This window comes from Pelodiscus sinensis, chromosome 6, assembly GCF_052426305.1.
Source record: "Pelodiscus sinensis isolate ZL-2025 chromosome 6, ASM5242630v1, whole genome shotgun sequence".
NCBI lineage: Eukaryota > Metazoa > Chordata > Testudines > Trionychidae > Pelodiscus > Pelodiscus sinensis.
Window position 1 is genome coordinate 57,312,045 of NC_143057.1, and position 1,153,433 is coordinate 58,465,477.

A 1,153,433-nucleotide genomic window follows, 5' to 3' on the forward strand; every position below is an offset into this window, starting at 1 on the left:
CTCTCTCTCATCAAAAGTGACCTGAGAGCTAAGGAGATGAAAAATTTTCCCATCAAAACCAATATATCTTTACTAAATGTTTTGGCTTCAGTGAGATCTCTGGATACTTCTAGAAGTTACCTGAGCATGACAGGCATATATAGTCTAAGAAACCATAAGGTTGTTTAAATAATTTAAGTACAAGGTCATGCCTAAAAATCATTTGTTTGGCCAGCTCTAGAAAATACCTAGAAACATTGTCTCTCTGCAGTTGTTTTCCCAAAAAACAGTGTTGTAATATTTTCCATTTACCTACAGTATTGGATCTGAAAAATCCCACTTTGCATGATTTTTTTATTTTTAAAAATGTTGACATTATAAAATAGAGTTCTAACAAAACTCAGAATGCCACCCCAATAGGTTGTATTACCAGTTTAACAGCAGCAATCCTTGAAAAAGCAGGTAACAAACAGAGGGATCCATCCAGTTCCTGGAGGAAGAAGTTTTGTGCATGAAGGATATTGCACAGACTGAAACACAGGTGCATACGTAGATTAGGAGCCATGAAGGATGACAATATTGTACTGCAGAAGAAACAGAGCAACAACTTTGTGACAATAGTGTCAACAGAAGTAAACATTTACAGAACTAGAACTGTGAATTTGCATAAACAGATTCAATTTTCTGTCCAATATATTTAAAAATATCACATCTATCCTCCCCCTGAAATGATTCCAACTATCCTCCCCATGAAACCAGAGTACCTTCACAAGTACTTGTGGGGGAACTGCTAAGGTCCAGTCACAAGTCAAGTGTTTTGCTTCCAGGGAAGCTTCAACATCCATCTGACAAACCTACATTTGACCAGCCTGCAGCAGACAGTTCAGTGGATGCAGTACCGTTGCTAGGTTTGGTACAAATCAGCTACCTAAGTCAATAAATCTTAGAAATGATTAAATTTGTGAAACATCCTTTGGCAGTGGAGCTGCCAGGATTGCTTTAATCTTCCCATAAGATTTATGAAGGCCTTGTGCATCGATAACATGCCCACAAGAAGCTATCAAGTCCTTGAAAATTTGCATTTTGTGCAGTTGGCTCATAACCCATATTCTTCTAGACATTTTAATATTCTTTTCAGGGTTTCCAGATGTTCTCCATCACTTCCACCAGTCACAATAGCATAGTCCAGATAACACTGTGTTCTCAGAACACATTGCAAAACTTGGTCAATTGCCTGTTTCCATACAGCAGGAATAGAAGGAATCTCAAAAAACTAGCCAGTTGTACTAGTACAAACACTTTTGTGTGTTGGTTGTGAGGTATGCCTTAGACTCTTCTTTAGTTTCCATGTATAGGTAGGCCTCTGACAAAGCAATTTTGTTTAATCATTATCCCCTGCCAGTTTAACAAAATATATATTTAATTTGAAGCAGAGGGTGTTTTTCACCTTTCAGTACACGGTTTATGGTGCCCTAAAAATCTCCACGCACCCTTTCCTGCACCACATTTTTTTAACTGGCAGGATTTCCTCATTCACGCCATGTCATTTTTGAAAGTATGTTTTTCTACCTGTTCCAATTCAGAATCTACCTTCAAGTGAATACTATAAGGGACGGGTAGAGCTTTGTGAAATTTGGGCTGAGCCTTTTCTACTCGGCATATTTCAGTCTTCATGTGGTTTAGAACTCCTATCCCCTCCTTGCCATTCTAGCTGCAGCTCAACTGTTATAATAAGGTCTGCTAAAAGTGACAGCAGCATCTTTACATATCTCCAATCCAGAGGAACCTTATGAAACCATTCATGGTCACATAGGGCTAGGGCTCACTTCTCAACAATATAGAAGTATAATAGATATTTCTTATTGTTATACTCCACAGTCACTTGCATTGCTGAAAATGGCACTCCCTTCCCCTTCCCCGTATGTTTTAAGCAATATTGATCTCTCTCGGTTTAATATTTCCAAAAGTTCTTCATAGTCCTAAGGTGAAATAATGGACAGTACAGAGCCTAGATACAGTTACATTTTGAATATTTTCCCCATCACCCAGAGTATCAACCAGATTGCTGACTTTTCTATTTTTTCCTCTCACCATATAAATCCAGGCTGGCTATTCTGTCACAATCTGTGTTACTACTGCCTCTTTCTACAGTGCATACATTGATATTCCTTTTTTCTACATCCTGACTTGGTCTCCTCTTCATTTCTCTTGGTAGGACAGACTGCTTGGATATGCCCTTTTTTATTACGGCTTCTGCAATACTCCTCTTTAATCTGGCAATCAGGAGGAGCATGGAACTCTTTTCCAGACTGATAACATGTGCCAGTCTGCTCAGTGGACCAGCTTTTATCTTGGTTTTCCGATGGGTTTATCCAGTCTTACTCCTGATTCAGCTACAATAGGCAATTGCATGGCATCCCTTGCCACAGTTTGCATTGTTACTCCAATTACTATATGTATAAAGGTGAGACTTTCCTCAGTTAAGGGCCTCTTCTGTATGTTTTCATTAAGCAGTCCATACACAAATCAGTCTCCTGGTGCCTTGTAGAGTCCATCCTTAAAACAACGGTGTTCTGACAATCTTTTTAACTGTTGCAAAAGAGGAAATAGATTCTCCTTCAAGTTGATTTGGCTTGGGAAATCTCAATCTTTTTTTCTATAATCAGGCCAAGTGTTCTCAAACAATTCACACTCTCTCTTTAAAGGTTTTCCTAGTTGGCTTCTCTGGAGTCAAAGTAAGCAACTGTTTAAAGAACTATAACTGCAAAATTACATCAACAGAATCAACACTCTTCAAATACATTTAAATCTATCACAGGGAGTTGCTTTAGAAATATTCTAAAGTAAAGTAGGAGACAGGAGAAGCTAGTGTGAACATGGAGGAAAAGGCGTTGGACAGAAGTTTACCTTAGGAAATATACAGAATTGTCTGTGCTTTCAGGGGATTGTGTTTATAGGCCAATTTTTCCTACTACAAAAGATCCAGCTTGTGTTTTCTGGGTACTGTGAATAATGCAGTCTGATCAAATTACTGCATGAATTTAGAGCGGCACTTTATCACCTACTTAGTTCTATGCCAGCTAAGCCCATATATATTGCTCTGGACAGGCAAAGGAACCCTCTCCCCTGCAATTATTTGCTTTCTTTGCTAAAATCCATACTAGCCTAAACCTTTTATAGCTGGTGAGCTGTGTCAGAATGAAACTAATATTATGAATTGTTTAAAGAACTCCGACATTCTGAAGTACAGACACACTGCAATGAATGTGCACAAAGCAACTTATGCATTATTTATGGCTTTAGTTTAATAATATTTCAAATACTGCATCATAGGTTTTTCTCTCTAAGCATGAAACCCTCCTTGTGCAATCAGCATGGAAAATAAATTTGCTTTTATTTGTGTCACATATTTTCAGCATAATTGGCATCTCCGGTTTTTTTCCAGTGTGTTTTAAAAAGCAGTCAGAGCTGAGTTCATTTTGTTTTATTGTCACAGACAAATAGCGGCCAATAAATTAGAAAGTTGAACTTCGTATGAAATAATGGTCCTGATTTTATTTTCTGTAATTTTATGTCCCTGATTACAATAATATGTGAGCACCTCAGAATCTTTAATGCATTTAATATCTTCACAGTGCCTCGGTGAGGCAGGGAAGTGCTATTATGGAGATAGGAAGCACAAAGAGACTAGGTCACATGGGAAGTCTCTGGCAGAGTATGGAATGGTATGGTCTCCTAAGCCAGAGCCTACCCATAGGGACGCACGTTCTCACACTTCCTACTTTGCTGTTTTCACTGACGCTGAGTTGGACTCTCCAGACTCTTAAAGCAACTTTGTGCTGTTTATACTCACTCTGGCCAAAGTGAAAAGTAGCAGCTGCCAACAGGAGCCTGATTCAGGGCCATCTACCTCTAGTATATGTGAGAGCAGGAGGGGTGCTGATTTAAAGAACACTGCAGGTATCGCTGATAAAGTCCCTGATGTCAACAGGGAATTGATCGTAACTCTGACATTCACCCCATCCTACCTCCAAAATGCCCCCTCATCCTTCTTACCCAAGGACTGAGTGAGGGTATTGCCGTAGTGGGTGACTATGCTATCTTTACCAGCTGTATCCTGCAGACATTTCACAAACGCAAGACATATCCTCCACTGGGAATCTCCAGCTTATTAAAAGCCAATTTGTGGTTCATAAACAGTGAAAAGTGGCTACAGAAGGTCAGAGAGCCAAGCAAGGTTCAGTAAATCCAGCAAAGCAGGAGTAGAATTTCCCTTTAAAGTTAACATCTGCTGATACATTTATATTTTCTGCTCTCACCCAGGAATCCTGCCACATGCTGTGCAGAATACAAATGATGGACCCAAAGGTCAGTGTTTTCACTAAGTAGTCACTTGTTTATGGTTTATAAAGAAACATGGGTGTGCATTGTGCAGGAAAACAAGTAGGTAAATAAAAAGAAAAGCTCCCCTAAGAGGTTACGCACAACTAAGTTCTTGTGCAAGATACAATATGTGCCAGGAAGAATACCGGAGATATAAGAATATGAAATGCAACATAGCATCATACTTATGGACAAACATAACAACCATAGGGATTGAACTCCAGACTCTAAATCTATAAGACATGAAAGATTAAGATGCACATACTGGTTTACAGACCTCATGTAGCAAACTACATATGGGAATGTAGAGTCTGACTGTAAAGCAATTTGTGGGTTTATGAATGTTAGTAAACAAGATTTCAAGAGTCCTTCAGTTGCCATGTGATATGAATACAACACATGGTTCAAACAGGATGGTTATTCAGCAGTGCCTTTGCTGGGCTGATTCTCCCATCTATCTGTCTACAGAATGCAACACATTCCACCATTTATGCTTCATTTACTGAACCCTAGAGCAGCAAACTCGGCTAAAATACACCCTGCAATCTTACTGTTTTCTTTATATTATTTGACAATCCATTTCATCATACTCTGATGTTAATGAGATAACTCATTAATTTGCTTCTGGGTTGCTGTATTCAACACAAAGCGGGGGGGGGGGGGGGAGGAAATGAGCATGCTTCCAATGTGCTTCCTCACTATTTTACTGACTATCTCCCTGTGAGTAAATGCCACAAATAGTATGTGGTGCACAGTTGATGCATAGAAGGCTTTGAGTTTTTTAGCTGGGTGGTATCTAATTACTCTGATAAGGTAGATCTAGTTGCCTCTATGAGCAGTGTGCGCCTCTATGAGCAGCCATTTGCAAAACAACAAGTAGTCCTGTGGCACCTTAGAGACGCACTTCATCAGATGGGTTGGAGTGAAAATAACAGAATCGAAGGTATAGATAAAAGCAAAAGAAGTTCCTGTCAATTGTTGGAGCTTTGTTAATGAAGCTAATTAAATGGGCTGGACATGTTCCATTCATAGCTTTTGATATGAAAATGTAGATGGCAAGGAAGTTAGCTTTGTAATGCACCAGCCAGTTAATGTCTTTATTCAAGCCTCAGCCTTTGATATCTGCATTTTCACATCAAAAGCTATAAAAAAACTGAAAAAATTTGCTGAGAGCTTATGCTACCCAGGATTTTGAAATTTACACAGAAGCCCATTATATCAAGTGTAACAGTAAACTATTTTAAAGCGGTTTTTAATCAGCAATAAAAAATAAACTATCGCTTTTCTTTTCAGTGCTTTTGCTTTTCTCTGTTGATTTTTCTTCCATCTTCCTGTCTCCCAATATTAATTCTGAAAACTGTAAAGGTTTTTTTTTTTTGCACTGATGATTTCCATTTTAAAATTTTTTGCAACACAAACTGATAAGTTCCTGAGACCTTTTAAGCAAAATAAAAACTGGAAACAAAGAGCATTGCATATATGCTAGTCCCTAGAAACAGGAGTGAGCTGACCCTAGGCCTTACTGTCCTTAATGGGCAGCCTAACCCTACCACAGTGAAGTACACGGCTACATACATCATGTGGATGAGCCTTTGTTTCTGACAAATGTATAGTAGGCTGTAGGCACACACACAACAAAGGTATTGGGAATTCTATATCCAAGTCACACAAAATGTGTCCCTTTTTATTCCTATAACTGTAGGCGTTTCCCTGAATTAACCAATTCACATGGTATATGTGTTTGTGTTTGCCTAGATCTCCCCTATGTCACTTCTGAAAATAAGTTAGATCATCCTTTGTTGCTGCAAGTGGTTCCTGGACCACTAGCAGAGCACTGACCTTGCCAATGATTCAGATGCCTTTTTAATCTCTGTGATGACTGGGGTAACTGATTTGCATTAATTTAGGACAAAATATATTTCTTAATTCAGAATATATTTTTAAACTGGTTTAGTTTCCATGTTACTAAAATAAGATGAGATGTTTCAAGGCCACATATATATTTATTTTAATGTTTTGCATTGCTTAAATCTAGTTACAAATCCTCCAGTGTTATTATTACCTCTTAGATGTGTGTTGCAAAAAAAAAAAAAAAAAAAAAAAAAGTGATCCTGCTCCAATGTCTGTATTTTTCATATCAGCAATCACATTCTACTGCAGTATTTCAGCTCTGCACACGTTTTTGCTTATTTAGTAAAGTAAGGAAGCTGTTTAAAAGTCACATTTGGATAAGAAGATAGTGTGTGTATCAGAGTAGGGTGCTGAAAGCTGCATGCCTCTGCCACTGATTCACTGTCATTTAAACACAGTATGCCTCCATTCTCCATGTTTAAAATCGGGATAATTGTTCAGATCCTCACAAATAATACTACAAAAGTCCATGTTATGTATCACTATACTAAGCAAAAGTTTAGAATAGGCAAATATAGTGACCACCAAGATACTCATTCAGTTTAGTTCCTGCATAGCTAATTCTAAAATTTACAGCCTGCTGATTCATTGGCCTTATCTGCTAAATGCCATCTTAAAATTAAACTCTCATGTACCAATGGCAAAATTTTAATCACACCACACTAGTAACACACAGATTTGCACAGCTGACAGTGTAATCTAAAAGTAATATACAAGTTTGCTGCTACTTTGATGATATCCAACCTTCATGAACCTTTCTTGTATTAAAGTTAGAAGCTTTCTTAGAGCTGGTGATGCAGAATATCTTCGGCAGCACTTTGTGGATTCTAAGCTCTTTTTTGTGATGATTTTGCCACAGATTGAGTTAAAAGGAAAAATACTAAATCAGAGTCTCCTTAATTATATTACCTCATGAGAAATCTCTCTGATTTACTTAAATAATGCTTTCATTTTTCCAGGTTTACAGAACAGTTCTATATGATTAGCACAATTTTCTGGCTGAAAAAACTGAAATACACACTCATATAAACCAAGCATCCCAAGTACCTACTATTGAGACAGTAGTATTTTGTCACATGCCTTTACTTTTGTTAATACATGACAAATGATCTTATGATAAACTCACTACATTTGTTCAAATTTACAGTTGGGAACTAATTAAGATTATAGTCAGAGTCACAGCTGAAAACATAATCTTGTCTATACTTACAAAATGTGGGGGATTAAATTATGTTACAACTCAAGAGAGAGGACTTGAAGTCATCATGGATCATTCTTTGGAAACATCCACTCTGTGTGCAGTATCAGTCAAGAAAGCTAACCAAATGTGTGGACTCATTAGGAAAGGGATAGAAAATAAGACAGAAAATATCATAATGCCCCTACATAAATACATGGCATGCCCACACCTTGAATACTGCATGCTGTACTGGTTGCCCATTCTCATAAAAGGTACCTTAGAATTGGAAAAAGTACATAGAAGAGCAATAAAATTATTAGGGGGAAAATTAAAAAGACGGGGGCTGCTCATTTTAGAAGAGAGACAAACAAGGGGGGATGTCATAGAGGACTATAAAATCTTGAATAGTGTGGAGAAGGAAGTGTTGCTTACACCGTCTCATAATGAGAGAACCAGGATCACCCAATGAAATTAACAGGCAACAGGCTTAAATCAAGTATAAGGAAGTATTTCTTCAAAGACAATGTACAGTCATCCAATGCTGCACGATGTTGTGAAGGCCAAAAATATAACTGGGTTCAAAAAAATAATTGGATATGTTCACAGATGATAGATCCACAATGGCTGTTAGCCAATATGGTTAAGGATGTAACCCTGGCTGTCCTTAAACCTAAACAGGTGGCACTATGTGACAGGGGATCATAGAATCATAAGGTTGGAAGAGATCTCAGGAGGTGATTCAGTCCAGCCCCCTCCCCAAAGCATGACCAACCTAAACTAAATCATCCCAGCCAGGGCTTTGTCAAGACGAGACTTAAAAACTTCTAGAGATGTAAGTTCCACCACATCCCTAGGTAACCCATTCCAGAGCTTTACCATCCTCCTAGTGAAACAGTTTTTCCTAATATCCAACTTAGACTGCCCCCACTGAACTTGAGACCATTGCTCCTCATTCTTTCATCTGTCACTACTGAGAACAGCCTCTCTCCAATCTCTTTAGAACCCCCCTTCAGGAAGTTGAAGGCTGCTATCAAATCCCCCCTCACTCTTCTCTTCTGCAAACTAAACAACCCTGAATCTCTCAGCCTCTCCTTGTAGGTCATGTTGTTCTAGCCCCCTCATCATTTTGGTTGCTGTCCGCTGGACCCTCTCCAATGCATTCACATCCTTCCTGTAATGGGGGGCCAGAATCAGATGCAATACTTCAGACGTGGTCTCACTAGTGCAGAATAAAGTGCCACTAGTGGCAAATCTCCTCCTATGAAACCTAATATGAGATTAGTTTTCTCATCATAGAAGACAATCAGGTTGGTGAGGCATGGCTTGCCCTTGGTGAATCCATGTTAACTAATCCTGATCATTTTTCTCTCTTCCAAATGCTTCAAAATCGATTCCTTAAGGATCCCCTACACGTTTATTATGGGGACTGAAGTAAGGCCGACTGGTCTGTAGTTCCCTGGACTATCCTTCTTTCCTTTTTTAAAGATGGGCATTACATTTGCCTTTTCCCAATAGTCCGGGATTTGATGATCACCACAAGTTTTGAAAGATAATGGCCAATGGCTCTGCAATCATATCAGCCACCTCCCTTAGCACCCTCTGATGCATTAGATCCAGCCCATGGATTTGTGTATGTCCAACTTTTCTAAATACTTCTTAACTTGTTCCTTCTCTATCAAGGGCTGCCCGCCTCCTTCCCTTACTGAGTTGCCCAGAGCAGTAGTCTGGGAGCTGTCCTGATCTGTGAAGACAGGCCCAAAAAAAAAAAAAAAAAAAAAGCAGTGAGTACTTCAGCTTTTCCCACATCATCTGTCCCTAGGCTACCTCTCCCAACCAATAAGGGTCCCACACTACCCCTGACCATCTTGTTATTGCTAACATGCCTGTAGAAACCAGTCTTGTAACCCTTCGCATCCCTTGCCATCTGCAATTCCAATTGCGCTTTGGCCTTCCTGATTACACCCCTGCATGCTGGAGCAATATACTTATGCTCTTCCCTAGTCACCTGTCCAAGTTTCCACTTCTTGTAAGCTTCCTTTTGGGGTTTAAGCTCAGCAAGGATTTCACTAAGGCAAGCCGGTCACCTACTATATTTGCTTTTCCTACTGTGCATCGGAATGGTTCTTGTGCCTTCAATAAGGCTTCTTTGAAATACAGCCAGCTCTCCTGGGTTCCTTTTCCCTCCATATAGCATCCCATGGGATCCTACCCATTAGTTCCCTGAGGTAGTCAAAGTCCGCTTTTCTGAAGTCCAGGGTCTGCTCTCCTTTCTTTCTTTGGTGAGGATCCTGAACTTGACCATCTCTGAAGCATTTGATACTAGCCACTGTCAGAAGACAATTGGTGTGACCCAGTCTGCCCACTCTTATGTTCTCAAGTTGCTTATTCTGAAAGCTTTAAGGCAGTGGTCACCAACCAGTAGATTGGGATCTACCGGTAGATCTTGGAGCCTCTGACAGGTGATCCTGACTGGTTTGGCCAGGAAGCTATCAAGCGCTGGCCCTTCAGTTGATCCTCCACCCATGCTGCTCCTGCCCTCTGACTTAGTGCTGCCCTCCCCTGCCCCAACCTATCTCCACACACAGAGAAGGGGATGGAAGAAGCTTCGCAATGCAAATCTCTGTCACTCACACATCCATGTGTCTCATTCTTATAAACACACACACTGTCCTTCTCATCTCACAACCCAACAAAAAGGTTGGAGTGGGGGTTGTTGTTACTTCTTTTACTGCTTGCAAAGTGAGTTACTTTTGGTTTTTGACTGGTCTGTGCATTTCATAATTTTCATTTCTCTCTTACATTTAAATTTAATTATTTGAATAGTGAGTTCTAAAATGCCTAACCTAATGTGGCTGGAGTAATTATTCCAATGGTAACTGCTGCTTCTGGACATGGCTGGCATGTCCCTGCAGCCTCTGAGAAAGACTGAACAGGGGGCCTCCACATTCTGTCCTTGCCCGTAGACACCACTCCTGTAGTTCCCATTGGTCAATAAAGGCGAACCATGGCCAATAGAAGCTGTGGGCTCAGTGCCTCTAGATGAGGAGCAGCGCACGGTGCCATGGAACCATCTCTGTACATGCCAGCTGCTTTCAGGAGTGTGCCAGGGCAGGAGTAAGCCTGACTTAACTCCACTGCTCCACCACCCAGAAGCAGTCTCAATTAAGTGGTGCCCAGCCAGATCCTGTTTCCTCAACCCCGTCCCAGCCCTGAACCCTGTCCTGAACTCAACCTTCTTCCCCAGATGTGAGTTCCCCTGCACGCAAAATCCTTCCTAGAGCTTGCACCTTGAACCCCCTCCTGGACTCCAATTCCCCACCCCGGGCTAAGCGCAGAGCCCCTCCCACACTCTGAACTGCTGGCTCAAGACCAGTGCCTGCACCCCAGCCCTCTATCCCAGCCTGGTGAAAGTTCAGGGAGGAAGGGAGACAGAGTGAGCAGGGTGAGGCCTCGGAGAAGGGTGGAGCAGGGGAAGGGCCTCAGAGAAGGGGCAGTAGGTCTTACGTTGCACTTAAACTGAAAAGTGATCTTGTGGTTAAAAAGATTGGAGACCACCGGTTTAAGGTCATTCAAATATGAGTTATTACTATGAATTGCATATAAAAATATTTCAAAAAATATCTTTTTAAAATATTTGCAGCTTTAAAATTGTTTGCCTGTGGAAAGGAGGTATTTGTCCCTTTTCGTAACCCTGCTCCAGATGGATCTTTTCTCCTGAACGTCATTAGCAGTTTGGACAAACCTGTTATGCCTTACATTAGAGATCATCCGCAGAGTGGACTGAAAAATTATAAGTGTTGCTATATTTGTTTGGGGTTTTTTTAATTTTGTTTTTTAACATTTGATGTCCTCTTTCTCATGATTAAATTCCAGTTGTTTATTCTCCCAGTTTAATTTCTATCACTGTATTTCTAATCACAACAGCAATTCTGTACTAAAGGTTAACATTTCTGTGACATTCTGCTCAGGACGCCCAGAACTGTGATCTATTCTATTACCCCATGACTCAGCAAGAATGAACTTTGCTGGTGATTAGACTGTCAGCTCTCTGACACCAGTCTGCCCGCTACACCAGCAAACTCCTCAAACCTCTACCAGTAACAAGTGAATCCCATCCTCAAATTCACTGAGATGTTTTTGTGTAGTGACCAGTTCCTCTCATTGGACACATAGGATGCAGATACACTGCACCGTAACTTGAAATAAGATACGGAATTTGAGCTACGCAAACTGCGTGTCTTATTTCTATACTATTTCAAAATAGCAGCAAATGATGAAATAAGCTGTCAACACAGCACCAGATTTCAGAATAAAATGCTATTCTGAAACATCCCTTACTCATTGTAGAATGAGGTTTAAAAGGATGTTGGAATAGGGAGTCTGAAATAACGGGCTGTGTTGTGAAGACGAGGGATAGCTATTTCAGGATACAGGCAATCCCCGAGTTACGCGGATCTGACTTACGTCGGATCCCCAGTTACGAACGGGGCCGTTCCTCTCCCTGGTCTCCAGCAGACCAGGGAGAGGAAGCAAAGCGGCGGAACACGTGGGCAGCGGACAGGGCTGTCCGCTGCCCACGTGCTCCGTGGCTTGGCTCTGCTTTGCCCCCCCGTCACCCCCCTGTCCCCCTGGTCTGCAGACCAGGGGGACGGGGGATGACGGGGGGCAAAGCAGAGCCAAGCCGCGGAGCGCCTGGCCAACTGACAGCCCAGATGCGTCTGGGCTGTCAGCTGGCAGCGCGCTCCGCGGCTTGGCTCTGCTTTGCCCCCCCCCCCCCGTCCCCCTGGTCTGTAGACCAGGGGGACGGGGGGGGGGGGGCAAAGCAGAGCAAAGCAGAGCCAAGCCGCGGAACGCGCGATCAGCTGACAGCCCACACGCGTCTGGGCTGTCAGCTGGCCGGGCGCTCCACGGCTTGGCTCTGCTTTTCCCCCCTGTGTCCCCCCCCGTCCCCCTCGTCTGCAGACCAGGGGGACGGGGGGGGCAAAGCAGAGCAAAGCCGCGGAGCACCGCGGGCAGCGGACAGCCCAGTCGCGTCTGGGCTGTCCGCTGCCCGTGTGTTCCGCCGCTTTGCTCCCCGTCCCCCTGGTCTGTAGACCAGGGGGACGGGGAGCAAAGCAGAGCAAAGCCATGGAGCCCGAGGGCAGCAGGACAGTCACGGCGCGTCTGGGCTGTCCTGCTGCCCCCGTGCTCCGTGGCTTTGCTCCGGACACCTGTGGTACAGCAGCTGGGGCGCTGCCAGTTGGTCCCATAGCGCCGCTCTGGGCGCTACTGGACCAACCGGGCAGCACCCCAGCTGTTCTGCCCCAGGCGTCCTGATTCAGCCACTGCTGGTCAGATTCAGCAGCGGCTGAATCAGGACGCCTGGGGCAGAGCAGCTTGGGTGCTCTGGGTTGGTCCAGTAGCGCCGAGGAGCGGCGGCGCTACTGGACCAACCCAGCAGCACCCCAGCTGCTCTGCCCCAGACGTCCCCAAGTCAGCCGCTGCTGAAACTGACCAGTTGCTGGCTACAGGAAGCCCCTGCCCCGGGCTTCCTGGAATCAGCCGCTGATCAGTTTCAGCAGCAGCTGACTTGGGGATGCCTGGGGTTCTTAAGTTGAATCTGTATGTAAGTCAGAACTGGCGTCCAGATTCAGCCGCTGTTGAAACTGATCAGTTTCAGCAGCGGCTGAATCTGGACTCCAGTTCCGACTTACATACAGATTCAACTTAAGAACAAACCTACAGTCCCTATCTTGTACGTAACCCCGGGGACTGCCTGTACTCCAGTGTCTCAAAATAGTGTTACAGTGTAGATGTGCCTCCAGAGAGACTGAGCAAACCAATCCATTAGTTCAGATGAAGGCTCGTACTTTAATTCAATGCAATAGTACTAAGATCATTTATAGTAAAAGTAAGAATAAATGTATTAATGAACTAAATTTTAACATTATAACAAGCAACAGAAGAGAGGTATGGTTACAAACAAAACATCCTTTCTAGGGCCTAAAGCTTAATTCTAGCAGGTTACAATATTTGCCTAAGCAGCTTTCTTACTTACACCAAGTTACCAGCATCTCTAGTCCTCCACCCTAGGAGATTCAACTTTCACAGGTTCAGAGGGCGCTGTACCCTATGTCTCCTATGTGCTGAATAACACAGGGCTGGGTTGGTTTGTTTATATTTTGCTCCTTTCATAGTACCCAAAATCCATTGTCTAAAGAGACTAAAGGGCTCCTGGGATGCAGACACAGTTCTCCAACATATGTACTAAGTTGTCTCCTCCACCATTTGTAAGTTTGATGACTTTGTTTACCTTACACATGAATGTACTTTCATCACCCTGTGCCTGTAAACAAGCCAGTCAGAGGTAAATCTATACTTCTTGTCAGACTGGGTGTATGCCCTGCCTCCCAAACATATTTTAAATAACTTACTTCCAAAAGTGTATTAGAGGTAGTACATGTGTCAGATCTGATAGGAACTATTCTGGATCCTCTGTCATTTGGCATTGAGGGGCTTTTAGAGTCATACGTGTTAAGCTTATTGAAGGAAGAACCCTATGAACTGCTCAAAAGCAACCTTTTATTGTAAAACAGGAAGGTTTTGTTCCATTTATGGAGGCAGTGTTGCTGAAGCATTTTAGTGGAATGACAGTGAACAAAGGAAGACCTTTGTATGCAGTGTGAGAGCAGTGACACAGAGAAATAGTTCAGTGTTTGGTGTACAGTGCTGGCATGTGGCAAAATAGCTTTCCAATTTGTTAACAGAAAGGGCAGCATAAAGCAGTGATATCCCAACAGAGGAGCAAATCTTCTGTGTGCTTCTATTAATCAAGTATTCTTACTGTCTAAGAAAAAAGACAACATAATTGCTAACATTTGGCATGTTTTGTTTTGTTTTTAATCCAACTTTCTTCTACATTAAACTCTGTCCCTCAACATGATTACTAGGCCATAACATGACAATAGTTCACCAGCAATGATGAAAATGTAATTGCTTTGTAGATAAGAAGTAAAGAACAGTTTAGCCTACTTGATAAAAAGCAAAATGTACCTGCAGTATGTCACCACTACCCCATTTACTCACCATTAGTATGTTTACCCTACTTAAGTTTCCTGAGCAATTTCAATTGCACATATTATTTTCAATTTATTAAATTAATACATAGCTTAAGGAATATATGTTTTTCCTTTTTTTCAGTGAAGAGCTATGAGTAGGCAATATTTCACAGTACAATGACTGCATATGTGGAAGTGATAGTCAACTTGCTGTTTTCATTGGATTCACATTAGGGAAAATGGGAGATGCCCCTCTTATTATGATTAGAAAATGATTGCTCTTTGGCTGGTCCTGTACTTTGAATACATTATTTTTGGATGTGCTGAAACTACTAAATCTTCCATCTCTTATGGCTGAATGTAAAACATGATGTGAGCATATACATACCAAAATGAGAGAGACTAGAAAAAATAGTTGTGCAGGAAGTTTAAAATAATGTGGGAGTCATTTCTTTACCATAAATGATACTTTTTATAACTCTTATTTCATGAGTTGGCAATTACAATATATAAAGGATCTAAAATAACACAAGTGAAATAGTAATAGATATATTTGTGAAGGAAATATGTTGAAGTCTGGGTGGTTATAAGAAATATTTTTATTTCTTAGAACTACTTGACGACTGATTTTCTTTTCTGCAGTTCTCTCTACAGGCCTCTACTTCTTTCTTGACTTCTATTACTTACCTCCCTTCCCTTCTCTTGACAATTCTCAGTTCCTTCCCCAAAGATGATCTCACCATACAAATCCTTTGCAGGTTTTAGTACTTCTATGAGAATGTGGCTGTCCACTGCCCAGTCCTCCAATTCTTTCATTTTTTTCCTCTCTCCTGTTAAAGATGTGTCCTGTGGTCTACATTTGTTTCTCATGTACTTTTTGGTTTGAGCTTTTCCATATGCGAGAATTGTGTGTAGAGATGCCAGAGTCTTGGAAAGAGACCATTGAGCCTCACAGTACATGTTTAAATTATACATTACCGGGAATCTGAACATAAGGGGATCAGTGGACTACTTGGGCTTTGCTGAGAATTCTTTAGGGTTGGTAATTAATATTACAATAATCTGAATCTTTAGAAATTTGTTTATGGAATTTGCTAGTCACAGTTTGAGAGGCATATTTCAGTCTGTCAAAATACTTATATATACTCAGGCTACGTCTAGGCCTCACTTGTAAATCGGAAGATACGCAATTGCATAACTTTTTCTGATTTACTTTTAAAAGAGGCTATTCCAAAATATAGCACTTCTACACGGCACCAAATTTTGGAAAAAAATGGTTTTTCAAGACATCCCTTATTCCTCACAGAATGAGGTTTACAGGGATGTGTGAGGGGACTCACTCACCACCACAGCACCACCAGCCGTCTGTCCTAGGAATTAGCTCCTTCTGGCCGGCTGGGTGCCTTCCCTCGGGTGATGTCTCCCCTCTTCCCTCCAGGCCACGGCATTCCTCTTCAGGACACTGCCCTCCAGCAGTGCCCACGTCAGTCTCTGAGGCACTTCTGGGGGTTGTTGTTTCTTCAGTGGGCCATGCTTCAGGCCCTGCTCCAGGCTGGGGTTTGCCCTTAAAGGGCCAGTGCAGGGCAAGCGACCTGTCACAGGATGGTGAAAGAGCGCATCCTCTTATTTGAAAATTTTTCTGAAAAAGCGAACACGTTCTTTGGACGCTGCGTTGCTTTTCCGGGATACCACTGGTATCCTGAAAAAGCAATGCAGTCTGGATGTAGCCTCAGTCGGCACATACATTCCATTTTTAAAGGAAACGATGAAAACACCCAAAGTGCATGATGAAGAACTACTGTTTTATTGAATTGTGAACATATTAGTTCATAAATGGCAAAAGCAAAAATGCTTCTTTCAGTTTTATTTACTATGTATGTAATTCAGATGATGTGAATTTAAACCTCAGCAGCAAATTCATAATTGCACTGTGATGGGGGGAAATGAAAGAGAGGCAAGTCTACAGAAAAAAAGAGTGCTTCCCTTGCAATAAAAAAGTATATATTCTTCAATGATTCAAGTCAGGATAAAAAAAAAAAGAAAAGTTATAATTAAGCACATGCGTATGTTTGGAGGACGGGGGAATTGTGCAGGCACATGTATTTTTAATAATTAAAAACTATATTAAAATATTAAGATTACAAAGATAAGCCTTCAGGAGTTCAGAAATCAGGAGTTCAGAAAAAGATAGCACTAAGGTTGCCAACGTCACCTTCACTTAGCTCCATTTCACATATGCATTATGATTATCTCGCCCAATATCACATCTTGTCCCTTCTGCTGGTGGATATCAGCTTGTTTGAGGAGGGGTTGTTCTTGTTGTTTGTTATTGTTTTGCTCCTTCAAAATGAAATTATGGTTTTTATTCAAATGAATATTTTTGCAGCATCTACCCAAACGTAATTGTAGTACAAGTACATTATGCAGTAAGCAAGATCAATATTCAAGGGTAGGAAGATGCTTAATTGCAGGTTTTGGGTGCACAGACTGTCAAAAATGCCAAGAATGTTGCAAATTTTACTGCTTCTCCAATATATAAACGGACTATAGCAAATTTCCAATGTGCACATAGCATAATGTTAAGTTGTTGAATGACACAGGTCAGGAGGAAAAAATATAGTTGCCTTTCATTGAAGTGGAAAGGTAATCAATTTTCACTATGTCATTTTCATATCCTTGGACCTTACTGTTTAAAGGGAGACATATACAATTCTGAAATGCTCTTGGTGAAGAAGTACATGCTGCTAAGTATTTGCTAGTTTTGTTGTTCCATCTTCCATATTCCAGAAAGGGGGTATCAGAGGATAACCTTGTTGTGGCGGCTCTGCTGCAGTAAGCATGTTTTTTAGTTCCCCTACTAATGTTAATTTGCCTAGGGTGGCACAGGCCTGACTAGCCAGCATACCCAAATTGCCTGTTTCTGGGAGTGTAGGGTATCAGTGCAGGCTTTTGTGCTATGAGCTGCACATGAAACATGACTTAAAAACTGGATCCTAGAACAGACACCCCACCCCCATTGAATGATGGGCTCACAATTTTTGGAACTTTGTATATAAAGTAGATTTGCTGTTTGAAACAAAAACTCACCATCAAAACCATTGATGTCCTATCTCTTGTCACATGAATTGAACCAACACAATATTTCCATGGTAGGATTCTGTGAAGCCTGTTGGAGCAGCACAAGCAAGATGGTTATTAATTGCTATCATTATCTGTGGTAAGGCCTGTGCTGAGGATGGCAGCTGTGTCAGCGAGGAATATTTGTAAACCCGTGATAAAATGATCTCCCATCTCTGAACATACTGGGCTCATCTACATTGGCCCCTTTTCCGGAAGGGGCATGGTAATTTTTGAAATCGCAATAGGGAAATGCGCGGGGGATTTAAATATCCCCCGCGGCATTTAAATAAAAATGTCCGCCGCTTTTTTCCGGCTTTTAGAAAAGCCGGAAAAGAGCGTCTACACTGGCCCCGATCCTCCGGAAAAAAAGCCCTTTTCCGGAGGATCTTATTCCTACTTTGAAAAAATTACCATGCCCCTTCCGGAAAAGGGGCCAATGTAGACGTAGCCATCGTGATCACAAGATTTCATCATAGGCATCCTTCTTTACGCATCCACTAATCTCACCAATAAAAATGACAAGGAACAATATGCATGAGCCATGTGTGACATCAGCAGAGTGTCTGCTCACCACATTATCTTTGTGCTATGCAATGCCAATGGCATGCTAGGACCTGATGCTAGAACAGTTTAATCAGAAATCATTGGGCATTTCCTTGTGGATGCAACTATGAACAATAATGGAGAACAACTGTTCAAGCTTTGTTCTATAATTGGGTTCCATGTGTGTAATACTGATTTCCAATGAAAGAACTTACATGTATGGACTTAGTATTTTCATATCCAATAGGTGGAGAAGCTGCATACGCTACAATGGGGTGTTGAAAATGGTGATACTGGCCACAGGTTCCTTGTTGCCGTGATGAACTGAAATTGAAGACAACTCAAATGAAACATTCTATTTGTCATTTAGATTTACAGAAACCGATTGATGCTGACATCAAACTAGAACACCAGGCTGAAATCTGCAGATGATTTGATGTGCCAACCCTTACAGATGAAAAACCTGAAAGAAAATCAATAATTTGTGAGATTGTTTCCAGGCATCTGTTAGGGATGCTGCCAGCAAAGTGCCGGGGAAAAGATGCCAAAGTCCCAAACTCAATGGACCAAGCAACAGAACTTGGACATCATAAAAAATGATGTGTGGCTTCTTTAAACAGGAACCACCAAGAATTCTGATGGCCCAATGGATTGCATAATAAAGCCTTAAAGAAGGATTATGAGATGTTTTGGACATATAAAACTTAATCATCCAGAAACTCCTATAAAGAAGTAAACATATTAAAAGCCAGTTTATGGAAAAAATCTTTGGTTTGCCAAAGAGGGATGTGGCAACATAGGGTGCATCTATACAGCAGAACTTAACTTGAAATAAGCTATGCAAATTGAGCTAAATCAATTGTGTAGCTTATTTCAAAATAGCTTGTTTTGAATTTGGGAGCATCTACACTGCACTTATTTCGAAATAGAGAACTCTTCCTCTGACTTCCCTTACAGCATGTACAATGAGGGTTACAAGAGTTGGAGTAAGAAGTCCTCCAGCTTGACGGTATTTCAACATTATGTCGAAATAATAACTGCCTACTGTGTAGACACGGACCATGGTATTTTGAAATAACACGAGTTATTTCAGAATAATGGTGCTGTGTAGACATAGCCATACTGAATAGGGAAACAAAATGTTCTTGCCATATACTCAGATGCTTTCAGGAGCTTCTTAACTGACTTTTCAGAGCCGCAGCTCCAGATACAACGATTCTACTGACCACACCACATAACAGAGGATGTCACTGTTGGAGGTTTGAAGCGCAACCCATAAAGTCAAGAATGGCCATGCAGCTAGTATTTGTGGTATGGATGCTAAGCTATACTCATCCAATCTTGAAATAGATGACTCATTATCAACCAAGTATGGCTTCATGGGAAATCATCCAATGATTGGTGAGATAGGATTAGTCTCCCATTTTGGAAAGGGAAAGGAAATGTTCTGGTTTGCCTCTTTTCCTTCCACTGCAAGGAAGGACTGGCTCTTGGGTATCTACTCAAACTAAGATGTATTATCTATGAAGCAGCAGTCACATCTGGCTCTTGTATGGCTTGGAAATTTGGGCCACAACAGAAATGCAAAGGCACCAGCTTTATGCTTTTGACATAACGTGTTGAAGGCATAAGATGGTTTCATCATGTTACAAATGAGGTCTGGCTTTGGACTAATCATCTTCCAGTATCTTCCCAAATAATCAGTGCTGGTTCAGGTGGGTTGGCCATCTGTTCCCTATGCTATACTCCATACCAGCCTGCTAGCCAGTTTTGTGCATTCAATATAATATCAGGTGGTGGGAGAAGGCTGTTGGGATATGTAAAATGAATACAGGTCTGGGATGGTGGTGAGGATTTCAGACACAGCTGGCATTATGCTTGGACATGCTCTTCCCCTTCATTTTTGTAGCCTAGGAAACCAGATAAGTATGGAGTTGCTCTATTTTGTTATGTCTCTTGCTTACCCCCATTGGTTCTGAATAACCTATCTTCAGGGTCAAATTCTTTGAAATCTCTGTAACCTGTTAGTTTGTAGTATAGGAATGTGTTGATTTAATTAGAAATTCTGTAAATAGTAATTAGGGGCGGGTACAATTGTATTCATTATTTGCTTATTAATATTTATTTTATGGCAGTTAATATTACTAAATAAGACATTAGGAAAAGTAGTGATAAACATGTGAATTAACATACTAAAATATATAAAAGGGTTTAATCAGCACCAGGTTGTTGCCACTTGGACTTTGTGTTGAATATCCAAGATAAACATGTGTAGGCAATAAAGCAGTTCCTTTTACCCCATCTGCTCCTGGGTTGCCTGTTTCTTCTCTAACAAAGACCTCACCGACACTAGAAGGATGTCATGACTTCTAACCTCTCTCATCTCAGCCTTCATACAACGCAAGCCAGAACATTCCAGAGAGCCTGGTCTCCTGTCATGCAGGTCGTTCAACATGTGCACTCTACCCTCCATTAGTAGGAAAATTACTGAATGAATTAATAGCCCAGAAAACCAAGAATGATCATGTTATGCTGTTGCCTTTTAAAATGACATCACTGCACATTAAGCAGTGGTGTACATTGTCAGACTTGCCAGAAAAAAGTGAGACACCTTTTTAAGGACTAGAGAGTAGCTTCAGACCAAGTATAAAAAGCCTTCTTATCTAGACTAAATAGAGCAGCAGGAACTACAGCACAGCAAACTTTGCTCTCTCATGGTAACAGACTGGTGAGAACATAGAGGATTGAGGGAGGAGGCCTTCCCTTCTAGCCTATAGTGGCAGAAGGAAATGTTTATAGCAAAAAGGGGAGGAAAGGGAGTTTTAAACTCAGTACCATGCGGGCATAGCAGACCAGTGATCTCTTCTAGCTCAGAGTGGATAGGGTGGGGCTCAAAGAGTAATGGAAGATTGGAATAGTGAGATCCTTGCTATACGGGCCAGGGGCTGGCAGATTCCAGTGTGCTCTGTCTTCCAAAAAGACTCTGCTCTATGGGGAAGTAACAAGAATGCTGGGAAAGCGAATAATCTCAGTGCTGAGTTAGCTGCATTTGGGGGTATAGGAGAATTAATTCAGGTAGTTTTGGCAGTCACTTCTGCTGTTGTTCCCACAACACTATAAGGCTTACTAAGTGTGATGGGTCAGATAGAGCCAGAACATTTGAACAAATGGGGTATGTCTACACTACATGGCAGCTGTGTTGATCTCTGATGAGGAACATGTTTACAAAATATTTCGTTGCCATTTTAAACTGCCTTTTCTCTCTGTAGAGTGCAAGTCAAGAAGGTAGCACAGAGCCTCCTTGACCTATTCATAACTGAACCCTTCCTTGTTACCTTTCTCTTATGCACTCCTGGAGTCTGTTGCACACAGAACAGCTGTTTCTCCCCATTTGTTACATCATTATTTCAAGTATCTGTCTTTGAACAGATGTTCTTGTACATAAAAAACTAGAGGAAGTAAAATACACAAACAGACTGCTGGTTCTCGAATATAGGCGGAAACAAATGCTACACAATTACGGTTAATCTCTTGGGGGGGGGGAGGGAGAAGAGAATTATTTAGAATCAGGAGGCCAGATTTACCAGTATACTTGAGCCAATTAGCATCAGTGTAGGGGTGTGAAGCAGCCCTAAATTTGTCTCATCCCAGCCTCACTTCCAACAGTCAGATTTAGGGACACTTAGAGCAAGAATCCGTGTCCCTCCCCATCTTGGCTAATAGCCATTGAAGGACCTATGAGCCATGAACTATTGTTTTAATCCATTTATACTTTTGGCCTTCGCAGCATTCCCTGGCAATTAGTTTCTTAGGCAGACTATGTATTGCGTGAGGAAATACTTCCTTTTGCTTGTTTTAAACATGCCACCTATTAATTTCATTGCCCCTGGTTCTTGTAATATGGAGAGAAGGTAAATAACACCTCCTTATTCACTTTCTCCACACTGTTCATGATGTCATAGCTCTCTCCTTCCACCACCATAATCTCTTTTTTAAGTAAAAAGTCCTACTTTCTTTAATCTCTACTCATTAGGAAACTGTTCCATACCCTTAATCACTTCTGTTGCCCTTTTCCCTATTTTTTCAATTCTGATCTCCGGGGCAACCAGAAAAAGCACTCACTTGATAGAGACAGAGACAGAGACAGAGACAGAGAGAGAACATGATGATATTTTTTCTTATTATCTATCCTTTTCCTAATTCTTCTTAACATTGTTGGGTTTTTTTGACTGCTGCTGCATACTGAGCAGATGTTTTCAGAGAATTGTCTACAATGACTCCATGATCTTTTTCTTGAGTGATAAAAGCTAATTTAGATCCCATCATTTTTGCATGCATAATTGGGTTTATGTTTTCCAATTCACATTATTTTGTATTAATCAACATTGAATTTTATCTGTCACTTTCTTAGCCAGTTTTGTGAGATCCCTGGGTAACTCTAAGTAAGCATTGGTCTTATCTAATAGGGATGTTAAAATGCAATTACTTCCCTAATCGAATAGTCAATAGATTTTCTATCAACAATTCAATTAGTTGACAATGGTAAGCAATTGTAGCACTCAGTTTGGCTCACTCGATTCACAGCAAAACCTTCCCAGATGTGGCTCTGTATTGTAAAGCCCAGGGAAGCCAGCATATGAAATTGCTCACATAGCCCCTGCTCTGGGGGGTCTCTTTTCATTCATCAGACACCACACACACACAGCTGCAGCTCTGCATTGTGAACCAGGAAAGCCAGCACGCAAAGTCAACCCCTGCTCCCAGGGCCAGTCCTAACCAACTGGTGTCCCCGGGCGACCACCCAGCTCACCCATAGGGTTGCCAAATGGTTTCCAAAAAAATACCTGTCAAGCAAAAAAAAAAAAATAACAAAAAAACCAACCAACCAACCAACCCTCCGAGGAAAATTTGTCTAGCAAAATTCGGTCACAGCTTGCCCCCAACACCAGCTCTGTCGGCAGCCCCGGGAGACCACCTGGCTCGCCCATTCTTAAGACTAGTTCTGCTTCTCCACATGTCTCTTTTCATTCATCAGACCTCACATACAAGGCCCATGGTAGTAACTTCATGCATCAGCTTCCCTAGTTTACAATGCAGAGCCACAGCTGGGGGGAAGCGACTAGTCAATAGCGCTAATTGATAAGCTCTTGCTTATCGGTTAGTGGCCTAGACACTAACATCCCTATTATCTATCTGAACTAATTTTGTATTATCTGCAAATTTTGCCATCTCACTGTTTACTCCTTTTTTCAAGATCATTTCTGAGTATGCTGAACAGCACTGGTTGCAATAGAGGGAATTGAGGGTGATCGAATAGTCACTCACAATTATGGTTACACTGGGATGGCTGACCCAAAAGGAGCTCACCTGCTCAGTTTTACTAAAAGTAAAATTTGAGAGGCAACTATATAATCTGTTTTTTTTTTATAGGGAGGTATTTTGCCTTGGAGGATCCTGTTACTTAACCTCTCTCTTGTAAGCAAACTAATCATTTATTCTTACCCTTTGTTTCTTGTCTTTTAACCAGTTACTGATGCACAAGAGGACTTTCACTCTTATCCCATGATAGCCTTTTGACAAGGTTTCTCACCAAAGGCTTTTAAGCAAAAGAGGCATTCTGAAAGTCCAAGTAAATTATCTCCACTGGATCCCCTTGATCTCACTGAAAAAATTCCTATTGGAAAAAGTTATATTGACTACTCCCTAATATATCGTATTCAGCTAAGTTCCTGATAATTCTGTTCTTTATAACAGTTTCAACCAGATTGCTGATAGTGTACAGGCTTACAGGCCTGTAATTGCTAGGACAACATCTGGAACCTTTAAAAAATTGGTGTCACATTAGCTATCCTTCAATAATTTAGAACAGAGGATTACATACCACAACTTCATTTTTTAATTTTGAGAATTCTTGGATGAATACATAGTCCTAATGACTTATTGCTTTTTAATTAATCAAACTTCTTCTATTGATGCCTTAGTTTGGGACAGTGCCTCAGATTTGTCACTTAAAATCAAAGGTATGTCTGTGGGAATTTCCCTCGCATTTTCTATAGTGAAAAATCAAATCAAATACAGGCAGTCCCCGGGTTACGTACAAGATAGGGACTGTAGGTTTGTTCTTAAGTTGAATCTGTATGTAAGTCGGAACTGGCGTCCAGATTCAGCCGCTGCTGAAACTGACCGCCAGTTCTGACTTACATACAGAATCAACTTAAGAACCCCAAGCGTCCCCAAGTCAGCTGCTGCTGAAACTGATCAGCAGCTGATTCCAGGAAGCCCAGGGCAGAGCAACTCTGCCTCGGGCTTCCTGTAGTCAGCGCTGGTCAGTTTCAGCAGCGGCTAAATCAGGACGCCTGGGGCAGAGCAGCTGGGGTGCTGCTGGGTTGCTCCAGTAGCGCCGCTCCTCGGCACTACTGGACCAACCCATCAACACCCCATCTGCTCTGCCCCAGGCGTCCTGATTCAGCCGCTGCTGAAACTGACCAGCAGCGGCTGAATCAGGACCAGAGTAGCTGGGGTGCTGCTGGGTTGGACCAGTAGCACCCAGAGCGGCACTGCGGGACCAACCGGCAGCACCCCAGCTGCTCTGCCACAGGCGTCCGGAGAAAAGCCTAGTCTGCTGGGGGGGGGGAGCGTACTAGCTGCGCCCCCCCACCCCCAGCAGACCAGGAAGACACGGGCGGCGGACCGAGACGCACCGCAGTCCTGCCGCCTGGGTCCTCCGCGGCTTTGCTCCCAGTCTCCCTGGTCTGCTGGAGACCAGCAGGCCAGGGAGACAGGGAGCAAAGCCTCTGAGGACGCCGGCAGCGGGACAGCCGCCGGGCGTCTGGGCTGTCCCGCTGCCGGCTTCCCCCACGGCTTTGCAAAGCCTCGGGGAAGCCGGGAGCGGAGCAGCCCATGCGCGCCTGGGGTGCCCCGCTGTCCGAGCCCCCCCACGGCTTTGCAAAGCCTCAGGGAAGCCGGCAGCGGGACAGCCCAGGCGCGCCTGGGTGCCCCGCTGCCCGAGTCCCCCCCCCCCCGGCTTTGCAAAGCCTCGGGGAAGCCAGCAGCGGAGCAGTCCAGGCGTGCCTGGGCTGCCTCGCTGCCCGAGACCCCCCCCGTGGCTTGCCCGCAGTCCGTGTACTCTGGGGCAGCCCCGTTCATAACTGCCTGTATTCATTTAGCTTCTCCACAACAGCCTAAACTTCCTTCAGCTTTCTTCTAGTTCCTAGTGTTTGTCTGGTAGCCTCACTGATAGTTTGTCAGGCTTCCTGCTTTTGATGCAAATAAAGTTGGTTTTGCTATTAATTTGTGTCTTTTGCTAATTGCTCTTCAAATTCTTTTTAGGGGGCCTAATTATACAGCAATCTTCTGGTTTTGCTTAGGTGGAGTCTATTATTCCAATATAGTCTCCTCTTGTCAAATCCTTGTATCCTTCTTTCAGCTGAGAAAACAGGACCTGTTTTGGGAGGCAATGGTCTGGTATCTGAACAATGTGACCGGTCCAACGAAGTTGCTAATGGATGATCATTGTTTCAATGCTGGTGGCCTTTGCCTCTTCCAGAACACTGATTTTAGTGCACCTGTCTTCCCATTTGATCTTCAAGATCTTGCAGAGGCAATGTTGGTGATACCTCTCAAGGACTTTCAAGTGATGTCTGTAGGTTGTTCAAGTGTCAGACCATAGAATACTGTTGGGAGAATATAGCTTGATAGATAAGAATTTTTGTGTCTGTTCAAATGTCATGATCTTCAAAAACCGTTTGCCATTAATGAGCAAAGACTGCACTAGCACAGCTCAGACGGAGCAAAGGCTGCACTGGCACAGCTCAGACGGAGCAAAGGCTGCACTGGCACAGCTCAGATGATGCTGGGTTTCTACATCAATATCTGTCTTGAACGAAAGATAACTTCCAAGGCAGAGAAACTGATCAACATTCTCCAGTGCCTCTCCATTGATTTTAATAGATAGGGCATATGGTACCTCATTTGGAGAGGGCTGATGGAGCACTTTCATCTTCTTGATGTTGAGGGTGAGACCAATACTGGCATAAGCATCAGCAAATACATTCTGGATAGTTTGAAGATCTCTCAGAGTGGGCAAAAACTGCATTGTCATCAGCATACTGAAGATCCACAATAGATATGGTAGAAATCTTACTCTTAGCTTTCAGCCTGCTAAGCCGAAACAGCTTTCCATCCATTCTGTAGATTATTTCAACACCAGCTGGGAGCTTCCCATCACTTAGGTAGAAAATGACAGCAATAAAGACTGCGAACATCATTGGGGTGATGATACAGCCCTGTTAGACTCCTTTGGCGAACTGTCTGAGAAGTTTGTCCAATATACATAGCAGACGAACTTCTCAGACACTTCACCAAAGAATCAATGCACACAAAATAGACATTAGACAGTTTCACAAAGAAAAACAGTTTCTTGCCATTTCAACCAGAATAGGCATTGTCTCAATGACCTGCTTACCTGCCTCCTGCTTCAAAGAGATTTTAACACAAGACTTCAAATAGAAGACTCTGAACTGTCATTCATGCTTAAATTTGACACTTTTCGAATGGGCCTTAACAAAGATGCTAATTATCTTACCCATTACAAAGATAGCTTCCCCAATTATCACCTCTAATATCATTAGCTCATAGACATTAACCTTTCTCCCCCACCCCGTTCTAAAATCTGATTTGTCTATTTTATATGTGTTCACTTTTTTGATTGTATCCCTGTGGTATATATGGTCCTGCCAATTTTCTTCCACAATTTGATCAGAGGAAGTGGGTCTGGCCCATGAAAGCTCATCACCTAATAAACCATCCTGTTAGTCTTTAAAGTACTGCATAGTCCTGTGAAGCGTCCTGGTTTCCTTTGAATCTAAAAATCGAACCACACAACGTATTTATCTATAATGAAAGCCATACTGGTAGATCTGTGTCTGATCAAAAGCAAAGATGCGGTTGCTGCTCATTGTATCTTTCAGGAATCAAATGCATTCTGGATCTGATCAACAGGAGAACATCCCATGATGTATTTTGCCATTTCTAATTCTGTCCTAGACCATGAAGCCCAGAGGCACGCTCATAAGAAAAAAGTGAAAATGGTTAAATGAATTCTTGAGATTCAGGAAAGCTTCAACTGTAGATTGGTTTTCTTTTTATCTGACCCATTTCATCTATCCCTAATCCACAGCAAAGATCACATAAGTGTAGCAGGATTTAATGTTGACAGTTCCTTGGTAGATACAGCTTACTGATTTAATCAAGAAAGTCATTCAGAGTTTCAGATGGTCGAGACATTGAATCAGTAATTTGACAACATATTAAGTACAAATAAATCCTCCAATTGCCAGCTGTATGGCATAGGGTGGATTACACGCAACTAATGACAGAGCCTTTCTGCAGAAGAAAACACTTAGGAGGTATTTTTATTCTGGATAGAATAAACATCCTCATTCAAATCTCTAAGGAAAGGGGTAGGGTACATGTGTAAAATGATATAGATGTGGATTCAGGAAGATACACTCTGTGACAAAGACTGGTGAAGGTGACTTGTTGGAGAGATCTTTAGGTGTACAGGAGCACCACAAGGCAAATACATAAATTAATCAACAGAACAATTTGCAATAAACCACAGATTAAATTTGAGCCTGCTGTTAAAATCATTGAACTTGTTAGTCATCGGCTAGAAATATTTTAGTTTCAAGTTTCCACTCTAAAGCAGATGTTATCACATTCTACTGTGTATTTGTTCCATACTTGAAGAGTGTTCACCCTTTTTCAAGGTTGTTTAGTCCCACATATTGTATAAACAACTATGTGCAGCAGTTTCCTAAATATTTTTTCCCTATTAACTGTCTGAAGTTTCATACAGACAAAAGATCCTCATGATAGTAGGCCTCTTTCTCTGTAAGTCACAGTGGCCTACAATATTTTGAGAAGTTTTCTTTAATCCAATTTGATTTTTTTGCACAATCAGGGGCCCAGTGCCCACAGGGAACTTGATTCATTTATTAGAACAATGCAGTTTAAGTTGTACTGACAAGTTCAAACAACAGCTTTTCTATTGCCAACCATGAGAGTAGAACCTTTTGACCTAGATTTATTTTTTGCTTGTCATTTCCTGCCTATTACAAAAAGGATATTCAGTCACACATTATTTTAAGCCAAGCCATCCAATTGAATAGCTTTTAAAAACTACCCTTTCAGTGAGGCAATTCATGTATTAAAGGGGTATAGGAGACCAATACTAGTCTTATTGTAGTACATTATGCCACACAATACTAGTCTTACTGTAGTACATTATGCCACAGTGTACCTCTGCACGTCATGTTTGGATGTACCAAAGTGGCTTCATCTTTCTGAGACGAAGATGAAAACGTTTTGATTTGTTTAATAGATTAACAAATGCTGAAAAAAGCATGTTGCTCCTTTTAAAATTAGACAAAAGGGGAAAAAAACAGTGGAAGGATGCTAAGAGAGTAGTAACATGGTCAAAGTGAGAGGCAAAGAGAATGATCTTTGCAACAGCATTGTGAATGCAAAGGCCAGAGAAAAGATGATAAAAGCCTCGATGAGAGTTTAGCTGTGTGGATGGGAAGGGTAGGATGACTTTTGCAGATATAAATTAGAAATAATTTATAAGATTTAGACATAACCTGGATGAGAAGGCCTATAGAGAGATATGAATTGAAGGCAACCCCTAAATTACAGGGCTGAATGGAAAGCAGGATGACAAAAACCTCAGATTCACCACAGAAAGTTTCAAGGTATGCTCCTTGCCCCCCAAATACTGAGTTCCTTTGATCTGGGAAGCATTTACTGCTACAGGCAGAGCTGTCCTGTCACAGTCCCTGTTGGTGGCATGGTGAACGTGCTATCTTTGTGAAATTCTGAAAAAGGTTTGATACTTCAATTCCCTTAAGAAAACCTTTATAAATATATTAGATTTACCCAGTGTTACTTGGGTAATTCAGAGTAAAGGGCTGAGAGTGTGTGGGGTGCAGGAGTCAGGGAAGGAGACAGCAGTGTAGGTGGCAGGAGGTGAGGGCAACCAGTGGCTGCTCCTTGGGGCCAGACAGGGTGGTGGGGCGATGTTACCTGGCTGCCAGCTACTCCCCAGGGCAGGCCAGAGTGTCAGGGGCCATGCTGCCTGGTCAGCGGCTGCTCCACAGCCCCGTGGCTGGCAGGAGAGTGGGGGCACGCTTGATTGCTGATCTCCTGTGGTCATTCTGGAGTATTACTGTTCCTGCTACCATAGCCCTCCCTTTCCAATTGATAAGAAACAATCACATTCTATACACATTCCATTGTCCTGGCATAACCAACCTCTGACCTTGCTTTAAGTTATGATAAAAGAAAGCTGCATACCAAATTTGGTGGTCCTAGCTCTTGTCGTTTAGGAGGAGTTTTTGAACAAACAGACTCACAGATAGACAGATAGATGCACACGCACTCTCAAATATATAGTATATACCGTAGATACCAGCAGGGGATGGAATGGAACAGATTTGCAACAAATGTTTAATGTGCTCCAGACTGTTGACATGTTGGATCAGAGGAGACCACGCTTTCCCCCATTTCTGCCAGAGTTTGCTGACCCAGTTTGGTCACATGATACAGCCAAGCCTCCATCCTGCATGGCATCTGCCAGAGAGGCAAGAGCCATAGCTCAGAGTTTCAGGAAGGGACTACTGCTTTCCAGAAGAGGAGACTGATGGGGGGGGGGGGGAGGAGTCAGAACTCAAGAAGTGCTGGGGGCAGCCAAAGTTTTAAAACTGTGCCCCCTGCATTATCAGTAGGTCTGGGTTGTCTGATTTGGATGCCAAATGAGAAGCTGTTAGCATTAATGCATGAATATAATGGAAGGGAACTGATGCACATTTAGGAGATTTATAAGAAAGGGGATCCCAATAAAGATACACAGTCAGGCAGCTAGCACTAATGTTGGCTTGGTTCTGTACTCTGGGTGGGTGAACATATTTTACCTAATTTAGTACTCTCTTGAGCCTCCTGGGTTTTAAATTGGGCTGCACATGTAAACTCTTTCAGCTATGCTTAACAAAATGCTGGCTTCCTTCCTAGTTAAAAACTCCAGTTTTTCAAGATTAGAAGCACTTCCTCCTCCTCCTTCATGGTTTGGAAATAAGGATGGAAATAATGCTTAATAGGTTGGAAATAACTGCTGCCTCAAGAGTTTTCAACTATGTTGGCTGTCAAGTGGTTGGGGCCACTGTGTTGAAAAAGGCTACAGGAAGAAATGGAGAAAAATAGAAGACAAAATACAGAAAGGGCCTTTACAATTCACATACAACCTCTATAAAAGCAGCCAACAGAAAAGAAACAGCTTCTATTCAACTCAAAGGCCCCATAAAAGATGAAATTTAAACTAGGAGCTGTGTCAAATGAGCAGAGGTGAGAAGTACTTTGTATTAGAAAACACTTTCTGAAAAAGATCAGAGAAAGGAGAAAAATACATATATTAAATCCAAAACTCAGAGTAAAAGGAAATAACTGAAAAAAGTTATAAGGGCTATGAAAACACTTTTCCTCACACACATGAACACACCTACCTGCCTGGTACAAAAATTTTCAATAAAAAGATTATGGAGGATATGTAAAATAGTTCTAGAAAAATTAAAAAAGCCTTTTGAAAATACAGAGAGAATCTCATAAGATATCATTTCCATCACCCTTAGTTATAGCGGAAGATAATGCTTCTGCTTACAATGGCCTGCCAATCAGTGCTTCGATAGACAGAGTCTGTTAAGTGATAGATTGCATTAGTAGTGGCCCCACAATGCCAAAGAAGCAAAAGGCAGTAGCTGTGCTGTCTTGCAGCTCTCCATGCAACTGTTACCTCATAGCACAATAGAAAAGTGCTACCATGAGATATTAAGAGTTTTAGGCATCCACCTAGATCTGCGAATCAATGTCTTTGAAATGGGGCATTCAGCTTCATTTGGTGGGAAATGACATACTGTGCCAGCTGATGTACCTCTCCCCTAAATTGCTGCTCAGCTATGGCATAAAGCTACTGCTAACAAGTTATGCCATGGATCTAACACTAGATCCATGTGGTTGTGGTTACATATGAGTGAATTGGACTATCTATTCTACTCTTCCTGCCACATGGCTATGCAAAGTTAGAGGCTTACTCAAATAGTAACAGCCCCCCTTTTTGCCATCAGAGTATCTTCTCTTCAGTAAGTTGCCACATGTGACAGATGCTCAGAAACTCACTACTTTGTACACTCAGACATCAGGGGGAAAAAATCAGTCATTGGTTAGAAAAGTGGTTGGCTGAGGTGGCGAGAGGAAAGGTAACATGTTCTAGTAGAAGTAATTATGCTACATCTCATGAAAAACAACATTAGTGTTCTGAAAAAAAAAACAATTTTGTTCACAAGGAAACAACAAATAGGTCCATAAGCCCTAAATATCAGCTTGCACATAATTTGTTCATGGTTGGCACTTTTTAAGAACACAATCCAATACCGCGCCCCTCTCCCTTTTTTGCCTATGAAGTTAATTGAGGTAGTGTAGTGCGGCACTGTAGTAAACGTCCAAGGGACCTGGATACAAGCAGTAGCAGAATACTACATATTTTTTCTTAGTTATCTTCAATATTTGCATATCAGAGCCATCCCTTTAGGCAGGAAAATATATTTTTGATTGGACTGCCATACAAACAAATATATATTACCGGGAAGAGACTTCTTAAAATTCACTCATTAAATCTAGAATACAAACAAAAGCAATGGGAAGGATTCTCTCTTCCAATCTGGCCCCCTCTTGCACTGCTCTGGCAGCAGTTGGCTAAATCTCTTCCACCCAAAATTTCCCCCAGAATGGGACAATCCTGACATGTGACATGGGCTGATGCTACAGGCTGGGTAATACTCCAAAGCCAGTGGGTAGTAGCTTTGGAGGGCTATTACCCACTGGTGCAATTCAAAGAAATTGTGAGGCTACTCTAAACTAGGCTGAAACCAAATCATTGCAGTCCTGGCCCGAATGTAATGGGGTTGCAACTCATTCCTTTCTGCACCTCATGTTACCTATTAGGGAATGATTACAGCACAGAATCTGTTCCAAAATCTCCATTAGAGAGAACACAGTAACAATTCTGCATATGAAATTAAACACAAAATGCTATCTTCCTCACAACTGATCCTTCTGTAGCCAGGGACACTTCTCTATATTCAAAAGTACAGTTAGAATATTGCATCTCCTTACAGCTGCATAGCAACAACACATTTCAAGTGACAGGAATATTGTAGTACACAGTTTAATTTCTCCCTTTTGGAATATAGGAATGGCAGTGATAGGAACAGATGTACACATTTAGCTAGATGCATTAATATGAAATGTGTACCACACATTACATTGGTATCTGGAAAACAAAGATTAGAAAAGAAATCAAGATGGTATTTATAATATCTAATTATCAAATTATTCCCTCCACCTATCAAACAGAATTCAAATACAGTAAAACTCCATTAGTCCGGCATCCAATGCTCCGGGACTCCTGATGGTCCGGCACCATCAGGAACCCGGAAGTGCTGGGGCAGCCGGACAGGCTTCCCCCATTCAGCTGCTGCTGAAACTGACCAGCAGCTGAATCGGGGAAGCTGGGAGCAGAGCAGCTGGGGTGCTGCTGGGTTGGTCTCGTAGCGCTGCCCCTCGGGGCTGCAGGACCAACCCAGCAGCACCCCAGCTGCTCTTGGGGACGCCTGGGGCAGAGCAGCTGGGTTGCTGCTGGGTTGGTCCCGCAGCGCCGAAGGGCGGTGCTACGGGACCAACCCGGCAACACCCCAGCTGCTTTGCCCCAGGCCACGTTATTCAGCCGCTGCGGAAACTGACCAGCAGTGTCAGTTTCACCAGCAGGCTGAATCCGGACGCCTGGGACAGAGCAGCTGGGGTGCTGCGGGGTTGGTCTCGTAGCACCGCCCTTCGGCGCTGCGGGACCAACCAGGCAGGACCCCAGCTGCTCTGCCCCAGGGGTCCCCAAGTCAGCCGCTGCTGAAACAGATCAGGGGCTGATTCCAGGAAGCACTGGGCAGAGCAGCTCTGCCCCAGGCTTCCTGGAATCAGCCCCTGATCTGTTTCAGCAGCAGCTGAATCAGGGGCCCCTGGAGCAGAGAAGCTGGGGTCCTGCCGGGTTGGTTGGTCCTGCAGCGCTGTCCTTTGGCGCTGCCGGACCAACCCGGCAGCACTCCAGCTGCTCTGTCCCAGGCATCCCCAAGAGCAGCTGGAGTGCTGCTGGGTTAGTGCCGTAGCGCCGCCCCTCGGCACTGCGGGACCAACCCGGCAGCACCCCAGCTGCTCTATTGCAGGCATCCCCGATTCAGCTGCTGCTGAAACTGACCAGCAGCGGCTGAATCAGGGACGCCTGGGGCAGAGCGGGACTATCGTAAGGGGGGGGCTATGAGAGGTCTGGGGTGGCATCCCCTCCCACCCCACTCCAGACCCCTCATAGCCCTCCCTTCTGATAGTCTGGCATATCTGATAATCCAGCACCCCCTGGGTCCTAAAGGTGCCGGATTATCGGAAGTTTACTGTAATAGCGATGTACCAAATAAGGAAATTGCTTTTCTTTTTTTACATTAAGGTGGCCAGAACCAGAAACATACATGCATTCATTTCATACAGTATTCAGATTGGAATTATTTTTATGCGTAAACCAGGTTCTCTTTTGCAAATCTTAAAGTACTTCACTTGGGCTTCAGATTCCTAAATATTCCGAATATCTTTTGCCTTATGCAGCTAGAACATATGACCTTTCCTTGGTAGACATATTTATAAATAAAGTTATTTTTCATTACTATAATTTTGATTAAATTGCTCTGGAATGATTTTGATCACACAAAGCAAGCGAGGTGTATATTTAGGGAATTATTATTTGTTAGACTTTTGAAACCTGACCTACTGGTATTTCTTTCAACTCGAGTGTGGGTTTTGGGGATTTTTTAAGAACTGAGAATAAAAGAACACCCACCTATTTCACTGTAAAAATACAGAACTTGTTTTCTTCTTTTCACAGAGGACTAAATATGGCTTTCTAGTCTGTCATTGTATTGAACGTGTGGCATTGGTTACTGCTATCTGCTCCCTCAATTTCATTCTCTTCTCTATTGCCTCTCTAATCACAGCAGGGAGTCACTTTTTCTGCTTCAACTGACTGTCTCTCTCTCATGCTTCTGAACACCTCCTTCCAGTCCTGTTAATCATTTCATCTCTTTAAATCACACCTAAATCGTCCCTTCATAGTAGTATATCTTTAAGCATTTTTGGATTTTACACAGTTAAGGATACTACTGTATATTTGCTAATCATGTTCAGTCATATAGAAGATACAGAAGGAAGTCCCTGTTTCAAAGATGTTTCAGCCTGAGTCTGCCCCACGAAAGCTTGTCACCTAATAAGCTATCTTGATAGTCTTTAAAGTGCTACATGACTGCTTTTTTTGTTTTAAATTGCTTCTGCTTGCCTATTGGCAGATACAAACATATATTTAGCTGATTAATGGACTAATACTCTCCCACTAGTAACTGAATACAATGCATATATATCATTCAATTACTCCAGCCACAATTTCAGCTACAAACCTCTTGATAGGGTCATGGTACAGCACCAGGTGATGACACTGGAAATTCTTCTTGTAGACTTAGAGTACGTCTAGTTTGGTTGGTTTTTCTGGTATCCCAAAAAACTCTGCCGTGTCCAGGGAACACATTTGCTCTTCCACTTTTTTTGCAGAAGAGCAAATACAGGCAGTCCCCGGGTTACATGGATCCGACTTACATCGGATCCCTACTTACAAACGGGGTGAGGCAACCCCACACTAGCTGCTTCCCCCCAGCAGACCAGGGAGACGCGAAGCTAGCCCCCCTCCCCCCCCGGCCCCAGGAGACCAGGGAGACGCGGAGCGGCTTTTCTCAGCAGACACCTCAGCTTGAGAATAAAGGACTGAGGGAAGTGAGGTGTGGGAGAATAAAACTGAGCTCTGGAGAAATGTTTGGCTAGAGTTTCCCCTACAATATGTACCAGTTCCAACTTACATACAAATTCAACTTAAGAACAAACCTACAGTACCTATCTTGTACGTAACCCGGGGACTGCCTGTATGCTCTTTCGGGGAACTCTGTATAGCTCATTCTATGAGGAATAAGGGCTCCTCCAAAAGAAGGGACTTTTCTGCCATTTGGCCCAGTCTAGACGGGACCAAATGGTGGAAAAGCCTCTTATGGAAAAGCAATCGGAAAAAGCTACACAAATTGCGAAGTGCAATTTACATCGCTTTTTCTGAAAAACAGTGATAGTGTAGACCTAGCCTTATTCAGAGCACACCAATGTCATTAGGAATCTTTCCATGTGTTTTGACTCAGACGAGCTAGTAGTTGTAGTGCTAAATTTTTTTGACTGCCACCCACCAGTTGCACGTACCACATTTAGTCTGTATCATTCTCCATCAACAGATTATCCAATTATCCTGGGGGGCTCTTAAAAGGATTTTTGCTTTAGACCCTAAATCATGAAACATTTGAGAGACTGAAATGTAGTTAATATATAGATACTCAAACTGTAGAGAGAGATTGTGTCATACGTTCTCAAATAACTGTGGATCAGCAACTTGTACAGCAAACAGGAGAAGATCAAGAATGAACTTTCAAAACTGAATACCCTCATTATAAAACAACCATCCGCACTAACTTCCATGTGGGCTGGACTTCCCAAAAACAAGACAAGCCATTTACAATGCACGCTTTACTTCCCTACATATAAAAAAGGACAATTAATCTAAACTCCTGCATGCCATGGGTGGTGATAAGAGTGGTACAATCAGCTCACTCAGCAACACTGTTAATCTATCCAACCACACACTTAGCCCACCAGAAGAAGCTGTCCTATCTCGGGGACTCCTTCTTCCCTGCCACCCCCATGCATGATACAGTTTTGCAGTGATTTCAAAGTTTACGTTCCCTATCTCAGATTCAAGGAACACTACTGAACATTGCACTGATCCACAGGATTCCTTCTACCAACATTACAAGAAGAAGAATTCTGTGTGGAATCCTCCTCATAGTCAAAACGACAGTCTGGACTTCTATACAGAGTGCTTCTGTGGATGTGCCCAGACTGAAATTGTGAACAAACAACATCATGTACCCATTAACTTCAGCCATACAGAAAATAATGTTATCCTCAGCTTCAAAATCAACTCTAACATCATAATCAACGAAGCTGACAAAGGAGGTGCTGTAGTCATCATGAACAGGTCAGATTACAAATAAAAGGCTGCTAGGCAACTGTCCTCTGATCCCACTGAAGAACACCAAAAGAAAGTACAGCACCTGCTCAAGAAACTCCCTGCAATAGTACGGGGCCAAATCTATACAGACACACTCCTAGTGCCATGACCAGGGGTATTCTATTAGCCACAATCCATTACCTGGAAATCCTGACTACCCCATTATGTCAGGCATTGGCACACTTACAATAGGATCGTCTGGCTATGTGGACTCTTTCCTCAGACCCTACACTATTAGCACTCCTAACTATCGTTGAGACACCACTGACTTCCTGACGAAACAATGGTGCATCAATTAACTTCCTGAAATTACCATCCTAGCAACCATGGATGTAGACGCTCTCTACACCAATATTTCACACAAGAATGGACTGCTAGCCATCAGGAACAGTATCCCTGAACATCTGGTGCCTGAGCTTTGTGACTGTCCTTACAACCATTTCCGATTTGGGAACAATTTATACCTTCAAGTGAGCAACAGTGCTATGGGTACTCACAATATGCCAATGTTTGTATGACTGACCTACAAAAATGCTTCCTCAGCCCCTAGCACTTCTTCTCTACTTGTGCCACACTGTTGAAATTCCAGTAGAATTCTTCAGGGGCCTCTTTCCTGTGGGTCTATATGATCAATTTCCACCCCACCGTCAACTTTAGCCTGGACCAGTCCACATAAGAGAGCCAGTAGAAATAAATGATGGTCACATAAACATCACACTATATCGGAAACTTACCACTGTTCTTACCTACATGCCTGTAGCTTCTATCCAAGACACATCACATGATGTATTGTCTACATCAAGCCCTAAGATACAACCACATCTGCTCCAATCCTTCAGACAGAGACTGATACCTACAAGACCTTTATTGAGCATTCTTAAAACTAAAATACCCACGTGGGGAAGTGGAAAAAACAGACTGACAGAGTCAAATGAGTAACCAGAAGTCACTTACTACAGGACAAGTCCAACACTGGTTATCACCTAAAGCCCACAGCTAAAACACCTCCAGCACATCATAGACAATCTACACCCTGTCTTGGAAAATAATCCCTAACTCTCACAGATCTTGGGAGAAAGGACAGTCCTTGCATATGGGTAGTCCCCAACCTGAAGCAAATACTAGCAGCTACACAGAAACACTAACCCAGGAACCTAGTCTTTAACAAACGTTGTTGCCAACTCTGGCTGCATATCTATACAAGCGATGCCATTGCAGGACCTAACCATATAAACTATACCACCAGGGACTCATCCACCTGCACCCATCAACCAATGTGATATATACCATTATGTGCCAGCAATGCCTCTCTGCCATGTATTTTAAACACTGGAATAAACTGCCTAGGAAGGTTGTGGAATCTCCATCCCTAGAGATATTTAAGAGCAGTTTGGACAGACATCTATCAGGGATGATCTAGACGGTGCTTCATCCTGCCATGAGGGGAAGGGACTGAAATTGATGATCTGTCAAGGTCCCTTCCAGTGCTAATATTCTATGATTGGTCAAACCAGACAGTCTCTGCACTAAAGGATAAATGGACACAAATCAGACTTCAAGAAAGGTAACAGACAAAAACCAGTAGGGGAACACACTAACCTCCCTGGACATTCAGTAATTGATTTAAAAGTAGACATCCTTCTTAAAAAAAAAAAAAACTTCAAAATCAGACTACAAAGAGAAACAGCAAAGCTGCGATTTATTTGTGAATGTAACATGATCAATTAGGACTTAATAGGTATTTAGAATGGTTCTCTCACTACAAAGGCAATTTTTCCTCCCTATCAACTCATGGGAATGAGCCATATCTATCCTGACTGAATTGGCCTAGTTAACATTGGTTTACACTTGATAAGTAACTCCCTTCTTTTGATATATTAGTGTATATATTATATATCCCTGCCTCTGTAATTTCTACTCCAACACATCTGATGAAGTGGTTTTTACCCATGAAATCTAATGCCAAAGTAAATCTGTTAGACTTTATGGTGTCAGAGGACTCCTCATTGTTTTAATACAGAGGCTAGATACCCTCTGAGAAGTAGTGTGTGTCTACACTACATTCCTCTTTCGAGAAAGGAATGCAAATACAGGCAAGCAAAATTGCAAATGAAGTGCAGATTTGAATTTTCCATGCTTCATTTGCATAATGGCGTCCAGGTGCTTTTTCAAAATACCCTATTTCGAAAGAACAAATGCAGTCTAGACAGGATTATTTAAGAAAAAAAAAACCTTCTTTCAAAATATCCCTTACTCCTTGGTTTAAGGGTTATTTCGAAAGAAGGGTTTTTTTTCCCTAAAATAATTCTATCTAGACTGCGTTTGTTCTTTCAAAATAGGGTATTTTGAAAAAGTGCACGGATGCCATTGTGCAAATGAAGCACAGGAAATTCATATCTACACTTTATTTACAATTTTGCCTGCCTGTTTTGCATTCATCACTCAAAAGAGGATTGCAGTATAGATATACCCTGAGAGCACACTGACAAGTTTTCAGACTAATTGATTGACATTTTTAAAAAGAATAATTTATATAAGTCTTAATTCATATCTGAAGATTTTAAAATATAAAGTTATAAAAATCAGAGATGAAGCAGCAAGACTTAGGAACTATCTTGGAATCAGTCCCCACACTAAGCATATGCATTTGCTTTGCATTATGAAAGTACATTACACAGGCAGTCCCCGGGTTACGTATAAGATAGGGACTGTAGGTTTGTTCTTAAGTTGAATCTGTATGTAAGTCGGAACTGGCGTCCAGATTCAGCCACTGCTGAAACCGATCAGTTTCAACAGTGGCTGAATCTGGACGCCAGTTCTGACTTACATACAGATTCAACTTAAGAACCCCAGGCATCCCCAAGTCAGCTGCTGCTGAAACTGATCAGCGGCTGATTCCAGGAAGCCCAGGGCAGGGGCTTCCTGTAGTCAGCCACTGGTCAGTTTCAGCGGCGGCTGACTTGGGGACGCCTGGGGCAGAGCAGCTGGGGTGCTGCTGGGTTGGTCCAGTAGCGCCACTGCTCCTCGGTGCTACTGGACCAACCCAGCAGCACCCAAGCTGCTCTGCCCCACGCGTCCTGATTCTGCCGCTGCTGAAACTGACCAGCAGTGGCTGAATCAGGACGCCTGGGGCAGAGCAGATGGGGTGCTGCCGGGTTGGTCCAGTAGCACCCAGAGCGGCGCTACGGGACCAACCAGCAGCGCCCCAGCTGCTGTACCACAGGCGTCCGGAGCAAAGCTGCGGAGCACGGGGGCAGCGGGACAGCCCAGACGCACTGTAGCTGTCCTGCTGCCCTCGGGCTCCGCGGCTTTGCTCTGCTTTGCTCCCCGTCCCCCTGGTCTGCAGACCAGGGGGACGGGGAGCAAAGCGGCGGAGCATGCGGGCAGCCCAGACGCGTCTGGGCTGTCCGCTGCCCGCGTGTTCCGCCGCTTTGCTTCTTCTCCCTGGTCTGCTGGAGACCAGGGAGAGGACCCCGTTTGTAACTGCGGATCCGACATCAGTCGGATCCGCGTAACTCGGGGACTGTCTGTATTACCAATACGTCTCCCCTATAGAAAAGTTTCAGAAATATGAGATCCAATATTGCCAACACCAGTTTAGCTCCACTGGAAATCTGAGATTGACAATCTGCCAGCCAGTCTTTTAAGCGTGTATAACCAATAGAATACTTGCAATAGTATCATATATTAGCTTCCAGCTTTGCTAACTGAATCCGCATTAGCAACAGTGATACATTTTTGCAAATAGCTGGTGAATATACATACATCATAAGTTGGTCCATTCACTTTTCAACCTTAAATAAAGTGTCTTAAATAACTATTTAATTTGCATTTTAAAAAGCAGCTTTATTGTGAGTTAATTAAATATTGATTGCTTAAAGAGCACTTACTGAAATTTACTATTAGTACAAGAGATATGCAAAGTTGCTAACTCATTTACACAAATGAGTTAGCATTTATTACTCTGCAATACACATATAATTATGTTCTTACTGTTTGAATGAACTTCCACTGTTACTTGAAAATTGTGTTTAGATACTTAATAGGTATATAATAGGGCCAAAGAAAATTTGTTAGTTCTTAATTACTGAAGACACTTCAGATCTTGGATCCCTGCTTTAATTCAAGTCATGAGTCTCAACAACAACTAAAATTGCATTTTAACTGTATATTTGAAAGTGTGTTACCATAACTCTTGTTCAGGTTTCCTAGGGCCAGGTCCAAAACCCACTGAAATAAATGGGAGTCTTTCTATTGATTTCTGTGTGCTTTGGATGAGAGTTTTATGCTTCTCCTTAAAAAAAAAAAAAAAAAGTACAGGAAACAAGTTATTGTATTTATAAAATACATTTTTTTCCTATAGCCATTAAACTCTTTTTATAATGATATGTTTTCACTGACTCAGTTTTACTAACATTCACTTCATATGTGAACTTTGGGGAGGAGCAATTTGACTTTGGCAATGGGACTGAAAACAGAGGTTTGGATCCAAAGCTACTGTTTATTAGCAATATTTAACAGCTCCAGGTCTCAAATGCATGGCAAAGTTCATGAAACTAAACCAGAATCCAGGATACAAATCCATGAGAAGTCTGGGAATGTTCAAATTTGGAGTTTCCTATGAACTTCACATCAACACCATCTTTCACTTATCGGGGGTGGGGGGAGATCACAGTTGCAATTGAGTTTCAGCTTTTGCAAAGAGAATTGTGTGACTGGCCTATTGCACCCAGTCATACAGAGTCTTTACAGAGTCTCACAAAAGTCAATGGGGTACTACACAGCCAGAGGGGTTCGCCCACAGTTTCCTATACAGAGACAGGACCAAATGTATATAGTAGAAGTCCCACATGTTTTCCCTTTCATTTCCTGACTGTCAAATGGTTCATACAATGAAAGATTTTAAGGACCACTTTAGAAACACACTTGCACAATAGTCAAAAATTCTAAACAAAATGCAAACCAACAAATTAAAGGAAAATTAAATATTTCTATATCTATCTATATGATGCAAAGCAAGCAGTTTTAAGCCAAGCCTTGCTTTTACACTATGTCTTTGTGTTAGTGTGTATTTTCAGGGCATTACTTCCATTTCTTTAGGAGAACCAAAAACCTAAGTGCCATCCAATTATTTAATTTCAGCTGGGTCCCAGTCGATATTCTGTATTATGTTGATCAGATTTTTTAAAAATATTAAGCACACTAGAGCTGATGCAAAACAAAATACCTACTTCACTTGTCTGCAAGCTAAAGAATATGGTGATGAGGCTGGCTGTCTACATTTCAGAAGATGCCTCATCTGGGATTTGATGGAAGAAAGAGTCTTATCTGTACTGGAAGTTCTAACACTTGGGCTACGTCTACACTGCACTGTAGTTTGAAATAAGATACCCAGTTTGAGCTACGAAAATTGCGTATCTTATTTTGAAATAGCTCATTTCATAATTTGGCGCTATCTACACAGCACCAAATTTTGAAATAACCCACTATTCCAAAATGTCCCTTACTCCTTGTGGAATGAGGGTTACAGGGATGATGGAATAGCAAGCTTAGCGAAACAGCAAAATAATGGGCCTGATGTTAAGATGCAGGATAGTTATTTCGGTATACTCCAGTATCCCAAAGTACCGTTGCAGTGTAGACGTAGCCTTGGAGAACAGGCTAACTATTTTCTCAGCAAAAAAGCCTCCTAATGGTAGTGTGGTCTCCCAACCAACAGCACAATGTGGGGAAAGAGGGGATTTAATGTTGAAATGTGTCAATAAGTATCCCAAGGGTAGCAGTGTTAGTCTGTAACTAAAAAAAAAAAAAAAAAAAAAAAAACCCTTAAAAACAAAAAATGATCATGTAGCACCTTAGTGACTAAACAAAAAATATAGATAGTATCACGAGCTTTTGTGGACACAACCCACTTCTTAGGATGAAACCTTCTTCTTTGATCTGAAGAAGAAGGTTGTGACCATGAAAACTCATGGTACTATCTATATTTTTTGGTTAGTTTTTAAGGTGCTACAGGAACGTTCATTGTTTAAGTTTTTTTATCAATAGAAGGTGGGAGTGAATATTTATTATGCTTATATAAACCAGAATCTGCACCTTTGGATGTTCTCCAATCTCCAAATTAAGTTTAGGGAAGCAGTGGTTCTCAACCAGGGGTACATGTACCTATGGGGATATTCAAATGTCTTGCATGTGGCACTTCAACTCTTCTAGGTATTTGCCTAATTTTACAATACGCCAACTAAAATGCACTACTGAAGTGAATAGCAATGAAAATTTCACAATTATTCATAATGCTCTATATATAATATACTGAAATGTAAGTACAATATTTATATTCCAATTGATTTATTTTATAATTACACAGTACAAATGTGAAAGTAAAACATTTTTTAGTCACTAAGTGCTGTGACGTGTGTATTTTTATGTCTGCTTTTGTAAGCAAATAGCTTTTGAGTGAGGTAAAATTTGGGATTATGCAAGAGAAAGCAGATTCCTGAAAAGGGTACTACAGTCTGGAAAGGTTGAGAGCCACTATCCTAAAGGATGTATCCTTGACCCAATCTTATTTACTATTTACCCCCACAAGTAAGATGTTAAATGAATATTTAAATAGCTTCCTGTCCCCCCAAAAAAGAACTCATGGCAATAATTGATAGGAGATTAATCTGTGGTGTTTGCCATGCAAAATGGCCAGAAAATAAAAACAAGCATACAAGTCAGTTAATGCAATTTCCAGTGGCATACTTAGAGGCGACTCCATGGACCAAAGAAGCGATTGTTCTCTTCTTCACATCACTAGTAAGATAGTAAATGTCTGAGGACTTCTATATTGAGGGACAACAGCAAAAGAGAAATTAAAACAGTTCCTCCAGTTCTTCTTTATAAGGAAAGCTTAAAACATATAGCTTAACTACATTATAGCTATGCAAAACATGATCAGCTAAGTAATTGAAAATCAAATCAAGGCTAGAGAAATTATTTGAAGAGGGGGGTTGAACTAGATAATCCCTTGAAGTCTCTTCCAACCCTAACCTTCCATTATTCTCTGACTGCGGAGAATCAGAAGTGTATAATAAGGAAATAATTAGCTAAAACTGAAAGAAAACGGGCAATAAAAATCAGGAACCAATTACTAACAGCAAAATCTATTACTGTACAGAATATTTTTGCCTTGGGAAGTCCCACAACCTGGGAGGGGTCTAGACAGCAGTGCTATTTCGCAATACTTCTGGTATCACAAAATAGCTATTCCACATCTTTTAAACAAGGGACATTTCGGAACAGTGGTTTATTCAAAATATACTTGAAATAAGCTACATGGATGCAGTGTAGATACGCCCCTGAAAATTCAATCTGGAGTAAGACATACAAATGTTATGATGATAATAATAGTACAAAAACAAGACAAAATACTTGAGAACACACCATGCTCTTTCACTGACAGGAAAGATCGTATGAATCTGTAAGGATCTGGGGGGTTTTTTACATTTGTTTTCTGATTCTATTAAATGTTAACAGATTATATATACACATTTCCATATCCCGTAAGGTTATGGATATGTGGGAGTGTGGATATTTTAATATGTCTGAAAAGTCTTTATTGAGGTTGAGACTTTTGAAAGGATTCAATAGTGATTCTCATGAATCCATTTTTTTTTTTCATTTTTGAGCCTTTCCTTGTTATGCTACATATATTCAAATATATTTCCATTATAACTCATTTATTGGGAGCATGAAAGTGGCTAGGGGAAAAAAGTCTCTGGTGGCTGTATTATCTCTTCTGAATATATTATTAAGGTGGGAAAATTGTCATGTATTTGATTATATGACAGTGCACTAGACAAAGTCTACTTTGCATTGATTTGAACACTGAGTTATTATAAAGCCAGAGGACTGCACATGAAAAGGAAGCATAAGTCCCCTTCTGAATCTTGGAAATACTGTACCTTGATTCCAAGATTATAACAAGAAAAGAGTTACATTTTCTATGACTGTTTCATTTAGGTAAAAGGTGACCGGATACACTGAACCTCAACAAATACCAATGTCAGAATTGATGTTTAACTAACTGCCTGATTAAACCTAATTAGCATCTTATCTGAGACATTTGCTGCTCACTGTTACCATTTTGAGACATTGTTAATGTGATTACTTAACAGATCATCTGGTAGGTGTTATTTTTTAGTTTTACTTTGACTACATTCTTACTGAGAATACTGGCCCTGAAAATCAGGACTGGCCAAGTTCCATACAGTGTAGGATATAAGAGTATGGGACAAAAAGGTACTATGCTTCTGTGCTTTTAAAACCCCAAGGTTATCATGCACCAGTTCAGCCTCCAATGTAACATAAAACAGGGGATCAATAGAGCATGGCAATGCTGGGCCCACTTCCCCTCTCCTTTGCCCTTCCCTTATGTTGAGGCACAGAGAGTTGGTGGAGTAAATTCTGTTCCTCGTGCTTCCTCACTGCCGGGGATTCCACTTTGTTGGAGGGACCTAATCCATGGACTAACATACATCTCTTTTGATCTTGAAAAAGCCATTTACCCACTCTCTGGGTGTGTTTACACAGCAAAGTTATTTCAGAATAACGGCCGTTGTTCCAAAATAACTATGTGAGCATCTACACAGAATTTCTGTTATTTCAAAATAATTTTGAAGTAACAGTCAGTTTATTCCAACCTCTGTAAACCTCATTCTACAAAGAGCAACACTTATTTTAAAATAAGGTGTGTGTAGATGCTCCACGTCTGCTATTTTGAAATAGCCCCTCATCAGGGCCATTCTAAGTTATTCCTCCTGGGGCTCTAAATCAAGATAGCACATCTACATTGGAGAAGCTTGCCTTGGACTAATTTTGCGGCTTCTCTGCAGTGTGGACATGCTATTTCAGAATAACTATTCCAAAATAAATGTGCAGTGTAGATGTAGCCTCTGTGTCCTCCTAGACCTACTAGACCTATAACATTCATGTACTTCACAGGGATATTGTGAGACTTAATGAGTTAGTGTTTATAGGACACTTAAGTAGTAAGCTCCTGATATCACCTGCTAAGGAAAGAAGGTGGTACAAAGAGCCTTATTCTCCTTTCCCATCTCCTGCGATTCTAGAAATAAAATTCAATGCAGAAAGCATCAAGTAGTGTTTAAATTCTCCCATATCAACAATGGAGGAGCCTGTTTCCTGAATTAGTGATTCTGCTAACTTGTTTGCAGTGCTGTGATAGCTTTATTGGACCCTGGATATTAGAGACACAGAGTAGGTGAGGTAATATCTTTTATAGGACTTGTGTCAAACCCAAACAGCAGCTTTGTGTAAATTCAAATGCTTGTCTCTTTCACCAGCAAAGTTGCTCCAGAAAAATATATTGCCTCACCCACTTTGATTCTGCTGCTAATAGTCATTGCATGAATTCAATAAGTAGGTTATCATCATTGAAAAGACTTTGTATCCACCAGGATTTTGATAAATCCGTGTGTTAGTTATTGTGAGTTCTCACTTCTCTTGTGAAGGATCGCAAAGAATGGAGTTACAAAAGCTGAATGCATGATGAAACAGATGATATGTTGTATTTTAGACATTGGGTGTAGTACACAGACTAGTTGTCTGACACATGGAAAATAGCAAGGATTATTCTTGTTTTTCTGTAAGAGCGAAAGTTACAATACAATACAATGTATATAATATATATTTCTGTATCTTAGAAATAGCTCAGAATTCATTGCAATATTTAGTAGTTTATCTCAGACCATGAATTAGATAGTAAAACCTTCCAGCAGTAATACAAAATAGAATCTGTTGGGGATTCTTCAGTAAATGCATACTAGGGATGTAAAGCCCCAGAACGCATAGCTATTCTCAGCTACAGTGCTATGGATTATATGGCACTATCTGTCCATGCCTTAATCTATGGAATTAGAAGTATCCTCTCTCCCTGGAATCTAAGTATAGAGAGGCTGCTGCATTCCATTACCCTCCAGTGATATGGCTGTGTCACTCCCCACTTAGTATCCTTCTTGAAGCTGAAGAAGAGAGGTGTATTGTCACTTGTTATCATTGCAGATATCAAGAAAGCTATCTATCAAATCAGGATCTAGGACAGATCCCAGGAGCTGCTAGCTCCACAAATGTGTCAAGGGACTCAGGAGAGGAAGTTTCTTGGATGTTAGAATATGGTACCCATCTTCCAGGTAAAACCGCTATAAGATTGTTACAAGCCAATTTCGATAAACACATTTGAGAAGATTTGTTCAATATAGACCATAGAAACCAAAACCCACTGGGTTTATTCTCCCTATTTTCACACTGTGACACATTTGGAAGTCAGCCACCTCTCCCAAAACAAATCAGTTTCTGAAACCTATACTCAGGAATCACTTGATCAGTATCCTATACAAGAAACAGAAGAGTATCAAGAATGACCTCTCTAACCTTGAAACTCTCATCTCTAGACAAATAACCACACCGGTTAACATCTTACAGGACTTTTATTCTACCAGACAAGAAATCTGCAATACAAACTTCTACTCCCTAGAAAAAAGAAGAGACAATAAACTTTCTAAACCACTCTATGCCACAGGATACTGCAACAGCGACTACCTCAGCCCACCAGATAATATTGCTAACCTTTCTAGCTACAAACTCAACCCAGTAGAAGAGTCAGTCTTATCCCAGGGTCTTTCTTTCTGCCCCACCTCCCCCACAAACTGGGTTTAATTTCGTGGTGACCTTCAACCTTTCTTTCATCACCTCATCTACAAGAATACTTCCAAGTTACCAATGAACATCAATCTGACCAACCCCCCTATCAACATCAAAAGAAAAAAAAATGCTATGTGGACTCCCCCTGACAGTCGTAACTACAATCTGGATTTCTATATTCAATACTTCCGCAACAATGCACAGACTGACATTATGTGCAAACAAGTGACCCACAATCTCAGCCGCGCTGAACACTATGCTATCCAGAGTCTCAAAAACAACTCTGACATTATAATCAAACTAACTGACAAAGGGGGTGCTGTGATCATTATGAATAAGTCAGACTATGAACAGGAGCTCTCTTCTGATCCCACTTCAGAATACCAAAAGAAACTACACTGTCTTCTTAAGGAACTCCCTGCTTCTACTCAGGACCAAATTCACACAGAAACACCTTTTGAATCCCAACCAGGATTATTCTATTTGCTTCCCAAAATCCACAGACCTGGACACCCCAAATGTCCCATCAATTCAGGCACACTCACTACCGGATTATCCAGTTATATAGACTCCCTCCTCAAACCCTATGTTACCAACACTCCCAGCTATCTCCGAGATACCACTGACTTCCTGAGTCAGCAACTTCCTGAGAAAATTACAAAACATCGATAACCTTCCTGATAACACCATCCTTGCCACCATGAATGTAGAAGCTCTCTACACCAATATTCCACATGAAGATGGATTACAAGTGATTAGAAACACTATCCCAGAGGTTACCACAGCTAATCTGTGTAACTATCTATGTAACTTTGTTCTCACCCACAATTGTTTCCAATTTGGGGACAACTTATACCTCCAGATCAGCGGCACAACCATGGGTACCCGTGTGACCCCTCAGTAAGCTAATATCTTTATGGCTGACTTAGAACAACGTATCCTCGAATTCCATCCCCATTACTCCTCCTTTACTTACGCAACATCAATGACATCTTTATGATCTGGACCCATGGGCAAAAAACACTGGCTGCATTCCACAGAGATTTTAAACAACCTATACCCCACCATCAATCTCAGCGTGGACCATTTGACACGAGAGATCCATTTCCTGGATACCACAGTACAAACCACTGATGGCAAAATCAATACCACTCTCTACAAAAAACCCACTGACTGCTACACTTACCTACATGCCTCCAGCTTCCATCCAGGACACACCATATGATTCATCATATATAGTCAAGCCATTAGATACAACCACATCTGCTCCAATCCCACTGACAGACCAAAAACGTCAAGATCTCTACCAAGCATTTGTAAAATTCAATTAGCCACCAGGGGAAATAAAAAACAAATTGAAAGGGCTAGACCAGTGGTCTCCAACCTTTTTACACCCAAGATCACTTTTTAAATCTCAGAACAGGCAAAGATCTATCGCCCCACCCCTTCATTGAAGCCCCACCCTCTCCATTCTCCTCTTGTCCATCACTTGTTATCCCCAGCCCTTACTTACACACTCTGATAAACAGTTTATTTTTAAATTATGCAATATATAAAATTAAAATCACGTGTTTATAGTTATGAAATAAATGGTCTGTTTTTTATTCATGCTATTTAAATCTAAAATGAAGCATTTGTAATTATACATTTTCTGGGGACAGAGTTCGGGGAGTGGTGATGGGAATAGGGAAAGAGTTCTGTAGCTGGGGACAGGGGAGTGGGGAAAGAGTTCTGTAGCTGGGGACAGAGGAGTGGGGACAGGAGTGGGGACAGAGTTCTGTGGCCGGTAAGTGGGAGTTGGGGAGCGGGGTGCCAGTGGAGCAGAGAATCCCATGCATCTGCCTCTTCCCAGGATCCCCCCCCTCCAGAGGGAAGCCAGCATGTGCCTCCTCCAGGCCCGACTCCTCCCCGCCCCCCCCCCCCGGTGCAGGGAAACCCCGCACCCGCCTGCCCTGGGACTGACTCACCCCTCCTGTGCGGTGCAGGGAACCGATACTCCCTCCCGCAGTACACCTGGCAGAGCAGCTAGCGCACTTCCAGAATCGCTGGAAGTGGCGCTAAGCTGCAGGACTTCTGTCCATCCTGGGAAGCCGACGCTACCTCCATTTTCACTTGAGGTAGGTAGTGCGGCTTCTCGGGGGTGGGAAGGAAATGGGGGCGGGGCGGACAGGACGCCTCGTGATCGACTGGTCGATCACAATCGACCTGTTGGTGACCACGGGGCTAGACGAATACCCAGAAACCATTTACTTCAAGATAGGCCCAAGAAAACCAACAACAGAACGCCACTTATCAGCTATAGCACCCCAACTTAAACCCCTCCAATACATTATCAATAACCTACAACCTATACTGGAACAGGATACTACATTCCGAGAGGCCCTGGTCACAAATAAAGAGCTCTCAAACTAGCTGTTCCTCACCTTTCCCTGCAATACTGTATCAAAGAGATTACTTAAGATTAGGGTGTGCCACATAGCGGGTGTATTTAGATAATCACTTTCTTTTCATTACTATTACATGACTATGGATGCAAATGTGTGTTAGGCATGACAGCTGGATTAAGGAAATGATTAATGGTTATATATGTCTTCTCATCACTGAGAATTTACTAATCCAAAAAGTACATTCTGCTTCCCTGGACATACTGAAGAGAGGCAGCATATCTCAAGCATATGGCACATTAGCATAAAAGGCATGAGCTCAAATCAATCCCAGAACACAGGTCACTTAAATCCCACCAGTTTAAAATGTAATCTGCTATCACTAGTTTGTAATTTTGTTTCTAAATTTCCTTGTGCTTTATTTGTGGGATTGATAGTAAACATCCACAAGGAATGCTACATCAAATTTAATAACTGGAAAACAAATAACGGTAAATATTACATTAAAAATTACTCTAAGACTTTTGTCTTGTAATACACAAAGTTTTGTACAACTATAAACAGATACATCAGGAACAGATACAGACTCATATGACAAATACATGGTTTCAACAGCTTTAGTCTGATTCTATGTAAAGACCACCTTTTTTAAATTATGCAAATTAGACTATGTCCTACTTTCAGGGAAGTAAGAGTTTCTTTATTTCTCACTATAGTCTCAATCCATTCTTTTCTAAATCCTGTGGCTTCACAAAGCTGGATTGTTTTTTTAAAAACATCTGTATGCAAAACTTTGGAGAGACAGCTAGAAAATCTGGTCATTTGCAAAGAAGTCTTGTTTTACATCCTTATTCCGTGTTTCATTATCAAATTGCACTGAGAATGCTCTATAGTCTGGTTTTGCTTAAATTATGAAAATAAAAGAAAAAAACTGAGGCTTAAATCATTTAAAGGAAACCATAGCCTATTACCACAATCATAGTTGTCCATTTCAGAGCTTTAAACTGGCAGTTTGCAATACTCTGTTAGGAAAAAGAGTCCAGCAAGTAACCAAGTCACCCTAGCTAGTTATTCCCTGCTGGAATGCAGCTGATGTCTAATTCCTATAGTCCTCTTCCACATCAAACCCCAGTGCTGAATGGGAAGTGGGGGGTATTGAGATGGGGGCAAGAGGCATATGGGATGAGGTAATTCATCCTGATGGAAAGCAATCCTGTTCTGCTGCCACCATCTTTCCTCGGTGATTCCATTAGATGATCCTGTCATCTGAAGAAGTGGGTTGTGCCCATGAAAGCTCATGATACCATTTACAAGTTATGTTAGTCTTTAAGGTGCTACTAGTCTATTAGTTATATTTTGATTTTTCATTGTTTCAGTCCTGATTGTGTGCGTCTTGCAGTTCTAGAGAGATGGATTAAAAAGATGCTTATGAATTAGAGTAAAAAACTGGAAACAAAGTTAAATTTTCATAGAAAACTTCCCTCCTTTTTAATCCACATGTAAAACCTCTATGAATAGATTTATCAACATTTTTCACTTGATAAAATTTTATCTAGCTTTAGTGAGAAGCTATTGTTTTCCATTCCTCCTCTCCCCCAACTAAACCAAGCCAATGATGACATCTTGCACACCAGCTTACAGTTCATCATTTGACACTTTGGAACAGAAGGAGTTGTTTTTGCCCTTGCTCTCACTTACCAATAATATATTCATGTTTATTTTGGGGATTGTGATACATCTCTATTCAATCTCTGCTTTGGAGCCCTCTAAACTTATTGTAGATTGTTCATTTTGTCTTATAAATAAACTAATGTTAGGGTAGCTTTTTTTAAAATATAAATATGGACAGATAATAATACTGTGCAGATTTTTATATTGTTATCAGGTGATTCTTTAAATGAACTGAGTATTAACAAAAGACCTGCATGATGTTCACATCTGGATGGTGGGGAATTATATTAAATTAATTTAAATCTTGTCATGCTGAAATAGTTTCATCTGAAGTACTTATTAGATTAAGTCATTTTTTGCAGAGATTCATTTTGATAAAAATCACAAATACCATATCCAGACATGAGTCCTTGGGCTGTTCATCCTCTGATAAACGTATTGCTTCTGGGTTTTTGTTTTTTTCCATACTACAAGAGCCAGATAATACCTTAGTAAAACTGAAATGCAGATACAAATGTCTTTGTTACTTCTATCACTGATTATTTTAGAGTCTTCTGGCGTGGGTTCCCATAGATTGCAATCAGTAGACAGCTGAATTCTAGCTAGATCCAGTTGGCTTGAGTATATTAATCCCATTGTAAAAATATCTACTAGGTGCCAATAATTTTAATTTTATTTTCATGGTACTATATAATTGAATAAGAACATTCTTAATATCAAGCTTGACTTTCTAAGATATTTGTTCAGTGCCAAGATCTAAAGATAAGGAGCATTATATAAAACCTAAGAGCAGATGTGTGTTGTTGATTATTTATTATAACTAGAGCTTTCCAGAGGACAATTTCATGTCATCAAAACTTTCAGGGTTTCAAAATTTGCATTCATACCACATTGTAACAAAATCAAAAACTGAAGAAGAAGAAGGGGGAATAACCTGAAAGCTTTTATTAAGAGGTCCATTTCCCCAGCCTTTGGAAAATGAAATCGGTGTCCATAAAGTTGAGTCTATGAAGTTCAGAAAGCCCACTGATTAATTTTGTTAAAAGAAATACTGATTATGTTAATTACTATTTAATAGATTAAGTTGTCCTTTTGCCAAGAATCGGCTGGAAGAGATAAGGTAAGATGCAAGAAGACTTTTGCCTAGTTGCACATCCCTAGAAAGGAAAATAAATAATCACATTCCCTGCATCTGGGAGAGAACAGAGAATATTGCTTCCATATGTAATCTTCTGGCTGCTGTAATATCTTTACCTAATTTTGATTGTTGATCTTAATAGGTGGGTTCTGGGAGCTTTCAGTGCCCTCGCGATATACAGAATGTCAGATGGAGCCAGTGGTCTCTTCTAGCCATAAAACCTCATGATTTACTCTGGGGACACAAGTTGGCTCTATAAAGGATAGGGAAGAGGGAAGACTGTAGGCCTCCCTAACCCGCATTAGCCTGTGAGTTGTGCCAAAGGAAGCATGCTGCCCCATTCTAAAGGAAAGGGCAATGAGAGCTTCAGACTTAGATCTGTGGCCAAAATCTAGCCTGTGTTTCATATTAACATTTTCTCTACATAAGTGTCAGGCAGTAATTGGAGTTAATTATCACCACTACTTTTTGCCACACATTGTCATAATTTTAAACTTTGCTACTCCAAATGCAGCTGCCACAACAGTAAAAATAAAATCAAAGTATTTTCTTGAACTTTTTTTTTTTCAAATTGAGCTGTGTAATGGTGACAGGTTCCTGAAAATTGCCAGCTCAACACTTTTAGAACATATTTGAATACTTGGTGTTTGTTCACTATTAAATGTTGTAATTATAATTAAAAACAGCCCAAGGAGGAATAAGTATGCTGGAGCTTCTGAGGCACTGTGAATGGCAAACAAGTACACATGCTAAATTTAGTAATGGGAAAGCTAGTGTGGTTATCATAGATGTTCTCTATAACCTCTTTCTTTCAGTTACCGTGGAGATGAATATGTAGACACCTGAACATTTTCCCTGGGAGCTACAAGCTGCTCATAAAATAAAGTAAGAGCATGCACTAGTCTCCCTTGAGAAGAGCTGAATATTCCTGACTGAACTTCTGTTTCCACAGTAAAGGGGCAAATCCAAATATTTGTACTGATATGCACCATTGCAGACTCATGGAAACAGACAGGTATTTAACAGCTGTGAATGTCAAGCCACCTGTTGATGTCAAAAGTGATATGTAGATATATAGCCGGACTACAATCCTCACTCACGCTCAGCACCATATAGACTCTGATTCATATCAGTAGGACTACGCGTGGAGTAAGATACTAAAAGTTCATGACTAAAAGTGGAAGAATCAGGATGATAAAAATAAGCACTCAGATGCTTATACTTGTATTGGTATTAATTATTTGTATTACAGCAACAGACATCAAAGCTTACATGTAGCTGTGAGAGCTAGCCATACCTTAGCATCGTCCTGAAAATGAAAGTATTACTGACAGTGGGATGCTTCCAGGAGATAAAGGTGGATATTGGACAAACAATCATTGAAGTAACATCACAAGAGCCAGCCACAGGCAGACAAAAGCATTGTGAAAGTACTCAGCTGCTTATGCAGGGAGATAAATGCAGAAAACAAGCTGATCTTTCAACTGCAAATTTCAAATGCCTTAGGTTCCACTTTGGAAATGCTATGTAAGGTGCGTGCCTGCTGGAAACCAGTACAAAGTCCCAGGATACCTTCAACATACACTTTTTTAAATGTTTAAAAAGTTTTAAAACCTTTAAAAAATTAAGATTTTTCAAAGAATTTTACATAAACATCAGAAGTAGGAATTTATTCTTACTAAATAAAAACAACATAGCTAGAGTGAAATTCGCAAAAGTGCTCAACATAACACTGCTTTAATAAAGTTGGTGGTAAAACTTCCGTCGACTTCAATAAGATCAGATTTCAGCCAATGCTGACTACTTTTGCACCTCGCTGGACTAAGGTAAGATAGAATTTACTAATGACGGACTCAGAGACTTTAAATGTATCTGTATACTTATTAAAAAAAAGTGAAATAGCATAGAGTAAAGGAAAAGAAAAATCAAATGAAGACAGAAATGCCAAGGTCATTGAAATCTTGTAACAGAAATCTTAGTATTAAGATGCAGAGTCCAAATGCTAGTCAAGACCCAAATGGTTAAGGGTTCCAAAGTACTCACTGTAAAATCCAGCCCATATCAAATATGGAAGTTGACTCATATGAAGTTGCAAACATTTGAGAACTCAACACAAAACCAGTTTCATTTGTACATAGCTTGTGACATCAACCAAAGCAAGCAAGGAAAATGACTATAATAAACTAAAACAATGAAAACCAAATGGCTAGAGCTGGTCAATAATACTCTATTAAAATGTTTGTTATAAAAAAAAATGTAGCTTCCACAAAAATTGAATTTAAGAAAAATTCAATTTTCAGCCAACTTTTTCAAATTTCTCTTAGGACAACTGTAAAATATTTTGCTTTGTGCTGAATCAAATTAAATTGAAAGACACTGGTTTGTTGAACTGATACATATTAATATTGACCTGAGCCAAAATGTATCTGCCGTGGGGCCTCATGCTTCCATTATCCTCTATGGGCCAAACTCCTGTCAGGACATCTCTCCTTGATACACATAAGTCTCCCCTCTGTTCAAATTGCCATGATTCATCATTGTGTCAGGAGAGATTGTGTCAGCCCAGCAAAATGCCTAGGTTACAGGAAAGGGGCTGGAATATCAATCATCATGTTTATTGCCAAAAGCAGCTATAAGGCCTTTCTAGCAGCTTTCACATAACTAGGCAATCCAGGTGGCAGGTGGCTGAATGACTATGACCTTGCTGCCATCCTTTTCAGTTTGTTTTTAAAATTCCTGAAGTACGGAGCTTTGGAAAACAGGAAGTTTCACATATTTGATTTAGAAATGCAGCTATACAATTAACAGCTTAAAATCATTTAAATTTCTTCCCCTTTGATTTTAACACTTTTAAACGACATATTACTTTGAGCATAAAAGGGGGGAGGGATATGGCTGGTGGACTCTTCAAGTGAATTCTTCAGTAAACTTACCTGAAAATCCCAGCAGCAGATGAAAGAACACTAAAAACCTGTTGTTGATCCACTCAAAGACCACTTTATATGTTGGAGTAACTATAGATTTGGGAAGCTCTAATCTGTTTTGTGTGTGTGTGTGTGTGCGCGCGCGCACATGCGTGTATGCGCGCGCGCGCTCTGGAGAATAAATAAATTAAAAGCTTTAAGTGATAGCACTTCAGTTATATTGTTTATACCAATCATTTATCAGGTAGACATGCTGGGTCTCCATTGATTTATTTCCTGACACTACTCTGCGAAGAGTACATCAAGAGCTTTCAGTTCAGAACACCCTGGTAACAATGGGAGTTACCAGATAATAACCACCGTACATTATGGAAGACATAATCCAGCCAGAGAGCCCACCTTATAGAGGAGAATGAGGCATGAGGTTTGCAAACTACAGTTCCCCTGAGGGACTGATAACTCCAGTGCACAGATTGGATCAGTTTGCTATCAAGATATCGACTTTTTAAATTGAAATATTTAAAAGCTTCCCATTAAAAAAACAATTATGGTTCACCCAATTTGAGTTCAAAAATTTCAAAACAATGACATTTAGCACTGTATGATCATTGATTTTTGATCAACTTGACAAAGGAGATTTTAGAATAATTTATTGAACTGAGAGAATAAAGATATCTAAACTGTAACTGTCAAGTGAATTCACTTGGTAATATTACAGCAGAATGCTCAGACCCTCTATAAGAAGCACTACTCACTTCAGATGTAGCTAAAACCCCAGAAATGCAACTAAAATAAAAGCTGAAACACAAGTAAAAAAGGGAATAATACTTCCAATTTGGTATATGTGAAAGGAAGAATGGTTTGTATTCATGCAGTTTGGGGTTTGGTTGAATGCAGCTGTTGCTTGGTACGGGTTCAATTTAAAAAAAGAAAGAAAGGGATTCCTTGATCATTCCATCCGTTCGCTATTGTAGAATCACTGAATTCAGTAAAACTAGACTGTTCCTCTATCCTGTGCATAAATACTGAATCCCCAATTTGACAAGGTAAGCAAAACACCAATGTGTGGTAGGGTGTCTGAGGATAACTGTTAGCTGCTTGCTTACTGGCTAGTAGGATCGTATCATCTTCAAAAGACTTTTAAAGTAAAAGGCAATATAGTACATCACAAAATATTACTTGGTGCTGTTGATGTTCAATTTTCAGAGAGACTCAGCAGAAACATTGATATTAAAACTTTAATACTGCTTCTGAAATTGTGAAGCATTTTCCTTCTAAATTCCCAATCCACAGTTCAAATGGCAAGAAGTTTAAAGCCACAGAAAATGTTATTTTCTGGGGTTTATTTCTCCCAATGGGATAAATTTGAAGCCTATATACATATAATCTATATCTGTAGAGAGAGATATCTAGAGAGAAACTAGAAGATTTACTCAGGGTTGCTTGGATCCTTAATTCAATTTTTGTTTTTATTCATTTAAATCATTCCTCTGAGGAGGGGCTGGGGATGAATAGTTTAGAATTCAGGCTTTCCCAGGGAGGGAGGGAAGGAGGGAGAGAGACCTACTCCAACCCTTTCTCACTGCTAAAACTTGGGGCCAAGTGAGAAGCACTTCTCCATGACTGCTGCACCTCAAGGAAGCATATCCAGATGAAGGTGCATGTCTCCTTGCTGGAGCAGGTCCATGTTTGTCCTCCCCATGCATCCCCAGCCAGAATGAGAAACACAATAAACTGTGCCTTTTCCCCTGGCTACCTGATGAAAAGGAACCATCAGTAATTTTCCCATGCGAATTGGGGGGGGGGGCCTCCCTTCCCTAAAGGGCACTTGGGGGTGGGAGGCTCAGGGCTAGGGCAGTCCTGGTGGGGGGAGGGAGGGAGAAAGCGTACCTCCAGCCAGCCCCTTTCACCTGCCTGGTGATTGTCTCTTCTCTGTATGGTTTCATCAGAAGCAATCCCATTCCAGGCATATCCCATTTTCCTGAAATAATCAAATCCTTACCTTGCTTTAAGCTATGTTAAGCGGAAGCTGTATACCAATATTGGTGATCCTAGCTCTTTCCATTTAGTAGGAAATCTTGAACAGAGATGGATTGACAGACAAACTATCAAATAGATCGATATATCTTTTGTTGGATTGTTTTTAACAACTCAGACTGTTGTTATGCACACACACAGAGACACCAAAGAAACATGAAAGGCATTCTGCTAGTCACATAGTTGTTTATACCATAGCTGTTTTAAGGTTACTTGTTGGTTTCTTTATTTTTAATAATTCAGAAAATAAAAGGCCTGTACAAGATATGGGTTATACTGCCCTGCTTCCTAAGTGCTGGAAAAATTCTCACCTTATCACTAATAAGGAAAAAGGATTATTATGCAGCTCTAGGGCATATGATCAGAGTAACACTGACTTTGTACGCATGAGGTACTATCAGTTTTAATAAGTGAGTCACCATGAGAAAAGTAGGGAAATAAGGGTACGTCTAAACTACATGGCTCCGTCGACAGAGCCACGTAGATTTGGTTTTTTTTGGCAAAGGCAAATGAAGCCGCGATTTAAATGATCGCGGCTTCATTTAAATTTACATGGCTGCCGCGCTGAGACGACAAACAGCTGATCAGCTGTTTGTCCACTCAGCGCACTAGTCTGGACGCTCCCCTGCCGACATCAAAGCCCTTTGTCGGCAGCCCCGGTAAACCTCATCCCACGGGGAATAACGGGGCTGCCGACAAAGGGCTTTGATGTCGGCAGGGGAGCTTCCAGACTAGCACGCTGAGCCGACAAACAGCTGATCAGCTGTTTGTCGCCTCAGCGCGGCAGCCATGTAAATTTAAATGAAGCCGCGATCATTTAAATCGCAGCTTCATTTGCCTTTTCCTATCTGTCTAATCTACATGGCTCCATCAATGGAGCCATGTAGTCTAGACACAGCCTAAGGGAGTCATTTTTTGTTGGATTGTTTATAACAACTCAGATTGTTGTTAATTTCTCAGGACAGGAACCTGACATGTGTTCATTTATAAATCTCTATTATGCCCATACATGGTACTGTATAAAAATAAATACACTTCTTGTAAAATCCATAGATCTTGCTGCCATTTATGGTCTGCTCACAGAATATCTGACATCCAGGGTTATGTCTACACTACATTGATCTATCGGAAAAAGGTATGCAAATTGTGGAGTGCAATTTTCATACATTTTTCCAATAGTTTTTTTGGAAGACGCTTTTCTGAAATTTGGCCTGTCTACACTGGGCCAAATTTTGGAAAAGCCTCCTTTTTCAGAAGATCCCTTCTTCCTCGTGGGAGGAGGAAGATGGCTTTCGAAAGAGCACGTCTGCTCTTCCGCAAAAAAAAAAAATGTGGAAGAGCAGACACATTCCCTGGATGCGGCGGAGTTTTTCTGTGATACCCCCGTAGTCTAGACATAGCCTAGGTACTGTACTCACATTAAATTTCTTGCATAGTGGACGCTTGACTAAACATAGCATGGATTGTGTCTGCCTCTATGGCTTGAAAAATAGTTGTGTTTATTATGTTCTACATGGTTTTACACAACATGGACCTTATTGAATAAAGATTAAGTATTTTCATTTATTTTACAAAATTCATCCAACAACTAGATATCTAGGGAAAGTTATTTTCCATCAACACTTTTGTCCTTTCTTGATGTTAGCTGTAATGATTTGAGTATGTTTTTTTGCACTGCACTTTGCATACCTATGTGCAAACTCACCACCCAAGGAAGGAGACTCCAAACCCTGAGTTACAGGTTAGAATGAAATTTAACCAGAGTTACATTACATTTTTTAATTGAGCCAATGAAGCATCTCATTTTTGGTTGGTAGCTAGCTGGATTATCAGAAGCACAAGCTGTAATATGAGTCACCAAAACAGATTTCCAACTTCTGTGAGCAGCTAATGTTTTTTGCTGCACAAGCACTGTAATGTTTGTGAGAAAGATTACACATACCCACATGCTTTGCCCAGTAAATAGGAAAACAAAACAAAAATCAGAGTTGTTAGTGACTGATGCATGTTATGCAATAGAACAGAATGGAATGTTATTGAATAAATATATGAAGATACAGTATTAATTTTTAAAAATATTGTAAAATATAAAACAAATAATATCAACAGTCTCAGAGGAGTAGCCATGTTAGTTTGTAACAACTTAAAAAACACGTTGTCTTGTGGCACCTTAGAGACTAACAAAAGTATTTATAGTGTCATGAACTTTTTGTGGGCAAAACCCACTTCTTCAGATGAGCTTGATGCTATATATATTTTTGTTAGTCTCTGAGGTGCCACAGGAGTATTCATTTTTAAATGATATCAAATACTTGTCTTATTTTAACGACACATCGCATCATGAGTAACTGGAAAGACTTGGGGGTCTGACCATGAGGTCCCAGCATGAGACTGTAGCCAGAAAAGCTAATGTAATCCTGAGATGCTATCACGAGCTAGACTCACCAGCAAGGCGCCATCAGCTGGGGAATTAGCTTGCTTCATTGGGCTCCTTCCTCCAGCTGGTATCTCCCCATGCTCTTCTTTAACCACGGTGTCCTCTTCAGGATACTGCCCTCCGGCAGTACCCACTCCTTCTCCCACAGCCCTAGTAACTTCAGGCCTTGCAGCCTGGGGGCTTATTTGGCCAGATCCTCCCCAGCCCTGCCTTCCTTCCCCAGAACTGCTCTTCCTCCAGGAAGCCTCCCGCTTCCCTGGCAGTCAGGTCTCTACTGCTCTCCAGCCAGAGCAGCAATCTGTTCTCCCTCCCTCCAGGAGTCCTTCTTTATATAGGCCCCAGCTGGGCCCTCATAAGCAGAGCTGCCTCAGCTGGGGCTTCACTCTCAGCACTCACTCAGGGCTGGGGTTTTGCCCTTGAAGGGCCAGTGCAGGGCAAATGCCCTGTCACAGATGCATAAACAGGAGAATCTTATGTAGGACTAGAGAGGTCACTTTACCTCTATTTGGCACTGGTCTGATTCCTGCTGGAATACAGTAAAACTCCAATAGTCCGGCATCCAATAGTCCGGCACTCCTGATAGTCCAGCATCAAAATGGCAAGAGCCTACTGAGTGAACTTCGGCAAAAAATGAGTCACAAGGTAACAGCGGCAGCAGCTGAACTGAGCAAAAAGGGTAAAAAAGGCTTAAAAAAACTAAAACATTACAGTATACTGTATACAGTATGTACAATAAAAAGGGTTTAGAACACTTTATATACAGTATATAATGTATACAGTATATATATAACCATCTTATAGTACCTCCTGATAGTCTGGCATATCTGATAATCCGGCACCACCTAGGTCCCATAGGTTCCGGATTATCGGAAGTCTACTGTACTGTGTCCAGTTCTAGTGTCCACAATTCAGAAGCATATTGATAAAGTAGATAGAATTCACAGAATAGCCATGAGTATACTTAAAGGATTAGAATACATGCCTTACAGAGACTGAGCTCTTTGAGTCTATTTAGCTTAATGTAGAGACAGTTAAAGGATGACTTGATTACAGTCTGTAAGTATTGACATGGGGAACAGATATTCCATAATGGGCTGTTCAGTCTAGAAGATAAAGGTTAACAATCCAAGGGCTGGAAGTTTAAGCAAGACAGATTCAGAATGGAAATAAGGTGTAATTTTTCACAGGGAGGATAATGAACCACTGGAACAATTTACCAAGCACTGTGGTAGATTATCCATCACTGACATTTCTGAAAATCAAGATTGGGTATGTTTTTAAAATGTCTGTTTTAGGAATTATGGGGAAGTTCTATGGCCTATTTTATACACGAGTTCAAGTTAAGTGTTACAATGGTCCCTTTAGGCATTGGGAACTATGAATGTATGAAGTGATGCCATTTTCTATTACTATTTTTCAAATGTTAGATACAGTACTCTAAAACATAAGTCCTACAGCAGATATGGAAGCTGAATATATCTACCTCTGATACGGATAAGAATGCACTTTTCTGCATCTACTTAAAAAGATAAATTATATGAATCATTAAAACTTGCTCATGCATTATAAAACATTAACATACCTTTATATCTCATATGAATGATGGAGGATCAAAATAACAAGTTATTTATCAAAATATTTGTAATTACCTACAAAAAGACAACATAATGAAGAACTGTTTAAATTGTAATTATATATAGGTCAACAATTTGCATAAATATTTAAACTTAAATATAAGCAAAACATGTAGGCTCAGGCATTAGTGATGAAGAAGTGTTTTTATGACAATTGGATCATCAGTGCCTAAGTTTATTAAGAGTAGTGTCAGGATTTTCATTTCAAGACTCTTGTCACTTATTTATCCAGGTAGTACACAAAAAATGGTCAGGCTTATATTTGACATAAACAGCAAAATTTTCACACTTACTACATTCGGGATTTTCATAATCCCAAATAGACACTCACTGATTATGAAGATATAAAATGTGCATACATAATTTAGTTATACATGTGTGTCTGATAGTACAGATGTAAGTTTTTCTACACAACCTTTACATGCAAAAACAAACCAGCTTTGTGTGCGTAAGCACTTCAAAACACATGAAGAACATTTATCCTGATTAATGTTATGATTTTGGCAGGAGTATTTTTTTAATTAAAAATCACAGACCACATGCAGGCAATAAAAAATAAATCATGGATTTGTTGAAGCCTGAATGCCCCCACCCCCTTGCATCCGGGCTGAATTATTGGAATTTTCAAATAATCCTGGAGGCCTCATAAAAATCACAGAATCTGTGACTTCAGTGACAGATTTGTACCTTTAATCATACTTGCTGGCATCATCTGTAGAGAGGAGGTAACCAAATTGCTCCAGAATATGTTTGGTCCAGAATATGTCTATAGAAGTTTCAGAGGTGTAGCCATGTTAGTCTGTAAGGCTATGTCTACACTATGGGGCTTTATTGGAAAAAGGTACACAAATAGTTTTTTTCTGATAGTCTTTCAATAGAGGGATGCAAATGAAGACATTTGAAATCGCAAATGAAGCTGGGATTTAAATATCCTGCACTTCATTTGCATAATCGCATTATGGCGCTATTCCGAAATACAAAATGCAGTGCGGATGCAGTTATTTTGGGAGAACACCCTTCTTCCAAAATAACCGTTAAACCTCATTTTATGAGGAATAAGGGTGATTTCGGAAGAAGGGTGTTCTCCCAAAATAACTGCATCTACACTGTGTTTTGTATTTCGAAATAGCGCCTTAACGCAAATGAAGCATGGAATATTTAAATCCCGGCTTCATTTGCAATTTCGAATATCTTCATTTGCATCCCTCTATCAAAAGAGGGTGCAAGTGTAGACATACCCTATGGTGCTACAGGACTATTCGCTGTTTGTTTTTTTAAGTTTTGTCTATAGAAGTGGTATTATTCTCTTCCCTTCCAGTGCAAATCACAAATATCTGTTTTCTTGCTCATGAGTAGAACTTTCTTTATCCTATACAAAATAAGATTAGTTTTTCTTCTTTGTCAATTGTCCATAAGCAGATCACAATTTTCTCAATGAGCTGAATTTACTCACATTTTCAGTATTAAAAAAATAATTCCATGGACTGATCGTAAAAAGTTTGCTACAAGTATTCAATACTCAATGTTCAAAAACTGGCCCGTTTTGCTTAGCTCTTTGATCAAAAGAGACACATTGTATTTTTGGTTCCCTAATTTGATGGGACTGCAAGTATCATTTGAGTGTAAAAATATACAGGTTCACATGTATAAATTAAAACTTCAGTTACCTTAGCTATTAGTATATACAACTATGCAATTCAGTTTTTGCAAACATGTATCCACTTCCACAATGTGGAAAAAACAAACATTAAAAAGCACCCAGCACATAACCAACCCAAATCAATCTGAATATCTGTATCACACTATCTAGAGTGGCTCGTTACCATGACAGCCTACATCAGGGCAGACTGTCAAAAGCAGGACAGACAACCTAAAAGGGAGCATGTTCTATAATTAGAATTTGCCAACCAAGTACCAAATGAGAACTCCAAAATACTGCAATGATGTCACAATCACCCAAGCAAGATGGACTAAGTAATAAACGGACACACACACAAAAGATCAAATTTTCCAGGTTACACTCAGAAGGCCAGTCACTCACCCAGATCAATTTGCATCTTAGCTCACCCAAAGATAATACTGATACCCAATTCTATAGTAAACTAACTTGAAGGTTTATAAGCTAAGAAAAGAAAATGAGGAGGTAGCCGAGTTAGTCTGTACAGGTAAACTGAAAAAACAACAAATAGTCTGGTAGCACTTTATAGACTAACAAAACATTTAGATGGCATCATGAGCCTATGATACCATCTACATGTTTTGTTAGTCTATAAAGTGCTACCAGATGATTCATTGTTTTTTCAAGAGAATGAGTTATTGAAAGGTTAAAGCAGGTAAAAACATGTACAGATGATGCTCAGTCTATAATTTCAAAATGTAGCAGAGATGCAGTAATTTGCCAGTTTTCCAAAAGTATTTTAAGAGTAACTCTGTGGATTTCAGTCTTTTCATTCAGTTATTCTGCCCTGCTATAATCGAAGCAATCTAATGATAAAGAATTTTCCCATGTTCATGTAACCCCCTTTTTCCTCCCCGGGTTACTCAGGTGCAGGTCACACTCCCAGGTGTGCCTGGGTGCCTGATGGTTTTAACCCAAAAGGAAATCCTGAGCACCCCAGTGGTGATGGTGTTTAGTTGGGGGAAAGCCCTAATGAATGTATAATGGCAGTGCCTCCACCTGGCTGGCCTTGTACACACTTACTGGTGTGCCTTGAATATACTCATTCTAGCTATAATCTGGATCTAATTCCAGAACAACACTACAAATCATATACATCTAATAGATTACATTAAAATAAACAATCTTTACTTAATTTAAATAAACAGGGTTTAACAGATTAACAATGAATAACATTAACAAAGTGCATAATTGGAATTTATATATCTAGCCGTTACACTGTCAATATTGATCCTACCCCAGAGTGAGCACACCCCTGGACTGAGTCCCAGACTCTTGCTTGTGTGAGCGCGCTTGAAGAACTGCAGCTGTAGTGGAGGTTCTTTGCAGGCAGTGTGTATGAGGGTCCAAGCTAGGCAGTAGCTCTGTCCAGGCAGCACTTTCCCAAAGAGGGCCAATTACTTACAGCCTCATGCTGTGCCTATCAGAAGCAGCCTGCTAGATCCCAGTTCCATAGGCATCTAATCCCAGTCTGTAACTGCACTCTAACAGCCCCTGGACTGGATCAAACTCCTCCACAGCAGACTGGCTCCCCTTCTCTTCCAAACTCCAAGGGCTGAGTCCCTGACTGTTAGGCCTCTCTTCTCATGCACATGGAGAGACTCTCGATCTCCCACATAAGGGTCACTTCCTTTCTGTTTTTCCCCCAAGGGCTCATGGGAATTGTAGTCTATGAGGCTGGATTGCAGCACACAGGGTCTTTCCTGAAAATAAGCAGAGGCACCTTGGCTACATCTAGACTGGCATGATTTTCCGCAAATGCTTTTAACGGAAAAGTTTTCCGTTAAAAGCATTTTTGGAACAGAGTGTCTAGATTGGCACGGATGCTTTTCCGCAAAAGAACTTTTTGCGGAAAAGCATCCATGGCCAATCTAGAAGCACTTTTCCGCAAAAAAGCCCCGATCACCATTTTCGCGATCGGGGCTTTTTTGCGGAAAACAAATCTCAGCTGTCTACACTGGCCCTTTTGTGCAAAAGTTTTGTGCAAAAGGGACTTTTGCCTGAACGGGAGCAGCATAGTATTTCCTCAAAAAGCACTGATTTCTTACAGTAGGAAGTCAGTGCTTTTGCGGAAATTCAAGTGGCCAGTGTAGACAGCTGGCAAGTTTTTCCTGAAAAGCGGCTGATTTTCCTGAAAAACTGGCCAGTCTAGACTCAGCCCTTTAGTAAGGGGACTACATTCATATTTACAGGTTTTTACAGAAACCAGGCTGACAGCAACAGTTCCCACACAGGTCCTTTCTTAATGGGGAAGGGTGGAGGAGGAAGTCTTTGATCCTTGATCTCACACATGACTCATTTGTATTTAATGAATAGGATTTAACATATCTTGCAAGAGATCATTTACATTGCAAAGCTTCATTCTCATTTGATGGGTTACTTAGTTACAGGGTCATGCTGGTAAGTGTCTGTGGTTAACTATTCTTCATGTTCTAGTGTGAGTGAAAACAATACATGAAGCATCATACAGGCATTTTATAATGTATTAAACATGTTCTTAGTGATTTCAGATCTAATATTTGTTTTGATGATGCTAACATGCAGGCACACAAGACTGGTTTCCAGCTATGTATTTGTAAGCATTCTTGGCACGAGATAGCACCTGGTCTACTAGCATCACAATATGAATGAATAGTAACGGGAAATATATGGAAAATATACTGCACTATTCACTCAGATCTACCTACAATGAAAAAACAATTTTGTCACGGGAAAACTGTCTTTTCCTATGAAATCCAATAAGTATGGACAAGTTTGTAGCGCTCCCAGTCACATAAACACCACCAGAAACTCACTGAGCACTGTTCTTTCCTACATACCTCTAGCTTCCATCCAGGCCACAAACAACGATCCATTGTCTACAGCCAGGCACTAAGACACAACCAGATTTGCTCCAATCCCACAAAGAGATAAAAATACTTACAAGGCATTCTTAAAACTTAAATATCCACTGAGGGAAAAGAGGAAACAGACTGGCAGACACAGACATTTACCCACAAGTCAACTACTGCAAGACACGCCAAATAAGGAAATTAACAGAACACCACTGTTCAGCACCTTCAGCCCCCAGTTTAAACCCACTAGCGAATCGTTGACAATCCACATTCTATCCTGGAAAATGATCCTTCACTCTGACAGGACTTGGGAGACAGGGCAATCCTCATCTACAGACAAAGCCCCAATCTGAAGCAAATCCTTTCCAGCAACCATACATCACACCTCAGATATCCTCATCCAGGAACTTACCCCTCCAATAAACCCAATTGCAACTCTGCCCACACACACCTATACAAGTGACACCATCACAGGACATAAACACATAAACCACAACATCAGTAGTTCATACAACTGCACATTCTCTAATGTGATATATACCATCAAGTGCCAGAAATGCCTTTCTGCCGTATATATTGTCCAAACAAGACAGTCTCTATGACAAAGGATAAATGGACACAAATCAGACATCAGAAATGGTAACACACACAAACTTTTAGGGGAACTCAATCATGAATTTAAAAGTAGCCATTCTTCTGCAAAAGAATTTCACTAACCAATTACAGAGGGAGTCTGCAGAACTAGCATTCATCTACAGATTTGATATGCTTGAAAAAAGACAATAGCACATTACAAAGCCAATTTTTCCTGCCTTTAACAACTGTTAGATATGGGACTCATCCAATCCACTTAATTAGCCTTATTAACACGGGTCCTACAATTGGCAGGTGGTACTTCTGCTGTTACATGTATCACTTGGATTCTGTTATTTCTACTCTAATTAATCTAATGAAGTGGGCTTTGCTCATGATTCTATATATTTAAGTCCATTTCTAAGGTGCCACATGACTACTCATTTTTAAGTTACAAACCAACATGGCTACCCCTCTGAGATTTTTTTTTTTTTAGGAAATAGTATTCTAGTACAAGATGTTTCCAACTGTTTTAACCAATTTTTATCATTCATCATTGACCCACTATCAAGTCTGAGGTCTGCAAGAGTATGTCGGTATACCATGGGGCTCAAGAGGCAAGCCGGGAAACAGTCACCTATTTAGTATCATTTATACTGGAAGTGAGCAAGGTATGGTGGAGTGAATACCATCAAGGATATCCCAATTTATTCTTTAACTATGTCACAATAGCCTCGGAAGCAGAACTGAGCATATAGAAAACATATGAATAGTGTGCAATTCATCTTGGAGTGGTAATAAATATGTGACCAGCAGCTTGAGCAGGGACGGGTAACCCCCAGCTTTCCTGTATCCAGCCCCTGAGCTCAGAGCCCCTCTCAGCCCCCCTGCTGCCCCACTGCAAGTCTGTTGACGATAAAATCTACTAGATTGGGCCCCCCTAGGTTCTGGTAGGCAAGGGGAATGTGGGCAGTGTCTCCTCAGTTGGGGGCCCATCTGTGAGTGGTTTGGGGGGTTTTTTTGCTTCTCACTTGTGTGCTGCCCATCTGATTTTTCTGTGGGTCACTGGCCCCAAAATGGTTCCCCATTGCGGGAGATCTTCCATCTGGGGTGGGGGGGGGGAAGCAAAGAGGGAGGGAGGCCTGCCAACTGGGAAGGAGGGAGAGAGCAAAAGGGATAACTGCCCTGGGTTACAGTGATTCAAAGAGGCCTGGGGCTCCACCCTCCACTGCAGCAGCAATCGTGCCTAGGCCCCCCAAGCCCTTAAATAGTCATTGGAGCACCATGTGACATGCTCTTTGAGGCTCTTAGGATTGCCAGGGAAGGCAGAGGCATTGCACAGTGTGCTGCAGGCAGCACGGAGTTGGTGGGGGTGGGGCAGTCCAGGTAGTGCTGAGGGCTGTCTGCCTTTGGCTCCTTCTGCCTGAGTTCCCACCAGTTCAGAGAGCTTTCTACCCCTCACCTCCCATACACGTTGCCCAGGTTGTCAGCTCCCGTGTCTGTGCTTATTGTTGTAAAAAGCAGAAAACTTGAGTGTCCTCCAGGAACCAGAAAGCATTAATCAAGGTTGGGGAAAAAGGATCAGCCAATGAAGCAGCTGTATCTGGGGCAGGAACAGGCAAATTGTGCATGGGTGAATGGAGATGATGGAAGAGCGCCATGTGCTAAACAGAATCAAGGAGAAGTATCTGTCTTTGGCTATGAAAGAGAGCAATGAAAGACATATTTCATAATTCAGCTTAACAGGGATATGTACTCATTCATACACACCTTCATTAAATCAGACTAATAGCTGAAACAGTGACAAATGAAGGATTCTGGTGGAAGAGCTTTATAATTTTACATAAATATGTGAGTAGGTGGACCACACTACAAATGCTACACTTAGAGCAGACTGCAAGAAATAGGGAAGACAATCCCCAAAACTGATGATTTGTTCTATAATTAGATTCACCAAGCCAGTAACACAATAGCTTCTATAATACAACAAGAAATCAAATACAATCCCCTTTATGCATTCCAGAAGGTAACTCCCGCCCAAACAGAGTATAATTTAATGAAGGGTTACTGGAAACCTGATTCACCATATGTGAGGTTCAGTGATCCCAAATGATCAGATGCTAATCCCCAGTCAATATGAGTCTCAGATCTTATCCAATAATCATGCTGATACCAATCCTTTAGTAATTAAACCTAAAGGTTTTACAATAAGGCTGCGTCTAGATTGGCATGATTTTCCAGAAACGCTTTTAACAGAAAAGTTTTCCGTGACAAGCATTTTTGGTACAGAGCGTCTAGATTGGCACGGAAAAAAAGCACTTTTTGTGGAAAAGCATCCGTGCCAATCTAGATGCGCTTTTCTGCAAAAAAAAAACCCCGATCGCCATTTTCGCGATCGGGGCTTTTTTGCGGAAAACAAATCTCAGCTGTCTACACTGGCCCTTTTGCGCAAAAGCTTTGCGCAAAAGGGACTTTTGCCTGAACGCGAGCAGAATAGTATTTCCGCAAGAAGCACTGATTTCTTACAGTAGGAAGTCAGTGCTTTTGCGAAAATTCAAGCGGCCAGTGTAGACAGCTGACAAGTTTTTCCGGAAAAACGGCTGATTTTCCGGAAAAACTGGCCAGTCTAGACACAGCCTAAAAGTAAAAAAGAAAGAAGAGAAATGAAAAGAGTTAAAAGATTGATATACATACAAGTGACTTTCATGCTGCGTCGAGACTGGCAAGTTTTTCTGCAAAAGCAAATGCTTTTGTGGAAAAATTTGCCTGCTGTCTACACTGACCACTTGAATTTCCGCAAGAACACTGACGATCTCATGTAAGATTGTCAGTGTTCTTGCGGAAATGCGATGCTGCTCTCGTTCAGGCAAAAGCCCTCTTGTGCAAATGCTTTTCCATAAGAGGGCCAGTGTTGATAACGCGGTATTGTTTTGCGCAAAAAAGCTTTCTTACTCAAAGCCGTGTCTAGATTGGCACGGACGCTTTTCTGCAAAAAGTGCTTTTGTGGAAAAGCATCCATGCCAATCTAGACGCTCTTTTCCGCAAATGCTTTTAACGGAAAAACTTTTCCGTTAAAAGCATTTGCGGAAAATCATGACAGTCTAGATGTAGCCACATTGTTCCTGGTCTGGGATCACAGCAGCAATGAAATAATCTGCTGGTTTGTAAAAGTTTTTATTGACTCATCCCACCAGATCAGAATCCAAAGGCATCTTAGATGTTAAGCCTATTAAAGTCTTTTCAAGCATTTTCCTGGTTATTCCAAATTATATTTCCAAGATCTTCATTTTATGACTTATACTAGTGTAAGTCCCAGACTAGAGATGCATCAGGCCTTGGTCTTTCCTTTATAGACCTCTAGCAAACTGACAAGTCTCTTGTCATAACAGGACCTTCCCCTGAGGAAGAATAGGCAGTGCAGATTATCTGTGGACCACTGCTTTGAAGCAAATCTATTTCCTATGTATACACAGAGAAATAGTTGTATTCATTCACATAAGGCAATTAGCTGTACTTCATTATAGCATAGGTAATTATGCTGAACATAGTGTAAATAATATTAGTTTCCTGCAGTATCTTACATCTTTGGTATTAGCATCTACAGACTAATCTGATGGCATTGCCAAACATCTAACAATCTACAGAAAAACACTTGGGCTATGTATACACTGCAGTGTTATTTCAGAATAACTAACGTTATTCCAAAATAACATAATCAGCATGTAACCAGGTGTGCCTCACTGCCACAGGCGTCTTCTTCCAAACACACTGGGTATTAGCTTTTTGGTCCTGGAGCACTCCAGTCTGGCCGGTATCTCACTCACAGACCTATTTTTTCCACATCTGGGTGCTGCCCTACCACAGTGCCCCCTCACTCTGGGAACACCCTACTCCCTATGCTCACCTTGCCTCAGTGACCCACTGCCAATCATAATCTAGCCCCTTACCACAGGGGCAAACTGCAGTCTGAAATGGCCACTCATCCTTGGCAAGGGGGTGTGGACCTGCTGCCTTTGCCTTCCCTGGCTGCCTCCCTGCAGCCTTAGTACACACTGTAGCCTTGTTTCAGGCCCTGCAGCCTTGGAGCTTCCCCACCTCTGCCTGCCTTTCTCCAGGCCTGCTCTAACTACAGCACTAGTACTCTCAGGCCCTGCAGCCTGGGAATGAAGTCAGGCCAGAGCTCCCCAGTTCTGCTTGCTTCTTGCCAGCACTACTCTGTATCAAGAAACCTCCAGCTTCACTGGTAGCCAGATCCCTCCTGCTCCCAGACCAGAGCAAGAGTCAGTCTCTCTCTCCTTCCCTCCTGGAATCTTTATTTATACACCCTTCAGCTGGGCCCTGTTTAGCTAGTAGCTGCCTCAGTTGTGGGGCTTTGCCCTCAGCCCTCTCCCAAAACTGGGTTTTACCCTTAAAGGGCCAGTGTGGGGCAGATGCCCTGTCACACCACAGTTACACTTCAAGCAGTTATTTTGACATAATGTCAATATAATGGAGATCTGGAGGACTTCTTACTATGACTCCTGTAACCCTCATTTTATGAGGAATAAGGAAAGTTGGAGAAAGAGTGCTGTTTTTCTGATTTCCTGCTGTGCAGACAGCGCCACAAGCTGAAATAAACTATTTCAGCTTAAGCTACGCAACTGACATAGCTCAAGTTGCGTAGCTTATTTCGGCTTTAGCCCTGTTGTGTAGATGTGCTCAGAGTTGGAAATCAAGGGTAGATGTTATAACTAGCTAGCTATTGCTAGTTAATATAGCTCCTTGAAATTCACATTTGAGTGGATTATTCTGATTACATTTTAATGCCTCTTGCTAAGGTATGAGTCATATCCAGGTTGACTGGAGAAAAAGGGTAAAGTCCTTAATGGTTTTAAATAAAAATATTTATATTATACTGTGGCTAAATATATAGAAGACTCTCTCTCTCTCTCTCTCTCTCTCTCTCTCTCTCTCTCTCTCTCTCTCTCTCTATATATATATATATATATATATATATATACACACACACACACACACACACACACACACACACACGCGCGCGCACATGCACAAAACGTGCAGTCAGAGTAGACAACCAGCTGCCCACGAACTCCTGGTACAGCGCTGCAGCCAAAGGAACTAATGTGATCCTCAGCTGTATAAACAAGAGAAGGGAGGTTAGATTACTGCCATGTTTGGCATGGTGCAATCACTACTAAAATACTGTGTCCAGTTCCAGTGTCCACAATTTAAACAGGATGTTGTCAATTGGAAAGGGTCAGAGCAGAGCCACAAGAACAAGTAAAATATTAGAAAACCTGAATTACAGTGACAGATACCAGGAGCTCAATCTATTTATCTTGACAAATCACTCATCAATCCTCTATTTATCACAGTGTACACTACAAGTACTAGAATGTGGTACAAATATTTAATAATGGGCTCTTCAACTAGTGAAAAGTCAAACAAGATCCAGTGGCTGGAAATTGAAGCTTGACAAACAAACTGAAAATAAGTTATAACAAGTTTATAAATTACTAGAAGATTTACCTGGCATTGCTCGGGTCCTTTACTCGGTTGTTTTTTGTCATTTAAATCACTGATCTGAGTGGGATTGGGAGTGAAGGGTTTGGTATGAAGGCTGCCATGGGGAGAGAGGACAACCCAAGCTCTCTCTCACCTCAGCTCCCAGCAACTTGGGGCTAGGTGAGAAGTGCCTCTCTACGGTCACTGCTGCTCCAGCAGGTACATCCGGGGAGGGGTGTATGTCCCCCTTCTATAGCATGTCTAGGTGTGTCTGCCCCGTGCATTCCCCAGCTAGAGTGAGGAGTGCAGCACACTGTGCATTTTCCCCTGAAGGAACAGTCAGCAATGTTTTTGTTCAAAATGGGGGGGAGGGCTTCAGTCCTCCCCACCCTCCCTAATGGATGCCTAGGAAGTGGGAGGTTTGTGGGTTATTGTAGCCCCAGATGGAGCAGGACACACTTTCAGCCAGCCCCTTTCACCTGTCTGATTATTGTCTCATTTCTGTATAGTTTTATGATAAGAAATGCTATGACAGGTACATCCCATTTTCCTGGCACAACCAAACCTTTGACTTGCTTTAAGTTGTGATAAAAGAAAACTACATATTGAATTTGATGGTCCTAGTTCTTACCATTTAGGAGTTCTTGAACAGACAGACAGACAGACACTCCAAGAGACAGACAAATGCACACACAGACAAATTCCCTCAAATATATAGCAGATTAATTAGGCATTGGAACATCTTGCCAAATGCTGTGGTGGATTCTTCATCACTGAAGTTTTAAACAAGACTGGATATTTTTTGCTTAAAAAGACAGTCAGTGATGAAGCAACTTAACATTTCTTTTAGGTGCTGTCCTATTACAATCCAGGTCCCTGCCAGCTCTTTAAATAGCTCCCTGCTGGCTTTTGCCACAGGTCGACCAGCTCTTGCTGGAGTTGTGCACCTGGATACACCTGCTTACTTTCACCTCTGGCTCTAGTTCAAACATGAACTAATTCAGGAAGGTTCCATTAGAGGAGTTTTGGAAGAGGTCAGACTAGATGATCACAATGGTTCCTTCTAGTTTATGATCTAGGGAAGACGGACTAAACATGGCTAACTGGTTGATGTGGCAAACTGTGGGATGCAATGGCAGTACTTGCCACAGCAGACATACATAAGGATGCTTTGTTTTTAAGGGAGGAAAGGAGTTTATTTTATTCAAATTCGGGTGTTTCCTACAATCCAGTTCATTCTGAATAGAGGTAAAATGACATTAGTAAGTTAAATTTTAATTTACTTCATTTATTCTGTGGTACAAAGGGCAAATGTTGATTGGATTAACACATGGCTCAATATACACGTTTTTGCTTTTAGAGAAAGTAAGTATCCGCCATTCACTATAAGGTGCATCTACACTGCACCGCTAGCTTGAAATAAGCTACACAATTTGAGCTATGCAAATTGTATAGCTTATTTCAGTGTGTTTCAAAATAGCTTATTTTGAAATTTGGCGCTGTATCCCAAAATAGTGACACCATGTAGACACACTAGGGCTACGTCTACACTGGCCCCTTTTCCGAAAGGGGCATGCTAATTTTAAACTTCGTAATAGGGAAATCCGCGGGGGATTTAAATATCCCCCGCGGGATTTAAATAAAGATATCCGCCGCTTTTTTCTGGCTTGTAGAAAAGCCGGAAAAGAGCGTCTAGACTGGCCCGATCCTCCAGAATAAAGCCCTATTCCGGAGGATCTCTTATTCCTACTTCAAAGTAGGAATTCCTACTTCCTACTTCAAAGTAGGAATAAGAGATCCTCCGGAATAGGGCTTTATTCCGGAGGATCAGGCCAGTCTAGATGCTCTTTTCCGGCTTTTCTACAAGCTGGAAAAAAGCGGTGGACATCTTTATTTAAATCCCGCGGGGGATATTTAAATCCCCCGCGGATTTCCCTATTACGAAGTTTAAAATTAGCATGCCCCTTTCGGAAAAGGGGCCAGTGTAGACGTAGCCTAAGAGTTTAAAAAGGGCTGAAAACTTTTTTGAACATGATATTCAATTTCTCTTTTACAAAATATGGGCCTAATCTTTTTTCATTTCAAAACTTTTAACAGTCTTGTATGATATTTTCTAAGCCTGGTGTATATAACTGTAGCAACAGTTTCCATGATCAAAGTTGTAGACTCTGGGTTCTTGTATCTAAAAAGAGGGAAAATAGAGACACCAAAAGACAAAGACTCATCTCTCAACTTGGAGCTCATATTTAGTTTAAGTCAAACAATAAGCATTATATTTAAGGAGAACGTTACTGCTTATAATTCTCCCTTTTCTTGAGTACTGTCAGACTGGTAGCACAGTGTATATTTGTAAAAGCATGTAGATAGTGTTGCCATTTTTCATATAACATATATTCACATCCAAACTGAAATTACTAATAACTTAAAATAACAGCAGATCTAGCCTCAAGACTAAGAAAGATGTACGTTCATCACACATCAACCCTCCCTTTTGTCAAGATTCAGTATAGTATAAAACTAAGGGTTTTAAAGTGCTTTTGGCACACCAAAGATATTTGAAAGTAGCTAAAAGGCAAGGCTAAATAATAATGGTTACTTTGAAAGCATTAACAGACCTGACATTCTGACCTTTACGTGTCAGAATTCAGAATTCTGTGTAACATTTGAAAGTCCTCAAGGCATACATTTTGAGGCGGTAGGTAGGACTCAGTAGAATAAGGTTAGTAGAATCCTTGGCACAACAAGGCCCCCAAGCAAAGCAAAGCCATTCAAGTCATGAAGGTCCAGAACTTTGAAACGTTATTCCAAAAAGAGGTCTTATCAATATACCATTTTAAAAGAAGTTGTGTAACCTTTCAAGCAAAGCAGGAGAAAGATGCTATGAATGTTTATTTTGAGTCCTGTATTTTGAGTAATAAATGCTTGTACAATATTGAAAATGAACATATGGGTTTCAAGTGATCCAATGTGAGAATCCCAGAGAAATACAGGTTGGACAGCTCTTGTCCAGCACCCTCGAGATTTAACCCATCCCGATTCAGGGAATTTGCCAGACGAGAGAAAGTTCCCTGACATAGCCCTCAGCCACTGACTCTGCCAGCTAGAGGGAGTGGCGGACTACCTCCAGCCCCAGCCGCGCTGCCTGCCGGGTTGCTGGTACCACTGCTGCTGCCCTGGACAGACTGCCTGTTGACCTCCAGCAGCACTCTCTGCTGCAGGCTGGCTCTTGCCCTGGTTAGGCTGCTGCGGCTGCCCAATGCTCAGGCTCTAATCCCAGACCCACAGCAGCCTGCAAGGTCTGGCCCCATTTCCATGGGCTGTCCAGGGCTCCAGCCCCACCCTGCTGTGTATTGCTGAGGCTGCCAACAGCCCTAGCCCATCCCACTGATGTGGGCTGCCAAGAAAGCAGGCTTCTGCCTACAGCAGCGCACAATCGCTAGCCCCGCTTCTGCAGACTTCCTGGGACCCTAGCCCCAGCCCTGCGCTACTATAGGCTGTCATTGCCCTGATCCTGCCCTGCTAGGGCTACCCCAACCCAGTCCCAGTGCTTCAGGCTGTTGGGAGCTGCTGGGGCCTGCCACCGGCTCCAACCCCTGCTGCACCCCACTACTTCAGCCCAGTCCCTCCTGGATTGCCCTCCTGCCTCTAGGCTACCAGGGTTCTCTGGTCCAGCAACATCTTTGCTTTGAACAGCCTGTATTTTGAAGTCATTGTGCAAGAGCAGAAATCACAGCCAAATATAACTCCTTTAGGATGGTAGAGGCTAGGATTTCATTTCAGATGATAATGTCTAGATAGGAAGTAAGCTGGTATATCTGAAATGTTTGCCTATGATTTGTGCACACTGCAATAAGAACACACTGTTAATACTTTAGTCCTTGACTTTGGTCTTCCTGCCCAACTTGTTTCAAGAACATGTTGTGTCTTGTCATTAATCCTCTAGACAGGAGTGCAAGGCAGGAAGGTGATGGAGGTAAAGCAAGTTGCCTTCACAGGCCTCCACTTCCTTCCTAGGTAAGTGTGGGGGGAGGGAGTGGAAAGAAGTGGGGAGAAGCTCTGACTCCTCCACAATGTGTTAGCTGGAGCTGCACAGTCAGTGTGAAGAGGGAAAAGTGAACTGCACCAGATGTAAAGCAGATGCAGATTAACTCTTCCTCTGTCCTGCACCACATTGTTACTCAGAGCATGTCTTCACTGCAGACAGGATCAACATGTCAGAGATGGATACAGAAGGAGTCAATTTATTACGTCTAATATAGATGGGATAGGTCAACTACCAATCACAGTTCCTGTTGACTCTGGGATTCCACCTCAATGAGAAGCACAAGAAGAATCGAAGGGAGAACATCTTCAATTGACACACTGCAATGAGGACTCTGTGATAAGTAGATCTAAGTATGGTGACTTCAGCTGTTATTCATGAGGCTGAAGGTGAGTAATTTAGATTTCTCTACCATGATAATGTAGACCAGCCCTCAGACAATCTGGTTCTGGGATAGTGTAAACTATGGGCCACCTCGTACTCAAGGCTCATGGCAGAGTAACTTTTTTGGAGGAAAGCAACTGACTGTTAATATATGTCTGTACAGCACCTAGCAGAATGGGGCCTCAATCTCAGCTGGGTTCTTTAGGAATTACCATAATACAAATAATCAAAATCAGTACATAAGAACGGCCAGACTGGATCAGACCAAAGGTCCATCTAGCCCAGTATCCTCTCTGCAGACAGTGGCCAATATCAGATGTCCCAGAGGGAGGGATCTCAACAGATAATCCTCACATGATCCCTCCCCTGTCACCTACCTCAAGAGAAACAGAGGCTAGGGACACCATTTCTACCCGGCCTAGCCATTGATGTACCTAATCTCCATGAATCTATCTAGCTCTTTTTTGAACCCTGTTAAAGTTCTAGCCTTTACCACATCCTCTGGAAAGGAGTTCATTTTTTCCACATTGGTCATGATTTTATAGACCTCTATCATGCCCCCCCCCCCTTAGTCTATTCTTTTCTAAGCTGAAAAGTCCAAGCCTTTTTAATCTCTCTTCATATAGGGCCCATTCCAAACCTCTAATCATTTTAAATCACTTTTCGGGACCTTTTTCAATGCCTAAATATCTTTTTTGAGATGAGGCAACCACATCTGTATGCAGTATTCAAGATGTGGGCATACCATGGTTTTATACAGAGGCAATAAGATATTTTCTGTCTTATTCTCTCTCCCTTTTTTAATGAATCATATCATTCTATTTGCTTTTTTTCACTGCTGCTGCACACTGAGTGAATGTTTTCAGAGAATTATCCACAGTGACTCCAAGATCTCTCTCTCTCTTTTGTGTAGTTGTAGCCAAATTTATCCCCATCATATTGTATATATAGTTGGGATTATGTTTTCCAATGTGCAATACTTTACATTTATCAACATTAAATTTCATTTGCCATTTTGTTGCCCAATCACTTAGTCTGGTGACATCTTTTTGAAGCTCTTCACAATCTGCCTTAGTCTTAACTAATTTGAGCAGTTTGGTATCATCTGCAAATTTTGCCACCTCACTGTTTATCCCTTTCTCTAGATCATTTATAAATAAATTGAATAGGATGGGTCCCAGGACAGACCCTTGGGGGACACCACTAGTTACCTCTATCCTCTCGGAAAACTTACCATTTATACCTACCCTTTGTTTCCTGACTTTTAACTAGTTATCAAGCCACGAAGTGATCTTCCCTCTTATCCCATGACAACTTACTTTGCTTAGGAGCCTTTGATGAGGGAACTTGTCAAAGGCTTTCTGGAAATCTAAGTATACTACATCCACTGGATCCCCCTTGTCCACATATTTGTTGACCCCCTCAAAGAACTCTAGCAGATTAGCAAGGCATAATTTCCCTTTACAGAAACCATGCTGACTTTCCCCCAACAAATTATGTCCATCTATATGTCTGAGAATTTTATTCTTTACTATAGTTTAAACCTGCCCAGTGCTGATGTTAGACTTACTGGTCTGTAATCACCAGAATCACCTCTAGAACCCTTTTTAAATATTGGCGTCACTTTAGCTATCTTCCAATCATTAGGTATGGAAGCTGATTTAAAGGATAGGCTACAAACCACAGTTAATAGTTCTGCAATTTCCCATTTGAGGTCTTTCTAAACACTTGGGTGAATGCCATCTGGTCCCGGGGACTTGTTACTGTTAAGTTTATCCATTTTTTTCCAAAACCTCCTCTAATGACAGTCTGGGACAATTCTCAGATTTGTTACCTAAAAAGAACAGCGCAGGTTTGGGAATCTTCCCAATATCCTCAGCTGAGAAGACTGAAGCAAAGAATTCATTTAACTTCTCCGCTATAACTTTATCATCTTTGAGGGCTCCTTTAGCATCTCGATCGTCCAAGGGCCCCACTGGCTGTTTAGCCAGCTTCCTTTTTCTGATGTACTTAAACATTTTACTATTACTTTTTGAGTTTTTGGTTAGCTGTTCTTCAAATTCCTTTTTGGCTTTTCTTATTAAATTATTACACTTATGAAATAATAAAAAATGTAGGGTTGGAAAAACCTCAGGTGGTCATCAAATCAACCCCTCTGCCTTGTGGCAATTCCAAGTAAACTTAGACCACTCCTGACAAGTATAAGCTTCTGATAGTGATTCCACAGCCTTCTATGGAAGCCTGCTCAGAACTTAGGCTTATATCAATTCTAGAGTAATATTACGCAAATATAATAAAATGTACCTTTAGTGCCAAAGAAATCCAATTGCCTCATGTGAAGTGGTTCTGAATTCCCAAATATGTGTTAGACCATAAATGGTCCAAAATATTAAATATATTAGTTGTGAGGCAAATGGACTGGGGTCCAACAAGGCTATGTGACAGGCAGCTACAGAGGAAAGTGGTTGTGTTATACATATAAAAAAAAAAAAGTATCTATGGCCAAAAATTCATTCGGCAGATATCTAGCCTTTGCTCATCTTCATTCAGATGTCACAGAACTGATATCACAGCTGAAAGATTTATCATAAAGGATAAACATAAACCTCACTATATTGTCAAGGATTAGAAGAGGTAAAGGAAGCCTACGGCTATTGTGATGTATAAGCACCAGGGCAGAGTCGTAAGTACTCTGTATTTCATAGGAACAAAGATCAGAAAAGCATTTCACTAGTGCTACACTGATAAACTGGCACTATTGAGGCAAAGAGAAATAAAACCATGACAATAGAGCCCAAAGTGTCTACATAAGGCTTCAAGTACTTTAGAGCACACATCAATCAAAGACCACTAAAAAATCAAGGAGAGTATACTTCACTTCAATCACTGCTGGATAGGAAAAGTCACCACAAACCTACTTGTTAAAAATAAATCTCATTTTGGCCTGATGCCCAATTCTTATTATCTAATTTTACATAGTTTGGAAGCAAGACTGCAAGTTTCATTGTTACTATGTTACCAAAAAAGGGACATCTGGAATAAAACAATAATGCCCAAAGATTAACTAATGCCCATTAAAGTAGCTGGAAATTTTAAACTTTTTTTAAAAGGATAATATGCTCTAACAGCTGCCAGAACTCTCTCATATACAGGCATTTCTCTCATTATGACCTTTCACAAAGCTCTGTAAGATGCACTACTCTAACATCAAATACTTTGGACCTGAAGTTTTCAAGGAGGGCAGAGAAAAATAATTAGTGAAGCTGTGAACTGTCACTAGTTCTAGAAATATATTTATCATTAAATGAAAAACCTATGAGTGGTGCATTAAATTTCATCATAGCCACACAATTCAGTGATCAGAATCAATTCAAATTCACCGTTCACCCCAGATATCAAATTCAACGTTCATCCCAGTTGTAGGCTGACTAGGGTGACATACTTTTTGGCAAGCATCTGTTTGTCAGGCTATGTCTAGACTACAGAGTTTTTTCAGGATACCAGAGGTATCGTGTTTCAGGGCACATCCTTTTGGTATCTCTGTATTCCTCTTGGTGAGAGGAATAAGGGATGTTCTGAAAGAGGAGGTTTTTCTAAAATTTGGCCCCGTGTAGAGAAGCCAAATTTCGGAAAAGCCACTTCCGAAAAAAAAAGCGAAAAAAGATACACAAATTGCTTATCTTTTTCTGAAAAAAACCCTGCAGTCTCTCAGATTGAGATTACCTGGATTGTGACCCAGCAAAAATCCTAAACATATGAGTAACCCCATTGACTTCAAGTTGTGCACATGCTCACATGATTTGATAGAATGAGGTCTATGTAAGGATATGAAATTATTTTATGCTCCAGGAGAATGATTATAACTTACTAATTGGGCTGGAGGATACAAGTTTAGCACCATATAATGGACGGTACAATATAGATTCAGAACAGAGTTCTTTTACAGGGTCTATCAAGATAGAAGTAAGTGAACGAATGCTTTAAGGCTTTTGCTAATGACAGCTCTGTTGAATTACTGTTAAAAAAATTAATAACGTAATTAATATTGAAGTCAACATATGCTTCTAGCTCCTCAGTTAAGGAATTAAAAAGCTATTTATATCCCATAGAAAGGGTTTTCAAATTGTGGGCCACAATACAGTGCTTGGTGGTCTGCATTCTGTCTTAGTAAATCTGTAATGACCCATGATTTGTATAATCTAAGTAAAAGCTATATAAATGTCATGCTTTGAGCCTTATGTGTTGGACAGCGATTAATATAAATGCACATTTTTTTCTAAAAACAAGCTGCAATATGTCAAATTTAATTCTTATGAGTACAGTGGTGTGTTGCACTGCAACCTAACTTAGCAACATACACACAGCCTGCCATTTATAATTGTAAAAAACAGCAAACAGTATTTCAATCTGACATGGGTCTATTTAATTAAAAAAAAAACACAAGCATGATACAGTAGTGGAAAAGATAATGAAAGTCTCAAACCATCCACAGCTACACAAAATGAGCCAGACAAAAATAAAGTGTCAAGAAAATATGACACATACCTGAAGTTTGGATTCTCTTATCTGTTGCCTAGTGTGTTATATAATATTTTAATTTAGAATGGTTTCTTCTTTTTTTTTTTTTTTAACTAGAAGGGAGGAGGGATAGTTGGTTGCATAGAAGATTTTACACTAAAAAAATTAGTATTTAGTATTCAAAGTTGGACAACTATTTCATTTTAAAACCAACGAACAATCAAGTTGTTCAAAACATTGTGTTGACATTGTTGTGTTGCTTCTCATTCAGATTTAAACATTGTACATTCATTTCAAGTTTTGCAAACACTGTTTGCAAAAATCGGGCAGCATTTGTTTGAGGGATTTCTATCAGTATAATTGTATAACATTAAAATATACAAAAGTTATATTATATTATTGGTGATTTATAGAAACATGCTCTGAGTCCAATAATGTAAATGTAGTACTGTCAAAGAAACTCCTGGAGCAGCTTATCTTGAAACCTGATGGACACTGAGTTACTGTTGTAGCATCTATTTTCTATAGGTATTAAGGACTATAATAAAGGAATGAAATTACCTAGATATGCACACATTATTTCTGCCATTCATGTTGGACTATACTTGCCAATCAAATTAAATCAGACATAGCCATTGCTATCATGTGGAAAGGGTAAAGCAAATTCAGGTGGAAATTCTCTATATACTTTTCTAAAAAGAATGCTACAAAAGGAATGAAAGGAGAAAATAAGTTAGTGGATGCAATTTTATTCAGAGGGTGAATTCTATCGCAAATTTTAGCTCCAACAAGTTGCATAAATCTGGAGGCTTTCAATGTCAATTGTTATATTGCCTATGTTTTTAAAGCACTGTGTATTAGTAAGTTGTTTGTTAAATGAATTCTTCTTCTACTGGTAAGAATCTGTCCATTTGGATTAGAACTTTTCAGTATACACTGAAGTATAATAAATATTCAATACAAGATCAACTAATTTGCTTAAACAGGATGTTTTCAGTATTGAATCTCATATGCCCTACATACAGGATACTGCTACTTGATAAACATAAGTCCACCTGTGGTTATTCAGAATCATGATACAAACAGAGTAATAATAAGGGAAAAAAGGAAGCAAAATATTACTTATATTTAATACTGAGTTTATAAGTAAAAATTCAAAATTACATTTTTAGCAGAATCACATTGTTCATCTTAAATTATTTCTCTAGGGAGAAAATGACAATAAGATGAGCACTACCATCTATAGTTTTGATAAATCTGGTTGTCTATTTTGGCAATCATATTTAATCACCAGAATTCAAAGTATTTTTTTATTTACACAGTTATTCTAAAGGAAGCTCATAACCGCCTGTTTTACATTTATGCCTGAAGGTAAAAAAAATAAGAAACATAACAGAGGAATTGTTTTACCTTAGTAAACAAAAGAATCAGTTTGAATATGTCAAAGGGAGAGCAGAAAAGCAGCAACATTGCTGCTGTTAAATATTTAGTATTTAAATGCTAGTTACCCTCAGCCATTAATAAAGATTTTCAAACCAATCTGCCAGCTTTCCCTGATAGGATATTGAGCCTTGTGGATAAGGAAGAAGCAGTTGATGTGGTATACCTAGATTTAGTGAGGCATTTGACATGGACTCGCATCACTTTCATATCAATAAACTAGGGAAATATAACCTAGATAGGGCTACTATAAGTGGTTGCATAACTGGCTAGATAACTGTTCTCAGAGGGTAGTTATTAATAGTTCATAATCATGCTGGAAGGGCATAAAGAGTGGGGTTCCACAGGGGTCTGCTTTGGGACCGGTTCTGTTCAGTATCTTCGTCAATTATTTGGATGACAGCTTAGAGAGTACACTTATTAAGTCTGCAGATGATACCAAGCTGGGAAGGGTTGCAAGTGCTATGGAGGATAGGGTCATAATTCAAAATGATCTGGACAAACTAAAGAAATGGTCTGAGGTAAACAGGATGAAGTTTAATAAGGACAAATGCAAAGTACTCCACTTAGGAAGGAACAATCAGTTTCACACATACAGAATGGGAAGTGACTGTCTAAGGAGGAGAACTGCAGAAAGAGATTTAAGGGAAAACGTGGACGACAAGTTAAAACATGAGTCAACAGTGTGACACTGTTGCAAAAAACAGCAAACATGATTCTGGGATGCATTAACAGGAGTGTTGTGAGCAAGACACGAGAAGTCATTCTGCTCTACTCTGCACTGATTAGGCCCCAGCTGGAGTATTGTCTCCAGTTCTGGGCACCACATTTCAGAAAGATGTGGAGAAATTGGAGAAGGTCCAGAGAAGACCTACAAGAAATATTAAAAGTCTAGGAAACATGACCTATGAGGGAAGACTGAAAATACTGGCCTCATTTAGTTAGAAAAGAAAAGACTGAAGGGGGTCATGATAGCAGTTTCCAAGTGTGTGAAAAGGTGTTACAAGGAGGAGAGAGAATAATTGTTCTCCTTAACCTCTGATGGTAGGACAAAAAGCAATGGCCTTAAATTGCAGCAAGGGAGGTTTAGGTTGGACATTAGAAAAAACTTCCTAACTGTTAGGGTGTGGTAGTGGAGCTACAGTAGTGGGGCAGGAGCAGCCTAGCAACCCAGCTGGGATGAGGGGTAGTGCGTGTGGGCTGGCTCAGCAGCAGCAAGCATACAGGTGGCGGTAGTGGAGCTGTAGTGTCTGCAAATTTTGCCACTTCACTATTCTTCCCCTTTTCTATATCATTACTGGGACTCCTTGGGGGACTGTGAACACCAACCATTTATTCCTTCTCTTTTTACCATTTACCTTTTATCCCATGATTCAAGAGCCTTTACTGAGGTACCCTGTCAAAGGCTCTTTACAAATCCAAGTACATTATAAATTGAGTGGATCTCCTTATCCACATGCTAAATCCAGAAGGAATAGCTCTGATGTGGTCCCCTTCCTCCATATACTCTGCAGTGAAGTCTTATGCAAACAATTCACTTCACTTTCCTTCTGTGACCTTGTCTTCTCCTTCAAACACCTTTGTCATTGATTGGCAGGCTTTTTTATTCTGATGTACTTAAAAAATGCTATTAATATGTCTGGTCTTTTGTTAAATGCTCTTGAAGTTGTTGTTTTTTACCTAGTGATAGAAATGTAGCCGTGTTAGTCTGGGGTAGCTGAAGCAAAATGCAGGACAATGTAGCACTTTAAAGACTAACAAGATGGTTTATTAGATGATGAGCTTTCGTGGGCCAGACCCACTTCCTCAGATCAAATGTTTTTTACCTGGCCAATTATATTTTTTACACTTGACATGCCATAGTAGTTTATACTCCTTTCTAATTTCCTCAGAAGGATTTGACTTCAAATTTTAAAGTATGCCTTTGTGCCTCTAAAAGCATCCATTGCTCTGCAGATTAGCCATGGTGGCAGTCTTTTTTTTTATTTGGAGTGTACATTTAGTCTGAGCCTCTATTATGGTCTTTGTAAGTAGCCTCCATGTTGTTTGCAGACTTTTTTTTTGTGACTGTTCTTTATAAGTTTCCATTTCATTAGCATCCTATTTGTTGTATAGTTCCTCTTTTTAAAAGTTAAATATTTAAATCCCCTTCCCCCTTTTTTTTCTTCTGTAGGGAAGTGAAGTGAGCATTGTCAGCACACTTACAGCAGGATTTTCTCGTTATATTGCCCAGACCCTACGCTTCCAGTACTCCTACCTATCTTCGACACATACTAACTTCCCGAGGAAACTTCAGAACATCAGTAATCTTCCTGAAAACACCATCCTGGACACCATGGATATAGAAGCTCTTTATATCAACATTCAACATGATGATGGCTTACTGGCCATCAGGAACACTATCCCTGATGATGCACATGTGGGGTACGTCTAGACTACATGCCTCTGACGACAGAGGCATGTAGATTAGACTACCCGGCATAGGAAAATGAAGCGGCGATTTAAATAATAGCCGCTTCATTTAAATGTACATGGCTGCCACGCTGAGCTGATCAGCTGGGATGAGGCATACCTGGGAGGTCGACAAATACCTTTGATGTCGACCACGGAATGTCCAGACTACCGCGCTGAGCTGACAAACAGCTGATCAGCTCAGAGCGGCAGCCATGTACGTTTAAATGAAGCGGTGATTATTTAATCACCGCTTCATTTTCCTATGCCGGGTAGTCTAATCTACATGCTTCTGTCGTCAGAGGCATGTAGTCTAGACGTACCCGTGGTTACTTAGCTCTGTTACTTTGTCTCACTCACACCTATTTCCAATTTGGGGATGACTTCTATCTTCAAGTCAGCAGCATAGCCTTGGGCATCCTCCTGGCCCCACAATATTCCAACATCTTTATGGTTGACCTCAAATAACATTTTTTCAGCTCTCACCTCCTAGCACCCTTACTCTACTTATGTTACATTTATGACATGTTCATCATATAGGCTCCCGGAGAGGAAGCCCTTGAAGAATTTCACAGGAAGTTCAACAACTTCCACCAACAGTAGCCTGGACCAATCCATACAAGAGATCCACTTCCTTGACACTACAATACATTTAAATGACCATATTGCCATCACCTTATACTGGAAACCTATCAGCCATTACACTTCCTCTATCTTCCATCCAAGACATATTTTCCAATCAATTATTTACAACTAGATACAACAAGATTTACTCCAACCCCTCAGAGAGAGGCAAAATCCTACAGGATCTTTATCAGGCATTCTTAAAACTTAAATACTTACCCAGGAAAGTGAAAAAACAGATTGACAGAGCCAGACAAGTACCCAGGCATCAACTTCTTTAAGATAGGACCAATTAAAAAAATAACAGAACACCACTTATCACTTACAGACCCCAACTTAAAACCCTCCAGCACATTACTAGCAAACTACAACTATCTTGGAAAACAATCCCTAATTTTCACAGACCTTGGGGAACAGGCCAAACCTCACCTACAGACAACTCCCTAACCTGAAACAAATTCTTTCCAGCAACCATGCAGCACACCTCCATCATACTCATCCAGGAACCCTCCCCTGCAATCATCTCCGATGCCAACTCTGTCCACACATCTATTCAAGAACATCATCACAAGACCTAACCATATAAGCCACCACATCAAAGACTCATACAACTGCATAGCCACGAATGTGATCTATGCTATCAAGTGCCATCAATGTCCCTTTGCCATGTATATTGGCCAAACTGGACAGGCTATACAACATAACACATGGAAACCTATTGGGGAACATTTTAATTTGAGCAGACACTTGCTAATAGATCTTAAAGTGACTATACTATTACAAAGCAATTTCATAAACCAGCTGGAAAGAGAAGCTTGGTTTAATTTACACCTGTAATTAAGGTTTAAACAAAAACTTGATCTGGATGGGTTGCTATATTCCACACCCTAATGACATAAAAAGCTAAGCACTGGGTACTTACAGCCCACTCTATTAGCCTAATTTAGCATGGACAGTGTGATTGACAATATATTTTCCTATTATTTTCCTTCTCATCCCCTTTCTTTCTCAGCTATTTATTTGTACCCTGGACCCCTTACTCCATTCTTCTGAAGAAGTGGGTGGTGCCCACAAAAGCTCATGCTACCATCTATATTTTTTGTTAGTCTCTAAAGTGCTGCAGAATTATTTGTTGTTTTTAAAGTTTTTTCTGTTACAGACTAACATGGCTATCCCTCTGAGACTTTTCACCCTATTTGACTTTCTTCCATATACACAACCTAGTCTATCATGCCTACATGTTTGTACTCAGCTGTGACCGTACCCTGTTGATTATGTTCATTTCACCCAGTTTCCATGATGCCCCTCGCCCATCTTAGTATTTAGATTTCTGATATTTCTACATAAGGTCTTAAACGTTATCAATAGTTAGTCAATCTATACAATGAAACAGTACTAACTTCTCATCTCTTTATTACAAGAGATTTGCCTTCCAGTTTAGAGTCTTTTGTTTTGCCTTGTCATCACCAAGACAGACATTATCTGTTTGAACAGGTGTCATTATAATTAGAATATATTGTTAGAAAAGACAATATCACAGCTATAAAAAATAATACAGGAAGTTTAATTAACTGTTCCCATCCTGTGTGTGTCTGTTATCTATAGCAGTTAGCATTGGTTCTAATGGCAACTTATAAAAGAATGTTTCAGGAAATAAGCCTTTGTACAAAATACTTGATGTTGTATAATTGCTTCAGGCCCTATTAGACCTCAAAGTGACACTCTGACAGATTAAAAACAATAAAATTGAGTTTTTAATAACCAAGAGGCACTTCTAGATTATCCAAAAATGCTTGTCAGTGACCAGACCCTACACCAATTCAAGCTTGGCAAAAAAAAAAAAAAAAAAAAATCTTCCCAGTGTTACCAGTGTTAGAATTAAGTTTTCAATACTAAGGCTTTGAACATCTATGGTGGTTACTGAGCAATGAATCTTGTTCCCAGGCTGGAAGGATGCTGCACAACACTTTACTGTGTAGCTGTAATGAATTATATAATTCCTTCCTTCCTTATCTCAAATCCCATTTTTGCTGTTACAGGTATAAGAAATTAGCAAATTAATGATCGCTTGGTCCTGCTGCAGTATTTCATTTCTTCAGTGTTATGACAAATATTTGGCACTATCAAGCTATGTAACAGTTGATTGGTGGATCCTTGTGACTTTACTGCTGTTACTTTCATCCTTCCTCCCACAGCCCTCTTCTTTCATTGTTACGCTCACATGTGTCTTGTCTTAAACTAGGCCCTGATCATGCAAAGACTTACATGTGTGCTTAACTTTACTGAGCAGTTCCATTGACTTCAATGGGACTACTCAGTGCATAAATTTAATTATATAGGACTGGGGTGTCAGACTGTAAATTTACAGAGAGGCTCTCTCTTATTAGACCATTTTTACAGCAACCAGCACCACAGACCTCTAATATTTGTTGTAGCCTTTCAGCACAGCTGTTACATAATTAATAATAATTGGACCCTGCTAATTGGTGACAAATCACAATCTCAGCAGGACTGGAGGACATCATGAGATCATCACTGAGAGGTTTTTTTATTTTAAAAACTTCCTCCAGGAGCAGGTTTGTGAGGTTCATATTGTCCAGCCTTTTTTTCTGCTGGACAAGATAGAGATGTGGAATGGAAACATCACACAAATTTTTTTTTGCCAAAATCTGTTTACATTTCCAAAGATACGCATAGAAAACTGTTTAATTTCAGCCTACTCTCCTTCAGATTGGAAGCATAAATTTATACTGATGATGCTGGTATGCGCACTGAAAAAAGTCCATTGACAGAACACACTGGGCTAAGATATGCTCCAAAAATACAACATTTTTTTCATAACATATTATGCTGCCTTACTGTGGCAGTGCAACATGGCCCCCATTGGATATGTTTCCATAGTTGGAATAACCTCCTTGGAGAACTCACATTGAAAAGCATATTTGCCAGAAGATGTCACTGTACAGAAACTGTTACTTTTGCATAGTTAAAAAAGTTACAGTGTGGGTTGAAAAGCATATTTGCCAGAAGTTGTCACTGTACAGAAACTGTTACTTTTGCATAGTTAAAAAGTTACAGTGTGGGGGTTATCAGACAGGGCATTGCAGAAAGGGACAGACTATTAGATGTTCACAGTGAATAGAAAATGTTAACACAGAATATCATAGAATTAGAACAAAGACTGAGAAAAATAACCTCACTGCCGACTGAGTTTTCAAGGAATACATATTTCTGGCCACATGCATTCTGCCAGAGAACATTAGATTGCTGCAAATCACACACTGGCAGTCTACTGCTCAGCCAATGGTGCTGGATAATGAATTTCTCCTAAAAGAAAGAAATTTTGACTTACATGGTAAGAAAAGGGAAACTTATTTTAAACCCTCCAAAATAAAATAATATTTCTGCTCTCAATATGCCAGCAGAAGTGGAGTCCTCACAGATAATACCCTGCCAGCAATTCCCTCAGCACAGGCTTGACAATGTTGGAAGCACATCCTGACTTGGTATAAAACTGTCACAGCTCCCTTGAAATCAGTGGGTGTAACAGACCTAAATACTTTTGAGGATCTGGGCCCATGCCTCTAAGGGTATTTCTATAGTTCACTTTGTCCCATGACTTAATACCCCATGAAAAAGATGAAATTGGTTCTACATCTTGCTACCCATTTGCTGAAATCACCAGGCTAGAAACCACCTCCTGAAGTAACTTATAAGACACGTATAATTATTTTGTTTGAATAGGACCCCAAAACTGAAGAGATTAGTTGATACACTTCAGTTGTCACTTCTAGATTTACAGGACAAGAGGATTCCTTCTGCTCGCATTAAAACAAAACCTGAATTGACTTCATTAGGAGTAGAATCAGACCTAGCTTTTAAACCCACCTGTGTGACATTATTGGATTTTTAATATGAACATTCAGATCATTGTTGCATCCTGTGTTGTGTGTAAGCAGTCCTGGTTCTAAGACGTTCGCCCTGATCTCACCCTCTCAGCGATGCCCCCAGCCTACTGTAATATTACACCTAGGCTGACAGATAATTTTATTGGTGGATTTTTTTTAGATTATTATATCATGTGGTTATATTCATATTTTGATTCCTTAAAAGATTTATGACTCCTACATCCATGATATAAATTCAGTCAATTGGCTATTATTTTTCATGTGTATCTGAATAAAATAATACAGTTAGGGACTCTCTCTCCACAAAATATGTTTAAAACAACAGTACTATTCTAAATAGGGATAAAATGGCATTTTTGTATGTGGCAAGAAAATGCAAAGAAAACTGTATATGAAGGTGAAATTAACAGTTTGCAAAATACGAAACGGTCAATTTCTTTTATAACATTGTGTAAAGAACTGTACAAGATAAACAGCTGCCTTTGTATGACGTGCTTTAATTTATAATAATTTTGTTATGAAAACCTCTAAAAGAAAAGTCATCAGTGGAACAAATGAACAGTATGCATAACAATAATAATAAACCTACAGAGCATTAAATATACTGCTTTTCACGTTCCACTGTCTTCTGAATAGCTAGAAGTTATATTTCTCTATATTCAACTGTACAAGGCATGGCCAGGATTTATAGTTGAAGAAAGTTAAGGCTGAAAAACAAACCAATTTAATAGTAACACAAAGAAGTCACTATCCTATATTACTTATTTGTGGATTGAAGCACCATAAGGATGCTGACTGGGAGGAGGGATACGGAGCATACCGAATTATAGATATTCTCATAGCTAGTGGGGTGTTACAATATGGTATTTATAGTATAACTAATAGCCTCTTCAGCTATCCATTTACAGTCCAATCCATTTATCCAATAGTCTATGTAGAAATAAATTCTTCAAAGCCTGACTGAAGTCTGTGAAGTAAAGTTATATCATTTTTATCAATACATATGGATTAATATAATGAAAACTTACATTGAATTTTCTGCTTTCTGGGATAACAGAGCATCTATTGGGGGAAAAAGTCACTGAAGCAACATTTTTCCAAAGTATCCATTAATTTTAAGTGACTGGGGTTTTGGTTGCCTAACTTGAGTCATTTAAGACCCTATTTTAAGAGATGCTGAGCACCCACAGCCCTAATTGGCTTCAATGGAAATCAAAGACTGAAGAATTCAGAATGAATAGATGCACTGGAAAAATTTAGGTTTAGCTCACATCTCAAAGGGCAAACAGTACTGTAGAAAATGACTCAAGAAAGGATTAGCAAGTACACCAAACTCCCATCTGGTTCTCTAAGATAAGCCAATGTTATATGAATAGTCATTTCATAAAATGTCATAAAAAGAGAGAGAAGTAAAAAATGGTGGTACAGAAAAGGCTGCAATTGAATTACAACTACACAAAAGAGGCAATCTGTCTGATTGTAGAGATACTTGCATTTTACAACCTCGGTACCAAGAGCAATTTTTTCCCCTTTAATGCTATCTGTTCTGAGATTTCAGCCAAGCTCATGACCAAACTTCTTTGCTGTTGTTCAAATTTATTTGGCCCATCTGCAGCAGTAAAAATGAAGTAAAACCTGAAAGAATGGACTAAGTGTGCACATCAAACTGTTCATGCTACGTAGATAAATCTCCCCTCTATATAAGGTTGTCCATGCTGCTTTGCAGCTGTATAAGCTATCATCTGATAAATCTAGTATTGCTGCTTCTTGGATCCCAGGCAGCTCTGAAAGAGCATGACTCATCAATGTGAAGAATAAGGCAGTCCCCTCAGGATGAGTAACCAGGCACCGCATTGTTCATGAGGAGACGTGTAGATCCATTTTCAAATAAAGAATGTCACATTCTTCTCTTAGAATGTGAAAAAAGGGAAGGCAAACATTACTGTAAAATGTACATAAAACAAAAATACACAAATCAATACAAAAGTGTTTGAGAACACAGTGTTGGAAGTGCACATGTAATAATAGAGGGAAAGACAATGTGTCCTAATATTTTCCTTTCTATTCCAAGTTTCTATAATCCTATAAAATATATAACAGTAAGAATAAGGGAGGTTATTTGCTTGTTCTCCAAAAACCTATTAATGCAGTTATAGGGGAAGAAAAGTATTCATCATCTGTCCATGTGATTTCAGCCAACATCAGGTGTAAGTCTTTCATAATGAATGGCATTGCTTTAGTAACAATGAGCAGCCCTTATATGATCTCAATGTTGTACACTGTCAATGAGTGTGCCATAAAGCAGGTCACTGCATATTTCAATAGCAATACTCAGTTTTGTTATCAGGATTTTAAAGTAATCCTCAGGGAAATGCGAAGAAATTTACTGTGATGCATTTTTTACTTTTTAGATGGTTTGTAGGTTTGAAATCCCATCTCATTTTCCCTTCTTCTCAGCAACATTAAAAATCAAAGATAGGAGTCCCTTTCTGGCCACTAGACACATTGCTATAGGGAAAAGTTAAGAACAGCTACATGAATTTGCCCCAGGCACGGCACTCATTCAGTTGTCCAAAGTCATTTTTTTTTCATTTAATATTCACACATGTAAATACAACAATACAACATTTATCCAATTCCATAAATTTCTTTAGCTATAGGATATACTCTTTCTGGAAACAATTAACACACACAAAGTAAGATCAAGGCTCTATGCCCAACTATACCTAATACAACATTTTATGGTACAAGGAAGTATATAGCGTCTATTTCTTTGTAGTAGATTAGGTAGATCTAGAATGATTGTGCTTCAGGTCTACAGGCAGCATTGTTTCTTATGGGTGAAAATATGGATTAAGAATCCCTTGTTGTTGGTCTTCTTTTTCCCTGTTCTGGTACTGAAAGAATAGCCTGCAGCACGTAGCACAATGTGATAGTAAGTATTCATGGTTTCATTTAAATTCCTAAATAATACATAGAACAGCCGTACTGGGTCAGACCAAAGGTCCATCTAGCCCAGAATCCTGTCTACCGAGAGTGGCCAATACCAGATGCCCCAGAGGGAGAGATCACAACAGGTAATCCTCACATGATCCCGTCTCTGTCACTCACTTCCTGAGAAACAGAGGCTAGGGTGACAATACAATTATGTCTCCTCCATTCTGTTTAAGGAAATCTTCACCCACCTATCCTATCTTGTTCAGACTCTAAGGGTATGTCTAGGCTACATCCCTCTGTCGCCAGAGGGATGTAATTAGAAATACCAAAATTGCTAATGAAGCAGAGATTTAAATATTGCACGCTTCATTAGAATAAAAATGGCCAACGCTTTTTGCCGACGTGGCAATTTGCCAGCCAAAAGTGGCACTCTAGACCGTGATCAGTTGACAAGGAAAGCCTTTTCCAACCGATCCTGTAAATCTCGTTGCACGAGGCATAAGGAAGTGGTTGGAAAAGACTTTCGTTGTTGACCGATCCCCGTCTACACTGTCGCTTTTTGCCAGCAAATTGCCGCGTCGCCAAAAAGCGTCGGCCATTTTTATTCTAATGAAGCGTGTGATATTTAAATCCCCGCTTCATTAGCAATTTAGGTATTTCTAATTTACATCCCTCTGGCGACAGAGGGATATAGTCTAGATATACCCGTAGTTCTTATTTTACATTTGTTCAGCACCAAATACAAGGAGACCTCAATCCTGATTGAGTGTTCAAGTACTACTATAATAGATGCAGTAAAAAAGTATTTATATCAATTGCTTCTATCCAACAAAAAAAATTCCTTTTATTGCTGATCTCTAATTTAATTTGCTCTGTTCAAATAATAACACTGTGCATATATTCTTAACCTTTTTAAAGCTCCATTTCCCTTTGTATGATTTTCATTTTTATATGAAAATGGTGAGTTCCCTTATGTTGTGTTTAAACAAAATAATACTTTCATACAAAATCATTAATTTAAATGTCCTCCCTTAAGCATGTTTTATAACTTCAACATGCCTAGGCATTACAAAAAAATAAATATAAACAGCATATATAACACTCGTATTGCCAGATTTTAATGGTTTTCCTAACTAATTAATACAACTCCATAGCTTATGCAAAACATAATACTTGCTCATTAGAAACTGTCCAGTTTAACAGTTTTTATTTTGGGGGGTTTGAATCTCTGGACTTAACTTTTAGCATAATGGGAAGTTAATTTCTTTTCTACCCACAGAGTCTTGGAATGGCCTCCATTCAGGTTATGTTAATACCATAAACGACAAGAATATGATTTCGCTTTTCATGTACACCTACGCATAGCAGCTTGTATTAAGCTAGGACAAGCATAAATAGCCAAAAATCCATGGTAGAATGTGTGTCAGCCACAGAGGCAGAGTTGAGCCATGCTGAGCATGTACTCACAGGCTTTAAGGGGGAGTTGTACTCAGTGCAACTCAGCCATGCCTCTGCTGCGACTATCTGTTCTACCATGCTATTTATACTCATGCTAGGCTAGAGCAATGAGAGCTGGCATGAACTTGTGCGTGTCACACACTCCTCTTATGTAGTGTCACATTAACGTGTGACTTAGCTTCAAGAAAGTAAGCATAGCCTTAACATTCAGTGGATGTTTAAGTGGTTTTCTGAATGCAGGCGATGTTGAGAGAGAAGCAAAATACTTGGAACTCAAAGATAACCAAACAGTGTTAAACTGGATTCAGTGTTAAACAGGTTGGGCAAACAGACTATCAGAGGTGGTCTAGGTTTACTTGACCCCACCACTCTTCAGTGGGATTGACTTGATGACCTTGCGCTTCTCTCCAGCTGTACATTTCTATGAATGACTGCAAAGAACTGATAAAAAAGTTGTTTTAAAAATGATGTTTGTTGTAATCAGTAAGATCCCTCTCCTTCATGAATGTGGTATTCAGTTAAAGTCAGCTGGGTCCTTGATGCCTTCTTTCTCCCATTTTACTCTATCAGTTTCATGTGTGGTGTAGTAGTTCAAGTCAGCAGGAGGCCACGCGGATTCACAGTAAGCCCCGAGTCTGGAGGCCCAAGGCCTGACGGCGGCCAATTAGCCATTCTAGTGACCCGCTTTGGTTTAGGGCCGGGCAGCCAGTTAACAGTGAAACAGTAGTCTGGATGGCTTCCCCACAGTTTGGGGGCCCAGGCCCTGGGTTAGGGCCAGTCGGCAAATTAACAGTTGAACGGGAGTCTAGAGGGGCACACGACAGTTTGTGAGCCCAGGCCCTGGGTCAGGGCAAGGCAGCAAATGAATAGTCAAACAATATGAAAAGTCTAATGGTGCAAGCCTGTTTGCAGGCTGAGCCAGGAGTTGGGCCTCCTTGCTAGCAGAGAGCCAACAAGCGCAGGGAATTTGTGCCACAGGGGGAATCTGCCACCCCGAAAAGGAGTTGAGAGGGGGATGAGGACCCTCCCTACTCCACCGTATCCCAGACCAGGGCCCTGGTAGTGGCGGCGCCGCAGCCATTGGATCAGCGGGGCTCCAGGCCGTAATGCACAGTCCAGAGGTCAGTGGGTCAGCGGGGCTCCAAGCTGCAGGGTGCTGCCCAACTGACCTCCATGTCCTTAGCTGCCCCAGGGTTGGCTGTCCCTGGGCCACTGTCAGCCGACAGTCAGGGCGGTGTGTGTGTGTGTGTGTGTGTGTGTGTGTGTGTGTGTGTGTGTGTTTCCGAGAAAAGGTTTAACGTCCGTGTCTTTACTGCTAGGACCGGGGCCAACAGACGCCCCTTTATATAGGAAGCGCTTATTACACTTTAGATTTTAGCTGCTAGAACACAGGGTTCCTTCACAGCGGGCAGCTTGGAAAAGGCTGAAAGGTGCCCCAACGGATCTGTCACCTGGGAGTGACACAGATCTAAATGCCCAAGCTCTTCCTATGCCTGTTCCTTTATGACCAGCTGAAATTCTTTTAAATTGTGCTTGGTTTTATTACAGCAACTGAAGGAGTCAGGTTAAAGCTTAAACAGTTCCAGGTTTATTAAAAGACTTATAAAAGCATATGGTTACAATGGCTATTGCTCTTTTTCTTAACTGTTAGCAAATACAGATTTTAAAAATGGTTACAAAGAAAATAAAGATAGAAAATAGAAATAATGGTACCAAGTGACAGCTTAATTTTTAAAGAGCTCTAAGTCTATGTGTACACTTAAGACAAAGGACCACATCCAGGTACAATTTTTACCCCTTTCTGTGCCTCTCGACTCCAGCGTGTCAGGCCAGGGCCGGTCTCTCAATTCCTAGGAAAGACGAATACGAGGTGGGCGTCCCCTTGGAACCTCAGGAGATCAAACACCTAACCCGACCAGCAGATAGATGGTAGATTGACACAGAGTAAATGTGCTGCTGGACCCATCTTTATACCCCTGGGGGCCCGTATTCTCTTTCTTATCTAAGAGGCCAAATTGTACTGGTCCGTTTTGTAGCGCCAGTTCTTACAAGCAAGTTTCAACTTAATTTACACTTGCAAGAGAGATAACTAAATTGTGAATACTAGACATTTTTTTAAAGGGCGAGAAATTCCTCCCCCCGCGGACGGCTGTGTATTCGTATCAATATGGGTTAAGTCAAGGGCACTCCTTGGCAGCCTCTTGGTCAGCAATTGGCATATCTCTGTTTACAGCCATTCACGGTCACACAGCCTGGGCCTTCTGCTCTATGTGCCCTGTATGCTCCAGGCAAGCAAAAATGGATGTTACAGGGGGGTTCCTGTCTGGCTACAGCCACTTCCCTGCTCCCCCAGGGGGCCTACCTGGCTCGGAGGTCGCTCCTTGGAGTCGGCCAGGGAAGGCGGCAATGGAAGCAAGTCCTTAGGTTCAGGATCCGGGTTTGTTAAAGGTCCAGGCGGCCCAGCCCACTCGGCTGGGCCAAGCAGGCGCTTGGGGGGGTCCAGGTCAAACGGTGGGTACAGGCAGCAGCTCCCGCCGGCGTGTCTCAGGATTCCACTCCAGCCACGATCGGGGCAATCTAGGCCTCAGTTCAGGACTTGGGAGTGGCCCGGGCAGCCCAACCCAGTAACCCATCGGAGAGCAGCGCAGCAAGGCCCTCCGACGCTGGGGCTGGGGGAGAGCCTCTGCCCTGCTCAGCAGCTGAGCCCTGACTGATCTGGGAGCATCCCTTCTTATACCCCCATCCCTAACTTCCTCTTTCCTGTTGGCGGGGCTGGGTGACTCTGGCGCCACCCACTAAGAGGGTTTGAGGGGAGTTTCCTCCTCTGTGTCAGCAGGAGGTCACGCTGATTCACTACATGTGAAGAAAAGGAAAGCAATGAACATTCCAATGCAGATCTTGTTCTATAATTAATGTAGAAAGTACTTTTTATTCATAAACAAATCCAGTTCAAACCTAAACTAACCACCTATCTCAGAAATCATACACTGCACAAACCCATGACACTCTATTTGAACATTGCCAACTGGGAATACTGCACTTAAGAAGTACACTTGCTACTCATGTCATATGCATTTGCATGGCTGTCTATGTCCATTTTCATCTTGCTTCCACTGATGAGACCTGTATTTTGACGTAGGTGCTACACAAATGTAATACTGCATATACTCTCTCTTTTACAGTCAGAACTTCCTCAGTGTCAGCACGGCTATAGTAGTGGTGCTCACAAGGCCTCTTTTCACTTTATTACACACCTCTTCATACTTTAGTGAATTAATAAATAACCCTGTGGCTTTCTCCTGACCATCTCTTATTATTTCGAATAATTGCTGAACATCCTATAGAGCAGTGGTTCTCAATCAGCAGCCTATGACTCAGCTCACATCTCTGGCCCAACTCAGCTGTGTGCCAAATACTGGGCCACGTGGCAGGGTCTACTGGCTCCTGGCTGCCCACTACGGAGGGGTCAGAGCTGCCCCACTGCCCAGGGTGGGGGTGTCAGGACTGCTGGCCACCCTGCTGATGGAATGCAGAGTTAGGGTCCAGACAGCCACTGTTCTGCTACCCAGCCCCTCTGAAACAGATCTTACAGCCAAACAAGGTTTACCAGAGAAAGTGCCAGCTCATGAAGAAGTCCTCCTTCTTCATTAGTTAGGCTTCTGGTATATCAGAATGAAAGCTGTGCAAGAGTCAAGTTTAATACCAACTTTTTTTTAAAGCTTGACTCTTAATCTTTGAGATCTGTAATCGACATGGTTACTCAGATTGTCTTGAAATTTAGGGTGCTTCATAAGAGCACAGGGTACTGAGAGTAATCCACACTTGGCAATATTTTGTCATAGGGGTTCCAGAATCACAAAAAAACCCAACCTTTTCTTATATTTCAGAGATTGGTGCAACCTTCTTTTTTGCTTCTAGATATCAACTCAGGACCCGGATTATCTCACCAGAGTCTGAAACATGCAAAATTGACTCCCCAACAGATGGCTAACTCCCACCAGCCATTGGCTTGTTAAACATTAAAATATTATTAGAGAAAGAGTTTGCTTCTGCAATTAACCTCTCAGCACATGCACAGAGAAGCCATTTGAGAGTTTGATTGAGCATGTAAAGGCTAATTGTGACACTAACTATCTGGAAAACTACCTCTTCATCACAGAGCCGTGGTTATTAGGACATGTGACTGAATTTGAGCAGCACCCAGGTTCCATTACAGAAATCTCAAGTAAAAAGGGCAGACATACTGCTCGAATCTGCCCATCCGAAACACAGATTATAATCTTGGGAAAATGTAATCTGATCACAGTGGAATATTCAAAAGGGGGGAAGGATAGGTGGAAACAGAAGGATCAACTGATGAAGAGAGGATAGGAACTAGGAGGAGTATGTGTGAGGTGAGGGCTGGGGAACAGGGCAGAGGAACCCAGTTCCTGGGAGATAAAAGGGGCTGGGGTGCTTAAAAACACCACATAACCCATCATAGGCATCATAGCCCAACTACAGGGGCATGATGCTCCTTTCCCTGCTCCTCCTCATGTGAGTCCTATCTGGGCTCAGTGAGCCAGAAACATGCTGGTAGTGAAGGGGAACTCTACCTGCTCAGCTCCTGTCCCTAGAAGCCATGCCCAGGCAGAAAGAATGTGGAGGGCCACTGCCCCAGCAAGGATCTCTCAGGAAGCCATTGTACTGCATGGAGTTAGTGACCCGGAGCACCCAGTTTCAGCCAGAGCAATAAGTGGCTCCCTCCTGCTCCCCATTAGGCCCAGCAAGCAGCCAGACTTGCCAGTGGGGAGGCACAGAGAGGACAGAACCCCTTCTCCTGCAAGCAAGTTTGGTGGGATGGGGAAGCACAGAGCCCCAGGTGAGGAAGTTGCTGGGCAGAGGGAATAAGTGGGGTAGTGATGTGTCCTCCCCTTGAAAGTGTGCACCCCTGCACCGAGTATCAGGAGGCAAAAGTTGTCTATGCTTGGGGGCTTGTGCCAGCTCTCTCAAAGGAACTACACAGAAAGTACTTGGACATTTCTTCTGGGGCTACAGCTCAAGCTCTGAAGCCTACAAAAGAAGATGGGCTATAGAATTTAAGCTCAAGCCCAAGCCATGACTTCAAAGTGTTGTCTCTACAGCTCCCACGACCTCCAGAATGCAACACAGACATGCTATTACTGGCAATTGCCCCCATGGAATCCCCTTCTATTGCAAGCTGGGGAACTACTATAGTTGCTTATTTTTATTTTGCAGAAATTGTGAATTTTAAATATTGGGGAATTACAGGGAATTCTAGTTTCAAATTCACAATTCCATGTACTCACTCTGAAAACTTCTTCCAAAAGTTACACTCAAATAATGTGGGAACTGAAAATATTAAGGAGCTAATGGTCTAATTTAAAAGTTCATAGTGTGAATACAAAATAAGAGTGTACTGCTTGCAAAGTTACTGTCCTTTGTAAAATTTTTTTTTTGAGACAAGATGACTAAGATCAATTCACAGACACCATTCAATGAATAATTTCAAAACAACAAATATTGAAGAATATCAAACTAGGCGCACTCAATTTACAAATGGAAAAAAAGTCAAAGTTCCCTAAATACATTAAAGTTACACAACATTTGCTCAGGACCCTATACTTTCTGTGCGGGAAAATTCTAGCTCCCTATCCATAGGCCAAATTGGGAACTGTTTACTCATACTGACAGTTTCTCAAATGACTAGTTCCAAAAATTACCATGAACATATTAGGTATATGCATATACAAATACCAATACAAAGCTGTCACAAATGGACCTGCAAACTGAGCAAATACTTGTACATACATATTTGCATGTAGCCAAAGATTTGCCTTTTTATATTAATTTTCTTTGTACCTGTTCAGAGTCAGAGTGACTCTATTACACTGACATTTCCTGGTTTCTTTCAGATGCTGTAAATGCAATTTGGTAATTTTTCCAGATAAAGTCTCATCCTTCTCCACCTCATTGTAGTATTATATTTTAAATGATGTTCTATTGAATTGCCTGCTGTTTTTAACAACATTCTTAATATAGTTTAATATTAAATATGCTTACTTTTTTGTTCAGAATTCTCAGATTGGTAAGTATTCTTGTCATCTTAACGAATGAATTCAGTATTTCATGCAAAATGGCTGATCATCTTTTTGTTGGATGTATTAAAAAAAAACATGATATCCAGACGTTTTACATATTCCAGCTGCTATTGTTGGCTACATCTACCCAGCAGAGCTGTTTCGGGATACCTCTGTATCCCAAAATAGCTATTCTGTGTTTTAAGAGCAAGCCCGTTATATCAAAATTCTGATGTCCCTGTAAACCTCATTGCACAAGGGATAAGGGATATTGCCGAATGGTGCCTTATTTAAAAATTCGGCACTAAATTTCTAGATAAACTATTTCAAAATAACATTGAAATAAGCTACGCAATTATTTTGAGGTAAGGGTTCTGTGTAGATGCATCCGATCGATTTAGTCCTGAGTGGAGCGCAGGATCAGGTCCAGGAGGAAACTATTACAGGACTACTTGGGAATAGTGACCATAATATAATAACATTAACATTCCTGTGGTGGAAAGAACACCTCAGCAGTCCAGCACTCTGGCATTTAATTTCAAAAAGGGAAATTACACAAAAATGAGGTTAGTTAAACAGAAATTAAAAGGCACAGTGATAAGAGCCAAATCCCTGCAAGCTGCATGGAAACTTTTTAAAGACACCATAATAGAGGCCCAAATTAAATGTATGCCCCAAATTAAAATACATAGTAAGAGACCTAAAAAAGAGTCACCGTGGCTTAACCATCATGTAAAAGAAGCAGTGAGAGACAAAAAGGCATCTTTCAAGAAATGGAAGTCCAATCCCAGTGAGATAAATAGAAAGGAACATAAACACTGTCAAATTAAGTGTAAAACTGTAATTAGAAAAGCAAAAAAAGATTTTGAGGAACAGCTAGCCAAAAACTCAGAAAACAATAGCAAATTGTTTTTAAGTACATTAGAAGCAGGAAACCTGCTAAAAAAAACTGTTGGTCCCCTAGACAATCGAGATACAAAAGGAGCAATCAAGGACAATAAAGCTATTGTGGAGAAGCTAAATGATTTCTTTGCATCAGTCTTCATGGCTGAGGATGTTGGGGAGACTCCCAAACCTGGCACCATCCTTTGTGGGAGATGAATCTGAGGAACTGTCCCGGACTGAAGTGTCATTAGAGGAGGTTTTGGATCAAACAGAAAAACTTAACGTGAACAAATCACCGGGACTGGATGGCATTCACCCAAGGGTTCTAAAAGAACTGAAACGGGAAATTGTAGAATTGTTAACTGTGGTTTGTAATCTGTCCCTTAAATCAGCTTCCGTACCTACTGACTGGAAGATAGCTAACATGACACCAATATTTAAAAAGAGCTCTAGAGATGATCTTGGCAATTACAGACCGGTAAGTCTAACGTCGGTACCTGGCAAATTATTCGAAACAATAGTTAAGAATAAAGTTTTTAGGCACGTAGAAGAACATAATTTGTTGGGTAAAAGTCAACATGGTTTTTGTAAAGGGAAATCATGTTTTACTAATCTATTAGAGTTCTTTGAAGGGGTTAACAAACATGTGAACAAGGGGGATCCAGTAGATATAGTATACTTAGATTTTCAGAAAGCTTTAGACAAAGTCCCTCAACAAAGGCTCTTGTGTAAATTACATTGTCATGGGATAAGAGGGAAGGTCCTTTCATGGATTGAGAACAGGTTAAAAGACAGGAAACAAAGGGTAGGAATAAATGGTAAATTTTCAGAATGAAGAAGAGTAACTAGTGGTGTCCCCCAAGGGTCAGTCCTAGGACCAATCCTATTCACCTTATTCATAAATGATCTAGAGAAAGGGGCAAGCACTGAAGTAGTTAAGTCTGCGGATGATACTAAACTGTTTAAGATAGTCAAGATAGAAGCAGACTGTGAAAAACTTCAAAAAGATCTCACCAAACTGAGTGATTGGGCAACAAAATGGCAAATGAAGTTTAATATGGATAAGTGTAAAGTAATGCACGTTGGAAAAAATAACCCCAACTATACATATAATATGATGGGGCTAATTTGGCTACGACAAATCAGGAAAGAGATCTTGGAGTTATCGTGGATAGTTCTCTGAAAATGTCCACACAGTGTGCAGCAGTAGTCAAAAAGGCAAATAGAATGTTAGGAATTATTAAGAAAGGGATAGAAAAGACCCAGAATATCTTACTGCCCCTGTATAAAACTATGGTACACCCACATCTTGAGTACAGTGTATAGATGTGGTCTCCTCACCTCAAAAAAGATATTTTGGCCTTGGAAAGGGTTCAGAAGAGGGCAACTAAAATGATCAGGGGTTTGAAACAGGTCCCATATGAGGAGAGGCTAAAGCGACTGGGACTTTTCAGTTTGGAAAAAAGGAGACTGAGGGGGGATATGATAGAGGTATATAAAATCATGAGTGGTATGGAGAGGGTGAATAAAGAAAAGTTCTTCATTAGTTCCCATAATATAAGGACTAGAGGACACCAAATGAAATTAATGGGTAGCAGGTTTAAAACTAATAAAAGAAAGTTCTTCTTCACACAACGCATATTCAACCTGTGGAACTCCTTCCCAGAGGAGGCTGTGAAGGCTAGAACTATAACAGAGTTTAAAGAGAAAGTAGATAAATTCATGGAGATTAGGTCCATAAAAGGCTATTAGCCAGGGGGAAGGAATGGTGCCCTTGCCCTCTGTTTGTCAGAGGCTGGAGACGGATGGCACAGGACAAATCACTTGATCATTGTCTTCGGTCCACCCCCTCCAGGGCACTTGGTGCTGGCCACTGTCGGCAGACAGGCTACTGGGCTAGATGGACCTTTGGTCTGACCCAGTACGGCCATTTTTATGTTCTTATATTTATAGTTTTATCTTTGACTTTACATCTCAATAATTCAATTAAATGAAATTCAGCTGTGAAGTTTGTGTATTACTAAGAACTTTGGTAAGTATTTGAATGAAAAAGGACAGTCAAGATCTTTATTTATAAGAATGATGGGGAGGGAGGGAGAGGAGATCAGAGATTAGATTGCAAGCCTAGCAGCCTCACTTCTCTGAGCTGGGACAACCCTTACATCCAATTTTGGCAACCATTTAGAATGGCACTGATTGGCTAACTATCTGATAGGCTGTGTCTCTGGTTATGTGAATAGAAAAGTATATTCTGATAAGAGATCTAAAAAGTGGATCAAATAAAATAAGAATTGACTTAGATAAATTGCCCATATTTTTCTAAGTTCTGAAAGGGTTGAAAAAAAAAGTTTGGGTTTATTGGATGTTCAATGATAAATTCTGTGAAGATGACTTCTGTCCTGTCGCAAAAGAGATCACAAAAAGTTTGTTCTTATGAAATTTTTGTCTATTAGGGTCACAAACTCCAAATCCATATGACCCCTCACAATTTCTGGTGAGATACAGATACCTACTTCTTGTTTACACAAACCTTGCACAAAATCAGAACCTTTAAAGCTGTATCATCCGCTTTCTAATCATTATGCAGACTAAGTTACATATTCCATTGTGTAATGACATGAGCTCAAAGATATCCAATAATTCTGCAAGTTTATAGACAGAGATTGAGTTTATTTGGTCTACCTAAGATTCCCCATTATTTTCATCTTGCCATGAATGACGGATGGTACAGCAGGCAAATGGAGACACGGTCAACATTTTTAAGGCAGATCAACTGTAATACTTAAACAAGGGATTCTGAGTACTTTTTATACTGCTGGAGTTATGCACAATCAGTCTTAAGAAGCCTTTTTCGGTAATATTTTTGAGTATACTACTAAGTAGTCAGTGAATATACAAAGAAGAATAAATAATAATAGCTTCCAAAGAAAAATATAAAGGCATTGACAAAAAAATAATATAAGGAAGCCTGTGTTATTTTTAGCAGACTCTCTGATGCCGTAAGCTAGTACAACTGCTCCTTAGCTTCTATAGGCAAAACGCTTGTATGGAAAACTGGACATCTTGATTTTACAAATCTCCATAGATGCTTTTCTACACAATTGAAGTACGGATCATGCATGCAGCAAAACTTGTGCTTTGTGGCATAATTATACTGTAGTTATTGAGGGCAAAATAGTGGGTGAACCAACAGACTATTTTTAGTAAAGGAAAATCATAGAATCATAGAATAATAGGACTAGAAGGGACCTCAAGAGGTCATCGAGTCCAGCCCCCGGCCCTCAAGGCAGGACCAAGCTCTGTCTACACCATCCCTGACAGATGGCTATCTAACCTGTTCTTAAATATTTCCAGAGAGGGAGATTCCACCACCTCCCTTAGCAATTTATTCCAATATTTGACCACCCAGACAGTTAGGAATTTTTTCCTAATGTCCAATCTAAACCTCCCCTGCTGCACTTTAAGCCCATTACTCCTTGTCCTGTCCTCAGTAACCAAGAGGAACAAATTTTCTCCTTCCTCCTTGTGACACCCTTTTAGATATTTGAAAACCGCTATCATGTCCCCCCTTAATCTTCTTTTTTCCAAACTAAACAAGCCCAGTTCATGAAGCCTGGCTTCATAGGTCATGTTCTCTAAACCTTTAATCATTCTTGTCGCTCTTCTCTGTACCCTTTCCAATTTCTCCACATCTTTCTTGAAATGTGGCACCCAGAACTGGACACAGTACTCCAGCTGAGGGCTAACTAGTGCAGAGTAGAGCGGCAGAATGACTTCACGAGTTTTGCTTACCAACAAAAAATGCCACCAACAAAACAAAAAATATGTGTGTGCGCACCTCACCACATATATGTACATCTTTCTTAGAATGAGGAAGACCCCCTTATATGCACCAGAAGTACCAACCTCCACAATATTATATTTCTGTTAATAATTTCACATTATCAACTATCACAACTGCCTGAAGTGGTGCTTTCATTCTGAAAATTGCCATTTTCTATGGCAGCACTTTTTTGTGCTATTCAAGATGCTGGTATTGCCTGGTTAATGAAAAGCTCAATAGCCAAAATGAGCTGTAAATTTTATTTTATAGGTGTCTCCAACCTCCTAAAGCAGTTTGGTAAAATACCAGTTTCTAGGTACAATTATCTGGTAGTAGAACTCTAAACATGCAGCAGAAAAATTTGCTGTCTCTTACCTACTAGTTTCTTCTTCCTGAAAAGGCAGGAAGAAAGCCTAGATAGATCTAATTTTTCCAGCTGCCTATTTCAACATTTAAGGGTAACTTCATCCATATTCCCTCTCCATGGCACACACATAAGGTTTCCAGCTCCCACCTGTCACCTTTCTTGGGCAGAACCTGCATATCTCTCCCTCGTGCTCAGAGTTGTAAGACTGCACAGCACCATGCTTTACACTGTAATATCAAGTAGCAAGTCAGTCTTCTGGGCTCTGCTTTTCCCCCTAAGGTCTATGTATTGCCAGCAGTTACAAGTTACCACTTAACTCTTTCTAAGCCAGCACGTTTATTCTTAATCAAAAGACATTATAGAGAAAACATATAAAAACTGTAAGAATTCCTACATGCATGCCAGAAGTCACCTGTCAGTCTTATGAGGCCTTAGTAGACCATGTCTTCCAACCATTCTGCAAGTATTAGGATCATTCTTGTACATAAGACGCTGTGTACTTGCTTCATCAAAGAAAAAGGCCTCGAGTCAGATTAAATACAGTCTTTTTCAATCTTTGTTGGTTTCTGGAACAAAGAGTGTGAACCAGTAATACATGTTTCCTAGAAGCTTATCCCTCTCTTGAGGTGTTTATAACATAAATGATTCACCTCTCACCTCCCACAGTTTTTAATTCCTGGTAGAGCTGTGGCAGCCCTCCCACTCTGGAGTTACTTAAAACCCCTAACCCATAGTGTTACATAAACCATAACAGGATCCCCAAAGATATTGCTTTAAGTTGCAGTATCTGTCACAGACAGAATAATTCAGCAATAATTATCCCAAAACTTAACAGAATGTTATCACCCAAAATTAGGCTAACTTAACAAGAGTCCTGAATACCTATATAGGGATTAAAAGTTTGCCACTCTCTTCATACTATCTTCATTTGAGTTATTTTTTGGGGGAAAGAGCATTTATGGAAACTGAAAAATTTCAAACATTACTTTTCATTGTCCCTCATCATGGTTGCTTATGGGTTCAAAGCAATTAAAACACAGAGGCACAGTGAAGAGGCTTCCCTAAAAAGAATACACAAATGTTCCCACAAAACCTTTAGTGTCACTTCACTGGAAAATCACAGCCTCAGATTTGATGAGAAGCTTTTAAAGAGCTAAATTAAAATTTTAACAACTATTCTTCCTCAGAAATTGAAAAAGGCTATTTGCAATAAAAATACAACCTTAATAGCAGACACAAATGCTATTAGTAGAAACAGAGATACTTTAAAATAATCCTTTCTTGTGGTCACTCCATATACTTCTTCCAGTCTACGTTTTAAAATTTTGGCTTTTATCCCAGAGGTCAGGATAATAGGAAGTAGACACCAAGCAGAAGGAAAAATTATACAACCTCTCTGACTACAGTACCCTTAAACCTGACTCCAGTATCATCCCACTGACATAATTGCTTAGATACACTAAGATGTTTGGATGCACAAACTTTTGGGAAGTAAAAGAATCCCTACTACTCCCATACCATGCTCTTTTAGGCTATGTCTTCACTGCGGAGCTACTTGGGGATACCGGAAGTATCCTGAAATAACTATTCCACATCTTTAAAGCAGCCCGTTATTTTGAAATATATTTCAAAATAATAGGCGTGCTATTCTGGTGTCCCTGTAACCCTCATTCCTCAAGGGTTAAGGGACATTTTGGAATACAGGCAGTCCCCGAGTTACGCGGATCCGACTTCTGTCGGATCCGCAGTTACGAACGGGGATTTTCTCGCCCCGGAGGACTGGAGCGGCGGGACGCCTGGTCCCGCCGCCCGCCTCCTCCGGGGCGAGAAAAGCTGCTCCCCATCTCCCTGGTCTGCTGCGGGAGCCAGCAGACGAGGGAGACGCTGAGCAAAGCGGCACAGGACCCGGGGCCGGACCTGCGGCCGTTTCCAGATCAGCTGGAAGCGCCGCGGGTCTGACCCCGGGTCCTGCGCAGCTTTGCTCAGCGTCTCCCTGGTCTGCAGCTGATCTGGAAGCGCCACGGGTCCGGCCCTGGGTCCTCCGCCGCTTTGCTCCGCATCTCCCTGGTCTGCTGGGGGGGACGCAGCTAGTGCCCCCCCCCCCCAGCAGACCAGGGAGATGTGGAGCAAAGCCCGGGGCCTGTGGTAGAGCAGGTGGGGCGCTGCCAGTTGGTCCCGCAGCCTTGGCGCTACTGGACCAACCCAGCAGCACCCCAGCTACTCTGCCCCAAGAGTCCTGATTCAGCTGCTGCTGATCAGTTTCAGCAGTGGCTGAATCAGGACGCCTGGGGCAGAGCAGATGGGGTGCTGCTGGGTTGGTCCAGTAGCGCCGAGGAGCGGCCGCGCTACTGGACCAACCCAGCAGCACCCGAGCTGCTCTGCCCCAGGCGTCCCCTAGTTAGCTGCTGCTGACACTGACCAGCGGCTGACTACAGGAAGCCCGAGGCAGAGTTGCTCTGCCCCGGGCTTCCTGGAATCAGCTGCTGATCAGTTTCAGCAGCAGCTGACTTGGGGACGCCTGGGGTTCTTAAGTTGAATCTGTATGTAAGTCAGAACTGGTGTCCAGATTCAGCGGCTGAATCTGGATGCCAGTTCCGACTTACATACAGATTCAACTTAAGAACAAACCTACAGTCCCTATCTTGTACGTAACCCAGGGACTGCCTGTAGTGCTATATTTTGAAAATTGGCGCTGAGTAGACAGCGCCAAATTTCATAATAAGCTATTTTGAGCTAAGGGTGCAGTGTAGACGTCCCCTTAGAGATCAGTAACCTATTGGGGGAAATGATTACCTAGAATCTGCACACCATTTGCTTCGTAACATATGCACACAGCAACATCTTTTTATCATTCACTTTTATAGGGAAAGCACTGCCATTTGGATTATCTTTCATAATTACTGGCATCCTCAAATAATGTTATGTATGTTCAGTGCTTCTGTATTATCACAGAAAAGAATTATAATGGAGTAATTACATTTTTAATTAAAAAAATCAGGGATAAAATAAAAGCCCATGAAACCACCTACAAAATCAAGTGAAAGTGCAGTCCTTTGTAAATTACAAAATTTATTAAGAAGAATAGATTTCCCTGCCACTACATTTATATAACATTTAATCTTATGCAGTCTTTTTTCTATTTATTACCAGCTTTCACTTCTGGGAAACTTTAGGTCATGATTCTGCTGATTCATAGTATAAATTTAATTGTAATCATAAACAAAATCTGAATTTTTCCAAATCACCTATAAAATTGCAAAGGCTATTTACTCTCCTTCTACCTCCTCTTTTATCCTCCTGCATAAAATTGATCTGGGAGGAAAATCTGACTTTGTGAGTGCAGCCTCAGAGAGAAACTATGTGCTTAGCTAATTTTATATCTAAACAAATTAAAATCATTGACAGAAGCAGAGTATTTCTTGCTTATCTCTTTAATAGACTCTGTTTGGTTAGATATGAAGAAGACCATTAGGTAAGTTATGAATAACGTCTCCACTTTTAAATGTATTTTAAACCAGTTAAATAAACCCCTGTATAAAATATGCAAATGTTATTCAGAATTTAAACTTGCACCACAAAATGTACATAACTTCTGTTTAATTACAGTGGCAGGCTGTTAACTTCCAGGGGTATCAATGAACATTACACCAAAAGTAGGGAGCCTATGGTGAATTGGTTGATGAAATGATGGGGAAATATAGTACATTTCACCAGTGTAGTCTCCAAAGCTCAATTACGTGACATAAATATGAGTCAACGGACGTCAGTAAAAGCCGATATTCATGTTGCAAATAGAGAACATTCATAAAATTGACAGGGAAGCTCATTAAATTACAATTAAATTTTTAATAAAGGCAAGCAAATCTGATATGATGACATCAACAGTGTTTAACCCTAGGGTAACAGTGTCAAACTTGTAGATGAACTCCAGTTCTGCAGTCTCTTTCTGTAACTGGGTACTGAAATTCCTTCATAGAAGATTGGCTACTTTTAAATCCATGACTGAGTGACCAAGCAGGTTAAAATGTTCCTCTACAGGTTTATGGGGTGTTACCATTTATGATGTCTGATTTGTGTCCATTAATCCTTTGTCATAGAGACTGTCCTGTTTGGCCAAAATACATGGAAGAGGGGCATTTCTGGCACTTGATGGCATGTATCACATTAGAGGATGTGCGGTTGTATGAGCTCTTGATGTGGCTTTTGTGGTTAGGTACTGTGATGGTGTCACTTGTATAGATGTGTGGACAGAGTTGCAATGGGGTTTGTTGTAGGGGTGGATTCCTGGGTGAGTGTATCTGAGGGGCATCACCTTTAGTTAAACCTGTGCAATTTCTGGGCATAAAGAAGCCTTAAGTTTAGAGCCATTTAGTGAAGGCTTGATTGAGCAGGTAAGCTTTGGGTAAACACTGAAAGTACATAAAATTACCTCAGAGGGACAGCTGCAGAAATAAGTTTCACAGTGATTCATACCCCAAAACCATCCTTCAGACATTCCTCAAGGATGCAATTCTTGAGCAAAGGCACACAACGACTTCAGCTAAACTCAACAGTTTCACTGCAGAATAAGGGTCTCCAAAATATTTCTGTGACCCATATAATGATGTTACAGTTAACTTGAAACTTTGATGCAACTTACAGCCAGAGTAAAGGAGGTGGGTCATCTAAAACATTTCTAATTATCTTCAAAATAAAAAATTGAGTGTCAGAATAGAGTGTGAGCCAATGAGTCACAATATTTGGGGAGCTGAAATGGGGAAAAGGCACATATACAATAGGGAGGGTGGTTTCCATTAAGATGTCAATGCTTTACCATGCAATGGTGTCTGAGATGAATTCAGATTTCAATATATTTAAATTATAAAATAACCATGGTTTCTCTGACACCAATATGTGGAAAGAAACTGAAGATGCAAGTTGGCCTTTATAATGGTGACCACAATACCATACTTTCAATATTTACATCGTTCTGCATCAAATGCTACTCTACAGTCAGCACATTTAAGAAAAATTCTACAGGTGACCTTTAATCCCTCAAATAGACAGAACACGGAAAAAAAAATTAGGTCATTCCTTTCTTCCCACTAAAACTATATTAGCACAAAACATTGCACATTTAATGCATTGATTTAGAATGGTTCTCAATACAGTCCCTTTTCAGCGATTTAGGAAGGGTTGGTGCTGCCTTTAAGGAACTATCATATTGATCAAGACAGAGCTCATATTTTCTGTTAGTAAGGACCATGTTTGAGGAAGTATTGAGTGTTTCAGAACTGAGATGCTCCAACACAGCAACTTTCACTACAAAAATATGACTTAAAATTAAGATAGTAATCTTTTTTTTTTAAACGAAGGCAGGTCGATTTTTATGCAGGGCTTATTTTTCTGTGAAAATTAAATAGACTGATTGCTTGAACTGCATTTGGAAACTGGATGAAAGCTTGCGTTTTCAACAAATAAGGCCAAAAAATGCCTGCTGACTTATAAGCACTAACCCACAATGATGATAATTACCATGCTGGAATTGAAAGTGATGTGCTATTGTGTGCAAATAACAGACTGTGCTTGTTGCAAATATACTGTTCTCTGCAGGATCAAAACACAGCTACAGAAAATTGGTCTTTTCAAAATTACAGTAGCAAAAGTAAATCAAAAGAGAAAACCTTTCTGGAAATTGAGGATTAAAACATTCCATTTTCAGACTAAGATCTAATAAGAATATTCATAATTCAGAGGTTCCAAGCAAAGAACAAAATCCTGTAAGCACAGTAGCCCCAATGAGGTCTCACCTACTTTTTTTGTCTTAAAAAGTAAAAGCAGCAAGTTTTATGCTCTTGCCTTCTAGGCCTCACCTATAAACAGTTATCCATGTGCTTAACTTTACATATGTCCAACGGAAATCAATGGGAATGTTCAGACATGTAACAGTTAAGCTCATGCATAACTGACCACAGAACTGAGTTTACACTCTGGATTTTCCAATTACATCTCATTTCAGAGGTGTAATGATTTAATCCTCCACTTCTAACAAGTTCTCTCTCTCTCTTTCTCTCTTGTTTTGCTGCTGGAATTTGAAAAGGACACTTCTCTGTCTCTGTTTTCTCTTCTTCTCTATCAACACCCAGGAGCACCGCTTAAGATGTGGAAGGATACACATATTCCTTTTCCAGTTATCATGAGAAGCCAATTTTACATAACTGCTTTCAATCACAACTCAAGTTTCTGGGGTTTTTTTTAAACATTTATGTAACTATGAGGTGAACACAATTACAGCTTCAAAACAGAAACATATAAAGTAGTGAAAGGTTTTTTTTTACAAAGTTTATCTCAAAATGGCTGAAAGAATTACTAATGCGTGGATGTGCCAAATGACCCTGTCTCAAGTAGAAGGAATGTGAGTAATCACTATATGATGGATTTAAACTTGACCTGCAATATGGACTTTTTTTTATAAAGTGCTATGAAGCTGTAGTTCTGATTTAATGCCAGATTATCCTTTCATACAGCTTGTTTTGTTTAAAATTGTGCGCGAATATCTTTCTCTCTCTGTCTTCCCTTCCCCTCCTGCTGGGGAAAGCTTGTATCCTAACTGCATTTGATGTTGCATTTTATTTTCATTTTCAAGATATTTTTGGAGATATTGTACAGATTTTAATTTACTACTCTACTATTATATCTCAGGTGGCTGCAGTGACTCAGAGCATAGCATATTTAAATGGCCTATTGGTGATGGAAGGAATACAAAACAAGTAGAAATTTATCTGTTTAAGCCAAAATAAAGTATAATCTCACTTTCTATATATGGTCTGTGAACTTATTTTCCATATTCTAGTTTATATGGTCTTCTATTTCCTCCCAGCTGATAGTTTGGAAACTTTTTTAATTTGCCCAAGCTTAGTAATACCTTAAGCAAGGAGAAATAAAAATAGATTAAGAAAAATAATTCCAATTCAGCAATTTCTGTTTAATTTTGTTGTTGAAATTCCTATTAACAATGGATTTTAATCACATCACTGCTGCTGAACTTTGGTAACTCCAAGATCAATACACAGACTTCTCTTCAATACAGCACATAAATAAAATTGTCAGTATTCTTTTCATACTCCATTAGTTTGATTTAAGGTAGGAACTACTGTACATTTTGTTTTTGTTTCTGGTGAGCAGATAATTGCAATTTATCTTGTGCAAGAATCATACATCATCCACAATCATACACTGTTCTTTTTTCAATTCAAAGAAGTGGAGTATTTACATATGCCAATCCATGACCCCGTCTTTGCCTTCTTTGAACACATATTAAATAGGTTTATGTTAATAAACACAAAATAAATATTGACTTTCTTTTGCACGGAATTGGGTAAACGAGTCTTCAAAGTAGATACATCTATCAACTGATATGATAAAATTCTAGTGCTAAGAAAGTAACAAAGTTGCTATAGCAAGAGAGAATTGTTTAACTAACAACTACATTATTCATAGTTTTCCCCTTGTTGAACTTGCATACCTATTCATCTGAACACCTTGCTGATGTATCATTTGGATATTAAAAGCATTCAGAACCTTCTTGAATAAATTAAGCAAGACAGGTTTAGTTTTATAGGGACAGTCCCAATATTTGGAGCTTTTTCTTAGGGGCAACCATTACCCCCACCTGTACCCTTATTTTTCACATTTGCTATCTAGTCACCGTAGACAGGTTATTCACCTTTTGAAATAACTGGAAATCTTCTTGATGTATTCCCTCCCCATCATGGGTGCTCCTTTAGAAGTGCATATGTGCCTTTTATAGAACATTTTCAGCAGTAGAGCTTATCTGGTCTTTGCATGTATCCTACTTATAATTAGGCCACATAGCAAGAATACACAGTGTTGTGAGGGATGAACCACTCTTTGGCTACATCTAGACTTCAGGCTTCTTTCAGAAGAAGCTTTTCCAGAAAAGATCTTCTGAAAATCTTTTTCCAAAAGAGAGCATCCACACTGCCAAAGTGCACTGAAAAAGCTTTTTTGAAAGATAGCATCCACACTGAATGGACGGTATCTCGCATTTAAGCTGTGATTACTATGGACGGAGTGGTCCCCAGGGCACCTGTGCTTTTTCCTCTTTCCTCTTTCTTTTGAAATAATTTCCTTCTTCCCTGTCCACACACATCTTTTTCCAAAAGAGCTCTTTTGGAAAAAGGCTTCTTCCTCCTAGAAAGAAGAATACCAATGTCGGGAAAACCCCTTTGTTCTTTTGATTTTTTTCAAAAGAACACGATTGCAGTGTAGACATAAGTGAAGTTTTTTTAGAAAAACATCTGTTTTAAAAAAAAACACACACACACCAACTCTGTAGTATAGACATAGCCTTAGTTCTTCCCCTACTGTGCAGTGCCATGGAAATGAGACTCTGAAGCAAAGGTAAAGAACAGGGGTAGCACAGCACACATGATGTCACATGTTGTGAAGAACTCTAGTTAGAGCACAAGGTGAATAAACCCTCTTTAGAATCCATATGGGTCTCTACTTGAGATGACTCTCAAGCAGTGTCCCCCGAAGGAAGTGTGAGCTTCAGAACCAGTCTCTAACTGTCTTTAGACCTGCAGAATTGAAGGTAGCATCTGGTGTAGAGGCATGCTCTAAGGCATAATGTCTTAAGGAGGCATAATATCTCAAGGCACATGTAGCAGCTTTGCAGATTTCTGCAAAAGGAACATTTTTTACTACAGCAACAGATATGGACTAAGAATTAATAGAGTGGGCTATGTCACTTAGTAGGTCAAGACACATTAGCAGCTACAAAGCAGGAAAGGATGCATCCAGAAGCCCACTTACAAAAATCTCTGGGTGGACACTGGCATCCTTTTAACTACATCTGTAATACACACCAACTGCCTTGGAAGAACTTGAAAAGGTTTCCTCCTGTCCAAACAACATCTTAGTCCTCCCCTAATATCTGAAATGTGAAAGGCAGCTTCCTTCTGAGCCTTATGAGAAGTAGGGTGGAAGACCAACAGTAGGGTGAAAAGTCTGATATGAAAGTCTGAGGTGACTTTGGTTAAGAACAACGGATGTGGTTAGAAAAATGCCTTATCCTTGAAGATGACAGTTAAAGTGGGTTCAGCTATCACAGCTCCTAATTAATTCAATACTTCTTCAAGCAGGGGTATGTGCTACTAAAAAAGAGGTTTTCCTTGGAAGTTTAAAAAAATACAAATTGCTAAGGGCTCAACAGAAAGCTTTATCAGATAATTAAGGCGATCAAGTGGCAAGTTGGGGCGGGCTTTCCGACATTTGAGAAGAGACTGGATAATCCTCTGGAGGTTGTATGCTGAGCAAATACCAAGAAATCTTCCACAGGAGAATTCTACTCTGTGACAGTAGTTTAGATGAACATTACTGGGACCCAAATAGAGACCTCTTTGTTTCAGAATGACAAAGCCTTCTAGAAAGGTGATAGTGAGATTTACCTAGTGGTAAAATCTTTTCCATTTTCCCTTGTGGATTCCTTTCTGCTCTTCAGCAGGACTTCTTGAACCTGCTGAACAACAGATTTCTCACCCTGAAAGTCATCCAGGAACCAAGTCCTGCACTGTAGAATGTTCAGGATGGGGTGACAAATATTCCCCAAATCCTGAAGGAGATGACCAGGCATCAACAGGAGACTGAGCGCTGACCAGAAGGAGAGATGAAGTAGATAAGGAAATCATATCTGTCTCGGCCAGTTGGTACGATCATGATAATTATGGCTTGATCCTGTCTAATTCTGTTTAGAACCCTGAGGCTTAGTGGCATTGGAAGGAAAGCATGTAGGAGATTTCTTGTCCAAATCACTGAAAAACTATCTTTGAGAGATCCATTTAAACTGTACATATATACAGATAAATATAGCTTTGTTAAGCAAGACAGGAAGCTTCTGTTTTCACAGAAAGATGTTCACATGATTGTTCCAAGCATTAGTTTTTGAGTGCCATATTGCTATATGGTAGGTAACTGGGCTTGTTTGGTCAAGTCTTGTCAGGCGAGCACTTTACTGTAGGAGGGAGGGAAATGAATCCTAAGATGATACACATTCAACAGATCCTAACATGCCTGTTTAAAAGTAAAACAGGAAATGGGAGTCTGTCAGTCAAAAAGGACAACAACAATTGAAGAAGCTGAAACAAATCATCCCCAGGAAAAAACGCTGACACTTACACCTTTGTCATGTGGTGAGCCACAGCAACCACAAAAAGAAGCAAATGACATTGTTGAATTGCCAGGTGAGACAAAAGAGACTCAACCACCCTACTCTGCTGTGTGTAGTCAACAATCCAATTTGAGGAGTTTAAAAAAAACCCTACTGGATTTTTGCTTCCCATGGTAAATTTGGATGCACATTATGACCTGATGTTTCCAACTTGAAGCTATTCTCCAAGAAGGGTTAATATCTCTCAAAACTGAACCTCTTTTGAAATGTCTTTGTATAGAAATAATAAAAAGACAGAGCTGTCCTTCCATTCCAAAAAATAATTGAACATAAGAAATCAGCAGCTCACATGGAGTCTGCAAAATTTCAAGCCATGGCTAAATACGAAACTCTTCTTAATCTGATTGCTAAAAGTGAAGAAGCATCATTTGAAACTACTGTTCATGTACTCCAAAGAGCCTACCATATTGCCAAAACAAATTGACCACTCCATGACCACGAGAGCCTCACTGACCCACAGCAAATCAACAGAATTGAAATGAGGCATTTATTGCATAGTAGAACAGTCTGTGTAGACATAATCAATCATATAGCTGTTGAAATTAAAAAGAGAATTGTCAGCAAAATCAAGTCAAAAATTGCAGTACTTGTCAATGAATTAACTACTCTCCCTGGAAACTCAACATCATTTTTTTTAAAGTTAGAATGGATAGAATTATGAGACACATTTCCTATGGACTTGATTGAGCTGCATAGCACAACAGCAGCAGCCATCAAAGAGGAATTTTAAAACACTGTGTTGTGAGTTCACTAAAGAACTATTATTATAAGTGTTGATCAGAATTTGTAGTCACAGTACAAATGTGATGTTTGGAGTCAAAGCTGGCATTGGAAAACTACTTAAAATGGACTTTCTTAATATGATATTATGGTATTGCCTCAACCATGGACCATAACTTGCTCTTGATGAAACATTAGAAGTTGCCAGAGGTACAAATGACAATCACCAAAACTCTCTCATGTACTCAGAACTCATGCAAACGAATTACACAATGCACATCAAAAAATTGGCAAACTGTTCAATGTAAAGGTGAGTGGCATCAACGTGAAGACAGTCAGTGCATTCTGCTTTACAAAACACTTTACGGTGGCCTCACACGACCGATTCAGAGTTGTAAGTGAACATTTTAAATTCCAAGGACTACACTCAAAGCTGTTTTTTATGTTTTACAGGTTTATTATCAGAAACCTTTCTTTAAGGCTGGATGTGCTGGAAAACTTGTCTGGGATGTTGCAAGAATGAGAAAAAACCATTCCAAAAGCAGACAAACTAATGAGAATATACATCAAGAGAAGTGAAAGTCTAAAAACAGACCCAGGAGTTCAGGGTGAAGAAGCTCAGAAGGCTGAACAATCCATAATGTTAAAAAACAGCAAACTAAACAGCACTAAAAAAAGCCCCAGAATCAACTCGTGTCAATTCATTCCATCAGTCATTGACATGGGGAAAAAACTATTCACAAGTGCCTCAAACAAAGCCGGTCAAAGCATGTGCAAAGAAAGGGCTTCTTGTTATAACAACTTAATTATTTGTCAGTTTTGAATCCTGAAGAGAAAGAATCCCCACTTTGGAAAGAAGGAAATAAGAGCATTGGCTGATCAACTGAGAATCAATCAACAGGAAACACATGAGATTTCTGAAATTCAAGGCTTCTGAAGGAAATAACATCCCTGGAAAACTTAAAAATCTTGTTCTTGCCACCAAAACCCTCTCAGCAAGCAATGCTGACTGCAAAAAGGGATTCAGTGAGATGAACAACTTCATTACAGTGAAACAGACCACACTTACCACTCATCCGGTAGCAGACTTGCTATTCATTTCATTTGTGGGACTTCCTCATGCTCAGTGGAATCTCTTTCATATATGACACTGTTGCTTGGAAAGGGCCAACATGCAGCACATCCATCTCAAGGTATCTCACAACAACAAGGAAGAACAGTGAGATCAGCTGTATGGGCCAATGTGAGAGTTTTATAAGGTTGCTTCAGTCCCTCCTCTGGCTCCCACTTGCTCCGCTGATACCTTCCACATGCCAGGACTGAGCCCTGGAGGGGGCCGGGAGAGGCTTTGCTTTGGGTTTCCCTTAGAGATGCAGCCTCAACCTTGCCATCCCCCCTGGTTGCATCTGTTGCTATTGCATGCTACCCCCGGACCTCTGTCTCCTTCCCTTCCTTCCTTCCTAGGAGGCTCCTGTGCATGACACCTTCCTCAGCCTGGCAGAGCAGCAGCTGCTGAGGCTAGAAGTTTTCCTGGAAACAACATTAAGCAGCAACCCAAAAGCTGGATACCCCAGATACGCTGAGAACACTCAGGTAGACCGTGCCTCTTGTAGAAATTCCATAGGTATTTGCTGTGGAAGCACTCTCCCCATCCCTCAAAAGAGCTCTGGTACGCTCCCCATTCCAGAGTCGGAGGCTGCATGCCTGGAGAATGCACTCAAATGCTGGAATGGGTGGCTGCATTGCTTGTTTGCAAAAGGACAGTAGATATGTGTATGTCACTGTAATCATATGCACCTGCTGCCAACCAGCAGTGATTTCAGCAACCAGCCCCTCGCTGCTGCATGTAGAGAGCCAGTAGCTGCTGCTATGCCCAGCACTGGGCTAGGTCCACCCAAGAGTAAGTAAATGAGGCAAAAACCACAGCCAGGCAGGGTGTGGGGGGAAGAGGGCACTGGCAGGCATGGCACAGTGTAGCCTGCCTAGACCATGCCTATTTCCTAAATTAACAGATCTCAAAGGACTATATAATCTTCCAGGTACATAAAAGGGAGTAGGGAAGCATACCAATGGGTGGCTAGGAGTAGAGTGAAGGAGAAGTGAATGTAGGACAACTAGAATAGCCTTCATAAAATATACAAGACAGGTAGAGAACATTTGGTCAATTTTAGCCTCTGCAGGACACTGAAACAAAAACAGAAAGAGATCTGAGATAGTGAGATCTTGCCCGTACATCCTAATCACATATTAAGTGTTTAATTCAATGTATAAATTGGGTGGAATCAAAAAACTATTTTTTCTTTCAAAGGTGGCACAATAATTTCTCAAAATATCCAGTTTTACCCTCCGATCTATTTGTGATTTTGTCTATCACAAAAGCTAATTCCTTTCTCTATGATTCTTTCAGTGCTTTAGCAAAAACCTTTTGCCAAAAATAAGCCACAATCATGACACATCTTCCCACCATGTTTTCCATTTTTTTAAAAAAAAAGTAACATTTGAAGTTCAACAAGGGTCTGCAAACAGCTTGAACATCACATCCATTCTCTGATTGGGAGGGTTGGAATTGAACTTGGAAATGGTCCCTGATTCTAATGTTATTGGAGCCGAGGCAAAAACAAAACAAAACTGCCTTTTGTTCACACCAACAGCTGTGAAATAAACAAGCATGCCAGAAATGTCACTAATCCACAGACAGAACATTAGATGTGTTTAAGCTGTTATGTGGGAACCCTGGGATTTTCCTTCAGTCAACCCCACAACTCTCCCCAGTAAGCTGGAGAGGAGCCACAGCTGCTGCTGAGTGTGAGGTGGGGGTGAAGCACTGAGCCAAGGCGGCTTTTTCAGGAGGAGGAGAGAAGAGAAATGTGACAGTGAATTTTCACTTTTCAGGCTTTTATTCCAACACAATATTGTTAGTAGTAGCTTTAATTTCTATATCAAAGTCATACAAAGGGATCGATGAAGTCACCACCACACATGCTATTCTTTAAAGCAAAACAAACAACAAGCTGCTTTACTCCAGGTAGTGCCCATCTCTTAGCAGACACAGGAACTAAGTTTAGGGTGCTTAGAAGTATCTATCTCAAAGAGGATGGAGTTTAACACACAACCCTCTCATTGTCATCTTCCTTTAGCTAGCTGAGGCAGCTGTCCAGCTAGCATGCTGACTTTATGGATAGCACTTATCAGGTGCTTATCTCTCTCCATGCCTTATACAAAGAGCCTAGGTTCTTAACTTGGTTTTGTGAATTGCAGATTTCTTCTTGTGATTTTCTAGGCATCCTAAAGCTTAGCTGCTGTGATACTCAGAATTGCAACACATAATTCCCTTTGTGGATCCACCCCATGTTGTAAATGAAACTTGCTGGGGACCTTCTGTCTCCCAGGGATTGTATGCTGGAGTTGGAATTCTCCTGTTCATGCACAGGATGAGGAGTATGCTTTCTGCCATCCCTGCTGACTTTCATTATCTGATACAGAAGGGTGGCAGGGCCATGACCCTACAATCCCCCATTTCTCTGTACTTTGAGACAGCTGAGAAAAAACTTCATTTTCTGAGAATCTGGCATGTTCCTCTGCAAAGCAAATGAGGTTTCTAAGCCCATGGCTACACATCTGAGAGATCAATGGTGCTATGATGCTATGGGAGTCAATTTAGCAGGTCTGACGAAGACCTGCTAAATTGATGAAAAGCGCACTCTGGTAGATTCCAGTACTCCACCGTAAGAAGCATAAAGTAAGTCAATGGGAGAGTGTCTTCTGTCAACACAGGACAGTGTAGACACTGCAGTAAATGGACCTAAACTATGTCCATTCCAGTTACATTATTCTCCTAAAGCGGCGAGGAGTTTTGTGGCATCTTATAGACTAACTGAAGTGTAGGAGCTCCTAGCTGCAGTAAAGTAATGTAGGTTGACTTTCTGCCTAAGCTAGCTAAAGGAAGATGACAAGACCTTATGATGGTCTCTGCAAATTTGCACAGAGATGTCCAGAATCCAACATTATATTCCAATTGCAGAACCAGATCCTACTAAGAACCAGAAACCTACTAAGCAGTTGCACAAGTATAACTGTGCTCCAAATTTGACCTACAAAATCTGTAATTGTTAAGGACATACCAACCAGGGGAGGGGGGAAAGTCTTTGACTTTTAGCCAAAGTTGTATTTGCAGGTCAGAATTAGACTAGACTATTTTTACAGGGAAATGTAGAAGCCATCAAGAAACAAACAATGCGGAATTTGTAAAGGAAAGTTTTATGGTTAGTATTCATAATGACATAAATGCTTCATGGTGCTTTGTCATGAAACCAGCAGAACTTTTATTTCTCAGATCAGTAAGTCCCACCAATATCAGCTGAGATCTGAGACTTGGGCAAAGTGATAATACGAATGGTTTTAAACATATGAACTTTTCTTTGCTTTGGCAAGAAGCTGAAAGTTGTCATGCAATAAGTGGCTGGAGAGAGCATTAGGAAAATACATTATCTGAAAAAATATTGGATAGCTTCTCTCCTTCCTGGGGAGCTCTCCTTTCCTTCAGGAGTTCTGCATTTTGGGAGCAGCATATAAATTAGAAAAGGAATTAAAATCTGACAGAGACCAATGGTTCAATAAACCGCATCCCAACATCTGCAATGCAAAGCAGATGCAAGTTTATTCAAAGTCCATGATAGCACAGTAGAATGGCAATTTCATGTAATCTAATTCTTAGTTTTATTGAAAGGACTTTGTGAGGAAATAACCATGGAACTATGGGAATTTTGGTGGAGTTCAGCTAACAGGGCTTGGTCTAAAATGAGTATCAAGGTATATTACTGTGTCTACAGATGTACCAAGTACTTAAATAGTAGGAATAGACATGATACACTAACCACGCAAGGAATGAAGATGGATAGGTCCTGAAAAGTCCATAATGAAAACAGGCAGAAAATTTGTCCTTTCCTAATTTGCACAGACAACAATTAAGTTCTCTTTTATCTACAAAGATCAAAATAGACAGCATTCCCTTTGGCTTTGTATGGCAGCAGAAAAGACATATGATATAACAGGCAGAGGGGATCAAGAATTTTTGGCCTGAATTTAGCATTATCCCTTCCTGAAAAAATGAAGGGCCTGAACACTAGATTCTTGTTTCTCTCTCACACACTTTGCTCTTTGTACATCAGCATATTTTGTTCTAAAAACAGTGCCTGGAATGTACATTGGGGGGAGGAGGGTTAGTCCATTTTTTTACTATGCTGCAAGCTGAGTACCTGTCAGTATTTTATTTTGCATTCTTAATACTAACATTAGTATTAGAACATTCTTCATCTAAAATCATTTCAAAGCATTAGTTCTTAAAGTGTCTATGTACATTCTCCATAAAAACCTATTTCCAATAGATAATTAAGTTTTGTAAGAAAATTGGATATTTAAGAAATACAAAATTTCTCAAAAAAGAAAAAAAATGGACAAAAAAATCAACTTCTACCAGAAAAACATACTTTGCAGGATAGTGTTCATCTTTTTAACCTTTCGGGTGTACTATACATCTATAACTTCTTTACAAGTTTCCCACTTCCCCTTATATAAATAATGGTGATAATCCAGCTAGTGTCATAAAGCATACTCTCCTTTTAACTGAAAGTCTCACAAATGGAGAAGATCCAATATTCAGAATTCTGATCTGTCAGTAGTATACACACAAGCCATTACAGGGTATTATTTTGTAACTGGACATGCATAGTGCTACTCCCAATTTGCATTCTCACCACACTTATGCATGCAAATTAGGCAGTTACACAAACAAATGTACAATTATGAGACTAACTTTCCATTTCCACAAACCATTAAAATAAATTTGTATGTACAAGTACATTCACTGAAGTCCCATTCAGAAAAAAAATCAGACTCAAACTTTCCCATTAGACACAACTAGTTTGTCAGTAACATCTAACACTTATGAGTATTGGACATTCTAGCTCACAATAGTAATGAAAAAAGTCAGACTAGCATGGAAGTTAAGTCTTCTGAATATTTCTGAGTCTTCTGAGTAAGGTAAAATGGAGGATATGAATGGGTTTCATGTGAAATGTACTGTATGTTCATTAAATACAAATTGCAATCCGTTGAACAGGCATTTCTCACACTAAATGGATGATTATGAGCATTAACATTTATGAACTAATACCCCATTGACAAATAATAATTTAAGGCCATGCATAACCTGGATCATAATCATTTAATATTATTGTTAATGATTTAGCATTGTGAAAGGAAATCAGTTTTTATTAAATTTTGGAGACAAAGAAGGCATAATTCATTATAGAAAGAGTAATTTTGTTTAACATGAGAGAAAATAGATTTGGATAATTGTATTCCATTTATATGACTCTCATAACTTTATATTTATACTGTAAGAAGGGCTATCAAAATAGTTAAAATTTTATGTCAGTTTTGATACAAGTAAAGAAAACCAGTATATAAATAAAAAACATAGTTCTAGTAAACCCAGTAGAATAAAATTCAGTGAGTATAGTATAAGGCATTAAACAGAAAACGTCAAATACTTTGTTAAAGATGTACATATTACGGAGGTGCAAAAATTCACCAGATAAATCCAGAATAGAGTCCTGAGCTATGATCGAGTCAAACCACAAGACTCGTAAGTAGTAACATTAAGAAATACAAGTTGATTCTGTAATACTCCTTCCCCAAAATGGCAATACAGTACAGCATAATCAATCACAATTAGAACAAGCAGAGTATAAACTGTGTAAAGTCACATTGGGAAGCTTATGTCTGATAGGCTTCTAAATATTTAAAAAACTGATTTAAGCATTTAAAATTCTGGCCGCTCCCTCATCTCTCCATATTTTTACCCATATTCTAAAAGGACAATATAAAATCACTCTTCTGGCTTTGGACCAACAAAAGATTCCTTTGAAGTGGAGGAAACCAAAGAAAACTTAATGGGAATCAGGATTTAGTCCGAGAGATAGAGAGAGAGATAGAGATGCACACATTGCACCTCCCAGCATCATGACTAACCCATTCCATCCCAGCCAAATGTATTTATAAGCAACATAGTAGACAATAAAACTTTACAATTTGAACAAAAACTGTACATAGATTCCACATTCTTTCTAAATTTTGCATTCCTTAATACATTTAAAATGACAAAACAATCATTATGATGCATATAAAAATACAAGTTAGACCTCTTTTATCTGGTACCCGCGGGACCTGACTGATTTCATATAAGGGAATCTGCAAGAGAATAGGAAGTCCCCTGACACCAGCGCATCAGCCCAGTGGCCCTCCCTACTATTGGCTCCTTCAACCCGGCTGGGCTGTCTGAGGGCCTGCCCCAGCCCTGGCTCCACTGCCGGCCAACCAGGCAGCTCCATCCCCATTGCTGAATGGCACCTTGTCTCATCGGGCTGCAGCAGCCCCAACCCCACTGCCAGGCAGGAAGTGGCCACAGCTGCAGTGAGTCACACTGCTGCCACTGCTCAAGCTACTGTGGCCCCGCTGCCCCTCAGGAGGATGTGGCCTGGCCAGACTTCCCCTTTTGAACTGCTGTGGTCCTGGCCCCGCTGCCAGGTGGCACAGTCCTGATCATGCTCTGCCCAGGCTTTTGTGGCTCCGCTGATAGCAGACTTGCAGGGCTGCACTGGGCTCCAGGTTGCTAGCCCTCCTGCCCCAGGTCCCTCATTCAGGAACGTCCATAGTCATGCCGGACCACAGATGTTGCAGGCCAAGAGAATCCCAGATTTGGGAGGAGCAACCTCTACTGTATTTGAGTTCTGGGATCTATTTCCTTATTACTCTACTTGTATAACCTTGTTACTACCCTGCTATTGAAAAATAATTCATTGATAACATGCTGTTCATTCTCCCCCCAAATATTGTCTTCGTAGAGCTAATGAGCAAAGACGTTGATTACCTATATGCTTAAGACTAGTTTTAAAAGCACAGATACAGTTTACTGTGAAATTTGCTACTACTGACAAGATTTTTAACCATAGATGATACTTTGGCTGTCTAGACTGCATTCCTCTCTCAAAAGAGAAATGCAAACGAAGTAAATCGAAAAAGCAAATGAAGCACAGATTTACAAATCTCGCGCTTCATTTGCTTAATTGCATCCAAGCGCTTTTTCAGAAAAGGTTTTTTTGGGAAAAAATGCAGACTAGATGGGTTTCTTTTGGAAAAAAAAAACACCTCTCTCAAAAGAACACTTAATCCTGAAAAAATGAGGTTTACAGGTTCTTTCGAAAAAGGGTTTTGGTTTTTTTTCCGAAGAATCCCAACTAGACCATGGGGTTTTTATTTTATTTTATTTTTAGAAAAACCCTTTTTCAAAAAAGCGCTTGGACGCAATTATACAACTGAAGTGTGAGAGTTGTATAACCGCACTTCATTTGTATTTTTGATTTCCTTAATTTGCATTCCTTTTTCGAGAGAGGAATGCTGTACTGGGACCTGTGCTATTTAACATAATCATAAATGCTCTGAAAAATTGTGTGAACAGTTTGCAAAGGACACAAAATGATTCAAGATAGTTAATTCCAAAACAAACTTTAAAGTGTTACCAAAAGATCTCACTGCAGTGAGTGACTGGGAAACAAAATGGCACATGAAATTCAATGTTGGGAAGTGAAAAGTAATGCACACTGGCAAAAATAATCCCAACTATACATATACAGCGATGTGGTCTAATTTAGATGTTATCTCTTTAGAAAGAGTTCTTGGGGTTACTGTGGATATTTCATCAAACAAAATTGACTCAGTTAAAAGTGGCAATCAAACATAAAATTACAAAAATATTAGAAATAACTAGTTAAGGGATTGATTATAAGAGAATATATATTACTACAGGAGGCTCCCGACATGCGACCCCCTGAGTTCCGACCCCCTGCACTTACAACCATTTTTGTAAGTGCGGAAGGGGCCAGAAACCTCTGACTTACGTTCTCGGCCCGCATTTACGATGGCGAACAGCACCTATCATAAATAAGGCTTCAAGTTACATTGTCCCCAACTTGAGATGCTTCCCCTGGAACCAATTGCATCGCAAGTTGGGGGGCCTCCTGCACTACTGCTAATACCTAAACCCCTGGTATCCTCATATCTTCAATACTGAATCTAATTCCAGTTTCCCCATCTCAAAACAGACATTAGAATTGGAAAGGGTGTAGATAATGGCAATGAAAATGATGAGGGTATAGAATAGTTTCCATATAAAGAGAGAGAGAGAGAGAAAGCTGAGAGTGTTCAGTTTACAAGAGAGACAACTAATGGGGAGATTTGATAGAGGACTATAAAAGCATGAAGTACGTTTCAGGTAGGAATTTTGTATATGGATTCATTTTTCTCTAACCTCCAGGAATGTTCCGGACGTCTGCAGAATCACGTGGAGCCTTCCAGCCTGAGAATTCCATTTTCCTTGACTCTCCTAGAACAGAACATAGCCATACCCTTACGGGTATATAAAAAGTTCACGATATCACAGCTGGGCTCTCATTTCACTTTTCTCAGTTCTTATATCTCACTGCTTGACTGGTGATTTCCGGCCTGGACTTTTTATATACCTATAAATTTCAAAACAAACAGAAAACTTACTCTAACAAGTGATGGACAACCTCTAAAAGTTTCAAGCTTATATTTATATTTCAATAAGCATCATAAATCTGAATACTTATCCAAAGTTTGTTGAAACTTTTCTGTACCTCTCTAACAATATAACTAGTGTAATGAAATTCAAATTATTCTTCCGTGTAATACACTCAACCCTATTTATTATTTATTATTATTATTATTATTATTAATGGTTTTATAAAATGGGGATAAGGATATTAACATCCCATTGTAAAGTGTTCTGAGATATATGGATGAAAAGCTCTACATACAAGCTAGATATTAGGTTGGTGTCTGAAGTAGAGCCAACATTTCTGCATAGTAAATAAAATTAAAAAATTATTCGCTTTAGGATCATTGCCAGAAAAGTTTTAGATCATTTGGAGATGACAGTGTATTTAAAGTTCAAAGGAAATGACAGCTTCCTTTGTTCAACTGCATTGTGTTCCTCAAACCCACTAAGCTCTAAGTGACAGCCTGTCATTCCAAACTCTAACAATAGAGTATTGAGGGCACATGGCTTCAACAGACACACCACTGAGTTTTAAAAAAGCACAAGTGAAGACCTAGAATATCATCAAAAAGTGACATGTCAAAATACTCTTTGAGTGAGACTTAAGGAAACTTTTATAATGAATACGATTCCCTCTGCCCCTGGAGGTATTCTCTCTTTACTCCTACAATTACCAAACACTAGAGTCGTGTGAAATAAGCACTGAAAAACTCAAAATTTGTCCTATGCCAGTAAATTGAGCTTTCCCAAGAATGCAAGACTGTTTGCAAATTTTTATATCTGCAAAAATTTTTGTGGAATTGATCCGTATGGATGCCAGCAAAACTTTTGACCTGGACTGGATTCCATAGTTTCATGTAATCTGTTATATATTTGAGAGAGTGTGTCCATCTGTCTGTTTGTGAATCCATTTGTTCAAGAACAACTTCTAAACAGTAAGTGCTCGGGCCACCACATTTGGTATGCAGCTTCCTCTTATTGTAACTTAAAGAAAGGTTAAGGTTTGGTTGTGCCAGGATTGTGAGACATACATGGAATAGTAATAGAAATGTAGCTGTGTTAGTTTGGTGTAGCTGAAGCAAAATGCAGGACTATGTAGCACGTTAAAGACTAACAAGATGGTTTATTAGATGATGAGCTTTCGTGGGCCAGACCCACTTCCTCAGATCAAATAGTGGAAGAAAATAGTCACAAACATATATACCAAAGGATACAATTTAAAAAAATGAACACATATGAAAAGGACAAATCACATTTCAGAACAGAGGGGGGATGTAGGGGGGGAGGGAAGGAAGGTAAGTGTCTGTGAGTTACTGATATTAGATGTGGGGAAAGGAAAATGTCTGTGAGCTAATGGTATTAGAGGTGATAATTGGGGAAGCTATCTTTGTAATGGGTAAGGTAGTTGGGGTCTTTGTTCAATCCCCCCGGAGAGTGTCAAATTTTAGCAAGAATGACAGTTCAGAGGATTCCCTTTCAAGTGAAGATGTAAAAGGTCTTTGTAGTAGAATGCAGGTAGTTAAGTCGCTGAGACAGTGTCCTTTCTGGTTGACACTCTCTGGGGGGGATTGAACAAAGACCGCAACTACCTTACCCATTACAAAGATAGCTTCCCCAGTTATCACCTCTAATACCATTAGCTCACAGACATCTACCTTTCCCTACCTCTACTATCATTAACTCACAGACACTTACCTTCCTTCCCCACCCCCTGCATCCCCCCATTGTTCTGAAATGTGATTTGTCCTTTTTATATGTGTTAATTTTTTTTAATTGTATCCTTTGGTATATATGGTTGTGACTATTTTCTTCCACTATTTGATCTGAGGAAGTAGGTCTGGCCCACTAAAGCTCATCATCTAATAATACATAGAATGTGATTACTTCTCATTAAACAGAAAGGGAAGGCTATGATAATTGGGACAGTTATAATGTAGAATGATTCCAGCGGGGCAACAAACATCCCAGACCTGAGGAACAGCGGTTGTCTTACAGTATGGCCCCGATCTGCCTCAGGGTGCCGCTGCCAGCCAGGCTGTGTGGCCGGCATCACCCACGAGGAACAGTTGCCAGCCGCCTCCATCTCCTGCTCTGAGCCCCCATACTTCCCCTATGCCTCCCACACCTCCCAGCCCCCTGCCCTGACTCCTGTACCACCACCCCTTTCCCTGAGCCCCTCCTCACCCTCCAAACCTGACTCCTTCATCCCTCATGTCCTCGGCATCCTGCCCGGAGCCCCCACAATCCTAAACCCCTGCCCTGATTCCCGCCCCTCCCCATACACACCAGGCCCCCATTCTGAAGGATAATATTCAATGCTGGGTAAGTCTTCTAGAGAAGTTACATTAGACAGAAAAGTTAGGTGAAGCAATATTTTTATTGGACCAAATTCTATTGAAAAAAATGAAAATCTCATGAGTTTAAAATTATTATTGGAAAGAGATTTATTGAATGGTCTACAGAGGAAGGTAGACTTAGGTTGGACTGGACCATTGTAGAATAAGTTACAATCTTCCATTTGGCCTTGATCTTGAAAAGATTTATTCATGTGAGTTGAATCAGAAGGCCTATTGAAATGCATAAACTTAAGAATGTCCTTAACTATAAATAATATGTCTTTGTAAGATCAAGGTCTTGATTTGCAAAATTTGAAGGCATATCTGAACTGAATTTGAAATCTATTAATATCCTGTAAAATCATTAAGCAATAGTGTCAGAAATCAACTTAATCTTAGACTAAAAATGGAATTGAATAAGCTTGTTAAATCCATTAGCTGAGAGGGGGATTTGGCAGAGAACTACAGGTGATGACTACAGGGCTTCCAAATTCTCCTGGAAACAGGTGACGTTGAATTTTTTCCTTTCCCATTTCTTTCTACATCAGGTAACCAAAAAAAATAGATTTGACTTTGCAAAGAATAGTGATATTTGAAGATATAGTGACACTGATTCTTTCCAAATGAAGGCAACATATAAAAGACCCAAAATACATACAGTCATCATCATTATCAAGTGATCCATTCCCTATCACCCATTCCCAGTTTTTGGAAAACAGATGTAAGGAACACCATCCCTGTCCACACCAGCAAACAGTCACTGATGGATCTATCTTCCATGAATTCATCAACAGATTGCTACCCTTCAGACCTGACTGGTCCCGAATCATAGAGCTAGAAGAGACCTCAGGAGGTCATCAAGTCCAGCCCCCTGCCCAAGGCAGGACCAATCCCAGCTAAATCAACCCAGCCAGGGCTGTGTCAAGCCAAGACTTAAACACCTCTAGGGACGGAGATTCCACCACCTCCCTAGGTAACCCATTCCAGTGCTTCACCTCCCTCCTAGTAAAATAGTTTTTCCTAATATCCAACCTTGACCTCCCCCACTGTAACTTGAGACCATTGCTCCTTGCTCTGCCATCTGTCACTACTATGAACAGCCTCTCTCCATCCTCTTTGGAACCTCCTTTCAGGAAGTTGAAAGCTGCTATCAAATTCCCCCTCACTCTTCTCTTCTGCAGACTAAACAAACCCAAATCCCTCAGTCTCTCCTCATAGGTCATGTGCTCCAGCCCCCTAATCATTTCAAACTCTAACGAGGGGATTTGCCAGACCAGGGAAGATCCCTCCCTTCATGACCCGTGTTGCCACCAGGTTAGGGATCCAGCCTGTCCCCGCTGCTGCTTCAGCCCTCCCCCGAGGCTCTTTAGATGTTGCTGACCCCACAACTGCTAGGCATGGAGCACAACGGCCAGAGCTGCACAACTGGAGAGATGGGGCTGGAGATCCATGGCTCAGGTCAGAGCTCCCCAGTTGCCGCTGGGGCTGGGGCTGCCACTGGGGCTGGAAATCCCCAGCTGCTGGAGCCAGAACGGAGCCAGAGCACCGCAGCTGGAGCTGGAGCTCCCTGGCTGCTGATGGGTCCAGGGAGCTCCACTGGGGCCGGAACTCCCCATCATGCCACTTGTCCTGCTGTCCTCCCCTCCTCCCCCCCACACTGCATTCTCAGCTGAGTTGCTGGTGCTTCCCCTATGGCACTCCTGCCCCGCCGCCAGACCTCCCTGTTCCTAGGTTCTGTTGTCCAAGAACATCTGTGGTCCTTGCCAGACCATAGATGTTGCCAGACCAGGGAGTCCCAGTTAAGGGAGGTACAACTTGTAGTTCTGTTTTTTAAAAAAACCTGTTATAGTCTTGGCCTTCACAACATTCTCTGGCAAAGAATTCCACAATTTCATGTGCATTGTACAGGTTTTAAATTGGCGTTAAAAGACAAAAGGAGAGGTTGCCACAGTGGGCGAAAGGAGAGTGTGATGAGGTAAGGGCAAAACTTGCCTAGGCCAAGCTAATCACAGTGTTGTTATACCAACATTAGACAGAACCAGTCTTCTTAAAAACAATGAAGTTGGAGCATATGCATAGAAAACTTTGTCCATGTAAAGATGAAAGATTCCTAGAGACTAGGGTTCAAGTACTACACTGGACCCTAACCGCTAGGCAACTGTGGCGAAAAGGTCAATATTTCACTGGGGATTCAAGAATCTAATTCACATTCATAGTCTAGGAATTAATGTCTGCTCAGATCATCCAGCATGGTGGCTTATCTCCTCCCTTCTTTGTATAAACATGTGTATGACTTATTTTACGCAATTATATTGGTGAGGTACAACACTATGTAAATGTGATGGTTTTGACAGCCCTAGAAATTGATATCTTCCATGAAGTCATAAAACTGACACAACACAAGCTATGTTTCCATGGTCTGTACAGTATATAGCACAATGGGGATTCTGCTATGTTGTTCTATCTTCAAATCAGCCAGTGTGGTGTCACAAGCAATCAAAACGTGAGACAAATAACCAAAATGTGGAACAGCTGAGTTTTGTTGCATGCCAAGCTACACAAAAAATTATAGCCGGTCATTTAACTATAAAAGTTGCCTTCACTGTGTTAATTAAGCAGTTTTCTTTAAAGAAATAGGAACGCACATTTCATCATGTGCCAATGTAAACATACACATCCCAAAGGTTTGAATATGAGAGCCAGTTTGCTCCTACCAAATGAACTGAGAAAGCCAGGCCTGGATCTACAAAGGGACTTGCATATTGCAATGATCAGCATTGAGTCACCTAAATTTAGATACCTACAGAATCAGTGGAACAACTATGGGATCCAGAAAACCTGAGTTAGGTGCCTAGACAGAGGGAAAGGGGGCAACTGCCCTGAGCCCAGTGACTCAAAGGGGCCTGACATTTCAGCTGATGCTGGACTACTGGCCTGATTCTCATCTTATTTACATGGTAGCAAAATTAGAGTACCTCCCTTGTAGTTAATGGGAATTTTTCAGCGGGAAACTATTGTAAAAGACAAAACTTTAAAAAAAAATGGATGGTCCCGCAGCACCTTAGAAATGAACAAAAAATGTAGATGGTATCATGAGCTTTTATGGGCACAACCTACTTCTTCAGACAAATGGAGCGAGGGATCCAGAGGTACCAATAAAAAGCAGAAAAATCGGGGAAAAGAGGAAGGAAGGGGGGTGCCATCCAGTTCATGTCTTTGTTCAAACCTTGGTGAAATGTGTCAAATTTGCATATGATGGCAGTTTCTCTCTGCAGCCAGTTTTTGAAATTGCTTTGTAAGAGTATAGTCACTTTTAAATCCATTAACGAGTGCCCAAGTTAAAATGTTTTCCAACAGGTTTCTGCGTGTTACCATTTTGAATATCTGATTTATGTCCATTAATCCTTGGTTGTAGAGACTATCCAGTTTGGCCAATCTACATGACAGAGGGGCATTGCTGGCACAGGTCACTTTGGTGGCTGTGCAATTGTATGAGCTTCTGTTGTGGTGGCTTATGTGGTTAGGTCCTTTGATGTCATTTGTATAGAAGTGTGGACAGAGTTGGCACCAGAGTTGATTTCAGGGGCAGGTTTCTGGATGAGTATGATGGAGGTGTGCTGCATGGTTACTGGAAAGAATTTGTTTCTGATTAGGGAGTTGTCTGTGGGCGAGAACAGGCCTGTCCCCCAACGTCTTGTTCATGATGCACTGAAAGAGTTTAAGTTGGGGCTGTTGGTGGTGGTGCTCTGGTTTTTGTTTGTTTTTTGGGGGGGGAAAGGGGTTGGGGCCTATTTTGAAGAAGCTGATGCCTGGGTACACATTTGGCTCTGTCAATCTGTTTTTTCACTTCTCTGGGTGGGTATTTAAGTTTTAAGAATGCCAGATAAAGGTCCTGTAGATTTTTGTCTCTCTCTGTGGAACTGGAGCAAATCCAGTTGTATCTTAGGGCCTGGCTGTAAACAATTGATTGGCAAATGTGTCTTGGATGGAAACTAGAGGCGTGTAGGTAAGTGTAATGGTCAGTAAGTTTCCAGTATGAAGTGGTGGAAATGTGGTTATTTAAATGTATTGTAGTGTCAAGGAAATGGATCTCTTGGGTAGATTGGTCCAGACTAAGGTTGATCGTGGGGTGGAATTGTTGAAACTCCCATGGAATTCTTCAAGGGTCTCCTTCCCATGTGGCCATATGATGAAGATGTCATCAATGTAACTTAAATAGAGTAAGGATGCTAGCGGGCGAGAGCTGAGGAAATGTTGTTCAACGACAGCCATAAAGATGTTGACATAGTGTGGGGCCATGTGGGTATCCACGGCTGTGTAAAAGGCAGTTAGCAAGATCCTTTTTCTCAAAGGGGGTCAAATTACTCAACTGTTTGACATTTCAATTTATCAAGGCCTCGTGAATTAAAAGAATTTCCATTTCCCATTTAAAAATTTGTTCTCATGTTCAGTGGATCTACCTGTTTCTCTGTCCACATATTTTGCTCCATTAAATTTTTCTGCTGTGCTTTGTTTCACTTCTGGTAGTTTTTACCATTCATTTTAGATGGGTGTTGGTGAATAGATTGCTTCAGATTCCCAGAGGTACTTTTTCGTATGAAGCATTACACTGTATATATTAATAATTCTAATCATATGTAAATATCCCTAGATATTTTGTACTAATTAAAAGGAGTTTTTGAAAGTTCTTAGGTACAAAGTCAGTTCAGTTATATTATACTAAGAATTAATGATCACTTCCTTTATCACTACTGAAATTTTTAAAAAATAATTACTGGCATGAAAGACATAAAGATTACAGCAACTGAAAAGGTAACCTATTTGTCATCTTTAATTACTAGTGTCCATTATATCAGACTCATTTGTCATGTTTATGACAAGAACCTGACCTCTCAAACTGTCTTTGCAGCATACAACATCACTGGTTCTAATTTTTTTATTTTTTTTAAATAAGATTTGTTTCTAAACTCAGGAAGGCCATGGGCCTGATTTTCTCTCTCACAGATTGGTTTTACACCACTGTACACCCATTGATAACTCCTGGTTTACACTAATTATGTGAGTTAGAGACTAGTCCATAAGTGTTTCTGTTTACATTATAATACAGTTGGAGCAAGAAAAAAATAACAGTAGAGCCAAAATGTTTTTAAAGAGGAGAAAAATCACCTTGGTTAATTTAACTGTGAATATAGTTAATCCTCTAAGTGGTTCTAAATGGTCTCCATCAGTTAAAAGTAGCAAGATCAGGACCTGCTTTTCATTGCAGTAAATTAGCCATAACACTTCAAACCCAGGAGGTAGTTGTTGGTCAGCTCGCTTCAGTAATGACTGACAAAACTGGTTCGGTTGATGCCCATTCAGTGTGGGTTTCTACTGTTAAAGCCAGCTCAACTGTCACTATATTTTGATGAACAATTATCCTGAGCCCCTTGAGGCCTCAACTTCATGTGAACTCATTTCATGCTCAACTCCAGACAAACTATCTGCCTTTCACAGCTTTCAGGCAACAGCTGTTGATACTCACCATTTTTCTATAACTAAGTGTACTAGGCACTGCAGATCCATTTTTCAGCAAGGAAAAAAAAAGCACACTAAAGTAGAAGTCTAAAAAAATCAACGTTAACTATAATTGTATCAAAGGTACAGGCCTTTCAGCATGGTGTTCTTGGAAAGTGACTAGCTTATAAATTTGTAAGAGTCAATATTTTCCTATGTCCTACTTTCAAACACAAAACAAAAAAGCACAATACCTGATTATCTTATTGAAATGAACTAGAGCTTAAAATCACTTGAGAAACTGGTATAAAAATAATCATTCATTTTGCCAGAAACAGGCTAACTGCCATCCCAGCTAATGATTATGATGCCACAGAATTCTTGACAAAATGACATCCTGCATGTTTGTGTCTGTCCGCCAAGAAAGAACTCCAATTTAAAAGTGTATTTTAATTTTTTTTTTGAGCCAATATCTGCCCACTGCTTTAAATTCTAAGATATTCTAGAAGAGTTTCCTCTAGATTCCAGCTTGTGTAATGGAGGAAGAATTTGGCCCCAAACTTTTAGTAAGAATTAAAATCCAGATTACATTCATCTATAGTGTAATTGCAATATGCTTAATTGAGCTATACGCAGGATGTTTTGGACTTCAGGGCTACATGAAGAGGAATGTCACACCATTCAAGTTTAATAGTATGGCTAAGCACAAGAGTGGAGCGTGGAAATTGCAACTTAGAAACCCAACTAACTAGATACGTATTAAAATAATCCAGAAAGTCAAGAATATCCAGCCTTCACATGGGAAAGAGCCAACTTACTGTGATAAAGTCAGTTCTTACTCAAAATAAAAAAGGAGTCATATAAAAAATGGAAACTAGGACAAATAACAAAGGATGAATATAGGCAAGCAACACGGGAATGCAGGGGCAAGATTAGAAAGGCAAAGGCACAAAATGAGATCAAACTAGCTACAGGCATAAAGGGAAACAAGAAGACCTTTTATAAATACATTAAAAGCAAGAGGAAGACCAAGGACAGATTAGGCCCACTGCTTAGTGAGGAGGGAGAAGCAGTAACAGGAAACTTGGAAATGGCAGAGATGATCAATGACTTCTTTGTTTCGGTCTTCACCGAGAAGTCTGGAGGTGTGCCTAACGTAGTGAATACAAGCAGAGAGAGGGTAAGTTTAGAAGATAGGATACACAAAGAACAAGTTAAAAATCACTTAGGAAAGTTAGATGTCAGCAAGTCACCAGGTCCTGATGAAATGCATCCCAGGATACTCAAGGAGCTGATAGAGGAGGTATCTGAGCCTTTAGCTATGATCTTTGAAAAATCATGGCAGACAGGGGAGATTCCAGAAGACTGGAAAAGGGCAAATATTGTGCCCATCTATAAAAAGGGGAATAAGAACAACCCAGGAAACTACAGACCGGTCAGTTTAACGTCTGTCCCAGGGAAGATAATGGAGCAGGTAATTAAGGAAATCATATGCAAACACTTGGAAGGTAATAAAGTGATAGGGAATAGCCAGCATGGGTTTGTGAAGAACAAGTCATGCCAAACTAATCTGATAGCTTTCTTTGATAGGATAACGAGCCTTGTGGATAAGGGAGAAGCGGTAGATGTCATATACCTAGACTTTAGTAAGGCATTTGATACGGTCTCGCATGATATTCTTATTGATAAACTAGGCAAATATAACTTAGATAGGGCCACGATAAGGTGGGTGCATACTTGGCTGGATAACCGTAGTCAGAGAGTTGTTGTTAACGGTTCTAAATCCTGCTGGAAAGGGATAACAAGTGGAGTTCCTCAAGGGTCTGTTTTGGGACCCGTACTGTTCAATATCTTCATCAATGATGTAGATATTGGGATAGAGAGTACGCTTATTAAGTTTGCAGATGATACCAAACTGGATAGGGTTGCAACTTCTTTGGAGGATAGGGACATAATTCAAAATGACCTTAGCAAGTTAGAGAAATGGTCAGAGGTAAACAGGATGTGGTTTACTAAAGAGAAATGCAAAGTGCTCCACTTAGGAAGGAACAATCAGTTCCATACATACAAGATGGGAAGCGACTGTCTAAGAAGGAGCATGGCGGAAAGGGATCTAGGGGTCATAGTGGACCACAAGTTGAATATGAGTCAACAGTGTGATGCTGTTGCAAAAAAAGCAAATATGATTCTAGGTTGTATCAACAGGTGTGTTGTAAGCAAAACTCGTGAAGTCATTCTGCCGCTCTACTCTGCACTAGTTAGGCCTCACCTGGAGTACTGTGTCCAGTTCTGGGCGCCACATTTCAAGAAAGATGTGGAGAAATTGGAAAGGGTACAGAGAAGAGTGACAAGAATGATTAAAGGTCTAGAGAACATGACCTATGAAGCCAGGCTTCATGAACTGGGCTTGTTTAGTTTGGAAAAAAGAAGATTAAGGGGGGACATGATAGCGGTTTTCAAATATCTAAAAGGGTGTCACAAGGAGGAAGGAGAAAATTTGTTCCTCTTGGTTTCTGAGGACAGGACAAGGAGTAATGGGCTTAAAGTGCAGCAGGGGAGGTTTAGATTGGACATTAGGAAAAAATTCCTAACTGTCAGGGTGGTCAAATATTGGAATAAATTACCAAGGGAGGTGGTGGAATCTCCCTCTCTGGAGATATTTAAGAACAGGTTAGATAGACATCTGTCAGGGATGGTGTAGACGGAGCTTGGTCCTGCCTTGAGGGTGGGGGGCTGGACTCGATGACCTCTTGAGGTCCCTTCCAGTCCTATTATTCTATGATTCTATAAAAGAGTGGTGGAAGATAGAGATATATCCGCCCTAGAATGGTGAAGGCTCTTTTCCGAATGCGCTGAAAAACATATCTCAGGCTAACGACACACATGATGGCAGTTAAAAGCTGCTAGCGACCTTAAAAACCCCTATTCTGGTGAGAGAGGGAAGGCAAGAGATGAAAAAGAGAGGTTGCTTTGGGGCAGCCACAGGAAAAAAAAGGCTTCCTATGGGTGTAAGGCTCTCCCTATAGGGGAAAAAGCTAAGATAACAGCTATTTGGAGAAATTCTAGCAACTGAGGCTACATCTACACAGCTTCCCACTTCTGCAAAAGCCTATGGAAATGAAGTGCAGATTAGCATATTGCTGTGCTTCATTTGCTTAATTAATTAGGAGCCATTTTTGCATAAGAGGTTTTTGCACAAAAACCGTTCTTCCTGAAAAAATGAGGAAGAATGGCTCTTGTGCAAGAGGGATTTTTGAGCATAAAGCACCTTTTTGCACAAAAACCTCTTGCGCAAAAATGGCTAATTATGCAAATGAGTGCAGCAATATGCTAATCTGCACTCATTTGCATAGGCTTTTGTGGAAGAGGCAAGCTGTGTAGACATAGTCTAAGAGTCCGTATAGTAAGGTAATATACCAGAGGAAGCGGCTGGGGAAAGTATTTCTCTGTGAGTTTGGAGGTTTCTTTTCTTTTGCTAATGAGGACTTCTTGGGCCCACTCTGAGGTCCATCATGTAAATATGGACAACAACACACAAATGAACAGAAAAACCCACTGGAGTCAGACTGATTTACTCCAGAAGGGAGAAATACTGAGGTCCACCAGGCAAATAAGGTCCCCTCCCTCATTTGTTTCTGAGAGAATCTAAGGATTTGTATAATCACAATGTTGCATAGTAACATCTGTGATGAACCTGTATCAAATAGAAGTTACTTCTATCTACTGCATTAAGAAACTTAACCTTCAAATATCTCTGGTAAATTTCCCCTCTGTGAAGATGATGAATTGCCCTACTCCTCATCCACAACTTGACCTTTATAGTATTTCCCAGTTCAACAGTGCATTGTTATCAGTAACAGGAAATCAGTTCATGGCCTAGTGAATCATCCACCGACGCAGATACTATCCCAAAGACAGACATAAATCTATACTGTATAATTTATGGGACAGGTATTACCACTGAACTTGCATACCTGGGGAAATGTGTGCTAAAAATGAAAGCTCAAATTTACAATTAAGTTCTCTTCTGTCTGGCATTATGGACTATATCTGACCACATGGGAAACTTCCCTTTAAAGAAGCAAGTTTTCCCTCCCAGCCTTCCAATACTCAAAAAGTAAAAGGAGTAAAGACCAAAAAAAAAAGGCAAGGCAAGGCAAGGAGAACAGTGTCTTAGTTTCCATTCACTAGAGGTTGATTGAATCTTTTCAAATTTGTCAAGTCCCTTTTCTCCAAAATGCTACCTGCTTTAGCTGCCAGTTTAGCCATGCTGCTGGGCCAAGTGTCTACCTTGGAAAGGAGACTGCCCTTATGTAAGCAACATAAGTATTTGGCTGCAAGTACCCCTCTAGAGAACCAAGTTTTCTGTGAGGTGAAGAATTTCTAAGATGTTGAGTATATCCATAAACATAGTCTGGCAAGTGCTTTTTCTAAAAAGCTCTCCATTATCACATTAATCCTCATGCCTACTTCTGGCAAAAGGATTGTATCCTGGGACAGTAGCAAAACATGCAAGCCAGTGTGGTTCTAGGAGAGAGGTATTTCCAGTAGCATTCTGTTCTGATAAGGCCAAAGCTGCAAGTTTCTGATTTTGTTTTAATTCTGCGGCAGTTTGTCATACCATTTCATTTTCTCTTACTTGGGTTCCAAATTTACAACTTCAGCTTGTCATTTCTTTTAGCGGATCAATTTTGAGTTTTTTACATCTGATCTGGGACTGAATACCTAAGCAACCCAAATGAGAAAAACTAACTCATTTCAGTTAGTTTAGTTCATTTCTATGGACTGATTAACTGACATATCCTCCTTCAGCTGCATTTTATGTATTTTCCTTTACAGTCTCTTGACGATGGTTGTTACTTAATCTTGATATTAAATTGTAATGTACTTTGAAATTGGTTATGACTGAGTAGGGAAAAACAAATATGTTTACGCACAATTTCTTATTAAATTATTTGTTGTTTGAATGATCTTGTTGAAGGTTTCCCAGCATTTGAACTGCAAAGAACTTCAGAATTTAAGTGTTTTTTGAAGACTGTTACTAAAGCATACTCTGATGCATTTTTAGATAGCAATTTAATTTGTCAATTAAATACTCAACTATCCAGGTCAAATTATTATCACATTGTTATAGCAACACAAGGCAACTTAGAGCAGCCTTAACTACATTGACTTTTGTATGTATAATACCAAAATTGGTTGGGTCCTCGAGCATTATATAGTAAACATCATATATCCTATAGCTATCTTGGCCACTGTGACATTTTGCTTAGTCCTCTCTTATACACACATCTCTCTCTCAGATAGTGACAAAGGAGAGCTAATGTGATAGAGACCTAATGCAGCAACAGGACCAGATTTAGTTAGCTCTCAAACTTTAAATATTATTTTAGTATAATATGACATTTTGCTTTAAAATTCAATTTTCATTGATCTCTGGAAACAAGTGTATATCTGAAAAGCAGATAACTATACATGAAATAAAAGGGCACTTCCCTGCAATGTCAACTCTTGCTTGTTGACATGCAGAAGTACTGTAACAAGAAACCATGCAGCAGGCAAAGTGGACCATTCATATAAAAATAAAACGTATACTGTCCTTCTTTAGTTGGGTTTTATTTGATTCATCTTCTGTGTCAAAGATTAATCAAATTAAGAAAGAATGGAGAGTACAAGGAGAGAGGGTCTCGGTGATAAATTGTATTATCAAACAGTTGAGGTAGTGCCAGGGTGTAGAAAGCAATAAAATATTAATAGGGCTAGCATGAGAGGATGAAATATGTTGGTACCTTTTATTGGCTCATCTCATTGTATAAGAAATGAGCCCATATTTCAGAAATGCTACAGCACATCTATGCCAAGTGGCTCCTATGCCAGTTCCTCCAAAAAAAGGTCTCCTCATATGTATTATAAGGTATTGTCATGAATTTGGAGGTACAATTATTTTAATGGGAGATGTAGAAAGGACTATAGAAAGCAGAAAAAGAATGAAAATATCCAGTAGGGCTCAACAATTCTAGAAGGTGGATTTGATGGGGCTAGGAGGTCACTATCTCCCTTGTTTATTCATAATAAAGACACCATTCCCATGATATCAGTCTGTGTTCAGTGCATGAGTACTCTCTGTCACTCTCTCTCTCTGTTTTTCCTTCTCTCAACATTTCTTCAGCTGGAAACCGGGCGCAAGAGGACAAGCAAGAAGGGGGTGGGGGAGCATGTGCACCATCCAGGCCATGGATCTGAACCTCTCTCTGCTTAGATTGCCTTTATTAGCAGAGAGCTGAAGAAGAATCCACTGTCACCCACACAAAACTGGAAATACTGGCAATTTTAAGGTTAGCTGGATCACATCATTATGTACTTTAAACTCTGAGCCTAAACTACTTCAGACTACAGAAGTGCGAACTGTCGTGCATGCTAGCATGCAGTGCTGTAATTCCCCCATATGGATGCTGCTGGCACAAAGTAAACAGCACTTAGATCACGTTGACGTAGGTCTGTCTGAAAGAGGACTACATTAATATGAATTTGGTATCTTTTAGTTCATGTGAACAGCATCCACACAGGTAAGTTGAATGTTCAGTAACATGCTACACTGTTACATCCCAGTACTCTAACCTATGGGGCCCTGTTGACATAACCTTAATATCACATTTTTAAATTAAAATGTATAGTTCCAAACATTATCTAGACATTTGTATGGAAGACAAGATCTTGAACCATAGCAGCTTTCAGATCCCCATAAAACCCTCTTTGATTGATTAAAAGTGGATTAAAACTAATCACCTTTTGATAAGCATATTCAGTATGTCACCAGTTCTTGTGCTTTACTACAGGTGACTGTACTCAAAATTGCAGAAAAAGTTAGAAGGAAAAATCCAAAATATATTTTTAAGATATGGAACACAACAATAATATATCCACTGAGCAGCCCCAGCAAAGAAAGCTTAAATGAAAAAAAGAAAAAGGTCCACTACTCTTTTCATCCCACAGAAACATTTTTTATAACAAAATATGTTTGATCTGTATAACTCGTGATCAAAGAATGCCTACAACCCACAATCATGATGGTCATGTCGACAATTTATGTCTCATACCCAGTGGGGAAAATTACTATAAAGCTAAAATCCCAAAAATTTCAAGAATTGTTATTAATTGATTTAAACTTCATACAAAGCAAAGACAGATATTTGCTACTTGTCTACAGACACCAAAGAAAAATCAAAAGGTTCTAAGAACATATAAACAAAGCAGACAAATAAAGCATGCAAATACAAAATAAATTACTATATGAAGAAGCCATATCACATAAATTCAAGTTGTTAGGATATTGAAACTTTCCCATAACAATGATCAGCTGGAAGATGAGATGGGAGAAAATACAAGGCAAGAAAGAAAGAAAATTTAAAATATACACATCAAGAACAAAGGAGATATGAAAATAGCACCATTAGGGCACACACAGCGCTATTCTTAATCTGCTGCCCAATAATACTGAATATTCAATATAGAGTTTTTCCCCTGTAGATCTCAAAGTGCTTTGCAAAGTTCTATGCATCATTATTCCCATTTTATAAATGGATAAACTGATGTGCACACAATCAAATCATTTGGATACCAGCCTCACTGCATGGCCTAAGGCAGAGCCCAGTCCATTTCTATGTACACCAAACCACAATGTTTATCAAATTATTTGAGTACCATAACAAAGCACTACTCAAGTAAAATATGTTAATATTCATCAGTACCAATGAGAAAATAATTTAGTATCTATGAAACCTAGAACAACCTGCCAATGCCTAGTGGGCATTCTGTTCAAAAAGGCTCATTTAAGTTGGTAACTGGTAAAACAATAGAGCTATTCAAAGATCATTAAATCACATGTTTTAAAAAGTAAGATCATGGAGTGAGAGGCATACCAAATCACTCAGGGTGCACCTACACAGCATCTTTAGCTCGAAATAAGCTACTCAATTTATGCAGAGGAAACCGCACAGCTTATTTCAAGTGTATTTCGAAATAGCTTATTTTGTAATTTAGCGATCTCTACACAGCACCAAATTTTGAAATAACTTGCTATTCGAAAATGCCCTTGCTATTCTAGGATGCTGGAATAAGCTGCCCATTATTTCAAAATATATTTTGAAATAAAAGACTGGTTCAGTAGACACAGAATAGCTATTTCAGGATACTTCCATTGTGCCAAAATAGCTCCAAAGTGTAGACATACCCAAAAACAGGAATGAAATAATCCTGTTTGTATTTCTATAAACTTTCAGAAACTCAAATTATGTGAATCATGTGCAAGTGTTGATTTATTATATATAAATAAAGTGAAAATTTGGACACTTTTCCACTTAAATATTTTTCTCATCTATAAATGCGGATTTGTTGAAATATGGAATTCTGCAGGAACATGTCAATTTCTGTGAAATATCATTTTAAAATAAATCAAAGTGAAATGTTTCCATTTTTTGTTTTGAAAAGACTTCATTTAGAAATGTATTTTATATTCCATTTTCATCTTCTATTTTACAGTTTATCCTATATTGCTTTATCTATTACCATTTTAAAGTATAAACCATAATGTTTAATATCATTGTCTTATAACAATACATTTATATTATTTTGCAAATGTCTAACTTTGTCTTGTAGCCTACAACTTCATTCTTAAATCTGCAAGTATTCACTCAAACTTTATGACAAGCTTATTTCTGCAATGTTCCAGCCATTTTTCTGTTCATTTTCAGCTAGTTTTTGAATTTTGACAACACAAATGCAGTATACCAACATTTGCACTAATACTACTGAAGAGGGTTATCAAAAACACTAAGCCAAGATACCAATAAATAAATGAGCTAAACTACTGTCTCTGTACACTTGTTAAGATCCATTCACAGATATAATTACTTTATATGCATATGATAACTGGAACCTACCCAATAATTTGTCTAATTTTTATTTGAATTACGTTTATGTGGCCCAGACTGAAAAATACTTACAATATTATCAAATATCCTAAGAGTGTTATCTTCTTCCTCTCACTGAGATTCCAAATTTTTGAAGTCCAAAATGAGCAGGTGCTCAAAAGAACTGAATTCTATTCCTGACTCCACTGCTGACCTTGAACAAATAATATCATCTGTTTGCCTCAAATTCCCCATCTATAAAATAGGAATAATTATACTTCTATGTTCTGAAAAGTGTTTTGAGATCTACAAGTATTAGTATTCTTTCAACTCTATAAAGATTATGTTCATAAAACCAGGGACTAAAAAAAACATCATGTGACTTATCTGACTAGTCACACCTATCCAGACAGCTCACATTTCAAAGATTCAGCAGCTAGTAACTACAACAAATTCTTTGCATTCAATCCATTGAGTAAGTTAAACTCACGGAATAGAAATGTATATGAAATAAACTAACAAATTTGAAGATATTGTGATCTGGTACAATAAGTAAATTAAAAAGCTAAATTCGTATAAATTGTTCAATGAGAACTATACATTGAACCTCTCTAGTCTGGCACCTTCAGGATCTGACCAGTGCTGAACCAGAGAATGTGTCAGTGACGGGAGGTCAATATTGCTTGGCAGCATTAACACTTCCACTGCTTATTGGGCTCTCAAAAGACATTTAGAGGTAAATTAGAGCTAAATAACAGCACAGAACACTGAGAGCCAGGACTGGTGGCTGTTAACATACTTTATGGAAGCTCAGGAAACTTGGCCACACTCATAATAAGTGGACATCTGGCTATCTAAAATCATGCCAGACCATGCATGTTGCCTGACCAGATTGTGCTGGACTAGACAGATTCAATGTGTAGTCAGTCTCAAATGACTGTCAGAACTTCAGAAATCACATACCAAACTTCTATTGTTAACAGAAGATTAACATTCTAATTGCTTATAAAGAACCACAAATGAAGTTTAAAAAAAAAAGAGGATACAATCATATCTGATCATATTATATACTAGTGTAATAGAAGATCAACATGTTCTCACATATCATGCCGTTTAATAATTAACGGTTATTATGTTAATGTTTAATTCAAAATTACTTAGGAGTGCCTAGAATAAACACATGATAAAACTAATAGAAAAAAAGCCAGAAGAATCAAAGGAGGAGCACAGCACAATAAAATTGTGAAGTGGTACAAAAACATCTTAGCACATATCTGTTTACAACTCAGTGCAAATGTACTTCCTTAAAACAAACAGCATTCAGAATCCAGTGTGTGAGAGTTTCTTATTAGGGAATCTGATTAATATCCAGCTAAAGCATGTGAGATGCAGTAGCCTTGTAGCTTTACTTCCAAAACACAGCAATAGTTTGTACACAACCTGCTGCAGGCAAAGGTATCTTACATACTTTAATCAGCAGTGTATCAAAGATGAGTCAAGGTATAATAGTCCCAATTCTTCTACCAAAACTTACCCTGTCTTTTGCCTCCCTGTAATTGTTCCAGCTAAACAAACACTGTCCATGATGCATTCACATATTGTAGTGATGGGTGACTATAAAAAGAAAAAAGAGGGAGGAGAGATTTGTTGATTAAAAAGGGATAGGCAGTTCATTACAATACTGTGAACAATGATGTCAAAAGCCACAGGAGAACACTGATTAATGAGGTCTTGCAACATTGTACCAAAGCAGTAAAGCTGGGGTGGGGAACCTCAAACCCGGGAGCCAGATGCGGACCCCGGCTTGCCTGGCTCTGGCCCCTGAGACTGAGGCTCCCCCCACACACACAGTATTGGGAGCCGGCAATGGTGCTCCAGCCACTAAATCTACTAGTCTGGGCCCCCAAGGCTCTGGTGTGCCAGGGGAATGTCTTTCTCCTCAGTCAGGGCGCCTGACGGGGATTTTTTTGGGGAGGGGGGTTTGCTTCTCACTTGTGTGTGGCCCCTGACTGATTTTTCTGTCAGTCAGTGGCCCCGACCCAAGTAAGAGTCCCCGCCCTTGGAGTAAAGGAATGATTATAAAAAGAAAATTGTGCTATGCAAAGGTCAGAAGACAACTAGAAATCTCAAATGTGGCCTCTTGTTCCTATAGATTATTACTACCCTTAAGTAAAGGAACAACTGGAAATTTTTCCAAGCAATTGAGTATTTTCAATGATATATGAATGAAACACATGTGAACAACAGAAGGCTAAGAACAAAAAATGTTCTATCAACATTTCTTGGCAGTTATTTAGATTTTTTTTCATTTTGCTCACTATAAAGGAATCTAATGAATATTATTTTTCTGATACACAAGAAAATGAGAAAAGCAGATGCATAAACAGAGTTACAGTAAAAGAAAGTCTGAAATATTTTTGCTCTTGCTACCTCACATTTTTCTGGCTCTAATTTGAAATATTATTTAATGCACAACTTTGTAGAAGAGTCAAAAAGGAAGCTTTAAAATATTATTAATAAATACTGCATCAGTAATAAATCTGGAAGCAATGTGTTGAATTAAAAACAGTTCTGAACATGCAAAAGCAGTGAGATAACGTAGAACAATACTGTCAAGATTCATCAGAACAAAAGTTAATATCCTGTGTGCATTTCTTTATATGCATTTAATTATTTACATGTGTTTATTTATTTTAATTTTTCCTAAATCATTCTGTCCTCTCTCTCTCTAAATTAGGAAATAGCTGACTAAATAATCCAAACTTTTGTGTATGTACAGTTTAGCTGGACAGTAAACTCTCTGACTGGATTTCCAATACATAATGTTTCCAGTCAAGCCAGGAGTACAAAGAGAATGGCCTATCTTGCAGTACTTATATACCAGCCAAAACACTGGGGCTGTGTCCAGACTCAGGTTTTTTTTGAAAAAAGTAGCCTTTTTTCGAAAAAACTTCACCTGTGTCCAGACTCAAGCCGCGTTCTTTCGAAATTAAATCGAAAGAACGCGGCTTTTCTTTCGACGGCGGTAAACCTCAATTCACGAGGAAGAATGCCTTCTTTCGAAAGTTCCTCTTTCGAAAGAAGGTGTTCTTCAATGTAAATAGGGCTTCTTCGAAAGAGAGCATCCAGACTCACTGGATGCTTTCTTTCGAAAAAGCAAGCCGCTTTTTCGAAAGTTCAACGTGCAGTCTAGACGCTCTCTTTCGAAAGAGGCTCTTTCGAAAGAGGCTTGCAGTCTAGACATAGCCTGGGAGATGTAGAGATATATGAAAATGAAATACATTTTAGAAGTTAAACAATTTTTAAATGACTTCAGAAAAGCAAAGTCTCAACTGAAAATTCAGGTTACTTAGTATTTTCACTGAATCACTTGTGCTTGCCCAGTTGAGATTATCTAGGTTTTTTGTTGTTAATTTTGCCAAAAATCTAAAAATACACTTCAATAAATATGAGTGCTACATAGGCCGCCCACAAACCTGCTCCCACTGTTCCTGCTATGCAGTACAAAAATCTGCACAAGGTCTAGGATTCTTATGTCATATGGACCCCACAAGTCCTAGGACATGAAAAAGGTGAATTAATTACTTTTGAGGAATTTTGGAACTGTCTATTTGGACCTCATTGTGCACTGCTATGAGTCATTACTTTCTTCAGAATTAGTCCTGCAAAACATCTTACTCTCATGAGTGTGATAAGTCTGGTGAGCAAACTGAGATGCAATGAAGGGACAGAATCCCTATAATGGGAAAGCCCTCCCCTTTCAATAGAAATGAGAGTGACGGATTGTCCCTCATACTAAAAACATCACTCAGAACAGAGGCAATGAGTATGTAATGAAGTGGAGAACATGGCTTATGTGCACTTACTTAGATTTGGTTTTTAGTTTTGCCATGTAAAAGAAAAGATTATTACAGTAAGACCAACAATGAAATAGCCTGCACATTCTGTCTGTACAAACAGAGTAGCAACACAAGCTCTATTTGCATATGCAAATAATGTTTTTTTCCCCAAAGCAAAACTGGGGAAGTAGATTTGGAGGCCAACTCAATGCACTTTTGAAAAATTTATTTTTGTTATACAGATTCCTTTGTCTTTGTGTACAAGGCTCTGCCAAATGAAAATGGCAATGCATTAGAATGAGGTGCACACATACAGCACAGAAATATGTTATCTTTTGAGCCATACAAATAGCCTTTGCTCCTGCTGTCAAGCTTACCATCATGTCACTGATGGTCCCTATAAGACTGTAAACACTGATGTCCTGAAAGCTGATATGTGTTAATTGAGCCCAGAGGGCATAGTTTTGTTAACCATTTTGAGCAGTTTCCCTCACACACAAAGTTTCCAATAGAGCCTTGAATTCATGCTGACAGAAAATTGCCATGTATTAGAAATAAGTTTCCCTCTGGTCAAACTGAAAAATTGCACCAGCTTTTCAACGCAACTTCATTGCATCCCTGCTTCTTAAAAACGAGGGATTATTGTCTTGACCAGTATTTCTGAAAATGCTCTACAAAACCACTTTGAGAAACACATTAACTGGCTGCCCCGATTTGTTTATTTACTGACGCCGCAGCTACAGAGTCCTGTGGCTCCCATTGACTCCGTTTCACTCTTTGCAGCCAAGCAAAGCAGCGGGAAGTGGCGGCTCAGCCAAGGGGAGCCACTTCCAGCGGCTCCCCTTGGCTGCAAAGGATGAAACGGAGACAATAGGAGCTACGAGGATCTGTTGCTGTGGCACCAGTAAATAAACAAAACCAGGGCGGCCAGTTAATGTGTTTCTCAAAGTGGTTTCACAGAGCACTTTCAGAAACACTGGTCCAGACCCATGTGTGGGGGGGCAGAGAGGCCATGCCCCATGAAGCAGTGCTCCCCCTTTCCCTCTCATGAGACCAGCTTCCTTGTCAACTGGAAGGAAGAAATGGAAGATAAGAGTTCTGTGGACATCTATTGGCCCTTTCTGTATAAGTCAGATGCCATTAACCATGACCTGGTCGGAGATGTTGAAGCAGAGGATCTGTCAAGGGTCGTGCAAGGCCTTCAAGAGTAGACAAGGCCACTAGAGGAGTAAATCGGCCTCAGGCTCAATTGTGTGAGTGAGGAAAGAGAGTTATTATAATTATTATCACCCATAATATCCAATACCACATTATTCACCATTATTCACCTTGTTCCCGGATAAACCAATGTTGGAAGTGGACTTAAGGAGTGCTTTCTCCTAAACAAGGTGCAGAATATATTTGGAGATCACACTGTCTATCACAAGGAAGGGAGATCCCCTTTAACCCGCACAAGAGAAGAAAGTAATGGAGTCCTAGCAACATTGTTGGACCAGGTAGAGCAAAGGGAGGGTATGTCTACACTACAGCGTTATTTCAAAATATCTAATTTCAAAATAGTTATTTTGAAATAAGATATTTCAAAATAACATGTCTACACACAAAATGCATTTCAAAATAGCCTCAGGCAGCAGCCACACAAGGTAACTCCTGACCTGATGCCCTGCCGGACCTGGTTTCGGCCGGACTTAAATGTGATTCAGGATCCACTCAGCGTGGACACGCTATTTCAAAATAGCCAAATGGTATCTGAGGCCTGTTTTTAAAGGGACCCCCCCGGACAGCCAGTTTTCAGGTTTCCCTGCTTGCTTGCCTACCTCAATGAGGGACAGCAAAGCATTTTATCTCTGCATGCTCTGGTTGCCATCACTTGGGACACCACAGCACCCTGCAACACAGAGCCAGAGCTAGCTGCTCCTGAGCACTCTGGTGTTTCTCATGGACGCATTGCTGCAAGCCTGGCTGCACTTTCTGCAGGCTGCCATCTGGGAGGTCTGTCGGGGTGCTGTCAGTATCCAGGAGTCCGAGGGAGAGCTTCCACCCAAAGAAGCACTAAGAGCCTCCCTCGTCTGCCCCACTGGGGGCTTGTGCCTCATTCCTCCCTCACATCCTTCCACTTACCTCTCCCTAGCCCCCCTTCCTGATGTAAAATAAAGTACATGAATTTTCATGAACACAGATTCTCTTTATTTAACAAAACTGGGCAGTGGGAATGAAACTCAGGTGAGACTGGGGAAAGGAGGCAGGAGAGGGGATTTTCATGCAAACCTGCTCCTGGGTTCTTGTGTCCTTTGGTGGCCAGGCTGACAGCTATCCTGCCATAAATGGCCGTGTTCCCCAACTAGTGCAGAGATCATGGACGTTTGGGGCATCTCCCCAAACCTGAATAAGGTCCATGATCTCTGCCCTGGATCAGGAAGGTACCCACCTTCTCCGGGTCCTGGAAGGCTCCTGGGAGCTGGCAGACTGGTCCTGGGGAGCGGTGGAGGGCTGGCTGCCAGTGGCTTGCTGGCTCATATTTTGGGGCCACTGGGTCAAGGGCAGTGACTGCTGGATCTGGGCTGGCAGGCTTGGAGCTATCACTGGCACTGTGACCAGAGTCTACCCCTTTAAGGGCTCTGGGGAGGAGAGGGAGGGAGAGGAGTGTTCTTGGTTAAGGCCAGAGTGTCCACCAGGGTACCCTGGAAAGGGCTGGAGGCCTCCTATTTCAAAATAAGTGTCTCCATAGCACTTATTTTGAAATAGCAATTTTGAAATTGGTGTTATTCCTCATGGAATGAGGTTTACCAATTTCGAAATAAGCCCTCCGCTATTTAGATTTAATTTCAAAATAGTGGTTGGCTTGTGTAGACACTAGGAAAGTTATTTCAAAACAACAGCTGTTATTTTGAAATAATTTTGATGTGTAGATGTGTAGATACCCTAAGTGATGAATAAATCTCTACATGGTTGAAAAGATTATGGAAGGAAGGATGGCAGGCACTATACAAGTTATTGTCAAATAACTGCTAGATAAGTTAAGTTAATACGCTGTGATGTAGTTAACCCACATCAAATGTCTAGTCTTTTTTTCTGCATGTCTGAGAAAACATTGGAAATTTTGCCTATTGAAAATGGAGATGTTACTGCAGATTAACTCTTTCAGCCCTTGAGGTATCCTCCAAACACCACAAATTCCTTTAGAGGTACCCTCCAAATCCACTGGAACATCACACCTCTAAATGCCTTCTTTCTCTGAGTAGTTGATTTATTTCTTCTTGCATTGTGTCTTATCAGTTCATAAGGAATGAAGAATTGGGATCTAAAGCCTTGTGTACAGAAAAACCATTCTTCACTGGAGTAACTATCTTGATTTATTTACTGTTGTTCAAACCCATAACTTAGACTGCTCAAGGTCAAAAGGGATTTATTCAGTTGTAAAGTTATCAAATTATATTACTCTGACAGACGCTCCACTGTGTATTAGTGCAGCACCTCTTCTTTAGGACTGGTGTTAAATCAATATACTTATACAATTGTTAATTTCCTTAATGTAGAAAAGGTCTGAGACAGAGTGAGATTATTGAGAGCAGAACAGACTGATACAACCAAGGAAAAAGGAGACTGGAAATGTTTCACTTGGAAGGAAGAAGTAGGAAGGCAGGTAACAGAGAAAAGATTCATGTCTGCAGGGAAGAACAGATAGGAAAAGAGAACATTTTGCTTTGTTATTAATAGCACTGAGGGTACGTCTACACTTGCTCCCTAATTCGAACTAAGGATGCAAATGTAGCCAACAGAAATTTCTAATGAAGCGGGGATTTAAATATCCCATGCTTCATTAGCATGATCTCGCTGGCATGTTACTCCGTTCAACAGCTATTTCAAAAGTGAAAGTGCGCACCAGGACGCGTTAGTTCGAACCAAACCCCTTGGTTCGAACTAACGTTACTCCTCAAAAAATGAGGAGTTTGGTTCTAACTAATGCATCCTGGCATGACTTTCACTTTTGAAACAGCTGTTGAGTGGAGCAACGCGCCAGCAAGATCATGCTAACGCAGCGCGGGATATTATTAGCAATTTCGGTCACCTATATTTGCATCCTTCGTTCGAACTAGGGAGCAAGTGTAGACGTACCCTGAGAGACTTAGCCATTGGGTGATTTCCTAATAGCAAGTGAGAAACCATTGTTTTACTTTTATTTCTTAAAAAGACATTGTTTTAAAATGTTCATAGTATGTATAGTATCATTTTTAATTAAAAAAGCATGCAACTCCTACAGGATATAAGGACTACATAGCTTTAAAATATAAGGTCGATATTTTGTAATAAGGTCTACATTGCCTTTGGTTAACACCCAAGGGAATTTATCAGTTTTACTTTGGCCACCAAGTCAATAAAGCACTTCACTTGCATGCCACAGACATGAGACATAAGAAAAATAATTAAAATAAAATTAAGTCAACTACAGAATTCAAATGCTACACATCATGTAGTTCATCCCAAGTTCTACACAAAGTTTCATGCTTTAATACACTATGTTTTATGCAAGTGTTCCTATGGTTAGTAAAGTAGCAATAAAAAAGTAACTTCTTGCATAATACATTGATACCCTGCAAGTATTTAGCCATATCTGTTTAATTTGATTGCAGAAATATTTTTTACTGATTTATTCCTGTTATTTTATCTTTAAAGAGATGAACAAGAGGCATTGTTGTGAATACACTAGGAGCCTCTGACCCAAATACAATTTAATAAATAAATTAAAGTAGTGACCCTACTGAGTAACCAACAGCCCAAAAACATTCTATATTTCTCTTTAAATGTTACCTCTATGATACTTCCTAATTCAGCAGCTCTCCTAAGGGCATTTGCCTTGCACCCTACCTTGAAGATCAGAAGATTTTGGCTCTTGTGACGTAGGGGAAGGTAGCAATATTTCAAGAGAAAGGGATCCTCACAGATCAACTTGCCAGTATTCCTCCTTTTTTTTTTTTTAATATAATCAGGAGGGGCTGGGGATGGAGGTTTCACAGATCTCAACTATGGCAGTGTATCCATTCAGCACTTTATAGGTCAATACTAACTCCTTAAATTTCATCCACAAATCCAGTGCAGCTCCTGGAACACTGATTTAATATGCCTGCTAGGAAACACTCCATAAACCAAGCATATAGTTGTATTAGCTTTAGGTCACTAATGGATTTAAGGTGTTCTCACAAGTAGAACACGTTACTGCAACTTAGTCTTGGGTTCAGTCCACAAAGATACTCAAGTCCCAGTTTTAAATGCCACTGAAATCCTGCCTCTATTACTTAAGAAGGTGTGCTAACCACTAAACTAACCGATATTCTCATGAGGGGCTCCCTTAGTCTTCGTTGTTGAATCACAGAATCATAGAACTAGAAGGGACATGGAGAGGTCTTCTAGTCCTGGCCGTTGCACTCATGGCAACGCTGAGTATTGTTGAAACTGTTCTCCATTTTGGATAAGTAATTAAAGAGAGTCATTGAAGCAGAGGGACTGGACTGTGGGTCTCCTAACTCCTAGATGTTGCCCTAACCAGTGTACTACAGAGTCACTTATTTCTCTCCCCCAACAATAACCATTTATACATAAAACAAAAAAGCAGTCATGTGACTGCTTTTTTGTTTTACCAAGATCAGACTAACACGGCTTTCTCTCTGTGCCTATTCATTTATACATACACAGTTAAACAACTTTAACCAGAAATACTAATGGTATGTTTACATTACAGTTAGACACCCATGTTTGGGCCGTACCAACTGACTTGGGCGCTAAGGAACTGTTTAACTGCCATGTAGATGTTCAGGCTACAGCCTAAGCTTTTGGATCCTCCCACCTCTCAAAGTTAAAGTACCCAGGCTCTAGCCTGAGCCTGAATGTTAATACCACAGTTAAACAGCCCCATAACCCAAGGCCCTCACATCTGAGCCAACTGGCAGAGGCCAGCTACAAGTTTTTATTTGCGGTGTAGACATACCCTGAGGGAGCTCCACATCATACAAATACTATAACACAGTGGTTAGAATGCGCTTCGGAGAGAAGTATTTGAGACCACCGTTCAAAGCCTCTCTGCCTCAGGTAAAGAAGAGGGATTTGAACCTGAGGTACCTATGACCCTGATGAATGTACTAACCACTCAGCTAAAAGCCATAAGGTCATCCAGCTAATCTTCCCTTCTTCACCCCATTGTATATTGTAACTTGTTCTCACAAGAAATGAGCATCACCTAAGCCACCCAGAGAAGGGTTCCCCATAGTAGATCACAAATAGAGATCCATGCCTAAATCCAGGCTACAAAGACACACCTATGTTCAGAAGAAGAGCAGGGGGTTAGGACACAGCTTCCCACCAGCATCTCCCATTGACTACCTTAGTTAGCGCCTTGTTTAATATGCTTGCTTTTGTGGATTGTACTGTAAGATGCCTATCACTCTGCATGTGTGATATAGGGAGTTCAGGTGCATAACTCAGACTTCATGGATCTCATTCCTATTCCTGTGGTTTTAACCTGAGAATCACAATGCCTAAGTGTCTTTGTGGAGCTGGACCAAGATGCTAAGGTTACCATGGTGAAAAGAAAAGGTTGCAACCTCTAAGCCAGATATAAGCAATAAGCTGTCTTTGTACTGCTAGAAGATGGTCACCCACCAATAAATGCACATACAGCAGGTCTGAGACAGATCGCTGAATTTTACTCTACAGTGAGCCTCAGCAGAACTCTTAAGTTCCAGGTCCTGGGTCAAACTGGCCTCCTCCTGTTCAGAGAAAATGGGTTTGTTTAGGTGCAACAGATTTTACTCTTTTTTAGAAAGTATTAAATATACCAAAGTTATACCCATTTTCCCTTTGCACCATTGTTTCTTCATTCAATGCAAGGATGACTTTGAAGGATATGCTTCTATGAGAAGCTTTTCAGGAAAATAACGTGCCTCTTGGCAGACAAAAAGAAAGTTAGATTATCTCTGAGAACTATTAAAATAAATATATTTCATGGTCTAGGTTTCTTCTACCCTATATTTTATTAAATAGATTTTATTTTAACTGAAGTGATTTCTGATATATTCCACCTAAAACAATACAGTGGCTAATTACAAGAATTGTATCACCACTTATTTTCAGAATAGATAATCCATACAGAATCCTGCCCATGGAAGCATACCAAAGTAGTTCATAACCTTCTTCTTGTCTGCAGCAGCTATAGTGCATCATACATCCTGTATAACTGCAATTTCAGTACAAACTAAAGCCAAAATGGGCAAGTTTGAGTACCTAAAACTAGGTACCTCCCTGAAAAACAATACACACCTAGACAGTGTAAGTGACCAAATTTCAAAGCTGCTAAACTCCTGCAACTATTGTTTTTATTGATGAGGGCAGGGTTACTCTAATAAAAGCGAATATATTATGATTCATAGAAATGTAGGGAAAAAACTTTTCAAAAATTGATTGCTAAATGTAGTGTCCTAAATCCATACTATGATACCTATTTGTGCTGCCTGATATTCAAAATAGGAATATCTTGATGCTCAATATTTAGAAAAAAAATCAATTCATTTATTGTTGGTGTTTAGACAAGAATTTACTAGCCTAATTTTAGGCACCTATTGAAAATCTTGCTTTAAATTCATAAATAAGTTTCCCCCATATATAATACTGAGTAACAGAATATAGACAATACAATGTTGTATAGGATTTGCACATCCATATGATGTGTTACAGTTAGGTTAAAAAGAGGGGAGGGGTGAATTAAGTCAAGTTACCTTTCCCAGGGCATCTGTTTTGCACCCAGAACAGATGCAATGTTGATTCAGATTTGGATGACAGTGGCAATACATCTTTGTTTAGAGTTAAGTTCAGATACTTCAAGAGGGAACAAGATTTTAACAAGGATTGAATGTGCTCTGTCAGATGTTAATGTAAGAAGTTTCGAAGAAACATACCAAAGTAACATATTTATTCAGTTTCTTTATTGCAAGTGTGGGATAGAATGCCATTATTATATGGATGGAAGAAAAATGCATGGCATTTCATTTAAAGTTCATTTTAGGAAGGAGACTTTTAGCTCTAATTCAGTGAGATTTAATTAAACTAAATTGGTTTGTCAGCCTTGAGAGACTTAAGATGATGTGTTTAAATGGTGTCTATCATCAGAATTTCAGCACAAACCTTTGAAAAGCTTTAATCCCTGGGAAACTGCCATGCTGTTCACTAGTATTCATAGGAAGAATCCCATGCGTCCTAGAAACAGACTGTCTCCGGTGATAGCTTTGCTTACCAGTCCATGGAAACAGTTTGTATGTCATTATGTACTGATGCAAATAACTTTCCTGAGTATATGTGGTTCTGACATAAAAGCAAAAGTACTCAGCCTCATTTCAACTAGTCAATAAATGGAGTCTCTAAGTTTCCGTGCTAAAGTTCTTAAGCTTCTAAAATCTACCTGCTTCCCTCATGACATCATAAAAACTAAGCTTCTGTTTCTGAAAGTGTACATCAGTTTTGAGGCCTGTTTCTTCCATTTCCTCAAATCATTTTATTTATGCTGCAAACTATGTTCTTGCAAAGCCAAAGAAAATAACGTCTTAAAATAATGAATATGGAACAGCTCAACGCAATTCTTACACATAGGGCAAGTGGGTTGGAGTACAAAGTAGAACAGATTTGTAAAACACGTTAAGAAAAAAGTAGGTAAAATTTGCACCCAAACTCGGGGGGAAATAGCATTCAGTATGCACAATAATCATCTCAGTCTAGTGAAAGGACCAACTTTTAAAATGTTTCCATTCTTTTTTTGTTAAGGTCGAGTGGAAAATCGTCATTTTAAAACAGTTTTAATGTGTGTGTGCGCAAGAGAAATTAACAAAGTAAAGGATAGAAATGGTGTAAGATTGCAAAATGTGTGGAGTGAAGGGATCCTCTTAAGCATCAAATCTATAACCCAAAAACACATTCAGGGAAACAAGAAGGAAGGCAGAAAATAAAATACAGGACTGTTATTCTCCAAATTAAATCTAAAAATAGGGTAGCCAGCTCTCAGAAAAGCCCCACAGGAGCCAGGACGGTGTAAATATTTGGTATGCCCACAATAAAAAGCTGAGAACAGGATTCGGAAGATCAAGTGCAACTACAATATCCTGTCTCTTCTACCTCCAGTAAAATTATTTTGGTGCAACAGAATGTTTATCTGATACAGAGCATCATCGCAAACAAAGATTTCAGTGCAAATGGCATCATTTAATTTGGATTTGGAATTGGTAAAGCTGATCTAAATACAGCATGGTCAGCAGACACTCACTATGTTTGGAGTCTAAATGTTGCTTCAGGAAAAGGTAGTTCCAGGTTCACAAGTTAAGGGCTGAATCACTGAAGTAGAATTCAAGAAGACATGTCCTAACCTGCAGAAACAGACACCATTTGCCTTATTCTGGAATACTAAGAAGGGACTGCTGAATATAACCACTTGAATACAGAGATCTAAGAATACAAAGCACAATTCGAACACATTCCCTTTGCTGTGGGCTAGCAAATTACAGACCAGTCAGCATAATTTCTGTACCAGAAAAGATAACAGAGCAAATAATTAAGGAAACAGCTAGAAGATAATAAGGTCAAAAGTAACAGCATGGATTTGTAAAGAACAAATCATGTCAAACTGACCTGATAGCTTTCTTTTACAAGATAACAAGCCTTGTGGATAAGGGGAAAGCAGTAGATGTGGTACAGCAGTCTTACATGACCTTCTCATTAACTAACTAATGAAATACAACCTAAAAGGGGCTACTGTGAGGAGGGCGTATAACTGGTTGGATAACCATTCCCAGACAATACTTATCAATAGCTCACAGTCATACTGGGAGGGCACAATGAAAGGGGTTCTGCAAGGATGAATTCTGGGTCTCGTTCTATTCAAAATCTTCATCAGTGATTTAGATAATGGTATAGAGAGTACACTTACAAAGTCTGTGGATGATACCACCCTAGGAGGGGGCTATAAGTGTTTTTGGGGATAGGATTATAACTCAGAATTTTCTGGATAAACTCAATTCGGACAGATGCAAAGCACTCCACTTAGGAAGGAATAATTAGTTGAACACACACAAAATGGGAAATGAATGCATAAGGAGAACTGCAGAAAGGGATATAAGAGTCATGGTAGGCCACAAGTTAAATATGTATCACCGTTGCAAAAAAAAAGGAAACATTGTTCTGGGATGTATTAACAGGAATGTTTTATGCAAAACATGAGAAGTTCCCATTTGTAGATATATGTACTTAAATAGCTATTCAAACAGAGTCTTGATCTTAGGTTTTCCAGGATTACTACCAGTAAGATATACAATCAATCACTCTTTTTGATAAAATATGCAAATAATCATTTAGTCAAAGTAGAATGGCTCCAACAGAAGAGATTAAGAAAGGACCAATCCAGGATATTGATAAACCAGTAGTTATAGCACTTGCCTGGGAAACAGAAAACTTTGTTCAAATGCTTGCTGTTAATCACAGCATGGGGATTTGAACCTTGGTTTCCCATAATATCCTGGGCTATTGAGTATAGGATGAGGGTTTGTGTGTGTGTGTTTATCAAGTCCAATCAGGTAGATGGTCTTTGAGCATTAGGTAGGAAAATAGACGAGGAATGCCTAGTTTGAGGGTCCTACAAAAAAGGGCAAACTTTGCAGCCAAATTATAAAAAAAATAGCGTATTTTCCACTTTAAGTATTTTCATCTTATCCACATCCAACTTGATTGAATTAGTTCTGATGTAACACTCCCATCTCTGTATCCTTACATCTGTTTTTTTTCTTTCACTTCATGCATCTGATGAAGTGAGTTGCAACTCACAAAAGCTTATGCCATAATAAAATTATTAGTCTTTAAGGTACCACTGGTCTCCTTGATGTTCATCTTACTCTCGTGAAAGGAACTTTTAAAAGGCTTCCATTCTTTTTCTTAAGGTGCAGTGATGAGTTGGCATTTGCAGTTTTAAATGTTTGTGTGAACAAAAGAAAATAAAGTAAAGGATGGAAATGGCTTAAGATAGCACGACGTAGGGACTGAGAGGATGGTGCATAAGCACCAAGTAGTCACCTATTTGTTTGGCAGCTTCAGAACTTAGTTCTGCAATGCCCACTGGTAGATATATAAGTGCTAGGGAACTTTTAGTGCCTTAGGGTTAGGCAGGAGTTTTGATTTCCTAAATTTTGGACCACGGTGCCCAAATTCTTTTGTGTAGCTAGCTCTTATTCTTCATATGTCATCTTAAAATTCATAGTCTCTCTCGTTGGGCATATGAAATACAAACTAATCCAGCAAAATCTGCCTTACCCTTGCTGCACTGCTAACTGGACTTTTAACAGCCCAGTCAGTGGTCCCCACTGGAGCCACCAGGGAAACAAAATGTTAGGTAACAGCTGATTTAGGAGTTAGAGTATTTACACCAATATACTTTATCCATAAATGTCATCCACTGCATAAGTACACCGCATGACCTTTCTTTTGTCAATCACATAAAAAGGGCTCTAGGGAAAGAGGTTCTGCATTATCATTATTCTTTGCATGGCAGTGTAAACAGGACTGATGGCAGAAGATGCAGAAGAGAGACTAATGTAACCGATGAAGTCTAAAGAACAAATGCAATCAACACACAAAGCTATTTTGTAATCATTATAATTAGCTTTTTTTAGTGACATACAATGTTATTTGATCTTATCTAGTCTTCCAGAAAAACGAATTTAATGCACTAAATTAGTTTAGCAAACTAACCACATAGCATACTAGTTGAAAGTTGGTGTTACAAATGTATTGACAGAAGGTAGCAGCAAGAAAAATAAAAACTAATGTAATTGAAGGTGAAATAATAGTTGCCAGCCTGTTGCAGAGACTGCTCAAAAACTGCAGGAAAAAACCTTTAGTGGCGAGTTGGACTTTGCCTTTGCAGAGTAAAAATGTAGTGGATCAGAGTATGGAGGATTTATAAGTCTCTTCAAAGAAATACCATATAATTTAACACTAAATGATGTTCCATAGTAGCATCTGCACATTTCCTACCTGCAATAGTAATAAATCATCAAGAAGAAATGCCTGAGCTTAGCTGCTACCTGGCTTTTTTGTCTCTTTAAAGGCTCACACGCTGACCTATCTCCACTATAGCAGATATTTGTGAAAGAAATAGGTTAGTGCTTTAAAAAAAAAAGACAGCTCTGAGTGGTCAAATAGGAAGAAAAACTTATCCCCTGCGGAACTAGGGAAAACATAGGGCTGCCAACCTTTCTGATTGCAGAAATCCAACTCCCTTGCTCTGACCCTTCTCCAAGGCTCCAACCCTGCTCACTCCATCCCCCCTCCCTCCATCACTTGCTCTAACCCATCCTCATTCATTTTCACCAGACTGAGGCAAGGGGTTGGGTTGTGGAAAGGGGTGAAGGCTCGAGCTGAGGGAGTGGTCTCTGGAGTGGCACCAGGCATAAGGAATGTGGGATGCAGGAGAGGGCTCCAGGCTGGGACATGGGGTTTGGAGTGCAAGAGGGGATGAGGGCTCTGGCTGGAAGTGTCTGATCTAGAGTCAGAGTGAAGGGTTTTGAGTGCAAGAGGCGGCTCTGGGCTGGGGCCAATGTTTCCTGTGAGCTGTGCACATGTGCAGCCACTTAGGAGAGATTCAAATGTCATCCAGCTGATTAACAGAGTGCCCGCAGCTAGGTTTTTTTGTTTCTACTGGTGGTGTACATTTGCACATGCCTGAGTGCAGATACAAACTTATTCCTCACATGGATGGAAAAAATCCACATTTGGATGGAGAAGATAAGAGGGCCCAGGAGTTCAAAGTGCAGGAGAGGGTGCAAACTCTGAAGAGAGCTCAGGGCTGGGGCAGGGACTGGCATGGCACAAGGTTTTGGGATACGAGCTCCAGGCAGCATTTACCTTAAAAGCAGTCAGCATGTCCCTCTAATTCCAAGATGGGGGCACTGGGGCCTCTGTGCGCTGCTGACAGAAAAATACCTGCTGCTTCTAGCAGCCTCACAGAGTCAGTGCAGGCAGGGAATCTGCCTTATCCTTGCTGCACTGTCAACTGGACTTTTAACAGCCCAGTCAGTGGTGCTGACTAGAGCATCCAGGGTCCATTTTTTACCAGGTGTTCCAGTCTAAAACTGGACTGTTAAAGGTCACAGACAGTGTTGTCACACTTATTTAGAAGGACAAAACTGACCAGCAGACTATGAGTTTCCAAATGACACTTTGCAAGGGGTACTTTATATGAAGATTATCATAACAGTGAGTAGGGTGTGAATACAGACTAAAACAATTAGGCTATGTTTTGCCGGAGAAAAGCGCCAGTCTAGATGGGATCTTGCGGAAAATAAGCCCTTTTCCAGAAGATCCCTTATTCCTACTTGAAAGTAGGTAGCAAAACCCCGAGCCAGAAAAAAGCGGCAGCCATGTTCATGCAAATGCCGCGGGGGATATTTAAATCCCCCGTGGAATTTGCAATTCCGAAGTGTCTCATTAGCATCCCTTTTACGGAAAAGGGTGCCAGTGTAGACACAGCCCCAGGGTTGTTCAGCTTAGAATAGAGATAGCTAAAGGGGGATATGATAGAGGTCTGGACAATCATGAATGACATGGGGGGGAAAGAGTATATTTTACCTTTTCCCGTAGAACAAATACCAGGGGCACCTTGATGAAATTAACAGGAAGTAGTTTAAGCCAAACAAGAGGAAATACTTTTTCACACACTGTACAGTTTTAACCTGTAGAACTCTTTGGAATAGGATGTAATGAAGGACAAAATATAACTTGGTTTAAAATAACTAGGGCTATGTCTACATTGCATCCCTCTTGCACAAAAGCAAAAGCCTCCTGCGCAAAAATAGCCCCTCGTTAATTATGCAACTGAAGCATGGCAATATGCTAATCCAGGCTTCATTTGCATAGGCTTTTACGCAAGAGGGGTGCAATGTAGATGTAGCCTAGATGAGTTCATGGAAGATATGTCTATCAATAGCTATTAGACTAGGTGGTTAGGTAGGCAATCCCATGCTTGGGAGAATAAACCTTTGACTTCCAGAAGCCACAAGTGGAAGACAGGGGTGGCGCCATACAATTTCCCTGAAGACCTGGTATGAGCTCTATCAGAGAGACAGGACATTATGCTGGATGGACCATTGGTATGACCAAGGTTCCTTGCAAGCTGTGCACCTGCTCCCTTTTCTGAGCCCCAGGCAGAGGTTCAGAGCTCCCCTCACAGGCAGGGAGCTCAGCTGATTGGCTGGGAAAAGGGGGCAGAATACTCATGCTCTCATGGTGGAGGAGAAGAAGCAGCTGCTGCTGCCGCCTGCTATACTGGCTCCAGCTTCTACTCCAGTCCTCCCCTCTGCCTTCCACATCCACCTGGAGGTCTGGACTCACTGGGGGTGAGCGAGTTCTCCAATCAGGGAGATAGGAAGTACTTGGGGACCACGTGACCCAGTTCATGGTGAAGCTGCAGGCTGAAGGGGAGGAGGGATGGGTGCTTTGTTGCCTGCCACCAGACACGTGGGAAAAGCTGGATAAGTTACAAGTGCTGCCAGATCGGGTCAACTTCTCTACTTTGCTCCCAAATCCCCCCTGCCCTGTTAACTGCTAATAGGCAGCAACCTCCTCCATTTCCTGCTTATCCCCTAGCTCTCCCATTGGGGAACTAGCTGGGCAGGAACCCCATTTCCCCGTGTCCACTCCACTGATGCCCATTCAGAGCAGGAGAGTTGATTTTTTACTTCTCTGCCTCCTATTTTCCTCCTGCTCTTGCCAATTTGCACACACGTACACTCTCCATGGTAACAAGACAGCACCTCTTTTTTCCTCTCCTATGTGCTTTCATACTTTCACCCTGTTTATAATCAGGTCAGTATCTCCTCCAGTGAGAGCAAGACCAAACTTCTTCCTGCTCTGTCACTGAAAATGGGAAACACCCCCCAGTTTCAGCCATCTATTTGATCATGTTAGTCCTCCCCACCTCTTTTTAACTCTCTGAGTTCCAGACTTGTATAGCTTCCCTCCCTGGCTGGAAGAACAGGACAGTCACAGTCTACACATGCAGGGGCTGCAAATGGGTGGGGGAAAATATATTTCTGGTTGAATCAAGACATTTGGTATGGACTTTTGGGGGAAGGGAAAGACCCCCATGTTGTGAGGAGACACTGTGAGATGTGAAACACAAGACTCTGGATTAAAGAGTAAGATGATTGTGAAGCTATATGTTTCCTTGGGAACGGTGCAAGCTGGAGCCTCTGGTAAATTTGTTCTGTAGATGTTATCTCAGGCAGTTAAGGGAGGGGGAATTTCTTTTAGTTCCATAAGAGTTTCCATGGAAAGGGCCTGAATCAGGCTGCATGGGGGGCAGTGCCGGGACATTTGCATGATTACATTTCAAACGAAGTTTACCGTAAGAAATAAAAGGATTCTTTTAACAGAATTTTTTTTCGGTGTTGCAGATAGCTAAAACTCTGATCTTAATGATTTTTTAAAAATCCTGTGTTACTAATTAATACACAGTAAACTGTATTGAATTAAGGCCAGATCTTTGCTATCTGGTAGAGTTCTTGCTCTTATGAGTCAGAAGTAGCAAGTACTAGGTGTGATGTTAGCTGTTTTGTAGGATAAAACCTTGTAGGATTTGCAAGATCTCAAACATGCATCTGTCTGTTAGAATGGATGATGACAAATGTACTCCAAGGTCTCAGAGGAGTACCATGTTAGTCTACAACTATAAAAACTTTAAAAAACATCAGTGGTCCTATAGAACCTTAGAGACTACCAAAAATATATAAATTGCATCATGAGCTTCTGTGGGCACAACCCATTTCTTCAGCCCTGGGTAGTGTTATTTTTCTTTGTATTTGATTTCAAATTAAATAATCATGAGCATTGCTCCTTGTTAATCATCCCTTGTTTTAATATATTTTCTTCCATACCTATGGATTATTTAAAATATATAGTTATATCTACTGTTTTTGTTTGTACTGGTGGGTGCACATGCACACACTACCTCATTGTTGATGTTGCACGTAAGAAATTTCAGCCCACCCGAAAGAAAATACAACCCGCCCAAGAATGGACAATCTTAGAGGGAACACTGGGTCTCACCTAGTGTCACCATTCTTATGTCCCTCAATTACTGCAACAGCTTTTTCTTTGGTTTTGAAGAACACAGTACTTGCCTTTCATATCCAGTCAGAATGCTACTGCAAACATTTTCCTAGACTGTAGCTTTGACCACATTATTCCCTTCTTTTAATCCCTCTACTGGCTCCCCCTTTTGCCTTGTCTTCACTTTCAAGTCCTTTCGTGTCCTGTCCTCTATCTATTGTCTTTCAAGCTGTTGACTCCCACCTCTGATCAGCCAATGAAGCCATTTCTCTCACCCACTTTGTGCCTTTTTCCCATGCAGCCCCACATGATTGAGAGGAGCTTCCCTAAATATCCACAATGCTATGTGATTATGCTATCTCAAATCTCTGCTCTTTGCTCCAATATCTGTGGAAAACCTAATAGTTATATGTCTGCCCAGCAGGCTGACCAATGTTGTCTCCTTTTTTCTCTTGTTGTCCCCTGTCTATTCATATCCATCTATTGTCTCACGTCTTATACTTTGTAAGCTGTTTGAGAGTAGAGACCATCTTTCTGCCACTTGTACATACGTGTACATCACCTACTGCAACAGGATCCTGGTCTATGAGTAAGGATCCTAGGCACTATGGCAATAAAAATAATAAATAAAATAATAAACTAACAGCATTGCTGGAGCCTTTAATTTCCTGCTACTTTAGCTGTACTTCCTCTACAGTCTCTTGATACTATGCATTGCTTTAGCAAGGATAAACATTTATTTATCTGGATTTGACACACATGATGCTTCTCCTAGGCCACAGGGACCCTCACCACAAATTAAATACAGTCACAAAAAGAAACTGAACCAGCTGCTGTTTCCCTCCCTTTCTCCTTTCCAGGCTCCAACATCTGAAATCAACTGACTATGAAATCAAAACTACCCCCTTACCACAAACACCCACTCTTCTACATCCCCTACTTCCCAGATGCCTGAGCAATCAGATGGGTTGTACAACAGACCCTGATGTTTCAAGCAATTCAGAGTGGGGAGACTAGATTGCAAAGTTGAGATCCCAAAAGCTCAACTGGGGGGCCTGTCAAGAATATTTGTTCATCACAATTGAGACGGTATAATATTGTAAAAGAGGTAGAGTGGACAGCCCAATCACAATACAAATATCAGAGTGCATGTTTTATGTGCTCCAGGCTTGTGCACAGTGCACCAGTTGAACTTTCCAGGTTGATTTAAAGGAGCATCTCCAAGTAGAGTACACTGAAGTAATCCATGCATTTGTGAGAGTACACTGAAGTAATCCATGCATTTGTGAGATTATTACCATGAGCTATGTATTGGACTAATCTGGTAAATCACTTATTATATTGCTGGGAGCATATGCAATGGATGCTCTGGGATCCAATTTTGAGGTGAAGGTGGCACAGGTTACAGTAGCAATATACACAGAGAAAGGACGACAGTATCAAGGCCAGACATACATTAAATAAGGGTTTCCTATAAACTATATGTTGGTGATCCAATAAAAAACCCAGAGAGTAAACTCTAGCAATGAATGACAGGTACATAGCTTAAGAACAGGGCCAGATGTGATTCTCAATATGCTTATGGTCACTTCTCCCCAATTACCATCATCAGCCCAGTCCAATGTGGACTGAGGTTCATCCAGCTCTATTCCCCAGTCTCAACCACACACTAGTTAAGTAATTAGTCAGTGATGATTAGTTCAGATCAGACAGAGAAGCACCTGAATATCAATAGCTTATGCCAGCTTCTTAATTTTCTCAGGGGCCATGCATATTCAGTGGGAGACATGGGAGACAATCTGAAACTGAAAAGGGCTATACATGAAAAGCACTCTAAGAAATGGCGAGGAGCTGCCTAACACCAATCCTCTATGAACATTCAGTAGCAAAGAACTATCTGAGAGCAACCTCATCCTCTCTTGCTGTAGTGCACAAGCAAGTCAACAGTGTCTCATGATCACACACAGCTGCTAGAACATACAACGTTAACACAGGTACTTGATTTCTGTACATCAACAAGACGTGATTATCAACCTATGCTACCTGTACAACCTCAGTGCTTTCCAAGGACTGTACCCTTATGACAAGGTTCAAAGTATTCTAAGGCATATACATATTAGCTACCATGTTATCCAAAAAAGGAAGATTAGATACTGGATGATAGTTAAACAGATCATCTATTTCAACTGATGTTTTCTTGAAAAAAGGCTGTGCAACAACATCCTTAAGAGGCCTGCGCCCTGCCCTCATTAAAGTAGTAGTCTTCATCAGCAATATATCCAGTTCTTCCCTCATAACATTCACAAACTAGGAAGACCATAGATCCAAAGAACATTTTATGTACCAAAATACTCCCAAAATGTCTTGTACCTCAGTAAATGTCACCAGCCTAAATTTAGAGAAGACTTAATGGTTATTTCCCCTGAATCCTGTTTGCATTCTCAGAAACAGACAGCCTGACCTGCACTTAGTTTTACCTGAGAACTAATGAGACTTTTCCTCATAATAAGAGGAATTCAAATCAGCCACCAAGACAAAGCTGCTCAGATTAACCATGCTGTCAATCATTCAAAACAAATTCATTGTCTGAGACTTCACAGAATATATGGAAGAGGGGAAAAAATAACCTCTTCTTTGCTTTCAATACAACCACAGTAAAAGAATTTTTTTAAAATCTTTCAAATAAAATCAGTCAGGTACAGAATAGGATATCTACCCTGGGTGCTCTTTTCCATCTTCTCATTTCATCCATCAAAGATCATCTTAAAGCATGGATTAGTCTTTCACTTTCATGATAACTGAAAACATACCATTCAATGGATTTTAAACATGTGCATGACATCATTATCATGCACATCTAATTCAAATAATAAAAAGACCTAATTAAGGACTCACCCAACTTTTTCAAAACACACCTTCCCCAGGACAAAATACTTAAAGTATCTTTTAAATAAAAATATATTTAACAAGTCCTGAAATCAGGAGGGAAAATTTCACAGGATTTTTCTTGTGATTAAGTGGATATTATGTTTTGGAAAAAATGTGGGGGTCCTATATGACAAAACCTTCCCAGCACATGAGGAAAAATAACTTCTGTTGCACCATTATGCATTCTTCAGTAAGGATATGTCTACACAGCAGGGCTAAAGTTGAATTAAGCTGCACAACTTCAGCTACGTCAATTGCATAGCTTAAGTCAAAATAGTTTAATTCAGCTTTTGGTGATGTCTACATAGCAGGAAGTCTTAAGGAAGAGCACTCTTCCTTCAACTTCCCTTACTCCTCGTGAAATGAGGGTTACCATGAGTCGGAGTAAGAAGTTCTCCAGCTCAACATTATTTTGTTATAAAGGCTTGCAGTATACATGTGCATTTTGTTATTTTGGAATAAACATTAGTTATTCCAAAATAATGCTGCTGTGTAGACGTACCCTAAGTGCCAACATTTATTTCTTCAAATGAGCTTGAGGTTTTGCCCATAAAAGCTCATGATACTATATGTATATTTGTTAGTTTCTATGATGCTGCAGAACTACTCGTTTTTCAAGTTACCGACTAACATGGTTATCCCGCTGAGACTTTTATAAATTCCCAGCTTATTCCTGTATCTTAATTTTTCTTCCAAACGAATGTCTTTTGCAGTCGATTACTTTCAGTCTACTTCAACTACAGTCTTTCACTAACAAAAGATGTGAGGCTCCAAGTAAATGCTCATTTATTTTCAACTGCTTTTCAGGGAAAACTTCTACTGATTGGAGTAAGCAACTGTCAGTATTAGTTATCAGATGGATGAATGCTTTTTAAGATGAGGTTATAATTCATTGACCAGCTTTCTGTTAACGGTTCCAAGCTGGGTCTGCTCCATCTTGGCTCAACACCCCTCTTTCTTCCTAATTGATTTGTCATTTGGTTAGCCTAAAAGACATGCAGATTTATGCAGTCTAATGCTTTCTGAAGGCTCTTTCCTGTAAAATGTTTGATAGATTGTGAAGTTTCATCAAGTAGGAAAAGATCATTGAAAATAATTTACTCCTCAGAATGACTTTGATGTGCTATAGCCAGAATTCATTTCTTTCAGAGATGCCCTCTTTAGGGGCTCAAAATGGATACCTGTATTGGTCATAGGTTTGCTCAGAGCAAAAAATCCTTCAAGACTATTTAATGACCTTAACATTTTAGTTTTAATCCAAGACTACCAGGAAAAAGAAGATCAGTGAATACCATTTAGAAAACAAATATCCATAAATCCCTCTGTCACCCTTTGTATATCTGAGTTCATCCTCTTGCATTTCACAGTCTTTAGAAAGCTAGTTTCTCTGAAAACATATGGCACAAAATTTCTCAACTAATTTTGACCTGGTGTGTTCTTGAGAATATTCCTCACTCTCTCAGCTGTGCCGTAAATAGCATTGCTTGACAATGTGCAATATGAATTCTTTATTTGCACTTCTAAACAATAAATATTTTGAATATATACAGCAGAACCTCAGTTACAAACAATGCCTCTGGAATGCTCATAACTGGAATGCCCATAACAAAATGTTTGATTGTTTTTTCAAAAGTTTACAATTGAATAGTGGCCTAATATAGCTCTGAAATTTTACTATATAGAAGAAAAATGCTGCTTTTAACCATCTTAATTTACAGGAAGTCCCCAGGTTACGTACAAAATTGCGACTGTAGGTTTGTTCTTAAGTTGAATTTGTATGTAAGTCGGAACTGATATGCTAAGTTGAATTTGGATGTAAGTCGGCCTCGGCGCGGGGAGTTTTTTAACACGGCCCCGGCGGCACTTCGCATCCCCTTCCATGCCCCCCCTCCCCCCGCAGCCGGTCTCTGGGGCTGGGGCCAAGTGAGGTGTGTGGTTGATCAATCAGTTTGTAACTCTGAGGTTCTGCTGTAGAGGCAGCAGATACAAGGTATAGACATTTGCAGAAGCAACACTTTTGACACATGGCAGGTTTCTTCATACTGTAGTAAATAGTTAAGATGCATTGTGGTTATTTATTAAGTTCTGGCTATTCATAACCTCAAAAAGTTTAAAAATGCCAAATGGAAACATAGGAGCTGTAACTGTAATAGAGAACACTTGGTACAAATTAAACTCTGTTCTCAGTGTCTTCAAGTCTTTCTGAATATTTTAGTTCTATAACTGAAATGTATCTTGACTGTTGACTGTCTTAAGGTGATTAATTTTGGAAGCTTTGATCCTTGTTTCAGCTATTTTTGAAGGCAAAGACACTTGTCTTGTACCTATAAAATCCTAGCTTTCTATATAAAGAGCTTTAAGGCCTGTTTCTTGTGTGCAGGCTTTTAAAGGTGCAATTTCATATGAAAAGAGTCTTCCTTAAAAGCAAAATCTTTAGCTTTTGAGGACTGCATGTTGAGTATTTTTTTTCGTAAGTTTTATTCTGTAATTTTTTTCGTAAGTTCACAAAGTACCCAACTAATAACAGATTCACTGTACATACATAACGTAGCTCCTCAGGTGCACATGCCTGGTTTTGAACGTTTTACATTGGAAAACTGTTAAGGGAGAGTTTGGACATATTTTGTAAGTGATGCACCAGGCAAGCATTTTCCTAAACAGCAGGAATCTTAAGCATTGCAAAAGAGATTCTTTCATGAAGGGCGTCCTCATGTGCAGAGGGGAGAGCCCAGTTTGGGAGCTATGCAACTGAAGAAAGAGGCTCATTATCTTTCATCCATCCATTTTCCCACACCTGAAGGGATTGTGTATGCGTCTCCCACTTCCTCTTCCTCCCCTTCCTGGTTTTAGTAAGAACTAGAAATTAAAGTGCTAGAATGCCATAAACTAATCTTTTCCTGTCAAGATTTTCAGTGCAATAATATAGGCAGAACATATCTAGAGTCTTAATAACAGTCCAAATTTTGAGATACTAATATAAGCCAAACTTTAACCCTTATATGTTTCACCCACAAGTTTGAACGCAGTTTTGTGATAGATTTATATGCATATTCAAATATGAAGTACATCTTAAATTATTTATCTTGTGACCTGCATTACTGCATGAAAGAAGTTTAACCCAATACGCAAACACGTAACATGCTCTTTCGGACAACCAAGAAGACACCTGAATAACGTCATTAATTTAGAATATATTGATAATTTACTGTAAGAAAATGTAGCATTTGGGGAAGATGGGAAGGGGAACTTAAACTATTAGTTTGACAGGAAAAATTATTCACAATACAATATATCCAAGATATGTTATAAATTGAATTAACAACTTCTGTTTCGAAATTCACCAGAGTTCTTAATTAGTCTCATATATTTTACTTTCCAGATGCTGGAAAGCTTAGGGAGTCAGATAAGCATCCAGAAGTGCAGATGCCAGGTTTCTCAAATTTATCAAAGCCTCCATGGGGCTCCCTGTCAACTACCTCAAACAAACTGCCTCTTACAACAGCTGCTTGCTATCTCCAATTAGCTTCTTGCAGGGAGGGCAAACCCAACTGGCTTTTTTATTTCTTCTTTCTACTATTAGGGGAGGATGGCAGAGCCATTCCACTCATTTAGGCTCTTAAAGGGGTATGTCTGCTCCTCTTTCTCTCCATTTAATGGTATAGTTCCTTCCTGATTTCCCCATGTTTGCCCCTTGCTATGGTAGACAGAAATGTGGGGCACTTTTCTTCCTCATCTCTCTGTTCCTTTTGTCCCCTTTTAACATCTTGCCAGACAGGGACTAGCAGAATGTGGAAGTACTGGGAATAGGGTGTAGAAGAAACAGGGATAGTGTGTGTGTGTGTGTGTGGGGGGGGGGGTCATTTACTAATGGACCATTAGAAATTAGAGGAATGGGGGAATTCAAGACAGCTTAAGGGAATACAGAGAAATATGAGAGAAGCACACAGAGAGCCACTCTTTGAGTGTATTCAAGTTTAGATTCTAAATAGGAGAAGATTGCCTTCAGATTGGAATTGGGCAACTTTCAAATATCAGAGAAGAATATCACAAGGCAAGCAAAAGTAACTTTTTTAAGAAGACACAAGATTTTAAAGAATCTCTTGAGGGTCTGGCTCAGGATTTTTGAACATTTAGGGATGATAATACTGGAGTGCTCTCTCCTAGAGATCTCAATCCAAGTACCGAACTGCAAATCCATGCTCTCTATCACCACGCTCACACACTATGTGACATGTCTCTGTGTGGTTCCCTCAAGTCATATATGTTGCTAGAGGTTGGTGACAGCTAAACACCAATCTCAGGTCTCAGCCTGAAGACATTAAAGTGACACTCCTTATGCTATTTCTGTTGTATTCATAACACCTTTATCTGCTCACATAGACTCCAGGGGGTAGTGAAGAAATTAAACACGCAGGGAGAAAGGGCACAGGCATCCAAAGGCCTTCTACATAATTCCTACAGTATAATAAATATTTCATATAATTATCAATGGTGTTGATATCTCATTCAGTTAAGGCTACATATTAGACTTCTAACCATTTCTTTATTATGCAGGGAGGAAAATATAAAATAACTTGGAAATCTAATGAAATATTCTACAGTCATTTTACAAGTAAGATGAAATATTCAATATGATTCTACTGAAAGAGGAAAGTGTGTTGCTGTGTCACATTTTGCAATTTCTTATCAGTTCATCAAATTGAGTAGAGACAAACTATAGCAGAACACCTATTAAAATACAATATTTATTAAATCAGTGGAAAAAGTAATGCATTATAATAAGCATTGAATTGAATGCTTAGTTAATACACATTGACAGAATGTGAATGACAAATATAGTACAATAGGATGGTGCCTGGAGACTGATATTCATGTTTGCAACCCAAAATTTGAAACAAAGCATACAAAATGAATATGAATAAAAGGAGTTTGGGAAGCTGATAAATTTCACTCCCTAAGTTTTACCAGCATTTTGAAAGAACACCCCCATGCACCCTCCACATAAATTGTTCAAGTCATAGCCAAAATTACAATTTTGGGGGGGAGAAGGCTTTGGACAGAGCTTACATCCAAGGGGCAAAGGAACACATCAAAATAGGGGAAAAATGGGATACAGAACATTTAGCAAAGTTAGATGTATTCAAGGTGGCACGACCTGATGAAATTCACCCTAGGCTACCTAAGGAAATCACTGAAACAATCTTTAAGAATTAAAGGCGGATATTTGAGGTTCCGGAGGACTGAGAAGGGCAAACATAGTACCTATCTTAAATAAGAGGAAGCAGTGAATTATAGACCAGTCAGCCTAACTTCAATACCTGGACAGATACAGGAACAAATTATTAAATAGTCAATTGGTAAGCACCCAGAGGACACAAGAGTAATAAGGAATATCCAGAATGGATTTGTTGAGAATAAACCATGCCATACCAACCTAATATTGTTCTGTGACAGGGGATGTTGCCTTAGTGGATCGGGAGAAACCAGTTGAGGATGGGGAGAATACTGAAGGGTCTACATCATAGTAGACCCTAAAAAAATAATTTTTAGCCATACGACAAAAAACATTAACAGAGCATTATGTTTTCATAATTTTGCTAAGCAAATACTGTACTAGCATTAAGGTTGCAGGTACAGCAATCACAGTGTGTTCTTTGTATTTGTTCAAACCATTTAATTATATAATCATATACATTGTCCCTAAATATGATAAGTTTATGGCTCCCTGCAGCATATTTTTATTTTTTACACTAATTTTCACTGTCATGCCTTTCTAGATCTTTACTGAAATAAATTATCTTGTCTAAGAAATCAAAACAGAAAATTTCAGCCATGAAATGAAAGTTTTGCGAAATTAAAATAGTTAGTCAAAATGGAAACCATTATGCAATCTTAATCTTTCACATGATACAGAGTTGAAGACAAAAAGATACCATAAACATGGAGAGATGACTTACATTTTGTAGCTGATTGAGTGGATCAGAAATAGTTCTGAAAACTCTAGGGGGAATTGGGTTTCTTAGTTACAGAAGAGCAGCCATTCCAAAGTGACAAACTGAGTAGCTTCAAAATTACATTTTCCATAACTTTTTAGGTGCATGATGGCATGGTACATTATATTGTCATATAAAATGTTTCAATCCTTAGTTCAATGACTATTTCATAGTGTCTTTAGTGCAACTATTACAGCATGAGTTATAGTACTAAAAGAAAATAGCATATCACATAAAAATAAAACACTTAATTAAAAGTACCAAGAGAAAATAGTAAAGGTCCAAATGTTACAGTCCTTGTCCAAAACTCTCATAGCATCAGTGTGAGTTTCATTTGACCAAAGACTAAGAAAGGACCACAGGAGTCAGCTCAATTGTAACAAATAACACATTCATAGCATTTGCATCTAAAATATACTTTGCAAATGCACTTTATGATTTAATTAGATTATAAACTCTTAGAGACAGAAATGGTATGCATTACGTTTCAATACATCACCTAACACAATCCATCACAGGGGCCTCAGAGATGCTGATATAATACAAATACGGGTCTACATTCTATGCACTCCTGTGAGGTAGGTATGGTCCCTTATAATAAGCCATCCTAAAATGTGTGTTAAGACCTCTGTAGTGCAGAGCTTCACTAAATTATACAACATTATGCAGCAATGTTGGTTATAAAATTTTATGAGACGCTGCATACAGCCTGTGTTAGCAGGGCAGGCAATCTCAAGAGGAAGCAAAACACAGTCTTGGATAGAGCAGGGGGTAGCTTCTGTAGGCAGTGGAGACTGGATCCAGAAAGGCACTGAGGCTCCTAACTGCCATTTTAAGTGCCTACATCCAACATTTATGCATCCATATCCTCAAAACCTCCTCTCAGGGGCTGCCTGCCCCTGAAGATACCTAAATTCTGCAAGCGGTCATACACAAAGCCACCTAAGTCTTGATGCCAGTAAGCTGCCCATAACCATTGATTAAGCCCCAGTTGGTGTCTAACACCTGTCTTACCAGTGGGGTCCAATCCAGTAGGAATTCACAAAGCATGCCTAACCCGGGCTCAAGACAGCTAAGAATAACCTTATCCGAAATTTTGTGGTGGGTAGGTAGGCAGGTTTGCATGAGATGTGTATGGGTGTGTGTCCCAGGACACCCAGTCTCTTGGCCATTAGGACAATCACCTGAATTAGGGGAGACCTTGGTTCAAATCCTTGCTCTACATCAAGGAATTTGAAAAGAGTACTCCTCCCACAGATAAGTCCCCCGTCCACTCAGGTATTGGCTCCAATTGGGGTGGAGAGAGGAACTCTTTTGTGATAAATGGCTGACCTGGATTAGGCACTAATTTCAGGAGAGAGTTCACAGTAGCAGCAGCAGGCTCTTACCACAAACCCATCTTTTATGGGAAAACTACAGCAATTCAGAGCATAGGCAGTCCTACAGAATCAAACCCAACCTGCATGAAAGAAATCTGTACTCTGCTCACCTTCAGCACCATCAAGGACATAGTACGAAAGAATAAGGTGGAACTTTTAAAACCTAAGATTCCTGAATAACACCTTAAGAAGCACTAAGAAAAAACCCTGATTTTGCAAGGAAATGCACTAAATGACCTAGCAGGTTTTTTCCCATCACTATTATCTATGCTTCTGTCCAGTTAGTAGCTGCTAAATGAAAGCTACACAATACAAGCATTCTTTAATGGCTGTAGTGACTGAAATCTCCAAGAGAATACATTTAAACAGAAAAATGTCAATGGATTCTGCCCAAACTAATTTAATCTCAGATCTGATAGTTTAATGAAAACTAATCAATGAATACCTGACACACAGATGCAAAAGGTTTTTTATATTATGTTAGTCAGAATAAGTCATGTCAATGAGAGCTGCCCTTTTCATGTCTATCTGGGATATTGTAACAGATTGCAGGATGAAAATCAAGTGGCATTTTATTCCCATCATCTGAAAAGAATTAATAACCTTCAGGGTTATTGCATAAGCAGGGCTCATCAATCCGAATCAACTTCAGCTCTGAAACGCCTGAGGCTTGAACTAAGGAGAGCAAGGTAAGTTTAGCAGAAAGATCCTCTGGGAGCAACCTTGAATGTCCATATTTGAACAGCAAGCCAATGATAGATTACTATTCAGTGGACTGTCATGCCAGTAGTGAGAAATAATAAAAGGCCAGATTTTGCCTAGCCCTTAAACTGGTGCACATTAGGGATGGGGTAGGGGGAAAGATGGAAGCTTCCTCCACTTTCACATTGCCTATGTTAGGATCAGCAGAATTTCAGTTCTATCCATGAGCCTTCCAAGAAAGCAGTCTATAGTTTGCTAACAACAGGAGGGAGTTAGCTGCATCCCACAAAGGGGGGTAGCATTAAGCAATCTCTTCACACTTGGTAGACATTTGCACATCTCAGGTTTTGCCATGAAACAAAGTGCCTCTTTGCATCATTCCTCGTTCCTTGGATTTCACCACAGATTCATCACAGAATTTGGTCTGCTGGTTGGATCATCAGCTTCCCTAACCCATGTCAGTTATGATGGAGGGGGGAAGACATGAATGCTGATCCGTGTGTACCTAATCTACTATCTTAACACAATTTTTTAAAACTTCCTGTTCTACAAATATTTCCAAGTCACATCATTTCAGTTACAGTTTTTCTTTAAGGCAATGAAATGGCAGCATCATATGTTCTCAAAATTCTTCATACTGAAAAGGGTTTTGTCCTCTCAAGATGTCCTCATAAATAGTTTTCAGCTTCCCACTTAGGCCTTGTCTATACTAACCCTCGTTGTCAATATAATCCATGTCACTTCAGATGTGCAAATAGTGTAGCTGATGTTGACATACTTACCACAGTGTCTTGTGTGTAGAAAGATCAGCGGGAGCTTCTTTCCCATTGATGCCAGTTATTCTGCTCATCCCAGTAGCGTACCAGCATCAATGGGACAGCACTCAGGGATCAATTTAATGCCTCTAAGTGGATGTGATAAATTGCGGGCTGGTGGATTAATCACTGTAGTGTCAATCCCTGGCATAGTGGAGACAAGCCCTTAGACTGAAAACAAAATATGTTGGGGAAGAAACAGCAACTACATTTCAAAAAAGTTGAAGTTAATTTAACAGAGAAGTGTTTAAAACAATCATTTAGAATAAACAGCCTAAAACAACTTCTTAAAGATTAAATCTTGGGTTTATTTTCTAGATTATCCATATATTATACTATGCATACAGAAAAGGGAATAGAAAACAACACCAGCTTTCACAAACAGCTTGCCACTGGAAGTGGACCTAAAACAATGCCTATATCCAATAGTACATTCCAGTGATGGGCAGCTTAGGCTAGGAGTGGCCTCCATCTCTGTGGATTGCAAGATTGTTATAACCATCATGGTCTCCTGGGATAGGATAGTTTTGCTAACTGTCCTGGTGTACTTAAGATTTGCTGGGAGTGCTGACTGAACCACAGCAGCACTTTGACTTCATGCAGTGGGAGCACGTGGCTCTCCTTATCAATATTGTGTGGAGTAAGCACATGCCTCACTTCAGCAATACTAAAAGGAAAAACCTATGTGGATGGAAATCAGCAGACTAAGACAACCTGCGCATGGGCAACGGTAAACAAAATGTCTCACAGGCCACACATAGAACCTTGATGGACCACATGCAGCCTGTCGATCACAGGTTGCCCACCACTGTTCCAGACCCAGTTTATTTATTACCCTTAGAGGTAACATAGCATTCCCTTTTTTCAGCTATGAAGGTCTTAAGCTTGGTTCTCCACTCCATTACACCAATTTCATACTAGTGTAACTCCAGTGATCTCAGTAGAGTCACACCAATCAAACCTGTATTACATAGTTGAAAATCAGGCTCCTTGTCCTTGAGTGAAGGCATATATTACTTTGTTTGAAAGAGCCACACTCATTTTATTCAGTAGCATCATTCTGAAAGGTCACAAGGTGATAAGTAACTCTTGCCATTTATGAACTGTGAAATATGCTTGAAAATTAGTTTTTAGTTAAGATTGGTCTTTTGGAGCCCACTGCTGCTATCATTCATCTTGCTGAAAAATTAAATTATAATGAATAAATGTTTCCAGTGAGGCTACCCTACTTTGCTCACTTTATGCACACAGATATTTTTCTCAAATTCTTCATAATTATCTTACCAAGGATGTCATTTATTTGATCTTCTGCACATTTTTGACCAGGAATAGTTATAGTTGTCTGCAAGTTCTTTTAATTAAACAGATTGCTGGGGAATTCTGCACCACTGCATGGGTACAGAAATGATGTCATCCACAGATTTCTCTGATACCCCACAGAAAAGTGACTTCTGTGAGGAAGCAAAAAGGAGTTACAAGAGCAGTCACTCACTCCTCCCCAGCAGCCCAGAACAGCTGGCAGAAACATACATTTGTGAGGGAGGGTAGGCTTGGGCATGCATGTATGGGGAGACAACAATCACTGCCAGGAAGATGGAGCTCAGTATGCCTATAAGCCAAAGAACTCGGTCCTTCTGACTCGCTATTGCAGCAGACCTATTTTGGAGGGGAAGGGCTTTGAGGTGTTTGGAGGTAGCCAGAGAAAGGTTCTGTCCCCTCAGGCAGAACATAAATATAGTAGCCTACCTGCTTAGTTGTTCTCGTTGTTAATAAATTGTTCACATTCTTAATGAAGTCCCCCAGGAGTATAAAAGATGTAAAAGTTTTAAGGCTCATTTACATTGCCAGAGTAGAGTAAGGGAACCTTATTGCAAATGACAGTACGCTCATGGTGATTATAACTGGTGTAAAATTTTTGACTGAAAAATTTTCCTACCAAAATGTGCTCAATGCACTGTTTACAACAGACCTTTCTAGAGATGGACAGTGACCAATATGAACTGTGAGTTTGGTTCCCCAGCAATCACTTATTCTTTAGTTGACTATGATGTAATAATGATCATATTGTTGCATATATTTGATGACTAGTAACTAGAAATAAACAGTCAAACCTAGCTTCATTAATACTAAACAAAGAGGATTTGAGGATATCCTCTAATATTTCCCCTCCCATTCTCCATCCAATCTATTGTAGTTTACATAAATTACCAAAATAAATGAAACTGGAATGATTAAATTGGGTTATTTTGACAAATAAAATATACAGAATTTTAAAATATTGTGGGAGAATTGTTAATTTTTGGCACAATTCCCTCAGGGAACATGAAGGCCAAAATAGGTTGTGATTTCTTGTAACTGATCAGAGATATCACCATAGCGCTTTCTATTCCCTGACTACATGTATGTGCAAGCATTCATGGCACAAATATTTGTGTGAATTAAATGTTTTTAACATTCATGTGATGAAACTTAATTCTGCATAATATGGCAAAAAGCAAACAGGTTTAAGATCTGAGTCACTCTGAGGTGAATTCATCTCAAACTTCCTTGAGGCAAGTGCTGAGTTTGATTTTCTTCCTGCTGTGTTTTACCTTCTCTTTGTTGCTGTAATATATGCAGTATTTAAAATATACTGTCATAAAAAGATATTAAAAAATACTGGGAAATGTCATCTGGAAACCACACTAATCACTGGATTAGGCATCACTGGTTCAGGAAGAAAATGTTTTTCACCTAAAAGCAACATTCACAACTGGCCACAGGTACTTTATGGGAGAGGGACATGTTCCTTCTTCTGAAGTAACAGAGGCTAGTTAATCTGATGGATAAATAATTTAATCTAGATTACAGAAAAGCGTATCTTGCAGATTTTTTATTTGGTCTGACATCTAGGGCTAGATTATGGTTTTAAACCACAGCCCATGATGGGAAGAGGGAGAACAGAAGCCTTCAACCTGAGCAGCACCCTCTAGAGATTCTATACATGAAGTACTCACCATGATCCAAAAGCAAAGTGCCACACATTTTCAAATGTCTTTCCTCTAAACCAGCATTTGTCAAAGTGGTCCACTCCGGTACGTGGCTCCCCTTGGCTGCAAACAGCAAACCGGAGCCAATAGGGGCCGTGAGGCTTCATGGCTGCAGATCCAGTAAATAAACACACTGGAGCAACCAGTTAGCAGGTTTCTCAGACTGGTTTCATGGACCATTTTGAGAAACACTGCTCTAAACCACCCTCTGCTTAGCATGGCATCTCTCATTTCTGGCATTTTTTGCATGGCAAAGGCCAAGTTTATGCTTGATCTTAATGAAAGGTTGAAATTTGAGAGGAAAAAAAATCTTCAATTCTTCTACCCTCAGCCTTTGTACCAGTACAGCGCTAAGTGGAGTATTCTGTTTAGAAATACTGTATATTTAAACAAGTGGACTACATTACATGGCACAATTATTGTGTTTCATTTTTGTTTTTTCAGGATTTTACTTTTGTTTAATTAGCTGTTCTATTTTCAATTAATTGTGCTAAAGGAAATCAAGAAACTAAAGCTATTTCTTCTCCATTACTGAGATCTGATGATGATCATCACCATTACTCCAGGCAATGTGTTTCTGTAATATACTGTACCAAAATCATGAAAAGGTGAGAAGCAAGAACAAGCTGATGTTTGACCCTATGTAAGAATCTCATTGCGCTGAATATGATAGAACTGGTCAAAAGCACAAGGGAAATAGATTATTTAAGAATGGAAGATGCTTTAAACAGAAATGTTGTATACAGAATTTTGGATAGCAAAAAGGGGAAAAAATGGCATTCCAAATGTAATTTCCCCCTCCCTCCCAAAGACCATATATTTTAAAACATTTTTTATCTGAATGTTCTATAGTAGGGGAGTCATCTTGTGACGGATATTCACATTTCATTGATTTTATCAGTTTGGGTCAGTAATGGACAACCTCCATATTTAGAGGCAAGTGAATTTCTACTGCATTGTTAATTTTGTGTCAGACAGGACCTCCTTTGATTCTTACAAGAGACCGTCTGGTGTCTGATCCACTATGTTGTCAACCCGCTCATGAAAAAGACAAACATATCTGCAGTTTGATGTTCCATTTAACCTTTGCACTCATTGCTTTGCAAACAAAACAATCAGCCTTTATTTCTCAGTCACTTTCTATAGCTGATTGTCCAGGCTCATTCATAGCACCAAAAGAATAGTAATGTCAGTAAATCTGTTTGTTGCATTCAGTACACAACCAATTCTGATTCACTAAAAATAATTGGAGTACAAAATTCTCCCATTTCAATGTCCAAATAAACCTTTACTTACAGTATCATTCTTTAATAGCTTGAGTACCCAGAAATAAACTGCACAGTCTAAAAATCTTGCTTTTGAATAAATATAAACAGTACTCTTTCAATAGCCTGACTGTCAAAACAATGATTATTATTCAAATTTGTTTTGAAAGCTCCTCATTTTTTCGAGAGAGAAATACTCTAGAGAATATATATTCAGAAACATCTTTTGGAATATTGTACGATACAAAGAATGAAAATTGCACTACTCAATAATTACTACTGATTTGGCAATTAGCAACTTGAGTCACTAATTGCATTGCAACACAGTTCTGGAATAGAAATATTAGATGCAATACTGAATAGGCTGAAAGATCCAAATCCTGATCATCTAACACAACATTTATTCAGTCCATACAAAGCAAACACCCGTTGGCATTAGCCTGACCCATAACTGAGTAAAAACAAAAAAAGAGTGGGGTAATAAAGCAGAAACTACCCACCAGCATTAATGAGTATGAGAACTTGATGAGCTGGTAGCAAAGGAACAGCCCCAATAGCAGGGAGACACTCAGTAAAGGACATCAGGTAGCTCTCCCACGCCTCTTGGAATCTCTGGCATCTAATAGTCAGTTGGGGAAGAAGGTATTGATTGGCCAGCATTCTTCAGTGCCAGGGATTTAGCCTGGAGCAAGGGCCACATGAAGCCTCTTTCATCTCTGTACCAGCAACCCAACCTAAACTAGAGTGGGAATCCAGCATGACAGATGCTGTGGGGCTACTCAGATTGCTCATTTGGGAATGTAGTAGGACTATTTTTCACCCAGAGGGGAAATTGGTAGAGGGCCTTGAAGATTTTTCCATTTTCCTCTCAGTACCTTCAAGTCAAACTTGAATCTAGGGAACGTGCTCAATGCTTCTAGGTATTTCTACAACTACCAGAAATCAGTGCTATGGCAAATCAAGCCACTGGGGGTCGATTTAACAGGTCCAGTGAAGACTTGATAAGTCAGTTGCAGATCGCACTCCCATTGACTCCAGTACTCCACCAGAAAAGAAGCATAAGCTATATTGACAGGACAGTTTCTCCCATCAAGCCAGCATGGTGTCTATGGGTAGACACCGAAATAAGTTGACCTAAGCTATGTTGGCTCCAACTACATTATTCACATAGCTGGAGTTGCATAAATTAGGTTTATTTAGACCCATAGCGTAGAGCAGGCCTAACACTTGGTTGAGTTGTTAGTTTTATCACAACTTGCAGTTGGTTTTCAGTGCAATTAAAAGCTAATAAAATGAACACTTTACAGAGATAAGAGACAAGATTTTGCTGATGGGCCTCATCCTTCTGCACCCTGTTCCCCTAGTGGATGACCAATGGTCAGAGTGAGTATGACTACATAGCAAAGTTATTTTGAAAGAAGACATTATTTCGAAATAGCTTTACCAGCATCTACGTAGCCAAACCGTTATTTCGAAATTAAATCAAAATAGTGGAGGGCTTATTTTGAAATTGGTAAACCTCATTCCATGAGGACTAGTGCCAATTTCGAAATTGCTATTTCGAAATAAGCGCTGTGTAGCTGCTTATTGTGAAATAGGGGGCCTCCAGCCCTTCCCAGGGTGTTCTGGTGGCCACTCTGGGCACAACCAAGAAAACTCCTCTCCCTCCTCCTGTCCCCAGAGCCTTTAAAGTGGTACACTCTGGCTACAGTGCCTGTGCCAGCTTCAAGCCTGCCAGCCCAGAGCCAGCAGTCACTGCACATGACCCTGTGGCTCCAGCATGAGCCAGGCAGCCAGTGCCAGCCAGCCCTCCACCGCTCCCCAGGACCAGTCTGCTATCTCCCAGGAGCCTGCCAGGGGCCGGAAAAGGCGGACACCATCCTGGTACAGTGCGGAGATCAGGGACCTAATTCAGGTTTGGGGGGATGCCTCCAACATCCATGATCTCCACACTAAACGGAGGAACACAAACATCTACAGGCGGATGGCTGTCAGCCTGGCCACCAAAGGCCACATGTGAACCCAGGAGCAGGTTCGCATGAAAATAAAGGAGCTGCAGCAGGTGTATGCCAGGGCCACAGGGGGCAGCTCCCAACCAGGGGCAGACCCAGACCTCTGTCCCTATTTAAATGCCATGGACCGCATCCTGGGGGGCAGGACGGTCCCTGCCCCCCAGGTGGTCATCTCCAGACTGTCTGCACTGCTCCTTCTTGAGCAAAAAAACCCTCTTGTGCAGGAGCCATTCTGCCAGTTATTTTCAGGAAGAACAGCGCCTGTGTAAGAGGGGGGTTTTGCACAAGAAGGAGCAGCGTAGACAGTTCCTTCTTGTGCAAGCCCCTTCTGCAAAAATGGCGGCTCATTAGGTATGCAAATGAGGTGCGGTGATATTAATCACAATGCCTCATTTGCATATCTTCTTGTGCAACAATGCGCAGTGTAGACGTAGCCTTTGGATATAAGGAGGATGGGGTAGGGAGACCCAGGCCCTCCCTCTCCACCAGTCCCAGCCCAATGCCCTATCAGTGGTATATGCATCCCACCATCAGCTCAGTGGGGAATCTGTCTGCAACATGCTGAGCTCTTGGGATTCTAGCTCCCCACCCTGGGCTACTTCCTATCCTGTTCACAATTGTCAGTATCTTCCCCACTTGCATCCTCTGAGCCAGGTGCTTCCCTGGCTGGCCTCGACTGGTTGGCCTTCGCTGCTGCATCTGTCTGCTGAGTCTCCTCCTCCCAAGATCTGGCAGCAGCTCCTTCTTCTCTAGCAGTCAGCCCTGACTGATTCCCCACTAGCCTTTATATTGTTCCTCCACTTGGTGCATGCCCAGCACAAGTGCATGGAGTGGCTCTCTCAGACCAGTAGACCTGGTTAACCCTTATCAAATCAGTGTGGGGTTGATATACGCCATCACGGGCACAAACATAATAAAAATAATGAAGAAACATGGAACCAAAACTCTGTTTTTGTATCTCCATGAGAATGATTGTTGAACTGAAATCAAAACTCTGCATGACTATTCCATCTTAATGGCAATATTGTGATTCATCTTTTCTCTTTTGGACCATCTCAAATGACCTATATTCGCCAGCAGTTCATCCATAAATATATCATAATATATCACGTCCCTGTAGTGAATCACTATTCAGGATATGGGCTTTAAAATGGCTCACATTTAGTTTAATAAGTTATATAAAACTTATATTTTTATACTTATAAAACTTGTAGTTATATTATAAGATGTGAAAATGACAAATTATAGATTTGAAGGATGAAATACTTTGAACTCCTCAGCTGGTACACAGAACAATATGTATTAAACCTGACGTTAGAGAATTGCCCTAACTTTATCACACATGGCAATAGCCCAATTCATTTCTAAAATAATTATATGAATAATATGAATGTTGTCCATGCAGATATTTCAAGCTTATCTGGCTATTTGTAGGAATAAAACACAGTTGCTTTTTTAGGCAGAACTCCAAGAACAGAAGCATGTATTAATGTTAAGAAAATATAGTTATGAATCAAACTACATCTCAATCTTTAGACAGTTAAGAATTATTGGTCATGATATAATAGAGTAAACTTCACAGGCTAGACATTCACACACATTTATACCAGAACAGATTCCCAGAGCAGGGAGAACCACCATAAAGAGAAAGATATCAACTCTGGTGTCTTAAAATTGGAGAGCAAATGAACTGTTACCCTCAGACTACAGAACTCTGTATTTTGGGTTCCCAAGAGAGAGAGACAAGAATCCCCATTCCTGCTATGTTGAGAGGCATTCAATAGACTACCTGAAACCTCACCATTTTGATGCACTGGGCCAATGCCTTCAACTTTTGCTGTTGTAGTTAAATTTATTGCAGATGGATTATATTACAAAATACAACTATAACAGATTGACTAAACAGCGCTCTATAAAAAAGCACTGGTATAATCAGGACCTCAACTATAGTAGATATCTGGGCACAACCCAAGTATATTTGAATACTGCACATAAACAGCTGGATACACATTTAATATAAAGCAGACACAAAAATCAGGCCCATTTAAGAGATCTCAAATTGCTCACCAAAAAATGTAGGCATCCAAAAATCACTATGCTTTAATTTATATCCTTAGCTACAGTTTTACCAAGCTAACTTACCCCTGGTCTATACTAAGACCTTATTCCAAAATAACCCCTTCTCCTCCCCACCGCAAGTTCAAATTTATAAGCAGTGTGTCTATACTACCAAGCCCGTTATTTTGAAATAATGAACCATGGAATTCAAACTCAGTACTTGTGCTTTTCACAAGGAGTAATGCTAATTCTGAAATAATGTTACCGTGGATGCTCCAATGCCACTAATTCAAACTTACTGACCTCTGGTAGGCCTCCCACAGCTCCCCAGAGTTTTTCCTGGGCCTTTAAGTCTGAGGTAGCGCATCGACATTAATGGAGGCTGTCTCAGTCTAATTTTGATGCTCCCCCATAGTGGGGAGATACTAGTTCAAATCTGTTCAATCGTGAGTTCTTAAGTTGAATTCAGTAATTTCAAAATAGTTTCCTAGTATAGACATGACCTAACTGATATACATACCTTTATTTTTCTCTCTCTAAGCATACCACTGGCACAAGAGACAAACTACCTAGATCTTCATTAATTTGTGGTAAGACTGGGCAATCAATTATAAAATACTGGATTTTCTTAATTAGAGAAAACTTAAGAAAACGAGGACATCATATAACTTAGCTATACTTGAAAAAAGTAAATTTTAATTTATATTTTTATGGTAACACTACATTATATTAGCAAATGATCTGCAGGATATTTCTAGTGACATATAATGACCTCAAACTACAGCTTTCTTCTTTTACACTTTTACTGAGATATCAAGAGAGGCCATTGGCTTCTATGTGCAAATTATGGAGCATGTGGTTTAGCAAAGAGCAAGTTAGCAAGACTTTAATACATTTAATAGCTTTGAGATCAAGAGGTTAAGAATCTATCTTTGCTTTTCATTATGTGATTACCACTGAAAATTATAAATCCTCATGTTAAGGCACTGACACTATGATGTTAATATATGTTAATGTCTTGTACTTCGCCTGTGCATTCAGCCTCCTTGCTTTAATGAAATGCAGATAGAAGCACCATGCTTCTATGGTGATGTATAATTAAAAATAATAAAAATGGATAATAGAGTGCTGACATGTGCTTGATGAAGAATACAGCAAAAGCAAATACTCTGTACAATTCATTTAGGCTTTTAAAAATATCTGGAAAGACTTGTAAGTGGGCTATATACAGTAGTCGTATATCCATGTGTCTGCACAGCAAACCAGAATATTAGCAGGTAGTTAGTATTCAAATCTAAAACAGTAAATAATTTTGAACATGTGATAGACCATGATACTCATCTCTGAATATGCATAATTTATTGTCAGCCCAGAAGGTAATGTTCTATAACATCAGGATGTTTCAATATCAGACAGGCGTACAATCATCTTGAGATTGTTAGAGACCATATATGAACACAGTAAGTCATTCATTATAGAGTTATGTATCCTGCCTTTCTTTTCAAGAAGACAGAATGAAAAACGGAAAATTAAAACACACCTTTGGTATTATTGCTACAACATACATTCCTAATGTATTTATGTCCATAATCATAATGTTATTTGGACACATGTGATATAGAAAAACATTACTTATTCCTTATTGTTAGAATGTAGAATTTCACCTTCTTACACTGGCAGTGTAATAACACTATAAAGTTGGAGCCCCATTTTAAATGGGAATTTTAGGCAACTTTATTACACACAAGTTGTATATATCTACAGATATATTGACAGGGACAGAAGGACACAAGTATTCAGGAACCCAAATACTGCAATTATGGGTGTAGGACATGAAGCTACCTTTCTTAATTATTTATATGGCCTCCATATCTATAGTATCTTAACGCTCCACAATCTTTAATTCATGTATCCACACAATACCCCCTTAAGTAGGAAAGTACATTTTAGGGAGTACACATAGGGAATCTCCATTTTACAGATGAGGAACAGACAGAGGATTAAGCCTGAAGGGTATTTAGGCACCTCACTCTCACTGAAGTGAGAATTAAGCATCTAAATACCTTTGTCCTTATTTTGAAATAACAAGTGAAGCATCTACACTACCAAGACCATTATTTCAAAATAATGGGCTGGTTATTTTGAAATCTGTACTCCTGCTTGTCATGAGGAATAATGCTTATTTCAAAACTGTTATTTTGGGAGTTATTATTTCAAAATAAGTTATTTCTAAATAATTTCCTAGTGCAGACATGCCCTTTGAGGAACTGGGTCTTATGCAATTTGATGAATATCACCCAAACAATCTGTAATGAAGCATGGGATACTTGAATTCAGCCCAAAGTCATGGACTAGCACTCTAAGCACTGGACCATCTGCCCTCAACCTGAATAGAACAGAAGAGAATTATTGTTAGTGATGATTAACAATGTAGATATAGATAATAATTGATATTGAGATAAGAACTATAGGTACCCTGACTACATAATACCCTCCACAACATTAAAAAAACCAAACTTCCTAACAAGAACAAATAACTCAACATGGTCAATCAACCACCAAAAATGCTCCTTTCTGTATCACTTTGTTCCTCCATGGCAGAAATTCGGAGAACTGGAAAGTTCATAGGCAGGATGACAAAGTCCTTTTCTACTTTCTGTATTTGTTGCAAGAAGGTTTTCTTCTCCTCTATGGAAACAGAAGCTCAGCAGCAAACCTTAGAACAACAATGGTAGGGCAGAAGATAGGTCAATACCTCCCTGTTTGAATATTGTATCTTTGGAATGTGTCTGGAAGAAACACCCCCGACTACCATCTCTGCTTTAGAAACCTCAGACCACATCACATATGCATGTTCACATGAGCATTGTGCTCAACAGAAAGTAAATATGGAGGCAATGGCAAAAGCAGCAACGGTGAGGCTCACAGCGCAACACTAAAATGTTGGTTTGGGTCCTAGATATCCAACACTCGGGTCATCTGAAGAAGTGGGCTGTGCCCACGAAAGCTCATAATACCATCTACATGTTTTGTTAGTCTATAAAGTGCTACCAGACCATTTGTTGTTTTTTCAGTTTACTAAAATGTGAGCAAGACTAAACCAAACTTTCCCAAACAAGATTTTGGATTCAATTCAACTATTATTGTACACGAATATCAAGCCTCTTCCTTTAATAATGCAGTACTTATAGATACAGTGGTTCACATTTCTATCAGGTAATGTGGCATTGGTACACTAGGTAGGAATAAATATAATATTCAATAACCTATTTTTTCCCCTACAGGTTTGAGTGTATTTCTGTGAGTCTGCAATTAAAAAGCAATGGCAGACTCTTTTCTTAGGCCATATCAGATTTTATGTCAACACAAGTTATGAAGTCATTAATCCACTGCAGTTAGTACATAACTTAGAGATACCCTTGTATATATATAATTTAGAGTAAGTCAAAAAGTATCTGCAAAGTGTTCATATTTTTTTTTGCAATTGGCCCAACTACTGAATTTGCACGCAACTGTAAGCACGGAACCTCCCTATATTGCAGTGATATATCTGGCCTTGACCGTTCAGATGTCTTTCACCCCTAGTGGGGTCAACATGGCCGCTCTGCTTATCACATGCACCAAAGAAAAGCAGCATGCAAGGATTCAATTTTTGTGAGCTGAAGGTGTAAGAGGTGAGTAAATACATCAAAGACTATCAGCACAGTACGGTGACAGTGTTTTGCCATAGCTAAGCGTGTACAAATGGATTGACATGTTCAAAAATGTCCGAACAAGTGTCACTGATGAAGAACGATCAAGGCACCCATCCACATCAACTACTGAAAGGAACACTGAACAAGCCCGTGTGTTGATTCTTGAAAACAGGAAGAAGACTGTCGAAGTGGCAACCCAACTGCAGATTACTAACTGCAGATGATTTCAGCCTATGAAATCATCCACCACAAACTTCGCTTCAGCAAAGTTTGTGCAAGGTGGGTTCCCAAACAACTCACAGAACAGCACAAATGTAACCGTTCGGACATCTGTAACCACCTTTTGAACTGGTATCATGAGGAAGGTGATGCTTTGTTGAGTTGCACTGTCACTGGTGATGAAACATGGAACCACCACTATGAGCCGGAGAGCAAACGTCAGAGACCCCTCAAAGATGTTTTAAGAGGCCGTCGTTTTGCCAGCGACCATGATTTGAAGGAGGCAGAACATACATGGCTTACTGCCCGGCAGAAAACATTTTTTTCTGAAGGCATACAAAAGCTTGAGACACACTGGACCAAGTGTATTGAAAAGCAGGGGAACTATGTTGAAAAATGATACACTTATGAGTTCTGTATTGCTGTTGTGTTAATTTTAATAAATAAATTGCGGATACTTTTTGACTTACCCTCATATATAAATCTTATGGAAGCATAAAATGTGATATAAAATAAAACATGAATTCCATTATTAATAAGGGATTATCAATAACCCACTTCCTGTGGGAATTATGGATTTTTAATTTTCTTCTGGCTGTAGCATGATTCTAGAAGCCATGTCTTGGCTAGATAATTGGGGGTGTTTAAGTCCACTTCCAGCCAGATAGGCTAGCGGCTATCCTGTAGTTAAAATCCAGGCTCCACATTGACTCCGAAACCCACCCATTTTGCATGAAATACACTGGCAAAAACAATGATGTGCTGAAGACAGTTGACACTGGATTGAAAAAGAATCCGAGAGCGTGAAGAATCATGGAATGTGCCTCAGGGGACACACAGCTAAGTGCACACAGTGAGGACAATGGGATACAGGTAGGATTTTACAATATAGCCATTCACACCTCTTGCTTAGGTTAATCAAGATGCTCAAATAAAATGGTGATCATCTAGGTTAACTATGCAGTGAAGATAAAACTTTAGTTGATTTTGAGCTAAACTGGAGAACAAGCTGCCCAGAAATAGAGCTGACTGAATCCTTGCCTTTCTGTTTAAACTGTTCCCTGGACAAGGAAACAATGGGAATATAAGCATGTCTGATGGTCTCCTCCCATGCTTCATGGAAATTAGCTTGTGGATATAAATATTCATACCTTGAAGATGCTTTAAACAAAACACCTCACATAACCTATCAATTTAAATGTTCTAATTTGCTGAATCTGTATACACTATTTTTGTGCGTATTACATTCTTGTATGTGAAGTTAGAAATATGAAGTGTGAATCTGTTTATAGTTTTAAATGTGCTAATAAGAGGCATTACTGGTGTCCAAAAAACCTAATGGCTTGGTGATCAACTCAATGACTTTTAAACAGTCTTGTTTGTGCTGTAGGGCCAGAAGGTGGTTGGTCATGGGAAAACATGTGACCATAATACCTGGTATTAAAACCAATTTTGAACCTGATGTTTTTCCATGGAAGGGGAGGGACTACCACTCTGGGGAAATGTCTATTGAAGCAATGGGAAGCAATCCCCTTTGTCTTCACCTGGCATTTTAGGCTGCCTGGCACACACAGAGGAAATTTTGAAGGGCTGGGGATGCAAGTCAGAGCAAAAGACTTAGACTCTGATTTGAAACTAAGTCCTGAATTAAGAACACCTATTTAGGGTAAGAATTTGTATGTGACAATGTGCATTAGAACTAGCTATGGGTTTTCCATTCATTTTAATTTAGTAAATTACTTTAAGCTGTCTGTTTTTACTGGCAACCACTTAAACCCTACTTTTCATATTTAATAAAATACACTTCTCTTTATTATCAGGACCAGTGTAAATGATTGGTACCTAGGAGGAGCCCCTCTCTCTCTCTTTCATGGATAAAGGGAGATTAGCTGATGAGATTTCACTGTATAAAACTTTTACAGTGAGAAAGAACAGAACCACCAATGGGAAATCTATGGGGGCAATTGCCCAGGAGAGTTAAAGGAGCCAGGACTCTTTTGAATTGCCAGCAGAACGCTGCTTCACATGGCTCTGAGAGCTGGGGGAAGGATGAGGGCATGCTACAGTCTGGGCAGTGCTAATAGCTGAATACCATTCTGCCCAATGCCCCACCCCTTATGGGGCACAGAGGCAGGCCCCTTATGGGGCACAGAGGCAGGCCCCACACACACTTTGCACTGGGGCCCCGGTGGCTGTCATCCCTGATGAGAAAGATGGATTTATTTGGGCATTTGATTCCTTTTTGGAGTTTGTTTCCTGGGTGCTGTGCCCTAACACTGCATTCACCAAGAGCTAAAGTAGTTGAAGGCCTGCATTGTTCTGCAGGGGGATGGTAACCCCAACCCTGTGCCTTGTCTGGGCAGACCAGAGGTTATGGCCCAGCAGGACAGGATGGTGGGGAGCCCCAAACAACAAGATGGCAAGTGGCATGATCAACGTACTGGGGAACAATCACAGTGTCTTGTGACCAGACCCCACCACAAGTACTTCCTATTTCACTAGCTATCTATCTAGTAAACCACTCACACTCATGCTATTGTGTCCAAATATAGGGAATAAGAGAATCAGAGCTTCAGACAAAATGTTTCCTATAAACGTTTCCTGTCTTCCCTATCCTAGGCAGATGAAATGACAATAATGCTGTGGTACCAGGAATCACCAAGTAAAAAATATGATTCTCTCTCAAAGAATTTGACCCTACGGTTGAACCAACCCAAGCTGGTTTAAAATATAGTGTTATGTCAAAAACGATGAGACAGATCATTTTACATTTTCAAATTAAAGGAAATGGACCCCTTCTGAAAATACATATGTAATTTATACTTCCAATTGTTATATTTTTAACTTTTTGTTACATCTTCGTAACTGGAGATTATTGTAAGCATTAAGCCACTGTGATTATTTTTATATTGAAACAGAGTTTCTAACAAAACAGTGAACCAAACATAACACGTGCTATAGAATATGAATGTATAAAAAACTAATGATTTGAGCACAGTTGCTTCTTATGGGAATTTTTTGCCGAATACTTCTACAGACAGTTATTTAAGTCTGTCAAACTGAGGAAGAAGGTGGTGAAAAATAGAAATGATTATGTAAACAAATCAACCTAAAAAAAAGTCACACTTTTTTTCAAATTTACTATGGATATGTCTACACTACAGGGGAAGATTGAGTCTACTGCTGTCAATCTTCCAGGGTTTGAACTAGCAGGTCTAGTTCAGACAACTAATCTGAACTGAGAGGGGTACTCTGGTTGATGCCGGCAATCCTGTTTTCACGAGGAGTAAGGGAAGCTGAAGGGAGAATGTTATCTCTTCAACTTCTTGCAGTGGAGACAACACCAAAAACCAAGTTAAGGTACTTCGACTTCATTTCAGCTACGCAATTAACATAGCTGAAGTTCCGTATCTTAATTCAACTTTGTCCCATAGTGTAGATGTACCCACATATATTACCAAGAGTGATTTAAAACATTAATTTATGGACCTGACTACCTTTTTAAAAAGCGTACTGAATGCAAACTGTGCATTGAATTATAAATCTTTGTTTTGCATTCAAGTACCTCAGTGACATGACTATTAATTTTAGGGGGGAAATTACCATTTCTCATGGGGTCCTGGAAGAACAGCAAAGAGAATATTAAATCATGGATCCAAAAATGAAGGTAAATAGATCAGCTAGTTACATGGTTTACAATAATGAGATATGCATATAAGGTAGAAAGAAACATCTAGAGTGTGTCCCTTGATGAAATACTTGGTTTATCTCTGGATGTCAGCCATCATTATGGGATTTGCTTCTCCAGTTCTTATTACAGATTTTTTTCTTCTGATGGAAAACACCTAATAATTAATCACCCTAAAGATGTTTCCTGGAATTGTCTCATAATCATGATCTTGGTCCAATCCAGATGAGCTAAAATATTGCAGTGAAAATCATCTCTCCCATCAGCTATTTGAACCCCTCACTGGTGGTACCCAGGCTAACACCTTCCATGCACTGCCTAATATCATTCCTGTTGTATCTCTGATCCCATTTCCCTTTTCTTCTTCACGAAAGCCTTCCTCTTAAGCCTTCCTTTTGTTTCCTTTCCCCCGATTCCATCTTTGTGCATTCCATCCCTCCTCCCTCCTCTGCCATTGCACTTAGTCTTGGGAACTTGTTACTATTGGTGTACACCAAGATCCTGATCCAAAGTCTTTGTAATCAAGTAGAAGACTCCCATTGACATCATCAGGCTTAGGACCTGTTTGAAGCCAGCTGCATTCCCTTCACCAAAATCTATTAAATACACACTTATTCCCTTCATGAGAGGCTTCCTAGAAGATCACAGAAACAAAAGGATACATGAAAGTGCATCTTATAAACTGTCAGGGATAGATAAATAAATAAAAGTGATCATTCAGTAATGTTTCCTAGGGCCACATCTTGCACATTAACTATAAATGATTTCTTGCAAGAACAAAAATATTGAAATTTTAGGTTTGGTTTTTTTCCTCGCAGACTTTTGGCTTCAATTGCTAGTATATACCTTGCAATGGACAAGGATTTAAGGATTTAAAGAAAAAAAACACTAGGAATTGCATGACATCACTTGGTAAATTTTGATATTTTGATGGCATCCTCAGTTTATTGTATAGTATTTGGTAATGCAGCCATAAACTTAAAATGTGACATTAAGCCAGAAGCCTATGCTTGGAGTAGTGCAAAGCCACTCTACTCTACTGGGACATACCTCCTGGAACTCCTAAGCCAGCATACCAGCCTTGCAGAGAATGCAGCAACAAATTCTATGCAGCTGGCCAGGCAGAGAAATTGAGACCATTATTACTTTTATCATGTATAGTACGGTAGCACTCAAAAGCCCCAATCAGAATTGAAATCATATTGTGCTGTGCACTGTAAAAAAAAAAAAATGCTGCTGAAGTGATGATACTGGCCCTACCACTTCCTGCTCCTTTCAGGATAAACAACAGCCTATCCACAAGCAATCCTTGTGCTCACGGGAATGCAACAGCTGCTTTGTCTTGTTTGTGTTCTGAGATTTCAATTCATAATAAAAATAAAGATGTAATTGTTTAAATCGTAAATTTAAATCCTTTGCTTCTATTCTTGATGACCAGTAGAAGTTTATTACTTTGTGTTTATGGCTTATGGGAAAATGAGCCACATCTTATTCCTTAAAATACAGTTAGCTGAAGTGCAGCATACTAATTGTAGTACTTAAACAATCTCAGCCAATTTGAGGCATATCATTTTACCACTGCATTGCTGGCTCTTCTAAATTGAAGAGTATCAATTTCCAAAACTGCTGATGTTTTCCAGATGAGTCTGTTAAATATTTAAGACTGAGTAGTCCCATACAAATAATAATGGAGGCAAATATATAAATTACTGTAATGAAAGCTGAATTCCCTGTTCAAAGTATAACACCTAAATAGGGCTAAGTAATTATTGTTTTAAAAGATTCATGAGATGTCATTTAAGCAAAGCCTGAATTTCATTGCTTGTGAAAGGTGATGGATCAGCAGCCCTGGAACCTGAGGTCTGTTATCCATGTGACAACCATGGCACAGCCAATGGTTATGCAAAGCCCTACACGCCCATCAGAGTATGTGCGTCCTTTTATCAGAGGATCAAATCTCAAGGTTGGGATGGGGAGCAGTTCACTATCCATATCCATTCTATTTTTGGCTTCTCTCGAGTTTGCTGACCAAAATACCAGTTAGCACAAATTGTATGATGATTAAGACCTGGGTTCTTGCCCACAAAAAACTACTAGAGTGACACCAAGAGCTCATGCACATAAGCCATTCCATAGCTGTCAGATGGTGATGACTTCTGGACATGGGAAACCTCCAATTTATTTCAAGTAGTGACCTAAAGATGGAAAGTTCTGTCTGTGTCAGTCCACTTAAAAATCCAGTTCTCCAAACTGATTTTTTTAATGTATGAAATATTATGTAATTATTCTTGCCCGCTTTTCAAACAGTGAAAGTTCAAGGCCCTAGGGCATGGTTGCAGTTGAAAGTAGACATCGATGGAATCGAGTACAGGTTGAACTTCTGTTAACTGTGACTCCCTGGTCCAACAACATCCATGGTCTGGCAGGACCACGAATGTTCCAGGACCAGAGTGTCCCAGTGGAGGACCGATAGCTGGGCTCCTTTCAGCTGGATTGCTAGGTTGTGTGGCCAGGAGCCTAACATGCCACAGCAGGGCTGCCAGGGGGTTGGAGGGCAGGGAAAGAGGTGGGGGAACTGGCAGGGCAATGAGGTTGATGGCATGGGGGGAATCAGCCAGGAGACCAACACCCCATCCAGTGCTGTGGGGGGCACTAGTAGCAGGGGGCCAGCTATAACCACCCCGGTCCAGTAAAATCCCTCATGTTGGATCAGTCAGGTCCTGAGAGTGCCAGACTAGAGAGGTCCAAACTATATTTTCTTTGCAGAGTTCTTGTTTATTCACAAGGAATGTGCAGCGTCTTCCTTCACTGAATACAGGAGGAATCAAGAACATTTTCTTAGCTTGCAAGAAGCTTCTTTAGCCAACTTACTCAAAAGCACTCTCTCTGGATTTCCTATGGTCACAGTGTCCCCACTGGTTGGCTTTCTTGCTTCTTTTTTCCTCTGCTTTTCTTTTGGTTCTTGTCTTTTGTCAGTCTTTCTGCCTTCCCACACTCATACACACCTACGCAAAATAGTGTTCAGCCAAAGCTCTTGGCTGAGTTTGTATCTCCTTTGTTTTAAGTTGCATTTTATATTTACAGTTATGTTACATTAAGGGTGACTTCACCATCTCAATGGGGTTTTAATCCATAATAGGGTTTCACCCAGTTCTAATATATAATTTAAAATCCTTTTGAATAGAAGGCTCAGGTTTTCAGTCACCGTGTATAAGAAATGTATGTTGTTAAGAAATGTATGTTTCTGTTGGTTGGCATGCGCAAAGCCTCCTAAGTTCTGACCCCCAGAGCCTAACTCATGCCTAAGCCTTGGCAGAAACTTCAGATTAGGCAGTGGGCTAGACAAAATGAGAATGACAATATAAACCAGTGCTTAGGGCACTTACGTGGGAGACCCAAGTTTCAACCCAATGACAAAGTATTTTACATGAAGTTAAACAGATATAATACGAGAGAGACAGAGGCAGGATGGTCAGCTGGGAGATGAAGTCACACTCCTTAAACCCCTACTGCACAGCAGGCTAAGTGGGGACCTGAATCTTGGCCTCACACATCCGGGGGAGTAAAATCACTGGACAAAATCCTGGGCACTACCACTGCCAGGGTTTTTGCAAGAAAGGACAGATTGACCTGGCTTGGGCTCCCACCTCCTGGCTTGGGCTCCCACCTCCAGCCAAGAGTTCACCCCTTTGCATCTCCAACAGAGAGAAGCACCTAACTCACGCTCTTTTGAGTGGCAGAGCTTCCATCACACCCTCCTCTTAGGTATTTCCTGTTGGTTTACATAGGCAACTCCCCACTCAGCTTGCTAGCTTTTGTGAATTCCATTCTTAGAGCAGGTCTGACTACCAAATTTAGTTGACATACAGCCACCAGAATAACAGAACTGGTTTTACATGTCCACACTATGCTTCTTTGTCGGCCGTTTGCGTCTTTACTGGGAGCACTTGAACAGATTTAACTGCCAGTGTGGGGCCCTGTGGGATAGTTTCTGCAAGGCAGCAACAGTTGTAAGCAACATAGTGTCTACATTGACACATCATTGACCTAACTACCTTAATTTAAGTGCTATGCCTCTGTGCAGGTAGAGTTCAAGTCAGAGTAGTGGGCAAATTACATCTTTGGGAGTTACGTTTTAGTGAAGACATTTATGAAGTTAGGTCAACCTAACTCTGTAAACCAGGACTGAGGTACCTAACTTTCATTTTTACAGAGTCTGAATATTTAAAGTGTTATAAGCCCCCTTTGTGGATCCACTCCCAGAAGATTTCTCAACTGGGCCCTGAAACAAAGAAAATAATGAAGCAACATGATAAAGAATTTCTTCTAGAATGCAAGACCCCTCTTCAACTTTATACAAATGGTGAAGTAGGAAGAGCAGCAATACATGAAGTCTATTATGACCTGTGACAGACACAGAAGAATCCTGCTTTCTAGGAAAATGCAGGTCGGTTCATTTCTATTCCTGTAATTTAAGAAAAATAACCTGTATAACTGAGTTTGTAATGAAGCATAAAATTAGAAGAGACTAAATATGTACATTGGCAATGTGTTGCTTTAAAAACCTTTTTTCTCACTTATACATAAATATAGCTGTCTTCTATCTAAAAACAACTTGGCTTGAAGAAGGCTGTTGGTCAATCACACCAGATGCAGATTTCTTCTTTGAAATGGGGCATGCAGTGTTTAACATGTGGATGTACACAGTAGTAAGTAGTTGATACAGAAGGAGTAGTAGCGCGTCTGGGTCTTGGTCTAAGGATGAACTGAAATTCTACCCAAATGGAAAGACAGTCTAAAAGGCCCAAGATCTCAGATGGATGAATTTAGAGATCAGAAAAGGGATGGAGGTGCAGCTAGCCTTATAATCACAGACCTGAAGGAGCATATAAAAAGCTAATGGTCAAGATCGATTTATTGAATTGAGAGGAGCTGTTTAAATGAGATATCAGAAGATCCAGTATTAGATTTCCTTTTAATTCATATCTTCATTAACATATTCAAAATGACCTTAGCAAGTTAGAGAAATGGTCAGAGGTAAACAGGATGAAGTTTAATAAAGAGAAATGCAAAGTGCTCCACTTAGGAAGGAACAATCAGTCCCATACATACAAGATGGGAAGCGACTGTCTAGGAAGGAGCATGGCGGAAAGGGATCTAGGGGTCATAGTGGACCACAAGTTGAATATGAGTCAACAGTGTGATGCCGTTGCAAAAAAAGCAAATATGATTCTAGGTTGTATCAACGGGTGTGTTGTAAGCAAAACTCGTGAAGTCATTCTGCCGCTCTACTCTGCACTACTTAGGCCTCACCTGGAGTACTGTGTCCAGTTCTGGGCGCCACATTTCAAGAAAGATGTGGAGAAATTGGAAAGGGTCCAGAGAAGAGTGACAAGAATGATTAAAGGTCTAGAGAACATGACCTATGAAGCCAGGCTTCATGAACTGGGCTTGTTTAGTTTGGAAAAAAGAAGATTAAGGGGGGACATGATAGCAGTTTTCAAATATCTAAAAGGGTGTCACAAGGAGGAAGGAGAAAATTTGTTCGTCTTGGTTTCTGAGGACAGGACAAGGAGTAATGGGCTTAAAGTGCAGCACGGGAGGTTTAGATTGGACATTAGGAAAAAATTCCTAACTGTCAGGGTGGTCAAATATTGGAATAAATTGCCAAGGGAGGTGGTGGACTCTCCCTCTCTGGAGATATTTAAGAACAGGTTAGATAGACATCTGTCAGGGATAGTGTAGACGGAGCTTGGTCCTGCCTTGAGGGCGGGGGGCTGGACTCGATGACCTCTCGAGGTCCCTTCCAGTCCTATGATTCTATGATATTGGCAAGAAAGTGAACAGCTTATGAATGAAACATGCCGATTTCACTGAAGCTGGAGGAATTGCAAATAGAAATGAATACAGGAAATACTACAAAATATCTAAAAAGCTTATGGGCAAAGTAGCGTTGTCAACAATATTTTCAAAATATATACATGCACATTCATAGTTAGAGGTAGCTAGGAGATCGTTCAATTGTTTGAAAGCTTTGTTTAATAATTTTCTTAAATGAGAGATGTGTGCAGTACTGGCAGCAGTCCATCCAGCCCCTATATGGTGACATTGTACATCACAGGCTGTGTTCACGATCATGTGAGGATAAGAAAGCCCAGAAGCTGAAATGGCTCTCTGTGGCCAGTGTTCTAGCTAAAGAACAAAGATTTTATTGTAATTGAATCCTGCTTCTTTTCTGTCGTGAGTAAAGCATTAGTCAAACATTTTCCGATGGAACAGTATTTTACGGAAATTGCTGTGCCTAAGAAATTGAAACATAACATGAATGTATCAACTTTGTGGACATTTTTGCAACCAACAACAAACATTTAACATTTCAACCTTTAAATTATGATTACAAAGTAACACTATGTTACATTATACATTATAATAGCATTATAAAAAAAATGTCAAAATGAAACATCAAATGTTTTGGTGAGGTCTAAACAAAACATTCCTCAAAACAAATTGAGATTTTGACATTTCACCCCCAATTTGTAAGAAATCCTAATTTTGAAATCTTGGCATTTTCTGTGAGATAGAAATTCCATTTTTCAAAAACACTAAAGGAAGGAAATAGTGAAACAAGCTTCTTCCTGTAAAACATGACCAGTGTAATTCAAACTGCATCCACATAGGTATCTTGTCACGGAGCAGGGATGTAACAACCACTTTTCCATACAGTCATGGTCTTTTGCCTATCAGGACCCAGACATCCCTCCCGGACCTTCAAATGAAAAGGGCTGGCTTTCTACTCATTACATACAGGAAATCAGAAGGTTTCACAACAAATTAGTACTGCCTGAGGTCGTACTGATTTTGTGTGGAGCTCAAACAATGTGAAAAATCCTCCTCTGTCTCCTTTTATTTGGCAGCAGCTGAATGCAAGGGAAGTTGTGTTTTCCCTGGACTGACAGAAAATCACAGTGGTCTGGCATCAGTGTAGAAGCACAGAGCCTCTGCCCAAGTGTTCTGGTCTCTGTTGGCTTCTGTGAAATCTGAGGCTTTTGGGGACAGAATGCCCTGCCCATTCCTCACAGAAGAAACCCTGTCTTGCATAACGATATATTGGCAACTCAAAGAAAAATCAGCCTGCATTTCTGGCCCTGGCACAGGTTTTTACAAAGAGGAACTATTGGGCAGGGAACAGTAAGAGGAAATTTTAAGTTGTTGCAGCAAGGGGTGAGTAATCAAGTCATCATGAACTCCGGTCAACATGTTCTTTATTACACACTACTTCATATTAGTTTGTATATCATTTAAATCAGTGGTCTCCAACCTTTTTAGCCATAAGATTGCTTTTTCTATTTAACCCTTGCCCTGCTTCCTCCCTGCCCCTGCTCCACCCCTTCTCCAAGAATTCATCCTGCTCACTCCATCCAGCTTCCTCACTCACACACACCAGTCTGGGGCAGGGAATTGGGGTGCAGGCTCTGGTCTTGAGCCAAAGAGTTTAGTGAAGGAGAGACCCCAGACTTAGCCCAGGGTGGGAGATTGGGGTCCAGGAGGGGTTTCAGGGTACAAGCTGTGGGAAGGAGTTTGGGTGCAGGAGGACGGGTGTAGGAGGAGGTTCAGAGCTGGGACAGGGATTCAGCTGGCCCTGCATCACTCCTGAAAGCATCTGGCATGTACAACAGCATGTACAACAATGGTGCCATGTGCTGCCCCTCATCTACAGGCCCTGAGCCCACAGCTTCTACTGGCCACGGTTCCCTGTTATTGATCAGCGGGAGCTGCAGGAGTAGTGTCTGCAGTGAAGGACGGCATGTGGATCTTGCTCCAGTCATGACAGGTTAGGCATTTTAGAACTCAAAGAATTACATTTAAGTGCAAGAGAGAAATGAAAATCATTAAGTGCACAGACCAGTCAAAAACCCAAAATAGCCCACTTTACTTTAGTAGAAGTAGTAACAACAACCGCCCACTATATGTTGGGTTGGGAGAGGAGTGTGAAGGACAGGAAATGTTTGTGAGAATGACACACACACACACACACACACACACGCACGCACACACACACACAAAGAAGGACAGATTTGCATTGCCAAGCTCCCTCCATCCCCTTCTCTCTGTGTGGAGTTAGGGTACAGAAGTGGGGGGAGGAGGTACACCCTGACACAGTGGGTGGAGGGGCAACTGAAGAGCCAGCACTTGATAGCTTCCTGGCCAAACCAGTCAGGATCACCTGTCAGAGGCTCCGAGATCTACCAGTAGATCCCAATCTACTGGCTGGTGACCACTGATTTAAATAAAAACCTTGAGTGTTGGACACAAAGTGTCAATAGAGCTAATATGTGAAGGAACCATGATGAAATCATCGCTATCGGTTTATGTGAGAAATAAAATCCCAATATCAACAGGGCTGTAAACTTGCTAAGCCAATAATGTTTTATTCATATGTATAAAATACATAGCCATAAAATGTAAAAACCTTCTAAATTTGTACTGTAGTGTGGTATTAAAATTCATAAGTAAGTTTTTCAAGCAAATATAAATTGCATACCTAGCTCTTTTTTGCAAATTATGTCAAAGATGTGAATTCAGTCTGTTTTTCAAGTCTATCTATCCTAAAGCCACTTCTGTAATATCAAAATTTGTTTACAAAAGAGCTATCTGTAAATGAAACAAAAAAAAAGAAAATGTGTAAGTGGAACCAAAAAAAAGAAAACCAGAGCCAAATTCTCCAGAATCAATTCTCCAGAATCACACAACATCTTCACTACAACCCCATCCTTTCTTTCCAACTTCTGCAGGAAATAAGGCATAGCCTCATTCACTACACAACCCTGGTTCATTCACTGAGCACCATCAACTTCACACACCAAATAAAAGGTTCCTGAATAGACAGAGTATTCAGAAGACTTTATGAATTCCACTCCAGAGCATCCTATGTAGGTCTAATCCACCTGTGTAGATAAATACTTACCTTAAGGGTGATAACACTGTAGAAAAAAAAATCATAAAGGTGGATAGATATTAAGGACAATCACTGAAAAATGGTGAAAAACAGAAATCAAAACTACTTTAGATCTCTGTGCTGTGTTCATTCCTTCATACAATGGGGAAGCCTTTCACACAACATAGAAGCTTTTTCAAAATTCACAAGTGACATTTTCTTAGTAAAAAGAAGCATTTTGATTTTTTCCCCACAAGCTTCCAGGGAGTGGAAAATTTCAAAAATCTAAATATTTATTCCGCCCCTCCCCCCCTCAAAAAAATTGCTCTGGTTTCATGGAAGCTTCTAAACATCAAATTTTGGCAAACAGCTGCTCCATAAATCATCATACCTAGTTCCAGCTGAAAATGCTGTGATTCATTTGAGACACTTCATTATCAGGAAGATTCAAACAACTAGAGAGAGATCAGAGGAGAATAATAAAAATTAAGACAGTGGAAGGTTTGATTTATACAGAAATATGTAAAGAATTAAATTGGACCAGCTTGATAAAACAACAAGACAAACAATGATTATGATGCAAACAGCTCTGTGTAGACTCTTATGTCAGGAAGGATACTATCTATTGACCTTGATTCTTATCTGCTTCCTTTTAACTACCCAATATTCAGATACTTACTGATTCCCTCTAGCTCCCTGTGTCACCCCCCGCTTTTTTTTCCCCCTCCCCTCTCCTATTTATTTTGGGTCTGCCCAACTCCGGTCATCTGAAGAAGTGGGCTGTGCCCACAAAAGCTCATGATACCAGCTACATGTTTTATTAGTCTATGCAATGCTACCAGACCATTTATTTTTTTCTTTAACAGACTAACTCTGCTACCCCCTGAAGCTATCTATAGGCAGCAAGTTATATGGGCCCATGATACCCAGATCCATCAATGTGAGGGCCTTGGGAGCCCCATTCCACCAAAGCCAGGGTTGGGTCTCTCCCCTGCAGGTCCCGCTTGCCAGTCCCCATGCACTTCTGAGTATCACCCTGATGTGAGTGAACAGCATGCAACTCCGCTTGGAGTGCTTTCTCTTGCTGGCTGCTACACTGCAGCTTGGCTATAGGGAGCAGCCCTGGCATCAGGCTGACTGCTGCATCTAACAAGGGAGAAACGGAAGAGGCACATGGCATTCTCCCTACTCCCAGACAACACTGAGTGCAGTCCTTCCTGTGTGGTGCTGGGAGCGTGGGGAGCAGAAGAGAGGGGGAAGTGGAAATCCCCCTCCCATACCTCAAACCACTCACCCGCATGCTAGAGCTTGCACCCCAACCCTTTGTCCCAGCTCTGAGCCCATCCCGCATCCCAACATCCTAATCTACACCCTAGAGTTTGTACCCCTGCATCTCAACACTCTGCCCCAGCCCTGAGTGCCTCAAACCCCTCATCCCCAGGCCCAACTCAGAGCCAAAGTCCTCATCCCCCCAAAAACTTACAAATCAGGCAGGGGAGAGCGGCAGGACTTGGACCCACTCTGGACACCACCAAATATTATATAAACCTGCTGCTTCTGTAAATATCTACACGTTTGAAGACTATAAATACTGAGTGTGACGGATCTAGTTCTGGGCGCAAGCGCACACCCCCCGATACGGGGTTACGGCCCAGAGAGTCCTCCGTCTGAATTGCTATCAAGACACCGGTTAAATGGGCACGAGCTCCTATGCCACCCCCAGAAGGACAACGGGGGCCCAGCGAGCCCCGCGTCCCCCTCTTGGGGCACCTTGTAAGGTCACCAAGGTTCTCATGGTGGCGGTCCCGACCACTTTGCACCCGTTTGCTCCTTTCCCACGTTGTGAGCTACATGGAGGGATAAAGGGGTGGCTAGGGGGACCTGGGCCCTCCCTCTCCACCGGGTCCCAGCCCGGGGCCGTAAGGGTTAGGGTATCGACCCTTACCCAGCTGATGGGTCCCATCCCGTAACGCGTCAGCCCACGGGCACCAGTATGTCCCTGCCATGGGCTGCTTCCTAGCCTCCCGAGTCAGCGGTTCGTGGTCCTGGCCCAACAGCCCTTACCTCACCGTTGGCAGTACGCGTGTGTTCATCTCGTCGCTCCTCCGGAGTCCCATCTTCCATCTCAGCCAGGGTGGGAGAAATTGCCTCCTTGGCATCCTCCCCTGTGCTCCGGCGCGGCTTTTGAATGCCCCGCCAGAGGTCATGCCTCCCTATGCAGGGCCGTAGGAAGTGGGCCTGCATCCCGGTGTCCCCTGCCTGGGGCGCGCACATCCCAGCCAACCTGGTGGCCGGTGCAGTCTGCCGTGGCTGCGGGACTCTGTTCTGCGCCGGGCTTGAGGGATGCGGTGCCCCGGCGGGGCCGCGCCTCTGAGACTTCCTGTTGGGCAGGAACCGCTATCCCCTCGCCCTCCCACCCGCTGGCCTGTCACACTGAGATTAAAAGCAACTATTTCAACAAGGTCAGGGAATACAATAGGAGCAACAGGATGAGATTAAAAATAAATTAAGATTAAACATCAGGAAATATTTCCTCCACTTAGCTCTTTTAGTGAAATGATCTCCCAACAGAAGAGATGCAGGCCTAACCACTTGCAACTTTTAAAGCTAAGATGGACAAAGCAGTCTGGAGAATATCTGGTAAAGAACATACCTACAATGGCAATGAATGGATTTAATAATCTCATTCTTTTTCAAGTATAACTTTTATTTAATCTAATTTTTGACACACTAAAATTCCAAAAAAATTAGATGTTAATAAGTGAGATGATGCCCACCCTTGGTCTGGTGAACTGGTTTATGTAGTACTTCATCAGGTGACACTATAGAGAGTCTGAGGTTTGAAGTCCCAGTTGGAGAGAGAATACTATGTAAATCATGAAAGATTTTGAATTTGCTCCTGTTTTCAAGAGCAAGCAGTCAGGCCCAGAATATACTCTCTCAGATACGTTTTGACAGTTCCCAGCAGGTTCCACCATCCCACCCCACCCCCAAGAATTGTTTAAAATAATGAGATTCTGGACTGAAAACTCATAAGACATTAGTAACCCTAACAAGCTGGCTATATGAAATGGCCAGGGCTGCAATTTGTCAGTAAATCAATAGCCTCTCATCATCTGTTCTCTCACTTCAAAACCCTTATATACCAGATTACAGAGCTGTTCTTTGTTAAATCTCCCTATAAATCAATCAAGTCACTCAGTTATCATGCATTAGGTAGTATGCACTTTTATGACATTCAAATTTTGCTTGAACTATCTAAATTTGTGGTCTTTTATGAGGGCTTTTGCACATTCCCATTTGCAGAAAATGGCACAGTGAAGCTGCAGAATTGCCTTCAAAAGCGGTGTCTGCTGGGCTCGTGGTATGCGTGCATAAACATCATGAATGGATCTTTCTTTTTTGAATCCTGTTATAGTCTTAGCTTTCACAACATCCTGTGGCAAAGAGTTCCAAAGGCTGACACTGTTATAAAGAAATGCTTCCTTTTGTTTAAACCTGTTGCCTATTAATTTCATTTGGTGAGCTCTAGTTCTTGTGTTATGAGAAAAAATAAATAGCACTAACTGCGACAGGGTGGACCAGGCCCCGAAGCCCCCTAGTGGAGGTTTGTAGTCTTCCCACACCCCACCCTAGAACAAAAAGACAATAGAGAAGTCCTCCAAAGAGGCTAGAGTGATTGCAGAGAAAGCATCCAATCAGGGGCCAGGAAGGCCTATAAAATGCACTGAGGAACAGATCTGCAGTCCGTGAGTCTGGAGCTTTGAAGGAGTAAAGACCCAGTGACTGACTGCCTGAAGGAGCAGCGACACAGAGAGCTCCATGGGGGGGGGGGGGGAAACTAGTGTGGACTGATGTTGAGACTTGCCCTACAATAAGGACAATTAAGCTGTCTCCAGGAGGGGAAGCTCTCAAGGCTCCACTTTCCCAGAATGGAAAACAGACTAAGAGTGGACAGATGAACTCTGTAAAGCCTTGTGGTAAGGGCAAGGAATGCTGCCTCCAGGAGGGAAAGCCCTGAAAGCACCACTCTCCTTAAATGGGGAACGGACTAAGAGGAATACTAAAGAGAGGCACTGAGATGGGTCCCGTTAAGTGTGTATCCCAGAAGGGATTGTGATTCACATATGATGTAATTCAGCCAGAAAGGTGAGTAGTCAAAAAGGCTAATAAACTCAAGAAATGTAAGCAGCTTGTAAGAGGTGAGTGCCATCCCATTACTTTTCCTTATTTACTTTGATTTCTATAAAATTATGACTGATGTGGATAATTACATCTCTCTTTTCCAAACTGAAACGTCCCAGTCTTACTAATTTTCCTCAGACAAAAGCTACTCCATACCCCAAATCCGTTTTGTTACCCTTTCTTGAACTTTTTTCGGTTCCAGTATATCTTCTTTGAAATGGGGCAAGCACATCTGCATGAAATGTTCAAGGTGTACCATGGATTAGAGAGGCAATATTATTTTTCTTAATGATTCACAACAGTGTTAGCTTTTTTTTGACTGACAGTGAATATTGAGAAGATGTTTCCAGAGAACTATCCAGGATGACTTCAAGATTTCTTTCATGAGTGCTAATAGCCAGTTTAGACCCCATCATTTTATATGCATAGTTAGGATTATATTTGTCAATGGTGCATTATTTTGCATTTATCAACATGAAATTTCATCTGCCATTTTGTTGCCAAGTCACCGAGTTCTGAGAGATCCTTTGGTTGCTCTTTGCAGTGTGCCTGGAGCTTAACTATCTTGAGTAGTTTTGACCAGCTGCAGATTTTGCCACCTTAGTGTTTACCCCCTTTTCCAGTTCATTTATAAATATGCTGACTAGGACTTATCCCAGAACTCAAAATGTCCCCTGGCATTTTAGTTTTTAGTAGTTTATGAGTTTGCTCTTTGCTTTTACATTCAGTTAAAAGATCACGACTCAAACCTTCCTAGCTCTTAAACTATCCCTATACTTTTTAATCCAGTCAGCTATTTTCATAGGTTAATATCACCTAATCTTACTACTTCGATTAGGGAATGCTACAATTTATTTCCTCTCCCAACTTTGCTTTTCTGCTGATATTGTCATCTGATTCTGCTTCTACTCTTTTCTTTTTTCCTACTTCATATCCATTTCTCTCATATACACTCTTTCTGCAATTGTCAGAGTGATTTCATTTCAGGTCAGAGAATTTCCATCTCCCACCAACTCAGCTCTCCAGCACTAGCCCCCTTCTGTTCTCAGTTTTCTGGCTTTATAGAAGCACAGCCAATCACTTCTCAGCTGAGCTTTATCATCTTTCAGCCTTTGTATTGCAGGCTCTCCCTCAGGTACAGCCTATCAGGCTAACTGGCCTAATTTAGCCTCCTCTACCATGTGTAAGGAGGACACCTCACCACAGAGGAGTAACACTATCAAAGTAATGTGCTAGGACCACAATCCTTGTAGCATTATTCTGAACAAGTATGAGTGGAGTAAGATTGTATTTGTCAAGACCAGAGAAAAAGGATGTTGAAGTAATAGAAACACAAGAAGATGAGGGACTGAATGAAAGTTTTGGTTGTACAGATGAATAGGAAAGGCAATATTTTAGAGAGAATCTGCAAAATTGAGAGACAGCCTGGATCTGAGAGGTCTAGCGCCCAGTTTACAGACTTGAATGCCAGGTGAGGAACTAAAGTGTGAATCTGCCTGTCAGAGAAGGAATCCCTCCCAGCAAGGTAAGAGGGCTTTTTACAGCTCTGTGGCACCACACCAGCCCTGTTACATGATCAGAAGGGCCATGAGTAAACAGTGCAGATCTTGTGCTTAAAATTTTCCCTCTGAAAGAAGAGGAAAACTAACATATGAAAAAATAAAAATGGAAGAAAATAAAACTGCATATTCAAAGACAGTGCTACAAATATATATTACCTATCATGGATCCTTATTGGGTGACTAGGACTACAAGCCTTCCATTATCAGGGCTCCTCTATTGTCAGACAAAATGATTGAAGTTATGCTCTCCCTCCCATCATCTCTTCTAAACATTTATTGCTTCCTACAATGATGAAATTCTTCCTCCACAAAAAATAAACTGACAGCATCTTAACAGAATACAAAAAGTCACTTCTATGCTATTAAAAATCCGCTATGTCACTGCAGTGTTTAGGTTCATTACTATAGAACACCATAGGGAGTTTTCCTTGCTATAAGTATTGTAACTGCTCAGTAGTTTATAAGTAATCTCATTAAGAGATTTTGCATACCAAGATGTGAGAACTGGAATACCCTCTTGTAAAATGAACATTAGCTAGTAGAGTTTTTGGCTGCTGGAATTCTGACATTGTCAGAGTAAAGAGATCTGTACTAATTGTAGAGTGAAAGCAAGGACGAGTATCCTAGGAATCTCCCAATTATTACTACAAATACCGCAGGTCTTTCTCTTCAAATATCTCGTAAGGCCTCATTCAATGATGCCATATATGAGCAGCTATAGATGCAGCTGTACTCCTGAAACTTATTTAACTGAAAATGAAGATGGCCAGCCAATGAAATAAAGATCGTATCTCTATTTTACACTTTTAAACCTTGATTTGAACTTTTTAGGAAATCTGGATGTGGAAGAAGATGTAATTATGAAGTCTCAGATATTGATAGAAATTGTAGTTTACATAACTTTTTTAGCTATTTCCTCATGCCTTGACGACATAAAGGTCCAAATATAACAGAATGTTACTTAACATGCAAAGACTATAATGATATTTTCACTTTTTTATTTGCTTTTCAGTATGTGTTGAGATGGATATTAAAAGGAAAAATATTCAATTTCCTCTTCTTATACATATTATGTCCACAATTAAGATCTCAACCTTTTCTACCCTATTTTAGGCTTTGCAAGCAGCAAATTAATTTAAAATGTACATAAAAGTCGTTATACTCCAGTTAATAAAAAAAATGGCCTTCTTATGTGTTTGAAAGTGACAAAGCCCTGTTCTTCTTGAAGTTATAGCACACAGTGCTAATAGCTTCCTGAAAAGTTAATTTAATATTGGCTGCTTCTGTTTCAGATATTTTTAAGGTCCTTACTAAACATTTTGAATTAATCTTCAATTTAATACTGGGACTGAATTGCTAGTATACTTATACCACATGACAATACACATCACACCTGGGATGTAACTAGAGGGAGGAAACCAAGAATTAAAGAAAATTGATTGTGTCTTTTTAATAAAATTATTTTAACTCATGTTTGTTCCTTCCATATTGGAAATAAGGATGGGAAACCTCTTGTTTTTGACTGCCTCATTCACCAAATAATATTTAAGAAATACATTGAAAGGCACTCTTTGATAGGCATCTAAGCTTTCTGTAATAAAACCAATATAAAGAACCAGTAAGCCTAAATACACAAACTTTCATCAGAGAACCTGAACACAAGGCCACCCCACCAAATGAAAGTGATTTTTTGCATGAGCTGGTGACATTCATCGTCATAGTGGCAAATGAATGAATTGAATTTGATTGTTCAGTGACTTTACCATCCATGCGCATGATGAGTTCTCAGAGTCATGTCAAGGTTTTATGGTGACTATAGAACTATGGAACTATCCCAAGAAGTTACTGGCTTAACTAACGATGGTCAAATGCTTAAGCTAGTTTTTGAAGTGTGATAGGTTTTTGACAGTTGGAAAATAAATACAGTGGACCAAGCTACTAGTTCTGTCCTGTGTTTTAAGTCTGAACCAAATCTGTTTGATTCATACTTTTCTCTAGGTCCTCACATTCAGGCTATGGATAAATCCTGCCAATTTTTTCTTCATAATCTAGGATACAGCAATCCTTATCCATCCACACAACCAAGTTCTCTTCATCTCACATCTGAACTACTACAAATATCCTCCACACTGCCTAGGTGGCAGCAGAGGATTGTAGCCAGACACAAACCCCATCTTGTTTTTCCACAAACCCCATCTTGTTTCCCCCTCCCTCCCCCCCAGAGAGCAAGAGAAAGGCAGTCAGCCTTTGATGCCCTGGGAACACAGGTGTGCTGCCTGTCCCTGACTCTACCATAAACAGAAACCAGACAGTAAATGGGCTGGCTGACGACCCGGGGCCTCCTGCCGCCCTGATGGCTAGTACCAGTAATTGACACACCTGCACTGTCCCAGAGAGGAATCTTTGCCCATCACATACCAGAGGTGCCCATTGTCTGCATTTTCCCAGGTGTAAATTCTGCTTTGCACCCTTCGTGGGAAACTTGGTGTTCAAAGCCATTTTTCCTAATTGGCCACTTGAAACCAGGAAGAAGCCTACATGACCCAAGGGGTATAAAAGAGGTTCAGCAGCCCACCCCATTTGAGCTCCAATCATCTATACCTGCTGGCAGGTATTGATTGTCTCCCGAGGTCTGTGGGACGCCCAACCTCGCCCTACTTCTTCCCGAGGGATTGAGAGAAAGACGCTGGCCACGCCAAGTCTGGAACGCAGGGGTGAGAATATATACCTGCTATGTGTCTATTTTGCATGCATTTAATAAGAGCTCAGAGAACCAAAAGGGTTTCATGGTACCTGTAAGTGACTTATTAGTGTAATTTCTGTCCTGTCCTTTGTAGTGGCTGTGTTATCTGTAACACAGCAGTTGCATTTAACAACTAAGTTTACCCTGTAACAATAAAATAGTAACTGTTTAAGCTTTAACCTGACTCCTTCAGTTGCTGTAACAGAACCAAGCACAATTTAAAAAAACTTCAGCCAGTCATAAGGGACTCACTGCCCTGACCGTCGGCTGACAAGGATGCAGCTGGAGAGTGAGGGCAAGTCTTTGACTGCACTGAAGAGAAAGGTTCCCTGTTCTTAGTTCTGGTGCCCTGTGCCACCATGACCTAAAATACCATGGAAGTTAAAAATGTGGCACAGCAATGTAGCCCTAGGCGAGAGTACGCTCATTCAGTCCTCAGGGATGATTCATGTCAGGAATGGTCTAGATCACTGGTGGGCATTCTACATGTGGCCCATCAGGGTAATCCAATTGTGGACTAGGAGACATTTTGCTGATATTGACCCTTCGCAGGCACCACCCCCTGTAGCTGTCATTGGCCACAGTTATCTGTTGCTGGCCAATGCCAGCTGTTGGAAGCAGCAGCCAAACACATCCCTGCATTCACTTTGCCTGCTGGCACTATCCCCCCCACCCCCACCACACACACACACACACACTCACTCACTCTCCTTGGCTAGGAACAGAAAACTATTGCCATTGGTCTAGATAATACTTCCCGCCAGTGGTTCAGATAATACTTAGTTCTGCCATGATTTCAGGGGACTGGAATAGATGGCCTCTCCAGGTCCCTTCCATTCATACAATTCTATGTGCAATCAAGTCACAAATACAAGCTGTGAATGGCTGGAGCACAAACTCAGTTACTCTGGCAAGATTGTGCATGTGCAGTCTTGTTACATTAGCATGAATTTTGACTTCAGTACTTGATTGTAATATTCACAGTTGACATTAACTATTACAAAAGTCAACCAATCAGGGAAGAGGAAATATTTATGTTACGATGACACTATCAAAAGCTTTTTCTATTTCTAAGTCTAGCATGTCTTACGGTTTAGGTTCATCGTATTTCACTGCTATATTATCAATAAACTGCAGCTTATCAGTGTCACGACAGCATCTGAGAAACTGTTTGATCAAGGCTTGTGACGGAAACCCACGCTTTCTCCAGTTTCATCGCCAGAACTTTTGCCAATATAGCAACAGCATTTTGCTGACAATCTACATACAATATGATCAACATATAATCTAGCATGAGATGAGAATTCATAATATGACAGCTGAATGTTTTTTCATCAGTGATGTATGTATTTTAAAATGTTATAAAATGTGAAATAATGCATATATGGAAGTTGTAGTTTAAGACTAATTAAAGTAAAAAAATATTAAAAAAACCTGATTCACATTGTGAGCAAACAACCAACCACGTGTATTCAGGAAGTGGGGAAAACATTTAAAAATGAGTAAAACTTAAATTTTCTCATTCATATTCTAACCTGAAAGTTTTTACTTGGCTGGAACCAGATAAGAACTAACAGATACTACAGGTGCAACAAATGCAACAACAGCTCATATACAGATGGCAGCCTAAACTGAGTAGGAGAAATGACTGCAATCTTATAACTCCAGTGCTCTGTGCCGTCCACTGCCTGTCCACTTGCTTTATTAATGAATAACACTAACGCATGGGCAGATATTTCCCATTTCACCAATGGGAGCCGGAACAGTGCTTAAGGGCCCAAAGTAAATGGTAAACTTCCCCTTGGCTCTAGTGAGATACTTATCAGGGAAAGAAAATGCACTCATATTACAAAACTTGAGGGGTGGTTGTGGCTATTGCTGTGCCGCATGGGTACCATGTTGGAAACATGATGCCAAAATCATCATCAGTAAGTCATCATTCTTCTATGAATTATTATGATTTAAGCCTGTATTTCCCTCTACCAAGATGGAAATTCTTAAATTTAATTTTAGGAATTAATTTCATGACAATGGATTATGACAATTATAAATATAAATATAACTTTTGGTGTAGAGTATTTTGGATTATGTATTCTATAAAATGACATGTTTCTCCCTAGTCACTTGAGTCTCAATTTTTGAACAGTTTAAAAAGTTTCCAATTTACAGTCTGCATGCTGTAAAACTGCTTACCTTTTAAAGTTTGTTTTCCAAAATGAGCAGTAACTCAACAAGAAATTCTCAAATCAAGCTTTGTCTAACGTATTTAAGATTTATTTCTATATATATTTTATCATATTTTACAGAAAAGACAAGAATTTCATGAAGTTAAATTGCTAGGAATACCAAGTAAGCTGGTGGGAAAAAAATGTGCTTTGAATAGGACCTTCTCATTTTCCAAATATAATACTCTGACCATTTTAAAGTAGTTATTTTAGAAATTAAAGTTGCTGAAATTAGTTATAATCAACATATAGTATATCAATTTTCACCATATACACAAGTACAGCTACGGAAATAAGCTGTGATGAAAATGATGTTTTGTGTATGAGGACCTTCATATTGTTTGCCAGCATCCACAAACTTATTTTTTCCATTTTCCCACTATTTGCCATTGTATGATGAAAGCTTGTGTGAATAATTTCACCCTCTGGCTGACACTTGAACAGTTCAGGTTCACTGTGACTATTCCTTCACATCAATATCCAAGCTGTGTAACTAATCCCTCAGGTCAAATGGTATTGTTTCTGTTCCAATCGTAAGACCAAACATACTACTTCCACCTGAAACTAATTTTGCTAAACTACAAAATTATTTTTCTATCAGTGTTATCACCAAGACTGGAATGCTGTAATTCCCCTCACCTCTAGCTGAAGATTAAAGCCAATGAAAATAACAGCTCATATACAGATGGCAGCCTAAACTGAGTAGGAGAAATGACTGCAATCTTATAACTCCAGTGCTCTGTGCCGTCCACTGCCTGTCCACTTGCTTTAATAATGAATAACACTAATATCTAGTTCTTTACAGTGCTTTTCATCAGCAGCACTCAAAGAATTTTAGGATCAAAATTAATGTACTTTTCCTAAGAGTAAGGCAACGGATAATTATTTGTAAAAAAATGGGTCTCATTTCTAATTTGAATTGCTCTCACTTCTGCTTTCAGTCATTGGTTCTTGTTGTTCCTTTCCTCAAATCAATTAAAGAGAGTCTTAAGCATTCAATATTTTCTGCTAGTGAAAGCACTTATAAACTGACATCAAGTCACCTTCGCTTTTTTAAATAAACTAAAGAGATTGAGCTCTTTAAGTCCCTCACTATAAGGCATTTTCTCCAGTCCTCAAATCACTTTTTGTGCCTCTTTTTCCTCTCCAATTTTTCAACATTCCTTTTAAATGTTGACACCTGAACTATACTAGGTATTCCAGTGTCCAACTTACCTATACTGTAACTAGAGGTCAAATCATTTCCCTATTCCTACTCACTACTCCCTGATAATACATCCAAAGGTCACGCAGGGGGAAAGCCTAGTTTGAGAAGCTCACCAGGACACAGGCATTAATGAAGGCCCCAACCAACTCAACAACAGTAGGGTGGCATCAATTTTTTTCTTCCAGGTCTCTCGGCGGCTTTTCTGCTATATGACACAGACAAACACCATGATCGTTCATGAAACAAAAATACCAGCCCACTGAAGTGACAAATATAGATGACTTTACTGACTTGTATTTGTCATCTTCCAACATTTGGAGAGAATGCAGACAAATTCCACTTCTAGTGACAAGGTACCCATTTTGTTGACATTCTTTCTCCAACCCCAAAAATGAAGCATGCCTCAAGCTCTCTCTTATTCCTTAGCATGTGTTTTAGTGTTTTATTTGTTCGCTATTCTCTTACCCACTTCTCATTGATAGAGTTCATGAGCAGCAGTACAATTATTGTTTGCTTTTGCATATAGGCGACCCCCGCACTTACAACCTAATTGGTTCCTGGAGAATCATCATAAGTCAAGCAGTTGTAAGTCAAACCCTTATTTCCCATAAGCACAATGTTATAAATGGCAGTTCCATTCCTGGAACCCCATTTCATACCTTAAAAATACCAAAATTGTCTATGGAAATGAAGGAAAACTAAAAACACTAATATATGCCTTTACAAACATTTATTAACTTAAAACATTCAATATGAAAAATAAAGCACAAACGCCATTTGAAAATTAAGTATACAATACAGTGTCGCAAGAGTTCCATTTACAAAATTCCTTCATCTTCTTCACCTGGGGAGGGAGATGGTTATTGGAGAAAAGCAAAAGGGGAGGGGACTGGGACTGCATCTGGGTCATCTAGATTGTCAAAATCTAATCTTCGTGCATGAGGAAGAGAGGTAGATTGCGGGAGCTTGGTTGAGATTAAGTTAGTTTGAGGGGGCTTTTCTCAATGGACTGAGGCTTCTTAACATAGGAGTCCAGTGAGGTTTGGACTGAAGACACCTTTTTTCATAGAAAATTTCCCTGTAGAAAGTTTAGGCACTCTTAATTGTTGAAATGACCTTTGAACTGTGTTCAAAATTAGGATAATCTGTCTCAAATTTTCACCGCTGACTCGAGAACCTTGAACGCCTCCAGAAGTCTTTGAATGGTAAATGCTGGGGGAGGGGAAAGTCTTGACGGTAACCTCTTCTTCAATGACAGTTTGTTCTTCGATTTCCTAAAGATTTTCATTGGTGAGTTCCTGAGCATGAGAATTCAACATCTCAGTCGTGTCCTCAGAAGAAACTTCAAGATCCAATCAATTTGCCATCTTGACCACAGATCCAGTGACTTCTGCTACAGGATCTTGAAAGACCTCAAAATCTTGAGCAAATTGAGAGCAGAGTTTCTTCCAAACTCCCCTAAGGTTGGATTTGGTGACTGCATTCCAGGCTTCTTTCAATCTTTTGGACACTGAAAATGATTAAAGACTTCCAGAATTCTTTGAGTGTTGATCCACCTTTTGTCAACTGCTCCTACCAGCCTGTTTAAAGTCCTTCCAAGATAATAAGCCTTGAACAAACTGATGACCCCCTGGTCCATTGGTTGTAGCAATGCCATTGTATTAGGGGGCAAAAGAAACAATCTTGATGTTCAGATTTGCATGTTGAAGAATTCTGGGATGACCTGGAGCACTGTCCAAGATGAACAGTGCTTTAAATGGAAGGTCATTTTCAGCACAATATTTTTGGACCTCAGGATCAAAATTATAAGTGAACCAATCTTCAGAAAGAGATGCAGTCACCCAAGATTTGGAGTTTGATGTCCAAATGACTAGAAGGGTTTCCTTCAAACACTTAAGCACCTTTGGGTTCTCAGCACGGTAGACAAGCATTGGTTTAAATTTGCAGTCCCCTGCAGCATTAGCCCCCCCCCTCCCCCTTCCCCACCCCAGCAACATGGTCAGTCGATCTTTAGCTGCTTTGAATCTGGACATTGACTTTTCTTCAGTTGCAATGTAAGTCCTCTATGGCATTTTCTTCCAATAAATTCTGGTTTCATCAATGTTGAACAGCTGCCAAGAAGAATAGCCTTCCTCTTCGTTAATTTGGCTAACTTCTATGGAAAATCCTTAGCTATTTCCATGTTGCCACTGGCTGCTTCTCCCTGGACTCGAATGTTATGCCAACCAATTCTCTTCCTCAAGTGGTCAAACCAACCCTTGCTAGCATTGAAAGAATCGTCCTTGGATGTTTCACCATGTTTATTCTTAAGCGCCTCCAGGAGACTTTTAGGTTTAGCCAAAATCATCGCTTGATTGAGAAGCATATGGATGCACTGTAAAATTGACAAAATTAAAAGTTTTTCCATCTCGGGAATGAGCCCGTCACATTTTCTAATCACTGTTCGCATTGGCCTTACACTGTTCACTTCCTTTAAATATTTCACCTTGTCCTTCAAAATCACACTCACAGTTGAATGAGACAACTCAAATTTATTAGCTAGTTCGTACACTTCCATGCCCGAATCATGAAGCTTCAAAATTTCATGTTTAATTTCCAAAGTAAGGGATTTCCTGGGCTTCTTGGTTGATTTTTCACTCTGTGCATCACTTTCTCTCTCAGACACGGTGAACAGCAAAAATCGTTCACATAATACACAAAAATAACTAAAAAGTGAAGCCCAATGTGGGGGAGATGTGTGCACTTCAAGCAGCAGCTACAGACTGGTGAGTCTGACCTTGTGCATTTCCTGCGGGGGTACATTGAAAAAAGTTCATAAATGCATGGGTTCATAAGTCAGGCGGTCGTAAGTCAGAGGCTGTCTGCTCAACAACTGTAAAGTAGAACACTGCATTATAAGCAGTTCTCTTTTGATTTCGTTATTTTAAATGCTAAATTTTATAAAAATCTTAGAACATTAATTTAGCTACAGATTTTGTAGAACTTTATAGAGGAATACCACCAACTTTCAGTGTCAAATTATAAACATTCCTTGTTTATGTCAAAGCAGCCCTGTAGATTTGCATGTCTGTGGCAATAACAGGCTATTTAAATTTGATTACAGGTTTCATCAACTCTGTGCATTATATTTTCAGTTTGGCTAGAGATTTAGGAGGTGACTATGCATGAAGAGATCAAATTACACAGTAGCAGAGTCACACCAGTGCCTTATTGTGTTTATGACTAAGATATAGCATTTTGTGAAATGGCTGAGTCAAATGTTATGCAGATACAATTTCAATAAAAATAAAATTTTAGCACTTTTTTTTTTTTAAAAGAAACAAGTCCTGAACTGACATTCCACTATCAGTGATCTACAACAGGGGTCAGCAAATTTAAGCTCCCACATGTCAGGGTAAGGATGTTTGTTTACCTGGAGTATCTCCAGACATGGATCCCCTCAGCTCTCAGTGGCTATGACTAGCAATTCCCAGCCTATGGGAGCAGCAGGAAGCAGGACTAAAGGACATGTTGTCCAGGAACAGTGAATTGCAGACACTGGGAGCTGCAGGAATCCATGCCTGTAGGTGCTCCAGGTAAACAAACTGTCCAGATGCAACAGTGGCCTACCTGATGAGGCAGAAACTGAAGTTCACCAACCACAGTGTTTTCCCATTTTTTACCTTTTCATCTTGGAGTGGCGGGGGGGGGGGGGGAGGAGGGATCAGCTTATAAAATGAACAGTCTTATGAATTAGTATATCCAGTATCACTATTAAAAGTCCTTTCCCATTTTAGAGATATTACTGATTTCCTGTATTTAAAATGGAAAGAGACACTCTCTCTCAAACCAGAATGGATTTTTTTAAGTGCACTGACTGCCCATATGGCAAAAAATAACCTAATATGTTCTATAACATTGTACATTTCTTTCCTGCATGAAGCAATATCACAAAAATCTAGCAACCCTTCTATTCCAGTGGTTACTTGAAGCATATGACTTCACTGTTCTTTAATAAAGAAGCTCCTTTTTTTTCCTTCCAAAAATGCTAGAGGATATAAATTAGGGTTTGTATTATTTGTATGCTGACTACTCTGTCATGTTAATCTGCTCAGTTCTCATTCTTATATAATAACTGCATCTTGAAATAATATAAATATAACATCAGTAAACATTGTGTAGCTGCTGTTAAAGTAATCATGTATGTGTCTTTCATTTTTTGGTTGGAAGTAGGCCGGGGTGAGGGCTGAGTTCCAAAGTCTTATATAGCTCTGCTAACATGAAATGGCAATCTTTCATAATCCTATTTAAATGTAAATTATTGAGTCTATTAAAGACTGAAAGCTTCATCTGTATAAAAAAATACAAAATACATCACACTTTAATTGGCAGAACAGCTATAATGTGAAGGAGATATGGCTTAATTGACGCTCTCTCTCTAGGTAGACTGAGCTTGCCAATGAAGTTTCAATTATTTCTGTCTATTAATCCCACAGTCACCTATTACTTTAACTGTATGTTACATCAGAAAGTACTCCCTGCTGTAAATCATTTTGATTTTTAAAAAGCAAATGCCACCACCGCCTCACTGTCCTCTCCCATCCTTTTCCCCTCCTCTTCCTCCAAAAAGCTGCTAATAGGTTCATTCCAACAATTATTTCTCTGCATGACCATACATTCAGTAATAAATCGTGTTGTGAAGCTGTGAAATATGAGGAATTTTTCCATTCATTCACCTATAACAGTAGCAGGCCAGATTCCCACTGGGTGTAAATGTACATAGTTTCACCAATTGCAATAAAGCTATATATATTTAAACCAGATGAGGTTCTGACCGGTTACCTTTTCCATTGGAACTCCCCTGATCAGAGTGTAGACATAACACGACAGACATGATTAAAAAAGAAAAATCAATACAAGAAACACGGAAATAATAAGACCAATGATAAAAACAGAGTAATTCAACTGTCAAGTTTCTGATAGATGGATATAGTCCCATTGTTAGATTGTCTAGCTACTGTACTTTTTAATCTGTAAAACCTACACATACTTTAACTTGAAGCATTGATTACTTCCATTGAATGCACATAAGTTTAGAGTAGTCAGACTTAAGGTTAATAATACCTTAGCAACTCTGAGAGGATTCATCTTCTTCCATAAATAGCGGGGACCAGAAGCAAGCCAGGCAAACCATTATAGGTTACTATCAATGTATTCATAGCAATGTATGTTTGTTTTAACTAACTCAAAAAAATATGTACAACTTTTTAAATTTGCACTATTTTAGTTATCTATTTGAATATTTATGATAGTTATCATATGGTACAATATAAAGCACATTAGTAAGACATTCAAAATAATAGTGACTACCAGGATTTTTCTATGGCTGTTATCACAACATAACGAGTAAAGATAGGCTAAGAGAAAATAAACATTATTATTTGTATTACCAAGTAATATGGAGCTGTGTGTTTCGAGGTATGAAGTTTGCCATTTGTTAAAACAAATGTGGAATCATGGAAGAGTAGGGCTGGAGGGAATCTCATTTCCACATTTTTAGTTGTGCATTTGATTTTTCCTTTCTAAGTGAAGTACTTTGTACTTCAATTCATCAAAATTAATTTTGTTGATTTCATAACAATTCTCCAACTTGTCAATGTCATTTTCAATTCTAATCATGTCTTCCAAAGGGCTTGTAACCTCTTTCAGTATGGTGCCATCCACAAATTTTGTAAGAATATTCTCCAGTCCATTATCCAAGTCACTAATAAAATATTGACTACTCCCTGATCTCTTGTAGGATACCCACTAGAGATGTCCTCACAGAATGACAACTGATAACTACAATTAAATATGATCTTTTAACTAACTATATTCCCACATCACACTAATTTCATTTAGCCTCCGTTTCCCTGCTTTCTTATGAGCATGTCATATGAGCACTGTGTCAAAAGCCATCCTAAAAAAAATCAAGATACATCACATCTATTACTTCCCCATTGTTCACTAGGCCAGCAACCCTGTCATAGGAAGTCATTAGGTTTGTCTGTCATGATTTGTTCTTGACAAGTTGATGCAGGCTATGCCTTATAGCTCTATTATCTGTTAGGTGCTTTCATACTGATTGTTTAATAGTTTGTTCCAGTATCTTTCCAGGTACTAAAGTTAGGTTGACTGGTCTACAATTCCCTGGGCCATTTTGTTCACTTTTTCATAGATATGTACATTTACCCCCTATTAGTCCTCTAGGACTTCACATGTTCCATAAATTCTTGAAGTTAATTGCTGATGGTGCCTAGAGAGCAACAGTACTTAAGGGACAAGCTGTAGCAGAGTTTGACTCATTTTGCGCCTTAACAGTCTGAATGCTTGTGCTATTGTTTTGTACTTTTCCTAAGCAATTTGACTATGATTTCACTTTTTAATAGGATTCCGGTTTGATTTTATGAAGAAGTCACAGTATTTCTTAAAATATTTACAATAAAATGCAAAAATACCAGTAACCTGTGTACTGGAATCTGTATACATGGAAATGCAACATTGTAAAATGCAAGTTCATACAATGAGAAGTTCACTGCTGGAATTTTTCAACATCTGGAAGCCTCCTTTAATTTCAAGGCATCTTTCATGATGCATTTTAGTGTATGACGTGGGTGAAGATTGAGAGAGAACTTTCCTGATAGATGTGCCAAGCCCACATGGCCAAGACAATCAGCCTCTAAATAAATTTGAAAAACATTTACATCCAGGCAATGGAAGATTCTTAAGGATTTAGCAAGCGGTCCCACAAAAAAATCACTAACAACCACATAACCTGGTCTGTGAGGTGCAGTGTCTAAACTGAGTCTGTAGAGAAATACTAGCTATTTGGAAAACAGGTGTGATGACACTTATACACCCCTGTTTTTGGTTAAAAGAGATTCCTTGCCAAAAACAAAAGATCCACTTCATTGTTTTCCTCTGTAAGCTGAGAAGGGCTCTCTCTACATTAATGTATAAGAAGTGTAACTCTACACGTGCTAAGTAAAACTTTTGTTTGATTAGAATTCAATTTTCTGTTTTTAATTTTAAAAATTTAGTTAAGACTACTAACATATGGGTAATGTCAAGAAAACATTCTCAAAAAGAAGAGAATCCCATAACCTCTACGCAGAAGTGCTGACGGATAAAGGGTTTCTAGTCCTAAAATACCTCCTCAGCTTCAGACAAGGGAAAAGCAGAAAGTTGTTCTCTCTCACTGAGCTGTGTTGCCATTACACTGCTGTCAGAAAACCCAAGAGGCCAACCCAAAAGAACAAGGAGGAGATAAGAACTGCTGCAGTGGTGGTGGTTTGGCATCTGTTGACATGCCACATTATATATGTGTTGCTTGAAAGAAAAAGAAAAAAAAAATCAGAGACAAAAATATTTTGGAGAAAACATACCAGAATGACTGACCACTTCCCTTCCCCCTCTTTAGTTTGTCATCAGTCCATCAAAATGTGCAGTCAATGGCAATTTTCAGCCACCGTGACAGATTTATACACAATCTCAACATAGGAGTGAGGGAGCTCTGCAGCTCAACAAAAACATCAAGAGTGTGTTTCCATTCTATGGGGAAAAATTGCTTTTCTGACTTTCCTTTCATTCCAAATCAGAATGAAAAGAGTCAGAAATCTGAAGGTTTTTTTGCAAAACATAAATTTTCCAAGGAATTCCAATTTGGGAAAATCAAGGAGGATTTTTTTTTCAAAATTATGGGCAAGGAGCCCATCAAGTGACTGGGCTGCTCAAAGAGCCCACTCATTCACTAGATAGGCTGCTTGGGAGCTGAGAATCCCAAGAAGCCAGCCAGACATGTTGGCAGGCCATCTAGCCTTCCAGATTTCCATCAAATCAGCATTTTCCAATGGAAAGCTAGAACATTTTCAGACCACTCTAATGTTTATCATTGCCTATAAGGAGAATGTTTCAGCCACTTCTAGCTGCTAACAGCATCGTCACAAGTACAGCCAAAGAAGAATCATTTTCCCTCCCCCAGATAAAGCAAGTCGTAAAGTGTATCCTTTGCTGCACATGCTGGAGTGGCTGTTTAAGCACAAAGAGCAAAGGAACCTCCACATACAAACCTATGACTAGTCAATGATGCCACAAAACGAGTTAAAAAGTGATTATGTTTTTATTGGCAAAGTGATAACACTCACTGAATAGACATCTCTCTGATCCATCCGGATGAGCTGGAGGTTGATAATAGAATACTTTCACTGATATGTAGCAGGGCTTGCCAAGTAATGAACAAATCAAGGCATGCTGTGATTTCCCTATATTTTTACCTTCCAAATGCCCTAAAGCAATTTGCCCACTTTCTTGCCTACAAGACAGAAAAGTCCATAATTAGTGCAAACATAGCTTGATTACATAGTGCTTGGCTCACGTTCTTTAATACATTTTATGGAGACGTGAATATAGCATCAAAGATAATTAATTACCAATTAGGATAGTCATGACAGCAGTATCTGAGTGCCTATGTTAGATACCAATGCAATCAAGTTGCTTGTCCCAGTGTTACATATCTACTTATCCAAATTTATTTTCTTCTTTTGCCATATAATTAACAACAAAATATCAATAGAAGCTCCATTTTGCTTTCAAAAATCCCAAAATTACCTTCTGCTTGGAAGTTGTATATTTTTTGCTACATTAAAAACAGGTTTTTTTAAGATTACAATCATTTTAAAGATGCAGAAGTTTAGCTGTATCAGACATCTATAAACATCCCATATGTCAAAACAAGTTCATTCGAAGAAGATCAATATTTTAAAAGGGATAAAGTCAAACAGAAAAGTTTGTGTTATGTTGATTATAGATACTGAAAAATAAAATAATGGACAAATGAAAGTATTCCTTTCACAAGTGTGAGCTATTATTGCCACAACAAACAAATACACACAATTCATCTTGTTGATGTAAAGAGGGGACAGTCCTGTAATCCTTGCTCAGCCAAAACCTCTGTTTTAGTACACTGGCATTTTTGAATAAGCAGGCCCTGAACGAAGACTGAAGGACTATCCAGATCAACAGAAATTTTGTTCAAACATTTTTAATATTTGCACTGTAGACATTTTATATTGATTTTAAGCATTTAAAAAAAGATTACCTGAGTAAACATGGTTGACATTAGGCCCAAGACACTGAAAGGTAAGTAGTTTAAATCCAGACAATGTGCTAGAAGAAAAGTAAACAAGAAAGGAGATATTCCAACTTTTTCTGATTCTGGCTAACTAATGGATAATGGAATTCTTGCCTTGAAATGAGTCAGACCTTTAAAATGCCTAAAATGATTGAGGCAATTGTGCATGCTGGATTTTTTTTCTTTTTTGCAATTGAATATTCTGATGTGGATGACTAGATTGTAGGGATTTCCCCTACATCTATCAGTTCCATTTTTATTCCTAACAGGTTTTGTTGTTACAAATAATAAAGTTTGGACCTCCTTGGTCCAGAATCCTCAAGATCTGACCCACCCAAGATGAGGGATTTTGCCAGACCAGGGAGGATCATTTTTGGGCCCAGCCCTGTCACTGGCACCCCCCAGCCATGGCCTCACTGCCAACCTCCCAGCCAGCTTCGCTCAGCCACCAGCCCCTTCACAGACAGAGCCACTGGCCCCATCATGATAGCCCCACCACCACCACACATAGCCCCACTACCAGGCTCCATTCCCACAGGGCAGCCCACCTGCTGGGGTCCAGTCACGCTACCAGGTGACAAGCCCCGCTTGGCTTCAGTCTCCCCGGGCAGGCCTGCTGCCTCCTGACCTCACCAGCAGCAGCAGGGCTAGGCAGCAGAAGGGCTGCTGGGCTTTTTGCTGCACTGCTGGGCAGTCCCACTCCCAGGTTCTTGGCCCTGCCATTAGGCAGCCCCACTGTCAAGAGCCGAGCCCTATGGGGCAGTCACACCACCTCCTAGTCCTCCCAGGCAGCTGAGACGCTTAGTGGTAGCAGGGATGCTGGGCTCCTGGTTGTGCTGCTGAGTGGTCCCACTGACTTCTGGTCTCACTGGGCAGTTTCACTGCTGGGCTCCAGCCCTGTTGCTGCTGCTCCCCCTCCTCTCCCCCCCCCCCCCACACACACTCCTCTCACAGGGTTGGCACCAAACGGCAGCCTTACTGCTGGGCTCCTGGTTTCACTGCCCCAGGGCAGCCCCGCTACTGGAATAGTGAATTAGCTTGGAGAGCCCAAGATGGTGGGTTCAAGTCCTGCCCATTCAGGTCACATCTGGGCAGCCATCACCTGCTGCCCCAGGGATGGACCTGGCTCCCCCATGAGGAAGGCAGGATAAGGGACACCATGAAGTTAGGGAGGTGGAGTGGGTTTTGTACCCACTGCAGGGCTCCCCGCCACCAGCCTTCCACGGGACATCCCTGGTCTGGCCCTGGGACATCCTGTTGCCGGAGCGGAGAGGTTCAACCTGTAGTATTAAATGGTGGCCACAGGAGCAGCAGATTGGGCACATCTCTACAGCAAGGCAAAAGTTGAATTAAGCTACGCAACTTGAACTCCATCAATTGTATTGCTAAAGTCAAAATAGCTTAATTTGTCTTTTGGCATTGTCTACACAGCAGGAAGTAGAAGAAAGAACTCTTCCTTCGATTTCCCTTATTCATAAAATGAGGGTTACAGGAGTCAGAGTAAGAAGTCATCCAACTCACCATTGTTTCGAAATAATGGCTTGCAGTGTATACACGCTCTTTGTTATTTTGGAATAATGTCAGTTACCCTGAAATAACGCTGCTGTTTTCCTTACAGTTTAGCCTTACAGTTTTCCTTTCCGCAAAGTATTAAATAGAGCTAAAATGAGCATGACTAAGCAAGGATAATGAAGAGATGGTTATTTAATACTTGATTTTTACCTCTCATCTCGTTCATTGCTTCCCATAGCAAATCATTCTGCAACATAATAGGATGCGAAAAATACCTCCAGAATCCAGTAGGTATTTGGATAAGTTAGGTATCATTTGGTTAGAATTTTAGGTGGATGTGGATGGTGGTAAGAAACAAAAGGAAAGGTGAAGGTACTTGAATGTCTTTCAGGAAACAGGTTTTTTTAGCCGATTTGATTTACTGTCTACATGGTAAATAAAGAGACCCTGGGTTAATTTGTTTGCTTTGCAATTTTAACATTTAAAGATAGATTGGATATAGACTTAAAAAATGCTAGGTTGAAAAAAAAACATTACTGTAGGTAAGCGGAATGCTTCCATGAGATCGTAAATTACATTTTTATACATGATTGAGAACATAGTGCATATCTAGTGGCATGTGTATTTCAGTAGGCATATTGATTATTTATGTAGTGGATAATAATCCCCATGCTTCACCTTAAAAGGGTATTTTACCAATTATTGCAGCTTCAAAGCAGTGGTAATCAAGGTATGGCTGTCAATTTTTTTTTTAAGATATCTCTATTGGGGGAAAAGATGGCATGACAGTCACACCTTGAAAAGCAGGAAAAGATCTATTGTTTGAGTACAATGTAATCTCAAACAATAACTGCCTGTTCACATTTTATCCAGTGTTTTCATAAAACTTCCTTTAAACAGCATTTCAGCCTTAATTTCTCTTGGGTCAGATATTTCAAAGATTCAGTCAACTGAAACTGCCGAAAAGCCACCAAGAAAGGTGCACAGGTTCTTTTGAAAATCTAACTTTTGCTGATTTAAATGGAACCTATATGCCTAGACACTTTTGAGACGCCCCTTTGGAATGCTACGACAGCATTTTAAAGGGGCAGCACCGCCCTATTGATTAATCTAATAGTCGATGCAAAAATGCATCAACTATTCAATTAGTCAATTACATGCTACTTAATATCCTTACTCCATAGTAAGAGTCTGCAGTTCTTATTTGGAGATGACAATGAAAGCAGCAGTACATGGGAAAGAGACTAGACCTGAAATGAAGCAGAACAGGAACCTCAATGTGGTCAGTGTCTGACAAAGATCAAAATGTCTTTGTTGGAGCAATTTCTGATGGTGAGAGAAGAGTTCTTGAACTACACAGAATTTAAACTATCTGTTCAGACAGTTTAAGCTCTGCTTTACTCCAAAGCTTGTGTCTCACCAAAAAAAAGTTGATCCAATGAAAGGTATTACCTCACCCACCTTGGCGCTCTAATAGCCTGGTGCCCACATGCCAACCACAATACTGCTATCAAAAAATGATAGCATACAGCTATCAAAAATGTCCTCTTTGAAACTTGCTCTTATGAAGCTTCACGTTTCTGCTACTGTGTATATTATTTGAGACACAGCAGCTGCCATTCCTTACTGATTTCACATAGTAGTCACTGAGATACAGTAGGGGGTTTTATTCCAAGTAATGATCAAACTACAATATCTCAGATGCTGTTTCTTTGACAACCATTATGCCTGTGTATGAATTTGCCTGGATTTCCCCCCCACCCCAATGCAGCATGTGGCAGCTTTGTATCAAACAACTAGTGAAACCCTTGGAGGCATACTCTACTACAAGAATGATCTTGGGGCAGAGAAGAACCAACACAGTGGTTCCTGTGGACCCTGCTAGCAGTGCAGGGGGCATAGTTAGAACCCCTACACTGAACTGATCTTGGTCTGTGCGTTTCAACATACTGGGCCTGTTGGCTGCCTATGTAACTTGCATTGTCTTCATGTTGGTTGAACTGAGAGTATGAAATTTACACAGCTTTTACAATCATGTCCCCACCTCACCCCCACTTCACTTGTGTGTGTTCTGCTTGTAGGTGAAGCTCATTGTCCTCTCAGCCCTCCACCATCTACATATAAGATGACTGGGGATAACAGTGGATGAGAAGCTGGATGAGTCAACACTGTGTGCTTGTAGCCAAGAAGGCTAATGGCATATTAGGGTGCATTAGAAAGAGCATTGCCAGCAGATCTACAGAAGTGATTATTCCCCTTTATTTGGCATTGGTAAGGCCACATCTGGAGTACTGCATCCAGTTATGGCCCCCCCCCCCAAATACGGAAAGGATGTGGACACATTGGAGAGGCTCCAGAGGAGAGTAACCAAAATGATTAGGGGGCTGGAACAACATGACCTACGAGGAGAGGCTGAAGGATTTGGGCTCGTTTAGTTTGCAGAAGAGAAGAGTGAGGGGGATTTGATAGCAGCCTTCAACTTCTGGAAGGGAGATTCCAAAGAGGATGGAGAGAGGCTGTTCTCAGTAGTGACTGATGGCAGAACAAGGAGCAATGTTCTCAAAATTACAGTGGGAAAAGTCTAAGTTGGATATTAGGAAAAACTATTTCACCAGGAGAGTGGTGAAGCACTGGAATGGGTTACCTAGGGAGGTTGTAGAATCTCTATCCCTAGGGGTATGTCTACACTTGCCCCCTAGTTCAAACTAGGGAGGCAAATGAAGGCAACCAAAGTTGCTAATGAAGCGCAGGATTTAAATATCCCGCGCTTGATTAGCATAGTCACAGCCGGTCACCATTTTGGAAATTGACTAGACCGATTTTACTTGCTGCGTATAGACGCGGCACTCTGAGAAAAACCCCTTAACCCGAATGGTACTCATACCAGTTAATTCGGGTTAAGGGGTTTTTCTCGGAGTGCCGCGTCTATACGCAGCAAGTAAAATCGGTCTAGTCAATTTCCAAAATGGCGACCGGCTGCGACTATGCTAATCAAGCGCGGGATATTTAAATCCTGCGCTTCATTAGCAACTTCGGTCGCCTTCATTTGCCTCCCTAGTTCGAACTAGGGGGCAAGTGTAGACGTACCCTAGAGATTTTTAAGTCTCAGCTTGACAAAGCCCTGGCTGGGATGATTTAGTTGGGATTGGTCCTGCTTTGGGCAGGGGGCTGGACTCGATGACCTCCTGAGGTCTCTTCCAGCCCTAGGAGTCTATGATTCTAACTGTTGGGAAGAGACTGGATTGTGTGCGGTGCATAGGGGTTACTGAGTGTAGGGAGGCTAACAGAGGACAACTGGGGATGCAAGAAAAAGGTACTGGGGGATAATTTAGTGTGGCAGGTATAAACTAAAAGTTATTCAGTTGAAAAAAATCAATAGCATTTTACCATTATGAAGTCAGGGGCAGATCAGAATTAGTCACTTATTTTTCAATATCTTTTAAATCCAACAAGTAGAACTGCAAGTAAAGTTGAACAACCAGATTTGGCAGAGTGGTTTTTTCCCTATTTATGTTAAACAGTTTCACTTTTAGAACCTGAATTTTTAGACTAGCTTCATTCAACAGCTAATTTGGTACCCACTACATTGTTGGCATACAGAAGCAATTTCATACCTGAAATTGTATTTTTATTCTAATTAATGTCACTGAAATATCCATTCTCCAGATATGCAGGAACCATCAGGTAGACAAACATGTTGATGACAAAAATTTGCCCTTCAGGCCATGCTGCAGAAAACCTCAATTTAATAGGGTCTCTGGGGAACACTGAAGGTATGGGGCTCACGGAACTGAGGGGGTTTTCTGCTCTGTTTAATAGCTGGATGACCACTTTTTTAAAATGTTAATGGTACTACTGGGTGAATTTTTAAATTATAATCATAAGTCAAAATACTACACAAAGTTAGGGGTACAGATAATCCTCAATGAAGTCCCATTGCTCCAAAATACAATGCTTCACAGAGTCCTGGCCACCGTATTTACAGATATTATAATCCTTGGCAACAGTGATTCAACCACTGTAACACTACAAGCTCACAAGTGACCAAGGACACATTGTGACTGGAATTGCACACATAATGGGGGCAGCTGGCTGGCAGCTGCTACTGATATTTTAGCACATACTGTGTCTGCCATCCAGGGCCCAAAAGCAATTAGGTCCCACAACCACCCAATCTAGTGATGAATTAACGTGCAATTGTCCATACCAAAAATTGAGTATTGTAGAATCTCTAAGACAGACCTGTAGGATACAGATTGCAATCACTGACTATTGAATATCATGCTAGTTCACCATGAAAGAGATGGCAAGTACTATATAAACCAGAGCAATTACTGCTACTCATGTAGCCCTGTGCCTAATTCAGTGACTGCTGCATACTAAATGCTGACTGACATGCAACTCTGAGTGCAAACTAACATTAAGGAGGCAAGCATGAAAGACCAAATCTCTGTGGAGTAGCACAGAAACCTGCACTGACAATGGGACTCTGTTCAATGTACTAACTTGATATTTTAAAAAATGGAAATACATAGTGAAATATCAGTGCAGCAATACTCTGTGAAAGAAATCAAGTGCTGACAACACAATGTATTCCAACAACCGTCAGCAGTGGTAACTGTAATGATAATAGTTCCATTATCATTAAGCATATTCCACGCAGCAACCTTCGACCCAGTATTCAACACAGCATCCATCTTCTGTTCACTTGAAATTCCAATCCCAGAGGCTGAGTCTGAACTGTTAGGTGCCCTTTTAAATATGGATTTCAGTATCATTGTGTGGATCCATGAGTCTAGTTAATATGCATAGATGTTCTGAGTAGTCGCAATGTTCACTCTGTTATATTGTAAAATAGTTGAACTTTAGGCTAGCCCATTTATAACAACAAAACTGCTCTCATAAATATAGCTGGCAAAACCAAAGTTGATAGGTTCCAGGGATCACTGACTGCCCAACCAGTCCCTGTTTCAGTGTTTTCTAAAAGTATTGATTATGGCATTTTTAAACAAGGCTCTGAAGCACCATATCATTACATGGGCAACTGTGGAGTGTGATAAAGTATAGCCCTGAGCATTTTCTATTTCCCAAGATTCTATTACAGCCAAGGAATCCGACAGCAATCCACATGTAAGTTATATTTGCAGAAATTACTGCAATACTAACATTCAAGTATGACCTGAATGGATTCATGCAGTTCACATTTGCAGTGCTGGATCACAAAGTAAGATACTGGGAGTCTGACAAGTACTTGCAGTTTGTGGGGGATGCTTTTAGATTTCAACACTTGTCTATTAACCATGATTTCATGCAGCTTTGATAAGGGTATCTGACAGCACCTACGTCATATTACAAGATTGAAGACTGCTTATGTCAAGCAGTACTAATTTATTTGCCTGTGTAGGAACACAAGACTAATTTTTCAATGATTGTTCCTGCTGTTTGTCCACAGTATAGAATATTGATCCCCATTACCGTGTTATTTAAATTTAAGGTCTTTTCCAGGTAAGCCTCACTGCCTCAGCTTTCAAATTCTGACATGGGTATTGTAATATTTGTGGGAATCAGCAGATGGCAATACTACCCACAGGGTTATAATGGTTCTATATATTTGAAGTATTAAGAAGGTAATGGGTGAAGAAATGCCATTAAGATTTTTTTACTTCACTGCTCAGTCTGTTACAGAAAGGATAATATTCCAGTTGGGTCAAAAACAGCAACAAAAAAGCTTGCGCAAAAGCCAAGAAATTGTGAAATCAAACCTTTTGGTTCATTATAATAGCCTGAAAGAATTAGTACCTGGTGAGACATCATAAGATAATGAGATGGGAGCAGTACTATATCTGTACAAATACCAGATGGGTTTGAGCAAGTCACTAGCTCCACCAGAAGTAAATTCTCAAATAGAAAGAGGAAAGAGCTGGGCTTTTTCTCTCTCTCTCTCTCTCTCTCTCTTTTCTTTTCAATAAAGTAGTTCCACTCTTAGAAAATATTCAGTGGTAAAAGTAACTTAAAATTTCTTACAGGTTCTGTCCTATTGCAACCCAGGTCTCTGACTGTATGAACACGTACCTGAATAAAAAGATTTCCTTTATCAGTTCTACTGTTTTGGGTCTCCATTCACTACACTCACTATTTAGTGCCAGAAAATAGATTTTTTTTTTTTCCTTCTGAAAAGATCAGAATGTTCTTTTCTTGAGGTTTTCCCACATGCACCAAAACTTTCATTGGTTTCAATGGAAAGGCACGAGTTCACACCAATGGAACAACATCAGTTTACGCCAGCTGACAAATCTCACCTTCTATATTGCAGGCAATCAGTGCTGGCAGCATAGGGTCCTTTGATATTGTGACAGAGCAGATAGTCATGGAGAACCATCATTATAGTCATTCTGCAGAGTTCTTGAAGAAAGATTCCAGAACCATCGATGCATGTTGCTTTGTGTGCACGCGCACACACACAATGCACCATATAAGTAAAGGCTTTCTGTGTTTGTGGTAAGTAGCATCTTAGTAGTACATTATTATTAATTCCATCACTAAGTAAACATTATTTTAGCCTCACGCTGTTTCACTTTGTATTTAAGGTCCCTGAAGCATGGCGTTTGCAATGCACAATAGTACACCACAGATGCCTAGTCTACATGTTTACCTTCAGAGTAGTAGGCTAGCATATTAATTCCATTAGCAAAATTGTGGGACCACACACAGGCTAAAGGCAATGAAGAGATTAATTTATCTACCTTATGTAAGGAGAATCAGACACAGGGACTCTGGATGCAAATTTTTTCCAACTTCAGACCCTGCAAATCCACGAAAATGGGTTCTTTTAAATTAAAAAAATAAGACCATGGAAACACCTTTTAAAATCCACTTCCAACCAAAATAAAAAGGTTTTGCACAGCTCTACCTTTGGGCACCCAAGAAAGTTCCAAGCATTACTATATCATCACATTTCTGGTTGTGCCATAAAGAGAACAATTAAGTGATAAATAATTTCATGTCACAGATGTGATCTGAATACACTTTAAACTATGCTAAACTATCTGAAAGAAAACATGCCCCTCTGCAAAAACAACTTAACCATAACAGGCAAGCCAGAAGGTAAGCACACTTAACAAAATGTCAGTGACAAAGCATATCATTTGTGTGTTAAAAGTAGTACACATTTTCTCATTTGCTTTCAAGGCTGCATTCCTGGGTGTTAGAGAAAAGAAACTGCCCCCTCACCCCCAGTAAAAAAGTTTGGCCAGGCCGCTCTTGTTCTGCAGTACTCCTTGAGAGAAACCGGCCGCACCCTTTCTGCATACCATTGCCTTTAGAAAAAGGAAAGGTGAGAAAAGGGGAAAATAGCCTCAGACTCTCCCACCCGTCACCTTGGCGTGAGAACTGCGGGGCTTACCTGGTCGCATGAAACCTGCACAGTTTTGGCCCAACCCCTGGGACACAGACCCCCCACTTGGTGACCATTGGGCCATATATGGTAATATGCAAGCGCGGGAAAGCGATGTGCAGATTTGGGGATAAATACCCATGGCACAGTTTGCTCTAGGAGGTCTTCACAACACACGTACCACCGTGCGTGTGCCTTCTCGTATACTTCAAAGCACTGCCAGCCTGATCAACCGACCAGCCACCTCCCCCGACCCTCGGGCGTAACCAAGGCCTTCGCAACCGAACCGATATCTGTGAAATGTTCCGTGCGCTGTGTAAGTTGGTATGTATGATTAGATTTTTTCCTGTTGTATAAGCTTAGTGTTGTAGTTGTTTTTGGGTAGTACATAAGAGTTTGTAGTTATCACTGTTATTTTATTACTGTAGCTGGATAGTTTAAGATTAGAGACTATTCCCCTTGCCATTCCCATCTTTATACCTCTGACACGTTTTACTAGAAGCCATAGAATAAATATAATAAATACTGTAAATTCATTATTAACACGGTCTATTAAAAATCTTAGAATAAATACTATAAATTCACCACTGTCATAAATAAATATTTTTTATTTGATAAAACTGTCCACCTGGTTCTGTCCTTCCCCCTTTGGGTATTCGTTATCGGACCTGTGATTCTCGCGACACTGGGCAAAAATGGTTATGTATCTTCTACCCTCGCTTCTGGTACTCTGCCCAGTATTTTTATTTATTTAGTATGCACCTAAGTGATAGTTTAAGTTCTGCTCTGCTCAAGCTTCAGATTTAAAAGAAACATTGCCAAAAATAGTGAAACATCCGTTCACAGATTAAATACTACTTTGAAATAAATGGAAATGTAACTATTTTATTTGTCAGCTGGAATTAATTGAGGTTTATAGCTCTGATAAAGAGCACGTGCGCGCCTTTCTTCCAGCACAGCTGCACTTAAGCCACTGATCTTAAGTTTTTTTCATATTATGCTATTGTCTTATCTCAGTTTATTCCAAATGACACTCTGAAGCCACATCTACACTGCAACTGTGGGGTGATTTGCAGCTAATGTAGCTGTACCCACACTAGCTTTAATTTAAACAGCTTGCTAAAAAGTGAGGGCACAGCAGCATGGACTATACAAGTATGTACCTGGGGGAAGGTAACTTATGCAGCCCAAAATACTGCATCCTCACTGTTATATTCAGCAACCTTACTACATTAATGCTAGTATAGGTACGTCTACATGAACCACAAGTTACACCTCTGCCTAAGGTGCAGCTGCACCCTACGATCTGGCATGGGAGCTGCCAGCTTTGTAAATCAAGCATCTTTGGTGTTGCCTGAGCACTAATGTTTTTAATTTTATTTTTTGTACTAATCAACAAAGTTGTGATTTTACTGAAGAATTCTGCTAACATAATGAAATGCAAGGCAACCATTTATTCTTGAAAATGTCCGTGCAATTCCACTCAACTGTCAAACTTTGTTTACTCTCAATCCAACACCAAATTCATAGCAAAAGAGTCTAATATCAGATTCATGGTGCAACAAAAATTTCCAATTGACACTAACAAAGGACACATTCTGGTGCCCACAGATTGTCTCTCTGAAGAGGACACTGAAAGTTTATTTGTGCCAGGTTTAAAATTGTGTGCCAAAAATGCAGTTATTTATGGACTTTGGACGAGATTCTCCCCCCCCCCCCCCCCCCCACCACCACCACCACCCTCTGTCTTTTACTGAACTGCTGCTTAATGTACAGTCTGGGTGTGAAGAGAAAGGGGACTCTACGCCTTTGTATTTACCACAACTGTGGTGAAATCAGTCTTCAGTGTACCTTAGAACAGTCTTGCTCTAAATTACAACATCTAGTGCAGCCTCCCTGGGAAATGCTCTGGTTAATGATACTCTGGTTCTGTGCTCAGCTCTTCCATATGTTTGGGATTAAAAGGGAAATAGGCGTTATGGTGTTTTATGTCACTTAGCAAAGATATAAACTGAAAAGTACTTAATTTTACATAGGAGGCTGCACTAGATGTTGTAACTTAGCTCTTCCACAAGGCGGCAGTGTAGATGGGCAACATGATTTTTCTTGCACAAGAAACCCCTATGGCTAAAATGGCCATCAGAGCTTTCTTGCACAAGAGAGCGTCCACACTGCCACAGATGCTTTTACGCAAAAGTGTGGACGCGCTTTTGTGGAAGACCTTTTGCACAAGAACTTGGGCGCAAAACAGTTCTTGCACAAGAAGCCTGAAGTGTAGACATAGCCTTGGTGTTTTGAGGGGGAAACATAAATAACAAAAAAATGCTTTTAAAATGCATAAACATCTGGAGCCTTGCTAACTGCAATCAGAATGTTACATAAAATTGGAAATCAGAGTCTCTCTGGTTTATATATCATAAGTAGAGAGAAATCATTTTGCCTGACACAAGTACATTGATGTAATTGATAAACTGGCCAGTTGGTATATTTTACCTTGTGTGTTATTTTCGATTTAATTTCATTTAATCTGTAACAAAAACAATAAAAACTACAGTCTCTCAAGTATTATTGTAAGTGGCTAAGGGGATCTGGGGCACTGTCCAATAATGCAGAGCTCCCTTGTTGACTCTCCAAGCTCAAGTGCAAGAAGCCCTATATAATGATGTACTTTAGTCTAAGTCACACAGGCAGATCTTATCAACTCCAACCAAGAGGGTATCAGAGGTTAAGGATGTTAAAATTAGGTTATTTTAGTAAGCGAGTATTCGATAGAATTTTTATCAACTACTCAATTACTTGATAGGGCAAAGCAGCCAGCTCAATCCCAGCTCATGCCAGGACCAAACTTGGCAGTAGGAGCCAGGCAGACTGCCCCCTAGCTTCTACTGCATTTTAAATTGCAGTCGTAGAAGGGTTTAGTCCCCAATCCAGTGGAAGCAGGGACTCAGCTGGGCTACCTGCCCTCCCAGCTCCTAAATTTAATAGGAGCCAGGCAGGCAGCCCCTCTCAGTCCTGGCTCATGCTGGAACCAAACCCTGCAGTAGGCGCCTGGGGGAGCAGGAGCAGGCTGCCTAGCTCCTACTGCCATGTTTGGTCCCGGTGCGAGCCTAGATGGAGCTGGGCTGTCTGCCCAGCTGATAGCAGTCCTTGTTCATGGCTCCACCCAGCACCAGCTCATGCCTTCTAATATAGCGGCAGCAAGGGGTGGGGAGAAATGGAAGTCATTGACTAACTGACTACTCCTTTACTTCCTGATCAGTGCTTTCGAAGTACAAGTACTGGATTCTGACTGCCTCTTCTTAGCCTTGGATCTTCCCCGATGCCATTTCTCATAAGTTAGAGTCCTTTCTCCAGCTGCTGGGTATTAACCACTCCCAACTTTCAGCACTTGTCACCATTTTATTCCACTCACTTCCCATCAGATTTCTCAGTGTTGTAATACTGTCTACTAGACTAGTAAAATAAACAATATGAAAAGTTTCTCAGTGGATCATCAATGGATCATAATGGAAATATACCCCATACAAACAAGTTCTGTACTAAATATCAACAAAATAAGCCCTCTAATGACAACTGACTAAATCAGGGACAAAAAAAGAGACAACCTAATACTCCTAAACTGATCAGAAACTTCAACTTGTGCAGAGTGCTAACCTATGTAACTGTGAAATCTTCTGTCCCCCTCTTCTCTCACCTCCTACTGTTTGTCACACTTACTTTTCATGTTTTGTCTTAAATTAGACTGTAAGCAACTCACAATAGGGACTACATATCTAAGTATTGAGTACCAAGTACAATAGTACTTCCAGGATACAAGGAACAATACATTCCACAATCAGAACTCTTATCCAGGACCTTCCCCTCTCTCAGCTTTAAATCCTACGACCTTGTCCTTTTCAGGAACAATTAAAAGGCTAATGCACAACATTAGTTCCTTCCACTGGCTCCCCCTCACTATTCATCATAATGAACACTAGTGTTTGCCTCTGAGCTTCAAGGTCCATCCAATCTATCCAATTATCTCATGTCATTGACTACTGCTTTTGCTCAAGTTTTTCCAGCCTGACACTATTCTTTCAGATCCCTCTTGAACACTCACTTCTATCACAAAATGCAGGACAATGTAGCACTTTAAAGACTAACAAGATGGTTTATTAGATGATGAGCTTTCGTGGGCCAGACCCACTTCCTCAGATCAAATAATGGAAGAAAGTAGTCACAACCATATATACCAAAGGATACAATTAAAAAAAAGTGAACAAATATGAAAAGGACCACCAGACTAACACCAGACTAACACGGCTACATCTCTATCACACTTCTATCACAATGCTTATGAAATACTGCCTGATCATAATTGGTGAGTAGGTATTGAGCTAAGAAACAGTTACCATCAAGGCTATACAAAACATTGTTAAAAACAGCAACAAAAACCATCTCTGTTACATGCAACAATATGTGCACATAACTACTGTATACAAAACCATGTTTACATTAGTACCTCATTCTCCCACTCCTTACCCCAGTTGTTACATCCCCCTATAGCATCTTGTATTAAATTAAGTTTGTAAGAGGTCTTCAGCCAGAGATTGATTTTAGGAAGAACCACGTGACAGAAACTCATCATGTTATTTAATGAACCCCTGGAAGGTACTTCTATACCAGAGAGAGGGATGCATTACAGTACCCTGAATAGAGACAACTACAGTCAAACATCCCTTAAGGACCATTTAAATACACCCTATCTTAAGTAGTCACTTTAAAGTATCCATTGTACAATTTTATTTGACTTTTAATTAAAGACCACATGTATTAAGCAATGTTTCTTTGTTGATCCTTTGGGTGTTCCTGAGAGACAAATGTCTCTATACCATTCAAAAATATATTCCATTTTTATATTCTCCAAAGGCCATGTTAACAGCAATGTAGTCATGGAAACACATTGTAATCCTTATCTGAAGAGACGAACATACCATAGTTCTTAATCGAGAGACTAAATATCTGTTGGGGGGGGGAGGGAAGGGGAAAGATTTATATAACCTCCCAAGGGCAACTGCAAATAATTCACACCTACCAAAACATGTCAACAAGACAGCCAACTAGAGAGGAGTCTTGATCAGATTTGCATTTTGTGACATTCTTCAATGACAACACACCAGCTGTCAAAAATGTTATGTATTTTGCAACTATCATACTTTCACATACAAATAACTCTGAAGCACTCCTCAGCTCAGCAGCTGAAACAATGCTGCAGATACGTCAAATAGGTAAAACTCCTAGATGTTTATCACAAACTAGTAAATAAGGCTAAACTGCAGTGGCATCTGAATTACTAAACTGAAATGAACCCTATTCTCCATTACACAGTTGGACTATGTGCTTCCATTTTGCATCCAAGTAAGCTAGAAGAGAGGGAGACTATACACATAAGAATATTGTATATTTATCAGACCTGCATTCTAAACACTATCACATAATGGACTACAAGCAGCCACATTAAATAAAAGGCCAGAAGCAATAGATGAGATTTTTTTCCAAAGATGGACAATATAAAGTGGAATGATTCTCAAATCAAATGAAAAATAAAAAAGGAGAACAGGCTGTGAAATCAGGGTACAGAACTGCATACAAGAAAATAATATGATGGTGGGGATGCTACAGAAGGTAAACAGAGTATAGGCTGCAAATAAATAATGTAAACACCACCAAAGTCAGGCTGACCACAGATTAGGTTGTTGTGAGTCACTGTACAAATAGAGACATGACCAGGCTGATCTTACTGAAAGAGAAAGCTACAGACAGGAATGAATGGTAATTCTGTCCTCGATTCCTGTGTCTGCAAAGATGCTTTGGGATGAAAGATTCGTTTGGGGCCACGTACTGCAAGCATTCCATCAATGGAAACCTCACTGTGGGTTCATGATCACAGAGATTGTAGAATCCAGTTTTTTGTTATTATAATACAGTACTTAAATCTGACTAATTTAATTATCTTTATCTGCAAACAAAAGGTTCACAAGGAATATTTTTTTCCAAATGAGGGCAATTAATCACTTGGAACAATTTACCAAGGGTCATGTAGATTCCTTATCAGCAATTTTTAAAACAAGATACTCTAGGAGGTCAGAATGGAAGCTCACAAAGGCCCCTTCTGGCCTTGGAATCTATGAATTAACCCCTGCAAAACTATGGATACATTGCACCAAACAGTCACAGCCTGTAATGACATGCAGCAGCATTACCTGAGAGCACATATCAGGCAATAGTTAACCTCCAGGAATTATCCAGAAACTCTATTTACATTATATGGGTTACAAACCATTGCACCCCTTTAAGGTATTCAGCAACACACCCTCTCTCCTTTGCTTACTGTTGGCTAGCTCCATTTACTACTATGTAGGGGAACCAGGACTCTGCTTACTCCCTCCCAGCAGTTCTAGGAGAGAGAAAAAATATTTGGCTGAGATTTTGTATCCCAAGCTGACTTTTTTTGGGGGGGAGGGGAAGAAGGAGGGGGGAAGAGGGAGAAATAAATGTACAGGCAGTCCCCGAGTTACGCGGATCCGACTTACGTCGGATCCGCAGTTAGGAACGGGGCACTTCCTCTCCCTGGTCTCGACCAGACCAGGGAGAGGAAGCAAAGCGGACGCATCTGGGCTGTCAGCTGGCCGTGCGTTCCGCCGCTCTGCTGTGCTCCGCTCTGCTCCCCCTCCCCCTGGTCTGCAGGGGGGGGGAGCAGAGCGGAGCACGCGGCCAGCTGACAGCCCAGATGCGTCTGGGCTGTCAGCTGGCCGCACGTTCTGCCGCTCTGCTCTGCTCCGCTCTGCTCCCCCTCCCCCTGGTCTGCAAACCATGGGGGGGGGGAAGCAGAGCGGAGCATGCGGCCAGCTGACAGCCCAGACGCGTCTGGGCTGCCGCTCTGCTCTACTCTGCTCCCCCTCCCCCTGGTCTGCAGACCTGGGGGACGGGGAGCAGAGCAGAGCAAAGCCGCGGAGCCCGAGGGCAGCAGGATAGCCACGGCGCGTCTGGGCTGTCCCGCTGCCCGCGTGTTCCGCCGCTTTGCTCCCCGTCCCCCTGGTCTGCAGACCAGGGGGACGGGGAGCAAAGCAGAGCAAAGCCACGGAGCCCAAGGGCAGCAGGATAGCCACGGCGCGTCTGGGCTGTCCCGCTGCCCCCGTGCTCCGCGGCTTTGCTCCGGACGCCTGTGGTACAGCAGCTGGGGCGCTGCCGGTTGGTCCCGTAGCGCCGCTCTGGGTGCCACTGGACCAACCCAGCAGCACCCCAGCTGCTCTGCCCCAGGTGTCCCCTAGTCAGCAGCTGCTGAAAATGACCAGTGGCTGACTACAGGAAGCCCCTGCCCCGGGCTTCCTGGAATCAGCCGCTGATCAGTTTCAGCAGCAGCTGACTTGGGGATGCCTGGGGTTCTTAAGTTGAATCTGTATGTAAGTCAGAACTAGCGTCCAGATTCAGCCACTGTTGAAACTGATCAGTTTCAGCAGCGGCTGAATCTGGACGCCAGTTCCGACTTACATACAGATTCAACTTAAGAACAAACCTACAGTCCTTATCTTGTACGTAACCCGGGGACTGCCTGTAATCATTTTCACCATTTAATAGCCTTGTTTGAAAGGGTTCGAAAACCCTGTTTCTGTATCAACTTCTCTATTTCCCTACTCTCTATGGCCTTCTCTTAAGAAAACAAACATCTCTCACAATTCATATCTTCCTGATTGTTTGGAAGTTATGATACTACTTATAATTCATGTTGTGTTTTATCAGAAGTAAATAGTGATTTACTCTATTTTCTATTCCTTTTATTTCTTTGAGTCTCTTGTTTAATTGAGCACTGCTGGTGTGTTACTTTCTATATTGAAAAATTATGTATAGGCAGATCATTAAGTCCCATGAATCTGCTGTGCTTTGTATTCTACCACCAGCCAGAGAATCAGAAGACAGAAAGTTCAAAATATAGCCTCTGGGTTCTTGAATTCTGCAGTGATTCCACGCATAGACATAATTTACATCTAAATTCTATAACTGCATTCAGACTGCAAAAAGTATATCCATTTTTACAGTAACTAGTCTTATCTATTTTCAATTATCCTTTTTCCATAGCATAGTTAAGATCTCAAAGATACTTAGGACTTTTTTCCTCCCATAAAGCCCTGTTATTTAGAATGTTGCCTGATCCTAATATATTTAAATGTTAATTACCCTGATTGACAATAAGGCTTCCTTGGTGCACACTGGTTTTCAAGTAATCTACATGTCTGCATTAGCAATGTCATTGAGAAAGAAGTGTCTGAAGATTGCGAATGATTTTGCATTTGAATGACACGTGACCCTGCAATAAGAGGCGCATATGACTTTTTTTTTTAAGTGGAATTGAAACACTATTCTCCAATCATATTTTTAGCAATTAATTCTCTATACTAATGCTGTCTGATTTTAAAATATATATAGTTAAAAACAGATTCTGATCAACTGATTTTAATTAACCACAGAAACTTTTTGGTGCTTGTGTTTATTACAGACTTAAGTCTTCTATAAACGTATATTTTATTAATAAAATCAAAAGATGAACAAAATTATATAAACTAAAAGAAAATTCTCTGTTTACGAACTGCAAATGAATGAAAAGGTAATAAATCCAACTCTTGTCAACAGATGGTAAATTAATTTTAATATTTTAATTCTATACTATTTGAGACATTTTTCTGTACCAATATAGATTCTTAGTAAAGATCCTTATCAATTTGCCCATCCAGATGCCTATGAATTCTCATACAATTCAAAGAAAAAACATTCTAAAGTTAGAAATTTAAACAATTAGCATATCTAATTGTGTGGAGTTGGTGATTATGCATTTGGTTGTTGCATTAGTTTGTTTCTCTTATAGGAAGTGATTTTTTGAAGCCAACTTATTTCTATTGCTCAGTTTTGATGGGTATTGCATAAGAACACAAGAACGTAACATAAGAACGGCCATACTAGGTCAGACCAAAGGTCCATCTAGCCCAGTATCCTGTCTGCTGACAGTGGCCAGCACCAGGTGCCCCAGAGAGGGTGGACCGAAGACAATGATCAAGCCATTTGTCTCCTGCCATCCCTCTCCAGCCTCTGACAAACAGAGGCCAAGGACACCATTTTATCCCCTGGCTAATAGCCTTTTATGGACCTAACTTCCATGAAATTATCTAGCTTCTCTTTAAACTCTATTATAGACCTAGCCTTCACAGCCTCCTCTGGGAAGGAGTTCCACAGGTTGACTACACGCTGTGTGAAGAACTTTCTTTTATTAGTTTTAAACCTGCTACCCATTAATTTCATTTGGTGTCCTCTAGTTCTTCTATTTAGGGAACTAATAAATAACTTTTCTTCCTCTCTTCACTACTCATGATTTTATAGACCTCTATTATATCCCCCCTCGGTCTCTTCTTTTCTAAACTGAAAAGTCCCAGTTGCTTTAACCTCTCCTCATATGGGACCCGTTCCAAACCCCCAATCATTTTAGTTGCCCTTTTCTGAACCCTTTCCAAGGCCAAAATATCTTTTTTGAGGTGAGGAGACCACATCTGTACACAGTATTCAAGATGTGGGCATACCATAGTTTTATACAGAGGCAGTAAGATATTCTGGGTCTTGTACATATAATTGGGGTTATTTTTCCCAATGTGCATTACTTTACACTTATCCACATTAAATACAGCAACAGGTTCCCATTTTGAAAAGTTCGTGTGGATCAGTCAGAACATTAGAGACATTTAATGGAATGAGCTTGCTGTTTGATTGCCTAGTGAGGAAATCAAGCATCTTTTTGGTGATTTTATATTAATTGAGATTACCACTGCCACTGGGCTTTAATTCCAAAATGTAGTGTTCCTGAATTTCCACATGCCAACATGTTCTGCCACAACAGTTCTACATTTTGCATTTCAGCCTTTCAAGATACCTCCCCTGGTTTCTTCCTGGGACCTTCTGTTTTGGTATCTACAGCTCTGCAATCTTTGCAAATCTTGAGAGGGTCTCCTTTGTTCAGCATCTTGTAACTTCATTGGCTGGCATGACATCCTGTTTGTACAGTACCTCTTCCCTGTGAAGCATATTTTGAAGTTCTCTGACTTTACATAAAGCTTTTCCAAATTTTCTAATGGTTTATAGCTTATTTAGTCCATAGTATACCAATATAAAGACACTTGAGACATCTGTTTTCAAACACGCTACATTTGGTTCAACATCAAAGTGATGAAGCAGCTTTATCCCAGGTCTATACTGGCAGAGAAAATCCATGCAAGATATGAAACTCCAGCTGTTTGAATTGCATATCTTACATCAATTTTCTGGGGCACCACAGGAGGTTGACAGGAGAAATTCTCTCATTGACTTCCCTTATACCTCACAACAGCAAGTAGCTCCTGGGTTGACAAGGGCACCCTCAGCATTTGATTTAGCGGGTCCTTACTAGTCCTGCTAAAATGAATACCGAAAGATCATCCTCCAGAGCACTGATCTTAGAAGCGTAGATGTGCCCTTAATTAATATCCACTTAAATGCTTATCAATACTTCCTGATCCTTAAATTTGGGTTATACACCTGCATACCTCAGAACTGTGTCAAGCAGCTGACAAGCCTCTGGAGCCATACAATTTCTCATGAAGTTTACCCATAGGCAGAAAACATCTTCAGCACACAAATGTTACCCTATATATAACAGACACTGTATTTGTTTAACCACTGTTCATCACCTGGATATTAATCAATCAACATTAACTTTAAAACATTCAGACAATACCATAACAATTTGTGGTTACGCTTACTGAGAAACAGAATTTCCTCTTACGATCCTCTTGACTGACAAAGGGCATCTATTCAAAGCTTTAATTCGGTGTTTCTTAAACTGTGTTCCATGGCACACCGGTGTGCTCCAAGGCTGTTGGAGGTGTGCCACAGAGAACAGAATTCAATATGTCCACCCTTAAAGGGGCAGATGACCTTTTTTGTGCTCATCAAAAAATCCTTGGTGTTCCTCATAAAAAAAAATTGTTTGGTGTTCCGTAGTCTTAAAAAGTTTAAGAAACACTGCTTTAACTAGTCTTCCCACCAAGTTATGCTCAATCTTTTAATCCTCTCTTTGTTGTAATTAGGTTGACTACCTGTCAGAAGGTTTAATTATTTGCTGAGTCTTTCAGCCAACAACTGAAAAGAAATATAGGAACCTTACATTTACCCAACCATAGACTGAAGTTGTTTACTGGCATACTTGTGATTTGGCCAGCTGTTTTGCAATCTGAAGATGCACTTCATCTGAGGATGGTAACAGCTTCTGTTTTTTGTCTCAGGGATTCAGCCTGTATAATCACTATTGGTATGTGTAACCATTAGTGCATTTTGAGGGTCTCTCAGAGCCACAAAACTAAAGCTACAATGAAAAACAAGAATATACTTTCCTAATCTATACTGAAATTGATGGGTAGGGTAAACATCATTGCAGCTGATAGATGTAACCATTGCCTTTCATTTAAGATAAATGAGTTCCAAAAAAAGAATTAAAGAAATTAATGAAGGATAGGTTCATCAATGGCTGTTAGTCGAGATGGTCAGGGGCATAACCTCATGATGTAGGAGTCTATAAACCTCTGACTGCTAAAAGCTGCAACTGAGCAACAGCAGTGGAATCACTTGATAAGTTGCCCTGTTTGGTTCATGCCGCCATAAGCATCTGGCACAGGCCAATGGGCCTGATTGCCAACATACCTATTAACTCAAAAACTATTCAAGCAAGATGATTTTCAAAACAATAACCATGTTTTAGGACTTTTTTCCTATTCAGCACTATGCCTACTAATACTGTCATTTATTCCAGGCTCTATGCCTATAACACATTAAAACTTGGTATTTAACAAACAGAACAATTAATAAGGTATACAGTGTTCCCACAGGATGATGTAGAAGAATTATTGGAAGAGTTTAATTGCAGGTACTGAAAGGTTGTTTTAGTTTAACACTATTTATATAATGACATGAACTTCTCAGGCTATTAGTTAAGATTTCCATAATACTGTGAAAATATAAAGCATCATTTAAACACTTACTAGTTCCTAAGTCCTGTTCTACTATTATTGATAGTAATAGTATTGCTGAGCTTCCTCCATCTATGAGCTGATTCATCTCCTGAAGTACCATTTGAAAAGAATAGAAAATGTAACCAGCTGGGGCCCTCATATTCGTGAATATTTTTTACACTATAGTACATCTATTGCATGGATTTAGGTAATCTATTATACTATTGACAGTTGAATGCATATCATATTATTTGTATAACGAGTAAAACCCTAACAAATTCACAGCCCATTTGGCATGTTGCATAGTCATAAGATTTTTAAAATATCTTAATTTTCCACAGTTTTGACTATTTAAATCTGAAATTCCATGGTGTTGCAACCATGGCGGTTCTGACCCAAAAAGGGGCTTTGGGAGCAGTCACAAAGCTACTGTAGAAGATACATAGTATTGCCACCCTTACTTTTTGTTTTAGTCTAGCCAGCAACCACCCAGGACTAATGGGAGCACCACTGGCAGCAGCAACGGAGAAGAGTGGAAATACCATACCAGGTCATCCTGTTTTGTGCTGATGTAGACACCCACACTGCCTTCAGAGCTGAGCTCCTAGCGAGCAGCCAAGGAAGGTTCCTGGAGTGGGTCTGAATGCACCCCAGGAGCAGCCCTTTCAGAAGAACTACCATCCCTTTCCAGTCCAGCCAGACTAGCAATTGCAGCTTGTCACAAGGTACAAATCCTTGGCCAAGATGCCCCCAGCCCTGCCTCTCATCAGTTCTGTGCCCAGCACCTGAGAGTTTAAAGGGTTCTTGGGCTGGTTGTGTCTGTTTGGGCAGGGTGACCACAGTGCCCTGGGTGGCGCCACATGATGCCCACCCTAAGAAACTCCCCTTCCTCTCTCCCCCCACCCCCCAAACACACAATAAGTGACAATTTCTCCATATATTGCCAGCCTCACTTCTGTGCTGCTGCTGGCTGCTGTGACTAAGCTTCCAGCACTCACGGCAGAGCAGAAGTGAGGGTGGCAGTCCCAGGACTCCCTAGCACAATAGCCAGATTTCACAGAGGAATCCAAATTTGATCGTCTGGTGTGTTTTTCCCAGCCGTGAATTTGGGAAAGGCCCTAAAAATGGCATCTCCACTGGAGATGGAGTATATACAATGAGTTTCAGAAGTAAGCATCCTACTGTCATGGGACTGGCCATTCTGGGCCATCTTGCCCAGTGTCCTGTCTTCTGACATTGGCCAATACTAAGTGCCAATACCAGGAGGCTATTAGTCAGAATGGGCAAGGATGGTGACCCTAGCCTGTTTGCAGAAGCTGGGAAGATGGGTTGATTTCCTGTTCTGGTCATTCCCTCTGGGGCAACTGGCCACTGTCAGAAGACAGGATTCTGGGCTAGATGGACCTTTGTTCTGGCCCAGTGGCTGTTCTTATGACAATAGGATGGTTACATTTTATGATGTGTCAATTGGGTTAAAGAAGAAATTACTTTTCTAGACATAAATATTAATCTTATTATATTAAGCCTAAATATTAAGCCTAACAGTTGATACGGACAAGCAAATTTAACAGAGGAAAACTAAAAATGCTTACATGAGAGAGATTTTTCACTAGTCTCTTTGGAAAGCATCTTGTTAAAGGAAGTTATAACTAGCAACATGAATGTGTTACAGGCTTTGAATGTGGGCAACTTATGTGAATGTTGGGATGGCAGAGTTGTTCAGTAAGTTTTAAAAATTGACTGGCTACTGATGAATAGCCTAATAAATATCAGTAACGCTGGCCATGTGGCAATGACAATCAGTATTCACCAGATGAACTATTACCTGGCTTGATACTGTAAAACTGACATATTTATTAACTTGAAATACTATTTTTAGGTATCTTATTCATCAAAAAATTCCCTGAGATTGAATAGCATGCAAGTTATTTATTTCCTAAATAAGCTACCTTGTTTGAAGTTTGTTTACATAAACATCTCTGAATCCTACTGACTTATGGATGAGACATCTTAAACACTAAAATTACTTCAAATTAAGATTATTTTTACTGCATTGAACTTATTTTTCATGTACACTTCAGTCACTGAAAGCAGAGGCATTTTGATTCAGTATCAAGGAAATGTTTTACAGAGTTTCCACAGCTATATTATTGTTTTCTAATAAATTTCAGACGACCAATAATCTATTCTAACTAAAAATGTGTTAAATATATATTTTCAGCTTCTTTATTTAGAAAAGGAAAGGGGAAATCTATTTGTGACTGTATAAGCAAGGCCTGAAAAGGTCTCCCCCTCCCCCCCCCCCCCCGCCCCAAAGATATCAGCAATATCAGCCACTGGGGAAGGGTTAATGCATAAATGAATATTCTGCATAGGTTCCTCAATAGTCTAAGTCCATCTTATTTTAGAAAATTTGACATTAGAGACTTTAACACCACCCACAACTATCACTTTAAGAATTCCAGGCCCTTATACCCAAGGGCAGATTTCAGCCCCAGACCTACAAAATTAGTACAGTATTACGCTTTTATCACAGCAAAGATCGCATTAGTTCCAGCATGCTACATATAGGTAGAAAATGAGTGCCTACCAAGGTATCTAATTCCACCTGCAGGTCTGCTTGGTTCCTTGTTTGCCCAGTGGAGACAAATAAGATTCCTACAGTGGTAACACACAAGAGGTCTCAATGGCATCCTACCCACCAAGTCAAATGTATGTATTTAGGGTAGCCCAGATTTGTAAATTGAATAAGAGCATCATACGGCTTTCCCCGTTAATCAAGATGAAGGTTTCTCTCTTTTCGAACGTAAAAACTACCAATATGACTTGTCCTCTCTTACAAATGACAGACTTGCTAACATATCTGGTCTAGATGCCCTAGAAATGCCAGAAGTGAGAGAGCTACTGGAAACCTTGGAAATGATTCATACATTTTGCAGACCCACAACCTGCTCTGTATGCTTTACTTATGAAGAACTCTATTGGTCTGGATCTCTTTGTGAAAGCATGGCAAGGGGCTTTATCAGAGCCCTAAAAAATCCCAATGACAGAGCATATTACAGAATGTTTCTGTGGGTCTCAGGCGACATTTATGCAGCAAAATATTCTGTTCAAAATGTATTGGACGCCACAAAGGCTATACAAGATGACATCATTTTCCTATGATGTGTGTTGGCACTGTAAAAAAACAAAATCCTGAAGCCTATGCTCTGGAGCATACCTGTTACCTTGAGTTTAATTCCACCACAAAGATATGGTTTTTGAAGGCCTCAACGATTACCAATCATGTGATTTTACAAAAATGGAGCAGGCTTATGCTCAGAAAACAGCAATGGTACTCAGACCTTTCTGAGTTAGCAGCAAAGAGCAATTATATGAATTTGAAGAAATTAGGATGCCATTTCTTCCTACATTTGACTGAAGAATGCCATAATGCTAGACTACCATTGCACCTGACTGCTCTGCTTTTCTGCCACCCACTGTCTGCACCCTGCCCACTCCCACACACCTCATCTCTAATTTTTTTTGGCCTATTTGTGGTTTTTTTATGTAACTGCGTGGTTTTATTGGATATCCTCTGAAATGTGTGGTATTTGGTAACATATGCAAGCTATAAAATATTTATCTTTTGTATCAGTTGTTATTCCTTATCATTTGTTTATTTTGATCAATTTCACAGGCTGTGAAACTCAAAATGAGTTGCTATGCATTGCTGACCACAAAGAAGTTCATACCTGAGGAAGTACACAGCTTTGCATTTTACTGATTATCAATGGACTGTCTTTTTAACCAACAATTTTACTTATCTTAGTTATACTGAAAGTTTAAGTGTAAATGAGTGATTAGATGTAATTGCTCTGCTCTGGTTCTAACATATCAATGAAATTCAGAAATGTATTATGGAAAGATTAGAACAACTTGGAATTGCTGATGTACAAATAGTTGTTCAAGCTTATTATTGTGTCACATCCTGCAAAAGGGAATAAGGAAGAGTAGAAGCAGCCTAACAGCCATTTACATCATTTTATGCCAGATACACTTGTCTGGTCTTTTGGATACTTCCAAAAAACAATGGTCACAAGATTTTTCAGAATCAGTAGCGCTCTCTCTCTAATTCCCATTGGATATCATTTCTCCTCACCATGTTTGTACTGAAGACCTGAGCCTGCCATTTGAACCCTGCTCAATAGATTTTCTTTAACCAGGTCCCACTCACTAGTCCTTTTGTTTTTTTCCTTGCATAAGTTAATGTGTGTGGCACCTAGCAGGTTATTCTTAATGTCAAATTTCAAAAGTGCCGAAGTGACTTAAGAGCCTAACCCCCAGAAACAAAGTCATATTCAAAGACAGCAGGAGTTAGCAGTCTAAGTCACTTTACCACATTTGGAAAATTTATACCCTGTAATATTTAAGCCAAGTTTTTACAGACCTGGATGCCTATATTTAGACTCCATTAAACAGCTAAATGAGTAGCCTGATTTCAAAGATGTTGATCACCAAAGCATCTAACTTTGGGCACCCCTTCTTTGAAAGTCTTAGTCTTATTGTTGTATAAACTCAGGTTTTACATCATAAACTGGCCTGCAGCTTCCAACAGAACATTAACAAGCAAACAAAAGTTTGAAATCTAATGACTTAAATAATAGCGAGACAGACATTTTTTATCCTGCCGAACTTCCATCTGCCAAAATGAAATTTTTACCAGCTGCCCACATTTACAAAGTACACAAGCCCTTCACCAAAGCAGACGTGAGTTGCTGGCCGACAACTCCATGATTCCAAGCTGCGGGCATTACCCACAATTTAACCCATCTGTCATCTCAAAATAATAGTCCAGTCAAAACAGAATTGAATACCAAAAAAATAACAGCCTACTCCAGCCTGCATGTTTGCCAAGTGATTAGTTTCACAAGGAGACCATAGCAACAGAGGCAAGCTGCATAGCAGGGGAGGCAAACTTTCTTTGTTGAAGACTGATTACAGAAATCCAAACAACAAGCAGAGCTTTTGTTGCTGCAGTATCATACTTGCCTTCTATGCTCACATAAGTGCTGGAACTGGAGGTGTTGGAGCAGGTTGCAGCACTCTCTGGCTTGAAACGGTTTCCATAGCAAGGGGTGGCCGACCATGTAACTCTGTTACCATTGAAACGTAGCTCACAAAGCTCCCCTTTGCCTACTCCCATTCACCACTTATCAGACTTGGGCGGGGAGCTCAGGATCTCTGACTTGCAGTGGAGTTGTGGGGGAGGCTTCTGCCCTGTGGGGAAGGGATGCCTTGGAGCTTCGGCCGTGTGGGTCACATCTGCTAGGGCATGGAGCTTCAGCAGGAGGAGGACTGAAGTCCTGAGCTCCAACCGCTACCTCCTGGGGAGCTGAAGCCCCAAGCTCTGATAGGCATGCCCTGGCACTTGAACGTCTGAAGATCACTGTAAGTGATTTGAAGAGCCAGTAAGTTTGGCCACTCTGCTATATAGGGTTTATAGTTCAGTTTAATGGCTTTCAGCACCCCTACTATACACATGGTTCCAGCACCCTTGCATGACTGAACCAGAATTTGAGCAAGATACTCCTCCATTAGGCCATGAATGCAGATAAATATCTGCAGCTCACCACATATAGTATCCCGGCTGCCTCGCCTATCTACAACAGGCAAAATTCAATGGAATGGGAGTATCTTTTATACAATGTGCAACAGCTATTATCATCTTCTATCAAACCTCTTCGAGTTCTCCATCTACCCATACTTGTCATTAGTCCCACTAAATCTAACTGCTTTTGGCATTAGCCAAATTAGCTATAAGGAGGCAGCAGGTGAAGAAGGGTTCTAAGTATTAAGTTGAGTTCTGACTCAGAGCAGGACCTGAACCTAAGTTTCCCACATCCTAGGTGATTGCTACTAGCCATTCCAGACAATCTGAGAAATCTCATGCCATCGTACACCTGAGAAATCTTCCTGATAAAAAAAAAAAACATCAAAAAATTCCCAACAACAATAATCATAATATCTAGAGCTCACGATACATTTAACTTAAGTACTCTGAGGTTACAGGCAGTCCCCGGGATAGGTACAAGATAGGGACTATAGGTTTGTTCTTAAGTTGAATTTGTATGCAAGTCGGAACTGGCTCCAGATTCAGCCGCTGCTGCTGAAACTGACCAGGGGCTGACTACAGGAAGCTGGAGGCAGAATTGCTCTGCCCCCAGCTTCCTGGAATCAGCCACTGATCAGTTTCAACAGCGGCTGAATCTCGAGCCTGGGACAGAACAGCTGGGCTTCCAGGTAGGTCCCTGCAGGACCAACCCGACAGCACCCCAGCTGCTCTACCCCAGGGTCCACAACAAAAGCCTGGTCTGCTGGGGGAGGGCGGGGCGCACGAGCTGCGCCCCCTCCCCCCAGCAGACCAGGGACACGGGAAGCAAAGCCGGAGCGGCGGCGGGGTGCTGCACCTCTGAGGCTTTGCTCTGGCAAAGCCTCAGAGGCGCGGGACCCGCCGCCGCTGCGGCTTTGCTCCTGGTGCCTCTGGTCTGCTGGGGACCGTCTCCAGCAGACCAGGGACACCCGGAGCAAAGCGGCAGCGGGGTGCCACGCCTCTGAGGCTTTGCACAGCAAAGCCTCAGAGGCACGGGACCCCTCCGTCTCCCCGGCTTTGCTCCGGGTGTCCCTGGTCTGCTGGAAATGATCCCCAGCAGACCAGGGGCACCCGGAGCAGCTTTTCTCGCCCCGGAGGTCGAGGTGGCGGGACCGCTGCGCTCTGGGCGGTCCCACTGCCTGCGAGCTCCGGGGCGAGAAAGCCCCGTTCGTAAGTGCGGATCCGACATGAGTCGGATCCGCATAACTCGGGGACTGCCTGTACTGGATGAGGGTTTGGCATAAAGATAAATGAAAAGTGTACTGTGAAAACTGAATGCAATACATCTGGCCATTACAAATATATGGCAGTTAGAACTAATGCAAGTTAGTTCTTTGGTCTGTACTTTATAAGTGTTTAACTGATGTACTTAATTTATTGTTAGTATTGACTCCCTAGGATTTTTTTTCTTTTTTACAAAACGCAAGCTCTACATTCTTATGTTACTAGCTGGAAAAAAATAAAACAAATAGAAAGAGGCAAATGCATGTAAAACTTAGAAAATGTTGAAAGACAGTTTCATAAATTCCAGTTCCAAATAGACTACCCTGATCATCTACTTTGGTCTCCTGTATCAAAAGAGAGTGGAGATGCAGAGTGTACTGCGGTGGCTGTTAAAATAGTAAAAAGCACTGTGTAAGCATGTGGCACCGAGTTTTAGTGTACTACCATAAATAAATGTAGAAAGATTAATAAATACAACTTTCAGAAGAATTCCTACTCTACTTCTTACTCCACTTACAATTAACTGTACTTCCAAACTGTAAGAAAAGGAACTGAATCAAAAAGGCATACATTCATACTGATGGACTATGTCCCCAAAATATCATAGAGAAGACAGTTACCATTCAGACACACAGTTTCCATTTACAGCACTGAATAAAGCAGACTGATTCTGACAGCTGTCTGTCTCTGAAAGACTCACCTATAGAAGGCCTGCAGCATATTTTAATCAGCAATAGGTGTACTATTTTGTGCTTCTCAACTAAGAATGTTACCTGATCAGCAAATAGCTAATTATGATACACAGCTATCAAACACATTTGTCATACAAGTGGTTGAATAAAGAAGGGATTTGATCTTCAGCAGCCACTAGTATATTTAATAGTATATAGCTGGTATATGACATTGACGTAAGACTCCAGGAATAGGGGAGAATAGAGCCTATAATTATTCAGACATTATTTGCCCTGAGAGAATAAAAATGTAAACAAGTTGATTTCTTTTTACTTTTCCACATATGCCAAGTTGACTCTCCCAAATCAACTATGTTGAATTTGGTGATTACCATTGCTAAAATGATCAGAATTGTTGTGGGATGTGAGTTGGTTCCACACACACCCTTTCAGTAATGAAAGAAACTGTAATTAGGCACTGGTTTACCAACATAGTTGCTCTATGAAAGTATTTTCAGGAAAAAACATGAACGAAAAATTTTACAATTACTCCCATTTAAAAGAACTTCCTTTTTACCCTGTAGAATTAAATATCTTCCTTCATATATCTGCTGCCAACATTTTAAACAAGCTTCCAAAACTGTATTCAAAAATTTTACTTATATGCTACTGGGTACAATTTTATTTACACACAAATTGTGTACTGCCCAGTTTTTATAAATGCATGTAAGTTTTGTACATGAAGCTGAATCTTCAAGATATGGGTATAAATCTAAGCCATATTTTTAAGTTTATCCTCTATCAGGTTACATTTCACTGTGGAGTTAGCCCAGGTAAGCAGCACTTAGGTCTGAGTACCCAAGGTAGCTGAGGGCAGGTGTGAACGCAGTCAGTCACACTGCAAAGCCTCATCTAAGATACTGTGTCCTTGCTAGTGCAGCGCTCACCAGTGTGTGTTGCTAGAACCAGGAGATTACGCTCCCAGGAGTCTTTTGTGCTGCAGTCAGCTGAGCTGTTCTATGATGCTTAGGAACTGTGGGAGAACTTGTTTGCACTTCTGGGAACACAACAGGATGGGAAGGATCATGAGAGATTACTGGAAGACCATCAACAATTGTGGGATTTAGTCCTCACTGAAAAGTGCATGAGTGACCAGCCTGAGGGAAGGTGGAGCCAGGGCTCTAATGCATGTCCTCGAGCCAAGTCAGCTATCCCAGGTAAAAACCAACCCTAAATTTGCAGGAGAAGTTTGTGTGTCTGTGGATGAGGGAGGGTGGGAAAGGGCCAACACCCAGGTAAGAATAGCCAAATCTGCAGTCCCTAATAGAACAAAAGTTTCTTTTGAAGTCTGAAAACTCAGTTAAGTACCACTGACTCTGCCCTATTATGTATGTATACAGCTTCAGCTCTGGGCTGTATAGCACAATTTTAGAAAGTATTTTTCCTTTCTTTCCATGATAATTTATAGCTAGTGCCCTGAATGTATCAACATCAATTCCCTACACACACTTTTGGAGACAGTACTCGACACACACACACACACACACCTAAACTGACATTTTAGAAATGCAATCCTAGAGCCAAAATAATATTGAGAGATTATATGTTGAATGAGAATTATATCTAGTTTATAATTCAGAAGATAGTCACTAGATAACAGTTTTAAGAAAAATCAGTTCACATTTGTAAAAAATATTTTAAACCATAAACTATATAACTGTAATGAGGTCAACTCACCAGCAAGGCACCCTCAGCTGAATGACTTGGGGAATTAGCTGGCTGTTTCGGTAAGCACTTCCTCCAGGTTGGTGTCTCCTCACGTTCTCCCATCCACACAGCGTCCTCTTCAGGACACTGCCCTCTGGCAGTGCCCACTCCAGTCTCTGCACACCCCCTTCTGGGGAGCGGAGGGTGTTATTACTCTTCTGCATACTCCACTTCAAGGTCCTCCCTATTCCCCAGGACCCCCAGTTCTTTCTCCCAGGGAACACCCAGTTCCCTGCACCCTCCCTTGCCTCTGTGACCCCCTGCTAGTCTTCCTCTAGCCTCTGCCCCTGGGAAAGACTGAAATCTGTACTGGCCACTCATCACTGGCAAAGGATGTGTGGACCTACTGCCTCTGCCTACTGGTAGCTGCCTCTAGCAGGCCCCGAGGCTTCAGGCCTTACAGCCTAGGGCTTACTTGGCCAAAGCCTCCCCCAGCCCTGCTCTATTTCCAGGAAGCCTCTCACTTTCCTGGTAGTCAGGTCCCTACTACTCTCCAGCCAGAGCAGCAATCAAATCTCTCCCACCTCCTTCCAGGAATCCCTCTTTATATTCCCCCAGCTGGGGGAATTTCCCTCCTTAGCCAAGCTGCCTCATCTGGGCTTCACTCTATTCTCTAGTCTCAGCCCCTTAAAGGGCCAGTGCAGGGCAAACACCCTGTCACATCAACCAAATAAAAATGTATTTTCTCTGGCTCACCAAAGCACACATCTGTGACAGACACCAAATTTCCAGTTGTGATGTGCTAGAACTGTTTTTAAATAGAGAAAAAAAAATTCTTAAATGCCAAAAACTATTTTTTCCAGTCCCCAAAACAGAAAATTGCCAAATAGGTTTTGCTCAAATGTCAGGTTTTCAAAACCTTTTATCATTTTAGTTGCTCTGTTCTGAACTCCCAATTTATGCACATCTACCTTAAAGCTTGGCACCAACAACTGGATGCAGTACTCCAACTGAGATTTCACAAATGCCAAACAGAAGAGGACAATTACCACCTGTCTCTCATACACCATGGTAATACACATAGGAATGATATTAGCAGTTTTCACAACTATTTCAGACTTTTGACTAATATTCAGTTTGTGGTGCATTATAACCTTCAATCCTCTTCAGCAGCTAGCACCACTTTATTCCCCACTTTGTAGTTGTGCCTTTGATTTTTCCTTCCTAAATTAAAAGTTTTATACTTGTCTTTATTGAATTTCATCTGGTTGAGTTTCAGATGTATGCTCCAATTTGTCAAGGTGGTTTTGGACTCTAATCATGCTGCTATCACTTTGGAGAACATCTCCCAATATGGTATCATTTGCAAAGTTTGTAAGCATGCTATCTGCTCCATTATCCAAATCATTAATGAAAATATTAAATCATACCAGACCCAGAAGAACCAGAAGATTTTTCAACCACCTGTGTGTATACCTTAATGTAACTTTATTTAGCCCTCATATCCCTAGTTTGTCTATGAGACTGTCATATGGGACTTTGTCAAAAATAATTTAAACTAAAAATCAAGATGTGACATCTATAGCTTCATCCATTAGCATTACATCAGTAACACAGTCAAATAAGGAAATTAGGTTAGTTTGGCATGATTCATTCTTGACAAATCCATGTTAGTTATTACTTACACCCTTCTGACCTATAGAAGTTTACAAAATGATTTTTTAACAATTTCCCAGTATGTTTCTAAGTATGGAAGTTAGGCTGACATCTATAATTGGCCTGGGCCCTCTTTGTTCTCCTTTTTCAAGATGGGCAAATATAGCAGTTTTCTCCAGTTTCTGGGGAGCACACCCATCCTCCATGAGCTCTTGGAAATCACTACTAATCATTCCAATATAGCTTCAGCTAATTCCTTAAGTGCCTAGAATTAATTTCATCCTTATTCCTTAACCAATTCTTTCACTATTCTTGCTTGTGCTCCTTCCCTTTGTTGTTAATATTGTGTTAAATATCTGACCACAATTTATCCTTTTAGTAAAGACTGAAGCAAGATAGGCCTTAAACACCTTGGTCTTCTTGATCTCATGAGTTATTAGTTCTCCTTGGCTGTGTCTAGACTGGCAAGTTTTTCTGCAAAAGCAGCTGCTTTTGTGGAAAAACTTGCCAGCTGTCTACACTGGCCGCTTGAATTTCCGCAAGAACACTGACGATCTCATGTAAGAAATCAGTGCTTCTTGCGGAAATACTATGCTGCTCCCGTTCGGGCAAAAGTCCTTTTGTGCAAAAGGGCCAGTGTAGACAGCTCAGATTTGTTTTGCGCAAAAAAGCCCCAATCGCGAAAATGGCAATCGGGGCTTTTTTGCGGAAAAGTGCTTCTAGATTGGCACGGATGCTTTTCTGCAAAAAGTGCTTTTACGGAAAAGCGTCTGTGACAATCTAGACACTCTTTTCCACAAACGCTTTTAACGGAAAACTTTTCCGTTAAAAGCATTTGCGGAAAATCATGCCAGTCCAGACGTTGCCCTTCTGTGCTAAACAGTGGACCTACATTGACCTTTATCTGTCTCTTGCTTCTAAGACATGAATAGAACTTATTGCCTTGTGTGTTTTTTTATAGCTGTAAATCATTTTGTGCTTACCCTTTCTGATGCTGTCCCTTCATGACTGATGCTGTTCTTTTGTATTTGTCCTTAGCAATTTATGTAATTTTCCACATTTTGTAGGCTGCCTTTTTGATTTTCAGGTCATTAGAAAGATCCTGAAGAAACATAATGGCCTCAATTATTCTTCCTATCTTTCCTTCTCATCAACTGAGTTTGCTGTTATGTCTTACATATTGTCTCTGAGAAACTGCCATCTCTCTTAAAGTCCTTTTTCTCTTAGATTTTCTTCCCATGGGACCTTACATACCAATTCTGTGGGTTTGTTAAGCTCTGCTTTTTTGAAGTTCATTATCTTTATTCTGATGCTCTCATTCCTTCTTTTCCTTAGCATCATGAAATCCATTAGTACATGATCACTTCCACCCAAATTGCCTGCAACCTTCAGATTCCTCCCTCTTCATCAGAATCAAATCTAAAATGGCTGTCCCTCTGATTACTTCCTCCTCCTTCTAAAATGAGAAGTTGTCCCCAATGCAGTCTAATAATTGGTTGGTGATTTTATGATTTGCTATATAACTTTCTCAGTAGGTGTCTGAGTACTTAAAGTTCCCCGTTACAGACAGGTCTTGTGCTTTGCATATTTTTGTTATTTATCCTAGAAATGCTTCTTACACCTACTCCTCCTGAGTTGGTGGTGTATAGTAGGTCCCTGTCATGACATCAACACTGTTTTTTTCTCATTTGTCCTCAAAGACTTTCAACTGGTTTATCTTTCATCTTAGGCTGTTCACAGGAATAGTGCTTGATGGAACCAGCATACAGATTTTCTATACTTATGCTTAAAAGTCAATGTTCATTTTTCATATTCATTAGCCCCAAAACAGACATTCAGAGAATTTTCAACATGTGATGACTAACAAGCATGATGAACTTTGGGTGCATATACAACCCATCATTAAATATTTTTGAATGTAACACAAAGGGAAAGACTGAACAAGTCATCAGGTCTTTGTCACATAAGTGAGACTTGGATTTCCCTAGGATAATCATCTTAATTTCAGTTAAATCTATTCAATAAATTGCCAAATATTGCAGTTGTAAAAAGCAAAAGACCAAAGCTTTAAGTCTGAAGTGGCTACAAAGGTAAATAATATATCATACATAAAGAGGGAATATTTTTTCCACTAAGCCAGGGAAAATAATCTAATTTCACCCATCATAAACAGCAGCACCATAACACTACTCTGAAATGCTGTAGCGTGTTCTTCTATTCTGAAAGGTGATGCTAATTATTCAGTGTGGGATTCCATACTGGCAGTCATGCTCGTTTTGATTCCCATAGCAAATATGCTCAAGTTCACAAGTAAAAAGATTTTTTCTAACTCCTATCTCTAAAGATTCAAATTGGGCAGCCACAGTGAAGCGGATTTCAATCCACCTAAAATATAACCACCAGTAATGCAGCCTAAACTAGGCCATAAGCATTGCTAGGACCTAGGTAACCCTAGCACATGTGAGCTATGCCTTCACTGATAAATCTATATCCTTACTGCCTTCCGTGGGTCTGCACATCCAATGTTTTGTATCCATATTGGTTCTAGGGTATTAGAGACAAGTTTGATGAGGTAACAACTTTTACTGGAGGGAGAGAGAGAGATTTTGAAGTTATCAGGCCACATCTAGGCTACAGTGATCTATTGGAAAAAGGAACGCAAATTGCGCTCCACAACTTGTGTACCTTTTTTCAATAGTTTTTTTTGTAAGAGGTTTTTCCAAAATTTGGTCCATCTACACTGGGCCAAATTTTGGAAAAGCCTCCTCTTTCCTTCTTCCTCATGGGAGGAGGAAGACAGGGCTTCCAAAAGAGAGCGTCTGCTCTTCTGGAAAAAAAAAGCGGAAGAGCAGATGTATTCCCTGGACGTGGCAGAGTTTTTCCAGGGTACCTCCGGTATCCCAGAAAAACTCCATAGTCTAGACATAGCCACAGAGTTCTTCTTCAGTTCTGGGTATCCTACCTCACTAACTCTGTCCTTTAAATGGACTCACATAGGCATAACTGATTGGAACCAATAAACACTAATTTGTTGATGATACCTCAGATGGACTACAACCTAGCTCATTGTCTCTCAACTGTGTTGGCTCCTCTTTGCTAACCAGAGCGGGGGGAAAGCAGTAAATCTTGTTTTTAACTACTGTCAGTCATGTTTCTGAATTCACAAAAGGAATAACTCTGTTGCATACAGTGTCTTTTTTATGTAGTCACTTTTCTGAGTAGAATAATATTTAAGATTAAGGTTCAACATTCGGGGTGCCTATTAAAAGAAGTACAATGAAGCTGAATAACTGTTTATCAATTCAAAGTGGATAACAATAGTTATCCAAACCAATCTTTTTAGTGTTTGTAATAGTAAAAGGCCTCCTTTTGTCTTTTCTCGTTACACAATAAGTATAGAAAGAAACTATACAGATATAGTTGGATTCAAATGACTTCATTTACTATCTATATAAAACATGCAAGCTGTAGCAGCACTACATAATTAGTCTGGCCTCAGGCTAGCTACTGCCTCAGTTTCTCTTCCCTCAGTTTGGTTCACCTGATCTCCTAACCTAATTCAATTGCTAGTGTGGCTTACTGCACTGATTTGTCCCTCCAGCTAAGTCACAAAGGAAAAATCCATCTATTTTGCAGTGTTCAGTCCAAAACACACAAAGGGTCTTCAACCCACTTTCAAACTGAGCCCAGCCTCTTATTCCTGACAGTCTGTCTTCACTCCTTAGGTTCTCCTGGGCTGGGCTGGGCTGGGCTCCCTTGAGTCTCTTCCTGCTCTCTATTGAGCAGCAGTTCCCAGAGCTTCTTTCCTGGAGTTCACTTTCACAAGCGTCTGTCTTATCTCCATCAATTTAACCCCATAATCTGCCTTTGGACATTTCCTTTACTTGAGGAGGCAGAAAGTGTGTTGCAGGTGGGGTTAGACATCTCCACCCTTACAAGGCCAGTGACCCTGTCAGAGGCCTAGATATCAGGCCTGTATGCAGGGAGGGTGGAAAGGGTGTGAATGCACACCTCTCTGTGGTACTCTAAGTTGCCCCAGCTTCCCTCCCCCATGCTCCAGCTAGCCGAGGGAAGGCTGGGGCTGATTTTCCTCCACTTCCCCAGAAGCGAGGCTGGGCCACTGTGGCAGGAGTGGGGCAGCGACACCAGCCCCTCCCATGGCTCAGGCCAGGCTGCCACACCCCCACCCTCCCAGTGCTGATTCAGGAGCCACTGATCTGCTTTGTGATCCACTAGCTGACTGCTTGCGATCAACCAGTAGACCACAATTGACATCTTGGGCACCCCAGATATAGGATATAATTGGGCTGTAATTGGGCCTTGCTGGGTGTCTCACAGGCACCGGCAATTAGCTCTGCTTAGTAGCAGACTGTTGCTCTTTTCATTGCAAAAATGGCTACCAGTTAGAACACCAATATAAAGCCACAGTAGACGAACGTATGCATTAGCTTTCCACTGCTGTCAGTTTACAGTATTTGGAAACAGCTGTATACAGACAATTTCACTGCTACTGGGCTGATTTCCTTGTATTAATATAAATTTGTATTTTTTAAAAAAATTAGTTTTTAGGCACAACTGGAAAACAAGGGACCATTTTTAATTTAAATGAAAATTATTTGAAAATAAAACCCAGCCCACATTTACCAAAGAAGTGTGCATACATGCATCCCCTGACACACAGAGAGAGAGAAATTCCTGCAGTCGGGCCTGGGTATTTAAAGACATGGCTGATCTGGCTCACTTTTAAAACTCAGAAAGTGGTGATCACCGTTAGAGAGCTAACAAACTATTTAAAGGCAAAAAATTACTGGGAATAATCATTAGCATTATTGAGCTTTGTCTGTCTTTTTGGTAGACTTCAAACTTCAGTCCAGTGTAACTATGCAAAGCAGAGAATCTGAGTTTACATAGCCAGCTGAGGAGTCCCACTGTGTGTGGGGAAGAGGATACTGTACATAGATGTAGAAAGGATCCTAGAGCAAATCAGCATCAGTAATTCCATCTCCCTTGATGTGGGACAAGATTAGGCAAAGGGGGAGAAGGAGTTTTTCAGTGATTCCCATCTTCTGGAATCATCCTTAATGACTATTACTCCAGGGACCAGACTAATGGAGAGCGGACACCAAGAGTTAGAAATGTGGCCAGCTTAATCCCAGTTTGGTATTCCTTATCCTCAGCTGCACTGAACTTTGCTCATGCACAGCTGAGGATCTACCTGGTATTCTTGGTTTAGCAGATTAGCAAAAATAAATGAATACATAGCTTGGGAAAAGTTCATTATCATCTTTCACTGACATGACAGAGAAGGAAGACAAGCAGCTGTTATCACATAACCTCGTCATTATCTTTTCTTCTACACATGAAAAAAAAATCAAATGAGCATTTAGAACTGTCAAAACAACTGTGGCTGGGAGAGTGACAGCTATCTGATTCGCTGACAACGTCCATCCATTACTGTAAATTCAGTCAAAGGAGGTTTTATAATTAACTGTGGAGTCCTTGTAAAGTGCTTTCATATCTGACAGGTCCCATTGCTAAATGATAGGAACACGCTGATACTAGTGGATGGTGATAAGATGAAAAATATCTTTAAAAATTACTTATTATTAAACTCTAGCAGTGTTGCTGTCATTAATGGTCCGTTAAGTGCTTTTCATTACCAGCCTCCCTTTGGAGGGCTTCATAAAGCCAGGAATGATTTTCACAGAGGCCCACCACAAGCGAGTCCAACTCTGAAATAGCAGCACAAAGTAGGCACACTTCCTTCTGCTATCATGTGCACGCATGGCTGGAAGTGGGTGTTGCTGACCAGGAACACAGAACAACAACTAGAAGATATACTGTGTTAGTGCATACAGCCAGAGACTCCCAACAGAATTTAAAGATACCCTGACAAATGGAATCATTTATTGCTGTTCTTTGGGGGGGAGGGGATGAATCCCCTCAGGGAAAAAGAGTTTGATTGCCATTTGAAAGTGATATTTTAATTTCCATTAAACAGTGTTAGTATTAGGGCCAAACAAACTAGTTTCCAGTGGGTTCTAATTTTGGCCAAACCACTAGTTCGCTGAATAATACCTAAGGTTTTTTTAACCAATACCAAGAGGAAAAGGAATTTAGTTACAAAAAATACTTCTTGTGGATGACACCTGTTGGGCACTTGATAAAATTCCAGTATTGGTGCTTTGAAAATTATTATATTCTAAATAAACAAATAATCTCCGCAAATCTCTAAGGAACAAGAGCTCTTCCAAAAACCATGAAGCGCAAGTATGTCACTAATCTCATGCTTTGATGGTATCTCTCAGTTATAAAATAATTATAGTGTTTAGGTAAATAAATTCCTTCTGTTCATATGGGCTCAATTCATTTTACAGTTCAGACTCTTTATTAGATAAATAAATTGCTTTCTTAATCTATGCAATTTTATAAACCCTGCTAAAATCAACACCGTGTCTCATCATATATCATATTTATGTGTACACTAAGTAGTCTGTCTATTCCTAATTAGATCTATAACGTGAAAGTGAGGGGAAAACTGAGTTGTTCACAATTTATGGTGTATAAACTAGAGTAATTATACTGTCAGGCCCTTGTGTGGGGAGGGCTATTCTGTTAAAAATGAAATAGTTTCCATTCTTGTTCTTGTCTGTGAATGCACCCAAAGACTTTAAATAACCACAGATACTGCAATTCATTGTCTATGCATGAAGGAAAGTAACTCAAACCATTTGAACTCATTCCATCTAGAACCTTAAATTTTTTCAACAGATTAGAGTAGACTTCATAATGCAAAAAAAAAAAAAAAAAAAAAAAAAAAAAAAAAATTGCAAACTAAGTTTTGCCGTTAAAACCTAATAAGAATATATTTCCTTTATATTTGTAAATTCTGTAAGTTCCACTTCACAAATAGAAACTGGTGTATTTGCTTGGAACTGATTTAGCCTAGCCTCCCCAAGCATTTTCATAAGCCAAAATGTTCCTTTCTTTATTTCAGTAAATGCCTGTATACACTTCAAATTTACTCAATTATTTGGATGTTTTACCTTCACCTATTAGAATTCCTGCCAAATTCCAAATTAATTCAATTCACCTTTTTTAGGCTCCTCAGTTGAACAACAGCAATGCTAATGTGCAAATGCTAATCAGATGTTCATTCAGACACTTCAGACAGCTTCCATCTCCCCTAGAGTTTGACATTTTAATACATTCTTTAAAACAGGAATGTTTCCCTGTGAACATTTTTGACACGTTTTAACATTTGCCTAAGAAGATAAATTAAGAAAAGTTTTCTGCCTCTAGCTCTTTTTTAAAAAAAAAATGAGCAAGGTAAACAGCATTCTTACTGGAGGGAATAAATATTTTCATAGTGTGGGGAAAATATTGCAAAGGCCAAGAATCAGAAAAAATCCCATGACAATATAGGAATAGTCTAAAGACTCTGGTACCATTTATTAAGCAGATATTTATTTCCCTGTTACTTGAGCAATGGCTAAGAACATCAAGGCAAAATGCCCAGTACTATTTGTTTCAGTATATTGCAGTGAAACAACACACACTGCAAATTTAAATCGCATTTGTTTAGAATTTGACCTTCACATACAAACTCTGTTTAATCAAAATAAATGTGTCTTTCCCCCACTATTATCAAAATAGTGACATCACTTTGGAAGTTCAGCCATAACAAATGAGAAAGTATTTCCATCCTATGGTTCTATACAAACATAAATGTCAATGCCCATCTTAAAAAAATAATTCATATGAAAGAAAACAAGAGTCATTGCAAAATGTCAATGCAAACCTTCTGGTTAAACATGTTGGAGAAAACCATTTTAGACAAACAAAATAGAGGGTAAGGCAAATAGGAATGGCCTTGGCACTAAACTTTCAAAATATTAATTATGACTAACATAAATGGATTAATAGTGAGCACTATTAAGGAGGATAGACCTCAGAGTTCCAATGGGAAATATCCCACACCAGAAATTACACATCATGATGCAGAATTCTTAATTAAAAGAACTGTTAGAAATACTTAGTATTTTTCCTGTGAAGGACACAGATTATCAGTTTTTCATGATAGTTCTGTGTTATACCAAGAAGGAAAAGGACAAACAATTAAAGGAAGCACAACTGGCAGAAGGTATAAATACAGAAGAGTATTTCCCTTCAAGATAATTTTCTCTCAGAGGACAAACCTTTACCATTAAAATTCTTCAAGAAAGGCAGAAAATTCAGTTGAATCTGAATATGGATTCTGAAAATACAGAGATATAGTACGGCTATCACAAACCACAAAATACAATCCTCTTAAGAACAACATCAAAATGATTTATAAAGCCCCACCCCCGCAGAAACAGTGGGCAACTGAGACAAGCATTGTGGCAGTCTGAAAAATCAAGGTCTTGAAGTTTGAGGCCCTAATCCGGAAATGGCCTCCAAATGGAAGTACCACTTGCACCTCTGGTCAGCTACACTGGAAGTCAGTAGGACCCACAAAGAACAAAAGACTTTAGCTCACACAGAGGTTCCGGAGCAGGATTTATATCAGTATTCAGTGACTCAGTACTGTTAATATATTATCCTTTGTCTATTGATTTGTGTTCAATATCTCGATATAGACATAGTATAAAGACCTCTAAAGATGCATGTTTATTGTTAATAGCATAGAGTTATATTATATGTATACATATACACACACTCTTTATAAAAGCAATCATATAAAAAAGGCTTTGTTTTAAGGCTTTATTGTACATGCCTTTACAATACAGGCAGTCCCCGGGTTACGTACAAGATAGGGATTGTAGGTTTGTTCTTAAGTCGAATTTGTATGTAAGTCGGAACTGGTACATATTGTAGGGGAAACTCTAGCCAAACATTTCTCCAGAGCTCAGTTTTATTCTCCCACACCTCACTTCCCTCAGTCCTTTATTCTCAAGCTGAGGTATCTGCTGAGAAAAGCCGCTCCGCGTCTCCCTGGTCTGCTGGGGGGAAGCAGCTAGTGCGGGGTTGCCTCACCCCATTTGTAAGTAGGGATCCGATGTAAGTCGGATCCATGTAACCCGGGGACTGCCTGTACTTCTTTCAGTAGGAAAGAAATAGAAAACTGCTTGTCAAATTACTGTAACTGATAACATAGAAGGAAAAAGTTCTTGAAACTTGTGTGCATGTAAGTTGAGAAAGAGAGAGAGTTAAGAGTGGTTAAAATGCAAATTGTAACTGTTGGACTCTTCCATGCTCACTTGAGCATATTCATCCCTCTCTTCCTCTGTATTCATGTTGTACAAAGGTTTCTTCCCAGCACTGTTGGAGAAGCAGGTCCTTAAAAGGGAACACATGTAAAGAAAATAGAGTTGCTGAACAGGATAGATCCAGTGGGTCCACGTTGTTTTCTGAAGGGTTCTCAATTTCTTCTCTTTTAGTCAGGTCTTAAGTGACAAAGTTTAAGATTTTCACCTATGATAGCTTGGATCCAAAGCTTGCTACTGCGGCTTATCAGGGCTTAGGATCACCATTGCAGGCTTCTGACCTACTTTGATGGTGGCTATCTTGTTTTGTACTCTTGAGCTCAAGCACCAAGGAGTACACTACAGTTTTCACATGTTACAAAAGCAAGTCATGTAAAAAAGTCTGGAGGGATTGCAAAACTCTGAATATTTCTCCTGTCTTTTTCTAAGACTGTACTATTTCTTATCCTCTAATGAGATTTACTAAATTTTATTGTAAATGTATCCCTCTTTGGTTGGGTTTTTTAGGGGGAGGATGGGGTTGGGGTCTTTTGTTCATTTTCTGGCACGTTCAAGACTTCAGTTTTAATCATATCTGCAGCCGCATGTAGTACTTGTCATCTATAGATTTGAGGACTATTGCTATTTATCCAAATTTCATATTTATTCTGGGGTCTGACAGCTCCCATACCAGCATCTACCGCAGAGTAGTGAAACTATTTATTTCCACATATGCTTCAGACCATTTTTATTAAGTTTGGATAAGAACAAATAGGATTGGGTGGAGCTATCTAGTATTCAACTCATTTTCCTAATTTTATATCACATGTGGGCTTAAATTTGGCTTCATCACATTTTTATCTGCATCTGTGTAAAAAAAGGGTATTCTTGGGAACACTGCAGGGAGTGTCCATTCAAGGCAAATTGTTTAGACCAGTGTTTCTCAAAGTGGGCCACAGGCCCACTTTGGGAAAGCCACTAACAGGCTGCCCTGCTTTGTTTATAAGACTCCACAACCACAGAGCCTCATAGCTCCCACTTGCTCCAGTTCACCATTTCTCACTCGATAGCACTGATACAAGATTTCTGGAAAATGTGGAACAGTGGTTGCAACAATGACCTATAAAGTTATATTATGACCCAATAATGTCACAAGCTGTAAGGAATTTTTTTGTTTTGTTTCCATTTCAGCAGAGAATACAGTATGCCAAAGATGGGAAATGATTCATTATCAAGCTAAGTACATTCACAGAATCAGATCACACAAAACGTGTGTATCAGCAATTGCATCTAATAAGAAACAAAATACGATTCTAACATATGAGCTCTTTAGATCGTAGTGTGTATTTTTGTTAGGATCTACTTTCTTGATACAAAGTTTTTTTTCCCCTAGGGGTTATCAACAGTAGGCTATATAAACATTTCTCTTCAAAGCCTAAGGCTCTCTAAAAGAAAAATAAGTGGTCAGCTTCTTTCCTAGTAGTAGAGGGGCAAATTGCAATGATACAGCAAAAGAGCTAGTTCTGCAAAAACACAACAAAGTCAAGAGCCATGTATCTCTCCTTGAATCACGTAGCTCAAAAGGGTGAATTTTCCTCAGCTCTAGGCCTGAAAGAAAGAGAATGAACTAATTATTTTCTCAGGTTATACAAATCAATATGAAGATATATTGCTATTTTCAGACATGATAAAGAGGAGCTGAACTGCCCAGAACTTGCATGCTCAAGCTGCCTTTTAAAGTCCAGTTACTTTCCTGCCAAAAGAATCTAATTTGAATGAAGAAACACTATATAATAAACAGGTGAGAAATTTCAGTCCATATCCCAGAGAATATATATCAAGTTTTGATACCAGTTTAGAGATGGTAAACAACTTGTATATATTATATAGCACATCAAGTAAATATGCAGAAATAAAGCTTTTAATTGCATGGTAGTCATATTTGCACTTTGAAGACAGCACTGGAGGTTATTTCAGATTAAAGCAAATAGGTCAAGTTGTTGGGTATACATAATACATTCATTTTTCAGATTTTGCCCCATCCAGCAGGGAAAGAAGCAGAACTCCCTGACCCCTCTCCTCCACAGAGCTGCTGTGTTTAAACAGGGCTGGGAATTCTGCTTCTTTCCCTGCTGGGAGGAGCACAACTTCCAGCCCCCGCCTTGACCTTCTACAGAGGTGTCGCTTCTCTGAGAACAGAGCCTGGAGTTGAGGCTGGCAGTCCTTTTTGTCTAGGTTTCTCTGTCTAGAAACTTCGTTGTCCCTTTTTATTTGTTTTTGCCATCTCTCTTCCTCCTTCTCTCTGACTAGATGACTTCTCTGTCTTCATCATTTTGCTTCAGACTCTAGCTGTTATGCTTTCCTTTTCAGCACTGTAAATATCACAAGCGGGTATTTCCCACATAATGTTTCATCCAGAATGTCAACATAAAAATGTTTTGTTATTTTTCACTAGAAGGAGACCACCACCACCAAATACTGGTATACTGCACCCAGTCTGTTTTCAACAAACTGCAGTGTTAGGGTATGTCTACACTGCATTCCTCTTTCAAGAGAGGAATGCAAATGCAACTGAGTGAAATTGCAAATGAAGTGTGGATTTGAAGTTCCCTCGCTTCATTTGAACAATTGCATCTGGGCACTATTTTGAAATACCCTATTTCGAAAAAAGAAACGCTGTCTAGATGCGGTTGTTTTGAAAGAAAACCCTTCTTTCGAAATTACCCTTACTCCTTATAAAATGAGGTTTAAGGGTAATTTTGAAAAAAAGGGTTTTCTTTTGAAATAACCGTGTCTAGACTGCATTTCTTTTTTCAAAATAGGGTATTTCGAAATAATGCCCAGACTCGATTATGCAAATGAAGCGTGAGAAATTCAAATCCGTGCTTCGTTTGCAATTTCGCTCAGCTGCATTTGCATTCCTCTCTCGAAAGAGGAATACAGAGTAAACATACCCTTAATGAGTGGGAGGCAGCTATGATTTTAATCAACATAGTTCACTCACCGTATTCTTGGCTGTACTGACAATGAACAAAGTATTACAACAGACTCAACAACAGACTTGCTGCTCAATATATTAATCTCTTTGCATCAGGAACCATTCTTGTGTTTCAATGTTTCTGAGATGTCCTCAGATCACACTTTCATGTATGTAGTTTGAGACAGCTGAATTAGTCAATATTTTATCCAGCTAATGTTGCCTTCTGCTCATTCTCAAAAGTCCCATAAACAGCTCATAGCTGTGTTACTTTCAGCATTATTCACAATTTTTCAACCACATTTTTCAATTTGTGTGAACAAATTTAGTCTATGGTTTGTTTGTCACACTACAAGTATTCTTCATGGTGTGAATAGCTAGCAATACACAGTTACTGAAGTCAAATCATTATTTTTTCCTACTTTGTAGGATGACATAAGTAGATAAACAGGCAGAATCCCCTTTTCTGTTCACATATGATCCAAGAATATTTGTAATTGTTCAGCAAATCTATTGTGCAAATAATAAAATGGAGGTTTCCAACATGGGCATAAAAGTACTTCCTGAGTAAACAGGAGCAAGAACATTTATTTACAAAATGTATGTTTACAAGAATATTTTTTCAACTGAAAAGCTTACATACTTGAACAAGAGTGCAAAAAGTCTTCTAAATCAATTAAAATCATCTACTCTTAATCACATGAATATTTTTCCTTTATTCACCATCTTCCACAAAAACACATCAGAAAAAAGTCTGTGCTAATTGGTAATACCACATTCCCTTTTCTGTGAATACCCACAGACTTCTAGCAATAGGTAGCATCTTATCCAGATAACTTTTCACAAAGAAAAAAAATAAAGATGTGACTGCAAGCATAATTATAAATGAACTCAACTTTTATATCCAAATTGGCACTCCTAATAGAATGAAAAGTTTGGTACCTATGATTCCTAGTTTATTTTATATGCAAATCTACTACTGTACACAACAATCATCTGTTCTAACTTGTTTACGCTTTTCCTCTCACTAGGGCTTAATAAAATAACCTACCTTTGGAATTCCCTCCCCAAATTGCTTCTATTTGCTCTTACTTCAGACCTCTGAAGAACCACTTTTTTCTGAACACCCACAGATAGGATAGCTTGAAGAGCAGCCAGATAATGGAGGTTGCTTTATTCATTATTTACAGGCAATGTATTTAAAATGTGAAGGGACAAATCTTCAGCTGATGTATATCACCACAGATCCACTGAGTGTGCCAATTGATGTCACCTAAATATCTGATCCTTCTGTTAAATGTTATTTTATTATTTACTTTATAATTCTACCCCATTTTCAAAAGGAAATGTTTGATCTTTAAATTAAAAATAGAATGAACTATACTATGCAACTTTGTGTAAAATGTATATTCGTTTTTCACCTGCTAAATGGTTTTATTAATTGATATAGTGTAGTAGTGAATTCCAAAAGGCTAAATTATGCAATATGTTAGATATATTTCCATTTATCAGTTTTGCCTTTCAGTTTCATTGAAAGTATTTCATGCCAATATACGAAAAAATACATCAGAACATGGAATGTATTTATGGACATATAGGAGAGCTTTGCTTGAAACTGTAACCCTTTAGCAGCCCTATTGATATGCAATATACTGAAAAAATCCTCAGTCATTTAGGCCTTCAGAGTTATCACTACAATGCATATCATGGCTATTTAGAATCTCATGGTAATATGGAGGCTTGAACTCAGGGCCTCCTACCATGAAATAGACTCCTGTCACTTGCAGGACTGGCTTGAGACCTTCCTACCTGAGAAACTGCCTCTTTACGTCATCATAAAATCATCATCATAGTATCCTCTATTTAACACCTGAGGGCCTAGTGGCAGAGCACCTTTTGCAGGAGGGCTCTAGAACAAGCTTTGCCATTGGTCAAATAGGCCAATTGCCCTTCTGGGAATACTTCAAGACCTAGGATATGTCTACATTGCATTCCTCCTTCAAGAGAGGAATGAAAATGCAGATAAATGAAACTGCAAATGAAGCACAGTTTTGAATTTCCCGTGCTTCATTTGCATAATGGCAGCTGGCCTCTTTTCCAAAATAGTGTATTTCGAGAAAAAAACAAGGTTATTTGAAAAGAAACCCTTCCTTCGAAATAACTCTTAAACATTAAGGAGTAAGGGTTATTTTGAAGGAAGGGTTTCTTTTCGAAATACAGCGTATTTCAAAGACAAAACGGGTTTATTTTGAAAAGAAACCCTTCCTTCAAATAACCCTTACTCCTTAATGTTTAAGGGTTATTTCAAAGGAAGGGTTTCTTTTCAAAATAACTCCTTTTTGTCTTCGAAATACTCTGTTTTGGAAAAGTGGTTGGATGCCATTATGCAAATGAAGCGCAGGAAATTCAAATCTGCGCTTCATTTGCATTTTCATTTGTCTGAATTTTCATTCCTCTCTCGAAGGAGGAATGCAATGTAGACATATCCATATCCGTTTGCATGGGCTTCTGTGAAGGGTTGGCAGAATTTCACTGGAAGGAGGTGGGGGAAAGAGACTAGGAAAGAAAAGGTTTTTGTGATTTGTTGAGGTAGGAGTCCATGTAAATCCCTTTATTCTATGTAATTAGCAGTATAATGATAATTTAAGTTACTCCAACAAGAAAATAACATCACTTTTAAACATGCATCTTTTGGGGAGTCATGATTTAAAACTATAAGTAATAAAGAATCACATAACAGATTAAAAACACCAAGTTATGTTGATTAATTTCTGTTCTTAGAGAAAATGAGAACAAAGGATAGCATGACATTTAGATATTTTTGTCAGTAATTTTGTTTGGGCTTAAAGGACAGCAAGATGGCTGTTTCAGTAGCATCCTTGGTAGGTTCAGAGACATTCAGTAGCATTTTTGGTAAGTTCAGAGAAAAGAGGTGACCAGATAAAAATATGTATTTTGCAGTTATTTTTTCCAAGATTTGCAAGTTTCTCCTTGACAAGAATGCTTAATGTTTTGTTAATTCATCAGCCAAAATGACAGGTATACATTGAGTTTGCCATCATGGAGCTATAATAAAATAACATTGTAAAGCAATGAACAGTGTGAATAAAACCCACTAAACCCACTGTACCTTAAAAACGTTAGCAATTTTAACTCATAGCACCACGAAGGTTACCATAGCATGATTTTTGTAAATTAGAATACAAATGATTTGGCTAATGTCTACTATATGTTAACCCTGCAGAACAGTTTATAATAGGTTGCAATTTGTACAGACATCATAAAATAACCCACAATTAGTCAATTTTTCAGAAAGCAATTACAGGTCACATTTATAGAATATGGCCAGTTAAATAAATTTCTGTCAGGAGAAAAAGCAGTTTAGTATTATACTTTCAAGAAAGTCTCCCTGAGTAAGTTGAAAAATGTGGTTAATGTGTATTTTTATTATAACTCTTCAATTGCTCAACACTTATTTAAAAATAGCTACAATATTCTGTCTCCTCCTGAGAGCCCTGATTTCCCATAAACAACACGTGCTACAGTTAATTCTGCACAAATCCAGTAGTATATGACAAAAGTAATAGTTCAGCAAAATTTGGAGAATTTCAGCCTGTTTGACCAAAGCTGTTCATCTAGGCTATGTCTACACTGCAGGCTTCTTATGCAAGAATGGCTGTTCTTGTGCAAAAACTTGCGAAGCGTCTACCCTGCACGCACATTCTTGCGCAAGTAAATTTACAGTAAAGCATCGGAACAGAGGACTTCTTGTGCAAGAGTTATTCCTCCCCCCACAAGGAATAAGCCAGTGGTCCCCAACCTTTTCAGGCTGTCGGGCGCCAGGGGGCGTGGCCGTTCGCCCGCCGGGCGCCAGGAGGCGGGGACACTTGCCCCCCCGGGGGCGGCCTCCCCCAGCCGCATGCCCGGGGGCGGGGCCCCCCCCATAGCCACGCGCCTGGGGCCGGGGCCCCCCCATAGCCATGCGCCCGGGGCCGGCGCCCCCCGTAAGCGCCGCGTGCCCCCGGGGGCGGGGCCAAGGTCGGCGCCGGAGCCGGCAAGGGCACGCGCAGCACCCCCGGGGGCGGGGCCAAGGCCGGCGCCGGAGCTGGCAAGGGTGGGTGGGGCCAGGGCCGGGGCACCCGGGGGCGGGGGTCAGGGTCGGCACCGGCACGTGCGGCGCACCTGGTGCCAGGACCGGCCATGCGCCCGGGGCTGGCACCTGCCGCACGCCCAGGGGCAGGGCCAACCCAGATTGCTCCGCGGGCGCATGTAAAGAGCCCGGCGGGCGCCATGGCGCCCGCGGGCACCGGGTTGGGGACCACGGGAATAAGCCCTCTTACGCAAGAGCTCTTGCGCAAGAAGGCAGTTTGGATGGGCAACAGGCGTTTCTTGTGCAAGAAACCCCCATGGCTAAAATGGCCATCAGAGCTTTCTTGCGCAAGAGAGCGTTTGCACTGCCATGGATGGTCTTGCGCAAAAGCACATGGCAGTATGGACATGCTCTTGCGCAAGAACTCTTGTGTAAAACAGTTCTTGAGCAAGAAGCCTGAAGTGTAGAAGTAGACCTAGTAGGTACATTACTGTGGCTGCTCCTTTCTTGTAACCATATTTTTGAACTTAGATTACTCCTTCTATGCTCCCTTTGCCTCTTTCCCTACCTGCCTCTCCACCATCCTAATCCATCATATTTCACTGTTGGGCTAGCACCTAATCTTCTGGCCTTCCTGATTAATGGGAATCTTTAGCTGCTGGCTGTCTTCTGGGATTTGGGGGAAAGAAAAGAGAGTGCCATGGAGCCACTCTCCCCAAACAATTTTAGCCATTTGGTGTTTTACATTTCCCTCCTCCATTGTTTTCATAATTTCTGAATAAATACCACCGCCCTCTATTCTTTGTAGTCCTGAAATTTACTGACTGTGGTGAATAATCACCTTCAAGAAAGAGTATCTATAGCATCACATAAAATTTTCTTCTCACCATCACTTGTTAAGGCTGTTCTCTGGAAGAGAGTGAAGGCCAAGTAACATAAATCATCATCAGCTGAGCACTTACCCCACTTCTATGGTGCCCAGGGGGCAGAAGTAATGGTGTGAAGAATAACAGGAGTGCCAAAGCAGAAAGGGAGAGCCTCCTGAGAATAGAATTTAAGGCTGCACATACTAGTCTAAGTTAACAAAGCAGCTATCATGGGATGCAAGCTTTCACAAATTTACACACATCAATCCAAAGTATGAAATTATCCCATTGAATAAACAATACTAGGCAACCAGAGCTAAGTGCAGTTCAAACAAATATAATACTTTGTATGTCAGAATAAATGACAAATAGTACATGCTGGTACATAATAGACTGTGATCCTTGGGGTTATATTTTAATATAGCTCAAAACCAGTAGGCCTCCCAATTTCTTAATTAAAAATCTAAATGCAACCATAAAAAGATTTTTCGAATATTTTATTTGACAAATGTTTTCTTTATATCAAATATAATGAAATCGCACAAATTGATTTTTTTAAAGTCTGAATTTCAGTTGAGGAGATCTAACCCACCCATTTAGAAATGTAGGACAAGCCAAGTATTCACAATTAATCCAAGACATGTGTCAAGTTTTCCTTAACTGGACACTATTCAGTGCAATGCAGGCTAGTATGTCCGCAGCCTCTGCACTGTCCCGTGTATTCAAGCTGCACTTTCTTTAGCATCAACTGCATGACTGTTTGCACCAATCTCCTCCAGCCCTCCTCTGTTAGCCTGACTCCCTTAGCACTCTCTCCAGGGCCTGCCCGAGCCATTCTTGAGCCCCGGGCAGCGGGCGCACAGTGCATGCGCAGCCCCGCCCCGGGCACGCAGCACCTGATTGACGTGTATGGGGTGTCGCGGCCCTGCCCCTGGGCGGCAATCTATGGGGGACACCTGATGTGGCGCCCCTTACCACTTCAATCAGGTTCCTCCCCAGAGGTTGGCATCCCGGGCAGCTGCCCAGCTAGCGCCCCCCTTAATCCGGCCCTGACTTTGTCTTCCCTGCATCCTCTCTTTAATCCCTTTCAGTTTCGTCTTTCACTACTTCTTTTCTTCAAGAAACCCTCCTGACAAATTTCCTCATCCACCTCATCCCCCATAAAGAACAATTTTTTAAAATGGAACTAACAGGGTACATTCAGGTCTTTGTCCTGACCACTGTCTCTCCCTATGTCTGTCCAGCATCGAACATTTTAAGGGTTATTATGTTAATAATAATAGTTCCTGATAAAGAAACCAGAGAACTAAAAACAAACATGCAAAATGGATTTTCAATAATGACTAAACTTCACTGCACTTTTATCTGCCGCTTAATATCAGCTGGAAAGTGCTAGTTTGAAGTGAAATTACAAATAAAAGAGCTTGTTGTAAAAAGATATCAAATCCAGAAGCAAGAGGGTCTTGGGGGACATAGGTTACAATCACTAGATGAAGAAAATGAGGAGGTCTGAAAGCTGAAACTAGATTCAAGAATCCATTAGTAAATGTAGGCTCGAAATTAGGCAAAGGTTTTAACCACCATAGGAGTGAAGTTCTGTCACGGTCCAAGAAGAGCAGTGGGGGCCAAAAAGCCTAACTAGCTTCAAGACTTAGCTTGATAAGTTTATGGAAGGGATGGCAGGATGAGACTGCCTACAGTGGCATATGGTCCACTGGCTACTGTCAGTAGCAAAAAGCTCCAATGGGTAGAGACAGGACACTAGATGGGAGGGCTCTGAATTATGGCAATCAATACTTTCCCAGGTAACTGCCAGGTATCTTGGCCACATGCTCAAGGTCAGAATGGAATTCTCTCACAGGTCAGATTGACAGAGACTCCTAGGGTTTTATTCACCTTCCTCTGCAGTGTAGGGCCCGGGTCACTTACAGATTTAAAATAGTGTAACCAATGAATTCTCTGTAACATGAAGTATTTAAACCATGATTTGAGGTCTTCAGTAGTTCAGCCAGAGGTGAGGAGTCTATTTCAGTCATGCAGGAGATGGGACTAAGTGGTCACAATGATCCTTTCTGACCTTAATGTCTATGATTCTGAAAATCAGAGAAAAAACACCCGATCCGGCCCACAGCTGCTTCATTGAGCACAGCACACCTGATGCTGCTTTAAATGTGGCTGCTCTATGCTGGGAGTGAGGAAGGAGGCTTTGTGTTCTGTCCCACCCACCAGAAAAATCTCTCAGCTCCCATTGGCCAGTTTCTGCAGGACTGCTGGCTGGGAGCCACATAGGTAAGTAGGGTTGCCAGGTGTCCAGAATTGACCTGGACAGTCCAGTATTCTCACCTCCTGTCTGGTAAAAAAATTAGAAAATACTGGACACCTAAAATGTCCGATATTTTCTGGGTTTTTTCCCCTGCCAGGAGGCAAAAATACCAGACATCTGGCAACCCTACGACACACTCAGCAACCAGGCCCAGCCCCTGGATCCCCTGCCAGGCCCTCCGAACACCCCTCCTCACACCCCGCTGCTTACCTGGTTCCACAGGGGCTTGTGTTATCGCTGGAACAGAAAAACAAAATGGCCACCAGCAAAAAAAGCTTCTTCTTAAAGGGGCCATGCTGATTTTTTATTTTATTTTATTTTTTGATCAACAACTTTAGTCTCCCCCCTTTTTTTCCCCTCAACATAATTTTGTTCCCTGTGCTTTTTTGGGGGGGATGGGTATTTTTGGTTAAACCATCTGGCAACCATATAGGTAAGTGCCTCCCAGCCAGATCCTGTCTCTGGCACCCACCCCCAATTACTTGCCCCAGGTCATCACCCAAACCCTCTGTACTCCTTTCCCCTGGTCACAATTCTGTCCCAGAACCAGCACTCCCTCTGCCCCACCCCTCTTCTAGGCAAATCCCATTATCCTGGCATAACCAAACCCTTATCTTGCTTTAAGTTATAAGAGGAAGCTACATACCAAATTTGGTAATCCTAGCTCTTGTCATTTAGGAGGAGTTCTTGAACAGACAGACTCACAGATGGTCAGACTGATAACACTAATTATCTCAAGTATATAGTAGCTTAGAAAGTAGAAATTAGAAAGTAAATTATTTTTCAGTAATAATATGCTGAGACACTTTTGTATTTTAATATTGGATTTTTTAAGCAAGTACTTTTAAAGTGAGGTGAAATAGGACATATGCAAGACAAATCACTCTGGAGAGGCTAAGAAACATTGCTCTATGGTATTCCCATACTCAAAAGTTTGTGCCTCAGAGAGAGGCCATTCAGAATTCTGCTGGGAAACAGTCCTTACTCTCTCCTTGAGTCCCTGCAAATACTGGATGTCTGAAATGGTGAATATGGACAGTATGAGGGTAGGATACATGTTTTTCAGTCAAAAAAATGCCAGGTCATTGAAACAAATATTTTGCAGAAATATATCCAATCCAACATATTTTTTTAGAAGCATTTCTCAGGTTCAGAATAGAACTGTCATAATAGAAAGGCAGACTTACTTGCTGGCACATGGAGATAACAAAGCACATGGAGGTGGGGGGTTGGGTGGTAGAGAGGTTATTGGACCCCTATATTCGATCAGATCTGGCTAAGTCATCCAGAATTCTTCCTGGTACACTAGAAGTCCTACCAATCCTCAACCATCCATGCTTCTAAAAGGCAGATTAGGTAGTCTCTAGTCCTGTGTAAATAGAAAAAATACAGAGAGGGTATATCAGTGCACTCTGAACTCATATAAAATTGCAACTCACATATCAATGTTCTCTCTATGGAAATATTCAACAGTAATCAGCCTCAAACCAGGTACAGTATCTTCATTACACTTGCTATAGAATCTTTGAGTATTTTGCTTTCTTTTTAGCATGGTTGCATTTTTACTGGAAGTATGGGGTATACTATTGACTTTTTTATTGTGAGGGGGAGGAATCGATTATAAAAAGCTAAAGGGATCACTCCTGCAAACATTTACTCATGCAAATAAATCAATAGGTATTGTTCTTCAAGGGAGTTATTTGCATGAGTAAGATTACTTACTTATGTATAATGTTTTCAAGATTAGGCAGCAAAATCAGCAGTTAACTAGAAAAAAAATTTAAATCTGCCAAAAAAATCCCGATTTTTAAAGCAAGCCAAAAGATGGCAAAGATTACACACAGATAAACATGATACCAGTTTAACAAACTGTCACGGCTGACAGATATTTCAACCTCTCTGTAACAATCTTAGCAAGGAATTCTGCTTGCAATAAATCTTATTGTTCCTATTGTGAGCCAATAAATGTAAATACAAATATTTGGATACAGACCAAGTTTTATTTATAATGGATTCAGGCCAAGACAAAACACAGAAAGATGCTATAAACTGCTTTGAGGATCAAAGAGCCAATTGTTCCTGAAGGCATACCAGTCTGCCGTTGATCAAAACCTAAAAACAGACTCTCTAATAAGTCTGAGTAGTAAAGAAAAATTTGGCTAGTGTTAGATAATTTCCTCCACTTTCATCTATTTAAAAAAAACAGATGAAAAAAATCAAAATCCCCTGAGATGAGACCTGGATTAAATTTCTAGTGTATACACAGAATGTGGTATTTGTCAAGATTTTACAGTTATGAATCTTAACATCTGAAAAGGTAGGTTTTCATGGAATGCCTGATAACAGAGTGAGAGAGCCACATTCTGAAATCCTTTAAAATATCATAGGTACCAAACTCTGCAAAGGAAAATTGAATCCTGTTAGGTTCAACTGCAGAACTGTGTCCATTTTGTTCACCATAGCTGTCTGAAAGTTCAGAAGCTCTTCTCACCATGTGACAATAGACTGTGAAATGTGGATATTGGAAAGAAGCCAGTACACGGGCAAACTGGTGAGTAGTAAAACACTGCAGGGATCCTCTTCAACTTTTAGTCCTTTTGTTATTCTTTAATATTGCTTTCGATAGCTTGCTTGTTGGGGGGAAAGTAGCAGAAAGGTCAGGCTTTTTTCTGCAACACTGGCATTCCAACAAGCATACACACTTTAGTTGGACACTTTACTCATTTTCTCTTATGGCTCTAGCGCTATTTCATGTAGTATCATGCACTTAAGCATTTTCAAACTGTTTAAAGAAAGCTTTAAATTGAGCTAAATGAGAGTAAATGCATTATCTGTTATTGTGAGTGTATAACAACCTGTGTTAAACAGTCAGGAAGGCAAACTTAAGTTACCTTCCATCACATAGGAAGATATGAACTACTGTACTTTTGCTTTGTTTCAATTACAATGTACTCCATTGCATGAACTACTAAAGGGAACATATTACAATGTGATTATTGTAACTGGCAGTGATGGAACACTGAATGAAATGTCAGATATGAGAGAGAGAGAAACTATATACACTGTAGCTAAAAATGTTAAGGCCATATGCTAGGAGAGAGGTTACGGGTATAATGGCTAGCTAAATGCTATCACATTCTCCCGTCCTGTTCCCCCACAATCTCCTGTCCTATTCTGTCAGCCGACGGTCAGGGCAATGAGTCCCTTATGACCGGCTGAAGTTCTTTTAAATTGTGCTTGGTTCTGTTACAGCAACTGAAGGAGTCAGGTTAAAGCTTAAACAGTTACTATTTTATTGTTACAGGGTAAACTTAGCTGTTAAATGCTACTACTGTGTTACAGATAACACAGACACTACAAAGGACAGGACAGAAATTACACTAATAAGTCACTTACAGGTACCATGAAACCCTTTGGTTCTCTGAGCTCTTATTAAATGCATGCAAAATAGACACATAGCAGGTATATATTCTCACCCCTGCGTTCCAGACTTGGCGTGGCCAGCGTCTTTCTCTCAATCCCTCGGGAAGAAGTAGGGCGAGGTTGGGCGTCCCACAGACCTCGGGAGACAATCAATACCTGCCAGCAGGTATAGATGATTGGAGCTCAAATGGGGTGGGCTGCTGAACCTCTTTTATACCCCTTGGGTCATGTAGGCTTCTTCCTGGGCTCAAGTGGCCAATTAGGAAAAATGGCTTTGAATGCCAAGTTTTCCCATGAAGGGTGCAAAGCATAATTCACACCTGGGAAAATGCAGACAATGGGCACCTCTGGTATGTGATGGGCGAAGATTCCTCTCTGGGACAGTGCAGGCATGTCAATTACTGGTACTAGCCATCAGGGCGACGGGAGGCCCCGGGTCGTCAGCTAGCCCATTTACTGTCTGGTTTCTGTTTATGGTAGAGTCAGGAACAGGCAGCACACCTGTGTTCCCAGGGCATCAAAGGCTGACTGCCTTTCTCTTGCTCTCTGGGGGCGGGGAACAAGATGGGGTTCGTGGAAAAACAAGATGGGGTTTGTGTCTGGCTACATATACCTATTCATGATTTCCCTCCTTTGCCATTCAGTGTTTCTTACCATTTCTTTTGTCTTTTTTAGCCCTACTTCACTCCTTCTGTTCTTTCTGTCTCCCTTTTCTTACAGATGCTGGCACACCTCTCAATCTTCCTTCCTATTTATTCTGACCATTGTAGTCTGTTGTTATTTAAGCACTGGATTTCATAGCACAATAGCAAGTGTGCTATACATTTTGTAAGCGATAGTTGTAATGTGCACCTGTTGCAGCTTTCTGCAGTTAAATCTTCAGTGGGAGTGGGGAGAGATTGAAATTGTCAAGGCTCCTTGGTGACTTTATAATCGTGAATTCATTACAAAACAGCTAGTGACTATTTATAGTTCAAAACTGATCACCAAAAGATTTTTTAAAAATCTTACAACATTCACACAAGTTCTAACTGCTCAGTCATTTTGCTTTTCAAATGATCAAGTCACAATTGTATAAAACACAACAGTGTTACCTATTGGAAATGCTAGAACAGAGCTGTCTTTTTGTTGCACTTGACATACGCCATGTTGGGGCAGCTTCAGACCTATCTGATTCCAGTTTTATAGTGTTAGTTATAACATTGATTTACACCAGCCCAAATGAAAAGAATAATGATGCCCCAATACTTTAGCAGGAACAGAGCCTCTCTCAAATACTTTATAAGAAGAGATTATGAAAGAGAAGCTCAGGGTGTTTCAGATGTCACCAGATATTTTTATATTCTTTCGGTTTCTGTACTTGTTTCATGCAAGAAAAATCTTCTAAAAAATATCTAACACAAAGTGGAGGGACATTGCACACAATGATATTCTTATCCTGTCAGTTGTTTTCACTGTAGCCTATAAGATTAAGTTGCTTGCTTGTGATACCAGATAATGTGCTTTTCTTGGGCAATTCCTACTAATTATTATTAGATCCAGTACATAAACATACTATGTATTTGTTATAAGGTATTCATTGTAAGTATTCGTGGTTATCCATAGTATTAAGCTGTCATGCAAGAAGCCTACAGGCCTGTTACCCATATGAACAGCTAAAGCATATTATTACAATAAGTTAGCATAAGCAACCTTTGTCCTAGATAAAATGCTTATTCAGATGCCAACTCACTTTTGGGGAATCAAATCTAAATCTGTCCTGGTTCATCTGTTGCCAGAACCAGCTGATAAGTACAAAAGGACAGCAAGGTCAAAAAACTGCTAGAAAGGCCGGAGGTAAATAGTTTTGGGAATGAGATAATCCTCACTAATATGTAGTGATAAGCATCAAAATCTAATAATCTATAGAGTAAATGTTCTAATACAATTCTTAGGAAATTAAATATGGGCATGGTAGTCTCAGTCAGAATCAAGCAATGTCAAGGCCCTATAAAATATCCATGCTGCAAAGCTAGGGTTGGTTCTTCTTCTTAGTTCATCACCAGTTCTTCTCCTCTGTTAATTCACTTATCTATCATCTATGTACTATTAGCTTAGATTTATAGTATAACTTACCACCTCCACAGTCTACCTGTCTGGCCCTTCAACTTCACAGAGCATGCCAGCTGGTGAGGCTGGTCCTACATCTCCTAACACCAGGTCTTCAGGAAGGAGTGTGAGTATGGTAGGTTAAGCAATTCTTTATCTTAGTAATGTTACCAGAGGGAATCCTCAAATTGTATTATGTTCTGATAACTTGATGCTTTTTGATGTTTGTTATTCTCATTTATTTTAATTAAGATATTAATGAATTGGCATTGTCCTTAATTTAAGTGCCCTTGTCACTTTCCCCAAAACTCCTCTTCCCAGATAGAGTTCTCTGGGTTCTCTCTCTGTAACCTGAATAGAGACAAGAACTTAAGTATCTTCTGGTCAGATGCAGCCAGTGCTGAGACGTAAACCCTAGTCCATTAAATTCAAGTCTACATTACTTGATTAAAATGAATGTCCTGCTATTTAAGTTCATTGTTCATGGAGAAGAAAATACCACGAGATATCTAAAATTAAATCTAAAACTTCTGTTTCTATTTCAATTAAACCAAAATCTAATTCTTCTAAATATATTTTAAGGGCAGTTTCCCCTGCATAGTGTTCAGTTTTAGCACCATCCTACAATCATGTGCATGAATGAGCTTTCTTCTGATCCCAAAACACCTAAAAAAATGCTCCTTCCAGCCTCCTCTTCCCAAGAGGTTCAACAGAAGTTTAACATGTAAAATTCGATAATTCACATATTAAATTAAACAAACTGGATATAGTAGTAGACAAAACTGTGGCAAGATTGTCCATAAGTTACTGTCACTTCTAGCTTATTCAAGCAGCCATGGGGTTTTGGAATGAACATATTTAGTTCAAGAACATGTCTATTTTAATCAAAAGTGAATACTTATCTTAAATTTGCAAGACTGTTGTAGAGAGCTTTCACAACAGAATTAGAAAACAGAATTCTGTGACGTGTATTATATTTATTTACCTTTCCTTGCTAATTTCTTACATAGTAATAAGCAATATGACCATATTTATAAGACATTCCATCTGAAGATTTAAAAATGTTTGAAAAAAACCAGGTCAAATTGTATGGAATTAATTGTATAATTGCTCTCCAAAGTGAAAGACCTCAACTTTTTACTAATCATCACAGTTTCACGGGACTACTGTGAGGTTTATTGTTCTTACTTTAAGGCAGGGGAACAGAGACATAGGGAGGTAATGAGCTGTGTCTAAGGTCAGAGGCATGACTTCCATCCATTTGACCTTGACTCCCTGTGTTGACAGATGTTGACATTGCTTTCCACAAGTCAAATTCTTTTACTATGTTTACTTGTGGGGGATCAAGAGTAAAATCAGATCCATACTGATTATTATAATAATGTATCCAATAATAGAAAGGATGATCTACAAAACATACTGTGCTTTATAAAATGTGAGGAAGATGTGTGAAACCAAGTATGAAAACACTAACAATCCCTGGCAAGAGTGACCTGACCGTAGCAAACTGTGTTAGCTGATGTCATTTAAACATATGTTATTGGATAGTGGTAATACAGGACTGCATTGTATCCTGAAAGTTTACCAAGATTGCAGCAAAGGTGGTGGAGAAGAATTACTATTTGCTGACCTGGAGAATAACATGCCCATTTTGCTAGCCTTCTAGGCAGTTGAAGATCTATGAAAAAGGCCAAGCAGAAATTTGCAAATATGCTACATCTGCAGCCATTCCTCCCATCTTCACTGCCAGGATTTTTAAGATTATTTCCATTCGTATGAAGTTCACAAATTCTGTACTTTATGTAAAATAAAGACAACAACTACCACATACCCCAGGGCAAGGTGTGGGAAGGGGAATGGTTCCCCAGCCCTGGAGGGGAGAGGGAGAGGGCCTTGGGCATAAGGAGAGGGGCTGGGAGCAGCCAGCCCTCTGCACTACCCCAGCCGTGGCACTCTGGCAGCAATTCAAAGGGGGTTGGGGATCTGCTGCCACAGTAGCAGTGTCGGTGCCAGGCACTGTGGGCCCCTTAGAATTGATGGGCCCTGGAGCAACTGTCTTCTTTCACACACACACACACACACACACACACACACACACACACCCTAACGTAGCTTTCCACAGCAAGGGAAGACAGTGGAGCAGGGAAGATATATGGACACCTAAGCTAATCCTTTTTGACTTCCATGATGTTTCACAATAGCTCTATCTATTTTGAAAAAGGGCACAAAAGATTAGATTAGCTTTAACCAGGACATACACTGGTTTTTTGCATCAGTGATGCAGTTTAATAGCTGTTGACTACACAACAAGAAATAGAGTTAGCATACATACATTGATATTTTTTAAAAGATCAGTCTTACAGAGTAGCCTTTAATAGAGCTTTAAGGAAGATAGTAATGATCTTGTCACTACTTCTTCAAGCCCAAAAATATGATAAAGTGGAATAAAAATGATAAACTGTGAGCACTAGAATCTAAGGGTGTGTCTAGACTACAGGGTTTTCTCGACAAAAGTGGACTTTTGTCGACAAAACTATACCTGCGTCCACACTACCGCTAGTTCTGTCGACAGAACTCAGCAGTTTTGTCGATGCTGGTAAACCTCATTTCACAAGGCATAACGCCTTCTGTCGACAGAGTTCTGTCGACAGAAAGCGTTATTGCATGTAAACTGTCCTTACGTCTACATTGCCATGTCGACAAAGCAGCTTGCTTTGTCGACAGAACTGAATGTAGTGTAGACGCTCTTTGTCGACAGAAGCTTTGTTGACAGTATCGGTCGACAAAGCTTCTGTCGACACAACCCTGTAGTCTAGATGTACCCACAGACACATTTGGTAAGGAAATAGAAAACAGACTGAAATATCGTACTTGGAACATGAACAGTTTGTGGAGTTATTTTCCTCCTTCCCTGTGACAATTATTTTCAGACAAAACAAAGGCTCCACATTAATCAGAAAGCAAAGAGAACACCAGCCAGGAAAACTAATTCTGGAATGGGATGGTTGCAGAATGGCTTAATCTACAAATTAGAGGAGTCAAAAGGACCTGAAGAGCACTCAACTTGGACTACTCATACATAATATGGGACAGTTGTGAAGGCTAGCAGGGTCCAAAGATTATGCCAGGGACTGCTGATTTTCCAGTGCAAACATGAAAGAAAATAAAGAGTTATTACTGGTTCAGTCCAATTAAAAGCACCATTTGAACTATATGGAGTGAGTCTAATGGCCATGCTGTTAGAGCAGAGACTATGCATGTCTACATGCAAACTGCAGAAGCTTAAACCCAAAAATAACACTATATTTGGGAATTGACTTACAGTAACTGGTAACTCAGAAGCAAAATGCAGGACAATGTAGCACTTTAAAGACTAACAAGATGGTTTATTAGATGATGAGCTTTTGTGGGCCAGACCCACTTCCTCAGATCAAATAGTGGAAGAAAATAGTCACAACCATATATACCAAAGGATACAATTTAAAAAAATGAACAAATATGAAAAGGACAAATCACATTGCAGAACAGGAGGAGGCTGCAGGGGGGGGGGGGGGGAGGAAGGAAGGTAAGTGTCTGTGAATTGATGATATTAGAGGTAGGGAGAGTGGGATGTTTGTGAGTTAATGGTATTAGAGGTGATAATTGGGGAAACTATCTTGGTAATGGGTGAGATAGTTCAAATGTTTGTTGAGTCCTTTCTGGAAAGTGTCGAATTTTAACATGAATGACAGTTCAGAGGATTCCCTTTCAAGTGCAGATGTAAAAGGTCTTTGTAGCAGAATGCAGGTGGTTAAGTCATTGAGAGAGTGTCCTTTCTGGTTAAAATGGCAAGAAACTGTTTTCTCTTTGTGATCTTGTCTGATATCTGTTTTGTGGGCATTAATCCTTTGGCGAAGTGTCTGAGATGTTTGTCCAATGTACATAGCAGACGGACACTTTCGGCACATGATAGCATAGATTATATTTCTGGATGCGCAGGAATATGTGTTCTTGATCTTATAACTCACTTGGTTAGGTCCAATAATGGTATCAGCAGAATGAATATGTGGACAAAGCTGGCAACGGGGTTTGTTGCAAGGGAAGGTACCAGGGTTGGTATTAGTGTGGTATGTCCTGTGGTGGTTGGTAAGAATCATCTTGAGGTTAGGTGGTTGTCTATAGGAGACTATGGGTCTGTCTCCCAGAGCCTCTTTGAGTATGGTATCCTGTTCCAATATAGGCTGTAGTTTATTGATAATGTGTTGGACAGGTTTAAGTTGGGGGTTGTAGGTGATGACAAGTGGTGTTCTATTGTTGGTTTTCTTGGGTCTGTCTTGAAGTAGATGGTTTCTAGGTATTCGTCTGGCTCTTTCAATTTGCTTTTTTATTTCTCTGGGTGGGTAGTTGAGGTTTATAAATGCTTGGTAGAGATCCTGAAGCTTCTGGTCTCTGTCAGTGGGATTAGAGCAGATGCGGTTGTATCGAAGGGCTTGGCTATAGACGATGGATCGTGTGGTGTGTTCTGGATGGGAGCTGGAAGCATGTAGGTAACTGTATGAGTCGGTGGGTTTTCTGTAGAGAGTGGTGTCTAATTTTCCATTGTTGATTTGTACGGTGGTGTCCAGGAAGTGGATCTCTCGTGTAGAATGGTCCAGGCTGAGGTTGATGGTGGGGTGTAGGTTGTTGAAATCTCTGTGGAATATCTCCAGTGTTTCTTGGCCATGCGTCCAGATCATAAAGATGTCATCGATGTAGCGTAGGTAGAGGAGGGGTGAAAGGGGACGGGAGTTGAGGAAACGTTGTTCTAGGTCAGCCATAAAGATGTTAGCATACTGTGGGGCCATGCGTGTACCCATGGCTGTGCCGCTGATCTGGAGGTATAAGTAACTCAGACACATTAAGACAATATAAATCAATGGGATAGGCTGGTCTCTGGTTGAACAAAACATTGTAAGACCATATTCAAATTTCAGAAAGAAGGGTGGCATTGTCCAAAAAAGAAATCGTGTTCTCAAATGCATTTTCCTTGGGGAAGATAATCTAGGAGTGGAAACTATTTGGTTACAATTTCAAATTAACAAAATTATTTCTAGGCATGTAGATGCATCATTCAGGGCCCTAATGCTAACTAGTAAAATAGTATTGTGCAGGGAAATTGTTCACAAGTATCATGTAGAATGCTTCCATAATAGCTGACCATTACCACGTAGAGTATCTATTCTGCTACACAGGCCAAAACAATATTCACAGTAATGTTCTAATTATCACAGATCATTTAACTCTTTCGGGGGCAGAGAGGTCCACATTCACAGTGCTGGAGGCCTACAAGGATTGTACCACAGACAGAAAAATCCTTTTTTTCCCCTCTCACACCTTCTTGAGAACAACTAAAAGACCCGCAAGAACAGCAAGGCAGGGATATCTATGAACCCTCATCACAGCCCTGTATGAAACCCCCTGGTCTGATGTATACTAAAGAACAACTGCTCTCTCATTTAATGATGATTAAAATACACTTAGCATTGGGAACATTTCCTGATTTGTAGGAGCATACACCATTCTTCCCCCTGCCTTCCTTAACTGTAACACATAAAACATTTGAACAGGCTGTTTGCTGAATACTTTTAAAAGGATATGCTTGCAAAAAACAGCCAGAGAAGCTGCATAATGTACAGTGGAAAAAACATGGTCAATCACTCCCCTCACCAGTAATTACACTTGAACAGAAAGGCAAGCCCATGTAACATTCAACTAAAGAAAATGGGGATGCTGGATCTCTCATGATAAGGGCTAGGAAAGATTAGGAGAGAAAAACATAACTAAAAGGCAGATAGCAAAAGAGGGAGAAAAAAGCAGCATGAAGTTTAATGATTGACTCTAAACCCCGGGAGGAGGGAGTGAAAGGGGAGGAAGGGCAGTGAAGAATTGGTCCTAATGAAAAATACTTCCACTCAGTTGTTTACATTGCTCACAGCAATGGTTTAGTTTGATTTAATCAACCTTAGAAGTTTGTTTGTTTGTGAATTTCATCAGTTTCAATACAAGGAAAATACGTTACATATTTGTTCTTTAAATAATTAAAAATATGTATATACACACACATTTGTTGTTTCCAAAGTACCTGTATAAATTATTGCTCTTGTTATCTTTTTGAAGCTCCATCCATATTTCTCCACTCTGCCATGTTGACCAATATAATGAAAGTATACTGAGTTGGGACTTGTAGCTACAGTTCCCCATTTTTTCAGAGAGCCATATACCCAATTTGTAAAATGCAAACAAAAATATACATGAAGAAAAACAGGAATGTTACGTCTTGCTTTATGTAAATTTTTTTGAAAAAAGGAACAATTACTCCTTGAAAAGAACCAATATAACTTACCCCAGTTTAAACTTACAGAAGCTCATCCAAACTTACAGAAGTCTGTATTCATTACACCTTACATTATCTTGGGACTCTTCTCTGTAATAACGTTAGGGTGGTCTGGGATATATCACTTATCAAAGGCAAAACTGTTGCCATGCAAACCCTAGCAGTAGGGACTCTCCCCATGTATGCACATAAGCTATAGAGCAGAAGTAATGAATGGCTGATTATTCCTGATGTGGCAACGTTACTGCTAAAGCAACATCAGGGAACAACAAATATGTGTAGGGAGGAGTGGGGGAAGATCAGGATCCTGGTTTTTATACTGTCCTGGTTTTCCAAAGTTTCCTAAATAATTGATAACATACAAACACATAATACACATTGGAGAACATTCCACACACATTAATTAGTGCCTAACATTTGATTCACATTCCCTACAGCATGTTTACCAAGAAAACATGGGGGGAAATGTGATTCTTTGATACAGACCTGGTAAACAGAACATTCTAATGCAATGTTAACTATGGGCTCACAATATCAGCTTTATTACTCACCTTTCCTATTTGGCGATTCTAACTACAGTCCACACAGATACAGAAATATTTTATTAGTGAAGTGTTTGAGACTGGAATAAGGCCAGGCCTTCTTGAACCTTTTCTTCTGTCCCTGGGCACCCAAACCTGCCACACTTTCTCATGTGAGTGGTCTCATTGAAATCAATAGGAAGTTGTAGATGAATAGTGACTTTTCCTGAATGAGATTGCAGTACTGTGCATGTTTGGCCAACCTTTAGATTCCTGAAGTACATAGTTAAGTTACTACTTTTTATTATTATTTTAAACAAAAGGTCTTAGGTGTTCTGTTGGATTAAATTTACTTGGTCACAATTCAGTACAAATACATAAATAATTTTCTTGGTGTTAATTATGGCCTCATTTTCTGTGTGAGTATGGTAAATTCCACTTACTAGAAACTCCCCTGTTGCCAGCAAAAAGTTGCCATTACCCAGCAGTTATTAGTAAGCAGAAAGCAAGTTTGCAGGGCTTCACCCAAATGCTGGGGCTTTCTCCAGGGAGCTGAAGCACAGGGGGAGGACCAACCCAGCTGTACAGCACTCTCCATGAGAGATGGAAGGGTCCCAGAGCTCAGGCTGCAGCCTAAGTCCAAATATCTACACTGCAATTAAATAGCTTGCCTGAGTCAACTGGCACAGGCCTGCCTTTAGTATCTAATTGCAGTGTAGACATACAATAATAAGCTCAGCTGCACTGCCTGATTAATTACTGCACCTGACTGGCTGTGGGACCAGCAGCCTGATTTATAAGTCTAGCAGCAACAGCAGAGCAGGGCTGGACTTTGGATGGCTAAATGGGCTGGATGATAAACAATATTTTGATCCTAAATGAAGACATTCTGGAAAGTAAAGAGACCATTAGAGAGAGACAGAATGGGTACAAATGCATGGGGAGAGATCAGACCATGATGATAATCAGCAAAAAAAAAAAAAAGCAAGACTGAAAAACAAAATAAACCAAAAGCTTGTAAGTGTAAGGTCTCTATTCAAGAAATAAGACTAGATGACATTGACCCTGTCAAAGTTGTTGACTGATTAATAAATATATTAGGAATACTGTAAAAGTTAGGAGGCTGTGAGGGGTGGTTTTTTTCACGTTCAACAAAAAGGCCCAAGAGCAAGCTGAAAAACAGCTAAAATTAAAAATGCTAGTGAAAGCTAAATAATTGGCCTCTTCCAAAGTATTTGATAGTAAAATAAAGGGGGTAATATGTGGTGTGCCATTAGAGCTGACCAATGATGGAACAATCAAAAAGTAAAAAAAGAAAATGGATGTAGAAAAGAAATATGAGTATTCTTGAGAGGCAAATTGTAGCACGTGATATTAGACATTCATGTGCTGTTGATGTTAAAATGTAGGTGCGAGACTTGAAAGACAAGGAAAAGTTGAATGAAGTCAAAACTTTTAGTTACGGAAAATTAGTTACAGATGGAAAGCTGCACATAGATTTATTTTATAATCTTAAGGTTAAAAGAGACAGTGGGTATCAAAAATGAAGCGTACCAACATATAGAAGAAAAATTGAGTTGATTCTATTAAATACATCCAAATTGGTCCAAATAAGGAAAAAAACTGGAAGAGTAGGGACAGCCTGCTATACACCAAATGTAGGAATTAGTACATCTAAAATAATATGTGATTATGTAGCTGTCATGACAGCCGAACTAGTAGCAATAACACTAGCATTAAATTGGATCTGGGATGTGTGCCCAGCAGCAGTAGTCATTTTTTCCAGATTCAATCTCAGGTCTTATGGTGATAAGAAAGGATCTCTCAGAATGCAGAAGTAATTTAATCAGTGAAATTATATTTCTAAGAACAGCGAACACAGATGTGGATACATGTAGCATTAGCTTGGATCCCAGTGCATATTGGGACAACAAGGAATGGAATGGTGGACAAAGCAGCTATTTTTAGAAAAAAGACATAAGGGTTGCTAAAGAAATACCCTGCAAGAGACAGGAATTCAAAAGTCTAGTACAGAAAAATGTAAAAGTGCAATGGCAAAAAAAGGGATTAATGGAAAAAGGGGAGGAAGATTCTTTTTCTTTAATTTTGCCATAGAGTTGAGGATAATGCCATACCGCAAGGCCTGAAGAGGACTAATGTTGTGCTTTTCTTTAGAATACTAACTGGCCATTGTGGCTTAAACAATTTTTTTTCGACTAAATAGACACAAAGAAGTGCTCTCTGTAAGGAGGAAGAAAACCTTTTATGTGTGTATGAAGGCTTTGAAGAAAGGAGACAGCTTTCTGAGAAAATCAAACATCTTAAGGTTAAAAAAAGTGATGTTATGTTATTCAGTAAAAATCCTGAGGAAATGGAATATTTATTAAAAAGGCATTGTTACATTACCTGAAGAACACAGGGCAGGGCTAAATACTGAGGAATTATAGAGTGTGGTGGCTGAGTTTATTCAGTCAAATCTGTTTGCCAAAAAGAGAGAAAAATAAGAAAAATAAACAAAAGCATGGGCTGCTCACTGCACGTGCCTGTGGAATCTGTCTTCTGGTGCTCTCCCCACTCCTATCTCTACTGTAGCCTAGACTGAGGTGGGCAAAAGGGGATCTGGCCCTCCCAAGCAGGTTGATCCAGACCACAGATGCCCTGCAGCTCTCCTGCCCTCAGGCCAATCAGGGCCTGGGGACAGGGGAGTGTGCCAAGTCTCCTCCCCCACCAGGGACATGCAGTGCTTAAAGCAAACAACCAGCTATTCAGCTGGTGATTTGCGCTAAGTGCCATGTACCCCTTGCAGGGCAAGAGCAGCATACAAGAGACTTTGCACACTCCCACTGCCCCCAACCCCTGATGGGCCTGGGGGAAGGGGGGGCAAGTGAAGTCTCCTCCCACTGCCAAGGGTACAGGTGCCTAGAGAGAACTGCCAGCTGTTCCAAATGGCTGGCAGTTCCCACCCCCAGGCCAATCAGCGTATGTGGGCGGGTAAGCACATAAGTGTCCTGGCCCCGCCCCTCTGCCCAAGGCCCCACCCCTTCCAGGGCAGCCTGGAGCCACTTCAAAAATTGGTGAAGTGGCCCCCCCCTCTAAAATTACTGCCCACCCTGGCCTAGACTGCCTTGCACCCAGTCTTATTCCAGTCCTGACCTAATCTCACTCCAGCCTGGAACCAGTCTTACGTCTGCCTTGCTTGACACAAGGTAATCCAGTTCTGAGCCTTGACTCTGATCTTTGATTTTGGTTCAGCCCTTGCCTCTGGCATTTAGACTTGTGCTCTAACCACTAGGCAAGTCTCCTGCTCTGACTGGTCAGCCTGCCTACAACCCAGTCTCCTGATAATTTCAGTCTGCTAAGTGGAAGTTGTCAATATCCAGACTGCTATTAAGCAGAATCTACTGTAATTCAGTTTTGACTTCAGTCTTAGCTCCTGGTAAGACTGAGTGACATTTCAGGTAAGCCCAAGGATGAATAAACAATATGTTAACCACCTGATCCCTTTTTGCACTAAGTTCCTGGTCTCCTTTTAAAATACTGTAGTTTCAGAACTATTCTGTGTATCAGTGTCGCGGGGTGCCCCACACCGCACTGTTCGGCCCTGAGGCCTAGTCCACTGCAAACGCAGGCCCTGAGGCCTAGCCCAGGCTCTGGGAGGATGAGGTAGGGGGGCCCGGGATAATGCCACTCAACAACTATAGAACTATTTCCAACTATAGAACGTTCGGAATGAGTCTAGTGAGATGCCAGCATACATGAAAATGTAATGATTTCCACCAGCGGCAGCTGTGACAGCTTTAAATATAGCAGCTGATCCAGTCAGTGTCCACTTGCAGATTAAAGCTGATTAAAGCCATAGGGTGCTCATAGAAAAGTGTTTAGTTTTATGTAATAAATGAGTGTTAACGGTAGAAATGTATTGGGAATGTTTGTTCTGTTGTAAATGATAGAGAAGTAAAGTGACCAGTCATAATCATGTCTGATATTCTGATTTTAACATTTCTAAGTGTTTTTGACAGAGTTGTGCAAGTGGCTAGTCACATTCTGTGCAAGGTCTTCATCCTTCAATGTGTACTTTGTAATAATAAGAATGTATTTCATTATATTTTTATTTAACTTTTATGTTGAGGTAGAGCCTAATTTGTTCCAGCTACCCTGAATTCTCCTTAGTTAGGCATGTAATGGTGGATCACCAAGAATGTTTCACTGAAATTAACATTAGTTGGTCAGAGGGACGTGATGGTTGCCTCTTAGGAATATTGGACTAGTCTGAAAGAGACACAAAGGAACAGTTTTCCTAGACTAGCATTTCCACACGGATGGTCTTCAAATGCTAATAAAGATTCCCCTTCCACCGCCCACCCAGACAATGGCAGGGCAGCCAACACCACTTACCCCAGGAATGGAGCTAGCTCCTACACATGGAAAGCAGGATAAGAGATGTCCTTAAGGCAGGGAGGTGGCATGGGTTCTGCAGTGGCTTAGGGAATAGGGCATTCACCTGGGGAGCACAGGGTGGTGGGTCTACTGGGAGTGACAGTTTTCTGAAATGACAGCTTTCTTCAACTGCAAGCTGGAGATGCTGAACAAGATGTGGTATGGAACCAAACTATTTTAATGACCACTATGCTTTGAATAAAGTGATCCCACTGGCTCTCCAGGATTTATTGGGGATTTTCCTCTGCTAATAGCTTCCCTATCTGTGATATTTTATGCCATGAGAAGCTGAATGTTTAAGAAACATAATGGAGTATCCAAAAAGTAAAGAGGTGTGGCTTTCTTAAGGGTGCATCTACACAGCAGAGCTAAAGTCCAATTAAGCTATGCAACTTCAGCTACGTCAATTGTGTAGCTTAACTGAAAATGGCTTAATTCAGCTCTTGGCTCTGTCTACACAGCAGGAAGTCAAAGGAAGAATACTTCCTTTGACTTCCCTTTCTCCTTGTGAAATGAGGATTACCATGAGTTGGTGTAAGAAGTCCTCCAGCTCAACATTATTTCGAAATAATGGCTTGCTGTGTAGATGCAGAATATGTTATTTCGGAATAACATCAGTTATTCCAAAATAATGCTGCTATGTAGACATACCCTAAATTACCTAACCTAATTTTGAGCAGCTCATTTAATGCTGCATGGTTGTAGTTTGGATGCATCTTAAAATACCACACTAAATTCCACTGCAGATGTTTTTAAAAGTTTTCCATTTCTAATAACATCTATCCTTCTGTTTTTTAAACAGTTGACATTGCCTGTACTCTGCTTCCCGAGATTTTAACATTTCTAAGTGTTTTTAACAGAGTTGTGTAAGTGGCCAGTCACATTCTGTGCAAGGTCTTCATACTTCAGTGTGTATTTTGTAATAATAAGAATGTATTTCATTATATTTTTATTTAACTTTTATGTTGAGGTAGAGCCTAAATTGTTCCAGCAACCCTGACTTCTCCTTAATTAGGCATGTAATCGTGGATCACCAAGAATGTTTCACTGAAATTTACATTAGTTGCTCAGAGCAACGTGATGGTTACCTCTTAGGGATATTGGACTACTCTGAAAGAGACACCAAGGAACATTTTTCCTAATATGGCATTTCCACACTGATGGCCTTCAAATGCTAATAAAGATTCTGGGAGACTGAGCCTTCATGAAACTGTACAATAATCACCACCAACACGGTAAGATATGACTACAGTATGAGAAAGTGCAGGATGACTGAGTGTGCATCTAAGAGATTGAAAGGACACAGGCAATGCTTTTAGACTAAGCTGGATCTCAACAAGGTAAATATTCCTGTTGCTAGTGCTACATTTTGAGTTTTCATAATATTTCTGAAGCAAAGAAGAAAATATTCTTGGCAAAGTTAAGGGGTGCAGTGATCAGATTATCTGCTACTGTCAAACAGCCAGACACAAAGGCAATTACAGGAGCCCATCAAGGAGATACAAAAGGCTTAAAGGGACTACTTGAGCATTATGGCATAGTAGTGCAGTGTCTTGCATTTGTGCATTTTTTGGGGAACTTGACCTGAATATGGATTTTAGCCCCTTTTGTGAATTTGGTGAAAGGTGTGATGATTTGGACAGCCACATTTGTGTTGTTAGACCCCATAAATATATCTTGGTTTTTTAAACAATTTTACAGAGCAGTAATGAAAAAATGAACAACAAAGTAAGACTTAACAGCATTTATTAAACCTTACCTATTTAAAGAGCAAACTGCAACATACTTGCTGACTGATCCTGCATAAATCATAGATTAAGGCTTACTCATTGCAGTTCTCCTTGTTTTTCACTGGCATAGGGTGGTAAGGATGAGACCAAAGACTATACTTACATCTTGATGGGGAAAGGGGATGCTGTATATTCCTGCGTAAAGGCTGGCAGGAGGAGGTTTGGGGTGCTTTACTCCATAATACTGTGCAACATCTGTTTGTATTACTTGAGGAGCTACATAATGTCCAACATCCTAGACCTTCTGCTTTTCCTCCAACATGCAGTCCTTCCAATCCTGGTCACTCGACCTTGTTTCCAGCATATGTTCTTTCTCCAGGTCAGTAGTCTCTGAGGAGTGGAGAAGCTCATGTCTATATTCTCCTCATGAAGGTCTATCTTTCAGCAGGTATTGGTGGGGGGGGGGTGCTCTCCAGGATCTCCCAGTTAAGGGCACTGTTAGAGAGAGAGATGGGAAGAAAAATGAACACATAAGTCTCAAAACTTTCTAATTTCTTCCCATTAAGATCTTTCTAAAAGTATGTATAGAGTTAACCATCTGATCTTTTTTACAAAGTCACTGGTCTCCTTTAAAATACTGTCATTTCACAACTATTCTCTGCAGATCACGCCACTGCTCCAGACCCAGCGAATAGCATGGAGGTCCTGAAGCTGTTGCTTGGAGAGGCAAGCTCCCCAGCCTATGGCCCTTTCCATGTTCTACCAGCTCCTTCCCCTACCCCACCATCTCCCTCTTCTCTCTGCTCACCCCTACCAGCCAAATCCCTGATGTAGTAAATAACATTTAAAAAGAAACATTCTAAAATCTCTTTCTACAGAAAACGGAGCACGTTATCCACTTCATGCCAGATAGTGGAGACTAGATATGCAGAAGGTACCTGATTAAAAGCACTACATTTGGGAATAAAAAATGTCAGTCACAGATTGTTGGGGTTTTTTTTGTTTTTTGTTTTTAATAATCCCTGAAGTTTGTCAGAGAGTTATTTGCAAAAACTTTGTAGTAATGGTAAGTCCACTGTCCTGCTGAATACAACATTAAATATTATGGAATACATGATGCAGCTCTCCTCCGTTTTATATTGTCTTTCTCGGTATTTTTAAGCTGATTTTATATTTTAAATATACTCTTAAACCTTCATAAAGTAATCATTCCAGATTTAAACTCACTGAAACAAAGACATTATTTTAAATTAATCCTAGTGGTTTAGTGTGTTCATAACAAAGTTTGTTGCTTTTAGAAAAAAGGAACGCTCACTTATTTTGTGTTATTTTCATAAGACATGTTTATGAAATTTCACTATATGTTTATTTTGAAGATATGTTTCCAAAGAGTTTAGTCATCACAAAGGATTTTATATCTTGTAACATACTGATTTTGGTAGAGGGTTCTCCTAAAACTAGTTCATCAAATAGTCAGAAGTAAAAAGGAAAATAATTTGTCCAGCAGGGGTTGAAAGGAAAATAGAGATATATAGAAAAGACAGGAAAACTTTGGAAGCAAGTTTTTGTACTACAGTAATTAAAATTAAATGTGTATTTTAGGAAGGGTGGTCTTTTGAAGAATTTATTTAAAATCTATTTTTCTGAAGATCCAAGCATTTAAGGATAAAGCTGAATATTCAGATTGTGGATCTAAATAGCTATGCAAGAATTTTTTAGAGATGTGATTTCATAATCTTCAGCAACAAACTAATGAAATATTTAAAGTAAATTTTAAACTAAGGCCCTGTAGACACAGTGATGCACAACTGTTTTTGTCAGTAAATTCAGGGTTGGCACACACCTGTTAAATCATTCCATTATTACTTAGTGGCTCTTTCACAGGTTCAATGTTATACCAATAGGCCTGGCAAGCTGGAAGGTTTTTCACTTTTAAGTTAACAGACACACTTCAGGGGAAGAATTACCAAACACCAATAGCCTAGTTCCTATCCTTATTCTGGAACTATCAGAATAAGAAAAGGAAGAGGTTGAGCACTATGACCTTGGGAAAGCATTGCCTCCCCTTGCCTCTTATATCTGCTGAGCATGGGGTGCTGCTGAATTTCTAGAGCCGTCGGGGGCTAGTGGGTGTGTAGGTGAGTAGCAACAGTGCAGTAAATATCGTTAGAATTATTACAGGCAGTGGTGATGATCATGGCTGATAACGGCTCGAGTGTGAAAAAGGCTCAGCTAGAACAGCTCCAAGCAGGCCGAGGATGGAGTCTCTCTGATCCAAATGCTGCAGGACTGTTCACAGTAATAGCGCCAGTGGAGCTCATGGCAGAGTGGGAATATCTTGTATAGTGGAGAGAAAAAACTCACTACACTTTCTAGAAATGTCTGGGGAGGGAACAAAAAGAGTCTTCTAAAAGATATTTATCAAGAGGGACTACAATTGAAAAAAAAATCACAAATAAAGGTTTGTCATTGCTACCTAGCACAAGTCCAGAAAAATGAACCTGCTGAGCAAATGTTAGTTACCTCTATCTTAACTATACATGCACAGCAATGAATAGGATTGTTTTGGACAACTGGACATGACAGTTACAGCACTGTGTCTTGTAATGTTTACATTATATGTTTACTTTAAAACTTTATTCTGAAAACTCAAATATTTTAACTAGCCAGTCCCTGGGTTGCTTGCAAGAAATATCTTAAATTTCTTGAAACAAAAAACAGGACTAAGTAGCACTTAAAAGACTAACAAGATGGTTTATTAGGTGATGAGCTTTCGTGGGCCAGACCCACTTCCTCAGATGAAATAGTGGAAAAAAATTGGCACAACCATATATACCAAAGGATATAATCAAAAAAATGAACACATGGAAAGGACAAATCAAATTTCAGAACAGAAGGGGGATGAGAGGGGGAGGTAAATGTCGGTGATCTAATGCTATTAGAGGTGATAATTGGGAAAGCTATCTTTGTAATGGGTAAGATAATTAATGTCTTTATTTAGACCTAGGCATAAAGTGTCGAATTTAAGCATGAATGACAGTTCAGAGGATTCTCTTTCAAGTCTGGTGTTAAAAAGTGCTTCAAACAGGGTGCATCCCCCTTCTGTTCTGAAATTCAATTTGTCCTTTTCGTATGTGTTCATTTTTTTGATTGTATCCTTTGCTACCCCGGCGTATAGGGCGACTGGGCGTATAAGACGACCCCCTATCTTTTTAATTAAAAGATAGGGTTTCATCTTATACCCCAGCGCCCCTCCGCCTCCTTTGCTCCCGGTGTCCCTGGTCTGCTGGAGATGGAGATGGAGGCTTTCAAAGCTGCGGAGGGGCTCCGGCGGGGGGGCAGCCCAGGCGCGCCTGGGATGCCCCGCTGCTGGCTTCCCCTGAGGCTTTCAAAGCCGCGGAGGGGCTCCGGCGGCGGGGCATCCCAGGCGCGCCTGGGATGTATACCCGGCGTACAAGACGACCCCCGATTTTTGGGGGATGTTTTTTAACATCAGAGGTCGTCTTGTACGCCGGTATATATGGTTGTGCCAATTTCCTTCCACTATTTGATCTGAGGAAGTGGGTCTGGCCCACGAAAGCTCATCACCTAATAAACCATCTTGTTAGTCTTTAAAGTGCTACATAGTCCTGTATTTTGTTTCAGTTACACCAGACTAACACGGCTACATTTCGAGCACTTAAATTTCTTGTGCACTTTTATTTTTATACTCAGGTATTACTGTCAATACAGTAATTCCTCCTTTAACACTATAGATATGTTTCAGAAAATGATCGTGTTAAGTGAAAACGTGTTATGCAGGGTCAGTTTTCCCCAATGAAAATATTGGGAAAGGTGGGGGTTGCGTTTCAAGTGGTGGTGTCTGTCGGGACCAGGACATAAGGTTGGGGGAGAAAGGGGACTGGGTTACAGCAGGGAGGGAAGGTGTTTGACTCTGGGGAAGGGAAAGGAACGGGAGGAGAGGGAAGGGAGATTGGTTTGGGAGTATGCCCGTGTGACGGGTCTGCCGGGACATGCACTGCGTCCAGCTAGGGAGGGTTGCTGGGGACCAGCACGGAGAGCGATGTACCCTCAGCCACTTTGCAGGGAGGCGGGAGAAGCCCTACACAGCCGCCAGTGATGGGCTGGCTGGGGAATCCCAGCAGCCGGCCTGCAAGCGGGGGCGGAGGAGAGGGGGAAAGGCGTCCGGTGAGAGGGAGTCAGCAGGGAATGGCGCGGCGAGCGGTGAACCCTCCTCCGCTTTGCAGGGAGATGGGGGAAGCCCCATGCAGCCACTGGCAACAGGCTGGCTGGGGAAATCGTGTTATTCCGGGGACGGTCGTGTAATTCAAAAAACGTTCCCAAAAAAATCGTGCTATCACAAAAACATGTTAAGCAAGCACATGTTATGTGAGGAATTACTGTATCTTTGTTTCTTTGAAATGGATTGACTTACTAATGCGTTACTGTTGTGTGATAGCAGGAAGTCTTTCTGGATGCCAAAGTATCATGGCTGCTACATGAACTCAGTCTGTTTATTGGCAGTTCTTACTTTTAAAATAAACTAGCTATTTTGAAAGTCAATTTATTTGTTCTCTGATCACACATGAATCCCCTTTGAAAAGGGGTGGGGAGACAGTTTTAAGCACTATAGAGATAAACACATCGGCTACGTCTACACTGGCCAGGAAAAAAGCGGCGGCCATGTTTATTTAAATCCCACGGGGGATATTTAAATCTCCCGCAGATTTCCCTATTCTAACTTACCTGCTTTGCATCCCTTTTCCGGAATTTGGGGCCAGTGTAGACGTAGCCAAAAATAAGACAGTAATATGACTACCTGAGCGTCTTTCCCCTTCCTCAGGAGTCTTGTCTCTGGGTCTTGATTGGCTCAATCCAGTATTGAAAAGCTCCTGACTGTCCATGGCTTATATCCCTCTCCTTAACAAGCTCATTGTTGCTGTGCAATGCCAGTTTCTTTGCTTCCATCCTCTGGGTCTTGCAGTGAGCCCACTGTCACATCAGTGGGTGTCCCCATCAAGTATGTTATGGAACTCACCATAGAATCAGCAGGTCTGTGGAGTAGCCAGATTTGCTATCAGCCTCCATCTTCTGTAATGAGTCCCGGAGTGCCTCCATCTTTGCCCAGCATTGCTTCTAGACCCTATCATATCACAACTCTTACACCCTTCCTCTGTAATGTTTATACAGACAGCTTTGTTCCTGTGATTGTCTCATGGGGGCTTGCACTGCCCTTTTCCCCTATAGGCCAAGAAAATCCAGAACTTCTTGTCTTGGTCAAGGCAAGCACACAAGGTCTAAATGCAGCTTTAACTTTGCACTGAGCCATACCTCTCTGCTCAGAGATAAGAAGTTAATAGGCAGGTTCACAATCAGGCTCCCACACACACAAACGAGGCATTTTCAAAACACTGTGGATTTTATGGAGGACAAGCTTCCAGTCACAGTTATCCTTGATGTGGATAAAACTGTGTCCTGAGTGGATGCTGTCATCAGCACAGGGTATTGTGGGATTGTTGCTGGAGGAGTGTTTTTACTCCAACAGGTAGTGCAGCATTTTGCTAACAAAGTTGTTGGTAAAGGACTTCTATCATTCAGGGAGGTAGATGAGAGCAAAAACCTTTGTAACTGCAGAGCTGCTCCATGAGAGTGTGATAACATTAGGAGTGAGATATTAAGAAGTAGACATGGGGAAGAAAATATGTATCTTCTTCAGATTAGATGTAAAACCTTTGTTGATGTCATGGAGAGATAGTGGAAGGCTCTTCAGTCAGGTGCTACAGAGAACAGTAGGTTGATTACAAAAATGTTAAGGAGAAGGGAGAGAGAAGAGTACAATGCAGACCTCTCTCTGATGGAGGATCAGAGACAGGTGAATTCCATGAGGTAGATGGGGCCAGGTTCATGAAGTGTTTTAAAACAAGGGGCAGATTTGCATTGGACCCTGAAATGTTTGACATCAGTGGAAGCACAAAGCAAATATTGGGTACTTGATGTTCTAACAGGCCTATGACCTCACCAAATGCCATTAGAAGTCACCCTTCATTGCAATGCAGTCGTCATCAGATGAGGCCATCATGGTTCAGGGCTTTCTCTCAGTTTCTCATTGCATTTGTAGAAGAGAATTACATTTGAAAAAGCGAAGTGACCGTGTGTGTAAAATACTGCATTTTTTTCTTATTTGAATTAATTACACTATCCATAGACCCAAAGAATTTAATACAACTGAAGGAGGAAGGAAAGCTTGCTGAGCAGAGAGGCTTACATTGCCTTGTTTGGCATGATGGTGGCTAGCAACTTTATTTTGCCTCACTTCTGATTTCCACTGGGATTAAAAACACTAATCTGGTTATAAAATATTATCCTGTCACTGAAAAGAATGCATTTTTTCTGATTTTGGTTTTCTCCTTTATTAATGTATTTACATTCCTTTATATAAAGTGCTTACGGACAAGCTGACAATCCAAACCTATATGCAAATCAGATTCATAACCAAGATTAACATGACAAAGGAATATGCCGATCCTAGTGGCTTCTAAAATATTCAACTGAAATGAGGCAGGGACATGGAAAATAATTGCACTGCATTCTGAAATTATTCAGCTTCCTTCAGGATTTGAATGAAGTCGTTTATTAGAAAAAAAATCCCTCGGTTGAGTTTGAAAAGGCTGCCACACAAAAGTTTCAAAGCTATAGACTGAAATAAAAAGGTCTCAAACTTAAAAAAAAAATCCGTGTCTGATACATTTATTGTTACTATTGTTCATGAAATGCTTTGTACCTACCTTAAAAAGACAGATGGCAGAACGTAACTTTGTTTTTTCCCCTGATTCTGATATGGTTATATATGGAAATGGTAGTTGTCTGAATAAAAGTGATTATAGCAAATACAATAGTAACTGTATAATATTTTAAACTACTTTTGACTGTTTCTATTTGCTTAGTTTCCTCAGTTAATTAAATGTATGCAACAGTAGCTGCAGGAACCAGTGGCTATTAACATCATGACAGGTCAGAATTATAAAACACAACCTTCTCTGTGATATGATTGTGCCAGAAAATAAAGATCATTCTTGCCACCATTCATGTGCATCATAACCTTATTAAAGTATGTTTTAAGAATATGATCCCAATGCTTTTTCATTTAAATGTAAATTTTGGCTGCCAAAATCAGATGTAAACACATGTGAAATTAAGATGCTTGTTCCAGATCTTTGGAAGGAATGCACTTTCAATGACTTTAAAAGCAGTTATGTATTTCTTAGACTTTTCTCCTTATCATGATTAGAGGAAAAGAGTGTCAAAATGCATCAAGGAAATAGGTCATTATTTAAAAGGTTGCATCCAGCTTCACAGCTGATCCAAGATAGACTAACGCAGACTTTAAGCTGAAAAATGCTCCAGCAGATCAAAGTGCTGCATCATTAGCTCCTGCTAGCCAAAGAAAGAAATGTTTTTAAAGGGCAATGTTAAATGGTCACATCACTCCTTCAGAGGTACCGGCCTAGTGCCTTTGAAACAAGTGAAGAATGAGAATGCGACATTTGCAGCGGTTAGCTTAGGAGTGGTTTAAGAAGTATTTTTGCTATCCACCCTTTTTTCATGGCTTCTGCTTTAAAAAATGGGGTGGGGAGCAGATAAAACTCAAACATACTCTGGTGCTTAGAAGTTGATGGTAGTCTGACGTACCTATAGTTAGATATTTCGTATATCTCAATATGAAGGAGTTTTGTTCAAAATGAAGACAGAGGATCAAATATTAGGTAGAACTCCCAGCACAAGTATATTTCATTCGGATGAGGAAGATGGCTATTCATACCTTACAGTAGTTTTATTGTCACTTACACTTATAGCGCAACAACTTACTTCTATCATAGTGCAAATAACGGGGTAGTTATTTTACAAAAGATTTTCCCTAATGGAAGAGGGGGAAAAGGATGCTGAATGTTATTAACTAGGTAAGAAAGGATGTCTTGAATGGAAGGGATGAAAATGCTGCAGCCTTTAGGGTAAGTTTTACCTGCATTTCTTAAACTTAAAATGTTTTTTAGAAGGGTGATACATTCACATTGATGTATCCAAGCTATCAAAAAGAAGAAACAATAGCTCGTCAATATAATTTTTTTCAATCTTATACTTACATCTTACTTGTCAAAAGGGCTCATCTACAGATGAATTGATTTCAATTGGGAGTTGCGGGTGCCCTGCATTTCACTGTGTATGATGTGTAAGAGTTCATATGGGTCTTTACTCCTATGTGAGATGAATGAATTCTGAGAATTGCCTAGTGTAGTTAATTTAAGATAACCTTCAATGTGCCTCCATTCCCTTCTATAAAATGGAGATAATCCTTCTGTATCTCATAGAAATGCTGTGAGGATAAATACATTAAAGTTTGTAAAGTGTTCATATATTATGGTAATGGGAACCACATACAATTATCTCTCTTCTACATTAAAACTTATTAAAAGAACTGAAGCAGCTGTAAAGTAGCAGCATTTTCAATTTATAAAGAAGAGATACCAACAATTGGTGAGTTCTATTGTTAGAAACTATCACCACCTATTGGTGAAAACATAGAACTAAAAATAACTTTATAATCTAAATAGTATCAAATGATGGAATTGATTAAATAATGTTCCATTTTTCACCATTCCGATTTAAGATGTATGTACTCATGAATTTTTAGTTAAATTTTCTTATTTTTTATGAGTTTAATAAAAAGCATAGTGTAAAATGCTGAAAAAGATAAGTGTTTTCACATAAGGACCAGGTGATGTTTCAGCAAACAGTGATTCTGCTATGGCATTAACTTTCTGAAGTAATCATGGTCAATCACTCTATGGCTCTGCCTGATTATGTCACTATTTGATTCTGTCTGAATTTTTAATTCAATACAAACTTTGAAGAAGCTCATTAACAGATCTGTTTCTAGCTTCTAAGAAATGACTGATCAGGATTACACCAGTCATTTTGTCACAGTGCTGGAGATCGGGGAAAGTAATTGCATTCATAACAAAATACCCAGACAGAGAAAAAACAGGATTTGATGAACAGAGGTCACCCCTTAATATTTCTTTTAATTTCCCTTGTTGCTAAATAATATAATTGAAGTATTCTAGCTTAGCTATTTGTACTGCTACCAGTGCTTATAGTATCTGAGAATCTTCCATGTTAATTAGACTGGAAGTCTAGTGAAGTCTCTAGGAAACCTGTGATGGTGGTCTTCTCTCATTTTGGATTATAAAATGCTATTTGCAATAAAGTTGTTTGGGGGGGAATAAGAGGAATAATTAGTGTGAATGTAAGTCTGAATATAGTGGAAATTCTTTGTCAAACAGTGGGATAAACTGGGGCAGGGCCAGATTAAGGTGGGGGCTAGCCAGGCAGCTGCTCGGGAGGCCAACCTATGGGGGGCATCTGATTGAAGTGGTAAGGGGCACCGCATCAGGCGCCCCCCGTAGGTTGCCACCCGGGGGCAGGACCGCACATGCACTGCGCTACTGGGGGCATGGTGCCTCGTACACGTCAATCCGGTGCCACACACCTGGGGTGGGGCCGCATATGCGCCACGTGCCCACTGCCCAGGGCACAAGAATGGCTCGGGCCGGCCCTGAACTGGGGCTCTGTCTGTCTGCCTTATGAACTGTGGTAGACATTATGAAGTTGTAGTATAAAAAATTGCTATATCATGAGTGCCTATGTCAGTGTTAGGCCACACGTGGCCCTTGGCCACAGGTTGCACATCAGGGTTCTATGTGTAGCCCATGAAATATTTTGTTTACTGTTGCCCACATGCAGGGTTGCCAGATTCTGCTGGTTTCTGTCCATGTAGTTTGTTTTTCTACAAATATTACTCAAGTGACGCCCACTTAAAGCAAGGGCACATGAAGTGAGGTGTGTGCTTTTTGCACACAACATTGACTATGAGAACTGTGCGTTCCCTCTGCATCCAATCAAAACACTGCTACGGCTCAATCAGTACATGCCACGAATTCTAGGTATGCAAGCGCAGTTAGCAAAACTACCCTGTCCCAGGACACCATCTTGGTTATTACAATCTTGTGGCCCAATGAGATGGAGAGCCACTCATGACACCTGCTCACTAGCCTATATTGGCCACTGCTAGCCAGGAGTGGCCCGAGGCCAGCTGTGGCAGCTGGCGCCGTAGGCAAGAGGTGCAATCGGCGCCCCTGCCTGCTCGGCCATCAATGGCTGTGACGTAATCACGGGGTGCCCCGGCGCCCTGTGACATCATCATCAGGCACCCGGGCTGGCAGTGCCCTAGGCAACTGCCTAGTCTGCGTAGGCTCATGGGCCGCCACTCCTGCTAGCCTAAGAATACGTGGCTTCACCATTGCTGACAAGTGGTGTAGCAAGGACACATTAGAGAGTGAGACTGAAGACTATATAAGGTTAACAATAATATTTTAACCATACTAAAGCTATGCTAAAAACTATTTGCACCCGCTTCTGAAGAAAGGGGGCAAAAGTAGAAGCAGTGGACATTCACCCAAGGAGAGAACAAAGGAAGCCATGGAGGTATAAATAGTGAGCCACAAAATACAGAGGGAGCATGAAACAGAAAGAGGAAGCATGGGGCAGAGAGCAAGGCCACACAAGCTGGGAGAGGACCTCCATGAAAGAGAAACCATTCAGCATGTAACAACCTATAAAAGGCAAGTGATACTGTGCCTGCCTGCCATCCATGACACAGGTGAACTCTATGGACTGTCAGAGAAAGGGGAGCTTTAGGACAAGGTCTATTTAACTGAGAGTTTGGGGGGTTAGTGGTATTTGTGAGAAAGGGGAGAAGCCAGATTCTGTGCCCAGAAAATGTACCAGAGATGCATAGGGAAGAAAACAGTGCTATAGCTTGGAAAGGCTCCGGAAACTTCTCCTCACAACAGTGCAGTAAGTGGCTAGAAAGAGATAGCCTGGCCAAATCGGACAGACAGCTAGTTGGCATTCCCTATGCATTACTTATATTAAGTAGTAGATTATTTATCTGGCATTGCTCAGGTCCTTCACTGAAATAAGCTTTGTTTTTCTTCATTTAAATAATTGTTCTGGGCTGGGGCTGGGGATGAGGAGTTCAATCTGCAGGTTACCCTCTCTCACTGCAGCAGCTTGGGACCAGGTGAGAGGCACCTGTCCACGGCTGCTACAGCTCCAGCAGGCACAGCCAGGGGATGGATGCATGTTCCTGGACTTTGAGATAGACAGACACATAGAGAAAGAAACTATGAAATATATAGTAGATAGCGGTCACTCCCCGCCCCACCTCTTATCCCTCACTGGCCCAATGGGATTATAGCGGTCTGGGTCCCCATCTCTGGATCCTTGCTACCCCGTGTGGTCATTTTGCAGTATAACTCCTTTCTGCCACACTCCTCCGTTTCCATTTTATGATACACAATAAATAATGAGAAACAATCGAATTCCCTGCACAACCAACCCCGACCTTAGTTTTAGAGGAAGTTGTATACCAAATTTGTTGGTCCTAGCTCTTACCATTTAGGAAGAGTTCTTGAACAAATGAACTCAGACGGATGCCCATTTCTAAAATATATATAGTAAGACAAGGTAGCTTTTTAATACTGTAGCTTCCTCAAAGATAACAACTGTGGCTCTCTACAAACAAATATTTACTGTCAGACCATTAGTTTCAAGAGTTCAGTCCCTTGTACTTAGATGATATTGCTACTTTATTCAACTGCATGCAATTTTAATTAAATAGTCTGATCTAATCTCAGCTTTCTAAAGTATAATTTGAATATATAGCGGTTTGAGTTTTTTGTTTTTGTTTTTTTGTTCCAGAAGATAGGGGGAGGCATCTGCCACAGTCTATGATTTTGGTGAGAAGAGTTTGAACTGCATCGCTGTACAATATTTTGTTGAATCTCAGAATAGGACCAGATGTAAGTGGTTTTCCATAATTAAATCATTTCTGAGTTTCATTTTCACAGTAATCATTGCTGAAAACTGTCCTCTTCGAGATAAGTGAAAGTGCCTTTTCACAGCTTTGTTAATGAGTGTTTCAGAGTCTTCTTTGACAAAAATTCAAAATTCTTAGTTTGTTAAAAAGGAAAACTTGGTTTTTAGCCAGCAATCACTTGACAATTTCAAATTATTTTTGGGGGGTGAGATACTTAAGGTTGGAATGAAGTCAGCTGTTATTAAGAATAGGTTTTGAATCCAACTGATTGGATTTATTAATATTCAACTCCAGGAAAATACGGATCAAAATAGAAATACAATCCAGACAAATGAGTTAATATTGCTCTTTACTAGTACTTTAAGTTGCTTTAACTCTACTCTTGTAAAAATCTGGTGAAAATGAAAACATCTCAGTAACTCCCTTTTCAATGTAGTATTGAAAGAAAGTTTCTCTATGAATCCTCCCTCCCCCCCATTTTTTTTTTTTTTTTTTTTTTTATAACTAGTGCATTTATATTCCATCCTTAAAATGTTGTCTAGCACAGCAGTTCTCAAACTTTTTGGGCTCTGGAGCCCTTTACATGTGTAAAAATGTATGCGGAGCCCCAGTGGTCCACTGATTGTATGTGTTGTACCTATCGATGTTTCCAGTTTGTCAACCTCGCAGAGCCCCTGGAGGTGTCTCTCGGAGCCCTGGGGCTCTGTGGAGCACAGTTTGAGAAACACTGGTCTAGCAAATAGCTAATGTAGCCAAGAGTTAAATTTCAGAAAGTGATTATATACAGTACTGTATTAAGATACATTTTCATATTAAATATTATAAAGATTACACCTAAGGAATCTGATTGTTTTAACCAATAAGCGCTTGGAAAACAATTCTGGGTACAAAAAACCAAACCCTAGTATTTTTCCAATAAACATCAGAAGTGGTTAATTGTATCTATAGTTATGTTTACACAGGGATTTTTTAAGTCCACAGTTAGCCCAGGTTAGTTGACTCATGCTTCAGGACTGAAAAATTGCTTTATAGACATTTGGGCATGGTTGGGATCCTGACATCCCAGGATTCTCCAGAGAGTACAGCCTGGAGTTTAAGCCAGAGCATTTACTAACCAATTTTTAGCCCCAAAAGCCCAAGTCAGCTACACAAGCCATCTGAAACTATGCTGCAGGGCTCTTATCCCCATGTAAATCTAACTCTGAGCTCATCTACAAGGATGGGATTTCTAAAGCTCACTAAACATGTTGCAAAGTAACTGATCCATGTAGACCCTGAGGGTGCACACTAAAGATTCCCAAGTGCGCTCTAAAACAGTGCTAGTTAAAAAAGTACTGCATTAAAGCACGCTACGGAACACTACTAAGAGATTGCTCATTAAATCTTGGCTTATGGCATCTGCATAGAACTAAACAATTGCTAAGAATAACTCCCCAAAATGAAATTAATAATCCTGAAAAATAGACGCCCTAGTTATACTTCAGAGCTTCCTGGATACCACTTTTCATTTGTAGATCCTAAAACTTTACATTTTTCTTCTTAAATATATAATATACCCTCCCATTCCTCACACAGGAATCTGATGAATCAAAAAGTAAAATAAATTGTCCAGAGTCACATAAGTAGGTGACTAAGCCAGGAATAGATCCCATGGGTCTAGGCACTCATGACAGTGCCCAATCCATTGGTCTACCTACCTTTCCTATCTCCCCAAACAATCTACTGAAAATCAGCTCCCATACCAATAAACGGAAGTAGTGGAGTTTTTAAATTTGACTGTCTCTCAGATTATCACGTCTCTTTGCATAAGAGTCTGTGTCATTTCTTCTGCATTAGTCATTGAAGGCGGGATCTACAGTCTCAAGGCATACAGTATGCTCAAAGTTATTTAGTGTTTAATTAATTCCTCTTTACATAACAATGCTTGCTAATCTAGTTAGAATTTCAAGCTGTATATATTTGCATATTTATTTATGATCAAAAAGAAACAAAATAATAGGGGGTTTTAGGCGCATTGTTTCTTGGACTCAATTAAAAAGTGAGGGTACAACTGTTGTGATGCTGAACATACTGAACATTATTTATCACACTGACTATATTAATTACAGATAATGTTCATGGCCCATGTTTATGTGAGCAGAATTTAACTACAGACTAGTTCCCCTGAAACAAACTCAACTTCACACTTAGTATTTTAGCAGTTCTCAAACTGCAGTCTGTAAAACACTGATGGATTCATATAGCTGGCTGCTCTCCAGTTGGTAAATCCTCTTAAAAGAAGCTAAAAGCATTAACTTTACTAATTTTATTTTTCCACATAAGCAAATATTATTGTTGCCCCAGGGAATCATTAATCTTCTCAGAGATTCCATGTGCAATAGAAATCAGAAAATTCTGGAGGTGAATCCAGAACTCTGTGGCTGCTGTAAAGCTGAAGATTTTCATTTTGTAGAACATTAAGGCATATTTCAGTAGGAGAAGGGGGGCTGTACAAATGGGATGACCTCATAAGTGAGGGACTAATCTTGGAGATGTAGCCAGACATAAACCCCCATTTTAACATCCATCTTTGTCTGCTTGAAACCATGCAGGGCACATAAGAGCAGGAAAACAGCATATTCTTTGAAAACCTTGGAGCAGGAGGTTTAGATATGCTGGCTCAGTGACCGTGACCAACTGAAAGCAGAGATAAGAGGGTGGTCAAACTAAGAGGCTGTACATCGTGCCCTTGACTTAACCCATATTGATACGAACACATACCCGTCCACGGGGGAAGGAATCTCCCGCCCAACAAGAACATCCGGCAGTCCTAATTTAGTTATCTTCCTCTCTTACAAGTGTAAATTAACTTGTAACCTGCTTGTAAGAAATGGCACCACAAAACGGACCAGTAAAATTTGGCCTCTTAAGATAAGAAAGAGATACGGGCCCCCAGGGATATAAAGATGAGTCCAGCAGCACACTTGCTTTGTGTGTCAATCTACCACCTATCTGCTGGTCGGGTTTGGTGTTTGACCTCCCGAGGTTCCAGAGGGGACGCCCACCTCGTATTCGTCTTTCCGAGGAATTGAGAGACCGGCCCTGGCCTGACACGCTGGAGTCGAGAGGCACAGAAGGAGGTAAAAATTGTACCTAGATGTGGTCCTTTGTTTAAGTATATATACACGTAATGTTAGAGCTCTTTAAAGTTAAGCTGTCATTTGGTACCATTATTTCTATTTTCTATCTTTACCTTTTTCCTGTAACCACTTTTTAAGATCTATCTATATTTTACTAGTATTTAAGAAATAGAGCAATAGCCATTGTAACCATATGATTTATAAGTTCCTTTAATAAACCTGTAACTGTTTAAGTTTTAACCTGACTCTTTCAGTTGCTGTAATAGAACCAAGCACAATTTAAAAGAACTTCAGCCAGTCATAAAGGGACAGACATAGGGAGAGCTTGGGTGTTTGGATCTGTGTCACTCCCAGGTGACAAGATCCGTTGGGGCACCTTTCCAGCCGTTCCCAGGCTGCCCACTGCAAAGGAACTTTGTGTTCTAGCAGTTAAAATCTAAGGAGTAATAAGCTCTTCCTACACACTGGGGCGTCTGTTAACCTGTTTGGCTACCCTCTGCGACGGGACCTCGGTCCTAGCAGTAAAGTCACGGACCTTATACACTCGGGGCTCCTTTCAGCCTTCTGGGCTACCCGCTGCGACAAGACTTCGTGTCTTAGCAGTTGAAAACTTAGGAGACATACCCACACACACTGCCCTGACCGTCGGCTGACAGGAGACCATCATAAAACATAGGGGCTAGAAGGGACTGCAAGGGTCATCTAGCTTAACCCCAGCCAAGGTGCAGGATTTGTGGTGTCGAAACGTCACTAGATTGATGGCTATCAACCCTGCTTTTGTAAACTTCCTAAGAAGCAGCTTTTACAGCCTCCCAGAGTAGTCAGTTTCCATTGTCCTACCATTCTTACAGTTAGAAAATGTTTCCTGAGAGTGAATCTAAATCTGCCATGCCATAGTTTGAACCCATTGCCTCTTGTCCTGCCATCTGTGGCAAAAGAGAACAACTCTTCTCCGTCTCTTTAAGGCAACCTTTCAAATATCTGAAGACCACCACCATAGCTCCTCAATCTCTTTAAACTAATCAAACCCAGTTCCTTCAGCATTTCATCAGATGGCTAGCATTCTATTCCTTAGATCATCTTTGTCACTTGCCCCTCAAGCCTGTATAGTTTTTCTACATACTTTCTATACATTGGTGACCAGAAATGGACAGGGTATTCCAGTCGAGGCCTGACCAGCACTGAATGGAGTGGTATTATCATCTCCCATGACTTGCATGCTGTGTCTAAAGTCAGCCTAAAACTACATTTGATTTTTTTACCAAAGCATCGCATTGCTGACTCATATTGAAGCTGTGATCCACCACAACTCCTGGATCCTTCTCAGCAGTGCTACTGCCATGCTAGTCCCCCTCCCCGCCTCGCCCACCCCCACTTTGTATTTTTGGGTTTATTTTTTCTTCCCTAAGTGTAGCACATTCCATTCATGTTTGTTGAATTGTTAATAAAGATGTTAAACAACAGTAGACTCAGAACAGATCTCTGTGGAGCCCCTTGAGACCTTCCTCCTATCATTCCATAAAGTTACTCTTTATTTATGGCTGTTTAACCAATTATGTATCATTTAATGGTAGTTCTGTTGAGCCTGCATTTCTCTAGCTTACTTATGAGAATGTCATGTGCGATTGGGTCAAAAGCCTTGCTGGAAGCCAGGTATATTATGTCCACTGTCATTCTCCCTACCGACCAAATTAGTTACCTTCTCAAAGAAAAAAAATCAAACTAGTTTGGCATGATTTGTTCTTGGCAAATCCATGCTGGCTGCTAATGAATATCCCTTCATCCTTCAGGTAGCTGCAAACTGAATGTTTTATTCATTTCTCTAGGATGGTGGTCACCAACCAGTAGCTCAGGATCTATTGGGATATCTTGGAGCCCGACAGGTGATCCTTACTGGTTTGGCCAAGAAGTTATCAAGAACCAACACTGCAGCTGGCCCTCCCACCACTGCTGTGCACCTCCTGCCCTTTTCCCTATCCCTCCTCCCCCCCCCCCCCCCGCCAGGAGCCTCCTACATGCTGTGAAGAGCAGGGAAAGGAGAGGAGGGGGCACTAATGTCATGGTGTATTCTGTATTGGGATGGAGGGAGTTTGCTGGCTGTTTTAGGGAGTGGTGCAGGGCCAGGGCAGAGGTGAGCCTGTCCTAGCCACACTGTACCACCTCCACCTGGGAGCCACCTGGAGTAAGCAGGGCCCAGCTGGAGCCATCTCTGAACCTCCACCTCAGTCATGAACCCCAACCCCTGCCCCCAGGCTCCACTTAGAGTCCCTTTCACATTCCAAATCTCTTAGCCCAAGACCAGAGCCTGTGCCCCAATCCTCTGCCCCTGGCTGGTAAAAGGGAGGAAGGATGGGGGAAGGGAGGGAGGGAGATAGAGGGAGCAGGGGTGGGGCCTCAGAAAAGGTGCACAAAGGAGGCGGGGCAACAGTATTTGGTTTGAAGTAGATCCTGAATTGCACTTAAATTCAAAAAGCGATCTTGTGCTTAAAAAGGTTGGAGAGTACTGCTCTAGGAGCTTCCCAGGTTTCAAAGTGAGGTTAACCAATCTATAGTTTCCCAGCTCCTCTATCCCCTCTTTTTAGAGATGGACACTATGTTAGCCCTCCTCTGGTCTTCTGGGATCTCTCCTGCCATCTAGGAGTTTGTAAATATTATTGCTAGGGCGCTTTAAGATTTCTTCAGCTCTAGAATGAATGGCATCAAGCCCCAATGATAAGAATTAATTCAAATTGGTCAGGAGATCTTTAACATTTTCTTACCTATCAGTATCCTTTCCCCTGTATAGTCTACATGGCAACTTTGCTAGTCAACCAGTAACATTATTTATTGTGAGAAAACTGAAGCAAAGTAGGTACTGAGCAGTTCTGCCTTCCTATCGTCTTCCACGACCAGCTCACCTTCTACATTAGTCGCAGACTTCCACCCTCGCTGATCTTTCTTTTTTGTCTTACCTATTTGTGGGAACCCCTTCTTGTCTAATATTTCTTGCCAGCTGTAACTCACTCTGGAGAAGCAAGAGAGTATTAAAGTAATAATACAAGGAGATGGTGCTAAGGATCATAGCAAAAGGAGATCAGTAAGGAGGAGCTAAAGGCTTTCTTGAGATTGGAATATCAACTACAGTGTTAAATATAGCCTGACCACATCATGCGTCACTTAGAAATGGAAGGCCATGATGTAGACAAGTCTTTTGGCTATTTATTTGTCAATCACTTGGCATTAGTATGACATAAAAGTAGGACAGTACATGCAGACTCAAAACAGAGTTCAGTTGGATGCACTGGCAGGTAAAAAGGATAGTACCCAGAGAATAGTAAGATGTGTAAGGCCACATTCTGCCCCCATGATGGCTCATGTAACAGATTCAAATTTGCTTCAGCACACCCAGGAACTTTCTAACAAACCAAGCACCCCACTGTCATTTTCATTTTTCTTTGATAATTATATTGCTTCCAAAGAGCATGACTAACACATGTCCTGGAATTACCTGGTAATGCCAACCCAGGTACTCCAGTTTACCTGAGCGTCTTCCATTTGTTTTTTATAAACCCAAAGGTTGGGTGACAAAATAAATAGATTTTTTTAAATAGCTTTAAGAGCTGCCGGGGAACGGGAACAAGAGTTGTGATGTATGTGGACTGAGTGGCCAGTAGGGCACCTGTATCATTTCCTAGAGGCCCTCTTTTTTCGACAAAATATCCTATTCTGCATCCACATACACCCTTTTCCAAAAAATCTTTTTTGGAAAAAGTATTATTCCTCATAGAATGATGTTCATCACCATCAGAAAAAGTCATCTGTTATTTCAACTTTGTCAAAATAATGGAATGTCAGTGTGAACGCTAATATCGTTTTTCCAGATAATGGCCATTATTCTGGAAAAACGGAGCATTGTAGATGCACCTTGAGTGCCACTACATAGGACAGTACATGCAGACTCAAAACAGGGTTCAGTTGGATGTACTGGCAGGTAGCAGCTTCTTCTTAGAAAGTGCCATGGGACAGACTATCAGGTTTTCTCAAAGTGAATGACCAATAAATGGCCAAACCAGCGACAGTTGGAGAGAGTGCTCAGAAGCTTGAAATAGGTTAGTTTGACTTGGGTCTGTATAGTGCCAACACTTGAGTGGGTGTGTGATACTGTGGGTTAATATTCAATGCGGAGGCTCAAGCATGGGCTTCCAAACGTTAAACATAGAGGGCTCAAATCCCACAGACCCAGGCTTATGCTACAGTTTAGATATAGCCACAAAGACCAATACTTTTATTTTGGAAATAACTCCAGTGGCCACAGGGGCTTGATTTTCCATCTCAGCTTTCCTCAATAGTGTTCCCTATGGTCAATTTGGGGTTCAGTCCAATGCTAACTGAAAGGAAAGACTACCACCTTCTAAATTACTAACATTTCTGACTGCATCTAGGTACTATTTGAATGTCTTCCTTCCAAGTACTAATGCAGGCTGGCCATTCCTTAGTTTGAGTCCTCAGATGGTACACTTAACAAGGAAAGGCTATGCCAGGCACATATTTTTGTTTGGAGACAAACAGGAAACAATTCACACATTGGGCACATTCTTAGGGGTCCCCCCCTTTCTAGTTTTTCTCCTTTGTCCTGGGTACATGAAAAATGACACTTGGAGCTGAAGTTGTAATAAATTCATTTTGATTCTGATTTGAGTTGGGAGGTTTATATTCTCTGACACAGCACCCAGGTGGCCTAATTTCATTTTCAAAAAAATTCACATTGCATTCAACTCTTCTTAAACTATGCTACCTTTTATCATCCACTCCTAACAGTATCACTGCAGCTTTCAGCAGTGCAGCCTTTGCTGACTGATTAGGTTACAGTAGAATAGACATTCACAACTGCACTGCTCACTGTTCATGCAAATCAAATTGTACTACTTGCAACAGGAAGTAAACTATGTATAACACAAAGCAGTTTAAACCAAAAAACAGAATAAAGGGACATTGTGGGGAATACAAAGATTACAGTACTTTAATACTTAAGCCCCACATACTTCAGCTAGTGAAGACAGAATGATGGAGGGAGAGAGAATCATAATATCCAGAACAACAAACAGAATGTGTGCAGTTTTGATATTGAATGCACTCAGAAACACTGACAGACAGAAGCAACGATTAATAACTTCACATAATTCCAAGTTGAAATCAGCATGGTATGTCCCACTACACCCTACAGAAACATTTTGGAAATGCAAATGAAATTGTAGACCCAGGTGTAAAATTCAACTCTGCTGACACTTCAAAGCTTGGGTGAGCTTGTTTAAATAAAATAAGAACTCAAACAAGTTCAGCTATTTACTGACACTTTTTTTATGCTACTCTAGGAGTCCTTATTGGGACTGACAGTAGAAACAGTACCTTGGGAAGAACGTCACTGCATTTCTGACTCAGACCACACTGGGAAGTCCTGGGAATTGCAGAAGCAATATTTCTCTCATCACTCACAGTTCAGTGAAGTCTGAATGAAGTTTAGAGGAAATGTTTGAATGTATCTTCCAACCAAACTACCAGGTCTTTCTAAATTCCCCTGCTAGTTTAACCTATGAATTTAGCTTCATCTGAGGAGAACCAACATCAGTGTTTGCTCTAAGCTGGAGGACAGCACAGCTGCACAGGTGACGAATCAGCCCCGCCCAGTTCCTTGCAGGGAGCCCTGAGCTGCTGACTGAGTGGGGCTAATTAATCACCTATGAAGCTCTGCTGCCCTGCAGCTTAGAGCCAACTTTGTCTGACATGGACTCAGATTAATCCAAAACAACTTTATAAATGTTTGAAAAATTTGGCTTAATACACCTAAGTATTATGCAGAATTTTTTCATTCAATTTCCTTAGAAATCACACAGGACACTTATGATTAGTTAGGGCTTTGTAGCAATGTGATTGCTGATCAATATTGCCCATCAACTTTCTGCCATCATGATGCCTGTAGTTCAGAAAAATGTACAAGTAGGAATACTGTAGCATGGTTCGTGCTTAATGTCAGAGACGTTAGATAACTTTTGTACCCATTGCCCCACCTTATGTGGTTATGCTTTTGAGAGAGGTGAGGCCTTAAAGCATGTGTTTAAGAATTGAACCATGCTGAAAAATATCCACCAACTGCGGAGTATGACCTGCAGAATAGTTACTTCCCCGCAAACATCCCAAACTGCTTCACTGCACCAATGTTTATGTAAAAAACCTGGGAGTATGCTCAGCATACATACTGGGAGGCAGACTTGCATAACCATATTTATCCCAGCACATGCATTTTCCTCATTTAGTTCAGCTCAACTCAGCACCAGTTCAGCCAGTAAGTGTCCACTTAGTAAAAGAACTTAGTAACAGAGCTTTCAGAGTTGATAGAGCATACTCACGGGGTTGCCAGGCATCCGCTTTTTCAATCAGAAAGTTTGGTCGAAAGAGGAACCTGGCAGTGTCTAGTCCAAACCACTGACAAGGCACCAAAAGTCTGATTAGGTGACACACTGTGGAAGGGAGGCAGACAGACTCAATTCCCCCTCCTCCCAAGCAGCTGGCCCAGGTAAGGAGTCGAAGTGGCAGGACCAGAGCCTCTTTTGCTCACTAGGACACTGCCCACAGAAGTTCAGCAGCTGCCTGGGAGGAACAACAGTGGTGAGCTGCTCTCCTCACTCAGGTTTGGCTTTCCAAGGACAATGACTGAGGGAGCTCAAGCCCTCCCTCCACCCCAACATGCTTGGGTCCTCTCTCCAGAAGCATAAGTGCCAACTTCTTGTATAACTCTGCTCTAGTCTAGACCACATTCTCACCCCATCTATCCCCCTAGCCTCAACCTGCTCCTTCCTACCCAACTCTGCTCCAGTCCTGCCCCCATTCCATCCCTTCCCTTCCCTAAAGCCTATGCCCCACCTCTTGCCCCAAGTGCGCCCCATCACACCTCCACCTCCTCTGTCCTGGAGTTTCCTGAATGCTGCAGATGTTGGCAGTGATCCAACTTATAAATACTGTTTCTAGGCTTGTCTACACAGGACACTAAAAATTAAACCAGATTAAATAAAGTTGTGACTTTCAACCTCTGTGTGCCCCTTCTCATTCACAATTAAAGTTGCCTTAATTGGGTTTTGTTTAAGAATCTTGACTGACAGATGGCATTTTCATGGCCTCTGCAGGAAGCCAAGTATGATTGCGTGGCAGATAAAGAAATCAGAGAAAAGGAGAGCAAGGTGTGTATGTGTTTGGTAGATTTTTACAAGGGGGTGTCAGGACAAAAGGTTTTTAAATTCCTATTCTGAGGGTGCAATTTTTTCAAATTGGTGGGCTGCACCTGTCTCATTCTTTCTTACATCACTCATTTTAAAGCAATTTTGACTATGAAATGCACTTGTCAACATCTGAAGTGCAGTTATCACTAACTCCTGGAGATAGCTGGTAGGTGTAGTGAAATACTCTGGAATAACCTAATTAAGAAGGATTCCAGTGACTTGAAGGCATAACAATCAGCACCGAGCAACCCAAAATCTTACATGGTATTTTTATCATTTCACATCCATTCTCCCTATTTCATTTCAGGGTCATTTAAAAAGATAGCAAAAGGATGCAAATCTGCAGGATTTCTATTTGCTTTCTGGAAAGTGAGATGAATTGCAAACCAGAAATAAAACCATGATGCAAAAAGCAGAAAAGGGCAAAATAAAATAGACACAGCTCAGGCTGTAGAGTATGACGATTTTAATTGACCCAAATACTCCTTAAAGACAAACAACCGGATTGCCATCTACACACTATGTTAGCTCACAATTTTTATGGTGATTACTTACTTCTGTGTTCCTGCCTTCTCCCCTTCCCAATAACGGATCAAAAAAACCCAAGTACATTAGCAGCTGTACTTACAGTGAATAGTCAGCAGTGATTTAGGCTTTGGCTTATACATCACATTCCAGCATTCCAATAGTGCAAAACAGGAAATTTCACACGCACTGGTGATTGCCAGTCCACCATGAAAAAGTTTCCAACAGGCATGCTCTTTAACCCTGTTTCACTCACATAATGGAAATTCCAGCACTACTAGTCAAAAGAAAATTTAAATGTTTCGTTTTTGCTAGTGGACAAGAGGGTTGTGCACTTCAAGGTAATGCTACATAGGACAAGCATAGATCAAAAATGTCAGCAGAGATATTGCCTTGGAGGGAAAACGTGCTGAAGACGACTAGCTGTAATATAACCCATCCTTCCCTAGATGGACGCTGCAAGACAGTGGTAGATGTTAGTGCTGAAATGCCCAGAAAGGATGTAAAGCAGCCTTAGGATGTGTCTTCACAGCATCCGAAACTCGAAATAAGAGACACAATTTCCATTACGCAAATTGCGTATCTTATTTAAAATCTATTTCAAAATAGCTTATTTTGAAATTTGGCGTGCCTATACAGTGCCAAATTTCAAAGTAACGCACTATTTCGAGCCATCTCTTAACCTTCATGCAACGACAGTTACCGGAATGTCAAAATAGCACACCCATTATTTCAAAATATATTTCAAAATAATGGGCGGCGTGTATAGACGTGGGGTAGCTGTTTTGGGGTACCACAGGTATCCCAAAATAGCTGTACAGTCTAGACATACCCTAAATGAAAGAGTGAACAGAAAGATCTGAAACACAACAATCCCACCACAGTAATATTTCTTTTTCTGAATGGAAAAATAAGAGGGTTTTTTTTCCCACCAGCACTGGAGCCTATACAAACAAAAACAAAATAATCTTACATGCAAGGGTTAGCCTGATTGGTCTTGTCTTTAAAATGTTTGGTGTATTTAACAAAGTCATACAAAGGATAATTTTAACAACTAACAAAAACCTCTCAGGGATTACCATCACCATAAAGAAGATCAAATAAAGGCATCAATATTTGATGTGTCAAAATACTACTTTCAGAAATAGTAGGGCATATAATACACATAAAAAAATGAGAATGAGGAAAAACTGATGGCGATACAAACAAAAACATATTTAAAATAGGCTAACCTTCCTGACTTCAAAAAGATACAAATGTTAAATAGCCAAATTCTGCCTACAGAAAATGCAGTTATGTACAGCTCCCATTGATATCATAACAGTTTTCCATTAACACTATGTCAGACTCTAGAAACCTCTAGAAGTATACAGCACTTTTCTGTGGGGCATTGGTTCTGAGGTGCTTCTACATAGCATGAAAGTACAGTAGATTTACTGCTAAGTCATATTTTAACAGGTGGGTTCAGTTAGCCTCAACCAGGATATAAAAGAAGGAACAGTGGGAACTAGTGAACGGGACAGAAAGTTTTGCCTAGGAACAAAGCCATCCTAGAGGAGAAAGCTAAAAATGAGGCTTATGTCAGGGTTTTATTTCAGATGTCAAGAAAGCTAAAGCCAGGACAGAAAGTTTGACTATATACAGTGTGTGTTTATTAAGACAAGTATGGGCAATCAAAATTCAAGCAGCATAAGTAGTTGGAAGTTAATTTGAGGAGAATTTAGCCCAAAATAACTAACTCAGGGTATGTCTACACTACAGAGCTAATTCGAACTAATTTAGTTCGAATTAGTTAATTCGAACTAAGCTAATTCTAACTAGCATATCCACATTAAGTGGACCTTGAACCGGGGTTAAGGATGGCCGGAAGCAGTGCCGGCAGGGCATCAGATGAGGACTTAGAGCGTGGAACTGCTGCCTCAGGCTAGCCGAGGGCTGTGCTTAAAGGGACCTGACCCCCACCCTAGACAGACAGTTCTCAGGGGTGCCCCGCTTGCAAAGCAGTCCTGGCTTGGATTGCCAGGAGTACCCACACTGGGCACATCACAGCACTCGGCCATCAGACCGGCTGCACTTGCCGCAGGCTGCCATCTGGGGAGAGGAGGCAATTGGGGGGCTTTAGGAGAGCTTCCACCCCCAGAAGCCTGCAGAGCCACCCCAGTCCTCCCCATCGGGGGCGCATACCCCATTCCTCCCTCACCTCCTTCCACTTTCCCTTCCCTAGCCCCCCTTCCTGATGTACAAAAGAAAGAAAACGTGTGGTCAAAAATAGAATCTCTCTTTATTGAACAAAACTCAGGGAGACTGGGAAAAGGAGGTGGGAGAGGGGAAGAGAGAGAGTGGGAGAGGGGAGGGCAACTAAAATGATCAGGGGTTTGGAACAGAGGCTAAAGAGACTGGGACTTTTCAGTTTAGAAAAGAGGAGATGGAGGGGGGATAGGATAGAGGTCTATAAAAGCATGAGTGGGGTGGGGAGGGTGCATCAAGAAAAGTTCTTCATTAGTTCCCATAATAGAAGGACTAGAGGACACTAAAGGAAAGGAATGGGTAGCAGGCTTCAAACTAATAACAGAAAGTTGTTCTTCACAGAGCAAAGAGTCAACCTGTGGAACTCCTTGCAGCAGGAGGCTGTGAAGGCTACAACTAGAACAGAGTTTAAAGAGAAGTGAGATCAAATCATGGAGGTTGGGTCCATGGAGTGGCATTAGCCAGGAGGTAGGAGTGGTGTCCCTGCCCAAAGTTTGTGGAAGGCTGGAGATGGATGGCACGAGACAAATGGCTTGGTCAATGTCTTCAGTCCATCCCCTCCAGGGTCCCTAGTGTTGGCCGCTGTCGGCAGACAGGCTACTGGGCTAGATGGACCTTTGGTCTGACCCAGTACGGCCATTGTAAGCTCAGGGCTCAGGGTCGGGGGTCTCAGTGGACCACCTTGATTTTCATGCACACCTGTTCCTGGGTGGCCAGGCTAGCAGCTCTCCTGCCCTAGACGGCCACTTTCCTGTGCCTAGTGCGGAGGTCGTGGACGAGGTCCATGATGTCCGCACTAGACTAGGCGGGTGCCCGCTTCTTGCGGTCCCGGGCAAGCTCCCGGGAGCCGCCAGCCTGGTCCTGGGAAGAGGCGGAGGGCTGGGGGGCATCGGGTGGCTGGCTCGAGCCATGCCAGGTGCAAGCTGGGTGCTGGCAGACTTGCACCTGGCATGGGCACAGTAGCCAGCCCGTGCCCCTTTAAGGGGTCTGGGGCCGGGAGGGGGGCAATAGAGTTTCCCTGGTGTTAGCCAGAGTGGCCACCAGGGAAAGCTGGGGAGGGCTAGCCTCCCACTAGTTCGAATTAAGGGGCTACACACCCCTTAATTCCAACTAGTAAGTTCAAACTAGGCTTAGTCCTCGTAGAATGAGGTTTACCTAGTTCGAACTAAGCGCTCCGCTAGTTCGAATTAAGTTCGAACTAGCGGAGCACTAGTGTAGCGCCTATCAAAGTTAATTCGAACTAACGTCCGTTAGTTCGAATTAACTTTGTAGTGTAGACATACCCTAACTGATCTATAATGCCAGCCACCATTGCCCACTTGTTAAATTTTCATATAAGCACTTGCATATTTTCTTCCATGCCGCCCCTCATACTTGGGAGAAGTTCCCTGTAAACATCCACAAAACCAACTCAGCCTCCAAATCCTTCCTTAAAACTCTTCCCCACAGTATTACCTTAAAAAAAAAACCTTGACAATGGTTAGGAGACTGCTGTACAGGGGTGTCTGCTAATCATGCTTGCCAATATTGTCTCACCATTCCCTTGTACTATCCCATTTGTCTGAATCGTCTCTGTTCTTGTCTTATATGTAGATTGAGTCAGGGACTGTTTTTGTTCTGTGTTTGTGCAGGGCATAACACAACGGAGTTGCTGTCCATGACTGGGGCTCCTAGGTGCTATGATAATACAAATAATAAACATTTTGCGATTTATACAACAATGTAAATAGTAAGTTCTACATAAAATACATACCCTACTCAAAGCCCATATACCAGTGTGTAGCAATCTAGGCTCAAGAGTGGGCCTCATGAATGGGCCTCTTATCTCCGTGGGCTGCAAGATTGTCTTAACCAAGACAGTCTCCTGGGATTGGATAGTTTTGCTAACTGTGCTTGTGTACCTAGAATTTGCTGGGTGTGCTGACTGAACCATAGCAGCACTTTGATTGCATGCAAAGGGAGTGCACAGCTCACACTGTTGCATGCAATCAACATGCACCTCACTTCACGTGCCCTTGCTTTAAGTTTAAAAAATGACAGTCAAAAACCAGCAGAATCTGGCAGGCTTATTTCTGGGCAACAGTGAATAAAATATCTCATGAGCCACACACCGGACTCCATACCTACCTCTACCATAGACTTTGACTATACCAGCTATTCTTTACCTACTATGCCTGCCTACCTTCTTGAGTGTCTTAAAAATGTGTATTTTAATGGATTTTTGAGAAGTTAATTTTTACTATAGATAATATATTTGGCCATTGACAAACTCCCCCTTTTGAATGTACCTGGGTATGACTACGTGCAGGTATACAAGCACTGCTTAATGGGCCTTGTTATGCACAGGAGAAATCTTGTCGTCTTCCTAACACTGCCAGAAAAAGAGAGTTTGTTGATTTGTGACCCTGCTGTATTTGCCATGGGGACCATTTGTAAAAAGAATCTGTGCGGTATTTTTAGAGCTTCAGCCCTAATTATTATCTGGCAATTATTTAGCTGTGGAAAAAAGAAATCACATGGAAGGCTTTAAAGGGCACTCTTTTCACTCATCAGCATGAGATGGCCTCTGTAGTACGTCTGACAGTATACTTGTCCTGCTATTTTCCATCTATTCTCTGCATAATGCCTAAAAAGGACACACTGGTTGGCATATTGCAGCTCTCTCAATGGCTAGTTGAAATCAGCACTTGGATAGAGCTCCACCAAGTTAAGACTGTATTGCTGCACGATATCCCCATTTCTACCTGTGGCTGGCCAGAACTTTGCATGCATGCATGCATGCACGCACATACACACACATTATAGTGATTCAAATCTAAGAATCAAAGCTTCTACCCTGAAAAAGCTAAACAGGTACAAAACACAGCAGCCCATCTGCTTAGCTATGTAGGTCACTGTGAAAAGATTACCACAGAGCTTCCCTTCCTGCATTGCTCTGCCCAAAGACACTGAAAAGAGACCTCTGTTTGAGATTCAAGGAATTCTTTCAGGGAAGTTCTATGGCCTCTGTTTTGCAGGTGGTCAGACTAGATAAACACCCTTCTGGTGTAAAAACTATAAAAATCTATATTCAGAGAAAAATCAGTGTGTTGTGTAAGCCAATCCAACTGTGGGCGCCTGCAAAAATTATTGCCCACCTCTAGTTTAAATACACACTAACCGAGTATTCTACACAAAAGGTTTATCATATAGCAGAAAATTAAGCATCCTTTGCAATCAATGTCAATATTTAGGTACATTATAAAACATTTTCTTGTAAATCACTGTGTGACATGTTTGTCTCACTACTTGTATAATAAATTATAAGTACTCAATACTTTGATATGTTCTTTGGTTCTTGTAAAGTTGTTTGAGCCCTTTTTTAAAAAGATGCTCAAGTATAATGATTGCTCTAAATGTCTCACTGAACATAAATTGTATTATGCAATGAAAAGAAACCCTGACAGTAAGCCACTTATACACAAAATGTCATGTACAGAAAACAAATGTAAGCAGCTAATAGATTTTACCTCATTCGGGACAAATTTCATTGCATTGATATATGGACTTAGATTATATTATTTCCTAGTTTTAAACTTTTCAGGTGTGGGATGCCCTTTCTCAAGTCATGAAGTGTTCTGTCCTCTTCACAGAAGAAAGCTAGCTGAAATTTCTGTATTATAAGCTTTCACTGGCATTGGGATACATAAAATATCAAGTATTAATACCCTTTGAAATGCACTCAAGCAGGGTGTTTTTAAATTATGTATATGTTTGTGCATTTTATATATATATATATATATATATATATATATATATATATATCTATCTCAGATGCCAAAGATAAAGCACAAACACACATTGCAAAGAGTTTAATGTAGTTTGTAAGCCCAGTTTGTTTTATGCTACTAGAAATAAGCGTTCAAAATGAGGGCATCATTTTAAAACTCAAAAGGAAATGCATTTGACAATCAAAGTTGCAGTGGGAAGCCAGCATTAGCATAAACTGGGAAGAGCTGTTCAGACTTCCACATCCCAATGCACTGTTAATGACTTGCATGCACCAACCCTGCTCTTAATTCCTGAGCTGCTGTGGAGCAGAGGTTGCTCTCATTATGTCTAGCTCAAGCCAATGTCATTTTTAAAAATCCAAATTTAAACTGTCTCATGAACACTACATAGCTGTCCTTAGGACAGGCACTAAAGAATATTAGCATGTATAATTAACCGCTATACATAAAGCATTTTACACCTGCAGCTATTCCCTAATATGAGGGGTTTTAGTTTGACACTGAAAAAATCATAATTAATTCATCTCAAGTAGTTTAACTACTGTAATGCTAAACAGAAGACAACCTTGTAAAACCAAATGTCAATCAATCAGTCTCAGACATCTTCAGCATTTGACCATAGTCCGTCCATGTGCCAGTTTTCTTCTGCCTTTATCCTCTTCTGCAATAGTAACTGTGGATTAGGGAAGGGGTGAAAACACTTCTCACACAGTGACTTTCGAAAGTCTGACTATATACATGGTCACCAAAAAAAAAACCCCACTCCTTAGGAATCAATTTTAACCTATTTATTTAAATGAAAAAGGTCCAGAAATGTAACATTTGAGTCTAATCAGAAAAGAATCCTTTCCCTTTTCATCCAACGCCACAGTAATGCAAAAGAAGAGGCTACAAATGAAGCAGGTAGATTGGCCAACTCTCCCAATTGTATTGAATATTTAGTGTTCCCAAACTAGACCACTGGTGTCACTGAATTGAATGGGACACGTTAGCAACTGCTTCTAGTTCTGCCATTATGCTGGACCTCAAAAGAATGATTTCACAAGGGGAGTTTGGTTTATAAAGTGACTCAAAGCAAGTGATATATAAATACATTTGAAATCAATGTGTAATGCAGAACTTTCATTTCCTCCACTTAATAGCAGACTCTTGTAGCAGCACATGTTATTGGTATTGGTAACACTACAGAAGGGTGTATACAGACAACTTAAATATGAAACATATGCTTCTGTGGTACAAGTAACACTCTTAAATCTCTGGTTTCTAGCTCTTATTTTAAGAGCTGCTGCTGAGAAAAAGGCATTATCCTCCTTAACTCTATTATGATTATCCCACAGTTCAAGTCTTGCCTTGACTTGTTTTGCAAGTAAATAAAAGGGACAATCTTTCAAGTATACAAAAGAAACTATTAAACAGTAGATCAGTTCTCTTTCTTTCAATGCCCTCCTGGTTCAGGCTTGAACTAACCCTTTTTCCAACACTGTATATTTAAACATTCAATTATCTTTATAACAGCTATAAAAACTTTCAAAAGTGCAGTGTGGACACCACCTAAAGTACAAGAAACATCCTGTACTGAAAGCCTTTGAGAACATGCATTTAATTGGCACAACGGTCATTAATAGTATTTCATATTTTTTTCTATATGGCTGGCAACCTGTATGTAGTGATGTACTAAGAATATTAAATTTAATTAATGAACTAATCAACTAGTCGGTGTAATTTGCATCGACTATTTGATTATCAATAAGAGCGCCTCCACTGCTGAAATGTAGCAAGACCCCTGACTACTCTTGCTACATTTCAAAGGCAGAAGCACTGTGGGGAGCACAGCCAATGGGGGACTCAAGCAGGGGCTCTTACTACATTTCAAAAGCAAAAGCACTGTGGGGACCCTGGGTTTAGCTGGGGACTCAAACCGTCCCCTGCTGTCATAACCAGAAAGGCTGACTAGCAGCCTGGTGGCTGAGCAGTTAATTATGCCTCCTGTCCTTAGCCAGATATCTGGTCAGCCAATAGTAATGCAGGTCGGGATTTCAAAAGTGGGACAAAGGAATTTTTATCTTTTCCCTCCTTTGTCTTAGTCAGAACAGTTTCTCCAGGTACTAAGGGAGTCAGAAAGATACTTCTCTCCCCAAAAACGGACTTCTTATATGTGTAAGTAGGGCAAAGTTTAGATAGCCCATCAGGTTTTATAGTTTTCTGGTTTGGGAACGTGGAATTGATGTATGAGCTGTTAAAATTGTTTTTTTTTTCTCTTTGTGGCGAGGTGGTTCGCTGTCACCCCTCGCCTCTCGCACTCCCCCCCCCCCGTCCTTGTCCCCTCCTGCCAGTCGGCGAGCCGCCGGCTTGCCGTCCTCCCGGGAATTTGTTCCCCTCTCGCACTCACGAAACGCCAGGGCCGTAATGTCCTCACACGGGCTCTGCCCCCTCCTGGCTTCGGGTGTGGTGTTCGCGGAGTTCCACTCCGGTACGGGCCGCCGAGCCACTGGCCCTGCGTCCCCCATCCCTGGTCGGGTCTGTGGTGCACGGCTGCTCCGACCCGAGCTCTCCGGCTGCTGCTCCGCTGGGGCCGTCTGCGGGGAAGGAGAGATCGCCGCCAGTCCCCGTCCCCTCCTGGGTCTCCCCTCCCTCTCTCCCCCGTCTGCCACCTTTTTGACCCGGCGCGCCAGGTGCGTCCTCGCCTGCCGCCACCCGCGTCCCTCAGGGTCCTACTGCCTGCCGTGGGCGGTGCGTCCACAGCCGCGGTTCCCCCCTTGGCTGGGCGCCTGCTTTGTGCTCCGCCCGCTGGGTAATCTGCTTCCCCGGGGCGCGCCGCTGCATCCTCGCCGCTCGCCTCTACCAGGCGGCCGCTGAAGGTGCGGGGAATGTCTTCCCCGTCACACCCCTCCCCTCGTTGTTCTGCCGTACCCTCCTCCCCTGCTCTTGTGCTCACGCAGCATGACAAAAAGTCCACGTTTGTGTGCGTTTGCCCTGCCTTACGTACAATCGTGTATTTGTACTGCTGCAAGAACATGTGCCACCTCATTATGCGTGGGTTGGTCTCGCGCATGTTATGCATCCACTGCAGGGGCGTGAGGTCTGTCATTAGTTGGAACAGGCTTCCCAGCAAGTAATATCAGAGGGCCTCCACTGCCCACCGCACTGCCAAGGCTTCCCTCTCTATGGTTGAATATGCCTGCTCGCATGGCAGCAGCTTGCGGCTTAAGTACAAGATCGGTTTTTCTGCACCATCTCGATGCTGGGCCAGCACCGCCCCCAGGCCCACGCCTGAGGCACCAGTTTGCACCAGAAATGGCTTCGCAAAGTCTGGTTGCGCGAGCACCAGGGCTCGTGTTAGGGCCTGCTTCAGCCGCTGGAACACCCTCTCACATTGCGGGGACCAGCACACTTTCTGGGGGAGTCCACCCTTTGTCAGGTCCGTCAGGGGGGTGGCTATTGTGGCGAAGTGTGGTATAAACCACCTGTAGTATCCTGCCAGGCCCAAGAATTGGCGGACTTGCTTCTTTGTTGCTGGGGCTTGGTGGTCTCACACCGCCCTTACCTTGTCCACTCGGGGTTTTAGTCGCCCGTTCCCCACGATGTAGCCTAAATAGGCCACTTCACACTGTCCAAAAGTACACTTGCTGGGGTTCGCGGTCAACCGCACTTCCTCCAGGGTCTTCAGAATTGCCCATACGTGGCCCAGGTGGTCTTCCCATGATGTACTGTAAATCACCACATCGTCGATGTACGCGGCGGCGTAGCTCCGGTGCTCTTCCAGGAGGTGGTCCATTAGCCGCTGGAACGTCGCCGCAGCCCCGTTTAACCCGATCAGCATGGTGAGGAAGTGGTAAAGTCCAAAGGATATCGCAAACATGGTCTTTTCCTGGGACGCGGGCGTGAGGGGGATCTGCCAATAGCCCCTTGTTAGATCTAGGGTTGTTACATAGCTGGCTTTTCCTAGCCTTTCCAGCAGCTCCTCCGTTCGAGGCATTGAATATGCGTCGAATTTGGAAAGGGCGTTGACTTTTCGAAAGTCTATGCAAAACCGTAGAGTCCCATCCCGCTTGGGCACCAGGACTATCGGGCTATGCCACTCACTCCTTGACTTCTGGATTACTCTCATTTGTAACATCTTCTGTAGCTACTCTTGCACCGTGCTCTATAGCTTCCTGGGGAGGGGCCGGAGGGGCTCCCGCACCTTCTGTCCTGGTGTCGTTTGTATGTGGTTGTAGGCCACCCCTGTGCGTCCTGGTTGTGCCGACAATACCCCCACAAACGTTCGGAGGAGAGCCCGCATTTCTTACTTCTGAGCATTTGTCAACGTGGGCCCGAGGGACGTCTCCTCTTTAGGGTGGCTCAGGTCTCCTCCCCATGGCCCCAACTCGGGTTCCGTCGGCCGGGTGGTTACCAGCATGCTTTCCCGTGCATTCCTCTTCTTTAAAAGATTTACATGGTAAATTTGAGTGTCTTTGCGCCTCCCCATCAACTGTACCTTATAGTCTACGGGTCCGACCTGCTGCAGCACCTCGTAGGGGCCCTCCCACTTTGCCATCAGTTTGGAGTCCACTGCCAGCAGAAGGAGAAGCACTCTGTCCCCGGGTACAAAGACCCAGTTCCGGGTTCCCTGGTTGTACCACTGGGCCTGCCTCTCTTGTGCCTTCAGTAGGTTGTCGCATGCGAGCTCGCCGGCCACCTTCAGTTGTTTGCGCAGCTCAAGGATATGGTGGACCGTTCCTTTTGTGCGGGAGTTCTGCTCTTCCCACCCCTCCCTTCAGGAGGTCTAGGATGCCTCTCGGCTCTCTGCCGTATAAAAGTTCAAATGGTGAGAAACCGGTTGAAGCCTGTGGCACCTCCCGCACAGTGAATAGCAGGGCAGGCAAGAAATGATCCCACTCCCGGGGGTCCACTCCCACAAACTTTTTCAGTATCAACTTTAACGTCTTATTAAACCGCTCCATGAGCTCCACGTCTGGGGGTGGTAGACGGAGGTCCGCAGTTTTTTTACCTGGAGCAACTTGCACAACTCTGCCATGACTTGCCCGGATACATTTGTCCCTTGGTCCGACAGGATCTCGCGGGGTATGCCCATGTGGGCAAAAATCTTTACCAACTCCGCCACCAGCCCCGGGGCCTTGGTGTTCCGCAGCGGTACCGCCTCTGGGTAGCGGGTCACGTAATCTATGAGGACTAGTAAATACTGGTTGCCCCTCTTGGATCGCTCCAGTGGCCCCACCAGGTCCAAGGCCACTTGTTTGAATGGGGTATCCACCACTGGGAGGAGTACCAGGGGGGCTCTGGGCACCTCCCTATCCCCAGCCTGCTGGCACTCTGGGCAGGAGGTACAGAACTCTTTGATCTCCTTATGTATCCCGGGCCAGTAAAATCGTTGAAGCACCCTTTGTGATGTCTTTTCTATTCCTAGGTGGCCGGCCCACGGATTAGCGTGAGCCAGGTCTAGCACTTGCCACCTGAACAGCACCGGGACTAACAGCTGCCAGGTCTCGCCCCTCTCTCCCGGCCGGGCCGTCACCCGCTCTTACCTCGAACCGGGGGTTACATAAGAACATAAGAATGGCCGTACTGGGTCAGACCAAAGGTCCTTCTAGCCCAGTATCCTGTCTACCGACAGTGGCCAGCACCAGGTGCCCCAGAGAGGGTGGACCGAAGACAATGATCAAGCGATTTGTCTCCTGCCATCTCTCTCCAGCCTCTGAAAAACAGAGGCCAAGGACACCATTTTATCCCCTGGCTAATAGCCTTTTATGGACCTAATCTCCATGAAATTATCTAGCTTCTCTTTAAACTCTATTATAGTCCTAGCCTTCACAGCCTCCTCTGGCAAGGAGTTCCACAGGTTGACTACACGCTGTGTGAACAAGAACTTTCTTTTATTCGTTTTAAACCTGCTACCCATTAATTTCATTTGGTGTCCTCTAGTTCTTCTATTTGGGGAACTAATAAATAACTTTTCTTTATCCGCCCTCTCCACACCACTCATGATTTTATATACCTCTATCATATCCCCCCTCGGTCTCCTTTTCTAAACTGAAAAGTCCCAGTCTCTTTAACCTCTCCTCATATGGGAACCGGTTCCAAACCCCTAATCATTTTAGTTGCCCTTTTCTGAACCGTTTCCAAGGCCAAAATATCTTTTTTGAGGTGAGGAGACCACATCTGTACACAGTATTCAAGATGTGGGTGTACCATAGTTTTATACAGGGGCAGTAAGATATTCTGGGTCTTATTTTCTATCCCTTTCCTAATAATTCCTAGCATCCTATTTGCCTTTTTGACCGCCGTTGCACACTGCGTGGAAGTTTTCAGAGAACTGTCCACGATAACTCCAAGATCCCTTTCCTGATTTGTCGTAGCCAAATTAGCCCCCATCATACTGTACGTATAGTTGGGGTTATTTTTCCCAATATGCATTACATTACACTTATCCACGTTAAATTTCATTTGCCATTTTGCTGCCCAATCACTGAGTTTGGTGAGATCTTCTTGGAGTCCCTCACAGTCTGCTTCTGTCTTGACTATCCTAAACAGTTTGGTATCATCCACAAACTTTACTACCTCACTGCTTACCCCTTTCTCCAGATCATTTATGAATAAGTTGAAAAGGATTGGTCCCAGGACTGACCCTTGGGGGACACCACTAGTTACCCCTCTCCAATCTGAAAATTTACCATTTATTCCTACCCTTTGTTTCCTGTCTTTTAACCAGTTCTCAATCCAAGAAAGTACCTTCCCTCTTATCCCATGGCCATGTAATTTACACAAGAACCTTTGGTGAGGGACTGTGTCAAAGGCTTTCTGAAAATCCAAGTATACTATATCTACTGGATCCCCTTTATCCGCATGCTTGTTAACCCCTTCAAAGAACTCTAATAGATTAGTAAGACAGGATTTCCCTTTACAGAAACCATGTTGACTTTTATCCAACAAATTATGTTCTACATGCTTCACAATTTTATTCTTTACTATTGTTTCGACTAATTTGCCCGGTACTGAAGTTAGACTTACCGGTCTGTAATTGCCAGGATCGCCTCTAGAGCCCTTTTTAAATATTGGTATCATGTTGGCTACCTTCCAGTCATTAGGTACGGAAGCCGATTTAAAGGATAGGTTACAAACCACAGATAATAGCTCAGCAATTTCCCATTTGAGTTCTTTTAGAACCCTTGGATGAATGCCATCCGGTCCCGGAGATTTGTTAACATTAAGTTTTTCTATTTCTTCCAAAACCTCCTCTAATGACACTTCAATCTGGGACAGTTCCTCAGATTCATCACCCACAAAGGACGGTGCAGATTCGAGAATCTCCCCAACGTCCTCAGCCGTGAAGACTGAAGCAAAGAAATAATTTAGTTTCTCTGCAATGGCTTTATCGTCCTTGATTGCTCCTTTTATAGCTCGATCATCTAGGGTACCACAGGTTTTTTAGCAAGCTTCCTGCTTCTAATGTACTTAAAAAACATTTTGTTATTTCTTTTTGAGTTTTTGGCTAGCTGTTCCTCAAAATCTTTTTTTGCTTTTTATTATTACATTTTTACACTTGATTTGACAGTGTTTATGTTCCTTTCTATTTATCTCACTAGAATTGGGCTTCCAATTCTTAAAAGATACCTTTTTGTCCCTCACTGCTTCTTTTACATGGTGGTTAAGCCACGGTGACACTGTTTTAGGTCTCTTGCTATGTTTTTTAATTTGGGGTATACATTTAAGTTGGGCCTCTATTATGGTGTCTTTAAAAAGTTTCCATGCAGCTTTCAGGGATTTGGCTCTAGTCACTGTGCCTTTTAATTTCTGTTTTCTAACTTCCTCATTTTTGTGTAATTCCCCTTTTTGAAATTAAATGCCAGGGTGCTGGACTGCTGAGGTGTTCTTCCCACCATTCTCTCCCGGCCGGGTGGTCACCCGATACAGCCGGTCCGCTCTTACTTCGAACCGGGGGTTCTCCCCCAGCTTGGGTCCGTCGGGCGCCTCCGACCGGGCTTGTTCCCATGCGTGGGTGAGGGAGTTGTCCTCTCGCTGCTCCCGCAGGGAGTCCTCTCCTTCTTCCATCTCACCAGCCAGGTCCCCTCGCAGCGCGGCCTCACCCACCTGAGCCTCTGCCGGCCTGCTCTGGCTCCCAGAGTTCTGGAGCACGGTGGGCGTTGCCCCCCTCTGGGCCTGGCCCCACTGCTGGATGGCACGCCGGAAACCCGGCCAATCTCGTCCCAGGATCACGGGGTAAGCCAGTCTCGGGGCCACCGCCACCCGGCAGCGGGTTTGGTACTCCCCCTCCTTGATATGCACCCACCGGGTAGGGTACCGGCGCACCTCCCCGTGAATGTCACGGGAGGACTCCCGTCCCCGCCCCTCAGGGCTACCTCTTCACGCACTAGGGTTCAATTACAGCCAGAGTCCACCAGTGCCCAGGTCGTCCGTCTGTTTAGGCTCACCTGGATGGTAATCCAGGGCGGCTTCGGGCAAGGAGGTTTCTTCCCAGCAGCTGCTGCCCGCCCGAACCAACAGTCCATGAAGGGGCACTTCCGGCGGAAATGCTCTTCTTGGCCACACTCGAGGCATGCGCCCTGCTTTGCTGTTTCCGCTGGCCGGGGTAGTGGTTCTCCAGCCCCTTCGGGCGCCTTCGCCTCTGGACTCCCCAGAACTCCTGGCCCAGTTCCGCCCTCCCAGTGTGCCCAAGGGATGGGGGGCCCCGCCCCTACTCTGCAGCCTCTGGTGGGGCGCGCCCGCCCGGTGGGCACGGGTCCCCAGCCTGGGGTCTTGGCGCTTTGACCGCTGTCTCCATCTCCATCTGCGGCCAGGTAGTTTTCCATGATCGTCATGGCTTCGCCTAGCGTCGTGGGTTGGTGACGCTGCACCCATGTACGTCCCTCTGGGGGTAGGATCTGCAAGAACTGATCTAGTACAATCATGTCCACCACCTGGGTGGCTGTCCGCCGTTCAGGATCCAACCAGCGGGTGGTGGCCTCCTTTAGCTGCTGGACTACAGCCTGAGGCCACTCCCCGAGTCGGTACTTCTCAGCCTGAAATTTTTGCCTATGGGTCTCAGGTGTCACCCCCGCTTGGTCAAGAATAGCCTCCTTCACCTTATGGTAATGTAGGGCGTCTCGTGCGTCCAATCCCCTATATGCCCTCTAGGCGGGGCCCGTGAGGTAGGGTACCAATAGAGTTGCCCACTGTTCCTCTGGCCAATGGGCGGCCGTGGCCACCCTCTCAAATGTGACCAGGAAGGCCTCCAGATCATCCTCAGCCGTCATTTTTACGAGCCGTAACAGCAGCGCCAAGGCTGCTCCGATGGCCCCCCCTGGGGCTGTCGGCCCTCCTGTCTCCTGCTCCTTTTGCTGGTTCTCTAGGACCGCCCACACCAGCTGTTGCTGATCCGTAAGCTGCTGCAGCAGCCGAGTCTGCTGCTGCTGTTGCTGGTTTTCGACCAGCCATTTTAGCAGCTCCCCTACCTCCATTATCCCTACTACCGTGCTCCAAGTGCTCTTGTATATTTCAAAAGCAAAGTATTATTGGGAGCCCCCAGCTAGCTCTAGGCTCCCAACAGTGCTTCTGCTCTTGCTACATTTCAAAGGTGGAAGCACCACCTGTTCCCCACTGTGCCGATGCCCCTCTCCCCACAGAGACAGTGCTGTGGGGGGAACTAGCTTTTAAACCAGCTCCCCCCATTGCTGCCTCTCTCTGATAAAGGCAGCAAGGGGGGGAAGTGACTAGTTGAGTCACTAAATGACTATCCAATAAGCATTTATATGAAATAAATTAAATTCAGGCTAACAACTTCTTTGAAAATGTCTACAGGATGCCATAATAAACCCCCCATATACCAAATGCAAAACACAAATCATTCATATACTTAGGCATTTGATATATCAGACTTAAGCAGTATGAAAGGATTAAAGAGAATAGAAAACAGTGATGCAGGAAGGAGGTATCAAAGCATTTTAATGATTTAATATTCTTATATGTGATATAGAAATATTATTTTGTAAGAACTGCACAAATTTTATTTAAATGAAGTTACAATTTGAGAAAATCATTCAAACTTTTATTGAGGAACAGAGAACGAGATAGTGTTAAACCGATTTATATCTGGTTTTTGTACTTGCAACAATTAAGGAAACATATTAGCAGTAAAATTAATCAGAACATAGACCATACGGAATTTGCATAAATTTCAAGCTTTGTTTCTGAAATGACAGCCATTCCTGTTCTTCTTAGGGGATTATTGAAGTAGGCCATCTAGTGGTTCAGAGTTTGGCATAGTCTTTAAGAATCATCTCCAGCTTCTGGCTCAGCATGATATTACCTTTCACTTTTAGTTTACCAGAAAAAAATGCCTACAGGAAGCAGAAAGAGGGAAATCATTTTCTTCAATTATTTGCCCACTTTTCAAAGATGCCCACTTTAAAAAAAAAAAAACTACAGTAGTAGAATGAGTTTTGTTTTAGACATGTCTTGCAGGAAGAAGCTCTGTTACCTATGAATGTAAAACATTTTAAGCCTCAACGTTCTGGAATCCAATTTAGTGGGTCTAATACAGACCCATAAATCGAAAGCTGAGGGCTGCTCCGGCCAGCATCTGTACTCCTTGCAGTCACAAGGAATAAGGTACGCTAACGGGTGCATTTGTTCCCTTTGGCCTCCCACAGTGGTCATGGTGTCAAATTTGGCTTATGTTAAGTCGACTCCAGCTATGTATTCTATTTAGCCACAGCTGCATACCTTAAGCCGAATTTACATGTCTAGTGTAGACCTGACCTAAGAATCACAAACACCCGGCTTCTTGAGGAGTACAGAGAATGCAGAAGTGTAGTAGTGAATGGAGAAGAGGAAGTAGTTCATTCAGGCATTTCCCCAGGGTTACTCCATGACTCAGCAGCATGGGGAATGTACTAACAAAAAGATGAGTTCTGATGCCAGAAGTTAGCAACTACAACAAGTCAAGGCCTCAATCCAATCTTACCCTACCCATTTTTAACTCAGTGAGTGTTCTCATCACCCTAATGCTACAGGTGAGGATAATAGGAAAAGGTTGACTGAACCCTACTTAAATTCACACAGGGACACCCAGGGTCTCCATTTTTGAATGAGTAAAAGAAAAAAACAATCCATCAGTTGACCTTTTTTCTTAACACATTTACAATTTGCAGTATACAAGGGAGCACCCATTTGAACAACCAGAATAATCAGTGAGCGCATTTTCATTGAAATTCCAATATTATATATTGACACAATTCATATCAATTTAAATGTGGATGACAGTTTTTAATGACTTTAAAAAAAACACGTATTTAATCAACATTGCTCCAGCATAGTTCTGTAATCTGATGGCTGTATGAAAGCAAATAAAACTCTGGAATAGCACACTTCTCCATATTCTCATTAACAAAGATAAATTCAAAGAAGAAATTAATGGAGCTACTATTCCAAAATGTAAATTGAATTGTGAGCATCTTCAGGTGGAAAGCCCCTCCACTCCCAAGAAATGCATAGGTGATAACTGTTGTTTAACAGCAAATGCTGTGCATCAAATGCAATCTCTTTATCCCTTAGAATACAGAAATGCAGATTATCATCTTGTCTGTTTAGACTGCCATGGGGTCCAATCAGTTCTGAAGCAAACTATCTTGCTGATACTAGCAAACTAGCCACATTATTCAAGCCAACTAGCCACACTCAACCAGCCAAATAGCCTATACTCAACCAGGTAAATAGCCCCATGTGGCTAGTAGCTAGCATGTTGGACACCATGGCTGTGTCTACATTGGCATGATTTTGTGCAAAAGCACTTGCTTTTGCTCAAAAAAATGCTGCTTATCTACACTGGCGGAGAGTTCTTGCGCAAGAACACTGACATTCTAATGTGTGAAATCAGTGCTTCTTGCCCAAGAACTCTGATGCTCCCATTCAGGAATAAGCCCTTTTGTGCAACTGTTCTTGCGCAAGAGGCCAGTGTAGACAGGCAACATGAATTTCTTGCGCAAGAAAGCCCTATGGTTAAAATGGCCATCGGAGCTTTCTTGCGCAAGAGAGCATCTACACTGACACAGATGCTTTTGTGCAAAAGCACATCTCTTGCACAAAAGCACATGCCAGTTTAGACACTCTCCTTGTGCAAATACTTTAACGCAAAAGCTCTTGCGTTAAAAGTATTTGCACAAGATCATGCCAATGTAGACGTAGCCCATGGGTTTAGGGCTTGTGCCTGCTATCTATAAAGGTCACAAAATATTTTTACTATATATTCCTACTACTTATGCAGCAAGAATTGTACAAAACAATTATACAATTGTTAGCTCCAAATTTTAAATTCAAAGCCCTTGTTAATTTCAGTCCTCCTGACTAGGATCAAAGAACAACTGACAATATATTATGATAAGCTAATAAAAAATGTTTATTAAACTGAATTATGTTAAATTTGAGATAAAATTAATGTTATGTAAATTGTAATAATAAATAAATAGCCTTAAGTACTTGAGAAACATTTGCAGACATTCAAATGCAAACTTTATATAGTGTCTGGTGATGAAAGTAAAATCAATTTCATACTAGTTCGAGGTGTGGATGAGAGAAAACACCAGTTTGGGGGGGGGGGTGACCCTCCACATGAGGCCCACCCGAGCCCAGCGCCCCCACACTCTCTCCCTCCTTATCTTATAATACCTGAGAGAAGAGGGCAGTATAACAACTGGAGGAGCTGCTCACATTCTGCTCCTTTCCCCTCCCAGCAAACAAAGGAACAGAATCCCTTTCCCCACACTTCCACAAAAATGCATTTCCTTCAGCTCCATTCAGCAGCAGCCCTGCCAAGGGACAAGACTGGGGAGTTTGCTCTTTCTCTGATGGGAGAGGCGGCAGCACACAGGGAAAGGAACAGAATGTCGGCAGGTCATCCAGATGCTGTACCACTTCCAGCTACTTCTCCACTACCAGCCCTGCTTTCCTAAGAGGCAGTTCAGTGGGAGACTAGAGGCAGTTAGGTGTCTTTCTGGTATGCCACACTGGCTATAAATAACTTGCTGATACGGCATACGTACCATACTTGACCACTTTCTTACCAATACGCTGTACTGGCCTGTATCCGCTTACTTTCACCTCAGATTGTGTCCCTTTCTTTTAATTTCCACCTCTATGTGATTTGCCTTATTAAGACAGTCTAATTGAATTTATTTACGTCTCATAACAAAACAGAAATCCACAGGCTCATGACGACAGTAATGGTCCCTTCTTCATTACATTTTTAATACACAAAAAGTGGGTATTAATCTTGTGAAGCAGAGTATTGTTACATGCAGAAAGTGGACATGAGCTGTTCAACTAAAATTTTCACAGTTGTATGTATGTGAGATCTCTCTCTTCACTTACAATAGGAAAATAAACTGGTTGAACCCCTCTAATCCAGCACACTCTGGTCTTGGTAATATCTGTGGTCCAGCACGATTTTAATTAAAAGGTCCACTTATAATGCAGGCCAAATATCCTGCAGTCCCATAAAGTTTGTTCACAGCCACCAGTCCTGGCTCTCAATATTCTGTGCAGTTATTTAGCTTTAATTTACCCCTAAACGTTTTCTAAGAGCTCAATAAGCAGTGGAAGCATTGGTAATGGTGCTAGATAATACTGACCTCCCGTGGTCTGACAAATTCACTGGTTCAGCATCAGTCAGATCCTGAGGATGCCAGACTAGAGAGGTTCAACTCGTATCTTATACACCGGTGGGTGGCATTTTAGGGATGAGCACTGAACTCTCTACAGTAGCACTTTCATAGAGATTGAGTATTTCAGTCAGATTGATGGCTTGTAAGACTGTATTTTCTGCTAAATAAGCTGCACACTAGAAACTGTGCAATTGTAAGTGTGTCTCAGAATTAAACAAGCAATATTTCACCATACAAGTGAACAGCTCATCTTCACAGTGTCTTTACCTTTTGTGGATTAATCTTGCCTAGGACCACCTCCATGAAGTCTTGGTCTGAAAGGGTGAAAGTGGTGTCAGCAGAACCTTGTGCTGGCCCTTGATACACCTCACCAGAACCATTCTTTAAGTCGATAGCTAAGGAAAGGAAGTAAAGTTAATTTTGTTTTAAAAAGAAGAAACACATTACAGCATATGGCTCTTTCTACTGAAATTGATTCAGGTTGCAAAACAACAACAAAAACAAAACAAAAAAGAAATCACTGTAATCATTTAGTCTGACCTCCTTTATAACACAGGCCATACAACTTACCCAAATAATTCTTTCTGAACTAGAATATATCTTCAGAAAAATGGAGACTTCATTCACAATGTTCCAGTGGTTTATTACTTTCACTGTTAGAAATAAGGTGTACTTTTTTATCTCAATTTGTCTAGATTAATCTTCCAGGTCATTGGCTCATGTTATAAACTTTCTCTACTAGACTGAAGATTTCATCATCAAATATTTGTTCCCCATGTACATACTTCCAGATTGTAATCAAATTATCCCTTGATGTTATCTTTGTTAAACTAAATAGATTGAGCTCGGAGTCTACAGCTATTAGACATGTTTACTAATCTTTTAAGCATTCTTCTAGCTCCTCTCTGAACCTTCTCCAGTTTATCAACAACACCTTCTTGAATTATGGTCATCAGAACTGGACACAATTTTCCAGCTTACCCGATGATCCAGATTGCTCTGAATCAGTGACCCATTCTCTTCATTGTTTACCAATTACTCAATCTTTTTATCATCTGCAAATTTTATTAGTGATCATTTTATGTTTACCTTTCAAATGATTGATACAAAGGTTAAACAGCACAGGGCCAACACACACACGGTTTAGCAGCACAGGGCCATGGGAAACACACACAGAGTGAATGATAATTACCTGTTTCCGTTTTGAGACTCATCAGTAAGCCAGGTTTTACTCCATTTTAATTTTTAATAAAAATGAATTACTATTACATGCCTACGTCTGTGTCTAATTTTTATGTTACCACATTTTTAAGAAATGGCTTTAAAAAAAACAGAACAAACTCAAATGACATGCTCTTCTCATAAAATTAAAAACTGTGCTAAACTTGGTATTATGAACACTAAGGAGTAAGACTGTAGCCATGAAACGATGATGCGTTTTTGTTAAAAATTATTAATTTTTGCAATTTTTTGGGAAGTGGGGCAAGGAAGAGCTAGAGACTTGATACACTTCCTGATAAATTGATATCTCAGCTAGAAAGCTGAGTCATGTTATTATGATGAATTAATACAAATCTAAACATAAAACCTCCAAAATGATGCTATACTTCTCTAAGCACTACTTTTACCTACCATGATAAACAAAAATCTACCAAGCATGAGTTGGTAGATTTGATGCAAATAAGCTATTCTGCCTGATTTTCCTACCTCAAGCATTGAGATATTTTGATCTTCTGGTAACAGTCTAATTTCATAGTTTGGCAAGCTCTTCTGATTTCTTTGGAATGCTGTGATCTTCATTTGGTTAAATGTCTGAGCTAGCAGATTATATGCTCAATATTCAAATGGTGAATCACATACAGTTCTCATAAAATCTACAATGTAGATGAGTTTACCAGGGCAAAAATGGGCAACTGTAGTGCCAAAAGATTAAATATGATGCATATGTACAATAAAATTAACCACCAAATATTTGATTAACATGATCCAATGGCCTGGAAGATGAAGCTAGACAAAATGAGTCTAGAAAGAATATGTACACTTTTAACAGTGAGAATAATAAATCACGGCGGGTATGTCTACACTAGCTCGTTAGTTCAAGCTAGGTAGGCAAATGAGGGCAACCGGAGTTGCAAATGAAGCCCGGGATTTAAATATCTATGAGGAGTAACAGTTAATTCGAACTAAGGAGTTAGTTCAAATTAACGTTTAACTGCAGCTTCTAGCCGCAGGCAGTTAGTTCGGACTAAGGGAGATTTAAAAATGGCGGTGCCTGGGAACATGCAAAGAAGCCTGGGATATTTAAATCCCGGGCTTCATTTGCAACTCCGATTGCCCTCATTTGCCTACCTAGCTTGAACTAATGAACTAGTGTAAACATACCCTAAGACAATTTACTGAGGATTGGGAAGCATCCCCCACTTCCCTCCGCACATAACGTGCATGAGTCCATGATCTCACTGACAAGAACAATTATTGTATAGTTAGTACAGAAATCATTAGTACAATTTTGAAAGGGATGTAAACTTTGGCAAGGGAAGAGATTAAACTGCTCCGTGCCAAGAAAGTGGGACACATCTACTTATGGGGTGTGTCTGGACTAGATGGCTCCATCGACGGAGCCATGTAAAGTAGTTTACCCGACATAGTCAATGAAGCAGGGATTTAAATAATCCCCGCTTCATTAAAATAAAAATGGCCACTGCACTGTGCCAACAATCAGCTGATCCGGCACAGCGTGGCAGTCTAGACGCGGATTGGTCGACAAGGGACGCCTTTGTTGACTGCTCCCTTATGCCTTGTGAAACAAGGTTTACAGGAGCAGTCGACAAAGGTTTCCCTTGTCGACCGATCTGCGTGTAGACTGTGCGCTGTGTTGGGTCAGCTGATTGTCGTCACAGCGCAGTGGCCATTTTTATTTTAATGAAGCAGGGATTATTTAAAACCCCGCTTCATTGACTACATCAGATAAACTACTTTACATGGCTCGGTCGACAGAGCCATGTAGTCTAGACACACCCATGAAGGAGCAGGCAGGAAGACTTTTCTCAACACTGAGCTATCTCTTGTTGGAAAAAGGAAACCACAGCTTTGAAGTTATAATTTTTAAAACTCTTAAAAATCCATCAAAATGCCTGAAAATCTGCATTACATATTTAAAAGGCCTCAGTCCAGAAATGTACAGTGGATTTAAAACAGTTTTTTTTAATGATCTTGCCATTTTAATGAAAAAAACTTTCACTGATTATAGAAACCTATAATGGGACAGACATCCATTCTCAAGGCATGCAATAATGAATGCTGTATTGCCTTTATTACCTGTGTCCATCTCAGACCATCGGGTAAAATGCAGTCATTTGAGAGAGAAATTCTGCATAGCCCACCAATGAAAAGTAAGATTTCTTTCAAATGCTCTATTTTTCAGAGGAATGGAAAAGATTTAAATAGTCTCTTCCAAAACAGGGGGAAAATACTTATGGGTGTAATTTTGTCAATCCCAAACTATCAGATGATAAAGATGGACAATCTGAAGTCATTTCAATTCTTTTTGAACAAAGATGTTGCAAAAACAGAATTTTTATGCAAATAAATATTTTTAAAGTAGTAAAATCCTTAAGCAAATTAAAGATTACTATAGAGCAAGAGAAACCAGCAGCTCTTTAGAAAGTAACTGTACGTAGAGAAGTAAGGAAGTCAGGCCCTCTGTATTAACATTTTTAGTTCAGTAAAACATCCCATCCCTTTCAGGGATGCACTCATATTACTATGTTTCTTTAATTTTATCTTTTATCCTAGTATGAGGAAAGTGTTCTTTAGCCAGATTTTAAGCATCTACGTGCATGAATACACTAACTTACAAAAGTAAGTTGTCTGTTATTAGGTGAGCATCCCATTTTACAACAGCATTAAATGAAAGGAAATTCAAGTTAGTTTAGCCTTTCCACTTCACTTGATTTTATTATTGGCTAGAGTGCAAGTTGAAGTGCATATAAGCATTTCACAAACTACCCTGCTACCAGTAAGAGACAAGACAGTATCATAGCTCAACACTGTTCAAATCACAGTTACTACTCATTCCATCAGATTTCTCATGAAAATGACGCTTTCCTTGCCAATGCCAGGGATGCAAGTGTCTATTCAATTACCCACTATTCTGAAATAACAGTATAAGCCAATTTTATAGCATTATTTAGGGAACAGCAATAACTCTTCCACTAACTATGCGACACTGTGTGTGTCAGGCAATTTAGAGATAATTAATACTTCCCCAGTGAATGGTAAAATAGCCAAGAAGCTAAATTACAGAACAGGAATTTAAATATTTCTTAAAATCCCAGAGAATTTATCCTTTGGGAATGGAGATGTATTCTCCCAGTGTCAAAGAGCTAAGCTTTCACTAGTTTGATCTAGAATCATAATTATCTTTGAGATGCAGACAGTAGGAAATTGATAAAATATAATCAGAGCCCATAGTAATCACTGTGCCCCATAAAGCTCTGCATACAAACTCTGTGTGTGTGCGCATGTGTGCGTGCAATACTTCATAAACTTACTAAATCCCTCTTACTGCTTTACTCCAAATGCTTCCATTTTCAAACAGTAGTGTACTGGCTTTCACCAACTCTAGTTGAAGCTTTGAATGCAGGGCTTTTTTCACTTAAGTCTCAGAATTGGGAGGCAAAGGCTCTTAGGGTACATATACACAGCAGGGCTAAAGTTGAATAAAGCTACACAACCTCAGCTACAACAATTGCGTAGCTTAAGTCGAGAGAGCTTAATTGGGCTTTTGGCGCTGTCTATACATCTGGAAGTCAAAGGAAGAAAACACTTCCTGACATTATTTTGGAATAAAGGCTTGTAGTGTAGACACACACATTTTATTATTTCTACATTCAAGGCTAGGTTAGGCAGAATTGGGTTAAAGCAATTTGGGGCTCAACACAGGCTGCTCTGTGTCAATAAATCTTTTCTGAACAAAGACAATGTCTTTTGCTGAGATTGGGAATTTCTTAACCGATTAGGTACACCCACATCTCTCCTTTTTGTCAATTCTGTGTTGAATAATCCATGTTTGTGTGTGTGTATTTTAGTGTGATCTTATTTTTAAAGGAAAAAACATATTGAACTTCCATGGCCTGAATTTGAGACTATCTATTCCACACAGTTTTGGAAATAATCTACATGCTGATTTAAAATGAATTAAGTACAGTAAAACTCCAGTGGTCCGGCATCCAATGGTCCGGCACTCCTGATGGTCCGGCACCATCTGGAACCCGGAAGTGCTCTGGGCAGCCAGACAATTGGAGCTGCTCTCTGCCCCCGGCTTCCCCGAGTCAGCCACTGGTCAGTTTCAGCCGTGGTTGACTTAGGGATGCCTGAGGCAGAGCAGCTGAGGTGCTGCCAGGTTGGTCCCGCAGCGCAGAGGGACCCATCCCCCCCACTCCACCAGGCCCCTCATTGCCCAACCTTCTGATAGTCCGGCATATTTTATAATCCGGCACCCCCTGGGTCCTAAAGGTGCCATATTATCGGAAGTTTACTGTAGTAAGAGATATTGCTAGTTAAGTGGACTAGTGCTGCTAACATTGTAGTTGCCATTGAGAATTCTTGCTGCAGTGAGAAATTCTAGAGTCCACCTGCCCCATCTACTTAAGAGGTGCCCAAAAAGGAACCTTGAACACCAGGTTATAATCCTATTGGAATACAGCAATTCAAGCAGCAATTTTTTTTATAAGTTTAGGAAAAATACAATTATTGGCTGTGTCACAACAGAATTTCAGATCATTCCTTCCTAAACCACTGCTTTCTTTTATTTTTTCCCTGATACTAGGCTCAAGGACATTAGCTGGAGATGTTGGAACCATTGTCATCAGCCAAGACAACAATAAGCTGCAGGGCCCAGATTGTTTCTTGTGCTGTCAACTGTGGCAGATTGTACCACAGCACAAAACTATGCAAAGTGACAAGTCAAAAGATTAAAAGACAAGGCAGCACAGCTGAGTAACAAATTTAACAATGGAAGGTAGACCAGCAGGTAGGCCAGAAGAACAGTAAACACTGTCAGTAACAGCCTGGGAAACTTAATTTGATTGTGGACTTTGGCAACAGAGGCCTAAGGAGAAGCTAATGAATAATCAGGACCCCAACATCATCAGTGTAAATTAAAGGCTTGGTGACAAAGATGACAAGATCTCTCAGTGAAAATATGTCAAAAATTTTAGATGTAATTGAGACAGAAAGCAAGCAATACTAATTCATAAGAATCAACTTCTAAATCAGTTTATTTCCCTGACATTTTCCTATCTCTTCATTCCATAGCTGAGCTCCTGTAGCCACCTTTTTAAAAAGGCAATTTTAGAATGATGCTAAAGAAGAAACAAGGACGATTTTTACCAAGTTATATTAAATGAGCAGACTATAATTGCAAGATCTCTGCATTAATTGAATGCAGCAGGTTTCTACTGAATATTTATTGTGAAAAATACTGGGCCAAATTGAGACAATGCAACATGCAAGTGCATTGACTTCAGTGATCTTGTGCACTTACACAGTAGGTATGAATTCGGTCAACAGTATTGCGATAAAACAATTAAAATCAAGTTATGCCAAGGACACTAGGGCATACAATTACATAGAAAAAAAAACCTGTTATAGGAACATTATTTTGCAGCAAATGTTACAATTAAGATTATCATCTAGTCCAGTCCCCTACACTGAGGCAGGACTATGCATTATCTAGACCACAGGTCTATGGATCAGTATGGAACCAAATATGGCTCTTTTGTCACTCCCAAAATACACACAACTTTTTAAATTAAAATGAAAATGAATTCAAAATTTTAAAAACCACATATTTACACGTCAAAATGGTCTTTTCTTTTTAACCATTAATCTTTTGTCTTTTCACCTTTAACTTTTCATTTTAACCACCACCACCACTCAATGGGGGTCATGCATAGTCTCTTTTTATTTTATTGGTCAAGATATCTTTCCATCATCATATATGTGATAGTGAACTCTGTGGCTCTTTTATAGCAAAATGGTGACGAGAAAGAGATGATGAATACTGAAATTTTACAAGGAGCAGACAGACTTGTGTGCATTTCTAGATAGGTCTGGATCTCCACACTGGCTCATTTGTAGTGCGAGACTGTCCTCAAACAAACCAACAAACAAAAAAATCAAATGTAAAATGGCATTTTATGACAAAATATGCAGCATTTGCTAGAAAATACCTTGAAAGAGGTGTGCAAAAAAAAAAAAAAAGCCTGTAAAAAAATGAACGTTGGGCAAAATAGCCTGCTGGCATGGTCAAAAAAAGGTGGGAACTTAAACTCTACATGTTTTGTAGGCTCATACAGCATTATTTGAGAAGGGAAGCCTTTCACTGATGGGGATTACATGAAGAGATGCATGCTAAAAATTGGTTACGAGCTATCTGACAAGTTTCAGAACAAGGACAAAATCTTGTTCTGAAAATGCAAGACCTGCCATTATCAGCAAAAATAATTTATAACAGCGCTGTGAAAATGACCCATCAAATCGACAAGGAACAAATGCAAAATCTGAATACAGTTATTTATTTTTGTTTGCTTTGAACGAGAAAACCTATGTGTGACATTAATCATTTGTGTATACTGCAACGATATATATTTGTGGAAATGCTGTGTACAAAGAAATGATTGAGATATTATCAATGAAAAATTGAACAAGGGGCGAAGACATTCTTAAAATTGTGATGAACTTTGTAAATGAGAAAGAAATACAGTTGGATAATCTTGTGTCCGTGTATGTGGACGTTGCACTTAGCATGTTCGGCAAATACAGGAGATTCTTTATTCTTCTGTCAGAACAGCTAACTGCCTGCTTTTGAACTTTCATTGCATTGTGCATGAGGAGGCACTTTGCACGCAATCCTGTGGAACCAAACTTGGAAATGTAATGGGACTGGTTTTTCGTATTGTCAATTGGATTCTTGCCCGAGCCCTTAATCACCATCAATTTCAGTCACTACTCGAGGAAGTATATTCCAAATACCCCAATCCAATAATGCATAACAATGTTCGCTGGTTATCTTCTGGCAAAGTACAGTCTCATTTTATCACCTGTATTAATGAGATTAAGTCAATTTTGGATATGAAAGGTGTCAAATACACCGATCTTTCAGACTGTGACTGGTTGCTTAAGTTTTACTATCTTGTCTACCTTACTGGTTATTTGAAGGAGTTGAACCTTAAGCTGCTGAGGCAAGGAAATACAGTCCTGACTGCAGCAGGCAGTGTATGGATTTGAGTCAAAATTGATTGTCTTCATCAAAGATACTGAGATAGGCAGACTGGCACATTTTGAAAGATTACAAATGTTTTGTGATTCGTGTCAGTGAGAGAATCCAAGTAACAGCCTTGATTTGCAGCAGCTTGCCAAGTTTGTTTCTGAGGTCCTGATCATATTCAAATCTTGTTTTGACGACTTTTGTAAACACAGTGCTCCGTTTAAGTTTATGATTTGTCAACATAAAGCATCCGTTGAGGAACTAGATTTGACAGTCATTCCAGACATCTCAGTCAGCGATTTGGAAGTGGTAATAGCAGATTTCAAGGAGTCAGATATGTAGGTGGAAAAATACATCAAGCTGAATTCTAATTTAGAATGCTTTATTTGACAACATGCAGAACTGGCAAAACTACACAAGTGGGCTGACTAAGAAGTTTGAGCACGAGGACAATCTGATTCTGCAAACTTGGAAAAAAACTTCCTGTCACATACAACACTGCAGAATGCCAGCTTGGCCTTACTTTCAATGTTTGGTTTCACCTGTGTGTGTAAGCAGGCTCTCTCTCATTTGAATCACATCAAAGGTAATTTACACTCAAGTCTGAGAAGATAGCCTGAATGTGGGCATAAAGCTGAATTTGACCAGTTATGATGTAAACTTCAAAGAAATGTGTGAAAACATGAAACAGCGGAAGTCCCATTAAATAAAGCTGTTGAGTAAGTTTCATTTATGCTACTGTTAATCATTTCAATTAATAATATTAAGTTGTATATTTTCATTCATGCAAATGGCATTCTTATTCTGGCTCTTTGTTGACCACTTGGTATGAATTTTGATGTTGTTTGACTCTTTGGTTTGAAAGGGTTGCCAACCCCTGATCTAGACAATCCCTGAGAGGAGTTTGTCTAGCCTATTCTTAAATACATCCAATGATGGAAGTTCCACAACCTCCTTAGGCAATTTATTCCAGTACTTAAACTTCCCATACAGTTAAAAATTTTGTCTAACCTAAATATTCCTTGCTACAAGCACATTATTTCCTGCCTTGTCAACAATTTAATCACCCACCTTTTTTTATAGGAACCTTTTAAATAATTTGAATATTTATTCGCCCCCCCCCCCCCCGTCTTCTCCAGACCAAACATACAGTTTCTCCAATCTTTCTTACTAGGTCAGGTTTTCTAGATCTTTAATCTTTTTTTTTTTTTTAACTCTCCTCTGGACTTTCTCTAATTCAGAACATAAGAGCATAAGAATGGCCGTACTGGGTCAGACCAAAGGTCCATCTAGCCCAATAGCCTATCTGCTGACAGTGGCCAGCACCAGGTGCCCCAGAGGGGGTGGACCGAAGACAATGATCAAGCGATTTGTCTCATGCCATCCATCTCCACCCTCTGACAAACAAACAGAGCCAGGGACACCATTTCTGTTCCCTGGCTAATAGCCTTTTATGGACCTAACCTCCATGAAATTATCCAGCTTCTCTTTAATTGCTGTTATAGTCCTAGCCTTCACAGACTCCTCTGGCAAGGAGTTCCACAGGTTGACTACGTGCTGTGTGAAGAAGAACTTTCTTTTATTAGTTTTAAACCTGCTACCCATTTATTTCATTTGGTGTCCTCTAGTTCTTCTATTATGGGAACTGTTACCTGTTCACCCAAACCCACCCCGAGTTCGGGTGGGGAGTCATCCCATGTCTACAGTCCTCTCCGAAGGGACTTTCCAATTTCTAGATATATAATGATGTGTTTATACCCGCTTACTTGCTAGGTGCCAGGAAGGCGGCTCGAGCCCTCCCTCTCTCCAAGCCCCGACCCAGTGCCCTCAGGTAGGGGCACTTGTCCCTAGTCAGTGGAGGGGGCTGAGACCCCCTAAACCGTCCACTCACGGGGTCCACGGACCTGCCCTGGGCCACTACTTCCCGGTCAGAGTCCTGTTCCCCAGCGCGGGGATAAGCTTATCACTGGTCGCCTCCTGAGGGGAGTGGGGAGCCGCTCTCTCTCTCCGCTGATCACCCTTCTCGGGGGGTGGAAGGACACTCTCACTCCCAGCCACTCTCCTCCGTGTACTCCTGCTCTTGGCCCTTTTGAAAGGGCCGCGGCTTGGCGTCTCCGGCCGGCCCCCCCCGCGCACGCCACCCCGCCCTTCGGGAATCCCCGGACAACATCACCAGTAACGTCATCAGGACACATCGGCCCGGGCCACCAGTCTGCGGCTGCAGCAGCCTCAGACGCGGTCGGCGCGACCCCAGAGTTCTCCGCTGCCGACCTGCTGCCACCCGGTGCCCCCCATCTGCTCTGCCCCCCGCCCGGTGTCCATCTTAGTGCCGTCTGCCCCGTCGCAGGAACTAATAAATAACTTTTCTTTATTTACCCTCTCCACGCCACTCATGATTTTATAGACCTCTATCATATCCCCCCTCGGTCTCCTTTTTTCTAAACTGAAAAGTCCCAGTCACTTTAGCCTGTCTTCATATGAGACCCGTTCCAAACCCCTAATCATTTTAGTTGCCCTTTTCTGAACCCTTTCCAAGGCCAAGATATCTTTTTTGAGGTGAGGCGACCACATCTTTACTCAGTATTCAAGATGCGGGCGTACAATACTTTTATACAGGGGCATTAAGATATTCTGTGTCTTATTTTCTATCTCTTTCTTAATAATTCCTAACATCCTATTTGCCTTTTTGACCACCTCTGCATACTGTGGAAGTTTTCAGAGAACTATCCACGATAACTCCAAGATCTCTTTCCTGATCTGTCATAGCCAAATTAGCCCCCATCATACTGTATGTACAGTTGGGGTTATTTTTCCCCGATGTGCATTACTTTACACTTATCCACATTAAATTTCATTTGCCATTTTGTTGCCCAATCACTCCGTTTGGTGAGATCTTTTTGAAGTTCTTCACAGTCTGCTTCTATCTTGACTATTTTAAACAGTTTAGTATCATCCGCAAACTTAACCACCTCACTGCTTATCCCTTTCTCCAGATCATTTATGAATAAGGACTGTCCACATCTTTCCTGAAGGGAAGCGCCCAGAACTGGACACAGTACTTTTAGCTAATACCTTATCGCTTCTGAGTGGAAGTGGGAGAAGTAGCGTGTGTAACTTACAATACTGCTGCTAATACATCACAGAATGATGTACATTTTTTTAAGCAGCATTACAATGTTGATTCACATTTAGGTTGTGATCCACTACAATCTCCAGACCCTTTTCTGAAGTTTTCCCTCTAGGGATGTAAAATCTTATTTAATTGGTTAAATGTAATGTTTAACCTGTTAACCGTTTACAAGGGAGGTGGGAAGGGGCCAGGCAGGCCAGCTGGAGCAGCCCAAGCCAGGCCTACCATGGACAGGGACCACCGTAGCCACCTGGAATGTCCCTGCCTGCAGTGAGCTCCCCAGGACTGCTCCAACCCCCACTGTTTAACCAGAACCGGTAAGCCTCACCCATTAAAGTGAGCTAATAGGTAAGGCTTACTGGTTAACCATTCACATCCCTATTTCCTTCCTAGGCAGTCACTTCCCATTTTGTATTTGTCCATCTGATTATTCCTTTTTAAGTGTAGTATGTAGCATTTGTTCTTACAGAATTTCATCCTATTTATTTCTGATCACTTCTCCAATTTGATCCAATTATACAGGATGTCCTCAAGGTTGAATCTTGTAAAATCTACTTTTGTCCTATTTTGATTTGAAGAAAGATTTTGTCTTCCTCGAAAGCTTTCTATTTAGATACAGTACAACCCCATTTATCCAAGCCTCCGTTTCTCTGGATCTCTATATTAACCCATTCAGGGCTGACAACCTGAGGCTCACTGCCTGGGGCTGAAGCTTTTTGCCTATTCTCTAGATTACCTGAATTTGATTATCCTATCTGGGCCCATTCCCAATTAGATTGGATAAATGGGGTTTACTGCATCCATCACCCTTGTTATATCAGTGCAGCTCATCCATCTTCTCAGAGGACAGCTCACTATGTCAGAAAAGTAAAATACAGCTGTCAAGCCACACTGTTCAATATACAGCACGAAGTCCTGCCCATTAGCCTTGTTAGTCAGAATCTCATTGGAGAAGAACAGGGAAGAGAAATCACAGAAGTGACTATGCCTTTTCTCCCTGTAAATCAAAGAGGGGCAGTTTCTTAAATTATTGAGAAAAATAACTGATTTTTGGAAGACTCTTAAAGGCTCCTAGAATTACTCTTCGCTAAAAATGGTGGCATGTCCTTAAAATTCAGCCCAATGACCAAATGTAGCCCATAAGACTCCTCCAGCCTCTCTCAGTTTGAGGAGGTATAGTATACAGAGACTATAGTTTCCACTGTGCAAGTTTCCATCTTGCTCCAAGTGTCCAGACCAATTCAAACAAAGCATTACAAGCGGAGGACAATAGGCTCTGAGAATTGCATATCTACATAAAAATGAGGGTGATAACAATCTACCTGATTTTATGCATATAATGTGTGACTGTGAGGCTTTGGTGCCTGGGGACCAAACTTTGTAGTCCTCTAGCAGACCATTTAGACAAGGGATCCCTCCCACAGGCTCCCAAGCCCATTGGCAGTAACCACGGTGTTGCACGCCCCCTGTTCCAACTTGGCTGGGCTTCTCGCCCAGCTGCTGCTGGCTCCCTGAGCAGCCTAGGTTCAATGTGAGCTGCTGTGGGACTTCTGGCCCCACGTGCCCAGGGCTGCCATGGGACTCCAGCCCTGGTCCTGCGCTGACCCCAGCCAAGCTGTCGACCCTGTTGCCCTGAACCCCATCTGGCCTTCCTGCCCTTAGGCTCCCAGTATCCATGCTCCTGCCAGACTACAGACTATCACTTGAGCTATACGCATTCACATTTTCAAGCCCACTAAGTATTCCCATCTATTAATTCTGCAGGCCTTACTTGGAAAGCTCATAACTAACCTCACTTCATGAAAAAAAATTCACCAGGGTATTATATAAGTTAAATAAACCTATAACTTACTCCACTGTGCTGTAGTCTTTCCATCTTTAGTGATGTCCCACTGAAATACAGCATTTACTTTCTTTACCAGCTGATTTCCAACCTCTTTGATGCGGCAACTAATTTCTTCAAACACAAGGTCACTCTGCAGACCTGAAGCCTGTAAAGTACAGAAAATTTCAAATGGAAAGCTATGCTAAAATGTAATAAAATTTTAACTATTATTCACACACAGCATCCTGAGGCACCTCTTCTGTGAAGTCATTAAAATATAACAGGAATATCTCCCTCAACACATAATAATCACATCCAGCATGTTGACAGCAAATTCTATCTACGAAAAAAAAGTTCTGTGGAATCATTTCTGAGAGCTATTTCAGACGCCTTTATAGTTCTTGGGATTTATCTTTGTAATTTAGAATATGCTTTCCCTTCAGAATTATTTAAAGCCTTACAAATTTCCTTTTAATTTTATCTGAAGTATAATTGTGCCTCCTTCCCCATAAGGCAGTGTATATTCTAGTACAGAATATGGCATTATAAAAAGTTGGCCTGCCTTTATTTTTGAAATAACTTTCAAAAAACAGATTGATTTTAACATTTCCATACATTCATTTTGCCCTGGACATTCGAACGAATAGCATGAACGGAGTGCTTTTTGGTGTTTCACACTATTTGACTAAAAAAATATTTACACTTTACATGTAATTTAGTCTTTAAGCCTTTGACGATTGTTAAAACATACATGTTTTAATTAATAAGTTTTTGCATTCTAGAAAGCTGATCCCATATTAACATTTTATCTGCATTTAGTCCTTCAGTCCAGTTATCAGGTTAAGGCAGAGTTAAAGACACTATGATATCTTTTACTCACCTTACTCTATCTAGGTATATATATATATATATATATATATATATAGCACATAGGATATTATACGCTCTGCAATAATCTCTGCCTAAAATTAAGACAGCTTTACACATTACATTACAACACATTCCATTATCATTTTCAGTTGCTTATAAAACTTTCAAACTTTAACCCATGCAGGCTGCAATTTTCTATGATGGCCAAAATATTTTACAAATTTTCAGAAAAAAATGCCTTAGGCACTTCTCAAAACTAGATTAGAAAAAGATAAGTTGTTTTACCTAGGTTAAAAAATTCTTACCATTTCACTGAGAAAACTCAAGCACCTCTGGGCTCTAGAGCAGGGGACTACAAATTTGAACACAGGTATCTCTCTACTTTAAACGCTTTGGTTTTTTCCATCCTCTTGAAAATGTAACCAAGGTACAAGCCTCAGAAAATCAGTTAGAAGACATTGCTTGGAGATTTGTTAAGAGTCTGATAACTAAGTTCTCTGAACATTCCATCTGTACTGGGCATGATCTAGCCCCGGACTGCAGAAGAAAAGCAGGATTTTCACTGAAGTTGCTTCTCAGCACAACAGAGGTGCCACTGTAGCACTAGGCATCAGAACTGAGAGCAGAACAATGGCCCAAACAAGCTTAATTCTGACTTAATTCCTGGCTTTGACTCTGTAGCCTTAATATTTTTTTCTGTTTTTTTTTTTATGTAATATAGGACATATGCTATAATGAAATTTTAGCAATACTTTGGCATGAAATACAAGGTAGAATATCATTAGACTTCAAATTTTATGCCTAATGTATCTTACTCTTGGGAATCGATAGGCATTTTTGTCAGATCAAAACCAAACCTGACAAAAGGAGTTGAATACTGTACTTTTAAGAGACTACTACACAACCCCATCCACACCCTTCAATCCTGCCAACCTTAAAGAAAAACTATCATTGTCTACAAGAGGTTACAACCTAAAGGGATTTTTAACAACAGTATGCAATTGCCCAAGGTATATGGATTGCAAACGTGTACTTGAATAGAGATGATGGGGAGTGATAGATGTAAGGCAGACAAACAGAAAAACTGTTTAGTCACAGTAGCACTGAATACCATCTGGATGAATCTGGGAACAGACACCAAGGAACACCACAATGTGGAACAAGATTGCGCATGCCTGGCATATCACAGCATCAAAAAAATCGAAAATAGGGAGGATGTGAGACTCCAATATGCCACAAGACCAACAGCTTGAGAAGGTGTAAAAGAAAGATCAGGTTTGACAAACACCTCTCATGAATGGTCTAGATGGTGCTTAGTCTTGCACTTGATGACCTCCTGGGGTTCTTTCCAGTCCTATGATTCTGTGATCAAAGCCAATATGCACACACAGCAGGGGCTAAAACTGTGAACCCTGAACCCAGGCTTCCTCATGTTGATTCCTTTCTAAGTATCAGAGGGGTAACCGTGTTAGTCTGAATATACAAAAGTGGCAAGGAGTCCTGTGGCATATTATAGAGTAACTGAAGTGTTGGAGCATAAGCTTTCATGGGCCAAGACCTGCATCGTCAGATGCATGTAGTGGAAATTTCCAGAGGCAGGTATAAATATGCAGGCCAGAATCAGGCTAGAGATGACAAGATGTATCCAGTCAGGGAGGATGAGGCCCACTTTTAGTAGCTGATCTGGAGGTGTGAATACCAAGAGAGAAGAAGCTGCTTTTGTAGTTAGCGAGCCATTCACAGTCTTTGTTTAATCCTGAGTTGATTGTATCAGACTTGAAGATGAACTATAGCTCAGCAGTTTCTCTTTGAAGTTTGGTCCTGAAGTTTTTTTTGCTCCAGGATGGCTACCTTTAGATCTGCAATTGTGTGTCCAGGGAGATGGAAGTGTTCCCTTACAGGTTTTTGTATGTTGCCATTCCTAATATCTGATTTGTGTCCATTTATTCTTTTATGTAGGGATTGTCCAGTTTGGCCGATGTATATAGCTGAGGGGCATTGTTGGTACATGATAGCATATATTACTTCAGTAGATGTGCAGGAGAATGAACCAGTGACAGTATGGCTGATCTGGTTAGGTCCTGTGATCGTGTTGCTGGTGTATATATGTGGGCAGAGTTGGCACCGAGGTTTGTTGCATGGATTGGTTCCTGAGTTAGAGTTATTATGGTGCGGTGTATAATTGCTGGTGAGAATATGCTTCAAGTTGGCGGGTTGTCTATGGGCAAGGACTGGCCTACCTCCCAAGGCCTGTGAAAGTGAGGGATCATTGTCCAGGATGGGTTGTAGATCACTAATGATACGTTGGAGAGGTTTTAGCTGAGGACTGTAGGTGATGGCCAGTGGTGTTCTGTTGGTTTCTTTCTTGGGCTTGTCCTCTAGCAGGAGGCTTCTGGATACACGTCTGGCTCTGTCAATCTGTCTCCTCACTTCCTCTTGTGGGTATCGTAGTTTACAGAACGCTTGTTGAAGATCTTGTGGGTGTAGGTCTCTGTCTGAGGGGTTGGAGCATATGCGGTTGTACCTCAGTGCTTGGCTGTAAACAATGGATCGTGTGGTATGTCTGGGATGGAGGCTGGAGGCATGCAGGTAAGCATGAAGGGAAGCCCACTTGGGCCAAATGCCTCTATCTGGGATCCAGCAAGGGAAACCACTTTCATTTGGCCAGGTTTGCTGCTCTGGGGGCTTTCTGCTGCCCAACAAGACCCTGGCAGAGCACGTTTGCTCCTCTGCATTAAACCACATGTAACCCACACATCTAGTGTGGCCCACAGTCCCATGCCGCGGCAATTAGCCCACTTACAGCAACAGATAAGAACAAGGGACTTTTACAGCATGGGCTGAGAGCCAGCTGGCTTTTAGCACAAACAGTAGAGGCTCCAGAGGTCAAAGGTTCAAATCTGCCTAGTGGCACTTACACATGCAGCAGTCACGTCATTAGTTGCAGCACTGAAGGCTCATACACAGAAGACTGCCATGATTTTTAAACAGCAGGTCCAGCTTCAGTAATAGCTATGACGACAAAATCCCATAGCGTGCTAAACCAGTGCCAGTGTGGCCAAACCGTCACTATGAGGGTCACTTTCACCCTGTCCTGCTCAGTCTTCAAGAGGACCCTGTGAATTAATGGCACTGCAGGGTACAACCAGACCAACTTCATGTTAAAGAGTTCAGACTCCTCCATGAATTCCTCAATGTTTAAGTTCAAATTGGTAGCCACCCTTGTAAAGAGGGCTTGATTCTCCTTGAAGTCATTAGGGAAACTGCCCTTTTGGGAGGGCCCCACCTCTACTTTTGTTTGGAGACAATAATGTTTACATTGTGATGAGAGGGGCAGATTCCACTCCCTCTCCATGGCAGCCAGGGAGGATTGACAGGAACATGAACTTGCATTACAGATACACCTCACTGGTTCCAGTATGGCCATTGATTTGGCCAGTGTCCCTGCTGCCATGGTGCTACTGAAGACGTTGCATCAGTCTCGTGGTTCAGTGGCAAATCACACTTCTTTAGCAAGGAGCTCAACACCCAGTCCAACTTGGACCATTACCCTTCCAGCGAGCAGACCAGAGGTGTTGAGGCCCAAGCCTGTCGACTGACCATGGTTGGCAACTGGTGAGACAAGGATCAAGGCCTGACAAGCAGTGCTAGGAAAGTGGAAATGGGTGCTGCGACAGGAAGCTCTAGTGGAGATGGATGAAGGTCATCTAGGTAAAGGTGACCTGCACCACAGCAATTTTTGGTGGAAAGCTCACTGGAAGTAGCGTTAGAGAACCCGTGCTTCAACTCTGGTGTCCCATTCCTCGTAGGAGGGATGTACAGCATCAGAGACCTGGGTCTGTTGACTGGAGACCAAGGGTGCAGGGTCTGGGCCTGAGGATGTGGAAATGGGTATCTATGCCTATGGTCTGGAGACCGAAGGTGCTACACTGCCCTATGGGACGGTCCCATGACTGACTTGCCCTTAAAGTTTTGGAGTCTTAGCTGAGTGTGGAACCAGGTGTGGCACCTGTGATGCCAGTTGGCCTCCTTGTTCTTTAGCTGTTTCAGGCAATGAGGGCCTGCCAGGGTCCCCTGCCACTCCTGGGAGTCAGACACAAGTGTCTAGTTGAACCGGATCGCTCTTCAGTGGTACCCCCGTGAAGCTCCAGGATGGGCACATAGCCTGACATATGTTCTTCACCCAAAGCCCATATTCCCTCTTCTTTTGCTGCTTCTTGAGCACCAGGAAGGAGGAATGGTCTCAGCTGGAGCCTGGTGCCTACATTGCTCTCTACACTAATGCTGAGGTTCTCGGTGTAGGGTCCAAGTGGGAGGGCTCTAACACAAGACAAAGCACACCCACTTTGAGGGAAGGCCCTCAAGCAGATATGATGATCCTTCAGGGTACTCAGGAAAATGTTTTTATAGATTCTGCACTTGTTCTTTCTATGGGACTTCCCCAAGCAATTCACACAGCTGTCATGGGAGTGACTCATAGGCATCAGCCTATTGCATGAGCATCATGGTTTGAAGCTGGGAGAACAGAACTAACTGTCCAACTAACCTAGTACTTAACTTAATGACTATGTACTTACAAACGATATACAAAGATGACAATGGGCTGTGAAGAACTACTAATGCTCTTGCTAAATTAGAGGAAGTGCTCCAACCAATTATCACAGGTGGGAAGAAAAAACTGAGGGGGCGTAGGATTGGTGGTGCCTAATATAGCAGGCCATAAGCATGCCACTCAAGGTGCACCACAGCTGACCTTACAGATAACACTAAAGCAAAAATTTCCAATGACCATATAGGTAGGTGAATACAGACCTAGACTGAAATTGACATAAGCAAGCACTCAAAGTAAAATACTTGCATGTGTGTTACAGTATTTGTTTACTCATCTCGCATCACTTGTGAAAGAGTGCTACAAAACTCTAACATTTTGTACATTCTTTAAATTCTGCAAAGCCTAAGAATGCTTCTCCATAAGTTGATCCAAATATCTTTTTCCTTACCTTCATGGACTCTTTAGCTGAAGGTTTATCAAGGGCTGATGTCAGATCTACATATGCCCCTGTAATAGCAATTTCTCCAGTCTCTTTGACCTATTAAAAGAAAATTCATATTCTCACTGGATCAGTGAAGAATAAGAAAAGCAAAACAGCTACATTTTAAAGTAACAAAGCTATCTTCTTTATGTCTTATGCATTAAAAATTAAAAAGCTCCAGAAAGGGAGAAAAACAATGGGAGAACAGGTTTGAAATAAATTAGAAAGTATTAGTTTTAACAAACAGGCCTAAAACAGAAAAATTGTGTTTGCTTTGATGAATTAAAAATGCCCACATATTAGGATGATTTTTTCTTTTAAAACAAGTAATACAGATTTGTCTGGGTAGGACCACAACAGCAAGACACAGTAAGATAGATTTTATAGACAGCTTTTCATCAACAGAACTCAAAGTGCTTTAAAACTATTAGTATTAACTACATTTTACACAGAGGGAAACTGAGGCACAGATGTGCTATGACTTCCTCAGGGTCACTACACAGGCCAGTGGCTGAGCTTGGAATGGAACCCAGATAAGCATTTCGAGTCCCACTCCAGTGCTCTATCCATTAGAGAGCATTACCTCTTCAATTGTCACTTCAAAGTATTTCATTGCATTCCTTTGGTATATATGGTCATGCCAATTCTCTTCCAGAATAAGATCTGAGGAAAAGCGGTGAGGAGTCCTGTGGCACCTTATAGACTAACTGAAGTGTAGGAGCATAAGCTTTCATGGGCAAAGACCCACTTCGTCAGACGACATGCATCTGACGAAGTGGGTCCTTGCCCACGAAAGCTTATGCTCCTACACTTCAGTTAGTCTATAAGGTCCCACAGGACTCCTCGCCGCTTTTGCAGATTCAGACTAACACAGCTACTTCTCTAAGATCTGAGGAAGTGGGTCTGGCCCATGAAAGCTCATCACCTATCAAACTATCTTGTTAGTCTTTAAAGTGCTACATAGTTTTTCCTTTTGTAGTTTCAAGACTGGGAGGCCTGCACATACTTGCCACAAATAAACTATTTGTTCAAATGAGCACTAAGGGAATATGACTACAGTATGTAACCAGCTTAATTAAAGCTATATAAATTACTTTTCTCTTCTAAAAATGAGTAGATCTAAGGCTCAAGCTTATCTCAATAAGTGGGATTTGCCCATGAAAACTCTCATTACAGTAAACTTCCGATAATCCGGCACCTATAGGACCCAGGGGATGCCGGATTATCAGATATGCCAGACTATCAGAAGGGGGGGCTATGAGGGGTCTGGAGTGAGGTGGGAGGGGATGCCATCCCAGACCTCTCATAGTCCCCCCCTTACGATAGTCCGGCTCTGCCCCAAGCATCCCTGATTCAGCCGCTGCTGGTCAGTTTCAGCAGTAGCTGAATTGGGGATGCCTGCAATAGAGCAGCTGGGGTGCTGCCGGGTTGGTCCCGCAGCGCTGAGGGGCGGCGCTACGGCACCAACACAGCAGCACTCCAGCTGCTCTTGGGGACGCCTGGGGCAGAGCAGTTGGAGTGCTGCCGGGTTGGTCCCGCAGCGCCAAAGGAAGGCGCTGTGGGACCAACCCGGCAGGACCCGAACTGCTCTGCCCCGGGGGTCTCCGATTCAGCCGCTGCTGAAACAGACCAGCGGCTGGTTCCAGGAAGCCCCGGGCAGAGCTGCTCTGCCCGGGGCTTCCTGGAACCAGCCGCTGGTCTGTTTCAGCAGCAGCTGACTTGGGGACCCCTGGGGCAGAGCAGCTGGGGTCCTGCCGGGTTGGTCCCGCAGCGCCAAGGGGCGGCACTACAAAACCAACCCCACAGCACCCCAGCTGCTCTGCCCCAGGCGTCCGGATTCAGCCTGCTGGTGAAACTGACGCTGCTGGTCAGTTTCAGCAGCGGCTGAATCCCGACGCCTGGGGCAAAGCAGCTGGGGTGCTACCGGGTTGGTCCCGTAGCGCCGCCCCTCGGCGCTGCGGGACCAACCCGGTAGCACCCCAGCTGCTCTGCTCCCGGCTTCCCCATTCAGCTGCTGGTCAGTTTCAGCAGCAGCTGAATGGGGGAAGCCTGTCCGGCTGCCCCAGCACTTCCGGGTTCCTGATGGTGCCGGATTATCAGGAGTCCCGGAGCATTGGATGCCGGACTAATGGAGTTTTACTGTATATATATTTTTGATAGTCTCTCTAAGATGCTATAGGACTACTTGTTTTTAAAGTTACAGACTAAGATGGCTACCCCTTGAGACATTTCTCTAAGAAATCTTAAGCTTTACTTTTTTTGAGGTGGCAAGATAATCTGTTCTTGTGCAAAAATCATCTCTCTTCTACCATAAACTTAAAAATCATGCTTCTATTAGAAAATGTCCTTCTGTTGTTACAAAGGACAGCTGAAGTTACTGGCTTACATAAGCAATTAGCCCACAGCAAGCTATCAGGATGTTCATCTACCTTTCACTAGCCTACCCATGGACTAAATATTTCTGCCAACATCACTAATTCACATTAACACTTCACTGATGAACTTTGATCTAGCCCTGTTTCAAAGAGGACTAGATCAAAGCACATTAACAAATTGCTCATGCATGTTGGTGAAGTCCACAGAGACAGGCTAGATTCATATCCCAGCTTACCAAGAAACAAATGTTCGTGTACACAAACCCTGAGATAGTTCAAAGAGAAATGATTTTGCTCTATTTTTCCCATATATTTACTTTATGCAGAGATGCCTTTGACAGTACTGTGTGCGTAGTTATTGTTGCTGCTCCCCTGTTTTTGTGGGTCTTTAAGGCAGCAACAGGAAGAATTAAAAAGTTTTAAGCAATATAAAATAGATTCTTTGATGTCAAATTATAAAAAAAATGACAGAGGACTCAGGGATAAGTGATCTGAAACGCCTTTTTACTTTTTTTTTTTTCCACCTAAGGAATGGATTTCAACTCAACATTGTTCCTTTAAAAGAGAGGATACAAATTCAGTACTTTCATATAAAAACACGTGCACAAGACTTTGTTGCTGAGTAACTGCAGAATCTTAGCAACAAGACTCCATCTTTCCCTTTTGTTTTGTTGTTTCACTGCATTTTATGCGATCGCATAAACACTTTGGGACAAGGACCAAGTGTAATTTATGCTGTCAGGTTCGTAAGCTACCTCTACCCTATAAAATAATAGATAAGGGAAACTAAGCAGAGATCACAAATATCCAGACAACGGAGGCCAAACATACCCTAGTTGATTTCGTAATCACAAATCCTGACCTGGAATGTTTCAACGCAGTTAACTTAATAAAGCCAGTATTAAGTGACTGATGGTTAATAAAACCTGTAACTGGATGTCTTATACACAATGCTTTAGAATACATTAAAATTTGCATTTGTTTTTAAGGGAAGACTAATGGGTATTTGTTAATGAAACTTTTGAAAATAATTAAAGATGAGATAATGCAACTGTAGTGCCAACCACTTGTTGTTCCTAAAAGACTATGAACTTTAATTCATCAACCTACATGTGAGTCAACAAAATGTATGCATGGCTCCTTTTCCTTCCTGAGGAGTTCTGTATCCCTTTGAGATAAGCCCATCTGTTGGTCAGAACATAAGAGCCTTGAAAGAGTTGGTAGGGTCATATTCCCCAATATGTGCACGGTGGTGAGCACACAATGATTATCATGAACATTACAGTGCTTTATTAAGTGCTTCCAAAATTCGCAGCCTAAGCACCAAAAACCTAAATGTACTGCATTTAACAGTTTATTCTTTAAAAGTTGCCTGATTGCAGGTTTGGCAGGGGAAGCTTTTGCTTCATTATGCCCCATACAGGTTCCAGGGTGGCTGTGGAGGTACTATGTGCTATTCATCTTCTTGGGTTCATCAGTAATCTCCCTGGACTCCAGATTACTGATGAATCTAGGTAGATGAGTAGAAGATAATGCTTACCCAGTACCTGCATGGAAGTATCAAAAGCTCTTCTTCAATCAGAGACATTATTAGACTATGGAAAGTTTAGGCTTGGGGAAGAGAGGGGAAAGGAGGTGCAGTGCAGCTGCGGGTGAGGTCAGGGTTCATCTCGGCAGATGGCTCAGTTGGCCCTGACTGGGTGAGGGGAGTAGATGGGTGGCAGCGAAACCTCCTCCCTGGAAGTTGGCACCTCTGCTCCTGGGGAGGCTTCCCTGCAGGCTCTAAACATGGAGAAACTACAAGAAACCAACAACATGCTGTCAGAGGCATATATGCATACAAGCGATATATGTAAAGCTACGAAAACCACCCAGTGCCCTAAGATTAAGGGAAAGGAGATATCAAGTGATAATATTGCACAAAGTTACTCAGAAGAATAATATAAAATCATAAATATACTGTAAAGGCACATCCATCTCAGACATGTGTCTTAATTGTAGAATACAGACTGTACATCAGTACTAATGAGAATAAAGGGAACTCACTCAGCCTATAGAAAACTGGGATCCCTTAAGTTTCCAAGGGACAGACCAATAAGAGAAAAGAGGGTGGACACTTACAGAAATACATAGAATAAAGGCATAGACACATTATAAAAAGGGGATGCTCAGAATAGGAAAACCGAGTTTCCTCTGGGAAACTCCAACATACCTCTACTGATGATCAAGCCATGAGAAACCCATCAGACCCTAACACTAGTATTCACTCTACTGATGAAATCAGCCAAGGAAAAACTGAAAACCCAGAATGATTTAAATTTCATTTAGGGGCTGTCTACACACACATTGGAACTAATTTAACTTATGGTGAGATTTTAAACTGATTTAGTTAAATTGGTACATAAAATGTGCGGATATTCCTATTTTGGTTTAGAACCAAGTTCATTTAGTCATTTTAAATTAAATTGGTGCAGACTGTCTCTAGAACAGGTTTAAGCTAAACCAAAACAAGATAGTGTCTACACATGTGTTTGAACCTGTTCAGCTAAAGCAATTCAGTTAAACAGATAGAAATTTATGTGGTGAGAAAGCCTAAAAGAGAGACATTGAAGGGAACCATCTTGCAATTTTTACCTTTGTATTCCATGAAATATATATAAACCCCAAAAGCTATATTTACAAAAATAATACAATGCACTTAATCTGAAATCCAGATGCTATAAAAATCCCTGAATTGAGGGAGTTCTGATGAACAATGTTATTTTGAGTAACTGAATATGTAATCTTGATAACAGCAGAAAATCATTAGTATTAGATGGAAAAAAGTAGTGACGTCAGACTTCTTTTCTTCAGAGCTATGCTTGATGAACTGCTTTGTTTCCTCCCCCCCCACCCAAAAAAAGAAAAAATATATACTTTTACCACTCTTTGTTAAAGCCTGAGTTTCACTATTCTAACCTTGGTTTGAATGTGAATTCGGTTTCCCTCCTTCCACATCTCTGTTTGCAGAGTTTGTCCCGGAAAGACTGGTTTGGCAAAACGGACCTGCCAAAAACACAAAGGAGGGGGACACTCAGATTTTGCTTTATTTATTTCTAAATAAAAACATTCAATAGGAGTAATTGTGCAATTTAGAGGATACAATTAATTGAAACAGGAAAACTGTTCAGAAAACATGTAATTTCAAAGTAGACTAATAATATTTATAGAAACATGCTCGCTACATCCTTGAAAGTAGACTATTAAGTAAAAAGCAAAGTGAGTAATCTGTCAGCAGAATAGACTGATTTAATACAAGTTTGTATGGACAAACCTCAAGTCCTTTCCTACCCCAGAAAATGTAATTAACAGTAACTACTTCAATAGCTGAATAATCAAGGGAAAAAATTAACTGCCAAGAACAGACCTTAATTGCCTTGAATCTGGTCACATCATTATTTGCAAAGTGCTTCAAAACATGCCTGGCAGCAAAACCAAATGAACACAGTCCATGCAGTATGGGTTTCTGAAATCCTGTTTTAAAACAAATGTTTTAATGTACATGGTTTGCTCTTTTTCAAAGGCCTACATTTTAATATGCATCTTTATACTCAAATTATAGAACTATAGGGCTGGAAGGAGTGTCAAGATGTCATCATATCCAGTCCTCTATGCTGAGGCAAGGCCAAATAAACCTAGACTAGGCCTGACAGGTATTTTCCAATCTGTTCTTGAACACCTCCAGTGATAGGGATTCCACAACCTCCTTTGGAAACTTTTTCCAGAGCTTAATTACCCTTATAGCTAGAGAAAGATTTCTTAATATCTACCGTATATCTCCCTTGGGGCAAACTAAGCCCATTACTTCTCGTACGATCAGTGGATATGGAGAACAATGGATCACAGTCGTCTTCATAATAGTCCTTAATATATTGAAAGACCCATCAGGTCCTCACTCAGTTTTCTCCTGTCAGGACTAAAAACACAGCCAGTTTTTTAAAGCCTTTCCTCCTCATAGATCAGGTTTTCTAAACCTGTCACCATTTTTTTTGCTCTTGTCTTGACTCTCTCCAATTTACCCCCATCCTTCCTAAAAACAATGAATAGTCCACCCCAAACTGAATACAGTATTTCAGCTGAGGACAGCCCAGTTCCTTGGTACTTCTATGCTCTTGTTAATGCACCCCAGAATAGTTTTAGTCTTCTTCACAATTGCAGCACGTTGTTGATTGGTATTCAATTTATAAACCACTATAACCCCCAGATGGATTTCAGCAGTGCTACTTCCTAGCTACTTATTCCCCATTTTGCAGTTGTGAATTTGATTTGTCCATCTTAAGTGAAATATTTTACATTTGTCTTTACTGGATTTCAACGTGTTGATATCTGACCAATTTTGTCAAGCTTGTTTTCAATTGTAATTCTTTCTTCCCAATGCTTGCAATCCTCCCAGCTTGAAATCATTAACAGGCTTTATAAGCAAAGTCAGGTCATTAATGAAAATACCAAATACTGGATCTGAATAGTACCACACCCAGTATTAACTTCCATTAATTTAAATGGAAATTAAAAGGCACAATGACTAGAGCCAAATCCCTGCGAGCTGCATGGAAACTTTTTAAAGACACCATAATAGAGACCCAACTTAAATGTATACCCCAAATTAAAAAACATAGCAAGAGACCTAAAAAGAGAGTCACCGTGGCTTAACCACCATGTAAAAGAAGCAGTGAGGGACAAAAAGGCATCTTTAATGAATCTTTTAAGTGGAAGTCCAATCCTAGTGAGATAAATAGAAAGGAAAATAAACACTGTCAAATCAAGTGTAGAAATGTAATAAGAAAAGCAAAAAAAGATTTTGAGGAACAGCTAGCCAAAAACTCAAAAAGAAATAACAAAATGTTTTTTAAGTACATTAGAAGCAGGAAGCCTGCTAAAAAACCTGGGGGTCCCCTAGACAATCGAGATATAAAAGGAGCAATCAAGGACGATAAAGCCATTGCGGAGAAACTAAATGATTTCTTTGCTTCAGTCTTCAAAGCTGAGGACGTTAAGGAGATTCCCAAATCTGCACCGTCCTTTGTGGGTGATGAATCTAAGGAACTGTCCCAGATTGAAGTGTCATTAGAGGAGGTTTTGGAACAAACAGAAAAACTTAATGTTAACAAATCTCCGGGACCGGATGGCATTCATCCAAGGGTTCTAAAAGAACTCAAATGGGAAACTGCTGAACTATTATCTGTGGTTTGTAACCTATCCTTTAAATCGGCTTCCGTACCTAATGACTGGAAGGTAGCCAACGTGACACCAATATTTAAAAAGGGGTCTAGACGCAATTCTGGCAAGTACCGACCGGTAAGTCTAACTTCAGTACCAGGCAAATTAGTTGAAACAATAGTAAATAATAAAATTGTGAGGTCCCTCACCAAAGGCTCTTGTGTAAATTACATTGCCATGGGATAAGAGGGAAGGTCCTTTCTTGGATTGAGAACTGGTTAAAAGACAGGAAACAAAGGGTAGGAATAAATGGTAAATTTTCAGAATGGAGAGAGGTAACTAGTGGTGTCCCCCAAGGGTCAGTCCTGGGACCAATCCTTTTCAACTTATTCATATATGATCTGGAGAAAGGGGTAAGCAGTGAGATGGTAAAGTTTGCGGATGATACAAAACTGTTTAGAATAGTCAAGACAGAAGCAGACTGTGAGGGACTCCAAAAAGATCTCGTCAAACTGAGTGACTGGGCAACAAAAATGGCAAATGAAATTTAATGTGGATAAGTGTAAAGTAATGCACATCAGGAAAAATAACCCCAACTATACGTACAGTATGATGGGGGTTAATTTGGCTATGACAAATCAGGAAAGAGATCTTGGAGTTATCATGGATAGTTCTCTGAAAACTTACACAGTGTGCAACAGCGGTCAGAAAGGCAAATAGGATGCTAGGAATTATTAAGAAAGGGATACAAAGTAAGACACAGAATATCTTACTGCCCCTGTATAAAACTATGGTACGCCCACATCTTGAATACCGTGTACAGATGTGGTCTCCTCACTTCAAAAAAGATATTTTGGCCTTGGAAAGGGTTCAGAAAAGGGCAACTAAAATGATTAGAGGTTTGGAATGGGTCCCATATGAAGAGAGGTTAAAGCGACTGGGACTTTTCAGTTTAGAAAAGAGGAGACCGATGGGGGATATGATAGAGGTATATAAAACTATGTGGTGTGGAGAGGGCGGATAAAGAAAAGTTATTTATTAGTTCCCATAATAGAAGAACTAGAGGACACCAAATGAAATTAATGGGTAGCAGGTTTAAAACTAATAAAAGAAAGTTCTTCTTCACACAGCGTGTAGTCAACCTGTGGAACTCCTTGCCAGAGGAGGCTGTGAAGGCTAGGACTATAATAGCGTTGAAAGAGAAGCCAGATAATTTCATGGAGGTTAGGTCCATAAAACGCTATTAGCCAGGGGATAGAATTGGTGTCCCTGGCCTCTGTTTGTCAGAGGCTGGAGAAGGATGGCAGGAGACAAATCGCTTAATCATTGTCTTCGGTCCACCCTCTCTGGGGAACCTGGTGTTGGCCACTGTCGGCAGACAGGCTACTGGGCTAGATGGATCTTTGGTCTGATGGCCGTTCTTATGAGCTACCTTTTGATAAGCCCTTTGCATTCAATAAGTAAGATCTCAAACCTGTGCTCCCAATGTTACAGTAATTTCATCTAGACCACAGTTCTCTACTTTGCTTATGAGAATGTCCTGTAGGACTGAGTGAAATACCTTACTAAAAATCAAGATTTATCAGAACTAATACTTTCCCACTATCCACTAGGCAAGTAACCCTGTTAAAGAAGGAAATTAGGTTGATTTGACATGATTTGTTCTTGACAAATTCATTCAGGATTTTCCTTATAATTCTGTTATCCCCTAGGGCTACGAATACATTGGTATGATCTTGCGCAAATACTCTACAATGCAGAAGTTCTTGCATGAAAGTATTTGCACAAGAGAGCATCTACACTGGCATGTGCCTTTGCGCAAGAGATTTGTTTTTGCACAAGAGCTTCCATGCCAGTGTATACGCTCTCTTGCACAAGAAAGCGCCGATGGCCATTTTAGCCATCGGGCTATCTTGCGAAAGAAATTCATGGTGCCTGTCTACACTGGCCTCTTGCACAAGAACAGTTGTGCTAGAGGGCTTATTCCTGAGCAGGAGCGAGACAGTTCTTGTGTAAGAAGCACTGATTTCACACATTAGAACGTCAGTGTTCTTGTGCAAGAATTCCCCACCAGTGTAGACAGGCAGCATGTTTTTGCGCAAAAGCGGCCGCGTTTGCGCAAGATCGCGCCAATGAGGACACAGCCTAGATGCTTACTCACGGATTGATTAATAATTTGTTGCAGTATCTTTCCAGTGATGCTGACGATCTATTATTTTGGGTCCTCTTGTTCCCCTTTTTAAAAGCGGGATAATGTTTGCCCTTCTCTAGACCTCTTAAGAATTTATTCATCCTCCATGAATTCTTGAAGATTAGTTGTTAGCTCCAAAGTTGCATTAGCTAATTCCCTATGTACCCATAAATCAATGTCACAGGGCCCTGTCTACTTGAATACAACTTCAATTTAACAGATTAAATAATATTTACATACTTCCCTATTTTGGCATGCATCCCTTCTGCTTGTTAATATTAATTATTAATATTAGTTCAAATTAAATGACACATGCAGAGAGATTATAATTTATTCTGTATATTATAGTTATATTATATTATAATTATATATATTATAGTCAGGGCTCGACAAATACACTCGCCTGTGGCGAGTAGATTTTGCCAGCTGTCGAGTGCAGGAGCGGACTGGCCCGGTGGGCCGTTGTAACAGGCTGGCCGAAGCCCGCACTACGGGTGGCGCAGCCCCATCTGATCCGCTGGCCGGGAGGAGCAGAGCGCCGCTGGGAAGGGGGAACTGCGGCGATTCTCAGCGCCGGGCTGCCCGCGTGCAGCTGTGGCGCAAGGAGGTGGAGCGCCGGCAGATGATTTTAAAGGGCTGCGTGTCCCCGGCAGCTGGCTGCGGCGCAGCCAGGTCCCACCTGCCGGTTCCAGTCCTACCACGGCCCCAGCCCCCTCACCGGCAAGAGACCGCTTCCGGCCAACTGCCCGGCTCGCTGAACCTGCCCCGCGCCACATTTGGGTCCCGCCGCCCATTCCCCATGCCGCCCCTCCACCCCGGATCCCCTGCTCTCCCTCTGGCTCTGCGCTGCCCTTGCACCCCGCACCCTGCCCCCCCGATCCCTGCCCCCCCAGCTCTGTGCTGCCCATTCCCTGCACTGTTCCTAGACCCCGATCCCTCTGCCCCTCCCGTTCCCCACGTCCCGTTTCCCATGTCTCCACCGCATCCCGCACGCTGCTTCTCCCCCCCGCCATCCCTGCGTCCCTCTGGCTCTGTGCCTCCCATTCCCCGCACCACTCTTGTCCCCTCCTCCTCCACTGATCCCTGCACCCGTCTGGCTCTGTGCTGTCCCTGCACCCTGCTTCCCCTGTGGGTCGGGAGTGAGGGGTGCTTGTCCATAGAGAGGGGCTGGATAGGCCAGGGAAAAAGCTGCTGTGACCCAGCAGTGAGTCAAAGGGGGAGTTCACTTGAAGCGCCTTTACCTTTATGGAAAAAAATGAATGAAAATGCTATTTGCTATTTATAGAGCTAAAATGCTGGGACAAAAATGAAAACAAACAAAACCCATTGCAAAATGCAAACGTGTAAAAGAAAACAAAAAAAGGCGGGGGCCAAAAATGTTTTGCTTGGGGCAGCAAAAAACCTAGAGCTGTCCCTGGGGGAGGAGAACGGGCTGGGCTGTGAGGAGAGATGGGGAGGGGAAAAATATGGGGAAGGGGCTTGTGCGGAGGGGAGGAGAGGGGAGATCAGGAGAAGAAGAAGAAAGGGGAAGGCACCAAGGGACAGGGTTGCAGGAGAGACAAATCCCAGGGGGCCAAGTGGAGACAATGAGGAAAAGGGCAGGAGGGAGGTGTCATTGGGAGGGGGGAACAGGGTGATGCTGTGAGAGGAGAGGGTAAGGGCACTGGGAGCTAGAGGGGAGAGGGGAAGGTGCAGGGAGAAGGCTTGAAAGAAGGGGTGGGCATGAGGAAGGTGGAGATGGAGCAATGCATGTGTGAGGACACAGGATCATGAGGAGAATGGGGGCGAGGGTGCTGAGGGGGTGGGTATCAGGGAAAAAGAGGGCAAAGGGGGCAGGGGCAGTGAGGGAAGGGGAGGCACCAGGAGGGTGCAGGTGCCAGGAGATTCTGGGGGTGAAGCAGAAGGGCAGGCACCTGCAGGGGATGAACCAGCACCAGAGGAGAGAGGCAGGGCAGGTGTAAAGGGAGGTGTTAGGAGAGGGGATGAGGAGGGGTAGCTCACATAATCAGAGTGGGGCTACTAAAGAGTGGGTACAGCGGGGAGGGAAGGGCTGGTGAAGGGGGGCAGGTCTCAGGAGGGCTCAGGGCAGTGAGAAAGGCAGGAGTCAAGACAGCTGAGGAGAGTGAGGGGTTGGGGGACAGCAGGCACCAGGGGAGCTGATGGAGCAAGGGGAGGAGACATGGCAGAAGAGGGAAAAGGTAGACATTTCTAAGGTATTTATTAATAACTTGGGTGATATTTATTAAGAATGTATTAGTAATTACTGTTCTTATTCTTATTAGGAATTTATGCCAAATTCCTTTTTGGGGGGGAGGGTGGCGAGTACCTTTTTTGTCTGGTGAGTAGGGTTTTCTATAATTCGTCGAGCCCTGATTATAGTATTTTGTATATTATATAATAGTAACACAAGTTCCAAAAAACTATGACCTATTATGAGACATGCAACACAAGAGACTGAAGTAGACATGATTCCTGTCCTGAGAAGCTGTGCAGTGCTGCCTCTTTGAAGTGCCACCCTGGTGCCTCAAAGGGGCGGTGCATTAGGAGCCGGGGATCAGGTGGAGTGCCCAGCTGATCCCCGGCTCCGTGTGGAGCTGCCCCTTTGAAGAGCCACTTCTGTGCTTGAAAGGGGCAGTGCTGCACGGAACCCAGGGTCAGCTGGGGTCTCCAGCTGATCCCCGGCTCCTAATGCACTGCCCCTTTGAGGCGCCAGGGCCGTGCTTCAAAGGGGCAGTGCGTGCAATTAATCGCAATTAAATTTTTTAATGGCTTGACAGCCCTAATTCAATACATAGCTTCGTAAAGATATAGCTTCTATGATTATATACATATATTTAAATATGAATGGAATCTAGACTCTGGAGCAGTCATGCCACCTACTGAGGTTGCCTGTCACTTCCCATTATATAATGCAGTTTTCGGGTATTTATAGCTTTAACAACTTTAATTGTTTGGGCTGAAATTTTCTATGCTGGATCTCTGCCTCAAAACGAACTCTAGCACAATTTCAGCCAAAACAGTTAACCATTTCTGAATGCAGGAGTAAGTGAAATTTTATTTACATTAAATAAATACTAGCAACTTTTTTGGAACAACATTAGTGGACCCACATGCTGGATCAAGGGTTGGAAAGTTGTCCAGGAGTAGTCTGTGTATCAGCAATGTGACTTTTGCCATTCCTCTGGTTAGTTTACCATACATTGGCAAATATGTAGGCATCAAAACCAAAGTCGGTACAATGCCAACTTTCTTAATGCCTTCATGAAGGGCAACCAATGAAAGCTAAATCCAGGCAAGACAAAAGTGATACTGGTAAGATGAAAGATATACTTCAAAAAAGCTACTTCCTTAAGGCTGTTTTCAGATTGAAGTGTTGGGACTCTTTTGGATTTCTCAATGCGAACAGCTACACAAATGGCCATGCTATCAAAGAGACACCAGTTTATCTAGAAGGCCAGAAAAAGTAACCCATCCGATCAGACATAGATTTAAAATTCCTGCATGCAAGAACACTGAGACTGGGAACTAGTGAGACAAACACAAGAGAGGAATGAAGCTGCACATCCTGAAAACCTTCTGGTAGTTACAAAACATTTGCTTAGAAATACAAGCTAGTGTGACCATCCGCTTGATGCATTTCTCTCTACTCTGACTGCACACTCAAGTGTCCAATTTGAGGTCTTGGTATTGTAATTCATAATCAAAACTTCCCATGCCAACAATGTTGTACTGAAATAGTCAATCAGTCATTCAATATGAGGCAATTCAGTCAATCAAATATGCAGGCAAGATAATTTACACAGGAGCTGAACTTAAACTATGGAACTCATTTATGCAAGCAAGAAACCACTTTCCGCTAAATGCGAAACTCATTTCCTTTTCTTCATTGCTTTCTTCAAAGCATGCCAATACTAACAAGCACTCAAAAAACATATAAACCAACCAAGTTATTTCTCCTACAGACTAAGATAAAAGTGAGAAAGCAAGGAGGTCATTATTATTTCTGATTACTTGGGAGTGTCCAGATAGTACAGTTATGGGGACCACACCGGTGCATATTTATACATAACAATACTCCTTCTGTGACAATATTTGTGAATTTCAAATTAATTATCCTGGAATACCTGAGCACATAAGCTTAACATTTTCTTTCTGTGTACATTTGTGAAAGAAAAACATGATCATTTAAGGTGCTCTTGAAAAGCTAAAACAAAAAAGGATGTGAGTTTGTCCCAAGCAAACGCACAATAAAATTTAAGAGATCACTTGTTGAAAATAGGGATTTAAAATCCCAATTAATCCGTTAACTGACTAAATGTTAGGTTAAATTAACATTTAACCAGTTAACTGACTAAGTGGGATCCCGGGTGGAGAAACGCTCCAGCCCAGCTGGAGGCAGCCTCCAGGGCTCCTGACCTCAGCCACCAGCTGCGTGGGGCTAGCTGGTGGCTCCTTGCAGGGGGCACAGCGTGGATAGAGCAGCCCTCTGCTTATGACAGGTTGCAGGTAGGGTGCTGCTCCTGGGGAATCGGCTGTTACCTGGTTACGCATTCACATCCCTAGTTGAAAATCTTTTCAGGTCATTTGTTCATCTCATTAATAATTTTATATTTAGACACACAAGTAAGGTACTTAAGTCCTTTCTCAAATCCAGTGAAGCTGTTCTCTAGGTTCTGGCAAATGAAGAAGCACTCTCAATTACCATGTTAATTTGGCTTTGCAAAAGACTACTTGCACTATATAGTAGTGAAGGAGTGCTGCAATCTGAGATTCCTTTCCTATGGTAAGCAATGTTTTCTTAATATTAGGCCCTCGATATGTAAACCTAGGTTCCTACTCACACGGAAAATAGTCTCTTCCCACGGCCCACCCTGTGTCACCATCAACACAAACCCCACGATTAAGGGGATCGGCACAATCTCCTCAGGGACTATAGTTAAACTTAATAATAAATAAACAATAAATGTCAACTACCATCAGTGCTGCGCAACACAAAGTCCCTGCTCCTTAAGAACCTGACTGGTTAAAAGTGAGTCACAGCTATAGCAAAATGTACTGGGAGATAAAAAGCTAGCTTAAGTATTGTTGTCCCCCCCCTTGTTAAAGATGGAGAGAATAATAATATGTTTTTGGAAGCAGTGGATCTTTAGGAAGTATCTGAATGAGAAGACAATGGGAATCTGGTGTATCACACTGGGAGGGAATTCCAGGACTTGCTAATGTGTCTCAATAGCCATGCAAATATTTGAGAAAGACAGAGAAAGAAGGGGTGGTGCCTGTACACATTACTACTTTGGTCAGTATAATTTACAGGGCTTACGGTTGTGACTAAAAATCTTAAACAACAAATAGTCTAGTAGCACCTTAAAGATTAACAAAAAGTGTAGATGGTATCATGAGCTTTCGTGGGCAAAACCCATTTCTTCAGATGACTGTTTAAGTTTTTCCTGTTACAGACTAACTCTGCTACCCCTCTGTAGGTTGTGACTAAGCCACCACTACTCCCAACTCAAATTCTTATCTTTTTGAGCAAAGTAACTCTGTACTACTAGTATGGTGTTTGTAAAAACTCATTGTTCTTAGGTAATTAGACTCTATTCCGCCTCAGGCAATCTCATCAACAAATAACCCCTAATGTTACTCAGTTTAGCATGTGAAATTATCAAGTTAATCAATTCTATGCGATAATGGCGGTTCTCGGAACAGTTCTGTAGACCTGGCTTCAAAAACGTATCAAATGAACTTTTTGTACTAAGGCAGTAAACTTCAGATTAGAGACTTTATTTAAGATAAGAGGAAACTAGAGAAAGCGGCAGGATGGGATGAAAGGATACACCAACATAACAAAAAAATGGAAGACCAGCTTTCCTTCAGGGGAAAACAAAAGACTGTGCCTACACTGCAACCAAAAGCAGCAATGTTTAAAAAAAAAAGTGTAGTGTTGTACATTATTTTGACTGACAAATGGAACATTTAATGTTTAAGCTTTAAGAAGAGACTTTAAAAAGGGTCGAGGTATGTTTGTTTTTATGACTCTCCTCAAATGTGTTGACTAAAACTAAATGACAAACTAAACAATATTTTCACATAATACTAACTGTTCCTTTCTAAACAAAACCAAAACAACAACAAGAAAACCCCAGCAAACAAACAAACAAAAAACCCCACCCTGTTCCTCAAATCTCACCTCCAAGAGCAGCAAAACCGGGATCAATGTGTAAAGGATTCCAATCCCCACTAAGGCGATACAAGGCAGCCTGTGGAAACAAAATTTAAATGGAAAATTTAAAAAAAAATCTAACACTAGCCACATGCAACTTGTGGTTGTGGGAGGAATGTATCAGAATCTGCTTAACTAGTGGTCTGATGCTGAAATCTATAACAAGGAAAAATATAAATTAAATGTTATTTTCAACACCTGCCATGGTATAGAGACAACTGCCAAAGATGAAAGGCAGAATGCCAAGAGCTGCATCTGGACTTGGCATATGACTGAATAGTACAGTTGCCAAACGGGAGGAGAAGGGGGGGGGGGAAGAGAGGGAGGAAAGCAAAAAAACAAACAAACAAAAAAAACTTGTGCTCATACATCAACCAGTCACAAAAAAAACTTGACAAAGATAAAGGAAAATGTTTCCTAAAATGCTTCAATAAATTGAACTGTATCCAGATTTGTGCAAAAAGCTATTGTAAATAGCCAGGGCCTGGAGGATAAGTGCATGTTTCTAGAAACACAGTTATAACTTAGAATTTCTTTATTTTAAAATAGATCCACTTTTTTCAGCATAAATTATAGGCCACAGTTACAGATGTTACGAGATCTCCACCTTTGGAAGAGTGACACAATTGCCAAATCATGAAGTATTACTTTTAATGGCTTCATAATTATTCAGGCCTGATGTGAAAAACCTAAGCAGGTCTGCCTGAAGAACTGTAGCACTCTAATGAAGGAAGAGGAAAGAAACAGTAATATGTTTAATTTACTATATGACTTCTGGAAATAATTTAACTTGAAGTGAAGGCAATAGATATGGAAGTGAGGAAAATCTGAAGATGACAGATTTTTTTAGTGTTGCAGTAGCAATGTTGTGGTGAAATAATATCGGACCAACTGAAATGAAATGCTATTGGACCAACTTCTGCTAGCGAGAGACACAAGCTTTCAAGCTAACCAGAACTCTTCCTCATATCTAGGAAAGGTATAATGCGGGTATGTATACATACTGTCAACACAGTCTTGTCACTTTAAAAAAAAAATCAGTATATGTGAAAATTGTTTGTCAGCACCTTTACAGAAAATACTTCCAACCCTCCGGGGGGAGGACGGGGGGATTGCTTTGTCAGCAGGAGAGTGCTACTGCCAACAAAGCAGTATTCACACTTCCACTTTCCTTAGCAAAACGTTTTCAGGAAGAGGGGGTTAAGCACTCGCGGATGACAAAATTTCCATGGATCAAATCCAAGTATAGACGTATCTAGAGTGTCACAGCTAATACAAGATACAGACAGACAGAATATGTGCTAACTGCTTATGCTAAATTAAGGGACCATTCAAGATAAGTGGCCCAGTAACAACCCATTAATACAGGTTGTCAAGTATCAGAGAGGTAGCAGTGTTAGTCTGGATCTGCAAAAGCGAAAAGGAGTCCTGTAGCACCTTATAGACTAACAGATGTATTGGAGCATAAGCTTTCGTAGGCAAAGACCCGCTTCGTCAGATGCATGTAGTGGAAATTTCCAGAGGCAGGCATAAATATGCAGGCAAGAATCAGGCTAGAGATAACGATGTAAATTCAATCAGGGAGGATGAGGCCCACTTCTAGCAGCTGATCTGGAGGTGTGAACACCAAGAGAGAAGAAACTGCTTTTGTAATTGGCTAGCCATTCACAGTCTTTGTTTAATCCTGAGCTGATGGCATCAAATTTGAAGAGCTGCAGTTCATCTGCAGTTGGGGCTGGGAGTTTCCAGCCATGTGGTACCATAACGCCAGAGGCACCCGGACTGGGGTAGGAGGTCCCCAGCTGCCGCCTGGGGATTCCTGGGCTGGTGCCCCCTGGCCACCACCTGCTCCCATTAATGCTGGGGGTTCCCCACATGCTGCCTAGCCCAGCCAGGGCTCCCCAGCTCCTGTGTAGTTTGGGGCCTCTTTGGTCCAGCAACATCCCTGGCCCTGCCAGACCACAGATGTTGCTGGACCAGAAAATCCTGGATTTGGGAAGTTCAACTTGTATTTCATCTTGAATGGTCCCTTAGAAGAGGAGTTGGTTCTCAACCTTCTTTCTGGAGGCCCTCCCAAAATGCTTTTAAAATCTCTGTGGCATGAGTGTGTCAACTCTTTCTGCAAATCCAGTAGATTAAAACCTGTGTTAAATGGACAGCAATACAGTAATCTCACACACGCACAAAACAAAGACAATATAAGGATAAAAATAAACTGGATATTATTTTTTTTGACTCAGTGTGAAACTTGTTAATGGTACTGACCAACAATTCCATCCAATTGTGGGGTGAGGAGCACAGGCACATGTCATGGTCAATGTTCATCCTGGTTTAGTACTTCATTTTCATTGATGTCAGGCCGTAAGTCTGGCTTAGTAGGTGGTACTAAAGGAGATCAAAACTTGCAGCGCTGCAGAAGCAGCAGTGATGTATTCATTGGAACACTTTCACGCAAATGTCTCCAGCAGCATTTCTTTCAATCTGGTTCAGACTTTGAGTGTGATGAAATGTCAATGAGCTTCTCTAACAGTTTTGATGAGACACTGGATGGAAATTTAGCTCCACTGTTCTCTCTAAAGTGGTTTGTAGTCCACATGTGCAGCATCTTATTCTGTTGTCAGCTCAAGAAAATAGATATTAAATTTGATAAACAGACCTACATGCACTACCAGGTAAGATTTAATTATATCAAGTCAATGTTTCATTCCTGAATGAAAGAATGAAAGAGCACAAACATATCCATATTTTCCCCAAAGACATGAACTTTCTAGCGTTGCAGTTTTCTTTTAAATGCTTCTACTCTTTTACAATGGCCAATAAAATTAGTGTTACTACCTTGCATAGTTTTATCTAGCTTATTCATGTCACTGAACATGTCTGGCTGGCATAACTGGGGTACCTCTTACACACATCTTTCAGAACTTCACCAAATTCAGTTTATCATCAACTAAGAAAATATATAACTCTTCCAGAAGATTAAATAGAGGCAAGCAGTCTGTCTTGAGAAAGCCATCTCACCTTCATATGCATGAGCAAGGAATGGTGTTCTATATCCACTTCCTCACAAACTGCAGCAAAAACACCTTGAGTTCTTTGCTCTTGAGTTAACAAAATTAATGGGTGTTACTGCTGTGTTCAGAACACTGTGAAGACCTGATTCAATATCTTTAGCGGTGTGTGCCTTGCAGGCCGTGTCTACTCAAAGATAAGTAAGGCCAGTTTTTTAGTACCAATTTTGTAAATTTGAAGGTGCATGTCCCCACTGTGTGGAAAAATTGACGTAGACTCAAGTAGCTTATCCCTAGTAGGATGACAAACGCCGACTTTGAGCATGATGCAGTGTGGACAGTTATCCCACAGTGCTGCACTCCTTTGCATTCTGGATTCTGCTCCCAGGGCACACCAAAACCAGAACTACATAGTTAACCGATTAAACATGATGTTTAGCTGGTTAACCTATTAAAGGGGAACAAGCAGGCCAGAGCAGCGCCCGCCTCAAAGTGTGCATGGGCCTTCCGTGGATAGAAGCTGCTAGGGCTTGTGGGAGCAGCACCTGTTCACAGTGGGCTCAGAAGAGTCTCCTGCCTGCAGCAGATGGGGAGCTGCTCCAATCCCCACAAGTTACCTGGAACTGGTAAGCATCACCCTTAAGGGTAAATGTCCTGCAAAGCCACTATGTGATTCATCACAGCCACCACAGAGGATGAGCCACACACTCCTAGTGTTTCACTACCTGTCCCTGGCATGCTCTCCTTTCCTCAAGGTTTGCATGCATCTCTCCCAGCAGCGTATTCCTCCACTTGTGTATGCCCTCCCTGTCCAAGTTGGTGGATTGCATTTGCTCCTTGACCATCCCTTCCCTAGTCCATTTTTGCCTGTGGATTTCTGCCAGGTGGACAGCTTGCAAGGCCATGGGAGTGGGCAGCTGGCTGACTACTGTTCCCACTATCGAAAAAATGAAGGGACGACTTTACCGGAGTTAAACTCGAGCATGTAAAACCTCATCTGTTAGAATAAAATAAAGGTTTGTCTAAGTTGTGTACTTAGACTATTTGGTGGCAAGCATGGTAAGGGACAAATTGGGGCACAAGCCTGCGGGATCCAGGCATGACAGTGGAGCAGGGGCTCACGTGTTCAGCACCCTATTTGCCAAGAGGGCAACTTTCCCTTCCCACAGGAGTGGGCAGGCAGGAAAGAGAGAGGGAGGGCCTGGGCATGGCAGGGGCTCAAACAGCACCTGTGTGTTCAGCACATCCCATTTGCTGGGAGAGTGCAACTTTCCCACAGGAGGAGATACATGAGAACGGTCGTACTGGGTCAGACCAAAGGTCCATCTAGCCCAGTATCCTGTCTGCTGACAGTGGCCAGCACCAGGTGCCCCAGAGAGGGTGGACCGAAAACAACGATCAAACGATTGGTCTCCTGCCATCCTTCTCCAGCCTCTGACACAGAGGCCAGGAACACCAATGAAATTATCTAGCTTCTCTTTCAACTCTTGTTATAGTCCTAGCCTTCACAGCCTCCTCTGGCAAGGAGTTCCACAGGTTGACTACATGCTGTGTGAAGAAGAACTTTCTTTTATTAATTTCAAACCTGCTACCCATTAATTTCATCTGGTGTCCTCTAGTTCTTTTATTATGGGAACTAATAAATAACTTTTCTTTATCCGCCCTCTCCACACCACTCATGATTTTATAGACCTCTATCATATCCCCCCTCGGTCTCCTCTTTTCTAAACTGAAAAGTCCCAGTCACTTTAACCTCTCTTCATATGGGACCCATTCCAAACCCCTAATCATTTTAGTTGCCCTTTTCTGAACCCTTTCCAAGGCCAAAATATCTTTTTTGAGGTGAGGAGACCACATCTGTACACGGTATTCAAGATGTGGGCGTACCATAGTTTTATACAAAGGACGGTGAAGATTTGGGAATCTCCCCAATGTCCTCAGCCATGAAGACTGAAGTAAAGAATTCATTTAGTTTCTCCGCAATGGCTTTATCATCCTTGATTGCTCCTTTTATATCTCGATCTAGGGGACCCCCAGGTTTTTTAGCAGGCTTCCTGCTTCTAATGTATTTGAAAAACATTGTTATTTCTTTTTGAGTTTTTGGCTAGTTGTTCCTCAAAATCTTTTTTTGCTTTTCTTATTACATTTTTACACTTGATTTGACAGTGTTTATGTTCCTTTCTATTTATCTCACTAGGATTGGACTTCCACTTCTTAAGAGATACCTTTTTGTCCCGCACTGCTTCTTTTACATGGTGGTTAAGCCACGGTGACTCTTTTTTAGGTCTCTTGCTATGTTTTTTAATTTGGGGTATACATTTAAGTTGGGCCTCTATTATGGTGTCTTTAAAAAGTTTCCATGCAGCTTGCAGGGATTTGGCTCTAGTCTTTGTGCCTTTTAACTTCCTCATTTTTGTGTAATTAAATGCCAGGGTGCTGGACTGCTGAGGTATTCTTCCCACCACAGGAATGTTAAATGTTATTATATTATGGTCACTATTCCCAAGTGGTTCTGTAACGGTTATCTCCTGGTCCTGATCCTGCGCTCCACTCAGGACTAAATTGAGAATTGCCTCTCTCCTTGTCAGTTCGTGCACCAGCTGCTCTAAGAAGTAGTCATTTAAGCCATGGAGAAATTTTCTCTCTGCTTCTCTTCCTGAGGTGACATATATCTAGTCAATATGGGGATAATTAAAATCCCCCATTATTATAGAGTTCTTTATTTTGGTAGCCTCTCTAATCTCACTCAGTATTTCAATGTCAGTATCGCTGTCCTGATCAGGAGGCAGGCCATATGGAAAAGTGAGGGGGTCTAGGTGGTGACAGAGCAGGACAAGGGCTCCAGCCATGCTTCATGGGGGATGAGCAAACAGAAGTTTACTGCAGAGGCTTCCCCTGCTTCATCCAGGTTGCCATATCAGTCTTTGATGACTCAGTGTGGCCAGAAACAGGCCCTTATGCTGCAATGACATCAGACCCCATAGTGATGGCTTGCTATGGAAAGGCACCTTACTGTGGAGGACTGACTAAGGCAAGGCTCCCCAGAAACACTGAGAGACGGATTAGAGTTCCAGTATGAGAGCTTTATGGAGATATGCAGGGAAGATTCCCACTTTATCTCCAGACACAACAATAAGCTGTTCCGAGGACTCCCTGCTGTGTAGGCAGAGTGGCTGCCACAGATCACACCCAATTGTCTTAACCCGCTTGTAGTAAGAATGCCAAAATCATTGCCCATTTATGCAAGATCCCGAGAGGAGGGGATTGTCTCCAAGATTATAAAAAGTTCTTGGCTCTTCGTGACATTGGTTGCCTCGCTCACCTGCTGACCATTCTCCTCCACCTCCTCCTCCACCAGGCTATTCTCCACACTGTTGACCACGGTTGCCTGAGTGTCTTGGGAGGAATCCACTGACTGGCCAGGGAAGTTGGCCAAGTCTCCCCACCACTCCAAGGATCATGTGAAGCTACTCATAGAAGCTGCATGTTTGTGGTGATGCTCCAGAGCACCTGTTTGCACTCTTTGTCTTTTGGTAGAACTGCCTCAGCTCTTTTATTTTCAATCGACTGCTGGGTGCCCCTGGCATATCCTTTCTCCTCCATGCCCTTTGTGATCTTGGTATAGATATCTGCTGTTTGTTTTGCTGGTTTGTAGTTCTGCAAGAAGAGATTCCTCTCCCTACACAGCAATGAGGTCCAGGATCTCCTGCACACTCCATGCTACTATTCATGGTCAGATGTGCTGCTTGCTCCGAGGTCTGGTTGTCACACTGGCCGCACAGGAAATTAAATTCAAATATTTCCAGGACTTTTCCTGTTCACCTGGAGAGAAGTAGAGTTGAAAGTCACAGCCAGATTGGTCACCACATGGCACTGTGGGACAACTCCCAGAGATCAGGAACATCAACTTTCACAGTGCTGCATCTGCACTACCATTAAGTCGACCATGCAAGATTAAATTTAGCAGTTACTCCTCATGAAAGCAGGAGCTTTAACAGCCCTTAAAGTCAATGGAACAGGTTTGATAGTGGACTCATTGTTCAGAAAAAAATTGACCTTAAATAGCTATGTTGGATCTACATTTCCAGTGCAGACCAGGACAAAGTATAAAAGTAGCATGTCCAATAGCACAAGGTGCAATCACTTATTTTTTCCACAACACTGGAATGCTTTCATTGTGTCATTGCTGCGATGCCATCAATGCAGACCCTTGTGGCAATTAGTTCAGCTATTTTGCTAATCTGCAAAACAAAGTCTTCCTTTACTTTCTTATTCCACACACAATGAACATAGGCAAATAAATAGCATGTTTTTGAAAAGCCTGTGGATTCAGCTAGTTGTACAGCAAAATCACTGAGATGCAACAGATCAATAAACTGTAAAACCATGTGTTCTGACATTGACATTCGTATCTTTTTCAGCACCTTGGCCCTCTCTTCCCCCACCACCTCCTTTGTTATTTCAATAACACATACCATTTTCAAAGTCCCATCAATCCTATGTGATTTTTATTTTAGCAATTTTCTGCACCATTATGTAGGAAGACCTTAAAAGCTTTTTATCCACAGTAGTTGTGAATCTGATTACTGCTTCAGTATCAAGCACTTCCTTAGCCTTTCACTCAAAAAGAGAACAATGCTTATCCTTTTCCATGTCATGCTTTGTAATTAAGTGTCTATGTAATCTGGAGGGTTTCAAACATTCAATGGACGGTACATGCTGTGGATGAGAGATGTCTCCACTTCCAGAGCAAATAAAACTGAAATTCAATAGTTGACTTCATATTTCTTAAGTTTTCCAAAGTTAATACATGGCTTTAAGTTTCTTACTCACATCCCTTCTCAATGTACTTCAGCCCTTATTAACTGAACTTCTTGAAGAAAGTTCGGTTTAATCGCTCTGTGGGTTTTATTGTTTTGAAACTGATGATCGAATTTTAGTCGTATCTGATAGTATTTAGTCGTTCAAAATTTAGTCGTATCTGATATGTATTGCTTATTCTTTCAACTATTTTTCCTGTGTTGTGTAACTTGTCCTGCTCCCACTGAAATATCTTCTTTACATCCAGTACACAGAGCTACATAATCTGCAAGGCTAGCATCTGACTCCGAAGCCAAGGAGTGACCCTTCACACACATTCAAGATCTCTGGTGGCACAGCCAGCTTTGAGCCACAAGGTGCTGAGGTGGATCTACAGTCTGGGAAGCCCCCCATCACAATGTCTGACGTAGAAGTCTTACCCCCACCTCCTAGGGCAGATGCAGGAACTTGGGCAACAGCCCTGTGGGAAGGCAAGACTTCAGACCATCAAGGGCACAAAGGTCCAGGCTTCAATCCTCAGCACCCCCATGAAGGCTCTCTGCTTTAGCCTCTCAGAGGAAGCAGGGCTTGTGGCCCACAGCTCCTAACTTCATCTCATAGCAGCTTCTCACCTTTCAACGGGGAGATCCACACCTGGAGTTCAGGTAACTGCTATAGACAAGTAAGTGTAATAATTTTGGGGAGCAAATATTTTATTTTTCATACAAAATGCAAGGACATTAAATACCTGCTTTAAACTTAAAACCTGACTCAAACTTAACTATGTAGCTATAACCAACCAGTATCTTCATATGATGCGATGCTTGAGGTGAGGAGAAGAGTGAGAGAATTTTTACAATCCACACTTTAAAAAAAATGCAAGTCAAAACATGATGTGTTTAGTTCTATAAAAAACACCAAATCATGTTTCAAAATAACTAGGTTGAGAATGAATATTAAATGCAATTGTAACCACCACCAAGGCAGATTTGAACCTGGGGCCTTGGGAGCTGACTACAGGGAGCCTCTACCCTCTGAGCTAAAAGCCAGCTGGCTCCAAGTCCATGCTGTAGAGGTCTCTTGATCTTAACTGTTGCAGTGGTTTAGGTGCCACTTGCAGTATTCAAGTAGGTGTGTTTGTTACACAATCAATGCTTTTGATCAAAAAAATAAAAGTATTAAAAAGTGCTTTACTTTTTTCATTCATCTTAATAGAAATGTTCTCAGTTACAAAATGCATAAGAAAAAACTGGAAAAAATACAGTGGGTGAGTTCAGGTTTAATGCAGCCAAGTAAGACCTGTCATCAATTTATTTTGCACTGAATGCAGTCTTTGGTATTATTTTGTTATATAAACAGTATTCCACAACAAAGGCAGATTTAAAGAAAACTCCAAACCTTGTTATCTTTGCTTTCTATGCCTGACAATGATGACTGTTTCCTGAAGTGATAACATAAAAGAGTGATCCATCCCTGAAGTCTGACAGGAGTCAATTGGTTAAGGGTATTAGACTCAAGTCAGTCATAACATGATTAGATTGTTCTCTAATTAAAATAAACTGTCAAGTCTCATTTTCTAACAATTTAGGAGTTCTGCCAGATCACACACACAAAAAAAAAGGCGATACTCAACCTGTCCATGCCAATTTTTCAATCTTGTCTGCAAACTGCAATAAAAGTCACTGGTAACGCTAACAGAAAAAGAAGCCAGCTTGCCATTTATACAGTCTCTCTTTACCTGGAAAGAAGAACCCTGTCTGAGAGGTTGTAACTTTCTTTGCCTAAAATAATACCTTTCTTTGCCTAAAATAATACACATGTCCCCCCCCCCCCCCCAAAATCACCGTTTTGCTAATGAATAGCAGCAGTCAAACATCTTAATGCAGGAAAAAAAGCGGATTGTCAAAGCAAGGTTCTGGATCTATAGTTGATACATAACATGCCATTTGAAGGACTTCCTAGCCACCACCATACGTTCATTCATCAGCATAACTAACTCTTAGGCATGATCCTGTGAGAGGAACTCGTTGAATATACAGGTATTCAAACCTTTCACAGGATTTTGGCAATCTTGAGGATCCCAGGGTGAATGAGTAACATGACTCACGCAAGGGTGGTAGCTAAAATGATACTGAAGAGGTCATAGATCTCCTCCACAAACTCTTCTATTGGTAAGTTCAATTTCTCCGCCACCCTTCTGAAGAGGGCTTGGTTCTCCTTAATGTGATCTGGAGGACAGTTCATATGCAACAGAACAGTCATTGTCTCATCCAGAGATGACGACAAAGACTGCACTACTTGTGAAGATACTTGCCTTCCTTGTCTGGGGAGGAGTCCGTCAGCACTGGGGTCTAGTGTGCTGCCCCTGCAATGGATTCAGTGCTATGATCCACCTGCGATGCCAGTGGTGCCATGGCTGGTTTATCCTAGGCTGCCATGGAAGGCTGGTGGGAAGAGGAGACCGGCATCACAGGCACATTCCAAGGGTTCCAATATGACCACTGGCTGGGCCACTGCCCTGGCTGTGATGTAACTGAGGCAAACAATGCACTTGCAACTCATAGTAGTGGTGAATTTCCCCATGGAGGTGAAGAAATGAACTCTAAGTCCGAGTTGGACCACTGTCCTTCTGGTGACCATAGTGGAGCTAGAGCCCTGAATCTGCCTGATGACTCTGGTCAGCAACCAGTGTGTGGCAAGGGCAAGTAACAATGCCTGCTGGAGAAAACAGAAACATAGAACTGGAAGGGACCTCAAGAGGTCATCGAGACCAGTCCCCTGCCATCATGGCAGGACCAAGCACTGTCTAGATCATCCCTAACAGGTGTCTAACCTGCTCTTGAATATCTCCAGAGATGAAGATTCCACAACCCCTCTAGGCAATTTATTCCAGTGTTTAATCACCCTGACAATTAGGAATTTTTTCCTGATGTCCAACCTAAACCTCCCCTGCTGCAATTTAAGCCTATTGCTTCTGAGCCTAATGGTACAGAAGGGGCTGGGATTGGAGAGGTCATGGTGAATGGCCCCTGCTGGGTGGGGACTGACATCTAGGATACCATCTGAGGGAGGGCTCCCAAGGCCTAGGGGACCTGCAACCAGAAGCCTGCCATTGCTGGCAGCATGGAGACTGGCACCTCACCTCTGGAGTCCCATGCCAAGATACCGTGCCCGAGTCCAAGGTTGCAGAGCTGGGGATCTGCGCCTACTGTCTGGTGACCAGGGGCACGCTACCGTCCTCTGAGACTGCATCACGAGTGGGTTGCCCTTGGATACTGAGCTCTTAGCCCAGTCCACCACCTGGTGTGGTACCTGCAGTTCCAGACAGCTCATTTGGTCTTTGGTTTCTGGGGTCCCCCCTCCGGCACTAATGGCCCTGGAGGTAGCCAGGGATCTCCGTTGCTTCTCCCTAGAGTTGGGGAGAAGATCCTGGCCAGGCTGCAGGTCTGATTTTCACAGTACTCCTATGAAGCTCCAAAGTGGGCACAAGACAGGACATAGATCTTCTGCAAAGTCCCTTAGTCTCTTGGTGCCATGGGGCTTCTTTTTTGACTCTTCTGCACCATCAGTGAAGTGGGCTGGTGCCAGGCAGGCTAGTGCCAGGAATGCACCGTGCACCAAAGTACAAGTACTCAGCGTGGGGTCCACAATGGAGGGATCCAATGCAGGACAAAGTGCAGGCTTCATGAGAAGAGCCCTCAAGCGGATTTTCCGCTCCTTCTGTATTCAAGACTGAAAGTTTTTACAAATCTGACACTTGTCTTTTCTGTGGGATTCCCCTAGATACTTCAGGCAACTATCGTGGGGATGATTGATAAGCAACAGCTTGTTTCATGTTGAACATGACTTAAAGTCAGGAGAGCAGAGTATGCTCCACCCAGAAACAAAGTCCCAGCTGGAATTTTTAGTACACTAACCTACTACCTACAAACTATTTAGGCATAAGAGAGAACAAAGGGCTATAAAGAACTGCTAATGCTGTTACAATCTACAAGATGAGGCTCTCTAACCAACCATCACAGGCAGTAAGAATGAATTGAGGGGGCAGAGGGTCAGAGGCGCCTCCTATACCAATGCATGAGCCTAGCACTCAAGGAGGCATCGGAATCAACCTCACAGACACCTTTAAGGAAGTCTCAGTTCTCACCCTGAGAACTGTGCACATGGATGCGCATACCTAGAATAAAACAGACAATGAGCATGCAATCAAAGAAGAAGAATATTTACTTTTCAACACTGGCTCCCATGAGTGGAATGCTGTTCTAAGTCTGCTCCGCCAAGACACTATAGTCTCTATTCAAATTTCTCCTTAACTTATTTTTTATGAGCTTAGCAACATTTGTTAAAAACGTTTATTTGAACTACCTATCCATGCCTAAGACATAATTAATTAACTGCACAATATACTTCACTGCCTCTTCTCCATCCTTGCCCCCACAACATCCCTTCTTTCCCATTTATCCCACAATCCACCTGTCAGATCTAAAATTAGATTGTAAACCCTTTGGGAGTGGGACAAAGTCTGTATGCTGTGTAGTTCTAGATAATTTTTTGTCACTTAAAACACCGCTAACACAAGCAACACACAAAAATTCTCCTCTACTAGAACCTCAGTTACATAGAAAAGTTAACTTATTGTTTTCAAACTTTTACCTCAAACGGAATAAACATTTGAACATACTTTGATAATATAGACTGAGTACAGGAAGAGGAGGATGGGTGGAGAAGAAAGGATGGGGGTCTGTTCACTATGTAAAGCATTTAGTTTAGTCAATAAAATAGCCAGTAGCTCAATATTCTTCCCTCTTTATCTTACAGTACAAAACAAATCTTAATGTATTCCAAATTCACAATAGTCTTTATGCCTCCAAAACCACAGAAAATTATATTTCTAGTTGCACACCAGGGAGAAGTAGTCCAGGCAATGTCTGTCCATCAGGGAGAAGTCCAAATGTAAAAATCACACATCTTGAAAGTGGCATAAAATGTAATACATTTTCTAAGTAAATTGCTGCTATTAGGTGCTTGCTTTCTTCACAATTTCAGGGAATTAAGAGTTCGCCATTGTTTTCATATGGGAAGCCTCCAGACAAATTAAGAAAACATACAATGGCCTCACTCCTCTTTGCTCTGCCTGTTACTGTCTTGTTTTAAAGCAAATCTTCTTGGCATGCTCTCAGAATTTGTGAGCCAACAGCAGCATTTCATTCTCTCCATCATGAAACACATTATTTATGCTACAAACAACAAGAGTCACCTGCGGCTTCCAGGAGGCTCTCTTGTGCTGTCCTCTGAAGTTAGTGTAAATGTACATGTTTTCAGGGAATACTGCAAGGCAGAGAGTCAACATTAGTCTTTTAACTATTTTTCCCCTCCCAGCACTCTGTTTTTTTCAAAATCTTCTCTTTTATATGGCTGTATACTCACTTCCTCCGAAGAGAAGCTACCAACTGTTATATGCCACTCTCTGAAAAATTCTTTTCCAAAGTTGTATGCCTTATTTATTGCTTTTATTTAAATTGAAGAAAAGGCTATCAAAGGAATGAAATGCCATGAAGAAATAAATACTACGCGTTCTAATTGAAGAAAATACCTTTATTTTTGCCTTGGTTGGGGGATCAAATCACTGTTTCATACAACAAAAACCGCTTGAGGCAAACAAGATAACTGTACAGCCTCACAGAATACTGCAGAATATCACTTCAAGGAGGAAAAGAATAAGGGATTATGGCGTTATGGCATTTCCTGCAGTGAGAAAGCAAATCCTCCCATCCCCAAATCCATGATGGCAGACAGACCAAACCCTGCTGTGTCCCTGCTATCTTTGACCGAGTTTCCCTGTGTCTGATCAAAGGAAACCCAAAAGGAACAGGATTATTTACTGCAGGAATAACTGCTATCTTATTAGGCATTATTGCTGTGAATTAAAGCCAATCCTCTTATCAGCCAAGCTGCATAGAGGGTTACTGGCGCGGTCCATGCAGGGAAGAGCAGGAGAAAAGAGACAACATTACAGACACACATTCTGTTCTGCACAGGCAAGGGGAGATCTGTCTGTGGAAAACACTCTGGCCCCAATTCCACCAGTATATGTACAAGTCTCATCAGTCAGGCAGTTATAGGCATGAAAAGCAAAACAATTATTCTCTAGGCTCCCAAAAGGCTTTAACTTGAGCTGCTAAACTAAGCTCAAAGCTGAGGTGCCAGATCCCTGATGTTATTTTAATCCAAGTCCATCAACTTGGGTTAGCTAACCCAAAGTAAGAAAAAAACTTTTTTGTTTACAATAAAACCATATCCTCTTCACCTCCAATATGCAATTCAGAGTTCCCTGCACCTCACCTGTTTACAAAAATAGTCATAGCAGCAACGGTAGCAGTCTGAGTCAGAAATAATCATTCTGAGACAGCTGTTAAAAATGGGATGAAGTTGCGAGGGGGAAGAAGGGAGGATTAAGAAGCAGAGTTTAGTTCTTGTTCCTTATGTACTAGATTTTGGCTCAATATAGTACACTCTCTCAATATTGGGAAGGTAGTCCTCCTCCCTACCCCCAAGTATCTAAAGCAAAAAAAGTTTTTGAGAGAGCGCGCGTGGGATCGGGTTACAGCAGGGAGAAGAAGTGTTTTTCTCCAGAGAATGGGAAAGAGAAGGGGAGGGGGACTGGGTTATGAACGACATCCTGGCCAGCTGATTGAAAAGCCGTGCAGCTCGGGACCCGAGCATAAGGTTGCAGGGGGTGGGGGGAAAGAATGGGTTGGGTCCCAAAGGTGCTGGATTATTGGAAGTCTACTGTAGTTTGTAAATGAGGTGTAAGGCAAGACAAAAATCAGACTCATGCAAAGGATATAGTACTCCAGAAAGATTGAGAGCCACTACCCTACTGTGTGTATTCTTCAGTGGGATTAGTACCGCCCAGAATGGACAGACTTGGAAGTGCAAAAGTTTCAAGTTTACCATGAGAAGAAGCTCTATACAACAGGGTTTATAAGATGAGTCAAACTAGTAGAGTTTGGTCCAGATGGGTTGGATCAATTCACAGCTGTTGAATAAAGCAGATGACTAATCTGGTTCTGAAGACTTTGACAGGTCTTGAAGAAGTTAACCAGAACTAAGAACTAGCAGATTTGACACTTGCCTGGTTCCATCTCATTATCATAAGTAGCAAGAGGGAGAGTTGTGACCACTGTGTGTTCTTTTTCAAGAACATGGGGCAGCACAGAGCACATGCACGGCCCTAACAGACTCTGACACTTAAAAAACCTCCAGTCCTCACAAAAATGAGGACCTACAATAGGGTCCATACTGACACAAAAAAACACCTGTTATCTTCTGCCTGGGCTAGCCACTAGAGAGTAATACAACACATGATATGCCAATGGGTTTCAGAATTATTTGCTAGACAGCAAACAAATACTAAGCCTCAGGAACAATTTCAAATCAGATGCTGAAGGGGAATATATTCTAGTAATTAGCAGGTTTTGCTCTACACCCCTAAAATGTCCTCTAACCCCAACCTGTTCCTATCTGACTCAGTTTGTGTTCCCCTGCTTCTATATTCGTTTCCTATGCATTTCTATCCCCGTAGCCTGTCATAACCCAAAATGTTCTTGGTACTGTGCTCCTCTGGCTCCGTAGCCTAATCTTGCCTTCTACCATCATCCATCCGCAACCCCTCATTGCTATTAATATAGATGCTTGTTCCTCCTTTGCCATGCTGCCTGGATCTGAGAACGGGACATTCCCTGTTCACAGTCACTGTGGTCCCCAGCAGCAGGAATTGCTTGCAAAGTCATGCTCAGACCCACGCTGGAACCCACCCAGTACAAATGGAGTCTCTGGAGAATTTAGCTGCCAAATTAATAAGCCTCCACTGAATATGCACCTGACAAGGGCTGTCCACCACTCTGGCACTCCGAGACTTTAAATACCTTGCCTTTATAGGCTTTTGCTTAAAAAAAGATCTCCCCAAGGTTACAGATTCCCTGGCCTTGGGAGACAGGCTGCTACCATCAAGTGTAAAAAAACCCCTTCTTCTCAGGCTTAGGCAAGCATATATAAATCTCCTGTTAGTTTCCAGGACATAAGAATCAAATCCTTGCCTTAAAACAGTGATTTTATTAACAAAATTATATTGTTGATAAAACATACTTGGTTGCTAGGTGTTACAGAGCAACTGAGGAAAAAAATAGATTAAAACAGAGAAAAATAGTATCTCTGGCTACAGCTTAGATACAGCGAAGGGGAGGGAACATAAATTTAGTAAAGAGACGTTTAACCAAACAACAAAATAAAGAAAATAACCTGATCGCAACTAAATACTCATTTTTCCTAACTACTGATGACCTGTGCTTCAAGGTACTGTCCATTTCCATGCTCAGTATCCCTTGTAGGCATGGTAGTTCTGCCTGGTTCAATTCATCTTGTCTGCCTTAGCTCCTAGCTTAGAATTCACACAAAGAAAAGAGCGGGCAGGTAAATCTTTTATTTCAAATTTCAACACCCTCTGCCACTGGCTCTCCTGGCTCAGTGAGAACACCCCCTAGCTACCTGAGTTTAACCCTTTAGTCATTAAATGCTACCGAGCACTTCTCCTACCCATCACAGCACCAAGCTCTGATTTTCAGAAGGTTATAGCTCTGCCAAATTTGGATTGAATTTCACAATTGGAGCAAGAGGCACATCTCAGCCAAGGTCAATCCTCTGTCAAATTACAAGTTCCAGTTTAAAAGCATGGAAAGTGCTAGAGCGTCTCAAGAAAATGGCTGTATAACCTTTTTTTCTATAGTATAAACAAATGTCTGTGTCCCATATCTCATTCTGAGAAATGGCTTAACTATTTTTGTTGAAGGTTTCCAAAATGAATTCAATCTGAAGCAGACATTCATCTTGGAAAAATTCAGCCCAAATGACTAAAGTTTGACACAGTTATAAGAACCTGAAAACATGGTCTTATAATGGAGAGTGTGATGCCAGGCAACTTTTAGGCATACTAAAGCATGATATTAGCATGAAAAATCTCAATAACCCAGGGACACAGAAATATTATCATTTTACAGATATATAGTAAAGCACAGAAAAGGTAACAGCTTGTCCCCACTAGCTGCAGTGTAATTTCTAATGTCCACCAGCTTATGATGTGTTAGCTGGCTCATGTTGACCCTGCTGGAAGGCACTGAAATTTCCATAGTGCATGTTAATTTAGTACTATTTGAAATAGGACTACATTAATGTGCCTTAGGGAACTTTTAGCATGCACCAGCAGGGTCCAAAAGAGCTAGCTAATGCACAATGCAGTGATATGCACTAGAATTTATGCCCCAGACAGCAAGATACTGTGTAGACAAGCTCTTAGTGCAGGCCTGGGCAAAATACGGCCTGTAGGCTGCATCCAACCCACCAGATCCAACTCACAGACACAGTGGGGAGTCAGAGGCAGGCTACCTGCTTCCCACGACCCATCCGCACGTCGCTCAGAAAAGCGGCTCGGGGGGCATTTCTCTTTACAAACTGTGAGCCTGGATGGGGGGGAAGGCTTCAGGTGCTGCCCCTGCTTGCAGCACAATTCCATTGGCCAGTTTCTGGCCAGAAATAACAAGCAGCCACAAAGCAACACCCATCTCTCCTCTGGCACATAGTTATGAACACACGCTCACACAACCCTGAAGCTTGGGTGGGCATGGGGCAGACTCCCTGCCTGAGAAATGTACTCAGCTGCTGGCCAGGAGTCACTCAGGTAAGTCTCCTGGCCAGAGACTGACTCTGGCACCCAAGTCCCTCCCTTTCCCAAATCTCTGCTCCCCACACCTGCCCCCCCTGCTCCACATACCCAAACTCTCTGCCCCCCTCCTGCATCCATATATGCAAGAGCTCTCAGTGGTCTGAAACCCATAGCCCCTTATTTGTCCACTCAGACACTTCTCTGAATTAGAGTTACTTTAAATAATCTTATAAGTAGTTTTCCAGCCCAGTGCTCCAGCCCCTCCTTCACTCAAACTCCCTCCCAAACCCCACTCTCCCTCCTGCACCCCAATCCCTTATCTCAAGCTCCCTTCTTCACCCAGCCTCCATCCCAGACCCCGCACTTCCTCCTCTAATATCATGGAAGAGTGCAGCCATCGACCAATTTCCAAAATCTTGAAGTGCCCCCCCCCCCAACCATAAAAAATTATTGCCCACCTTTGCCTTAGTGACTTGTCCAATTACTCACAGTAAGTCAGTGCTAGGGCTAAGATTATTATCAAGGTCTAACTCTCAGTGTTGTGCTTTAACCGTAAGACTTCACTATCCATTTAGTTCTGGGGAAATTCTGCAATTGTTGCATTTGGAGCCATAGTAAAATTGCAGAATTCCCCATCCACTTCCCAATTAAAAGTGTGATATTTGATCTTGTTAGGCTGCAATGTTAGTTAAATTACAATATGTATCACTAACACAGCTCATCCTGCTCATGCAGAGCCACCACCAAAATCAAGGAGAATGCCATAGACGGAGCACCTCCAGAACATTCACAGTCAAAACCCACAACACGGAGCTATAGAGCTCTACGTTCAAGTTTCTCATACTACCATTGCAAATGGAAAAGAATTCTGAAGCTGATAAATAAAATATCTGATGTTTAAACAAATATGTAAGAAATACAAGTGGTTATTTGACACCACACAGTTCTTCAGTTTCTGCTTGCAGTTTGATAGGTTTCTCACTTAAGTGTACAACATCAACAACAGCAGAAGAAAAGCAGCAACAAATATCAATTCATAACAGAAGGAGGGAAGCATAAATAAAGAGGAAAGAGACAGAATTATAGCAGCTGAAGATGTATTCTCAAAAAAATCTTTCCCAATTTCATTGTCAACAAGCTTCACCTCTAGCATTGCAAATTCAGAACATTAGATCCACTACCAAAGTTCATTAAAAGCTCATTTCATGACAACTTTGTTTCCCCAGGAGAAAAAGAATCGATCATATCTGAAACAGACACACCACTTACGGTGGTATCCCAAAAATCTACGTATGCCTTACTTAGAAAGCTACTTATGGACCTTTGGTCTCACCCAGTATAGCTGTTCTTATGTGACCAACTGTTTTTCTGTATAATTTTCCACGCATTGCTACTTATTTTGCATAAGTACCTCACGAATGAAAGGTTTCTAAGAAGCTAAAAAATATGTTTAGGGAAACGATAAAAAAGGAGCAAGTATAACAAGATATGTACCACACATCATGTATTTTAACTGCCACATTAATCATTTAGTAGAATCTATTTCCATTCCCTGATTTCAAATATCAGGTTGACAACTGACAGGACAAAGAGTAGCTAAATGATACTGCAGGCTCTAACTACATTGAGTGTCCCCTATGGGGCTGAAATCGAATAATTCATCTCTTGTTAAACTACTAATAGTTAAACTCTTTCTGGACTTTTTTGATTTTCTGTCAAAAATTCCATTTTATCCAAAGATTAACAGCAGTTAATCATTGTTCAGTTTACAGATTGGGAGCAGGACAGAAAACTGGTACAACCCATGCATGTTTGCACTTATTAATACACTAGGTCAGACACAAAAACACCGATACAAAAGCTAGGGACATAAAGGCTTTCTGGGTAACCAGTTAACCATCACTGTTACTGGGTGATGCTTACTGGGTAGGTGATTAACTGGCAGCCTGGCCGGGCTGGAGCAGCCCTCTGCCTGCAGCACCATGTAGTGGTCCCAGCCCAGCCTGGACAGCGGAGCCCCCACTGCAGTGGACCTAGCCAGGCTGAAGCAGCCCCTCACCCATGGCACAGTGCGGTGGACCTGGCTCGGCCAGACCAAAGTAGTCTGCGATGCGGCAGGCCCAGCTGGGTTGTAACAGCTTTCCCCCACTACAGCGCAAGGGGCTGCTCAGCCCAGCCAAGCCCACCACAACATGCCACAGGTGGAGCGGGGGGCACTTCAGTCCAGCACGGTGCCCACAGGATCCCAGTTAAACTTAGCATTTAACCGGTTAGCTTTTTAAATGGGATTTTACATCCCTTAGTACAGCAATGAGCTCTTTGTTGCATGGTCCCCTTGTGTTAGGGTGTTGTAGGGTTCCATTAGGTCACCCATTCTGTTCACAGGCACACAAAGAGTAAGCTGATAGGGCTCGACTGGCATTAGCACTCCATTCCAAGGCTCTCTTTCCCTTGTCCAGAGAGCAAAGTAGCTTTTTACCTACATCTGCATATAGGTAAAAGATGAAACCTCTCTCCGTCTTGGACATGGATTTTGCCAAACTTATTTGGCTTTGTCATCTCAAAACAGAACAACTGTATGTATAATCATTTATGAATACTCTGTGCCAACCCAGTTATTACAATGTTTACTATATGACTATTTAAGGTTAAATCAGCACAGTTATTGGAAAATAAACAGCAAAGCAAAACAATAACTTCAATGAACACCTGAGATCTGTTACAGGAAAACGGGACAGCCGCTAGCCTTAGAGACTGACTGACAACTTCATACTAAGCCCACCAAGCTGTCTTTTTTTTTTTTTTTTAAATTAGCAGGGCCAAAATATCTGGGACCTGAGAAGAGATAGGAACTCTGCTGGATAAAAGTGTGACACACACTGTCTAAGAGAAAGGATGTTGTCTGGGAGGTAAACAGTCTGTCTCAGAAAATGGCTGGGGATTTCTAAAGAAACTAGGCCTGCTTGCATAACCATCACAGGATAGTGGGGCTTCAGTTTATATAGGTCAGTGATATATTATTCTCTAATCCTTTTTCCTCTTATGTCTTGCTTTGTTCCTACTGTTTAGGTGAAACCATGTTTTGGTTTAGTCAGACTCCTCACAGGGAATACCATAAGTGCCAAACTAAGTCAGAGTGTCATGGTAAGCTCAGTAAGACATACAGGACACTAACTCAGTGCCCAGCCTGGAAGTGTGACAATAAAGCCATTCCACTCCAGAAGAAGCAAGGACATGATGCATGACACTCAATTAAGTAAATTCAGAGACCAGAAAGGGGCCACAGAAGCAACTAGCCCTACAAAATGAGACAGCTCTCACTTACCAGGACCCATTAACCCATGAGTGAGTCATGCCTGTTCTTGGAAGACTGAACTGGGTTGCAGTTACTTTATGAGTATACTTCAAGGTGCTTCTATTAAGTTTGAATAGTATGAAACTTAACTTGTAGAGAATGCCTCCCTCCCTTGGTTCCAACATGGTATTACAAGATCAGCCAGGGGTTTTTTTTTTTAGCTAAAAGTCCCTAAACTTAAACATTCAGAGGAAAACAAGTGAATTTTTCAAAAGCACTAAACTTGACACTCAGCACTACAGTGTTCTGAACCAACACTTTATTTTTCCATATCTCGTCAGGCACAGACATTCCCATTCTAATTAGCATTTTTTTTTCACAAACACAACATGAAACGCTAATCATTTTAGCCTCCTTTCCATTATATACATTTTTATATTAAAATTCTTGATAAGATAACCCTAACAAAAGCAAAGATCATACATAGAAGTTTAAATACACACTCTTATGACACCCCAAAGCAGAAGACTTTATAACTTTGTTTTTATGAAAATACAGAAGAAGTTATTAAAAATAAGGAGGAATAGGGAGTAGAAGATTTCCCCAAGAAAAATCTTAAAAAGAAACTTCTTCCTTAAAAAAGTAAAACTTTACCTGATCAACTGTAGTGACATCAGAAACTACAACATCAGGTGTTCTGTTTGGTGGGTTCACGGTTACCTGAATGGAAAAAGTTATAATATTTACATGCAAAAAGAGCACACTCTCTTTTACTAAACCGAAAATCATCATCTGACATTTAAAAAGAACAAAAACAAAGGGAGGGGCTAAAACATAATTAAGGATAAGGAAAAAAATTTTCTAACATATTCCAGAAAGTTTGTTTCAAGAGTCTCTTAAATACATTAATATATTTTGCTATAAATTAGTCACTACAAAACGAACCCTGCACTTTCAAAGGTCTTGCGACATTTTGCAGAAGCCAATAAGAATAATTGGTGATCACTCCATTAGGTTTACAAATTTCTGTTCTAACAACAATTTGAAGGTAATACATACCAAGCTCTAAAGTGATTATTAATCCTGAAGCACTATATCTGGTTCATACTTATACGGCAAACCATTTTAAAGACATTTCTTACAAATTAAATAATAATAATAATAATAAAATAGCTCAAGAAAGAAGGTTACTAGTTTCTCTACGACACTAACTCTCATGGTTTGACGTAACTTCGAAACTATCAAAAATCATGATTCGCATTTTGGACCATAAATTGAAGCAAAAAAATTAAATACTAACTTACAACAACAGCTCTCTCAACTTTTTTTTAAAAAAAGTCACTATATGAACGACTCTGGAACATATCTTAGTCTTTGAAAGCCTCTGGCTTTTTATTCTTTATCTGCCCAATTACATGCTGCATTTTGAACCTTACCATTTGAAACAAGGTCCTCTTCATACACTCTATAGCTTTGTTTTTCTGATCATGTAAACTGTAAACTCAACCTGACAGACTGTCAGACTCCATCTAAAATGGCTGACTTATACAGAGCGAAAATATCACAACCGGTTGAAAACTGAATTTCAATTACTTGACTATTCTTGAAAATCCACAAAGAGGCAGAATTCACAGTGGTAGAGAGAGTTTCTGATTTCTACCAGCAACAAGTCAGTTCTACAGTATATCATGGCCTTTTTCAGAAGTGTATTACAAAGAATGAATGCTAGCTTAACCCGTTACATGGTAGGAAGTTGTTACCTGCTCACTTTTCACAGTAGCGATCCTAGTTAGTGGTAGTCTGTATGAGATATCCCAAAAAAGAATAGGAGATGCACCAAACTGAAGTGCTGTTACAGTAGTGCATTATGCAAGGTTTTCTCTTGCCTAAATCTTAAGTTTAGAAGCGTAGACCGGGTTTACCCTGGCAGAGAAAATCAAGGCAAGATATGCAGCTCCAGCTATGTGAATTGCTATGTGCCTTACACCGATTTTCTGGGGAGGCCCCAAAGCAGGTGGTCAACAGGAGAAACGTTCCCATCGACTTCCCTTACTTCTCGTGACAGGAGTACTGGTGCCAACGGGGTTGCCCTTAGTATTCAATATAGTGGGTCTTTACTAGACCTGCTAAACTGAACCCCTGAGGACTGATCATCAGAGTGTTGATCCTCCAGCAAGTAGACACAGAGTCTTAGATAAGAAAGTGAAACTCCCACTGTTTTTGGTTAAAAGACACTGTATCGCAAAGACATGAAACATTTGGTGTAGGAAAGAGCAATACATACTTATTATCACTGTAAGAAGCACCATAGGTTAACAGGTTTTGGCCTTGATTATAAGTTTCCGCATATCCCAACAAAGCAACATAGAAAGAAAATGTTTTATATAAGAAAAATGCAGAATAGTGAAAAACGCATTTCAAGTTTGATCTTATGTTCAAATTATAGTAATACTAACCACAATGCACTGAGGTTATTATACCAGAGGCAACTAAGGTTTTGTCTATACTGCCAATTGAACACAATTTTTGTCTCTCGAGTTAAGCTCCTTTCATCCCCACCACGAAAGACAAAAGTTTTCCTGCAACAAATGGCAAAATAAGCCAAGTGTTGTTGACAGGAGGAGTGCTCGCTCATTGACAACACAAACCCCACTTGTAGGCCAAGTCGCCAAAAGTTGTGTAGTGTAGAAAAAGCGTAAGACACAGTGCCACTAAAACATTTACAAAATTTCAGAGCAGAGTGTCTGCACCATGGAGAGCCTGCTTCATCTGCATTCTCTTCTCACATGAGTGGAGTCAAGTGCTCCTTCATCTAAAGAAAAGAAACCTGGAACAATTATGGTGGGGAAAATTTCTCTAATTCAGTGGTTCTCAAACTTTTTGGGCTCTGGAGCCCTTTACCTGTGTAAAAATGTATGCGGAGCCCCAGTGGTCCACTGATTGTATGTGTTGTACCTATCGATGTTTCCAGTTTGTCAACCTTGCGGAGCACAGTTTGAGAAACACTGTTCTAATTCATAGAGAGCTTTTCACTCCCATGGACGAGCAAGATCTTTGGACAATTTCTTTCAGTGCCCCGTTCTGTCTGAGTTTAGGTTGGCATTGCTCTCTAGGGATCTGAGTGTACTAGAAGAACTTCTGGTCATGGCTAAATACTAGGTAGCCTAGCAATATTAAAACTACTAGCTTCTAACTGAACAAACAGAAATAGCACTGCTTCATGCTTACATGGTCCATTTCACAGCTAAATCTCAATTTCATCTCCAGAGCTTGTTATAGAAGCTCAGTATCATTTCCCCCATTTTACACATGCAGAAACTGAAGCACAGAGAGCCTGCTGATGGAATTGAACAAGTCAAGGGGCAAACCCAGGACTATATCCCAGGTCTCCTGATTCCCAGCCAAGTGTGCTGTTTACTAGACCTCAAAGACTTGCTGAAGAATAAACATTATTTACTTGCTTTTAGACTTGAGAAGGAAGAGACAAGGCAGAGGATAATCTGGAGTATTTGTTTTTCTGTCCCAAGGGCTGGCTTCTTTCTGTGAATGTATTCACAGGGTACAACGCAGGGTACAACGCACGTTGGGGTCCCCTGTCTCCTGCACCCCGAAATGGCACAAACAGACTGCACCAGCCGGTGGAGTAGAGGAAGTTTATTGCCTCTCCAGGATACAGCACAGCACAGATGTAATCTGGTCACAGAGCTGGGCTAGGATGCCTCAGGCCCCCTTGAGATGGGGGAGACTCGGCCCCTAAACTCCAGCCCCTTCCCTAGGCTGTCTCCTCCATGCTCCCAGACAGCCAACCAACTAACTAACTAAATTCCCTTCCAGCCCTGCCCCCCAGCCAGGGCAGCATTCCACCTTCCTTTGTTCCTCTCCATGGGGGGTGTCTGGCCACTGGTTCAACAAGTTTGGCACTCCCTTTGCATAGTGAGGTTTTCCCTGCTGGGTCTTGCTCCAGACAGCAGGGGTCACCACAGCCCAGCAAGTACCCCCACTACGTCACACAGGGTTTATGAGGTGGTGTAGTATTAAGTGTTTTCAGTATGCTAGCAACACTTATGTTGCAAGGCTGAGTCTCTCACATGCAGGATCATGATTGGGGCATGGATGAGAGCTAGCTGTTTGAGACTCATTGAATACAAAAACCATTACTAGGTCAGCAGGGGCAATTGGAGGAAATGACAAAAATCATTGCTAGAAGAAACATCTCAGTGGTGTTGTCAAAACAGTTCACAATGCAGGGGTCTTATACTCCCACCTGCTGTTAAGCAATCCAACAATGAACAGGGTGAATTTTCTCAATCAGTGTTTGCACAGATGTTTGTGGTCCCATCTCCTGGGCACAGCCCGCACTAGAATCCTCCATGTCTTTGCCACTCAGAACACTACAACGGAACTACCCTTTAACTCAAAAACTGAATATGACATAGAAAGTGCCATCTTGATAAACACAGTGCATTCCATCTTGAATACATGATAGCAGTGCCCCAGAATCTGCATGGTCCGTCTGTGGATTTCCATCTGGAGGCAAAGATACTAGGTCTGTCTTACTAAGCCCTAACTGTCTCAAAACCCATTAAGGACACCACCGCTGCTACAATTCAATACTGCTTTTAATGAAAGGAGGTGCTCGAGCTTCATCTCCTTTAATGCATAACAGAGGGAGCTGCTCGCAGGGTGTTCTACATGATGACCTCTAACTTAGGAATTCACTACGACCTTGGGTCTGAAACTGCCTGAAAATTGTGGGCAACTCAAGGGATATACCACAAAGCTCTTCTATTTGTACAAGGCCACTGCTGGAGGAATTAAATTAAAGATTTTAATATTGGGAAAGATTCATATTTTTTTAGGAACCGAGGTGGGAAAGTATATAGTTTGGTACTAGATCAGGGCTGGGCAAAATATGATCTGTGGGCCAGATCCAGCCTGAGAGAACCTCAGCCGGCTCCCTGCCTGTCTACCCCGGCTCAGCACTCAGTGAAGCTGGCTGCTGAAGAGCCACATACTTCTGTGAATGCTCAGAGCCTGGAGGAGGGGCAAAGGTTTTTCACACTGCTTCCGCTCCCATTGGACAGTTTCCGGCCAATAGCAGCTGCCTGTTTTCAAGACAGGCAGCATGTGAAGTGCCCCTCTCCCTTCATCCCCCAGGCTCACCTGGCTCCTGTAGCTACTGTGAGCACATACAGGAGCGTGGAAGGCAAGGACCCTGGTTAAGGAACGTGCTGGGCTGCTGGCTGGGAGCCACCCAGGTTAAGGTCTCCCAGCCAGAGCCTGCCTCTGCCACCCCAGCTCCTCCCTCCCCAATCCTCTGCCCCATTATCTCATGTAACCCAAATCTTCTGCATCCCTACCCCAGCCCCCCTAAATTCTCCCAGACACTGCATCCCCGCCTAAGGTCACAATCCCCTCCCAGACCTTGCATCCCAATCTGTTATATCTCCCAAATCCCTGCACTCCCTCCTGCACTCCTGCCCCAGGTTACAACCCTCTCCCACACCAAACACCCTCTCCTGCACTAGTTTACAACCCCTTGCCAGACCCTGTACTCTAGGGATGGGCAAGACAGATTCTGTGGGCCAAATCCAGCCTGCCAATCCCTTGGATCCAGCCAGCAGTCACTCTCCTGCTCCCCTGCCTTCAGGCCAATCGAGACCTGGGGACGGGGAGGGCACAAAGTCTCCTTCCCCTCTCCCCCCACCAGGGACATGAAGCACCAGATGGAACCACCAGCTGTTTGAAACAGCTGGTGGTTCTCTGTAGGCACCATGCATCTTTGGAAGGGCGGGAGCAAGGGGGCAAAGACCTCACGTGCTCTCCCACCCCCAGACTAATCAAGGTCTGTGGGAGAGGGAGCCCGCAAAGTCTCCTGGCCCCACCCCTTTGGGAGCAGCCTGTGACCATTTCTGAAATTCATGAAGTGGCTCCCCCTTCAAAAATTACTGCCCACCCTGGACTAGATTCTTGTTGGTGGAGAAAGGCTGTTTGATTTGCTACTCTTGTAAGCTAAAACCCTGTACATCCTACTTTAGACCTAGATCACCAATAGCTGAGACAAAGTTTAATGTTATTGTATTATCTGCCTTTTCCTACAATTTTCACCTTTGATAACATGCATGTATCTTGTCAAACATGATGTCTCTAGAAAATGCAAGAGCCTTTCAAAGAATTAGATACATTAAATCTATCTAGGCAATCCAAGTTTTAGTCTATCCTCATCTGGATTTCTTAGGATGTTAAAAACACCTCAAGGAAAAAAGACATATTTCTTGATTTAATGAAACAAAAGGGCACAATTTATTCATTTGTTGTGATGTAGGGGATCACAAAAAGACGTAACTACATCAGTGCGACATTAAGAATAATTTTCTCATTGTTAACGTAAGAAAACTAAATACCATCACTCTTTTCTAAAAAACAATTGTACTATATAATTTTAGTCTATAATTTTGAACTGAGAAAGTTTTTAATTATTATCTAATTTCTAGTAGGCTTCTGTTTTTGTTACAAGCAATGTCAAAAAAAGAAAAACCTGCAGGAATGCTGAGCTGGGCCACTAATATCACCAATATTGATTTTAGTAACCGCTACTTAGGGTGCTGTGTTTTCACAGATGGTCTCACAGAAATCAGGTTTATGATGGTAAAGTGTTCTGTTAAATTTGTCAAAAAGATGTTAAAGTGTTGTGGCCCTTCATAAAACCAGAGTGATTAATCTATGTTTATAAGCTTATGAACATTTAGACAAAGTCTTACCCTACACATTCTGTGATTGGGTGTTGCCTCAAGATTTGACCATGAGATGAAGAAATCTGAATACAGCAGATAGAGACTTAAAAGCTTTTTTAGCTAGGAAATTTACTATCTTCCAAGATGACCAAATACCTCATAATGCCATCAACATGGGACTGTGGATGTACAAGCATAGGCCCTCCATTACAAACTGAAAATAAATGAATTTATATGGTGCTGTGCCTTAAGTTCATCACAGCCATCATGATTATTATGAATTATTTCTTGTCTTACAGCACTGCCTCAATTGCTGCCTGATCACTGTCTGATCTGGAAAAGAGCCCTACTGAGCTAACTATCCTTCTTGCCATTTCCTATTTAAATGCCGTGTTTCTCATCTCATGTAGGTGAATAGCTACTTGATGAATTTGGATTTGCATTTAATGCACATATACAATAAGCCTCAGTTTGCAAATGTATGCCACTTGCCAACTACCTCCCAAGGTGCTAGAGTTTCACTAGATAATACAGTAGCTCCCCGAGTTGCGAATGGTCGAGTTACGACCACTTGCACTTACGACCAAAGCTCCCATGGAGCGGTCGTAAAGGCGGTCCCCGAGTTACGAACGCAACCCGCGCTTATGAACAGTGCGGTTGCGTATAACTCAATGGGGTCTGAGTTACGTCCAACTGTTTGGTCTGTAACTCGTTCGTAACTCGGAAAGAGGCTGTAATCCAGAGAGTAAATAGAAAAAGCCAATCCTGTTTTTCTTTTTCTGCTTCTGAAATCATAGAAACATAGAACACTAGGACTGGAAGGAACCTTGAAAGGTCATCGAGTTCAGTCCCCTGACCTCATGGCAGGACCAAATACTGTCTAGACCATCTGATAGACATTTACCTAACCTACTCTTAAATATCTCCAGAGATGGAGATTCCACAACCTCCCTGGGCAATTTATTCCAGTGTTTGACTACCCTGACAGTTAAGAACTTTTTCCTCATGTCCATCCTAAACCTTCTTTGCTGCAGTTTAAGCCCCTTGCTTCTTGTTCTATCCTCAGAGGCCAAGATGAACAAGTTTTCTCCCTCTTCCTTATGATACCCTTTTAGGTACCTGAAAACTGATATCATGTCCCCCCTCAATCTTCTCTTTTCTAAACTAAACAAACCCAATTCTTTCAGCCTTCCTTCATAGGTCATGTTCTCTAGACCTTTAATCATTCTTGTTGCTCTTCTCTGGACCTTCTCCAAATCCTTCTTGAAATGCGGTGCCCAGAACTGGACACAATACTCTGAGGCCTAACTAGCGCAGAGTAGAGCAGAAGAATGACTTCTCATGTCTTGCTCACAACACACCTGTTAATGCATCCCAGAATCATGTTTGCTTTTTTTGCAACAACATCACGCTGCTGACTCATATTCAGCTTGTGGTCAACTAGAACCCCTAGATTCCTTTCTGCCGTACTCCTTCCTAGACAGTCGCTTCCCATTCTGTATGTGTGAAACATTGTTCCTTCCTAAGTGGAGCACTTTGCATTTGTCTTTATTAAATTTCATCCTGTTTAACTCAGACCATTTCTCCAATTTGTCCAGATCATTTTGAATTATGACCCTATCCTTCAGATTAGCTTGGTATCATCTGCAAACTTAATAAGCATACTTTCTATGCCAGTATCTAAATCGTTGATGAAGATATTGAACAGAGCCGGTCCCAAAACAGACCCCTGAGGAACCCCACTTGTTATACCTTTCCAGCAGGATTGTGAACCGTTAATAACTACTCTCTGAGAACAGTTATCCAGCCAGTTATGCACCCACCTTATAGTAGCCCCATCTAAGTTGTATTTGCCTAGTTTATTGATAAGACTATCATGCGAGACCATATCAAATGCCTTATTAAAGTCTAGGTGTACCACGTCCACCGCTTCTCCCTTATCCGCAAGACTCGTTATCCTATCAAAGAAAGCTATCAGATTGGTTTGACATGATTTGTTCTTTACAAATCCATGCTGGCTGTTCCCTATCACCTTGCCACCTTCCAAGTGTTTACAGATTATTTCCTTAATTACTTGCTCCATTATCTTCTCTGGCACAGAAGTTAAACTAACTGGTCTTTAGTTTTCTGGTTTGGTCTTATTTCCCTTTTTATAAATGGGCACTATATTTGCCTTTTTCCAGTCTTCTGGAATCTCTCCTGTCTCCCATGATTTTCCAAAGATGATAGCTATAGTTTTCTAGGATGCATTTCATCAGGCCCTGGTAACTTGCAGGCACCTAACTTTTTTAAGTGATTTTTAACTTGTTCTTTTTTTTATTTTATCTTCTAAACCTACCGCACAAATGAATCAGTTTAGAAACAGAACTACATCTAGAGGTAATTTCTATCAACAGAATGTTCTGCAAGCCATTTTAAACAGGAAAAACATGAGTTGTTTAAAAGCTCCTTAGCTGGGAATTTCATTTTTTACTAAATATGCAAACATTAAAAGTATTCATAATCCAATCATCTAAGAAATCAAGTACAGTGGGGCAAAGATTATATGAACTCAAGATTTAATTAATAAGAATCAACCTTGTTTTGTATTCTCCCTGCCCACAGCTGATTCTGCATACATGTGCTCAGGTGCATATCTATATTAAAGGCCAGAAAGTCTACATTTCCGTAATTACCGTTACAAGAAGATTCAAAATGCTCCCTTTAACTAGCTGGTACAGAATATTGACTAAATGGAAAAATCTGTAAAAGTCTTAAGCACATGAGTAACAATGAGACAAGTTCTATGAGAGTATTTGTGTGGTGTTTCCATCTGCATCCAAAAAGGACACAGGAGAAGCTATGCTCTTAGAATCCAATACAAAAAGACTAAAAAAAAAAAAAAAAAAAAAAAATCTTTACCCTGGATTTACTTTATAGACATTCTGCATATAGTGCCCTAAATCAGCAATGGACAACCAATGCTAGTGAGTGGGCTGCATGAAGGCTCTCCATCTCAGTGGGCCGCAACATTGTTGTAACCAAGATGGTCTCCTGGGATAGGGCAGTTTTTCTAACTGCACTTGCATATCTAGTATTTGTGCTGACTGATTGGATGAAGAGGGAACACATGGTGCTCACAGTCAACGTTGCAGTCAATCAGCACATACCTCACTTCACGTGCCCTTGCCTTAAGCACATTTCACTTTAATAACGCTGGCATGAAAAACTACACTGAAAAACAGGAGAATCTAGCAACCCTGTACATGGGCAACAGTTAACAATGTGGGCTACACACAGAATACCGATGTGCCGCACGTGGCCCACAGGTTGCTCGTCACTGCCCAAGATATTAACAGACATTTCAGCAATCTCCAAAGAGTTGACAGATCAAAAGGGAAGAGAATAAACAAACATTTTCCTTCAGCTTCTAACAAAAAACTCTGTACCCTCCTTCTAGTTATGGAGAACGTTATCAAGTCACATTGGGAGCAACTGAACAAAAAGATGCGGGACAATCACAAAAGCACTTGACATGATGCCTAAATTAAGACTGGCCTGCATCAGAGATCCCCTGCATCAGAGATCCTCAAACTGAAGAGCATGGCATATATTCTGGGGGTGGGTGAGAGACCCATTAGGTTAACAAAAAAAATCTGCACACATTTCACTCTCAGCAATGAATAACTAGCAAAGTTGATTCCTTCAGCTATATATGTAGGCAGGCCTGCACAGCATACAGCCTGCAAGCCACATGCAGCCCACAGGGGCTCAACTGTGCAGCCCGTGACAACTATGGGCAGCACAGCCACATCCGATCCGCCGGCTGGCCGGAGGACCGGAGCACCGCCAGGGAGAGGTAAGTGTAGCGATTCTCACCGCTGGGCTGCCAGAATGCAGCTCCGGCGCAAAGCAGCGGGGCGCGAGTCAGAGGGCCGGACACCAGCAGATGCCAGCGTGATATGGCGTCGTGACGTCACAGCTGGTGACTGCCGGATTCAAAAAGGCTCCAGCAGCCCCACAAACTGGAAGGCAAAAGCCAGGTAGGGGAGGGGAAGGGTCTTGTGCTGAGGGGAGGGGAGCAGGTCAGGAGAAAGGGGAAGGCACCAAGAGACAGGGTGCAAGAGAGACCAATGCCAGGGGGACAAGTGGAAACAATGAGGAAAAGGGCAGGAGGGGAGGTGTCAGTGGCGGGGGGGGGGGGGGGGACAGGATGATGCTGGGAGAGGAAAGAGTTCAGTATTATTTGGGAGAGGATCTGGCAACTCTACTTGCAGCCCGCAGCTGTTTTCTTTGGAAAAAGATGGCCTTCGCTGCTTTCCGAGTTGTGCAAGCCTGATGTAGGAGGGTCTATGTTAATTATGGAGAAATCACACATTTTTTGTAGGTTGGTTAGGGCAATAGTCTGTATAATGTTACCCTATATGAATCAATGTCTTACAGTTTTTAATATTTATATATTGATTTTTTTTTTTACTGGTGTATGAACTTGTGTGGTACGAGTGAGGAGAGCATAAACTACTACAGACACAAAGAAAGGGGGTGGAATCAAATAAGTCTGAGACTCTCTGGCCTGTACCATACTCTGAGGTCAACATAATTATTGCCAGTTATGCTAGTGACCATACTACTCCCTCAGAAGATGAGTTGGAAGCTAAGTTCACAGACCTTAAAGTAAACATCTTATATTGCAACTATGCATCAGCTTCTCCCACTCTTAATCAGTGACCTCAACCTGTACCGCTCAGGTAATTCAGTCCTGGAAGAACTCTTTCAGAAGACATATTAACAACATAACTGAAGTTCTCTATGAGAGCTTCATTGCCACATTTAAAAGTGAAATACATTTAAAATTTACCTTTGCCTTCTCTGATGTTCGTTTTCCACCAAATCCTCCAGCTCCAACAATAAACAATGAGAACTGATTATAGCACAACAGATCCTTTCCACAGTACGTGTTAACTGGAAGACAATATAAAATGAGAAGTTATATTCTTTTTTTGAGTACAGGCAGTCCCTGGTTACGTACAAGATAGGGACTGTAGGTTTGTTCTTAAGTTGAATCTGTATGTAAGTCGGAACTGGCGTCCAGATTCAGCCGCTGCTGAAACTGACCAGCGGCTGACTACAGGAAGCCCGAGGCAGAGTTGCTCTGCCCCGGGCTTCCTGGAATCAGCCTCTGATCAGTTTCAACAGGCTGAATCTGGACTCCAGTTCCGACTTAGATACAGATTCAACTTAAGAACCCCAGGTGTCCCCAAGTCAGCTGCTGCTGAAACTGATCAGCGGCTGATTCCAGGAAGCCCGGGGCAGAGCAACTCTGCCTCAGGCTTCCTGTAGTCAGCGCTGGTCAATTTCAACAGCGGCTGACGTGGGGACGCCTAGGGCAGAGCAGCTGGGGTGCTGCCGGGTTGGTCCAGTAGCGCCGCTGCGGGACCAACCGGCAGCGCCCCAGCTGCTCTACCACAGGCGTCCGGAGAAAAGCCTGGACTGCTGGGGGAGGGGTGGGGCATACTAGCTGCGCTCCCCCCCCCCCCCCCCCCCCCGCCCCCAACAGACCAGGGAGACGCGGGCAGGGGACCGAGACGCACCGCGGTCCTGCCACCCGGGTCCTCCGCGGCTTTGCTCCGTGTCTCCCTGGTCTGCTGGAGACCAGCAGACCAGGGAGACCGGGAGCAAAGCCTCTGAGGACGCCGGCAGCGGGACAACCGCGGCACGTCTGGGCTGTCCGCTATCCGCGTGCTCCCCTGCTTTGCTCCCCGTCTCCCTGGTCTGGGGAGACGTGGAGCAAAGCCCAGGAGCACGCGGGCAGCGGACAGCCCAGACGCACTGCGGCTGTCCCGCTGCCGGCGTCCTCAGAAGCTTTGCTCCCCATCTCCCTGGTCTGCTGGTCTCCAGCAGACCAGGGAGACGGGCAGCAAACCCTGTTCGTAACTGCGGATCCGACATAAGTCAGGGACTGCCTGTACTCCTCTCACTGTCCCCTCTCAGAGCCAATGGCTATTGAATAGCTTTCGTTGTATACATGCCAGGCAGCAGTCCTCTTCACAAATTAAGGGACAACGTCCTCACTTTTGAATGGCACAGTCATAAATCATTTCCTAACAAGTGAAGATTAATGTCCTGTTTAAAACTAAGCTATTATAGATGTTCTTGACACAAAAGTATTAAAATGAAAAAAATGAACTATCAAAATGCTGATGACATACCAAGTGCCAAAAAAATGGTTGACAACACACACAAAGTACTGAAATTAATGTTTATTTCAACATTTCACACATCATTAGCCATTTATTGAAATACTATAGAACTATGCCATAAAAAGTGATTTATTAAAAGCCATTAGCAATCCCCGATGAAAATAAAAATATTCAAGACCTCCGCTACAACAAATCAGCACTAATATTGCAGGAGAAAAAAGCAGCCCCCAAAAGAAGATTTAATTTAAGGTCACTTAGTTTTCTTTTTGTTCAAGTTATTTTTTATTTTGTTCAACTTGGAAGTATTTATAGTTACTTAGGTGAAACAGAAATCTATTTCCAGTGTGTTCTGACTTACCATTCCATTAGGACACAGACTTGCACTGATACTTAAACTTATTGTCAGTAGTGCACTACATCCACTTATTCTAGGTGCCTAGTTTCTCCCATAAGCAGGTGACCTTTATGATCAGATTTGTTACAGAAATAGGCTGGTTTGGATAAACTTCAACTTGACCTAAAGCTTTGGTTTCTATGTAGAAGTAAAGCATTACTAGAAGGATTAGAATGGAGAACGGTTTGTCAGACTGACCAATTAACTGGTAAAAAATAGTAAGGGCTGAGGTCAGGAATAAATATTGTTATTTTGAGGAAACAATAGGAGAAAAAAACCCTCAAAGAGTTCATGTAGAAATCTAAATAGTACACTATCTCCTTATTAGTCTCATTCTAAAACTTGAACCTCCCAATACTCATGTTATACAATCACCATGGCACCAGAAAGAGAGACACATATTTCATTAAAGAAAAATAGAGGTTATGGAGTTCTTGGACCCACTAAATTAATGTAAGAGCAGAAAAACATTAACAGAAGAAAATAAAAAAAAAATTCACATGTAATTTAAAAGATGCCCTTCCATAAAATTCAAGTTGAGAGTCAATTTAATTAGATGTTGAATTACATGCACACACACAAAGCTTTTTCAGAGAAACATGATTCAAGCAAATCAACGTCAGATAAGATGAAGTATTAAAAGTAAATTTTTTTCTGTTTGTGTATTCAGCTCCATCTCTCTGCTCATATGGGTAGAAGCATGAATATTCTATCAATTCTCTCTCAAAAAGGAGTACAGGCAGTCCCCGACTTACACGGATCCGACTTATGTTGGATCCGCACTTACGAACAGGGCTTTTCTCGCCCCGGAGCTCGCGGGCGGCGGGACCGCCCAGAGCGCAGCGGTCCTGCCACCGCGTCCTCCGGGGCAAGAAAAGCTGCTCCGGGTCTCCCTGGTGTGCTGGGGGGGGACTCCCCAGCACAGCAGGGAGACCAGAGCAAAGCCGCACAGGCAGCGGGACCCCGCTGCCCATGTGGCTTTGCTCCTTTGCCCCGGAGCATAGCCGCACAGGCAGCGGGGTCTCCCGCCTCTGCAGCTTTGCTCCTGTCTCCCTGCTGTGCAAAGAAGCAAAGCCGCAGAGGTGGGGGACCCCACCACCTGTGTAGCTTTGCTCCAGGGCAAAGGAGCACGGTCAGCGGGGTCCCGCCGCCTGTGCGGCTTTGCTCGGGTCTCCCTGGTCTGCTGGGGGGGAGGGGGCGCAGCTAGTGCGCTCCCCCCTCGCCCCTCCCAGCAGACCAAGCTTTTGTTGCAGGACGCCTGGGGTAGAGCAGCTGGGGTGCTGCTGGGTTGGTCCGGCAGGGACCTACCCGGCAGTGCCCCAGCTGTTCTGTCCCAGGAGTCCAGATTCAGCCGCTGTTGAAACTGATCAGCAGCTGATTCCAGGAAGCCAGGGGCACAGCAACTCTGCCTAGGGCTTCCTGTAGTCACCGCTGATCAGTTTCAGCAGTGGCTGAATCTGGAGCCAGTACCAACTTACATACAAATTCAACTTAAGAACAAACCTATAGTCCCTATCTTGTACATAACCCGGGGACTGCCTGTATTCTTAATTTCAAGTACCCTATCTATTTCACAGAACAGAGCAACATGCACACGCAATCACATATTTGCAAATTAATCTCATTTCTCAGCAGTCACTGGGCTTTGCAGCACAGAAGCTAAGAACTTAAACTGGTTTTAGGTTGAAAGTTATGGTTAGCAGAGATTAAATCTTTAAACTGTCAGCTTTGATTGAGTCTTCTTAATTAGAATATAGTTACCATCTAAGAGAATAAGTGCTCCTGAGCCTTTGTCAAGGATATCAGCAATAGTTGATTCAGAAGTTAACTGTCCTGAAAGAGAGAGAATAGGAAAACACAGATTGTAGTACAAAACATCTTAAAATGATAACACAACATGAATTTTCCAGGAGCATTTTAGCAAAGCTAACCACAAATATTCCCAGGTATGTAATTTCACACAAGGCAAGGGTTAGGACCTACAAGTGAGAAATCATTTATTTGTAATACATTCGTACAATGCAGGTGAGGTTTTTATTATAAAGAGAATCCATTCATAGTTAACAGTACATAGATATATGGTTAGACCCCCAATCCTGTAACTGACTCCTGCATCTTCTCAAGAGTCCACACTGAGGTTAAGATGCATTTGCCTCGCTGGAGACAGTTGCCCAATTGAGGCTTTAAGGCTTAACTAAAAGTCCAATTGACTTGTGATAAGCAAGGATGTAAATCTAATGTACTATTTTGCTATTTAAACCATGTTACCATACACCAGAATTTCCACAGTGCACTTTGACATACTCTTGTTTCAAGCAGCAACGTAAAAAAGTACATTGGAAAACTTTTAGTTCATAGTAGCAGGGTCTAAATGGCAACAGTCAAGCTAGTACCTTGTACGTTCACATCCTGGCTTGTTGTACGCTAGCTCATCATGTAGGCAAGCCCTTAGTCTACCAGAAGTTAAAATGCACTCAAGTCTGGAATTTTTATAGCCCTCTCAAGACTTAGACTGTCTCATTAATTTCACAATAACCATGTGAATGTTGAAGCTTATTCATATGGCTTTTCTCAGTAGAACCCTGAAACTGAGTCTACCAAAACCAGGATAACTCTCTAGGTGTACAAAGAAGAAAAAGCATGTACTGCAAAAGACTCTTATGAGACATAATATGCCACCATATTTCAGTCTCAAAATGTTTTACAACTTATTTTTTCAGTGATAGCTAAAGTTATAATTGACAAAGAACTTTTCTGATTGACGCTGCTTTTTTTCTATTAGACTTTTGATACTTTTTGTGTAAAGCTAATTTCATTGTTTCCCCATAGTACAAATACCTGCAGTTAGTTTCCTTCCCTCTGAGTACCACACAACAACAACAAAGGAGGAGAAACAAATTATATTTTGTGAAAGGTAAGAAAATTAAATTTTAAAACCAGAGACTGGAAGGCCTCTGAGGAGCAATAGTAGTACCTGAAACCACTGCCCAACACTTGTCTCAAAATGAAATAGGTTGCAAGTTGACTGACCAGCTTTTAAGGCAAAACATGCTGATGAAGCACATATAATTTATAGCAAAATACAGGACTATGTAGCACTTTAAAGACTAACAAAATGGTTTATTAGATGATGAGCTTTCGTGGGCCAGACCCACTTCCTCAGATCAAATAGTGGAAGAAAATAGTCACACGCTAAATAAGTGCAAAATACAGTGAATCAAAAGTATATACTTCTGAATCCACACAAAACATTCTGTTTATTTCAGCCCTTACAGCAGGTCCATTTCCCAAAAAGAACTATTTAAAAAAAACTTGAAAAATTAATGGTTCTATAAAGTCTTAACATTTTGTATCTCATATTAAATCTCCCGCTACAGGTTGGGCCTCCCTGGTCCAGAATCCTTGGGACCTGAGGGATCCCGAACCAGGGAGTTTTCAGACCAGGGAAAGTTGGCTGCCCTACTACCTGAAGCTCCCAAGGCTGGGCTCCCACTCTGCTTCCTGAGCACTGCCGCCAGAGTTCCCTGGGATTCCAGCCGGGACTGCTGGCCACAGATGGCCCCACTGCCGGTAAGGGTTCCCCAGATTCCCCAGCTGGGGTTTCCCAGCCTCCTGGCCCCACTGTCACCAGGAGTTCCTGGGGTTTCCCCATCCAGGGCCGCCCGTCTACCACCAGCCCCACTACCGGGGCCAGTCCTAATCCTGCTGGGGGTTACCCAGTCCAGGACCACCTGGCATCTGCCTGGCCTGACAGGCCTGATGGTGCGGGTTTCCTATCCAGGGTGGGGCTCCCCCTCCCTGCAAGCCCCACTGACGCCGAGAACTCCCTAGTCTGGCCGGGGCTCCACAGCCACTGCCTGACCCAGACAAGGCTTTCCAGCCCTGACTGCGTCTGCTCCTGGCCTCCCAGGCTCGTTGGTCCAGCAACATCTGTGGCCCTGCTGGACCATGTATGTTGCCAGACCTGAGAATCCCAGATTTGGGAGGTACATCCTGTACTTCTCTTTTATTTGCAAAGATCTTATGCTAAAAATTGCAGACAAGTTGCATCACAAAGACTAATTATGTGGTGCGGGACATGCAGAGTATTTATTTAGCCATTTCTTATATCCTCTGAAAGATAACGCTGCACATGGACCAATATTACCTATCACATTCCACTACAACTACTAATGCTGAATATCAAATAGCAGGCAAGTGATTGGTTTTGCTGTCTTCTGTCACTGGTACATAAAAATATAATTAAAAGAGCTTCTGAATCAAGAATACTAGCTATCAAGTAATGCAAAAAGCTGTGGTTAAAAATGTAGCCATTATCAAGCTAATGATTCCCCAGCCATAAACTCTTTTAACACAATCCATTTACAATTATTAAGCCCAAAATGTTCCGATTGTGCTCTCAATCATGACATGCTTTTTCTTATCATTCAAAGCTATAAAATACAGGTGTTTAAGCATAACCTTGAAAACTGAAACCAAACTTCTCTCAAAAAAGCATCTCCGGCACTCTTAGCCTGAATATTTTTACACTTTTAGGTCTGGTCTACACTAACAGCTTAGGTTGAACTTAGGTCCATTTTCTAAACAATGAGTCCGCACCACCAAGTCCGTTCGCCTGACTTTAAAGGCTGTTAAAAGTTAATCTTGGTACTCCTGCTTTTAATGAAGAATAACTAAGTTTGACCTTGCATGGCTAACTTTAGGATAATTCAGATGCAGTACTGTAAACGTTCTTGGCCTCTAGGAGGTGTCCCACAATTCCCCAATCTGACCACTCTGCCCAAGAATTTGATCTCTTTTGCTCTCCAGGTACACAGGAAAAGTCCCAGGAAGATCTGAATTTCAATTCCTGTTTGACCAGCATGGCGAGTAGACCTCAGAACAGGTAGTACATCTCAGCATGAATGCTGAAAGTTGCAAACAAGCTCCAGCATGGCACGTGCAAGAGAACCTAGACCTGATTGCTGTGTAAGGGAGAGGCATCTTTTCAGGAAGAACTACAAAGTGACAAAAGAAATGCTGATTTCTATGCCAAGAATGCACAGGGCACGGTGGAAAAAGGGTACACCAGGAACGCTCAGCAGTTGTGTGTGAAAAATAAAGGAGCTCAGGCAGACATACCAGAAGACAAAGGGGGCAAACAGATGGTCTATGGCATTGTTGCAAACATCCCACTTCTTTGAGCGATTGCATAGGATTCTGGAGGATGGGACCTGACGTGTTCTAACCAAATCCGTTGATGCCTCCCAAGACACTCCTCTGGAAGCCTCGGGTAACAGCATGGAGGACAGTGTGCAGGTGGAGGAGGAAAATGGTCAGCGGAAGAGCAAAGCATCCCATCCCACTGACAACCAGAACCTGTTTATAAAACTTTGGAGCTAAACCCCTCCTCCCAGGACGTATCACTTCCTTGTATAAGCTTTACATCTGAAGTTTTCAAAAGGAGTCCGTGGCAGTAAGCATTAAATTTAGATCCCTTTCTCAACTAGACTCTCGAAAATTTTCATCTATGACCATTACAAAGCTCTGCTAAGAAGCTTGTGTTTTCCAATGATTCTGCAGTCAAATTAATTGTATTATAAAGCTTCAGGCTATCAAAAATCTTTAGCAGGTGACTATGTTTGAACGTTTTGTGTCTAATTGATCATCTTAGTACAAAACTAGTGTTCGCAATATCTCTTTGTTGTAGTCTTCCTCTGGGCATCCTTTAATGTGCCTTGCTTCAAAGCTCTCAGAGAAGAATGAAAAGATTCCTTGATCCAGTATGCCTTTGTTTCTTTCATAGTATTTTATGGAATTAAAATTTAGTTTCAATTGTTTTATAAATCATTGTCTCCATGTTTGACCCATGAGCATGTAGCAAAGGGAAGTCCTTGTGTTTTATAGTCTGTCCCTGGCTCTCCTCTTTCCTACTCTCTGTTTTCATTTTTGAATTTAAGTTCCTTTCCTTTTCAACCTCTCCTCCCCTTTTTGCCTCTTACTGTCTGTTGCCCATTCTCCAGCCCTTTTCCACCTCTTATTTTTACATCCTGGCCCTGGCCGCTGGAGCACTCCTCACCCCCGACCAGGGCCACCAGAGCAATGGATACCCACCCATGCAATCTGCAGCTCCAGCCCTGGGGAAGGGCTGAAGCTAGGCTGCCCTGCTGCTTCATGGGCAGAACAGCCACCAGCCATGCAGCCCCACCCTGGAGCAGCTGAACAGACACTACGTGACTCTGCTGAGGAGGTGGGTGGGCCTCAAACTGTTGGTACACGCCCATGCAGGCACACACCATAGCGGGAACACTGTCTACCACCATTCTGCACTTGCTCAACCTGTCATTGAACTGCTCCTTACTGTGGTCCAGTGCATAGATTCATAAACCACAGGAGTAGGGGGCAGGCTAAGTCTCCAAAGATCACTATTGGCATTTCAACACCTCCAATGTTAATTTTACAGACTGGGAAGAAAGATCCATCTCTCAGCTTTCTGAAGAGACTGGAATTCCTAAAGAAAAGGGTGTCAATCACCTTTCCCAACCATCCCACAGGAATGTCAGTGAAAGAGCTCTTATGATCCACCAGCAATTGCAATACCATTGAGAAGTTCCGCTTGCAGTTTATCTTCTCTTTGTCAAAGTGGCGAGATAGGGATGTGCATTCCACCTATTGCCCCACCACAGTTAGAGAACCCATCACGACAAAACCCTCCACTGTGTCCTGCACATTTCCCAGAGTCACTACCCTTCACAGAAGAAGGGTATGATTGCCTTGGCTACCTGAATCACAACAGGCCCCACTGTAGATTTCCCACCTCCAGACTGATTCCCAACTGACCAGAAGCTGTCTGGTGTTGCAAGCTTTCACAAGGCTATTGCCACTCACTTCTGAATGGTCAGAGTGGATCTCATTCTGGTATTGCTGCACGTCAGGGTTGGGGAAAGCAGTATGCACACTTGCACGCAAGTGGCCTTATGCACTGAAAAGTTTTGCAGCCACTGCTGATCATCCCATAACCACATAATTATGTGGACCCACTATTCTGTGCTTGTCACATGGCAGAACAGAAGTTCCAGTGCGTCAAGAGGATTGAATGCCACCAGTGCCGAACTAGTTTCTGTTCATGGCCTCCTCGCATTCTTCCTCACTCTAGTGATTCCTGGATAGGCTGTGGCCATACCACAGTATATGACGCAAGATACTTGCTATGATTGCTACAGCACTCTCCTGCTGAACAGGGTCCATGCTTACCCTTCTAAGGCATCTGCACAGATAGCCAGGGGAAAAAAGGGTGTGAAAAGACTGATTGCTGCTGCTTTCACAAAGGCAGGGGGCAGGGGGGAGAGGGAGAGAGAGAGGAGATGAGTGCATTAGGGAACACTGGTGACATGTACCCAGACCAACTGCATTGTTGTGGTCCCATTGAGAACTAGAAGCCTAACCCAGAAAGCAAAGGGATGGCAGGAATTGTAGGTTAGCTACCACAGCACATCTCTATAAAAGGTCGACAGTGGCCACCCTAATAGGGACGCACTATGTCGAACTCTTGTGCACCTTCAACTTTATAAAAATCAGGTGCTAAAAATGATCAACTTTAAAAAACTCAACCTTATCTCTTTGTGCTGACAAGACTTTAGACCTCTAGGGAAGCAAATCAAAATTCCTGCATTTGACCAATTAAAATGTGGTCATTCCTTCTGAAGCACCTGACATTGGCTAAGGCTAGATGGACCAGTTGTCTGATCCAATAAGGCTGTTCTTATCTTTGTATGTAATGAAGTTTTATAAAACAAGAATATTTAATTTATTGGATAATCAGGGTCCATGTCCAATGAAAACATTTTTCAATGAAAATTTTGAAGGCAAGGGACAAGTGTCTGTCTTCGCACATGTCTCTATTAGGTCAAAAAGCTTCTCTGTCTCACCCACAGAATTTGGCCCAATAAAAGATATTACCTCACTCAGTTGATTTTTGTCTTTCTAAAATTAAAACACTCAGTTGATCTCACTCTAAGTCTAATAGACAAAAGGACATAAATAATGTAATGAAGTGCAGTTTCTGGAAAAAAATTCTGACAACTTATGATATCAACTCCCAAAGGTAATTAACAATATATGTCTAGTTAATTAGTTGATAATGAGCTATATATACACACCCACACCATGAAGCTAATTTAGGTTTAGTAAACCATTCAATATTCTGTTTCAGGCAGCTAAGCAGAAAGCCAATTGATGCCTTGTTTTTACAGAGTACACCATAGCAAATATAAGCTAGTTGTCAGACAAAAAAAAAACAATACCATTTTATTTTTTTTAAACAGAACATCTTATTGAAAAGTTCCCATACTAACATGAAGAAGTCTCATAGAAAATACAGAATACAATGTGCTATAGAAACCAGTTCAAAACAATGTATTCTTATTTCCATATGCAATGTTGATACAAAAGAAAAGGAAGATGCTGTCATGGTGAATATGAAACTATCAGAATAAAGAACTGACCTGAGGTTGGAAGTGTTTTATACAACTCCAGATATTGCTCACCGTGCAGCAGCTGTGTAAAGATAAGCAGCATTATAATGATAATCAGTATCATTTGCCACCACTTCCCACATCCCTGTCATAAGCAATTATTTAGATGCAGATATTTTGAAAACGTGTTCAGAATGAACACATATTACTACAACATAAAGAGAAGTGAGAAATTATATCAAGTTCTTTCTACACCTGGATATTTTTAAACTGCACCAAGGCTATAAAATACCAGTAGAAATTGTCAAATTCATTATTTCAAATGTTTTGTTTGTTATTTTGAATATAGGAATTATTTTGATACGTTCATCTTTGGAAATTGCTGTAATAGTCTGAAATCTATCAGCCTAATGTACAGTCATGCAGTATTTTGGTGGAATACACAGAATGTGGGAAGATTTGGGTTAGATATTAAGGAAAATTTGCAGAATACAAGATAGTTCAGCACTATAACAGGTTACCTAATGGAGGTTAGGAACCCCCAACTGTAAGAATGGGATAGCAATCACTAGTCAGTGATTGTCTATGTATATTTACTTCTGCTTTGAAAAAGGCATGTAGACTTGATCCTTTCAGATTCCTGACAGCCCAACATTTTTACTTTTCTAAAATACTAATCAGGAAGAAGCCATTAAAAAGAAATATGGGCAATTTTACTGCTAGGTTAATCTCTGTTGACTACCCATTATGTGTCAATAACTCCAAAAACAACAAAAAACAGTCAGCACTAGCCTACGCACATTTCAATTTGAAAAAAATTCTAAGCATTTCCCATTACTAAAAATTTCAAAATTACAAACTACAGAACTTTTCTATCCTCAGAAATCATCTTAAAATGAAAGGCTTTCAAAACAGAATGTCAATGAGATGGACAGCAGTGAAAATTCCAGGTTTTCTAATTTTTAAGTATCTGTTAAAATATTTCCAGAATATTTATGCTATCCTTTTAATCAGTGACAAGGCTCCTGCAGTAAAGACCAGCTTTCATAATGTTCAGCACTGAACAGTTATGATTAACTGTTCATTCACACCTCGAGCAACCATTATAGGTTCTCAAATACTACTGAAAATGCTTTCAGTACTGCAGCAGATTTTATGCCATGCAATAGGATTGTACTGAATGACACCAAGTTCCTGAATCTAAAATTATATTAAAAATAGTTCAGATGTTAAAAAACGACCTTTTAAAAATGTCTTAAACATCCCGGCTATAACTAAGTGCTTCGAACATTCAGTGTTACTAGATGGTAAACAATCCAACTGTGTCTAGACTACACCTCTGTTGACAGAGGCACGTAGATTAGGCACATCGAAATTGCTAATAAAGCAGGGATTTAAATATGTTTAGCATAAACATGGCCACTGCTTTTTTTCGAAATGGAGATTTTTTTTGTTTTGTTTTTTCCCCCCGAAAAAAAAAAGGCAGTCTAGATGTGGATCTGTTGAAAATAAACCCTTTTTCAACCAATCCTATAAATCTCATTTTTTGAGAAATACAGGATCGGTCGAAAAAGGGTTTATTTTCAACAGATCCATGTCTAGACTGCCTTTATCGAAAAAGCTCCATTTGGAAAAAAGTGGCAGCCATGTTTATGCTAATGAAGCATGGGATATTTAAATTCCTGCTTCATTAGCAATTTCAACATGCTTGATTTGCATCCCTCTGTCAACAGAGAGGTGTAGTCTAGACATAGCCCCAGATTTGTAATGCAGAGAATTAGAAAACACACAAATCTTCAGGAGAACTGTAATTACTCCATGAATGTATGGGACCAGGGTAGAGAACAAAATTACACGACCATTCCCAGGATACAGATAATGATCTGTTGCTCTTCTTCTCTTAGCCTATGCATGAAACGTGGTAAGAACAGATATTACACTATTTTGGGGGGGGGGGGGGAAGAGGTGGTCTCCCTCAGTTTTGTGAAGCATTGTTTTTTCCTTAGCTTCTCACAAACGTAAGAGGAATCCCAGTCAACAAAAAACAAGACAACTGTGAAAACATTCCCTATTGGGTCATAGAATTGCAACTAAAATAAAACAGCCTTATCTTCAGACAGCTCCTTAGCTTTTATGCAGGCCACAGTCCTAGTACGGAAAATGCTATAATTTTTACATTTTACACTTTTTAAAAATGTTTCAGCTATGAATACTAAATTTCTGATGACATGTTATTGAAGACAGTTTTAAATAATGTATACTTGTTTAATAGATAAATATCTACATAGATCTATGCAGACAAACAGTTTGAAGAGTGTTCATCTGTTTGCACTTTGAAGAGTTTTTTTTTTTTTTTTAAATAAAGATGATGTTGCTTTTCCAGCAAGATTCCTACTTCAAATAAAAAGAATCAAATAAACATACCCATGAGAATCATAAGCAGCTTAGGGGGAAAAACAACACCTATATCAAAGGAGTAGGTAACTCATTTCCCTAAGGTTACAAAAATCAGAGCCTGTTACTTTTTCCTCTTTTTACAGCAACAGCGAAGTTTTGGTGCATATACTGTGCCATTTCAATTATAGTCAATCTATAGAGCATGTAACAAAATAAATTGAAATGTTTAACTCACACATACCTTTGTAAAGTCAACATTCAGTCCTGGAACACTAGAAAGCCCACCATCCAACATAGAGGCCTGAGCTGGGATGACTCCAAAGCTAGGTAAACAACAGAACTCTTCACTGCCTTCAAAAAGAAATTTTAGATGATCTGGATCCTTTGTTGACATTCCCACACCAAGAGCGTACAAAATTGGTTGCAAATGAGTATAATTATACATCACTGTGGGCAGCTTCTGGCCAATAAATCTGCTCTGTAGATTAAAAAATATAGTATAAATAAAACTTAAATGGTATATAGTATTTGATATCAATTTACTTTCTGCAGGCACAATCATCATATAGTTGCAACTTAATATATTAACAGTCTTGCTAGGATAACTTATCTGCTCTGTCATAATTGGAAACATATTTCTGGAACTGAAGTAGCATTGTTGGTTTTCCTTTAACTATATTCCGTAACAACAAATATACTGTTAGGATGCCCTATCTATATCATTATGGAAGATATGGCAATGAAGAACCTCATCCTGCAAATCACAGTATGCAGTATTTTTAAAAAAAACCACACACACACACACACACACAACAAGGGACCAGAGCCAGCCCAAGCTACGGGCTGACCCAGCTACCGCCTGGGGAACCCCATTGTAGGGGGCGCTGTGCGGGGCTGCTGGGCCGTGCAGGGGCAGGGCCGCACATGCGCCAGGCGTCTGGGGACAGGGCTGCACTTCTGGGGCACACGAACAGCTCAGGCCGGCCCTGCAAGTGACAGCTATATAAAGAATCATGAATAAAGACCAGGGGTGGGCAATAATTTTTGACCGGTGGCCCCAGGCTACCCCGGAAGGGGAGGGGCCAGGACATTTCCGGGCTTCCCCACCCATAGACCCTGACTGTTCTGAGGGTGAGGAGTGCTCAAAGTCTTTGCCTGCCCTCCCAGGAGAACCACAAGCTGTTCCCTCTAGGTACCCGTGCCCCTGGTGGTGGGAGGAGAATTTGCATGTTCCCCTCTGCTGCCCCCAGATCAATCAGGGCCTGGGGAGGGGAAGTATGTGAAGTCTCTCACTCCCAGCCCCCTCTGTGCAAGGGAGCACGGCACTTAGACTCAACCCCTAGCTGAACAGCAGCTGGTGGTCGACTTTAAGAGCTGAGCTCCTTGCAGGGCAGAAGGAGATTTTGCACTCTCCCCCCTCTACCACTAGTCCAATCAGGGCTCGGGGGTGGGGGGAGCACAGTAAGTCTGCTCCCACCCTGCCAGGAGTATGCGGCACTTCTAAGCACCACGCACTCCACGCAGGGCAGGGCGGGAGGAAACTTTGCACACTTCTCCCCACCCCCACACTCCGATTGGCCTGAGGGCGGGGGGAGTGGCAGGGCCTCCACGGGCTGGATCAACTTTCTTGGTGGGCCGGATTCGGCCCATGGAGGCCCTTTTGCCCACCCTTGATAAAGATCAATGTTAATAAAAAAGAGTGAACACTGTAATAGCCAGCCCATTCCACTTAGAACAGTGTTTCTTAAACTTTTTAAGATAGGGAGACACCAAGGATTTTTGTGTTGAGCAAAAGCAAAAGGCTTGCCCCATTAAAGGCAGCCATTCCCCAGGGAAAAGTTGTTGCCCAAAAAAAACCCCACCCACAAAAAAAGGAGGCTTGTCCCTTTAAGGGTGGCCATTTTGAATTCTGTTCTCTCCCCAGCACATGGGTGTGCCACAGAACACACTTCAAGAAACAGACTTAGAACTTGTGGGTGGGTAAAGCAGCCATGTGAAATAAGAAAAAGAACTTCACAAAGAGCCTTTTCTGTCAGATAAATACCAGAGATGTGCTGTCTTCTCCATTGTTCTGAACAATATCCTATTTAGGGTGTCTGAATAAGTGCAAGAAGTAGTAAGTCTTATAGTTTAAATGTATATATCTAGATTCAAAAGTGCTACCACCAATTAGAGAAAATAGAATAGGGTGCAAGTTTATTATTTCTGCTCTAGTTCACATCTGTAAAGCGACCTTTAGAGAAGGCAAGCGAAAGGTTCTGATCACTTGCTCAGAGCAACCATATCTCTTGCTTTGGGTGATTTGATAGCTATAAGCTGAGTACTTTGAAGAAACATTTTTACTTACCGGATCAAAATCTGAAGAAGCTGATCTAGTATTGCTTGTGGAATTCATGAAAACTCCTTCAGACTCTATTTGACTTAGCACATCATTCAATATGCTTACTGACTCTGGAACAAACAAAAGGGAACAAATGGTTTTACAATAACTAAAGAAGCCTTGCAAAAATCTACAAAAGTGGATCCTTCTTCCAATGACGTATGGGTGTGTGAGAGTCAATAAACAGAGATTTCTGTAAACATATTTAGTTCTGTACCTTACTGATTCCTACAAACCATGAGACAATTATATTTCACAGATGTTCTACTGTCTCAATAATGCTGAGCTGTGATTCATAACGAAAGAAACAACAAGATTTATTTCAAGCATGTGACAGGACTAGAATAAATGGTTCTGTACAACATTATCCTGGTCAGGCAACCAACTCCATAACTGTATATGAAATTCTACTTCCCAGATATATGATAAACCTCCCAAATCCAGGGCTCTCTGGTCCAGCAACATCCATGGTCTGGCAGGATGTTGCTGGATCAAGGAGCTCGGGAGGCCAGGAGCAGAAGGCAGCCATGCGAATACCACAGCAGCTGGGCCTGGTGGCAGATCCCCAACCAGGCTAGGAAATCCCCGACATGGGGAGCCCTGCCCCTGCTGGGGAACCCCTGAAGTCAGCGGGACCAAGTGGTGAACAGGAAGTCCCTGCCGCAGCCAAGGAACCCCCAGCAGGAGCAGAACTGAGCCCAGCAGCAGGGCCAGTGGCAGCTGGGCAGCCCTGGACTGGGGAATCCCAGCAATCTGGGGGAGGGATAGCTTAGTGGTTTGAGCATTGGCCTGCTAAACCCAGAGTTGTGAGTTCAATCCTTGGGGAGGCCATTTAGGGATTTGGGGCAAAAATTGTCAGGGATGATACTTGGTCCTGCTGTGAAGGCAGGGGACTGGACTCGATGACCTTCAAGGTCCCTTCCAGTTCTAGGAGATAGGCAACCTCCATTAATTTAAAATTTAATTTAACCCCAGCGGCAGCAGGTCCAGGCGCTCCAAGAATCCCCATTAGCAGTGGGGCTGGAGTGGCCAGATGGCCCCAGAAAAGGAACAGGAGCAGGGCCCAGAGGCTGCAGGGAGCCTTAGCTGGGGAGCCCAGGGAACCCCCAGTGGCAGCGAGACCAGCAGCAGCCAGGTATTGTGGCTGGAATCCCAGGGTGCTCTGGCATCAGCAAGTAGGTAGCAGGGTGGGAACCCAACCTTGGGAGCTTCAAGGGGAGGAGCCTGGAAGTGGGGCAGCCAGAAGGGAAGCACTGACCTCCCCTGATCTGGCAAACTCCCTGATTCGGACCCTTGGATACCAGACCAGGGAGGTCTAACCTGCAAGAACATGTTCTAACCTGCAATAACATGTTAAAAGAAGATATCTTTCACACCATTAACTAATTTTGTCAAAAGCCAGAGTTAGAACATATTTTCTCCTATTAATACTTACTTCTTTTGAGTGTTTTAAAATAATGTTTTCTATTAATTATCCCTCTCTTCAAGCTGGGGTAAACAACAAGTTGAAGCTAGGGCAAGGTCGTGATTTCAAAAGACACACATTACAGCACAAATGGGTCAGTAAAGTACATATGGTGGTGGTTTTCTCCACCTCCTACCCCTAATCAAGCAACTGCTGCTCAGCACCTGGTCCAGCATCTGGGAGTGATTCAGCCATTAGGGATATAAAAAAAAAGATTTTAAAAAAGTAACCATATAACTGTTAAAAATAATAGCAATTGCATGCTACTGCAGGCTCTGCAGTATGAAGCTTATACAGGCAGTGCCCAACTTACGCGGATCCGACTTACGCGGATCCCACTTATGTCGGATCCGCAGTTACGAACGGGGCTGCCCCGGAGTACACGGACTGCGGGACCTCGCAGTCCCGCCGCCCGTATACTCCGGGTGAGAAAAGCTGCTCTGCGTCTCCCTGGTCTGTAGACCAGGAAGACGCGGAGCAAAGCCCGGAGGGGCCTGGGCTGCCCCGCTGCCCGAGCCCCCCCGCGGCTTTGCAAAGCCTCGGGGAAGCCGGCAGCAGGGCAGCCCAGGCGCGCCTGGACTGCTCTGCTGCCGGCTTCCCCGAAGCTTTGCAAAGCCGCGGGGGGGCTCGGGCAGCGGGGCAACCCAGACGCGCCTGGGCTGCCTCGCTGCCGGCTTTGCAAAGCAGCGGGGCGGGGCTCGGGCAGCGAGGCAGCCCAGGCACGCCTGGGCTGCCCCGCTGCCGGCTTCCCCGAGGCTTTGCAAAGCCGCGGGGGAAGCCGGCAGCGGGACAACCCAGACGCCCCGCGGCTGTCCCGCTGCCGGCGTCCTCAGAGGCTTTGCTCCCCGTCTCCCTGGTCTCCAGCAGACCAGGGAGACGGGGAGCAAAGCCGCGGAGGACCCAGGCGGCGGACCGCAGTGCGTCTCGGTCCGCCGCCCGCGTCTTCCTGGTCTGCTGGGGTGAGGGGGCGCAGCTAGTATGCCCCCGCCCCCCAGCAGACTAGGCTTTTCTCCGGACGCCTGTGGCAGAGCAGCTGGGGCGCTGCTGGTTGGTCCCGCAGTGCCACTCTGGGCGCTACTGGACCAACCCAGCAGCACCCCAGCTGCTCTGCCCCAGGCGTCCTGATTTAGCCGCTGCTGAAACTGACCAGCGCTGACTACAGGAAGCCCGAGGCAGAGTTGCTCTGCCCCAGGCTTCCTGGAATCAGCTGCTGATCAGTTTCAGCAGCAGCTGACTTGGGGACGCTTGGGGTTCTTAAGTTGATTCTGTATGTAAGTCACAACTGGCGGTCAGTTTCAGCAGCGGCTGAATCTGGACGCCAGTTCCGACACATACAGATTCAACTTAAGAACAAACCTATAGTCCCTATCTTGTATGTAACCCGGGGACTGCCTGTATTGAAGAGACAACAGTGCAGCCAGTTGACCAGGAAGCATATCCAGAAGCCAGTTTATGCACCAGCTTCTGGCCACGCTCCTGAGAAGCCAGCTATCACTTCACGCTGCAGGCTCTGATCCTGCAGATTCTGCAGCATAGGGAGGTAACCAGCTCCCTGAGAGCAGAGCTCGCAGCCAGGAGCTAGCTTATAAGCTGGCTACTGGAAAGCACCAGGTCCCAGCTGCCAGACTTGCTCCCAGGGAGCAAGCTATGTTTATACTGCAGAGCCTGAAAGCAACAGGGCTAGCAGCCAGGAGCCAGTGTGCACCGGCAGGACAGAAGAGTTTATGAGAAATCTTTCAAAATAATAGGCAAGCTATTCCAACATCCTTGTTAGCCTCACTTCGCAAGGTTTTGGAATAGTGGTTTATTTTGAAATTTGGCTGTGCCAAATTCCGAAATAAGCTATTTTGATGTAAGGGTGCTGTGTAGCCACACTCTTAAAGCCCTATCAGCCATCGATGAGAGACTGCTGGTAGAAACTCAATCTGGATAAAGTTAGTAATCCCAATACCAAACTTTCAAAAAGTCTCCAAAAGATCCCCCAGCGGGATGAGTAATGGTCATTATTTTTCTTTATCTCCTTCTTCCAAGAAAGTAGAGGGAAGGATCTTTTGTTCATCTGCTTCTTACATTTAATTGTTCTCAATAATTCCACTTCTCCCCCTCACCCCTGCTCCTACTCCACTGACAGGAGGCTGTCCGCAGGCTCCAGCAGCCTGTTCTGTTGTGGGCTGCTACAGGCTCTGGCTCCACACTGCACTGCTGTAGGTCCAACCCTGGCCACACTGCCACGGGCTGCTGCTGGCCCTGGTCCCGCTGTGAGGGGCTCCCGGGACCTGTCGAGGGCTTGGGCATATAAAATGGGGCTGGAGGGTTGCCAGCTCCAGCCCCAACCCTCATCCCACTGCCATGGGCTACCAAGAGTTTGAACTCCTGTCCTGTGGCAGCCCACAGGGTTTGACTCTCTAGTTCCAGCCCTGCACTATCACAGGCTGTCAATGGCCCCATCTTGTGCTGCGGGTGTTGCCCCGGATTTGATCTCAATGCTGTAATCTGCAGGGGGCTGTTGACGGCTCCAGCCCTACTGCTGCAGGCTGCTTAGAGCTACTGCCAGCCCCAGTTCCTGCCCTGTTGTTTCAGCTTGGCCCCACTTTTGAGCTGCCCTCCTGTCATTAGACTATCAGGCTCTGTGATCCAGGAACATCTGTGGTTCATGCGGGACCAAGGATGTAGACAGACCAGAGATTGCTGGTTTTGGGAGGTGCAACCTGTGCTAGCATTTGCAATCTGAGGATGGCTTATTCCTCAGCAGCTGCTAAACAAGCCCACAATGCCCCTCCCACCTACCTCTCGCTAGAATGCCAGAGCTGTTTTTCAGATGAAAACCTTGCAACCATGATTCATGTTTATGTCTTCTTAAAATTAGATTCTTGATATGCATTTTATATGGAACTATACATTAAGGCATCTGGAAACTTCCACGTTCTGCAGCAGTGTAAGCCCCATTATTTAATGGTGCATTGGCAGAAGCACATGCCACCCCACCATAAAGCCCTAATTCTGCAGTGTAACTATCACAAAAGAGGTAAGCATCATTCTGCAATGCAACAGCAGGAGTGCTGTAACAAAGACATGAGAAGTAATTCTTCCACTTTGTGCTGATAAGGTCTTCACTATAGTATTGTGTCCAGTCCAGTCGCATTGTATATCAAAGATAAAGTAGATTGTAAAGAAATAAAAAGTGATGGAATGGAGAAGAGAGAGTCCATTTGGGCAAAAATCACATTGGGAAAGAAAACTATCAGATCCTCCCCTGGGATAGTGCTTGGGGTGTGTTATAGACCACCAGGATCCAATTTGGATATGGTTAGAGACCTCTTTAATGTTTTTAATGAAGTAAATACTCATGGGAACTGCGTAATCATGGGAGATTTCAACTTTCCAGATCTAGACTGGAGAACAAGTGCTAGTAATAATAATAGGGCTCAGATTTTCCTAGATGTGATAGCTGATGAATTCCTTCATCAAGTAGTTGCTGAACCAACAAGGGGGGATGCTATTTTAGATTTGGTTTTGGTGAGTAGCGAGGACCTCATAGATAAAATGGTTGTAGAAGACAACCTTGGCTCGAGTGATCATGAGCTGATTCAGTTCAAATTAAATGGAAGGATAAACAAAAATAAATCTGAGACTAGGGTTTTTGATTTCAAAAGGGCTAACTTTAGTCCAATCAACTTCCCTAACTAATTTCCTTAATTTACTAAAGAAGTTATGGATCTTAAAGTGGAGGAGGCCTGGAATTATTTTAAGTTAAAGTTGCAGAAGTTGTCAGAAGCCTGTATCCCTAGAAAAGGGAAAAAATTTATAGGCAGGTGTGTTAGACCAAGCTGGATGAGCAAGCATCTCAGAGAGGTGATTAAGAAAAAGCAGAAAGCATATAAGGAGTGGAAAATGGGAGGAATCAGTAAAGAAAGCTACCTTATTGAGGTTAGAGCATGTAGGGACAAAGTGAGAAAGGCTAAAAGTCAGGTAGAGTTGGACCTTGCAAAGGGAATTAAAACCAACAGTAAAAGGTTTTATAGCCATATAAATAGGAAAAAAAACAAAAAAAGAAGAAGTAGGACCGCTAATTACTAAGGATGGAGTGGAGGTTAAGGATAATCTAGGAATGGCCCAATATTTGAACAAATATTTTGCTTCAGTCTTTAATGAGGCTAATGAAGAGCTTAGGGATAATGGTAACTTAACAAATGGGACTAAAGATAAGGAGGTAGATATTACCATATCCGAGGTAAAAGCCAAACTTGAACAGCTTAATGGGAGTAAATCGGGGGGCCCAGATAATCTTCATCCAAGAATATTAAAGCAACTGGCACATGAACTTGCAAGTCCATTAGCAAAAATTTTTAATAAATCTCTAAACTCAGGGGTTGTACCATTTGACTGGAGAATTGCTAATATAGTTCCGATTTTTAAGAAAGGGAAAAAAAGCGACCCGGGTAACTATAGGCCTGTTAGTTTGACATTTGTAGTATGTAAGATCCTGGAAAAAATTTTGAAAGAGAAAGTAGTTAGAGACATTGAGGCTAATGGCAATTGCAACAAATTACAACATGGTTTTACAAAAGGTAGATCGTGCCAAACCAACCTGATCTCCTTATTTGAGAAAGTAACAGTTTTTTTAGATAAAGGAAATGCAGTGGATCTAATCTACCTCGACTTTAGTAAGGCATTTCATACAGTACCACATGGGGAATTATGGGTTAAATTGGAAAAGATAGGGATTAATATGAAAGTTGAGAGGTGGATAAGCAACTGATTGAAGGGGAGACTACAGCGGGTCATACTGAAAGGTGAACTGTCAGGTTGGAGGAAGGTTACTAGCCGAGTTCCTCAGGGATCAGTTTTGGGGCCAATTTTATTTAATCTTTTTATTGCTGACCTTGGCACCAAAAGTGGAAGTGTCCTGATAAAATTGGAGGATGACACAAAGTTGGGAGCTATTGCCAATTCAGAGACGGATCGGGATATCATACAGAAAGATCTGGATGATCTTGTAAATTGGAGTGATAGCAATAGGATGAAATTTAATAGTGAGAAGTGTAAGGTTATGCATTTAGGGATTAATAACAAGAATTTTAGTTATAAGCTGGGGACACATCACTTGGAAGTACCGGAGGAGGAGAAGGACCTCGGAGTCCTGGTTGATTATAGAATGACTATGAGCCGCCATTGTGACATGGCCGTGAAAAAGGCTAATACGATCTTGGGATGTATTAGGCGAGGTATTTCCAGTAGGGATAAGGAGGTGTTAGTGACATTATACAAGGCATTGGTGAGACCCCATTTGGAATACTGTGTGCAGTTCTGGTCTCCCATGTTTAAGAAGGATGAATTCAAACAGGAACAGGTACAAAGAAGGGCCACTAGGATGATCCGAGGAATGGAAAACCTGTCTTATGAAAGGACACTCAAGGAGCTTGGCTTGTTTATTTTAACCAAAAGAAGGCTGAGGGGGGACATGATTGCACTTTTAAATATATTAGAGGGATAAATACTAGGGAGGGAGAGGAATTATTTAAGTTTAATACCAATGTGGACACAAGAACAAATGGATATAAGGTTAGTAGGAAGTTTAGACTTGAGATTAGACGAAGGTTTCTAACCATTAGAGGAGTGAAGTTCTGGAACGGCCTTCCAAGGGAAGTAGTGGGGGCAAAAGATCTATCTGGTTTCAAGATTAAACTAGATGGGTTTATGAAGGGGATGGTTTGATGAGATAACATGATCTTGGTAACTAATTGACCATTCATTATCAGTGGGAAATAGGTCAATGGAGGGATGATAGGAGTTACTATAGAGAACTTTCTGGGTGTCTGGCTGATGAGTCTTGCCCAGATGCTCAGGGTTTAGCTGATCGCCATATTTGGGGTCGCGAAGGAATTTTCCTCCAGGATAGATTGGCAGAGGCCCTGGAGGTTTTTCACCTTCCTCTGTAACATGGGGTACAGATCACAGCTGGAGGATCTCTGCATCTTGGGGTCTTCAAAGTATTTGAAGGCTTCAATATCTGAGATATAGGTGAGAGGATTATTCTAGGAGGGATGGGTGAGATTTTGTGGCCTGCACTGTGCAGAGGGTCAGACTAGATGATCATAATGGTCCCTTCTGACCTTAAAGTCTATGAATCCTAGGAACCACATTTCAGGAAAGCTATGGACAAACTGGAGGAGAAAAGGTAACAAACATGGTTCAAGGTCCAGAAAAAGTGGCATATGAGGAAAAATTGGAAAAAATGATTTAGTCTGGAGACCAGAAGAGTGAGGGGAGCCATGATAGTTTTCAAGTATCTAAAAGGTTATTACAGGAGGAGGGAGAAAGACTGTTTCCCTTAACTTCAGAGGACAGGACAAGAAACAATGGGTTTAAATTGCAGCTTCAGCAGTTTAGGTTGAACAACAGGAAAAACTTCCCAACATTCAGGGTAGTTAAACACTGAAACAAATTTCCTAGGAAGGCTGTAGAATCTCCATCCCTGTAGATTTTAAAGATCAGGATAGATAAATACTGTCAGGAATGGTCTAATTATTACTGCCTGAATGCACGGGTCTGGACTAAATGACTACCTTCCACTCCAACACTTCTATGATGCTAAATGGTCTGGGACAAGCCTATTTGAGAGAGACATTTCTCCCTATGAATTACTGCTACATCTATGGTCAATAGCAGCTGTTGACCTAGATCGAGGTGGCCAACCTGTAAGAGACAAAGAGCCAAAACAGCAGTGGAGGGAGGGAATGAGGAGGAACTGGAACACTTCACAATCAACTGGTCATGTCCCTGCAATCAACCAGTTTATCGTGATTGACAAGCTGGTGACCTCGGTGCTAACCTAATTCCTCTCCCTTTCCCCAGAGCCAGCCTTGGCCTGGCACCCTCTGGATCGGACTGGTCCCAGATGAGGGATTTTTTTGGATGGGGAGGTCATTTCAGACCTCCTGCTGCTTCCCCCTCCCCACCAGGCTTCTTTGCACCTTCCTCCCCTGCAACCCAGCTGAGACCCCACCCTTCCCTGCACCTCCCCAAAAGGCTATCCCCCCACAACTCAGAGGAGCCCAGCATCAGTTTCCTGCACAACTCCGCCTTGCAGCCCTGCTGAGCTGCCTGTCTGTTCCCTCCCCCTAACCCCCCTCAGCTCAGCTGCTTCCCTGCCCCTCCTCCTCTCTCTCCCTCCCCTTGAGTAGCCCACCTGACACACAACACCCAGTTCCTGGCACCTCCCTCCTCCTGCAGACCTGCTGAGCCCCATGCCCAGCACCTCCCCTCTCCTGCAGCCCTGCTGAGCACAGCACCTGATTCCCAGCACTTTCCCAGTCCCACAAAACAGTTGCACTCCCTGCCCACCAGCATTGCTCTAACATAGTGCCCAGTGCCAGAGCCAGAACAGGCACCACCCCTACAGCCACGCACATCTACCTACAGGTGCTGGTGCGCGTGTGCTGAGAAGCCAGCTGCGAGCTCGTTGGAATGCAACACAGAGCAGCCGGCCTGAGCGGTACCAGTAGGAGCCTCATTTTTTTTTTAAATCAAAGAGCCGCATGCGGCTCACGAGCCTCGGGTTGACCACCCATGACCTAGATCAAGACCGAGGAACACCAAAACAATTTTTTTTAAAAATGAGGAACACCAAGGATTTTTTGTTGAGAGAAAAAAAAGCGGGGGGGGGGGGGAGGGAAAGAGGGGGATTACTGAGCCAAAAAAAGGAAAAACGGTCCTGCCCCTTTAAGAGTGGCCATTTTGAACTCTGTTGATCTCCGCAGCACACCTCCAACTGTCCCGCAGAATACAGTTTAAGAAACACTGACCTAAATCCATTTGGAAAATGCAATTGGTAAAGCATTCTCCATGAGGAGCACCCCTGTATTGTAACTACATTCTCTCTTGTTTTGAATTACATTCTCTCTTGCATATTTTCAGAACAGATTTGTTGATCTTCATAGCACAATGCCAGGCACATAAATTTATTGAGTCTTATGAAGTGAGCAGGAGAAAGAGGGCTTGATGGGGCTGGCTTGAGGGGGGGGGGGGCACTTTTATTGGAGGCTGCTGAGTGCAATTTGAATAATTGCCCTTTCAATTCACAGCAAAGACATCTCAAATGTGACATATGACTTCATCTGGCACTGAACTTCGGAAGGTAATTATTTCACAGTAGCAAGTATAAAGTTAATTTTTATTTTCGAGGATGTTTTTTGTGACTGTTTAAAATCAAGATGGCTTTTAAAAGATGCTATTCAGATGTCTAAAAGACTTTAAGTAAGCCATTTAATTATGATTGCTGCTATCAGATGTGAAAATGGAGGGTGCTTCTGCTTTGTTTTTAAAAGAACAGGAATTGAAAAGGACGAATTTCAATGTTACAAACACTTTGCTCACTAAACTTTTAGTGTCAAAACCCCACAACTGAAGAAAATTACAACTGCTGTGTCAATGGATTAATTCACTTTAATCTCCACTGACCTTCTGCCGCCTGGCATGGGAAACTGCCCATCCACCTACAGCAGTAGATTTACAATGATATTTTACCGATTGACCAGATATAAGTCACTATTGTTATGCAAGTTTACATTTTCAGTGCATCCAGCCAAAAGATGCTGAGGAAATTAGTGACGCCCAGAACTGGACACAGTACTCCAGCTGAGGCCTAACTAGTGCAGAGTAGAGCGGCAGAATGACTTCACGAGTTTCGCTTACAACACAGCTGTTGATACAACCTAGAATCATATTTGCTTTTTTTGCAACAGCATCACACTGTTGACTCATATTCAACTTGTGGTCCACTATGACCCCTAAATCCCTTTCGGCCATGCTCCTTCCTAGACAGTCGCTTCCCATCTTGTATGTATGGAACTGATTGTTCCTTCCTAAGTGGAGCACTTTGCATTTCTCTTTAGTAAACCTCATCCTGTTTACCTCTGACCATTTCTCTAACTTGCTACGGTCATTTTGAATTATGTCCCTATCCTCCAAAGAAGTTGCAACCCCACCCAGTTTGGTATCATCTGCAAACTTAATAAGCGTACTCTCTATCCCAATATCTACACCATTGATGAAGATATTGAACAGTACGGGTCCCAAAACAGACCCTTGAGGAACTCCACTTGTTATCCCTTTCCAGCAGGATTTAGCACCGTTAACAACAACTCTCTGACTACGGTTATCCAGCCAATTATGCACCCACCTTATCGTGGCCCTATCTAAGTTATATTTGCCTAGTTTATCAATAAGAATATCATGTGAGATCGTATCAAATGCCTTACTAAAGTCTAGGTATATGACATCCACCGCCTCTCCCTTATCCACAAGGCTCGTTATCCTATCAAAGAAAGCTATCAGATTAGTTTGGCATGACTTGTTCTTCACAAACAGATGCTGGCTATTCCCTATCACTTTATTACCTTCCAAGTGTTTGCATATGATTTCCTTAATTACCTGCTCCATTATCTTCCCTGGGACAGACGTTAAACTGACCCGTCTGTAGTTTCCTGGGTTGTTCTTATTCCCCTTTTTATAGATGGGCACAATATTTGCCCTTTTCCAATCTTCTGGAATCTCCCCTGTCTTCCATGATTTTTCAAAGATCATAGAAGAGGTATCTGAGCCTTCAGCTATCAGCTCCTTGAGTATCCTGGGATGCATTTCATCAGGACCTGGTGACTTGCTGACATCTAACTTTCCTAAGTAATTTTTAACTTGTTCTTTGTGTATCCTATCTTCTAAACTTACCCTCTCTCTGCTTGTATTCACTACGTTAGTCATCATCCTTTCTTTCTTCCTTCATAGAGTGTTGGAGATGTTATTGTAACAACACTCAACTTCGCTGAGGTTAGGTGAGGGCTAAGTGCATATGATCTGGTCTCAAACTTCATGCTTTTTTTTTTTTAAAAAAAAAGGGAAATACTGTTGAGTGTATAAATAAGATGTAAACATGGTATCTGAAATCTACATAGATTGGAATGAGGAAAGACCGGGCAGTCCCTAGACACAGAACTGTGCAGGGGAGGAAACGTTCCACCTCCCTCCACTCGGTCCATGCATGCATAGGGCCCTAACAAATTCACAGTCCATTTTGGTCAATTTCATGGTCATAGGCACGTGCACAGGGTGTGCTGGATCAAATTGTGGATCTGAGGAAGTGGGTCTGGCCCACGAAAGCTCATCACCTAATAAACCACCTTGTTAGTCTTTATAGTGCTAAATAGGCCTGTTTTTTGTTTCATGCAGAAACTTCAACTCCTTGTAATCTAGAAGTAATTCAATCCAAACCACTCATTCAAAAGTACCAAATTATTTTTGTGATGAGCCAAGCTTCACATTTCTGATTTGAGATAGTCTTGCAAATTAAAGATAAATGAATTAGCTAATTGGTATTTTTTGTAATTGCATATAATGTTTGAGTACATAATTGCTTTTTCACAGCATCCAATTACTTAAATTAATACTTGTAATAGTTTTTAATGAAATCTTTTGGGAACACTTGAACTTGCAGATATATACGGTACTGTAGCTTTTCATTTTTAGTGCAAATATTCTTTTCCCCTTATTTAACAAGGAAATGCCGTTAGGACACTGAAAATGTTTAAAAAACAGCTCCCTGCGCAGACCGGCTGCCTGCTGTCCTGTGCTGCTGCCTCTGATACAGAGGCAGCAAGGGAGGGGGAGAAATGCATGTAGCTGAGAACATTAACAACTAAGCCTAGGCTTATTAGTTAATCATACAGTCGACTACATGTTGACATCCCTGCACCAGCAAACCAACCATGATGAGAAAATGGTGCAGAGGCTTGAGGGGAGAATTAAGGTGCAGGCAGGTCCACCAACAGGACAATTGTGCTGAGGCCCAACTATTCAAAGGGGCCCAGAGTTCCTTTCAACAGCCGCAGGGGCGCTGGAGTGTCACTCCACATGGCTTTGAGGGTTGGGGCAGTGCCATGGTCCAGATGGCGCTAAGGACTGCCCATCCTCTGCCTTACCTCCTCTGTGGATATGAAGCCAGCCCCCAGCTCCCACCACCACCTTGCCCTGGGGTCCACAGTGGTTATTGGTCCCACTGGATACAAATGTGGGCTGAGGGTGGGGTGGGAGGGGCTAGCTGGAAGGAAGGGTGTGTGAGCAGGCTGGGGTGTCTAAACAGGAGGGAGGGTACAGGAGGAAGGCGAATGCAAGGGCAAGCTGGTAGTGGGATGTCTGGCCGGGAGGGAGAATGCATGAGCGAGGTTGGCGCACAGGGTATCTGCAGGGGAAGTGTGTGTGTGGAGGTTCTGGGCATGAAAGGGTTGGACGGGCACTTACCTGGCTTTGTGCCCACTGCTGTTCCCAGGCAGTGCATCCCAGTACTACCACTGGCCAGAATCACAGCCAACAGAAGTAAGGGGGAAAGCCTCCAAGCAGTGCTTCCATGCGCTGTAGTTCCCCCAGCCAAGGGTAGGGGAAAACTGCAGCACACGGGGCCACTTGCTCTTCCCATGAGCCAGATCTGGCCTGTGATGCCCGGGATTCCACCACACAGCAGGAAGCTGGCACTGATGCTCCAACCTCACTCGGGGGGCCTGCGGGACAGGAGTGTGAGCTTCCCACTGCCCACCTGCAAGATAACCGGGGACCACTAGTGGTCCGTGGATTGCACTGAGAACCACTGATTTAGATTATGCAATCAAAAGAGTCTGAGACAGTATCATCTGAGTGCCACATAGCACTAACAAAAACATTGTTTAAATCAAATTCAGTGAGACTCCCTCCACTAGGGTCCAATTCTGCAGCACTCCACGACTTCCCATTCTAAACATATAAAACAACCAGAGTTGGAATTAGAGCACTGATCAGAGAAAGGGGCTATATAGGTTGGACTGATGTCATGGCACCCACAGTCACAGGCAGGTAGGGAAGGGAATGACTGTTTGGGTGAGCAGATTTTGAAGAGAAAGAGGGGCCTATATTTAAAAAGGGGGCAGGTGAGACCTGTCTGAGATGCAGAGAAAAGAGAAACAGTAAAGAGGAACTAGCAGGTGTTGTTTGAGAAAAAGCTGAGTTTGGAAGGAAGGCATGAACTGTGAGCTGCTGGTAAGGAGCTTGGAGAATAGCTGCTGATGAGAACAGCTTATGGAAAAGTAGAAGATCCTGCATGACAGTTAATTAGTTTACCCGTTAACCAGTTAATTTAGCGACAGTTATCCAATTGCCCGTTTACATCCCTGCTAGAGACTGTATGTAATGTCATGGTGGAAGAGGACAACTGCTTCTCCAGTAACTAAGAACTATGTGTGGGGGGGGGGGGGGGGGGGGGGGGAAGGGGGGAGGAAGTGATTATGCATATTCACTCAGTCTGAAACACTTCTGGACAAAAACCACCACCAGGAGAAGCTCAATTATACTATTTCAAAAACTGGATTGTCAAGAGTTTATTTAAGACAGACAGAAAGAACTTTTGGAGTTGCCAGCCTGACCGTGCTTATGGACAATGGGGACCCTATCCTTGGGATTTTGGAAGAATTTAAACAAGACAGTTCGGTAACCTCTGGTTACGGTCAGCATGTGTATAGGAACATTTATTGTTTAATAGGTTCTCTCTTCAATGTCTTCATCTTAAAAATAAATGTGCTTGACTATAAAAGGCTGCTTGGTAATTGCTGGCAATGACTTAATAGCCTCTGCTGAGGCAGTCTGGCTTTCTGGAAATATTAGAGTACAGGCAGGGAACTGTGCAGCCTAGAAAAACCCATGAAGAGGGAGAGACACAGACACAGACCTCTGCCCAAGAGAGGAGTTTGTAACCTGAAGTGAGTGCCCTTGGTGAACGATGAAGAGGAAATACAGGTGGAGTTTCAGAATTGTGACAATAAGGAAGCTGGGGAAACTGTAGCCCCAGAGGATCCCTAACCCAAAAGCTTTTCCTTCCTAAAGTTTCTATCAGTAACCCAGGTTCCAGTAGTGAAGGGAACACATTCTTACATGCTCAACCAAATACACGGTGACCTTCAATCTGACTGTAAAACACAGAACTCATAGCAAAATTGAGCACCTTAGCTAGGAAACCCTTGATAAGGACACAAACTTTCTGCCTCATATTTTGCAATCGAAAACACAGCAATAATGTTAAAAAGACCTGACTCTACTAAAAGAGTTTCATGATTTATGTGACAATTGAAGGGAAAGTTAAACGGATTCAGCAGGCTATTTTTTTTCTAAAAAACATAATAAAAACACAAGGTTTCTATGAAACACTCTCTCAAAAACAGAAAAATCTCTTAAGGCTTTAATTTCTCCAGACTGTTCTATTATAACAAAACCTCCTTTACCTTGGATAGACCGGGGCTTGCTGGCATTATCAAAGTCACAGACCTTCTCCCATTTATCTTGCACAGCCTCTGGTGTCATCGGATGATTCTTCTCCCGGACAATGGAACCCAGGGATCGCTCCCAGCGCACTAATTAAACAGTGAAAATGGAAGACATAAATCACAAAGTTCAAGGTGATGGTCAACAAGACAAACTGCAGAACCCTTCAATTTTTTAGTGTGCTTCCCAAGAGATAATTAAAACTCATTCCAACCTTTTCAAAGGAGAGAAAAGAACTAGGTCAGAACCTCTCTGGTGTAACTCATAAGTGCTAGGTAGCTGAATTTATAAACATCTTTGCCATTAGTTAACACAAAGAATCACACCTTGACATTTTAAATTCCAATAAAGCATGACAGAAATGTCTGTAAATGTGATTTCAGTTTTGACCATTTCTTTTTACTAGGCAAGGGACACACAACCAATATATAAATGTATGGACACTATTCAAGTTCTGTTATCATGAGATTTTGACCACGGCTGCTCTGAGGCTGTGGAAGGACTTGGGAGGCTGTAGGTGAATCATGAGCAGAAAACTTTGTTGATGGAGAATGTCAATGGCAGAAATCAGTGTCAGAAAGGAGGAGATCTTTAGGACCCTAACTCAAGTAGATGCTTTCTGGTACAGACAATCTTATCAATAATCACCACATTTCCAGTTTTCCTTTTCAGAGAAAGATATGGAAAAGGTTAAAATGAAGCCATCTTTGACATGCTACAAACTGGCTTGACTACCATGAATCCTTCTCATCTTGGAAAAGTCAAAGAAGTTGACCTCATTAATTAGTAATGGCAAATATCAAGTTTCCATGTTGAGGTTCTGAGATCTGTCAGCACCCACTGCTATCATGTTTTGTTACTGAAAATTTTACAGATCCTCACAGGATGGACCAACTATTTCAAGACCATTCTTTTCTCTTCAACAGGACTGAAAGAGTTCTTCCAGGTGAATATTCACCTCTCTCAAGAACTCTTTTGTGGAGGGCACTTCAAGGTTCCACACAGTCCCCCATTTTGTTCAATGATTATAACAGGTTGCTAATGAAGAGAAAATAACTTGGGTCCAGTTCCATTAGAATACTGGTCAAAGATGTTGAAAAATTTTCAAAATAGTTCAGCTACCAAAAAGGACAACCTTTTTGAGAAAGTTTTCAAGAGAATGTCACTTTTCAACCAGCTCTAATGTGGCTAATATTCAGCCAAGCTGAAGCATCTTTGTACATTTTTAAAAATAAATCATGCTTTTTTTTTAATATAAGTTTTAAGATGACGAGAGAAAAAGGTTTAAACTTTTTATACATTGAAACAAGTTGCCCTCTTCCTCAGCAACCACTGAATGTTGAATAGAGCCCAATATGTTATCTTTATTATACTCAAATTTAGGTGAATTCACTCAAAGGTGAATACACATAAAACAGATTAATAGCATGCATCTCCAACATATTTGTACTCCTATATACTCTTTAGCTCTTGTAGCAAACATTTCTAAGCCTCCTCAGATAGTGTAAGTCATCAATAATGATACCTATTTATGCCAAGTGAGGATCTGATACACCTGGATTATGCCACTCATTTTCCTCTGCTAAAATCTGCCTCATCTACTCAACATATGCAACCCACTAGAAACAAAATGCTCCCTCTAGAAAAACCTATCAACAGTTATTGTAGGAGAGATAACGTGTAATTATATTAGATTTTATTTTTATTAAAAAACTAAATCAACCTATTACAATACAAACTACTTACATTTACCAATCCATCCAGCTCCCACCTGCCAAGTGGAGAAAAAAAAATAATTATCTGATTCAATCAAAGGAATCCGTCTGAATTCTAGTGTTGGAAGCAAGCAAAACTCTTCTCCACAGAGCATATACGTAAGTGACAGAGTAGTGATTTGGCATATAGATCACGATATAGATCATAGCTAATTATAATTAGTGGTACTTTTCCCAAGAACTTTTTACTGAAGTGCTAGCAACATGAACAACATTTCAATAATTGTTTGGGAAGTACATAGCCCTATAGATGAATCCCATCAATGGCCTAAGGCGCTAAGCACATAGGACTAGAATTCATTTCACTGTAGAATCACTGTTGGGACTCTATGGAACAGCTTCTCACATAGAATGCTTCTCTGTGAGATCATTTTGTCTTAATCAACATGGCCAACACATTCTATAGGAAAAAATACAACACAGGAACAGCTTTGATTCCACTGTTGCACAGTAGAGACATATGTGAGAAAAGAGAGAAAGAGAAAGGAAAAGGACTATCTGGGCAAAGATATTTAAAAGATGACACTTGAAGAACATAGACTATATGAAGAAAGAGGATCAGCTATTTGAATTCATTTATGTGCCACAGAATATTTGAACACTTAAAACTATATAGACCACCATATACTTAAAACTAATACCTCACACACATTTTGTTGGAGAGATTCTGATCTTAGACTAGCTTGAAGCCTACATGTGAAACAGATCCTGACCAATGATTAAAGTCAACACACATCATACATCAGCAAAAGGCGGTAGAAGCCCATTTATGAAAAATATTTTCAAGATCTCAATTCTGAAAATGTACTCAGCCTATGTACTGTCAGACAGAGATTCTAACATATGTCTGAGTGACTTAAGAGAATGAATCTTAAAAGCACAAATTTCACTGACAATCACTTAGTTCTGAAAATACAATCCATCATTTAAAGAAAAAAAAGCTACTGATATTACCAAATTTTTACTTTAATAAAAGAGAGGTTTGAAGAGCATGCTTGAAAGCACACCAGAATCGTAAATCTTTTATCCCTTCTGGAAGTTGGTCTGTGTGCATCTGTTTCACATACACATTGTGTAAACATTTTTTTCGTCTTTAAGAGAAAAGTTCTGCAGCAACTGCATCAAACATCGCAATAAAACTAGTTTTCTAAGATTTTCGTTTTTGGGAAAGATGTAAACCCACATTTACAGGCACATATCCTATGCAAACAAAATAAAAATCACATGAACTTTAGGCTGGTGAAGTAGTTAAGAGAATAATTGCAGACTGAAGTCCATCACAAAAATACACAAGAGACAAAGCTGTTTTGGAAAATAACTGTTCTTGTTTTTTAAATGGATAATATCAACTTGAAATAAAGTTAGAACTACCTTCTGATTCTAGAGCTGATGCTCAATTCCTAAAATAAAGCCAGTTAGTTTTATCTGCACAATGAGAGAATATAAAAATGGATTCTGTGTATAGTTTGGGAATGTGAATGAGTAATCAGTTAACTGGTTATACGGTAAGCATCACCTTGGTACCCAGAAGCAACACACCACGGGCAGAAGGCTACTCCATCCTAGGGAAGAATGGGAGCTGGCTGCCCCACATGCACGGGAACTGGCAGCAACAGCTAGCAGCCCCAAGCACAAGGAGGAAGGTGGGAGGATCCCACTTAATCAGTTAACTGGTTAAACGTAAGATTTGTGAATAGTTTTTAGTGACAGCACTTATTTTCAAGAAGAAATCAAATATTCTTTAAACTTTCACCAATTTTAAGTGAAGTGTAGGAATATGGCATGGCGCACCATAATGTGGAGGGAGGAAGGAGGGGAAAGCATCGGGGATCTACACAATGCAGTATGGGAAGCAGGCGGACAGCCCTAGCTGGGGAAAGAATAGGCTAGGAACTATTTAGAAAAGCTAAACATACACAAATCCATTGGCCCGGCTTTATCGCATCCGAGGGACTGAGGGAGTTGGTAAATGTCATTGCAGATCCTTTGGCCATTATCGTTGAAAACTCGTGGAGATCGGGGAGAGATCCTGGATGATTGGAAACAGGGAAATGTAGTGCCCATCTTTAAAAAAGGGAAGGACAATCCAGGGAACTACAGACCAGTCAGCCTTACCTCAGTCCCCGGAAAAATCATGGAGGGGATCCTCAATTAATCCATTTTGAAGCACTTGGAAAAGGGGAAAGTGACCAGGAATAGTCAACATGGATTTACCAAGGGCAAGTTATGCCTGACCAATCTGGTTAGCTTCTATGATGAGGTAACTGGCTCTGTGGATATGGGAAAGTCAGTGGATGTGATATACCTTGACTTTAGCAAAGCTTTTGATACGGTCTCCCACAATATTCTTGCCAGCAAGTTAAGGGTACATGGATTGGATAAATGGACTGTAAGATGGATAGAAAGCTGACCAGACTGTTGGGCCCAACGGATAGTGATCAACGGCTCGATGTCATGTTGGCGGTTGGTTTCTAGCGGAGTGCCCAAAGAATCTGTTCTTGGACCAGTTTTGTTCAACATCTTTATTAATGACTTGGACAAGGAGATGGATTGCACCCTCAGCAAGTTCACAGATGACACTAAGCTGGGGGGAGAGGTAGATATGCTGGAGGGCAGGGATAAGGTCCAGAGTGACATGGACAGATTAGAGATTGGGCCAAAAGAAATCTGATGAGGTTCAACAAGGACAAGTGTAGAGTCCTGAACTTGGAACGGAAGTATCCGAAGCATTGTTACAGACTGGGGACCGAATGGCTAAGTAGCAGTTCTGCAGAAAAGGACCTGGGGATTACAGTGGATACACTGGATATGAGTCAACAGTGTGTCCTTGTAGCCAAGAAGGCTAATAACACATTAGGTTGCATTAGGAGGAGTGTTGCCAGCAGATTCAGAGAAGTGAGTATTCCCCTTTATTCGGCTCTGGTGAGGCCACATCTGGAGTATTGTGTCCAGTTCTGGCCCCCCACTATAGAAAGGATATGGACGCATTGGAGGGGGTCCAGCAGAGGGCAACCAAAATGATTACGGGGCTGGAGTGCATGACCTATGAGGAGAGACAGAGGGATTTGGATTTGTTTAGTCTGCAGAAGAGAAGAGTTGGGGGGGGGGGATTTGATAGCAGCCTTCAACTTCCGGAAGGGAGGTTCCAAAGAGGATGGAGAAAGGCTGTACACAGTAGTGATGGATGGCAGAACAAGGAACAATGGTTTCAAGTTACAGTGGGAGAGGTCTAGGTTGGATATTAGGAAAAACTATTTCACTAGGAGGGTGGTGAAGCACTGGAATGGGTTACCTAGGCAGGTGGTAGAATCTCCATCCCTAGAGGTTTTTAAATCTTGGCTTGACAAAGCCCTGGCTGGGTTGATTTAGTTGGGATTGGTCCTGCCTTGGGCAGGAGGCTGGACTTGATGACCTCCTGAGGATTCTTCCAGCTCTATGATTCTACGGCTAGAAACAGATCTATTCTGCAAGCTACCCACACTAGAAACATACAAAGATTTTGTCCACATGGGATGAAGCAATGTAAAGATTCCCCTCACAATACAGCTGCAACAAAAATTAATACCACAAAAGAATATTTTACTACTAACAATAATATTTAACCACTCAGCATATCTGACACATTAAACAATCAATTTTAATGCTGCTATTTCTATTGAGTACATAGAATACCATTTCATTGTTACAACAGAATGCCACCATTTCAAAGAACACTGCAGCTTCAGACAAGTGGTTAGAACTGCACTGAGTTACAAAAAACCACACACACTTATAGCATGTAAAAACATTTTTTAAAAAGCATCACCTCAAACAGACTGCCATTTTCCTGACACTTCTCATGGCAAAGCCAAAGAACTAAGGGAGCCACGTACTCTGGTTTGAAAGCATCCACCAAATCTGGAAAAGATTGAAAAAAAATACCCCTTACATCATGAATACATGAACATTCAAACACTCTATTCCAGTGATTCTCAAACTGTGTGTTGGAAATTGAAAGTAGGTCTTGACCCGTTTTAATGTGGCCACCATTAGATCCGCCGGAACCTAGAGCTAGAGCCCAACCTCCACCATGACCCAGGCTTGTGAGGCGTGGCCTCCAGCCCACTCCGCACATTCAGAATGATGGGTGGCTTGGACTCACCCTCTCCCTACACCCATGGAAGCGGGGCTCAGACTCTGCTTCCCACACCTAGAGCCATGCAGTAATTTTGTTGTCAAAAAGGAGGTTGTGGTGCAATGAAGTTTGAGAACCCCTGCTTTATTACCCCAAACCCTTCTCTAGTATCGTTCATTTCTACCCACTTACAGGAAGGAATGATCAAATACGCTGTTATTTGAATGAGCGCTGTATAGCATTTCCATTTTTGTTTTTGTAAAATGTTATGTTTTAGTGCTATTATAACATTACAGGTGTTCCCAAATACCCTCAGCTGACACCAAAAAAAACCCTTTTTTTTTTTTTAAATAATGCCCTTTTTAGAATAGTTTCAATAAGGCAAAGGCAGACTGAACTCCATCAATATCTGACCAATAGGACAGAAAAGAAGCTTCAGGGCAAATCAGCATTATCAAATTACTTATAAAAATAGAAGACAGTAGCAGGCTAAATTCAAGTGGCTGTGGCAGGCTGTTTATTTCCCTTTTATTTTTATCTGGTATTTACTCAGGTTGTGTTACAAGCCACTGACACTTTACATACTCTCTTCCTCTCCCCCTCCCTCCACCCCCAATAAAACCTTGTGATGTTCTCAACTCATATATATGGGGATGGCCTACCTTGCAGATCACCACCATAAAATTTGTTCGTGTTCACTAAGTCAATAAATTAACACTATTTAAAGAATTCCTATAATACGACAACTGAAAAATTGAGCAGTTGACAATCAAACCCTTGTCATCCACTACATTATAAATGGAAGACAAAAATCCACAACACGTTTCATACATGCTTATTCAACATTTTACAAAACACGCATTGTTCTGCCTCAGAACCATAATGCCATCCTATTACAAATGCACTACTTTATTAACTTTCCACATAAAATGAATGGGCAAATGAATTGAATGAAAACAAGCCTTGCAATACTTTGGAGACTGTCAATATTTCAGGCAGTCCACCATGAAATGAATAGAATTTATCTTTAGTACATCAAGAAGAGTCTGAGATATTAACTATAAGCACCACTGCTTCACTTCTTATTTGTTGTTAGATACAAATGAACATTACCCAAGAGGTGGTATGAGTAGAGGTCTGTCACAGACCATTGAGCTAAATCAGAGAACAAGATGAATTATTCCTTAAGCACTTGTCTGTAATGTATGAAAAGAAAGACAGTTGTGGGAGACTTCAATCTGGAAGATATTAAATTGTAACAGTTTCTAAAAATTATAGGTATTTTTCTAACACAAAAGTATTGCACCCCAGGTGAGGTAATGATTTTTTACCTCACTCTGAGAAACAATATGAATTAATCATACAGGACTGAAGGTTGGTGGTTGCCAAAGGATCAGTGAACCGGATCCAATTACATTCCTTATGGGCAAACAATAAGTTGTTACCAGTAATAAATAAATACATTATACATACACTCACAATATAAACACCCTACTATTTCAAAAGGGCAAATTCCCAAAGGAAAATTATGACTAAAATTGATTGAGAGTTGGGATGTTAAATATCAGTTAGTTTAATAGTCGATTAACCTAATGAATTCTTATCAGTTAGTCGACTATTCTATAGTCCCCGGGGGTAGGACTTACAACCAGTGCACTCTGGCCCCTACACCCGGGGAGCCCCCTGCCACTCTGTGCTGCTGCCTCAGTATCAGAGGCAGTAGCGTGGGGTGCCAGGCAGGAGCTGATCCACGAGGGGAGTCGGTTTAAAAACCAGCTCCCCCTCGTGGACTGGCTACCTGTTGCCCCGTGCTGCTGCCTCTAATATGGTATATATGGTCATGTCAATTTTCTTCCACAATTTTATCTGAGGAAGTGGGTCTGGACCATGAAAGCTCATCACCTAATAAACTATCTTGTTAGTCTGTAAAGTGCTACATAGTCCTGTTTTTTGTTTCAGCTAGACTAGACTAACATGGATACATTTCTATTACTAAAGGCCAATTACTAGATGAAGATGATAAAATAGTAAATGATGCAAAAAAGGTAGAACTGTTCAATACATATTTCTATTCTGTATTTGGACAGAAGAAGGATGATGTATTTGTATTCACGTGAAGATGATGAACTTTCTGGTAATCAAGGAGGATGTTAAACATCCTATTAGTGATAAACCCATATGAAACTAGGAAGCCTGAATAATTTGCACAATGGAGTCTTAAAAGACTTGGCTAATGATCTTCCTGCCCAATGATACTCATTTTCAATAAGTCTTAGAATACCCAGGATATTCCAGAGCACTAGAAAAGGGCTATTGTTGTTCCAATATTCCTAAGAGATGCAAGTATAAAACAGTTAGCCTGACAATCTCACACAAATAATGGAAAATCTTATTTAGGATTCAATCAATAAAGAATAGGAATATAAATCATCCCCGTCAACATGGTTTTACAGAAAATATATCTTGTCAATATAACCTGATTTCATGCTTTGTTAAAGTCTGACTGATAAAGATAAGTATGCAGATGGAATATATTAGACTTTGGTAAAGCATTTTGATTATCACACTGCATTCTGATTTTAAAAAAAATCAGCACTATGCAATATCAATAAAAGCATGTATTACACAGATTAAGAACGGGCTAACAGAGTAAATGAATACAGGCCATACTTACTAAATGGAAACTCTGTACTGGAAAGAAGTGACTCTGAAAAGTATTTAGGGTTCATAGTGGACAAACAGCTCAACATGAAGTTCAGATTAGTGAGCAGTGTTTTTTAATTTCTACAAAACACTGGTGAAGGACTGTAGACTTGTGTACACAGTTCTGGTGTCCACATTTTTTAAATGATTTTGAAAACCCAAAGAGAGTGCAAAGAAGAGCCACAGAAATTACTGGAGAGCTGCACAAATTGTCTGAAATGAAAGACCTAAAGAGCTAATTTGTTAGGTATATAAAAACAAATTTTGCTCTCAACAAAAATTTTCCCAGCTCTGGGGGGTCACGAATGAAAAAAGATTTAGCACCACTAAGCTAGAAGCTGAACCCACAAAAATTCAAATTTGAAATAAGGCATACTTTTTTAAACAGTGAAGGTGATTAACCATTGGAAGAAGCCTACCACGGGAAGCAATGAACTCTCTCAAGATCTTCAAATCAAAACTAGAAGCATTCCTGTAAGATATGCTTTAGCCAAACACAAGTTATAAGGCTTTAATACAGGTAAAGTGGGTGAAGTGTAATAATATACAGGAAGTTATACTAAATCATCCAATGGTCCCTTCTTGTCTTAAACTCTAAGATCAGTGTAAGAGGGCACAGCAGGTGGTAATTTCAACAAAAAGATGACTAGACACAATGAAGGTGATTCAACTTTCAAGAGATAAAGTCTATCACATGAGATACCACAGATCTTTTGAAAGGATTTAGTTGAGGGGTTGCCAACCTGGAGTATGCACACCCCCAGGGGATACGAGAAGCTTGTCAAAGGGGAACATTTGGTAAATATTTGGTAAAAAACTAGATTATCCTAATTGCAATATTCCAAAAGTAATAGTGTTAGTGAAAAAATGTGTGGATTCTAGAGTCTAGAATTTATTTCCTTTCATACTGAATAGGGGTACGGGAAGGTTTACTAAAAGCCAAGGGAGTATGGGGACCAAAAAAGGTTGGGAACCCCTGATTTAGTCTGTGCATGACAAATTTTAAATGCTTTCCATTGGTTTCATACAGTTCCATCCTCAAACTGTAGGGGCGGAACATTGTTTGTTCCTAAAGAGAAAGGGGTGATGAATCCTTCTGAATGCTATGAAGGGAAAAGCTAAATATTGTGGGGTGAGGAGGGAAACATTTCCAAAGGATTGAAGAAAACAATGCACTTTGAAACAAAATATTAGTACTTGAGCATCCAAAAGATTCTGAAATCTTTAAAAATTGGGTTCACAGTACTTTATATTACTATGAAATAATACATCTTCTAGGGACAGTTTCATGGTTCCTACTCAGACCAGCTTTGTTTATTCTATATTTGTTGAAATGCACACCACATTGCAAACAAACAGTAAATTCAACACCACAAATACAGCCCTGATCTAAAACCAAATGAAGAAAATGGGAATTTTTCCATTGATGTCACTGCATGCTGAATAAAGCCACAGCACAAAAAAATAATTCTACTGAAACAGGTGCTTGAAACTGGAAAGATCATTTATCATAAATGGACAAGACAATGGCAAGTTAAGAGTTTCTGAAGCGTAAAAGACTGGAAGGTTTCAATAGGTGAGAAAACTGGTTGTGCTCCAATTCACAAGGACTCAGCCAGTTCTCACAGAGCTTAAGTTACTTACCTTGTGGCATGACTGTCTGAGTCAGCCTCGATCCAGCAGTCGGTGCAATTGTGTTACTGTGAATGTTGTATTTTCTGCCTTCAATTGCAAGTGTATTTGAAAGACCCAAAAGGCCAAGTTTAGCAGCACTGTAGTTCGCCTGCCCAAAGTTGCCATATATTCCAGCAGCTGAAGAAGTCATAATTATTCTTAAAGAGAAGGAAAAATAGAAAATTAATAGTTTCTAAAGGATACCAGGTTAAATGGGGCAACCATTTATGACTTCTGATAATTACATGTTCTACAACAACAAGAATGGTAGTTTTGTAACATCTCAACATATCAAAATGAATATTTTGGTAGTTAAGAACTCTTGTTCTGATGTGTTGAGGTGATGCCAAAAACGACAAATACTGAAGAGGAGTTACGCATTCTTAGTACCTCTCAGGATTCAGTCCCATATTAGAACAAAAATAGCAGGTTGCAAACAGCATAATAGCACAACCATTTTGTTGGAAGTGGAGAGGGAACTAATTGAATACGTTTGTATTTAATCATGTATTTCCTATGGAGATACTCTTACAGTTTAGAATTATCTTGATAAAGTTTTGCTAAGTTGAATTTTTTTTTCCCCTCCTACCCTCTACTTAATCAATGGCACTACTCACGTTTAAATTAGACACAAGTTTAAGTACAGGCAGTCCCCGACTTATGCAGATCCGACTTACGTCGGATCCGCACTTACGAACAGGGCTTTTCTCGCCCCGGAGCTCGCAGGCGGCGGGACCGCCCAGAGCGCAGTGGTCCTGCCACCGCGTCCTCTGGGGCGAGAAAAGCTGCTCCAGGTCTCCCTGGTGTGCTGGGGGGGACTCCCCAGCACAGCAGGGAGACCCGAGCAAAGCCGCACAGGAGGCGGGACCCCGGAGCAAAGCCGCACAGGCAGCGGGGTCGCCCGCCTCTGCGGCTTTGCTCCTGTCTCCCTGCTGTGCGTCCCCCCCCCCCGCCAGCAGACCAGGCTTTTGTTGCGGGACGCCTGGGGTAGAGCAGCTGGGGTGCTGCCAGGTTGGTCCTGCAGGGACCTACCCGGCAGTGCCCCAGCTGTTCTGTCCCAGGAGTCCCGATTCAGCCGCTGTTGAAACTGATCAGCGGCTGATTCCAGGAAGCCGGGGACAGAGCAACTCTGCCTAGGGCTTCCTGTAGTCAGCCGCTGATCAGTTTCAGCAGCAGCTGAATCTGGAGCCAGTTCCGACTTACATACAAATTCAACTTAAGAACAAACCTATAGTCCCTATCTTGTACGTAACCCGGGGACTGCCTGTACTTTACTGAATCAGCACCTAATACATGTCATACACAGGCCTCCTTTTAGAGCAGCTAAAAACAAGTCGCACCAAAGTCCTGATTCTGATCTGAATTACATGGAGCATGCATCTATAGTAGTTGCACTGGCTTAATGAGTGTCACTCCAAGTTAACAGAACTATAACAGAGATAAAATTCTGTCTCAACATCATTACTAATCACGGCATCACTATCTTCAGTCCAAATAAAGATGCTTTGGTTATTTTGTCAAGAGTCAAGGCAAGAAAAAAAGCTAAAAGGTGTACAGAAGACATTGTGCAAGTAACACATTTCTGCACATTATTTGAAGATTTATTTAGTAAATAAACACTAGCAACATTTGGCAATAAACAAAGTGATGTTTACTGAAAGATGAAAATAACTTCCAAAAAAAGTTATTAGGATGTTATCCACAGAGTGCGTGTAGGAAAAGAGAGTACAAAGATGTCAACTGCACACATCCGTGTAAAAAGTGATTTCCTTCCCATTGATTAAAGGAAAGGTAAGAGAGAATTATCAAATAACCCATTGCAGCCTTAGAAAGCTTGTGTTAATCTACTGTTTATTGATGAAAAATTAATCTTCTACACTTTTACCTTCCAAACTTCTGATTTTTCATATGATTCCATGCAGCTCTGGTGACCAGGAATGATCCCTTCAAATGAACTCTATGAATTATATCTACAATCAAATTAGTTGAACAGACATGTGATTCCTTTCCCTTCGGTGACAACATAAGATAAGCAGTTTCTACTTCCTCCAAGATAAACAGAAGCTTATTGACCTTCACCACACTTCATTCACACTCATCTAATTTAAACAGAGTCTGGACATCTACACTGTATTTTAGAATCATTTTGAAATGCTGTGGAATGGGGATTTGAATTGACTAGGCTGATCTTCACCCTGCTCTCCTTGTCCTGTAACTCTGGCACATAGGATTCATGTTCCCACAAACTCCTTGTGCCTAAGCATAGCCATGGGCTTTTACTGCAATTCCTCTCACTTACTGGCATTCTTTTGGGGACTTAATTAGCTGTTCATTCCCCATCACTTCAAGGATGAGTAACTGCTTGCTCTCTAGCTTTGATTGCCATTTGGCAACACAACTTCATACCACCCTTTTCTTGTTATTGGTTTTGGGTGCTGCTCATCTCTCTCGACTGCTGAGAATTTCAGCCAATCACTCTCGTAGTTACAAATGCATTTTTCACTCACATGGTAAAAATCAGTGCATGTTTCCCATGTGAGTTTTTCCATGAGAGCTTCTTAACCAGGAGGTCTAATTTTTATGAGAAGTGGAGGTTTTTTTGGTTTTTGTTTTGAGGAGGAGGAGGAGGAACATTTGCAGGAGTTCAGTGTATATTACAACACTGATCCAATGTGAAAGCTAGTAGTCAATGTGGCAATGTTCTGTTAAGAGGCAGCAGGGGGGAATATGGGAGGCTGCTGCAAGATTTGCTGTGGGCAGAGGCTGCTCTGGCAGCAGCACCTGTGTGCGGGAGGTCCCAGCAGGGAGCTGGGTCCTTCCACAGACAGGGGCTGCTGCTGCGAAGTAGTCCCTGTTCGCTGCAGCCAGCCCTGGCCACCACGATGAGGGGCTAGTGCTGGAACAGCCTCTGTTCACGGCGGACAGGTGTGGCCATGGGCAGGAGCTCTTGGACTCAGCATGAGCCAGAACCAAGCAAGTGCCAGCTCACATGGGTCCGGGAAGCTCTTACTACATTTAAAATGCAGAGCCACAGCACAGGTGGCTCCCTGCAGAGCAGTCCTTATCAACTACACGATTAGTCAGATAAACACCATTTAACATCCTTAGCTGTGCCCCTCCACACAGTCTCTTCTTCCCTAGAGGCAAAGGTTACAAACCACTGAGCCACACTCATCATAAGCTATGCCACAGTTTGGAGTGAAAGCCCCTCTGTAGTCCTACTGTCCCCTTTCAGGGGTAGATTCTGTAGTGGTCTGGGAGGGTTGGGGGGAATCCGGGCCTACTCACTGCTCCGGGTTCAGGCCCAAGTACCGTAACACAGCATCAGCAGACAGGATTTCCTCTACTACCAGTCTGGCAGCTTCTTCCCTTGGCTACTTCCCCAAACAATCCCTCACAGTACCTTTTCTCTGGTACCTGAGCAAGTCTGTGCTGCTCTTCCACGCTGTCTTGCTCACAATCCACTCCTCTCATCCAGTGCACTCTCATTTTGGCTTCTGCCCTCCCTGCAGGGAGACTTTATAAACAAGCTCCAGCAGGCCTTAATGGGATCCAGGTGCTCATTAGCCTGCAGCTTCAGGCAAGCTATTAATTGGCTCCAGGTGCCTGCCTGATTATGCTGGACTAGACTCAGCCCTGTTCACCCAGAGCCCAGCATACCTTCCCTCTACTAGAGTGCAGCAGCCAGCTGGTCTGGATCTGTCACACCAATTAAGCAGAAAGAGCTTGGGGCTAAGATTTTCAGACCAAGTGTGAATCTTTAAGATTAGATGCAGAAAGAGCCCCCATCCCTTGTCTATGCCAAGGTCACATTCAAGTAGTCTAAAACTGTTCACAAGTTAATTCAATTTCAAAGTTAACCAACTTACCCCAGTCTTCATCACTTATCCTAACAAATGAACGGTCCCTCAGAATCCTAAAACACGTTGTTAAGAAAACATAAAAGGAAGATGAACATGGTTTCAAACAAAAGGATTAGAATATAGTAAAACAATGGGGAAAAGCTATCTTCAGATTTACTTACCCTGCATTGTTTATAACAATATCTGCAAAGAACACAAAAACAAAACATTTAAGTATGAATCTGCACCTAATTCAATTCTGCTCCAGCTTTCAAAAAAAGTATGTTTAAGTGCATGCACGTGTGTGTGTTATAATTGTTAAAATAAACAGTCACTCACTCCTACTGACTAAGGCTGTTCCAAATAGGGAACAGCATGGCTTTTCTTATGTTTCAAAGTGTTTTGGGATAGGTAGTTTCAGTCTGCTACAAGCTGCAGTGAATTCCCACAGGTAGATGCAGGTGTTGAGGTGACAACACTAACCACTGATTGGATGGCGCAGTAAACTGATCCTCTGCTTCACAACCACCACAATAAATGATTTATGGTAACAGTCACTGGAGTGCCCAAGAATTCAAAGTGGGTAGCACCATGCAGAAACCATCAGAAAACCTGTGATGTAGTTCAGGCTCCACAACCAACAATAAGGCAAGAAATGGCACTTCAGAACCACCCACTCAGTTTTTATTCACTCACTGCCCAGATTTCCATTCTGCACATGATATCCTGAGCACAAGAAAGTGCAAACATCAGGGTAGGAGAGAGAAATGAACTCCACACTTTCCCCCTTCTGTATAAGGGGGAAATGGACAAGAGGGAGAAAACAGAGGGAGAAGAGGGAAAATAATAAAACTATGACAAAAATAGTAGAAATAAGGACAGAGTAATGAAATGACTGGAAATAAAAAGGAGAGAAGGGTACAGGAGGGGACAAGAGATAAGTGAAGAACAGAAAAATAATTAATGCAAAACTTATTGCTCTGCAAAGTTTTATTTGCTTTTGTTCCTATCCATTGTTCAGCTCAAATACCTTTTCCAGTACTAGGGGTGTTAGGAAACAAGTAATTAGGTAATCATATAGTTGATAGAACTTCTACTGGAGTACACAATTAGTCCATATGGGAGAAAGCACTCAGTCCCGGCTCATGCTGGGTCTGGGAGGTACACCTCGCTGCAGTTCTGCAATTTAAATGTATTAAGAGCTGGGCGGGCGGGCAGGCAGCACGGCTCCTACTCCATTTAAACTGCAGAGCCACAGCAAGGTAGCTACTGGACCCGGCGCGAGCCAGGAATGAGCTGGGTTTGCTCAGTCCCGGTTCACATCAGGTCCAGCAGCCCATCTGCGCAAGGTCCCGGAGGTAGATGGGACCCCATCACAAATAGGGGCTGCTGCCGGATCAGCCTCTGTTTGCGGCCAGAGGCTGCTTCACGGGATGCAGATCAGCCTCTGTGCACAGCGAGCCTCGGCCTGCCATGGGCTGAGGCTGATTCATGGCAGCCTCCCGTGCCCTCCACCTGTACTGCTGCCTCTGATACAGAGGCAGCAAGGGGTGGGGCGGGGAGGCAATGCAAGTACCCGAGTAGCTGACTCAACCAACCTATAAGCCTAGATGTATTGGTTAGTCAACTACTCACTTACATACCTACCACGCACTCAGCCACAGTAAAATAATTTGACAATGTTTATACTGTTAATACAAGCATTTGCAAAATATACATTTTATTAATTCAGAAACCTTTTGGGATATTTTATTCTCTGTTGCACCACAACAGTCTATTCTTCACCAAGGTAAGACAAAAGCAGAGAGAATTACAGAGCATCTTTAACTCTCCACAAATCTTTTCAATATTCTTTCAATTCTGTTAATCAGAAGCAGGTTTAAAACTAATAAAAGAAAGTTCTTCTTCACACAGCATGTAGTCAACCTATGGAACTCCTTGCCACAGGAGGCTGTGAAGGCTAGGACTATAATAGAGTTTAAAGAGAAGCTAGATAATTTCATGGAGGTTAGGTCCATAAAAGGCTATTAGCCAGGGGATAAAATAGTGTCCTTGGCCTCTGTCTGTCAGAGGCTGGTGAAGGATGGCAGGAGACAAATCACTTGATCATTGTCTTCGGTCCACCCTCTCTGGGGCACCTGCTGCTGGCCACTGTCAGTAGACAGGATACTGGGCTAGATGGACCTTTGGTCTGACCCAGTACGGCCGTTCTTATGTTCTTATGACTAGTTACAACTGCACTTCAGTAAGAAAACAAACAGCATGACAAAAGAAAACAGATCCTAGTTCAAAATCTGCTCTGTATTTGTGTGTATCTTTTACATGTGCCAGAGCAAGCCAGACCTATGCTTTCTTGCAATGTTTTTAGCAAAAGGACAAGCAAAACATTGTGGAGTAGACTAAATAATAGTAAGCAAATATAAAACAAAGTCAAGAAAAGAGTGAAATGATACACACTTCCTTTAAAACTGCATATATTGTTTTACGGAAGAATACTGACCAATAAAGATTTAGAGACAAGTCACCAGGCTTTAGAAAGGTGTTTTCTCTGTCTTAGAAATGGAAATACAAGTTCTCTTTTCTTCTGGAATGATAAACTGAAGTGACATCAAGTCCAGAATATATTCAGTACTGCTAAAATGTCTACGTTGCTCTGTTAGTTTTCCAGGTGTAGGTGTAATATTTTGGGTAGTGTTCTACAATGACACTTGACAGGTATCAGGAGTAAACTCTTGAGAGAAGTTGGACCGTACTCAATGTTGATTAATCTCAGTAATAAAATTGGATAATAGCTGGAAGGACCATATTACTTAACATACACTTATTTTAAATGTGGCAGTGCACTGGAGAGAGTTGAACTGTCATTTATTGGCTTCTGTTTTGTTTTGTGGGTTTGTTTCTTTTGGAAGAGGAAGAGTGATATGTATAAATAAAGTCATCTTCTGCTTTATACTTCTATACTTGGGGTTTATGTTAATGGAACAATCACCTTCAAAGCAAGCTAGCTTTAAAGAAACTGAATAATGTAGGTTCCAGTTACTCTCACATCTCCCTGCTAAAATGTTGTGATTCTTAAAATTAGTTTAATATGTATTTCAACCTCCTGTTTTCCTGAGAAAGAACCATATTAGCAAAGGAAATGTAGAAACGGATTCTAAACAAAAGTGCTGTCAAATGCACAAATCTTTAAATTAGAATTAAGTGTTGCTAGAAATAATAATAATAATAATAAGCAACAAAAATACGCAAGGGTATGTTATTTCTAAATCACTGGTCTCCCTTTAATAAAGGGTATAAGAGCAGGAACATTCTGTCTTAAAACAGAAACCTAAGGGGAATCAGAAATCTGTGTTACCCTAGATTGCTATGTATAAAAAGAGTGGTGATGACAATAAAATTTGTTTATATATTCCAGACAGACATGGGCCCTACAGAAGCCATTCATAATGATCACACAGAATATTATGGAGTGGATGCTGTTATCTGTCTTGTAGGGAAAGGTGCAAGCACCTTTAATTGCTATAGAGCCAGAGTGACTGGCTGAGGCAGCTTCAGACTTGGTTTATGGGCGGATACTGACCGGCCCGCTCTCAAGTGAGCAGAAAAGATAGAGAGACTATTTAGGTTCACGACAGTGCATGAAAAGCCCTCCTTTGCCTGGAAAAGACAGAACAGCATCCACTCTCCCATCCTTGCAAGTAGCTAAACAACAAGTTTTGTCATGTTCCACATGGGCATTATAATAGTCACTTCTTTCTCTGGCGCTGGGAAGAACTTTATCCATCACTGCCAGACTGGCCAAGGGAAAGTGGAAGGGGTTTTTGCCTCTCTCTCAAAGCTGGGAGCTCAGATAGGATATCACAGCTTAACAACTCATGAAGTAATCATGGGGCCAATGTTTGGTGCAGGTACTCTGTAGGGAAAGGCTATGGTGATCAAACAAAGCTGATGGCAAAAGATTTCAAGGGGTTATTCATTAAAGGAGCAAAAATTGAGATATTGAAGGGTGCTGTGACTGGTACAGCAGGGAGTCAACCCCCCACTTCTTTTACAGCCTCTCTTAACCTTCATTCAAGGGGGTGAGGTCCCACAGTAGGTAGCCTGGGGAGCAAAATAGGTAAAGAGGGAAAGCTGACAGCAGCCCATCCTGGCAAGTATAGATGATTATGGAATTACCTGCACTGTACATTTCTCTGCCAGACACTCCCAGACATTTAAGAATAAAATTGCTGCCTAATTAAACCACACACAGTGTGTCCTGTCCATCTTCCAAATAGCTGGACAAAACTTATTTATAGAAAAAGATATACTGTCATTTATACATATTCAAGGAGTACTGTTATTCCCATAAACTTTCTAAATGCTCGAAATAAACACTTCAATAAGGCTTGCAATTTTCTTTTATACTAGCAACTGCTAACCTCCAGTTACTAGGAAGTGGCTTTTTCATTTGTTTAGGGCTATAGAGAATAAACCACTAACATCTTGAACTTAATTACATTGTATTTCCTTAACATGCTATAACTGTCTCTCAGTTGCTAACTGCACCACTTAAGATGACTCTAAATCCACAATTAAGTCATAGTAATTGTACCTATTCGCCCAAATGCTTCAAGGGCTGTCTGCACAAGCTTCTCACCAGCCTCCACTGAATCTGTAAACAAAACAGGCAGTGGTGTGACTTCCCAAATAAAACAACATATTTGTTACACCGCTACATGCTACTGTATATGCTGTACTTCTGCGGATTTAGAGAACTACATATAATTTGATATATTTAAAAAGAGAAAGTGAACTGCTCATGTGAAATCCCTATAGGATAAAATTAAGTTTTAGACACTGCAGACAACATGGCCCACTACAAGTCCTGCACAAGAAAAACGGTACAGCATTTTATCATTGCTAGAAAACCAGACAATCTAGTTTTGATGTTGGTTAAATAATAAGCTTAAGTCAAGTCACATACCGATATCAAGAATTCAAGTGAAAGAACTATTTTATTTTCATTATGTGTCCATCTACCCCCAACCTCCGAAGAGTGTTGTATCTCATGGAATGAATTAAAATACTAATAGAGTTGGAGCAGTCCTTTATCAAAGGCTTTTATCTTTTCATTTAGTAACAACCAAATGTTCTATTCTCATAGACTCATAGACTTTAAGGTCAGAAGGGACCATTATGATCATCTAGTCTGACCCCCTGCACAGTGCAGGCCACAGAATCTCAACCACCCCTCTTAGAATAATCCTCTCACCTATATCAAAGATATTGAAGCATTCAAATACTTTGAAGGACCCAACATGCAGAGAGTCCTTCAGCTGTGATCTGTGCCCAATGCTACAGAGGAAGGCGAAAAACCTCCAGGGCCTCTGCCAATCTACCCTGGAGGAAAATTCCTTCCCGACCCCAAATATGGCAATCAGCTAAACCCTGAGCATGTGGGCAAGACTCACCAGCCAGACACCCAGAAAGTTCCCTATAGCAACTCCTATCATCTCTCCATTGACCTATTTCCAACTGATAATGAATGGTCAATTAGTTACCAAGATCATGTTATTTCATCCAACCATCCCCTTATCATAGAATCATAGAACTGGAAGAGACCCCAGAAGGTCATCAAGTCCAGCCCCCCGCTCTAGGCAGGACCAATCCCATCTAAATCAACCCGGCCAGGGCTTTGTCAAGCCAAGACTTAAATAGCTCTAGGGATGGAGACTCCACTACTTCCCTAGGTAACCCATTCCAATGCTTCACCACCCTTCTAGTAAAATAGTTTTTCCTAATATCCAATCTGGACCTCTCCCACCAACTTGAGACCATAAATGAAGATTCCTTACTAAAAACTATTATGGAAAATAACATACCATAGTTAGCTACCGCTTTTCCTCCTTTTGCTCTTATTTCTTCAACAACTTTGTCAGCAGCTGAGGCGCTTTTGCCATGTCCTTTGAAGTCACCTCCCAGATCATTCACTGCACAATATAAAAAGAAATTCTTGACCAATCAATATTCATGTGTTTCAGTGTCTCTTCTTATCTGGCACCCACTAAATTCCTACTATTAATCCAAAATATTGGACAAGAGTAAACAGTCTGACACCCTATTGGATAAGAACAAGTCATTTCATAACATTCCATACAAATCCTAAGTGCACGTTTCCACAAACGCTTAATGCCATACCTGCCAGCGCAGGAGGGGGGGAGGCACAATAGGGCTGCGGCTTCAGCGGAGGTTATTGAACATGATCAGTCTATGTAAGCATGCTCAATACAAGTAAAGCAGGAAATCGGGGGGGGGGGGGTATGTGACCTCCCCCTCCCAGCCCCCCATGAGTCACCTCTGCTGGGGTGTAAATCTATAGTGCTAAAGCATGCTGCATACTAAATGTCCATGCAGACCCAGCAGCACTGCAGTAGAAGTACACTAAAATACCTTTTACATATTGGTCTTTCAAATAGCAGCACATCAACATGCACTAGGGAACTTTTATAGTGCAGCAGAGGAGTCCACACTGATAGTTAGCACACAGACTGCTGAAGTACTGTAGATTTTCCCCCCAGCTTCACGCAGTAATGGTATATCTACACTGCAGGCTAATGTCGAGGTAAGATACACAACTTCCACTACATTAATTGCATAGCTGAAGTCAAAGTACCTTAACTTGGCTCTTCGTGCTGTCTACACTGCAGGAAGTCAAAGGAAAAACACTCTTCCTTCGACTTCCCTTACTCCTTGTAAAATGAGGGTTACAGGAATCAGAGTAAGGCGGCTGTTATTTTAAAAGAACACACTTCCTGTGTAGACACACATTTTGTTATTTTAAAATAATGAGTTATTTTGAAATAAGCATGCAGTGTAGATATAGCCTACGTGTTCAGATAGACATGCCTTTAAGTAACAATTTGCAAGACAGAAAGAGAGATGTTTCATTGCTATTTGTGATTATCTTTCCCTGACAAGGATGATCACTATTGTTATTGTTCAACGAGACATTGCACAGTCACATTTGATTAGCACTAATCTAGTTCTCTGGTAGCGTTTGCTACTGAATGAACACTGAGACTGTGCCTCAAGTACATTTCATTTCATTCCTGATCCCTCTTTGAGTCAATAGCTAAAAATCTCTGACTTGGTCATTTCCCCATTGATTGCAGCTGTACAAAGTTTTGGAATTTGTGTTACTGCATTCATGTGCATGGAGCTTCTTTCTAAAAGTTAATTACAGAAAACCCCCCATTTGCCAGTGCAGCACTATGCAAGGAGAAAAGTGTTTCTACGCAATCAATACATCTTCCAAGGAAGGTGCTTGAAAGCTCAAGTATCTACATACAATGGAACTAGTTGTGCATTTTTACTAGTATTCAAGTCTACCTGTCTTCATCATAATTTACAAACATCAAGTTTATTGTGGTTTGTCAAACTAGAAAATTCAAAGTGTGAACAAGGCATTCTTTTTTTTTTTTTTTCCTAGAAACAAAAACTGGTTTAACCAAATCGGTTTACTGCCCCAGTTTAAACCAGTGCAACTCTCTGACAAACTTTAACTGATTCAACTCTTGTATAAATCAGTTTATCTACAGCAATTAAAGGGGAGGGGGGACAAAGACCACATACAGCAGCCATATTGGGTCAGATCAAAGGTCCATCTAGCCCAGTATTCCATCTTCCTACCGTGCCAATGCCAGATGCCCCAGAGGGAGTGAACAGAAATAGATAATTATGTGATCCCTCTCCTGTCATCCATTTCCAGCCTCTGACAGAGGCTAGGGACACCATCCCTACCCATCCTGGTTAATAGCTATTGATGTACACAACCTACATGGATTTATCTAGTAAAGCCTTTTTAAAAAGAAGGGGATTGAAATTAAATCTATCCAGAAACTGAGGAACAGAATACCGGGTGGAAAGTATTCTGTGAAATGGCAAATAGTTTATAGCTAGGTAGTATGGCAGAAACTGTTCAGAGGAAATAGGTAACTTGTATTAGAACGGGGATTTTAGGTAACAGAAATAGAAAGCCTGATGCACCTTTCTGTTTATTTACTATGTAACTTGTATGTTTGCCATTTTATTAAACAAAAACTGTTTATTTTTATCCCAAGAAAGTCTCTCTTATGCAAACTCTGGATGGTATGTTTGTCAAAGTCAGCTGATAACTGAGCAGTTCTTTCATGCCTTCAGGAATGAACCAGAAGGGAACAGTCCAAGTGTCTGGTAGTTAAGAACTTAAGGAGAATGGATTTGGGGAGACTTGGATCTAAAAGGGTTGTATGTGTTAGTGTTCCATGTGTTTGGTGCAAAGTCTTATGCTTGGGGGGTCTGCTACTGGTGCCAGGCATCTTTGCAATAACAGCACAGCATTAAGGCACCACAAAGTTACAGGGCAGGAAGTGACAAAACCTCTTAGTGATCTAGGTGATCCTCTAAATGTCACCTAGGCAGGTAAAAATGTCCGAAAAAACCTCACTCCCATGAGGCTAATAACATAAAATGGTTGGACCTGGTGGTCAATGGCTAATAATCAAAGAACTGAGAACTGTATAAAGAGACTGGCCTAACATGAGTCTTGTCCCTTTTAGGGATATGAATGGGGCTTGAGCAGCTCCACCACGCCCCCCAATTAAGCAGTAAGTCAGTTAAATATAATGTTTAACTAAACAAACAGAATTTTACATCCCTAGTCCCTTTTGCAGTATTTTGTAACTATCAGGGTTTCCATGTTCATTTTCCACAATAGCCTAGTAAACTAGATTAGCATTTAAGCTATTTATTATTTTAAAATATGTTTTCTCTGTACGCTGTTCTGAGTAAACAATACTTTACTTTATGAAGGCTGGCTAGTCAACAGATAATCCTGTCATTGCCCTTAGGAGAACAGGACATCTCATCAAACTTCAGAACTTGCTGGTGATCATAATGAATTGAAGGAGCAATTGCTGGTCAAATTCCCCATCAAGCAGAATGGTGTTGCATAGGGGTTAAATGAGGTTAATTTACTAATTGAGTAGTCAATAGAATTTTTATCAACTACTCAATTAGTTAATACACGGCCCGGCTCAGTCCTGGATCGCACTACATCCAGGACCAAATCCAGCTGCTGCTCAGCAATTTAAAACACAGTAGGAGCCGCGGGGAGGGATAGGCTGCCTGGCGCCTACTGCCTTTTAAATTACAGAGCCGCAGTGGGGTTTGGACCCAGACCCAACATGAGCTGGGACTGAGTTAGGCTTCCTGCACGGATAGAGCAGTACCTGTCCAGGGCCAGCATGGGCAGCCACAGACAGGGACGGCTTTGCGGCAGCCCCATCCATAGGTGGTCCACAGCAGCCTCTCCTGTCCCTGCTGTGCTGCTGCCTGATAGAACCGGTACAACTCCTAATCCCTCTACCCGCTTGCTGCCTCTGATACTGAGGGGGCGGGGGGAGGAGGAGGAAATGCGAGTAGTTGACTCAATTAACTGATAAGCCTAGGCTTGTCAACTAGTCAGCTATTCGCTTACATCCCAGTGTTGTGTGACACTGCTCCAAGAAAATCGGCAGCTAGAGGCCAGAGAGTAAGGTGTTCTCAAGGACACAAAATGGTCAGAGGTGCAACTGCCCAGGAAATTTTGACAACATGATATCAGTTTTCCTTCTGGTTTATAGGATTCTTCATCATCTAACAGCTGTCTATTTAAACAATCCCTATAGTTTCCCAGTGGATGTTAAAGGACCATAAATGGGTGCGAGATGTGCATAACCAGGGCTCGACAAATTATACAATCTACTCGCTTGTAGCGAGTAGAATGTAACCCGGAAGAGCTGGGTTCCAGCTATCTGTGCGTGCGCAGAACGATCTTCACATGCGTAGATCGCTGGACAGCACGGCCGGCGAGCGGGGCTTGCCACAGTTCAGTGAGCCCTGTGCACAACCATAAAGGAAAGAGGAAATGTCCATGTGACTCTACTGAGATGTGGTCTGCATAGTCATTATGAAAAAACTGAAAACCTCTGGTTCATGGAACTCTTGCTTTCTACATCAAGTTCTGCTACCAATACAATGGAAAGCTCTCTTCCCAAGTCTGTACTGAATTAATTCCTCAGCACGATGGCAGATGGTGCTGTGGAAGGGCATTTTCAGTTGAAACATAAAGGTATATCTTCACTGCAGAGTTAACTTGATTCATCTATGCTTAGATGTGCTCCTCTCAAGTCAGCCTAACTCGACAGAAGCATGGCCACACACATTCCGAAGTTGCTGTATTTACACTGATGCACCCCTCAATCGTGGATGACACTAAGAGTTCTGAGGTAAATCCCATGGTTCCAAGACTTATACAGTAGTCAGAAGAGTCACACAATTAATTATTTTTCAACATATTGTAGGAGAACCTCTCTGTACTTTCTGGGCATTAGTGAATTGTTCAAAGGCACTGGAGAACTAGTAGCATAGCCCTGCATCCATTCTGCCCATTTGTTGGACTGATGGCTGAAAAGTTGTCGTCAGGACAACATTAGCCCAGGCCCCTCTTTTAGGCCAGCCAGCTAGGTAAAATTACCATCACTACACTCAAGTTAAGGATTTCTGTGAGTGAACCAAAGTCAAATTAGGGTTAAGTTATATTTCTAAATAGCCTTTCAGTGTAGAGAAACACACAGCCAAAGATTGTACTTATTTCAAACTCAGAAACTCAGAAATAAAGTTAGAATATCAGGAGTTCAGGGAATAACTTATTAAAGAACAAAGGTTACTGGCAAGAGATCAAAATAATAAACTCACCAACTACTGAAGCTCCTCTTTCTGCAAAAGCCAGAGCATATGCTCTACCCAATCCTAGTTTAAAAAACAAAAAACAAAAAGTTTCAGTGAGTCAGTATTTTTTCTTCTACCTGCATAATTTAGATTACGTAAACGTATGTGGAGAAATTGTCACTTCAGCAAAAAACAGAGATTAAAAAAATTAAATATTCATTCAATTAAAAAATAATTCTATCTAATGTTTCCACAAAAGCAGTGACACATTTTCTGATATCTGGAATAGAAAAGAAAGCAAATTAGCTCAGACGTTGAAACCCAAATCCACAACTGAAAATACTAAGTATTCCTCTATACTCACTTCGTGGTACAGTACCCAGAACAGTCATTATTGACTGCTTGCTGCTAAAGCTCCAAGAGAGTTTTGTGATTGTGAAAGAGGTATTTGTGACACTTAATGGGACAGGCTATAAAATACAGGAATGTATTCCAGTTTTGCAGTAGGAGAAGATGCTTCAAGTTAATGAATTACATTCTAAGTTAATAGACATACCTTAGTTTAATTTAGTTTTGTTTACTGAAAAGAAAACTCTCTCACATGCAAACACAAGTTCAACTCCAATCATAATGATTTTAGTGTCCACATTGATAAAAAAAGACATAAAGGAGCACAGAGCAGCTTACCTACTATACTACATAATGCTACTTTTATTGTTTCACATTTTCCATGAAAGTTTTTCACCTTTGCCTTTATTTAAACTTTAAGGCCCGCCGAGTACAACAGTTGTTTTTATGGACAAGGATACGATCCAATCATACCAGTCACAACGTTAATGATATTGAATCAAGGTAGAAGCTGTGATTCTCTTCCACACAAGTAATTTTGTTATGTACAAATTAAACAAATGATGACAAAGTGGAAGGAGGAGGAGGATTTTTCGAAGTGCCCACAATACAGCCTTTGTTCCCGAAGCTTCCCTTGGCTGGAAACCGCAAACTGGAGCCAATGAGCCATGAGGCACTGTGATTTTGGAGCCTTTACATAAACCAATCAGAGTGGCCTGTTGAGTACAGCTCTAGAGATTACACCTACTAGTTAATTACTTAAGCAGAAATCTGGGCTTTAGTTTACATCTGAGCCCAGAACTGGACACCTCATAACATTACATAAATTTTTTCATAAAAAAAAAAAAATTAAGGACACTAAACGAGGAAATTTACTTCATATAAAATAACTTCACACAAGTTGGGAGCCAAAATAAAACTGGTTTAAGAACACAGGGTACAGTAATTGAGAAGAATGTTATTTTCTTACATCTGTAATTTTGTTTATAAAATGTAATCTTTTTATATCCCAAGTAGTTCAAGGGAAAATTTTTAAAACTTAAAATCCAAACTTTGCAAATAATACAACATATGTATTGACTGGAAAATCAAATTTCTCATTTCAATAACCCTATTTTCCCTTCCTTAGTGAGAGCTGCTGAGGACCCTCACCAAAACACAAAGGAAAGCAAAGGCATTCACTTCTGTCTGCAAAAGGGAAACAACCCCAAAAGATGCTTTGGGATGTCTGAGAACTCCCAGGCAGTGCAATCTTCATGTTCTTAAGTAAGACTAGGAGATATTGTGTGACAGGTGAGAATACTACTTGCCAAGATTGGAAAGAAGTCAATGTAGTTTCAAAGCACATGTTCACCTGCTGCAAAACGTATCTGGTAAGAGCTGCCACTTTGATCATGTTTTTAAAATACTTTCCAAATAAAATGGCTTCTAAATGAAGGGAACCAAAACTTTAAGCAAATATCAAGATGTGTTAGATGGACTCCATCACTAGTTCTGACCTTTACAAAAGAATCAACTTCTAAGTTCCTGTGTAAAAATAGCACTACTTATAATCCAAATAAAAATAAATAAAACATTTCCATAGCTCTATAATTAAACATATTAAGTAGTGGTTTTTATTAAGAATGTTAAGGACTAGGCGACTATCCGATAAGCAAAAGCTTCCCGCTGGCCCAGGCTGGGGTTCTTGTACATTTCAAAGTTGGGGCTCTTGTACACTTCAAAGGAGGAATGCAGAAGTGCCTCTGGACTAGTTGAGTAATTGATGGAAATTCCATCGGCTACTCAACTAGTAAATTAATCGATATTTAACATCCTTAGTTTTTATTTAAAAAGTTGTAGTGAAACCGTAAGTATTTGTGAAGGAATCACTTTTGGGAATCCTAAGGTTCTAGTAGAAGTTGTACATGATAAAGATCCACTTATTCAAAGCAATTTTTTTCTTTTTTATCTTGTATTATTTCCATTTGACTTGGGTGTTCACTTTTGACAGATGTCAGTGAAGAAGAAAGATTTAAAGGGAAGCACAGTAAACTAACATGAAGCAAGGGAAAATCTGGGTGAGAGATGAAAGTCATTCAGAGTAGATTTAAAGCACTCTATTGTTATGCTATTTTATACTGTCAATTTAAAAAAAAACCACACTTGTTTGCCATTTTTTTCTGCCAGCTATTCTTGCAAGTATCACTATTGCAATTTAAAGTAACCTGCCGTACTTCCAAAGCTAAAACACTGGACTAGAGAATCTGTTGCTCTTTGCATGGCTATCACAGCACATTTTTTCAAAAGCCTAAATCCAGGATCCTGCAAAGAGATCTGCATGGTGTAGGTGAGAGGGGAATTTCTTTCTACACCACTTTACGAAGCACACTGCAGGATCAAGGCTTTGGTGGGTATTACCTATGATTATCATCATATTTATGAGAGAGAAAACAAACTCTCTCGAAAGCTACAGCAGCAGCACCTGAACACTCAGACTACATTTCAAGCAGCCCGCACGCTTTAACCTCTTATCATTGTGTTTTGAAAATTAAGAAGAACACTCAGGAAACACGAGCGTGCGTGTCGGCTTTCCTGCAAAGGCAAGGGGAAGGGCTTCAGCCTTGCCACCGCGAAATCCCAACTCCCCGCTCTCGCTCCTCCGGGAACTCAGGAAAACCTTTGCCCCCGTTCTGCACCCACAGCACCGGAGTATGCAGCGCAGGCCTCCAGGAACCCCTCCCCCCAATTGCACCCTTGCTATTGGCAGGCCGGGGTTTCTCCGAGGGGCGCTGCCAGCTGCACCAGGCCCGCAGGATCCCCGAGCCCGGGCCCGCCACTCCCCGCGGAGCAGCACGGGCGACCCCTGCCCAGGGCCCGCGCGAGCCGCTCACCTCCCCCGGCGCCAGTCACCAGCACCACCCGCCCGTCGAACCGCAGCGCAGCCGACATGATGATGCCGCCGCCGCCGCCCACCCGCCTCCTCCTGGGGCCAAGCGCAAGCGGAGGACCGGGGCCGAACAGCGGCAGCACCTAGGCACAGGGCTATCGCAGCGCGCATGCGCCAGACCGCCCCGCGGCGCTCTGGGAAATGTAGTTTGCATGGACTGATGCCGTTTTCAGCGCGCGGCCTGGCGCGAGGAGGGGAAGGTGGCTGCTGGCCTGGGGCAGAGGCGCTGGGGGGCGCTAGTCGCTTTTCAGCACAGGTGTAGATTGCGCTTAGAATCTGCCTGCGGAATGAGTGTGGGGAGCGGGCAGGGGGCACCCCTCGCGGTACGACCCATGGGGCTGGGAGGGGCGGGGACTGATCGGGGTGGGGCTGTGGGGCGGAGCAGGGAAGAGCGGTCCAGTGCAGGCACTCGTGTACCCCGCGCCCCCACCACCACTACTGCCAGGGAGCTTGCAGTGGCCCTGCCTGGCGCCTCCCCACACACACGCATCATAAGGCACCTCGGACTGTGGCTTGTGGGTGCTGAACTCTCGGGTTTTTTCCAGGGGGTTCTTGAGCCCTAGAGTAGAAGATCTTAAGAAGCACGCAGGCAGTTAGCACCTGAGACTGGTGCCAAACGCTATCAAAGCGCCATTCCTGTGCTCTCACTCCCTGAGCTGCTGTCTCTTCGTCTGCTTCTGCCTTTCTCTCTAGAAAGCTCTGAGCTGTGGGAAGCATCCCAGAGTGCTTAGGAAGCAGAGCTGCTGCGTGGTAAGGACAACAACAATCCTGCTGTCAGAACAGGTCCACATGCGTGCAAAGCCCCGGAGCTGACCAGCTAATACTGAGCCACAGCAGAACACCAGTCCACCACATTATGAATGAAAGCATGTCCCCTCAAGCCATAGCACCAGAATGAACTGGGTGCCAATGCAAAGCTGTCTCAAGAACTTAGTATATCTGTTCTGGAGTGTTTCACCATCAACTACATACCCCATTACAGGAACACTGATCAGGAACCAATCCCTGCAAGAGAACTTTGTTGCTAACTCTGTCCACACATCTACCCTAATGACACCATCAGAGGATCTAACCATATCAGTCATACCATCAAAGACTCATTTACTTCCATATCGACTAATGTGCTATATGCCATCATATACCAGCAATGCACCTCTGTCATATACATTGGAGAAACCAGACTGTCTCCGTGCAACAGAATATAAGGACACAAATCAGAAATCAACATTGGTAATGTACAAAAACCAGTGGCAGAGCATGTAAAACTCCCTGGACACACAGTTACAGACTTGAAAGTTGCCATTCTTAAGCAATACGTCTTCAAAAATAGATTGCAGCATGAAACTGCTGAGCTGGAATTCATGCAATTTTGACGCCATCAGAATGGATCTGAATAGAGACTGGAAATGACTCTCCCATTACAATAAGTAATTTTCTCATTTAGATTCTCACTTTCTTATTACTGTTGGAAGTGAGCCAGATCCTCCGTGATTGAATTAGCTCTGATACTCCCATTTCTGTATCCCTACCATCTCTGCTTTCATTTCATGCATCCAACGAAGTGAGTTACAACTAGGGACGTAAAATCTTGTTTAATTAGTTAACTGGTTAAACATTAAGTTTTAGTGGTTGAGTGATTAAACAGGGATGGGTGGGCAGAAGCATCCCCCATGACAGCCTAGGGCTGCTCCAGCCCAGCTGCTTCCAGCTCCATGCTGGGCTACCAACTTCAGGGCTAGGAGCCAGGAGCCTCATGCGGGACCAAAAGCAGCAATGGGAGGAATGGGGGGCACTAGATTCCAGCCCATCAGGCCACAGGCTGGGGTGCTGCTCCCAGGAAACAGTTAAGAGTGATGCTTACTAGGTAACTGGTTAATTGGTTATCTGTTCACATCTCTAGTTGCAACTCACAAAAGCTATAATAAAATCTGTAAAATGCCACTGAATTCCTTGTTGTTTTTACTGAAACAGACTAACACAGCTACCTCTCTGAAATACAAGAAGAAAGTTAACTATAAAGTCACAGAGGAACAAGACCATTATTTTGCTATTGGTGTAGGAGGAAAAGATCCTTCAGCTAATCCAGCATCTGCAGCAGGCACTGTAATTTACCAATCTCCTTTCCAAGAAGGGCTACTATTTTCTGACAGGATTCTACAGTGATTTTCACTTTTTCTGGCCCAATTAACATTTAATTATTCAATTGTTTAATTAAAGTGGAACAACTTCAACAAAAGTGAGGGAGACCCACATGAGAATATCGCATGGTGCAATGGATAGGTTACTCACTTAAGAGATGGGAAATTCCTGTTCAAATCTATTCCCCTCAGCAGGCAGACTAGGGTGGGAGGAGACTTGAAGCAGGATCTTTGCCCCTCCTCCTTTTCCTCCCCTAACTACAGTCTCAGGCCACATGTGGAGTCTGTAACTTCAACTTGCTCTCTTGTGTCAGAATCATGAAATAAACCTTTTTATTCTGTTAAAATGCAGGTCAGGGCCCACTAAACATTAAGTTTTTACACGGCAGCGTTATTTTGGAATAGCTGACGTTATTCCAAAACAACAAAGAGCATGTCTACACTGTAAGCCTTTATTTTGAAATAATGTTGAGCTGGAGGACTTATTACGACTCATGGTAAACCTTCATTTCACAAGGAATAAGGGAAGCCAAAGGAAAAATGTTCTTCCTTTGACTTTCTGCTGTTTAAACAGCACCAAAAGCTGAATTAAGCTACAGGCAGTCCCCGGGTTATGTACAAGATAGGGACTGTAGGTTTGTTCTTAAATTGAATTTGTACGTAAGTCGGAACTGGCATCCAGATTCAGCCGCTGCTGAAACTGACCAGCGGCTGACTACAGGAAGCCCGAAGCAGAGTTTCTCTGCCCCGGGCTTCCTGGAATCAGCCGCTGATCAGTTTCAACAGCAGCTGAATCTGGACGCCTGGGACAGAGCAGCTGGGGTGCTGCCAGGTAGGTCCCCGCAGCGCCGCACCTTGGCGCTGCGGGGACCAACCCGGCAGCACCCCAGCTGTCCCCAAGTCAGCTGCTGCTGAAACTGATCAGCGGCTGATTCCAGGAAGCAACTCTGCCTCGGGCTTCCTATAGTCAGCCGCTAGTCAGTTTCAGCAGCAGCTGACTTGGGGACGCCTGGGGCAGAGCACCTGGGGTGCTGCCGGGTTGGTCCAGTAGCGCCGAGGAGTGGCGCTGCGGGACCAACCCAACAGGGCCCCAGCTGCTCTACCACAGGCGTCGGCGAGAAAAGCCTGGTCTGCTGGGGGGGGGGGGGCGCACTAGCTGCGCCCCTCCCCCCAGCAGACCAGGGAGACGCGGGCAGCGGGACCACCAAGATGTGCCGCGGTCCCGCCTCCCGCATCCTCCGTGGCTTTGCTCCGCGTCTCCCTGGTCTGCTGGGGTGCCCCCCCCAGCAGACCAGGGAGAAGTGGAGCAAAGCCGCGGAGAACGCGGGCAGCAGGACCGCGGCACGTATGGGCGGTCCTGCCGCCCGCGTCCTCCACAGCTTTGCTCCGCGTCTCCCTAGTCTGCTGGGGTGCCCCCCCAGCAGACCAGGGAGACGCAGAGCAGCTTTTCTCGCTGCCCGCGTCCTCCGGGGCGAGAAAAGCCCCGTTCGTAAGTACAGATCTGACATAAGTCAGATCCGCGTAACCCGGGGACTGCCTGTATTTTGACTTCAGCTTTGCAATTGACATAGCTGAAGTTGCGTAGTTTAATTCAGCTGTAGCCCTCCTGTGTAGACATGCCCTAAAACTTCTGCTTCTCTTTTCTTAAGCATATTCTTCTGTTATACTGTGACTTAATCCAAGGTTGCACTACTCTACTACCCAGCAGTCTATCAATTACTCTAAACTAGTGATAACATATTGTTTGTCAGCCATCTGCATTTGTCCAGTGTTCTCAGAATGTTTTTATAACACATCCTCATCACATGATCTTATTTGTCCAGTCTAACATTGTTGCTTATCAATATTGCAGGGATTGCACTACAATATTGAATTGGTCACTGAGCCAATATCATACTGCAAATATGACAAGTGAATGGCTGGCAGCCTTCTTCTGTAGTGTGTGTATATTATGAGTCTATGGATCTGCTGAGTTACACTGCAGCCATCCTTTTGTAGTAAGATAAAATAGCTTATTTTATTGTTCTTATCCCCTTGCTCAGCTGTTTACAGACCCTGTTCTTGCTTCCATTCTTGTGCAACTATTTTTTATTTAGGAAATTCAGCAGTCTTTGTAGTCTGAGTCCCTACATGTTTTTGTTTGCTTTGTTTCTAGGTGCTGCTTTATTTTTCCTCTTTACAACTTTCTTGCTATGGGGTCACACTAGATTGGCCCCTGCACCATATTTCATGTACAGTTTGCCAGTTAATAACATGAGAGCACACAATGCTTATGAAACTAAACTGACTCCTATTAAGAGAATTATTTACAGAGATACTGCAACTGCAGCTAGCATTCTTCAAGCTATATGCACACAGTTTGATTGCCTGGTTACTCCTTCGAAGTCTTTCCTCCTGGAATTCATGCACCTTCCTCCAAGTTCCATGTAGACTCAGGTCCTTATGCAGGAATTTATGGAAGGGGTGCTTTTTTTTTTTTTTTTTTTTTTTTGTAAATGTGGACTGCGAGGGTGTGACTGCACCCCCATAGTCTCCCAAGTGGGGAAATCAGCCCCAGCCTTCTGCAGGCTGGCCAAAAGATGGGGGAGGGAGGGTTGGGCAGTGCATTGCTCTTGCCTTCCCCTGGCTGGAGCATGCTTACTTAGGGGACCATGGGGGGGGGGGGTGCTTTCACCCCCACAGCTCCATACATGCCTGAGGTTGTTCTAAAGCCTACTAAACAAACTGGGTTAAGTACATCCCTTGCATTGACCTGACTGGAATTCCTTTACGGAGGCTGTGATGAGATGTATGAACTCCGCACTAGGAAAAAAGGGAGTTAAGGGGCAACTCTGAACTCGTGACAACTCCCCACCCCACCTGCAGAGCCTGCTATCACGAGAGGAGTGACTCAAAAAGGAGAAGACCACTCAAAAGCAGGACAGATTACCTTGGGAGCTCCTGAGTTATTGCACACAAGGAAGGGGCCTACAAATAGCAGCTATCTCTGCCACAGAAGATGGGCCAGGACTTATATGTCAGTGAGAGATAACAGGCTCTTGTGCTGAGATAAGCCTGGAAGACTGCTTCAGAACGAGCAAATCAGGAAGCACAACGTGCCTGAAATGGTGGGAGAGCAGGACAGCCTTGTCGGAGGTGGGAATGATACCCACAAACTTCAGCTACTTTGATGCTGGATCTAGTTGCAAAAAAGGAGGCTATTGGATTGGCTGAATATCCAGATGATATTGTCTTCTGTTTGACTTTCAGCCAAACAATTTAAGGCCTTGCAGGAAAGTGAGTAGCAGGTAGTAAGGCTCAGCGGTAACCTTGAAAGACTCAAGGGCTATGTCTACACTCGTGGCTTCTTGCACTAGTAATATGTAAATGAGCCTAAGTGTGGCATATTGCTGTGCCTCATTTGCATACCTAATGAGCCACCATTTTTTTCAGAAGAGGCTCTTGTGCAAGAAGGAGTGTCTACACTGCCCATTTTTGCGCAAGAAAATCCCTCTTGTGCAATGCTGTTACACCTATTACTTTTCAGGAAGAATGGCATTGCGCAAGAGAGTTTTTCTTGCACAAGAAGGGGCAGTGTAGACGCTCCTCTTCCGCAAGAGCCTCTTCTGAAAAAAATGGTGGCTCATTAGGTATGCAAATGAGGCTCAGCAATATTCCACGCTTAGCCTAATTTGCATATTACTCACGCAAGAAGCCGCGAGTGTAGACATTACCATGGTGTTTGATAGTGGCACCTGTTGTAAGGCCCTGAATTACAGTCTGGTGGTCTGGCCTGAGCTTCTCTACCACTCGTCCCATGACTCAGACATAAGAAAAGGAGAGACATTTTGAGCCCTTAGTTAAAGAGCATGACGAAATTGAAACCATGAGTTAGGGTTTTTGAAGGACTGTTCCTCCAGAGCTCATAGAGAAGGCATATCTTGAGTAATCTTATTAGTATTATACATGTAAGTTGTTATTGTTTTTAAGGTGTTTTCTCTGTAATTCTTTCACCTTAAGAATAAAATAGGCTTGCTTAGAACGTATTGCATAGTGACCTGTAACTGAGGCAATTACACAGTGCTCCAAGGACAGAAGTAAAGCAGGTCTGCTTAGGCAGACTGTTTTCTAGGGAATAACACAGTAAAGATAGGGAACTGTTCAACCCGGTCAGAAGGAAGAGAGAAACAAGTCTCTTCACCCCTGAAAGGTGATGGCTGGAGAGTTGAAAGACAGGTGCAGTTATCCTGCATGATCTCAAAATAAAAAAGGAGTCATATAAAAAATGGAAACTACGACAAACAACAAAGGATGAATATAGGCAAGCAACACAGGAATGCAGGGGCAAGATTAGAAAGGCAAAGGCACAAAATGAGATCAAACTAGCTACAGGCATAAAGGGAAACAAGACGACCTTTTATAAATACATTAAAAGCAAGAGGAAGACCAAGGACAGGGTAGGCCCACTGCTTAGTGAGGAGGGAGAAGCAGTAACAGGAAACTTGGAAATGGCGGAGATGCTCAATGACTTATTTGTTTCGGTCTTCACCGAGAAGTCTGGAGGTGTGCCTAACGTAGTGAATACAAGCAGAGAGAGGGCAAGTTTAGAAGATAGGATACAGAAAGAACAAGTTAAAAATCACTTAGGAAAGTTAGATGTCAGCAAGTCACCAGGTCCTGATGAAATGCATCCCAGGATACTCAAGGAGCTGATAGAAGAGGTATCTGAGCCTTTAGCTATGATCTTTGAAAAATCATGGCAGACAGGGGAGATTCCAGAAGACTGGAAAAGGGCAAATATTGTGCCCATCTATAAAAAGGGGAATAAGAACAACCCAGGAAACTACAGACGGGTCAGTTTAACGTCTGTCCCAGGGAAGATAATGGAGCAGGTAATTAAGGAAATCATATGCAAACACTTGGAAGGTAATAAAGTGATAGGGAATAGCCAGCATGGGTTTGTGAAGAACAAGTCATGCCAAACTAATCTGATAGCTTTCTTTGATAGGATAACAAGCCTTGTGGATAAGGGAGAAGCGGTGGATGTCGTATACCTAGACTTTAGTAAGGCACTTGATACGGTCTTGCATGATATTCTTATTGATAAACTAGGCAAATATAACTTAGATAGGGCCACGATAAGGTGGGTGCATAATTGGCTGGATAACCGTAGTCAGAGAGTTGTTGTTAATGGTGCTAAATCCTGCTGGAAAAGGATAACAAGTGGAGTTCCGCAAGGGTCTGTTTTGGGACCCGTACTGTTCAATATCTTCATCAATGATGTAGATATTGGGATAGAGAGTACGCTTATTAAGTTTGCAGATGATACCAAACTGGGTGGGGTTGCAACTTCTTTGGAGGATAGGGACATAATTCAAAATGACCTTAGCAAGTTAGAGAAATGGTCAGAGTTTAATAAAGAGAAATGCAAAGTGCTCCACTTAGGAAGGAACAATCAGTTCCATACATACAAGATGGGAAGCGACTGTCTAGGAAGGAGCATGGCGGAAAGGGATCTAGGGGTCATAGTGGACCACAAGTTGAATATGAGTCAACAGTGTGAGGCTGTTGCAAAAAAAGCAAATATGATTCTAGGTTGTATCAACAGGTGTGTTGTAAGCAAAACTCGTGAAGTCATTCTGCTGCTCTACTCTGCACTAGTTAGGCCTCAGCTGAAGTACTGTGTCCAGTTCTGGGCGCCACATTTCAAGAAAGATGTGGAGAAATTGGAAAGGGTACAGAGAAGAGCGACAAGAATGATTAAAGGTTTAGAGAACATGACCTATGAAGCCAGGCTTCATGAACTGGGCTTGTTTAGTTTGGAAAAAAGAAGATTAAGGGGGGACATGATAGCAGTTTTCAAATATCTAAGAGGGTGTCACAAGGAGGAAGGAGAAAATTTGTTCCTCTTGGTTTCTGAGGACAGGACAAGGAGTAATGGGCTTAAAGTGCAGCAGGGGAGGTTTAGATTGGACATTAGGAAAAAATTCCTAACTGTCAGGGTGGTCAAATATTGGAATAAATTGCCAAGGGAGGTGGTGGACTCTCCCTCTCTGGAGATATTTAAGAACAGGTTAGATAGACATCTGTCAGGGATGGTGTAGACGGAGCTTGGTCCTGCCTTGAGGGCGGGGGGCTGGACTCGATGACCTCTCGAGGTCCCTTCCAGTCCTATTATTCTATGATTCTATGATCCTGAATTGTAATAAATGGCTCTTCAGTCTAGGAAAAAATGGAGTAACATCCAAGCAAACAGAGGCTAGAATTATGGGGCAATTTTCTTCTTAAGTGACTTTCTTAAACCACTGAAAATGTATCAAGTATTGCGGTGGATTCTCCATGTGTAGAACATTTTAAAATTAAAATTGGATGTTTTTCTAAAAGATACATTGTAGTTTAGCCACAATTATTGGACTTGATGCAGGAATTAATTCAAGAAAATCCTCTGGCCTTTGTTATGCAAAATGTCAAAATAAATTATAACAATGGTCCCTTCTGGTACTAATTTATTACCTATAAGTCCACTTGACAACAGATGTTGTCCATCTTCTTAAAGAAAATATTTCTCCATACCAGCAGAAAAAGTCTGATAGATAACCATGAATATTTTATTTGCCAATGACTCTTCAGCATACACTCATTGCCTCTTCATCTCTTTCCTTTATAATACTCTCCCAGTTTTTTTTCTAGGATATTTGCCATAGAAATAATAGAAAGGCCATACTATATTTGCAAAAAATCCAGTCTGGTTTTTTTAGTGGTTTAGTGTCTGCAGCTAGCTAAGTGATGTTTTAGGTGAGTCAGAATCAATAAAACTGTGGAGGCACATGTATCTGAATTACTGCACGTACTGACTGGTCCCAGATGAGGGATTTTGCTGGACTAGGGGATGTTCTTTCTGGACACCTGCCACCAGCCCCACTGCCTGCCATGCACCACAGCTTCGGGACCTGCCGAGCAGCCACCACAATGGGTCCCAGCCCCTCCAGAACCTTAACCCTAACCCCATCCTGCTAGGCAGCCCCACCTTCAGCTCGCTGCTGGCAGCCCACTGCCATGCTAGGCCAGCAGGGGTCTCTGATGCTGGCCCTCCACCGGTACTCTGGTCCTGCAACACTTGTGCCAGACCATGGATGTTGCCAGACGAGAGAGTCCTGGTTTAGACAGTTTAAACCTGTAGTAATGAAGCCATTTAACAGACATTTGCCAATGTCAGGTGTATACAGTCAGTTTCTGAATTTACCATGTTAGTCTACAGGACCTTAGTTTAAAATTTACTTTTAAAATATTTCATTAGTGTGTTGCTGAAGTTAAAACCACATTTCTAAAAAATCATTATCCCACCGCCAATGCCACCACTAGGCACAGTTTAATAGAACTGAGTAGTGCTTCATCTAAGGATGTCCCTGCCAGAGGCTGCAAGCAAACTTGTTTGTATGTGCAGGATGTTCATAACTTAGGGAGTGCTAGGGTTGCCAGATGGTTTCAACAAAAACACCGGACACACTTGACATTACATTACAATCTACATTACATCTTATTTAGAAAATACCAGACATTTATATTTGCTCATTTATATTTTCCCAATTTGTTTCCGGAACAGAAAGCTCAAAACTAGACATCTGGCAACCCTAGGAGTGCCTATATTTTCAAACTTGCAGGTGCAATGTGGCATTTTACCAGGAGAGGGTGCACCAGGCTATGGAAAATTACCAATTGGCATTTCTGGGAGATAGGTAGGCTAGGACAAATTCATTTTTGTGCAGATGTAACACAAGGCCTAAGCACTAAGTAAAAGGGACACTTATTTTAAGACGTGCCACATTTTTCTAGTAGCATTCCTAGGCATATAATGCATGTTATATGCATTCACTGGAAGCTATAGCAAAATGTGCCTTTGAACTTGAATCATAAAGCAGGAGAAACTGGAGTCATAGATCATCCAAGTGAAATAATGTGAGTTTAAACCTAAAGGTAAATATCTGAATCTGTCCACGAAGAATAATCATATTCTAAATATATTTATCTAGATTAGTCAGCACAAAAAATATTTTTTTAAATGTTTTCAAGTACAGACCACTTCATGTGATATACAACGTAAGACAAGAGAAAAACTTCCTGAAAGACAGTTAAGTAGTTGTAAAGGGGAAATGTTCCGGCTCTGCTCTGTTTATACAGTATCTTAAAATATAAAAAGTCTACTTCCTCCTTGCTGAGGGAGCAGAGTTATGAGTAATTTCTTAGGCCTGTACTAAGAAATTAACCAATTGTATTCTCTGTACTACATATGTAACCTCTGTTACTATTTGTTCCATTCCATCATTGGTCATCTGAAGTGGGGTTGTGCCCACGAAACCTCATGATACCATTTACATGTTTTGTTAGTTTTTAAGGTGCTACTAGACTATTTGTTGTTTTTTAATTTTTTTCTGTTACAGACTAACTCAGCTACTCCTCTGAAGCTAATTATTTTCTTTGTTATTTGTGTACACAAGAAGTAGAAAACAGACTGTACTTTGTCAGGTAATTGAAAGAAGGCTCCATGAAAAGGCACACACCCATAATGCTATTCTGTTTGGGAAAAGATGCTTGCCCCAGCTGATAGCTCCCTCTCATAGCAATCCGGCATTTAAAGGTACAGCTTCCAAAAAAGAGAATCATAACATAGTCCCCATGTTTACATATGTACCCATTTGATGAATGTAGCTAAGTGCTTTGTAGGTTCTTTCACTGTCCTTTGGTTTGGTTTTATTTGCTGACTGTAAGGCCTGGTAAACACCCAGGATGTACACCATTTGGAGGGAAGGCACAAATGTTATTAATTGCATAAACAACAGAGTCAGATTTGAACAGGCTTCTGGAAAATCTTAGTTCATACTAGAAATACACAAATACACAGTCATCCCTCCAGTAAATTATATGAACTCGTTTGTATATCCTCTCCCATGTTCATAACATGTTACATATGACAGACACCACAGTCCAAAGGATTTGGCACTGGGCTGGGAGTCAGGACACCTGGATTCTATGCTTGGCTCTACTACTGATCTCGTGATAACCAGAGATATTACTTTGCCTTTCTGTTCCTCCCCCCTTAACCCAACTATACCTTTTTGCTGATACTTTCTATTTAGATTGTAAGCTCGTTAGCATAGACGATCTCTAATGTTGTGTTTGTAAATGGGGTTATGCTCTTGGTTAGGACCTCCACATGCTTTTCTAGCATATAGATAACATTGTCAGCTAATAATTGAATACACAGCTCAAAATGTCTTATAGCTTCACCGTTTTGGAAAATACTATTGTCTAGGGCAGCAGAGAGAGGGATAATTCACTTATTTTTGCCCATTCCTCACTGTGCCACTTTGTATTTTATACCTTCAAAATGTACCTTGGCTTTGTTTAAAAAAACCAAAACCTTCTTAAAGCACCATTCAAAGTAAGAAGACTACAGAGGAATTTGTAAACAGAGTTAAAAACAATTAATCTCAAAGGTCATGGAACCAGTGGAAAGTAACTGCATTGATCTGAAACTGGGTAATAGGAAAAACAAACATTAACCACAATAGAGATGATGTGAACTGAAAACTTTGATGGAGGAGATGCCAAGCCACTGATCAGCATGAGGTGCCAAAGGAACCTCTCCATAAATGAGTCATACAGGAAAAATAATGGCAGGATTTCCAGGTTTGGTACTAAATTAGAAAAAAGCATAAGAAATTATAAATGGCTGAAACAGATAAAGAAACAGACATGTCAAAGAGGGATATTGAATACCTTTTATTGAGCTTTACCCACTCTTGGGCTATGTCTACACTGGCATGATCTTGCGCCAGAAGTATGCAAATGAGGCTAAGCATGGAATATCGCCGAGCCTCATTTGCATATCTAATAAGCCACCATTTTTTTGGAAGAGGCTCTTGCGCCATAAGGAGATGTCTACACTGCCCCTTCTTGCGTAAGAAAAACCCTCTTGCACAATGCCGTTATGCTGATTATTTTCAGGAATAATGGCATTGCGCAAGAGAGTTTTTCTTGCGCAAGAAAGGGCAGTGTAGACAGCTCCTTCTGGCGCGAGAGCCTCTTCCGGAAAATGGTGGCTCATTCAATATGCAAATGAGGCTCGGCGATATTCCACGCTTAGCCTCATTTGCATACTTCTGGCGCAAGATCACACCAGTGTAGACGTAGCCTTGGGGAGGTCTGAAATCACTGTTTGCCAGGATGCATCTGTATGTCTCCAACAAGTCCTTCGTTACTATGATACTGTCTTTTGACTCTCTTTGCATACAAACAGATATCCATATTAGAAAGTAGAAAAAGAAAAGTTGTGTAATTTCAGTTTCATTTAGTGCCTAGGTATGAGTGATAGGCAGCTTAGAAATATAAAAAACAGCATAGCTTGTAGAAAAATGTGTTTTCATACTGTGCTCCAAAGGAAGCATACCTTGACATTCATTCTAAAATTGATACATCAGCAAGGCAACACAATTACAAAATTATATTTTTATTTAAATTGAGTTACATCACAACTAAGGCTAAGCCTATACTTACACTTTATAGCACTGTAACTTTCTCACTCAGGAGCATAAAAAACACCCCTCTGAATGCAACAAGTTACAGCGCTATAAAGCGCCAGTGTGAATCAGGCTACAGCTCTGGGAGCTGAACTTTCAGCGCTGTTAGTTACACCCCTCATGGAGGTGGCTTACATACAGCCCTGGAAGATCTTTTCCTCAGTGCTGGTGTCATGGCCACACTTCGGGCATGTCTACACTGCAGGGTGAAAGTTGAATTAAGATACCTAACTTCAGCTACATCAATCGCATAGCTGAAATCGAAATAGCTTAATTCTGTTTTTGGCGCTGTCTATACAGCAGGAAGTCAAAGGAAGAACACTCTTCCTTTGACTTCCCTTACTCCTCGTGAAATGAGGGCTACAGGAGTCGGAATAAGAAGACTGCCATTTCAAAATTATTTCAAAATATTGGCTTGCTGAATAGAAATACCTTTCAGTTTAAAGCACTGCCTTGGCTGTGCTTTAAACATTTAAGTGTAGACAAAGCCTAAAATTCTACAATCTCTCTCAAAGAATCTCTTCACCCTATCCACAATGTCGCAAGTGTCCGCATGCTCCCATGAGCTCTGAAGTGAATCTTTATACCAGGGCTACTCAAAACGCGGCCCATGGTGCAGTTTGGATTTATGTGGGGCTCAACGTGCGGCCCACAGGTGGGATCCTTTGAACATGGCATCCCCTGGGAACATGCTACACAACAGTGAAGTGTCTCCCAGGCAGGGTGAACATTGAAGGACACAAGCAGACAGGCTGGCTGGAACAAACGGGTACAGGGTGTCGGTGTTTCTGGCCCCAAGGGACCAAGTGCCAGGAGCGCTGGGGCTTTGCAGGAAATGCTTTGTATTCATGCCTGTCAGCGTGAAAGAAACTATTTGCATATAGATTTGCATGTATATGCAACCACATTTAAGTTGCGGCCCTCGGCATGTGCTGTGAGTATTATTGTGCCCCCCATGGCTTTCAAAGTTGAGTAGCCCTGGTTTATATTAGGGGAAAAGGAGCTATTTACTGGTTTTTCCTTGGGAATTTTTAAAATGGTACTAAAATGTTTGCTTTCATCATGGGGCCTATCCTCATGAACAGGGCTCGACAAACTGCTGAATCTACTCACCTGCGGCAAGTAGATTTCAGCCTGTCGCTCCGAGCGCCCCATTCACCAGTGCTTTGTGTATGCGCAGTGCCAGTCTCCGCATACGCAAGAGTGGCTCTCGCCAGGGTTTGTCAAGCCTTGGTCATTAATGTTTGACTGTTTTTTAGTTTAAATTCTTAAATTTAAACTGTGAAATAATTCTTGTCAGAGAGATCAATGGTAAGAGTCGTTAGACAGTAACTGTTAACTGTGATTCTGCAGCATCAGGAGGAAAAGTGGTATTCGCATTTTGCCCATGCAAGGGCAAGTCATCCATCTAGTCAGGAACCTGAAGATTTAATCCATGCTATATACAGTAAAGATTATAACAGTCTTACTTATAGTAATACTAAGGTGTGGTCTTTGCAGGCAACGAATCCCTCATGTGATGATCTATTTTCATCTCAGACACAATATTATAGAATAGTAGCTTGTTCTGTGGCTACCTGTACCAGTTTTCCCTCTCAATAGTCATCCACTACTTTCCAGTATAATTAGATTGCTGAGGTGAGTTAGGTCTCCAGGTAAATCTCAGTCTACTCCCTTCCAAAGTTAATCAAAGGCCAAAAGTAAACACCACCCTATCTTCTGCCTCCCATAGTTGCTGGGCGTATGTCACCTCTGTGAATCTGTCCTCTTCCAATACAGTCTTTAACCCTTCTCTGGGATCAGCTCCCAGCCCTGCAATATTAATTCATCTCCTTGTTGTGAGCAGATATACCATCTCAACAGCTGGCAGCACGGGGAGAACTAATACTCACCTGCTATATTGGGTTTCCAACCCTGGGACCTTAACAAATGGACTCTTTGTTCCATAACATAAATTGTCCAGTTTTTCTTTCTTGGAGCTTTCTCTCCCCCATCAACAAAGCTGTGCCTCTGCATTGGTCCTTTCCTTCCTTTTCCTCAGTGGAACATCTATTCTCAGATCCATTTTTGTTCCTTTAATTGAGCACAGGCTACCATATCTCCCAGCTGGCTTTTTCTAAAGTTACAAACTAGCCGAGGTAACATGACCCCAACGCTCATTCCCTTTACCTAAAGAAGTGTTAATAGCTCAAGTGTGACTGAGTCCCATCGCCTTTTAATGAGTCAGCACTCCTTATGACACTATCCCAGCAAGAGAAAGTCATTTACCTTATAGCAACTGGAGTTTCCTCATGATGTGTGGTCACCGTCTGTACTCCAGTGGGTGAGCATGTGCTCCATGTTCCCGGATACACAAAATTTTGAAAGCAATGTCCCTTGGTCACCTTGTGCCTCCGACCAAGGTGATAAAATGCAGGGAGGTCTGAGTGCCTCCCCAGTTTCTTTTCCACTGAGAATCAGAGGGGGTGGAATCCCCTAATCACATTTGCAGGTAGTGAAAGAAGATAGGGGTGACAGCTCCTAGAACCTCCTATTACTACAAGTTAAGTAACTTTATCTTTAAGTGCTAGTTCTTATTGGTATACCACTATGGATGACTGACCGGCAGTACTCAAATTGGAGGAGTGCAAAGTCAGATGGCAGAGCTGAATGAAGGATGGCTCTTCCAAAAGCCTAATCAACAGAAGAGTCCTATATCAAAGTCTAGTCAGTGTGTGAACTGAGCTCTATGTAGTAGCGTTATAAATGCCATGCAGAGGAACCTCTTGAAATGATCTCATAGATGTTTCTTGCACCTCTGTGAAATGAGCTTTCACCCCATGAGGAGGGAGAAGATTAGACAGCAGATAGAGTAAAGTACAATCCAAGATCCATTTAGAGATTCTGTGAGCTAATATACACTGACCGTTACCAATATGGCTACAAATAGTCTAAGACTGCATTTCTCAAACTGTGGGTCCCGACTCCGAGGGGGTATCACAAAGTTTGAGAATCCTTGGTCTAAGGGACTTCCTGATTTTTTTTGTTCTCTGCAGATAAAAGATTGGGGGGCTCTCTGGATGTCAAATGAATGAAGTCTCCTTTCTTCTGAGGATGTGTGAGGTTTTGGGAAGAACACACGTAAGTAGATAGACTAATTCAGGTGAAACTCAAATTACTTTCAGGGTGAATTTGGGTGTAAACTTAATAATGCCTTGTTCATATGGAATATAGGGTAAAGAGAATCTACCGTCCATGCCCCAAACTCACTAACCTTCTAGCTAAGGTGATGGTTACCAGGAAAACAACATTCATAGGTACAAGTGACAAGGAGCAAGAAGCTAGTGGTTCAAAAGGCTTAATGAGCATTGAAAGAACAAGAGTCAAGTTCCATTGAAGAGTATGCTTTTTGTAAGGGTGGCAGTTCTATTTAGGCCTTTCTAGAAACTGATAATCAGAGGGTAAGGGAAGACAGTATCTCAGTGAAGGCGTGTGGTATGCAAGGATTACTGCCAAGCAGACCTTTAAGGAATGGGTGGATAAGACCTGCTTTCTTCAAGGAAAGAATATAGTCCAGAATGAGAGGAATATTTGGAGCTTTTGTAGAAATAAGTCTTTGATGCTCCCTGTTAGAGAAATATTTCCTGTTGGCTAGGTAACACTTCCTACAACTATAAGAATGTTCTGTACGTGATTGTTGTAGCGAGTATGCCCATGCAAAACTAGGCTCTGAGATGAAGCCACTGTTGATTGAGATGCCTGATTCTTGCCATGTCCTATGAGTCAGGAGATTGGAAAAAATAAGACTGGTGCCCGAGATAACATGCCTAGGAGGTTCAGGAACCAAAACTCTCTGGGCTGGTTGGGGGCAATGAGAATAACTCATACCCTATATTGCCAAATCTTGTACAAAACATGGGGCAGGATTAGTAGTGGAGGAAGGCACAATTCAGATAATTGGAAGGAGTTGCACATCTCATTGTGGGTGGCAATCCAGTGCTTTTCTTGAACATCACATTGCGCTTCCTGTTTGATTGCAAGGCAAACAAGTCTCTGCTGAAGATCTTCCATAGAGCAAAAATGTTGTTTACCACAGAGTTGTGAAAATGTCTGCCCAAAGGGCCCATTAGCACATTCTGGTTTCCTGGGAGGCAGAGTGCTAACAGGATGATCTGATTGCTAGTGCATCAGATCCACATACTGACTGCTTCTACATACAGAAGGATCCATAAGCCAGCCAAGCATCATTTGACAGTAGCTCTTTTGGATTATTTAAGGCAGTTTTTAAAGGCTTCTTTCAGGGCTGAGGAAGAATGTGCTGTATTCTTGAAAGGAAATCCCACTCAACTTCACACTGTTTATAACTCTCCCTCATTCAAAATACTACCAACTGGAGACAGAGCCCTGAAGACGCTTGGATCGATGTCCCTTTTCCCTAAATAGAAATTTTCAGTTATTCCAGGCTTGTAAAGAGCAAATCCATCTTCTTCCCTAGCTAAAAGGTTGCTCTCTCCCTTGCATTCTGCAGCCCTGATGGTTGTTTTTGTGCTCCAAATATATCCCCACCTCTCCCTTTCTTTTATTTTAACATCAGTTTCCTGTTGACACAGGTATATTGTTAATCATGGACAGGAACAAGCACCACCTTCTTTTATTTTCCTTTAACTTTCCCTCCTCCCCTGCCAGGTTGTGTATGTATCTCTCCCTCCCCGCAAACTATGTCTGTTGCAGACCTCTGCTGGGGAAGGGAGAAGAGGAAAGACTCAGAAGGGGATCCTTGACCTGTGGGCTTAAACTTCAGAGCAGAGGTGGACAGAGTGAAAAGGAGACTAGAGAAATTGTAGGGAGTTCCCAGCAGGGCACAGCACACAGGCAAAGAGGGGAGAGGTGCATGTGCAGTGTGGGGCAGCTCAAACCAGCTGCTCTCCCCACAGGGACGCTAGCCTGCTCCCAAGGAGGGCCTACCATGTTCCTTCAAAAGTTGCCAGATGGTTTCAACAAAAATACTGGACACACGTGACATTACATTACAATCTACATTACATCTTATTTAGAAAATACCAGACATTTATATTTGCTCATTTATATTTTCTCTATTTGTTCCCCGAACAGAAAACTCAAATACTGGACCTTCCGGTTCATAGAATCATAGAACCATAGAGCTGGAAGAGACCTCAGTAGGTCATCAAGTCCAGCCCCCTGCTCTAGGCAGGACCAATCCCAACTAAATCAACCCAGCCAGGGCTTTGTCAAGCCGGGACTTAAACACCTCTAGGGATGGAGACTCCACTATTTCTCTAGGTAACCCATTCCAGTGCTTCACCACCCTCCTAGTGAAATAGTTTTTCCTAATATCCAACCTGGACCTCTCTCACCACAACTTGAGACCATTGTTCCTTGTTCTGCCATCTGTCACGACTGAGAACAGCCTCTCTCCATCCTCTTTGGAACCTCCCTTCAGGAAGTTGAAGGCTGCTATCAAATCCCCCCTCATTCTTCATTTCTGCAGACTAAACAGACCCAACTTCCTCAGCCTCTCCTCATAAGTCATATGCTCCACCTCCCTAATCATTTTGGTTGCCCTCCACTGGACCCTCTCCAATGCGTCCACATCCTTTCTATAGTGGGGGGCCCAGAACTGGACACAATACTCCAGATGTGGCCTCACCAAAGCCGAATAAAGGGGAATTATGACATCTCTGTATCTGCTGGCAATGCTCCTCTTAATGCAACCTAATATGCCATTAGCTTTCTTGGCTACAAGGGCACACTGTTGACTCATATCCAGCTTCTCATCCACTGTAACTCCCAGGTCCTTTTCTGCAGAACTACTACTTAACTGGTTGGTCCCCAGCTTGTAACTATGCTTGGGATTCTCCCGTCCCAAGTACAGGACTCTGCACTTGTCCTTGTTGAACCTCATCAGATTTCTTGTGGCCCAATCCTCCAATTTGTCTAAGTCACTCTGGACCCTATCTCTGCCCTCAATCGTATCTACCTCTCCCCCTAGCTTAGTGTCATCCGCAAACTTGCTGTGGGTGCAATCCATCCCCTCATCCAGGTCATTAATAAAGATATTGAACAAAACCTGTCGTAGAACCGAACCTTGGGGCACTCTGCTAGAAACCAACCACCATCCTGACATCGAGCTGTTGATCACTACCCGCTGGGCCCGGCCTTCTAGCCATCTTTCTATCCATCTTATCGTCCATTTATCCAATCCACATTCCCTTAACTTGCTGGCAAGAATATTGTGGGAGACCGTATCAAAAGCCTTGCTAAAGTCAAGGTATATCACATCCACTGACTTCCCCATGTCCAGAGAGCCAGTTACCTCATCATAGAAGCTAATCAGATTGGTCAGGCATGACTTTCCCTTTGTGAATCCATGCTGACTATTCCCAATCACTTTCCTCAAAACCAGACACCTGGCAACCCTAGTTCCTTTGCTGCTAGCTCACTGAGCCAGACAACAAACCAGCACACTGATCTTTTCCCTTTCCTCCAGCCCGGCTTCCCTTCTCCCACCAGCCATCTGCAGCCTAGTTGCTCTTCCCTCCCCTCTGCCTTCCTGTAGCCTTGTGCATGGTTCTACTACCAGCTCCTGAACTAGTTCCTTTCCCTCTTCCCAGCTTCCAGATATCCTCCCTGCTCTGCTCCCAGTCTTGCCGGACCCAGCTCTTCCTCCATGCTGCTGCCTCTATATGAGAGACATGAGCCAGGACTGAGTGCCTCCCCTTATCAACTAATCATGTAGTAAATAAAAATTCTATCAACTAAACGATTAGTGAAATACCCGCTTCTTAACATCCCTAGTAGAAGTACTTAAAGAAGAGAAATGATTTCAGGATTCCCCCACCCACTGAAGATGGGTATGCTAACATTGGTTAAATAACCACCAGTGAATCTCTCAACTATATAATGTTATGCCCTTGGTGATATCAACCCTTTACTTCAGAGAGGTGAGAATAAAGAATTATGCTAGTATTACTTCCCTTGTTTTTTTTAAACCTAGGAGCCTATTGTGGTCAATGAGTAGGGACTTTTGCCAGCTCTTAGACCCTTTGTCACCAAGAGAACCTGAAAAAACAACTTCCTGTATTTAATGGCAATAGACAGCACATTGTATAATGTGCAATGGGTACACATTCCAACATATTGCGAAAGCAAACACTTAAGAGACATTTAGCACCAATATACATGCACAGCAGGTCTTGCTAATCTCCCATTTGGCAAGACACATGAGGCTTGGCATTAGTTGCAAATACCAGTTTTCAGTTAATTGAAAAAGTCATACTGGAGACACACCAGCAGAGCACTGTGGGAGCATGCAATTCTATCATGTGAGAGATCTGCCTTTTACCATAGACTCAAACCTAGGGTCACATGTGGGGTTTAGTGAACAGCTAAGCTATCATGTTAAAATAAATTAGTAGAACAGTCCTATTAAACAAGAACTCCATGTGGGGGGTGGGGGTCTCCTTTTCCGTTTAAAAAATATACCTCATGGAGAAAAGAGAAGGGAAGGGAACAGCGGCTCTGCTGCTCTCAGAACACAGTTATTCCAACTCCATCCATGGAAGATTTCTCTCTCCTATACATTCCCTTCAAAATAGCCATTAATTTGCCTCCGTGTCGCGACCAAATGCAAAATAGGAAATAAGCATAAATAAGAGGTAAAAGGATTAAAAAAGAAGCATTTGAAGGATTTCCATAGACTATAGTACGCATTGACATGTACACCAAGCTATGGCAAATATAAACTCCACACAAGCTATAGTTTAAACTAACATCTGCAACCTTAAAAATAAACAAACAGAAAATTAAAAATCCCAGTACAACTCCTGACTATCAACACTAGTTCAATAGTTATATCCGCAAAACTATGGCTACAAGCAGCTCCAAAACCGACCAGAACCCTAGCTGGGTACAGCCAAACAGCTCCCTCCTTAAGCTGGGCATAAAATATTTGCACTTTTAATCTATGAATGATGTAAACAGCCCCCTCCCCACGCATCCTACTACTCATTACATCCAATTGTCCTCTCACTCCTGGCCCTGTACTAGTTTGGCATGAACTTCAATACGGTCTATTACTGTAAAGAATTCCTGAATACACAACATAGTATACACCAATCTCCAACCCAAAATGTATGACAGACCTCTGACTGTTTCTCAGGACAAACCCCTTAATGATGGCTCCATCCCACACACTTATATTCAAGGAAAGGCAAAACTCTCAGGTCAATTCTGCACTGCAGGAAAAAAACATTCCCAAGCCCAAATGATGATCAGCTGCAACATAGAATACACAGGGAAGCATGGAATGTACCCACGCCAAGATAGTGCCCATTTTATTCTTCTAACTGGGAATGGAAGCAGGAATGTAACTCCCTCACTCACCATAAAGTCTTCTCCCACTTCCCACACCAAGCCAATCAAAGGCAAACAAAACTACCTTTCATAAGTGCTTTGTGTGAACAGCTGTCCCCTCATTGTCACTGCATGTTTATCTCAGGCCCAACCCAGTACAGTCTTTGGCATAATAAATTGTGGTCCTGACATGCAGAGGATTCATCCCACAGAGCATGAGATACACAAGCTTGAACATGGCTCTCACCTAGCTCTGTAAGTAAAAACTGCTCTAGCTGAAGTCTCGCATCAGTAAGAAACATGTCAGTACCTATAGTAAACAGATGAGCCCAGTCACCCCCAGCATGTCACAGCACCTTTAGGAAATACCTGGGCTTGATCACCTGGCCCTTTCTCCTTGAAATGTACTGCCTTTTCCTATTTGCTCCTCCTTTTATCTGTCCCAGGTTGTCTTCTGGTGCTGCAACATACCTGCTTGTAGGGCAAATTCAGACCATTGAGAGTAAGATAAAATGCTGGTGTCCCACAAATGGCTTTTAACTTGAACAAAGAGACCCATTCGAATTACACCAGTGAGATCATTCTTCCTCAGGTGAATGTTTATCAAGATCTTTGGGTGATCCAAACATACATCCTTAGAATTGAGTATCAACTAAGACCGTTGAGGTTGGGCAACTCTAATTGTGTTTGCTTCATCTGGAAGTCCAGTTGCAATCCACTCTCCTGTAACAAGCTGCTTAAGGGCCCAATGATGATGTATGGCTGGAGAGCTGGAGTCTCCAGAGAAGAACAGTATATCACAATTCTTCCAGTAAAACAAACAGAAGATACTGAAAGCACAGAAAAAAGCATCAGTAACACATCATGTCAGTGACACACTGGGGAAGGCAGTGGGAACTAGAATAATTCATACAGTTGACATTAGCAGTTGAACCAGCAACAGTCAATAGAGTCTGTCTCCTTAGGATCCAAAGATAGCACAACCAGTGAAACAGCATCTACAAATGACATTAGACCAAATTCTCCAGAAGACCCGAACCCATTTTTCAAGACCACTCTATTCCGAGAAGTGAGCAGTACACTGCCAGCCTCAAAGAGGAACTGAAGGCCTGGAGCAGCTGGTCAAAAAGGGATGTAAATTGTTGAGCATACACCACTATTTTCCCGGAGTACTCTGAACAAGACCCTATTTTGGGAAAATGAAATGTGAATATAACATCCACCCCCTCATCCACCGGTAATTGTCCAGTCCTGTGCTTGGACAGAGTAATCACATGACAAATGGGGCATTAGATTATCAATTCAAAATGCTATTACATTTATAGCTCTAATGGTCAAAATATAAGATCCACTGGGACAAATGTTCTCAAGGATTATCATCAGAGATCAGATCTCTGACATTTAACATCAGATGGTCACAGGCTGATATAACTCCTCTACTCAGAAGCTCAGCTAATTCAAAACCTCTAGGATTATGAACATTAAGAAACTTCTTTACATCTAAGAAAAGTCTACTGAATGAGTCATAGAATCATAGAACAATAGAATGAAGTAAAAATATTAAATGAGCCAAAATGTTCCATAGAATCTCTGGATAGTAATTCCAAGTATCAAGAATAAAAATATATCAGTAGGGATATATATTGACTATATGATCAGGACAATGATAGTGACTATTAAATGCTAAGGGAGATTAGAGAGGCTATCAAATGAAAAAATCCTCTGAACTGTGATTCATGCTAAAATTCGACACTCTCCGGGGGGGATTGAACAAAGACCCCAACTACCTTACCCATTACAAAGATAGCTTCCCCAATTATCACCTCTAATACCATTAGCTCACAGACATCTACCTTTCCCCACCTCTAATATCATTAACTCACAGACATTTACCTTCCTTCTCCCGCCCCCTGCATTCCCCTTCTGTTCTGAAATGTGATTTGTCCTTTTCATATGTGTTCATTTTTTTAAATTGTATCCTTTGGTATATATGGTTGTGACTATTTTCTTCCACTATGTGATCTGAGGAAGTGGGTCTGGCCCACGAAAGCTCATCATCTAATAAACCATCTTGTTAGTCTTTAAAGTGCTACATAGTCCTGCATTTTGCTTCAAATGAAAAAATGTGATAGTAGTGGGGCATTTCAACTATCCCCATATTGACTGGATACACGTCACCTCAAGACGGAATGCAGAGATAAAATTTCTTGATACCTTAAATGACTAGTTCTTGGAGCAGCTGGTTCTTGAAACCACAAGGGGAGAGGCTATTCTTGATTTAGTCCTAAGTGGGGTGCAGGATCTGGTTCTATAGGTAAATATAACCTATTATATTTGGAAATAGTGACCTAATGTAATAAAATGTAACATCCCTATGGTGGGAAAAACACCTCAGCAGCCCAACACTGTGGCATTTAATTTCAGAAAGGGGAACTACACAAAAATGAGGAAATTAGTTAAAGAGAAATGAAAAGCTTCAGAGGGTTAGTCTGAACAGGATAAACTTAAAAAAACAACTAATAGTATGGTAACACTTTAAAGACTAGCAAAACATGTAGATGGTTACAACTTATTTCTTCAGATGACCACCTTATATAGATGACTTTTATAGAAATTAAAAGTTACAGTGACAAAAGTAATATCTCTGCAAGATGCACGGAAACTTTTCAAAGACACCCTAATAAAGGCCCAACTTAAATGTATACCCCAAATTAAAAAACACAATAAGAGATCCAAGAAAGTGCCACCATGGCTTAACAAGCACGTAAAAGAAGCATCAGGGAGTTGCCGAGTTAGTCTGTTACAGAAAAAAAATGGTCTGGTAGCGCCCTATAGACTAACAAAACATGTAGATGATATCATGAGCTTTCGTGGGCATAGCCCACTTCTTCAGATGACCGGAGTATGAGTAGGGGATATGAAAACTCGAAATAAATAGGAGAGGTAAAGGAGAGGGGGGAGAAAAAGAAAGAAAGAAAAAAAGGAAAAAGGAAGGGAGGTGTGAGACAGGGCATCATTAAGTATCTGAAGAATGTGTACTGAAACCTAAGCAGGTCAAAGTACACAGATAGATGTGGAGACAGGAAGGATATTATTCACAGAGCTGTTAGCACCTTCAACGGTTATGAAGTAGATAAATGTTGTAGCCAACCCATATTGCAATTAAGCATGTGAATTGAATTTGTGTATGAAGTATGATTCAAGTGCTTCCCTGTGGATCTGGTTTGTAGAGCTGGCCTATGACAAGACCACCACTTGCAGGTCTGTTAAAGTATGGTTAGGTAAGCAGAAATGTTCACCAACAGATTTTTCTGTGTTCCCTTTACATATATCCAATTTGTGTCCATTGATTCTTTCCCGCAAGGACCTTCCAGTTTGTCCAATATATATGGCAGTGGGCACTGTTGGCATTTGATGGCATAGATCAAATTGCTGGATGAGCAGTCAAATGACCCTTTGATTTTGTGGCTTATGTTGTTTGCTCCAGTGATGAATTCGTTCGTGTAGATATATGGGCAGAGTTGGCATCTTTTTTGGTTGCAGGGCTGGGTTCCTGGTGGCTTATGATGTGGTTGTGTGGCATGGTTATCAGAAAGAAAGCGTTTCAGGTTAGGGGTTGTCTGTAAGCAAGGATAGGTTTTCCTCCCAAGGCCTCTGAGAGTGAGGAATCATTTTCTAAGATGGGTTGTAGATTGTGTATGATGCACTGGAGGGGTCTGAGTTGTGGACTGTAGGTAACAACAAGAGGAGTGCTGTTATTTTCTCTTTTGGGTCTGTCTTGAAGTATTTCATGTCTGGGTGTTTTTTTGACTATGTCAATTTGTTTTTTCACTTCCCCAGGTGGGTATTTCAGTTTTAGGAATGCTTTGTAAAGATCGTGTAGGTGATGGTCTCTGTCTATGGGGTCGGAACAAATCCGGTTGTATCATAGGGCTTGGCTGTATACAATGGAAAATGACTGGAAAATGTGTCTGGGATGGAAGCTGGAAGCATGAAGGTAAGTAGATAAAAATATCTTTTAAAAAGTGGAAGTCAAATCCTAGTGAAGACAATAGAAAGGGCCATAAATGCTGATAAATTAAGTATAAAAATATAATAAGAAAAGCCAAAAAGAGTTTGAAGAACAGCTAACCAAAAACACACAAAGTAATAGCAAAATATTTTATAAGTACGTCAAAAGCAGGAAGCTGGCTAAACAACCAGTGGGGCCCTTGGACAATCGACATGCTAAAGGAGCCCTCAGAGATGATAAAGTCATAGCAGGGAAGCTAAATGAATTCTTTGCTTCAGTCTTCATGGCTGAGGATATTGGGGACATTATCAAACATAAGCCATTCTTTTTAGGTGACAAATCTGAGGAATTGTCCCAGATTGTGGTGTCATTAGAAGAGGTTTTGGAACAAATTAATAAACTTAACAGTAATGGGTCACCAGATGGCATTCACCCAAGAGTTCTCAAAAAACTCAAATGGTAAATTGTGGAACTATTAACTGTGGTTTGTAACCTATCCTTTAAATCAGCTTCTGTACCTAATGATTGCAAGATAGCTAACATGATACCAATATTTTCAAAGGGCTCTAGTGGTGAACCTGGTGATTACAGACCAGTAAGTCGAACGTCAGTACCGGGCAAATTAGTTGAAAGTATAGTTAAGAATAAAATTGTCAGACACGTGAATGAATATAATTTGTTGGGGGAAAGTCAACATTGGTTTCGGTAAAGGGAAATTATGCCTTACTAATTGCTAGAGATCTTTGAGGGGGTAAACAAATATGTGATCAAGGGGGATATAGTATACTTAGATTTCCAGAAAGCCTTTGACAAGGGACCTTAAGTAAAGTCATGGAATAAGAGGGAAGGCCCTTTTGTAGATTGATAACTGGTTAAAAGGCAGGAAACAAAGGGTAGGAATAAATGGTAAGTTTTCAGAAAGGAGAGATGTAATTAGTGGTGTCCCCCACGGGTCTGTCCTGGGACCAATCCTATTCATTTATAAATAATCTAGAGAAAGGGATAAACGGTGAGATAGCAAAATTTGCAGAGAATAACAGACTGCTCAAGAGAGTTAAGACAAAGCAGACTGTGAAGAGCTTCAAAAAGATCTCACCAAACTAAGTGACTGGGCAACAAAATGACAAATGAAATTTAATGTTGATAAATGTAAAGTAATGCACATTGGAAAAAATAATCCCAACTATACATACACAATATGATGGGGACTAATTTGGCTACAACTACGCAAGAGAGAGATCTTGGAGTCATTGTGGATAGTTCTCTGAAAATATCCACTCAGGGTGCAGTGGCAGTGAAAAAAGCAAATAGAATGTTAGGAATCATTAAAAAAAGGATAGAGAATAAGACAGAAAGTATCTTATTGCCTCAGTATAAAAGCATGGTACGCCCACATCTTGAATACTACGTACAGATGTGGTCATCTAATCTCAAAAAAGATATAATGGCATTGGAAAAGATTCAGAAAAGGACAACAAAAATGATTAGGGGTTTGGAACGGGTCCCATATGAAGAGAGATTAAAATAGTGGTGGGCAATAATGTTTGGCCAGGGGCCATTTCAACAATGTTTGAAGTGGCTACAGGCTGGAAGGGGCAAGGCCTAATCCAGAAGGAGCAGGACCAGAATGCTTCTGGGTTTCCCCACCCCCATAATTGGTCTAGGGGTAGAAAAGCCCCTTTGCCTCCTTCCCACTAGGCACCCCTGGAAGGGCGGGAAGAGGCTTCACACACTCCTCTGGACCCAGGCCATGATTGGCCTGGGGAAGTGCGGGAAGCCTCCTCCCATCCTGTGAGGAGCATATGGCACTTAGAAGTTCCGTGTTCTTCTCGCAGGGCCGAGGGGAGGGCAGAGGAAACTTCGCACGCTGCTCCTGCCCCCAGTCCAATCAGGGTTTGGAGGCGGAGGAGCACGTGATGTCTTTTCCCGCCCTGTTTCAAAGCGCTGCACACTGCTCACAGGGTGGGAGGAAGCTTCGCGCGCTCCCTTGCCCCCAAGCCATGATTGCCCTCGGGGTGGGGGAGCGGCAGGGCCTCCATGGGCCAGATCAACCCACTTGGCAGGCCAGATTCAGCCCGCGGAGGCCCTATTGCCCACCCCGATATACACATAAAACAGCTGATCTTGATTCTGAATATTCTACCAATAAATATTGGCTTTAAATCACAGCAGAAGCTCTAATTATTAAAACTTTGAAGTACTAAGAGTGGAGAGATAACCTTGGCACTTTGTGGTCATTAGATAGTAGGAAATCTTGCTTTGTGGTATGAACATATTGATATAGTAATTGATTTAGTTCCTACTGTTATGTTGTTTTTAAGAAGATACTATTCCTATATTCTATTTAGGAGGAAAATAAATCACACAAGTGGATATTTAAGGTGAGCCTGCAATAGAATTTCTTCTGTTGGACATATAAATTAGCATAAATAGAATGTTATTTTACTACAGCTTAGTACATTAGGGAAGACAATCTTAAATAAAGCGATGCAATACAAGACTTTTTCCTCAAGCAACTGTACATATCAACTGCTCTGTAGCTATAATGAACTATCCAGATAACAGTTACTATGTGTTATTTTTAATTATAGGAATGTACTTCTCCCTTCCCACAAGGGACCACAAAAAGCAGTTGTATCTACTTGTAAAGCAGGGATCACATGGAAATTTTGTGGATAAAATAGCCATGAAATAGACAGTAATATGCATTCTTCCTAATTCTATTACTCTCTACATAACTCAAAATGGCTATTGTCTCTCTCATACAGATTTGCCAGTGTGGTTCTGATACAGTTGATCCCCACATCCTTTGCAGAATAGAAATCACACTAATAATTCTATGTGGAATTCCATTATATGTTTAGGTAATTATGTTATGAAATGTTGTGTAAGATGGTTGCAGCAAAATGCCAGAAGACAACTGAGGGCTAAATGGATGCAATTTAAAAAAAAAAATCTTTTCCCTCAGGTTGGTGATAAGATTTTTACTGGAGTCAGGTAAGGGAGGCAAATGGAGATCTGCTCATTCCCCTATTTCCCTGTAATAATCTTAGTTTTAGAAAAGGAAAGGAAAATTCCCTGCAGAAGACCTGATTTGGTTGTCTACTAATAGAGGTGAGAGCAGCTGCAAGAAACAAAAAGGTTGCCATCAATCTTTATACCTTTTGAGTGTAGGACAATACGAAGAAAGTTTAAGTTGGTTACAGAAGGAGTAAAATGCTTACCGATTATTTGTTTTTATGTTTTCTGTGTGACTATATATCATTTGGATGGCAGTAGCTAAGGTCATCAAATAAATAATGAAGAGGAGGATACAGACTGATCCAGTACAAGCAGAAACTGTAATAATCAGCTCTCTGTACCTTCTTTATGCAACCAAGATGAATGTTTGGTACATCTTTTACTACATTATATACACAAGGCCTCACTTATAACTTTTCAACTTTAACAAAAGCCAGTATGTATGGCTTTATCTAGTATATCGCAGGTTACATGCATTCTGATGACACCAAGCGTTATGGATGATCAACCGAACAGTATTAAATATATTATGCACCCAGGTGATGGAATACTCAAGGGTACAAAACATATGTAAAATACCATGGACTTAATGCAGACACTGTTTTTTTGGCTCATAACAAAATTTGTAAAACCACCCCACTGCCTGCTAACACTTAATTGCCCAAGTCATTTTAAGAGGTCTTCTACAGTCCATATGAGCCCCTTATTTTAATCTATCTAATCTTGTATTTAGCTTGGAACTCTGATTACGTTTTTCTAGACCTGAGCAAGAGCTCTGGTTAGTTTGAAAATTTGTCCGTTCCACCAACATAAATCAGTCTAACAAAAGATATTATCTCACCTACATCACATTAATCATAAAATACTGAGGGCTTGTGAGGTTTTTTTTAAAATTACCCAATAATATCCATCAATTTTGCTGAGAGCTGAATTTTACTGTACCAGCAATTTGTTTTATTTTTCTCCTATAAAAATGTCTCATTTGGTACATACCGTATTCTAAGTAAATAATGATTACCTTTATTTTATCAGTAATTTAGGATGATCAGCTTCAACTTACTTTAATATTCAGAGAGCTACAGAAGTCTAATTTGAGATAACACTTAATAACTTAATTATAAATTCATTTTTTATTATGTTTAATGGCTATGAATAAAAATTATTCACAGGCAAATGATCTTCTCTTGACATGGCAAAGAAATTAAAAAAACATTTTATTTGAAACTTGAGATGATTAAAAGGCAATGAATTGTATTTTATACAGTGAAAAATAAAACTGTACAATTATATACCCCACTTTGAGGACTATTTCACTTTACATCTTTGAATGAAAAATCTGTGATCCAAGGGCCTTCCATCACTGTCGTGAAATTGACTTTTTGTAGCCAAACAAGAATGCTGGGTGACAGCTATACTTACTGCACTTTAGCAAAATTGCAGAGTTACAGATTACATGTGATTTCTGATACCTGGCGAGCTTCAAGCAATTAGTTTTGTATAACTAGCTTAACCTATTTTAAGAAAAAAGTATACAGCTAGATAATTCAATGGATTACTGAACTTTACCTCCAGAAATCTGGTTAATAAATTTTGCCTACACTATAGTAGGCTAGGTCTTGCATATTTGTCCACACGGTAACACCACAATCTTAAGCACAAATGCCAAGTCATGCTCAGGGAAACTTAGAATTTGATTAGCCAAAATGTTTCTGGATGTGGAAGTTTATGCAGCAAATGTACAGACTTAGGACATTTGGTTCTGAACAGTGCTATAACATCTTCCTTTCAATTGATTCTCTGATGCCATTTTACATAGGAACAGTGGATGACTCAGTGAATTAATAGTGTAACATGGAGCCTGCCTGCGATATTGAACCCTAATTCTTACCCTCAGGAACTTCCTTCAACAGTTAGAAAATGGAGAAAAGAGAACACTCACATGTGCAGAAATGAACACTCACATGCAGAAATGAAGAAGAGCTGCAAAGATACAAAATAATCAGATTTCCTTGTGATATTACATCTCTAATAAGTCACTGGTGATGGACAAAATGCAATAGAAGATGGTTATTTTTTGGCTCTCTGAGATACCAGATGACAATGTAATTCTCCAGCTCTTAGAAATAGAGAATTACTGACTTATTTTCAAATTGGCCCAAGCTGGTAGTGATCTTAAGCCATCCGCTAAATGATGGTGGCCTATATAAAATAGTTTGTCACAAAGAGTCACATTGGGCACCCTTCTTGGTCCTCTCCAAAAATAATGTAACACATCCATCATTATAATACATATATAGACACATATACCCACACCCCTACCAAACTGAAGTTTCCATGCATCTGACAAAGTGAGTTCCAGCCCATGTAAACTTATAATCAAATAAATTTGTTAGTCTACGTCTTAACTTCAGAGGTCTCCTCGTTACTTTTTGATAAAACAGACTGAACCTTCTTAGCATATCAAGAATCCAGAGGGCATGAAGACTGAACTAGCCTTCCATTTTCGAAAGAAAATAGTTAAATTTTAATGGTGAGGCTCATGTCAGATTGCACTCTGCTTCACAAGTGTACTTTTTAAAATTTCTAATAGGAAAACAACAAGCATGCAAAGTGTGGAGTGCAAACATTCTTTGGTTTACTCAAAACAGAAGATGTATCAAACAGTGAAATATTTTGGCAATTAAATACATTGCAAAGTTCTTGATAAGCTTCCCCACAAAAACCCCTCAATCTTGAAATGTGTTAGCTTTATGCCTTTTAGCACGTTACAGTGTTTGGAAAGTCACATATTTTTTGTACCAGTGAAAAGAACTAGAAAAAAAATATTTGATTTAAGCTGTGGTATTGTAAATGCCATTTCTCTATTTGTTAAACAGTTGCTACTACACGTAACCTAATGACATAAGCTCACTAAATACAAAGCAAACTAGTGTGGAATTTATTTAGCCTTCAGATGTTTATGTTATCTAAATTCACATTGCCATATACGTTATTCTAATGGCAGCAATACACAGACCCTTATGTTTTCAGAAGATGATGGATACAGTAGCAGACTCCCTTGTTTGCTAGTGAGCACTCATCTCTCTCACCTCATTTTTATCTTTTAATTGCATATGATGTTTTAAAATTCGGAAAGAGAATAATATATAACAAGTGCTTTCTTCTATCACACACTATTCAGTCTGTAAAATTCATTTTCCAAGCCAGGCTACATTGTTATAATTTACTGTTCCTAAAATAATCAAACTTAACAGGCACCAGAGTCTATCCGTAAGGATCATTTTCAAACATAACTGATTTTCATTACTGGACTGCAGATTAACAGTGAAGTTCAAATGTTGCACACAAGCATCAAGGATAGTACTGTAAAACTGAACTGCTCAAAAAAGCAGTCCACAAAAGCTGCAATCTACATATACACACAAAGCACCTATGAATATAAATGCATCAAAATATATATTCTTTTTTACATGTCAATTAAAGAAATTACAGGATGTACCATCACCATACTGGTCTCATCCCAAAATAGCCTTTTGATGTATAAATATTACTCTAAATGTAGAATTACACAGTTGGGTTGTTTTGACTACCTATAATTTCATTTTATCAACTACTTTGCAAGAACTTTGCTCCACTAGAAAGACTGTTTCATAACATTTAGCTTGTTGTTTCTTTGGGCAAAACACACTGAAGGAGTATCATTCAAAGTTTTTGTTCCAGGTGTATCGGGAATTGCAATAGATGGCTCATAGTACTCAGCTGGGGAAGATTTTTCTGAAGCATCTGTTACATTAAAAACGAAGACTACTTCTGTATAGCCCCTTATTCCTTCATAGATCAGCAGTGCTCCTCTGCAAATAATACATGAGCAGTCAACTTTAATGTGAGTACTTATATATTTCCCTCGTCTAGCATTTTGTTGACACCATCACACAGTTTCTGCAAGTGAGACTTATAAGGTCCAAAAGGATTGTATAAAGCAGCCAAAAATTCACAATCAGAGAAATGATCAAACACATTGTTGACACGTCCATGTGATTTTGCAGTAAGATGGCGTTGGATGATTTGATGAAGTAGGTCTCTACAATCATTCAACAATTTGGACAAAAAATTCCTGTCAAAAGTATAATCCACTTGATGGAAACTGACCACAGTTTTAGCCAGCTGATGAACCTTCTTCTTAAACTTTTCCATCAGTGCTATTTCATCCTGATTAAACTGGTTATTCCTATAGAGGATTGCCAATTTGATGACTGTTTTGATGAGATTTTTAATGATCTTTTCTGCTTCTTTCTTGTTTTGAGTGTATTCCCTGGTCACTCTGTAGAGCTCATCTAAAACATCACTGCTGGTGTCATCTATCAAGGTAGTTGCTATTGATTTGGATACCATTTTGCCAAGGATCTTCTTCTGGGCCTGAATGGCCAAGTTTTTGGAATTGAAGACATCTGAGGCCACTAGGGAAAAAAACAGAATACAATTAGTGGATCATCACAGGCACACTACTGACTCTCTCAAAGAGTATTTTCCTGCCCATATCCACTTATTTTACACTTGGCATACCATATGCCTTCAAAAGTAATGGAATTAATTATCAATAATTGTGTGAAAACTGCAGGTTTGTTTCACAGAGATCATGTGGCTCTTGGTATGATGCATAGGTTTGCATTCACTGACTTTGTTTTGGATTTGAGTGAATACAAAAAAGTAAGTGAAACTCAAGCATAACAGATGAACATAAAGGCCTAGATAAAAGGAATAAACACATGTGAACAAAACAACAATTCATATTTTGCTAGGACACAAATCTGCTTCTGGCTACATCCCCTTACAGTTTTAAGCTGCCTGAAAGGAAACCCTTCATCTGTTTACATTCATTGCACATATGGAAGGTTTTCTTTGCAAACACAGTGCTGGATTTTATTTTATTTTTTAAGATGAAAGCATGAAATCTGCAGATACCCATGGGCAAAGCGCCTCATTTGGAAGAGAGTTTCCTATTTGCCATGTGTACGTATGTTCAAACAAATAGTTGCCAGCACATATAAAGGGTATTTGTTCAAAAGGGCGGTTGTTAAGCTATAAAACTATATTTCCTCCTTCATAGCATCTTAGAAAAAAACACAACAGGATCCCATTCTAGGATTTGGAAAGCTTCCAAGAAAGCCCACTTAATAAAAAGTAACCATGTTTTGTATAGTTAATTTAAAAATCTCAGTTTATTCGACTACATCTTTCTAAAGAGGCAGTTCTTACTAGATAAGGATACCGAAATTCAAAAAAACTCATTTTTTACTATTTTGGGAGCAGTAATCAAGCTCACAAGACAAACTGGCTTTTCTAAACCAAATGAGTCTATGAAACAGCTAAGGATCATAAATAAAAAATATTTATCTCAACAATATTTTTGTTTTTAAATCTAATAATAAATCTATGTTACAACTTAAATAAAACAATCAAGATAGTTAGCTAGTGCTAGAAGAGATCTATTTTTATCAAGTACAGATCAGCTCCCTTTAAATTCTGATTGCCACTTTACAGTAACAAAAATAATTAAAACCACACCTCTGACATTCTCTAAATTCTCCTTGAACTGCTACTCAGGAATATTGCCTTTCCTGGCTTTATTCATTAATGCCTGACGGTCCACAAATTTCTCCTGCTTTGATAAGAGCATGATGATGGTTTACAAAGTACCTTTCAAACACTTGGGGAGTGAAAAATTAAACATTTATTTTTTTCTTTCGATTTATACAAATGCTAAAAGGGTATCTGTCCAGATGCTATAGCTGCCCTTGCTTTAAAACTACATCACAAGTAATATCTCCATATCACCAAGAACTTGCCACTAGTTCGCCTCCTGAAATCTGCCTCTAACAATTTCCTATCCTTACAGACTCAGCCACAAAGTCATAAATAAACACTTAACTTCTTAAAAAAACATAACAAAAAGGACAAAGTCTCAAACATAATGATTATTATGATGTTAGCAAAACAAGAGTTCTCACTAGGCTATGAATGTCAGATCCTTGATGGTTTTCCTACACAATGTTCAAATGCTGGAGCAATGTCGCGTGTACTACTTTTATTTTAATGCTGTTACAGTACAAGTCAACTTTCATTTCTTTAGTCTGTCATCATTCTACAAGTTTTGATGCCACTATCAAAAACAAACTCAATTTTAAAAAATGTTATTCTAAAACCCACGAGGACTATATTATAGACATGCATTTTTTGTTTCTTTCTATTGTTATAAATACCAGAAAAATAATTTAAGAGTTAAAATGCAATTTATTTACAAAGCAAGAACTTAAGACTGAGTTTAAGCACTAAAAAGAATCAGTCTTCAAAGTACAGCAAAAACAATATTTATCTTGAGAAAAATAACATTTTACTTACTGTTCACTGACAAGCACAATTACAGCTTCTACTGAGATGGTGATGCCAAAGTCATGTTTCAAGTGTGATCACAATGTATATGAAGGGAAAGACTGGACTAGTAGTTTATTAAATTAAATTTAACTCCAATACTTTATCATAGTAGCCTAATATACCCCCCTCAAATAGCATCAGAATCTGATAAAGATTTAATGTTTCTCATCTTCTCTCTGTGACAACCTCATAAAAGCATTTTCTTCTGAACTACCTTTCTTCTCAGTCTGAATTGCTTCATTTCACTTTGGCAACTCAAAGTAAAAAATTACAGTGAAGTAGTTTCACTTCCTGGAAAGGAAAGCTTAAAGGAAATTGCATTGCTGAGCAAGCAATGTAACATTAATAGCCGTTATTGGTAACTGACAAAATTTAGGACAAAGAATAAAATATAGAATAGAAAAAAGGAAAAGTAATTCAGAGACATGTTTGTCTCTCAGGAGCAGACCCCCTATCTCCTGTAGCAAAGTGCTCATTACCGGATTTCCTATTTATGAGCTATCCATTCTAACTAAAAATGAACTTATTTGAACAAAACATTTTTGAAGGCCCAAAATTCTCTCTAATTAGTGCCACATTTTCTAAAGCTTTGATGTAATCTTTTAAACAAAAGGCTTGATGCTTTGATTTTAATATGCAACAAGTACTACAGATCATTTCTTAGGGAAAAGCATGTTAAATTTAGCTCTTTCAGAAATGCTCAAACCATTCCTTAATGTACAAAAGCAGATTGCAGACTACGGTCAGATTCTTGATTACCGAAACTAGGCCTGCAATATATTAAAAAAGTAGTTATTACATTTTTTCCTGTAGGTTTACATTAGCGGTATGTAAAGTAAACCTCCAGGTTCAGATCTGAACTTTCATGAGAAGACTTGAAATCTGATGTTTAAAACTTTTTTTAGCTGAGGCCACAACTCCAGCTAACAGGAATTGCAGGAAGTGACACAAACCAAGACATCGCTTCTTGCAGCTCCTATGGGCTGTGAATCGTGATCTGCAGACAATGGGAGTTGCAATCGCGTGTACCTGAAGATGTGAACGTAAATATAGTGGCAGCAGCTTGCCAGGGGCTAACTGGTGAACCAGATCTGTCCCACGGGCTGATATTTGCCCACCCCTAATATGAAGAATTAACAAAAAACAAATGCAGAGTGTTAGCCATGTTAGTCTAACTTTAAAACAACGAGTAGTCCTATAGTACCTTACAGACTAACAAAAATATATACAGTAACATAAGCTTTTGTGGGCAAAACACACTTCTTCAGACCAGCTTCCAGCTCATCTGAAGAAGTGGGTTTTGCTCACAAAAGCTTATGATACTAGACACATATTTGTTAGTCTCTAAAGTGACCAGACTACTCAATTTTAAACAAAAAACAGAGTAATCATTGGCTGAACACCGCATCATGTTCTGAAAGAACACAATTCGAGAAATGTGGCAACTGATTTCCTGCCTGCCTTCCTGCATGGGCAAGTAAGTACATTTGTAGCAGTACTGCTGTGGGTATGAGTCATGTTACAGCCTTTGCACAAGATTAGGATCTTACATTCTTAGTAAAACAAGACTTCTAGGGTGAAAGGTACTGTCTTACTACTGAGGGGCACATACTTGAAAACTAGTGGGAGGAGCAATACTGTCAGTGTCAAGTATTCAAATATTTCAAGTGGCTTGAATTCATGACAATTCAAAGCAATACTTGATGTTCTTATTTATTGTATGCTGAATTTTAAGCCTTTAAGGTTTATGTTTTCAAGCAACAATAAGCACTAGAAAAAAATTTGTTAATGAGGTTCTTATCTTACCACAGGACTGCAGCAAAATAAAAACCAAAGTATGATTACATTTGTGATAAATTTGCAACACTGACAACGCTGCAGGAGCAGCTTCTGAATGAGTGGATAAAATCTGGAAGAGGCAAAAGTACAATCATAATCCTGTGTGTGTATTCCCAGAACCCATCACAAATTTTACTAATCATGAAGAATATAAAAAGAGGGAGTGCAGATTTTTCAAAAACTAAATAGGCAGCCTGATGTTTTGAATTCTGCCACAATGATATGTAACTTCTCTCTAATTAGTGCCACATTTTCTAAAGCTTTGATGTAATCTTTTAAACAAAAGGCTTGCTGCTTTGATTCTAATATGCAACAAGTACTACAGATCATTTCTTAGGGAAAAGCATGTTAAATTTAGCTCTTTAAGAAATGCTCAAACCATTCCTTAATGTACAAAAGCAGATTGCAGACTACGGTCTTCAAAATGCATGCCTGTGTCCTGTGACAAGCTAGCTGGTCCCATGGCATTAGCACTCATTTTCAGGAGTTTCTACCGGTATTAAAAAGATGAAAAATAGAAAAAGCCACCCTACCTTGCTTTTACAGTGAACTAATACTACAGAGGAAGGAAACAGGAGTTGTCCTCAAGGAACAGAGCCATCAGCAGGACTGTAATTGAAAACCAACAGTAGGAGAGAAGGACTGAAACAGCCAAACAGAATATACAGTTGAACAGAGTGGAGCGAGTGCCAGATAGGTTGGCCAGTCAATCCAGGAGAGTCTAAAGAACAGGAGAGCCAGGCAAGAGAAAGGAACACAACAGATACGGGGGGAATATCAAATGAAGAGCCAAAATGAGCTAATTACTTATTTAAAAAATGACAAGGAAACAGCTTTCATTGAATGCCTTCCTAATATCAAATGTCTCCATATTGGCAATTATTATAATTGCCACAAGGAAGTTTCATGATGGCTCATGGGAGGTGACAGCTTCTGACACAATCCACACAAGACAATCTCTGAGGAAACAGTGAAATGCAGTGTAGATAGAATTACTAGAATTACCACAACTGCTGGAAAATTTACTCACAGCAGTTATCACTGGTTCACTGGCAAACTGGGAGGGCATCAAATGCACAAATGCAAAATAGAGCCTAACTGGCTGGCCAGTAATATGGCTAAAAGCATATGGATTTATAGTGGATCACAAACTGAATGTGAGCCAATAATCCGATGCAGCTGCAAAAAAAAGTTAATATTACTCTGTGGTATAAATAAGAGTATTGTGTGTAAGATGTGGGAGATCACTGTCCCACTCTACTTGGCACTGGGAAGGCCTCAACTGGAGTACTGTGTCCAATTCTTGGTGCCACACTTTAGGAAATGTGGAGTCTGGAGAACAGCAACAAAAATGACAAAATATTTAGAAAATCTCACCTATGAGGAATAGGGTTGCCAGATGGTCTCCCAAAAAAAACCCGGACACCTGGTATCTTTTGGTCGGGGAGGAGGGGGGGGGAGGAAGGAACGCGGGATAAGCGGCAATTGCAACCCCGCCTCCCAGCTGAGACTCCCAGCCACTCCCCCCGCCTCCGCAAGGCTTCTGAAGTGCCCAGAACAGCGATCGCAACCCCGCCTCCCAGCTGAGACTCCCAGCCACTCCCCTCAGCCCCCGCCAGGTTACGGCGCAATCACAGGCTCCTAGTGCCGATCGTGGCCCCACTTTCAGCCACTCCCCCCGCCCATGCCAGGCTTCCGTCCAGTGCGCAGCCGGAAAAAATCAGAGAATACCGGACATTGCACAGGTAAGGTATTCTCTGATTTTTTTACCGGACAAAGCGTGCAAATACCGGACTGTCCAGTAGAACACCGGACACCTGGCAACCCTAATAAGGAAAGGTTAAATTCTGCACACATTCAGTCTATGTAGACACTACAAGGTTTTTGTGTAAAAGCAATTGTTTTTGCACAAAAACTGATAGAGTGTCCACACATCAAGCGTGTTTTTGTGCAAAAAAAAAAAATACAGTAAATAGACAGGAGAGAGGGCTTTTGCTAGTAGATTTATTCATCTCCCCACGAGGAATAACTCCTTTTTTGCGCTACAGCTCTTGTGCAAAAAAGGCATGCGTGGATGCTCCACAGAGGTTTCTTGCGCAAAATGGGCCTACCAGAAAAAATACAGGTGCTCTGATGCTTTCTTGTGGAAGAGCGTCCATGCAGTGAGGATGCTCTCTTGCACAAAAGCACATTGCTTTTGAAGTGTGGATGCGCTTTTGAGAAATAAGTTTTTGGGGAAGAGCTCTTCCACAAAAAGCTTCTTGCGCAAAAACCCTGCAGTGTAGACAAAGCCTCCGTGTTTAAACAAAAACTGAGGAGACACTTGCTAACAGTTTTCAAGCAGGGGGAAGGTTGTTAGAAAAGAGAATGGTGATCAAATCTCCATGTCTGCGGAAGGAAGGCAGGAAAAGAAGAAATGGGCTTACTCTGCAGCAAGGGAGATTAGGTTACAAATCAAGAAAAGCTTTCTAAATATAATAATAGCTAAGTAATGTACTAGGTAACCAAAGAAGTTTTTCCAATCCTTTAAACACTCATGTTTCTTCTTGTCTCCAATTTGTCAACCTCCTTGAATTGTGGACACCAGAATGAGACACAGTATTTTAGTAATGGTCACACCACTGCCATACATAGAGGATGTCTATTGATTATTGCCATATTTATACATCCAAGGATTACATTAGTCCTTTTAGCCACAGCATTGCACTCTGAACTCATATTCAGTGGATTATCCACTGTGATTCCAAAGTCTCTCTCAAAACCACTGCTTTCTAGAGTACTGTCCTCTATTCTCTAAAAGATAGCCTCTCTCTTTATTCCTACATGAATGAACTTACATTTTGTCCTATTGAAATGCATAAATTGCTTGAGTCCAGTTTACTAAGTAATCCCCATCACTTGTATCAGTGACACATCCTCTGTTTACTACTCTTCACAGTTTTGGCGCCATCTTCCAGTCTCATCAGTAATGATGTTATATTTTTTTCTATGTCACTGAAAATATATTGAGTCCTATAGGGCCAAGAACTGATCCCATTGGGACCCACTAATACATCAACCGTTCAATGATGATTATTCATTTACAAGTACATTTTGAGACTTAGCCAGTTTTTAATCCCAATTTAATATGTACCAAACTGATTTTGTATTGTTCTGTTTTTTTAATCCAGACATTTTGTGGTACCAAATCAAATGCTTTACAGAAGTCTACATAGATTATATCAGCATCAATGGTTGAAAGCCCATGATGTCACATGATGTAGTATAATACATACATCTGAAAATGGCTGAGAATTCAAAAACAGGATTGGAGCAGATAACACATACCAGTGAAGACTGAACATGGTGATATAAACAAAAAGATCTCAACCACGCTTGTAGCTGTTTCTATCACTTTGAACTGAATCCACAGATGTTATAAGTTTTAGACAGAATCATAATCCTGGAATCTTCATTGCTGTCCCGAAGAGGCCACCATTCTCACTCTTAAAGGATCAGATCTATTGGGAGCTGGTACATACTCTTAAGAAACCCTCAAAGATGGAAAGTCTACTGGTTGCAGCTGTGGAAATGTTCCACAACTTCAGCTGGAGATGTTGTTACACAAGTATTAGTGAAATCCAAAAAAATGGGTCACATAGGCTGGAAAAGGTGCAACACCAGAAATACACTGAATCAAGGGCTGTAGATCATATCCATCTCTACAGAAAAAAAGTTCAATTCTGCTCATTCATCTCATATCCACTTAGCTACTCACCTCTTTAGAGAGCAGTGTTTGATTTAGCACTTTTTCCCAGGTAAATATTAAGATTTCTATGTGATTGTCAGTTTTAATTAGAAAAATGTTCAAACTAAATTTTTAAATGCATGAAAAGTGCATGTTGCTGACTCCCAACCTGGGAGTTTATCACTATGTACCTTAGGCAAGTCTTAAGACATTCTAAACACAACTTTTCCCAAGCTAGTGCTATAAAACTGCTGATTAGATAAGCAATTTATAATCATTTTAATATGCACATTTGAAGATCCGGAACAAGAAACTAATCTCAGGTCTTGAAGCCTAATAACAAACAAGAAATGTTGGCATAGACAGAGTATGGAAGTGGGTTATCTAACTCCATATTTCTCAACAAGTGATACGAGTACCCTTAGGAGTACTTGAGAGAAGTCTGGGGGGTACTTCAACACAACTGAAATTTGAAGAAAACTGAATTTTTGTTGTAAATTTTACAGCGCTTTATTATTTTGGTATTTTTTATACCTAAAAATGTCATTGCCTGCCCGGCTACAATTAAGTTGTTTAAACAAATGTGTTGCAATGGTAGAAAAAAATTGTATGCATCTGGAAACTGTAGGTACTAGGGGTACTTCTAATTTTTTTTAGGGGGAACTTTATTAAAAAAAGGTTGAGAAACACTGATCTAACTCAAAGACTACTTGCTAATCTATGGGGCATCTATTGGATAAGGTTATGCAATTAGCTGTAGCATCTGTAGGGGAGAACATCTAGGCAATCCCTATTCAGAACAAAGAATTGGGGGGAAGGTGAGAAAGTCTCTAGAACCATAACATGGATGAAATACCCTATATCCTCCTTTTTGTAGGATGCTAGAAGGCACAGTGTTATTTCCTTGTCAATAAATTCACAAAGTCATATAAAACATATGGTTAATCGTCTTTATTTTATTCTATTCCTATGTATTTCAAGGTCCGAGATTCTGCAACAAAAATGCCTTGGCTTGGCTAGCTGAACACAAATGATCCCTCTGACTAAAAGATGAAAATAATCAGTTACCAGGCAAACAAAAATCCCAACAAGAGTGTGTGTAGTGAGGAAGAGTGGACAGGAGTGGTGGTGAATGATACTATTCTGAACAAGAATGCGTAGGTAGTGTTTTACTACCCCAAGAGAGCAATCAGCACTAACAAGTTATGCAGGTTTTCTCTGCCTGTGCTTTCCACAGCCACCCCCTGTATTACATGATATATACTGTAGCTAATCAGGGGTTCACAAAGCATTTATAAAGGTTTGTACCTCTTCCCCATACAAGCCATCTGTATTTTATTTATACTGCATTGACAATAAAAACACAGTAGAGATGCAATACCTTTTATACACTTATGGTTGGTGCTATTATAAAACTACATTCTAAAACAGGGGTGGGGAACCTTTTTTGGATCGGGGGCCACTGAGCCACAGAAAAATCAGTCAGGGGCCAGTAACTGCAGGAAGGCGGCGGGGACAGGGGAAGGCTGGAGTGCCAACATGGGCTTCCCAATGCTGGGGGACTTCTAAAATATACAGTATACTTGAAAAACCAAGAAGATTGACCCAGTCACAACAAATATGGTAACAAACTTAATTTGGCATTTTACTCCTTAGCCACCATTTGTCCTCTCTTAGAATGCAGCAACAGGTGCCGTGACATTAAATATAGATGCAATATATTTCAGCTGTTGGATTGGTCTAAGGCAGCAACAGACAGGTGCTTCTCTCAGCACCTATATCTGCATGCGTAGATGTGTATTTGCCAAGAACACCCACATGCACCAAGATCTACACTGACATTACAAAGATGTTTCGTAAGATAATAATGTTTCAGTCATTTCTACAGAACAGAATCCAATCAAGATACTGTAATTATTTATGTAGCCTCATACGTGCATACCCAACTGATCACCAGTAACAGATCACCAGTGCCAGAGTAAAGGGTCCCTGACCCAAAGGGCACAAAAAACCAAGCAAACACAACAGGACAAGATGGAACATACTCCAAGTGGAATTTGGCCATTACAGCTTGAATGCTTGATCGAACGGTTATTTAATGAACATTTAAGAAGAAGAGGTCTTGTTATCTACTAATAAGAAGGGTAGTCATGGCCTATGGAATTTCATGTACAAGACAGAACCAGGTAGAGGACAGGCGTCAAAGGTAGTGACAAGAGACATGACAAGAAACAATATCAGGAAGGAACAAGTTAGTTCAGGAATCTTGGACAGGGATAGAGACAAGCAGTGTGAAGGAGAAATCTGTACCTAATACAGAAAATAAGTTGGAGGCAAGGGCAATGCCAAAGGCTGTAAGATACAAGGTCCATGTGACAAGAATATCAATCGATAACTGCAATTTGATATGACAGCAAATAGAGAGGACAAATATATGAGTCACAACAGAGAAGGTGGCTGCAATAATCCATTATAAGAACAAACTAATAACATGGAAATCAGAAAGAAGGATAACAATGCAGAATTAAGCTGCAGCAGGATCGGACAAATGACTGAGGATTGAGGACAATAGGAAAGAGGAATAACGAATGACAACAAGATTTGAGACTAGAAAACAGTTGTTAAATTAACCAGAACATTTTATCTTAGAGCAACTTCGGAAATGCGTGATTTTATTTTCCCAGTTCATTCCTAGTTCTGTGACTTCCTCCATGTTATTCAGTACAATTACAAGAGCTTCTTTCTCTATTACTGTACACTTCCTTTATTCGCCTTCCCCTTCAAAAAAACCCATGAAATAGGTAAGGGTTTTGAAGCATTCAAGCAGTAGCCACTATGCTTTGCTCAGTATGGGTTCTGTCTTGTCTTCTGCATTGCAACTACCAAGAAATTGGTCCGAACTACCAATCATCTAACCAGCATTTCCTCTTCTCAATTCCCAAACCCTCCCATCCCCCCAATTTAATACAAAACATACTTGCTAGGGATGTAATAGTATAGTCAGTTAACCAATTAGCAAAAGCTTATAGATTAGTGCTAGAGACTACATGCATTTCTGTCCCCCTCCCCCCACTTCTTACCAGTAAATTTTTTAGCATGCTGGCCAGCAGCCCAGCTCAGTCCCAGCTTGCACTGGGTTCTGGACCTAACCTCGCTGCGGCTCTGCATTAAAGCGTATTAGGAACCAGGTGGGCAGGTAGCCCACTCAGTTCCGGCTCGTGCCAGTCCGGGAGCTCAGACCCCGCCCTCCGGACAGGGCTGCCTTGGGACTATAGAATAGTCAACTAACCAATAAGAATTCATTAGGTTAATCGTCTATTCAATTAACTGATATTTAACATCCCTAATATTTGCCAAGATACTGTGACCTTACCGCACAATCCAAGTCTCACATCTCAAACACCTTCTGCATTGCTGCTGCACACTTGTTCCTTTAGCTTAGCTTATCTCTTAGCCCTCCGATTCAAAGCAATGCTCAAACACAGTTGTTTAGCTGACCAAAACATTTACAAATATTTTATTTTTAAATACTGTTTTAAGTGCTTGATCCTGAGTAATTTATATGAAAGCTGAATTTTCTCAGGCGTTATGCCTGTTAAAACTATCAAACTAGTGATTTTCTCTTGCTTTTTACACTATATTTTACTTCCTTAAGCTTTGATTTTTTTGCTACTACTAATCTAATACTAACATAAGTGTAAAACTTAGGAGAAAGGAAAATAAGGCTGTGAATATTTTCAGAGGGTCACACTTCTGTGGAATTTGATATTGTGTTTGAATCTTTTTTATGTATCAGAGGGGTAGTCATGTTAGTCTGTATCTGCAAAAACAATGAGGAGGTCCTGTGGCACCTTAAAGCCTAAAAGATTTATTTGAGCACAAGCTTTCGTGGACAAAAACCCACTTCATCAGACAAAGTAGGTCTTTGCCTGTGAAAGCTTATGCCCAAATAAATCTGTTAGGCTTTAAGGTGCCACAGGACTCCTCATTATCTTTTATGTTATACTGTAGTCAGAAAGCAGTATTTTTAGAGTCTTTATTGACATGGCAATAGCACTAAAATATCCTAATTAATAGTAAATTTGGTCAATATGTTTATTTAAAATTTTCATCCTCCTTACACTTAAGCACTTTGTGCTGATGCCTGAAAGTAAATTTCTCATTACATCGGTTGTTATTAAGGACGTGCAGGACTAGTCGCTTCCCCATGCCTCTCGCGGTTGGGGAGTGGGGGGGAGAGAGAAGGGGGTACTTCAAAGTGGCAGCGCTTCCTGGAGTCTGGCGCCAGACCAAGGCCACCACTCAACGAGGTGGTGCTGCTTTGAAAAGCCACATGCAGCCAAGGCCAGCTGGGGTGTCCCCAGGCTGTACATGACATTTCAAAACCGCAGCACTATGTGGAGCCTGGGATCAGCTGGGGACTTCCCAGCTGGGGACTCCCCAGGTGACCGTGGGGCTCCACGCTGCACTTTCACCTTTGAAGTGTGGCAACAGCCCTAGGGCAAGTGCTGTTGTTACACTTCAAAGGTGAAGGTGTGTGACATAGTGGGAGGTAACCTGCTAACTTTCTGGCTGCTGTCTGTAGCACCACCTAGCAGACAAGCGATGAGTCACTATGCAAAGAGGGTATCCCAACTGGTTTGGCCAGCTGACCCCCATGGAGAGGAACAACGGAAGGTGGAATGCTGCCTTGGCTGGGGGGCAGGGCTGGAGGAGAGTGAGTTAGTTCCTGGCTGGAAAGCAGGGAAGAAGGAACTGGGGAGGGGGCTGGGATCCCCCCATCTCAAAGGGGGCACTGAGTCCTCTTAGCCCCAGTTCCTGTAACCAGATTACATCTGTGCGATGCTGTATCCTGGAGGAGCAATAAACCACCCTCAATTCTACTGGCTGGTGGAGTCTGTTCATGCCATTTCGGGGGTGCAGGAGACGGGGAACCCTAACGCGCCATCACAAGGTGCCCTATTGACTAATCAAATAGTTGACAAAATGCATCAACTATTTGATTAGTCAATTAGTTGATATTTAACATCCTTAGTTGGTATGGATGATGAGCACTGCACAGGTCAAAGGCCAGCCCTTGTGCTTTGCACTGTTTCATAGCAATAAATATGGCAGTGACTAAGCATATAAGAGTACTAATGAACTACGAAGGGAGTCCCATACAGCCTTCTTAGTCAAGTAAACACTGGAGAAGGGTAAATCCTCTACTGGTGACAAAAAAAATCCACATCAATCTAAAATTTAAATGAATGCAGTGGCGGCCCATCAATACAGACAAACTAGGCAGTTGCCTAGGGCGCCAAGATAAATGGCCGTTTAGGGCTTTGAAGGAGGGGACCTCGATCACGCATTTTGCCTAGGGTGCCAGTTGCCGGCAGCTCGTCTAGGGCCACTCCTGAATGAGCAAAATGACATTTTTGCAGTGCCTAGCTATTAGTAGAGTTTGCCTTACCTTCACCATGAGGTATTACCATCCTCTCTCTATATAATATTTCATTAAGTGGTAAATGAAGTCACAGCAGATTGATCAATGCCTAAAAGCCACAAATGCAATAATTTATATCGTGACTAGTATTGACTGTAACACTTTTTTTTTTTTTTTTTTTTTTTTAGTTTAAAGCTACGTTCAAGAAACATTAAAGGCATTTACTGTACTAGGGCTTCAACACTTTCTAAGCCCAGCACCATCAAATATCCCTGTAGACTGGGCAACCCATACAAAATAACCCTCTCTGCCTCCCAAAACCAGAAAGTCATCCTAAGTGAAATAGCTCTAGGACAAGGTGGGGAACCTTTTTGGGTTAAGGGGACCGCTGAAAAATCAGTCGGGGGCCATGCACAAGTAAGCAAAACAGTAAAACCAAGCCCTCACTGATGTGGCCCCTGACTGAGAAGGAGAAAGACACTCCCCACTGTTACCCAGGCTAAGAGAAGATTACATTCAAAATGGAGTCTGCTGGGGTCCATTCTACCTTAGCAGTTTTTCCTGCCAAAACTACACTGAGGGCATCACCACAGAAGGCTTTTCACTCCACTCCCTAGCCTGTGCACTCAGCCCTAGATCCGTGCACCCCTCTCTAATATGGTGCGTGCGCATCCAAGTTGTGCACCCGACCCCTTTTTCCATGTGCACACCACCCTATTCTGCTGCATCCCTCATGCTAACCCAGTTTTCCCACCTTAGTATTTTTATAAGCCCTCTCCTGAGGAGAGCTCGGGTTGGTTCTCCTTCGTCCATCTATGAGTGTGTGTTGTCTTCAACCCTGAGGAGTCTATCCATGCGTGATCTGACTGGGACTGCCCAGGTCTAATAGTGGTGTGTTCTCTGAGGTGTGAGGGAAACCTCCCCTCCAAGATATTGGAATCAGTGCTGTGAGATTTTGGGACTGCTGCTCTATGTCCTGCTTATGAGTCGTGTATCCAGCAGGAGGACTGGTGTCAGCGGATTCTAAAGTGTCAGCTCACGTGAAGGTGAGGATCCAGCTCGAGGACTGCTCCGGAATCTGAGTCGATTCATCCTCAAGGGATCTCCCAGCTGATCCTCCCCTACGGCTTCAAATTAGCCACAGGGTGGCAGGTCACTGGCACCCATTGCCGCCTTCAAGTTTTGTAAAGTATAATCCTTTTGTGTACGGGAACCTTTCTATCTCTCTCTTCTTTTGGGATAGGGTGGGACACTTACAGTTGTGGTGTTGTTTGTTGATGCGTGTTCCTATTTTCAAAATATATGGTTTGGCCTTAAATTGTGTCTCTGGCCTGATTTGTGGTTCCAGTGCAACGGTGATTAGACACATACCACCAGGTCGAATCAATCTTCTGTGGGGGGACAACCTTAGGCTCCACAGCAATTGTTTACCTAAGTCTCCTGGGTAACACCACATTCCCTTCAATCACCAGACTCTAGGGGGGCCCAGGCTAGTAGATTTTTTGTGTTCCAGCCCCATGTTGGGATGGCGGGGGGCCGGAGGGGGAAGAGCAGACTCAAGTGCCAGTGCAGGCACCCCAATGCTGGGGAGGAGCCCTGAGCCTCAGAGGCTGGATGCAAGCAAGCCGGAGGCCGCATCTGGCCCCACACCTGCTCTAGGAGAAGAGATACTACTCAAATACACATAATTATATTAAGTCTACTTGATTGTGACCCTAAGAGCTGTTGCCAATCAAAAGCTTATGTTTATTCCAATGAGACCAGGAATGCCAATTGCTAGCAGTCACATATGCATCATAGGGATATAAGTGTGTAGTTGACTACCCAACAAGCCTAGAATTAGCGGGTAGTTGAGCTGACTACTTGATTCCCCTGTCTCTTGCTGCCTCTGTATCAGAGGCAACAAGGGGGTGAGGAGGTTGAGTCGGTGCTGGGGAACAGCGGCTTAAAAACCCGTTCTTCCCAGCACCATTTCCACAATACTACCTCTCTGCCGCGCTGTGGCCTCCACGATTAGTGGATTACCCGCTTCTTAACATCCTTAATGCCTCAGTTATCAAATCACAGTTGATTCAACAGACAGCATTAAGATACTTGCAGCACAGAAAGTTATCAAATCCCCAAAGTTGTCCTCTTTTTTTTTTTTTTTTTAAAGCCAGGTACTTTGCATAGGTAAAACAGAAATAGATGTAAGTCTTCCACATTAAAAAAATTCAATTAAAATAAATTTCTGTTGTATGTCATTTGAATTGATGTGAAAACTTTCTTTCAATTTTATGAATGAAAAACTATCATATCTAACACTGAAATTTCATACATGCCAATAACTTCTACTATTGATTTGTAGATCACTAGCTTTGTGAAATGATTATTTTCAGTTCTGTTATCCATAAAACAGTAACTATGAACAAATAAACAATATGTCTTGGGAAAAAACTAGACTTAAATATAATCTTTCATAACAGTTTAATCTTTACATGTCTCCCACTGAGACAAATGTAGGCTAAGAGAAGAAAGAAAGCCACTTAATAAAGAAAACAACTTACTTTTGTCATATTACAACACAACTATAAACTTACACGTAATGAATGGAACTTTATTTCTGTTTAATAATCCATGAAATGTCAGTGATTACAATAATAACCTTTTTCAATTAATATATATATATGTTTATTTTAAAAATTAAAGTTGAAATTAAATTTGGAATGTCTTTTTAACAATTATTCATTACTACATTTATTTAAAAGTTCTGGACTTTTTATGGTTATAGCTAGGGATGTCAGCGTCTAGACAACTACATGGTTCACCAATAAGTCTGAGCTTACTGGTTAATCCTGTCGACTGCTTGCATTCCCCCACATTGTTGCCTATGCTGGAGCAGCCTCTTTCCATGGGGAGCTCAAACCCATCATGGACAAGAGCTGCTGCCATGGAGCAGCCTCGGTCTGCAGGGAGCTGGGGTCCTCCACGGCTGGGGGCTGCTGCCGCCCTGTGCTGCTGCCTCTGTATCTAATATCCCTATTTATAGTGGAAAATGAATGATGACAAACCTCACTCAAGTACAGAAGTGAATTTGACAAAATAAAGTAAGTCTTGATTAAAAGATTTACATGGGCCTTTGCATCATAACATTATCTGATTGTTAGCTCCCCTTTCATACCTTTGCTCCAGCCAAATCTCACACAAGTGATGAGTCTTATGAGGCCATTTCTTTTGTCTACTCTTATTACTTGGAGATTAGCAGTATCGATAGCAGAATACAACCTCCTTGATTTTATCTGCAACACTCCTACTCTGTCCACTCTATTCCTATTAAAGATTACCTATCGTGCTTATAAATTCCCTGTTGCTCCCTAATCTCTTAAGCTCCACTTGTCCAGGCTGAAAGCAGACACCATCTTTGACTGTTTGAAAAAGGGCATAGGACAAAGAGCAATCTTGTAAATAAACCAAAATAGAAAAACTAAATCACTAATATGTCTTACCATAAATGGAAAGCTTGACGTCAATTCAAAATACTATAGCAACACGAGCTATGGATGATGCTGTGTATGGACCTACATACAAGCTGTTATTAATATATAATATCACACAGAGAGCAATACCTGGCTATAATGCAGAGAGTTAAGGGGTTGGATCCTGCTCATAATTAATGACCGAGTTCTGTCATTCACTTCTTTTGGAGGGAGGACTGAGGCCAAAAGGTTTCAACCTCATTCCACGAGGAGTAACGGTAGTTCGAACTAGGAAGCCTAGTTCGAACTACCTAGTTCGTGCCACGTGCAGCCGCGCGGCACAGGATTCGAACGAGCGGGGATTTAAAAATGGCGGAGCCCCGCTTATGCAAATGAAACCCGGGAAATTCAAATCCCGGGCTTCATTTGCAAGTGCGGTATGCCTACATTACCCTGCTAGTTCGAACTAGCGGAGTAGTGTAGACATACCCTCAAATACTAAGGAAACTTCCACCTATGTTGTTATCTGTGTACTATGAACATTCTCTTTCACTTAAAAAAAAAGCTAGCATGTCTACCCAAAGCTCTCAATGTTTTCAGGGAATGCATAGATTTCACTCCAATCAACTACAGAATTTAGAACTAACTGCAATAAAGATACAATAGAGGCTCTGGTTCTGAATGGTTCTACTTGGGCCTCCTACTAAACAATGCATGGTGTGATGCATTTCAAAATGTTTCATGGCAAGTGTCATTCCACTGTATTTTAGGGGCAACAGGGTTTTATTTCATGGCATCTCATGGCATGTCCATTAGAAACAAGATTATTTATTTAGTAGATATACCACAGAAAACCTGCAGAACAGTATTCTAAAGTTTTACACAAATATTTAATCCTAGGAAATATGTGAAATATTTATATTATACTGTGACAACTTGAAAAGTATTTAAAATTTAGCTAGAACTTTGACATGCTAATGCCTTTTTAATTTGACTGCACTAAAAACATTTAGCCTCAGGTCACCACAAGCAGTGAAGTCAGAACTTAAATGACTGAAATTTTTATAGCACTTACAGACTTTTTTGTTGCTCTATATTTCTAAAATAGGACACAAGACTAGGCCAGAAGTAGTACAGGCAGTCCCCGGGTTACGTACAAGATAGGGACTGTAGGTTTGTTCTTAAGTTGAATCTGTATGTAAGTCGGAACTGGCATCAGCCGCTGCTGAAACTGATCAGTTTCAACCGCGGCTGAATCTGGACGCCAGTTCTGACTTACATACAGATTCAGCTTAAGAAACCCAGGCGTCCCCAAGTCAGCTGCTGCCGAAACTGATCAGCGGCTGATTCCAGGAAGCCTGGGGCAGAGCAACTCTGCCTCGGGCTTCCTGTAGTCAGCCGCTGGTCAGTTTCAGCTGCGGCTGACTTGGGGACGCCTGGGGCAGAGCAGCTGGGGTGCTGCTGGGTTGCTCCAGTAGCGCGGCTCCTCGGCGCTACTGGAGCAACCCCAGCAGCACCCCAGCTGCTCTGCCCCAGGCGTCCTGATTCAGCCGCTGCTGAAACTGACCAGCAGTGGCTGAATCAGGACGCCTGGGGGAGAGCAGCTGGGGTGCTGCCGGGTTGGTCCGGAGCGGCGCTGCGGGACCAACCCGGCAGCCCCCAGCTGCTCTACCCCAGGTGTAGGCAAGAAAAGCCTGGTCTGCTCGGGGGGGGGGGGCGCTAGCTGCACCCCCCCCCCAGCAGACCAGGGAGACGGGGGTGGCGGGACCGCCCAAGTCCTCCACGGCTTTGCTCCGTCTCCCTAGTCTGCTGACCTGGGAGATACGGAGCAAAGCCGCAGAGCACGCAGGCAGCGGGACAGTCCAGGCGCGCCTTGGCTGTCCCACTGCTGGCGTGCTCCGAGGCTTTGCTCCCCATTTCCCTGGTCTGCTGGTCGGGAGACGGGGAGCAAAGCCGTGGAGCACGCCCGCAGGGGGACAGCTCAAGCGTGCCCAGGCTGTCCCGCTGCGGGCGTGCTCCAAGGCTTTGCTCCCTGTCTCCCTGCAGACCAGGGAGACGGGGAGCAGCTTTTCTCGCCCCGGAGGACGGGGGCGGCGGCGCATCTGGGCGTCCCACCGCTCCCGTCCTCCGGGGCGAGAAAAGCCCCGTTCATAACTGCGGATCTGACGTAAGTCGGAGCCGCGTAACTCGGGGACTGCCTGTAGTTCATTACAGGATTTTTCTCCTCTTAGTTTTACCATGCTGTATGACTTAGCGTATACAAAGGTACCTATATAGATGTATATAGGTTTGGTTGTTGTTGTTTTTTAATATCAGAATCAGACTCTAAAAATATAAATACACTAATGGAAAATGTATGAAACACTGTTAATGTAGATCAGGAAGTAACGGCACTGTGGCTTAAAGATCAATACAAAAGTATTTGTTGAACTTTTATTGAGCAACATTATTAACACAGCATGTTTTGGCATAATTGAACAGAAAGTTATAAGTCACTGTTTCCCTTTAATAGTCTCTTCTGGACCACACAGTAAACAGTGATCAAAGGCAGAAGCTGCAAATCCACAAGCTGCAAAACCACACAAGAGGTACCGTCTAGCCAAAATCATACCCTAGAAGTAGAACAATATACATATGAAGGATGGAGTCCCTTTCTCATTCCCAATTGATCCTGTAAAAGACAGGCCCAAAGACAATAATGTATTTTTTACATTGATTCTGAGTAGCAAAAATACATCTAATGGGAATCCCTCTGGTAGTTCACAATTTCAAACTGCAGTGGAAATGCAAGTTTCATTACTACTATGAGTTGTGACAGAGCAAGGGTGATACAGCAGGTGAAAGAACTTGATGGAAGTGGAAAAAAAAGCTGAGAAGGAGTTTGGACAGCGGTGAGAACATGGAGAGAATTGAGAAGGAGTTTGGAGAGCTGTGAAGGAGTCTGGAGAGAGAAAGACATCGGAGGAGCCAAACGAACAGCATCAAACTTGTTAAAGACTACAGGGAGATAACAAATCTCAAACCAAGGCGAGTGAGCCATATACAGTAAAATTCCATTAGTCCGGCATCCAATGCTCCAGGACTCCTGATGGTCCGGCAGCGTCAGTTTCACCAGCAGGCTGAATCCAGACGCCTGGGGCAGAGCAGCTGGGGCGTTGCGGGGTTGGTCTCATAGCACCACCCCTTGGCTCTGCGGAACCATCCCGGCAGGACCCCGGCTGCTCTGCCCCAGGGGTCCCCGATTCAGCCGCTGCTGAAACAGATCAGCGGCTGATTCCAGGAAGCCCGGGGCAGAGCAGCTCTGACCCGGGCTTCCTGGAATCAGCCGCTTATCTGTTTCAGCAGCGGCTAAATTGGGGACCCCAGGGGCAGAGCAGCTGGGGTCCTGCCGGGATGGTTCCGCAGCGCTGAGGGGTGGTGCTATGAGACCAACCCGGCAGTACCCCAGCTGCTCTGTCCCAGGCGTCCCCAAGAGCAGCTGGGTTGGTGCCGAAGTGCCGCCCCTCGGCACTGCAGGACCAACCCGGCAGCACCCCAGCTGCTCTATTGCAGGCATCCCCGATTCAGCTGCTGCTGAAACTGACCAGCAGCGGCTGAATCAGGGACGCCTGGGGCAGAGCCGGACTATTGTAAGGGGGGGGGCTATGAGGGGTCTGGGGTGGCATCCCCTCCCACCCCACTCCAGACCCTTCATAGCCCCCCTTCTGATAATCCGGCACCCCCTGGGTCCTAAAGGTGCCGGATTATCGGAAGTTTACTGTACTGTGACTCCTAGACTGTGGGACAGTGGGCTGAACAGGGGTCAGGGGCCCAGGAGTCGGACTGACCCTGCCACAGAGTACAGTTCTTTTAGTGGGTGAATAAAAAAAGATTTATATAAATATAAGATTGGGGCTCAGCGGCACCCAGTTTAATTTCAGCACTTCCCTGAACATCATTTCATGTTCTCTTGCACCCACCCCTGCAGTGAGAACTGGGATTCAACTATCAAGCCAGCCGTACATTGCAAACCAATACACAATGGAAACCAACATGCCTCTTGTGCTTTCCTTCACAGAATATAAACAGCAATATGGAAAAGAAGGTATAAAATAGTTTTCTTTCGATATCTTTTAGCCTTTTGCACACCATAGGTATGCTACCACATTAACCTTGCTATCTGTTTACAGAAGGTCTTACCTTATAAAGTCAGAAGGAAACATTATGATCATCTGACTGCCTGCAAAATACATGCCATAAAATTTCACCCACTAATATCTGAATGAAACCTAATATCTTATGATATTAGAAAGACATCCACTCTAAGGCCTTGTCTACACTGGCAAGTCCTTCTTGGCAACAAAACCCAGAAAGTGTTCTCACATTGCAACTGACAAAAGTCACAACAAACACTTAGTTTTATTGACAAAAAAGTCTAGCTCCACAAGGGACTTTTGTCTCTTCCCCCACCCATTACAGTCAACAATCACGCAGTGTGTATTACAGCAAGCTTTTTGTTCAGGTTATTGAACTCCATGTTTCCCACAATGCCTGATTAGCCACTTTAGGTAGTGCTTTGGATTCCACTGCTCTGCAGCCACACAAATAGGTAAAAAAATGCACCCCTCCCACCTGCAAACCCTGTCAACTTTAAAATCCATTTCCTGGTGTCTGGCTCATTGTGTAGTGATCTTCTTGATGTTTTCTCAGGAAAACAAGGGTGGCTGTCGCTCAAGATGCTCTCCTGCTTTGAGCACCCCAGAGCTTTTGGAGCTAATCAAAAGCTTGGGGTGAAGAATCGGTGCAACCACAGCTGTGAGTGACCTGTAAGAACTGGGACACGTACAGTCACATTTCTCGAGCCCTGTGAGAGAAGAGGTACAATCGAGATGCTCTACAATTCAGAACCTAGATAAAGGAACTCCAGGCAAGTGTTCTAGAAGGGGAAGGCAGCAAACAGCCCGTCTGGTGTTGCACCCAAAACATGCTGTTTTCATAAAGAACTGGATGCAATCCTGGATGGGGACCCCATGTCCACATCCAAGAAGAATGTGGATACTTCCCATAGCACATAGTCAGAAATAGGGGTTCGCCTGGAGACAGAAGTTACTGATGAAGAGATGGAAGCAGATGAGGAGATGGAACTCCATCCCGGGATAATCTGCATGCTAGGCAGTGAGGAATCGTTCTCAAGTCCTGAGGTTTATGAGGACTCTCAGCAACTGATTATGAAGCATGATGCAAGCGAAGAGAGGCAGGGTAAGTTGCTGTGCAGGTAGGGGCAGTGGCATGGTGTGGGCAGTAAGTTGCCCTAGTGTAGCTGGGGAGAGGAGGCAGCGTCATCATTGTGGGGTGGTAAATTGCTGTATATTGAAGCACAGTAGGGTTGGGCTGAGCAACTGTGGGGGAAGTTAGTCTTGCAAGTAGAGGAGGGAGTGGTGGTAGTGGTGGTGGTGGTGATAGTGCCGCGACTTGAGACTGTATTCATGTGAACTAAGCCCTGTCTGGGTCTGTGTTGTACCCAAACAGAACATCAATGTACACACAGATCTCACACATGCATGATCCCACCACTCAGTGCTCATTTCCCTAGTCCAAAAGCGATTCTCTACTGTGCGCAGTTGCTCTGTGACAGCCCAATGCAATGCCACTTCACTGCTGTCCCTGTCACCCACACTGTCATCGTATCAGTCTTTGTCCTCTGCTATTAAGTTCATAAGTAGCTCTGCTCCAATGTGTGATGTCCTAAGCAGATTCAACCCAACATGGGAGAGAAGTCTGGAATCCATGATTTCTCATAGCAGATGCTGGAGTTCACAACCAGGACTGTCATTCAAGTTGCATGAAAGAAAGCTGGAAGCCCTGGGAGGGCTGGGAAGCAAAGAGAGAGCTGATGGAATATTTTTCATGTTAAATACCTCGTGCTATCTTGCACATTCCCACAGTGCTTAGCGAGTGAAGGGGACACCAGGCACTGTGAGATGCAGACCCACACAGAGGCGGATATAGGGCAGGGCGAATGGGGCGGCCGCCCCGGGCCCTGCGCTTCAGAAAGCCCCGCACATGCGCTGTGGCGCCGCTGCGCATGCACATGGCGTCACTGCGCATGCGCCGTGGCAAAGGGGGAGCCCCCGTGGAATTATGCTGCCCAGGGCCCCGCAAAACGGTCATCTGCCCCTGGACCCACATTGTGGTGTTCTATTGTTCAGGAATCTAAAAATGTGGCCACAATATATCAACAAAAGGTAGGTATGTAAACCTGAGTTGTTGAATTTCTTTTTGACGACTTAACAGTACTTCTGTTGCCAAATCTTTCCAGTGTAGACATGGCCTTAAGATTTGAATTCCTTTAAATGACAAAGAACCAATAACCTCTTTTTGTAAATGGTTCCAATGGTTCATTTACTTTTACTGTAAAAAAATTGCATATTACTTACAGTTTGTATTTGTCAAGATTATACAGAAAGCACTCATTACAGTTAGAACAGGGGCTTACTTAGTCAGCTATCTGACAGAATCTGAATGCTTTAAGTCTGTTATAAACACATTATTGAGCAATTAATTTGCAAACACCTAGAAAATAAAGTGATAATCAGCATTGGCTTTGCCAAGAACAAATCATGTCAAACCAAATAGCTCTTTTTGACATGGTATCAAGTTTTGTGGATGGAAGAAGAGGGGGAGAAGTAGTAGATGAGATGTATCTTGAAGGCTTTTGATACTGTCTTGCATGGCATTCTCATAAACTAACTAGGAAAATGAAATCTACTTGGAGCTACTCTGACATGGGTCCAAACCTGGTTGGAAAACCATTCCCAAAAAGCAGTTATCAATGATTCACAGTCCTGCAGAGATCAGTTCTGGGTCCTGTTCTGTTCAATATAATCAACAATGATTTAGATAATGGCAAATTGAATACACTTATACATTTTGCGGACCATATTAAGTGAGAGGGGTTGAAAGCGCTTTGAACTTCTGAAGTAAATAGAATTAAGTTCAATAAGGATAAATGCAAAGTATTCCTCTTAGGAAGGAGCAATAAGTTGTACACACAGAAAATGGGAAATTACTGTCCAGGAAGGAGTACTGTGGAAAAGGAGCTGGGGATCATAGTGAATCACAAAGTAAATAAGGCAACACTAAGACAACACTGTAACACAGCTGCAAAAAAAAGAGCAAACATTCTGGGATGTATTAGGACCGTGGACACCAACCTGTAGATCGTGATCTACCGGTAGATCTCAGGGGCTCTAAGAGTAGCTCTTGAGCCCTCTCTGAACTGTGCGCCTGCGTAGTACATTTACATTAGATTTCCTCATTTAAGGAGCAGCTACTCACCGAGCAACAACACAGGTGAGTAGCTGAGAGGAATGGTGGGAGCTGGGAGGTCGGGAGGGCTGAAAAACCCCAGCCAGCTGACTGTGGCTTTCAGCTGAAAGAGGCTGCCCCGCGCTCCAGCTGATCGGCGGCTTCTCCTCTGCGCCTGCCCAGGTGGAGCTTGGTGCACCCTGGCTGAGCGCCATGGCCAGCTGGCCGGGCAGCCACTTCTCTTTCCTCCAGGCCAGCTGCCCTGCGCTCAGCCCAGGGAGGCTGTGTCTAGCTCCAGCTGTTCTGGAGCAAGCTTCCCGGGTTGAGCGCAGGGTAGCCAGGAGGGAGTGAAGAGAAGCAGCTTCCCGGCCAGCTGGCCATGGCAGCTTCTTCTCTGCAACAGCCCACGTGGAGCATGGTGCACCCTGGCTGAGCACCACTTCCAAATGTTGAAAAACCTTTTAAAAAAAGCAGCAGTATAAGGATTGGGGGTAGCAAGTGATGGAGAGGAAAAGAATAGAGAGGGCGGGGCGGGGCGGTAGATCTTGGCTTGGTCTGTCATTTAAAAAGTGATCTTGGTTGTAAAAAGGTTGGATACCACTGTATTAGGAGGAGCGCTGTAAGCTCTACTTCACACTGATGAGGTCTCAACTGGAATAACATTTCTAGTTCTGGACACCACATTTCAAGAAAGATGTGTACAGGTTGGACCTCCCTGGTATGGTACTCTTGGAACTAGAGCTGTCCCAGACCAGGGAGTTTGCCAGACCAGGGGAAGTCAATGCTTCCCCACAGACTACCCCAATCCTGGACTCCTCTCCCTGGGGCTCCTTGCCGTGCCGCTGGTCCTGCTAATTCTGCCTGGCATGGCTCCCCACCTTGCTGCCTGCCTGCTGCCCCAGGGTCTCTCGGGGTCCCACTGCCAAAGGGTGTTCCCCAGGGTTCCTGGCTCGGGCCACCTAGTCACCCTGCTGGTAATGGGGGTTCCCAAGCTGGGAACACTCCATCAACCCCACCCCACTACTGGAACCACCCTGCTGCTGCTGGAAATTCTGTGAGTTCCCCGGCTGGGACTGCCACCTCTGCCAGCCCCGCTTCAGCTGGGGGTTCACCAGCAGATGCTGCCTGGTCATCCAACCCCACTGCCAACAAAGGTTTCATGGGGTTCCTGGCCGTGCCGCCTGGTCACCCCAAGCCTGCTGTCACTGGGGCTTTCCCGGGGTTTCTGGATGGGGCCACCCGGCTGCAGGCAGCTCCCCTCCTGTCTGACTCTGGGATTCCTCAGCCAGGGCAAAACTCCCTAGCCGCCGCCTGGCCTGATGCCCAGTGCTCCCCATCCACCACCTGGTCTTGTAGATGCTGGGGGTTCCCAGCCAGCCCAGGGGCTCCCCAGATGTCGCCTGGCCAGGCTGGGACTCCCCAGCCCGTGTTGCTCTAGCAACATCCGTGGCCCTGCTGAACCACAGATGTTGCCAGACCAGAGAGTCCCGGATTTGGGAGGTTCAGCCTGTATAATCCAGAGAAAGTCCAGAGAAGAGCAACAAAAATGATTAAATGTCTAAAAAACATGATCTGTGAGGGAAGACTGAAAAAAACTGTTTTGTTCTAGAGAACAGAGACACATTGAGGGGGGTCATGATAACAGTTTTCAAGTAAATAAATGGTTGTTACAAGGAGGAGGGTGAAACATACTTCTCTTTAACCTCAGACGTTAGGATGAGAAGCAATGGGTGTGAATTGCAGCAAGGGAGATTAGGTTAGACATTAGGAAAAACTTCCTGTCAGGCTAGTTTAGCACTGGAACTAACTCCATAGGGATGTTATGGAATTTCCATTACTGAATATTTTTAAGAGCAGGTTACACAAAAACCAGTGTGGTACGGTCTAGGGATGTCAGAAATTGTTTATTTTAATAATCGTGTAACTGCAACAATTCTTAGCGGTTACACAGTTACCCGATGCTCCCCCCGGGGGCAGGACCAGCAGCCAGAGCACTCCTGGCTCTGCTCATGGGAAGCCCCCTGCCAATCTTAATTAAAGGTCCCTTCCAATCTTAAGATTCTATGATGATTCATCCCTGGGGTCCTGACTATGTTTTCAGTATTAGGGTAAGTCTGCACTACAATCACAAGTGTGATTGCAGCACATGTAGCCCTACCCAGGCAAGGTATGATCTAGCTGCATGGTTCTCAACCAGAGAATAGGGTTGGGGCTATACAGAGGCCTTCCTGGGAATATATCAACTCATGTATATATTTGCTTATTTTAAAAAATGGGCTATATAAAAAGCAGGAGTTTGTACAAACCAAAAGTTCATACAATGACCTGTTTATACTGCTCTATGTACTGTAGACAGACATGTAAGAACAATATTTATCTTCTAATTGATATATTTTATAATTATATGGTAAAAATGTGAAAGTAAGTCATTTTTCATTAATAGTGTGATGTGACACTACGGTATTATTATATATCTGGTTTGCTAAGCAAGCAGAATCTAAGCAAGGTAAACTTGGGGTAACACAAGAAAAGTTGAGACCAACTGATCTAGCTAGCGTGAACATTAGCAGTAAAGCTTCATCAACATAGGCTAACCAACCCCTCAAGGACATAACCAGGGTCCTGGGTTGGGTTGTGAAGCCCGTGCTGCTGTAGCTTTGCTGTTATTGTTATTCAAACTACCAAGATCAATACTATCTTGGAAAAGTCTACACATGCCAGTCACACCTTTCACTGACTAGAACACAGACACGCCCTTAATGTTGTGCCTGGGGCTAAGGAGCTACCTGGCAATATTCAACTCTGCATCAGGTATGACTCAGTTTTGTTGACTGTATATAGCCTTTTTCCTAGTCATTTTCTCTCCTGTCTTTATTTGTAGGCCATAATAATTAAAAACCCTGTTACTGTACTCTCATCTCAAGACACAAGGAATTCCACCAAAAAAACTTCATGCAGCACCAATCATTTTTGTACAATTCAATCACCAATATAAAACCAATTTATGTATGTAGTTTCCAATGACTGATAGAAGCAGTAACAAACTATAGAAAAGAGCAGGAGTGAGTATCAGTAGGCAGAGATTACATTTTATACATCTGTTTTCTGCTGAACAGTTACGCAGGTCAAAGCTATTTTACCAATTAAAGCATTCTCCTCAGAAAACAACCCCTTATTTTGAAAGCATGAAGACCATGGCCCTTCCAATTATGTCAAGAGAAATTAAACAATCTGTGTAAAAACCAAAAAAAATTAAGAATCTAAGTCAGACAAAGTAAGAGCTTTGCCTTAAAAGTAATTTTTGACAAAGTGCACTTCACAAAACTCTCTCAAGTCTCTTGTCTGTAAATCAGAGCATATTTCATTCCATGGCATGCATGCTACTTACTCTCCTATTTTAGTACAACTGAGGTGGAATGTGCATGTTGCCATTGGAATGTACATTCTCTCTTTCTTCACAACAGTTGCTTCAAGACAAGGTATTACAATACTACAATAATTGCTTGAATAACTTATTGGAAAAAACTTGAGTTTTTAGGGTATTCATCTGGGGAGAAAAATATGCATAATTTCTGAGTACTACAGGAAGGCCAAATATCATGTTTAGTCATTAAATACATGGATTATATTGCCATTGTATCATTAAAGTTTGTTTGATCTAGTCCTATTTTTCTGAAGATCAGCTAAATATACTTGTCTTTCGCATCATATACAAGAATAAGTCTAATCCTATACTAATTTTAACATTCAAGCATTCACCATGAAGGGGTAAGGAAAAGGTGAGGTGGAGCGGGTAGCATTCTGAAATATTCTGAAGAGCTTTGTCTGTTTTGCTACCAAATGGGCCACACTTAGGTTTTCTTATTGCTAACCTAGTTTGTGTGAGCCATACTGTTTTTACTCTTTCATTCTGGAGTCTCCATAGAGACTAGTTAGGAAAATCATGATATCAAATTCTTTTCAGAGAAATCAATTTTTTTATCCCAGGCTTGACTTTTTTCCTCCCTTCTGCACAAATGCTCTTTTGTATACATACAGAGTTTCAGGAAATTACTCCCCTTTTCCACCATCCCCTCTGCAACTTGCACAAAACAACCCTCCTAAATATCAACATTGATGAATAATTGTGTTTTTGTTGAAATGTTTCCAGCTCTGCCACACTTTCATGCTACACAGAGTAAATGAAACCCTTTGCTTTAGTTCCAGGCACACTCCTCTCAGTTTAACACACCTAGCCACCAAAAAAGTATGCACTTCTATTGAAAAGGAAGTCAGGCACAGCAACAAGCTCATTCCAAAAATAATGATCTTTCACTTCTCCCCTACACAACTTCCACTTTTATTACAACGATACAGCATTTCCAATTTCAAAAGCTTTTTAATATACATTTTAAAAAATTACGAATACTTTGTGTACTCTTGGGTCAACATTGCACAAATAAGCAGCTGTCTTTGGAATCAAGACTGCAGTTGTTTTGATTCCAGTAAAATCTAAAAAGCCGTCATTACTTTAGATGATTCTGCCAAAGTATCTTCCCCTCTTATGAATGGTTCAATGCTAAAACGAGCAGAAGTCTTATTCATTTTCTGTTGTGGCTGCAAAAAAGAAGCCCTAAAGACGACCCTGACGGCACTATATTTTTAAATCAAGGCCTCTGAAAAAGTTAAAAATCATACCTTCCTTAGATTCATCAGCTTCTGAGCTCATGGTGTCAGTGTAACTCACTGGAGGCCAGATTACAGCTGACGTGCTCTTTGAGAGGCAGCAAGTCAACTTCTTTTTATTTTTTTTTTTAAAGGTGGGTGGGATTATGAGGGGAAAAAATTCTGTGAATTCAACAAATCAGCACTCAGCTATGTGCAAAGGATTCCGCCCCTTTCTTCACCGCTCACAAGCAACTTGGAAAACAGCACCTTACAGAAACTCATTTGCCAGGACTAGTTGCAGTTTATGGATTTTACTCCATCTACATCCCCACCCCCACGTCTTAGTCTTCAGAATGGGTGGAGTTTTACTTGTTACAGCATGCCGGAATGTGCATGAGAGAGAGCAGGAGGGAGAAGAAAATCGTTAAGTCAAAAGCAGCACTGAGTAGCAACTTGAATATTTCATTACAGTGACTGACAAGCTGAGGGGGGCCTCAGGCAACTTGCTACAAAGGGAAATACTTTTTAAATCTAAATTGCACTTTTCACTACTGCATATTGCTTGGAATTAGTTCTGAGACCTCTGAAACTTAAGTGGTTATCACTGGAAGACAGTAATGATTTAAAGTATTTTAAGAAAGAAAAAAAGCTGCTTTTCTTGTTTAAACTAAGGTTTCCTAATAAATTATTTTGTTTCCATGCTCCATGTTGAATGTGAAGCAATTCAGCTAAGATTTTTTAGTGACCCAAGTTTGTTTTCTATTATTTCCATTTATCTTTGTACTGCTTGCCCCCATGCACATCCATGTATCATAACTTTTAAAGGCCCAGTCACAGAATTTTTTTGCAGCACAGCAATTCAATAACATACATCTTTTATAGTATTCCACACTTCTCATACATATTAGATTTTCTGACCAGAGGATACAGAACAGATACTAAAGCAATGAGTTACTTAATGAGAGGACTCTGACTCCATTAGAACTTACCTCTGTAGGAACATTTTTCTATTTATTAGTTCCTTTTGATACATGTTTAGTACAATGCATAGGCTAAAGAACAATGCTTAGTGGAAATACTGACCCAAGTATAAAAGCAGAGGCAAAAATCTAGACTCCAGATTAGCATTCCCAGCTCAGACACAGACCCAATTTCCTGGTGAGCAGAATTCATACCTCCCAAAGGTGTTGAGAGTCTTTACATACACATGAAAAGTGCTTTGGAGGTCTTTGGGAAAAAAGGTGCTATAAACAGCCCAGATCATTGAAGTCTGGCTAAACAGAAGTATCTTTCAAGCTGCAGTCAGGAAGCTAGAGACTCAAATCATTGATTTGATGGTGTCATTTAGCAGTGCGCCTTCAGAATAAACACCATGGAGCACCATAAAATCCAATACTCCATGATATCCATGTAAACTTACGAGAACACACTCAGGAAGAAGGATGGTCTTAGTGTTAAAAGCATGGAACTCAAAATCTAAGTTTAATTCCTGAGAATGCTTCTGACTTTGTGAGACCTTGGGCAAATCACTTAATATATCAGTACCTCAGTTTCCCACCCATAACATTTTTGTGTAACTATTTGGAATACAAGATCTTCAGAGCAGAGCCTGTCTCTTACTATATGTTTGTACAGTGGCTAGCACTGGAGCAGGCAAATAGCAGCCCATGGGCAGGATCCAGTTCTGCAGAATTAGCCTCTGACAGGCTGGTGCCACTATATTTTCCAGTGTCACTCCAGTTACGGGAAACTGCAGCTCAGTTGGCTGTGGATCACCTTCTAGGCCAATGGGAGCTGGAGGAAATGGTGTCTCGGTCCAAGTCCCTTCCCACAGCTCCCATTGGCCAGGAATGGTGATCTGCAGCCAGTGGGAGCTGCAATCAGACATACATAAATTTATTTGCACAGATGCAAATAAATATAATGGCGGCAGCCCTCCAGGGATTAGTCATGGTGAACAGCTGCCATTCTATTACCCTCCACCCTCCCCCCCCCCCGGGCTAGCACAATGGGGCCTATGCCTTTGCACAGGGTACTAAGTGCTACTGAAATACAATTTTGTATCTGTAAATCAGAGATCCATAGCTTCTGCTAGTGGGGGCTCCTAGGTTGTTCCCTAAGGAAACCTTGGTCTTCACTGCTGGCACAAGTTCAGCAGGGAAAATGAGAATCTCACCAAATGGTAATAGCTGCTGTCCTAAAGAAAAAATTACAGCACAGCTAAAGAAGCCCATTTTCATGTGAGAAGTTACTCTTTCTGCACTCCCCTGCTCACTATGCACTAGTCGGGAATGACTAGATAGCCATCAGTAATTCACTAAAAATGCATAGTATAGAAGAGGCAGGAATAACTGAAGTGACAGACAAGATCAACAGCCATAGTCCTTGGGGCCAATTAACCAAAGGCAGAATTTTTGACATCCGCCCATAATTTGATATGGTATGCAAGGGCTTTCCATGAGTAAATTTACACAACAGAAGCTTACTTGTCCCCTCCTCCAGAGGAATGATTCTTGTAGTTAAAACTTCAGAGAATCCTACAACTCTGTAGGTTTCGGAAATGTATAAGCCACTTTTCTAAAGTGGTTTTAGAAGCCTCCAGTACTATTCGGGGAGCATTCAAAAACAAAATATTGACAGATTGTTAAAAATGCTGTGTCTGACTCAAACTGAACGTAAGTCTACTCTGCAGAGCCATTAAAAATAGTCTCTCCTTCCTTAGGATAGCTGCCTCCTAAGGCCACAGCTGATACTTAAGTGATAACAGTTTTTCTACTTTTCACTTCTATCAGCCCTACATACCCAAAACAGGATTAGGAATCTCAGCTAGTTTCCTGACTTGTGCAAAACTATTCAACAGTTAAATCCGAATGGCAGAGCCTGGGGTTCTAATTGAACAAAACCAGACTAGCCCCCTAGCCCTGTCCCTTTCTCCAGGCCATGCCCCTCCCTCTCCCTGCCTATTACATTTCCCCCTCCCATGGTGACTTACTCTCCCCTACCCTCACTCACATTCACTGGGCTGGAGCAGGGGTGAGGGTTCTGGGGTGGGGCCAAGGGATTCACAATACAGGACGGGGCTATGGATTGAGGCAGGGGATTGGGATAATAGAGGGGGGAGAGAGCTCTGAGGTGGGGCTGGAAAGGAGGGGTTCAGGATGTCGGGAGGACACTGGCTGAGGCAAAGAGTTGAGAGCTCTGGGGTGGGGCCAGGGATTAGGGGTTTGGAATGCAGGAGAGGGCTTGGAGTTTGGAATGCAGGAGAGGGCAGAGCATAAACCTCTGGCAGCTCCAAGTCACGCAGTGGGCCTAAGGAAGTCTCTGTCTGTCCTTGCTCTGCACTGCACCCCTGAAGTGGCCAGCAGGTCCACTCAACAGTGAGAGGTAGGAAGATTCAGGAAGCTCTGTGCACTGCTCTTGTCCATATGTGGAGCTGGTTCTTGGTCAGCGTGTGGAGACCTGTGTTCCCTCCTCACCCAGGGGCCGGACCTTCTGGACACAGCATGCTGCCAGGACAGGTGGGGACTAGCCTGTGTTAGGCCTGCAGCACCACTGATCAGACTGGACCTGCCAATTTTTCTGTTTGACCAGGCATTGCAGTCAAAAACTGGACACCTGGTCACCCTACAGGGCCATCAATTTTTTCAAATTCTCTTCCATATCCACTCCCTGAATAATAGCTATTCAAATCCAGTAAAGGAAATTCTTCACCTCTCAGATGTGCTACCACATTATGATATGCCTAGTGCTTAGGAAACTCGAACTAGCACAGAAAACTGCAACACAGGCAACCACAAGCACATCAAATCTGCCCTGAATTCTCTCTATAGGTTTCCCATAGAAGCTGGAATCAAGTTCCTTATCTTCAAGTTGCTCCATGGCCTGGATATCTAAAAGACCACTTAAAGTTCTAGCATGAATCTTGTGGTCAATAACAACTGAGGACTGTCACACACACACCTGAGCCTCACCACTTTTGTCTCCAAGTGCAAGATGCATTTCTTTGACTTGTTCTTTTATAACAAAAATACACAGCAACACGTGTACTTAACTTTCCAAGATACTATACTGCACGTGCTCCTCCCATCAGGAGAGGATGAGAGAACAAACAACAAATGACAGTGTTGCTGCATGCACTTTATTGGAGCAATTTCTGTTGATGAAAAATACACGCTTTTGAGTTTTCACAGCGATCTTCTTCCAGAAGTGGAAGGCTCTCGTACTATAAAGTGTTGTGTAAAGAATCAATGTAAAACAGGATAGGGCAGTTTTTGGACAATGCAACTGCCCAGATAAAATGAAAGTAATATTTGGCTCACAGACAGTCACTTGTGATGATGTGTGAGTCAGAAAGAGCCCAACTTGACTTTCTGAATGAGTGAACAAGTCTGGTAGTTTTAACTGCCAAGTGAATAAGTGTGATATGAAATGGTTAAGGTTCAAAGGAGCAGAACTACAAAACCATTTTCACAAATTTGCTGTTCAGACTAAAGTTACTGTGCAGCAACCTAGAGTATGAATGTACAGTGGACAATGATACTGTGCAGTGAAAGTCAGAGAATGTGGCTTGATGCATTACTACTTGAAAAGTGTACTATGTCAAGCTATACTTCAGAATCTTCAGCTTGTGTCTACACTGTACCTGTAGCTCAAAATAAGCTACGCAATTTGAACTATGCAAATTGCATAGCTTATTTCGAGTCAATTTCAAAATAACTTATTTCGTAATTTTGCACAATCCACGCAGTGTCAAATTTTGAAATAACCCACTATTCCAAAACATCCCTTACTCCTTGTGGAACGAGGTATCAGGGATGTTGGACTAGCGAGCCCATTATATTTCAAAATAATGGGCATGCTGTTAAGACACAGGATAAATAGCTCCGCAGTGTAGACATAGCCTCACTGAACTACGCCAGGCAAGTTAGTGCACTGAAAACTGGTGCGCTGCAGATTCACATTATTCCCTCAAGAAGAAAAAAGGATCTTTATAATTCAGATCATCTTGAAAGTCAGAGAGTATCTCCCTCAAATGCATGACTTCAAAACCCCTACAATATCACCTTTAAAAAAGACTACTGGATAGGCTGTCTTCTCAGGGCAGGAGAGAATTCTTCAAGGAAAAATAAGCTTTTTCTACACTATGTAGCTGCTAGCAACATGGCTGTCTGGACACAGCTGGCTGGTCAAAGTTCAACAGCGTAGTCACTGTTTATCAGCTCTTTCGGCGACAACATACTGTTCACTTTGGCGCTTGCTGTGGAAAAACTTTTGTCTTTCGATGTGTGCAGGGAGCACCTCTGAAAGACAAAAGTTTTGTTGTTCAATTGTCAGTGTTGACATAGCCTACAGCAAAAAAAATGAAAATTAAAAAAAAAATCAGGTATTACTCATGTTTTGCCTCTTAAAACACAACTTAAGATTCCTGTGTTGCATATGCATTTCTTCATTAGATACTCTAGTAGTGTCTAACTTTGTTCCCCTTATATAGCTCAAATGAATGGAGAGGAAAAACCACCTACAGAATAATGCCCACCAAGGCTACGTCTAGACTGCAAGCCTCTTTCGAAAAAGAGGGTCTAGACTGCAAGCAGTACTTTCGAAAAAGCAAGCCGCTTTTTCGAAAGAAAGCATCCTGGCAGTCTGGATGCTCTCTTTTGAAAAAGCCCTGTTTGCATTCAAGAACGCCTTTTTTCGAAAGAGCACTTTTGAAAAAAGGCATTCTTCCTTGTGAAATGAGGTTTTCTGACGTCGAAAGAAAAGCCGCGTTCTTTCGATTTAATTTCGAAGGAACACGGCTGTAGTCTAGACGCAGGTGAAGTTTTTTTTAAAAAAAGGCTACTTTTTTCGAAAAAACCCTTGAGTCTGGACACAGCCCAAGGGAAGAGCAGTGAATTCAATTAAGACGATACTGAAACCTAATGTCTAGCTATCCAACTGGTGGGCAATTGATCAATGGATTACAGGCCCACTGACAGGGGGAAGGTAAAGGGAGCAGCTGCCCTGGGACCTGGCGATTCAAAGGAGCCCAGGCTCTGAGCCTCCGCTGCTGCTACTACAACAAGAGGCCAGAACCCTGGACCCTTTATATCACTGCTGGAGAGCCAATCTGCATGGTTCTGAGCACCTGGGGGGAGGAGGCGGCAGTGTCGCGGTCCGGGCGGTTGCTGGCTGCCCCCTGCCCCGCCCCTCCACACTTTGCCTAGGGGCCTGCAGAAGCTGTTGATCCCCTCATAGGTTACAAAATAGCAGCACTGCTGGGGGTGGTGGTGCAATAGGAGAAAGCTTGCAGGGTGGTCACAACCCAGTTCTTAAGCCTCAAAGGAGCGGAGAATCTAAAATGGAAAATAAACAAAAACAAAAAGCCAACAACAAAATCAAAAACCCAAAATATTTTCTGCTAAGTAGGTAGTGTAGGACTCTTTCAGGTTTTATAAGTGTATTCTTAGCAAAAAGAGGGCACAACCAATTTTTTAAAAATTCTTTCAGGCCATGTTTGGTGATGTTCCTTAAGCCAGATAAATATAATCACTGGGCAGTGCATCTCCCCACCCTAAATCAATTGTGCTGCTGCTTCAAGGCTGAGCGTTTGTCTTACTGTGGCTGTCAACAAACTGCAGTAAGCCTTTGATTGTATATTGCAGAAACATGCTTACTTCTAAATATGCCTATTTTTATCTGGACGTAGACCTGAATGCTTACTCCCACGGGAGAAAGTTCTGAGGTCAATCCAATGTATTTTCAAAATTAAACACAAAACTTATTTTACTTTAGCTCTCTCTCTCATACAGTCACCCACCCCCATTTCTTCTACTGCAGGGATCTCAAACTTCCGGTCCATGGGCCACCATCTACAGATCAGAATATATTCACAGTTTGGCTGGGAAAAAGCTCGTCTGAACACATCCTCCAAGCTCCACCCCTTCCTACCACTGCCCCACCTTCATTACACCTGTCCCACAAGAAACCTGGTTTTGGAGATTACCAAAGGACCCTGGCACAGTAGGACTTGAAACCATCTGGAAACAGAAGGCCTAAAACTGGCTACCCCGCCTCAGTTCTAGTCTTTTTATTTCCAGATGGTTTCAAGTATCTTCTTGGGTGTGGAGGCAGAGATGAAGTGAAATGATGGTAATGATTGTTCTCCTCTACTACCTTACATGTAATTGTATAAGGCAGTATTCTTTTGTTTGATTCTCCCCCACCCTGGAAAAGAATGGCAGTCCAAGGTGGTAGTTACTATCAGGTGACTAGGTCGCCTGACTGTAGCATCCCAGTGTTCATGAGTCAGATGAAGTACGGAGGGCTGACAGAAAAACCAAGCCTTTTCACAGTTCATTGTTCTGGCTGATGGGTCATGAGCCCTATCTGGCTTTTCCACTGTCGTACTTAAAGTGTTAGCAGTGGATATTACCCAAAGTAGCACATATGGCACACACATCCAGTATCATTTTCTTCAGATACAGAAATGATACACATTGGATAACTGCATTCAGTAAATTATAACCGTTTCATAATGATATCTTAGCCATGTTGCATAAATAATATCTCAGTCATGACGATGTCACAACACACATTGCAGCAGATGTACTTTTATGTACCAGGGGGTCGGTCGATATGGTGGGTCTAGCAAAGATCTGCCAAAATTGAATGCAGATCAGTCTTTGGTCGACCTGATTATTCTAACCTGGTGAAGAAAAGTAAAGGAAGTCAATGAGAAAGTTTCTCCCATCCCCGTGGTGCAGACCTCGCACAATAACTGAACTTAAGGTACATTGACTCCAGCTACATTATTCACATAGCTGGAGTTGCATAGCTTAACTCGACTTTCTGCTGTAGTATAGATGTAATCTCACTGATTGTCTGAACAGGAAGGAGGACTGAATGGGCATTCAGGCTCTAAAGTTTTACCTTATTTTATTTATGAGTGAGTTTATGTAAAAAAGTAATAGTTCTACATTTGTAAGTGGCATTTTTTTCCACAATAAAAAGATAGCACTAATAATCGTACAAAGTGAATTGAAAAATACTATTTCTTTCATCTTTTTACAGTGCAATTTTAAGAACATATAAAGTGACCACTGTACCCTTTCTATTCTATGTAATTGAAATCAATGCATTAGAAAATGTAGAAAATATCCCAACAAATGTAAACAGAATTCTATTAATGGCAAGAGTAATCATGATTTTAATCTCTTGCTTACTTTTTTTAAAATCATTTGACAGTTCTATAAGCTATTTTATTTTTATTCTCCCAAACCCTGAGTAGAAGAGACACAACATGCAATTATGTTACTGTACTCTTTTTGTTGCAAAATTGACACTGGTTTGTCCTACAAACATAGGCACAATGAAAAAAATACTAGTTTTTGTTGAGCCTTTAGGCAGTTTGGGGTTTTGGATATCAGTTAAAAAGGAATTTTGACTAATTGTGCAACTGTATTGGAGCAGTTTAAATGGCTCTGCATCCAAAAAGCCTCTGGACACAGTAACTGATCTGCTCCTGCTACTCTGATTTCTATTTGCTTTTATTTTTTTTAACAGGAAATTATGCTTTCAAGTGCACCAAGGTAATCCAGACATTGTTCAGGTTTGCTTGTCACCAGGAATATTTAATGCTTCTAATGCACAGACTAGGACTAGGATCTTTTTACCAGGAAAATAATATTTTCATATCATATCAGTTTTTATAGCATGTTATCTGTTAAGAACAACCTTGGAACAAATTGAAATCTACACTATCAGTCTTAAACACAAGCCAACAAGCTGTTTTCAGCTTATCAAAGTTTACTCAACAAATAGACTATATGAATATAAGTAGGGTTAAAGCAACACACCAGGAGTGACAAATGTATGAAAGTGTCTACATTCATAGGCCCTGTCATCACTACATACTGAACTCAATCCTGTATTGCCCTCCCCCCTTAACATGGCAGCCACCGTTTGCTTTCATTGCCACATGCCACCACAAGCACTATACTCTGAGGGTCAGCCTGAGAGATAACCTCATGGTAACAACACTCATCAGAAGCTAATGCAGTGAAAACATGCAACTAAGGGCACCCATAATCTCATAACCCCACTGTGCAACCATTCCTACACACTATCTTGTTATCCACACATGACCCCTTGTTAGAAGTTGTCTGCCTTCATAGAACTAGATAAATTCATAGAGGGTAGGTCCATCAACGGCTATTAGCCGAGACAGGCAGGAATGGTGTCCCTAACCTCCGTTTGTCAGAAGTTGGGAATGGGTGACAGGGAGGGATCACTTGATGATTACCTGTTCTGTTCACTCCCTCTGGGGCATTGGTTGCTGTTGGAAGACAGGATACTGGGCTGGATGGATCTTTGGTCTAACCCAGAATGGCTGTTCTTATGTTCATAGCATGAGTATCCTGGCACAGCTTTGAGCAAAATTAGCAAAACTCATGACTTCAGCAGTGCAAAGCAGCATCTTGAATCAGAGTTCCCCCTAGTTTCCCCCCATACATGTGGGGAATGAATTTTATTACACATCACCTCCATATTGGTGCATGTCACAAAATTCAGGTGGTGAGATTGGGGAAGTGTGGAAGGGGACTCAGGACAGGAGTAGAGGATTGGGCTGAAGGCTCTGGCTGCAGGTGCAGACTCTGGGGTGGGGCTGGGGATGAAAGGCTTGGGCACAGGCTTCCCTGGGGCAATGGTGGAGAGAAAGGTTTCTCCTCCCGTTTCCTTCCCTGTAGCAGCACCTGGGCAGAGGGTAGGGAAAGAGGCACATCTCCCCTGGACACAGTGGCTCCAGGCCAGCTCATTTTGGGCCCAGAGAGAGGCGCCTGTCCCATGGGCTGCATCAGAGTTGGGATGAATGCACATTCAAAACTTGGGTGCTGCACACAAGGCCCACCCTGCCCCTACACAGCCAACAATAAGGGAGAGTAAGACCCAATGAATAGATATAGAAGGCTATAAGCTGGGATACTAAAATAGTTTTGAGTCAAAGGTGGTGGAGAGGAGGACTTGATATCACAGGGTATGTCTACACTGCAAAGTTAATTCGAAATAACAGCTGTTATTTCGAATTAACTTTAATAGCGTCTATACATGCAAACCGCTATTTCAAAATTAATTTGAAATAGCGGAGCCCTTAATTCGAATTTGGTAAACCTCATTCTACGAGGAGTAATGCCAAATTCGAAATAGCTATTTCGAATTAAGTGCTGTGTAGACACTTAATTCAAAATAGGGGGCATCCAGCCCTTCCCAGGGAGCCTTGGTGGCCACTCTGGGCACAACCAGGAAAACTTACTCTCCTCTCCCCCAGCCCCGGAGCCATTAAAGGGGTAGACCCTGGCCACAGTGCCTATGCCAGCTCCAAGCTGGAGAAGGTGGGCACCTTCCTGATCCAGGGTGGAGATCATGGATTCTTATTCAGGTTTGGGGGGATGCCCCCAACGGCCATGATCTCCACACTAGATGGAGGAATGTGGCCGTCTATGGCAGGATAGCTGCCAGCCTGGCCACCAAAGAACACATCCGAACCCAGGAGCAGGTTTGCATGAAAATCAAGTTGGTCCAGCAAGACCCCCCAACCTGGGCCCTGAACTTCCCCTCCCCCTTCTTCTCCTTGCTTCCCCCTTCCAGCTCCCTCCTCCCAGTTTTACCCCTCCCCTCTCCCACCTCCTTTTCCCAATCTCCCCAGAGGTTCATTCCCCTGCCCCCAGTTTTGTTCAATAAATCCAGTTTCTATTTTTGAACGTAACGTCTTTTATTTGACATCAGGAAGGGGGGCTAGGGAGGGTAAGTGGAAGGACGTGAGGGAGGAATGGGGCACGAGCCCCTGGTGGGGAGGACTGGGCCGGGTTGTGCAGCGCATGCGCCGTGTTCCCCGGGGACGGGCCCATGCACCCTAGGGGGGCGCTAGAGGGCGGCACCAAGCTCCCGGACTGCCAAAATGGCTCAGGCCGGCCCTGGTTCTCCAGTAATTTCAAAGGGGGGTTGAGTGCCAGCCGCTACAGCAGCAGCAGTGGTGGCCAGGACCACTTTGAAGTGTCGGGCCTCAGAGCAATTCCCCCTTTTGCCCCCTCCTCCCTTGGTGGGCCTGGCTCCCAATAACGAGTGTTTGTGTTCTTGGGCCAAAAGCTGAACACTGTGTAGGGGTCACGTGCATTAAAAGGAGCCATCATTCAATCCAAACCTCTGTGACTAACAAAAAAACAGATAGTATCATGAGCTTTTCTGGGCACAACTCACAAATAATGTCATCTGAAGAACTGAGTTGTGCCTACGAAAGCTCATGATACCATCTATCTTTTTCTGTTAGTCTCTAAGGGTATGTCTACACTACAGCACTAATTCGAACTAATGTAATTCGAATTAGTTAATTCGAACTAAGCTAATTTGAACTAGTGCATCTAGACCTAAAAACTAGTTCGAATTAGCGTTTTGCTAATTCGAACTAGCATGTCCACATTGAGTGGACTCTGAACCTAGGTTAAGGCTGGCCGGAAGCAGTGCTGGCAGGGCATCAGATTAGGACTTAGAACGTGGAGCTGCTGTCTCAGGCTAGCCGAGGGCTGTGGTTAAAGGGACCCGACCCCCACCCCGGACAGACAGTTCTCAGGGGTTCCCCGCTCACTTGTCTAACTCGATGAGGGACAGCAAAGCAGTCCTGGCTTGGAGAGCCCTGAATGCCCACACTCGGCACATCACAGCACTCAGCCATTAGCCCGGCTGCACTTGCCACAGGCTGCCATCCGAGGGGGGGAGGGTCAATTGGGGAGCTGCAGGAGAGCTTCCACCCCAGTCCTCCCCATCGGGGGCTCGTACCCCATTTCTCCCTCACCTCCTTCCACTTACCCCACCCTAGCCCCCCTTCCTGATGTAAAAAATAAAGGACACGTGTGTTCAAAAATAGAAACTCTCTTTATTGAACAAAACTCGGGGAGACTGGGAAAAGAAGGTGGGAGAGGGGAAGAGAGAGGGTGGGAGAGGGGAGGGCAACTAAAATGATCAGGGGTTTGGAACAGGTCTCATATGAAGAGAGGCTAAAGAGACTGGGACTTTTCAGCTTAGAAAAGAGGAGACTGAGGGGGGATATGATAGAGGTCTATAACAGCACGAGTGGTGTGGAGAGGGTGCATAAAGAAAAGTTCTTCATTAGTTCCCATAATAGAAGGACTAGAGGACACCAAATGTAATGAATGGGTAACAGGCTTCAAACTAATAACAGAAAGTTCTTCACAAAGCAAATAGTAAACCTGTGGAACTCCTTGCTGCAGGAGGCTGTGAAGGCTAGAACTAGAACAGAGTTTAAAGAGAAGTTAGATAAATTCATGGAGGCTGGGTCCATGGAGTGGTATTAGCCAGGGGGTAGAAATGGTGTCCCTGGCCTCTGTTTTGGAAGGCTGGAGATGGATGGCACGAGACAAATGGCTTGGTCATTGTCTTCGGTCCATCCCCTCCGGGGTAGCTGGTGTTGGCCGCTGTCGGCAGACAGGCTACTGGGCTAGATGGACCTTTGGTCTGACCCAGTACGGCTGTTCTAAGCTCAGGGCTCAGGGTCGGGGGTCTCACTGGACCACCTTGATTTTCATGCAAACCTGCTCCTGGGTGGCAAGGCTGGCAGCTATCCTGCCCTAGACGGCCACTTTCCTGTGCCTAGTGCGGAGGTCGTGGATGAGGCCCACGATGTCCGCACTAGACCAGGCGGGCGCCCACCTCTTGCGGCCCCGGGCAGACTCCTGGGAGCCGCCAGCCTGGTCCCGGGAAGAGGCGGAGGGGCTGGGTGGCAGGTTCGTTCCGTGCCAGGTGCAGGGTCTGCTGGCTGGGTGCTGACAGGCTTGCACCTGGCACGGGCACCGTAGCCAGACCGTGCCCCTTTAAGGGCTCCAGGGCCAGGATGGGGGCAGAAGAGTTTCCCTGGTGGTGCCCAGAGTGGCCACCAGGGAAAGCTGGGGAGGGCTAGCCTCCCACTAGTTCGAATTAAGTGGCTACACAGCCCTTAATTCAAACTGTTTAATTCAAACTAGGCATTAGTCCTCGTAGAATGAGGTTTACCTAGTTCGAATTAAGTTCGAACTAGCGGCTTGTATGTGTAGCCCCTATCAACGTTAATTCGAACTAACATCTGTTAGTTCGAATTAACTTTGTAGTGTAGACATACCCATAGGTACTACAGGACCACCTGTTTTTTATACTTTTTTTTTTAAAGTTACAGACTAATCCGGCTACCCCTCTGAGACTTCCAAACCTCTCTGTCTGCATGATCCCATTCAGATGCTGCTATTGCAGTATTCTTCGATGTAAGTATCTGCCACCATCTCTGACCTCAAAACTGCCTCAAATGCAGGCCATCATTCATGGCAGAAGCTTGTACAGAGGTACGAAAAACAAACCCGGCCTCTATAAATGGCCATAAGTCTTGGTCCCAGTAATTGGGGAGAAAGAAGATCCATATATTCAGCACCTAATAGCACATTACCACACAAGCTTGCTTACTTCCAGGAAATGATTTGACTTAGAAATGGTGTATAAATAACTATGTGTAAATAGGGGTGCCAGATAGTTTCACAAAAAATACCGAACATGGTGGGGAAAAAAATTGTTGGGGGGGGGGGGGGAACCAAAATTGTTGAGCAAAAAAAAAAAAAAAAAAGACTCACAACACCTTTAAGTCACCATGCTTCCCCCCGCCCCCTCCAGCAGGGGAAGAATGTCCCAAGCAGCCTTCCGTCCGAGAAAAACAGAAAATATTTTCTGTTTTTTTTTTTAACTGGACAAAAGCTGCAAATACCAGATACCTAGCAACCCTATATGTAAAAGCTTACAGAATGGAGAGAGAAGCACTGTAATCAAAGTTAACTTCAGGGATACACTGGGGGCCAACACATGTTGACTGCTATCAGCCTTCCTTTTATGGATTCACACCAAGATCTGCAAAGGCAATTGTGTGAGGTTAACAACAGTTTAATACTCCTCCAGGAGCAGGGCCGGGAGCCAGAGCTGGTGCGCAGCAGGAGATTACTTAGGCCAGTGGTCACCAACCAGTAGATCGGGATCTATTGGTGGATCTTGGAGCCTCTGACAGGGGTTCCTGACTGGTTTGGCCAAGAGGCTATCAAGTGCCGGCACTTCAGCTGTTGCCTACCCCCACTGCTGCTCATCTCCTGCCCTTTGCCTTGGAGTTGCCCCTCCCTCTGTGGAGCCTCCTACTTTCTGGGCAGGGCAGCGGAGGGATAGGAGGGGTGCTGATGTCAAGGTGACCCTTCTCCCACTCTGTATCCTTTCTCCACAGAACAGAGAGGGGGCACAACAGGACTTGGGATGCAGTTTGTTGGCTGCTTTAGGGAGTGGTCCAGGGCCAGAGCAGGGGTGAGCCTGCCTTAGCCCCACTGCACCACCACCCAGGAGCCACCTGAGGCAAGCAATGCCCAGCTGGAGCCCACATCCTGAACTCCTGCCCCAGTCATGAACCCCCTCCTACATCCCAAGTCCCTGCCCTAGCCCCGAGCACCCCTATATCCAAACGCCGTCCCACAGCCTGCAACCAGAACCCCTCCTACATCCCAAATGCCTGTCCCAAGCTCAGCTCAGAGTCCCTCTCGCACTCCAGATCCCTTAATCCAAGCCCAGAGCCTGCACCCCAACCCTCTGCCCCAGCTTGGTGAAACTGAGTAAGGATGGGCAAGGGGGGAAGGATGGAGTGAGCAGGGGCGGGGCTTCAGAGAAGGGGCAGGAAGGAGGCAGGGAAAGGGTAGATCTTGGATTGCACTTAAATTAAAAAAGTCATCTTGTGCTTAAAAAGGTTGGAGACCCCTGACTTAGGCATACTGGCTCCCCGCCTAGCTTCCAGGAAGCCGGCTGCACTGTGGGCTCTGCAGTATACGCCTTCTACTGCAAAGCTTGCAACACGTGACAGCATCCGGCTCCCCAGGAGCAGGCTGGCATCTGGGAACTGGTATGTGCCCACAGGGCAGAAGAGTTTAACCACAATAGAAACTGAGAGAAGCTCATGCTTATCAGTTAATCGGTTAAACTCTTACAACCCTGTCTCCCTACAGACAACCGCCAGTGGGCTTTCAAATAGCCAAAAGCACATGCCACAATCATTCTGCACCTGCACAGCCTGTTACTGAACCATTCCTTGCTGCTGTCAGGGCTCTCCATGTACAGTTTCATGAGCCATTGCATTCAGGTGTAGGCAGGATCACTAAGGATTACTAAGGGTCACTAAGTGGGCATTTCCACTTAGCCTTTTGATCCTGGAAGAAGGTCTCCACTTGCAGCTTCCTGAACAAGCCAATGTGCCAAAAGATGTGTGCTTTATGCACCTTCCTGGACAAGCCTGCATTAATGTCTGTGAAATGCCCAGAGTAATCCACAACCGTCTGCAGAAGCATTGAGGAATACCCCTTGCAGTTAATGTATTCTGAGGATAGGTGATCTGGTGCCAGAATTGGATTGTGTGCACCATCTATCAACCCACCGTGGTTTGGGAAGCCCATCCAAGCAAAGCTATTCATAATATCATGCACGTTGCCTAGAGTCACGGTCTTTTGAAGCAGGATGCAATTGATGGCCCTGAACACTTCCATCAGCATGACTCCAACGGTCGGCTTTCCCACTCCAAGCAGATTGGTGACTGAGAGAAAGCGGTCTGGAGTAGCTAGTTTCCACAGTGATCGCCATGAGGTTCTCCACCAGCAAGCAGGGCAGCTCTTATTCATGCATTCTTGCACCACGAGGTAGGAGTGAGCTCAGTACATGGTCCCATGAAAGAGGCTTTCCGCATCTGAAAGTTTTGCAGCCACTGCTCATCATCCCAGACTTGCATGACAATGTGATCCTACCACTCAGTGCTTGTTTTTTGAGCCCAAAAAGCAGTTTCCACTGTGATCAGCACCTCCATGAACGCCACAAGAAATCTTGTGTTGTACAAACACTACTGGGAATCCTCATCGTCATTTTGCAGCTTCAGGAATAACATGACTGCTATAAACAATGTGCTAGTATGAACTAGCAACAATTTCATCAACAACTAGGGATACATTCCCACACTCGAGGAGGTAGTGTAAACAGCACAGAAACTGTTGAAAGATGGCACCAAACGCACATGGAACCACAAGGGTCGCTGAGATGCGATGCACTACAGAGCATTGGGACAGGACCCGCAACCTCTGCAGCAGAAGAGGAAGAGGTGCTCTGTGGGATAGGTGTCCACAATGCACTGCTCCCAAAGGTGCCATGAGTATGGCCATGCTAATGCATTGGTGGTTGATAGCATGAACATCCAATAGTGTTTTCACTGCTGGAGAGCACTGCTCACAGAGCACATATGCCAGTGTAGACATGGCCAAAGCCTAAGTTTTAAACCAGGCAAAGCTAGACAACATACTGAGGCCTATGAAAGGATAAAATTATTGGTAGGCTTTCATTTCATTACAGGAGATGAAAAGCCGGATTTAAACTGATTTGAGGGCAAAGTACTGTTTGCTTTTTTAAAACACAGTTCAGCTGTAGTTTATTTTACAAGCAGGCATACCTCTTTATGGAATGTATGTTAAAATGAATACCTTGATTTATAGAAGTCTCAAAATGGTTTTTGAGTCAGCTTATTGTTAGCGTTAAAGCCAAACTGAAGGTCATATTTACAAATGGAAAGTTTTGGGGGGGGGGGGTACCTTGGGGGTTGTTTTTTTTTTTGTTTTTTTTTTTTTGCAAAAGCTGAATTTTTTCTTATGAACACAATGGGCTAGGTTTTTTTAAATGTCTGCTCAAAATACTTAGGTCCTAACAACTCCCCCGAAGATGTTTGGTATCAGAAGCATTTCAGGAGTCCAATCCTCCCAACCCCTTTTTAAAAAGGGGGAAAATAAATCTTGATTATGGGTGAACTTTTGAGAAGCACCTAGGAATTAGGATTCTATGACAAGGTGCTGATAAAAACTACAAACAGAAGCCAGCATTCAAGCTCTTTGGAGCACCCACAGTACTAGGTGTGGTTGAAGTAGGAGTGGGTTGGAAAGGTTCGAAGAACTCACTTTTACCTGTAATGTATTAAGATAATTAGCTCACCAGCTGGATAACTGCCAGAAGATGACAAATGACATAATAGGATGAGCCAGGGAGGGAGGTCCTTTAGCTGCTGCAATATTTGTTTTGTATCTGCAGCGCAAGGGGGAAATAAAGAAGACACTTGGTGAAGTTACTCTGGTGGACTGTGTATGCTGTTCAGTTCTCTTAGAAGGCATACCAGTAGGGTTGCCAGGTGTCCAGTTTTGAACCGGACAGTCCAGTATTTGAGCTCTCTGTTCGGGAAACAAATTGAGAAAATAGAGAAAATATAAATGTCCGATATTTTCTAAATAAGATGTAATATAGATTGTGATGTAATGTCAAGTGTATCCAGTACTGTTGTAACCATCTGGCAACCCTACTTACCAGCCAGGGTTTCTAGGAACTGAAGGAGGAACCATTTACAGTTTTTAAGCTGCCTCCTCGCATGTACCGACTCCTGCCTGTCCCTTCTCCTCTCCTCCCCATGCTGCTGCTTCTGGGGGCGGAAGGGGAGCAGGAGGCAGGAAGCTCGATGGGAGTTGATACTTGCGCCTGCATTGCCCCCTGTGCTGCTGCCTTGTGGGAGGTAGCAGGGGGTACAGGTAATTCCACAGGAACTGGCACATGGGGCGGAGTTGGCTTAAAAGCCAGCTCCCTCCACACGGTGGCTCCCACCTTCCCTCTTATACAGAGGCAGCAGCATGTATAAGAGGGCGGGGGGTTGAATGTAACAGTTAGGGTTAACTAATGAGCCTAAGCTCAGCAGTTAACCATGTGCTCAGGTACACGCTCACATCCCTCGTTCAGTGTGCGGGAGGGGGCTGCCGGGAAGCAGGTGTGGCATCTGGCCAGGAAGAAGGGTGCAGGAGTGGGGTAGGGGAAAAGCCTTCACGCAACTCTTTTCTGCAGTGCCATTTCCCCAACGGGAAGAGAGCCCACTTCCTCTCCCCACCAGGCAAAGCCTGTGGGTTGGATTCAGTCTCAGCTTGCCTGACTCCGGCCTGCGAGGGGTCTAGGAGGGAGCCCTGAGGCTCAGGGGCTGGAGACAGGGAAACAGAAGGCCAGATATTACCCCGAGCCATAGGTTCCCTACTCCTGATTTAAATTAAGAAAAACAAAACTTATTTCAATTAAAGACCTGAGTAAGTTCTGGTAAATCTTCTAGTAGGCCATAAATCCAGTTTCTTTATTACGATACCCCCTGACTTCACAACACCCCTTTCAAGATCAATGGGTCATACACATGCCAATCACAACATGTAATACATCTCACCTAATGGACGAAATACTCCAGTAACAACTCTGCGGGTGAAACCATGCCATCACTACTTTTCCAAATTAACTCACTCAGAAAAATGATTAGACAGAAACACCGTATCATCTGTGTATGAGCATTTTTCACAAGAGGATCACTCCATATCTAACCTTATCAAAGCAAACCTGCACAAAACATTCAGAAGACAAGCCTGGGGCCTTAAATTCATAATCTTTTCTAGAAGACACCAAAAGACTTCATTATACCAATCTGCAACCCACTAACCATTCTGCCTGTGTCAATAGAGATTTTAACAGCCCATTTCATTTTAAATAGTCTCAGACTATATATTAACCACACACGCCAAACAATCTTCTTATGCTAAACAATCTATTCCTCCTTGTATTTAGCTGACGTATTGTACCATTCCCAGGCCTGAAGAAGAGCTCTGCATAACTCACAAGTTTTTTTTCCCCACAAACAAAAGTTGGTCCAATGAAAGATACTTCCTCACCCACCTTCTCTCTCCAGATATTTACACTGCATTTCTCACAATGTAGTTAAGTGCTGAGAAAAACTATATAAGTAATAAGATGAAATAATGCCATTCACACTAAAAACAATTCAGAACTTCAACATGATTTTCCAAACCAGAAAATAGTCTCTCTCATGACACCTGTTTTCTTATGTCTGTCAGAGGTGGTAGCTACTGTAATTAAAATTACATAATTTTACTATAGAAAATGTAAGTGTCTTTTGTTTAGAGCTGTTGAGTGATTGAACTACCGGATTTAAAAACTGCTCAAGTTAGTTAAACAAGTGGAAATGCTCAACAGCAAATATAAGAGTCTCCAACAGTCTAGTTGTGCACGTGTGTGTATACACTAGAGATGTGAAAGGTTAACCGGTTAAAGGTGATGCTTACCAATTCTGGTTAACTGTTGGGGGCTAGAGTAGCTTCCCATCTGGCACGGGCAGGGGGATGCTCCAGGCATCCAGAGCAGTCCCTATGCAGTGGGCCTAGGCGCGTCACAGGCAGGGGCTGATCCAGACACCCAGCCCTTCCTTGTCAGGAGGATGTGAGCAGCACAAGTGTTGGCAATTCATAAGGAGCAGAGGGTGGCTACGCAGCGGGAATCAAGATAAGTAGCAGTTTCACTTTCCAAGCGGCTGGCAGCACAGCTGCCCTCTGCTCCTCCAGCCTGTGCTCACACTGCTTGCCGCTGCCCATGGGTCTCTTGTCTGCTCCCCTGAGGCTGCAGATGAGCATTCCTCGCCTTCCTTGCTTCTGCCTAGGACTGTCAACTCCCTGCTCCCCACAGCTTCTGCCCCACAGAGTGGCTGCTGCCCCCCACAGGGACGGGGGTGAGGAATGTCAGTGCTGGATTTGTGTAGGGCACCAGCACTGGTAGGAATGGCCTTGCCTCAGCCATTCCTCGGGCTCCCACGTGCACAACATTTAAGTGTCTTTGGCCATTCACAATCATCTGGAGAACTCTGAGGTTCAATCAGAGAAACTTCCAATTGCCAGGAAAAGTGAAGGTTTACAGGTGCAGAAGTGACAATCAACGTCACTGAATCAACATCACTGAACTTCTGAACATGAAAGATAGGGTGTAGGCATCAAAAGTAATGCTATACAGCTTCTGCTCTCGCTAAGGATGATTTGTGGTGAGTGGTTGAGAAGGAAAGACTATGTGAGTTGCATCATGGGTGGCAGGTGGACTTCCTCCTCCCCGGGAGGATACCTCTGCTGTCCACCTCTTCTGCACGAGGCTCCACTCCATGCGGCTGGAGCCCTGAACCCCTCTCTCCTCATCATCCTCCAGTGGCCCCAGCCAGCCAGAACTGCAAGATGCCCCCTCTCTGAGTCAAACCAGTGAGCCCAGGCCAGAGCAGCTCCATTCTAGTGTTCCATGAGAATGGCTGTAGCCAGAGAAGCCAGAGCCTTTCCTGGCCTATTACACCATCCGGCCACAAGTTGCATGCAAATATGTGCACATGCAACTTTGCATTTGTATAGCTTTTTCATCAATGGGGTTCAAAATACTGTACAGATGTTTAGTCTCAACTCCTACAAAACAAGTACTTATTCTCATTTTGGAAAAGGAGACATTAATAGAAATCAATGACTTGCATGCAGAAGTTTGGAAACAGACCTGTCAACAGAACCCAGTTCTCTGCATTTTGAGTCCTGTGTTTAAATACTACGTAATCCCATTCCCTATGCCCGCTGAAACTCTCTCTCTGCATGCTGTGGCTAGATTAGTTTTATACAGTACCACTAGGGGGCAACAGTTACATGATAATTGCTATTTTATCTGAACCTAAAAATCCATTGTTTCTTTTTCTTTTGAAATTTATTTTATACCAGATCTTCATTTAAAGTAACTTAAATGAAATTCTAAAGGGCGCATAACGCCAAAGTGGGGATCAAAAAGTCAACATGCTGCAGTTTAACATCAAAAACCGTTTCATGTTAAATTTGTATATAGTCATGCAAATAAATTACTGAAAGCTATTTGAGCAATAAATAAATAGTAGGCTGGTCAGGGAACCTTGAAATGCTACTGGAATATATTTGAAAAAAATTCAATTTCGCTGGCTGCCATACAAGATTTATGACCCATACCTAAAAACTCCATATAAGAAAATGTTCAAGTTGCAAAAGCAGCATATGCCACAATTAAACTATATTACCTTCCACATATTCATCATAGTACATAGTTCCTTTCTTACTTGTGCTATTATGTTTTTCCAATATTTATATGTGCACATAATCACATATACCCCTCTGTTTCCTTTATTTTATATTAGTTTTATCAACATAATGGTCCAATTTCTCTAACAGAAAACTTTTTGGAAGCAAAAGTCTCTTCTGTCACAGGTATTTGAATATTTTTTTCTCCAACCTAGGTTCTCTTTTTCAACCAGCAGGACAGCTCTTCGAGGCATTTGAGAGGTACAAAAATGCATAATTTAAAGGTATTTCACCATTTACTGAAAAATTAAACCTCAATATTTAGTTTATGGGGTTCTTTTGGGGGCTTTTAAAGTTAACTTTAAGGATATTATTCCTTGATTTACTGATTTTGCCCACTGACAGAGCTTTGAACTTTATCAGTGAGATTTCCTTTTTCATGATATAAGTTACCTTCTCTAATAAAAAAAAAATGTCTGGAGGTGTGGAGGGCTACAAAGACAGGTCAGCAATGCATATGTGGCAGTACACGATTTCAGCATACACTTTCTAAGGTCATAACTAAGGCTAAGATTTTGTCACGGGTACTTACAGTAAAAGTTATAGACAAGTCATGAGGAATAAAGAAAAATTTATGGAAGCATGTGACCTGTCCCTGACTTTTACTAAAAATATCCATGACAAAATGGAGAGCCCACGGGAAACTCACAAGGGCTCAGAGCCACAGGGTCATGCCCTCCTCTTCTCCCTCTGCCCCCTCCACTGAGGCTCACAGCTCCAGGGTCCACCCCTCCTACTGGCTGTGGCAAGAGTCCAGCCCCCATCAGCTGCAAGAAAAATTGTGGGCAGGGGAGGAGGCGGGGGAGGAGAGAAGAGCTGGCCAGGAGTTACAAGAGATTAGGCCAGGGGCTATGTGGCAGGCATACCACACCTGGAGGCCAACATTAGAGTTGATGGTGAACTGCAGACCTGCTGGTTTTACAACAAATTTGGTGGAGACTCCCATCAATGTCACAGAGAGCGCTGTTGGTACCTTTGAGGAGCCCAACGCACAACCCCGCCTTAAACAGTGAGGAGGAGAGTGGGGGGCATATGACCAAGGGATCTGGCTAAGCGAAAAAGCGAGGATCTGTTTAAGAATCTACAGTCTAGTCAGTCCAAAGCAGTCAAACATGTGAGAGCCCCATGGGAGAGCACGGTAAGGAACAATGTTTCCTCTAATTTTTCCCATCTCGGAGAAGAATGAATTGTGTTATGTGCCCCAATATGGAGGTGATGTGTCAGACATCACCTTCACATTAGTGCACGTCACAAAATTCATGTGGCAGGGACAGAGCCAAGTGGTTCTGAATGTGGGAAGGTTGGGGTGCAATGGTGAGGGCCCTGGCTAGGGATGCATTAACTGCCTGAGGGTGGAGCCACAGAGGAGAGGCTTAGGGCTGGGACACAAGAGACGATGGCTGGGGGGATGTGGGCTCTGGGATGGGGCTAGGTAGAGGGTTTGAGGTGAAGGAGGATGCTCCAGGGCTACTGTGAGGAAAGAGGATTCCCTCTCCCTCCCAGATTTTTGTCCTTGCACCAGCACTTGAGCTGGAGGGGAAAGGCACTCTTCCCACTATGGCAGCTCCAGAGCTGGGGTGGCAGGACAGAAGCTCCACCTAGGCATGTTCAAGAGGAGCCTGAGTTGGAGCAGGAGGTGGCCCGCCTCAGACTCAGCTGGGTTCAGGGCCGTGGAAGAAGCACCCCAACCACAGCAGGTTCAGACTGGCACTGGCTTCAGGCCATCCCTCATCAAGCCATAGCAAGTTGGAGGCTGGGCTAGGTTGGAGTTGGGGTGGGGTGGACCTCTCCCACTAAATAGGCAGCTGTGCAGCCATGCAGCTTACATGGAACTCGGGTAAGGAACCTCAGCTAAGTTTGTAAATGCTTTTTCATTACAATGGTTCAATGAACAGACAGGGCCCAATCCAACATAGAAGAACACATATTTATTTCCATTAATTCACTCATACTAAAAGAGGTAATAGTAAAACAAAGAGAGAGAGCGTTATCAGCTTTTTGTTTCCCTGTAGAGTTAGCCAAGTAGGGCCATGCACAGCAGTTAGTTTATGTACAGTGGACATCCACTCAATCCTCCTGAGAGATCTAGCTGAAGCTTTCATGGAGGACCTCTGAAATCCTCTCCCCAAGATCTTGAGGGATGGCAGCCTTACTTCTTCCTCCATGTTAAAACATTTCCCCATATTATTTTCGCAGGCACTATTGCAGTAAACAAGCTAACAGCATACAGGCCTGGCCAGTCTACCTTGGAACACAAGTAGCACTTGTACTTCCTGTGCCTTTGTTACCCCCAGGAGCAAGATAACAGCCAACATCACCACCATCTGTGGAAAATAATGTCAGTGCCCTGAAGTCATACTCACAGAAACAAGTAAAAATTGTATTGTTTCATGCAGCTGAATCATTCCCTCCTTCAATTCAAACCATGAATTGTTTTTTGCTATGTCTCATAGCAACCCATCCTCCACAAAATCGTCATGTCCTCCATTGTTGTAGGTCTTCCTGCAGCACTGCAAATACCAGAGAACTGTTCATCTGGTGTTTACAATATTCATGACAACAGTTCAGAGCTGTGCAGGTGCCATGCTTCTGTCAGAGATATTGGACAGCAAGAGGTGCTGAGCTGGTATGTTGAGCTTTTTTTTAAAAGAAGTTAATATTATTGGATGTGGATGTAATAGTTATGTGATTGGAACTTAACACCTTGCTTCCAGACATCCCATCATAACTTGTTTCTGTCCCACAATGCATTACCTAAATTTTGCAAAAGAAACGGCACCCCATATGATGGCAAGTTGCACACTGGTGTACCGTGTCATGGTGCATTATTCTGTGCTTTAACCCAAGCACTTCTGGGTGAATACATGCAATGTCAACACAAAGAGCCAAGTATGCACACACAGAAGCAATTAACTAATTGCAGCAGCTTTATGTGGATGCAGTTTGCATTAACCAAAGTTTGTAGTATAGATGCTGCCTAATCACTTCCAGGCAAAAAGCAATCCGTGAAAAAAATTCCATTGAAAATGTGAATATTTTCAGAAAACTATGAGGAACTGAGAAGAGGTCAGAAAGGAAGCACTGATTATGCAAACCCAACTGGTAGCAGTCACCACTTGACATATATATAATTGATTTAAATAATAAACCTAGCTAATATTCTTTAATATATAATCCTTTTATTGATTCTGATAGTCACATAGATATAAAATGTGATCCCAGTTAAAATTATTTGAAAAAAATTGTAAAAGCATAACGATCCACATAATTCTAACAAAAATGTTCACAGTAAAATTGGTAAGATTTTCATTTTAATTCATCTGAGACTATATTAGAGATGTGCATCATATTGTGAAAAAATGTTTAAATGCAGTTTTGAAATATAACATCTGAACTGCAGAACAAAATCTCCCCTTCCCAAACCCAAGGGAAAAAAAGTAGAAATGATTTTATCCATCATTACAATGATACATTAAAAGAACATTGATTACATGTAGGAGAGCCTAAAAGTGCTGTTTTGTTCTTAGAGCTAAGGAACAAAACAATATATTTTTTTCTCCCCTCCAATCACACTAAAATCACAAAGACAGGTTCTAAAGTCAAACAGTAATGGCCAATTACATCCTTTACCTCTATCCTGTTCTGTAACAGTATAACCAAAAGAGAAACATTTAAGAAATACATATTAGCAGAAAGCAGTAGAATACCATCTCTTTTCAATAGAAGTTGAATCTCTCTAGTCTGGCAACATTCATGGTCTGGCATGCTTATAGTTAGCTGAATGTCTACTTATCATTAGGGATGTGAATGAGGGCTGGAGCACCCCCCCCCCCCCATCCACTGTGAGCAGGGATCTGCTCCAGTCCAGTGGTGGGTGGGGGAGGAGGAAGGAAGGCTCCAGCCTGGCCAGAGCAGTCTTGGTCTGTGGCAGGACCAGCCTGGGCACACCACAGGCAGGGGCGCTTCAGCCCAGCTGCAGCAGAGAGGCCACTCCTGGCCAGCCATGGTGGGCGTGGTTGGGCTGGAATGGCCCCCACTCACCCTGTTTAATTGGTTAACTGGTTAAAACATAATGTTTAAGCAGGATTTTATATCCCAACTTATCATGGGTGTGGTCAAGTTTCCTGCAGTACCGGAAAGTTTGTTTACAATTGCCAGTTCTGGCTCTCAGTGTTCTGTGCTGTAATTTAGCTCTAATTTACCCCCTCCCCCCGAATGTCTTCTAAGAGCCCCGCAAGCAGTGGAAGTGTTGGTAATACAGCTTAACGTAAGCATGGTTTTCATGTTTTATCTACTTATTTCCTTGTGTCAATACAGTAAAACGGTGTAACAGCACTAAAACTTTGTTATGAAGAGAGCTGATAAGCCTTGGCTAGGCACAGGCTTACAGAGGATATATCAGTACAGTCATATATTATTAAGCAGCACTGCAAGCATTGTTCCATTTATTTGCCTCAGCAAAATAAAAACAAAAACAGACCCACTTACTATGACATTGACCTCTTATGTTTCAGCAAATTCCCTGTTTCGGCACTGGTCTGGTCCTGAAGGTGCCTTACTAGGGAGATTCAGCCTGCATTGGGCAGCATCATAACCACACAATGACAAACCCAATATGTTAATTTAAAAAAAGGTCACTAATCTCAGCATCAGTCCTGGATTAACAAAAAATTGTTAATAGCAACAATTGTAGCATATTACCTGAAAAGCACAGTTAAGTTCCAGCAGCACTCGGTCAAGCTACTCTGCTGACATTTATGTTTGACTCAAGGGTTATGCTATGTTTTCTTAAATCAGGTCATGTCAGCACTCATGTAACAAAGCTTATTCACACAACAAAAAAAGTCAACAGAACTTTACCTAAACTGCAAATAGTGAACATGTTTGGTCAACAAAAGACTAGAGATGTCACTCTTGTTTTGGGAATTTGGCTTCATAATCCACTATGGTATTTACAACATAGTTCTTATTGTATTTGTGGACCAACTACCAGTTTTGCAGTGGCATCAAGATGGATGCTTAACATACATTATACAAATACTTAACCTTTACTCAAATACCCTGCAGAATTATAGCCAGCACTCCACGTGGCCTAGGGCAGGGGTCAGCAACCTTTCAGAAGTGGTGTGCCAAGATTTAATTTATTCACTTCTATTTACAGATCTCTGTGCCGGGGGTTGAAGGGGCAGGGACAAGCTGGGTATGGCGATCATATTTTCTGAACCAGCTGCAACTGCAACTAAGGAGAACAGCTTAATTTAAATTATTAAACAGAGTAAGTGTTTTAGCTTCCTCATGGTAATTAATCAAACTTCTTTTTAAATAAAGTAAAATATTAAATTTATGTCCCACACAAAAGGTTTCTAGGTTTTATTCATGGCAGGGGTGGGGAACCTTTTTTTGGGTCGTGGGTCACTGACCCACAGAGAAATCAATTGGGGACCACAAAAATGAGAAGCAAAAAACTCCTCCAAAAACCCCCAACCCTCACTGATGTGGCCCCCAACTGAGGCACCTCACTCCTATGGCGCTCCAGCACCCAGAGGGTGAGGGGAAGGGGCAGGAACAACTGAGGTTCAGGGTTTCCCATACACCAGATTTACTTTTCTGGAGTTCTGGAATTAGTGGATTTCATGGACACCCCCCCCCCCTTAGGCTCTTGGGTAGGGACAAAAATGAAGGGTTCAGTGGACGAGACAGGGTTGCCAGCAAGTAGGACAGGCATCAGGAGCAGGATCTGGGAAGGAGATGGGGTGCAGAAGGGGGAGAGGTTGCAAGATCTGGGTGGGCAGTAGAGTGCAGAAAAAGGCTGGGAGTAGGGTGTCTGGCCAGGTGGAGGGAGCAGGAACAAGGGAGGATGCAGTGTGTGGCCAGGAAGGAGGATATAGGAATAAGATGGAGGTAGGGTATTTGGCCAGGAGGGAAGGTGCAGGAGCAAAGGAGGGTGTCGGAGCAAGTTGGGGGTGCGGAGGCGAGTGAGGGGGATTAGGTTAGGTTGTAGGGAACTGGGCATGAGCAGGAACGCTTACCTGGCTTTGTACCCTCTTGCAGTGGGGAAAGCTTCATGTGTTACTGTGCTGCTGTTCTCCCAGCAGGGTGGGAATAGAGAGGCAGCTCAGCACCCCGCCATGCAGCAGTGAACCTGTGGAGCAGCACCAGCTCGGGCTTCCTGCTTGAAAGACATACAAGGGGGTGTCTGTGTCTGTGTGTGTGCGCGTGTGTGAAGAAAGCCCTGACCTTCCCTGCCAGACCCAACTTGCAGCGGAGAGCAGTAGAGCGATCAGCTCCATGACCTGCCACTCCCCCAGCCGCCTGGATGGAGGAGGCAGTAGCACCATTGGACCGGGTCCCTGCACAGCAAAGGTAGTCCCACAGTGGAGGGAGGGGTCTGTGTGGGGGTGAAGCAGCTGCAGTGGGTGGTGGGGGCTCGCTGGGAATTGAAGAATGCTCCGGATTCCAGAAACTGCATGCCACTGGAAGTTCTCTGGGGGCAAGTGGGAGGGAGGGAGGCTGTTGCTACTGGGCCGTGAGCATGAGCCTGTCCCAACCATGGGAAAGGAAATGGCCGTGGAGCTGGGGGGGGAGAGGGAAAGGGGGGCTAGTGTTCCCCACACACCAGAAAAGGTAGAGATTTGCATGCCAGTGAAAATCCTCATGTGTGCCACTTATGGCATGCATGCTGTAAGTTGCCAGTCCCTAGGCTAGGGTATTTGAAAGCTAGCAGAGACAAGAAACGTGGAGTTTTAAGAAGTTGAGTAAATCAACATAGGATCTATAAACAGGGAGAGGCTCAATCATGAAATCACATATGTAAGACGCACAATCAAGGATACAGTAATGATGGAACTTTTTATTTACAGTCAGTGCTGGAAAAAAGGTTTTAATGGCAATTTCAATATATTTGGTGCCTATAAAATAAAGTAATAAGACTATTTTTCTACCATCTTTGTATTCATCCCTGCATCTATACACTGCTAGAAGCTGAAATATATGCCCCTAACAATGAATTCAAAGAAAAAAGGCAAAACAAAAATGTTTATAGGATCATTAAAGCTGTATGTGCATCAAAAACTCAAAGGGACAAAATCTTAAACTACTGTTGTATGAAGTGTTGTTATAGCCGTATCAGTCCCAGGATGTTAAACGCATAACATGGGTAGGGTTATATCTTTTACTGGATCAACTTCAGTTGGCTAGAAAGCTTGAAATCTTGTCACTGTCACCAACAGAAGTTGATCCCATAAAAAGTTAATGACCCCACCACGTTGTCTCTTTAAAATATTGTTGACATTTAAAAAATCCCTTATTTATCATAAAGCTTCAAATGACACATTGAGAAATATGGAATACACAGTTAAGGTGTCCAAAGAACATTCATTGTCCTGCTCCCCACCAGTGTTTCTGCCACCAAACTCTACCTTGGACCTAAATAGTATTGACCTTGCACTCTGTCAATGGTGGAGCAATAAACACTGTTGCTTTGTCTATTAGCTATAACTTTCATATATTCTGTTATTTTTATGGACTTCAAGAAGCAAGTAGGTTTCAGTACATGGAATTAGGAGTACCATCAGCTTTCCCTCTCTTGCTCTACCCCTTACCTCTTTCCTCAGTTCCACCCAGTAACACAGCCTGGGGAACTAGCAGGAGTCTGCTGGCAAGAGCAGGTGTCGCCGCACTCACTGGCAGCAGTGGGGATTGGGGAAGTGGAGAGACACAGCTGCAGACAGCTCTGCTCCCTTAGCTCCTGGCTGTGTTGTTCTGCTTCTACCTCTATGCCCCACCACCCTTGCTCACTGCTGGTGAGTATATGCGGGGGAAGCTGTAGATGCCAGGCCTCCCTTCTAATCCTCTCGGCTTCCCAGAAGCTCTGGCCCCTGTCCCTCCTGCCCCCAGAGTTTGGAAGCCATGTGCCTCCTCATTCCCCTCTACCCCCACCCCCCACACGCTGCCCCTGTGTACTATGATTTAAGCAAGAGGATAGACTTCATATCAATATTTCTGAAAATTGTCCTTCAACTAGAGTTGCTCTGTGGAACCCTGAATAGTAACCCACAAAAAGATGGTCATACGTTCCCATCATGCCTAGTGCAATGTTGTGCTTTCCCACAGGGCTTAGTGAGTGAAGATGACACAAGGCGCTATGGGATGCATATCCATAATGCTTTACTCTGTTGACAAAGTATCTGCAGATGTGGCCATGACTTGTTGACAGCGGGTACCAGAAAAACCGGTATGGCAAGTTTCCAGTTTTGGCAACTTTTGCCTGTCGAGAGCACTTTCGTCACCAAAACTTGCAAATGTAGACATAGACAAGGTGAGCAGTCCAAGATTTTACTGATAGGTAGCTATTCTAGAAACAATTTATGCCATGCAATTAGCAAAAATTTAAACCATCTTGGGATATACCAATTACTTTTAGAAAAATCTGAATTAGTGAAAGTTGGTGGTGGTTTAGAAAAGGTTGGCATTAAATAACATTTCTGAAATCTCTTCTACAACAAACTAATGAGCAAAATGATAGAAAAGCCAAACAGCCTAACTGATAGGATGCCAATGTAAAATCTTCATGCATTGCTGCTTCCATTGTTTTAATCTAATGAGTCCTCCGAAAGAAGAGCTGAGTGCATGGGAATTAAAGAACAATAAACAATTAAACCATAGATGGGTCCACTTTTGGAGGAGAAAACTTGAATTCCTTCTCTAATAGTTCTTTGCCTGATCCTAGAATTCAGATATGTTTTCAACCCAGAATTATACCAACTGAGTGATTTCTTAGAGAATGTATTATGAAATATCAATTTTGTTTTCTCTGGAAAATAGGATGGGATGAAGAGATGAGGGAGGTGCCCAGCATTCCTCCCTATTAAGTATTTCTTTTCTGACAAATACTGTCTGTTTCAGTAGATAAAAATCTCAGTCTAGAGAGCAACTTCTAGAGTTTTCTTATGCCAAACTGGAATGATATGCAATGATGAGACACTCAGTGAATCAAACAGCTGACATGTTTCTGCAGTTTCATTTTTGGAACGTTTTGTAAATATAATATTCAATAAACTAATGGGGAAATCAGATGTTATGTAAAGAAAGTAGCATAATTTACCCATTCAAATTAATATTTGTGACCTTATTGACACACTCAACAATTGATGTCCTGAATTAATAGAACATAAAAGACTGCAAAGAGTGTAGCATGAAACAAACTTTAGGAATACAGAAATTGTTATAGTCTTGTATCTGTCATCTCCCTACCTCCATCTCTAACTAAATCTGGCAGTTCTTTAAGACACTGATGCTGATTGCTACTTGTCCAGAACTGATGGAAGGCCAGGACATGATGGCTTATCACTGATACTGGCTGCTGCTTGTCCCAGGCTGGGAGGAATCTCTCACCGCTACTTGTTATCAATTAGAAGGTATGCTTTGTTTGAGCTGCTGGCCTATTTCCTAACTCCCTGGCTCAAGGAGAGCCTGTCTCTCTTCTGATTGCTGGTCACAGGCCCCTGTGGTGGTAGAGAAATGGCTAGAGTGCTGCACTAGGTACGTTAGTCATAGCTCCAAAGGCCATGGATAAATTGTTGGACTGTGTTATAAAATATAGTTTAGAGGTCTGGAGGACTCTCAACCATTGAGATTCCATCTAGCATGACAGATGACAACAATACAGCTAACTTTACCACCTCCACTCTCTCTGGCTCTGATTCAGCAAAGTATTTAATCATGTGCACTGAAAGTTAGGCACATGCTTAAGTGCTTTCCTGAAAAATGGAGTCCAAATCAGGTCCACCGCTTTGCAAGACTTCCCCACCCCCTTTATTATCCACAAAGACAGTGTAGACATTGCTATTTGTTTTGTAGACAGAACTGGCTTTTGCCATTATCCCCACAATGCCTGCCCCCCTTGCTCTGCTCAGTGATTATCTCTGCTGCCCTGCAGGCAAATGCCCCTCCCCTTTCAAAACTCAAGGAACTGCCAAGCTAAGTGTATTGCTCCCTTTGGGGAACAAAGAGCAAACCATTAGAATCACAGAACTGAAGAGACCTCAGGAGGCCATCAAGTCCAGCCTGCTGCCCAAGGCAGGATCAATTGGAATACTGTGGCAGGCAGACTGCTGCTGCAGGAAGTACTGGGAGAAACTGCTGTGCTGCTTTGGCATTCCTCAGCATGGAGAGCTCAGGGTACATCTAGACTAGTGGGTTTTTCCCGAGATACCTCTGGTATCCTGGAAAAACTCTGCTGCATCCAGGGAACATGTTTGCTGTTTTTGCGGAAGAGCAAACGTGCTCTTTCGGAGAGTCCTGTATACCTTGTTCTATGAGGAATAAGGGGTCCGCCAAAAGAGGAGGCTTTTCCGCCATTTGGCCCCGTCTAGATGGCAGAAAAACCTCTTCTGGAAAAGCAATCAGAAAAAGCTATGCAAATTGTGGAGCACAATTTGCACAGCTTTTTCTGATAAAAGAGTGCAGTCTAGACCCAGCCTCAGAAAGCTACTCAAGGGCACTGTTTCAGGAGGGTAGGAGGGGCAGCAGCTGTGTTCTCCAGGACATAGCTTGCTTTTTCATCACTCCCTTAGTGGTTGGGGAACGGGATGAAAAGCAAGCTGTGTCCTGGAGCGCACAGCTGCTTCCCTCTCCCCCTCCCAAAATGGCACCTTTGGAGCTACCGATGATGCTTCTCCCAGCAGCCTAGAAGGCTGTGGGAGAACTTGAAAGGAATCCCAAGATGCCCAGTGAACAGCTCCATCTTCCCACAACACTGAACTATGGCACAAATACACAGTGCATTGATCATACTGTTGATGATGGTGCCCACAACGTGGACATGATCTGTCAGAGGTAGCAAGTGTGTACACTTTCTGGCAATTTTTGTTTTCTTGACAAAACCTGATAGCACAGACAGGGTCTGAACTGCTAAATCATTTTTTGGAGGTTAGAAACTTCAACCATGGAGGTTTACCCTATTGACACATCCACATATAACTCCAGGTTTCTTTTTCTCTATAGCAGTTTCTGCTGTGCCAATTCCAGGCTGTAGATGAGAGGCAGCACATGGAGCCCCTGCTGTACATGCCAATTGCTTTCAGGAGTGGTGCAGGGCCAGGGCAGATGTTCTCTCTCTCTGCCCTCTCATTCACACATCCAGTCACCCGTACTCCTGTCATAAGCATAGCATCCAGAAGCACAAGGAGCTAAAATACAACTCACTCCCAAACTATTTCTTCCAATGAGGCAACATGGAATTATTCTATCTATCATCAGGGTAACATCACACAGACAAAAATCTGCCTTCAATTTTTATATTGCACATCAGGGCGACTACTTTTATTTCCCCTCAGTGGTTCATAAAAGGCACCCACTTTCAAGCTTTCTGACTCACTAGTGTTGCCTTTCTGGGTGGAGACCAGTGTGCCTCTCCCTTCTGACCAGAGTATTTCTAGGCTGAACAGCTGCCTGCCTTCACTGTGTTATTCTTAGCAAAAGACAGATTGCTTTCTCTCCTAAGGCTACAAGCATAGATGCCGAATCCAAGGGTGGTTTGGAGCTCTCCCCTGTGAATAGCAGGCTTCAGGAGGGAGGTGGACTAGCAGGTATTGGGGTACACAAGGCATGGGGTGGAAAGGGGTAGGAAGAAGCAGGGTTGAGCACTTCCCCCAACTGGAGTTAAAGTCATTGCCGATGAGAAAAAGTCTTATTGTACCAGTTATAAATTAGCACACAGTTCTTCATAAATATGTTTTTAAAGATAAAAGCAGTAAAGAAAAAGCATATTAGAGACCACCATACAGCACTGCACCCCCTTCTCCAAGTCTCCACAAGGGCTGCGCCAGTTGTATTGGGGCCCCTCGCTGGACAGGAAGTCTTATCGTTTTGCTGAATTAGAACAAAAGCCACAAGTCAGTTTAACTTGGGGTTATTTATCCCCATGTCCTTTCCGTTGTCTGCTGGTCTCTAGGGAATCCATCTTGTACCTTTGAAGAAATGGTCATTAAGTAATTGGCTAGACAATGGGTTTCTCCCCAAGGCAAAGCTTCAAAGGGCTGATAATAGGAGGAATTAGGTTAGCAAACCTCCTCCTCAGAGAAACTACAGACAATCTCACAATAGCATATAGACAATTGTATTTTTACTGCAATGAATTCCAAAGATGTTAAATTTAACTTAAGGCTTGTTCAAGATATTGTCAGATCTGTCATAACACCACCATCGTCTGAGCAGAGTGAAAATGGTGAGCTTTGTAGTTACAAGGACTTCTTACATAATTAATCCATAGGTTATTGTCAAATACCCATATTTCAGGATGAGTCCAAGCAGGCTTGGATATCTTTTGCAAATCAAATGTCCCCTGATGAAGTTTAAGCAGCTCTAAGATTAAAAAGGATCAGCACCCAAGGATCTTTTACACAAATCCAGACTTCTTTCACAGTTCAGAGTCTTTAGGTGAACAAGAGGAAATCCTGGAGACTTCCAAATAGACCTATTTTCCAAGAATCATCAGTAATTAATTATATAGATTAACATAAGGTAATGCTTTCTACCATTCACAATTGATTTTACACTTTAAAGAGAGAGGAATATGTAGCCTTGTAATAAGTAATAAGTAAGTGCAAGTAATAAGTCAGTTAGTTATAATGAATGTATGTTATAGCAAAAGGTTTGTATTACACTTAAACACGGGGGGCTCGTCTACACTGGCCCCTTTTCCGGAAGGGGCATGGTAATTTTTGAGATCGTAATAGGGAAATCCGCGGGGGATTTAAATATCCCCCGCGGCATTTAAATAAAAATGTCCGCCGCTTTTTTCCAGCTTTTAGAAAAGCCGGAAAAGAGCGTCTACACTGGCCCAGATCCTCCGGAAAAAGCGCCCTTTTCCGGAGGATCTTATTCCTACTTTATTGCACAGGATGCTTCAAAGTAGGAATAAGATCTTCCGGAAAAGGGCACTTTTTCCGGAGGATCGGGGCCAGTGTAGACGCTCTTTTCCGGCTTTTCTAAAAGCCGGAAAAAAGCAGCGGACATTTTTATTTAAATGCCGCGGGGGATATTTAAATCCCCCGCGAATTTCCCTATTACGATCTCAAAATTACCATGCCCCTTCCGGAAAAGGGGCCAGTGTAGACGTAGCCAAGATGTAGGACTCAGACAGGCCAGGCATATTTGTTAACTTAGCTCCAGCTCTGTTTGATGTTAGCATGTTCTGATGTTAAAACAAAGGGATGGAATGTAGTAATACATAGTGATGTTAATATTAGGTAAGTCCTTGTAATAAATAGAAGTTTAATGTTGAAAGTGACTAGCAGTACCCTTTTGTCCCACACTGCAGTTGTGTAAATGTATTGTTTGTGTGAATGAGAGAGAGAATGTTTTAGGAGAGATAAGTGTGAAGGCCACAGCATGCTCAAATGGTCAGAGAAGGGGCCAGAGACTCAGAAGCACCAAATAATTATCAACTAAGTGAAAGCACGCTGAAGGTGCAGACTACCCGGGGCAGATTGACAAATCCTGAAGTTAGCAGCAAGTACTCCTTGAAAGGGAATCAATAACAACTTTCACCGAAAAGACTACGCCCCTGAAGGGTCATCAGCATATGGATGTAACTTCTTCCCGATAAGCATATGTCGTAGGAAGATTGATTATGATGCTGAGTGACTGATTAAGGCCTGACAAGGGAAAATGCATAGACTTGCTGGAAGGAAAATCCTATAAAAATCGGGTGTCTTGTATGGTTCTTCTGGTTCCCGTCCTGCCATGTGGAGCGTCAGTCCGGACTGACAAGAACCCGGCTTCTTCCTTGCACCCGACCTATCTGGCCAACAGGTTGGGCTGAGCAACAGACTGGTAACTATTCCATCAGCGTGTGTCTTTGCCTGCCCTGAAAAAGGTCCCATGTGCTTCTTTTAAGCATAACAAATACAGCACAGATAACCGGCTTGACAAAGCCCTGGCTGGGATGATTTAGTTAGGGTTGGTCCTGCTTTGGGCAGAGGGCAGGACTCAATGACCTCCTGAGGTCTCTTTCAGCCCTAGGATTCTATACACTCTTAACCTCTAACAATATATATATGAACACACAAAAACACAATTGTTATCTACCAGTATGTCCCTAAGGTTCAACTTAGGTCATTTATTGTACAGGATGCTTAATCCTTTCTTGGCCGAGAGTCACAAATACACATTAGTAGCTACAAGTTTTTCAATGTCACATGAAATTCTGTAAAAATGAAGCACATGCTGACTGGTTACTGCTTTTAGAACTTCCTGTTTATATGAACACAAACATTGCCTTCACAACTTCTCATCTTTCTTTTCTACTTAACCCTAGAGATCTCAAATTTCTCCATGTGTCCATTTAAGAAAGCTTAGTTGTTTCTTTTCCACCAACTCATCCAGACAAAGATGCATTACTTCAACTAAAATTCATTTAATACAATTTGAGGGGTTGACAAGTTGGAGAGGGAGAAGTTGAAATGACTATGTTTCTTATGGGAACATAGAAGGAATGTCTGAGGGTTGTAGCAAATTAGAATTCAATAATTTCTGGACTAAGCTAATATCTCAGTAACCATACCTCTTACAGAAATCAGACACCTAAAGAACAGAAGTTTGACTAATGTGTATGGTTATGAGTCAGTAACCATCTGTTAATTCTACTATGACTGGCCAATGCAATTTTCTTTCAATATAATTATAATTCTCATGCTTGTCTAAAGCATCTCTAGACAAAGAAAAATCTAATATCCCAAAGTTGTGAAAAGGTAAGCTAAATTTTCTTCCTTTATTTTGAAAAATGTTTTCATGTACAAAAGGGAAAAAAAAGAGCACTCAGATATTCCTCACACATTAACATTTAGGTGTGATATGTGCCTCTATGAAAAACATTGTTAGTTCCTGAAAAATTCTATAAGTAAATTAAAGACATGGAGCCATTTTTCAATATTCCAAATGGTCACAGGTGTAAGGACTTTATTCAGTGGAAAAAAAAATCAGTCAAGCCCTTACTTGTTGCTTGTAAACCAGGAATTATCCCCTATATAAGTAGCCAGGATATTCAGCAATAGTGTCAGTTTGCCATAGATCATCTCCTTTTGTATCAACTTTCATTTCTATGATACTAGCTGAAATGATTAGAAATGCATATTCTGAGGTCTACAGAAGTTTCACTGAGGATGTGGCAGTGAAAAAGTATACCCAAACTGATATACACCAGATCAGCTGACCCCCAACTTACTAGACAGGGCCCTTAATAAAAGGTATGCTTATATCAAACTGATGTCTTTTACAGGAACTATGACGCAGATCGAAAGTCATTTTAGTTGACAATGGTTCATGTAACAGTAAAAACCAAGTGAAAAAACAATATATAAAATATGTTTGGACAAGTTTTCTATAAATCAAGTGGCAGAGACTCAATTTGAGCACTCCAATAGTGTAGAAACATTTTAAAATTATCGGTGGCTGACAGGAATAAGGCCCCAGCTGTGTATTAAGTAGGATGCATTTACAGATAGAATTAGTTATTGATGGATGTGCACAGTACATTTTGAAACCTGAAAAGCAACAATAAGTGAGCGAAGAACTTACAAATCTGATCTAATGCTTTATTCGAGAGTGAACTCTACAATAACAGGCTTGTCATTGTCTAATGACATTTCTAAGGTACAATGTCCTGTTTTTGATCCAAAACAGCCAACTACTAACATAATATTATAGCGGTATAAAAATTCAGTTCCATCTTGAAGTCACTAGAGTTCAATTTGGCCCTAACTTGAATTTGCCTGGACTTAACTGAAACAAGTCCTAACTCTCTGGTAAGGCCCTACCTATCTTTGAATCACTTCAGCTGTACTTGCTGCAGTGCAATAGATACAACCTAGGCTGATGGGTGAGGTTTTCCTATCAGCATAGCCATTCCACTCTCCCAAGACACAATAGATAGGTCCACAGGCACATTCTTTTGTCTACCTAGCACTGTTTACACCAGGAGAAGGGAGGGAATGGGCGGGGTGGCAATGAAGTTTAACTCAGAGTAAGGATGTAAAATTTCATTTTTACTGGTTAAGCTTTTTGTTTAACCAATAAAACGGGTGGACCTTGTGAGGCTGGACCAACCCTCACTGGTTAACCACTCACTTCCCTAGCTCAGAGGTGTGGATTTTTCACTCCCCAGGCAACAAAGCTGGTCAACTCAACTTTAAGTGCATACCAGGCTTCAGATTTAATGAAGGAAGTAACCTTTTATCAGTAAGCTGTTTGATGACCAAAGCACTTAAATACTAACCCAACGGAAACTTTTGTTGCTGTTTATAATACACCTTATTCAGGCTACAATCTTCCAGGTTTCCCTTTCACTCATCTTTAAGTTTTACTTTCACATGAAAGCATTCCTCCTGGTGAATACAGGCAGTCCCCGAGTTACGCGGATCCGACTTATGTCGGATCCGCAGTTACGAACGGGGTTTGCTGCCCGTCTCCCTGGGACCAGCAGACCAGGGAGACGGGAAGCAAAGCCTCTGAGGACACTGGGAGCGGGACAGCCACGGCGCGTCTGGGCTGTCCGCTGCCCGCGTGCTCCGGGGATTTGCTCCACGTCTCCCCAGACCAGGGAGACGGGGAGCAAAGCCACGGAGAACGCGGGCAGCCGCGGCGCGTCTGGGCTGTCCCGCTGCCCCCGCTGCTCCGTGGCTTTGCTCCGGACGCCTGTGGTACAGCAGCTGGGGCGCTGCCAGTTGGTCCCGTAGCGCCGCTCTGGGCGCTACGGGACCAACCCGGCAGCACCCCAGCTGCTCTGCCCCAGGCGTCCTGATTCAGCCACTGCTGGTCAGTTTCAGCAGCGGCTGAATCAGGACGCCTGGGGCAGAGCAGCTTGGGTGCTGCTGGGTTGGTCCAGTCGCACCGATGAGCGGCGCAACTGGACCAACCCAGCAGCACCCAAGCTGCTCTGCCCCAGGCGTCCCCAATTCAGCCGCTGCTGAAACTGACCAGTGCTGACTACAGGAAGCCCGAGGCAGAGTTGCTCTGCCCCGGGCTTCCTGGAATCAGCCGCTGATCAGTTTCAGCAGCAGCTGACTTGGGGGACGACTGGGGTTCTTAAGTTTAATCTGTATGTAAGAACTGGCATCCAGATTCAGCCTGTTGAAACTTATCAGCGGCTGATTCCAGGAAGCCCGGGGCAGAGCAACTCTGCCTTGGGCTTCCTGTAGTCAGCCGCTGGTCAGTTTCAGCAGCAGCTGAATCTGGATGCCAGTTCCGACTTACATACAGATTCAACTTAAGAACAAACCTACAGTCCCTATCTTGTACGTAACCCAGGGACTGCCTGTATATTTAAATAATTGCTTAAACCATTATATTTCAGGTTTTTAAGTATTATCCATCACACTGGAAATGGATGCCATACTGCATTTTGTAATGAAAACTTGAGACCCAATGTGATTTACTTCAAACAACACTAACAAAAAGAATTTCATTTCCATTGAGCATAAGGATGACTTTATCTACACCTTCTCAATATCATGGAATTAGCCACATTTTGTTTGTTGAAACCCACACCAGCACATTTTAGACAAAGGTTGCTATTTCCATTTTGGAACATTTTTCCTAGCAAACTATTTTCTTTCTGAATCACTGATATTCTACTACTCAAAACACCACTTTGTATAACTCTAACTGCATTTTTTGTGAGAGAGTGGGGGTTCTCTCTCAGTTAGTCATCTGTAATTGAATGTCTTTGAGAGGATTGCTCTCAGATTCACACCCAAAGCTTTAAATTTCAATGAGACTTAACCACATTTAAAATTAAGTACATGCTTACACACCATTCCTGAATATAGGTCTTTTATGAGGCATTAGCACTTTTGACTCCAGCACAGCCTGACCCTTTCTGTAGGAAGCTTTTACAGTGGTGGCTGAGCAAGGTTAAACTGGTCCACAATTAACTTTTACAGTGGTGGCTGAGCAAGGTTAAACTGGTCCACAATTAACTTTTTGTTCAACAAGTGAAGAAAAAGTCTACTTAAAATATGTCTGATCTAAAATTATGTCTTAATATGGCTATTGTTTCGAGTATAAATACCACCTATGAAGTGTTCTATATAAATATTTAAAAAATATCTTAATGCACAGTTTCCAACTGCAAATATCAGATGAAGATGCCAAACCACAATATTGAAGTGGAATAGGTAAAAAGTGTGAAATTTCAAATAACCTTACAAAAAACACTTAAACTAGCCTGCAAAGTTAATCGGCAGCTCAGTTCACTCTTCCGTTTCCTTAACCTCTTCTTCAAGACCACTTCCTTAGAATGAGCACAGCATTTAATTGTGCTTCTAATATAATGTAAACCAAAAACTAAGTGAGTTACTTACCGCTGGATTCTTTTCCTTTAAATGACAAGTTGGGGAACAATGTTCTCTGTAAGATGTGGGATTGTGTGGCCACTCAACAGACATTCAAAGGCTGTCCAGCTGATTGACAGAATGCCCAAAGTTAGGGATTTTTTTCTACTGGTGGTGCACATGCACATAATAATTTAGTCTGCATATAGATGGAGAAGATTAGAGGGAACACGGGTGGGGAACCTTTTTTTTGTGAGGAGCATTAAGAGGTGTTGAAAGGCATGACCCTCAGGTCAAACAAAAGCAGAAAAGAACTAATTATTACAGTAATCTAGCCATCTCTTTCTCCTGAGTTCAAGTAACGTTTTTTGGGGGGTATCTTTTATGCTATTCAGTTATTAGTAAATCTTAGTTCTTTTTACTATATCATTAAGAATCAAGATCTCTATCAGTTTTAAACTGTTTAGTAGCAAAATATTTCAAATTAGACCTTTTTTTGACTAATCAGAAAGCAGCATTTTCTGGACTAATATTGAGTCCAACATTTCATAGGAATCTTGTTATATAAACAGTAATGCTGAACTCCAGTAAAAACAACTTTAGAGCAACTGCAAGTGACAGAGCTAAAGTTCCAATATACAGTAAACTTCCGATAATCCGGCACCTTTAGGACCCAGGGGGTGCCAGATTATCAGATATGCCGGACTATCAGAAGGGGGGGCTATGAGGGGTCTGGGGTGGGGTGGGGTGAGAGGAATGGGGAGGGCGGCGCTACGGAACCATCCTGGCAGCACCCCAGCTGCTCTGCCCCAGGCCTCCCCAAGTCAGCCGCTGCTGAAACTGACCAGCGGCTGACTCAGGGAAGCCCAGGGCAGAGCAGTTCCAATTGTCCGACTGCCTGGAGCACTTCCGGGTTCCAGGTGGTGCCAGACTATCAGGAGTGCCGGACCCCTGGATGACGGACAACTGGAGTTTTACTGTACTGCACAAATGTATTGATTTCTCTTTCCCTACAGTGAAAGGCACCCAAGGATTGATATAGTCTATTTCCTACTCCTTTGATGTGTTCTGCCAGATGTTAGTCAATCTATATAAAAAATATAGTTATAGTTTAGTGCTCCTGAAAGATGCTGGTTTGACAGCCATAGAAAATGAAGGACTCTATTACTCCAGAGTAAATCAGCACACGTAATACAAAATTTTCCCACAATGACTCAGTTCCTGAACTTCAGGACTGCTAGACGTGCAAGGTAACCCTTTTAGCAATAAACATACTGATGGTTTTGCACAAGATCTCACATATGCAATCAAACCACTATTAGACAGTTAACAACTGTCACTTTCAACCAAGGCTGGATTTGAAAAGAATTAAAAGTCACTAGGGGCTACCATGCCTATGTGCTATTTCTTCAATACCATATTTTTATTGAATGCTTATCAAATGAATACCTTACCAAAGGGGCAAAAATGTCAACTTATCACACATCCAGGACAGCATCAACATGACCAATCATCATCCATCTTCAATACATCCAAGGGCATTCATGAACTACCTGAAGCATTGTTGGCTTTACAATGTACACTGAACTTCTTAATTAAATATTCAAAAGATGTCAACTTAAAAAAAAAAACTAACAATTTTAGAAACTTTCAGAGAGGTAGCTGAGTTACAGACTAACCGGAAAAACTTTAAGTATCTTTAAGGTGCTGCTAGACTGTTTTTTAAGTTTTAACAATTTTAGATAAAGGCTTGATATTTTAAATTGGGTATGTAGAACATTCACATAGCCAAAGAATAGAATTAATATATTAATGCAGGGTTAGGGAACAATGATCCCTGAAAGCTTTGTGTGTGTGGCCACTCAGTGTGTCCACCTGACTGGCAGAGTGCCCAAAGCTAGGGGTTTTTTTTCCTACTGGTGTTGCACATGCTGATGCACATAAAACAATTAGTCTGCACATAGATGGAGAAGATTAGAGGGAACACTGGTGGGGAACCTTTTTTGGTCAGGAGCCACTGACCCACAAAAAAATTAGGGGCCCCACACAAGTGAGAAGAAGAAAACTCTGACCCCAAAGTGAGGCATTAAAAAATGTCTTACAACTTTAAGTTAGGGTACAGGAATAGGTTAGGGCTGAGTGTGTGGGGTCTAGGCAGGAAGTAGGGTAAAGGATCAGGGAGCAGGATAGGGTAAAGGTAGAATGTAGACTGCAGGAGCAGTTTGGGGGTGTGCGATCTAGGACAGGGGTAGGGTGCAAGAGAGGGGTGGATCTGGATGGAAGGTAGGGTGCAGGAAAGGACTGGCACTGGGGATGTGTGGCTGGCAGGTAGAGTTCGGAGGGCGTTGGGGTGCATGGTCTGGGTGGGAGGTAGAATAACCTTAATGGGCAAGGCTTACCAATTACAGTTAACTGGTGGGGGCTGGAATAGCTCCCTGCCCACTATGGGCAAGGGGCTGCTTCAGCACTGCGAGGCCCACTGCAGGCAGGGGCTGCTCTGGTCGGCCAGCCAAACCAACCCCCGTCCATGGTGGGCCAGGTCCAAGCCCCACCACTACTGCGGCATGTTACACATTGGCTCCCTGGGAGTGGAGCTGGCTGCAGAGCCCACAGCAAAGCCTCCCCAGGAGTCAGCTTCACTGTTGGCTCTGCAGTATAATTTGACCCCAGGAGCATGGCCAGCAGGGGCTGCCCCCCAGGGAACTGGTTTAACGGATGGCTCTGCAGTATAAAGCTTAGGTACAAGAGCCCACATTGTGTGTAACCACTAGGATTTTTAGCAGTTACAATGTGTAACCGCTTGAATTTTTAGCGGAGCGGGCAGACGAGAGCTGGAGCTTGCTGGGAGCTGGCTTAAAAGCACAGCTGCCATCTGTCCCCACCTTCCAGGGGGAGGGAAAGCAGTTCCATGGGAGCCGACTTCCTGTGTGTAGTGGCTTCCACCTGCCCCACTCACGTCCTGGGCTGCTGCCTCTCTATCAGTGTGTGTGGGGGGAGGTGAGGGGAAATCCGGTGCAAAGCAGCGGAGGTGGGAGGTAGCTTTGCAGAGCCAGCATACATAGAGAGCAGGTTATGGGAGGTAGCAATGGGGAGGGAGGTGCATGTAGCCAGTAGGATTAACCAGACCAGGCTTATTGGTTAATCATTTAACAATTACATACTGAAATCCCTACACAGGATTACTTGTTTTAAACACTTCTATACTTTACCACTCAAGCAATATGGATACTTATCAACAATGATCCATTTTATACAGATAGTATAAAAAAGTAACAAGTTGAAAACTTAAAATGACTGAAATTGATTTGGATTTTGAATTGTTGATTATTGCAATAAAACTTTCAATGCATCAATCTCACATCAAACCACTGCTGATAACTTTGTTTTGGTTTGCCTAATTTGTGATATATGTAGGGTTGCCAGATGATTTCAACAAAAATACCGGACACACTTGACGTTACATCAAAATCTACATTACATCTTATTTAGAAAATACCGGACATTTATATTTTCTCAATTTGTTTCCTGAACAGAAAGCTCAAATACTGGACTGCCCAGTTCAAAACCGGACACCTGGCAACCCTAAATATATGTATCTTTTTCTAGAAATTTCTCTATGCTTGTTTCTCTTATTTAGTGAAGTCTCCTATTTTTCAGATTAGTAATGTGGTTTCCCCATAAACACATTCCTGTCAAGCAGTTAAATTCTTAAGAAATCAAATAATTGATGGCTCTTTCCATCAGCATGTATGTTTAAATACACAGTGTACAGATAATTTTAATCTGTGGTTAAAACAGGATGCTCATCGTATAACATCCTGCAGAGGGACAGTTATATAGTTATTTGCACCCAGACACATTTGGTTTATATAAACACACTTAGGCAAGAACTAGCTGGTAAAATTTACACAAGTGCTGCAATACCATTTGGAGAAGTAGCTTACGCAAGGGCTTGCTTAGAGTTCCACAATTAAGGCTGAGCAGAGCTTTAAATTTAAAGTAGAGATTAAATCACTATGTATGAAAAATGTTGAACATCCTCTTTGAAATGTAAGAAGTTGTAATTATCCCCATGTTATATATTTTCGTAAGGAAATTCAGAGTAAATATGAATCAGTGAAGGAAAAGAAAAATGAAAAAATAGGATGCCCTTAAAAATCAATTTAATCTAATCATGCACCATAAGCATGACTAAGCACCTACAGTTACATATAATACGATGTCATTACAGGATAGAGTGAAGGTTGCTTTGATGAAACAAGAACTATTTCCCACTATATAGCACTGTGCATTTTCCATTCCTTAAAATCTCAGCCGTGCTGAACACTATGTTATCCAGAGTCTCCAAACCAACCCGGACATTATAATCAAACCAGCTAACAAAGGGGGTGCTGTGGTCATTATGAATAAGTCAGACTATGACGAGGAGGCAACTAGACAACTCTCCAACACCACATTTTACAGACCTCTCTCCTCTGATCCCACTTCGGAATACCAAAAGAATACCACCATCTCCTTGAAGAACTCCCTACCTCTACTCGGGACCAAATCCACACGGAAACACCTTCTGAACCCCGACCAGTATTGTTCTATCTGCTTCCCAAAAACCATAAACCTGGACACCCTGGACGTCCCATCATTTCAGGTATTGGCACGCTCACTACTGAATTATCCAGCTATGTAGACTCTCTTCTCAAACCCTCTGCAACCAACACTCCCAGCTATCTCCGAGATACTACTGACTTCCTGAGAAACCTACAAAACATCAATAACCTCCCTGATAAGACCATCCTTGCCACCATGGATGTAGAAGCTCTCTACACCAACATCCCACATGAAGACCGATTACAAGCAATTAGAAACACTATCCCAGAGGATACCACTGCAAATCTGGTAGCAGACCTATGTAACTTTGTTTTCATCCACAATTATTTCCAATTTGGGGACAACTTACACCTTCAGATCAGCGGCACAGCCATGGATACCCACATGGCCCTACAGTAAGGTAACATCTTTATGGCAGACTTAGAATGACATTTCCTCAGATCCTGTCCCCTTTTACCCTCCTCTACTTACGCTACATGATGACATCTTTATGATCTGGACCCATTCCAAGAAACACTGGATGCATTCCACAGAGACTTTAACAACCTACACCCCACCATCAATCTCAGCCTGGACCATTCAACACGAAAGATCCATTTCCTAGACACCACAGTACAAATTACCAATGGTAAATTAGATACCACTCTACAGAAAACCCACTGACTCATACAGTTACTTACATGCCTCCAGCACCCATCCAGAAAACACCATACGATCCATCATCTATAGCCAAGCCCTTAGATACAACCGCATTTGCTCTAATCCCACTGACAGAGACCAGAAACTTCAGGATCTCTACCAAGCCTTTGTAAACCCCAATTACCCACCCGGGGAAATAAAAAAACAAATTGAGAGAGCCAGACAAATACCCAGAAACCATCTATTTCAAGACAGACCCAAGAAAACCAACAATAGAACACCACTTGTCATCACCTATAGCCCCTAACTTAAACCCTTCCAACACATTATCAATAACCTACAACTTATACTGGAACAGGATACTACACTCCGAGAGGCTCTGGGAGACAGACCCATAGTCTCCTATAGACAACCACCTAACCTCAGGATGATTCTTACCAACAACCACAGGACATACCACACTAATACCAACCCTGGAACTTTCCCTTGCAACAAACCTCGTTGCCAAGTTTTCTCCACATATTTACTCTGCTAACACCATCATTGGACCTAACCACGTCAAGAACAAGAACAGGTATTCCTGTTCATCCAGAAATATAATTTATGGCATCACGTGCCAACAGCGTCCGTCTGCTATGTACAAACTTCTCAGACACTTCGCCAAAGAATTAATGCCCACAAATCAGACATCAAACAGTTTCACAAAGAAAAAAGTTTCTTGTCATTTCAACCAATCTGGGCATTGTCTCAACAACCTCACTACATGTATATTACTTCAAAGAGACTTTCACACCAGACTACAAAGGGAAACCTCAGAACTGTCATCCATGCTTAAATTTGAAACTTTATGAATGGGCCTTAACAAAGATGCTAACTACCTTACCCATTACAAAGATAGCTTCCCCAATTATCACCCCTAATATCATTATCTCATAGACACTAACCTCCCCCCTCAGTTTTAAAATCTGATTTGTCAATTTTATTTGTGTTCACTTTTTGTGATTGTATCCCTTTGGTATACATGGTCATGCCAATTTTCTTCCACAATTTGATCTGAGGATGTGGGTATGGCCCACGAAAGCTCATCACCTAATAAACCACCTTGTTAGTCTTTAAAGTGCTGCATAGTTCTGTCCTTTGTTTCAGCAAGACCAGACTAACACGGCTACATCTCTATTAAAATTTTGGCAGTTCTTATAAATTTATTCTTAACCGAATATCATAAGAACATAAGAACATAAGAGCAGCCGTACTGGGTCAGACCAAAGGTCCTTCTAGCCCAGTATCCTGTCTGCCGACAGTGGCCAGCACCAGGTGCCCCAGAGAGGGTGGACCGAAGACAATGATCAAGCTATTTGTCTCCTGCCATTTCTCTCCAGCCTCTGACAAACAGAGGCCAAGGACATCATTTTATCCCCTGGCTAATAGCCTTTTATGGACCTAGCCTCCATTAAATTATCTAGCTTCTCTTTAAACTCTATTATAGTCCTAGCCTTCACAGCCTCCTCTGGCAAGGAGTTCCACAGGTTGACTACATGCTGTGTGAAGAAGAACTTTCTTTTATTAGTTTTAAACCTGCTACCCATTAATTTCATTTGGTGTCCTCTAGTTCTTCTATTTAGGGAACTAATATATAACTTTTCTTTATCTGCCCTCTCCACCCCACTCATGATTTTATAGACCTCTATCATATCCCCCCTCGGTCTCCTCTTTTCTAAACTGAAAAGTCCCAGTCGCTTTAACCTCTCCTCATATGGGACCGGTTCCAAACCCCAATCATTTTAGTTGCCCTTTTCTGAACCCTTTCTAAGGCCAAAATATCTTTTTTGAGGTGAGGAGACCACATCTGTACACAGTATTCAAGATGTGGGTGTACCATAGTTTTATACAGGGGCAGTAAGACATTCTGGGTCTTATTTTCTATCCCTTTCCTAATAATTCCTAGCATCCTATTTGCCTTTTTGACCGCCGCTGCACACTGCATGGAAGTTTTCAGAAAACTGTCCATGATAACTCCAAGATCTCTTTCCTGATTTGTCGTAGCCAAATTAGCCTCCATCATACTGTACGTATAGTTGGGGTTATTTTTCCCCGATGTGCATTACTTTACACTTATCCACATTAAATTTCATTTGCCATTTTGTTGCCCAATCACTCAGTTTGGTGAGATCTTCTTGGAGTCCCTCACAGTCTGCTTCTGTCTTGACTATCCTCAACAGTTTCGTATCATCTGCAAACTTTACTATCTCACTGCTTACCCCTTTCTCCAGATAATTTATGAATAAGTTGAAAAGGATTGGTCCCAGGACTGACCCTTGGGGGACACCACTAGTTACCTCTCTCCAATCTGAAAATTTACCATTTATTCCTACCGTTTGTTTCCTGTCTTTTAACCAGTTCTCAATCCAAGAAAGGACCTTCCCTCTTATCCCATGGCCATGTAATTTACACAAGAGCCTTTGATGAGGGACCTTGTCAAAGACTTTCTGAAAATCAAAGTATACTATATCTACTGGATCCCCCTTATCTGTATGTTTGTTAACCCCTTCAAAGAACTCTAATAGAATAGTAAGACAGGATTTCCCTTTACAGAAACCATGTTGACTTTTGTCCAACAAATTATGTTCTTCTACATGCTTCACAATTTTATTCTTTACTATCTTTATATCCCCATGAAAGCAAGTGGTCTGGGATAATGGCAACATCTCTGTAATGAAATTTGCCAGAGTTATTGATCTGTAATCTCAAGCTAAACTCCAATTCAACATAGTTTGTGTCTGGGAAATTAACATTAGAATGTAAATGACAAAATTAACGTCAATTTCACTAACAACTGACATTTAAAAAAAAATGTTAAAGCTCTTTTGCTGGTTTCCATTCCAAAACCAATGTAGACTATGGTGTCAACTCTTTTCATTATTACTCATCAAACCCACAGCAATTTTGTTTACCCTGCCTGCGATATATACCAGTTTAACAACTCCTTTATGCATCTTAACAATTCACTTTTCTGAGGGCAAAACAAAATCAATCAATAGAGTTACCAGATGCTCTACTTTTATTAAAATCAGACTAAAAGCCAAAGATTTTTAATTTTTCTGACCAAACATTTTGGCCCCCAAAAATTAGAAATGTGTTTCTAAATAATTGTATTTCAAAGGTTGGCATAGAAATTCCCCCTTTGGTTCTAATATATGAATCTCTTAAAAATTAGTAAACAAATGGATCATGGGAGATGGTTTAGAATACCCACTTGAAATGTTACTCCATATTTTTGATATTTACTGTGTATTGTTTTGCTGGCGCAGAATATTTTCACTCAGACATTCAGGGACTTTATTGCACTCTGGTTGGTCACATGATGTAATAGCCTGAGATAGCGTGTTAGACAAAGTTAAGAGCTTTAACCATTCGTTATTTGACACAAGAACTATTTCCCACTATATAGCGGAACAGATTTAAGAACTTTTCCCTAACTGAAACATTTACTTACTACCACTTCACAGACTACATTTAGTCAGTTGATGTCAATGATAGGAGGGGAGTGTAGACTTCTGTTACCTGTGAAATCTGTAGGTGGCTTCTGTTTGAAATCTGAGCAGTACGGGCTTTTGGCTAGGTCTCTGTAGTAAGTTTTACTAGAACAGCATTCCATGTGAAATTTGGATAGAAAGAAAATCAATGCACCAGGATATCATAATTTATTCACCATCAAGTTCCCAAATCCCCTAATTTACCTCCTCCAAATACAAATGTGTATTTTCCCCCCAGTTATAGCACATATCTTTTGCTCACTTCTTTGGATTTTACCCTCCAACTCACCTTTAGGTCTTTCTACTTTCACAGAGGAGGGATGCTCCAGAGGAGAGTTGCAACTAAACACACATGAAAAACTTTCCAGCAACAGATTTGACCTGTTAACAGTTTCAAGAATGTTTTTCTTCATCTTCAATACAACTTTTAAACATTATATTAAACAAACACAAAAAAGTACTCAAAATGTGCAGCATGCATTATGTGGTGTTGGCTTATTTAAAATATGAATGCTTAAACTCTGAAATCTGCAACATTTGGTAATGTCTTTTTTTATAACACATCAGAGGAACAGACCGTGTTCCCCTTTACTTGAAACAATAGTAATTCAAAATTATATATTATCTCTAGCATCAAAAGATTTAGTGAACCTTTCTTTAATTACTAGAAGTTAAATATATGAACACAAAAAAATTAACCCACAAAGTTTATCACAACAATGCATAATATAAAAGTTACAACTATGAACCTGTTTGATAAATAACAACCTTTTTCATTCCTTCTACACATTGCTGGATTTAATGTTTAGGATAGTAAGGGAAGAGCAACCGGGGTTAGCAATGGGCATAAAACATGTAGGCTTAGTGCAAGTTTTCAAATATGGATCTAATGCACTTCAACCTGACCAGCAACACACTTGCTACTGCTGGCCCCTCTCAGCCTCATGAACAGAGACTATCGTTGTGCTGATTTTGTGATGTCCACAAGGGATTAGGTTAAGACTACAAAAGTTCTTTTCACACAGAAAAACTAAACATGATTTCAATCTAGGTCTCTAGAGGCTAAAAAGCTAGTCCGCCATTCAAAGGATTGTAAGCACTCAGCTATGTTTTTGACGGGTCTTTCAAAGGGAATTTCCTATGTAAAGCTGACAACAGATAAATGATTCTTTAACAGTTAATCCAATCAATGAACACAAAGGCTAGCTAATGGACTTTTTTATTTTTATATACTAAACTAGTCTGAGTTTTTCCACTGAGTCAACAATTTACAATCTGTATGCTGTTTCTGTAAACTGCAAGAATAGTACTTTAGAATATGTATGCAACACTAGGTAAAGCAAAACTTTTATACAGACTGAAATACCACTTTGAAGATTTTTGGGAGGCCAATTTATATACTTGTATATAAATTTAGACCATATACACATAGGGCAGGGCAATTTATGTAAACTTTCACACTGAAAAATCTCATAATGCAAATGCGTTTTAACTGTCTTCTACATATCCAAATAGAGAAACTTTAAGCTTTGAATTTGGAACTTAGTACTCTCCTGTTCTCATGATATTAAGCCAATAATACATTATATATTTTACTAATAGCTCTGTCTATCTCATTTCAAAGACACTTTCAAAGACAACACAATTCCAAGAGAAGTTATGGGCTTGATATAGATTTTTTTTTTTTTTGCCTGTGTAATGCAGATCAACCTAGATCATCAGAATGGTGCCTTCTGGACTGAAATCTATGAAAAGAGCAAGTTACATATGTTAATGGATGCATTAGGTGTTATTTTGCTAGAGAAAATATTTTTCCCCTTCAACAGATAAGGAGGCAGCGGGGAGAGGTAGTCAATTTAATTTGTTTTCATTACAAGTTTATAACATTTAAGAGTTTTATCCTGAGATCATTCTGGCATAATAAAAACCCTCCCAAACTAAAATGATTACATTTAAAATAAACTTTTCTCTCTCTCACACACACACTTTATAGAGTTCAGTAAGAAAGATTTTATAGCTTAAAAACAAAGGACCCTCACATTTTGTGTGTGTGTGTGTGTGTGTGCGCGCGCGCACGCGCGTGCCCTGAATAATACAACTGACAACTGTACTTTGCTCTAGATTTGTCTAATTTCACAAAAGGTGCCATAGGTGAAAAATTTTAGACCCTCAAAACAATAGAGCCACTCATGTTGGGGCCTCATTAAGGAGATATTTTTATTAAGTGTTTCTGGGGATAAACATGTCAGATTAGAAATCAGCTAAAAAAAATACTGGCAACAATTTACTCTGGACCATTATTGCTCCCAGAAGGCTCATGGATAATACCAATGTTAGTCCAGCTCAGACAGGGCGTGAAATTAGCTCTCCTTTCAGTGCTTTTCTCTCTTGGTTACTTTTAAGTCATTCTGCATACATATTCTGCCACCTGTTGCTAGCAGCTAGTGGAGCAGTTTGTAAGTTCAAATATGGGAAACACATGACTGTTTAACATGTCTTGGTCTTTCGCTTTCTGCATACTTTTATTTTTGGATGGTTACTGCAACATTTCATTTTTAACGGGTTTCTCTCTCTCAGATACAAGCCTTTCCCCTTCATATGATTCTGAAGTCAGAGCCAACTCCAGTGCCACAGATTTCGGTGCACAGTAACCAGCATGAAGAAGAGAGTCGACCCAGGGAAGGCGCAGAGATATTGAGTCCCAAGGGGATCTCCCAAAGGAAGGAGTCACAGTTTGTAGGGCCCCAAATGCAACGAGACACTTAGGCAGGAGTTCTCGTCCCATTGCCTTTAACAGGCTGGCTCGCACGCTTGTGTAAGTTACTGAAGCACGGGCTAGAGAAAACAAGACTTGACGGTTGTTTTTCCTTATTGGCAAACAATCCGATGCCTGACAAGGTAAAAGAGCCAATTTCCCAGGGCGGCAACTAGGCACGCAGCGGGCAATGAAGTGCCCCCGACTCTTCACCAGGCGTCAGAGAAGCGAGCCGAGGAGGCAGCCCGGGCAGGACAGAAAAGCAAAACTCCCCCGCGCAGCTCGGATGCGCCCCGCAGGGCAAGGGGACAGGGCGGCTCGGCCAGGCCAGACCGGGCTCCTGGAGCAGAGCCAGGGCCCGCGGCCCCATCCAGTCAATGGAGCAGCCGGGGCCCCGGGCCGGGCTGGTCCAACGGGGTCTCGCGCTTCCCCGCGCACGCGGCAGCGCCACTTACTGTGGGCGGGGGCGGGGCGCGGCCGCACGGAGCCCCGCGGAGGCGGCTGGTCCCTGGGCAGCGCGCGAGCACTCGCGGCGCGGAGCCTGCAGCAGCCGACAGGAGCTGGGGGAAACCGCTTGAAACGCCCCGGGACACGCGCAAGGGGGTGGGCGGGGCCAGAGTCCGGGGGCGGGCGGGCGAGCGGCTGAGCCAGGTGAGGGGGCGGCGCGAGCTGGGCGTCTCGGGACCCGCTCCGATTCCCTGTCGGAGTCGCACCCAGCAGGCGGCCTGGGAGGGTCTGAGATTGGCGCCCCCAGGCGGAGCCCTGCACTCGGAGCCCGGGCTGCGGGGTCTGCCTGGCGGCGGGAGGCGCTGTCCCACCCCTCTGCCCACGGGAGCGAGAAGCAGCGGCACCCGGGAGGCCCCGCATGGCTGGGGAACATTCACTTTGTCCGGGGGGCTGTGATTCGCCCTTCTTTCTGAGCAAACCGCGTGCGCGTGCCTGCTATAGGGAGAGGGACATGGAGAACTTCCAGGGGCACCCCTTTCAGGGAGCAGCTGCCCTCCTGGCTCCTTCCTGCTGCAAGGGGAGCTAATTACACCTAGGGGAATCCTGCACCTTTGCATACATTTTTAAAAACGCGTGTATTTTATTTATAATCACACCAGTTTCAATTCGGGATGGAATAGTGTAGTCAATTAACCGATTAATCAATAAGAAAAAGCTTATCGGTTAATGCTATAGACTATACGCATTTCCAAGACTCGCCGAACCGTGGCCAGCTCCGCTTACCCGCCGCGCTGTCCGGCAATCTGCGCATGATCTTCTTCCCTCATCTCCATCCCTGAGTCTCTACCATCCTCTTGCCCTTGTAGCGCTTCACCTCTTCCCAGCTCTGTCCATATGGCACCTGCCTCCACTCCCTGCCATAGTTTGCCCTTATATGAGCCTCTATCTGTGAAACCCCCTTCAGCAGCACCAAGCTGGTTGTCTCTCCATATCACCGTGAGACTCTAGTGATCAAGCGTTTTGTTTTCAATGCCTCTGCTTAACTTTGATTCCTAATCAGGTAAACCTCTTTGCCAGTGGTTATCCCTGAAGGTTGGCTTCATGGACCTGGTGTTTGGAATGTACTGTAATGTACTTTTTCCCCTTGTCCCTCTTCTCCCATTTTTGCGTTCAAACTCTGTCCTCTCAGGCCTGGCTTTAGTGTGTCTTTAATCTTTGCTTTTGCCCATCCCTCACATTCATTCCTCCATGTTGTGTTGAGAAATCATTTCCTACTCCTTCCTGGTTACCTAGTGGTCAGGATTTGGTGTTGCCATGGCCTGCATTCAGTTCTTGGTTGGGTAAGGTTTTCCCTGTGCTGTCCTTCCTAAGGAATAGTGGAGGTAAGTATGTGCAGCAAGAGAGCAGGAGACTCCTGGTTACCACTCAACATGTCTGCTGTGAATATCCAAGACTGAACAAGGGAAAAGTTGGGGCCCAATCTAGGAGGCTGCTTAGCTTGTGAGAAAAGTTGATTAGAACTATTGTTAAGAAATTGCACATAAGTTTCTTAGAGTAATTAGTGGTTCCCAACCTTTTTAATACTGCAGACTGGCAAACCCATTCACAAACTTTTGGTGGACTGGTAACATTTTATTTGCATATCCTTTATGGTAATTAATTTTAAGGGGTCACGTGTTTTTTTTTTACATCGCCTCTGTACACACACAATACATGTTGTAACAGATCAGACTTTGCAGATATCTACAACACTAAAAAAAGTTCACAGAAAGAATTCCCCTCTGACTGCTTCATAGGGCAGCCCCTCCCCCAGGGGCAACAGATGCCTGCAGAAGGAGGGGCATCCACAGGGGTAGGGGACATGTGGGGCACCCTATATAGCAACTGATATTTTGCCAGGGCATAAGAGCTGGTGCCCCCAAATGCTAACATGAATAACCTCTGCCCTTTCCCTCTCCTGCCCCATGAAGTGGGGGAGCTGCCATTGTATCTTCCCCCATCTTCTTCTGTACAACCTCTGCCCTGTCTCTCTCCCTTCCCCAGCCAGGCTGCTCTTGCTCCCACAGTCTCCCCCCAGACTCTCAGCTGTGCATCCCCCTTTGTCCTCTCTATGACCCCTCCCTTGAACCCATACTCCCATCTGCCCCATAAGTTTCCCCTGAATCCCCCCAACCTCTCTTCAGCACCTCCTGCATCCCTCTCCTACCCTCACCCACATTATGTGCCCTCACCCCTCTACAGCCCCCTACTGACTCTCCCATGTCTGGCTTCCCTCACCCCCCATGCACTGGGAGTTGGTGGCAGCTATCCTGGGCCCCAGACAGAGATCACAGACAACTCCATTGGTAGCAGCCCAGGGCCAAACCCTCCCCTTGCAGCCCTTGGGCATTGGGGGCACTGGTCCCATGGGGAGGAAGGGGTCTGTCTTACCTGGCGCTAAATGCTGCCTGCTCTGGGGCAGGGGCTGGGCTGGCCAGGCTGGCCTGGGAGAGGCTCCTGGGGAGCAGTGGGACTGGCTCTACTGGAGATTCCCCCTCTCAGCTGTAGCCCAGGCTGTGGGAGCCCAGCAGCAGCCCCCATGGAGCGCAGTAAGTCACTTCCTGCTATAGGGGCCAAGCCCAGCCCTGGCTCCCAGAGCCACTGCTTCTGGGTCCTAGTGAACAACTAGCCATGCTGCAGCCCCTGCTCCTGTGGGCCCTCCTGCCCCTGGGCTCAAGCAACATCCCCATATCAAGACAGCATCATACAGAGATACCAACTCAGCACTGGGTGGAGGGAGAAGACAATCCCAGGGAGATGAGAAGTGGGGTTTCTCGACAGACAGGCCTTGCACCAGAGTCCCGCTGAGCCAATCATCAGGGCACGAGCATGGTGTAGCAGTCTGCCATGGCCTGGCAGCCAGCAGTTTGCAGCCCGGCATCAGTCCATGGAGTCGCGGTTGGGAAGCCTGTCTTAGAATATTAATCTTAGCTGGTGTGTTTTATTTTATTTTAGTAATTTACTTCAATCTGTCTGCTATTGCTTGCTGTCATTTAAATCCTACTTTTTATACCTAGTAAAGACACTTTTGTTTATAATATTCAGTCTAAATTAGGAATGTAATAGTGTATACACAGCCTCCTCCCTCCCCCACCGGCCGCAGCTCTGTGAGTACATTTTTTAGTGGGCTGTCCAGCAGCCTGACTCAATCCTGGCTTGCACTGGGTCCTGGTAGCTACCTCTGCTGTGGCTCTGCAATAGCTTAGTGCAGAGCTGCAGTGGGGGTAGGTCCCAGGACACAGTGTGAGCTGGGACTGAGCCAGGCTGCCTGCCCTCTGGCTCCTAAAATACTTTTAATGCAGAACTGCAGCAGGGGTAGCTCCCGGGACATGGTGCAAACCGGGACTGAGCAAGGCTGCCTGCCCACCTGCTCCCAAGTTACTTGCCATGCAGAGCCACAGTGGTTAATTGTGTAACCTACAAAATATGTCAACTACATGATTACCAGATTACATGCAATTTAACATCCCTAATTTAAATAATTGCTAGTTGGAAGGGACAATAGCAGTGCATACCTCTCTTTCTTTGGTAAAGGGGTCAAATAACTTATGAGCTCACTCTGTACAGTAATTTCTCATTTAACATTGTCCTGGTTAACATTTCATTGTTGCATTGCTTATCTGTTAGAGCACATATTTAAAGTTGTGCAATGCTCCCTTTATAATGTTGTTTGGCTGCCTGCTTTGTCATCTACTTGCAGGATTTTCTGGAAAAGCAGCTTGTCCTTGTAGGGGTTAGAACCAGGGTGAGTTGGCAGCCCATCAGTTGCCCTGAGTTCCCTTAAGGTATACAGCTGCAGTTCAACTGACCCTCCTCCTACTGCTCTGCTGCTACTGGGAACCTCCTGCTTCCTGTGTGGAGAAGAGGGGATGAAGGAGAAGAGGGGTGCTCATGTCAGAATGTCCCCCTCCCTCCTCCTTGATTGAGCCCCCACTCTATACACCATCTCCACAATGCAGGATATCGCAGCTATAGAAACTTGTCTGGACTTCCTGGTCTACTTACAAGGGCAGTGTACTTTAAGTGGGGCCAGCTTACTTAAAGAGGCAATTCACGTCTGTGTCTCACACACACACACATGGTCCTGAGAAGGCAGTGGTGCACTCCAGGGTGGGTTTGTCATGTTCAGTTTCTACAGGGAAGTGTTTGCAGCCACTGCCATGTGTCTATTGTATTTCCTACCTCAGTCCAGCCTTGATGGGGCACCTATGTCTCAGGGGCCAGATCCAGCTCACAGCTTGCTTTCATCCGCCCATGAGTCTTGAGGCTCTCCTTGCCCCACACAGGGACACCAGCTATGTGGGAGGACTTTGAAGGTTGGTGCTACCCGTGAAGCTGGAGCATGAGCACCAGCTCCTCGCTGTGCTGGTGGGGAGCCTGAGGCAAGCAGTGGGCCTCATCCAGCCCATGGTCTCTGCCTGCAGGGGGAGGAAACTGTACTGAGTGCTGCCATTCCCCTTCCCACCAGCAGGGGGAATGACAGAACAGGTAAGGTCTGCTGCTCTGTCTGCACTTGCTTGCAGGTTCCATCCATCTTGCTCCCACTGGCTAGGAATCACAGCCAATGGGAGCACCGGGAAAACAGTGCCTTCAGGCACAGGGCAGCATTGAGCTGCCTGTGCTCCTCCAGGGCTGTGCCAGGTGGGCATCCCAATCCCCTGTCTCCTCCCACCCAGTCTCCCTCGCTCTTTTCCTGCACCCTACCTCTTACTCAGTCACTGCCTCTCACCCACAGTTAGCTTATCAACAGCCTCCTGCACCCTGAACCCCTGATAGATCCTACAGGACTTCACAAAAAACTAGTGCCATTTTACTCAGTACAGTTAGTATTTTAAATTAAAAAAATGCATTACAAGGCCATCTCTACAAAAAGTAGCCATGAAATATTTTAATTCACAATAAAACAAGACAATCTTTCTATCCAACAGCAAAAATAAATATGCATCTAATGGGAAGAGTAAGCCAGTATTGGTGAACACAAATCACAAAGGGTTCTGGGTGACTGAGGTAAAGATGGATATAATCTTCAGCCCTGAGATGGACCCTGGATAAAGTCAGTACCAAAAAGCCAGTTTGACACAGGAAGATGGTTGAAAATGGCATGGCACTTTCAAAGCTTCAGATGACAGCTGTGGATATTCTTTTTGAACAGAAATTTGGTTAGCAACAGATTGCTCAGAAAATCTCAGCATCTATGTCTCATTATAGGAAAGGTCCATTATGTTTCTTTCACTGACATAACAGCATGTACAGTCATTTCTACATTAAGGGGATTTCTAATCCATGCCTGTTTTCCAATCTTTTCAGGGAAGTAATCGCAAAACTGCAGTTTAAGACTTTCTAGGTGGTTGATAATGGAGTGCTTGTGCAAGTCACGGCTTGGTAAGGAATCTTCATCCAAAAAGTCATCCAGTAAAAAAAAAAAAAAAAAAAAAGTTACAAAACTGCAATTATTGACCTGAGCATGCTACAAGGAAAGTTTCTTGATCCAAACTTTTGCTTGTCAGTGAGAGAAAAGATGAAAATGTCTTACCCTTGAAATGAGGGCACGTCTACACCAGGAAATTATTTCAAAATTACTCCCAAAATAATTTTAAACTAGCTTTTCTACACTACCGGGAAGCCTCAAAATTAGTCCAAGGCAGGGTCCCTTAATGTGGATACGCTACCTCAATTTAGAGTCCCAGGAAGCACTGGGGAGTAATTCATTTGAATTACTCTGGGGAATAGTTCTTTCAAAATAGCAGCACTCAAGTATCCACACTACTGTATTTCAAAATAACGGTTTCAAAATTAGCATTATTCCTTGTGGTAAGCAGGCATTATTATTTTGAAATAACGGACTTTGTAGTGTGGATGCTCTGCTTATTTTGAAATAACTCTAGTGTAGACCAGGACTGATGTAACCCATTCAGACCTTCCCGAATGTGTGCCAGAGAAGCTAGCAAAGCAAGACAACTGGTACTGCAAACTTTTTGACCAGTCACGAATCTTTTCCTGAAAGAAAAATTCTCACTTCCTCTCTGATCTCAAACAAACAATTGAGAACTTTTCCTTGAGACAGCCTCCAAACTTGAGATAATTTATAGTGCTCCGCTCCTGTCTCATCTCACAGAACTCCAAACAAATGTACACTCTTTGAGCTACTCTTGATGAAGTTGACTGTGCAAACAACTTTATCAAGAACTTGTATTAGAATGGGCAGCTTTCCCCTCTTCCTTTGGCAACAGGGATTTCCTGTGTATAATACATTGAATCCAAACTGGTTGCAGTGCAACAGCCTGCATGCAGGTGATTAGCCCACTTTTTTCCAGTCCAGTGCTGCTATTCCAAGCCAAAATCCCAGAAAAAAATATCGAAGTGAGAAAGGTGTTCCGCTGTAGCATGGTAATGACCGACAGAACAGATATTCCTCTGAGAGTTATTCTCATATATAACATGTCTGTCTTAGCAACACCCAACTTATCCATCATTTTATCAATTTGAATAGAAAAATAACAGGACAGCACTTGATGTTGGCAATCACTTGTTCAGTCGTGCTATTTGCCATACTGAGAATATGCTTGGCCACAGTGCCATTACCCAAAACAAAACAAACAAACCAAGTTGAATCAACATAAAACCAATTCCTTGGTGCAGGTCAGAAAAAAGTTTTTTCCAATAGTATGTGGTTTCTCAGTCTTAGCTATCTAGTATAATACAGCAGAAAATACCTCAAGGGCTTTTTTCTGACTTTTCAGCTCTCATCTTTCGCTGAAAAAAAAAAAAAAAAGAGCATTTTCGTTTTAGAACTGTGCTACTCTTCCAGTCACTAACACTGTCCACATTCAAGAGTGAGACAGAAGGGAGAAACGTGAGTTGCTGTGTTCAGGACTGTATGTATTTGTCCATGTGACTGGGCGAGTCAAATCTTTCAGTCTGCACCGGCAGTGGCTCACTTTTAATGGGTGCCAAAGAGGACATCACAGATAGTGATGAGAATACCAGAAATGGAAGTGGGTGCAGCAGAGAGCACTAGATGAATCTAAATTAGAGAACTAGGCAAGGAGCCAGGAGCCCTTGAAATAGCTCAGTGACTACTTTGTACAGTTAGCTTAAGAAGATATTGATAATACCTGTTCTATAATGGTTCTTTCCCTGAGGCCAACTTCTTTTTTTCCTATTTTCTCTTCTCCAATCAATTCACATCTTCCCTTTCTTCCAGGGAATAATTTTTCTAGGGAATTAAAACAATTCACTAGAGTCATATGACTAGATAACATGGTAAGATGTGGCACACTGTGGTAGAGTCAGTACCCTAAGAAGCCCACAGGCTTTTATAAATAACTAACTGCCTTGTCATCTAATTAGTCATGCTTATGAATGGATGAACAAGAGTCACACTGCACATACATATTATCTAGCACAGGGGTTCTTAAAACTTCATTGCACCACATTCCCCTTCAGTAAAAATTACATGACTCATGAAGGGAGACTAAAGCCTGAGCCCACCTGAGCTCCAACACCTTAGGCCAGGGAGTGGAGGGGAATGCTATAACTTGAGCTCTGCCACTCAGACTTCAGCCCTGGGGAGGGGGAGGTCTTGAGCTTTGACTTCAGCAAGTCTAACACCAGCCCCAATGATCCCATTAAAAGGGGTCTGTGAGAAATGTTCATCTAGTGAAACCACAGCTAAGGGAACAGCTTGGCAGAATTGTTGAGGAAAGATGACCCTGTTCAGCTTGATGCTTTTCTGGAAGTGGGAAGCAACATGACAGAGTAGAATAAATGAGAGGCCCCCAGGCTGCCAGTGAAATACCCCTTTTATTTTCTTATACAGCCAGTGAGCTGGGGCAAGTCTTGAGAGATTTTCATTTCTGACTGCCAGTGTCCAACACAGGCAGGGTGTGACTCTAGCCCAGGGCTACTCAACATTGAAAGCTCCGGGGGCCACAATGGTACTCACAGCACATGCCGAGGGCTACAACGTAAGTGTGCTTGCATATACATGCAAATGTATATGCGAATATATGCAAATAGCTTTTCACACTGACAGGCATAATACAAAGATTAAGGCAAGACCACACAACACACAGGCCCTATTTAAGTCAGTTCTGTCGATATTAATAAAATGCAATATTTACCCAATTTCCACACCTATGCCAACACTTCTCATGAGCAATGCCAGTCCAGGAATTTAACTAACAACATGCTTATCAACAGAATACCATTATATTGACTACTTTTGTGTTTTGGCTCCCATCCACAGGCTGTGTGTTGAGCCCCGTGTAAACCCAAACTGTACAACAGGATAGAAACGGGCCACATGCAGCCCACATGTTGAGTAGCTCTGCTCTAGCCATTGTCAGATGGGGTGTTTGACTAGTCAGTATACATCAAACCATGACACAGGTGTTCAAGGGCAAGCACAAGGAGAACAGAAACCTCCCATGGAGCAAAAGCTGTTAACCTTGATTTTCAGCATGAATACAGACTGATTATGGGGCCATAGATCCCTTCTGACATCTAGGTTTTAAGCAGGTGTCAAAAAGTTACAAGAATAAGTGGCATGTGGCAGCTAAGCATTCACAGTGATGTCACTTTTTGACCATTTGAGAGGTTTTTCCTATCCATGCAAAGCAGAAGTCACCAGTGAGTGGATTATTCACCCCACTAATAGGGAAGGTGAGCTGGGTTTAGATAGTTATGAGCAGGGCTCAACAAAGTATTGAATCTATTTGCCCATGGCAAGTAGATTTCAGCTGGGTGTCCCATTCATTTGCAGCATGCACATGCGCAATGTGGGTCTTGCGCATGTGTAGTACAGGGCTAGCGAGAGGCTTTCACCGCTGTTCGTCAAGTGCTGGTTATGAGACATTTTATTATGCTGGTGTGTTGTTGCAATAGTAAATTGGCTCAGGATCCGAGGAACCACTGCTTCAGTCTTTGTAGATGCTTGGATAAACAGCACAGGGGAAGGAAAGGGGGAACTGCCATATTTGTGGTTGACTGACTGCTTTTAATCAGAGTCCCTCCCGCAACATAACAATGGGGGGGGGGGGAGGGGGGGGGAGAAGCAGTCCTATCTAATTTTACCTCCAGTGACCTGGAGACCCATGTTGTAAGTATTCATTTCCTATAACTTGACAGCTGAGCTTCCTAAAATGCAGAACAAGGAAATCTCTCACGTGGTACGTGAACGTATAATACATACAGTTTTACTACAGACAGCATCTTTCGCTCTGAAGCAGGGGTGGGAAACCTAAGGCCCCTGGGCTTGCCTGGATCTGGCCTCTGAGGCTCAAGGCTCCCTCCCAGCATTGGGGAGCTCATACTGGTGCTCCAAGACCCTCCCCTTCCCCCATGGGACTGGGGCGCACAATGTCTAACCTGGGCTGCTTTAGAATCTGGGGAGCAAGGGGAATGTGGGCAGTGTCCTTTTCCTTCTCAGTTGGGGTTGATCGTGGGAGTTTGTGCATATTTTTTGATTCTCACTTGTGTCTGGCCCTGCACTGATTTTTGTTATGGGTTAGTAGTCCCTGACCCCAAAAAGGTGCTTACTCCTGCTCTACAGATATAAAACAGAAAACCATTAGCAGTTACATATGGGACTCCATCTCAGCATGTGTCTAGATAGTCAATAAGTTTTGGCCCCTCAATCAAAAAGGCAATAAAAAAACCACTACTTTGGATTAGGGACATATTGATGTATACAATTAACTGAGGCGCCTGGGCTCATCTGTTAACCTTCACAGTTACACACAAGGTCCTCCCTCCCGCCCCCCACACACTGCTGCCTCTGTTACACGCTCCCTCCAAGCACCAGCTCTTGCAGAGCTGCCTCCCCTTCCCTGTGTGAAACATATAACCTCTGAAAATTTTAGCTGTTACATGTTTACAAAAGGCCCCGCTTTTTAACATCCCTACTTTGGATCATAAAACTGTCTGAGATCATAGCCACCTGAGGTAAAAAGGAAGAAAGTGATTGTAAAAGCAACAACATGAGTAGGGAAGTGCATCAAGATCAAAAGTAGAACCCAAAACTACTTTAACTCAATTTTTCATACTGATTAGATGTTAAGTTGCGTAGCCCTCTTAAAAGGCACATCTATAACAAAAGACTACTTACTGTGACTGTTAGCACCACAAACACACAAATTACTTATTGAAATTGTCAAATGTGAACAAACATACAACAGCAGAAATATATGATTTATAAAAAGGAGCAGCAACAATGGCATTCTAATAGGTTGAGTCTCTGCATGGTCGTTTATTGTAAAGTTTCTTCACCTGTGGTAAATACATCATTTTTACATAATTTAATTTTATTAGCTTATAATTATAAACTTCACTGAAAATATTCATTTGTTCCCAGACACTGCTTTTCTCATATAAGGGCATAGGTTTGTTAAGCAAACTAAGGGGGAAAAAAATGAAGTTCTGCTCAGAATGATGACTAAAGTAACAGTGAAGTTCAATGCATGAATGACTTCTCTATCAAATTTGCTCAGTTTATAAGTGAAAGGAGGCTTTCCCAAACTGCCAATGCACTAAACTGAGCTGGGAATCTGAAAAGTTAAATTACATTATTCTGGACTGCACACTAACAAAAGTTTTGCAAATAAAATTTAGGCCCTAATTATGGAAATACTTAAGTGCTTAATTCTTCACACTTGAGCATTGTCAGTAAATTCAATGGGTATGTAAAGTTATTCACAATATGCATTTACAAAATCAGGGGTTTAATTGTATTAATACATTAACCCCTGACAGCTATGTGGCCTTTGTGATTCTAACATGAGTATTACAAATATAGTGGTCACTAAGCAGTTAGAATAATGCATGCAGATTGATTGAGTAAAGGTGGTTTCATTTTAAGTCAGCCACTTTTCTGTTCTGTTACTGTACATGAAATTTAGTCAATCCATGAACAAAATGTTGAGGAAGAATTATTGACATTTCACTATATTAAACAAATGTAGGAATTCTCTGAAATTCTGTCACCGGTTTCTCCATAGCCAAAAAAAAAAAAAAAAAAAATCTATCACCATTATTGCACAATTTTAAGTGTCGTTTACGTGCATAAAAACCCTCTACTTAGTGTTCACATGGCAATATGCTAAACATACATTTAAAACTATAATACAATTTACAAAATGTCTTTAAACTTCTATTCTTAAGATAAAAGTAACCTGAGAATATTACAAATATTACAAGCCCTTCATTTCTATGCTGTTTATCCCCTCAGTTGGTCAAGTTTATTTTACATCAAATATTGTTCCTTGTTTTGTTCCTCTATTTTACAAAATATCTTAGCATAACAGTATACTATTTTCATTTGAGTAACTAATCAGCCTCGTATTTAGTAACATAAAATAGTTTCACAAACAGTTTTATCATGTTAAAAAGATTCCAAGGCTTTGTGCAGTTTTAATATTTTGGTCAGGTATTTAAGTTGTGCAGTTTTACATTTTGGCAAAAAAGAAAAAGCCCCAAATGCATTCAGTACATTTTTTTCTTTCATTTTATATACTTTATACATCTACAGTGTATTTTATACAGCTAAGATCATAAAATACTTTGCTCTTGTATTTATTTGCTTTTTTTTTTAAGGTGCTTAGAAAGACAGACAAGTGCTAGAAACAAATTCAGCATCTTTGGGCTAAATACAAAAATCTCACTGGAAAATGTAAAATATTTCAGTTGCTTCCTCTCTTTACAGATTCTTAAATAAATACCCTTTATTAAAGATAAATTCTAATTCCTTATGCTATACAATACCTGTCTGTAGTTTTACGTCTAGTCAAGATTAAAGCTTCACACATTTCATCTTCATATAGTTTTATTAGGAAGATATCCACATATTTGCATATTTTGAAAAGGGAGAGTTCAAGGTTAAAAATATAGGCTTTTTTAAAGTAAGATTGCTATTCTGCTGACTGTTTCAAGCTATGGCATAGAAAACCCATGTTATGGAATATCCTTCAGTTTCTTGTATCCTAGGTGAGGGGAAAAAAAGGGGGGGCTCAGGTGAGTTGCGGAGGTAACAAACCTGGATTCCACAAACGGGAGGGTGATGGTGGTTCGAATCAGTGTCCCATGTGGCTACTTCCTGCTGTGGCATAAGCACTTGCTTCAGAGGAAGAGGTTTGCTTATTTTCTAAACAGAGAGGCACACACTTATTCATGGCAGCCAAAGAATAAAAGTTTGATGGGAGACATTTGTCACTATCAAAATAAAGGGGGTATTATGGTACAAGATTTTTATCTGGACCTGACTTGGGAGAAGGCCAGGTGTTCAGAGAGAGAAGAGCCCAGGCTCTGGATCGAGTAGAGGTTACCACAAAAGGAAAAAACATTTCAGCAACATACTATATATATGCGCATGGGTGATACTCTATGAAAAATACATTAGGGTCATATAGGATTCCTACATTAGGCAATATAATCTAAATCTAAAAGGACCTTGTTAATCTTTAAGGCATCATGGATTTAAGCTCCAGGAAATAAATATGAACACAGGAAACCAAAAGTCCTCATGGCACCAACTGTAAAACTAACATTGTACATTACATTTGTTGGCATTTCCATGAAAAATATTTTCAGAAAAGTTATACACAATATTGACAAAAATATCAGAGCATAAATTTCACTTCACTTTTCAAAAGTTCATTTAATGGGCTAAATTGATCAGGCAAGATTCTCATTTTTACTGTTCCATCAGCTCCACAGGAGAATATATGATTTGCTGGTCCTGTCTCAATTTGCATGACTCCTGTTCCAATGTTTCTGAAAATTGACTGTCGAGCATGCTCATTGATGAAAGTGTGAAGAAGATTAAAGGTAGATAAACTCCATACCTGAAAATTATTAAAACAAACAATGTTTGCTTTAACTCACTAAAAATCATGTATGAAAAAACTCAGACCACCCAGCCTGATCAGGTGTTTTTCAGCTTTGACAGTATCACAATACTTACTCTTCATTTTCAATCACGAATATTCTGATAACATTTGTGACCTTAAAAATGTCATTAAGGTAACAAAGGTTGCACAGTTAAACTCTGCAGTCAAGAAATGCAAAACTTAAGGCTCATTATACAATTTTAGAAATTAAGACCAACTGATGATCATTTACCTGGCAATGCAAGATTCTAGTTGAGTATTTTAAGAGGGATTAGAATTTTGTGAATACCTAGTATGAAAAAAATATATACAATGCCTTGCCCCCCCCAAATTAAAATTAAATTTACCTTTATATTGCCTTCTGCAGATCCTGTAACAAAATATTCTTCTGCAGGATCCACAGCAATTGCTTTAACTGGAGAATCATGACTCTGGAATAGCTGTCGTTGTTGCTTTTGGCGAAGATCAATTATACAAGTAAAGCCTTTTCTGCCTCCTGATATTAAAAGTTGATGTTTTGGAGCATATGCTAGCACAGTTGCCCCACTATCATGACAGATAAAAGCTAAAATACAAAACAAAAGATGTTAGAGAACATATTACATTAGCTTTAGCCTCCTCTTCAGAGCTCATGGTTTAACATGATAGCAACAAGTACATAGGCTACTCAATTAGATGGACCAATGATCTGATTCAGCACAATTCCTATTTAAGATAGTAGCCAGTTCTAGATACTTCAGAGAAAGGCACAAGAAACCATGCACTACACAGTTAAGAAATAACCTATGGAAAATTTCTTCCTTATCTCTTTCTAGTCATAGGTTATCTTATATCCTGAAACACGAAGGTTTTTCTTTCCCAAAAATCTTTTAAATCTTTGCTAGTGTAATTCTGGATGTTATCCATATAAAAAAAGGTCTAATCTTTTCCACGGGCATTAAATTTAGTCTCAATGAGATCTTGTGAGAAAGAGTTCTATAGACTACTTGTGCATTGTGTTAAAACTGCAGGCGACAAAGTATTATCTGAGCAGGAGGGTGTGAGGACCTTTGTGGTTCCAAGGACTGGACTTCTATATGCCAAAAAATGTCAGCTGCCATAGCTTGTACCAGGACATAGCAGCTTATAAAAGGTATGGACAGAAACCCACATTACTGTTTTACAGATTTCAGTGACAGGAACATCACAGTGAGACTACTGAAGCAGCCTTGGCATCAGCTGAAGAGCGTCTCAACACCTTGTGGAGGAAGTCCATTCACTTGTAACGCGACAGAATACAGAGCAGCCCGAAATCCACTTTCAAAGTCTTGGAGAACAGAATGTTTTGCTTCTTATCAGGTCAGAAAAGGATTAAACAAAGTTAGATTCCTCAAATATTTTGTTCTTTTTGTAGAAAACCCCCCACAGCCTGATAAATATTGAAATAATGAAGTTTCCAGTCCTCCCTAGTGACATTGCAGTTTTGGAAAGACCGCACGTAACCAAACAGTTTGATTCAGACAGAATTCTGAGATTGCGCAGAGAATAAGTTGAGGATGAAGTAAAAAACCCCTCTATCCTTATGGACTACCTTAAAAATAAATCAGCTGTATGGGTTCCTAGCTTTCGCTCTTTTCTAGCTGAGGTGATGGCCAGCAGAAAAGCAATCTTCACAGACATGTGGATCAAAGAGTGTGAGGAATTTAAACAGAGGCCTTATTAATGCTGATAGGAGCAGGCTGAGATCCTGTGATGGATTAAATAAATTCATGGAGGTTAGGTCCATCAACATTTATTAGCCAGGTTGGGTAGGAATGGTGTCCCTAGCCTGTTTATCAGGGCATGGAAATGGATGACAGGAGAAGAATCACTTGATTATCTGTTGTTTTTACTCCCTTCAGGGTATTTGGCATTGGACACTGTTGGAAGACAGGATACTGAGCTAGATGGACCTTTGGGTTGACCCAATATGGCCACTCTTATGTTCTTGTGGAGTAGGGCTTTCATGAGAAAAATAGTCATCCCAGGATGGGTGAAAAAAAGTGGCTGTCAATCGGAGAATGATAGGCACTGGCAACTGCTTTGTGTACTTACAAGTCTTTAAAGAAAGAAGATATTTCCAAGATGGTTTGATCTCTCAATCCCCAGGGGTTACCTGGCAACGCTGACACCATTTTCTACTTAGCTAAGTAGCACTTTTTAGTGGACTCCTTTCTTCTAGTGTTAAGGATGGCCTGAAGTGCTTTCAAACATGTCCTTTCTAGGTTCAGTGTCCATCCACGCTATCAGAGGAGGAAAGCCTAACTGGGGTGCCTGACCTTGACACCTCTCCTTAGTCACCAGGTCCAGGAATGATTAGATACTGATACAGGCAGTCACCGGGTTACGTACAAGATAGGGACTGTAGGTTTGTTCTTAAGTTGCATCTGTATGTAAGTCGGAACTGGCGTCCAGATTCAGCGGCTGCTGAAACTGACCGCCAGTTCTGACTTACATACAGATTCAACTTAAGAACCCCAGGCGTCCCCAAGTCAGCTGCTGCTGAAACTGATCAGCAGCTGATTCCAGGAAGCCCGGGGCAGAGCAACTCTGCCTGGGGCTTCCTGTAGTCAGCGCTGGTCAGTTTCAGCAGCAGCTGACTTGGGGACGCCTGGGGCAGAGCAGCTGGGGTGCTGCTGGGTTGCTCCAGTAGCGCCGCTCCTCGGTGCTACTGGACCAACCCAGCAGCACCCCATCTGCTCTGCCCCAGGCGTCCTGATTCAGCCGCTGCTGAAACTGACCAGCAGCGGCTGAATCAGGACCTGGGGCAGAGCAGCTGGGGTGCTGCCGGGTTGGTCCAGTAGTGCCCAGAGCGGCGCTGCAGGACCAATCGGCAGCGCCCCAGCTGCTCTGCTCCAGGGTCCAAAACAAAAGCCTGGTCTGCTGGGTGGGGGGGCCACACTAGCTGCGCCCCCCCCCAGCAGACCAGGGAAGCAGAGCCGCAGCGGGGTGCCGCGCCTCTGAGGCTTTGCCAGAGCAAAGCCTCAGAAGCGCGGGAACCCGCCGCGGCTGTCGCTTCAGTCCCTGTGCCTGTGGTGCTCTGGCAAAGCCTCAGAAGCGCGGGAACCCGCCCGGTGCCCCTGGTCTGCTGGAGATGGTCTCCAGCAGACCAGGGGCACCGGAGCAGCTTACTAACGGGGCTCTCTCGCCCCGGAGCTCGCAGGTAGTAATCCGCCACCTCGACCTCCGGGGCGAGAAAGCCCCGTTCGTAAGTGCGGATCCGACTGCCTGTATATGGCACGCTGACCTCTGAAAGAGGTTGGCAAACAAGAAGAGACTGGGCAATCAGGAGGACTATTGCTCCATCTTGCTTGATCTTCCTGAGAGCCTGAGATAAAAGTGGAATGGGCAGAAATGTTAGCTTTCTACACCAACAAAAAAGTAGTGCATCTCTCTGGAGTCCAGATCTGAATTCCCTCCAAATCATCAGATTGTGTCTTAACACAATAGCAAATGCACAACCAGATCCCAAGACCAAGTCCCCTCTCACTGTTGTTGAAATATTCTCTACACTATGGAATCACATTGCTTCCATTTGCAGTCCTTGGGGAAGTGTTTGCTGCAACCGGCAGCTAATGTATGTCTGTCCTTGGAAAGTGCACTGTGCACAGCAGGGACAGCCAATAAGTTTTAATGGGAGGGGGCGAGCAACTACAAGATTTTGGAAATTGGTCAAGAGCCACACTTCTGTTGGGTGCAGAAAGGAGCTTGTGGTAGCAGATTGGGGTGCAGGAGATGGTGTGGGGATCAGAGACTTTGGGTGAAGGAGGGTGTGATTTGGGGCAGGAGCTTAGGGGGCAGGGTCCAGGAGGGGGAAGGCTGCGGGCAAAAACTTGTGCTACTCTGTGCCTTAAGGGTGTTGGCAAGGCAGCTGCAGGCCAGATCCAGTGGCTTGGTGGGCCAAATCCGGCCCACTGGCACCTTCTCCCCCCCCCCCCCACATCACTCATACTTTGTTGTTGAATACTTGTCATGTTGTCTGAGATCACCTGCTATGTAGGGTTTATATGTACAGTAGGAATTGTTTTCATGCCTAGTAAACTGCACACAGTGCTAGGTAGCTTATGTACGATCCAGGGCTCTTGGGAGGCCAAGTGCCTTGTGTTGAATACTCGACTAGATGGGCGCCATTGCCTAACAGTGTGATTACTGACTTCTGATAGAAGGAGAATGAAGTGGACAATGCTCCCCCTTCCCCTACGGCACACTTCTTCCCTGTTCCCCTGCAAAGCTTGAGAAATTTACACTCTGTGGGTAAGCCAGTAATTCCTCATCAGATAATGACAGTATTGTTGGTGTAGGAGATGCCTGGGGCTTCTTTTTTGTCGTTTTTGTGGCAGACCCCACTCCTGCAGATGGTGCCCATCTCTGAGCACTCTTGCTCTTTAGAGACAGGAAAAATGGATACTTTGACCCTTGCAAACTTCTGATCCTCTGAAGCTGAGCACAGAATCTCATTCCAGCTTTGATGGTGTAAAGAAGAGGTCATCATGCCTGGAAGTGTGCTTCTCAGTGCCTCTGTCTAGTGTACAAAGAGGCCTGCTCAGCCTGAGGCCTCATTGTGCAATCCATAATTAATTTTTCAAGGCATCCTAATGGCCTTCTTGAGTTCTGCTGCAGAAGAATCATCAAATGCTGCCCTTCAAGGAACATGATTTTTCACCAGGCAGTTGAGGCACTTAAGGTGGTTATCATTGAGTGGGAAAGCCTAGGAGACATCTTTCTACCGCAGGCTCTTGGGCACAGTAGTCACAGGATAGAGACACCTCCCTCCATCCCTAAAATTATCATAACTAGTTAAACACTAAGGAGCTACCCAAAAAGTTTTTAAAACCCTATTTACATATAACACATTGAAGACCTTAGCAAATGCTACCAACACCGAGAGGTTCCCTCTCAGACCATGAGGTGGTAGAAAAGAACTGGAGAAGGTCTGCACTGTACCTTATGCCCTCAGTTCGGAGCACAAGAAGGTCACAAGTGCAGACAAATGGACACTGCTAGCAAAACTATCCTGCTCTGTCAGTCACATGGAGGGCATGAGCACACAGTGGAATATATAAAGGGACCACTAGTTGATGTGGAACTCATGCTTTGCTAAGTACCATTTCAGCTGAGATATAGTTAAAAAGGGTATAGGACTGGATAGTATGTGAAAATGAAGATATAGCCCATATTTCAAAAAGAATATGGCAAGTATGATTTTAGAAAACGGTTCCATTTGAGAAGTAGCTATTTTAAATGGTACCACCTTATACAGATTTAATAATAAAAAGGAATTTTAAAAATATTTGAGTAAAAAATTAGGACAATAGTATTAGTCTATTGCTATATGGGTTCATTTTGAGTAAGATTTGTTCTTGTCCTTATGCTGTTTCAGTGAAATGCATAAAACCATCACTTATAACATTTGTTGATGACAAAATGGGAGGGGTGATAAATAACAAAGGGGACAAGTCACTGATTCAGTCATCTGGATCTCTTGTAAACTGGATGCAAGCAAACCACAATTTGTGAGCACTCTCAGCAGTACTACAGCTTAGTCAGTTGCTCCCCCATCCTGTAGCTGTGCATTTGAGTTTGCTTTCCAAAGTTAAGTACTTGCACTTGTATTTATTGAATTTCATCATGTTGATTTTAGATCAAATTAACCAATTTGTCAAGGCTATTTTAAACTGTAATTTCACCCTCCCTGTACACCTCTCAGTTTGGTGTTATCTACAAGTTTCATAAGCACACTATCCACTTCTTTATCTAAGTCATGAATAAAAATATTGACTAGTACCAGAGCTAGTACTGACCCATGTGGGACCCACTAGATTCACCTTCTCAGTTTTTCAACAAATCATTGATAACTGCTATAAATTGTACACCAACTTGACAGTAATTTCATCTAGATTACTTTTCCTTAGTCTACTTACAAGAATGCCACATGGCTGTATTAAAACTCTTCCAAAATCAACATATTACATTTTTTTTCTGCCTATCCATCTGTTAGGCCCTATCAAAGAAGACAATTAGGTGGGCTTGGCATGATTTATTCCTGACAAACCCATGTTGGCTATTCTTTATAACTTTATTATTTTGTAGGTATTTACAGCTTAATAGTTTGTTCCCATGTATTTCCAGGGATCCATATTGGGCCGATAGGTCTATATTTTTTTGAGTCTTCTTTGTTTCGGTAGAGCGCCTGCACTTTGTTTTTCTCTTACTCCCAATGCATTTTTAAAAAACCTCTTTTTATTGCTTTTTATCCTCACTGATAGGCAGAAACTGAGTTGCACGTTTCTGATTTTGTCTTTGCAGGCCTGCATTATTCTTTGGTAGTGCTTCTCAACAATTTGTACATGTAAGCTCAGCAAGTTAGATGTACAAAAAAAATGACCCAAATATGTCAATGCTGTTGCCCGAGCTATTACTTGATTTAAACAAATTTTCTGGAAATGCATTAAACTATAAGGTCCTGCCAACACATGACTTAGAGAATGACAAAACCTGCTGCTGACTACATTTCTGTGAATCCTGTTTAAGGGGGGCAGTTGTCTTCTAAGTCTCAGTCAGGTGCTGTGCTCTGGAAGGTATCTTTGTAACTACTGAGCTTTGAAGCTTTGTATTGTTTCTCTGTAACTTTCAGCTACCTCGCCTCTTATATTCTGCACTTGGTAAGATTGTTGAGCTTTGCAACTTGTAACTGGTCAAACACTTTGCTTTATAAGTTCAGAAACCTACTGTAAGCTTGGTGATCCCTGAGCCTTGCAACTCTGTAATCTTTGTAAAGCTTAGCTACTTTGTTTGTAACTTGCACTAAGCTTCATGCCACCCCGTGACAAGACTGTGCATGAATGGAGCATGTTTGGGGTGAGGGAAACAGCAAGGCTAAACATGTGGAACCAGGTGATCTCCAGTGAAATTTGGGGTAACAAATGCAACTTTTATAGTATTACTATTCACAGTAGCATTGCACTTTAAAAGTCTATCAAAATTCATACGTGTCAATCACTGAGCTATCTTTCATGGCTTGTTTATATTTTGAAATTACATAGTATTAATTAACATTCTAAAATGATAAAATACTCCTCACATACAGATTGTCACATATAACACGTCAGTTGGCAACAGTATCTCTATGCTGAGTACTAAGTTAAGTTGGACAGAATGTTAGTAAGAATATGTGTTAAGCAGTATTTATTTGTGTAGGAGGACGACTACAGAACTGATCTTATATCAAGGTCCCGGTACTCTTATCTTTATACCAACATTCACAGTAGCTGGGTTTTCAATTCTTATGATCTCATATAGAAACTCAGTAATTTAACTGAGCTTAAGCTACTACTAGAGGGACCAACAAGAATCTAGTTACTCGAATAAGGTAGTTTTCTAACCATTGTGGATATAATTGTATTTCATATATTTAAGTTTTAAGATGATCTCAGCTGCCCATGTGGTTTCTACTAACTATAGCACAACATTGTGCACTGACCAGTAGTAGCTATTGTCTTGATATTCAATAAGCAGGGCCCTACCGAATTCACAGCCTTGAAAAACGCATCAGGGAGCATGAAATTTGGTCTAGCCCTGTGAAATCTGGTCAGGTGTTAGCTTTTATCTAATTCTATACAGATTTCACAGGGGAGACTAGTGTTTTTCAAATTGGGTTTCTGACACAAGGGGATAACAGTTATTTTAGGGACAAGTTTGCAATACTGCTTTCTGAATTTCTGTGCTGCCTTCAGAGCTGGGCAGTCACAGAGTTCGGAGTGTATTGGCAACAGCAGCACAGAAGTAGCTGCAGAGCAACATAAGGATGGCAATACTGTACCATGTCATCCTTACTTCTGTGCTCTTACCGGCAGTGGCTCTGCCTTCAGAGCAGGGCTCCTGGCCAGTAGCTGCCACTCTCCAGCTGCCCAGCCCTGAAAGCAGTGCCACTGTCAGCAGCAATAAGAGTAACAGAACTGCAAACCCAGCCCCCTCCATCCCTTTTTTAGGATAGGAACCCTATTACAACACCATGACATTTCAGATTTAAATAGCTGAAATCCTGCAGTAAGCCTCCCCAGGAGTGGGACCAGCTCTGCTCCAAGGAAGGTTTCATTACAGGCTCTGCAGTATAAAATTTATTTAAGCTTTATACTGCAGAGCCCACAGCATGTGTAACTATTATGATTTTTAGCAGTTAAAGTTATTTTTTTACCCACAATTTTACATCCCTACCCACAACTATTATCCCTATCGACCATCAAAATGTAATCTTACAAGAAAACACCAGAATTATTTATCATTTAAGAGTTTTAACTTGATTTACAACACTTGTTATTGTCCTTTTACTCACCATGTACTAAACTATTTGCAGGTGCAACTAAGGTATCCCACAAACATATATTTCTGTAAAAGAAAAAGGTATGTTGACACTTTAATTTAACTAACTTGACAACTGACATGGGTTGAAGAGAAAAGGTATGCACTTCATATATTTGAAATAGTTTAGCCAGTTTCTGAACATTTCACACAATACTGTTTCATGCTTAATTCATTAGTAGAATAAAAATCCAAGTTCTGATGGACAAATCCAAAATTACTTGTTCATTCAACTTTAACACATTCTGTTATAAAGAACTCTGCTCCCATCCTTCCAAAGTCTTATTCCAGTCCCTACAAACTTGACTAATTATCCACCAATTAGTTTTTTATTATAGATATACATATAATGTGAGCACATGAATTTTGTATAGTCAACCAACTCATCTCTGTTCTTGCAAAGGATTCACATTAATTTCTCTTGTGGTTGGAGATACTTACATTCTGGGTTTGTTTTATCTATCAGGGTCATGTGGGAAAAAAGGGTTTAAGGTGAAGTTTTGAGCTAGTACAAACATGGACAATACCTCAAATCTATAAAAATGGTATCAATTATTGAAATATTTATAAAGATGGATAAAAGGGCTTCTGTTCTGTTAGGCTATGTCTAGACTGCAGGCTTCTTTCGAAAGAGGCTCTTTCGAAAGCATCTTTCGAAAGAGGCTCTTTCGAAAGATCGCGTCTAGACTGCAGGCGGATCTTTCGAAAGAGAAATCCGCTTTTTCGAAAGAGAGCACCCAGCGAGTCTGGATGCTCTCTTTCGAAGACGGCCTCTTTACATTGAGGAACGCCTTCTTTCGAAAGAGGAACTTTCGAAAGAAGGCGTTCTTCCTCGTAAATTGAGGTTTACCGCCATTGAAAGAAAAGCCGCATTCTTTCGAAATAATTTCGAAAGAACACGGCTTGAGTCTGGACGCAGGGGAAGTTTTTTCGGGAAAAGGCTACTTTTCCCGAAAAAACCCCTGAGTCTGGATACGGCCTTAATGGGCCCATATCACAAGTTGGTAGGTAACATGCTCAATTACCCAACTCCCAAACTACGTAATTGCCAGGAATATTAAAAACCAGTAATATTTAATTAACAGCCTCTAACTATGATTTTGAATCAAGTTTTTACCGGTTATCAGTAGCTTGTCCAGCTGTGGCTATCAAAGAGGAGGAACTGATGAAAACAAAATCGTTGGCTGTTTTGTTGTGACACTGCCATGTCTGGAAAACAACAGTAAACAGTTAAGAAGTAGGAATGTAAAAAGCTGGCTTTTACAATAGCATGAAAGCTTATTTAAAAGATAAAAAGTACATTCAAGGTTGTACTTCAATCAACTGAAAGTGAAGGAATTCTGAGTTCAGACTAACTATACTCAGTTTACCAATATTCTTACATTCTTGACAAAAGTTTGACACCTCCAATAGTATTTGTTTACCAAATCATTTTAAATCTGATTTTGCATTTTCTCTCTCCAAATTAAGAAATACGATTATGAATGGAGATCCTGACTGCTAAATTTCAACCACATAGAAATAAACAGGACAAGTTTAGCTGAAAAAAGCCTAGTGGACTCTTAACTTTCCTGGTGCTGCCAGAAGACTACACAGTAGGAAGTAAATTTGAACACTGCAAGTTGACATTTTAGCTTACCAGATATGGTTTGGGTGTGCTTCCAGTAAGTGGGCAACATTTCCAGTTTGTCTGATACAAACATATATATCCATCAGCATCAACAATCCCAAACTAAAAAGAGAAAATGTATATTGTATGTTAAAAATGTATAATATCCGTGTATGTATATTCTGTTAGGTGCATTTAAAATGGAGAAATTATATTGCCACCCCATCAGTCCAGTAGATATTAAATAGCAACTTAATCATCCCAGAAACAATTGTATTGTGTACCCAATCTAACTGGAAAACAGCTGCACTGGAACCAAACCTAACAGTCCATGGAAGCAACATGCCAGCTAACTTGGATTTTAAATGCACATGATATTTCATTGCTATGGAAAGGAGCAGCAGCTAAAGCAAAAAAACCAAACCAAAACAAAAAACACACAGCCCCTCCTCCAAATTGATGACTTGTTAATAGATGCAAGAGTTTTTCTACAGTGCCCTACAGATTGAAATATAGAATCGTGAATAGCAATGTGCACCAAAATACTGTACTGTAACCTTCCCTCCGCCATTTGGACTCTGCAGGTACAAAGTAAAAAGTTCCTAGTTTACATTAAAACTCATGACCTAATAAATTCTGTAGTCTCTAACGCTACATCTACACTGCAGCAGTATTTCAGGATACCGGAGGTATCCCGAAATAGCTATTTTGTGTCTTGAGCACGCTCATTATTTTGAAATATAATTGGCTCGCTATTCCGATGTCCCTGTAAACCTCATTCCACGAGGAGTAAGGAACATAGCTCAAATTGTGTAGCTTTTTTCAAGCTATGGCTGCAGTGTAGACGTATCTTAAGGTGTCGCAGGACTGCTTGCTGTTTTTACACTTACACAGACTAACATGGCTACCCCTCTTTTTTTTTTTTTTTTTTTTGCTATCTTTTAGTTTGTCTGCAGAATCCAAACGGGTGATTTACAGAGAAACATTTTGGTGCACATTACTATTCACATCCCAGTAGGCTGAAAATGCAGGGCATTATAGACTTAACTATTCCTTAGAAGTTTTCTTTCACTATTCTTTGACTTCAAAAGTTGTATTGAAGCAGCAGTCCTCAGAATAGTTCTCGAACAATACTGTTTACACTACAGCTTTTAAAACAAATCATCACATATATTCCACTCGTATATAGTCCTGATATAGCTTAGTATATATTTTATGTGTAGCTTCAAACATTTAATTTTTAGAACAGACCTTATTCTCAACCAAGTGTTCTAATTCTGCAATTATGAGGGGTATTCCAGAGTATTTATTCTGTCTTATACTTCAAGCAAATATGCTGCCTCCCCCCACAAAGTGTTTGAAAAGTAAATACGAGAAAAGCAAGGCTTTTGAGACTCATGCTGTCCAAGGAGTCCAATATTGTAATGCATTAAGTTGGAATATAATGTTATTTATTGATACAGTGAAACAACAAAGAAAGGGGTTTATACTGTTTTTGCAAAAAGTAATGAGAATGTGGGGAGAGAAAATTTCTATAAACCTTATTTCCTTGGTGATTGAATCTCATTCGTGTTATCCTTGTGTTGCCAGCAGAGCGGAAACATGTAATTTGTTGTGAATGGCCCCATTCAAACATTCTTACACTACCATCTTGCGCACCTGTCAAGTCTGTAACAGAATAATATATTTTAATTACCCTTTCCAAGTACTTTCTACTATTGGAACCAGGTTTAATAGTACTACAGTAACACCTACAGGACCCCATTTGTATGCATAACTAACCACTACCATGTAGCAAAGCACAGTCCTCTTCTTTAAATGGGCTGAAAACCCATATTTCCATCTCTATTTAAATTCCATTGTGAAGATGTCTCCTCATTACTTCCAAGAATTACAATCAAATAGTCAAAACACTACATTTACTCAGTGACACCCTTTATTTGTTTTACTGCATATTGTAGGTGAAACAGGAATCAATTCCCAACTTGTACTATGTAAAATAGGTTTTGAAGGCCCATACTTCAACTTTTTAAAAATAGTGATGGCTTCATTATATAGAAATTTCATACAGCATATGTGCTTTCTAAAATGTTTAATATACTGTTGCAGTCATAAATTAGTAATACGTATTGAGAAACAAGGATAGTTATCTAAGTATTGTAAAACAACATCTGTTAATATAATAAACTTACAATAAGGTAGGGATGGATGGGAAGCCATTCTTCTGACATTGTTAATAGTCTTCTTTATCAGCTGTTTAATATAAAAGATAGTCTAAGATAGTTAAACTACACAACTAACTAAAAACATGCTGGATTAAATGAGTTGTCAGAAATGACTAGATCCCCTTTTTAAATTCCCACTGAAAACACGAGGAATACCACTTTAAAAAAAATTTCTGTTGAAGTGAATGGAATCTGAAATTTCTTCCAGTATTGGTGCAGATTTTAATCAATGGAATTTTTATAAGACTGGTTACATACAAGTTTTTAACTTCTTAGATTTAAGGATTTAAATATAAACACTCTTTTAACTTCAATCTTGTCTCTTTATCTTGCCAATTCCTTTCTGATTCCATTATATTTATTGAAATATTTGGAATATAAATTGGAATAATACAAGGTAAGCAAGAGAGGCAGAAACATGTAAAAAAAGAGGTAAACAAAAAAAAGTACTAGTAAGGAATGTATTCGCTTTTGTTTCTACTTAGTCAGCATTAAACTAGTAGTAAGACATAATTGCTACCCTTTGAGATGGTGCATGTCTGAATAATTTATTTCATATTTTATTTCAAGATATTTCAGAAAAGCCAAATGGAAGTTACATTTGATTGTTCTACTAGTTATGGGACAGATCTCACAAGACCAGTGAGCTTAGAGGTGAAAGACTCCATGTCTTATTAGCATTCTTGTAAGCTTGAAAGAGGTTATTAATCTGAACTTTCTGTAGAGACTGAATAACACTGCAGCATTTACTAAGAGGTTAAGAATTATGACTTTATACAGAATTAGGCTGCATGGCAATTTACAAGATAAATTGCCAGTTTATACCAATTTGGTACATAGCTGTAAATACATCAAATATCAGATAATTTTTCTGTTATTTATGCATTTTCTCCATAAATCCTAGAACCCATAAAAACTGCCATCCTGTAAAGTGATATGGGCTAGACAGAACTATTTTTAGAGTTTAGTGATACAACTCCTATATTGACTGAAGGGATCACTGCAGAATCACACACATGTAAAACAATGTCTCTTTATAGCACTGTATGAGCTAGTTAAAATTTTACTAGTTTCAAACTAAAAAGATCAGCCTGGAAACAAGGTTACTAGCCTTCTGTAAGTGTTGTGCAAGATATGTTACTCATGTCCATTCCGTGACTCCCTCCCTTCTCCTTCGCCTCTGTCAGATTTCCAGTAAGAAGAAACTGAGTGAAAGGAGAGTCACTGGGCCCCTTTTACTAGCACATATGCACACCACTTCTGAGGGCACCAGAACCAGTCCCCTATAAATACCATTGAGGGAAAAACTTCCAGCAAAAATGCATGTGGAGAGCACACACCCCTAACAGAATGGGCATGAGGAAGCACTTAAGAATAAAGAGGACCTAAATGCAAACCCCAAGGTCTAATCTGAGCTCTAGATCCAGACACGAACAGACTACCTCAGAATCCTGGATCAAAACATTCTGGAAAGTAGGTGCTAAAAACCGTGACCCATATCTAAACTTATCCACCTTTTAGAATGTTAAAGTTCAGTATTTTGATTTGAGATAATTTTTTTCCCCTCATTTTGATTAGAGAAATTTTACTTGTGAACTTATTTGAACCCGGATGTAGAGTTTTTGTTCAGTCTTCCACTTCACTCTGAATATATGCTTCTTTCATCACTTGTATAGTCAAGCCATTTAATTAAAGGTGGATTAAGACGTTTTTATGCCTAATCAGTACATCTGAAATAATATATTAACTGAGTAGCATTCTGGGGAAGTAAATGAGGGAAATGCATCATGCCCCACTTCACTCGGCACAAGTGTAACCCAGTAATTACAAAAAGTGTACAAATCTTAAAATACCAGAGATAATTAAAATGCTATTTTCTCACAAGTGACTTACCACAGATGCACCTCTCCCAGTCTGTGTACTGCCAAGCCAAGGCATGTTGATAGGGGTACCAGGATTGCTGTGTGTATAAGGTGTAGTACCCTGAACATTTGCCAGGTCATCACGTGCATGTATAACCAAGAAGTCATCAGACCTACAAAAGCAACATTAGTGACTAGAGAGATGATAGATGGGTTTTTGAAATTGAAAAGTACTAAACTATTATAAATTAGTATTATTACAAAATTACAAGAGCTACTTGAATAAAAATGGAGTAAATATACCCTTTAGCTTCCACTTCTGTGTCATCATCAACCCAGGTGTAGATCTGTGTAGCAAGAATCCCAGAAACGTCTAGTTCTTGAATGTCATGGCTGGAAGCTATTGCAATGCAGTTCCTGTTTGCCTGAAAATGGTAATAAATTTTAAAAACCAACCGTTTCCCAGGATGGACCTTTAGTTTTGCCATTTGTCCTTTTATTGGTACAATCATTTGCAGATACACAGAAGACAAAGATCTAGCCAGTTGATTTGCAGGTGCAAGCATATGCATGTGCATATATTATAGGTGTTTACATTTCACTGGAGCTACATGTATGCCAAGTTGCAGTGATGGAATTGCAATCCCTATGAAAGTCTGTTCCCTTATGCTTGCCAAGGAAAGCAACACATTCTTGTTACAAGCTCCTTTCTCTAAGGAAGACTGAAATCCTTCTTTCCCTTCTCCTGGGGGGAAAGGCCAAGCACTTGTCTGTTTACGTTCTTCCATTACAACATTTATATCAGAGTGCCTTGCAGATGTATCTGAGTTAACACAAAAAGTTCTTTCACACTAATCTGCCTCCTACCCCCATCTCACCACACAGTAGAGCACTGTTCTTCAAATGGCAGCCTGTGGCTCAGATTCAGCCCATGAGGTCCTTCTATTTCACCCAATCACTAAATCACTGAGCACAGTTCCTTCATGCCTCCTGGGAAGCAGCAGCCCAAGCAACTGCAGCCCAACAGAGCTGCAGCAGAAGTCTCCTTCTCAGAAATGGAGTGGGCTGCACTGAGCGCAGCTAGGAAGAGAACTGCTGCAAGTTTAACATCTAGTGACAGAGGAGGATGAGAGAGGAAGGAACAATGGCACAGTTCAAGCCATGTTCAAATTGCTGGCAGTGTGATCCATTCTTAAAACAGTAAGGCTATGTCTACACTGGTGGGTTATTGTGAAAGTACGGCCATTCTTGCGCAAGAATCCGCAGAGTGTCTATACTGCCTGTTCGCTCTTGCACAAGGAAATTTACAGTACAGCGTGGGAAGAGAGGGCTTCTTGCGCAAGAGCTACGCTCTTGATTAACAGGTGTAAGCTCTCTGGCACAGGAACTCTTGCCCAAGAGGGCAGTGTGGATTCTCGGCAGGGATTTCTTGCGTAAGAAAGCCCCTACACTGCCATGGGTGCTCTTGCGCAAAAGCTCAGCTCGCACATGGCAGTGTGGACATTTTCTTGTGCAAGACTTCTTGCACAAGAACCCTCGCGCAAGATGTTCTTGCGCAAGAAGCCGCGAGCGTAAACATAGCCTACGAGTTGTATCTGTAAGAACAGTCTGTACTACAATTTAATGATATATGTCCAGCCTATTTTTAAAAACACAAAATTAGCTTATATCTATACTTACTTTATTGACTGCAAAAGCAGTAATGATGTCAGATTCTTTATGAATAATTCTTGCTTTACCTCCTGGATGTTCCAGATCTGATTCTACCTGGATTTAGAACATAAAACCAATATATCTGTAAGTACAATCCTTAGTTGAACTTTTAATTCATATTGGAAGCATAAAGGTCAAATCTGATTATTACATAAACATCTCAAAAGAAAACATAAGATATACAGCAAGTAGGAGCCCGTAATCAAGTCTATTGTGAAAACTAACATTTTTGAAGTATTAACAGGTTTGGATTATTATTTTATCAAGATTGCCATATTGGGGGAAGGGGGAGAATTCTACAAGTTCTCATCTTTATCACACTTTTGTACTCCATTATCTTCCTTGAAAAGCTGGAGAAGGATATGGACTGCACATGCATATAAGGATGTTGATAAAAGAAAGAGGCACTTCAATATGTTTATACACTATTTTTACTAAAAAAAAAAAGATCACAAGAGATCTAGAAGGGCCTCATGAATGTTTAAAACAACTACTTTGTGTTTCAGCTTTAAAGTAGAGGAGATTGGTTCAGGGGACTGCATGTGGAAGATCCAGGGCAGAGGAATAATTTGAAATTCCTGTCTTATTTTGCCTACTTGCTATCCATTCAACTATACAAATCTGCTGGGTTGTCTTCCACTTTTTGGATTGCAAAAATACACAAACTGAAGCAAATGATAGCAAAGATTTAGCATTGGAACGATTTTGTGTTTGACTCTCTCTGGTCAGATCAGCTCTCAATTCTAAAGCAAAAATTACTGTATAAGGTATCTTGGCTATTTGTCAGAGTACTGTAAGATGCCAAAGAGGATCCTGTTGAACAAAACCATTACCACTACAATGAGATCACGACGTGCTACAAAACATCAGGGAGGAAACAAAAATTAGGGGCTGTGTCACAAACTTGCATCTGTTAAGTGCTCCAAAATACAATAAGCACAATTGTCAAGAACTGCTGTTTTCTGGCATTTCTATCAGTTTTTAAATCTGACTGCAGTCTCAATGGCCCAGAGGGCTCATTCAGCATTGGGAATCCACTGTACTAGTCCCTGTTTCAACAAATGCAGATGTAGTTATGAAATCCAACTCTTTGGAACAGTGAATGTAGAAGATTTCCTTCTCCTTACTTTCGTAAAATCCTAAGCTTTCAGGTGAGAATTTGATTGTTTTCATTAGCTGATTATTCCAGGGGTCTGTGCTTATCTTTGATTTTCCTCTACCTCCACTGTCATACTTACAATCACAATCAGATACTAGGTTTTGGATTTTCACATATGCTGCAATAAAAACAATCAGCATTTTCCTTTCCTAAAAATATACTTTCATTGCTTAGGAGAAACCTCTAATTGTAGCTGACTGACTCATTTGGGTGATCAATAGCACACTTTCCATAGATCCATACATTTTTAAGGTGAGGTAGAACCATGATGATAATCTGTGACCTTCTGCATAAGAGGCCACTGATCTTTCTGAATGAGGCCCAAAATTTTTGCTTGAGTGACAATATAGCCTTTAAATACAGTCACCTAATTGTAATTTAAGAAAGATGCTGCATACCAGGATCCCAATGCTATAAAAGAGCAGATATTCCCTTGAAAAGCACAGTATTATTTTCAAGAGTGAAACAATGCACCCCGTCTTGAAGTAACCAAGTCTCCTAAGATTTCTGAATCTTAGGTATGCTATATTATGGTAAACACATTAAAGCTGTGTGAGATTGGATTGCTTTGAGTGAAGTGCTGCTCACCTGTGAAAATACATAAAATGACTAAAATCAGGCCTTTTTAATGACTGGAGACAAAATAAAGTTTTACTGTTAATAATCAGAAATTAAGCATCAGTTGAATTGAATTCTTATCTGTATCAGCAATCAAAAATTTCTAACTGACAAACCACAAACTCACATGTGCAATATTATAGTGATTACATGTTAAAATTGTGATAAGATGGACTGAGGCACAAAACAGCATATTGTTCTACTTAGGGATGTTAATAATCAGCTAAACTAGTCCATGGGGGATTTGGGGGTGGTTTGCTAACTACCCCTGCTGTGGCTCTGTGTTTTAATGCAGTAAGAGCCAGTGGCTCTTACTACTTTTAAAAGGCAGAACCACAGCCATCTGGACCTGGTGTGAGCTGGGACTGAGGCAGTCCTAGCTTACACTGGGTCCCGTGCTGTGCCTCTGACTCTCCCAACTTCAGAGATGGTGCTGGGGGAAACCAGCTTTTAAGCCAGCTTTCCCCAGCAATGGCTTCTGCTTCCCCCCTCCCCTTGCTGTCTTTGATATAGATTTTTGACTCCTCTTTTACTTCCCTAGTTCTGCTTTTATGGGAGAATACACTAATGGAATACTTGTCTCACATGGCTGTTCAGTCAACTGTTTTTAAAGTGCTGTACAAGTGCAAAATATTAATGCATAATTTGAATTTAGCAAATTATTAATTCATAGAATAGTCTTGATTTACAGAACTACATTCTATACAATATTACTGATGTAACTGCTGGACTTATTGCCAAGTTAAGCTCACCACACTAGAGTCAGTTGCAAACAGATTAACAATGGCGAATGAAGACAGTAGGTGTTTCCTAGTGAAAGAATGTCTAATTTCATTTTAAAATTATCATTGTGTACCTTATTGAAGATGGGCTCCTCCATCATAGTATTTTTGATGGTTTCACTGTGGTCCTCTAATGACTTCACCAAGAAAGAACAATCAGATGACAAAGAGTAAAGATGAGATGTAACATGCAAGATACTGAGGAAATACTTACTCCTGTGTAAAATTAGCACACTCCACACTGAATTGCAGACTTCCATAAATAAATAAAATAAATAAATAAATATTTATTTATTTATTTATTACACATTTATATTTTAATTCTCAATTTTTCTTCCTAAACTACACATTTGCTTTAAAAACTTAGGTGGTTATACTCTGTAGTATGTCAATGTTTTATCTACTTCAATAGTCAACTTTGTATGTAAGTTAGAACTTACCAAGATGACACCTTGATGTTAATGTACTAGCAATGACAGAAGGAAACCACACAGTAGTCAAAGTAAATAAGTCAATTTAAAGTAAGGACATAGCTAGCAGTCCTGAACTAGTGATATTACTTCACAAGCTCTTACGGCACACCTCAGGTGCAGCATAACAACAAAGCTGCATTAATAAAAGAATGTGTGTCAGAAATTAGGAGTCTTTAGTGAAGGAGGAAATAGGAATGGTCTTCAGTTTTTTCCTAGTCCAACTCCCTCTGTTTCTACACTGCCATTATCCTCCTCATAGCTGAGGAGAACAGGTTAGGGCTTCCTCAGTAATGTGACAACTGCCCCATGTATTAGTTATTGTGGAAAACTCAAAAGGTTAACTCAATTTCAGCTCTTCAGGAAGAAACAAGCTTGTAGTCAAAGTCTAGATCTACCATGATGCCTCAAAACTATTTTATACCAAATAAGAACATAAAGACTGCTAACACATGTTATTTAAACTTTATCTTTTATGAGTACTGAAGAGTGCAATGACTCCTAGTTAGATTAATGCATACTAAACCATCTGTTCACCTGACAACTATTTTATTGTCCTAAGGGTATTCCACTGCTCTGATCACAGTCTCCTGTCTGATTCTAAGGCCACATCTATACTAGTGAGAAGACTGACATTGCAGTGGTTGATCTTCTGGCATTCAATTTAGTGGGTCTACTGAAGACTCACTAACCCAAAACGGAGGGTGCCCCGTCGACACCGGTACTCCTCAATTTGTGAGGAGTAATTGAAGTTGATACAAGCGTTTTGCTCCTGTTGACCACTGTTGAGAAGCCAGTGCCAAAAATCAAATTAAGGTATGTCGACTCCAGCTACACAACTAACATAGCTGGAGTTGCGTATCTTAAGAATTTCCAGGTAAGTATAGATATGGCCTGAGAAACAGCAATACCTCTCTAACATCAGTCACTTCTGGCACCATTGCCTCTAGTCAATAACTGACAAAGTACACACTCCAGAGATGATTTAGCCCAAATGGAGCCAGAATCAAGCAAAAGCGGAATAAAAGATTGAGGATACATGTAGGCAACCTAACACCCCCCAACCCTTTTGCAACATGGGATTAGTTTTTAAGCTCTGCTGTTTTTAACTCTTCCAAAGGCAAATTGGGAAAGATAACAGAAAAAGTGACAGAAGAAAAACTGTAAAAGAGGAGCAAAACCAGCATATTAAACAAACTGCACTGAATTACTGAAAAATGTAACAAATGGTAACTTTAAAAAGAGAGTAATATTCTTTCCTCTACTTAAAGTGCAGCTGGTATCAAAACCACTAATTTAGGAGGCAGCTCTTTCTAAACCAAAACAAACATTTCCTGTAGTACTGTGCTGTTCTGAATTATAGTGGCTGGTGCCTGGCACCCATGGTAGTTTAAGCTACCATTACATGAGATTTTTCTCTCTGCTGCAGAGTTACCATGTTCAATTAAAACCTCAAATGGTGCTATGGTCAATTACCATTCACTCTTAGCATGGATGCCTTATGGGTCTTCCACCCATAGCAGGTGATAAATTATATATTTTTGGGGTCAGCACTAGGTAAACAAGGAGCAATGATAAAGTACCCAATGGAAAAAAAAGGAGAAAGATGTCAAACTTTTTAAAAAGTGTGTTTTAAGGGCATGTGGCCTAGAAAGTCATGGTGTGGATACAGAACCTTATTCAGCTACCATCACTGGCAATATTCATGGATGCTGAGTTAACTTTAATACTTTTCAAAACGGTCAGGCAAGGAGGTGAGATTCTGTGGGCAATTGTGGGATGCACAACGTAAACTGCTGGGGGCAGACTGAACTTGAAGACTGTGTGTGATTAGGTTGTTAATTGTAGTATTTTTGGTGCATTATGTATTTAATAATATAATTGAATATTTATTTAATGAACTGTTTTGAGACAACACTTGTACCACCTTAGGCTAAAATCTCCAGCAAATTCAAGGCTTTTCATACAATTTAAAGGGACCATTTATTTTTTGTTTTGAGTAGAGCTGTTGGACTTATACCAAATTAAATGCCAAAAAGCAGCCAAGATTGTAGACATCAAGTTTGTTAGTGATAAGCTTGTGCTCTAGGAAACAAGTAAACCAGCTTTGATATGTTTTATCTTAAATTAAGTCTCTTCATTAACATATTTTTATAGACTATGTTTACTATACAGACCTCATTTAAACATCTTTTCTTTGTAAATATATTTCTGATGAAGGTTTCCTGGACTTCCTCTTGTTTAACTAGATACTGCCAAAGCCTCTTCACAGACAGTGCAACGTGACTGTTAGAGCTATAGATAAAAAGTTAAAATAAGTATGTGTTTATGCTGGCATTCACAGGAGACCCAAATTATTAACATACAACTCATATCCAATAAAATGCTCATGTTGTGATGAATTGAAAAATGTAGAAATCCAGGAATCAATCCCTGTGTCAAGTAGTGAAGTACAAACAGGCAGATAGGTTAGGGTTTGGTTTCCTTAAGTAACAGAGTGCCCAAGATTACAGAATAAATAGCACAGTATATTATGATATACAATATATTGTTCTGAGCTCTCTGAAAATACCCAGCTACAGTTACACTACAACTTCAAATTAACAGCTTACATTTTGAAATTTCTTTAATGCAAGGATGGGAACCGGCCAATGGAGAGGCTCAGGGGTTCCCCCTGCAGCCCCAAATCTGAGCTGTGGCACCCTGCTCCCTTGTAGGATTAGTACCTTAATAGAGCCCTGCTTTGTGTGTGAAGCAAGGGTAGCGTTTTTTGGTGGTGGTGGGTGGGGAGGGTCGGGGGTGGGGGAGGTGGGAGTTGTGTGTGTCTCAATTGTGGGCCAGGTCAATGAGGTTTTGTTTTTTGCTTCTCACTTGTGTGTAGCCCCCAACTGATTTTTCTGAGAGTCAGTGGCCCCCAGATTGAAAAAAAATTCCTTACACCTGCTTAATGTTTGGCTGAATTCCTTGCACTTACGGTGGAGGAACTTTAAGTTATTAACCAATATGCTAAGACGCAGATAAGCATAGATAATATCAACAAATACTTAAACTGAAAAGTTAGCTGTACTAGGATAATAAAACATAGGAATTATTCCTCATCACAGATGTGTCTTACAATTTTTTTTGGAAAAAAACCAAAGCTATGTTTAAGGTAAGCATTAAAAGATAAAACACCAATAAATATCCTCCACATTTTATCCCCTCCAAATTAAAGAAACCCCTATTTAACCTTGAAAACATCAATACCAAAAACTAGTTTCCCTGTTTGTACTTGAGGATTTAGAAGACTGACAAAGTAAAGTGAAACAGTAATATCAAAACAGACAAACCTGGGCTCACCTCTCACTTGAAAGGGTGGGCTTGTATCTTTCACAAAGCCATTTTCTCCCAATAGTCTGTAAAGATTTGGGGGTTAAACAGATTCTCAAGAAAGGGAATAGTAGTGAATGTTTTTGTAACAGCTGAATATGCTGTAAGTACCTCAACAACTGAAAATTTTTGGAAAGGTGGCTATGTTCTAAACCATAAAGGAGTCAAGAGCAGAGCCATATACTGTATCCTCAAAAGGGCGTGGAAAAACAGAAGTGTATGTATATCATTCAAAGTACTTCTCAAAAAATGAAGTAAACTACACAGCTAAAATTACAGTTGTTAGGAACTACTAGTTTACAATGGAAAAAAGTGCACTTAACTGCTGGCTGTGGAGCTCATGCAGATGCCATCGGGAGAAAAGGAACATATGGTTACGTAAATGTGTAGTGTTAATATCCAATTTTAAAAATTAAGTTACAAATCACTTGCTGAGACTTCAATGTGTTGATTGCATGATGCAATATTATGAGTCCATAGTCAAGGCAGGGAAGAAAGTTATTAGCACTGTTTCTTTCGATATAATTAGGAGAGAGAAACAGGGTGAACTTATTTTATGACAGTGTTCTTTTAAGGCCTGGCGCTGACCTCTTTCACATAACAATGCTTCCTCAGATGGCAGAGCAAAGACCTGCCTCACTTAAAAAAAAAATTGGTTAGGTATTGAGATGACTAAGGCTTAAATAGTAAATTGGCTTTTAGCAATGGGTTTTGACAACTTCAGAAATGTGATTGCTTTCTCCACATCTGAGTATCTTCATTGCTTAGGGCTCAAGTTTCAAGAGTCTACACATGCATGCTAAATTGCATACACTGAGCATATATTTATAACTGAGAGCAAATAAAGTATGTAAGCCAGGAAGACATCTACTAAATCTGTGGTATTGCCTATGCAAGTATGTATTTCTGAAATTATGGCCCTTCATTTGCCTTACCAAGGATAACTTATTACAATATTCAGAAGTATACATTAACACATTTTTTTAAAAGCTACATGCTCACTTGAAAGGAGTGTTTGTGGGTTCAAGCAAAGCTTTGTGGCGAAGGAGAGCAGGACCTGCTGATAATGCATCTTCAGAGGTATGAGCAGAAATTAAATTCTGAGGGGGACCACCATGTATTTCAAGTCGCCGGAGAAGAACTTGCTCCCAGCGTTGAAATGTCTTCAGAATACCATGGCACAGAGGGGAGCTAACTGGAAGCTCTAAAAGAACAGTCCAAACAAAATAAACTATTTTATATCTGCTGTAATCTAGATGAAAATCACTTCACTGTCAAGTGTTTCAAATACTTTAACACACATCTATTATCCACATGCACACTTAAAATTTCATTTATGAACAAGTGGTCTGGATGCAGAGAGCTGCATTGCTTTTTGTTGGCAGAAGAGCTAGATAAGGGAGGAGGACCCTAGCATCTAGGCCAATGTTCAGATAGTAGCAGTGATGTACTTTGAGCTACAAAAGGGAAGTATGTGGTAGGAAATTAACTAAATTGGGGGTAGCAAAAAACATTTACAGATAGCTAAAGACAAGTTTCTTAAATGATTAAGAGGTAAGCAAAGCTCTGATAGAAAATGGAAACAAAATATATAGGTACTAATATTTTATAGGAAGCTCAATATTTAAAGTGTACCAATGTTACTGTAGTAATAATGTTAAAGTAAGTAAATTCAAAACTACTGAACAGGTTATTTTTACAAAATTCTGCTGTATGCAGATAAAGCTAAAAAGGCGGATTAGTTTTTATTATGCAGTTAAGTTACTGAATGCATTGCCAGATTATTAAATATGGAAAGATATTTCCATTACTATACCATTACCTGAAAGATCATGTCCAGCCAAGGGATAGAAATTCTTCAACCTATGAAGCACCAACTGAACCATAGCCAATCGCATCAGTGACCAACTAACAACAAGAAAATACTCATGAATCATTGACTGACCTCTAACAACTTTAAGAAAGTCTAATTTAAAAATAAAAGTTTAACATCTCTATTGTATGAATATTTTTAGCTTTTATTAACCAAAAGGCTATAAACAGTTAATAACCCATGAATATATTTACAAATTTAAAGATACCTTGTATGCCAAAACTATTATACATTAATTAAAAGACACTCGTGTTATTTACAACCAAACAATGAATATAATGCATTCTGAGGAAATATATGCATTTCCTGAATGCTTGCTATATTATCACTCACACTTGTGTTGAAAGTTGCCAGAATTGCACCATCAACAGCGTCAGAATAAGTTTTAGATTCTAAGTGACTCATACCTGTAAGAATTTGAATTCGAGTGTTCCTGAAGGTGTGAATCTGATGCAAAAGCATCATCCTCATCATCACTTCCCTGACTCTCCTCTGAGTCATATTCGATTCTACTTTGTGAGGATGGAAGAAAAGGCTAAAAAGAAAAAAAATATTTTAGGTTCAGCAAAACTATATTTACCAATACCGTGTTTCAAACACTGTTTAAATGTATGGTCATATTTAAAATAAGTAGTTGTTAATAGAATTCTAATAATTTCAATGATGGAGAAAACAAAGTTTGTTTTGTTTTAAAAAAAGCCCTTCATTCTTCAGCATAACTGACTTTAAAACTAGACAAGTTCCTCTATTTAAATAATATTTTACATTTTCAAAAGCTTAATTGTTTTACTACTTGTGTTGAAATAACACTTAAAAGCTCCAAGCAAGACTACAGCCCCTGTGCTAGTATCAGAGAAAGACAAAGACAAAAACCAAAGTTTCTGCTCCAAAGATCCTGCAATCTGATTTCGCACTAGACATGAAAGTGAAGATAAACAACAAGGGCACATTTAGACTTACTTTAACTTTCGAAAGGAGATATGCAAATTTGGCGTGAATTTGCATATTTTCTTTCAAAAGTGAAAGCAAGTCTAGCCATGACCCAAGAGAGAAAGCATATAGGAGAGGTGACAGGATGGAGGGTAAACGAGGGGGAGCAGCAACAAGATTAGTTACTTAAACTAGATGCAGTACACTCACAAATTAATAGCTTTAAATCAACTGAAGGTGTTTGTATCAACTATTTCCAGCCATCTAGTGACACAGACGTCATTAACTGGCTGATTTCCTGCAGGCATAACAGGTGAGTTCAAAAGAGTGATCTGCAGAAAGGATAACAACCTTATAGTTATTCCATGATGGGTATTGCATTCAGAAAGAGCACTATAGAAGAAGATTAAGAGATTTCTGGAATAAGATCATACATCATGGAGCTGGTAAATGTAGTAAAAGCCAAGGGCAAGTAAGGAAGGATCTAGAAAGTGATCACAAGAAGATCAAATTCTACAAAATTGAGACTGAAAAGCAGATGAGTTATTCAGAGAGTGGTTGAAGTGGTCAGGTCAAAAACCCAAGAAAGGCTGATTGAGATCAGTGATATTCAGACCTCAATAACTCAGGAGCCAAATTAATCATCAATGTTACCCAAAATAGTCACAGTAGTGTGAATTTATTATTTATCTTCACCCCCCCCCCCAGAATTCTACAACTGATTAATAACCGCATTCTGATTGGTTAAAGCACACAGTGTTTCCGTATCCTGCAAAGAAACACAGGAGAGGTATTCAAGTCCAAAGCCTCAGTCAAGTACCACTGATGTAGGCAGTTTTTAATGGCCTAGAAGGGTGTGATGAGTGTGCCAGTGAAGAAGAGATTACAACAATCAAAACAGAAAATGAAGAGTATATGGAAGAAAAGTTTTGCTGTTTGGAAAGGTGGAGGATCAGATTTTAATAACTACAGTAGATCAAGAAACATCATTAACTCAAAAGCGGCGAGGAGTCCTGTGGTACCTTATAGACTAACTGAAGTGTTGGAGCATAAGCTTGAAGATGAACTGTAACTTAGCAGTTTCTCTTTGAAACAGTCTTCAAAGAGAAACTGCTGAGCTACAGTTCATCTTCAAATTTGACACAATCAACTCAGGATTAAACAAAGACTGTGAATGGCTCGCTATCTACAAAAGCAGCTTCTCCTCTCTTGGAATTCACACCTCCAGATCAGCTACTAGAAGTGGGCCTCATCCTTCCTTATTGGATCCACCTCATCATCTCCAGCCTGAATCTAGCCTGCATATTTATACCTGCCTCTGGAAATTTCCACTACATGCATCTGACGAAGTGGGTCTTTGCCCACAAAAGCTTATGCTCCAACACTTCGATTAGTCTATAAGGTGCCACAGGACTCCTTGCTGCTTTTGCAGATTCAGACTAACATATCTACCCCTCTGATACTTGACATCATTAACTCAGGCCACCTTTGAAACAGGTAACTATTATTCTAACCTTTGTGATAAGGAAAGAGTGGCAAATTGAGTACAGTAATTCTTCATTTAACATGTGCCCACTTAACACGTTTTCACAATAGCACAATTTTTTTTTTTTAGGGAACTTTTTTGAATTACACCACCATCCCTGGAATAATACAATTTCCCCAGCCGGCCCGTTGCTGGCTGCTGCGCAGGGCTTCCCCCGCCTCCCTGCTAAGCGGCAGAGGGTTTGCCCCTCGCCTTGCTGCTCCCTCAGCGACCCTCCCCCCCTCGCTGGACGCAGTGCAGGTCCCAGCAGAACCATCACAGGGGCATACTCCCAAACCAATCCCCCTCCCTTTTCCTCCCCTTCCCTTCCCCAGAGCCAAACACCTCCCCTCCCTGCTGTAACCCAGTCCCCTTTCTCCCCCGAGCCTTATGTCCCAGTCCCAACAGACACCACCGCTTGAAACGCAACCCCCACCTTTTCCATTATTTTCAATGGGAAAATTGAGCCCGCATAACACGTTTTCACTTAACACAATCATTTTCTGAAACATATCTATAGCATTAAATGAGGAATTACTGTACATAGGAAGTCTGCCATACTAGGATTAGAACTCAAGACGTCCTAAATCCTCTCTCTGACTTTTTTGCCTTTCAGGCATATATTTCTTGATTCGGAGAGTTTGACAGCAATTTTTACAATTTTCCATCCAGAGAGCAAATAAAGTTACTTAAGTCTACATTCAACTCAAACTCCATTGGTTGGTGTGGTATTGCAACAAGCTTCAGTTCTAGTACTCTGTGATTCTTACTATGAATCTTCTTGAGTGGACTATGCATGCACAATATATCTATTGTACCAATATTAATTTGGGAAATTGATTTCTGAATTGCACACTACAGAATGCACATGAGGCAGTTTAATTTCTATTAAGCATTCAAGCATCTTTGCTTAATATCTCATTAATTCCCAGCAGGCATAACACTGGTAATTTGTAAGGAGGGATTTGCACAAGTTAAGTCTCTAACTTTTTCTCTTTTCCCATGAAAACAAAATGCTGCTTAAGTTATTGCTAATGCAAGGAAAAGCAAAATGAGTTCCATAACTATAAACGTTACCTTTGCTATGAAATAGTCCCAGATACTAAGCTCAGGTGGGATAAACTTTTCCCTATAAGATGGAGATTCTTGCTCTTCTGAGGATGGAGACTGTGAACTTTCTTTTGGAGAGATTTTTGATAAAAGCGTACAACTTCTTTGTTGCTTCTTACCATTGTCTACAGAAGAAGAAACTAAAAAAGACAAAAAATATGAAAAGGAGATATGACCATTCGTGTAAAATAATAACACACCTAATTTACATATTTCCAAAATTTTCTTTTATCTTCTTCTGAAAAAATTCCTTATACTGTATTAAGGTATTTAAAACAAAGCTCTTAAGTTTTCCTAAAGAATTCTGGGATAAGGGGACCACTAGTTTAATGAGCTTAAAAAAACCCCTCCAGTTACTTGCATCAGTCCATAAATAAGCTACTAGTTATTAGGGTAATATTTTTAATTTTGTGACCCGACATCATCAAAATGTGCACATGCAAGAAAACAGTGTTACAGGTTCAAAATTTTTCTGATATAAGTGCTTAATGATACAACTTTAATGTTGCATTTATCTGGGGAGAAAAAGATGTTCACAGTTGCAGAACTAACAAGCAGCAGTCAGCAAAGGCAATATTATTCACGGATGTTGACAGTGAACTGCACACACAGCTAAACAGGCACCAACTGACCAAATGCACTGTATTTTTATAGGCTACTAGTTTTAGTCTCAATAGATATTTGGAAGACGGAGGGTGCTAACAGAGAAAAATCTCTTTCAAAAATCACAGCAGTGCCCCAAATTACTGGGTAGTTTATTGCAGGAGGTCTGAAAAAAAAATCAATCACACATTGCAGATACAACAGGAGTTTTGGCCATAACCCGACAAATCTGATCATGTTTTCTATGTAACAAAGGAAAAAAGAAGCCAACCAAGAATAGAGAATACAGATGAAAAATCTAATTACAATTGTTTATTGAGATGTGTTGCATATGCATGTTATGTGAGGAGTCTGTGCGTGCACATCTCATGTGGCATGCCAGAGAGTTTTTCTTAGTGGCATCCATATGGGCAACCACACACCTGCACTCTGTTGATACTTGTACTCTGAACAGGTTGGAGCCACCCCTCTCATCTTTTAGTTCCTTTGAAATGGACTCAGGATGGACAGATGCATTGGTGCAAAGACTAGTAAATGCATTTTGATTGACTAAATTAGGTAATACTTTTGCTTGGGGTATGGCATTAGGCACAAGAGACACCAGGGTGCAGGTACAGGCTGCCTATATGGGAACTGCTAAGGAAAACTAGCACCAGTACATGAGAGACATACACCTAGAATAAAAAAAACATATATAGTCGCTCGAAGAACAATATTTATAATTATGAGCAGAGTTCGTTTAAGGACAAGGGAATTTTCTATTATGTATTCTTATTTAATTTCATTCTTCATTTTCAATATTCATAACTTTAATCAAAACTAGATGTTTTCCAAGCCAAAAGTCACTAAGTCTTCAAAGGTGTACTATCTAATTTTTGCTAAAGTACAATCTTAATAGTGGTTTAGTTGTGTGTGTTGGTTTTTTAATTTTTTTTTAAACAAACACATATGGGAAGTTTTTAACTCTTACAAAATTCTAAATGGCTGAAGGGATTTTACTCTGACTTTGAAAAAGAAAATTCACCAGAGACAAGAACAAAACACAGAAAAAAGTTCCAATTGCAAACTCCATGATCAGAAAACAAGGTAAGGTTGTTTGTATTGTGAAATGCTTTACAAACTAACCTGTAATGTATACTCAGCCTCTGCTGCAAGCAGAAGAATGGACTTCATATTCAATCTAAGATAGCTATTTTTGAATTGTTCATATCCTGTCAGCACTACCACAACCGAACTGTGTGGTTAAGTAACATATTTCCCATTACAGATGCTGTTTAAAATTCACTTACCTGCATTAATGATGCAAATATATGTGCTGTAATACAACATGTTTTATATTTTGTTGTTTAATGATTATCAGCCAACTGAAAAAGCATGCACATGCATCATTAAAGATATAATTTTAGCTTCTGCTCAAAAAATGAAACTTATTTCAACATTTAAATTAAGCAGAAAGGAACATGATACAGAAATATAAATTTCTAAGTTTTTCAACAGTGTATTTCAAAAATTATTTGCTATATTATCAGTTGCTCTTTCTGACCACTGTTGGTATTTTCCTCATTTTTTTCCCTAGCATTTTGCCAGCTAGCTCTTGGTCACTCAGCCGATATTTAGAGCTGAGTTTGAAATGCCAATTAAATATAGGTGGTTTGAAACATACCATGTGTTGCCTATTTTTGTACATTATCAAACCATGATTTGATAATCCTTTGATTTTATATTTTTAAAAAAACATCTGTATGGGTTAAGCTATAAAAGCTTGTCTCTCACCAACAGAAATTTATCCAATAAAAGATATAACATCACCCACCTACTCTCAATTACATATTATCATTTAGGGTCATAGATCATTAACTACCTTTACTAGTAAAGTCAATATAATGTGTATAAATATCTACAAGAATCACAGAAAAACAAAAGATATACCGATTTAAAAGAAATGTGAGATTGTGGTTTGAACTTACTCAGAACCTGAGAAAAATGCACTTTCATTACCATTAAATGAAATGAAACTCTGAGAAGCTAGCAAATGGCACGTTAGAAGTATATATATATAAAAAAAGATGGTATTCTAAAAAAAAGCAGGCAAATTTAAAACAGGAAGCAGATCTAAAAAACAGTTTGTGAACCCAGATGTCCTACTTTAGATTGCAGTAAAATGTAACAAAGTACTACCATGAATTTGTTTAAGGACAGTTTCTCCAGTTTGGCAACATGCCAATTAACGGGGCTATGGTTTGCAAGTATCCTTCCTTAAAGACTTTCAGTTTAAGATAAACCAACATGATGTTTAGAAATCTTAATTTTCAGAAACTTGAGCAAATTCTTTGAAACTGTGTGCACTCAATACAATGGCCAGCACCAGAACAAATTAAACTATTTACTACCCTATTCCAAACTATTTTGCGACCACAAAAAAGTTAATACTTGTTCTCCAAAAAGTAACTCAATTAGGTTGACAGCATTTACTGCATCTGATTGAGCAATTTACTCACCTGACTAAAGTAATATCAACTTTAAAGTGGAATTACAGGAAAGCAGCAGTATACACTCCTTAGTACAAGACACTCAATTTTAAAAGGCATAAAAATGAACTTTAAAACCTAAGGGACTTTAATGGAATTTGAAAGCTTTTAAAAATAGCCTTTGTGTGTTGCTTAGAATCATAGAATACTAGGACTGGAAGGGAGCTCAAGAGATCATCAAGTCCAGTCCCCTGTCTTCATGGCAGGATCCAGTACTGTCTAGACCATCCCTGACAGGCATTTATCTAACCTACTCTTAAATATATCCAGATATGGAGATTCCACAACCTTCCTGTGTAATTTATTCCAGTGTTTAACCATCCTGACAGTAAGGAAATTTTTCCTAATGTCCAACCTATATCTCCTTTGCTGCAGTTTAAGCCCAGTGCTTCTTATTCTATCCTCAGAGGCCAGGAAGAACAATTTTTCTACCTCCTCCTTGTGACACCCTTTTAAATACCTCATCCACCTTTTAAATACCTGAAAACCGCTATCATGTCCCCTCTCAATTTTCTCTTTTCCAAACTAAACAAGCCCAATTCTTTCAGTCTCCCTTCACAGGTCATGTTCTCTAGACCTTTATTCATTCTTGTTGCTCTTCTCTGGACCTTCTCCAATTCTTCCACATCTTTCTTGAAATGTGGTACCCAGAACTGGACACAATACTCCAACTGAGACCTAATCAGCGCAGAGTAGAGTGGAAGAATAACTTCTCTTGTCTTGCTCACACCTATTTATGCATCCTAGAATCATGTTTGCTTTTTTTGCAACAGCGCCACACTGTTGACTAATATTTAGCTTATGGTCGACTATAAATATAGATTTCTTTCTGCTGCACTCCTTCCTAGACAGTCGCTTCCCATTCTGTATGTGTGAAACTGATTGTTCCTTCCTAAGTGGAACACTTTGCATTTGTCCTTATTAAACTTCATCAGGTTTACCTCAGACCATTTCTCCAATTTGTCCAGATCATTTTGAATTACAACCCTGTCCTCCAAAGCAGTTGCAACCCCTCCCAGTTTGGAATCATCTGCAAACTTAATAAGCGTACTCTCTATTCCGATATTTAAATAGTTGATGAAGATATTGAACAGAACCAGTCCCAAAACAGATCCCTGTGGAACCCCACTTGTTATACCTTTCCAGCAGGATTGTGAACCGTTAATAACTACTCTCTGAGAACAGTTATCCAGCCAGTTATGCACCCACCTTATAGTAGCCCCATCTAAGTTGTATTTTCCTAGTTTATTGATAAGAATATCATGCAAGACCATATCAAATGCCTTACTGAAGTCTAGGTATACAACGTCCACTGCTTCTCCCTCATCTACAAGACTGGTTATCCTATCAAAGAAAGCTATCCGATTGGTTTGACATGATTTGTTCTTTACAAATCCATGCTGGCTGTTCCCTATCACTTTGTCACCTTCCAAGTGTTTACAGAGGATTTCCTTAATTACTTGCTCCATTATCTTCCCTGGCACAGAAGTTAAACTAACTGGTCTGTAGTTTCCTGGGTTGTTCTTATTTCCCTTTTTATAAATGGGCACTATATTTGCCCTTTTCCAGTCTTCTGGAATCTCTCCTGTCTCCCATGATTTTCCAAAGATGATAGCTAGAGGCTCAGATACCTCCTCTATCCGCTCCTCGAGTATTCTAGGATGCATTTCATCAGGCCCTGGTGACTTGCAGGCATCTAACTTTTCTAGCTGATGTTTAACTTGTTTTTTTTTTGTTTTTTTTAAGTTTTATCTTCCAAACCTACCCCCTTCCCACTAGCATTCCCTATGTTAGGCATTCCTTCAGACTTCTCGGTGAAGACCGAAACAAAGAAGTCATTAAGCATCTCTGCCATTTCCAAGTTTCCTGTTACTGTTTCTTCCTCCTCACTGACCAGTGGGCCTACCCTGGCCTTTATCTTCTTCCTCTTGCTTCTAATGTATTTATAAAAAGTCTTCTTGTTTCCCTTTATTCCCGTAGCTAGTTTGAGCTCATTTTGTGCCTTTACCTTTCTAATCATGCCCCTGTATTCCTGTATTGTTTGCCTAAATTAATCCTTTGTAATTTGTCCTAGTTTCCATTTTTTATAGGACTCCTTTTTATTTTTAAATCATCCAAGATCTCCTGGTTAAGCCAAGGCGGTCTTTTGCCATATGTTCTATCTTTCCTACGCAGCGGAATAGCTTGCTTTTGGGCCCGTAATCATGTCCCTTTGAAGAACTGCCAACTCTCTTCAGTTGTTTTTTCCCAGTCTCGCCTCCTATGGGACCTTACCTACCAGCTCTCTGAGCTTACCAAAATCTGCCTTCCTGAAATCCATTGTCTCTAATTTGCCGTTCTCCCTTCTACCATACCTTAGAATCATGAACTCTGTGATTTCATGATGACTTTCACCCAAGCTGCCTTCCACTTTCAAATTCTCAACCAATTCCTCCTTATTTGTTAAAATCAAATCTACAACAGCTTCCCCCCTAGCAGGTTTTTCAACCTTCTGAAATAAAAAGTTGTCACCAATGCAGTCCAAGAACTTATTGGATAGTCTGTGCCCCGCTGTATTAGTTTCCCAACATATATCTTAATAGTTGAAGTCCCCCATCACTACCAAATCCTGCGCTTTGGATGATTTTGTTAGTTGTTTAAAAAAAAAAGCCTCATCCACCTCTTCTGCCTTGATAGGCGATCTGTAGTAGACCCCCTAGCATGACATCACCTGTTTTTTACCCCTTTTAGCCTAACCCAGACACTCTCAACATGTCCATCTCCACTTCAGTCCAACACTAACGGACATCATCGTGCCATGAACATGCTGCCCAGTATAAAAAGTAATGCTTTGTCAGACTACTTCTGTCTGGCTGAACATCAACCTTCAAAAATTGCTAGTACATCTGGAAAAGAGAGGATTTTGCTTTTATCTTGTAAATTTTCCAAACAGCTGACATTTGGACTACTGTTATTTTTTTCCTGGCTCAAAAAATCCTATTCCCTGGACTTCTATTCACTTCCTACCCACTTCCATCAATATGATTGGTCCCAACAATATGAAAATTGTTAAAGATCTCAAGATCTGAAGTGGTCCGGAGGCTTTGGATATTATGATCTTCAACATTTTAGACTTGCCTTACAGGCTACAACACGGTGTTTTGTGACAGTGGTTCTGGTACAGGTTGAACCTCTAATCCGGGATTCCCTGGTCCAGCAACATCCATCACCCGGCAGGACTACATACGTTCCAAGACCCGGTGGAGGGCTGGCGGCTGGGCTCCCCGCAGTGGGGCTGCCTGGTGGCACCAGGAGCCTGGCGCACAGGAAGCTGGGCTGCAGCTGGACTGCTAGGCATAGCAGGGAAGGAAGTGGGGGGACTGGCAAGGCAGGGAGGCTGGTGGAAAGAAGTTGGCCAGGAGGCTGGTCGAGGGCTGGGGAGTAACTGGTAGCAGGGGAGCCAGATATGACCTACCCTGGTCTGGCAAAATCCCTCATCTGGGACTAATCAGGTCCCAGGGGTGCTGGACAAGAGAGGTCCACAACCTGTACTAATGTGCATGGACACTTGCTTCACACACATGCGTTAGGATGGCAAATCTGGCTTTACAGTGTGGACTCGTCAGAGTTGCAACAGTTTGGGGAGGGACCTGATCATCTAAATTCTTATGGCTGCGGAGGCAACAAAGCATGACTTACATTTTTTATTTTCCTCATAGATGGGTCAGCGACTGAACTACCTTATTTTCCAGTTTCTTAAAAAGTTTTCTGAGAACAATGATTAGTTCAAGTTTTGTGGTTCAATGATAAACTAATGAAAATATTTATGTTTGATATGTATTGAGGTTTTAAAGTGTTAGTTGATTTTCTAGCATGTGACCTACAGTTTGAAAACTGATGGCAAAAGTAAATGCTGGTGAATAATAGTCAACTGTCTCCTTTAAACCCACAAGGTAAAATGGAAAGGTATCTGGGATCACAGAACTGTCTTTAAAAGGTTTTTAAAATGCTCAAAGAAGGAAAGCATTATGAATCAAGCATATTTCAAGCTACTCAGGATTTCACTAGGACTCAACATTCAATCCAAATTGTAGCATGCTTACCACAAACAGCAAAATTTCATCATCACTCCTAAGTTTGTGGAGACAAATTAATCGCAACAAACAATTTAGAAACTTTTCAAACATTCCACTTGTAGTATGAAGTCCAAAATGACTATTTGAACTAATGTTAAAATTCATTCCCACAAGCCTTGATTTTTGAAAAGTCTTTGTTTTTCATTTACAATTGTACTATAGAGCAACTGAGCACATGAAATGAAGGACAAGTATGGATTTCTAACTGTCATAAAACAGAAGCAAGTATTAAAATTGTTCTGCAGAACTCTGATTATGGAAATATTATTTCTCTATGAATTCTGTGCAACTTGCAATCAGAAAATTGAAACAAAAATTATTTAGGAAACTACTCGGAGGCTCTCCAAATGGCCCTGGAAATTTATCACATCTTTTCACCCACTCTCCACCATGATGGAAAATGGAAAGACTAATCTTTATACACACACACAAAATAATCCCCAGAGGAGAAAAACATTTTTAAGGCTGTCAAGATGTATAAACTTAAATGGGTCTCAAAAAATATATTTGAAAGATGTGTTACACCTTTAACTTAATGCAGTTAAGAGGTCTTCATTAAGAAGAGATATTCAAAACACCTAAAGCAGGGTTGCTTTATGTGCTCGGGGTATAAACTATTTCAAGGGAATCTGAATTCTGGACTAAGTATTGGCAAACAAAAAAAACTTTGAAATGTCCTTTAAAATTTAGCTAACATTTAAAACTACATATTTATTTGTAACATTAGTTCTGATACCTTAAGCAATATTTGAAAAAACCTTTCCCCAGATCAGTTTAAATAAGTTCCATAAAAATACATGTTTTGAACATGGAAGATGTTGAATTCAACTTATGGGGAAGCTTAGTATCCACATGCAGACAGATGCTCAAGTCAGAGAAACGTCTGATTAAATATCAAAGGAAAAATGCATACTCCACATTTCTCAGAGGATCAAAAGTCCTTTTGGCAGTCCGATTTCTTTAGCAACTCTAGATGGCACAGAAGAATCCCAATAAAGCTTTAGGTATGATTATGAGTGATGCTCATTTGATCATGATCAAACTTTTAAGAATGAATTCTCCCATTTCTACAATTCTCCCCATGAGATAAGAAAGTGTCCTTTAACATTCTTAATTTGTGGGAAGGAAAATATTGATGGAGTTCTGAAAAAAAACAGCTTGCAGAAAAATAACGTAAATATTTTCAGGTTTTTTATTTTTTGTACTAGTACGGCATCATGGATTATATGCACATCTGAAAAGTTTATTTTAATAAAATAAATATTTGTCTTTAAAAGCATTGAAATTAATATAAAATGTAAAAAGGCAAGTGATTAGAAAAAAAGATTCTAGTTAAACAATATATATATATGCAAGTTACCAACAGACTATAAGGAAAGCTGAATAGGAGTCAGTGGTAACTGGATAAAGTGATCTGACTAATCTGTCATGAAATGTTGGAGAGAGCTGTAATTCACCACTCAGACATTACTTCCCTCTACATCCCTTTTGGCTCTCCCCATTTTTTCCAGGGCTCTGATGGTTTTAGGTTTTCCTTCCATTACACATAATGGTTATTTAAGCATGTAGTATTTCAATTATCTGTAAAAGATTTTTTTTATAAATTTCACTTTTTTTTTGGTATTAAATCTGTTTTTTCAGAACAGTCTCCTGTTTGGTTTATTTTATTTTCATAACTTACAAAAGTAAGGAACATCTACGTTATTGCAAGATTTTTTTCAGTGTAACTGTTGGACTCAATGTGCTTTCTCCAAAATTTTAGCACTGGGATTAAAAATGCCTTTCTGTCCAAGTGCTCCACATTTATCCTCATGATTCCTGTAATATCATAACTGTACTACTTTTCCAAATCACTAGATAAGAATCTTCTAGGGTAAAAAAAGCTCTTAAGTTGCAAGGTAAAACAAAGAAGCAGTAGAAAAGCCCTATTTTTTCATCTTCCAGATCATCATATGTCAAAGAAACACAAAATAACAATAAGCCATTTTTCAGTTTCTTTTAGTCAACTTTAAAAGAACAAAAAAGATAAGTTACAACTAAAAATACTGATGTATAAATACCCTAATTAGATTATTTTTATCAAGTTTTGAGTAAAGCCTTCTAACTACCCATGTATGCCAAGCTGTAACCCCATCTTGCATGTCAGAAGTGTCCAACATCTTAAGTAGAGCTATAGAAAACAACTGTCAGGTCCAGAACAAGAATGCCAAGTCCTAACAAATGTTCGTCTAGTACATCTGCATTTTGTGTACATTTTATTAGATTTAATCTGAAAGAATTTTTTAGATTTCCATAGCTTCCGTCTTTAACTACCTCAAAAGTGGATATTAGTTTTGTACTAATAACTCATATATATATAGATATATATCTATATATATATATATATTTACATTTATGTAAAATCTTTCTATCAAGGAATTTATATGAATATCATGTTTAAAATTACCCACAGCTTTGTACATATAAACAAACAATTAACACGAATGAAAAATTTATTTAAATAAAAGAATGAACTCTCTAGTTTCAGGTCTCTATGGCTATTCAATATTTTATAGTTTACAAGAAGTGAGAAAATATCACTTTTCGTGTCATGGATGAACACTTAGAAATCCACAGTTATCATAAGCCATATATCAACTTGATGCAAAATAAACAGCCTCCATAAACAAGATTTGAAACACTTCTGATGATTCCAAACCATGGTCTGAGCAATTTGCTATTTTTATATTTAAAATATGTTTAAATTAAAGCATAGCAAAAATGCTAGAAATGTGTCAAATTTGGGAAAATGTATCCAATTGCAGATGAAAAAAATACTTTATCTGTTTTTAAATTCAAGCTCATGGCTTGGGATCAGAAATTTTTCTTTACTGGTTTTATTTCTACATATGCAAACTGGCTTTAGCGATCAAAATACTAAAGCTAATATCTTGCCTTCATGTTTGGTAGGACTATGAGTATTGATGGCAGCAAGGGATTTGGAAAACCCCACGCATTCCATGGAGAACACTACTACCTCATGTGGGCTAGGCATAGAGAAATGCCTTCCTGCCAAAGAGAGAAAACATATACTATACTTGCAGTAAAGGAATATAGATATGGCTAAAGTGTTATGAAAGAGTCAAAAGCTGAGCTCTGATGAACTATTTTCTACACTTCGGCATAACTGAAAAAGCAGCAGTACAAAAAAAATTAACCTTAAATTTGTTTTTGTATTGTTAAAAAAAAAAAATCACCAAAGTGCATTTTATTACCTTGCATTCCCCCTTAGACATCCTTTTCACAAAACAACTATATTCCTTTGAGTATGAACTAGAGAAATGTACACAATGAATTACTAGTCAGTGCAACATATTTTGTGTGGTAATCAAGAAGTTTTATTTCAGATGCTTTTTAAAACTAAGAGTGAGGTTAAAAAAAAAATGTAAGCTAACCAGTTTTTGTTCTCTGTTGCATCTGTCCTTTCCTAGGAATATGAGCTCCTCCGCCAAAGATAGCAGACCACATTTTGTCGTTAAAAGGATGGGTCATAATCCTATATAATTCACTGCTGGAATGCGTGGCCAGACCATGGATGAAGAGACTAAGATAGACTGCTGTTAGAATTTCACAGAGTAAAACTGTGAGTCCTGGCTGGGCTTCCTCACCAGCAGAATTCAAAAGACGAATTAGAGCTGTTATTCCTAAAAATATAAAAACAATAGAGGTAAATACTATCTGTTTTATAATCAAAGATACATGTTATCAAATATATGAATCCTTTTACTTAAATGTAGTAAAAGGATCAAAGTGGGAGGACAGGGTGGGGTGGTGGAATCAATTGCTAGGTACCTGGCCACTGAGTTGGAGATGTATTGGGAGTTACAGTTTCATCTAAACTTGTTGTTCTTAGAGTAGGTCGCTGGGTAAGCAGCAGCGTCTGGTATACTGTTCCAGTGAACTGGTTTGCTTGTAATGAACTGTGGAAAGGAAATAGCAAGCTAGGTTTATATAAAACACTGCAATTCTGTTCACAATTGGCTAATCGACAGTCCTCACAATGTGGCAGAGCTATACAGTTGTCAGGTAGCACTGTCTCTAATAAACTGTTACTATAGAACATGAGAAAGTCCATCCAGTCCAGTATCCTGTCTGCTGACAGTGGCCAATGCCAGATGCCCCAGAGGGAGTGAACCAAACAGGTGAATCAAGCGATCTCTCTCCTGCCATTCATCTCTACCCTATAACAGAGTCTAGGGACACCATTCCTTACCCATCCTGGCTAATAGCCATTAATGGACTTAACCTCCATGAATTTATCTAGTTCTCTTTTAAACCCTGTTATAGTCCTAGCCTTCACAACCTCCTTGGGCAAGGAGTTCCACAGGTTGACTATGCGCTGTGTGAAGAAGAATTTCCTTTTATTTGTTTTAAACCTGCTGCCCATTAATTTCATTTGGTGGTCCCTAGTTCTTATATTATGGGAACAAGTCAATAACTTTTCCTTATTCACTTTCTCCACACCACTCATGATTTTATATACCTCTACCATATCCTCCCTTAGTGTCCTCTTTTCCAAGATGAAAAGTCCTAGTTCCTTTAATCTCTCCTTATATGGGACACGCTCCAAATCCCTAATAATTTTAGTTGCCCTTCTCTGAACCTTTTCTAATTCCAGCATATCTTTTTTTGAGATGAGGAGACCACATCTGTACACAGTATTGAAGATGTGGGTATAACATGGAGTTATATAAGGGCAATAAGATATTCTCCATCCCTTTTTTAATGATTCCTAACATTCGGTTTGCTTTTTTGACTGCCACTGCACAATGCGTGGACGTCTTCAGAGAAGTATCCCCAATGACTTCAAGATCTCTTTCCTGATTAGTTGTAGCTAAATTAGACCCCATCATATTGTATATATAGTTGGGGTTATTTTTTCCAATGTGCCTTACTTTACATTTATCTACATTAAATTTCATTTGCCATTTCGTTGCCCCATCACTTAGTATAGTGAACTATTGCCCTGGATATGTTCCAAAGTTTGCTTTTCATAGTTCTTTACCTGTAGCTGGGTCCTCCACAAAGGCACTGATAGATGCAGGCAGACAATGATGCTGCTAAAGTATGCATTACATGTATCTGGAAGAAAGTATTTACAGGACAGATTACACTACAAATTGAACAGTCATATAGATTACTTGCAGAACTCTCATTCATTAAAATACTTCAGTATGCCAAAGCCACCATGAATGTGATAAAAATTGTATACCTAAACCGAACAGAAGTCTGATACTGTATTTATGTATCCCTCTTTGCCAAACCAGAGGGCAACTAGTATCTACATTGTATCTAGCAGCAATTTTTAATGTAATACATTTAAATAGAAACTGGTGATATTTCTCTAACAGTTCAGAAAACAAATTTAGCTATTCTATTTAGCTAAATATTGAAAATTCACAATACTGACTGGGAGAAACACACAGCGAATTAGACTATGTCCAATCCTGAAAACACATAATTTTTGAAGGCAATGGTGCTACACAAAAGAGCAAATTATACTTCCAGGGAAATGTTTATAGAATTGAGTTCTAACTAAAAAAACCCAATAATAGTTTAATTTTTACCATTTATGGTGTTTTGTAAAGTACTGGAAGCACTAGAAGCATGCATATACACACACAATCAAGTTTGAAGAATTAACCAGCTTGGAAAGCATATTACAATTAAGCACACGGCATGATCAACTACAAAGAATTGCAATCAATCTTGTTACTATGCTGCCTCTTGATGCAGCTTCAGATTGGAGCTCTTATTTAAAGAACTGCAGTGACATTTAGTTTCTTTGATTTTACTGCAACTCTAAGTCACATGCACATAATTTATTATGGATTACACTCAACAAACCCATTTTTGTCATAGCATATTCATATTTTATATTCCTTATCAAAATAAATTAATGACACTGACAGGAGAAGAAAAAAAGAGGGTTCATTTTATTTACGGTTTGATACAACCAGTTAAGTTACACAAATACTGTCCTTTATATAAACTAATGGTACATTATTCCATAGGATAATAATTTTAAGGTATGAGGCTGGAATGTGCCAAAGTTTCCCTGGAGATTTAAGTATCCAGTTCCCATTGAAAGTCAATGGGATTTGGTGTCCAATACCTGTAAGCTTCTTAGACAGTCACTGGCAAGTACATTTAGTTTTTACTAAAAAACAATAAAGAATGAAATCTTGGAAGAAAAAGAAATGAATTGACAAATAACACTGCTTCATGTGATAGATGTTATATAAGTTTTAAACAGTATTTAGAGAGCCTTTTGTTATTACTTTCAAATTATCAGTTTTATTTAAGCAAAACCACAGACGTAAATTAACATAAAACAAGATTTTATGCTAAAATATTAGGAACTCTTAATTCATTCAAAACACAGTGCATCAGTGACAGAAACTGCACATTATGTAGCTTTCAAATATTCATATGACTCTGCAGACATGTAAGGCCAAATCCTGAGAGGTGCTGATCTACATAATTTTCACTGAAGTGAGGCAACCACCTCACAGGAGTAACTGCCCACTATCAATAAAATGAAATTTTTCATTTAGTGATTTGATACAAAAGGTGCAGAGCACAAGAAACATATTTATACATTACATTCATTTAATTTATAATTTTAGTTAATATATTAAAATGTTTCCAAGCTGTCAAAGAATCTGCTAGCTAGCTTTAAGCAAATGGAATAAAATGTAAAATGAACCAGCCTACCTTACTATGATAAAATACTTACTTTATTATTCTGGATATCTGGGTGAGGTGGTGAATCAAGGTTTATTACAGTATGTAATATATCATGAGTCAGGTTGCTGAGATGCAGTAATGGACTGGCCACCACTGTTTTGGCACTGGCTGTGCAGGCAAATAGGAGAGGTATAGAATTCTGTTCTGGCAGAGGACTTGGAAGTGTTTGTATTGACTGTTCCTTAAAAAAAAAAAACAACTATTTGATCAGCTCTAACTTCTTACAAGAAGTAGGTAAACACTGACTAGTTTAGAACTTTAATCCAAATGGATAGGATAATTATTCAGGAAGAGTAAATTATATTAGCATGAATTCCTACATAATTTATATGAAAAATTACTGAAAATTAACAGATAGTAGCACAGTTATTCATTTTTAATTTTAAACCTTGAAAGAGATAAAAGTTCAACATTATATATGTTCTTAGACATGGAATTTAACATGTCCTGTGGAACATGTGTGAAAGCACATACCTGCTGAGATTCTTGTAAAAGCAAAATCAGTTCCATTCTCACAGATGCCAAACCCCCACCATGAGATCCATGAAGTATACAGTAACTAAGAAACATCCTCAGGAGTGACTGATATTTTAGAAGCCATTGTCGTCTTCTCTGAAAATTCTCTCTCTGCAGCATGGCTTTTTGCTGGTCAGATAAATCCTCGATGTTATCACTTAAAGCAATTTCACCAGACATGCTAATCCCCGGTTGTACCTCCTCTATTTCAGCGCTGTAATCACAGGTTTTTTGAAGAGCTATCACTTCTCTTTCAAGCCAATGATAAAGCTGGTACCTCAGTTTCCCACCATCTACTTCATAACCAGTGGACAATGTACGAAGCTCTACTGTGAGAATCTTTAAGCATGCTCTAAACTTCAACTGTGCTGAGATCACATCTTCTGATGGACTTAAAACATTATTTTCATCCATTGCACTGAAGGATTCTGAGTAGTTAGAACTAGTTTCATCTAGCTTTTCAATTGTCAGCTTCTGCAAAGGTTTCAGATCTTTCATTACAAGAGGAGAATCTTCACTTTCTTCGTCTTTATCGCTGTCCCATTTTAACTCCAATGGTTCATCTTGGAATATCAGACTTGGTTGGCTCCAATCAAAAGAAAGGGCAGAGCTGGACTGTTTGTCTGATGAACAATCGGAAGATGATCCCAAACCATTTAGTACTGGTTGTGACCAGTCAACAATGGAAGCTTTATTTTCCTTTGTGTCTAACTTTATTGGTGAAGAAGGTGAAAAGTCTTTACTAACGTCCATGAAACTAGAATTCATACCAAAAGGCTTTGACTTCTTGACCACTTTTGGCATCTTTGATAACACTTCTAGAGCCAACATAGGGCAGCCAGCCTTCAAATGAGCATGTGCTGTAGTGAAAAACAATCTTCTTTCACTTAAATTTATTTTGTCTGACAGTCCATTTTCTACAGTTAGGCAAATCCGTGTTGAAGATGTTTCAGAAGAGCCAAAATGACGTCTCAACAGGAGAGGATGTGTCCTCAGATAATTATAAAAGTTGAACACTGCAGGATCACAACTTGGGGAGGCACCATTTTCATCTGTAAAGGAAAGAGAAAAATCAGCACAGAAGAAGAATTCTTATTGAATGTTATCTACAGCTTATGAGCAGCCAGAATTTGCCTGCTGTTCAAGTGCAGCCTAGAATGAAAGCAGAACTGTGTACATAGTTTGGAGGGAATGTTAAAATTTTCTTACAATGAGATTAGTTCAACTGCAGTAATTAGAACTATGAATTCTCGAATTTTGTATGATCAAGAGTATACAACATCCTTTACTGACCACTGTCAGTCTGAGGTGCGCAAGATGTTTATTCTCAGTGTACCAAGGTTAAACTATAATCTCTAGTTTACAGTATGTTTTATCAAAGATCACATTAACATCTAAAATGAAAAAAAGAAAAGTAGATGAAGTTTTTCATCTGTCTATAAGAAAGACAACTAAAAAAACCCACATCTTAAATCAAGATGTTTCTAATGGGGCAGCTGCCCCACTCTGACTAGAAAGGATTAAAGCAGGGTGGAGAGTCTGCACAGGGCCCTGGTCCAAAAGGGAAGTGCTCAGAAGGAGCCAATGAGAAGAAAGTTTACTGGGACAGGCCTGGTTATAAGAAGCTGCTCAGCAGAGCTGTGGGCATTGGGTCCTGATCAGGGAGGGTGGAGGACTGGTTCCCAAGTAAAAGCACCTGAGAGCGAGTCTCCTGCTGGTAGCCCTGTGCAGGGCCAAGAGAGTACCAAGTCTGTCACGCCCCTTGGCTATCACAAAGTTTATATAGGGCATTCAGAAAATTTAACAGGATTTTACACATCCCTACTTGGGGTACAATTTTATCAGCCTGAAATAGGTTGAGAGATGAAACAATCATTAGCATAGTGCTTTCATCAATTAGTTCTAAAGGTGCTCTTAACAGCATTGTCAGGATCAAGACATTGTTCTGTGACTAAAGCCTTGTGACATGGGCTGTTGTCTAACCTTGTTCAGAGTGGACTTAATTTTTGTGGCCTTTTAACAGGTATGAAGTTAGTTTCAACAGATTTAAAGCACTGAAAGCTATCACCAGGCCCACTGATGGGGCCTGGTGATTCATAATAACCCCAGGATACCAGGCTGCTGATGCCTTGGGCCATTTAAATCACTGCCGGAGTGCTATGCAGCATGTTCTGGACCCTGCCCTTTCTGCCTGATGTCCTCTTCCTCCCGAAAGCGCTGAGCCACTCCCCACCTGACCAAGTCTTGCCAGAACCCCTGTGGGTCCCCCTGGTTATCACAGTTTACATGGGGCACTCAGAGCAGTCCATGCAAGGCTATCACAACCGTTTCCTAATTTACGTGTCCTTGTGACAGACATTTCCTGAGAAGTCATGACTATACTACAATGTAAGGATCATACTCATGTTTCTGGAGCTTTTCTCTGTCGCGATCAGGAAGACAGAGCTTGCGTCAGGATGAAGTGGCAGTTATGTTTTATATTGTTATTTTACAACTGCTGTTATAAAAAAAAATAACTGAAGAACAAAACTTTGGTGCTTCTTTAAAATTTAAAAATGGTTTGTACACGACTAATTCCAGTTGTACTGATTCAAGTTGCCATGTACTCTGAGCTAATTAGGCCTCAGTTGGAGTAGTGTGTCCAGTTCTGGGCACCACATTTCAAGAAAGATGTGGAGAAATAGGAGAAGGTCCAGAGAAGAGCAACAAAAATTAATAAAGGTCTAGAAAACATGGTGTATGAGGGAAGTCAAAGAACTGGGTTTGTTTAGTTTAGAAAAGAGAAGACTGAGAGGGGACATGATAGCTGTTTTCACGTATCTAAAAGGGTGTTTGTTACAAGGAGCAGGGAGAAAAATTGTTTTCCTTGGCCGCTGAGGATAGGACAAGAAGCAATGGGCTTCAATTTCAGCAAGGGAGGTTTAGGTTGGACATTAGGAAAAATTTCCTAGCTGTTAGGGTGGTTAAACAGTACAATAAATTGCCTAGGGTGGGTTGTGGAAACTCCATCGCTGAAGGTATTTAAGAACAGTTTGCACCGAAACCTGTCAGGCGTGATCTAGACAGTGCTTGGTGCGGTGAGGGCAGGGGATTGGACTTGATGACATCTTGGAGGTCCCTTCCGGTTATATAATTCTATGTTCACAATGTTAAATAGCAACATGAATAAATTCATTCCTTTTCCATTCATGCATATTATGGTCACAGTATATAGTTGTCAACAATTTATAAACCTATTTTTACAAATTATCTAAACCACCAAGGTTCCCCCCCCATCCAACTTAGGTAAGCAACCGAACAGGCTGCAAGTGGTATTTTTGGCTTTAAAGGAGTCTACTGAAGTCAAAAGAGAAGTTAAACTGTATACTAAATTTAAATGCAAAAATACTAACAACTGATTTCATAGCTAACCATATGTAGACTCTTACCTTCATTTCCAGCAGGTTGCTTAATTAGAGTGTCAAGAGCCCTGCTATAATCTTCCAAAATCCAAAAAGCCATACTTCGTAGAAAAGGGTCACAATGCATAGTTGATGAGCTCTCCTTACCAAGATATGCACCTCCCAAAATTCTCTTCTGCAGTATGGATTTATACGTGCTAGATACTTCAAACTCTGACTCATAAAGCCTTGATATTACCAGAGCCAGCTGAATATCTCCCAATTTTTCAAGGCAAACCTAATTAAAAAAACAACAACCAGTTATTTTAAAGAAATTAAGTTTTCATTTCTTCATAGGTTAAAAGGCCACCACCAAAAATGTATGCAAAATTAAAGTGAGAGGAGCCTGCTGAAATAGGGTTTCACCAAAAGTGACAATTTTTACTCCATTCTGCAAACAATTTGGTAGCAATTGTCAACAACTGATACCACCAATGTATTACCCAGCAATGTATGCAGGATTTAGAGTTACTGCCTATAATTTACCTTCCATGTGTTCACTCCTCACAAACCTCCAGCATGATGCATCTGGCTGGACAAACTGTTGCTTGATACAATACTGTCAAAATTCTGCAAATGCTGCTATGACATGACACTATCTTTGATTCACAAGAAACTTAAGCTTGCGAATGATATGTGAACAGAACACTTTGTCAAGCTGACCATACTGTTCAACAAACTTTACCAATAAACTTCATTGTCCATTAACTTCCCTGCTAACTATTCAGTCCGATGGCATTTCCCCCTTGCTATGGGATCTCTATGCTCTGAAGCAATGCCTATAGCAGCACTATGGACTATAACTGGTAACTAGTGCCTGTAGAGGCAAGGTTTTGAAGCTCTTTTGCGGGCCCTCATCTTCTGTACCCTGAGTGCCAGAGTGGGGAACATCTCTCAGAAGCTTTTCAATAATGATTCAAAGTTGTAGTAATCACAAGAGAGATATTTTCCAACTTGTGTCATTCCAGATGATAAAGTATCAGATGCACTGTAAACCTATTTAAGAATATCTGTGTAAACTTGACAAAAATTGACTAAAACCATGAAATCATGACTACTTAAAGCAATAGCAAAATCTATTTTATTACCTCAACTGCATCCTTCAAGTGACCAGCCAACAAGAAAAATGCTGCAGAATGTTCGAAGCGCTGTTTGCCTAATAAAGAAAATGCGTTCTTTAATGCTGCTTTACGCCATCTGTCTTCAGTAAAATTGTTTCCAAAGAACTGTGTCATCTTAGTTTCTTTTTGGGACCTGCAAATTTAAACAAGATAGACAAGGAAAAAAACGTACTTAAGATTAACATTTTATTAGATTAATTCTAGATATCTGACTCAAGATTTACCTAGACAGCTGCCCAAAAGTGTGTGCACAAAACCATTTCATTTTGAAGTCTTTATTATCTATAAAGTACCAATACAATTATATCTTTTTAAAATTGAAACGAGGAGTCTTTAAGATAAATAAAAAAATCAGTCTTTAAATTTCCAAATGTCAACAGAATAAGCACCTTCTCATGCACCTTTGGAACTGTTTCATACTAGGATGGGGGGGGGAGGTTTATAGACTAGTGCACAAAGTTACTTTTAGGACATCTTTTTAACAGAGTCTATGCCTCATTTTCCAATTCGACAGAGAATATATCCACTGAGGATGAAAACTGTGAAATCAACAACAGTAGCTTTCAAAGAAAAATGCTAGTGCTATATGAGGACATGCTTTTGTTAAGAAATAGTGAAACAGAATTTCTTGAAGACAGTGTTATATTTCAATTGTTAAGACAACCACTGAAATACAACATGCTTTGGAAGCTTTACTGTTCTGTTGAAATAGTACTTACCAAAAATATCCTCACACAGTACCAGTCATTTGTTTGAAAGCCTCTATTATTCAATTCCTCAGGTGACATGAAGTGCAATAACTTTTTCAGTGGTAAACATGAGGCTCTTGTCATGGTTTGGGAACATTGTAACAGAATCGCCATTTTAAAAAAGTGATAGGCAATAATGGAAGCTACTGACATTTTCAATCAGTCTGATCAATTTGAACAATTCATATGGAAAAGTTCACTTGAACCAAGAAAATTTGAAAAAATAAAGTCTATTATATCAAAAACGTACATTAAAAGATCAGGGTTGCGAGGTTGACCCCTCAAAAGTTAGGAAGTGACAGAATTAAGGATACCATGTGATTTCAATTCAGTCTCATTGTGCATAAGCATTATGGTATAGTTTTATTTATATGATGACACTATTTTCATATCAGAATCCCTGGCCACGGTCAGTACTCACAGACTGATGCTTAGTAATGACACAGGATTATGTAGTTGTGGATGAGGCTGCTATGGATTTAAAAGACTAAACTTTAGTCATTCACATTTGGAAATCTTGATTACTATATAATCTAACAACATGTAAGTTTGTCACTGCACATGTCTAAGTACAGTTTTAGAATGTTTATCACACTTTAGGCCCCAAATGCCAAATTTTAAAATAAAATTTGGATTAAAATGTATATCATGTACATTTTAAAGATTAACCGTAACTTTTCATCTGAAGCACGTTTTTAGATACCACAATATAACAACTATGAACACACCTATTGAAATTGAATAATTAATTATGAATTATAGGAACAAAAGAACATGAATGAGGCAATGTTTTTCAAGACTGAGGTGTGTCTAAACATTTTTGGCTAAAATACATGTGTGATAAAATCAAGTAAAAAACAAATACTGACTTCAGAAAACACATGATGATTACTGTAGTGTATGTAGATAGCAATATAAAAATGGACTGGCCAATATGGAATTTTACTTAAGAGCAAGTATTTTAAAATCTTAGTGTTTATAAAAAGTTATTTTGTTATATGTTTCCTAGCAATATAAAAATGGACTGGCCAATATGGAATTTTACTTAAGAGCAAGTATTTTAAAATCTTAGTGTTTATAAAAAGTTATTTTGTTATATGTTTCCTACCTGTATAATCCCCAAATCACAGCCTTCTTTTTCATTGCAAGGTAAAAAATAGCAGCATCAAGTGGATCATTGTTTCGTTGAAAGGCTGCTTTGGCTACCTGTAAATATACATGGACTGTGTTAAATTTGTGGCAAGTGTGAGACTCATCATCTGAAAGCATTATCCCTAAACTGATTGATTCATTGTTAAATAATTTCATTCTGGCATACATAGAAAAGGTCAGATTGGTCTATTTTTCCTTATGATTAACAAAAAACTAGTTCCTCATCAAATCAAAGTTACGTTGATTTCAGGCTTTTACAATAAAAGTTAGTTATGTAAGCAGGTAAAACATTTGTTTACTCAGTCTACAGTGATTCCTTTGCACGGAACATTTGGGCAAAAATTCTGATAGATATATGAAATAGATCCAAATTATCAGGAAAGGAAAAGTAGAATGCACTGGTTTAAAATCATAATGATGTAAAATGGTGTGAGGATCATTTTAATTGACAAACTACAGAGCAAGAAGCCCTAATTAAGAATCATTTAATTATTCGCATTTGCACTTTAGTCACTTTTCAAAAGAAAGGTAATTCTTATTGGTTGAAAACATTTAAAATATACTGATTTTGCATTTACATACATCTTTAACACTAAATTTGATGCATCTTTTGGCTAATCACATTTTTCTCTCAAGGACATTTCACACACACACACACACACACACACACACACACACACCCACCCACCCTCCCCCCCCCTTTAAACAGTTACATAGTTTAACTTGCATTTATTCAGACTCTTATTTTTGAGTTTTGCATTTTAGAAAAATGTTGTATGAGCAATTGCTTATTTACCACATGGTAATAATTTTTATTCAAACTATTTGCAAAATCAATTGAAATGCCCCAAGACAGCATTAACTGGTTTTATTAAATAAGTAAGTATACTGGATATGTAAAAAAAGTTAATCAATGCATGTTTTACATTTCAAACTGGTTGAGCTATTAAACAAAGGATAAGTTTACCACAGTTAATTCAACTTATTGTTGATACTATATCCTTCAAGCTTATTCTTAAATATTATTTCTTGTCTTTAATTTAAAATTTATAAAATTTAAATTTATATCTTAACAGCTCAATTTTAAATTTAAACAGTTTTTTAAATAAGCCTTTATTTAATTTAAAAATCCAATTTAAATACCACATTTCCAGTACACCTTTCACAGAAGTCCCACAAAATATACTTCTACAAATGCAGGTATGTGAAAGTCCATTTCAGAATCTCTCAGAAAGTTTGACTCATCTTGTATAGTTAAGGTTTGCATCAGGGATGTGAATATTTAACCAGTAACCATCATGCTTACCAGGTGATGCTTACCCATTACAGTTAATCAGTGGGCAAGATTAACCAGCAAGCCCAGCCTGGCCAGAGCAGCCCCCGCCCGCCCCTGTTTAATCAGTTAGTTGGTTAAACCAAATATTAAGCTGGTTAAATAATCAAACGGGATTTTACATCCCTAGTTTGCATCATCTAAATTTCTCTTCTTACTATAATGTCTGGTCTCCCTAGATTTTAATGGAATCCCCTCAATATTGATTACCACCAGACTGTTCTACATCAAGTAGGCTAAACTGAATCATTAGAGCATGTCAGTCGAAAGTTGGGTGGAGACACTAAAAAACCCAATAAAATGCAAAGCTGCAGTTGACAGTTTTTCTATTAAATGAAGTAATTTCAACTGGCTTCTGAGTAAATGGTTTAAGTCACTAAAATTTGAGGGCAATAGAATTGCGTGCTGAAGCAAATCAGACAGGTTGTGTTGGATTATAGTGCAACGAAAGCCAGTAATTTTCCTAGATGACTACATCTCATGTGACAATCTGCTGAGACTCATGATAGCTCCATTGGCATCAATGAACCCATGTCCTTCTATATATGGATGTTAAGGACTATCCCCATGGTCAGTGGTTCCCAACGCGGTGACGGAGGGCGCCATGGTGCCCGCTGGGGCATTTGTGTGCGCCCGCCGACAACCTGGGCCGGCCCCGCCCCCGGCGCGCGGCGCACTGGAGGCGCAGGCCCCAGGTGCGCGACACACACCAGCGCCTAGTGCGCGGTGCTCGGGTGGCCCCAGCCCTGTGGTACATGCGGGCGCGCGGCGCCAGTGCCGGCCCCAGGCGCGCGGCTCGGGCGGTGGCGCCGGCCCCGGGCCCACGGCACAAGGCGCTCGGGCAGCCCCAGCCCCGGGGCACGTGCCGGCGCCAGGTGCAAGGGCATCCCCGCCCCTGGCGTGCCCCAGGACGTGCGGCCCCGGCGCCCAGCGCATGAGTGGCCCCACCCCCCGGGCGCCTGTAAAGGTTGGGGACCACCTGGGTACTTTTGTACATTTCAAAGCAGGCACCCGTGTGCAGCCCAGAGTCAGTGGGACTTCCCTCTGGCCCTGGGCTGCATGTGGAGTTTCACATTCCTTTTTTGAAAAAGCCCGGTGGGGGCTCTTGTACATTTCAAAGGAGGAATGCAGAAGTGCCTATTGACTAGTCGATGGAAATTCCATTGACTACTCAACTGATAAATTACTTGATATTTAACATCCTTACTTCTGTACACAGTGAATATCTGGCCTCATATCTATCCACATGGTGAATAAAATATGACCTGGGGCACTCCCTTCTGCCTCCATCTGCATGCAGCCAGAATGTTAACACAATGTTCAATAAGCACAGTAGGCTTAGACCTGTGTATCGATATTTACCGTTTGATATTTACCCGCTCACCAGCCTCACTATCCGGCAATCTGCACATGCGCAGATCGTTCTGTGCATGCACAAATCGCTGCAACCCGGCTCTTCCGGGTTGCAATCTACTTGCCACAGGCAAGTAGACTGTATTATTTGTCAAGACATATATATAGCTTGCAAAGAATAGGAGCCATTATGAAATTTATGGGCACAAAATATCAGGCTGTGTGACATGAGTGTTTAAACTAATTTTCCTCTTAGTTCCATAGGATAAACGCTCTTCCTAGTTTACAGTGTCCTGAACACTTCTCACTGATAGACTTATCTTCCCACCTTGTTACTATTTTTCACCTGTACTGCTTGGAAAGCAGACTGTAGAAACACACTTGAACCACTTTGGTGCCCTATACATAATATCTACAGCTGTTAAACTAAAAAAAAATACAATACACAAAGGCATGCAAGTGAAAAAAACAACAACATGTTTCCTAAATAACTGAACAGACAAGTAGATTTATTTACACTGGATTTATTAAATTGAAATCAATGTGCACATATGAGCTTTCATACCTCATTAATACATATACTTATGACAGATATAAAATAACTTAACTGTGTTCTTTCTGTGTGCTGGTTTTGCCACAATGAAAAACCACTTCCCTAAGGGTATGTCTACACTACAAAGTTAGTTCGAACTAACGGATGTTAGTTCGAACTAACTTTAATAGGCGCTACACTAGCGCTCCGCTAGAACTAGGTAAACCTCATTTTACGAGGATTAAGCCTACTTCGAACTAGCTAGTTCGAATAAAGGGCTGTGTAGACCCTTAATTCGAACTAGTGGGAGGCTAAGGCTTCCCAGGTTTCCCTGGTGGCCACTCTGGCCAACACCAGGGAAACTCTATGCCCCCCTCCCGGCCCCGGACCCCTTAAAGGGGCACGGGCTGGCTATGGTGCCCGTGCCAGGTGCAAGCCTGCCAGCACCCAGCCAGCAGACCCTGCACCTGGCACGGATCGAGCCACCCACCCGATGCCCCCCAGCCCTCCCCCTCTTCCCGGGACCAGGCTGGCGGTTCCCGGGAGCTTGCCCGGGACCGCAAGAGGCGGGCACCCGCCTGGGCTAGTGCGGAGATCGTGGACCTTGTCCACGATCTCCGCACTAGGCACAGGAAAGTGGCCGGCTTGGGCAGGAGAGCTGCCAGCCTGGCCACCCAGGAGCAGGTGTGCATGAAAATCAAGGGGGTCCACTGAGACCCCCGACCCTGAGCCCTGAGCTTACAATGGCCATCCTGGGTCAGACCAAAGGTCCATCTAGCCCAGTAGCCTGTCTGCCGACAGCGGCCAACACTAGGTACCCTGGAGGGGATGGACCGGAGACAGACACCAAGCCATTTGTCTCATGCCATCCCTCTCCAGCCTTCCACAAACTTTGGGCAGGGACACCACTCCTACCCCCTGGCTAATACCACTCCATGGACCCAACCTCCATGACTTGATCCCACTTCCCTTTAAACTCTGTTCTAGTTGTAGCCGTCACAGCCTCCTGCAGCAAGGAGTTCCACAGGTTGACTCTTTGCTTTGTGAAGAACAACTTTCTGTTACTAGTTTGAAGCCTGCTACCCATTCCTTTCCTTTGGTGTCCTCTAGTCCTTCTTTATGGGAACTAATGAAGACCTTTTCTGTATGCACCCTCTCCACCCAACTCCTGCTTTTAGAGACCTCTATCCTGTCCCCCCTCCGTCTCCTCTTTTCTAAGCTGAGAAGTCCCAGTCTCTTTAGCCTCTCTTCATATGGGACCTGTTCCCAACCCCTGATCATTTTAGTTGCCCTCCCCTCTCCCAGCCTCTCTCTTCCCCTCTCCCACCTCCTTTTCCCAGTCTCCCACAGTTTTATTCAATAAAGACAGGTTCCATTTTTGAACACAATTGTCCTTTATTTTGTACATCAAGAAAAGGGGCTAGGGAAGAGTAAGTGGAAGGAGGTGAGGGAGGAATGGGGCACGAGCCCCGATGGGGAGGACTGGGCTGGCTCTGTAGGCTTCTGGGGGTGGAAGCTCTCCTGCAGCCCCCCAATTGCCCCCTCTCCCCAGATGGCAGCCTGCAGCAAGTGCAGCTCAGCTGATGGCCGAGTGGTGTGATGTGCCCAGTGTGGGCATTCCGGGCACTCCAAGCCAGGACTGGTTTTCAAGCGGGGTACCCCTGAGAACTGTCTGTCCGGGGTGGGGGTCGGGTCCCTTTAAGCACAGCCCTCCGCTAGCCTGAGACAGCATCTCCACGCTCTAAGTCCTCCTCTGATGCCCTGCCGGCACTGCTTCCGGCCATCCTTAAGCCCTGTTCAGGGTCCACTTAGTGTGGACATGCTAGTTCGAATTAGCAAAACGCTAATTCAAACTAGTTTTTAGTTCTAGACGCGTTAGTTCGAATTAGTTAATTCGAACTAAGCTAATTCGAACTAAGTTAGTTCGAATTAACTAATTCGAACTAAGTTAGTTCGAATTAGCGCTGTGGTGTAGACATACCCTAAGATACTACATCTCCTAACAGTCAATGTGTGTGCCAAAGTGAAGAGGTTCCTGTGCCAAAATTTACTTGACTCTATTCCAAATACTAAATGTTCAATAATGAGACTTTTCACAGTTTCTTAGGACTTTTCTACTCCCCCACCATGCAGAATTAATTAAAACCAAATATTTCTACAAAATGAAGATGAGCCTTTAAGTCCCAGAATCATAGAAGTGTAGTGCTGAAGGAGATCTTGAGAAGTTATAACCCAAACCTCAGCTCTAAGATAGGATTAAGTAAACTGAAACATCATTGAAAAGTGCTTGTCCAAAATGTTCTTGAAAACCTTCAAAGACTGGGATTTCACAACCTCCACTGAAAGCCTATTTAGAGTTTGTCTACCCTTATAACGAGAAGTTTTTCTAATATCTAATCTAAATCTTCCTTGCTGCAGATTAAGCTCATTACTTGACTTAGTAACTGCTTGCCAAGTTTATAACTTGACCTACTTTTCACAAAATCCAGTGAAATTCAACAAGTAAAATAAGCAAGGTGACAAGAAATGTGATCAATCCGCTCCATGCAGTCTCCATGGCAAGAAAAATTACATCCACCAGGAATCACTGCAAATTCTTCTCTATCCCACTGTTAAATTCATGCATCTGACGAAGCGGGTCTTTGCCACGAAAGCTTAGTCTTTATCTAAGTCTTTATAGATCATCACTTCAGTTAGTCTATAAGGTGCCACAGGACTCCTCGCCGCTTTTGTTAAATTCTTGACTCTTAAGGTCCTCTAACCACAGCATTCCTGTAACCTAGCAGGACTTAACAGGACTCTTGAATACACCAACCATTTTCATATAAGGAAAGTGTAGAATAATTATTTCAGGATATTATGAATAACTGATAACATGTTGTAAGCTAATTGTTTTCTGTAGGCTATTATTTACCTTTTCTATGCATCTTCGCAAACTATGGATATTCCGAACCCACCATCCTACACCCATAGCTCTGAGTTCTGACCAGGTCGGATCCCCCTTCTGCACAGCAGGGAGCATGCTCAGTAGCTCCTCTTCTGCTACTGAATGAAATGCCCAGGCAAAGTGACGAGTAGACAAACCTATACAATAATCCACAAAGGAAAAAAGTGCTTGTTTAGTGACAATAAAACCAGATAATCAACTACAAGTTCAGAAGATTTTGTCTTTAATTTATTAACTGTGAAAGTACAAGGGCAGAAACTTGGTAGGCATTACAACAATTGCAGGCCTTGCAAATGAACTACTTGTTTATTATTCAATTATAAATTGGCCATATCTAGTTGACAGACAATAGAGGAGGTCATGACCGAATTAAACAACTGCAGAGAAATACAATACCCTTAAAGATAGTTATGGCACTGCCACTGGCTCTGTGAAAGTAACCAAAAACTTCAAAAAGTTGAGCTTAGTTTTGATTAAATATTCAGTTCCAAGAAAAACTAATACTGGTAAGTCCAGTGAAAAACATCTTTTTTTGGTGTTTTTCCTTCTTGCAGTACTGCTTCTCATCTTACTGGAAGTGTGGAAACCATCTAACTTGATTATGGGTAAAATTTTCCAGAATAAGGATGCTAAAATGCAATTATCTGGGTAGTCGAAATTATATCGACTATGCGATTAGTCGATAAGCGCTGCTGTGCAGAGCTGCAGCGGAAGTTGCTCCAAGAGCCAGCTCCAAAGCCACTGCAAGGCTGCATTTTAAATGTAGTAAGAGCCGCAGGGGCGCAGCAATCAGCATGAGCTGGGACTGCACAGTCCAGCAGCCCCTGTTCACGGTACAGTCCTGTCTGCCACGAACAGGGGATGGTACTGAAGCAGCCTCTGTTCGCAGTGGCCAGGGCTGGCTGTGGGCCAGGGCTGCTCAGGCAGCAGCCCGTCTGTTTCGAACTGGGGATGGTGCTGGAGCAGCCTCTGTTCATGGTGGCCACCAAGGCGCTGAGACCCCTGCAGACAGGCAGCTGCTTCCCAGCAGTGTCCCCTATCCCCTCTGCTGCCTCTGACTGAGGCAGCAGGGTGGAGGGGCAGGAGGCATCCCAGAGACTGTGCTGGGGGGAAGTGGCTCCTGTCTACCTCCCCCGCCCCCCGATGCCTCTCACTTGAGTCCATGCTCATGTCCTGTCCCCCCTGCCTGCTTGTTGCCTCTGGCTTGAGTCCCTGCTCACCCTGTGCTCCCTGCAGCTCTTCTGCTTTTGAAATGTACAAGAACTCCGGGGGGGCTAAAGCAGTCCCCTCTTATGCTGTTTTCCCGCTGTGCCTCTGCTTCCCCTGACCCGGCTTAAAGGGGATAGTTCTGGGGGGGAACTGGCTTAAAGCAAGTTCCCCCCAGCACCACCTCCTGCTCCTCTCCCCTCCCTTGCTGCCCCTCCCTGATAGAGGCATCAAGGGGGGGGGGGGGGAGAAGAGACTAGTTGAGTGGCTACTCGACTATTCAATAAGCATGTATTTACTGGACAGTCAACTAGTCACCAACATCCCTATTCCAGAACCACCAAAAGTAACTTCAAGAGCCTAAATTACATTTTCAATTGTGGCTCAGGCACTTCAGCTCATAAATCACTGCAATGTTTTCTGAAAATTATTATCCTATGTTGTGAGTCTCATGATAAAATAAAATAGGCATTAAAATGAGCTGATCTCTGTGAGAGCGACTGTGGCACACTGTCCGGTCATGCCCACAGCTTTTGAATAGTCCCGCCAGCTGGAGTTTTCTATAAAAGAATTTCCTTCCACTCACTTCACCATGCAACAGCAAGGTGAGTGGGAGCTGGGCAGGGCTGGAGCTGGAGCCCAGGCCTCAGTGCACAGACTCACCATGGCTCTGGTTTTAGCTCTGGCAGATGCTACACAGCCCAGCTGGCGGGGCCATGTGGAGAGTTGCTGGGGGTAGCAGGGGAGGACGATGCTGAGGCTACAGCCATGAGCGGCTAGGGCCTGTTCTGGCAGCTGGGGGCGAAGTCTGCACTGTAGCTGCGTGGTGGATGTCTGAGGCATGCTTTCGCAGGAGGATTGGAGTCTGCCATGGCCGTGTGGTGGACAGGTGGGACCTGCTGAGGAGAGGGAAGGGCAGCTGGGGCCTACTGCGTGACTGGAAGGCTGGGAGCTTTTGCAGCTATGTGGCGCAAGTTTGCAAACGGGTTTGCTGGCTCTTGGAATAAAACAAGTTGGGAACCACTGCTCTATGATGTTTAAATGTCTCACAAAACTTCTCATTGACAAAGCTCTTTCCAGTATTTTATAGTAAAAAAATTCATAAAAGAAAATCTTCACCCCCAAAGACTGATCAAGAAGCATTCACATAAGAAGTTAACAAACACCTATGCTATGCTTCATCATGAGCATGCCCAGGGCTTGTAAGGACAATGAGCAACTAGGACTTACAGCAACTCTCTCATACTACATTTCTGTATGTATTTCAAGACTGCATGAGCATCTAATAAAGCAAACATTGAAGTGTTAAAACATGTGAATACTGTCAAAAAATCCCACTCTGTAAAGTTACCTTGGTGAAGCAGCTGGGCTCGATGGACAGGAGGAAGTGAGGTTGTCAGAAATGTGTGCAGCTGAACAGCCAAAAGGAATTTTAAGCCACATTCATCAAGTGTTTCTCCACCTATAAATAAAAATTGAGTAATTTTCACTGAAAGAAATTGCATATGAAAGAAACTTAAAAAAAAATGCCAACGCAACAAATAGCTTTCTCTTTATTAGACTATTATGACAGTTTAACAAGAGCTCATGAATTCAGTGATTTCTTCAACTCCCCAAATAAGATACCAGTGACAGAGCAACAGGCAATCTCAGCGTGGTAAAAAAGGATGCACGAGCAAGTTATGATTTATAGAGTAACCTGGAACTAAGATAAATTATACTTTTCCTATTCTTTCAATTAGTAACTAAAAACAATATGCTGCTTATTGTATTGAAGAATTATACAATATTATGTTGGATAGAGAGAAAAATCTTGGTTGCTGAAGGAAAATGCGTATGTATGATGGTCTGACAGGGTACACATACATCACACAGGACCCGACGGGCTTAATGCACTGTGGGTGGAGGAAGTCCTGCCCCCACTGACACACTGGGCACACTTCAAGTGCTGGGCTAGTATAAAAAGGGAGCAACTCAGCTCAGGCCAGACTGGATGCTGCAGAGGAAGGACCTGCTGTAGGAGTTCCAGCAGTGTACTAGTGAGAGACCCCAACAGAAGGAGCTGAAGCCCCAAGAAACTGGATTGAACCTCTGAAGCTGACAGCCTTGGGGAGTGACTTGTGCTGTGGAACCAGAGGGCCCTGAAACCTCATGCATCACCCCACTGCCAGAGATGGTGGGAAGTGGCCCAGGCAGCAATATCTCCCATGCGAGAGCTCGGTGTGTTTTGGTGATATTCCCTGCTTAGCCAGTGTCCACCCAGGGCACTGGGTCAGGACACAGTGCAGTCAGGTGGGCCCAAGCTCCTTACCGGGGCTGCCTCTCTGCCCTGTCCATCTAGCAACATTATTTTTTATATTTAAACAATAACCAATACACAAATAACCTCTTGGGAGCCTAACAGTTAGATTGTAAATCCAGTTCTCTGCCCACAAATAAAACTCCTTCCCATCGCATCTTCATGCATCCCACAAAAACACCCATACAAATGAGTTAATTCAGACAGTCATTATAGTCAAAGCTCCAAAATAACTTTAGTGCCCCAGGAACATACCCTCAAGCCTTCCCACAAAGCCTGTCCCTTCCCTCCAGCCCCCATCCCAGCATGCCTAGAACATCATGTTTGGACTATTTCTGACTAAGAGCCAAGCAAATTCCAGAGTCTCAGGCCCCTGACAGTGAACACACATGGTTCACTATTGTATCAATGAACAATAACAATGAAAATATTTCCAGATTTCTGTAACAGAAGTGTTATGAATAAGTTTGCAGTTAAAATAAAGGAAATTTTACCTAAACAGCAAATGGAAAAATCTTGTTAGATAGTAAAACATACCAATACAAAACAATTTTTAATACACTTATCTGGACAGACATTTGCAAGACAATAAAAATCCTTATAAAAATGCTGGAGTATTGCCTATCACTTAAAATATTAAGCTTACCCTGGTTTCTGTCTCTGCTTTCTCCAATATCAGTACTGGTGGTAGCAATTGTATCTGCCAATGCCATCAGTGACATTTGCTCCATCCTGGTGAGACCTGGTAAGCTAGAATGCAGCAAGTGACGAGAAAGAACTTGAGCATGCTCTGGTCCAAAGTAAGTTGGGCTGTACTGAGAAAGGTCAATAACCTTCGGCTTTGTATTATCTTCTTCTGCTTCAAACACAGTAAGATCATCCGTACTCAGGCTGGAGTTTTGAAAAAGATTTTCATAATTTTCATCTGAGATGCCATTTTGTTTATTTAAATTATTTTGATTATTGGGTTTCTCTGAATAAACATGTGAGCAGTCATCATCTGCAGCAAGTAATGCATACAAAGGAAGTGGTGGAACAGAGTCTATTTCTGTATAGTCTGTATTCTCAGTTTTGTTGAAAGTCCTGGGATCTCTTGCAGTGCTTCCACTAGCACTAATTGTGAGAGATCTAAGTCGCCGATCAGGATTAGGTTCAGATTCATTTACAGCAACAACTTCCCCAGCGATACATTTAACCAAATGAGACAGGATGGCTTTTGCTCTATGTACTTTACCAAGGTCCATAAGCTCTAGAAGCTGGAAAGGATGGTACTGAGGTAAAGTTGGACATAATGCATGAGCTGCTTCAAAAAGACCAGAATCTTCCATTTCTACAGAGAGATCAAATGCAGTTCTCTTTCCACTAAGTTTCTGTGCAAGACTAGTCATGGATCTGGTTAAACTTCGCTTTGGTGGATGCAGGCCAGAACCAGTTGACTGGCTTTGTTTCATCAAACTGGTGATAGATGGTGTGCTTCCACTGTAAGAATCAGTCGTAACTAGCTCTTGTTTAGAAGGGGGCTGCCACTGAGAATAAACATGCATTTCACAATCCATCCCAACTACAAGGATGCCATCACGTACCCAGGATAAAGAAACTGGCAGAGGTGGTGATCCTTCTACTGAAGAAACCAAGTCCACACACCGTAGCAGTACAAACTTACAAAGGGATGTAACTTTTGCATTTTCCCACCATGGCAAAGGAGAGATCTCCTTATTAGTTTGGTCATGCATGTTCCCAGCCAACTGTCCAAACATATAAAGCTTTGATCCAATTCCTACTGTTAGGATATGTGATCCATCTTCCCTAGACATCCAATCTAAGTGAACCAAGTGCTTTATGCTGGGCAAAGTACCCTCACTATTAGACATTTCTTGTTTATTGTATGCCATTAAATTACTGTCAATACTAATGGCAGAGTCCAACATTGTGCTTATTTCATCTAAATGAAGAGTCTGTTCCAGAATCCAACACGATCCTCCTGTAGATTCACATTCAAAAATACCAACATGCATCATGAAATCTTGAGAACAGCGACTATTTTTAGATGTTGTTTGCTTGTATGCTACAGCCAATCTATTTGTATGTGCACAACTAACTTCAATTGGCCTGCCTGGAACACTCACAGCACTACTACTAAGAAGTCGATCCTCAACAAGTAATGGCCATTCTTCCCATATATATGTAACATTACTATTTACAGTATATTCTGGTGTAGAAGCAGCCACTGATTCAGGAGTCACTTTGCAACGCCAGAACCTTACTTTTCCATCTGAGCAAGAAGTTGCCAGTAGATAAGGGGCCTGACAAACTGGATACATCGAAGAGGAACTCAAGTGCCCTAAAATTGAAATAGAAGAAAAACAAACAGATTTTCACACCAGAGTCAAATAATAAATAATCATACATACAAAAAATTTTAATAGAAGTGTGAAATTAAATCCACATTTTCTGAATACCAATACAATTTGGCTTTGGTTCACCTTATAAAGTATCTAGTACCTATTATTTTACTGGCACAGAATAATGATTACAAGGATTCAGAGAAAGCAGTGAAAGAAAAGTTTAACACAGTTTTATGTCAACACTTGGGGGGAAGGAACCCTGTGGCAACAGGAACAGTTAAATGTTTAAAATTATTTCACATCTAGGATCCCAATATGAATGGAAAGCATACTTCTACAAAAGTAACTTGTAGTTCCAGCTACATTAAGCAATAAAAACAAATTAATATTGCCAACACTGATAATCAGTGTTGGAACCTGGTGACATACAAAAATATAGATCATTTGAATTATAAGGTCCATAAATAAGTGGTGTGCTAGTGAAAAGCCATTACATGTGTTTATAGCCCGTTAATTAAAAATAGATTTCCTCTGTCAAAGTATATACATGGATCCATATCCCCCCTTACTCCCGCTTGTCCCTTTCCCTCTAAAATGCCAACAGAGAAGCTCAGATATGCTGCAGCTGCTGGATCTTTAAATATGATGGGAGCTTTCACATGGTTAATCTACACATGTGAAGTCATATAGTTGAGAAATGCAGGCACTTCACACTGCAATCCATGTACTATAGGCTAACTGGCTCAAAACACATGCTTCCCAATCAAGCTTCTTAATATCTTAAGTAGTTTTCAGAGGTGGTATATGTCAGTGGACTTATTATATTCAAAAATAAAATCTATTTTTCAGACAAAAACATTTCACTTCTCAGGACTGCATATAGCCTTTTACTTTCTGAAATGCTCAGTATAAAGCAATTTTTTTTCACTGATGACTGCTGGCAGGAGCTCTGTTGTAGCATTTGGGCCCCAAGAGTAAAAAAATAAAAATTTAAAGGACCTTGTATTTTAGTATTCTTTTCAAATCTGGTTTTCACGTATTCTTGAGCTCAAAAGGTTTTTGTTGCTTTAGAGTCTAATAACCCACGAAACTCATTACAGTATAATCAAAACTTTTACTCATTATTTCCTTCTTTTAAAATTTACAAACCTGCTGATGGTTTAACACTTATTATTTCCACTCCATCTGGTAAATTCAATTCTTGACTATAAACCATTTCTGAAGAGAGTGTCAGACGACTAGTACTTTGAAGGTTTGCTCTACAAGCCCGATATTTATGTGTGAAGGGAGACTGGATCTTCTCTCGATCCGGAGAGGACGAATATAACTCTTCTTGATGTGATACTCCTTCAGATATATTTGAGTCTATTTTTTCATCTAAAAAAATTTTGCATTGTTAAGTGAAATTTATCATAACATATGACAATTGTTTTATGAAAAACACAGCTGTCACTGAACTAACAGAAGGAGATACAATTTTAGATTTAGTTTTGTGAAATAGTATGGGCTGGCTGTAGGTGATAATCTTCAATTAGAAGTTGATTCAGTTTCAATGTAATGGCACGTAACAAATTTTTTTTTTTTTTTTTAAACTTCAACAGGAAAGATATTGGGACATAAAGGGTATTAACTGTACAAGTCAATTGGACTGAAAATCTCAAGGACTTAAATGTGAAGTAGGCTTGGAATTCCTTTAAGTCAACCATAAGAAAATTGCATCCCAACCAAACAAGGAGGGAAAAACTGTAGAAAGATGCAGCTGGATGAAAAATTTAAATATTATCAGGAGAAAGCAGATAACATCTAGGGAAAAGAAAAAGGAGGTTATTTGCACAGATAGATACCTCTTGGAAATTAGGAAGAATAGAAAGAGTGAGACTTGCTAGAAATCAAACTAAATAAGCTCTTGGCAATAAAAATTAAATAAGAGGAAAAGATGTTGGTAGTTATATAAATACAAAGAATAAGCAAGGATGAGATTAGACGGCTATGCAATATCAATTGAAAGGATATTAAAAATAATATAGGTATTTCCCTAAACTGAATGAATACTTTGTCTCACCTTACAAAAAATGATAATTTGTACATTCACAAAGGCAGAATAACTGATGTAAATGAGTGTTCAGAAACTGCTACATCAGAGGTGCAAGAAAAACTTAAGAGTTGAATGCACTCAAACTGTGAAGACTAGATCATTTCTACCATGGAATACTGAAACAACTGGCACATAAGACTTCTAAGTCCAGCATCAAGGATTTCCAATAAATCTGTTAATTTACAGGTATTGCCATACAACTGGATAATAGCAAACGTCTTACCTATATTTAAGAAAGGGAAAAAAGTATTCAGGAAACTACAGATCAATGAGCCTCATGTCAGTATTATGCAGGACTTTAGACCAAATTGTTAAAGAAAGACTAATTAAACTCAGAGAGATAAATGGTTCAGAGATGTAATGTAATACGGCTTTACCGAACATAGATCAAGCCAGATTAACCTGATTCCCTTCTTTGACAAAATAAATTATGTTTACAATTTTAGATAAAGGAAACATTAAATCTAATACACTTGGATGTCAGGAAAGCATCTGCCACAGTACCACATAGGACATTAGTTATATTAGAGAGGATGGCGAATAGTGTAAAATTTGTAAGGGGATAAGGAACTAGCTGAAGGGAAAGGGCAATGGACTGTTTTGAAAGTTGAACTATTAGATTGGCGCAAGGTTACTAGCATAGTTCCTCAAAAATGAGTCTGAGACAAAGTTATTTAATACTTTTATTAAGGACCATAGCATTAAAAGCAGATGTGTTAAAGTATAGGCATGATAAGAAGTTGGGAGTTATCTTTGATAGTAAGAATTTCTACTGCAATGTGGGGGCTTATCAGTCAGCTGCAAATCAGAGAACTTTCTACATTTGTATATTACAGGATAATTGGATATGTAATGTAATGGAGACATGAAAGCAAATGTGTGTCTATCCTGCACTAGGCAAGGCATTTCCAGTAGAGATGGACACATACTAATGCCACTGAAAAAGGCACTGTGTGAACTAGTCATTTGGAATTCAGAATAAAGTTCTGGTCACTCATGTTCAAAAAAGATATGTTTGAACTGAAAGAGAAGCAGAGAAGAGCTACAGATGACCAGCGGGGAATGGAGGGCCCATCTTATGTGGGGAGACTAGAAGAGCTTGTCTGCTTTAGCCTATCAAGGATAATATGACTGTTCTCTATACATATCCCTGGGGGAGGAGAAAGGATGGACAGCTATGTATTGTCCTGCTATTCTGAAAGGAGAACAGAACACACTTGAGATCGTTAACATTAGGGATGTTAAATTCAGATGGGGTTTCCATCAACTATTTGATTAGTCGATAAGGGCGCCTCCGGCTTTGAACTGTAGCAAGAGCCCTGCCAGGGACTCTTGTAATTTCAAAAGGAAGCCCCACACGGAGTGCGAGACCAGTGGGGGACTTCCCTGCTGGCCCTGTCTGGCTCTTGAACATTTTAAAGGCTGAGGCAGCGTGGGGCCAGCGGGGAAATCCCCCGCTGGTCCCGCACTCCCTGTGGGGCTTCCTTTTGAAATTACAAGAGTCCCTGGCAGGACTCTTGCTACAGTTCAAAGGCAGAGGCGCCCTTATCGACTAATCAAATAGTCGATGGAAACCCCATCTACTATTTGATTGATCTAAATTTAACATCCCTAAATGTAACCATCTCAAGTGTGTCCTGTTCTCCTTTCAGAATAGCAGGACAATACATAGCTTTTCATCTTTCCCCTCGTTGGGGCTCTTGTACATTTCAAAAGGAGAATCACGGCAGAACTAGCACAAGCAGAGGTTGCTTCAGTCCCTGATCACGCCGTTTCCTGCTGTGCCTCTATCTCCCCTGTCTCCCATGGAGACAGTGCTGGGGAGAACTGGCTGTTAAGCCCTGGCTCCTACTCACCCCTGCCCCTCTTGTTGCCTTTCTCTAGGACTAGATTTACCTGGAAAAGCAGGCACCAGGCAAGGTATGAGGTTGGAAAACAATGGAGAATTAGAAATGACACACTTACCGACCTTGCTGGACGGCAGTGCATTCAGCTACCCATTTACGAGCCAGGGCTGTTGTGGTTTCAAGATAGGTTTCCCTCCCCTCTACACACAGGCTGTGCCAGTATAAAACTACATTGTCAGAACACAGCTTGAAGAAATTTTGCCTCTGCCTCATCACCAACTTTGTTATTGCCCAGCTTTGACTGTGTGGACAGGAACACTCACAGTTATTCTCACTTTAATAACAGCAGTCACCAAGTGTAGATAACCTGGTTTTAAGGCTTTGCTAATTCTTAAGTGTTAGCAGACACTCAGCAGTGCATTCCAACTCACTTAAAACTGACTTTTAAACCCTCAGAATTAGTGCAATCTACCATTCATTATTTAGAACTAAATACATAAAAATCTGAAGAAATTTTGGCCTACCATTTCTAAACTGAGGAGCAAAAGTAAACTGAATCCCCACTACTGACAACTTTAATGGATTTTTTCTCAACTACTAAAAAAACAAACAACAACACAGGTTTGGCTAATAATAAAAAGCTCCAGAGCAAAGAAAATGACAGACTTTAGAGCAAAAAAAATAATTAAGTTGTGATGGAAAACCGAGAGCAGATGATTGCTGATAGCTTTTTAGACAATAGCTTCTTAAATTTAACAGTAAATAAAAGTTGTTTAAAAAGGAAGAATATCAGATAGTTACAAATAATTCTTGTTTAAAAATGTTTTACATCATAGCAAAAGTACTTACCCACTGAAACTGGAATGGATTTCAAGTGTAAATTCCACATGTGTAATAATGAGCAATTTTGAGCATATTCAATTACTATTAAGTAAAATTTCTCAGAGAATCCATTTTGCAGCTGTCCTGTTGAAATTTAAAGTAAGTTTTTAGTGTAACATCTAATATAGCAATTAGTAGCTACTAACTTTTTTCACTCCCTGACTACATAACTGTAGGCACTACTACCCTTTTAATTTAAAGAGTATGTAGACTCCAGATAGTCAGCATCTTAGAAGGTATTTCTTTAATTTGCTTGGGGTTTTGGCTTTTTATGGTTCCCCCTCTGATCCTGTTATTCAAATGTTAGATGAAAATAGGGATGTAAAATACCGTTTCATTAGTTAACTGCTTAAACATTAAGTTTAACTGATTAAAAAGGGGGCAATGGGAGGTCGTTTCAGGCTCCAGCACTGCAGGACAGGGGCAGCTGTCAGTAGTCTTACGGAGGGAGGGGGTGGAAGCAGCCGTGGAGGAGTACCGGAGGAGAGGGGGAGAGAGCAGCTGGTCGGAAGACTGTTCCTGAGTAACTGTTAACCATTACTTGGTAAGCCTCATCCATTAAAGGTGATGCTTACCAGGTAACCGGTTACCTTCACATCACTAAATGAAAATACTAACCCTGAAACAATACAAATTGAAATGAAGACCACCACCAATTGTATTTAAAATATTAAATCTAAGCAACAGCTTTTTATACTGTAGAATAAAAAGTGCTAACGAGCAGCGCTATATTTTCATTTTTTAGGCTGAAAACACAGAACTGTACAATTGAACGATCAGCTTTTAATCAAATATTATAGGTAAGAAGTGCTAAATGTAGAAACAATCACTGATTTCTGAGGCACTACGTAAGAACGGCAGATTAAATTTTATATAAATTATTTACAACTACAGTAAAACTCCAATTGTCCGGCATCCAGTGGTCCGGCACTCGCGATGGTCCGGCACCAACTGGAACCCGGAAGTGCTCTGGCCAGCTGGACACTTGGAGCTGCTCCATGCCACTTCCTCAAGTCCGCCACTGCCGCGGCTGAAACTGACCAGCAGCGGACATGGGGAATCTGCAGAGCAGAGCAACTAGGGTGCTGCCGGTTGCCCAACAGGGGGATGAGGGGCGGCGCTGTGGGACCAACTTGGCAGGTCCCCAGCTGCTCTGCTGCGCACTGCTTCTCTAAGTCTGCTGCTGCCGAAACTGACGAGTGGTCGACTTGTGGAAGCTACAGAGCAGAGCAGCTGGGGTGCTGCCGGGTTGCTCCCACAGCGCCACCCCTCACCCTCCTGCTCAGGGATAACTACTGAAGTTTGGGGGGGTGGGGAGCCCGCTCCCCTCCTGGAAACCCTCGGCAGTGGCGCGGGGCTTCCCTTGCCTTCCTGCAAAACGGTGGAGGGTTCGCCCCTTGCCACGCCTTTCCCGCCCAGTCCTCAGACGCAGTGCGGGTCCTGCAGGCTCCTCACAGCCCCCTCCCCCCCCCGCCCCTCTGGAATACCGCCCGATAATCCGGCATATCTGATAATCCGGCACCACCTAGGTCCCAAAGGTGCCGGATTATCGAAAGTCTACTGTAGTTTTCAATTTACTTATAGAATCATAGAATCACAGATTCTATAAGTAAATTGAAAACTAGATGTAAATAATTTGTAAAATTTAATCTGTCTTTCTTCTGCCATGCTATCTTAAAAGATAACAATCAATAAGTGACTAGAGAAACAGAATCTTTATTTCTAAGATGATATTATGCTCTTAGTAGAGCCAGCAATCTGTAGATGAACCATAAGTTACACCTTAGCCATTTTGACCTTGTAGCTCTGTGGGAATGAAGTGGAGCATTATTTAAGTACTTAATATAATTAGCAGAGTTTCCCTTTTAAGCTTGTAACAAAAAAATATCAGACTTTTTATAATCATGTGTCCAAAATCAATATCCTTTTGATACATCCTTCACTAGGTTAGCAAACTAAACATTTAATACTGCTTTACCAGAGTCTTCTAAACAGTTCTTTTCAGGTGTTTTCGCCTCATGGTTATTCAAAATGAAGTTTTCCTGAAAAACGTGAAGTAACTGTGTTTTTCTGCCATGCTAAATTAGAAACACAAACAATAAGTAAGTGAATAGAGAAACAATCTTTATTTCTAAGCTCATATAATTAAAAATTGTCAAGACTACACTAAACAATTTGAATAAAATGTATTGTCTATATATATGGGCCAAAGTCAGGTAGTTGGCAGTAAGATGCTCTTAATCCAAAACTTGTACATATTAACCGGCATTGGTTTAATCATAGATGGACATAGATAGTTTTACACATGGAATTTTAAATGCCTTTTTAAAAATCAAGTAAATGAATGTTCTCTCTCATATAAAATATGTACAGAAAAAATATCTTACTTACGAGCTCTGTAATAGCATCTAACTCTACAATGCATCCTGGCCTTGCAGTTGACTGTTGACTTATGATGTTAAAAACTTCACCAACGTATTTCTGTAAAAATACAGTAATACAAGCAATACTGAAGGATTTTTCTTTAGATGAATTCTTAAAGTTTATTAAGAATTGCCTGATATCGGACATCTTCATTTTGGCACAGTATTTTTATTTGTGGTTCACTTATTCAAAGTTAGGATTGACAGAAGTTGGGTTTAATAAAGCGAGATTTGTTAAAACCAGAGATTTATTTACATTCTATATAAGCCTGAAAAGACTCTGAACTTTTCAGAAATCTTCTTTCAGTGCTAAGCAATTTGTTTGTTAATTCTGTAGCAACAATTAAGGATACATCTAATTTACAATGTTACGGGAATTTAGGAAAACAATTTTGTGACGACTCAATAGAAATAAGGGTGTTAACTCTGAAGTACCACAGAATCATTAAAGGCCTCACATGAAAGATGCCTCCTTCCAGTAGGTTGACAGCAGTTGAATCCCAAGACTGAGGAAAGTGCAATGTACTGAACCATCAGAACTACTTATTACAGCATTAGATATTTCTTTTAGATTTCCCAACCTTGCAGTTACTTGACTGAACAATGCTCAGCTGATATCACAAGAGACTATGCTTTAAGGTTCTATTATATTTGCAGATCGACTTTGTAAGAGATACATTTTGCAGATTTCATAGTGTTCATTCAGTTATCTAGTCTGAAAAACCAATGTTAGGAGTTATAATTATGAAGTAATCTGGGAAAAATTAGCTTTTACTTACAGAAATTTCAGGATTAGACAGCTCACATAAAAGCTTTTTAGCATCTATTATAGCCTGATATAATCTCAGATATTGTCCATCACTTGCCACAAAGCATGCGCTGGGAGAATTGCAGTATGCACCTGAAAAGTATTTATAAATAATTGGTTCAATATTTTAAGAAATACATACTAGCTCTTTCCCTATTGTTAGCAAGAAGCAAATCACAAGCATTTAACATTAGACTAACAAAAACTAAGAAAGCAGATCTTATTTCTTATTGATATAATTTGTATTTAGATATTTATTAATGAACATTCATGAACATGTTCATACACAATGTGAAGATTCAATATTGAACCTCACCAAAAGGAAGCTAGACTCCCATCTGCTCATTGTAGGCTCTCCTTTTCTATATTAATATTTTCCAAACCCCCTACCTGATAACTAACATTTTTATGCATTTTAAAAAAAATGCAATTTAGATCTAAGGTTTTAAAATAAACGACAGGCACCTTTTGTAAAACATCTATGATGTCACACAAATAAAGAGAAAGAAAATATTTAGTGGCTATTTTTAAGCTTACCAACAGGGACATTTTAGTTTAGGTTATCTTTCAGAAAACCCATACTTCAGAAACTCACATTACAAGTTTCATCATTCAACATACCTAGATTCTTTATATGACTAGAATTGTTTTTGATATTTTTAATATTCTAATTAACTCAGAAAACTTACCGAGACAGTAACTGGGTATAAGTGTAGGCAGCCATGCCACATTAGAAAAAGCCGAAACATGGAGAGAATTAATTCGTGCAAGTTCAGAAACTCCTCCAGAAAAGGATAATGGCCCAACTGGGTCAACTCGCCAAAGAATAAGCTCGCTATAAACTGCATTGGGATCCTGGGATGTTACACTTGTAGTATCTCTATTCTGAGATCTTAAAGACGACTCTCCAGTAGTTGAAGCGTCATTCTGTTTTGTACTGTCATCATCTGGTGAACTTAAAGCATTATGATGAGAAGTTGTCAGCAGCAAAGGTAACACTGAATGACAAGCCAGATCATTAAGATGAAAACGGTGACCACAATATCGAGATTTATGTGAAATACTGAGCACAGTCGAAAAAGCAGACTCCTCTGCAAAACTAACTAGCCACTGATTTAAAGACCCATCTGCATGTTTTGATATCATCATAACATTGGGGGTGAAAATACTTAATTTTAAACTGTTAGTTGATTTACTGTGGCCAGCACAGATAAGCATAGATGATGAACGTGTCAGGCCAATGGGCTTCTGTTTGCCTTGTTGAATAGCGAGGTCAACATTCTTGGTGCAGGCATACATCACTATACTTCTGCAAAGAGAATTCGCATCACCAGTTGGAAATGCTACTGGAATTCTTGAAACAAAAGACACCTAGTGTTAAAGGGGGAAAATAATATGTATTAGAATAAAGAACATTAATGCACTTTTAATTGGCTAATAAATATATATTTGAATCCAGAAAAGTCTTAGTACCTGCACCTGACGAAACATACCAGGCTGATATTCATCTAGCCAGTCCACATGCCATACCAGTAAGGAACCATCCATGGGATGAATACTGAACAACATGTCTGCATTTTTGCTCCACTCAGACAATAGTATTTCAATCTCATGATCAATAACAGCAGAAGATAAAGGCACCAAGCCAGAGTTTGGAATATTTTTCTCACTACCCTGTTCTTTCTTTTCTTGATTTCCTTTTTGATCTTCTCCATTATCATCAGCTTCTGGCAGAAGGAAACAAATATGAAGTAAAGAAATCCATGTATGAAAGCTACATTTTGAAGTTAAAATCTCAGAGGCAACACTGCTAGGTTATTCAACACTTAAGTGTCTTCTAAACTATTCTTACAATCTTGGATTTAAACAAATTGAAAGGGTAATGATTTAATCTCTAAATCAAATCAATGCTACATAACTGAATACATTCCTGTATCTGGACAGAGAAGTATAGCAAGTTATATTATGTATGTGACGTTATTTTACAATACCTTCTTAAATTCCTACGAAAAAAAGGTAAAATTAAGCATCAATTGCTAATTATACTAAATAGAATTAAATTGATTGTAACCCAGCGATAAAATTTAACAATCAAGTTGTATTAGCTTATTCATGTAAGTACAGAAATGAAATTTTTTTTAAAACCCAGAATCTGAAAGTTCAGAGGAGTTCATGAATAAATGCATCTAATTCCTTCCAAATGACTTCATACATCACTAGCCATTTAAATCTACACTTTCAGAAACACCTACATGAACTCGATCTTCACAGATGGATTCAGTCACAAGAGTCAGTGCTGACCACTTCACACATTAGACCACATTTCACTTATCACAGCCATATTTGTAGCCAGCAGGTGTTTATGGCAGAAAACCATACACATTTGCCATTAGATGACAGTAACTGGCAGTATCAGCAGAAAGCACAAAGCCTGAACTACTCTCTCCCCACTACAGATGATCCCTTCAAAACAGTGTGATAGAGCAGCACACTCAACACTCTAGCTCCTCAATTCCTTGACAGTAAAACAAAAATAGCCATCCACTCGGAGAGATACAAGGGTACCCCCTAAGTGCATTTTAAGAAAGGTGTGGTTATCATGCCATAAATTATATCTTTTAATGTGTAATGGCCTTAAAGAACCCAAAGCCACTACACCACCAGCTATTATCCCCAGAACAATTGGGGGTGGGAAGGAAAAATCAGGGCACTAATGTACTTCCACTATTGATTACACTTGCCTACCCTGGACCAGGATTGAATTATGTTAATCAGGATGCAGGACCAGTGATGCACTGATCTGCTTGGAAGTCTTTGGGGGAATTGTCATTGGGTACTGCAAACCAGAATTAAGAATATAAGGACAGCCAGATTGTGTCATAGTAATGGTTCATCTGGCCTGGGAGTATAGCTTTTGATAATAGTTGGAGCCAGATGCTTCAGAGAGAATGACAGTGGGTACATCTAGTTGTCCTGTTCTAACTTCTTCATAATCAGAGGTTTAGGGACACCCAGAGATGGAGTGGCATCCATAACCATGTTGACAAATAGTCATTGATGGACTTATCCTCCGTGAACTTATCTAGTTCTTTTTGAAGCCATTCATACTCCTGGGTTTCACGCCGCCCTAGGCAAGGAGCTCTACAAGTGGACTGTGCATTGTGTGAAATGCTACTTTTTATTGGTTTTGATCGTGCTTCCTATCAATTTCATAGGATGACTCCTGATTCCCGCGTTTTAGGAAAGGCTAAGTAACACTTCCTTATTCAATTTTTCCAAATAATTCATTATCGTATAGACCTCTATCATATCCCTCCCTCTCATTCATATCTTCTTCACTGAACACTCTGCAGCAATGTTTCTTTCCTTCAATTTTTCCATCCATATGGGGAATAACATTTCTGTGCACCAAAGCATGCACAGATGTACACCACCAGTAGAAACATATGCTGCCAGCTGGGTGGCATTTAAATACCTCTTGGGTGGCTGCTCAAGTACTCTGTTTAGATTAAGGAACACTAGTCCAAAGTCTATAGTATCTCCTCATATGGAAGTTGTTTCCCCCATCATTTTTGTTGACCTTCTCTGTACTTTTTCCAGTTCTACTATAATTTTTTATAAGATGTGGCGACCAAAATTGAATGGGGTATTCCAGGTGTGGACATATCACTGATTTACATAGGGGATTATGTTTTCAGTCTTCTTATTTATCTCTTTCAATGGTTCCCATCATTTTTAGCATGTTTGATGGCCACTGCACATTGAGCGGATGGCTTCAGAAAACTACCTACAATGATGCCAAGAGATCTCTCTTTAGTGGGTAACAGGTAATTTAGAACCCATCATTGTGTCTGTATAGTTGGGATGTTTTCCAATATGCATTATTGTTCGGTTATGAATACTGAATTTCATGCATCATTTTCTTGCCCTGTCTCAGTTTTGAGGTCTCTACCTTTTCACCATCAACTATGAACTTCACTTAGAGTAATTTTGCACTGTCTCCAAACTTTGCCCCCCTCACTGTATATCACTTTTTTCCAGATCATTTGTGAAGAGGTTGAAAAGCAGTGGTCCTAGTAAAATTCTTGGAGAACCCCACAATTTAAGTCTCTCTTCGGTGGAAGCTGAACGTTTATTCCGACCCTTTGTTTCCGGCCTTTTAATCAGTTACTGATCCATGCAAAGATCTTCTTTCTTATCACAAGTGCTTAGTTTCCTTAAGGGTCTTTAGTATGGATTCTTTGCATTTGGAAAGTCCAAGAACTCCTATGCATTGACTGCTCTTGTCCAGATGTCTGATACCCTAAAAAATGTTAACGGATTGATGAGGCATGATATCCCTTTACAAAAGCCATGTTAAACATGGTATATTAAAGAAGAGTTGTTTGTGTGTTTGATAGTTCTGTTCTTCGCCAAAGCTGGGCCTACTAGCCTGTAAATGTCAGGATGGTCTCTGGAGCTTTTTAAAAACTGGCATATTAGGTGTTCTCCAGTCATCTGGAACAGAGACTGATTTAGGGGGTAGATTAGTTTGCAACCTTAAAAATCAAGGTGGAAGGTGGTGTTACTTTTGTGCCACCAGAATACCATGGAAGTATGCTAACTTCGATGTGATTGGTTCTAAGAAAAGAGGAACTCAAGATCACATCAGGCTATGACAACCTGACACTAAGTAGTCAAAATAAGCCCACAGGCAGTGTGACATACTAACTAGAGATATCACATGAATCCCTAAACTGCACTCTACTTCAAAGAACACTCAAGGTGAAGAGTCGCTCCTTTTATTTTTGTTAAGCAATATTTTTCCTCATGTTACTGGATGTGAATGGCCCCCATTAACATTTTCTTACACACATCTTAGTAATATGTTAAATTGAAAGCACACACACATAAACCAGATATAAAGGCAAAACTAATGATTTTCCATCCCAAATTCTAAGTAAATCTTATCATATTACTGTGTGTCACTCTTACTTAAGGTGCTGGCATAAACTACTCTCCTAAAAAGGGGAACTGAGTATTACTGACCATTATTAAAGGAAGAAAGATTAGAAGAGAGAGAGAGATCCGACTGTATAAACCTCAGAGACTCAAACATTAAGGTAAAAAAGGACCATCGTGATCATCTAATCTGACCTCCTGCACATTGCAGATCACAGAACCTCACTTTCATGGTAAAACCCTAACTTCTGGTAGAACTACTCAAGTCCTCAGATCATGGTTTAAAAGCTTCAAATTACAGCTAATTCACCATTTACACTAGTTTAAATCTGAAAGTGACCCAGACCCCATGCTGCAAAAGGTGACAAAACTCACTCTTCTTCTAGCTATCATCTTTGGAAAATCATGGGAGACAGGAGAGATTCCAGAAGACTGGAAAAGGGTAAATATACTGCCCATTTATAAAAAGGGAAATAAGACCAAACCAGAAAACTACAGACCAGTTAGTTTAACTTCTGTGCCAGAGAAGGTAATGGAGCAAGTAATTAAGGAAATCATCTGTAAACACTTGGAAGGTGGCAAGGTGATAGGGAACAGCCAGCATGGATTTGTAAAGAACAAATCATGTCAAACCAATCGGATAGCTTTCTTTGATAGGATAAGTCTTGTGAATAAGGGAGAAGCAGTGGTTGTGGAATACCTAAGACTTTAGTAAGGCATTTGATACTGTCTCACATGATATTCTTATCAATAAACTAGGCAAATACAACTTAGATGGGGCTACTATAAGGTGGGTGCATAACTGGTTGGATAACCGTACTCAGAGAGTAGTTAGTAATGGTTCACAATCCTGCTGGAAAGGTATAACAAGTGGGGTTCCGCAGGGGTCTGTTTTGGGACTGGCTCTGTTCAATATCTTAATCAATGATTTAGATATTGGCATAGATAGTACGCTTATTAAGTTTGCAGATGATACCAAGCTGGGAGGTGTTGCAACTGCTCTGGAGGATAGGGTCATAATTCAAAATGATCTGGACAAATTGGAGAAATGGTCTGAGGTAAACAGGATGAAATTTAATAAAGACAAATGCAAAGGGCTCCACTTAGGAAGGAACAATCAGTTTCACACATACAAAATGGGAAGCGACTGTCTAGGAAGGAGCACGGCAAAAAGGGATCTAGGGGTTCTAGAGGACCACAAGCTGAATATGAGTCAGCAGTGTGATGCTGTTGCAAAAAAAGCAAACATGATTCTGGGATGCATTAACAGGTGTGTTGTGAGCAAGACACAAGAAGTCATTCTTCTGCTCTACTCTGCGCTAGTTAGGCCTCAGTTGGAGTATTGTGTCCAGTTCTGGGCACCGCATTTCAAGGAGGATGTGGAGAAATTGGAGAGGATCCAGAGAAGAGCAACAAGAATGATTAAAGATCTAAAGAACATGACCTGTGATGGAAGGCTGAAAGAATTGGGTTTGTTTAGTTTAGAAAAGAGAAGATTGAAGGAGGACATGATAGCAATGGGCTTAAAATGCAGCAAGGGAGGTTTAGGTTGGAAATTGGGAAAAAGTTCCTAACTGTCAGGGTAGTCAAACACTGGAATAAGTTGCCCAGGGAGGTTGTGGAATCTCCATCTCTGGAGATATTTAAGAGTAGGTTAAATAAATGTCCATCAGGGATGGCTTAGACAGTATTTGGTCCTGCCATGAGGGCAGGGGACTGGACTCAGTGACTTCTCGAGGTCCCTTCCAGTACTTGTATTCTAGAATTCCCCTTCACCCCCCCTCCCCATATCTGCCAATCTGATCTAGGGAAAAATTCCTTCCCAACCCCTAATATGCAAATCAGTTAGACCTTTAGCATGTGGGCAAGACTCACCAGCTAAACACCTAGGGCTCGTCTACACTGGCCCCTTTTCCGAAAGGGGCATGTTCATTTCACAGGTCCTAATAGGGAAATCCGCAGGGGATTTAAATATCCCCTGCGGCATATAAATAAAAATGTCCGCCGCTTTTTTCCGGCTTTTAGAAAAGCCGGAAAAGAACGTCTACACTGGCCCCGATCCTCCGGAAAAAAGCCCTTTTCCGGAGGATCTCTTATTCCTACTTTGAAGCCTAAACATTTCAAGCTTAAACATGCTGCCAGTTTAAATCTATTAATTCTTGTGCCGACACCAACCGTTATGTTAAATATCTCCTTTGAGAACATCTCACTGCAGCCCTCTTTTGGCTACGCTCAACATCCCAAGCTCTTTGAGTCTCCTCTCATGAGGTAAGTATTCCATTCCTCGGGTCACTTAAGTAATCCTGCTTTTCACTTGTTCTAGTTTGAATTAATATTACTTAAATATGGGAGACTAGAACTGCCCATCATGTTCCACATAAGATCTCACAAGTGTCTTGTACAATGATACTAGCACTTTCCTGTCTCTACTAGAAATACCTTGTCTGATGCATCCTAGGACTACATTAGCAGTTTTCATGGCTACATCATGTTGGTGGCTCGTAGTCATCCTGTCATCAACCAATACACCCAGGTCTTTGTGCTCCTCTTTCACTCCCAACTAATGAATGCCCTATTTATAACAAAAAATCTTGTTGTTTGTCCCTAAATACGTGAATTTGCACTATTAAATTTCATCCCATTTCTATTACTCCAGTAATAGAAGACTGTCTAAATGTTTTGTATGATATTTTTGTCCTCTATACTGGCAACACGTCAGCTTTGTGACCTCAGTAAATATTAATACACTCCCACTTTTTGCCCCAATATCAGTAATAAAAATGTTAAATAAGACTGGGCCCAAGACCGACCCCTGAAGAACTGCACAATTACCTTCCTATGGCGTGACAGTTCAACTTTCATTATAATCATTGCCCGTGTCTCCATTTTAAACAACTCTTTAGCTACCTTTCAATGCTCATGTTTCTCCCATTTTTCTCCAATCTAAATTTATAATTTCCTATGTGGAACTGTATTGAATGCCTTACTGACATCAAGGTAGATTAGTAAATGGTAACTTTAAAAGATTTTAGGTAGTACTGCAAGAGCTCAAAAGGAAACATTGCCTCCTTAATTTACCAGGTTTAGTATCTGGGAGAATTGAGTATGTACTATAATAACCAGGGATGTTAAAAGGAGTTTGTTTAAATAAATGTGTAACTTCTGAATATTTCAGTGGTTACATGGTTATACCCAAGGCTTACCAGCCGCGCTGTCCGGTAATCTGCACATGCGCAGATTGTTCTGTGCTTGCACAGATCGCCCAAACCTGGCTCTTCCGAGTTGCAATCTACTCGCCACGGGCAAGTAGATTATATTATTTGTTGAGCCCTGGTTATACCACAGCTTATTAAAATTAATTGGCTGCTGCCACTTCTAGTGTCCCCCCCCGGCCTGTAGACTATTGGGGAGGGAGCAAGGATTCAGGGACTGCCCTCTTACAGAGACACCCCATGGCCTGCAGGATGTTGGTGGGGGGTGGAGGAGGGCAGTGTCCAGGGAGGGCTGCCTCCCCCAGAAGACCCATCTCTGTGACTCTCCTCTTTGCCTTCCTGCTCTCTGCCCCCCCCCCCTTTCCATGTCTCAGGAAATAGTCTCATGCCTGGCACTTCCCATTCTGTGGCACAAGCAAACCGCAACTTTGGTTTAAGGTAGGATAAGACAAGAAAAAGAATTCTATGTTGACTGCTCCTGTCAATCAAAATGACAGGACTTCTGTTTGAGAACAAACATCATCACATTAGGGATGCTAGATATCAAGTAACTGAATAGACAAGCAATCGCATAAATTCTTATCAGTGACTTGACTATTCTATAGTCCCTGGGGGTAGGGCCAGCAGCCAGTTTGCTCTGGCCCCACTTCCCGGTAGCCCCCCGGCATCCCACCCTGCTGCCTCTACATTAGACGCAGTGGTGCGAGGTGCCAGGCAGGAGCCAGTTTAAAAAGAAACTCCCCACACAGACCAGCTGTCCCATGCTGCTGCTACTGATAAAGAGGCAGCAGCCCCTGTCTGCAGGGGGTCCAAGCTCCCTGCAGTCAAAGGCTGCTCTGCCTCCCAGAGCAGTCCCTGTGTGCAGCAAGCCTAGGCCCGCCACAGACAAAGGCTGGTCTCTGGTAACAGGCCCTGTCCGCGGGGAGCTTGCATCTGCCTCAGACAGAGACTGCTTCAAAATAGCGGGAGGGAAGGGGAAGAGTGCACTGTAAAGCCAGGGCTGGGGCAGGGGGGAGACTGTTTTAAAAGCCAGCTCTGCCCAGCACTGGCTCCTGCTTCCCCCATCACTTGCTTCCTGTGACACAGAGGCAGCAAGGGGGGTGGGGTGCATGCACTTGACAAGCTTAACTGATAGGCCTAAGCTTATTAGTTAACCGTATAGTCGACTATACGTTGACATCCCTAAATTACATGTCCCATTACCTCAGCTGTGAAGAACATAGTGCTATCCACAATCTGAAAACAACTCTGACATTGTCAGCCTCTTGGATTATAATGGAGGTGCTGTTGTCATCATGAGTATCATAGAATCATAGAATAATAGGACTGGAAGGGACCTCGAGAGGTCATCGAGTCCAGCCCCCCGCCCTCAAGGCAGGATCAAGCTCCGTCTACACCATCCCTGACAGATGTCTGTCTAACCTGTTCTTAAATATCTCCAGAGAGGGAGAGTCCACCACCTCCCTTGGCAATTTATTCCAATATTTGACCACCCTGACAGTTAGGAATTTTTTCCTAATGTCCAATCTAAACCTCCCCTGCTGCACTTTAAGCCCATTACTCCTTGTCCTGTCCTCAGAAACCAAGAGGAACAAATTTTCTCCTTCCTCCTTGTGACACCCTTTTAGATATTTGAAAACCGCTATCATGTCCCCCCTTAATCTTCTTTTTTCCAAACTAAACAAGCCCAGTTCATGAAGCCTGGCTTCATAGGTCATGTTCTCTAAACCTTTAATCATTCTTGTCGCTCTTCTCTGTACCCTTTCCAATTTCTCCACATCTTTCTTGAAATGTGGCGCCCAGAACTGGACACAGTACTCCAGCTGAGGCCTAACTAGTGCAGAGTAGAGCGGCAGAATGACTTCACGAGTTTTGCTTACAACACACCTGTTGATACAACCTAGAATCATATTTGCTTTTTTTGCAACAGCATCACACTGTTGGCTCATATTCAACTTGTGGTCCACTATGACCCCTAGATCCCTTTCCGCCATGCTCCTTCCTAGACAGTCGCTTCCCATCTTGTATGTATGGAACTGATTGTTCCTTCCTAAGTGGAGCACTTTGCATTTCTCTTTATTAAACCTCATCCTGTTTACCTCTGACCATTTCTCTAACTTGCTAAGGTCATTTTGAATTATGTCCCTATCCTCCAAAGAAGTTGCAACCCCACCCAGTTTGGTATCATCTGCAAACTTAATAAGCGTACTCTCTATCCCAATATCTACATCATTGATGAAGATATTGAACAGTACGGGTCCCAAAACAGACCCTTGAAGAACTCCACTTGTTATCCCTTTCCAGCAGGATTTAGAACCATTAACAACAACTCTCTGACTACGGTTATCCAGCCAATAGAAGGTCATATTACCAACAGGAAGCGACCAAGCAACTCTCCAATACTACATTCTACAGGCCCCTTTTCCTCTGATCCCACTGAGGAATATCAAAACAACCTGCAATAGTACAGAAACAAATCTACAGAGACACACTCTTAGATCACTTACCAGGATCATTCAATTTGCTACCCAAAATCCATAAACCTGGAAGTTCTGGACACCCCACCATCTCTGTCTTTGGCACCTATTCAGCAGGGTTATCTGGCTTTGTGGACTCTCTCCTCAGATCCTATGTTACTAGCTCTCCTAGCTAACTTTAAGACACCACTGACTGCTTGAAGAAACTACAGAGCATCAGAAACCTTCTTGAAAACAGCTTCCTGGCACCATGGATGTAGAAGATCTCTATATCAATATTCCACCAGAGTATAGACTACAAGCTGTCAGGAACAGTATTCCCAAGGATGCCTCAGCACACGCATTTCTGATTTGGGGACAATTTAACCTTCAAGTCAGTGGTACTGCTATGGATACCCACATAGCTCCACAATATGCTAAAATTTTTATAGCTGATCCGGAACAATGTTTCCTCAGATCCTTACCCCCTGACCCTTCCTCTACTTATGCTAAATTGATGACACTATAGATCCATGGGAAGGAGGGCCTTGTTGAAATCCTGGAGGAATTCTTCAGTTTCTACCTCACTATCAACCTCAGCCTAGAACAATCCACACAAGAGATTCACTTCCTGGATGCTACAATAATAAAAACATGATGGTCACATCATCATCACCCTATACCAGAAACCTACTGACTGCTATTGTTATCTACATGCCCCTGGCTTCCATCCAGGACATATTACATGATCTATTGCTTACAGTAGGGGTGAGTTATCAAACGCCTAGGGGCAAGATTAGGTAAGTTACATTAAGATTAACTGCCTAATGGAAGAGCTGATGCAATTTGCACTATTAGATTAATTGAGAAGGGCGCCTCTGACTGCTGTTTGCTACACTTCAAAGGTAAATGCACTCAAGGGAGCGTGGGGCCAGCAGGGAACTGCTCGAGTCCCCCACTGGCCCAGTGTTCCTGTGGCATTTCCAAGTGGTAGCACTGCATGTAGCCTAGGGTTAGCAGGGGAGTCCCCAGCTGACCCAGGCTCCACACAGCACTGCCACTTTTCAACACTGCATGCAGCTAGCCCCAGGCTGTATGCAGTGTTTCAAAGCTCAGCACCGCATGGAGCCCATGGTCTGGCCCAGGCTCCACATAGCACTGCCACTTTGAAGCACTCCCTCCTCTTCCGCACCCCCTTACTGCCTCTTGCTGACAGACGCAGCAAAGGGGAAGCAACTAGTGTGTCAACTATCTGATAAGCATTTGCTTATCAGATACAGTTGACTAGTCATTCATGCTTATCCGATAGTCGACTAGACTGGTTGTGGTCTCTGGCTTGCCTGGATCTGGACCCCGAGGCTCGGGGCTCCCCAACATTGGGAAACCTGCGCTAGTGCTCTAACCCCCTCCCCCCCCACACACCTTGCCCTGTGGAGCTGGAGCTCACAAAATCTACTAGCCTAGGCCACCCTAGACTCTGGTGTGCAAGGGGAATGTGGAGAGCATCTTTCTCTCTCTCTGTTGGGGGCCACCTCATGGGGAAGGGTTTTTTTTCTCCTTTTTTTCCTCCTCACTTGTGCGCACTCCCTGACTGATTTTTTCTGAGTCAGCTCAGCAGCCCCTGACCCTAAAGTCTCCCCACCCCAGTTTACAGTAAAGCTATCTGTTGCAATACCTGAGACACACACCTACAGAATCTTTATTAAGCATTCTTAAAACTTAAATATCCACCTGGGGATGTGAAGATTGATGAAGCTAGACATCACCTGCTTCAGGGCCAACAAGGTAAAATAACAAAACACCACTAGTCATCACCTACGGCTCCCAGCTACAACCGCTTCAATGTATCATGAACAATCTACAACCACTCCTAGAAAACAATCCCTCACTCAGACTTTGGGAAACCAACTATTAATTTTTCTTGACTAAATACCTGCTGAGGTGGGAAATACTGATATCCCATTTTAGATGGGGAAGGATCAGATTATCAGATCAAAATTGTCAGGAGCAAATTGTCTTTACTCCCCTTTTTGTTTATTTTCTTACACTGGGGGCGGGGGGAAATAAATAGGGTGAGATGCTCCCAGAAAGGATAAGAAACAAAGTTATTTTCCTTTTTTAATCGCAAAGGAGTTACTGAGAAGAAAACATTATTAGGGAGAACAAACCAAAACAGCTACTAATTATACTAACGATACAGCTAAAGAAGGGACAACTGCTCTCTGTGTGAGGCCAAAGGCAATTGAGAAGGAAGAGAAGGAAAAGAAGATAGCCTCGAGGCACATCACAAGGGAGGGAGAGCACATGAGCAGGCTCAACAGACGCTGCTACCGAAAAACTCCGATTAGAGGCACAGGGCGCACATACACCTACAGTGGAGCACCCACAGGGACACTACTCAAAGAATTAATGGTTCACAAATCGTATTTACTAGCATGGAAGAATTCTCTGAATTCACTAACCATATACTCCAACACCTACATATTAAAATACTGTAATCCTATACAAAAGCATTCAGATTAGCAGTGCAAGGATTTAAGAGGACATAATTGGCATTAACTTTAGCTATGCAAAACCTCAAGAAGAAATGTTAACTAATTTAAACATGTGGTTTACCTAACAAAATGACAGCACATTGTAAAGAATATAATGTTTGTATGATACACATTGTACCTTCATCTGATTTGCCATCCAACTGGTTTGACTCTTCAGTGCTGGTCTCTGAAGAATGCGGCTCAAAGCTCTTTTTAAGTTGTTGCAAAAATACTTCCATGGACAGGGTAAAATGCAATTCTTTATTGTTCAGCCAATGCACTACAAATGGCCCACTTTTTTCTTCATTCTCACTGAGACTCAGAGATGTGATAGAAGGGAGTAGAGGAATGTCTGCAACAAAGAAGTTAACATGATTTTCAGAAGAGTAAGAGGTACTGATAAAGCATTTTTCTCTCTACCAGTGAAAAAGGGTTATACAGCCATCTGCAAATCTAACCCTGCTTCACCCTTAGGGATTCAAGGAAGGAAAAACAAGTACTGTAGTTCTATTGTCACATGCTCTTTTGAGGGAGTTTCTGCCACTAGAGACCAGAACCTAAACAAAACCTCTAGTTAGCCAACGTCAACCAACTTTGGGGTTATGCTACTTGGCTGCAAGCCAGCTTGTAGTCTTGTATTGCTACAACCATCTCCTCTGGGCAGATTTTTCTGTTAAGAGCCCTCAGTGCTACAGTTTAGACCAGGAGAAATTACTATAGATCTCAGGTGGTTTTAGCCCACTGTGTACATTGTGTTTTGTAATGTAGAGATCTCACAGATATTTACCAATATCATTAGTTTACCCAATCTACTAAGGCACTACTATTACACATGCAACAAACCCAAGTAAATTATACTAACAAGTTTCAGAGGCTTCAGAGGGGTAGCGAAGTTAGTCTGTAACAGTAAAAGCTTAAAAAACAACAAATAGTCTAGCAGCACTTTAAAGACAAACAACATGTAGATGGCATCATGAGCTTTCATGGGCACAACCCGTTTCTTCAGGTGACTGGTCATCTGAAGAAGTGTGTTGTGCCCACGAAAGCTCCAGATGACCAGTCACCTGAAGAAGCGGGTTGTACCCATGGAAGCTCATGATGCCATTTACATGTTTTGTTAGCCTTTAAAGTGCTGCTAGACTATTTGTTGTTTTTTAAGTTTCAGAGGGGCATTCAATTTTGTACCATCTGAAATATAGAATGCAAGTGTGCAGCCATGTGTGACCTGGTGAAAACTCTCAAAAAGCGTACCTGGCAGTAGCAGGCTCTTCTTGCAAGTAACCTCATACCTACAAGTATATAAAGCACTTCCCAATTATAAAGCAGTATAGTGTGCTGGAGCAACTATACATTCTACATACTGTCAAAGCGCTTGTGTGCAAATTTGCTCTTTTCTGTCTGAAATTGGTACTGTCTTTAAACTGTTCAAGCAGGCAGCTATGCAAAAAGTACAACAAGGAAATCAAGAAACAAACAAACATGAAGGAAAATGAGGAGAGTGCACAGGGAATAAGATCCATGAAAAGAGTAATGTAGAAGCAGACAGAAGAATAATTCTTCTAGAATGAGATTATTTTGTGCATCAGAGAGCCAGCTCTTAAAATGAATCTGGCATTAAGATGAATTAGAAGGGAGAATTAAAATTAGTTTAAAGAAAGGAACGTACCAAACTGAACATGAATGAGAATGTGAGGTGCAGGCTAACTTATTAGTATACAGTTAATTAATTTTCAGTAATATTATTGAAAACCACCCTCTTTTCCACCTTATTAAAAAGGTCTGTCAAATTAAGTATTGTCTCTTTCACTTTCATTTTGTATTAGCTACAATGCAGATTGTGAGTTCTTTGCAGTTTGCACTAGTTTACTAATCATTCCTAAGGAGCCTTCAAATCCTCCCTTCTGTCCTCCAATTGCATTTTATAATTTCTAGTCATCTTAATTTGTAATCACAGCATACTTTATAATTATACTTTCCCTCCTTTCTCAACGACTAAGATCTATGAGTGAAGAGGGTTAGACAGGTGCATATCATTACTAAGTCTTATGTGGTTTCATAATAAAAATGCCTGCATGAGTGTGCACTCCCTATACTATGCACAAGAAACTATTAAAAACATTAATGTTGTAATACAAAACAGTTTTTTCTCTTATGAACTGTACTGGTCACATTCCAATGTTCTGCCTCACCTTCATTTTTCAGGACACAAGATGGATCTGCTCTGGCCGTTCATTGTGCTACTCATTTTCTGGGGAACTGGCTTGAGATACTTGGTCTGATTTGCAGAAATGCTGGCAACTCACAGCTGACATCAAAGCAGTGTATCGAACATATAAAATGCTAAGTATTATGAAAAAAATCAAATCCTAGGAGCCTCAAATGGAGCACCTAACTTGAGAGGATACTTTTAAATTTAATCTCAGTCAGATCCTCAGCTGTAAAATGGAGATAATATACCCTTACCTCACAGTATTGTCGTGAAGCACTCCGATACTGTGGCAGTTAGCACCAAAGAAAGCCAAGAGGAACAGATAATTCTGCTTTCAGGAGTGAGATTTGAATAGTGTGCAATGACTAGGTACAGAATCACACATTAAACCATGTGCAGAAAACAGAATATTCATTAATTGCTCTTCAAATCAGCACAATGTACACTATATGAAGCAGAGGTCCCATGCTCAGGTAAATGAAGTCCATCAGAATGTATCAACAAAGGGCAGCAAATTAAGGTTAAACAGGTTACCCAGACCACACAACCTACACAGAGATGACTGCATTGTATTCATATATCTTAAGTCACAAGTGCTCATAATTACCTGTGGCTGGATTGATGCTGGCAGCAATATGAAAGTGACAGAGTGCATTTGCATGCAAAGGAGTGTTCCGATGAACTTCATGAGGATCTTGCTGATGTGGGGAATATCCAGTATGTGCTATGAGGGTAAGAGACCGTCTCCTTCCTCTTCGAAAGGGCTTTAGATTTAACTGTGTAGAGAACAGCTCAATTTTATTTTGTTTCCAAAGGAAAAAAGGAGTATTTAATCTATAAATTATTTTCTAGAAAAAGCATTTGAAATTTTAACCTTTTATAGATTAAACAGTGCACTGGAGAATTTACAAACTCTATTGTTCATAATGTGTCTCCCATAGAAAAGGGACTACTTATTAAACGATGTTAATGTCCTCAGAATCCTGTAAAAGATCTGTATGAACACAGCATTGCCTTAAATAATTATAGTAAAATTCAGAGAGTTTTGTATTCCAATGTAGTGGGCTGTACCTGTACAGCCATCTTGCTCAAACCAATACAATCCCGTGTCCTACGGCAGTGAGTCCCAATCTTTTTTATACCATGGACTAGCAAACCCATACATAAACTTCTGCGGGACTGGCAACATTGGCTTTGCATATCTGCATAATCTTTATGCAAATAATAAATATGCAAATGTCCAAATAAAATGTTATCCATCTGCCAAAAGCCCTGGCCCCCAGAACCCCCCAGCACCAGTCACTTACCCCCAGAATCCCCTGCACCCAACCTCCTGCCCTCAGAGCTCCGCAGTGCCAGCCTCCTGTTTCCCAAGCCCCTCTGTGCACAACCCCCCCCAGTTCCCAATATTAGCCCTGTACCTAGAGGACCCCAGTGCCAGGCCTGCCCTCTAACTCCCCACTACTAGCCCTGTACCCACTGCCAGCTCCCCATCCTGGATGCCCCAGTGCCAGCCCTCTGCCTCTTAGAAGACCCTAACCCATAGAGATCCCTAGTACTAGCCCTGCCCCCAGAGCCATCCAATGCCAGCCCCCCACTTCTTAGAGCCCCCCACCCCAAGAGCCCTCCTGCACTAACTCTGTCCCCAGAGTCCCCAGTGCCTGCCTCGCCCCCCTTACAAAGCCCTGCACGACCTCCCAGCTGAGCACTGCTGCCCAAGTCGCAGCTGCTTGAAGGCTGTCGTGCCAGACTCTGTGCAGCCCTCCCACTGCAAAGCACTCTTCTGTATCCAAGAAGAGATCTCACCCCTGTCCGGTGCTAGTTGGCTGAGAGGCAGGGCAGGACATGCCTTTCCCAACAGCTGCAGCAGGAGTGGTGTAACAGCCCCCAGAGCCACCATGGCCCAGCAGTCAGAGGTCTGTGGACTGTGCTGTCCTACAGCATTTTTCAAGTGGAATACAAACCATACATTCAAGTTAATTGGCTACTATCAGCAAGTCTCCATGGCAGAATGCATTTTCAACCTCATAAGCACAATGTCAGACTCAGACTCTAAAGCTAAAAGGGCCTGTGACGGGGGAACTTACCCCCGCACTCCCAGCCACGGGGACCGCGGCCCCGCGCCCCACGGGGAAGGTCAGCGGGGGACAGGAACCCAGCCCCGCGTGCCGGAGCCGGCGGGGCAAGGGGAACCCGGCGTGACTGGCGCGCATGCGCAAGACGGCGCGGCTGGAACCCGGCCAGCGCTAGGACCCAGGAGCGCAGGGCCGGCGCCCGGAAGGGCGGGGGCCGGCCAGACGCCGAGCGGGGAATTCAAAAGGGGGGAGGAAGGAGCAGCAGGGGAGGCTTGGGGAGAGCAGGGAGGATTCTGCTCTCAGCCTCCTCCGCAGGACCCGAGCAGGACCCCACCGGGAGCGGCGGGGAGCCCAGCAGCAGGAGCGGCGGGGAGCCCAGCAGCAGGAGCGGCGGGGAGCCCAGCAGCAGGAGCCGACTGCGCAGCGGGGACGCCCGGAGCGGAGAGGAGCCGGACGGAGCCAAGCCCCACCAGGGAAGGAACGGCCGGGGAGCGGACCGGAGAGGATCCAGCACCGGAGCCGAGGCAGAGGCAGTGAGGCTGTCGGCCCCGGGAGGACCGACAGAGGGGGGGCCCGCGTCCAGGGGGACGACAGGATAGAGACCGGGATCGGGAGGTGCCAGGCACACGAAGGCGGGGACCCTCGGACTCAGGGAGGGGCGTGCCCGGTGGCCCCCGAAGAGAGACTCGGTTACACTGGTGGAGAATGTGGGTGCTGCCCCAAGGGGAAAAGGGGGTGTAGGAGTAGTATAGTGGGGGTGCGTTAAAAAAAAAAAAAAAAAAAAAAAAAAAAAAAAAAAAAAGGGGGGGAGACAGGGGTGCACCGTAGCGGATAGGGGTGCACCGTATGTATGGATGTATAGACCCAAAGGACGAGGTAGATTGAGGGCAACTGAGGTTACGGAGATGGATGCAGGGAAGCTGCTGGAGTGGCTGGCTGATAACCAGCGCCAGCAGCAGCAACAACAAACTCAGCTCCTCCAACAAATGGCTGAGCAACAGAAAGAACAACAAAGGCTGGTGAGGGAGTTAATGGAGCAGCAGCAAGGGCAGGTCGAGCGCTGGCTCCAGGCAGGGTCAAGGGGCCCGACAGGGGCCACGACGGAGGGAGCCGGCGTAGGGGCAGCCCTGGCACTACCCTTGAGGCTAGTGAAAATGACCCCGAGTGACGACCCCGAAGCGTTTCTCATAACGTTTGAAAGAGTGGCCACGGCAGCCAGGTGGCCCGAGGAGAACTGGGCGACCCTGCTGGCCCCATACCTTACGGGCGCTGCGCAAGGGGCCTACAGGGGTCTGGCAGCACGAGACGCTTTACACTATCATAAAGTAAAGGAGGCCATCTTAGACCAGGCAGGGATCACGCCGGAGACGCACCGGCAGAGGTTTAGGACGGAGAAATATCGGCCAGGCGAGCGACCGAGGGCGGTGGTACAGAGGCTCAAAGAGGCGGCCATGAGGTGGCTGGAGCCGGAGAGAAAATCCTCCATGCAAGTCATGGAGATGGTAGTGTTGGACCAGTTCCTGCAGATCCTGCCCCCAGATAGTCGCCTGTGGGTCCGACGCCACCAGCCCACTACCCTGGGAGAGGCTACTTCTATATTGGAGAATTACATGGCAGCGGCAGGGGGAGAAGAGAGGGTGGAAAGGGGTCCTGAAGGCCCTGGGGGTCGTGGGGAGCGCGGGAGAGCACGGCCCTCAAGGGCCCGCGGAGGCTGGGGCGCGCCACCCATACCGTGGAAAAGGTGGGGGGAGCCTTCCACCACACCCCCACCGGGACCCCCAAAGGAGAACCTGCCCCGGGAAAAGCCGGCAGTCGCCCCGAGACCCCCGGAGGCACCGACACCCGGCGCCTGTTTCGAGTGTGGGCAAGAGGGACACTTCCGCAGAGACTGCCCGTTCATGGACTGCTCATACGGGAGGGCCCTGATGGCCGACCAACGGGCTAGGAGCAGGGCCGACGACAAGATCACCGTACAGGTAGGCGTGGCAGGGAAGGAGGTATGGGCCCTCGTGGACACAGGGTGCAACCAGACGATGGTCCGGGAAGCGTTGCTGCCCCGAGGAGGTACAATGGGCCCGACAATAGCGATGCAGTGCATCCACGGGGACGTGAAGCACTACCCGACACAATGGGTCCTGATTACAGAGGGGGGCCAACAGCGGAGGTGCCGGGTGGCCGTGGCCCCGGGCCTGGCTTACCCCGTAGTGCTAGGGCGGGACTGGCCAGGACTAACACGACTCCTCCAAGAGTGGGGAAAGGTCCATCCCACCCAGGCGGAGAGGGCGGAGTCACGACCCCACGCAACAACGCCCCCGCGGGAGGCCCAGGCCGGAGACACGCCAAGCATCGATGATAGGGGAAGAGCGACGGCGGACGACCACGAGTTCGTACGGGAGCAGTGCGAGGACGAATCCCTGAAGCATGCATGGGAGCAGGCGGGGAATACGGCGGAACCAGACAGGACCGGCAAGAGGGGACCTCGTTTCGAGGTAAGAGACGACCGACTGTATCGGGTAGTCTGCCCCCCAGAGCAAAGAGGAGAGGTATGGCAGCTGCTGGTGCCAGCTCGGCGGCGGTGGCGAGTGCTGGAGGCAGCGCACGCCAACCCCTGGGCAGGACATTTAGGGAGCGAAAAAACACTGCAGCGCATACTGCAACGGTTTTATTGGCCGGGGGTTCACAAAGAAACCAGAGACTTCTGCGACTCCTGCCCGGAGTGCCAGCGAGTGGCGGGGAAGAGTGTGGCGAGAGCTCCGCTGGTACCCTTGCCAGTAGTGGATGTGCCTTTTAGGAGAATAGCATTGGACCTAGTGGGGCCCCTCGAGAGGTCAAGAAAGGGCAACCGATACATTTTAGTATTGATAGACTACGCCACCCGCTACCCGGAGGCGGTCCCGCTCCGCAGCACGAAGGCCCCGGTCCTGGCCGAGGAGCTGGTTAAGGTATTCTCCCGGGTCGGGTTACCCCAAGAAATATTAACGGACCAGGGGACAAACTTAACAGGGCGAGTCCTAGCGGAGCTTTGCCGCCTACTCCGGGTGAAGCAGCTCCGCACATCCGTATACCACCCCCAAACGGACGGGTTGGTGGAACGTTTTAATAGGACCCTCAAAACCATGCTACGGAAGTTTATAGAACTAGACCCTCGGGATTGGGACCAGTTCCTCCCGGCCCTACTGTTTGCCGTGCGGGAAGTACCCCAAGCGTCTACCGGGTTTTCCCCGTTTGAGTTACTCTATGGGAGACAGCCTCGGGGCATATTGGATCTTATCAAAGAGGAATGGGAAGAACAGCCCCCCAAGGTACAAGGGATGGTCCCGTACATTTTAGGACTACGAGAGAGATTGAGAGCTGTAGGAGAACTGGCCCAGGGTAACCTCCGCAAGGCCCAAGCGAGACAAGCACGCTACTACAACCGAGGGGCACAGGTGCGGACCTTTGCCCCGGGAGAGCGGGTTCTGCTGCTGCTGCCGTCGGCAGAATCAAAGCTATTAGCAAAATGGCAGGGCCCCTATGAGGTCATCCGGCAAGTAGGTCCCGTGGATTACGAGATCAAACTCCCGGACCGGCGAAAAGGGGCGCAAATCTACCATGTAAACCTGTTAAAAAGATGGAGGGAACGGGAAGGCCTCATGGTCAGTCTGCAGAAGGCGGAGCCGGAATTGGGACCCTGGGGAGGCGACATCAAGGACGTGGAGGAAGAGGCCCCCCTGGGAGCGGAGCTGACGGAGCCCCAGAGGGAGGGGATGAGAAGCCTGCTGCGGGAATTTGCAGACGTGCTGTCGACTCAGCCAGGCAAGACCACGGCAGGGTATCACCATATCCAGACGCCACCCGGACAAAAGATTCGAGAACCCCTCCGCCCGCTACCTCGGAAGATGTGGGACCCCGTGCAGGAGGAGGTAAGCAAGATGCTGCGGATGGGGGTCATACGAGAATCCCGGAGCGCCTGGCGAAGCCCCATCGTGCTCGTCCCCAAGCGGGACGGGACCCTGCGGTTCTGCATCGATTTCCGAAAGGTGAATGCCATCTCCCGAATGGATGCCTACCCGATGCCGCGGGTAGAAGAGTTACTGGAGAGACTGGGGCGGGCACAATACCTGTCGACATTAGATCTGACCAAGGGATATTGGCAGATCCCACTCACGCCCACGTCACAGGCAAAGACTGCCTTCGCCACGCCATCGGGACTGTATCATTTTATCACAATGCCCTTCGGATTAAACGGAGCGGCGGCCACCTTCCAGAGGGTCATGGACCAGGTGTTGCGAGACCATCAGGCATACGCCGCCGCCTATATTGATGATATCATCATTTTCAGCGCATCATGGGAAGAGCACCTGACACACGTCCGAGCGGTCCTACAGGCGTTAAAGGAAGCGCGACTGACAGCCAACCCGGCCAAGTGCACCTTTGGCCAGGCAGAAGTGGCATACCTGGGGTACGTGGTAGGAAGGGGCCACTTGAGGCCGCAAGTGAACAAGATAGCGGCGGTCCAGAACTACCGGGCCCCGACCACGAAGAAGCAGGTGCGGCAGTTCTTGGGGCTGGCCGGATATTACCGCCGATTCATCCCGCAGTTCGCCACCATCGCGACCCCCCTAACAGACCTAACGAGAAAGGGTTACCCGGAAAAAGTGAAGTGGACGGAGCGGTGCGAAGAGGCATTTCAACAGCTGAAGCAGAGGCTTACCTCCGCACCAGTACTAACACAACCCGACTTCACTAAACCCTTCATCGTGCAAACGGACGCGTCCAATTTAGGGGTGGGGGCGGTCCTGGCTCAGGACCAAGGAAAAGGGGATAGACCCATTGTGTACCTGAGCCGCAAACTACTGCCACGAGAACAACAGTACTCCACCATAGAAAAGGAAGCGCTAGCACTTAGGTGGGCGGTAGAAATGCTGAGGTATTACCTCTGGGGCAACACGTTCCGATTAGTGACGGACCATGCACCCTTAACGTGGATGCACAACATGAAAGAGGTTAACCCCCGGGTAATGAGATGGTACCTGTTTTTGCAGCAATATTCATTTATAATAGTCCATCGGGCGGGGCGAGAGCACTCAAACGTAGACTTTTTGTCCCGGTGTGTTGAGAGAGAGGAGGTAAAAAGAGAGACAAGAGAGACTAGGGGGGAGGGGTGTGACGGGGGAACTTACCCCCGCACTCCCAGCCACGGGGACCGCGGCCCCGCGCCCCACGGGGAAGGTCAGCGGGGGACAGGAACCCAGCCCCGCGTGCCGGAGCCGGCGGGGCAAGGGGAACCCGGCGTGACTGGCGCGCATGCGCAAGACGGCGCGGCTGGAACCCGGCCAGCGCTAGGACCCAGGAGCGCAGGGCCGGCGCCCGGAAGGGCGGGGGCCGGCCAGACGCCGAGCGGGGAATTCAAAAGGGGGGAGGAAGGAGCAGCAGGGGAGGCTTGGGGAGAGCAGGGAGGATTCTGCTCTCAGCCTCCTCCGCAGGACCCGAGCAGGACCCCACCGGGAGCGGCGGGGAGCCCAGCAGCAGGAGCGGCGGGGAGCCCAGCAGCAGGAGCGGCGGGGAGCCCAGCAGCAGGAGCCGACTGCGCAGCGGGGACGCCCGGAGCGGAGAGGAGCCGGACGGAGCCAAGCCCCACCAGGGAAGGAACGGCCGGGGAGCGGACCGGAGAGGATCCAGCACCGGAGCCGAGGCAGAGGCAGTGAGGCTGTCGGCCCCGGGAGGACCGACAGAGGGGGGGCCCGCGTCCAGGGGGACGACAGGATAGAGACCGGGATCGGGAGGTGCCAGGCACACGAAGGCGGGGACCCTCGGACTCAGGGAGGGGCGTGCCCGGTGGCCCCGAAGAGAGACTCGGTTACAGGGCCCACCATGAACATCTTGCCTGAGCTCCTGCACACTGCAGACCACAGAATCCTACCTACTCACTTAAGCCATAACCACTAGCTTAGATGTAGTAATCATTCTCCTAAAATCCCTGTTCCCTACATTCAGGTCTGGAGGGCTATTGTGCAAGGAACTGTGATCCTGACACATGTTCAAGCCCAGCTATCACATGCAGATATTAAGACAATTCAAACTTCTGTATTTTACATGTCTTTACTCAATATGTTCTCTCTCCATTTATGTGACTAATACCCTCAGAGATGCCCAGCTATCTGCAACTATTCGATTTTTTAAAATAGCTCATTTTCAAAGCTGACATGCACACTGAAAGTTATAGTAGCTGAAAAATTAACTAAGAGAATACTGTGGATAGTTGAAGAAAATAAGTTTTACTTCATTCTAAAAGTTACCCTCAAGCCTATGTTTTTTCAATGCTCTTTCCAAAGATAGTATAAAACAAATTATTCACAGAACTATGCAAATAAATTAAATACAAAAAAAGATGTGGTTTTGTAAGTTGACAAGTACTATCCAACAGCTCTCACCTCTAAAGCATTTTGCATTCGTTCCTTACTAGAAGCATTTCTTTTGAAGTTATTTGTTAAGTTCACTGGTTCAGTCCAATGGTTGTATCCACCAGCGCATGATAAACTGTCATTGGGTAACAAAGTCTCTGCCCAGAGACGGCATACATTATCCTTACAGCAAGTCAACAGTACATTGCATACAGCACCACTGAAAGAAAGTTTTAGATAGGTTGAAGAATCATATTCTGAGCATCCAAATGCTCACCAAAAAAATGACAGAATTGTGCATGACACTAACTTAGACTGCATATAAAAGTGCAAAGTGAAATTCTTTAATTAACCTAATAAACCCAGAAAATAGGTGAAATGTTGGAACCGGAAATAGACATATTGGTGCAATTATTTTAAATATTAAAGTTTAGCGAAAAGTCATGAACTCATCCCTTATGTGCTTTCTGCAACCTCAAACTTACATTTATGTAATTATGAAATATCTGTTCTTTAGTTCCAACACAGAATACTATCCATTTAGATAAAAAAAGTAAACTGTACATTGATACAGTATTTTATATGGTTTTGTTACTTTCAAGCATTCTACAAATATTAATAAACAATCCTCAGCATTCTCTTGTAAGCTAGATAGGTAGGTATGCTTATTTTATAGATATGAAAATTTGGACATAGATAAGCTTGTGCAAAAACATGGCCAAAGCCATACAGCATGATTATACAATGAATAGGACCACTTCCATGCTTAGACATTATTTGCATTATAATAGCATTAAGGAATCCCAATCAAGATCAGAACCCCATTATGCTAGGCGTTGTAAAACCTATACAGGACATTCAAGTTCTCTTACAGGTAGGCTTACAATTTAGTTTAATAGACACTACAAGGGGATGTAACAAATGATATAGGAACATGTTGTGGTTATATCTCTAGTCTGTGGGCATACTTTGGTGATTCAGGTCACAGTTGATAGGGAAACAGTAATAGGTATTATTTTGTGTACACACATCCACACACAAAAAACATCAGATGGCAAATTCCTCTAGGCATGACAGTAAAAAAATGTTCTGATGATAAATTTTACAAGTGCCAATCTAGTAGCTTTTTGGAGGACATTTGGTATTGAAGCAGTGGTATCCTGTGTATGTGTAATTCAAGTGGGTAATTAAAGCTGGCGTTCATAGAGCATAGGAAATGGAGGGCAACATCAGACATAGAATTAGGAGAACACAGTTGTGAAGGGTCTTAGACTGCTGCAGTTGCACTCATTCATAACTGATCTACAGGGCTTCAGAAAAAGCCAATAAAGGACAACAAAGATGGTTATTTTAATGAATGCTTTGTGTGACAAGGGGCTGTACCAGGATAGACAGTGGAGACATGTAATGGTTTAAGATTGTTGCTGACAGAAGGAGTTACATACTAACCCCAGACCTTTTCTGCATAGTCTACGGATTTTGTGTTGAAAGTGGCAGTAATAGCTGCTGAAGACACCAGTATTGTGTGGACAGGAAACTTAGGTTTTGCAGGTAATATAGTCACATTGAGGATGGAATGAAAAGGCTATTTGTGAGTATAAAAGCAGAAGGTGCTACAATGGGATTTCATGTCAGTATGTAGAATACAAGCTCATAGCAATAAAAGAAAATGATGTTAATGCTGGTGGATATGTGATTGATGAGCAAGAGTAAAAGAGAGCTGATGACTGTTTACCCTGGAAGTACAGTATCTGATAGTAGTCTGATCACAAATGTAGTGAACAGTGTTCCCTCTAAGCTGTGCAGCAGCACAGCCCCACAGCTGCTTAATAAGCCATGCCTAACCAGGGGCGCAGGACTTGTGCACAGAGCTGCCTGGCTGGGGGAGGAACATTTCTCCCTCAACAACAGCAGCAGCTCCCTGCTGGGACAGAGCAGTGAGTCTCTCCCAACTGGTAAGGACATGTCCCCACCTCTCTTCATACATCCCAGAATCGCATTAGCTCATTTGGCCACGTTGTTACACTGGGAACTCACGTTCAGCTGATTGTCTAGGGCTCTATGAAATCTATATTAACCAGAACACAGACAGAACTAAAACATTAATGTGGATTCCTGCTCTCCCCAGCACTAGGGCTGAAAGAAAAGGCAGGCAGGGTGAGCTGCATGGGCTGTGCTACGTGGAATTGCAATTGAGTGTCAAGCTGTCTTGGATCACAGCCTCTGGAACAGGAATTGTTGCTGCTAGCTGCTATCTGAACAAGTATTCACAATGGTGAGTGCTTTGCTTAGCGCTAGAGAGCCAACACATTCACCACAAGCATCTCTGTAGACTTCTTGTGTAACTCTTCAGCAATATCTGTTTGGTCACATTTTTAGAGTGCTACTTTAAAAAGTGATTTAAAATATGTTACTTTTACGGTATATTGTAATCCACATTATGGTTCTGTTTAAATTGTAAGATCAGTTTTTCCCATTACAATCCAATTCTGAACATTTTTTGCATTTATAAGGAGGCCACTTAATCATCGTCAATATATCAAACAATTTAGATTAAAACCCATCAAGATGGAATTTGTTTTTTTTAATGGCAAAAATTAAATCAGAATACAAAAAATATACAATTAAACATATTTCATAGGGCTGTAACTTTCCAACACAACCCTCAAAGCGTTGTCAAAGTCATTCCTTGCCAGGATAGTCCTATAATTCCACATTCTTTGATCCTACATGTATCCATTTACATTTAGCATTATTAAAATACATATGTATGACACAGGCAGAAGGAAACTGGGATTCAGTGTGAATGACAATTTTATTCAGGTCCTAATGTGCCAGCCACCATGGTATGTTGTGCCTTCAGTTCAGGGTAGGATTTCGATTTTGTACTGGATACTCAAATAAATGGAGACCAGTGAGGGTCTTCCACACACAGTAAGGTAACAGTATTTGCATATATGAGCAAGGACACCACACACAAATACGAGTTTTGTCATAATCAGATTCTGAAAGGCCAGAAAGAGAGGAAGTGCAAAACACAGAGCATGAATGGATATTTTGATAAGAGTGCTTAACTACTGTAGCACTGGAATGGATAACCAACACCCGGTAATCTGACACTCCGCTTTATCCGACCCTGCAGCTCTCGGGGACAGCCCCCCGCTTGCTGCCCCGCCGCTCTCTAGGAAAAGCTGCTGCTGCCAGGACGCTTCCAGGCAGGAGCGGCAGCTTCTCCTGGAAAGCAAGGGAACAACTGATGCCTAGGAGAAGTTGCTGCTGCTGCTCCACCTGCCTGGAAGTGTCCCGGCAGCAGCGGCAGCAGCTTCTTTTAGAAAGCAAGGGAACAGCTGATGCCGGCAGAAGTGGCATCCCCGGCAGGAGCGGCATCAGCTGTTCTCTTGCTCTCTGCAGTAGAGTCTGTATCATCTGACATATTCGGTAATCCGACCATGTGTCGGTCCCGTTTAGGTCGGATGATAGGGACTCTACTGTATGTTATAGCAAAAGTTTGGATTAAACTTAAATACAAGATGTAGGCCTCACACAGGGCCAAGCAGCTTAAACTTAGTTCCAGTTCTGTTTGATGTTAGCATGTTAAAGTAAAGGGATGGAATTTTGTAATACATAGTGATATTAGTGTTAGAAATAGCCTTGTAGTAGATAGAAAGAAGTTTAATGTTGAAAGACTTTGTAACTTTGTTAAAGTGGCATGTAAGAACCCCTTTGTTCCATGCTACAATTCTGTAAATGTATTGTTTGCGTGAATGAGAGAGAGAATGTATTAGGAAAGATAAGTGTGAAGGCCACTGCATGTTCAAATTGTCAGAGGAGGGGCTGAAGACTGAGAAGCACCAAATAATTATCAACTAAGTGAAAGAACTCAGAAAGCACAGACTGATAAACCCTGAAGCTAAAGGCAAGCACCCCTTGATAGGAAACCAATCACAACCTTCACCATAAAGACAACACCTCTGAGGGGTCATCAGCATACCGATATCAGATGACTGAGAACAACTTCTTCCCAATAAGCATATCATAGGAAGACTGATTGTGATGCTGAATGACTAATTACGGCCTAACAAGGCAAAATGCATAGACTTGCATGGAAGGAAAATCCTATAGAAGATGGGGTGTCTTGTATGGTTCTTCGGATTCTGTCCTGCTAAGATCAAGACCAGGAGGGGCATCAGTCCGGACAGACATGAACCTGGCTCCTACCTCGCACCTGACATCTCTGGCCAACAGGTTGGGCCGACCAACAGTCTGGTAACTATTCCATCAGCAGGGTGTGTGTGTGTGTACGTGTGTGTGTGTGGGGGGGGGGGTAAATGCATATGCTACTTTGTTGTATTATCAATAAATGCGGTGTATTGCCTTATCCCCCTGAAAAAGATCCCGTGTGCTTCTTATAAGCGTAACAATACTGGTGGACACACACTGTACTGCAGAAGTGAGAATATTCTCCAGATCTGCTTGTGAAGCCCTAAACAGTGGTATAAAACTGTTCAAGTCTGGATAAAAAGAAGGAATTCTTGTCCATAGCAAAATGCAAAACTCTCTCTTCACCCCAGACTTTTCCACCCTCATGTCTTAAAAAAACACAAGTACAGGCAGCCCCCGGGTTACGTACAAGATAGGGACTGTAGGTTTGTTCTTAAGTTGAATTTGTATGTAAGTCGGAACTGGTACATATTGTAGGGGAAACTCTAGCCAAACATTTCTCCAGAGCTCAGTTTTATTCTCCCACACCTCACTTCCCTCAGTCCTTTATTCTCAAGCTGAGGTGTCTGCTGAGAAAAGCCGCTCCGCGTCTCCCTGGTCTGCTGGGGGGGGGGGGGGGGGGGGGACACTAGCTTGGCGTCTCCCTGGTCTGCTGGGGGGAAGCAGCTATTGTGGCGTTGCCTCACCCCGTTTATAAGTAGGGATCCGATGTAAGTCGGATCCATGTAACCCGGGGACTGCCTGTATGGCTTTTGCTGTCAGAGTAATAGGAAGTAACAGTTTTTACTCACATGAGGTGCTCATACTTTGGTGAAGAGGGCATGTAAGAACCTCTTCAGAATATACAAACATGAGGCGTATAAGGCAGCTTGTTTTAAATACTGAAGTAGCAGAGCAGCCACAGTTTAGCAGAAAATTGGACTTAAAACAAGGTCTTCAGGGAAGAACAGCTATAGTGGGTTTTAAAAATGACACCTACTATAAACTTTAGAGAGAATGTTTATCAGGTATTTAACAACAATTTACAAGGAGTTAAGCTACTGACCTTGGCATGTACTTGCTTGTCTTCCTCCATGAAAACCCATTTACAGATCGAGGATGGGCCAAGTAAACAAATGAAAAATCAACATCTTGTGATTGTTTCTGTGGACTTGAACTTTGAGGAGTTACTGCAGATCGCCAGCTATCTGTATTATACCACACTTTTACAAGACAGTCATCCTGAGCAGGAAGGAGGAAAACAAAAAGAAGTTTAAAAAAGCTTCCCTAGTAGAAAATCCAGGGTGAATACTTTTTTCAATTTAAAAACTGGAGTATTTAAATAAAACCCTCTTTACGTATTAAAATTTAATTTAAAATGACAAAATAATATGCATAAAATACAAATATAATATTCAAGCAATGTATTTGCTGCTGAAGTTTCAAAGAAAGCCCAACTACAGAACTGGTAGAAGTATCTGGAACCACAGTTTAAGTGCTAACTACCTTTTGACAACAGTAACATCTCATGCAGGTGTTATTTTCTTCCTTTCAATTTATTCCACTAATTTAGTTCTCTTACATGTGCATAAGCTGAGAAGCCAAATGGGAGTTGAAAAAATAGAAAAAAAAATCTTTCAATCTAAAAATGAAAATGAAAGGAGTTGATCAGTAGGGATGTGAAAGGTTAATAGGTTATCTGGTGGGGACTGGAACAGTAGTGCAGGTTGGCAGGGGGCTCCCCAGGAGCGGGGCTGGGAGCGCACTGGCTCCTGACTCAGCGTCTGGATACTACTGAATAGTTGTGTAACTGATAATACTTTATGCAGTTACACAACTATTCAAATAATCACTGTCTAATCTCCTATTCAAAACTAGAAATGCTACTTTGCACAGCCACACTTCTGGGGAAGATATGCTATTGCTGACAAGAAAGCGCTCTTCTGTCAGCATAATAAATCCACCTCCCTGAAAAGTCAGCAGACATTCTCCCACAGAGATAGCATTGTTCACACTGGTTCTTAGCTGATGTAATTTATAACACTCAAATAGGTGTCTTATTCATAATGCTGAGTGACTTACTTACTATACTATAAACTTAAAAACAACAAATAGTGTCCTAGCACTTTAAAGAGTAACAAAACATGTAGATGGTATGAGCTTTCGAGGGCACAGCCCACTTCTTCAGATCGTGGGAGTGTTGGATGTCCAGAACCAAAATTAAATGGGGGGGGGGGGGGGGAGGAAGAGGGACAAAAAGAGGCAGTGGGTATATAAATATCAAAGGGAAAACCGAGCTGGTATGTAACAAGCAAAACTGGATCTATAAAGACCGGATAAAGGAAGCAGATAAGGATCATTAGTTAGCATTTAGAGAGGAAGAACACCAGAATCTACACAAAGAACCAGTGGCACCTTCATTTTTTGGCAGGGTGCTAATGTCCCAGCCATCTGGTATCTGGAGTCAAACCATTGGCATGAGAATTAAACTTGTCAATGAATTGCAGTTTCAACACTTCCCTGTGTATTTGACTTGTGGAAATGGTCTGTAACAAAACTGCAACTTAAAGATCTCTTAATGAGTGACTGGGCAGATTAAAGTGTTCACCAAAAGGTTTCTGTATGTTCCCTTTACCGAAATCTGATGTGTGTCTATTGATTCTTTCCTGTAGGCACTGTCCAGTTTGTCCTATATATTTATATTGCAGTGGGGCATTGCTGGCATAGATCACATTAGTGGATGTGCAATTCAATGAGCCTCTGATTTGGTGACTGATGTGGCTGGGTCCAGTGATGAATTCACTTGTATAAATATGAGGGCAGAGATGGCACTGGGGTTAATTATGAGGCTGGGTTCCTGGATGCTGATGATGTAGCTGTGTAGCATGGTTACTGGAAATAATTTGTTTCAGGTTGGGGGGATTGTCTGTAAGTGAGAATAGGTCTTTCCCTCAAGGCCTCTGACAGTGAGGAATCATTTTCCAAGATGGGTTGCAGATTGCATATAATGCGTTGGAAGGGTTTAAGTTGAGCACTGTAGGTAATGACAAGTGGAATTCTGATACTTTCTCTTCTGGGTCTGTCTTGAAGTAGTTCATGTCTGGGTACTTTTTTGGCTCTGAATCTGTTTTTTCCACTTCTCCGGGTGGGTATTTCAGTTTTAGGAATGCTCTATAAAGATCCTATAGGTGTTTGTCTCTGTCTGTGGGATCGGAGCAAATCCTGTTGTATCTTAGGGCTTGGCTGTATACAACAGACTGAGAAATGTGTCTGGGATGGAAGCTGGAGGCATAAAGGTAAGCATAGTGGCTGGCAGGTTTCCAGTATAGGGTGGTGGAAATCTGTCCATCATTTAATTGCACTGTAGTTTCAAGGAAGTGGATTTCCCATGTGGACTGGTCAAGGTTGAGGTTGATGGTGGAGTGGAAGTTGTTGAAATCCTTGTGAAGTTCTTCAAGAGTCTCTTTTCTGTGGGCTCATATGATGAAGATGTTATCGATGTAGCGTAAGTAGAGAAGAGTGTTAGGGGGCGAGAGCTGAGGAAATGTTGTTCAAGGTCAGCCATAAAGATGTTGGCATACTGAGGTGCTATGTGGATACCCATATCTATGCTGCAGACCTGAAGATACAAGTTATACTTGTATCATGTCATACTGACATGATAGTGTAGTCTTGTCTTTAATCAGTTTTGCTAGTGTCAAGTCCCCACCTCATCTTGGTTGTCTCAACATCAAAACTAGACAGAATTCCTGAAGGAGCTGCTAGAAATATTCTGTCAGTTTCAGTTTTCGTAAACAGCAGAATATAGGCCACTGACTTGAGAAAACACACACAAACACTCATTAATGGATTTCAAAGTCACCATACTCTTTCAGGCCAATTCCACAAGCCAAATACACAGGAAGCCTTAGAATTCAACTTCATTTACAGGTTTGATTCTTATCACAAAGATATGAATTAAGACATTGCCTGGATTGTCCACTACATTGCCCATCCTAATGACATAAAAAAAGGGTATTTTATAACAAGTTGCACCTTCTCTATCAGCTTCAGGTAGCATGGAGACTAACTGACTATTTCTTTCCTTCCCCCCCCCCCCTTCTTTCCCCACTCTCCTATTTATTTAAAAAATGGACCTTTAATAACTCCATTCACCTGAAGTAATGGGTTGTACCCATGAAAGCTCATAATAGCATCTACCTGTTTTGTTACTCTTTAAAGTGCTACAAGATTATTTGCTGTTTTTTTAAGTTTTTCCAGTTATAAACTAACTCAGCTACCCCTCTCTGAAGCATACAAACAGCATGTTTAACTGATAAGCCTGGAGTTATCTGCTCATCTTGTCGACTACACACACACTCCCCCCTTGCTGCTTCTGCATCTTAAAAGCCAGTTCCCCCCAGCACCAGTTCCGTGGATCTGAGCTCCTCACAGAGAGGGGCTGCTCTGCATCCTATGGAGCAGTCTCTCTCTGCAGCAAACATGAGCCCCGCCGTGGACAGAGGCTAGTCCGTGGCAGCAGCTTGTTCACAGAGGGACCAAGCTCCCCACAGACAGAGGCTGCTGCCGTGGAGAATCTTCTGTCCGCAAGAAGCTCAGATCCCTCATGAAGAGGGGTTGCTGCCATCGAGCAGTCTCTGTCCACTGGGAGCTCTGACTCCTTGTGGAAAGGGGCTGCTGCCGCCAACCAGCCTCTGTCTGTTGGGAGCTCAGACCCCTTGTGTCTGCTGGCAGCTCTGTATCAGAGACAGCAACATGGGGCAGCAAGCAACTGGTCTGCATGGGGAGCTGTTTTTTCAATTGGCTGATACAGAGGCAGCAGCTTGGGGTGGCAGGGCTCCCTAGGACTGGAGCCAGGAGCACGCTGGCTGCCAGCCCCGCTCTGAGGCTATTGAATAGTCATGTAACCACTAAGGTTACATGCAGTTACATAACTATTCAATTATACGGTATCTAGCATCCCTAGAACAAACCCTCTCCTCATCCCTACAGATCATTTATTCTCAGAAGATCTATGGAAGAGGAGCCGAAACAAGAGAAGAAATGCTGATGATGGAAAAACCTCAAGACTCAAACAAAAATTAGAGTATACTGTCTATTATGTCTATGTAAGACAAGATCCTTCTTCTCTACTCTATCAGTGACAGTCTCAACTCATCAGAACTACCCTTGATTTGAAGCCAAATTATTGTAGTGACCAAGTGGTGTCATTTTTATCAGCTTATTTCACAGAAGTGACCAAAAGGACATCTACTTTGAACACCAGGAATATGAATTATTGCAAAGCACAATTCATGACAGGTCAGCCTACTCAGAATTAAGCCCACAGTGTGGGAAAGATACCTACTTCCAGAACTTGTGCCCCGCAAGGGACATTTCATTTTATGCATGGGAACACACATACATTTATCATTATGGGATGATCTAAAACAAAACTAAGATAACTTTCATATTCAGTTTTTTGGATTATCAGTAAGTAGTTCCTTAAAGATTCAACTACCATGAAGCATTTTGTGCGCACACAGTATTTCTAGCATCAAATATCCCTACTCAGAATCTGGTACGAGAAAGAAGGAATCAAACAATTTATGATGACCCAATTCTTCTAGTTGAGATATTCTCCAAGGTAACTAAAAAGTATAAAGAAAGAAAAGAGAAAGCATATAAAAGGATTAAGATTTAAAATATTCTGCACTTACATAAGGAACTAGGCTATTTATGGTCAAGTCTCCAATAGTAATTATTCACCTCATATTGGTTGTAACAACTAGCTTCTCCCCTTCAGTTCTTTGAATTTGCAATGCGACATGTATATATTGAATTCCTTCAGTCACAATGTGTACATAAAAAGCTTTTGTCACAGTAAATCAACTAGTATATCAGAAGGATTGCAACATGCCACAGTTAATAACCCACTTTCACCCTGGCTTGATTAGCTTCATTAACATAAGCAAATTCTTCCTTACATATATTCCTGTGCCTGTAACACCACCCCAATTCATCTGATGAAATGGCTTTTACTCATGAAAGCTCATGTCCTAATAAATCTATTAGTCTCTAAGGGTAGACTACAGGGTTTTGTCAAAAAAAAAAAAAAAAAAAAAAAAAAAAAAAAGAAGTGGACTTTTGTCGACAAAACTATACCTGCGTCTACACTGCTGCTGAGTTCTGTCGACATAACGTCGACAGAACTCAGCAGTTTTGTCAATGGCTGTAAACCTCATTCTACGAGGAATAATGCCTTTTGACGACAGAAGGTGTTATTGCATCTACAGTGTCCTTTTCACCTATACTGTCAGGTCGACAAAGTGGCTTGCTTTGTTGAGAGAACTGGATGTAGTCTAGACATTCTTTGTCAACAGAAGCTTTGTTGACATTATCTGTAGACAAAACTTCTGTCGACAAAAGCCTGTAGTCTAGACATACCCTAAGATGCCACAGAATTCTTGGTTGTTTTTGCAGATATAGGCTAAAATAGCTAGACCTCTAAGACTTCCCCAAAGTTGTCAGATTACCTGATCAGCACTATTAGAAATGGGAAAACATGGTAGGGTTTAAGTCTTTAAGCTGCTGCAGCAGATCAATACTTCTGTAGCTGGACTTTGTTTGCTACCAAGTTTGCGAAGCTAAATTTGTATGCTGCCACAAACATTTCGTACTAACATGGATAACTCTTAGGAGATAATGACCACACAGGCATAAGTTTCCATGAAGGCACTCTTAAAAGCCAGAGGATTTAATGCTTGTCAAACAAAAGTTTTAGTGTTTTGAGTGTTTGACACTCTCATTGCTAAGCCATCTTCTAGAAAGACTATATTTTTAATAGGATAAACAGATACTTTGTGTGTAACAGATGGCCTAACAGGGGGTCCTCTCTCATGTTAACACATCAGTCTCTCCTCGCGAGTATTTTTAAACGTTAAGAAAGACTTCAATATTTCCCTTAATTTTTAGTAAGCAAACACATCTAATTTTCATTTTACAGGCCTTCTGCTCTGGTACAGACCATTTACTTCTTAATGTTTTGTTTTGGCACTGAACTATTATCTACTCATAACCAAAACAAATGTACAGGTCAAAACTCTCAACTGGAATTCTCTAGCCTGGCAATATCCATGGTCTAGCATGGATGTTGCAAAACCAGAGAATCCGGTGGAAGGCCATCAGTAAGGATCCCTGAAGGGCCAGCAGGGCAGTGGGCTGTCTGCAGAGACCTGACAGTGGGGCTGTCCAACACATGGTAGTGGGGCTCGAAGACCCAGCATGTGGCTGTCCAGAAGAGCTGAGACCCTCAGAGCACAGCGCACATGCACCTACCCAGAGAGCTGCAGCATGCACAGCTGTCCAGAGACCCAGTGCAGGGTGTGCATTGCTGCCTGGAATGCCAGCGCCGGGCTGCCCGGCGAGTCAGGCAGTGATGGCTGCATAGGGGATCAGAGGGGCAGCAGGAGGTGGAAAGCCGGCTAGGAGGCCAGCAGGGCTAGTGGCAGGGGTCCAAAAATGACCTCCCCTCGTCTGGCAAATCCCTCATCCAGTACCAGTAAGGTCCCAAGGGTGCTGCACCAGGGAGGTCCAACCTGTAGTACTCTGCTAGAACTGAGTCTATAGGTTTTCCTTTCTGAATTTTAGCCCTTTCAATTACTCAAAGTAGTCACTAACCAGCATTAGAAGATACATAAAAGAATTTTTGGAAGTTACGGATGTTCTGAATTATAAAGAAAAAATATTATTTATCCCATTTTTCAAAAAAAGGATATAGTCAAGTTCTGTATTTCATAACCTTTCTAAAGAAAGGTAATTCTGACATACCAAAGTTAATTTACCTTTCCTGCAGTAGCAAAGAATTCTCCATCGGGTGAAAATTTCATTAGATGAACTTGGGAAGCCATTCTATAAAGTAATTAAAAACATTAATTTGATAGTTCAAAAAAATGCAGCAACATAGATAATTAAAACGTTCAGAAATACATAATTATTTATTGGATATTATATGAAAAATTCTTTGTACAGGTTAGACCTCTCTGGTCTGGAACCCTTGGGACTTGAGTGGTCCTGAACCAGAGAGTTTGCCAGATGAGGGAAGGTCAAAACTCACCTGCTGACCATCAGCTCCACTGCAGGCTCTGCCCCTGCCCCTGTCCAGCAGGGGTCAACAGCTGCTGCCTCCCCCCACGCCCCACCACTGGGGTTGCATCTCCTTCTCTGGCCAGTCTGGGTCTTCCCAGCTCCCTCCTACCCACTGCCCCCCACCCCACAGCTGCCAGAAAACCCCCGATTTTGGAGGTGAAACCTGTCTTTTAGGTTTAGTGCCTATCATGGACTCAAGCACTAGGAAGCTATGGTGTGGTTTGAGGCAGACTCTGCTACAACTGAAGTGTTGAAAAGAGGTGGTAGTTAGACATCAGATTCAGATGACCTACTGTCTCCTGCCAGAAACCAAGTGATTGTGATGAGATGGGTCCTCAGGGTACGTCTAGACTACCGCGTTTTGTCGACAGTATCTGTCGACAAAACTTCTGTCGACAAAGAGCGTCCAGACACATTGAGTTCTGTCGACAAAGCAAGCTGCTTTGTCAACAGAACCCTGTAGTCTAGACGCAACTCTACAGGCAATAACACCTTCTGTCGACAGAACTGTCGACAGAAGGTGTTATGCCTCGTAAAATGAGGTATACCAGCGTCGACAAAACTGCTGAGTTCTGTCGACGTTATGCCGACAGAACTCAGCGGTAGTGTAGACGCTGGTATAGTTTTGTCGACAAAAGTCCACTTTTGTCGACAAAACTCAGTAGTCTAGACACACCCTCAGTTTGGTCTTAAAGTGCTTTTCACTGATGCACCCAACCCCCGTCTCACACATGTGGTGCAGAATACGAGCACTTCTGCTCTTCCTGGAGGACTACATTTAAGGAATACATTTAAAAACAAAAAATAAAGTAACACCCCACTTGAAGGAAACCACAATCTGTTAGTCTGATTATTTAAACAAAGATTTTTTTGAAGTCTAGTTAATTATGTTGTGTTCTTACTGCATTTCACTTCCCTTGAAAAATATGTAGGCTTTCACTAACTGTGCAGTACTCAGCTACTGTATTAATGTTAGAATTATAAATACTGATGTTTAAAAAAAAATCAGTAATTAAAATTTCCATTAAACTTGGAGTTTTATAAAAACGAAGAAAGTGAAACACGAGGTTTAACCCATGTCAAGCAAATAAATTCTCCTATACTGTGACGAATAGCTACTAGAGCATAATCGCAAAAAAACCTCTCAGTGATGTAAGTGAGAAACCTTTATACTCACAAAGGCACAATATAAGGAGATCTGATTCAACAGTACTCAGTTAAAGGGTGGGCTACAATAGAGGTGGATGCCATTAGGAATTACATGATGTCTTCATCAGACTGGAGCTGATTGTAGCTAAAATACATATTCATGTTCTAGATACATCACATCACACAAATCCTCTTCCACACTCTTGAAGTTGCAGAAAGTTTGAGTTTAATAGCTACCCCATAAGAGTATACACACTGTTGAAGACAGATTCCTGATTATGAAATTAAATGTGAAAAGTTCAGGATGTCTGACGAGGCTGTGGTGAAATAAAATGTGAGAAAAAAAAGGATGCCTCCATAATGTACCTGTCACCATATTTATACTGTAGTCAGCAATGCAGATTTTGTCTCGATTTATTTTCTAAACAATTTTGATTATTTAAAGAAAGTAACACACACATTGATGCACACAAAAAATGACATCCCTCTTCAATTGCCATGAAGAAACTACCTAAGCTGACTACAGGAAGAAAGAGGTTTTTTCAGAAATTTAAAACCAGAAGAATTAACACATGTTAAAACTGAGCTCAAAAGATAGGCAAACTCCAGAGATGGTTTGGGTTTTACATCAACCTAAGACAGACCTAAGTATTCATTCTCTTGATGTGATCTTGATAGCCTGCATAATCTTTAGATATCATTATACATTATGTTCCAAATGAAAATGAATGGCAGGAAGTGCAAACTAAGGTGACCAGATGTCACATTTTTGAGAGTTAGGTAACATAAGAGGTAAAAATTAATCAATTTCTTGAAAGAATGAGAATATTTTCTACGTTCTTTTCTTTTTTGCCTGTTGCACACTGAAATAGAATAAAGTCCAATTGTTTTCACATGAACTATTAAAAAAAAAAATCTTAAAAAACCCCCAAACCATCTGGATGATGCAGTGAGGGTACCCTGATGTTAGAGCTTATATTTGAAAATAGATTTGTGAAAATGTAAATTAACTGTCATAGTGGAAAGGGGAGGAAGGAAGAGGAACTGCCTTGAAACTCTACAGAGTACTAGACTTTGAAGAATGTAGAATGTTTCCACAATTGAACTGGTCTAAAAGTAGAAAGGAAAATGTATCATTTTATTCCTAGTCTGAAAGTCCTACATTGGTATATTTTCCTTCTGTTTCAGTAGCTAGAGTATCTGGGTTGAGTTCAATCCTGGAAAGTTGGAAAAAAAAATACCTCCAGGCGAAAAATAAATGGTCAGATATACTGCCTGTTGAGAGTTCTTGCTAACTACTTGTATTGGGAAAGTAGGCTGTTCCACTTTGCATCAATCCTTGAGGTTTTTTTCTAACATACTCTCCAAGATTATCCAAGACACGATATGAATTAAGCTACTATTGCAAAGATCTCTGTGTAACATCTCAAATTCTGATCCTCCCTACCATTATTGCTTTAAACAAAAATAAGACTGTGCGGGGCATAATTTGTAGCTGACTCTCTCAGCTAAAGTGGCTATGAAATTTATAAAAAGTCTTTTTTTGAAACAACTTCCCGTGTCTCAACTGCGGCCATGTTCTTTCGAAAGTAAATAGAAAGAACACAGCAGTTTTTTTGATCATGGTAAACCTCATTTTACAAGGAAAAACACCTTTTTTTGAAAGTACTCTTTCAAAAAAAGGTGCTATTAAATGCAAACTGTGCTTTTTCAAAAGAGAGCATCTAGACTTTCGAAAAAGCAGCTCGCTTTTTCAAAAAATCTGCTTGTAGTCCAGACGCTCTCTGATAACTGAACTTTCAGAAACTATTGTTCTGGATGGAAGGCTCTTCCTGCTTGAGAATCCAGAACCCCTCTCTGCCCCCAAAGGGGGTTCTTTGTGTAGAAAACCTTTTTGTTTGTTTGTTTTGCCCCCACTTTATTTTGAGTCACAGTTTCTTGAGAAGGGAGCATGTGAGTCCTATCTCTGGAAAGACTATACATAGACAATGCCATTGAACACCAGTTATCTAAATCAGAAAACCCTTGTACAGCATTGTCTTAGATGTGCCATGTGCACAGACTGGAACTTTGTAAACCACACAAGAAGTGGTAGAAACAAAAGGACCTTGTACTGAAAGTGATTTTCCTTCAAATGAAGGTACAGGTTGCACCTCTAAAATATGGGATTCACTGGTCTTGCAAAATCAGTCATCTGGCATGACCATGGATATTCAAGTATCAGAGAGTCCTGGTGCTCTGCAGGGGTGGGGGTCCAGGAGTCAGCACATGGCTCAGCTGGGCTGTGGAGAAAGCCAGGAAGCACATGGGGAGAAGCTGTAGGGAGAGCTGACAGTAGGGGGGCTGGTGGCAGGGGTAAAAAATGACCACACCGGTTCAGCAAAATCTCTCATCCAGGACAAGGGAGATCCAACCTGTATTTGCAATGTGAAGACTTGATACTGACATGCAAAATAATCTTGGGAAAATAATCTTGGAAACACAGAATCACAGAATACAACAACTGGAAGTGATCTCGAGAGGTCATCAAGTCTACTCCCTTGCCTTCATGATAGGACAAAGCACTACTCTAGATTAAGGATGTTAAATATCGATTTACTAGTCGAATAGTTGATGGAATTTCATGTGGAGCCTAGAGTGAGCAGGACTTCCCACTGGCCCTGGGCTGCACACCGTGTGCTAGCTTTGAAATGCACAAGAGCCCCCCCGTGGGTCTTGCGCATTTCAAAGCAGAAGCACCCGCATGGAGCCTGGTGTCAGAAAAAGGACTCAGAGTCCGCCACTCACTGTGAGCTCCATGCGGCGCTGCTGCTTTGAAATGCTGCGGGCAGCTGGAGTCAGCTCCGGATTTCCCAGTTACCCCTAGGCTCTGTGCAGCATTTCCAAAGAACCTGGGATCAGCTGGGGACTGGTTCTGTGGAAATGGCGCATAGAGCCCAGGGTCAGCTAGGGAGTCCCCAGCTGTCCCCAGACTCCAAGTGGTGCTGCTGCTGCTTTGAAATGCCGTGACGGTGTTTCAAAGGGGCAATGACGCACAGAGCCCGTACTGGGCTCTGTGCGACACTGATGCTTTTAAGTACCTCCTCTTTCCCCCCTCCTTTGCTGTCTTTATCTGATAGAGGCAGCAATGTGGCGGGAAGCAACTAATCGACTCAACTATCCAATAAGCATTTGCTTTTCTTTGTTAGATGTCTATCTAACCTGCTCTTAAATATCTCCAGTGATGAACATTCCACAACTTTCTTAGGCAATTTATTCCAGTGTATAATCACCCTGACAATTAGGTAGTCTTCCACAATGTCCAACCTAAACCTTCCTTGCTACAATTTAAAACCACTGCTTATCATCAGAAGTTAAGGAGAACAATTTTCCCCTCTCCTCCTTATAATACTCTTAAGAACTTGAAAGCTGCTATCATGTCCCCATTCAGTCTTCTCTTTTCCAAACTAAAACCCAATTCTTTGTCTTCCTTCATAGGTCATGTGTTCTAGACCGTTAACCATTTTTGTTGCTCTTTTCTGGACTCTCTCCAATTTCTCCACATCTTTCTTGCAATGTGGTGCCCAGAACTGGACACAATACTCCAATTGAGGCCTAATCAGTCCACAATAGAGTGGAAAAATTACTTCTCATGTCTTGCTCACAAGTCAGCAATGAGGAAATTATGGATACTAGGGTCAGCATCCAGAACTTGAACTTTCTTGTGAAGTTTTCCCCCCCCCGCCCCATTCCTAAGATGGGACAGAAACATCCATCCTTCTTTGGTATCAAAATGTCTAGAAGAATCTGTCCCCTGATTTCTTCTGAAACTTCCTCTCTGACTACTGATTCCAAAATCAAGTGAACCTGTGTTTTTAGCAGATTCTTGAGAAAGATGACCTTCAATATGAATTAAAGGGGAGAGGTGACAAGGGAAGGATGATTCTGAATTATTTGGAATAATCCCCTTACTATTTCTAGAATTTATTTGCCTACTGTGGAGACACCGTTGCTGAAGGAACGGCAAAATAAGTCCAGGATGGATGGGTGAAATTGAACTGCAAAGGAGCAAGCCCCACAACCTTCTGTGGAAGACAAGTGTGTGGTCTGACTATCATTCAGATGGAACCTTGAAGCTCTCTCTCCTCTACTGCAGTTGAGTAAGAGGTCATAGGTACATATATTAATGCATGTACATGAAATACAAAAGATGAGGATGAAGAATATTACTGTCTACTATATAAGGAGCTCTGCATCTTTTCCCAGAGGTTTAACAGAGCCTTAGCAAACTAACTACTACGCTACTATCCTTCTCTAAGACTACATTCATTCTTGCACTAAACAAAAAATTGTCTTCAAACAAATTCTTCCACAGATGCTCTAGTTTCATAAGATAATCTGTGCAAAACATGTCATATCAATTTGATGGCTGAATCAACTGGCCTTGAAGCAGTGTCTAAAGGACCAACTCAAGTTTTTGAACATATTTAGCTGTATCCTTTTGCTATTATTGTCCTTGACAAATAAGACATTTGATGTTGTCGAACCAGAGTCCTGATTTACAGATGTGCCTGGAACTAAGATACAACTACTGACGACGCATAGGTATGTAAGGTTTTGTTTTCACTCTAGGAGAAAAGGATAGTATCTGTATCAGTATCTTGGACTACTCTTTTATTCCTGAGGTGTTATGAGCATATGAAGGCCACTCCCCGAACCAACAGTTACACAATTTGAAGATTTGGAAGCAAACACCTGAAGTATTAAGGGCAGGAGTCAGTTTTCACACTCTTTGCAAGTTCTTGTTGTGAAATTGATGTATATTGTACATTGTGAAAGAGTGCTTTCTCCCCCCCGCCAAGCAAGCAAGGCAATGCAGGAAATATAGCAAGAGACACAACTCTGAAATCTTGGCTGCTTCCCTTCTGGATCTATATGTGACTGAACAAATAAAAACGGATAAAAAAAATAAACTAAGGTGAAATTTTCATCTGGGAAAAAATGGTCTACAAGAGAAGTCTATGTTGCATTTATTCAAGTTTTATACTTTGTAAACTTGCTTCTTACTTGCATTGCCAGATACGCTGCCAGTCGCCAAAGCTAACATCTGTTTTTTCAGGATTCCCATCTTCAGATTGGTTTTCCAAATTAATATTGGACCAAAGTTGCAGACAGCTGGAACCAGTCAAGAGACGAGTTCCTACAACCAAAAGTTTAAAATTATATATAAACACATACAAATCAAATCATGAGGCATAGTTTTTAATACTGAAAAGGCCAACTAGTCGGTACCACAAACATTGACAGTTTGTTATAGGAGTCGTAACATACTATAAATAGTATCGCCTTTTCTTTACACAAATCAAACTACTGCAATGGGGTATAATCCTGCAAAGTGGCGAAAGCAGCAAAACTTTGTTAGATTAGATCAACTTTACAAAAAATAGACCAAATTTATTTTTACATTTTAAGTCATGTTTTGTTTAATGTGGACATCTGTCATCCAAATACTTAAAAACAGACTTGTTCTACTCTGTTTCCAAACTAAGTTGTCTTTTGTTGAACAAATGCATCTAAGCAGTTCTGCAAGAATACAATTATGCTAATATTTTGAAAGAACAGTATATGCAATAATGAGGGAAAATTACAAGAGTTATCAATCCTAGCACTTTGTTATCATGATCCCCAATTGGGGCCACGGATGAAGTGTTCAGATATTCTTCTTTCATGCACATTTTTAATGCCACCCTTCCACCTTTCTTTAAAGCAGACAGCACAGGACACTGAGTATAGGACAACATATTACTGGTTTGCTGAGATGACAGAGATGCAAATAAGTTTTCACTTAAAAGAACATATTCACAACACTCTCCTGATCATCCTGGACATATTCGGTTTCGCTGCATCAAAAAGAAACCATCCCTTCTCCCCCACAAAAGTCAAAATTAACATGTGATATTAAACAATTAGAAGTTTTATTTAAATATGTCCTTACCAGTGGGATCCCATGTTATATTATGTGCTATAGAATCCAGTAAAATTTGACCACTCTTCTGCCACTGGTAATATATCCCCTACAATCAAAAGAATTAGCACACTTTATGAGATTAAGTGAGATATTTACTAAATACTTCTTAGACTGGAATTCAACTTTATTAAAGGAATTAATTGATAAGACAAGGTTATACAAGTCACAGCTATAATCTTATGTTTCAAGAACTATGAAGAGATACAAAATACCTAAAAATTGAGACACTCGCCGCTTGATTTGTTAAAAAATTAGAATTTAAATACATTAAAAGATTAATAACTACCTATAACATTAAATTTTATTCTAGTATTAGTGAAAACTAGCCTTTTTAAGCTAATTTTGCTCAGCATTCAGAATGGAGTAATGAAATGGAGTTTCAAATGAAATATCTTCCATATGCACATCATCTTTTACAAAGTGTAGGAAATCTACTTCGCCTGGAAAAGAGCTTCCTGATTTACCCACAGGTATTATGTATGTCTTAGGAAGTTCATGAAGCAAGCATAATTCAGAAAGATTTCTTAAATTCCCTAACATGATAGGAAATTGTGTTGCAACCCCTAAAAGCCACACAGTGTGGTGGAATACACACAAGGTGAAAGCTACATCTGCTGTGTTCTATTTGTGCCCTTGTTATCACCTTAATACTTATATGGCATTTTACAAAGGCTTGGTAAGACTCAATATTCCTGTAAAGTAGACTATGAAAAGTGGGCTCAGAGTTTAAGTAACCTCCTCTAACTCACGTAAATTAGCACGTAGAAGAGATGTGGATGTTAAAATCCTGATTAACTCAAGGTTAATCCACAAATATGCCCACACCAAAGTAAGTTACACTATAAAGAATGTGAGTGTACAGTTTTTAACATCCTTCATAAAACCCTCTGAAATCTAGAGATATACTCTAAAAATGGTTTTCAAAATAATAAGAATTTTTTTGAAGTACTTGAGATGCACATGAGCAAAAACAAGCAAAAAGATAAAAACAAGGGTTATAAAACTATAAGCAGCAGGATGTAAAAATATCTGTAAACATATTTACTACTTGATTAAAAGCAAACTTCCCTGTGCACAGGTTATTCCATTTTGAGTTTTCCTGCACCATCTGCTGAGACTGGCCACTGCCAGAGACAGCCAATCATGGATTTGTACAACAAAAATCATTTCATAGGTGAAACAATTACTATGTATGTTTATTATGGAGAAGTCCACTGCATCCCCTTCTGAAGTGTTAAGTTGTATAATAAAATGGCACTCGTATAATAAAGTGGCACTCTTTTCCATATTTTCACACAACAAAAGTCCTATATCCCAATTTTTAACTGGTATCTTCATGAGGCATCAATGACTTCTGCAAGACTCTGGGCAAAGTGGGAGGGCCCACGCTACTGGAAGGGGCAAGGCCTCTGGCAGAAGGGTATGGGGCGAGGGACATCCAGCCCTTCCCTCCTCTGTGCAGCCTAGAGCACATGGTGTGGTGCTCTAGCAGTGATTTAAAGGACCCAGGACTCTGGCTGCCAGTAGCAGTGGTGGCTGCTGGGTGTCCTGGGCCCCTTTGAATCGATGGGCCCCAGAGACAGCTATCCCCATCCTGCCTCCTCTGGGCCTGCTCAACTTGCATATCAGAAAAGGCAACTTCCATGTAATAAAAGTGAACCACAGCAATTATTTATATTTCTCAAGACATCTTGTACAATTCTATTAAGACAGTTCAATCACTTACAGCAGGATGATTGCTCTTCTGTTTCAGGATGGTAACTGGGTCAAAGATACAAATCATATTTCCATAAGAAGCTGCAATCTAAAGTAAAGTTATATAAAACAAAAACAAAACAAATATTAATTTAAAATTGGAGATTCTACTGATGCTATTTTCACTTCATTCTTTGTAAAAATATTTCCTTCCATATTCTTGAGTTCCTAGTTCTATTTTCTTATGAATCAAGTGTCAGAACCTGAGGAACACACTAGAATAATAATTTTAAAAAACCCTTTAAAATATATATTACAAAATGGAAGACAGCTTGGGTCCAGAAATGGGGACCAAGAAATGTATAAACCCATTTGGGGTAGCAAGAGTGGAGGTAAACTTCCTGCATGTTGTCCAGCTAGTGCAGCCCTGATGCAGGCAGCTCTGCAATTAAATTTTAAAAAAATGCATTGTAAAGGTTTAATTAGTTACCTAAAACTACCTTAAATGTACTTGGTACATAAGAAGTTTTATTAAAAAGTTTTCAGATTTTTTTTAAAAGAAACTAATTGTTTAAACAAAAGAAATGTGTGACTTATGAACTATTTGTTTCCCTAAGAATTTACAATAAGTATATTTCATTCTCTCATACTTAGTTTTTATTTATATATTAGAAGTGGAAACAAGCTTTCCAGATCTTTCAACTATTTGTTTGTTTATAACTATAAGATTTACACAGCGTTGCTTGGGTCCTTCAGGACAGGAGCCTGAGGGGGTGTGTGGGGGTGCAAGATTCAGGGCAGTGGCTTGGGGATGTGGAGGGCTCAGAGAAGGGGGTTGGCAGAGTGAAGGATGCAGGAGTCAGGGATGGGGATGAGAGTTGGGGGATCAGGGCAAAGGCCAGCAGGGCCAAGGGGCAGCTCCCCAGCGATGGCTGCAGTGGGGGCTGCACTAGGTGGCCAGCGTGCATGAAGCTTACTTCCACCCTTGCTACCCTGGTCCCCATCTCTGGACCCATACTGCCTCTTTATGGTCATTACACAGTATAAGTGTCCCTGTTAGAAGCCTCCTCTCTTCCTGCGTTATGGAAAACAATCACATTCCAGGCACATCCCACTGTCCTGGCACAACCAAACCCTTACCTAGCTTGAAGTTATAAGAGAAAGCTGCATACCAAATGTGGTGATCCTAAGCCAACTTTAAAATGTAATTTTTCTTCATTTAATTACATTTACATTTTGGTCTTGACAAGTCACAACTAGAAAATTATTAATCTAGTAAAAAAAATACATAATTCATCACATTCTAATATAATAAAAATGTTAAAAAATAACCTAACGTTAAGCTATAAAATTGTTTAAACTTGTGAATCATAGTATAACTCTCCTGACTGCAAAAGGCATCACCAAAATTTTAGGGCAAAGGGTATATTCAATGGCAAATCAACATATTTTAATGGTTACCAATTACAATCAAATTTCCTTCAGGAAACTGAAGATTGTGTCACATCTAAGTGGCAAGTAAATTTAAACAAAAGCTAGTGGTGTATGTTCTGAGAGGAAAAACCTCCACATTTAAAAAGAAATAAAAAGCCTGCATGAGACTCTTCAAGCAACTTACACATCAGCATGACCCAAAAATGCCAACTATAATTCTGTCAAAGCTGCAAAAACCCTGAAGAAGCCATGTTTTTAAAAACACAGTTCTAATAACTATTTTATCCTACAATTTTCTACTTACCCTTTATAATTACCATGATTATAATTTTGAAAATTGTATACAAGTTTTAGAAATTGTCTGTCCATACATCTGTCAATACGTTTGTTCAAGAACTCCTCAACGGTAAGAGGTAGGACCACTAAATTTGGCATGCAGTTTCCTCTTATTGTAACTTAAAGCAACGGCCTGGCACAATCAATCCCTGATAATGGGATGTGCATAGAATTTGATCATTTCTCATCAAATACAGAGGGAAAGATCTGGCAGGAGGGACAGTTATACTGCAGAATCACCATAGGAGGGACAGCAAAGGTCCAGATATGGGGACTGGGACAGCTATAACTAGGGATGTAAATGGGTAACAAGTTACCGGTAACCATCACTCTTAATGCGTGGACCATGGTGCTAAGGGCTGACTGCCCTCAGCTCCACCCCTTCTGGGGCACAGAGCCAGCCTCCCCCTCTCCCACTCTGTTCCAGGGCCCATGGTGGCTGTCACCCCTGCCGGCCCACAGAAATGGTGTAGCTTTATGTGGACATGCAACAGCAGACACTCACTAATATGGGAGATTCTGTATAATAATCATAATGCAAATTGCGCACTATACAGGTACAGGCAGTCCCCGGGTTACATGGATCCGACTTACATCGGATCCCTACTTACAAACGGGGTGAGGCAACCCTGCACTAGCTGCTTCCCCCCTGCAGACCAGGGAGACGCGGAGCGGCTTTTCTCAGCAGACACCTCAGCTTGAGAATAAAGGACTGAGGGAAGTGAGGTGTGGGAGAATAAAACTAAGCTCTGGAAAAATGTTTGGCTAGAGTTTCCCCTACAATATGTACCAGTTCCGACTTACATACAAATTCAACTTAAGAACAAATCTACAGTCCCTATCTTGTACGTAACCCGGGGACTGCCTGTACTCAAAATTGCCTCCTCTGGGAAAGGCTACAGAAGTTGTCAAGACTGAGTACCATATTTGGAAATACAGTCGAACCTCAATGAAGGCTGCCCATAACGCTGAAATCTTTGTAACTGTGAACAAAACAGAGTTCATGCTCCAGAGTCCGCAGTTGACACTTCAGGCCAAGTTACTGTAGCATCTGAGCTCCCTACTTGGTTCCAACATGAGTTTACATGTGTTTTCCTCTTCTCTCCCCCAGACAGGGTCTGAAGGGGGAGGGTCAAAACTGCTTCCCCTCCTGAGAAGAGATGGGGGTGAAAGCTACACAGACCCTATACTGGTTCCTGCTCTGATGGCTCTGGCTCCTTTAGGATGGCAGTCACAGAGTCTTGCTTTAAATGGCTTCTCTGTGTGTAGGCAGTCGAGGGGAATATAGGTAGATATGTCTACCTTTAAGATGCAATACAGTCACAGTACAGTATTTTCTTTTGTCTCTGTTGCTGCCAGTTGCTACTCCTGTTTACTGTAGCGGAGCTGAATCCCAGGGAAGCAATTCTCTGCGCTTTAATCTTTTAAAATTGTTCTGTAATACCTAGCAGCCAAGTATGTTTTACCAAATATATCTTTTTAATTTTGTTAATATAGTCACCTTTTTTAAGGACTGTAATTTAATTCCTGTGTCCTAAAAAAACCAAGAGATTGAAGGTCCACTATTAAAAAATTAAGTGTTTTTCAACCTCTCTCCCAAAGAAGGGATAAAGAGCTTGGGGTTACACCAAGTGTTTTTCCCTTGTCTCAGGGTTGTTGTGTGGTGGCAGCATACCACCTAAGTTCGGGAAGCCTGTGACTTTGGGAAGTAGTTGTATTTTTTTTAAACCAGAAGACTTTTAGAGGCAAGGTATTTAAAGGTCTCTTGAAGGCCCCCACCTTCTGTGCTCAAAGTGCTAGAGCCTGGACAACTTCCAATTTTACGTGGTGTTCAATTGTCAATTAGTCCATAACTCTGGTGTTTGTATCTTTGAGGCTCTACTGTTTAGGACTATTATTTCTATGCGTGTATCAGGGAAGTTAGGCATGTTCCTTGCACCCCTGTAGTGAGGATACTATGGGTGGGGAGGGACTGCTGAATTTTAAAGAAGGCCCATATATCTCTATTAGGTCACTTCTGAAACTTGCCTATGAAAGAAAGGCTTAGTTTGGTCTTTTCACTTCCCCCCCAAACCAAAACTGTAACAGGAATCGTAAGGAGCTCCTTAACATGCTGAAGTTGACAAATCATGATTTAGAACAATCAACCCAATCTGCAGAGTTTCCAAAAATGCATATCCTCTTGGTTGAAATGCTAAATAAAATGTAATCCTCTGAATTTCACAGCAGCCATCTACACTGCACTCACTCAAAGCATAGACTGGATTGTTTTCTAGGTTGTATTGTTGTCTACAATCATAGGTGAAAATACAACAAAAGCACCACACTTTTGCTGGAGACCAAGGAATCATTGAAAAGGCCACATATTTGCTGTTAAATGGTATTTAGTAGGGATGTTATATATCTTATAATTGATTAGTCATGTAACTACATGAAATCTTATCCGTTACATGACTATTTGATAGTCCCCAGGGGTGGGGGAGCCCCCTCTCTATCAGAGGCAGCAAAATAGGGAGGCATGTGGGAGCTGGTCTGCCAGGAAAGCCAGTTCGAAAACCAGACCCCTCCCCCTCCAGTCCCCTGCGCTGCTGCCTCTGATTGTGACATATCTAAGGATAGATCTAAACTACATCCCTTTTTCAATAAAGGGATGTAAATTAGGCGTATCGAAATTGTAAATGAAGCCAGGATTTGAATTTCCCGCACTTCATCTACATAATAGTGGCCGCAGCTTTTTTCAAAAAGCTGCTTTAAAAAAAAAAAAAAAAAAAACCACACGCTGTTGAGACAGGGATCCTTCAACAGAAATGCCCCGTTTCAAAAGATCCTGTAACTCTGTCGAAGGATCCCTGTCTTGACCATGGTTTTTTTCCCCCAAAGAAAAGCCACGGCCGCCATTATGTAAATGAAGCATGGGAAATTCAAATCCTGGCTTCATTTACAATTTCGATACATCTAATTTACATCCCTTTATCGAAAAAAGGGATGTAGTTTAGACGTACCCTAAGTGCTGATAGAGAGGCAGTAGCGTGAGGCGGGGGACAGGGCAAAGCCAATACACTCAGGGAGCCAGCCAGCTTTCAAGCAGGCTCCCCTTCTGTGCTGGCTCCCTGGATTTCCCTCCCCCCGCGCTGCTACCTCTATCACAGGCAATGGCATGGGAGAGGGGCAGGCAGATCCAGTGCTCATGGGTAGCTTTTGTAAAGCCAGCTCCCGCTTCCTCACTCCCCTTGCTGCCTCTGACACAATAGGCAGCCGGCGAGGGGGGGGAGGGTGCATGTATTTGACGAGATTAACTGATGAGCCCAGGCTTGACATGCTTAGTATTTAGAAAACAAGGACAAAAACTGACCTTCTATAGGTTTATTATATTCAAGTAAGTGTTAAAAGCTGGCTCCCTGTGAGCACCTTGTCCTGCAGAGCCACCTCCACGCCCCCCCAACCATTGCTGCAATACTAAAAATGTCAGCGGTTAAACATTGACAAAAACCATGCTTTTTAACATCCCTATTCTCTTTATAAACTTTTTGCATATTTGAAGACATGTATCTGTTCCATGTCTCTAGCTACAGCCTTCTTTTCTGAAAACTAAACATGCAAAATTTTTAGCCTTTCCCCATAGATCATGTTTACTAAACCTCATCTTTTTGTTTTCTTCCTCTGGCTTCTCCAACGTGGACACATTTTTGTCTTGTTCAACCAAAAAACAAAACCAAAACCAAAGCAAACACTGACTTTTTCAATTTGCTAACATTTTTGCAATTTCTTTTTATTCTGTCAAACCAACCATTCCCCACCCTGCTTTCTGAAACAGAAAGTGAACCAGAGTGTCAATTGCCTGACTACTTGAAGCGCACCAATTTCATTGCTGACATCAACTGAAGTCAGACTTAGGTATGGTTAAGGTGTTTATTTACAATACCAATACAACATTTGTTATGCATAAATGAAGACCTAGATACATGGAAGTAACTCTGGAAACCCTAGCACTGTCTAACCAGAAGCTTTTCACCATAACATCATATTCACAAACTGTCAAACATGAAGTCCGAATATACACATTACAGGACTTTCATCACTCACAACCTCTTCAACTATTAGTCAGATTTTCACTATCCTCTTGGTACAACTTTCCGGATTTCATTTGCATGGTCCTTCACTCTGTATGCCATTAATTCCTTATTTGAGGCACTTCTGCTATAATACCTACAGTAAATTAAGTTAATTTGAATACAAGTTATTCCCTTAATCTCCGTGTACTTGTTTGTGCTTAAACTGTAAGCTTCACAACTACCATCAATTAATGCTACATGTGGTCTCAGCATTATTGGTAGGATTACTACATACCTTGCCTTGCTGCATTGAACAGTCCACACATCCCACTTGAATATTTCCATGTTTTGCTCCAGGGATTATTTGTAATCTTTCAAAATCAGTCCCCAGGATAACGATATCACATCCTGATGCATAAGCCTGTAAAAAGAAACCAAATAAGAGATATAGCAAACCTACAGCTATTGACTCATTTCAGATGAGCCAAACAATAATATGATGAAATCATGGTAGCAACTTCCATTCAAGCTTACTTTGCATTAAAATGCTCATTTTGCCATAATTATTCCAGGAGATTTCAACAAATATGCTTTTTACCTTCAATGCTTTTCACCTTTCATGTCATGCCCCCCACCCAACCCCCAAAAAAACCCTGAAGTCAGGAAACAGAGTCAAAGTTGAAAGGTTCTTCTGCTTTATTTTTAATAAGAAACATTTGGAATGTTCTCATACTACTGAAGATAGAAATTGTCAAGTAATTTTAAAGCCCCTCCTTCCCAATAAAATAACCTGTAATTTGCCCGTTTAGGAAAAAAATTGATTTTATTTTTGAATTAACTCTCTGAACACTGGGGCCTTTAAGATCATCTCAAGTTAGGCCAGTAGAGCTAATTTCTGCATAAACATCTGCTGGCTGATTTGAATCAAGCACAATGTTTCATTGAACATGTGTGATCATTATATTTACCCACTGTAAAAAGAGCTTCGCCAGAAAAAATATGCAGTCAGTCCACAACAATTTCATACAGTGCTTTTAAGCAGAACAGTTTCATATAGTGTTTGGAAAAATAGGTTGGACCTCCTTGGTCTAGCACCCTCAGGACCTGACCAGTCCCAGATGAGGGAATTTTCCAGATCAGGGGAGGTCCCTGACACTGGCCTCCCAGAATACGGTCCCTCCCTCTGGCTGGCTCCACTCCAGCCCCACTGCCACTGGGCTCCAGCTCTGTTGCTACAAGGTTTGGGCTCAGCACGCTGCCGCCAGCTGGCTTCTGTCCTGCTTGGAGCTTCCCAAGGACTAGGCTCCATGGCTACCGTGCTGCTTCCGCACCCCACCAGGCCTTCCCAAGTTTGGGGCTCATCGGCTACCCTGCTGTTGCCACACCCTGCCAGGGCTTCCTGGGTATGGAGCTCAATGGCTCCCCCTCCCCCACCGCACTTTCTAGGGCTCCGCAGCTGTCCCACCGCTGCCACACCAATACAGGGTTCCACAAGGATATGGCTTGCTGGTCCCACTGCTGCCCTGCCTGGCTGGGATTCTCCAGGGACGGGGCTCACCTGTCTAATGGTGGGGCTCCCCTCCACTGGACTCCCTGAATGGCTCAGATTCCCAAGTGCTGGGGCTCTCTGGTCCAGCAACATCCATGATCCTGCCGGACCATGAACATTGCTGGACCAGAGAGTCCCGGATTTAAGAGGTTCAACCTGTACTCCTCAAAACATTGGAAAACTAAAAGTTAAGACTGCATAAGTGAATATACATCCAAAGTTTATTCACCATCCTGCGTCATCAGCAGTAATCACCAAAAACCCAACCACTATGCCCCTTTCAAATTTCTAGTACATGCCATGCTTGATTTTGGCAAAAAGAACTGAAGTTATGGAAATGATTTTAGTACAGAAGTTTCAGAATAATCTCCAATTCATGTTGAATAGAACTATAGCAGAATCACATTGACCTGATCTAATTTGGATTGGGGCAAGATCAGATCATCAAAAATTCAGGTAATCCACAGAATGGATGAAGCTGCAGTGCTGTCTAGCAACTGGGTGCAAGCAAGGATTCTGATCTGGAGGACAAGTGTAGGAGGAGCTGCAGGGGGCATGGAGGGGTTTTGATTAGGACTTACAGCTAAATGGGGTTGTGACCTGGGGCAGGGGATTGGAGTACAATGTCCGGGAGGGGGTATATGGGTGCAGGAGCAGGGGTGCAGAGTGTTTGTGTTGTGATTTGGGGTAGAGATGCAGGAGGGGTAGCAGAGGATCAAAGGGGTAGGGAGAAGGAGGTGGGTGCAAGGTGTAGGCTCTGCCTGGGAGGCTCTGAAAGCGGCCAGCTGTGGTGACCATATGCTCTCTGTGCGCTGCAAGACCTGGAGCAGGGAGGGGTTTTTGCATGCTTCCTACATCATTAGCACCGCCAAGGCAGATTCAGTTTTCACTCACTGAGAGCTGCGAGACTGTGCAGCATGCAGACCACCACCCCGCCCCGGCATGCAGCAGAAAACAGGGCATCTACCTGAGGCTCCTGTCATGAATATGAGGGTTAGCCAGCAGCCTGGGGATTAAGGGGTTAACTACACCTAGCCAGGTGGAGAGGCCAATAGGAATGCAGGTGGGACTTTCAAACTGGGACAAAGGAATTTAGGTTTTTTCCTTCCACCTTTTGTCTCTGAGTGAGCTTTCTGCAGCTACAGAGAAGGACAAGCATGTCTCTCTCTCTCCAAGAAACAATTCTTCACTTTCTGTAAGTAGGGTAACGTTTAGGTAGTTTTATTAGGCTTTATTGTTTTAAGGGTTGGGTATGGAATCTGATATCTGGCACTGTTTAAAAGATAGTGGTAGAAATGTAGCCATGTTAGTCTGGTGTAGCTGAAACAAAAAACAGGACTATGTAGCATTTGAAAGACTAACAAGATGGTTTAATAGGTGATGAGCTTTTGTGGGCCAGACCCACTTCCTCAGATCAAACAGTGGAAGAAAATTGTCACAACCATATATACCAAAGGATACAATTTAAAAAAATGAACACACATGAAAAGGACAAATCAAATTTCAGAACAGAAGGGGGATGGGGGGAGAAGGGGATGTAAATGTCTGTGAGCTAATGATATTAGAGGTGATAATTGGTGAAGCTATCTTTGTAATGGGTAAGATAATTAGCGGCTTTATTCAAACTTGAGTGTAAAGTGTTGAATTTAAGCATGAATGACAGTTCAGAGGATTCTCTTTCAAGTGAAATCTTAAAAGGCCTTTGAAGCAGGAAACAGGTAATCAAGTCGTTGAGACAATGTCCTTTCTGGTTGAAATGGCAAGAAACTGTTTTTTCTTTGTGATCCTGTCTGATATCTGTTTTGTGGGCATTGATCTTTTGGCAAAGTGTCTGAGACGTTTGTCCAATGTACATAGCAGACGGACACTTGAAAGTGTCACAATTTTCTTCCACTATTTGATCTGAGGAAGTGGGTCTGGCCCACAAAAGCTCATCACCTATTAAACCATCTTGTTAGTCTTTAAAGTGCTACATAGTCCTGTTTTTTGTTACAAAGAAAAGCCAAACATCTTTTAAACTAAGTTCTAGGCCCATGGAATTTCTCCATGAGTATATTTTGTTACCTTCCCATCTAGTCATTATGCTTGTAACAGGAATATTGTTGTAATAATAAAAGTTCTTTCTTTTCTTTTTACTAACCTGGCTTTGGTTAATTGTGTGCCCTGATTTTTATTTTAGGGATGAGATTTCCCAAATGATCTTTCCCCTGATTTCTTTATCAACATTTGGATGGTGGCAGCGGAAGTTTTATTCCCAAGATCTAGGGTTTAAGATTTTGGGGGAAGTTTTATACCAAAGCCTGGTAGATAAGGCTTTGGGGTACACTTGCTGGCTCCCACTTCTGCATTTATCATGCCAGAGTGGGGAAGGAGCCATTACAGCTCCCATTGGGCCACATTGTGGATCTGGCTGCTTGGCAGGCCAGAAATGACTGCTGGGCTGTATTTTGCCCACCCCTGGTCTTACCACTATGCTCACATGTTTGTTAGCTACATTTTTATGATTATTATTGAAAAAAAAATTAAACCTAATGTTGAAGTGCATCCTTGTAATTAGTATTCAGTGGACGCCCCTGGAAGGGGCGGGGCCAGGAGACTTCCCATACTCCTCCACCCAGGGACTCTGATTGGCATCGGGGAGCATTTGAAGTCTTTGCCCTGCTGCCTAGAAAAAAACACCAGCTATTGTGAACAGGGCCTGGGGGAGGGAAGCACTGTGAGGTCTTCACTCCCCGCTGTTTTGAACAACTGCCATGTGCCCCTGGCAGCAGGAGGAGACTTTGTGCACTCCTGTGTCCCCAGTCTTGAGGCCAGGGGAACATCAGGGCTGCCATGGTCAGATCAACTGGCTTGGTGGGCCAGATCCGGCCCACCCTGTGTTGGCATGAATGCACCTAGACCAAGGTCCCAAAGGACCAGTAACTGAGGAGAAAGCTGTAGCTAATTACCATGAAAAGAAAAGTTTTCAGCTTCTCAGCTCCTGGCAGACCATACTATTTGGTGAAGTAGATGCAAAGCTGACATCCCAATTGTGCAGGCAGGGGTACTCTGCTCTTTGACCCCTTGACTAACAGAGACATACAGAAAATCTCTGCTGGAGACATGCCTCTGACATTCCTTTACTACTGCTGCCTTGGTTTGACAATAACTGTTTTGAGGAGCTACAGTTACGCAGTACTCTAACTGACAGGACATTTAGCAAATACAGCTAAGAAGGGTTATCTGAAATACTGAATTACTTTGCACTCACCAACATTTAACTGAAAGCAGGGAGTGCATGATAATCATCTAGTCACGTAAAAGTTGCAGTGCAGTGGTCTTCTGATGTTATATGTATGTTTCAAAATGTGTGACTAATTCAATGCTGACAACAACATGAGATGCCCTTAGAATATTGCTCAGCATAAAAGAGTATTTGTTGACAGGTTAAGATGAATACCTAAAAGGAAAGACCCTAGCACACTTAAGAGGAACTTGTCCCACACAGGCAAAAATAATCTTCTACACACTTTCATAAGACCACTGCTGAGAAGCCTGTTATGGAAAGGCAAAAAATCAGAGTGAAAGCCACTCTTGTACCTCTAAAACAAATTAAAAGAGAAATTGTTGCACTGGAAGGAACAAGAACTGGAGGGACTTTATAACAAGTTGAAGGTTGCTAGAAGCAAAACAGCCCTGTTTCCTGATCAACAGACCCTATTTGTAACCAAATAACCCTATAGGGCTGGTCTGTCTCAAGAACTGCAGTAAAAGAATCAAGACCAACATGTTAGGTTATGTAGACATAAACAATACTTTTTGTCAAGACATGTAATGCAACAACAGATGGCACTTAGCAAAGGAAGTTTTAACCATGAGCCCGTACTAAAAAGGAATGTAGTGAATCTGTAGTAAAAACCAAACTTCAAAACTTAAGAAATCTGCACGAACCTACAGCAAAAGTAGGGATATGAAAGACTAGTCGACTATCAAATAAGCAAATGCTTATAGCATAGCCTGTCAACTAGTCGCTTCCCCCCATACCTTGCTGCTTTAATCAGAAAGAGGCAGCAAGCAGGAGGGAGGGAGGAGTACTTCAAAGCAGCAGTGCCACATGGAGTCTGGGGCCAGACCCTGGGGTCCACACAACACTGCCTCTTTGAAATGCCATGTGCAGCCCGGGGATGCCCATGCTGACCCCGAGCTCCGTGCGGTGCTGCTGCTTTGAAATGCTCCCCCCAGCTTTTCAAAGAGGCAGCGTCGCATGGAGCCCAAGGTCAGTGGGGGTGTCCCCAAGCTGACCTCACATGGTGCTGCCGCTTTGAAACGCTGCGAACAGCCTGACACTGGGCTCCCCACAGCATTTCCAAGCAGCAGCCCCCAGCTGACCCCAAGCTCCACACAGCGATTTCACTGTTGAAGTTTAGCAACAGTCCTAGAACTGTTGCTACACTTCAAAGGAGGAGGTGCCCTATTGACTCATCGAATAGTTGATGTAAAATGCATTGACTATTCGATTAGTCAATTACTCGTAATTTAACATCCCTAAACAAAAGTTGTTGTTAGGTCCCATCTTCATGTCCTTACACTTTGCGCTATTAAGTTTCATCCCATTTTTATTACTCCAGTTTTCAAGGTCTTCCAGTCCTTCTTGAATAATATTTTTGTCTTTTCCATATTGGCAAAACCTCCCAACTTTGTGTTATCTATTAATTGTATTAGTACACCGTCACTGTACTCTCAATGCCAATACCAATTATGCTATCTTTCCTCTTGATGTTCATTCTGCTACCCTTTGCTGTATCCTTTCTTGATTATTCTCCCATTCAATATTAAAATCATTCATAGAAAGTACATGAGCATCTCCCAACGGTCTCCCCCAAATTCTTAGTTTTAAGCTCTTTTAATCAGTTGTTACATCCCCCTCCCAGAAGTTTATTTTATTCTCTACTCTGGTGGAATTCAATCCATGAGAAGAGTCTTCCAGCCATGAATACTTTCTAATAGCATCCCACAGCCCATCTTTTAGCTTGACCCAAGCTATCTGCTTAAAATGCTGATCTTGTCTCACTTTTACTCTCCTCCTTTAGGGATGGGCAGAATTCCACTGAAGATCACCTGAGCCTCCATTTTATTAAGTATCTTGCCACGCCAAGCACTGTCTCCCTCAACGTGTTCTAATGACAATCTAACAGTATCGTTTGTTCCCACAATATGAAGAATGAGTGGATTCTTTCCTGCTCACATTGGGATCCTCTTCAGTCTCATGTCCACAGCCCATATCTTAGCTCTTAGAAGAAAGTACATCGGCTCTGGTGACAGGCCTCTATGTAGTTCTTAGTTAGTCACGCAACCATGCGGCTTCCTAGTTGACATTATTCTCAGTCTTTTTTGTTCTTCTGTCTGCAAGTCCTTGTCTCTGTATTCCAGTAACGTCCTTTAGAAATCTTGTTAGTACAACAAGCTCCTCAAAACTCACTTTCTGTGCAACCGACTTTGTCTTAATTTTTTAATTAGTGCCTCAACTAGGGATGTGAATGGGTGATGCTCACTGGGTACCAGTTAACCAGTATCTGGAAGCATCCTGCCAAAGGCAGATGGCTGCTCCAGCTCTGTGGGGGGGGGGGGGGGAGGGGACAGTGAGAGCAGAAGTTGGCCACCCCTCACGCAGGGGGTTGGAAACAAAAGCCAGCTTTCCCACACATGGAGTTGTCGGGGGGAGGGCATGTTGAGGGCATGAGCAGAATCCTCTTTAATTGGTTAACCGGTTAAACCTAAGGTTTAACTTGTTAACTGATGAACCAGGATTTTACTTCCCTAGCCTCAATAGGATCATCAAGTTTATACCTTATGCTTTTGTACTTATAGATCCGCAACTGTTTTCATTTTCCACCAATTGTTAATAGTTTCTCCTTGATTTACATGCCAAGAACTGAGTTCAAGATTCACCATTTCAACAACTTCACCAACACCTAAAATACTATGACGAATGCAGCTCCCTACAATCTTTTTCCCCAGTATAAGATCTCTGAATAAGCAGGGCTATACCAGGAAAGTTCTTCTAGTATAAACTAGGTCTAAGTTTTAGTGACGTGTCTACAGCAGAAAGAAACTAACTAGTTCTAACAAGTATAAAGCCTTTCAATTCACCTTTAAGTTTAAAATATCCTGGGTTATTTGTGGAGTAGTCTTTGCAATGAAACACAGATATTGTTGACATTATCATGCTCTTGGTATGTTTGTTAAACAATGTTTTTAAAGCCAGTGAAAAAATGCTAACAAGGAAAAACCAGTTACAGCCATGGAAAAAAGGATTTTACTAGCTGATGACTTCCCACCACATATCTGGCTTTAGAAAATTTAACATCTTTCTGATAGTACTGGAACCTGGAAGTGCTCCAGCCAGCCGGACAATTGGAGCTGCTCTGTCCCCGACTTCTCCAAGTCCGCCACTGGTCAGTTTCAGCAGCGGTGGACTTGGGGAAGCCGGGGGCAGAGCAGCTGAGGAGGTGCTGCCGGGTTGGTCCCATAGTGCCACCCTCTCCCACGCTGTGCAGTTCCTCACTGACCCCCAGACTCCTCATAGCCCCCCTTCGGGTACTCCGGCATATCTGATAATCCGGCACCCTCTGGGTCCTAACGCTGCTGGATTATCGGAAGTTTACTCTAATTTGCATCTGGTATTGGATTCTCATCTCCTTCCTGTTAGTTCTTATCCAGCTTTCAGCTATTTTATCCCTGCATCCTAAGTTTCTTGAGAGAGGATTAGTAAATGTTTTCCTTTGAAGATAACAGTTCTATAAAATTGCCTCAGAGTTAACAGAAGATATTAGCCAATAGTTTAACTGCTACAACTTTTTTCTAAAGTGAAAATTTCACCCAAGTAACTCACACATAAGAGTGTATTTTCTATGGGCTCATTCAAATACTTGTAAGCGTTAAAGGTTATGTTCAGGATTTTTAAAAAATATAACTGTATACTTGCAGCTAAAAATCATCTACTAAAACAACTACTTTCTGTATGCTAACATCAAGAAACATGGTGCATAAAATAAAAGGCTCCTTTCCTAAGCATGGAACCGACTGACAAGTAACTTTCAGAGTGATAGGCAACTAGCACATTAGGCAGGTTACTCCCAGGAGAATAGCAATAGAATCTTCATGCCAAGCAATGCATTATCTATGGTTTCTCATTTAAAAACAGAGTTTTTACAAATACGGTTACAAATGTTTACAAGCCTGTAAAATGAGGCTGCCTTAAGTACCAGACTACAACTACATGCATCTTTAAGAAGGATTCTCCTGCCCCTTTTTAAAAAGAATCCTCCAAGTGTATTGAAAAGTTACTGGAAGAAAAAAATGTGTGAAGTGTAAATTATCATGTACTTCAACCAGGAACAAACCTGTACACCAGAATTCTCCTATCTATTGGGCTTTCAAATGACATGAAGTCCCTATTTTTGTTGAGCTAAACAAAATGACCCCTTAATTGTTACTAGTCTGTCTGAATATTGCTTGTCCTGCACCACAGATGAATCCAAGCGTGGCAGAAAGTTTAAAAGTTTATCTAACGGTTCCAGAGCAATAAAACAACAAACAAGCTAACATTAATGTTCCAAAGCTCAGTCATGATGAATAGTTATTAGACAGAATTCAGGCAAGGCTATTTATTAAATGGTTCTCCTTACTCATATGGTAATTCCTTGTATATTTTTTATTTTATATTTTTCTCCTTCTACCTCATGTCAGACAAACAAACATTTACCTTGAAGCATTAATCATCTTTTTTATGCTAAAAAACCTCATGAGACTGCATGAATCAATGCAGTATTCTCTTTTCTCCAAAATTATATGTAAAATTTGACATTTTAACAATAATAAATTAACAAGTTTGTAAAATGCATCTTTGAAAGAAATGACTAAATAACGAAAATATTGTTGGTGTGGCTCCATTTAAGTGACCATTCCAATTATTAAGAAAAAACATAATGAAACAGATGTTTCTTCTCCAGCAAAGCACTAGCACTAGATTAGAGAAATATAGAGCATTCAGATTACCAGGTCATTTGCTTTTATGTTTCCAGAAATCTCTTAATGACTACTAGAACTTTCAAGTTCCTCCTAACTCTAATTTGAACAATTTTTATACATTGCAGAGTTAGCAACTATAGACACACAACAAAAGCATGAGTTACAGGGTGAAGATTTTTTAAAGTACTTAAGAGTCACTAAACGTAAATAAAGTATGCACTTGGAAAGCCATTAAAAAAAAGACAGTGGTGACAGTATGATTGCACAACTTGAGATAACATGTTGAACAATGATTCTGTCTTCAGATATTAAAGAAGCATCCACAATGAGTGAAAGGTAATACTTAATCTTACTGAAAATGAAAGTAGGTTGCAAAGAAACGAAGCTAGATGAACATGCATGTTATTTCAGTTAAGTGCCTCAGTTGCTGCCTTACACACTTAAAGGTACTTAGCAACAGAGAATTAGTACTATCCATGATAGCATATACTCCTTGTATTTCTTTACTCAATTCTCATCTTATGTGTACTGAAGCTAAAAATAGCCAATATACATTAGGCTTCATAGTTGTCTCCTTTTGTAACAGCTCTCTGTTCTAAGTAGGGATGTCAATGTGTAGATGACTACAGAATTAACTGATAAGTATCGGTGAATTTTGACTACACCCACTCCCCCTACCCTGTTGCCTCTGTATCAGAGGCAGCGGGGAGGGGAGAAGAGAAGCAGGAGCTGGTACCTCTGATGAGCTAGCTTAAAAGCTGGCTCCCCCAAGAACACCAGAAACACCCCCACAGAGGCAACAGTGTGTGGGGGAAGCTGAAGCCAATATGCATGTTTTTCAAGCCATCTCCCCATGTGTATTGGTTCCCGCAGACCTGCCTGCCCCCTACCACATTGCCTCCCACAGAGGCAGTGGGGGGGAAGGGAGGTCGGAACCAGCTTAAAAATCCATTAGAGGTAGCAGCGTGGAGACTGTAGGGTAGGGTAAGGGAGGCTGCCACGAAGCAGCCTCTGTTGGCAGGGGCAGGTGGGTCCTAGCTCTCCTCGTGCAGAGGCTGTTCTGCATCCCACGGATCAGCCTCAGTCCATGTCAAGCCTGCGCCTGCTGTGTCTGTTCTGCAGCAGCAGCCCTTGTCCGCAGAGAATCGAAGCTCCCCGCATACAGAGGATGATTCATGGCAAGGACTGCTACGGTCAGGACCAGCCTCTGTCCATGGGGAGCTTGGACTCTCCGGGTATGTCTAAACTAAATGGCTCCATCGATGGAGCCATGTAGATTAGGCTTATCGGCAGAGGGAAATGAAGCCGCGATTTAAATAATCGCGGCTTCATGTAAATTTAAATGGCTGCCCCGCTCTGCCGATCAGCTGTTTGTCGGCAGATCGGGGCAGTCTGGACGCTCCCCTGTCGACATGAAAGCCCTTTATCGACCTCCCCGGTAAACCTCATCCTACAAGGCATAACGTGGAAGTCGATAAAGGGCTTTCAGGTCAGTGCAGGAGCGTCCAGACTAGCACGCTGAGCCGACAAACAGCTGATCGGCAAAGCGGGGCAGCCGTTTAAATTTACATGAAGCCGCGATTATTTAAATTGCGGCTTCATTTCCCTCTGCCGATCAGCCTAATCTACATGGCTCCATCAATGGAGACATGTAGTTTAGACACACCCTCCGTGAACAGAGGTTTCTGCAAACCCACACTTCCACCTCTGTATCCGGGGTAGCAGGCAGCTGGTCTGCATGGGGAGCTTTTAAACTGGCTCCCTTTGGTCACCGGCTCCTGCCTGCCACCCCATGCTGCTGCATCTGATACATAGGCAGCAGGGGGCTCCACCAGAGTGGGGCTGGGAGCGCACTGACTGCTGGCCCTGTCACTGGGAACTGCTGAATAGCCGTGTAACTACTAAGATTTCATGCACTTATATATCTAACATCCTTAATTCTAAGTCCTTAACTTTTTGACCCTTCTTTCAAAACCCATGATTGTATGCTACACTGTGCCTGGTCTCTCTAACGTCTACTGATCTCCAGTCCATATACCAAGACTTGAATCCTTCCTTGGTTGTGTTCCATCAACAATCAGTGCAAGAGACTCAGTATAGCTCTCAGGTCTCCATTGTATATAGGTATACTCACATAGCACAGCCTCTCACAATTTGTGTTCAATTGGAGCAAACTTGCTTAGATATTTCATCTCTTAGCACAGTGTTCACCCGCTGACCATCTCAACAACTTCATTTGGACAACATACCCATTTCTTTTCTAGTGGCCTGCCAAATCCCTGTTCTGTACATTAGGATGGGGACAAATTACAGTTTTATACATTCTACCTTTTAACTTTATTGACATTTCTTTATCACAAAGAACTTGGGTTTACTCCAGCAATTTGCACTGAGGAACTTCAGTATATCCCCAGGCACCACTTAGGGTATTTAAATTATTTCTCTCCCCTTAAGTTTTCTTCCAGTAATATCCTTTATGTTGATTGCTTCTTCACTCTTCAGAGCAAATGATTATAAGTCCAAAGTTAAGTCCAGCCTGCTCAAAACTAAGTTGCCATTGTTCAAAGTTGGCTTACAGTCTTAATCTTCTGCATATATCACATATCAGCAAACAGCATGTTCTAAGGTGAATATAGTCTTACTTATATTACATGCAAGACAACTCCAAACAAAACAAAAAAGGGCTCAGTACTGACCTCTGATGCAGACCAACATTTATTCAAAATTCTCTACTGTGTTATTTAGTGTTTGATTACAGTAGTAACTCTACCATCCCTACACTGGACAAGATGACCATATCCTTGTACTCTGCCACAAACTCCAAACTAATTCTCTTGATACACAATGGCCGCTTTCTTTTTCGTAATGACCAGTTGCCATCTCTTTTCTGAACTTTTCTATGAGGATTCATAGTCCAACTGTGCTCCTTCCCTGCTTAAATACACACTGACCCTTCCAAATTTCAGCTATTTTACAATGATAGGAGATACTGCATTTTGTATTAATTATCTCCTTTAGGTTTAAAATATGAGAAAATGCCTCATGAATGGTATAAAAGCTTTGAGATGTGTTTTTAAGAAAATCATTGAAAAAACTTGGAATTGTGAGATACTTGATGTGTTCCCTTCCCAATAACTTCAATGCATCCGTTGTATGTTATCTGGAAAAGATGATTTTTTTTTCTATTTTCTGAAGTTCCTCTGCAGCCTCTTCCCCCTTGTATACAGTCCCATCCTAGTGTTATCTGTTCTTAATTCCTCTTCAGTTCTCCTCATTCATCACTCTTTCAAAATAATCACTCCGAACTTTCACTGATTGATTCATTTGTAATACAGCATAATCATTTCTAATATCAGCAAATTGATTCACATGCCTCCTCATTTTCTTTCTTGCCTTGACAAGCCTATAGGTGATTTCTTCTCCACCAGAGCAAAAACCCTGCATGGAAACAAATTTATATCCACATCTAATCCATGGAAGTGCTCAGCGGATAACCATAGATTTGCACAGTTCTACTCAGGTCCCCCACATCTATTACATAATTCACCATACACCATACTTTTATCTCTTGCAGCACCTTTTTAGGCTTACTTTTTTGCCTGCAGATACACCGTTATCACTACTCAAGTCAACAGCTTGCTCTTTTTTGAATGTCTGCTTCTCCCTCCCCTTCCCCACAAAGATTCTTTAAACTTGAGGATCTCAGGATTCTTAACTTGAGGATTATTTAGGCTTCACAAGTGTTCCACAAAGTTACTGTTAAATTCTGCCTTTATTTCCAGGATATATTTTTGTAAACTTCAATTATGAACCATAACTGTAAGCTACATTTAGGCTGCTTCCTCCTTAGTATTAAGATTTTTCTTAAAAAAAAAAAAAATCAGGAAACTATTATTGAAGTAGATCTATTTTAAGAGCTAAAGATTCTTCTTCTGTAGCAAAATACCAAAGTTAGCCCAAATATTTCTACGTACTATTTGTCAACTGAAAAATGTAACTTCATAACCTTTTTACCGGTGTTTTGTAGCCTTCAAGTAATGTGCATCTTGGAGATGCAAACATGGCCTGAAAGTTGAAACCAGTAATTATTATTTTAGAGCTAACAAAAGGTAAAGCACAAGAAAAATATGCATCTGAAAGAAACGAGCATGAGCACTTGCACACTAGGGGTGTGTCTAGACTACAGGGTTTTTTGAAAAAATGGCCTTTTTTCGAAAAAACTTCGCCTGCATCTAGACTGCCACGTTCTTTCAAAAGTAAACTGAAAGAACATGGCAGTATTTTCAACTGTGGAAAACCTTGTTTTACGAGGAATAACGCCTTTTTTCTAAAGTGCTCTTTTGAAAAAAGGCACTATAATGCAAATTGTGCTTTTTCAAAAGAGAGCATCCATACTGCCTGAGTGCTCTCTCTTGAAAAAGTGGCTTGTTTTTTCGAAAGTACTGCTAATCTAGACACTCTTTTTCAAAAGAGGCTTGAAGTCTAGATGTAGCCTGGGAGATAAGAGGAGAAAGCCAGGGCTGGACTTGCACAGCCGGGGTTGGGGCAAAGGGCCAAGGCCAGAGCTTCACAGCCAGGGACAGAGCTCCATGGCTGCTGCTGGGGCTGGAACTCCATGCTGTGCTGCCAATTCCCCCCTCACACACACAAGGTTGCTGGTGCCCTCTACCACGTTCCTACCCTGCCACCAGATATCCCCCTTCCTGGGCTCTGTGATCTAGAAACATCCGCGGTCCATGCCACACCATGGATGTTGTTGGACCAGAGTGTCCTGGTTAAGGGAGGTACAACCTGTAGTATGTTTTGAATCGCTGATACTAAGAGCATACAAGTCAAGGAAGATTTGTATTGAGAACCTATGAAGTAGAGTATAACCCATCTGGTGGCGGGATTGTCCAGGTGTTTGAGTCACACATACCCTATCATTTCCATACTGCTAGTATGAGAGACTTCAGGCTGATTATACTTATGCTTCACCAAGGCCATTTTCCTGAAACCTCTTCTCAACAACATAGGCAATCTTCTTGTTCTGCAATTAGCATCAAGATTTTTTGGGGATAGTGGAACTATTGGAATACTGCTTATGGACTAAGCACAAGTTGTACAAAAAAAGCATAGCATCCATGAGCTATTTCTATTTGCACCTATTTTCATTTTGCTTTGCAGGACATTTAAAAATTTCCAATGATTAACTGAAAACTCAAGTAAAGCTTCATACTTGCCACACATTTAACTTTTCATTTCTAAGTAACGTAAGGGTATGTTATGGGAATAAGCCAGGGCTACTCAACACGCAGCCCGTGGGTGGGAGCCAAAACAATAAAATAGTCTATATGATGGTCTTCTGTTAATACTCCTTTTAGCAGTTAAATTCCTTGACTGTCATTGCTCATTAAAAGTGCTGTCATATGGGTGAAAATTTCAGTTGTGTTGATGTACCCCCAAGGCTTCTCGAGTACCCCTAAGGGCACTTGTGCCACTGGCTGGGGGCACAGGCAGGCCACTCTCGTAGGCCACTCCAGGGTCCATCCCCCTGCCTTCAGGGGGTCCCTTATCCTGCCTTCCTAATACAGGAGCCTGGATCCATCCCTGGGGCAGTCTGTGTTGCTTGTCCAGTTGCCCCCAGGGCAGCTAAGACTTGAACCCACTACCCTGTGCTCTCCAGGTGAATGCCCTATCCCTTAGGCCATTCCAGGGCTGAGCTGAGCCTACCTGCCTTTGGTGGGTTCTGTGTCCTGTGTTGGCTGTCTGGTTGCTGCCAGGGTGGGTATCATTTTATTAATACCAGCATTACTGATTTAAATGGGGCCAGTGTGTTGTGTAGTCTTGTCTTAATCTTTGTATTCATGCCCATCAGTGTGAAAGAAGCTAACTGCATGTATATGAAACTACACTTAAGTTCAGGCCCTCGGCATGTGCTAAGAGTATCATTATGGCCCCTGGAGCTTCCAAATTTGAGTAGCCCTGGTATAAGCACTATCTGGTAGCGATATAAAAAAAAGGATAGAAAACATGGCTATATTCCAACCCTTGTAAATCAACTGAAAGATGAGCCATTTATTTATGGAAATATAACTAGTGAGATTGACAACATATTTGTAGTTCAGTTTTTGTACTCAAACCAGTGTGGAGAAATCTGATCAAGTTGTATATGAACACCACTACCACAACAACCAAAAACCAAAAAAGAAGCAATGAGTGATATTTTTGTGCTTCAGGACTGAAACTACTAGCTAAAAATTCTATTAATAATATGTGTTCTTGCACACCAAAAACACATAAAAGATGTTTAATGTCAAAACTGCACCTGTACACAAATATTGCACAAATTAGTATTACTCAAAACCGCATATTCTTCCCTCCTGAGAGAAAGCAATCACTTGCAGACCATTATAGATTTCTAAACAGCACAACACATAGGCTATGTCTAGACTGGCCACGTAAGACGGAATAGGCATGCAAAGCAGGCAAGTCAGAATAGGGAAATCTGCGGGGGATTTAAATATCCCCCGCGGGATTTAAATAAACATGGCCGCCGCTTTTTTCCCGGCTTGGGGAAAAGCGCATCTAGACTGGCGCGATCCTCCAGAATAAAGCCCTTTTCCGGAGGATCTCTTATTCCTACTTGCAGGGCTTTATTCCGGAGGATCGCGCCAGTCTAGACGCTCTTTTCCGGCTTTTCCCCAAGCCGGAAAAAAGCAGCGGCCATGTTTATTTAAATCCCGCGAGGGATATTTAAATCCCCCGGGGATTTCCCTATTCTGACTTGCCTGCTTTGCATGCCTATTCCGTCTTACGTGGCCAGTCTAGACGTAGCCTTACATAAATAGGAAAATCTGGAAGGAGAATCCAAATGCAAGTGTAATACTGTAAGATAGTTTTGGATGAAAAAAAGTGATTGAGCCATCTATAGAAAGAGCTTTATTTTGATTACTTCCTCTTTTGTGCAGTACCTTACAGGTTCTGAATCAGCATCTACTCAGGCAAATTTCTGTGATGACATGAAGCCCCGGTTATTTCAATAGAGGTCATTCAGATTAACTGCTTACAGGATCACAGTTTCAGACAGTGAACATGTATGCTGTCTTACAAGGTTATATACAAAAAAAACCTCAGCAGAGGAACACTGAAGCATGCCTAGTAGCCCCAAAGGCTCAACATATGACTAGCAACTAGTCACTCTCCAGCACATTAGGCAGTGCATTAAACTGGGTGCAAGACTGAAAACATCTAATTGTTTACAGCTGTATGCTGATCCAAAATGAAACTGACACAAGTGCCTTAACTCAACTTCGGGCCCTTTCTGATATAGGGGGTACCAAGTAAAACTGACTGGCAGGATGCAACTGTCACAAACCTAAAGACTTTGGTACTGCAATAATATCACTAGCATTATTTAATGGGAAAAACAATGAGAATAAAATATTCAGATGAGGCATCCAAGAGAGCCAAACCAAGGAGAGAGGAGAAATAGATTAGAATAGTTTATATTTAGACCAAAGATTGAGTTCTCTCAACTCCAGAGTCTTGTATGCTGACGATAGTTATTCAAATTTATAGCTAGACAAACTCAAATAAAACTCATTACTTAAGAAGGGAAGCTTGGTATAGTGGACTACGGATATTAAATGGATAAAGAAAAAAACCCTTATTTACTGAAAATAAGTACAAATTAGACTTCTATAGTTAAGTGCTGTACACATTTACTTTTCAGCAGCAGGGTGCATGAAAACAGGAAGTTCAGAAATAATAGCTTTAACTTCAATATTTTAGTAGATAAATCAGGGTTATTATATGACAGAAGTAGTGTCCTTATGAACTTTTAAGTATGCTATAAACAGCTCTATTTTTGTGCCACTGAAGGACTTTTTTACATAGCTCTTAGGGAGGTCTACACTGCTGTTTAAGTAGATCTAAGTTAGTTACTTGAGGGTGTGAAAAAGCCTACTCCCCCCAGTGTTTCACACTGTCCACACCAGCACTACGTTGGTAGGAAATGCTTTTACACCAATATAACTTCCACATCTCACCAAGATGGAGTAATTATGAAGACAGCAGAGCACTCTCCTGTTAGCATAGCATGTCTTCTCTGGATGCTCTGCATGGGTGCAGATGCATTCACACAGCACTGTAACGTAGATCTGCCCTTCCTGTCATCTACTCAATGTGAAATAAAACTCAAGCATTAATTTATGCCAGAGTAAGAGAATTTGAAATTTTATCAAAAAGTCATGTTTTCTAGTTGACATTTATGCAATCTGAAGTGTAGGTTCACTTTCTTAATGCAACACATACTTACACATGCAAATCTCTGAAAGACGCTACACCAGTATTTTTAACATAACATTGCTCACAGAGATTACATATATATATAGATAGATAGATCTTATTGTTTTTTAGCTTTACCACAACTATCACTAACCATGTTCTTTAAGGTGTGACCACTCCTTCCTCCAATAGGCAGTTATGAACAGGTGTGCTAGGCTGTAGGCCTTAAACTGTAGAAGCTCTTCAACGCAGGGACTGTGTCATCCCTGCGTGTGTACGTGGACAGTGCCTAGCATACCGTGGGTGTGCTATTGTAATGTATGATAATATCAACAGTAACAGCAGCCAAGAAACAAAGCGTCCCCACTCACCCCATTTCGGTAGCACTTTGATCTCATGAGCTGCATTGTGCTGCTCCCCCGCCTCCCGGGTCATATGTCCCCAGTGCACCTGAACCAGCCCAAGCCAATCCCACCCCGCCCGGACGCATCCAGTTAGCAACCTGGTTCCCGGCGGATAGTTCAGGCCACCCCGTGCCCGGTGCAGAGCGGACGGGGCCCGGGCGGGAGGGCAGCACGGAGCGAGCGGTCACGGGCCCGAGGGGGGCAGCACACGGGAGTAGCCATGGGAACGCTGTGGGGCTGCTGAGGCCCCATCACGGGCGGCTCGGGGCGCGGCCGGCGGGGCAGCCCGGCCCGGGACTCACCGTGAGCGGCTGGCCGAGGAGGCTCCCCACGGAGAAGCAGTTGTCCCCGGGGTTCACGGCGCCCGTCAGCACCTGGTGCAGATTCATGGCGCAGAGGCGGCGGGGCCCGGCCGGCCTCACTGCACGCGCGCGGGCGCCAGGCTCATGCCCCAGCCCCAGCCCCAGCCCCAGCCACCAGGGCGGCAGCGAAAACTCCGCAGCTGCTGCTCGGCCGCTCCAGCTCCCGCGAGCAGGCGAAGGCGGCGGCACATAGCTCGGGGCGGGGCCTCGCAACCCCGCCTCCGCGCGGGACGGGTATCGAACGCAGCGCCCCCCCGCCCTCTTCGCCGGCTACAGCGAAACGCAAGGAGAACGAACTATCGCGAGACTCAAAGAGCAACCACCGAGTTCTGCGAGACTCGGCTGCCGCTGACATTGTGAGTTTTCCTGTAGAGGCGCTTGTCTTTCTCCGGCCCTGGATGTGCGGCAGAAGGTATGTTCTGCGCATGCGCGAGCGCAAGCTTGCCTAGACTGCCAGGCAAAGCGGGGTATTGGGTGTGTGCACATGCTCACTAGAGATGTTGAGGCTTCCGAGCCGCTCAGAACTGCGGGCGCAAGTCGCTGACGTCAGGGGGCTGGAACGGTGGGTCACGTGTGTTCTTTGTTGTTTCTGTCATTGCTCTTCTGCAGCCTCTGCAGCTTCTGCCAATGCTCGTGGTAATTTGGTACCCCCCGTGCGGCAGAGTCATTGAGCAATCTCACTCCAGCTCCCGAGTCAAGGCTGTGACTCAGCGGAGGAGCTCAAACTTTGCTTTTTAAATCACCAGTAAGTTGCCCAGAGCCTGTGACCTGCAATCCAGCGAGGGGCAGGAGCTTTGTCACCTCCGCTCTGCAGCATGGGATGCTTCATCATGCGTTGCTGCACTAGCTGGTACTTGAGCTCATTCAAGTCACATGTCATGTCAGGATGGACATACCTCCCAGACTCTGATGGTGTGGTCTGGGGGGAAAAGTGCTGGCTAGAATCTTTTGAAACAGGCAGGAGTTCTGGAAGATGAGGGCATGGTACGCCTTCCGTGGCCACCTGCCGTTAATATTGGTGAAGCATCCCTTGTGATCCTCAAGGGCCTGCAGAATCATGGAGAAATAACCTTTCCTATTGATATAGTCCAAGGCACTGTGGATGGGGGCCAGAATGGGGATATGCATGTGGTCTGTTCTCCCCCCCCCCCCCCCCGCAGTTGGGAAAGCCCATGGCGGCAAAGCCATGCATGATGACTCTCTGTAGCAGTACCTGGTTGATGGCCTTGGCCACTTGCAGGAGCATGGCTCCGCCTGTGGATTTCCCCATGCCAAATTGGTTCCTGACAGACAGAGTAGTAGATGTCCAGCATGGCAAGCTTCCACAGGGTGATGGCAGTCTAAATGGGGTGTCCTGTCACCTGTGGGCAAGGGCGAACCACTTGCAGAGCTTGAGGAAAGTGGCCTTCTGCATGCAGAAGTTCTGCAGTCATCACGTAGCTATAGGATGGTGCTGTCCCACCAGTCCTAATTAGTCTCCTATCACCAAACGTGGTGTTCAGAGTGTTAAGAGGAATGTGCAGCAGCTGGGGCACCAGGACCTGGGTGATCCTGAGGCTGATCCTCGTCCTGCTGGAGCAGCATGCAGAAAGCCTGGATAAACTGTGCTATGAGGTGCAACATGAGGCCTGTGAGCCTAGCACTGCTTTGCAACAGCTCTGGCTCTATGCTTTGAGTGCTGTGGCATCCACAAGGGCAACCAGAGCACACTGCATCCCTTTTGTGTCCAGCAAGGGGCAGACAGTGGAGGAGTGGTGTGTGAGACATGGCCATAGAGAGGAGCCCCTGAAAGCACGCGTCGCAGCTTGCTTGACCAAGCAGCCACAGAAAGTCTTGGTCCTCCTGGTACCCTTCCCAGAGTGCTTCGAGGGGCTCTTAAGTCCAAGGCAAGCTTCAATCACTGTGGATGTGCTATTTCAAAATAATTCTGACTAATTTCAATGCTTTCCCGTAGTGGGGACACATTATTTTTATTTTGTTATATCTGAAGCTATGTCAAATTTCGTTATTTCGAAAATATTTCCTAGTGTGGACATACACAGAGAAATTCTCTGAAAGATACTAGATAGCTTTCACTTTCTCCACTCATAGCCCCAGCTGGCCCAGTGGGGTTGTAATGTCCCCATTTCTGGTCCCTTTGGTCATTCTGCAGTATAACTACCTCCTGCTAAAGAAGGGGTGGACAATAATTTTTGCCCAGGGGCCACTTAAATTTTTTTAAAGTAGCCCGAGGCCACCCCAGAAGGGCAGTGGTCGAAACATAAAGGGGTGTGGCTACCCTTCTCCCAGACCATGATTGGTTTGGGGGTGGGGAAGCCCCTTTGCCCCCTCTTCCACTAAGCACCCATGATCTGCAAGAGGCGTGGCATGCTCCCCCACCCTCAGGCCAATCAGGGTTTGGAGGCAAGGGAGCACCCGAAGCCTCCTCCCACCCTGCGAGGAGCACGTGGCACTCTGAAGTGTCGCAGGCTACTCTCAGGGCTGGGGCAGGGCGAAGGAAGCTTCATGCAGCTCCCTTGCCCCCAGGTCCTGATTGGCTTGGGGGCGGGGGAGCGCACGAAGCCTCCTCCGCTCTCTCCCCCCCCCCTCCACGGGCTCTTGCGAGCAGCTCAGCGCCATGTGCTGCTCACATGGCGGGAGGAGGCTTTGGGTGCTCTCTCTCCCCCCCCCCAGCCAATTAAGGTTGCCTTCTCTGCTCTGCCCCTGTGGGCCGGATTCGGCCCACTTGGCAGGCCGGATCCAGCCCACAGAGGCCCTTTTTCCCTCCTCTGTGCTAGAGCCTTTCCTTTCCATTTTATGGGAAACAATCAAATTCCATGCAAATCCTATTATCCTGGCACAATCAAACACTGACCTTGCTTTAAGTTATGATAAGAGGAAGCTGTACACCAATTTTGGTGGTCTTAGAGTCCTAGCTTTTACCATTTAGGAGTAATTCTTGAACAGACAGACTCACAGATGGACAGACTGACAAGCAGACAGATGCATATTTGTAAAATGTACAGTAAGATTTTTTATTACTAATATTTATATATTAAAAGATACAAAAGAAAGTATTTCAGTTTACCTAATCCAAATAATCTACTGCAATCTGTCATGAAATTTGAATTTACAAGTGTAGAACTTTTTTTTACATAATTGTCCATAAATATAAAACAGTAGCACCTACAAGTTGTCTCAGCCCTACTTCTTTTTTCTCCTTGACTAGTCTTGGCTAATTGAAGAAGAAAGATTTTTTTTTTAAATCTCAGAAAATCAGTATTCTGGAAATGGGAGGGATGTGGGTTGTACAGGAGAAGGGTGAATTTTTGATGCTGCTCCTGTTGGGTTGGGCTTTTACTCTCACCAGTCTTGCCTACTTTACAAAAAGGAAAGTCTCAGAGGGGTAGCCAGGTTAGACTGTAACTTTTAAAACAATGAATAGTACTGCGGTACCTTAGAGACTAACACGAGAATTTCATTTTAGAAATAGGGATATGACAGACTAGTCAACTATCTGATAAGTAAATTCTTATCGGATAGTTGACAGGATAGTCACCTCGTCACTCCCCCCCCCCCCCCCCACTTGCTGCCTCTATTATATATAGAGAGAGGCAGCAAGGAGGGGGAGAAGAGGGTACTTGAAAATGGCAGTGCCACTCGGAGCCTGGGATCAGCACTCCCCAGCTGACCCTGAGCTCTGTGCAGCACTGCCACTTTGAAATGCTGCTGCGGTGTTTCAAAGCGGCAGCACCGCACAGAGCCCAGGGTCAACAGGGGAGTCCCTAGCTGAGCCCAGGCTTTGATGCTTTCGACCTAGAGCTGTTGCTACACTTGAAAGGCGGAGGCACCCTATTGATTAATCGAATAATTGATTAAAAATGCATCGACTATTTGATTAGTCAATTACCTGATACTTAACATCCTCACTTAGAAATATGTATTTGGTATTTGAGTGGTGGCAGGGGAGGGAGAGCAAGCAATAACTTGTGCAGGATGAAGGACTGGGAGGACAGTGTATATTGAAAAACTAGTCAAGAGGAGATATTAGTATAAGAATACCTGCAGGTACATTAAATAGGAAAGCATATGTTTGCCATTGCCACTAACTGCACAGAGAGAATGATCCTTTACTAATTGGCAGGAACTGGAGAAACATGCGTTACGTAACAGATTTTGTATCAGAATTAGGAGAAAAACAGAAATCTGGCTGTTTTGTTGTTTCTTTTTAAATACAGACAAAGTTTTAGTGAAATGTATAATACTAAAACAGAGCCTGTTACTGCTAATTGGCTGTTTTTTAATGTTCATCTTTTGTCTTATCTTGTGAGAGAAGCTGTTGAAAAAAGTGCAGAAACAGGATACAGTAGACTTCTGGCAACTTTTGGACCTAGGTGGTTCCGGATTATCAGATTTGCTGGAGAATGGGGAGGTCCGGTACAGCTGCACAGCTTAACAGCTGGCTAGGACACAATCTCCCTTCCTCTCTCCTCCCCTTTCCTCTTCGCTGAAGCAAAACGTTCTTCTCCATACTGTAACACAATCCCACTCCTCCCCCCCCCCCAACCTTATGTTCCGTCTGGTTACAGCCAACACGTGTGCTGAGCGGCAGGCTTTTTAATCAGCTGGTCAGGAGCGCTTGGCATTTTGATGCCGGAGTATTGGGAGTGCTGAACAGTTGGATGCTGGACTATCGGAGTTTTACTCTATAATGTAACTGAAAAAGATTAAATGGGTTATACTGATATGTGTATTTCTAAACCAAATAGAAGTGTTGATACTGGTAGTGACTAACATATCAGCGGGGGGGAGGGAGGGGGGGACTAATTAATTGGATCGGAACAACAAAAAAGTGAAACAACAACAACAACAACAAAATCACTAGAAAAGGTCCTTCTTTACAAGTTAACCTAGCCCACTTAATTCTTGGCTTCATGCTCAAACTTACTCCACTTTCATCTGCTACCAACTGATAAGTCTTTTGAACTCAGACAGCCCAAAATATTCCAGACATTAAATGTGCGGTAATCTTGTCACTACAGTTCTTTCTGTTCATTAGTGATGTGACACACATATTTGATTAACAACGTGACATGCTCATGTAAAGTCATCCTACCTTCAACTGACAGGTGAGCATTTAGTTTTAGAAAGAGATTATATGTACTAACAGTTTCTTCATTAATCTAGACCTCATTGGAACACTGGAAGTTTATAATTGGAACATTTTAGCCATAGTCAGAAAATTGGAATAATCTTATTCAATAGATGTGATACATGTGTATAGTCCAAGTTAAATCTGCTTAGTTTAATTAAAAAGTTGATTTATTTTTATGTTTGATAGTACTATATTGCAAATACAACATTTTGAACATGTAAACCCCTAAGTGCTACATATAAGTAAATTTATTCATTAGTGAATTTATTATTTGACTCTCCCAAATTTAAATTCGTATTTCCAGCCAATCTAGTGCTGCAGCCTATACAAAAAAAAACCCAACCCCAAAACAAAAAACCTTCCCACAATGTATTTTAACACTTAGAAAAACGTATACTTTATGCACTGTCTTGTCAAAAATAGGTTTGCTGTTTTTGCTTAGACTCTGAAAAAATAAAGAAAACACTTTGTCTGAGAACAGAAGATGAATGACTCAAAGTTAGTAGCAATTAAAAGGGATTAAAAAATGAAAATATTTGGGCAACCTTAATGCTCATTGACATTATATGTTTCAGTTATCAATGTATTCTCTACCTCTCTAGACTTTTGCGTTTCTCCCCTAACTAATGGCAAGTCTACACTACAAAATTAAGTCAACCTAAGCTGTATTGATTTATAGCCAACGGAGTGAGTAGTTAAACTGAAGTGTTGGGTGTTTTAGGATGGCTTCTGGAAGTCAACAACAGTTGATGTAAGTTCCCAGATGGCCACTCTCCTGCTGGTGCCGCTACCTCTGGAATGGATTGTGAAGTTATTCCTAAAGGCTGAGACACCTCACTCTAATCAGTGGCAGCATGCTCCTGAACACATGGGCATGAGTAAAACAAACATTATTTATATCCTCCCTCAATACTGTCATTATTTCCAACTGGCCAGGAAGCTTCATACTCAAGGAATGAATTTTCTCCCTTTTTTTTTTTAGAAAGAAACTGTTGTAGAACAGAATAAGTCATATTAGACAAATTTATTTACAGTACTATAAACAGTTCTTACAGAAGTCACTTTGAAGAGAGCTGAACATTATATAGCATATTTTATAGTAGTTTAGGCTTTTTTATTTCCAGACCTGGAACAAATCTTTTTTTTTTTAGGACATACTTGTCCTTCCAGCCACCCCAAACACTCGAAACACTCACACTGTGCTGTAGAGGTATGGTGGGCAGAATGCAGCGGATGCATGGCCATCACTATCTGTAGCCAACATTCAACACCCCTAGTCTTCACACTGGCAAGTATACAACTGTGTAAAAGGTGGAGCAAGTGTTGGATTCTTAAGCTCTGAGAACAGCTTCCTTTAAATAACAGGAAGTTCCATTCTATGAAAATTGCAGCTCTATCAAGGTGGATTGTCACTGTAATGTTGGGCCAAGATGCATACAGAGATAATAAATGTATTTCTCATGCTGGGAAGGTCTACGGTCTTATGAAAGTGTCACCAAAATCCCTGCTCCAGACAACTGTACTAGGAAATAGATATTACAATATTAAGCATGGCACCATACAAAAAGCAGTGGGGGAGCACTTTAACGTTCTTGGACACATAGTTTCTCACTTGCAAGCTGCCATTCTCAATCAAAAAAAAAAAAAAAAAAAGACTGCACTGAGAAACTGCTGAGCTGGAATTCATATGCAAATTTGAAATCGTGAAAAGAGGTTTAAATATAAACATGGAATGGTTCTCACATTACAACAGGTAATTTCCCCTTCGGGTACTCTCACCTTCTCATCACTGTTGGAGATGAGCCACGTTCACTCTGGGGATTTAAGTGACTTGTCAACTAGTTGACTACCTGATAAGCCTAAGCTTATTGGGTAGTTGAGTCACTACTCAACTAGTCCCTTCCAACCCTCCCCCACCCCAGCCCAGCCCCGCTTGCTTCGTCTGTATCACAGGCAGCAAGGTGGGAGAAGCAGGAGCCAGTGCTGAGGGGAGCCAGTGTAAAAGCTGGTTCCCCCCAACATTATCTCTGCAGGGAGCAGAGGTACAACGGGGCTTGCCCTGGGTTCCCTGCTGCGCCTCTGCCTTTTAAATGTAGTAAGAGCCACGGGTAGCTCTCTTATTACATTTAAAAGGCAGAGGTGCAGGATACATCGATTAAACAAGTAGTTGATAGAAATTCCATTGACTACTTGATTAGCTGATTAATCAAAATTTAACATCCCTAATTCACTGATTTAATTAGCACTTCCATCTCTCTATTCCTTCCATTTCTCTTCAAGCATCTAAGGAGTTGTATCTCATGAAAGCTTATACCCTAATAAATGTTAGTCTTTAAAATACCACTGGACTCGTTGTTACTGCTGGAACAGATTAAGATGGCCTACCCTGCTAAGATATAGTTAAAAATTTAAATTTGAGTTAAAATTTGATACTAAATCACTCGGGAAAGATTATACAGAGCAGTGGTTCTTAATGACCGGTACGCATACCCTTGGGGGCAAACAGAGATCTTCCAGGACGTATATGAACTCATCTGGATATTTGCATAGTTTTAAAATGGGCTACATAAAAATAATAGAAAAGACTGTACAAAATTTCATACAACTTGTTTATACTGCTATATTATACACTGAAATGTAAGTACAATATGTATTTTCAAATCAAATTATTTTATGATTACATGGTAAAAATGAGAAAGTAACCAATATTTCATTAATAATGTGCTTTGACACGTTTGTATTTTTATATCTGATTTTTTAAGTTTGTAGTTATTAAGCTGAAACTTGAGGTACGCAACACAATTTAGACTCCCAAAAGGATTACACTGGAAAGGTGGAGAGCTAACATGCAGACCATGTTAAAGATAAATACAAATAAAGGATCAACCTGCTTAAGAATGCATCTGGGATTAATTGGGTGGCAGATACTGTACCATTAGAAATGGAAGGACTGGCTGAGTAAACTAGAATTTAAAAACCCACTGCAGATAAAATTAAGACGAATACCAAAATATTTAGCTTAACAAGGAAAAAGGAAGAATATTTTAATTGTGTCCTCTGGGAGAGGATAATGCCATACTTCAAGACTGAGATAGGAAAACTGAAGTGATTTTGTTTAGAGTACTAACTTACCCATTGTGGTTAAACAAAAAATCTTGTTTCAAAAATAAACACAAAGATGAAGTATATGAGCACTGTGAGGTTGAAGAAACATCTGACCGCCTATTATGGGCATGTAATGGCTTTGATAAAGAAAGGGAAAAACGTTTTGAGGAATTTAAATGGCTTATGGTAACAAAAGTTACATTTCTGTTATTTAGTCAAAATATTGGGAAAATGGGGTAGTATGAAAAAGGCATTGCTGCATTACGTGAAAGATATAGGTCAGAACAAGAGAGTAAAAACTTAGTTATTTAGAAATTATAGTTAGTGATAGCAGACTATTCAGTCAAGTGTTTTTTGTCCCCATGGGGGAGGGTGAAACTGAAAAGGAGAGAAGTCCTGAGGCACTTTAAAGACAAACAGACTTATTTGGGCATCAGCTTTCCTGGGTAAAAAACATTTTGTCAGATGTATGGGGTCCCATATATCTGACAAAGTGACTTTTCCCATGACAGCCTATACCCAATAAATTTGTTAGTCTGTATCTGCAAAAACAATGAGAAGTGCTGTGGCACCTTAAAGACTAACACGGCTACTTCTCTGAGACCTGAAAAGGGGAGGAGAAACAACTAGAAGTCCATCTTGGCAAGGAGACAGTGGAAACCTGCTGGGGGAGAGGGGACAAAGTCTCCAGAGAGCGTGCATGTTAGGGAGAGCGTCCATCCTATGGATGTAAAAGGTTAACCAGTAAGCATTAGGCTTACTGGAATGCTTACCAGGTAATGAGTTAACCAGATCGTCTCTAAACTCTTGTGTACTGCTAGCCACACCAGGCAGGAGCAGCCTAAGGCCAGATCTACACTAAATGGGAAGATCGAATTAAAATACACAACTCTAGCTACGTTAATTACATATCTGGAGTCAATGTACCTTAATTTGAGTTTCCGCACCAACCTGACAACAGGAGGATGATGGAAGCAAATGCTCTCATTGAATTCCCTTACTCCTCGCAGGAGCAAGAGTACCAGCTGCGAACGGGGATGCCATCTGAGTTCGATTTAGTGGGTCTTTACTGTAGGGGAGCCTGGATGGCCCTCCCGTGACCAGAACAACAATGTTTGCAATGCTAGACCTTGTCCCGGCCTTGTCCAAAGTATGGATCTCTAACACACCACCTTAGGGCTGATTCAAGCTTGGGCATCACATATGCACACACACAGGCCAGGCCAGAAAAGGGTAGGGGAAAGTCAGGAGTGCTTGCGCAATTATGCATAACTTGTACAGGACAGTGAGACCAGGCCAAAAAGACCAGAAACAACTTGGTACTAGTACATCCCATTTTTTGATAAGAGAAGAATTCTAGAGACAGCCAGAAAAACTATGAATGAAGCACTTTTGCAATATTTTGGCATTGCAAAATGTATCCTAGATATTGGCATATAAGGTATTTTATGCAAAATGTAGTTGATTGGTAGATATGAGTAGAACGACCAAGTCTCGATTTGCTATAAATATAGGGGTAAAAAAGATAATCAATGAGAGGGAATAAGCAGGATTGACCCACAGGTTCTGTTTTCGATGTAACAAGAAGGAATGGACTCCTTCATACCGCCTGGCATTCTGACGCATGGGAAACAAAGGAATCATGACCTCTTGCCTGGTTCTATAGGTAGCATACTGGTGAAGTGTGAATTAGGCTTAATTATTGTATTATAATAATCTTCTATTATTTGCTTTTTCATTGCCTTGCACTGTATTAATTGCTTTAGATTTTAAACCTTCAATATTTTAAACTGTATAGTGATTGTTTGCAAGGCTTGTAAAACTTAAATAACTATGTTCACTGTTTAAAGCTTGCAATAAATAAGAAAATGGTTAAGTCTCTCTGGAGTGTTCTGGTTTCCCTTAGAGCTAAAAACTGAACCACGTGACATTTACTAGAATCCAATAAATAGAATTCCAGAAGATCGATTGTAGCATTGGTGATCTTCTGCAGACATGGCCTTAGCCAGAGGGGCCCCGGCCAAGTTGGGGGAGTAAGCGGGGCCATGTCCTCATCTGGCAGTTGGGGTTCCAGCCGCTAAGTGGGCAGGCATGACTCCAACCACTGAAACATCAGGCTGGCTGGATGCCAGCCATAGCTGCATCAGGCCACCAGGCTGGACCCGAGCATGTGGTAGGCAGGCAGGACTTTGAATATGTGGCAGGCCAGTCATGCCGGAGTGGTTCCTGCTCCATCTGCAGTGGGCAGGCTGGCCTGGAATAGCCCCCATCTCACTTGGTAATTGGAAACCCTGCACCACAGACCTGGGAGGATCCCAGCCCTGGCTACTCTATGCCAGCCCATGAATGGTTAATTGGTTACACAGTATAATTTTAATTGTTTAACCTGTTAACTGTTTTAACTGATATTTACATCCCTAATCTATCCCAAAGCTTATACTATGGATAGGCAGCCACAAATACTGGATGGACTGTATTAGTGGCCCTCTTTCACCTTGGTGGGCCACAGAGCCATGGCCCACTGGGGCTCCACCTACAGGTGGAACCTCCCCCCCAGGTGCCTCTCATGCACGGGGCACCAAAGCCCCTCACTTACCTGCTCCTCCTCCTCCCTCCTAGCAGTTTCGGAGTGCGTGAATTACCTGATTCATGCTCAATCCCACTTCTCCCCAGAGTTGGGATGTTGCAAACAGCTGATTCGTGGATCCTCAGAAAGTGCTGGGAGAGAGGGGGAAGCATACGAAGTACAGGGCTCCAGTGCCCCAATGCACAAGAGGCACAGAAGGGAGAGGACAGCAAGGGGTACATGGGTCACAGGTGGAGCCCCAATGCCCACCACAGGCCTACACTCTCCAAAACAGACCATAACGATAAGGAACTCCTACAGAAGGATTTCTGTGACATAGGATGAGAAAAAGTCTGATCTACAAAGGATTTTGGACAGGGTTATGTTAAATTTCAATTCAGTCTTCACTGGGAAGATACAAAGATAATGGCATTAAAATGCAAAGCAACAAGATAAAAATCACATTGTGGTGCTGCTGTGCTAATTTATATAAGGAACACTTCCACCTACACGGTAGTAGTTGAAACACTTTAATTATTTTTCCTTCAAGTCTGATGCGCTCCGTGGATGAAATATATTACATGAATTTGAGCGACAACAAATTACAGACTTTTAGTATAGAGGCTGGATCTGAAGGTTGCTTATAAAATTATTAGGAGCCATAACTAAAAATAAAATTAAATACATGAATGTAAGACTATAAAAATAGCCATATCGGGTCAGACCAAAGGTCTACCTAGCTCATTATCCTATCTTGAGACAATGACCAATGCCAGGTGCCTGAAAGATAATCATCAAGTGATCCATTCCATGTCACCCATTCCCAGCTTCTGGCAAACAGAGACTAGGAACAGCATCAAACAAAGTTTTGGACATAACATATCATGCTGTTGTTATACTGTTGCTTACCAGACAATATGATTTTGTTCAGTGCTGGATGGAAAACTCATTCTTATTCTTTTTGTGCAATATGAATGTAAGCCTTGGTGGCTTGAGGGCATGTTACCATACACTATCATGCTAGGAGGCTGGCATTCAGCTTCAGGAGCCACGTGGTCACAATAAAAATCAGGCCTATGATAAAGGTTTGGAGTTTTATTATTCTGTTCAACTAGTCTGTCTTGCTAAAACACTCTTACTGTACATCTACACAGCAGGGCAAAAGTCAGATTAAGATACACAGCTTCAGCTATGTCAATTGCATAGCTGAAGTCAAAATAGCTTAAATAATCTTTTGGTGCTGTCTGCACAGCAGGAAGTTGAAGAAAGAACGCTCTTCCTTCGACCTCCCTTACTCCTCATAAAATGAGGGTTACAGGAGTTGGAGTAATAAGTCCTCCAGCTCAACATTATTTCAAAATAAAGGCTTTTAGTGTAGATGTGCACTATGTTATTTTGGAATAATGTCAGTTATTCCAAAATAACACTGCTGGGTAGACACAGCCTTAGAAAAAGGTTCCTGCACATTTTGGTTCTTGCACATTTCACTTACCTGAATCAAGCATGGAGCAAACAGGAAAACCAATGCAATGTACAACAATGCACTCTTCAGTCACTTAAAAGCAATGTTCTGGTTTTATTTTTGAAGGATTTCTCAAAAATAATTTTAATTTAAATTATATTTAAACACATGTATAGTGGTGTCAAATTGAGGTTCTCAAACTTTTTCATAGAATGAACCACACATTGCAGTATTGAGATTGTCTCACAGATACCTCACTGTCCATTCATGATCACATAGGCTTCTTCCCACACATTCTCACACAACAGAATAGAGTAATTGCTCACATGCAAAAGTAATATTAAGAAACAAAACAAAGAAGAGCCATTACCATATCAGACATCAGCTCTCTATGAACCATTAGTAGCCCACAGTGTTCAGGAAAACAAACAAACAAACATAAAACAAACATAATATAAACATAAACATTAACATAATATAAACATAACATAACCTAAGAATAGCCATAATGTTGTTCTGCATGGAAAGAACTGGCTCAGCAGCTCCATCTTCATTAATGTTGTAATATAAAAACTTGGAAAGTATAGCCTTCATTTGCCAGTGCTCTTTCTTCTTCTTTCTTTGCCACTTCTGATCTATTAGTCTTTGATAGAACTCTTTTAGCCACATCCAGTCCCCGTCTGAGATGATCTCATGAAGAGCTCAGGAATATCTAACTCATTGGCTGTGTCTACACTGGGCCACTTATTCCGGAAAAGCAGCCGCTTTTCCGGAATAACTTTAAAGCTGTCTGGCCGCTTGCTTTTCCGGAAAAGCAATGACAATCTACTGTAAAATTGTCAGTGCTTTTCTGGAAAAACTATGCTGCTCCCGTTCAGGCAAAAGGCCTTTTCCGGAAAAACTATTCTGGAAAAGGGCCAGTGTAGACAGCACAGTAGTCTTTTCCGCAAAAAAGCCCCGATGGCGAAAATGACGATCAGGGCTTTTTTCCGGAAAAGCGCGTCTACATTGGCCACGGACGCTTTTCCAGAAAAAGTGCTTTTCTGGAAAAGTATCCTGCCATTGTAGTCATGCTTTTTCTGGAAATACTTATAACGGAAAACTGTTCCGTTTTAAGCATTTCCGGAAAAGGGTGCCAATGTAGACATAGAAATCCAGTAAAAGGGTTTGTCTAATACAGTGTACAGGCAGTCCTCGGGTTACGTACAAAATAGGGACTGTAGGTTTGTTCTTAAGTTGAATTTGTACGTAAGTTGGAACTGGCGTCCAGATTCAGCCGCTGCTGAAACTGACCAGCGCCTGACTACAGGAAGCCTGAGGCAGAGTTGCTCTGCCCCGGGCTTCCTGGAATCAGCAGCTGATCAGTTTCAACAGCAGCTGAATCTGGACGCCTGGGACAGAGCAGCTGGGGCGCTGCCGGGTAGGTCCCCACAGCGCCGCACTTCGGCGCTGCAGGGACCAACCCGGCAGCACCCCAGCTGCTCTACCCCAGGTGTCCCCAAGTCAGCTGCTGCTGAAACTGTAGTCAGCCGCTGGTCAGTTTCAGCAGCGGCTGACTTGGGGACACCTGATCAGCTGCTGGTGAAACTGACCAGCAGCGGCTGAATCAGGACGCCTGGGGCAGAGCAGTTGGGGTGCTGCTGGGTTGGTCCAGTAGCGCCGAGGAGCAGCGCTGCGGGACCAACCAGTAGCGCCCCAGCTGCTCTACCCAGGCGTCCACGAGAGAAGCCTGGTCTGCTGGGGGGGCGGGAGGAGGGCACTAGCTGCGCCCCCCCCCCCAGCAGTCCAGGGAGACGCGGGCGGCGGGACCGAGACGCGCCGCAGTCCCGCCACCCGCATCCTCCGCGGCTTTGCTCCACGTCTCCCTGGTCTGCTCGGGGCCTCCGGGGCGAGAAAAGCTGCTCTGCGTCGGACCCGGGCGGCAGGACCGCGGCGCGTCTGGGCGGTCCTGCTGCCTGCATCCTCTGCGGCTTTGCTCTGCATCTCTCTGGTCTGCTGGGGGCTTCCCCGCCCAACAGACCAGGGAGACGCGGATCAGCTTTTCTCGCCCCGGAGGACGCGGGCGGTGGGACCACGGCGCGTCTGGGCGGTCCCGCCGCCCGCGTCCTCTGGGGCAAGAAAAGCCCTGTTCGTAAGTACGGATCCGACATAAGTCGGATCCGCGTGACCTGAGGGCTGCCTCTACTGCCATGCTCACATGTGACTTGCTGCATAGTATCTTCAGAAGTTTTTTTTAAATGTTCTCAGAATCATACACAATATTTAAAACATTTCCAGCTGAGTCAATGAAGTCATAAGCCATGCTAAAGCTTGAAAATGGTTGGCTTATTTTACTGTTGCCAAGAATGGTTATTTCCGTAGGCTCCAGCTTGGCGCTTTCACATAACCAGTTGGCAGGTGGAAGTTTCAAATCAGTCTGGGTATGTCTCCACTACCACCCTAGTTCGAACTAGGGTGGTAATGTAGGCAACCAGAGTTTCAAATGAAGCCCGGGATTTGAATTTCCCGGGCTTCATTTGCATCTTGCCGGGCGCCGCCATTTTTAAATGTCCACTAGTGTGGACTCCGTGCCCCACGGCTACACGCGGCACGGACTAGGTAGTTCGGACTAGGCTTGTGGAACGAGGAGTAACAGTAGTTCGGAATAGGAGCAACAAGAATGATTAAAGGTCTAGAGAACATGGCCCATGACTTCTGCTTTATATGTTGATCACAGCAGCAGAAACCTCTAATACTTTTGCTAAACATTTTTGTATGTTACTGAACTAAAAATCTGAAGCCAGGAGGATAAATGAACAGGAAGTCTGTTTTCTAACATACAGTTATCTGTAAAAATAAAATAATAAAAAGGAAACGATAGCATAAATTGGTGATGAGCCAACAAGCCAATGTTAACCTGCAACTATTACAAAAACTATTATTCGCAGTCTGCTAAAATTTAATTCTGGGTCATTTTCTCACTCTACTCTTACATTCCTAGATGCTGCCTTCAACCTCTCAAAAATGCATATCAAATTCAGAATGTCTCATTTGGGAGTTCCTTTTTCTGTCAGTATCGGTAACAAAAGGGGGATTTTGATATTTGCATACTTAATGGATGTTAAGTACACAAAGAAAGAGGGTTTAGTGATAAATGCAGAAGAGTATGTGTGTGGAGAAAATGGGTAGTTTCCAGCACATTTACTGAACTTTCCATGTGAGAATGATATTCTAGCTAATCACCAATCATGTGATAATGCAAGCCCTGAGAAAAGAGAAGTCTCCCATGAAAAACTGCTATCAAGATGAAAATGTAAGCAAACAGTAAGCTAGTAACACTACAGAGCTTTATCGAAAAAGTATGCAAATTGCGCTCCGCAATGTGCTTACCTTTTTCTGATAGCGCAATTTCAGAAAAGCCTCTTCCAAAAAAACTATCTACACGAGGCCAGATTTCGGAAAAACCCCCTCTTTTGGAAGAGCCCTTCTTCCTCGTGGGAGAAGGAAGACAAGCTTCCGAAAGAGCGCATCTGCTCTTCCGCAAAAAAATGTGGACAGCCTAAATCTGCAGTATTGTCAGAGTTCTGTTAGTGAGAATTAAATGCGAAAAGGAATCTCCAATCCTAACATAATTGTTCAGGTTACTCAGTTTCTTACGAGTAAATGCATTCAAATGTATTTGCTGGATCAGGCCTTAATAAATATAATGTTTAAACTGATTGTAAATGTAGGAAATTCAAAGCATCTCTTACCTGACCATCTTGTGCATTTCACAATATGTTGTATAGTATTCATTTGTACTTTAATATTGTAAAATGGGAGTGTATAAAATATACTATTAACATATTTTGTTATATTTGCACATTCTGCTTCTATCAAACACATAATTATCCATATGTTCTAGAAACTTTTGCACTCATATCCTCCACAGGTTTGGTGTGATATTGTGTTAGCAGAAATCCACCTATGTGCAGTGAGACGACAATACAGAGAATGTAGCATTATTACATTTACAGATTATCTGTACAATATAACCATTTTATTATTTATTCTAACAGTGACTGTCCTTATGACACAGGTTATATAAATGATGCCTTATTCTAACATGCCTGGAACACTACTGTCTTTCATCTGTTTCTTAGTTTTGATCACTTCCCAACATTTAAGTCTTAGCAGTTTGGGAAACTGGCATATCAGTCATCACCTCAAAACCCTATGAAAATTTAGCTTGTATTAGTATTTCTGCATTTTCTTATTCCCTTCTTGCTGACAATATTCTGCAAAAACATGTTGTAATTACTTTTCTTTTACTCAAATACACGTTGGACCTTTATAAATTGTTCTGTCCTTGCCTCGCACAATCTGAGTTTCAGCATCCCTGAGAACACTAGAATACTCATGGTGGACAGCCAGGAGTCCCTGCACTCAGCAACTCCTCCCCTTTCCTCCCAGAGTTTCCAAAGTGCAGCAAATAGCTTAGAGTATGTCTACACAGCAAAGTTATTTCAAAATAACAGCCCTTATTTCGAAATAACTTTCCTAATGTCTACACAGCCAAACCGCTATTTCGAAATAAATTCGAAATAGCGGAGCGCTTATTTCGAATTTGGTAAACCTCATTCTACGAGGAATAATGCCAAATTCGAAATAGCTATTTTGAAATAAGTGCTGTGTAGACACTTATTTCGAAATAGGGGGCCTCCATCCTTCCCAGAGTGCCCTGGTGGCCACTCCAGCCTCAACCAAGAACATTCCTCTCCCTCCCCACTCCCTGGAGCTCTTAAAGGGGTAGACTCTGGCCACAGTGCCTGTGCTAGCTCCAAGCCTGCCAGCCCAGAGCCAGCAGTCACCCAGTGGCCCCAAAACATGAGCCAGCAAGCCACTGGCAGCCAGCCTTCCACCGCTCCCCAGGAGCAGTCTGCCAGCTCCCAGGAGCCTTCCAGGGCCCGGAGAAGGCGGGTGCCTTCCTGGTCCAGGGTGGAGATCATGGACCTTATTCAGGTCTGGGGGAGGATGCCTCCAATGTCCATGATCTCCACACTAGAGGGAGGAACGCGACCGTCTATGGCAGGATAGCTGCCAGCCTGGCCACCAAAGGCCACATGAGAACCCAGGAGCAGGTTTCCATGACAATCAAGTTGGTCTGGCGAGACCCCCAACCCTGAGCGTCCCCTCCCCCTTCTTCCTCTTGCTTCCACCTCCCTCCTTCCAGGTTTCTCCCTCCCCTCACCCACCCTCTCTTCTCCCCTCTCCCACCTCCTTTCTCCAGAGTTTCATTCCCTCTGCCCCTGCAGTTTTGTTCAATAAAGAGAGTTTGTGTTCATGAAAATATGTTTATTTTATTTGACGTTAAGGAGGGGTAAGGTGGAAGGACGCGAGGGAGGAATGAGGCACAAGCCCCTAGTGGGGCAGACCAAAAAGACTCTTAGGCTGTGTCCAGACTCAGGGGTTTTTTCGAAAAAAGTAGCCTTTTTTCGAAAAAACTTCACCTGCGTCTAGACTGCAGCCGCGTTCTTTCGAAATTAAATCGAAAGAATGCGGCTTGTCTTTCGACGGTGGTAAACCTAATTCCACGAGGAAGAATGCCTTCTTTCGACAGAAGGCGTTCTTGAAAGCAAACAGGCTTTTTAGAAAGAGAGCATCCAGACTCACTGGGTGCTTTCTTTCGAAAAAGCGGCTTGCTTTTTTGAAAGTTCCGCGTGCAGTCTAGACGCTCTCTTTCGAAAGAGACTCTTTCGAAAGAGGCTTGCAGTCTAGACATAGCCTTAGAGCTCCTTAGGGTGAAAGCTCTCCTCGGGGCCTCCTGGATGCTGACAGCCCCCCCGATGGACCTCCCGGATGGCAGCCTGCAGAAAGTGCAGCCAGGCTCGCAGCAACGCATCCAAGAGAAGCACCAGAGTGCCCAGGGGCAGCTCCGGCTTCGTGTTGCAGAGTTTGTGGTGTCCCGAGTGAGGGCAACCAGAGCACGCAGAGACAAAAATGCTTTGCTATCCCTCACTGAGGTAGGCAAGCAAGCAGGGAAACCTGAGAACTGGCTGTCGGGGGGGGGGGGGGAGGAGGGGGAGAGAATCCCTTTAAGCCCACACAGTAAGTCCTGACCTGGTACCCTGCTGGAACTAGTTTCAGTCAGCCTTAAATGTGATTCAGAGTCCACTCAATGTAGATGCGCTATTTCAAAGATATTTTGAAATAACACTGTACAGTAGAGTAGACACACCCTTATTTGTGGCATTCAAGCTCAGGAAGGGAGGGGACGAACGGAGAGGGAGGGGACACTCGGGGCAAGAGGCAGGGTGGTCATGGAGCCCCATGGGTGGGAGGCCTAGCATGCAGCCCCATGGCCAGCAGCAGGGGCTAGGAGCACAGCCTGGCTGTGTTTCTGGCTTCCCGCTTCACATTCTGCAGTCATCCTTCCTTTTCCTGAGTGCTCCCCCCAACTCTGGTTGGCCAGTGTCAGTCCCTCTGCTGCCACTGGAGCATAGCCCTGCAGCCAGAAGCAGTAGAGGCACTAGCATTGACCTCCCCTGCTCTGGCAAATTCCCTAGTTCTTTTGCAAGCTGAAAAGTCCCAGTCTTGTTAATCACTCCTCCTATGGAAGCTGTAACACCCTAATAATTTGTTCCCTTTTCTGTACCTTTTCCAAATCCATTATATCTTTTTTTTTTCAGATGGGATGACCAGATCTCCATACAGTATTTAAGATGTGGGCATACAGTGATTTTATATAAAAGCAATATGGTATTTTGTCTTAGCTATTCCCTTCCTGATGATTTCCAATATTCTATTAGCTTTTTAGTTTGTCACTGCACATTGAAGAGATGTTTTCAGGGAACTATCCAGAAAGATTCAAAGATCTTTTTCTTGAATGGTAACAGCTATTTTAGAGTCCATACCTTTTGTATCTATAATTAGGATTATTATTTTCTATATGCATTACTTTGCACTTAACAATGAACTCCATCTGCCCTTGTGTTGCCCAGTCACCCATTAAAACTCTTTGTAGTCAGTTTTGGATTAGTCACTGTTTACTTCTTTTGCAAGAAAAACTTAAAAAAAAAAAATCTAGCAACAAAAAATGTTAGTCTTTAAAGTGCTGCTAGACTATTGGTTGTTTTTTAAGTTTTTCCACTTACAGACTAATTCAGCTACCCCTCTGATCCTTTTCCCAAGAACATTTATGAGGGGTTTAACAGCAGTGGTCCAACGCTGGTATCTGGAGCACAACACTCATTCCTACTCTCCCCCCTTCCCCGCCCCCATCTTTAAAGTAGAGTAGCCAGCAATGTTTACACGATAACCTAAGGATCCTACAATCACCTGAATAATCAGCTTTTTGCTCTTCTTAATCACCTGCCTCCCTCTCTTTATAACACATTCCCTGCTCCAAAGGCAAAGTTGCAAGCAGCAACTCTGTTGCATTTAAGAACTGCCTCTGGAGTCAAGACAGGAGCTTTAAGCAGACCTCATGTTTGAAATCCAAGGACCCCAAGTCAGGAGGGGCTCCTGCCTCCCCAGCCCCCATAAACGGCGCCCTTGCTGGTTCCGGACCCAGCGCAGCCACACGTGGAGTTAATCTGCAATCACAGCAGCAGCCCACCTGCCCGGGATACAGCGAGACAGTTTCACGCAAACTGCGCCGCCGCGGCTTCGGCGCCATAGGAAATGGGGCAGGCGCTCCGCTGCGCAGCCCCGCCGGGCCGTTCCCCTTCCTACGCTAACTGCGCCCGTGGGCCCGGGCAACCAGATTCCCTCCCCCGCCCACTAGGCGGGACTCGTGACCCTGCCCGGCCTTGTGATTGGTTGAACAGCTGGAGCGGGGGCCCATTGCCCTAGACACGCCCCCCACGCAACATGTGACGGGCTCGCGGCCTTCCCGGGGCCCCCTCCCGCGGCTCCTGAGCGCCACCTGGCGACCGCCTCCCGTATCGCACAGACTGGGGCAGCGGCCCTGCCCAGCCGGCGGCGGAATGGAGACGGCAGCGGCTGGGAGCGAGGAGTCGGGAGCTGCGGACGGGCCTGCGCAGGCAGCAGCGGGGCAGGAAGATGGCGGCGGCTGCGAGGGGCTGTGGGAGCTGCCCGTGGAGCGCTGCGCGAGGCGCGCCGAGTGCGAGCGCTGCAGGTGAGGAGCAGGGCGCGCGGGCTGCCGCAGCCGGGCAGCGGAGCTTGGCAGCTGCGCCCCCTGCTGCGGCGGCGGGGGAAGCGCCGCGCCAGGCCGCTGCCTGCGCCCCGCTCTGTTCACCCCGCGCACAGGAGCTGCCTTGGAGGGAGGCGGGGCCGCCGCTCGGTGCCGGGGCGCGGAGGCAGCGCGGGGTTCCCAGGCGTAGGTGTCTGGGCCTGGGCTCGCCCAGGGACCGGCCTCCAGCTGGTGGGGGCGCGGCTGTGCCCGAGGCTGCCCTTGGAAGTCCTGTCACCGCGCCTCCCTTTCCTTGGCTGCGACATGGGGGCGGAGATGCTGGTTCCCTGTCGAGTGCTCTGAGCGGTGCAGCTGGTCTCGTTGGGCTCCTGAACCGCCCACTTCGCCCCAGCGCCCCTTCCCGCGGTGGGGCTGCACTTGGCCGTGCTGTTGCCTTAGCCTTCCTCTGTAGGTGGGCGGGCAGGTCTAAGGACACGTCAGACAGCATCCGTCAGCATCCCAGGCAGAGGTTGAGACCCAACTCCTACAAGTGCATCTGTAGTTGAAATGACACCAGTAGCGTTATCAATCCCGCCCAGGTTGCTATAGGCATGTAATAGTATACTCGATTAACCCATGAGCAAAAGCTTATAGGTTAATGCTGTAGGCTACACACATTTCCCTCCACCCACCCTTTGTCAGTAATCTTTTTCACAGGCTGGCCAGCAGCCCAGCTCAGGTCTGGCTCACACAGGGTCCAGAACCTAATTCTGCTGTGGCTCTGCCTTTAAAATGTATTAGGAGCCAGGCAGCCTGGTTCAGTTCCAGCTCATGCTGGGTTCAGGAGCTCAAACCCGCCTTAGGCAGGGGCTACTGCCACCTGGTTTTGCTGCCTCTTTCTCAGAGACAGTAGCACTGGGAAACAGGCAGCTGGTCCACAAAGGGAGCTGGTTTTTAAACTGGCTCCCCTCATCGACCTGCTCCTTCCTGACACCTTGCACTACTGCCTCTGATACAGCAGCTGCCATCCACACCCCTGTGGACTATAGAAGAGTCTACTAACTGATAAGAATTCATGAGGTTATTTGACTATTCAGTTAACCGATATTTAACATCCCTAGGCTGCTAACAAGCCAGGAAGCTCAATAACCAATATAGTACATGTGAATGTCAGTAAGGGGTTCGACAAAAGCTTCATCTAGTCCATGTGTGTCAATGGTGGCACCTTGAGCCCTGGTCCCTTTAAATAGCCAGCAGAGCACTCTCACTGTGAATTCTGGGTGGCTTTGAGGGTTCACATGGGATTGGGGGGCAGTATCTTGCACCATAGTTCTTGAGACACAGAGGCATGGGGTAACATGGCATGCTCATGGACTGGTCCTGCTCCTTCCAGGAGTGCAGAGCGCCTCCCCATACCTTGCCCAGGGTGTGGTAGTAAGGTGTTGGTTTCATTGTAATTAAATGTGGTTTTTGCATGCTTTAGTGAAAATACTCAATTGTTTATAGATGAGGCCATAGCTAAGAATCCCTACAGAAATAAAATACATAATAATTGAAATTTAAGCCATAAGTAGGACTAATCACTGTAGCTATCTGGCTTAAGATTCAGGGAGAGAACTTTGCATCAGTTTTCATTTAGAATACCATCTTCACAAACCAGGCTAGATATGTACTATATTTTTTAAATGAAATATATATATAAATCCAGATTGCATAGAGCCATGGTCACCAACCGGTAGATCACGATGTACTGGTCGATCGCAGAGGCTCTGAGGTCAGTCTTTAGCTCTTTCTGGACTGTGCACCTGTGCACAACTAATTTTGAATTGACACTCTTTGCAGAGCAGCTATTCATGGAGCAGCAACACAGGTGAGTAGCTGTAGTGGGATCTGTTGGGTCAGGAGGGCTGAAGCACCCCAGCCAGCTGGCTGTGACAGAGGAAGCTGCACCGTGCGCCAGCTGATAGGGCCACTTTGCCTCTGCTCCATCCCTCGTGGAGCATCGTGCACCTTGGCTGAGCGCACTGGCCAGACAGCAGCCCCTCTTTGCTCCAACCCAGCTGCCCTGTGCTCAGCCAGGGGAGGCTGCGTGGCTCTCCTGTTGGCAGGGAAGCCCTTCCTCTTTGCTCCAGCCCAGCTGGAGGGAGGTGCACCTAGGCTGGAGCAAAGAAGAGTGGCTGCCTGGCCAGCTGGCTGTGGTGTTCAGCCCAGGTGCACCGTGCTCCATGTGGGCTGGAGCAGAGGGGAAGCCACCTGGTCAGCTGGTGGTGGTGTTCAGCAGAAGCAGAGGCTGTGCTGTGCACTAGCTGATGGGGTAGCTTCTCCTCTGCTCCAGCCCAGGTAAAGCGTGGTGCATATGGGCTGGAAACAATGGCCAGCTGACCAGGTAGCCGCTTCACTTTGCTCCAGCCCAGCTGTGCTTCACTCCAGCTGGGCTGGAGTAAAGAGGAGGGCTGCCTGGCCAGCTGGTCATGGTGTTCAGCCCAGGTGCACCCTTCTCTGCAGGAGCGGGGAGTCGGCCCAAGAGGAAGTGCCCGTTGGGGCTTCCTTGCTCCGTGGGGGAAGGTGGAAGGAGTCCTGGGAGGAGGTTGGTGCAGGGGACTCCCTGCTGCCACTGGCACCCTGTCCCCTGCTGCACAATCCTGCCCTCACCCCAGAGCCCTGTCCCTTGCCCCCCCCGCCACCCTGTCCCCATGCCCCAGCACCCATTAACATCCTTTCCCAGTACCATGTCCCCTGCTCCCACCAGCACAGTTGGGGCCACATTAGTGAGACTTGGGGTTTTTTTTTTTTTTTTTTTTTTGCATCTCCCTTGTGTGGCCCCAACTGACTTTTCTGTGGGTCAGTGACCCCTGACTCAAAGTTTCCTGCCCTTCTCATAAATAAAGACAATGCTGAAACGTTTTGTGTTTGACAGTCTTTTATTTAGAAATGAAGCCTGGCCAACAAACCCCCAATTGGGGCCAAGCCCCCATCTAGCCACAGCATCATAACACTCCTGTACCCCCCCCCCCCAGACCCTAGTTCAGAGCCTATCATGCACTGGACCCCCCTACCCCTCACATACCCCAAACCAAATTCCTTTACCCTCACAGCCACAAGCCTGTGGCTTGCTCTTTTGGTAACCTCTATATTCCTCATTCCACGGGGACTAAGGGGGCTGCCAAAAGAAGGGTTTTTTCTGACAATTAGTCCAGTCTATAAGGCTAAATGTTGGAAAAACTTCTTCCTACAGAAGAATTGGGGGGAAAAGAAGTGGCACTGTAGAGTGTATAAGGGATAGCAAGTGATAGTGAGGAGGAGAATAGAGAGGGTGGGGCTTCAAGGAAGGAGTGGAGTTTTGGGGTGAGGGGTGGGGCAGTAGATCTTCGCTTGTTCTGAGATTTTAAAAGTGATCTTGAGTGTAAAAAGGTTGGAGATCACTGGCATGGAATATATTAATAATAGATATGGCCCATGGCAGTGGATATGACAAATCATTATGATCTGATTAAAATATTATTATTATAAAAACACTGTTCTAGGCTAGTGCATTATTGGTTGGTTGTACGTTCTTTTGGTGCTAGTTCACAAACTGTTTTTCTAGTACCCACACATTTTGTTGAAGTGTTTGGATTAGGGCGCTATCAAGCCTGTTATTGGCTTCAAATATAACTCAATTGAAAACATGAATGCCTTGTACATTTAAAAAATGCTTATGGTGGTTCTGGTTGAATATATCAAAGGATGATGTAATTTGCATCTACTATTCAATTAGTCAATAAGGACACCTCTGCCTTTGAAATGTAGTAAGAGCTGTGCTGACTTTTGCTACATTTCAAAGGCAGAAGCGCCACCAGGCGCGCAGGGCCTGGGAGGACTCAAACAGTTCCCTGCTGGCCCCTCGCTCTCTGCTTTTGAAATGTACAAGAGCCCCAGGAGAGCTCTTGTACATTTCAAAAGCAAAGCACTGCTGGGAGTGCAGGGCCAGCAGGGGACTGCTTACATCCCTAAGTAAATGATCAATTAAACTAGAATAGTGGAGTAGCAGGGATCATGGATGCCTAGTTAATACAGTGGGAACTGGCATGTCTTGCCATCCCTCTGCCAGTTTTAGTCCAGTGAGCAGCCAGACAACTGTAATTGACTTGAGTGATGCTCTCTAAAGCCTGTCCTTTTAAAAAAAAAATACAGGTTATCTGTTTTGTATTAATACAGAGTGATTGCTGTCAATGAGACTAACAAGTGTCACAATACATTTTTAATGGAACTAACTTTGCTAGTTCTAACAAAATTGAAAGTGACATCTATTGATTCTCACCCCCCTTAGTTTCATCAACTTGGAAATAATTTAACAGTTAGATGTGATTTCTCACATTTTTTGAGTTTTGGTGATTGCTAAGGTAGCAATTGCTTTGTTGTTTTATAAAGATTTCTTCTGCAAATTTAATCAACCTGCTTAGCAACAGAAGTTTGTCATTATTTTTTAAAATGTAATTAGGAAATAGACACCAAATGTAATTTCTTTGTCATTCTTGATAGCTATAATAAAAGCAGCAAATAATATGTCCTTTTGAAATGTGTAAATAATACTTTATATCTGATTAATACAAATGAGCTATGCAGATATTCTAGAAATAGAATCTTTGAGCAACATTAGGATTAGGAAATGGTGATCTTATGTAGACCAGGGCATCTCTTGTTCCCTAAATATTGTATGCTGCTTTAATAATAATAATAATAATAAAAAAACGCTGGAGGGAGGAGCTGTTAATCATATAAAAGAGGCTGCTATAAAGCAAAACATAACAATTTGTTGGCACAGATCCTAGTTAAAGGTCGATATATGCTATGTGCACAGTTCTTTCATAGACTCCAAAGGGAATTGTTCATGTGAAATTTTTGCAGGATCATGTCCTATGATTTTAATCCAAAATAATCTTAAATTATCTGGAATATCATCTGTAATAGATCTGTGTTAAGTGTGTTACTCATGTGTGCTTCTGAATTGAGGTCTAGCAGTCTGTGAATGCATTGCTAGGTGTCTTTGTATGTTTGCTGGACTAGGAATAATAGTTCTTGCTGTTGTGAAAAAAATCATTTTAACACATCCATTACTACTTTTTATAATTATTAGACTGTATGTTATGAGAAAACATTTATACTGAAAGGATGGCTGTTGTAAGAAAAGATTAGTTAAGATTTAGCAATTTGTGGTATGATCACTGCAACTGAATATACAAGTTTTGATATACTGTACTTTATTCATGTGTTTGGTGAAGGCTCTTAATTTATGTGAAAATAATGGACACATTGGTAAAGAAAATAATATACAATACTTCTGTGTGCTACATCGCTTGTGAAGAATGTAGTCTGCGCAGTAATATTGTAATGGAAATGACATAATCTGCAAGTTGTTTCATGGAGAACAAAAGTGTGAAGAGGCAGCCCACTTTTCTTGAGCACAAGAATGGCTGTAGTTTCCTGATGGCACATTATGGAACCATATAAAAGAATTAACGTAAATGTGAATTTTAACCAACTTGCTTTGATCCTTTCATTTCTGTGTTCTTAAAATGTGAGATGTAGGTACACATCCTAACTGCTGTAAAGTCACAGCAATTCTGCCATTATTGAAAGTATTACTTCTGCATCAGCGCTTCCAATTTTTAGTACTTTTTCTGTTTGTGCAACCGCTGGCATAGAGACTCTTCTGTGGTTCATAATTCTTAAATAAATGACTTACTAGCCTGTAGAGTGTAACATTTTAAAAAATGTCTTGCATGCTTCCTTAGCATTATATTCTCATTGAAAATATTATAAAACAAATAGATACAGAATGACTAGCAGTTGTCTTTGAGCCACTTTAGCTCCGAGGAAGCTTTATTGCAGCAAAAATAAGAAAACAAAATAATTAATTTTATAACTGTTTCAACATGGTCATATTTTTTGTTAAATTGCTTTCATGATTGCAGCTAAATGTTGAAAATGCGTTTTCCAGATGCTTACTAGAGCTGCCAAATGTCAGACATGATATTTGTTTGATTCATATGTCAATTTCAGTAGTTACAAAAATGTTCAGTAGTCTTTAAAAAGGCAAAGTAGATTTTGAGCAGCTCAGAGAAACATTGAGCAATCAGGTTGTCACAGAGGCTGATCAGGTTGTCAGAGGTGTGGGGAGCCATCCGGCCCTACACTTCCATCCACTACCAGATGTGACTCACAGCCATTAGGGGAGAACAGAAGGTTTATGGATTCACAGGGATAGAGCGTAGAACAGACTTGTTAGCATAGGAACCAGAAGCAGCCAGTACAGCCCATCCTGAGGAGAGGGGGCCCCATGGCCCCTTTCTTGCATTCTAAGAGAGCCTAGATTAACTGTTACTCAGCAGCCTATCCCAGCCCTGCAGGCAGCCCTGCCTCCCCTTTGTCCAGCTTCCCTGGGCAAAAGGGTGGCACCTGTCACACACCCCTCCTAGGCTCAGGTTACCATGAGGATGGGCCATTTTGAATGTGCTGGCCTCAGCATCCTTCCTCATTGAGTTGCACCCAGAATTCCAATCTTCTTCTAGATAGTTGTGTAGTGCCCAGGAAAACTGAGGCACACGTGTACACACGGAAGTTACTACAAAACAGTATATGACAGGAGAAATCACATGCAGCGCAAGTGAGCGGAGTGAATAAAATCCCTACTTTGTCACATCTCTCCCCCCTTCAAAACTGAACTGAGCAGGGTCACTTAGCCACAGGAAGTTCAGGCCCCTATCTTCACATCAGAGCATCAGCCACGATTTCACACTGTCCTCAACACAGACCACTTCAGTGTTGTAGTCCTTCGAGAGCAGAATTCATCTCAGCAACTTGGTGTTGGGTCCTGTCAGTTGTGGTACAACTGAGGCGCACGAGCACACACAGAGAAATTACTACAAAACAGTACAGGACAGTAGATATCATACGCAACACAAGAAGTGAACAGAGTGACTACGATCCCCCACTTCATCAACAGGGTATAACAGAAATAGAAAGATTTGTTTATTAGAATTTTAACAATCTCTGGAGCAGCCAACAATAAATTTGAATCAGATTGTGGCAGTAGTTTCTTCCCCACATCAGGGAGGTGAAGATTTGCATTGCCCTATTGGGAAATGGGAATCACTGTGCCATGATGTGTACTGGAGTCCCTATGAGGGGCAAATGTATCCCTTTCTCTGTGTAGAGTAAGCTCTGAGGGCTGGAACAGAGGAGAGAGTAGGTATGTATCCTGCCTCCTTCCATGTGGTGGCCAGTACTCCAGGTGGTGATGATAAGGAGGGACACTCTCTCTTAGCATCTAAAGCTTTAGCTATGATCCAAGATTGGAAAGAGACTCTTCTTTTTCTTTTTTAAGATAGAAGAATCTACTTTTTGTTTGTTTGTTTGTTTGTTTGAAGATGGCTTTGGTAACTTTACATCCATGTTTGGGCATTTTGATAGGTCTCCCTTGGTATCTCAGAATAAGCTAGGGTTCTGCAAAGTCAGTCATTTGTACTCTGAAGGTGATCACATAACCATACCACTGCTGTCATCCCTTGCTAACATAATAAATGACAAATATAATTTTGCTATGACTGATGTTTTTACCTTGTGACTTTTTGTGTGTGTATGCACCACAGGGCCACTCTTCAGCCCTTGCAAAATCTTCAGATTGTACTGAAGCTAGGCTTTACAGCCAGTAGAAGGCTTTAGACAAAAGGGGAAAAATATGCTTGAGTATTTTTATTACAGTGTTACACTCTTCCTCATCATAGTAGGAACCATCTGCACAGTAATGGTCAAGAATCCAATAGACATACCTAGTTGCAGCTGGTGGGATTTGGATGATTCTATATATTTAAAATAAGACCAATATTTTTAATATATTTGAACTTTTAATATTGATATTAAGACACACTTGCATCTTGTAGTAAAATAAAGGCAGAGTTGTGTTCTGCAGCAGTTACACTAGAAAGCACATTCAACTAAATTCTAATAAACCTCCTCTTTTGTGGGGTAAATACACATCAAAATCTAATAACTCACGAGAGGACTCTATAATGTGTCATTCCTGGGCCTCAATGCACTAGCAGTGGGAAGGAGAGTTATGCATAATAGAAGAGTTCAACTTGGCAAATTTGTAGACTATTAACAAGATGTTGGCACACCTGAGGTCTGCAGATGGAGCACAAACTAATTGTGTGATATGTTACGCTGGTGACAATAATAAAATGAAGAAGTATTTAATGGTAGCATTACTGAGCCAGCTTTCCAATTCCCTTCAGATGTCATTGGTCAGTGTCCATCTTGTGCTTGTTACAGTAGTTCTCCAATGGATGTAGCTCAAAAGGTCAGTTCTGTGGCAACCAGACTAATCCACACATAAGCAGCTGAAAAAGAGGATGCATGTTTGGCTGATTTTTCTTCATACGGTGGATGGGATGGACTTAACAGCATGCATGGAATTAAGATCCTAATGCTTTGTTCCTGTGATTGGCTCAGTGTAGATAGGTAAAAAAGTCTATCTGGCTCTAGTTACAGCAGTGGTCTCCAACCTTTTTACACCCAAGATCACTTTTTAAATGACAGACCAAGCCAAGATCTACTGCCCCGCCCCTTCCTTGAAGCCCTGCCCTCTCTATTCTCCTCCTCTCCATCACTTGCTATCCCCAATCCTTATACTGCTGCTTATTTTTAATTATTATTATTATTATTATTATTATTATTCTGTAGGAAGAGGTTTGTCCAACATTTGGCCTGTCTACACTGGACCAAATGTCAGAAAAAAACCCCTTCTTTTGGAAGCCACCTTATTCCTTGTGGAAAGAGGAATATAGGGGTGACCAAAAGAGCCTGTTTGCTCTTCCACTAAAAAAGCGGAAGAACAAACGCAACCCTGGATGCAGAAAAGTTTTTCTGGGATATCTCCAGAATCCTGAAAAAACTTCTGCAGTCTAGCTGGACCCTTACTGTGTTGAGACTGGATGTGTAGGCTCTGGGGTGGGAATGAGGGATTTGGGTGTGGGAAGGGGTGAGAAGTGCAAGCTCTGGGAGGAAATCTGGATGCAGGAGGAGGTGGAGAAGGGGACACTGGCTCAGGGAGGGGGCTCTAGGCTGGGCAGTGTTGGGATACTAAGCAAGCCACAGGCTTGCGGATGTGAGGTTGCAGGAGTTTGGGTTGGAGTATGTGAGGGGCTGAGGGCATGAGGTTCCAGTGTTTGATAGGCTCAGATCTAGGGTCTGGGGAAGGGGGAGTGCAGGAGTGGTTGTGGCCAGACGGGGGCTTGGCCCCAATTGGGGGTTTGTTGGCCAGGCTTCATTTTTAAATAGAGTACTATGTTAAACACAAAAAGGTTCTGCATTGTCTTTATTTATGAGAATGGCAGGGAACCTGCCTTGAGTCAGGGGTCACTGACCCATAGAAGAGTCATTTGGGAGCAGGGGACACAGTACTGGGGAGGAGTGCTAGTGGGTTCTGGAGCAGGGACAGGGTGCCAGTGGGGGCAGGGAAGAGGGGGCAGGGTGCCAGGACAGGTTTCTGCAGCAGGGGACAGGGTGCTGGGGGGCACAGGTTTCTGCAGAGGGGAGCAGGGGGACAGGTTTCTGTAGTAGGAGACAGGGTGCCAGAAGGAACTGGTTTCTGCAGGGGGGACAGGGTGCCGGGGGACAAGTTTCTGCAGGGGGCGGGGCAGGTTTCTGCAGCGGGGTCAGCGGGGCAAGGGAGAGGGAACAGGAGGGCAGGGGACAAGTTTGGGGCAGAGGAGCGGGAACAAGGTTGGGGGCAGGGAGTTCCCTACACCGGCCACGGAGGGAAGCCTCCAACCCGTGCTCCCTCCGGACTGACCTCAGGGCAGCTGGGCTGGAGCGAAGACAAGCGGCTGCCTGGCCAGCTGGCCATGGTGCTCAGCCAGGGTGCCACCAAGCTCCCTGTGATCAGGCGCAGAGGGGAAGCTGCCCAATCAGCTGGAGCGCGGTTCAGCCTCCTCTGGGCTGAACGCCACAGCCAGCAGGCCAGGCAGCTTCTCCTCTGCGCCAGCCCATGTGGAGCGTGATGCACCCTGGCTGAGCGCCATGGCCAGCTGGCTGGGCAGCTGCTTCTCTTCCCTCCAGCCCGGCTGCCCTGCGCTCAGCCCAGGGAGGCTGCGCCTAGCTCCAGCTGTGAAAGCCACAGTCAGCTGGCTGGGGTGTTTCAGCCCTCCTGACCTCCCAGCTCCCACCATTCCTCGCAGCTACTTACCTGTGTTGTTGCTCAGTGAGTAGCTGCTCCTCAAATGAGGAAATCTAATGTAAATGAACTGCGCAGGTGCGCAGTTCAGAGAGGGCTCAAGAGTTACTCTTAGAGCCCCTGAGATCTACTGGTAGCTCACGATCTACTGGTTGGTGACCACGGAGTTACAGGAATCAAACCATGGTGAATTATCTTAGAACAGTGGTCTCCAACCTTTTTACACCCAAAATCACTTTTTAAATCTCAGAACAAGCAAAGATCTACCGCCCCATCCTTCCTCCAAGAACCCACTCCTTCCTTGAAGCCCCGCCCTCTCTATTATCCTTCTCTCCATCACTTGCTATCCCCAGCCCTTATACACTCTACACTGCCACTTTTTTTTCCAATTCTTATGTAGGAAGAGGTTTTTCCAACATTTGGCCTGTCTACACTGGACCAAATGTCAGAAAAAAACCCTTCTTTTGGAAGCCACCTTATTCCTTGTGGAAAGAGGACTATAGGGGTGACCAAAAGAGCATGTTTGCTCTTCTACTAGAAAAACAGAAGAACAAACACATTCCTGGATGCGTAAGTGTTTTTCCGGGATATCTCTGGAATCCTGGAAAAACTCCTGCAGCTTAGACGTACCCTCACTGGGTTGAGACAGGATATGTGGGCTCTGGGGTGGGAATGAGGGATTTGGGTGTTGGAAGGGGTGAGAGACACAAGCTCTGGGAGGAGATTTGGATGCAGGAGGAGGTGGAGAAGGAGATGTTGGCTCGGGGAGGGGGCTCCAGGCTGGGGAGTGTTGGGGTCAGATGGAGGATTACGGTACTAAGCAAGCCACAGGCTCGTGGCTGTGAGGGTAAAGTAATTTGGGTTGGGGTATGTGAGGGGCAGGGGGTTCCAGTGCATGATAGGCTCTGAGCTAAGGTCTGGGGGGGTGCAGGAGTGTTATAATGCTGTGGCCAGATGGGGGCTTGGCTCCAATTGGGGGTTTGTTGTCCAGGCTTCATTTTTAAATAAAAGTCTATGTCAAACACAAAAAGTTTCTGCATTGTCTTTATTTATGAGAAGGGCAGGGAACTTTTTTGAGTCAGGGGTCACAGACACACAGAAAAGTCAGTTGGGGCCACACAAGGGAGATGCAAAAAAAAGAAGAAAACCCCTAAGCCTCACTAATGTGGCCCCAACTGTGCTGGTGGGCTCAGGGGACATGGTACTAGGGGAAGGGTGCTGGGGCAGGGAACAGAATACTGGGGTGGGGGCAGGGTTGTGCAGCAGGGGACAGGGTGCCAGGGGCAGGGAGGGGACAGGGTTGTATAGCAGGGGACAGGGTACCAGTGGTAGCAGGGGACAGGGTGCTGGGGTGGGGGCAGGGTTCTACAGCAGGGGACAAGGTGCCAGTGGGGAACAGGAGAGAAGGGACAGGGTTCCGGGGTGAGGGGACAGGGTTCTGCAGCAGGGGACAGGGTGCCAGTGGGGGCAGGGAGTCCCCTGCACCTGCTTCGTCCCAGGACTCCTGCCCCTGCAGAGGAGAGAAGCCCCTGGCCATGCCTCCTCCGGGGCCAACTCCCCTTCCTGCAGAGGAGGGAAGCCCCAGCGTGCACCCCCTCTGTGGACCCCCCTTCAAGTTCTGGCATGCCACAGATCTGAGGGAGGGGAGTAGCTGGCGCACTTCCGGAACCCCCGGAAGTGGTGTGCAGCTTCAGGACTTCTATCCACCCCGCAGGAAGCCGGTACTACATCCATTTTCCCTGGAGGTAGGTAGTGGGGATTCTCGGAGTGGGAGGAAATGGAGGGGGGCCCCAACGCCTCGTGATTGACTGGTCGAGCCCTCACGATCAACCAGTTGGTGACCATGGTCTTAGAGGCACCACAGTTAAATTTGAGTTTCATTTTCCACATTAAGCAGCATAAGAATAATATACAACCTTAGCATGATTATTACTCACATTCTACCATGACAGTAAAAGAGCAAACTTTAGTTTGCCTTATAAAATCACTTTCAACGTAAGCGTACTTCTAAAAAAAATATGGATTTGAAAGTCCTTTTTGGAAATTTTCCAACAGACTCATGCTTGTTGTGGATCTGGTTTTCTTTTTATATTTAAGGATCCGAACACCTCAGTTCACACATACTACATGTATATAAAAATAACATAATTAAGTAACTTGCACTTTTTTTTTTTTTTTTTTTAAAAGGAGAGAGGTTTCCCTCAGTAATGCTGGGGGAGGAGGTGGCAGCAAGGCAGGCCCATGGCTCAGTTTGGGATGGCCCGTTACATTGAGCGCTGGCTGGAGTGCTCAGTGCCTCACTGTTGGTGGAACCGAGGCAAGCTTGGAGCACTGCAGAGAGGAGGGGAAAGCCCAGCCCGTCTGTAGCCTGCGCTGTCAGCAGATGCAGCATGGAAAAGCCCTTGGGCAGCGGCAGCACCACAAAGGGCTCTTTGTGCGCCGCCCGCTTTCCTCACAGGTGAAGCCAAAGAGAAGGGAACCCTGCAGGCAGCATGGTCCACACTGGGGTGGCATGGGGGTCTTGAGTGCAGTGGCGGGATGCAGTGAGCTCTCCGCTCACCCTGCTGGCAGCTTCCTCGCTCCTGCACCTCTGTGCAGTAGGTGAGAGGCTCTGGCCCCACTGTTGTGCTCCCCCCCCCCCCCCCCCCCGATGCAGGTTGGTCACAATCATTATCCACTGTCTGGGAGCTGCCTGGATGGGATGCTGCTATGGGGGGAGATGTTGGGTGCAGGGTAGGTGTGCAAACCCCCTCCCCTTGTGGCCAGAGAGGGTCAAGTGAGGGGTGCTGGGGAGTCTAGACATGGGGAGGATTGAGGGGGGCAGAGGGTGTGGGATGGTGCTGGGATCAAGCATGAAAAGGGGCTGGCATGGTGCAGGGGGTGGGGAGTGGAGCAGGGAGTGGGTAGGCATGGGATAGGGCTGGCAGGGTTTAGCAAGTGGGGCACGCCGCAGGGCTCAGGCACTGGGAGGGGCAGGGAATTGAGCAGTTGGGGGACGCAGCAGGGGCCAGGTATGGGGAGGGGTCCCCCTGCCTGCTGCGCCCTGACAGCCTGTGCTTGTGCCCAGCCTCTACAACACCTCACCGTCCACTGCACTCCACTTACCCCTCCACATGTCTGCCCCAGCCCATGCAATGCCTCCTGCCTGCTGCGCCGTCTTTCCCTTCCTGTACCCACCCCAGTCCCTGCAGAACACCTGGTCTGTCGCACCCAGACAGCCTTGCACTGTGCCTAGCCCATTTAGCTCCCCCTGCCCTCTGCCCCTCTCCAACCCCTCTCCATGCCTAGCCCCTGCAGGACCCTCTGATTGCACTATCCCCTACCTTTCTCTGAGCCTGGGCCCTGTGGAGCCCCCCAACTTGCTGCACCCTGCCAGCCCTACCCCTTGCCTGCCTGGTCCCTGCTACACTCCCTGCCCCCTGCTTTGTGCCACCCCTCCTCGTGCCCGGCCTCAGCAGTACCCCATGCCCTCTAACTTCTCCCCATGCCCAGCCTCTGCTGCACCCCCCCCACTCACCTCTATCTGGCCACGGAAGTAGGGGGGGGGGGGTGGGCTTTGCACTGCTCCCAACATCCTTCCCTCAGTAGCATCCCACCTGGGCAGCTGCCAGCCAGTGAATAACAATTGTGCCCAACCTGCATCAGGAAAGCACAATGGTGGTGCCAGAGCCTCTTAGCTACTGCACATAGGGGCAGGAGCGAGGAAGCCACCAGTAGGGTAAGTGGGGAGCTCGCTACATCCCACCGCTGTGCTTGTGGCCCCTGGGCCACCCTGGTGCAGACCATGCTGCCCGTGGGGCTCCCTCCTCTTTGGCTTTGCCTGTGAGGAAGGCAGGCAGCACACAAAGAGCCCTTTGTGGCGGGGCCACTGCTCTGCGCCAAGGACTTTTCCATGCTGCACCTGCTGACAGTGCAGGCTGCTGCAGGCCAGGCTTTCCCCTCCTCTCTGCAGTGCTGCAAGCTCCCTCAACTTCCCCAGCAGCAGGGTGCCGTGCATTCCAGTCAGCACTCACTGTAATGGGCCGTCCTGAACTGAGCCAGGCACCCGTCTCGCCTCTCCTCCCCCAGCATTGCAGTGTAATGGGGAAATCTCTCTCTCTCACCTACCTGCTCCCGCAGCCTGTTAACGCTCATGACGTGATGATATCATTCTGTTGTCCAGCGAGAGAAACTTTTTTATATATATATATAGAGAGAGAGATAGTTAGCTTTGGAAGCAATCTTCTCAAGGGATGCTGTAATGGATGTAGAGTCAGCTCAGCCAGTCCAGACATCTGTCTCTGCTTCCTGTATGACAAAGATTGAAGAACACAATCTTTGAATTTATGGAACCGTCCCTCTTCCCAGAACAATTTGTGAGTGAGAGAAACTTTTTGATTAGCGAGAGCAGTCCCATTAAGACCATGATGTAGCAGACTGATAGCAATGTGTGGGATATTTTGTCTGTGTTTTCAGAAAGTTGAAGTCCTTGCTTTGTGTACGCTTCAGGAAGTTAAGAATTTGATACATTCCTCTTTTTAGAAATTAACCCTCATTTTTGAAGGTGTAACACTAGCAATTGTCCAAGTGGATGCCTCCGAGGATGCTAATTAGCTAGATTGGTGACCTACATATGAGAGGTGTTTGGAACAAGTTCAGGGATTAATTGCTGTCCCACTTAATGAATGTTTAGTAGCCTTATTCGAGACAAATTCAGATCTCAAATCAGTTCTCACATGAAATTCACCACTGTGTTTTCTTGTAGATTGTAAACTCTTCATGACAAGGTTTAGCACAGTGATGTCCTGGTCTTCATTAAGTTTTCTAGTGAGAGCTTCTGCCTCAAGGACTAATTGACTTAGCATATATATATTTGCAAGAGTAGAAAGCATTGTGTTTACTTGCTTTGCATATGCATTGGGAATGAGGAAAGGGAAGAATTGGAAAACAGACCTAAACATAATTGAATCGTCTAAAAAGAACTCATGACTTTTGGGGTCTGACTTATTAATTTTGAGCTTAGAGGATTGACTGTATTATATAGACAAAGTACACAGTTCATCTAGATAGTGAGGAATTTTTGTATGAACCGGAGAATGCCAAAAGCTAGTTTGAACCAGGGTTGTCTTAGCTTAGCTAGTACTGATTCATTATTTTGACTTTAAAAGTGTGAGATGATCCTAGCTTTGTTTTCATGTAAATCAAGATCGTTATAGCACCAAGAGAAAAGTATTACGTTTGTTCTGCAAGATTTCTGTCCTTTTGTAAAAAGCAAAAAAAGTTTATTCTTTGAAGTAATTAATTCATAATTCATGAAGGAAAGCCTATTTGCCTTAGAGAATCAATGCTTTGACTAATCATATGTTAGACAGTGGAAGTAGACTTCTGCCTAGCAGGAGGGATTTTTTTTCTTTTTCCTAATTAAGTCCCAAATGAGAAGAGCCATTTTACAAATTCTTATCAGTGCTTTGCAGTATTTTTATAAGTAACCTTTTGGAGGAAAAGAGGAGTGATTACCCACAGGTCTTATTCTGTAATCTTGGTCTTTCCTAACATAGAAAACATACTTTGTGATATTACTTTACATTCATCTTCCTTTCTTTATTGATGTTTCTATTTAATAATCCACTCCATTTTTTCTGCTATAATATCTAAATCTTAATTTTCTCAAGTATGTGTTATTTTCAAGTCCTTCAGTTGCCAGATGTTAAGATCATTGTAATATTCTTTTTATCTGTGTATTTCTTGGCATATATATATATTAGTGTTCACTCTGAAAAAGATGACAGGAGTGCTGTACATTAGAGTGAATCCAGGAACAAAACCGTTGATTGCTTCAGCTTTGTTCTGCTCACCAATTTTAATTCCTGTTAGATGAGTGCACTCAGTCTCTCTTCTGTTGACAATGACTGTTTTTTTCCAGATTGTCCTTTTTTTCGTCTGTCAGAAGGTAACACTTCCCTTGTCTGATTCCTTCCAACATCAGTAGTTATTAATGGATGAGCAACATACATGTTATGTATGCTGCTTTTGCTCTTATTTTTGGTCAATTGTCCTTCAACTGCCATGGAACCACTGTCATTTTATTTGCTTTGTAGATTGTGTCTATGCTACTTTCCCTTAAAATTCGCTGTTGTTTCTGCAAGTTGAACCTCCCTAGTCTGGCATCCCCAAGTCCTGACCAATGCTGAACAAGAACATTTGTTGAATCACGGGAGGTCAATATTGTTTTGCAGCATTGCCAACACTTCCACCACTTACTGGGTTCTTAAAAGACATTTTAGGGGTATATTAGAACTAAATAACAGCACGGAACACTGAGAGCCAGGACTAGTGGTGGTAAACAAACTTTATGGGACTGCAGGAAACTTGGTCATACCAAGTGATTATAAGTGGATATCTGGCTAACTAAAATCATACTGGACCATGGATGTTGCTGGCTCTGACTAGGGAGGTTCAACTTATGCCACCAGGATAGCTCTGTCCAGCAAATTGTGGGAACTAGATCCTGAGCTCCCATATTTTTTTTCCTCCATTACATAGCTTTTGAGCCGTTTTTCAAAATGCCCAAAGTCTCTCTTGTGGCCTTCTGTTCTCTCCCCTGGACTAACAGATCTAGCACAGCTAAGTTGAGTACTGGTGTTTCTTTTAAAGACAGGGTGCACAACTTTTCTGTATTTTCAGAACTGCAGTGACTATCACTTCAGATTAGTGGTGGTGCTATAATGAAGCAGCTGAGACAACTGAGGGAGAGACGGAATGGATTATGCAGCTTGCAGCTGGGATGATCAGCAGTGGCTTCAGAACTTTTGGATGCCAAATTCCTGGATCTTATTCCCTCTAGTGCAGTGATAACAGAACTAGATCTACTTTGGACAATAAAAAAGCAGGTGGCAATTGTACCCTGGAAGTTTGCAACTGGAGACTGCTGTTGGTCAGTGGGTAGTCAGTTCAGGCTTACGGGTGCTTGTCATTGAGGATTGCAAGGCCATTAAGTGTGTCTGCTGCATAGATTGTGAATCTGGGAAATGTGCAGCAAATGATGGAGAGATCTGAAAAAAATGGATTCCCAAACTGTCATGGAGCAATAGGTTGCATAATAAGATTCTTCTTCCATGCTCACCTGGTGTCGGAGTACCTAAACAGGAAAGGTACTTTTCCATTGCTATGCAAGCACTAGTAGATCACTGGGATGTTTCACTAACTCTGCTGGTCAGGGAAAGTGCTTGATGTGTACAAGTTTATGAATACAGGATTTTCCCAAAATACGTTCTTCCTGGACTGGCATACTCACATTAATGGGGCTAGAAATAGTAGTGATTTGGGGGGAGTGCCTACTCTTTGCTTGCCTGGATCATGAAACTACATGACATCTGGACAGCACCAAGGAAAGATTTAACTACTATCTGAAAAGGTGCAGGATAACTATTGAATATATGTTTTGTAGATTGAAAGAACTCTAGCAATGCTCCATGACCATTCTGGATTTCAGTGAGGCAAATATTCCTATTATTGCTGCTTGTTAAATACAGGGATGAAAGTCACTTAAATTTCTTATGGGTACTGTTCTGTCACAACCTTCCCACCCCTTGAGGGGGCCTTCGGTTGGAGGGAGGTTGTGATATAGCAGAACCTGTAAGAAATGTAAGTGTAAGGGGCTCGGGACAGAGGGCTGGGTTGTGTGGGGGTGCAGGAATCAGTGTTTGGATGTGTGAGGGGCTCAGAGCAGGAGACTGGGGGGTGCCAGAGACAGGGCAGGGGTATTTGAGGAGGAGCTCAGGATTGGGGGCTGAGAGTTTGTGGGGGCTCAGAGCAGGAGGGTATGGGGATTCAGGAGTCAGAACTGGAAGGTATGGAGGTGAAGGGTGCCATGTGGGGAGGCTGCACCCATGCAATCAAGGTCACTGTTGCCTTTCCTGCTTCCTGTGACTAGGGAGCAAGGGAAGTGCAGAGCCTAGTGTGTTCTTCTCACCCTGGCACAGAAGGAATGCAGCAAGCTCTGCACATTCCTCTCACTCCCTAGGCTATTTCTAGACCCTAAAGGTTTAGCAATAAAAGTGTTGTTGACATGTAAAAGTTGCCAAAAGTGAAAAACAGTTTTTCTGCCTCTCTTTGTCAACATTTCATGGCCACATTGTTTTACTCTATCTTCAGGGTGCTAGCAATGTGGGTAAGCACCCTACAGTGCTGTTTTGTGGGAAGGCTGAGATGACCCTTGTGCTTCTTGGGATTCCCTTGTAGCTCTGTGAGCTCTCCATGCTAAGGAATGTCAAAGCAGCTCTGCAGTCTCTCCAGGCCTCTCCCTGCAGCAGCAGCACAGAACAGGAGCTTTCCAGTAATTTATTGCCCAAATGGAATGGCTCACTCAGATTTCAGTGGTTTCATGCTTACACACGGGGCCTGAGCTCAGGTGGCTTGCTTTTAAGCCATGTCCCCGTGAGCACCAGCTCCCACCTGCCCTCATGCTGCTTCCTCTGATACAGCAGTATGTGTGTTGGGGGGTATGTAATCATGAAAATTAACGGATGAGCTGAAGCTCATCGGTTAAGAGTGTCCATGGGTACACGTTAACAACGCTGCAGTCGACTTACCTTCCATTTTTTGGGAGTGTCCCAACAGTGGGAGGTTGATGGGAGAAACTCTCCTATTGACTTCCTTTCATGAGGAGTACTATAGTCAACGGGGTGGCAAGGGGGGTACTCTCAGCATTCAGTTTAATGGGTCTTTACTAAATCAAACCCTGGAAGATTGATTGCTGGAATGTCAGTCCTTTGATAAGTGGAGATGTGGGCACAACTCTTTTTCTGTGCTGTGTGGCTTTAAGACACTTTTGTCTTTGCTGTATACTGAGGTGGTACAGCGCTCTGCATCAGGGCTGCTCCAATTTGAGGCTTGTCAACATACTATTTTGATTCTAATTTATCAGTTTGAAACCTGTATGGTTGAAGTGATGCAACTCCATGTGACACAGTTTTATGTTGTTCCACAAGTGCATATATGAGTATACGGCACCTTTATATAGAATCATAGAATAGAATCATAAAGCTGGAAGAGACCTCAGGAGGTCATCAGGTCCAGCCCCCTGCCCAAGGCAGGATTAATCCCAACTAAATGAACCCAGCCAGGGCTTTGTCAAGCCAAGACTTAAACATCTGTAGGGATGGAGATTCCACCACCACCCTAGGTAACCCATTCCAGTGCTTCACCTCCCTCCTAGTGAAATAGTTTTTCCTAATATCCAGCCTAGACCTCCCCCACTGTAACTTGAGACCATTGTTCCTTGTTCTGCCATCAGTCACTGCTGTGAACAGTCTCTCTTCATCCTCTTTGGAACCTCCCTTCAGGAAGCTGAAGGCTGCTATCAAATCCCCCGTCACTCTTCTCTTCTGCAGACTACACAAACCCAAATCCCTCAGTCTCTCCTCATAGGTCATGCGCTCCAGCCCCCTAATCATTTTGGTCGCCCTCCACTAGACCCTCTCCAATGAGTCCACATCTTTTCTATAGTGGGGGCCCCTGTCAGCCGACAGTCAGGGCAGTGTGTGTGTGTATGTTTCCGAGAAAAGGTTTAACGTCCGTGCCTTTACTGCTAGGACCGGGGTCCCATCGCAGAGGGTGGCCAGCAGGCCAACAGACGCCCCGTTATATAGGAAGAGCTTATTACACCTTAGATTTTAGCTGCTAGAACACGGGGTTCCTTCGCAGAGGGCAGCCTTGGGGAAAGGCTGAAAGGTGCCCCAGTGGATTGTGCCACCTGGGTGTGACACAAATCCAAACGCCCAAGCTCTCCCTATATCTGTCCCTTTATGACCGGCTGAAGTTCTTTTAAATTGTGCTTGGTTCTGTTACAGCAACTGAAGGAGTCAGGTTAAAGCTTAAACAGTTACAGGTTTATTGAGGAAGCTTATAAATCATATGGTTGCAATGGCTATTCTATTTCTTAACTATTAGCAAAATATAGGTCTTAAAAATGGTTACAAAGAAGATAAAGATAGAAAAATAGAAATAATGGTACCAAGTAACAGCTTACTCTTTCTATGTGTACACTTAGGACAGAGGACCACATCCAGGTACAATTTTTACCCCCTTCTGTGCCTCTCGACTCCAGCATGTCAGGCCAGGGCCGGTCCCTCAATTCCTAGGAAAGACGAAAATACGAGGTGGGCGTCCCCATAGAACCTCGGGAGGTCAAACACCTAACCTGACCAGCAGGTAGAGGGTAGAATGACACTCAAAGTGAGTGTATGCTGGGCCCATGTTTTATACTCATGGGGTCACGTATTTCTCTTTCTTATCTGTCATGCCAATTGATGCTGGTCTGTCTGCTGTGAGACCAGTTCTTACAAGAGAGTTGTGAACTTAATTTACACTTGTAAGAGAGATTTGAGATGATTAATTTGGAAGTACAGGACATTGTTTTCTCAGTGGGAAATTCCCCTTCCAGGGACTGTGTGTGTTCGAATCAACATAGGTGCCAGCCGCAGCCTCGAGGCCAGCTTATTGACTTAGCTGCTCTCTATCCACATATCTGTGTTTCAGCTTCTCAGGATCAGATGAGCCAGCATAGACTATGCTGATATTATTGCTCCTTCTCTGCCCTGTGCTTCAGAGAGGCAAATAAGATGGATGATATGAGGTTAGTCTGTCTGGCCACAGCCCCAGAATATATCGTTATTTGTAGTTGCACTAGAATTTGTACTGAATTATCTAATTTGGTTTAAAAAAATTATATTTCTAACTGAAAAAGTTATTGGTACGAAAATGGTGTGTATAGCAGGCATACAGTCTGCTTCCTTTAGTCCCCTGTAACTTCTGTGAGAAGCTGAAGTGCAGAGAACTTTAGCCAAGCTGCTTCTGTATCCTTGGCAAACAGACCACACACCAGTTATGCCAAGCGTTCCCAAGCATATGGGAACAAACAAAATCCTGCTAGGGTTACCAGACGATTTCAAAAAGATACTGGACATACTTGAACTCAGATTGGGGGGGAGGGTGGGGGATCTGCTGGAGGGAAGCAGGGCTGGCTGGGAGGGGATTGGAGGGGAGTGGGACTGGCTGGGAGGGCGTCAGGGGGGAGCGGGGCTGGCTGGGGTAGATCGTGGGGGGAGGGAACTGGCCAGCAGAAAGCAGGGCTCGCCGGGAGGGGGTTAGGGGAAGCAGGGCTGGCCAGCGGGGAAGCAGGGGCGGGAACCAGCAGGTAGGGAGCGGAGCTGGCCCAGGTGCATACAGATCCCGGGGTGCTGCCCGTTCCGTGCACGGTCCCGGTGGGTTGCATGGGCGAATCTGATCCCAGTGATTCCATCTCACCCCACCCCCGGCCATTCCCACCCACCTCCTCTTTACTGTGTAGTTGCATACTGCCTGGCTGGTAAACACGCTCACATACTGTGCGCATGTCCACCAGCCAGGCAGTACGCAACTACTATTTACTGGTACTCATGATGATAATAATAAAACTTACTTAATTAGAAAATACTGGACATTTATTTGTCCAGTATTTTCTTAATTTGTTTCCTGGACATAAAGCTCAACTACCAGACTGCCCAGTTCAAAACCGGACACCTGGCAACCCTAAACCCTGCCTCTTTCTACACTGACTAGGAACCTCATTACCTATGGTAGAATATTCAGAGAGCGCTCATAATTTCCTTTAAGGCCTTTTAATACTGCTGGGTGATAGGCATAAATAAGAATCAGGCTTTGTTAATTATTTTGCCTGAGTGACCCTAACCATACTTATTTAGGATGCCACATTTGCTTCTACAGTTGTGTAAGTTCTTTCCAACCATTCTTCTGTTTGTTTTCAAATAGCTGAATCATTGGCTAGGTATGATGAATCTGAGTACTATTGTATAGGACAGTGGTTTTTAAACCGGTGTGCCGCGAGGCAGTGGGAGGTGTGCTGCGGAGAACAACAATTAAAAATGGCTGCCCTTAAAGGGGCAGGCGACCTTTTTTCTCCCAATAACTTCCCTCGACCCTTCCCCCCACACACCTTGCATCACAGCAAGCCTGCTGTAGTAATATTTATAAAGAAAATATTCTTAGATATCTGGAAGATCCTCTCTCTTGATCCATTAGCCCCACTTCCTTTGATCTGGATACCACATATCTTTCAGATGCTATGGTACTCTGAAAAGGAAATAGGGTTACATAGCAATATGAGTTGGCAAGCTCTGTGTGGTATCATTTGAAGAGGGATCCAGTTGGGAGAAATGTACCATAAGTTTAAATAATATGATGCAACTTCATTAAAATTAATTGAACTGTGCCAGTTTACACCATTGGTTATTGTGGAGGTATTATTATTAAACTTGGTATTCTTATTCTCAAAATAATGTTTACCGGATGCAGGTCAGCGGGAAGTTTTCTTTATTGTTCCGTAGAGGGATAGATGTATTATGGCTACTGTCATGCCATAATTTTCAAGTTGTTGACATTTTAAGGGTCATGATTACTTCTGTGGAAAACCATAAAGAATATCAGTGCATATTTATGTACTGAAGTTTGTTAGAAGAAATGATGGGAAGCTTGGAGAGTTCAGCAAATTAGTAGACATTGGAATGAAGTCTCTTTTCTGCTTGGAAGTGAGTATGGTTTTTAAAATGACAGTAAACTTTTCTGACTAGTGTGAAGGGATTTCAATAAGCTTTGAACAGTTGATATGATTTATATTGGTAAAAATTGGATTATAAATATCAGGCTAAATCTAGGATAATCAGTGTCATATTGATTGTCTTCTTTAGCCTGTGATGATAATAGTACCTGTACTTGTTAATTATTCAGACGCCTTTGTTCCTTTAGTGTATATTAAAATTAATGAATTCTGTTAGTAACTTGGAATATTAGTTTAGATTCACAGGAAATCGCAGCAACCGGAGTATTGCGTATCTTTGCTGAACTAAGTTTCTAAGGCATTCATTCACTTTTGTTATTTATAGTTTGATTAGAGTTTAGCTTGAATTGTGACCTTTTTAGGCCATTCATTCTGTGCCTACTCAATTTGGCAAATACCTGTTTTGATCTGCTGGCATTAAAAAAAAAAATCAGGCCATTGGATGGCACACTGGCAAGTAACAACACAACAGAAGGCCAGGACTGCAACAGTGACTAATCTTATTAATTAAAGTAATGTCAGTACCCTTTGATCAGCTTCTCCTGTAATTACATCAAATGTAACCTTGCCCTGGGGAGTCTAGTTTATTGAGAGAGAGATCCAGAAAGGATATTTCAATGGAGATTAAATTTGAGAGAGATGTTCATAAGAAATGGCTCTCTCAAAAGAATCACTGTTGAATTTATAAATGTAATGCTAGCAAAACATAAATATGACATCTATTTTTGTTTAATGTTATGATAATATAGTAAAAACAAATCAGAAGTCTATATCTATATACTCAAATGTCAATCTTTGTTTAATTGCAAATTATTTCTAGGTTTTTTTTGTAACACATAGATAAAGAGCAAATGTTCTTTAGAATGTACAAGCTACAGTGTCCATTGTTCAGACCTTAGAGGAGATTTCTTCAATTAAGAGCTAACTGATTGAAGAATAGAGGCATCTTTAAGAAGACACCTGGGACACTTCATCTGTTTGCTTGGGTTCAGGCAACTTCATTATGGAACTGATACTAGAATATTGTAGCCACTTCTCTTGTCAACATTTAAAAAGGATGTTGGAAAACTGGAGATAGTGCGGACAAGAGTCATCAAGATGATGGGAGGGATGAAGAAAGTTCCTGACAGTGAGAGAATTAGAGGTCAGTCTGTGTATTTTATCAAAGAAAATTATTTAATCTATCAGAGAGGCATAAAAAACTCCGGTGCCTGGAAGCCCAAGTCAGACATTTTTTTTACAGTTAGGGTAATTAATCAGTGCAACAAGCTACCAAGGAAAGTAGTGGATTAGCTGTGTCTTGAAGTCTTCAGATCAATAAGGGTTATCTTTCTAAAAGTTATACTTCAGTCAGACACAATTTATTGGGTCCAACACAGGATATGTGGGGGGAAGTTTAATGGTCTGTCAAGTACAGGAGTTGAAACTAGATGAACAAATGTTCCCTTCTGGCAGAAAACTATGAGTTTATGCAGAGTTGGTCTTTTTGAGAAGCTGCGTGTGGAACTTGCATGCTAGATTGCCTTTTTTTCTCTAAAATTTCCTAGGGTTGTTACCCTCCATGACTGACTCATCATTGAAATTTCTAAGAAATTCAGAAATTCATTTTGCCTCCAGGAGATACATACGGCTACAATAATGGACAGTTGGGACACAGGATTAATTAGATGAAGGGTTTTGTAATACTGAGAGGGAAAATTCTTTGGTCAGCTATTGAATAATGTAGGCCTAAAACCTCAAAATAAATATATGCCTCCTTACAGTTGGCCTCAAAAGGGTATTGGTGAATATTGTGAATGCGGGCCTTACACTAATACCAGAAAAGATATTTCTCTATTAGAGTATGATGGAAGAGATTAAAGAGGTGACAGAGCCTATTCTACAAGTCACCCTAAGCCATTACTGTCATGTACTGTTTCTTTTTTTGATAATGTTTTTCCCTCCTCTTTTCCAGTGCCTTTTACTCTCTTCCCTTTGTCCTGAGTAGGGAGCCACTTCCAAAATTACATACAGGATTGATGCAGGGAAGAAAACCTGCTCATGCCCCAAATGCAGAGGTTCCTGGCAGAGTACACAGAAGTGGTATAGTGCCAGTTCTGTTCAGATTTGCGATGCTGAAAGCAGACAAGAATCTCGCATATCATAAAGACAGGTCATACATTTGGGGCTATGTCTAGACTACAGGGACAATTTGAAAGAGGATATGCAAATTCTGTGGGAATTGGCATATTTTCCGATTTCACTTTCAAAAGCAGAGCTTTTTTGGTGAGCCCCCCTTTATTGAAAAGCCATGTAAACCTCATTTTTTGAGGAAAAGTGGCTTCTCGACAAAGGGGGGAGTTGCCGAAAAGAGCCACGTGTAAACTGCTTTCACTTTCGAAAGCTCTGCTCTGCTTTTGAAATTGAGATCGGAAGAAGATATGGAAATTCCCACGGAATTTGCATATCCTTTTTCGAATCTTCTCTGTAATCTAGATGAGCCTTTATTAGTGTGCTAATTTCCCTGCACAGGCAGTAGCCCCCACTGGAGCCAATGTCTCTATTGTAAAACATAGGCAGTCGTTTTAAAAGACCCACAGAAGGATATGAAATTTAAGGTAAGAGTATTTATTTATCTGACTTCCACCCCAAAGTTTTGAATTCCCATCAAGAATTCATTTTCTCAAATAACTCAATCTCTTATTCCTGGGGCATACATAGGAATTATCTAGGGTTCTTCACCAAGGTATTTCCCTAGGCTGAATTTTCAGGATCACTTAACTTGCATTTGTTGCACAGTAATTGGCCTTAATGACATCCAAAGTCAATCTGAACTCATCTGGTTTGACAGCCTCCATTGTTCCAATTTAAGAATTTAATTATCTCATTACTTTGCTGAATTGATTTTAAGTAATTAACCCTTATACTTTCCACTTTAAATATTATTTATGAATGTTTGCCATTTTGCCAAAGTAGATATAATTATTCTTTATATGTTAATTTAATTTATACCCATTTCTACTGGTAACAAATCTTAACAAAGATGTGCCAAACATTTCTTTAGCATAATTCATATTTTATACCTAGATGAATCAATTAACAGGAATTTTCTAGATTTTTCCATACAAACACATTGAGAATAATAGTGATGGGTAATTTTTATTTTATATGATTGAAAATAATCTGTTTTTCCTCATTATTTATTTTCTTATTTAATTTTCATTGGGAATTGGAAATCTCAATAGCTTTACTTGGAATCGGATAACCAGATTTTTGCATTTTGCATTTTACATATTTCAAATTGTGTTTTTATGCTGAATTGTACTTGTAGGAATAAGGAGTACTCAATGTAAGTAAGATTTACTCATGTGATTGAGGGCTTATAGAACTGGACTCTTAATTGGCATATATAGATTTAGGAATATACTTGGCCATGCCTTGGATGTGCTAGCTCTAAAATAACATTGAAATTAGGAGTGTATTTATTTGCTTGAGTGTTAGTGCCTTCAGAATTATTGAATTGAGGAAAAAATTATGCCTCTTTTTGTGTGTTGATTGGAGCAACATTGTGTTAAACTGTCACTGTCAAAGTCTGTCACTGACCAGGGAATGCACATGGTTTCAGGAACATGGTATTATTGGTGATCCTTCCAGGAGATAAAGATACAAGACTAGACAGCACAAGGAATCAGGAACAGAGGCACTCAAATAGATGACAAATAGATCTTCTCTTCTTTCATTGACATGTAGTCTTAGCTAGGACACTGTAGACCCTGGATTGCCACCAGGGTAGACCTTTTGTGTTCTCCCATTGCTAGGGAGATTCCATCGGTCACATGACACCATTTTACACACCTTAACCAAAAAAGGTGCCAACTGCTCCAACAAGAAAAGATATCAAAATAGTGGAAAACCACAATGTAAACAAACAAAATGGCGATTTGAAAAATACTTCCTACACTAGGGCTACATCTACACTGCTGGCTTTTTGTGCAAGAACATCGTTGTTCTTGCGCAAAAACTTGCTGGGTGCCTACACTGCACATGTGTTCTTGCACAAGTAAATTTACAGTACAGCGTTGGAAAACAGGGCTTCTTCCAGAAGAGTTATTTCAAGAGCTTTTCCACAAGAAGGCAGTGTAGCCAGGCAACATGATTTTCTTGCACGAGAAACCCGTATGGCTGAAATGGCCATCAGAGCTTTCTTGCGCAAGAGAGCATCCACACTCTCTTGAGCAAGAAGCCTGCAAGAGCCATGGACACTCTTGCGCAAGAAAGCACTTGGCAGTGTTGACACGCTCTTGTTGAAGACGTTTTGCACAAGAACTTTTGCACAAAACACTTCTTGCACAAGAAGCCTGCAGTTTAGACGTAGCCTAGGAGTGGAATCCTTTAGCAATGGTACCTTGCAGAAATTTAGGAAGAATTTTGGGGTTTGGATTTTTTTGGTATTCCTAGAGGGGAAAAAACCCCCATAGACTTCAAAACACAAACTATTGCCAGAACATCATTTTTAAAATGAAAAGTACATTGAAAAGTACTTTCATTCCAAAAGGATTTGGATTTTATGGATTTGTATTCAGCTGTCTACTTCTGATACCACACTAACACATGCCAAAACAATCATTTCTAGTTACTAAGATGCAGTCAGAAAGCAAACGCAATCTTGGGAAATATGTCAGTGTTCGTAAAATAGTCATGAATGGTTTGAAAACAAAAAACAATAGTTTTGAAAGTGTTATCATGCTAATTTTTAATATTACACTTTTTGGTTGAAACAGTATCTTATGCAATATGAGCATATGCAAGGAAAGTCAACATCAAGGTAGGAAGGATGAAATCTTAGTGACTAATGTAAGGTGAACTAGATCTTTGGGCACATCTATACAGCAGGGCTAAACTCAAAGCAAGCTACGCAATCTGAGCTATGCTAATTGCATACCTTAAGCAGAAATAGCTTATTTCAACTTCTGGCACTGTCTATACGCCACTTATTTCAAGAGAGAGCACTTTTCCTCTGACTTCACTTTCTCCTCGTACAATGAGTGTTACAGTTCTCCAGCTCAACATTATTTCAACATTATGTCAAAGTAACTGCTTGTGTGTAGACGCGGACTATGTTATTTTGGAATAATGTCAGTTATTCCAAAAAATGCTTCCGTGTAGACATAGCTTTAAAGAATAGGTATCTGTATAAATCTGTAAATCAGTACTTCTGTTTAAAACCCTGGCACTATTTCATCAACAAGACTTAAGAGCTTTATAATCACATTAAAATTTGTTTAAATATTATATCCATCTGAATATAAAGTTAAGCAATATAATTTACCTGTATTAAAATTTAGTTAATTACAACTATTTTTAAAAAAAGAAATTGGATGTACTATAAGGAAATTGAGAGTTCATGTTCACTTCAGTCTATCAGTTGGAGGTTCTTTTGAAATAAGATGTAAATTTAGTGGAAAAAAGGAATTATATTTTGTAGAACATTTGTTTTTTGTGAGCTTTATATTACTTACTGAAGTAAGCTTTTCATGACATGGGGATTGCAGAGGAACTATTGACTGCCCTCTACTTTGACTGGGCTTCATTTTGCATCCTTTGAAGTTATTGAAGATATTTGCTTGGATGGCTTCATGTTGCAATCCATTGGGATAGGGTCATTAGTTTCTACTCATAAGATATTATAGAATGGACTGCAAGCACACCATATTTCTGAGGTTGAATTACCAGTCCCATTATGTGACCCTGTTGTCAATTGCTTAGTATGTTACTAATTTTAACCAGATTGGTTGGCTGAAATTCTCCAAGGTGGGTCTTCATCAAGGCGAATCGTTTTGTGAAATTTCAACTAAAATGGCTGCTGTTTTGGAAAGCAAGTGAGGAGGAAAATAATTTTTACCCATATTTTTACCCCCCCCCCCCCCAAAATGATGTGGTTGTTTTTGTTGGAAAGTTCTATGTTCCCGTGATTTGGAAGCAGACACTTGAAATCTGGCATGAGGGTGGTCTTTTTGTCTGGACCTGTTGCCTTTTCTGTGTAAATCTGCTTGCGATTACATGGGGTCTTTCCATTTATTTACAATTTCAATGCTGGCACAACTTTAGCTTTCATCCAGTCCTCTAGAATTTCTAAGAAATATTGGAAATCCATATTAACAATCCAGAGAGCTCCTCAGCCAGCCTTTAAAACTCTTGGTGGTTCTTTGAGTTGTTGCTGGTCCCTGAACCAGCCAAGGAAATAACCCAGACAAAGGGTGAGCTGAAGCAGCAGTAAAGCTAGTTTATTAATACAGATTCTTAGGGGTAAGATGATACTCTCACACACCTCACATTCATACTGACAGTTGAAGGTAGACTGCAGACATAGTGTAGATAACTTCCGATTTCATAGGTAGTTTGAGCCATGTATCAGCTTCCCAGAGACTGACCATGAGGCTCATGGATATCCCTGGAGTCCCTTGGATCTGCAGGATGGTTACTGACTCTGATTCAGTCCCAGGTTTCACATGCTGTTGCATCCTTTCCAAAAGGAGATGATTTTCCTGGCTGCTTTTCAGTTAATTTATTTACTTTCAGGGTCTTTGTCTGCCTTAAAAGGTCACGGATCCTAAACTGCCTTTTTGGTTGGGTATTTTTCATTCGCACCTCACACACATTACACAGGTTACATACATATTCATGAAAAACATGGTTTCTAGTAAAATTAAACTTTATGGTCTTTTAAGTAACCTGAAACCTTCCATAAATTGGATTACTTGACGTACTAAAAGGATCTACTGTAAATACTATGGGTTAACATACCAAAGGCATGATACAGAGCTTAATATAAACTATAAGAGAACCGGGGTCAAGGAGAAGGGGAAATCAGAGGGGTATGGTCAGCCACTTAGTTGCCAGTGGACAGGAGAGAGGAGGGGGTCATGTCCAACTAGTTACATGAGTGATGTCCTCTTTGGGTGCTAGTGTGTTTTCGTGCCCGTGACTGGAGATTTCTCTGTCAGAGCTATGCCATGCCATGCATGCGCAGTAGCATCTCGTGCTGTTGGTGTCCATTAGGTGCGCGTGCGGCACCTCTGTTCCTTTTCTACTGTCCTCGGCAGCAGATGGAGCTTCCCTTCATTCACTCTTCCTTCAACCTAAACAGCAAAAAATAGTTAAAATTCCTCAGTTTTTCTCTCATCCAAGTTACTACTCCTTCCCTTTCCTGTTCATAAAAAAAACCACAAAAACTTTTTCCCTAAAATTCCCCCCGCCTCTCCCCCCAAAACACAACATTTTTTCTTCATCATTCTTCCTGTTTTAAAATGCCTGGCTCTGCAGGTTTCAAACTCTGCAGCTCTTGTTGTGAGGCCATGCCAGTGTCTGACAACCACTCCTCCTGCATAAAGTGTTTAGGAGAGGCACAGAAACGTCCCCACTGCTTGACCCTCATGGTCAGAGCAAGGTGGGACTGCGCCAACAGGCTGAAATTTTTTCTTTATGAGAAGTCGCTACAATCTGCATGTGATGACTCTCCACCCAGAAACAAGGACACGTCCAAGACCAGAGGTATGGACAAAAGTTGTAACTTTATGTCCTATGATAGGGAGAAAGTGAAGCCTTGGGTATCCCGAGCTAAATCACTGCCCCCAGCACTGAGCTCCTCCAGGGTGAGCTTAGGTAACAAGCCTGGCACCTCAGGCACAGCACTACCTAAACAATTGCACAAAAGGGCCCACTCTAAGCTCAGACATAAGTCATCAGCACTGCCATCCACTGCACCGACCAAACAGCACAGATCAACATCAAAGAAGGTGCCAGAGGCAACACTGGACACGGCACCAAAGAAACCCCATATCAAGATGCCTTCTTCCATCTGCTGATGCCAACCCCGTCCCCGGCACTGTAGGTACCGACAATGGTGCAGTCCAGTGCAGCACCGCATAAAGACCGCATAAAGAATGCCGCATAAAGGCATTCTACAACACTGACAGTCCCTGGGTCTTTGGCACCTTGTTCCCCAGCATCCTTGGTGTGCTCAGTTCACTCACCTCACTCTCCAGCTCCATCTCTTTCTCTCTCAGAAAGGCTGATGCGGGACATGATAGCTGTTTTTCATTGCAGCACTCCTCTCCTACACAGAGGCATCCTCCATGGGAGTCTAGGTTTGCAGGAACCATGGTGGCATGGCCATCATTGGCCAGACCTGCTGCCACCATACCCTGGTCAGTGGCCCCCTTTAGACATAAGGTCCTCTCATAGGAACCATCAACTAGTCCCTCCACACCGGCCAACGGACCGCCACATTCCCCGCAGACTACACCTTGGGACATGACACTGAACTCCCTGGAACATCCTCAGTGCCATGATGAAGACTCACTTTCTGAAGGGGAAGATAGATCTCTTTTGCACAACTTGTCCTCATCCCCAGATGAAGTCATAATCCCCACCACCCCACCTACAACAGACATCAAACAGTTTCAGGAACTGTTTAAGGGGGCAGCTGCAGAACAGGAACTGGATATTCAAGAGGTCCAAGAAAAGCAGTATAGACTCCTCCACACACTCCAGTCTGACACCTCTTCCAGGATTGCTCTTCCTATGGGCAAGGCCATTGTAGACCCGGCCAACAACATCTGGCAGATGCTAGCATCTGGCATGGCTACCAGTAAAGGGGTGACAGGAAATATTTCATCCCAGCCAAAGGGATAAACTCAGTCCAGTACGAGGCGAAAGATCCCAACCTCAGGTCCACTCCCCAGGACAAATATCACAAATGATTAGACATCCTGGATAAAAAGGTTCATTTGTTGACAACTTTACAACTGAGAGTTGCAAATTACTCAGCAGTGCTTGCTGACTATGATTACACCAATTATTCAAAGCTCCAAGAGCTCTCACAGTTCCTACCTGAACAGAAATGACCACAGCTCCATAGCATCCTCCAAGAGGGCTACACTATTGCCTGTACCACTTTGCAGATCCTGCGGCCCACACTTCCGTAATGGCCGTGGTAATGTGCAGAGCTTCATGGCTCCAAGTGTTGGGAATCCAAAGGAACTGCATCAGAAAGTCAAGGACCTTCCCTTCGACAGAACCAACCTGTTCACCAGCAAAATGGTTGAAGTACTCTATGAAGGATTCCCAGACAACCTGGAGAACCCCGAGGATGTATACACTGCCTAACAAGAGACAGAGATGTAACAATTACTCATGACCCAGAGAGCCGTACAGATAGATGATGAGGTATGACTTTAGTCTGAGGCGTAGACAGCAGAGGTGCAAATCTCAACGCCAACAGTCTTCATTCCAACCTTCCATGTCCAAGCAGCAAATTTGATGATTTGGTCAAGGGCCAAAGAGAAATCCCCATTACTACAATATCAATACCATCCAACCTCCAATTCACTCAGGGTATGTCTACACTACCCTCCTAGTTCGAACTAGGAGGGTAATGTAGGCATACCGCACTTGCAAATGAAGCCCGGGATTTGAATTTCCCGGGCTTCATTTGCATAAACTGGGCACCGCCATTTTTAAATCCCTGCTCGTTCGAACCCCGTGCCGCGCGGCTACACACGGCACGAACTAGGTAGTTTGGACTAGGCTTCCTAGTCCAAACTACTGTTACTCCCCCTTCCCTGTTCCTCTTCAGGGACCCTCTCATGAGGTTCTGCTCCCATAGGACGTACAACATTTCCTGCAAATATGAGCGATAGAACCAGTTCCACTGGCCTTCGAGGGGAGATGCTTCTTCTCCAAGTATTTCCTCTCACAGAAGAAAATGGATGGATGGAAGTCCATTTTAGACCTCAGGAAACTCAAACACAAAATATACAAGAAGTTCAAGACGGTAACACTAGCAATAATAATACCTGCATTGGATCACAGGAATTGGCTCTCGGCCCTTGACCTCCAGGATGCATATTTTCACATATGGTTCATGTTTTCTTGTTGGCATGAAAAATTACCAATATCGAGTCCTCCCATTTGGCTTTTCGACAGCACCGAGGGATTTTTTGAAAACTCTGGCAGTTGTAAGTGCACATCTCTGTTGCTTGGACGTAATAATATTTCCTTACCTAGATTTCCTTACCTAGATGACTGCCTCATAAAATAGCAAAACTATTTCACTCCTACTCACCCTTGGATTCCATATCAACTATCAGAAATCCATACTTCAACCAACTGAAACTCTCGAGTTCATAGGAGCCTTCCTAGATTCAATAACAGCCACAGCTATGTTACCCAGACACAGATTCGATGCTCTCACAGCCCTCATATCTGCAGCTCATATAATGCTGGTCATGATGATGCGCGAATACCTCAGAATCCTGGGCCACCTGGAAGCTACCACATATGTGGCAAGACTAGCCAGATTACACGTGAGATGCTTACAAGCATGGTTCACCATGGTCTATATCCCCTCCAGGGACTCTCTGCACAAGACTGTCACTATACCACAACACATCCTAACCTCAGTATACTGGTAGACACAAACGCAGAACATGCTGCATGGAGTCCCCTTCCAGAATCCTGCTCCCACAGTTACCATTACAACAGACGTTTCTCTCATGAGGTGGGAGGCTCACCTTGGAGCCCACACAATACAAGGCAAATGGCCTCATCACGAACAAACACTTCCCATCAACCTTCTTGAGCTCAGAGTAGTGTGATATGCATGCTGTCACTTTCTGCTGCTCATTGCCCACAAGACAATCACCATCCTGACAGACAATACTGCATGTATATACTACATCAGTCGGCAGAGTGGAGCCTGATCTACCTCTCTCAGTACAGAGGCCTTGAAACTGTGGAATGGGACATAAAACCCATTGTCACTTACCCCCCTTCCCAGGATGCTCAGTCTGGTGGCAGACAACCTCAGTTGGATCTTTTCAGACGAGCATGAGTGGGAGCTGGACACTCAAGCTCTCCGGGACATCTTTCACAAATGGAGTCAGCCTGAGATAGACCTGTGTGCAACCAAGTCCAACTGCAAATGCCACTTATTCTGTTCCCAAGCAGCTCTGGGCAGAGGTTCTCTAAGAGATGCTTTCTTCCCAAAGTGGGATGCCCCGCTCCTATACTAGTTTCCATCACTGTCTCTGATCGACCAAGCGATTATGAAAATCAGAGAAAATCAAGCATGGGTATTTCTGGTCGCACCATCCTGGCACAGGCAGACCTGGTTCTCTTACTTCTAGACGCTGGCAATTTCCGATACCTGCATATTCCCTCCATGTCTCCTGTCTCAACACCAGGGTAAAACACTCCATTCTGATCCGGGAAAACTCCACCTCAAGGCATGACTCCTACATGGCTCCATGATGCCAAAGTTACCTGTTTGGACAGGGTAAAGCACATACTTGTTAATAGTTGGAAGGAATCTATCAAAAACACATACGTTTACAAATGGATGAGGTTCTCCAAATGGGTAAAGCAAAACCATCACATACCACCCAATACCACTCCCCTACAAATGATATTAGACTACCTCTTGGAACTACAGGAAGCAGGACTTTTTTTTAGCACAAATAAAATTCATGCTGCATCAACTGAAGCCTTCCACAAAACTTTTGATGGTACCTCTATTTTTGCATATCCCATCACCAAGTGTTTCTTTACAGGTCTTCGGAATATTTTCCCTTCAGTACGTCCATCTAAACCAATATGGGATCTGAATCATGTTCTGAAGAGCCTAACAAAACCACCCTTCGAACCACTAGCAACCTGTTCTTGGCTACATCTTTCCATGAAGGTGGCCTTTTTAGTAGCCATCACCTCCAGCAGGAAGGTGGTCAAGATGGCAGTACTGATGTCTGATTCGCCATACACTGTGTTCACTAAAGACCGAGTAACCCTCCAACCTCACCCCAAGTTCCTCCCAAAAGTCCCCACACCTTTCCATATCAATGAACCCATATACTTACCTCCTTTGTGTCCTAAAGCACATACCAATCCAACTCCGGCAGTGCTACACACCTTAGATGTCAGATGAGCACTCACCTTGTACCTCGACCAAATGAAGCCCTGGAGAAAGTCAACAGGACTTTTCTTATCATTCACAGAACGCTTGAAAGGTCCAGCTATCTCCTCTCTGAGAACATCCAAATGGGTCTCTTCTTCTATACACATTTGTTACACCATCCACAACAAGCAACCTTCACTGACCATAATAGCTCATTGTAGCCAGGCAGAAACCCCTACCCCTCCTCCCTCCGATATCCTTGGGAGGGAGAATCCTTGGGAACGAAACTCTGTCTTCAAGGCTCCAGGGCCTCCAGATGTGCTGGAATAACTATGGCCGTGGATGCTAGACAGAAACCAGATAACAGCGGCAGTTGGGCCAGCAGACGATCGGGGCCTCAGGCTGCCCGTGGTTGGTACCAGTAATAGATACGCCTACACACCGTCCCAGAAGAGGAGTTTACCGCCCCATCAGAAAACAATGTCCAGCCCTAATGATTTAGTTACCTCCACCTCACAGGTGCAAATTATGCTTTGGCAACTCCCTGTGGGAACGGGCGTCACAAAGACGTTCCAACTTAATTGGCATTTTATGACAAGAGAAAGGTCTACGTGATCACAGGGGTATAAAATAGGGTCCTATGCCCCACTCTAATTGGAGATCCAACCATATATCTGCTGGTCAGGCGGTCCTGGACCCCCGAGACTTTAGGGACACCTTCGACTTGTACTGACTGCTTTCCATTGGGATTGAGAGGAATACTGGCTTCGCCGGAGTAAGGCTCACAGGGGTGAGAATATACCTGCTAGGTGTCTATTTTGTGCGCATTCAATAAGAGCTTAGAGAACCAAAAGGGTTCCATGTTACCTTTAAGTGACTTTTATTGTATTTTCTGTCTTGTCTTTGTAGTGGCTGTGTTATTTGTAACACAGCAGTAACATTTAACAGCTAAGTTTGCCTTTTAACAATAAAATAGTAACTGTTTAAGCATGAATCTGACGCCCCTGTTGCTGTAACAGAACCGAACACAAACAAAAGAACCATAGCTGGTTTGGCTAGTTTGCTATGGTCAGGGGTAAACGCAGTGAGATCTGAGCGTTAGTTGTGCCACCTTCACAGGGCAGACTCTTGGGGCACCCGTCAGCCTCCCTTGCTGCCCACTGCGAAGGGACTTTGTCCTAGCAGTTAAAGACTCGGGTGTGATAGGGCTCACAGACCACTCATTACCCCGGCCACCGGCTAACACTCATTCCACCAGAGCAGTGGCTTCTACTACAGCCATCCTGAACAACATACCACTAGAAGAGATTTGTAAAGTAGCAACTTGGTCTTCCAACCATACCTTCGCAAAACATTATGCTCTTACCTCCGCTATTGCTCCAGCAACATCAGTTGGATAAGCGGTGCTATCTACAATTTCCTGGACAGGGCTCCAAACCCACCTCCACGATATGAATACTGCTCTGTAGTCACCCAGAGTGGAGTGCCCACAGGGATATCACTCAAAGAAGAACAGAGAGCTACTCACTCTCTGCAGTAACGGGGGATCTTAAAGATGTGTGTTCCCGTGGGTGCTCCACTACCCTCCCTACTCCCCTTCTTTGGAGCCAAAACCAAGGTAGAGAAGGAATGGAGGAGCTGTGCTGCATGTGCATCTAACAGATACCAAAACCACGAGGAAATGCTACTGTGCATGCACAGCAGAACATTGCTAGAAAAATCTCCGGTCGCCTGCACTAGGATGTGCCAGTACCCAGGGTGGAGCACTCACAGTGGGACACATCTCAAAGAAACCTTGTTGCTGCACAGGCTGAGTAACTCTCGTATACAAGTTAAAAAGACCGGATTTAAATGCATTTTAGCTTTCGTCATTACTATTCAACATCCTTCCGGGTTACAGCTGGAATGGCAAGTACAGATTGAACCTCTCTAAACTGGGACTCTCTGGTCTGGCAACATCCATGGTGTAATGTGTGAAATGTTTTGGATACTTTTTCTTTGGTTGAAATTAGGGATATGAAGGACTAGTTGACTATCTGATAAGCAAATGCTTATTGAATAGTCGACACTAGTTGATTAGTTGCTTCCCCACCCCTTGCTGCCTCTATCAGAAAGAGGCAGCAAGTGGTGGGGAGTGGAAAGAAGGGAGTGCTTCAAAGAGGCAGCACTGCGTGGAGCCCAGGGGCCAGATCTTGGGCTCTGTGTGGCACTGCACTTTGAAATGCTATGTGCAGCCTGGAGCCAGCTGGAGAGTCCTCAGCTGGCCCCAGGCTGCATATAACATTTCAAAGCGACAGTGCCATGTGGAGCCTGGGGTCTGCCACTTAGAAATGCCGTGTGTAGCCCCAGGCCAGCTGGGGACTCCCCTGCTGACTCCTGGCTCCATGCGGCGCTGCCACTTTGAAACGCTGCGTGGAGCCTGATGCCTCTTGATTGCATGAGTCCGCCCTCGGTCCTGTGCTCCCTGTACAGCACTTCCACCTTTGAAGTGTAGAAATAGCTCTATTCGATTAGCCAATTAATCTAAATTTAACATCCCTAGTTGAAATTAAATCTAATACCATGTAATCATATTGTGAAATGTTTAACTTCCTATTTGAAAAATGAATGCCCCTTCTGACCACCATTTGTTTTGGGTTTTGAAGACATTTGTTAATGTTTGGAATACAGGTTAAATGGCAACTTAAAAAAAAATGATAGGAAGGGGGAAAGGCAGTATGAAAGAATGAGTGTGATGGGAGGACAATCAAAAACCAAAGCAAGGAGGGAAAAGATTGAATAAAAGTCGGAGCTGCAGAGAAAATACAGCCCGTGGGCCGAATCCAGCCCTCCAAGCCACCAGATCCAGCCCGCAGAGGCAGTGGGGAGCCCTAGGTAGGCTCCCCAGCTTGCCCCGCATGCTATGAAGAAAAGCAGCTGCAGGCTCTGTATCTGTTTTGAAACTGGAGAGGACGGTGGAAGTTTTAGGAGCTGCCCTGCCCCCAGCACGTTCCTGTGACGTAGTGGGGGTACTTGCTGGGCTGTGGTGACCTCTGCTGTCTGGAGCAAGACCCAGCAGGGAAAACCTCACTATGCGAAGGTGATGCCAAACTGGTTGAACCAGACACCCCCCATGGAGAGGAACAAAGGAAGGTGGAGGCTGCCCTGGCTGGGTGGCAGGGCTGGAAGAGAGTCAGTTTAGTGGCGGGCTGGGAGCATGGAGGAGACAGCCTAGGGAAAGGGGCTGGAGTTTAGGGGCCCAGTCTCCCCCATCTCAAGGGGGCCTGAGGCATCCTAGCCCAGCTCTGTGACCAGATTCCATCTGTGCTGTGCTGTATCCTGGAGAGGCAATAAACTTCCTCTCTTCCACCGGCTGGTGCAGTCTGTTTGTGCCATTTCGGTGTGCAGGAGACGGGGGACCCCCAACGCACCATCACAGTTCCCATTGGCTGGTTTCTAGCAGAAACCGGCCAATGGAAGCTGCTTATTATTTTAATAAGCAGCTAAGAAGTATCACACCCCCTCTCCTGGGTTCAGTTATTCATGAAGTACATGGCCAGGTAAGTAGGCTGGCTGGCTAGGAAACATTTTAAGCTCTTCAGGCAGGCAGGCTAGTTTGGCAGCTGACAAATAAGTCTCTTAGCCACAGTCTGCTTCTGGCACCCCAGCCCTTTACTGCCTCTCTGCTCCCCCCATCAACATACCCAAACCCTCTGTCCCCTTCTTATACCCATAGCCCCTCCCAGATCTGGTAGCCCAATGTCCTGCCCCAGATCACAATCCCCTCCTACCCTAGGTCACATCGCAAATCCCTTCACTCCAGTCCCCTGCCCTAGGTCACAATCACCTACTTCATTCCAGCTCCCACCCAGACTCCAGTCTCCCTCCTGCACCCCAGTCCCTTACCCCGAGCTCCCTTCTGCACCCATCCCAGACCCCGCATCTCCTCCATTAATATCAGAGAAGAGTGCGGTCCTTGACCACTTTCCAAAACCTTCAAGTGCCCCCCCCCCCCATCAAAAATTATTGCCTACCCCTGGTTTATATGGATATAGGTTAGGAGAGGAAAAGAGGTAAGGAGAGCTGGATTGGGATGATAGACCCACAAGAGGGGAGAAAAGTGAAGAGTATAAAAGCTAGTTAATGCTCATGAAGATGTAGTTTTGATAGCCTGAGAGACTGAATTCTTCAGGTTAACTATAGAAAAATTATAGCCTGGGCAGAAACAGTATAAGCTTGTGTCTGTGATTTTGTCTCACATTCACCTGACAGCTCTGTAGTTAAGGTCTAAAAGAGAAGATCACACTGAGTCATTGGAAAGAACTAAAAATTGAGGAAATTGAAGGAAGGATGCCTACAGGGCTACATCGATCCTGAAGGGGTACTCTGGGATGGAACCCATCCACAGGCCGTGTCTTTTAAAATGAACTCTATTGTACTGTTCTTCATGCCTGTAGAATTGCTATGAAGTGAAAAATTGTTTTTCTGATTAAAATATTGCTTCAGTTGGTAACTGAACAAAGTAATTCCGGTGCATATAGAAATTCACAATCACTGAATCACATTTGAGTCTCATGTTTCCAGAGCTATATGTAATTGCCACAATTTTTACATCTGGACACATGATTATTATCAGAGTGTATCGCTAGTGGTTATTCGGAAACATTCCTGAGAAATGCCACGAACTTCTGTTGAATCTAAATTTTTGTTTAAAAATGGAAGTTCTAGCCTTTGCAACTGTGCATCGCTCCATTAAAAATTAAACAAAACCATTCAAAATATGAACTTGCTGTAACCAATGCAGTGCTGTCTTGCCTGAGTGTTCTGAGAACTCAAGTGCTTCTGGTGCTGCTCATGGCTTTGTTACAGTTATCAAAAATGACACGTTACTGAAATTGTTGTCTCTGATTGTATGGGCAACCTTGTGCAAGGTTCCATGTTAAGCCTGAGTTAAATCTTGACACTGGTTTGTATAGCTGCCTGGTGCAGCAAAATGGAAATATTGCTGTGACTCCAGGTACATTCATAGATGTGCTTAGTTTTTTATTTAAATATAAATATCAATAGTACAGTCTTGAGTAGCCTCCTAATGAGATCCTGCCCCACCACAGCTGCCAGTATACCAATTCCTATCTGTATATCTGCACAGATAATTTCTCCCATAGAGAGCCCTCTGCAGGATTCTGGAGTTGGGAATGGGGAAGGCGGAGTTGTAGATATATTTGAACTTTCCTTTCTGTATGAAGCTGAGAAATTTTACTTGTGAGCCCTGGGGCATAACAGGAGTGTTAGAATCTAAGAATATACCTATATTACAGTCAGCTGACATGGACAACCCACAGTGTTTTATTACTTTGTGGACACCTGCCAACTGATCCCATGGTCAATCACATTTTAAAAAATGCTACTTGCTGTACAGGTGCTGAGATGTAAGTGACACTATGGCTAGATAATGAAAATAGATAACAATAGCAACAATATAAAAAAAATAAATGCAACCAAATGGCTATTAGCAAATACAGGTTGAACATTTCTAGTCCTATGCTTTCTTGTCCAGCAATATCTGTGGTCCGGCATGATTTTACTTATCTGGATGTCCACTTATCATGGGCGTGGTCAAGTTTCCGAGCAATCCCATAAAGTTTGTTTACATCCACTAGTCCTGGCTCTCAGTGTTTTGTGCTTTTATATTCCCAAATGTCTTCTAGGAGCCCGATAAGCAGTGGAAGAGTTGGTAATAATGCTAGACAATATTGATCTCCTGTGGTTTGGCAAATTGTCTTGTTCAGCATTGGTCAGGTCCCATGGGGGCCAGACTAGAGAGGTTGAGTCTGTAGGTGACATTCTTAAGATACAAAATTTTAAAACTCTGAACATTTTTTATGTGTTTTTGTCGTGTTCTGTGGAACAGATGGAATGTCTTTATTAGGCTCTGGATCAGTAATCAGCACACTAGATGTTGCTTCCTTGGAAACTTGAGGCAAGGTTGCATTGTTCCTTTGCTGAACTAGCAGTTTCACAATTTCATGTCCCCAGGAAACAAGAGTCTTCCATTTTTTGTTTCTTTTAGACTGTTGATTGATTATGTTTAATGGACCTTAATTTTATTTATAATTAATTATTTTTGTCCTATTCAAAGTCAGATGGTAAACCTTTCATATTAGCCTAGTGAACTGTAATTTCTATTTTGGTCTTGGTTGAAGACGTGAATATTAGATCTCAAAGTTAAAGCGTGGAATATCAAATAAGCAGCTGCATTTTTCAAAAAAGACAGTAGATGGTAGTATAGCATTTAGTTATAGTACTGTAGTTTCCTGATTCAGCATTGTTGACATTTTAATGTCCTTCAGTATAATGGTCCATATAGCATTATACAATTCTGTAAAACTATATACAGTATTAGCACTTTAAAAACTGCTGCATACTTATGACATAAAGAATAAATGCCCATTCTTCTGCCATTTTACAAAAAGTTGTTTTCTTTTTGTTGATGATAATTTTATGTATGTATGTTAAAATAATTTGCAGAACAAACAAAATTTAGAATGACACAGTGAATGTTAAATCCTATCATTCTTTCATAAATAAAGACAAACATTTTAATCTTTTGTTGGGGTAATGTCACAGGAAGAGCTGTGCATATCAGAATTCAGTGAGTTAAGATGCCAATTTAATTTTTCAATGTTTTCCTGTTTGCTGTTCCAACATGTCTAGGAATATGTCAGGTATAATTTTGATTGCCTATGTGCGGAGATAGGCAAGGCTGCTGAGAGTGACAGTCTCCCACGTTTTAAACTGCACCTCACCATTAACTAAATAAATTTTAGTAATTTAGAAAGCATACATTTTTATTCTTCTGATACAATGTGCACTAAAATACACAACATTCCATAGCAGAACAATCTTTTCCTCCCAAGTAATCTCTATCAAAATGTTAACTTTCCTCTTCAAATTTAATTTAAAATGAAATGTATAATATAGAATTTTTAAAAAAAGCTTGTGGTTTAAGTGATGCGATGCAGTGTGGCTTAGCTGATGAAGTACAGAACTGGGAGGCAGGAAACTTAATCCTGCCACTGGTCTTTGAAAGCCACTTTTGTCCTGATCCTGCTCTTATTGAAGTCAGTGTCATAATTCCCACTGACTTCACTGATGTAAGTGAGCCTTTAGTCTTTGACTTGCTTTCCTCATTGTTTTGTTTAGGAAAAATATTAGGGTAATAATTATAGAACCTTAGAAATGCCCGGCTCATGGGGACCCTGCCTAGCTCCTTTTGTTGGCAAGGAATCAAGTAAATCAAGGACATCTTTGATAGGTGTTTTCCCACAGAGTTCTTATAAACCTCTGATGATAGGAATTCCACAACGTATCTTGGAAGCTTGTTCCAGGTAGGGATGTAAGAGGAATCGATTAACCAAAAAGCAAAAGTTTATCGGTTAATGCTATAGACTACATGCATTTCCTTCCCTTCTGCCCCCCACCCCTCCTTAAGCCCCCGCCAGTAATTTTTTTTAATCCGGTTGGCCAGCAGCCTGGCTCGCTCCTGGTTTGCAATGGTCTGGGACCTATCCTTTCTGTGGCTCTGCATTTCAAGTGTATTAGGAGCTGGGCAGGTAGGCAGCCTGGCAAATGGCGAACCAGCTCCTGCCTGGCATCCCATGCTGCTGCCTCTCATAGTAGCGGGCTCTGATTCAGCAGAGGGCTTCTCGGGAGTGAGGCTGGAGTGCACTGGCTGCCAGCCGTGTCCCCGGGGACTATAGAATAGTCAACTAGCCAATAAGAATTCATGAAGTTACTCAACTATTCAATTAACGACCCTAGTTCCAGAGCAGAAGTCTCCTTCTATTTAGAAAGTTTTTCTAATATCAAACCTCAATTTCTTTTGCGGCTGATAAAGCCCATTATTTCTTGTCTTGTCTTCAGTGTACACCAAGAAAAATTGATCAGCCCTTCTTATAACAGCCCTTTTATTTGGGAAAACTGTTATGAGGTCCCCTCTGATGTCTTTTCTCAAGATTAAATATGCCCAGTTTGGGAACTTTTGCTCAAGTGTCAGGTTTTCCAAACTTTATTTTATCATTTTTGTTGCACTATTCTGGTCTCTCCAGTTTATCTGCATCTTTCCTAAAGTGTAGCACCCAGAATTGGGCACTGTACACCAGCTGATGCCTTACCTGAACTGAGTAGAGCAGGACAGTTACCTCACTTGTATTTTTTGTCATGGGGTATACAAACGCCACATCGAAGAGCAACCGTTGAGGAATAGGAGACCACATCATCTGAGAGGGAGGCAATGAAAGGGAGAAGTCAATTGTTCTGAGCTCCTTAGGGGAATATACTGCCCAGGAGCTCACTGCCATAGACCTAAGAACAGAGACCAGTGCAAACCTACAAAGAAGAGATGACAGGAGGTGCAGGTGAAAGACTTGATTGAAGTGATTTACTCTAGGAAACTAAGGCTATGTCTACACTGTAACCTTCTTGCAGAAAAGCTTATGCAAATGAAGCTTGGCGTGGAATATCGCTGTGCTTCATTTGCATAATTAATGAGCAGCCGTTTTTGCTCAAGAGGCTTTTGCACAAAAACCCCCTCCTGAACAAGAGCTGTTATTCCTCGTTTTTGAAAGCAGCTGCCCCGGGACCCGTGCTTCAGTAGGCCCCGTGCCCTGGGCCCCGCAAAACTGTCCTCTTCCCCGGTAGGAAGTAGTCTAGGATGTATGGAGGCGGCTGCTTAACACTACCAGATGCTGTCTGCCCTAGACTGAGCCCTGTGGAGAGAGCAGGCTCGATCTTCCCTACTCATTACAATAAGATGTTACGAAAAAAGGTATGTTAACCGAGAAATACTGACTGTTTAAATCCTCAAGCCTCTGTGGGTGGAGATGGGAGCATAAGAGGCCATTCCATATGCTGGCTACAGAAGGTACTTATATGTTCAACTCCGAGGCAGAGGGGCAGCCAGGGAGCTCTGTATGTTGCCCACACCTGCAAACACTGCCCCCACAGCTCCCTCTGGCCACAGTTCCCAGCCAATAAGCATTTTGGCCCAGCTGTTGAAGTGTGAGCAGTGTGCAAAGTCTGTGTGGCTCTAGTCCTGCAAATCTGTGGATATTTGTGGCTCATTTTTGCAAATGCAGATACAAATTTTGTATCTGGAACCCTGTAAATTTCATAGAATCATCCTCAAGCCAATGATGGAGATTCTGTAACCTCCCTAGCATTTATTTCAGTGCTTAACTATCTTGACAGGAAAATTTTGCTGATGTCCAACACTGAACCTTCCTTGCTGCAGTTTAAGTCCATTGCTGCTTTTTCTGTCATCAGAAGTTGAAGAGAATACATTTTCTCCCTCCTCCTTGTAACTCCCTTTTATGTATTTAAAGCTGCTATCATGTCCTCTCAAGTCTTCTCTTTTCCAAACTAAACAAACTCAGTGCTTTCAGTCTTCCCTCATAGGTCATGTTTTCTAGACCCTTAATCATTCTTGTTGCATTTCTCTGCACCTTTTCCAATATCTCCACATCTTTCCTGAAATGAGGTGCCCAGGACTAAACACAGTACTCCAACTGCAACCTAATCAGCAGAGAGTGGAGCAGAAGAATTACATCTCGTATCTTGTTCACAGCACTCCTGTTAATCCATTCCACAAAGATGTTTGCTTTTTTTTGGCAACAGAGTCACACTGTTGACTCATATTTAGCTTGTGGTCCATTATGACCCCTAGATACCTTTCTGCAGTACTCCTTCCTAGTCCGTCACTTTTCATTTTGTATGTATCCCCTTTTTCGTGGACATGAATATGGATATCCGCAGCTCATTTTTTGCATGTGAATACAAATTTTGTATCTGTGCTTGCTCTACCTATGGACACCCATGGGTCTAGGGGGTGTTAATTGAATAGCTGAGTAACCTCATGAATTCTTATCAGTTGGTTGACTTTTCTGTAGTCCCTGAGGGCGGGGCTGGCAGCCAGTGTGGTCCAGCTCTATTCCCAAAGAGTCCCATGCCACTGTATCAGAGGCAGAAGTGCAGAGTGCCAGGAAGGAGCTAGTCTGCGAGGGGAGCCAGTTTAAAAACCATCTCTCCTTGTGGACCGTCTGCCTGTCACCCTGTGCTGCTGCCTTTGATAAAAAGGCAGCCGTGCAGGGTGGCAGCAGCCCCTGTCCAGATGGCATCTGGGACCTGACATGAGCCGGAACTGACCCAGGCTGCCTGCCCACCTGGCTCTTAATACACTTTAAATGCAGAGCCATAGTGGGGATAGGTCCCAGACTCAGCATGAGCCAGGCTGCTGGCCACCCTGCTAAAAAATTAATTGGCAGGGGGAAGAGGGGAAACGTGTGTAGTTGATAAGCTCTTGCTTATTGGTTAATCAGTTAACCAACTATACTATTACATCCCTAAGACAGACCTGACGATAACCTTGGGGAGCCACAGAAAGCCATGCCAGGCATGGAGTCTGCCTTAGCCTCACTGTGATGCTGATTGGACTTCTAGTGGCCCAGTCTGCAGTGCTGACTGGATCCACCAGGGTTCCTTTTCATCTAGGCATTCTGGACACCTGGCAACCCTAAACAAGAAGAGAAAATGGCTGAGAATGAAAATGTAATTAATTCCACATGAACCGGACATGGATTATCTGGACTAGGGGTGTTAAATTTTGATTAATCAGCTAATTGAGTAGTTGGAATTTCCATCAACTTCTCGATTAGTCAATAAGAGGCGTTCGCTATTCCGCTGCGTGTCTCCCTTTGAAATGTACAAGAGTAGCCCATGGCTCTTCTACATTTCAAAGGAAGAGGCACAGTGGGGAACCCACACAAGTGGGAACTGAAGCAGTCCCCACTCACACAGGGTCTGACTGCTGCTCTGCTCTCTTTGAAATGTACAAGCGCTGCCCATGGCTCTTGTACATATCAAAGGAAGAGGCTCATGACTGCTGCTCCTCTCTCTTTAAAACATATAAGAGCTGCCCACAGCTGTTGTACATTTCAAAGGAAGAGGTGTAGGGAGGAACCCATGTGAGTGGGTACTGCTTTGGTCCCCATTTGCACCATTTCCCCCACTGCACCTGTGTCTACCCTTCCCTGCCACAGAGATGGTGCTGGGAGGGGAACCAGTTTTTAAGATGCCTCCCCCCCCAGCACAGGTTCCTGCTCCCCGCCCCCTTGCTGCCTCTGATATAGAGTCAGCAAGTGGAGGGGGGGAGCGATTAGTCGAGTGGTGACTTGTCTACCCAATAAGCCTAGGCTTATAAGGTATCGACTAGTCGTTTACATACCTAATCTAGACAAAAACAATTTTTTTATGTTCTGGTATTTGGGTAAACAATGTAGAAAATAATTTGCTTTGAAAGGATTTGGGATTGCAGTCAGTCTCCTAATGTTTTCTGGGAGACACTGTACTTCTGGAGACTCCAGTGGCTGCCCAAAATATAACTGTGTTCCCTAGTTCCCTGTTTCTACTGTTCCCTGCACAATAGCTACCCAGTTATCTCTCATCTCTTACTGGCCTCTCTCCTAAGTCAGATAGCTCCACAGTAACAGAGGTCCCTCAGGGAAACCTGCTGTTTGCTTAATACAGAGATTGAGGGAAATTAAGCTTTTCCTAATTAGGCCATGTTAACTGTCTTCTCATGTTTATAGAAACTTGAATAATTAAATATTTCAATATCTGTGGTTTTTGGCTCCAGAGACTATCAAGACAAAAAATGTTACAAGTGCATTGCACTGAAAGAAATTTGTTTTTAAAATACGTATTTTTCACAAATAATTGTGTATGTGTGCAGTAAATTGGTTTACTAAAAATCTTATGAAAAGTACTCAAGTGAACGCATAATAGTTGTTTGAGATATTGACATTAAAATATTAACTGCCTGTGAATATCTTTCTACAGACAAACCACACTCAACCTTAGTTCTATATTATAGCGTAATAATTCAATGTAGAATATATCATCATATGTTAATTGAAGGATTTGGAGTTATATGAATACAAAGAGAAAGTTATAGCACAGCTGTGACTTACAAATCACAAAACTGATTTAAACTAAACTTGGTGGGAGTACAAATAAAATAATATATATAGTTTCCTGGCTGAGACTCGGTATGCGAATGGACAAGTGGCAAACTTGTTGAAAATAAGGTTACTAGCAAATATGCTGACAATCCCTCAATTAATTTAGCACTAGGGGGTGCTACAGTAACAAGCCATCTATCAAGTCACAACAAAGCCTGCAATTTGAACACGTAGGCTTTCTATGTAAACATATACAAAGATGGCATATAATGAAAAATGTAAATTAGATGTCTGCTAATGGAAAAGCATACATTAGGAAATAGCTACTGTGTGGATATTCCCCATATTATGCAGCATGGATAAAAGCATTTTTACTTGTCTTTCCTCTTGTATAATTTATCAGCCTCTCTGATTTGTTTCAGTTCATGCCCTTAAAGTCATTTTTTTTGCTTTTTTTTTTTTGCTTTTCATTGTCATTCTCCCTACATCAGTTTCAGTGACAATAATAAGATAAGGGAATTGTATGTCATACCCCACAGGATGAAAGTAGACCTAATCTTAGAGGAGTAGAGACATGCATTCCTCTAATTCAAGAGAAATACACAACAGAAGCTATTGGAAGTTGGTCATCAAATAGATGTTCACAACATTTATCCCATCCTGTGGAAGCTCATAAGAAATGGTAAATAGTCATGTTAATTAGGCCATAAGGACTTGTGGCCCAGAGGTCAATTGGTGGTTCACCGCTCTGTCACCCTCAGATACTCACTACTCCAAAAACACTGATATTATAATGTATATGCCAAACATGGCATGTAATGCTATTAGGAAAAGTAATAATATTTACTGATGTTCTTGAGTGATGTGTGTGGGTAGATTGTGTACAAAGTTACACATGTGCTAGACTCATGTTCTTAAAATTAAGCAGTCTACCTCAGAGAAAGGAATGGGTATGTATATGTCTACCCAGCCTGATCATCAGGCAGAGACTATGAAAGTACTTATTCATGCAAAATGAACAACAGGAATGTGAAAGACTAAATGGTTCCGGATAACTGTTGGAGGCTTGGAGAGCAGCTCCCCACCCTGTGGGTTCCACAATGGACAGGGGTGCTCCGAGCATCCAGAGAAGCTCCTGTCTGTGGCAGTCCGAACGCATCATTTAGAGCAGCTCCTGTCCATGTCAGCCGAGGTGCATCACAAGCAGGGGCAGACCTGAATCTAACACCTAATACTTTTGTATTAATGTATTGTGGGAAAATCTGGGTAGCTGGTTCAGAAGGAAAAGTGTGTCTTGGAAAGTGCACAGTGTAGCACCAGATGCATGTGCAGCAGTGGAATTTAGGACATTCTACTGAACAGAAATCTGAGAGGAGGAAGAACCAGTCAACCTAATAGAGAAGGGTTTGATTAACCAACAAAATAACTGTTATGTCTCAGTTACAGGAAGACAGCCATGAAGCAGTGTAGTTCACCACTAAAGGATAATGTGATCAGCTACAATATTAACTGTCAGATGTAACCATAACCTCTTTAGACCCAGATGTGTTGCTTAATTGTTACAAAGTGAAAAATTGTGGAATAGAGTGCTCTTTTCCATATTTTTCTTCAGAATATAGCATCCAATTGAGAAACTGAAGTCTTCAGCTCTTGGGTTCAAAGATAACTTTTATTGTATATATATCATTGAATTGTTAGAACTGTGTGAATGTTTTAGCAAATTTAGTTTATTTGCCAAAATGCATTTTTGGGATGGAATTTTATAAATAATTTTGGCTAATTTAAAATGGAGACACATTTTGAAAAAAATATTAAGCTTTGGGAATATTTGTTTTGAAACAAAGGTCTGTTTCAAAATTTAGCTATACTAAGCAACAACAAACCCCCCAAAAGGGTAAAAGTGAAGCAATTTTTTCATTTTCCTGAGAAATCAAATAATAAATTTTGATCAGATTTTTCAGTTCAGATAAACATAGTTTTATCTACTGTTGCCATTTTAAAGTGCTGTTATAGAAAACTATATCTAATGAAGTCCCTTGTTCTATTCGATAATCTGAACTTCCCTGGTCCGGAAGAAAAACTGGCGGGCCGGGGCCAGAAGTGTTGCTGGACTAAGGAAGAATGGAGCCACCCCGAGTGTGTGGAGCCCCTGTGCCCCAGCTCGCAGTAGCAACAGTGCCTGTATCTGGCTGACCGCAGCTATGGAAGCATGGCACCCTGGTAGGCCAGGCATGACACCAAGAGCATCACAGAGCTCCAGGGAGCTGAAGTCTGGGAGTGGAGGGGCAAGTGTTAATCTCACCTGATCCGTTAAATTCCCTGGTTCAGGATTGGTCAGATCTGATGATGCCAGACCAGGAAAATTCAACCTGTACTTCCAAACAGAAGGCTTGAAATAAGTAAACCTACATTATTTTGTAATGGGCTCGCACAAATGGTTGAAATACCCATGGAATCTTTGCCACTGATTGGGTGTTAATTGTTGAGCTTTTCCCCCTTAGCTTGAATCATAGTGTTTTTATATTATCCCCAGTGGACTCTTAATTTCTCTCATGAGATCGGTGATAAAAATAATCCAGTGTATTTATGTTGCTTGTGCTATCTTTATAGCATCTGAGGCACAAATGTGGAACTAAAACACTGATAAAACTTCAATTTAATGTCTAAATTTTAATGGCTGAACTTAAGTACCATTACTGCCACCCAAGGAGTGGGGATGGGGGTTTGGATTGGTGTTTGCCACACTCTCCATCAGTATGGAAACTAAGCTGAGGAAGTTAATGTTCTAGCCACTGGACCAAATTTGGTTATGAATCCTGGTCATGTGCCACTTGAAGTGTTTTATGCATACACTAAGAAGAAAACTACCACTTCTTATTCAACAAGTTAAAGGGTCCATTAAGTGTCTGGCATCAGGTTTGTTGGTAATCCAACTGTTTTGCCAAGCTGTAGACCCAAGATGCATGAAAATGTCAACAATATCAGGCTCATTAGTTCTTGGTTTCACGGCCAATTTTATCTTTCTGAGCCCTTTTTGTAACCACTTTAGTGGTGTGTGTATATATATATATATAAATTAAACCTCATTGTTTTATTCTTTCTTATTAGTTAAAATAGGCTACGTTTTTCCAACTTTCATTAAAAATGACCGTAATCCAAAATGTTGGAAGTCTGTTCTGTTGATTTGTATGGGATTTATGTTAATTCCCATTACTTATGGGTACTATCCACATAAAGCCTGTTCTCATTAATGGGTTAATACAATGCAGAATTTCTATTCTTTATGTTCAATATCCTTTTCTCCTTATTGCCTTTTTTCTGTCTAGTGCTAATCTGGGTAGTGGAAGTGAGATGCTTTCAAAACATGCATACAGGCAGTCCCTGAGTTAGGCGGATCCGACATATGTCGGATCTGCAGTTACGAACGGGGCTTTTCTCGCCCCGGAGGACGGGAGCGGTGGGACGCCCAGATGCGCTGCGGTCCGCCACCCCCGTCCTCCGGGGCGAGAAAAGCTGCTCCCCGTCTCCCTGGTCTGCACGGAGACGGGGAGCAAAGCCTTGGAGCACGCCCGCAGTGGGACAGCCCGGGCGCACTTGCACTGTCCCCCGCGGGCGTGCTCCGCGGCTTTGCTCCCCGTCTCCCGACCAGCAGACCAGGGAGATGGGGAGCAAAGCCTCGGAGCATGCCCGCAGTGGGACAGCCGCGGCGCGCCTGGGCTGTCCCGCTGCGGGCGTGCTCCAAGGCTTTGCCCCCCGTCTCCCTGGTCTGACTAGCAGACCAGGGAGATGGGGAGCAAAGCCTCGGAGCACGCCCGCAGTGGGACAGCCGCGGCGCGCCTGGACTGTCCCGCTGCCCGCGTGCTCTGTGGCTTTGCTCTGCATCTCCCAGGTCAGCAGACCAGGGAGACGGAGCAAAGCCGTGGAGGACTTGGGCGGTCCCGCCACCCTGTCTCCCTGGTCTGCTGGGGGGGGGGGTGCAGCTAGTGCCCCCCCCCCCCCCAGCAGACCAGGCTTTTCTTGCTTACCCCTGGGGTAGAGCAGCTGGGGGCTGCCAGGTTGGTCCCGCAGCGTCGCTCCGGACCAACCCAGCAGCACCCCAGCTGCTCTGCCCCAGGAGTCCTGATTCTGCCACTGCTGGTCAGTTTCAGCAGCGGCTGAATCAGGACGCCTGGGGCAGAGCAGCTGGGGTGCTGCTGGGTTGCTCCAGTAGCACCGAGGAGCCGCGCTACTGGAGCAACACAGCAGCACCCCCAGCTGCTCTGCCCCAGGTGTCCCCAAGTCAGCCGCTGCTGCAACTGACCAGCGGCTGACTACAGGAAGCCCGAGGCAGAGTTGCTCTGCCCCAGGCTTCCTGGAATCAGCCGCTGATCAGTTTCAGCAGCAGCTGACTTGGGGACGCCTGGGTTTCTTAAGTTGAATCTGTATGTAAGTCAGAACTGACGTCCAGATTCAGCCGCTGTTGAAACTGATCAGTTTCAGCAGCGGCTGAATCTGGATGCCAGTTCTGACTTACATACAGATTCAACTTAAGAACAAACCTACAGTCCCTATCTTGTACGTAACCCGGGGACTGCCTGTATTTAGATCAGACTTGTAAAATTGTCATTAACGGGTACAGGCAAATCTACTGCCCTGCCCTTTATTGCAATGTTTATGTATATTTCTTGCCTGTAAGAATAGTTATTACTTGCCCGGAGAATTGGAGTAAAATTTTGGAGGCTGAATTAATAAACATGATAGGACAATGGACACTATACAGAGTCGTAGAATAGGGTCTCCTCGCGTATGTTGGAATGCATTAGCTATGTTTAATATATTTTATCTAGTTGCAACATTACATTATGTGTAATATATGCCCTTGCTTTTGTGAAAATATTAATGATAGAAATTTTTAGGGATAAACTTAATACCCTTCTCCCAAATGGATATCCCAGTGTTAAAATTCAGCCTGTTATCTTCTCATCTCATCTTTACCCCAATTTCTTTAAACATTTTCCCAAGTGACTATCTGTCTCTTTTTGGAGGAATTTATCAATTCCCAAATAAGATCCAACCCATTCCACTACAAAACTTCAATTCTGCGAATAAAATTGTTCTTTTTAATTGGAAATTGTTATAACATAGTTTCACTGGATTTTTTCAGTACTAAATTTAAGACACAGGCATGTGTACATGTACACACAACAGAATGCCTACTTAAAAAGAATGCATAGAATATGAAATGCTGATAAAAGGAAGCACAGTAATAATTTGTAAAATATCATTATTAAACAGGAAACATGGATACACAACATTTTTTAGGCGATGTCCACACTGGCAGCTTCTTGCGCAAGAACAGCTGTTCTTGTGCAAAAACTTGCTTGCTGTCTACACTGCATGCGTGTTCTTGTGCAAGTAAATTTATAGTATAGCATTGTAAAACAGGGCTTCTTCTGGAAGAGTTATTCCTCTCCCCATGAGAAATAAGCCTTCTTGCGCAAGAGCTCTTCCACAAGAGGGCAGAGTAGACAGGCAACATGAATTTCTTGTGCAAGAAGCCCCTATGGTTAAAATGGCCATCAGAGCTTTCTTATGCAAGAGAGCGTCCATACTGCCATGGATGCTCTTGCACAAAAGCACATCTCTTGCGCAAAAGCACATGCCAGTGTAGACGCGCTCTTGTGGAAGACTTTTTGCGCAAGAAATCTTCCGCAAAACAGTTCTTGCGCAAGAAGCTGCCAATGGAGACGTAGCCCCAGGGGGTGTGTGTGTGTTTTTGTTTTGTCTTTTTATAGGAAGAGTTCGTTTTATCTGTCGGACCCTACCAAATTCTACTCCATTTTGGTCAATTTCATGAATTTCATGGTCATAGGATTTTAAAAATGGTAAATTTAATGATTTCAGATATTTAAATATGAAATGTCACAGTGCTGTAATTGTAGGGGTCCTGACCCAAAAAGGAGTTTTGGGAGGATCACCAGGTTATTGCAGAGGGATAATGTTATGATACTGGTACCCTTACTTCTGCATTGCTGGCCCGGAGCCCAGTTCTGAAAGCAGAGTTGCCACCCTATTGGCAGCAATGTAGAAGTAAGGATGACATGGTATATTGCTACCTTTACTTCTATGCTCTTTGCTGGTGGTGTGCTGCTCTAGGAGTTGGTTGCCTGGCCAACGGCCACTGCTCTCTGGCGGCCCAGTTCTGAAGTCAGCCCAGAATTAAGGGTGGCAATACCATAAAACCTTTCCTAAAATAACTGTGACCCCCTGCCTAAGCACTACCTTTTGGGTGAGGACCTCCAATTTGACAAATGCTGGTTTTACCTTTGAAATCAGTATAGTATAGCATAAAAGCACACGTGACCAGATTTCATGGAGGACTGGGGGAACCAGATATCCTGGTCTGTGATGTGTTTGTCAAGGCTGTGAATTTAGTAGGGTTTTATTTTTGTCTTCATTTTCTTGCAAATATTATCCTAGATCGCTTAATCCCCCTCCTCTTATACCCCCCCAAAATAGTGCTATCTTTAGCAGATCTCTGAGTTTGTCAGGAAATAAAATTATGCCTTCCAGGCCCTTATGCACAAATAAGTGTTTTTTCTGGTCCTGTTTGGGCTTAAATCTGAAAATAATGACACATTATAATCTTTGTAAGTAGTGCCTTTCAGATGTTTTGCTACAGTTGTTCAAATTCATACTACTTCAGTTGAGATTGGAAATCATTAACATCTGATGGTTGTTTGGTGCCTTCTGGGAAATGAATTGGCTTTGTCAGTCAACTTTCTAATGGACAGGTGTCAACAGAAAATCCAAGATCAAAATTGGCACTTGTTGGCACCCTTGTTTGCAGTCTGCAAAGAGGCCATAAGCATGAATGTACACAGAATCTGAATTAAAAGCCCTTTCTTTGTGTTTGATATGTGGCCATTTTAGGCTAGATTTTTGGAAGAGCTCAGTACATTGGGTGCAGAGCTTATTTCAAATGTTCTGAGTTGCTTGAAAAATCTAGCTATATGTGTAAAACAGGGAGCCTGCTGAGTGCTTTTTCAAATCTGTACTTTCATATTAGAATAAATAGTAGCATAGGTGAATTGTTGTATAGTAGAAATGTCGCAACATTTCTTCTTCTAGTGCTTGCTTATGTCCATTCCTATAGGTGTGCATGCACGCTGTGTGCATGATTGTTGGAAAGTTTTCCTCTAGTATCTGTCAGGTTGGCTATGGAGCCCCCTGGAATGGTGCCTTCATGGTGGTGTATATAGATCTCTGCTATTCTGCTGCCCCCTCATTTCTTTCTTATTGCCAGGGGTGGTTGTTGGAGCAGCTCAGTCTTGCTTATAGCAAGTGCCTCCTTGGCCTTTTTTCCCCCCTATAGTTGTTGTTGTAGATAGTTATGAGGTTATTAGTTTAGTGTAGTTAGTAGAGTATTGTTAGTTGGGACACTTCCCCCATTTTTCATTTGCTGTACCAGGGCATGCCTTGGTCCCAAGGCTTCCAGCTCTATGAGAAGTGCCTGACCCCTGTGCTACATGGCGACACATACAACTCCTTTCTCAAGTTCTTCAGGGAAGATCCTCAGGCAGATGAATGCAAAACTTGCAGGGGCTCTAAGCCCAGAACAAAAAAGGGGAACACTGTTGTTTGAAGTTACAGCCTCAATGTGCAGAGCTCCAGTATGTGTGTGTGATCCCTTGTCAGAGGAAGGACTCCAGTAAGGGGTACAGCATTCATCTCTGGCATTAAGGAATAGTACCAGCGTGTGGTACTGTTCCCAATCACTGGTGCCACGTAATAAGAAGAAAGCAGGCAGGGCTACCCACCGGTGTGGCACAGTGGTTGGGTGTATCTTGTGTTGGGACATCTCAAGTTTAGCCAGCAAATCCCACAACTGTTGACTCTGGCCACATCCAGAGGACTGTTGAGTCCAATGTGAGTGGACTGTCCACTGCCAGAGGAATTGAAGGGAGAGGACCTGGATCTCCCCTTCATGCTGGGCACATTTGAAGAGGCATAGGATCTGCTAGCCATGACAGCCTTAGTCCCCAGCTCTGCTTACATGTGCCCTAGCCCTACAGGCTACTTTGGTGCCATGATACTCATTTGCATCGATGTCAGTGCTGGCTTCCATAGCAACAAAAGCAGCACCAGTGGCCATGGCACTGCTGCCGACCAATTCCACAGCACTGGTGGCTCCAATGGTGGCACTGCCCCAAATTAGACACTGGGGAAACCCCATGATGATGAGCCACCACTTCTCTTTACTATTACACCAATCTCCAGCATTGTTGGAATCTGTTCCACCCTGATCTGCATAGGATTATGCTTCAGAATTGGAGGTGGAGTTCTGTGCCTCCAGGTGGAGCCAGTATCACTCCAGATTCTAGCACTGCACTTTACCTTGCTCTGCATTCCAGTCAATGTCATGGTCACCCCAGTGGCTAGTGCAGTAGCCCTTCTGGATCCCCTGGGCCTATCATGAGGCATAGGGGCCAGGCTTGGTGGCTGCTTCAGTGGCCTTCAGGATGCCATTGGCTACATCAGTCTCTTGAGACCTAGGAGTATGGGTTACTTATAAAGAAGTAGACTTGGGGCAACCAGGCCCACAGATTGCCACTGTGGTCTCAATGACCTCAGTGTAGGAGGAGACACTGTTGATGACAGCACACCAAACTGCTCCACTCGACACCAGGAAGCCAGAAGTACAGGAGGATCCAATCCCACCATGGCTGTCCTCCTCTTCCTCACTTGACATGGTGGTGGAAGGAACAAACACCTCTCTACCTGCAATGGACACCAGGGCCCATAAGGACCTCCTTCACTGCATAGCACAAGACCTCAAGATACAGACTGAGATCACTGATGAGTCAGACCCAATAGTTGTACACATTGGCTCCAGAGGTTCCCTCCAGGGTGATCTGGCCTCTTATAAAGGCAAATGCCAGTACCATCCAGGTGCTCTGGCAGACCATGGCCTCAGTCCCGCCAGTGATTAAATGAAAAGAGCGCTGGTACTTTGTCTCACAGAAGGGTATGAGCAGCTCTTTCTTCATCTCCAGCCTGGCATAATGGTGGCAGACACCACCAATCACAAGGTGAGACAAGGGGAGCCGGGCTTCATTTCTAAGGCCAAAGAGGTGAAAAAGCTGGATCTTTTTGGTCGCATGGTTTACTCCACTGGGTAATGCTAACGAAAATGTGGTGCTCAGTTGGTACACCTGCAACTCTTGGGCCTGCCTGGACAGTATTCAGGAGCTGTTGCCTGTGAACTCCTGTTTGGAGTTTGCTCCCACCTTTGAGGAAGGTAAAGTGGCTGCCTGTACCTCTCTCCAAGTGGCCTTGGAATCTGCAGATTCCACTGCACAGAACATGGCCTGTCTAATTTTGTACCAACATATGTGTGATACTTTTTTTATATTCATCTTTTGTAACTTGACCTAATTTCCATATTTTGTAGAATTCTTTTTTGAGTTTTAGATAATTCTGGTTAAGCCAGGATGTTCTTTCACTGTACTTACTATCTTTCCTATAGAGTGAGATAGTTTGCTCTTGTGCCCTTAATAATGTCTCTCTGAAAAACTGTCAACTCTCTTGAACTGTTTTTTGCCTTAGGGCTTGTTTATTCTGTGCACTAAAGTGGCACTGCTACAATTGATTTAGTGGCATCGATGTAGCGGGTCTGATGAACTGTACTGACCATACCTCAGAGGTGCTTTCCAGAAGATCTTTTGTTCAACTCCCTGAGTTTACTAATGTCTGCCTTCACAAAATCCATTATCTTTATTGTGCTGTTTTCCCTCCTACCGTTACTATTTCATGATCACTTTGACCCACACTGCTGTCCACTTTCAAATTCTCAGCCAGTTTCTCCCCATTTGTCAAAATCAATTCTAGAGCAGCCTCTTCCTTCCGAAATAAAAAAAAATGTTTCCAATGTATTCTAAGAGCTTGTTAGATAAGCTGTTGCCCTGCTATGTTATTTTCCCATCCGGTGTCTAGGTAGTCAAAATACCCTATCACTATCAAGTGCTCAAATTTGGATGATATTACTTGTTGTTTAAAAAAAGTCTCATCTACCTGTTCTTTATTAGGTGGTTGGTAATAGATTTCCTACATGACATCACCATTGTTTTTCCCCCTTTTGTCCTTATCCAGAGACATTCAACAGTTCTGTCTTCTATTTCCATCTCAAACTGTCAGGCTACGTCTAGACTGGCCCCTTCTCTGGAAGAGGCATGCAAAGCAGGCAAGTCAGAATAGGGAAATCCGCGGGGGATTGAAATATCCCCCGCGGGATTTAAATAAACATGGCCGCCGCTTTTTTTCCGGCTTGGGGAAAAGCCGGAAAAGAGCGTCTAGACTGGCGCAATCCTCCGGAATAAAGCCCTTTTCCAGAGGATCTCTTATTCCTACTCGCGCCAGTCTAGACGCTCTTTTCCGGCTTTTCCCCAAGCCGGAAAAAAAGTGGCGGCCATGTTTATTTAAATCCCGCGGGGGATATTTCAATCCCCCGCGGATTTCCCTATTCTGACTTGCCTGCTTTGCATGCCTCTTCCGGAGAAGGGGCCAGTCTAGACGTAGCCTCAAAGTATATACATTTTAAAATAAAAGATAATAATTCCTCCCTTTTTCCATACTTGTCTTTCCTGGGCAGCTTTGTACCCTTCTACAGCACTACTTCAGTCATGTGTATTATCCTATTAAGTCATTGTGATGCCTACTATGTCAGAGTTGTGTTTATTAACTAGAATGTAAAGTTTTTCCTGCTCGTTTCCTATATTCCTCACATTAGTTTAGAGATATCTAAAATACACATTCACTATCCTCTATGGTTCAGTTGTCTCTCTTATCCCTGCTATAATGATCTTTAATGCCCTCAGATTTTGACTCTTCATAAGATAAAAAAGTTATTTATTGATCCAGACTAAATATCCTGCCAGAGTTAGGTCTTATGATCGGGTTATGTTTATAAAAAACATCCAGGCTGGACAATAATTTTTGATTTGGGAGGGAGGGGCACTCCAAGAATTTGGTAAGAGGTCAAGGGCTGCACTCCTTCATTCTAGAGGCAGTCCAGGGTCTGGGATGGGGGCTGGATGCAGAATGGAACTTGGGGTAGGGGACTGGGGTGCAGGAGAAGTTCTAGGAGGAAGTTTGGGTGAAGGAGAGGATTGTGACCTGGGGCAGGGGATTAGGGGACAGGGTCTGGATGGGGATATGGGTATGGGTGCAGGAGAGAATTCTGACCTGGAAGAGGATTGTAAGAGGGGGTTCAGGGTCTGTGACCTGAGGCAGGGGTACAGGAGAGGATTCAGGATCTGTGACCTGAGGCAGGGTAGAGGAGGGGGTGCAGGAGTTTTGGTTGTGACCTGGGGCAGGAGATTGGGGTGCAGTGCCTTGGAGGGAGTGTGAGTACATGAGCAGGAATGCAAAGGGGTTGAATTGTGACCTGGGGCAGGGTTCCAGGAGTGGGAGCAGACAGTTGGGTAGTGTGAGGGTTGTCAGGTGTAGGCTCTGGCTGGGAGGCATTTACCTACCTATTTATGGAGGATAGATACATCAATGGCTATTAGCCAGAAAGGGCAGGAATTATGTCCCAGTTTGTCAGAAGCTACGGTGGCCCGAAACTCCCTCCCACACTCCGAATCCCTTGGCCCCATCCAGAACCTATACCCCAACTCTTTGTCCTATCCTACGGATGTTAAATATTAGTCAACTAGTCGACTATCCGTTAAACAAATGCTTTGTGAGATTCATATCAAACCTTAAATGCAGTAACCTGCATAGATAGCCTAATCCTGAACTTTTGCAGTTAGTGGGAGTTTTGCCATTTATTTCAATGAGTACAAGTTAAGGCCTAAAGATCTTGCAATTCAAGGGTTAAATGGTTCTTTCCATATTTAAACCAAATAAATTTTAATGAGAGTTTTGTACCTGAGCAAAAATGTTGGCTCTAGCACAAAATAAGCATGAGCAGCAACCATGCAGTGCAGCAAAAATGCAGAGAGGCACATGTGGTTATTAGAGCTGTAATGCATTGGAGAACAAATGCATTTTCAGATGCTAATCAACGAAGGAAAGGGAGGGCTTTTGACATAGACTTAATTGTGAGACTAGTCCAACAGTAAAAAAGTATGAATTTGTTTATGTATGGTGTTCAACCATATTTTATCACTTTTTATGTTATCAGGGAATTCAGCTTCTTTTGATCCATTAGTGTGAATAAACATGAGGGGAACAATAGATGTCTGGAAAAAATATAAGCCAAAGTAATTACTTCAAACAAGGCATTTGAAAAAAAACCCACAACACTCCTCCGACCCACCTATCTTAATAATTTAGTTAAGCAATAAGATATGTCAGAATTGTACTGTACTGGGCTATTGCTGCTTCCTGAAAAATGATACCCTAATATTACACACAACCTGCAGTGTTTTAATGTGTGAAATATCTTTATAGAGTACTGCCTACATTTGAAGAAAATGAACAACCGTGGTTTTTTTTTAAATAAGGTCAAATAGGTTGCCTTGTTGTGCGGCAAAACTGGCAGGAAAAAGAACTTCAAATCTTCTGAAGGGTTGATTGTGATCAGTTCATAAGGAGCATACTGTTGTTCTACTCGACAAAATAAGCAGCAGGGTCTGTCGTCAACCACACAGATACAAAGAATGATGCAGAGGGGTTGTATTCTTGTCAGTCCCTGCTCCTTGTCAGTGTGACTCCAAAGTTCTTGTACATGCTGCCAGGCACTGCTCCAGGATACAGATTCCCTGGGCTGCTTGGGTTGTCTGCCATGGAAAGGGGGCTAGGTGAACAACATCAAACCAAGGTGAAGGCCTTTGGGGGCCAGAGCACATGACTTACAAGGAGAGGCTGAGGTATTTGGCCTTATTTAGTTTACAAAAGAAAAGAGTGAGGATAGCAGCCTTCAGCTATCTGAACGGGAGTTCCAGAAAGCATGGAGAGAGGCTGTTGTAAGTGGTGACAGATATCAAAATGAGGAGCAGTGGTCTCAAGTTGCAGTGGGGGAGGTCTAGGTTGGATATTAGGAACAACTATTTTACTAGGAGGGTGGTGAAGCACTGTAATGGGTTATCTAGGGAGGTGGTAGACTCTCCATCCCTAGAGGTTTTTAAGTCTTGGTTTGACAAAACCTAGACTCATATGATTTAGTTGGGATTGGTCCTGCTTTTAGCAGGGGCTTGGACTTGATGACTTCCTGAGGTCTCTTCCAATCCTATGATTCTAAGGTGAAACAGTCATTCATGTTTTTCAGCACAGCAATCCAAGAGCTGGGAGCTTGCATTTAAAAGGGCCTAATTCATATGCTAGCTGCCAATTGTGCTGGAACACAGACATGTCAACAGTGGTTTGTTAAATGTGGGTTAGTTCTAGCCATACTGGGGCTCTTGGCAGATAAGGTATCAGTAACAGGTTGTTATATAGGTTCTATGAAAGGTGAGGCAGATTGGGGACAATGGTTTGCCTAATAAGGGAAATTCCTTACTCCATTTCGTTGTCTAGGGTCCTGTTATCCTTTGTTATAACTCCTCTTGCAGTAGTTTGCCCTCTTGTACCTCAGATTGTATGAAGTTGAAACGGTATACTGGATGGCTGTGTCTACATTGGCACCCCTTTCCGGAAAAGGGATGCTAATGAGACCAGTCGGAATTGCAAATGCCGTGGGGGATTTAAATATCCCCCGCGGCATTTGCATGAACATGGCTGCCGCTTTTTTCCGGCTCGGGGTTTTGCTGGAGTAAAGCGCCAGTCTAGACGGGATCTTGCGGGAAATAAGCCCTTTTCCGCAAGATCCCTTATTCCTACTTGAAAGTTGTTTCCTACTTGAAAGTAGGAATAAGGGATCTTGCGGAAAAGGGCTTATTTTCACCAAGATCCCGTCTAGACTGGTGCTTTTCTCTGGCAAAACCCCGAGCCGGAAAAAAGCGGCAGCCATGTTCATGCAAATGCCGCGGGGGATATTTAAATCCCCCACGGAATTTGCAATTCCGAAGTGTCTCATTAGCATCCCTTTTACGGAAAAGGGTGCCAGTGTAGACACAGCCGATGTGTATCACCCTGAAGAAGATTATTATTTTTTAGGAAAAAAGTGGTTAAATATCTGATTTTTTTTTTTAACCTGATTTCTAAGTCTGTTGCACAAGAGAACAGGGACGCAAAGCTTTAGCAGATTAAGGCTAAATTTTTTGTGCACTCGGGATCAGTCCCCCCAAATTGTAAAAGGCCACTGTACCTTCTGCCCCCAAGGTGATAGTTGTAAGGAACCACTTCTGGAACCCTCCGCATCTCCAGTAACTTGAAGTGTAAGAGAAAAAGCCCCCAACATATCCAGCATCCTAAAGAATTCACAGTTAAAGGTGAAAAAATGTTGGTAGATAGTTACTTCTTGGTGTCAGTTGTTTCCATTGCATTCATTTGTTTTAAATCCTGAAAAATGAGTGCAGTAACTAATGATGGAAAATTGCAGCTGTAGCTTGCAACATTTATTTTAAAACAAAATGTTTTTGATTGATGTTTGTGAAAAATCACTGAAGCTGTAATGCTAGTTTTCCTCTAAACATAAAAGCTGCAATTGTTTGCTCTCAGATTTTTCAAAATATATTTGTTCATAGTTTTATATTTGCTCTGCATGCCCAGCACCAATACAACACAATCCCTGAATACTGTTTTAATGTGTATTTAATGGGTTTGTGTTAGTATTAAGTATGTGAAATGGAAAGAGGTAACTGTATGGACTCTGTCCAGCTTTGCCAGGTGTATTTTGACCTTAAAGTGTAGTATTTTGACTTAAACTGGGGAGAAATCTGTTTAACTTGAGTCTGAATCTACATTTGGCCAGATGCATTTCCTTGAAAATGTTGAATCTGTGGCCTGACCTTGGCAAAATGGGTTAGAACACAGTGGTCTTGCTAGTAACAATAATAGTTCAAAAACATCCCCTTCCTTTTTAACATTGCGGATATTAATTCTAAAAAACAAGTTATGGCAGATTTACCCTCATGTGGGTTTTTGGCCAGGAAAGCTTACAAATTCAGAATATAAAAATGCAGTTATCTTGCTCTGTTTAGGCTGCTTGCTCTTTATCATGGAATGGATCATCTGAGATCATTGTAAATATTAAAATTAGTTAAATACATATATTCAGGACAAAGCTACATGGCTACATCCCCACAGAAGGTGCGCATATTTGCATCCTCAGAATGATGCTTGATTTCAGCCACCTTGTGGGCATGTTCTGACAGGTTTAAAATTAAGCCTCAGAAGAGCATATCTATGTCCAGGACATGCGCTGATTTTATTTGTGTGAGAACAGAGATTGGAAAGAGACTGTGAGAAAGGGTTTTCATATACCAGGTAATTTTATGGTCTGCTGCATCTTCACTTTTATGGCATTCCTGCCCCATGATCACTATTCATAGCAGGCTTGACAACAGGAAAGGTTGGTTTTAGCTACATTGGGAAATGCTGTAAATGATGAACTTCATGTAACATAAATAAACAAAATGTTTTTCTATTTCAACGTTTAGTTTACATTTTAAAATAAAATACATTAAAACCCTATGGGAGTGGCCTTCTGCCCCTGCATGTAAAGAAAATGGGGAATGACAGTTTCAGAACATTCAGCCTTTTTAGTAGGCTTAAACCAGTAAAGTATTGTACTTACACTAGTGTGGCCTTGGGTTAGTGTTATTGCCTGGCATTACCATATCATTTCTAGATACTATAGCTCTGAAAGAGAAAACAGAGGAAACAGTGTATTTAGAGAGTTCTGAACCATAGTGAAATTGCAGATAAACAGATACACGAGTAAAAGACCCATGTCCCAGAGTAAACCTTTAGCTTGCCCATGCTGATGTAGACAAGAGTGTTCCCTTTCTACCTATCTAGGGTTGTCAGGTATCCGGTATTGACCTAGACAGTCCGGTATTTTCACCTCCTGTCCAGTAAAAATATTCAGAAAATACCAGACACTTAAAATGTCTGGTATTTTCTAATTTTTTTTTCCCAGCCAGGAGGCAAAAATACTGGACTGTCCGGGTCAATACCGGACAACTGGCAACCCTACGACACACTTGGCAACTGGGCCCAGACCCCAGCCTCCCCCTGCCCCATTGCTTAGCTGGTTCTGCAGGGAAGCTGCATTCTGGCTTGATCAAGAAAACAAAATGGCTGCCACCAAAAAGCCTAAAGACCAAGGGGAAGCAATGCCTTCCCGGTGTCCTAGTGTTCAACTGCTCCTCTGTCGCTACCCCTATTCTGACATTGCACACACGCTGAAAGGGTGGCGAGGAGTCCTGTGGCACCTTATAGACTAACCAAAGTGTTGGAGCATAAGCTTTCGTGGAAAAGACCCACTTCGTCAGATGCATCCCTCTACATCCATGGTGGCTAAGATGGTGTTTTCTGGAAGATCACCAATGCATTGTAGTTTTCTCAGGAAATCAGTAGTGTCACGGAGTTAACTGGGAGTGCTGGTGGCGTAGGGTCTGAGTAGAGAGTCCACATATCCAGACAGTCCTTCAGTGAGAGTGCCAATGCCCGAGATGATGGGGCATCCCGGATTTCCAGGTTTGTAGATCTTGGTCTGCTGGGGGGGTTCAGCAAAGCCGCTGGACCCCCCCAGCAGACCAGGGACACCCGAGCAAAGCCGCCGCCTGGGCGGCTTTGCTCGGAAAGCCGCCCAGGCGGAGGCTTTGCTCGGGTGTCCCTGGTCTGCTGGGGGGGGGGTCCAGTGGCTTTGCTGGACCCCCCCAGCAGACCAGGGCGACAGGAGCAAAGCCGCCCAGGCGGCTTTGCTGGGGTCTCCCTGGTCTGCTGGGGGGGAGGGGGTGCAGCTAGTGGGCCCCCCCCTCAGCAGACCAGGGAGACGTGGAGCAAAGCCCCGGGCCTGTGGTAGAGCAGGTGGGGCGCTGCTGGTTGGTCCCGCAGCACCGCTCCTTGGCGCTACTGGACCAACCCGGCATCACCCCAGCTGCTCTGCCCCAGGAGTGCCTGATTCAGCCGCTGCTGATCAGTTTCAGCAGTGGCTGAATCTGGACGCCAGTTCCGATTTACATACAGATTCAACTTAAGAACAAACCTACAGTCCCTATCTTGTACGTAACCCGGGGACTGCCTGTAATGTCGGAGTTATTCCGGAGGCTGTGGATGGCATTGCATTCTGCACGACTGAGGTTACAAGGCAAGCGATGCTGTTTTTCCACTATTTCTGCCTGTGCACGTCGGCGGAAGCATTCTATGTAGAGGTCCAGACAGTCATTTCGACCCTCAGGGGGAGTCCATGTGGAGTTCTTCTTGTGCTGATGGTGGGAAGGTATCTGTGTGTTGGTGCACTGTTCAGTGTTGTGTTGGAAGTATTCCTTGAGACGGAGACGGCAAAAGTAGGCTTCCAGATCACCGCAGAACTGTATCATATTAGTGGGGGTGGTGGGGCAAAAAGAGTCCCCGAGATAGTACTGACTCTTTTGCCGGCTTAAGTGTGTAGTTGGAAAGACTGACGATATTGCTGGGTGAGTTAGGGGTACCACTGTTGTGGCCCCATGTGTCAGGTAGGATTTTAGATCACTTCTCTACAGAGGAAAAAGGACAGTAAGCTAAATGTGTAATGTAGATCTCCTGTCTTATTTTAATAAAGTCCATTTGTGGGGAAGGTTGTTTTTTTATGAGACTCCAGATTGGAGAGCTCTTTTTTGGTGTTTTCCTGTTTGCTGTACAGGATGCTGATCAGGTGGTTCCTCAGTTTTTTAGATAGTGTATGGCATAATCTCTCACTGTAGTCTGTGCAGTATGTAGATAGCAATGGATTTTTCACTTTCAGTCCATTTGGTATAATGTCCATTCGTTTGCATTTGGAGAGAAAGATGATATCTGTTTGTACTTGTGCAAGTTTCTTCATGAGGTTGATAGATTTCTACTCCATACGGCTAAATGCAGTGCCTTGCATGGTATCAAGTATCAGGGGTAGCCGTGTTAGTCTGAATCTGCAAAAGCCGCGAGGAGTCCTGTGGCGCCTGTTGCGAGAATCACAGGTCCGATGATAAATACCCAAGGGGGGAAGGACAGAACCAGGTGGACAGTTTTATCAAATAAAAAATATTTATTTATGACAATGGTGAATTTATAGTATTTATTCTAAGATTTTTAATAGACCGTGTTAATAATGAATTTACAGTATTTCTTATATTTATTCTATGATTTCTAGTTAAACGTGTCAGAGATATAAGGATGGGAACGGCAAGGGGAATAGTCTCTAATCTTAAAATATCCAGCTACACTAATTAAATAACAGTGATAACTACAAACTCTATGTACTACCCAAAACAACTACAACACTAAGCTTATATAACAAGAAAAAATCAAATCATACATGGAACATTTCACAGATATCGGTTCGGTTGCGAAGGCCTTGGTTACGCCCGAGAGTCGGGGGAGGTGGCTGGTCGGTTGATCAGGCCGGCAGCGCTTTGAAGTACAGGCAGTCCCTGAGTTACACGGATCCGACTTATGTCGGATCCGCAGTTACGAACGGGGCCCTTCCTCTCCCTGGTCTCCAGCAGACCAGGGAGAGGAAGCAAAGCGGCGGAACACGTGGGCAGCGGACAGGGCTGTCCGCTGCCCACGCGCTCCGCAGCTTGGCTCTGCTTTGCTCTGCTTTGCGCCCCCCTCCCCCCGTCCCCCTGGTCTGCAGACCAGGGGGACGGGGGGGGGGCAAAGCAGAGCCGAGCCGCGGAGCGCGCGGTCAGCTGACAACCCAGACGTGTCTGGGCTGTAAGCTGGCCGCGTGCTCTGCGGCTTGGCTCTGCTTTGCCCCCCACCCGTTCCCCTGGTCTGCAGACCAGGGGGACAGGGAGCAAAGCAGAGCAAAGCCACGGAGCCCGAGGGCAGCAGGACAGCCACGGTGCGTCTGGGCTGTCCCACTGCCCCCGTGCTCCGCAGCTTTGCTCCGGACACATGTGGTACAGCAGCTGGGGTGCTGCCAGTTGGTCCCGTAGCGCCACTCTGGGCGCTACTGGACCAACCAGGCAGCACCCCAGCTGCTCTGCCCCAGGCGTCCCCAAGTCAGCCGCTGCTGAAACTGACCAGTGGCTGACTACAGGAAGCCCCTGCCCCGGGCTTCCTGGAATCAGCCGCTGATCAGTTTCAGCAGCAGCTGACTTGGGGATGCTTGGGGTTCTTAAATTGAATCCGTATGTAAGTCAGAACTGGCGTCCAGATTCAGCCGCTGTTGAAACTGATCAGTTTCAGCAGCGGCTGAATCTGGAGCCAGTTCCGACTTACATACAGATTCAACTTAAGAACAAACCTACAGTCCCTATCTTGTACGTAACCCGGGGACTGCCTGTATACGAGAAGGCACATGCACGGTGGTACGTGTGTTGCGAAGATCTCCGAGAACTAACTGTGCGATGGGTGTTTATCCCCAAATCTGCACATTGCTTTCCCACGCTTGCATATTACCATATATGGCCCAATGGTCACCAAGTGGGGGTCTGTGTCCCAGGGGTTGGGCCGAAACTGTGCAGGTTTCATGCGACCAGGTAAGCCCTGCAGTTCTCACGCCAAGGTGACGGGTGGGAGAGTCTGAGGCTATTTTCCCTTTTTCATACCTTTCCTTTTTCTAAAGGCAATGGTATGCAGGAAGGGTGCGGCCGGTTTCCCTCAAGGAGTACTGCAGCTCACTATAACAAGAGTGTCCTGGCCAAACTTTTTTACTGGGGGGGGCAGTCTCTTTTCTCTAACAGCGCCTTATAGACTAACCGAAGTGTTGGAGCATAAGCTTCCATCTGCATGCATCTGACAAAGTGGGTCTTTGCCCACGAATGCTTATGCTTCAACACTTCGGTTAGTCTATAAGGTGCCACAGGACTCCTCGCTGCTTTTGCTGATTCAGACTAACATGGCTACCCCTCTGATACTTGACTCTGAAAGGGGCCATGCTTTTCTAATGCTGTTTTATTATTTAATTTTGGGAGGGGGGTCAACAACTTTGGTCCCCCCCTTTTCCCCCTCGATAGAATTTTTTCCCCGGTGTTTTTTTTGGGGCGGAGGGGGTGTTCGGTATTTTTGGTTAAACCATCTGGCAACCCTGTACCTATCTTCTTTCTCCATGCAGAGAATCATTGCACAGGGCACAAATGGACAGAAGGAGTCCCTCAGAGACCTCCTACCTTTGGACTATGCCCAGACCGCTCTTAGATCCAAGGGCGCAACTCCTTCTAGCGGGAACTTCAGCTTGCTGTGCATTGCAGGGTTGTGCCCACAAAAAGATATACAAAATATTTTTTCCCTAGACAGCATACAGATTGTAAGTTTCTGTAACCTTGAAGTTACAGTTGTAGTTGCAGAACAGGATTTATACCATCCTGTAGTCTAAGGGAAAGATTCTTTCCTTACCCACTGTTACCCTGAGGACCCCCAAAATGTGCAGGCTAGTAATGATGGTTATATGAAGGGAATCATAGCTCCTAAAAGCACAGTAACTATGAGGCATCAAAATGAGAGCACAGAAATAAGTGTAGTGCCCCAGGGTGGGGTTTAACAAAGACTTAGTCAGCTTAAGTAGGTGCCTAAATGGGTGCCTAAACTTAAATGATGTGTATGTACACATGTAAGTAATTAACTTTTATTGAAAACCCCCTCTGTTTGCAAATACTTTGTGCTCCACTTGCTTCTAATAAAATTACAGATGGAAAGCATTGAGTTAAATATGAAAATACTTTCTTTTTGTTTAAAATTTATTTTCATTAAAAGTTAACGAAGTTGAAAAGTGTAATCAAGTGTGAAAAATTCAGAAAGCAACAAAAAGGAGGGTTTTTTAAAATAAGAAACAGAGACCCAGAAATAAAGTAATTTGTGTCTGACGAATTAGCCATAACAAACATAGGTCAGGATTCACTGGATGCCATTTACCTCAGTTTATAGAAGCTATTGAAAAATGAAGTGATTTGAATTAGAGTTTTGGAATTAAGAATTTACTGTTTTGAAACTGATTTTGAAACTCGTATGTCTCTGTGCTACAGAAAATGACATAACTGGAAAATCTTAACTATCAATGTCTTAGTGCATTTCACTGGATAATGTCTGAGAAAAATCATATATTTAATAGAATGTTAAATTTAGGGAAGGTACAAGAACTTAAAAGTTGTGACCAATAAGAAAAATGAGCTTCTGTCTAAACATTCAAAGCAATGACAGCAAAAAAGAAATCTCTTGGGGGCTGCACCTATTTGCAGTTACACTCCGTTATAATAAATAGTATTCTGAAGGTGTTAAATATAGAAGAAAGCCTGTCTAAGATCCCTTCTGAAGTGTTGTGTGTCATAACACGAAATATGAAAGATAAAACAATACATTATGTGGGAGCAACTTCCATAAACTTACTCAGAAGTATTAAAATGAAAAAATAAGCCACATCATCAAAACCATTTCCCTGTTTATGTAGATTCATCTTGAGATACTTAGTCTCAGCTCATTGAAAAACAAGCTGGGGTGTTCAACCTGTTGATACCAGGCCTGAAACATCTCAAGTTGAGCACCAAAATTAATGGTCTATCTTTTAAATTTTACTGTAATATTTGTGCACTAATGCAAAAGAAAATTGAACAGTTTGAATGGTAATTTGTGATATATGCAGTTAAATATCACAGCTAACAGAGTAATAGTGTTTTCACTGATGGAAAAAATGGCTGATTGTAATCAAATTCTAAGAAATTGGAATCACATGTTTAATTAACATAGGTTAAAATTTTCTCACAATTTACTTAGCAAGTCTGTCTAGCTTTAATTTTGCTTATTCTCCCCCCTCTTCATCCAATAGAGCTTTCTAGGTAATTTATGGTGGTGTAAGTCCTCGACTAAAATAAAGTTAAGATTTCTGGTAAGAGGTGGTCTTTGTTTGGGTCAAGGTATTTCTGAACTGAAACACTTTAGGACCTTAAGGGCCAAAGACCTTCACCATAAATGCAACTCAAAATTGCCTTTAATTTGAGATCTGACCTTCACTACAAATGAAACTCAAAATTGTCTTTAATTTGAGACCTGTCCTTACACAAAACCCCTTAATTTTAGTCTGATGTTAGTTTTAACTGAAATTTGCTGGCCTGTCAGGACATATAGGCCAAAGCTCAAGTTAGAATAACTTACCAACTGTTAATACCACCATACTGTTGAATGGACACTTGAATGCTGCTAGTCTTCCAGTGCCTTCTGACAATTTTCCTGATGTGCTCAAAAAGAAGAGAGAAGTCTTCTCATAACTCGCTGAGAATTCATAGAACCTATTCATCCATAGGCTTTGCACACAGAAGATTTAGTGCCACATTCATATAAGTACAGTGGCAGTGCAGATGCAGATATTCTCTTGATCTATTCTAAGCTAACTCAGGAGAAGTAACTCAAGTTAACTGTGCAGCAAAGACATATTTGTTAGAGAAGAAACAGGTGACCCAGGAACGGATGGGGTAAATGGAACTGCTTTATTGCCCACGCACATTAACCTTGGACATTCAACACAATGTCTGAGTGGCAACAAATTGGCACCGATTAATCCCTTTCATCTATTTTAGTATGTTAATTCACACGTCTATTACTACTTTTCCTAAAACCTTATTTAATAATATTAACTCCCACAAAATAAGTATTCATAAGCAGGTGATTAATACAATTACACCTGCCCCTAATTACCATTTACAGAATTTCTAATTAAATCAGCACTTTCTACACTACAAACTTTCTAAATCAGCAGGTTACAGAGATTACAAGAAATTTAACCCTGAAGATATTTTCTACAGGTCCAATGAGGATAAGCAAAAGACACAACAAAGAAGAGCAGCTGCATTGCTTATCTATTTTTCTAGACTGTAAAAACAGAGAAAGAGCATGTTCAAGAGTAATGCCTACTATGGCTGAACTCCTTACCACTAACATATAGTCATCCCAGACCCCTATTCAGTTTATATATCCCAACAATATTAATATTAAAACATACTGTGAACATATGGTCAGTAAATCTTACGTGACTGCAAGTAGTCTGACTTTAAGTGTACAGTGGAAATAAAGGCTTTTAGGGGTCTTTTAGCCAAAAAGAAAGAAATTTATTTAAATGACTCTGTTTTTTGTTAGTACAAGGAAAATATTTTGGTTTTTTTTTGTTTTGTCACCAATCATAATATGCTAGTAGAAACTGTTGTTTGTTTATTGTTGGTTAGTTTATTAGCCAACTTACTGACATCATTCTTATCCTCTGATATTATCTGTGCTCCACTATAATACACTGGGTTTCATTCTGTATTGCTCATTCTGCTCTCAGCACCTGGATCTTCAACCAGCACGTATTGTGTACCAAATAACAATAATCATGTTCAAATCATTGTCTTTTATATTCAGGTCTTCTGTAAGGCTTTTCACTGAGTACAGAACAATTTTAAACAGCCATTTTTGTTTTGTACTGTTTGTGTCTCTTGAGTGTAAATTTCTGAAACAGTGACTGTGTCTTCCTTTATTTCTACAGTTCCAAGTGTGCTGATGAATATAGTGTGGACTAGTAAATGATCGCAACAAAATAATATATTTGGGATGTCTATGGTTTGTTGTGCATACAAATATGCCTTCCTCTCTCTCCTTTGTATCAAATTATTGAATTCCTTATTTGGGATGAAAGACTTGGGGTTGATTTCTCACTTGGTCATTGCATAGCCACTTACATGTAGTTTCTCTTGAAGAGATTGAAAACAAATTATTTCAAGTGCTTTAATCCCTACTGAACTTTCCAGAGCATGTTTCTGAACACTGCTCTCAAAAATGTATTTAAATACGCTTTGTTTTGTTTTGAAAATAATAGCAATATCAGCAACAGAAAATGTATGTCAGCAGGTTTGTATAGGTACAGTCTGTTGTAAAGGAAAGTACTAGCACAACTTTTGGAAAGGGATACATCTTTTATGTAATAAAATTTATAGTGTATTTGACTAATTGCCAATGTTTTTTTTCCCCCCTTTTCCATTCTGTAGCCGTCCACAGAAGGTGTGTTTGTGTCCATTCTTCCCTGTGTATCCTCTAAAAGTCTCCACCTGCCTGTATATAATTCAGCATCCAGCAGAGGTGAGTAAGACTATGGGATTTGTCAGAGTTCAGCTTCTGTGGCAAAGGATATGAGAGAGGTCAAGAGGAAACACTCTTTTTCAGACATGTTCAACTTCTTCAGCTTTGAACATAGATACTGGACAAAGCTGAACTGCTAATTCACATGATTTGTTAACGTAATTTATTCTTTGATTTTTAAAATCGGTAATTATTTTCCTGAATCATGGCCCATTCCTGCAATCCTTTTGTATAAGAAATTCTTCATTATACAGGCAGTCTCAGTGAATGGCAGCCTACTTGTGTAAGAAAGATTTAGGAGTAAGTCCTTATATAGCACATGCTTAGTGATCTGCAGACAGCTGAAGAATGCAAATGTTTTAGTCATAGGAGGTCTGTGTTTAGCTTTTATTTGTCTGTATTAATCTATTAATGTTTAATAATATAAAGCAAATAATCCACCTGAGATAATGGCCTTTAATGTATCAACAAGAAGTCTGCAGGAAAGCCCAGTTATTTACCCAGGCTACTAGAGCAACTATTTAAAAAAGAGGAATGAGAGTCAGATCAGAAAGCTGCAAGAAGGATTTTTTTTTCCAGACAGCAAAATAACCATTGATGATCTTGAAATGTCAATAGTTATTCTTGGAGACTGAGCCAAACTCTTGCTCTCATGGTTCATAAAGCCATACACAGTCAGTCTGGACAGCAGTAAAGAACAGTTAAGGCATAGGCTGGCATTGTTTGCTTACTAGGTTAAACCTCTGCGAAAGCAGTATTCCCATTTTTGTTGTTGCTTGCTTTGTGCTCCATAATATCTGAAAGTAAGAGGGGAAAGTTTCCAGCAAGGTGAGGGGTTGAGGCAGATCACCTGGCAGCCATTTTTGAACAGCTAGACACTAGAGCAATGAGAAGAGTACATTGAGACATAGGGAGTCTCCATGAGGCTTTGAAAACAAGTTTCAGTGACCCACAGTGATATGACGCTTACATATTTTGTTCCTTGTCAAACTGCCCCCTTCATTGCATGTACTGCCCTGTAAACTATACCCCCTGCTAATCATATTGTGCTGAGAAAATGAAAAACCTTTTATCGTCATTCCATTAATTTTTATAATGATTGCAAACATTGTTGAGAGCTAGTAAAGCAGAGTACAGATAACCTGAGGCTAACGGGCTGATAACACAGCCAGGCAGGGGAAATACAAGGAAAGGCTGCTTATAATTGCACTGCAATAACAGTCAAACCTGTGAGAATGTGAGTCTTCTGCTCCTTATACTGTCCCCTAAAGTTGAGTAGTGGGGGCTACCAGAGCTACCTCCTGCACTGCCCCTGCATCCTCGGCTGTCTGGGAGAGGAGATTTGGAATTTGGAGAGGAGAGCAGCAGATTCAGCATAGGACTCTAAGATGCAGCTGCCTTTCTTGAACCTCAACATGTCTAGGGCTCCTGGGAGGTATCCATAGCACTGACAAGAGTCACTGCTTAGAACTGCACACAGCTCTTCATAGAAGCATCATATCTGTGTTTGAGAACCAGAGTATCCGCTCACCTCCCTTGTCTTCTGGTACTCTTACCTAAGCTCTTCTATTTTCATGTTAGTATTTCTTCTGCTTGTTTTGAGTTCTGCCTGCTGTGACGTAGTGGGGTATGCTGTACACTCTTGTGGCCCTGAGTCCACTCTGGTTTGTCATTCACTGGTTGCCGTGTTGTGCTGTGGGTGACCCCTACTGGCCTTTACTGCTCTGCAGAGACTGTGTGTGGTGTGTGGTGTGTGGTGTGTGGTGTGTGGTGTGTGGTGTGTGTGTGTGTGTGTGTGTGTGTGCGCGCGCGCACACTGCCCAGTGTGGAGTGGTCCCTGAGGGCAGACACGTAGGTCATGGCCTAGCAACTGCTCACCTGGCCAGGGGAAGGAGTTTGAACAAAGGAAGGGGTGTGGCTACTTGTGGGGAGTGAGTGATCGGTGGCTGGGAGAAGGGGGTGTTTTTAGCATGGGGAAGATGAAGAAAGCAGACCTAGAACAGTATAGAGGGTTCAGGGACCTGTGAACCCTTCCCTTGCCCCCGCCCCCCAAGGGAACGAAGGCTGTCTGCCCATCCCCCTATGTCTACATTGAGCCTAGGCTGTGCTGTATCTCTGAGAAGCAATAAAACCTTCTATTCTACTGCCTGGCAGAGAGTTACATCTGGCTGCAGATGAGGGTGCAGGGTCGGGGGTCCCCGACGTGCTATCACACCTGCACAGACTCTTCTCCCCTCATAACAGTAAGATCCAGTGTCTCCTATACACTCCAGCTAGAGCGTGTTTGCGACCCTGGGTATCCATGGTCAACTGTGCTGGTGAGCTCTTCATGTTGATCAAACAGAAAATGAAAATTCAAATATTCTTGGGGCTTGAACAGGGAAGTAGCTCTTTCCTGTGTACCTGGCTGAAGTGCAGGGGAGTTGAAAGTGGTCTCCAGAACATTCACAACAAAGCACTCTGGGCGCCTCCTGGAAGCAATTCCTTGAAATTACACAGCTCTGTTTCTACGCTATCCCTATGTTTACGCAAGCACTAGGTCTCTCATGGAAGTGGAGTACAGTCGATTTTACAAGCTTTTTGTGACATGTGATGAACTAATGCCACAATGTAGACCAGCATAGACCTGAGTTTTCTCTGCTTTGTTTAGTCCATCTTTCATATTGTGTCTGCAATTCCAAACATACACTTTTCTCTTATAATTCACCTTTAATTCAGTTGAAAAATACACTTCCATACAGTTACCAGCAAGGATTTGTCTACAACTTTTGTTGTTTAGATTGGGCAGTGGGTCCAGATGAGAGGAAAACATTGAAAGTAACAGTTTTTGAAAAGTCTTCTTCCTGCTGGTTACCAGTATTTTCTTTTTCTTGTCTGAGACAAATAATAGCTGTTCTTTCAGCTCCTTTATTGCCCATTTTTACCCACTTGCTTAAAATATGAATCTTCAAACACACCAGCATTAATATTTTTGGCATATGTGAAAGTAAAACCAACTCATTTGTGTGTCTATCTGTCTGTCTGTCTGGGAGGGAACCACAGAAATATAAAATATAATGTATTCTGTGCTCATATTTTATTTTTTTTCTAGTCTATTGTTTACATTTTGGGGGGAGTAGTGGTTGCTCAGAACATTGGAAGCAGTGTCACTTTTACTATCATGGTTTTCAATTTTAAACCAAGTTTCTACTTTTTGTACATTCTTCTTCACTTTTGAGCATAAGAAGCAAATTGTTTATATTTTAACTTTTTTGATTTTCTAAAAGTTGTGGAACTTTTACCCCTCTCTTGAATCACAAAATATGCTTTTTGGCAAAATTGCCTGGTGACTAAAGGTGAAGTTTATATCATACTATCTCTTTTATTTCATATTGTGGGGAGCTTTCATAGTGCTTCATGAATTAATAGCAAGTGATCCCTTTAATTCAATGCAAATTTCCTAAGAATCATTTTGGGTGTCTTGTTAAAAGCAATTTTTTTTAAATAAGCGGCTATATCCATGGTGTCCAACTGCCACACTCAATTGGCCAAATAGCCACGTGTGCCCAGTGGCTAGCATGTTGGAAACTGAAGCCCTATGTTAGTCAGGATTCCTGGCAAAGAAGAGAACAATTGAGATTTGTTGAGAATAGGGGAGCATAATTGTAGTCCTTTTCACTTTGGGTGGCTCTGCAATTGGAAATCAACCTCCCTCTCTCCCTGCATGCACAGCTATAGATATATAATACATTTTGTCCTATAGCATGCTGTTTATGTAATCTGCATTATTATTAATGCTACTGAACAAGGTGTGTTTGCTATGGTTTCCTTGTTCGTTGTTCCTTAATTTTTGTTGTAAAATTCTCTTACAATTTTCTTTTATAAGCCCCTGTGAGCTTTTCAAGTCACTGAAGGTCTGACCTTCTACCATGGAACTCAATAGGAGTTTTTTTCATTGATTTTTGTTAGAGCAGGATAAAAGTCCAGGGAGAGAATCCATTGAAATGGATATCTCTAAAAAGAAATAATTCTATACCTATAAATTTTTTTTCTGAAGATATACATTACGGTGGATTACATGAAAACACTCTCCTCCCCAGAAGTGAAGAGACTTATCTCATAAATTTGTCATGTTAACTGATTGATTGATTAATTCATTAATTAATTAATCAATCAATTAAAGATGGAAGTATTTTCTACCTTGAAATTAACTAGTGAAGTATTGGACGCATATTAAATACTTGAGCAATGAACTCTGCCAAGCCAGACTTCACAGTTTTGTTGATGGGAATTCCTACCCCATCTGAACCAGGAGCATAGAGGAAAGACTACAGGTTTTCACTGTAGGGATGTTAAAATTAGATTAATAAACTAATCGAATAGTGGATGGAATTTCCATCCACTATTCGATTAGTTGTTAAGGATGCTTCCGCTTTGAAATGTAAGAAGAGTCTGCACGTTTGTTGCTACATTTCAGAGACGGAAGTGCTGCGCATTCTTGTACATTTCAAAGACTGAAACTCTGCATGGAGCCTGGGGCCAGCAGGGGCTCTTGTGTATTTCAAAGATTGAAACACCATGTGGGTGGAGCCCGGGGTCAGTGAGGGACTCTGAGTCCCCTGATGGCCCCAGGCTCCATGTGGCACTTCCACTTTGAAATGTACGTGAGCCTCAGCGGGGACTCTTGTACATTTCAAAGGTGGAAAACCACCATTGCTCACCTGCCCTTTCCGCTGGAGCTGGAGCTGGGCGGGAACCAGCTTTTGAGATGGCTCCTCTCAGCACCCACTCCTCTTCCTCCCCCCCTTACTGCCTCTTTCTGATAGAGGCAGCAAATGGGGGGAAGCAACTAGCAAAAGCTTATCATATGTCAACTAGTCGAATAGGAACTTACATCCCTATTTCACTGAGGCATGTTTTTTCAGAGAGCAACAATTACAGGTAAGCATTATATAGTATAGAATAAATTAAAATTGGAATCTGGATTTTTTTTCCCTATTGTATACCCTTTCTGTCAGTTATATCCTAATAAATCTAATGTGCAACAGGATAGCTCTGTCTTGTTTTTTCTATCACTAAGAGAGCCTGTATGGTGCATATTTTGTGGTAGTAAGAACTACAAATTAAATGGAAGTGTATTAGGAGTTTAAAAAAGCAACTTTGCTTTTTTAATAATTTTCCTTTTTCATTTAAAGGAAAGTCGAGTATTAAGGACAGTGCCTCTTTTAGCTGCTTGCCTCCCCCAAGACAAGTGTAAAGTCTTGATTGGTCGACGTTTTGGTGAAGACAGGTAAGCAGAATTTCTGATTCAATATCAGCGGAATTGCTGATTCAACATCGAGTTCTCTGTTGTATACTATTGATGATAGTGGTATTAGAAGTTACAGTGAATATTTATTCATGTTCTAAGTGTTCACTGCTGTTCAGTTTCTCAGGCTCACTCTGAAGTTGAAGTTAGGGATGTGAATGGGTATCTGGGTGATGCTTATTGGATGATTAGTTAACTGGTGTCCAGGAGCAGCCCCCTTGCAGCCTGCTGTGGGCAGGTGGCTGCTCCAGCAGAGCCAGGAGCTGGCAGCAGCTCCACCCTTGGGGCTGGGACTGGGATCCTTCTGCCACCAGCAGCAGCAGCCATGATCCTGCTTAGTCAGTTAACCGATTAAATGTTAGGTTAACCTAATGTTTAACCAGTTAATGGATTAATGGGGATTTTACATCCCTAGAAGCATTCTGTGTCTCTCTTTTAATTAGCATCAAATCAGTAGTTGTTTTTTTCCTATATAAGCCCTTGAGGGATCAATATTTGTTACCTCTTCACACTGATGCTGTTTTATTTTGTATGTTCATTCTTGTCCTCTTTTCAGCACCCTGGTACTATGACACCTTTACTTCAGTAAATGGCAATGCAACCAATACTCCCTATCATTCCTGTCAGTCATGATATCTACAAAAACCTTGAGTGGTTAGACAGCTGGAATGCAATGACCATTGCTTATCACATTGTCCCTAATAGTCTCATTGTTACATAACAGCTTGTATGAGAATTACCTTTTAATGTCATAAATTGGCTTCAGTGATCTGATCCTGTAACAAGTTAAAAGGCCATTTCTATTTTGTGTGGAGTAGCTCAGTTGACCTGTAAACCTTTTAGTAATGCATGAAAATTCTGCAATAATAAGCACCTTGATGCAATTTTCTTAACTTGATCTTTTTGTATTGGTTTTCTTTCCAGGTTTTAGTTTTTCTTCTAAAATGCAGAAATGTGCCTGATTATGGCTCCTAGGCACTTCAGTAATAGAAATAATAATAATAATAATAAAAAAAACTTGTACGTGTATAATTTGAATTATCATGTTCACAAATGAAATTGGTCATACCATCTGTGTATATAGTTTGTGCACATAATGAATTTTTCTAGGAATTATGTTAGTTATCAGAAAGTATACATGCAAGTTATTCAGTTGTAAATGAAGTAAAGTCACTTTTTGATAATACATCCACGTATAACTAAATCACAGTGTCCTTTTGGGAGATTGCATATGGAATCCTCCGCACTAGAAATATTCCAGAATAATGTGACTGGAAGATTATGAAGGTGTAGTTACAGTACTGAGTGGGTTCAGTGCAGACAAGAATTGAAATGGGGACACGATAAGCACATTGGCGACATCAGTAAAAATTGAACAAGAAAAAGTCATGAGGAAAATTTAGGTTATTTTCAGTACCCAGAAGAGTGCTATGCTTTGCACAATGATTATTAGAAGCCCCACCCAGAAGATATGATAATGTAAATTTATGGATGAAACAATAAAAATAACACATACTGGTAATAACCAAAAAAAGGGAAAAGGAGAAAGATATGACAAGAGCTGCAATAATAGTTATGATAATAATTACATGGATCAGAAAAATCACATGGTTACACAGTAAAGCTCCAATTCAGGAAAGTATTTAAGCATATTCTTTTTTTAAATAGTGGCCGAAGACAGTTTACAGTTTTGGACATAAGTTTTAGCAAAGATAGACCTGATGACCATGAAGAACTGTACCCAGTTGTCACATTTTAGCCTTCAAACATTTTGCGGCTGTAGCTCAGTGTATCATGTTTGAAACTGATATGGGTTGTGGAAGGAAAAATACACTTAAAGGAAACAACAAAGAGCTATGGTTTTATCAGATATGTTTAGTTTAAAATAGGCTCTAGTATAAATAGTCATCTCTTGCCATGTCTAGTGCCTTATTTAATAATCATTGTAAATTCTTTGACCAAGCACTAGTTTTATTATTAATTGAGGAAAGTGCTAACCAGACCAATATAGTGCTTTTGGTTATGAATAAAACACCAGAATTTTAGAATTAATTTTCTCTTTTAGAATGTTAATAAAGATTGTGCAAACATTTTTAACACAATACATGCTGTTTGCTCAGCTCAATAGGAAATTCTTGTGTTACTTGGTGCAGGAGACTATCTTAAAGAATGGGGACGGGAGAACATATACAGTAAATTGATTTGTTTTCAAAAATAAGTCAGGAGGACAATACGTGCATACATGTCCAAAATTATCACAAGTTTCAAAATCAGTACAATAAATTACTTACAGTCAAAATACCAGCTCTCTTTCAGGTCAGTTGTTAAATCCAGTACATCAAAAATGCATTAGATGGTTTGGGAAACCCATTACAACGTTAGTATCCTTAGAAAGTTTAGTGCAACTTACTTCTATCATTTATATAAAACATCTTCACTAATTATTTGCTTGAACTGTGAGCTTTTCTCCTGGTTGCTCCCAAACAAAAATAGTTTTCATTTGTCCTATATTTATTGTAAACGAAGTTGCTTGTTCCCAATATAATGTACCACCTGGGTTCTAAGTTACATGACTCTTTCACACTGTGCCCGTCCTATCCCATTAGGGGCCCTTCACAGGAATATTTCCCTACTACATTCATACGGATAATTAATATGATTCACCCTTGAGCTGCTTGGACTCTTTAGCAATTGCTTAATCTTTTTATGCCTACCACTGGCTCGGCTTTCACAGATTCCAATTCTATTTTATATTTAAAACTAACATGTACCTATCGTCCATAATCAGTTTATCAGTTCTTATATCCGTTAGCATTTCTGAAATGCCTATTGCAATGGTATCCAGTTGTACACAGATAAGATAATGAGGACTGCCCTAAAGGCAATGTTTTCTTTGTTTAAACATGGTCTGCTACTTTGTTCTTCCTCCTCCTCCTCCTTTCCTCTCCCTTTCTTATGTTTTGATGGAGTGTTTGGCGAATACCAAACCAGGTGATACTGGTGTAAAGCCCTTCATAAGAGTCTAGTGTAATCTGAGAGTGGACTAATCTAAGCTAACTGAAGGTGTTTTTCTACTGTTTTATTTAAATAGGTGTAGAAAACTATAGGCAAACCCTCAATCTTCAAGTAAAGTTTGTAAGCTAAAAAATAACATTGCAAGATTTTCTCTTGTGTTCACTCTAAGGCTGTGAATGTCTCAGTTAGTGTAAAGCAGTGGTTCTCAAACTTTTATATATACACTGGAAAAAAGGAAGCTAATATATTGACATACATGCAAGAATATATATTAAAGTTAAGGCTACGTGGTAGTTGATGGAGCCATGAGCGTTAAAAATGTTTTGTGGAAGGAAGGTAATGTTAGTTAACTGTTGATAAATTTTATATTTTTGAAGATAGAGAAACAGAAATATGGTTATTGGCCTCCACAATTTACTTGCTTTTCCACACGTGAAGAAAACATTGTAAGTAGAATAGAGCAACCCTAACTAATATTAAATGAGAAAGTTATAAAACAGCAAATGGTCTGTTAGTACTTTATAGACTAACAAAACTTGCAGATGGTCTCGTGAGTTTTCGTGGACACAGCCCACTTCTTCAGACTAACTCGGCTTCCCACTTGAAGCTTCCTAATATTAAATGAATTTGTCTAGTTTTTAAACTGTTGAAATTGAAGATGAAAAATTGCAAGCAAATAATATACTGTTTTACAAAGGATGTCAATGCAGTGAATACAGCAATTGTAGTGCAGGGTCAATGTGGGAAATGCTGATATTAGCTTACAAGAAGCCTTTGCAACTTGACAAATCTTGTCTTGTCTAAAGACATTAAATACAACTTAGTGAAGAACTTTGATACTAGGGCTGTCAATTGACATGTGTTAATGCCTGCGATTAACGCAATCCAGGGTTAACGCGTTACATTTTTTAACATGTTAATCACAGGCATTAATGCTGTGCTGCCCCTTTGAAGTGCCGCTGTGGCGCCTCAAAGGGCAGTGCAATGCGGAGCTTGGGATCAGCTGGGGACTCCCCAGCTGACTCTAAGCTTCACTGCCTCTTGGAAACTCACAGAGGCAGTGTTTCAAAAGGGCAGCCGCCTCACAGCTGTGTGACGGCTGCCCCTTAGAAATGCTGCCTCCGTGCCTTTTAAAGGGACAGTGGAGCCTGGGGTCAGCTGGAGGCTCTGCGCGGCATTTCCCCAGAACCTGGGGTCAGCTGGGGACTTCCCTGCTGACCCTGGGTTCCACTGCTGCGCAGACCCCAGGATCAGCTGGGCAGTCCCCAGCTGACCCTGGACTCCAGAGGCGGCATTTTAAAGGGGCAGCCGTGGAGCCCGGGGTCAGCTGGGAACTCCCAGCTGATCCTGGGCTCCCCGTAGCAGCGGAACCAAAGTCAGCTGGGGACTGCCCAGCTGACCCTGGGTTCTGGGGAAATGCTATGCAAAGCCCAGGATCAGTTGGGGAGTTACCAGCTGACCCCGGGCTCCTTAGCTGCCCCTTTGAAATGCCGCCTTGGGGTTTGAAAGCAGCAATGCTGCACAACTGTGAAGTACTGCCACTTTGAAGTACCCCCTCCCTTTGCTGCCACTAATGGCATTATATAAGTAATAATTAACTTGCAAATTCCATGTTTTATTTATGGAACTGGCACTTAGAAAAATAATCTTTATACATTGAAATAGACCAACTTTGATGTGGAGTTCCTATAACCATTTTTCATTGTCAACAGTTGATCCAATCTAATCATGTATACGCATAAGAGATCTAATCACGTGCCTGAGGAATCTGCTTATGGCTGACAAGCCCAATTCAAGAGCAAAGCAGTTTGTTTAAATTTCTCTGATCGACGTGTTTTCTGAGTTAGAGTTCAAGATCATACTATGCTGCTTGCTTCTTTCTTGCTTTGCTTTTATCATCTGGATCCTCACTTTGTTTCCATCCTTACTTTGCTTCCATCTTCTTCACATTGAGCTGCAACCAGTACAGATATTCTCTCAAAGTTAGGTAGGATTCTGTGTGTTCCTTCTAGCTTTCTACATTGATGTTGAACAAGTCACTGGAACCACTAAGACAGTAAACAGAATCTCTCAGTGCCTTTTCAGAAAACAACTGAACCAAGAGTCAAAGTTCAAATATAACTTTCAAGTTTCCTGATGTTTTAGTTCTTAGCCATGGAATTTTAATGATGCATTATTATTATTACTATTAAATATGCATTTAAATTGGATTTTTGTTTCTGGAAACATTTTGAACTCTTACTTACATAATGGAAAATATTTTCTGTATTAAGTATTCAGCCTCAATCAGATGAAAGCATTTATATTCCTTTACTTTTTATTTTTGCTGAAACAATTTTGTATATATGTTTTTTAATTATTTGTAAAAGCCTAATAAGACTTTTAAATTTATAATAAATAATTCAAAACATTCAATGATGTCTGCATAACTGTGAACTTTCCCTAAAGCAAATAAACTGAATTTAGCTCTATATCCAATAAAAAATATATGCTGTCAAACGGGAGATCAAAGCTCTGTTCCTGGTCCTTGTGTCCTGCTCACTGGGCTGGCAAGAGCTGTGACGATTGCAGAGTCAATATCTTTTGACCATTATTTTCAAGTGCCTATTAAGGTATCAGGATATTTCCTTAAGGTATTTCCTGTCTCTGTTTGTTGGTGCCCAACTTAAATGCCAAACCACTCTGTTGTTGTTGTTGTTGTTTTTTAAATGCTAAGTACTTAAGTTCCATTAACTTTGATTAGAGTTGTGGGTGATTCACTTCTAGCGCCTCATTTGCAGAGAACTCTCAAGTTGGACACCCAAAATTAATAGCCATTTCTGAAAATTTAGCTCTTAGGCCTTTTGAGAGATTGTGGTAAAGTAGCTCTTCTTAGTACTCTACAGATTCCTCTACCTAAAGTCCAGGATTGAAGGCTACAGAAAGGAGAATAATGGGTTGGATAGTTGTAGTTGGGAGAAGATGAATTTGCAAAGTCAGTAAATTGGCAGAGCCATGGGGATGACGCATGACACACATTACATATATTTTCCATTTCAGAAAAACAAATAAAAACATTCTCTCTTTGTTCATGGTTGTAGGTATCCTGAATTAGCAGCTGTGTGCAGAAATTCTAATACTTTAATTCTGTATCCTGGAGCCGAAGCAGCTAATTTGGAAGAAGTGGCCTTGATCCTACCAACTCCATCCACAATCATCATAATTGATGGAACATGGAGTCAAGCGAAAGATATATTCTACAAAAACTCTCTTTTCCGCTTTCCTAAACAGGTAAGATATAATGCTTTGATTTGAAAGTGTAATGTATAACTTTCTTTTTCATTGGAAGTGTTTTGAACTAGAACTGGTCAAAATTAGCACTTCATCGCGTATACAATTTGTACGTTTCAAATTTTGTTGGTTCCATTCGGAACAAAATGTCAAAATACTGACATTGTTCACCGAACACAAAATTTAAAAATTTTGCATTTTGAAATGTCAGAACTTTCATGTTGACATTGCTACATTGAAATATTTCATTTTGCTTTGTTGAACAGACTCAAAACATTTAATTTCAGTTTGGGTCCGCACTAATCCACATCCACCTGAGCTGAATCATTCTCTCATGGCTGCTATTGTTTGGGTGCTACTTACTCCCATTCTTTTTGTGGGCTGAGTTCTCCAGCCAGAGTTCTTGTCTCCTGATGCACAGTGATCACATGAATCCCATGATTTACCACACTGATTCAGTTAGAAGAGAAATTGTTGTGCATCGTGGGAAATGTGGTAGTCCTACCAGGAAGATTGGTCCACACAAGGGAGAATACAGTTATGAGATATTTGAACTGCAGCTCCTATGAGGCATTGTGACAGCTCTGGCAAACACATACAATGTCAAGTTGACCCTTGCCCCCCAAAAATTAGTTTGGCATGAAAAATGGAAATATTTACTGTTTGACTTGAACTGAACTGAAATCAAAAAACAAAAAACGCGCCAAACATTGCAAACTATCCTTAGCTTAACCCTCAGACTTATACAAGGCTGCTGCTGGTAATAAAATGTTCGCAATGGTGAAATCGATTTTCAGGTAAATATATGAAGCTGAGTAAAAGTAGGATGTTGTGGGCCCTACTGTGCAAATTCTCAACCCTTCTCTTTGTGTCTGAGGGGAAGCTTGTAGAAATCCAGAATAGTTGTCAAATCACAGCTACCATGTATGGAGGGGGCTTTTGATTAAATCTATTAAAAACATTATGATTTCTCCAACTATTACCATTAAGAATGATACATTTTCTCTGTCCAAATACTCTAAATTGTATAATGTTTGAATATAGCACTAATAGTGATAATAAAATTAACTAATGTAGGTTCTAGTCTTGCCCTGAGAACTGTGTGAGCACAGACCTGAAATAAATTTGTGTAAGGAAGTGGTACTGTGTAGGGTGTATACATGTGATTCTCAGTGCAAGATGGAAGACTTAATTTATTGTTGTTAGATGATTAAGCACTGTGTTTTTGGCATTTCTTCTATCCTTTGTATAATAAGTTTCAGTCTAACACAAGGGGCTTGTTATACACAACATACAATGTTACCAAATTTGCCCAATACTCTGGGGTATGCTCATTTATTAGGGTTACTTTTATGGGACTGGGGGGAGGTTAACAATTCTATCAGTCTACTGCTTGTGCTTACTTGGGCTCTCATATGGAGCTGAATTCTCCCTGCTGCCAATTCCCCCTCCCACTGGAACTCTCCTGCAGGAACTAGGTTCCTCAGGATGGGGTTCTTCCCACCTTAGCAACACACACAGACACTTACACCCACTAACAGAGCACCTCTGAGAGGACTGGGTAATCAGCACTCACAAGCTGACTCTGAATATGTCTCTGGGTTCAGCAGGCTGGGTTTAACAGCAATGCCATACTGCACCCTCATGAGCCTTTGGACTCAGTGAGCTGGATTAAACAGCACTTTAAGCTGCCACCCTCATAAGCCCCTAGATTCATCACCCCCTATCCCTACTTTCACACCACAATCATTCATTGGTAAACCACACGATGAGCAAACCCCACAGGATTTTGGGCACTACAGGGATCTTTAGCTTGGGTACAAGAAGCGTTGTTGTAGAGCGAATGGGGAAGCCAACACAACACCCTTTGGGGAAGAGTGAACGAAAGAGAAAGAAAGAGAGAGAAGCAACCAGCATAACAATAGAAGTTATTTATTTCTGGGTAGTGATAGGAAGCCAAACACACGTAACAGCTACAATATTAAATCTAAATTGAAACTGATTATAAATGTTAGGGCTAGCTAACCATATAACAGTTTATATAGGGCAGAGTCAGGAGACTATGCTTGGGGTGGGATATGGGCGAGGGGAGGGGAGGAGGAGGAGACAGACAGACCTCACCACTCTGTGGAGCTTGCACTGATCGGGGTTCCCAGATGGTGATGGTAGCCGGGGGTCCAGAGGGCAGGAGACGAGCAGAGCAGAGTCCCTAGCACGATCAGACAGGAGATGAAGAAGTCTCAATAGAACTGATTCAGTTTTAAATCCAGGTATCAGAACAGTTTTTCTTGGGCAAGGGTAGGAGTTTTTTTATAGGAATAGGACAATAGTTTGAAGAGAACACTGGATTTGTTTCTGGGTAAACAGGCGAGACAATAAAGACTGATTCCACCTGGCTGTGGGGGGTGATCCTTGAAGGAGCTCACAGTGGAACTAGGCACTTTCAGTATTTTGGATGTCAATAGGATCCATTACTAGAATTGGTCTGATAATGACTAATTTGGTTGTGAGCAGGTCTGGGTTCATTAGCATCTGGAGCAGAGATTTCACAGGCAGTGCTTCTCTGCTTTCAGTATCCCATAGTTCAGTATGGTTCCTGCTTTGAAAGAGCTGGTCTCCATTCTGTATGCTAATGAGATGTCCCTCAGTTCTGTCTTTCAAGCAGATGAGGCTGGGGTGTATCCTTAATTCTATCATCCTTGTCTGAAGCAGTTTAGATGTGTCTTCCCGGGCCTTTTCATTGCTTTGTCTTTGATTCTAGCAAAGGCCTGGGGGTGGGAAATTGTTTTGCATGAGCATCACTCCCTGGCTCCCCAAGAGCACAGGGGCTGGTAGGTAACAATAATCCTGTATTCTTTTCTTTTAAATATGTCTTGTGTGAATTAATCAGTTTAGTTGTGGATTTAACAAAGTGACGCTTTGATCTACAAGTTATGCTTCACCCACAACCAGCTGTATTTTATCCTAAGCCCAGAGCCTATGAGGTTTTTAAAAGTAATCTCCCATAAATACTTTAAAAGTTTATAAATAGCCATAAGCAATATTTTGGGGGGTAGAAATAAATATAAAACTTGAAACTTTAATGCAGTCGTCTCTCAAGTAGTTTATGGTTCCTATTAAATTATGCAGAAAGTGGATACTTTTAAATAAATCAGACCTACAATAAGATATGGATGTTTCACTCTTACATATGCAAAGAGCAAGAGATAAGTGTTGTTGTCAAATCCAGGTATGATTGGTCTTCTATATTGATTTGGTATGTGGACTATCTCAGACCAGTTCAAATAGGAGGTACTGGAAATAGCTCCTTCTTGGACAGCCATATGGGGCATCCATGATTGGATATGCAGTAAGAAAAGAACACCACATCAGATTATGCCTCTCTAGCTTGTACAGAATTGAGGCTCAGCTATTTCAGTAGAACACTCTCTCCCTCCTCCCCCCCAGCATCTCCACCTGGACCCTGCTGAAGTTCCTTCATGTGGTCTGATTTATAATATAGAACTTGGTTTGTGGAAAAGACTTGGATAGATAGGTGATGGGAGGAATAGATGCTTAAGGCAGAAAAGGTAAAACAGTGCAGTGCTTTCTTTTTGGTGTAGCTGTTGCAGTCCCTGGAAACCTTGGTAGTGAGGCTGCAATTAACCTGCACCGATTTAACATGGGCTAGACCGGATGTACTGGTTTCTGGCCTCTAATATATCCCCCAGAATATTCTAGATTTGGTGGTGATGTCCGTTCACCCAGAAGCAATCCCAATACCACATAATAAATTCATGACAGGGGCTGTTGTTATCTTTTCTGACAGTTTCCTGGTAGAGTAATTCTTGAAGCCGTTCATGGTCAGGGATTTCCTGGTAGCACAGCTCCATTGGAGCCAGGGGCACAGTGAGGCACAGAGCTTCTGTGGAAGAAGAGGACTTTTAGCATCTTTTTGATGCCCCATCATGAATCTGTGAGGCTTGGAAGCTGCTTCCAGCGGCTCTTTCCATAACTAGTGGGTAAACATCATTGTCTTTCTGCCCCTTTGCTAAAAGAATAATGTGATGAAAACTTCACAAAGAGAACCTTAAACCATTTCCCCCCTGAATTCTTCTCTGTGCGTTTTCTGCTATGGTCTTTTACAGCACTAGAAAACTTAATTTCATATTTGTTGTTTTATTTTAAATCCACTATTTTTAGTTGCCATTTTGTTTAATCATTTTAGTTTAAAGATTACTCTTTGTGGTGGTTGCTTGTAGAAAACTACTCCCTAGCGCGCTCAGTAAAAAATGCAGACCACAGGCAGTTCACATAATCTTGATGCTTAAAGCATTTGCGGCCTTAAGCTTTTAATTCCAACAGAAAGATTTTTAATTTCAGGGCAGACAAGAATTGTGTTCTGTTATGAGGCAAGTGTGAAGAAGAAGAAACCAGCCCTTTTGCAGGAAAATAGAGTAAGGAGGTCTTTAACTGAACTACACTAAAAATAGGACTTAAATAGGGCTGTAAACTCCTGCGATTAATGCAGGGCAGAATTAACACGTTAAAAAAAATAACACATGTTAATCGCAGAGGGCGGTAAACCAGCATGAGCTGATTGGGAGACTGTCTCTGGTAAGGTGCAATAATGTAAAACGCTACCAGAGGGCACACAGAAAAAAGAAGCAGCGAGAAAGGAAAAATCCCTGAAGACGTGTCAACTCCAATGGAGAAGTAAATAAGAAGTAAAGATCTTGACACCTATCCTGCTCCCCTCCCAGGGGACCATATTTTTTAAAATAAAACAGCCTGGAGGTGCTTGCCCAAGCCATCTACCCTGCCCCAGCAGGGCTCACCCAAGCCACCCTCCCTTTGCTCCTGGGGCTGGGACTGACCCTGCCCCCACATCTGATTCTGCTGAATCCCCCCTCCCGAACTCTGCATTGCCCATGGTGGGGTCTATCCCCCAAGCCTAGGGGCTGACTCCTTCCCTGAACTTAGGGGCTGACTCCCACCCCTGAGCCTTGTGCTACCTACAGTTGGGGGCAGAGTTTACCACCCTTCAGCCCTGTGCCTCCTGCAGCTGGGGCTGAGCTAAAACAGGATTCTTTTGAATAGGATGCAAACATGTTGGCTACGTCTAGACTGGCATGATTTTCCAGAAATGCTTTTAACGGAAAAGTTTTCTGTTACAAGCATTTTCGGAACAGTTTGTCTAGATTGGCACGGACGCTTTTCTGCAAAAGCACTTTTTGCGGAAAAGCATCCGTGGCCAATCTAGACGCGCTTTTGCGCAAAAAAGGCCCGATCGCCATTTTCGTGATTGGGTTTTTTTTTTGCGGAAAACAAATCTCAGCTGTCTACACTGGCCCTTTTGAGCAAAAGTTTTGCGCAAAAGGGACTTTTTCCCGAACGGGAGCAGCATAGTATTTCCACAAAAAGCACTGATTTCTTACAGTAGGAAGTCAGTGCTTTTGCTGAAATTCAAGCGGCCAGTGTAGACAGCTGGCAGTTTTTCCAGAAAAGCGGCTGATTTTCCGGCAAAACTGGCCAGTCTAGACACAGCCCCCGAGTATATAGAAGAATTTATTGAATTATTTCAAACATTGACACAGTTCTGCTGTGTTTTCATGATCTCTAGGGATTAGGGCTGTCAATTGACATACATTAACGCCTGCACTTAACCGAGGGCAGGATTAATGTGTTAATTTTTTTAACACGTTAACCACAGGTGTTAATGCTGCGCTGCCCCTTTGAAGCGCCAGATTCCAGCTGATCCTGGGGATTCCAGCTGATCCTGGGCTCCTGCGGGGCTGCTCCTTGGAAACTCCAGGGTGGCCTTTCCAAGGGGCAGCACTGCACGGAGCCAGGATTAGCTGGAATCTCCAGCTGATCGCCGGCTCTGTGTTGCGCTGTCCCTTTCAAATGCTGCTACAGAGTTTCAAAGGGACAGTGCACACAATTAATCGCCTGTTTAATCACGATTAAAGTTTTTAATCACGTGATTCATTGCAATCAAATTTGACAGCCCTACACTTAAAATGTTTGGTTTTGTACAACTAGTTTACTGAAGTTAATAAAACTGTAGAATAAAATCTGATGTACAAAATTCAAATATTTTAACACTCCTATGCACATCAAAGGCCTTTCAAAAAGACAGATATTCACACCTGTCTGCTACTGAACCATAGTGTTATGTTAATCACATTTTGGTATGTTTTAGTATTTTATGGGCCAGATTGTGATCTCAATACTTATTTTTATGAGCAGATACTCCCATAACTGGTCTCATAGAAATTGTAATTTTCTATGACAGTGTCAGTCATGGTATAGCAGTATACATTTCCTAGGCACTCAGGTGATGGAATGTCTTACAATAAGTAGCTGGAGGCATAATCACTTTGTAAGACTTAGTGTACCTGTACACTGGAGAATAGCATCCTTGCAACTAATCACTAGTAATCCATGGTGTCCAACATGCTAGCCACTGTGGCTATTTGGCCAGTTGAGTGTAGCTAGTTCACTATAGCAGTAGCCACTATAGTGGCTACTACTTCAGCATTGGTTGGACACCACGGCACCACTAGTACCTCTGTTTAACCCTTACAGTAAAAGTTATGCACTCAGCATCTGAAAGGATGGTTGTATGAATCTACTCGAACATGCCTCTTCCAGGGCTGTTAATGCTGTTGGCAGCATTAGCAACTCCATTCTTTTCTGCACTCGAAAATGGACTAGGCTTTTCTCCTGTGCAGGTGAAGTAAGCGGGGGAAAGGACATCTTATACCTTCTTGTTCTTCTCTGTTTTGATTTGGCAAAACACTTTAGCACTTGGAAATGGGATTTAAACATGTGCAAGGCTTTAAGCACATGACTCATATTTATTAGGGATAGATCCTATATGCATTAAGTTCATTTTTGAGTTCTTTGCCAAATCAGGGCCCAAATACACCTGTGTAGAAGATTTTCTATTTTTTTATTTAATAATACAGAGAAGAGTAACACATTCCTATTCTACTTTATAACCAATTAATTCATGTCTGTAAATGGCTTAGGAAAAAACTCCATGTCACAGCCACAGATAATTAATCTTTTTTGTCAAATGCATTGACCTATTTATACAAGATAAATATTTTCAGGGTTGTTGTGGGTTTCTTGAATATGGTTGGTCACTATTCCATTGTTACTGTGATTTAGGTTAATATAGTTTTCTGTAAGGAGTATTTTGAAACCTCTCAGTCCTTTACATAAAGGGTTTTAATATTTTTTTTTAAAGAAAATCTTAGACTGATGACTTTTCCTTAATGGTTAGATATTGAAACAGGTTTTTTTTTAAATGCTTATTGTTTTTTTTCTGTTTCCCTAAGGGAAAGCCTCCACCCCGAGGAGCCCTCAGAGCCTCCCTGATCCTCCCCACCGGGGGGCTCGTGCCCCATTCCTCCCTCACGTCCTTCCACTTACCCCTCCCTAGCCCCACTTCCTGATGTCAAATAAAAGACACGTATGTTCAAAAATAGAAACTTGATTTCTTGAACAAAACTGGGGAGGGGGGAGAAGGAATGAACCTCTGCGGAGACTGGGAAAAGGAGGTGGGAGAGGGGAAGAGAGAGGGTGGGGGAGGGGAGGTGGAAACCTGGGAGGAGGGAGCTGGAAGGGGGAAGCAAGGAGAAGAAGGGGGAGGGGAAATTCAGGGCTCAGGGTTGGGGGTCTCGCCAGACCAACTTGACTTTCGTGCAGACCTGCTCCTGGGTTCGCATGTGGCCTTTGGTGGCCAGGCTGGCAGCTATCCTGGCAGCTGGCCGCGTTCCTCCGTCTAGTGCGGAGATCATGGATGTTGGGGGCATACCCCCCAAACCTGAATAAGATCCATGATCTCCACCCTGGACCAGGAAAGGGCCCGCCTTCTCCGGGCCCTGTCAGGCTCCTGGGAGCTGGCAGACTGCTCCTGGGGAGTGGTGGAGGGCTGGCTGCCAGTGGCTTGCTGGCTCATGTTTTGGGGCCACTGGGTCAGGGGCCCCGGTGACCACTGCTGGCTCTGGGCTGGCAGGCTTGGAGCTGGCACAGGCACTGTGGTCAGGGTCTACCCCTTTAATGGCTCCGGGGCTGGAGGAGAGGAGAGTAAGTCTTCCTGGTTGTGCCCAGAGTGGCCACCAGGGCTCCCTGGGAAGGGCTGGAGGCCCCCTATTTTGAATTAAGTGTCTACACAGCACTTAATTCGAAATAGCTATTTCGAATTTAGCATTACTCCTCATAGACTGAGATTTACCAAATTTGAATTAAGGGCTCCGCTATTTCAAATTAAATTTGAAATAGCAGTTTGCATGTATAGACGCTATTAAAGTTAATTCGAAATAACGGCTGTTATTTCAAATTAACTTTGCAGTGTAGACATACCCGGAGAGAGTAAGAGTGAGTGTAAAGGAAGGCAGATGTATGAGGGCAGTAAACAAACCTGCATCGCAAGCAATGCACTGCTCAGGTTTTCCAGGACACTGCTGTGGAACAGACACACTGTATGGCATTACCCTGTGGAAAAAACAATGTAGATTAATGTAGATCTTAGAAGCATTAATTTCTGTGTCTCTCTTTTTTACTGGCAGATGCTTTCAGGTTCAGTATTTATGGAGGTATTAGAGATGGAGCCATTGTACCAAGAAGTAAAATATTTTGTCCCAATCACCCTGCTTTCTGCAGATGTCTTGAGATCTGTAGGATTTCTTGCAGATATTGGGATATTAGAGGGCCATGACTTCTGTTTAACCCATAGATATGAGAATATTGAATAATGTAAGCTTCGGGATTTTGCTTTCCTACTGAATTGTATGTGGGAGAGCATGATTTGTCCAAGTATAAATTACTTGTCATTCTCTATATAAAATGTAGCTGATATATACAATCAAGGTGTCATGTTGATAAAGTAATCTTTTTCGCTTAGAAGCATTATTAAAATATATTGTACAGAAAGATTGAGTAACAATTTTTAATAATAGTTTACCAGGGTTTACTCTCTCTAGTGCTATATCTCATTTTAATCAACTGGGAGCTGATTTCATTAGATGGAAAAGTGTGACAATTTGAAAGCCCATTATGTTCAACAAAATTAATGAACCTGATGTGAAAAGCAGATATTTTTGAATGGTGGTTTTTTGTTGGGTTTTTTCCTGAAAAGGCCTTCTACAGATTTAGGTTGTGTGGTTCATTTATAGAGAAGTCTATTAAGAATGTGTATGTTTTACATTTTCTCCTATCTTGGGAACTACCCACAACACTGCAATTTGGTGTGACAATCAAGCTGGTGTGATGTATTGCTGAGGATCCCTGAGGTGCAGCTTGGGACTGTGTGACCATTGTGCCCCTCTAACTCTCCAGCCTGGGCTGGATATTTCGCTGGTGACAAGCAGCATTACTGCATGTGGAGCCCCACCTAGACTACATGAATGCTCCCAGAGCCAATCATCAATCACACAGAGAAAGACACCTGCCACATTCCCCTCCCCCACTTATCATCTTGCACTGCTCAAGACCCTTTCTTGAGCAGTACCAACTTATAAATTGGTTCACCATTTCATCAATGGAAAATGGCTGTCTACCAGCCTTGGTAAACTTGAGCAAATTTACCAAGCACCGCAGGCAAACTCATGGGTAAAAAATAAATAGTAAAACAAATCTATTGATTACAAAAGAGATTTTAAGAGATTATAAGTGGTTAGGCAAAAAGTCATATTGGTTACTTAAAGAAAATAAAATGTAAGCACATGACAAAACTTTAACCTTTATCACGGTAGACCAGGGGTGGGCAAATTTCTTCCTGAGAGCCACATGAATAGTGAAATTGTATGGAGGGCCAGGTGTGGAAGCCAGGGCAGAAACTGCTTTCCCAAACAGCCAGGCATGGCCTAGCCTCTTCTCTCTGTCCAAGCTCCCTTGTTCCCCACCCCTTACCCAATCCCTCTGTAACTGTTTGTTCCCTTGCCAGTCCCCCTGGAAACTCCCACCTCCTATCCAGTCCCTTCTGCTCCCCACACCTGGCTACCCTCCTGTAGCATTAGGGCTGGGGGTACGATGACTATGCCACCTAGGTTCTGGGTGGAGGTAAGACTGCCAGGTAGGGGAGGGAAAAGGAGGGCCCAGGGGCTAGCCTCTGTTTGCTGCACTTCTCAGAAGATGGGCTAGCTCCTTCCAGGCAAGGCTGTTCCGACATGCTCCCTGGCTGGAACCTGGGGAATGAAGGGTCAAACGGGCAGAAATTTGCCCATCTCTACATTAGACAGTATTTAGATCAAGCAATGTATTCATCACACTGGAACTCTCAGTCCATAATTTGCATGTGTGTTTCTTAAAGTTGGGCTAGTCTCCTCTGTTGAAATATTCAGTCTTCTTAGCATCTGTGTTGCTAGCAGTATAGCTCATGGGAAGAGAAAAGGCCAAGCATTGGGCCACTGTGTTCTGTTTTGTATCTTTACTCCATGTGCTTGGAGAACATACCTCCAGGCACGTCTAGTGGTCATTGCTGAATCTCCAGGCAAGGTTGAACAGTTTCCCTGGTGTGGCCTTGTGCAAATGAGCTATTGAATCATAGCTCCCTTACTCATCAATGACTGTTGATGGTTGTTCAACATCTATCCAGTGGTTGGTTATTTCTCTTGTTATTGTCCTTGGGGAGCTAGTACTAGGTACTTCTCAAACCCACAGCATATTTTAGTGACAATCATATATGTCAGTATAGATACTACCTATGCTGCTTAAAGGGGATTCATCTGTTGATGTAGTACTGTCTGCATCTGGAGTAGGTTGATAAAGCGTGTGGATTTTTCGTGCCTTGAGAGATACAGCTATGCTGATTTAAGTTCCCAGTATAAACAGACCATTTGTTGGGAAGAGTAGGAAGAAGTCTGCATCCAATACTTTTTCCGAAGATATTGTCTCTCAGCAGGGGGCAAGAGGAGAACATTGACATGTTCTCCTGTTCCCTTAAACATATCCTTGAGTGATACTGGCAGAGAGCACGAAGGGTCTGCAAGGTGAATTATCTCTATGCTTTTGCAGTTTTTCAGTTTTTCCTACTTATGGCACGTCTACGCTAGGAAATTATTTTGAAATAACCTATTTTGAAATGACTCCCAAAATAACTATTTTGAAATAGGCGTTATTCCTCATGACAAGCAGGAGTTATTATTTCAAAATAACCAGCCCGTTATTTTGAAATAATGGTCTTGGTAATGTGGATTCTCCGTTTATTTTGGAATAAGGGGAGTTGACCAGGGGTAGGTTAGAGAAATTGAATCTCATCCTTTCACATGGTTAAGGATCCCATATTTGAACATAAAGGAAATTATCCCCTTCACGAATTTCACTTTCAAAAATGTGTATTTAGGATCTGGTCTTGAGTTCCCTCCTTTATATCAGCTCCCTGTCTTCAGATTTTTTTTCTGGATCAAACAATGTTTCATTGTCCCTCAGAGTTTTATTCCAACAACTAATAGACTTTCATGTTAATGAAACAATTGTTTTACTAACCCTACATCTGGTTCTTTCTCCCTCACAGAGGGAACAGTTTTCTGTTCTATACATGAAGTGACTGATCAATTTTTGTCCCCTCATGCATAACCAGTAAGAGAATCTGTGCTGTTTTTCATCTACTTCAAAGGCTGTAACAAGAGAAAACAGCAGTGCTTCCATTGCTTACTAAATAAAGAATCGCACATAGACAGTATTTAAGACCATCCAAAAGTTGCATCCGTATTCTAACAAATGTTACTACTCCTATACACCAGCATGTCAGCCTGGTGCTTGGAGGGATGAGGCGCTAGCCTCTCTGGTCTATAAAGTAACCATCTGGTCCTCCCCTACATATTTATTTGCTATTGTCAGTTGGAACCTCTGGTAGACTCAGACTTCTCATAGCCAATCCTGTTGGCCGATCATATGGAAAGAGAAGGTTGTGTGACAAGGGAGACTCAGATTATCTATTTTATTGTAGCTCTCTGGAGACTTTCTGAAAGCTGCATACAGATTATCAGGCCTCGGACCTTGCAAGCCATCCAGAAATGTATCCCATTTTTTCCCTCTGATATCATCTTTTCTTGTATGTGACTTCTTTCCTCCTGCTTTCCATATAGGACCACATGTTCCCCCTGTGGCTTTCCTTCTACTGTTCTTTCCAGACCAAATTCTATACCTCTAGTGGTATTTCCTGCCAGTCATTCTTTCCATGTTGCCTGAACATGCTCATAAAGTGCATCTGGGCTGCACACCTCTTGCAAAGCATGCATAAAATGATGCTTATTTATTATTCCAACTTTGAATTGTTCCTGTACTGCCAGTGAGTAGTATATGCATCTATCCTATACATTCTAGACACTTCAGAATATAAGATGTGTACTTGCTTAAAATATACATGTTATATTTAAGCATCTGTGTGGATTCATAGTCTCATATCTTTTAGACAATAATACTAAAATTCCTATATTCAGTTCCTTAAACCTATGAAAAGTTAGACACACCCATATGAGTAAAGTTTAACTTTTGTATTTGATCTCTTTAAGGGATTCAAACCAAAAACAGAAACATTTTAAAAAGTGAGAATAAGAAGAGTACAGGATTTCAGCCTGGTAGTGAGTTAGTGAAATCATTAACAATGGTCAGAGGTACCAGACAATTCTTGAGATGTTCATGACTTGATCTATTGTCTGTTTCACAATGAGAAAATCATACCACAGTGTATTGCTCCAAGACTGAGCCAGATTTTCTGGTGTAAATATGTACAACTCTATTTAATTCTATGGTCCTATGCTCATTTTATACTAGCAGAGAATTAGGCCTCACATCTGTGTGTACTAGGATAGTTTGTTTTGTGAGGGGCTGTAGGGACCTGAACTGGCTAGCCATTTTCTGGGAGAGTCCTTTTAAAAAATAGTGCTTGGGAATGATAGGTTGCAGGTTATATTTATCAGCACCAACAAGGAAGTAGTCAGGAGACCGATTCTCCTGATTGTACGCTTCCTGGGGAGTACCTGAAGAGTTGGAAACTGGTAAGAGCTACAGGGAGACTTTCATGTAACATTGAGTATTGCAGAGAATAAAAAGACTTCTGCAGGGTCAAATAAAAGAATCCCATTATATATAACTCAGGTGGATGACCCTGCAGAGTATAATCAGTCTAGAAAAGAGATGGCACTAGAAAAGTTCATCTTGACTTCCAGAGAGAGAGAGCCTGTGAAGATTGAGTTGCAGGGAATGAGAAGGGTATGACCGAGATGCTGATCCAATGTTAAATAGCCTTATTTTTAGACATAAAACTTTGAAGCCCTGAAGAAAGAATACTTGAAATCTAGAGGATGGAGAGTGTTCTTTGGTATTGGGACTGCTAAGTTAGTCTATGTTGCCTAAAATTTTAATCCCCTTTCTCTGGAACTTCATTTCCAGGGTCTAAGCAATGAATTTCTGGCTTCAGTGAGCATTTGGTCAGTAAACTAGCTCTTTACCAGGTCTCTGCCAGTGTTAATAGTTTCATTACAACCATGCATTAATTATTTTATGCAACTTTTTAGAAGCTATGACAAACAGAAGAGGTAACACAAATAAATATATTTTAAAATTACACAACAGTGTTCCTGTACTGAAAGTTTACCTGTGGTGTTTGTGCTGAAGTACTGCTGCTCGTTAGATATAGCTGCATAAAGTTGATTTTCTTTTAGTATAACCCAGAACTAAAAGCCAGAAATAAATGTAGTCACTATTTTCCAAACTTTATGCCACTGAAACAGAGGCTATCTTCTTGCACTATTTTCTCAGACTGGCTACCTCTTTGAAAAACTTAAAAAATAACAAATAGTCTAGTATCACCTTAAAGACTAACAAAACATGTAGATGGTGGTATGAGCTTTTGTGGGCAAAACTCACTTCTTCAGATGAGCGGAAGATAGGAAGGTTATCTCAAAATATAAAAAGAAACAGTTCCTGTTTTGACTCTGTTTTTCCTGGAGAACTCCTCAGAGGACTGGACAGGTATTGGGATTATAAAATCAGTGGAATCAAGTTAGTGGAAAAGACAGTTGAGAAAAGAAGAAAAATTTCTGAACTATACTTTTTAGATGTCTTTGGTAGCTTTTGTTTTATGTTAATATCTATTTAATTCAGATCAGAGATGAGGCTATTCATAGCTGAACCCAGCAAAAACCTCCTACATCAGTATTGGCTTGTTTTTGATGACTTTATTGGTATGGACATATTAGGATGGAACAACAACAAATTATGAAGCACATTTACCTTTGGATGCTTAATGATCCTGAGATTAGCAGAAGTTTTGGTATTGCTGTAATATAATCTGTGATGAATGTAGACTGAATAGCCAACCAATCGCTTTAAGGACTTAGCTAGAAATAAGTTCAGTGGCATTCAATTTTCATGGAGGCTGTGTCCTTCTAAGACTTGTTAGAAGTTTTATTATGATAATGACTTTCTTCAAACATCTCACAGACACTTGAAGCCCTGTCAAGCCTCTTTCTTTCAACTGAAGGTAAAAGCTTCTACATCTTTAGAGAATATTCCAACAAAAGCAAGCACGTTAAGATGAAACAAGTAGAAGACGAAAGTCTTTTTTTTTTTAAGGTTTCTTCATGCATATTGAAGAAGCACTAAAGGGAACAAGTTTTGGCCCACAACACGTTTGTTAGAGAGCCAAAGATGAGCTTAGGTCTGCTGAATCCCAATTCAGTCCTGTAACCAGAAGACAGTCCTTCTCCTTTTTGCCCTTTGGCCATCATTCTTTATAGTCCAAGGAAAGATGTCTTCTGTGCCTGTTTTCAGTCAAACTTTTCCTGTGGCCTGGAGATGTCCTTTTTCGGTGGGAGTATAGATGATTATTAGGTAGGAACTGTTGCTTGAGTTTCCTTTATTAAACTAGGAGGTTCTGATGACACGTAGGACCCTATAGTAGCATTGCGGCATACTAGTCAGTCTGTCAGCAGTACATAAAGTGCTGAGAAGAGTATTTTTAAATCTCACTGCTGATGTACTTCCTCCTACTCATGCTAGCTGCTCTTCACCAGTGACTGTGGGGAATCTGTCTCCTGGTCCTCCCAATCTCGGGTGGATTCTCTCGCACCGTCAATAAGGACAAACCACAGGATTTTGGTGCTCTTGAGCAGGTGCATTCACTCCTATTTGTGCAATCTTTTAGAAGCAGCTGCATTCTGGACTTAATTTACCCCTTCATTTTGTTACTTCTGTTTACATGTTTTCATTGTCAGAGTATGTCTACACTGGAAGCTTATTTCGGACAAAGCTATTCCGGAAAATATCTTGTTGAATAGCTTATTTTGAAATGGTGTCCACACTACAGGAAAGCCTCAAAATTAGTCCAAGGCAGGCTCCCATAATGTGGATGTGCTATCTCGATTTAAAGCCCCAGGAGGCGCTGGGGAGAATAACTTAGAATAGCCCTGGTGAGCAGCTATTTCGATATAGCAGCCATGGAGCATCCACATAAACCCTCTTCTGAAAGAGCTTTTAAAGAAGAGGAGTTATTCCTCATGGAATGGGGTTTACCAATGTCAGCAAAAGCCCTCCATGATTTCAGTTTTCTTTTGAAATAATGCAATTGCTGTGTGGACACTAGTATTGTTTTTCCAGAATAACGGCTATTATTCTGGAATAATGGTGCAGTGTAGGTGCACCCTCTGTAATACAAATACCAGCTTTGTTTTACTAAAATAAATATTGATGGGGATTGAGACCTTTAACTACTCTTTGTAGTCAGATGGGAAAATTATCTTTCAAATTAAATATATTGATATGGATGTTTTGGACCATGGGTACTCTTAGAAGCAGACAAAGCTTCTGTTGGCTGAATAAGTGTGATAAGGAAGCAGACAAAGAATGACAGAGGATATGTAGTATATGTTCTTTAATTTAAAAATATTGCCAAAACTGAAGGGACTTTGGAGGGTGTGTAGAAACAAAACCTTTTAATCCATTGTGTGATGCTTTTTCCCCAAAACAAACTCCATCAGCCTGTAGACTATTAGTTGAAGCACCACAACTGGTCTCAAAAGCTGTTGTAATACATTTGGCAGCCCTCATGTATCCAAGACTGACTGAATATAACTTTAGATTGCAGTCAACATCTTGAATTTCAATAAGAAGCTAATAATAACCGATTCCAGAACCGGAACCAGTTCAGTTCAATATCTTCGTCAATGATTTAGCTATCCGCATAGAGAGTACGCTTATTAAGTTTGCAGATGATACCAAGCTGGGAGGGGTTACAACTGCTTTGGAGGATAGGGTCATCATTTAAAATGATCTGGACAAATTGGACAAATGGTCTCAGGTAAACAGGATGAAGTTTAAGACGGACAAATGCAAAGTGCTCCACTTAAGAAGGAACAATCAGTTTCACACATGCCAAATGGGAAGCGACTATCTAGGAAGGAGTACAGCAGAAAGGGATGTAGGGGTTATAGTGTACCACAAGCTAAATATGAGTCAACAGTGTGACACTGTTGCAAAAAAAGCAAACATGATTCTAGGATGCATTAACAGGAGCATTGTGAGCAAGACACGAGAAGTCATTCTTCCGCTCTACTCTGCACTGATTAGGTCTCAGTCGGAGTATTGTGTCCAGTTCTGGGCACCACATTTCAAGAAAGATGTGGAGAAATTGGAGAAGGTCCAGAGAAGAGCAACAAGAATGATGAACGGTCTAGAGAACATGACCTATGAAAAAAGACTGAAAGAATTGGGTTTGTTTAGTTTGGAAAAGAAAAGATTGAAAGGGGACATGATAGCGGTTTTCAGGTATCTAAAAGGGTATCACGAGGAGGAGGGAGAAAACTTGTTCTTCCTGGCCTCTGAAGATAGAACAAGAAGCAACGGGCTTAAACTGCAGCAAGGGAGGTTTAGGTTGGACATTAGGAAAAAATTCCTAACTGTCAGGGTAGTTAAACACTAGAATAAATTTCCTAGGGAGGTTGTGGAAACTCCATCTCTGGATATATTTAAGAGTAGGTTAAATAAATGTCTATCAGGGATAGTCTACAGTACTGGTTTCTGCCATGAGGACGGGACTGGAGTTGATGACCTCTCGAGGTCCCTTCCAGTCCTAGTATTCTATGATTCATTCTATGCAAATCTTGAAGAGCTGATGTGATGTGTTTTTGATGACCACATTTTATTCTAGTTGTAATCTCTGTGAGGTTTTTGTAGAAGATCATGTTATAGCAATCTAATATGAATCACAAAAGCTAGAGTTGAGAGAGAGAGAGGTTAAGATATGGGGTGGGGGGAGAATTTTGTCAACTAGCTCTTTCTCAGGTGCCAAAACAAGGAGAGGTTCAAAAATATCCTTAAGTTGCAAACCCCATTGTCTAAGAATGGATAAAATCCCCTTAATAGATGGAGTAAAATTCAATCCTATATTATCAAGCTGCTACTTGATCCACAAACCTTCCCTCCTTATTATCGTTTCAGATAAATTCCAGCCATAAGTCTCTCTTATCTGCTGACTAAAGATTTTAATCTAGTGGGTATGAAAAAGCCAACCCTTCTGTTTTTTTAACTCAACTTGTAAATCCTCCTGAAAACAGGATTGAACATCCTTGTGACTAGCTGAAAGCATAAAGGACAGTAGACTTACAGAAATGGAAAGTATGTGTTAGTTTGAAAAAGAAAGAATGAGAAAAAGGTTAAACTAGCTGAGATGATTAGTCTACCCATTCTGTGCTTTTGAACATCATGTTTCTTTGGACCTTATCCAAAGCCAATTGAAGTCAATGGAAAGGCTTCCAGTGATTTTAGTGGACCTTGCATCAGACCCCTGAAAATCATGTACTGTGATCATCATTTCAATGTGACTTTTGTATGAGAGATAATGAACAGCCTTATCATTCACAGCATGATCATTTGCAGGCTCATCACTGATTAACTGACAAAAAATTCAGAAATATGACTGTCACCACATGCTAAAATGTGATTATGGATTCTAACTTGTTACTGTTCAAGGGATATGTGTCTTAACTGTACACATTTATAAAAAACCATGGTGACTGATTAATAGAATTATCCATAGCAGATGTTGTCAAAGTTGGTGCTGTGATGAGAACTTTTTACTCAATGATCTTATAGAGTGATTGAGAAAATAATTGCTTTTTCCTTCCACACGTATAGATTGATTTTTAAGATGCAAATTCACATTTGAGGTAAAAAAGTTCAGCTTAATTAGCTGTAGCATGTGTTTTGACAGTAACACCATTCAGAAGGCAGAGCCAGCTCAAGGCTATAATATGATGTCACTCGTACAATAATCCTACCAGGTGCCATAAAACACTATGAACATGGTATAGCTAGCTATTCATAATTGCATCTCTTTCTTTCAGGTCATTCTTAGCACTTCAGTCAGATTCTCAAATCCCATATTATATTCTCTGTGTGTATAACAGAGTATTTTCAAATATTAATAATGCAAACCATGACTACTACTAAGAAATAGAATATATTGCCAAGCTTATAGAAAGGGATTTTGCAGAAAGACATAAGAAAAGCCTTCATTTTCCAATCAACTATGTACAAAGAATAATTGGAATAGCTGCACAGAGATCAAAGCCAGGGATCAAAATAAAATAATTTCCCCTCTTATGCTGAGTATGAGAAGTATATTTAAAAAAAATCTTTGGAAACTTCTTCAAATACTCAATTAATATGGTTATATCAATTGATTTAGAAAAATCAAATTGTTTTATTCTAACTAGAAAATAGGGGAAATATAAATCTGGGAGTTTGTATACACCATAAAAATTTACATCCAATCATTAATTATGTGGACCAAGCAATATTTTGGCCATTTTAAATTACTACTGAACACTCTGGGGATTTGGCCCTTAATTATGAAAATAAACACCAATAAATGAATATATAATGAATGTAAGTTTTGGTTTTAACTCTGAAATCTGAGGGTATTCTGAATTACAGCTGCTGAATGACAGGACAAATTCCACATGTAGGAAATGCACAGTATCTAACAAAATAACTAAATTAGGTAGGGGACATTGGAAAAAGTACCTTTTGAATTTATGAACATCCTGATGTGTTTGGGATCCTGCGGGGCTAAATTTTTGCTTTCAAAGCTGTTAGTGTCTTTGTTTTTACCTTTTGTCACTTGGATTTAAATGACTACCTTGCCCCAAAAGCAAACCAGGTATATCTCAAAAGGGAAATAAAAATTGAACATGAACTATCTTGTGATATATCACTGAAAGTAGATATGCATATATAGGTGGATTTCAAAACCCAAGCACTCTGCACCTAAATTGGTAATCGTGTATAGATATCAGTGAGTAGATCTAGCAAGGAAATTTCATATGTAATTTTAAATATCAAACTGTTCTGAAAATCAGTTTGTGGTTACACACACAGGCATGGAGTTGTGTGGTCATCTGAATGCGCTCAAACTAATGTTTAGGTGATGGCTTGAGTAACAGAGAACCCCTTAAAATTGTCACTTGGGCTGATCATACCACTAAACCAACCTACCTGCCTGCCCTCTGAGGCACTCTACCAACCAACCTATTTTGCTTCCAGAATCTCTGGACTCTCTCAGGAAAGGTACAAAATTTGGGGTAACAGCCTGAAGTAGAGCAACACAGACACTGAGAACAGCTCATCCCTAGGAAGGCTCAGTCACAGGGACTTGGCACAGCCACAAGAGAATCAGATCCCCCAGATAAATAAATCTTACTCTGCATAAAAGTGTTATATAGAGAATGCGTATGAGGTGTTTGCCCTCTTTACCGATGAAAGAGAGAGATGCACAGCTGTTGCCTCTACCCCCCGCCAGGTGCTGTGCTATGTGCTGCTCGCTGGACGGGATGAGACGTCACACACGCCCAACCCAATCCCGCTGGGGGCAGGGGAGCTGTGTGAAGTTTCCTCCATCCTCCCCCCACCCTGCAAGGAGTGTGCAACGTTCAAAGTGTCATACTTCGCCGCGGGCGGGGCAGGGTGAAGGACATTTCACGCAGCTCTCCCACCCCCAGGCCTCCTCCCGCCCTGTGCGTGGCATTTTGAAGTGCCTCATGCTGCTGGGGGGGGGGGGGTAGGGTGGGAGGAGGCTTCATGCGCTCCCCCGCCCCCAAGCCTAGTGGGAAATGGGGACAAAGGGGCTCCTTCACCCCCAGATAAATCATGGTCTTGGATGGGGAAGCCCAGAAGCATCCTGGCCCCGCACCTTTCAGAACAGCCTGGGGCCACTTCAAAGATTTTTGAAGTGTCCCCTGACCAAAAACTATTGCCCACCCCTGCTCTGCGGGCTGGGGCTAGGGTATACCCCAGCCTCCTGAGCTGCTGTGCAGCAGTTGGCTTCAGCTCTAGCAACTGCCACAGGGCGGGCGTCTGCCAGAGCTGAAACGGGCTGTTTGAGGATGTTAGCTCATGCACTCAACCCCCCAAAGCCCCTCCAGTGCCAGCCCTGCTCCCATAACCCCCCATCCCAAAGCCCCCCAGTGCCAGCTCTGCACCCCGGATGCCCCAGTGCCCCCCAGGGTCAGCTCCCCCACCCCTTAGAGCTCCCCAATACTAGCCCCACTATAGAGTCCCCCATTATTAGCTTTTTCCCCAGTGCCCCAAATGCCAGCCCTCCCATCTCTTAGATCCCCCCACTCTCAGAGCCCCCAGCACTAGCCCTGCCCCAGGTGTCCTCAGTGCCTGCCCTACCCCCCTCACCTAGCCCTGTGCTGCTGGCCGGGTCACGGTTGCTGGAAGGCTGCCATACCAGGCTCCATGCGGCCCTTCCGCCGCATAGCAAACTGCTCTTCTGCGTCCGGGAGGAGACCCCGCTCCTGCCCGGCGCTGGTTGGCTGAGAGGCAGGGCAGAACACGCCTCTCCCAACAGCCATGGCAGGACGGGAGGTGCTATGCGATGTACCTCAGCCCTGGCTCCGGAACCACTGTGGCCTTGCAGCCAGCGGTCCGTACACTGGCAGTTGGGAACTGCTGCACTAGAAGTACTAGATTAATAAACAGGTTTATACTACATATTTCTAACTTCAAAAATGGGAATAATACATGCCAACATATTAGAATATACACATGGAGGATTGCAAGCTCCCCCGTGATAGCCCACCTGCTCCATTTTGTATAAAGCATAGCTGAGTGATGCATATTTATATTCTGAAACACATATCCATAAAAATATGGGGGGGGGGGACCCAGTGTCACATCTTATGCATGTAACTAGGATATTTAGAAAGACTTATGGAGATTTTTTTGTCCCTGATGTGATGGTGTTGGATTAGTTTGGTGGTCCTCTGGGTCTGTGTGTATATTTTGTGACTAAATAACCTGCTTCATTGATGGATGCAATAGAATTATAGCATCTTCTTTTCTCAGAAATCTTACGCAGAAAGCATCTCAAATTTCTGATTTGATGTCAAGTGTGGATGAGAATCCTGCAAGCCATTGTATGCATACTTTTTGCTAAATGATTTAATTGGCAAATGAAGATGAAGCATAGGTGATCTGAAAAACTGTTTGGTGATCAGGTCTTAAACAGACATAGGATATTCCTTTGGAGGTTAACAGGGCTGAGGAAGCTTCAGGGGGTAACCGAGTTAGTCTGTACAGGATAAACTTAAAAAACAAAAACTGGTCTGGTAGCACTTTATTGACTAACAAAATATATAGATGGTATTGTGAACTTGTTTTTCAAGTAGTGTCCCGGTGGGTGCTCCACCAAAGGTATTGGGCTCGTCTCGGTGCTGCAGCTTGGAGAGTTTTCTCTAGCAGTAACCCCTGGCGGACCGTGCATGCTCAGAAGCTGTCTCACACCGTTCACACCTTTACTGCATTGCGTGGTCCGTCCCGCCAGTTCCTCCTAACCATCCACGGTCGCAGACGGAGTTGGGACGAGCTCCTACCTCCGCCCTGAGGAGAAACACAGAATAGCAATTACGCTCTGTTTTTCGTCCCAGTTTAGCCCCTACCCTATAGTTAGAGTTAGAGTTACAGTTCTAGTTAGTTTGTTATAATTAAAAAAACAAACAAAAAAAAACAGTTCTTTCGTTGTACATAGTTGTTGGTCAGTCGACCAACCCCTTTCAGACTGTGTCTGATGGACCTTCCTCAGTCATCATGCCCGGCTCCCCCGGGTTTAAGAAGTGCGCGTCATGCGGGGGATGCCATGCCAGCATTGGATGGCCATTCCCGGTGTATAAGGTGCTTGGAGGAAGGCCATATCCCCCAGAAGTGCACTCATTGTTCAAAGTTAACTGCCCACGCCAGCCGGGACAGGGAAATGTGGCTGAAAATGCTTCTGTTCAACAAAGCACTTCAGCCACCATCTACAGGACACACAACGGATGCTCCAGGAGTGCGTAAGTCCCACGAGGGAAAGAGGTCCGCTCCAGCTAGGAGTGTAAGTGTAGGAGATGCACCGAGTACATTGGGACTGCCACCCATGCACACCGCGGGAAAACCATCTAAAACCTGCCATACTTCTGTGCCTAGCCCCGCGATTTCTTTCGCATTGGTACCCATGTCACGCACGGCACTACGCCCAGAATCAGCACCGGCTATGGTGGCACGGCCTCTGACGACACCGAGAACAGCACTGTGCGTCTAAGTGGCACCATCAGTGGCACCACGTGGCGAAGTGGCACTGAGCGAACGCCGTCCAGTGCCGAGACCGTTTTCTACGGCACTGAAGCTTGCCACCGTGCCGTCCGTGCCCCCAGCTTTGTTGCCAGCACTGACATCACCAAAATCAACGCCGTGATCACTATCCAGACCCTGGGAGCTGTCGGAACTGTGTTCTTTGATTTTTGCACTGGCTAGTCCAGTACCCCCGGTTCCTCCTCCTGCAAAAGCTTCCATATTACCAACCAAAGCTCAGAGGAAGGCTCGGCATGTGCGCACACCAACACCCAGCACCGACAGGGCTGTGTTTTCCCCGAAGCCTTCTCCTTCACCCCACCGTCACTCGGACAGACACGACCACGGTTGTTTTAGATCACCTCCATGGTGCTATTGGAGATCCCCACATTGGTCTCACACACCTTCACACTATCACCGGTCATATGGCTCTTGCTCACCATTGCACTACACAATGCGATCAAGATCTCTGGTGTTCCCATCTCGTTTACACGACTCTCGCTACAGGAGTGCGAGTTTCTATTCTCCTGGGCACTCCCCGCATGTGTATCATCATCGTAGCTGCTACACCTACTACTACCATGAACACCCATGCTTCTGCAGCATAGTTCATTCACCATCCATATCACCGTAGCATGTTCAGCCACGGTCTCCACAAATCCCGACTGAGGACATCCTACCTCCTGGGCAAGCCCCTCCAACACCCACAGGTGATGCACCCTTAACTTCCACCCAACACGAGACCATATTACCCCCGCTGGTTTGCCATAACCACAGACTGATGGACCAGGGAGATTATTACATCCGGCCTCACCATTCCATTTTCTACCCTGCCCCTTCCCACCTCTCCCCTCCTGTCCCTCTTCAGGAACCCCTCTCACGAAAATCTACTGCAGCAAGAGATCTCATGCCTACTTACCATCAGAGCGGTGGAGAGGGTTCCGTACCAATTCAGAGGGAGAGGCTTCTATTCCTGGTAATTCCTTACGCAAAAGAAGTCCGGAGGATGGAGGCCTGTCCTGGACCTCCGCAAACTCAATCGCCACCTTCGAAAACAGAAATTCAAAATGGTCACTTTAGCCTCTATCATTCCAGCTCTGAATGAAGGGGACTGATTCGCGTCTCTCGATCTCCAGGACACGTATTTCCACATGACGGTGCACCCGGCCCACAGGAGATTCATCCGTTTCACACTGGGCAACGAGCATTATCAGTACATTCGGCGTCTCGGCAGCACCAAGAGTGTTCTCCAAAACCCTAGCCGTCATAGCTGCTTACCTCTGATGTTCCGGCATCACAGTTTTTCCTTACTTGGACAATTGTCTCCTGAAGGCCCCTACCGCGGTCGAGCTGCGGTCAGCGCAGCCAGGGAGACATTCAAAGCTCTATGCCTTATTATTAACATACCAAAGTCTTCCTTGACTCCTTCCCAGTCTCTTGAGTTCTTTGGGGTGAGACTGGATTCCACAACTGCTACCACATACTTACCTCTTGACAGGTCCCAGACTATCCAAGCCTTGGGGTGTATTCTACTCACCGCCCCCAAAATGTCTATACTCATATGCCTAAAGCTCTTGGGGCACATGGCAGCCGCTACATACGTCATTCCCCATGCCCGCCTTCACTTGAGATGCCTTCAGCATTGTGTGCTCACCATTTACACACCAGGCACCCAGAGTACTCACAAGCTTGTGGTTGTCCCGAAGCACTTGAGAGATTCCTTGCAATGGTGGCTCAATCCGGGGAATACTTTAATGGATGTCCCCTTTCATGCCCGGAGGCCAACTGTCCAAATCACTACAGACGCATTCCTGGTCGGCTAGGGAGCCCATATGCGTCACCACCAGATCCCGAGACTATGGACGCATCACGAGTCCCTCTTCCACATAAACTTTTCGGAGTTATGGGCAGTATTCAATGCATGCAAACATTTCCTACACATAATATGGGAAACCACGGTGCAGATCCTCACTGACAATATTTGCACTGTATACTTTATAACCAGCAAGAGGGTGCCAGATCCCAGTCCCTCTGTGCTGAATCAATTCACCTGTGGAATTGGGCTATCCGACATGGAATCATGCTCACTGATGCATACCTCCCCGCAAGAGCAATACCCCGCGAATGCTCTGAGTAGGACCTTTCATCTGTAACATGAGTGGGAACTGCTCAACGAAGTAGTTCAAAGCCTCTTTGAGATATCCCACCATGGACCTGGGGATATCCCACCATGGACTTTTTTGGTACTCAGCACAACAGGAAGTGCAGGCATAGGGAAACTTCTCAGGAGGATGCCTTTCTTATCGATTGGGGAGTGCGCCGCTTTATGCTTTTCCTCCGATCCCGCTCATCCCACGGGTGCTGGAGAAAATAGCTACGGAGGAGGCGATGGTGATAATGATAGCACTGTTTTGGCCATGACAGACATGGTTGACCCTGCTAATGCGGATGTCGGCATCTCAACCATGGCAACTGCCACAGTCACGCAATTTGCTGTCACAACAGCACGGGACACTCCTTCACCCTCACATCAATCAGTTGCACCTGACGGCTTGGCTCCTAACTGGCTACAAGGCCCAGAGTTAACCTGTTCTCAGTCAAAGACATCCTTGTACATAGTTGGCAACAAACTACACAAAAGGCCTACCTTCATAAATGACGTCATTTTCAGTCCTGGTGTGAGGCAAAAGACGTTGATCTCCTATCTGTACCCAACAAATTCTTGGTTATATTCTCCACCTAAAATCAGAAAACCTAGCGATGTCTTCACTTAGGATCCACTTGGCAGTCATTTCCACCTTCTGCCCCCCATTGACGGCAGCTCAGTCTTTGCTCATCCACTCGCCAAAAGGTTCTTGAAGGGCGTTACAAATCTCTATCCTCCACTCAAACTGCTTCCGGAATCTTGGGATCTAGGCCTAGTCCTGGACACGCTCACTCTCCCACCGTTCGAGCCATTAGCGACCTGCGACCTGCAGACTCTTACTATGAAAGTGACATTTCTGCTTGCTATCACATCCGCGTGTTGCATGAGCGAGCTGGCGGCACTTTCGGCATATCCTCCCTATACATTATTTACTAAACAGGGAGTGACACTGCACAGTTACCCAGCATTTCTGCCTAAGGTTAATTTGTCCTTCCATGGAAACGAACCTAATACTTTGCCTACCTTCTACCCAAAACCGCACTCTACCTCAGAGGACGCTCGTCTACATACACTGGACATCAGCAGAGTGCTTGCCTTTTACCTGAACAGGATGTGTCCCTTTTGAAAATCACAGCATCTTTTACCATCCATGGTAGACCGTTCTAAAGGCCAGCAACTTTCTTCACAACAAATCTCATCTCACATCGTAGCCTGCAGCACTCACTGTTACTCTGTATGTAACAGGTCGTTGCCTTGCAAACCAAGGGCTCATTCGGCTAGAAGCATGGCTACCTCTACGGCTTTTCTTAAGGGCGTACTGCTGCGTGACATATGCTGTGTGGCTACCTCGTCCTCTACATTGACCTTCACCAGGCATTACGCCCTTGCAAGCATCCTAGCTACAGATGTGGCAGTGGCTCACACAGTGCTCTCCTCGGTGCACAGTCCATAGCGCCGAAGTACAATACTATCGTTGAGCTACTGCTTCATACTCACCTTTAGTGGAGCACCCACAGGGATGCTACTCAAAGAAGAAGAAAGAGTTACTCACTTGTGCAGTAACATTTTCTTCGAGATGTGTCCCCCCGTGGGTGCTCCACAACCTGCCCTCTTCCCTACTTCAGAACTATTGTCCTTCTGTCTTTCAGAGGTTCTGGGTAGGAGGAACTGGCGGGACAGACCACGCGACGCAGAAGAGGCGCGAATGGTGTGAGACGGCTTCTGCGCATGCACAGTCCGCCAGGGGCTACTGCTAGAGAAAATTCTCCGAGCTGCGGCGCCGGGATGAGCCCGACACCTTTGGTGGAACACCCACAGGGACACACATCTTGAAGAACAGATGTTACTGCACAGGTGAGTAACTCTTTCTTTCGTGGGCCACTTCTTCAGATGACCAGAGTTTTGAGTTTAGGATGTGCAGACCCAAAATAGAGGGAGAGGGAGGAAGGAAAAAAAAGGAAGGGGGCAGGAAACAAGGAGCAGAGGTTATAAAAATATCTAAGGGAGAAACAGGAAGGCAGAATAGGAAGCACCTGAAAAGTGGATAGTTAGGCAATCTCCATTTTGTTTTATCTCCTAGAACTGGAAGGGACCTTGAAAGGTCATTGAGTCCAGTCCCCTGCCTTCACAGCAGGATCAAATACCATCCCTGATGAATTTTTGCCCCAAATGGCCTCCACAAGGATTGAACTCACAACCCTGGGTTTAGCAGACCAATGCTCAAACCACTGAGCTATCCCTCCCCCCACAGATAAGGATCAAAGTCAATAGATAGGGAGGGCACTAATGCAAGAATCTACACAAAGAGCTGTTTGCACCTTCATTAAATGTTAGGTTGGTAATGTTCCAGCCATCCCTCATCCCTATTGAGGCTATTAACATGAGAATTGAACTTGCGGATGAATTGTAATTCAAACACTTCTAAGATAACATGCACATGCTTGCATTTTTATTTCATGTTTGAGATGTTGAAAATAGATTGCCTTCTCTTTGCATAGAGTAAAGCAAGTTTTATGCTATTTCAGCAAGTAGCAGAGAGGGTAATTTGATAGCCAATAAAGAAAATGCATGACTCTTTGTTTTCTTGTGCAAGCAAGTAAATATTTCAGTTTTCAGAAAATCATGAAGCATATATGGGAGGTGAGGAAACAGGTGAGCTTCCTCATTTTTCTCTGTTAGTGTAAACTATTAAGTACATTTTTTGTGTTTCAGAGCAAGAGCTGTTCTAAAGTGCTGGTTTTGCAAAAAACATTGCTTGCAGTTCATCTCATATAAGATTACAGGTTTGCAAAATGTTCCTATTGTATGACGGCAGATTCGGCTGTATTTTTTTGTTTCATATTTTAAGTGCTTTTTGGTGACTGTTGGTTTGGTCTTAACAGTCTTATCATTCCTGATCCCTGCCCATTCCCTCCCTTTTTGGCTAGTTGTACTGTTCATTTATGTGGTATGAAGAAAACTGTAGACTAGGTCAACAGTTATTGTTTTCAAAGGGGAATATTAGGTCAGATGTGAAGGCCAATATTTAGGATGCCTCAAATACACTCAAATTTTCACAAACTTGTGGCTTGTTGTATCTGAAAATACACGTAAACAAGCAGATACTTGCACACATTTGATAGTTGCTTTGCATGAATATTTGCATGTGTAAGTATCCTGTGCATTTACACAATTTATAAGTGCAAAAATAGCTCCTGTTTGTACGTGGGCCTTAGCTATTAGAACATGTTAGTCCATTTTTTAAAAACTTTCTAGAGACAGGGAGAGGCCTGAGAATAAAAGAGTTAGAGGTCTAATTCACTTCCAATAATCTAATATAATTTACAGCTGCTTTTTTTTTTTCTTATTGCAACTGAGACTTGCTGGAATGAAGGAAGTATTTTTCAGAAAAGCACAAATCTTTTCTACCTGGTGCTGTCCATAATAGCTTGACTTGTGCTGGTGCTCTGTGGGCTTATGGTTGTTGTTGTTAATTACAAATCACCTAAAACTATTCACTCAGTTGCATTATTTGGTTTGGTAAATATCCTGACAGTATCTGTTCTAGGAGATAGTAATAGAGAAGTAGCCATGTTAGTCTGACCTTGTTAAAACAAAAGGAAAAAACGATGTAGCACTTTAAAGACTAACAAGATGATTTAATAGGTGATGAGCTTTCGTGGGTTGTTCTAGGAGATGTTCTCTTCGGCTATTGTGTGCTATTAAACTGAGTAAAAAACCTGTTGTGACTAACTGGTTCCTTCCATTCACACTCTTGGCTTTTCAACCTGAAACATGAGTAGTTCTAAAATGGGAAGGGAGTGCGTGGGTGTTATTTTAATTAAGATGGAATATACGGGCCAAAGGTGTTAATATAATCCAGTCTCTATTGAACATAAAACAATTATTTTAAATAGGGATCTCAGTCTGCTTAGTACCATGGAAAACACACTATAAAAAAATCTTTGTAACCTTTCATTAAAGCTAAGGAAATGAAGGCAAAAAATTAAAATATTTGAAATATCAGGTATTAACTAAGTTTCTCATTTTAACAACATCCCTTTTTCTTTGGCCAGGAGAGAGTTTTTAGAAGAGAAAATTTCCTTATGGGACAGTCTTTTAGTTGGTATCAATGATGATACTAACTGTCCTTTTGAGGAAAACATCAGATATTGGTTGATTGATTTCTGGTTCCATGTTTCTCTTTTTTTATCGAGTGTTATTTCTGCATACTCCCCAAGTTATATTAGTAGGCCTTTCTGTTTGGACTATTGCAATCTTTTTGTCTCTCTTTCATACCTTTTCCCATCAACATTTGGGAACCTTCTGTAAACCTTCATTCATTTGTTAAAGTTAAACTCAAAATTAGGGTAAATTTGTAGGCCTACTTACTACAACAGCATTCCTCAATAAAATATGGGTAGTATTAGAGTACATTTTCAAAACTCTTCTGCCTATGGCTTTTTTGGTTTTACAGAGGTTTTCACTCCGTGTCTAGGCACTTCGAAGTACATTCAACATTGGCTTCACCCAACCAGATCTGAGGAGCACTTCATCAGAAGATAGTCAGGAGACCTGTTATAACAATATAATGACAATAATCACATTTAGAAACTGAAGTGTCTTAGATTTCAAGATGGTTAGCACTGACATTATAAAGAATGCTTGTGCACATATATGATACAAAGAACAGCTGGTCCATGTGCTGTTAAATTGGTATTTACTGCTGTGCCTATTCTGCAATCATCTTTAATCAGACTTGGAATTCTAAATTACTGTAATAGTTGTGAATTTAGCTTATTGAATTTTATACAGATGAGAGTGCTTGTTTTCAAGTTCTGTTTAAGTGGTTAACTGGCTAAACATAACGTTTAACTGGTTAACTCATTAAACGGGATTTTACATCTCTAGCTTCTATATTGATTTACATTATGTGTTACATTATGTACATTTCTGATAAATCTAGTGATAGAAGAGTGACCAAAATGCTATTTGCATAAAATTATAGGTTCAAGGTAATGTCTTGTCTCCTTTAACTCAAAAATATAAATGTGTCCACATGGATGGCAAATGTCCTTTAATTGGTAAAATTAAATGAATTGTAATAGAAGCAATATTAAGGACTAAAAAAGACTGATGCTTTGTTGAAGTTATTAATCTCCTGGAATATATTTAGAAGCTGACACCCTCTCATGGGGCAATTACACCTCCTCACCCTTTGGTGTCAGAGGGAAGGGTGTTGTATCCCTGCAGCTCAGTCTAACAACACATAGCCTCAGGGCAGTATGGCCTAATGGCCAGAGTCAAGAAGACCATCCATCTATGTGGGGTCTCGTGGCCTAGGGGCCAGAGCCATTATGACTGCCCTCTCTTTCAGGACTGCCTGACTTTGTGGCTAGAATCAATATGAGTCTACTACAGGCCACCTAGCCAGGTGGAAGAGGTGGATGAGGCCTTTTTTAAACAATTAACAAAACTATCCAAAGCCCAAGATTTGGTGGTGATGGGGGACTTCAACTATCCAGACATATGTTGGGAAACTAACACAGTGAGGCACAGGCTATCCAATAAGTTTCTGGACTGCATTGGAGACAACTTTCTGTTTCAGAAGGTTGAAAAAGCTACCAGAGGAGAAGCTGTTCTGGATTTGGTTTTAACAAATAGGGAGAAACTAGTTGAGAACTTGAAAGTGGAAGACAGTATAGGGGACAGTGATCACGAAATAATAGAGTTCATGATCTTAAGGAAAGGTAGAAGGGAGACCAGCACAATTGAGGTAATGGATTTCAGGAAGGCAGATTTTGATAAGCTCAGAGAACTTGTAGGTAAGGTCCCATGGGAAGCAAGACTGAAGGGAAAAACAACTGAGGAGAGTTGGAAGTATTTCAAAGGGACGTTGTTAAGGGCCCAAAAGCAAACAATTCCGCTGTGTAGGAAAGATAGAAAATATGGCAAAAGACCAGCTTGGCTTAACAAGGAGATCTTGCACGATCTCAAAATAAAAAAGGAGTCATATAAAAAATGGAAACTAGGACAACTAACAAAGGAGGAATATAGGCAAGCAACATGGGAATGCAGGGGCAAGATTAGAAAGGCAAAGGCACAAAATGAGATCAAACTAGCTACAGGCATAAAGGGAAACAAGAAGACCTTTTATAAATACATTAAAAGCAAGAGGAAGACCAAGGACAGGGTAGGCCCACTGCTTAGTGAGGAGGGAGAAGCAGTAACAGGGAACTTGGAAATGGCGGAGATGATCAATGACTTCTTTGTTTCGATCTTCACCGAGAAGTCTGGAGGTGTGCCTAACGTAGTGAATACAAGCAGAGAGAGGGTAAGTTTAGAAGATAGGATACACAAAGAACAAGTTAAAAATCACGTAGGAAAGTTAGATGTCAGCAAGTCACCAGGTCCTGATGAAATGCATCCCAGGATACTCAAGGAGCTGATAGAGGAGGTATCTGAGCCTTTAGCTATGATCTTTGAAAAATCATGGCAGACAGGGGAAATTCCAGAAGACTGGAAAAGGGCAAATATTGTGCCCATCTATAAAAAGGGGAATAAGAACAACCCAGGAAACTACAGACCGGTCAGTTTAACGTCTGTCCCAGGGAAGATAATGGAGCAGGTAATTAAGGAAATCATATGCAAACACTTGGAAGGTAATAAAGTGATAGGGAATAGCCAGCATGGGTTTGTGAAGAACAAGTCATGCCAAACTAATCTGATAGCTTTCTTTGATAAGATAACAAGCCTTGTGGATAAGGGAGAAGCGGTGGATGTCATATACCTAGACTTTAGTAAGGCATTTGATACGGTCTCGCATGATATTCTTATTGATAAACTAGGCAAATATAACTTAGATAGGGCCACGATAAGGTGGGTGCATAATTGGCTGGATAACCGTAGTCAGAGAGTTGTTGTTAATGGTTCTAAATCCTGCTGGAAAGGGATAACAAGTGGAGTTCCTCAAGGGTCTGTTTTGGGACCCGTACTGTTCAATATCTTCATCAATGATGTAGATATTGGGATAGAGAGTACGCTTATTAAGTTTGCAGATGATACCAAACTGGGTGGGGTTGCAACTTCTTTGGAGGATAGGGACATAATTCAAAATGACCTTAGCAAGTTAGAGAAATGGTCAGAGGTAAACAGGATGAGGTTTAATAAGGAGAAATGCAAAGTGCTCCACTTAGGAAGGAACAATCAGTTCCATACATACAAGATGGGAAGCGACTGTCTAGGAAGGAGCATGGCGGAAAGGGATCTAGGGGTCATAGTGGACCACAAGTTGAATATGAGCCAACAGTGTGATGCTGTTGCAAAAAAAGCAAATATGATTCTAGGTTGTATCAACAGGTGTGTTGTAAGCAAAACTCGTGAAGTCATTCTGCCGCTCTACTCTGCACTAGTTAGGCCTCAGCTGGAGTACTGTGTCCAGTTCTGGGCGCCACATTTCAAGAAAGATGTGGAGAAATTGGAAAGGGTACAGAGAAGAGCGACAAGAATGATTAAAGGTTTAGAGAACATGACCTATGAAGCCAGGCTTCATGAACTGGGCTTGTTTAGTTTGGAAAAAAGAAGATTAAGGGGGGACATGATAGCGGTTTTCAAATATCTAAAAGGGTGTCACAAGGAGGAAGGAGAAAATTTGTTCCTCTTGGTTTCTGAGGACAGGACAAGGAGTAATGGGCTTAAAGTGCAGCAGGGGAGGTTTAGATTGGACATTAGGAAAAAATTCCTAACTGTCAGGGTGGTCAAATATTGGAATAAATTGCCAAGGGAGGTGGTGGAATCTCCCTCTCTGGAGATATTTAAGAACAGGTTAGATAGACATCTGTCAAGGATGGTTTAGATGGAGCTTGATCCTGCCTTGAGGGCGGGGGGCTGGACTCGATGACCTCTCGAGGTCCCTTCCAGTCCTATTATTCTATGATTCTATGATTGCCTTCCTCTGCAGGACTGCATCACCTAGTGGCTAGAGCCAATGTGGCTGTCCTCCTATTCAAGGCCCTGGGCCTAGTGGCCAGAGTGAATATGGCCTCCCACATCCGTAAGGTTGTGTTGCCCAGTGGCCAGAACCAATATGGGGTATTCTCTTAGTGAGGCCTGTGTGACCTATGGGTAACCAGGAAAGTGGGCCACCACCAAGGGGTGGTTGTTGGCCAGGGTAGGAGATCTGGGCCCATCCGGCTCCACTGGGCCCCGGGCAAGGACCCTGATAGTGGCAAATGATTCATCACTAGTTCAGTGGGGATCCTTCTGAAACATGTTGCCTTTGTCCTGGTTCCACAACCCAATCAGTGTCTAGTTCCCATGGCTAACTTCCAACCTCGTTTTCCAACATCACTTAGTAAAAATGTCTTGAGTGGCTGGGGTCTTCAGCTTGTGAAGCTCCCAATGACTCTGTCTGTTCTTGGGCTTCAGCGAGCAGCCCGGTATCTGACTATACCTTGGCACAATTGGCCTCCACAAATCTGGCACTCAGCTCCCAGGAAGGAGCCTGCAGTATTCTTCCTTTCTCTCCTTACTGGTCAGCCCTGATTGAGCTGGGCTGCTCCCTTTTATACTAGGGCCAGGTCTACACTAGGAATGTAAGTGAGTAGGCAAGTTGAGTACTCAACTCCTTGCTTCCCATCCTCCCTTGCTGCCTCTGTGTAAGAGGCAGCAAGGGAGGGAACAGGAGCTGGTGCTGGGGTGAGCCAGCTTAAAAGCCAGTTCCCTCCAACACCGTCTCCCTGGTGTCGCTTGCTCCACTCCCACCCCCTGCACGCTGCTGCCTCTAATAGGCAGGTGGGGGTAGGGGAGGCTGCTGCAAAGCAGCCTCTGCCTTCGATGGCCCATGCTGGCTGCAGGCAGAGGCTGCTTCAGCAACAGCTCCTGTCTGTAGCCAGCCTGAGTTGCCGTAAACAGGGGCTGCTGGACCTGCCTGGCAGCTCTTACTACATTTCAAAAGCAGAGCCACAGTGGTCCTGGAGCCAGCATGAGCTCAGTCCCAGCTCAGGCAACCCCCAGGAGGTATCCCCCTTATCGACTAATCGAGTATTTGATGAAAATTCCATCAACTACTCGATTAGCTTATTAACCTCTACTTAACATCCCTAGTGTGGGGCATGAACACTTTGTCCTACTCATTTTATCTTCTAATGATCCAATCTATTGTATACCCAGTGCTTTCAACCAGATATGAAGATTTGTTCCCAAAGATGTGAAGGAGTAACTAGGTAGCAGTAGGCATCTAATACCTTATAAGTAATGTAGCATAAAATATAGCAGGTATAGTAAGTGGGACGCTGGCAGACACAGTATTGTGATTTGCATTTTGATTGCATTGAGAAGTTCAGAAAAGTTATTTTTCATTGTTTTACACATCTGATCCTCTTTGAAAAGGGCTAGAGCTTGAAAGGGGCACTGTGAAGTCACAAATGGGGGGGGGGGAAGCACTTAAATATATATGTAAATCCCAGTAACTTCAGTGGGATTTGAAACGATTGTTAAGATGCCCTTCTTAAATAGAATTGTTTTACTAAATTCAGTGCTTATATGTTCAGATTTTATGTTCTGCAGCAAACACAGCATGATGTGTTGAAAATCAGATTTTACAAATTAAGTAGGGCAATCCTATGTTGGTGTTAAAATAGCAGATTTAGAAAGAAACGCTAGGCAATTAGTGCTGGAGCTGGTATCTCTAGAACAGATTGGACCTCCCTGGCTTGACACCTTTGGGACCTCACTGGTCCTGGATGAGGAATTTTGCTGGACCAGGGGCGTTCATTTCTGATCTCCCTGCTGCCAGCCCCTTCCAGCCCTGGCCCGAACGCTGCCCTCCCAGCTGGCTTCCCCCTCTCTCTGGCTCCTCTGCCCTGTTAGCCCCTGCTGTGTTAGTAGGCAGCCACACCACCTCTGCACTCCAGGCTCCTGCTGTTGCGCCCAGCTCCTGTTGCCACGCTGGGCAGCCCTGCTGTCTCTGCTTGCCAGGCACCCACTGCCATGGCAGGCAGCCTAGCCACCTGTGTGCACACCAGGATCTCAGTGCCGTGCTGTGCAGCATCACTGCCTCTGCACACTGGGTTCCTGCTGCAGAGCCTGGCTCCTGCTGCTGTTCTGGGTAGCCCCGCAGTCTCTGTATGGGGATTCTGATGCTAAGTTTGGGGCTCCCACAGTCCTGCTGGGAAGCCCTGTTGCTGCACCAGCTTGCATGGTCCCAGGCCCTTGCCCTCCACTAGGGCTCTCTGTCAGGCCACGGATATTATCAGACCAGAAAGTCCCAGTTAAAAGAGTTTCAACCTGTATATAGTTGAGTTTGTCTTTCGGTCTGTCTGTTCAAGAACTCTTTCTAAATGGTAACAACTAGGACTTTCAAATTAGATATAAAGCCTCCTCTTATTACAACTTAAAATAAGATAAGGGTTTGTCTGTGCCAGGAAAATTACATGTGCCTGGGATGGGTTTCCTTCTCAGAGAAAATCAGCAGGCAGGTGAAAGGGCTGCCTGCGGTGTGTGCATCACCATTTGGGACTCCCCCAGCCCTGAGCCTCCCACCACTCAGGCACTCTAAATGGATGCTGGGGAGACCCTTGCCCCCGATTCATATGGGAACATTGCTGGCCGTTCCCCTTTGTAAGGGAGAAAGGGAAAAGTGTAGTTTGCTGCATTCCTCACTCTGGCTAGGGAGCACAGGGGGTAGACAAACCTGAATCTGCCTCAGCTGGGGGACATGCACCCCTCGCCTGTCTGTGTTTGCTGGAGCTGCAGCAACCATGGTGAGGCACTTCTCACCTTACTCCGAGCTGCTGTGATGAGAGAGGGCTGGGGTAGTCCTTTTTCTCTCTGAGGCAGCCTGCATACTGAACCCCTCATTCCCAGGCCTACCCCAGAGCAATGATTTAAATGAATCATGTACTTTTTAAATTTTATTTTCCAAAAAAAATCCAAAATTAATTAAGGATCCAAGCAATGCCAAATAAATCTTCTAGTTAGTCCTAAAGTAGGAATCACTTTTCTTTAGAGTCAATACTCAATTAATACCACTGTTTCTGGTGGTGTCAAACTGAGGAAAGTATGTATCTTTGAGGTCCTTCCCATTTGTCATCACATTTTAAAACACGTTTTGTAATAGCTCCACTTATTTCCAGTATGCTTGTTGAATTTTGACTGAGGTAATTAAACTCATACTCTACCTACTTAAAATTCACTCTGCAGTTCCAGCTGAGTTCAACATTCTTAATTCCTTGTACTATTACTATTTGAACTAAACAACTGTGTAGTGTTACTATTAATTGTAAGCAAACATCTGCTGCATTGTTTCCCTGAGGTGGATGTATTTCAGGGGTGGCATGATCTTACTCTCTTCGCACAGTGATGTTGTATTGCTTAATTAGTTCATGTTTGCAAAGCCCGCTGAGATACTTGAACAAAAGGTACTGCTTAAGAGCAAGGTATTACTATTTAATATATTTTGCATTGATATTATTAATCAAGTCATTTTCATTTTATAATTATTGTACTTCCTAAGTCTTCTGCTTTGGATTCAAGGTTTGAATTTAGAGAGCCAGCTGTGTGTTTCCCAGACCTTCAAATCTTCATAGGAAAAATGTTATGTAATCAAGTAATATACTCTTAAAGATCACCTTTTAAAAAATCAATTAATTTAATACCTGCCTTTTAGTATCAGATTACAATGACCAAGAGCATGTGAAATACTTTTTATTGAGAAATCACTTTTTTATTTATGTAAGTTATCTTTGAGAAAGTAACAGTATAAGAATTTGTTGCCTTGGCAATAGATATAAATAAAAAATTCAGAAGGTTATATAGAAACTTAATCTTCCTTTTAGATGACGATTGTGTAAAATATTTTATTTCAATATTATCTGTTTCAAATAAAATATATATAATTATACTATATTTGGGCCATGCTCTATCCAGTACTGGAATTCAGAGATCAGTCCTCTAAGATGCTGATAACCTCTGCAAAATATTAGTTCCTTCGGTTCTACTGAAGTAGAACTTGAGAGCACTCAACAGTTTCAAGAGTACTCAGTATCGACCTCTCAAGGCCTCAAACACACTAGGAACAAATCATGAAGTTCTTCCCTGAGAAGATTGGGGAAACTTGTGAATTAGGAGCAATGCTGTAGGCAGCACTTTTGGGGACTACTTGATTTTGGGAAGAGAAATGCGAGCAGGTTGGAGGAGTGGCAGAGGCATGGCTAGTAGATTAATGCAGTGTTTCTCAACATTTTTTATTTTTTATAAAGTACCCTTTTAAAAAAAATTATAAGTACTCCCAGCCCCCTCACTCTAACCCAATGCACCCACTCCTCCCCCAGAGCCAGGCCCCCCCCAGTTCTAAACCAATGCCCCCTTCCTCCCCCAGAGCCAGGCATTGGATGTACAGTAACTCTACCTTTGAAGTACCTGCTCCTGCCACCTGTCCCTGCCTTGGCGGCTTGTCTGCAGGGAGCAAGTGGCCCCCCAGCGCTGGGCTTGCTGTGTGGGTCTGTGTGCTCCCACCTCAGCCCAGAGCTCCTCTTGCGTGGTGCCTGGGGACAACTGCCCCCCCTCGCTACACCACTGATGCGGGGGGGAGGGAGGGAGGTGTCCTTTGGAGCAAAACTTATTTTGCTGCTTCACTGCCTTTTAGGTCCTCTCCACAGTGCTGTGGTGAAGGGGTGATGGGGATGTGTTGTGCAGAGGTGGGGATAATGCGCATGTCCAGGTTCAGCTGCCCTCTCCGCTGGAGCACCCCGGGGAGGCTACTGGAGAGGAAACAAACTAGGAGATGCATCCGTGGAAGTGATTTTTTTTTTCTCCCCACCCAAACCCGCCCCCCAACTTGGAACCGCCCGGGGTCTCACTGGAGCTGCCACCACCACAGCCACATGCTTTCCTCACCAGCGCTGGGGCATGTGCACAGAGCGGTTGTTGACGTCCAGGCCTGTGGCTCCAAATATTCAATTTGACAGGCACGTACCGCTGCCCCTTCCCCGATCCCCTTTGCAAGACAAAATTCCAGACATTTTTTGCCAAATTTCACTTGTGTTGATGTACCCCCAGACTTCTCTTGTATACCCCTAAGGGCATGTGTACCACAGGTTGAGACACACTGGATTAATGAACAGGTGAGAATTTAGTTGCCCCAAAGTCAGCATATGATAGATGGTAGAGAATAGCTTAATAACAGCTACAGTCTGAATAAATATTCTTTATCTTTTCTTGGGATGTGTGGGAAAAAGAGGATTCTGTTCCACCACTTTCCCAGCTGTTTCCCTCATATAAAAGTCTTTCACTGACTGAATCAGATGTTTGGGGCCACTTTTATAAGATGCAATAATGTTGTTAGTTTGACAATGGGAGACATGTTTAAGCTATTACTTTACTTCATAGTGCTAAAGTTAGAATGTAGTTAGCTATAGTTAGTGGTCTGCATTTTCTATTATTTGTAAAGAAAAAATATCTGGGAATGTTTCAGTGTCTGGAAAATAAATACGATGACCCATGATGAAATCAGATTAAAATAAAATTGGAAGAAAAATGAAAAAAGTAATATGCACATTTTACTGCAGCATAATTGAATTTTTTAGTATACAAAGATATATTTTTCTTTCTCAGAACTAGTAGTTTTTCCAGAAAGCTGCTTGGCATACACCTGCATATACAATAATCTTCTTTAAAATATTCTCACTCATCCTGAGCCTCATGCTGATTTGGATGTAGTCCAGCTTTGAAAATATGCAATGACTAGAAGATTTACCCAGCATTGCTTGGTCATTAACGCAATTAATTTTTGTGTTCTGGAAAATTAAAATGAAAACGTGTATGCTTCATTTAAATCATTGCTCTAGGATAGGGTTGGGGATGAGAGGTTCAGAATGCAGGCTGCCTGGCAGTGAGAAGACTGCCCTGGCCTTCTCCCACTACAGCAATTTGTGGCCATGTGAGAAGCACCTCTCCATGGCTGCTTCAGCTTCAGCAAGCATAGCTGGGGAGAGGTGTATGTCCCCTGGCTCGGCAGGTCCAGATTCATCAGTTTCGTATGCTCCCCAACCAGAGTGAGGAATGCAGCAAACTGCACTTTCCCCTTGCCCCTTGATGAAGAGGAGCAGCCAGCAGTGTGTATGAATCAGGAGGGGAAGGGGAGCTTCATGCCCCTCACACCCCATGCCTTTCCCCTAGTGGGTAAGGGGAAGCTTGGGGTTGGGGTTGGGGCTGGGGCAATCCCAGATCACAGAGTCACCCCCAGCCAGCCCTTGTAACTTGCTTGATGATAGTTCTTTTCTCTATGGTTTTCTGAGAAGCAAACCCTTTCCAGGACTGCACATCCCATTTTCCTGGCACAACCAAACCCTGACCTTGCTCTTATGATAAGAGGAAGCAGCATACCAAATTTGGTGGTCCTGGTTCTTACCAGTTAGAAAGAGTTCTTGAACAAACAGACAGAGAAACACACAAACTCTCAAATTTATAGTAAATGTTGTAGATGTCTGTCCCAGAATATTAGAGAGACTCAGTGGGTGAGATATCTTTTACGGGACACATTTCTGTTGGTCAACAAAGATAGGCTTTTGAGCTACACATGTAGTATTTAGTAACAGATACAACCTCGTACACCTTGTCATTCTTTGATCGCTACAGTCTTGAGCAACATGTGGCACTTTCGCCTTTTTTATTACACTAACACAGGATTTTTTAAAACTTTTTTTTAAAATAGGGTAAATAATAAAAGTTGATGCATTCAGTTAGCTAAGTATGTTGACTCCCTGCCTTCCTGCAGCTAGATACACTTATTAAAGGAGAAATTCCATTTTTTTAAGTTCAAGGAGTTTTTGCATAATTTTTGCATTCAGTAATTTTTTACCTATGACTGCAAGAGATTTAATTTTTACCAAAAATATTTAAATTGCAGGATTTGTCAGTTTCAGGCCCTCTTGGATGATAATGCTTTGATGCAGAATCATTTATGTTTAGCTCTACCAATATAGTCAGTAAATAGATAAATGGTGGGGGGGAGATTCAAAAGTAAAAACACACATGTATCCCAGGCATGGCTTATGAAGTGACTTTTATAGTGAGCCATATGATTATATTGAGTGTGTTTACTACTCCATGATCTGACACCCTATTAGAGGAGGATATAATTCTGAGATGCCTTGCATAGATAGCCAAACTGAGGCTGAGGCCATGAGCATCAGAATATACACTGCAGGCTTCTTTGCAACAACTGTCACACTTGGCAAAGGTGATACTAAAGAAGCAATGCATTAACTTGGCCCAGTGGACACAATTAGTTCAGAGAGAAGAACAAGCTGGTTTGCACAGCAGTCATGCTTGGCACAGTTAGGGAGCTGGTATATTGTATAAAGCTATCACAGAGCACTGTGGATGAAACTGCCTCTGGTTATGAAGCGATATGGTTGGCATACTGGTAACAGATGGATAAGAAACATTTGACCTTCTAATACTTCACCAAACAAAAATAAAACAAAATAAAATAAAGGGGGGGTTTAATAGGTTGGGACAGACATATGACTACAAACGGCAAATTGAGGCTCACAATACTGTTCACAGCTATTAACAATAGTAACGTAATTGTATTTTATCTACTGGTAAATAAGTAAAATGTGTCTTAATTGTGTGCTAAGTGCACTGTTGGTCCAGCATTATTTTCAATCTAAGAACCTGCTGAGGGAGCACCGTGAAGACGAGCTGTAATCTGTTTTCATGTTGTGTTTTGGTAAGTTAACTGGAAGAGAACTTTCCGCGATAGCTGTGCTACTATTTGTGTTGCGTATCTTAGAAGAGAAAGTTGCCCACTTAAAATGTGAAACTTTACAAAGCAGTGCACAACTGATGCTGACAAATCAGTACTGCACCCACTATGTCAATTTGCTCTTCCCAGTGCATGAATCTGTGTATATAATAAAACATTGAAGACATTACAGCAGAGCAGTTCTAATGCTGCATACAGTTACTGAACCTTTTCTTGTAAAGGATAGCTTTAGAAAACACGTATATAACAAGTCTTTACATGTTGTTAAAATCATGACCTAAAGATTGTGGGCTAGATCCTGAGCTGATTTCAGCTGGAGCTAGAGGAAATGGTTCTATAATTATAACATGGTCATGTAGCTGACTTTGTTGAGAAAAATAAAAGTTAAGATTAAAAGAAGAAACAAAGTTCACACAAGGATATCATTTGTTTGCATAATTCCTTTTATATTTTGCTATTTTTCTTTTACGTAGTATACATTTTTAAAAAAGATTCTGTACATATTTTTAATTCTTTGGCATTTGCAGCCCCCTAACATTTGAGAAGCTCCATATGTTTTCCTGAAGTCAAAGTATTCCAGCTGTTGTAATGTCACCATTTGCTTCTAGCTTTTTTTTTACTCTGAATTCTATGCTTGCTTGTGCATAAATAGGCACAGTTTGAAGTGGGGAGACTTCACCTTCAGTGTCACTTTGTAATTCTTCACTGCTGCTTCCTTTGCTACTTATTTAGACTTGCTGTACCTAATTTTCTTTTCTCCACTAGGCTTTTCAGCAACTTCTGTCACAACCATTTCTTAATGCTTGCACATCCAAGTTTGATATTATTATATTTATATGTTTGTTGGAGTTTTGAATTTAAATATGATCTACTACAGCAAGGCTGCGTCTAGACTGGCACTCTCTTGCGCAAATACTTTTAACTCAAGAGTTCTTGTGTTAAAGTATTTGCGCAAGAGAGCATCTACACTGGCATGTGCCTTTGCGCAAAAGCTGTGCTTTTGTGCAAGAGCATCCCATGCCAGTGTAGGTGCTGTCTTGCGCAAGAAAGCTCCGGCAGCCATTTTCGCAATCAGGGCTTTCTTCCGCAAAAAATTCCTGTCCCTGTCTACACTGGCCTCTTGCGCAAGAACACTTGCACAAGAGGGCTTTTTCCCGAGCAGGAGCGTCAGAGTTCTTGTGTAAGAACACTGACGATCATACATTAGATCGTCAGAGTTCTTGTGTAAGAACACTGATGATCATACATTAGATCGTCAGTGTTCTTGCACAAGAACTCGCGGACAGTTTAGGCAGCTGGCAAGATTTTGTGCAAAAGCAATTGCTTTTGTGCAAAATCTGGCCAATGTAGACACAGCCCAAGTGTATATGATTTCAGTTTTACTTTTTCCTACTGAATGCAACAATCTGCTAGGTGTACAAGTATCATACTATTGGTCCAAACACTGTACTCAGTTTGATTCAAGTCCTCAACTTCAACTCCTCAAATCGGCTGAGTCTACGCTATGCTACCTGAAGTCTTGCCTCCCATTCTTTGCAACCATGACTTCTAAAACAGTCAGGCTCTTTAGGGACAAGGTGTGGGACTGTGAAAGTATGAAGCAAGTCTTATGCAGTGGCTTGCTTAGGCTTTAGCATGTCCTTTCACAAAACAACAAATTTCATGGCTTTCAGAATGAGACTTATCTCTTAATCACAGCTTACTTTTATTCAAAATATTACCTATTAGTAATATTTTACATTAATCTTCATTCTAATGGAAAAATTGAGAGAACCAAATACCAACTGTAGTCCATGTGGTAGAACCCTGTAATTATGTCATGGTGATGTATTAATCATAATAAATACCTATTTGGATTGTTGCTCATAGATTATTTTTACATGTATCCTCCACGTTAATTTTAGGCAGAGGCTGAAATCCTCAAGTTTATTGGATCAGTCTTGAGAGCATCTGTTCACGATAATGCTTGAGGAAAAATAAGCTTTAACAGTCAAACTACTGTACATTGACGCACTGATTTAATGTTAGAAATAAGCAGCCAAGATTTACCATGTGTGCATGCTCAAAACCTCTTGCCAATATAGATATTTCTTAATTTTTAAGTCAACATACCATTAAGATTATAGAAATCAGAAGTCTGGCACACCAGTTAAAATAGTGCTGCAGCAAAAGGAGCTAAAGGCACATTGGGGATCATAGTTATATAAGTACTCACAAGCCCTTGTTAAGGAGACTGTGGATTAAAGCACAAAGCTGGTTGAGACAATATATTTTATTAGACCAACTTCTATGCAGTCATTTCCCCCCCTGAAGCTATCAATATAATGATCCAGCTTGTGGTGTCATTTGCACTGTGGTGATGATATTTTTTTTTAATGATTGATGGTGGGGATGTGGTTGTGAGTGGTGTTGTCATTGCTGTGTGAGAATTATTTGAGGCAATGATTGCAGAAGAATTCTAGTTCTCCACATGTTAATATGATGCCAGGTTCTTTGGTGGAACAGAAATTTAGTCCCTTATTGTATGTCTACACTACGGATTACTTCAGTATAATTTACATTGCTTAAGGGTGTGAATAACCCACAATCCTACGTGACATAAATTATACTGACCCAAGTCTCTCTCTCCCTGTGGCTTAAGCATTTTCACTAGAAAAGTTACAGCAGCACAATGTAGTATCTACACAGCCGTAGAAAGTACAGATAATTCAGCTCCAGAGATGACACTAGTTCACTCGCTTTGGCTCTGCAATATCCTGGGACCCACATAGCTACAACTTCACTGCATACAGAGGTTTGGCTGCCAGCTGAGCCTCTAGTGCTCTTTCGTGTTGAATATTAGGTGTACAAAAGGAGGGTTGATGCTCAGAATCACCTAGAAAGACCATATTGTACCAGGTGAGGAGATTAAGGGGTTCGCAAACTTTGTGATACCACAATTTCCCCCCCCCCCCAATTTGCTCACAACACCCCTCTTAAGCTGCACGCAACCACCGGAGGGTCGGGACCCACAGTTTAAGAAACACAGGCTTAAGACAAGGAATTTCCCAGTCGAAAAATTCAGGAGCATAGGCAGGAATAGAAAATTATATGTTAAGGAAATAAATATGATTGAAAGTTCAAGCAGAACAGGCACTAAAACAGCTGCTTCTATAGACTTGTTCACATACATGGTTGCAGCACTTAGTGAAGACATATCTACCCCATTGGGAGAATGTCTCCTGTAGGCATAGGTCAGCGATGAGCAACCTAGGTTAGTTAGTGGGCTGAATGAGTGGCCTTTCTTCATCTCAGCGGGCTGCAAGATTGTTGTAACCAAGGTCTCCTGGGATAGAGTAGTTTTGCTAACTGCACTTGTGTACCTAGAATTTGTAGAGCAGGGTGGGGAATAATTTTTGACGGGGGGGACACTCCAAGATTTTGGAAAGTGGTCAAGGGCTGCACTCTTCCATGATATTAATGGAGGAGATACAGGCATGGTCTGGGGTAGAGGTTGGGTGCAGAAGGGAGTTTGGGGTAAGGGACTCGGGTGCAGGAAGGAGACTGAAGTCTGGGAGGGAGTTGGGATGAAACAGGCGGAGTGACCTAGGGCAGGGGACTGGAGTGCAGAGGTTTGGGATGTGATCTAAGGTAGGAGGGGGATTGTGATCTGGGGCAGGAGATTGCGGTATCAGATCTGGGAGGGGGTCTGAGTGTAAGAGGGGGACAGAAGGTTTGGGTATATTGAGGGAGGAAGGGGGGGCAGAGAGTTGGGGCAGGAAAGGGCTGGGATGCCAGAAGCAGGATGTGGCCAAGAGACTTACTAGCCAGCTGCCAAACTAGCCTGCCCGCCTGAAGAGCTTAAAATGTCTCCCTGCCTGCCTGGCCATGAGCTTCATGAATAACTGAGCTGAGGAAAGGGGGTGTGGTTCTTCTTGGCTGCTTGTTATTCCAACAAGCAGGTCCCATTGTCTGGTTTCTGCCAGAAACTGTCCAATGGGAATATCCTGGGGGCGGGGTGGATCCTGAAACTTCCCTCGCTTCCCCTCCAGTTTTAATACAGAAATGGAGCTCTGCAGCCACATTTCTTCATGGTGTGCAGGACTGCAGGGCAAGCTGGGGAGCCTGCCTGAGGCTCCCCGTTGCCTCCACAGGCCGGATCCAATGGCTTGGCAGGCTGCATCTGGCCCACGGGCTGTATTTTGTCCAGGCCTGTTATAGAGTGTACCGACTGACCCAGCAGCGATGTGATTGAATGCAGAGGGATCCTGTGACTCTCACAGTCAATGTTGTGTGCAGTCAGCATGCACTCACTTCATGTGCGTGTCACTTGAGTAATGCTGGTAAGAAAAAACTATGTGGACAGAAACCAGTGGAATCTGGCTATCTTGCATATGGGCAACAGTAAAGAAAATTTGCCTACTGTCTATCGGGGAGGTACTACACCTCTCAGATAGACAGTAGGTATGTTGACAGGAAAAAGCAAATAACTGTGTTGCTCAACAGCTCACATTCATGAGCAATGTAGTTATATTGCACCAACATAAGTTAGTAATGTAGCTCAAGTCTCTGTTACAGCTCAGTAGTGCTTCAGCTGTGATTTCTGCAAGAAATGGTTGACTACTTTTTTTTTTTTTAAAGGAAACAAGTCTTGTGTACATTTTACAAATACATTAATTCAAGTTTTTTCTTTTAGTGTAATGTCACTGATTTCTGCTCCAAATGTGAAACTGACCTGCAAGGCCCACATTTTGCTATTGCTTGTGAGAGAGGCAACAATAATGTCTTTTTTGTGTTGTTTAAGTGACATTATAGTCATGTACTATATTATCTGACAGAGCTAGTTAGTGAATGTTGGGAAACATGCTGCAAGTAAATTCCAGGTTTGTAGAAAAAGTTGAGCAGAAGAACAGCATTATACATTGGGGGATGGGTGAGAGGGGAGGTTGATTCTTTTTAATATCTGATATATCAAAAAATCTGTTATTTCCTGCAAAGAATAATCTTTCACTCTCGCTTCATGTGGAAAGGAGAAACAGCCTCACAGAACTATACTATTCAAGTCTCTGCAGAGCTTGCTAAGTATCTCTCAAGCAAAAAGGATGAAGATGAGTTTCTAAAATTTTAATGGGGAAAAGTGCAGCAGAAAATAACTTGGAGACATTTTTTTATATCATAACAATGCAGTAGAGCGTACACAAACACACACACATACATACACGCTCATACTCTCTTTTTTTTTTTTTTTTTTTTTGAATGAAGCTATTGTGAGAAGAGAACCTCGGTGAGTGTAACTGACACTTTTTCCACGGCTAAAATTAGAGTTTGGGATTTTGTGTTTTATGTTGAAAAAATACTTGAAATACAAATTAAAACAGCCCAATAATAGGTTTAACTTGTGATATCTCAAATGGGATAAATATTCAGAGATAGAGATCCATTTGAGGACATATTTTTCCATGCTGGCTCAATGGAGTAGTGCCTTACATGCAAATAGTGTTGTTGATTACAGGGAACCTATTCAGCATAAGAAATGGTGGCAGAATGAGGCCTGGTTATATGAATACTAAGGTTCAGATTCTTACCTTAACCCACATTGAGCTGTGCCTCATGTACATGGAAATCAAGATAACAGAGTACAGTACTACTCACTGTGAATAAAGGGAGCAGAACATTCCCTAAATCCCATGTCAATTACATGAGATGTGTTACAACATTTTTAGCATGTCTGCTGCAAAGAGTTGTAATTTTAGAGAATTAATCATTTGTTATTGTGACCTCAGTAGGATAAGCATCAGGAAATTAATACATTTCTTTTATATAAAAGTTTGCACTTTTTCATTTTTCTTTCTCTAATTTAACATGCATTTAAACTCAACCTTTTCAAATCCAACTTTTTTATAAGTTTTAATTATTCACTAGTCCATTTATCACCTTCACAAACATTGGAAATGTGATTAAGATTATTGACCTTTTCAAGGAGATCCGATATCGCTGAGTATCTTCAACATGCACCTAGAGAGAGGGTATGTCTACACTTCCACCCTAGTTCGAACTAGGGTGGTAATGTAGGCAACCGGAGTTGCAAATGAAGCCCGGGATTTGAATTTCCCGGGCTTCATTTGCATAAAGCCGGGCGCCGCCATTTTTAAATGTCCGCTAGTGAAATGAGGAGTAACGGTAGTTCGGACTAGGAAGCCTAGTCCGAACTACCTAGTCCGTGCCGCGTGTAGCCGCACGGCACGGAGTCCGCACTAGCAGACATTTAAAAATGGCAGCGCCCAGTTTTATGCAAATGAAGCCTGGGAAATTCAAATCCCAGGCTTCATTTGCAACTCCGGTTGCCTACATTACCACCCTAGTTCGAACTAGGGTGGTAGTGTAGACATAACCAGAGTGATGGACAAGATCAAGGAAGAGGTAGAAGGGATATTGGTGCATGGGATGAGAATGAACAACTTGAGGTTCACGGATGATACAGTTATCATCGAGGAAGATGAAGAGAAGCTAGCGAGAACAGTGCATATGCTAAATGAGGAAGGGAAGTGGTATGGACTGATTATGAATATCGATAAAACGAAGACAATGGTATTTGGAGATAAGGAAATAGGAAGGAAGTTCAGTGTAGATGGGATCGAACTAGAGAACGTAGAGAAGTTCATGTATGTGGGGAGCAACATGCCGTGTGATCTAGACTGGAAGAAGGAAATACAGTAAAACTCCAATAGTCCGGCATCCAATAGTCCGGCACTCTTGATAGTCCGGCATCAAAATGGCAAGAGCCTAGTGAATGAGCTTCAGCAAAAAATGAGTTACAAGGTAACAGCAGCAGCAGCTGAATTGAGCAAAAAGGGTAAAAAAGGCTTAAAAGAACTAAAACATTACAGTATACTGTATACAGTATGTACAATAAAAAGGGTTAAGAACACTTTATATACAGTATATAATGTGTGTATATATATATATATATATATATATATATATAACCAGCTTATAGTACCTCCTGATAGTCCGGCATATCTGATAATCCGGCACCACCTAGGTCCCATAGGTTCCGGATTATCGGAAGTCTACTGTACCGACTAGAATAGCAAAAGCAAGAGTGAGTTTGAAGGCAATGGAAAACATCTGGAAAAGTAAAGTGATTAAAGCTGAATGTCTTGAAAACGTGTGTATTTTCCAGCATGTTGTACGGATGTGAGACATGGGTGATAACGAAAGATTCAAAGGAAAGGATATTGGCATTCGAGAAGAGTTGTTACAGAAAGATCTTGAGAATAGGATGGATGCAGAAGGTCACCAACGAGGAATTGTATAGGAAGATACAGCCAAAAGAGAACCTACTGCAGAAGGTTATACAACAGAAGTTTCAGCTATTCGGGCATATCTGCAGAATGAATGACGAGTGAAAAGTTAAGACTCTGGTATTCGGCATAATGGATAGTCTGAATAGGAGAGGCAGACCCCACAGAGAATGGTTAGATGATAAAGTAGATTGGTGCGGAGCTAGTCTACAAAAACTAAGCCACTCCACACCGAACAGGTAAAGATGGAAGGAAATAGTGAGGTAGGCATCGGACACCCATGGGTGTTGAGCCCATGGTGGTGGTTGATGATGATGAATTTAAAATTTATTGCCAGGTACTTAATTCACTTTATATACCATCTGCTGTTCAACAGACTGTGTGAGTCCGTATTACGTTTGAAAAAAATATCCACCTTTTCTTCTTCGGGTAGCGTCCCCATGGGTGCTCCGTATTACATTTGTAAGTCCGTATTACATTTGAAAAAATATCCACCTTTTCTTCTTCAGGTAGCGTCCCCATGGGTGCTCCACTTCAGGACCCTGCGCAAGTGCGTCTTCGGCGGGGTCCGGCCTCCTGGCTCCGCTGTTGCCCTGCGTCTGTCCGGGATTGCCAGACTCGGTCGTGAAATGCCCGGTCACGCCCCCGGCTCCCCCCTTGGCCGCGGCGGAGCAGGTGGCGCAGTGCCAGGACTGGCGCGGGGCCGCTGCTTCTCCCCAGCACGCCGGGGACGGCACACCCGCCGTGAGAGGCGAGGAAGTCGCCCCGTCACACTCACCTTGTTCAGTAACGATGGTTCTTCGAGGTGTGTGTCCCCGTGGCTGCTCCATGACATGCCCTCTTCCCCTCTCGGTCTCTTCAGTTTTTCATATCTGAATCAATTAGGAGGAACTGGCAGGAGCTGGACCACGCGCACGCTTAGAAATGGCGCGAAGGGCACATGACGCTTGCCGCGCATGTGTGGTCCAGCTGGACTATGGCTGACAACTCTCCGACCGGCGGCACCAGGATGAGCCCAACACCTGAAGTGGAGCACCCACGGGGGGACACACCTCGAAAAACTGTCTCCACTTATTAAAGGACTTATCAATTTTGTCTGTTAGGTCAAATGACATGAGGTACCTAGTGAGCACACTTTCCTTCAGTGTCTCTTGAAACAATTTATATGTGAAGGCTCTGGCATTTCGAGTGTAGAAGATGGAAGCCTTCTACATGAGTGGTGTGGAGAGGGCTGATAAAGAAAAGTTATTTATTAGTTCCCTAAATAGAAGTGTAGTAAGTTGAGGGTCAGTAACATGGAGTCAGCAGGCCTAAATAGAGGCCTGTAACATGAAAACAGCAACAGGCCTGCAGTCTAGTGAGCAAGACTTTGGTTCAGTAACAGGAGCCAAGAAAGAGGCCCTATTGATAACTGTGCGATTGTGTAAGTTAGGTCGAGCATGGAAGGACACAGGGAGGCACTGGGTACAGACTGTAAGGCAAAGGGGAGTAATGGAACATCTTAATAAGAAATGTCTTGGTACAAAAACTCCCTAAAAACTAATGCACATACCAACCTAGGTTCAGGACCAGGTCGGAATTGACAGCATGAAGGATAGTAAGTAAGTCCCCCTTCCATAAGGTGGGTGGTAACTAGGCAACAGAGGGTGGTAACCTGGTACGTAAAGAAATGATGTTAGTTGTTTATACCTGTCTATAAAAGGACACCGCAGAGGGTGCTCTCCGGCCGACCTTGGGGGGGGCGCACTAGGCGCCTGAACGGCAGGTGTCATTGCCTAAACTTACAGAGTGCACAGTAGCTTAATTTTGACTAACTGCTGTTAATATCTGTTATATGGCAATAGGCCTGCCCGGTGTTGGTACCTTGTCAACGCGGGCCATAGTGCCCAGTGGTGTAACATTGTAGTGATCTCTGTTACCAACTGGTAGAGCTTCACATTTGACAATAAACCTGCTCGATTGATTTCAAACCTTGCCTGCATCTGTCGTTTCCGGGGCCTCTCAGAGATCTCTTGTGTTGACCCAAGTGCACGGGGTCTAACACTCTAGATAAAGAGAGTACCGATTGTTATGCACGCAGCCGAAAGTTTAACAACGGAGTAGAGGTCCTGTCATGAGCGCGCCAGGACAACCCTGACCAGACGACGCTGACACTGACAGTCCAGACCACCGAAGGTACCGAGGTACGAAAACACCGAGGTACGACAAGAAGAACTAGAGGACACCAAATGAAATTAATGGGTAGCAGGTTTAAAACTAATAAAAGAAAGTTCTTCTTCACACAGCGTGTAATCAACCTGTGGAACTCCTTGCCAGAGGAGGCTGTGAAGGCTAGGACTATAATAGAGTTTAAAGAGAAGCTAGATAATTTCATGGAGGTTAGGTCCATAATTTCATGGAGCCAGGATAATTTCATGGAGCCAGGGAATAAAATCGTGTCCTTGGCCTCTGTTTGTCAGAGGCTGGAGAGGGATGGCAGGAGACAAATCGCTTGATCATTGTCTTCAGTCCACCCTCTCTGGGGCACCTGGTGCTGGCCACTGTCAGCAGACAGGATACTGGGCTAAATGGACCTTTGGTCTGACCCAGTACGGCTGTTCTTATGTAAGCCCAGAAGAGACTTCAAAAATACCTTTTCCAGAAAAGGGATGCAGATTAGACACTTTGGAATAGCAAAGGAGCTCTTCTCCGGCTTATCCCCAAGCTGGAAAAAACCGTCAGCCATGTTAATGCAAATGCCGCGGGGGATATTTAAATCCCCAGCGGATTTGCCTATTCCAAAGTGTCTAATCTGCATCCCTTTTCTGGAAAAGGGGTGCAGTGTAGACGCAGCCTGCCTGTATAGGCTTCTGCTTAAAAACTCCCCAAGGTCACAGATTCCCTGACCTTGAATTTTGTGCTGCCTCAACCCAGGAGCAAAATCCCTTTTCTGAATCCTTTCCCGAGGAAGACTCACTTAGGAATTTCTTCCTGTGGGCTATCCAAGCTCTTTTATCCTCCCTCAGGAGAATGCTTGAAAACAAACTGTAATTTCTAATAGCTGACCGCGCATTCTCAGGCATGTGCACACATCTTCCTGCCCTTTAGGACACAGGAATCAGATGATCCATCTTTTAAAAAGTGATTTTATTAACACAACAAAAAGGACATATTTGGTAAAGCACACTTGGTTGCCGGATGTTACAGAGCAACTGAGAAAAACAGATTAAATCATAAAGGATGGCTTCCCTAGGATTCAGCTTCAGTTATGGGAGTGGGAGGGAGCACAAGGGCTCAGCACAGAGTTCATAAACCAGAAATTAAAAAAACAAAACAGATTGCATTTGGCAACACATTTCCTGTCTACTCACATTTCTTGTGCCCAGGTTTCATGTCTGGCTCCAAGGTTCATTCCATCTCTCCCCAGCTTTTCTTTCTAACACCACACAAAGAACTGCAGCAGGCACATCACAGCTTTCAATTCAGGTTTCACACTTTCTTCCCATTTACTCTCCTGGCTTCCTGCCAACATTTCTTGGATACTTACTGTTCCAGGTTTAACCCTATACAAGCAGTTTCTAAATGATGGGATGTCTACAAAAAGGTAGTATAGTCCTCCCATCCATCACACTTGCAAAATATTTTTACATTCAGTATTTTATTCTGTGTAAATAAAGGCTTGTCAAATCTGGCCTTTAATTTTAAATTCTAGTTTTAAACCCATTTTTTTCACATTAGTGAGCATTTCATGTAACTGCTTAACAGTGTGAGTATGGGTTCACAATCTGGCCCTTCGATTACATGTCCAGCTTTTTTTCCTCACGTATAGGCAGGTTTTTGAGAAAACAGTCAAACAGAGTACAGTATAGGGAAGGATTGATCACATTTTAGGAAAATAAATGTTTCTGATTTTACACAAATAGTCCAGGTCCAAATCCTGAAATCCATAAATTGCTTAGGGAAAACTCATTGAGGTCAATGGTTAAAAAAGAATTATCATTCATAGTAAATGAGAGATTTATTTTCTGCTTTGTAAATCCTTTCAGTTAATGAGCAAGAATACCAGACTCTATTGGCTGTAGATATCTTCATGCATTAATTAGGAATGAGTCTCAAAATCTGCAGCAGTTGTCCATTATGATTCAAAGGAAGAGCAAAATAAAACTGTGCTAAAATTTTATCTAGGTAAAATAGTTTCTAATACCTGAAGCCTGGATTTTCCCATCTGGCAAGTGTATTCACTTAATTCTGAACCTGCTGGAAGCATTGAAGTAAAAGTGATTATGAGTAAACCTCAAAAGGCTTGGGGGTTAACTTCAGTAGACTCCTACTGAAAATCCAAATCCTGTATTTTTGTGTGCATGTGACACAGCACTCTGTCCAGCTACTATTTGCTTTCTGATCTCCAACCAGCATCTGTGTGATCTTCATTTTGTGCCCAATGTGACTCCTATCAGCTTGCAATCCATGTTTTCCACCCTTGATCTGCTCTTCCTGGGCTTCTATTTCTACTACATGTATTAGAACATTAAACTTGCCATGCCAGATCAAGCTATCACATATAGTATCCTGCTTTGGAAGTGTCTAACACCAGATGCATGAGAGCAGAGAGGGAGAAACTATAAATTAATGGCCAGTTGTGCAGTGCTATAAGAGGGCAAGGGTAAGTTTTTCTTTTGAGCCTTCTGCAAGAGCTTATCTTCTGAAGTGGCTAGTGGACCAAATCCTGGGCTTAGGAACATTAGCGGTGGAAACACCCTAGGTCCTTCGTGGCCTGTCTTGTTTATTCAGAAGTGGATGATGACTGCTCTGATCCTGAGGGGACAACCCAGAACCACCACAGCTAGAATTAATAGTTCTTTTGACATTGACTGAAAGTGACCCTATGTTCTCTCATCCTAGGACTGCAGTAAAAGAAGAGACTGATCTGCTCTAACCTTACCTTTTCTGTCTTATATCTAAATTAATGTCTATCTGCATCTTCTCTTTTCAAGGATTTTAAATTCTAGAGCTCCTACAGGAAACAAAAACCATTCATTGTTCTTGTAGCTTTGAATAAGAAGGGGCAAGGAAGGTTTATTACTTGTATCTCTGCTTTCCTTTCTGTAGCTCATGCTTGTGTGGTTATTGCAAAATCATAAATTTATGCTTTGTATAAATTTGGAAACTACAGATGTGCAACCCTTATATCCACTATTTTCAGTCTTTCTTGCTCCTTACTAATAAAACCATAAATATTTATAAAATTCACAGTGCCATCACTTGCGGGTGTCATCATTTCTCAGTTTTATTTATTTATTTAGCCTCTTTTTTTTACCATTAGAAGGGATTTAACTTCTCAATCTGGCGGTGATAGATTTTTCTGCACAAAGCTTGGCTTATGGGCTTCTAAGAGGAAATAAAAGTTTGTTGTCAATCCTGGTGGTCACTAGATTGAAATATTATTTTTTACATGTGGTTACTGATGTTTGACAAATCATGCCCATTTTCATGTATTACAAAGGGTCCCGAGCCTGAACCTTACTTATTACAAACTCAACTTTCAAGTGACAACCGAAATGTGTTTTTTTATTGCAATAGATCTTCACGTGCCCTAATTACTCATGCAAGTTGGAGCAAAAATCAGAATATATGGGCTACGTATACATTGCACGGTCTTGCGCAAGAAGATATGCAAATGAGGTGCGATGATGAATATCGCTATGCCTCATTTGCATACGTAGTGAGCTGCCATTTTTGCGCAAGGGGCTTTTGCTCAAGAAGGAGCAGTCTACACTGAAAATAAGCGGAAGAATGGCTCTTGCAAAAGAGGCGGGGTTGTGCAAGAAGGAGCAGTGTAGACAAAATGGCAGCTTATTAGGTATGCAAATGAGGTGTGGCGATGTAGACTTAGCCATGGAGTTAGTGTTCCGTGTGCATTGGAAGAATAATTGTAGATTTTGCTGATGCAGTGTGGCTTTTATTATAAGAAAACCTTCAAAAATAATATATAGGACATGGTCTTTTAGTTTTTAATCTGTCCAAACTCTCAACTAATGTAGGAGTTTGGGATGAAAGTAGATTGTAAGACTGGAGCTTTAAGTTTCAGTTGCATAAATGTTTAAGTGAAATTAATTTTACGAGCATGAGAAGTACAATTGAGTTCATTGGAACTAGTCACATAGGTAAATTTACTCAGACATGTTTTCAGGATCAGGCCTTAGTCATCTTCATGTATACTTAGTTTTCGTAAAAATTACCAGGTTGTTTTTGGTTGGAAATTACCACAAATTATTTTGTCATTTTATAATTGTTCTCATAAGTTTAATGAATCCTAGACTCCTTGACAAAATAGTCAAATATTTGTATTTTACATATTAATTTTTTAAAAACTTTTATAAATTTTGTATAACACTAGCGAGGTAATAGGACATATTCAAAACACATTAATATACCTAATATTCTGACTCAGAAGAAACCAGATAAAGATTTACTGTATATATCATCATCTGCACATAGTTTGCACAACTGATCAAATCATGAATATGCACTACATGTGTGTAACAAGAAACTTGAATATAGGAACTTAATTGAAATAAACAAAATTAGCCTTAGTGGAGCTATGGAAACATTAACATATAGTAGTATTCAGCTATGGCAGTGCCACCAGAGAAAACTTAAGTTCTGTGATACCCATTTTGTATAAACATATTTTATTCTCTTCAGTGAAAGCCTTAATTTTTTTTTGGGGGGGGGGGGGCCTTTTTTTGCAAGAAGTCAATTCAGAGTCAGACTATCCCAAAAGTAATACTTGAACTCCCTCCTTCCAAGTGTAATAGAGACCTTGATCACTAAATTCAGAATGATTTTTTTACATATTGGTATTTTTGCCAATATTGAATGTTTGTCAAATGTTATTGGCTGGGAAAATTCTCCTCTCAATCTTTCTTGAGCTCTTGGATTTCTCTTCGCTAAAGGTTGAAATTTGAAGGGTTCTCCATGTAATATTTAGTTTTTAATGGAAAACTGCAGCAGAATATGAAATAGTTTCCAATTATTTGATCTAGTATAAAATGAGTAAATCACCAATAGTTATTTTTACACAAATGCTATACAGTTATTTATAAAATAGTAAAGAACTGAATACATGAACCAAAGATGCAAGCTGACTGATTGGGTTGTGCTGGCTATAGGACACTAGAGCCACACTGCAGAGGAGTCTGCAGTAACTCCTCTCACTCAGTGGACTTCTATTTTATGGGAAGAAATGGCCAATGACTACATAAATTCACCAGCCCCTCCTGCAAGCACTCCCTGCATGTTGGAATCAGAAGCAGAGTTCTGTCTTTGACAAGGAGTGCTGATTCCCATTGTGCTCATCCAAAACCTGGCTTATTATCCCAGAAGAACCCTCACTTGTTCTCCTGGCCATGGAGCTTTCATGACTAAGGAAGGAAGGGCAAAACTCGAGGAGTGGAATAAAATATCTATATTGACTGCTGATGTAATGTTTCAAGGGCAGTGTCAGAGTTGCTGGAAGCTGAAGCAAGCGTGAGGGTTTATTTATGGCAGGTCTGTTTTCATCCATTTTTTAGCTTAAACAAAATCTTTGTTTTTCAGTAAGCAGCACTGGGGGTAAGATCAGAAGTCATGGATAGTAGGTATATCAGAAGTGTTTTTGGTTGTGATTAGTTAGTTCCAATTTTAGCAAACTTACTAAAAGCAGAGCCCCGCCAGAGCATGCCTTTTGTCTCATGTTCACCTTCAAATCCTATATGTTTACATATTGCCATTCCTGATTTTTTAAAATAGAGTCCTCTTTTTCTCTCTTACTTTGAATCTCTTTTACATAAACTTAATATGAAACTGGTTAGTTTCACCATGCACCAGAAAGGTACAATCCATTGTGAATTCCTGCTTTGGTTTAACAGAAAGGCTGAACTTCACTGATGTGATTATAGTACCTCATCAATTATAAAAGACACTTTCAGTACTGGGAACTGAACTAAATTATGGTTACAAAAGACATTTATGCTTATAAATCAGAGCTGATCTATGGCACTGTACACAATACATATTAAGCTAAATGCACAGTATCTAATTACATATTTATATGTCTATCCAATATATATGTGTAATATAGTTTGTAAATTTAAAACATCATACAAATCATACCTTATTGACAATGGAATTGTTAACAAATGTAATTAAAATATAGAATTTTGTTTTTAAAATTTTTATATTATTTTTGCCATGTAAGTTTAATTTATATTGTACTCCACTTCACTGCTATACACTCTCAAATGGCAGGTATCACAAGCCAAGCAGGTTTGATTTAGTTCTTGGTTTTCTCTTTGTTTCAAACATCCTAGAGTTCATCAAGAACTGATCTGGTATTTCAGTAAATCACACTCTTCCCTCCAAGTTTCAGCAGAACCAATTTCTACTTTTTAATACTGGAAGTATAGTGTTACCCTGAACTGCTCTTTTCAAAAACTTGCATGATCCTTTTCCATAAGAGGATATTGTGTATTGTTACAACTGAAGCATTAAGCAAAACCTTTTGATCCTGAACAGAATACATTGATCCAGTAAGTGCTCTAGGTAAAGAACTTCTATTAAATTAACTGGGAGTAAAGTTATTCTGTATTTGGGGGTGTTAAGCGAATCCTCTTTAGGTGAGTCTTTATTTACAATAAATTGTTGTACTAGATGATCAACAGGAAGAACTGTTCTTCAGCAAGTTAGAATAATTTCAGTGACATTGGTCTGTTTTTGTTTGGTTCATCTCATTTCATTTCTGGTCAGCAGTATTTATTGCTTCTACTTCGTGAACAGGTTTAGCTTTTTTTGACTGAAAGGTCTCAGATAATTTGCCAGATGTCAGAAACGTGATACTTTTTATGCCTTGAGTTCCTGACAAAATCTTTGTTGTTAACTTACATTTTCTGCTTTGCCATTCTGTACATAATTATTTTTTAATTCTTCAGTTGAATTTCATATTTATGAGTGTGCCTGTCCTGTTGCTAGAATGTTAACAATTAACAAGGTTAGTAGTAGTATGTTCATGCTGCTCTTTTATTTCTGAAGGTCTACTTGGTTTTGTGCACATAAAAAACTAATACTTTGAATTTTAAATGGTCTTGTTAAATTAAGGGATATTTGAAATCACATAGTGCATGTTTTTTTTAAATGTTTCCTACCAGAGCTCCTTCCCATCCTTTATAGTTTCAAAGGAAGTTTTTACTATTATTAACAAAGAATAAAAAGTAGTGAAAACAAAAGTAATTAGAATGTTGCAAAGAACAATCTCTATGCACAGATAGTATTTTTTGACACTGAGCTATTTAATTTTTCTTCTGGTGTTTTCCAGGCTTCTTATATTTACAGGTAATTAAAGTTAAATAGCTGTGACAATATGTGTAATTAAATTTTCTTTCTTCATTTCATGACCCTGTTCTCCAGATCCTCATTCTGCTCACTGCCTGAATTTTCTTGCAGCACTCTCTGTGTATTAATTATTAAAAGAGTAGAGCTACATAAAATATTGATCTGTTTCCTGACATTCATTTCTGAAATGTAAGCGGAGCAAGAGGTAATACAGGAACCATTTCAAGAGCTTTTCTTTCTGTTAACACACAAAGTGTGAAGCATGAAAAGGTATTTCATTGAAAATGGATGTTCATTTTATTTTACTAGGCTTTAAATACGCATTAGATAACAAACTTTAAAATACAATTATTTTTCCAAACATGCTGTCTTTTATTACATTTCTTCCACCATTGTAACCAGAAACCAACAAAATCTCTTCCAGACTGATTTCATACTGAAGCTGAAATTCAGATTATCTATGCCTAGGTTTGCGACTAGGTCTAAGCACAGTAAAATGTGACCTACTTTTGGGCGCTATCTTTCATTTAAAAAAAGGGGGAGGAGGGATTGGGCATACTTATCTCAAGTTAACTGACTTGAAGTAAAATCCTAGTGAAGATGAGGCAGACAGCAGTTTTCACAAGAGTTAGCAGTTGAAGCTTAGGCCGCCCTGAAGGCATAAACTAGACCTACTAACTCTCACGAAAATTGCAGCCTGCCTTGTATTCATGAAGATTTTTTTTCTCAAGTTAGCTAACTTGAGTTAAGAATGCACCTTTTCTTGTAGTAAAGGCAAGGCATTAATTTTCTGTTGTTTTTCCTGTTTGTAATAATCTTTATACAGAAGACCAAGAGACCAAGTGGATTTAAAAAAAAAAAAAGCAAAATAAATCTTTCATTTTGTTACACTGTTTAAAGCACTTATTTTTCCATTCATTGTCCTATTTTCTTATTACTCCTCTAGATTTCTCATAAATATCTCATAAATTTGGAAAGAGGTTCTTCATTCTTCAATCTTTAATAACAGTTTTTGGTATATGTAGTGTTTTCTCTTGAAGTCTTAAAGGACTTCACAAAGCAGGTAACTATTGTTGCTTCCATTTTACAGATGAAGAAGTTGGGGCTTACAGAAGCAAAGTATACAGTGAGTTAGAGTCATCTGCTGACTCAGTATAGGCTCCTTTCCAATGCCGTAGCTACAAGTGGAAATTTGGGTAAACTTGACTTTCAGGTGAATGGGCAATGACAGGTGTGCCAGCCCTGGTGCCCCCAGCCAAAGGGCATCACCTACCAAGCTGAGCATGTGCATGGAGCAGGTCAGAAAATGGTAAGGCAGAGGTGCCGGAGTGCAGCTTTCTGTTCACTTAGCTACAGCCCGGATTACATTATACTCTTGCTGAGATTTGGGTGGGTCTGGATGCTATCTGCATGGGCCATTGCTCACCCTGGCCTACCCGTGGCTATGCCTTTTGTCCTTTCTTCAGTAAAGCAATGTTGATCAATCCTAACACTAAATCTTCTCTAAGGCAGTATATCCACTGATCTGGATTTTCAATCAGCTTAACTCAGGAAACGTGAAATAATTTGATAGCAAGTTGAACATATGCCTACTGTAGATCTAAGGTTTCAAAACAATTATTTTTTTCTACATGATTATTTATTCTCACATCATTTGCTCAAGATCGGTTAGATCAATGGGCCTTTCTAACTGATCAAAGGAAATTTCCAGGTGAGCATGCATACATTTTCCTACATCATTGGACTGAACCTCTAACTAGTTTTTACGTTTTCATAACACCATGCAGATTTTCTTTTAATATTTTTTAGCAAACAGTATGTGAAAGGTTTCATGCTGAAGTATTAGCTTCCTTCTCCTCTTTCCTCCCCCATTACATGCAACTGTGAGGATGAAATTCTGTATGGGGTGGAGGAAATAGACAACACCCACTATTATCAAAAGCAATATACTTTATCATGAACAGGCAGTCCAAGTTAAGCAAACTCCCTTCAGACATTAGACATATTAGTAAAATATGACTAAGCCAATGTTTCCATTTTAACAAATGTTACCCATGGAATATTTATCATGATGCTGTCTCCATTTTTTGGTACCTTTGAGGTTCTTAATTTTTCTAATCTTAAATCTCCTTCCAAGTAAAATTAATTTGGAATGTCATAACTATGCTTTGTAGAGTCAAAGAAGGCTACTAACTGATATGACAAATAAGGATATCAATTTTAAATTCCGAATTCAGTGCAAAGGCAGTGTTAGTTTTCTTCCATAAGTTGCTTAATGGAGCCATTGCACAAGCTTAGCCTTTATAAAGCCTTTTGATTATCCTAGAAGATATTCATAAATCATTAAATGGTTGAAATTGTGAAGTATGTATATGACCACTATTAGGAGACTGAAGAATTGAAAGTAAAAATAAAGTTGTTTCATGCCTGATATTACAAGGTATTGAGAGCCTCTTCTGAGGATCTGAGTACCTTCAGCTCCTGATGAAACAAGGAGTTAAGGGTGCTCAATATTTCATAAAATTTAGTTCTTGATAAGAACTATGCATGACAGTGGTGGTGATGAATGCTCTATAAATGCCTAGGTATGTAAAAAAATAATCATCGTAAGTTGCTTTAACAAGCAAAAGGAACATCACTAAGAACTCTTTAATATATATTCTTCATCCTGTTCTGTATGAAAGAGAGGGTCACATTTGGACTGCGATAATTACTAGGGACTTATCTTGCAAATGCTTTCTACTTGAATGCAGAGTTTATTACTATCAGGGCTGTTCTCCACTCTGGCACTCCAGAGTGTAGAAGATGGGGGCCCGCAAAGAACTCAAAAGGGGAAAAAAAACCCTTTGCCTCTATAGGCACTGTTTTTTTTAATCCCTAAAAATCGGGGGTGAACATTTGAACATCACCTCTCCCCCCACCCCAGGGTACCCCAAAGCTCTTTTACCCTAAAAGAGCTTGAAAAAAGAAAAGAGGAAAACAAGCTGCAGTCTCTAGTAGCTGACGGCTCAGTTTGAGGCATGCAGATACACACAGGCAGATCTTCCAGGACACCCTCCAGGTTCTAGGAATCAAATAATCAAATGTAGGTGTTATAGAGCAACTACGGAAAACATTAAAACACAGAAAAAAGTCTCTGGGCATAATGTCAGAGGGGAGGCATAGATTCACAAAGAGCAGTTCAAACAAAACCACAAAATAAAGAAAAAAAAATAACCTGAATGCTACTAGATTCACTTTTTCCCTTTACTTACTTCCAGTCTTCTCTTTATTCAGTCCACTTCTATGCCCCAAATTCCTTGGAGGTTTGGTAGTCCTTCCTGGGTTTAAATCATTCTGTCTTTCTCAACTCCCGTTTTTTCTCTCCCACATAAAAAAGCAGGCAAGGAATCTTATAGAATTCAAATTTTATCCCTCTATCTCAGCGGTTCCCAACCTTTTCCAGATGGGGACCCATTTTGACAATTCAGGAAGACTTGGTGACCCAGGGCAATTCAAAAAATGTGTGAATGGCTCCTTAAGAGTCACCTGGGGAGACACCTGGTGACCCTTTTGAAATGTAGTGGTGGCCCATAGGTTGGGAAACCCTGTTCTATCTTGATTAGTTTTCCCTGCCTCCTGGCCAACACATTTGCTAACTACCCGAGTTTAACCCCTTAGTCACCGGAGGGGTCAGCACTCCTGTCCATTACAACTACTATGAAGAATCTCTTATGTTAATAGCCCCTCTCATAGAAGTAAGTAGTACACTTAATAGTATAACACACTATCCAGGAGCCTCAAATCTTACAAAAAATAGCAATTTTTTTTTGTTTGGGATGTTTTGATTTTTGCTTTAATAGTTATTTGGAATCTGGGTATATCTCTTTTTTTGTGATCAGCTTTTCTAGTATTGTTTGTCTTAAAAAAATACAAGTTTCTTGTTTATGGGCCAAATTCTGCAGTCTTTAAACAAATAAAAATATTGTTGAAATAAAAGGGAATTTTGTCTATGTAAGTATTTCTACCAGTGTAAATAAATTCCAATGCATGACGATTTTTGTTTACATTGAATTATTATTTTACCACAATTTTGTCTTTAATGGATAGACAATCCCTGAGAATATAAATTGTTCTTCCGTGAGTGATTTCTTATGTGCATTCCAACGTGTGTGTGTGTGTACACACCATGTGTATTGGTGTGGGAAGATTTTTCCCTAGCGGTGCCCATTGGATTGAGTGTGGGGCCCCCCGGAGTGGGGCCTTCCTGGTGGCATATATAGACTTCTGCTGACCTGGCCCCGTTCAGTTCCTCCTTTCTGCCAGTGATGGTCATCGGCCTCTTGCTTTTCAAATCATTAGTCCATAGTGTTTATAGTTCTTTGTACTGTAGATTAGTTCTTTTGCTGTTGTGTTTTAGTCGTAGTTAGTGTGAGGGAGAAGGGGTTTCCCCTCCAATTGTTTGTGCTCTTGGGGCATGCAGCAGCACCGCGGTTTCAAACAGGGCTACTGTAGTAAGCAATGTGCTCAGAGGAAATCTGCATGCTGCCTGTCTGAAGTGCCTGGGAGAGGGACATCAGCAAGATAAGTGGAAGATTTGTAGGGGGTTTAAACTGAGAACTAAAAGAGAGAGGGATCAACAGCTTAAATTTCTCCTTATGAATTTGGCACTTTGGCCACAGCGTAACAACACGACCCCCACTTCAATAGCACGCAGCTTGCTGGTCTCAGTCTAGGAGGCCTCAGCACCATTAGCAGAGGGATCACCAGCACTTCTTTCCCATGCACAAGACAGGCTTGTCTGTTTGGCACTGGTCTCACTACTCAGTGCTGTGGAAAAAGAAGAGGACTGACCTGAGGTCATTTTCCCAAGGCCCCGGAATCTGCCCGCACTGAGCTTTCCCAGGCTGAGCACCTCCATCCCAGCACTGTCAAAGGGAGAGAGCTTCTCCCTTTGAGACCATTGAGTTTGGTGTCAGTGGACTCTCCAGTGCTTGTTGTGGTGGAAGAGGACTTAGATCTTCCCTCCATGCCAGATACTTTTGAGGCCACTAGGACCTCATCCAGTTTACGGGCCAATTCCATTTGTGTTGCAGCCACCCCCTCTACCTGTAGCACTGTGGCAATGCCCATTGTGTCAACTTCATCCCTGATTCTGGGGCCATTGATGTCTGCACCTGCAGCACTGCCACCAGCGGCAATCACAGCATGGCATCACTTGCAGCACGGTCTATGCTTCTTCCAGCGGCTCTGGCAACAGGGGTGACTTTGACACTACAGGAAACCTGCAGTTGTGAGCTAGCATGGATAGTCTCTCCAGTACTGATCTACAGCACTGCCTGGCTCTGCTCCTCCTTGGTCAGCATCAGAGTTAATGTTCGACTATGGCACTGAATCCTTCATGTCCAGGAGCTCTTTGTACCTCTCACACTCCTGGCACTGCTTCTGCCACTGGTATCCCAACACACATGGCAATAGTGCATAGGAACTGGGTGCAAGTCTTCCCCTACCTAGATGACTGGCTCATCAAGGGCAAGTCCTAGAAGCAGGTGTTCAGGCATGTAGACCTGGCCATAGCCAGGATTTCCTGGCTGGGTCTTATCCTAAATGTTTCCAAGTCCGCTCTCACTCCCACTCAAAGAATTGGATTCATTGGGATTGTTCTCACTTCTACTCAGGTGACGATCTCCTACCTGAGGCTCACTTTCAGGTCATGGCGAGCATCATCACTGGGTTCCATTGAATCCTAATCATTAAAATGCACAACTGCATTAGGCTTCTAGGATATATTGCTGTCCCTGTTGGTAGACAGGCTGATCCCTGCTCTTGGACCTTGTAATGCAGGATCCAGGCCAGCTGCAGTGCTGGAACTTAGAATCACTCCACCTCACAGTGTAGAAGCTCCATGGTTAAACTGTCTGTGTTGTCAAGAGGCAATGAGCACACAAATTGGGTGAAGATTTAAAGATTTTACTAAGCAAATATCAAGGTAATGTACAATGCTTAATATTAAAGAGTAATATCAGAGTAAAGGGCAATGTTCATTAAGCCTGAGCAAATCTCCGAATAAAATGCAATGCTTATTAAGAATGTTTTAGGATAGGATACAATTCTTACATTCCTTCTGCTGCTGGGAACCCTCTGAAGAAGGACTGTGGATGGACCCCAGTGGCTGGTTCATAGCACCTCCCGCAACTTCGGTCTATGCTGAGGTTCCAGGTGATTAGAAATATCCCCGGCACTTATATACTATCGGATCTACATTACTCACACCGATTGTTTTGAGAACTTGGCAAAATTGCTAATCATGTATATAGTAGCCCAGTGTCTGAGAGTCTGTAACGCCAAAATGCTGGCTGTTCCCTCTGGGCAGCACTGTTGCCTGAAATGCTGGCTGTTCCCACTGGGTGGCACTATTGCCTCCCTGGCTGTTCCCTCTGGGCGACGCTGTTGCCTGAGTCACGTTCTTCGCCTCCCACCTTGGTGCTCGGCTGACTTCTGCGCCGCCCAGCCAGGCCACAACAGGGGAGCCCAAATGGCCACTTGCTTTGCTTGCTCCCCTGCAAAAGCCTGGCTGAGTGGCACAGAAGAAGGGGGATGGGGTGGTGACGTACATGGCCAGGGGGCGGGGCCTGGACGAGCGTGAATCCCCGACGGAGACAGAGGAGAGCGGAGAGAGAGTGAGAGGCAGGGGGAGGAGAAAAGAAAGAGAGAGACGGAGAGAGAGACAGAAGGCGGAGGAGAACTGAGAGGGGGGAGGCAGGAGGAGGAGGAGGAGAGAGAGAGAAAGAGACATGGCGCAAGAGACCAAAGGCTCAGGAGAGAAGACCGATATGGAGGAGAGACCTGAAAATCCCGTCTGCTGACGGGCTAATTGGCTAGTACATTGAATATTTTCCCAGGTCAAATAATTAGCTTTAGCAGGTGGTAAACATTCAACAGAGATAGCTATGTGATCTTTCCAGACACTCCTTTACTTCCGGACCAGGTGGATAGCCTTGAAACAGGTCTCAGAGCTTGTTAAAAGTAAATAGTGCATTCCTAAGCTGTACCATCTTAATCAAGCAGTTAACTCCTTGAGAATAAGAAAATAATGAGAAGGAAACAGCATAATTGGCTGCCTAAAGCATCCAGTCCTAAAAGGAGATTCAGGCATAAAAGGGAATAATCTCCTCAATATCACAGTCGTCTTCCGCATTTCCACTACGCTGTCTCAAGCTGCAACAGTCAGTCTGTCAGGAAAGTATTACTGGGCACTGTAAACCCTTCCCTCAGGCTACCTACTTCACAAAATGGAAAAGGTTCTCCCTTTGGTGCCTCTAAAAGGGTGTATCCCCAGCAGGCTATTGTGCCTCTGCTTCTGGGCTACCTCTTTTATATGAAACACCAGGGTCTGTCTGTGTCATCCATTAAGGTCCTCCCAGCTGCAATTTCAGCATTCCACCCAGGCTTAGAGGGAAAGTTCCATAGTGGGTCGCTTCCTCAGGGGAATGGACAGGCTTTACCCACAGGTGCAGCATCCAATATCGCAGTTGGACCTGAATCAGGTCTTTTTTTCACCCCACATTCCTGCCAAAGGTTGTGTTATCAGTCCATGTCAGGATATTTTTCTCCCCATGTTCTTCCTAGAGCCTCATTCCACATGTGTGTGTGTGTGTGCATCCACACTGTATTTACAGGGATCATCCAATTTAAAGCTTTTTGAAAAGTTTTAAAGTCAGACTACAGAATCCCCAAGGTTTGTACACTGTAGTTCCATATTTCTTTGTATTTTGTTTTCATGTACAGTTGGCCCCCAGTGACACAGAGAAGACAAATCATGTGCACATCACAACAATACGTCCTTAGTTATTCTCACACAGAAAATAATCTAAAAACAAGACCAACATTTTCTAAACTATTTAAAAGCATGTTTTTCAGAAAACATAGCAAGCAGTTGGTTTTTTAAATAAAGTAATATCCTTCATATATATGAATACATGAAATTATAGGATAGTAGTTCATTTGACCTTTGTTCAGATTCTCTCTTGTGCAGTCATTGTAGAGAGGGAGCTAAATATAAAGACAAATCTTTTAAAATAGACCATCGTGCAAGGTCATGAAGAAAAAGATTACGCAGTTGTTTAGGGATATATACTGCCATCCTTGCTTACACTGAGGAAATACCTTATCTAGTTAAGTAGCCGATTGATTTCTGTTGCACTCGTTGTGGAGTAAATAATACTCCACATTAATATAGATGGTAAAATCTCTCCAATTGTTGGTTACGAAGCAAATGGACAAGAATGTGTCTGAAAATATCTGGAAAATCATTTGTAAATGCTTTCTCATAAATCTGTTAATGATACCAGTCATTGCTAGTGAACTGTGGTGCCATAAATTTGATTATTGAACAGATGTTCTGGACCTCCCATTTACATAGCTGGCAAGGAGAGTAATGAGACTCCTTGCTCTTGGATGAGCTCTGCAGGAGCCAGTGAGAGTTGTACACGCTTTATCCAAGGAAACATGGGGGTTATTCAGAGTTGTTCCTCACTTATATAGGGGTGAAAAAGAACAGTGAGTAGGAAGCGCTATGGCTTGCCACTACTGTACACTTGTCCTCAGTGATGGTTGTTTCTGTTGGGAAGAGAATACTAGGCTACATCCTTTAAAAGGTTTCCACAGGTTACTCTCGCTGCCTACCCTGGAAGGCAGCTTTGAAGCAGAATGCCTCTCCATGCTGCTTCTGCAGCTATACACCATTCCCATCTCTGACCTATGACTGACTGCCAATGTGTAGGCTTAAAGCAATATATTGGGTAGAAAAGAAAAAAAAAAGGCTACGAAATGGAGAGGGATCTTGTAGTAATCAGAAATTGTGTGTGTGTGGGGGGGGGGGGGGGGGAATACAGAAAAAGGTTGTCAGCTAAATGGAAATTGAATGAGGTGTTTTTCCCCCAGGGCTACCTCAGAGTTGTTAGTATGGCTTGGAAATGTGAAGGCTGCAATTTACAGTAAATTTGTGTCAGCAATTTACATATGGTAGAATGCACAAAGCTAGCATGGCTACATACGTACGTTCAATCAGCAAAACATGAAGGAAGGGGGAAGGTTTTTGCGACTTCCATTTAGTTTTTTGACTTTGCACTTATGACAGTTGCATGACAGTTATTCCCTGCAGAATTTGAAAACAGAGCGCTCTTAAAATGTCACTTTAAATTAAAGCCAGGATGTTTGAGAGAGCTAACTTATTTATGTTCTTGATGTAAATTTCAATAGCGTGCTGAGGTTTACTTTACTCAGGGTTTTTTCTCTGTCACGAAGGTAATTCAAGGAACCTTATTTAGCTGCAAGGTTATGAGATTTTTGTATTCTAGAAAAGAAGTACAGTAAAAAACAGTTACTGTTAGCCTTTCAGCAAAAGATAACGGTGTAAACTTTCGATGTTGAGAGCCAGATTCTTGTTCCTTGTCTGGCACTCCTCTTTTGGGGATGATTTTTGCACCAATAGTACACAAACGCATTTCTTGCATTTCCCCCAAATATATAAACTGTAATTATTACTAGCCTTTGAGCTGAGTCTGCAAGGGGTTTATGTGTGTTCAAATGTCCTGCTATTTTTCCATCCCTACACACCTTTCCTATGGTCAGGAATAGTCTAGCTTGTTTTTTTTCTAGTTTTAATATTAAGTCAGTATTTAGTATTCAGTAATTATATAAATGATATTAACCACTATTGTGGGTAAAAAGAATGATCACCAAAGTTCTCAACCTTGAAATTTTGTCCGACTGACTAAAATTTTACCAATGAAAAGTTCCGTATGAACATTGCTTTGGAATGGGAGGCACTTTCCTCTGATAAAGTCCTTCATTGGGGATGGTTTTAATTTCTCCTTTGAGTATCTGTGCTGCATAACTTACAGTGGCGCAGGTGTAGCCTCACAGCTGTGCTCCATAAGGTGTGCAGCGTAGACATAGCCCAACACAAGTGAAGGGATCAGTCATCTACACTGCAGGCCTTAACTCGAAATAAGCTACACAAATTGAGCTACATCAATTGCGTAGCTTATTACGAAACAGCTTATTTTGAAATAGGGAGTATCTACAAAGCACTTATTTTGAAATAGAGTACTCTTCCTCCAACTTCCCTTACTTCTCATACAATGAGGTTTACAGGAGTCGGAGTAAGAAGTCCTCCAGCTCAACATTATTTCAAAATTGACAGTATTTTGACACTATTTCAAAATAACTGCCTGATGTGTAGATGCGGACTAAATTTTTGTGGAATAGCACTAGTTATTTTGAAATATGGTTGCACTGTAGACGTACCTGAACTGTTTTTTTTTTGGGGGGGGGGGGGGGGGGAGGCTGTTGTTATTTCTAAAAAATAAACAATTAGAAACATTCTAAGCTTCTGACAGAACCTATAAAAGGCACTTTTCTTGCTTTGAGAAGCTTACAATCCAATTATAGCAAAGTCAAAACAAATATGAGGCACAAACAGTGTGAAGGATCAGTATACAGTGGGACAAGGTTGCTAACCAGATGGTCATACTGTGTTCTTATCTTGAAGGGTGCATTATATTTCTAAATATATTTTGGGACGTGCTTACGTGTTGCTTAGCGGTTAGAATTAATGAGAAAGTAATAGTTGACTTTTCAGTTCTGAAAAATAAAAAAGAATTAGTTTGGGTTGAACAAAACCATTTTATATTTCAGAATTTTGAACAAATCAGTAAAGCTGGGGAATTTGTTTTCAGTTATTTAAGAAAAGGAAGTGAAGGGCTAGTTGCACAGTTCATAGCCAGAGGAACAATCACTTAACCAGTTTTAGAGCAGTAATTAGATTGTTCTCTTGGCATGAGAGACCTTCGTTCAAATCCCTGTTCTTGAGTGAGGATTGAACTCAGGCTTGCCTCTCTCAAGTGAAGTGCCCTAACTATCAGACTTGAGGGTCTTCCCAGAAATGTTTCACATGGTGCACACCCAACTCCCTTGTGGCTGTGCCATCCTCATCCTGGCTGGCTGGTGACAGGTCTTAAGGCTGACTGACTAAAATTTTACCAATGAAAAGTTCCGTATGAACATTGCTTTGGAATGGGAGACACTTTCCTCTGATAAAGCCCTAGATAATCCATTCCAGCGCTTCACTACCATCTAGGTTAGATATTAGTTTTTCCTAATATCTAACCTAGACCTTCCCCACTGCAACTTGAGACCATTGCTCCTTGTTCTGCCATCTGTCATGACTGAGAACAGACTCTCTCCATCCCCTTTGCAACTCCCTTTCAGATTGCTATCAAACCCACCCCTCATTCTTCTCTTCTGTAGATTAAATAAACCCAGATCTCTCAGCCTCTCCTCGTAAGTCAAATTGCTCCAGCCTTCTAATCATTTTGGTTGCCCTCCACTGGACTTTCTTCAATGCGTTCACATCCTTTCTGTAATGGGGGCTCCAGAATTGGATGCAATGGTGCTCCTCTTATGCACCCTAATATGCTGTTAGCCTTCTTGGTTACAAGGTCACATTGTTGACTCATATCCAGCTTCTCACCCACTGTAATGCTCAAGTCTTTTTCTGCCAAACTGCTGCCTATCCAGTTGGTCTCCAGCCTGTAACAGTGCTTGGGATTCTTCTGTCCCAAGTGCAGGACTCTGCACTTATCCATGTTGAACCTCATCAGATTTTTTTTTTTTTTTTTTTTTTTTTTTTTTTTTTTTTGGCCCAATCCTCCAATTTGTCTAGGTCACTCTGGACCCTATCTCTTCCCTTCAATCTATTTGTCTCTCCCCCTAACTTAGTGTCATCTGCAAACTTGATGAGAATGCAGACCATCCCCTCATCTATCATTAATAAAGATGTTGAACAAAACCAGCACCAGCACCAACCTTTGTGGTATTCTGCTTGATATTGACCGCTGGCCAGACTTTGAGCTGCTGTTGGGCCTGACAATCAAGCCAGCTATCTATGCACCTTAGAAAGAATTCTACTGTTCTTAATTAGGATGAATCTCAGTCACATTGTGTACTTGTAGTATGATTGGCCTATAATACTGTGAGCAGTTCTGAAAAGCTTAACCGGATGTCCTGGGTTGTTGCTTGAGTGGGAGACTGCCAAGGAAAACCAAAGTTGCTACAAAAGGTGATGTTAGTGCCTTCGGGGTCAGTCCTGAGAGGTGCTGTACACCCATAACTTTACCATGTGGCATGCAGGCACGGTATTGGTAGAGGAGCCAACTTACATAAGAGATATTAAATCAACATAATAACTTGGTTTTATGGCTTTCAAGATATTGGAAGCCTGAGGCCTTTTACACAGTTGCACATGGAACTTCATTGCATGCAGCTCTAGGTCTGATGGCTTGAAAATCAAGCCCCAAAATGTCGGTGGTACTTTATGTAGGAAAAGAAAGACTCACTCCGGTGTTCCAGCCAATTTGCAATTGGTTTATAAATTGTTTTGATACTCTTCAGGTTGAAAGGTATGAAAGTAGTGACTACTGTATCGCGACTGTTTTATGGGGAAATGGACGCAAAATGCCATGATTTCTGTTGTGAAGTGTCCTATTGGTGGGTGCTTTCACCTGCTTCTTTCTATAATTCCAGATGGAATACACGAGCTATGACAACAGAATATTCTGATCTGGGACAGGTAATGCACAGAGGGACTCCTAACTTTGAGCTCAGCTCCCAGCATGTGTAGCTGGGCTAGTCTTTCATGAGATGTAGATGGGAGAAGGCGTGGAAGAGCCATTCCTTGAAGCTAGTGGAACACTTCTGCAGAGGTTGTTCTATCTCCATGGCTGAAGTAGCTTTGCGTGGCCTTACCATGGGCTAGAGGAGAAAAATAATAGTAATTCATCTCTAGGCCAGGCAGATGAAGTGTTCCCACAGATCTGTCCTTGGAAATTTCACAAGGATCTACTGTTGAGGATTGGGGGGGCTGCATTTGCCTTATAAAATATGCAGTTAATTTTTTATGCCCTGCTTCATTCCATTATAAATCTGGATGTCATATTGTATAGAATTCTTGTTTAATATATGATAATGAGCTACTGATACAGTGTAGTAGAAAACATAATCTGTTAATGAGCCATTAGGCAGGAACTCCTTTTCTGAAGATGGATGGAATATGAAGACAGAGACTGGCACTCAGGTCCTGATTTTGCAGACTTGAAATAATCAGCCTTTTGGGAAAATCAGCCACTAAATATAAAATATTACTTTCTGGCTACCTATTAAATTGTAATATGTATGCATTAATTAAGGAATTAATTGTATATTGGGCTGATCCATTTGCACAAATATGATGAATAGTAGCAGAAAATGAAGATGTTTTAAGTAATAATGACACTGAATTTGCAGAAAATAACTATAAACCTTCTCCTCCCCACACTCCCCCTCTGCATATGTATAACCATATGAAGTACATATTTAAGAGAAGTATGTTTTTGTGCTCTTTATATTTATATTATAATACATGTATTTTCCAATGTTCATGTGGCAAAATGCTGGTTGAGAAGCCTTTAATCAGCTCATGCCAAGGAGAATGGATTGGGACTGGGTAAATAGCCCTGTGCCTGTGCACTTGCCAGCCTAATTAGCCCAGAACCATAAAGGTTGGGGAGGAGCTAGGAAAAGAGAAAGGTCAGGCATAAAAGGAGGTGGGAGCTTCCTAGTCTGTTGCTTGTCAAGCCTGTTGTAGGCAAAATAGCTGTGAAGCTTGTATAAATATAATTGGGAACTGGTAGCGGGAAACCTATTGAGACAAAAGCACAGGAGTTGCACCAGACTGAAATGTCCCTGACTTATTGAAGAAGTAGATCAAGGGGCGAAATTCCCAGGGGATCAGCATGAACGACGTCACAGTTACATTAACAGTTCCTGATTCTAGATGTTTAAATATATAAAACATCTCACTAAAAATGTTGACTTAATCAACCTTAGAAATAACAGAAGCATTTATCACATGATTAAGATCCCCCACCCACATGCAGAGAAATGCTTTTCAAATAAACACTCTTGTGATTAGGTTTATTCTACAGTCTGGGAAAGCAGTAGATGGTTCTTTAGGAGCCACTGCTGTGCAGAAATACCTTCTGGTACATGAGCCACTGCCACATCAGGCTTCTTTGACTTGTTCCCTCGCAATGATAGATGGGGAAAGCACTCTGGTCAATAAATCTTGCATGGAGGAGGACAAGAAAGAACCTTAGTGCCCAAACTCTGATTTTCACCACAACCAGAACCAACTATTCTTCTTTTTCTGGCCCAGGAAGTCATTGCTAGTCCTTGGGGGAATTCTGCAATTTTACTATGGCTGTTCAGGACTGCACTGTGGGAAAGGAATACATAGATGACCTCAGAAGAGAGGAAGGGAGATAAGGGGAGGCAGTACTTTCTGAGGAAGAAAGATCTGACAGTTGAAGCCTGTCATTCCCCCAGGAGATGGGAAGAGCCCTTGTGCCTACTGAGTCCTTTCCTCATTTCTCAGCTTTTGGTGGAAGAAAGTGTATTAGATGGTGATTGAGTACATTATGAGAGTTATGACTGGTTGCCACATGAGTCAGTTTTCGGAGTGAATGTGGGAGTTGAGTATATTTGGGGGTAGTGAACATGAGTGGAGGTTTGTATTTTGAGGTCTGAGTACAAAGTTTGTGTGCTGAATAGACTTGCAGGGCTGAATTTATGGAGTAAGTGAATAAAATATGTGGACAATGGGTGAGATGTGGAGGAAGTTCTTGTTTTATTATTTCTGTTATCGTAGCACATAGAAGCCCTAGTCATGGACCAAGACACCCCCAGGAATAAAGAATGAGTAAGAGACTAGGAAGAAGAGAGATTTGGGTGAATAAAAAGGTTCTAAAGGGAGAGCAAATATAAAATACAGTTGTGGGTAAAGAGGAAGGAAAAAAGAGACTGTGTACAGTAGAAAGAGATATAAACACATTGAAAATGATGGAAGAAAAGAGCAATATGTCAGGAAAGGAGAAAAATAGACACAGATTTGACAAGTTTCATTTAAAAAAGGATATAATAGAAAACTGTCAGTTGTTACTGGGATCTGAAGATAGCAATATACTGTTTACATAATGCAAAATACCTTTGTCTGAATTGAAGTGGGTGATGGGGAATTCCTTGCCTTTGACAGGATGGATTTCTCTCTAGGTACTGCTAAATGACCACCTCCAGAAAAGCCATTTCTGAAGAATATGTTTTTGCCTTTGAAATATACCAGGTAATATAAAAATCCAGTTGATTTCCCCAAGGAACATGGATTCTTTTAAAAATCCTTGAACTCCTAACACCTTTCCCCTCCCCCCCCCCCCCCCCCGATCCAAATCAGGTCAGTATTTTATAGGTTCTGCAAATTACATTGAATAATGTAATTATGACAGCACATCCATGCATTATTTTTGCCTCCGTTTGGCTCCTGATGCTGTAAAACATTGAGCTCTGTTAGCCTCTGTCACCAAAACTCCAGAACTATTTCAAGCTTCCTTTCTTTACAGATGCCTGTTAAGGGAGGACTGTGGAAGTACTTGAGAAAAGGGACTAAAGCAGGGGTCTCAAACTCCCGGCCCTGGGGCTCACTGCAGCCCAAACACTTCCCCATTCTGGCTTGTGAAATACTTTGAAGAAGTTACTTAATCAGGCCTGGCAGGGAGGGAGTAAGTTGCACAAAGGCACTGCTCAGTCCAGGAAGCCACGTTGACTGTCTCCACTGCAATGCAAATAGGGCTGGCCAGGGAGACACCAAAGCTGATGTGCTTCTTCAGCCAGCACAACAGGATCAGTGGATGTTGCTTTTGGTTACCAAGGGCTGGGGACCCCAGCTTGAGGACGCGGATGTTAGTGGGGGGTGAGGGTGGATTCTAGTGCAAGGGCATAGATGTTAGCAGGAGGGCATCCTAACACAAGGACTTGGAGGTGTCAGGATGAGGACTTACTTTCATGTCTTTTGTAGGATCCTAGTCTCATGTACTGTATTGCCAACCCCAAGTGTTCAAAACTTATGAAGCAGACCCCTGCCCTCCAAAAAGAAAATTGCTTTTTGAAATCACTGATATACATATACTTATACATATACTTTTTATTAGGCATCTGGTGTCTGAGGTCTTTGGCTGAACTCAGGGCACATTTTCTAGTTTTTCTCCACAAACCATGAAGCCTACAATCTTTCTGTTTTTCAAAAAAGGAAGAACAAAAGAAAAAGAAGACTGGGATTCTCTTTGGTTTTTATGCACCAACACACAAACATAATCTAAAGTCAGCATGATCAGAGATGATAGCAGCGTATGAGACATCAGATAGTGAAGTTCCCAGTCCTGGCTTAATTCTAATAATGTGGAGGGAGCTTTTCAGGGGGAAACCCTCCCAAATATCAGGAGGTTTGTGATCAAATCAGAAGAGCTGGCATCATTGATATCTAGTCAGTTTCACAAAATGAGTTAATATTTTCACAGATCACCACCTATGGATGGAATGGCTCTGCACACACCTCCCCCAGGCCACAAGAAAGTGCTGGCAGTGGCATGGAGCTAACAGCAGGAAGCTACTCTAGCCCCACCGCACTGCCAGTGATGGCAGCGGGCACTTGGGTGGGTTTTAAATCACCGAGGGACAGTAGGTGGGACTGGAGGGCACATGAAGCCAGTAGCAACTAAGGAAGACTAATGTTCTGAATAGGAATTTCAATCCAGTTATAGTTTGAAGTAAGCTAAGAAATGGGTTCTTTAATCAGACCATAGGAATTAGGAAATAATAATCATTATAATTAGGAAATGCTTAGTCATTTTATAGGTTTTATTGTACTAAGAAAATGAACAGTGTCTCCTCAAAGATACATGAAAGGAAGAGATTAGTTACGTTAAACCCTACAACCAAGATTATGAAACAAGTTAACTCATAAGAAAAAATATATGTAAATTATAAGAGTAAATGAATGTCTGAATTCTCACACAGAGGCTGATACTATGGAATCTATCATTTCTCAGCAGCTGTTTATAAAACCAGTGAAAGCTTTTGGAGATGATAAAACAGACGGTCTAATGGTTGAATGACATTTATCTTTCTTAGAAAATGTTTTACTTGTGTGATAGTATAAAGTGGTTATCACTTTAGGCAGAACCAATAAATCAGTTTCAAATATGCTTGCAAGTCAGTAAATCTGTTTTTAAACAAAGTAGACTAATATATTATATGAATTAATTTGGTTTCTAATGGATTTTTCTTTTAAATATGACAACTAATACTTAAACCGAGTAAATACAGTCTCAATGACTGAATACAACACATCCATATAGGGATACGTTTTATATGCATGTACTGTATTTAATTAATAAGCATACATAATTATATATAGAATGTAAAATTGGACTTAGACTTCTTTGTACTCTGATCTGTTTTGGAAAAAAATAAATTTGTGGCAATGGACATTGCACATGAACATTTTTTTCCCAAAAGAACAAAATGGAATTCTGAGAGATGCTGCTTTTATAATCTGTCTATTATGTATGTAAGGGGTGGCCAACCTGTGGCTCTGGAGCTGTATGCGTCTCTTCAGAATTTAATATGAATCTCCAGGCATAGTGCTGACTCCAGGGTTGGGACCTGCAGGCACCAACTTTCCAGTGTTCCAGGCCCTGCCCCTAACTCCATCCCTTCCTCCAAGGCCACGCTCATTCCCACCCCCTCCACTGAACCTGCCATTGAGCTTCCTGCACACTGAAACAGCTGATCATAGTTGGTGGGAGCCACATGGAGTGAGGAGGGAGGTCACAGGCAGGCAGGAGGGTCTGGGGGGCTTGGGTGAGGGTTACTAATGAGGGTTTACTGACTTATGACTGCAGCTCTCTAGCAATGTACAGTGGTAAAATTCTGGCTCCTTCTAAGCCTTAGGTTGGCCATTCCTGATATATGCTATCTTTATTTATCAGCAGCAATAATTCTTAATGGCCATTGACAAAATATTCATCATGTCTCAGGGTCAGGCCCTTACCTTCAAAAGTTTATAGATTACTTCAATAAGGTTAGGCTTCTGTGTTTTGTAGTAAGAACCCAAAGGAACTCAAGTATTTAAGACCATTACATCATTAGGTTGTTTTAACAGAGAAAAACATGGGACCTAAATGTATGCATTTTCACAAAAGATTAGTTATTTTGGGTGCTTTTGCTTTTTTATGTTCACAAAAGCAAATGATATAATATATTAGTTTCAAAGGTGCCACAGAATTGTTCATTTACTTATGTTCATCTTTTTGCCCTCCATGCACGTTCCAAGGTAAAAAGCAGTATATCCATATCAATCTTATAGTGTTATTTTTAGCTCTAGTAAGCATAAAAATCACCCATCAGACAAGAGAAAAGCATAAGTCATAAGATTAGGTCAGAGGCTAACAATCAAAAAGTTCAGAGAGGTATGCTAATCCTTAGGGGTAAGTCCACACAGCAGCATGTACACTGACGTGATTCCGAAATATCATATTGTGCATCTACACTACAAGCCTTTATTTTGAAATAATGTCGAGCTGGAGGACTTCTTACTCTGACTCCTGTGACCCTCATTTTACGAGGAGTAAGGGAAGTCAAAGAAAGAGTGTTCTTCCTTTTACTTTCTGCGGTGTAGACAGTGCTTAAAACCAAGTTAAGCTATTTCGACTTAAGCTACGCAATTGACATAGCTGAAGTTGCTTAGCTTAATTTGACTGTAGCCCTACTGTGTAGTCATGCCCTAAATGTTCAGTAGGCCATTAAGTACAACATATTTTACCAAGTGAAGATCGCCACTTGCACCACGACATGCTGCCATACTTCAGCTCTGCATAAGCACTCTAGTTGAAGTTCTCTTTCTTGGTCAGGAGTCCTCAGTTTTGGAATTTGCTTCTCCCCTTTGGTCCGGCCAGAGCCCAAAATTGTTAATCTTCTAGGCATGCCATAGTGTCCATCTTTTTCCTTGCTGCTTGTAGGGTGTGGGTAGAGGTAGACATATTTATAGGTGATAATTTGCTAATATTCATATGATATTTAATTTATTAATGTTTAATTTTAATTTACCAAATTTACTGAATGGGAACTTATTATAATAGTGTAAGAAATCAAATAAATAGAATATACATGTCTCAAGTTTTGTGAATGATTTCTGGCAAACTGTAACTTGTGCAATTTAGTGTACGTTCCAAAATATGCAAATATATAAAGTTCTACAGCAAACCTTAAGAATGTGTGTTGGCATTGTCAACATGTATATAACTTTCTGATTGTACTCCTCTAGTGATTCGTGTCAGTCAAATTTTCATCAATAACATTTTGTTGGTAATAAAAAGCCATGTCACTGCAAATTCAGATGAAACATCAATGAGAGAAATGAAGAAGAAACAATCTTATAGGATCAACTATATAAAGCTTACATATTTATTCCAGTTCAGTGTAAGCCCTCCTCTATAAATCCACTGACGTCACTGGGGCTAGTTCTGAGAGGAATTTAGAATCTGGCTCCTACATGACGTATGTCTATGGTTATTCTTCAGGTTGATTCATAAGCAGAGATACGTATAGTCTATTATAATTGGCTGCCAGGGAACAAGACAGTAGAGAGGTAGGAAAGCAGGTGATTATTAAAAAAATAGAAAAGAAAAAAGAACTCACTGTATTATAGCAACTGATTTCTTTAAGTGTGGTGTTCTTTTGTTTTTCAGGTGCAATTGAAAACAAGCATTTCAAGTCAATATGTAATTCGTACCCAGCCAACAAACACCTGCCTTTCTACACTTGAATGTGCAGCTATTGCTCTTGCCATTATGGAAAAAAATGATGGCATTCAGGAGGTATGTAATTAATATTAAATAACTGACTTTATTAATATAACAGCAGTATGAGCGCCACCTTAGTTAAATAATAGTACCATATTTCTCTTGAACACCTCACATATTCTTTATCTCAAGACCTGAATGCAACCATGAGATATTGGTGGTTCACCTGGGAGACCTAGCAGGAGTAAGCAAGCAGCTGTCTGGTGGTGGTGTTCTGTTCCTTCCTTGCAGACCATATCTAGGTTGTACTAACAGACACTTGAAACCTACTCCTGCAGCTCTGTAATCTGGACTTCACCAAACCTTTATTCTTTCCCTCATCTTATACCACATCCCTGTCAAACACTACAGTCTTGAATGCTAATAGTTTGTTCATGATACTTACCTTCTTTGTACTGAATACTAACTATGCTGTTATACAGCTACCCCCATAACTGCATTTGATCAGCTCCTTTGTGAAGAGGAATTGGTTAAAGATAAAGTTGGGAAGATATCTGGAAGGAAGTGGTGGGCAGAGGTTGTGTTGGGGTCCCCATAGCTGTCCGGCTGGGGCAGGCAGTAGTCCTAGGCAGCAATCAGGTGGCAACCCTTGGGCAGCCAAAGCAAGTAGTGTATGGCCCTGAAGCCCCCTGTTTAGTCTGCAAAGCTATCTAGTAATCCAAGAAATTAGCCTGTAGTCCCTGGGCAGGGCAGAATAGGAGTCTGTAGTCCTGTAGACTCTTGCCTGATCTTAAAAAAAAAAAAAAAGTCCTCCCCCCCCCAAAAACAAACAAACAAACAAACAAACCCCTGGGTAACTAGCTATCTTGAGCAGGGTGAAGCAGCAAACAGACTTTAGTCCCCTAGGTGGTGCAGAGTAGGAGTCTAAAAGCCTTACTTCCCTCTGGGCTAGGAGAGAGTTCAGATAGCCTTCTCAGCTGGTGTCAGTTTTACTTCCCTGGCAGCATCTGCAGGCAGTGAGTTGTCTGGCAGGTATTCCAGGTTCCCAGGTTCTGTCACCAGGAGGAGGCCACATGCTCCCTTCCTCTTCCCCTTGACTGACCTCGGCTCCTCCCTTTTACATGAGTTCTTCACTTGGAATATGTTAAGCAGAGAAGGGGCATGGTGGTAAATACCCACAGTGACGGCTTGACTGAACACAAGCTTTATTATTTACTCCTGAGGGAATGCTCTGCCAAAAATAATTAAATTAAATTAAATTAAATTCTACGCTTAAAAATATAAAAATTAAACACACCGTATTTTCTAATTCTGCAAATGTTATCTGCCAATAAATAAACGTGGCTTCAGCATGGTAGTGGGGAACACAGGCCACTGGCTGCCTTGAGGTGGGAGATCACCCTGAAGCTCCCACTTCATACAGGGACTTAGCAGTGAGGCTGCACTGGATCCTAACATGATGCAGGTGCTGATCCTGACACAGAAACACCCCAAGGCCTTGCCTCTCTGCACCAGACCATTAGGCATGGGTGAGCAGCTACGAGCAAGGTATGAGCAAGATCCAAGTGTGGAGGGACTTCGTGTAGCAGGATCCATGTATGGGGTGAGAAATGCCAGTGGCCCAGTGAGAAATCTGGGTGCACGGGCTTATTGATGGGTTCTGGGTACAAGAGCAATGGGACTCTGCAAGGGATCCAGGTGAAGATAGTTGTGGCTCAGCAAGGAGGGGGGATCTGGGTGTGAGGAGATGGAACCTGGTGGGGGGGGTCTGAGTGTGGGAGAGGCTCAGTGGGGTTGTCTGAGTGCTTGTGGATTGGGTTTTGATGGGGTAGGGCTCCAGGTGGGGGGTCTGTGTATGGGGGCTCATCAGAGGGGACCAGGTTTAGAGAGGTACCAGTGCTGGGATTAACCATTAGGCTAATAAAGTATATAGCCGAACCCCTTCCTATTCTTTAGGCCCTTACTTGTCAGGCAGGGACACGGCAGGAGCCAGGTGAGGAAGGGAGAGTAAGCTTGCTCACATAACCCTGCTGGAGCACTCCTGCCTATAGGAAAGGCAAAGCAGCCCCCTGTGTTTTAAAAAGACTTCTGGTTAACATTGGTGACCAGACACTAAAAATTTAGTTACCATGCCAAATGGGGTGTAGTTTGAACAGGCATTGTGCTCCCCTGCCATCTCCCCTCAGTTCTGATGTCTCTTCAGCTCTGCTTAGCTGTCAGGAAGGGAGACGGCTCTCTTGCTGTGCCTGTGTCCCTCTCCTCATTCAGCTGAGCAGCTCTGTACTTGCAGAAATAAGTGGAGGGCAGTGGCATGTAACCTTGTGTGCCTCCCATGCCATATCTCTGCCCATCCCAAAAGCCGCACCCATGACTCCTACCCTCTCTGGTGTCCCTGTCATTTTCTGCAGGCACAGAATCCTCCAGGAATAAGTATTATAATCACAGCCTTTATGAACCTAACCTCCCTCCCATCTTTTTTTCTCTCTATGTGTTCATTCTCTGATTCCCACTTTTCTTCTGTTATCTTCTGGTTTGTATACCATACCCGTCCTGGTATCTTCTCTAAATTCAAACCAACTGTCCTCACTCTCTTTTCTCTCAATCCCTTCTGCCTTTTTTTGTCTTGGCCTCTCCTCATTCATCTTGCACTCCCCTGATGCACTCCTCCTCTCTCATTCACACAGAGACAGTCCTCTTGTTCTCATCAACTCCTACTCCTCTCTCTCCTCTGCATTCCCCTTACATTTCCTTTGTCATTTCTCATCCCATACTTCTGCTTCTCAATCTTATTTTTCCTATTTCTTTTTTGAAAAAAGATGAGAATAATACATTTAGATCTGTCTTTCCATCACTTGCATGTATATCCACTTATAAAGGCACTGAGAGGCCTCTGTTTTGAGTATAAAACAAATGCCAAAAATAGATAAGAGTTCAGAATTTTGCTCCAAATTATGAAATAGAAAATGTATTGCATTTTTAAATATAGAGTGACAATCAGAACATGCATGTGTTGGAAACATATGCAGTTTTCCAACCACTTGGCATTCCTGATTACAATACCTAAATATTTCCCCTAAACTGTACAAACAGCATTTGTAGTACGCTAATTCCACAAATATAGCATGTTGTATTGAATCTTTGTAAACATTTTTTTCAGATACATTATAGAACTAAGTAGTATCAAAATTTACTAGGTTCTAAGTACTGAATCAAACTGCCAGGAAGTTTGCAATTGTTTTTATGTGTAGAATTTACATATTTATTCTGTTTACTGCCTTCAGTCTATTCGATTAAGATTTGATATATTGTATCAAGTGAAAATACTTGTAAAATCTGCAGAGATTTCATCCTATAATTATTAAATCCTTGATTATTATTTAGATAATTAATGATTCTTCAGCAGTGAATGATGTGGCAATCAACATGTGGAACCAAAATTTTAAGCTAAATCTTTAAAGCCATGATGTCCAACACTCTACCCACTAGCTACATGTGCCTATTTGCCTGGTTGAGTGTGGCTAGTTGGCTTGAACAATGTGCCTGTTTGGCTAGTTGAGTGTGTGCTTCAGACCTGGTTGGATGCCACAGCTTTAAAGCTTTGTGCTTTGCACTCTGTTACCTCTTTATGGAGGATAGGTCCATCAATGCTGTTAATTAGAATGGACAGGGATGTGGTCACTATTCTGTTTGTTAGACACTGGAAATGGGCATCAGGATGGGTTACTTGATGATTATCTGTTCAGTTAATTCTCTTTGGGGCACTTGACATTGTCCAGAGCTGGAAGACAGGATACTGGGCTAGGTGGATCTTTGATCTAACCCAGTATGACTGTTCTTATGTTCTTTCTTACTGATAGCTGAAGACAGCTGAAGTTGACAGGATCTTTTCATCTTGTAAATCTTATGCCTTAAATATATTTTAGAAAATAAAAGATGCATCCCTTATTTGAGAACAAATGTGTGAAAAAATATTTGAATTGGGATATTTTACTGAACTGACCAGAGCACATACTGCATATTTCTCTGCATAATAAGGAGTACAGCTTCAATTTACCTTCCGTTGAATGTTCCAGAGCTTTTTGTTTTGACCCCCAAAGCGCTTGCATGCTTTCATTGTCTTGAAACACGTTTCAGTGTCAGAAAATTTAGCAGCTTATTAATGATGGGCGTACACACAGTGAAACATGCACAACTCAAGCCTGGTTTCTGACAAAAAGACATGGATTGTCACATATCTTGTAAAGCCATCCATGGTAATTCATTTTAAAATATGTGTGTTAATGATAGTCTTTGATATCTGAGCTCAGGATTAAATCAAGAGACTGTTTCTACCCATTAGAAATGACTAATTCAAGAAGAAAAATGTAGAATAGGAAATAGAATTTGTTTAAAAAAAGGTTTTGTTATAATTTATCAACTAGAAGAAACTTCTATTTCCATGGCATGTATCTAAATGGAAGGAAATAGAGGCACCTGTGTGTCCTAGGCCCTGATCCAGCCAAGATATTTAAGCATGTCCCTTGCTTTAAGTACATATATATTGTTGAACTGGGGCCTTGAAGAGTTAAGTCATCTTTATGCCAATATGACCTGTTGAAACTGTTGGGCTATGTCTAGACTGACATGATTTTCCGCAAATGCTTTTAACGGAAAAGTTTTTATGTTAAAAGCATTTGTGGAAAAGAGCATCTAGATTGGCATGGACACTTTTGCGCAAAAGCACTTTTTGCGGAAAAGCATCCGTACCAATCTAGACACGGTTTTGCGCAAGAAAGCCCCGATCGCCATTTTCGCCATCGGGGCTTTTTTGCACAAGAGGGCTTTTTCCCAGACGGGAGAGTCATTGTATTTGCGGAAGAACACTGACGATCTTACATTAGATCATCAGTGTTCTTGCGCAAATTCAAAGCGGCCAGTGTAGACAGCTGGGAAGTTTTCCCACAAAAGCAGTTGCTTTTGCGGAAAAATTTGCCAGTCTAGACACAGCCTTGGAATAAAGTAGATACTAGAAATTTTTTTAACTGGTCAGATGTGACTCTCTTCCAGTTTCCTTACATGTAGTAACATTTAGTAGCTACACAAAGGTTATTGGAGTCAAACTAAGCAATTATGTTTGTTTTATTTTTAAATAGATAAATATTTTAAAATAGTTTTAAAATGTTTTCTTACAGTCAAAGCACTGCGCTGGTGAACTTTAACTCTCAGAAGACAGGGCTGACAAGCAATTAATAGTTCTACATGTAAATCGGTCCAGCTTTTGCAGAAATGCAGAGATGACCTGAGCTGCACTCCACTGCTAGTGGAAGATAAAATGTTTTTCTAAGCCTGCCCCACTGACCTGGAATAGTTCTTTAGTCAGAAAATGTGACCTACTGAGTTGCTTCTTTCAATTAATCAGCTTAAAACTGTCAAGTGCCCTTGGAGAAATTTGGGTCATGACAGTTCTTGAGTTTGTTTATTCTATTAAGTCAAAGAATAACAATCAGACATTAGCCTTTGCATTGCAAGTTGTGATCCCACTGGTCTGTGATGGAAGACTCCTGTCAAGACACTAATATGGCCTCAGTGTTCTCAGTCTTTTGTTGCTGGCACTGTAATTATTAATGATAATCAACATTTCAAGAGAGATCTAAGGGCATTTTAGGAGTGCTCTGCCAAATCCTGGGATGTAGCTTTTCTGAGTATTGTAGCTTCAGGGGGTAGCCGAGTTAGTCTATTACAGAAAAAAACAACAAATGGTCTGGTAGCACTTTTTAGACTAACAAAACATGTAGATGGTATCATGAGCTTTCGTGGGCACAGCCCACTTCTTCATATGACTGGAGTTATGGGTTGGGGATATGAAAACTCAAAATAAATAGGAGAGGGGAAGAGGAGGGGCGGGGAGAGAAAGAGCATCATTAAGTATCTGGAGAATGGGTACTTAAACCTAAGCAGATAAAAATCAAAGTCAATAGATAGATTCCTAAAATGGGAAGGATACCACTCAGGGAGCTGTTAGCACCTTCAGTGGTTATTAAGTAGGTAGAGTCCCCACCAGCCCATATCATGATTAAGTCCATTAGCATGTGAATTGAATTTGTGGATGAACTGGGATTCCAGGGCTTCTCTGTGTATTTGGCTTGTAGAGCTGGTTTGTAACAAGACAGTTCCTTGAAGGTCTGTCAGACTGTGGTTAGGCAAGCTGAAATGCTCACCAACAGGCTTCTGTATATTCCCTTTACGTATATCCGATTTGTGTCCATTGATTCTTTCCCACAGAGACCGTCCAATTTGTCCAATATATATAGCAGTGGACACTGCTGGCATTTGCTGGCATGTACAGTCAAATGACCCCTTGATTTTGTGGCTTATGTTGTTTGTTCCAGTGATGAATTCGCTAGTGTAGATATGTGGGCAGAGTTGGCATCTTTTTTTGGTTGCAGGGCTGGGTTCCTGGAGAATTATGATGTGGTTCATGATGACTACAGCGCCTCCTTTGTCAGCTTCTTAGATTATGATGTTAGGATTGGTTTTGAGGCTGTGAATAGCATTGCGTACTGTATGATTGAGGTCGTAAGTTATATGTTGTTGTTTGCTGATAATGTCAGCTCGAGCATGTTTGCGGAAGCAGTCGATGTAGAAATCCAGACTTTCGTTAGTGGGAGTCCACATAAAAGCTCTCTTCTTGTGGGGTTAGCGGGGGGGGGGGAAGCAGTGAGGTCAGTGTGTTGTATATCGGTATGTTGGAAATATTCCTTCAGGCAGAGGTGGCGAAAATAGGATTCCAGATCCCCACACAACTGAGTCATATTTGTGGGGGTGGTAGGGCAGAAGGAGAGTCTACGGAATAAGACAGATTCTTCTGCTGGGCTGAGAGAGTGATTAGATAGGTTGATGATGTTGTTGGGTGAGTTGAAAGTATCCATTATGAGAGATCCTGAGGAATGTAGCAGTTTGGACACTTTATTGTCCTTTTTCCTCTGAAGGGAGATGAAATGGTCCTTGTAGATGGTTGTAGTTCAGGAGGTTTTTTTTAAAAGGTGGCTTTAAAGTACATCTTTGTGCTCTTTGCATCCTGGTCCCCACTCAATACAGAGTAGCTCTTCTGGTGTCTCTGCAACAAATCAGGGGCACTTAGGTACTCTAATTATATGCCAGCTGCAAAAGATTTCTTGTAGCAAAATCAGGTGGTAGGATTGGCGTACTGCAGTAGGTTACCAGTCATGATCTCTCACAACTGGGCCAGCTGTATCTCTTTTACTGATCCAGAGGAATCTCCACAGCGGGGGGGACAGGTGCATCCTTCATGGTTTGCCCACACCTTTCTTAGCTTATCCTTTAACCCAGGTGTATCATGGGACCCACAGAGAAGGCTCACAGCAGGGCTGCCATCAATAGCAGATGGGAGAGGGGCAGTTCTTCCAGTGTCCAGAAATTTAAAAGGGCCCAGGGCTCCCAGCTGCTGTTACTGCAACAACAGTGGTGGCCAGAGACCTTAATATTGCTGCTGGAGCCCCACATGGAAAAGTCTGGCTGGCTTTGAGAACTGGCTAGGGGAGACATGGCACTGCCCAGACAGCACTAGGGACTGGCTGCCACTAGCTTCCCCTCCCCTCCCCCCAGGGGCTCAGAGTTGAGCCCTCTTCACATTCTCCAGGGCCCAGCAAAGATTGTCTTTAGCCCTAGCTCACAAAGAGCAGACACTTCTGTCTTCCACCTTCTGTTGTGGGGAGATCTGACTCTGAACTATCTTGCATTCTGCTGTATGACAAAACTTGGTAAAAATTACATTTTAATGGTGTTTCCTACACATAAAGCCTGGTTGAAATGATATCTCCCAAACACGTTAAAAGCATTTTGTTTTGTTTTCTCACAGACTATACTCCGTCCTCTTCAAGCTTTGTGCTCTTTCCAGCTTCAGCATGGTGCCCAAATCCATCACAGCAAGGAGCATCTTCTTAAAAATGGTTTATATGACAAGCCCATGCCAAAGAACAAACGCAAGCTCAGGAGAATGGAACTCTTAGTGAATAATGTGAAAATCTAGAAAGTCTGTTCACACAGTACTAGGGACTTTATTTTTTGTACCTAACAAATACAGTTTGACATGGGATTGTTCCAAAAAACCATCCATATGGTAATAGACCTTTTAAACCCTTTGTATTCGGCAGGCTTCCTGTCAGCAATATCAGCTACAGTAATAGGCAGCATGTTTAGTTTTGTCATTCTACAAGGCCAGGTGTCTTTGTTCAACTTAAAATCCCCTATAGAGGGGAGGAAAACTACAGTGAATAGTGTAGAGCTATTTTGTCTCTAGAGTCAGTATGTGATCCCCATTAAGACTGGGTAGATTTACTTTGGGAAAGGTTTTTTACAGTACTGAAGAGTAGGCAGTCTGTTAAAGTAGGTAAGGGTAAGGATTCAGTATTTGGAAAAATATTGAATTACTTCTCAGCATTTTAATTTTAATTAGCAGTTACAGTAGGGTATAATTATAAATCCCTATATCAGTTAGTTAACCTGAACATAAGGTAATGTGATCAGAGTATTTTGTTTTTAAATTTTGTGAGGCTCTTGTTTCTTATTTTACTTGTTATAGACTTACATCCATGTTGTTGTGCTGACATACGTACTTTGAGCATGTCTGCAGTTTTCAAGGGTTGTCCTTGGCTGAGATAGGCCAACATATTTTGTTCAGATTTCAATAAAGAGGAAAATAAGGAAAGGGAGTTGGAGCTAAGCTTTTATCTAAATTGTAGACCAATTACTGTACTCCATACTTGGGCAAAATTTTGCTTGTCCATGTAAAAAGTGTAGAATTTAGCCTAAAGAGTATATGCAATATACTGCATTTTGTTTAATCACTTTGATTTGGAATTTACATATATTTCCCTTAGAAATTTCTGTTGACACCCTTTCAGAATTGAATAGTCTAGCCACACTATATAAATACGTTTGCAGATTCATCAAATCTTGTCTACAGTGGTGAAGCCATTCTTTTCAGCAATTGCGGAGCTGAACTATTTCTGCCAGAAGTGGAAGCACTAGAAAAGACAAGTTTCAGATATTTTATCAGTGTCATGAAACAGGTTTTCATGGCATGATGGTAAAAAGTAGTAATATTCGAGCTTTATCATACTGAAAACCCACTTTATGAAACTGTGGTAGTAAAAATGCCTGATCCATGTCCTGACTGGCAGTTATACTATAGGTAGCAGCAATACAGCTATAGTAATTATTCTTAGGTCTGTCTATAGGGTATTTTCCCCATAATTTATGACTGCTGCTACCACTGAACTCTTAAGTGATTACTCGTGTTTTAACAGTTGTGGATATGTCTGTTAGGAAAAGAGATCAAGGTTAGGTCATAGCTATCACATTGGCTAACTATGACCTTTTCCTGAATCTAGATGTAATTTAGGTAAATCCCATGTCTGCTACTAACACCGATACAACTGAATTGGTGGTACTGATGATGAGAAAATCAGGAGCAGAAAATCTAATGTAGACACCCACTCTGTAGAAGCACATTTTTTAGTAAAGCAGGCAAGAATTCCTGTTTACGTGGTAACTAAGCTTTTCTAGGTTAACACCACATTGACTGGAATGGAGTATTTTCCCACTTTTCTTGCTCCTATTGTTTCATTTTGCCACCTTTCACATTCAGTGGGACAGCAGTATATCCCTCAGTTTACATTATGAAGATTATTTTCCCTAACAGAAGGATTAAATACTACTTTTCACAAAAAATGTAAATTCAAATTCTGGAAAACAGAGGAAAATCTGCATTAATACTCTATATTCCCAAACAACTGAAGTCTTAGTGGATCAAAGAAATAGTCTATTTAATTGGGTTACAATTCTACATGAAGTATGTCTCTATATATAGTATGTGAATTGAAGGATTTTTCAATTCTGCATAAAGGTTAGATTTTCCTGTGTTTATATGAGTGATTTTTACTGATGTGAATCATCTTATTGATGTAAGGCAGCTCCCATGAGTGTTACTTAAGTGAATAATGTTCATAGGATCAAGCGTGAATGTTGAACAAAGGGATGTCTGTTGCTGTCAAGTCTGTACCATATAAGTGCATTACTATGCAACAATTATTTTAAAAATGAAAATATGTGAAGTTTATTTTTTATGCTTCAGGTACTGGAATCTTAATATTTTACTTTGTTCGAGGATTTTTTAATTTCTAGTTTATCTGTAGCAGTAATTCTTTTATCTGGGATGGCCATCTAGCTGCTACATAGTTGTCACATGCATTTGGATCAGCTGATCAAAATGTTTTGTTCATTGCCATTTTACAGAGAAATGACATTTAATTTTATTAAAGTTGTTTTTTTTTTAATCTTCTTCCTCTGTTAAAATCCAGGTCTGTTTTTGCAGTTCTTTCTTGAAGACCGTGCATAATATTTTCTCAAATTATACTTCCTCTTGTTTTCTACTCATTATGAGTATCCTATTTCCATTAATCTTTTCTGGACATTATGAACAATTTCACCAACATATTTTGGACCAAATTTTCAGTTAGGCCTAAGTCCAGCATCCTTTTTTATTTTTTTTGTAGGGCTAATTGTGCACCCCCAAAAATCTGTTTTTAAATCTGTTATAGGTGCAATTTTAATTTTAAATATTTGATTTGTTTAATATTTCATGTGTATGTGCAAAAAGGTGTAAAACCATCACTACTTCTGCCCTGAGTCCTCCAATTTATTACAGACCCCAAAATACTAGCAGAATTATTTGCACATATAACATTGTTCGTGTAAAGATAGAGGACATTCTTGAAAACCTGGCCCTTAATCTATTATTTCTGTAAACAGACTGGTTTTGTATACTAATTTGTTACTACCTAATTTCAATATTTTGTGTTACATTGTGATGAATGACAGCATCATACAGGTTGATCAATTGTAAGTTTATTTTCAGATGTTTATATTTTTGTGATACTGTGTAGCTTTGTAAACAAAATTATGTGTATTAGCAAACAATTTCAGAATTTAGCAATCTTGTCTTTAGGCCAATGGGAATCAAACCTGAAAGTTGCATTTTAATGTATGACAGTTATCTCAAGAAAAGGTGCTACCCAAATCTTAACTCTTTTTATTGCGAAAGAGCTGTCGGCTATTTTCTGTAAGGAATTTTCATTATGATGAGTTTATTTTGCATTATTATTATTTGTCTTCATTTGCCAATTGTCAAAAGATTTTTGGAAGTTTAAAATAGCAGTCCAACCTAGAAGTGATTCTTTGATAGCATATTTAATACAGTGTAATTTATTTTAATGTTTGTTCTCTTCCCTTTATTAGTTGCATTTTTAAGTTTTGCTGCATAAGTACAGTCTGTCCTCTATGTTCCATTAAATCATACCATGCAAAATTAGTGACTGTACATATGACAATGATATGTCATTGATATCAAACTTCAGTGAAAAAGATTGCAATGCCATAAAATGTTGTAAAGTGACAAAGTTTCCAGAACAAGATGTTGGATACAAAAGTTGTATATGATTGTGTAAACAACATATTTACTTTAAAATAGATATTTCAGAACCCTCTTATTTTTATTTTCTATTTGTAAAAAAACTTGTTCTAGAAAGCTTTCAAATTTCAAAATAAAGGTAGCCCAGGAAGAACATGAAGTGTTTTGTTACCCGCGGGAATTTATGCCCATTGCATTCTAGCAACCTACAAATTCTAGCTGTTGTCAGAATAGTACAAAGCAGTTAGTATTTCATTGTTTTCTATTTTCAAAAATATTCAAATGATTTGATAAAAGACAAAATTTATTTTTTAAATAAAGGATTTTCCTCTGTATTGCTAAAATGGTTTTAAAATGTCTTTGCTGTATCAGTTTTTATTTTCTGTTTAGAAATTTAATTAAAAAATGATCTTTAAAAAAAAAAGTGTTTGGGTTCAGTAATTTTCCTTTTGAATACCATGTGCAGTTTTTAATATTCGTTTATCCATGCATACTTTTTACACTTTTGCTTTTCACATGATAAAACAAGATTGTCATGACTGTATCATTGGTCCCACATAGCACACATCACATAGGCTGCACCTACAGTATAGTGTAAGACAATCCTAAGTCTTCCCCTGCAATATGCCTTGTGTGTAAGAAGGATGAGTGCTACTTCACCATCCTTATAGGAAATGAAAGAAGTAGTTCTGGTATTGTGAGCCATTGAGGGCTATCTGTATCCCAAATCCCTGTATGTCAGAAATAAACTAAAATAATTTCTATGCCCTCTTGTGAAGCCTGCAATCAGGCTATGGTAAGATTTTGGTAGGGATGAGAGAGTGGGCCATAGTGTGGTGGCAGAAATCTCAGCAACGTTTGTGTCATGAGCAGGATGGGTAGGTATGATGTCCCTAGCCTTTGTTTGTCAGAAGCTGGGAATGGACAATAGTGGATAGATCACTTGATGATCAACTGTTCTGTTCATTCCCTTTGGGAAACCTGGCACTGGCCACTGTTGGAAGACAGGATACTGGGCTAGATGGATCTTTGGTCTCACCCAGTATGGCTGTTCTTATGTTCTCATGTCAGCAACTGCCCAGTACTATTCAGCAGGACAATGTTGGAACTCTGGACCCCCTTAGAATAAAGGAAGGTTAGTCACCAAGGCTATGTGTCATAGCTCCAGCTATTCCTCGTCGGTCTTGCACTACTGGCGGACAGTGTTAGCCTCAATGGTTTGCTATGGCATACCATATGGCCTCTTTTTCTTAACTAAAGGCAGGAGCCACAACCTACTGAGCCATACTCATCACAGGCTAGTTCATATGTTTGAGGTAAAATCGCCTCTGAAGTCCTGATTTCCCTTCTCAAGGCAGAGGTTGAGATGTTGTGGGGACATTGTGGGGAACCCGAGCCCACTTACTACTCTGGGTTCTGGCCCAAGGACCCTAAGGCAACGGCAACAGGCAGGGTTATTGCAACTCACAATATGGCAGCTTTTCCCTGTGCCGCTTTCCCAAACAATCACAGCCAGCACCTTTCCTTTGGTACTTGCTTATCAGTCCTCCGCTTACACAGCACTTCTTCCTTTATGTCCTTGGCTCTTTTCCTTCCCCCTTCCTTGCTTGGGGGAGCCCTTTTAAAGTGGCATCACAGGCCTTAATTGGCTGCAGATGTCTAATCAGCCTGTAGCTTCTAGTAAGCTCTAATTGACCCCAAGTGCCTGCCTAATTATGCTGCAGTTAGGTTTTGGACTTTCCTTTACTTACGGAAAAGAAAGCAATTCACCCAAGCCCCAGCATGTCTTCCCTCCATCAGTGTGCGGCAGCCAGCTAGACTGGGTCTGTCACAGCTATAATGTATATAAATGACTGGAGAGTTGTGGGGTGCTTGTTGCCTCTACTGTAGCTGTAGCTGGCTAAAACCCTGATCTGTACTGCTATGGCCCTTAGTGACTGATTTATTCAACATTAGGCTTGTCCTGGTATCTTTGAGAGAACAGGCATGCATGATTGTCTGTCTGGTATTGCTTAGGGTCAATTAATGCTTTCTTTGGACCCATTTCTGTCTTTCTAGGTGGCTGCTATGAGTCAGCTTACCAGAGTTCCCATATATGGGCAGCCATGTTCTTCAAGGAAGAACAGGTAAAGTGTTAAAGCTCAAGATTGCTAGGTACATGTTCTTTTTATGTGAAAGTCTGGTTGAAAAGGGAACCTGGCAGTGTCTGGTCAGATGTGCTGACCGGACACTAAAAGTGCGGTTACCACAGTGGCAACCTGTCACCTGGTTCACAGTGATAGTGGACAGCAATGCAGGCCAGATGCAGGATTGCATGAGTCCTTCTGAACATGTAAGCCTCAACTCAGTCCTTACCACCTGTCCCCATGAATCCTGTGATCTTCTGTGCTCTAGAGCAACTGTGTGGAGCAGGTGATAATTGTGACCAGAATAACGAAACCAAACCCAGGACCCTTATCATGCAAACAAGCATATAAGGGGCTATAGTGAAATTGAGAGAAATTACTCACATGTACAAGTATTTATAGAATTAAGTCTTTGATGTGGATTTTTTAAGGACACAAAAATGCTATCTATATATTTTAGAAATGTGCATCTGTCTGTCTGTCCATCTATTTGCGAGACCATTTGTTCAAGACTCCGAAACGCCTCCGAAACGTTAAGAACTAGGGCCACCAAATTTGGTATGCAGCTTCCTCTTAACTTGACTTAAAGCAAGGTCAGGATTTGATTGTACCATGAAGACAGGAAGTGCTTGGAATGGGAAGGGAAAAGGGCTGTCCAAGGGGACACTATATTGCAGAATGACCATGGGGAAGGGGGGACCAGTGAGAGAGGGGGACCAGGAAAGAGCTACATTGCAGAGTGACCAGTCAGGGGGAGGAGGGCAGTCACACCAGCCAGAAAGTGGCCTGCTGGGTCTTACTCAGTCTGGTGGCTGGAAAGATGGTAAGTGGTTTCCCTGCCTCAAACACCTCTCTGCCTGGTGCTTGACCACAGCGCCGGAGTGGGGCAGAGGAAAGACACCTGGCAGACGGGGTAGGAAGGAAAGGCTCCTGCTGGAGAGGGGTGGAGAGAAGGCCCCACCATCCCCAGAGAAGCCATAGGCACTCCCTCCCCTCCCCCCGCACTGCTGGGCTGCCCACTGCATCCACCCTGCAACTAGCCTACACAGTCCCATTTCCTCCCCCAGGCCCAGTCTGGGGAGCACTGGTTGGGGTTGGCCTATGCACTACGCCGCTCGGACCTCCCATGGCCCAGCCACCTGAGGACAAACTGGCAGTGCACAGCCACCTCCCCCCACTTACCCTCCCCCCCGCCACCTCCGCCCCAGGAAGAAGTTGGCTGCCATCCACAGCCCTTGTTCTGAGGACTCCTCCCTTCTCTCTCCTCTGTGCTCCCCCTTCTCCCAGTCCCCTGCCCTGATTCCTGCACCCCATCCCTCACTTTTGCACCCCCCCCCCGCATCCTCAGCTCTCTGCCCTGACTCCTGCACCACCACCACACCCCACTTACACTGCTAGACCCGTTTCCTGTAGGACCCAGGCAACACCAGGTAAGTCTTCCAGTAATATACATACAGGTCTTTCGAAAAATAACATGTAATGACCCAGTAGCTCATGACAGGTGAGCTTGGCAGTCTCCTACAAAGGAAGCAAAACATTTAACAGAATGTTATCATGCTACCTTGACTGTCAATAGAAGGAATTGTTTATACCAATGTGCCCTGGTACATTTCCTGAACCCTACATTTGAAAACTGATTTCCAGTCATCGTCAGACTTGAAAATGCATTAAAATATCAAGTTCTAACATCACTTTTTGTGTTTCTAAAAACAGATTTTTCTTCTTTTAGCTTCATGTTTCTTTTTTCCCTGCAGACTTTGCAAGGATATTTCAGAATACAGTTCTGGATTAAAGAAAAGGTGAGATTCCATGTGATTTTTAGATAGAAGGTTTAAATTTAGCTATAGCTCCATAGTTGTTAATACACTTCAATGAGAAAAAGAAGTTATGCCATCGTGAGTGAATTTATCAAGTTATGATACCTCATTATTCTGGAAAACAGGAATTCTCTCAGGGATTTAAATTTTACATAATAACCACTACCGTGTTCTGTTCAGAGCTGGGGATAGAGAGGGTGATTTAAATGTGTATTACATAACTAATTAACAGCATGTCATTTTCCATCTAAATTTACATATTTTAACCCGAATAACAGACAAACCAGTTGGGAAAAGAGGTCAGCTAGAAAGCTGGAAGTAGTAATCACCATTTCTAAGATAAAGCAGTATTGTGAGGAATGCTAAATTTAGATGAGAAAATGTGTTTGGATTGGGAATAGGTAAAGAAGATTTCCACTTTTGGTTTTTCACTTGATTGTAATTAAACAGCATAAGAGCATTGTTGTCATAATTTTTAATTAGAATACATTATTAATTTGCTAATGGAAGACAATGGTAGTGAGTGATTAGCTAAAAAAATTGAACATTTGTAGTACTGATTTTCCTGTGCAAAGGATTCAGCCTGCAAATATAATTTTCTTTATCTATTTTGAAAAGGTACAATAACTAGTAGTTAACATTAAAATTGTCATTATATAATGCAGAAAGCTCCTTACATTCTTGTTTTGTTTCACTTTAGATTGCTAATATATTTAAACATACAGTTTTTTTAAAAATGGGCAAAATTCTCTGTAGCTCAGATGATAGACACAGGTCTAGTCCACATATATCAGTATTTTCCTGGATTTAGAATATATAATTCAAGTGAGAATCAAATAGCTAAAGAATGCTCCTGTATTGCAAAGTTGGGCTACTAATATACAGAGAACAAAACAATGTGATCAGAAATACACTAATCTATGGAGCAGGAGGGAAATTACTCATAGCACTAGTGGATGAATGCTCAGGTGGAGTTAGGCATCACACCCTCTATATTTCTGGTGTCTGGAAAAAACAGTGCAACTCTCATAATGTATCTTGGCCTCCTATTTCTATGAATGGGGAGAAATTGGGGCCTTAAATTGTGACTCAAAAGTTAACAGGCGAGGCAGGAATCTAAGGATATACAGACTGCTGTGTGGAATGGACTCCTGTCCAGATGTGTCTGAGCCACTTGCAAACATGATTGCTACCAGTGGTGCCCCACCCAAGCACAAAGTCAGATATCATTTTAGTTCTGCTGAAACTCTCAAAAAAGGCCCTTGCTGTGGCTATTGGCACAAATATAGATTTGTCCTTTGAAGCAGTGAGTGAAATCTTGACCCATTGAATTCAACATGAGTAAATTCAGGATTTCATTCTGTCTATAACACTTTGAATATGTTCTGTCACCATTTTAGCCAGCAGCATCCATAGGAGAAAGAAAAACTGGTTTGTGAACTATACCTGGGTATGTCTACACTACAGCACTAATTCAAACTAACTTAATTCGAATTAGTTAATTTGAACTAAGCTAATTCAAATTAGTGCATCTAGACCTAAAAACTAATTTGAATTAACATTTTGCTAATTCGAAATAGCATGTCCACATTGAGTGGACCCTGAACTGAAGTTAAGGCTGGCCGGAACCAGTGCAGGCAGGGCATCATGTTAGGACTTACAGTGTGGAGCTGCTGCCTCAGGCTAGCCGAGGGATGTGCTTAAAGGGACCCGACTCCCACCCTGGACAGACAGTTCTCAGGGTTCCCCACTTGCTTGTGTACCTCGATGAGGGACAGCAAAGCAGTCCAATCTTGGCGTGCCCTGAATGCCCACACTGGGCACATCACAGCACTCGGCCATCAGCCCGGCTGCACTTGCCGCAGGCTGCCATCTGGGGGGGTCAATCGGGGGGCTGTCAGGATCCAGGAGGCCCTGCAGGAGAGATTCCACCCTAAGGAGCCCGCAGAGCCACCCCAGTCCTCCCCATTGGGGGCTCGTGTCCCATTCCTCCCTCACCTCCTTCCACTTACTCTTCCCTAGCCGCCTTTCCTGATGTACAAAATAAAGGACACATGTTCAAAAATAGAAACTCTCTATATTTAACAAAACTGGGGGAGGGGGAATTAACCTCTGGGGAGACTGGGAAAAGGAGGTGGGAGAAGGGAAGAGAGAGGGTGGGAGAGGGAAGGGGGAAACCTGGGAGGAGGGAGCTGGAAGGGGGAAGCCAGGGGAAGAAGGAAGAGGGGAAGTACAAAACTATGGTACGCCATATCTTCAGTACTGTGTACAGATGTGGTCTCCTCACCTCAAAAAAGATATTTTGGTCTTGGAAAAGGTTCAGAAAAGGGCAACTAAAATGATTAGGGGTTTGGAACAGGTCCCATATGAAGAGAGGCTAAAGAGACTGGGACTTTTCAGCTTAGAAAAGAGGAGACTGAGGGGGGATATGATAGAGGTCTATAAAAGCATGAGTGATGTGGAGAGGGTGAATAAAGAAAAGTTCTTCATTAGTTGCCATAATATAAGGACTAGAGGACACCAAATGAAATGAATGGACAGCAGGTTTAAAACTAATAAGCGAAAGTTCTTCTTCACACAGCACATAGTCAACCTGTGGAACTCCTTGCCACAGGAGGCTGTGAAGGCTAGAACTATAACAGAGTTTAAAGAGAAGTTAGATAAATTCAAGAAGGTTGGGTCCATGGAGTGCTGTTAGCCAGGGGGTAGAAACGGTGTCCCTGGCCTCTGTTTGTGGAAGGCTGGAGATGGATGTCATGAGACAAATTGCTTGGTTATTGTCTTCGGTCCATCCCCTGAGGGGTACCTGGTGATGGCCGCTGTTGGCAGACAGGCTACTGGCTAGATGGACCTTTGGTCTGACCCAGCACAGCCATTCTTATGTTCTGGGCTCAGGGTCAAGGGTCTCACTGGACCAACTTGATTTTCATGCAAACCTGCTCCTGGATTCACATGTGGCCTTTGGTGGCCAGGCTGGCAGCTATCCTGCCCTTGATGGCCACATTCCTGTGCCTTGTGTGGCGGTCGTGGACGTTGGAGGCCTCCCCCCAAACCTCGATGAGGTCCACGATCTCCGCACTAGACCAGGCAGGCTCCCCCCCCTTGCGGCCCTCGGCAGACTCCTGGGAGCCGCCAGCCTGGTCCTGGGAAGAGGTGGAGGGCTGGATGGCAGCGGGTGGCTGGCTCATGCCGTACCAGGTGCAGGGTCTGCTGGCTGGGTGGTGGCAGGCTTGCAACTGGCACGAACACTGTAGTCAGACCATACCCCTTTAAGGGCTCCGGGGCTCGGAGGTGGGCAGAAAAGTTTCCCTGGTTTGGCCCAGAGTGGCCACCAGGGCAAGCTGGGAAGGGCTAGCCTCCAACTAGTTCGAATTAAGTGGCTACAGAGCCCTTAATTCGAACTACTTAATTCGAACTAGGCATTAGCCCTCGTAGAATGAGGCTTACGTAGTTCGAATTAAGCGCTCCGCTAGTTCGATTTAAATTCGAACTAGTGGTTTGTATGTGAAGCTGCTAGTAAAGTTAATTCGAACTAATGGCTGTTAATTCGAATTAACTTTGTAATGTAGACATACCCCCTGTTCATATATCGCAGGCTTTTGCAATGAAAGTTTTGTGTATATTCAGCCATAACCCCTGATATTCATTCTCTTCAATTTAATCTGGAGACACGGGTACAGGTTTTTTTGGGGGAGGTTTTGTGATCATCACTAGTCGCTATAATGAAAGATTCTGCAAGTGGTTTTTATTCTACTGATTTAAAAAGACAGTCCAACTCTTTCTACTTCTGTTTATCATTAATTTCTTTAGGAACCTTGTCATTGATAACAGCCACTTTGGGGAGAAATCTATTTTTTCCCTTCTTCAATTCAGGATGCTGTTCTTGATGTGGCAGATAACAGGCAACCATGAATAAATATCTCAGCCATAGTGTCTTATGAAGAAATTAATTTTCTTTTTTCTTCAGTTAGTGCACTTGATTAATATCAGAATTTAATTCAGGGGAGGGAATAAAACACATTAACACATTTTTCTGGAGAGTGGTTGTTCCAGTTAAGTTGATTTCTACATGAAAATGTTTGATGAATAATTCAGGCAAGACAGAAGCTAGTTCCTGACTGGCCAATGATTCCAATGAGGAAATCATGTTGGAACCAAAACAGCCTATGTAAAATGCATGACAGTCTTAATGCTCATGCTTAAATTTTAATATGTTTGGTCCTGTAGGATAGTCAGAGGTATAGCTGGTTTAGGTTCTTGAACAGTAATTTTGTGAGCTACTATTAGAGCTGTCATAAAAGGTTTGCTTTACAATAGACCTGAAAGGAGATGAGCTGCTTTGCCTGAAGTTGCACGAAGTGCTTCTTGACATGAAAACAGAATTGCTTCATAAAGTGCAAGTTGGGCAAAACTGTACTTCTGATTGGAATGGCATGAAATAAAAAGCGCAACCCTCCATTTCCAAGTCTGTCCACATGCTCCTCTGCAGACCTGGGCTTTGTGGTGCCCCTACTGTTATGTCTGAACAACTAGAAATGTGAGCAATGCATAGATATCAAATACCTTTTAAAAGCTTAAATGTATTGCGGAAGCTTAAGCAAATGGAACACAGTAAGAGAATAAATGTTATTTTTCTGATTTATAAAACATGTTAAATATCGTAAAAAAGGCACTTGCTCTAGCCCTGGAAAACAGAGACTCCATTGCATTTACCCAGCCCAAATAAGGCCATTTCTGTTGGAAACCTTTGGGTATTAGTTATATAAATGATTAATACTAATAGTGCCTTTCATCCCAGGATCTCCAAGCAGTTTCCATAGATTATATAAGTCACCTACCACACCTCTGAGTCAGAAGAGCATGCATTTATTGGTTTTAAAGATGAATAAACAAGAGGCACAGATTAAGGGTCCCATTCTGCCACCATCCTCTTGAATAATTCCTTGTTATATCAGTAGTCCCATTCAAAAAGGGTGACAGAGTTGACCCTGCAAGTGAATAGTAGACATAGCTCCTCAGCATTGCTAGTGAGGAACACGGGGACCCATTCACATGAATGGTACACAAGACCTAATTATTTCATGTAGGAGATTGTCATAGTTCAGATAACTACACCTCTGCTTCTTCTCTGTGGTGCATCAAAAGCACCTATTCTCAGGCTTCCAGCTCCCCATCTGTCATCTCTTTTGGATGGAAATGTGTCTTGTACTGATGTTTCTGTTCTTCTCATGTTCCTGGTCTGCAAGTTGCTGAATTTCCACATGTAGTTTGTCTCTCTCCACCTGAAACTTCTCTTACTCTAGCTATTAATCTGACCACAACTCCTGTTGCCTCAGTACATGAAATCTGGACTGAATATGGTAGCTGTCTCAATCAGTCTCTTCCCTATTTCTCTTCAGGGAGCTGGTCCTAAGATTTTTCTCACAATTTGGACTGTACCAATGAACTGGAAATGCTCTGAAAACTTGGGCCGTTATTCCTCTTCCAATCATTGGAGTGCATCAGATATACCAACTGTATCTTGGTCCACTCTTCAGTGTTGAGTTGCCTTGCTTTGCATAACTCAGTCAGCTTCTCTATGCTACCGGGACACCATGAGAGGTGAGGATGCACAATAGGTTAGTGTAATTGCCATCTGTTCACCTTGTCTGTTGGATGTTCCTGCCCCTCATCAGATCCCACTAGATTCAATTGCTGTCCAATAACATGACAGTAGTTATATATGTCAATAAGCAGGGTGATGCCTGGTCCCCTCCCTCTGCACGGATGCCATCCTCCTTTGGAACTGGTGCCTCAATTGTCCTCCACACTGTATACTTCCTGGGCACTAGCAACTCTTTTGTGGACGTGTGCAACAGGTCCTTCTACGTCAATCATCAATGGGAGCTCCACGACCACACTCTTTGCTCAATCTTTCACCAATGGAGCACACTGTACTGCGTCTGATTCAAGATAATTGAGTGACAACCTTTCCCTCTTCTGCTTTAGGGAAGCCCTTAAGCCAGATTCATAAGACAACACCCTTCTCCTTCCCAGACCTCCAAACTCGAGGGATGCCTTTCCCTGCTCCCACAAATTGTGTGCAAGGTCCAATGGGCTTAAGTGACAGCTATTCTCATAGTCCCTCTTAACCTTACCAGTATTGGTTTATTGATCTCCTCCATCTCTCTTCTTAGCCCCTGATCTGCCTTCTCACCTTCCTGAATGTTCTACTGCCTCATGGCTGCCTACAGTACCCTCAACCTGAGCTTGGTCCACCTCACAACCTTGTTTTGGATGGGGCTTGTGTGCTTTGCCCCCATGCACAATATCCTCTCTCTAAACATACAACCATTTACTAGAGCTTGCTTCCAAGCTAAATGGTACTGCTTCACTGTCTGGGGGCACCACTATGCTCTGGACTCCATCTCTGTTCCCATCCACCTGGATTACCTCTTTAAGCCATGACCATGCCATTGCCCAAGTGGGTCAAGGGACACTAGCAATGTTTCCTTGAACATTAAGCATCCTTGGGTGAGTTGAATTTTCTTTAGGGTAGGTTGAAATTTCTTACGTGAAACACCAATATTGAGGTGGTGTATGGCTGTGTACCCCCTGTACAAACAAAAAACATAGATATAAATATATATTTAAATAGTTTATAGATATAGAAAAAATATATTAAAACAAGGGATAATTAACAAGCAGCAATGCTCAAGATGTTTATTTAAAAATCAAATCTAAAGAAAATTAACACTACCCATTAACACCTACTAAACTTTGTTTGAAATATAATCATATAAATGTCATGTGCTAGATCTTTTGCTCCAGTATTCATTCATTAAGGCCTGAATCCTTATTTACAAAAGCAGCCAAAATGTTTCACAATAGAAAAAACTACCAAAACAAATGAAGTCAGATCCTGCATTAAGATCTGCTAATGCAGACTCTCTCAGGCCTCCTTACGTCTCTGCTCTGGATCTGTCTCTCTCCAAACAAATTTCTAGCAATTCAACATAGCCAAAAGCAAGTTGTTTACCTTTCCCTCCTGATTCTAGGTGGAAAATATTTTGGTCTAGAACTGCAGAGGATTCACCGTTTTGTGTTTGCTCTATAAGCCTAATGGTTTCAACAAGAAAAGGGGAAGATGTATTTGGACTAAGCTCCCACTGTTGCATTAATGAGACAAGGGAGTTTCCCCAGCAGCACTCCATCTTCCATTTACCCTCGCCCCTAGCATGCCAGCATAACCCACCTGAAGTTCTGGCACCCCATTCCCAATGCAGCCTGCTTCCCCCCTTTCCATTCAGGCGAGGGTTCTGTGTCTGAGACAGAGGTTCTAACTATTGCTGTAGTACAGATGGGAATCAGAATGCTCCAAACTCCTCACCCCCATCTCACCCCACAGATGCTGGCACCCATCTATCCTGTCGTTTCCCTTTTTACCCGCATGCAATCTGTTCCCCCTCCTCTCTGGCACGAGCCCAGCTAGGGGCTGGGAGAGATTTCTGCCTCTCGGAGTTGCAGGCATCAGCCCAGCTGGGAGTCAGAGGACACACCACAATCAAGCTCCCCACAATAAACAAACTGCACAATATAAATTGCAAGGAATATATGTGGCATTACAACAGAAGAATAAAATGTGAAGAAATTCAAGCAAATGTATTCCTAAACTTGTTTTCAGGAATTTTCTTTTTATATTATTTGTATCACTCTAACCTGAGATAATCTTTGATCTTGGCTACTAATAGAAGACTTGGGCAACTGGACCTCTGCAGCTGGGGTTTCATTTCTAAAATGAATTAACATAATTTAGAAAATGGACACAACTTCTCAGATTGTTTGTTTGTTTTTCAGAACTGAGAGTTAGACATAACAATCCAAGCCAATTCAGATTAATAGGAAAGAAACAAACACAAGGAAGGGGATGAGAAGAGCAACTCATCTCATATCCCAGCTAGTGGTTGGGATTTCACTGGAGCTGATGGAGTTGATGAAATCATCTAAGTTCCCACTCTCAGACCTGACCTGTTCAGATGTTGTTTAGGGTCAGAATGATGACGGTGTTGTGGTACATCCTGGGGTCCCAGAAAGTGGTGTTGGCAGCCATGATGAAGAAGCTCAGTCCTTTTGGTCCATCTGTAAACATCCGCCCCCTGTAAGTCTCTTTTTAAGGACCCAAAAGTGTGTGATGAGAGGAGTAGCCCTTCCCCTGATTATTTTGTCCACCAATTAGTGATAATTTCTGATGCACCAAGTTTGGTTTATTAATTGCCAGTTCTATTTTGTTTACAAGTCATGATCTCAAGAGAGTCCTTGAGTGATATCAGTAAATCTTTTTTTTTTTTTTTTTTTTTTTTTTTTGACTAATTCAGCCTGTCTTCCTTTTGTACCTTTCCCTATCAATATTCATTGGTAAAGGTAACTCAAACATTTGTAAAATGTTAATCTGCCTTCCAACAACTGAACTCTCAGTTATAGTTGGCTTGTAGGACCTCAGTTATTACAATAGGCTACTTGTGATATTTTAAAAATTTTGAGTTGAAATTCTTAGCTTCATCATGCTTATTTCATGTCTCAAAAAAAGTACGTGCTTGACTTTTTAAGGGGGGCTGAACTAAACTAGTTTTTTTCTCTCTCTCCCTTCCCCTATCCTCTGATAAGTTGCTTATTAATACAGGGTGTGCCTGGTCTTTGCAGTTCCCTCTAGGAGATTCCCTGTCCCTATTGTGTCCTGCCACTGAAAACAGCAGAGTGACAAGAAAGAAGCAGCAAAGGTGGATTTTCCAAGCCTGCCTAGAGAGTCAGGAAACAGCCAACCAGAGCTTACTCAAGGGGTAAGGAAGGATGCTCCTCTCTGGCCAAAGGAGCATGATGGCTAACCACAGGTTAAGGATGCTAGAGTGGGGGTGCTGAACGCTATTAAACAAAACTGTAAACTATATAAAATGGAAAGCACTTCAAGCCAGGGGTATGTGTCAATACCTCTAATTCCAGCACCTATGCCAATGCTGTTTGGGTATGTCTACACTACCCCGCTAGTTCGAACTAGCGGGGTAATGTATGCATACCGAACTTGCTAATGAAGCCCGGGATTTGAATTTCCTGGGCTTCATTAGCATAAAGCCGGCGCCGCCATTTTTAAAAGCTGGCTAGTGCGAACCCCGTGCCGCGCGGCTACACGCGGCACGGGCTAGCTAGTTCGAACTAGCTAGCCATTCCAAACTATCTGTACGCCATGGGGTTCGCATTAGCCGGCTTTTAAAAATGGCGGCGCCGGCTTTATGCTAATGAAGCCCGGGAAATTCAAATCCCGGGCTTCATTAGCAAGTTCGGTATGCATACATTACCCCGCTAGTTCGAACTAGCGGGGTAGTGTAGACATACCCTTTCTGGCTGCATTCCCTAAAGTGGAGTGTGCAGGGACAGAAAGAATCTAAGAACCTTGGCCCTGACATCAGAGTGAACCTAAAAGCGGCCAGGTGGACAGAGGCCCAGGGAAGAAGCAACAACAAACTGAAATCAAGAAGGGTGTAGCTGCTGTTTATAGTATCCATTAGCCAAGATGGGCAGGGATGGTGTTCCTAGCATCTGTTTTCCAGAAGATGGGAATGGGGAATAGGGAATGCTTGTTGAATTCTTGATTGCCTGGTCTGTTTATTCTGTCTAGGCCACCTGGCACTGACCATAGCATACTAGGCTAGATGAACTTTTGGCCTGCCCCAGTAAGGCTGTTCTTATGTTCTTTTGTTGAAAACATAGTGAGTAGGTCTGGGTCCCCCTACCAGCAACAGTGGCATAAGCCCCAAGAAGGAGGTAGGATTTATTTGAAAGCATAAACAAAGGCTAAAGACTCCCATGGAGGGCAATGGGATTGTTTATTTATTGGATTCTTTACTACTTCAGAAGGGTAGTGGCTTTGCAGGAAGGCCAAGCCATGGAAGACTCTCCACTCCCAGTCAAGCTGGTAACCTGCTGGGGATCCTGAGGTGAGACAAGGACTGCTGCTAGGAATTGTTCAAGAGGTGAGTTTCCTCCTTACGAGTTACCTCACAAGATATTTGAAGTCCTTTCAGGGCAGAAGGTGTGAAGTAGGTTATTTAGAATCTCAGTGGGGCCTGACTCAAGGAAGGAAAAACTTTTTGCTACTTGAGAAAAATTAGTGTCATGGTTTCCTTCATCTCTCTGGCTAAAAAAGACCAAGTCAAGGATGTCATGTTTTGCAGTTCTGTTGTCATTTAGTCATTGCTTTTCACGCATGGAGAATCCTCTCACCACAGTAGCTTTACTAGCACCCAATAGAGTTAATAAATAGCTTGTAAACACCTTCTTCAAAGCAAGGGTTTTGTCACAGTTGGCTGGAACTTCACTTTACTGAGGTATCTGGAGACAGGCTAATTAGATGTCTGCCTTTTGGTGGCATGATATTAAGTCTTAAATTCTAGAACGCTGAAAGTTTATGAAATTCAAGTAATCAGTCAATTAGACAAGAAAAAACAAGTCAAGTTTGTTAGACTACATGAGTCAGGCAGTTGATTATACTGACAAAACACAGGACTGGATACTGTAACAGAGGGGATTACTTTGTTAATTGATTAACTGCTATCTCCAGTTCCATTGACCTTCACTAATTTGTTGTACTGTCTGTCATTTCTTATCTTCAGCTGAATAAGGAGCCTCATGCGTAAACATCAACAGCATTAAGGTCAGAGGGGACTTGACCTATCCGCTGTGGCTTGTTCATTTTAATTGTGTGCAGAGACAGGTTGCAAGCTGCTTTATTCCACAAATCTGTCTAAAATGCTGCAATCTTTGTCACGCTATCTCTGATTTAAGCATAGTAAAATGCCATTGAAAATGACTTTGGATCTTAAGGTCTGGATCACATTCTTACCTCAGAAGTCTGTGTGTCACAGAAAAACAGAGAGGCTGGCTGTTGCATCTGCTTTGCCAGATATTCAGTTTGATTTTTCATGTCAACACACAAGGCTAAATGGAGCTTGAGAAGATTAGTATTTAGTTTTTCTCTCTCTGAACATATAGGGTACGTCTAGACTACAGGCTTTTGTCGACAGAAGTTTTGTCGACAGAAACTGTCGACAAAGCTTTTGTTGACAAAGAGCATCTAGACTACATCCAATTCTGTCGACAAAGCAAGCCGCTTTGTCGACATGAGAGTGTAGACGCAAAGGACAGTGTAGATGCAATAACGCGTTCTGTCAACAAAAGGCATTATTCCTCGTAGAATGAGGTTTACCGCCATCGACAAACTGCTGAGTTCTGTCGACGTCATGTCGACAGAACTCGGCGGTAGTGTAGACGCAGGTATAGTTTTGTCGACAAAACCCTGTAGTCTAGACACACCCATATAGAGTAGTAAAGGATTTGTTCTGTTTTTCTGAATAGTGCAACCTGCAGTCAGTATGGATGCTCAAGCTAGGAGAAAACCTTCCACAATTTTGCTCATAATCTCTACACAAGCATATCCTACATTTTGTTTTTCTCTCAGTGCTTTGATGATGCCACCATAAGGTGGAAAAGCATTCTAGTGGTCAACATGAACATGAGCCTGTCAAGCATCCTGCATTTGGAGAACTCGGTTAATGCCAGAGCTAGTTTTGGTATTTGAATTGGATACAAATTCTCTGTCAAAGATCATAGTATCATAGAAATTGCTGATAGAAGAATCTACTCTCGTTACTTTACATCTGTCACTGGAGAATTGTTCCAAATAGTGAAGTCGTTACTAGCTTGCCCACTTTGAAATGACTGAAATGATGAAGTTTTCATGTCTTCACTTGAAAGACTTGCCACAGTTTAATAGGTTTGACAACTGAATATTTGTCCTATTATTCAATTTAAACTTCTTGGGTTTAATTTCATGTAATTACCCTGCACTAGAAGTCCCCTAACTCCTTCCTAGACCATGGTCCGCAACCCTGAGCCCTTCCCACAGCCTAACTCGCTTCCAGACCCCACACTCCAACCCCAATCTCCTGCCCTCAGCCTGCTCCCCTTGCCCCCAGGCTGGAACCCCCTCCTGTTCTTCAAAAGTCTCATCCCCAGCTCACCCCAGCGCCCAGACACAGATCTCACCCCCTCCAACAACCAAGCTCAACCTGCAGATCCCTCCTGCACACTGAACTCCTCATTTTTAACTTGTTCTTTTTTTATTTTATCTTCTAAACCTACTCCCTTTCCACTAGCATTCCCTATGTTAGGCATTCCTTCAGACTTCTTGGTGAAGACCGAAACAAATAAGTCATTAAGCATCTCTGCCATTTCCAAGTTTCTTGCTACTGTTTCTCCCTCCTCACTAAGCAGTGGGCCTACCCTGTCCTTGGTCTTCCCCTTGCTTCTAATGTATTTATAAAAAGTCTTCTTGTTTCCCTTTATTCCTGTAGCTAGTTTGAGCTGATTTTGTGCCTTTACCTTTCTAATCTTGCCCCTGCATTCCTGTGTTGTTTGCCTATATTCATCCTTTGTAATTTGTCCTAGTTTCCATTTTTTATAGGACTCCTTTTTATTTTTAGATCATTCAAGATCTCTTGGTTAAGCCAAGGTGGTCTTTTGCCATGTTTTCTATCTTTCCTACACAGTGGAATAGCTTGCTTTTGGGCCCTTAACAATGTCCCTTTGAAAAACTGCCAACTCTCCTTAGTTGTTTTTCCCCTCAGTCTTGGTTCCCATGGAACCTTACCTATCAGCTCTCTGAGCTTACCAAAATCCACCTTCCTGAAATCCATTGACTCTATTTTACTGTTCTCCCTTCTACCCTTCCTTAGAATTGTGAACTCTATGATTTCATGATCACTTTCACCCAAGCTGCCTTCCACTTTCAAATTCTCAACCAGTTCCTCCCTATTTGTTAAAATCAAATATAGAACACCTTCCCCCTGGTAGCTTTTTCAACCTTCTGAAATAAAAAGTTGTCACCAGTGCAGTCCAGGAACTTATTGGATAGTCTGTGCCCTGCTGTGTTATTTTCCCAACATATATCTGGATAGATGAAGTCCCCCATCACCATCAAATCTTGGGCTTTGGACGATTTTGTTAGTTGTTTAAAAAAAGCCTCATCCACCTCTTCCACCTGGGTACATGGCCTGTAGTAAACTCCTAGCATGACATCACCATACTTATTTCTAACCACCAGGAGCGAAGCGGACAGGGGACTGCAGACAGGGGAGTTGAAGAGGGAGAGCAAAGCGACCCCACCGCCGAAGAGGCTACCCGGTGAGAGTACAAGCTGTGGTGTGAGTGTGTGTGTGTGCCTGACTGTTTGAATTTTACAGTTTGAAGTGTGAATTGAGTCTGATTCCAGGTGAGTGCTAGCAGTTTCAGTTTCAGCTTCTGTGGCAGTTGGGACTGAGAGCCTGCCATTGTTCCCTTGATTGCCTCTGATTAGCCTCAGGCTCAGCCTTCCCCTGTGTGACTCAGAAGGGGGCAGGCCTGACCTAGGCAAGCAGGCTTTAAAAAGCCAGAGCAGTGCGACCAGGGGACTGCAGACAGGGGAGTTGAAGAGGGAGTTGGGCAGAGGGAGTGACTGATGGTGATGAAGACCCGAAGCGCTTGTGCCAGTACTTCTCCTGTCTCCTCCACCTGTGCCTGTATCCAGACAGAGAACCTGAGCATGGATGCCTCTACCCAGGTCCTGGTGTGGTCTTGCTGTATTTGTGGCTTGCAATTCCCACTGAGTGATCTCCAGGCTGGGGGAGACAACCGTTGTGAAAGGTGCCTGCTGGTGGAATCTCTCAGGCAGCAGGTGGGAGAGCTACAGGAGGAGGTGGCCAGGCTGAGGAGCATTCGAAGCCATGAGGAATTCCTGGACAGTATTCCTGTGGAGTCCACGGAGGTCACTGTCGTAGGATGTGGGACTGTTGACCAGCCACTTATGGAGGAGGCAGTGGTGCAGGGTGAGCACTGGCAGCTGGTTACTTCCGGCAGCGGGCAGTGTTCCACCCCTGCTCCTAACCCTCCCACTGTGTTACATAACCGTTACACTTTACTTTCAGCAGGAGACAAGGAGTCACCCCCCACAGTGGAGGAGACCAGGCCTTGCACCACCAAGGTTGAGCAGTCTCCTGCCACCACTGCGAGGAGGAAACGTAGGGTAGTGGTGGTTGGAGACTCTCTTCTGAGGGGAACGGAGGCACCCATCTGTCGCCCTGACAGCTCATCTCGAGAGGTATGCTGTCTGCCAGGGGCCCGTATCCGAGATGTTACAGAGGCATTGTCGAGGATTATCCGGCCCTCTGACTACTACCCCATGCTACTCATCCACGTGGGCACAAATGATACTGCCAGGTGTGACACTGAGCGGATCAAGTGTGACTACAGGGCTTTGGGAGTACTGGTGAAGGAGTTTGGAGCGCAGGTGGTATTCTCTTCTATCCTTCCTGTCAAAGGTAGGGGCCCGGGCAGAGAGAGGTGCATTCTGGAGGTGAATGCCTGGCTGCGACGATGGTGTCACCAGGAGGGATTCGGCTTCCTTGATCACGGGGTGCTCTTCCAGGAAGGACTGCTTGGCGGAGATGGAGTTCACCTTTCCAGGAGCGGGAAGGCCTTGTTTGGACACAGACTGGCTAACCTTGTGAGGAGGGCTTTAAACTAGGTTTGTCGGGGGCAGGTGAGCAAAGCCCACAGGTAAGTGCTGAATGTGCGGTACTGGGAGATGGGTTGGAAATGGGGGGGACTACGGCCTATAATGGCAAGGAGAAAGGAGGGTCAGGGCACAACAGGGAGGCAAGATCAAATCAGTATCTTAGATGCCTATATACAAATGCGAGAAGTATGGGTAATAAGCAGGAAGAACTGGAATTGCTAACCAATAAATACAACTATGATATCATTGGTATTACAGAAACCTGGTGGGATGGGACGCATGATTGGAATGTTGGTATGGAAGGGTATGGCTTGCTCAGGAAGGACAGACAGGGAAAAAAGGGAGGAGGGGTTGCCTTGTATATTAAAAATGTACACACTTGGACTGAAGTGGAGATGAATGTAGGAGATAGCTGTGTAGAGAGTCTCTGGGTTAAGCTAAAAGGGGTAAAAAACGAGGGTGATATCATGCTAGGAGTCTACTACAGGCCACCTAGCCAGGTGGAAGAGGTGGATGAGGCCTTTTTTAAACAATTAACAAAACTATCCAAAGCCCAAGATTTGGTGGTGATGGGGGACTTCAACTATCCAGACATATGTTGGGAAACTAACACAGCGAGGCACAGGCTATCCAATAAGTTTCTGGACTGCATTGGAGACAACTTTCTGTTTCAGAAGGTTGAAAAAGCTACCAGAGGAGAAGCTGTTCTGGATTTGGTTTTAACAAATAGGGAGGAACTAGTTGAGAACTTGAAAGTGGAAGACAGTATAGGGGACAGTGATCACGAAATAATAGAGTTCATGATCTTAAGGAAAGGTAGAAGGGAGACCAGCACAATTGAGGTAATGGATTTCAGGAAGGCAGATTTTGATAAGCTCAGAGAACTTGTAGGTAAGGTCCCATGGGAAGCAAGACTGAAGGGAAAAACAACTGAGGAGAGTTGGAAGTATTTCAAAGGGACGTTGTTAAGGGCCCAAAAGCAAACAATTCCGCTGTGTAGGAAAGATAGAAAATATGGCAAAAGACCAGCTTGGCTTAACAAGGAGATCTTGCACAATCTCAAAATAAAAAAGGAGTCTCATAAAAAATGGAAACTAGGACAACTAACAAAGGAGGAATATAGGCAAGCAACACGGGAATGCAGGGGCAAGATTAGAAAGGCAAAGGCACAAAATGAGATCAAATTAGCTACAGGCATAAAGGGAAACAAGAAGACCTTTTATAAATACATTAAAAGCAAGAGGAAGACCAAGGACAGGGTAGGCCCACTGCTTAGTGAGGAGGGAGAAGCAGTAACAGGAAACTTGGAAATGGCGGAGATGCTCAATGACTTCTTTGTTTCGGTCTTCACCGAGAAGTCTGGAGGTGTGCCTAACTTAGTGAATACAAGCAGAGAGAGGGTAAGTTTAGAAGATAGGATACACAAAGAACAAGTTAAAAATCACTTAGGAAAGTTAGATGTCAGCAAGTCACCAGGTCCTGATGAAATGCATCCCAGGATACTCAAGGAGCTGATAGAGGAGGTATCTGAGCCTTTAGCTATGATCTTTGAAAAATCATGGCAGACAGGGGAGATTCCAGAAGACTGGAAAAGGGCAAATATTGTGCCCATCTATAAAAAGGGGAATAAGAACAACCCAGGAAACTATAGACCGGTCAGTTTAACGTCTGTCCCAGGGAAGATAATGGAGCAGGTAATTAAGGAAATCATATGCAAACACTTGGAAGGTAATAAAGTGATAGGGAATAGCCAGCATGGGTTTGTGAAGAACAAGTCATGCCAAACTAATCTGATAGCTTTCTTTGATAAGATAACGAGCCTTGTGGATAAGGGAGAAGCGGTGGATGTCATATACCTAGACTTTAGTAAGGCATTTGATACGGTCTCGCATGATATTCTTATTGATAAACTAGGCAAATATAACTTAGATAGGGCCACGATAAGGTGGGTGCATAATTGGCTGGATAACCGTAGTCAGAGAGTGGTTGTTAACGGTTCTAAATCCTGCTGGAAAGGGATAACAAGTGGAGTTCCTCAAGGGTCTGTTTTGGGACCCATACTGTTCAATATCTTCATCAATGATGTAGATATTGGGATAGAGAGTACGCTTATTAAGTTTGCAGATGATACCAAACTGGGTGGGGTTGCGACTTCTTTGGAGGATAGGGACATAATTCAGAATGACCTTAGCAAGTTAGAGAAATGGTCAGAGGTAAACAGGATGAGGTTTAATAAAGAGAAATGCAAAGTGCTCCACTTAGGAAGGAACAATCAGTTCCATACATACAAGATGGGAAGCGACTGTCTAGGAAGGAGCATGGCGGAAAGGGATCTAGGGGTCATAGTGGACCACAAGTTGAATGAGTCAACAGTGTGATGCTGTTGCAAAAAAAATGATTCTAGGTTGTATCAACAGGTGTGTTGTAAGCAAAACTCGTGAAGTCATTCTGCCGCTCTACTCTGCACTAGTTAGGCCTCAGCTGGAGTACTGTGTCCAGTTCTGGGCGCCACATTTCAAGAAAGATGTGGAGAAATTGGAAAGGGTACAGAGAAGAGCGACAAGAATGATTAAAGGTTTAGAGAACATGACCTATGAAGCCAGGCTTCATGAACTGGGCTTGTTTAGTTTGGAAAAAAGAAGATTAAGGGGGGACATGATAGCGGCTTTCAAATATCTAAAAGGGTGTCACAAGGAGGAAGGAGAAAATTTGTTCCTCTTGGTTTCTGAGGACAGGACAAGGAGTAATGGGCTTAAAGTGCAGCAGGGGAGGTTTAGATTGGACATTAGGAAAAAATTCCTAACTGTCAGGGTGGTCAAATATTGGAATAAATTGCCAAGGGAGGTGGTGGAATCTCCCTCTCTGGAGATATTTAAGAACAGGTTAGATAGACATCTGTCAGGGATGGTGTAGACGGAGCTTGATCCTGCCTTGAGGGCGGGGGGCTGGACTCGATGACCTCTCGAGGTCCCTTCCAGTCCTATGATTCTATGAATCCCCTCTTATAATTTCTTTGTGATTCCTTAGTGTTTACAACATCTACCAATACAGTACGAGCAAGTGTAATTAACACACCATTTAGCCCATATTCCAGGTCAGTAAGGAGGATAGAAATATTTGTGTGTGCTTTGCATACTCAAATAAGTGGAAAAAATACAAAAGTGAAGGGGCAAAATGATGTTACCGATTTTTAAGCACTTAGCATAAAGAATCCTACTTTTTTTTGTTCATGTGTCCAGTCTTTAATGTATAAAAAGATGGTGTGTGGAATTAATGGACAACTAGTGGAGGTATTTTGACAATTAGAAGCCAATGAAATCAGTTTTTTTAATTGGCATTTACCCAGCACCTTTTCCCTGCAGCCTGACTGTGTAATAAAAATCTTAAGATACCAATGGCATTAACTCATACTAAGGCTGTGTGTACACTACAAAGAAAAGTTGGAAAAAGGTACTGTGGCCAGACAGACTAACTCCATATCATCCATCTTATTTGCCTCTCTGAAGCACAGGGCAGAGAAGGAGCAATAATATCAGCATAGTCTATGCTGGCTCATCTGATCCTGAGAAGCTGAAACACAGATATGTGGATAGAGAGCAGTTAAGTCAATAAGCTGGCCTCGAGGCTGCGGCTGGCACCTATGTTGATTCGAACACACACACAGTCCCTGGGAGGGGAATTTCCCACTGAGAAAACAATGTCCTGTACTTCCAATTTAATCATCTCAAATCTCTCTTACAAGTGTAAATTAAGTTCACAACTCCCTTGTAAGAACTGGTCTCACAGCAGACAAACCAGCATCAATTGGCATTACAGATAAGAAAGAGAAATACGTGACCCCATGGGTATATAAGATGGGCCCAGCATACACTCACTTTGAGTGTCATTCTACCCTCTACCTGCTGGTCAGGTTAGGTGTTTGACCTCCCGAGGTTCTATGGGGACGCCCACCTCGTATTTTCGTCTTTCCTAGGAATTGAGGGACCGGCCCTGCCCTGACATGCTGGAGTCGAGAGGCACAGAAGGGGGTAAAAATGGTACCTGGATGTGGTCCTCTGTCTTAAGTGTACACATAGAGAGAGTAAGCTGTTACTTGGTACCATTATTTCTATTTTTCTATCTTTATCTTCTTTGTAACCATTTTTAAGACCTATATTTTGCTAATAGTTAAGAAATAGAGCAATAGCCATTGTAACCATATGATTTATAAGCTTCTTTAATAAACCTGTAACTGTTTAAGCTTTAACCTGACTCCTTCAGTTGCTGTAACAGAACCAAGCACAATTTAAAAGAACTTCAGCCGGTCATAAAGGGACAATTATAGGAAGAGCTTGGGCGTTTGGATCTGTGTCACTCCCAGGTGACAGGATCCACTGGGGCATCTTTCAGTCTTTCTCCAAGGCTGCCTGCTGCGAAGGAATTATGAAATTCTAGCAGCTGAAATCTAAGATGTAATAAGCTCTTCCTATATAACGGGGCGTCTGTTGGCCTGCTGGCCACCCTCTGCGATGGGACCCTGGTCCTAGCAGTAAAGGCACGGACGTTAAACCTTTTCTCGGAAACATACACACACACACTGCCCTGACCGTCGGCTGACAGGTACGTATCTTTTTCCACTTTTCTTCCCAAAGAGGCTTTTCAGACATTTGGCCCATCTACATGGGGCCAAATGTCAGAAAAAAACCCACTTTCAGAACATCCTTTCTTCCTCGTAGAACAAGGGTTACAGGGATGCTGAAAAAACACATCTGCTTTTCAGAATTTTTTTTCAGAAAAGCAGATGCGTTTCTTGGATGCGGCAGAGTTTTTCTGGGATTACCAGAAAAGTTCTGTAGTCTAGACATGTCCTAAGTGCTGGAAACTACTAACATGAATTCTGTTCATCCTCGCGAATACCTAGAAGAAACAGTTTGGTGAATTTTCAAGTCCAGTACTTTGGTTTTTGCAAAGAAACTGCATTTTGAAAGCCAGTCAAGCTGAGACAAGAAAGTTATTGCCTCCAGCCTTAGAATTTTGATCTTGCTTTGACTGATGTTGCATAGCTATGGATTCTTCAAGGTCATAGGACAGAAATTCTCAGCAATCTTTTCTAAAGATCTAGATGATGAACCAGTAAAATAAGCTATGTACATATTTAACCCTGCAACTCTGTTGTTACACTCTGTTTTCCTTACCTCATGCCACCTGTTTATCCCTTACAGTGGTTTCTGGAGGAGAACAATACTGTTTATGGGTCATGTCAAGATTTGATGCTAATATTTCCATTGTTCTAAGACAAAGCACCACTATTAGCATAGTGTACATGAAAGACAAGAAGCTTATAGATTGAGAAACTGATACTAAGGTTAACTAGGCCCGGGAATCTTTAGCTCTAGCTGTGGTTAGAATGATGACAATACATCTTGAAAGGCTGCAGTAAAATACTGCACTCCCAGGTAGAATTTGTACATTATAAGTCTCCAGCATTCTGCTGTGGGGTGAGGAGACTTTTATGCACCCTGTATAGTAGCAAAGGGGAAAAAGCTGTGAATTGTGCATGCTAACAATAATCTGCATATAAGTAACATGCATGTTTCTTTCATTTTCATAAAACTTTCCCCTGCTTCTGTGATGTATCTCAGTGGAGTGCAGGCAAAGAGCAAGAGAAAATGAAAAAGGATTCTGTTTCAATGGGCAGTTTATGTCCAATCAAAAGGAAAGCTTTGGCAGCTTTCTTCCATCCAACAGTGCCTCATCTCAGTGCTGTGTGAATGGCTGCAGCTGGAAGTTAACAGGAGGAAGATGGGTTAATGAAAAATTGCCAAACCCTCAAGATTCAATCCAAGGTTGGTGACTTAATTTGGGAAACGTTTTAAATAAAAAGTGATTACAATTTACAAGAAAATTATCATGCCACCCTAAATGTAATGAATATGTAACAGATTTAGGGAGGTGTTACTCCACGGTGTGTTGTACGTTAATAATAATGTGTATATATATGGGACATTTAATCAGGAATTATTCCAAACTGGTTTGCAGATTGCTCAGGTTTGAGTGTTGATGTATGTATGTAGGCCTGTGTTTTCAATACTGCTAAATAGTCCCCCACCAGCTTGAAATACTTTGAGTGGTTTTCAGAGAATGGGTGCTTATTACTTTCTGAAAATCAGGTCCTGTGAAAAACAAGAACCAAAAGTGGAGGCATCCACAATTACTAATTCATGCTGTGCATGAGAGTGTGTGTTTGTGTAATTTTCTCTATACAATTGTGTGTGTATATGTATACAGTGGCTTGCTTCAGATAACTAGTCTGCATGTGGACTAGTTTCCTTAGCAAGAACAGACCAGTTGTAAAGCAGGTGATGCTGTCTGGTCTAATCAACATCTGCAGTTAAAGTAGCACACATTTATACCAGCTGGTAGGAGAAAAAGGGGGGTAGAAACAGGGTTGACTGCTAAGGACAACTGTCTTATGGAAGCCAGCCAGCAATACTGAAGGGAGCTATTTAGCAGCAGCCAAGGAGAGACTAAAGCTAGTGAGCAATGAGGGCCTTGAAGAAAGATCAGGTTCAAGAGTGGGGTGGGAAGAGCCTTGGAAGGCAACCTGGTGCACAAGAAAAAATGTGAAAGAAAGCCGCCTCCATGCAAGACAAAATAGCAAATCATGGTTCTCCTAGGAGGATAGTTGCTTTGTACATATACTGCATGTAGTCCTTGGGGAATTCTGCAATTTTACTATGGCTCCAAATGCAACAATTGCAGAATTCCCTCAAGACTAGTGAATGTTTATGCTCTGTTGATGCCAGTAATGATCAGTGCAGTGAGAATCTACTTTGTGCCAAAGTAGAGAACTTGGAAAAGAATGCCAAAGTAAATTCAAGTGTCACCATTTCAGATAATTATAAATATAAGGAACAAAATACAGGATTATGTAGCACTTTAAAGACTAACAAGATGGTTTATTAGATGATGAGCTTTCGTGGGCCAGACCCACTTCCTCAGATCAAATAATGGAAGAAAATAGTCACAACCATATATACCAAAGGATACAATTTAAAAAAAATGAACACACATGAAAAGGACAAATCACATTACAGAACAGAAGGAGGATGTGGGGGGGGGGGGGAAAGGAAGGTGAATGCCAGTGAGTTAATGATATTAGAGGTGGGGAAGGGGAAATGTCTGTGAGTTAATAGTATTAGAGGTGATAATTGGGGAAGCTATCTTTGTAATGTGTAAGATAGCTGGGGTCTTTGTTAAGTCCCGTGCGGAGAGTGTCGAATTTTAGCATGAATGTCAGTTCAGAGGTTTCCCTTTCAAGTGCAGATTTGAATGTCTTCTGAAGTAGGATGCAGGTTAGCAGGTCATTGAGACTGTGTCCTTTCTGGTTGAAATGACAAGCAACTGTTTTTTCTTTGTGATCCTGTCTAATGTCTGTTTTGTGGGCATTGATTCTTTGGCGAAGGGTCTGAGACGTTTGTCCAATGTACATAGCAGACGGACACTTTCGGCACATGATAGCATAGATTATATTTCTGGAGGCGCAGGAATATGTATTCTTGATCTTGTAACTCACTTGGTTAGGCCCAATAATGGTGTCAGCAGAGTGAATATGTGGACAAAGCTGGCAGCGGGGTTTGTTGCAAGGGAAAGTACCAGGGTTGGTATTAGTGTGGTATGTCCTGTGGTTGTTGGTAAGAATCATCTTGAGGTTAGGTGGTTGTCTATAGGAGACTATGGGTCTGTCTCCCAGAGCTTCTTGGAGTTTAGTGTCCTGTTCCAGTATAGGCTGTAATCTATTGATAATGTGTTGGACAGGTATAAGTTGGGAGCTGTAGGTGATGACAAGTGGTGTTCTATTGTTGGTTTTCTTGGGTCTGTCTTGTAGTAGATGGTTTCTAGGTATTCGTTTGGCTCTTTCAATTTGCTTTTTTATTTCTCCAGGTGGGTAGTTGAGGTTTATAAATGCTTGGTAGAGATCCTGAAGTTTCTGGTCGCTGTCTGTGGGATTAGAGCAGATGCGGTTGTATCGAAGGGCTTGGCTATAGATGATGGATCGTATGGTGTGTGCTGGATGGGAGCTGGAAGCATGTAGGTAACTGTATGAGTCAGTGGGTTTTCTGTAGAGGGTGGTGTCTAATTTTCCATTGTTGATTTGTACTGTGGTGTCCAGGAAATGGATCTCTCATGTGGAATGGTCCAGGCTGAGGTTAATGGTGGGGTGTAGGTTGTTGAAATTCGACACTCTCCGCACGGGACTTAACAAAGACCCCAGCTATCTTACACATTACAAAGATAGCTTCCCCAATTATCACCTCTAATACTATTAACTCACAGACATTTCCCCTTCCCCACCTCTAATATCATTAACTCACTGGCATTCACCTTCCTTCCCCCCCCCTCCCCCCCACATCCTCCTTCTTTTCTGTAATGTGATTTGTCCTTTTCATGTGTGTTCATTTTTTTTAAATTGTATCCTTTGGTATATATGGTTGTGACTATTTTCTTCCATTATTTGATCTGAGGAAGTGGGTCTGGCCCATGAAAGCTCATCATCTAATAAACCATCTTGTTAGTCTTTAAAGTGCTACATAGTCCTGTATTTTGTTTCAGCTACACCAGACTAACACGGCTACATCTCTATCACTATAAATATAAGGAGACAGTCTAGAATTTTCCAAGAACCTTTAAGGGGTTGTTTCATATCAATCATAGGAGCCTCAGTGTGCCCCAGTTCCATTCCTTTAACTAAAACTTCCTTTTTAAGCCCTTTACCAAGCCATTTATCCAGTCACTGTGTACCTTCCCTGTGCACTGGATGATCACCAGAAGGAAGTGTTAGGAATCAGCTTGACTGTCTGCTGCCTGAACACATTCAGGTTCTCAGACATCTCCCAATGCCCTCTTTTATATCAGCCAAAAACATGTCAGTAAGGCTACGTCTAGACTACAACCCTTTTTCAGTAAAGGGATGTAAATTAGGCACGTCGATATTGCAAATGAAGCCGGGATTTAAATATCCTGTGCTTCATTTGCATAATGGCGGCTGCCGCTTTTTTTCGAAATGGGGCTTTTTCAAACACTCCCCTCTCCTTTTGGCAGTTTAGACGGGAATCTTTTGAAAATAAAACCCTTTTTCAAAATACCTTGAAAACCTCATTTTTTGAGGAGTACAGAATCTTTCGAAAAAAGGTTTTATTTTCGAAAGATTCCCATCTAAATTGCCGGGGTTTTTTCGAAAAAGTCCCATTTCGGGGAAAAAAGCAGCAGCCGCCATTATGCAAATGAAGCGCAAGATATTTAAATCCCGGCTTCATTTGCAATATCGACGTGCCTAATTTACATCCCTTCACCGAAAAAGGAATGTAGTCTAGACACAGCCTAACTATAAACCCCATCCTCCCCAAATAACTCTGGTGCCTCATATAATGTCCCAGGATGTAAAATTACTACCTTTCTTATGGTCCCAAGAAAGCTTGCTACCTCCCTGTTCACATACATTCTTGCCTTGTCTACCCTGCGAAGACTCATAGTTTCACACCAGACTTGTGCTGAAGTGTCTGACTGTACAGTTTTACCGTATTTTAAAAGTTCAAGGATCAGCCTCAAGTCTCTCTTTGCTTGGAATATAAATTCAACCCCTTTACTCATTCCTTAATTGTTTTCCCTAAGGTATACCACAGTTCTATCTGGTGGCTGCTGATGGGCCCCCAGGGCATTTAGCTGTGATACCTGTTGATCCCATGACATGCCTCTCTTTCTATGCGAACTCAATTCCATGCTGAACCCAGCTGCAAACCCTCAGGCAACTTGGACGCATGCCTATGTGCCCAAAAGACAGTCCACCCCAGCGTCTGCATGGCTAGTCATTCAACATCTGGAATGAGTTCACAACAAATTTATGTAATTTACCATCTGAGAGCTCACATATGTTTGGTACACTTCTGAATGCTAGTGCCTGATTGCCCAAATTGCCTCTGCTCCTATACCTAGCTGTGTTGCTGCTGTTGTTCCCCCAGTTAGAATGAATGAGACCCAAATTTGTGAGTTATCAGTACCTGTCGCAATACCCTAATGAACTATGTTGTGAGGGGACTCCAGTCACTGTGCCTAAAATGGGGCCTTTCCCCTGCATCTGTATCGCCATGTAGGCCCACAAGGACTGCACAGGGCAGACCCAAGACTCACAGCCCTCCTGAAGGATAAGAGAGATGATCCTCTTGTGACCTTCACAAGTGCAGTATCACTGAATGCTCATGTTATTGTATATAACTCAGCTCCAAACCTCTTCTCATAGAGCCAGGTACTAGCTTGCTGGTCCCGAAAGCACTAAACATCGCTACCAAGAACACTGCCTTGCACAAAGTTGCTTCCTTGTCCGCTATGCAATACATCACCAAGGATCCCAGCCATGAAGCACTGTTCCCTGCATTCAGCCAACCAGCCAAATTCCCTCCTGCATCAAGGTGCGATGTGGTCAAATTCTGCCAGATCTGAAGAATTTACATTGGGTCCGCAAGGGCACCTCACAGGCCCCACACTTACCTCTTTGTTTGCAGCAGGCCTTTGAAATTCAGCAGTAGTGACGTTGGCTCTCTTAAAAAGAAGTTGCAAGAGTCTTCTATAGTGGAAATGGTAGAGAACCTAAATAAAAGGGGGAATACTCCCCCTATAATAGCAGCTAGATGCAAACTCTTGTTGAATCTGTAGTAGTGGTAATAACTGTATACTATCTGATGCGTATTATTTTTATTGACCACTTCCTACCCTCTCCCTCTTTTATACCTGTCTAGTTTATCAAATAATTTTGATAGCACCTGGGGGAACAATAAGCTTTTGTATGGGACCCTCATCGCTTTGTGTTCCTGTGGCCAAGGCTCATTTTCCTTTTTACGCTTAGATTGTTCAACTACTAGCCTTGCCCCTAGCTGACTTCATCCTCTCCATGCTTGGAAAGGAAAATTAGAAGGTTACTGATAATGTTCAAGAAGGGCATGTCAAAAAGGTCTGAAAGCAACTTTCTAGTGGATGAGTAATTTTTATCATAGTCTACTGTGTTACATTAGCACTTTTTAATGTCAGAAACAGTTGTCTTGCTTGAGTGAAAGCAAATGTAATATGTTATAATGCAATCAACCATTACCGCCTTTGAGTCAGCCCTAAATTGAGTCAGCTGCTCTGCTTATCTGGCCTTGTGGTTCATGAACCTGGAGTTTTGAATAGTGCATCCTTCCATGGCTTGCCTAAAGAATTCAGATTTCCCGGGAGCCTGCACTCCCTCCTCAGTGTCAGCGTCTCCAAAAGTGTGGATTACTTTTACTGAGAGCCAAGGAGACTTGGGGATTGAAGGGTTATATATCTGAACTAACCAGAAGCAGTAAGATTAAGTTCAGTTAATTAGAAAGACTGATGTTTAGGCCAATTCGTATTTTTTGCCTAACCTGCCATTTCAGGACTAACAAGTATGACAAATTGGGATGTGGGTGGTGGGTAATACGTGCCTGTATAAGACCAAGCCCCGAATATTGAGACTGTCCCAATAAATCAGCACATCTGGTAGCACTAATTCTGAATAAGAAGATTGGATCTTAGCGTGGGAGCAGCAGCAGTGTGTGACAATGGGATATTAAGTAGCACCATTTGTCATGATGGCAGGGTTAGCTATACCTGTGACCAATATTCCCTCTAATTTTTTCCATCCATGTGCAGAATGAATTTTTTATTGTGCACTGAGGCATGTACAAATGTGCACCACCAGTAAAAAACAAAAAACTGAGCTATGGGTGCTCTGCTGATCAGCTGGGCAGGATTGGAATCTCTCCCAAACTGCTTCTGTCCCCTCACTCCAGTGTTAACCCTTCCAAATGACAGGCTCAGTAACAAAACTTCTCCCACTTTTAGACTAGGATTCCAGGTTATAGAACTTGTTTTCTGAGCAGGTCCAGCTGCATTTGTCCTCTACTATAGCTTTTCTTTAGGGCACAGTAATCAGTAGTGACTCAAGATGACTTGTTTAAAACAATGTATTTATCTACAGGAACATAGCAATTATAGAAAAAAGGGTCAAAACAACAAAAGGCTTATATGCATATTGTCTTACCTAAAGCTTAGGTAGGCCTCCCCTTCTGCCACAAGATGTTAGTAGGCCTTATCCCAGGTACACTGGTATATTTGAGGATCGAAGCTCCATCTGCTTTTCTGCAGAACCACTTCTCTCCATCTGTACTTTAAGGCTGCTTTTTGACAGTTTCCCAATTCTTTGTTTAAGGTGTCCTACCTGAAGCCCCCCTTCCTTCTCTCCATGTTTTCAGTTATTGTTCCCCTCTTACACAGAGAGAAAATTTCAAAGGGATTGATACCAGTATTGTCAGATAAGGACTAGAGATTGGCTTAACTCCAGCCACTGATTTTTGTTCCAGAACATGTGCAAAAGCTACCTAGGACTGTAGTAGGCAGCCTGATGGTAATGAGATTGTCAGAGTTACACATACTAATCATAAAAATAATGCAGATTAAATCTGAGCACCTTATTTTTTTAAACAAATTCTATTCACCGTATCCCTGATGGAATGCTGCTGCTGATACTCCTGAATTTCTTTCTTTCTCTTACCCCAAGAGAAGCAACACTGGTTTTATCTGAGAGGACAGAACTGCCTTTGTAGTTTACACTGCCCCCTTTAATCAGCTAGATGGGGCACTGCTAGCTGATTCAGGATTCTGCCCCTATCCTCACCTAGTCTGAGGCCTTGTCTATCCCAGTGTTTCTCAACCTTTTTTTTTTAATAAAGTACCCCTTTGAAAAAAAAAGTTCCCTCAGTACCTACAGTTTTCAGATACACTAATTTTTTTCTACCTTTTCAACACATTTGTTTAAACAACTTAATTGTAGCCAGGTGGGGGATGAAATTTTTGGATGCAATAAGTACAAAATTAATAAAGCGCTGCAAAACAAATAAAACATTCAGTTTTCTCCAAATTTCAGTTGTGTTGACATACCCCCTCAGACTTCTCTTGAGAACCCCAAGGGTACTCGTACCACTGATTGAGAAACACTGGTCTGTACTACTGTAGGCTGTCAAATAATATAGCTGAAGTCAACGTACTTTGGTCTGCTTACTGCAGTATCTTCACAGCACTAAGGGTACGTCTAAACTACCGCGTTTTGTCGACAGAAGTTTTGTCGACAGTATCTGTCGACAAAACTTCTGTCGACAAAGAGCGTCCAGACACATTGAGTTCTGTCGACAAAGCAAGCTGCTTTGTCGACAGAACCCTGTAATCTAGACGCAACCCTACAGGCAATAACACCTTCTGTCGACAGAACTCTGTCGACAGAAGGTATTATGCCTCGTAAAATGAGGTATACCAGCGTCGACAAAACTGCTGAGTTCTGTCAACGTTATGTCGACAGAACTCAGCAGTAGTGTAGACGCTGGTATAGTTTTGTCGACAAAAGTCCACTTTTGTCGACAAATGTCAGTAGTCTAGACACACCCTAAGTCAACAGCTGATGCTCTCCTGTGGACTCCTTCAACTAGATAAATCAGGATAATAGACATGATAAATCAATCCCTGCTGAATCGATCACTGCCCAGTGATCAATATGCCCTAAGCATGTTCCCTCTGTGTTGCTTCCAGCCCTTTATGGTGCCAAATTTGCAATACCAGAAATCAAGCTATAAAGCTGTAACCCTCATGCTTTCTAATGAAGATCTAGGCCATCTAACTGGATTCTTTTAAAAAATGTAAATGAAATATTCTTGCTATAGAATAAAAGTTCATGCAAAGCATAATTTATTTCTAAAACACATATTTACAAGATTTTGGAAGAAAAAATCTTGAAATAGAGCTAGTGTAATGCAATAGATTCAAATATCCAGAAGGTGGCACTTGAAGTATTTCTACTGTGATAACAGGAAACATTAGGTAAATAATGCAGCTTTGCCTCTCTGGAACTTATTCTATAAATGAGACAGCTTTACATTGTTAACACTGTGCTAAAAGGAAAAGTCTTAATGGCTGCATGCTTTTGCCCAAACCATGTGGAGCACTCATTGCTGTAATACTGTAGTATTAACCAGAATGAACTCAGAGGTTGGATGCACTCTCTTCTTCTCCTTCCTCTCTCTCTCTCTCTCTCTCTCTCTCTCTCTCTCTCTCTCTCTCTCTCTCTCTCTCTCTCTCTCTCTCTTGCTCTCTTTTGAGATTTGATGCCTGTCATAAGTGTCTTCTTTTCTAGAGTCTTTGAAGAATAGGGCTTAAAACTTGCTGGGAAAGAAAATGCCCTGTGCTCGCTTTTGCAGCAATTTCCCCTGACTTCTGTATATATTTTTTTCCAAAGTTAACATTGTTATTCTGGGAGTTCTAATGATGCTATCAAGCAATCATGGTTTTTGTCTTGGTAGCTCTTTCAAAATGTGTCTTACAATTTGGTTTAAATGGTGTCAACACAGCTTTCACCTGACTAACAACCTGATGCTTAAATAGATCTGATTTTTTTTTTCTGTGTGTGAACTACTATGAGTAGGAATAAGAAACTTGATCAAAACTCTGTAGCCTCTGAGATTTTCTTTTATTGAGCAAAAAGCTCATCAGAAAGACACTGTCAGCAGTTCTGTTAATGGCCACCCAGAAACCTGCTTTTTCACCCACCTGCATTTAGCTGTTTCAGAACAAGAAGCTACTGCTAGTCAGTCTGACCTTTCTTATAATGCACCAAAATAATATAACACTTCCACCCAAACGTATGTGTTTAAAAATATTTTAACCCATTATAAGATGCAACTGCTACTCTCAGATCTTGAGAAATTACTTGAAGCAACTAATCTTTCAAATATTGAACTTTAAAAATGATTATTGTAAATTTTCTTTTCTCCTGTAATGGGTTGAAACTCGTGTATGTGTATGTGTATATGTGTGTGTGTGTGTGTGTGTGTGTGTGTGTGTGTGTGTGTGTGTGTGTGTGTGTGTAAAAATTCTCCTTCGTGAAGTTGCACTCACATCTCTCCATACTTGGATTCATGTGTTGTGCAAGGCACATCCCAGAATGAGTACATGGAAGAAATATGGGCTTAATCCTGTAAGGTGCTAAGTGTCTGAAACAAGTGGGACTGCTCATGTGCTAATCCTTCTGATTAAGGGTAATGGCCGAGGCAGAGACATTTGCATCCTGGAAATAATTGTATGACTGTTTGGATAGTATCAACAGGAGGGCTAAATATCCTTGACTGAAGGATGGTGTTCTGAGGACTGCTGAATGGAAATGGGATACACCTATCAAGGAAGGGAAAGAGTATGTTGGGATACCGACTAGCTAATTTAGTGAGACAGGCTTTAAACTAGGTTCAGTGGGGGCAGGAGACAAAAGCGTGGAGATGTGGGTAAAGGGCCAGAATCTGAGGGAAACATGAGCAACTGTAGAAGGGATGAAGGGGATATGAGGGGAAATCGAATGAACATCTTAGATACCTGTATACTAATGCAAGAAGTATGGGGAATAATCAGGAACAACTAGAAACATCAGTGAATAACCACAACTGTAACATAATTGCCATCACAGCGATTTGGTGAGATAATTTACATGACTGGAATGTTGCTATAGAACAGGCAGAGAGAAAACAAAAAGGGTGATGCTGTTATTTTGCATATCAAAGATATATATAATATATATACAATGAAATTGAGATAGAAATGGGAAGCAGACCAGTTGAAAGTTTCTGGATAAGGATAATAGGGGTAACAACCTCCCACACAACAACTACAACAAAACAAGGGGGGTGTCATGATAGAATATAACCCAGAAGAAGGGTGGGGCTTTTTAAAACAACTAATGCAAAATCATCAAAAACATAATACTTAGGCTTTGTCTATATTAACGCCTGCCACCAATCTAATCTACATCACTTCAGCTATGCAAATAGCATATCTGAAGTTGACATACTGTAGCATCTTGTGTATGATAAACTTGATGGGGGCTGCTCTCCCATTTTGCTGGCTACTCTTCATGTGCCGGTGGAGTATCAGCATTGACAGGAGAGCTCTCGGAAATCGATTTATTGCATCTGAGCAGACATGATAAATGGATGGCCAGTGGATCGATCGCTGCAGTATTGATTCCCACCATAGTAGAGACAAGTCCTTAGTGATAGGGAACTTAGCTTCCCTGATATCTGTTGGGAAAATAATACAGTAGGGCACAGATTATCAAACAAGTTCTTGGAATGTGTAGGAGGCAATTTTATTACAGAAGGTAGAGAAAGCAATGAAGAGAGACGCTGTCTAGATTTAATTCTGAGAGATAGGGACTAGCCAGTTGAGAAGTTGAAAGGGAAGACAGCTGGGAGAAAGTGATAGTGGAATGTTAGAGATCATGAGTCTAAGCAATAGCAGGAGAAAAAATAGCAGAATAAAGGAAAGATTTAAAAAAAATCGCATTGTCTAGTCTGGAGAAGAGAAGACTGAGAAAAGATACAGTCCTCAAGTACATAAAAGGTAATTGTAAGGAAAGATGGCAGTAAATTGTAGCAAGGGTGATTTAGGTTTGACATTAAAAAAAGTGTCTTAAAAATAAGGGCATTTAGGAATAAATTACCTAAGGAGGTTGTGGAATTTCCATCATTGAAGATTTTTAAGAACAGGTGAGACTAACACTTGTTAGGTATTATCTAAATAATACATAGTCCTGCATCAATTCAGGGGATTAGACTAGACGACCTATTGAGGTATCTTCTACTCCTATATTTCTGTTATTCTGTGTCTTTAAGAGCTTTGTTGGTACAAGGCTAATGTGCTCACAGCACCTTGCAGGACTGATCCTTATGAGGATAATTGTACTGCAATCTGAAAATACAGGTGCTGATTAACCAGTCTGTTGCTGATGTTTTATGCCATTACGATACCACTGAAACTAACAAGATTACACATATATAAAGTTTGAGTTGTGCACTGATGAATCAGGGCCTTGTAGTGCAGTGTAACTGCTAAGTAATAATGTTGTAGGAGTACATCTAAACTACATCTGTCTTTCGAAAGAGGGGATGTAAATTAGACATATCGAAATTGCAAATGAAGCCAGGATTTGAATTTCCCGCGTTTCATTTGCATAATTGCATCACGGCGTTCTTTCGAAAAATGCTATTTCAAAAGTGAAACCACGGTCTAGATGCAGTTTTCATAGGAGTACAGGCTATTTCAAAAAAGGCTTTTCTTTTTGAAAGAACCACGTCTAGACTGTGGTTTCACTTTCAAAATAGAGTTTTGCAAAAGAACGCCGTGACGCAATTATGCAAATAAAGCATGGGAAATTCAAAATCCGGCTTCATTTGCAATTTCGATATGTCTAATTTACATCCCTCTTTCGAAAGAGGAATGTAGTCTAGACATAGCATTGCTGTGTTGCTCATTTCCCGCTTGCTAAGCAGAGGTAGATGAATAATTCATAAAAAATATATTAAGATTTTTTTGTGTGTGTTTTTGAGCTGATCATAAGCAGACCATTTTTTATGTCATTTGTCATTGACAATGAGTCACAGAAAGTGCTGTAGAATTTGGTAGAGAATGATATCCCTACTACAGAATTCTGTGGATTCCGCTCTACTCTGCACTGATTGGGCCTCGACTGGAGTATTGTGTCCAATTCTGGGCACCACATTTCAGGAAAGATGTGGAAAGACTGGAGAATGTTCAGAGAAGAGCAACAAAAATGATTCAAGGTCTAGAAAACATAACTTATGAGGGAAAATTGAAAGAACTGGGTTTATTTAGTTTGGAAAAGAGAAAACTGAGAGAGGACATAACAGCTTTCAAGTACCTAAAAGGATGTCACAAGGAGAAGGGTGAAAAATTATTCTTCTTAATCTCTGATTTAGGAATGTGGCCTGCTGCAGGTGGAACTGATCCAGCCCTGCCAGGCCCCAAAATGTAGGGATGCCAGCCAGCAGCCTGCCCCACATAGCTGGGAACTGGGAGCTGGCAGCCCACCTTGCATGGCTGGGAGCCAGAAGTCAAAAGCCAGCAGCCCACCCCATGTGGTAGGGCCGAGAGCTGGCAGCCCATCCTACATGATGAGCTGGGAGCTGGGAGCTGACAGTCCACTCTGCATGGCCGGGGCTGGGAGCGGGAGTCAGCAGCCCACCCCATGTGGCTGGGGTTGGGGGCTGAGAGCTGTCAGCCAATTCTTCACCGCCAGGGCTGGGGTCCGGCAGCCAGATCCCCAAAGGTCTGGGAGTGGGAGCTCTGCAGGCTGGAGGCTGCTCCAGCTGGGCTGGAGCAGTCCCCACCCTGGGATTCCACGTAGTCGATTAACCTGTTAATTGTTGGCAGGATTAGGCCTTATACTGCATCTAATAAATCTTCCTTATGCCATATACTAAATAGATTTCTTCTTACAAAGGAGCTTTAGATTGTTTAACAGAAGCACAAATTGAAATTGCTTTTTAGCATCTTTCCCTCATGACTTGGTCTTTCTTTATCAAGTGATTAAGTAAGATTGGGCCTTTATGTTCTTCTGTGTAGGTTGAAGATTGTTAAGGATGAATTGCAGATGCAAGCCATCAGGCACTGGAAGATTTAGACACCGAAATCTAACTTTTTTTCTTTTAATGTTGCTGTACTAATAACAGAAAAATAGTATCAGTTATATTTGTGTGTATTGATATCATATATCAATAAATCTCCCATATATCTTTTTGGGGCACTATTGTAGACATGCAGGCAAGGCCAGTTTGAGGCATGGGCGCGCCGGGCAGCTGCCCGGGGTGCCACCTTATAGGGGGCGTCTGATGGCAACTGTAAGGGGCGCGTGATGTCCCTTACAGCTGCCATAAGGTGCCGCGCACCTGGCGCTGTGCCTGCACCACCAGCCAGCAGTGTCCTTCCCCCCACAGCCATGTGGCCCTGAATGACCTGGCACGCCCGCCAGCAGCGATAGCTGGGCTGGCCTGGGCAGCGCATGTGCCATGCGCACTAGGGGCGAGCCCCGGCCTGCACGCCAGCGGCTATGGCTTGGCCGCGCATGCACTGTGCTTCCCAGGGGCAGGCCCGCGCTTGCCCCGTGTGCTCGGGCTGGCCCTGCATACAGGGATAGTCTAGATAGTACTGGGTCCTGCCATGAGGGCAGGGCACTGGACTTGATGACCTCTTGAGGTCCCTTCCAGTCCTAGTATTCTCTGATTCTATGATATATTCAGACTTAGTAACATTTGCATTTGAAAAAGTATAACATCAGAATCAATTTCTGTTAAAGTTCCCTGCCCTCCTATAGTTGCTGTATATTAGGAGCTTTTCTGTTCTACTAAGCTGCTGCTTTTTTCTTTTGAAAGATCTGTATCTCAGAGACTATGTCTAGACTACAGAGCTTTTATGCCATGTCCAAGGAATGCATCTGCTTTTTCAGAACCATTTCCAAAAAAGCAGATGCGTTCTTTTGCCATCCCTGTAATCCTCATTGTATGAGGAAGAAGGGATGTGCTGAAAGAGGAGGGTTTTCCGAAATCTGGCCCTGTATAGATGGGCCAAACTTCAGAAAAGCCTCTTCCAAACGAAAAGTGGAAAAAGATACACAAATTATGGTTTTCAATTTGCGTATCTTTGCCCAACTTTTCTTTGTAGTCTAGACATAGCCTGAGTGGGAAAAAGGGTTAATAAAGAAGCTTAGCTTCCTACGTCACTTACTGCTAAAAGTTTACTTTCTTTATGAGACAAATCTTTTTTTAATGTGTCTAAATTCTTTATTACTTTATCTTGTAACTTAGACTGATGTTCCATCTATTTCATTTTCTAGAAGCACTTTATACAGTAGAGAGACTAGCCATATTAATGGTAGAGTTTCCAGTGCCCCCCTCTTTCTGCGACAGACAGCAATACTCTATATGCATTTATTGAACTCATTTTGTGAATTAATCCCTGCCCCAGATTAGTTTGTCTCTGTCTATATCTGGTTTTAGTTTTTAGCAAATGACAAAAAGGAAAATGTAGAAAAACAGGCTGCTTCAATCTTGCATTTAAAGCACTGAATGTTCTGTGAAAAGTTTGCAATGATTTTAAACTGTTGACAAAACAAAAGCCATGTTATTAGTAATAGTTCTTATGTTGAGAAGATTGTCAGATTCACTGGAAATAAGTAACAGATTTATATTTTGAAAGCTTAATGAACATTTTGTGCTTGGAAAAGCCAAGGAATTATCCTGTTGAAATGGACTTGTGTAAATGTATTATGCATATTCTTTTTTTCTGTGTTTACAAGAGCCCAAACTTACCAATGAAGGGATAAAAATACCACATCCCAACTATACATTTCAGGAGTAGGCAGTACAAAGAAGGTATTGCAAGTATTGGCCTTAAAGAAGCATTTTTTGTTCCCGCACACAATTTATTCCTTTTTACAAAGAAAAATGGTAAGATTGCTAAAATCTAGCAAGTAAATTTTTCTTGCATGAATTATTACTTCTGGTCTTTGTAGCATCCTGTTAGCCTCTTCTCCATGATCTTGCCTTCTCAGCACATGAAATCACACAACCTTATGAGAAGATAATGATACAAAGATAGAAAAACAGATGTTAGGAGGAATGTCTGACTTCATTAAGACTATTTCATAATCAGGTTTGGATCAATGCTGTTTTAAAACTTTCAATTTACCCTTAAAATCTGAAATTCTCATGTATTAAGACTTAAGCTTGTGGAGGTTTGCCTTCTAAGTATAAGGCAGAAGTCTTATGTCATAATTAAAGTAATTAAAGATTCAAAGCCAATTGAATGTCAAAACAAGAAATTTGACCAGGAAAGAGTGCTAGGAGAAAGTTTCATTAAAATGATGCAGAACAGAATAGCAGTATTTGCTGTGCAAGTGTTTGTAGACAAAAACTTAATTTCTTGAGTATTTTGCTCAGGGGACATTTGTGAAATCAGGTGAAAAAATGTGCAGATTTCTGGTAAAATTACGATTTTTGACTTTGGAAGAAAGTTGCCATCTTGGATGTTAACATATATTGTGATGATAATCTGATTTACACCAATAAAAATTGTCTTTTGGGTTTTGTGGAAAAAATTAGCTTTTTTTTCATACAATGGTGTGGTCTTCACACAATTGCCCTGGCAATGGGGATTTTCTTAGTAGAGCTCAAGCCAAGAGTGATATTCAAGTAGTACATTACACTGCAAAGACACATTGATATACTTTTCTTAGAATTATTCTGTAACACTTAACTTTGAGGTTTCTTGATATTACTGAAGCATTAGTTGCTAGCTGTTGCCACAAACAGGATAATGGACTAAAGAGTTTACCCAGCATCTTTTGAAGTTAATGGAAAAATCCCATTGATTGAGGCCAAAGAGGACTCTGATCAAGCATGTAAATTCTTACTCTTCTAAAATGTAGTGCAAAGTATCACATCTGCATACTATGTAACACTTAAAACATTTCTGCAAATGTAGTTCTTACTACTATATACCAACCATATTACAAATTCTTAGAACTATGCATGTGTAGATGCATGTATTGCAATCATGGCACCAACCTGAACTACTTATACTTTCAAAACTTTCAACAAAGTCACTGGGAAATCTGAATATGCAAAGAAGGCAAAATTACACCCCAAAGGCACATGAAAATGACAAGAAAATGCCAGTATTCATGACTGCATATAATGTAGCAAGAAAGAAAAATATCATACTTCATAAATTCCTTCATTATAGTTGTTGGTAGTTTCTAAAATAATGAGATTTGTGTACAATTGACTTATAAAGTGTTTTGTCTGTAAGGCTCCTTATTATGTAGTTATTTGTGATAGAGTAAAAAAATTGTCCTTATAAAGTATTTGCTTTTTAAAAAAATCTGTTTTCTGACTGTAAGCAAGATCTAAAGTAATATGTCCCTTACCGCTAGCTGGAAGTAGGAGAGACCCTGGACATGACCATATACATACAGTTTGCTTCTGCTTTGCTTAGGTTTGTTAAATATTCAGATGATGGAGAGGTTGTAATCAACTTGGTTGATGTTGGGTCACAAATTGTGTTAATACTAATTGCACTGTCAGTAATTATTGTAGGAATACAAAAAAGAAAATCTGTGCTTAATCTGGCACAAAGGAGGGAAACACTTTCAGTTGCTGGGTGCTGACAGGGTGGCTGGAGGGAGCAGCAAGTGAGTAGGCAGCTGGGGGAGTGTCTGGCAGGAGCTGCAAGCTATCCATAAGGGCAGCTGGTGGGAGCAGCAGAAGGCCAACAGGTAGCCGGTGGGAGCAGTGAGGTAGGTATCATTGTTCCTATGAACAATGAGTGGAGACTACATGCTGATGTACCTGTGAACGCTGGGTCTGCTCTGACCAGACAGAGCTGTTAGTGGGGTGTAGGGATGTAAAATCCCATTTAGTTAACTGGTTAAACATTAAGTGTACCCAGTTAACCTGTAAGCGGGTTCAGCTGGGGAAGCTGCTCCAGTCCAGCTGGGCTTGAGTGACCCCCCAGACATAGGCAAGGGCTGCTCCAGCCAGGTTGGCACAACCACTTGCCTGCGGCAGGTGGGGGACTGCTTCAGCCCCCACTAGTTAACTGTAACCAGTAAGCCTCACCTGTTAAGGATAAGGATTGCTGGTGAATCGGTGAACCATTAACATCTCTAGTGGGGTTTTGAAGTGGAGTTGAGTTGTTGAGGTATTGGGCTGAAGAACTTGAAGCAAAGGACTTCACCCAATGGACTCTGGGGAGAGTGCCTGGTTTGTGAGTGTTTCTTTGTTTATGAATATTTCATGTGTTGTCATCTTAGATTAATGCTAGACAGACTACTTCTTTCTCAGAGTCCATGCTTGTGAGAGGGGAAGAATTGCTGCTAACGGTGCCCAGTGGGTAGGTTGAAATTTTCCCAGTTTACTGGGTGGGGGCTCAAGCTGGTTTGGTTATATTATTGAAAGAACCCCCTAGATACTGAATCCGGCCCTTCTTGCTGCCATCTACAACTCGCTGGTAGGTTGCATAACTACCTTGCAGCACTTAGTTTTCCACTCTGACTCAGTCATAACATTTCCAGGGCAGGAGTCTGTCTCACAGGATGTGTGGGGTTATGAAAACCAGGATGTTGTCGATGAGGGAATTCCAATCAAACCTGTGCCTTCATGAAGCTTTAATATTTGTTCTAATGTATACATTCCTCCTCCTTATCTATATGCTTCATATTACTACATTCTCTGAAAATTCCATTAAAGCAACTACTGAATACCATGATGATGTCTCAGTAGATATCACTTCCTCCTGGAGATTCCTGTTTGGAAAAGATAGAGAATCTAGGATTTGAAGAGTGAATGGGCACAGTTGAAATGGATCCTGGGAAAAAACGGTTTCTTCTCTGATTGCGTGACCACTTTACTAGTTCTATAGTCAACTGACTTAGCTCATTTCCCTGCCTAAATAGTGAGCACAAACGCAATCCATACCAATTAGAAGGCACCTCTGCACTTTCAGAACAGTGTCAAGGAGCCCCAGGGGAAAAAGTGACCCAAACCCACAAAGGGCATCATGTTCTGCTGGCCAAAATACCTCAGACTGACAGAACCTGGTTTACATGGGTTGATCAATTAAAAAATGGTATTGCAGCATGGAGATCTGACCAAGTTTTGACTGATAAGGCACAAGGCTCACGGAGAAGGAGTCCAGTATTAGGGAAAATGTAGCAAATGGTAAAGTGTCATATAGCTGATGCGAAAAGAATGACCCATTTTAAACTTTTTTCTTCTCTTTGTCCAAAACTGCTCCCTGGGGTATCACAGGAAAACCTTGACAAAAGTAACAGATTTGAGTAGCAAACATCTAATCCAGAACATTTTGCAGCTCATATACAGAACTACCCCATAAGCATAAGCAGTAAATCATTTTGATATGGGAATGTACGGGTGGGCTGTGTAACTTGAGGTCATGAAAAGTGGCAAGATTTGCCAGCTTGTGATTGTTTTCCCTTAAAGTCTCTCATATGAACAATTCATTTCTATGGCTGTTTTACATTTGCATACTTTAGCATCTTATGAAAAGATAGACAAATTTCAGAAGGCTACAGACTGTGTTAGGAGAGGCTCACAATAGTACAGGCCTCCTAATAAATCCCCTTTTCTCTTCTCCCTTTAACACTCCCACCTCTGCCTTCTCTCCCCAAATTTTCATTATCCTCTCTGTGATTGAGCAGGCTTCGTCTATACTGATGTAGAAGGAAGATATAAGAGCTACTGGAGAGATGCATAGGGGAACTGGGAAAGTGTTTGAAGATGGGTGGACTGATTATAGCTCAGAGACTGAGTTAGAGACCAGGCACTTGTTGGTGCTGGTGCTAGTTCCGGAACCCTGTTGCTGATTAAAAGGATCACGTGACTTTAACTTATAACAGAGAAGCCTCAGCAGAAGATAACTGAAGCTGCAAGTACACTTATAACAAAAGAAATACATATTTAGACCTCAGTCCTGCAGGCAGAGTCACACAGATTTCAGAGAGGCTCAGTGTGGGTTCAGGGCTCTGCCCACTCTGATCCAATTGCAGGATTAGGATGGTAGATAGAAATATTTAGTTTAATACCTTTTTGATTGGAAAAAGTGATCTCTCCCAGCCACTGTCTTTGGGCTCTGATTTATCACGGCAGTCAGTCATGCATAGAGCAGCCCTATTTACTTGAATGGAAGTATTCACATATTTGAAGTTATATGTTATAGTCTTATGTTACATGTTAGTAATAATACCATGTGTAATGGGTCAGGACCCCACAGAGCCTATTTTTGCTGCCAGTTTGGGCACCACCCACTGTCTAGCCTGCTGAATCATATGGCATGCCCACAAATCTACAGACCTTACCTGAAAACTGAACAGTGAGATGCCTGTCTCTAGCATTCAAATATCCAGACCCTGAACGCTTGATAAATCCATCCAATGCTGTACAGAGATCTGTCCAATATAAGTTCATGACATTTGTTCTCTTTTTTCAATGTAAAGGGAGAGATGCATAGACTCCTTACCCACCCCACATCACAACTATTTATACTGGATTTATTGATAAACACAAGTGATTTTTATTGAGTATAAAAAGGTAGGATTTAAGTGGTCATAAGTGATAGCACACAGAACAATGTAGGTTACTGAACAAAATAAAGCAGAACATGCAAGCTAAGCTTAATACACTAAGAAATAAGTTACATATAATATCTCACTCTCAACCTTTTCTAATAAGCTTCTTTCACAGACAGAAAAGCATTCCTGCATGGGCTCAACCTCCTCTCCCCTTTCCCCCCTGCCCGTTCAGTCTTAGATGTTTCCACCAGTCATTTTGGGTGGGGTAGCCACAGAGAACTGAGGACCAAGATTACATCACTCCCCACCCTTAAACAGGATTTGCCTAAGGCAGGAGCCCTTTGTTTTCATTTAACCCCCTCCCAGCTTCTCATATAAAAGCACAGGGTTTAAGATGGATTCCAGTATCAGTTGACATGGTCGCATGTCTCTGCAAGGGCCTTGTTTCCATACTTCATAGGCTGACCCACACATCCACAGGATGGTTAAACTCCATTGTCTCTTTGCTAATGAGTCATAAGAGTCCTGAAGTGTAATCAGTGGGAATGACCCAAAACTGTGAAAATACAGTTACAGACACACAGTTCAATATTCTTAACTTGATCTACAAAAATGATACATGCATACAAATGGGAAAATCATATTCAGTAGATTACAATTTTTTCCAAATGATACCTCACATAATGTATTTTGCATAAAGCATATCCCAGTTATGTCATATTCATATTCATGAGCATATTTTCATAAAGTATATGGAATGTCCCATCGCACCATGTGTCTACCATACTGCATGGAAATTTGGCACTGAACATGCTTTACAAATAATAAATCACTGTATTCTGTACCTCTTAATTCAGAGAGGCCCTGGGGGTGAGTTCCCTATAATTGGGTAATAATTATAAATAAACATCCCCATTTTACTACTGAAGAGATGGAGGCAAAGAAAAATTAAGTGACTGGGCCAAGGTCTCCTACAAGCTTCTGGCACAGAACCCACATGTCATTGCATTTCCACTGTTTTTTATTTGTATTGTGGGAGTGCCTAGGAGCCTCATTTGATGGTCTTCACCACAAGATGAGTCGTCTTCACTTTGTCAGTGTGTGTAATTTCCCCCCCACACATACAAGGTAAAACAAAGCATATACTGCTGCTCGGGAGGCACCCCTTAACAAACACTGGAGAACGCAGCATTCTAGTGCAGAAGCTTGGGCTGGTTAAGGAATAAAAGCACACATTGACAGAGCGGTTTACCGAGCTTGATGAGCACGCTCCCTGTGGATAGTTTTGCTTTTTCAGTAGCAGCACCTAACCTTAGTTTGGAATTTTTAATACGGGCTTGCCTGTAAAACTGTAGTAATGTAAAATGATGGTATCACAGTTGCTACCTGCTGCTCTGCATTTTGTTGCTCTTCCGGACACGCACATGGAGGATTTGTCATAAATTCCGATTGGTATGCTATTTTGCCTCCTTTCCTGCTGGCACAGGTCCTTCAGTATGGTATGTTGAGGCCTGCTCTATACTGGAAAATTATGTTGGCATTGCTCAGGGATGTGAAAAGTCCACATGTCCTCGGAAGCTGTCCTAAGTTCCTTTGTAGACAACTGTAGGTCGACAGAAGAATTCTTAAATTGATCTAGCTCCCACCTCTTGACAGAGGGGAGGGGAGGTTACCTGGGCTGACAGAAGACTCTCTATTAGAGTGCTATAGAGAGCACTACAGCAGCACCCCTCCAACCGCACTCTAAGTATAGTCACCCTCCAAGTCTGCACTTTAGGCCCAGAGCTGTTCTCATGTTTCTCCTTTATGCTTTATCTATTTGTTGTGTTACCCTTGCTAACCATTTTCATTTTCAGAAAAACTGGGATAGAGAGAACGTTTTCAGCTCAGTTTTATAAAACTTTCTCTAATGCTTTCCACTTACATGTGAGGAAGAGGAACTGCAGTACATGAAGCTCCCGGCCCTTGTGGGAAGATCTTGATAGATTAATATTATCCTTCAAAAAGAAATGTGTGTCCTTGCTGCTAGTGAATACTGTTATCCTTGCCCCAAATTCTGTTTTTCTTCTATTCTGTTCTCTTTGCAGAACAGAACAATAATAAAAACGTATTAGTAGCTTTCCAAACCGACCAAATATCACAGCCACTAAACTAGACCAAAAAAGGAAAAATGAGATCTTTAGAGAATAGCAGCCCCTGATCTGCTATAAGACAAGCTCATGTCAGCCTGAGCCTCCTGGATCTGTCTGTGCAGAGTTTTACAGAACGCCTCAAAATCCTGGCAATAACAAAAGAATGATATATTTGCAGTTGGATTTGAATCATGGTTGCTCAATGCTACTTGCGTGTCGGGGGAAGAAAATGGACCATGGGGAGCTTTTCTTTTGTAAGCTCTCCTGTTTAGTTTGTTCTAAATAGCAACACACTGTGAAATCTGTTCCTTGTAAAAAAGGTAGAGTTGTTAATAGTAAAGGTAGTCTTTTATCCAGCTAACTAGGCTCTCTCCTAATCTACAACCAGGCCCTTTGAAAAGAGTGGGTCATCTAGTCATAGGCCAATTCAGTGGGGTTTCTGCTTAGTTAAGAGATGCCAAGTTCAGACATCCTTGCAAAATATCCAAACTGTTTGGGTTTACATGCATTATAGAGGCCACAATACAACTGAATACGTTGTCAAATTTGATGGTGGTAATTCCAGAGCTTCAGAATCAGAAAGGAATATATCACCATAGTTTGTTGGGCTAAAGATAACTGTCTCCCCTGATATCATTGTAAATGTGGCATCTCATTAAGGTTACTTTGAACACCTTCTTAATCAAAATCATGTACTGTTAGATACTGGAAAAAGTTTCTTGAACTCTTGATACTAATTATTGCATAATGTTTTCTTTATCTGTGTTTGTAATGTTGTCTGCAGGATGCCTCGCTAGTTGCCTGTATTTGAAGGACAGAGGTTGTACTAGTGTCTCTAATCATGCGTGCGCTTTGAACCCAGCATTGGGGAATGCAGAGTGTGCAGCTTAAGTGGGAAAAGACAGGAAGAGAAAAGGTCACACTTCTACAGTTGATATGTAATGAGTTATGTCTCCATGTGTAATAGTGCAAACCAGGACAGAATATATTTTTGGAAATGATAAAGCATGTGGTTGGTAAAGGTATTTGTATGAACTGAGGATGTGAAATCACTAAGGAAGAATGGCATTCATAGGATAATGCTATTCTGAAGATAATATATTTGTTCATGCAGGAACCCATAGCGCCGAGCAGGAACCAATACTGTCATAATAAACTGGCCGGGCATTCTACATTTGACTAGGTATCTATCTTTTGACTAGTCTTCACTAGATAGTGTTAATGTTTGTATTGGCTTTGCAGAGTGAAGAAGTATCACTGAACTCTAAATTTTCTTTCTGTTGGTCCCCATTTGCCTTATCTGCTTTGAAACTAAATGGTTTGTGTTCACTGATATATCTTTACTTTCATCTATCACTTTGGGCATGGCAAGTTCGAACTAGGGTGGCTAATGTAGTCATTCGAACTTGCAAATGAAGCCTGGGATTTAAATATCCCTGGCTTCATTTGCATGTTCCTGGGTGCCGCCATTTTAAAATGCCCGGTAGCTTGAACTACCTGCCCCAGGCTATCCCAGGAGTAACGGTAGTTCGAATTAAGAGTGTTAATTCAAACTATCTAGCCCGTGCTGCGTGTAGCCACGGCTTCCGGGAACATGCAAATGAAGCCTGTGATATTTAAATCCCGGGCTTCATTTGCAAGTTCAAATCACTACATTAGCCACCCTAATTTGAAGTAGGGTGGCTAGTGTAGCCATATCCTTTGTTCTTATCACCACCATTTGCTATATCAGTATTATCATTGCAACAAGATTTCTGCAAACTTGCAGAATGATAATATGCAAGGATCTCAAAGTATCTTACGAAGATGAATGAGTGAAGCCTTGTTATATCTTCGTAGAGAAGGGAGCTATTATTTCCATTTTATAACTGGATGAAGTGAGTCCTGGAGAGTTTATGTCTTGCTCAAGGCCACACATCAAATCTACTGCAGAGTTTGCATCCAGGATATTGGTCAACTGGTTAACCAGTGCTGGACTTAATCAGCCTTCCAGTAGAACCTCACATGTGGAAAAACAACAGTAATAAAAAATGGTCTAGCATTCTGGGTTTAAACAACAATGCAACTAGTGGTTCATTATACTATTTAACATGTTTATTGATTTTAACAAGTCATTTTCTTGGTTAGCTGACCATGCCTTCTTGTTCTTTATTTCAGCATTTGATGGCTTTGGTTCTCTTTTGTTTCTATAGCTATTGTAAGAGGACAAGATACTTTCTCCACATACATATGCTTCACCTATGCTTTCTCTGTAAAGACTAAACAAAGAATTAAAAACAAAAGAATGTTTCTTGCTCTGCTAAAAATGAAAAGCAGAGAGACCCCAACATTAACTTTTTAGATTTATAAGAGTCTGAGGAAGTGAATATCAGAAACTGGTTTACCAGTAATGATAGCATTAGACTATCCAAATTAGGGATTTAATTGTATAGTCGATTAACCGCTTCATCGGTAAGCAAAAGTCTATAGGTTAATGCTACAGACTACATGCATTGTGTCCTCCCTCCTCTGCCAGTTAATTTTTTAGCAGGCTGGTCAGCAGCCCAGCTCAGTTCTGGCTCACACCGGGTCTGTGAGCTGAGCCCTCCCACCCTGGAGAGCTCCTGCCTGGCACCCTGCACTGCTGCCTTTGATATAGAGGCAGCAGCGCAGAGTGGCAGGGGGCTTCTCAGGAATGGGGCTGGAGCACACTGGCTCCCCGCTCTGCCCCCAGAGACTGTAGAATAGTTGAGTAACCAATAAGAATTCATGAGGTTAATCGACTATTCAATTAACCAATATTTAACATCCCTAATCCATATACACATATCCTCATAGCTTCAAGCAGCCAACTCGGAGTATATGCTAAGGCAATGGAGGCGTAGACTTGGTTCTTATTCATTGATGTTTGGGGAAGAAACCCACAATACATGCTCAGCATATGGACTTTACTTCTTTATAGGAATGTATATTATGGAGTGGATTCAAGGAATACATCAGTATACTTATGTTGTGGAAATAATGTCTGTTTAAGACAGTATCTGTTTAAGACTGTGGCTAGGTGCTAGATTTGAACATTCACACACAAACCGAATGGAAAAATACAGCTGGCAGACTGGCTTTGTTGGGTTCATGTGAGATTAGGTTCTATTTCCCCTCAGATTTCCAAACAGTGCCCTCATCACTTGAGCACTCGTAGTTTCTGATAAAAAAGCATGATTTATACTAGCTGAGGATCTGGCCTTGATTCGATACTAGTTGGTAGCTCTGAAGTCTTTTACTTGTTTCCTATCTCAGATTATTTTCTGGTGACTGAGAGTAGAAGAAATAAAATATTTCTGAATAAGGCACATCCTCTGGCATTATAAAAGTAAACTTACAATGGTAGCCAATGTAAGCATTTGAAAACTTTCTTTCTTTGCAGGACTGAATAGCTGTTCCATGTATAAGACAGTCACTTAGATGCTATTCATCAGTGTGTTCCCCATCTCTTCCCACTTTTTCCACATATATTGTATCCTGCCATTGAACACTGTTCCCTCCTTAAGATCTTTGATTCTTATTTGGGAAACTTGAAATCTTGTGGGCCTTGAAGGGGCCAGGGTATTTATTCTCTTTGATCACAGGCCAGCACTTTCTTTTGAAATGATATTGTTGTATAAATATGCTAAAAGGTTTGCAGGAGCTTTGGCTCACAGAGGTGGGGGTGGTGGCAGTGGAAGAGGACTGATCTTTCTTGAAACAAAGATCGCTGAGAAGTAATTATTGGCAGCATGCCCATAAGGCTGAAACTGATTTTAGGCCTTAATATCTCAGTCTAAAACTCCACTGCTATCTAGTTAGTATAGATCAGGTATGTCTAATGCAATATTAGTGTGTTTTAATTCCCATCAAAGGAGAGAAATCTCCAACCAGTGTGCAGAGAGGGAACAGAAGGACAGGATATAATTTATTGGGTAGATACAAGTTCTGAATTCTCCCAAGAGAAAAGCGGCATAGACTAGCAGAAGCAGAACAAGCCTTTTCTTTTTTATTACTGTAAATTGCCTGGACAGTAGGCAGAGCAATTCTAACACATTTTAGTTTGCACACAATTGAACTGTCAGTTGAAAACAGATTGGGAAAAGAGATTTTTTTAGAAGGCTAATAGCTACAGTCACATATGTGCTTTTAGAATTAGAGGTTTTGAAGGCATGTCTAGTGATAATTAAGGTATCTCTCAACTTATAGATACAGAGTATATTCCTGTTTATCCTAATTAGCCATCTTTTAACTCATATATATGAAACATATTTCTTAAGCGGCCCTCACTTCCCAGCTCTCCTATTTTACAATCCTAGTTATATATCTGACTAGGCAACATGAAGGCTGTGTCTACACTGGCACCCTTTTCCGTAAAAGGGATGCTAATGAGACACTTCGGAATTGCAAATTCCGCGGGGGATTTAAATATCCCCCGCGGCATTTGCATGAACATGGCTGCCGCTTTCAAGAATAAGGGAATTCCTACTTTCAAGAATAAGGGATCTTCCGGAAAAAGGGCTTATTTTCCGCAAGATCCTGTCTAGACTGGCGCTTTTCTCCGGCAAAACCCCAAGCCGGAAAAAAGCGGCAGCCATGTTCATGCAAATGCCGCGGGGGATATTTAAATCCCCCGCGGAATTTGCAATTCCGAAGTGTCTCATTAGCATCCCTTTTACGGAAAAGGGTGCCAGTGTAGACACAGCCGAAATGTTTATCTGCTCATCTGCTTTAAAGTGTGCCAAGTGACTTTTTACCTCACCTGTTAACCATTTCTAGCCCAGTATCTCCATCCTAAGAATAGCAAATAGCAAGTCCAAAATGGTGTGTCCAGGGAGATTAAAATGCTCCTCCACCGGTTTTTGTATGTTGCCATTCTTAATATCTGATAGGTCCATTTATTCTTTTGTGTAGAGACAGTCCAGTTTATCTGATGTACATAGCAGAGAGGCATTGTTGGCACACGATAGCATATAGTTCATTAGTAGATGTGCATGTGAATGAGACTTTGATGGTATAGCTGATGTAGTAATCCGTTCTCAGACAAAAAAAAAAAAAAACAGACTGCAATGAGAAACTGCTGAGCTGGAATTTAGATGCAAATTTGACACCTTGAAACAAGGTTTAAATAGACTAATGGAGTGATTCTCACATTTCAATAGGTAATTTCCCCTTCAGGTACTCTCACCTTCTCATCTCTGTTGGAGAGGAGCCACATTCACACTGATTTAATTAGCACTGATGTCACACTCCCATCTCTATATCACCTCCTTTTCTTTTTTTTTTCTTTTCTCTTCAGCATCTGAGGAAGTGAGTTGTATCTCATGAAAGCTTATGCCCTAATACCTTAATAAATATGTTAGTCTTTAAAGTGCCACCGGACTCCTTGTCTTCTCTGCTATGAGTCTCATCTCAGAATTGTACTCTCGTCTGTACTTTGGTGATCATTCGACCAATACTTCCTCACTTCTATTTTTTTAAATAAATTTTAGTTTAGTTAATAAGAATTGGCAATAAGCATGAAATATTCATTGACCTGCTAGGTAATGTATCCGATCCTTTGGGACTGGCAGAACTTTATTTGACTTGGGTGTCTGGGTGGAGACCTAAGGCTGTGTTGCTTTAAGGGATCTGTGTTGTTGGCTTTTGGATGAGGGTTCACAGAGGCTGTGGAGAGGGTGAATAAAGAAAAGTTATTTATTAGTTCCCATAATAGAAGAACTAGAAGACACCAAATGAAATTAATGGGTAGCAGGTTTAAAACTAATAAAATAAAGTTCTTCACACAGCGCATAGTCAACCTGTGGAACTCCTTGCCAGAGGAGGCTGTGAAGGCTAGGACTATAACAAGAAGCTAGATAATTTCATGGAGGTTAGGTCCATAAAGGTTAGCCAGGGGATAGAAATGGTGTCCCTGGCCTCTGTTTGTCAGAGGCTAGAGATGGATGGCACGAGACAAATCACTTGATCATTGTCTTCGGTCCACCCCCTCTGGGACACTGGCCACTGTTGGCAGACAGGCTACTGGGCTAGATGGACCTTTGGCCTGACCCAGTACAGCCATTCTTATGATATCCCATTTGTGAATGTTTATTTTTGACTTCTAGTGGTTAATAAGAAAAGGATATCTCATGCCATCTCCAGTGTTAGTTTCTTTAATGTAAATCCATAATATAGTAGTCTGACATTACCCATACTTAATTTTGCACCACATTTTCTGCTCAGTGGTTTAACCCAAATAACACTTGTCTAATAGCAGTGATTGTCACCCATCTGAACCGACAATTAAAAATAAGGGATCAGCCATAATGTGTTTCTAAGAAATAATCCATTTAATTTGTATAGCTAAGGGAAGCTCTATGCACTGTCAGCTTATGAGACACATTGCCTGGCACAGAATTCGTCTGATAGACCTAGTGTGTTTTCATTTAGCTAATCCTGAGTCTTCCTGACATTACTTAATAGTCTAGTTACTTGGGTGAACTCTGAAATGTCATTGGCCTCTGTGAAGCTAAATGTTCATATTAAAGACGAAGACTTAGCTTTTATTGTTCTTGATATGCTTGTATTCAGGAGACTAATATATTATAGGAAAAGGAAGTAAAGTGGTTTGAATCATATAATCATAATAGTTAGGGTTAAAATTAGCTAGGGGTCAATTGACTTAATTTGGAATTGTGTATATGGCAAATATTTACCCTTAATTATGTCCAGGGCATGATGTATCCTAACATTTAAGTCTAGCCCTGACATTGCAAAGCAACTTCTTTTGCCGAGAAGGAACTTACTCGCTTCATAGCTAAGAATGGTGTTAATAAAAGAACTAATCATTCGTTATAAAACTTTATGCAAATACAGTCAAATTAGATTTATTAAAATGATGAAAGAGTGCAGGGAATTTTTAATGAGCAGCTATGCTGTACATTATCTGTGCACAAAGCGGATGTAATGATGCATTATAAACACTGAGAAAATTTAATCAGTGTAGAAAAAATATAATGAAATGGTTGTTTAAACACTGTAAATCTAATGTTTTAGTAATTATTTGCCATCGACCAAGGCATGGAGCCTATTACCCAAGCTGTGTTTGATTAGTGATCCTGCTTACAACATCTGGCCCTTTGCTCAATTTTTACTTTAATATAATTTTAAAACTCCTCAATGTGAACCCCAAATAAATAAATAAATAATACAAAAACCATCTGTAAGAGCTGAATTATTAACAGCATTCACAATATATTTAAAAAAAAATATATTTTTTTCTAAAGATAACTCATTGCATTTTGATTTACTATGGCCAGGTAGTTAAAAATCAGATACTTACAGTCTCAGAGCCACAGTTTCTATATGGTTGATTTCTATTCTTTCCCTCTTTACAATAATATTAGCATCTCTGCTCATAGTGAATCTTGTGTTTTCCAGTAAATCCTATAGATTAGAAATATTGAAGTTTTTCTGTGCATTTCTGCAAGCAGTGTTTAAAATGAGTAACAAGGGAAAAGCGTATAGAGATTTTTTTTTTTTTTACTACTATCTTTATGCAAGGGTCTAAAGTTAAACATACAAAAATCTCTAGTAGCACTTTCCTACTAAAATTCTTAGCCATGTGTGTACAACACAATCTAATCCCCCTTGCCTGCTAAAGTTTATTTCTAGGGTCCAATTAGAGTCTCTGCTTAATGACTGAAGCTATCATGGTGAACCTAAATCTTGTTTGGTAGTATGATAAATATGCTGGTTCTTAAATGATAGAGGCAGAGTGTGTGGTTTTCTTTAGTCTTTAGGCTACAAGATTAACTCCCACTGAACTCCCATTAAACTCAGAGGGAGCTTTTCCATTCTTTTAATTAGTTGCAGTAGGTGCTCCATATTTTACAAAACTGGAAGCCTCCATCTAGCGGCAGATGTAGGGCAGGGCGAGCGCGGCAGCTGCCCCAGGCCTGTTACCAAATTTGCCCAATACTCTGGGGTATGCTCATTTATCAGGGTTACCCTTATGGGACTGGGGGAAGGTTAACAGTTCTATCAGTGTGCTGTTGGTGCTTACTTGGGCTCTCATATGGAGCTGAATTCTCCCTGCTACCAATTCCCCCTCCCACTGGAGCTCTCCTGCAGGAACTAGGTTCCTCAGGATGGGGTTCTTACCACCTTGGCAACACACAGAGACACTCACACCCACTAACAGAGCACGTCTGAGAGGACTGGGTACTCAGCACTCACAAGCTGACCCCCTCATACGTCCCTGGACTCAGCTGGCTGGGTTTCACAGCAATGCCACACTGCACCCTCAATGCAACTAGGCAGTTTCAGTATTTTAGATGTCAATAGGATCGTTACTAGAATTGGTCTGATAATGACTAATTTGGGTGTGAGCAGGCCTAGGTTCGTTAGCATCTGGAGCAGGGATTTCCCATCAGGCAGTGCTTCTCTGCTTTCGGTGTCCCATAGTTCACTGCGGTTCCTGCCTTGGAAGAGCTGCTCTCCATTCTGTATGCTAATGAGATGTCCCTCTGTTCCATCTTTAATGCAAATGAGGCTGGGGTGTTTCCTTAATTATATCACCCTAGTCTGAAGCAGTTTAGGTGTGTCTTCCCCAGCCTTTTCATTGCTTTGTCTATGATTCTAGCAGAGGCCTGAGAGAGGGGAATGGTTTTCCATGAATGTCACTCCCTGGCTCCCCAAGAGCACAAGGCTGACAGGTGACCATGTTCTGGTTTCCCAAGAATCACAGAGCTGGTGGGTAACAGGCCCTACACTTCAATAGGCTCCGTGCATGCGCTACTACCTGTCGGCTGTGGCCATAGTGCATGTGCGAAATTGTGCTTCCCTGGGCCCCGCGCTTCAAGAGGCCCCATGCCCTGGGCCCCGCAAAACTCTCATCCACCCCTGCTTCCATCTCACATTATTTCAGATTAGGGAAGAAAGGAGTTCTTTACCTTTCTCAGGTCTCACAGTTTTAAAGGGAGAAGCCAGAGCCATATAAAGAAAATTATTCAAAGAAAACAAATATTACGTTTCCATAACACTCCTGTTTATTAATTAACAGTTATTTTGTAAATGTATGGAAAGTCTTAATAGTCTAGCTGGACTAGTTTTCAATATATTACAAATTTTACATACGTTCACCTTCTCAAATAGGAAAGCAAATTTATTTGGGATTCTGATTCTAATTCCAGTGCATGCATTCTTTCCACATGAAAAGTGTGTGCAAATTTCTACATACACAGAAACCTTTCTCTCAGTAAAAGAAAAATGCTTTTATTGTTATCAATTCAATTCTGACCAGAAAAGCTTAATAACAGTGTGATGCGAACTCGATCTTTCCAGCAAGGTCTAAGGAAATTTATTGCCAGCTTTAGAGACCGTGAACGCATTCTATCATTAGAATCAGAGACAGGTGTAGTTTTCGGTGATCATTCACTGAATAGGGTACTAGCAACAGCTTTGCTTTATTCTCTGTCACGTTCCAATTGGCTAGCATAATAGAGACATGTATGTGGATTCTGAAATTATTAAAAGTAGTGAGTTGTAATCTTTAGGATTCTAGAGTTTCTGAAATGTGTTCAGTTCACATCATATTTTGAAGAAAATGTTTTTTGTTTTAAAAAATAGTTATTTTAATTCCCAGATGTGAAACAATGTACTCTATTTATTTCTCATATTTTTAATTTGATTATGAGTTACCTAGCTGTGAAATGACATCCAAAGAAGAAATCCCTTAGCTAATTCTGTGAACCTTTGACTATTCAATGGAATTTAGAACACATTGTGTCAAAAATGAGTGCTTGGCTGATCTTGGACCCCATGAAAACTGGGTAGCAATTGGTACAGTTGCTGTTGCTGGCATAAGCCTTGAAATGAAAAACAATTTTGGGCTAATTTAAGATGTGAACAGGTGAAGCTAGAATAATTTAGGATCAAGGAGAAAAAGCACAAGTGGCAGCTGCTCCAAGAAACATTGGCTTGTGTCAAGGCAACATTTGGAAGGGCAATTCATGTGCACATGATTGCATCATCTTTGTGATGAAGGGTTTTCGTTCAGATGAGCAGCATACAAATTTTGTTACTGTTTTAGTTAATGAAGAATATTAGGTTAGAGCTTCACTAAGAGAATCCCAGGGAGTCACAAAAGAAGCCAAGATGTGGCGTCACTCCAATAATAATCCTTATCAAGTGAAAACTGAGCTATAGCAATAGCTAGTTGCTTGTTGACTTATCTAGTATAAGTTATTGAATACAAATTCTTCTTTTCTGTTGCTTAAAGAGGTATGTGTTTGATTATTTAGTTTGATTACATTTTTTGAAATTAAGCATCATGCACTTCCCACACTCTGGATGTTACATGACACCTAAAACAAGGCTGAAAGTAAATTATGCCAGAATGATGCACCCTACTTTGAACGCACACAGACTGCACTATGAGCTTACATCTGTAATTGTAGCCATGACAGTCTACAGATACAGAACAAACCCTACAGCATGATTTATCTTTGTCAGAATGGTAACAGCGGTCAGTACTGCAATCCAAAGTTATATATGACCCTAAAAAGAACAATTTATCAAGTATTTCATTGACACAAATTGAAATTAAAGTACTTCTCAGACTCCAGAGGTCACTTTGCAACAGGAAGAATTCATTATCTAAGCATACATGGACGCGAACTCTTTCACAATTGAAGTTGATTTGTGGGAGGTGGATGCACACACACAAAGCTAAAAAACTCACAGGTCACACACAAGAAATAAAATATATGAATCTGCAAGCAAAAGGGTTCCCTGGCTAATAACTCATTTCCTTCTAATCATCCAGAGCTATTTGTGTGTCAGTTTGGAGTTCAATTGTTTCAGTATTTTCCTGCATAAAGAACCATATATTATCTATTTTACTTCATACCCAGAAAACTTTTGCTTTTCTATTGAAGGTGGGTCATTTTCATTAAGAGTCCTGCATATCACATCTACTATTAAATGTGTCAGAGAAAGCTCTCCTGTAGACATTAGAGAGATAAGGTGAGTGAGGTCATATATTTTATTGGACCAATTTCTGCTTATGAGAGAGACAAGTTTTCAAGCCACGTACCGCTCTTCTTCAGGTCTGGGTAAGAGCTCTGTTTGGCTTGAAAGCTTAAGTCTCTCACCAATAGAAACTGGTCTAATAATAAAATATTACCTCACCTAACTTGTCTGTCTAATATCCTGGGTCCGACAAAACTACACTGCATAGTCCCTTAGCCATTTCAGCTTTCATTCTTCTAACAGCTACGGGTAATAAAGTGAGTCTTTATTTTAATTTTTCCCCAGGTTAAAATGTGCTTCTGCTGTGGAAGGAGAGAAAACCTGTTACATAGAAACAAATGCATTTCACGTTTGATGAGAGACTGCTGAGACATGAAGAGGAAGGGAGAAAATATTAAGAATGGAGAGGAGGAGGAAATAAGCATCAGTAATAATGCTAGCAAAACTCATATGTCTACAGCAATAGGGATGTTTAGCCTCTTGAGTATTTTCATGGGAAGGCAATGTAACCATTGGTGACATGCTGAAGTCACCAAAGGGAGTGCCATTGATCAGCAGAGACATCAGAACGATTCTGATGACATAACACTTCAGAAGGAGTTTAGTAGGAATGGGAAATTGCATTCCTTTGTAGCACTCCAGAGGGGTACGCAAGGTGCCCTTTCCAAAGCCTCTGAGCTGCACTCTACACTGCCTTTCCACCAACTGCTTACACGTGGTGCCCAGGCAGTGGCAGATCAGGCCCAATGTGCATGAGTTTAGTGGCATGTCTTTAATCATGTGTTCTTACACTGAAAATTATCATCAATACTTTACAGGTCATTGTGAAAATACAAAGTATATTAGTGGTATTTTGTTCACTTAACAGACTTTTCCAAACATATGCAGACAGACTTTAAAAATAAAAGAATGTAATGAGAAATAATTCTGTAAAACTCTATAAAGGTGACAAACTTTGGGGGAAAAAATTCAATCCATGAGCATGATCCCATTTAGAAAATGGCCAGTGTAAGTTCAGATACTCACCTAGTGGCGCACACAGCCATTATATGATATTGGGAGTGAGCTTGCTATATTCGTTTCCTGGGCTATGGCTAGGTAGAAGCATTTCCAAGGTAATGAGCCCCATTCAAAGCACTTGCTCGTATATAACCAGTGAAACGCCATTGCCGATAGAGAAATTACTTCTGTATACCTTATATGCTAGTGTAAGATCTGAAACGGGCCCTCTTCTTTTAGCAGAGGATTGGCACTATCCACTCTGGCCTGAGGAAGGGACAGTGCATAGTTACACTGTCCCACAGCAGAGGAGGGACCGAATGGTGACTCAGTTGTGTTGCTCAGTGCATTGGAATAGTGAAGCTAAGGCTCAGTCACTCCAAGGAGAATGGACCTGTAGTAAGTTAGTTAGTTAGTTCTTTCATTCTTTCTTTCTTTCTTTCTTGTCCCTGAACTAGTGGATATTTTTATAGCTATTTCTTCATGACCGATATAATGTGGAATGCCACTTGATATTTAATATTCTTAAATTAAGGTTTCTACTAGCTCCTGACATTTGTTCTGCTAGCAGAAAGCCATCTGTTCCTTTGAAAATCCTTCAAGAGGGAGTGACTATTTTGATGATTGTTTGATAGAGGGAAAAAATGTCCTTTTGCATAGCCCTGTTCTGATTTTGCAGAATACTAATAATATTCCTATCAGCTACGTATCTAAGTATTGCTTCTTTGAAACAAATTATAAAGATAAGTGTGTCCACTATTTATTTTTCTTTCAACCACTGTCAATTTTATACTCAAGCCCACAAAGTTTGTCTAAACGAGACACTAAAAGTGGACTCTCTTCACTCCTAGATGTATTTTACTCAAACAAATTCTTATTCCCAGCCAACCATCCTTTTCCTCCAAAGCAGGAAGTGCAGTATCAGGAAAATGGATTAGAAAACCAACTAGATTTCTTCATCTCTCTATTCTCCAGCTTCTTGTGATCTAGTCTGAGTGATTGGTCTTCCAAGTGAGTGAGGCCATCAAATCCATCCCATCAAACTAGCTGGTTACAGTCGTCACTGACCAAGCATCCCAGATACTAATGATACGAATTATCCTGCCTTATACAATCCCAAGATACTTTCTGAGACTGTTGATTAAAAGTTTCATTGCTGTTAACTTCTGCTATGTCATTGTAATGATGGTCAGATACATTGAGCTAATTGAAATACAGTAGTACCTAAGCAGTGATGTAATGATGCTAGAATTTGTTAGTTTGTGTGTTGTCAAGATAACTGATCCTGTTAAGGAGTAACACTACACTATGCTCATATTTCTGGTCTGTTTCTAAATATGCTAGGTATGACTCTGCATGGATCATTGGAAATGGCTACTTGAGAAGAGGCTGAGCATCACTCATTTTATTGAACTCCCACTAAATATAATCTCCTGTCAGCATTACCAGTGTTTTCTGAAGCTTGTATGCTATTGTCAGTAGTATACAGGTCACAAGCCAGCCTGAGGGCCCACTATTAAATGCACATGCTTGTTTCTGGGTATGGCTGTCACTTTCTTCTTCTTGACTGTAGTTTAAAGTCTTGGACATAATATATGATAAATGTATTTGGCGGGATTTCTTCCTTATATTCTCTTTTGAAGTGGAACAATATGGAAACAACAAACACATTCTAAAGCAGTGAATGACTCATATTTTAACCTGCATTAACTTGAATGACACTGTGTAAAACATAAAGATGTTATGTTTTGATTTAACTAGACCGTAAAACTAGAGCTTTCAAAATAGCTTTTCTGCAACCTACTAAAAAGAAAGAGAAGAGAAAAGAAAATTGCATATCTGCACTGATTAAACTAATAAAAAGAAACAAGAACTTGGTTCAGGTTACATTTATTATTCCTTGGAGCAGGAGGAAGAAGTAATGGTCATAATATTCCTTGAATTGTCATAATTCTCTACCAGATGTCGAGTTTACAATGCTATCTGTGGAAGACAAGAAAACAAAATATTTCAAGTAATATTTCAAGTCATAATAAGAATGTGGAAATTCAGAGCATTACAGGACAGCAATGGAATTCTGCATGTATTTCAATTAGAGACAAGAACGCAGGCAAACATCTGCTAATTCAAGCTACCTGGAGTTAATGAGAAACATTTTCCTCTTTCTTGTAAGTCTGACCAGTTTCCTCTGACCAGTTCTTTGCAAAATTAATGAAAGGATTTTGAGGCTTTCTATGGGCTAGCAGAGATATGGGTGGTAAATATTCAGGCACTTTTGAGTGCCCATCTTTGCTAAATACTCATGTTAAATGCAAATATTGAGTCTGACTTACACTGGTGAAAATCAGGAATAAAGTAGGAAAGTTGATACATTTACACTGGTTTTAAAGTGGAAGAAGAATTAACACATTTATAATTATGTATGACCTATTATGGCAGCCCTAAAATGAGGTATGTGTCATTCTAAACATGAGGGCTGTGTCTAGACTGGCAAGTTTTTCTGCAAAATCATCTGCTTTTGCGGAAAAACTTGCCAGCTGTCTACACTGGCCGCTTGAATTTCCGCAAAAACACTGACGATCTCATGTAAGATTTTCAGTGCTTTTGCGGAAATACTATGCTGCTCCGTTCGGGCAAAAGTCTTTTTCCGAAAAACTTTTGCGCAAAAGGGCCAGTGTAGACAGCAGAGATTTGTTTTCCGTAAAAAAGCCCCGATCGCGAAAAAAGTTTTCCGTTAAAAGCATTTTTGGAAAAGAGCATCTAGATTGGCACGGACGCTTTTCCAAAAAAGCACTTTTTGTGGAAAAGCGTCCGTGCCAATCTAGACGCGCTTTTCCACAAAAAAGCCCCGATCGCCATTTTGGCGATCGGGGCTTTTTTGCGGAAAACAAATCTGAGCTGTCTACACTGGCCCTTTTGCGAAAAAGTTTTGCGCAAAAGGACTTTTGCCTGAACGGGAGCAGCATAGTATTTCCGCAAGAAGCACTGATTTCTTACAGTAGGAAATCAGTGCTTTTGCGGAAATTCAAGCAGCCAGTATAGACAGCTGGCAAGTTTTTCCGGAAAAGCAGCTGATTTTCCAGAAAAACTGGCCAGTCTAGACACAGCCTAAATGAATTGGTGACAAATTATGTCTGACATCTTATGGAAAAATAATATTTTTCACAGCTCTGCTTGCAGCCTCCATTTTGCTCTCTGTGGTATGAAGAATTTGCTGTTGTTCTAAGTCTATCATGAGGGGGTAAAATGGTAGCATGTTTCCCCATAGCATGTGAAATAAAATACATAGTCCTGAAGTAATAGTTCATGATAGCTTTTAAGTATGTTGAAGTTAAACTTACTTTCTGTGCACTAAAAGAATTATGGAAGCAAAAGTCTTTGCTATATGTCCAAGTAAAATTCTAGGCCCCCATCATCTTAGAAGCTTGGAAATCTCTCATCATTGACTTAAAGCAAAATACAAAAATTAGCAATACATGCTGTGGCTCATATAAGAAAATAGTATGGGGCTAATAGAGAGTGAAAAGCTCTTTTAGAAAAGACACAGCCCATTGCAATTGTTAAGATAATTCGGTGTATCACATAAAAATGGCTAACTAATAGTGTCTATCATACTTCAAAAGCGACAAGAAGTCTGGTAACACCTTATAGACTAACAGATGTATTGGAGCATAAGCTTTCGTGGATCTGATGAAGTGGGTCTTTGCCCACGAAAGCTTATGCTCCAATACATCTGTGACGGGGGGACTCACCCCCGCACTAATGGAGGCAGGGTCCACAGCCCCGGACCTCGCGCGGAAGATCAGGGGGCGCCGGGAAGCCGGCGCAGTGCGGCAGGGCAGCCAGCAGAAGCGGGGAAAACTAAAATGGCGGGTGCGCATGCGCCCAATAGGCAGGAGGCTAGCGGGGGGCGGTAGGACCCAGGGAGACGGCGGCGGCCCCAGGAAGGGCGTGGGTGGGAGAAACGCCGAGTGGGGAGTTTAAAAGCAGGGGGAAAGAGACAGGAGGGGGAGAGGCAAGCGGAGAGCAGGGGAGATTCTACTCTCAGCCTCCTCCACAGGACAGATCGCAGGACCAGCAGGGGACCCAGCCCGGAGAAGACCCGGAGAGGAGCCGGCCGATGGGGGCAGCCGAGGCGGCCCGGAGAGGGCGGACGGGGAGCCCTGCACTAGGAACCGTGCCGGACCAGCCAGCGACCCGGAGCAGCAGTGCGGTGGACACGGCGCTCGGAGGAGCCGCCGGGGGAGGCGGCGAGGACGTGAGGGAGAGACTGTCAGGCGTGGACCGTGGGGATGGCGCACTAGAAGCCGGGGGCAGGGGCGGATCAGGGTAGTGGCCCTTGAGCTGGAGGGGACCCCAAGACCCTAGCAGGCCACCCGGTTACAACATCTATTAGTCTATAAGGTGCTATTGGACTCCTTGTTGCTTTTGCAGGTCCAGACTAACATGGCTACCCCTCTGATACTATCGTACTTCAGTTACCTGTTCTCTATTGGTGGCTAAGCATGCTAGTTTGTTGCTATGTAAGGTGCTCCATTTTGCTAGAATCACATCAAATGTGACATTTTGGATTTGGCTTTTTTTGCTGGATGTCCGCTGAAAATGTTCTTTATGGGTTTGCTGAGTTGAAGATGTGGCAAACACTTAAAAATTGTAGAAACAGTACAGAGCCCCCCTTCCTCTTATCATTGGTATCTCCTAAAACTCTAGGGCAGCTAGGATTGCAGTTGTTTCTATTTTCTTGTGTCTGGGAATAAAATGCACTAGTGATGACAGAACCTTTGCTCATTGTTCAGATCAAGTACTCTGTAAGGAATGAGAAGTATGGTTAAGAAAGCCCATCTTTTTCCTTTTCCAGTCTCTCTGTTGAGCTCTGGCTGCTCTTAAATATACATTGCTCATTGTTCTGCGATGTGCAGTGTGCTCGGGAGAATATAGATATAAACTGTATGACATTTATATTCAGCAGGGTGCGTGGTCCAGGTTGCTAGGTTACTGGAATTGTTGGGTCCAGCAACAATAAGATGGGTGGTAAAAGCTAACTGGTTCCTTTTGCAGAAGAAAACCTGCCAAATCAGAGTGACACATAGGAAGAGATGATGGAAATGGGCTCTCAGGGATTCTTCCAAAGTTGAGTTGTCACATTAATCTGGGTGAAATGAAGGCTCTGAGGCTCCTTCTAAAATTCTTAAGATAGGGAGATGGGCCATTTACATAAAGTGAAGAGACTGGGGTTTGTAGGTGCAATTGGAGGAGGAGAAGTGGGAGACTGCTGAGAAGATGAGTGTAGGAAGGGGTGATAGAACTGCTGCAGAATCATTAATATGTGTCTATATTTATGCATTGCTTTTAAACTGGTACAATATGATGTTTTTCCAGGCACATTTGTTTGCTACCTAAATAAATACATAAGTTAGCAGCAAACTGCTCACCCATGCAGGTACTTGTGTGGGTAAGCATTAACGCATGGCATCACAAACACTCACCATAGATAGACACATGCCTGATTGCATGGTGAGTCAAAAGGCTGAAAGCCAAGGTCTTTGGATTACTTAAAAGCTTTTGGTATTTAACAAAACTGCGTTTTAAAAATATCTTACTGCGCTTTTGTAGCTGTTGGCTAATGAGATTCCTGACCTGTAGGGTTGTACAGATCTGGCACAGTAATTCTTTTTGTAGAGCCTGTTTCATAAATATATAGATCATGAATTTTCCGTAATAGATTTTGTGCTGGAATCCATTGTAAAATCAGCTCTGCCCAGCTGCAGCAGAGTTTTCTCATTTGCTTGTTTAATGCGAGCCTTCTTTTGTAACTAAAGAACTTTATTTTTTGAAGGAAGCATTCATAGGCACCACTCTCAAGGAGCATACTTCATACCAAGAATGTACAGTGCATCCGAATTAATGTATAAGGCTCAGAGAGATGATCACTCCTCCTGACTGCTGTATCATTAAGATTAGAAGCTGAAAAATCTTGCTCCATGAAGATTCTCAAGACAAAAGTAAATCTCCTGGCTTTACATCTTTCCTTTTTCATTTTTATTCCCATTCAGTTTTACTGATTGAGCACAACATCTAGGAACCCTGAGCGTGCACACAGATGAAAAAATAAAGTACCTTTTTTTATAAGCCTCAGAAGCCTCAGAGGAGACTGTATTACTTTCACTCGGCAAAAACTACTTTAAAAAAGATAAAACCATATTCAATAGGTACTGAAAGAGGGAATATTCCAGACACAAACATTATGGCACAACATCCAATGCAGTTTCAATCTGCTATGGTTTTAGTAGCACATCAATCACAATGAGCCTATTGTAAAAGCTTTTCCCTTGCTTGTGTTTTTTTGGATGTTTTAGGAAATCCATGGAGGTGGTGGGATATGCACATGCAGGTATATGGAGTATGTGTGTGGCGGGGATAGACTGGGTGCATTGTGTTTAAAGCAGCTTCCGTAGGGTTGATGACTGATCATTTGTCAAAGGCTCCTTAAAGGGGCCTGCCCATCTGCACTTGGTGAGACCTGCTCATATAATACTGATAGCTCCTGAAAGACTGCTCCACATCTCATCAGTGCATGAAATATGAGCAGGGTGGAGCAGGCAGTAACAAGTGCCCACTTTACAGAGCCCCCATTCAAGCATTGGGTATCAGCATTTGCCAGCAGACAGCAGTTGCAGTTCAGTTAGAGACAGACAATGACAGATTTAGCATCTTGCTTCGATTGTAAATGTAGCCCAGCGCACATGCACAGACTTGTAGTGTGAAGAGCATGCCAAAGAGCTGCCAAAGTCTCAGTGCTATAAACAGCACCTGTGCTGCCAAATGGTGATGGTGTTTGACAGCCATCCCCTTCCACAGTGCCTCTTGTTTGTGAAGAAGGATTCTCAAGGTCAGCTCATGCTTTCTCCAGACGTAATGTGGTATTAAAATTTAAAGATAAAGACCCCCTTCCCTCTTTGTGTGAGCAATTGGACAGATCATCTAACTGACGGCTAAGGGCTTTCTCAAATTAAACAGTCCACATAATACATGAAAGTAATTTGATTAAAATAATGTGACCAGGAAAAAATTCTGTTATGTTTACTAACCAGGGGAAGCTTACTTAACTACAGTTTTACAACAATGGTCTGTTTTTAACCTTCTGTCTGTCTCCAACTTCCTTTCAATCAAATCTAATAAGCGATGAAATGCAGTGAAATAACATCTCTCTCTCTCTCTACAAGTGCAATGACCCAGAGTTTTCTTATGTGCAGTTTTCTTTTGTGCTATTTTCTGAGAACAAATCAAATGCTGGGGTAGCAAACTATGGTTTTCTATTTGTTAATCTCCTTTTTCTCCCCAATAGTTTAAGTAGTTTGAAGAGATATTTCTTGCTTATTTAATTTATCTAATATTACTTCCTCCAACCTCACAAAACAACAACAAACCCTAACAAAATCCTTATGAATTCTGAAAGAAGAAAATGACTTTTCATTGTGGGATTTGTGAATATCTTCCATTTCCCCCCCTGGAAGAAAGAGTCCAGGGGAGAAGTTGCTCCTTTTGCCACTCCTGAAGCGGTACAGACTGCCTCCCCAGACAAGAGCATAGTTATTAATTTCAAATTGTCTTGGCATACCAGCTTTGCATATAGTATTGATATTATGACTTCAAACATAGAGACTTTTAGCAATGAGTTAATAAAGGCTCCACCTATGTCCCCTCAGTCACCATAATAATAAATATTGCTCCAAGGAAAGTGAAAATAGAATATCCTGTATCATATATATTGTATTACACACAAAAACTACATTTTAAGAAAATAGGATGGTTGCAAATTCCAGAAATATTGCAAAAAGATTTCAAATGTTAGGAAATGCCAGAATTAAAGTTGCCTGTGCATCCTTTGTGCATGAGGATTATGATATAGGCTTTAATTACGGGATCACATACTGTTTTTTCCACCCTGAAAAAAAGGCCAGCTTGCTGCTAAATTTCAAATCCCTCTCCAAAAAGAAAAGCCTAAGAATTTTTTTAACATGAGTAAAACAGTGCATTTTCCCCTATTCTCCTTCTCAGAAATGGCTGAACCATCATAGTATGTCCCCAAACAAAACAACCCTCTTCCTCCCCCTCACCCCCCCCCCCCCGCAAAAAACCAAACCAAACAGAAAAACCAGAAAAACTGGGGCAGTCATATGTCATGGAAAATTCTGGTTAGAATTTGGCAAAGTTATAAGAAACTGAGAACAGTCATATAATGGGAAATGTTGAGAAGCCATAATAATAGGCTGTGCTACTATAGTGCCTACTTATAATGAAGGCTGAACTTGTGCCAACCTCTACTGGCTTAGACCCGGCCTACATGGATATTTCTGTAGTGATGCTCTTTTACATTGCCACTGGACTATTTGTTCAGTGCCATATAGAAAATGTTAAAACTGAATTCAGAAGGACAACAGCATCAGCCACAGTTTAAAGTCAATCTTTGCATACAGTGGTATCTGAAATATCACAGTATTTCCATATAGTTAACATGGGAATGCATGTGGAACTCTGTAAATATTGGTTTTGTAACAGTGCCCACTGTCAGCTTGCTTCTGATGTCGGTGTTGCTTTCCATCTCCAGCCTTCAAACATTAGAGTCTTTCTTTAAAACTCACCTTTCTATTGGAGCTCTTCAGCAAAAATGCCATTCCTACTAACTTCATTGGCACGAAGATTTTACCCCAGGTGTCTTCACTGGTTGTTCTGTATTATTTTGTGTATAATATTTATTTAAACTGTGTTTTGGTGAATTATTTGCCCCCATTCACCTATGGTATGCCACCTTGTTTAACAGGGAGCATCTTACATCTGTGTTCAATAGACTGCCTTGGTTTATGTAAAGTTCATGGTATTGGTTTTCATCTGTAAAGCCCTTTATGGTTTGGATCCTGACTGTGTTAAAGATTACTTCTGGGGGAATTCTGTGCCACTGTGCAATGCAGAATTTTGCAGAAATTAATGTGTGTGAAGAATTCTCCCTCCTCTCCCACAGAAATTGGCTCTAGGGCTGCTGGCTACCTCTGAGGAGCCACTGGACCTGGCAGAGCCAAACTCACACACAGAAAGGACTGCTGGAGGGAGGGAAGGGAGCTGGAGAGTTCCTAGCAGCTGCAGTTCCCTGCACACAATGAGGGAAGGAGACATCAGGAAACTCCACACAAACCTGGGACCCAGTATCAGGCAGTTTCTCCCTCTCCATCTCTGGGCTTTGAGTAGTGGGAGGGGGCACTGCTAGGCTCGGGGGTATAGAAGGGTGGGTGTGTACTCTAGGGGAGGGGGGACAGGATATGGGTAGACTTTGGTGAGGATGGAGTTCTGGGTATATGAACAGGAGGGCCCTGTGGCTGGGCTCTAGGGATAGGGAGTGTGGGTATCTGGCCTGTGGGAATCCTGCAGATGGGCTTTGGGGAAAAGCCAGCAGTCAGGAACTGTGTTGTCATAGGGGCTTCTTTAACACACTACTTCTGGAGAAATGTTGTGTGAATATGTGTTTTGTAACAGACATACTTGAAGACAGGTATTTTGAAATAAATTACTGAAATAATTGAAATGGGTGTGATCATGCAGTGTTTTGGCAAATAAAATGTACAGAATTTTGAAGATTTTTATAATATTTTGTGCAGGATTTTTAATTTTTTATGCAGAATTTTAAGTAGTAAAGATTATCTCTCCAGGCAGTTAAGATCAGCTGGGATTGTTCTGCTCATATTCCAAATCTATGGCATCCATCACTGTAGCATTTAGTACCTACATATCTGGGGACAAAAGACAAGCAGTTCCCAAGGGAAAGCCCTTGCCTTTGACTCAAAGAGCCAGAATGTGCTGACTTTCAGCTAGAGTTTAAAGTATACTGGATTGTAGATCTAGCTAAAAAATTAAAGCAGTTTCTGAAAAGGAGCATTAACCATTTATTAAACATGTCGTCTAAGGAAAAAGTAGCTTTAACTTCTAGTGTATCTGAAGTATGTAAAACTACACTAAGAACATTATTGACTACCTTTTAAAAGGGCAATTGAAACAAGATAGTGGGTCAAATTTTTTCAAAGTGCCTATATCCCTGAGGAGCTGAAGATTCTTACTTATGGCATATTTTTGCTGACATTCTTTTAGGACTGATCCTCAAAAAGAAGTTGCAGACAGAACTGATGTGAGAATTTGTTCCCTGCATGGTCTTTTTGTATCATCCTTTTGGATTTAGTGAGCCATGCTGTTTTGTTCTCAGTCACAAGCAGGAATGACAGTGCTCCAGCATGACTGCTCTGGGAAAGATGTCTCATTCTCAGGCAATCACAGAGATCCTGTGTTGGTAGGTGAAGTATTTGCAGATATTCACGAGTTTATGATAATTGTGTAGTTGCCAGCTGGCTTCCCTCTAAAAATATTTTCAACATCCTTTTCATTTCAGAGTTCATATTTTTTTAAAAGTGCCAAACAATTCATGCTTATAACATGAGAGAATAGTGTTTACTTATCTGAAAAGAAAATAAATTGTTCTACTGATTATGGGTTCCAGTCAAAGACTCATTAGAATACTTTAAAAGGCATTTTACAAAGAGCAGTAACTCTGTTGTTTGCTATACAAAACACATCTGTGATGGTCTGCCTACAAATAGCCTCTCTAAATAGACAGGGCTCCTTGTTTATGAGATTCCCTATTCAAACATCTGGTGTTTTCAAGATATTTCTGGAGGCAAATGGCTCTCTTTCTTTCTATGACCAGGAGCCAAGAGGAGCTGAAGAGTTTTCCAATATTATTGTCTGTTGGGAGGAGATATATCTGAGCCATGTTGGGAAATGGATGATAGTGGGGAAACACCTTTTGCTTTTCTGGCTCTAGAACTCATAAGAAAAACACTTTCACTTGTTAATAGTTGTCCTGATTCAGCAGAGTTTTAAAAACATGTGGAAGTTCTAGCTTTTTGATACCCCTGGTGTGGCATCAGGGGGTCCTTTAGTAATCAGAATAATTTTTAGCGTATTAACTGACAGGCAGCAAAATCAGATTTGTTCTCAAGAGTACATTCCATTCAACCAGCTTGTGTCTAAGGAACACAGTAGCCCTGGGGCTTGAATTCTGCTCACTGCTGTATATTGATGAATACAAATTGTCTGCATTTCTCCAGAATGTTGCAATTCTTCGGGAATGGACTACTGTACTGGTGACTAAAGAACAGTTGTAAAATCTAGAGATAAATTCTGTAATTCATCTTCTTACCAGTCCGACTGGCTCAAGAGAGGTTGCAAGGAAGGGAGAATGAACAGAAGCATGAAATGGTTTCCCACATAAGTGCTCTCACTATTGGGCTTAAGAGTATAAGGTGGGGTCAGCACCAAACTCTCCCCTCCTCATTCTCTTTGACTTTTCTTATGGGCTAGCTTCAGCAGGCCCCTGCTCAGAGTGCTGGCTTCTGTGAATCCCTTGTTTAGGTATCTAACTCTCCCCATTCATTGTACAGGGAGCCTGGGCACATAAGTCAGCCTGTGGATTTTCACTAGGCAGCTTGGTGCCTAAAAGTTAAGTGTTGCAATGTCTAAATCCCCTTTGTGAATCTGGGTCAACGAGGATTTCTGGCTGAGTGACCCAGAATTCCACACAAGGACAGAAACTGCAGAACAGCCACTGTGTGTCCGTTCTGGCATTCATGAGGGCTCGAAGGGCACAATTCTAGCTATTAAATTTTTGAGTCTCAATGAGTACTTCAGCTAGATTGTGGGAATTTTTTTTGATGTGGCATACAATCAACTGTTGAAGTGAACTTTGGAAAAGATCCAGCCATCCTGCAGCGAGAACAAGAGAAGCCTTTTAAGAAAGAAAAGAAAGAAAAATAAGAAAGCTTACGGGTGCAGATTTGTTTTTATATCTCTGTTTTAAGCATTTGAGACAGAGCGGACCTGAGGGGAGGCAAAAAAGCAAGAAGCGACCAAAGTCCAAAGCTCCATGTTCAGTTTGTGTTCGTTTTTTCCAATTTTGTCTGCTTATTATTGGCTTTGATGTCACGTTCCAGATGCTGTCTCAGTAGCTGATGGTGGAGAAACTGTTAAAAAATAAGAAGAGTATAGAATAACTGTCTGTGAACCAGATTTAACCCTGACCTGTGTGGGCTGCAGTAGTGTGCAACAAATATCCTCATTAAAAAGGGTGTTCATTTTTATGATTTCAGGTGAAATCAGTTTTTATTTCTTTGCAAGGGCTTGTGTTTTTTAAGCACAGCATGCAAAAGATACATTAGGGAAGACAGGAAGAAAAAAGGAGCCCAAAGCAGCCTGGTTGAAAGCTTTTCTAATTTGCCTTATCTACACTGCACATTTGTTGGTTTATTGCTTTATTAGTAGCTGCCACTTTACTGCATTCTAATCTAGTTTCATACATTGGCCATGGGTGCTTATGAGGTCTCCATTTATGGCCTATGTATGTGACAGACTCCGTGTTGTGTGTACTTTTTTGTTTTATGTCTTTAGCCTCCTTTGTCGCATGTGGTCTCACAAATAAAACAGAATTTAGATTTATACGGCACCTTTATATTCAAGGTATTTAATTCAAAGCACTTCCAGAGTGATGAATATGGTACTTGACAGTGCAGTGTTTGTGCAGGCAGATTGAGTAGTCGTGTGCCTATTTACAGTTCAGATAAAGCATGGGACATTAACCCTGCAATACTGGTGGGGAGTATGTTGCTCAGGATAGCGGGTGATCTCCAATTCTTTTGGGAAATGAAACGGAATCAACAGTCACTAGGGAAGGGCTAGAGACAAGATGGTTCAGCTCCTTATCCAAAACACAGTATTTAACTGTGCAGCTCTAGTGAAAGAGTATGTTCATGTGCAGCTTTCAGGTTACTGGAGGTGGAAATTTAAGTCACCCAAGAAAATAAGGCTCGGAACACACTAGTGGTGTCTGAATATTGTTGGTCATAGACAGAATGGATAAAGTCCTCTGCTTTCCTCAATGCTGAACTAGGGCCAGGCAGATCCATGCAGTGTGTGAGCTTGCTAGCTGTGCCCAAGTAGAGCCAGCATTATCTGGGTTTATCACACTTTATCATTTACCTATCATTTCAGGGCCTTGAACACTGGTGCACATCTGTTCTTACTATTCTCTGCCTGTGGCACATATCAGTGTAGTATCCTGTGGCCTGTAACATTACAATTTCATTTCGATTGTTGGGCTTTCTGCGGGTGCTAGATGATGTTAGTGGCTTGTGATATTCAGATCAAACTGGATAATCTATGGTCCCTTATTGGCTTTAAACTCTATGATTAACTCTCTCTGGAGATCTCCTTGAGGCTCATGTGGCAATACAACACCTTAAAGTAGAAATGTATTTCTACTTCTCTTGGTCCTGACAGGCCTTGTAAACAGACATATTTTAGGCCATTGTGCTTAGCATCTATGTTTAAAACCATCTGAATGGGTGTCATGGCAATTTGAACTCTTCACAGGGGGTTCAATTTTGGCATGGGCCTCTTGAATCAGAGAAACAAACATAAGCTCTAAATCTTTTAATGCTTCTGCTTTTGCACAAACAAAATAAATAGAATAAGATCTGTCAGAATAAAATTTCTGTGCTTGCATTTGTGTAATTCTACCGTACAAAGGCATGACTAAAAATATCAGCTCAGAAAGAGCAATATGAAATTCAACACGGGACTGTAACTGGCCTTCTTGCAGATGCTCTCAAATCTTTTGTAGTGAGCAGAGGAAAGCAAAAGGGGCATTAGATAATTTGCAGATTGAAGAGCCGCTTAAGCATTTATGCCTTTGCATCCCTTGGGACTAAGCTGGCAAGTGACAGAATTTAGCTTTCACTCATTGTAGAAGAAAAAGAGAAGGAAGAAATGATGGACAGGAGGGAAGGTCACACTGCAGTCAAAGCTAGGAGATACAGGTTGTACATCCCTTAACTGGGATTTGCTGGTCCAGTTACCGGATCATGGATGTTCTTGGACCACAGAGTCCAGGATCAGGGAGGTCTGGTGGTGGGGTAAAAGTGCCAAAGGGGCACTGGCAACTTAGCTGGGAGCTGTGTGTGTGTGTGTGTGTGTGTGTGTGTGTGTGTGTGTGTGTGTGTGTGTGTGTGTGTGTGTGTGTGTGTGTGTGTGTGTGTGTGTGTGACGGGGGGAATGGGAGCTCTGCCTCCACCCCGTTCTGGCTCCAGCAGCTGGGAAACTCCAGTTCCAGTCTCAGCAGCAGCCAAGGAACTCTAGCCCCTACCGCGGAGCTTTGCCCTGGCCCTTGACAGCACAGCCACAAAGCCAGGCAGCTGCAGCGCTCTGCCCAGGCTGTAGAGCTCTAGCCATGGCACTCTGACTCTGGCAGCAGTGGGGCCAGCAGCATCTAGTGAACCCCTGGGGGCTGGGGCAGCAGCAGGGGCAGGCTGGAGCCCTAAGCTGGTGGCAGCACAGGGCAGAGGGGAGGGATCTCCCCTGATCTGGCAAATCCCCTTGTTTGGGTCCAGTCAGGCCCTGCGGGTGCCAGACCAGCAAGGTCCAACCTGTACTGTCAAAAGGTTTATTCATTCAGATTCGTATGAGCTGGCGCACCACCTTCTCAGAAATTATTTGTTCAAGAGGAAACAAAGGACAATACAGAATCTTTTGAAGTTAGAGCTCTGTTATTTTCTGTATAATGAAGTCTGACAGACCATCTTTGATCTCTGGAACAATCTCCAATCTTGTATAGCTTTGATCGCTATCATAATGGATGGGTTGTTTTCTCTATACATTAAAAGTGGGTCTTACACATCTAATTGGTATGGATGTTAATAAACAAGCACATGCTACCTCATACAGAAAGTGGGGGTTATGAAAGGAAGAGTGACCTACATTCATGTTATCATCACTTGAGCATGAGACTGAAGCAGAGAAATATAGGCGGCAGTGTGCCATAACACAGCATGCTGCTGTTATAGAAGTGTGCTTTTACAGGATTAATACAAGTGGCTGTGTTTATGCCTCTCAGTGTATGTAAGTCTTATCTTGCAGTGTCATGTTTCTGGAGAGCACGCTGGTGTTTGCCAGCAAGCGCTTCATTAGTGAAATAGCATTATAAGAGACTCCCCTTTCTCTTGGTAATATGCTGTAGGCAGCTCCAATGGAACAGATTGCTAAGCTGCTTCCAGGAATGTCAGACTCCCTCTCACTAGGTTATCATAAAAGAACAAACATATTAGTGTGGGAACAGAACCCAAACCTTGGCCCTGATCTTGCAACGTGATCTACACAGGGCTTCAGGCAGGAAGAGGGATCTGCCTGTAGAGGTCCACTTGCAGAATTAGGGCTCAGAAGTGATCCTAAAATGGCAACACAAAAATGGCTGATGGAAAATATCTCAAACTGTTTCACTGTGGAAAATTTTAATAATTCCATGAAAAATATTGCTCAGTACTATTGATAAGATGGCATTTGGAGAGCCATGCCTGGTTTTGGAAGCTAGACTGCAGCAAGACTACTGATGAAGACAGTAAACACCTAAGCTAGTGATTTCCCAACTTTCATGCCCAAGTTTACTTTTTGAATTTATGGGCAATCCAGGATCTACCCTGTCTTTTGGCCAAAGCGCTGTCCCTTCCCCAATCACTCCACCTCTTCTGTTGCTCACTCTCCTCTGCCTTCACTCTTACTAGGTTAGGCAGAGGATTGGGTTTCAGGAGGGGGTGCAGGCTCTAGGCTGGGGCTGAGAAGTTCACAATAAAGGGGAGGCCCTGGGCTGAGCCTGGGACAGAGGGTTGGGGTGCAAGAGGATTGGGGTGCAAGCTCTGGGAGGGAATTTGGCTGTAGGAATGGGCTCTGGGCTGGGGCAGGAAAGGGAGTGCAGGGATGGGACTGGAGGCTGGAATGCAGAAGGAGCAGCATAGAACCAGGGCAGGTAGGGAGCAAGCCTGCCGCAGCAGCAGGCCAGCTGGTGATCGCTATCGACTGAGAGAGTCCCCAGGATTGACTAGTAGATTGCAATTTACATGTTGGGGACTCTAAAAGCTATTTGAAGCAGGGATCATCACCTCAACTGTTTTGGGCAGAGTGCAGTACAATTCAGACCCAACTCTGATTGGGTGCTACAATATAGTATAATCTAGGAAGTACAAAAGGGCAAGGGGTGATAATAAAGAATTTGAAACACATGGTTCTTTTTGAAAAGCGGTTTATAATATGAAGGGAGATAAATTGAAGATACATATGGGGCTGTGTCAAAACTGCTTCCTTGAGAGTGTGGGAAGCTTAACAACGAAGGAGCATGAATTGAAACCAGAACCAGCTGCTCCAAGAAGCAGAACTTAATCTCCGCACCCTGTCCTGAGGTGATGTGTACCCAGTCAATATGCGGATAGTTGAAATCCCCCATTATTACTGAGTTTATTTTGATAGCATCTCTAATCTCCCTTAGCATTTCACAGTCACTATCATATTCCTTGTCAGGTGATCAGTAATATATCCCTACTGCTATATTCATATTATTAGAGCATGGAATTACTATCCATAAAGATTCCATGGAGCAGTTTGGTTCAGTTAAGATTTTTACATCATTTGAGCTTTCTTTCACATATAGTGCCACTCCATCACCAGCATGACCTGTTCTGCACTTCTGATCAATTTTGTACCCTGATACTACTGTGTCCCATTGATTATTCTGATTCCAATAGCTTTCAGTGGTGCCTGTTATATCATTATCCCCATTCAATTCAAGGCACTCTAGTTCACCCATCTTATTACAGTACTTAGACTTTTAGGTCCAGCCTTTCTAGGAAATATTCCTCTACAATGGGCATAGCTTCTATTTTGGAAGACTCAAAGGAGAAATAAAAATGAAATTGTGACCATGCTAAAGAAAGGTAAGTGAAAGGGACACAGATGGTGCACAGATGGTGCATAAGCTAAGCCTTCTTGGGGAAGGGTTGGATGGGCACACACAGCCTCCTCCGTACTTGGAATACCGTTAAAGAGCCACTGTGGGTACCACTGCAGCCTTGATGCACACTATTCAGACTGACTACTAATGTATTGATGCATTTAGGCTTCTAAGTACAATGTCACAAACCTAAGGTACAGTAGTACTGTAGGGCAGTAAACACCAAACATTTTAATGGAACTCAGTTTGAAATGCTTATACAGGCAGTCCCCGACTTACGTCGGATCCGCACTTACGAACGGGGCTTTCTCGCCCCGGAGCTCGCAGGCAGCGGTCCCGCCACCTCGACCTCTGGGATGAGAAAAGCTGCTCCCGGTGCCCCTGGTCTGCTGGAGACGGTGCCCCTGCTCTGGCAAAGCCTCAGAGGCGCGGGACCGTGCCGCGGCTGCGGCTTTGCTCCCGGTGTCTCTGGTCTGCTGGGGGGGGCGCAGCTAGTGTGCCCCCCCCAGCAGACCAGGCTTTTGTTGTGGACCCTGGGGCAGAGCTGCTGGGGTGCTGCCGGTTGGTCCCACAGCACCGCTCTGGGCACTACTGGACCAACCCGGCAGCACCCCAGCTGCTCTGCCCCAAGCGTCCTGATTCAGCCGCTGCTGGTCAGTGACAGCAGCGGCTGAATCAGGACGCCTGGGGCAGAGCAGCTGGGGTGCTGCTGGGTTGGTCCAGTAGCGCCGAGGAGCGGCGCTGCGGGACCAACCGGCAGCACCCCAGCTGCTCTGCCTCAGGCGTCCCCAAGTCAGCCGCTGCTGAAACTGAACAGCGCTGACTATAGGAAGCCCGAGGCAGAGTTGCTCTGCCCCGGGCTTCCTGGAATCAGCCGCTGATCAGTTTCAGCAGCAGCTGACTTGGGGACGCTTGGGGTTCTTAAGTTGAATCTGTATGTAAGTCAGAACTGGCGGTCAGTTTCAGCAGCGGCTGAATCTGGACACCAGTTCTGACTTACATACAGATTCAACTTAAGAACAAACCTACAGTCCCTATCTTGTACGTTACCCGGGGACTGCCTGTAATTCAAATACAGTATCTGGAAATCTTATGCACTTGGGTAAAATTTCTAGAAGCCCTCAACATCATCCTAACTCTGCTTCTATCAAGGTCAATGGTATTGTCTTCATTGGGAGCAGAATTAGGCTAAATGTTGAGCATTTTTACACCCTCCTCCCCCCAACTCTTTTGCACATAAAACCCCGAGGTTATCTGGACTATGGCAGTGACTGCTGTCAGACTGTGAGCTTGATTTATTCCACTCTTGTGGAGTGGTCCAAACTGTTGTTCTCTGTGCTAGCAGGATTGCTGAGTTTGAATGAATGTTTCCAAATGTGTGTCTTGTCTTTCAGAAGCTGCTGAAGAAGGGCAGCTTTAAAGTACATTTGTGGCCTGCATTGGTGCTTTTCTGCCTGATTGCAAGCACCTGCCACCCATGTTGACCGCCTCCAATGCAACCTCATGCCAAGCACTGACCGAGATCCTGTGCCTGGATTTTATAGCAGAAGCAATCATCATAAGCTTCGATCAAGCTCCATAACTTTCAGAGGCAAGTAGAAACGACTCTTGAATATTCACTGATCACAACCCTGGTATCATTTAAAGCAGTACTGAAGGCTTGTTTTGATTTGTCCAGTTCATTTTATTCATTATAAGTTGAATGTTTCATATACAGTACAATTCAGACTTTGCAAATTTATTTGAGGGCTTCTTGCCTTACCTTTATACCATTTTTGCAGTTTTGTTTTCTAAATTTTGTATAGGCACTGTAGTGGGGTGGAGATGTCCCCCACTACCAGAGGGAAGAAAGTACCCCCTGGAAGCCACTTTGTGCACAGTCTAGCTCCACTGCCCTCACCTAACAGGAAGCTAAGGGGTGTGGCTTGGTCTATAAGAACTCTGCCCGTGAGCTCACTCAGGGGCCAGCCTCTGAGGGAGACGGAGGCCTGCCCAGAGCTCCTGGCTGACGAGGCTGAAACCTGGCCTGGGCCTCCCACAGCCGCCTTCCATAGGGCCGACGAAGACTGCCCTGCCTGGGCTGCTGAGGCCTGGCCAAGCCAGCCAGCAGAGCTACCCTCTGACCCAGAGGAGCTCGGGGCTCTGCTGGTGCCTGGCCAGTCTGAGGACCTGCCTGAGCCGGAGGTCCTGCTCGATCCCAGAGGCCAGCGGATGCCTGAGGACTTGTCAGAGCTGAGGGACTGCCTTGAACCCCGAAGCCTGCTGGAACCCCGGGGCCTTGTGAACCTGCTGGACGCTGCAGGGTTCTGATCCACCGAAGCCTGGATTGGGTCGCCCAGACCCTGCTGGGACGACACCGCCCTTGACTCCCTGACTGACCTGCGGGAGACACAGGTACCTGCGAAGGGGGCGACGAGTGGCGGCCCAGGAGGTAGCACGGGCCGATAGCAGCCCTAAGCCAGCACGTTGCGGGCTGGAGTCCCTGCTGAACCAGTAGCAGCTGCACTGCTGCATCCAGGGCCCCTGGGACAGGGCGCAGTGAGGGGGCCTGCGTCCCCTGCCACCCACCTACGGGGTGGCAGTCTCCCCCTTGACACTGCTGCAGGTGTGCTACCTGCCCAGCTTCTGAACCAGGAGCTTCCTCAAACCTGTGTGTTTGATGCCCCGCCCTGTCTCGGGGCCCGGGCCGGACCTCTTAAAGGGGCAGGACTAGGATTGCTGCCCTGCCCAGAACTGTGAGCTGAGAGACTTGATTATATGTTGAACTTCTTCCCCTAAGGCCCGGACCTGAAGCAAGGCCGGGCACATGAACTATTACCTCTCACCCCAGCCTGAAGCAAGGCTGGCTATAGACTCACTGACTTGGACTATTTTAAGTCACGATAGTGCAGTGGGGTGGACTGGCCGCCCACTGCACCGGAGGTGGAGGAACCCACTCCTGAAGGTTTACCGACCTACAGCCAGCCCCCGGAAGGGGGGAGCTTAGAGGCTGTTTTGGGCACTGCTGGAGGGCAGTGTCCTGAAACCAATCCTGCCACCTGCCATCGGAGCTAATTCCCAGGACCAACGGCTGGTATTGCTGTGGTGGTGAGTGTACCCCATTACAGCACTTGTAGGACTGTGGGTATATAGCATCAAGAAATTATAATGATGATGATGATGATTATAATGGTAGTTTTTAATTATTAATTAAAATTACAATATACTTAGAATTCTTGAAAGGAAAATTGAATTTCAGAGTGGAATAATACATTGCACAGTAACTGAATTCGGAACCACATCTGTCTCTGATATAGTACCTCCCTAAATCATTACCCATGCATTCACCTCTTGTGCAATCACAGAGATCAGCACTGGCTGCAAGAATGGCTTACAAGTTATAGCTCTAAAAAGCAAGCAAAGGCTGTCCAATGTAATGGACAATGTAGATGGCGTAATGAGTGAATGCATTCATATCAGTTGACAGGAGGCATGAGTATCTGCAATAATGGCAGTTTCAGATGGTTACATTGTGTGTTCATCCAGCCTTGCCTACACACGGTTTTGATATAGATATACATACTACAGAATCCCTCAAAAGATAAGAGATGTAAAAAATTATTATAAAGGGAAACGATGTCTGGGATAGCTTAAAAAAAAGCTAGTGATCTTATGGACCACTCTTCAAGATTTCATGGTGCCTTAATTTACTATGTGAAGGCATATTAAATGAAAAATAAATGGGTTAATGACATGAGAATAACATGCCATTTAAACACAATGAGCTACATACAGGTTAGACCTCCCTGGTCCAGCCCTTCCAGAACTTGCGGACCAGAGAGCTCCAGCAGCTCCACTGTCTGCAAACTCTGTGGTTCCCTGCTCCACAGGCTCTGGTGGCCATGCGGGCTTCCCAGCACAGCCAGCTGCAGGCTCTGCTGCACCACTGGCTAACTCAGCTTTGGGGCTCTCTAGTTCAGCAACATCTGTGGTCTTTGCCAGACCAGAGTGTCCCAGACCTTAGAGGTTGCTGAAAGTTGGGGGCATCGGCAAGAAAAAATGGTATTAAACCACCTCTCTGTTTCCCTAATCCTTGGGGCTGCTTTAATTCAAAGCTCTGTGCTGGCCATATCCTGTGGCAAGTTAGAGCAGCCTAGAGGCTACCAGTGGTTCTGATGTAGTTGAGACACAACAGAGCACAGCAGACCACTCGCCATGCCGTTTTTCCAAAGTCCCATCATCTTTTTTGTTCTCTATTACCTAAGACTTGCTCTAGGCTGGGGTGGTCCTCTATGTAAAAGTGCACACAACTTTCCTAATACTTGCCATGTCTACCCACACTGGTTTTTGGCTGCACTATGTCACTGGAAGACTGCAAAGTGTTATAGCACAGCCAGGGATCGGAAGTCAAAGTAAACTTTTGGGGCAAGTGAACTTCTGTGAGTTTGTCCTTAATCTTTCCCAAAATGGTATTCTCTCAGAGAGGGTGAAAATAAACAGGACTTTCATCCCTCTACAGCTTTCTTATCAAGACCAATTGAAAACAAAGGATAGTTAATTGCAGTAATTGCCTCACAGCTGCGCGTCATTTTGGCTTTTTAACCAAAACATCTGTCACCTCAAATGTTTAAAATGGATGTACTGCACTCTGTTTTGAGTTTACCTTGAAACTGTAATCCCATCATTTCCACAATACCTGAGGTTTAGGAGATAAACCTAAATTTTGTCTTAAGTCTTGAAGATGTTTTTTAATTCCTTTTGTGGACTGTGGTCCCCGTCTGTGTTTTTCTATCAATGTATCTTTCTTTCTTTTTTTCTTCTGGGAAGTATTAGGCAGAAATTAAAAAAAAAGAGGATAATGTTATTACATGATACCTTCTTCATCAACTCCTCCCCCCAACAAAAGCCACTCTGTTATTAAAATATTTTGGTGTTATTTACATTAGCATTTGGAAATCTTGACACAGTCTTATTGATCATAAATAATATGCTATTAAATGGCTTGTACTGTATTCTACATAAAGAAAACTTTATGATTGCTTCAAATCAATGTCATCAGAGATAAAACTGGATTAATATAAATCCTGCAAAGACTAAAACACATTTGCAGATTAACCCTGACCTCAGTTTCACCCCTCCCCCCATACTCTCTTTTTGCATTGATTTATCTAAACAAGGTCAGCTGGCTGCACACAATGAAATACTTCCTTTGTAGATCAATTAACAGACACCTGGACAGTATTCAGACCTTTGTTATGATCAGAAAATCCCATTAGTTGTTGCTACAGGTGACTATTGAATGCTTGATACCAACATGAATATTGCATCTGGAAATCTGAAGTAGATGGTCTGAAAAAGCCTGACAGCTATAAAACTCATGTGTGGAGTGGACTCCTTTATTGACTGATGCTATCTTTCAAATAGCAGGAATCTGCTCTAGCCCTTTGATTTAATATGATAGAAAATTATTTTGAATGATTGAAAGCTGAAAAGGGACTGACTCACCAAGAACTCCAGATGACTATATTACTATAGGCAGTAGCCTAAACGAGAAAGAGGGGCTCTCATTATTGTATTGCAAGTGAGAGAAATTGCCTTAAATACAATAAGGCTAAATTCATTTATATTGCAAACAAATTGAAAGAGCTTTATAGAAATTAGTAATCCCCAGGCTGGTTGTACACTATCCTGAGCTATTTGTTTGGATCATTCTTTGTTAGACTCCATATAGGGATATTTTTAGTGTGTTGTTGAAGCTGCTATTTCAGGTAGTGTTGGTTCCCAAACCCTTACCCCCAGAGATCCACATAATCAACACATGACTCAAAATTCAAAATTCTATGTATTTATGCAGCATTAGGGAAGAGGGAAATGATTTAGAGAAGGTGAGAATTCCTGAACTTCTGAGAGCCCTGAACTTGGGGCCAGAACTGAAATTAGAACCTTTGCTGAGTTTCCAAAGCAATCAGTGGGCAGTTTGTTCTTAAAGTGTGAAATCTTGACTCCATTAAGGTCCATGACAAAACTCCCATTGCCTTCAAGCAGGTAACTTTGTGCTTTCTCCTATGCTACTCCTTTTGCTTTGGAGGAGCTTCCTGTAGCCATCTACAAAATGAATTCACTATCTTCCTTCAAAATCCTTGTGGAAACTCTGCCACAATACCTACAAAAACTATAATACCTGCTTCGTTCTGAGAACACTGCCTATTGTGCTTATTAATACTACATTGTCTCCTTATATTCAGCTGTTGATCTGTATTGTATCATCTGCTGTCATTTATATTCATATTGGAAACCCTTTGGGTCCAGGACTATCTGCAGCGCCTACCTTAATGTGGACCTGGTCCATAACAAGGCTCTCTTTAGTTAATACAAATGATAATTAATCAAACCTTTCAAGGTTTTCTGATAATTGGGTAGTGACTTGATGTTCTGTGCTAATCATTCACTTTCTCTTTCTCTGAGGGGCTTTGATGCCTCTCCAGTGACATTTGAAGAACTGTGAAAGAAGCAGCGTGTGTTTTTCTCTGCTGACAGCGGAAGTAAGTAACACTTAAGATATCAAGACTTGTGTAACTTTGCTTCATGAACATACTATGAAGCAATGTTTCTTAGCTTAGACTGGTTGTCCTCAGACTACATCTGCCATGATTCAGCCTGGTCATGTCTCTTGCTGATTTGTTGTGATGCTTCATGGGAGCCACATAGCTTGGATGTATTACATGAGAGAGAATCTGGGCTGGGAACTCAATCCATAAATGAGAGTGGGAGCATGAGGCACTTAAACTACACCTTCATAAGGCAGTGTGGTGGCTCAGTAGCACATGTTTTAATGCAGACTTAGCCAAAATGAAACATTTTGTTTCACGAATATAAAAATGTTTTGTAGCTTCAGAGGGGTAGCTGAGCGGTAGTCTGTAACAGGAAAAACTTAAAAAGCAAATAGTATGGTAGGAATTTAAAGATTAACAAAACATGTAGGTGGTGATATGAGCTTTTGTTGGCACAACCCACTTTTTCAGGTGATGGAATGCTGGAAGTCCAGATCCAAGAATAAATAAGGAAACGAGGGAGGGGAAGGGGGGAAGAAGGAAAAAATATTGACGGGGAGGAAGAAAAAAAGACAGTGGGTAGAAAAGCTTTAGAGGGATAGCTGAGTGAGTCTGTAACAGGAAAAACTTAAAAAAACAACAAACAGTCTAGTAAAGTAGCATCTTAAAGACTAAATAGTTACAAGAGGCTGATAAGAACCATTAGTTAGCACTTGGAAAGGAAGATGACCAACACCAGATTCTAAACAGATATGAAGAACCATTAGCACCTTCATTGCTTAGTTTGCTTTAAAATGTTTTGTTTCAATCAACAATGATCAAAGCAAAATATTGCAACATTTCAGAATCAAAAGTTTTGATTTTTCAGTTTTTTTATTTAAAAGTCAAAAAATTCAATGGAAAGCAACACTTCTCATAGTGTTCCCCCCCCAAACCCCTGTTTTCTCTTTAAAAGATTTTGGCTGGTCCTACCCATCAGGCACCAGAAGCTTCTTCTGGAGTGGTGCACTTTTGTTTCCTCAAATCTGGATTGTGATTTACAAACCACAGGAAAGCTCTAAGTGGGGATTGGTAATTAAACTATATCTCTTTCCCCTCATTATAAGGAATGTAGTGACTGACTAGCACTTTATATCTAATACTGCTGGAGGGTTTGATGAGTAGTTGGCATGCATGCACTGCAATAGGATAGTTTGGAGACACGAATCAAATATTAATAATGATTGATTTGTTGGGTTTTTTTTTACAGTGGTTAGTCAGATATAGAAGAGCAAAAATTAATCTGCCTTAAGAACCTATTAATGCTTCTAAATGTCAAGCATTTATATTTAAAATCAGTATTTTCTCATCATAAATATAATTGGATGGCATACTATGTCATTTGGTTACATATCTGGCTGTAGTCAATAGCCATTCTGAAAATGATTATTAATTTTTCAGCTTTTGACAAATGGTACTTAATTTTCTTCTAAATATGTGGAAAAGTTTGATTGGATGAACCAAACTATCCCAAATTGATTTCTTGAGAGCAAAGGAAAATATAGTCTGAAGAAATGCAGATTTTTTTCACTTTTGAATATATTTGTATTTGAGTTTAAGATTTCTGTAACTATATCCATTTATTGTCCTAGTGAGTGTGTATATATTCAGGATTATTAAAAACACCTCAGGAGTTTTCTTGCTTTGGGAAAACTGAACTTTGGACTCTGAATCACATTACTCTACAACTGAGTATCTTGTATAAAAGAATACTATGCTTATGATGTTTATAGAATAGGCTTGTTCTTTTCCATTCAGATGTGACATTATTATCATGCAAACTCTGCTATCTTTTGGATGTACAGTGGTAACAGAGCTGATAAGAGCCCATTTTATTCCCTTTATATTGGATAGCAGGCAATTTAAAGGACCTAGATGTGAGCAGGTATCTGTCCTCACTCTTTTGTCCTGGACATTTGCTTACAACAGTTTTGGTTGGGAGCCACATTTTTCTGTTGTCTCCAATATTCAGTGGGCGTAATACAATAAAAAGGAGAAAGATGGTGATGAAAATATAATTCTTCTGGAGTTGAAAATAATTAGTTGGAAATTCAGTTACTTTCTAAAACTTGATGGGTCAGCCCCTCAGTCTGTGTAAATTGGCACAGCTCCACTAACATCCATGAAGCTATGTGAAGATACACCAGCTGAGGATGCTAAGTGAACTACAAAAATATTCTGTGAATATTCATGTGAATTGTAAAATGAGTTCAGTTTAGCTGTGTTCTATTAAGCTCAGATTCTTATAATGGTTCTCATCACCATAGTAACTGTTTGCTGTCTGTGAATGTTCATGTGATTGACTTTTACTAGTATGAAAGCTTGTGCAACATGAATTTTAAGCTTGCACACTTGAATACTTGCAGAATGTGAAGTTTAAACTTACTTTCTGTGAACATTTACACTAGATTTTTTAATGAGTTTAATTGATTTAACAATATAATTTGACTTGTGTTCATTACAGTGAAACATCACAACTTAAATTTAAGTTGGCAACAAGAAGGTCAGGAAAAGTGTGGGACCCTTTCTGAGTGGGGAAGGAAACCTAGTGATAGTTGAAGTGGAAAAAGCTGAATGATTCAATTTTTTTTTGTCTTGGTCTTCACAGATAAGGTCAGCTTCCAGACTGCTACACTGGCAACACCATATGGGGGAGGAGGTGAGCAGCCTTAAGTGGCCAAAGAGGTTAAGAACAATTTGGAAAAGCTGGACTGGCAAATGTAGTGCCCATCTTTAAAAAAGGGAAGAAGGAGGATCTAAGGAACTACAGACTGGTCAGCCTAACAGTAATCCCTGGAGAAAATCATAGAGCATGTCCTCAAGGAAACCATTTTGAAGCACTTGGAGGAGAAGAAGGTGATCAGGAACAGAAAACATTGGATTCACCAAAGGCAAATCATTCCTGACCAACCTGATTGCCTTGTATGATGAGATAACAGTCTTGGGAGGGCTGGGAAGTGGTGACATATATCTTGACTTTAGGAAACCTTTTGATATGGTCTCCCACAGTATTCTCACCAATCAGTTAAAAAAGTATGAATTGCATGGATGGACTAAAAGGTGGATACAAAGCTAGATAGAACATTTGGTTCAATGGGTAATGATCAACAGCTCAATGTCTAGCTGGCAGTTGGTATCAAGTGGAGTGCCCCAGGGGTCAGTCCAGGACCCAGTTTTATTCAACATCTTCATTAATGATCTGATGATGGGATGGATTGCACATTCATGGATGACACTAAGATGGGGGAGAGGAAGAGGAGCAATGCTCTAGGTTGGATATTGGGAAAAACTATTTCACGAGGAAGATGGCGAAATAGTGGAATGGGCTACAGTGGAATCTCCGTCCTTGCATGTTTTTAAACCATGCTAGACAAAGATCTGACTGGGATGATTTATTTAGGGTTGGTTTGCGCAGGCTGGGATTGGATTAGATGACCTCCTAAGGTTTCTTCCAACCCTAATCGTCTATAATTCTAGTATTCTAAATTTCAGTTTTCAAAGAGGAAGTCACAGAGTAAATTAAATATGCCAAGCATCTAATTGAATAAAGAATACATGTGAGAAAATTGCTAGTTTCAAGCAGAAAAAATGTTAAATTCACAAAATAAAATATTTATGAGTTGCTCTCTGATTTCTATTGGTAGATCTAAAAGTCAAAAGACAAATAGAGTGAAATTATATTATTGAACATTACCTGCATATCACAAACTCTTAATGACCTACTGACCTCTGTCCACTATCTCAGAATGACTGTGGTGACTGACGAGTACCAGTAAAAGCCACAACAGCATGGATCATGTATGCAAATGTTAAAAAGACTACAATACTATCCACATTAACATACTATACAATTTAAATCCAACATTAAATAACTAATTCATATGTGGTACAGTTTTCAAAGCACCTACATGATTTAGGTAAGCTCCATTTTCAACAGCAGTGAACATCAATGGGATCCTGTTGTATTTGATTAACTCTTAGACTCTTCAATCACTCTTGAAAATAGGATTTAGGCCTCTAAATCTCTTATGTAATTAGAAAATGTTACTATTTGTGCCTAATATTTTTGCCTCTGCAGCCTATGATGACTTTCAACCACATAATCTATAAAAATTGTTCATCTATATAATTGATAGTCATCTGTATCTCTTGGTAAGATGGGAGCAAGTAAACAGTATATATTCTAATATGTCCAAATGTATAATTATATATCAATGAATTATGCATGTAGGCCATACTTTGAGGAAGTAGGGAACTTTGTTCTATGAGGTAGGGACTCTGAAAAAGATTTGGGGGCCATTGAGGATAATCAGCTGAATACAAACTCCCAGTGTGATGCTGTGATAATTTAGGAGGAAAAGGTATAACAAGTTCTAATGGCTGGATATTAAAGCTAGATACATTTAGACTGGAAATAAGTGCAAATTTTTAACAATGGAGGTAATTAATCACTGGAACAATTTGCCAAGGGACAAGGTGGATTCTCCATCACTGGCCTGTGTTCTACTGATGATCACAGTGGTCTCTTCTGATTTTATAATCTATGAATATGTGAGTCTATATCATGGACTCTGCTATTATCACATAATGTTGTAAGAAGCTTGTGATTTAAGGCAAGACTATCATGAAATGTTTATTCATTCAAGTAATGTAACTTTTCATTAACTTACTATTAAAACAAATAGCAGAACTATCTCTCTTAATCTGATGTACATTATTTTTTTAAAATTCTATGTCAAGTTCCTCTACTGGGACAATTTTTCTTCCATCACAATGAGAAACTTAGTAAAGAAATTGTGAGGAATTTGTATGCTTCAGGACAGTACTGTTTTAAAAAAATGATATCTAAGTAATTGTTTTTCATTATTGTCAATAGAGCACTGCTTGCTGCCCAAAATAATTGTGATCAATTTGTCTCTATTCTGCCTTAATCAGCCTTCACAATATGATGCTCGGTCATATAAAGCAACACTGACACAACACCATATCAAATTTGTAAGCACATATTTGCAAGCCAATTGGTTGTAGCCACCTCTAGTTCCATGAGTGTAAGAGACAAAGGAATTGTGAAAATATTCTTACCTATGCAAAAAAGTGAATAGGCCAACTCAGAATTTCTTGTCAGACTAGATGACACATCTCAGAATGAAGATGAGATTTGAATTGCTCATTTCACTTTATTTTGGTGTCTATTTTTAATTCCCCTCCCCATCTGTTTTTTCTTCACATTCATCCTTGCCTCTGACTTTGGCTTTGTCCTTTTATTCTGTGGCCCCTTTTGTAGCTTATCATCTTGAACCTCTCTTCATAATGGATGTCAACTTTCTTCTTTGACCTTTCTCGGTCCTGCTCTGAAATTTTTGTGAGTACCGAATGACGAAGTATTCACTGAGCGGGTGAATTAATTCAGTTTGGACATTAAGAGCCTGATCTAGCAAAGTGAAAATTGAAGTTGATATGGGAAACTCTAAGTAGAACTAATTGTATCTTTGCATTGTCAAGAATTATACCTGTCAAGCTTTTTAAAACTACATCATGGGAATCGTTGGGAGCTGTCATGTGAATCACTCAACACATTGTAGAATTGTGACCTAAAAACATTGTTTCTGCAGCTCAAAGGAACTGTACCAGCTTGGACAGCAGGACTGATAAGGTCACTCCTGGACCTAGATCTCTTTTATAATTCTCTTTTCAAATTAGGCTAGGAAAAAACCTCTGATTTCATATGGATGCCTTGTTTTTCCTTGAGGGCAAATGATAGCTCTATCCTTCTAAGTGCACTTGTGCCCTTGAGGCTCTGAATAGACTTTGTGTTGCAGGTGGATGGACACTTATAGTGTGTGCAGTGCCCAGAAGGAACATTTGAAGTATGCTTAATAATTGAAAGGTGCAAGTTGGAAGAATGTCTTGGGTGGTGCCAATAAGAAGAAAGTAACCAAATCCTTGCTGTGTTCCAGGTACGAACGAATAAAATGGAACTGAGCTTAATCTGTGTTTGCTTTCCTACTCATTTCCCCTTTTTTCCTGGGACAGAAAAGAACCTATTGACCTCATGTCTACACTGTGGGCTTTTTCCAGGATACCGGAAAAAGGTATCCCAGAAAAACCCCACTGCATCCAGGGAACGTGTTTGCTCTTCCACTCTTTTTTACAGAAGAGCAGACGCGCTCTTTTGGAAGCCCCGTCTTCCTCATCCCACGAGGAAGAAGGGATCTTCCAAAAGAGGGGATTTTCTGAAATTTGGCCCAGTGTAGACGGGCCAAATTTTGGAAAAGCCTCTTCCACAAAAAAAAAAAAAAAAAAAAGAAAAGAAAAGAAATGGGAAAAAGCTGTAGTGTAGACCTAGCCTTTTCTCAGGGAACGAGAAAAGAAGTAGTAAATACTTGCTTACTAACATTTATGTGGGCCGAAGGTCAGATATGGATGGAAAAAATAAGAAGAGTTCCTTAAAAGAATGCAGCCTTAAAGCAAGGCAATAGACTTCCCTCCACTGGCCACTTCAGAGATTTGATTTGATGTTTTGACCAACAACATCTAAATCCAGATTTTTCTGAGGTCAACATCTAAATCCAGATTTTTAGGAATCTATGCTAAGAACATGCCCTGCTTCTTCGGTTTGTGGGAGCAGTGAGTATCAGCACCTAATATGCAAGCATTTTGGTGCCTAAGTGGGGATTTTGGTGCCTGATTTTAAGTACTTAGAACTGATTATTGTGCTTCATAAGTTGCTCAAGAAATTAAGGGCTGAGGGACTGCCTGGCCTGCCCTTGTCAGAACCGCTGGGCAATGTGCCTTCATTAGAAGTAGGAAACACTGAGTGAAGAAGGTAAGGGCTAATCAGATCAAGGTCACAGTTTCATATAGACACACTACTTGTGAGGGCTCTGCTCTACTAATTTTTCATGCCCCCCCCCGACATATCTAAATGCCCCATCATTTGAACCTCTATAAACTGGCCAACACTTGTGCACTTCAGACAGATTGTTTCAATGACTTCTGAGCACCCTTAATGTTGGATTTTGTTACCTTGAAAAAGTGGGATCCATCAGTTACTTTCTCCCATGGAGTTTTGCTCCCCTGTGGTGTAAAAGCTACAGATGAGAAGTAATATGTTACTCTGCGTGAAAAACCGGGAGGAAAAATTAGTTGGTGTCACAGAAGGGAAGGTTTGATCAAACAGCTGGGAACCATTACTTCAAAAATCTCTTTCAGGTTTTTTCAGTTATTCATGGCAACAATTACTTATCTGATTCATGAATAAGAACTTTTGTCAGGGAGCCAATTAACTTGGGCCGTGAACCCCTGACCATTGTTCCCACTAAGGTGTGCATCTGTGTGGCTGTGCACAAAAAAGTCTTTTCCTGCCCAACTCCTCTGGAGAGCCGCACAGCAGCACTCGCACAGCAGGTGGCTGCTCCAGTTGAGACAGTGTGGTGAGGGAGCCACTGGGGCAATAGTCCAGAGCCTGCCACAGCCGTGTGGCTGGGTGTGCGGAGGCCTGCTCTGGTGGTTGGGGCTGCCACATGGTGGGGGGGGCCAGGGCTTGTTCCGGTGGCTGGGGCCAGGAATGGGACATGCTGCATGGGGGGAGGGGGGAAGAGGGGCCCAGGAGTGTGTGTGTGTGTGTTAATAAATTGGGCACCATGGTAGCACATATCCAAACCAGTGCACATGACCTCAATATTGGTGCACAAGCCAAAATTCACTTTGCTCTTGGTTGGAAAATCTTGGAACACTGCCCCCAACCCAATTTTTTTACTTAATTAATGGGTTGGGTATAGCCATAGTAAAGGCCAAACAGAGATGCACATTTTTAGACTGCTCCTCTGAACTGTTGTTTTAAAATGGTTAGGTCCATAAGAGGCTATTAGCCAGGGGTGTCCCTGGTCTCTGTTTGTCAGAGGCTGGAGATGGATGGCACAAGACAAATCGCTTGATCGTTGTCTTTGGTCCACCCCCTCTGGGACACCTGATGTTGGCCACTGTCGGCAGACAGGCTACTGGGCTAGATGGACCTTTGGTCTGACCCAGTACAGCCATTCTTATGTTAAATATGCCAGGATTTAGAGTGGCCTGGGTTGATGGGCCGCAGCCTTTTTGAAGGAGCTTCAAAAAGTTAGGGCCTGGGATTAGTTTTGGCTGGAATCTCTCAAAGTTGCACAGTGCCTTAGCAGAAATACACTCAGAGGGTTATCTGGAACTGAACTTTCTCTCAATCATCTATTTTCCCCTGAGAACTACATAATGCTGAAAGTAACTCATGGCAAATTTACAGCTGGCCAGTTTGAATTAATTTAAAGAGAGTCTGATGCTTGAAGATTATGAAAACCATCAAAAACTGAAAAATGCAACTCTGCTCAGTCTCATACCTCAGTCAGGGGACAAGTGACATTGCATGTCATGGTGCTTTTGTGTCCAGAGGTTAGTGGGCAGAGATCTACCATCATGAGTAGCTAATTTTTATTTGGGTAGCAGAAAAATAAAGGTGGAGAGGGGCAAAGGCATACTATTCAGATGCAAAGCTTAGATGTTTTGCTACCTATAACAGTAATGATCATCATATTTCAGATGAAAAAAGCCTGTTATTATATCTCAAGACATAGGCACTGAGTCTGTACGTGCAAATGAAGCCGGGATTTAAATATCAACATTTAAATATAAAAAAATTAGGAGTACAGGATCTTTCGAAAAAGTGACACATTGTCAAAAGAACTGTGTCTAAATAGTGGTTTCACTTTCGAAATGGTGCTTGTTTGAAATAGCGCCATGACGTGATCATGCAAATGTAGCACAGGATATTTAAATCTTGGCTTCCTTTGCCTTTTCGAAACATCTGATTTACATCCCTCTGCTGACAGAGGGGTGTAGTCTAGATGTAGCCTAAGTTTTCTGGAGCTGGAGCACCCACAGAGAAAAATTAGTGGGTGCGGATCACCGACTGGCCATTTGGTCCTGCCTCCCACTCTCCTGTTCTCTGTACATTGGTGGTTTTACTTACAAACTTGTCCCTGCCCTCCTAGCAGCTCTTAAGGCTGCCTAGGGAGGCGGAGATGCTATGGTCTGGGTGGCACTGAGGGCCAGGTGGCCTCTATTCCTACTCCTTCTGCCAGAGGACTCACCCCTTCCAGGAACACCAACCTGCCCACCCCTACCTTGCCCAGGGGCCTGGTGAGGCTGTTTGCTCCCTTGGGTATTATGCTACTTTAACATAGGGAGTGTTATGGAATGTTAGGTTCTGGACACTTCAGCCGTTTTTTCAAGCCTGACAAAGCTTTGTTCTGCTTTTATTTATTTTCTGCCTTCCTGTTGAAGCACACTTGCTTAAATAAATCTAAATATGATGCTTCCAGTCCATTTATTTCATAACAGTGAAGTCTACATGCAGGTTTCCTCATGTGCAGATGCTAATTTAGTTAATTGCCTCTTTTGTTGTTGGCTTGTGATTTAGGATTGTGGTTTAAGGGTGTGGTTTTTTTTTTTTTAAAGCAGTGATGTTGTTGCTGTATGGGTCCCAGGATATAAGAAAGACAAGGTAGACCAGGTAATACCTTTTACTTGTTCCAACTACCGATGGTAGATGGGACAAGAGTTTGAGCATCACAGATAAACATCATGGCCTTGAAGGAGGTTACACAGAAAAATGATACAAAAAACCACCCTGCCACTTGTGTGTGAACACTTTTTACAAAGTAATTACTTCCTAGCTGACTTGTGACTCCATGCTGTGAAAGGAAATCTGCATAACACCTTCAGAAGACAAGTTTGGGAACTTAAATTCTTGATTCTGCTAGCCTCTTAAAACCATGGGGTAAACAGAGACAGCAGTTTCATGCCTCATTATAACAATTTGTAATGTTAGCACACCTGTTGCCTGCTAACCCTTAATTGCCCACTTCATTTAAAGTGGTCTCCTGTACCATATGTGAACACCTTATCCTCAATAACCTATTCCAACTTGTGCTTTGCTCAGAAACTCCGGTTACTTTCCACAAAGCTGAAGATGAGTTCTATGAAGTTTGAAAGTTTGTCCTTTTTACCAACAGAAGTTGGTCCAATATAAGATACTACAACCAGGGTGGGCAAATACTGTCTCGTTGGCTGGAGCTGGTTTGCCAGGGTTAGCCATTGGCAGGCTCCCATTGCTACATTTACCTGTCCCCCCCTCAGGTATGATAATGCAGCTCCTGTTGGTTGCTGTTCCCTGCCAATGAGAGCTATAGGAAGTGGTGTCCCGGTCTAGGTTAATATAATGGGAGCGGCTACCAGGAGTTAACCCTGGTGAAACGTCCCTGTTTTATTGTGAACCTCTCTACTAGCACATTTACATGGTGTTGCTCAGGTCCTTAAGGAAGGGCTCAGGACAGGAGGCAAGGGATGTGGAGGCTGCAGTAGTTATAGTTGTAGAATGAGGAGGACAGGGGATTTTGGGTGTGTGTATGTGGAGGTGGGGGTGGGAAGCCCCTCCCCCTGAGATTTGTACTGGAGCTGATTGCTAAGTTATGATAAGTGGAAGCTGCACATCAAATGTGGTGGTACTAGCTCTTACCATTTAGGAGGAGTTTTTGAACAGACAAACTCTCAAACATGTAGTAGATTATTACCTTGCCTACCTTGCCTCCTTTGAGTATCTGAATAGACACAGAAGAAAACTGTGCCTGTTGCTTCTATTTACAATCATCCTACTTGAAGTTTCTAAAGCCCAAAGAAGAAGAATTGAAATAAAGCTATGCTATTTTAACAGGAGTGGACATAATAACTGAAAAGGACCCACACATCTCATGTGGGGTCCTTCCTCACACAGCTCTTCTGTTGAGTTCAATGGGAATGTGGTGTAAGTATAAACTACAGGATTAGTATAGTATTGTACTTCACCTGTTCTAATGCCATCTGCCTGGCAGTAAAGCCGTCACACTGTAGATAAAGATTGCATACTCATTCTATCAAGCTGTGGGGTACTGAGACAAATGCAGAAACAATGTAAATTTATAACCTTAATTACATTCCACAAAGTATTCAACACTGTGAACCAAAATTACCTCGAGTGACAGTGATTAGCCTTGCTAATGCTTCAGCTCCAAGTTCTTTTGAGCTAAACAGAGAAAACACATGGGGCGATATCTTGATATTTAGCAAAATGCCTTCTTGGGATTAACTGACCTTTCCTATAAATCAGAAGCAAAGTTGCCAGCTGGGTACTTTCTCATTTGCAACGTACATAGGCAGCAGGAAAATGAACCGAAGCATTCTCTGAAGCAAAACATTACACACAATGTAATTCTTTCCTACTGCTCTACCTCTGCCACTATAATAATGCAAAGACCTATTACTCATGATAAATCAGGGGAGGTGTTAGAGCATCAGTATCTCCTGCTCCTTAGCAAGCATTGCAATTATATACCAGCTAATTTTAATACAAGCCTTTGTTTGCAGGGAAGTTACTGTTAAGTTTGCTGGTGGTGGTGGGAAGAAGAGTAGACATAACATAGATTACACATATCTATTAGAACCTCAGAATTACGGACACCTTTGGGAATGGAGGCTGTAACTCATGTTCATAACTCTGAACAAAATGTTATCCCTTCAACAGAGGGATTAGTCCCTGGTGCCTTGTGAACTACTTTGTATAATGAATGGAGCAAAGGGGCTGGATTAGACTGCAGAATTCATCCCTATGTTTTCAGCTTTCTGGCAGATACTCTTCTGGTTACTTTTCTTATCCTTGATATCAGGGGAATGTGTCTGGTTACACCTACTTTTCTTCCTTGTTTGGGTAAACAGAAATAAAATTGGAAATGCCAGATTTCTTTCTACATTTACACCAATGGAACTGAGGGCCAAAGTCGTTACTGGTGTTTAAATTACTCTTGATTTTTGCCCTGGTGCAGTGACTGCGAGTGCCAAATCAGTGAAAGTTATACTTCATTACTTATCACACTTACTCATTTTCTGACTCATTTATGGATGACGTGTGACTTATAACTCTGTTTGTCACCACTCAATTTGGCCCCTGCTGTAACCAGCATAAGTGGCTATAGTAAATCCTTAAAGTTCAGCAGAGCTTGGGACAGAATATTATATTACTTGTGGTACATGGATTTAGATTTTATTTGTAGTCACATTATGAAACTTTTAGTGCATGCTAGAAGACCTGCCTTGCCCAATTAGTGCTTAACATCTTAGTGTGCTGGAGAAAAAGCACTCCAGAGTGAATACTGTAGTACACGAGCTCTAAGTCTTATTAATCTTGAGAAAGTATAAATCACTACACTAGAAGATTTTTTTTTTGATTATGCAGTGACTTATTTCTGAATTATACCAAACTACAGATAGGTAGGAATGGAATTGTGAGATAGATTGGTCTGCATTTAAAATAGTTCAACAATGGTGAAAAAAAATCACTGGTAGAAGAATACATTGGCAAAGTTGAACAGATTTTAACTTTTTACTGGATTGAATTGGAAGTGCAATTTTAAAAAATACTATGCCCCTTAGGCTGTTCAAACTAGAAGTCCACCAGACTGAACTAAGTAGAAGTAAAGCTGTTATCTGTGGACACTCCATAAAATAATTGACATACAATAATAGCCTCTGGATATGCCATTATTAACAGGGACTATGGGGTAGAATCTATTTATTTATTTATTTATTTATTTATGAGGGAGTAGTGAGATGGTAATGCTGAGTGAAAATCCCACTCATGGCAATTCAATTCAACGATTCGACTTGCATGAGTAAGGTAAACACGATTTGACATTTCAATTATACTTAATTCTAAAGTTGCAAGTGCAGTATTACTATTAACCCTCTTGATGGTGCTTAAAAGAAAGCACTTTAGGGATATTGTTTCTTCTTGCCCCTATACAGAGGTACCTTTCACTATCACTACTGAGAGATGAGCTCCCACAAGTAGGAAAATGGTGGATGGTTGATTTGAAAATAGTCAATTTGCAGGAGTGTTAGATAGTATGCCTAAAACAAAATAAATGCCGAGTATTGGCATGTAGGGGGATGTGGGAAATGTCCAGGATATCCCAAATGTCCAAAAAGATAAGCAGAGTAAAACATTGTCCTCTGCTTTGAAGATACCAGCTGTGTATATGTAGGATATTTGAAACCCTTTATTAATGGTTGAGGTGGTGACTATTGTTTGCACAAGGAAAATGGGCATAGGTTAAGATTTCAAAGTAGCTCATGAAGAAAAATTCTGGGATTCTACTGTTCTGAGTAAGGCAGTGTAGTGAATCAGACTAGTTGCCTGCTGACCCAGAAGAGGAAACTCTCCATAACACTGGCTTAGTGGGCAGTGCCAGAGCAACCTGCCCCTCCACAGGAAGCAGAAAAGTGGGGCCGGAAGTATAAAAGGAGGAGCTCGGAGCTCAGTCAAAGCTCACTTGTGGAGCAGGCCAGAAGCTTTTACCCAAACCCTAAAGGAGGAAGGCCCCATCACGCTGCCCTCGGAAGGAGGACTGGGTTGGGCCATCAGGGCCACTGCTGGGTCCCAACAATGGGTCAGGACCGCCAAGACTGCTGCCAGGGCCCAAGGATTTGATGGGACCCCATGGATCCTCACCAGGCCTTGAAGACTGGGCTGGACCTTCTGGGACCTTGCTTGAGCTGAACCTGGAGCCCCTGGATATGCTGCCAGCACCTTTGTCCCTGGTTGACCCCACAGAACAGTCGTGGAGCCAGGTAGGGTCCCATGAGGAACCAGGAAGCAGCGTAGGGGTAGCTGACATAAGGCTGGCGGAGGAAATCGAGGTCAACTGGGCAGCGTGTTGCAGCCAGGATCCCTCCGCAACCCAGTGGCATCCTGCGCTGCCACTGTTAGAGCCCTTGGCTGGGACGCAGTGGAATGGGTGGGGATGCATCCCCCCTGCCATCCCTCTCCTGGGGTGGCAGGTTCCCCTCCTTATAGGAGTAAAATCCCCTGCACTTGTCAGCTCTCCGCTAGCAAGGAGACCAGACTCCTCCATCTCAGTCTGCAGACAGGCCTGAGCTTTGAATTGTTTAAACTGGATAGCTGCTTATGGACTGTTTGCTTGTTTGGTTGTGGGCCTGGCCTTATAAACTGACTTGACCTGCAGTCAGACCTGAGCTTTAAACTGTTCAAACTGTTGTTGCCCTGCCCTGGCCCAGGGTGTGGCCCTTATAAACACCTATCTAGCCTGCAGCCAGGGCTGAGGCTGTAAACTGTTTGTTGCCCCATCCTGCATTGGGCCTGGGTTTACCTGACTAGTGAATGGTTGCTGTTGGTGTGCCTGCATAAAAGGAGGCCACTAAGTTGTTACTTATAGGCCTGAGCATGGGTCTGGGGCCCAGGACTAAGCCAGTTAAGCTTACAGGCAGATATGGCCAAATTCTATTCTCTGGCTCTGTGATGACTTTGGTAGTTACATGGAATTTACATTGATGTAACTGAGGAGCACTTGGGTGGGTCACAATGAGTGATCCCTACAATTATATAACTGATGTTTTTCCTGTACCATAACACTTCATAACACAAAGGAGAATTATGAGGCACAGTGCATGTGCTGTAGTAGACACAATTTACATGTATTATGAAATTCAATATTAGATGTTTAGCCCACAGCAGAAATTCCACATCTCCCCTTCCCATTAGTCATTTTAGATTAATATTGCTAAGGATCTGGTTCCAGATTTGCAGCAAGTAAAATAATAAAGCAATAAGACATGACAGGGGGTACATTAATAGGCTATAAATACATGCCTCAGGTAGCGTGTGTGCATGAGGCTGAAGACCAAGAGACTATAACCACCCAAGATGTGCATTAATAGCCCATTAAGACATACCCAGGAGTACATTACTACTAATAAGAATAATTACAACAATAATTTTACAGAAAAAGATTATTTTTAAAAATTCCCACATTACAATTATGGAAAGATACAACTGTAAGAAGGAGATAAGGCAATTGCTACACCTTGAACCTTCTGCTTTAAAGGCTTTCTAGATCATATCTGGTACTAACTTTGAGACGTGACTTGGCTGAGTCTCAGCCTGCAGTGATGAGTCTCAGAGCTTGTGACTACAAACTGGAGCTACGTCTAGACTGCAAGCTTCTTTCGGAGGAAGCGTTTCCAGAAGATATCTTCTGGAAAAACTTTTTTTGAAAGAGAGTGTCTACATAGCAAAAGTGCAACGAAAATGTGATCTGCTTTTTCAAAGGATAGCATCCAATGTGGATGCTATCTCGCATTTCAGTTGTGACCACCTGTGCTTTTTCCTGGAGGTCTCTTCTTTCAAAAAAAAACAAACCAAACCAAAACAAAAAAACACTCTTCTCTATCCACACATGCCTTTTTCAAAAAGCTTTTTCAGAAAGGCTCCTTCCTTGTAGAAAGAGGTTTACTGCTGTCGGAAAACCCCCTTAGTTCTTTTCATTTTCTGTCGAAAGAACGCAATAGCAGTGTGGAAGTAAGTGTAGTTTTCCCGGAAAAACAGCCTTTTTTTTCTGAAAAAACTCTGCTGTGTAGACATACCATGGGGCTTGCTGAGCCCAGCACAATGCAGTGGGAGAGAGGGAAGGAGGTCTCAGCTGGGCTGTAGAGGTGGGGACGGGAGCTCAGCACAAGGCCAAGATGGGCTGCTTGGGTGTCAGGAAGCTGTTGTGCTTCTTGGCGGGTGGAGGGAAGGTAAAGGAGAGAGGAAGGAGGTTAGGTGCCAGGAACCCCAGCACATGGCTTAACTGAGCTGCTTGGGGGGAGGGGGGGGGGCGGGAGGCTGGGAGCTGGGAAGACTGGCATGTGGCTCAGCTGGGCTACTTGGGGAGATGGGGGGTGGGAGGGAGAGAACCAGGGAGCCTTACTTCTTACAGAGATGACTGGCTATCTACTTGGGCTCCTGGATTTGGCCGTAAAGCATTGGACCTTCTGGTGCATTGGGTCTTTGCACAGCCACAAGTGACATCATTAATTGGTATGGGAGTTGCTCTTATCTATTTTACACATTTACATATTTTGTTTTGCAGAAATAATGTCATTGAAACATGGGACTGGTAAGTGGTTTTCTGCTTTGAAAATAATTGCCTCAGATCTACCTCAATATTTGTTTTCTGCAAATGCTTTGGCCTAGCCAGTCCTGGCCTGGCCTCAGCATTTATCTTGCAGCAGAAGGCAATTATCCAGAGACAACGTTCCATTCTATTGACATTCTTTCTCCAATATTCAGCATTTAGAAGAAAGCATTTTAAAGATGATTATGCTACAATCAATGTGCTACTGTGGGAATCAGAGGCAATGATCCCTGTATTTATTTATATTTTTACCCTTGACCCGTTGAGTTCTGAAAAAAATAATGTCAGCATCTCAGTGCACCTACACTGCAAAACCCCAACCAAAACATGGATCCAAGCCTCAGAGTGGGTCAACTGGTTCCGGCTCATGGGCCGGTGGAAAATAACAGTGTAGATGTTCCTTGTCTGGAGCCTGAGCTTTGAAACCTGGTAAGGAGGGAAGGTCTGAGAATCTGCACTCCAGCTCCAACCTGGAAACATTTACATGGCTATTTTTAGCCCTGTTGTGTGAACCCGAGTCATCCAGCCGTGGCTGGCCTCTGAAACTCGCTGTTACGGAAGTTTTTTGTTTTGTTTTGTTGCAGTGTAGATGTACCCATTGAAGCCTATGACATAAAAATAGGATACACCTATCCATCTGTGGGGATGGCCATTTTGTGAAGGCCAAGAAATAGGCTGGATCAGCTGTGATAAGGAAATAATTTGCCGGGGTGTCAGCCTGTGTAAGATGTTTTAGCCAGCTGAAACACTGTGTAGAAGATGCTGGACTGGCTCCTGAACTAACTGTGAAAACTATGAATGAGAATGTACTTTAGCATTAAAGGCTATGTCTAATGGCAGACACTGTTGTCTTAATCTTCACCATAATCTAATAAACAGCTAGATTATTCCCCTTTGCCCATTTGACATTATTGTTTAGAAAATCCCTATTTATCCATGACACATGTTTAAACTGGCACCATCCTATGTTATGTACCATTCCAGTACCAGGGTAAAAAGAAGAATGCTACTATAATGTTTGCAGAAGTTATGACTCTTAAATTGTCTGCAGACTGAAAAATAAGTGAAATGTTTTGACAGAGAAAAAAATGTGTTGTCAACTTTGTTTTATCCATGGCTGAGACAGGAAATTGAAATTGTACTTCAGCAGAGTTCAAATATTGATGAATAAAATGATCTTCTAGTAAACAAATTAGTATAAAATTGGTGTTCTATTTTATGCCTCATTCCTTCCTGATGAAATGGCCAATTAAATGTACAGCTCATATATTTAAAAAAATTATTTGAAAGGGTCTAAAGAAATAGCAGCAGTGCCAGAAGCAATCATTTGCACTAAATAAAAGGAAAAGAGTATAAACAATAGAGTGACCTCTTCTTTAATCTGAAGAGTGTTCTAAAAGGTCACCTAAAAGGAATGTACAGTATGGCTACTCTGTATTACAATTAGTCTCAGAGTCTTCTGCGCAAACAGCATGGTGAAATATAAAGCTCTGCAGCAAAATGAAGCGGGAGCAAAGTTAGCAATGGAAGAATGCCTTTGTGACAACAGTTCCATGGAGCTTTACTATTAACTGGTGACTGAGTGGGCAGTTGTATGGCCAGCTTTAGTAAAACTTGCTGTTCTTTTTGTGCCTGTCTGCCTTCTGACTTATTACTGTCAAGAGCTCACTCTAACTGTCGAATGTTCTGCCAGCCTTGCTGAACCATTCTCCCTATTATCTCCAAATTCAGATTGTCTCTGAAGCAGGTCTATTTTTCTTTTTAAATAAAAAGAACACCAGTCATCTTTAAAGTATGTGTTGGCATCCTTGCCTGAGAATAACTTTTGGAAACTTTTCTTCATATAGGCCTCCTACTCTATCCTTCTTTTTTGAAAATGTCATGGAAAGGCAGAACAATTCTATGGTTAAACAAAGAACCTTCAAAACAGCAGTTGTTTTGGAAGCAAAAAACCTTTGGCTGATCATGTGCCTATGTTCTAAATAAGTGCACCTTAAGGGTCAAATCCGGTATGTGTTGGATAGTGGGCTTTTATTAGAGAAATTCAGCTTTGTGAACAGAGTTTAAGTTCCACATAAAACCTCACACAAAAGGTTAAGTGGGACATGGCTTTCTGCTCGTGGGTGAATTTCAGAATAGTGAGAACTAGCCAGAAGGATAATGAAATTTCCCATGTTGCTCTTAGTGTAATTACAGGCTATTGCCTATATGAGGTTGAAGGGGATTGTAGAATTAATATGTAACTTGGATATATAACCCCCAAATCACCACTGTGCCTGTCAGAGGAAATATTGCAAAAATATGTATCATCCTACAAATATCTGAGTACTGTTATTATTAATAATATTCCATAGCATTTGGGAGGACTCATTGTGAAGCAAGACCCTATCATGTTAGGAGCTGCACAGAGAACCAAAAGACAGTCCTATGAATATCAACACTTGAATTTAAATATTTGTGATCTATTTGAGAGGGAAAGTACCATAAATACATTTGCAAATAATTTTGAAAAAATAAATGTAAAATGAGTTTAATCCAGGTCATCAGCATTTCAGGGGCTAAATCAGTTGACTAAAGTATTTGTACCTAATTACTCTCAGGTCTAATTACCAGGTTTTTAGTTTGAAAAGGGTAGGTTGTAGGATTATGTATTTTTTAAAATATATTTGGTTCTTTTCACTTTCTGGTAATTGGAGATTAACTGTAGACAATGTCTTTAAATACCTTGACTGTTTTTAATCTAATATATGATGATTGCTTTGTCTTTCCTTTTGTATACCTATAGTGGTATGCACGGTTCTTTGTCAGCATTTTCATTCTGAGAATGCAACATTTTAGGTAATCCCCAAATACCATATCATACCATAATAGGTTGATTATCATTGATTTGCCATTGTTTTATTTCTTTAGAAGAGTAAAACATTACCTATTCTTTCTGATTGCAAGTGAATGAATCTTCCATCAGAGGCTTGTATACCCACCACCTGCTGCATTTCAGAAAGCTGTAGAGGGTCAGTGCTAAGATTTTTTTTTTCAAATATTGAGCACCACAATTTCAGATAAACAGATCTCAGCCCTTTTAGCAGAGTGTTTTTCTTTTCCTGTAGACAATATTTTAAGTATGTACCAATATTTAGGTTCATTTAAAGTGAGAAGATATATTTCTAAACTGTGTTTTTAGATCTCTGTAATATTCCACAATGACTGTCAGTAGTCCATACAGTGGCTGTCTGACAAAGGGGTCAAATGTCTGGGACGATTGATTTTAAAGTGCTGGGGCTCCTGGCCACTGTTGCTATGGCAGTGGTGGTGCCCCCACGCTCTTTAAATCACTTTTAGAATGTGTCACATTGTAGTATGCCCCACCCTAAGGCAATGTGGCCCAATGGACACAGTCTATAACACATTCCTAGGGTTCAGGGTAGCACAGCCTAATGGCTAGAGTCAGTTATACTCAATAATACAGCCCTGGATTGCAGGGCAGCACAGCTTACTGGCTAGAGTCACAGGAGTTTGGGACAGCAGCCCAGTAGGGGGGATCCGGGCCCGCTCTACTCCACTAGTCCCCGACTCAGGCCCCTATCAGGGGAGGAGTGATCCACCACTTGCTCAGCAGAGAATCCCACCGCTACATGTTGAGCTCCCTCGGGTTGGAGATATTACTTGCGCATCCTCCCTGGGTCACTTCGTGTCAGGTCTGGGATTTGCGTGATCCCCGTAGTTTCCGGGTTGTCAGGCTCCACAGCAACAGTCTCCTTCACAATTCCACTGGGTCTGGAGGCTCAACAAAGTCTCCTGAGTCTCCAGCTCCCGTCATCTGGGCTTCTGGCTGGTCCACTTCTGGAGCTCCTCTAGCAGGTCCTTCCTCTCCAGCGTCCAGGCCAGACTGAGCTGAGCTGCTCCCTTTTATATTGTTCCAGCCCTTGGAGCTTGCCCAGTGTGGCTGTAGAGTGGGACTGTACTTCCTCCCTCCAGAGTGCATTAAGCCCTTCTAGCCCAGTGTGGAACATGCACACCCTGTCACAGAGCACCATACAGCATGCTCTAGGTGGCTCTAAAGGCTGGAAGGCAGAGTGGCATACTCTGGGTGATGCTCTGGCACACACTGGGTGGCACGGAGGGCTAGCTGCCTTGGCCCCGACCCTTCCACTCGAGGCCCCACCCCTCCAGGAATGCAGAGTTGACTCCCCTGCACTGTGCTGAGGGATCTTGCATGGCTCTCACCTCTCCTGTATTGTTTAATGGCTGCTAGAGGAAAATATGTGTGGATTTTGTTAGATTTTGCCAATTCACAATGTTCTCTTTCTCCACCTCTTCCTTTGTAACTGCATCCTAGCAATGAACTTCTTTCCTAGATTTCAGTATGCCTAAGTTTAAGCGATACCACAAGATGCAATGTGGTGCTTATTATGCATCATTTCACTGCTTACACTTTGACTGTCAAGTGTAAGTAAATTTATAGTCAGGGAGGACCAATCGTCTTTCTTGAAACAAAGAACAAAGTGTGCTGTAATTCATACAGTGCTTGAGTTGTTTATGGCCACACTGTGAGTAATATAGTTATCAAAGTCAAAATAACCTTCGGTTTAAAAAATACTTGTCCTTTGATGGTCTTAATTGTATATGTAAGTCTGTATTAAGAACCTTTCCCTCAATGCTGCTGCTGCTGTCATGCTTCCTTCAGGATAATGTACTTTGGTTTATTAATGATGGACTTAAGAGTAGTAAAGAGACAGAAATAATTGCCATTATGGACAGATTTGAGAACCCTGGATTTGAATGGCACTCATTCAGGAAAGTACTTTTTCTCAAATCAATGGACTTCAGCTTTGCTGAGTCAACTTCTGCATCCTCATTTTATTTAATTAATTTATTTTATTTTAAATTTATTTTGTCCTGTGCACAACTTCAGTACAGCTGCCACGCACAGAAGAGCTCTACAGAGATGGTGGAACAGATGCATTAGTCTCATCTTAAAGATTTTGAGATTCACCCTCTATTGGTAAACAGAGAGTTGGCTGATGGATCTACATATTTGTAGATCTACTGGCTGTATACCTCACCGCCCCTAGCATTTCAATCCAAACACCGCACTGTCATCATCTGCCCAAATCTTCCATGTTTCCCAATCAGTTGAGAAATCACACCTTTCTGATTAAACAGTGATCCAAATTCCCCTTATGAAAGTCATTCCAGTTTGTTTGGGTGCCAAACCCTTCGGCCCAAGATACCCTATGTGGACTAGCTGCATCTGTTTGAAACTTTTTTACAGGTGTCTGAGAACTCTAGGAGTTGCTCTGAAGATGACCCCAGCATCAGTGAAGATGAAAGAATCACTAAAATATAGATATGAGTCTCTCATAATGTAGTTTGGAGGAGAAGAGGCTGCTGAATAAAAGCTGCAGTTATGCTGACCTGGAGCATTGAAGAACCACTGACAGATCAGAATCATTTTAACAAAAGATTCCTGAACATTTACATTTTAGTTTTGAGGGGGAAAAAAAAGACACCTTTCCCATGCTGTGCACTTTCCAATGAAGTCCTGAAAGACTAACTCTACAAAGTCTTTAAAGAATGCTCTAGAGTGTTTATTTCCAAGATTTGAGCTGTACTATGTACATGACTATTTTAATGACAAATGGAGCACTGAAATTTTTTGGCCCAAAATTTCCTATAGATCTAACCTTTGGAAATTAAATAATTATAGGCTCTGTAGAAAGAGCCGTTCTCCATTCACATATAATGCACAGATAAAAATACTAAGATATTTCTTCAGGAGAAAAAGCAATATAGTACACATTTTCTAGTAGTGCCCTGTCAAAGTGTGAGCTTTGCATGCAGCTGACTTAAGAATGGAAATAAAAATACCCAAATGCAAATGGGTTTTGCAAGCATACTGGAGTGCACTGTGCATAAGTTATATCTATTGGAGCATAGCCTTATATAATTCTGTATTCAAAGGAATGAGGAATTTCTGTATAGCAACTCACTTTTCCCTATGTTGCCAACCACTAAGATTGAATAGCAACATTTCTGTTTAGTTCCCAGTCATGATTTTGATTCAAGAGTCATACAAAAAATAAAGGCCTGTAGATACTAGTGTGAAGTCTAATGTAAAGGAAGAATAGGACCTGGTAAATCCATGGGCTAGAGTTGCAGTTATTACTTAGAGGTTCATTCATTTTCATTATGAAATATTGAAAATAAAAATAGAACATATGTTTAAAATGAAAAACCATGCAGGGCGACTTTTACATACTACAATCTTGGTTTCATATAGAGTTCCTTTTGGGGGAATATGGTATGTGATCACAAGTCTTACTAATAGAAATTGACTATATATTTGAGAGAATTTGTCTACAGGAATGTCCACACAGCAGACATTATTCTGAAATAACGTAGTGGTGTCTATACCACAAGCAGTTATTTTGACATAACGTCCAAATAATGTCAAACTAGGGGATTTCTTACTCCAACTCCTGTAAACCTCATTTTACGAGAAGTAAGGGAAATTAAAGAAAAGGGGTCTTTCTTGGACTTCCTGCTCTGTAGACCATGCCAAAAGCCGAAATAAGCTATTTCGACTTAAGCTACACAATTGACATAGCTCAAGTTGCTTAGCTTATTTCAGCTTTAGTCCTGCTGTGTAGACATGTGTCTGTCTCTGTGTTTGCCTTTTTGTTTAAGAAATCCTCCTAAATGGTAAGAACTTGGCCCACCAAATTTAGTATACAGCTTCCTCTTATCATATCGTGAAGTCATTCTGCTGCTCTACTCTGCACTAGTTAGGCCTCAGCTGGAGTACTGTGTCCAGTTCTGGGCGCCACATTTCAAGAAAGATGTGGAGAAGTTGGAAAGGGTGCAGAGAAGAGCGACAAGAATGATTAAAGGTCTAGAGAACATGACCTATGAAGCCAGGCTTCATGAACTGGGCTTGTTTAGTTTGGAAAAAAGAAAATTAAGGGGGGACATGATAGTGGTTTTCAAATATCTAAAAGGGTGTCACAAGGAGGAAGGAGAAAATTTGTTCCTCTTGGTTTCTGAGGACAGGACAAGGAGTAATGGGCTTAAAGTGCAGCAGGGGAGGTTTAGATTGGACATTAGGAAAAAATTCCTAACTGTCAGGGTGGTCAAATATTGGAATAAATTGCCAAGGGAGGTGGTGGAATCTCCCTCTCTGGAGATATTTAAGAACAGGTTAGATAGACATCTGTCAGGGATGGTCTAGACAGAGCTTGGTCCTGACTTGAGGGCGGGGGGCTGGACTCGATGACCTCTCGAGGTCCCTTCCAGTCCTATGATTCTATGATTCTATGATTCTATAACTTAAAGCAAGGCAAAGATTTTTTGTGCCAGGAAAATGAGATGTGCTTGGAATGGGTTTGCGTCTCATAAAATCATACAGAAAAGAGAGAGAACCACCAGGCAGGTGAAAGGGTCTGGCTGGGGGTACCCTCTGGCCTAGGACTGAGCCACCCGCCCCTTCAAGTGCCCTTTAGAGAGTGTGGGGAAAGCTGAAGCTCCCCCACCCCAACTCCTTCAGGAATGTTGCTGGCTATTATCCTTCATCAGAAAATGAGGGGAAAGTTTGCTGCATTCCTCACTCAGGGGAAGGTTAGGGTTAGCACAGGGGGCAGATGAACCTGGATCTGCCCCTGCTGGTGTGCATGCACCCCATCCCTCAGCTGTGCCTGCTGTACCTGTGGCAGCCATGGGGAGGTGCTTTTCACCTGACCACAAAATGTTGTTGTGAGAGAGGGCTAGAGTTATGTTTTCTTCCTGGGACAGACTGCATACTGAACCCCTCATTGTTAGTCCCACCCCAGAGCTATGGTTTAAATGAAACATGTATATGTTCATGTCATTTTCCAAAAAACAAAAATTGAGATAAGGACCCAAGCAACACGGGATAAATCTTCTAGCATACAAATAATTTGTGATGAAAACGAAGTAGGTAATGTTGTTAATTGGAAAATTCTCAAATATACCTAGTGTAATTATTTGTGAATTTCTTCACATATAATTTTAATCTTCTGATTCTTCACAAATGATAGATTGTAAATACTCAAATTGTTCATCGTTTTGGTAAATTTCATGGTATTTTTCTCTTCTCTGATTGGAGATGCAATTAACCAGCTACCATTTGAATATTAAATTGAATATTCATATACTAAGTACGTAATTTGAAATTCAGACTGTAAGATCATTATGCAAGTCAATTGTAGTATGTATTGGAACAATCAAATCTTAGATATTAATTTTCATGAATATTCATACCAGTCAAACTCTATGATTAGAACAGTCACAGGAAGTAAACAGAAAAGAAGCTGACTTAGTCAAAGGAAAAAAAAAAAATTCTTGTGACTTTTCACCAAATATTTTTTCACAATATTCATCCATTTGGGACAACTACTAGAAATATATCTATTTTGAGCAAAGGAGGGAAATATAGGAGATATAAGAAATCATTTTGATGTGTACACTACATGCCACTAACACCTTATGTAATTATATTTAAAACATATAATTCCAAATAAAATAGGGCTGGAACATCAAACTGTCTAAAATATATTAATTGGAGTTAGCCATACTTCATTGTTTGTACAGTGCTACATTATTTACATTTTTTTAGTTAGGTAGTAAAATGCAGATATGTCATTCATTTTTATTCTAGTTCTATGCTTTTTGGGATAGTCAGTTATAATACTCTGAATAGCTGAAAAATTAATGTAATCACCATGTCTCTATTGACAGAGAAAAACTTAGCCTACATGTGATAAACACAAATGATAAATGCAAAATCAGTGTTTGACACCTGTATGCCTGAACCATTAAATTAAGAAGATTACCTGCAGCCTAGAAGGAAACTGCAAAATGTTTGTAATACATTAATTGTGCAGATTATGTCAATGTTGTGGACTAGACTGGATCAAATACTTGATCCGCAGTATCAGGATTATCCAATATCCACTCATATATATGGATAACAAATATAAAAACACTTCAAGATGACACCAGCACACTATAAATCAGATCCAAATTTAGTGTAAACCACTGTATTGCCACTGAAACCATTTTATACTAGTTTGGATGTTTTCCTATTTCAACCACAAGTAGTTGGGCTTAGTTCAGGAACTTACCTAGAGATGACCTGAGTTAATACAGGAGATTGTAGTGAGATCATGATGGGGGGGGGGAGGGGGGGAAATGGGATACATTTGAGCGAATGGTGCTGTGACCTAGAGCAAACCTGAATTGCGCTGCACCCTGTGTGCCAGTTTGTCTATATGTCCTAGCTAAACTGTGAAGTGTAACTATGACTAAGCAGCAATTAGCAATGGAAATTAACTTGTATATTCTTTATAGAAAAAAACCCATACAAAGATTATACCAAAGGCAAAACCAAATCCCAGTGACTTTATTCAGTCTTACACCAGCAGTGAAACTATATTCAAAAGTAGCAGGGGAGATGTCACCAATGGGACGTTTTTCTAATGTATGTGGGACCTTAGCAGTTGCAATTAGGAAGAACACAGTAGCCACAATCCATTGTTGCCACATGGCATAAACTGCGAGGAATGAGTAAAATTGCGCGTGCGTATGATTTTTCATAAACTAATACCTGCCAACCTACCAAGTTTTAGCAGTAAACTTTTTAAAATTATGGTAATATAAATGAGAGCAAAAGTACAGAACATTTCTCTTTGTTATGGCTCTCACATATGTTTTTTAAAAAGGTAAACCAATATTATATATATTGGAACAAATTATTTTAATAATTGGAACAAAAGTTCTAATTCTCTGAAAAATAGGAGTTTATAATGGGAATTTCATTGACATGACCTGTAATTACAATGAAGGCCTTTAACTGCAGTGGCACTAAGAGGTATTTGATAACTAGAGGGCTACATCTAGACTGGCATGATTTTCCGGAAATGTTTTTAACGGAAAAGTTTTCCGTTAAAAGCATTTTCGGAAAAGCGCGTCTAGATTGGCAGAATGCTTTTCCGGAAAAGCACTTTTTCCAGAAAAGCGTCCATGGCCAATCTAGACGTGCTTTTCCGCAAAAAAGTCCCGATCGTCATTTTCGCAATCGGGGCTTTTTTGCGGAAAACACTACTGTGCTGTCTACACTGGCCCTTTTCCGGAACAGTTTTCTGGAAAAAGACTTTTGCCCGAACGAGAGCAGCATAGTTTTTCCGGAAAAGCACTGATGATTTTACATTAGATCATCATTGCTTTTCCGGAAATTCAAGCGGCCAGTGTAGACAGCTGGCAAGTTTTTCCGGAAAAGCGGCTTATTTCCGGAATAACTTGCCAGTGTAGACACAGCCGAGTAGTCTGGTCAGAGTTGTTAAGTGTTACCTAATGTAGCACAGGAGAACCAATCCAGCAAGTGTAGCACATTATGCGATATTCAGCATTATTTATAAATTAACATTTTGGCATGGTCTGTTATGCAAAGTAGAAAGAGATATAAGTGAAAATCTGCTTAGCAATAATGACATTACTCAAAATAATTTCATTGCAGTTTTGTTGTATTATCATGTTCTTCACATATTATGGCTTGTTACTATGCTTTATTTGTATCCCTTTTGATATTAATGTGACATATTGGTGGCTCATCAATTTCCAGGAAAGAAATAGATGCATATTATACCGTCTTAGAAAGGCTAATATGTTTTCACATTTTATAACAAGAAAGTTTATTACAATGGTGACATTAATATGTGTGGAGTAATGTCTCCAAACCAGTTGTTATTGGTAGATAAAGACTGATCTTGTAATTTCTAACCTAGGGCAGGATCAAAAGGCTGTTATTGCACTAAAATCATGAACTGCAGGAATGATGATCAGGCCTATAATATTCTGGTACTAAAAGAGCTGCATCAAGCTGCCCAGATTTAATGTGAGTAGCTGTTAATAATGTACTGTGGAAAGAATCCCTTTATCAATACTTTTGGATATAAAAATCTACAGATTATTGTAGCACTCTTTCCCCCTCTTTTAATTAAGGGACTGCCAGCATCATTGTCCCAAGCCCTCTTTGTTGTATACTGTCTGGTATTCCTCTTTCTCAGGGGCGGCCCTAGACTAGCTGCCAGCAAGTGGCGCCCGAAGCGAATCCTGCAATTGGCGCCCCCACCTCCAAACCCCTCAATGATATTGCGCCACCATATGGCGCCCCATTTAACTTGGCGCCCTAGGTGACCGCCTAGCTCGCCTATATGGACGGGCCACCCCTGCAGTCTTTCTACGAGGAAGAAGCCTTTTTTGCGAAAAAGTTCTTTTGCAAAAAGGCGTGTGTGGATGGAGAAGAGGGGGTTTTTGCGGAAAGAGGAAAAAGAATACCGGTAGGTGCCTTGGTGGCCATTCTGTGCATACCATTCAGTGCTTAGTTTCGAGAGAGCAACCATGCAATCTGGATGATCTCTTTTGCAAAAGTCCAACGCTTTTTCGATGCATTTTTGCAGTGTGGACGCACTCTTGCACAATCATTTTTTGCGGAAGATCTCTTCTGATAAAAGCTTCTTGCACAAGAAGCCTGCAGTCTAGATGAGGCTTTAGAGCAGTGAAGAGCTGAATGTCTGATAGAGCTCTTGGGTGTATGGTGGCAATGTGGCATCTATTACACTATTTTATGGGGTAGAGCAGGCATGTCCAAAGTCTGGCCCACGGGCCAATTGCGGCCCGTGTTCCGGTTTAATACGGCCCCACAGGTAATTTGGCAATATCTATCTTTTATGGCCCCCAAACAAATCTAAGGACTAAGGATGAGCTCGAGCTCGGGCATGTTCGCAGCTCCACGTACCCGAGCCCACCAGGAAGCTGACAGCGCACAACGCTAATCACAGGTACTGAGACATTTTCCCAGTCCGCAGCTGCAGAGATCGGGAAATGTCTCAGTACCTGTGATTGGCGCTGCGCGCTGTCAGCTTCCTGGCGGGCTCTGGCACATGGAGCTGCGAACACGCCCGAGCTCATCCTTAGACTCTTCACCACACACAGCCACAAAGGCAAGAGAATTCTTGTTGGGCAGTGTATTAGTGCTCGGACGAACACACTTAGATCAAAACCTCTGGCACTGCGCTCACATGATCCCTTCCCCTTCTGGTCAATTTCAAAAATGGCGACTGTAAATAAGAGAAGGAAAGTTGACAGTGAGGGCCGCCGCTTCCAGGACAGGTGGAAAGTGGAATATTTCTTCACTGAAATACGGAATCACTGTGTTTGTCTGATATGCCAAGAGACTGTGGCTGTTTATAAGGAATTTAATGTCAAGAGACACTACCAGTCGACACATAGCACATACGACAAGCTAACAGGGTGCGACCGCAGTGAAAAGTTGAAGCAACTTGAAGCTGTTTTAATGTCACAACAGCGATTTTTCACAAGAGCCCGTGAGTCAAATGAAAATGCCACAAGGGCGAGCTATGAGGTGGCAACGTTAATTGCTAAAAATTGCAAATCTTTTGCTGAGGGTGACTTTACCAAAGAATGCGCTATGAAAATGGTTGAGAATATCTGTCCTGAGAAGAAGCAAGAGTTTGCCAACATTTGCCTGGCTTGTAACACTGTAGCATGGAGAATTGAAGAGATTTCATCAGATATTAAGAGACAGTTGATGTCCAAAGGAGTGGATTTTGACTTCTTTTCAATAGCCTGTGATGAAAGCATGGACGTATCTGACACAGCTCAGTTGCTGATTATTATGAGAGGGGTGGACAATGAAATGAATGTGACTGAAGAGCTACTTGACCTCCAGAGCCTTACGGACCAAACAAGAGGAAAAGATTTATTTGTTTCTGTTAGTTCCGCCATAGATGACATGAAACTGCCTTGGAACAAAGTTACTGGGATTATTACTGATGGGGCACCTGCCATGGCTGGTGAACGAAGTGGATTATCAACCCTAATCTGTAACAAGGTGATCGAAGAAGGAGGCAAAGCTATTAAACTCCATTGTATCATTCATCAACAAGTTCTCTGTGCTAAACATCTCAAATATGATCATGTTATGAAACCGGTGCTAAAGACTATTAATTTTATTCGCTGTAAAGCCCTGTGCCACCACCAGTTTAAACAGTTTCTACTGGACATCCAGGCTGAATATGAAGATGTTTTATATCACAATGATGTAAGATGGCTCAGTGAACAGTTTTCCACAGGACAATATCAGTGCGCAAACGAGCAGGTATGCAGCAGACATCGCATCTCTGGCTGGGGAGTTTAAATGGCGCTTTCAGGATTTTGCAGCTATTGAAAAGGAGATCAGCCTTTTCTCCTCTACATTCTCTGTTGACCCAGATGATGCTCCAGATCAGCTGCAGCTTGAGCTCATTGAGCTGCATTGTGACAGCGAGTTACGCAGTCGTCACCAACAGCTCTCTCTTGTGAACTTTTACCGCCAACTGGATAAGAGCTGGTTTCAAGAGATTCGAACATTGGCTAAGAAAATGCTGAGCTTGTTTGGCTCAACATATATGTGTGAGAAGACATTCTCTGTTATGAACTTTAACAAGAACTGCGTGAGGACAAGACTAAGTGACTCTTACCTGTGTGACATTTTGCGCATCAAAACCACTGCCTTTGAACCAGACCTAGCCTATGTGCTGCAGTCCAGATCTCAGTTTCACCCTTCACATTAGTGCAGGCAAGTTTTTTTTTCAATTGAGATGAATACATTGTAAAATCTCAGTTAATATCAGTTGGTCTAAATCAGTTATAAATATATTTGGACACAAGATGTATACTTGGTGTTATGTTCCTGTTCATATTTTTTGAACTTAAAAGTTGACAGACAACCTTTATTACCAATAATATGTAATGTACTTTACAATGTTCCTGACATATATTTCAGCTTCCTGGATTTTTTTTTCATCTGGCCTTCAGATATGAAAGGCAGAGTGATTTAACACCTGTTTAGATTTGTCATCCATGTGACGAAATGAAAAGTATGCTGTTTGCAATAAACTTTGCATAAAATAGTTAATTTGCATTTAATTTTAATGGTTCAAAGAATGTCAGGCAAAATGGTCGGCCCTCACGCATGTTCACTTCATCAAATCTGGCCCTCTTTGAAAAAAGTTTGGACACCCCTGGGGTAGAGCATGCCCTCTGTGTACGCTGTAGGCCAGTGTAGGTACACAGAGGGCATGCTCTACCCCATAAAATAGGCCTCGTGATTCCCACTGGCTCCGGTTTGCTGTTTGCTGTCAAGGGGAGCTGTGGGAAGTGACGTGGATTGGGCCTCCACTTCCTGTGGCCAGAGCCAATGGGAGCTGCAAAGCTCCATAGCCGTAGAGCTAGTAAATACACACACGGAGCGGACAGTTAGCAGGTTTCTCAAAGTGGCTTCGCGGACAACTTTGAGAAACACTTCTGTAGGCCAATTCCCTTCTATTCCTCGTGCATTCTATAGGGAATAAAAATCTGATTCTTATCTGGCCCTTGTGAGGAATGGCAGAAGCTTCTCAAGTCCTTTCCCCTCACTGCACATCCATAGAAGGCCAAGGCAATCTGGTTTTGAGTTAATTTTTTCAACAATCCCTTCAGAAACCTGGCACAGATGGAATCTGCTCTGGGTAATTTATGTAATATCATTTCTCAAGTTCTACTCTCAGGACTGTTTTTTAAGGCCTTTATGTCCGACCCTGCTTTGTTTTTATTATGTGTAAAGAGTAACCTCTGAGTAGATATTTCTACTGTCCTCTCTATTGAAAATCAGTGCAAATACCTAATTTCTTTTTACTCCCCTTAATCTCTTTGCATTCCCTCCCACCCAACTCCAGCTTATTATTATTGACTCTGCTGCAGGCTTTCCATTTCTGATGTGTTTAAGAGATTCATACATACCTGTGATATACTTAAAAAAGTCTTGATATTTTCTTTCACATTTTCTTTTGTGGTTCTATAACTTTAAGGTTTGATTCTTCGCTCCTCTCTCATTTTTGTTCAATGGATAGATTTCGTATTCTTATCTGTGATTATTTTGATAGGGCTATCAAAAACAAAACAAAACAAAACAAAAACAAACCCCTAGTGGGCATCATTGTCCATTGTGTAAAAGTCCACTTTTAAAAATAGGTGTCTGAAGTTTAACACATATTATATGATTTTAAAAAGGATAACTACTTATGTATCCACTAGAACATCAGAAAACACATTAAAGAACAATACTACATTCAAATTTATGAAATAACAACAGGACCCAAAGTCTTTGTGATCTGAATTGTATTTTGAGCTAGTGACTAACTGGTAAAAAAAGACTGTGCATCCTACCACAAATTCCCCCTGCTATTCTGGACCCTAAATCTAGTTTCCTAGTAGTTCAATATATTTCCTTGGTTGCTTTGTGGACTGCAGCTTGTAATATAGATCAAATTGAGAATCCCCCTGAAAATCTTGCTAAAGCATAACAGCAGTCTGTAGCAGAAGGAGAAGTTTGGATAATAAAATAAAGCCCTGACTCATCTCTAATTAAATGTGCAATTTATGAAAGGAATCAATATTTAACAATGGGGGGGCATGAAGGAAGCAATAGTTTTTTAAATAGCTTATTGTTGACAAACTACAGAAAATCGATCTACTGCTGCAGTTCAGTCAAACTTTTAACAAACTGGGCAATAGTAGAGCAAATTATTTGGGGAAAGTATTGATGTTATAAAATGTAATCAGTGCTTAATGGCACCAAAAATTGATCATGTTTTTAATTTTTTTCAAATGTGCTTTTATTATTTTAAGACAGCACTGCTTACAAAGAGTTTTTTCATTAACATAGTAGCAATAATAGATATTTAACACCAATAACCATGCAAGTGTGCTGGGCAGAAATTCACTAATGGGCATGAAAGGATATTAATGAAGGAAACTTTCACACAGAGAGGGCTGTCATATGGTCTCTTGCATTATTCAGATTCTGAGTTGTGGGCTTAAGTATTAGTGGCTTATGCTTCTTCATCCCAGGAAAGACCTAAAAACAAAGGGTGAAATCCTAGACCTATTGAGGTTAATAGGAGTGTCATGATTGAATTCAACGGAGTCAGAATTTTCCCCAAAGATTCACAAAGGCATGGTGCAAACAGACATAACTTGCTGGGTAATAACTGGATATAAGATCTTTAGAACTGTATCCCCTGCTCTCCTCATCTTATCTTCCATGTTGACCCTTTGATCCCAGCCTCTCCCACTCCTGACTTTCTTTCCTATACCTCAGCTAGTCCCTTAGGGTATGTCTAGAATACATGGCTCCGTCGACAGAGCCATGTAAACTAGTTTACCTGACATAGTCAATGAAGAGGGGATTTAAATAATCCCCACTTCATTAAAATAAAAATGGCTGCCATGCTGTGCTGACAATCAGCTGATCTGGCACAGCGTGGCAGTCTAGATGCAGATCAGTCAACAAGGGAAGCCTTTGTCGACCACTCCTGTAAACCTCGTTTCATGAGGCATAAGGGAGTGGTCGACAAAGGCTTCCCTTGTCGACCGATCCGCACCTAGACTGCTGTGCTGTGCCAGATCAGCTGATTGTCAGCACAGCGTGGCGGCCATTTTTATTTTAATGAGGCGGGGATTATTTAAATCCCTACTTCATTGACTATGTTGGGTAAACTAGTTTACATGGTTCTGTCGATGGAGTCATGTAGTCTAGACTTACCCTTACAGTGTATCCAAAACCTTGTGGTTGAGATGATCATTCCCTCTCTTGTATCTCTTTCCTAGCTTCCTGGCTTTTCGTGCTCCTCATCCTCATTTCCTTCTTACATCATAACACTACTGATACCTTATTTTATCCTGAACCTCCTCATATTTTGTTGTAGCCTCCCTTCTAACTGCTCTCTTTGTGTCTTTCTCTTGCTCTCAACTCGTACCTTCTTCTATATACCCTATACACCCAGTCCCATTCATCAAATGCATCCTTAGAACCTACTTTTTTTGCTGAGCCTTCCTAGATTGCCTCCATTCCATCTTTCATTTGAACAGCTGTTCCACGAGTCATGCTTGCACGTGTTGGATTTGGAACTCCTTGGGAGGCAAGAATCCTGCCTTTTAAGAGTTCAGTGAAGCAGCTTGTACTCTGTTAGCATTCTCTAAATAAATAATAATAAAAAATCCACATTCAGATCTTATTCACACATGCAAAGCAGCCAATTAAACAAGCATATAGGTCTGAATGGGCCTGTTTTGCGAATACAGATGCTTTGATATGCAAATACAGTTTTGGGGCATGCACATAGTTTAGGGCACTGGTTGTGTGCCCACATCTTGTAAGTGAAACTGAAATGCCAACAGTTGAATATTGGGCTCCAAAGAATCAACACTGTACTATACTGTACATCATACGGTTGCTTTGAGAGCTCTTCAGTGTCCATAGGAGTTTATACTCTTCAGGTAGAGCAGCAGGTGCAGAGCTCAAGGCAGCCAGCCTGTGATTCAGTGTAAGTTAATAGGCGAGGACAGAGACTGAAGGCAAATGGGAGCTCTGAGGCAGGACAGTCAGAACAAGGAGAAGCAGAACTGAGGCTGGAGGATAATGTGAGGGAAAAGGAGAGAGAGCAAGGTAATGGGAGTTTAAAAGGGAAAAGAGAAGGATGTCATGAGGAGGAGGGAGGGAGGAATCCCAGAAAGAAAACTGGTACAAAAATACATTGAAATACGGCAAAACGAGGCAAAGGGGAAGCTGCTGAGAGGAAAACAAAGGCAACTCTAAGTAAACAATAGAACAAAGGAGAAGGAAATGATGAAATAATAGCATCAGAAAACAAGTACTGTGAAGCAATGGGAAAGTAAATTGTGCAGAAAAGAATGAAAAGGTCTAATAAATGGAAATTAAGAGAGCATGAAGCATGATAGGTGAATTAAGGAGGAAACTGGGAAGGGAACTTGTTGATCTATATTAAATCTAGCCGAGCATACTGATCCTGTAAGCTGCATATGATCATCTTCAGAAGTTTGAGCCTGCCAGGACTCCAGTCTTATGCCTTGCAGCACAGGGGTGAGGTTAGTAGCTTTAGCCTCTTGGGAGGTACTTGGGGCTTCACCTAGAGCAGGGCTAAAGCCCTGAGCCCTGGTGGGCATCTCCTCCAGGGCTGGATCCCCTCTGCACTGGGCAGATGCTTCAAGCTCAGTCTTGTAGATGGAGAATGGGTAATGGCATATGGGGGTCTCTGCAAGCTGCAATTTAACTGTAATAGAAACATATATGGCTCATGAGTGGCAGTTTGGCCACCCTGCTTTGCTATAGCAGAGAAATTATGTGTGTGAATATATTAAAATATTTGCTGAAAATTCACAACTCTCAGGATGATATGATTAGGCTGTGATACAGAATTGTGGCCATATTGTGCCTCCCTTACTCACAAACAACTGTATCTAAGGCTCCAGTCCTGCAGCTTGTGACTTCAACAAGGCTCTTTGTGATCTCAGGGTCTGGCCATCTGGAGTCATTTGCAGAAAGGAGGCCTTACTGAGCAAGTAATTGTAGTGAAAGAGTAAGGCACTACTCTGCACAATTGTGGCAGAAACTGGCCTTAATGAATAAATACTCCAGCTCAAATATATGCATAGAAGACACATGCCCTTTTATTTCATAAAGTTAACAATTGAAATAATGCTTAGTTATTAATAGGATAATGATTCTATTTGTGTTTTAATAATACTGTAAATTAAAGGAAATATTGTCAATGCTAGAATTAAGAGTCACCATTTTTAACATTATAAGAAAATGTTCTTCTAACTGAGGCTTCCCTGAAAATCAATTGCTGTTTTGGCATAAACTCCAAAAATGAACAGTCATGTGCTTGCTTGTTAAAATCAAATCAGTTAAAATATGAGTAAGGTTAATGTTCTGCTATTGCACTTTTTAGGAACCTTGAGAGCTTCCCTGCTTTGCATACAAAGTCATCAGAGCCCCGGGGATTTGTGTGCGTGTGTGCACATGTGTGTGGTAAAATAGAGGCAATAAAAACCCCTTTATGGCTTGAAGTTTCAAATCAATCTTTTTCTTCTTTGTCCTTGTAAGAAAATTTCTGACAAGTTTACTTGTCATTCTTCTGAAAGGCCAAATGGCTTTAACATGGTCAGGGACATCCATCAAAAATACATTCAGATTGGAAAGCTATTGCCAGGATTAGGGGACTAGGTCCTATCTCCTATGCACCTCTTTTGTGAACAAATCTCATCTTCATGTCATAGGTCTACACTTATTTATTTTACTGCCCTGTTGTCTGTCTGTCTGTCTATCTAAACATTGACTTCTGACTTTGTCTCTGTCACTCTTTCTCTCTTACCATGACATTCATTGACAGAGAAGGTCGAAGCCATCGTGAAGGGACTGGAGTATTTCTGGATAAAAGAACCTACAGATTTCTTTGATCACAAAAACATCCAATCCCACAAAAGCTGAAAATTTGTTTGAAGTTTCCATGAGAACTTAAGCAAATAAATTAAAGGCAGCTACGGAAAATGCCTGTGAACACATCCTGTAATAAGAGAACTGAGAACAACAACTTCAAATGTGCTGGTGAGCTTTTAAAAATAGGACTATAAACTACAAATTATTTTCTTTGTCATTTATTCCCTCCCATATCTCTTTCCTCTTTTTCTACCCCGCCCTTCCTTTTTTCTACCTTTTCATTCTTCTCTCTGCTCTTTGTTCTTCTCCCCAAAAACCGAACCGTGTATCTGTCTCACTAATAAACAACATATAGCCATAATATTTGGTGAATGTCAATGTAAACAGGAACAGGGAAGCACAGCATATACCAGATATTGGCTATTGTTATGGGCATTAGCACATCAGCGCTGTCAGATAGGTGATGCCAAATCAAATGGTAATAAAATGGCTAGAGTTAGCCCAGTCTGGTTTCTGAACTAGCAATCTCCCATTTGGAATCTTGGGTTATGATCCACTCTACTACAGATCTTTATGCAAGTGACTACAAGACTCCACTAAAACCTGTTAAATGTTTGTATAATTGAACAGCCCAACTTATCTGAAACTAACTTTTAGCTGTCATCGTAAAGTATTTCCTAGGCTAAACTCAATGCAAACATTCAAATGTAGGAAAAAATGTGTCTCTTGAGTACTTTACCAGAAAATTCAATTAGATTTGTTCAATTCATTCAGTTAACACTAGATCTGTCTACCATGGAAATTATTACCCATCCAGTGTTTGTTTGAATGTGTGTAAAAGCTGATCTGATTACTCTGCAGACTGTTGTAGTGAAAGCAATGGAAACTCTCACTAGTTTTCAACATAATTTGAGGCTTTTTTCCATATGACATAGACACTGAATACCAATCCTGGTACTTTATGCTTTCACTGGTACTGAGTATAATTTATAGTTTCATATTGCGCTGGGTAACACAATTACTTTTTTTACTGCAATTGTCTGACACTGTCACCAGATCCATAATATATAGGGGAGGTAGCATCTCAATTCTGATGAATGAGTAAAATAAAGTAGTTTGGCAAAGTGACCCTTATCTTAAACTGTGACTAACAAGCTCTTTCCAGTGGAGCTGACAGCGTCCACGAGCTCCAGGGTGAGGTGAGGGGGCCCCAGCTCTGTGCTCCCAGAAGGGGTGGGGCTGAGGTCAGTTGGTCCTCAGCACTGCTCAGAATGTGGCAAGGTGACTTCCCCTCCCAGGCCTTAATGTGGCACTCTGGCAGTGATGTAAAGGGCCCAGGACTCGGGCCGCTGCAGCTGTTATTTTGGCAGCGGTGGTGGCAGGAGCCCCAGGCCGCTTCAGATCACAGGGCCCTAGGACAACTGCCTCTTTTGCCCTTCCATCAGTGGGCCTGCCTTTTTCGCAAGCCTCTCTGACTAATAATACCAGTGATTGCTGTTAAACCCACACTCTGGTTCTCTTTCATCTATAATCCTGCATGTAGTATGTGACATGAGGCTTGATTCTGCTATTCTGAGATTAATAGAAGCTTTGTCATTTTCTAATGTGGAAACAGGATCAAGCCCAGGAATACTAATGTGTTTAGAAAGCCATTAAATGAATTTGTCCATTTTTTCTATCTTGAGAGCAGCAGCTAATTTAAATGGCAAATTGAATGAACTTGTAAGGGACTCCTCCCAAAGTTTATAAAAGTTTTGGTGTCTGCTCCCCCCAGAGCAGAAAGTTCGCTCCATCTGGCATGGGTAGAAAATTGTCATTAAGGACTGTCACTCTGCAAATGACACAGCTGCTTCTATCCATTTCTCCTTCCTCTCTAAACCTCTCTTCTTATTCTTGCTCTCCGTTCCTCCTTCCTTACTTACCCTCCCTTCCTGCTTCATTTTCTGACCTCTCTTTTCCTGCTATTCTTTTATTGCCTTATTGGACAAATCAAAGTGCACAAGAAAATGGGATGGGTGGGATTTTACTATGGGATATGATTTTTCCATTAAACAGATTGGTGACCAATGTCTGGATGTCTTTCAAAAACAAACTGTAGAAAAGAACTCAGTAAATCACAGCCCTTTCCGTTTCTCCCTATTGCTTAGAACACAATCCGTGTTGCGAAATGACTGTGTTTTGGAAGTGCACAGTGGTGTTGGCATATAGTGGTCAAATCAAATGACTCACAAATGATCAGACAAGCATCCCACATGAGGATTTTGGGATATAAACAACCTTCCATGGAGGCTGTTGATGTCTTTTTATTAACAAATACTCTGAATCTCTCTCTAGCTACAGACCCTTTGCTTTGCCATTTTACATTGCACTTTGTCAGACTTTTTGCAAAAGAAGGCATGAGCAGTGTAATGCTAATTGCAGCATCTACTGCTACTAGTGCTCATTTCATTTTCGGAGGGATCAAGAACAATGAACATGAATATTTCTCTTTAAAGGTTTCAGAGAGACTGCTGATAGATGGAACTTGAGCCAGCACTCTGATCACTATTAGTGTAAATTAAATTCCCCTGAAAGAGGCCTAATAACTCTGGGGTATGTCTGATTAATAGGCTAGACTGGGATTAGAAAATTAATGAGTGAATTAGCCCATTGTTAGTGAGCAAATAGTTTAAAAAGAACACTGAAAGGAAGTGCTTGGAGGAGGAAGGGAAAATGTTATAGAAAACTCTTTCCTAGGTGTGTCTTATTCTCATGCACAGGGTCCAGCTGATTATCTTATCTGGGGTTGGCAAGGAATTTTCCCTGAGGTCAGAGACTCTAGGAGGTTTTCAACTTTCTATGGGGCTTGGGTCACTTGCAGGTTTAAACTAGTGTAAAGGGGATGATTCTCTGTAACTTCTAGTGTTAAAAGCCTGATTTGAGGACTTGAGTAATTCAGCCAGCGGTTAGGAATCTATTGCAGGGGTGCATGACCGATGGTCTGTGGTGAGCAATGAGCAGGAGGAGAGACTAGATCAAGGTTCTGTCTGGCCTTAAAGTCTATGATACAGTCCTTTCTTGTTTGGCAGGTTGAGCAATAGAAATGATTTTATTTGAGAGCAAGCCTGTGCACAGAAGCAGCTGCTCATCTGGCAGACCTCTGTAAGATGGCCTCTGTAAATGATCCTAACATTTTCTTGATTGTTTTGTAAGAGTACATATGAGTGCAGGTTGGGACAAGGGAACTACTACTAGCACCCTATTTAACCAGAGAAGTTCAGGTGATCTATGTGGCTCCAAGTGCTGATGTGAAACTATGCTATGTTTAAAGCAGCCATCTTATACCAGATGGGTCTATCCAAGAAAATACATATTGTGCCACTTGTTGGTTAAGATCAGACCAAGCATTGTGAGAGATTATGCACCCTGTGATTCTGGAACAGTTTGTTCAGACTCTCCCTGATAATACCAGGGTATGATTTGGGAATGCGGGGTGGGGGCATCAAGGAATATCTTGACATAAAGGGATCTCTTCCCTTTTTGTCTCTTTGGCAAAAATGTGTGTCTGGGGGTGTGATGACCAGAGGTTGATCATTGATATAACACAAATTAAGTGCACAGTGATGGTTACAAACTGGAAGTGCAGAACCACTTTTGTAAGAAGACAGGAGTGGAGGATCACATCCTGCTACAAAGTGGACCAAATTTCTCTGGACATTAAAACCAGAAAATATTTAGAGCCCTTGTAGTCATTGTGGATAGCTTTCTGAAAACATGAACAGCAGTCAGAAACACATAACTATATTTCTGGTAAAGAAAGCAAGTAGAACAGAATCAGAATAATTGACCAGACTATTCATCTAGTGAAATTTTTTTTCCATAACATGACCAAAATAGAAATCTATTAGCAACTGATGAGGACATTTTGCCATGTAAACTGCATGCCCTTGAAACCTAAAGAATTTGTGTTAGATTTATATCAGTGAACCTAAACTATGTTGACAGCTGTATTTTAACTAATAAATGAATTACACAAGCAAGGAAAACAAGCACTAGCTTCTTGGAAGATGTATAAGCTATACAGCTAATATTATCCAGAAAACTCTGATAAAATGCTAGCTGATTTCATTTTCCCCATTGGTAGTGCTAAGCTGTATGGCTGATGAAATTGTTACTATTCATGTTTCTCTACTCTTCATTTTTCATTTTATTAGTTTTAGTCTATTTGCTATACAGTATCTTTCCTGTAGCTTCAAAGCAGTTAAACTAAAAGATGATTTACTGTAACAGATTGGAACCCTGTCTTCCTGAATTGCACCAGATGTCTCTCCAGACCCTTAGGCCAGCCCAAGGTATCAGAGAACAATGGTCATTTACTCACCTATCTCTCTGAGCTGTGACTTCTGTGCAGTGCCTCTCACAGATGCCCAGAGCTGTAACTAAGGTTTTCTGCCTATGGGGCAAGCTACTGAACTGCGCCCCTCTGCCCCCAAAAAGATAAAATTCTTAAATTTTTGTATTAATTTTATTCATTGCACATGTTAATTGCACATATTTTGAGATTGCAAATAGATGACAGTAAAGATATAAATGAAATAATATTTTAACTTTCTAATTTTTAATTTTGCACCCCTAAATGTACTGCGCCTGGGGCTCTTGCGCCACCCTTGTTACAGCTCTGCTGATGCCATATTGAATCTGAATCTCAGTCTAACAACACTTACTTTATTTGCTAATATGTATGTATTAATCCTTATGTTTTCTCTTAGTCACACCAGGAGTATTTCCACTGACCTCAGAGAAGTTACCACAGGAATAAGTAAGGGGAGAATCAAGTCCAATATTTAATTTAATTTTTTTCAGAAAAGTTTTAGCTGTTACACAACACAGACCTTGTTTAGAAATGTTTCATATGCATTTAATGGGAAATTGCTTAAGTTGCAATGAAAACTGCCCTATAAAGGAGCAGAAATTTTTAAAACAACACATAAAATCAACATCTACCAACCAATCAGTTAGTGTCTGATATAACTCAATCCTGTTTAAATAATTAGAATAGCCAAATACTTTGGTATCTTAAATACCTCTCTGTGGTAATTGATGGTAAATGTTCTTTGTGAAAGGAGGCACTGACTACATGTTAAGCTAAGTAGTTACATTTTTAATCATTCTAAAACTCAATAGCACATTGGTTCAGTGGAGCTCCTATGATTATGCATTTTGATCATAGTTTTTCTAGGGTGAAATCTTGGCCCCACTGAAGTCAGTGACAAAACTTCAGTTGATCCAATAGGTTCCAGAAGAATTTTACATTTATTCCTTTCACTTTTTTAAATAATCAACTATTTTCTCTCTCTGTTTCCAGCTCCCCCTCCCCTGTATCTCTTCCTTCACTCTGGCCTCCCAAATTGCTCTCCTCCCCCATGGCTCACTTTTTAATCTCATGGCTGCCTTCATCTCCTTTTTGAGGCATATTTTTGATATTAAAACAATGTTGCTGCTGCTATATGTGGCTCTCAGTATCCAACCTTTAGTTCCAAGCCCGGGAACATGCAAATAAAGCCAGGGATATTTAAATCCCGGGCTTCATTTGCAAGTTCGAATGACTACATTAGCCACCCTAGTTTGAACTAGGGTGGCAGTGTAGACATACCCAGACTGTTGTCTTACTAGAGTTTGTTCTAGGGAGGGTATGTCTGATACTGGTCTGTCCTGTTATAGATTCAACCTCTCAGATCCGGGACTCTCTGGTCTGACAACATCTGTGGTCTGGCAGAACCATGGATGTCACTGGACCAAAGAGCCCCAGCACTCGGCCAGTGGACTTAAGAATTCCCACGGCTAGGGATAGCTAATGGGGCCAGCAGTGGCAGCAGAGTCCTGGACCCAGGGATTCCCAGCTGCACCAGCATCAGTGGGGCTGCCAGGGGATGGAGGATACCTGGGGCTTCCCAGCTCTGCTGGCAGCAGCAGGCTGGAGAGGGCTGTGGATCCCCTGGGGTTGGGGCTCCCCAGCCAGGCTGTCAGCAGGAAGGGGAAGCAGGCAGAGAGGCCAGTGGCATGGGACCTCCTCTGATCTGGCAAAGTCCCTTGTTTTGGACCAGATAGGTCTCAATGGTGCCGGCCCAGGGAGATCCAGATTGTACTGTAATGCATCTGGCCTCCTGAATATTATTTTCCTGAACTTGTGATTAAGAGGGGACTTGTTCAGTGTTTTCAGTGTGTGTGTGTGTGTGTGTGTGTGTGTGTGTGTGGTTTTTTTTCTAGGTGCTACTTAGAATTTACTGCACTGTTACCTCAGGAAAGTGAAGAAAAATTAAGAGAACCTTGCACAATTCAGAACATTACTTCTTAAAAGATTTTATTTATTTACTTCCTTAGACAAACTATTCCATTTATCAGCAGAACTGATTTTTCAGCCACCCTAACCTTCCTTAAGGCTCAGCATTATGAGCAGATTTGAATTACAGTTTAAATAAAACAGTTTATATTCAGTGCAATCCCTCAACAATGCTGGGTTCTCCTGTGGTGACATCAATCTAGGGCTGATTAAAAAAAATCAACAAATCCCTGGGTCCAATAACTAATGTATCTTTTGACAGGTGTGAAAAGACTGAAGACCCTTGTGTATGTGTGTGTGTGTAAATATATTTGTCATCTAGGTGAAATTTTATAGTATACTATAGGATAGTTTACTCCTGCAAACAGAAAATTAAATTAGAACTATTTCTTGTAGTTAGAAAGTAGGGTTGATAATGTGAAGAAAACAAAGGCTGAGTAGGCTATTACTGCATTTGCTATTTGTGAATATTCTCCAATATTTGGTTAAGATTCACTACTGGGTGATTAATACAGGAGAGCTACACAAAAAAGATCTGATCAGAATTGGAAATATTGGGATACTTTTTTCATGCATGTTTTGTTTTGTGGACAATAGATCTTATTAGTTTGACATCAATAATGTTTCTAAAATGTAGTTAGATTTCTGCAGCTTGTTTGTAAAGTCATAGGATTATTGTTTTTCTGGTATATGTTTGGACATATATAGGCTAATATAAAAGAGATTTCTTCAATTATTCCTTCAGTTGCCAGCCATTAGTAGAAAGATATGATATAAGTTTCTTTGTATTTCCTTCTTCTCTCTCCCTGAGACCTCCCTCATATGCCAAATTTATCTTAGCCAGAGCTGAGGAGCTAATCTATTTAACATTCTTGGTAATATACAGAAAACTGGAAGGACGGTGGTTTTGAGAGTTACAATAAGGCTTTAGCTGTAATTTGGAGAGGGACATGGCACAAATGCAACAGGTGTCCCTTTGATGCCAAGAATAGTGGTTAAGTGGTGTGCTGTACTGAGAAGATGTATTCCTTCGGATCTCGCGTTTCTCTGGTTTTCAGTGCACTGATGGTTCCCTAAGAGGATGACTGCTGCACATCCTGCACTCATCTCCAGTCTGTTCTGGCTTTTTAGAGCATGTTGTGAAAGTGTATTTGTACTCTAAAAAGTAACTGTGTACAAGTGTCACCTTGTGTTAGACAGAATTGATTTCAATGTGTATTCAGAAATCAAATCTGTTGCATTCAGTGAGAAACATAAATGTTGTTACTTCTGATTCGTGTTAATTCTCCAGAGCCAACGCATTTAACAGGGGTGAACTGGATCATGTTCTTTTCTGTATGCCACAAAAGAGAATTGTTTGTGAAAACCCAATCACTTGCACGTCTCAGAGGGGTAGCTGTAAAAACTTAAAAAACAATGAATGGTCTTGCAGACCCTTAGAGACTAACAAAAAATGTAGATGGTATCATGAGCTTTCGTGGGTACAATGGTAGCTGTGTTAGTCTGTAATTTAAAAAAACTTATAAAGCAAGTGGTCCTGTAGCACCTTAGAGACTAACAAAAATTTGTATAGTTTCTTGAACTTTTGTGGGCACAGCAGGCAATGAAGCAGCACAGGAGGCATTGAGAGTATAATTTGAGGACAATGGGTTGAAAATGGGGTATAATTTGGCCTGCAGAATATTTATTACCGGTGATGGTGCCTGAAAATGTAAGATGTATACTTGAGGCCCAGGGCCTAGCTTCAGTTTGCAGGAATAGAAATTAAAAATGTCTTTCTTCATTTGTGAAACAAATATATTAGATATGGAAACTAATGAGAAATGAATCATGTTACTTCATAATGCCATTTGTAGAGTAGAAATGTGCATTGAAATCAATGATTTTGTCTAGGAGCTCAATGTCTGCTGCTTTAGGCTAATTTTGGAAATAAAGGAAAGATTATTTCTGGTTAAGGAGAGTCATGGAGGCCTATGAATGTTTCATGATGAGCTTGTAATTGTGACAATTTAGGTAATCTGTCTTTACAATTTATTAATTCCAGCTGATATTCCATAATAGACCAATTTTCATAATGCCTGTATCCACAATGGGCTGACAGAACTAGTAGCATGTATATACCTGACTGGGGACAGCAGAGACTCTACTCTGTTTTGTCATAAGAACATAAGAATGGCTATCATGGGTTAGACTTATAGCCATTTAGCCTAGTAACATGTCTTCTAACAGTGGCCAGTGCCAGATGTTTCGAGGGAATTACCAGAACATGGCATCTGTTGAGTGAACCATCACATCATCATGACCCAGCTTCCGGCAGAGTCTTAGGCTGTGTCTAGACTACATGCCTCTGTCGACAGAGGCATGTAAATTTGTTTGTTCAGCAAAGGTAAATGAAGCCGCGATTTAAATGATCGCGGCTTCATTTACATTTACATGGCTGCCGCGCTGAGCCGACAAACAGCTGATCAGCTGTTTGTCGGCTCGCCGCTAGTCTGGACGTTCCCCCTGTCGACATCAAAGCCCTTTGTCGGCAGCCCCATTATTCCTCGTGGAATGAGGTTTACCGGGGCTGCCGACAAAGGGCTTTGATGTCGACAGGGGGAACGTCCAGACTAGCGGCGAGCCGGCAAACAGCTGATCAGCTGTTTGTCGGCTCAGCGCGGCAGCCATGTAAATGTAAATGAAGCCGTGATCATTTAAATCGCGGCTTCATTTACCTTTGCTGAACAAACAAATCTACATGCCTCTGCCGACAGAGGCATGTAGTGTAGACGTATCCTTAGTGACTCCCTGCACAGGAGACTGTCCCTCTGCCCATCTTGCCTAACAGCCACTGATGGGCCTATCCTCCATTAACTTTTCTAATTCTTTTTTGAACCTAATTATACTTTTGGCCATCACGACATTCCCTGGCACTGAGTTCCACATGTTGACTGTGCTTTGTGTGAAGAAGTACTTCCTTATCGATTTATTTTAAATTTGCTGCCTATTCATTTCATTGGGTGATGCCTGGTTCTTGTATTATATGAAGGGATAAATAACACTTCCCTATTCACATTTGAAGACATCTATCATATCTCCTCTTAGACATCTCTTTTTTAAGCTGAACAACGCCACTCTTATTAGTGTCTCCTCATATGGAAGCTGTTTCCTGTCCCTAATAATTTTTCTTGCCTTTTTCTACACCTTCTCTGATTGTGGTATGCCGTTTTTGAGATATGGAGGCCAGAAATGCATGCAGCATCCAAGATGTGGGCATATCATGGATTTGTGTAATGGCATTATAATGTTTCTGTCTTATTATCTATCTTTCACTAACATTCTGATGGCTTGTTTTGACTGCTGCTGATCAGTGAGCAGACATTTTCAGAGAAATATCCATGACAACTCCAATATATTTCTTGATTAACAGCTAATGTAGACCCCATCATTCAGTATGTATAGTGTAGTGCTGGTCCCAGTACAGATCTTTGGAGGCTCCTGCTATTTGCCTCTCTTTTCACTGTGAAAATTGACCTTTTGTTCCTATCTTTTGTTTCCTATCTTTTAACCAATTATAGGTCTATAAGAAGCCCTTCCTTCTTATATCAGGCTGATTGCTTTGCATAAGAGATTTTGGTGTGGGAACTCTTAAAGGATTTTTGCAAGTCCAGACATTCAAGGGAGGCCAGCTGAAGCTGGAAGAAGCCATTTCCTCAAGCTTGTCTGAAAGGGGCTACGGGTTTGAGAGTGTGGCAAATTATCAGCTAAGACTTACTGTATCAGGAATGGGAGATCTGGGTTTGGACAGAGGAAGGGAACAGACCAGAGAAAGTAAGAAGGCAGAAAAGGTTCCATGTTTCAGATCATATGCCATGTATGGCAGCTGAAGGATACTGGATGGCTTTTGAGGATTCTGACCCTAGCACACAGAATGCTGTGAAATAATAAGAAAATGGAAGCAGGGAAATAAATGCATGCAGAATGTATTATTTTAGTTTAGATCTGTATATTTCTTGTGTGATTAAATACAGAGAGCTGTGCTTATCTTTTACTAAATCTGTCTGTGTATTGTGACAGACCCAGACCAGCTGGCTACCATAGCTTGGTGGAGGGAAAATATGCAGGTAACTGCATGAATAGTTTTCTGTTCCATGAGTGACCAGATCAGGAGAGCAATTAGGTCAGATACCAGGAGTCAATTAGGAGTATGCCTGAAGCAAAAGAGAGAAAGGCTAATCAGCTCACCTGCAGCCCATTAAGAACCCGTTGAGATTGGTTTAAAAGCTTTCCTTCAGAGTGGACTGGGGATCTAAGGCCTGGGAGTGGGGAAGTGTACTGTGGAGGAGCAGAAAGGACTTACTCAGGTACCAAGAAGAAGGTACTACGAGGAGTTGGGTGGGGAAGTGGCTCAAAGAAAAGCTGCAGCTCTAATGGTGGAAGATTTATGATCTGCTGCTGCTCTTAGGGTCCCTGGGGTGGAATCTGGAGCAGTGGATGGGCTAGATTTCCCCCAATCCTCCCTGCACCCATGGAGGTCACCCCTGATGGAGTAGTTTGGGACTAAAGAGGGAGAGGTTCACCACAAACCTGTTTGATTGGCCTGTGATGAGGCTGGTCAGTAGTCTGGGACCCTTGCCTCTAGTAAAGGGCAAGGGGGCTATGTGGAAGGTCACAGTGAGTCTCTAAGGCAAGCACTATCTGCCCAGAAGCACAGGACCCCTGGGGTGAGGCCAGAGCTTTGGCACAGTATTATGTATCACACTATTCATGTGCTCCTTGAAGAGGTAAACTACAGACCCAGACCACCTGCATAGGTGGAGTTATGGGAGAAGGCATGTTTAAGAGATGGTAGTCTTCTAGCAACTGTCTAACCCCAGTGAAATATTTGCAATGTCAATGTCATTACAATATACTATATTAGGCATGTCTACACAGCAGTTTAAGCCCAAGCCACTGTTCCCTCCACACAGATTAGTCTGATTTTTGGTCCCTCACTTCCTGCTAGGGGCCTGATCAGAGTCCATATCCCACTGTGATGTGGGTCAAAGCCCCATGCATTTTGCAGTGTGATTGCAGTTCAGTCTAGGTTGCCAGACTCAAGTCTAGAGAGTCCATTAACACTATCCCACACCTTTCTAGGCCTCTGCTTCACAGTCCTTCCATCCCCACATTTCCCATGTAATTCCCAGGAACTGAAATCAACCTCCTGCTTCCACTACAGCTGCTTGCATGGCATCTAACCCTTCATTTCCACATGGATTGCTCAACTGGAATCACAATCCACTCTCCTAGGCATTAGCATGGACAGCTAAGCAGAACTGCATCAAACACTTTGCTAGATGCCCAGAGGAACACATCCAGATTCTGGTTAATCTGTGGCGTGAGGCAAATGCTTCATTCAACTTCAGCAATAGCGCAAGAAATGAATGTGTCTTCAGAACTTTATCTGAGCAGCTGGCAGCGCTGGGGAATAAACTGCACAGCAGAACATCATGGAGACTAAATAAAGAGGTTGTAGATAGACAACTGCAATGTCAAGAGTGCAAACAGCTAGTGGGAATGCCCCATCTCCCTGCTTCTTCTATGAGAAATTAGACTGGGTACTAGGAACTTGGAGCACTGCGTCCAGACTGGTTCTTGACAATTTCCTGAGCAGGGGTGGCATTCTGGAGGAGAGCCAGGTGCTAGATGAAGAATGAGAAGTGTCCCTATTAATGAGTCTGCTCCAGAAGCATAGCTTCTTTGATTACCAGATACAGACCATTCTGGGTCTGTACTGACCGACCCTGTCTGTGGACAGTGCTGGAGAGCAGGTGACACCCTCAACAAAGCAAATGCCAGAGCTGAAGATTGGTAAATTTCTGTCACCATATCTGTTGTTGTTAATATATGGATGGGGACATTTCCAGGTTATGGACCTGTTAAAAATTATCAGACACATAAACATGGTAAATTGGGGAGAAATCGACATAGGTTTTGTAAAGGAAAATCCTATCTCAGCAATGATTTACAACTATTTGAGGGAGTCACCAAGCTAGCAGAGTGTTAAGGATCATTAGGAAAGGGAAAGATAATAGCACAGAAAATGTAATGCTATTATATAAATCCATGGTACACCTGCTCCTGGAATACTGCATGCAGTTCAGATTGCCTTGCATAAAAAAGATCTATTAGAATTGGAAAAAATAGAGAAGGGCAACCAAAATGATTATGGGTATGGAACAGTTTTTATACAAAGAGTCACCTGATAAAATTAACAGGTGGCAGGTTTAAAAGAAATAATGAAGTACTACTTCACACAGTGGCTCATCCCCCCCATGGAACTTTTTACCATGGGATGTTGTGAAGCCCAAATTATAACTGAGTTTAAAAGTTCTTTAGATTTATGAATGGCTATTAGCCAACATGGTCAGGGACACTACTAGTGTTCCCTCTAAGCTGCAGGACAACACAGTTCACAAATGAAGTTTTACTACATTTCTTTCTGTCAATTGAAGGAGCATCACTAAGCATTGGAGACAAGTGTTTGAAATGCCAAAAAATCCATCAGTTCCAGGTCTGGAGTAATTAATGTTGGCATAGATGGCTGCTCCTAGTGTTCCTCAGTAAGAAAACAAAGGAGACAAGCAGTGACTTATAAGACAGAAGAACAATTATCATCTAGGAAAGAAAGTAATGGATCAATCTAAGTAATTTTAATTGACAAAGTTAACTAAATTCTGAGGTCATTACTTTGTTTTACTTCAGGCAAAAAACCCATTGAAGTCGATACGGGATTTGCTTTAATAAGAACGGAGCGAAAATCATATTATTGAGCATAATAGGAAATGTTGGGGGTTCCTGAGCATTTGCACATGAGGCATTGTGCAGCTGCTCTTCCCTACCATTCAGTTGCTAAAGAATTGCTGTGTAACAGCACAAGATTATAAAGCAGCCATATTCCTTATCTGAGTGGAAGTCACTGGCCATGGAAGAGTAAGTGTTTATTTTCTTCCAGTATTATATAAGCAAGGAGTAGATGTATCCTGGCCTATCCCAGAAAATCCTTAAGAATGTGGGAGACAGGGGCTATCTTCTGAAAGAGCCTTCTGTGTGAGGGAAAGAACATCCAGGTTTAGGAAGTGGCACATGGGTCACTGAGCTTCTTTCAAGATAATAGTGAATTTTCAGGGCCGTGGGAGATAGAGAATGTTGGTGTGGGTTTCCTGTGCAAGGGACTTCAGGTTATGTGAAGAACATCATCCCAAATCTGGAATTTTTTCACTATATCTAAGATTATGAAAGTAATAGCACCACAAACACACCCCAGAGTTGGATTAGGATTTTATGGGAATTTATTTACATAATCCTAAAAGAAAACTGGCTACTTTGACAGTCAGGAAACACTTCTTCAATGTACAGGCATGGGCAATTGCCTAGAAGCAGTATTTATTTTGTCTTTTCCTCACTTCCCTCTGAATCACTGAATAGTGGCTAATACCAGAGGCAAGATACTGGACTTGATGGATGAATGGTCTAATTTGGTACAGCAAATCCTATGATTAAATTTAATTTTGTGTAGAAGTGCTACAAAACCCACTTAAGAATAAGGCATTTACTATGTCAGCTAAGAGAGAGAATATTACTTTGGCTGGTGTATATTGAGGAGAAACTAAATATTATGTTATGTTCCAGATTTATGCAATACAATATCCAGCAACAGTATGGGAAAATGTAAGTAATATTGTTACACCCTTCCTGTTTCCTTTTAAACAGACTGACCTTTACAGATTGCTTTTAGTATTTAAAACTGGCAAAACTCTATTTGGAGCACTCATTATAACTCCACAGGCAATCCTTCACCTAAATCTAAGGTTACTTAGTTCCACATGGAAACCATATACATGGTACTCTTGGTATGTACAATTTTCCTGCAGTGGGTTTTAGTAGCTTTTTTTGCCTAAAGCCTTTAAAGTGAATATGGCAATTCTTTTTCTTTCTTTTTTTTTAAAGATTCTTTTTCTACCAGTAGTTACTGTGAAAAGTTTGCTCTGAAATATTATCTTGTACACTAATTATACTGAATATGCTACTGTAGCACATTCAAATTATTGAAGTTAATGACCCAGTGCATTAGTGGTGATAATGAAGGCATATCTGAAGACAGTGTTCCTAGTTTAATTGCAGCATTGTACAGACTGAACAAGGCTAATACTTGTCTGGAATGTCTTTAAGGTAATAGATGGCATTGTATAAATGGTAGAATACCATTTGTGTCTCCTGGTCAATTTGTATATTGATAAACATTTTTATGCCTATTATATCTATCCAGCAAACCTAAAATGGGTGCTGATAGTATACTTTTTATTCTGCCCCAGCACTAACTCAAATTACTCTTTGGGCTAAACACCTATTTCCAGATCTCTGACAGTCTGTTTGAGGAAAAATTCTTTCCTACCCCCAAATATGACCATCAGTTAGACTCTGAGAATGTTGGCAAGATTCACTAGCCAGACACATGAGAAAGTACCTCCAAGCTCTCCCCATCTAGTGTGTCATCTCCAGCTGTTGGAGATGCTTGCTAATAACAGATCGGCTACGTCTAGACTAGCATGATTTTCCGCAAATGCTTTTAATGGAAAAGTTTTTCCGTTAAAAGCATTTGCAGAAAAGAGCATCTAGATTGGCACAGACGCTTTTGCGCAAAAGCACTTTTTGCGGAAAAGCGTCCGTTCCAATCTAGATACGGTTTTGCGCAAGAAAGCCCCGATCGCCATTTTCGCGATCGGGGCTTTTTTGCACAAAACAATACCATGTTGTCTACACTGGCCCTCTTGCACAAAAGCATTTGCGCAAGAGGGCTTTTGCCCAAATGGGAGCAGCATAGCATTTCCGCAAGAACACTGACAATCTTACATGAGATCGTCAGTGTTCTTGCGGAAATTCAAGTGGCCAGTGTAGACAGCTGGCAAGTTTTTCCGCAAAAGCATTTGCTTTTTCGAAAAAACTTGCCAGTCTAGACGCAGCCATATATTTGGGCCATATGATAGTGTAGGTAATCTCATCATACCGTCTCTTCCAAAAACTTACCAAGCATGGTCTTGAAACAAGTTAGGATTTTTTCCTTTACTTCTCCTGTTGGAAAACTGTACCAGAACTTCATTCCTTAAAGCAAAGCTCCTTAAATCTCCTTTCCTAAGGTAGGTTGTTGATTCCTTTGATCATCCTGATAGCCTTTCTCTGTTCTATATCTATTCTAGTTTGAATTCATCCTTTGAAACATGGGACATCAAAATTGCACAGAATATTCCAGAAGAGATTGCACCAGTGCCTTGTACGAAGGTAATAACACTTCCTTATCTCTACTGGAAATAACTCACCTGATGCAGCCTATAATTTGTCATCACATTGGTAGCTCATAGTAAGATTGTGGTCGGCCAATATACACAGGCTTTCCTCTTCCTCTGTCTCTTCAAACGGATAACGCACCAGTTGTAATAAACTTTTGTTGTTAGTAGTGCATTACTTTGCACTATTAAATTTTATCCCCTATCTACTAGGGGGCTGTGCTCCCTGCTTGCTATGCTTGCCTACCTCCCTCTCTCTTGAGGTAGGTATCTGGCTGGGGGGAAAGGGCAGGAGTGGGTTAGAGGTGCGGGGTCTCTGCGGAAAGGGTGAGAGGACAGGGGGCGGGGGAAGGTTGGGCTCAGATGGCGGAGAGTAGGCTTGGATGACGGAGGGGATATAGGGTGGGGTTGGGGGTTGGGCTCAGATGGCAGAGGGGACCTGGTATTGCTTGGGGGAGGACAGGGGTCAGGCTCAGATGGTGGAGGGGTCCTGGTGTGGCCCAGAAGGGCAGGGGTTGGCCTAGAGCTCATACCAAGAGGGGACAGTGCCGAGGCTGGTGGATGGCAGTGGCAGCATGAGCATGCAGATGCCATCACTCTGTCATCTCACAAGAAATGTTATTGTTATATATAGAGAGATTATCCCAGTTTTCAAGGTAATACATTTCTTCTTGTACAATGCTCTGGTCCTCCTCCATATTGGAAGTATCTTCTAATTGTGTGTGTCTGACCCACGTTTTTCCTCTTCTGATGCTTCCAACTGATAAGTCCCCATCTTATAGAAAAAATTCTTGTTGTTAGTCCCTAAACTCATGACCTTGCACTTTGCAGTATTAAATTTCATCCCATTTCTATTATTCTAGTTTATAAAGTCATCCAGATTTTCTTGTATGATATTTTGGTGGTCCTTCACATTGGCAATATCAGGTCATGTTGTGTCATCTGCAGATTTTATTAGCACACTTACACTTTTTGTGCCAAGCTCAGTAATAAAAATGTTAAATAAGACTGATCCCAAGATTGTTCTCTGAGGAACTCCTCCTTCCAGCCCGACCATTCACCTTTCGGTGAGACCCATTGTAGCATCCACTTTAATCAGTTCTTTATCCACCCTTCAGTTCTCACATTAATTCCTATTCTCTTCAATTTAGCTAATTTCCCATATGGAGTTGTATCAATACGTTATTGAAATCCGGATTTACTATATTTCCTTTGTCTAAAAGATCAGTTACTTTCTCAAAGATGGAGATCAGATTGGTTTGGCACGATCTACCTTTTGTAAAACTACGTTGTATTTTATCACAATTTACTGTTCACCTCTATGTCCTTGACTACTTTCTCTTTCAAAATGTGTTCCAAGTCCTTGCATACAACTGAGGTCAAACTAACAGACCTGCAGTTGTCTGGATCACTTTCCCTCCTTTCTTAAAAATAGGAACTATGTTAGCAATTCTCCAGTAATAGAGAATGACCCCTGAGTTTACAGATTTATTAAAAAACCTTGCTATTGGACATGTAATTTCATGTGGCAGTTTCTTTAATATTATTGAGTAGAGATCATCTGCCTCTATCACCCATTTAATCCCATTATGACCATTGGAGTTTGACTTCCACCTTGGATGTTGTAATTTTCACCTCTATATTCTTATTGCCATTATCCACCCTGCCACTACTCCTAAGATTTTCATCGTCTCATGAAAAAAAGAGGCAAAGTATTTGTTTAGGTGTTGGGCCGTGCCTATATAATCTTATCCCTCCCCCATCCTCAGTGTTTAGCAGTCCCATTTCTTCATTCTTTGTTTTCTTGTTATATATAGCTGTAAAACTGTTTACTATTGGTTTTAATTCCCTTTGTAAGGTCCAACTCTGCTTGTCTTTTAGCAGTTCTCACTTTATCCCTACACTCCCTGACCCTCAAGAGATAGCTTTCTTTGTGGATCAATTCCATTCCTTTGTTGGCTTTTCTGTTTGAGATGCTTGCTTATCCAGCTAGATCTGCAACCCTTCCCTATGATTTTTCCCCTTTCTTGAGATGTGGGCTTCAGATAGCTTCTGCAACTTTGATTTAAAGTAATTCCAAGCCGCCTTCTCATTCAGATCCTTGAGCTCTTCAGTCCCCTAACTTCCCTTCCCTTATTAATTCTCTTAAACCAAAGTTGCTCTCTACCACCAGCTCTTCTAAGAAGTTCTTACTGCTCACCAATACTCACCTGTTAGTGGTTCAGCAACTATTTGGTGAAAAAAATCAGCCATCACATCCAGGAAAAGCTGTTATTAGCACTTCCAGTCTATAGGTGGGTAATTAAAGTCACCCGTAATTGTACAATTCACAGTAGTATTTATTTCTTTAATCACATTAAAGAGATCTCTCTCTCTATTAAACTGGATTGTGGTGGTCTGTAGCCTATCTCAAGCATATGCGGGTAACCTTTAGATTTTTTCCCCATAAGTAATTTTGACTCAAACATCATCTGTTTTATTCATTCCATCACTTCTAATTTCTTTAGTTTTTCCCATTATTAATGTACAGTGCTACTCCATCACCTTTGCCTTTATTTTTGTCTTTCCTGAAGAGCACATACCCTTCAGTCTCTGTAGACTAGTTATGACTATTATTTCATCGTTTCCTTTATCGCTATAATATCTGGGTTCACATCCTGCACCAATAGTTCTAGTTCCTCCACACTGGCTCCTTGCATTGATATACTAATTTAGAAGTTGGGCCCATGGCTACATTATCTCTAATTTTACCCAAATCTGGTGTGTTACAGAATAGGATGCCTATGTCTATCGACACCATTCTGCTAACAAGTTGGTGTCTTCCAGGGAGTCTCTTACATCCGGTGTCAAATTCCAAGGTGGTAGACATGACACAGATGACCACACCTCCTTGAAGAGTGTTGGATGACCACTGAAGTGAGTAAGATCTGTTTAGTTAGAAGATGGATCTCTTCATTCATTTTTAATTTGTCTCATTTGATTATTTTAATCATTCACAGATACTTCATTTGACTGGTATCCAACTTTTCTCAAATGTGACAGTGACAGTACATGTTTCAGACCAATAGGTCAGAAAACTGCCCCCACCCAACTTATCTATCTTCAGCTCCACCTCTCCAATTATTAGGATGGCTGGTTTATGAAAGATGTTCTTAATGAGGTGCCCCATTACTGACTATGCTTTTGCAGTACTGGATTCAAGTTCTTTCTTGATGTTACCCGTGTTATTAACAGAGCAGAGATAGGTAAAGTCTCCAACAACTCTCAGCTGGGTGGCCACTGGCTAAAATGCTAACAACTATAATGTGCTTAAAATTATTGGTCAGAAGAACTTTGTTTTAACACCCAAATAATTTTCAGGCCAACTTTTGCTATGAGCTTTCCAATGTTTTAAGTGCCCCAGCTGGCCTGTCCATTGATTCAATGACCAGTGCTGTATTGTTAGCATGATTAATGTTGATGAGGTTCTTATCAAGGCATATGCCTAAAATGTTATTGCTTAGTGACAATAAAATATGATGTAGACTGTAATGCCACTGAAGAACTGATTATTCTCAGGAATAACGGTATTTCAGGAATAAGAGGGTTTTTCTTGCACAAGAAGGGGCAGTGTAGACAGCTCCTTTTTGCGCAAGAGCCTCTTCGGCAAAATGGTGGCTCATTAGATATGCAAATGAGGCTCGGCGATATTCCATGCTTAGCCTCATTTGCATAGCTCTGGTGCAAGATTGCGCCAGTGTAGACATAGCCTTGGTCAGCAAGGTATCTTTGTCAAATACCTGAACTAATTTGGAAGAAGGTGGTTCTTTTCCCATTTACTAGAATGTATCTTAAGGCACCATTGTTTAAGAAATGAAACATTCTAAAGCACCCACTGTAGTTGGAGGGTCACAATACACACTTCTGACTAGTTGTGTCAGAAATTGTTACGGAGACTCCTACCACTGCTGCATGGGGTGTGTGTGTGAGTAGCAAGTATGTTGGGGATGAGGCCATTATAAACAGGAGTTGAAAAGCCTATTGCATCCCCTAGTCTTCCCCATATCCTGCTGTACTGACTGTATGACAACTATACAGCTTCTGAAACAACTACTGGGTTTCAGGAATCTTTTCTTCAGTCCTCTATCCTTTGTTGAAGCTTCTGGATTTGGCAATATTAAAAAATAAAGGTGATATAATTATCCAGATGGTTCAGTATACAGGTAGTCCCCGACTTACGCGGATCCGACTTATGTCGGATCCGCACTTACGAACGGGGCTTTCTCGCCCCAGAGGTCGAGGTGGCGGATTTCTACCTGTGAGCTCCGGGGCGAGAGAGCCCCGTTCGTAAGCTGCTCCGGTGCCCCTGGTGTGCTGGAGACCACAGGCACCGGGACTGAAGCGGCAGCCGCGGCGGGGTCCCGCGCCTCTGAGGCTTTGCCAGAGCAAAGCCTCAGAGGCGCGGCACCCTGCTGCCGCTGCGGCTCTGCTCCCCGTGTCCCTGGTCTTCTGGGGGGGGGGGGGGAGCGCAGCTAGTGTGCCCCCCCCCAGAAGACCAGGCTTTTGTTTTGGTCCCTGGGGCAGAGCAGCTGGGGCGCTGCCGATTGGTCCTGCAGCGCTGCTCTGGGCACTACTGGACCAACCCGGCAGCACCCCAGCTGCTCTGCCCCAGGTCCTGATTCAGCCGCTGCTGGTCAGTTTCAGCAACGGCTGAATCAGGACGCCTGGGACAGTGCAGATGGGGGCTGCTGGGTTGGTCCAGTAGCACCGAAGAACGGCGCTACTGGAGCAACCCAGCAGCACCCCAGCTGCTCTGCCCCAGGCGTCCCCAAGTCCTGGAATCAGCTGCTGATCAGCTGCTGATCAGTTTCAGCAGCAGCTGACTTGGGGACGCCTGGGGTTCTTAAGTTGATTCTGTATGTAAGTCAGAACTGGCGGTCAGTTTCAGCAGCGGCTGAATCTGGACGCCAGTTCCGACTTACATACAGATTCAACTTAAGAACAAACCTACAGTCCCTATATTGTACGTAACCCGGGGACTGCCTGTATTACAAAAAGAGAAATAATATTCACTTGTACTACAATAGACAGGGTATGCAATTAGAGACAGTGAATACGATGAAAACTATTTAATGTCATCAGTCTTAGAAGATATACTGTGAAATAATGGCTATGAGGCATTTACAGCACCCAAGTCTTATTAATATCTCAGAAGGCATATATATGATTATGCAATTACTTTGGGAATTGTACATTTGATTATAAAACTTGTAAAACGAGTGGGTCAATGGGACTTTGACAAGACAGGCATTAATGCCAATAAATTCTTCTGTGTTCACATCTCACCGGAGCATCAGACCTATTTGATTCTTCATATAATTTAATGAGAAAGAGGTATGAAGAGAAGGGAGGAGACGGAAGACTGGTGCAGTGTAGCCAGGCATTTAAATATATCAGTTTTATCTCAGTATTAAGAAAATGTAACCTTAAAATACGTTTTAAAATATTAGCTCTGCTTTTCCTTTGTGATTCAACTATTTTAAAGATATTTGCCACCTGATAGACGTACTATTGTTCCTAGAAGTCATGTATGGCATACTGGTGAAATAAGAAAAATGAGTCAGTAATAGTAATGAGTAATATTTAGCTCTCATAGCTCTTTTCACCTGTTTGATCTCTGTTTGATTTTTACAAAGGAAGTAAGTATCACTATCCTCATTTTACAGATGTATCTGTGTGTGTGTATGGGGGGGATGTGATTATTAAGTCATTTAAGGATCATGATTCCTGGATATTTTGATAACATTTCCTTTTGCATTAACTCCTTCCTCCTGAGAAGAGCAAGGAGTTTTGTTGCAGAGGTTTTGGTGGCAGTTGGGCAGAGGACAGAATTTTATAACTACGGAGTCAATGGCTGCATCCCAGCTACCTGTATTCATGTTCTGCGTTCCTCAGCAGCCTGTATAGTGCACAACTCTGCAAAGCATAGGAGTGTTGGACTCCCTTTGCTTCTCCATATCTTACCATTGAGCATAGCAGTCTGGTTCCACTGCCCATTAGGCTTTGCCCTCTGAAAGAGGGGCAAGATCTACCCCTGTGTCAGTAATTCATGAATGACTGCTTCTTAACCCCAGAAAGGCTGATCTCTTTAGTCTTTACTTAGGTGAACAAACAGAAAGTGCATTATAAATTGTGGCTCATATGGGGTTAAATGAGTAGGCAGGACATGGAAACTTGCATTATCTGAAGGCATTAATCAGTTCTCAAATTTCTTTTCAGAGTAGCCTAACTCCTATCCAGAGTGAAACTTTCTGTTTCCTGACTAATTTGTTTGATGATGCTGTGGGCTCTCAGTTTGTGCTTGCTTTGTGGCATCCCCCTTACAACTTGGTTACACGCTTTTCAAAATTCACTAGGCTTTTCCTTTATCCTTTTCTTTCTTGCAAACTACTAAACTTCTTTAGTGAACAGGGAAAGAGGAGTGGGAGGAGGGGTGGATGTAGAACATGCTTCTATGTTCCAAATGCTTTCTCTGTCCTGTTAGAGATGCACTCAAGAAGGATATTGTACTATCTTGGCATAAAGTACAGATTGATGCCTTCCTGTGAATGCTGCATTTTGTAACAGCTCTTTGATTGTTAGTTAAAGGTGTCTTCTTCTACAGAGATTCTGTGTGATTGGAAGCCAGCTGTGGCATGGAAGTCTCCATCGGTCATCACCTTTTTACTCACAGGCTGAGATGAAACTCTGTTCCCATCATTTTGTAGTCTGAGTCAGGCTCTGTGTGTGTGTATGTGGCATTTCCTGAATGAATTCAAACACTCTGTCAAAAGAATCTTGCCAATTTAGCAGAAAATTATCCTCTTTATGGAAATCTTTGTACAGAGTCATATACAAGGAGGGCAAAAAGCCCAGTGATATTTTTAAGACTATTATAAAATTTTTCTGTTTCTGCAGCAGTTTCAGCTGACAGAAGTTTATGTGTGGTCTGCTATGTGAAGGTATCACTAGAAATAATATACTATATTGGAAAAACCTGTGTATGTTTAAACATATGTATTTTACTATGTTTATCATTCTTTTAAAATTATAAAACATTAAGTTCTTGATTTTTATCCAAACCTCAAACTGGCCTCCAGTGTTTTGGGGATTCTTATTGATTAGCTGCACCTTCCTGTTAGATCATTAGGCATGTAGTCAGTGCAGCTTTGCCCTGGAGATAGTGGAAGGCATTTCTGAAAAATTAGGATCAAATTTTCGTTGAGCAAAAATGAGAAAATGAATAACATACTCAAATTATCCCACTCTTCATATTCTCATTGTGCCACTTAAACTCTGCCAACCCATGCTAACTAATTTGGAGAGTAGTAAATCTGCCTTTTAAGTTTTTATGTAACATGTTTTTATTATTGTATTATTAATTTGTGTATTTTTGCACAGTACTGGCAAAACTTAGAATTGATACAAATAGAGAATGTTACAGTCCCAGTATAATATAAAACTCATTTTGTATCAATATGAGGTTTTTTAAAGAATAGATATTTAACATTTATTACAAAGAAGTTATTTTCCCTGGGGATCAAAACAGTGAGTGAAAGATACTGATATATATATATTTAATATGCTTTTGTATGCTGGCGTATTTCTCCACAGCATCCTTTACTGTTACCAGGTCACATTGGTGTATCAAGAGGTTTAAGAACTTACAAAAAATAGACAGAGGCAAAGCAGCTTAGATTCTGATTTGAGTGGGTTTAGGCTTGGGTTCAAGCTTCCAGTTTAAAGCTGAATTGACAGGTGGTGTCATGTCTGGATTCTGTTCGACAGCACCAAAGGAGGGCTGATCAAGTGGTGTATTCCAGGATCAAGGAGTACACCAGGATAGAGAAAATAAGAGCTGCACACCTATAGATGGGAGGTCCAATGAGGGAGAGTTGTAGTTGGCAAGCACCCAGGAAGACCTGATTTCAGAAAGAGATTCTCGTAAAGAGTGGCAGGAGGCCTACATATACTGTTCTGTGGCAGAGCAGTTGTTTCCAGTTCTCCACAGACCCTTGACTCTGAAGAAGGATTCCACCTATGTAGAAACATATGGCTGCAGGCAGAAAGCTCTGAGTCAGGAAGACCCTGGTGGTAGAGGACCTGGACTGAGACAAAGGATGGACTAAGATAAAACAGACAAAATTGTTGGCTTTATATTAATAAATGAGATCCTCCAAAAAGGGACATACTTTAGTATTAAGTGTGTCTGGGATTGTTTATTTCTAGCATGTGGGGAAATCAAGGCAAGATTTATTTGTGGTGCTATATCTGACCACATGGAAGTGCTTCAGGGTGGCCTGATTCATTACAGATCAAGGATTTAAATCCTGTCCTAAAGCTGAAGGTTCTATGCATCTGAAGTTCTAATTTTGGCCTAAATCCAGTTATAACTGATTCTGTTTCTCTGGTATCCTTTAGTTGTAGCCGCTGGTGTTATCCTGAATGAAATCCTTCTTTTGTCAATTTTTTTATAATAATAACTAAACCTTCCTAGCACTTTCAAAATAAAAAAAAAATCAATTCCTTTTGCTAGAGGTTGTTGCTTTCTTTGGTTCCTGTTACTTCGCTTCTCTCAAATTATTTGTTTCCCCCTTTTCCCCCTAACTTCTCTTTTAACTGTATATAAGACACTTCGCTTTGTGACCTTATCTAACAAACTGGTGTCCATAGAGGAGGAGCCATTAGAAGTTTATCCTTCAAAAAAGAAGTCAAAGAGAGATTGTGTTCTTTTGAGGCCAAACAGAACTGGGGCAATAGGAAGCTTCTTAAAAGACAGTGCTACAGCAAGCAAGAGGAGAGAAGGTACATCATTCAGACAGTGGGTACCCTGAAACATTCTTCTGGAAGACTTAACTGTCACAGCAGCTAGGGAGTGTACTTGAAGACAGCACTTGATATGCTTTTTAAAAAATTCATTCAGTATGCCCACCAGCACAGCTCTGCTCAGATATGTACCATTTGGACATACTAGAATTGTCAACAGAGGCAGCCAACTCCATAGCCTATGTTCCCAAGTGTTCTGCTGACATATTTTGGCTGCCACTGTAAAAGGATTCTTCTTCCTCTCCCACGTTGCAGGCACAAGAAGGAACTGATGTAATTTGACCCTAAAATAAAATACAATATCCCATTCAAATGGAACCTCTGAAATGTCCTAATTCTTCAGCCACTCCTAATGACTGAGATAAGAAATGGAGGGAAGGGACATATTTTAAAAGACTAGAAGCAAGGTTGAAATGATTGGGATTTTTATGTTAGAAATTAGATGAATAAGAGGGAACATGATATAAGTATATTCCGTAATGAATGATCTAGAGAAGATAGAAAGGGAGAACTAAAATTTCCAATCTCATAACACAAGAACAAGGGCCTATTCAATTAAATTAAATTCAAAACAAACAATAAATACTTTTTCACATAATGTGTAATTAATCTGTGGTTTTTATCTGTGGGAAATAGTGGAGGCCAAACACTTAACAACATTTTTAAAGGGGTTGAATATTTATTTGGGTAACAAGAATATCCAGGGTTATCATAATTAATTATGTTGATGGAACACTAAACTAGGTAAATGTATTGAGGATAGGTCAGTCAATGGCTATTAGCCAGAATGGGCAGGGATACGGTCCCTAACCTGTTTGTCAGAAGCTGAAAATAGGTTACGGGATGAATCACTTGATTGCCTGTTCTGTTCATTCTGTCGGAAGCACCTGACATTGGCCATTGTTGGAAGACAACGTACAGGACTAAGTGGACCTTTGGTCTGACCTAATATGGCCGTTCTTATGTTCTAAACTTTGTGTTTCAAGGCTCAAACCAAACTATTAGAAATCATGATGTGACCTATTATCCCTCATCTGTGTACTGAGGGAGTCTCAGACTTTTTTCTGGTGAAGATTATTCAAATATTGAGTGTGTGTGAAATAATGAAGAAGACTGTTTAATGATTCACAGTGATCTGGCTCACTTGTTAAACTGAGTGCAAGAAAAATATGCCTTTTCGTATAACTAACTGTAAATGTATACATCTGGGAAGAAACAATGCAGGCCATAATTACAGGATGGAGAAGTCTATCCTGGGCAGCTGTGACCCTGAAAGATTTTGGGGTCATAGTGGGTTATCAGCAGGCTTTGAGCTCTCATGGTACGTCTACACGGCATTGTTATTTTGGAATAACTGATACTATTCTGAAATAACATGCCTATACCTCAAACGTTTATTCTAAATAATATCGAGAGGAAGGACATCTTACTCCAACTCATGGTAACCCTCATTCAAAAAAGAGTAAGGGATTTTGAAGGAAGAGTGTTCTTCCTTAGACTTCCTGCAGTGTAGACAGCGCCTAAAGCTGAGTTAAGCTATTTTGACTTAAGCTACGCAACTGGTGTAGCTGAAGTTGTGTATCTTAATTTTACTGTAGAACTGCTGTGTAGATGTACCCTCAATGTGATGCTGTTTCCAAAAGAGCTAATGAAACACTGGGATACCTAAATTAGAATCTTGAATAGCAGTAGAAAGGTTATTTTGCCTCTATATTTGGCACAGCTATAACTGCAGCTGAATATTTTATCTAGGTCTGCTGTCAACAAGTCATAATGGAAGTTGATAAATTGGAGAGGGCTCAAAGAAGAGCCATGAGAATAATTGAAGGATTAGAAAAACATGCCTTACAGTGATAGATTCAAAGAGCTCTATGTAACTTAAAGAGAAAGTTAAAGGTTGATTTGATTAGTCTGTAAGTATCTATTTAGGTAACTAATTTAATAATGGGTTCTTCAGTCTCCAGAGAAATGTATAATGATTCTATGGCTAGAAGCTGAAACTGGACAAATTCAGAGAGGAAATAAGGCATACATTTTTAACAGTAATTAATCAATGGATCTACTTACCAACAATTGTGGTGGATTCTTCGTCACTGACCATTTAAAAATCAAGATTAAATATTTTTCTGAAAAATATGATTAAGTAATTTTGTGGAAGTTCTGTAACCTGTGTTACACAGGAAGTTGGACAAGATGATCACAGAGGTGCCTATTGACCATGGAATTTGATTCTATGAACTCATTCATGCCTCTATTTTTCTAAGTTGTGTTTCTCAATATTTTAGATTCCATCTTCTTTTCCTGTGTGTCATCAACAGCTACATTAATGCAGAAACCCATAAGCAGAGAGGCCTTGCAAGCACCTTACAGATGAAGTTCTTTTAATCTCACCATAAGGTTGAGGACATTAAAAGCAATACGTCATTTGAAACTGATTCCACTCTTCCTTCTAAAGTTATTTTCATGTATTTCAGCTGAGTGTCAGAATCCATTATGCATAGACAATTGAAACCAGATGGTTTCCAGGACCTATTCAGTATTTATAATTTCTTCTACTACCATACACAAAGAAAGTACCACGTTTTTAGAGGTGGTTGTCAAAACACATAAAAAACATTGTCAATAGAGTTCAAGGGCAAAAGTCTCAAAGATAACTGGTTTTTGGTCCACTTATATCAAAGCAGTAAATGAAGAAGAGAAAAATTTAATTGAATTAATAGAGTGCATTCACTAAAAGCCAGTGTCTAATTACAGTGGCAAAACCACAGTGGAGCCACTAGAAAGAAGACATATAAAATAGCCTTTAAGAGGCTCATTGTGGAGCCTTTGGCCATTATCTTTGAAAACTCGTGGAGATCAGGAGAGATCCAAAATGACTGGAAAAAGGCAAATGTAGTGCCCATATTTAAAAGAGGGAAGAAGGACTATGACAGGGCGGCCTCGCCCCACCCCCTCACAGAAGGAAATGCTGCGCTTTGGGCCAAGCGGTACAATGCATGCTTGGATGGTGACGTGGGCAGATTAAAGGCCGAGCTGGCACGCCTGGCCGAGGAGGGTGGAGACGCAGGGGGAGTGGCTGGCATCAACCCGGAAGCGGGGGACGGCCAGCAGAAGCGGAGGGCGGCGGAGGACGCCACTGGAGGAGGACCCCCCTTTGGGCTAGCACAATCAAGGAGAAGCCTCAGAGCTGTCCAGGGAGCTGGGACCAGGGGGGAAGAAACTTTCCGCGGAAGGAGCGGCGAGAGGCCAGGCTAGGGATCCTGAGTGTGGGTCCGGGCGGCCGTGGGAGGCACCAGGTGTGGAGTGAGTGAGGCAGTGAAGTGGAGCACCAGAGCAGGACGACTTGGGTGAGCCCCAGGGACGGTCCAGCCACCCTCTTGAACAATGAGGCTCACCCAAGTGGAACCTGGAGGGTGGTCCAGAGGTCTCCAAAGTCGAGAGCGGTATGGGAGCCCTTACGCCAGTGGGACTGCAACGCCTCAATGGGAGAAGATGCCGGGGGTTGATAAGATCCGAAGGTGGAGCCATGGCATGGAGGAGGAGGAGGCATAGCATCTAATGGGGTAGGAAGTGGCCCAGGGAGGAGGAGCAAGCGGTTCCAGGGATGGTTGACAGGGTACGGGGCTAATTCTGCCAGGCTGGTAAGACCAACCTCTTCTGTCCTGAGGGCCCTGGGCTGGGACCCGGTACAGTGGGAGGACCCCGGGTCCCCCTACCTCACCATCACTATCCAGGAACTCACTGGGGGATCATAAAGGAGGCAGTGGGGACAAAGGTCTGCTGCCTGGCCAGCACCGGAGCAGGAAGACTGTTGGTGGAGAACCCGGCAACCCAAGAACTGAGCTTCTTGGGAAAGGGCATGTGATATCGCCAACAGGCTCGAACGCCCTGTAGGCAGAGGCCTACCTGGATGCCGGCCGCAGGCCCCATCATCCATGCCAGGCCACTGCCACTACCAAAGCGGGGCTAGAACAAACCCGGGGTGGAGCGTTCCCCACTGCCGCGGGGAAGGTTCACCGCCCCACAAGTATTTGGGGGTCACTTGGGCCATCGACAAGGATGATCCAGGGAACTAAAGACCAGTCAGCCTTACCTCAGTCCCCAGAAAAATCATGGAGGGGATCCTCAAGGAATCCATTTTGAAGAACTTGGAAGAGGAGAAAGTGATCAGAAATAGTCAACATGATTCACAAAGGGAAAGTCATGCCTGACCAATCTAGTTTCTATGATGTGGTAACTGGCTCTGTGAATATGAGAGAGACAGTGGATGTGATATATCTTGACTTTAGCAAAGCTTTTGATACGGTCTCCCACAATATTCTTTTCAGCAAGTTAAGGGAATATGGATTGGATAAATGGACTGTAAGATGGATAGAAAGCTGGCTAGACTGTCGGGCCCAATGGGTAGTGACCAATGGCTCGACGTCAGGTTGGCAGTCGGTTTCTAGTCAAGTGCCCCAAAGATCTGTTCTAGGACCGGTTTTGTTCAACATCATTATTAATGACCTGGATGAGGGGATGGATTGCACCCTCAGCAAGTTCACAGATGACACTAAACTATGGGGAAAGATAGATATGCTGGAGGGCAGAGATAGGGTCCAGAGTGACCTGGACAGATTAGAGGATTGGACCAAAAGAAATCTGATGAGGTTCAACAAGGACAAGTGTAGAATCCTGCACTTTACAGAAGAATCCCAAGCATTGTTACGGGCTGGGGACTGACTGGCTAGGTAGCAGTTCTGCAGAAAAGGACCTAATGATTACTGTGGATGATAAGCTGGATATGAGTCAACAGTGTGCCCTTGAAGCCAAGAGGGCTAATCGCATATTGGGGCGCATTAGGAGGAGCATTGGCAGCAGATCCAGAGATGTCATTTTTCCCCTTTATTCGGCTCTGGTGGGCCACATCTGGAGTATTGTGTCCAGTTCTGGGCCCCCCACTATAGAAAGGATGTGAATGCATTAGAGAGGGTCCAGCGGAGGGTGACCAAAATGATAAGGGGGCTAGAGCGTATGACCTATGAGGAGAGGCTGAGGGAATTGGGTTTGTTTAGTCTGCTGAAGAGAAGAGTGAGGGGAGATTTGATAGCAGCCTTCAACTTCCTGAAGGGAGGTTCCAAAAAGGATGGAGAAAGGCTGTTTACAGTAGTAATGGAAGGCAGAACAAGGAGCAATCAAGTTAGAGTGGGAGAGGTCTAGGTTGGATAGTAGGAAAAACTATTTCACTAGGAGCGTGGTGAAACACTGGAATGAGTTACCTAGGGAGGTGGTGGAATCTCCATCCTTAGAGATTTTTAAGTCTCGGCTTGACAAAGCCCTGGCTGGGTTCATTTAGCTGGGATTGGTCCTGCCTTGGACAGGGGGCTGGACTTGATGACCTCCTGAGGTCTCTTCCAGCTCTATGATCTATGATTATATACAGGGCTCGCTGAACCGCGGCGAGCCCTGCTCACCAGCCGCGCTGTCCAGTGATCTGCACATGTGCAGATCGTTCTGTGCATGCGCAGATCGCCCGAACCCGGCTCTTCGGGTTGCAATCTACTCACCCCGGGCAAGTAGATTGTATTATTTGTCGAGCCCTGATTGTATGAATCAGGTTAAGAAGGCAGATTTCTGAAAAATATACCTGAAATAAATGTGCCATGGATGTGTAGGTGACCCTATGGAACATTTGTTTCAGAATTCATGTTCTGCCTAGTTATGTTGCCTAATTATTAATAGAAAGTATGTTTTTTCTTTTTCTGTACTAATTAATGTTCTTCTGCATTTTAAGACTTTTGCTTGACATTGGTATGTCAAGCAAGTTGGCAACTCAGTCGTGAGTGCATAACATAATCAGAATGACTGTAGAGGGCTGTGTCACATTCTTGGTTGATTATATAGAGTTGAAAAATACAGTTTAATAAAATGGCGCTGAACTTTTACACTAATATCTCCCAATTTAGCTGGAGGGTATTTTTGTTTTCCTTTATACATTTGACATGTGGACGTATGGTTGTAGAACAAATGTGTTGCTATAAAATTAGCAGGAGTGGCACATATGCTTATTCTGGAAATGGATAAAGACTGTTGCATAGAATACATTTCATCAAAGTAATATATTCTTCTTTATAGCAACCGTCATAACCATCTCAATTACAATAAATGACTTTGGTATCAACTTTTGACCTACTACCCTTGATCATTCTGCAATTAGTGAAAAGAACAAGATTTATAGCAGCTAATATTCAGTTATATTAGCAGTTATATTTTTCATAGTGAGTGTTTTTTTTGTTGGTTGTTTTTCATTGCAGACTTGTAAATATAGTTGTGAGTTCCCAAGAATTAAGTTATGTTGGTATTTTAGGTATCTGAGATCTAAGAGCAATTCATAAATACATTCATAGATATGTCCACAATGTCCACTCCTCAAATTCTAAAATTGTTGCAGCTGGAACCCTCTTTTACTCTCCCCTTTCTTTATAGATTTCCCCTCTATCCATGGAATCAAACAATTCAGGATATCATACCTTGATGGTCTTGTGAAAAAGCAAAGAATATTTAAAATATTTTAAAAACTATTTAAAAACTGCTATTTTGAGCATACAAAATTTGTATATGGTCAGTAGAGTAGAAAAAACTACTCAGAACAGTTAAAATAACATTCTGGAACAGTCACAAGAGTAACAATGAAATCTCATCACAAGTTCACAACTATCTACTTCACTTAGTGTATGTCTAGACTACACGACTCCGTCGACGGAGCCATATAAATTAGTGTATTCAGCATAGTCTAATGTAGTCATTCAAAGTTGCAAATGAAGACCGGGATTTAAATATCCCAGACTTTATTTGCATCTTCCCATCCTGGTGCCATTTTTAAATCCCCTTAGTCCGAACTAACTGCCCGCAGCTACACGCGGCAGTCAAACGTTAACTCAAACTAAGTCCTTAGTTCTAGTTAACTGATACACCTCATTCCACGAATGGAATGAGGTGTAACAGTTAACTCGAACTAAGTCCTTAGTTCGAGTTAACGTTTGACTGCTGCGTGTAGCCGCTGGTAATTAGTTCGGACTAAGGGGATTTAAAAATAGCGCCCGGAAGGAAAGATGCACATAAACCTGGGATATTTAAATCCCGGTCTTCATTTGCAACTTCGAATGCCTACATTAGCCTCCCTAGTTCGAGCTAGGGGGCTAATGTAGACATACCCTAAGGGTACGTCTAAACTACATGGCTCCGTCGACGGAGCCATGTAGATTTGTTGTTTTGGCAAAGGCAAATGAAGCCGCGATTTAAATGATCGTGGCTTCATTGAAATTTACATGGCTGCCGCGCTGAGCCGACAAACAGCTGATCAGCCCCGGTAAACCTCATCCCACGAGGAATAACGGGGCTGCTGACAAAGGGCTTTGATGTCAGCAGGGGAGCGTCCAGACTAGCGCGCTGAGCGGACAAATAGCTGATCAGCTGTTTGTCGGCCCAGCGCGGCAGCCATGTAAATGTAAATGAAGCCGCGATCATTTAAATCGCGGCTTCATTTGCCTTTAGCTATGTGTCTAATCTACATGCCTCTGACAACAGAGGCATGTAGTCTAGACACAGCCTAAGAGTGGGAATAATAGCTTTTGAAACATCCTATGGCCCACTTAAACTGTGAAGAATCAAGATGTATCCTGCTTACACGGAATAAATGGGACTTTTGTCACTGATTTCAAAGGGTGCAGAATCAGATCACTCATGAGTTAATTTGTGTTTTCTTTCCATAGTTTCTGCTTGTTCTTGGAAGCATTAGGATAATTTTCTAAATTCAGAGATACCATGCTGATCTTTGCATCAGGGATTTACCATTTCTTAGGGTTATTTATTTAGGTATTTACTAGAGTACTTTTAGGCTTTTAATCATAAGAAAGCAGGGCTTTGCTGTGTTTAGATAGTCTCCTTGGGTATGTCTACACAGCAAAGTTATTCTGAAATAACTTTACCAGCATCTACACAGCCAAACTGCTATTTTGAAATTAAATCAAAATAGCAGAGGGCTTATTTTGAAATTGATAAACCTCATTCCACGAGGAATAGCGCCAATTTCAAAATTGCTATTTCGAAATAAGTGCTGTGTAGATGCTTATTTCAAAATAGTGGGCCTCCAGCCCTTCCCTGCTGGCCACTCTGGCCCCAACCAGGAAAACTGCTCTCCCTGCCCCTCTCCCCGGAGCCCTTAAAAGGGGCAGACTCTGGCCACAGTGCCTGTGCCAGCTCCAAGCCTGCCAGCCCAGAGCCAGCAGTCACTGCACCTGACCCAGTGGCCCCAGCATGAGCCAGGCAGCCAGTGCCAGCCAGCCCTCCACTGCTCCCCAGGACTAGTCTGCCAGCTCCCAGGAGCCTGGTGCACAGATTGGTGCCTCCTGCTGCTCCAGCCCCTGCTGCCTCCCCATCTACCACTTCTCCTCCCACTCCTGCTCCCCCTCCCGCTTCTTCCTCCCCCCCCTCCCTCCTGGGGATGCCGAGGACCCTGTACCCACAGTGCTGGGAGACAGGTGGGCCAGCAAGACCCCCCAACCCTGAGCTTCTCCTCCCCCTTCCTCCCCTTGCCTCCCCCTGACAGCTCCCTCCTCCCAGGTTTACCCCTCTCCCTCCCACCCTCTCACGTCCTCTCTCCTGCCTTCCTTCCCCTACACCCCAGTTTTGTTCAATAAAGAGAATTTGTTTTCTTCAACACATGTTTTTTTATTTTACATTGGGAAGGAAGGTTAGGGAGGGGTAAGTGGAAGGATGTGAGGGTGGAATGAGGCACAAGCCCCCAGTGGGGCACACCAGGGAGACATTAGTCCTTCTCCATCTGGAAGCTCTCCTGGATACGGACAGCCCCCCGATGAGCCTCCCAGCTGGCAGCCATGCAGGGCTGCATGTACAGACCAGCCAAGTGGTCGGCCTCTGCCATCCAGACTGGCAGGAAAGCCTCGCCCTTTCTCTCGCACAAATTGTGCAGCACACAGCACACTGCCACCACGTGCTAAATATTCTGCGAAGAGAGGTCCAGGTGGGTGAGGAGGCATCTAAAACGGGCCTTCAGGTGGCCGAAGGCACCCACCACCACAATATGGGCCCTGCCAAGCCTGGCATTAAAGGCCTGTCGGGAAGGGTTTAGGTGTCTTGTGTAGGGCTTCATGAGCCAGGGTTGTAGGGGATAGGCTGCATCCCTAACCAGGCACACAGGCATGTCCACGGCCCCAACCCTGATGTGGAGGTCGGGGAGGAAAGTCCCGGCATGCAGCCTCTGGCAAAAGAAGAAGTTGCAGTAAACCTGCGCGTCATGTGCTTTCCCGGACCAGCCCATGTTAATGTACATGAAGTGGCCCCTGTGGTCAGACAGCCTGCAGGATGATGGAGAAGTATCCCTTCTGGTTTATGTACAGGGAGGCCTGATGTTCCGGGGCATGGATGGGGATGTGTGTCCCATCGATTGACTCCCCGCAGTTGGGAAAGCCCAGGCCACCAAACCCCTCGATCAACGTGTCCACATCAGTGAGGCAGATGACTCTGTGGAGAAGCACTCTGTTGATGTCCTTGACCACCTGCAGAGGGATACACAAAACCGAGAGTCACTGGGGTGCCAGGGTAGCTGAGACTGCCCCACTCCCCAGGAGCAACCCTCTCTGTAAACCTGGCCACACAAAGTAACTTCTGACCTGATGCCCTGCTGGAAGTGGTTTCAGCTGGCCTTAAATGTGATTCAGCATCCAATCAGTGTGGACACGCTATTTCAAAATAGCAAAATGCTATTTCTAAATGCATTTTGTGTGTAGACGCGTTATTTTGAAATAGCTTATTTCGAATTAACTATTTCGAAATTAGATATTTTGAAATAACGCTGTAATGTAGAGTTACCCCTTGAGAACAGCAGTCTAGAAGATACTAGAACAGCCATGAAGCTGAATTAAAATAAAAATCAGTCATAGAGTAAGCAACTTTCCTCATATCTCCTCACTGTATCACAAATCTCTGAATTTTTGCATAGGGTTTCTTTCCATACTATTGCAGTCTATGAATATAGTACACACATTTGTGCTAACATGAGCACATTGTCTTATACATACTTCTAGTTAAAAATAACCCAGGGAAATGCCAGTTTCCTCTTGTGGGCTGAAAAATAGAATTCCTTCAGCTTACATTTGACTCTTTTACACAAACTCATGCCTGGCTCTGTTGTGCCAGAGGCTGGTACATTGTTGAGGACTTTTCAGGTGTTGTGCAGATTTATCTATTTCTGTAGCTAAATCCTTCAAAAATAAGGATGTCTCTACGCAGCAGGGCTTAACTCAAAATAAGCTACACAAAGTGAGCTACGTCAATTGCACATCTTATTTTGAAATAGGGAGCATCTACACATCACTTATTTCAAAATAGAGCATTCTTCCTCCGACTTCCATTAGTCCTCGTACAATGAGAGTTACAGGAGTCAGAGTAACAAGTCTTCCAGCTTGACAGTATTTTGACACTATTCAAAATAACTGCCTGCTGTGTAAACGCAGGCTATTATTTCAGAATAGCGCTAGTTATTTTGATATAGTGTTGCAGTGTAGATGTACCCTAAGAATGCATACAGCAAATCAGAATCCTGTTTTGGGATGGATGAACCAGTCTGGGTAAAATAATATTCTGTCCTGTGCTAACCCTTCAGATATTTCAGCTAAATCTGTGTTTTCCTGTAGATGAAATTCCTAAAGGAATATCCAAACATTTCCTCTCATTCCACCTCCCAAATCTAATTTTAATCACTGTATCAGATCTTCATGAGATCTGTTCTAGCCTCTCAAGCATCCCACTGCAGCTGGTGCTTTGAGCTTTTTTAGAATTTAAAGTAGTTGAGGGTTGATATGCTACAGTGTGCACTTCCATATATTAAAAACCCATCCCGTTTCACATGCTTTACAGAGAATTTTTAGAGGCCTAACAGCTGTTTCCCTACAAGACAAGACATGGGGCATAGGCCAACCAGCCATCCTAATAAAGTCAGAGAGTCTATGTGGTCAACTGCAGTCGCTATCAAAGGGACTTAGAAGTCTACTTGGCTTCTTCCAAAGAGTCTGTGTTTATCTGATAGATTATTTTCAGGGGAAGGTTTGGACTATAAGTGGAATGATCAAGTATCATGAATTCCTTTGTTTATCACACTGAGCACACTCGTGGTGCTTAATAAATAAGAAGAAAAATTAAAAATTTAGACCCGAAAAGGTTTCAGTAATGCAGCTAATCACCTACTGCTTGTTTTATGAATGGTGGGTTATCTCTTTGTTTGGCCCAATCACAAACTCCAAACAAACGGAGGCTTGCTTATTGGTTCCTAGTCCTATTGGTTGAAACAAGAGTGAACTGGGTTTTCAGTTTTTTGAAATATTCTGTAATTTTCATTTTTTTTTATTCCAAAATGAAAACAAATTTTCCCACAAAACCAAATCCTCCCCCCCACCTCCACAAATGTGGCTAAGCAGTTTTTTTTGTATTAATTTACATCTATAGGGACCTATATATGCCAATGTTCATATGTTAATGTTAAACAAGGGTTGAGGTTTGATACACAGAGACTTCAGCCAGTGGTCCCCAATGCGGTGTCCATGGGTGCCATGGCGCCCGCTGGGCCATTTCTGTGTGCCCACCGAGTGATCGGGGCTGGCCCCACCCCCGGGCGCACAGCGCATGGGCAGTTCCAGCCCCATGGCACATGAGCAGTGCTGGCCCCGGGTGCGCAGCACATGGTTGGCGCTGGCCCCGGGTGCACAGCACATGGGCGGCTCTGCCCCCAGGTGAGCGGTGCAAGGGCTGTGCCGGCCCTGGGCTTGCAGTGTATGTGTGGCACCGACCCGGGCGCGCGGCATAGGGGTGGCACCGGCCCTGGGCATGCAGCACATGGGCGGCCCTGCCACTGGGCACATGGCGCATGGGTGCTACTGGCTCCTGGGCGCGTGGCACAGGCGCCGACTCCAGGCACACAGCGCATGGGCGGTGGCAGCCCTGCCCCCGGGAGCACGGGACATGGGCTGTTCTGGCCCCGGGCGCATGGCGTATGGGCAGCCCCACCCCTGGGCGTGCAGCACAGTTGTGGCGCCAGCCCCGGGAGTGTGGTGCATGGGTGGCGCCAGCTCTGAGCACGCAGCGTATGGGTGGCCCTGCCCCTGGGTGCATGTGTGGCCCCCACCCCCGGGTGCCCGGCATGTGAGCGGCCCCGCCTCTGGGCGCCCGGCAGCCCCAAAAGGTTGAGGACCACTGCTTCAGACTAATTTCTACCAGGGCAAACAAACCATTAAGGGTCTCTTATTACCCATTTAATAAAGATACAAAAGAGAAGGCACTTTTGGAATTTTAAGTTTTTCATTTTAACAGCAGCCATTGTTTCCTCTCTTTAGTAGAAGTGTTTTTAGTGTGGGAAAACCCCCACTTCTATGATCGTTTCATAGATGGTACCAAGGATGGTAAGAAACTGTTCTTCTGATGACAAAAGGAGAGTTGAGATGGAATAGAGTTCTTGCTGGTGTTGAGAGATAAGTCCTGTTTCATCCCAGATGGTATTTGAGATTTAGCAAGAGCCAGTACAGACAGCAATGCCATCTGGCCGGATCGGGTCAAAACATTTTTCAGGAACCAGACATCTCTCAGGTGAGGATGTCAGAGTCTCTATGACTAACGGTAGCCTGGGGTGGGGATGATGACGATTTTTAGAAGTGTGATTTTATAATTTTCAGTGACACGCTAATAAAATATTTTAAAGTAAATTTTAAAGTAAAGTCATGTAGACTAACAGTAAATTCAGAAACGTATAACATACATGTGAGGTTAGCAAATAATGGCTTCATTACCAGTGAATGGCTCTTTCACAAGTTCAGTGTTCTGCTAAGGGTCTGGCAGGATTTTCACTTTAAAGTTAATTAGATCCTCTCTGGAGCATGCACAGCCACAGAACAAGGATAGGAAGAGGAGGCTGAGTGAACATTAAGACTCGGGTACCCCATGCAGCTGCATATTCTGCTTATGGATAAGGACAGCCCTGTCAGCGATGATGTGAAGATTTCTCTGGATGCCCATTTTACTTCTCAAGTCCCTCTCTTTTAGGACCTCAAAGGAGAGGGCTTTCATTATTCATGATTTTCTTCAATTTTCCTTATTTTGTTCAATTAGATCAGGTTTCCGAACCAGGCGGTTTTCAAAACTGTGCAAGTCATGAATTTGCGCACAGTCCCTCAGTCTATCAGTCCTCAGTCTAGCCTCTCACTCCAGAGGCAAACTGTAGTGTATCCTGGCCATCTTCATCACTGGCAAGTGTAGGAGAAGGGGAGAGCCCAACTCCATCCACTACCCTAGCACACATCCAGAACCCTTTAATGGCAGCTTCTTACTCCTCCTCCTCCAACTTTAACATTGCCTGCTTCCCTGGGCCACTTCCCCATAGCACAGTGCCTTTGGCTTCTGCCCCAAACTCTCTCCTCCTAAGGCCTTGATCCTGCCAAATAAAATAAAATAAAATAAAAGGAGGAGTAGGTGTTGCCTTATAAAAATGTATATGCTGGGACTGAGGTGGAGATGGACATAGGAGACAGACTTGAGAGTCTCTGGGTTAGGTTAAAAGAGGTAAATAACAAGGGTGATGTAATGGTAGGGGACCTACTATAGACCACCTATCCAGGCACTAGAGGTGTATGAGGCTTTTTGGGGTCAGTCTTTCTCTCATTTTTCATGTAAACTTTTGGAAAGGCCATGCTTTTTAATGGGAAACTTTTTAAAATCTTGAAAACCTTTTCAGGACAGGAATACCATTTCCCATGAGACCTAGGTGGGGAAGAAATCTTTCCTTCTAGGCTTGGAACAATTGTAGAACCATTCTACAGAGACCAGTCACACCTAATGAGTGCAGCAGCCTATACACAAGGGACAAATGAGCACATAAGAATGGCCATACTGCATTAGACCAAAGGTTCATCTAGTCCAGTGTCCTGTCGTCTGACCATGGCCAGTGCTAGAAACCCCAGAGTGAGTGAACAGAACCCAGTACAGAGTCTGTGCACAGAGTCAAGTTTTACTTCAAATCTGTCCTTGCCCTGCCACTTCCAGCCTCTGTGCATGCTATGTAGGGTCTTTCATTTATAGGACTTCCACTTAGGGACCCTCTTTTTCCTACTAGCTAGATCAACACTGAAGTGTATTATGTGTTTAAAAATGGTGAAATATATTGAGAAACATTTTCTGAAGAAGCAGCTCTTTATCATTGATACAACTGTGATTCTGATGAAGAAATGGAAGCTTTAAGCACCATAGGATTTGATAAAGCATCATTTAAACACAATAAATTCCCCCCGCTCAAACGGGTGAAGGACTAAGCACTCTTAGAAATGTAAATCAGCATCACAAATGAGTAACTTAATGTTGTTGCTAAATATTTAAATTACAGCAAAATACAGAACCCTACTCAGGATAAGGCTCCATTCTGCTATCACACTTCAAACATAGAGATAAAAATGGTCCTTGGCTCTAGAATTTCCTGTCTAAGGAATTCTTCATGGAGCTGAAAGTTTCACTCGAGAGAGAAACCAGCAAAGCATCTCTTTTTTTATAGGGTCTCTCCCTTGCTGCTTTTATATGGGTTTCATAGTATGGAAGATATGTTGAATTGTAATTCAAAGAGGGGAATTTATATATACATGACAATTTGAAGAATATGAAATCTGAAGTTCCTATTGCCAGATCCTCTGGAAGGTGCGCATGTATGTGTGTGCGGGTGCGTCAGATGTACATCTTACTCAGTAAATCCTTAATTGAAGCTCATTGTGGTCTGCATGAGTCTTTGTGTAAAAGTCAATGGATTTTGGATCCGGCTCTCACCGAAATGGATGTTACGAACAGATGCCTAATCCTGCAGTGATGTACATAAAATCTTGCTTCCTTCCTTTGCTTGTTAAAATCTACATTTGAGATGTTTATTTCTCTTTCCTCAAGTTTGGGCAGATTCTCTCTTGCTTGTTTACTAAATCATTGTGTGCATACCAAATCCAAACATTTCAGCTTCTGTAGGTTTCCACTGTCTGACCTAACCTATTGGGGAAATAAACTAAAATTAGTCTTCATAAAATAATCAATTTTCATCTCATTGGGCATCTTTTTGTCCATGTCTTTCTATATTTCATAACATGTCTATCTTCTGATGACTAAAAGAACTAGTGTTGTTTTGTTAAGCTTTGATCAAGACATACTCATTCAGACCATGACAGTTTTAATTACATCCAGAAAAATGGTAACGAGGCTGGTTTTTTCCTGCCTAATGCACTTAGCATCTTAAAGTATATCATCGATCCAGATTTCCTAATATTCTGAAGCCTTTTGTCTGGAAACATTTTTTTTAACAAAGCAACAATTCAGGTTTTCTTCTTTCTTTTTAATAATTACATTTTTGTTCATTTAAAAACATGAAATAAGGATAAGGTTTATATTCAGTCATACTTCATGGTAAAAAAAAATACACATCCAATATTATCAATGGACTGTAGAAAGATGAAGAATTTCTGGTAGCTCAATGTATCTTCTTATCCAATACAGTTTAAGGTTACTATTATTACATACTTCCTGGGTCAGTCTTGGTGCAGAGGGCGGAAACTCCAAACTTGTCTCTCTCATTCCTTCGTATTATTAGCTGCTGCTTTCATGTGCTCTGCAGTATTAAGCTCGACTGCTAAGGTTTCTGTATGAGGTTTTTCTTGGGTGCCCTCATTTCCTTTTCCCATTTGGTTTCCAACTGACTGCTACATGAGGGAGTCTGTGTGTTGGCATCTGGAATATGCCCCCAATATGGCTAGCGCTTCCTTCTAATTTTAGTGGAGACAAGCCGTTTAAGTTTTATATCAGTCATACCCTTGGTCAGTTATACCATCTATATTCCAATTGGAATGACTAAAGTTTGTTTAGTATCTTCAGGTTTCAAAATATTTTTTTAAAAAATGGGTACGCTATTGCAGCATCCCGGTAACCCTCATTCCACAAGGGTCAAAGGATGTCTCGAAATAGCGCATTATTTTGAAATTTGGCATAGACGTGCCACATTTCAAAAGAGTCTTATCTTTTTTCAAGTTTAGGGTGCTGTGTTGATGCACCCTTAGGCTGTGTCCAGACTCAGGGGTTTTTTCGAAAAAAGTAGCCTTTTTTCGAAAAAACTTCACCTGCGTCTAGACTGCAGCCGCGTTCTTTCTAAATTAAATCGAAAGAACGCGGCTTTTCTTTTGACGGTGGTAAACCTTATTTCACGAGGAAGAACGCCCTTTTTCGAAAGTGCTCTTTTGAAAAAAGGCGTTCTTGAATGCCAACAGGGCTTTTTAGAAAGAGAGCATCCAGACTCACTCGCTGCTTTCTTTCAAAAAAGCGGCTTGCTTTTTCGAAAGTACTGCTTGCAGTCTAGACGCTCTTTTTCAAAAGAGGCTTTTTCGAAAGATACTTTTGAAAAAGCCTCTTTCGAAAGAGGCTTGCAGTCTAGACATAGCCTTAGGGAAGTCAGAGGAAGAGTGCTTTATTTTGAAACAAGTGCTGTGTAGACACTCCCAATTTTGAAATAAGCTATGCAATTGACATAACTCAATTTGTGTAGCTTATTTTGAGTTCAGCCCTACTGTGTAGGTGCACCCCAAAGGTAGAGTTTAAATTCAGATTTTCTCTTTATTCAAAATAGTATCTGTGTTGCCAGACTTGTGATTATTTTCCTATAAATGATGGGATTTGGGTTTGAACTGGAGTCCACTCTGGCATTGATGTGAAATGTTCCAGTCCTCTTGCAAATACGAGTCCTGCCAGGGAAAACACCCTCTCACTAGTTATATGGATGGAACTGACTGGGGACTAGCTTGCTCTGGAGACTAGGGGGAGCAGAATCAATTTCTGGTAGGTGGTAGGGAGAGGTGGGGGTGAGAGATCCTGCAACTAAGGCCAAAATCACCACACCAAGTATATTTGGGAGAATGAGAAATGCTAATTCTCTCTCTCTCACACACACACCTGCGTGCTGGGCACAGAGTTAAAAAATGAAAAGATCCCTCTCCCATCACAATATAACCTTTAAAAAAATTCATGATTTTTTGGGGGTCTGACTGACTCATGGTTTTTGATCTCTTGAGCCTAGCAATACTGGTACATGTGTGAGCCTTTTTGGAAAAAAAAGTTAGATTCCATATTTTGGCTCACTTAACTGGCTCTGGGCAAGGGTTCTGTTGAAGGATTCTTGGGCTACATGTACATTCCATTGCTATTTTGGGATACTGGAAGTATCCCAAAATATCTATTCCATGTATTTTGAGTAAGCCTGTTGTTTTGAAATATAACGGGCTTGTTATTCCTATGTCCCTGTAAACCTCATTCCATAAGGGTTTAGGGATGTTTCAAAATAGCAATTTATTTCGAAATTACCTCAAAATAAACTATGCAATTTGTGTAGTGCAAATTGTGTAGCTTATTTTGAGGCAAGGGTGCAGAGTAGACACACCCTTAAAATCCTGTTCCCTTACTGTGTTATTAAGCAGTTTTTCATTTCATCTGATATATAACAAGTAAATTTCACTGACTAGTGTGTAGCCTTCTATCATCATCATAGTAATTCAGCCAATAGCTGTATGTGGATTCACATAGGCTGTGTCCAGACTCAGGGGTTTTTTCGGGAAAAGTAGCCTTTTTCCGAAAAAACTTCACCTGCGTCTAGACTGCAGCCACGTTCTTTCGAAATTAAATCGAAAGAACGCGGCTTTTCTTTCGACGGCGGTAAACCTCATTTCACGAGGAAGAACGCCTTCTTTCGAAAGTGCTTCTTTAGAAAGAAGGCGTTCTTGAATGTAAATAGGGCTTCTTCGAAAGAGAGCATCCAGACTCACTGGGTGCTTTCTTTCGAAAAAGCGGCTTGCTCTTTCGAAAGTTCCGCGTGCAGTCTAGACACTCTCTTTCGAAAGAGGCTTGCAGTCTAGACATAGCCATACAGTCCTAGTTAGCTGAAAAGATTGTGGTCAAATCCTTGACTGTCTTTTTTACTTGCCTATATTTGCTAGGGATCCTGAAAAACAGCTTGAGTGACTGGAAAGGAAAGTTCTAGAACAGTGTAATGCTGCAGCAGTGAAGAGATTAACTACTGAATATAATTTTACAATTTGTAAAACACTACAGAGAAATTCACCTTCCCAAAAATATTTGTAGAGGATTATTTCAGAGTTAGGTTTGCTGTTAAACTAAACAGAGGTTTAGAAATAAGAGTTTCATAAAGGTTTGTTCACCACGTAACCACCTTGTTTAGTAAAGCATTACCCTGACTGCTTTTTTTCACCCCTCTAACTGAAAATGGATGCCAGAAAGCAGGAGGTGTTTTACATTGTGTAGAGTGCTTCTGGTATTAAATTATTAGGGGAAACAGTATTAGTTTACCCGCTAGGTCTTGGTAAATGAATGCAGATGCAAAGACTATGTCAGCTATATCAATGGTGAATGCTGTACCACACAGACTGAAAAATTAGAGGCGGGCAGGATATAATTTATTTTGCTAACTACCCATTTCCCATTTACAGTTTGTACCCGTTGAAGCTGAAAATGCTCCCCTTGTTTTGTAACAGACCTTACTTCCTCTCCTTGCTGCCTATCTCTCCTTTAGTTGACAGACATTCAACACTTGACGCTTTAAGTTCAGAGGAGTATTATTAACAGCAACTGTTACAGTTCCCTGTGGATTAATTTTACTTTTTGTGTTCGTGTTTTTACAATAGTTTCAAGGTGCTGGAATGCAAATATATTTCTAGTAAAAAATAATTTAGACAGGTTGAGACATTTAGCTACCCAGCAGGATCTGATTGCTTTTTTAAAGTTAAATCCCAGCAAGATCTTTTCTTTTCCCACAAGACAAATACTATTGCAAATATTGCTGTGATTGGAAAGTACTGTTTTCTTACAAAGAAATGGATCACTGTTTGTGTGTTTTCTTCTTTGAAAATTGGATCTTTTTTCTCTTAATTTTTAAACCCCTAAGAGCAATGACACATTAAACAGATATTTACAACATCTGGTTCTTACTATGTCCTTGATTTTTCAAAAGCCCGTAGTTTTTTGTAAGGAAATTAAGAGATTGCTTTATTCAGAGTTAGATTTTGTAGCTTTTTTGTTGGTATTTTTGGTTGGCTGATTTTAGTTGCTTTGTCCTGTTATTCAAACTGAACTTGAACTCTATTTGAACTTGGAACAGCTACTGCAGTGAACTATGCACAGGGGCAGATGACCATTTCGCGGGGCCCAGGACAGCACAATTCCGCGGGGTCCCCCTTTGCCACCGCGCATGCGTGGTGGCACCACGTGCATGCGCGGTGACACCACAGTGCATGCGTGGGGCTTCTTGAAGCGCGGGGCCCGGGGCGGCCGCCTCGCTCGCCCTGCCCTATATCCGCCCCTGACTATGCATATTTCAAATGTGCTTATAAGAAGTTACTTTTTTGTTGTGGTCTTTCTAGAAAACAATTGTGAAACAGAGACAGTAGGAAGTAAATCACTTTGCTTGTGGTGGTAACATATATGCTTGTTTTCAGCAACACCTAATTAAAGCAACTGCCACTTATGAGCAACATTTCTGCTGGGAAAATTGTCCCTACTGCAAATTGTCCACTTGGTAACAGCAACATAGCCACTGTATAAAAGCAGCATGTGAAGCTGTAATATCACATCCGGGGTGCATGTATGGATGTCGCCTCCCCACTTCTCTCCTACCTCTTGCCCATCAGTGCAGCTCCAGGGCACACAACCCCATCTGCCCAGCTGACCAAGCATATGTAGGGGAGATTTTAGGGGAGGGTCTGGAAGAAGAGAGGGCTTTTTTTGGGAGGGGGAGGAGCAGCAAAGGCTTGATGTGAAGATTTCTTCCTCTCTTCCTCAGTGTTTGGCTTGCAGGTAGCAAGGACTGAGTGGGGTTGCTATTTTGCAATATAGAGTATTGGGGACACCGTTTCTCCCCCACAGGGTACATCTACACAGCAACATTATTTCAAAATAACTAGTGTTATTTCAAAATTAATTAGTCTGCATCTACACAGCAGGCAATTATTTCAAAATAATGTCAAAATACTGTCAAGCTGGAGGACTTCTTACTCCGACTCCTGTAACCCTCATTGTATGAGGAATGAGGGAAGTCAGAGGAGGAGTGCTCTATTTCGAGGTAAGTGCTGTATAGATGCTCCCAATTTCGAAATAAGCTACACAACTGACATAGCTCAATTTGCCTAGCTTATTTCGAGTTAAGCCTTGCTGTGTAGATGCACCCACACTGAGCTGTCCTCTTCAACTCAGTTGCTGGTGGTGGGGTTTGGATGTGCTATTTTGAATTGCAGGGATTGGGGGAGATCCCTTCCCTGGTCACTGATCCATCCCCTCTCCCATCCTGCCTCCAGTGTCTGTGCTAGGAGCCTGCCTCCTTCTATTGCAGATTGTGCTTGGTGCTCTTCCTGTCCATCCATCCATCCCTGGTTATGGCACAGCATGAAGCTGCTAGCGTGAACATCCTCAGCCTGTCACCAGCAGCAAAACTCACTCAGCCATTTTGCTGAACGGGGGTTCTCCTGTCAAAGGCAGGGTTCCCCTGCCCCATAGCTTCTAAACATGGGGTCCCTCCAGCTCCACTACACAATGTGTTTGCCTCTCCCCTTCCAAAACACTGTTAACTCATTGAATGCTTTGGGAGACAACACTCCCCGTAACAGCAACAGCTGCTTTGGAGCAACATAGCAAAAAGGCACCAATGTGTTGTTACTAACAAATAAGCTTGCTGTTGCAAAGGGTAAGGCACTTGTCCAACAAGTTGGGTTTGAGCTCCATAAGTTTTATCATAATTTTGTAAAAATAGTGACCATACTAATAGACACGGTCCCCTTTGGAAGTATTAACCAGGGAATATTAACTCTGCATACTGCACTGGGGGGGGGGGGGCAATTAATGTAATGGCGTCCACCATTTACAAAGGATGCTGAAAAATTGGAAAATGTTTAAAAAAAAACCTACAGGGGAGATTTATGTTAAGAAAGAGAGCTAAGAAGCTCAAGACTATTTAGCTTATCAAAGAGAAAGTAAAAGCCTGACTTGATCATGATCTATAAGTACCTATACAAGGAGATGGTTGATACAAGGATGACCACTAAAGGGCTCTTTAATCTGGCAAAAGAAGACATAAAACCCAATGTTTGGATGCTAACCCTAAAAATAGTTAAACTGGAAAGTTAAAGAAAATAGCTCTGAGGGTAATTAACCATTTGAGCAGCTTACAATGAGGAGTGGTAAATTTTTTTTATCACTTGGAGTCCATAAATCAAATAATATGTTATAATTCACCCAGAAATAAGTATTAAAAGAATTGCTAGGTGAAATTATATGGCCAGTGTTACACAGGAGGTCAACACATCTTATCTTAAATAATACCAAAGGTAGTCACTCTATCTACCTAATCTATGATATTGTTCAATGGTTAAAACTAGCCATTCATGTCTGTCTTACCCAGATAAAGGTACTATACTCACCACAAGGAATAAATAGGAAATAATGAAGTAACCTTGGCAGGCTCTTAAGGGCATCCATTGAAAGCAAATATTCTGATCAGATTGAATACTGTTATTTTATTTATAACCTTATAAACAAAGAGGTTAAAGAGAGAATCATTGACAGACATTAACTCTGGTGGTCTCTACCATAATACCATCTAAGAAGCATGATTTACTAACTGCATTAAGGTATAAAGGTCATGTGACAACCTATCTATTTTAAAGAATCCCTGTCAGCATTTGTGAAAGATTTAGCATTGTGAGGTAAACACTTGTGGCTCCAAGCTAACTCATGAAATCCAAGAGAAGTGATAACAGATTACTATAAATTAAAGTGAATTTATAATTTGTTAGGTAGGCCAAAGTTAATGGGTATCCATCAATATAGGTAGTTATTTCTCTTTTAAATTAAATTGGTAACGAATAAGGACACATCCAGTTTGCCTCGAACTTATAATGTGAAAAGCAAATTTCTAATAATTAATAGTGAAATTATCCATTATCAGACCTTAGATTGTTGATCAAGAAATCAGGCCCAGGGGAGAAAGAGACAGCAATAATAATCTGAGAGAACTGACATAACATCATTTAGGAAAATGTTCAGGTGCTCCATGTAACTGATGCAGTAGAAAAACAAACAAACAAAAGGAAGAGTCCTGATTTGTTAACTAATATAACATTGAAACAAATTTAAGACTGACACACAGGCGCGGTGTGATTTTAACATCTGTCCTACATCTGTGGCAGTTTTAAAATCATCAGCCAACCCCACAAAATTAAAATATGGTTTTAAAATCTGAAGACTTTTATTAATAAATGTTGAGGCATTTTAATGTACTTCCTAGTATTTAAGCCTTTAATATTTAGTTCACATTTTAAGGTTTTTTTCAATCACCTTGATGGCTGAATGCTTAATGAAAAACGTCTGGATTGTCACAAAGTCATTTGACACAAGCTGCTAGGGCTTAAAGAAAAATGGAGTTTACTTACCTGTAACTGAGGTTCTTTGAGATAGACTTTGCATATTCCCACTCATAGGATGCTGTGGCCAGTGCAGTCAGGGTGGGTATTCTTCTATATAGTGTAATAGTAGCTGTTAGAGAGGATACGCTCCTCCCATGCCCCAAACTTCAGTGAACACTGACCGCTCTAGAAGAGGGTATAGAAAGGGCATGATGCTCCAGCCAACTCAACTCCTCCCCCTTAAAACCCAAACCATATAGTAAGTAGGACTGTGAGAGTGTGTCTAAACTACATGGCTCCATCAATGGAGCCATGTAGATTAGGCTGATTGGCACAGGGAAATGAAGCCGCAATTTAAATACTCGCGGCTTCATTTAAATTTAAATGGCTGCCGCGCTGAGCCGACAAACAGCTAATTAGCTGTTTGTCGGCTCAGCGCGCTAGTCTGGACGCTCCCGCGCTGACCTGAAAGCCCTTTATGGACCTCCCCGTTATGCCTCATAGGATGAGGTTTACCAGGGAGGGCGATAAAGGGCTTTCATGTCGGCAGGGGAGCATCCAGACTGCCCCGATCTGCCGACAAACAGCTGATCGGCAGAGCGGGGCAGCCATTTAAATTTAAATGAAGCTGCGATTATTTAAATCGTGGCTTCATTTCCCTTTGCCAAACAAACAAATCTACATGGCTCCGTCGACGGAGCCATGTAGTCTAGACGTACCCTGAGGTATGAAGGAAAGGAGGGTAGGATGCTTGTATATTTAGAATGCATCTGTTAGAATTTTGTTATAGATAAGGAAGTATCATTTCTCCTTTGAGTATCCTCTGAATATTCCCAGAGGATACTGGGATTAATAGATTAATAAGTAGCACTCAGATCCAGGATGGTGGAATCATGGCACACTAATTAAATAAGGACTGAAGGTAAGTGTTGCCAAAACTTGAACGAGATCAAAATTCTAAATCTAAGGTACAGTGTTCAATAAAGGTGTGAACCAAAATCCACATTGCTTCTCTACATCTCTCTCTTAGAGGAATGTACCTAAAAAAGCAATTAAAGTTGTTGTGTATGTAGTAGATTGTGTTCTAATTCCTTGAGAAAGAGATGCTTTCAATTTATAAATCTCATTAATATATAATCTAACACATCTTGAAAGCATTTGCACAGAAATAGATTTTCTCTTGCTCTTCCTTTCACAAGAAATAAACAATTTTGTGGGACTGTCTAAATTGCTTAGTCCTGTCTAAACAAAATGCTAAAGTTCTTCTAAAATCTAGTATGTAATTTAGCCTTTCACTCCTGAATAAGAGGTTTGGGGAAGAAAACCAGTAAAATAGACTGATTTATGTGAAATCAGAGACTTATTTGGTAAAAACCTAGGGTCTGTACAAAAAACTTTTTGTCTATGTGAAAAAAGTAATTATGTCATTAATGCATGTAATTCACTTATACACCTTGCAGAAGTGATTACTATAAAATGCTATCTCTATACAGGCAGTCCCCGAGTTACATCAGTCTGACTTAAGTCAGACCCCTAAGTACGAACGGGGGGGGGCGCAGCTCGTTCCCGGTGCCTCCCCCACTGTCGCCGCCTCAAACGGCGCGGTGGGGCCCTTCCCCCCAGCAGACCAGGGAGACGCGGAGCGGCTTTTCTGGCCACGGAGGACGCGGGCAGTGGGACCGCCGAGACGTGCCGCGGTCCCACCGCCCTTGTCCTCCGTGGCGAGAAAAGCCGCTCCGCGTCTCCCTGGTCTGCTGGGAGCGGCGCAGCTAGTGCACTCAACCCCCCCCCCAGCAGACCAGGATTTTCTCGCTGACGCCTGGGGTAGAGCAGCTGGGGGGCTGCCGGGTTGGTCCCACAGTACCGAGGTGCGGCGCTACTGGACCAACCCAGCAGCATCCCAGCTGCTCTGTCCCAGGCGTCCCCAAGTCAGCTGCTGCTGAAACTGATCAGCGGCTGACTACAGGAAGCCCGAAGCAGAGCTGCTCTGCCTCGGGCTTCCTGTAGTCAGCCGCTGGTCAGTTTCAGCAGCAGCTGACTTGGGAACACCTGGGGCAGAGCAGCTGGGGTGCTGCCGGGTTGGTCCAGTAGCGCTGAGGAGCGGCGCTGCGGGACCAACCCAGCAGCACCCCAGCTGCTCTGCCCCAGGTGTCCCCAAGAGCAGCTGGGGTGCTGCCAGGTTGGTCCCACTGCGCCAAGGGTTGGCGCTACCAGACCAACCCAGCAGCACTCCAGCTGCTCTGCCCCAGGCGTGCCCGATTCAGCTGCTGCTGGTCAGTTTCAACAGCGGCTGAATCTGGACGTCAGTTCCGACTTACATACAAATTCAACTTAAGAACAAACCTACGGTCCCTATCTTGTACGTAAGCCGCGGACTGCCTGTAGACAGATGAAATAAAGAACAATTTCCTAAAATATTCAAAAGGAGTCTTCAATAACTGTGATTGCACAAAATTCAGATCCCAAGATGGCATAGGGCATTTTATTGGAGAGTATGTGTTCTTAATGCCTTTTAAGCACCTTATAACCACATCAGTATGCTAATATGGTTGTTTTCTCAAAACCATTTCCATTTATGACTATAACATTTTCATGTTGACTCTTTTCAGGAATGTAACATTATATTCTGTACCTCTAATGCACAACTTCATTTAGATGTTCCAGAATCCTGTTTCCCATGCTGTTAAATGAAGTGACTGAAGATTTGAATGATAAACCACCCTATATTGTTGCAACCAGAGGTCTGGTACCAGTGGTAGAGGCTCCATTATTTCTCTTGACAGGTGAATTAAGTCCAGATAGCACTGTAGTCTGGGCTATGCTGGCACTATTGAAATTACCCTGGCCTTGTCCTGTCTTACCTTATTTATCACTCTCTGAATGAACAGATATGGGGGAAATGCATACATTAAACCCTGACCCTAGTGTATTACAAAGGGATCCAATACAGAGTCCCTGCATCTGCTTGTTCTCAAGCAGAATTTGTGACTCTTCCTGTTGCTGATGGATGCAAAAAGATCAGTTGTTGCATTTTCTTTTGTTACTTTGTCCTTCAAAAACCACTTGTGTATGTGATATTTTGACCTTCTCAGATGATCTGCAACGGTGTTTTATTTCTTGACTACATAGATTGCTGTTGGATAAAATATTGTATTCTAAACACCAATTCCAAAGGCTGTGTGTCTTCAGTCATAATTTCAGGGAATCAGACACCCTTTCCTTGCTTGTTCAAATAATATAATGCTGTCATATTGCCTGTTACTACCCGAACTACTCTCTGTTTGACCTGAGGTAGAAATGAATTTAGAGTCAGTTGGATTGCTCTTAGTTCTAATACATTTACATATAGGCTCTCATCTTTTGGTGACCAATGAGTTGTGACAAGCAAATTGTTGTTCAATATAGACGCAAAGGAGGTAAGTATTTTTGATGGCGGATGATTTTGATTCTCCGCATTACACTGTTTGTTCACCATATTAGTGATGTTAACACTTGATGTGGGATTACTGTTTTGCAATGCATGTTGACTGACCCTGGTTTATAATTTATTGCTAACTAGTATCTCTCATCTGAAGACAAGCATGTGACATCACTGAGTGTGGTTGTTGCCAAAAGACTCAGCAGGAGGAGAAAAAAAGAGAACTGGTTGATGTGGGGATTGGAGAAGGAGATATATAGACATGTTTATTTTTATAAATCTCTCCTCTGGCCACAGTCCAATTGAATATAATCTCTATAAATAGGATCCTCTGAATTGATTTTAGTAACGACTTTTTCTAATTTATTTGTAATTCAAGACCTCATAAGTCTGTACACTGTATATTTGTTTTATATATAATAAGATATCTTCCCTGAGTGATACTTTCATCTAGGTATGGGTAGACATACATTCCTTGCCTCTTAGGTTGTTGCTGCTATAGAGAGGCATTTTGCAAACAACCTGGGTGCCAACTAGGAAACATAGCTATGTCCAATGATATGAAGCACCTATAGCCTTATAAGGCTCTGATAAGGACCTAATAACATCCTCAATCACCTCACTTCAGGCAGACCGGCTGGAGTGAGGAATTAGAGAGGACTGGACTTTTGAGGTGTGTTGCCAAGATTTGAAATACCAGAGAATTTACTGTCCCAGTAAAGCAGGGAGACCCTCTTCCCAAGCATGAAGGACTGAGGATAATCTGACCCAAAGGGAAAGAGGGTTAGAAGCCTGCAGAAGTTGAGAGGGGATGAAGCTAAGACCCAGACCTCTTTTTTATTTCCCTTCTCTACCATCTTCTTTTGCCACTGATGGGGCCCTCAGTGCCCCAAGAGCAGAGGCAAAGGGTGATATCCTAGACTCCACCAAGAAAAGTGTGGGGCTCACCATACCAAAATTGTCCATTTTTTTCCAAATTGTACATTTTGTCATAATTATATATATGAATGATTAATGTAGCTGAAGATTTTTTTTCTTCCAGATGCATCCACTCTTTCCCTCTCTTTAGCAGATGAAGAAACATTTGGCCATTTCATGATCTTGGAAGTAGTGTTCAAACCATGAATCAGGAGATGGTTGTGTATGAAACACAGCAAGCCCTTCCTGAAAGAAGTGATATCATTTATCTGATTTTTTTTTATGAAGACTGAGTGGATGTGTGAGTATTCCATATCACTTCTGTTTTTCCAATGAAGGAAACATAACTCATTGACCACTGGCTGCTTCCCAAAATGTTAAAAAGTAGGGGATAAACCCACCTCAAAAACTGGGGGAATATTTTCAGCATCCTCTGGTAGAGAGGCTGCTGAAGTGTCTCCCACATTTTTATCTGGAGAAGGCATATTTGCAGAATCTGGATCAGACTTTTTGAAGTTCAATAGTTCTTCCTCACATACTATTTCCCTTACTCATTATATAGGTAATTTATCCAGTATAAGTTGCACTAATGGATTCACATCCTTTGGATCTAACAATGTCCTTTTGGCAGGAAATTGGTGAAGGGCTATTCTAATACATAGGACCTTCTTGATAAAGCATGGGAGATGGGCAGTGTGACCATTTAATGCAGGGGATACTTGCCCATAAAGCCAAAAGCCCCAAAATGTATCTGGTTGGAATTACTTTTGTGCGTATGGATGATAGTGTCTATAATATTCTTTGTCTGGATCTGATCTGCATCTCTTTCTTGATCCCGGTACCTTTATGGTTCAGATGGCACTGGAGATGGCAATCTCCTATGAAAAGGGAATAAAAAGGAACACTGTCTGGAAATTCAGAAGGGGTTTTGGGTAGTGGAAGTAAAGGAGAAATACTGGCTTCTTCCAGCATTCTGCTGACTTCTGGAGGGAAGCAGTTATTTGGATCAGTTGTAACAAAACATCCAGTATCTTCTCAGAAGAAATGCCTGCTCTGTTATCAAATGAACTGGAGACAGAGAAAATCAATGAGCCATTGCCTTAACTGTTGTCTATTGTGGTACTCTGTTGGTGCCAATTACTGAACCTTGATCAGTTCATTTCATTGCCAGTTCCTGAGCTCTTGCTTTTGGAGCCAGTTCATTTGGGTCCAACATGATCGGATTCAAAAAGAAAATTTCCTGATCTACTCTGAGGACCTGTATCCAAGACAGGTTTCTTAAAATGCCTCTCTAGTAGGGATGTAAGCGATTAGTTGACTTATTGGATAGTTGACTAGTGATGTAACTAGTCATTCCTCCTTTCTGCCTCTCTCAGAGAGAGGCAGCAAGAGGGGGTGGCTCAGGAGCCAGTGATGAAAGTAGGAATAAGGGATCTTCCGGAAAAGGACTTATTTTCCACAAGATCCCGTCTAGACTGGCGCTTTTCTCCGGCAAAACCCCGAGCCGGAAAAAATTGGCAGCCATGTTCATGCAAATGCTGCGGGGGATATTTAAATCCCCCGCGGCATTTGCAATTCCGACTGGTCTCATTAGCATCCCTTTTCCGGAAAGGGGTGCCAATGTAGACACAGCCTCAGTGTTGGTGACTGTCGGAAGTCAGGATACTGGGCTATGTGGACCTTTGGTCTGACCCAGTAAAACCATTCTTATGTTATATTTTTATTATAAGTTTTACAGACATAAAAAAAAAGCTGTCTGTTAAAGATATAGTTTAAAAGGCTAATCATACCTACATGTATACTGTGGAAAGTATCACTAAAATGGCAAGACACTTATTTGTGAAACTTAGAAATCAAATCTTGTATTGGCAGATAAATTCATTTGTTCTTTCAGAGTAAAACAAAGATTGTCCTATTTGTATGTCCCAGTGCATGTATATTTGTTGGGTTTTATAGTCCTCTCTCTTTCATTATAGAAAGGAAGAATTAGATTTTCAAAGCATCATGGAAGCCTGGTAGTCTAATGGATACTGTGTTAGGGTATGTCTACACTTGCACCCTAGTTCGGACTAGGGATGCAAATGTAGGCATTGGAAATAGTCAGTGAAGTGGGGATTTAAATATCCCATGCTTCATTAGCATGATCTCACCAGCGCGGTACTCCGATCAACAGTTATTTTGAAAGTGAAAGTGCGTGCCACGACGCATTAGTTCGAACCAAAATCCTTGGTTCGAACTAACATTGCTCCTCATTTTTTGAGGAGTAACGTTAGTTCGAACCAAGGGTTTGGTTCGAACTAACGCTTCCTGGCGCGCACTTTCACTTTTGAAACAGCTGTTGATCAGAGTACTGTGCTGATGAGATTATGCTAATGAAGCGCGGGATATTTAAATCCCCGCTTCGTTGACTATTTCCAATGCCTATATTTGCATCCCTAGTTCAAACTAGGGTGCAAGTGTAGACATACCCTTAGTGACCATGGGCAAGTCACTTCATCTCTGTATCTGTTACATCATCTGTAATATGAGAATAATGGCATCTACCTCCTGTGTAAAGTACTTTGAGATCTAGTAATAAGAAGCTTTATATAAAAGGTAGACATTATCATTATTTCAGTGGGATTTGTGTGTCAAGCCAGTTAGTCTCCTTGGAAAATTCTACCCCATATCTTACTTTGTGCAGGATACTATTCTTTGGGCAGTAGATATAGGTAGGCCTGCTTTTCCCAGCCACGACTGAGTAAGATTCTAGTTGTTTATGTTAAAACTGACCTATTCTTTTTTTGTTTTCAAGTATGCTATTTCCTGAGTGATTTCACAGGATTTTCATGACTTCAAACAAATAAACCTTTGATCAATTTCAAAGGGAGAGATTAATTTGTTCATTTAGCTGGATAGAGGTTTTGCATACAAATATTAACTCCCTAATTCTTTTATTGTCTATCTTAAACACCAGACCAAAGTATTTCCATTCAAATGAAAAAGAGCTTGTAAAGCACAAGCATAAAAATAATGGTACAAAACCCAATGATACATACAAACAGTAATTGTCACACACAAAAACTAAAATTGAAATGCAATGTCTTATATTGAGGGATTTATCCAATAAATTCTGTGGTCTTCCACACTGAGAATCTGTGAAAAGGTTGTGCAAATTATTCTGAAACATTTAATGTGCAGAACCTGCATTTGGATAAGTTCTTAGATTGCCTCCTATAGGAAGGCTGGAAGGATGAGAAAGGTGGATTTCATGGTAATGAATTCTGCCAGTTGATTTATTTGCAATCAATCACCCTTAAAACAGATTTTTTTATTTTGATTTCCATTTTGAAGAAAAGGAGAGACTGAATAATTTCTATAAGAGGCATGAGGGAAAATTCATAATAAGGATAAGTAGACTACTCTGGAAACATCCAGATAAACTTCTAAGTATATATGAGTTTTATAATGTTTCTACCAGGAGTAGTCAGTAGCAACAAGAGCCAGTGTGGACTTCTGTCAAGGCTGATTCCCCACTCTGGCACAATGATTGCAGAAGTGGGGGCCTGCAAAAGCAACCCCCAAAACCTTATCTTTCCAGGCTTTGGTATAAAGTTTTCCCCCAAAATCTTAAAAACCTACATTTTGGGGATAAAAATCTGCTGCCACCATCCAAGTAATGGTAAGAAAACCAGGGAAGAGATCATTTGGGAAATCTCAGCCCTAAAATAAAACCAGGACACAAAAATTAACCAATACCAGGTTAATAAAAACGAAAGAACTTTTATTATCACAACAATACTCCTGTTACAAGTATAGTTGGATTGGGTAGATAGTAAGAGCCACCAATTAATAAACTCATGGGGAAATTTTCCCATGGGAACAAAACTTAGTTACGAAGAAGAGGGAAACTCATTTCTAAATGCACAGACATAGTCCCAAACCATAAAACAATAAAACCTATGGATTTTTCTAAACTTTACCCTACTTACAGATAGTGAAGAGTCTTTTCTTGGAGAGAGACATTTTCTCTGTCCCTCTCAGTACCTGGAGAGCAAACTGGCCCAGAGACAAAGGAGGGAAACCCCCAAAATTCCTTTGTCTCAGTTTGAAATTCCTACCTGCATGTCTGTTGGCTGACTGCTACCTTGCTAAGTACAGTTAACCCCTTAGTCCCCCTGATGGCTGCTGGCCATCCCTCATGACCATGACAACTTTACTGTTAGTTTTATAAAGAGAACTGGTTTCCGCCAGCATCCCACAATGCCTTCCCTGATGACTGTGGTCATTTTTTTGTGATTTCTGCTGCCCCACAGGCAAGTGTCCCTCCTGTTTCAAAGCTCCTGGAAGTATCTGACAGCTGAGTGAGCTGCTCTGTTTGGAGAACAAACTGAAAATAATTGGAATGCTTCTGTTCTGCCCTGCTAGAACACAGTAGCAGGCAGACTGCTGCTGCAACAGGAGGGCTGGAGAGACTGCTGTGCTGCTTTGACATTCTTTAGAACAGAGAGCTCACAGAGCTAGGAAGGAATTCCAAGAGAGTTCATCTCTGCCTTCCTATAACACTGCACTCTAGGATGCGTACCCAGAGTGCTTTACTCTATCTGTTGACAGGATGCTAGCAATGTGGCCATGAAATGTCAAAGATGGAAGGCAAAAAAAACAGTTTGGCCAGTTTTCACATTCGGTGACTTTTGCATATTGACAGAACTCTTGTTGCCAAACCTTCCCAGAATAGACATAGCCCAACACTCATCTAGAAATCTGGGAAAAACTAGATATCTTTTCTGGGTTACGTTGACAGGTAATACTTCCCAAATTGCAAGCACTGATTTTGCATATAAACAGGAAAAGATTAGTAGGGGAGGTTAGTATAGTGATTTTAGCTTAAATAGAGGCCATTCAGCTCTGTTGCTTCCCTTTGTGCCTCTTCAAAGAGTTGCTTTGCACTGTCTTTACATCACCTCTTACTGCACTTCTTCATCTTCTCTTTGCAAAGTCTTCAGTGCAGGGACATAGTGATGTATAGAATTGTTGAGTTGAGTTCTTGCCTCAAAGTGAAAATCCTCTCCCTCTTCTTTCAGTTTTGTCCCACTATGCCATGGAGTTTGTAAGCAGATCTGTTGACTCTCCTAATTCTCTCTTGGAGGATTTCTGGATAGAAACTTTATGCAAATAATCATTTGCTGTAGCTGTGTTTTCCCTATTCACCAATAGATAGTGGCGGAGAGTTCATTCACCTGTGGAGTTTCTGTCCACCAACAGATGGCTAGTAGAATGCTCCCTACCCTCATTCTGGTCCACACTTTTGAAATAACAAGCAGAGCATCCACACGATCAAGCCTGTTATTTCAAAATAAGGAGCTTGTTATTTAAAAATAATAACTCCTGCTTTCCTTGGGGAATAAGCTTATTTTGAAATAGTTATTTTGGGAGTTATTATTTTGAAATAAGCTATTTTGAAATAGTTTCCTAGTGTAGATATACCCCTCTAGAGCTACAGGGCAAAGGGCTTACCCTTTATCATAAATCATCTTTCATATTTTTATTATCTGTCTTCCATTGACAGAATAGCCTCCCACATTATAAGTCAAAGAAATTAGAGAAAGAAAATGCCTGATTGTATATCATCTAGAATGTACTCTTGTCAATTCTTGATTAAAGTAAGATCATGACATACAAAAATTTTGGGCAAATGTAGTTGTTAGAACGAAAGACCTCTTTAATCACTTGCTTGAAAGGTCAGTCCTTGCAGGAAGCAACTAGTCAGTAAATAATCAGAAAAAAGAGACTCCATTAGCATTTCTGGGATGAAACAGTTATGAAAAAAGTGAAATATATTTTTGAAAGCCTGTCAGATGTGTTTGCTTTTTCAATCTTTTTTCCACTTAATACAAGCAGTTCCAAATAAATGTAGCACATTTTTTTGTAGTACAGAGAGATCTGGCCAAATCTGAATTATTTTCTATTTGTGTAAATTGTATAGGAAATGTGTGGTATTGGTTGAAAGCAAGTAAAGGACCATCACATCCAGGGCCTGTATGGTAGCTAGTTTACCATAACAAATTATGGCCTAGGTTATAGTGTGACAGGCTAGTGACTCTAAGTCATAAGATTATGTATAGTGATAAGTGTGTAATAAGTTTGTTTATTGGTACGAAGTGAGAAACCACAAACATGGGTTACTAGTATTTTAGGGTGTTCTAAGTAATATGAATAACTGAAAGTCATAAGTGTTAATCACTATAGTGCTATAGCAATAAGTTAATGCACATACTAATGATTATGGAATAAGTAATTATCTAATTAGAATCGGGGACCTCAAAATAAGTGGGAGTGGCAGTTCAGATAAGGAAAGGGGGTTGGAATCACCATGAATTTTCATGACATAAACTGGACATTAGTATAATGCATGTTTCCACACATGAGCGTTTCAGGAGATGCTAAGATGATGACCACCAAGAATATTTTTAAGAAAAACAAAAGCAAAGGCTGAACACTAACTAAACACATGTTCAAGTTTAACCTCAAATGAATAATTTAGCATTTCAATAATTTGAAACAAAAAAAAATCACATTTTTGGCAGTGCAGTTTTTTCAACATAAAATCAAATAAATCAGCTGAAGAATGTATATTGCCTCCTTACAAAGATGGACTGTCACTTCTTTTTAAAGTCATTTGTTTCCCTGCCAACTAGAGCTAGTGGCTTTATTTATAAGATTGTTGCAACAATGCAAGCACGTGACCTAAAGCTTCTATTTTATGCTGTGTATAGCTTTTTCCCCTCCAAGAACAGTCTAAACAGATACTGAATCTATTCCTTCTAAATCAGAGCTATTGGATTCATTGTTAGAATTTCATTTCAAATGTTAAAAATAAAAATCAATCAATGTGATTACAGGTAGGTGAAAGATGTACCATCAAAAATATCTGTTATGACTGGCAACACTGTATATAACTTTTAACTGATGCAAAATGCTCATTAAATGTTTTGTTTCAAGTCACAAGTGCTGAATGTTTTTAATGAAGGAAATTAATCTTTATTGGTGAAATGTTGCACCATTTTGCTCTGATCATTCTTTTTTATCAAAACAATGCCATTAAGAGAAAGCGATGAGAAAATTGGAACTGAAAGTCCTGGCTTTTTTTAAAATGAGGTTCATTTGAACCTAATTAATAAATACCATCATCATGAAGTAATACACAGAAAATAGGGCTATTCAGTTCATTTGCATCAAGCAAACTGGAACCAAGACATTTCCCCCCTCTCATCATTTTCATGGAGTCTATAAATATTGGTCAATTTAGGGCATTTTTTGGCAGGAGTTACTGAAGAGTTCCAGTAGCTGCCCTACAATGGTTACTCATACAATAAATCAAATAAGCCCTAATGATGTATGTGCACAATGAAAATTCCAGGCATGTTATGCAGTTTTCATACAGTAGCAAAAAATCTGGCAACTTTTAAAGTGAAAATTTAGCAAACTGTAAGTTCTTTTTCTTTTTCTTTTCCTCAGTTCTTAGTAAAAAAAACAAACAAAAAAAAACAAAAGAAAAAACAACCATTTGGACAGTTTAAAATATGATTAACGAAATTTTAAATAACATGAAAATTGGAGTAGAACTTTTAAAAAGTGCCTAAAGGCACCTCTTTCTATAAATGTTTCAATCTTTTTAATTTTGTATTATGATTCACTATTTATTGCCTCATGCTTTGCCTCTTATTTTGGCTTTTATAACAGATGAAGTTCAAAAGATTTAGCACGTTGTTAGAACTCAGACTGTACTAGTAGTAAAAAAGCAGGTACATGAGATTAACAAAAAGGTACATGAGGTCACCTTCCTTTTTGAAGTTCTATATTAATAGCAACTTTTCCAGTTTGAAATTAAAGTGAAGTCTTCTACAAAGTTATCTGTGAATGTAATAAAACATAATGCTAGATTTTAAAAGTATTCCATTCTAAACTGACATTTATCTGAATTCCTAAATGCGCTTTAAGGCTGCACGCTGTAATGGGGTTAATGACAATTAACACCTCCACAGTGGAAAATCTTTAATTGTTCAACCTGAGACATATGCAGTAAAACCTCAGAGTTACAAACACTAGTTATGACAGGTCTCTCAAACTCATGGCTCATGGGCCATCTACAGGCCAGATCAGATTCTCAATCTGGCCCAGGAGACATGACAACATGGGGGAGGTGTGCCCATGCCTGTCTGCATCCCCCAAGCCCCACCACTTCCTGCCACCCTCCAGTTCTCTCCTCATTGCACTCCACCCTGAAGGACATGACCCCAGGGATTACTGAGGGAGCCTGGTGCAAGGCAGCAACACTCAGCACATGTACTTGGTCTGCTTCCCTATGTCTTCTGCCACCACGGGTCATGTGGAGGAGCCTGACTGCTGCTGCCACCCTGTACCAGGCCCTCCCTCTATCCCCAAGGCTGCATACCTCAGGGAATGGGGTGCAATGAAGGGGGAGAGTGGAGTGGTGATGGGAAGGGAGGCTTTGGGGTACAGGAACAGGCACCCCTCTGGGCTTCCATATCTTCCAGGCCAGATTGCATGTATGCTCCGACCTATAGATGGCCCACCGGCCATGAGTTTGAAACCTCTGGTATATGAACTGAGTATCTGTCTGGGTGGCACCTCATTTGGAACCAGAAGTACACAATCAGACAGCAGAAGAGAACAACCCTTCCCCCCCACCCTACCCTGCACAAATACAGTACAGTGCTGTGTTAAATGTAAACTGCTAAAAAATAAATGGAAAGATTAAGAAAAATTGACAAGGTAAAGAAACTGTTTCTGTGCTTTTCATTTAAATTATGATGGTTAAAAAGCAGCATTTTTTCTTCTGCACAGTAACATTTTTAAGCTGAATTAAGTCACTGTTCACTGTCAGATTTTGAAAGAGCAACCATAACATTTGGTTCAGCGTTAGAAACATTTCAGAATTATAAATATTCAAAATTCTGAGTTTCTACTGTATTATGACTTCTGCAGCATGGGATCGGATGGATATTATGCTGAGCACAAGGTAGAATCCTCTTGCTGGTTCTCAGTAGTAAGTGGTGATTTTAACCTTTTGAAGTCTGCAACTTCATGCTTTCTAAGTATCTTATTATTTAGAAGCAAGTCCTTCCAGTTATCTTCCATCGATGCAGGAAGCCTGAACACAGACGATCTGATTGATTCCAGTGCATGGAGGAGAGGACAGCATCCTTGTAGCCTGTATTGCATATTTCCATCCACTGTATGCTTCAGGACTCAGTTACATGTGAATTCACAGGTCCCCAGCATGGAAAGAGATTTGGGGGTAGCACAATGGATCTGTAACAATAGTGGGGCAGCACTTCTACTTGTAATAGTGGCATGTAGTAGCTCCACTGCCTGCATCTGGTGAAGGTGGATGAATGGTTTGGCCTCCAGCCACTAGGGACTTCCTCACTTCAGAACCTATTTATTTTCATTGTACAATGAGTACAGGGTTGGGCTTTTTTTCTAGTTTTGTAATTTTTGTTGACACAGTGAAGATCGAGGGCACAAACTTTCAAAAATTTTCCCCTGAAATTGTCCCTGAACATTTTCGGATAAGTAATTTTGGACAGTCCCCAAACTCATATTTGCACGGGCAAATGCTGTTTGCATGTTCAAATACAACAGTTTATTTTGGGGCCGATATGCACAAAAGCATAAATAAGAATTATGATTGCAAGCAAGATGGATGCCATTTGGAAATTTGGCTGCAGTGTGTGTCCTAAGAAAGATTGTTCTCGGAAGCTATATTTGACATAGGCAAGGGGTTAAAGAAAGCTTCCTAATTATTACTCTTTTTTTACTTTTAACGCCTCACATTGACTCCTTCATTCCATGGAAAAGATATCCAACAAAATTTACTAACTCACTTTGAGAGGACCTGAAACTCAAACCAGAGAACTGACTGGCACATGACCAACTCCACAGTCAGAGGATTACCTAAAAATTGTGAGCATTTCCCCTCTCTTCTGATTTATACAATCTACCTACTATATGTTGTGAGATTGTGGCATATTATAGCATACAAATGTAATCATTTGCTAGGAATATATGTATTTCACATGGCCAGGACATTTTTTATTACTCCTCAACACCCAATAATTCAGTCAATGGCACATCTTGTCCATTTTTTAAAAAGAAAATTTGGTAAGAACTCCTATTTTATATAACTCATTACTCATTGGTCATCCATATTTTATTTCTTAATGATGTTCAGTGGAGGAGCATGTGGTTGCAATTGGAAGCAAAAATGCAAATGTAGACTAGGAAACAAGTGCAGAACCTGCTTAACCATAAGAAAAGTATAACATAAAGCACCCCAGAAATGATGCTTGCCACCATTCATCTTCAAGTGCTAAATATACAATGTACAATAAGAATCATATTTTTGCAGCTGTGATGGTGATCGTTTTTTCATTTCCCCAAATCCTGCTTGGCAAGCACCATAAAGCAGACTTTCCAGAAAAGCTGCAATCATCATGTGGTTTATGATCAGTGGAAAGTCTAATCTGATTCTGAGCTATTGAAGTAGATATAGTGGCTCTTGTACACTTGGACAAGAATGTGCACATTAAATTTCATCTACTGCTTCCTGATAATGCTGCTTCATTAAAAAAAGTTAATGTCACAGGTGAAAATTGAAGCCTTGTAATCTTATTAAGTCTCTTTGCATCAAGGAGATTCCATCACAGGCATGTATAGATTGATGGTGTGCTCAGTTTCCCCTGCTGGTGGAGAGCAAAACTAGGTGGAAGTGGGGTGGGACTGTAGTGGAATAACATCAGTTTCACTGAATACTTCTCCCTGTTTCCAAGCCATACTTTGAGAAGCCAGGAGAAGGCATCGTGGTGATGCATTCTAAGGGAACCATTGCTCTATTTAGCATGTTTACCTTTTGAACTTCTGCAGATCTAGTTGTGTAGCCATGTGGCCAAATTAGTATTGTTCCAAGCAACAATAACTCCCTTTCTCTTCCCTGTACCTCTCTAAGGGTATGTCTACACTACCCTGCTAGTTCGAACTAGCGGGGTAATGTAGGCATACCACAATTGCAAATGAAGCCCGGGATTTGAATTTCCCGGGCTTCATTTGCATAAGCGGGGTGCCGCCATTTTTAAATCCCGGCTGGTTTGAACCCCGTGCCGCGCGGCTACACGCGGCACGAACTAGGTAGTTCGAACTAGGCTTCCTAGTTCGAACTACCGTTACTCCTCATTCCACGAGGAGTAACGGTAGTTCGAACTAGGAAGCCTAGTTCGAACTACCTAGTTCATACTGCATGTAGCCGCGCGGCACGGGGTTCGAACCAGCCGGGATTTAAAAATGGCGGCACCCGGCTTATGCAAATGAAGCCCGGGAAATTCAAATCCCGGGCTTCATTTGCAATTGCGGTATGCCTACATTACCCTCCTATTTCAAAATAGGAGGGTAGTGTAGACATACCCTAAGATTAGGGTAGTTTTGCATGTGCACAAGGAGGGAAGTCAGTGAGCTGCCAGATGTCAAGAAAGCACAAGGCTTGGCAAAATAGTAGTTTTTAGGTCACCAATGACTTGAGGAGCTTGTTGCCAATATGCTCCTCATCTTCCCTTACAGGAGAACATGAAATAGGGACTCTCCAAGCTCTGCTCTGGACTCCCCCCCCCATTTTTTCTATGGAAGTTGAAAATTGGAATAATATTTTAGGAACAATAATCTTATGTTTGTGGCTTACTAGACTTCAGAGTAGGTTAAAAATAAATAATTTCCAAAGTCACACACAGTAAAAGAGTCAGACTTCAAGTCCTGCATGTAAATCATTGGCTTATTGCTATAAAATTGCTTAACGACTGTGGTGCAAATGTACCTACAGGTTGGATCTTCCTGGTCTGGCACCCTTAGGACCTGACTGGTCCTGAACGAGGGGATTTGCCAGACCAGGGCAGGTCTCTATCTTCCTAGGCCTCCACACTGCCCCCGCCACTGCCCCAGCTTTATAGATGCTGTTGACCCCACTGATGCTGAGGCAGAGCGCTATGACCAGAGCTCCATAGCCGAGGCAGAGCTCTGTAGCCAGGTCAGAGCTTCCTGGCTGCTGCGGAGTCTGGAGCCAGAATGGGACTGGAGCGAGAGTTCCACAGCTGCCACTGGGAATAAAGCACCCTGACTATGTTGCTCATTTTCACCCCTCCCCTTCCTCCCAACACACACATTTGGCTCCTGGCTGAGTTGCTAGTGCCCCTTATGGTGCTCCTGCCCCACTGCCAGACTTCCCTGTTCCTGGGCTCTGTGGTCCAGGAACATCTGTGTTCCAGCTGGACCAGGGAGTCCCAGATTTGTCTTGAGAAATGTGCATCTTGTACTGCCCAGCTCTTTCCTTCTGGACAATTCAAGCTTGTAGAAAGTCTGCCAAGTCATTAACAAGATTTGTGCGTATCATTTTATATTATCTCAGACACTTTAGTCCAAACATACTGGCTTAGCTAAAACAAGTTTATTAACTACGGAAAGAGATTTTAAGTGATTACAAGTAATGAGGCATTAGTCAGAATTGGTTGTAAAAAATCCAAGGTAAAAAACTAATACCTAATTTAACAAGCAAGTAAATTTAAAGTAGAAAGATTTCTCTCATCACATGTTTACAGCAGTCTGGCTGGATTCCTTCAAAAGTTTCAGAGGGGTAGCTGATTTAGTCTGTAACAGGAAATACTTAAAAAACAACAAATAGTCTGCTAGCACTTTAAAGACTAACAAAACATGTAGATGGTATCATGAACTTTCATGGGCACAGCCCATTTCTTCAGATGACCGGAGTGTCATAAATAAGGGAAGCGGGGAGAGGACATTGGGTAGATAAGTTTCAAAGAGATAGCCGAGCCAGTCCGTAACAGGAAAAACTTAAAAAACAACAAATAGTCTATTAGCACCTCAAAGACTGAATAGTTAAAAGAGGCTGATAAGAAACATTAGTTTGCACTAGGAAAGGAAAAGTACTAACACTAGATTCTACATGGACATCAAGAACCATTGGCACCTTCAGTGTTTGGTTGGTTGATAATGTGCGAGCCATCTAATATCATGATTTAGGCCATTTGCATGAGAGTTAAACTTGAGAATGAAGTGGAGTTACAATCCTTATCTGTGTATTTGGCTTGTGGAATTGGCCTGAAACAAAAGAGCAACTTTGTAGATCCCTTAATGAGTGTCCAGGGAGGTTAAAATGTTCCCCAACAGGTTTTTGTGTGTTGCCTTTTTGGATATCTGATTTGTGTCCATTAATTCTTTCCCGTAGAGGCTGTCCAGTTTGTCCAATAAATAGCGCAGTGGGGCATTGCTGGCATTTGATGATATAGATCACACTACTGGATATTCAGTTACATGAACCTCTGATTTGGTGGCTGATGTGGCTGGGTTCAGTGATGAAATCGCTTGTATAGATGTTTGGGCAGAGTTGGCACTGGGGTTGATTGCAGGGGTTGATTCCTAGATGCTTAAGATGTAGCTGTGTAGTGTGGTTACGTGAAAAAATTTGTTTGTGGTTATGGGGTTGTCTGTAAGTGAGAATAGGCTTTCCCCCCAAGGTCTCTGAGGGTATGTCTACACTACCCCGCTGGTTCGAACATGGGGCACGAACTAGGTAGTTCGAACTAGGCTTCCTAGTTCAAACTACCGTTACTCCTCATTCCACGAGGAGTAACGGTAGTTCGAACTAGGAAGCCTAGTTCGAACTACCTAGTTCGTGCCCCGTGTAGCCGCGCTGCACGGGGTTCGAACCAGCGGGGTTTTAAAAATGGCGGCTCCAAATTCAAATCCCGGGCTTCATTTGCAAGTGCGGTATGCCTACATTACCCTCCTAGTTCGAACTAGGAGGGTAGTGTAGACATACCCTGAGAGTGAAAGGTCATTTTCCAGGGTAGGTTGTAGATTGTGGATAATGTGTCGGATGGGTTTAAGTTGTGGACTGTAGGCAAAGACAAGTGGATTTCTGTTGTTCTTTCTTTTGTGTCTGTCTTGAAGTAGTTCATGTCTGGGTGCTATTTTGGCTCTGTCAATCTGTTTTTTTCACTTCTCCATGTGGGTGTTTCAGTTTTCGGAATGCACTATATAGATTCTGTAGGTGTTTGTCTCTGTCTGTGGGATTGGAGCATTCCTGGATTACTTTAGTCAGGACTCCTCCCAAAGTCCAGGGATGCTCCCTTTGTCTGTCAAACATTGTTGATGCCATGAGTGGAGATGATGGGGGTTAGGTTATTTCTGCCTTGGCTGTGGAGCTCTGGCCATAGTGCTCTGCCCCAGCATCAGCGGGGCCGGCGGCATCTATAAAGCTGGGGCAGCAGTGGGGGCAGGATGGAGGCCTTATCCGAGGCAGCATGACCCAGGAAGACAGAGACCTCTCCTGGTCTGGCAAATCTCCTTGTTCAGGACCATTTTTATATTTCCTCCTCTTCTTTGAGAATCAGCTTCAGCTGGGGTTCAGGTAGCACTGGCAGTCAGTCTATTTATATGGGAACCTGCAGCTGTTCCATTGCCACAATGTGAATTTCTGACTTGCACTCTTCTTCCTGCCAAAGAATGGCTGCATCACTTTGCCTTTTGTTTCTGAAGAACAGGCTAGTACCTGCTTTTCTAAACTTGGAGCATGTTGCAGGAAAGGCATATGGTAGAATCTTATAATTTTACACAGGTAGGGTACGTCTAGACTACAGGGTTTTGTCGACAGAATCTGTCGACAAAACTTCTGTCGACAAAGCGCATCTAGACTACAATCACAAAGCAAACTATTTGCTTTGTCGACAGAGAGCGTCCAGACTGCAGGACGCTCTGTCGACAGAAGAAAGTACCCGGAACTGCTTCTGCCAGGTCACAGGGGCAGCATGTACTTCTTTGTTCTGCTGCCTGCACTTTGCAGAGACTCATGCTAAAAGGGACACCCCCCGACTGGCTGTTGCTCTGCTGCTGCAGCTGCCTTGCTTACCTCCTAGAGGGATAGCAAAGGTTCTGCAGTGCTTGTTTGGAGTGCCCAGCTTCCTGGCACAGCACAGCAGTGTGGGTTTTTTTCCTAACCTTTGTTTGCCATGGAGCGAGAGCTTCCCCTGGCCAGGCACTGGCCCCACTCCATGGTGCTTCAAATGCTGCTGCAACTGCATGAGACTATCATGCTGTTAATGCCTGTTCCGGAACCTGAGCCCAGACTGGAGCCCCTCCTTCAGGATGCAGCAGCAATGTTCCTGCCTCCGAACTTTTTCCCGGACAGGCGAATTTGGAGGATGGAAACAAGTACGGACTGATGGGACCGACTCGTAATGGAGCAGTGGGATGATCAGGCTTGGCTCCAAAACTTCAGGATGCGGAAGTCCACCTTCCTGGAGCTTTGCAACTGGCTTGCCCCCACTCTGCAATGACAGGACACCCACCTGCGCCCTGCCATCCTGCTGGAGAAGAGGGTAGCTATTGCCCTCTGGAAGCTGGCCACTCCTGATAGCTACCGGTCAGTGGGACAGCAGTTTGGTGTGGGGAGATCTACTGTTGGTGCTGTGTTGATGGAGGTAAGTCCCTTGGGGACGGGGGGAGGGCAGTCCGTAAGGGGACTGTAACCGAAAAAGGGTGGGTGGGGGGCAATGGAGGGGAGGTGGTGGAGGGCTCCTGTGCCTTACACCATCATAGTACTGGCAGCAATCACTGGGGGAGGGAGAGGAGGTCTGGATTCTTGGGGGGAGGGCTGTCACCAAAGGACTTGGGCAACCCCTCTTACTTCATAATCTGTGTGTGTTTGTATGTGTCTATTTTTGCAGGTGGTGAGGGCCATCAACTCACAGCTGCTGAATCGGATTGTCCACCTCGGAGACCTAGACACGATCATGGCTGGTTTTGCAGGGCTGGGATTCCCAAACTGCAGAGGAGCGCTCGATGGAACGCACATTCCCATCTGTGCACCACCCCATCGAGTCGCCCGGTATATAAACAGAAAAGGATACTTTTCCATTGTGCTGCAGGCCCTGGTTGACCACCGTGGACTATTTACGGACCTTTGTGTGGGGTGGTCGGGCCGGGCACATGATGCTCGGATCTTCCGCAATTCACACCTGTACGAAAGGCTGCAGACAGGAACCTTCTTCCCCCAGCGAACCTCTGCTATTGGGGACGTAGAGATGCCGGTCTGCATTGTGGCCGATGCGGCCTACCCCCTCATGCCCTGGCTTATGAAGCCATACGCAGGGCATCTGATCCCGGGCAAGGAAGTGTTTAATGCGCACCTGACACGCGCCCGTTTACAGGTGGAATGCGCATTCGGCCAGTTGAAGGGAAGGTTTAGGTGTCTGCTAACTCGCCTTGACATGGGGGAACACAATATCCCAGAGGTGGTGGCAGCATGTTGCATCCTCCACAACCTGGTGGAGAGCAAAGGGGAGGCCTTCCTCCCAGGCTGGAGGCCAATGGCTGAAGTGGAGAAGAGGCGGTTTGCGCAGCCTCGGACAGCTGCCGTTCACCAAGCCCATCAGGCGGGGGTTTGCATCCGGGAGGCTCTGCGTGAGCGCTTCTCAGCTGGAGCCCTATGACTCCCCAAGGTATCCCCAATGGGGTCTGTGGCCTAGGGCCCCCCCGTCCCAACACCTTCCCTCCCATAATTCATCCCTGCATCAGCCTCCAAGCAGTTAAGACACACACATCATGTTAAATATGAAAAATATAATGTTTATTTACAAGTAAAGTTTAAATTAGGAACTGTTAGAAAACATCGTTTGTTCAACAACTGTTAAAAATAAACTGTTTTTGGAACTATTAACTGTAGTAGAACTGAAACTGTGGTAGAAGGGGGGATTTCAACCTGGAGGGAGGGAGGGAGGGAGGGGGGATTCCCACCATGGAGGGAGGGACGGAGGACAGACAACTTAAGGGTAGTGGCGGCCTCGCCTGGGCCACAAGGCTTTGCCACCCCTTGTCCGTGGACCCTGCCGTCCTCAGGCTCAAGTTGGGGCTGACAATGACTCTGCTCTAGCAGGGGGGGAGGGGCAGGGCTGGAGGGGTGGCAGGGGCTGAGGGAAAAAATGGGGGGGCTGAAGGGGAGGATGGGGGGTCAGTGGGGGCTTGAGCTGGATGGGCAGGAGGAGTCCCCAGGGGGACAGGACCTGGCATAGCCAGGGCCTCCTGGACAGTGGCACACATTGTGCTCCACTGTGGGAGGAAGTCCTGAAGCAGGCGAGTATGCCAGCGAGCCTCCTCCCTGGCTCTTTCAGCCATGGTCTCATGCATTTTGGTCATGGTGCCCTCCATTTTCTCCATGGCCTCCACATGCCTCCTCAGGAGGTCATTGTGGGTCCTCCAATGCCTCCGGGTGCTGTGGGACCGGCTGGGTGGTGGCACAGGAGTTGCTCGGCGGACAGCAGCAGCAGGTACAGCTGTGGAGGAGAAGAGGGAGAACCGATCAGTGTTGGGAATTCACACACAAGTCCTTACAACAAGGGATGGGAATGTTGTTACTGGTAGGCCACGTCTGGCTCTGCCAGCCGCCTCGGCTGCACAGGGGACCTGTTGTGCTAGGACAATGTCCACCTCCACGCTCTAGATCCTCCCGCCCTCCAATGTGGCCATCCAGGCCAGATCACTGTGCAGCCACAGTAGGACAGGGGCCTGCAGCACCTTGGGTCTCCCATAGCCCCCACCCACATACCCACCACCTGCCCGCCTGCTTGTACATTCACAGAGAGATGCAAGCTGTCCAGGAGGGAGGACCAAGACATGAACATTACTCTGCATCCTCTCTGCTCCCACCTCCCCTGTTCTGTGTCTGTGACCCTGCCTGCACTCACCTGATGTTCCTTCTCCAGCGTCGGAGGATGCCTGTGAGGCTTCCTGTGTCTCCGGGACAGGCTGCAGAGTCAGGGTCAGGGTGTCCTCCGTCTGCTCCTCCTCCTCCTTCTCCTCCACATCTTCCCTGGGGACCTCCTGCTGGCTCTGCTGCACCGGTGTGTGCAACCCTGTCTGCACGAGCACTGGTGCAGACATAGGTTCCTGGCCTCCCAGTATGCGGTCCAGTTCTTGATAATAGGCGCAGTGCACCGGGGCTGCACCTGAAGCCAAGCTCTGCTCTCGGGCCTTCATGTATCCCTGCCGAAGTTCTTTCACTTTGGCCCGGACCTGTTGCAGTGTCCTGGGGTGGTGCCCTTTATCGGCCAGCCCCTGAGCCATGCAGCCATAGATGCTGGCGTTCCTGCGCCGGGTGTGCAGGGCCTGGACCGCTTCCTCCTCCCCCCACAGTTCCAGCAGTGTCAGGACCTCTGTCCCTGACCAGGCTGGGGCTCTTTTTTTCTCGCCTGTGGGCACCAGGGCTGGCTCCCTCAAAGGTTCTTGGGGGCCTCGTGGCGCTGGAGCTGCACACGTGGCCACGTGCAGGTAAAGCTGGGGGAGCTCTCTGCTGACAGGCACTCTCTGTGGCCAGCTTCCTGTCACAATGCCTGCCAGAGATGTCTGTGCCTTTAAAACATGGCTACAGACAGGACCAAGAAGAGGTTTTTCCTGAAGAAGGACCGTCCAGCAGGGGGTTTCCTTGGAGGTCTTTTTCTGTCAACAAAAGAAACCCCCTCGTCCAGACTGCCCTTTTTGTCGACAGAACTCTGTCGATAAAGACGTTGTGCCTCATAAAATGAGGTTTACCAGCGTCGACAAAACTGCTGAGTTCTGTCGATGTTATGTTGACAGAACTCAGCGGTAGTGTAGACGCAGGTATAGTTTTGTCGACAAAAGTCCACTTTTGTCGACAAAACTCTGTAGGCTAGACACACCCAAAGTTGCCATTCCTATTTTACAAGGACAATAACCAGCAAATATTGAGTTTTCAAATTATACCTCATAAGGCATACTTTTTGCAAAATTTATCATAGTCCAATAAGAAGGGTGAACATAAGGGTATAGACTGTCTGTGAGGGGTTGGTACAGGATGGGTGCAGGATGCACTGGCAGAGTTGGAGGTATGGCAAAATTGGAATATAGGTTGGGTGGAATGAACTGGAAGAAGTTGGGGTGCACTGGCTGGGGGTATGTCACTTTCTCACTTGAGCCCTCCAATCTTTTGTGTCTGCTACCAGCCATTCCCATTTATCTCCTTCTCCTTGTTGTAGACCCTAACTATCCTTTCCCTATTACCCTACTCCTCACCAGCAGGGTCTACACAGACCGATTAATGTGCAACACGTTAAAGCACATAAATCACACCTCCATAGCATGCTTTGAAACACTGGGTTTATAACCCTGATTGTAGAAAAATGTGTAGTTTCAGACTGTACTCTACTAAAGTGATGGGCTAAAATGGGTGAATTCTCTAGTCCTGCATCATTGTTGTGTAACCTTCCAGCAAGAGCAGTTGTAGGGCTGTTAATGTTGCCAATATGTTTCTTCTCCTCATTCTTTACCTTCAATATCTAAGCATGGGACAGTGTTTCTGGCTTCTCATACTTAGAATTATGCTTTGATTTATTTGAGTATAAAGTAGAGTTTGTATTTATATTCTGCTCAGCCTAAATGTTTATATTCTGTTCACCATTATAACACAAGGATTTGAAAAAGTAAAACATTTAAAAAAGGATATACCTGTGGCAATGGTGATAAGAAGTGATATTTAGAAGCTGGAAGACAAAAGCCAAAGCCAATGAGTTACTATAGTTGCAATTCAATAGCTGTAACTGTGTTACAGGTATGGCATTAGAAGATAATGCTAATATCAGGGAGGACTGTAGGTTCATCTGAATGTTTAGATGGCACAGATCATCTCCTCTCACATTAAAGGTTGTAGGAAGGGATTTTTGAGGAGGAAACATCCACAAGATCATCTTCCCCCAATATTGTACCATCTCCCAAACATAGGACCGTTTTGTGTGCTCCATGTTTAACCACTGTCTGTCCCTTCTTTCTTCCTAGCAGAGCTGCACTACCAGGTACTCCGTGCTGGTCCCCAGGACCTCTGGAGATGGCTCTGTGGAAAAGATAATATAGCTGGTTGCCACATTTCTTTTAGTAAGCAAATTTACAGGACCAAGCAGTGACTGACATGTTTTCTGCCCTGTCTGTGGCTTGCTTGGTTTCCAGTGTTTCCTATAGCACAGGCTCTGGACAACATAGAGGGGATTCTGTGTCCAGGTATGGAGGGAAGACAGTGTCTTTGAAGGTCCTAAGCCTCCTTTCCTCTGGAAGAGAAGAAGTCGTGTATGAAGGACTCCTGCATGACCAGTCTCCTGAAGTGCAATATAGTTGGGAAATCTCTTAGAGGAGTATGAAAAAAATCCTTTCAGCTTTCAAATTCTCTGAATCCTTTTCTTAGTTCTGCTGTTTTATGTCATACTTTGCTATTGACTTTCATTTCAGTAATGCATAAAGATAGAGTTAATAAGTGAAGTGTGAGAGGTGAAGGTAACTTGACATTTCTAAATAAAAATACTTCACATATTCCCAGATGTATCTAAAGCAACACAGATTCACAGGGAAAAAAAGGCATTGCTCATATCAGCGTTCACATCTCCTACTATAATGGCTCCTGTGCTTTTTTCTGGTAAGCTCAGATTGTTTGCAGATGTGAAACAGTTTTTTTTTTTCAATTATGGTTATACAAAACCTTTCTCACAACACAACTGAATAGTGTAGAGGAGAAGTTCAGTAAACAAGGTTCAGATGGATTTGAGAACCTGCTGGCAGAACTATTCTTCCTGACATTTAGCAGTCAGTTTGTTATATGCTGTGGTATTTTATTTTATACCAAACTTGAAAGCGTTCCACAGGCACCCTGTGCTACTTTGGATTTATTCTTCTCTTTTCTCTTTGTAGACCTTCCTTTAGAACATTTGGTTCTTGTTTTCTGATTTTATACAAGCAATCCAAAGTGATCTGTGGACTGAATCAGGACTAATAATTATTAATATTGCATATTTTTCTGATACCTTTTTAACTTATCAGTCTCCATCAATCAAGAGATTATTGGTGGTAAATTTTGAAAACCAATAAAAATAATAAGACTTTTTAAAATAAAATTTCATGTGTCAGGTTTTACCTTACAAAAAGAGATCCCATTTATACTGACAAAAGAACAACTTAAAAGATAGTCTCATTATAGTAACAAATTGATGCATTTTGCTTATCATTTTGTGGCAGCTCCTTAAACAACTCCCTCTAAAAATCTTTCTCAGTACTGAAAAATAGTCAACTTTCAGTTTCTACCTCATCTGTAATCTTTTTTGAATAATTTCCAACTTGTGAAATATATTTCAAGCCTTATCAAGATCCCGACAATATCTAGATCTTTTTAAAATTGTATTTAGCAAACGTGACACAGTTTATTAGGAAAAACACTATTTCTGTTATTGGTGGTTGGGACAATAAAAGAACAATGAAATACATAGAAAAACGGAGGGATATTTATACCTAGAGGTGAAACTAACTGGTGCATCCTGGTGCATAGCTCCAGCAAGAGCCAGCAGGGAGCTATTTAAAGAGCTATCAGGGATCTGGGTTGCAATAGAACAGTACCTGTAAGGAATGTTAAGTTATTTTCACCATTGTTTATATCTAATGAAAAAAGGAATACTGCACAAATGTGAGCAAAATTGCTATGTTCAGCAGAGACCTGTAAAGTAAGAACAACAGAAGAAATGTCTGGCAGGCCGTTTTTGAAAACTGTAGGGATTTCACCTCGCCTTGTGTTGACAAATATGGTGTCTTGCAAAAACCATTTGCTCTCCCTAGATTTTGAAGAGGGTGGACAATTATGAGAGTGACTAGAACATGAAGAGTTAGAACATGATTTTACATTTGTTTTTGCCTAACTATTGCTGGGGAACAGGTGGAATTCTAGAATTAGGCTAACAATAAAGGGAGCTGATCGTAGTATTTATAACTGATGGTAAAGGTGCTTAGAGGGATGTGGATGGGTGCTCTTATATATTGGGAAGTAAATATACGAGTACATTGTTGCATAGATTGTAGTTGTCTGGAAATTGTTCACATAGCAAAGAAAAACAATTTTTTTCACTGGCTTCAGGGGGTAGCCGAGTTAGTCTGTACAGAAAAAAAAACAACAAATGGTCTGGTAGCACTTTATAGACTAACAGGTAGCTGGTATCATTCGCTTTCATGGGCACAGCCCAGTTCTTCAGGTGACTGGAGTTTTGAGTTTAGGATGTGCAGACCGAAAACAAATAGGAGAGAAGGTGGGGAGGGATGAGGGAAAAAAAGGAGGTGTGGGAGACAGGGAGCAGAAGGTAGAGGGACCCAGTAAGTATCTGAAGATTGGGTAGTTAAAGCATATAAGATTCAAAGTCAATTGATGGTATCCTTCCTGACATAGGAATCTACACAAAGAGCTGTTTGCACCTTTATTGATAAATAGTGTCCCAACCTTCCTTCATTAGGATTGAGACCATTAGCATGAGAATTAAATTTGCGGATGAACTCGAATTCCAATGCTTCTCTGTGTATCTGGCTGGTAGAATTGGTGAGAAGACAGCCACTTGAAGATCTTTTAAACAGTGATTAGGAAGATTAAAGTGTTTCCCAATAGGTTTCTGTATGTTTCCTTTACGTATATCTGATTTGTGTCCATTGATTCTTTCCCGCAGATACTGTCCAGTTTGTCCAATAAATATAGCAGTGGGGTATTGCTGGCATTTGATGGCATAGATCAAATTACTGGATGTTCAGTGAAATGATCTTTTGATTTGGTAGCTTATGTTGTTGGCTCCAGAGATGAATTTGCTAGTATAAATATATGGGCAGAGTTGGCATCGTGTTTGGTTGCAGGGCTGGGTTCCTGGATACTTATGATGTGGTTGTGTGGCATGGATACTGGAAAGAATTCATCTCAGGTTGGAAGGTTGTCTGTAAGTGAGAATAGGCTTTTCTCCCAAGGCCTCTGAGAGTGAGGGATCATTTTCCCAGATGGGTTGTAGATTGTGTATAATGTGCTGGACTATAGTTGTATACTATAGGTAATAACAAGTGGAGTTCTGTTATTTTCTCTTTTGGGTCTGTCTTGAAGTAGTTCATGTTTGGGTACTTTTTTGGCTCTGTCAATTTGTTTTCTCACTTCTCCAGGTGGGTATTTCAGTTTTAGGAATGTTCTATAAAGATCCTGTAGGTGATTGTCTCTGTCTGTGGGATTGGAGTAAATCTGATTGTATCTTAGGGATTGGCTGTATACAATAGACTGAGAAATGTTGCTGGAGGCATGAAGGTAAGTGTAGCGGTCAGTGAGTTTCTGGTATGAGGTGGCGGAAGTTTGTCCATTATTTAACTGTACTGTAGTGTCCAGGAAGTGGATTTCTCATGTGGACTGGTCCAGACAAGAAACTTGTCAAAACTCCGGTCATCTGAAGAAGTGGGCTGTGCCCATGAAAGCTAATGATACCACCTACATGTTTTGTTAGTCTATAAAGTGCTACCAGACCATTTGTTAATTTTTTCACTGTTTATGCTGAAAGAATGGGACTCATTTGTCTACATTTTAGTGATGATGAATAAAATGACCCCCTTTTCTGTAATGTGATACAGATGCAGTAAAGGGCCAAAATATGCCTTTCTGTGCAAAGAGAGGTGAACCAGGAAAAGTTAACTCAAATGCTTCATGAATTGGTCTCCAGGACTTGATTATCTTCTGGGCTGGAACTGAGCTTCAGTGCAAGCATGTGGGATACCTCACGGGTCTGTTTTGGGGCTGGTTCTGTTCAATATCATCATCAATAATTTAGATGATGGCATAGAGAGTATGATTATTAAGTTTGCAGATGATACCAAGCTGGGAGAGCTAGCAAGTGCTTGGAGGATAGGGTCAAAATTTAAAATGATCTGGACAAACTAGAGAAATGGCCTGAGGTAAACAGGATCAAGTTTAATAAGGACAAATGCAAAGTACTCCACATATGAAGGAACAATCAGTTTCACACATACAGAAAGGGATCTAGGGGTCATAGCGGACAACAGATTAAACATGAGTCAACAGTGTGACACTGTTGTAAAAAAGCAAACGTGATTCTGGGGTACATGACCTGCCCTGACATGCCCTCTTCTTCAGTAGTGTGAGGGAAAAATAGGCACAGGGTTCATCTGCAGCAGAGATGCACCAGCCAGAAGTTCCTTTATTATAAGAATTCTCTGTTGGGCACTTGCAGCTAAACTATGGCTCCTTTGTATCACTCAGAATGTCTGGCTAATTTTCCCCTTATAGGGAAGGGTAGCCTCTCACTTGCACCAACCCATTGCCCTAGGAATATAAGGGATATAAGCTTTTCAGTGTGTAAATCTTACCGCTAAAAGTTCTAGATTTTCCATTTACTGGTACACTATTGGGCAGCTTCTCTATACATGACTACTATTATAATGGAGGACAAAAGGGTCCAGTCACATTTTTTAGATTGACTTTTGAAAAACAAGACAGTTGATGAGATGGTAATATTTGTTCTGTCTATGCAAAGGACACCCTGAGCCTGATTCTGATTTTGGTGACAAGGTATTTACATTATGGCACTTCCATTGACTTCATTGGAAATCCTCTGGCATAAGCCAGTATAAGCAAGTGTGATCAGAATCAGGATTCATAGTTTTTTCCCCCTATGGTGGACTCTTGGTCCTGTCAGTTCCCTTTTAAAGCATGTTCTACTGCATAGTGAAGAAGGCACCACAGTGCTCCATAGAAAGTTCTTTTTGCATCATAATTCTACTTCCAAAGAAAGTTAGATGAAGAAATGAGGACCCAATCCTGGATAAAGATTCATTGACTTCAACAGGAGTGGACTCACACTCATAGTCAGTAGACTTAAATAAATTATTGTATAAAATTCCATCCGAGGCTCTACTGGATTTTCCCAGTGCTGAGTCTCCAGCTACTGCCTTAAAGCACCTTTTGGTGTTCTTTTTGCTGCTGGAGTACTACAAAAGACATTTCAGAAGAACCAGAGTTTGAGCCTACTGACTTCAGAGTTTGGCCCAGAGAGAAGCAGCAAACTTTTCAATAAGGAAGAATGTAAAATGAAATATGCTATACCTTCCACCTTCTGCCTTTGAATTTAAACTAATGAAGCAAATTGCTGTCAAATGGTTGGGGGAGAGTTCATTTTTATTAAAGGATTTAAAAGAATAACAATGTAAAAATAACCCAGGGACAAGAGAAAAATGATCATTTAAATATTCTTATAATTTATGGAGAAATAATAGGTCTATTACTATTATTATCACATTATAATTAACCAATTTTTAAAGAGTAAATTGCTGACCTTTATCTCCCAAAGGCAGAGGCATAACAGAAAACTTCAGTTTCATTCGCCCTATTGGCTTTTCAGGTTGCTTTGGGCTCTACATAAAATTTAAAAAGTATAAAAAAGAACCTCCCCTGGCAACAAATCAAAACAGAGCCAGAAACAAACCCCAAAACAGCCCCCAAACAAAGCAAGTTTAATTTTCCTACGAGTGTGCATTTGATAATGAAACTAGTTCCTAAATGTCAGATTTGTGGCTGGTCCCTTTGTGGTGTTGCCAAATCTTCAGGTCACCTGGGTTTTGCCTCTGGCTTTTGTTCACATGAACAGTCTGGGAAAAACTTATAGCATCAGAAAGTTTAATTTCACTACAAAAAGTGACGAACATCAATGGCATAGATTTGGCTTGAAAAACAGAAATGAAGGCCCAATTGTCAAGAGCAAAAGAATGATTGCTGTGTGCACTCTGCATGCCCATTGCATTATAAATTAGCTGACTTTGAAATAAATAATGATATAAAAAAATCTTCCACAATTAACAGTTTCTGAGCTTTCAGAACAAACCTCTTTCTTCTTTTAGTATTAAGAATTTTATGGCTGAGAATGTCAGTCCATTAAAGAAGAGGTAGCCAGCCTTGCTTTGCAGGTTGGAATTTTCATCTTGAAACAATTGCCATTTAATGAGCAAGAAAAGAGCACTTTGAGAGTCAGTGTTTATTTTTATGCAATATGATTATCCTACTGGTTGCAAGACAGTGTTTTTAATGTACAATTTAAAATGTTTTATATCAAATTGAGCTCTAAATGGACACATTTCATTAAATCTGCAAGACTTTCCTTCTAATCCCATTAAATTTCATTATAAAAATCACCAGCCTATAGCTTAAAGTATTAAAGTTTTATCTCTAATACTTGTGCAGTTTTTTTAATGCCAAGTCCAAATTAAAATAAAACATGGCGTGTCTTATTTTTAAGTTCCACATCTGTGTTAGAGAATTAAAATATTAGGATTGGACCCAAGATTGCAAACTTCCTGTCCACAGGAGGTTTTGTTACCAGCAGCATTCATTATTTCATCCAGAAGAAAAAGGAACAAAGCCAATATTATATGCAAGTGGGAATGCACCAGGAAGAGGAACTTTTTTAAGGGCACCTTACAGAAAGGGCTAAATTCAGCTCACCCGACTTATCTGAATATTCCCAGTAGTCAATCAGACAAATCTGGATATCCCCTACTCAGGCAAAAATCCAACTGATGTATATTAGAGTTTTGCTTAATAAATACTTTGTATATATTAATGACCCAATAGGACCAGTCTCAGAAGAAAGACCAACTGGAGTTCTACACATTACCCAGCAGCACCCATTCTAATACACTGACATCCATTCTCACATCTTAATCTCTTTTTGTCAGTTTTTAAAAAATTACATCATGTGTATTTCTTTCTTTTTGTTTACAAAGACCAAAATCACGTTGCTTTTCAACAACAAAATAGAGCATACTATATTTGAAAACGAATTTTAAAATTCTTGTGAGTTGACTTGGCACCATCTGGACTTCTCAGTAAAACAATATGAACTGAGCAACAGGCAGAAGCTAAATACAACATAAACATGTGAGCAGTCTCAAAGTGTTTTGGACCACAATCATCTTTTGGTCAAAAATTATTACGTTAAAATACTTTCAGAAACAAATGCAATTATGTTCAGTACTTACATACTCCAGCAGTCTTAATGGAGGCATGAAAACATTTTCCATCCAAACAAATGGGATGTCACAGTCCTATTCACACCCATAGGTATTGGAAGTGATTGGGTATAGTATTATTTTATTGTTCATACTTTGAAATGAGATGATGTGGTTTCCTTGAAGAGACACTATCCAAATGTTAAGTTCTCACAGTTAGGCTTTCTGAAAATGAAGTGTAAAATGTTCTCCAGATGTCCAAAATAATTATTAGAAAAATCCCTCAGTTCAGTGCTGAGAGATTTTTGGCTATTTTTAAAAATTATGCTGTTACTGAGATGCAAAGAATGTGTTCCCTTTGGCCTCATAGAGTATGTCTACATTTCAATAAAACACCCATGGCTGGCCCATGCTAGCTGAGTTCAGCACGTGGGGCTCAGGCTGAGAGCTTATAAAACTGCAGTGTAGACACTCCAGTTCCAGAGGCTGGGCTCCAGTCCAAGTCTAAACCACTATACAGCAATTTTATAGCCCCACAGCCTGAGCCCTGTGGGCCCAAGTCAGCTGACACAGGCCAGCTGCAGTTTTTTACTGCAATGTAGACAAACTCATGAATTTTAAGGCCAGTGGGGAATATTATATCCTCTACTCTGACCTCCAGGCAAAATCAAGTCAGAACACTTTTCTGCTGTCATTAGGACTCAGTCCATTTGTTTAGGCAAATAACGAACAATAAATATTCCAACTTTTCATTTTAAAATAGCTTCATTTAGAAATTTAGTTAATTTTGAAATATTGTGAAAAACACCACTGCTAACCTGAAACAAAATGAAAAACAAAAACAATTGTTTTTGTTTAAACCGAATCAAATATTTTTTTTAAATGTTCATTTTGGTTCTTTTTTTTTTTGGCTTGGCCCCCAAACAACAACAACAACAATAGAAAACCCCCAAATCAAGTATTTACTTAATTGTAGTTATAATACATAGGGGCGGATGAGGATTTTGCGGGGCCCGGGGCAGCACAATTTTGTGGGGTCCCCCTTTGACATGGCGCATGAGCAGGGCTTCTTGAAGCGTGGGGCCAGGGGCAGCCGCCCCGCTCACCCTGCCCTATATCCATCACTGATAATACAGTACTCCAACATAGCAACATTGCGTACTTCCTGGACTATTTATTACGTATTAGAATGGATCCAACTGACTCCATGGTATTACTGTAAGAGTTGAAATGATTCAAGTTCTTTGGTGATATACTATACTCACCACACTCCACAGACTCCAGCATGTGGTGGGTTCCCATCAATATTAACATAGTTTTAATACATAAATATAATTATTTACAGGGGCTGGTAGGAAAGAGAAAGGGAAAATTCTCTATCCACAATTTTAGAGGTTAAAGAGGAAGATCAAAGTAATAGACGTAGAGCAAATTTAGTCACTATAGGGCAATTCAATAGATGGGTAGAAGAGTAACTGTGTCCTATGGCATTTCTTAGTCTAGTTCCTGGGATACCTCTCCATCTCATCGTGAGAAGGAAATCTAAGTACTGACTTCTAGGAACACAGAGCCATAATTCAATCCTGTTGACTGTGTACTATTTGAGGGCCCCTCTGTATTGTCTTTCTGTTATCAACTAGTAGGAGGCCTTTTTAATTGAAGATGGTTCCAATATTCTGGTACAGATTGTACCTCCCTGCTCTGACACCCTTGTAAGCTGAGTGGTCCTGAAACAGGGAATTAACTGGACCAGGGGAAGTCAATTCTGGACATATTGGGTACGTCATGTCTAGACTACATCCCTCTTTTGACAGAGGGTGTAAATTAGGTGCTTCAAAACCGCAAATGAAGCCGGGATTTGAATTTCCCGCACTTCATTTGTATAATCACGTCATAGCGCTCTTTTGAAAAGGTGCTTTTTCGAAAGTAAAACTGCAGTCTAGATGCAGTTATTTCAAAAATAGAAGCCTTTTTTGAAAGATCCTGTAAACCTAATTTTTGAGGGGGCACTTGTGGGAAGAGGCGGGGTGGCTGTAGCGTTCTGTGGAGGGGGCCAGAACCCCCAGGATTGCAGTCCCAAAAGAGTGCACCAAGCTCCGTGTCTGCCAGGCTGTGCTCCCCAGCACTGGGCTCTCCACCCTCTCTGTCTCTTCCTCCAAATGTCCCCCTATTCCCGCTCTTTCCTCCTCCTCTCCAAACTTTAGTGCTTCAAATTAGCTATTTTCAGTCCTCTGGAAGCTTCGGGAGGGCAGGAGAGGAGTTGCTGAGCATCGGGCCCACCTTTTCCCCATGAGTGTTCCAGCCCAAGCTATGTCTAGACTACACAGATCTATTGGGAAAAAATATGCACTCTTTAATTTTTCTGAAGAAGTTATTCTGAAATTTGGCCTGTCTACACTAAGCCAGATTTTGGAAAAGCCTTCTCTTTCGGAAGAGCCCTTCTTCCTCGTGGGAGGAGGAAGAAAGGGCTTTCAAAAGAGTGCATTTGCAAAAAAAAGTGGAAGAGCAGACATGTTCCTTGGATATGGCGGAGTTTTTCCAGGATACCTCTGGTATCCCGGAAAAAACCCATAGTGTAGACATAGCCCCAGGAGCAACCATGGGGATGCTGGATCACAGATGTTGCTGGATAATGGAGGTCTGGATTATAGAGGACCAACCTGTATTGACACAGAAAATGTCAAAATGTCATCCAATCAGCAAACAGAAAAAATACCACCTGTCTATAATAATTAACCAATACAGCATGAATTGGAAATTCCTCTTTACCCCCAAAACAAAGTTTGTGAATGATCTACAGGCAAATAATCTGCTCCCACCAAAACAAAATCTCTGAAGAATTTATGAATAATTTGAGGTAAAACCATAAAATTTGCATGTTTTTGCATGCAAATTTTATGATTAGTTTGCAGACAATCTGCACAGAGGGAGAAGGATGGCATTCTTTAACAAAATTGTTGTAAATTTTCTACCCAGCTCTGTCCAAGACTGGAGAGAGCATGACGCATGGTTTATCACCATAATCCTTTTCAGAAGTGTTGGGAGTCCATATTTCCCTTAAAATGTATAAATACCTTGAATTGTTTTGACTCTTCAACAGTATCCAGGAGAGAAGTCTTTTTCTTTTAGATGCTCTGTGGCAAGCTAAGACTCTCACACCCACAACATATGAAAGAAATGGCAAACTTGTGGGCAATGAACAGAAAGCTTTCCATTGTTTTAATTCAATTCTGAATGTTAATGCTTTGTATAAGGTTTAAGACTTTAGCATGGGGCTTTTTGTTACCAATCCTAGGCAAGATATGGGCAATAACCAATAAATCATGGAAGCCCTAGCCCCATCACATTGCACTAACTGCCTGAGCCCTGTCGCAGTCTGGGAGGCTGACTGCCTAAGCCAGAGTTCCACTGCTGTGTGGGACTGAGACTGAAGCCAGAAGTCATAGAGGTCTGTTGAAATCACAGAATCTGTGACTTCCATGACGAAATCAGATCCTTAATAATAAGGCTATACTCCTACCACCATTTTGGGGTGTTTTTTTTCCTTGTGCTCTTCACAGAACTCACCCCCCTTGGCAATGAGATAGTTGTGTTGCAAAGCATCTTTCCTGTATTACTGTATTTTCCGGCGTATAAGACGACTTTTGATGTTAAAAAACATCCCCCAAAAATTGGGGGTCGTCTTATACGTTGGGTATACAGCTTTCTGGCTTTGCAAAGCCTTGGGGGAAGCCGCCGGTGGGGCATCCCAGGCGCGCCTGGGCTGCCCCGCCGCTGGAGCCCCTCCGCGGCTTTGCAAAGCCGCAAAGCTGTATACCCGGCGTATAAGCGGGGGCTTTGCAAAGCCACGGAGGGGCTCTGGCGGCGGGGCAGCCCAGGTGCGCCAGGGCTGTCCCGCTGCCGGGGCGCCCTCAGAGGCTTTGCTCCCGGTGTCCCTGGTCTGCTGGAGACGGTCCCCAGCAGACCAGAGCCACCGGGAACAAAGCCTCAGAGGCGCGGGACCCCGCCGCTGCTGCGGCTTTGCTCCCGGTGCCTCTGGTCTGCTGGGGACCGTCTCCAGCAGACCAGGGACACTGGGAGCAAAGCCGGGGAGGCGGAGGGGCGCTGGGGTATAAGACGAAACCCTATCTTTTAACTAAAAAATTAGGGGATTGTTTTATACGCCCAGTAGCCTTATACGCCGGAAAATACGGTAAATTAGGATGAATTTGAAATGTAATGCAGATAAAGACCAAAGCAAACCTGTTCACTCCACTTTGGACCTATGAAGGTCCCAGTTCAATCAAGCACATAAACATGTACTTTGCTTTCAGAGTATGAGTAGCTCCATTCACTTCAAATGTTACACACATGCTTGTCTGGATTGGGGCATATGATCTGCAAGAAGGGAGTGCACATAGACTCATAGGCTACGTCTACACTGCAGGCTTTTTGCACAAGAAAGGCTGTTCCTGCACAAAAATTTGTGGAGCGTCTACACTGCACACTTGTTCTTGCACAAGTACATTTATAGTAAAGCATCAGAAGAGAAGGCTTCTTGCACAAGAGTTATTCCTCACCCCACAAGGAATAAGCCCTCTTGTGCAAGAACTCTTACGCAAGAAGGCAGTGTGGACAGGCAACAGGGGATTCTTGTGCAAGAAACCCCTATGGCTAAAACGGCCCCATCAGAGCTTTCTTGTGCAAGAGCATCCACACTGCCATGGACGCTCTTGCGCAAAAGCACATGGTAGTGCGGACGCGCTCTTGAGCAAGATCTTTTGAGCAAGAACTCTTGCACAAAACAGTTCTTGCGCAAGAAGCCTGCAGTGTAGACGTAGCCATAGACTTTAAGGACAAAAGTGATGATCACTTAGTCTAATGATCACTTAGTCTGATGTCCTGCACGTTACTGATCAACTCTTGTAATAGACCCCTAACCCGTAGCTGAGTTACTGAAGCCCTCAAATTATGATATAAAGACTAGTTTAATCCTGCAAGTGCCCCATGCTGCTAAAGAATGCAAAAAAACCCTTCAGGGCCTCTGCCAATCTGATTTTGGGGAAAATTCCTTTCCTGACCCCTAAATATAGTGATCAGTTAGACCAGGGGTCCCCAATGCGGTGCCCGTGGGAGCCATGGCACCCGCCGGGGCATTTGTGTGCACCCACTGACAACCTGGGCCGGCCCCGCCCCCGGCACGCGGTGCACTGGAGGCGCCGGCCCTAGGCACGCGACACGCACCGGTGCCTGGTACACGGTGCTCGGGCGGCCCCAGCCCCGGGACACATGCGGGTGTGCGGTGCCGGTGCCAGCCCCAGGCGCGCGGCTTGGGCGGCGGCGCCGGCCCTGGCCCCGGCCCTGGGTCCACGGCACAAGGCGCTCAGGCGGCCCCGGCCCTGGGGCACATGCTGGCGCCGGGTGCAAGGGCATCCCCGCCCCTGGCATGCCCCAGGACGCGCAGCCCCGCCCCTGGCACATGGGTGGCCCCACCCCCTGGGAGCCCGGTGCGTGAGTGGCCCCGCCCCCAGGTGCCTTGCGCGTGAGTGGCCCCACCCCTGGGTGCCCGGGAGCCTCTAAAGGTTGGGGACCACTGAGTTAGACCCTGAACATATGGGCAAGATCCACCAGCCAGACACCTGGAACAGAATTATTCGTAGTAACTCAGAATCACCCCTCCTCCATCTAGCATCATGTCACTAGCAATTGAGGATATTTGCTACTAGCAGTGACATATTCTCTGTATCTCATGGAATGTTGCAGATGACTTTGGTGGAGGCAGGCAAAGCAAGGGCATGGATCCATATTTATGTGGATACAGTGGTATTGTTACTCCACTAATTGCTGTATGGGGATACTGTCTCCTAGATCAAAGGAGGATTACATCTTCCCAGACTCTCCATACTCCATCCACAAAGAGCCCACGTCTTTCAGTTTTATTCAAGGGAAGGGAAATTAATATTCTATAACTAAATATGTTGTTTCCACAAATATATTGTGTGTTCACTGGTTTCGAGGAGTATTTATAAATGTGCTTATTTGTTGTAGGAGTGAGATTATAACTCAACACTACACTATTAATACTTGTTTTTATAAAACCTTTATGAAGCTGTAAAGTTATATGGTGCTTTCCCCAGATCCAAAGAACTTGCATATGTGCTTATAATTGCCTTGCTTGACAAAACCCTCAAGGCAGGTGCTGTTAAAAGAAAGATTTTTTAAAAAGCGTTTAAGGAAGGCTCAACTAAGGGAAGCAGATTTGAAGGTACTGGGCAGAAAAGGCCAATTCCCCGGGGAGGGAGGGGGAGGTGTAATTAACAAAGGCCTTGATAATTTGCTGTATCTCTAGCCTGAATTTAGGGATATTTACTAAATGAGTATGCGAGGGCCACAAAATGTGAGATGGAACATAAGGAGAATAAAGATCACTTAAATCAGAAGAGATATAACCATGAAGGACCTTGCAGGTTAAAGACGATCTTTTTACATCATTTCAGGACTTTATGGGAAATCAGTGTAGTGGTTCACAAGAAATAGGTGAAATATAATAACACTTTGTGTTGGTGTCTAATCTCATCTCAGCATTTTAAACCATTAACTTTTTTTTTCAGGACAAGTTCAGGAACACCCTCTGGTATGGATGATAATCAGTACATGAGGTGACAAAATCATGAACAAGCAAAGTCAGCAGGAGAAGGCAAGAAATATTACCAGTCAGTAACATTTCTTAAATGACAAAAAGAGATATTTTCCCTCCCTGCTTCCACTGTGGCTCAGATAAGAGTTGGGAATTCAAGGTGACACTGAGTCTATTAGTGAATGCTGAGGCTGTAACTGGAAAGTGGGCTGTGAGTGTGTCATCATGCCAGCCTCTGAGTAGCGGCCACTCATTGTGAGCTTTAAAATCTGTATCACATTTTTTTAAATGTTAACTGTAAATATTGTTTTCTTTGAGCAAGAGAAGCACTGAATGCTTGGAGGGTTGGGAGGTATGACTTCATAGGATCTCTCCTAGAGCTTTTCAATTATTTGCCCTGTATCACCACTCTCCAGAAGTTTTGTATCTCTGCACAAATATTTTGTATGAAAAAGTAGTAGCTGAACATTGCTACATTTCAAAAAGAAGTGGCTGGGAAACAGTATTTACATAGCCTATACCTGCATGATAAGATTTATGCTAGGTAACTTATAAATACCTAATATATTACTGATAGATAATTCCATTCACAGTATATTGCAAAACCAAAGTAAACCAGACACTAAAACCAACAATGCAGATATGTGGTTTGTTGTACTTTACATATTTCTGCATGCATATCATGTTTCTGTTCAAACTATAAAGTGAATATCTATGGTCAATATTCTTGGTATTAGAATGAAACTCAGGGACTCAGTGGGTACTGCATGTGCTCAGTACTTCTCAGGCTCAGGCATTTAATCATTAGTCTATGCATCTGTAAGTAACTAAAGTAAATTGATGGTGGTACTTTTGCTTTATCTGCATGTCCTGAAATGAGTCAAACTCTCATTACATCTCATTAATCTCTTTTCTTCTTTCTTTCTAGATCTCCAGAAGCTCATCATTCCTATTCAGCTGAAGTTTTGCATTAGTGAACACTGGGCCAGTAGAAAATGAGGTTCTGCTCTGAAAAGTGGCTCTATAAAAGCAGCATAGAGTGAGTTCTACATTTACTGCCTCTAAGTGATTTCCATACCAATGTGTTCTATTTACAAGTGAAATATGTTTTTTTCTGACTGCCTGTCCTGCAAACTCAGCTGGGGATTTGAGATGTATAACTGATTGGAACTAAGTAAATCAATGCATATGATACTTTAAAAGGAAGAATAAAATCCACCTCATTACTTCATAGTTTGCTCCACATGGCTAATGGAAGTAATATAAACTTATTTATGTCAATGGGATAAGTAGATATTAGTGTGAATATTAACAGGTAACAGACCTGTGGTGTACAAAGGATATGTTATTACATTGTCATTTTTCAGTATAACACCTGTGGCAGTTATATTTAGACTTAGCATTTAATCTCAAAATTGCATTGAATGGCAAAGTAATCAGTGGTTTGTATGAAAACCAAGCTGCATGTTTTTGTACGAAAAAAGGATCTGATTTCTTGCATTCCTTTACTAACTATTCAGATCTACAATGAGGAGTCAAGTGACACCTTAGAGACTAATAGTTTCATTAGAGTATAAACTTTCCTGGGTAAAACCCAATTCATCAGATGAATTGGAGTTCACAGAGGCATAGGTATATAGAAGGACAACACAAGAAAGAGGGTACTTGTATAAATGAGGCTAATTCCATCCTGATTTAATTAGCCTCATTTACACAAGTACCCTTTTTCTTTTTGTTGTCCTTGTAAACTCCACTCCAGTTCATATGATGAAGTGGCTTTTACCCACAAACGCTTATGCCCTAATAAATCTGTTATGTTAGTCTGTAAGGTGCCACAGGACTCCTCGTTGTTTTTGCAGATAGAGACTAACACAGCTACCTCTCTTAGGGTATGTCTACACTACCCTCCTAATTCGAAATAGGAGGGTAATGTATGCATACCGAACGTGCAAATGAAGCCAGGGATTTGAATTTCCCGGGCTTTATTTGCATAAAGCCGGCCGGCGCCATTTTTAAATGCCGGCAGTTCGAACCCCGTGCCGCGCGGCTACACGCGGCACGGAGTAGCTAGTTCGGATTAGGCTTCCTAATCCGAACTAGCTGTACTCCTCGTGGAATGAGGAGTACAGCTAGTTAGGATTAGGAAGCCTAATCCGAACTAGCTACTCCGTGCCGCGTGTAGCCGCGCGGCACGGGGTTCGAACTGCCGGCATTTAAAAATGGCGCCGGCCGGCTTTATGCAAATGAAGCCCGGGAAATTCAAATCCCGGGCTTCATTTGCAATTGCGGTATGACTACATTACCCTCCTATTTCGAATTAGGAGGTTAGTGTAGACATACCCTTAGACTGTTCAGATCTAGGTGTGTCAATGAAGTGGAAGACCTGAAACATCTTATATGTTTCTAGTCCTATTTTGCAATCTTAAGAAGTTGGAAGCTTTCAGATATGGTTTGAAAATAAACTTTGCATGCTTAGCCACCTCCTATCCTTTTTGATATATACTTGGCCTGAGCCTGCGGTCATTATTGTTTATTTCTTACATTGCATCATCAGGATAAGACACATAAAAAGACAAGTTTCCTGCCTTGCAAACAGGTAAGAAACAGTGGATCCTTTTATGGCTGCCCTACAATCACTTTGTGTAAGAGTGGCTAAAGAATCAACTGTGTCCCTCATTATCCTGAGTGAAAACCCTGCACAGAAAGCCTTCCCCACCATGGCATCTCTAGGAGGGTGAGGTGCATTCTGGAGTAGAAGAGAATGTGGTCATGACATAGGGGTGTAGCCATGGGTGGGCCTGAATGGGCCATGGTCTACCCTCTTTGTCCACGTCCATCTCTCTCCAGCCTGCCTGGTGAACCAGTCAGGGAAAGAAGCTAGGGCTTGCTCCCCTCCACCACATTCTTGCCTACCCCCATTCTTGCCCACCCATCCGAAGTTGGGGCCAATCCAAGCAGGCTCTTCTGGCTATGCCAGTGCCATGGCTGTCATATAAACTCACAGCTCTTCCTCTGCCTTGAAACCCATAAGGACTATGGGCAATCATTCACACGTTAAGGTAGCCTAGAATCCCAAAGGTTAGTGGGAAATAAGCTGTTCCACCTTGTTCCCCAGCACCTTTGTTGGAACTCTGCACTGAGACAGGAAAACATTCCATCCTTTGTGCCTGTTTTAAAGGTCTGGCAAGCTAAATAATGGGAATTTTATCTGGGGAAGGGCTGCTGGCTTTGGCCCACAGGATTGTATACTGAGTGCTGTGGGATGTGTCACATCCATATAGGAACAGCGTAATGTATGAAAAAGAGACTTCAGAGTAAAAGATAAAATACTGGTAGGTTTGTCTCTAATAACAATGTGTTTTTTCAATCTGTCAATCCTTGTAAAAACACAGCCAGGAATGGTGGATCTTGCTATGTCTATATGGGACCACCAAAATTATGCATTTTATGAGCACCCGCAGACAGTTTATTCATCAAATTAAATAGTTTACTAAATATAAACTGCACCTAATCATAAAAACCCTGGGCACATGAACAAAATCCAGAAGGAGAAACACCTTCTGCAACTTTAAAAAGAAGAGAGACCTCGCTTCCCAAATACATCTCTTAGCAAAGCAGTACTTACACCACTCAAACAAAAGCCTGCTGAGAAGGTGGACATGGTGCCATGTCCCAGTCACTATTGCTGTTTAATTGTTTTTCTGTCATTTGCTACTATTTATCTTGCATGGATGACCAGATCAAACAAAAGTGCATAGAGACTGACCGTGTGGAATGTATAAGCAGTTGCAATAGAGGAAAGCTCCGTGTTACTGGTATTTTAATACTATATAATACAGCTTCATTATCTGTATGTATTGCAGAAACAGGGTGCTCTTCCCCATGTAGGGGAACTCAATATTGTTCTCTGGGTTATCAGGAAGGCACTGAAGTTGGCATGAAAGGGCTCTGTAGTCAGATCTTATTGCTCATGCCTCTGCATCCTGATCCATTAATCTCCTTTGTGCAGAGAGACTAATTTCATTGGAGAAAGCTGTGGAGCTGGAAGAAAATAGCTGGATTGTGGATAGTTCTCCAAAAACATCCTCTCAGTGTACAGCAGCAGTCAAAAAAGCAAACAGAATGATAGGCATCATTAAAAAAGGGATAGAGAATAAGTCAGTATCAGAGGGGTAGCTGTGTAAGTCTGAATCTGCAAAAGCGGCGAGGAGTCCTGTGGCACCTTATAGACTAACCAAAGTGTTGGAGCATAAGCTTTCATGGGCAAAGACCCACGTCATCAGGTGCATCTGATGAAGTGAGTCTTTGCCCCATGAAAGCTTATGCTCCAACACTTCGGTTAGTCTATAAGGGGTCACAGGACTCCTCACCGCTTTTGCAGAATAAGTCAGTGAATATCTTATTGCCTCTACATAAATCCATGGTCACCCACGTCTTGAATAGTGCCTACAGATGTGGTCACTTCATCTAAAAAAAGATAATATTGGCATTGGAAATGGTTCAGAAAAGGGCAACAAAAATGATTAGGGTTTTGGAACAGATCCCATATAAAGAGAAATTAAAAAGACTTTGTCTGAGGCTGGAAGTAGATGACAGGAAAGGGAGCATGTGATGATTGCCCATTGTGTTCACTCTCTCTGGGTATCTGGCATTGGCCACTGTCAACCAACAGGATACTGGGCTAGATGGACCTTTGGTCTGACCCAGTACGGACGTTCTTATGTTCTTATGAGGGTTTGTGAGAGTAGGAAGACCAAAAAAAAAATGCTGTGCCCTGAGTCCCCCTGAGTGCATAGCATAAGAGGACATATTGAGAAGGAGGCACTCACCATCCAGTTCTTTGACACCTGGGTTTCAGCAAAGACATTTGTGAGCTCTACACAACAGGAAAAAAAATTATAAAGGCCGTAGAGAGAGGAGCAGGTTTGGACTGGTAGGATAAAGCCAACCTAGATATGCAAGTGTGAATTTGGTCATGTGGGATACAGGTACATTACTAGTATCTATGGGTATGTCTACACTACAAAGTTAATTCCAACTAACAGCCGTTAGTTCGAATTAACTTTCATAGTGTCTATACATGCAAACTGCTAGTTTGAACTTAATTCGAACTAGCAGAGTGCTTAATTCGAACTAGGTAAACCTCATTCTACAAGGACTAATGCCTAGTTCGAATTAAGTAGTTCGAATTAAGGGCTGTGTAGCCACTTAATTCGAACTAGTTGGAGGCTAGCCCTTCCCAGCTTGCCCTGGTGGCTACTCTGGGCTAAACCAGGGAAACTTTTCTGCCCCCCTCCCATCGCCGGAGCCCTTAAAGGGGCACGGTCTGGCTACAGTGTGGAGATCGTGGACCTCATCAAGGTTTGGGAGGAGACCTCCAACGTCCACAACCTCCGCACTAGGCACAGGAATGCGGCTGTCTAGGGAAGGATAGCTGCCAGCCTGGCCACCAAAGGCCACATGCGAACCCAGGAGCTGGTTCGCATGAAAATCAAGTTGGTCCAGTGAGACCCCCGGCCCTGAGCCCTGAGCTTAGAACATAAGAACATAAGAATGACCATACTGGGTCAGACCAAAGGTCCATCTAGCCCAGTAGCCTGTCTGCCGACAGTGGCCAACACCAGGTACCACGGAGGGGATGGACCGAAGACAATGACCAAGCAATTTGTCTCGTGCCATCCATCTCCAGCATTCCACAAAGAAAGGCCAGAGACACCGTTCCTATCCCCTGGCTAATAGCACTCCATGGACCCAACCTCCATGAATTTATCTAACTTCTCTTTAAACTCTATTATAGTTCTAGCCATCACAGCCTCCTCTGGCAAGGAGTTCCACAGGTTGATTAAGTTCTGTGTGAAGAAGAACTTTCGCTTATTAATTTTAAACCTGCTGGCCATTCATTTCATTTGGTGTCCTCTAGTCCTTATATTATGGGAACTAATGAAGAACTTTTCTTTATTCACCCTCTCCACATCACTCATGATTTTATAGACCTCTATCATGTTCCCCCTCAGTCTTCTCTTTTCTAAGCTGAAAAGTCCCAGTCTCTTTAGCCTCTCTTCATATGGGACCTGTTCCAAACCCCTAATCATTTTAGTTGCCCTTTTCTGAACCCTTTCCAAGGCCAAAATATCTTTTTTGAGGTGAGGAGACCACATCTCTACACAGTACTGAAGATATGGCGTACCATAGTTTTATACTTCCCCTCCTCCTTCTTCCCCCTCCTACCAGGTTTCCACCTCCCCTCTCCACCTAAACCTAACCTGGGGACAGAGGCATGTAGATTAGGCTAACAGGCATAGGAAAATGAAGTGGCGATTTAAATAATCGTTGCTTCATTTAAATTTAGAGGGCTGCCACACTGAGCCGACAAACAGCTGATCAGCTGTTTGTTGGTTCAGCGCGGCAGCCATGTAAATTTAAATGAAGCAGCAATTATTTAAATCGCCGCTTCATTTTCCTATGCCTGGTAGCCTAATCTACATGCCTCTGTCACCAGAGGCATGTAGTCTAGACGTACCCTTTCTCTTCCACTCTCTCACGTCCTTTTCCCAGTCTCCCCAGAGGTTAATCTCCCCCCCCCCCCCAGTTTTGTTAAATAAAGAGAGTTTCTATTTTTGAACACGTGTCCTTTATTTTTTACATCAGGAAGGAGGGCTAGGGAAAGGTAAGTGGAAGGAGGTGATGGAGGAATGGAGCATGAGACCTCGTTGGGGAGGACTGGGGTGGCTCTGCAAGCCTCTCGGGGTGGAAGCTCTCCTGCAGGGCCTCCTGGATCCTGACAGCCCCCTGATTGACCCCCGCCCCCAGATGGCAGCCTGCGGCAAGTGCAGCTGGGCTGAAGGCCGAGTGCTGTGATGTGCTGAGTGTGGGCACTCAGGGCACTCCAAGACAGGACTGCTTTGCTGTCCCTCATCAAGGTAGACCAGCAAGCGGGGAATCCTGAGAACTGTCTGTCTGGGGTGGGGGGTCGGGTCCCTTTAAGCACAGCCCTCGGCTAGCCTGAGGCAGCAGCTCCACACTCCTGATGCCTAACCTGATGCCCTGCCGGCATTGGTTCCGGCTAGCCTTAACTTCGGTTCAGGGTCCATTCAATGTGGACATGCTATTTTGAATTAGCAAAATGCTAATTCGAATTAGTTTTTAGGTCTACATGCACTAAATCTAATTAGCTTAGTTCGAATTAACTAATTCTAATTAAGTTAGTTCGAATTAGTGCTGTAGTATAGACATACCCTATATGCGTAGAGTATTTCTCTTGTAACATTTCTAGGGAGGTGGGGAACATTGCAGTTCAGAGAACTATGGATCATTTTCCACTTTCCACTTTCCATACAATTCTCTAGCTCTGTGAATGAAAGAAAAAACACAGCACTCGAAGAATGATTTTATTATTTCTTATTTTTAATACAAGTACTTGGTATTTATTTAAAAACAGATGGGTCTTGGGGGCAGAGCTTAAAAGAGATAAAAAGGAGAAGGTGCTGCTGATTACAAACCCTGGTCTAGCTGTGTAGGAGAGCAAAATGCAGTGCTGAATACTCATAATTGATTTTGGACTTAAACTCCTTTAAGCTGCACCATTTTATCTGCCAACTGCAGAGATAATGACAACAAAAAGAGAAGAACATTACACAGGGCATGAAGTGGGTCTATGTGGGGAAAAACCTAGCAAATTCCTTTGATAAAGGAATGCCATAGATCTTAGTAGTTTCATAGAAGACAAATTAAAAGTGCACTTTTAATCTGAGATAAATTTATAATATGAAACTGGTGTGGTGAAGTAAATGTTACATTATAAATGAATGATGTATCCAATGAATTATAAATGAATTACTCTATGTTAAATTATAAAGAATTTATGTAGAGTATCACAGCTAGAACGAAAAGAAGAGATTGCACACCTTCTATTTTTAAGAGCTTTTCAGTTTTCCCAGGAGTAATGAAGTATGTAGAGCAGCTGAACCGCAAAAAACTACTTTGTTTTATTGCACTACTACTTTTTGTTCTTTATCCTGTGAAAAACAGCGCATTTACCAGCTCCCTGCACTTATTATTTATCAAAATCTATGGTGCAGGCCTCATCATAACCTCCATGGGGTATAGATAGAGCAAACTATGTACACACTAGTGGTGGTGGTTGAGAGAGAATTTATCTTCCTCTGCAGGGCTAACGTTGCTCTGGCCTTTTAGTCAGTCCTACACTAATGATTAGCAAGTGGTCCAATAAGGACATTCTATCAGAGTCTTCTACTTGAATTTTTATATGAGCCAGAAATGCTTGACAAAATACACACATTTGACCTCTTCCTCTAGAGGAGACTTTCTTATGTAGCCAAGAGCAATGGCTTTCCCTGTGTCTCCTGCTAAATGGAGCAGAGACTGTCTAAATAGACTAAATTCCTGCTCAGTTTTAACTTTCCCCTGTGTGGTGTCATAGATTAAGTGCTCTGTCTCATGTCGGGTGTTCTCATTAACTCTTCATTGTTCACAGGGACTAGAGAGGACAATAAGGTTTTGGCCAGGCTTTACTACTAAACTAAGAAAGGAAAGTTAGTTCCTCATCTCCTAGGCTATGTCTATACTATGATGGTTTTTCGGATAAAGGTACACAAATTGCGCTCCTCAATTTGCATACCTATTTTAGATAGTTTTGTCAGAGGAGGCTTTTCCAAAATTTCGCCCATAAACACTGGGCCAAATTTCAGAAAAACCTCCTCTTTCAGAAGATCCCTTCTTTTTTGTGGAACGAGGAAGTCAGGGCTTCTGAAAGAGCACGTCTGCTCTTCTGCAAAAAACAAAACAAAAAAAACAAAAACAAAAAAAGCGCGGAAGAGCAAATGCGTTCCCTGGACGTGGCAGAGCTTTTTGGGATACCGGAGGTATCCCGAAATCCCCCCGCAGTCTAGACATACCTCTACTCAATTACTCTCAATTGCTTTAGAACTGTTACTAGATTCTTGTCACATTTTGCCTTAAGAATGTAAGTGTATTATCAACATTGTAAAATGTTTGGTGTAAACTGCTCCAGAACTGTACAAATTGTTCACATTGAAGTGGGAATTGCAATTGTTATTGTATCTTGGACTTCATTAAGCTAAACTAATGTATAACACCTGGGCTATGTCTAGACTGCAAGCCTCTTTCGAAAGAGGCTCTTTCGAAAGAGCCTCTTTCGAAAGAGAGCGTCTAGACTGCACGCGGAACTTTCGAAAAAGCAAGCCGCTTTTTCGAAAGAAAGCACCCAGTGAGTCTGGATGCTCTCTTTCGAAGAAGCCCTATTTACATTCAAGAACGCGTTCTTTCGAAAGAGCACTTTCGAAAGAAGGCGTTCTTCCTCGTGAAATGAGGTTTACCACCATCGAAAGAAAAGCCGCATTCTTTCGATTTAATTTCGAAAGAACGCGGCTGCAGTCTAGACGCAGGTGAAGTTTTTTCGAAAAAAGGCTACTTTTTTCGAAAAAACCCCTGAGTCTGGACACAGCCCTGGGAATCAGGCCTTGAATGTAGTATGGAATCACATCTGGGAACTCACGAGTGTTGTTGAAAGAGAACCAATTTATGATTATGGAACTGGACATAGCTGTAATATTGCCACTTGAAAACAAACTCTAAAGAAAGGTTTAAGAGACAGATTTACAAAGTGTGCTCTCTGGGCAAGTCCACACAGGACTTGCCTGCAGATTTTGCTTGCAGAGAACTGGTTGCTCACTCTTCTCCTTCTTTCCAGTTGAAACAAAACCGGCAGAGACCAAAGGAAGAGCAAAAATGCACTGCTGGGATTAACTTGTTTCAAGAAACTCTGAGCTACAGACAACTTAAATCAATACTTTTCTGTGTATCATTGCTGTAGTTGATACAGGGAAGTTATGATATCATGAATGTAGTTCATACCTTCTTGAGATGGCCTAAGAGATAATCTCTCTATTACTAAGTAGAGCACACTATATTCTAAGTTTTAAAGAACTATGAATTTGATATCCAGATATCAAGCTAAAATATTTGGAGGCCAAATAGTTATGGGAAAGCTACAGGTTGTAAAATTGTCATGGTCTGCAGACTAAGGGTTTAGGATTGGTCCTACTACATAAATTGGCAGAATGTTAAATCTGTATATAAGAAAAGTAACCTTGAAAATTTGCCCTCGAATACCATTTCTGACAAACTGTGTATTGTATGAATAGTTTGTGGCATGCAGGTTATCTTGAAAGTGAAGAAAACTGCTACTCTTATTTTTTTTCAAACCGCTATGTGTTCTAAACAATTTAAAAAGTAGGAAGAGCTTAGAAGGTTGGATAATCTGAAGGCTATAGTGAAAATATAATTAAGAAAACAAGCTACATTTGATAAATCAACCAGTAAACCAGATGACATCTATCGCTTATGTAGTAATAATCATCCAGATCCTGGAAATACATCAGATGGGTGCATCGAAACCAGGAAAAACATTTATTAAACTGAATGGTCGAGTAGCACACCATATAGTATTAACAAATGAAAGATCCAGAGTTTGTCATCATAAATGCCCATTTATTTTTATAGCACTATGTGACGGGGGGACAGGCTCAGCACCAGAGGTCAGGGGGTAGCTCAGGCCCAGCTGGCTGAGAAGGCCACGCCCCGCCAGCCCTGCTGGGCATGCTCCCAGCAGAGCCTGAGTATAAAAGCGGAGAGATCCCTATAGCCAGGGAGGCCACTGGGCGAAGGAGTAGTCCAGGCCGTGCCGGTATTTCTGCAGCAGCTGAGACCGGAGTTGCCGCCCGTGCCTGACCCGGAGGCAGAGCCAGCAGCCGCCAACCCGGACGGCAGCCCCGGCAAGTACTGACTGGGAGGCGAATGGGCCCCAGGGGAACCAGGGCGTGGTAGGAAGCAGCCCAGGGCAGAGGACTGACAGTGCGGCTCGGTGTGTAGCGGCCGGATTCCCCGCCGAGCAGGCAGGAGCCATAGTCCCTGCCTAAAGGGCCCTGGGCTGGGACCCGGTGGAGAGGGAGGGCCCGGGTCCCCTTACCACCTGTTTTCCTTACCCTGGACAACTCCTGGTCCCGGAGAGGCTTCTCTGGGCGGCTAGGTCTCCAAAGGGCCTGATAGAGGGGCCTGGACTTTATATTGGGACTGTTATTGTCATATTTACCCTGATAGAGGGGCATGGACTTTATACTGTTAATACCATGGATGCCCTGAGGGGCAATGAGACCTTAAAAGGGGCGGGGGGGGAGGGTGCAACCCATGCCAGGGGCATATTAGCATGTGGAATAGCTTTGGCAATGTTTTCCAGGCATGAGTGCATGCAGTTGTTCTCCAAATATTTATGCGGTGTGTGTTGATTGCACCAATATTTAAGGATTTAATTTTGTTCATGCAAATTATGGTATTTGAAAGTAGGACTGAATACACACGTACAACTAATACACTGTTTAGGATGGCAAGTGTGGGAAATAAAGTGAATTCAGTTTATGAATTTGGAAGATACTATAAGAAGGCCTTGTAGCAATGCTAATCTACTATATACTTGAGAGTGTGTGTGTGTGTGAGTAAGTCTGTCTATCTGTGAATCCGTTTGTTGAAGAACTCTTCTTAAATGGCAAGAACTAGGACTACTAAATTTGGTATGCAGCTTCCTCTTATCATAGCTTAAAGCAAGGTCAGGTTTTTGTTGTGCCAGGACAATGGGATGAGCATGGAATTTGATTGTTTCTCATCAAATGGAAATGAAGGGATCTGGTAAGAGGCACAGTTATACTGTTGAAAGTACAGGAGGCAGCAAAGGGCCAGAAATGGGGACAAGACAGCTATAACCTCAATGGGGCAGCAGGGAGCAAAGGTAATAAAGGGTCAACTATCTAGTATATATTTCAGAGGGTATGCTTGTTTGTTTGTCTTTGTCTTCAACCAGGGAAGGTGCTGCAGTGGCCTTGCACAGGCACTTTTCACCTGGCCCCAAGCTGCTGCGAGGGCTGGGGTAGTCCTTTCTTCCTCAGGCAGCCTCCGTATTGAACCCCTCATTCCCAGCCCTCCCTACAGTAATTATTTAAATGAAGAAAAAAATTATTTGAGTTAAGGATCCAAGCAATGCTGGATAAATCTACTAGTCTACTATGTATTTTAGAGAGTGTTCCTGTTTCTTCAAGAATTCATTCTAAATGGTAAGAACTAGGACCAACAAATTTGGTATAGAGCTTCCTCTTATCATAACTTAGAGCAGCTAAGGGTTTGGTCATGCTAGGAAAATGGGATGGGCCTGGAATGGGACTGTTTTTCATAAAACTAATTAGAAAAGAGATGTTATCACCAAATCAAGCGCAGTCCTCAAAACTGACATAACTAACGAAATGTTGAAGGACACTAACCCAAGATGAGCCTGAAAAATAGTATGAATCTAGAATAAGATCATTTCTCATAGACTCATAGACTTTAAGGTCAGAAGTGACCATTATGATCATCTAGTCTGACCCCTTGCACAGTGCAGGCCACAGAATCTCACCCCCCCTCCCAGAATAATCCTCTCACCTATATCTCAGATATTGAAGCCTTCAAATACTTTGAAGACCCCAAGATGCAGAGAATCCTCCAGCTGTGATCTGTACCCCATGCTACAGAGGAAGGCGAAAAACCTCCAGGGCCTCTCCCAATCTACCCTGGAGGAAAATTCCTTCCCGACCCCAAATATGGCGATCAGCTAAACCCTGAGCATGTGGGCAAGACTCACCAGCCAGACACCCAGAAAGTTCTCTATAGTAACTCCTGTCATCCCTCCATTGACCTATTCCCACTGATAATGAATGGTCAATTAGTTACCAAGATCATGTTATCTCATCAAACCATCCCCTTCATAAACCCATCTAGTTTAATCTTGAAACCAGATAGATCTTTTGCCCCCACTACTTCCCTTGGAAGGCCGTTCCGGAACCTCACTCCTCTAATGGTTAGAAACCTTCATCTAATCTCAAGTCTAAACTTCCTACTAGCCAGTTTATATCCATTTGTTCTTGTGTCCACATTGGTATTAAGCTTAAATAATTCCTCTCCCTCCCTGGTATTTATCCCTCTAATATATTTAAAAAGTGCAATCATGTCCCCCCTCAGCCTTCTTTTGGTTAAGGTAAACAAGCAAAGCTCCTTGAATCTCCTTTCATAAGACAGGTTTTCCATTCCTCGGATCATCCTAGTGGCCCTTCTTTGTACCTGTTCCAGTTTGAATTCATCCTTCTTTAACGTGGGAGACCAGAACTGCACACAGTATTCCAAATGGGGTCTCACCAATGCCTTGTATAATGGCACTAACACCTCCTTATCCCTACTGGAAATACCTCGCCTAATACATCCCAAGATTGTATTAGCCTTTTTCATGGCCATGTCACAATGGCGGCTCATAGTCATTCTATAATCAACCAGGACTCCGAGGTCCTTCTCCTCCTCCGTTACTTCCAATTGATGTGTCCCCAGCTTATAACTAAAATTCTTGTTATTAATCCCTAAATGCATAACCTTACACTTCTCACTATTAAATTTCATCCTATTGCTATCACTCCAATTTACAAGATCATCCAGATCTTCCTGTATGATATCCCGATCCTTTTCTGAATTGGCAATAGCTCCCAACTTTGTGTCATCCACAAATTTTATTAGGACACTTCCACTTTTGGTGCCAAGATCAGCAATAAAAAGATTAAATAAAATTGGCCCCAAAACTGATCCCTGAGGAACTCCGCTAGTAACCTTCCTCCAACCCGACAGTTCACCTTTCAATATGACCCGCTTTAGTCTCCCCTTTAACCAGTTGCTTATCTACCTCTCAACTTTCATATTAATCCCTATCTTTTCCAATTTAACCAATAATTCCCCATGTGGTACTGTATGAAATACCTTACTAAAGTCGAGGTAGATTAGATCCACTGCATTTCCTTTATCTAAAAAATCTGTTACTTTCTCAAAAAAGGAGATCAGGTTGGTTTGGCACGATCTACCTTTTGTAAAACCACATTGTAATTTGTCCCAATTGCCATTACCCTCAATGTCTCTAACTACTTTCTCCTTCAAAATTTTTTTCAGGATCTTACATACTACAGGTGTCAAACTAACAGGCCTATAGTACCCGGGTCGCTTTTTTTCTCTTTCTTAAAAATCGGAACTATATTAGCAATTCTCCAGTCAAATGGTACAACCCCTGAGTTTAGAGATTTATTAAAATTTTTTGCTAATGGACTTGCAAGTTCATGTGCCAGTTCCTGTAATATTTTTGGATGAAGATTATCTGGGCCCCCCGATTTACTCCCATTAAGCTGTTCAAGTTTGGCTTTTACCTCGGATATGGTAATATCTACCTCCATATCTTTAGTCCCATTTGTTAAGTTACCATTATCCCTAAGTTCTTCATTTGCCTCTTTAAAGACTGAAGCAAAGTATTTGTTCAAATATTGGGCCATTCCTAGATTATCCTTAACCTCCACTCCATCCTTAGTAATTAGCGGTCCTACTTCTTCTTTTTTTTGTTTTTTTCCTATTTATATGGCTATAAAGCCTTTTACTGTTGGTTTTAATTCCCTTTGCAAGGTCCAACTCTACCTGATTTTTAGCCTTTCTCACTTTGTCCCTACATGCTCTAACCTCAATAAGGTAGCTTTCTTTACTGATTCCTCCCATTTTCTACTCCTTTATATGCGTTCTGCTTTTTCTTAATCACCTCTCTGAGATGCTTGCTCATCCAGCTTGGTCTAACACATCTGCCTATAAATTTTTTCCCTTTTCTAGGGATACAGGCTTCTGACAGCTTCTGCAACTTTAACTTAAAATAATTCCAGCCCTCCTCCACTTTAAGATCCATAATTTCTTTAGTCCAATCAACTTCCCTAACTAATTTCCTTAATTTATTAAAGTTAGCCCTTTTGAAATCAAAAACCCTAGTCTCAGATTTATTTTTGTTTATCCTTCCATTTAATTTGAACTGAATTAGCTCATGATCACTCGAGCCAAGGTTGTCTCCTACAACCATTTCATCTATGAGGTCCTCGCTACTCACCAAAACCAAATCTAAAATAGCATCCCCCCTTGTTGGTTCAGTAACTACTTGATGAAGGAATTCATCAGCTATCACATCTAGGAAAATCTGAGCCCTATTATTATTACTAGCACTTGTTCTCTAGTCTATATCTGGAAAGTTGAAATCTCCCATGATTACGCAGTTTCCATGAGTATTTACTTCATTAAAAACATTAAAGAGGTCTCTATCCATATCCAAATTGGTCTCTATCCATATCTCAAAAAACTTTACAGAAAAGAGATAAAATGGAGACATTTGGAGCAGTGCTCTGTTTTGGCACAGCTAAATCAATGCTTAAGATTTACAAATTAGAAGACAATATTACTGGAAACCAAATTGATTAGAACCCTTTTTCGTTGAAACATAGAGAATGATAAGAGTTCATAGCAATGAAGAAAAAAATACTGTATGGAATTCCCATTTAAAAGACTTACTAAAATAAACTTACATAAGAATGGCCATACTGGGTCAGACCAAAGGTCCATCTAGCTCAGTAGCCTGTCTGCCGACAGTGGCCAGCACCAGGTGCCCCAGAGAGGGTGGATCGAAGACAACGATCAAGCGATTTGTCTCCTGCCATCCTTCTCCAGCCTCTGACAAACAGAGGCCAGGGACACCATTTCTATCCCCCGGCTAATAGCCTTTTATGGACCCAACCTCCATGAAATTATCTAGCGTCTCTTTAAACTCTAGTATCAGAGGGGTAGCCGTGTTAGTCTGAATCTGCAAAAGCGGCGAGGAGTCCTGTGGCACCTTAGAGACTAACTGAAGTGTTGGAGCATAAGCTTTCATGGGCAAAGACCCGCTTATCTTTAAACTCTGTTACAGTCCTAGCCTTCACATCCTCCTCTGGCAAGGAGTTCCACAGGTTGACTACACGCTGTGTGAAGAAGAACTTTCTTTTATTAGTTTTAAACCTGCTACCCATTAATTTCATTTGGTGTCCTCTAGTTCTTCTATTTAGGGAACTAATAAATAACTTTTCTTTATCTGCCCTCTCCACACCACTCATGATTTTATAGACCTCTATTATATCCCCCCTCAGTCTCCTCTTTTCTAAACTGAAAAGTCCCAGTCGCTTTAAGTTCTCCTCATATGGGACCTGTTCCAAACCCCTAATCTTTTTTTCTGAACCCTTTCCAAGGCCAAAATATCTTTTTTGAGGTGAAACTAAGACTGTATTTGTACTTCATAAAAATAAGAGTGTATTTTTGAAAAATAAAATCATTGGGGAAAAAGCACGCATCTTTTCCTTTTATTTAAAAAATTAATTGAGTTGAGGACCTGAGCAACGCCATGTAAATCTGCTTTTTAATAATATTACTTGATACTTCCCATTATAAGAATTTTTCAGTTGCTTAAAACTGCCAAACTGTAACTTTTTAGGGGATGAATGTTTTACATGTTGTCTGAATAATTTTTGGAAAATTACAACCAAAATGGCAAAGATTTTTCTGCGAATGAGGCCAGGTTAAAATACATTGTTTGATACAAGTTAAAAGTTCTTGCAACATTTTTGGGGAAATTTTAGTCCCCCATGCTTCGGAGCAAGGGCTTGACATTTGACAGTGTAGCCTTTATGTCAGAGATGTATCTTTTTCTTATTCTGTGAAAATATGCCTAAACCTGCCCAAGTTATGAATCCTGGCAACCTTAATTTCAGCATTTCTTACCTTTAAAAGTCTGACTTTGCAACCTTAATGTTGTTCTACTTTATAATATAATAATAAACATTGTTTAAGTTATAGGCCATTTAGCACAGTATTTCTTCAACCAAACCATACTGGCACCCTTGCACTGAGGCAATTAATAAAGTTGGTGTCAAGATTTTCTAGTGGAACCCTTTTCAGTTAGAAAATGCTGATTTGTTAAAAGGAACTTAACATTTTAATAAGGTTTTCAGCATCAGGGAGTAGAAAACTTTGTTTTACCATTTGAAAATGAATTTTCATTTCACTTTTTAAAATGTTATAAAAGGGTAAAATTCAAAGAAATTTTATATCAATACATAAAAGATTTTGATCAGTCCTAAATGATTTTGGGGAACTTTATTTCAAAGAACATTTCAGAATTTATTGTTTTCATTCTCTTTTATAAAAGCTAAACAGTCAAAATCATGACATTTCCCACAATACAGAAAATCTATACATGGCTGTTCATGTGCATGTGTGTAGAATTGGTTAAAATATTAAAAAAGAATTCTGACTGTTCAGATTCTTAAATCTTGGATGTGTCTGTTTAAATCAGAACATTTTATAACTAATGTCAAGTATCGAGTCAAAATAATTATTTCTTTTTTTTTTAAAAAAAAAAGAGAAATCTTAAAGTACCCTAAAATACTCGAGGCCGATTTACTCGTCTGTTTATCTCAATCTCTCCTCCCTTTGTTCCCACAAACATGCTCTGAAGTATCAAAGCCCCCAAGAATAATCCAGGCACTGCTTCTTTTTTTTATACAAGTTAGGATATCCAATCAGGAAATACCAGTAACACTGTATGACTGAGGTGCTGCTTAAACAGATCCAATATAAATCATGAATATCAGTCTCTGAAAACAACACAGAGGGTAAAGAGTTTGCAAGAAAACCTTATCCTGATATTTCTTTGCACAAGGTAATCTTCATACAATTTTAAACAAGCTAACACATTAATCACAATTATGACTGGTTTCACAAACAATTCTTTAGGCTGAATTTGATGGATACATAGTTTGGAGCCAGCGAACTGCAGTGCTGGTGGTGGTCTACATGACATTTGGCAGAAGAGCTCTTTGGAATGTCTAATTCTGCTCATTGTGCTATAGAGGATAATTTGCTTTCAAATATACAGTGATATTATGCTTCAGCTAACCATCACTGGCAAAAAGCTTGAAAGCAAAAAGAATCCATGGCATGTTTTGAGATATTTTGCAAATCTGTACTCTTCATTGAAATAACAATAATATCTTTAGTGGTTATACTGCATCATATTTTTCTTGTTAAATTTGATTGTCCGTTTTGTCTGCTTTAATTTGTTGCCAGATTCACACTATATATTACTGAGTTATGTACAGAAACACTCCTAGAAAATAGAAAATTTTCTTTAACAATGATAGAAGTCTATGCATAAGTATTGATGGTAAAGTTACTTGCAATCTGATAAACATTCCTAGTTCAGAAGGGACCATTATGACCATCTCATTTGACTGCCTGCACAACACAGGCCATAGACCCCTATAATTCCTGTATTACAACTTCTGGTTGAGATATAGTTCAATTTTAAGAAAAGAAAGTCACAGTTTAAAGACTCCAAATGATGAAGAATCCATCACATCTCTAGGTAGATTGTTCCAAAGACTAATTACCCTAATTATTGAAAAATTGCCCCTAATTTTTAGGTTGAATTTGTCTATCTGCAACTTCTAGGCATTAGATTTTTTTTGTATGCTTTTGTGTGTTAAATTAGTATAAGACATCTTCTCTCAATGTACTTCTAGTCTATTCTAATACTATTCAATATCGTCTGCTTATACATCAATATTACTATTCATTCAGTTATATCCAGAGAGATCCTCCTGAGGACAGGCATTGTAGAGTCATAGTGGACGGGGAGCAATTCCAGTTCAGAATGGCTATCCCTGTCTGTTGTATTTTGAGACTAAAACACATTGCTGAAATCACATATCACATGCATAATGACATTTCTGTTGTATTCATAATGGCACTCTAATCACAGAAGAGGAACCCCTATTCAGATCTTCAGGCTAATTTGTGCCAACTGAGGATATGGCGTACTGGTTTCTGCACCTGTAATTAAACATATTTGTACACTAACAATACTAAGATGTAGATTAAAGGGTGTGGTATTTGCACTCTATAGTGAGATGGATTGTGTCTTAAAGATACAGTCCTGTACCAGAAGTGCATGATGGGCGGGCGGGGGGATGGCATTCAGAGTTCCAGGAGGAATTCTGTTAGGGATTCTGGAGGAATTCTCCTCCATCCCGTGCTGACTTCATCTGACTCCTTTTGAAAGAACTCCTCCCCATCATATGTGACTGGCATGGTGGGAACAGTCCTACCACCAGGGCTTCTTTGGCACCTTTCTGGTCTGTGTAAAGTCTATAGAGTATACATCTGTAACAGTCCCCTTTGGGGCAGCTGGCACTCTTGAGGGGTGGGGTGGGGGGCTAGCTAAGGGCTCCTTACAAAGCCTTTCCTTGGCCTTCAGCAGACTTTGGATCAGGCAGTTGGTGAAATTTCACTGGCCCTTGGTTACACTGTGATTGGCTGCTATACAAATACACAGGAGAGGAGAAAAATTATTGTGTCCTTCCTCAGTTTTGCAAACCTACACAGGATCAAACAAAATCTGGTCTTAGGTTTCTAGTGATTTGTCCACAAACCAACAGTGGATTTATTAGAAGGCTTCAAGGATTTTCTATTGGTTATTTCTTTCAGTTAATGAATAGCAGGCTTTGAGTTCATCTCAAAAGCCATGTTGACATATCAGACATAACTGAGATCATTTAAAAGTGCCAGCAAGCCTGATGTAAAGGAAGAATCTCATAGCTCACCACAGCTAATGCAATGCAGGAAAGAGACTAAGAACTTTGATTTTTGAATGAAACATATGGTATTACAGTCTGGTCTGTCACTGGGCATTCTGAGTTACAGTTGTCTTGATAAAAAGTGGATTATACCTTTCAGGTTATTTAAAATGTAAGGTTTTTTTTCACTATAGAGAGGAATACTATGTAAATATGCTAGTGTGTGCTACTTGGCTATCAAACACAGCACAATATTGAGGAGAGAATATATAATCACAGCATATAGTAGAATACAAACATTGAATGTCTGCCTACCCATTTTTGTGCTTTATTTAGCCTTCAGATATAATAGCATAGTTTATACACATATGTGGCAAGGTTGGGCCGCCTGGCCCGCGCCGGCCCCCCGGGCCGCTCCCTCGCCTGTGTCTGTCACCCCCAGTCTCTGCCCCCGAGTCCCGGCCCCACTGTCCGGGCCGCTGGGTTTGTGCCCGCCGCACCCGGGCTTACACTCAGCCCGTGTGCGCTGGCGGGCCCCCCGCACTCAGCCTCGCTCACGAACCAGTCCCGGGGACTTGCCCTCCGGCAGGCCAGGCCTTCGGTCCTCCCCGGTTGTCGAAGGTGAAGCTGTCCGCCTTTGGCCCCGGTTCCTGGAGCCCCGGTCCGGGCGGTTTCGCCCCGGGTATGGGCTGCGGGGGTCCGGGCCTCCTCCTCCTCCGGTCCTCCGCTTTCCCCTGCTCCTCGGGCTCTGCCGGCCCCGCTCCCCGGGTTACCTGCGGGGTCAAGGGAAATGCCGGCAGCCCCTTTCCCTTCAGGCTCCTCCCCCTTTTGAGCCAGTACGCAAGGGACGTGCCGCTCCCCCTGGGGTCCTGCCGCCTGCCGCGCCCGGGGTACCTGTGGCCGCGCGCCCTCTCTCATCCTCCTCCCCTGCGCCCGACTGCGGCTCGTCCGCTGGGGCGCTTTTCCCCGTGCTCAGCCCCGCTGCGCCGCTCGGCGCTCCCCCGTGGGCGGGGCTGTCAGTGCGGGGAGTTTCCTCTCTGTCACAACATATTTAATATATATTGTAAGATATGACTTTCTCGTCATATAAGAACATAAAATTGGCCATACTGGGCCAGACCAAAGGTCCACCTAGCACAGTATCCTGTCTCCGACAGTGGCCCATACTAGATACCCCAGATGGAGGGATTACAACAGGTAAACCTCACGTGATCCTTTCCCTGTCACCCACCTTCAGAGAAGCAGAGGCTAGGGACACCATTCCTAACCATCCTGGCTAATAGCCATTGATGGACCTAACCTCCATGAATCTATCTAGCTCTTTTGAACCCTGGGAAAGTTCTAACCTTCACCACATCCTCTGGTAAGCAATTCCACAGGTTGACTGTGCGCTGAGTGAAGAAAAACTTCCTTTTGTTTGTTTTAAACCTGCTGTCTATTAATTTCATGTGGTGACCCCTAGTTCTTATATTATGCGAGCAAGTAAATAACTTTTCCTTATTCACTTTTTCTATATTAGGCATGACTTTATAGACCTCTATCATATACCCCCCCTTAGTCTCCTCTTTTCTAAGGTGAAAAGTCCAAGTCTTTTTAATCTCTCTTCATATGGGACCCGTTCCGAACCCCTAATAATTTTTGTTGCTCTTTTCTGAACCTTTTCCAATGCCAAAATATTTTTTTAGATAAGGCGACCATGTCTGTATGCAGTATTCAAGATGTGGGCATACCATGGTTTATTCTCTAACCCCTTTTAAATGATTCCTAACATTCTGTTTGCCTTTTTGACTGCTGCTGCACACTGAGTGGATGTTTTCAGAGAACTATCCACAATGACTCCAAGATCTCACTCTTAAGTAGTTGTAGCTAAATTAATCTCCATCATATTGTGTATATAGTTGGGGTTATTTTTTCCAGTGTACATTACTTTACATTTAACAACATTACATCTCATCTGCCATTTTGATGCCCAATCGCTTAATTTGGTGAGACCTTTTTGAAGCTCTTCACAGTCTGCTTTGGATCTTAACTACTTTGAACAGTTTGGTGTCATCTGCAAATCTTGCCACATGACTGTTTACCCCTTCATCACAATCATTTATAAATAAGTTGAATAGGATGGGTCCCAGGACAGACCCTTGGGGGATCCCAGTAGTTACCTCTCTCCACTCAGAAAAATTACCATTTATTCCTACTCTTTGTTTCCTGTCTTTTAACCAGTTATCAATCCATGAAAGGCCCTTCCCTCTTATCCCATGACAACTTACTTTACTTAAGAGCCTTTGGTGTGGGACCTTGTCAAAGGCTTTCTGGAAATCTAAGGATACTACATCCACTGGATCCCCCTTATCCACATGTTTGTTGACCTCCTCAAAGAACTCTAGCAGATTAGTAAGGCATGATTTCCCTTCACAGAACCCATGTTGACTTTCCCCCAACAAATTATATTCATTTATGTGTCTGACTATTTTATTTTTCATATCATATGAAACCTTGCATGTATTATATTATGAAATCATGAAAAACTCTAGGCTATATTTTTAGCTGATGTACATTATTATAGCCCAATGACATCCTTAGGTTTATGCCATTTTAGACCAGCTGAGGATCTGACCTACTATATCTCAGCTTAACATTTTGGTACAATGTAGTTTTTTAAAAATGTGTTAAAATCTACTGTACATGTAATGCTGTGTTACTTACAGCACACACCTGTATGGCTGCAGCTCCATTGATTTATCTAGGATTGTACCTGTTTACACCAGCTGGGAATTTGGCCCTTTATATTTAAATATAACAGAGTCTCTGTTTAATAATGAATTTAGCAGGTGATCCTCGATAAGGTTGAGGGTATAAGCAAGCAACAGTTCTGTTCTTATACCAAACAACTGGGACAGTTGGTAGTGCATAAATTAATCCACAGTCAGTTCCCCGAGAAGTGTTTCTTGTATCCTCAAGGGTCTGTAACCTGTAGCAGTTGCATGAATATCAACTGCATAATAAAGATGTAGTGACTGAAAAGACACTTTAAGACATCTACCTATCCGATCTCTTCATATAGAAAGCTATGGAAATTATGTTGTCTGTTATGGTCTGTTGAGCTTCATGTTTAAGCATTCTCTCCCTTTTGATTATCACAGTTTGGAAAAAAGTAAACAAGGCTTGTCTCTGAAGTGTAGGGATTCCAAGTCAGGTGAAGTGCAATTAGTAGTGATGTAATTACAGTTTAGAAACAATAGAAAATATGAGAAACAATTTGTAAAACACCCATTGCATGTCCCACTTAACACTAAAATAATAGCAATGTTTATGGAAAAGTATATAATTTATGCAGCTTCCAGTGTAAATAAACAGATGGCAAACAAGTATATTCTATACATATTGTCATTCAAAAATGTTGATCCCATATTTTGGCTGCCAGGGTATGCCTATGGTAGCATAAATATGTCATTGATAATTTGTCAGTTTGCCCTACTAATGACACAAACTGTGACTATCAAAATAATTAAGATGATTTTTTAAATAATATCTGTCAATTAAGCACTTTTGATGGATCTCTTTGATATTGAACAAATAAAGCATTGTTTGCAAATATTCTATTAAATGTTTTATTGGCAGCTATAATGAATGGAAATACAGTGTAAGTAGGTTATAGGAATGGCTCAGGAACACTCTCCTTCAACCTATTCAGCTCCCGTCATTATCAGAATGTGATTTTGCTTTCAAAAAGACTTAAGATATACCACTGTTTTTCATTTTTATGTTTGCTATCTGCCTAAAATTCTGGGTCAGAAGCCCCTCTATTAGAAAATAACTACAAAGATGTTATGTGACCTTTAAAAAAAAAACAACAACAACTCCCAAGCCTTTCAGATTTACTTTCTTCTGTTAAATGAAATATTGTATAATGAGCAAAGAGTGAGACACATAAGACCAGATTCACCCCAGATGTTACTTGACTGGTTTTGTTTTGGCCCATGCTCTATTTCACGCATCAAGTCTGCAGTGTGAATCAAGGGAAGAGGGGAGGTGAAATTGGAAGGAAGATAGAAAAACAAAGAATGTTCAGTCATACAACAGAGTAAAAGTGTTCAAAGTCACCCTGTAATGAAGAAATTGAAAACATTTTACTTGATTTAGTCTGATTGTTTTGGCAACTCTGTGAACTATCTAATCCAAAATAGTTACATTTTATATAAGAGAACTACAGTATAACCTCTGTGGGAAGCAGATTAGGAAACAAAGTATTATACTTTTTTATTTATAGATATTATAATTTTAAGTAAAGCAAACCTAACTAAGCATAATAATTTACTGAAATGGGAAGAAAGCACCCAGACTGCAAATAAATGTACTTAGCAAGATATTTGTATCTTGCATCTTTCAACAGAAAAATCATGTTGAAATATCACTCTACTGCCCCTATGAAAAGAATGTTTGCCTTTTAAAACTTTATTTAACAATTAGGTTTTATTAGATGTAATATTATATTCTGTCAGTTCTATGGTTAAACTGTTGTTCTGATGCCACTTAAGATTGTGGAGCAGTCCTAAATCCTCAAACGACAGCATAAAACTGTTTGGAAAACATAAACTCAAGTCAAGTCAATTTTCTGCAGATAGGATTTTAGAATTATTTTCATAAAAATGTGGCAGTTGCTTTCTCTAGGAAGGCCTGGGAGACTAAGCATTATCTTTTTATCATCAGGGAAGAGGCGTTCAAACTATTGGTCAGGGTCCACTGCTCTAAGTTTGGCATTTCAGATAAACATCCAAATATTCATATGTGTAACAAACTGGCAATGGAGACTTCAGAGTGTTTCTCTCTCATTCAGTTTCTATACTACCTAACATATTCCCGGCCACTCACTATAATCCCATAGTTACCTTCTTCTCCTTCAATCCTCCAGCTCTCTTATATCCTTGGATTTCCTGGGAGTTACCCCCAGCCCTTACTACTTGAGACATCTGCAAATAGGCTGAATATTGCTAATGATCTCAACGGTATAGAACGGTATGGGAAATCAGCTGGAAAAGGGCATAAATGTGCTAAGGGGCAAGGGGTGAGATTCTTGGGAACTAGCAGCGGGTTAGATGGGTCTCCAGAAGGAGAAGTGGCAGAAGAAACCCAGAGGCTAAGGTGGGGGAAGGAAGAAAAAAGGACAAGTTAGGGGTAGAGACTCTTCATCCATGACTTTCCAAAACTTAAAAAGGTTTCTGACATCTAATTCAGATCCTTCTTAAGAACATAAGAATGGCCATACTGGGTCACACCAAAGGTCCATCTAGCCCAGTATCCTGTCTTCCGACAGTGGCCAGTATCAGGTGACCCAGAAGAGGTGTGGCTCTATGGCAAATGAGCTGGGAAATTGATTCCCAGAATGCAGTACAATAGAAAAAATATATTACAGAAGGTTTCCTAAGTATACTAGCCTCAGACTATGGATAATCAGTACACATTAGTTAAGAATTAACACTTTCTACTCATACAAACAAATGCAGTTAATGATATTTGTGTAGATAGTGATATCCTCCTTGTGATGACTTGGTGATACTGGAGTTGTTAATTAGGTATCAGACGTATGTAGTTATATCTATAGTACAATGAAAAACTCATGGCTGGCTGTCCTCCCACCCTGCCAGGTTCTAGAATCAGGACTTCAGCTTGACCCTGAACATCTACACCTGTGTTTCTCAACCAATGGTATGAGTAACTGCAGGGATACTTGAGAGGTGTCGGGGGGGTATGTCAACACAACTGAAATTTGGAGAAAACTGAATTTTTGTTTTAAGTTTTACTGCGCTTTATTGTTTTTATTTTTTATGCCCAAAAATTTCATCACCTGCCCAGCTACAATTAAGTTGTTTAAACAAATTTGTTGCAATGGTAGAAAAAAAATGGTGTGTCTGGAAACTGTAGGTACTGAGAGTACTTCCAATTTTTTTTTTTGAAAAAAGGGGATACTTACAATTATTTCAAAGGGGTACTTTATAAAAAAAAGGTTGAGAAACATTGATCTACACCACAGTTACTTAATCTCTTAGGGTATGTCTACACTACCCTGCTAGTTCAAACTAGCAGAATAATGTAGGCATACCGCACTTGCAAATGAAGCCCGGAATTTGAATTTCCCGGGCTTCATTTGCATAAGCGGGGAGCCGCCATTTTTAAAACCCCGCTGGTTCGAACCCCGTGCAACGTGGCTACACGGGGCACGAACTAGGTAGTTCGAACTAGGCTTCATTTCACGAGGATTAACGGTAGTTCGAACTAGGAAGCCTAGTTCAAACTACCTAGTTCGTGCCCCGTGTAGCCGCGCTGCACGGGGTTCGAACCAGCGGGGTTTTAAAAATGGCGGCTCCCCGCTTATGCAAATGAAGCCCGGGAAATTCAAATCCCGGGCTTCATTTGCAAGTGCGGTATGCCTACATTACCCCGCTAGTTTGAACTAGCGGGGTAGTGTAGACATACCCTTAGTCTGAGTCCGACAGGCCCAAGTCAGCTGGCACAAGCCAGCCATAGGTTTTAATTGCTATGGGACATACTCTAATGCAGGTTCTTTGCTTTGTGAGACAATCTTGTATAAAGAAAAAGGAATGGAGTGAATCTGAAAAGTCTAAAGGGGAAGAAATGGTATCCAGCAGCAGGCATCACTAGGCGAAATTCTGTCCTAATTGATGCCAATGGTCAAACTCTTATCTTTTTCAGTAAGGTCAAAGATTTCACCTACTGTGCTCAAAAGCAAGGCAGAACCCCATGTTCTGCTTACCTGATTGTAAAATACATATTGAGAGAGCAGTTGATTTTTCACAAGCATTCCAGCTAGTAAAGCCCTGATAGTCACAGAACAGAATATCATGACATAAGGGTTGCAAAAAATGTTAATTTGAAATTCACTTTTGAATCTGAATAAATATTGACATACATTTTCCCCTCTCAATTGGGCTAGGATGTCCAAATCTCACACTGGAGAGGAAGGAATTAAGGATCTGCTCTAGGCCCAAACTTCTCTGCCCTGCCACACCTACAATACATGCACAGAGTAGAGGGAGATCTTACAAGGGGAACAGTGTAGCTCATGTACAGACAGCCAGTGGAGGTGAAAATACTTACATTCCAAAGTACTTCAAAAGAAGCCCTGGGGAGGCACATCTGCTAGGGTTCCTGACTGTTGATGGTCTGCCAGACCACCTGTGGGAAAGGGACTCTAGATATTTGAAAGATTGGAGATGACTTCATTGATGTTTTTTGTTTACTTTGCTGTTTCTTCTAACTTGAGAAGACTGGTAGGAAGTGATCTGGAAAGGCAGAAGCATAGCACTCTAGGGGTATGTCTAGACTACAGGGTTTTGTCGACAGAAGTTTTGTCAACAGATACCGTCGACAAAGCTTCTGTCGACAAAGAGCGTCTAGACTACATCCAGTTCTGTCGACAAAGCAAGCCACTTTGTTGACATCACAGTGTGGACGCAAAGGACAGTGTAGATGCAATAATGCTTTTATCGACAGAATTCCTCGTAGAATGAGGTTTACATACGTCGACAAAACTGCTAAGTTTTGTCGACGTTATGTTGACATAACTCAAAGGCAGTGTGGACGCAGGTATAGTTTTGTCGACAAAAGTCCACTTTTGTCGACAAAACCCTGTAGTCTAGACACACCCTAGGATGCAAGACTCAGCCCCCATGTCTGGGCCTTGAATTGGAAGCCAATGGAGAACATGGACAACTTCAGGGAATGGCAAGACAGAAGAGAACCGATCACATCCTCATCTGACCACCATTATTCAGGTCTCTCCACATGTCTGGTGTGAAATTAGCTGCAAGAATTGTCGTGTACCAGTGGTGCACAACTTGCTGAAAAACCAGAGTAGTTCTCAATCCAAGGATGTATCTAATGGGGTCCCACAGAGGCATGTCCAAGGTCTTGTTAATATTTCAGTAATTACATTGGTAAAGGGGTAGAGAGCATGTTTATACAATTTGCAGATGACACCATACTGGGAGGGGTTTCAAGCACTTTCTGACAGGGACAGGATTAGAATTCAAAGTAACATTGATCAACTGGAGAATTGGTCTGAAATCAACTAGATGAAATTCAGTAAAGGCAAATATGAAGTACTATTGTCAGAAAGGAAAAATCAGTTGCACAGCTACAAATAGGAAATAACTATCTATGCAGTAGTTCTGCTGAAAAGGATCTGGGAGTTACAGTGGATAAAACTGAATATGAGTCAGCAGTATGATGACGTTGCAGGAAAGGTTAATATTCTGGGGCATTGTGATGGAGCATCTGTCTCCACACTGGCCCTACAAAGGTTACACCCAAAGAAGCAATCTAGGGAGGCTAAGTGGTAGGCAGCCATAAATGGAGCTGCAGGTAACAAGGACCCAGCTGGGGCTATATAAATAGAGGCTCCTGGAGAGTATGGAAACAGACACAGCAGTGGAGCAGGAGAGACCTGGCTGCTAAGGAAGCTACAGCGGCTCCTGAGAGAGAGAAGTGCTGGGGAAAGGCAGGCAGAGCTGGGAGCTCTGGCCAGGCAAACTCCCATGCTGAGGCCTTAGGGTACTAGGGCTGCAGGGAGGCAGCCAGGGTAGGAGAAGGCAGCAGTTCCACACCCCTTGCCCATGATGAGTGGTCATTTCTGATTGTATTTGCCCCTCAAGATAGGGGCTAGAGGAAGACTGGCAGTGGGTCACTGAGGCAAGGTGGGCAAAGGGGTTGGGAGACCCCAGAAAGAAAATGCAGTGCCCTGGGGGAAGGGCTCCATAGTGTGGGAGAGACATGGGTCTTGATACAAGATAACAGCAGGATAGACCCTGGAAAGGGGTGCTCCAGGGCCGAACAGAGCTGATTCCCCAAGTGACCAGCAGGAGGTGTCATGGTGGTGTTATGGGTATAATAATGTGAGTATCATATATAAAATATGGGACGTAATTGTTCTACTGTGAGGCCTCAGCTGGTATACTGTACTGCTGGTATACTGTACTCAGTTTTAAGCCCTAGACTTTTAGACAGCTGTGGACAAACTGGAGATAATGTTCGGAGGAGAGCAACAAAAAGGATACCAACTTTTGAAAACCTGGCCTATCCTATGAAGCATAGGCTTCCAAGGGAGTTTGTAGAATCCCAATCACTGGAGATTTTTAAGAACAAGTTTGACAGAAACCTGTTAGGCATGGTCTAGAGTACACTTGTTTCTGCCTCAGCAGGAGGGGAAGGCCCAGCTGATCTCTTAAGGTTCCTTTCAGCCTATAAGATTCCTATAAGATTCTATAATTTTGTGAACTGTATTGTGATCTGAGATGTTGGCCAATAAATGAAAAAAAATGGACACAGAGAAAAAAATCTGTATATGATAAAATCCCTGGGAGAAAATGGAAAGTGAAGGAGATGATATTTAGCAGAAGGGTAAAGCAAATTTTAAAATATTTATAAACATGCAAATGACAGATGAGTAACTAATACTTTTTCCTTGGTGAACAATTATTGTGTTCGCATTTGGAACTTTAAACTACATTACATCAATTAATCACTTGTTTTATTTGACTGGACTAATGTGCTGGTTTGCTGAAAGGTTGTATGATGCACTGTACAGTCGTCCCCTTCCCCCAAACCAATTCATTAAACTTTACATAGGCCAATAGAAAAAGAATCATTAAAAAAAACTGGAAGAAATTTTACTTGGAATATTCATAATAAGCTATATTTGGTTCTAATGAAACAGAAACACTTTGGTTCTAATGAAACAGAAGGAACGCAAGATGAAGAGCAAAAAAGTCTACTTTAGAAAAGCATATGAAGTACATTAATCAAAGCTCATGGTGAATTATCATAGTGACTTCTTTCTAAAGTAGAAAAGGTGAGTACCAATGTTCCCTCTATTTTTTCCATCCATGTGCAGAATAAGGCTGTGTCTGCACTACAAAGAAATGTCGGAAAAAGATACGCAAATTACGAACTGCAATTTGTATCTTTTTCTGCTTTTCTTCCAAAAGAGGCTTTTCCGACATTTGGCCCATACACACTGGGCCAAATGTCAGGAAAAAAACCCTCTTTCAGAACATCCCTTCTTCCTCGTAAAACGAGGTTTACAGGGATGCTGAAAAATCGCATCTGCTTTTTTTCGGAAAAGCAGACGCGTTCCTTGGACTCAGAAGAGCTTTTCCAGGATACCTCTGGTATCCTGGAAAAGTTCTGTAGTCTAGACATACCCTTAATGTTGTCATGTGCACCAAAGCATGTGTGGATGTGCACCAACAGTAGAAATACATTCAGCTATCTGTAGGTGATTTGCTAATCAGCTGGGTGGCATTTTAATCTCCCCTGGATGGGTGACCAAGCATTCATCTTACAGGGAACACTAGTGAGTAAAAGTAGTTTGATTTTTAAACAAAAATACTGGGATATGGCAAATCTGAGGTGGTTGGGAAAAGATCAGTTTTTTGTTTTAAATATTTGAATAAAAAAAGCCTTGTTAGGTTTTTTCAAAATAATTTTTTTTTTAGTTTCTTATGTGTTGTTCTCTGTTCATATGCACATTTAATTTATCTATAGGACTGATTATTTAAAATGTTGAGTGATTTCTCTCATGAATGTTTTCTATCTACATTTTAAAGTTTTCCTGTGAACTGTAGGCAATATGAATAGCCTTACAGTAAATACTTAAAGTATCTCATCACGCAGGAAATATCCTTGTAACGATTATTGTTTATATAAACTCATAAGTTTTTCCACGTTCTTTAGTGTGAGATGTTCATCAGCTTCACAGCAAAATCTTAATGTCAGCTAAAGTATGCAGTCGAGATAATACTTCATAGAACAGTGCCCGATTGAGCTGCTAATAGGGCCTCTACCATCTTGTGAGAACAAAATATAAATCAAGTAACAATTCATTCCTGTATATAAGAGTGGTATATCAAATAAAAACAGACTTAAGATCAGACCCATAAAGTCACTTTGAAGATATTCAGTTGCACTCTAATGCAAAGTGCTGGTGGATGCTTGTCAATTCTGTATTTGCACATTACTTAATGGTACTTTTAGAGTTTTGGAACCTCCCCCCCAGGCTGTATAGTTGCTGACAAAATAAAACTCAAACATAAAATAAACGTAAAAGGAAATTAAATCCTTCTTTCGTAAAGCTTCAGAAAGGGTCACAACTCAGCACTGTTGTGGGAAATTTCCCAGGAGGCAAATGTCCTTCCCAATTGGCATGAAGAGTTTTGACTAGTAGGAACTGGAGAAGAAGGATTTAACACAAAAACAGAAAACCCTATACCTCAAATAGTCTTGAGTTAAAGATAGTAGGGCAAGCATATTTTAATGCTGTTTGAGGTATTGTGTTATAAGATTGAGTCTCATAATGTCTAAAATCTTTGTGTAGGAGTCTTAGATTTTATTCTCTAAATAAATTTACAAACAGGAAAACCAAAAGAAGACAATTGTGGCATAATTACTACCCCAGTCAAACAATATGGAGCATTAGGGAACAGCTGTGCGCAAAGGAAAGTCTGCTGTTGACACATAACTAGGTTTGTTGGAATTCATTTTTCTGGTAAATGTGGTGATATGTAACTTTTTTCTGATTTCTTAAATCTTTTAAATACTTTTTGTATGGTGGGACTGCAGGAGACTCCAGGCCTGGCCATGGGACTGGTGGCATTGGGTCACTTAAAGTGTACACTACAGGAAAGGCTCTGGTCCTGGTGGGGCAGTTCAAGATAACAAGAAGTGGGACAAGCCCCTGACAGGGTGGGAAGACACCCCTATGCAAAATGGCTTCTGTCCAGGGACAGACAGCACCCCTAATTCCTAGCCACTGAATAAGAGAGCAGAATAGGACCAGAATAGTGGAGCACTATTGGGTGAAAGGGAGGTTGCACTCTTTATCAAGAGATATTTTTCCATCTATTTCTGTACACCAGGTGAAATAAATCTTTACCGAATCTTGTCAAGCCTACAGATAACTGAATAAATCATTGAAGTAGAAGAAGGCTCACTTCAGTGACCATATGATTAGGCTTTAGAACAGAAAGCCACACTGAAATGAATAGGCCTTTCTGTTTAAAAATCAATGGCATGACAGACCTTCCTATTTAATAGGAAGAAAAGAAAATGTGACACACTGTTCATTACTAAAAAGAAAACCTTTCCCCTCATTGTGCCAAAACTTGTCCGTTTCCTCTTCAAAAAGCCGCCCCCATCGTCTCGCTTCAATACTCCCCAGTCCACCATTCCCCCCCCCCCCAGTATTTAATTAGGCATCTCTAGTTGGCTCCCCTTGCCTATAGCTGTTCCTTATAATAGCATCAGTGGGTTGCTGGAGTTCTACCTGCAGCCTCTGCGGGCACACAGTACTGTCAAGGAAGTCTTCCCTGTGGTGTCCAGCTGGCTTTTCATCAGAGAGGCTCCAGTTGGTTGGTTAGGGAATGACTATGCTTTTTATTCCAGAGGTAGATATATCTTCTCTGACTGGTCTCTCCCTGTTGTGGTACAGAATGGAAGAGTGGAGCCTTCAAGGCTCCAGGCTCTCTTCTAGGACAAGTCAGCTTTTCTGGAACTAGGCTGGGGCTCAGTAGGCAGGTATTGTAAAGGAGGAAGGCAAGTGAAAGTTTCTACAGTACTGCCATCCAATGCAGTAGTAGTCTCTCCTTATCTATTACATTGCTGGAAAACTTAGCAGAAAAGGGGGCCGTTGAGGAAGAACATGTGGTACATCATCACTGGGTACCTAAATACACTGGTGAGGGACAGAAGAAGGTACTTGTTGTTCTTGTCATACTGGGTACACCTTGAGAAGGATGAAAATGTCAATAGGCTGAATAGTCCTTTGCAGTTTGGTGTGGGTTGAACAACAGGTATTTTTTTCCCTACTTCTTTCATAAAATGTAATCAGTTTCTGTCCACAATTACTGCAGTGATACATGGATTGGACTAGTGTTTATTTGTGAGGGTGCTAATTCTCAACTACATCCTTCTCATGTAAAACAATTGTGTTTTGCTTGGAAATAAATCTTTATGTACTTCCCAGTCATCAATAGTAGAGCCCGGCTATATATGCCTTTCAGCCTAAATCGTCTCTTTGCATTGTTTTATGTTGTCCAGATTATCTTCACAAAAACAAAGGCTTTTTTCAAAAGAAAAAATAAATTAAAAGCAGCTGAGTCTTTTCACAGGTTCCAAAGGCTGTTCAATTAATGAGGGATTGCAGGACTCCCCTCCAGCTGCTCGCTATTCAACAGATTTCAGGCCTTTTAATAAAATTCACTGCTTCTGTTTGAGTTTCTAAAGCAGGGTGGTTTATGGAGCTGATCATAACTAAAACCTTGGAGTAGAAAAACATCTTATCTTGGTGCCAGGGCAGGCCCACTGACAGGGGTTGGGCTGGGGTGGAGGGACCACAAAGGGGCAGCTGCTCCATGGTCCAGTTCACCATAGTCCTCCCTTTCCAGGGTAGCACAGTCTTTCCTCGCAAATGTTCATAGGCAGCCTTCTCATTCACTGTCCCAATGATGCCACGTTCCCAGTGGCTAGTAGGGGAACCCAGAAGGACTCCATGTTCCAGCTCAAGAACCCTCCCAACAATCAGCAGACTAGTTTTACACCATCCTAAATCTTGTTTCCTTTTCCCTGAGCCTTTCCTATATCTTCTGGCTTTTCCCACCCCATTTGATAATTCAAACTTCTGCATCAAAGGGGGTAACTCAGACTAAATTCCATACACATTCTCAGCCATACTTCCCTCTCTCCTGGAAGAGACTGTTTCCCCATAGCCCCCTTTTGCCACCAGCATCATGGCTTTATAGGAGTTCCTGCACAGGTGAGTTCCCCCTATTTAGGGATTTCCTCTCAGCCAAACTATCCTATTGCAGCCTAAGGCTAGTCTACACAGCAGCATTATTTCAGAATAACTGACTTTACTCTGAAATAACATAGTCTGTATCCACACAACAAGCAGTTATTTTGACATAATGTCGAGCTGGAGGACTTCTTACTCCTACTCCCGCTGCCCTCATTTTATGAGGAGCAAGGGAAGTTGGGGAAAGAGTGCTCTTACTCGGACTTCTTTCTGTGTAGCCAGCACCAAAAACCGAAATAAGCCATTTTGACTTAAACTACACAATTGATGTAACTGAAGTTGTGTAGCTTATTTCGGGTTTAATCCTCCAGTGTAGACATGCCCTACCCAGAGCCTGAAGAGAAGTGTATGCTTACTTAGGCCGGCACCTATTCATGAGTCTTCTAAAAGTGGACTGGACAAAGCGCTGAAGAATTTTTCCAGTTGTGGCAGGAGGTTGTACTGGATGGTCAAATACGTCTTTCTTCTCTTCAGTTTCTCTGATTCTGGGAGTTATTTTAATGTGTTGCAATGACAATGGCAACATTTATGGAATTTTACGCATAGTGAGTTAATACAGTTGATGAATGGCATTTCCGTAACATCTGCAATACATTTCTTATTACTTCCTATTGCCGCAGAATAATTTTTATGGAATTAAACCTATGGTAAAAAAAAATCATTGAATGTGTCATTGCTGGATAATGTGATAGACTGGGGATGGGCTGTGAGAACTCAGATATTAAGGGTGAACTTCAAGGAGCTTCCAAATTCCAAAGATAGAGAATGGGCCTGGAATGCAGTTATTTCGTATGGCTATGCAAGTGTCAATGCCCCTTTAAGTACTGGGCAGAGAGTGCACATGAGTCACATACTCCCTTTCTTCCTCCAACCCCTAGGCATGAGTGCATTGGCTCTTGCAGGCTCTGTGAGTGAGTATATTTCTGAAGTTAACTTTTCTGCAGAGCAACGCAGCCACTGCTGCTCGGACAAGAGCCAAGAGGAACAAATTCCAAAGAGAGAGTCCCTCAACAGAAAGCTCTGCAGCTGAAAGGCACCCTGAAACACAGATCTGTATCCTTCAACCTGCTTTGTGTGTGTCTGGACCCTGCACCAGCATCTTGAAAGAGATGGGCCAACTATGCCACAGTGAGAGCTCTTGTCTGCTTCTTTGCTATGAAAGAGTATAGGATGAGAGACACCTCTTAAATAACTGTGTCCTAGGCCACTTGGAACTTTAAAGGCACCCCAGAAATGATGAGGAAGCCAGAATAGAGACCTGAGCACTAGGGTTGTATGTATCTTCCTCTTACCTCTTGGTAAGCAGTTCCTGGGTGGTGAAGCACTGGAATGTGTTACCTAGGGAAGTGGTGGAATCTCCATCTTGAGAGGTTTTTAAGGCCAACCTTGATGAAGACCTGGCTAGGGTGATTTAGTTATGGTTGGTCTTGCCTAGATCAGGAGGTTGAACTAGATGACCTCCTGAGGTCTCTTCCACCCCTCATCTTCCATGATTCTATGAAGCTTTCTCCAGTGGACTTTGAGAATAGCCTAAGTAATATGCGTTGTGGTAATCTAGCTTGGGTATGGCCAAGTCATCATGACTGTTGTGAAGCCTGTCTTAGGGAGTAGAAAATCTACAGTCACCAGGCTGTTCATAGATACAGAAAGGTATTATGGCCATGGCTGCTACCTAGCAACCCAGGAGCAATGACACACCCAAACAGACCTATTAGACTTAGAGCCATTTTTATCAGGATAAGGTTGTTAATAACCACAATGGGGTATATCTATACTGCAGCACTATTCCGAAATAACTTAGTCTGCATCTACACAGCAGGTTATTTTGAAATAGTGTCAAAATACTGTCAAGCTGGAGGACTTCTTACTCTGATTCCTGTAACCCTCATTGTATGAGGAACAAGGGAAGTTGGAGAAAGAGTGCTGTATTTCAAAATAAGTACTTTGCAGATGCTCCCTATTTTTAAATGAGTTATTTCAAATTAAGCTACGTAATTGATGTAGCTCAATTTGCGTAACTTATTTAAGCCTTGCAGTGTAGATGAAGCCTGATAGATTAACTGACCTTCATTAACCCCATTAGAGTGAGTGTGGAGAACATCACACTGGGTTATAGTTTGTTTCCATTTTATTTCTGGAGGCCAAACTTCAAAGCACAATTATTCAGGAATTTAACAATGATGGAACAGAGCTTTCCATCAAGGTGGAGTAAGGCCCATCTGGGCCTTGCATGCACAGATTCAGTTTTAGTGGTTGTTGGGAATATTGCTGTTATGTTGATTTATAACATAACCCCAAGCACGGGGAAATTCATCTGGCTAAGGGCTGTTGTGCAAACTGAGCTCAAGTTCTCCAAAAGCAGAGGAGATTTATAATGAATCCATGTTGAATTTTGAGCCAACCCATTTTCTCCCTGTGAGTTACAGGTATGGATTTATAGTTTTGTGTCCAAAACAATAAGAAACTTGGCTGCTCCAGCTGAGTTACACTTTGAGTTTTTTTGGTCCATTTAAACTCAAACGACAAACCAAAATTAAAAAGATTTTAACCAATGGAAGAGACAAAAGTATTTCTTTGACACTCATGCAAATGGAAATTGACCAGTTTTGCACCACTCTAGAGAATAGCTACAATTTAGGGTTTTAATTGTAGTTGGGCTCTCTGACAATATAATGGTTTTAGTTTTGAGGAAAAATATTTATTTACAGGTTAAACTAATTGCTCTCAAAATCATCTTTAGTCATGCTATTCAGACTCTGTTCCATACCTCCCACCATTCTTTTGCCCAGCCCATAATTCCAGTTCACAGAATTTCAGATTGAGACTGGAGTTTACTTTCTTGTGTGACTAAAGACGTGATCTGAGGACTCAATGATTAATAATAAATAAATAATCTAGCCAGCAAGCGCCTCGAGATTACTTGGACCCAGATCTTCAAGGCTAGTTAGGAGATTCATACCTAGCTCAGCGGGAAACTCTCTCACCTTTACCTCTCCATAGTATTCATTTGTATAATATGCATAGTAAACATTTTCAGCCATTCATTACATTATATATTTTAGAATAAATGAATTGCCGCAAATGTCATTCCACATAATAATAATAAACCAGTGGTTCTCAAAGTGTGGCCCTTACACCATAGTGGCCTATGACTGTCTTGTGGTTGGGCCATGGGCTCAAATGCTCATACAATCCCCATATGCTTCCCCTGCGAGGTTGGCTTTCCAGTGCAGGCAGGAGAGGCCCAAGCTTCATGGGCCAGATCCAGCTCACAAGGGAGAGGAAGTGACTCTGTGCACTTCCACTCCCCCTCCCACTGGCTGGGGAAATAGCAGCAAAGGAAACTGCTCACCTCCAGGCTTTCCCCTCTGCTCTGATTGTCTGGAACCTCAACCAGACCCCCCCTCATGCCAAATCCATTCCTACACCTTCACACCTGCCTAGACCACCCAACCCCAGCCTGCTCCTGCACCCTAACTCCCAGCCAGATCCTCCTCCCTCAGCCCACCTTGCACATATTTTATCATCATGGGTGGTTGGCTGGTGGTCTGCAAAAAGGTCTGCACTGAGCAGGGTGAGCCATGGGCCAAAAAGTTTGAGAACCACCGAAATAAATTAATACAACATACTGTATAGCATGTATTTAAATTTTGAAAATGGTCTTTCGCTCACAGAAATGCAGATCTTCAAAGAACTTTTTAGCCGTTTTACTCACTAAAAATACGAACCCCGCTGAAAATATCTCCATGAAAGTAAGATCTCAATGGAGAGCTTCAGTGTTCATTAAAGGAGACATATTAATTAACACCAATAACCTCAGAAAGTGTGACTAGAACGTTTATGCTGGTCTTGGGAATAGCTATGAGCAAAACATGATGTTATAAAGAGTTTATTAACCATAATAGTATGTGTTGCTTGATCTAAGTTGAAAATATTTAGAATTAAGCAATTCTGCCTTTTCTTAACTTTTTTTTATTGTTTAAATTTTAGAGCATTTTGCAGCATTTATATTCTCTGCACCTTTCTGTTCCATGACATGTTGAATGGATCAGTAGCCAGCTTTGTTGTATATCAGCACACCATCTATTTCTAGACCAATCTGGGTTATTTTGCAATATTAATAAATCTTGATTAATAAGGTAGGAAGCAAATACTGAAAAAGCAAGTACAAGATAAAATGAATGACAATGGAAACTTCCTTCAATAATTCTACCTTTCTGTGTAAAAATACCATGATTTATTTTACTAAAGTTTATTTGAATTCTTTACTATAATTGTTCATGTGGCAAGCCACTAAGCAGATATGTTTTAAATCAAATTTCCATACATTCACTTGGACTAATTATGGATGATGCCTTAAAAAAAGAAAAGTTTCATGTCAAATGCTCACTTAAAACATTAGGGATTGGGTGTGATTATTCTTTGTTCAGTCATTTGAAATTTCCTGTGCAGATGTGCATGATAGAAGGATTTTCTAGAAGAATTCATAGGTTTCACTAACATTTTTTATTGTAAACTGTGATTTCAGAGATGGTATCCTAAGTATTTCATCATTAAATACTCAGAGTCTTGGCATACAAAGATAGAGCAGTTAACAAATTTGAGAAAGAATAATGGTGAACTTTGAAGGAAGTTTAAGGACTAGCATCTTACAGTTAATATATTTAAAATAATTGTTGTAGCTTTGCAGATGATACAAGTAAATGTTGATTTTGAAAGTCTCATGGACACCACATTTTCCTGAGTGACTTATACAATTATTTTCAGTGTCAGACTATTATTATTAAGTACTTTTCTATCTATAGTGCATTTATTACAGATGCATTCATATACTAGGACTCTGTTATACTAAGCACATTACAAAACACAGAACAAAAACAAGGAACTTTCAATCTAAGGAAAAGACAAGAGACAGCAGATAGATACAGAAAGATGGCTGGGGCAGTAAGAGGAAACAATTAAATAATAACAAACTGCAAGATTGGCAAAGACCTCATCAGCCTGACTATTGTCAATGTATTTGTAGTTTTCAAGAAAAAGGAGATCTTTTTAAGGGTTGTTTTGAGGGAGGATAATGCATTAGATTAGCAGATGTTTACACTGAGCTCCTCCCAAGTGGGAGGGGTAACATGGAAAAAAGCATGAAAGGGCTTGTTTGAAAAATTAATAAGTTGGGTGATGGAAGTTGGCATCAGAGAATCAGAGGTAGACATTGACATCCTAATAGTCAATTAGAGATGATAGCAAGGATGAAGATAGGTGGTGAAGGGCATTGAAAATGAAGTCAAATAGCTGGGTGAGAATTTTATCATTCTCTTTGTAGGCCAGCAACTAGAGAGGGAGGAGGTACATACTTTGCCAGTGTCTTTTACAGCTATCTGCTGATAGCAGGAATATTAAGACTGAAGAATATTGAGTTCCATACAAAACCATAGGACTGGGAAGAACCTCGAGAGATCAAGTCTAGTCCCCTGCACCTTCTAGACCATCCTTGACTGGCGTTTATCTAACATGCTCTTAAAAATCTCCATGAGGGAGATTCCACAGCCTCCCTAGTCAATTTGTTCCGATGGTTAACCACCCTAATGATTTTTCCTAATGTCTAACCTAAAGTTCCCTATTTTAAATTTTTAAGCTCATTGCTTCTTGTTCTGTCATCGATGTTTAAGGACAATATTTTTTCTCCCTCCTCCTTGTAACAACCTTTTAGGTACTTAAAAACTGTTATGATGTCCTCTCTCAGTCTTCTCTTTTCCAAACTAAACAAACGCAGTTCATTTGATCTTCCTTCCTAGGTCATGTTTTCTAAACTTTTAATCATTTTCATTGATCTTCTTTAGATTTTATCCGGTGTATTCACATCTTTCCTGAAACATGGAGCCCAGAACTGGACACAATACTCCAGGTGAGGCCTAATCAGCACAGAGTAGAGCAGAATTACTTCTTGTGTCTTGCTTACAATACTCCCAGAATACTCCACTTTCTTTGCAACCATGTCACACCGTTGACTCATATTTAGCGTGTGATCCACTATGACCCATAGATCCCTTTCTGCAGTACTCCTTCCTCGACAGTCATTTCCTGTTTTGTATGTGTGAAACTGATTGTTTCTTCCTAGGTGAAGTACTTTGCATTTATCTTTATTGAATTTCATCCTAATTACCGCAGACTACCTTTCTGGTTTGTCCAGATCATTATGAATTATAATACTATCTTCCAAAGCACTTGCAACCACTGATGAAAATATTGAACAGAACCTGATCCCTGAGGAAACCCACTCATTATATCCTTCCAATGTAGAATCATAGAGCTGGAAGAGACCTAAGGAGGTCACCGAGTCCAACTCCCTGCCCAAAGCAGGACCAACACAAACTAAATCATCGAAGATAAGGCTTTGTCAAACGGGGACTTAAAACCCCTAGGGATAGAGATTCCATCACCTCCCTAGGTACCCATTCCAGTGCATCATCACCCTCCTAGTAAAATAGATTTTCCTAATATCTAA

At 41.8% G+C, this 1,153,433-nt stretch overlaps 4 protein-coding genes and 4 long non-coding RNA genes across 21 annotated transcripts; 3 read left to right on the forward strand and 5 right to left on the reverse strand.

The window, feature by feature from the left end:
• Positions 1-347: 347 nt before the first annotated feature.
• Positions 348-60,048, reverse strand: LOC142829875 (uncharacterized). 2 transcript variants are annotated; one of them, XR_016349797.1, is made up of 4 exons: positions 59,758-60,048; positions 18,369-18,477; positions 17,578-17,656; positions 348-563 (listed from the first exon to the last, which is right to left on the reverse strand). It is a non-coding gene; the product is annotated as an uncharacterized LOC142829875 (long non-coding RNA). The 2 variants fall into 2 exon arrangements; XR_012904756.2 differs by lacking the exon at positions 348-563 and adding an exon at positions 16,304-16,830.
• A 158,848-nt stretch (positions 60,049-218,896) lies between these two features.
• On the reverse strand, positions 218,897-227,782 carry LOC142829874 (uncharacterized). The gene is made up of 3 exons (XR_012904754.2): positions 227,562-227,782; positions 219,945-220,012; positions 218,897-219,158 (listed from the first exon to the last, which is right to left on the reverse strand). It is a non-coding gene; the product is annotated as an uncharacterized LOC142829874 (long non-coding RNA).
• Positions 227,783-273,728: 45,946 nt separating this feature from the next.
• LOC142829876 (uncharacterized) lies at positions 273,729-304,688 on the forward strand. The gene is made up of 3 exons (XR_016349888.1): positions 273,729-273,868; positions 301,689-301,789; positions 304,398-304,688. It is a non-coding gene; the product is annotated as an uncharacterized LOC142829876 (long non-coding RNA).
• Positions 290,210-457,872, reverse strand: HSD17B4 (hydroxysteroid 17-beta dehydrogenase 4). Of its 3 annotated transcripts, none has more exons than XM_075931960.2 (24): positions 457,703-457,872; positions 454,509-454,562; positions 449,615-449,722; positions 448,345-448,404; positions 443,933-443,954; positions 443,778-443,824; positions 441,794-441,878; positions 439,879-440,066; positions 435,223-435,314; positions 431,389-431,413; positions 429,603-429,731; positions 414,810-414,913; positions 412,704-412,940; positions 410,096-410,147; positions 403,374-403,445; positions 399,877-399,980; positions 388,960-389,025; positions 367,452-367,521; positions 357,284-357,390; positions 356,836-356,922; positions 351,470-351,559; positions 345,627-345,765; positions 332,640-332,767; positions 290,210-290,363 (listed from the first exon to the last, which is right to left on the reverse strand). In XM_075931960.2, exons 1-24 carry the CDS (start codon positions 457,758-457,760, stop codon positions 290,355-290,357), a joined length of 2,133 nt encoding a protein of 710 aa, XP_075788075.2. In that variant the 5' UTR covers positions 457,761-457,872; the 3' UTR covers positions 290,210-290,354. The 3 variants fall into 3 exon arrangements, with proteins under 3 accessions (XP_075788075.2, XP_075788074.2, XP_006134563.3); XM_075931959.2 differs by lacking the exon at positions 290,210-290,363 and adding an exon at positions 328,639-329,051 and having other exon boundaries at positions 457,703-457,871; XM_006134501.4 differs by lacking the exons at positions 290,210-290,363; positions 457,703-457,872 and adding exons at positions 328,639-329,051; positions 454,846-454,868.
• Positions 457,873-487,034: 29,162 nt separating this feature from the next.
• Positions 487,035-570,177, reverse strand: TNFAIP8 (TNF alpha induced protein 8). 4 transcript variants are annotated; one of them, XM_075931966.2, is made up of 2 exons: positions 570,025-570,177; positions 487,035-490,294 (listed from the first exon to the last, which is right to left on the reverse strand). In XM_075931966.2, coding segments are annotated over exons 1-2 (567 nt in total). In that variant the 5' UTR covers positions 570,026-570,177; the 3' UTR covers positions 487,035-489,728. The 4 variants fall into 4 exon arrangements, with proteins under 4 accessions (XP_075788081.1, XP_006134560.1, XP_075788082.1 ...); XM_006134498.5 differs by lacking the exon at positions 570,025-570,177 and adding an exon at positions 518,680-518,946; XM_075931967.2 differs by lacking the exon at positions 570,025-570,177 and adding an exon at positions 494,642-494,664.
• Positions 570,178-579,838: 9,661 nt separating this feature from the next.
• Positions 579,839-721,221, reverse strand: DMXL1 (Dmx like 1). Of its 5 annotated transcripts, XM_075931961.2 has the most exons (45): positions 720,987-721,221; positions 702,749-702,874; positions 696,663-696,740; positions 694,904-694,982; positions 693,976-694,108; positions 687,477-687,543; positions 680,720-680,895; positions 675,484-675,673; positions 667,603-667,771; positions 664,926-665,138; positions 653,117-653,370; positions 652,333-653,014; positions 651,615-651,736; positions 650,804-650,893; positions 650,391-650,490; positions 648,380-648,496; positions 644,738-644,965; positions 641,890-643,584; positions 640,296-640,406; positions 637,706-637,875; positions 631,530-631,627; positions 629,640-629,805; positions 628,540-628,789; positions 625,070-626,163; positions 624,585-624,776; positions 622,851-622,927; positions 621,638-621,765; positions 621,241-621,489; positions 620,741-620,854; positions 610,528-610,700; positions 607,403-607,530; positions 606,945-607,030; positions 606,125-606,326; positions 603,931-604,048; positions 601,358-601,420; positions 598,692-598,778; positions 597,315-597,436; positions 597,043-597,184; positions 595,117-595,177; positions 594,465-594,592; positions 592,955-593,047; positions 592,433-592,524; positions 591,290-591,342; positions 583,287-583,504; positions 579,839-582,894 (listed from the first exon to the last, which is right to left on the reverse strand). In XM_075931961.2, exons 1-45 carry the CDS (start codon positions 721,071-721,073, stop codon positions 582,670-582,672), a joined length of 9,246 nt encoding a protein of 3,081 aa, XP_075788076.2. In that variant the 5' UTR covers positions 721,074-721,221; the 3' UTR covers positions 579,839-582,669. The 5 variants fall into 5 exon arrangements, with proteins under 5 accessions (XP_075788076.2, XP_006134554.2, XP_089635413.1 ...); XM_006134492.5 differs by lacking the exon at positions 620,741-620,854; XM_006134494.4 differs by lacking the exons at positions 601,358-601,420; positions 620,741-620,854 and having other exon boundaries at positions 579,840-582,894.
• A 94-nt stretch (positions 721,222-721,315) lies between these two features.
• On the forward strand, positions 721,316-972,505 carry DTWD2 (DTW motif tRNA-uridine aminocarboxypropyltransferase 2). Of its 4 annotated transcripts, none has more exons than XM_089779290.1 (12): positions 721,316-721,458; positions 812,150-812,240; positions 817,415-817,509; positions 823,623-823,812; positions 900,604-900,732; positions 914,186-914,253; positions 916,008-916,052; positions 924,097-924,207; positions 924,714-924,886; positions 925,956-926,074; positions 936,273-936,476; positions 969,100-972,505. In XM_089779290.1, exons 1-9 carry the CDS (start codon positions 721,445-721,447, stop codon positions 924,757-924,759), a joined length of 789 nt encoding a protein of 262 aa, XP_089635416.1. In that variant the 5' UTR covers positions 721,316-721,444; the 3' UTR covers positions 924,760-924,886; positions 925,956-926,074; positions 936,273-936,476; positions 969,100-972,505. The 4 variants fall into 4 exon arrangements, with proteins under 4 accessions (XP_089635416.1, XP_089635415.1, XP_075788083.2 ...); XM_089779289.1 differs by lacking the exon at positions 721,316-721,458 and adding an exon at positions 740,987-741,411 and having other exon boundaries at positions 969,100-972,497; XM_075931968.2 differs by lacking the exon at positions 721,316-721,458 and adding an exon at positions 740,990-741,411 and having other exon boundaries at positions 924,750-924,886; positions 969,100-972,496.
• Positions 972,506-987,672: 15,167 nt separating this feature from the next.
• LOC112547658 (uncharacterized) lies at positions 987,673-997,947 on the forward strand. The gene is made up of 2 exons (XR_012904762.2): positions 987,673-993,204; positions 995,861-997,947. It is a non-coding gene; the product is annotated as an uncharacterized LOC112547658 (long non-coding RNA).
• Positions 997,948-1,153,433: the final 155,486 nt, after the last annotated feature.

Bases quoted from the DNA above. Each gene is read 5' to 3' on its own strand.
- HSD17B4 (XM_075931959.2), bottom strand. From the start codon at position 457,760: ATGTCGGCTGCGCTGCGGTTCGACGGGCGGGTGGTGCTGGTGACTGGC. The intron at 449,723-454,508 runs GTGAGTTTATTA...TATATTGTGCAG, and splicing joins AAGAGGAGCTTCAGTAGTTG to TGAATGATCTGGGAGGTGAC. The intron at 448,405-449,614 runs GTATGTTATTTT...TTTTGTTTACAG, and splicing joins AAAAGCGGTAGCTAACTATG to ATTCAGTGGAGGCTGGTGAG.
- TNFAIP8 (XM_006134498.5), bottom strand. From the start codon at position 518,710: ATGAGCTCAGAAGCTGATGAATCTAAGGAAG. The intron at 490,295-518,679 runs GTATGATTTTTA...TTTTTTCCCTAG, and splicing joins AGCTGATGAATCTAAGGAAG to TGGCCTCAGATGTCTTCAAT.
- DMXL1 (XM_075931961.2), bottom strand. From the start codon at position 721,073: ATGAATCTGCACCAGGTGCTGACGGGCGCCGTGAACCCCGGGGACAAC. The intron at 680,896-687,476 runs GTAAATTAACTT...CTTCCTGCTCAG, and splicing joins TCTTTGCTACTGCAGGAAAG to GATGACTGTCTTGTAAAAGT. The intron at 591,343-592,432 runs GTAAAAACTTGA...TTTCTTTTACAG, and splicing joins GGACAAGCTACTGATAACCG to AAATATATGTTTGTGGGATA.
- DTWD2 (XM_089779289.1), top strand. From the start codon at position 741,260: ATGGAGACGGCAGCGGCTGGGAGCGAGGAGTCGGGAGCTGCGGACGGG. The intron at 741,412-812,149 runs GTGAGGAGCAGG...TCCATTCTGTAG, and splicing joins GCCGAGTGCGAGCGCTGCAG to CCGTCCACAGAAGGTGTGTT. The intron at 812,241-817,414 runs GTGAGTAAGACT...TTTCATTTAAAG, and splicing joins TAATTCAGCATCCAGCAGAG to GAAAGTCGAGTATTAAGGAC.